The sequence below is a fragment of the Mesoplodon mirus genome (genome assembly GCF_964341445.2).
Source record: "Mesoplodon mirus genome assembly, chromosome: 7".
Taxonomy (NCBI): domain Eukaryota; kingdom Metazoa; phylum Chordata; class Mammalia; order Artiodactyla; family Ziphiidae; genus Mesoplodon; species Mesoplodon mirus.
The window spans coordinates 101,045,311-102,198,743 of NC_138983.1; the positions used below are offsets into that span (position 1 = coordinate 101,045,311).

Here is a 1,153,433-nt window from a genome sequence, read left to right on the forward strand (position 1 = left end):
GAGAATTCCTGTGTAACAGAGTGAAATGTGGAGGTTCTAGCTGTGTTTGCCCTTACCATACCATTATCAGTCAAGATTTTCAGTTTTGTGTTCCAACCTGCAGTTAAAATCAAGTGTAGCGCTCAAGGCGTAATTCCTCAGTTCTCTGCTTACCCTGATTAGAGCCCATGGTCTGTCATTAGAAGCACTCTTTTGCAGAGACACTGTGAAGTCCCTTGGCCCTCACTCTTAGTCATATTGGCAGTGCAAAATGCCAGCCCTAGTGAAATAGAACTTATGCCAATTCAGCATCTGGGCCAAACCACTAAACATGGCTGGAGAAAAAAACGAGCAACCTTTCTAATTTGCCTCATTTAAATTCATAATCATTTTACCCCATGTGAACTCTTAGTACTTACTAGAAAACTGATTGCTGAATCAATTCTCTTTTCTTCTGTCCTAGAGAACAATTTCATAACTCCTCTTTCTTTACGTCTATAACATGTCTTCCTCTAAATTCTCAGCTGCTTCCTAATTCACTGAGAATACAGGAGGGACCAAATAGAATATCCGTGAACTCCAAACACCAAGTCTACCATCCTACCTGGATCTATCTGAAACCACGTGTGTTGCCTTCCTTCTTCCTTTGGCAGAAGAAATGTTTGTCCTCTGTTCTAAGGCCGAACCCTCTACTCTGCACTGGATCCCTCCCTTCTGGCCGAATCAGGGATTTCTCTTCTACTATGTCTCCTCTTCCCTGTATCTTCCATTATTTGCTCTCTACCAGATGCTTTCATTAGCATGCAAAGGTCTAATACCTCTCCTCTTAAAGGGAAAAAATTCTTTCTCTCTTCCCATGTCCAATTCGAACCATTGCCCCATTGCTCTGCTCCTCTTTAGAGCAAAACGACTCAAACAACACAGCTCTACTTAACGTTTCATTTCCTTATCTCCCACTTACCTATTTTTGTCCTCTCCACTACACAGAAACTATTCTTCTTAAGGTTATTCGTGATATCTATTATATGTTGCCAAGTCCTAGATTAAATGATCAGTTCTCATCTTCATCTACCAGCAGGATTAATAATAACTCCCTCTTCCTTCTAACACCTACCACTTGGCTCATGAGACAGTTCGTCTTATCTCCCTGCTCACTTCTTATATCCTTTGCCAAATCCTCTAGAGGATGGAGTGTCTCCTGGCTCAGTCCTTCAACATCATGTATTCTCTGCCTACACCTACTTATAAAGTGATTTCATCTTTAAATCTAGAGACTTTAAATACCACGATGATTTACCGATTTTCATCTACAGCCATGATAATCTCTTGCTGCTGAAATTCAGACTAGTATATCCAGTTGTCTACTTCACATGTCCACACATGCCATCGCAAATTTAGTATGTCCAAAAACAAATTCTTAATCCTCTAAAGTTCTCTCTTGACCATCGCCTAAAAGACCCTAAGTGATTTTTCGCTAACCTAGCTTTCTAACCTTATCTTCTAACAATTTCTCCTTTGATCATTTCACTACAAACCAACTAACCTCCTAGTCTTTGGAACACATAAAGTATAAGCCCACCCACCTGCATACACCAAGCCTCTCTTTCAGTGTATTCATACGGTTTGCTCCCATACTTCTTTCAAATCTCTGCTCAAATGTTCCCTGACCACCCTATATACTTGCCTTAAACCTTGCATCATTACGCTGCTCCTTCATGGTCCTTCCACTAACATGCTATATTTATGTATTTATGGTGGTCTCCTTCCACTGGAACATAAGATCCATAAAGACGAGATTTATTTGTTCACTCCTAGAGCCTACTGCTCTAGTGCCTAGAACAGCGGCACATATTAGACACTCCATCAATATCTGCTGAATGGATGAACATCCACTTGCCTGATGACCAAACACAGTTCATTGAAACTTACTTTTTAATCAATTTCAATTTCCTCTTCTTATAAGCTTAAATTTGACTTGAAAAGTTGAATATTCCTTTTTATTAAAAAATGAATAATTATAGAGACATAATTCTTTATAAATACTATTTAATAATCTATTCATTACAATGCAAAAGTTTTATTCAAAGTATACCTTTCTCCAGAAGGGATTTTTTGGTTTTCTTAGATTCTTTAAAAACTTAAGGTTAAAAAATTTAAAGAGCAATGCCTAAGTACATTGTTTTATTTCATGACTTCTACATGATGATTTATTTTTAAAAGGGTTTATTTGAGAATTACTTACACCACACTATTGAATGTATCATATGCCATTTACCAAGCATCTCACTTAAGTACACATACATTTCTCAATTAAATCTAGGCTTCCAATTATAGAATACTACCTGTATTCTATAGGTCTGGTATTATATGTGAACTCCTTACCAGTAAAAACGAGGTGAATTCTTAGCGATGTCTAAAGAAACAGTTACTGTTCTGTTTGTAGTCATTTCCCTTCTTCCATTTTCCTATTTCTGTTACAGATATTCAATATGAAATATCAATCTTCATATGAATGATCATTTTCTTGTACTCTTGTATCCGTGCTTTCATATTAATGCAGGAAATTTTTAGTCCAGCTATAATTACTTGAACGCAATTCTATTTCTATTACTATAGCTTTGCCATCCCTAGACTACATTTGTGCATATTTTACATGATATAATTTCTGGCCTCATTGAAAGGGTAGATGTTTAGCATAAAATTCTAAGATTTCTGTAGAGTATGATTAATCAACCTAAGCTGAGCAGCTACCACACACACGCGCGCACACACACACACACACACACACACACAAAGGTACTATTATTATAGAAATTCTCCTCCTACCCTTTCTCATAAGTCAAAATTATGTAAAACAATATTGATTGTCATGCAGTGAGTGCCCAATTCTTTCCTAGTAAACTAAATTCCCAGCTTTAGGCAGATCCCTATGTAGTGAAGAGGGCAGGAGACCTGGCAGTCAGTGGATGACAGTTGCCTGGGCCGAATCACCCTGACAACTCCTCTCCATAATAAATCTGAGAAGCTAATCTCTGCTAAATTGTTAATGGCTGCTAATCAGATACTGGATGCATGGTTACCCCTCTTGATAGTATATTTACATTTAAATGAGTCCTTTCTGGAGGGACTCCTTAAACCAAAGGAGTGGTTCTAATGCTGACAGCTTCAGGCACCCAGGGCCTCTGGCTCAGGTTTTCATATTGTCCTTTGCGGAGACGCATGATATCATGAGGCCATTTGATCTGTAATTCCAGAATATCAGAAAGGAATTACTGCAGACCTCAAAGTCATGATCCGAAGATTGTTTTTTAAAAAAGGGTTCTTCAATGAAAAGTCATAGATTAAAAAACTGATCTATTTCACCTCACCCTAGCCACTATTCATTAAATTAAATTATCTGGCATACTGGTGTATGTCAAGTTCCAAGCAGATAGATTCAAACCGTACATGTTGACGTAAGACATTTCTCATTTCATTTCTTTTCTTTCTCTTTCCCCTATGTCTCTCGCCATGGTATAGCATCTGAAGCAGTTAATTCCTGCCATTTAATATCTTTAATTTTTGTTTTATCCCAAGCACCATCAAGATTGATTGTCTTCTATGAGTAAAAAGCACCTGGCAAGAGTACTTTCATGGATGAAGGAGCCTGAATTATCATGAGAAACTATCTATACCTCCAGTGAGTCTGGCTTCACAGAGTGAAAACTATACAAGGAAGGACAATCCAATATGTTATGTAACTGTCCCAAATCGCCACACTTAATCCCCACTGTCTCAAACAAATTGAAAGAAGAGATTAAACATCTACTTTCACTCTTAAGGACAAGCCTATGTAATAGCCATTGTTCTCCTTATTTCAAAAATGAGACAAAGTCAGGCTGTGAATGGAAGGATCCAATCCCCAGTCTGTTCAACTACAAAACCCCTGACCTTCAGGGTCATCCTTGTCTTCTTCTCATCCTCTGTCAACCTTATATGGACCTTTACCTCCAACACTGATACCTAGCAAATCCTTCCACTACATTATAAATTATTAACCATAAGGTTTAGCATGTTCTCTCTTCCAAGGTATTTAGAACTTTAAAGGAGAAAGAAGCCTGCCCAAGTGGACAAAGCTAACACTTAACACGCATGAGCTCCCAACATTTGCACCAGACAATTTCACATCATCTCCTTATAAACTGACAATAATCTTTGTGAGGTTGAGATCCTCACCTTCTTTTTACTGTGGATCCCTTTGACAATATGGAGTAGCCCATTTAAACAGTCTTAAAATAACACTTTTAAATTCATAAAATATAATACATAGAATCTCAAAAGAAACTAGTTACTATGTTTTAAATGCAGTCATTAGAATATTTTAAAAACCAAATTTGTGATATAGAAACGAATGGGTATTTAAACTCATTAAATAGCAAGATATAACAGAGACTCTACTAACTACTATACTTAAAAATAGTGATGTTGGGGTGATGGGTTAACAATTCTGATACATGTGTACTGAAATTGAACAATTAAATAAATAGATGGTGGATGGTGGTAGCCACATTTCTTAATATTGAAGTATGAATTTACAGATAAACAAGAGGAGAAAGCTAAACTAATCTCAGCATTAATGGATTATAGTTGCAGACATCAGTATACACTCAGCTCAATATAGATATAGATAGTTATATATAGAAATGTTTACTGATATGTGTATATACATGGGTTACTATACATATCTATTTCTTTGTTCTCTCAGTTAAGAAAGCCTAATCAAATAATACCCCATTAGCAACAGCACATCTAGAGCCCAGCTCTTGGTTTCTATTACTACTCTCCAATAGAAGGAATCAGGGCTCCTCAGAGAAATGACTGATTCTAGGACTGGGGCAGGAAATACACAAAATGAGCCTGGAGCACCTTGTGGTACCAGAAAGTCAGGAAGTGTTAAACACACACACACACATGCATGCTAAACACATATACACACAGATACACAGACACACACAAACTCACACACCCCAAAGGGAGTATGTCAAAGGAGCACAGGCGCCAAAAGCAAAAGCTCCCAATGGCCAGAGCTGGAACAATTCAAACAACAAAATAAAGTAGTATTGGATTATAACCCAAAGGATAAAATAGATATCCACGAGTCTATACTGATATAAATAAATATCAGTAATTGAATAAATTAATATTTGGGGGGAAATAGACAACGCTGTGTGGAAGAATTCCAAATACTTTATGTACATACTCTGTCCTCAAGGAGGTGGATCATAACTCTCCACTCTTTGGGTTTGTGCTTCACATAGTGACTTCCTTCCAACAAGTGTAGTGTGGAAGGGGTGGAGGAGTGACTTTCCAGTGGAGAAATCTGAGACACGACCTCAGCCAGGTTATCAAGGTCAACATCAACAGTCAAATCACGTGGATAGCATGGACCCTTGATAAGATGTTATAAAAAAGGCACTTTATCTGGTTGTCCTCCCAATAAACCATAATCCCAGTCTTACCATGAGAAAAGCATTGGACAGTTTACATTAGTGAGGTATGCTACAAAACACTTGATCACTGCTCCTCAAAACCGTCAAGGTTGGGGCTTCCCTGGTGGCGCAGTGGTTGAGAGTCCACCTGCCAATGCAGGGGGCACGGGTTCGAGCACTGGCCTGGGAAGATCCCACATACCAGGGAGCAACTAAGCCCGTGAGCCACAACTACTGAGCCCATGTGCTGCAACTACGGAGGCCCAGGCACCTACAGCCCGTGCTCCACAACGAGAGAGGCCACTTCAATCAGAGGCCGGTGCACTGCAACGAAGAGTAACCCCCGCTCTCCGCAACTAGAGAAAGCCCGCGCGCAGCAACGAACACCCAACACAGCCATAAATAAATAAATAAATAAATAAATAAATAAATAAATAAATAAATAAATAAATAAAAAAGTGTCAAGGTTATCAAAAACAAGAAAAGCCTGAGAAACTACCACAGCCCAGAGGAGCCTAAGAGGGCTTGATAACTAAATGTAATGTGGTGTCCTGGATGGAAGCCTGAAATGGAATTAAGGACACTAGGCAAAAGCCAAGGAAATCTGAATAAAGTACAGACTCTGGTTAATATTATTTTATTAATATTGGCTCATTAATTGTAAAAAAGGTACCACACTAGTGTACGGTGTCAATAATAGAGCAAATTGGGAATGAGATATATAAGAACTCTGTATTATCCCCTTAATTTTTCTGTATATCTAAAACCATTCTAAAATAGATATAGTCTGTTAGATAAAACAAAAAAGGTAATGATGATTTGATTGTGACATCAGAGTAGTGATACTTTGAGATATCTATAAAACTGCCTTAGGAAATTGTCTGTGATATCTGCTGGGGATATAGTCACAGGTACTCCTAATATTATTGTGGTTTGTTGTCTGCATTTAGATTTAAAGGACATGCTAAATACTAAATTGCAGTTAGAGGTTAGTGAAATGAAAGATGTAATATTCCCATCCAGATTCCACATACACTTTGATACATATTAAGAATCCCCTGCTCTTTGGTGAGGTCTAATTTTATGAAAGTGAAACACAGAGAGATGAATTAGGTTGTTCCAGTTTTTAAAAAGCCCCCATTCTAGGGTCAAGAATTCTTACTGAGCCTTATTGAAACTGTTTGCTACACTACCTCCTAATTTTGGAACTGCTAAACAGAGAGTTGGGAAGGCTTCCTAGAGTAAAAGTACTGCCTTGGCCTTGTGCAATTATACTGTTTAGGTTGCTGGACAAATCCAAGGATAAAACTGGCCTGGACCTAGTGATGGGCAATTCCAAAAGCAAGCTGAATGTGAGAAGTTCACTCACAGAGAACCCTAGTGTCAAAGAGCCTCTCTACTTGGGAATGGCTCAACACTGGGAAAATAAACCCTGGTTCAGCTGTAAAGAGAGCACATCCTTGGCCTTTTTTCCCCCTTAAATCCGGAAACTGATGATCTGGTCAGCTTAGGAGAGGGAGGGAGGGAAGGAGGGAGGGAGGAAGATGACAGAGAGAGAAACATGTTAATAGCTAGTGCCAATTTAAAGAGAGAAGGAAAGGGCTTATTATATACATATATGCTAATATGATTCTTAAAGCCAATTCTGATCAATCCTTCGGGAAAGAAAGAGATGCAGCCATCTGTTAATGTGGCTCAGCTTCTTTGTTTTCAAATGTTACAGCTGTCACCAGACCAGCCATTCCACTTGGGGCGAGGCCAGGGGGTTAGAGGGGGAACATCTGTCCACTAAGGACACCACTAAACAGCAACAAAATCTTGGGACGACCCCTCTCTCTTTCCTCGAGTGCTTTCGCTAGCCGGTCCTACTTCCCCACTCCTTTGGGAGTTTCCTGTTCCATTACGTAGGCAAGAGGGCGAGAGGTCCCAGCTTTCCTAATTGTGAGTGGTTTGGCTGGGTGTGTACGTGCCAGTAACTGTGTGGGGGGGGGGGAGAAGTGGAGCTCGCTACAAGGGGCTTAGAAAAACTAGTCGCCAATTTAAAATATTTTCGGAGTGTTTGAATGATATCTTAAGAGCTAATCCCACTCTGAAATTCAGCGAAATGAACAATACAGATAAGGAAGATGAAGAGGGTGGAAAACCCACACAGCGGAATGGAGCCGTCCATGCCGCGGGAGTGACAGGGGAGCGCTCAGAGGAAAGGCGCTCTGCAGGGAAAGTCACTCTGGCTCTTCTCTCTCGGTCCACCAGCCGGCGACGCTTCTTCTGTAAAAGCATTCCTAGAAAATAACCCTACAACCGGGAAGGGTAGCGATCTTTGAGCGCAGTTTCCAGGAGCCGGTGCCCGCAGCCGGGAGAGACCCCTCTCCCCCCGCGGCTGGCGCGGAATGTGGCGATCCGGCCAGGGGCGGGGGATGACTTCCGGCGGCCGGAGCTCAGCGCCGGGAGCAGCTGCTGCAGCTGGCAGGTGGGGTGGGGGCCGGCCGAGGTGACCACACACAGACCCGGCGCGGCGGCACTGCGGCCCCGGGGCAGCCGGCGCCGGGGACATGCGCTGATTCGATCCCTCCGGAGAAGGTAAGCAGCCCGGCTATTATTAGCCTCGGCCACACTGCGCGGTGCTTTCTGCTTGGTTAGTAATGGGGTTTGTAATACAGAGGGAAGAAGGGGAATATCCCTGCCGCCTTCTGCAATGGGAAAAGGAGCAACAACTGAAATTGAAATGTTAATCAGCCAAGTGCTTGAGATTATTGGAGGAGCGGTGTTACTGGGCAAACAAAGAAGGCGGTCAGCCTCTGTAATCTTAAGATAATCAACCATTGCTGTGCTACACTCGCTTAGATATTGAAGAGGATTCCGAATGTAAAATAATTTGAGTTGCACTTTTACGTTGCTACCTTCAACCTTCGCTTGGTTAATTTGTGGTTTGCGAGCAGCAGGTTCTTGTCAGCAGCCTGGAGAAGTAATCGGAAATCTTCCTTCTCCTTTTGCGTTCCTCAGTCTCCTCCCTTTCCAGTTATCAGAATGGGTCTGCACATTTCAACGTCAAACATCCACTTCAATACTGAACCTTTAGAAAGAATCTCAAATTAGAGGAGAAATTTACCTCCTGGAGTTCAGCTTGGGTTGAGCAGCACTTGTCCCCACTTCTCCCTTCATTTACCATCTTCTCTTGTCAGTCATTTCATTGATTTCCACCCCCCCCGCCGGGGATGCTGTGCTCATTAACAAACCAGCTCTTGTCAGCTCCTGTCCACCACCTGTGTTCCGTGACTGATTTTTCAAGGACCCAGAAAGGGCATTGCCTTATACCACGTTTGGACTGTTATCTGTGTCCTTCCCCAAAATGCATGGCATGAAAAATCCTTTAAGCCCAGTACCAATATGGTTTCCGATAACTCCCTTCATTGTAGTCACTGCAGCTACCAGATGGGTTTCAAGGACAGCAGAATCTATTGGGGTGTGAGAAAGAGGGCTCTACCTACATATTTTGTGCATAAGAATAGGTGGAATGGGCTTCCCTGGTGGCGCAGTGGTTGAGAGTCCGCCTGCCGATGCAGGGGACACGGGTTCGTGCCCCGGTCTGGGAGGATCCCACATGCCGCGGAGCGGCTGGGCCCGTGAGCCATGGCCGCTGGGCCTGCGCGTCCGGAGCCTGTGCTCCGCAGGGGGAGAGGCCACAGCAGTGAGAGGCCCGCCTACCGCAAAAAAAAAAAAAAAAAAAAAAAAAAAAGAATAGGTGGAAGTAGAAATGCAAATGTCAGTCTATCCCGTTTTTCTTGAAGGTTTTTTAGTCCAGCTAGGTTGTGAGACACCTAGCTGGGTAGGGTATGGGGCAAGTCCTCCTGCAAAAGCAAGCAGTGTGTTTGTCCTAGGATTCCCCCAATAACCTCAAAAGAGTTTCCAGAGAGACTTTTCCCCCAGGCAGTCAGAAAGCCAGGGGAGGTGGCCAAGGTAAACCTCAGGTTATTTGGGCATCCTCAAGTTAGTCTCCCCTTTTAGGGGTTCTGACCTAGGATTTCCCCACAAACGCTTTGCTCCTGAGCTCAAGTGCCCATTCTTGTTGCTCACCTAGGGATGTACAATTGAATGATATTCTGTGAAATGGTGAAGATTGCTATGGTGGGGATTGCAAATGTGCCACTTCACCAACAGAGAACAGTTGTAATAAGCCAGACTGTGTGGTGTCTGTGTGCCAATATTCCATTTAAAAAGAGGCTTGTTATCTTTAAATCTGAAATTAAAGAGACAGTTTGACTCAAAAGGCCATGGATTTTATTTTAACAAATTAAAATAGGAGATCAATAAAAAAGAGGGCCAGGGTTTATAGCTAACCTTCTTAGGTTTTTTGTTTTTGTTTTTTTGTTTTGTTTTGGGGTATGCGGGCCTCTCCCTGTTGTGGCCTCTCCCGTTGTGGAGCACAGGCTCCGGACGCGCAGGCTCAGCGGCCATGGCTCACGGGTCCAGCCGCTCCGCGGCATGTGGGATCTTCCCGGACCGGGGCACGAACCCGCATCCCCTGCATCGGCAGGCGGACTGTCAACCACTGTGCCACCAGGGAAGCCCAAGACTATTGTTTTTTTATGGCCCTGGTATGCAAGGGGGTTGTTCTGAAAGGACACAAACAGGTAATTCTCTCTTTCAAGGATTTTGGTCGTAGTAGTTGAGCAAAAACTACAGTATGATAGAAAGCAGTTCGTTTTCTTTGTCTCATATACAGAGTTAAAATTAAAAAGTGAAAAGACCCTACGTTTTATCATTTTATATTCAACACTTATCTACATAAGCGTTAAAACAAATTGATGTTACTACCCATTATGATTAAGGTACCAAAAAAAATTCACTTTGAAAACGATTCCTGAATATGGATACATTTTGTATTCAGAATCACATGGAAAAAGAAGCCTCTTAATTTACATGGGCCAGTGTCCCATAGTTATTGATCATTATTCATGGGAAATAAATTAATTTTCTAACATTCCATCATTTGCTATTTTTTTTAACAAAAGAGGGATTTTATTGTTCAGCACAGGGAAATATAGCCATCATTTTATAATAATTAAATGTAGTATAATCTATAAAAATATTGAATCACTATGTTGTACACCTGAAACTAATATAATATCGTAAATCATCTATACATCAATAAAAAGAGGTATTTTAGTTTTCTTATCAGCTGTTCTGTTCTTTGTTAAGAAGTGAGGGAAAAAACACTTACTGATTCTAAGGAAGTCAGATCCTTGATTTGCCTGATGATTATGAATATGAAAAAAGTGTTCTCTACAGAACAGTAGCTCTTAATCAAGAAAAGGCCGGCTCTAACATATTCTACAAAGAAGAGTGTGCCAAGATATAGCAATCCTTTTTGATTCTTTTGAAGTTTAAACAAATAGTGTACTCCGCATGAATTTTATCTTTCAACTAAATCATTCTACTGTGGAATTTATGATGCTATACTACTAGTTTACGAAGCAAGTGTAGTAGGCTTCACATATCTCCATATCTTATATTGATGGCATTTAAATTCTAATACCAAACTGTTATTGTTTCATAAACTAGGAGAAAATTACGCTTATAACAAGCAGGAGAAGCTGGCAGAAACAATAGATTTTCCATTCTTTGCTTTCTATTGTTTGTAAGCCTAGTTACCCTAGTTGACCAGTTAATGACAACACATGATGAAATTTTCCTGACTGCTAATTAATTAGCTCTAATTTCACGAGCTTTGTTACTGCTAAGGCTTCCACTAATTCTATGTGTGAATGTCTTCTTACCCTACTCCTCCTACTTTCCTCTTTGAACTTCCTCACATGTAGAGAACCCATTTGATTGACTTAAGCATCAGAAGATACTTATAATCAGAGAAAAAGCAAAAAAGAATGACTATAATGCCAATTAGTATAACTATTAATTAGAAATTATGTTTTGAGGATTTTCAGACAGAAGAGGAGTAGAAATGATAATAGTTTAGTTTTAGGAAAGCTGTGGTACACAAATAGAACCCCAAACCACACCACAGAGAATTTTGCAGGAATTTAATATATCTGATATACACTCAATTTGTGCCCATGAATGGTGAGCAACTAGAAGTAAAGGAGAATCACATAGTTACATTTCTGGACAAATCAGGTTATCAGAATGATGTAATAATGGCAGTTTACCTCAATCACTTCTTAGGCTTTCTTATTTACTATGCTAAATGTTAAGTGAGGTTTCTGAGTAAAAGCATTACAATGACTTCAGCATTGTGGGACATGAAACACAGTGAGAACTCAGAGCAAGGAAGGAAATAAGGCAGGTAAGAAGGAAAAAGAATTGAAAGAGCTGAAAGATGTATTACTTGGCTGTCAGGTGTTAGGAGAGTTTATTTGTGCTTTTTCTTAATCTTCATAACGCTCTTGTCAGAATGGTAGTAACATACCCATTTTTTTTTTTAGATGAGCGACCTTTAACTATAGGTTGCACTTGATTGTCTGCCAGGTTTTCAAGTCTGTGATGGGGACAGTAATGTCAGAAATTTCAATCCCAGTCAAATCAAGACCTGGTAGAAACACCATGGAAGTGCATAGTTTTGACCCAAATTTGACCACATTAAAATGTTGTTCTTTCTTCTCCAGGATGATAGTCTGTATTTCAAGAAGAATTCTAATTCTTGCCCCATAACAATTTCTCTGAGTTCTTTGTGCCAACTAAAGCCTTTGATTGATTTTCATATTAGCAAAGCCCTGGAATTATATGCAAAATGCTATGAATAGTTAGCAAATAGCAAAAGGATGCAGAGCCGTTATCAGATTCTCAAAACTCAATCAGATTATCTAAGAGTTTACATTAAATGAGGTAATGAGTGCCCTTTCTGGATCCAAACATTATAATATTTTTAATCCTTACCGTGGTCCCTGAAAATGTCTATTATCTCTAATTATCAGTAAGGGAACTGAGGCGTCGTAAAGTCTAAGTAAGTGAGAGGTCTGGAATTCAAATCCAGGTCAGTTTCAGTCTTGAACACCACTAATTCTATAGCCTACACTGCATTCTATACTCTCACTGTAGATAATCAATAAATGTTCATTTATTTCCTTTACCCCAGTTGGGGACAAAGAACATGGGTGTGTGAAAGAAAGTACAGGTTAGTTTTAATGTAAATGATATAATAATAATGCTGGTCAGCAGTTACGGAATATTCATATTGTGCTAGGAGTTCAGCATTAGGTACTTTACAGGCATTCTTTTATTTAAAATCTCATGTATATAATACCTACCTTAGGAAGTAGGTAATATAAATGTGCCAAGGTGATTGAAATAACGTGGTCACGTACAGGCAGTGAAACTGGGAAGGAGTTTTCTGGGCTGATGGTTGAATTTTGGCCAAGACATTAAGGGGAGAAGGGATGAGCACTGGTGGGGAGACTGAAAACTTATTCATCATAGGGAGAAAGCACTGGTGGAAGCATTGTGCTGCTTGCTTAAGAACTGTTACCCTCATAACCCAAAAACTGAGGTTTTGCTGAAAGCTGAAGGCAGATTTCTTGCAGTGTGAAAAAGAACTTACTGATATCTCTTCATGTTTGAACATGACTGTTTTGCAGATTTGTTGAAATGACTCAAGTTCTCTTTCAGATCTGGACTAAATGTCTGTATCATAGCATTAGGGCCCATGAAGCAGCATTTGCAAGCCCATACTCACCTCCCCCCTTTTTAGTGTTTTGCACTCTGGAAAAGCAAACAACAGCAACAACAATATCTTATTTCCTTTTATCTATAGTTATTATTAATCTTGTCAAGAAACCCATTTGATATATTTATGCTAAACTATAAATGAGATTTTTCCAGTTTTATTGAGATTGAATTGATATATAATATTGTATCTGTCCAAGGTGTACAATGTGATGATTGATATATATATATATAGTGTGAAATGACTACCACAATAAGTTTAGTTAACCTTAATTCACATAATTACAAATTTTATTTTTGTGATGAGAACTTTCAAGATCTACTCTCTTAGCAACTTTCAAACATAAAATACGGTATTGTTAACTGTAGCGACCAAGCTGTACATGACATCACGATTACTCACTTATCTTATAACTAGAAGTTTTTATCTTTTGATCATCTTCACTCATTTTCCTCACCTCCAACCCCCAGCTCTGGCAACCATCATTCCATTCTTTCTATCATGAGTTCAGTATTTTAGATTTCACATATGAGATCCTAAAGTATTTCTCTTTCTCTGTCTGACATTTCATTTAGCATAATGCCCCCCAAATCCACCCATGTGGTCACAAATAGCCAGATTTCCTTCTTTATCACGGCTGAATAATAGTAGGTTGTATGCACCCCATTTTCTTCATCCATTCATCCACAAAAATCACTGAGGTTGCTTCCATGTCTTGGCTACTGTATTGGGTTGGCCACAAAGTTCATACAGTTAATGAATACACTGTTCAATAAAACTTGGTGAAAATGAAAAATGTGTCTTTCATTTTTACTTAAAATAAATCTTTGACAAAGCCAGCTAGGCATCCCTTTGAGTAATGACTTATATCGCATTGAAATATTTTAAACATATGAACAGTAATAGCTTAAATGACAAATGTTACTAATATTGACACAATTGATCAAGGAGAATATGTTAGAATATGTTAAAATGCAGATGGACAGTGAAAGAACAAATATAACTTTTAACTAAATATTGTCTTGATATTTAGACCATTGGTTAAGAACATGATAACAGGTTTCATCCATTTCAAGAAAGCAGAATATTTGCAGATCACTTAACATTTACTAGGTATGTTCTCAGTCTGGAAGGATATATTTCACTTACATGTGTCATTTAATTTAACCACATCCCTCTGTAATAGATAGTGTTATCCCTATTTGCAGATAGGAAACAGGTTCAGAAAGATTAAGAATGTTACCTAATTCTAGTAAGTAGCCAAACCTAAACTGATCTAATTCCAGGGCAAAGCTCTTTCTGACACATCAGTGTGGGTCTTTATCTCTTTGAGAATTGTTGAACATTAAAAGCCTTCTTCCAGGTAAATGCATAAAGAAACAACATGAGCAATGATATAATAATACAAGTCTCACTAAATAATTGGTGTGTTTGGCCTTGCTTTTGCCGATAGATCTTTTGCAAAATTGCTTTTCTCTGAGATAGTGGACTTTAAATACTTTCTTTGAAGACTTTCCTAAATTATACCTATCAGAAAGCTACTTTGCTTTAAGGCTAAAGAAAAATGAAAGCTTACTTAACTACACTTAGGTGCCAGGGTCATACTACGAACTCTACACCTGCCAGGATTCACGCTAAGATAGGGTGGCTCCACAAACTGTCCATAGTACTGTGATTTCTTTCTGATATTTTGAAGTAGAAATAATTTAATAACTATTCACAAAAGAGAGAAACACTGTTTCTTCGTCCTCAATATCATACTGCTGTAGGCTAATTCTTTTTCTCTTCTGTTGCCCCTTAGTATAGAGAGTGTGTTTTGGGGACCCTCCTTCACGATCTTCTCCATTCCAAGAGCATCTTACATAAATCCAGGACTTCTCAAGCAACCAGTTTTGCCAGATGGTCTTAGGGTTGGTTGTACCCATATATGTATAATCCTGAACTTCTCAAGTAAGGTCCTTATAGAGCATAATGGCTAAGAGAATTGGTGCTGATACCAGACCTGAGTTCAAATCCTGCCTATGCCGCTAACTAGCTGTGTAACCTTGGAGAAGTAACTTAATCCTTAAAGGGATTAGATTTCTCACCCGGAAAATGGTATAATAAATGCATCTACCCCATATGGTTAGTGTGTAAATTAATGTAACTTGAGATGGTGCATGTTAAGCATTAGCACAGTGCCTGTCTCTTGTTAGTAATACCTGCTTTTATTATTAATTATTCTCTTTATATTCTCAGTTTCAGCTATATGCCTAACATATAATAGTTGTTCAGCAAATATTTACTGGATTGAACTAGCTCTGAAATTTAAGCATTGGGTCAACAGCAAAGTAGTCACCCCATCAATGTTTCTCCCACAGAAAGGGAGAATAGATGGAAGCCAGCCATCATACTTTCTTTTCTTATTCTAAACTTCCCATCCAGGCCCAGCAATAAAATAATCTTCCTGAACCCCAACAATTTCGAGAATTTTTCAAATCACACTATTTGAAAATAGTTGGGTTTCCCTAATCTAATATGTCCCAGGGCCCCAAGGTCACCAAGCTTATATTAATGAAGTCTAGTTAAGATAAATGATTACACTTAGTAAACCAACTGCTTATGAGCTCATTGGGCTTTTTAAAATTTACTATCTGCACTTCATAGAGACACAAGTGTTTTGCTTTTGTAGGACACTCAGCAGTCAAAGTAGTCTTTTAAAAAGCACAAATCAGATGCTATTATCGCACTGCTTCTGACCTCTAAAGGCTGTCTATTGTAAAGAGATTAAATTTTCAGCTACTTAGCCAGGCTCACAGGGACCATGGGCTCTGGTCACTTACTACATCTTTCCCTGACCTTCATGGGGTTCGAGGCACAGTTGTCTTTTTCAGTCCCTCAGATGCAACAAGCTCTACTTCTTGCTCTCCCAGCTTTAGATTGGCTAATCCTTCTACCCAGACCAATTTCCCTCTGATCATTAAGGTCTCGGTTCAAACGCCACCACTACTATCTTGACCAAAGAGACCTGCCTCCTCACTGCCTCTCCGTCCCATTGTCCAGTCGTATTTCTGTCGCTGTACAAAATTTATTTACATGTTTACTCCGTCTTCCTCCACCACTGGATATTTGCTTAAGAGCAAGGACTGTAATTTTTTGCTCACCACTGAATCTTCCAAGGCTTGCAGCAGACACTGGCACATAGAAGGTGTGTAGGAAATGTGTGTCTAATAAATGAATAAATATGTGAATGAAAAAAAACTGAAACACTAACACAAGAATATTCTCCTTTCAAAAGAATAATGAAAAATAATTTCATTCAATAAGAGTCCTTCTTAGTTACTGATACATGACTTAGTAGTTCCCAATCAATTAAAAATGTTCCATTATTTTCTGATACTTCACAAGTCATTAATTAAATGTTGCTCACATTTAAGGCCAATCTGTGAGACATTATGAACTTGTCTACTCTAAAGTTCCAGCATTAACTCAGGCGGGGCTTCACCAAGTACTGATCCTGTGACCTTGGCCTCTCATTGCCTCAGTTTTCTCATTTGTAACACGGGTATAATAATAGGCTTATTTCATAGGCCTGTGAGGAAACCCTCATATATATGTGTGTGTGTGTGTGTCTATATATATGGATTTAAACGGTGTCTTAGGATAGTGTCTGGCACGTGAGAAGCATCACAGAGTGTTGACTGCTGCTACTAGAACCGTTATTATGAGAACTACCTGTTGAGAATAATCCTTCATATACTGGTTTATTCCACTGGAGATAAAGGAAACTAATAGAATGTTAGAAAGCAGATTAAACACAGAAAGCCAATAAAATATACCAAGACAGAAGATGATGAGAGTGTAAAAGCATAGAAGAAAAAAATGGTTTTTGTGTTTCTTATTCTTTTTCTTTTTTAAAGAAGGAAAGAGCCTAGAAATAGGACAAAAACTATTCATTGGCTCTACTGACATGGGGATCGCTGGTGACCTTCATAAGTAAAATTTCAGGACAGTGGGCAGTGAGGTTACGGTGAGAGAAGTCAGACGGATGTAAATTATAGAGTAAATGGGACGTGAGGAAATGGAAACAATATATGAAGATAACAATTTTGAAAAGTTCAGACATGAATTGGCTAAAGAAGATATGCAGGGATTAGGGGAGGAGGGAGGCTTTCATGTTACACGTATAGTTTTTAACATTTTAAGGTGGAGTTACTAGTCTAGAATGAGGTTGAACTTTGGCAAGAATCCTTCCTAAGGAGTAGATGGGCTGTAGAAGATGCAGGGCTGTGAAGTACTTGAGAAGATGAGGGAGAATGAAATGCTCTCTGTAGCGCACACGGCCTTGTAACTTTAACTCCTGTAGTAAAAGGGAATACAAAGGTCAACGCAGATGCTAATGAATTAATGGATTTGGCAGTGGACTATTTACTGACCTCTGTGTTCTTAATGAGCTATGAAGCACCTCACCGGCTCAGAGTGAAGGAAGTAGAGAGGATGGAGGTTAAGTAAAGCTTCTAACAAAATAGTCCTTAAGGAGAATTAGAAAGAGCTTACTGTAAGTCAGAGCAATATTTCCAGTCTTGAAAATCCATTTGAAGCTGGTGATTATTAATTTATTGGAATACCAATTTGCCCTGCCACATGATTTTTCTCCAGCTACCTGGATGTAAGTTACACAGAGGCAGAAGAGAGTGAGAGATAACAATGGAGGGAAAATACAATTCGTATTTTTTTTTGACCTTTTTCCACTTCCCCGCTCCAACTCTGGGGAGCCTTCACGGACATGGCTGCCCTCCCAGTCTCCAGCAGCACTCTGTTATCAAAGAATTCAAAGAAATGGAACATAGGTTTCCAACTTATTAATTTAGCAAAATCAAAAATTATATATAATGTCTTCCGTTGGCAAAGATTTTTGCAGTATAATTTGGTTCCATCTTTTGACAAGTAATTTGGCAATGTCTAGCAAGATAAAAATGTTAATAGCTTTTACACATTAATTCTAATTCTGGAAGCTTATGCCAATAAATAATTTATAATCCAGAAAATTATTATATAAAGATGCTCATTGTCATGTCATTTGTAATAACAAAAAATTGGAAACACCTTTAATTGTTAACAATAGGAAAACAGTTTAGGAAATATCCACTTAGTAGAAAGTTACACAGTTACTCTATTATAATTACAAGATGATGGAGCAAAATAGAATAATGCTTAATAAAGAAAGAATGAAGAAAGTTGACCTACAATTGTGTCTTCCTTATGTCAGTAATTATGTAAACATATAAATATTTATTAAAACTTAAAACCAAAATAAAGTTTTAAAAGCTCTGTACCAGTAATGGGGATTTTATGTTTGTTTCAAAATATTTTTTAACATAACTCTTATAATTTTGTTTTTTCTACTCCTTTTCTTAAGAATTTCTGATTATTACCTCATTTTTCATTCCATAGTTTCAAATAAAGTCAGCAATTTTATCATCAGAGAAGATTAGACTTATTTGACACTTCAGAATTCCAAGTTATTTGGTATAAAAAGACCATATACACTTGTAGGTGCTTTCAAAATAATATTTCGAGAATTTTTTTTTTTTGCTTAGTCTTTCCTAGTATGGAGATTCAGCAAACTACCTAAAATTGCTAGCCATTCTTTTTTCATTTTTCTCATTTTATTCATTTATCTTGCCCTTCACAGAAATGATAACAAATGAGTCTGCAGTTGCATCTGCCAATTTCTTAAATCCTCTATTATCCACATTATGAAATCATACTTATATGAATGCTTCCAGTATTTTCAGAGCTCTTTAGTTATTATACTTGAGCATTCTGTATGAAGTATCTTATGTAAGTGTAAAATTTAGACTCAACTTCTGGAAGCTTTTGATTTCTTAGTTCAAAAGTGAGAGATCCTTAGTTCAGCCATATGATTAACAATTACTTGTATAGTAAGAAGCTCCTAAATTATTGTTTTATGGATACCTGGCAGTTTTCTTGCCATTTCTCAGAGGTTCTCTATTAAACACATTCTCTCTCTTTCTCTCTCTCTCTCTCTATCTCTATCTCTCTCTCTCACACACACATTGTGATTAAAAGCACAGACTTTGGCATTATGAAGTCTAAGGTTCAATTTCCAGTTCTGTAGTTTCTGGGCCACTTCACTTTAGGCAAGTAACCTAATGTCTCTGAACCTTGTTATTTTCATCTGTAAAATGGAGATTACAATTATATCATCAGAACATCCGTAATGATTTTAGAGTTTCAGAGTCAGGTACAAGCAGGCACTCAGTAAATGGCTAGTGCTTTTATTACTTTATTATTATTTAGGTCTTGGTTTTCCTTGAGTCTGTGAGTCCCCATAATGAAATGTAATTTCCAGTAGATTGAGTAATACCTATTTTCACCAAAAATTTTAACTGAGTTCATTACTTTCTGTGCAACCCAGATTAGTTTTCTGCCTTTTTTTCTGTGCCGTCTGTAGGTGTTCAATAGATTTATTTAATAAATGTATGAATGCATGAACGCGTAGATGAATTTTTAAATGCTTCTTTTTGAGAAGGTAGAACAAATGTGCCACAGTAGAACAGATAAGAAAATAGTCCATGGAAAAACTGGCAAAGTCACATATGTGCCCAGGGCCAGCCTAAGGAGAATTGCTTTTTTTTTTTAAGGAAAAATGTGTTGAATAGCTTATTTTAATTATTTTTAAAAGTTAAGTACGGGGACTTCCCTGGCGGTCCAGTGGTTAAGACTTCACCTTCCAATGCAGGGGGTGTGGGTTCAATCCCTAGTCGGGGAGCTATGGTCCCACATGCCTCACAGCCAAGAAACCAAAACATAAAACAGAAGCAGTATTGTAACAAATTCAATAAAGACTTTAAAAAGTTGTCCACATCCAAAAAAAAAAAGTTAAGTACAAAAATTTGCTGATGATTTACATATTTAGCACCACTAAAATAATGTGAGATTAGCTGTACTAAAACAGAATGTTGAGCTACATTCACATTAAGTGACATTATATAGTCTAAATTTATGGAAAACTTCTGAAATGTCTGATAAAAAGTAAGATGGTGAGTGACCTTTGAGCAGAAAAAGACAGAAAGAGAAATGGCCTTTTCTACATTCTATTGTGCCTCTAAGTAAAATGCTTGGTAATCTAGCTACAAAGCAATATGTCATTTGGCTTTAGGCACCTACTGTGATTTACCTTGTGAAGATCAGATTTTGCCATGGAGAGGATTTGTAAAAGTATCACACATTCCAGTACCATTGGCAACCACAGCTACCAAAAACTCCAATTTAAATTGATGAACCTAATGTCAGATGATAGTATCATTTCCTTGTGGGTGTCTTGGGAAAAGATGGGTAGGAAATGTATAAAAGTGAATACTTTATTGACTGAAATAACAATTCATCATTTTGAAAACATAAAATACATTAAAGTTGTTATAGCATCATGCATTAATATTTCACTGTACTTTAGACATCGCCTACAATCAATGTTTTCTGCCCTTTGAAACAGAATCTTGCTTGTGGTATGCATTAATCATATAAAAGATTAAACACTGAAAAGAAATTCAGCCTTTAAGGACAATTTGCTTTGATTTATTCAGTGGGTTCTTCCAAAAAGTTAATACAAGAATTATTGCTTGTTGAACTGGAGTTACAAATTCTTTCAGAGTTACTTAGTATTTTCTGTAATATCAGTATCAAGGAAGGTAAAGCAAATTTACATATTCATTAGGAAATACAGGCACATAATCATAAAACAAGACAACACAGCGTTTTTATAGACTTTATTTTTTAGAAGTGTTTTAATTTCACAGAAAACTTGAGAAGATAGTCTAAAGTGTTTCCATATACACTAGACCCATTTCCCTCTATGATGATCCACTTACATTAGTATGTTACGTTGTTACAATCAGTTAACAAATATTGATACATTATCATTTACTATAGTCCATACATTAGTCCAGTTCCTTAGTTTTTACCTCATGTCCTTTTTCTATTCCAGGATTTCATCCAAAACATCACATTACATTTAGTTGCCATGTTTCCTTAGGCTCCTCTTGGGTTTGATAGCTTCTCAGATTTTCCTTGGATGACCTTGACAATTTTGAGTAGTTAGGGTTTTGTAGGATGCCCACTACTAGAATTTGTTTGATGCATTTTTCATGATAATATTGGGATTATGTGTTTTGGGGAGGAAGACCACAGAGTAGAAGGGTTATTTTGTCAGATCACATCAAGTGTACAAAGTATGAATATGCATTATGAATGCTGAGGTCGACTTGGATCACCAGGCTGAGGTAGTGTTTTTCAGGTTTCTCCATCGTAAGATGACTGTTTTCCCTTTTTCATACTGTACTTTTTTGGAAGGAAGTCAATATGCTCAGCCCACAACTAAGGAATAGGGAGTTATGCTTAAGATGGAGTACTACATAAACTATTTGGAATTCCTTTGCACGGGAGATTTATCCATTCTCCTGCATTTATGTATCCAATTATTTATTTATATCAGAAGAACTCATGGATTTTTATTTTATACTTTGGGTTATAATCTAATTCTACTTTAGTTACTTTGTTCCTCAAATTGCTCTAGTCCTGACCCTTGTGAACTCTTTTCAGTTGGCTCTTGTGCCACTCTGAGGTATCCCCATCCTGTATTTTTTTTTGGAACTTCCTTACTTTCTGACACTATAAGATGGTCTTGTATATAAATCTTGTATATTTACTGCCCTAGTCCTAGAATCAGCTATTTCTTCAAAGATAACTAGGTCTTTTTAGTGGAGAACGGTATTAGACAGCAGGATCTGGGTGTGGGGTGTGCTAATTGCTGCTCGGATGTCATTGCTTCTAGATCTTCACAGCTGACAGAGCAAAGAGATAATATGTGTGTACATTACCCATGTATACGCACATATCTATAAGTATCTCTCTACATAGCCATGTGTATTAAGGTAATATGAAGCAATATTAAGCTAAACATGAATGTATATTGATGTTTCCAACTTTAATCTGTTACCACATAGATCACCTTAGCCTCATCTCTTGCTTATCTTTAAATTTCAACTCCAGCAAAACACTTGGCTTTTAGAAGTATGAAAATCAAATTGTAGCAACTTTGGGAAGCCACATCATCTAGTAGAATAATTCTTAAAGGGCAAGGTGTATATCATCAAATTTTAATTTACAGTCAGCAGTACTTTTTAACATCAAAAGGCCTCCAGACCTCTGCTTCCAAGAAGATGAAGTAGCCCATTTCTCCCAGGTTCTCCCACTTAAAACTAAAACCCTGAACATAACAACAAACAAACATAGGAAGACGCTGAAAGGTGGAAATGAGAAGGCAGACTTAACTAGGGACTTTGGGACTTGAGGAATAACATGGTGATGAGTCCCCTGTGTTTCCTGTTGCTTCCCATACATCCTGGAGAGGGTATTACAGGCACCCCCAATCAATAACCACCAACAGAACAACAGACAAAAAAGCTTCAGAAAAAAACACAAAACCCTGTTCCCCCTAGCCAAAGTATGAGGAAAGGGGTTGCTAAAGACAGAAGACCATTTGGGCAATAATATACACACTACTCGAGCCAAGTGCCAGTGGAATATACACACTACTCGAGCCAAGTGCCAGTGGAATATTGCACCCATTCCCTATGTCCTGTCGTTTCAGTTGGGCCAACGTAGGATTTGATCTTCCACCCCACCCCACTCCTGCCCTCCAGAAGAGCCAGCACTCTGATTCCCCACCAGGGTTGTTTCAGTGTGGTCCAGTGGTGAGCTGAGCCTCCACCCCTTTCCATTAGCAAACAGACTTTAAAAGGTGGTGCCTGGGCTTCCCTGGTGGCGCAGTGGTTGAGAATCTGCCTGCCAATGCAGAGGACACAGGTTCGAGCCCTGGTCTGGGAAGATCCCACATGCCGCGGAGCAGCTGGGCCCGTGAGCCACAGCTACTGAGCCTGCGCTCCGCAACAAGAGAGGCCGCAACAGTGAGAGGCCCGCACACCACGATGAACAGTGGCACCCGCTCGCCGCAACTAGAGAAAGCCCTTGCACAGAAAGGAAGACCCAACACAGCCAAATAAATAAATAAATTTACTTATTAAAAAAAAAAAAAGGTGGTGCCTGACAGGCTTGTTAACACTGGGCTGCCCTCACACAGTCGTGGGGTCCAATGGTGGGACTTAGCGTCCATCTCTCCCGGACATCAATAAGAATAGGATGTTACAGGTTGGCGGGAGTAGGCACCCCACTAACCCCCAACACATGGTGTCAGTGAGACCCAATGGGGTGCTGAATCCCCAGAACCACCCTGAGGCAACAAGACAGAACGAGACGGCACGAGCAGGGCGAGTCGTCAGTTCTCTTCCTCTCACCCTGGCGTCAGTGGGGCCAGCAGGGAGCTGACCCTCTACCCACACCCGGCGTCAACAAGAAGGAATGAAGTGGGAGGAAGGACAGCAAACACTTCACTTCTCCCCTCCCCTGTGTCAAGAAATCTACTGGGGAGATGAACTTCCACTCCTACTAAAAGGCAACACAATGATATTAATGCTCCCACTTTTGGGGGGAAGGTGTCAGAAGGGCCAATAGGATAGCTGAACTTCTACTTGACCTGTCTGCAGTGAGACAATGTAAGTGCCCACTTTTGCTGGGGTATTGTCAGTAGGGCCCAATGGAAATCTGTACGTAACCCCCCAGTCCTCATACTACGCCTCAAATAGGATGACTTCCTTCTAAAAAGTAATAATAAAATTAAATGGGTTACAGAGTCATATAATAACTCAGAATGTTTAGAATACAATGGCAAAATACTCATGACACCAAGAACCAGGAAATCACAGAATAAATGAGAAAAGACAATAAACATACACCAACACTGAGATAAAACATCTATTGAAATGATCAGACAAGGATTTTAAATAAGCTGTCACATAAATGCTTCAATTAGCAATTATGTGTTCCTTGACAGAAATGGGAAAAATAGAAAATGTAAACAAAGAACTAGAAGCTATAACAATAAAAACAAATGAGAACAGTAGAACTGAAAAAATACAACAATCAAAAAACATTGCTCAAGAATAGAGTGGAGGGCTTCCCTGGTGGCGCTGTGGTTGAGAGTCTGCCTGCGGATGCAGGGGACACGGGTTCGTGCCCCGGTCCGGGAGGATCCCACATGCCGCGGAGCAGCTGGGCTTGTGAGCCATGGCCGCTGAGCCTGCGTGTCCGGAGCCTGTGCTCCGCAATGGGAGAGGCCACAACAGTGAGAGGCCTGCGTACCGCAAAAAAAAAAAAAAAAAAAAGAATAGAGTGGAGATTACAAAGCATAGAATCATGAACTTAGAAGAGATCAATACAATGTACCAAATGTACAGAGAAAAATAGACTGAGGGGTAAAGATGGGAGAAAGAACAGGATCTCAAGAACCTGTGAACAGTAACAAAAGCACTAACATTCATATCATCAAAGTTCCAGAATGAAAAAAGAGAGCAAGTAGGACTGACAAAGTATTCAAAGAAATCATGGCTAAAAAGTTCCCAATTTTTTAGAAGACATAAACACAAATTCAAGAATCTGAACAAACCCAAAGAGGAAAAACGCAAAGATATCCTTGCCAAGACGTGTCATAACTAAACTTCTGAAAAGTAGAGACTAAAAAAATCTCAAAAGTGGACAGGAAGAAACGATGCATTGCTTACTGAGAAACACCAATTCCAATGACAGCATATTTCTTGTCTAAAACTCTGGAGTCAGAAGCATTGACATAACATTTTTCAAGTGCTAAAAGAAAAGAACTCTCAGCCACAAATTCACACTTTTTATCTCCACTTTCTTGTTTGACTTACGTTAATGGACTACTAACTCATCTTTCTATATCCGGGACTGCCATCACCCTTCTCCAAAAATCTAGTCACAGTATTTCCAGAGTGATCTTTCTGAAAATGAAACAAATGTTTCTTATAAAAATACCTGATTGTGTTATGAAACTTGTCTCTCTTCTAAGTTACCAGTTAAAATCCTTCAATGGATTCCCATCTTTCTTGGAGTAAAATCTCACATCCCAACTCTCTTTGTCCTTTTGGGCTGCTGTAAGATTATACTGCAGGTTGGGTGGCTCATAAACAACAGGATTTTTTTTCTCACAGTTCTGGAGGCTGCAAGTTCAAGAATAGGGTGCCAGTATGGTCAGATGAGAGCCCTCTTCTGAGTCACAGACTTCTCATTGTAACCTCACATGGCAGAAGAGCTTAAGGAGCTCTGTGGGGTCTCTTTTATAAGAGCACTAATACCTTTATCATTTCCCAAAGGCCCCACCTACTACTACGATCACCTCCGGAAATTAAGATTTCAACATATAAATTTGGAGGGGAACACAAAGACTAGACCATAGCACTTAGTATACATACATGGACCATTCATGGTCTGGCTTCTACCACCCTCTCCATTGTCTTCTTTTCTTACACTCCAGTGAGCATTTCTTTCTTTTTTTTTTTTTTTTTTTTTTTTGCGGTACGCGGGCCTCTCCCTGTTGTGGCCTCTCCCGTTGCAGAGCACAGGCTCCGGACGCACAGGCTCAGCGGCCATGGCTCACGGGCCCAGCCGCTTCGCGGCATGTGGGATCTTCCCGGACCGGGGCACGAACCCATGTCCCCAGCATCAGCAGGCAGACTCTCAACCACTGTGCCACCAGGGAAGCCCCAGTGACATTTCTTTTACTGATTATGAATGGAACTCCTTTCTGGACTGATGCTTAACCATTCATTTTCTGGCAAACATGAATTTATCTTCTCTTTTCCTCAAAAATTCACCCTTCCTTCATGTTACATATCCATTTCAATTGCCTTCTACAGGAAGCCCTTCTGATATCCCCCATATACTACTGTCCACAGCATGAATTAAGGTCTTACTGTGTCTTCCTATATCACTCTGTAATAATTTTTACGGTAACTATGGATTTTCTTATTTGAGTGTCACAATACATTGACTTCTAGGTGGCACAATAATGATTTTAGTAACGGTAACACTGGTGCCTAGTTTAACCCATGGCATACTTTAGGTGTTCAATAAATGTTTGTTGAATGAGTGAATGAATGAATGAATGGATGGTCAGTTTGAAATCTTAATCATGTTACTTTTCAAAAATCTGTTAAAAAGATACCCACAGTTTTCCAGAAGATTAGGGACTTAGGATCTTCAACTTGATTTAATAGAGGAAATTTTTACTCATACATCATGCTTAAATACCTCAAAGTAAAACCATTAACCCAGGAATTTAAGGTTACCCATTTGGACTTGCAAGCCAATAATTAATACCTCCTGCCCCGACTGTATTAGATGGTTTCAATGCTCCACTCATATCTCCCCAGCACTCATCATTCCAGTATATGCTGATAGACTCATGCTACCACCTGCAATTATCCACCTTAGGGCAGGCCAGAAATGTACAGGAGTTAATGTATCTGGGTGTAGCTTTCAACCAAGGACAGAGGGGACTGGAAGATAAGTACTTCAAGTTTCTCACCAATTCTTGGGATAACTCTGAGACATGTTCTATAGAGTTTCACAGAACTCCCCTGAAGTACTGGCAGCAGTTCCCTGCAGGAGTAATTTATTCAGTAATGCACCTCTGTTGGCTTCCTTCCGTGCCTCCATTCTCAATTCCCACTCCACTTCTGAGTCTTCTGGAAGCACCTCCCAAATGAACAGTTTGCATTCAAATTATTGCCTCAGGTTCTGCTTCTAGGGGAATTCAATTTATAGCCTCCTAACAATCCAGTGCTCCTTACAGAGCCATCACTGGTACAAGTACCAAGGCATGGCACATTATGTATCACTCCTCCTAAATCCTAATATTTTTAAACAGATAGGAAAGAGCATGACCTTGAGGAGAAAAATCATTTATATGAGAATGGCCAATGGATAAAGGGAAGGAGAGACAGTGCCATTTGTTTTCCATTAATGATAGTGTGAAATTTATGGGCAGATGGTCTAACAGGTGTGACTATAATTTGAGGAGCCTGCTCCCTTGGTTACAGAAGACTGCTATTGTTATTATTATGGAGGCACAACCTCATGACTTTATTGCTTCACTTGATGTAGCCTTTTCCTTTACCCTTAAATCTTTCTACATCACTGAATTGCAGCCAATAGATTTATTTTCTCCCTATGGCTCCATCACAAAAAAAAGACACACATGTGCACACACACACAGAGTTTTGTGTATGCCAGTGCTAGAAAAGACAAGCTCATGGTGCATGTATGCAATGGGTATTGTACATTACAGGTCTCTGTGAAATAGTCTTCTGCAGGTTCCTATGTTTATTTTATGAATAATTAACTTTAGTAAAGTTAATTTCCTGAAGATCTTGATGAAGACTGAAGAAAGGAAGTAAATTTTAAAGAAAAAGACTTAGAAACTTGCCCTTTTTGCCCTTTCTTTGTGTCTTAATGAACAAAGGATAACTGGGACTTTTTTGAAGTCTTTGCTTGAGTTGAAGACACAAAATGCAACCTGTACTCTTATCATAATATGTTCAGTTTATGAGTACACAAACTTATAAACTGTGAATTTCCCTCAAGTTATTATACCATTTAGAAGATGTTTGCTGGGACATTTACTTAAAACCAAACAATTGAGGTCTATATGTCCAAATAATTTCCTTCTCTCTTTCTGTCTCCATTTCAGTTTCCTGAGTTTCTGGGAAGGCCTGGTTTCCCCAAAGGAACGATTTCTGGTAGAAGTCTGAAGGTCTGACCCAAGAAAAATAATCCAGTATAGCCAATGAATTGAGGACAAGAAGTTTTCCAATCAGGTAGGAACATTTAATCTCATACATTGCAATCACCTTAAGTAAGGTGTGCTGATAGCTGGATATGATTTAGCTTCTTGGGAAAAGATGCATATATAACCTACCCCACAAGGAAGCTGTTCTCAATTCCCTTAGTGGTTGTGGTGTTTATCAGAGAGTGCCTTGGGGGAAGATGAATACAATAACAGTATGATGCTTTTTTTTTCATTTTTAGCTCATTGTTGCCAAGTACCCTTGGTGACCTTGGTGCCTGTGGTTTAATCCCAGGAGGTTAGACATGTGGAACAGCACATTAACCCTTTTTAGTATTTTCTCCCAAGACAAATCATTTTTATAGGTTGTCTCCATGGTCTTCTAGTTGCTTATCAAACTTAAGCATCAAGTCTTCTAAGTGAGCAATAGCCCCTGTCAGTGTGAGGAAATCAGCTTGGTTCTTATTGGGGCACATCTTCTTGGTCTTGGCACAAAGTGAGTTCACATAGGGAGTTAGAAGGAGGAGAATGGGGCATGCGAAAGGGGAGTTCTGTGTTCTCATTTACCTATGCATGTTGAAACTCCACTAACAGTTTTATTTTCATTAGCAATTTGTGATAAAAACTTAGGGTAGGGCTTCCCTGGTGGCGCAGTGGTTGAGAGTCTGCCTGCCGATGCAGGGGACACGGGTTCGTGCCCCCGTCTGGGAAGATCCCACATACCGTGGAGCGGTTGGGCCCGTGAGCCATGGCCGCTGAGCCTGCGCGTCCAGAGCCTGTGCTCCGCAACGGGAGAGGCCACAACAGTGAGAGGCCCGTGTACCGCAAAAAAACCAAAACTTACGGTAAAGGGAATAACGAAGCTGTCCCACTATATGGCACGACAAAAGATAGTAGTGACATCAAAATCAGGGCCTATCCATCTCATTTGCAGTTATATACTCAGTGTTTAGCATAGCATTTGATCCCTCATCAGTATTCAATAAGAAGATGTGTGTTGAATGACTTAAGGATGAATTAATGAATGAAAAAAGTTAATATGGTAGAAAATGTGTTTTATCCTTGTATTTTCGTGTGTTGACTTCTGTATTTCAAGACCCAGCACTGTAACTGACACATAGAATATAAGCAGTAAAATTTGCTGAAAGAATGAATGAGTCCCCACAATTCTAAGAAGAATTTTAAGACCAACACAGACCCCATATCTGCCAAGGTCTATGACAGAAATATCCAGAGAAGAAAGCCTGATCTCAGCTAGTGGTAGAGCTGACAGAATTTATCTAGTTTTAATAATTTACAGCTCATCCCATTACATCTAGGCATAGTACCTACATGAGCCATACAATTAAATGTTGACTGAAAAAAAATGCACAACCTAAAAGTTGAGAATTATGTTTTATTTGGAGGACATACTGAGGACTTAAGTCAGGAGACAGCCTCTCAGATAGCTCTGAGGGACTGTTCTGAAGAGGTAAGGGAGGGCACAGGGTATTTAGGGGTTTTTGCAAAAAAAAAAAAAAAACCCGGTAGTTGGAACATCAACATCTAGCTCCCCCAAGGTAGACTGCAGTGTGTTACCCTTCCCTCGGCCTACCCTGGGGCACCCTGAAGGGCCTACGGGTCTGAGTGTGGCCCAGCAAGCCCAGGGGAGCCGGCGGGTCCTCAGAGTTCTTGTCCTGAAACTGGCGCTGACGCGACGGGGCCACGAGTCTCTAGACACTTACTGCCGTTAAACGAATGCAGAACTGCGACTAAGGCCTCAGGGAACCTGCTTCACGCCTACCCTTCTGGATGCCAAATCAAGACCTTACGTCGAGGCTAGGGCCCCCGTTGAGATTCCCCTTAGCTCTAGAGCAGGGCAGGAAGAGCTGCCACCCAGGACCTGGAAGCACCCTCTTTCTTTCGAGAAAACTCTTTTTTTTCTCAGAGCCATGCCTGCAGGGACTAGAAACACGGCAACAACAGTGTTTTTCAGGTTTTTTCCGGCTGCAAGAATGGAGCTTTCAAAATGGGAAAACCAGGCTTTTCGCTATAGACGCCATGTGTAGATTGACACGCAGCCTAAATACGTGTGTCTTCTAACAAGTAAAAGAGACACAAGCTACCCACTGTGCCCTAAACTGAATCAACTTTTTAAAGCAGGGTGTTCTGCGACTAGCGAACGGCCTCAATGAAGGAATGCCTTCGGTCGGCCGAGGGGCCAGTGTATCTTCCAGTATCCGGCAGTGTTACACGAAGAACTGTTCTTTAGTTGAAGTTGCAGTGCAAGCTGAATTTCCCCTTGAGGAATGGTGACCTCAGGTATGAGGTCCGGGGAAGAATTGCCTTCCTCCCCTTTGAAGTCCCAAACCACTACACCCAACATGTTTGTCTTTAGTTGAAAGTGGTATTTAAGGTGAGGATTTCAGCCATTTGGGAGATTTACTGAGTTCTCCTGGGTCTCTTCCATGTATACATATTATTAAATTTTGTTTGATTTTCTCCTGTTAATCTTAATCTGTCCCATGTCAATTTAATTCCTAGACTAACCAGAAAAATCTAGAAGGGTACAGGAAACTTTCTTCCTGCCCAACAGGCATTATAGTGCAGGGCACATTGCCTGCCTTTGAAAGCATCTGAACTTCTACACATTGAGAACCCTCTCCTTTCCATGCCCCTTTACCATAGGCATAAAGATTTCTGTGCACATCGAGGCTGAGAAGAACTCCTGAGTCCATCATTGTTTCTCCAGGCAGTCATGAAGACTGTCAGAGAGGAAGAACTTTTCCTCTGCCCTTCTGTAGGCAAATGCAGTAGGGGGTCCCCAAAGAAAAAGAATCAAATATAACTTTTTGACATAAGAGAAGCCATTTTAAGCCTAAATCATTTGTGATCTCAGCCTGGTCATGATGCTTGCTCTTGAACAGGTCTCAGTAATTAATGATCTTGTGAAATAAAATTGTCCCTTACCATCTGGTTCTATAAGAATGAAGTCACTAGCCACTGTAGTCTCTGACCTTGACAAAAAAGTTATCACTTGATCTAAAAGAGAACTGGAAATTTTTCTTTGAGCCAAATTTGAGGATTATAACCTGGGAAGAGCATCTCAGAAAACTCTGAAAACTGTTCTGCCCATTAGAAACCCAGGGAGGTGTATAAGTTTTTTTGGAGACAGAGGGCTGTACATCAAATGACATTTTTTTTTTTTTTTTTTTTTTTGCGGTACGCGGGCTTCTCACTGTTGTGGCCTCTCCCGTTGCGGCGCACAGGCTCCGGACGCGCAGGCTCAGCGGCCATGGCTCACGGGCGCAGCCGCTCCGCGGCATGTGGGATCCTCCCAGACTGGGGCACGAACCCGTGTCCCCTGCATCGGCAGGCGGACTCTCAACCACTTGCGCCACCAGGGAAGCCCTCAAATGACATTTTATTGAACGTTTACATAATTCAGATCTAAGTGCCATCCTGCTGGTCATGTAACCCCTTACAAGGTCAAGAAGAAATGTTATCTCTTAAGGAGGGAGTTGTCTTGTTGATGTTAGGAGAATGTTGCTCTTTATGGTTGAGCAAGTGTCCCTGCCTATGGGGGAGGTTTGGTCAATGTATAATGCAGATGCACAATGCACAGTGTGGGGAGAGAGGAGACCAAAGGGCAGAGAAGAGTTTATGTTTAAATTTCTCTTGTCTTGCCATAAAATATAAATTTTGTTTCACAACCTTCAACACACCCTGAATGGAACTCAGGACAGAGATCAGGAATGAGGCAGTCTATGCTCTGGGAAAACCCGGCAGAACAGGCCTTCAGATAGTTAGATATTTTCAGAAGATTTTATGAGCCCAGTTTCTTTTATCTTCTCATATCTAGAAAAGCACTAAAGTCATTAATGGAGACATCTGCTCCTTGTGACTAGCAGCCACCATTTCGTGACTAGCAGCAAATTTCTGCCAAAATGTGTCCCTGATTCCATGTGTCCCCCTTCACCAAAATCACATACATGCTGACCTTCCCCCTAACTCTTTCGAGCAGTTCCTCAGAGCTATCTGAGAGGCTGTTTCCTTGGCTATAGTCCTCATTTTGCCCCAAATAAAACTTAACTCACAACTCTCAGTTTGTGCTTTTTTTTTTTTTCAGTTGACAGTTTAAAACTTTCCCAATTTGGCTGTTCAAGGAGCCACCATTTTGGGAAAATCCCTGGTGTTCTCCTTACTTGCTGCAAGTAATAAAGCCTTCCTTCTCCTGCCCTTTGGCTTGGTTGTGTCTTTTGGCTCAACAAAAGAAGTGTTTCAGGTAACACTTTTAGCTGGTCTAAGAATTAAATTGACGTGAGACTGATTAACAGGAGAAAATAAAACAAAAGTTTAATCATATGTACATCTAGGAGTCATTTTTGGCCTAAGCCATTTTGCAATGTAAGCCTGGCCAGGATGCTTGCCGTTGAAAGGGTCTCAGTAATTAATGATCTTAAGGGAACAAAATAATGCAGAATCAAAGGACTGTTTTCAGGTAAAAGAAGTAACAATAACAAAGATAATTGTAAAGACTCCCAGTTCTCTTTCAATGGTAAAGATTAGCCTGATCAGCTGGGAACATAAGGAATGATGATATTGACCTTTTCTGACCCTCATGACTTCAGTCCACTAAAGCTTGGACTCTGTGGACCACCCAAACCCCTTCATGAATATGCATATACCCTTAGCTTAAAAATTCCCCAATTTTGCTGTTCAGGAAGACACTGCTTTGGGAAAGACCCCCGGTGTTCTCTTTACTTGCTGCAAGTAACAAATCCTTTCTTCTCCCAATCTTTGTTTATGTTGTGCCTTTCAGCTTGACACCCACCAAGAGGCAAACCCAGGTTTTTGGGTAACATTAGCTCTTTGGCTGGCAATGAAAATGACATAAGGCAGATTAACAAGAGACAATTAAATTATTATGTGCACATGGGGAATTCACATAAGTATGAAGAATTCCAAAGACAGCAAGACAAGGTGACATATATATATTCTTGACTAAAGAGAAGTGAAACTGAGCAGGACCCTGTGGGGCTCCTGGGCACTAAAGTCTTTCTGTGTCCCCCATTTCTTGTTTGCAGGGACTAGGCTTCAGCCTCCACAACCTTCCCTGAATTCCAAAGGGTAGGGTCAAATAGTTGCTAATCAGGGAAGGGAGGGGCTGCAGAGACAAGGGAGGAACTGTCAAGAAACAATAGTGCAGCTTTGGGACAAGATCCTGGTTCTGCCTCAAGGGAAACATAGAACAATAACTGAGCTCTTCTACAGAACTAAAACCCCCAACAAATGGAAGATGTTAACTACTTGATGAAGCATCCTTCATTCTAGAGAGAAGGTCACAGTTTGATAACCTTGAGAAGCATAGAAGCTCATCAGGAGACCACCTGAGGCCAGATTAAAGGATTGCAGGCCCTGAACACACCATAACCCTTATCAGCAACCCTGACCTTGAACCATTGCTATAAAACTCCTCACCAAATCCCCCCAGGTTGGGACACACAGTTTTGAGGGCATTGGCCTGCTGTGTCCCCCTTTGCCTGGCAACACAATAAACCTATTCTTTTCTACTTCACCCAAACTCTGCCCCCGAATTCGATTCCATACCAGTGCACAGAGGCCAAATTTCGGCATCAGAAGGAGGTATGGGTCTGAAATTTCAAGGGGAAGTAAGGTAATTCACAGGAAGTTAAAAAGAGTTAATGTTTGGTAAACAAATGTTTGCTGATCCATCCAAAGACAATGAGCCACAGAGAGAATTTTTTTTTTGTGGTACGCGTGCCTCTCACTGTTGTGGCCTCTCCCCTTGCGGAGCACAGGCTCCGGACGCACAGGCCCAGCAGCCATGGGTCATGGGCCCAGCTGCTCCGCGACACGTGGGATCTTCCCGGACCGGGGCACGAACCCGTGTACCCGGCATCGGCAGGCGGGCTCTCAACCACTGCGCCACCAGGGAAGCCCCACAGAGAGGATTTTGATCAAATGGGCTTTTCAATGTTCCTCCTGTTCTACCACACCTAATATTATACTACATTTATCTCTAGTGATAGCTTCTTCCTGGGACAGGCCTCCTGTCTTAAATTATTTTAGGCAGTAAGGGGGAAGTTCAAAGGCTCTTCCTGAGTCTTTTGGGCCTGATTGTTTTCAGCTCAAAATAATCCACATGCCATAGTGGCACATCTTGTGGTGGCCTGCACTTAGACCCACTGGCTCCCACGTGCAAATGAGAACCATGCAATGACTCAGGGAGAGCCCTGAGCACATTATTCAGATAGACACCAACATGATGCAATTTTTCTTCGGTGTGTTCAGTGAGAGAAAGCAATCCAAGAGGCACTGCCCTTTTACTTTGGGGGAGGTTGAAAGTCCCTTCTTGGAAAGGAAAAAGAAGTACTTTTAGAGCATTTAGAAAACCTAAAACCTGTGAGTCAGTTTTTTTAAGTGCAGAGTTAATTTTACCCAAATGTGTTTTCTTAAAAATTGCAACCAGTCAAGATCAGTCTCTTCGAGGGGTGTACCAGTTGTGATATTTGCTGACTTTACACTGTTCTGAAGTTGAGGACACCTTCCCTCTACTCAGTTAGTGTTTATTTTTATTAACTTTTAAAGCTGTTTTAAGTAGGAGATCTTTTACTGGAGCCTGAGGATTGATAACGTTAACCCCTGTGACACTGCTCTGTTACCTCACATCAACCAAAGAATTGTGCAGGAGCTGATCACATACCCTGTGATTCCCCTCTCTCACCTGGTATTTAAAAATGCTTTCATGAAACCCATCAGGAAAGGGGGTTCAGGTGTTTTGAGCACTAGCTGACCTGAACTCCCTGCCTGGCACCTGCAATAAACGCTGCACTTTCCTTCGCCATAACCTGGTGTCAGTAGATTTGCTTTACTGCACATGGGAGAGCAGACCCACGTTTTTGTCATCAACATATTTATATATATTATTATATATCGTAGGCAATGGAGATATTTTACTTCTTTCCTATTGTGCTGTTTTATTTTTTAACTGAGTTAACCATGAAAGTCAATTTTTGTTGATAGAGGAGAAAAGGTACAAATTTATGAGCTATAGTTAAAAATTTAAAGCTTTTAAAATGCTTGTTATTTTTTTTTAATTTAATTTTATTTTTTTGCTTTATAACAAATTTAATCAGTTATACATATACATATGTTTCCATATCACCTCCCTTTTGCGTCTCCCTCCCACCCTCCCTATCCCACCCCTCCAGGCAGTCACAAAGCACCGAGCTGATCTCCCTGTGCTATGCGGCTGCTTCCCACTAGCTATCTACCTCACGTTTGGTAGTGTATATATGTCCATGCCTCTCTTTCGCTTTGTCACAGCTTACCCTTCCCCCTCCCCATATCCTCAAGTCCATTCTCAGTAGGTCTGTGTCTTTATTCCTGTTTTACCCCTAGGTTCTTCATGACATTTTTTTCTTAAATTCCATATATATGTGTTAGCATACAGTATTTGTCTTTCTCTTTCTGATTTACTTCACTCTGTATGACAGACTCTAGGTCTATCCACCTCATTACAAATAGCTCAGTTTCGTTTCTTTTTATGGCTGAGTAATATTCCATTGTATATATGTGCCACATCTTCTTTATCCATTCATCCGATGATGGACACTTAGGTTGTTTCCATCTCCGGGCTATTGTGAATAGAGCTGCAATGAACATTTTGGTACATGTCTCTTTTTGATTAATGGTTTTCTCAGGGTATATGCCCAGTAGTGGGATTGCTGGGTCATATGGTAGTTCTATTTGTAGTTTTTTAAGGAACCTCCATACTGCTCTCCATAGTGGCTGTACCAATTCACATTCCCACCAGCAGTGCAACAGGGTTCCCTGTTCTCCACACCCTCTCCAGCATTTATTGTTTCTAGATTTCTTGATGATGTCCATTCTGACTGGTGTGAGATGATATCTCATTGTAGTTCTGATTTGCATTTCTCTAATGATTAATGATGTTGAGCATTCTTTCATGTGTTTGTTGGCAGTCTGTATATCTTCTTTGGAGAAATGTCTATTTAGGTCTTCTGCCCATTTTTGGATTGGGTTGTTTGTTTTTTTGCTGTTGAGCTGCATGAGCTGCTTATAAATTTTGGAGATTAATCCTCTGTCAGTTGCTTCATTTGCAAATATTTTCTCCTATTCTGAGGGTTCTCTTTTGGTCTTGTTTATGGTTTCCTTTGCTGTGCAAAAGCTTTGAAGTTTCATTAGGTCCCATGTGTTTATTTTTGTTTTTATTTCCATTTCTGTAGGAGGTGGGTCCAAAAGGATCTTGCTGTGATTTATGTCATAGAGTGTTCTGCCTCTGTTTTCCTCTAAGAGTTTGATAGTTTCTGGCCTTACATTTAGGTCTTTAATCCATTTTGAGCTTATTTTTGTGTATGGTGTTAGGGAATGATCTAATCTCATACTTTTACATGTCCCTGTCCAGTTTTCCCAGCACCACTTATTGAAGAGGCTGTCCTTTCTCCACTGTACTTTCCTGCCTCCTTTATCAAAGATAAGTTGACCATATGTGCGTGGGTTTATCTCTGGGTTTTCTATCTTGTTCCATTGATCTATCTTTCTGTTTTTGTGCCAGTACCACACTGTCTTGATTACTGTAGCTTTGTAGTATAGTCTGAAGTCAGGTAGCCTGATTCCTCCAGCTCCGTTTTTTGTTCTCAAGATTGCTTTGGCTATTTGGGGTCTTTTGTTTTTCCAAACAAATTTTGAAATTTTTTGTTCTAGTTCTCTGAAAAATGCCAGTGGTAGTTTGATAGGGATTGCATTGAATCTGTAGATTGCTTTGGGTAGTAGAGTCATTTTCACAATATTGATTCTTCCAATCGAGGCGCATGGTATATCTCTCCATCTGTTTGTATCTTCTTTAATTCCTTTCATCAGTGCCTTATAATTTTCTGCATACAGGTCTTTTGTCTCCTTAGGTAGGTTTATTCCTAGATATTTTATTCTTTTTGTTGCAATGGTAAATGGGAGTGTTTTCTTGATTTCACTTTCAGATTTTTCATCATTAGTGTACAGGAATGCCAGAGATTTCTGTGCATTAATTTTGTATCCTGCTACTTTACCAAATTCATTGATTAGCTCTAGTAATTTTCTGGTGGCCTCTTCAGGATTCTCTATGTATAGTATCATGTCATCTGCAAACAATGACAGCTTTACTTCTTCTTTTCCAATTTGGATTCCTTTTATTTCCTTTTCTTCTCTGATTGCTGTGGCTAAAACTTCCAAAACGAAGTTGAATAAGAGTGGTGAGAGTGGGCAGCCTTGTCTTGTTCCTGATCTTAGTGGAAATGGTTTCAGTTTTTCACCATTGAGGACGATGTTGGCTGTGGGTTTGTCATATATGGCCTTTATTATGTTGAGGAAAGTTCCCTCTATGCCTACTTTCTGCAGGGTTTTTATCATAAATGGGTGTTGAATTTTGTCAAAAGCTTTCTCTGCATCTATTGAGATGATCATGTGGTTTTTCTTCTTCAGTTTGTTAATATGGTGTATCACATTGATTGATTTGCATATATTGAAGAATCCTTGCATTCCTGGAATAAATCCCACTTGATCATGGTGTATGATCCTTTTAATGTGCTGTTGGATTCTGTTTGCTAGTATTTTGTGGAGGATTTTTGCATCTATGTTCATCAGTGATATTGGCCTGTAGTTTTCTTTCTTTGTGACATCCTTGTCTGGTTTTGGTATCAGGGTGATGGTGGCCTCATAAAATGAGTTTGGGAGTGTTCCTCCCTCTGCTATATTTTGGAAGAGTTTGAGAAGGATAGGTGTTAGCTCTTCTCTAAATGCTTGATAGAATTCAGCTGTGAAGCCATCTGGTCCTGGGCTTTTGTTTGTTGGAAGATTTTTAATCACAGTTTCAATTTCAGTGCTTGTGATTGTTCTATTCATATTTTCTATTTCTTCCTGATTCAGTTTTGGCAGGTTGTGCATTTCTAAGAATTTGTCCATTTCTTCCAGGTTGTCCATTTTATTTGCATAGAGTTTCTTGTAGTAATCTCTCCTGATCTTTTGTATTTCTGCAGTGTCAGTTGTTACTTCTCCTTTTTCATTTCTAATTCTATTGATTTGAGTCTTCTCCCTTTTTTTCTTGATGAGTCTGGCTAATGGTTTATCAATTTTGTTTATCTTCTCAAAGAACCAGCTTTTAGTTTTATTGATCTTTGCTATCGTTTCCTTCATTTCCTTCATAGACCTAGAGTCTGTCATACAGAGTGAAGTAAGTCAGAAAGAGAAAGACAAATACTGTATGCTAACACATATATATGGAATTTAAGAAAAATGCTTGTTATTTATAATGAGATTTATATAATAGAGAATTAGGAAATAATTCTGTATTTAAATGGTTCGATTGTGATTGTGGAACATGAAATTGGTAGTCCACAGGACATATACTAAATTTTCACCCTTAGTGATACTGTATTTGTACTGTCCATGTCAAGCTAAAATGTTGTTTTTCAACAATCTTTAGCAAACATATCTTAGTTTTATTATTCAGAGGGAATATAGGAGCTCAATTTGATATAGGGAACTTGAGCATTCCATCAACATGAATTTGAAGAATACACTAAGAATATCTTCTACATTACATTGGAGTAGTGAATTCCTGGTAATTATTTAGGGAATTCTTTTGAAAAATATAGTCACCAGGGGCCGATAATTGAATTCTATTGAAATATAGAGATAGATATTAATAAGAATGGAAAATCATATTTTCATTTTATATTGCCCATATCTTCATTTTATTTGTAGGTTTTGAAAGTTTGCAAGAGAAAGATATCAGAATTTATACTTCATTCAGCAGAATCCCTTGGACCAAATGATCACACACTCAGAATACATAAGTGGAGACATTACTGACTATGGCCCAGGAGACAAGGACAAGACCTAGAAAAGACACAGTAAATAATGGAGGGAAAGAAAGATTGGAATAGACAGGCATTTCTCTTAATGAAAAATGTTAACAGTAGAATCCTTGAGGGAGAATCTTTGAAAACATTGGATTTCTATAACAATAAAAAATTGAGTCCCAAAGTACAATGATGATACAATGATAACAATAATGAATAAATAGGATAAAGAAATTATATGTTAACTGGCATACATTCCAGGCGATTATCAAACTCCTGCAGAAACCAGGGCTTTCTGGCCTTTAATTCCCCTTGGGCAGAACCGCAGTGCCCCTGTCCCCAGCCCTCAGCCATCACCTCCAGGACTACAGAGGCAGAGTCCTGGCCCTCAAGTCAGGCTGCCTCACTGACTTGAATGCCCATGGAAAAGGGAACATTGATCCTGACCTGAGACACAGCCCTCAGATGTTTGTAAGCTGGAAAGTCTGCATCAGACTTCCTCCTTGCATCTCTCTAGGGTGAACTAGGGAAAACAAAACGTCCCAAAACCCTTTCCCACAGAAGAAGTCTGGGAAAAAACACATGACGATCTTGGCCTTGGTGCCAGGTGAGGCTGATATAACTAGAGCACACCTTCTCCTGGGTTTGGTACCAGAATCCAGGGCCCTGGTGGGAGGACCTGGGCTCTGCCCTGGGTTCCATGGACACAGACAAGCAAGTGTGATCTCAGCAACCTTCAAGGACCCAGATGTGAGAAAGAGGCAATGAAGACACGATGGCTGCTTCAGGGTGGCTTGGTGTCAGCCTAGAACAGCTGGACTCCATAAGGAATAACACACTGTGGAGGGAAATAATAAAGAATTTATAATAGGAACAGAAAATAGTTTTATTTGAGCCAAGCTGAGGGCTATAATCTGGGAGGCAGCCCCTCAAAAGGCTCTAAGGAGCTTCTCCACTGAAGCATGGTAGTCTTGTACTTTATCAGAACAAAGAACATACATCCAACATGACAGGGGTCTATTCCTTGAAGATTTCAAAAGAGACAGATTGAGGACATGTCTAGTGAGACAGTGGGATCCTGGCACGTGGGAAAGGAGCCTCGTCTTCGAGAGGGTGTGAACACGGGCATCGTAAGAAGGGAGTCACTTATCCTTCTTTTTGAATCAGGCATTTCTTTTCCTTAATGGTTAAAGCAGATGGGCTCTGTGTGCTTGACAGGCTCTTTCAGTTCACACAGAGTTTACACTGAACCATGTATAAGCCTAAATGACTTCCCCATACCCCATTACGTGAAAAATTTCTCCCTCAACACTATAATTTGGGGCTTGACTGATCTTGGCGATAAACCAGACACATAATACCCTCAGCTCTCCAAGCCTCTCCACCTGCAGATCCTGCTGTATCCTCCCCCCAGGGCACAGCACCACAAGAGGGTGTCGGGTGAGGGGTTTGGGACTCAGAGAACTGACTCCCGAAAGTGTTTCTGTTTTCCAAGATAAATAACAATACAGTTTGGATTCTAAAAATCATCCAAATAAGTGAAAAAAAAAATGCTAGACCAACAGTGAATCACAGCGTTTTTCATAAGATAAATGAATGTTATATAATGAAAGAGTAAATAGAGCCCAGAGGCTTTACTATGTAAAATTAAAATGGAGTTCAGTAGTGTTTAAAACACATCCAAAGGTCACATTTATGAGCTGCAAGTCCAGCTGTATTCCACAAGAATTTAGGCAAATGCATGAAAGATGAGTTATGAGTAAAGCACTATCCCCAAACTGTGGGTGTGGGGAAACTCATCCTAGCACTTTGTGCAGAACTAATACATGGCAACCATATCTGGTTTCAAAACTGATATTTTCTGCAACTAAAAAGGCAGAAATAAGCTAAATAAGCTACCTATCCCCCCTTTGTCCTTCAGTTATTAATTAAGACTCCTATTTCTTCCTCTCTTATCTATTTTTTAAATTCCAATTTCAAATGCCAAAATATTCAGCTATTATATATGATATTGTTCTCTTAATTTAGTCTCTACACAGCCTGAAATTTCTTTTTAATTTCCCTATTATATAATTAGTTTTATATTCATCAATTATGTGATATTTCCAGCAGGTACTGAGCTTTTATGCTCCAAATGTATGCCCTTCCATACTTTAATGCACATAAATATACTTTATACTTTTACATCAATTTAAAAGGTAATCTATTGAGTGCAAATTCTGTCTTCAGCATTTTGTTGGGGTCAGCAGTGGGGAGAGAAAATGTAGAAGAAGGAAAAGACATGGCTTATTGTTCTCAGAAGAAGTTACAGAGAAACCTCTGACTTCCTTATCAAAAGGAGGCCCATTTCTTTTTCAATGTCTTTTCTTTTTTTTTTTAATTTATTATTTATTTATTTATTTATTTATGGCTGCATTGGGTTTTCGTTGCTGCGCGTGGGCTTTCTCTAGTTGCGGCAAGCAGGGGATTCTGTTCGTTGCGGTGTGAGGGCTTCTCATTGTGGTGGCTCCTCTTGTTGCGCAGCACGGGCTCTAGGCTCATGGGCTTCAGTAGTTGCAACATGCGGGCTCAGTAGTTGTGGCTCGCGGACTTAGTTGCTCCATGACATGTGGGATCTTCCTGGACCAGGGCTTGAACCCGTGTCCCCTGCACTGGCAGGCGGATTCTTAACCACTGTGCCACCAGGGAAGCCCTCAATGTCTTTTCTATTGACTTCAAATCTATCGGGCTTTAAAATTATTTGTGTGTGTGTGTGCTCATATTCTGACTGTCTCTCACAGCAGATTGTGAGTTCTGTGAAAGTGAGGCAGGAGATAGATGGGCCCCAGGGTAAGCAGCAGGAGTTCATTCCCTCTGGACAGAAACTCCAAAATATCAATAACAGGGCAATCGAGAAAGGAGGCTGTGCCCTGCCCAGATAAGAGATAAAAGACTAGATGTTCCTCATTCTCGTAGTCAAGGAGACCTTCCCAGCTACACATGTGCAGAAGGGTTCCTTGGAGGTCAAAAAGGGAGAGGGCACCACCCCATAGTAAGTGATGTCAACTACCCATAGGCCTCTTCGCTAGAATCCATCTTGGCTAAGAGATGCACATGAACACGGGAGGACCCTGAGGTATACCAAATATGGACTCAGAACCAGGCAAAGCAAGATGATTGGTCAAAGGAAACCTGGAAGAAATTCCCCATAAAAGTGATTCAAACTACCATGTGAGCGCAACTCTCTCTCTGAGCCCGCCCATGTGTCTATCCACATGTATTCTTTGTCCTCCTAATAAACACTTTACTTGTTTCACTACTTTCCATCTCTGTGGAAATTCATTTCTACACAGCAGACAGGCCAGGACCTTGTCACTGGCCACTAGTCCCTGGTGGTCTAGTGGCTAGGATTTAGTGCTTTCACTGCCCCGGCCTGACTTCAATCTCTGGCCAGGAACCAAAATCCTGCTTCAAGCAGCTGCAGGCTGAGGCCACCTGAGATGAAAACAGGGCCAATGTTTATCTTGTTTAAGGTCATGTCTTGTTAAAAAACAAAATTCAACTGAGTAAATTTGAAAATCTGATTGGCCTTATTTGATGCTTTATGAATTGGGCAGCATCTCATCTAGTAAATAGAAGAGCACTTTGAGAAGTTACACAGAGTGGAAGGTTTTTATAGAAAGGAGGGTGGGCAAGAAAGTCTTAGCAAAAGAAAAAAAGGTTATTTGGGACCAGTACTATCTTCTCTTTGTAGGGAAGGGAAGCCTTGAGTTTTATCTTGCAGATTGCCTCTTCTTCTTGGGTTGGGGGAGATGGAGAGGGCCCCTGTGATAGATTACCACATTGGTGCTGACCAGAAGATTCCAGATTTCAGAATTAAGATAACATTTCTGGTGAAGGTCGAAATTGCAAGTAGGTTAGGTATTAAATATATGCATGGTATCGTGGGCTTCAGCACAAATGAAACCATTTTGTGTCAGTGGTTTTCCTCCTTAATAGTCCCTAATGCAGAACTAGCAGAAACACAGCAAAGATTTGTGAAAAAGTAAATGAGTGCCTAACTCAATTGGTCAACTGGTGTAAAGAATGTGGCATAAGAATAAAAAGATCTAGAGAGCAGATGAAAGAAGCTTTTGTTTATATTTTTAAAAGGAATGTCTTCTGTGTTTTCAAATTACTGCAAATCTAATCAGCAATGTTGATGTGACTATTAAAAATGATACTTTTTGAAAGGTTAGAGAAAGGAAAAACAAGAAAAAAATAAAGATGTTTGGCATTCTGGATGTTGGCTAAATGGCAATTTAATCACTAAGAACATGTTTTATTCTATTGTCATGATGTATATGTAATATATGTAAACATATATTTATATGTCATACATAATATATATTTCCTTTTAATCACCCCTACTGGGGTACAATTTACATACAACTGATAGCACTCATGTTAAGTGTATAGCACAGTTAGATAAATTTTGACAAATATATACAGTTGTGTAATCACTACCACAATCATGATACAGAAAATTTCCATTACCCAGAAAGTTTCCTTAGGCTCCTTTGTGGTCAATCCTCACCTTCCTACAAAAGTGATATGATGATTTGCTTTCAGTGACTATGGTTTTCCCATTCTCAAATTTACATAAATAGAATCTAACAGTGTGTATTTGGTTCCTGCTTTCTTTCACTCAGCATGTTTTGAGATTCATCCATGTATGTATATTAATATTTCATTCCCCTTTATTGCTGATGTGAATTACTCATTCACTTGATGATGAACATTTGAGCTGTTTACAGTTTGCAGCCTTAACCTTTATGAAACCATCGGGATTTCCATTAGAATTCTTTAATTTCTTACCCAATTCAATGGTATGATTTGAAAGTTATCAGAAACCTGCACTTGTCAGAAAGTCTTTAGTATGAATCTTCCTGAAGATGAAGCATTTTTGCAAAAGCATCTATGAATGATAAAAAGACTTAAAAAGACACAGTTAAAGAGCTGGTTAAAATGCAATTGACAAAAAAAAATTTGTTTACTTCTGTAACATACAAATTTGACATATTCAAATTTTAGAAATTTTATTTAATTTCATATAACATAAGAATATCTATATTAATGATATTTAGTATAATCTAAATGTATAACCTAAGAAGGTTGGAGATACATTTATCTCTAATCAATTGACAGTGCCTCCCATAATATACCAAATAATCCTAATTAGTTTAATATCTCTCTTTGAGATGACTTAGGGGTCCTCTGAAACATCCCAAAGCTATCCAGAGGTCAAAATATCTTTAATTAGGATTCTATCCTTGAGAAGTTTATCCAAAATGTTAAAAAGTTTCAAGACACTTGGTCAAATAGGATTACAGATCACTGTGAAACAATGCTTATCCATTTAACCAAAGTTACAATGAAAGATTTTAAAAGCAAGTACGGAAAGTTATAACAGATTATTTAAAAGGTAAAGAAAATTTACCATCTGTAATCAAAAGCAAATCAATATTCCAAGAAAACTTTTTTCTCTTAACAGAGAGAGAAAAAATTTTTAAGTTTTTGTACCACTTTACTTTTAATCTTAAAATTCATTTACTCAATTAAATTCATTCTAATCTTAGTGAGTCCTGACAACACATAGAATTTCTTTCTAAAGATTACTTTTTCCCCAGAAATCTACAACTTTCTATATTCATATTAACTTGCCCTTTATTTTATTTCCTATTTAGAAATAACCAGCTTTAAGACAAAATTACTTCCTTTTTCTTTAACAAAATAAATTCCTATTCTTCATACCTTCTTTTAATGAAAACACACATCCTATTACCCTGTATACTAAAATGTTCTCATTATTTCTAGTGGCTTTAATTACATATTTAATTAGAATTCTCAAGTCTTAAAAACCTAAATTCCTAGTGAAAATTAAGAAGTAAGCAATTATGAGCTGTTCTTTACATTAGCATTCTGTAGATTGGCAAATTTATAAATAAATGCTATTTATAATTTCTAAAAATATGTGCTTTCTTATGGAAAATGTCTCAGTGTGACACCAAACATATTTATTAATAGTCTTAAATATCTTTACTTTCTCTGTAAAAGGAAGCCAATGTTTAGTAATTAATATTTCAGTATATTATTTTATTTGGAAAAGACTTCGATATTCAATGAATTCTCATCATTTAGCTTAATTTAGTTAAACTCTAAAATTTCAAGTTACTAAAACGTCCAGAAAAGCTATTTTTAAGTAGACATTCCTAAAACATAATTATTCCCAGAGTTCACCTAACAACTCTTGTCTCATTTACCTCTATTTTATTCACTTGTTCTCAAAAATTATGTTTAGATTACCCAAGAAAACTTTATGAGACATTAGACCAAGTCAGCCATTATCCCAAATTTAATATTGAATATTTTTCAGATCACATGAATCTGAAATTCATTCAAGTTAGTTTCTTTTATATTTCTGAGAATTTCTGTAAGTGCTTAATTTCCTTTAAGTCAATTAAATAGAGCTCATTTACAAACTAACTTTGATAATACCATCCAAAGGAAAAGAGATATATTTATAATGTACACATGGACATACATACATTCCAGACAAACAGAGATCTCACAGTTTTCCTGCCTGAGTTTAAAAAGGACTCTTTTCCCTTTTTTCCCCCCTCAGTCTCAGGAATTGGCGATGGTATAGACAAGAGTGAGTGAGAGTACATTAGAGCCCAGGGTAGAACATTTACATTTCAAAGGCACAGGGGGAAAAATGTAAGTTCCTCCTAGTAAGATTTGTTTCCTTCTGGTCAGAATAGTGAAGAGATACTTTTAACAAGCCAGCTTTTTCATTCGCAAAAACAAGTTTTAGAATGTCAAAAAGTGCCCCATCTGGGTCATTATTCTCCAGAGCCTAAAGAATACTGTGACCACATGATTTTAGAAAAATATCACCTTCTCCTTTTCATGGGTACGAGCCCATGAAACTAAGAGCTAAGAATTTCCCGATTCTGCAAAATACACCGTAGGGAATATAAGATGAAACAGAGCTCTGATTACCCATTCTCAGTTGTTTATGGCTGGTAATCTTAAAATCTCAAACAAACAAACAAATGTAGTCTCTCAGGGTTTCAAACTCCTCAGCCCAAAAGGGAAAATCCCAACAAATGGTTAGCCACTGACAGACCCAAATGGCTAAGAGAATGAATACCCTGGTATTATCACACACAAGTTCCACTACTTACTAGAGAAATCTCAACCAGCAAAGCATGTGTCTTTTTCCCTTTACCACAGAAATCAAAAGTGCCATGGGCCAATGATGCCTGATCAGTGGCAAGTGTTCAGGGCCATCTCTGAGACAAAGGTGCTCAAGCAGCTGCTGAGTAGTATCCATGAGCTGCCACTGGTCAGGGGCCAGTGTGCTATGGTTGAGATGCCCACTAGGGATGGTGGCCCCTTCATGGTTGCCCAAATTATTGCCAAACCAAACACAGATTCACTCACCCAATGCAGAGCAAAGCCAATCTACTGATACCAGTTGTGGTGAAGGAAAGTACAGTGTTTATTTGCAGGATGCGAAGCAAGGCTAACAAGCAGCTAATGCTCAAAAGACCCAAACTCCCTGAAGACTTTTGGGCAAGTGTTTCTAAAGACAACATTAGGAGTGAGGGTCTCAGGGTGAATTATCAGTTCATGGACATTCTTTTGATTAGTTGGTGGAGAGGTGACAGGGTGATATTTTGGGAACCTTAATCATCAGCCTTCTTGTTCCAACCAGTCTGGGACCTACATGCTTGTGATCAGCATGTAGTCAAATCCTCCATCAGGTGGAGAGCCTTAGTGTCTACAAAAAACGCTCAAGTGTCGTGGTCCATACGTGGGTTGGAAAAGAATTTCCAGGCACAAGGCAGAATGTAAAGAAGATAGAATTTATTAGAGGAAAGTGTCTCTGCCAGAACAGCAGGCTGACTTCCTAGTAGTCTGGGGGAGTGGACGCCAAACATGTGCTATTGATCAGTTTTTATAGCCAGAAAACAAAGGAATGCTCCAAGGTGAAAATTTCGTTTACTAATTGGTCGAGGCACATATACTTTCCTTCTATAGGGTGGCAGTGGGACAGGGAAGATGCCTTTTCTTATTTGGGACAGGTCTCATGGCCCAGCTGGGCTCAGGAATTTCATAACCATCACAACATGGTGGGGAGGGCAATTAAGGGTCTGATAAGGGGTGTAACGCTGACACTTTTTCAGAGAGGGTTGTCCTTTGTCCTTGAAGCACCATTGTCCTTGGAGCACCACATCAAGGATATGTGTCAGACTGTTATCTATATCCCTTGAGGAGAAAGGGATATAGACAACACTGTTTTTCAATCTATTGTTACTTTTCTTGCTTGACTGCTTTTCCTTTGTTTCTGAATTTTGTCAGTTCTGTAATCATTAACTGCTCTCTGGAAATCAAGGGAGGCCTAGGAGACTAAAGCTTTGTTCTACAAACAAGAAGCAGGGAACACTGGGAGTCTGTCACTGGGAAGGCCCCACAGGATCCTACTCAGTTTCACAATCATGAATAAAGTTGTTTCTATGAACGTTCATGTACAAATTTTGTGTGGACATATTTTTCTAATTTAAATTCCTAGGGGGTGAAATTAGGGGGTTGTATTAATGCCGAACTGTTTTCCAAAGTAGTACATCATTTCACATCTTCTTCAGGAATGTATGAGACTTCTGGTTGTTCTCCATCCTTACTAACATTTGATGCTATCAATCTTTTTAATTTTAGTCATTCTAGTAGATGTGAAGTTATTTGCATTGTGGTTTTAATTTTTCTTTGATGACTGATAATGCTGAACATTTTTAAATGTTGCTTATTTACCATTCATGTATCTTCTTTGGTTAAGTGTCTTATTAAATTTTTTGCCCAATTTAAATTAAATTGTTTGTCTACTAAGTAGTGTTTTAGTAAAAGCTGGAGAAGAAGCAAGTTTGGCTGGATTACAGAAAACAAGGGGGAGAGTGGTAGGAATGAGGCCAAGAGAGACATGGGAGAAAGGGAGAACAGATCAAAAAGGACTTTGAGGCCTTGGTGAGAACTTTGGATTTATTGTAATTAAATTGAATTCACTGGATGATTTTGAGTATAGAGTAGCACAATCAGGCTTAAATTTTAAGGGACCACTTTGGCAGCTCTGTGAACAGGCCAGAGGAATGGGAGTAAACACAGGATAGACCAGGAGGTTATTGCAGCAGTCAGAAAGAGAGAAACTGGTTATTTGCAGTTCTGAATGACCTTTCCCCTCACTCTTGTTCCTGACATTCCAAACTGCATAATTTCAGATGTGGAAGACTGAGAAATGTCCTGGATTTTCTCAACAGAATAGTGACTTACTCAAGGCCTTTAAGTGGAACACACTCTACTGAGGGTTGAGAGAAAGCTGACAATAGTGGCTTGTTTAGCTTAACTCAGTGGTTATGGTTGTTCGTTGTGGTTGCAATATTATGGTTGTGTGACTCTTTGGTTAGTATTCACTTTCTCCATCTTGGAATATACGTTTGATGAGGATGGAAAAATTATCTCTGTTTTTAACTCACCACTGTAGCCTCAGTTTGAGCACAGTGTCTGCCAATTAGCATTTAGTCAATGGGTTTTTTTGTAGGGGAGTGAATGTGTGTATGTGTGAGGGAGAGAGAGAAGAGGGGCAGAAACAGAGAGGGGAAGAGACAGACATAGGGACAGGGGAACAAGTCCATATTGCAAAAGAACAGGACAATATTTTCTGTGAGTAGAATGCTCAGAGCCTGTGTACTGTGTTCTTTTCTACTTTCTCAGGTTAGATTTATCACTTCATAAATTTTCTTTATCTTATCCAAAATGAATCTACATTTTTTTTTCTTATAAGTATAAAGAAAAAGATTTTTTGGGGGGGGAATTTTTAATGTCTCACTACAATTCAAGTGCCATACATGTCTCTTTCTATTATTTGTATATCTTGAAAATATACCAGCATTATTGTCTAACACAAAGGAGGCACTAAATAAAATTTTTTCTTTGAAACATTGGTACTATAAATTATAAGAGACAGGAGCCATGTTTTCACAGCTCTGTTTCTTGAGCACCCAGCCCAATGGTATTGTGGAGATGGAATAACAATCACCATGAGCACAGGTCAGTGCTGACAAAGGGACTTGCTTTCTCTCTAAACCATTTGACTTTGTTGGTGCCCAGGGCAGGATGCTCCAAAATATGCCTCAGTGGAATATTACTTTGAATTAAAGTTACTGAAGAAATGACTGATGCAAGAGAGACACACTGACCTTCCTATCTGTCTCCATGAAAGCAGGAAATTAGTATCTCATGTGAATGGTGCCCTCCCTGTACCAGGAGGTAGAAAGACATCATTAGCACCAGAGATAGGGAATGCAGGGTCAAGAAGGCTGTATAAACCTTGTTACTTCTTTAACTCAAGAAGGTTGGCAGGGACATTTCTTCCTCCTCAACAGCTGACAAGACAACCAGGAGGCTGGCTAAACCCTGCTTCCCACCACAAGACTGCTGCAGCTGAGAGGTCCTAGGACACATGACAAAGGCCAGCAGAAGGTAAAATTTCTTCTCTCCTCAACTTCCCAGGCCTGTAAGGTCTGGTGGGAGGGAAAGTGCTTAAGAGTCTCCTTTTCTCTATCTCTAAATTTAGATTAGCAGAAGAAAATACTTATGGAGCAAGATCCTTGTGACATAGAAAATCTGGTTTATGGAAATGAGTAATCTCATCTCAGTTTTTCTTAATCCTTTCCTCCCAGAGACAGTCACTGTTTTTCTTTGTCTCTGTCTCCTGAGTCGTGTTTCATAAGAAGAAAGAACCATAGGGCAGAATACAGGCATAGGCCCTATAAGCCTGCTGTTTGAGACAGCCTCACAGACTGGTGAGTTACCAGTTCTCTCCAGTCCAGTGCCTATTAAGACAAACTTTGCTGTCAGTTCTCTATATAAAAACTGGATGAGATTTTTCCTTCTGTATTTTTCTGTGTCCTGAGAATTTGGCTTTTTGTCCAGTGAGAATATTCTCTCTGGTCTCCACCATCTGGATGGTGTATTTACTGGGGTGCATCTGGTAACCAGTTGAATTGACTGGGGTTCTGAGACACAAAGTCATAAAGAGCACACTCTAGTCTTGTTGTGCCAGCTGTCAGAGGAGTTTGTCCTAAGGGGACCCAGTCCATAAGGGGCCTTTGTTGTTTCAACCTTCATTGCCTTGTTAGTGTTGGAAAAGTCCCATTCCAGCAGCATGTGCCTGATGTCACAGATTAGTAGGTTTGGGATCAGAGGTGCCTCAAATTCCCAGGAGAGACCAGGGACACAGTTTGCATTATACCACCCTTACTGCCTGTGCAATGAAGGCCTTTGCTTTCTTAGATTATCCTTGGAAATGAATTTTCACATTATAGGGGCTATATCATCCGTGCCCTCTCCATCTGAAAGTATGCTTATTTCATCCATGGTAAGGATTTATTCTAAGCCTGAAAAGTTACCTCTGGGTCGTTCCATAAAAAGGCTTACTGATTTGAGTCACTATTTGAAATTAATGAAAGGTCTTACTCCTCAATGGCCAGATGATGGATCCTTTAAATTTGCTGTATTTAAAAGATTCCCTTCTTGAGAGCTCTCATCATAAACAGCTGTCATATTGATATTTATGGAAGGATCAAATTGAAAGGAAAAATCATGTATAACAGCTAGCCTTAGGGAATCGTTATTAAGATGAAATAACAGAAATTAAAGATCCAACATGAATTCCCCTTTTTAAGAAAAATTTTAAAAATTGCCCCATCTCCTCAGCAATTCCTTAGGCCCTCCTACAAATAATTAGGAAAAGATCAGTTGGAAGCCAATATTCAAGAGCTAATAGAAACAATTATCTTTGTCTTCCAAATCTCTACAAAACCAGAAATGCAACTTAGGAACAAGTCAAGGCCCATTTATCTTCACCAACCCTGAAACCTATTCCTCTCAAATTCTTGTAGATATTATAAAAGTTGAGGATAATTGGAGCAAAATTGTCCTGTACTTAAGAAGAAAAAGTTTTTAAAATAATAATTACCCTGAGACTTATGATAATAGAAAAATACACTCCAAAACTCACAGAAGAAAATTTACACTTTTTTCTCTGTCCCTTAAAGTTATAAATCTTACCATGTCTTTGAAATGTAAACACAGCCACATTGCCTGAGACTGAGCCCAGATTATCTCAATTGTTAGAACCTGAAACTAAAATTTAAAGAAAAAAAAGGAAAGAGGTTTTTTTTAAAACAAAAACCACCAGAAAAACCCTCTCTTGCTCAAACTCTAAATCACAGTCTCCTTAAAATTGTTTATCAAGGGCAAGTACACTTAAAGGGCAAGAAGACTTAAAAGTCTTCTCCATAAATAATAAAAGACTGTAGCTATCTGAGTGAGTAAACTTAATTTATTCCAACAAGCAATATAAAAATTCTCAAAAATATAACAAAAACGAATACAAATATTTTTCAAATTCACATGATCTAGGATAATTTTTGGTAAGTAAAATCTAGTTCAGGTTTAATGGTTTAATTAATACAGACATATCTTAAGAGTTATCAGCATTAAGTATAATAGCTTTATGCTATGTAGTTTTACTAAAAGTCAAATAAGCTCATGTTATCTCTTTTACAAAATTTCTCAGAAAAAAGTAATAATAATAATAATTTAAGATGATGGCTAACACTACTTTAACATCTTATGAAATTGTCATGAGTAATCTGAGTGATTGTTAAGAACAAATTAATTAAATAGACATAAGATAAGAATTCTTTTAGGTAAACTTTTTTTAGCAATAATTGTTTTTGCTATGTCAACTTAAATAGTTTTCTAAATGTCTTTGAAAAATTGTACCCTTAGAGTTTTGCTAAGTTAAATTAAATGAATTGAATGTCTAGATCATTTCCAACTAAGACAAAATACTGAAATATTAATTGCTGAACGAGTCTAAGTTTACCTACTTTTGACCTCTTATTACACACTAAATATGTTTGGTTCTATTAGTAAACATGTCTTGTGCTTCATTAAAAGCTTGTACTATGAAGTAGAATATGTTTCTAGAAATTATGAAATGTATTTATAAGTTTGCCAAGCCACAAAATACTTACACAGTTCATAATTTTTAACTTTATCTTTACAAAAAAATTAAAGCTTCAAAGGATTAAGAATTGTAAATAATAGATGTGGTTAAAGCTACTAGGAATTATAAGGAAATTAGAATATATTTTGGGGTAAGAAAAAGTGTAAGGTATGGAGATGTTTTTGTTAATGTAAAAACTTTGTTAAGTGATTTTTGTCCTAAAGCTGATAACTTCTAAATGGGAAAGAGAACAAGGGACAAATCCAAATGGACAGAGAAAGTTGTAAGAGGTTTGTGAAAAAGGAATCTTTAGAAAGGAATTTTATGTGTAGTCAGATCTAAAATTGGAATGAATTTAATAAAGTGATTGAGTTTTAATATCCAAAGTAAGCTGGTAGAAAATTAAAATTTGTTTTTTCTCTCTTTTTGCAAAATTTTCTTAATTATTGGTCTGCTCTTAATGAGAAATTGTAAACAAAGACTTTTTTTTACATTCAATGTAATCTGTCTAGCAAAACAAATATTGTACATTTCGTCTTTATGAATCTTTGATAATTTTGAAGAAAAACTGAGTGCTTTCAATATTAAAAGAGCTAAGTCTTTTTACACTATTTAACTATCTGTATTTACATGTGAATCTTTGTCACTTTGATTAAATTGATAACTAAATATAAATTCACAGTGACATATGATCATATTTGACAAAGTGTTTTAAAACATTTTTATTTTTGAAAAAGTAGATTCTCCCCCAAGTCAAATTCTAAATGAAGTTTTATTGACCTGGAAATAACGTTCAGGTTTTCCAGAGGCCCCTTGGAACACCTTAAAAGATTTGTTTTATCTTATTAGAAAAGAGAGCTATGAAACTCATTAGGCTTATTTGGTATGTTACTTACATGGGAAGCATTGCTAAATAAATGATCATAAACTCTAGGTTATATCATAAGGGTGAATGTTATTAATATAAATGTTCTCAAAAGTATATGAAATTCCTAAAATTGGATATGTCCTAGTATAATGTTATCAGTCATAATTCTAGTTATTATCTTAAATGTTTTGTGTCACAGAGATAAATTTTCTTGTCAATTCCATTAGAATGAATCAAATTTTTAGTAATGGATATTTGTCTTTTATTACTTAGACAATGGTTTTACTCAGATGCTTTTACAAAAGCTTCCTGGAAATGTGTTTCATGTTCAGAGAAATTCATGGAAAAGGATCTAACAAGTATTCTAGAACACAAGTTTCTGATGAATTTCAAATCATTACACTGAACTGAGTAAGAATTTACAAAACCCTAATGGAGAAATTGATGGTTTCATAAAACTTCTAACAAAAGATCAAACAAAACAAGAATTAATTACATGGGACTAAGTAAACTGAAGAAGATGGTTATGATATTTTATGATTTTAAAAATAAATTTATTTATTTTATTTATTTTTGGCTGCATTGGGTCTTTGTTGCTGTGTGTGGGCTTTCTCTAGTTGCAGCGAATGGCAGCTACTCTTTGTTGTGGTGCGTGGGCTTCTCATTGCAGTGGCTTCTCTTGTTGTAGAGCATGGGCTCTAGGTGCATGGGCTTCAGTAGTTGTGGCTCGTGGGCTTTAGTAGTTGTGGCTCAATGGCTCTAGAACGCAGGCTCAGTAGTTGTGGCACGTGGGCTTAGTTGCTCTGCGGCATGTGGGATCTTCCTGGACCAGGGCTTGAACCCATGTCCCCTGCACTGGCAGGCAGATTCTTAAACACTGTGCCACCAGGAAAGCCCCATTTTATGATTTTTTTTTCGTGGTATGCGGGCCTCTCACTGTTGTGGCCTCTCCCGTTGCGGAGCACAGGCTCCGGACGCGCAGGCTCAGCGGCCATGGCTCACAGGCTCATATCAATCAGTGTGATACACCACATCGATGAATTCAGTAAAGTCACAGAATACAAAATTAATACACAGAAATCTCTTTCGTTCCTATACACTAAAAACAAAAGATCAGAAAGAGAAATTATGGAAGGAATCCCATTTACCATCACATCAAAAAGAAAAAATACCTATGACTAAATCTACCTAAGGAGACAAAAGACCTGTACTCTGAAAACTCTAAGATGCTGATGAAAGAAATCGAAAGTGACACAAACAGATGGAGAGATAGACCATGTGCTTGGATTGGAAGAATCAATACTGTCAAAATGACTATACTACTTAAGGCAATCTACAGATTCAATGCAATCCCTATTAAATTACCAGTGGAATTTTTTTTTTAAGATTTTTTTCATGTGGACCATTTTTAAAGTCTTTATTGAATTTGTTACAATATTGCTTCTGTTTTATGTTTTTGTTTTTGTTTTTTTTGTTTTTTTTTTTTTTTGGTTGCATTGCATGTGGGATCCCAACTCCCTGACCAGGGATCGAACCTGCATCCTCCTCATTGGAAGGTGAAGTCCCAGCCACCGGACCACCAGGGAAGCCCCCACCAATGGCATTTTTCACAGAACTGGAACAGAAAAATTTAAAATTTGTATAGAAACACAAACCCCCAAATAGCCAAAGCATACTATGAAAGCAAAAATGGAGTTGGAGGAATCAGGCTCACTGTTTTCAGACTATATTACAAAGCTACAGTAATCAGTATGGTACTTGCACAAAAACAGAAATATAGATCAATGGAACAGAATAGAAAGCCCAGAAATAAACCCACACAACTATGGTCAATTAATCTATGACAAAGGAGGCAGGACTGTACAATGGAGAAAAGACAGTCTCTCCAATAAGTGGTACTGGGAAAACTGGACAGCTACATGTAAAAAAATGAAATTAGAACAATTTTCTAACACCACAGACAAAAATAAACTCAAAATACATTAAAGACCTAAATGTAAGACTGGATATTATAAAACTCTTAGAGGAAAATCCAGGCAGAACACTCTTTCACAGCAGCAATATCTTTTTGGATCCACCTCCTAGAGGAAAGAAAACAAAAACTAAAATAAACAAATGGGACCTAATAAAACTTAAAAGCTTTTGCACAGCAAAGAAAACCATAAACAAAACAAAAAGACAACCTACAGAATGGGAGAAAATATTTGCAAATGATGAGACTGACAATGGAATAATCTCCAAAGTATACAAATAGCTCATGCAGCTCAATATCAAAAAAGCAAACAACCCAATCAAAAAATGGACAGAAGATCTAAACAGACATTTCTCCAAAGAAGACATACTGATGGGCAAAAAGCACATGAAAATCTGCTCAACCTCGCTAATTATTAGAGAAATGCAAATCAAAACTACAATGAGGTATCACTTCACACCAGTCAGAGTAACCATCATCAAAACGTCTACAAACTGTAGACTACAAAAATGTTGGAGAGGGTGTGGAGAAAAGGAGTCCTCCTACACTGTTGGTGGGAATGTAAATTGGTTCAACCACTATGGAGAATATTATGGGATTCCTTAAAAAACTAAAAATAGAACTACCATATGATCCAGCAGTCCTACTCTTAGGCATGTATCTGGAGAAAATTATCCTTCCAAAAGATACATGCACCCCAGTGTTCAGTGCAGCACTATTCACAATAACCAGGATATGAAAGCAATTTAAATGTCCATTGACAGATGAATGGATAAAGAAGATGTGGTACATATATACAATGGAATATTACTCAGCCATAAAAATGAATGAAATAATGCCATTTGCAGTAACATGAATTGACATAGAGATTATCATACTAAGTGAAGTCATTCAGAGAAAGACAAATATCATATGATATCACTTATCTGTGGAATCTGAAAAAATGATACAAATGAACTTAATTACAAAAGAGAAACAGACTCACAGACTTAAAAAACAAACTTATGGTTACTAAAGGGAAAAGGTATGGGGAGGGATAAATTAGGAGTTTGGATTCACATATACACACTACTATATATAAAATAGATAATCAACAAGACCCTACTGTATAGCAAAGGGAACTCTACTCAATATTCTGTAATAACCTATATGGCAAAAGAATCTGAAAAAGAATGGATATATGTATATGTATAACTGAATCATTTTGCTGTACACCTGAAACTAATTCAACATTGTAAATCAACTATACTTCAATATAAAATTAAAATTAAATTTAAAAAAAGAGATTAAAAAAAGAAGTGTCTTCCAATGCAAGGATCAGATCAAAGAACATGAATGGAATATTCCTACTGGGACGATTAGGAGGATAACACATCCTTGGTAGGTGCAGAGCCTGTTCACTTACCCTCTGACTTTCCTTGTTCCCTTTCTCTACTACATCCAATTAAGCAGATAAAAACTTTGAGAAAGCTGCCTCTTCCTTCACCAGTGCCAAGCAGGACAAACTCAAAGAGCCATTTGTCTGTCTGTCTTCCTCTGATGTTGCTTCTTCATGTCTGAGCTATTGGGAGGAGAGAGAGGCAATAAATTCTCTTAATAAAAGCAAAAAATAAAAATAAAAAATAAGCCTATATGGTCAGTCACAATCCTTGCTATACTTATATAAATAAGACCAAGTTTTTTGAATCTAGACTTATTTTGCAAACAAATTTGTCTTAATTTGGCTATCTTTGATAGAAATGAGGGTGATTTTAGAGAGAAAAATTATCTTTCGATAGAAACCAAAATACATATTGTGGATATTAGATTCTAGTGCTATTAATTTTCCTTGAAGTTTTGTTAATTACCTGAAAACTGGACTATATCCTGAATTTTTCTAGTTTCCTCCACTACCTGACTACAACTCTCCAAACTAGTGTTTCCAAATTTTCTCCCACCCTTTTGACTTGGAATAATTGAAACTAAAACTGCCTTTTTTTCTGAAGTCCTGCATACTGAAGGTAGATATCTTAATATAAACTTCAGAGAAATCTCCACAGCAGCTCATGTTTAGACAGTCTTCTTCGTTCCTGTTGCTATATGGACCACTCAGAAAGTTTACCTGAACATCTGATGGACATTCAAACTACAAAAGATGCTTTAACCCCGACATTTAGAGATCTTCTCAACTGTCTACCCTTAGAACTCAAAAACTGATATGAAATTTGCCTCAATTATTAACCTTTTTTTTTTTTGTCTCCATAGCAATGCCTCTTATTAAATACCTGATTGCTTGTACCGTAAGCTTAACTTCTACTTGGAAATACTGCTTTGGAAGAGAAAATTAAGGTAAAATGATCATATGGATGGACTCTAATCCAATATGACTTGTATCTTTATAAGGGGGGAATATTAGAACACAGACATGCACAGACTGAGGGGCAACCATGTGAGGACACAGCGAGAAGGTAGCCATCAAAGGAGAGAGACCTCAAAGAAACTAAACTTGATACTTTGATCTTGGACTTCTAGCCTCTAGATCTATGAGAAAATATATTTTTGTTGTTTAAGCCACCTAGTAGCCAGTGTGGTCTTTTGTTATGGCAGCCCTAGCAAACAAATACAATCACTATTAGGGAAAAAAAATCATGTGCTTTGTTATTCCAGTAGAATGATTTTAACACTGATTACTTCTTACCTTGAGATTATAAAAGACAGTGATAAACATTACTGTAGAGTATATATGAGTTGTGTCCTATGAAACAAAGGTAGTTAACAAACACCTCTCAGCTGTAGATGATGCATGTGTTCATCTGATCAGCAAGAGGACATGAGTGGAAGGGAGAACCTTTTCTGCTTCAGACAAGCAACTTCCTGGGTTACCCTGAGTATGACAAAGAGGGCCATTGCTTGGGGACCAGGTCTCCAAGCAGTCACAACAGGCCTCAGGAACCCACAAGAAAATTGTGAAGGAAGAATATTACTAGCCAGGCCCATATGAATCTTTTCCTCCCATCACTGCTCTTTTGTGAAAAATTCTTCCAAATACACATTTTTGTCCCAAAATATCATGTTGGACGCTCGCTACTAGGAGCAAATTTTTCTAGCATCTCTGTTGGATGAATTTTCACACTTGCAAAATCACTCAGAAAAGAGTTCATCCTCCCAACACCTCCCCTGCGCCAGTGTCCCCCTAAACAGCATCTGACCACAATATGAAGGAACTTACCTCCCAGGTAAACAGGTGCTTGAATGTGATTTAATTATCTCTGCATCCTCTCCCTGGTCTCCCTGTGAAATCCAGTCACCTCTTTGCATTAAAGCATTTCTGTGAGAAGCCCTGTAAGGTGCTGGCTATTCTCAATTCTGTCCTGCTGGTTTCTCTGAAGTGCCTAGAAGCTGTCCTCTCCACACACAAACTGTTCTGACAAACTTCATTTGAATGATTTGGATTTTAATTCTCAATTTGCTTCTGTTCCTAAGCCTTAAGGCTTTTTTTTTTTTTTTTTTTTAACCAATTCAGAAAAAAGCATCATTAAAAAAAAGACAAGGTTGGGCTTCCCTGGTGGCGCAGTGGTTGAGAGTCCGCCTGCCGATGCAGGGGACACGGGTTCGTGCCCCGGTCCGGGAAGATCCCACATGCCACGGAGCGGCTGGAGCCGTGAGCCATGACCGCTGAGCCTGCGTGTCCGGAGCCTGTGCTCTGCAACGGGAGAGGCCACAACAGTGAGAGGTCTGCGTACCGAAAAAAAAAAAAAAAAAGACAAGGCTACTCGCAGATCTAACATGCTAAGCTTTAACTTAGTACGTTCTTAGGACTGATGTTTTCCAAGGAACAAACTTTCTTGTTTCCTGTGCAATAATAAAGGTTTGTTATAAAAGTTAAGTACAAAAAGTGAGAAAAAATAAAAATAGTGGTATCTTCACAGTTGAGTTCTTAACATATTTTCTGATATATGTAAAAAGAAAAATTGGCAAAATGAGTACCAACATTTTAAAAAATAATAATTAAGCCTAAATCCCTGGATTTACCAATTTTATAAATAAGAAATAAGAAAGTAACATTTTATAAAATACAATTTTATGAAATATGATTTTATAAAATTTGTTTAGCTAAGTAACAAATGATTTGCCCACAAAACAGATTTAGCAGGTGGAGTCCAGGGGGCATATTCTACAAAATAAATTTATTGACACGGTAAAGGGTTACTAGCATAAAATTGTGGTGGGAATGAAAAGGGCAGTGACCTTCGTCCTGAAGTTTAGGAGTGATCCCTGAATTGAGAGATATCTGAGTTGAAGTGGTCACTGGAAACAAATGGTAGAGACAAATCACAGAGAGCAGACTGTATCAATTCCAGCTTCTGGACTCAGAGAAGGAAGGAAGAGCTTCAGATTTCACTGCAGAGAATGAGGCTGAGAAACTTTCAAATCAGATGCTTTTTCCCAGATCCCGGGGGCCAGCTAATGCACAAAAATGCTTAAAGCCACATAGGTATGTCACCTTTATTTCCTAGAGAAGATGTTAGCATTTTCTGAATCCTCATCTACCGTGCCTGGCATGCATTATTTTATAGCTTTCTGGAAGTTTCATCAGCACCACTGGTATATCTGTGGTACGATGTGTGTGTGGAGAGTACAGAATGCAGGTCCGGGCTGGGGGCAACGGACTCTTCTAGCTACCACAGTGAGTGGTGCCCCTGCAAACCTGAGTAAGGAAGACAACTTGCCTTTGGGTGGGTAGTGTTACAATCTGCATGTCTCGGGGCACAAATGTAAAGACCGACCCTGTTCTGGGAATGATGATGATTCTGACTGACCTCAAAGGGGTAATTATGAAACCCCTGGATCATCAGGATCTGGATGTTCCCTACTTTTTCCATGGTGTGATCATGACCGAAAGTGTGGCTGTAGATATCTGGGAACATTTCCAGAAATGTCCTCCTGTAGGAGTTAATTATAAAGTCAATGTGTATAAAAGAGAAAATAATATTGAAACCTATCAAGGGGAGTAGATCTTAAGGGTTAATATTGTAGATGGACTACTTTGGAAAACATCTTTTTCCCTTGGAGTATTAAGAAGTCATCTCATAATTGCCATCTCTCCACATTTTGTTCTAGAGTGCCTGGTTTATTGATATCAGTGTGAGACCTGTTTTAAATAAAAATCTATTTGTAAAAATCCGGATCTGTAATATGTTCTAAATATCATTATAGTGTCTTTTAACTATAGATTAAAAATCACTTCATTTTCAACAAAATATTTTGATGTAAACATCAAATGTTTTGAAAACAAAGGGGATCTGTTTTTGTTGTTTTCTCTTTTATCTAATTTTTGTATCCATTTTGTCTGGGCATATTAAATGGTAAAAATATTTATAAGATTTGCACTAGGTGAATCTTCTTAAAAAAAAATACTGAAGGCCACAGAGTCTGGGAATATTAATATCTTTTTAATAGATTGATCCCCCTTGATTTCTTATTCTGCAGTAAAGGTACAAGTTTTTCCATGAAAATTAGACACACAAATCATCTGACAGAATGTATGACAGGGCCTCCCTGGTGGCGCAGTGGTTGAGAGTCCGCCTGCCGATGCAGGGGATACGGGTTCGTGCCCCGGTCTGGGAGGATCCCATATGCCGCGGAGCGGCTGGGCCCGTGAGCCATGGCCGCTGGGCCTGTGCGTCCGGAGCCTGTGCTCCGCAACGGGAGAGGCCACAACAGTGAAAGGCCCGCATACAGAAAAAAAAAAAAAAAAAAAGAATGTATGACAGATGGAAAATGATTGATGGGAATTTTGCTTTAATGCACATTGTTCGTTGTAATTTTGCCCAGCTTAATGAACTGTGAATTAATAATGAGGAGCAACACATTCAATGTATTATAGTAATAAAGTGCTTTTATGGACATTTTTCATGTTTCCAGACTTTCTTGGCCACCCTGAACAATTTTAACTCAAAGGATTAAAAAATAATCGCTTATTTAACTGTGTTAAAATAGTCAACTTTGAAAAGGATATTTTCCTGTATGAACTTTTTCCTAATTGATTCCATTTTGTTCTGATCAGTAAACTTACCTGAGTAAGCTGCACTATTTAAAAAAAAGTGATCTGATAGAGTATTAGATGACATACATGACCATAGTCCATTGTTTTCTGATTCAATGACATAAGAAAGTGAAAAATTAATAATTATACATTTTTTAATTAGGAGAATAGAAAAACTAAATTTCTTGTAGAAATAAGCCCAAAGAGTCCTCGTGTCAGCCCTGCTCCTCTTAAAAGACCGTGACGCTGTAATACCAATGGATAATCTGGGAGAGAACCAGCTGTCATTAAAATAGATTTTACCAAGGCAAGGACAATAGGTTGCTTATTAGCAATGAGAAATCAGTAGTCTTTTAGAAGTGTACCCTTTGGAAAGTGTGAGATATATAATAAATGAAAGCCTTTCATTATTCATTGTTATAAGCCAAATGTAGATTAAATGTACACTATCTTCAATTCAGATATTAAGATATCCTTCCCTCAGTAATTTTATGAGGTAACATGTATAATGTCAAGCATAGGCTAAGTCATATATTTTATAATCTTTCAAAAATTTTTAAAGCAATGTGTTAACCCTATAATGAATATAAAATGGATCCTAACTGCATGTCTTAGAAAATGTGCATTTCATAGAATTATTGAAGAATGAATCCTTAATAGCCCATCTTTTTAAGTATGTTAGCTGAACGTTATGATTGTGTAATATCATTTTAGGGCATTACCACATTTTAAGAAATAAAATAATATTCAGAAGCATAATTTTGCCAGAATGTAAAATTTAAAACCAGAAATTTGACTTGTGAAAAATCCTCACATGATTATTGGCCTGTTAAAAACTAAAGCAAACCCCACAAACCTGATACAAGCTATTATGTGCAAAATAACGTGCTAGTTACACAGCCCTCTGGGAAGTGAATGTGAGTCCGGATGCTTCTTTCTTGGTTTATTTCACTCCTAGAGTACCTTTGTTGCAGGTTTTTCTTATGTTTCCAAAGGAAACAAGTAAGCCATCTCAAGTTTAAGTTCTGTCCTCAATAAAGCAAAAAATGTGCCAGATACCATTTGACTGGATGATAACTAAACTGGACAAATATTTTCTCTCACTGGAGACTGACAGTGTTTTAGCTGTGCTTACAATTTGTGATTCTCCTAAAAAAAGAGTACAAATGAAAACTTATGGTTACCAGGAGATGATAAGGGGGGAAGGATAAATTGGGAGATTGGGATTGACATATACACACTACTATATACAAAATAGGTAATAATAACCTACTGTATAGCACGGGGAACTCTACTCAATACTCTGTAATGGCCTCTGTGGGAAAAGAATCTTTAAAAAAAGTGGACATATGTACATGTATAACTGGCTCCCTTTGCTGTACACCTGAAACTAACACAAATTTGTAACTCAACTATACTCCAATAAAAATCTTTTAAAATAAAAAAATAGAGTACTACATGCATTTCTAAGAAATAAACATTATTTTCTTCATTCTTCTAAAATAAATAAAAATAAAATAATGTAATATGTGATCTTCAAGCTAATGAACACCTAAGAATGAAATTTGAAAATCTACATTTGGAATGTATAATTCTTTTGTTCAGAGGCAGTGACATTCCAAAAGAACAAAACTTCTCCAACATTTCCCCATTTAGAGTAATGCTGACAGTGAGTGTCTGGTGGATCTCAGAGGGGCACAACTGATAATATATTTATCATGCTGCCAGTTTGCTAAGTGGTTTCATATTCACTAAGAAAGACTTGTCAATGGATACTGAAGAATAGATGTGAGGTCTCTGTGTGTTGTCTCTGGGTGAGATCTCTGTGTGAAGTCTCTGTATGAGGTCCCTTTGGAAGGTATCTCTGGGAAATCTGTTAAATCTGTGCTAGGTTTCTGTCTGAGGGTCTGTGAAGCAACATGAGGTCCCTGTGTGAGGTCTCAGTATGTGATCTCTGAGAAAGGTGTTTGCGTGAGAAGTCTCTCTTGAGAGGTGTGTCCGTGAAGTCTTTGTGTATTGTCTCTGGGTCTCTCCATTTCTTTTTTTCTTTTGGTCTCTCAATTTCTTGTCTTACTGTACCTTATGGAAGACGGAGCAGCAAGAGAAGGGCAAAGGGACTTGCTTCTTTCTGTTTTCTTGCTGTTCCATCAGCATCACCTGTCTGTGGCACTCTCCCAGCAGGAGCCAGGGGGGTCCAAGTCCAGCTTCCCCATATTCCCAGAACTCACTTCTGGGTGCCCCTGAGAGGACCCAGCAGCAGCCAGGCTCAGGTCCCAGCCCTGTCAACTCTCTCCTCTGGGTACCGACCCCTCCCACAAGTCCTGGCTTCACTCTCACTGCTCTGCCCATTCTGGAGGCTGCCTTGGGAATCGGGGCCCAGAGGTAGGGCCTGGCTCCAGGGAGAAACCAGGGGTGTGAGCAGTCCTGTGCTCACTCTGCCCCCTCCACCCCAGGTCACAGCATTTCCACGTGTTGAGGGGCCTGACAGGTATGGGGGATGGGGTCCATTTCTGTTGTCATCTGGATCAGGGGCATCAGCTGGAACCGAAATCTCCACAATGAGAAAGACACCACCTAGAGCTGTGTCCACCATGCGCCCTGCACATGGCAGAAAATACCAAATCACTCTAGAGAAATTCTTCCTCATCTCCCTGCTTTTCCATATGGACAGGGGTCAGGAGACAAGAAAAGCTGTGCCAGAAGCAGATCAGTGGAACACTCCTGGATTGCACCCTGCCCCATCCACTTTGCACAGGTCACCTCCACACCACCACGAATCCTGTCTGATTGCTTCTTCACCTGCCAGGCTCTGGGGTGATCAAGGACTGGGAGACAGGCAAGGCTTACTACACAATCACAAGCCAGTCCCCACCTCTCCCCTGGAGCAGTCCTTGGGCCATGTGTTTATGTGAAGGTCACCAGACTAGGAGTCACATCCCAAGTTCCCTAGTCCTGGCTTTTACACCTATTGTTAAGTTATCCTTTCTAAAAGTCAAGAGGTGATGATGTGTAAGCTTATTAAATATAGTATTAAGAGATTCACCTTCCCTGATTTGCTTTACTTCTCTAAGTTTGACCTTCTGTTTTGACCTAAAGGTGGTTTCTCTAGGTCTGTGATCTTAGAGTTGGAATAGGGTAGAGACCCTGGCGTGGGGCCATGGTGAGCTACTGGACCCTTAACTTTTCCTCCCCTTTAGGCCTTTAGATGGTGGTTGTATGTCAGGGGGCTGTTCTTTCAGAACTGCAATTTATGGGAGTCTGGTACCACTTTGCCTCCTTCCTTGGATCCAAGGATTTTTCTACACCTACATCCCACCCTAAATTCACAGTGTTTGACCATCAGATAGTTACTACCCACAGTCACACCCCTATTCCATTCATCCAAAACTCCTTCTCTGGGGTTAACATAGAGTGGAAGGTAGGTGACCCATGAACGCAGCCATTCATTTATATGGGACTGGACTCAACACAGCCCTCAGCAGCCTCCCTGATACTCCCCCCACCTACACACACAGAGCTGGAAATGCCATCCTTGCTGCTGCTCTAAAGTGTAGGAAAAACAGAGGTGGGGGAGGGTGATGCTGTACATTTTATTATGGCTAAGCTAAAAGGGGTTCATAGGGCATACCTCAATCCCAACCTTCATCAGAGAGAGAAGGAACTCTTAAGAGCAGATGTTGTATATTCCCTACCAAGAGATCCAGGGGCAAGATTTCTCCTGTTTCTGAACTCAGAGCCCATACTCTATTCCCCCCAAACTTCCATCCACTTGGCTCTGACACTTCCTGGAGCCTGAATTGGAATGTCCGGCCCTATCGTGTAAACCTATCCACTACAGTTGCATAAAGTTCAAAGTAGCATAGAAGGAGGAGAAAGACTGGTTGAACCAGATCCTTGGGTGTGGGTTTCATAGGTTTTTCCCGTCTCATTGTTAGAGTAATTTTGGTCTGTGTAATGACAGTATCATAAGGTGCAATGAAGGGACACGAGACAAGGAGCAAGCTTGTGATGCTACTGTCCACCTCCCTCCATGCCCCCCCCTTCTAGAAGACAAAGTGCACAGCAGAGACAGCAGCCATTACACTATGCTTTTATTAGGAAAAAAAAAAAAATATATATATATATATATATATACATGTATTGGAGAACATTAAATACCTTGGACGTGCTAAGGAGAAAATCATTTTCTCTACATGGACTGAATGTTGACTTGGAGACATGTCTTCCTACTAAAGGGAAGACTAAAGAAGGATTTTACTGTCGACCAGGCAAGACACCTCCCCAAAGATGACAATGCCTTGGACAGTGTTGATGGCGGGCTGGGGCACCTGGAATCCTTGGCCCATACTGGCAGGTACTAACTGGAAACAAACTCTTCTTGGGGGGCAAGGATGGGAGGCACCTTAGGCCCAGCTGCTCATCGTCGAACCTTACACTTTTCAAACTATGTTGGTGTCTGACTTCCCTTTCCCTGATAGAACAACTCTGGCCCTTGGAGGTGGCTTTATGACTGCAGGCTGTATAACCCATCATTCTCCGTTGCTCTGGGTAGGAGGTAAGCCTATGGCAGCAGAAACACCCACATACTGGGACTTGGAATTCCAGTTTGTGTTCATTTAACTTTGTGGCATGAAGTCCATGGTGAATTGCTCTTTTTTCTTCTGGGATCTGTCCAACAGCTGTCATGAGTGCCTGACCCTCAGCAGTCTCACTCTTCAAGATTGATCTGCTTTTGACTGATCCGTGACTCTGGGCAGTGGCTGATATGGGCTTGAATTTTTGCAGAGCATCTCGACCATTGACTTTTTTATTGGGGAAAATCCACTTTAAAAATAGCCTCATCCTTTTTCTGAAGAGGCTTTCTGGAGGGCTATGTTTCTTCTCTGGCATGAGCTGGAGACATCTGCTCCCAATAGAGTCTGTTATTCCCCTGACCTGGGCAGGGTGGCTCATACTTCCAGCTTGAGAGGTCCCTAATTCTTTAAACCTTTCTTCATGCTCGCCTGGTTTATGCCTCCTACAGTCCTCTCTTTTGTAAGTAGGGGCAATCATCTTGCTCTGGCTCTTCCATGAGTCTTGGAGTTTTGAAGTTTTGGGCTCCTGCTGCCCTAGGTTGCTCCTTTGGGCTTCCATAAGGCCACTTGGCTCCTGGGAAGCTAACCTGTCTCTGGTGGGGACTCTCTGGGGATGGCACTGAGGCACCTGAGAAGCCAAGTTGTCTGCAGCAAGGAACATGTGTTTGGGAAAGTCCTGAAGCTGGTTGTCTGACTGTACCTTTACTTTGGAGTTAAACTCACTGGCAACCCCCATGTTAAGGCATGGCTCACCTGGATGTTGGAAAACAGACATTCTAGGTAGTAGGAAACGTTTACTGGCCCCTGGCACCTCTAAACTCCTCATATGTACATTTGTGGTTTGGGATTTTGTCAACACTTTGGTTTCCAAGATAACACTAGACTGTGGTTGAAGAGCAGGAGACTCCTTGGCCTCCACAGCCTCCCTGGCCTCTTCACCTCTCAAAGATTGGGATCCTAAGTTCACCTCCATCACTGTTACCCTATGGCAGGGGTCTCCTGAGGCCTGACCACCACTCTCCTCCGTTGGCTCATTCCTGACCATTGCTGAACTTGGACCTGGCTCTAGGCTGTCCCTCTTGACCCATTCCACAGTCTCACTCTTCCAGGTTCTGCCCACAAGGCTGAGTGTGAGGGACTGAGAAGGTGGCCTGCCCTCCTGTCCAGTCAGAGAAGCCTTTGAGGGCCCATGGTAGTCAGCAGATGGAATCGCTCCCAGGGCACTCTGGATTTCCTTACACACAGTTGAGGGGACAAGGAGAGGCCTCTTCAGGGTAGGAACTGACTCTTCTGTTATCACCTTCTCTCCTGAATGAGCCTGAGGAGGTTTCTCCAGGAACTCAGCACACTTGACTGTTGAGTGGGACCCAGACACACAGGTGGCTGAAGGGGAAGAGGCAAACTGCAGAACGGTGGAGGGTTGGAGCTTTTTCCGCTTCAAGAGATTTATGGGCTTGAGGACCTTGAGGGGGAGGGTCCACCTGTGCTTTACCCAAAACCTTCTAATGTGTGCTTCCAGCACCTCTCGAGTGTCTGGATCAAGGAAGGAAACCCTACAGGAGGTGTTCATGCAGGGTTCCCAACCCTTCAAGCAGTATCTTCCACAGGCTCCAGCAGGCACTGCTTTGCACGTCTCACCAGGAGGGTCTTGACATGAGAGCTGATGAAAGTTGCCCTTGCCAGGAAGCCTCCCCAGGCAGCTGTAGGAGAGCAGATGGGGCCAGGATGGCTGGACAGGACAGGCAGGGGTGGGCACCTGCAGCCCAAGAACCCTCCTCTGCCCCCACACTGACTTCATAATGCTCCTGCTCTCCCTCACCCTAGGGCTTTAGCCACGCCCTCCCATGGCTCCCCCTCCCAGGGCTGGGGTCACATTATAGGCTCTGGGAGGAAGGACGACCCAGGAGAGAAGGGGAAAGATTCTTTACCTTTGCAGAAGTGAAACCAGGTTGTGAGTCCCCTCCAGTTCTTCCAGGCAATCTCTGCAAGCTGGAAATCAGGAGACTGGGTCATGGTGGTGAAGGCAGAGGCCTAAGAGTCTTTCAGGAGGCTGAGTGCAATGGCCCTTTAAGGGAAATCTTTGGAGGATTAGACTCTGGAGCCCAAGTATCAGTGTCCAAGGCCACATGTCCCTGACAGTGATGGTAAGTCTCACTTGAAAAGGGTTTGTCCTTTGCAAAGTGCCTTCACGTTAATTAACCCCTGTAGCCCTTACAACTGCCGTGTAGGGGAGAAAGGTCAGTGGTCATCACACAGAGGAATCTGAGCAAAGTTAAACAACTTGTCCACAGTTGGACTTGGAGGTCCCACTTCCCAACCCAGGCACCAATGGTCCACCACAGTCCACACACCCCATTTCTAGGTCCTCATGGCTTCATTCTAAGCACAAATTTCTGGGAAGTATCTGGGCTCTGATCTCCTTCCAACGCGCCTTCCCAAGGCTCTGTTTCCTGAAGAATAAGCTCTGCCACTGGCATCCTCAGAGACCGTGAAGCTGGGCCCTCAGGATTAGGAGAGATGGAAGCTAACTCTCGGGGGCACGCAGGACTGAATGGCAAAGGCTTACCTTTCAAAGATCCACTTTTCTTCCTACTCCTGCTCCTCCCCTTCAGCTCTACTTGATGCTGAGAGAGAAGAAGAAATGAGGGGCTAACACCCAACTCTCACTGTCATCTATCTAGGCAAGCTGTGTTCATGAACAACATGACTTTCTACATTTAACTAAAACTCTGTGGGGTTTTTTCCCCTTTTACTTATTTTTAAAGTGGATAAAAATATTTTCAGTTTTTCTTCTTTGAAGAGTGCAAAGAAGGATTTTTTTTTTTTTTTTTTTTTTTTGCGGTACGCGGGCCTCTCACTGTTGTGGCCTCTCCCGTTGTGGAGCACAGGCTCCGGACGCACAGGCCCAGCGGCCATGGCTCATGGGCCCAGCCGCGCCGCGGCATGTGGGATCCTCCCGGACCGGGGCACGAACCCACGTCCCCTGCATTGGCAGGCGGACTCTCAACCACTGCACCACCAGGGTAGCCCAAGAAGGATTTTTTAAGTTTTAATCACCATAGATTTCTTCTGTCACTGTTCCTCTGATCAAGAAACACACACATTCTCAGACCTAAATGCCCACGTGAGCTTTGTCAGATAGGATTCTGCTTCCCAAGGCCAGACCTCCACTCCAGCCTCTTCTCTCAGGCTCTCAGGGGCTCAGCATTGCCCTTAGATCAGCCCCAACACAGAGGAAGGTCTCACTTGAGACACCCGCTGTGGGAAGGTGGTTGGTGAACCAGGGCTCAGGGGTCAGCCTTCCTGCAGAGATTGAACTCTTAGTAATCCAGTCCTTAACCATTAGTCACTGCATTGGGGACTTGCCCTGGAGCCCTCTACCATACCTGAACTCCTGGTCTACGATCTTAGGCTAGAAATCCTCATGCCCACTCTAACCCCTCTCTGGCCTGGCTTTTCCCTAGAAGGATGATGTTCTCTACTTTTCTGAGAGTTCCCATCTCAGGAGTCTCTCTAGGTGGTTTAGAAAAGTGGAAATAAGAATAAGAAAAAAAGAGATAATCTCTGCTGGGATTAAGCCAAAGGTTTCTTACCTTCCTGATGTTTCTATGTTTCCTAGGTGGTGCTAAGAATGGATTACTCTGGAAGCAGGGGAGTAACATTAGGAAGAGCCCCAGTCCACACAGGAACCCAAGGATGATATCAATCACCCAGGAAGTTGGGCTGGATCTCAGCCAGATAGCAACCGTGTTTTTCAAAGAAAAGAGATTCTCCATCTTCTGAACTGCATTGCTGCCCTCAGGCAACAGAGCACTGGGAGTTCACTTGATGGCAGAACCCCAGGCCTGCATCACAGAGCTGTGGCCTTGTCACAAAGGGCTCCTGAGTGTGGGGGAGGGGCAATAAGAGAAAGAGGCTGAATCACTGCCCTTCCTTCCCATCCAGACCCACAGACACCTGCACCCTCCTGGGGCTTCCAGATCCCTCCTTCCAACTACTCTCATCCTGTCAGAGAGACCTTAGTCAATTTTCTGTTCATTCCATCTGGAACCTGGTTCCTTCATCCATTAGAGACCTTTACTTGAGGCCCACCAACTTGATAACTCTTGAACATCTTAAGCTGACCCTGGAAGACTGGCTGTTTCACAGACATTTTTACTCAGGATTTCCTTTGTCCTCAGCTCCAACTTTCCCACGTCATGTTTGTGTCTTGTGTACACCCAGGGATAGAACTTGAATTTCTTTTACACTTATTTAGTTTTGTGAATTTTGAATAGTGTATGTTTTGCCTCATTTTCTATCAGAGGGAACTACACACAAAAATTAAAATAATTTATTTTTCAAAATTCATAAGTATGAAAGAATTATAAATAGTTATATAATAGGGAAGAACAAATCTGACTCCACATCAGATCTTTTTTACTTTAATCTTTATGCTTTGTTGCCTGAGCTAACTCTGTCCATCCCTGTGACCCAGGCTGGCTCTGCACTTTTTGTAAAACAATGTTGCCTAGAGCCTGAAATATACAGGATAGCCTATTTCTAAGGCTCTGACTTTTAAGAGCCCATTCCTGGAGATAAAAAGTTGCAGAACAGAAAATAATAATTGTTTTGTTGGAGGTTTACAGGAACACGTGACCTGACCAGGATCTGACCCATCTGGCCAGCTGCTAGAACAAAGGATCCAACACCAAGATATTTGCAACAATTAGCCATGCCCCTCCCTCACCTTGCCTTTAAAAAGGCTTTGCTGAAAGCCTTCAGGGAGTTTGGGGTTTTTCCTGGGCATGAGCCACGTGTCTTCTTGCATGGCACTGTGTAAACCTTTCTCTGCTCCAAACTCTGATGTTTCAGTATTTAGCCTCACTGTGCATCAGGCACACAGACTTGCATCTGGTAACAGTTAAACCTTCAAATGATATTTTTGTAAGTTTGTAGTGTTTATAACTCTGGAGTTAGTAAATCTTTAAACTGCACAAAAACTTTTGGGACACACTGCAAACACGCACACACACACGTACTCATTTTCCTTAACCAATCTAGTACTTTCAAATCCAATAATCCATAATTTTCTACTTAAAAAAATCTTTCATATGTTGTCTCAACCCAACTTCTTAGTTTGCAACGATAAGACAGTCCCCACTCTCCAGATAAATTTTGAATCCATTAGGGCTGCTCTAACAATATACCATAGACTGGGTAGATTAAAGACAACAGACATTTATTATCACAGTTCTGGAGGCTGGGAAGCCCAAGATCAAGTCACCAGTATGGCCACCTCATAGTGAGAGCTCTCTTCTTGGTTCACAGCTGGAGCCTTCTCTCTGTATCCTCATATGATGGGAGGAGGCTAGAGATATCTCTGGAGTCTCTTTTATAAGGCACTAATCCCATTCATGAAAGCTCATAAGCACTTTTGCATGGCCCGGCCTCCTATCTTTAAGAGGTAGGATTTCAACATGTAAATTTTGAGAGAACACTAACATTCAGATATGTGCACTCATTCTATACCCGGAAGCTAGGAATGGGTTAGGGTGAGCCAAGGTCCTGACCCTAAAGGGCTGTAGGGTGAAGAGTAGGACTAGGGGTCAAACCCTTGGGGCTGAGCCAGGTCTTGAGCAGCCTCTTCAGATATCCCTAGTGTGTTATGTATGTATTCTCTTTTCTGAGTGTGCCTTGCCTTTCCTGCCCCATCCTCCCAGGCCCCTGAAGCTTCAAGTCCAGCCTGAACCATATAGAAAGGGAGCTTTGAGTCTTACACAAAACTCCCTTATGACACCACTTCCTACCCCTTAGCAGTAACACAAGATTCACTGAAGGATTCACATGGTAAATATGTCTTAATGCCCCATGAGGGCTTTAAAATAATGTGTATTCTCTGCTTGTTGGTCATAATTTTATACAGTTTTAGTGGGAACGTGGGCATGTGAGTTTATTTGGCTATATTGCCATGAATGTGCACTTTCACAAACATATCTCCTACATCTACTATTGTTCCTACAGTCTTTTCCTCCCATATGATAGTCTCACCTTAATTCCACCTTTTATCAAAATTTAGACTTAGGTCTGTCACCATGTGGACATGCTTTGTAACAAAATAGCTTCAACCGAGGAGGTCAGTGGAAGGCCTGGACCAGCTATCTTGGTTCCATGATAGTAAGCAAAGGATCGCAAACTCCCATGTTAAGCTTAAGCAGAAAGCAAAGTTTAGTTAAGCATAGGTACACTCTCAGAGAGGGAGAGAGAGAAGGAGAGAGAAAGAGCAGGCTGTTTCTGAGAACAGGCTATTTCAGCGAAGTGAAGCAAGCCCAAAGCAAAGTATATCGAAGCAAAGGTACACTCTCGGGGTGGGGGGGGATGGGTGTACTGTTTCTGCAAATTGAAAGCAGCATTCCTATAAAGGCTTACGAGCGCTTTTAAGGAGCATTTTGCAGAGAGGTGGGGGTGAGTGACAAGGATCATTATTTGATTGACAGTCCTGAGCTATGGAACAAGTTTTCTGCTGCGCATGCTCTCATCCTTGAATCCCCAAGAAATGCCTACTGGGTGGGGGGAGGGGCAAAACCACATGTAATTTATTGTAATTATGGTATAATGAGTTTGGATTTACTATAGGTTATACGCCTGTCTGGTCTGGGCATGCACAGCCTGGAGAAGTCCCCTTGTGTTACTGTGCCTCTCTTTAACAGGATAAGCTGCCCACCACCCGACCATAGTTTCTCCCGTTCTGGGTGGAGTCAAGGGAGAGTCCCCAGATGGCTGGGTGTGACTCAATTTCTTCTTCTTGTCTTTCTCACCACTGTCACCTCCTTGCTGCTAATGTCTGACTAACTACCTAACAGGTCTTCCTTGCATTCATATTTGCTCTCTAAATTTTCTCTATTACTTTATTTTCAATATGTTTTGTTTGATGGGGTTTTTTTTTTGAAATTTAAAAATCTTATGATAACATTTACCTTGATTTATTTAATTATTGTTCTACTGTTATTGATTTCTGCCATCTTATTTTATGCTTTATTTTCTACATTTTCTTTATTGTTTCTTTTTTTCCCTTCTTTGGCATCTTCCATTTTACAGGTCAAGGGTACTTATGTTTGTTTGACATTTGGGAATTTTTAGTATTGTAATGGTTTTATATCTTGAATTATGTTAATTTTCTCAATTTCTTACCCGTGGATGAAAAATGTTCCCTGCCATATCAGTAGACAAAGGATGTTGCAGTCATCAAGTCAGACGTCAAAGCGGGAACCCTCAACTGTGCACCTTGAGGGGATTCGGGATGGAGAAAAACAGGGTACTGGTTCTAGAGTTAAGGTGCATATCAAAGGAATGATTTCACGGAGCCCAGATTCTTTCATCTTCTCATACATAGAAAAATGCTAAAGTCCTTAACTTGAGAGGTCTAGTTTTCTTTAATTAATAGTAATCTTTTGATGTTCTGACTACCTGGTTTTTCTTGACTGCTCCCTTAGGTCTTCTGAGCAGTTCCTCAGAGTGATCTGACAGGCTGTGTTCTGGGCTTAAGTCCTCAGAAAATCTGCCAAATAAAACATAATTCTCCTTTTGGGTTGTGCATATTTTTCAGTCAGCAGTCTTGGCAACCAATGAAGGGGCCCAGAGCAGACTTTTCTTCTTTGCCTGAACTCTATGAGGATCCAGAGTCCTGGCACCAGCAGAGGCTTCTTGGGCCTGTCCGCTTTCTCAGAGAGTCCAGACGAATTTGGGTGAGTATCTCCTGGTTCTTGGATCTCCAGTTTTGGTTGATGATCCTAAGTTTTATTCAGTGGTGTTAAACTCTTCTCTTGAGTAGTAGGTTATCCTTGAAACTTGGTTTCAAGAAGAAGTACCTGGGTCATCCTCAGTGAAAGACACTGGGAAGATTTTTACTCAGTTTAAACACTGAGAGCTTAACCTCGGTAGAAAAACACTGGGAAGACTTTTGCTCAAGTGGGTTAGCCTCACTTAAAAGACACTGGGAAGATCTTGCTCAGTTTAGACACTGCGTGGTTTATCCTCAGTTGAAAGACTCTGAGGTGAAAGGTGCTCAGGTGAAAGACACTGAGTAAAAGTTGGACTGGGTAATTAGGTGGAAGACTAACCTGTCTTCCTTGAATTGGCTACTTTAATAGAGTTTGTCAAAATAAAAGTGATCTTCACAAATTGAACTCAGAATGGGGAACTTAGCTTTCAATACAAAAGGAAAAGGAACAACAACAGATTTCCAGCTTCCAACGGATATCCTGGCCAGGTTTATGTCCATACAAAATTTACATTTACAAGTGCTTACTTTCTTGGGACTTAAAGAAAATCTTGCCCTAAAAATGACTAAGATAGGACTCTTTTATTGCATATGCAGTTAAGTTATAAAAAGCTGGCTTGATAAAAACATCTTTTCAGAATTCTGACTTCAAAAAAACAAAAGGCTTTCTAGGGGAAACTTGCATTTCTCTTCCTGTGTCTTTGAAACGTTAAGTGTTCTGATATTCTTCAGTGTGTGTGTGTGTGTGTGTGTGTGTGTGTGTGTGTGTGTGTGTGTCTTGAGAACTTGGTCACTACCATCCAAAAGTACTTATATGGTGTACATTTGCCAATTTCCTCACGTCCATTGTGAAAGGAGTTCCCTATTCCTAAGAAAACGGACCTATGTCCAACTGACACAGAAGATGGAGATTTATCCCAGTGCATTTATATATGTATATCTATTAAATTTATGTATATATATATAATGCCTAATGGAAACATCTCAGATGTTCTATTTGGTATTTTTCTATAATTTTACTTATAAAATTGTGACCATTTTTTAACTCAAAAAAGGAGAACCTTAAAAATTAATTAAGAAGACATCCTCAGTAGTCTAAGGTTCAGAGTGACTTGGCAGAGAAAATTGCTGAATGGTTAGATAATAGTGCTGGTATGCTTGGCTATTGTAACACTTTACATTTGAGTTTCTCTTCCTTGAAATTACAAGAACTATATGACTCTAGAGAAAGATTGATAATTAGGAATATTCTGCTTGCTTTATTTTATTTATTTTTTTGTTGTTGTTGTTGCGGTACGCGGGCCTCTCACTGCTGCGGCCTCTCCCGTTGCGGAGCACAGGCTCCGGACGCGCAGGCCCAGCGGCCATGGCCCACGGACCCAGCCGCTCCGCGGCATGTGGGATCCTCCCGGACCGGGGCACGAACCCGTGTCCCCTGCATCGGCAGGCGGACTCCCAACCACTGTGCCACCAGGGAAGCCCCTCTGCTTGCTTTTCATAGAGCCTGTTGAAGAACATTTTAATTATTCGCAGGTCATAGGAAGGAACCTTCATGATCTAAGTTTTGAACAAGTAGTGTGGCAACACAAAGCTATGACTTAAAAAGGAAATTTGAAATGACCTATTTCTTTTGGCACCTCAATCCAGATATCTGTCAGTAAAATGAGTCACTTTTCAGTCAAATGGGTGGTCAGCAATATAATTTTTTATTGGGAAGCTGAAAGACACCATTGCCAAGCAGAGCACCTGCCGTGTTCACATCTATATTTGAGCATCTTTCGTTTTCCCAAGGGGTGCAAGTGAAGAGAAGGCAGGCAGAGAAATGCACTTGAATAAAGCTTTTCAAGATGGATAGAACAGAGAGCATTCCCAGAGGCGGGTCAAGTTCAACCCAAGAACAACTCTCTTAGTGCTTTCACATCTAGGTAAAATACAAGACCAGTAGTAACTCAGCTCTCAAATCAGTGCTGAAATCCAGCAGAAGGTTGTTAATATTGATACAGTTAACATACATCAAATAGGATTACTGAATTTTCTGAATCCAACTGAACTCCCAGGATTGTTTGGTTTCAAAGGCTGTTGGGCTCAAGACGCATTTGGTTTTAAATAATCCTTCCTAAAATGTTCAGCTTTCAGTCTAATATGATTGAAACCCAGCTTGAGTGTGTCTTATAATACACTGGACTGGAAAGACTATGGGCATTGAATTATTCAAGACATGGCAGGCGAAGGAGTGATATGTGGAGAGGATGTGATCATAGAAATGAGTGAGACTTGATATGTCTTGTCATCTCATTTGATTTACCTGTTAGAACTCTTCCAAATATTAGAGGAAAGAAATCAATATCAATTTTCACCTGTCACGTTCCACACTTCAATGATGAATGAATGTCAAATTTGACCACAGTTTTCTGTACCACCTGCTCTGAAATAATATTTCTGGGCCTTTATTAAAAAGGTAAAATTTTCATTGAATTTCCAAATATGATTCTGCAGTGGCTAATTCAGCTTCTTTTATTAGTAAGCAAGTTCTGATGAGTAATACTAATTTAATAAGCCTGCATGTGAGGTTAAAGTGTAAACTATTCCCGCCGAAGGTGATGAGATATGACTGTGATGTGGTGGTAGGGCACTCACCTTCCTGAACGAACCCTGCGAGCGCACAGTTCTTGGGAGAAACCAGTACAAATCTGATATCATTTTGCATGTCTCCTGTAGCAGTGGAATGCACACACATACAAACATGATCATGGGTGAAAAAACACACATGCGCACCTTAGAGGCTTACATTAATTTCTGAATATAGTTCTCTGGAAAGAAAAAGCTTTACTGATGATTTGTATTTTTATAGTTTATTGTTTTATCCATACTAAAACACTTCATGAAATCACTTCCTGTTTTGTTGTCCATGGAATCTTTTCCATTTTGAGATGCTAAATATAAATCGAAATAGTGATTATAGTCCTTGGCCATGAAAGACTAAGTTACAGAGAACCCGGTGACTGGAGGTCAGAGCTGCCACGGAATTATTCTCTGCTCCAGAGACCATCAGAATATCACTGTGTACCCACTTAAGGATAGAATGCTGCTATTGAGAAACGAGCTCTCTTTTATTTCTACTAAAAGGAGAGAACAGTAGGGGACCTTGGCTGCGCCAGTGTATGAGACTTTCTCTGTTTTGGACAATAAGCCAAAAACAATACATGAAATAGCCTCACGCCTTTTATCGTTTGTACCCAGCTCCTTCCTGTATTGCTCCTGATCCATTACACTTACATCAAGAGTTGCTTGAACATTTTGACAGTTATGTTCCCCATACCCTGAAAGGGTTACTGAGATAAAGCTATTTCAAAAATACTCCCTCCAAATTTTTTCAGGGTGGCATCAATGAAAGTAACTTAGAGGAAAAAAACTTGAGTTCCTGGCCTACCACTCTAAGGCCAGGCAAGCATAAACCTTCATAGCAAAACCTAAGTTTGCTCCCAGTTGAGAATTTGGTTTCCACAGTCTTATATAAAAAGTATATGGAGACTTTAATTCCCTATAAGCCCTTTCCAAAGAGTGAATACAGTTCATCACTCGTAAGAGATGATGAAAGTTACAATTTTGTTGAATAGGTGGAATATATATTACATATAATATACATATTTATTTTATATATATATATATAATATATATATAAAGTTACTATTCAGAGTCCTAAAACATGGATTTTTCTTACTTACCAAGAATGAACAGTAACTTGATCTCTAAACAATAAAGCACCTGGTCATAACAGAATCATAACAAATATTTGATATCAGAATGAATTCACTGTTCAGGTGTAAAGAGGGAATAGCTTCAGTTTTCCTCTTTCGTGCACCCCATTATTGCATCCTGGACAGAGGGGATTTTCTTGATTTTAATCTAAAGGAGAAATGGTCACTTTTGTTGAGCTGGAAATTGACCACCTCAGTAGGCAGAGGCACTGTTTTTATTTGGCTGAATTCATGTTTCTAGTGATAATTCAAGGTGTAATAGGGTTTTCTCAGCCACTCCAAAATCTGAAAATGATAAGCATCTCACCTGAGTTTCAGGATGGCCCATTACCTATTCTGTGGAAAGGATATTCAAAATACCATGCTTCATCAATGTCTTCTTTGACTTATTAATGAATGGACAACTACTGAGTTAAGACAGTGTCTTATCCTTGCTTCAAAAAAATAAAAACAAAAAACCCCCACAAACACAAAAAAACTGTTAACAATGAAAACTTATTATGCCAGGCCTTAGTATGGCCTGACTTGGAAATTTAGTTTCAGAGGCTTTTGTGAATATACCAAGGAAAGAGGACCTAGGTGTATCTTACTCCCACAGGCCGCCAATAAATATTTGCTTAAGGGACAAAAAATTAATATATAGTATAGGAGAGAACCTGACAGATGCTTAACATGATTGAGTGATAGCAATGCCCAAACTCATCTGTGATCAAACACTATGAAAGTATCCTCCTAAGGATAAACTTATTACAAATAAGAAGTGAAAATTCAATTATGCAGATACTTTCAGTGTCAGCTCTGATATGCAAAAAGCATGGAAGTTGTCACTGTATCTTGTCCTTACAAGATAATGCTGTACAAAATGAAAATCAGTGACTTTTCTCAGACGTGATTAATAAAACATGTAACTATGAAAGAATTTTCAAACGGTAATTATGTATGTGTATATATGTGTCTCTGAAAAATCTGTGTCAAAGAAAACTGAGGCTATCAGTATAAACTTCTTTAACTTCTATCTCTTCTTACCTTTATTTCCTCCCAAACTTACCAGTATCCATCCAGCTCGAAGGATACAAGTGATTTTTATATACTGTGCAAGGGTTTTTCTTCTTATTCATATGTCCATGTTTCCCCAATTCTCTAAATTATTATCTACATCTTCAGGATCTCCTTTATTGGTTCCTTCATTTCAACATATAAAATAGAAGTCCTCATTCTAAAAAATTCTTTTTTGCTAATTATTTTCTCTTTTCATCCAAACTCCTTGAGAGTAGCCTATTCCCACTGTCCTCACGAGCCCCGCCTGGCCCCGACAGGCAGCCCTACACCCTCAGTTTATTGCCATCTGGCTTTTTGTCCACCACTTCACTGAACTGCTCTAAGGTCACTGGGGACCTAACTGCCCAAATCCAATGGACATTCACATTCTCTGAAGGATGACACTGTCATCTACTTCCTCCTTCTTGAAACTCTATCACCTCTCTCCTTCCCAGAATTCTTTCTCTGCTTATTACTTAAACGTTGTCAGTACTCACAATTCTCTGAAATCTCATCCATTTTCATGATTTTAATGACTGCTATGTGCTGGTGACATTCAAATTTTTATCTTTCCATGTCTTCACGTGCATGTCCAGTTATCTACCAGTTTGTCTTCGGAATTCTACAGGTGCTTTCAAATTCTACATGTCCAGAACTAAAGTCTTTTCCCCACTTCAGTTCTTTATCCCCTATTTCCAAACTCAATGATACCACCACCCAACCTTAGTCACACAGATGGGGGTTCAGCCTCCGCCTCCTACTTCTTCCTTACTTCCCAAGGTCAAGTCTTGCTGGTAATTTCCTAAATACAATTAGAACTTATTTCCTCCCTTCATCTATACCTTATTTCAGACCCCTTTCTTCTTGCTATTACCTGGTCTAGAAGTTACGAAATTGCTGTTTGGTGGAACCAGTTGTTAGACATTCTATTGAAAAAGGACTCTAGGGTCAAATAGCTTTGAGGATGGCTGTGTACCATACGCCTGCTGTGACGATCCAGAATGAACATTAGCCTACAGCAGCCCCGAGAAGCTGTACAGTAAAGGAACCTGATTAACTTTACTTAAGCCAGGTTCTCCCTTCTGCCGGCCTATAAACCTTTCAGTAGGGACAGGAGAGGAGGTGGCAGCGTGAAAATCCCACTTGAAAATATAAAGCACTGCTCCTCAGAAGAGTGGGGCATAATTATCTCCAGGCTTCTTCAGAGTCCTCATCCATACTGACGTCAGTGGTCTAAAATGCCACCTGAACTTGTCCTTTCCATTCTTAGCTATTTTCTGAGGAAACCAGCTCCCCACACATGGATGGTTAAGACCTGCTCTCCTCCTCCTCGCTGCCTCCTTTAGGGGCACTTGCCGCTGCCTGGGGACACTGCACTGATCCTCCAGAGCCTGTGCCTGTGGCTCTGTGACACACCCCTCGCACACTCACGGCTCTGGACTTCCGCTGTCCACTCTGCCTTGAGTATCCTTGCCTTTCACCGGCTGACTCACCAGTTTCTCACGAGTCCTTTAAGACTTAGCTTAGGGACTGCCTCTTTTGATGACTTTTCTTTGCCTCACGGCTCCCCCTCTTCTTCCACAAACACTGACTAAACGCCCTGAATATGCCCGTCACAGCAGGTCACGTGCAGGATGAGACATCTGCTGTGCGTCTTCCCCTCTCACTCCACTGCTAAAGGGCCAACACTACATCTTGCTCGTTGTTTCACTCCTCTAACACTCAACCCATGACTAAGGAACTAACTAGTACTGTAGTAGCCCTCTTAGTAACAATCAGGCAGGACCTTCTACCAGAAATCTGACACTCCAGCTTTTCTCTGATCTCACCTTTCACTCTGATTGAACTAAAGACTTATCTGTGCATGTTTTACCAGGGAGACATCATTTAATCCAGAGATGTGTCATCACATACTCTTACATACTCTGCCATTTAAAAGTTCTGCTCAGATGGGGGAAGGAGACAGGTGTGCTTTCTGACAGCCCCACTGTTTTTGCACTTCTACTGGTCACTGGCTTCTCTCAGTGCCTTCCTTAAACCCTTCTTCTCTTAACAAGGAAACAGGATAACAAAGTAATTAAGAGCCTGGGTACAGCCTATGTGTGAACAGAAACATAGCCAAGGACATAGAGAATAGACTGGCGGTTGCCAAGGAGGAGGGGGTGGGAGAGGGTTGGATTGGGAGTTTGGGATCAGCAGATGCAAACTGGTGTATACACAGGATGGATAAACAAAAAGGTCCTACATGCGACTTCCCTGGTGGCGCAGTGGTTAAGAATACGCCTGCCAATGCAGGGGACATGGGTTCAAGCCCTGGTCCGGGAAGATCCCACATGCCAGAGAGCAACTAAGCCGGATGTCACAACTACTGAAGTCCAGGCACCTAGAGCCCGTGCTCTGCAACAAGAGAAGCCACCACAATGAGAAGCATGTGCACCTCAACTAGAGGAAGCCCGCGTGCAGCAACAAAGGCCAAACACAGCCAAAAATAAATACATACATGCATTTATTTTTAAAAAGTGCATGTATTTAAAAAAACCCCAAAAAGGTCCTACTGTAGAGCACAGGGAACTATATTCTATATCCTGTGATAAACCATAATGGAAAAGAATATGAAAAAGAATGTACATAAATGTGTAACTGAGTCACTTTCCTGTACAGCAGTAATTAACACAACACTGTAATTCAAGTGTATGTCAATAAAAAATAAAATTTAAAAAAATTGCCAGAAAAATAGTCACGTAAGGGGAACTTCCCTGGTGGTCCAGTGGTTAAGACTTTGCCTTCCAATGGAGGGGGTGAGGGTTCAATCCCTGGTCGGGGAGCTAAGATCCCACATGCCTTGAGGCCAAAAAACCAAAATATAAAACAGAAGCAATACTGTAACAAATGCAATAAACACTTTAAAAATGGTTGACATCAGAAAAAATCTTTAAAGAAAAAATTCACATAAATCAGAAACAAATGAAAGATAATAAAGTCCATACATTAAAAAAAAAAAAAGAGCATGGGTTCGGGTCACATTGCAACTTCCCACTTACTTATAGCTGTGTAATTCTGGGCAACTCACATAATGTCTCCTCAGACTGTTCATCTATAAAATGGGGATGGTAAGAGTTCCCTACCTCAGAGCGTTGCTGTAATCCATAAACACGCTTAAGTGCCTTGGTAAATGTTTGAGGCTCTCTGGTTATTATGAATTAAAATATGTCAATGGCTTCTGGCCGTGTGATTTATATAATAGTTTGATGTTTAACCAAATGGTAAAATTATTCCATTTATTATTCCCATCTCTTTTTAACCCTTAGCCTGCTTTGTTGTTTATGTTTTCTGCCACCACAGAGTGCTAGTTCCAGGAGAGTAAAGGCTTTATTTTGTTCACTGCTGAAAGCAACAGCACCCAGAAAAGTACTGTACATATGAAGCCCTCAGTAAACACTAGCTGAATGAATGGTGCAAAGTGTTACAAGGAAAAGTACACCCAAACTTTCATTATAATAAAAAAGTATAGATAAAAAAATCTTTCTCTAATGGCTTCCAGTCAAGTAACTGAAAACACCATATGCTATAATAATAACATAAGTAATTTATGAAAATTTGAAGGCAAAAACATAATTTTAAAAGATTTAGACCTACGTTAGGCGTGATAGAGTATGGATGCTTTCTTGAAATTCACAATCAGATCCAAGAGTATCACTTTCAGACTGTTCTAGTAGACTGAGTTTACTTTTAGTTGTCTTTGATGAAACAGTCACTATTCTACTCTCTTTCTTAACAGAAATGTGTTTTTTCGAAGACTCACTTTTTTTTTTTTTTTTTTTTCTTTTTGCGGTATGCGGGCCTCTCACTGTTGTGGCCTCCCCCGTTGCGGAGCACAGGCTCCGGACGCGCAGGCCCAGCGGCCATGGCTCACGGGCCCAGCCGCTCCGCGGCATATGGGATCCTCCCAGACCGGGGCACGAACCCGTATCCCCTGCATCGGCAGGCGGACTCTCAACCACTGCGCCACCAGGGAGGCCCTCGAAGACTCACTTTTAATTGGTTTATTAACCAAAGAATTATTTTGCCCAATTCCTTTGCTTTTCTGCTTTACAGGTGAGTCAGAGCAGGAATGCAGGTCCTTCCCAGGTTGTTTCTTAGCAGAGTAGTTTTTGGTCTATTCACCTGCTTTGCTCATTTTCTCTGAAGAAGACCTGCTATTTCTAGATAATTCCTCTTCTTTTCTTTGACTTCCAGTTCCAGAAATGACGTCTGCTGAAGGAGAACATGTCCTAGCAATGAAATCTTCAAAAGACTCCTGCCGCTGCTCTGTGACTGGCACCCCCAGGTTGTCTTTGGAAGTTTCTAAGGCCTCCTGAGTAGACGCTGGGACACGGAAGGAGTCGAGAGGCAAAGGAATCCTAGCATCACCTGTAATTATCGGAAAGTGGAGGGGAAGACAAAAGACAAGACAAAAGTTCAGTGATGAACAAAGCCAACCATTAAAAAGTAGAGTTCAAAACTTCAATGTTACTCTGTAATCTTATTATTAACACAGTCCATTGATTAATCAGAAGATTTCAGAGCCAGTTTTTTTTGTAATTATATCTTGCCAAGTGATTCTCAGCTTAACCTAGCTATATCCAAGGCTATGTCCGCTACGTTTTCACACTTTGGTGATTGGGGTAGTTATTACCCATTTCCTTTCCCTCACTAAAAATAAAACCCTATTCTGTAAGATAATTAATTTCTTTGCTATCCTCCAGGCACATGTAAACCGTATATAGTTTGTGACCAGACTGTGTTCTCAAGCTGTCAGTTCCCAAGGCCACTCTGAGATTGGCTGATGGGGGCTCCAAGTAAGGCTAGAGGAAAAGCTGACAGGTTTTCCCCTCCCATTCCCATAACCAGGTGATTCACTCTAATATGTTACGTATCAGCTATGTCTGGATTACTTATTTTAAAAATTATATCAGTATGTGTACCTTCATTAGTGTTCCTTCATTGTAAGCTGACTGAATACAAATAGAAACCTAGATAAAATATGAACAGAACAGACATTTATACAATTTAAAATCTGGAATATTTTCTCTAATGTCTTCTTTGTTCATTAAGGATAGTTTGCTTTAACTCATAAATTTTCTCAAGAACTTCCAGTCTCCTTATTTACAAAAGTACAGTATCATGAAATGGGCACACATTTACTAATCTCAGATTTGGAAAGGACTCCAGAGTCTTCTAGCTCCCGAGCATGTGAACTATTAGAGACTGATCATTATTGTTTTCTCCCTGACTTGGTCATTTCCTTTTTGCTAATCACTCTTAGAATCATTAAGTGCTGTTCTGTCCATTTACTTGGCTATTTTGCATTTGTTATGGGGCACTCTGTTTTGATTCTGATTTTCCTTCTTCAAGTGCCTTCTTTTCTTCTTTACGTGGACTACTAACAGTAGAATTCATCGAGGGACGACCTAGTAAATGAAAATCTGACTGATCTATACCAGCCATTTTGGCCAACTGCCCAAGCCTAGACGAGAGGAGGAAAGGAGAAAAGACAAAGGTTATTATAATCACAGAAGAGCAGTTTAGATTTCCCCAGACCTACAATCATGAAATACTTCTAAAATCTTTTTTTTTTTTTTTTTTTCCTGCGGTACGCAGGCCTCTCACTCCTGTGGCCTCTCCCGTTGCGGAGCACAGGCTCCGGACGCGCAGGCTCAGCGGCCATGGCTCACGGGCCCAGCCGCTCCGCGCCATGCGGGATCCTCCCAGACCGGGGCACGAACCCGTAGCCCCTGCATCGGCAGGCGGACTCTCAACCACTCCGCCACCAGGGAAGCCCTACTTCTAAAATCTTAAAAGCCAACATCCTACTCCAGACTACAAGCCTCTCTCTCCCCCAAATCCTCAGCCCTTTCCAGATTCATCCTCTAGGAGACATCCCACTGTCTCACTAGCAGCTTCAATATGTACCATGCACCCTGTCCACTGCCTGTCACACCTCCATTCCCACACTTCTTTACCACCTTTCCTCCAGTTTCCAAGAATGTGTTTGTTCCTTCCTTCCCAACACCAACACCAATTCATTCACTGACAAAACACCGCTCCATCAACTATCAATCTCCACTTCCCTCTTTCAGCAAAATTGCTCCTGGTTGAGAACCACTGACCTATATCTCCCCTGCAGATTAATAATCATTTTTATGTCTAAGGCAAAGATAACTTTAATTCAAACTTATCAAACAAGCAAAAGAAGTGAAAGGAAAATTCTTATGCATTCCCGACTATTTTCAATGAAAACTGCCTTTAATTTAGTCTTTACAAAACAACTATACCTACTAATTACTCTGTCTACAGGTTACTCTTTTATAATGGGCTCCCCACTCTACCAAAGCAGGCTTCCCTATTTGCATTTCTTAAAAAATTTAATTCCTCATTTTAAAACGTCAACTATATTACCTATAATTACACTAAATTTGGCTAAATATAGCCACGTAAGTGATGAAAATTGCTCCAGTTCCTCAGCAAACTACCATTAGAGTGGCAAAGAGAAGAATGCCATGAAGAGAAATGAACTAACCCAGCATCTTTAAGGAGAACCAGGAAAGCATGGAACTTCTGAAAAGAATTCTCAGTGCTGCCCAAAACACCTTCATCATCCAGGATCATGCTTGTCAATGAGTGGGCATGAAGGGCTTCAGACAAAGAGAAAGTTGTGTTTCTTAACTGGGCATTTTCATGTTCCAGCTATACAAGAAGACTGAAAACGTCTGACATGATTTTTTCTCATTGTCATCAAAAGTAGTCTTGCCTTGGGCTTCCCTGGTGGCGCAGTGGTTGCGAGTCCGCCTGCCGATGCAGGGGACACGGGTTCGTGCCCCAGTCCGGGAAGATCCCACATGCTGCGTAGTGGCTGGGCCCGTGAGCCATGGCCGCTGAGCCTGTGCGTCTGGAGTCTGTGCTCCGCAACGGGAGAGGCCACAACAGTGAGAGGCTCACATACCGCAAAAAAACCCAAAAAAAACAACAAACAAACAAACAAAAAGTAGTCTTGCCTAGTTTCAAGGAACAAAACTAAAACACTCAAAATGTAATTAATTTATAATTAATGTAACCCTCCGCCAGTAAAGACAGAGACCTTATCACATAATAACCAAAGCTCACAGGCACCCAACAAAGTTTCCTATATAACACTTAGGTGGTATATAAATAAACCCAAGCTACCGTTTTATTAATGATCTTTCACAAAAGATCACATTTCTAACTGGTTCAATTCATAATGGAGCCTCATTCCACATTAGAAAATGACCTGCTTTAAGTTTCCCTTAAATTAGAAAGTGAGTTATAGAATCTGATTTGAACAAAACATATTACAACTCTGCTGAATGTTAAGAATTAACTTTAGTGAGTAAAATATCTAATGCTTACGTTTAAAAGTCCTAAATCATACCCAACCCAATTTATTAAATGTACGATCACCAATATTTTCTTTGGCTTCTTCAACATATTCACCCCCGTGCACTCTTCCCCTTCTGCTCATCATCTACGCACTTAAAACCCCCTGTAAGCTCAACTCTCGTATTTCTCAGAAAGGCCGTTAATGTTCATGATGCCCCTTTTGCCTTACATGAGCAGGTGCTCAACATTTATTGAATGAGTGTCTGCCAATCCAATGGATGCACTTTCAAAAATTCCTCCCTACACTCACCCTGTGATAAATTATATTTAGATAGAACTTTTTAGATTATGCCCTGCTTTCATGCACATTACCTAATGTAATTCTCATAGTATATATTTTTATCTTTCATTGCATTCTTAGAAGTTTTCCAATATCTTAAATTTATTTCAATGATTCACTTTCCTAATTCATTGCCAGGAGAGTCTCATCATGTCTTTTATGTTACTGTATATACAGTACATGCACAGAAGGTGCCTTCTTGAATCAAAGAATCATGAACAGGAAATAAGCTAATGTCATATAAAAGCACACACAAACACACACACATACACAAAACCAGATTTTCACATCTTTAAAAACATGCTTTCTGGAATATAGATCATATGATCACTAAATACCAGTACATGCAAAAGTCCATATGATACCACCAATTTGCAACATATTACAGTTCTAAAGCTTACAAAATATGTGTATATGGCTTAAAATCAAATCAAAATAAAACCAAAACACTCTCAAAAGCAGATGAAACGTGTTTACCTCACTGACTCGTCTATCAGCCTTCAGTCTTATTACTCTTTCCTCCTTTAACTGCTTTAGGCACTGCTCCAGGGTTTCCTAAGCAAACAGAGTCAATATTATAACTAATTCATAGTATAATATCCAAAAGCCTTTCCAGCTATTGGTCTCATCAGGATTTAGGGGCAGAGCCAGAAGTGAACTCAGATTTTAGTCTGCTACTGGTCATATCATACCATGCCAGTGAAATGAATGATCAAAATCTATCAAATTTGCAAAGATTTATTTAAATTCCACTCTTTCCAACATAAATTTGTGGCAGCCCACCATAAAAGGCATATGCATATAACATAGTAAGTCAGAAATAAGAAGTTACGACCAAGAAAGAAAAATTCTATTTTTATTTGTGGGTCTCTTTATAGCAGGAAGTCCTATTAACGAACCTGCTTAGCATACCTGAATTGCATAATTGCAGTTTCAAAAGCATGTTTTAAAAAAGTAATCACTTTTAAAGCAATTTACAGTCAAGCACTGTTCCTGGAGTTCCCTGGGTATTAAATAATCGAATCATCAAAACCCTAAGAGGGGACTTCCCTACTGGCACAGTGGTTAAGAATCCGCCTGCCAGTGCAGGGGACACGGGTTCGAGCCCTAGTCTAGGAAGAACCCACATGCCGCAGAGCAACTAAGCCTGTGCGTCACGACTACTGAGCCTACGCTCTAGAACCCACGTGCCACAACTCCTGAAGCCTGCGCGCCTAGAGCCTGTGCTCCGCAATAAGAGAAGCCACCGCACCGCAACGAAGAGTAGCCCCCCGCTCGACGCAACTGGAGAAAGCTGGCGAGCAGCAACGAAGACCCAATGCAGCCAAAAATAAATTTATAAAACAAAAAACCCTACGAGGAAAGAACGATCACTAACTCCATGTTATTTTACAGATGAGGGAAACAGAGGCAGAGAAGTAGAGTAAGTAGAGCAGCACAGCCGAGGTCACACCACTAAGTAGCAGAGCCACACTGTGGACTCAGGAAGCTGGCTGCCATTCCTGCTCACGGAGGTGGTAGTCTTCCCTTCACCAAGGTCACTGAAATAAAATGAACACTGATAAACTATCTTAGGAGTTTTAGGAACTAAGACACTTCGGTCCTTGAAGTGGGGACACTGCTTGCAATAGGCAGAATTCTGACAGAGCCCCCAAGATGACCACTTACTGAAGTACACAAACCTTCCACTTATCCAATCAAACTCTAAATGTAGGTGCTGTAGTGAAGGGATTTTGCACATGGAATTAAGGTTCAACATCAGTTGATCTTTTAAGATAGGGAGATTATTTTAGGTGGATGTGGCCTACTCAGGCACCCCATGAAAAGGACCTGAACTCTTCCTGAATTGAAGTACAAAAGGGACAAGAGGGAGACTCTCCATTGCTGGCTCTGAAGAGGTCCAATGCTGCGGCAGGGAAGGCAAGCGAGAGGCCTCTAGGAGCTGAAACTCTCCCCCGACTGACAGCCAGCAAGGAAATGGGGACCTCTGTCCTGCAACTGCAGAATCTGAATTATGCCAACAAGCCGGAAGAAGCCTGTAGGCATTCTTTCCCAGAGCCTCTGGACGCTAACACAGCCAGACTGACATCTTCATTTCAGCTCTGTGGCCCACACAAACTATGGTGAACATCCAACGTTTGGGGCTCAATATCTTACACTTAAATTTCACGTGCTTTAACACTCTCAGGAGGGAACCCACATGTTCCCATGTGTATCTGAGCAGGAAGCCCAGTCACGCTGTGCCTGGACTTCTGACCTACAGAACTCTGAGCTAGTCAAATAGGTATTGTTTTCAGTCAGTAAGAGTGTAGTAAAAGAATTAATATTCTACTCAACCTCCAGGTTCATGAGCAAAATAAATGATTGTCATTGTTTTAGGCCACTGTTTTGGGGTGGTTTCTTATGCAGTGATAAACAATCATAATACCTATACTTATGAAAACAGTAAGGTATATTTATACATGTTAACTGCTTTGAACAATCATTTAAAGAATGAGGAACTCTATTATATGCCATCATTGGGAGAGGAGCTGGTATCACTTTCTGGACAGTAGCTTTTGGTACCTAACAACAATCCTACATCAGGAGTTTACCCTAAGGAAATCAAAGATGTGGGCAAAGATTTATCTACCAACATGATTTCATAAGATTGTTTATAACCAAACCCTAGAAGAAAGCTAAGAGCCTCCGAATTGGGACTGGTTTAAATAAAAACAGCTCATCGTCTGAAGGAATGCGCTATGAAGCCACTAAGAATGACAAGAGGTCTCAACCAGAGTTCATGAATGGGCTTCAGGAGTGCTACATTCAAAATATATCTGTGCGTTTTTCCTGGGAGATGATGCATAAGCTTAATCAAATTCTCTGATGTAGAAGAGTAGTTAGTGACATGGCAAAATATTTCGGATACTTTTTTAAGACAAAAGAGCAGATTAGGTGTGTGTACATGCAGAGGTGGCTTTTATTTCCTTCAAGAAGTTCATTGTTTTCAAACATTTGCTCAATGAACATATATTTTTATATTCAGAACATGTTTAAAAAATTGAGAGTCTAAGAACTTCAAATTCTTTAATGGTTCATTACTAAAGCCAGTCAAATTTTCAATGGGGAAAAAGGGAAAAAAATTGCAGAATTCCTCTACTTTTAATATAATGGTTTAATCAATCTTCTAAAACTGATTTCAAAGAAATTCTAAACAAATAAACAAAAAAACAAAAAACCCTCAGCACGGTCAGAGGAAGGTAGATTAAAATTCCTGACTGGTTCTAAATAGCACATCAAAGTGCAATTACATGCAACAGTTTCTCCCTCTAATGGAGGGAATTAGAACACAGTGTTCAATTTTTGTGAAAAAGTGTACCCTCCTCCTACAAAGTATTCAGAATTCATGTCCCTTACATGGAAATATGGAACCAAAAAAGTTAGAAAGTAAAATTGCTTGATATTCTATTACTTAAGTAAGACTAATGATAAGGCTTTGGAATAATTTTCCTTCCTGCCATCTGCTCTCCATTCTACCCTTCTGTACACCAGCTAGGGTGATTTTTCTGGGACAAAGCTCCCATCATATTGGATATCAAATTTTATGTTCAACTTTTCTCCATTTAACATTGAAATCAATCATTTCTCATATAATCAGGGGATTCATAACCTTGATTTTTTTGTGTGGGCTACAAAATATTCCACTGAGTGGGTTTACTGGTTAACCATTTTACACATTTAAATTCTTTCCAACTTTTCAGTATTATCAGACAAAATAACCGTTTTTATGCATGAAGGCCTTTTTCCATATTGAGAATAACATTCTTACAATAAATCCATAAAAATGAGTTTGAGATCAAAGCAAATGAACATTTTTAAGGCTCTGAGGTACCTACCTCCAGACTTCTTTCCAAAAGATTTCTGAGATTTTACACTGCCATCAGCGATGTATCACTTGGTATATAACCTCTACTATAACTGTTGGCTTACTTCCTCACTTAGAGTGCAAGTTATTTGAAGATAGGGGGTGTATTTTATTAAGTGTTTATCCCCAGCACCTGTGCCTAGCACAACGTAGACGGTCAATAAATAATTGCTTAATAAGGAAAATCCCTGCCACACACGTACATATAAGATGTACGAGTGTGAAAGACAGACTGTGTGTTTTTCTCTAACTGGATAGATGAAAACTTGTCATCTCTTTAGTGTGCAACTTTTTTGCTTATAATTAGTCATTAAATTTCTCTTTTAGATTATATTGTAAATATTCAGATTCTCTGAGGCAAATGGGCCTGGCACTACCCATTAGCTACAGAACCTTGGACAAGTTCTATAACTCTAGGCCTCAACTTCCTCATCTATAAAATGGAGATAAGCTCCCATATTACAGAGCTCTTGTGAGAATTACATGAGTTAAAACACATATAAAATTAGAAGAGTGCTTGGTACATAGAATATGTGCAATTAATGCTGAATGAATGAACATGCGAATGCAAACAGTAGTGAAGGGCTTAAAATGAAACGGTCTCATCCCACTCCCACATCCAGCACTCAAGAAGCGACCGATTCTTTACGCAGTTTTTAATTGTAAAATACGATATGTGCACTGAGAAGTGCACAGAACAAAACTGTGAATGTGACAAATAAAAAGAGAATACTTACATAAGCACTACTCGAATCTGAAAGTATTGATACTTGTCAGCATCGCAAAAACCCCCCATATCCTTTTCTCATCACAAGCTCCTTCCTTCCCTCTTCCCGGTTAAACACCAACCTCACTTCTTGACAGTCATTTCCTTTAACCTGCATGCATCCCTAACAAAAGAGTTTAGTTGTGTCAACATCTAACTTTATGTACAGGATCATAGTATATGAAGTCTTTTCTATCTTATTTCTTTCTCTCAACATTGGTTTAAAAAATTCATCCACATTGCTGCCTGTAGCTCTAGTTCATTCAATTTTATTGCTGGATAGTTTTCCCACTGTACAAATACACATCATTTATTTTTGACTCTTAATGGACATTTGGTTTGTTTTCAGTTTGTGCTAATGCAAATCATGGACAGGAATCCTGCTGTGCCCGTTATTCTGGTGCATTTACACAGGGCGGGGGTGAGGGCTGCTGGCTCACAGGCTATTTATATACCTTCAGTTGATGGAGAGGGCTAAATGCTTTCCAAAGTAGTTGTGTCGATTTATACTCCAGTATAAACAGGGTAGAAGATTCCCATAGTACTTCAGGCCTACAATACCTGATACTACCAGACTTTTTATTTATGTATTTGTCAATCTGATTGACATGTAGTTTCCTTGGTTTTGACTCACTTTTCACTTATTACTTAATGAAGTTGTACACTTTTCTCTGTTTACTGGCTGTATGGATTTCCTTTTTTATGAGGTTTACGTCAAATATTGTTATTTTTTATTATTTTATTATTATTATTTACTTTTGGCTGTATTGGGTCTTCGTTGCTGCGTGCAGGTTTTCTCTAGTTGCGGCGAGTGGGGGCTACTCTTCATCGCGGTGGCTTCTCTTGTTATGAAGCACAGGATCTAGGTGCGCAGGCTTCAGTAGTTGTGGCACATGGGCTCAGTAGTTGTGGCTCACGGGCTCTAGAGCACAGGCTCCGTAGTTCTGGTGCACGGGCTTCGCTGCTCCGTGGTATGTGGGATCTTCCCAGACCAGGGCTCGAACCCATGTCCCCTGCCTTGGCAGGCAGTTTCTTAACCACTGCGCCACCTGGGAGATCCAACTATTGTCATTTTGAATTCTTCTGCATTTCCAAGTAATATTCTCACATGACTATTTTCTCACTAAATTGGAGGCATTATCTGTTCACTTTCTGAATTACTAACAAGTAAGGGTTTAGTTCCTCTACACTCTTTCCTATGTCCACACTGCTCAGTAAAGTTATGTCATCATGAGTTATTCCACTGCTCATGATCTCTTTGACATGTAGTGATATACTTAAAAACCTACATTGTTGATCAACTAGAAACTCTCTCAACGTCACGCTTTGTAAAATGAGGACATTCATACCATCTTCCCTTTTTTCTACCTCCTGTCTACCTTCCAAACCTAGCTCTTACATTGTCAAAGTTGAAATTTATATTCTATTCTATGTGCAGTTAATTCTTCTGTTATTTGAGAGTCAGTACGGAGTAAGGTTTAAGAGAACAGGCAGAGAGCCTAAACTCAAAGCCTCGATCCAACCTTAAATTAGGTACAGCCTGGGCAAGTTCCTTCCCTGTCTTAGCTTCCTGTTCTCAAAAGTAGGAATGATATTAGCACCAACCTCATAAGGCTATTCAGAGGATTAAATGAGTTAATATATGCAAAAACACTTAGAGCCTAATATATACTAAGTACATACTACTACACAATACATTTCAGTACATACCAAGTTAATACTAACACATACTAAGTATTGTTTACTTTAGTTATTTGTGATTACATGCACGTTGACAATAAAAGCTGCAAACCAAGACAGTATTGCCATTATTACAATGAAATTAATATTGCCCACTGCAGATGTACTGTGTCTCTGTGTATAGACTACACCTCGTTCCATACTGTGCCAGTGTCACTGCCCTTGTGCAGGGTGACCACATACCCCAAGCCGCCTTGGGCTGTTCCAGTTTATACCTGTTGTCCTGATGTTACAGCATTAGAGTGCCTCCTTACACTGTTGAAGTGTAAGGAGTTTGGACAAGTTCCGGTTTGGACAACAAATTAGATAGGTGGTCATTACCCCTGTGTGTCACTGAAAAGGGGACATCTATAGTGTCAAGCTGAAGTGGATTCTTCCCTTCCTCACCAATAGTAGGTTAAAAATCAACCATAGTCTAGTGTGCTTCAGGTTTATGTCCGTAGAGCCTTTTCTCCTCTGGAGTTCAAGTTCCTTCTCCTCTTCCTCTCCTTCCTCCCTTCCAACAGTGCCTAACACCTAGTAAGTACGATATGCCTCAAGGTGTTTCGAAGCTCTCAATCACACAATCAATAGAAGCCTCTCCATTCTAGACTAGCTGCAATCTGCACTGAATCCCCTATTACCTTCCTTCTTGGTTTATTGACTCATTTTGCTGGATTATTTCTATAAATAGCTTAAGGTATAGCACAGGAGGTCAATTCTTCAAATTTCTTTGGGTACAAAATATCTTCTTCAGCCTCCACGTATGACGGATAGTTTGGCTGGATACAAACCCCTAGGGTGAAAATTATGTGCCTGAAAAACTTTGGAGGTATCTTTCTAATGCCTTCCAGGATCCATGGTGCTCATGACAAGTATGATAAAGTCAGATTTTAACCTTTTTTTTTAGGTGACCAGTATTTTTCTCTCTGGAATGGATGTATCCTCTCAGTATTTTATTCTATTTTAATTTATTTTTTCAGTATTTGAAAGTTTCACAAGGAAGGGTGCCTAGGTATGAGTCTATTCTTGCTCATCTTGCATAACTATTTTCAATCTGAGGCCTGATGTCTACTTTCAGCTGTGGGGAATTTTGTTGCCCTTTGACAGCTTCCCTCCATTTTTTTTCTGGGTCTGGACTTTCTAATAGTAACATGTGGGATCTCCCAGATGCAGCCTCTCTAACATATTTCTATCACATTTTCCATTGTGTCTTTCTTTTTTATATACTGAGAAATTTTTTAAATTCCTACTGAATTTATTTCAGCAACCATATTTGCATTTCCAGGAGAACTCTTTTGCTTTCTGACCATTCTCCTTTTCATTAATACCCTAGTCTTATTTTATAGTTGCTAGCTCTTTTTAAACCTCTCTCAGGATACTAATTAGGGTTTTTTCTTAAATTATTCTGTTCCCTAAATTGTCCCTGGTCCTACTAGGATATGCTTTCACTCTTTTTCCCCCTCTCTCATGTTGTAAGCTTTACTCAACTAACAGGCAAATGACAGTTATTTTCTATTTAAGAATGAGCGCAGAAAGCTCCCTGAAGTCAACGATTGATAGGCTTCTTATGCAGGAAGAAGCGGGCAGTAACTGTAATAGGATCTCCCCCAAACACAATTTTCTAGAGTGTAAAAACTCACACTAGCTGCCCCAGTTCTCGCCAGTTTCACTGTTTTCAAAATGAAATCATCTCATTTCAGGAGGGTGAGGGCGGGGCTGGGAGTCCACTCCTCGAAACACAACCCTTCAATGAGCTCCCCTATTTCAGTCACACTTTTAACTAACTCCACACTCTCTCCTACATGCGCATCAAAGCACGGAGCTACTTCTGCAGGTGGGGTCAGAATCCTCCTCAGCTGCACGTGGTCCCTGTGCATATTCTAGGTGATGCTTTTCCTCTGTTCTACTGCTTCAGTTTCACACTCTTCCACCTGTCTTCTCTCTTTCAAAACTATGTTGAAATCTCTTGATTGTTGTGGGCATATATACTTAAACACTTTGATACCATCATTGTAGTGTCTTGTCAAAACAGAGAAGAGCTAAAAGGGTTCTCAGTGCATTCTGAATCTGCTATTCTGTGGTCCCAGTGTTTAAACTTCTTGGACTTCCCCACTGTCTATTACTGCTTTTACAAATACAATCTCGTGGTCTATTCGTGAAGGAAATGAATACACCACAGCTAAAAGGACAAGGAATGCGGGTTAGATGCTCTAGGGTCTTGTCATACTCTGCCATTTACTAATAAACCACTTACGTTCTACAAATTGTAGGTGCTCATTTATAAAACGAAAGGGAGTAACTCTACATGAACTATAGATTTCTCCTACTCTAACATTTCATAATTTTCTAAGTTCTTTTCTTAAAATTTCTCTATACTATCATTAATTTTAATTAAAAAATAAAAAACTAACTCTTTTCAAAATCAAAGAGTAATTCCCGTAGTCCTACAATAATGGGATAATTAGTTCTGAAACCTGTCAAGTGTCATGTTTCATATGAAGAGAAAATCATATTAAATAATTTAAAAAAATTAAACGTGGACTTTGTAGCACAAAGACAAGGTCCCCCCGAAATGGTGTTCCTTTATTTACTAGAAATGTTCAGCTCTGCATTAAGGTTGAAATAAAATAAATATATTAACTTTGAGGTGCAAAAATTTCTTATAAAAATCAATTTTTCTTTTCTGTCCATACAAACAAAAGTATGGAATGACATTAGAGGTCAGGTTTATTTGGTAATAGAACGTAGCTTCTTGATATTTTTTGATTTTAGGAAAGGAGAATATCAACATCAAAACTTTTTTCAACTTTATTTTTATTTAAAATGAGGCCATATTTTCCTCTTATAAAAAGAGAGTTCAACTAGAACTGTCAATTTTCTCATCTGTAAAACAAGAGCACTGAATCAGCTGACTGTATTCATTCAGAACTCAATTTCCTTATCTTATGATCACTAAGGTTCACCCTAAATCTAATATACTAAGGTTCTAAGGAAAGGAAAATATATTACTAACGACATGTTTTGATTTTAGTTTCTTAGAGTTCAAATGTCCACCATTCACCTTGGTCTAAGCTTAAGGAACCATTCAAGGGGATACAATGCAGGTGGGAGGAGAAAACAGAACCCTCACACAAGCTGTGCTGTGTTGCGATCAGCCTTCCGATTGAAAAATAATCTTCTCTATAGCTTTAAAGTGATAACTTTGTACCTGCAATGCTTCTTGTTTCAAACGGATTTTCTCTGGCTCCTCCTGAACACGTTCTGAGGAATCGTCGACCTCTTCGATTTCTGAGGAGGAAGGACTCTCTACTGTCACAGTCACAGGAAATTCTGATGGACCTGAGTGGCACAAGAAGAAGATAGGAAACCACAGAGTTGTTACACTAAAGTGCAAAGAAAGAAGACAAGATTGTATAAAAGACAACACAAGCCAGATACCAAATATCCAAATATTAGAGGACATTTAACAAAAGTGATCTGAGGTATCATTATTTATAAATGTCTCTCACTGCTCTTTAGTGTAAAACAGGCAATGACTAAGTAAAAGTACAGGAACTTATTTTTGCTATGTTACTGTACAGACCTCTGTTTTACGTGGTTAGGATTAGTAATGGGAATTGCCCATATTATTTTATTAAGTTTCTTTCACAGAAGCCAAGTGAAGATCCAAGGTAAACATTTCTTCTCAGATCAACTTTATACTGCAAATGAAAAATTTATTCTTCACCATCAGACAAAACCAGTCTGGAAGAAAATGTAGTTTTTCAGAGGAAAATACATCAGTAAAGGGACTGATGAATAATCAGGAAGTCAACATATCTAAGCTGTGAATAATAGACATTAGAATTTTAAAAGATAACTCACATACACACACACAACTAAAACTGACCCATCAAAAACTTCATCTTCTCACCACCCTTAAGCCAAAACTAGGGCAACAATTCTCCCAGCAAGCTTCACTGCCACTGCAGTGTTGTTCAACAGGACATTTCCAAACATTTAAAACTGACCTGGCCACAACCCCATAAAAGTCTACACATCATAAAGAGCTGTGCTGGGATTATATAACCACGCAGAAGACAAGTCACTAGGACATCATGTTGACAACAAGCAGCAAACCCTGCAGCCTAGGAAAACCCTAACAGGAGAACGAGGTGCACACCCCTCTCTCCGGGAACGCGAGGCCAGGACTGACACCCAAGATGCTCTTCTCTCAACCTCAGCAGTGGTGCCTTTCACAGAGCAACTAGGCAGTCTCCCAAGACCACTGGGAAGGAGAATCTGATACTGACAGTATTCGCTTGCCACGAGGCCATAAGCGAGGGAATGTGTGTGGCCTTGGTGAGAGAGCAGAGGTTTGGGAGGTGTTGCTTTATATTGGCTTTCAGATCAGGAATTTGTACATATAGCCCGCAAACAACGTTTCTTGAAAACATGCGAATATTCTTGAGTATGACAGCTCCATGTGAGGGGTCAGAAATGGCAGTCAAGTTCGTTTCACTGGGTAACAGCTGATTTGCGGACTGGAAAACAGGCTTCCTTGTTTACAGACATAGCCACAAGGCTGCCCGTTGTGTGCCAAATCCACACAACTACACAGTTGCCTTGGGAGAGCGACCAAACATGTTTTACATGGATTTATTTCAGAGAGGGAAATGCTTCATGTAAGGCTCTGTCAATTTAAAAAGCAAGAAGAATGACCATCCACCTTTCCCAATTCAAGCCCTATATATCATAAATATGATAGCTACACACCACCAACTGATTACATACATCACGAGCTTTGATGAATGGAAAGCCCCTAAAAAGATAGCAACAAAACGAAGTTAGATCTTCATGTAAATACATCACCAGTTAAACCCAGTTAATACAACTATTTAGTAGTATGAACAGTATCCATACAGAATTGTGTATAAAAATAAATAAGCTCAAAACAAGGACCTGGAGGGCTCTGCTACGGAGAAAACACAACAGAATTCAGCCTACTGGCTTGGTAATAACTCTCTGAACTGCTGAGAGGCCCCTTCAGCTCCTATGTTCAGGATGGTTGAGATGTCAGTCTCTCTTCTTTAAATGGTGATATTAATCGTTCTCTAATTTACCCCCCTGTGTGACGAGGATGGACCTGCGATTAAGTGTCTCAGGAAGAAGACAGGAAACCACAGAGCTGTGAAACTCAAGTGCAAACACTGGGGATTCAGCACTATAGTTTATGCAACAGCAATTCACATTACCATTTGCAAAAAAGTAGTCGGTTGTCCAGTGGGGAGTAGAAACATCCATTTAACATGAGCAACTGAACAGATATTTTACACAGGAACTACTTCAAGTACTATTTAAAATCAATTCTCTTTGTTTTCTTAAGCAATTGTTAATCCCCAATTTCGTGATTACTACCAAGTAAGTCACCTGAAGATCATCTAGAGCCATCTATTTCACTTAGCAAGCCTAAAGCTATAATTCAACCATTTTATTTACTGTTCTGTGACAAAAATTACTATGAACAGCTATCCCCTGGATAAGAAATCAGGTAATGCTAGTTTGACTCACTAAATCTGATTTACTGAGTTAATAAGCCAGTTCATTTAGAATAGCTCTAATGCATATTTTTCATCCATTCTGCATTAAACTATTTCCCATGCCTAAAATGTCTTTTTTCCCATTCGTACGTATCCAAATTCCTACTTCTGTGCTGTAGGGCTTCGCTCAACTACACCTGCCTTTAATCAAACTTTTCTCACATGCACAATTGGTGATCATTTTAGTCTCCTCAAGACTCCCACGGAGTTACCTCTGTTGTGACACTTGAGAAACAACTTGAAACTCCCAATTACTTTTAATTTTTCTTCCTTAGAGGGCTCATTAGGCAGAAGCCAAGCCATGTGTGAGTTACCTTTTTTCCTCTACACAAAGCACCAGAGACCACCCACATAATACAAGTTCCAAAATAAAGAACTCTAAATGACTGAAAAAGACAGGGAATGCAAACAGCTTACCTGTTGCTTTTTGCACTTTCTGCAGGACACAATGGCCGGAAACCAGACACTCCAGGTGGTAGCGCTTCAGGAGGGTAGCATTCTTTACCAGCAGAGTGTTTCCTTCCATTACTTACAGGCTTCTTTGCGGCCAAGACTACGTTTGACAAAGCATGAAAACAAGGAATCAAGATGCACCAAAGGTCTACAGAGCAACTGTCACACGTGCACACGTCGAAAGGAATCAAAAAGGCACTTGACAATGATGCCAAGCCCATTTAAAAAGAGGATCGGTTTTGTACAAAGGTTTTACATAAGCCAGCATTTTTTTTTTTTTTTTTTTTTTTGCGGTACGCGGGCTTCTCACTGTTGTGGCCTCTCCCGTTGCGGAGCACAGGCTCCGGACGCGCAGGCTCAGCGGCCATGGCTCACGGGCCCAGCCGCTCCGCGGCATGTGGGATCTTCCCAGACCGGGGCACGAACCCGTGTCCCCTGCATCAGCAGGCGGACTCTCAACCACTGCGCCACCAGGGAAGCCCTAAGCCAGCATTTTTAAAAAATATAAGTTCTCTACAGTAACAAGTTATTTTAACTAAAACAAAAGTATTGACATGTGCAGAAATGCAAAAATAAAGTTTAAAAAAAGATCCCAAAGTATGATACATTTTATGTATCATGCAGAAACACTCAAGTTTCCTGAATCGTAGAACACCTTTGGCATTTCTGAATCTCAAGGACACAGAAACACAGATATACCCATGACTTCTGCCAAACAGAATCTTCAGAAGTAGACCAAAAGTTAAATTTAAGATGAGTTTTTCTATGTAAAAACAATACAAGTTATAAGGCTGCAAGTTGCTGGGGGGTAGGTGAGTCAATTTTACCTTCCTATAAGCCTGTCAACCTTCACTGCTCCTTTGATTTCATATAGAAAACACAAAAAAACCAAATGAAACCCACTGGATGAAAGAGTGAAATGTGGAGACTTACCCTATATTTCAGTAGTAAAGAGGCAAGTATCTTTATATGAAACATTTGGTTGCAAAAACTAGACCTACGTGTTAATATTTTACTTAGAACAAGCCATATATTAAAATTCACATTTAAATATTTAACTTGAATTTACTGAAAACAAACATCATAGGTTAAAATGGTTATATTTATCCTTCAAAGCTACTATATTTTATGTTATTTTATTTATTTATTTTAATAGATCTTGATTGGAGTATAATTGCTTCACAATTCTGTGTTAGTTTCTGTTACACAACAAAGCGAATCAGCCATATGCATACACATGTCCCCATATCCCACCCTCTTGAGCCTCCCTCCCACCCTCCCTATCCCACCCTCCCTATCCCACCCCTCTAGGTCATCGCAAAGCACCAAGCTGATCTCCCTGTGCTATGCTGCTGCTTTCTACTATATTTTAGCAGCATTAGGATGCAGGGTAAAATGGAGTGTATGTGGTAATATAGGACAAATATTTCATAGAGTGTAGCTTATTGATAATCACCACACGATCCTGTGTGATTTACATGCCTCTTAAAAATATATAGGAGCTCAGTTCATTTTGTGCTATTTTATTGTGTTTTTTAACTTCATTGCCATCAAAAAAAATGTTTGTATGCATACGGTTTGTATGTGTATACCCTTCCTTTACTTTCAGAAACTAATGCAAATACATTTGTATTAAAATTTTTTTAAATTACACTTTTCTTGTTAGGAGATTAAAAAATTTCTAATAAAAGTTCCCATCTTTTATTAGGCATACATAAGTACAATACAAATGTGACACAATTCACACCATTATTTCACTCCTATACTCACCTGGATCTAGGTATATACCCAGATACTGATTTGGCTTACCTCTATGTCTCCAAATAACTGAGGCAAATACAAAAAAAAGCCCAAGAAATAAAATTACTCTTAAAAGAGCTCAATGAGCTTGTATACTTCAGTTACATTTCCACTTTGTTTAATCATGTTAACTAAAAAAAAATGTTTAACTGTTCTCATTCCATGATGCCCTATTATTCTGTACTAATTTTACAGAATTCCTAATATGTTTTACATATACATGTTTTATTTATATATCTTTCCATTTCTAATATCATAGCAAAAGTCAATGTAGCTATTTTAAGAATGCTTTACATAGGATATAAATTTTTAATAATAATATCTAATTAGTGTGATATCACAAATCTTAACTTCTTTGAATGTACTATTTGATTATTAAAATATCACTCTCTTGAAATAACAATTGGCAGACGATCATAAGTTTTTTGACTTCATAAACACTCTTAACAACTTATTTAATACACTATTGTCCAAGCAAGTTAATAGAGAATCAAAAACATACAACTTGAAGTATAAAAAAAAAAAGCTGTATTTATGAAGATGTTTACAATAGTTTATTTGAGGTTATTTCCAATTTTTCACCAATTTAAGAAATTGACCTACTCAATGAAACCTTGTGAATGCAATGTTAAAAAGTATAACTATGAATCACAGAATTTAAATTTAGTATGAAAAGAATGGCAAATTATATTGAAGCTATGTGGAATTATGTTTATAGACAGCAGGAAGAGAAAATTAAAATGTAAATATTGCTTGATAGGATAATGGGATTAGAGGTGGTCTTTTAAATTTTTCATTTTTATGCTAATACAATACCTTTATAAAACTCAAAAATCTTCAAACAACACATTTTTTTAAAATTGTGGTAGACTACACAAAACAGAAAATTTATAATTTTAACCATTTTAAAGTGGACCGTTCTGTGATATGAAGTCAACAAATTTTTAAAACTTTCAGAGGGCACCTGAATAAAAGATGTGCTGTCCACTGGTGATTTTAATGTATCTGGTATATAACTAAAGTCACCACGAAACTCTTTCTGGGAAATTGGCAGATCATAAAAATAAAAAATTTATTTTGCTTTTTATTAAACCTTATTGTTTTGCTGTTTCAAAATTCAAATTTACTCACAAGAAACAGTTTCATATTAGATTTGGTTTCACAAATGCTGCTCCTGCTATTCATTCTTATCACCAAAAAAAAAAAGACTATTTGTGACTAACGATAATATGTTACAGAAAATAAAAAGTTAAAAGGTTTTCAATCTGCATATCTGGGAACCTAAATTAAAGCATCACACAACATTTTCAAAAACAGAAAAGCCATTTGATTTGACTCAAATCTTAGTTTTAAGATGGCAGAAAGTACCTTGATAATTTTCTTTTAAGAAAGAAAGAAAACCAAGCCATTAAAGAGAAATTCTTCCGAGAGAACTGAAACATGTTATATACCTCTGACTTGGCACTCCTTCCATCTGGAGAACTTTTTTGGTAACTGTTTTCATCACAGAATGATCTAAAGTAAAATGAATTGAAATTAGAGTAATTATTTTCCAGTGAGTGGCTATTTCCATTTAAAACCAAAAGCCAACTAATTATTGCTTTTCCCATACATTTAAATATGAAATCTACATTATATAATTATACACTTATTTCCCCTTGTGTATTCTAATTTCTTCCTCAGAAACCTAAGATGCCATCTTGCAGACTGCCCACAGTGGCTACTATTTTGGCAGCAGCAAAGGTCAACTTGAAACATTTTGCATCTAAAGTGGCTTTGGCTACCTTTGGATACAAAGTACAGTCTGAGCACCGTCCAGACGCTTAGATACCTAAAGAGCATCTAAGATATCAAACCAGGGCATCCAAGGTAACAAACCAAGTCCTGATATTCCCTCAAAAGCTGCTCCTCCCATCAGCCCCCTTCTTCTAAGGGATACTACCCAGTTGCACACATAATCATCAACGACTTGTCTCCTTGGTACTATTTCTTTCATACCTCACATCTATCTGCAGGTCTTGATAGCTACACCCTCAAAACACAACCTGAATTCAACCACTTTTCACTTGCTGCAAACTTCCAACCTAACCTAGGCCATAAACATCTCTTATTTGGAGCACTGGGATAGTCTCCTAACTGGTCACCCTGTTCCTCTTTTTTTTTTTTTTTTGAGGTACACGGGCCTCTCACTGTTGTGGCCTCTCCCGTTGCGGAGCACAGGCTCAGGACGCGCAGGCTCAGCGGCCATGGCTCACGGGCCTAGCCGTTCCGCGGCACGTGGGATCTTCCCGGACTGGGGCACGAACCCGCGTCCCATGCATTGGCAGGCGGATTCTCAACCACTGCGCCACCAGGAAAGCCCCCTGTTCCTCTTCTTTATCCTCCCAAGTCCCTTCTCTATACCAGGTCACATTATTCAGATACGATTTGCATCATGCCTTTTTCCAGTTCAAACCCCTCTACTCATTTAGAATAATCCACATCTTTACTCTGGCCTTCAAGACTTTACAAGAGCAGACCCCTGGCTAGCTCCTTGACCTCATGTCATACCACACTCTTCTTCACTCGGTACTCTGCCCAGATTGGTCTCCTTGCTTTTCCTTAAATACTCCACCCACCTACATGCCTACATACTCATTGCCTCCTTGTCCTGGAATGTGCTTACTCCACATCTTCCATGGCTTGCTCCTCTCTTCATTCAGGTCTCCGTTCAAATGCCACTTCTCCAGTGAAGCTGTCCCCTAACAAACCTATCCAATGGAGTCCTACCTGCTCTCCCTCACTCTCCTTACATTAAGATAGTTTTGCACTTCCTACTCTCTAAAATTATATGACTTATCTATTTACTCATTTCTATCTGATCTCCTTCACTAGAATGTAAGCTCCATGAGGGCAAGACTTTTGTCTGTCTGGTTCACTGCTTTATCCCTAGTCCCTAAACCCGTCTCTGGCACACAGAAGATGATTACAAAATTACTTGTGAATCTGACAAATGAATAAAGTACTCCTGGCAAGAATTCAGAGGTTGCACAGGAAAGAAAGAATGCTCTTGGTGGAAGCAGGCTTAGTATCTAGGTTCACCTCTATTCAGAGTAGAGATAAGAAAAATTGACAAGTATAATTCACTTTAATTAGTACCTTAGCTGCTAAAAACATAAGGGAAGTGCAACACTAGAAAAGTACAGTTGAAGCTTGAACAACATGGGTTTGAACCTCACGGGTCCACTGACACACGCATAGTTTTCAATACATATGTACTATCGTCCTACATGATCCAAGGTTGGTTGAATCCACACATGTGGAACCACTGACTATAAACTTATACCCAGATCTTCAACTGCGTAGGGGTCGACACCCCTAAGCCCACGTTGTTCAAGGGCCCACTGTATATGATGAGGAAAGTTAAACACATTAAGTTTTAAAAAACTGTCAATACCTGAACAAATTTTTTGTTTTGCTATGTGTTTATCAATTTAAAAAAAGTGACCACATACCAACAAGCAGATTTTTTCTTATATCCAGAACGAGCAGAGTTCTGTTGGTTTCAAGGGCCTTTAGGAAAGCCTTTGCTCCTTCACTGGTGAGGCCGCACTGCTGCAGGTCAAGTGCTTTTCGATGAAAGACAAAAGGTCACTTGCTAACTCTACAGATTTAACATATAGAAAACTCTCATTTTCTCACGTGTGGAAGAGTCCTGCACAAGACAAGTCATGGCAGGTTTGTAATTTTGGGTATGGAAAAAAACAGAAACATATACGCACACACATAATGCATAATCCAATTTAAAAACCTCTTCTTGGATGTGCAATGATAACCCTGGCTTTAGTAACAATAAATCAGACAACATATTTTACAATTACAGAACTGAAGAATAACTGTATATAACCTATGAGCAAAAAGCATCACAAAATGAATCTCAGTTCATAATTAGCAAGGGCGGCAGGGGCGTGTAAACCTCACAAGCAAAACCTGGTGGAGCTCAGAAATGCACTGCATTGTTTTGATCATGATCTTCAGCTCCAAATCACACTTGAAACTAGTTCAAAGGGGAAAACAAAATAGAAGAAATGTAATAACTGTTAGTTTTAGAGGAAAAAAAGACAAGTCTAAGAGGATACAAATAATAAAAACTTTCAACAATGTGTGAATACAGAATACATACTAAAAACCTATCATGAAAGTATGATGGTCAAGAACCCTCGCAGTAAAAGGTCAGACAAAAACCAGAAAAACGGATCATGAATTCTAGTAGTTCTGGGGCTGAACAACCTACTACTCATTTAAACCAAAGGGATCATCACTAAAGCACAGGGATTAAAAAATATTACATGAAAGGAAACTATCATGAGTCTTTTGTTTAAGTGTTGTGTGGACCATCACATTAAAATAACTGGAGTCTTTCAACACCCCCATGACACACAGAAATAGCAAGTCAGACATACGGATCTGACAGGATATGATACAACCCTTACAAGCTCTCACTACAGAAGAATGGACACAGGGTATAATTAACCAAATAGCCAAATTAATACAAACAGCCAGTAAACCTCACCAGTCAATCAAATGAATACAAAATAAAACACAATGTGGTTATTCTCCTATCAGATGAAGCCAAGATTCTGTAAGAAAAGCCTTTAAATAATGTCTATACCCTTTGGATCCAACAACTCTCTTTCTAAGAATTTAACCAAAAGAAATAGTCAGAGATATAGGTAAGGATATATATCAGAGTACTGTTTGTAACTGAAAAACTGGGCAAAGCTTATATACAAGAATGGATAAGCTATGTGCACTGTGGCATATTCATATAATGGAATACTGAACAATCACAAAAAATGATGTAGGAGATGCAAATTTACTGACTTGCTAAAATGCTCATACTAAATTAATTGAAAAAAGTTATAAAATTGGGAGTAATCCCACTTGCATAGAAAATGGAGAGGTACTCATTTTTGTAGTTTTACATTTTTTTACAAGTGCTACAGGCCAGTGTTTGTGAGAGGCAGGCTTCGCATCTACTGTTGGGGTGGACTACAAATTGGCATAGCCTTTCTGGGTGGTAATTTGGCCATGTGTATCAAATGTCTTAAAAATAGGTCACACTTAGTCATTCCACTTGTAGTACCTTATTTTACAGAAGTAATCCCGATGGACACAGAGATGTATATACAACGTATTCACATTGTTTCTGACAGGGAAAAGCAAACTGTCTAAATAGAATTGCAAAGAACTGATTAAACTATGGGACATCAATACGACGCAATACTACATGATACATCATTAAGTGAAAAAAGCAGGAATATGAAATAGCAAGTATACTACAATTCTATTTTTGTAATCCCTAAGTGTACATATATATTTGTAGAAAAAAAAAGACTGAAAGTATATACACCAAAATGAACAGTGATTATATCTGGGTATTAAAATGATAGGTAATTGTTCTCTTGTTACTCTGTATTTTCTATAAAGGATATATGCAACTCTTAGAGAAAGTGTAAAAGCAAAATAAAAGCTATGAGTAAAATGAGGCTTAAAAAAACCTATCACAATAGTATCATGCCAAAAGCTAAGCATATTAAAAATTCAATATTTTCAATTTTAGAATTTCCCTCTAAGCCATAAATCCTCACTAAGAGATTCTGCCAAAGCACTTGCACCCAGGTCACCAATGAGCGGGTTGCAGTTCAGAGTGATGCGCCTCAAACCAGCCATGCAGTCAAGATCACGTCTCCTGGAATGAAGACTCTCAGCCCAGGTTTCTTCATGCCTTCTGGTAGTCTGATACTTCAAAGATTTAATGGGATGAAATTAAGATGCTTGAATAAGGAAACAGGGTGTGCCTGAGTATGGCTTATTATGTCAGAGAGTTACACACACACACAGATCAAGCATATATGCCAGGAGCATCAACCTGAGAAATTCAACAGTCACTTCTGGTTTACGAGTCCAGTGACCCAGATTCTGCTCGGTCAGTGATTAGATTCTAGCCACTGTTTTTCCTGTTTCTGAACACTTACATAAAGTTGGACAACTCAATTACAGTCTATGAATTATTTTCCTTATCTTCTAAGTCAGGGAATTGGTTCTAAATTCTATCTTTGCTGAGGCCCTATATTTCATCATCCTGTCCTCCAATGGCCTCCAAACACCTCACTGGGCAAACCATAAGAAAACTTTTTAATATGCATCTTATTTATTAACAAATTATATACACAAAGTTCCATACATAGTATTTATGTACATGATAAACTACACAGATTTTTTAAAATAATACAAAGGTAAAAATGTTCTAATATTTTCTTTTCCTAACTCCTAAGGCATTATTTTATTTTACTTATTTTTTTATAAAGATTTATTTATTTGTTTGTTTGTTTGTTTGGCTGTGCCGGGTCTTTAGTTGCAGCATGCCGGATCTTTTAGTTGTGGCATGTGGGCTCTTAGTTATGGCAGGCACGTGGGATCTAGTTCCTTGAGCAGGGATCGAACCCAAGCCCCCTACATTGGGAGCACATAGTGTTAACTGCTGGACCGCCAGGGAAGTCTCAAGCATTATTTAAAAAACTATATTTACAAAATGTATCTCACATGCTACCTAGGGTGTGCACACAAGCTTTAGAGGCCTGGACTATGCAGAGCCAGTTTGATGTGCCTTGGGGAAATAATGGTTTGACATTTAAGCAAAAGTACTGTCTTGAAGACATTCAATTCTTTATATTCATAAAGTAAATTTTGGTAACAGGGAACACTGACTGTCAATGAAAAAAGTCTTATTACATTCCTGAAAAAGTAAAAGACTCAAAGTGCCTTTGTTACTCTAAAAGGAAAATCATTAGTGTCGTTTTTCTATTAACAATAACTTATTAAAGCTCCAAGCAGAAACAACAGCAATCACTTACACAGTGCTTAGTATGTGCCAGGCACTATTTATACAAATAAGTGCATTTAAACCTCATAATGAGGCATAGAGGTTAAGTGATTTGCCCATGGTCACTAGCTATGAAATGGGAGAAAGGGACTTTGAACCTAGGCCATTTGGCTTCCGCACCCAAGTTCCTGACTGTTTTCTACCTCAGGGGTCAATGGACTTGCCCTGTATAGGCTCAAAGAATTTTTCAATTTTTAAAATCTAAATTTAAACATTTCCAGATTTGTGGGCTATACAGTTTCTGTTGCAACTACTCTGCCCCACTGGTGTAGGGTGAAAGGAGCCACAACTACCATGTAAACAATGGGTGCGACTCTGTTCCAGAAAAACTTCCTTTACAAAGCCAGGCGACGGGCTGGATCTGGCCCACCAGCCAGAGTTTACCTATCCCTGATCTGCACCATCAAACTATTAAAAAGCCTTCATGTCAAATTATTAACTAACTTTAGGCCTAAATACAGTCATTATAACCACTGTAAAGTTGTTAAGGCATTATTTTAAAAACTGTATTTACAAATTGCTGATGTACTGACTTTTATTAGTTTAAAAACTACAACAGCTAATAAACACTTGATTCATTTAAGTCTTGAAGACTAAAATGGCATAGTTTCTTCACAGTATTACAATAAATGTTTTCAGTAAAAAAACATACATAAAAGTATTATTAGGTATTATATATTAAATCTCTTATTTCTAAAATTAAGTGGACTATCTTTACTAAATGGTAGAATCCCAAACTGAAAACTGGTCATATTCTTTCAGCAAAATGAAAGCTGCGCTCACATGTATTAAAAGACAAAAATTAGGGCTTCCCTGGTGGCGCAGTGGTTGAGAGTCTGCCTGCCAATGCAGGGGACATGGGTTCGTGCCCCGGTCCGGGAAGATCCCACATGCCGCGGAGCGGCTAGGCCCGTGAGCCATAGCCGCTGAGCCTGCGTGTCCAGAGCCTGTGCTCCGCAACGGGAGAGGCCACAACAGTACCACACACACACACAAAAAAGACAAAAATTAACTGCCCTTTGTATCAATATATTAATGTGTTTCAATCACATATGTTTTCATGAAAGTTTAAACATAAAATCACCTTTAAGATCTAGGCCATGTGATCTGCTCCATGCCATGTCAGAACACACCCCGTGAAGTTTACGTAACTTGTCTTAAGTGTGATAGAATTCTTTATACCTTGACAAATAACTAAAAGGAAAAAAAAAAAAACCCACACACACAATAAGATGAAGAGCCTATACATTTGTCAATCTTGACTTATTTGCTTTTCTTGAGTCAGTTGGAGGTTTATAGCCACATTCTCAAAATCATTAACTACAATCTTTCCAAACAGGTAATTGACGAACAGATGCATTCTAAAACTTGTCAGTAACAAAGTGCTATTCCAGTTTACAGCAACAATTTAATTCTATTTAGATACTAAAACTGAATACACTGAATACTGCAAACGTTATTCCCAACCACTCAGCAAAGTACTACATACCTTTTCAGATATAGGAAAAAAAAGAAAAAAAAGAAAAAGCATACGATTCTTCCTATTTTCATTTCCAAAGATACATCCCAATCTTAATGATCAATCAGCGATTTCAACGTCAACTATAAACCCAGTATACTGCTGCTGTGCAGTGTACTAGAGCAATGGAAGAGAGAGGACCTCAAACCCTCTGTTCCCTCAAATTCAAAGGCAGGCTTCCTGACCCCTCCAGACCACTACTGGACACAGGGAAGGCACACTAATGTTTCAAGACCCCAACCAACAGTCACCTGCTTTGTGATTACTTCCATGACACACCCTCACCAACACCACTGAGTTTGCTGCTCCTACAGGACGTTACATGTATTTCCTATTTTAACACATACCACAGTGCATCATAATTATGATTGCAGATAGATATTCTAACAATTGAAAGAGAATGATGACTTTTTTGCTCTTTACATCTTGCTATTTCCCTTCCCATAATATTTCTTGAAGCAAAACCATAAAATATAGACAAACACAAAAAACAGAAAATATACAAAACGTGTGCTTTGCACTTTAACGCAAACTTAAGTAAAATTAGTTCTGACAGTATCCAGCATGACAAACTTCCATGGTACAAATGAGAATGGACCAAGGTTTGAGCAGGTACAGGAGACAATCCAGGCATGAACAACACCAAGGAAAGGTAGACAGGAAGTAACATGGTGTGTAGGAAATCACGAGACCAGTCTGATGGGAAGAGACTTAAACAAGACTGAAACTCACTTTCTAAACCTCCATCTCCAACTGGACAATTTGCAGGACACAGGTGCACCAAAGTGGCCAATTTATTCAATCCCTTTAATATGGAGGAAGAGTTTAAAATTTTACTGGTTTAATTTGCCCCAAAAGCAACTCTCAACAGTTATGGCCTCTGTCGTCGGAGCTTTGTATGAAATTAAGTCAAAGTGTGGAGCTCCTTTGCCTTTTTTTTTTCTCCTTAAAAAAGAAAAGAAACAATTGTTCCGAGTAAAATCAAACATATTCCAAAGCATGTGTACATTGAAAAGTAAAGAAACTTTATTAACAACTTCATAAAAACTGACTTCAAATTTTAAAAAGAAAAAAACATGTTTTGAAGTCCTTCCGACTGGAGTCGTGTCTCATAGTGTCCTTTCTTTACAGAAATAGTCGTATTAGGACACATATGCACAAGGATTAACACCATGACACACTGTACACGGCGGGCCCCGGCGAGCTCACCAGTCGTCGTCTGAGTCCAGGTCTCTGGGGAGGATCCACTCCACGGATGAGCCCAGCAGAGTCTGAAGCTCGTTCATGAACTCCACCAGATCTAAGAGCTCCTTACTTTCTGGATTAAAGGACTCTAGGTCCTTGGGGCAAGAGAATAAGAGACTTGCTGACACTTGCCGGTAGATCTCGGCCTCCGCGATGGTGACAATTTCCACATTTGGGAAATTGCAGCGGAATATGCAGGAGGACATTTGCAGTTTCTTGAGCAGGTCTGAGAGCAACAGCCAGTTATGAGGCCTACACCAGAGAAAGGACAGTGGTTTGAGTTTCCGGCAAAATTAGAGGCGCTCCCAACTATGAACTACCCGTCTCCTGGCGGTGAAAGGGCCTGCTACTTCCACTTTGATTACCCCACCCCCACCCCACTTCTCACTGTCCTTAGAAGATCTACTTCTTCTTTTTTTTTTTTTAATTTTATTTATTTATTTATTTTTGGCTGCGTTGGGCCTGTTGCTGCGCACGGGCTTAGTTGCTCCGTGGCATGTGGGATCTTCCCCGACCAGGGCTCGAACCTGTGTCCCCTGCACTGGCAGGCGGATTCTTAACCACTGTGCCACCAGGGAAGCCCGGAAGATCTACTTCTAGCAGGGGAACTCTGGACTCATGTGCATGTGTTAAGAGACCACCTAGGGCGGATCAGCCAACTTAGACAAAAGCAGGAGCAGCGCCCCTGAATGAGCCTCGTTGCAGGCCACCCCAGTGCTGCCTTGGCTCTGGCCACAACTCAGGTCACCCCTCTCCAAGTAAGTGTACCCCGTTCTAGTCACTGGGGAAAACCAGTCTGTATGCCAACCCAATGGAGATGGCAAACACCTCTTTGACCTCTCCTCTCCTCCGGCCCTCACGGAGAGAGCATGAGAAACACTCGAGGTCACCTGGCTTTCCTTTCCTTTCCCACACCTCCAAGCCGCCCCTCACTGCTGCCGGGATTGAGGCTTTTTCGAGAAGGGAGGTGGTAAAATCCTTCCTGATACCCTGCCATGCTTTATGATCTCTATCCCAAATAGAATGTCACCACAAAGGCAGACACGTTCCCAGCCTCAGAGTCCAAGGGGGATGCTACTCCTTAAGCACCAGGGTCAACACACAGCAGAGAAAGGTCTCCTGATGTGTTCACTCCGAAGGGTTGGTCATGGGGCACAGTGGCCCGACCGTGGGGACAAGACTCGATCTAAGCAAATCTGAAGACACATAAGATCCCAGGTGCCACATACGGCTTTCTCTAATCTTATACGAGAAGAGGGTACACATCAGTATCGTCCCGTGGACCTCACGCGCCTTGGAAGGCCCCTATGGTAGCCGTTTGGGGAGGATCCCTTCCCCAAGAGTTTACTGAAACTGTGCAATTGCAGTCGCTGACTCCCGTGTCCTTTGGGCTCTAGGGGTGTGTTCCAATGAGGGCAGTTGGCTGGGGAACCCTCCCACACCCCAAACTTTTCTGGAAAAGTTCCACTGCATTATGTGAGGTCGGTGGACACTTGGTGAGGAATTCACTCACCCCCCAACCCAGCCACCCTCATCTGCTGAAGGGGATTTCTAACTCCTGCCACCCCACAGAGCAGCTGGGCTGGCTCTCGACCACACGCTGGCCACGCTCACCCCTGAGCGACGGACACCTGGACGTTATAACACGGCAAAAGGGGGTCTTCGGAAAATTCAGATTCCAATAGGTCACCATAGGCCTCGTTGCTGTCATCCTGGTCCTCTGGTCGTGGGGGATTTGCTAAAACATCGTAACCACTTTCATCATCTGGTTCTAACCGGGGGGGCAAACAAGAGAGAGGTCAGTAAGCTGGAGCAAGATTCCAGCTGTTCGCCAAAAAGGACCCTGGAAAAATTCTTTCCCAAGCAAGTCCTGCTCACAGCACCACCCCCACCCCCACCCCCACAAGCCCAACTGAAACGAACAAGCCTGCTCACCACACACAGAGCTGCCAGAGAACTCCGAAGAGCAACCGGGGCTACCGTCGTCAGGAGCCTGCAGGTTATTTAAACAGTCTGCAGAGAGAGGGGGAGAGAGAGAGAGAGAAACAGAAACAAGGACAAGATAACGCCTGCTGGTAAGAGGCAAATGCTGCTGGAGTTCGGGAACATCTCACGCTGGGGCTGATGTCACCTCCTGATAAGTCCCACTGCACACGCCTCCAGGTATCTGACTGAAACCTCCCCACGCGTCCACCCCCCTTCCTGAGGGACTGCCCGCCTCACCGCCCCAGCCTGCCAAACAAAAGCTAGCCTGGCTAGCTAAGAGTTTTCCAGCCCCCCACCTTGCAAAACTCAAAGTATGTATCTCTTCTTTGACAGACTAACATTGGGCCGCTTTTCCCAGTAAAGGGTCACTTACAGTAAACGGGGGGTGGGGGTAGGGGGAACCCAGGTGAAAGGCTGTGAAGTCACCGTCTAGATGCTTGAACAAGACCGTGTCTTGACCTCTGCCATACCTGTTAAGAACTTCTCCAGAAGTTCGCTGTGGCTCACTTTCTTGATGGTTCTACCTGAGTACGTAGCCAGGGTAGGATCAGCACCGTAGGAGAGGAGCAAGCGGACAATTTCGAGATGATCATTCTTGACAGCATCGTGGAGAGGCCTAGGAGAGGTGCGGGGGATTACACCTGTGCACGAGACGCTTGCTTCTAAGGACACGGGGCAAAATCGAGCGTGTGCGGCCAAGGCTCGTAGGCGCGCTATTTCACTGAGGAGGTGAGTTTACGGTCGCTGCGACAAATTACTCTGTTATTTCAACACATAACCCTTTACGGGACAGGTGAAGGGACCATCTCAGGCCTAATTCTTCAATGCAAATCTCTCTTAATGCATGGCCCAAGGAGGAACTCAGACAACGATGAAAACGTTTCCAATGAACTTAAATAGTGACAGACTGTAAGAAGGTAACATACGGCGGGGTGGGGGGAAGAACCCCAGCATCAAGGAAGCAGATACGAGAAGCCATTGTTACACCATTACAAACAAAACCCAAAAAGTGCAGTTTGTAAAAGAAACTAGGGGCAAAGTGGAACCTCTCCTGAAACCAACTTGGAGATGAGTGATCAACCCTCTCGCCCAGAAGCAGTCGACAGGCAGGGCGAGTTCTCAGGAGGATACAGAGTCCTCCTGCCCGTGTCCGCTGGGGTCAGGAACACTGTCCGCAGTCCCATCCAGAAAGGATGCTATTTGGAAACCACGAACCACCAAATACCTTACGGTTTTGCTCATTTTATGACTGTCAGGAAAGCCCCAGTGCCCTGCCTCGTGGTGGCATCCCAGGTACAACCGGGAAGATGCTTGGGCTGACTCAGACCTGGGCCTCTGGCCAATAAACCGAGGTCAAGGACAGAGTGGGGGCCAGGCCCGGGGATGTGGGTGGACACGGCAGGTCCTATCAAGCCAGTTGCCACTGGACCTGTCTGTACTCCTGCAACTTTCAACTCACATATATGTTCAAGATTGAGATTCAACAGACGCTGGTGAAGAGTCCAGGGTCTTAAAAGAGAACACCCCTGATTATTCATGCAGGCTCAACATTTTCAGGGACTTCTGTCCATAAGAGCGTCACAGACTTTTAAAGTTCTATGTAAATTCGCCAGAAAGATCTGTCCGGTTCCATTCTAGAGGACTCCGCCATCAGTGTGCTTACATGGCACTCACTCTCCATCTTTCCTTCTGGGGTTCCCCGCACACCCTGAGAACCACTGCCTATGCCCCAGCAGGGCCAGGCCAAGAGCGCAAGACCGCCACTGACCCGGTTCCATCCTGGGCACTGCAGTTGACATCGGCGCCATATTCAAGGAGGTGTCGTACGATGTTGAGCCAACCTCTTGCACAAGCCTCGTGCAGGGCACGGTAACCCGCGTTGTCGCAGTGGTTCACATCACAAATCTTGTTCTCCAGGCAGTACAAGACCACTTCCTACGGGGAGAGGAGAGGAGAGGAGAGGAGATACCATCAGACCACCATACAGTGAACCTTGTAAGGGTGACCTCCCCATAGCTTGGCGGTGCCCACTTTCAAAGGCATACATCCTTGGGGCCAAAAGCCCACCATGGCGCGGGCAGGCGGCAGGCATCCTGCTGGGGGGCGAGAGTGTGTGAGAAGGGCTTGGAGATGCAGACAGTGTTGTCTAAGGCTCTGCTGCACCAGTGGCCTGGCCATGGACAAGTTACCCTTGAACTTCTCCAAGCTTCCACAGGGCTGCTGAGAGGACGCATTCGGATAACGATGAGAGCCCTCAGCCCAGGGGCCGACGTGACCAGTACAGAGGTGTCACGGCTGCTAACATCTTAGATGACACATTGCCAAGCACAGACCATTCTCACTTGATGGGTCTGTTCGGTCAGTGGCAGTGGACGATAACACAAGTTTAGATCAAAGTATGGATGACCAACACTTAAAGAGAGCTTAAATCAGCCAGAGAACATTCCCCAGCTTAGAGAAGCAGGGACACGCAGGTCAGCTACATCCTCGCGCCCCTTGTTAAGACCCCAAATCAGAACCTGGGCCTCAGACGCTCTTGTCTGTACGTTAAGTAGAGTTAAAGAGAAGCTCTCTCCCTCCATTCTCGAGGAATGACCCAAAATGCCTCCAATAACCCCACCCTCTATTTTGCCTCACTCCACCCTCTCGGGGCAGAATCAGTCTTAATATTCTCATATTTACTCAAGTTAATGACAGGAACCTGATACACCACGCTGCAACCTCCACATTTCAAGAATCAAATAAAACGTTCACCACCCACCCCCCCCAGAGATGTTCTGTGTCAACACTGTGCATTAGAATCACTGTTATTAACCTTCTTTCTTTGGCTTGTTAAAATATTAATATGAACCACTCCCAGTAAGCAGAGCAGGAATTTATTCAATGTTTTATTACCTTAAGAAAGTTTTCAGACACATCGAAAGCATTTGCCACCAGAAAACACGTTATACTGTTTATACTGGGTAAGTTGTGCCCAGCAGAGAGCTGTCAGGTTCTGAGAGCTGGGAGTAGGCAGAACATGCATGTGGCCCAACACATGGTCTGCTGGTAAGGGGGGATGGGATGGGGTCAGAACAGGCCTCCTTGTGACATCTCTCAGGTAACTCATCTGTTAAACCTAAAACGGGGGTCATTCTAGCCGCCCATAAGTGCGAGATGGGTTCTGTAAAACCTTTTATGCCCTTTGGAGGACACGCCAATCAAAGGTGACCACTCACTTGGGAGAGAACTAGAATGTTCCATTTGCTTACCACGTGAACCCAATGGGGCATGCTGGTAAACCTGGCCATCAGTGCCCTGTTACTTCGGGTCACTGCAGCAGCTCCCTTCCAAAACAAGAGGAGGAAGACAAAAGGCACGCCCACGAATGCGTTTCTCCGTTTACATCCCAACCTGCCAGAAAGCCCACAATCCTCTGGGCTCCCAGGCCACCTGCCCCGAGCCCTGGTATCCAGGATACCGCATGAAGCTGCTGCGCTTTTAGCAGGCCCTCACTAGCCAGACTTGAGTGGACGGCTGCAAGCTAATGAGTTGTGTGCCCCAGCCAGGGAGAGGCCCTGTCACGTGGCTCTGGGATCAGTTCTGAAGGCCACCAACTGCTGTGCACACATCAATTTACTCAACCCAGGGTTTATTTGCTGTGACAATCATGGCCTTCACCTGGAAACCTTCATCACTACTAGGGCAGATTCAAGGGTACCTAGAAATGAAAGGCCGTCCAAGCTGGTGGGTAAGTCAACTCTCTTCTCCTGGAAGATGGCAGCAAAGGCAGCAGTAGCCCCACGGCCAGGTCAGACTTTTGGCCACGGGCTGTCCTAACTCAACCATGTTGATCCCACTGTTTACACAGTGGTTCCCATTCCCCCAGATGAGGACGTCTTCTGTCACCCACAGGAACCCAGGAGATAGCAGGAAAGGAAGGTAGTACTATCCTCATTCAACACTTGGAAACTGAGGCCCAGAGATATTAAACCCCAAGTTCAATTAACATGAAGTACTAGACCTATAACTCAGGTCTTTGGTACCTGGTCAGCTGGGAAGGTTCAAAAGGCCCAAGAGGGCCCCAGTTAGAGGGATGCAATCCAGCTGTGACGAGCATCCCACAGGCCTTCTCTGTTGGGGGTCAAGTGGGCTAACTACACTCTCCTAGCTAGGAGGGTGATGGCCTCTAAATGGATGGCAACCATCGCCACCGACACTTTCTCTAACTGAAAGGTGAAGAGGCGGGGCGAGTCTGTCGACGCAACACATTCCTTGGTTTATTTTCTCCGCTAGAAATAAACGGGAGTGTCTGAAGGGCAGCCCAGCCATTCCCGAGCAAAGTCAAACTGCTTTTGTCGGACAGCTCTCTGTTCAGCGGCTATAAGCCGAATGCCATTACCCGCAAAATGTAACCATAAAGGCCATAAGCCCGACGTTGTTAGTTAATTAGATGCCTCATTAACTTTTTAAAAAACATGACTTATTCAATTCATAGAAAATTTAACCATCACCGCTAAAGGCACAAGCATGTGGTTGCACACTGGCGTTTTAGCCTAAGAAATAGAAGCCTTTTTCCCAGGAGGGAAAGGTTTGAGGTCTTTGGCCACACAAGTGATCTATTTAACGCGGATCTGAAGCCAGAGTGTGTTTCTAAACTTCCAGAACCAGATTATCATGACATAAAGCTCAGACAGCCTTTATACTGCACATGGTATCTTTGGCTAAGCAGAAGAAAATAATCAAGAATGCTAAAGACAAAACTTCAGGAAAACCCTCCCAAACCACACCCTTATCTGCTTAAGCAAACTGTCCTTCAATTTTAAAAGGTTTAAGCTGCCACATCTCCCAACTGGGCCATCATCCCAACATTTAAAATTCTGCCCAGAGAAATCCCAGAAAGTTGGATTCAAAGTTGAAAGCGTTCATCTACTTGTCACAATGTTCAGCATCAACACTGGTGATCTGTGGAATCTACATATTGAAATTTACATTTGAAGAAAAAAACAAATCCCACCGTAAACATTCCCAAGGCTTCCTGTGCAATCAAAGGCCAGGTAGCCTAAAAAAGTATGGATCAAGTGCCCCTTGGTCCAGGCCTCAGAGCCACCAAACCAAAATGGAAACTGTCTTAGAGGACCAACGAGGGTCTTTTGACGTCTCTGGTCCCAAAGGGAGGCTGCTGGAAATGATGCCAAGTTCACAGGTGGGGCTCGGAGCCCCGCCCTCCACGGCGGGTGCAGCAGCACCCCGCCACCCCCATCTCCAGCATTTGCTGGAAGCGGGAGTCTACTTTCTCAACCCTAACCCAAAAGTTGGGGTTAGGGGTCTCCCCCCCACCTCCAGCGTTTGCTGGAAGCAAGGAGACTATTTTCTCAACCACGGGGGGTCTAGCTCAACACTATGTGCAACATCTGCTCTGTCCTCCTAGGCGCCCGCTCTCAGCTCTTGGGAAACCAACTGGGTGCTCCTTGGACTTCACCTGCAAGTAACTGCGCTAACTACCACAAAGTGCTCTCTAGCTAATGGAGAGGTCTCCAAGAGACGTGTAGATATAAACAACAGCACATTCAACCCACAACAACAACAAAAAACACCCCCAAACTAAGCATAGCCCTAGTGCTTCCAACTTCCCACCCACAGTCAGGCCTTAGGGCCAAGGCAGGCACACTTCCAAGGGCTCACGGCACTATGGACCGGGGTGGGGGGACACGACGGGAGACGGGGGACAGGGGCACAGAGCTGGCTGAGGGTGTGGGCGCCAGGGCTCCGGGCCAGCCTGGGTCCTGCCACCCCAGTGCTCAGCCACACCTCCACGCTCAGCCTGCTGAACCGCGTTTTACTGTCACCATTCAACTCCCAGAGGGCTGATGCCAGCACAGAAAAATGCCTTTGCCCTGTGGGCTATCACATCACAATTGCTACTGACAAGTATGGTGGGGGAACTGCACAGGGCATGGAGAGTCATCTGTCTCACAGAGGTTTTGAACTGTAAAAAGGGCAATTCCAGTGTGAGCCAGTCTTGCTGAGGAGCGTGGTGGGCTGTGGAGCACTGCTGGATTGCTACCTGTACGGGGATCAGCTAACGCCTCTGAGGCTCAGTTTCCTCATCCGAGAGTGGGCTAGTACTCGTTACTCCCAAGTGAAGATGTTAACAGGGTGAAAGGAGTTACTACAGATCACACGGGCTTAGGCAGGTATCAGCTCTCTTTCTGTGTTGCTCTAGCAATAGAGGCTGTCACTGTCATCAGCCGTGCTGGGTTGGGATACAGCAGTGTGGACAGGGAGTTCTGTGCAAGGCTCAACCCCTGCTCCCCGCCCATCAGCCCTCGGCTCCCGTGCCCTCTCAGAAAGAGACTGCTCAGGTCTGCCCCACTCCCACCCCTACTCTGCACAGACACTTCCCACCCGCTACCCCACAGGGGCATCACTCTGCCCCAAACAGCACAAGTTAGTAGAGCTAATAACTACTCTCCTTCTTGCTATTCAGAATCCAAAAGGGCTCATTAAAATTCCCCTGGTCGCCAAGCCCTGGGTTAGGTCAGATTTTGTATCAGAGATAAGTGAGCCGGACTGGCCGAAGCAGCCTACCTGCCTGAACGGGAACGGAACATCAGAGAGGCCTGCCTTTCTTTTCACACCACGACTGAACAAGCCACCAAAGAGCCCGCAGTGTGAGCGGGGCCAACGCAAACACCCTGCTGGAACACCCAGCCCAGTCCGCCACGTGGAGGGGGCTGGGCTCTGAGACCCGCCCCCCATCCCCAGCCAGTGTGTCCCCCACCCAAGGAGCAGCAGCCGGCGGATCCTGATCCGGGGCACCCACAAGGATGCTCACCTCGTAGCCAAGCCGGGAGGCCTGCTGTAGGAGGGTCTCGCCTGCGTTCTTATTGACAATAAGTCTCCGCGCTTCCGGTGGCATCGGGCGGGACTGGGTGGTCTCTGGAGGGGAGCTTGAGCATGTCAGCTGCGAGGCCTGGGAAGCTGGTAACAATTGCTGCAAACGGTCCAAGGGCTTCTGGTCCTGCTTGGCCGGCGAAAGATCATAGTCGGAACTGGGCTCAGGCCGCTCCTGAGTGGCGGAAAGCACTTTTCCTCCTCTCTGTCTGAGGGAGGCGGGGCGCGAGGAAGGGGCTGCATTTTTACTCGCTGGAAACTTCACCGCCACCCAGGAGACAGGTCCCCTAGGAAGGGGCAGTGACATTTTTGGGGGAGGGGTTCAGGAAAAGGAAAGCTTTGTCCCCAGAAGCAGAGAAGTAGGCAGGCGGGATGTGCCTGCACAGGCCTGGGGGGCGGGGGAGAGCCAGGGGCAAGAGGTACCTTGCCATCCGCATTGTCCACGTAGGAGTCCCCTGGCAGCGGCAAGCCCCGCCTGGGCTCCTGAGGGATCAAATGCTTGGTTTTGCACGGTCGCTTCCCGGATGGTTTCTCGCTGTTGTCAGTGTATTTCTGCGGCAGGGGCGAAGGCTGCCGATCCATTTCTCCGTCCATGCACAGCACATCTGTCAGGGGGAGAAGCAGCGGGCGTTACACAGTTGTAGCCGGTGAGGAAAGAAAAGCCCATTGTTAGCACTGATCGTTGGAGCAGCTTCAGTTTTTAAAGATATACCGATTATGTTTTCAAAGCACTAATATTTTAATCATCCCACATTCAACCGGCAAATAGGCTAACCCGCGAAACGCCAAATGGCAAGTTGCTTCAAAGGGCCGCACGAGAGGGCAGAAGCCAGCCCTTCGTGCGCTCCCGTCCCCACCCGTGGGGGGCCTGGGTGCTCGGGACAGGGCGACTGGGGACAGCCTGAGGCTGGAATGAGGGCACTGACAAGCGCCCGGGGTCACCCAAGACTTCCCTTCCTGCCCAGCTGCGGGCTGGGTGATGAGGAGCAGCCCAGGAAGTCGAGCTCCCGCCTCACTGTCCATTCCATAAGGAAGTGTGCAGGCTGAAAGGACCTCATGAAGAAAACTCCCTGCTCGCCACACGCTACTCTTGTCAACTTGGATGGCGCTCAGGTCCCCTCCAGGGCCGTTTCCCACAGAGGGCGAGTGATCCACCCTCCAGGAGCGCCCCCCGCCCCGTGTGTACCTTGTTCATTGTCACTGCATTTAAGGGACTCCTCCAACCAGCTGCTGTTGCTTTTGGCCTCTGCCCTTTTCCTGCCAGGTTTCTCTTTGGAGATGCTATTGCCCTGGGGGGTGACCGTAGGGTGAACCGCCTGGGTCACTTCCTTCCTGCCCTGCCGGCCAGGTTTGCTCTCTGCTCCCCCCGTTCTCTAAGGTGCAGCAAGCGGCGCTGCTTTCTGGGATGGAGCCCTGTTAATTCAATGCACACCTCAGGTTGGTCAGCTCACTATAATGTGGCTCTTCTAAGCGGTTAGAGGAACTGTTTGTCATTTCCCTCTCAGGCCAGTCAGCTAATGGAGAAATAACTACAAATTAATGAAGAAGCCCCCCGGGGCAGGGGTGGGGGTGGGGAACAAACTGTCTTACACATCACTAACAGGGGTGGGGGAAGGGACGGGTGTGGTCACTGTGTTGGCTGGAACTTGTCACCAAGTCTCGGGAGGGGGCCTATTTGCCTTTGGCCACCTTTGGGCTCCAGCCCCGCCACCTGGCTTTGGGGGGGTGGGGGGTGGGATGGGGGTGGGGGGTGGGGAGGTGTGAGTGGCTCCCCCCAGGGATCCAGGGTGGGACTGGAACTTTCCACTGCTCCGCTCCAGGACTTCCGTAGGGTGCCCTGCGGGCCCGAAGCCAAACCGAGCTCACCTTTGGAGACCCGTCTCCGCTTGGCTTTCAGCAGAGAGTCCTTCGGGAGCACAGTGGTCTCAGTGTGGTTCCTATCGCCAGACACCTTGCGCTTTCTGTTCAGCCGGAGGGTGGGGCTGCGTGACGCGTCCGGGGCCGCCTGGTCGGCGGGGGACTCTCTGGGGGGCTCCGTGTCCATGTCCTCAGGAAGATCACTGTCTTCTGGGGCTTCAAAGTGGTCAGCTTTGCTTCCATCATAACACTTCCCTAGGGGAGGGGAGACAACCCGGAAAGGAGGGAACAAAGGTCACCAGGAGCAGGCAGGACCCCCATGCCCAAGGCAATCTGCTACCAACAGACCACCCCCCTTTGGAGACCAGGGGCCTCACACGCCGGAAGCACAAAACCCTCAGAAAGACGTCCCAAAGGAAGGACAGCTGAACACAACCAGCAAAGAAAGCAGAAAATGAGGTGCGTAGCCCACTCACAATCCATCCTTCAAGGGTCAAGGTGAGGCATCTACACCATCCCTCTATAGGCATGTGAGATCACTCCCTAACTGCTTAACTCTCCAAGGTGGCTTACTTTTAAAGGGGGGTGAGTGACCTCACAGTAAGAGCCAACCAATCAGGGCAGAGCTACAAATGACTATGGAAACAGCTGCTAGTCAACAAAAAAGGCTGATGTCATCAAGAGACCAAATAGCCCCCAACTGCCATCTACACAGACATAGCACCCATGTTCACTTGGGTCAGCAGGGGCGAGGGTGAAGAAAAAGGGTAGGGAAAGAATGGTGGGAGGCTGGGAAGCTGGGGAGACCAAGGCAAGAGGAGCCTGGCAAAGGGAAAGGAAAGGCTTCCTGGTGCACACACAAGGGTCAAGGGCAATTTCAAAGAACTCAACCAGATTGCTACAAGTCCGTCTGTCCTCTTTCCACACCCGTGGGGGGAAAAGCATTTCACTGCCATCGAGGGGCTGCTCCTACTTCCTGTCTAGGAAGAAGGCCCTCAGTGACACCAGTCACCCACCTGGCACGTCTCCACGCCTTCCTTCCCAGGCAACAAGCATCTAAGGACATTTCAAAGACAAGACTCCAACCCCCTTCATGGGGGTTGGAGGGGTGGGGGGGTGGGGGGGCGGCGGGCAGGGCTGAACTGCTCACACCCCAGCTCCGCCTGTGTTCCTCCTGCCCCCCTGCTCAATCTAGCATCCACTTGGGGCTTTTCCTCCAATCACCCCAGCCTAACATCACTCCTCACTTTTGCTCTAGCCAAAGAAACAGTTCAACTGCTTTGCTAGTCACATTGTTTCTAACACACAAATAATTCCATAATGATCACTGTGCTGTTAAAGAGTTCCCCGGGGCCTCCCTGGTGGCGCAGTGGTTGAGAGTCCGCCTGCCGATGCAGGGGATACGGGTTCGTGCCCCGGTCTGGGAGGATCCCATATGCCGCGGAGCGGCTGGGCCCGTGAGCCATGGCCGCTGGGCCTGCGCGTCCGGAGCCTGTGCTCCGCAACGGGAGAGGCCACAACAGTGAGAGGCCCGCATACCGCAAAAAGAAAAAAAAAAAAAAAAAAAAAAAAAAGAGTTCCCCGAAGATGACCCTGTGTCCATCACCGGCCGGGGGTGGGGGTGGGTGTATGAGTTTGGTATTTCGTTAACACCTGAGCTAAGCTCCCACAGCCCGTTTTTCTAGATGAAATCATGGACACACCCCTCACATGCTGCTCGCATATTCCTCCTCCTCTCCCTAGACCACTTCAAGTATCACTCCCACTTCTGCCCAGCCGGCTGGTCCCCTGATCAGCCTCTCTTGGGGGCATTCCCAGCATTTAATGGCAGCCAGTTGTGGGGATGAACCTCACCCTGGCCTGGGCTAGCCTGACCTGTGTTCTCAATGGTGGAACACACTTAGCTTTTCTCCAAGGGTATCCCAAGGTGGGAGAGATCCCCATCTACTCTTGCCGGAATGGTGGAATCACCCCAACCGCGAGGGTCTCCTGTCATGGCAGCAGGAGAAACCCCAAACTCCTGGCCTGTGCTTACGGGTGATGCAGCCCAGGCTACCGCAGGCCCGGTGAAGACGGCGTGCTGCAACTCTCACTCCGGCTGCTCTGTGACCCTCTTAAACACTCGGGCAGGAATGGCGCCGCTTTACAACTCGGCCCCCTTCACTTGTAAAGTGGGAATGTTACTGCTAGCCTCCCTCCAGGGGTGGGCTTCATAATCACGGGCCGGGCTCAGCACAGAGAAAGGCTGGAAAAATCCCTTTAACCAAAAGATGCCAAGACTTTCAGACCAGCCTGAATCTCAGGCCTGAAATGTAGGAAATTTTAAGAGGTGAGCCCTGCTGGTTACACCATTGGACTTCTCGGGTCCAATCTGGTCCAATCAGCCTTCCCTAAAAGCTCCGTGGGAGGGCATCCATGGAGGAATGGAAGGGCTACCTTAAGAACCCCCATGTCCAATTTGAAAGTTTCTTTTTCCAAACTAGGTCCATCCACCCTTCCCCCAACCCCGGAGCCTTTTAGGGCAAAGATCTCAATTCCCCTCAGCTAAGGCCCCCCAAGACCTTACGCTAGTGTGACCTTACCCAGGCCACTAATAACCCTGAAGGACACCCACCCCGACTGCCCAAGATGCCCATGGCCACCAGCTATGGGGTAGAGGCTCCGTGTCACGTGGAGCTTCTCAAAGACTGTTCTAACCACGACCCACAGGAGGATGACCCTTGAGGGCAAAGGAGATGGGGAGATAAATAGATACCCAGGGATCCTAACCATCAGGCTTTGCCATCATTGCTACCTTTGGCCCTTCTAAAAGTGGGAAGCCATGTGCCCTTGGTCACCTAGTCTAAGCAAGATGTGAACGTGGTCCCTGCAGCATGGTCCTATGACTCACAGCACCTATATCCCAAATTCATTATGGTTGTACCATAGCATCACCTCACAGAAGCATCACCACAGCAACATTTACAAGTCACTGTGGCAGCAAAGCACCCTCACCACGGTTGAGCCATGCCCAGTGAGGCCTAAACAAGGTGAGAGGGTTCTGAGTCGCTGGAAGGCTCCCCAGGATTAAAATCCCCTTCTCTGTAGCTTAACTATAGCACCTCCAGTCAGGGCTAACCTTGTTCAAAGTTACACCCGCTACAGAAGGAGTGCAGGGGATCTCTGTTCCAAAGTAGTTTACAAACGTGCAGGTGCTCAGCTGGAAGAGAAGTTCCCTGAGCAAAGAAGTTTCATGAAGCCCCTCGACTGAGGCTTCCTCCAGCTCCTGGCCAGGCACTGCCACTGAGCAGGTCCTAGGCCTGTCCCAGCCAAGTGGTTGGCAAGGGAGATGGTTACTCCAAGTTTGAGAAGGAAGGGACCAATGCCTCCTTGCCCCGCCCCATCTTCAAATGCCACTGAGGGTTCCTAGTGATGAACTTCCAAGTCTGAGGAACCTCCCAACTCATTTGGTGAACTTCCAAAATAAAAATTTCACTCAGCCACCCATGTGATCATAAAGAATAAATGAGTATCTCGGCCACTGTGTTTTCAAGTTAATTCCTTTCTTTAAACAAGCCCATAGCAACAAGATGCACCCGCACCAGGACAACCAGGGCCACGCAAACAGCACCCACCACCTTGGAAGCTCCTGGTCCCTCCATGGGTAGGGGCTGCCTCAGAAGGGGGAAGGCATCTTGAAGGCGTCCTGGACCCTCTCTGGGACCCCTGCCCGCCCCAAATCCCCGCCCCAGCTCCCATGTGCTCACAGCTCGGCTCTCGGCCACACCGACACCCATGAGAAGGACCTGAGCCCATATCAGCTCAAGACATGATGGCCCAAGAACAAGAAGGCCCATTCATATCTAGCTGAATGGAATGAACACCTGCTGGGCCTTGGACGTGGAGGCCGCGGTAAGAACAGTGGCCCCTTCAGGTGACCTTTCCTGACCAGCTATTTACAAACCCCACGTCTCTACAAGACAGAGGGTGGGTGGGGAACCCACCTCCGTTGCCCCAACCTTTCAAACGGAGCCCCTCACCTTCCCCACCCCTTCTCCTGCCCTCCCATGGTGGCGATTCATGGCTCACTGGGCCATGTCCCGGGTGCTCCAGGAAGAGACCCGTCGGTCGGTCTGAGATTGGAGGCAGGCGGTGGGGGGAGGGGGCTTTCGGAATCATCTGGGGCTCAGGCCCTGCTCCCCATCAGCCACACCGAGTTCTCGTCTCCACGCTCAGCAGGAAAGACTGGGAAGGACGCACACAAACGTCTCTGGGAAGAAGGGCGGGTGAGGCCACTGAGACGTGAAGGGCAGCGGCCACCCTGGGTTTGGCCACGTTGCTGGAGAAAAGGGCGAGAAGACTCGAGGCCGGTTAACTGCCCGCTCCCTTCCTCCAGCCTCCCTCACCGTCCACCCACAACAGGCAGATCCCCTCCTCAGAAAAGTGCAGCCCCGTGAACTTGGCCTTGCCCACTTTTATCACATCTCTCTGAGAAACTTCCCCAAGAGCTGAGTTATGAGGCCACTCGGGAGGGTAAGGGCTGCGTGTCAGCTGTGAGCACAGGCAAGGAGGGAGGCCTGGACCCTCCGTTTTTCATTCCAATCCCGAGGGGGAGGAGGTCGGAATCGTCTACTCCAGGCACATCAAGAGCCCCATCCCTCGGGTAAGGCCGCCACTGACTAGCCCCAGAAATCCCCTTCTACGGGAGCCACGTAGGACAAACCGGTCCCGGTGTGGCTTACCCAGAACCCTGGCCACAGGCCTTTGTCTGACCCCAAAGATGAGCTGGGGGAGGGCAGTGCTCCAAGCAGCAGAGAGAAGCACACGCTGTGGCTGACCACAATTTTCCCAAACTGCATCAGGCACCCACGACCTAAGCGTGCGGGCGAACGCTGACCCTACGACTGGGTCCAAGGGCCTGGGCCTCCCAAACGTGCCCACCACCCCCGACTGTCCTGTCTCAGGAGGATTTCACGCCCACCCTGTCCTCGACGTTCACCTAGGTGCCCTCACTCACCATCACCGGTGAGGTTTCTGGGGTCCGGAGCAGGCTGCAGGCCACAGGCCACAAGCACGCACACTGAAGAAAGCGGGAGAAAGACCTCCACTTGCTGCCAACACATCTCATTAGCCCAGGAAGTCTCGAGGGCAAAGCCCGAAGTCAACCCCAGTGGGGGAGCAGCTGATGGGACCGCAGAGTGTGACTCGAGGCAAACACTAGCTTTCTCTCCAATTTGGCCTCCAAAACAGAATACACCCCGTCTGGTAGGAAGAACGCCCTCGTTGATCCCACGCCCTTGGAGCGTGCTGTCAACTCCTAATGACTGCAAACAAGCCTGCCACAGAAAATAATTATGCTCGTCTTTCTGGTGCCTTCATCAGCCCTCATCTCACTTTAACGAAACCTCTGCCTTTGGAGGGAGAATCCGAGTACTCTCCACTCCCTCCCACAGGAGACTGTCACTCTGGAGGGTCTGGCTCTGGCTGCAAGTGTCATTCCACTGCTACCAAAAACCCGTATCCGTACCTGCTCCAAAACAGAACACATACCTGCTATGCTGGAGGTCTTGCACCGCCATTCCTCTGCTCTACTGTATCAGACTATTACCAACTACAGGACTAGCATTGCTCCGGAAAAAGGAGATGCGTGCCAGGAAACAACATTTCATAGGTGCTTCACTCCTGGATGCCGCAACGCTCAAAAGGACAACCAGCCTTGCTATCCACAGCTGGGAAGGGTGGCCAGAGCAGCCCGTTCTCCGAACAGCCAGCACCCAGACGCTGGGCCGTCGGAAGCGTATTGTTTCCTCTCACCTCCCTCGGCACTGGGAGCGGAACCGCCCCGTTCCCACCGACGTGGTACCACACGCGAGCCGCCTGGGTTCACTTACATCTCTCACTGTCGTTCTGGTCGGCAATGGCCTCCTCCAGGGCGACCGACTTTGGCTTTTTGTCCTGACTTCCTTTCAGCCTTTCCCAGTCAGCGGGGCTGAATTTGCGCACCTCGGAGTCTTTGGTCGTGGGGTGGCCACCTTCTCGCACTTTCATCTCCAACTCGGAGAAGCGCATCACTGCACGCTACAAAGAGAACGGAGATGGTAAAAAGATACACCTTACCACCAAAGCTATTTCACTGCCCTTACCTTAAAGGAAAGTATCTTCAGAGAAAAGTTTGCCCCAAACCAACCACAATTTATGATACAACTGAGATATTTTAAAATTGAACGATAAAAACGTAAGTGTGTCTATGTGTAACTAGTCACACACTCTTTCTTCGTAAAGCCATATGTATGTAGAGATATATGTGGTGTGTATGTATAGCCATACATACACTGTGGCATAGAGACAGACATTCTCTTTCGAAGGTAAATAAAACAAAACAAAAACACAACGCAAAGAAAGCGAAACAAAAACACAACAGAAAAGAAAACAAATGCACAGTGAATAAAGACGACCATGGCCCACAAACTTCCCTTTGTATATTTGGAAATGAAATTTAACTCAAAAGGTTTATGGAAGATTCCAGTAATAAAAATTTGAAGAACTGACCTCACAGTAAGCAGCGGGTAGACATAAAATACTGTCCTCTTGTAATCCTTCCATCTATGTAATTAAAATCAGCACTCAATGGATCATTTAGATAACTTCATCCATTTTTATAAGCATAAACCAATTTTTTTCTTAACATTGCAAAACAATTTGGCTTTATTTGTCTTTTAATTAAAAGTAAAATATCTTAAGGAAATTCCTATACAACATCTATCATTCACTAGCAAGTTAAATACATACTCTATCCCTTTAAGCAAGGTTTGTGTTTTTGTTTTGTTTGTTTGTTTGTTTTTTGGGTGGAAAAAAAATTGCACGAATCTCACAGACATGCGGCCGCTACACACCTCCACCAAGTATCACGTAAGGCATTCTAAGCAGCGCTTTTAGGTATATTTGTTAACGTACAGTAACGGCAGAGAAATCAAAGCGATTGATAGGTAAATGTCATGCAGTCTTTTAGACATCCTTCGCAATAATTAAAACTTCCGTTATCAGCATTTGAGTGGAGTTCGCTTAAAATCTACAGAATAACTTAAAGTATCCACTTACGTCCCCTTACTGGACACATTTCAAACATTTAAATTATCCTAAGCTTCATTAACCAAATCAGCCCGGTGTCCTGCCCTATCATACCCCCGGCCCCCTCCTCTTCACACATTAAAAAAACCTGACAACTGGTCAGGCTCCTGAAATTCGGGTGGGGGGGGCTCACCTGCAATGCCCGCTGGTCCCGGCCGAGCTGACTGGAGTCTGCGTACAGTCCGGTAGCGACACGCTTGAACCGGTCACCCACGTAACCAGCGGAGTTTGCGATTCTCTTTGCCAGCTTAGATGGCTTCGGGTTCAGAACTTTGCCATCGGTTGATCCTGCCTCGTCAGCTCCGTCTTTGGTGTAGGTGGGGGTGACATCCACACTCGGTGGGGCACTGCCCACGCAAAATGGTTTGGGATCCTCTTGGGTTTTCCCGAAAGTGACCGCAGAGCCGTCGCTCCTCAGGGTCAGCTCCAGGAATGGAGTCGAGACCGGCGTCGCCAGGTTCTCCTTGTTGGTTACCGCTGGAACATTCTCCTTGCTTAAGCCGGAAACTGGCTGGCCCGGAGCCTGTTTGAAAGTATAGGCTTCGTGGAAGTCACTGATGCGCCCCAACTCCTCTCTCAGGGCAATGAAATCCCGGTGTGGCTGTAGGGCCACATTTTACTTTTTATTTTTAATATATGTTCACATGTTTCCATAAAGGATCCAAGGTGGCCCATAATGTAAGGACACACAATATTAGCTTTAAAAAAACATGAAAAAAAAAAAAAAGGTAAATCATGATCCTGGAAATGGGTTGCATCCTTTTAAGGGGTGAGAATAACAGAATGAGTGAGCCAAAGATTTGGGAAAGGATCTGACATTTCCAAATGTCCAAATCTTAAAATTGCACCAAGTGGGAATGTAGCTGTGGCAGTATTAACCTGAGAGAGCTCTATGATCGTTGTCTTGACTCATCACTTGCTTGCAAGGTTATAAATGACAGGGTAAGTGAAGGAGGGCAAGTAGACAGATAAGAGTCATTTCCTCATTCTCAAAAGAAGGGGCATCACCTAGGGAAGGGGACTCCAAAATCCTACAGGAATCCTCTGGATATACTAAATTTTCTAGGTGGCAAAAAGTATCTCATTTGACCCTAGCAGCCAGATGGAACTTAGAAAAGTAGTGAAAAGCTACTCAATTGAATGCAAGTCATATGACTAGGAGCATGTCAGTGAAAAGTTCAAGGGAAGATGCTGTGGAAGAGTAGTTCACCTTGTGGTTGAGCGTCCTCAGAACGTGCAATGGGAGGTGCAGCACCTGCTCTGTCTCACAGGGACCCTCCAACCTCTAAACGCATCTTTCCTGGGAAGCCGAATTCATAGAGTCAATTTAAAAAGAAGATAGGGCTTCCCTGGTGGCGCAGTGGTTGAGAGTCCACCTGCCGATGCAGGGGACACGGTTTCGTGCCCCGGTCCGGGAAGATCCCACATGCCGCGGAGCGGCTGGGCCCGTGAGCCACGGCCGCCGAGCCTGCGTGTCCGGAGCCTGTGCTCCGCAATGGGAGAGGCCACAACAGTGAGAGGCCCGCGTACCACAAAAAATTAATTAATTAATTAATTAATTTAAAAAAGATAAAAGTCTCTCATAGAGAAATTTTATCAGAGCCTAGTATTAACAGCTGTAGAGCCACAAGTTTCCCACGATACAGCCTTAGCAGAGGCTGTTAAGGCAGTGACAGAAAATTTGTACCGAGGGAAATAGCAGAAGAGTTTGCCTACAATTCACGAAAAGGATCCCTGCACTTGGCCTGAAGGAAATCAGCAAAATTTGTAACAGCTTGTGTATTTGTATGCGGGATTGAGAATGAATTTCATTTTTTAATTTCTCTGAATTATCACATAAGATTCAGAAGATGCTCTCTCTGCCTAGAAGCCACCCCACTGGGATAACTATGCCTACGGAGTTCCTTTGCCTATGACTCCGACTTGCTAACAGACTGGCAGCCTGGCCCCAGGGCCTGGTCGCTGCTCCCAGTGCAATGGTGGATATGGTGTCAACGCTTGCAAAATCAAAGCCCCTTACATCCTCTCCATGCCTCGGTCCCACCCCCCACCCCACTCACCATTGATGTTCAGGAAGGGGAAGGTGTCCTGGATGGGAACGTGGTGCTGTGACTGGTCCAGCTCATCTTCCTCATCTTCTTCATCCACATCATTATCTTTCTCATCCCAAGGAGCAGATCCAGTGGATCCTACCCGAGAAACACACACACACACACACAAAGGTCAAAAGTGAGGCGCTCACGTTGCACTGTCATCCCTGCAGCTGACCCACTGTTCAAGCTAGGCACTGCCAGCACAGAGGTTCCTTGGGTTCAGTGTGCACCCTCAATGCCAAAGAGTGGGAACCAAGGGTGTTCACCCCACTCCCAGCTCCTCCTACGGAGCCCCAGTGCAAGCTCTCATCCCCTCCCCTATCCAGGAGCTGCAGACCCTGCTCCCTTCTCCTAGAAATCTTTTAATTCCTACTCTAAACCCCTTTCTACACATTCGCATCCCTTCTAAGGACCCAAGGAGCACAGCTTCTCTCCTTTATAAGCTTACTGTGAAGACAGACCCTTCCCTCATGGCAGAGCCTCACTAGATTCACTGGAGGTCAAGTCTAAATTATCTGGCTCTTAGTCGGAACTGGCTAAACATTGAGTAAATATAGGGATCAGGTGGTATTCTCCTAGGAAAAATACCATACAAATTAAATGATCACTTACCCATCATTTATAAAGAGAACTTAATAGCCTTCATGATGTCATGGCAATTGATTCTTAGAACAGCCTTTGAAATACGCAGGAAAGATGAGAACCCAGATTTTATAGTGGAAAAAGCTGAGGCTCAAAACGTTGAATGACTTGTTTCAATGTCCCACAAGTAGTGAAATGGAAAGACCGAGGTTTATAACTCAGACCTTCTAAGTTTTAAGCCCTCCTTCTTCTAAACTACCTGGCCTCTCTTCTCAGTGTTGAGTCCCAAGAGAAGTTATTTTTTATAGAACTCAATACCCCCTCTTCTTTCTAATGCTTTACTGTTCCACTGGGTGGGCAGGAAGACTGTGCTGAGTTTATATCTTTTGTTCTCTGGGTTCTTTCTAGGGACAGCATTTCTTGCTTTATTTACCAGTCTTCAACTTTGTAAGCGAGGCGACTTTCAAGTCGACTATCGCTTTAAGGGTCCAGCCCAGAACCTGGCACACTGTCCACCTTCTCCCCAGCAGCTGGGGCCTCACCTGGGTTAATGATAGAGCCCTGGGGCTGGGGGATGTCACACACTTGATATATCTTCACTGGGTTCATGGGCACCTCCTTGGTGCCGTCGTACATCAGGTTGAATTCCCTGCTCTTGTTGACGCACAGCGGAGCTGGGCCTTCCATTTAGCTGGGTCGGGGTCGTCCACCCCTTCCTGGTACTTCCCCTGTCTCCACAGCCCAGGCCTGAGGCATAGGAAACTGCAGTGAGTGCCTGCTTGTTGCCCAGAAACACTGGAAAGTGTGCCCGCCCTCCCTCGTACAGACACAGATACACACAGCCCTGCCTGACCGCCCCATCACCCCAACTCCAATTTACAGAGACTGCAGCAGAAAACACCACGCTGGGGACCAGGCAAGGCAGGGCCCGAGAGAAATTAAACCAAATGCAAATACAGTATTTTAAAAAGAGGAGCCTCATCTCAAGTGCTTGTGCCAGCATCATCTGTCAACACTACAATGGCCTTAATGAAGGGTTGAAAATAAAGAAAAATCTGGAACAAGTATACACCAAAATACTAATGGTAACTTTTGGATAGCAAGATTTCAGGTAATTTTGTTTTGTTTTGTTTGCCTTATTTGTTTTTCACATGAATTGCTTATATAATAAGAAGAGAAAGGGAGGTGGCGTATGATATGAAGAATTTAGGCTTGCAGTTCCCTCTCCCTTCAGTCTTTAATCTGATGCACAAATAACCGTTGAAACCAAGTACCTTTAGGAGTAGCAGCCCACAGGAGGGCAGGAAGCACGCTCTGGGGGTTCAGCTGGCCTCAGTGCGAGGCTGAGGGCCTCAAGTCCTAATAAACTCACACCACCTGCCTTTCCCTGCTTCCTCAAACTCCCACATTGGGAACATTTTGCTGGGAACACCAGGGGCTGGTGGCCTGGGCCAAAACCAGTGGGGCCCCGCCTCTCTGGTTTTCAATTTCCAGGTCTAACAGGCATTTATGTGTCTGTTCACGGGATATCAGCCCTCCCCCACTGTTAACGTATCTCAGATGTCTACACTTTCTTCAGGGCTGTGACGTATGTGCTGGTGCAGAAAAGGGGGAGGTCTTTGGCAGAGGACTCAAGATCAAGAGAACAAGATGGACCGGCCAGACTGCTCCCACTTGATGTTAGGAAGATAAGGTGGCCATGTAGTTAGAATTCTGCAGGGGAACATAGCCTATATAGTCTATGGGTTTGCGGATCCACAACTTTTATTTTTTCAGTAATGCCAACCAACCTCATAAGAGACTGACATATAATCCAGAATGCCAGTCTACTCGTTTTCAATGGGGGATAAAGCTGGTCAGTGACCAGCATGGTTAAGTCCAATAACCTGGACATAACCATGTATGATCTCAACCAGTAACTCCTGTATCTGGTTTCTAATGACAATTCCAAGAACATAAGACCCACTCAACATTTAAATCCAAATTTTCAGATGACTCCAAAGCTAAATGGAAATGATTTGATATTGAACTCTAAATTTGCATTATCTAGACTATCTCTTACCCAGTTGGGTAACCCAGAATCGACAGTAAAAGGCTCCTGCTTTCCCAAAAATCACAGGGCATAAAAATGAAAAGCACTGGAAAGGCAAGACCCCCAGTGAATTTGCAAAGCTGCTTTTGTGTCTTTTTCTTTTTGACCTTGAAGCCAGGAGAAATTCTAAAAATACAAATGTATTAATTTTTAAAACTTGACTTTACTGAATATTGTTCAGATCCCCAAGCCTACAAAAATAATTTTATTTTTTAAAAAATGCTCCCTCTTCAGACTATACTACAAAGCTACAGTAATCAAGACAGTGTGGTACTGGCACAAAAACAGAAAGATAGATCAATGGAACAGGATAGAAAGCCCAGAGATAAACCCACGCACATATGGTCAACTTATCTTTGATAAAGGAGGCAGGAATGTACAGTGGAGAAAGGAAAGCCTCTTCAATAAGTGGTGCTGGGAAAACTGGACCAGGACATGTAGAAGTATGAGATTAGATCATTCCCTAACACCATACACAAAAAGAAGCTCAAAATGGATTAAAGACCTAAATGTAAGGCCAGAAACTATCAAACTCTTAGAGGAAAACATAGGCAGAACACTCTATGACATAAATCACAGCAAGATCCTTTTGGACCCACCTCCTAGAGAAATGGAAATAAAAACAAAGATAAACAAATGGGACCTAATGAAACTTCAAAGCTTTTGCACAGCAAAGGAAACCATAAACAAGACCAAAAGGCAACCCTCAGAATGGGAGAAAATATTTGCAAATGAAGCAACTGACAAAGGATTAATCTCCAAAATTTATAAGCAGCTCATGCAGCTCAATAGCAAAAAAACAAACAACCCAATCCAAAAATGGGCAGAAGACTTAAATAGGCATTTCTCCACAGAAGATATACAGACTGCCAACAAACACATGAAAGAATGCTCAGCATCATTAATCATTAGAGAAATGCAAATCAAAACTACAATGAGATATCATCTCACACCAATCAGAATGGCCATCATCAAGAAATCTAGAAACAATAAATGCTGGAGAGGGTGTGGAGAAAAGGGAACCCTCTTGCACTGCTGGTGGGAATGTGAATTGGTACAGCCACTATGGAGAACAGTATGGAGGTTCCTTAAAAAACTACAAATAGAACTACCATATGACCCAGCAATCCCACTACTAGGCATATACCCTGAGAAAACCATAATTCAAAAAGAGACATGTACCAAAATGTTCATTGCAGCTCTATTCACAATAGCCCGGAGATGGAAAGAACCTAAGTGTCCATCATCGGATGAATGGATAAAGAAGATGTGGCACATATATACAATAGAATATTACTCAGCCATAAAAAGAAATGAAACTGAGCTATTTGTAATGAGGTGGAGAGACCTAGAGTCTGTCATACGGTGTGAAGTAAGTCAGAAAGAGAAAGACAAATACCGTATGCTAACACATATATATGGAATTAAAAAAAAAATGTCATGAAGAACCTAGGGGTAAAACGGGAATAAAGACACAGACCTACTTGAGAATGGACTTGAGGATGTGGGGAGGGGGAAGGGTAAGCTGTGACAAAGCGAAAGAGAGGCATGGACATATATACACTACCAAACGTAAGGTAGATAGATAGTGGGAAGCAGCCGCAGAGCACAGGGAGATCAGCTCTGTGCTTTGTGACCGCCTGGAGGGGCGGGATGGGGAGGGTGGGAGGGAGGGAGATGCATGAGGGAAGGGATGTGGGAACAGACGTATATGTATAACTGATTCACTTTGTTATAAAGCAGAAGCTAATAAAAAATAAATAAATAAATAAATAAATAAATAAAACACAAAAAATACAAAAATAAAAATGCTCCCTGTCTCAAAGGAGTTTACAATCCCTTAAAGGAGACAGATGATTCAATAGATCAGAAATACAGATACTATGTGAACACCAGTAAAACTGCCTAATCCATAAAGAGTCGGGGGGTAGGTATGGTTGGCCAAGTTTATCAGAATTTATGATTCTAGGGCTGAATCTTGAACATGGGTAGAAGTTAACCAGGTGAGAAGCGTGGGTCACGATACTCTAAGCAGAAGAAGCTTTATGGGCAAAGGCAGAGGCTGAAAAGCACAGTGCTTAGGGGACCTACAAGCAGTTCAGCTTGCGTGGAGGCAGCATGAGATCAAAGTCTGGGCTTGTAAGTAGGAACCATGCCAAGGAGTTTGGACCTGATTCTTAGAACACTGAGAACCACTGAGAGATGTAAGCAGGTTGTGATGGGATCAGATGTAAGTTTTAGAAAGAACCCTCTAGCTGCAGGACTGAAAAGGGTTTGAAGGGAGGCAAGGCATGAAGATAACACATAGTCTCTATATAATCCATATAATAGTGTCACTAGGGTCTGAACTAAGGAGGTGGCGGTAGGGATAGAGGATACAGGTAATGAACGAGCCGTTAAAGACGCTGACGTGAGAAAGCTTGATGAGGAACTGATTCCTTGAAGAAGGTGAGAGAGAAATCAAGGATGATTCCCTGGTTTAGGGTTTGGGAGACTGGGTGGGGGGTGATGCTGACCACTGAGCTAGGAGCAGGTTTAGAAAGATGATTTCCCTTTGGAAATGTCGGATTTCAAATGCCTGTGGAAGGCCTAGGGGAGAATGCCCAGCATGCCCAGGGCAGTTTTTTATCCCCACTCACCTCTCACATCACCTGAGGGACTCTCCCTGCCTGCCTCCAGCCTGGAAGAAGGTCCACCAGATTACTGACATCTCTGCCCTGTGGGCAAGGACCAATTTCTTTTCATTTCTGTATCCCTGCTCAGGCTTTAGCACACAGTAGGTCAACGTGTATTTGTTGAATTGCCTCAAATTTACAGAAATACACTTCTTGGGGAATGAATAAGTTGCTTTTACAGATGGAAGACCAGAAAAACAGCTATGAGCAGAAGGCCAAGGAGACACCGCAGAAAGTGCTGGAGGAGAAAATGCGTGCAGGACAGCAACTGCAGAGCAAACAGGTGTGGGGATGCTCCATAATCCTTGGGGCTGGGAACCCTGGGGCAGTCTGGGTGGCAAGGGAGCCAGCTGCACAACCCCCTGGAACCCCCAAGGCACCACCCTCTCCTCTGATCTCCCTCAGCGGTCCCTGGCCCTGGCCGAGCACAAGTGTGAAGAGTGGAAGAGCCAGTACGAGAGCCACCCCCAGCATGCAACTGTCCCCTACCCTGCCAGCCCAGTAATCATGAATGCCGTCTTCCTTCTCTTTTTTACAATGTGGTACATATGGATTTTTTAAAAATGAGATTTAACCAGCTTTTAAACCTTTCTTCTTTCTAACAATATCAGTACTCTCTGACTCTCCAAATGCGCCTTTTCAAGTGGATTTAATTTATGGAAAAATCACCCTTCATACTTTCCCTTTCTTTTTTAAACCTCCCCATGGTAGTGTAATGTAGTAGAAGGAGATTTGGCCTGGGAGTTTGGACACCAGGGTTCTAGCGGCAGTAACCCACAGTTACACACGTTATATTATTAAAGAAAAAAGTAACTTACAGAAGTGTATGAGGCCATTATGCACGTACACACAAATATATATTCACTCATATATCCATAAAAAAGTACTCTGGAAGGTTCTATAAAATGTTAAAGGTGTTCATCCCAGGGTGGAGGAGATATACGTTAACTATATTACCCTCTTAAATTTTTACAGTAAATATATATTACTTTTATAATTTAAAAAGCCAAACTTTTCATTTTTAAAAACCTAAAACATGAAAGAAAACTGGAAAACCAACAAAATTAAAACAATCCCTAAGTCTGAGGCAATGATTTTTGTATCCGAGTACAAGTGATGAATGAAAATACTAAGAATGGTGTGTGACACCTTAAAGTATAGAAAAAAATACAGTAAGGCAAGTAGGCATTAAGATAATAGAATATAAAAAGTTACCCAGATATATGCAGACAATGGACTACTATTCCAGTAATAAAAAGAAATGAATTACTAATATGAGCTACACGGATGAGTCACAACAACATGAGGAGCCAAAGAAGCCACGTGCAACAGGGTACTTATTGTATGCTTCCATTCATATGAATTTCTAGAATAGGAAACACTAATACATAGTGAAAGAAAGCATGTCAGTGGTTGCCTGATGCCAGGCCTGGGAAACTGACTGTAAAAGGACAAGAAGGAACTTTTTGCAGGTATTGGAAGTGTTCTGTATCTTGACTTTGGCGATGACAATATAGATATACACATTTGTCAAAACTTATCAAATTACATGCTTAAAATGGGTACACCTTGTTGAATGTAATTCATACTTCAATAAAGTTGATTTTAAAGTTAAATTAAAAGTCACCTATGGGGACTTCCCTGGTGTCACAGTGGTTACAGAATTCGCCTGCTAATGCAGGGGACGTGGTTTCAAGCCCTAGTCTGGGGAGATCCCACATGCCGCCGAGCAACTAAGCCCGTGCGCCACAACTACAGAGCCTGTGCTCTACAGCCCGTGAGCCACAACTACTGAGCCCGTGTGCCACAACTACCGAAGCCCACGTGCCTAGAGCCCATGCTCCACAACAAGAGAAGCCACCACAGTGAGAAGCCGGCGCACTGCAACAAAGACACAATGCAGCCAAAAATAAATAAATTAATAATAATTTTTAAAAAAATAGTCCCCTAGACGTCTGAGTGAGACAGAGTTCCTTTAAGCTTTCAGTCCCAGCTCTTCTCTGAAGCCTCCCCTCATTCACCCTGGCAGCATGTGACCACTGTGCATCTCTTTAACACCTTATATTTATCGGTTCCATTCAGATTTGATGCTTGAAAAGTTTTGTATATTTTATGTCTATCTTCCATTCAACTTGGTTCCTCTAAGGCAGGAACAATAATCTCTTTCATAAATTGAGACCATTACAAAAACAGAATTATGTTCCCTTTCCTCCCAATCAGGGGAATTTGAAGTAGGATTGATGAAATCCTGGAAATCATAAGCAAAAATGTCATTTCTGCATTTTTATGGCCACAGGGTCCTGTGTTTTCATCAGATTCTTGAAGATATCACAGAGCCCAACAATGTTAAGAACCTCTGCTTTGAATCCATGTGCTTTCACCCAGCTCTGTGGTACAAGGCACCCTGCCCCTGGGGCAATCTGTCTGTGGTCCCTGCAAAGATGATAAACCCACATCAAAGACACTTACTCTTCTGCATGTCAGTGGACTCTACTGCCATCTCTTCCTCCACAATGACGTCACTATCGCCATCTTCAAGATTCATTTCTGTCTCATCTAGAACACTGTCTTCTTCCTCTTCCTCCTCCTCATCTTCCTTGGAGACATCCTTTAATGTGGCAAGTAGTCTGTTGTAACCAGAAACTTGTTCTGGTTCACTCTATGCTTCACTTTCAGAACTTGAAGTATCTATAAACTCTCTGACTAAAAGGAAAATGGGGATTTTAAAAACAAAACTTATACTGTTCTTGTTGCTACCCCACGACTATCATCAGGCCCACAGTGGAACCAAGTTCAGACTTTTCTAAATAAAAACTAGCTTTTCTGCAAATATGCAACCCTATCTATTCAACCAGACCTAGCACCAAATTTGTTTAAAACAGCTAATCTAGCTATGATTCTAGAAGCGCTTCCTCTTCTTTGAACTGCTCATGTTCCACATGGGAAGACAGCAAACTAAACACATGGAGCTTTAGGTTATAAGGCGATCTAACCTATGTGTCAGACATTTGGCACCTTTAAAGGAGCAACAGGAAAACTTACAACAAAAAAGTGTACTTTATTTCTGAGTCTGTGGTAATGAAATAAGACCTTTGATGATTTTGCACTCTATTTTATGTTAAGCAAACATGACATTCCCTCTGAGGATTCACCAAGAGCCCTCTGGTAAGCCTCCTTAACAGGTTCTAACAGGCTAATCTCTCAGGACAGTTTCATACTTTATACGATATTAGTTATCACAATGGCATTTTAACAGACATCTGCACTTAAAACTAAGCAATATTACTAAAATATAGCTTACATCTAAAATCAAAGAGAGTGGAAATGTAGCCAAACTTTAGTACCATATATAATCTTAAAAGTAACAGTCCAGAATCTACTATCATAAAGAAGGTATAAAGCATTACCAGTTGACAAGTCTGTGGTTTTGCTTCCTTTCTGGAAACCCTGAGAAGAAACAGGCAATGTTAAACTTTAACTACTAGTATGTAGCAATTAGGAAAAGTCTAATGATACAACTTTAAATGAACGTGGCAGACTATACCGTTATAAATACATTATATCTATTGTCAAGTAAAAACTCCATATGCATTTGGACAGGTTTTGGAAGGATATGCCAAATAGATAATAAGAGACGAATGAAAAAGTCTAACAAGACCACATGACAAATACTACAGTCACACAGTAACAGGCTCTCATCCAAAAGATGGGAAATTTTGGCAAATAAAAGCCCTCGGGGTTCACCTTTTCTAGCAAGTTTCTTAAGTAGACTATCCCTCTAACTGTTGATAAAGCAGCCCAAAGGGGTGGGATGAGCACTAAGATCATAACTGAGAGTCTGGACACTTAGAGAGGAACCCACAACTACCCAAACATTAGTTTCCTCATGGTCATTGAATAGATAGGTGATGTCGAGGGTCCCAAGCAATTCTTTTTTTTTTTTTTTTTTTTTTTTTTTTTTTTGCGCTACGCGGGCCTCTTGTTGTGGCCTCTCCCGTTGCGGAGCACAGGCTCCGGACGCGCAGGCTCAGCGGCCATGGCCCACGGGCCCAGCCGCTCCGCGGCATGTGGGATCCTCCCAGACCGGGGCACGAACCCGTGTCCCCTGCATTGGCAGGTAGACTCTCAACCACTGCGCCACCAGGGAAGCCCCCAAGCAATTCTTTTTTTATTTTTTTTAACTTCTTTAATTTATTTATTTTGGCCTGCTATGGGTCTTCGTTGCTGCGCCCGGGCTTTCTCTAGTTGCGGCGAGAGGTGGCTTCTCTTGTTGCGGAGCAGGGGCTCTAGGCTCGCGGGCATCAGTAGTTGCACCACCCTGGCTCAGTAGTTGTGGCTCGCGGGCTCTGGAGTGCAGGCTCAATAGTTGTGGCGCACGGGCTTACTTGCACCGCGGCATGTGGGATCTTCCCGGACCAGGGCTCGAACCCCTGTCCCCTCCGTTGGCAGGCGGATTCTTAACCACTGCGCCACCAGGGAAGCCCCCAAGCAATTCTTTAAAAACATAGAAAACGAACACAAGCTTATAAAATCTCTGCCCAGTCGCCACACAGGAGGCGTGCCGTCTAGCATCAAACTACAGGCTCAACAAAGGGTAGGAAGACTGGCGAAGAACCCCATCTCAGGCGGGAAGCCGCCAGGATCCCCGGGCGAGCTAGGCCGGCGCTGGGGCAGCGTGGCACGCGGCGGGAGCTGCCCTGTCACTACCCCCGGGGCACCGGCGGACCAAACGCGGGGACACGCGGGCTCCCACCGGGAAAGGACGCCGGCAGCGCCGGTCCCAGCCTCGCCTCTCCATACCTGTCATAGAAGGGATGCTCCTCGCCGAAATCCCTTAGATGCTTCTGTTGCTTTTTAGTTAGGGAGTCGAGCAGCTGGCTCTGGCTCCGGCGCCGGCGCCGGCTCCCGCGTTTGCCCATGGGGAAGACGTCAAGTCAGCCAACCTCCAAGAATCGCGTTTTTCACCTGGAAGTCGTCTCGTCAACCCACTCACGCGGGCTTGCCAACGGCGCTTTACGGCGGAAGCAGGGTGCCATAAAGCAGACCCGCTTTACGTCGCGCTTGTACAACAGGCGTGGCTGTGAGAATCAGCCTGCATAAACTGAGATGGTTGAATGCAGTGCCTTTCTATTATGCCATAATACAAATACCAACTAACATTTAAGGCTGCCGGTGCATCTCAACTCATCCTCACAACAGTAAACAAATAGGCCTTGTTAATAAGCCTGATATCGGAGATGAGAAAGCTGATGCTTACAAAAAGTTACATACACACTAGCAAGAGAGGAGATGGAAACCTAATTCTCTCTGATGCGACCACAGGCTTTTCCCACTAGGATCTGCCACGTGCGTGTGCTGTGTGAAGAATGAGGACGCAAGGCTGAGATTCCCGCCCTTACCCTACCCCCTCATTTTCTGAAAGTATTGCAAGGGCCCTTGGTAACACATCTGTTCTGGCATTTTTCATGTTATAAAAGCAAAAACACATCCAGAGAGGTAAAGTGACTTTCCTAAATCACCCGGAGAGTCGATGTTAGAGAAAGCAGTCAAACTCAATAAAGTGTCTCAAAACTGAATTGGGGCAAATTGGGATGGAAAACTTTTAAAGGGTAAGTAACTTTTCTATATCTGGGTCGTGGTGGTGGTTACACCTGGTATACAATTACCAAAATTAATCAAACTGTACCTTTGAAATTGGTACATTTTAATGCAAGTAAATAATAATCTCAATAAACAAAGAGGTCAAAACAGCGCAACTGGACTTAATACTCTAGAGACAGGCAGAGTGTGCAGGGATACTTAAAAACCACAGGATAGGGCTTCCCTGGTGGCGCAGTGGTTGAGAGTCCGCCTGCCGATGCAGGGGACGCAGATTCGTGCCCCAGGTCTGGGAAGGTCCCCCGTGCCGCGGAGCGGCTAAGCTCGTGAGCCATGGCCGCTGAGCCTGCGCGTCCGGAGCCTGTGCTCCGCAACGGGAGAGGCCACAACAGTGAGAGGCCTGCGTACCGAAAACAAATAAACAAACAAACAAAACATGAAAAAGTCTCCAAAGTCTTTTGGAGGTGGGCAGCATCAGTAGCGAATCGGCTGCTCCAGGAAGTCGTCGGAAAGGAAGATTTAATGTCCTTGTCACCCATACAGACATCACTGTGATTTCGCTGAAGTCCAAATCGGTTCACATAACCCCCTTGCTTGAAATCCTTTAAGGGTTCCTCACCTTACATGGGATTGGGCCTCAATGCCCCAACAAGGCATGCAAGGCCTTTAGTGGGCTGAATCCTCACCTGTCCGTCTCTCCAACCTCTCTACTCCCACCCACCCACCTCAGCAACAGGGTCCACAGACAGTTCTCCAAACACATCTTTCCACCTTGCTCATGCTATTCCCTCTCCCTGGAACCTTCTTTCCCAGGAAACCCTGACTCAGTGCATCCTCTGTGCAACTCCCCATGACCTTTCCTCTCTCCTCCACAGCAAGAGGAGCTTCTTTATCTTCTGGGTTCCTAAAACCCTTTGTAGACACCCTTCTAATCTAGCCCATGACAACATAATTATTTGTTAATTGCTTTGTCTCCCCCAACTAGACTATGAGGTCTTTCAAGGGGAAAGCCTGAGGTCTGAGCTTTTTAAATCATTAATGCCTAACATTATGACAGGAACATGGTAACTGTTTAGAAAATGTTTGATAAATGAATGAAGGTTTGCCTGCTAAGCCTCTGCCAGAAAAATGTGAAAAACAGAATGTAGTTACACCAACATTCCACTAGAGAGAGGGAGGTAAAACTTTATCCCCTCTAGTGTAGCATTTTAGCCTTGTTCTCAGTCAGGTGAATATAATCTGATAAAATATTTCAGTTTTAGGCTAGGCCTAATATAAAACAACCTCTGATAAGCTTGAGGAAACATAATTATTACAGGTCACTCTATGCCAGGCTCTGGGTTTGACAATGGATAGTTCTTCTGGGTACAGATGAATAGAAAGTGTAGGCACTATATATAATAGTGTTTTGCATTTTCAAGTTATGTAGAGTGCATTGAAATACATTACAAAGCTTTTCTCTTTTCAGACATAATCTCGTTATCTAAAACATGTTCCACCTAGAAAACTCATTGCTCCTTACACAATAAACGCTGTGGAATCCGATGACTACCCAGCTCTCTAATTTCCTGTTGCCCTATATCCCTCATACCCTGTCTTGAACACACACACATGCTGTTCATGAAGTCAGCTGAAACAACTCATACAGCCTAAAATCTAGAATCTAGATTAATCTCAAGTTCAATACCGATGTTCAATGAGCGTGACAGGCTGACAAACGCTCAAAGGCAGCAGATGACCCTCCCCCACCGGCCCCCAACCCCCAGCAGCACCAAAACTCTGACTGAGCTGCTTCCTTAGCACCCAGCATCTATCAGTTTAGCATTTATCACAGTGTATCGTAAGAGTCTGCATACTTATCCATACTTGGATGAGGCTGAGGGCTCCTTGAAGAGGCTGGAATGGATCTTATTCTTTCCCCCAGCCTCAGCTACTAGCACAGCACCTGGCACGTGGTGTTTAGTACATTTTTTTTAATGAATAAACAAGCTCATTTCATTATACAGGTAGCGAGAGACTGATTTCTGCCAGCACGCTCAGGAAGAGGCTGGATGGCTTTGGGGTGTATACAGACATGTATGCTTACATGTGGTGGAGGAGACTGTCTGATTTGAGGCATCTAGGAGGAGACAGATGTGTGGGTGCACACACACCTTCCCCAGAATCTTCCCAAATCAGTAGCTGAGGTGTCGGAGCTTTCATAATTAGAGAGTCATACCTTTGGATTATTTATGGCTCCCTGTCAACATATCTTGAACACATGTGCCCTTGTTACCACTTATATTATCACATAAATTTCAAAACTCAAACTTCCCCAGCATCTGATCTGTATCCTCAAATTGTGCTCCTTCCCCACCTTCCCATTCCTGCTCTGTTGAGAATCTCAGATAGACTCCTGTTTACTTCCTGTGGTTTGTATTAGGACATAGTTTGTCTTTTCAAATACATCACTATATGTCAAATAAGCTCTTTCAAATCATGTACACCATAATACTTGCAAGGGATTAAAACACATCAATTTGTATAATTCCATGAGTTCATAATGATACTAAAAATTAAAAAAAAAACTTGATTGGTCAACCTGAGAAGATCCAGTGAATTGACTCCTTGTGTTGAAAATTAGTAAATGAAGGGAGAGAATCAAGCATTTCTTCTGCTTTTCCTATACAAACAGTACCACTGGGTAAGCAAAATTTAGGGGAAGGAAAAGCTTGCTTTCATAGAAATAGTCCAGCAAGTAAGTGAAGAAGAAATGATAGAATTAGAATATCACCTCATGAGAGAATTAGAATGTGACCTCTAATGAATTCACGAATTTAGACATTGACTACCAATGACTGGTAACATCACAAAATGAAAGACAACCAGACGGTATACGCCTCCTGATGGAAGTCTAAAATATCAGCTATAATGAAATCTGATCAAAGTTCTAAATCCCACAATGTATTCGCGAGAGACACAGAGAACAGCAGAACATGTTCAACTAACAGTGTAAAAAAAAAAAAAAAAGACATTTATGAGACAATCAGAAATCTGAATACTGACTGGTTACATGATGATATTAAATAATTGTTATCATCTTTTTTTTTTTAGGTGAAATAGTGCCATTGTAGCTATGTTAAAGAAAGAACCCTTATCTTTTAGATATTTAGAAATAAATATTTACAGATAAAATAATACAATGTCTGGGATTTGCTTCAAAAATAATACAGGGGGGGGAGTTAGGGGTAGTGGGTGGGCATACCTTGCATTGAAGCCGAGGGATGGGAACATGGGAGTGTATTATACTGTTTTGTCTACTTTTGTATATACTTGAAATTTTCCAAAGAAAAAGTTTTTAATAAAGAAAAACTAACACTTTTCTGAATATTCTGACCATCTTGTCTTAAGGGACAGCCACCCCCCTCCCACCCCTTGAGATCGTTATCCTAGGGAGTCTCCCCGAATTGAAAATACCCAAGTAACATTAATTCATCAGCCTCTCTTTACAAACTAGTATAAAAGATTATTTCCTGGATTGTTTTTACCCCTGAAAATACTGAGTCCCTGAGGGCAAAGGGCAAAGAAAACCCTGCAGGAGGGAAAAGGAAGGGCTGAGCGTGAGAAGAAGAAAGGGAAGAACAAATTTTGCCTTTATTACAATTTTCCCAGGGCCTGCACTAGTTGGCACATGCATCTTCTTTGTGTGGGTTTTACTAAGAGAACTTTCACTGGAGACATGAAAAATATGTTTCAATTCCGAACTCTCAGGTTAAAATTTCACAAAGCATCCCCTTTTATGTTGTCAAAGGCTAATATAAATATTTTCAGAAGCGGGCTCAGTGAGCCAATGATGAGAGCACTTGGGTGGAGCTAGGGCACAGTTGTGTCTGAACCTGGGAACAGTCTAGACCTGTCCATAGGACTACAATGACATGGAAAGCAGGAGAGAGTAAAGAGTCACATCAAGTGCTCAAGAGTATAGCTTTTTATAGCAGATCTCTGGAAGAACACCAAGAAACTGGTTGCCTCTGGGGAGGGAAGCTGGGGCACTTGGAATAGGGTGGGAGGAGAAAAAACATTGTATGACTTTATTGTCATAGCCAGGTTATACTGTGGATGGTGCCTTAGAATGTATGATGACATTTGCAAACAGCCTTTTGTTTACGTAAGTGACTGTACTTTTTATCTTGAAATGAGACAGAAGACACATGTCTGTTTGTTTCTGGGTTCCTTGGCTGGGCCATCTGCTGGCACTACCTGCTGTTTGCATATTTTCTTGATACTCCCTCCCCTTGCCTCCGTACGCCACCCTAAGCTCCCAGAATCTAATTAGGAGTAGATGGTCCCCAGAACGACAAAACTAGGATTTTAAGAGTTGTAGTGCGACTTCTATAGGTGTGACATGGTATTGGACAAAGCTCCAATTCTCTCACAGACACTCCTCTAAGAGCAGAGGCAGTGAACACTATCTTTGATGGCTCCTATTTTACCTTAAATATTCAGGTGAATTCTGTGGTTTATGATTGACATTGTAAGTTACTATTAGAAAAAAAGTGTCTCTGTGTTTATCCTGTGGTTTTTGTTTTGTTTGTTTGTTTTCGGTACGCGGGCCTCTCACTGTTGTGGCCTCTCCCGTTGCGGAGCGGAGCACAGGCTCCGGACGCGCAGGCTCAGCGGCCATGGCTCACGGGCCCAGCCGCTTCGCGGCACGTGGGATCTTCCCGGACCGGGGCACGAACCTGCGTCCCCTGCATCGGCAGGCGGACTCTCAGCCACTGCGCCACCAGGGAAGCCCTATCCTGTGGTTTTTAAGTATCCCTGCACACTCTGCCTGTCTCTAGAGTATTAAGTCCAGTTGCGCTGTTTTGACCTGTTTATTGAGATTATTATTTACTTGCATTAAAATGTACCAATTTCAAAGGTACAGTTTGATTAATTTTGGTAATTGTATACCAGGTGTAACCACCACCACGACCCAGATATAGAAAAGTTACTTACCCTTTAAAAGTTTTCCATCCCAATTTGCCCCAATTCAGTTTTGAGACACTTTATTGAGTTTGACTGCTTTCTCTAACATCGACTCTCCGGGTGATTTAGGAAAGTCACTTTACCTCTCTGGATGTGTTTTTGCTTTTATAACATGAAAAATGCCAGAACAGATGTGTTACCAAGGGCCCTTGCAATACTTTCAGAAAATGAGGGGGTAGGGTAAGGGCGGGAATCTCAGCCTTGCGTCCTCATTCTTCACACAGCACACGCATGTGGCAGATCCTAGTGGGAAAAGCCTGTGGTCGCATCAGAGAGAATTAGGTTTCCATCTCCTCTCTTGCTAGTGTGTGTGTAACCTTTTGTAAGCATCATCTCCGATATCAGGCTTATTCACAAGGCCTATTTGTTTACTGTTGTGAGGATGAGTTGAGATGCACCGGCAGCCTTAAATGTTAGTTGGTATTTGTATTATGGCATAATAGAAAGGCACTGCATTCAACCATCTCAGTTACTACACGTTTATGCAGGCTGATTCTCACAGCCAAAACAGACGCACAAAGTACACCCACCCATTTACCCACCTGGGGAAGCTCGAAGCCTCCCTGCCTGCCTGCCTGCCTTACGGGGCTCAGAGAAAAGCTGCGCATGCGTGCGCGTGCTTCCAAAGAGCCTCGCTCGGGGGCGGAATGGGAAACAGGAAGTTCTAACGCCTGTCGTACAAGCGCGGCGTAAAGCGGGTCTGCTTTACGGCACCCTGCTTCCGCCGTAAAGCGCCGTTGGCAAGCCCGCGTGAGTGGGTTGAGGAGACGACTTCCAGGTGAAAAACGCGATTCTTGGAGGTTGGCTGACTTGACGTCTTCCCCATGGGCAAACGCGGGAGCCGGCGCCGGCGCCGGAGCCAGAGCCAGCTGCTCGACTCCCTAACTAAAAAGCAGAAGAAGCATCTAAGGGATTTCGGCGAGGAGCATCCCTTCTATGACAGGTATGGAGAGGCAAGGCTGGGACCGGCCCTGCCGGCGTCCTTTCCCGGTGGGAGCCCGCGTGTCCCCGCGTTTGGTCCGCCGGTGCCCCGGGGGTAGTGACAGGGCAGCTCCCGCCGCGTGCCACGCTGCCCCAGCGCCGGCCTAGCTCGCCCGGGGATCCTGGCGGCTTCCCGCCTGAGATGGGGTTCTTCGCCGGTCTTCCTACCCTTTGTTGAGCCTGTAGTTTGATGCTAGACGGCACGCCTCCTGTGTGGCGACTGGGCAGAGATTTTATAAGCTTGTGTTCGTTTTATATGTTTTTTTTTAAATTTTTATTTATTTATTCATGGCTATGTTGGGTCTTCGTTTCTGTGCGAGGGCTTTCTCTAGTTGCGGCAAGTGGGGGCCACTCCTCATCGCGGTGCGCGGGCCTCTCACTATCGCGGCCTCTCTTGTTGCGGAGCACAGGCTCCAGACGCACAGGCTCAGTAATTGTGGCTCCCGGGGCCAGTTGCTCCGCGGCATGTGGGATCCTCCCAGACCAGGGCTCGAACCCGTGTGCCCTGCATTGGCAGGCAGACTCTCAACCACTGCGCCACCAGGGGAGCCCCGTTTTATATGTTTTTAAAGAATTGCTTGGGGGCTTCCCTGGTGGTGCAGTGGTTAAGAATCCGCCTGCCAACGGAGGGGACAGGGGTTCGAGCCCTGGTCCGGGAAGATCCCACATGCCGCGGTGCAAGTAAGCCCGTGCGCCACAACTATTGAGGCTGCACTCCAGAGCCCGCGAGCCACAACTACTGAGCCAGGGTGGTGCAACTACTGATGCCCGCGAGCCTAGAGCCCCTGCTCCGCAACAAGAGAAGCCACCTCTCGCCGCAACTAGAGAAAGCCCGGGCGCAGCAACGAAGACCCATAGCAGGCAAAAATAAATAAATTAAATAAGTTAAAAAAAATGAAAAAAAAATTGCTTGGGACCCTCGACATCACCTATCTATTCAATGACCATGAGGAAACTAATGTTTGGGTAGTTGTGGGTTCCTCTCTAAGTGTCCAGACTCTCAGTTATGATCTTAGTGCTCAACCCACCCCTTTGGGCTGCTTTATCAACAGTTAGAGGGATAGTCTACTTAAGAAACTTGCTAGAAAAGGTGAACCCCGAGGGCTTTTATTTGCCAAAATTTCCCATCTTTTGGATGAGAGCCTGTTACTGTGTGACTGTAGTATTTGTCATGTGGTCTTGTTAGACTTTTTCATTCGTCTCTTATTATCTATTTGGCATATCCTTCCAAAACCTGTCCAAATGCATATGGAGTTTTTACTTGACAATAGATATAATGTATTTATAACGGTATAGTCTGCCATGTTCATTTAAAGTTGTATCATTAGACTTTTCCTAATTGCTACATACTAGTAGTTAAAGTTTAACATTGCCTGTTTCTTCTCAGGGTTTCCAGAAAGGAAGCAAAACCACAGACTTGTCAACTGGTAATGCTTTATACCTTCTTTATGATAGTAGATTCTGGACTGTTACTTTTAAGATTATATATGGTACTAAAGTTTGGCTACATTTCCACTCTCTTTGATTTTAGATGTAAGCTATATTTTAGTAATATTGCTTAGTTTTAAGTGCAGATGTCTGTTAAAATGCCATTGTGATAACTAATATCGTATAAAGTATGAAACTGTCCTGAGAGATTAGCCTGTTAGAACCTGTTAAGGAGGCTTACCAGAGGGCTCTTGGTGAATCCTCAGAGGGAATGTCATGTTTGCTTAACATAAAATAGAGTGCAAAATCATCAAAGGTCTTATTTCATTACCACAGACTCAGAAATAAAGTACACTTTTTTGTTGTAAGTTTTCCTGTTGCTCCTTTAAAGGTGCCAAATGTCTGACACATAGGTTAGATCGCCTTATAACCTAAAGCTCCATGTGTTTAGTTTGCTGTCTTCCCATGTGGAACATGAGCAGTTCAAAGAAGAGGAAGCGCTTCTAGAATCATAGCTAGATTAGCTGTTTTAAACAAATTTGGTGCTAGGTCTGGTTGAATAGATAGGGTTGCATATTTGCAGAAAAGCTAGTTTTTATTTAGAAAAGTCTGAACTTGGTTCCACTGTGGGCCTGATGATAGTCGTGGGGTAGCAACAAGAACAGTATAAGTTTTGTTTTTAAAATCCCCATTTTCCTTTTAGTCAGAGAGTTTATAGATACTTCAAGTTCTGAAAGTGAAGCATAGAGTGAACCAGAACAAGTTTCTGGTTACAACAGACTACTTGCCACATTAAAGGATGTCTCCAAGGAAGATGAGGAGGAGGAAGAGGAAGAAGACAGTGTTCTAGATGAGACAGAAATGAATCTTGAAGATGGCGATAGTGACGTCATTGTGGAGGAAGAGATGGCAGTAGAGTCCACTGACATGCAGAAGAGTAAGTGTCTTTGATGTGGGTTTATCATCTTTGCAGGGACCACAGACAGATTGCCCCAGGGGCAGGGTGCCTTGTACCACAGAGCTGGGTGAAAGCACATGGATTCAAAGCAGAGGTTCTTAACATTGTTGGGCTCTGTGATATCTTCAAGAATCTGATGAAAACACAGGACCCTGTGGCCATAAAAATGCAGAAATGACATTTTTGCTTATGATTTCCAGGATTTCATCAATCCTACTTCAAATTCCCCTGATTGGGAGGAAAGGGAACATAATTCTGTTTTTGTAATGGTCTCAATTTATGAAAGAGATTATTGTTCCTGCCTTAGAGGAACCAAGTTGAATGGAAGATAGACATAAAATATACAAAACTTTTCAAGCATCAAATCTGAATGGAACCGATAAATATAAGGTGTTAAAGAGATGCACAGTGGTCACATGCTGCCAGGGTGAATGAGGGGAGGCTTCAGAGAAGAGCTGGGACTGAAAGCTTAAAGGAACTCTGTCTCACTCAGACGTCTAGGGGACTATTTTTTTAAAAATTATTATTAATTTATTTATTTTTGGCTGCATTGTGTCTTTGTTGCAGTGCGCCGGCTTCTCACTGTGGTGGCTTCTCTTGTTGTGGAGCATGGGCTCTAGGCACGTGGGCTTCGGTAGTTGTGGCACACGGGCTCAGTAGTTGTGGCTCACGGGCTGTAGAGCACAGGCTCTGTAGTTGTGGCGCACGGGCTTAGTTGCTCGGCGGCATGTGGGATCTCCCCAGACTAGGGCTTGAAACCACGTCCCCTGCATTAGCAGGCGAATTCTGTAACCACTGTGACACCAGGGAAGTCCCCATAGGTGACTTTTAATTTAACTTTAAAATCAACTTTATTGAAGTATGAATTACATTCAACAAGGTGTACCCATTTTAAGCATGTAATTTGATAAGTTTTGACAAATGTGTATATCTATATTGTCATCGCCAAAGTCAAGATACAGAACACTTCCAATACCTGCAAAAAGTTCCTTCTTGTCCTTTTACAGTCAGTTTCCCAGGCCTGGCATCAGGCAACCACTGACATGCTTTCTTTCACTATGTATTAGTGTTTCCTATTCTAGAAATTCATATGAATGGAAGCATACAATAAGTACCCTGTTGCACGTGGCTTCTTTGGCTCCTCATGTTGTTGTGACTCATCCGTGTAGCTCATATTAGTAATTCATTTCTTTTTATTACTGGAATAGTAGTCCATTGTCTGCATATATCTGGGTAACTTTTTATATTCTATTATCTTAATGCCTACTTGCCTTACTGTATTTTTTTCTATACTTTAAGGTGTCACACACCATTCTTAGTATTTTCATTCATCACTTGTACTCGGATACAAAAATCATTGCCTCAGACTTAGGGATTGTTTTAATTTTGTTGGTTTTCCAGTTTTCTTTCATGTTTTAGGTTTTTAAAAATGAAAAGTTTGGCTTTTTAAATTATAAAAGTAATATATATTTACTGTAAAAATTTAAGAGGGTAATATAGTTAACGTATATCTCCTCCACCCTGGGATGAACACCTTTAACATTTTATAGAACCTTCCAGAGTACTTTTTTATGGATATATGAGTGAATATATATTTGTGTGTACGTGCATAATGGCCTCATACACTTCTGTAAGTTACTTTTTTCTTTAATAATATAACGTGTGTAACTGTGGGTTACTGCCGCTAGAACCCTGGTGTCCAAACTCCCAGGCCAAATCTCCTTCTACTACATTACACTACCATGGGGAGGTTTAAAAAAGAAAGGGAAAGTATGAAGGGTGATTTTTCCATAAATTAAATCCACTTGAAAAGGCGCATTTGGAGAGTCAGAGAGTACTGATATTGTTAGAAAGAAGAAAGGTTTAAAAGCTGGTTAAATCTCATTTTTAAAAAATCCATATGTACCACATTGTAAAAAAGAGAAGGAAGACGGCATTCATGATTACTGGGCTGGCAGGGTAGGGGACAGTTGCATGCTGGGGGTGGCTCTCGTACTGGCTCTTCCACTCTTCACACTTGTGCTCGGCCAGGGCCAGGGACCGCTGAGGGAGATCAGAGGAGAGGGTGGTGCCTTGGGGGTTCCAGGGGGTTGTGCAGCTGGCTCCCTTGCCACCCAGACTGCCCCAGGGTTCCCAGCCCCAAGGATTATGGAGCATCCCCACACCTGTTTGCTCTGCAGTTGCTGTCCTGCACGCATTTTCTCCTCCAGCACTTTCTGCGGTGTCTCCTTGGCCTTCTGCTCATAGCTGTTTTTCTGGTCTTCCATCTGTAAAAGCAACTTATTCATTCCCCAAGAAGTGTATTTCTGTAAATTTGAGGCAATTCAACAAATACACGTTGACCTACTGTGTGCTAAAGCCTGAGCAGGGATACAGAAATGAAAAGAAATTGGTCCTTGCCCACAGGGCAGAGATGTCAGTAATCTGGTGGACCTTCTTCCAGGCTGGAGGCAGGCAGGGAGAGTCCCTCAGGTGATGTGAGAGGTGAGTGGGGATAAAAAACTGCCCTGGGCATGCTGGGCATTCTCCCCTAGGCCTTCCACAGGCATTTGAAATCCGACATTTCCAAAGGGAAATCATCTTTCTAAACCTGCTCCTAGCTCAGTGGCCAGCATCACCCCCCACCCAGTCTCCCAAACCCTAAACCAGGGAATCATCCTTGATTTCTCTCTCACCTTCTTCAAGGAATCAGTTCCTCATCAAGCTTTCTCACGTCAGCGTCTTTAACGGCTCGTTCATTACCTGTATCCTCTATCCCTACCGCCACCTCCTTAGTTCAGACCCTAGTGACACTATTATATGGATTATATAGAGACTATGTGTTATCTTCATGCCTTGCCTCCCTTCAAACCCTTTTCAGTCCTGCAGCTAGAGGGTTCTTTCTAAAACTTACATCTGATCCCATCACAACCTGCTTACATCTCTCAGTGGTTCTCAGTGTTCTAAGAATCAGGTCCAAACTCCTTGGCATGGTTCCTACTTACAAGCCCAGACTTTGATCTCATGCTGCCTCCACGCAAGCTGAACTGCTTGTAGGTCCCCTAAGCACTGTGCTTTTCAGCCTCTGCCTTTGCCCATAAAGCTTCTTCTGCTTAGAGTATCGTGACCCACGCTTCTCACCTGGTTAACTTCTACCCATGTTCAAGATTCAGCCCTAGAATCATAAATTCTGATAAACTTGGCCAACCATACCTACCCCCCGACTCTTTATGGATTAGGCAGTTTTACTGGTGTTCACATAGTATCTGTATTTCTGATCTATTGAATCATCTGTCTCCTTTAAGGGATTGTAAACTCCTTTGAGACAGGGAGCATTTTTATTTTTGTATTTTTTGTGTTTTATTTATTTATTTATTTATTTATTTATTTTTTATTAGCTTCTGCTTTATAACAAAGTGAATCAGTTATACATATACGTCTGTTCCCACATCCCTTCCCTCATGCATCTCCCTCCCTCCCACCCTCCCCATCCCACCCCTCCAGGCGGTCACAAAGCACAGAGCTGATCTCCCTGTGCTCTGCGGCTGCTTCCCACTATCTATCTACCTTACATTTGGTAGTGTATATATGTCCATGCCTCTCTTTCGCTTTGTCACAGCTTACCCTTCCCCCTCCCCACATCCTCAAGTCCATTCTCAAGTAGGTCTGTGTCTTTATTCCCGTTTTACCCCTAGGTTCTTCATGACATTTTTTTTTTAATTCCATATATATGTGTTAGCATACGGTATTTGTCTTTCTCTTTCTGACTTACTTCACACCGTATGACAGACTCTAGGTCTCTCCACCTCATTACAAATAGCTCAGTTTCATTTCTTTTTATGGCTGAGTAATATTCTATTGTATATATGTGCCACATCTTCTTTATCCATTCATCCGATGATGGACACTTAGGTTCTTTCCATCTCCGGGCTATTGTGAATAGAGCTGCAATGAACATTTTGGTACATGTCTCTTTTTGAATTATGGTTTTCTCAGGGTATATGCCTAGTAGTGGGATTGCTGGGTCATATGGTAGTTCTATTTGTAGTTTTTTAAGGAACCTCCATACTGTTCTCCATAGTGGCTGTACCAATTCACATTCCCACCAGCAGTGCAAGAGGGTTCCCTTTTCTCCACACCCTCTCCAGCATTTATTGTTTCTAGATTTCTTGATGATGGCCATTCTGATTGGTGTGAGATGATATCTCATTGTAGTTTTGATTTGCATTTCTCTAATGATTAATGATGCTGAGCATTCTTTCATGTGTTTGTTGGCAGTCTGTATATCTTCTGTGGAGAAATGCCTATTTAAGTCTTCTGCCCATTTTTGGATTGGGTTGTTTGTTTTTTTGCTATTGAGCTGCATGAGCTGCTTATAAATTTTGGAGATTAATCCTTTGTCAGTTGCTTCATTTGCAAATATTTTCTCCCATTCTGAGGGTTGCCTTTTGGTCTTGTTTATGGTTTCCTTTGCTGTGCAAAAGCTTTGAAGTTTCATTAGGTCCCATTTGTTTATCTTTGTTTTTATTTCCATTTCTCTAGGAGGTGGGTCCAAAAGGATCTTGCTGTGATTTATGTCATAGAGTGTTCTGCCTATGTTTTCCTCTAAGAGTTTGATAGTTTCTGGCCTTACATTTAGGTCTTTAATCCATTTTGAGCTTCTTTTTGTGTATGGTGTTAGGGAATGATCTAATCTCATACTTCTACATGTCCTGGTCCAGTTTTCCCAGCACCACTTATTGAAGAGGCTTTCCTTTCTCCACTGTACATTCCTGCCTCCTTTATCAAAGATAAGTTGACCATATGTGCGTGGGTTTATCTCTGGGCTTTCTATCCTGTTCCATTGATCTATCTTTCTGTTTTTGTGCCAGTACCACACTGTCTTGATTACTGTAGCTTTGTAGTATAGTCTGAAGAGGGAGCATTTTTTAAAAAATAAAATTATTTTTGTAGGCTTGGGGATCTGAACAATATTCAGTAAAGTCAAGTTTTAAAAATTAATACATTTGTATTTTTAGAATTTCTCCTGGCTTCAAGGTCAAAAAGAAAAAGACACAAAAGCAGCTTTGCAAATTCACTGGGGGTCTTGCCTTTCCAGTGCTTTTCATTTTTATGCCCTGTGATTTTTGGGAAAGCAGGAGCCTTTTACTGTCGATTCTGGGTTACCCAACTGGGTAAGAGATAGTCTAGATAATGCAAATTTAGAGTTCAATATCAAATCATTTCCATTTAGCTTTGGAGTCATCTGAAAATTTGGATTTAAATGTTGAGTGGGTCTTATGTTCTTGGAATTGTCATTAGAAACCAGATACAGGAGTTACTGGTTGAGATCATACATGGTTATGTCCAGGTTATTGGACTTAACCATGCTGGTCACTGACCAGCTTTATCCCCCATTGAAAACGAGTAGACTGGCATTCTGGATTATATGTCAGTCTCTTATGAGGTTGGTTGGCATTACTGAAAAAATAAAAGTTGTGGATCCGCAAACCCATAGACTATATAGGCTATGTTCCCCTGCAGAATTCTAACTACATGGCCACCTTATCTTCCTAACATCAAGTGGGAGCAGTCTGGCCGGTCCATCTTGTTCTCTTGATCTTGAGTCCTCTGCCAAAGACCTCCCCCTTTTCTGCACCAGCACATACGTCACAGCCCTGAAGAAAGTGTAGACATCTGAGATACGTTAACAGTGGGGGAGGGCTGATATCCCGTGAACAGACACATAAATGCCTGTTAGACCTGGAAATTGAAAACCAGAGAGGCGGGGCCCCACTGGTTTTGGCCCAGGCCACCAGCCCCTGGTGTTCCCAGCAAAATGTTCCCAATGTGGGAGTTTGAGGAAGCAGGGAAAGGCAGGTGGTGTGAGTTTATTAGGACTTGAGGCCCTCAGCCTCGCACTGAGGCCAGCTGAACCCCCAGAGCGTGCTTCCTGCCCTCCTGTGGGCTGCTACTCCTAAAGGTACTTGGTTTCAACGGTTATTTGTGCATCAGATTAAAGACTGAAGGGAGAGGGAACTGCAAGCCTAAATTCTTCATATCATACGCCACCTCCCTTTCTCTTCTTATTATATAAGCAATTCATGTGAAAAACAAATAAGGCAAACAAAACAAAACAAAATTACCTGAAATCTTGCTATCCAAAAGTTACCATTAGTATTTTGGTGTATACTTGTTCCAGATTTTTCTTTATTTTCAACCCTTCATTAAGGCCATTGTAGTGTTGACAGATGATGCTGGCACAAGCACTTGAGATGAGGCTCCTCTTTTTAAAATACTGTATTTGCATTTGGTTTAATTTCTCTCGGGCCCTGCCTTGCCTGGTCCCCAGCGTGGTGTTTTCTGCTGCAGTCTCTGTAAATTGGAGTTGGGGTGATGGGGCGGTCAGGCAGGGCTGTGTGTATCTGTGTCTGTACGAGGGAGGGCGGGCACACTTTCCAGTGTTTCTGGGCAACAAGCAGGCACTCACTGCAGTTTCCTATGCCTCAGGCCTGGGCTGTGGAGACAGGGGAAGTACCAGGAAGGGGTGGACGACCCCGACCCAGCTAAATGGAAGGCCCAGCTCCGCTGTGCGTCAACAAGAGCAGGGAATTCAACCTGATGTACGACGGCACCAAGGAGGTGCCCATGAACCCAGTGAAGATATATCAAGTGTGTGACATCCCCCAGCCCCAGGGCTCTATCATTAACCCAGGTGAGGCCCCAGCTGCTGGGGAGAAGGTGGACAGTGTGCCAGGTTCTGGGCTGGACCCTTAAAGCGATAGTCGACTTGAAAGTCGCCTCGCTTACAAAGTTGAAGACTGGTAAATAAAGCAAGAAATGCTGTCCCTAGAAAGAACCCAGAGAACAAAAGATATAAACTCAGCACAGTCTTCCTGCCCACCCAGTGGAACAGTAAAGCATTAGAAAGAAGAGGGGGTATTGAGTTCTATAAAAAATAACTTCTCTTGGGACTCAACACTGAGAAGAGAGGCCAGGTAGTTTAGAAGAAGGAGGGCTTAAAACTTAGAAGGTCTGAGTTATAAACCTCGGTCTTTCCATTTCACTACTTGTGGGACATTGAAACAAGTCATTCAACGTTTTGAGCCTCAGCTTTTTCCACTATAAAATCTGGGTTCTCATCTTTCCTGCGTATTTCAAAGGCTGTTCTAAGAATCAATTGCCATGACATCATGAAGGCTATTAAGTTCTCTTTATAAATGATGGGTAAGTGATCATTTAATTTGTATGGTATTTTTCCTAGGAGAATACCACCTGATCCCTATATTTACTCAATGTTTAGCCAGTTCCGACTAAGAGCCAGATAATTTAGACTTGACCTCCAGTGAATCTAGTGAGGCTCTGCCATGAGGGAAGGGTCTGTCTTCACAGTAAGCTTATAAAGGAGAGAAGCTGTGCTCCTTGGGTCCTTAGAAGGGATGCGAATGTGTAGAAAGGGGTTTAGAGTAGGAATTAAAAGATTTCTAGGAGAAGGGAGCAGGGTCTGCAGCTCCTGGATAGGGGAGGGGATGAGAGCTTGCACTGGGGCTCCGTAGGAGGAGCTGGGAGTGGGGTGAACACCCTTGGTTCCCACTCTTTGGCATTGAGGGTGCACACTGAACCCAAGGAACCTCTGTGCTGGCAGTGCCTAGCTTGAACAGTGGGTCAGCTGCAGGGATGACAGTGCAACGTGAGCGCCTCACTTTTGACCTTTGTGTGTGTGTGTGTGTGTTTCTCGGGTAGGATCCACTGGATCTGCTCCTTGGGATGAGAAAGATAATGATGTGGATGAAGAAGATGAGGAAGATGAGCTGGACCAGTCACAGCACCACGTTCCCATCCAGGACACCTTCCCCTTCCTGAACATCAATGGTGAGTGGGGTGGGGGGTGGGACCGAGGCATGGAGAGGATGTAAGGGGCTTTGATTTTGCAAGCGTTGACACCATATCCACCATTGCACTGGGAGCAGCGACCAGGCCCTGGGGCCAGGCTGCCAGTCTGTTAGCAAGTCGGAGTCATAGGCAAAGGAACTCCGTAGGCATAGTTATCCCAGTGGGGTGGCTTCTAGGCAGAGAGAGCATCTTCTGAATCTTATGTGATAATTCAGAGAAATTAAAAAATGAAATTCATTCTCAATCCCGCATACAAATACACAAGCTGTTACAAATTTTGCTGATTTCCTTCAGGCCAAGTGCAGGGATCCTTTTCGTGAATTGTAGGCAAACTCTTCTGCTATTTCCCTCGGTACAAATTTTCTGTCACTGCCTTAACAGCCTCTGCTAAGGCTGTATCGTGGGAAACTTGTGGCTCTACAGCTGTTAATACTAGGCTCTGATAAAATTTCTCTATGAGAGACTTTTATCTTTTTTAAATTAATTAATTAATTAATTAATTTTTTGTGGTACGCGGGCCTCTCACTGTTGTGGCCTCTCCCATTGCGGAGCACAGGCTCCGGACACGCAGGCTCGGCGGCCGTGGCTCACGGGCCCAGCCGCTCCGCGGCATGTGGGATCTTCCCGGACCGGGGCACGAAACCGTGTCCCCTGCATCGGCAGGTGGACTCTCAACCACTGCGCCACCAGGGAAGCCCTATCTTCTTTTTAAATTGACTCTATGAATTCGGCTTCCCAGGAAAGATGCGTTTAGAGGTTGGAGGGTCCCTGTGAGACAGAGCAGGTGCTGCACCTCCCATTGCACGTTCTGAGGACGCTCAACCACAAGGTGAACTACTCTTCCACAGCATCTTCCCTTGAACTTTTCACTGACATGCTCCTAGTCATATGACTTGCATTCAATTGAGTAGCTTTTCACTACTTTTCTAAGTTCCATCTGGCTGCTAGGGTCAAATGAGATACTTTTTGCCACCTAGAAAATTTAGTATATCCAGAGGATTCCTGTAGGATTTTGGAGTCCCCTTCCCTAGGTGATGCCCCTTCTTTTGAGAATGAGGAAATGACTCTTATCTGTCTACTTGCCCTCCTTCACTTACCCTGTCATTTATAACCTTGCAAGCAAGTGATGAGTCAAGACAACGATCATAGAGCTCTCTCAGGTTAATACTGCCACAGCTACATTCCCACTTGGTGCAATTTTAAGATTTGGACATTTGGAAATGTCAGATCCTTTCCCAAATCTTTGGCTCACTCATTCTGTTATTCTCACCCCTTAAAAGGATGCAACCCATTTCCAGGATCATGATTTACCTTTTTTTTTTTTTTCATGTTTTTTTAAAGCTAATATTGTGTGTCCTTACATTATGGGCCACCTTGGATCCTTTATGGAAACATGTGAACATATATTAAAAATAAAAAGTAAAATGTGGCCCTACAGCCACACCGGGATTTCATTGCCCTGAGAGAGGAGTTGGGGCGCATCAGTGACTTCCACGAAGCCTATACTTTCAAACAGGCTCCGGGCCAGCCAGTTTCCGGCTTAAGCAAGGAGAATGTTCCAGCGGTAACCAACAAGGAGAACCTGGCGACGCCGGTCTCGACTCCATTCCTGGAGCTGACCCTGAGGAGCGACGGCTCTGCGGTCACTTTCGGGAAAACCCAAGAGGATCCCAAACCATTTTGCGTGGGCAGTGCCCCACCGAGTGTGGATGTCACCCCCACCTACACCAAAGACGGAGCTGACGAGGCAGGATCAACCGATGGCAAAGTTCTGAACCCGAAGCCATCTAAGCTGGCAAAGAGAATCGCAAACTCCGCTGGTTACGTGGGTGACCGGTTCAAGCGTGTCGCTACCGGACTGTACGCAGACTCCAGTCAGCTCGGCCGGGACCAGCGGGCATTGCAGGTGAGCCCCCCCCACCCGAATTTCAGGAGCCTGACCAGTTGTCAGGTTTTTTTAATGTGTGAAGAGGAGGGGGCCGGGGGTATGATAGGGCAGGACACCGGGCTGATTTGGTTAATGAAGCTTAGGATAATTTAAATGTTTGAAATGTGTCCAGTAAGGGGACGTAAGTGGATACTTTAAGTTATTCTGTAGATTTTAAGCGAACTCCACTCAAATGCTGATAACGGAAGTTTTAATTATTGCGAAGGATGTCTAAAAGACTGCATGACATTTACCTATCAATCGCTTTGATTTCTCTGCCGTTACTGTACGTTAACAAATATACCTAAAAGCGCTGCTTAGAATGCCTTACGTGATACTTGGTGGAGGTGTGTAGCGGCCGCATGTCTGTGAGATTCGTGCAATTTTTTTTCCACCCAAAAAACAAACAAACAAACAAAACAAAAACACAAACCTTGCTTAAAGGGATAGAGTATGTATTTAACTTGCTAGTGAATGATAGATGTTGTATAGGAATTTCCTTAAGATATTTTACTTTTAATTAAAAGACAAATAAAGCCAAATTGTTTTGCAATGTTAAGAAAAAAATTGGTTTATGCTTATAAAAATGGATGAAGTTATCTAAATGATCCATTGAGTGCTGATTTTAATTACATAGATGGAAGGATTACAAGAGGACAGTATTTTATGTCTACCCGCTGCTTACTGTGAGGTCAGTTCTTCAAATTTTTATTACTGGAATCTTCCATAAACCTTTTGAGTTAAATTTCATTTCCAAATATACAAAGGGAAGTTTGTGGGCCATGGTCGTCTTTATTCACTGTGCATTTGTTTTCTTTTCTGTTGTGTTTTTGTTTCGCTTTCTTTGCGTTGTGTTTTTGTTTTGTTTTATTTACCTTCGAAAGAGAATGTCTGTCTCTATGCCACAGTGTATGTATGGCTATACATACACACCACATATATCTCTACATACATATGGCTTTACGAAGAAAGAGTGTGTGACTAGTTACACATAGACACACTTACGTTTTTATCGTTCAATTTTAAAATATCTCAGTTGTATCATAAATTGTGGTTGGTTTGGGGCAAACTTTTCTCTGAAGATACTTTCCTTTAAGGTAAGGGCAGTGAAATAGCTTTGGTGGTAAGGTGTATCTTTTTACCATCTCCGTTCTCTTTGTAGCGTGCAGTGATGCGCTTCTCCGAGTTGGAGATGAAAGTGCGAGAAGGTGGCCACCCCACGACCAAAGACTCCGAGGTGCGCAAATTCAGCCCCGCTGACTGGGAAAGGCTGAAAGGAAGTCAGGACAAAAAGCCAAAGTCGGTCGCCCTGGAGGAGGCCATTGCCGACCAGAACGACAGTGAGAGATGTAAGTGAACCCAGGCGGCTCGCGTGTGGTACCACGTCGGTGGGAACGGGGCGGTTCCGCTCCCAGTGCCGAGGGAGGTGAGAGGAAACAATACGCTTCCGACGGCCCAGCGTCTGGGTGCTGGCTGTTCGGAGAACGGGCTGCTCTGGCCACCCTTCCCAGCTGTGGATAGCAAGGCTGGTTGTCCTTTTGAGCGTTGCGGCATCCAGGAGTGAAGCACCTATGAAATGTTGTTTCCTGGCACGCATCTCCTTTTTCCGGAGCAATGCTAGTCCTGTAGTTGGTAATAGTCTGATACAGTAGAGCAGAGGAATGGCGGTGCAAGACCTCCAGCATAGCAGGTATGTGTTCTGTTTTGGAGCAGGTACGGATACGGGTTTTTGGTAGCAGTGGAATGACACTTGCAGCCAGAGCCAGACCCTCCAGAGTGACAGTCTCCTGTGGGAGGGAGTGGAGAGTACTCGGATTCTCCCTCCAAAGGCAGAGGTTTCGTTAAAGTGAGATGAGGGCTGATGAAGGCACCAGAAAGACGAGCATAATTATTTTCTGTGGCAGGCTTGTTTGCAGTCATTAGGAGTTGACAGCACGCTCCAAGGGCGTGGGATCAACGAGGGCGTTCTTCCTACCAGACGGGGTGTATTCTGTTTTGGAGGCCAAATTGGAGAGAAAGCTAGTGTTTGCCTCGAGTCACACTCTGCGGTCCCATCAGCTGCTCCCCCACTGGGGTTGACTTCGGGCTTTGCCCTCGAGACTTCCTGGGCTAATGAGATGTGTTGGCAGCAAGTGGAGGTCTTTCTCCCGCTTTCTTCAGTGTGCGTGCTTGTGGCCTGTGGCCTGCAGCCTGCTCCGGACCCCAGAAACCTCACCGGTGATGGTGAGTGAGGGCACCTAGGTGAACGTCGAGGACAGGGTGGGCGTGAAATCCTCCTGAGACAGGACAGTCGGGGGTGGTGGGCACGTTTGGGAGGCCCAGGCCCTTGGACCCAGTCGTAGGGTCAGCGTTCGCCCGCACGCTTAGGTCGTGGGTGCCTGATGCAGTTTGGGAAAATTGTGGTCAGCCACAGCGTGTGCTTCTCTCTGCTGCTTGGAGCACTGCCCTCCCCCAGCTCATCTTTGGGGTCAGACAAAGGCCTGTGGCCAGGGTTCTGGGTAAGCCACACCGGGACCGGTTTGTCCTACGTGGCTCCCGTAGAAGGGGATTTCTGGGGCTAGTCAGTGGCGGCCTTACCCGAGGGATGGGGCTCTTGATGTGCCTGGAGTAGACGATTCCGACCTCCTCCCCCTCGGGATTGGAATGAAAAACGGAGGGTCCAGGCCTCCCTCCTTGCCTGTGCTCACAGCTGACACGCAGCCCTTACCCTCCCGAGTGGCCTCATAACTCAGCTCTTGGGGAAGTTTCTCAGAGAGATGTGATAAAAGTGGGCAAGGCCAAGTTCACGGGGCTGCACTTTTCTGAGGAGGGGATCTGCCTGTTGTGGGTGGACGGTGAGGGAGGCTGGAGGAAGGGAGCGGGCAGTTAACCGGCCTCGAGTCTTCTCGCCCTTTTCTCCAGCAACGTGGCCAAACCCAGGGTGGCCGCTGCCCTTCACGTCTCAGTGGCCTCACCCGCCCTTCTTCCCAGAGACGTTTGTGTGCGTCCTTCCCAGTCTTTCCTGCTGAGCGTGGAGACGAGAACTCGGTGTGGCTGATGGGGAGCAGGGCCTGAGCCCCAGATGATTCCGAAAGCCCCCTCCCCCCACCGCCTGCCTCCAATCTCAGACCGACCGACGGGTCTCTTCCTGGAGCACCCGGGACATGGCCCAGTGAGCCATGAATCGCCACCATGGGAGGGCAGGAGAAGGGGTGGGGAAGGTGAGGGGCTCCGTTTGAAAGGTTGGGGCAACGGAGGTGGGTTCCCCACCCACCCTCTGTCTTGTAGAGACGTGGGGTTTGTAAATAGCTGGTCAGGAAAGGTCACCTGAAGGGGCCACTGTTCTTACCGCGGCCTCCACGTCCAAGGCCCAGCAGGTGTTCATTCCATTCAGCTGGATATGAATGGGCCTTCTTGTTCTTGGGCCATCATGTCTTGAGCTGATATGGGCTCAGGTCCTTCTCATGGGTGTCGGTGTGGCCGAGAGCCGAGCTGTGAGCACATGGGAGCTGGGGCGGGGATTTGGGGCGGGCAGGGGTCCCAGAGAGGGTCCAGGACGCCTTCAAGATGCCTTCCCCCTTCTGAGGCAGCCCCTACCCATGGAGGGCCCAGGAGCTTCTAAGGTGGTGGGTGCTGTTTGCGCGGCCTTGGTTGTCCTGGTGCGGGTGCATCTTGTTGCTAGGGGCTTGTTTAAAAAAAGGAATTAACTTGAAAACACAGTGGCCGAGATACTCATTTATTCTTTATGATCACATGGGTGGCTGAGTGAAATTTTTATTTTGGAAGTTCACCAAATGAGTTGGGAGGTTCCTCAGACTTGGAAGTTCATCACTAGGAACCCTCAGTGGCATTTGAAGATGGGGCGGGGCAAGGAGGCATTGGTCCCTTCCTTCTCAAACTTGGAGTAACCATCTCCCTTGCCAACCACTTGGCTGGGACAGGCCTAGGACCTGCTCAGTGGCAGTGCCTGGCCAGGAGCTGGAGGAAGCCTCAGTCGAGGGGCTTCATGAAACTTCTTTGCTCAGGGAACTTCTCTTCCAGCTGAGCACCTGCACGTTTGTAAACTACTTTGGAACAGAGGCCCCTGCACTCCTTCTGTAGCGGGTGTAACTTTGAACAAGGTTAGCCCTGACTGGAGGTGCTATAGTTAAGCTACAGAGAAGGGGATTTTAATCCTGGGGAGCCTTCCAGCGACTCAGAACCCTCTCACCTCGTTTAGGCCTCACTGGGCATGGCTCAACAGTGGTGAGGGTGCTTTGCTGCCACAGTGACTTGTAAATGTTGCTGTGGTGATGCTTCTGTGAGGTGATGCTGTGGTACAACCATAATGCATTTGGGATATAGGTGCTGTGAGTCATAGGACCATGCTGCAGGGACCACGTTCACATCTTGCTTAGACTGGGTGACCAAGGGCACATGGCTTCCCACTTTTAGAAGGGCCAAAAGTAGCAATGATGGCAAAGCCTGATGGTTAGGATCCCCGTGTATCTATTGATCTCCCCATCTCCTTTGCCCTCAAGGGTCATCCTCCTGTGGGTCGTGGTTAGAACAGTCTTTGAGAAGCTCCAAGTGACACGGAGCCTCTACCCCATAGCTGGTGGCCATGGGCATCTTGGGCAGTCGGGGTGGGTGTCCTTCAGGGTTATTAGTGGCCTGGGTAAGGTCACACTAGCGTAAGGTCTTGGGGGGCCTTAGCTGAGGGGAATTGAGATCTTTGCCCTAAAAGGCTCCGGGGTTGGGGGAAGGGTGGATGGACCTAGTTTGGAAAAAGAAACTTTCAAATTGGACATGGGGGTTCTTAAGGTAGCCCTTCCATTCCTCCATGGATGCCCTCCCACGGAGCTTTTAGGGAAGGCTGATTGGACCAGATTGGACCCGAGAAGTCCAATGGTGTAACCAGCAGGGCTCACCTCTTAAAATTTCCTACATTTCAGGCCTGAGATTCAGGCTGGTCTGAAAGTCTTGGCATCTTTTGGTTAAAGGGATTTTTCCAGCCTTTCTCTGTGCTGAGCCCGGCCCGTGATTATGAAGCCCACCCCTGGAGGGAGGCTAGCAGTAACATTCCCACTTTACAAGTGAAGGGGGCCGAGTTGTAAAGCGGCGCCATTCCTGCCCGAGTGTTTAAGAGGGTCACAGAGCAGCCGGAGTGAGAGTTGCAGCACGCCGTCTTCACCGGGCCTGCGGTAGCCTGGGCTGCATCACCCGTAAGCACAGGCCAGGAGTTTGGGGTTTCTCCTGCTGCCATGACAGGAGACCCTCGCGGTTGGGGTGATTCCACCATTCCGGCAAGAGTAGATGGGGATCTCTCCCACCTTGGGATACCCTTGGAGAAAAGCTAAGTGTGTTCCACCATTGAGAGCACAGGTCAGGCTAGCCCAGGCCAGGGTGAGGTTCATCCCCACAACTGGCTGCCATTAAATGCTGGGAATGCCCCCAAGAGAGGCTGATCAGGGGACCAGCCGGCTGGGCAGAAGTGGGAGTGATACTTGAAGTGGTCTAGGGAGAGGAGGAGGAATGCGAGCAGCATGTGAGGGGTGTGTCCATTTCATCTAGAAAAACGGGCTGTGGGAGCTTAGCTCAGGTGTTAACGAAATACCAAACTCATACACCCACCCCCACCCCCGGCCGGTGATGGACACAGGGTCATCTTCGGGGAACTCTTTAACAGCACAGTGATCATTATGGAATTCTTTGTGTGTTAGAAACAATGTGACTAGCAAAGCAGTTGAACTGTTTCTTTGGCTAGAGCAAAAGTGAGGAGTGATGTTAGGCTGGGGTGATTGGAGGAAAATCCCCAAGTGGATGCTAGATTGAGCAGAGGGGGCAGGAGCAACACAGGCGGAGCTGGGGTGTGAGCAGTTCAGCCCTGCCCGCCACATCCCCCCACCCCACCCCCATGAAGGGGGTTGGAGTCTTGTCTTTGAAATGTCCTTAGATGCTTGTTGCCTGGGAAGGAAGGCGTGGAGACGTGCCAGGTGGGTGACTGGTGTCACTGAGGGCCTTCTTCCTAGACAGGAAATAGGAGCAGCCCCTCGATGGCAGTGAAATGCTTTTCCCCCCACGGGTGTGGAAAGAGGACAGACGGACTTGTAGCAATCTGGTTGAGTTCTTTGAAATTGCCCTTGACCCTTGTGTGTGCACCAGGAAGCCTTTCCTTTCCCTTTGCCAGGCTCCTCTTGCCTTGGTCTCCCCAGCTTCCCAGCCTCCCACCATTCTTTCCCTACCCTTTTTCTTCACCCTCGTCCCTGCTGACCCAAGTGAACATGGGTGCTATGTCTGTGTAGATGGCAGTTGGGGGCTATTTGGTCTCTTGATGACATCAGCCTTTTTTGTTAACTAGCAGCAGTTTCCATAGTCATTTGTAGCTCTGCCCTGATTGGTTGGCTCTTACTGTGAGGTCACTCACCCCCCCTTTAAAAGTAAGCCACCTTGGAGAGTTAAGCAGTTAGGGAGTTATCTCACATGCCTATAGAGGGATGGTGTAGATGCCTCACCTTGACCCTTGAAGGATGGATTGTGAGTGGGCTACGCACCTCATTTTCTGCTTTCTTTGCTGGTTGTGTTCAGCTGTCCTTCCTTTGGGACGTCTTTCTGAGGGTTTTGTGCTTCCGGCGTGTGAGGCCCCTGGTCTCCAAAGGGGGGTGCGTCTGTTGGTAGCAGATTGCCTTGGGCATGGGGGTCCTGCCTGCTCCTGGTGACCTTTGTTCCCTCCTTTCCGGGTTGTCTCCCCTCCCCTAGGGGAGTGTTATGATGGAAGCAAACCTGACCCCTTCGAAGCCCCAGAAGACAGTGATCTTCCTGAGGACATGGACACGGAGCCCCCCAGAGAGTCCCCCGCCGACCAGGCGGCCCCGGACGCGTCACGCAGCCCCACCCTCAGGCTGAACAGAAAGCGCAAGGTGTCTGGCAATAGGAACCACACTGAGACCACTGTGCTCCCGGAGGACTCTCTGCTGAAAGCCAAGCCGAGACGGGTCTCCAAAGGTGGGCTTGGTTTCGCTTCGGGCCCGCAGGGCACCCTACGGAAGTCCTGGAGCGGAGCAGTGGAAAGTTCCAGTCCCACCCTGGATCCCTGGGGGGAGCCACTCACACCTCCCCACCCCCCACCCGCATCCCACCCCCCACCCCCCCAAAGCCAGGTGCCAGGGCTGGAGCCCAAAGGTGGCCAAAGGCAAATAGGCCCCCTCCCGAGACTTGGTGACAAGTTCCAGCCAACACAGTGACCACACCCCTCCCCTCCCCCACTCCTGTTAGTGATGTGTACGACAGTTTGTTCCCCGCCCCGGGGGGCTTCTTCATTAATTTGTAGTTATTTCTCCATTAGCTGACTGGCCTGAGAGGGAAATGACAAACAGTTCCTCTAACCATTTAGAAGAGCCACATTATAGTGAGCTGACCAACCTGAGGTGTGCATTGAATTAACAGGGCTCCATCCCAGAAAGCAGCGCCGCTTGCTGCACCTTAGAGAACGGCGGGAGCAGCAGGTGTCGGCAGCAGAGAGCAAACCTGGCCGGCAGGGCAGGACGGAAGTGACTCAGGCGGTCCAGCCTGCGGTCACCCCCCAGGGCAATAGTATCTCCGAAGAGAAACCTGGCAGGAAAAGGGCAGAGGGCAAAAGCAACAGAAGCTGGTTGGAGGAGTCCCTTAAATGCAGTGACAATGAACAAGGTACGCACGGGGCGGGGGGCGCTCCTGGAGGGTGGATCACCCGCCCTCTGTGGGAAGCGGCCCTGGAGGGGACCTGAGCGCCATCCAAGTTGACAAGAGTAGCGTGTGGCGAGCGGGGAGTTTTCTTCATGAGGTCCTTTCAGCCTGCACACTTCCTTATGGAATGGACAGTGAGGCGGGAGCTCGACTTCCTGGGCTGCTCCTCATCACCCAGCCCGCGGCTGGGCAGGAAGGGAAGTCTTGGGTGACCCCGGGCGCTTGTCAGTGCCCTCATTCCAGCCTCAGGCTGTCCCCAGTCGCCCTGTCCCGAGCACCCAGGCCCCCCATGGGTGGGGACGGGAGCGCACGAAGGGCTGGCTTCTGCCCTGTCTTGCGGCCCTTTGAAGCGACTTGCCATTTGGCGTTTCGTGGGTTAGCCTATTTGCCGGTTGAATGTGGGATAATTAAAATATTAGTGCTTTGAAAACATAATTGGCGTATTTTTAAAAACTGAATCTGCTCCAACGATCAGTGCTAACAATGGGCTTTTCTTTCCTCACCGGCTACAACTGTGTAACGCCCGCTGCTTCTCCCCCTGACAGATGTGCTGTGCATGGACGGAGAAATGGATCGGCAGCCTTCGCCCCTGCCGCAGAAATACACCGACAACAGCGAGAAACCATACGCGAAGCGACCGTGCAAAACCAAGCATTTGATCCCTCAGGAGCCCAGGCGGGGCTTGTCGCTGCCAGGGGACTCCTACGTGGACAATGCGGATGGCAAGGTACCTCTTGCCCCTGGCTCTCCCCCGCCCCCCGGGCCTGTGCAGGCACATCCCGCCTGCCTACTTCTCTGCTTCTGGGGACAAAGCTTTCCTTTTCCTGAACCCCTCCCCCAAAAATGTCACTGCCCCTTCCTAGGGGACCTGTCTCCTGGGTGGCGGTGAAGTTTCCAGCGAGTAAAAATGCAGCCCCTTCCTCGCGCCCCGCCTCCCTCAGACAGAGAGGAGGAAAAGTGCTTTCCTCCACTCAGGAGCGGCCTGAGCCCAGTTCCGACTATGATCTTTCGCCGGCCAAGCAGGACCAGAAGCCCTTGGACCGTTTGCAGCAATTGTTACCATCTTCCCAGGTCTCGCAGCTGACATGCTCAAGCTCCCCTCCAGAGACCACCCAGTCCCGCCCGATGCCACCGGAAGCGCGGAGACTTATTGTCAATAAGAACGCAGGCGAGACCCTCCTACAGCAGGCCTCCCGGCTTGGCTACGAGGTGAGCATCCTTGTGGGTGCCCCGGATTAGGATCCGCCGGCTGCTGCTCCTTGGGTGGGGGACACACTGGCTGGGGATGGGGGGCGGGTCTCAGAGCCCAGCCCCCTCCACGTGGCGGACTGGGCTGGGTGTTCCAACAGGGTGTTTGCGTTGGCCCCACTCACACTGCGGGCTCTTTGGTGGCTTGTTCAGTCGCGGTGTGAAAAGAAAGGCAGGCCTCTCTGATGTTCCGTTCCCGTTCAGGCAGGTAGGCTGCTTCGGCCAGTCCGGCTCACTTATCTCTGATACAAAATCTGACCTAACCCAGGGCTTGGCGACCAGGGGAATTTTAATGAGCCTTTTGGATTCTGAATAGCAAGAAGGAGAGTAGTTATTAGCTCTACTAACTTGTGCTGTTTGGGGCAGAGTGATGCCCCTGTGGGGTAGCGGGTGGGACGTGTCTGTGTAGAGTAGGGGTGGGAGTAGGGCAGACCTGAGCAGTCTCTTTCTGAGAGGGCACGGGAGCCGAGGGCTGATGGGCGGGGAGCAGGGGTTGAGCCTTGCACAGAACTCCCTGTCCACACTGCTGTATCCCAACCCAGCACGGCTGATGACAGTGACAGCCTCTATTGCTAGAGCAACACAGAAAGAGAGCTGGTATCTGCCTAAGCCCGTGTGATCTGTAGTAACTCCTTTCACCCTGTTAACATCTTCACTTGGGAGTAACGAGTACTAGCCCACTCTCGGATGAGGAAACTGAGCCTCAGAGGCGTTAGCTGATCCCCGTACAGGTAGCAATCCAGCAGTGCTCCACAGCCCACCACGCTCCTCAGCAAGACTGGCTCACACTGGAATTGCCCTTTTTACAGTTCAAAACCTCTGTGAGACAGATGCCTCTCCATGCCCTGTGCAGTTCCCCCACCATACTCGTCAGTAGCAATTGTGATGTGATAGCCCACAGGGCAAAGGCATTTTTCTGTGCTGGCATCAGCCCTCTGGGAGTTGAATGGTGACAGTAAAACGCGGTTCAGCAGGCTGAGCGTGGAGGTGTGGCTGAGCACTGGGGTGGCAGGACCCAGGCTGGCCCGGAGCCCTGGCGCCCACACCCTCAGCCAGCTCTGTGCCCCTGTCCCCCGTCTCCCGTCGTGTCCCCCCACCCCGGTCCATAGTGCCGTGAGCCCTTGGAAGTGTGCCTGCCTTGGCCCTAAGGCCTGACTGTGGGTGGGAAGTTGGAAGCACTAGGGCTATGCTTAGTTTGGGGGTGTTTTGTTGTTGTTGTGCGTTGAATGTGCTCTTGTGTATATCTACACGTCTCTTGGAGACCTCTCCATTAGCTAGAGAGCACTTTGTGGTAGTTAGCGCAGTTACTTGCAGGTGAAGTCCAAGGAGCACCCAGTTGGTTTCCCAAGAGCTGAGAGCGGGCGCCTAGGAGGACAGAGCAGATGTTGCACATAGTGTTGAGCTAGACCCCCTGTGGTTGAGAAAATAGTCTCCTTGCTTCCAGCAAACGCTGGAGGTGGGGGGGAGACCCCTAACCCCAACTTTTGGGTTAGGGTTGAGAAAGTAGACTCCCGCTTCCAGCAAATGCTGGAGATGGGGGTGGCGGGGTGCTGCTGCACCCGCCGTGGAGGGCGGGGCTCCGAGCCCCACCTGTGAACTTGGCATCATTTCCAGCAGCCTCCCTTTGGGACCAGAGACGTCAAAAGACCCTCATTGGTCCTCTAAGACAGTTTGCATTTTGGTTTGGTGGCTCTGAGGCCTGGACCAAGGGGCACTTGATCCATACTTTTTTAGGCTACCTGGCCTTTGATTGCACAGGAAGCCTTGGGAATGTTTACAGTGGGATTTGTTTTTTTCTTCAAATGTAAATTTCAATATGTAGATTCCACAGATCACCAGTGTTGATGCTGAACATTGTGACAAGTAGATGAACGCTTTCAACTTTGAATCCAACTTTCTGGGATTTCTCTGGGCAGAATTTTAAATGTTGGGCTGATGGCCCAGTTGGGAGATGTGGCAGCTTCAACCTTTTAAAATTGAAGGACAGTTTGCTTAAGCAGATAAGGGTGTGGTTTGGGAGGGTTTTCCTGAAGTTTTGTCTTCAGCATTCTTGGTTATTTTCTTCTGCTTAGCCAAAGATACCATGTGCAGTATAAAGGCTGTCTGAGCTTTATGTCATGATAATCTGGTTCTGGAAGTTTAGAAACACACTCTGGCTTCAGATCCGCGTTAAATAGATCACTTGTGTGGCCAAAGACCTCAAACCATTCCCTCCTGGGAAAAAGGCTTCTATTTCTTAGGCTAAAACGCCAGTGTGCAACCACATGCTTGTGCCTTTAGCGGTGATGGTTAAATTTTCTATGAATTGAGTAAGTCATGTTTTTTTAAAAAGTTAATGAGGCATTTAATTAACTAACAACGTCGGGCTTATGGCCTTTATGGTTACATTTTGCAGGTAATGGCATTCGGCTTATAGCCGCTGAACAGAGAGCTGTCCGACAAAAGCAGTTTGACTTTGCTTGGGAATGGCTGGGCTGCCCTTTGGACACTCCCGTTTATTTCTAGCGGAGAAAATAAAACCAAGGAATGTGTTGCGTCGACAGACCCGCCCCGCCTCTTCACCTTTCAGTTAGAGAAAGTGTTGGTGGCGACGGTTGCCATCCATTTAGAGGCCATCACCCTCTTAGCTAGGAGAGTGTAGTTAGCCCACTTGACCCCCAACAGAGAAGGCCTGTGGGATGCTCGTCACAGCTGGATTGCATCCCTCTAACTGGGGCCCTCTTGGGCCTTTTGAACCTTCCCAGCTGACCAGGTACCAAAGACCTGAGTTATAGGTCTAGTACTTCATGTTAATTGAACTTGGGGTTTAATATCTCTGGGCCTCAGTTTCCAAGTGTTGAATGAGGATAGTACTACCTTCCTTTCCTGCTATCTCCTGGGTTCCTGTGGGTGACAGAAGACGTCCTCATCTGGGGGAATGGGAACCACTGTGTAAACAGTGGGATCAACGTGGTTGAGTTAGGACAGCCCGTGGCAAAAAGTCTGACCTGGCCGTGGGGCTACTGCTGCCTTTGCTGCCATCTTCCAGGAGAAGAGAGTTGACTTACCCACCAGCTTGGACGGCCTTTCATTTCTAGGTACCCTTGAATCTGCCCTAGTAGTGATGAAGGTTTCCAGGCGAAGGCCATGATTGTCACAGCAAATAAACCCTGGGTTGAGTAAATTGATGTGTGCACAGCAGTTGGTGGCGTTCAGACCTGATCCCAGAGCCACGTGACAGGGCCTCTCCCTGGCTGGGGCACACAACTCATTAGCTTGCAGCCGTCCACTCAAGTCTGGCTAGTGAGGGCCTGCTAAAAGCGCAGCAGCTTCATGCGGTATCCTGGATACCAGGGCTCGGGGCAGGTGGCCTGGGAGCCCAGAGGATTGTGGACTTTCTGGCAGGTTGGGATGTAAACGGAGAAACGCATTCGTGGGCGTGCCTTTTCTCTTCCTCCTCTTGTTTTGGAAGGGAGCTGCTGCAGTGACCCAAAGTAACAGGGCACCGATGGCCAGGTTTACCAGCATGCCCCATTGGGTTCACGTGGTAAGCAAATGGAACATTCTAGTTCTCTCCCAAGTGAGTGGTCACCTTTGATTGGCGTGTCCTCCAAAGGGCATAAAAGGTTTTACAGAACCCATCTCGCACTTATGGGCGGCTAGGATGACGCCCTTTTTGGGTTTAACAGATGAGTTACCTGAGAGATGTCACAAGGAGGCCTGTTCTGACCCCATCACATCCCCCCTTACCCTGCAGACCATGTGTTGGGCCACATGCACGTTCTGCCTACTCCCAGCTCTCAGAACCTGCCGGCTCTCTGCTGGGCACGACTTACCCAGTATAAACAGTATAACGTGTTTTCTGGTGGCAAATGCTTTCAATGTGTCTGAAAACTTTCTTAAGGTAATAAAACATTGAATAAGTTCCTGCTCTGCTTACTGGGAGTGGTTCATATTAATATTTTAACAAGCCAAAGAAAGAAGGTTAATAACAGTGATTCTAATGCACAGTGTTGACACAGAACATCTCCGGGGTGGGGGGTGGGGCGGTGACCGTTTTATTTGATTCTTGAAATGTGGAGGTTGCAGCCTGTGGTGTATCAGGTTCCTGTCATTAACTTGGGGCAGAATCAGTCTAAAATTTTCATATTTACTCGAGAGGGTGGAGTGAGGCAAAATAGAGGGTGGGGTTATTGGAGGCATTTTGTGTCATTCCTCGAGGATGGAGGGAGAGAGCTTCTCTTTAACTCTACTTAACGTACAGACAAGAGCATCTGAGGCCCAGGTTCTGATTTGGGGTCTTAACAAGGGGCGCGAGGATGTAGCTGACCTGGGTGTCCCTGCTTCTCTAAGCTGGGGAATGTTCTCTGGCTGATTTAAGCTCTCTTTAAGTGTTGGTCATCCATACTTTGATCTAAACTTGTGTTATCGTCCACTGCCACTGACCGAACAGACCCATCAAGTGAGAATGGTCTGTGCTTGGCAATGTGTCATCTAAGATGTTAGCAGCCGTGACACCTCTGTACTGGTCACGTCGGCCCCTGGGCTGAGGGCTTTCATCGCTATCCGAATGCGTCCTCTCAGCAGCCCTGTGGAAGCTTGGAGAAGTTCAAGGGTAACTTGTCCATGGCCAGGCCAGTGGTGCAGCAGAGCCTTAGACAACACTGTCTGCATCTCCAAGCCCTTCTCACGCACTCTCGCCCCCCACCAGGATGCCTGCCGCCTGCCCGTGCCATGGTGGGCTTTTGGCCCCGAGGATGTATGCCTTTGAAAGTGGGCACCGCCAAGCTATGGGGAGGTCACGCTTACAAGGTTCACTGTATCGTGGTCTGATGGTATCTCCTCTCCTCTCCTCTCCTCTCCCCGTAGGAAGTGGTCTTGTACTGCCTGGAGAACAAGATTTGTGATGTGAACCACCGCGACAACGCGGGTTACTGTGCCCTGCACGAGGCTTGTGCAAGAGGTTGGCTCAACATCGTACGACACCTCCTTGAATATGGCGCCGATGTCAACTGCAGTGCCCAGGATGGAACCGGGTCAGTGGCGGTCTTGCTCTTGGCCTGGCCCTGCTGGGGCATAGGCAGTGGTTCTCAGGGTGTGCGGGGAACCCCAGAAGGAAAGATGGAGAGTGAGTGCCATGTAAGCACACTGATGGCGGAGTCCTCTAGAATGGAATCGGACAGATCTTTCTGGCGAATTTACATAGAACTTTAAAAGTCTGTGACGCTCTTATGGACAGAAGTCCCTGAAAATGTTGAGCCTGCATGAATAATCAGGGGTGTTCTCTTTTAAGACCCTGGACCCTTCACCAGCGTCTGTTGAATCTCAATCTTGAACATATATGTGAGTTGAAAGTTGCAGGAGTACAGACAGGTCCAGTGGCAACTGGCTTGATAGGACCTGCCGTGTCCACCCACATCCCCGGGCCTGGCCCCCACTCTGTCCTTGACCTCGGATTATTGGCCAGAGGCCCAGGTCTGAGTCAGCCCAAGCATCTTCCTGGTTGTACCTGGGATGCCACCACGAGGCAGGGCACTGGGGCTTTCCTGACGGTCATAAAATGAGCAAAACCGTAAGGTATTTGGTGGTTCATGGTTTCCAAATAGCATCCTTTCTGGATGAGACTGTGGACAGTGTTCCTGACCCCAGCGGACACGAGCAGGAGGACTCTGTATCCTCCTGAGAACTCGCCCTGCCTGTCGACTGCTTCTGGGCGAGAGGGTTGATCACTCATCTCCAAATTGGTTTCAGGAGAGGTTCCACTTTGCCCCTAGTTTCTTTTACAAACTGCACTTTTTGGGTTTTGTTTGTAATGGTGTAACAATGGCTTGTCGTATCTGCTTCCGTGGTGCTGGGGTTCTTCCCCCCCAGCCCGCCGTATGTTACCTTCTTACAGTCTGTCACTATTTAAGTTCATTGGAAACGTTTTCATCATGGCCTGAGTTCCTCCTTGGGCCATGCATTAAGAGAGATTTGCATTGAAGAATTAGGCCTGAGATGGTCCCTTCACCTGTCCCGTAAAGGGTTATGTGTTGAAATAACAGAGTAATTTGTCGCAGCGACCGTACACTCACCTCCTCGGTGAAATAGCGCGCCTACGAGGCTTGGCCACACACGCTCGATTTTGCCCCGTGTCCTTAGAAGCAAGCATCGCGTGCACAGGTGTAATCCCCCGCACCTCTCCTAGGCCTCTCCACGATGCTGTCAAGAATGATCATCTCGAAATTGTCCGCTTGCTCCTCTCCTACGGTGCTGATCCTACCCTGGCTACGTACTCAGGTAGAACCATCAAGAAAGTGAACCACAGCGAACTTCTGGAGAAGTTCTTAACAGGTACGGCAGAGGTCAAGACACGGTCTTGTTCAAGCATCTAGACGGTGACTTCACAGCCTTTCACCTGGGTTCCCCCTACCCCCACCCCCCGTTTACTCTAAGTGACCCTTTACTGGGAAAAGCGGCCCAACGTTAGTCTGTCAAAGAAGAGATACATACTTTGAGTTTTGCAAGGTGGGGGGCTGGAAAACTCTTAGCTAGCCAGGCTAGCTTTTGTTTGGCAGGCTGGGGCGGTGAGGCGGGCAGTCCCTCAGGAAGGGGGGTGGACGCGTGGGGAGGTTTCAGTCAGATACCTGGAGGCGTGTGCAGTGGGACTTATCAGGAGGTGACACCAGCCCCAGCGTGAGATGTTCCCGAACTCCAGCAGCATTTGCCTCTTACCAGCAGGCGTTATCTTGTTTCTCTTTCTCTCTCTCTCTCCCCTTCTCTCTCCAGACTGTTTAAATAACCTGCAGGCTCCTGACGACGGTAGCCCCGGTTGCTCTTCGGAGTTCTCTGGCAGCTCTGTGTGTGGTGAGCAGCCTTGTTCGTTTCAGTTGGGCTTGTGGGGGTGGGGGTGGTGCTGTGAGCAGGACTTGCTTGGGAAAGAATTTTTCCAGGGTCCTTTTTGGCGAACAGCTGGAATCTTGCTCCAGCTTACTGACCTCTCTCTTGTTTGTCCCCCCGTTTAGAACCAGATGATGAAAGTGGTTATGATGTTTTAGCAAATCCCCCACGACCAGAGGACCAGGATGACAGCAACGAGGCCTATGGTGACCTATTGGAATCTGAATTTTCCCAAGACCCCCTTTTGCCGTGTTATAACGTCCAGGTGTCCGTCGCTCAGGGGTGAGCGTGGCCAGCGTGTGGTCGAGAGCCAGCCCAGCTGCTCTGTGGGGTGGCAGGAGTTAGAAATCCCCTTCAGCAGATGAGGGTGGCTGGGTTGGGGGGTGAGTGAATTCCTCACCAAGTGTCCACCGACCTCACATAATGCAGTGGAACTTTTCCAGAAAAGTTTGGGGGGTGGGAGGGCTCCCCAGCCAACTGCCCTCATTGGAACACACCCCTAGAGCCCAAAGGACACGGGAGTCAGCGACTGCAATTGCAGTTTCAGTCAGTAAACTCTTGGGGAAGGGATCCTCCCCAAACGGCTACCATAGGGGCCTTCCAAGGCGCGTGAGGTCCACGGGACGATACTGATGTGTACCCTCTTCTCGTATAAGATTAGAGAAAGCCGTATGTGGCACCTGGGATCTTATGTGTCTTCAGATTTGCTTAGATCGAGTCTTGTCCCCACGGTCGGGCCACTGTGCCCCATGACCAACCCTTCGGAGTGAACACATCAGGAGACCTTGCTCTGCTGTGTGTTGACCCCGGTGCTTAAGGAGTAGCATCCTCCTTGGACTCTGAGGCTGGGAACGTGTCTGCCTTTGTGGTGACATTCTATTCGGGATAGAGATGATAAAGCGTGGCAGGGTATCAGGAAGGATTGTACCACCTCCCTTCTCAAAATCCTCACTCCCGGCAGCATTGAGGGGCGGGTTGGAGGTGTGGGAAAGGAAAGGAAAGCCAGGTGACCTCGAGTGTTTCTCATGCTCTCTCCGTGAGGGCCGGAGGAGAGGAGAGGTCAAAGAGGTGTTTGCCATCTCCCTTGGGTTGGCATACAGACTGGTTTTCCCTAGTGACTAGAACGGGGTGCACTTACTTGGAGAGGGGTGACCTGAGTTGTGACCAGAGCCAAGGCAGCACTGGGGTGGCCTGCAACGAGGCTCATTCAGGGGCGCTGCTCCTGCTTTTGTCTAAGTTGGCTGATCCGCCCTAGGTGGCCTCTTAACACATGCACATGAGTCCAGAGTTCCCCCGCTAGAAGTAGATCTTCCGGGCTTCCCTGGTGGCACAGTGGTTAAGAATCCGCCTGCCAGTGCAGGGGACACAGGTTCGAGCCCTGGTCTTGGAAGATCCCACATGCCACGGAGCAACTAAGCCCATGCGCCACAGCTACTGAGCCTGCGCTCTAGAGCCCGCGAGCCACAACTAGAGAAAGCCCGTGCGCAGCAACAGGCCCAACGCAGCCAAAAATAAATAAATAAATAAAATTAAAAAAGAAAAAGAAGAAGAAGTAGGCCTTCTAAGGACAGTGAGAAGTGGGGTGGGGGTGGGGTAATCAAAGTGGAAGTAGCAGGCCCTTTCACCGCCAGGAGACGGGTAGTTCGTAGTTGGGAGCGCCTCTAATTTTGCCGGAAACTCAAACCACTGTCCTTTCTCTTGTGTAGGCCTCGTAACTGGCTGTTGCTCTCAGACCTGCTCAAGAAACTGCAAATGTCCTCCTGCATATTCCGCTGCAATTTCCCAAATGTGAAAATCGTCACCATCGCGGAGGCCGAGTTCTGCCGGCAAGTGTCAGCAAGTCTCTTATTCTCTTGCCCCAAAGACCTGGAGTCCTGTAATCCAGAAAGTAAGGAGCTCTTAGATCTGGTGGAGTTCACGAACGAGCTTCAGACTCTGCTGGGCTCATCCGTGGAGTGGATCCTCCCCAGAGACCTGGACTCAGACGACGACTGGTGAGCTCGCCGGGGCCCGCCGTGTACAGTGTGTCATGGTGTTAATCCTTGTGCATATGTGTCCTAATACGACTATTTCTGTAAAGAAAGGACACTATGAGACACGACTCCAGTCGGAAGGACTTCAAAACATGTTTTTTTCTTTTTAAAATTTGAAGTCAGTTTTTATGAAGTTATTAATAAAGTTTCTTTACTTTTCAATGTACACATGCTTCGGAATATGTTTGTTTTTACTCGGAACAATTGTTTCTTTTCTTTTTTAAGGAGAAAAAAAAAAGGCAAAGGAGCTCCACACTTTGACTTAATTTCATACAAAGCTCCGACGACAGAGGCCATAACTGTTGAGAGTTGCTTTTGGGGCAAATTAAACCAGTAAAATTTTAAACTCTTCCTCCATATTAAAGGGATTGAATAAATTGGCCACTTTGGTGCACCTGTGTCCTGCGAATTGTCCAGTTGGAGATGGAGGTTTAGAAAGTGAGTTTCAGTCTTGTTTAAGTCTCTTCCCATCAGACTGGTCTCTTGATTTCCTACACACCATGTTACTTCCTGTCTACCTTGCCTTGGTGTTGTTCATGCCTGGATTGTCTCCTGTACCTGCTCAAACCTTGGTCTATTCTCGTTTGTACCATGGAATTTTGTCATGCTGGATACTGTCAGAACTAATTTTACTTAAGTTTGCGTTAAGGTGCAAAGCACATGTTTTGTATATTTTCTGTTTTTTGTGTTTGTCTATATTTTATGGTTTTGCTTCAAGAAATATTATGGGAAGGGAAATAGCAAGATGTAAAGAGCAAAAAAGTCATCATTCTCTTTCAATTGTTAGAACATCTATCTGCAATCATAATTATGATGCACTGTGGTATGTGTTAAAATAGTAAATACATGTAACGTCCCGTAGGAGAAGCAAACTCAGTGGTGTTGGTGAGGGTGTGTCATGGAAGTAATCACAAAGCAGGTGACTGTTGGTTGGGGTCCTGCAACATTAGTGTGCCTTCCCTGTGTCCAGTAGTGGTCTGGAGGGGTCAGGAAGCCTGCCTTTGAATTTGAGGGAACAGAGGGTTTGAGGTCCTCTCTCTTCTCTTGCTCTAGTACACTGCATAGCAGCAGTATACTGGGTTTATAGTTGACGTTGAAATCGCTGATTGATCATTAAGATTGGGATGTATCTTTGGAAATGAAAATAGGAAGAATCGTATGCTTTTTCTTTTTTTCCCTATATCTGAAAAGGTATGTAGTACTTTGCTGAGTGGTTGGGAATAAAGTTTGCCGTATTCAGTGTATTCAGTTTTAGTATCTAAGTAGAATTAGACTGTTGCTGTAAACTGGAATAGCGCTTTGTTACTGACAAGTTTTAGAATGCATCTGTTCGTCAATTACCTGTTTGGGAAGATTGTAGTTAATGATTTTGAGAATGTGGCTATAAACTTGCAACTGACTCAAGAAAAGCAAATAAGTCAAGATTGACAAATGTATAGGCTCTTCATCTTATTGTGTGTGTGGGTTTTTTTTTTTTTTTCCTTTTAGTTATTTGTCAAGGTATAAAGAATTCTATCACACGTAAGACAAGTTAAGTAAACTTAACAGGGTGTGTTCTGACATGGCATGGAGCAGATCACATGGCCTAGATCTTAAAGGTGATTTTATGTTTAAACTTTCATGAAAACATATGTGATTGAAACACATTAATATATTGATACAAAGGGCAGTTAATTTTTGTCTTTTGTGTGTGTGTGTGTGGTACTGTTGTGGCCTCTCCCGTTGCGGAGCACAGGCTCTGGACGCGCAGGCTCAGTGGCCATGGCTCACGGGCCTAGCCGCTCCGCGGCATGTGGGATCTTCCCGGACCGGGGCACGAACCCATGTCCCCTGCATTGGCAGGCAGACTCTCAACCACTGCGCCACCAGGGAAGCCCTAATTTTTGTCTTTTGATACATGTGAGCGTAGCTTTCATTTTGCTGAAAGAATATGACCAGTTTTCAGTTTGGGATTCTACCATTTAGTAAAGATAGTCCACTTAATTTTAGAAATAAGAGATTTAATATATAATACCTAATAATACTTTTATGTATGTTTTTTTACTGAAAACTTTTATTGTAATACTGTGAAGAAACTATGCCATTCTAGTCTTCAAGACTTAAATGAATCAAGTGTTTATTAGCTGTTGTAGTTTTTAAACTAATAAAAGTCAGTACATCAGCAATTTGTAAATACAGTTTTTAAAATAATGCCTTAACAACTTTACAGTGGTTATAGTGACTGTATTTAGGCCTAAAGTTAGTTAATAATTTGACATGAAGGCTTTTTAATAGTTTGATGGTGCAGATCAGGGATAGGTAAACTCTGGCTGGTGGGCCAGATCCAGCCCGTCGCCTGGCTTTGTAAAGGAAGTTTTTCTGGAACATAGTCGCACCCATTGTTTACATGGTAGTTGTGGCTCCTTTCACCCTACACCAGTGGGGCAGAGTCGTTGCAACAGAAACTGTATAGCCCACAAATCTGGAAATGTTTAAATTTAGATTTTAAAAATTGAAAAATTCTTTGAGCCTATACAGGGCAAGTCCATTGACCCCTGAGGTAGAAAACAGTCAGGAACTTGGGTGCGGAAGCCAAATGGCCTAGGTTCAAAGTCCCTTTCTCCCATTTCATAGCTAGTGACCATGGGCAAATCACTTAACCTCTATGCCTCATTATGAGGTTTAAATGCACTTATTTGTATAAATAGTGCCTGGCACATACTAAGCACTGTGTAAGTGATTGCTGTTGTTTCTGCTTGGAGCTTTAATAAGTTATTGTTAATAGAAAAACGACACTAATGATTTTAGTTTTAGAGTAACAAAGGCACTTTGAGTCTTTTACTTTTTCAAGAATGTAATAAGACTTTTTTCATTTACAGTCAGTGTTCCCTGTTACCAAAATTTACTTTATGAATATAAAGAATTCAATGTCTTCAAGACAGTACTTTTGCTTAAATGTCAAACCATTATTTCCCCAAGGCACATCAAACTGGCTCTGCATAGTCCAGGCCTCTAAAGCTTGTGTGCACACCCTAGGTAGCATGTGAGATACATTTTGTAAATATAGTTTTTTAAATAATGCTTGAGACTTCCCTGGCGGTCCAGCAGTTAACACTATGTGCTCCCAATGTAGGGGGCTTGGGTTCGATCTCTGCTCAAGGAACTAGATCCCACGTGCCTGCCATAACTAAGAGCCCACATGCCACAACTAAAAGATCCGGCATGCTGCAACTAAAGACCCGGCACAGCCAAACAAACAAACAAACAAATAAATAAATCTTTATTAAAAAAATAAGTAAAATAAAATAATGCCTTAGGAGTTAGGAAAAGAAAATATTAGAACATTTTTACCTTTGTATTATTTTAAAAAATCTGTGTAGTTTATCATGTACATAAATACTATGTATGGAACTTTGTGTATATAATTTGTTAATAAATAAGATGCATATTAAAAAGTTTTCTTATGGTTTGCCCAGTGAGGTGTTTGGAGGCCATTGGAGGACAGGATGATGAAATATAGGGCCTCAGCAAAGATAGAATTTAGAACCAATTCCCTGACTTAGAAGATAAGGAAAATAATTCATAGACTGTAATTGAGTTGTCCAACTTTATGTAAGTGTTCAGAAACAGGAAAAACAGTGGCTAGAATCTAATCACTGACCGAGCAGAATCTGGGTCACTGGACTCGTAAACCAGAAGTGACTGTTGAATTTCTCAGGTTGATGCTCCTGGCATATATGCTTGATCTGTGTGTGTGTGTAACTCTCTGACATAATAAGCCATACTCAGGCACACCCTGTTTCCTTATTCAAGCATCTTAATTTCATCCCATTAAATCTTTGAAGTATCAGACTACCAGAAGGCATGAAGAAACCTGGGCTGAGAGTCTTCATTCCAGGAGACGTGATCTTGACTGCATGGCTGGTTTGAGGCGCATCACTCTGAACTGCAACCCGCTCATTGGTGACCTGGGTGCAAGTGCTTTGGCAGAATCTCTTAGGATTTATGGCTTAGAGGGAAATTCTAAAATTGAAAATATTGAATTTTTAATATGCTTAGCTTTTGGCATGATACTATCGTGATAGGTTTTTTTAAGCCTCATTTTACTCATAGCTTTTATTTTGCTTTTACACTTTCTCTAAGAGTTGCATATATCCTTTATAGAAAATACAGAGTAACAAGAGAACAATTACCTATCATTTTAATACCCAGATATAATCACTGTTCATTTTGGTGTATATACTTTCAGTCTTTTTTTTTCTACAAATATATATGTACACTTAGGGATTACAAAAATAGAATTGTAGTATACTTGCTATTTCATATTCCTGCTTTTTTCACTTAATGATGTATCATGTATGTAGTATTGCGTCGTATTGATGTCCCATAGTTTAATCAATTCTTTGCAATTCTATTTAGACAGTTTGCTTTTCCCTGTCAGAAACAATGTGAATACGTTGTATATACATCTCTGTGTCCATCGGGATTACTTCTGTAGAATAAGGTACTACAAGTGGAATGACTAAGTGTGACCTATTTTTAAGACATTTGATACACATGGCCAAATTACCACCCAGAAAGGCTATGCCAATTTGTAGTCCACCCCAACAGTAGATGCGAAGCCTGCCTCTCACAAACACTGGCCTGTAGCACTTGTAAAAAAATGTAAAACTACAAAAATGAGTACCTCTCCATTTTCTATGCAAGTGGGATTACTCCCAATTTTATAACTTTTTTCAATTAATTTAGTATGAGCATTTTAGCAAGTCAGTAAATTTGCATCTCCTACATCATTTTTTGTGATTGTTCAGTATTCCATTATATGAATATGCCACAGTGCACATAGCTTATCCATTCTTGTATATAAGCTTTGCCCAGTTTTTCAGTTACAAATAGTACTCTGATATATATCCTTACCTATATCTCTGACTGTTTCTTTTGGTTAAATTCTTAGAAGAGAGTTGTTGGATCCAAAGGGTATAGACATTATTTAAAGGCTTTTCTTACAGAATCTTGGCTTCATCTGATAGGAGAATAACCACATTGTGTTTTATTTTGTATTCATTTGATTGACTGGTGAGGTTTACTGGCTGTTTGTATTAATTTGGCTATTTGGTTAATTATACCCTGTGTCCATTCTTCTGTAGTGAGAGTTTGTAAGGGTTGTATCATATCCTGTCAGATCCGTATGTCTGACTTGCTATTTCTGTGTGTCATGGGGGTGTTGAAAGACTCCAGTTATTTTAATGTGATGGTCCACACAACACTTAAACAAAAGACTCATGATAGTTTCCTTTCATGTAATATTTTTTAATCCCTGGGCTTTAGTGATGATCCCTTTGGTTTAAATGAGTAGGTTGTTCAGCCCCAGAACTACTAGAATTCATGATCAGTTTTTCTGGCTTTTGTCTGACCTTTTACTGCGAGGGTTCTTGACCATCATACTTTCATGATAGGTTTTTAGTATGTATTCTCTATTCACACATTGTTGAAAGTTTTTATTATTTGTATCCTCTTAGACTTGTCTTTTTTTCCTCTAAAACTAACAGTTATTACATTTCTTCTATTTTGTTTTCCCCTTTGAACTAGTTTCAAGTGTGATTTGGAGCTGAAGATCATGATCAAAAGAATGCAGTGCATTTCTGAGCTCCACCAGGTTTTGCTTGTGAGGTTTACATGCCCCTGCCGCCCTTGCTAATTATGAACTGAGATTCATTTTGTGATGCTTTTTGCTCATAGGTTATATACAGTTATTCTTCAGTTCTGTAATTGTAAAATCTGTTGTCTGATTTATTGGTACTAAAGCCAGGGTTATTGCACATCCAAGAAGAGGTTTTTAAATTGGATTATGCATTATGTGTGTGCGTATATGTCTCTGTTTTTTTCCATAGCCAAAATTACAAACCTGCCATGACTTGTCTTGTGCAGGACTCTTCCACACGTGAGAAAACGAGAGTTGTCTATATGTTAAATCTGTAGAGTTAGCAAGTGACCTTTTGTCTTTCATCGAAAGCACTTGACCTGCAGCAGTGCGGCCTCACCAGTGAAGGAGCAAAGGCTTTCCTAAAGGCCCTTGAAACCAACAGAACTCTGCTCGTTCTGGATATAAGAAAAAATCTGCTTGTTGGTCTGTGGTCACTTTTTTTAAATTGATAAACACATAGCAAAACAAAAAGAATTTGTTCAGGTATTGACAGTTTTTTAAAACTTAATGTGTTTAACTTTCCTCATCATATACAGTTGGCCCTTGAACAACGTGGGGTTAGGGGTGTCGACCCCTATGCAGTTGAAGATCTGGGTATAAGTTTATAGTCAGTGGTTCCACATCTGTGGATTCAACCAACCTTGGATCATGTAGGACGATAGTACATATGTATTGAAAACTATGCGTGTGTCACTGGACCCGCGAGGTTCAAACCCATGTTGTTCAAGCTTCAACTGTACTTTTCTAGTGTTGCACTTCCCTTAAGATTTTAGCAGCTACTGTACTAATTAAAGTGAATTATACTTGTAAATTTTTCTTATCTCTACTCTGAATAGAGGTGAACCTAGATACTAAGCCTGCTTCCACCAAGAGCATTCTTTCTTTCCTGTGCAACCTCTGAATTCTTGCCAGGAGTACTTTATTCATTTGTCAGATTCACAAGTAATTTTGTAATCATCTTCTGTGTGCCAGAGACGGGTTTAGGGACTAGGGATAAAGCAGTGAACCAGACAGACAAAAGTCTTGCCCTCATGGAGCCTTACATTCTAGTGAAGGAGATCAGATAGAAATGAGTAAACAGATAAGTCATATAATTTTAGAGAGTAGGAAGTGCAAAACTATCTTAATGTAAGGAGAGTGAGGGAGAGCAGGTAGGACTCCATTGGATAGGTTTGTTAGGGGACAGCTTCACTGGAGAAGTGGCATTTGAACGGAGACCTGAATGAAGAGAGGAGCAAGCCATGGAAGATGTGGAGTAAGCACATTCCAGGACAAGGAGGCAATGAGTATGTAGGCATGTAGGTGGGTGGAGTATTTAAGGAAAAGCAAGGAGGCCAATCTGGGCAGAGTACCGGGTGAAGAAGAGTGTGGTATGACATGAGGTCAAGGAGCTAGCCAGGGGTCTGCTCTTGTAAAGTCTTGAAGGCCAGAGTAAAGATGTGGATTATTCTAAATGAGTAGAGGGGTTTGAGCTGGAAAAAGGCATGATCCAAATCGTATCTGAATAAGGTGACCTGGTATAGAGAAGGGACTTGGGAGGATAAAGAAGAGGAACAGGGGGCTCCCCTGGTGGCGCAGCGGTTGAGAATCCGCCTGCCGATGCAGGGGACGCGGGTTCGTGCCCCGGTCCGGGAAGATCCCACATGCCGCGGAGCGACTGGGCCCGTGAGCCATGGCCGCTGAGCCTGCGCTTCCGGAGCCTGTGCTCCGCAACGGGAGAGGCCACAACAGTGAGAGGCCCGCGTACCGCAAAAAAAAAAAAAAAAAAAAAAAAAAAGAGGAACAGGGAGACCAGTTAGGAGACTATCACAGTGCTCCAAATAAGAGATGTTTATGGCCTAGGTTAGGTTGGAAGTTTGCGGCAAGTGAAAAGTGGTTGAATTCAGGTTGTATTTTGAGGGTGTAGCTATCAAGACCTGCAGATAGATGTGAGGTATGAAGGAAATAGTACCAAGGAGACAAGTCGTTGATGATTATGTGTGCAACTGGGTAGTATCACTTAGAAGAAGGGGGCTGATGGGAGGAGCAGCTTTTGAGGGAATATCAGGACTTGGTTTGTTATCTTGGATGCCCTGGTTTGATATCTTAGATGCTCTTTAGGTATCTAAGCGTCTGGTCGGTGCTCAGACTGTACTTTGTATCCAAAGGTATCCAAAGCCACTTTAGATGCAAAATGTTTCAAGTTGACCTTTGCTGCTGCCAAAATAGTAGCCACTGTGGGCAGTCTGCAAGATGGCATCTTAGGTTTCTGAGGAAGAAATTAGAATACACAAAGGGGGAAATAAGTGTATAATTATATAATGTAGATTTCATATTTAAATGTATGGGAAAAGCAATAATTAGTTGGCTTTTGGTTTTAAATGGAAATAGCCACTCATTGGAAAATAATTACTCTAATTTCAATTCATTTTACTTTAGATCATTCTGTGATGAAAACAGTTACCAAAAAAGTTCTCCAGATGGAAGGAGTGCCAAGTCAGAGGTATATAACATGTTTCAGTTCTTTCGGAAGAATTTCTCTTTAATGGCTTGGTTTTCTTTCTTTCTTAAAAGAAAATTATCAGGGTACTTTCTGCCATCTTAAAACTAAGATTTGAGTCAAATCAAATGGCTTTTCTGTTTTTGAAAATGTTGTGTGATGCTTTAATTTAGGTTCCCAGATATGCAGATTGAAAACCTTTTAACTTTTTATTTTCTGTAACATATTATCGTTAGTCACAAATAGTCTTTTTTTTTTGGTGATAAGAATGAATAGCAGGAGCAGCATTTGTGAAACCAAATCTAATATGAAACTGACTCTTTCTTGTGAGTAAATTTGAATTTTGAAACAGCAAAACAATAAGGTTTAATAAAAAGCAAAATAAATTTTTTATTTTTATGATCTGCCAATTTCCCAGAAAGAGTTTTGTGGTGACTTTAGTTATATACCAGATACATTAAAATCACCAGTGGACAACACATCTTTTATTCAGGTGCCCTCTGAAAGTTTTAAAACTTTGTTGACTTCATATCACTGAACGGTCCACTTTAAAATGGTTAAAATTATAAATTTTCTGTTTTGTGTCGTTTACCACAATTTTTAAAAAATGTGTTGTTTGAAGATTTTTGGGTTTTATAACGGTATTGTATTAGCATAAAAATGAAAAATTTAAAAGACCACCTCTAATCCCATTATCCTATCAAGCAATATTTACATTTTTATTTTCTCTTCCTGCTGTCTATAAACATAATTCCACATAGCTTCAATATAATTTGCCATTCTTATGTTTTCATACTAAATTTAAATTCTGTGATTCATAGTTATACTTTTTACCATTGCATTCACAAGGTTTCATTGAGTAGGTCAATTTTTTAAATTGGTGAAAAATTGGAAATAACCTCAAATAAACTATTGTAAACACCTTCATAAATACAGCTTTTTTTTTTCTACTTAAAGTTGTATGTTTTTGATTGTCTATTAATCAACTTGCTTGGACAATAGTGTATTAAATAAGTTGTTAAGAGTGTTTATGAAGTCAAAAAAAAGCTTATGATCGTCTGCCCATTGTTATTTCAAGAGAGTGATATTTTAATAATCAAATAGTACATTCAAAGAAGTTAAGATTTGTGATATCACACTAATTAGATATTATTATCAAAAATTTATATCCTATGGAAAGCATTCTTAAAATAGCTACATTGACTTTTGCTATGATATTAGAAATGGAAAGATATATAAATAAAACATGTATATGTAAAACATATTAGGAATTCTGTAAAATTAGTACAGAATAATAGGGCATCATGGAATGAGAACAGTTAAACATTTTTTTTTAGTTAGCATGATTAAACAAAGTGGAAATGTAACTGAAGTATACAAGCTCATTGAGCTCTTTTAAGAGTAATTTTATTTCTTGGGCTTTTTTTTGTATTTGCCTCAGTTATTTGGAGACATAGAGGTAAGCCAAATCAGTATCTGGGTATATACCTAGATCCAGGTGAGTATAGGAGTGAAATAATGGTGTGAATTGTGTCACATTTATATTGTACTTATGTATGCCTAATAAAAGATGGGAACTTTTATTAGAAATTTTTTAATCTCCTAACAAGAAAAGTGTAATTTAAAAAAATTTTAATACAAATGTATTTGCATTAGTTTCTGAAAGTAAAGGAAGGGTATACACATACAAACCATACGCATACAAACATTTTTTTTGGATGGCAATGAAGTTAAAAAACACAATAAAATAGCACAAAATGAACTGAGCTCCTATATATTTTTAAGAGGCATGTAAATCACACAGGATCGTGTGGTGATTATCAATAAGCTACACTCTATGAAATATTTGTCCTATATTACCACGTACACTCCATTTTACCCTGCATCCTAATGCTGCTAAAATATAGTAGAAAGCAGCAGCATAGCACAGGGAGATCAGCTTGGTGCTTTGCGATGACCTAGAGGGGTGGGATAGGGAGGGTGGGAGGGAGGCTCAAGTGGGTGGGATATGGGGACATGTATATGCATATGGCTGATTCGCTTTGTTGTGTAACAGAAACTAACACAGAATTGTGAAGCAATTATACTCCAATCAAGATCTATTAAAATAAATAAATAAAATAACATAAAATACAGTAGCTGTGAAGGATAAATATAACCATTTTAACCTATGATGTTTGTTTTCAGTAAATTCAAATTAAATATTTAAATGTGAATTTTAATATATGGCTTGTTCTAAGTAAAATATTAACACGTAGGTCTAGTTTCTGCAACCAAATGTTTCATATAAAGATACTTGCCTCTTTACTACTGAAATATAGGGTAAGTCTCCACATTTCACTCTTTCATCCAGTGGGTTTCATTTGTTTTTTTTTCTGTTTTCTATATGAAATCAAAGGAGCAGTGAAGGTTGACAGGCTTATAGGAGGGTAAAATTGACTCACCTACCCCCCAGCAACTTGCAGCCTTATAACTTGTATTGTTTTTACATAGAAAAATTCGTCTTAAATTTAACTTTTGGTCTACTTCTGAAGATTCTGTTTGGCAGAAGTCATGGGTATATCTGTGTTTCTGTGTCCTTGAGATTCAGAAATGCCAAAGGTGTTCTACGATTCAGGAAACTTGAGTGTTTCTGCATGATACATAAAATGTATCATACTTTGGGATCTTTTTTTAAACTTTATTTTTGCATTTCTGCACATCTCAATACTTTTGTTTTAGTTAAAATAACTTGTTACTGTAGAGAACTTATATTTTTTAAAAATGCTGGCTTATGTAAAACCTTTGTACAAAACCGATCCTCTTTTTAATGGGCTTGGCATCATTGTCAAGTGCCTTTTTGATTCCTTTCGACGTGTGCACGTGTGACAGTTGCTCTGTAGACCTTTGGTGCATCTTGATTCCTTGTTTTCATGCTTTGTCAAACGTAGTCTTGGCCGCAAAGAAGCCTGTAAGTAATGGAAGGAAACACTCTGCTGGTAAAGAATGCTACCCTCCTGAAGCGCTACCACCTGGAGTGTCTGGTTTCCGGCCATTGTGTCCTGCAGAAAGTGCAAAAAGCAACAGGTAAGCTGTTTGCATTCCCTGTCTTTTTCAGTCATTTAGAGTTCTTTATTTTGGAACTTGTATTATGTGGGTGGTCTCTGGTGCTTTGTGTAGAGGAAAAAAGGTAACTCACACATGGCTTGGCTTCTGCCTAATGAGCCCTCTAAGGAAGAAAAATTAAAAGTAATTGGGAGTTTCAAGTTGTTTCTCAAGTGTCACAACAGAGGTAACTCCGTGGGAGTCTTGAGGAGACTAAAATGATCACCAATTGTGCATGTGAGAAAAGTTTGATTAAAGGCAGGTGTAGTTGAGCGAAGCCCTACAGCACAGAAGTAGGAATTTGGATACGTACGAATGGGAAAAAAGACATTTTAGGCATGGGAAATAGTTTAATGCAGAATGGATGAAAAATATGCATTAGAGCTATTCTAAATGAACTGGCTTGTTAACTCAGTAAATCAGATTTAGTGAGTCAAACTAGCATTACCTGATTTCTTATCCAGGGGATAGCTGTTCATAGTAATTTTTGTCACAGAACAGTAAATAAAATGGTTGAATTATAGCTTTAGGCTTGCTAAGTGAAATAGATGGCTCTAGATGATCTTCAGGTGACTTACTTGGTAGTAATCACGAAATTGGGGATTAACAATTGCTTAAGAAAACAAAGAGAATTGATTTTAAATAGTACTTGAAGTAGTTCCTGTGTAAAATATCTGTTCAGTTGCTCATGTTAAATGGATGTTTCTACTCCCCACTGGACAACCGACTACTTTTTTGCAAATGGTAATGTGAATTGCTGTTGCATAAGCTATAGTGCTGAATCCCCAGTGTTTGCACTTGAGTTTCACAGCTCTGTGGTTTCCTGTCTTCTTCCTGAGACACTTAATCGCAGGTCCATCCTCGTCACACAGGGTGGTAAATTAGAGAACGATTAATATCACCATTTAAAGAAGAGAGACAAATCTCAACCATCCTGAACATAGGAGCTGAAGGGGCCTCTCAGCAGTTCAGAGAGTTATTACCAAGCCAGTAGGCTGAATTCTGTTGTGTTTTCTCCGTAGCAGAGCCCTCCAGGTCCTTGTTTTGAGCTTATTTATTTTTATACACAATTCTGTATGGATACTGTTCATACTACTAAATAGTTGTATTAACTGGGTTTAACTGGTCATGTATTTACATGAAGATCTAACTTCGTCTTGTTGATATCTTTTTAGGGGCTTTCCATTCATCAAAGCTCGTGATGTATGTAATCAGTTGGTGGTGTGTAGCTATCACATTTATGATATATAGGGCTTGAATTGGGAAAGGTGGATGGTCATTCTTCTTGCTTTTTAAATTGACAGAGCCTTACAAGAAGCATTTCCCTCTCTGAAATAAATCCATGTAAAACACGTTTGGTCGCTCTCCCAAGGCAACTGTGTAGTTGTGTGGATTTGGCACACAACGGGCAGCCTTGTGGCTATGTCTGTAAACAAGGAAGCCTGTTTTCCAGTCCGCAAATCAGCTGTTACCCAGTGAGACGAACTTGACTGCCATTTCTGACCCCTCACATGGAGCTGTCATACTCAAGAATATTCGCATGTTTTCAAGAAACGTTGTTTGCGGGCTATATGTACAAATTCCTGATCTGAAAGCCAATATAAAGCAACATCTCCCAAACCTCTGCTCTCTCACCAAGGCCACACACATTCCCTCGCTTATGGCCTCGTGGCAAGCGAATACTGTCAGTATCAGATTCTCCTTCCCAGTGGTCTTGGGAGACTGCCTAGTTGCTCTGTGAAAGGCACCACTGCTGAGGTTGAGAGAAGAGCATCTTGGGTGTCAGTCCTGGCCTTGCGTTCCCGGAGAGAGGGGTGTGCACCTCGTTCTCCTGTTAGGGTTTTCCTAGGCTGCAGGGTTTGCTGCTTGTTGTCAACATGATGTCCTAGTGACTTGTCCTCTGCGTGGTTATATAATCCCAGCACAGTTCTTTATGATGTGTAGACTGTTATGGGGTTGTGGCCAGGTCAGTTTTAAATGTTTGGAAATGTCCTGTTGAACAACACTGCAGTGGCAGTGAAGCTTGCTGGGAGAATTGTTGCCCTAGTTTTGGCTTAAGGGTGGTGAGAAGATGAAGTTTTTGATGGGTCAGTTTTAGTTGTGTGTGTGTATGTGATTTATCTTTTAAAATTCTAATGTCTATTATTCACAGCTTAGATATGTTGACTTCCTGATTATTCATCAGTCCCTTTACTGATGTATTTTCCTCTGAAAAACTACATTTTCTTCCAGACTGTTTTTGTCTGATGGTGAAGAATAAATTTTTCATTTGCAGTATAAAGTTGATCTGAGAAGAAATGTTTACCTTGGATCTTCACTTGGCTTCTGTGAAAGAAACTTAATAAAATAATATGGGCAATTCCCATTACTAATCCTAACCACGTACAACAGAGGTCTGTACAGTAACATAGCAAAAATAAGTTCCTGTACTTTTACTTAGTCATTGCCTGTTTTACACTAAAGAGCAGTGAGAGACATTTATAAATAATGATACCTCAGATCACTTTTGTTAAATGTCCTCTAATATTTGGATATTTGGATCTGGCTTGTGTTATCTATTTTACAATCTTGTCTTCTTTCTTTGCACTTTAGTGTAACAACTCTGTGGTTTCCTATCTTCTTCTTGTGCCACTCAGGTCCATCAGAATTTCCTGTGACTGTGGCAGTAGAGAGTCCTTCCTCCTCAGAAATCGAAGAGGTCGATGATTCCTCAGAACGTGTTCAGGAGGAGCCAGAGAAAATCCGTTTGAAACAAGAAGCATTGCAGGTACAAAGTTATCACTTTAAAGCTATAGAGAAGATTATTTTTCAATCGGAAGGCTGATCGCAACACAGCACAGCTTGTGTGAGGGTTCTGTTTTCTCCTCCCACCTGCATTGTATCCCCTTGAATGGTTCCTTAAGCTTAGACCAAGGTGAATGGTGGACATTTGAACTCTAAGAAACGAAAATCAAAACATGTCGTTAGTAATATATTTTCCTTTCCTTAGAACCTTAGTATATTAGATTTAGGGTGAACCTTAGTGATCATAAGATAAGGAAATTGAGTTCTGAATGAATACAGTCAGCTGATTCAGTGCTCTTGTTTTACAGATGAGAAAATTGACAGTTCTAGTTGAACTCTCTTTTTATAAGAGGAAAATATGGCCTCATTTTAAATAAAAGTAAAGTTGAAAAAAGTTTTGATGTTGATATTCTCCTTTCCTAAAATCAAAAATATCAAGAAGCTACATTCTATTACCAAATAAACCTGACCTCTCATGTCATTCCATACTTTTGTTTGTATGGGCAGAAAAGAAAAATTGATTTTTATAAGAAATTTTTGCACCTCAAAGTTAATATATTTATTTTATTTCAACCTTAATGCAGAGCTGAACATTTCTAGTAAATAAAGGAACACCATTTCGGGGGGACCTTGTCTTTGTGCTACAAAGTCCACGTTTAATTTTTTAAAATTATTTAATATGATTTTCTCTTCATATGAAACATGACACTTGACAGGTTTCAGAACTAATTATCCCATTATTGTAGGACTACGGGAATTACTCTTTGATTTTGAAAAGAGTTAGTTTTTTATTTTTTAATTAAAATTAATGATAGTATAGAGAAATTTTAAGAAAAGAACTTAGAAAATTATGAAATGTTAGAGTAGGAGAAATCTATAGTTCATGTAGAGTTACTCCCTTTCGTTTTATAAATGAGCACCTACAATTTGTAGAACGTAAGTGGTTTATTAGTAAATGGCAGAGTATGACAAGACCCTAGAGCATCTAACCCGCATTCCTTGTCCTTTTAGTTGTGGTGTATTCATTTCCGTCACGAATAGACCACGAGATTGTATTTGTAAAAGCAGTAATAGACAGTGGGGAAGTCCAAGAAGTTTAAACACTGGGACCACAGAATAGCAGATTCAGAATGCACTGAGAACCCTTTTAGCTCTTCTCTGTTTTGACAAGACACTACAATGATGGTATCAAAGTGTTTAAGTATATATGCCCACAACAATCAAGAGATTTCAACATAGTTTTGAAAGAGAGAAGACAGGTGGAAGGGTGTGAAACTGAAGCAGTAGAACAGAGGAAAAGCATCACCTAGGATATGCACAGGGACCACGTGAAACTGAGGAGGATTCTGACCCCACCTGCAGAAGTAGCTCCGTGCTTTGATGCGCATGTAAGAGAGAGGGTGGAGTTAGTTAAAAGTGTGACTGAAATAGGGGAGCTCATTGAAGGGTTGTGTTTCGAGGAGTGGACTCCCAGCCCCGCCCTCACCCTCCTGAAATGAGATGATTTCATTTTGAAAACAGTGAAACTGGTGAGAACTGGGGCAGCTAGTGTGAGTTTTTACACGCTAGAAAATTGTGTTTGGGGGAGATCCTATTACAGTTACTGCCCGCTTCTTCCTGCATAAGAAGCCTATCAATCGTTGACTTCAGGGAGCTTTCTGCGCTCATTCTTAAGTAGAAAATAACTGTCATTTGCCTGTTAGTTGAGTAAAGCTTACAACATGAGAGAGGGGGAAAAAGAGTGAAAGCATATCCTAGTAGGACCAGGGACAATTTAGGGAACAGAATAATTTAAGAAAAAACCCTAATTAGTATCCTGAGAGAGGTTTAAAAAGAGCTAGCAACTATAAAATAAGACTAGGGTATTAATGAAAAGGAGAATGGTCAGAAAGCAAAAGAGTTCTCCTGGAAATGAAAATATGGTTGCTGAAATAAATTCAGTAGGAATTTAAAAAATTTCTCAGTATATAAAAAAGAAAGACACAATGGAAAATGTGATAGAAATATGTTAGAGAGGCTGCATCTGGGAGATCCCACATGTTACTATTAGAAACTCCAGACCCAGAAAAAAAATGGAGGGAAGCTGTCAAAGGGCAACAAAATTCCCCACAGCTGAAAGTAGACATCAGGCCTCAGATTGAAAATAGTTATGCAAGATGAGCAAGAATAGACTCATACCTAGGCACCCTTCCTTGTGAAACTTTCAAATACTGAAAAAATAAATTAAAATAGAATAAAATACTGAGAGGATACATCCATTCCAGAGAGAAAAATACTGGTCTCCTAAAAAAAAAGGTTAAAATCTGACTTTATCATACTTGTCATGAGCACCATGGATCCTGGAAGGCATTAGAAAGATACCTCCAAAGTTTTTCAGGCACATAATTTTCACCCTAGGGGTTTGTATCCAGCCAAACTATCAGTCATAAGTGGAGGCTGAAGAAGATATTTTGTACCCAAAGAAATTTGAAAAATTGACTTCCTGTGCTACACCTTAAGCTATTTATAGAAATAATCCAGCAAAATGAGTCAATAAACCAAGAAGGAAGGTAATAGGGGATTCAGTGCAGATTGCAGCTAGTCTAGAATGGAGAGGCTTCTATTGATTGTGTGATTGAGAGCTTCGAAACACCTTGAGGCATATCGTACTTACTAGGTGTTAGGCACTGTTGGAAGGGAGGAAGGAGAGGAAGAGGAGAAGGAACTTGAACTCCAGAGGAGAAAAGGCTCTACGGACATAAACCTGAAGCACACTAGACTATGGTTGATTTTTAACCTACTATTGGTGAGGAAGGGAAGAATCCACTTCAGCTTGACACTATAGATGTCCCCCTTTTCAGTGACACACAGGGGTAATGACCACGTATCTAATTTGTTGTCCAAACCGGAACTTGTCCAAACTCCTTACACTTCAACAGTGTAAGGAGGCACTCTAATGCTGTAACATCAGGACAACAGGTATAAACGGGAACAGCCCAAGGCGGCTTGGGGTATGTGGTCACCCTGCACAAGGGCAGTGACACTGGCACAGTATGGAACGAGGTGTAGTCTATACACAGAGACACAGTACATCTGCAGTGGGCAATATTAATTTCATTGTAATAATGGCAATACTGTCTTGGTTTGCAGCTTTTATTGTCAACGTGCATGTAATCACAAATAACTAAAGTAAACAATACTTAGTATGTATGAGTATTAACTTGGTATGTACTGAAATGTATTGTGTAGTAGTATGTACTTAGTATATATTAGGCTCTAAGTGTTTTTGCATATATTAACTCATTTAATCCTCTGAATAGCCTTATGAGGTTGGTGCTAATATCATTCCTACTTTTGAGAGCAGGAAGCTAAGACAGGGAAGGAACTTGCCCAGGCTGTACCTTATTTAAGGTTGGATCGAGGCTTTGAGTTTAGGCTCTCTGCCTGTTCTCTTAAACCTTACTCCGTACTGACTCTCAAATAACAGAAGAATTAACTGCACATAGAATAGAATATAAATTTCAACTTTGACAATGTAAGAGCTAGGTTTGGAAGGTAGACAGGAGGTTGAAAAAAGGGAAGATGGTATGAATGTCCTTATTTTACAAAGCGTGACGTTGAGAGAGTTTCTAGTTGATCAACAATGTAGGTTTTTAAGTATATCACTACATGTCAAAGAGATCATGAGCAGTGGAATAACTCATGATGACATAACTTTACTGAGCAGTGTGGACATAGGAAAGAATGTAGAGGAACTAAACCCTTACTTGTTAGTAATTCAGAAAGTGAACAGATAATGCCTCCAATTTAGTGAGAAAATAGTCATGTGAGAGTATTACTTGGAAATGCAGAAAAATTCAAAATGACAATAGTTGGATCTCCCAGGTGGCGCAGTGGTTAAGAAACTGCCTGCCAAGGCAGGGGACATGGGTTCGAGCCCTGGTCTGGGAAGATCCCACATACCACGGAGCAGCGAAGCCCGTGCACCAGAACTACGGAGCCTGTGCTCTAGAGCCCGTGAGCCACAACTACTGAGCCCATGTGCCACAACTACTGAAGCCTGCGCACCTAGATCCTGTGCTTCATAACAAGAGAAGCCACCGCAATGAAGAGTAGCCCCCACTCGCCGCAACTAGAGAAAACCTGCACGCAGCAACGAAGACCCAATACAGCCAAAAGTAAATAATAATAATAAAATAATAAAAAATAACAATATTTGACGTAAACCTCATAAAAAAGGAAATCCATACAGCCAGTAAACACAGAAAAGTGTACAACTTCATTAAGTAATAAGTGAAAAGTGAGTCAAAACCAAGGAAACTACATGTCAATCAGATTGACAAATACATAAATAAAAAGTCTGGTAGTATCAGGTATTGTAGGCCTGAAGTACTATGGGAATCTTCTACCCTGTTTATACTGGAGTGTAAATCAACACAACTACTTTGGAAAGCATTTAGCCCTCTCCATCAACTGAAGGTATATAAATAGCCTGTGAGCCAGCAGCCCTCACCCCCGCCCTGTGTAAATGCACCAGAATAACGGGCACAGCAGGATTCCTGTCCATGATTTGCATTAGCACAAACTGAAAACAAACCAAATGTCCATTAACAGTCAAAAATAAATGATGTGTATTTGTACAGTGGGAAAACTATCCAGCAATAAAATTGAATGAACTAGAGCTACAGGCAGCAATGTGGATGAATTTTTTAAACCAATGTTGAGAGAAAGAAATAAGATAGAAAAGACTTCATATACTATGATCCTGTACATAAAGTTAGATGTTGACACAACTAAACTCTTTTGTTAGGGATGCATGCAGGTTAAAGGAAATGACTGTCAAGAAGTGAGGTTGGTGTTTAACCGGGAAGAGGGAAGGAGCTTGTGATGAGAAAAGGATATGGGGGGTTTTTGCGATGCTGACAAGTATCAATACTTTCAGCTTCGAGTAGTGCTTATGTAAGTATTCTCTTTTTATTTGTCACATTGACAGTTTTGTTCTGTGCACTTCTCAGTACACATATCGTATTTTACAATTAAAAACTGCGTAAAGAATCGGTCGCTTCTTGAGTGCTGGATGTGGGAGTGGGATGAGACCGTTTCATTTTAAGCCCTTCACTACTGTTTGCATTCGCATGTTCATTCATTCAGCATTAATTGCACATATTCTATGTACCAAGCACTCTTCTAATTTTATATGTGTTTTAACTCATGTAATTCTCACAAGAGCTCTGTAATATGGGAGCTTATCTCCATTTTATAGATGAGGAAGTTGAGGCCTAGAGTTATAGAACTTGTCCAAGGTTCTGTAGCTAATGGGTAGTGCCAGGCCCATTTGCCTCAGAGAATCTGAATATTTACAATATAATCTAAAAGAGAAATTTAATGACTAATTATAAGCAAAAAAATTGCACACTAAAGAAGATGACAAGTTTTCATCTATCCAGTTAGAGAAAAACACACAGTCTGTCTTTCACACACGTACATCTTATATGTACGTGTGTGGCAGGGATTCTCCTTATTAAGCAATTATTTATTGACCGTCTACGTTGTGCTAGGCACAGGTGCTGGGGATAGACACTTAATAAAATACACCCCCTATCTTCAAATAACTTGCACTCTAAGTGAGGAAGTAAGCCAACAGTTATAGTAGAGGTTATATACCAAGTGATACATCGCTGATGGCAGTGTAAAATCTCAGAAATCTTTTGGAAAGAAGTCTGGAGGTAGGTACCTCAGAGCCTTAAAAATGTTCATTTGCTTTGATCTCAAACTCATTTTTATGGATTTATTGTAAGAATGTTATTCTCAATATGGAAAAAGGCCTTCATGCATAAAAACGGTTATTTTGTCTGATAATACTGAAAAGTTGGAAAGAATTTAAATGTGTAAAATGGTTAACCAGTAAACCCACTCAGTGGAATATTTTGTAGCCCACACAAAAAAATCAAGGTTATGAATCCCCTGATTATATGAGAAATGCTTGATTTCAATGTTAAATGGAGAAAAGTTGAACATAAAATTTGATATCCAATATGATGGGAGCTTTGTCCCAGAAAAATCACCCTAGCTGGTGTACAGAAGGGTGGAATGGAGAGCAGATGGCAGGAAGGAAAATTATTCCAAAGCCTTATCATTAGTCTTACTTAAGTAATAGAATATCAAGCAATTTTACTTTCTAACTTTTTTGGTTCCATATTTCCATGTAAGGGACATGAATTCTGAATACTTTGTAGGAGGAGGGTACACTTTTTCACAAAAATTGAACACTGTGTTCTAATTCCCTCCATTAGAGGGAGAAACTGTTGCATGTAATTGCACTTTGATGTGCTATTTAGAACCAGTCAGGAATTTTAGTGTAGCTTCCTCTGACCGTGCTGAGGGTTTTTTGTTTTTTTGTTTATTTGTTTAGAATTTCTTTGAAATCAGTTTTAGAAGATTGATTAAACCATTATATTAAAAGTAGAGGAATTCTGCAATTTTTTTCCCTTTTTCCCCATTGAAAATTTGACTGGCTTTAGTAATGAACCATTAAAGAATTTGAAGTTCTTAGACTCTCAATTTTTTAAACATGTTCTGAATATAAAAATATATGTTCATTGAGCAAATGTTTGAAAACAATGAACTTCTTGAAGGAAATAAAAGCCACCTCTGCATGTACACACACCTAATCTGCTCTTTTGTCTTAAAAAAGTATCCGAAATATTTTGCCATGTCACTAACTACTCTTCTACATCAGAGAATTTGATTAAGCTTATGCATCATCTCCCAGGAAAAACGCACAGATATATTTTGAATGTAGCACTCCTGAAGCCCATTCATGAACTCTGGTTGAGACCTCTTGTCATTCTTAGTGGCTTCATAGCGCATTCCTTCAGACGATGAGCTGTTTTTATTTAAACCAGTCCCAATTCGGAGGCTCTTAGCTTTCTTCTAGGGTTTGGTTATCAACAATCTTATGACATCATGTTGGTAGATAAATCTTTGCCCACATCTTTGATTTCCTTAGGGTAAACTCCTGATGTAGGATTGTTGTTAGGTACCAAAAGCTACTGTCCAGAAAGTGATACCAGCTCCTCTCCCAATGATGGCATATAATAGAGTTCCTCATTCTTTAAGTGATTGTTCAAAGCAGTTAACATGTATAAATATACCTTACTGTTTTCATAAGTATAGGTATTATGATTGTTTATCACTGCATAAGAAACCACCCCAAAACAGTGGCCTAAAACAATGACAATCATTTATTTTGCTCACGAACCTGGAGGTTGAGTAGAATATTAATTCTTTTACTACACTCTTACTGACTGAAAACAATACCTATTTGACTAGCTCAGAGTTCTGTAGGTCAGAAGTCCAGGCACAGCGTGACTGGGCTTCCTGCTCAGATACACATGGGAACATGTGGGTTCCCTCCTGAGAGTGTTAAAGCACGTGAAATTTAAGTGTAAGATATTGAGCCCCAAACGTTGGATGTTCACCATAGTTTGTGTGGGCCACAGAGCTGAAATGAAGATGTCAGTCTGGCTGTGTTAGCGTCCAGAGGCTCTGGGAAAGAATGCCTACAGGCTTCTTCCGGCTTGTTGGCATAATTCAGATTCTGCAGTTGCAGGACAGAGGTCCCCATTTCCTTGCTGGCTGTCAGTCGGGGGAGAGTTTCAGCTCCTAGAGGCCTCTCGCTTGCCTTCCCTGCCGCAGCATTGGACCTCTTCAGAGCCAGCAATGGAGAGTCTCCCTCTTGTCCCTTTTGTACTTCAATTCAGGAAGAGTTCAGGTCCTTTTCATGGGGTGCCTGAGTAGGCCACATCCACCTAAAATAATCTCCCTATCTTAAAAGATCAACTGATGTTGAACCTTAATTCCATGTGCAAAATCCCTTCACTACAGCACCTACATTTAGAGTTTGATTGGATAAGTGGAAGGTTTGTGTACTTCAGTAAGTGGTCATCTTGGGGGCTCTGTCAGAATTCTGCCTATTGCAAGCAGTGTCCCCACTTCAAGGACCGAAGTGTCTTAGTTCCTAAAACTCCTAAGATAGTTTATCAGTGTTCATTTTACTTCAGTGACCTTGGTGAAGGGAAGACTACCACCTCCGTGAGCAGGAATGGCAGCCAGCTTCCTGAGTCCACAGTGTGGCTCTGCTACTTAGTGGTGTGACCTTGGCTGTGCTGCTCTACTTACTCTACTTCTCTGCCTCTGTTTCCCTCATCTGTAAAATAACATGGAGTTAGTGATTGTTCTTTCCTCGTAGGGTTTTTTGTTTTATAAATTTATTTTTGGCTGCATTGGGTCTTCGTTGCTGCTCGCCAGCTTTCTCCAGTTGCGTCGAGCGGGGGGCTACTCTTCGTTGCGGTGCGGTGGCTTCTCTTATTGCGGAGCACAGGCTCTAGGTGCGCAGGCTTCAGTAGTTGTGGCACGTGGGTTCTAGAGCGTAGGCTCAGTAGTCATGACGCACAGGCTTAGTTGCTCTGCGGCATGTGGGTTCTTCCTGGACTAGGGCTCGAACCCGTGTCCCCTGCACTGGCAGGCGGATTCTTAACCACTGTGCCAGTAGGGAAGCCCCGTCTTAGGGTTTTGATGATTCGATTACTTAATACCCAGGGAACTCCAGGAACAGTGCTTGACTGTAAATTGCTTTAAAAGTGATTACTTTTTTAAAACATGCTTTTGAAACTGCAATTATGCAATTCAGGTATGCTAAGCAGGTTCGTTAATAGGACTTCCTGCTATAAAGAGACCCACAAATAAAAATAGAATTTTTCTTTCTTGGTCGTAACTTCTTATTTTTGACTTACTATGTTATATGCATATGCCTTTTATGGTGGGCTGCCACAAATTTATGTTGGAAAGAGTGGAATTTAAATAAATCTTTGCAAATTTGATAGATTTTGATCATTCATTTCACTGGCATGGTATGATATGACCCGTAGCAGACTAAAATCTGAGTTCACTTCTGGCTCTGCCCCTAAATCCTGATGAGACCAATAGCTGGAAAGGCTTTTGGATATTATACTATGAATTAGTTATAATATTGACTCTGTTTGCTTAGGAAACCCTGGAGCAGTGCCTAAAGCAGTTAAAGGAGGAAAGAGTAATAAGACTGAAGGCTGATAGACGAGTCAGTGAGGTAAACACGTTTCATCTGCTTTTGAGAGTGTTTTGGTTTTATTTCGATTTGATTTTAAGCCATATACACATATTTTGTAAGCTTTAGAACTGTAATATGTTGCAAATTGGTGGTATCATATGGACTTTTGCATGTACTGGTATTTAGTGATCATATGATCTATATTCCAGAAAGCATGTTTTTAAAGATGTGAAAATCTGGTTTTGTGTATGTGTGTGTGTGTGTGTGTGCTTTTATATGACATTAGCTTATTTCCTGTTCATGATTCTTTGATTCAAGAAGGCACCTTCTGTGCATGTATTGTATATACAGTAACATAAAAGACATGATGAGACTCTCCTGGCAATGAATTAGGAAAGTGAATCATTGAAATAAATTTAAGATATTGGAAAACTTCTAAGAATGCAATGAAAGATAAAAATATATACTATGAGAATTACATTAGGTAATGTGCATGAAAGCAGGGCATAATCTAAAAAGTTCTATCTAAATATCATTTATCACAGGGTGAGTGTAGGGAGGAATTTTTGAAAGTGCATCCATTGGATTGGCAGACACTCATTCAATAAATGTTGAGCACCTGCTCATGTAAGGCAAAAGGGGCATCATGAACATTAACGGCCTTTCTGAGAAATACGAGAGTTGAGCTTACAGGGGGTTTTAAGTGCGTAGATGATGAGCAGAAGGGGAAGAGTGCACGGGGGTGAATATGTTGAAGAAGCCAAAGAAAATATTGGTGATCGTACATTTAATAAATCGGGTTGGGTATGATTTAGGACTTTTAAACGTAAGCATTAGATATTTTACTCACTAAAGTTAATTCTTAACATTCAGCAGAGTTGTAATATGTTTTGTTCAAATCAGATTCTATAACTCACTTTCTAATTTAAGGGAAACTTAAAGCAGGTCATTTTCTAATGTGGAATGAGGCTCCATTATGAATTGAACCAGTTAGAAATGTGATCTTTTGTGAAAGATCATTAATAAAACGGTAGCTTGGGTTTATTTATATACCACCTAAGTGTTATATAGGAAACTTTGTTGGGTGCCTGTGAGTTTTGGTTATTATGTGATAAGGTCTCTGTCTTTACTGGCGGAGGGTTACATTAATTATAAATTAATTACATTTTGAGTGTTTTAGTTTTGTTCCTTGAAACTAGGCAAGACTACTTTTTGTTTGTTTGTTTGTTGTTTTTTGGGGGGTTTTTTTGCGGTATGTGAGCCTCTCACTGTTGTGGCCTCTCCCGTTGCGGAGCACAGACTCCGGACGCACAGGCTCAGCGGCCATGGCTCACGGGCCCAGCCGCTACGCAGCATGTGGGATCTTCCCGGACTGGGGCACGAACCCGTGTCCCCTGCATCGGCAGGCGGACTCGCAACCACTGCGCCACCAGGGAAGCCCAAGGCAAGACTACTTTTGATGACAATGAGAAAAAATCATGTCAGACGTTTTCAGTCTTCTTGTATAGCTGGAACATGAAAATGCCCAGTTAAGAAACACAACTTTCTCTTTGTCTGAAGCCCTTCATGCCCACTCATTGACAAGCATGATCCTGGATGATGAAGGTGTTTTGGGCAGCACTGAGAATTCTCTTCAGAAGTTCCATGCTTTCCTGGTTCTCCTTAAAGATGCTGGGTTAGTTCATTTCTCTTCATGGCATTCTTCTCTTTGCGACTCTAATGGTAGTTTGCTGAGGAACTGGAGCAATTTTCATCACTTACGTGGCTATATTTAGCCAAATTTAGTGTAATTATAGGTAATATAGTTGACGTTTTAAAATGAGGAATTAAATTTTTTAAGAAATGCAAATAGGGAAGCCTGCTTTGGTAGAGTGGGGAGCCCATTATAAAAGAGTAACCTGTAGACAGAGTAATTAGTAGGTATAGTTGTTTTGTAAAGACTAAATTAAAGGCAGTTTTCATTGAAAATAGTCGGGAATGCATAAGAATTTTCCTATCTTTCACTTCTTTTGCTTGTTTGATAAGTTTGAATTAAAGTTATCTTTGCCTTAGACATAAAAATGATTATTAATCTGCAGGGGAGATATAGGTCAGTGGTTCTCAACCAGGAGCAATTTTGCTGAAAGAGGGAAGTGGAGATTGATAGTTGATGGAGCGGTGTTTTGTCAGTGAATGAATTGGTGTTGGTGTTGGGAAGGAAGGAACAAACACATTCTTGGAAACTGGAGGAAAGGTGGTAAAGAAGTGTGGGAATGGAGGTGTGACAGGCAGTGGACAGGGTGCACGGTACATATTGAAGCTGCTAGTGAGACAGTGGGATGTCTCCTAGAGGATGAATCTGGAAAGGGCTGAGGATTTGGGGGAGAGAGAGGCTTGTAGTCTGGAGTAGGATGTTGGCTTTTAAGATTTTAGAAGTAAGACTTCCCTGGTGGCGGGGTGGTTGAGAGTCCGCCTGCCGATGCAGGGGCTAAGGGTTCGTGCCCCGGTCTGGGAGGATCCCGCATGGCGCGGAGCGGCTGGGCCCGTGAGCCATGGCCGCTGAGCCTGCGCGTCCGGAGGCTGTGCTCCGCAACGGGAGAGGCCACAGGAGTGAGAGGCCCGCGTACCGCAAAAAAAAAAAAAAAAAAAAAGATTTTAGAAGTATTTCATGATTGTAGGTCTGGGGAAATCTAAACTGCTCTTCTGTGATTATAATAACCTTTGTCTTTTCTCCTTTCCTCCTCTCGTCTAGGCTTGGGCAGTTGGCCAAAATGGCTGGTATAGATCAGTCAGATTTTCATTTACTAGGTCGTCCCCAGGTGAATTCTGCTGTTAGTAGTCCACCTAAAGAAGAAAAGAAGGCACTTGAAGAAGGAAAATCAGAATCAAAACAGAGAGGGGGCTTCCCTGGTGGTGCAGTGGTTGAGAGTCCGCCTGCCAATGCAGGGGACAAGGGTTCGTGCCCCGGTCCGGGAAGATCCCACATGCCGCGGAGCGGCTGGGCCCGTGAGCCATGGCCGCTGAGCCTGCGCGTCTGGAGCTTGTGCTCCGCAACGGGAGAGGCCACAACAGTGAGAGGCCCGCGTACCACAAAAAAAAAAAAAAAAAAAAAAAGAATCAAAACAGAGTGCCCCATAACAAATGCAAAATAGCCAAGTAAATGGACAGAACAGCACTTAATGATTCTAAGAGTGATTAGCAAAAAGGAAATGACCAAGTCAGAGAGAAAACAATAATGATCAGTCTCGAATAGTTCACATGCTCGGGAGCTAGAAGACTCTGGAGTCCTTTCCAAATCTGAGATTAGTAAATGTGTGCCCATTTCATGATACTGTACTTTTGTAAATAAGGAGACTGGAAGTTCTTGAGAAAATTTATGAGTTAAAGCAAACTATCCTTAATGAAGAAAGAAGACATTAGAGAAAATATTCCAGATTTTAAATTGGATAAATGTCTGTTCTGTTCATATTTTATCTAGGTTTCTATTTGTATTCAGTCAGCTTACAATGAAGGAACACTAATGAAGGTACACATACTGATATAATTTTTAAAATAAGTAATCCAGACATAGCTAATAGGTAACATATTAGAGTGAATCACCTGGTTATGGGAATGGGAGGGGAAAACCTGTCAGCTTTTCCTCTAGCCTTACTTGGAGCCCCCATCAGCCAATCTCAGAGTGGCCTTGGGAACTGACAGCTTGAGAACACAGTCTGGTCACAAACTATATACGGTTTACATGTGCCTGGAGGATAGCAAAGAAATTAATTATCTTACAGAATAGGGTTTTATTTTTAGTGAGGGAAAGGAAATGGGTAGCTAGGTTAAGCTGAGAATCACTTGGCAAGATATAATTACAAAAAAAACTGGCTCTGAAATCTTCTGATTAATCAATTGACTGTGTTAATAATAAGATTACAGAGTAACATTGAAGTTTTGAACTCTACTTTTTAATGGTTGGCTTTGTTCATCACTGAATTTTTGTCTTGTCTTTTGTCTTCCCCTCCACTTTCCGAAAATTACAGGTGATGCTAGGATTCCTTTGCCTCTCGACTCCTTCCGTGTCCCAGCGTCTACTCAGGAGGCCTTAGAAACTTCCAAAGACAACCTGGGGGTGCCAGTCACAGAGCAGCAGCAGGAGTCTTTTGAAGATTTCATTGCTAGAACATGTTCTCCTTCAGCAGATGTCATTTCTGGAACTGGAAGTCAAAGAAAAGAAGAGGAATTATCTAGAAATAGCAGGTCTTCTTCAGAGAAAATGAGCAAAGCAGGTGAATTGACCAAAAACTACTCTGCTAAGAAACAACCTGGGAAGGACCTGCATTCCTGCTCTGACTCACCTGTAAAGCAGAAAAGCAAAGGAATTGGGCAAAATAATTCTTTGGTTAATAAACCAATTAAAAGTGAGTCTTCAAAAAAACACATTTCTGTTAAGAAAGAGAGTAGAATAGTGACTGTTTCATCAAAGACAACTAAAAGTAAACTCAGTCTACTAGAACAGTCTGAAAATGATACTCTTGGATCTGATTGTGAATTTCAAGAAAGCATCCATACTCTATCACGCCTAACATAGGTCTACATCTTTTAAAATTATGTTTTTGCCTTCAAATTTTCATAAATTACTTATGTTTTTATTATAGCATATGGTGTTTTCAGTTACTTGACTGGAAGCCATTAGAGAAAGATTTTTTTATCTATACTTTTTTATTATAATGGAAGTTTTGGTGTACTTTTCCTTGTAACACTTTGCACCACTCATTCAGCTAGTGTTTACTGAGGGCTTCATATGTACAGTACTTTTCTGGGTGCTGTTGCTTTCAGCAGTGAACAAAATAAAGCCTTTACTCTCCTGGAACTAGCACTTTGTGGTGGGAGAAAACATAAACAACAAAGCAGGCTAAGGGTTAAAAAGATATGGGAATAATAAATGGAATAGTTTTACCATTTGGTTAAACATCAAACTATTATAAATCACACGGCCAGAAGCCATTGACATATTTTAATTCATAATAACCAGAGAGCCTCAAACATTTACCAAGGCACTTAACCATGTTTATGGATTACAGCAATGCTCTGAGGTAGGGAACTCTTACCATCCCCATTTTATAGATGAACAGTCTGAGGAGACATTATGTGAGTTGCCCAGAGTTGCACAGCTATAAGTAAGTGGGAAGTTGCAATGTGACCCGAACCCATGCTCTTTTTTGTTTTTTTTAATGTATGGACTTTATTATCTTTCATTTGTCTCTGATTTATGTGAATTTTTTCTTTAAAGATTTTTTCTGATGTCAACCATTTTTAAAGTGTTTATTGCATTTGTTACAGTATTGCTTCTGTTTTATATTTTGGTTTTTTGGCCTCAAGGCATGTGGGATCTTAGCTCCCCGACCAGGGATTGAACCCTCACCCCCTCCATTGGAAGGCGAAGTCTTAACCACTGGACCACCAGGGAAGTTCCCCTTATGTGACCATTTTTCTGGCATTTTTTTTTAATTTTATTTTTTATTGACATACACTTGAATTACAGTGTTGTGTTAATTACTGCTGTACAGGAAAGTGACTCAGTTACACATTTATATACATTCTTTTTCATATTCTTTTCCATTACGGTTTATCACAGGATATAGAATATAGTTCCCTGTGCTCTACAGTAGGACCTTTTTGGGGTTTTTTTAAATACATGCACTTTTTAAAAATAAATGTATGTATGTATGTATGTATGTATTTATTTTTGGCTGTGTTTGGCCTTTGTTGCTTCACGCGGGCTTCCTCTAGTTGAGGTGCACATGCTTCTCATTGTGGTGGCTTCTCTTGTTGCAGAGCACGGGCTCTAGGTGCCTGGACTTCAGTAGTTGTGACATCCGGCTTAGTTGCTCTCTGGCATGTGGGATCTTCCCGGACCAGGGCTTGAACCCATGTCCCCTGCATTGGCAGGCATATGCTTAACCACTGCGCCACCAGGGAAGTCGCATGTAGGACCTTTTTGTTTATCCATCCTGTATATACACCAGTTTGCATCTGCTAATCCCAAACTCCCAATCCAACCCTCTCCCACCCCCTCCTCCTTGGCAACCGCCAGTCTATTCTCTATGTCCTTGGTTATGTTTCTGTTCACACATAGGCTGTAACCAGGCTCTTAATTACTTTGTTATCCTGTTTCCTTGTTAAGAGAAGAAGGGTTTAAGGAAGGCACTGAGAGAAGCCAGTGACCAGTAGAAGTGCAAAAACAGTGGGGCTGTCAGAAAGCACATCTGTCTCCTTCCCCCATCGTGAGCAGAATTTTTAAACGGCAGAGTATGTAAGAGTATGTGATGACACATCTCTGGATTAAATGATGTCTCCCTGGTAAAACGTGTACAGATAAGTCTTTAGTTCAATCAGAGTGAAAGGTGAGATCAGAGAAAAGCTGGAGTGTCAGATTTCTGGTAGAAGGTCCTGCCTGATTGTTACTAAGAGGGCTACTACAGTACTAGTTAGTTCCTTAGTCATGGGTTGAGTGTTAGAGGAGTGAAACAACGAGCAAGATGTAGTGTTGGCCCTTTAGCAGTGGAGTGAGAGGGGAAGACGCACAGCAGATGTCTCATCCTGCACGTGACCTGCTGTGACGGGTATATTCAGGGCGTTTAGTCAGTGTTTGTGGAAGAAGAGGGGGAGCCGTGAGGCAAAGAAAAGTCATCAAAAGAGGCAGTCCCTAAGCTAAGTCTTAAAGGACTCGTGAGAAACTGGTGAGTCAGCCGGTGAAAGGCACGGATACTCAAGGCAGAGTGGACAGCGGAAGTCCAGAGCCGTGAGTGTGCGAGGGGTGTGTCACAGAGCCACAGGCACAGGCTCTGGAGGATCAGTGCAGTGTCCCCAGGCAGCGGCAAGTGCCCCTAAAGGAGGCAGCGAGGAGGAGGAGAGCGGGTCTTAACCACCCATGTGTGTGGAGCTGGTTTCCTCAGAAAATAGCTAAGAATGGAAGGGACAAGTTCAGGTGGCATTTTAGACCACTGACGTCAGTATGGATGAGGAATCTGAAGAAGCCTGGAGATAATTATGCCCCACTCTTCTGAGGAGCAGTGCTTTATATTTTCAAGTGGGATTTTCACGCTGCCACCTCCTCTCCTGTCCCTACTGAAAGGTTTATAGGCCGGCAGAAGGGAGAACCTGGCTTAAGGAAAGTTAATCAGGTTCCTTTACTGTACAGCTTCTCGGGGCTGCTGTAGGCTAATGTTCATTCTGGATCGTCACAGCAGGCGTATGGTACACAGCCATCCTCAAAGCTATTTGACCCTAGAGTCCTTTTCGAATAGAATGTCTAACAACTGGTTCCACCAAACAGCAATTTCGTAACTTCTAGACCAGGTAACGGCAAGAAGAAAGGGGTCTGAAATAAGGTATAGATGAAGGGAGGAAATAAGTTCTAATTGTATTTAGGAAATTACCAGCAAGACTTGACCTTGGGAAGTAAGGAAGAAGTAGGAGGCGGAGGCTGAACCCCCATCTGTGTGACTAAGGTTGGGTGGTGGTATCATTGAGTTTGGAAATAGGGGATAAAGAACTGAAGTGGGGAAAAGACTTTAGTTCTGGACATGTAGAATTTGAAAGCACCTGTAGAATTCCGAAGACAAACTGGTAGATAACTGGACATGCACGTGAAGACATGGAAAGATAAAAATTTGAATGTCATCAGCACATAGCAGCCATTAAAATCATGAAAATGGATGAGATTTCAGAGAATTGTGAGTACTGACAACGTTTAAGTGATAAGCAGAGAAAGAATTCTGGGAAGGAGAGAGGTGATAGAGTTTCAAGAAGGAGGAAGTAGATGACAGTGTCATCCTTGAGAGAATGTAAGTGTCCATTGGATTTGGGCAGTTAGGTCCCCAGTGACCTTAGAGCAGTGCAGTGAAGTGGTGGACAAAAAGCCAGATGGCAATAAACTGAGGGTGTAGGGCTGCCTGTCGGGGCCAGGCGGGGCTAGTGAGGACAGTGGGAATAGGCTACTCTCAAGGAGTTTGGATGAAAAGAGAAAATAATTAGCAAAAAAGAATTTTTTAGAATGAGAAGGACTTCTATTTTATATGTTGAAATGAAGGAACCAATAAAGGAGATCCTGAAGATGTAGACAATAATTTAGAGAATTGGGGAAACATGGACATATGAATAAGAAAAAAAAAACCTTGCACAGCATATAAAAATCACTTGTATCCTTCGAGCTGGATGGATACTGGTAAGTTTGGGAGGAAATAAAGGTAAGAAGAGATAGAAGTTAAAGAAGTTTATACTGATAGCCTCAGTTTTCTTTGACACAGATTTTTCAGAGACACATATATACGCATACATAATTACCGTTTGAAAATTCTTTCATAGTTACATGTTTTATTAATCACGTCTGAGAAAAGTCACTGATTTTCATTTTGTACAGCATTATCTTGTAAGGACAAGATACAGTGACAACTTCCATGCTTTTTGCATATCAGAGCTGACACTGAAAGTATCTGCATAATTGAATTTTCACTTATTTGTAATAAGTTTATCCTTAGGAGGATACTTTCATAGTGTTTGATCACAGATGAGTTTGGGCATTGCTATCACTCAATAATGTTAAGCATCTGTCAGGTTCTCTCCTATACTATATATTAATTTTTTGTCCCTTAAGCAAATATTTATTGGCGGCCTGTGGGAATAAGATACACCTAGGTCCTCTTCCCTTGGTATATTCACAAAAGCCTCTGAAACTAAATTTCCAAGTCAGGCCATACTAAGGCCTGGCATAATAAGTTTTCATTGTTAACAGTTTTTTTGTGTTTGTGGGGGTTTTTTGTTTTTATTTTTTTGAAGCAAGGATAAGACACTGTCTTAACTCAGTAGTTGTCCATTCATTAATAAGTCAAAGAAGACATTGATGAAGCATGGTGTTTTGAATATCCTTTCCACAGAATAGGTAATGGGCCATCCTGAAACTCTGGTGAGATGCTTATCATTTTCAGATTTTGGAGTGGCTGAGAAAACCCTATTACACCTTGAATTATCACTAGAAACATGAATTCAGCCAAATAAAAACAGTGCCTCTGCCTACTGAGGTGGTCAATTTCCATCTCAACAAAAGTGACCAGTTCTCCTTTAGATTAAAATCAAGAAAATCCCCTCTGTCCAGGATGCAATAATGGGGTGCACGAAAGAGGAAAACTGGAGCTATTCCCTCTTTACACCTGAACAGTGAATTCATTCTGATATCAAATATTTGTTATGATTCTGTTATGACCAGGTGCTTTATTGTTTAGAGATCAAGTTACTGTTCATTCTTGGTAAGTAAGAAAAATCCACGTTTTAGGACTCTGAATAGTAACTTTATATATATTATATATATATATATATAAAATAAATATGTATATTATATGTAATATATATTCCACCTATTCAACAAAATTGTAACTTTCATCATCTCTTACGAATGATGAACTGTATTCACTCTTTGGAAAGGGCTTATAGGGAATTAAAGTCTCCATATACTTTTTATATAAGACCGTGGAAACCAAATTCTCAACTGGGAGCAAACTTAGGTTTTGCTCTGAAGGTTTATGCTTGCCTGGCCTTAGAGTGGTAGGCCAGGAACTCAAGTTTTTTTCCTCTAAGTTACTTTCATTGATGCCACCCTGAAAAAATTTGGAGGGAGTATTTTTGAAATAGCTTTATCTCAGTAACCCTTTAAAAATGCTTCAGGGTATGGGGAACATAACTGTCAAAATGTTCAAGCAACTCTTGTTGATTTAAGTGTAACTGATCAGGAGCAATACAGGAAGGAGCTGAGTACAAAAGACAAAAGGCGTGAGGCTATTTCATGTATTGTTTTTGGCTTATTGTCCAAAACAGAGAAAGTCTCATACACTGGCGCAGCCAAGGTCCCCTACTGTTCTCTCCTTTTAGTAGAAATAAAAGAGAGCTCGTTTCTCAATAGCAGCATTCTATCCTTAAGTGGGTACACAGTGATATTCTGATGGTCTCTGGAGCAGAGAATAATTCCGTGGCAGCTCTGACCTCCAGTCACCGGGTCCTCTGTAACTTAGTCTTTCATGGCCAAGGACTATAATCATTATTTCGATTTATATTTAGCATCTCAAAATGGAAAGGATTCCATGGACAACAAAGCAGGAAGTGATTTCATGAAGTGTTTTAGTATGGATAAAACAATAAACTATAAAAATACAAATCATCAGTAAAGCTTTTTCTTTCCAGAGAACTATATTCAGAAATTAATGTAAGCCTCTAAGGTGCGCATGTGTGTTTTTTCACCCATGATCATGTCTGTATGTGTGTGCATTCCACTGCTACAGGAGACATGCACAATGATATCAGATTTGTACTGGTTTCTCCCAAGAACTGTGTGCTCGCAGGGTTCGTTCAGGAAGGTGAGTGCCCTACCACCACATCACAGTCATATCTCATCACCTTCGGCAGGAATAGTTTAAACTTTAACCTCATATGCAGGCTTATTAAATTAGTATTACTCATCAGAACTTGCTTACTAATAAAACAAGCTGAATTAGCCACTGCAGAATCATATTTGGAAATTCAATGAAAATTTTACCTTTTTAATAAAGGCCCAGATATATTATTTCAGAGCAGGTGGTACAGAAAACTGGTCAAATTTGACATTCATTCATCACTGAAGTGTGGAACGTGACAGGTGAAAATTGATATTGATTTCTTTCCTCTAATATTTGGAAGAGTTCTAACAGGTAAATCAAATGAGATAACAAGACATATCAAGTCTCACTCATTTCTATGATCACATCCTCCCCACATATCACTCCTTCGCCTGCCATGTTTTGAATAATTCAATGCCCATAGTCTTTCCAGTCCAGTGTATTATAAGACACACTCAAGCTGGGTTTCAATCATATCAGACTGAAAGCTGAACATTTTAGGAAGGATTATTTAAAACCAAATGCGTCTTGAGCCCAACAGCCTTTGAAACCAAACAATCCTGGGAGTTCAGTTGGATTCAGAAAATTCAGTAATCCTATTTGATGTATGTTAACCGTATCAATATTAACAACCTTCTGCTGGATTTCAGCACTGATTTGAGAGCTGAGTTACTACTGGTCTTGTATTTTACCTAGTTGTGAAAGCACTGAGAGAGTTGTTCTTGGGTTGAACTTGACCCGCCTCTGGGAATGCTCTCTGTTCTATCCATCTTGAAAAGCTTTATTCAAGTGCATTTCTCGGCCTTCCTTCTCTTCCCTTGCACCCCTTGGGAAAACGAAAGATGCTCAACTATAGATGTGAACACGGCAGGTGCTCTGCTTGGCAATGGCGTCTTTCAGCTTCCCAATAAAAAATTATATTGCTGACCACCCATCTGACTGAAAAGTGACGCATTTTACTGACAGATATCTGGATTGAGAGGCCAAAAGAAATAGGTCATTTCAAATTTCCTTTTTAAGTCATAGCTTTGTGTTGCCACACTACTTGTTCAAAACTTAGATCATGAAGGTTCCTTCCTATGACCTGCAAATAATTAAAATGTTCTTCAACAGGCTCTATGAAAAGCAAGCAGAGGGGCTTCCCTGGTGGCACAGTGGTTGGGAGTCCGCCTGCCGATGCAGGGCACACGGGTTCGTGCCCCGGTCCGGGAGGATCCCATATGCCGCGGAGCGGCTGGGCCCGTGAGCCATGGCCGCTGGGCCCGCGCGTCCGGAGCCTGTGCTCCGCAACGGGAGAGGCCGCAGCAGTGAGAGGCCCGCGTACCGCAACAACAACAAAAATAAATAAAATAAATCAAGCAGAATATTCCTAATTATCAATCTTTCTCTTGAGTCATATAGTTTTTGTAATTTCAAGGAAGAGAAACTCAAATGTAAAGTGTTACAATAGCCAAGCATACCAGCACTATTATCTAACCATTCAGCAATTTTCTCTGCCAAGTCACTCTGAACCTTAGACTACTGAGGATGTCTTCTTAATTAATTTTTAAAGTTCTCCTCTTTTGAGTTAAAAAATGGTCACAATTTTATAAGTAAAATTAAAGAAAAATACCAAAGAGAACATCTGAGATGTTTCCATTAGGCATTATATATATATACATAAATTTAATAGATATACATATATAAATGCACTGGGCTAAATCTCCATCTTCTGTGTCAGTCGGACATAGGTCCATTTTCTTAGGAATAGGGAACTCCTTTCACAATGGAAGTGAGGAAATTGGCAAATGTACACCATATAAGTACTTTTGGATGGTAGTGACCAAGTTCTCAAAACACACACACACACACACACACACACACACACACACACACACACACACACTGAAGAATATCAGAACACTTAACATTTCAAAGACACAGGAAGAGAAATGCAAGTTTCCCCTAGAAAGCCTTTTGTTTTTTTGAAGTCAGAATTCTGAAAAGACGTTTTTATCAAGCCAGCTTTTTCTAACTTAACTGCATATGCAATAAAAGAGTCCTATCTTAGTCATTTTTAGGGCAAGATTTTCTTTAAGTACCAAGAAAGTAAGCACTTGTAAATGTAAATTTTGTATGGACATAAACCTGGCCAGGATATCCGTTGGAAGCTGGAAATCTGTTGTTGTTCCTTTTCCTTTTGTATTGAAAGCTAAGTTCCCCATTCTGAGTTCAATTTGTGAAGATCACTTTTATTTTGACAAACTCTATTAAAGTAGCCAATTCAAGGAAGACAGGTTAGTCTTCCACCTAATTACCCAGTCCAACTTTTACTCAGTGTCTTTCACCTGAGCAAAGTCTCCCCAGTCTTCCAACTGAGGATAAACCACGCAGTGTCTAAACTGAGCAAGATCTTCCCAGTGTCTTTTAAGTGAGGCTTAACCCACTTGAGCAAAAGTCTTCCCAGTGTTTTTCTACCGAGGTTAAACTCTCAGTGTTTAAACTGAGTAAAAATCTTCCCAGTGTCTTTCACTGAGGATGACCCAGGTACTTCTTCTTGAAACCAAGTTTCAAGGATAACCTACTACTCAAGAGAAGAGTTTAACACCACTGAATAAAACTTAGGATCATCAACCAAAACTGGAGATCCAAGAACCAGGAGATACTCACCCAAATTCGTCTGGACTCTCGGAGAAAGCGGACAGGCCCAAGAAGCCTCTGCTGGTGCCAGGACTCTGGATCCTCATAGAGTTCAGGCAAAGAAGAAAAGTCTGCTCTGGGCCCCTTCATTGGTTGCCAAGACTGCTGACTGAAAAATATGCACAACCCAAAAGGAGAATTATGTTTTACTTGGCAGATTTTCTGAGGACTTAAGCCCAGAACACAGCCTGTCAGATCACTCTGAGGAACTGCTCAGAAGACCTAAGGGAGCAGTCAAGAAAAACCAGGTAGTCAGAACATCAAAAGATTACTATTAATTAAAGAAAACTAGACCTCTCAAGTTAAGGACTTTAGCATTTTTCTATGTATGAGAAGATGAAAGAATCTGGGCTCCGTGAAATCATTCCTTTGATATGCACCTTAACTCTAGAACCAGTACCCTGTTTTTCTCCATCCCGAATCCCCTCAAGGTGCACAGTTGAGGGTTCCTGCTTTGACGTCTGACTTGATGACTGCAACATCCTTTGTCTACTGATATGGCAGGGAACATTTTTCATCCACGGGTAAGAAATTGAGAAAATTAACATAATTCAAGATATAAAACCATTACAATACTAAAAATTCCCAAATGTCAAACAAACATAAGTACCCTTGACCTGTAAAATGGAAGATGCCAAAGAAGGGAAAAAAAGAAACAACAAAGAAAATGTAGAAAATAAAGCATAAAATAAGATGGCAGAAATCAATAACAGTAGAACAATAATTAAATAAATCAAGGTAAATGTTATCATAAGATTTTTAAATTTCAAAAAAAAAAAAACCCCATCAAACAAAACATATTGAAAATAAAGTAATAGAGAAAATTTAGAGAGCAAATATGAATGCAAGGAAGACCTGTTAGGTAGTCAGTCAGACATTAGCAGCAAGGAGGTGACAGTGGTGAGAAAGACAAGAAGAAGAAATTGAGTCACACCCAGCCATCTGGGGACTCTCCCTTGACTCCACCCAGAACGGGAGAAACTATGGTCGGGTGGTGGGCAGCTTATCCTGTTAAAGAGAGGCACAGTAACACAAGGGGACTTCTCCAGGCTGTGCATGCCCAGACCAGACAGGCGTATAACCTATAGTAAATCCAAACTCATTATACCATAATTACAATAAATTACATGTGGTTTTGCCCCTCCCCCCACCCAGTAGGCATTTCTTGGGGATTCAAGGATGAGAGCATGCGCAGCAGAAAACTTGTTCCATAGCTCAGGACTGTCAATCAAATAATGATCCTTGTCACTCACCCCCACCTCTCTGCAAAATGCTCCTTAAAAGCGCTCGTAAGCCTTTATAGGAATGCTGCTTTCAATTTGCAGAAACAGTACACCCATCCCCCCCCACCCCGAGAGTGTACCTTTGCTTCGATATACTTTGCTTTGGGCTTGCTTCACTTCGCTGAAATAGCCTGTTCTCAGAAACAGCCTGCTCTTTCTCTCTCCTTCTCTCTCTCCCTCTCTGAGAGTGTACCTATGCTTAACTAAACTTTGCTTTCTGCTTAAGCTTAACATGGGAGTTTGCGATCCTTTGCTTACTATCATGGAACCAAGATAGCTGGTCCAGGCCTTCCACTGACCTCCTCGGTTGAAGCTATTTTGTTACAAAGCATGTCCACATGGTGACAGACCTAAGTCTAAATTTTGATAAAAGGTGGAATTAAGGTGAGACTATCATATGGGAGGAAAAGACTGTAGGAACAATAGTAGATGTAGGAGATATGTTTGTGAAAGTGCACATTCATGGCAATATAGCCAAATAAACTCACATGCCCACGTTCCCACTAAAACTGTATAAAATTATGACCAACAAGCAGAGAATACACATTATTTTAAAGCCCTCATGGGGCATTAAGACATATTTACCATGTGAATCCTTCAGTGAATCTTGTGTTACTGCTAAGGGGTAGGAAGTGGTGTCATAAGGGAGTTTTGTGTAAGACTCAAAGCTCCCTTTCTATATGGTTCAGGCTGGACTTGAAGCTTCAGGGGTCTGGGAGGATGGGGCAGGAAAGGCAAGGCACACTCAGAAAAGAGAATACATACATAACACACTAGGGATATCTGAAGAGGCTGCTCAAGACCTGGCTCAGCCCCAAGGGTTTGACCCCTAGTCCTACTCTTCACCCTACAGCCCTTTAGGGTCAGGACCTTGGCTCACCCTAACCCATTCCTAGCTTCCGGGTATAGAATGAGTGCACATATCTGAATGTTAGTGTTCTCTCAAAATTTACATGTTGAAATCCTACCTCTTAAAGATAGGAGGCCGGGCCATGCAAAAGTGCTTATGAGCTTTCATGAATGGGATTAGTGCCTTATAAAAGAGACTCCAGAGATATCTCTAGCCTCCTCCCATCATATGAGGATACAGAGAGAAGGCTCCAGCTGTGAACCAAGAAGAGAGCTCTCACTATGAGGTGGCCATACTGGTGACTTGATCTTGGGCTTCCCAGCCTCCAGAACTGTGATAATAAATGTCTGTTGTCTTTAATCTACCCAGTCTATGGTATATTGTTAGAGCAGCCCTAATGGATTAAGACCACATACTTCAAAATTTATCTGGAGAGTGGGGACTGTCTTATCATTGCAAACTAAGAAGTTGGGTTGAGACAACATATGAAAGATTTTTTTAAGTAGAAAATTATGGATTATTGGATTTGAAAGTACTAGATTGGTTAAGGAAAATGAGTACGTGTGTGTGTGCGTGTTTGCAGTGTGTCCCAAAAGTTTTTGTGCAGTTTAAAGATTTACTAACTCCAGAGTTATAAACACTACAAATTTACAGAAATATCATTTGAAGGTTTAACTGTTACCAGATGCAAGTCTGTGTGCCTGATGCACAGTGAGGCTAAATACTGAAACATCAGAGTTTGGAGCAGAGAAAGGTTTACACAGTGCCATGCAAGAAGACACGTGGCTCATGCCCAGGAAAAACCCCAAACTCCCTGAAGGCTTTCAGCAAAGCCTTTTTAAAGGCAAGGTGAGGGAGGGGCATGGCTAATTGTTGCAAATATCTTGGTGTTGGATCCTTTGTTCTAGCAGCTGGCCAGATGGGTCAGATCCTGGTCAGGTCACGTGTTCCTGTAAACCTCCAACAAAACAATTATTATTTTCTGTTCTGCAACTTTTTATCTCCAGGAATGGGCTCTTAAAAGTCAGAGCCTTAGAAATAGGCTATCCTGTATATTTCAGGCTCTAGGCAACATTGTTTTACAAAAAGTGCAGAGCCAGCCTGGGTCACAGGGATGGACAGAGTTAGCTCAGGCAACAAAGCATAAAGATTAAAGTAAAAAAGATCTGATGTGGAGTCAGATTTGTTCTTCCCTATTACATAACTATTTATAATTCTTTCATACTTATGAATTTTGAAAAATAAATTATTTTAATTTTTGTGTGTAGTTCCCTCTGATAGAAAATGAGGCAAAACATACACTATTCAAAATTCACAAAACTAAATAAGTGTAAAAGAAATTCAAGTTCTATCCCTGGGTGTACACAAGACACAAACATGACGTGGGAAAGTTGGAGCTGAGGACAAAGGAAATCCTGAGTAAAAATGTCTGTGAAACAGCCAGTCTTCCAGGGTCAGCTTAAGATGTTCAAGAGTTATCAAGTTGGTGGGCCTCAAGTAAAGGTCTCTAATGGATGAAGGAACCAGGTTCCAGATGGAATGAACAGAAAATTGACTAAGGTCTCTCTGACAGGATGAGAGTAGTTGGAAGGAGGGATCTGGAAGCCCCAGGAGGGTGCAGGTGTCTGTGGGTCTGGATGGGAAGGAAGGGCAGTGATTCAGCCTCTTTCTCTTATTGCCCCTCCCCCACACTCAGGAGCCCTTTGTGACAAGGCCACAGCTCTGTGATGCAGGCCTGGGGTTCTGCCATCAAGTGAACTCCCAGTGCTCTGTTGCCTGAGGGCAGCAATGCAGTTCAGAAGATGGAGAATCTCTTTTCTTTGAAAAACACGGTTGCTATCTGGCTGAGATCCAGCCCAACTTCCTGGGTGATTGATATCATCCTTGGGTTCCTGTGTGGACTGGGGCTCTTCCTGATGTTACTCCCCTGCTTCCAGAGTAATCCATTCTTAGCACCACCTAGGAAACATAGAAACATCAGGAAGGTAAGAAACCTTTGGCTTAATCCCAGCAGAGATTATCTCTTTTTTTCTTATTCTTATTTCCACTTTTCTAAACCACCTAGAGAGACTCCTGAGATGGGAACTCTCAGAAAAGTAGAGAACATCATCCTTCTAGGGAAAAGCCAGGCCAGAGAGGGGTTAGAGTGGGCATGAGGATTTCTAGCCTAAGATCGTAGACCAGGAGTTCAGGTATGGTAGAGGGCTCCAGGGCAAGTCCCCAATGCAGTGACTAATGGTTAAGGACTGGATTACTAAGAGTTCAATCTCTGCAGGAAGGCTGACCCCTGAGCCCTGGTTCACCAGCCACCTTCCCACAGCGGGTGTCTCAAGTGAGACCTTCCTCTGTGTTGGGGCTGATCTAAGGGCAATGCTGAGCCCCTGAGAGCCTGAGAGAAGAGGCTGGAGTGGAGGTCTGGCTTTGGGAAGCAGAATCCTATCTGACAAAGCTCACGTGGGCATTTAGGTCTGAGAATGTGTGTGTTTCTTGATCAGAGGAACAGTGACAGAAGAAATCTATGGTGATTAAAACTTAAAAAATCCTTCTTGGGCTACCCTGGTGGTGCAGTGGTTGAGAGTCCGCCTGCCAATGCAGGGGACGTGGGTTCGTGCCCCGGTCCGGGAGGATCCCACATGCCGCGGCGCGGCTGGGCCCATGAGCCATGGCCGCTGGGCCTGTGCGTCCGGAGCCTGTGCTCCGCAACGGGAGAGGCCACAACAGTGAGAGGCCCGCGTACCGCAAAAAAAAAAAAAAAAAAAAAATCCTTCTTTGCACTCTTCAAAGAAGAAAAACTGAAAATATTTTTATCCACTTTACAAATAAGTAAAAGGGGAAAAAACCCCACAGAGTTTTAGTTAAATGTAGAAAGTCATGTTGTTCATGAACACAGCTTGCCTAGATAGATGACAGTGAGAGTTGGGTGTTAGCCCCTCATTTCTTCTTCTCTCTCAGCATCAAGTAGAGCTGAAGGGGAGGAGCAGGAGTAGGAAGAAAAGTGGATCTTTGAAAGGTAAGCCTTTGCCATTCAGCCCTGCGTGCCCCCGAGAGTTAGCTTCCATCTCTCCTAATCCTGAGGGCCCAGCTTCACGGTCTCTGAGGATGCCAGTGGCAGAGCTTATTCTTCAGGAAACAGAGCCTTGGGAAGGCTCGTTGGAAGGAGATCAGAGCCCAGATACTTCCCAGAAATTTGTGCTTAGAATGAAGCCATGAGGACCTAGAAATGGGGTGTGTGGACTGTGGTGGACCATTGGTGCCTGGGTTGGGAAGTGGGACCTCCAAGTCCAACTGTGGACAAGTTGTTTAACTTTGCTCAGATTCCTCTGTGTGATGACCACTGACCTTTCTCCCCTACACGGCAGTTGTAAGGGCTACAGGGGTTAATTAACGTGAAGGCACTTTGCAAAGGACAAACCCTTTTCAAGTGAGACTTACCATCACTGTCAGGGACATGTGGCCTTGGACACTGATACTTGGGCTCCAGAGTCTAATCCTCCAAAGATTTCCCTTAAAGGGCCATTGCACTCAGCCTCCTGAAAGACTCTTAGGCCTCTGCCTTCACCACCATGACCCAGTCTCCTGATTTCCAGCTTGCAGAGATTGCCTGGAAGAACTGGAGGGGACTCACAACCTGGTTTCACTTCTGCAAAGGTAAAGAATCTTTCCCCTTCTCTCCTGGGTCGTCCTTCCTCCCAGAGCCTATAATGTGACCCCAGCCCTGGGAGGGGGAGCCATGGGAGGGCGTGGCTAAAGCCCTAGGGTGAGGGAGAGCAGGAGCATTATGAAGTCAGTGTGGGGGCAGAGGAGGGTTCTTGGGCTGCAGGTGCCCACCCCTGCCTGTCCTGTCCAGCCATCCTGGCCCCATCTGCTCTCCTATAGCTGCCTGGGGAGGCTTCCTGGCAAGGGCAACTTTCATCAGCTCTCATGTCAAGACCCTCCTAGTGAGACGTGCAAAGCAGTGCCTGCTGGAGCCTGTGGAAGATACTGCTTGAAGGGTTGGGAACCCTGCATGAACACCTCCTGTAGGGTTTCCTTCCTTGATCCAGACACTCGAGAGGTGCTGGAAGCACACATTAGAAGGTTTTGGGTAAAGCACAGGTGGACCCTCCCCCTCAAGGTCCTCAAGCCCATAAATCTCTTGAAGCGGAAAAAGCTCCAACCCTCCACCGTTCTGCAGTTTGCCTCTTCCCCTTCAGCCACCTGTGTGTCTGGGTCCCACTCAACAGTCAAGTGTGCTGAGTTCCTGGAGAAACCTCCTCAGGCTCATTCAGGAGACAAGGTGATAACAGAAGAGTCAGTTCCTACCCTGAAGAGGCCTCTCCTTGTCCCCTCAACTGTGTGTAAGGAAATCCAGAGTGCCCTGGGAGCAATTCCATCTGCTGACTACCATGGGCCCTCAAAGGCTTCTCTGACTGGACAGGAGGGCAGGCCACCTTCTCAGTCCCTCACACTCAGCCTTGTGGGCAGAACCTGGAAGAGTGAGACTGTGGAATGGGTCAAGAGGGACAGCCTAGAGCCAGGTCCAAGTTCAGCAATGGTCAGGAATGAACCAACAGAGGAGAGTGGTGGTCAGGCCTCAGGAGACCCCTGCCATAGGGTAACAGTGATGGAGGTGAACTTAGGATCCCAATCTTTGAGAGGTGAAGAGGCCAGGGAGGCTGTGGAGGCTAAGGAGTCTCCTGCTCTTCAACCACAGTCTAGTGTTATCTTGGAAACCAAAGTGTTGACAAAATCCCAAACCACAAATGTACATATGAGGAGTTTAGAGGTGCCAGGGACCAGTAAACGTCTCCTACTACCTAGAATGTCTGTTTTCCAACATCCAGGTGAGCCATGCCTTAACATGGGGGTTGCCAGTGAGTTTAACTCCAAAGTAAAGGTACAGTCAGACAACCAGCTTCAGGACTTTCCCAAACACATGTTCCTTGCTGCAGACAACTTGGCTTCTCAGGTGCCTCAGTGCCATCCCCAGAGAGTCCCCACCAGAGACAGGTTAGCTTCCCAGGAGCCAAGTGGCCTTATGGAAGCCCAAAGGAGCAACCTAGGGCAGCAGGAGCCCAAAACTTCAAAACTCCAAGACTCATGGAAGAGCCAGAGCAAGATGATTGCCCCTACTTACAAAAGAGAGGACTGTAGGAGGCATAAACCAGGCGAGCATGAAGAAAGGTTTAAAGAATTAGGGACCTCTCAAGCTGGAAGTATGAGCCGCCCTGCCCAGGTCAGGGGAATAACAGACTCTATTGGGAGCAGATGTCTCCAGCTCATGCCAGAGAAGAAACATAGCCCTCCAGAAAGCCTCTTCAGAAAAAGGATGAGGCTATTTTTAAAGTGGATTTTCCCCAATAAAAAAGTCAATGGTCGAGATGCTCTGCAAAAATTCAAGCCCATATCAGCCACTGCCCAGAGTCACGGATCAGTCAAAAGCAGATCAATCTTGAAGAGTGAGACTGCTGAGGGTCAGGCACTCATGACAGCTGTTGGACAGATCCCAGAAGAAAAAAGAGCAATTCACCATGGACTTCATGCCACAAAGTTAAATGAACACAAACTGGAATTCCAAGTCCCAGTATGTGGGTGTTTCTGCTGCCATAGGCTTACCTCCTACCCAGAGCAACGGAGAATGATGGGTTATACAGCCTGCAGTCATAAAGCCACCTCCAAGGGCCAGAGTTGTTCTTTCAGGGAAAGGGAAGTCAGACACCAACATAGTTTGAAAAGTGTAAGGTTCGACGATGAGCAGCTGGGCCTAAGGTGCCTCCCATCCTTGCCCCCCAAGAAGAGTTTGTTTCCAGTTAGTACCTGCCAGTATGGGCCAAGGATTCCAGGTGCCCCAGCCCGCCATCAACACTGTCCAAGGCATTGTCATCTTTGGGGAGGTGCCTTGCCTGGTCGACAGTAACATCCTTCTTTAGTCTTCCCTTTAGTAGGAAGACATGTCTCCAAGTAAACATTCAGTCCATGTAGAGAGAATGATTTTCTCCTTAGCACGTCCAAGGTATTTAATGTTCCCCAATACATGTATATATATATATATATTTTTTTTTTTTTCTAATAAAAGCAGAGTGTAATGGCTGCTGTCTGTGCCGTGCACTTTGTCTTCTAGAAGGGGGGGGCATGGAGGGAGGTGGACAGTAGCATCACAAGCTTGCTCCTTGTCTCGTGTCCCTTCATTGCACCTTATAATACTGTCATTACACAGACCAAAATTACTCTAACAATGAGACGGGAAAAACCTATGCAACCCACACCCAAGGATCTGGTTCAACCAGTCTTTCTCCTCCTTCTATGCTACTTTGAACTTTATGCAACTGTAGTGGATAGGTTTACACGATAGGGCCGGACATTCCAATTCAGGCTCCAGGAAGTGTCAGAGCCAAGTGGATGGAAGTTTGGGGGGAATAGAGTATGGGCTCTGAGTTCAGAAACAGGAGAAATCTTGCCCCTGGATCTCTTGGTAGGGAATATACAACATCTGCTCTTAAGAGTTCCTTCTCTCTCTGATGAAGGTTGGGATTGAGGTATGCCCTATGAACCCCTTTTAGCTTAGCCATAATAAAATGTACAGCATCACCCTCCCCCACCTCTGTTTTTCCTACACTTTAGAGCAGCAGCAAGGATGGCATTTCCAGCTCTGTGTGTGTAGGTGGGGGGAGTATCAGGGAGGCTGCTGAGGGCTGTGTTGAGTCCAGTCCCATATAAATGAATGGCTGCGTTCATGGGTCACCTACCTTCCACTCTATGTTAACCCCAGAGAAGGAGTTTTGGATGAATGGAATAGGGGTGTGACTGTGGGTAGTAACTATCTGATGGTCAAACACTGTGAATTTAGGGTGGGATGTAGGTGTAGAAAAATCCTTGGATCCAAGGAAGGAGGCAAAGTGGTACCAGATTCCCATAAATTGCAGTTCTGAAAGAACAGCCCCCTGACATACAACCACCATCTAAAGGCCTAAAGGGGAGGAAAAGTTAAGGGTCCAGTAGCTCACCATGGCCCCACGCCAGGGTCTCTACTCTATTCCAACTTTAAGATCACAGACCTAGAGAAACCACCTTTAGGTCAAAACAGAAGGTCAAACTTAGAAAGTAAAGCAAATCAGGGAGGGTGAATCTCTTAATACTATATTTAATAAGCTTACACATCATCACCTCTTGACTTTTAGAAAGGATAACTTAACAATAGGTGTAAAAGCCAGGACTAGGGAACTTGGGATGTGACTCCTAGTCTGGTGACCTTCACATAAACACATGGCCCAAGGACTGCTCCAGGGGAGAGGTGGGGACTGGCTTGTGATTGTGTAGTAAGCCTTGCCTGTCTCCCAGTCCTTGATCACCCCAGAGCCTGGCAGGTGAAGAAGCAATCAGACAGGATTCGTGGTGGTGTGGAGGTGACCTGTGCAAAGTGGATGGGGCAGGGTGCAATCCAGGAGTGTTCCACTGATCTGCTTCTGGCACAGCTTTTCTTGTCTCCTGACCCCCGTCCATATGGAAAAGCAGGGAGATGAGGAAGAATTTCTCTAGAGTGATTTGGTATTTTCTGCCATGTGCAGGGCGCATGGTGGACACAGCTCCAGGTGGTGTCTTTCTCATTGTGGAGATTTCGGTTCCAGCTGATGCCCCTGATCCAGATGACAACAGAAATGGACCCCATCCCCCATACCTGTCAGGCCCCTCAACACGTGGAAATGCTGTGACCTGGGGTGGAGGGGGCAGAGTGAGCACAGGACTGCTCACACCCCTGGTTTCTCCCTGGAGCCAGGCCCTACCTCTGGGCCCCGATTCCCAAGGCAGCCTCCAGAATGGGCAGAGCAGTGAGAGTGGAGCCAGGAGTTGTGGGAGGGGTCGGTACCCAGAGGAAAGAGTTGACAGGGCTGGGACCTGAGCCTGGCTGCTGCTGGGTCCTCTCAGGGGCACCCAGAAGTGAGTTCTGGGAATATGGGGAAGCTGGACTTGGACCCCCCTGGCTCCTGCTGGGAGAGTGCCACAGACAGGTGATGCTGATGGAACAGCAAGAAAACAGACAGAAGCAAGTCCCTTTGCCCTTCTCTTGCCGCTCCGTCTTCCATAAGGTACAGTAAGAAAAGAAATTGAGAGACCAAAAGAAAAAAAGAAATGGAGAGACCCAGAGACAATACACAAAGACTTCACGGACACACCTCTCGAGAGACTTCTCACGCAAACACCTTTCTCAGAGATCACATACTGAGACCTCACACAGGGACCTCATGTTGCTTCACAGACCCTCAGACAGAAACCTAGCACAGATTTAACAGATTTCCCAGAGATACCTTCCAAAGGGACCTCATACAGAGACTTCACACAGAGATCTCACCCAGAGACAACACAGAGACCTCACATCTATTCTTCAGTATCCATTGACAAGTCTTTCTTAGTGAATATGAAACCACTTAGCAAACTGGCAGCATGATAAATATATTATCAGTTGTGCCCCTCTGAGATCCACCAGACACTCACTGTCAGCATTACTCTAAATGGGGAAATATTTGAGAAGTTTTGTTCTTCTGGAATGTCACTGCCTCTGAACAAAAGAATTATACATTCCAAATGTAGATTTTCAAATTTCATTCTTAGGTGTTCATTAGCTTGAAGATCACATATTACATTATTTTATTTTTATTTATTTTAGAAGAATGAAGAAAATAATGTTTATTTCTTAGAAATGCACGTAGTACTCTACTTTTTTATTTTAAAAGATTTTTATTGGAGTATAGTTGAGTTACAAATTTGTGTTAGTTTCAGGTGTACAGCAAAGGGAGCCAGTTATACATATACATATGTCCACATTTTTAAAAGATTCTTTTCCCATAGAGGCCATTACAGAGTATTGAGTAGAGTTCCTCGTGCTATACAGTAGGTTATTATTACCTATTTTGTATATAGTAGTGTGTATATGTCAATCCCAATCTCCCAATTTATCCTTCCCCCCTTATCTCCTGGTAACCATAAGTTTTCATTTGTACTCTTTTTTTAGGAGAATCACAAATTTTAAGCACAGCTAAAACACTGTCAGTCTCCAGTGAGAGAAAATATTTGTCCAGTTTAGTTATCATCCAGTCAAATGGTATCTGGCACATTTTTTCCTTTATTGAGGACAGAACTTAAACTTGAGATGGCTTACTTGTTTCCTTTGGAAACATAAGAAAAACCTGCAACAAAGGTACTCTAGGAATGAAATAAACCAAGAAAGAAGCATCCGGACTCACATTCACTTCCCAGAGGGCTGTGTAACTAGCACGTTATTTTGCACATAATAGCTTGCATCAGGTTTGTGGGGTTTGCTTTAGTTTTTAACAGGCCAATAATCATGTGAGGATTTTTCACAAGTCAAATTTCTGGTTTTAAATTTTACATTCTGGCAAAAGTATGCTTCTGAATATTATTTTATTTCTTAAAATGTGGTAATGCCCTAAAATGATATTACACAATCATAACGTTCAGCTAACATACTTAAAAAGATGGGCTATTAAGGATTCATTCTTCAATAATTCTATGAAATGCACATTTTCTAAGACATGCAGTTAGGATCCATTTTATATTCATTATAGGGTTAACACATTGCTTTAAAAATTTTTGAAAGATTATAAAATATATGACTTAGCCTATGCTTGACATTATACATGTTACCTCATAAAATTACTGAGGGAAGGATATCTTAATATCTGAATTGAAGGTAGTGTACATTTAATCTACATTTGGCTTATAACAATGAATAATGAAAGGCTTTCATTTATTATATAGCTCACACTTTCCAAAGGGTACACTTCTAAAAGACTACTGATTTCTCACTGCTAATAAGCAACCTATTGTCCTTGCCTTGGTAAAATCTATTTTAATGACAGCTGGTTCTCTCCCAGATTATCCATTGGTATTACAGCGTCACGGTCTTTTAAGAGGAGCAGGGCTGACACGAGGACTCTTTGGGCTTATTTCTACAAGAAATTTAGTTTTTCTATTCTCCTAATTAAAAAATGGATAATTATTAGTTTTTCACTTTACTCCCTTATGTCGTTGAATCAGAAAACAATGGACTATGGTCATGTATGTCATCTAATACTCTATCAGATCACTTTTTTTTAAATAGTGCAGCTTACTCAGGTAAGTTTGCTGATCAGAACAAAATGGAATCAATTAGGAAAAAGTTCATACAGGAAAATATCCTTTTCAAAGTTGACTATTTTAACACAGTTAAATAAGCGATTATTTTTTAATCCTTTGAGTTAAAATTGTCCAGGGTGGCCAAGAAAGTCTGGAAACATGACAAATGTCCATAAAAGCACTTTATTACTATAATACGTTGAATGTGTTGCTCCTCATTATTAATTCACAGTTCATTAAGCTGGGCAAAACTACAACGAACAATGTGCATTAAAGCAAAATTCCCATCAATCATTTTCCATCTGTCATACATTCTGTCAGATGATTTGTGTGTCTAATTTTCATGGAAAAACTTGTACCTTTACTCCAGAATAAGAAATCAAGGGGGATCAATCTATTAAAAAGATATTAATATTCCCAGACTCTGTGGCCTTCAGTATTTTCTTTTTAAGAAGATTCACCTAGTGCAAATCTTATAAATATTTTTACCATTTAATATGCCCAGACAAAATGGATACAAAAATTAGATAAAAGAGAAAACAACAAAAACAGATCCCCTTTGTTTTCAAAACATTTGATGTTTACATCAAAATATTTTGTTGAAAATGAAGTGATTTTTAATCTATAGTTAAAAGACACTATAATGATATTTAGAACATATTACAGATCCGGATTTTTACAAATAGATTTTTATTTAAAACAGGTCTCACACTGATATCAATAAACCAGGCACTCTAGAACAAAATGTGGAGAGATGGCAATTATGCGATGACTTCTTAATACTGCAAGGGAAAAAGATTTTTTCCAAAGTAGTCCATCTACAATATTAACCCTTAAGATCTACTCCCCTTGATAGGTTTCAATATTATTTTCTCTTTTATACACATTGACTTTATAATTAACTCCTACAGGAGGACATTTCTGGAAATGTTCCCAGATATCTACAGCCACACTTTCGGTCATGATCACACCATGGAAAAAGTAGGGAACATCCAGATCCTGATGATCCAGGGGTTTCATAATTACCCCTTTGAGGTCAGTCAGAATCATCATCATTCCCAGAACAGGGTCGGTCTTTACATTTGTGCCCCGAGACATGCAGATTGTAACACTACCCACCCAAAGGCAAGTTGTCTTCCTTACTCAGGTTTGCAGGGGCACCACTCACTGTGGTAGCTAGAAGAGTCCGTTGCCCCCAGCCCGGACCTGCATTCTGTACTCTCCACACACACATCGTACTGCAGATATACCAGTGGTGCTGATGAAACTTCCAGAAAGCTATAAAATAATGCATGCCAGGCACGGTAGATGAGGATTCAGAAAATGCTAACATCTTCTCTAGGAAATAAAGGTGACATACCTATGTGGCTTTAAGCATTTTTGTGCATTAGCTGGCCCCCTGGATCTGGGAAAAAGCATCTGATTTTAACGTTTCTCAGCCTCATTCTCTGCAATGAAATCTGAAGCTCTTCCTTCCTTCTCTGAGTCCAGAAGCTGGAATTGATACAGTCTGCTCTCTGTGATTTGTCTCTACCATTTGTTTCCAGTGACCACTTCAACTCAGATATCTCTCAATTCAGGGATCACTCCTAAACTTCAGGACGAAGGTCACTGCCCTTTTCATTCCCACCACAATTTTATGCTAGTAACCCTTTACCGTGTCAATAAACTTATTTTGTAGAATGTGCCCCCTGGACTCCACCTGCTAAATCTGTTTTGTGGGCAAATCATTTGTTACTTAGCTAAACAAATTTTATAAAATCATATTTCATAAAATTGTATTTTATAAAATGTTACTTTCTTATTTTATAAAATTGGTAAATCCAGGGATTTAGGCTTAATTATTATTTTTTAAAATGTTGGTACTCATTTTGCCAATTTTTCTTTTTACATATATCAGAAAATATGTTAAGAACTCAACTGTGAAGATACCACTATTTTTATTTTTTCTCACTTTTTGTACTTAACTTTTATAACAAACCTTTATTATTGCACAGGAAACAAGAAAGTTTGTTCCTTGGAAAACATCAGTCCTAAGAACGTACTAAGTTAAAGCTTAGCATGTTAGATCTGCGAGTAGCCTTGTCTTTTTTTTTTTTTTTCGGTACGCAGACCTCTCACTGTTGTGGCCTCTCCCGTTGCAGAGCACAGGCTCCGGACACGCAGGCTCAGCGGTCATGGCTCACGGCTCCAGCCGCTCCGTGGCATGTGGGATCTTCCCGGACCGGGGCACGAACCCGTGTCCCCTGCATCGGCAGGCGGACTCTCAACCACTGCGCCACCAGGGAAGCCCAACCTTGTCTTTTTTTTAATGATGCTTTTTTCTGAATTGGTTAAAAAAAAAAAAAAAGCCTTAAGGCTTAGGAACAGAAGCAAATTGAGAATTAAAATCCAAATCATTCAAATGAAGTTTGTCAGAACAGTTTGTGTGTGGAGAGGACAGCTTCTAGGCACTTCAGAGAAACCAGCAGGACAGAATTGAGAATAGCCAGCACCTTACAGGGCTTCTCACAGAAATGCTTTAATGCAAAGAGGTGACTGGATTTCACAGGGAGACCAGGGAGAGGATGCAGAGATAATTAAATCACATTCAAGCACCTGTTTACCTGGGAGGTAAGTTCCTTCATATTGTGGTCAGATGCTGTTTAGGGGGACACTGGTGCAGGGGAGGTGTTGGGAGGATGAACTCTTTTCTGAGTGATTTTGCAAGTGTGAAAATTCATCCAACAGAGATGCTAGAAAAATTTGCTCCTAGTAGCGAGCGTCCAACATGATATTTTGGGACAAAATTGTGTATTTGGAAGAATTTTTCACAAAAGAGCAGTGATGGGAGGAAAAGATTCATATGGGCCTGGCTAGTAATATTCTTCCTTCACAGTTTTCTTGTGGGTTCCTGAGGCCTGTTGTGACTGCTTGGAGACCTGGTCCCCAAGCAATGGCCCTCTTTGTCATACTCAGGGTAACCCAGGAAGTTGCTTGTCTGAAGCAGAAAAGGTTCTCCCTTCCACTCATGTCCTCTTGCTGATCAGATGAACACATGGCATCATCTACAGCTGAGAGGTGTTTGTTAACTACCTTTGTTTCATAGGACACAACTCATATATACTCTACAGTAATGTTTATCACTGTCTTTTATAATCTCAAGGTAAGAAGTAATCAGTGTTAAAATCATTCTACTGGAATAACAAAGCACATGATTTTTTTCCCCTAATAGTGATTGTATTTGTTTGCTAGGGCTGCCATAACAAAAGACCACACTGGCTACTAGGTGGCTTAAACAACAAAAATATATTTTCTCATAGATCTAGAGGCTAGAAGTCCAAGATCAAAGTATCAAGTTTAGTTTCTTTGAGGTCTCTCTCCTTTGATGGCTACCTTCTCGCCGTGTCCTCACATGGTTGCCCCTCAGTCTGTGTTCTAATATTCCCCCCTTATAAAGATACAAGTCATATTGGATTAGAGTCCATCCATATGATCATTTTACCTTAATTTTCTCTTCCAAAGCAGTATTTCCAAGTAGAAGTTAAGCTTACTGTACAAGCAATCAGGTATTTAATAAGAGGCATTGCTATGGAGACAAAAAAACAATGGTTAATAATTGAGGCAAATTTCATATCAGTTTTTGAGTTCTGAGGGTAGACAGTTGAGAAGATCTCTAAATGTCAGGGTTAAAGCATCTTTTGTAGTTTGAATGTCCATCAGATGTTCAGGTAAACTTTCTGAGTGGTCCATATAGCAACAGGAACGAAGAAGACTGTCTAAACATGAGCTGCTGTGGAGATTTCTCTGAAGTTTATATTAAGATATCTACCTTCAGTATGCAGGACTTAGAAAAAAAGGCAGTTTTCGTTTCAATTATTCCAAGTCAAAAGGGTGGGAGAAAATTTGGAAACACTAGTTTGGAGAGTTGTAGTCAGGTAGTGGAGGAAACTAGAAAAATTCAGGATATAGTCCAGTTTTCAGGTAATTAACAAAACTTCAAGGAAAATTAATAGCACTAGAATCTAATATCCACAATATGTATTTTGGTTTCTATCGAAAGATAATTTTTCTCTCTAAAATCACCCTCATTTCTATCAAAGATAGCCAAATTAAGACACATTTGTTTGCAAAATAAGTCTAGGTTCAAAAAACTTGGTCTTATTTATATAAGTATAGCAAGGATTGTGACTGACCATATAGGCTTATTTTTTATTTTTATTTTTTGCTTTTATTAAGAGAATTTATTGCCTCTCTCTCCTCCCAATAGCTCAGACATGAAGAAGCAACATCAGAGGAAGACAGACAGACAAATGGCTCTTTGAGTTTGTCCTGCTTGGCACTGGTGAAGGAAGAGGCAGCTTTCTCAAAGTTTTTATCTGCTTAATTGGATGTAGTAGAGAAAGGGAACAAGGAAAGTCAGAGGGTAAGTGAACAGGCTCTGCACCTACCAAGGATGTGTTATCCTCCTAATCGTCCCAGTAGGAATATTCCATTCATGTTCTTTGATCTGATCCTTGCATTGGAAGACACTTCTTTTTTTAATCTTTTTTTAAATTTAATTTTAATTTTATATTGAAGTATAGTTGATTTACAATGTTGAATTAGTTTCAGGTGTACAGCAAAATGATTCAGTTATATATATACACATATCCATTCTTTTTCAGATTCTTTTGCCATATAGGTTATTACAGAATATTGAGTAGAGTTCCCTTTGCTATACAGTAGGGTCTTGTTGATTATCTATTTTATATATAGTAGTGTGTATATGTGAATCCAAACTCCTAATTTATCCCTCCCCATACCTTTTCCCTTTAGTAACCATAAGTTTGTTTTTTAAGTCTGTGAGTCTGTTTCTCTTTTGTAATTAAGTTCATTTGTATCATTTTTTCAGATTCCACAGATAAGTGATATCATATGATATTTGTCTTTCTCTGAATGACTTCACTTAGTATGATAATCTCTATGTCAATTCATGTTACTGCAAATGGCATTATTTCATTCATTTTTATGGCTGAGTAATATTCCATTGTATATATGTACCACATCTTCTTTATCCATTCATCTGTCAATGGACGTTTAAATTGCTTTCATATCCTGGTTATTGTGAATAGTGCTGCACTGAACACTGGGGTGCATGTATCTTTTGGAAGTATAATTTTCTCCAGATACATGCCTAAGAGTAGGATTGCTGGATCATATGGTAGTTCTATTTTTTAGTTTTTTAAGGAATCCCATAATATTCTCCATAGTGGTTGAACCAATTTACATTCCCACCAACAGTGTAGGAGGACTCCTTTTCTCCACACCCTCTCCAACATTTTTGTGGTCTACAGTTTGTAGACGTTTTGATGATGGTTACTCTGACTGGTGTGAGGTGATACCTCATTGTAGTTTTGATTTGCATTTCTCTAATAATTAGCGAGGTTGAGCAGATTTTCATGTGCTTTTTGCCCATCAGTATGTCTTCTTTGGAGAAATGTCTGTTTAGATCTTCTGTCCATTTTTTGATTGGGTTGTTTGCTTTTTTGATATTGAGCTGCATGAGCTATTTGTATACTTTGGAGATTATTCCATTGTCAGTCTCATCATTTGCAAATATTTTCTCCCATTCTGTAGGTTGTCTTTTTGTTTTGTTTATGGTTTCCTTTGCTCTGCAAAAGCTTTTAAGTTTTATTAGGTCCCATTTGTTTATTTTAGTTTTTGTTTTCTTTCCTCTAGGAGGTGGATCCAAAAAGATATTGCTGCTGTGAAAGAGTGTTCTGCCTGGATTTTCCTCTAAGAGTTTTATAATATCCAGTCTTACACTTAGGTCTTTAATGCATTTTGAGTTTATTTTTGTCTGTGGTGTTAGAAAATTGTTCTAATTTCATTTTTTTACATGTAGCTGTCCAGTTTTCCCAGTACCACTTATTGGAGAGACTGTCTTTTCTCCATTGTATAGTCCTGCCTCCTTTGTCATAGATTAATTGACCATAGTTGTGTGGGTTTATTTCTGGGCTTTCTATTCTGTTCCATTGATCTATATTTCTGTTTTTGTGCAAGTACCATACTGATTACTGTAGCTTTGTAATATAGTCTGAAGACAGTGAGCCTGATTCCTCCAGCTCCATTTTTGCTTTCATAGTATGCTTTGGCTATTTGGGGGTTTGTGTTTCTATACAAATTTTAAATTTTTCTGTTCCAGTTCTGTGAAAAATGCCATTGGTGGGGGCTTCCCTGGTGGTCCGGTGGCTGGGACTTCACCTTCCAATGAGGAGGATGCAGGTTCGATCCCTGGTCAGGGAGTTGGGATCCCACATGCAATGCAACCAAAAAAAAAAAACCAAAAAAAACAAAAACAAAAACATAAAACAGAAGCAATATTGTAACAAATTCAATAAAGACTTTAAAAATGGTCCACATGAAAAAAATCTTAAAAAAAGAATTCCACTGGTAATTTAATAGGGATTGCATTGAATCTGTAGATTGCCTTAAGTAGTATAGTCATTTTGACAGTATTGATTCTTCCAATCCAAGCACATGGTCTGTCTCTCCATCTGTTTGTGTCACTTTCGATTTCTTTCATCAGCATCTTAGAGTTTTCAGAGTACAGGTCTTTTGTCTCCTTAGGTAGATTTATTCATAGGTATTTTTTCTTTTTGATGTGATGGTAAATGGGATTCCTTCCATAATTTCTCTTTCTGATCTTTTGTTTTTAGTGTATAGGAACGAAAGAGATTTCTGTGTATTAATTTTGTATTCTGTGACTTTACTGAATTCATTGATGTGGTGTATCACACTGATTGATATGAGCCTGTGAGCCATGGCCGCTGAGCCTGCGCGTCCGGAGCCTGTGCTCCGCAACGGGAGAGGCCACAACAGTGAGAGGCCCGCGTACCACGAAAAAAAAATCATAAAATGGGGCTTTCCTGGTGGCACAGTGTTTAAGAATCTGCCTGCCAGTGCAGGGGACATGGGTTCAAGCCCTGGTCCAGGAAGATCCCACATGCCGCAGAGCAACTAAGCCCACGTGCCACAACTACTGAGCCTGCGTTCTAGAGCCATTGAGCCACAACTACTAAAGCCCACGAGCCACAACTACTGAAGCCCATGCACCTAGAGCCCATGCTCTACAACAAGAGAAGCCACTGCAGTGAGAAGCCCATGCACCACAACAAAGAGTAGCTGCCATTTGCTGCAACTAGAGAAAGCCCACACACAGCAACAAAGACCCAATGCAGCCAAAAATAAATAAAATAAATAAATTTATTTTTAAAATCATAAAATATCATAACCATCTTCTTTAGTTTACTTAGTCCCATGTAATTAATTCTTGTTTTGGTTGATCTTTTGTTAGAAGTTTTATGAAACCATCAATTTCTCCATTAGGGTTTTGTAAATTCTTACTCAGTTCAGTGTAATGATTTGAAATTCATCAGAAACTTGTGTTCTAGAATACTTGTTAGATCCTTTTCCATGAATTTCTCTGAACATGAAACACATTTTCAGGAAGCTTTTGTCAAAGCATCTGAGTAAAACCATTGTCTAAGTAATAAAAGACAAATATCCATTACTAAAAATTTGATTCATTCTAATGGAATTGACAAGAAAATTTATCTCTGTGACACAAAACATTTAAGATAATAACTAGAATTATGACTGATAACATTATACTAGGACATATCCAATTTTAGGAATTTCATATACTTTCGAGAACATTTATATTAATAACATTCACCCTTATGATATAACCTAGAGTTTATGATCATTTATTTAGCAATGCTTCCCATGTAAGTAACATACCAAATAAGCCTAATGAGTTTCATAGCTCTCTTTTCTAATAAGATAAAACAAATCTTTTAAGGTGTTCCAAGGGGCCTCTGGAAAACCTGAACGTTATTTCCAGGTCAATAAAACTTCATTTAGAATTTGACTTGGGGGAAAATCTACTTTTTCAAAAATAAAAATGTTTTAAAACACTTTGTCAAATATGATCATATGTTACTGTGAATTAATATTTAGTTATCAATTTAATCAAAGTGACAAAGATTCACATGTAAATACAGATAGTTAAATAGTGTAAAAAGACAGCTCTTTTAATATTGAAAGCACTCAGTTTTTCTTCAAAATTATCAAAGATTCATAAAGACGAAATGTACAATATTTGTTTTGCTAGACAGATTAAATTGAATGTAAAAAAAAGTCTTTGTTTACAATTTCTCATTAAGAGCAGACCAATAATTAAGAAAATTTTGCAAAAAGAGAGAAAAAACAAATTTTAATTTTCTACCAGCTTACTTTGGATATTAAAACTCAATCACTTTATTAAATTCATTCCAATTTTAGACCTGACTACACATAAAATTCCTTTCTAAAGATTCCTTTTTAACAAACCTCTTACAACTTTCTCTGTCCATTTTGATTTGTCCCTTGTTCTCTTTCCCATTTAGAAGTTACCAGCTTTAGGACAAAAATCACTTAACAAAGTTTTTACATTAACAAAAACATCTCCATACCTTACACTTTTTCTTACCCCAAAATATATTCTAATTTCCTTATAATTCCTAGTAGCTTTAACCACATCTATTATTTACAATTCTTAATCCTTTGAAGCTTTAATTTTTTTGTAAAGATAAAGTTAAAAATTATGAACTGTGTAAGTATTTTGTGGCTTGGCAAACTTATAAATACATTTCATAATTTCTAGAAACATATTCTACTTCATAGTACAAGCTTTTAATGAAGCACAAGACATGTTTACTAATAGAACCAAACATATTTAGTGTGTAATAAGAGGTCAAAAGTAGGTAAACTTAGACTCGTTCAGCAATTAATATTTCAGTATTTTGTCTTAGTTGGAAATGATCTAGACATTCAATTCATTTAATTTAACTTAGCAAAACTCTAAGGGTACAATTTATCAAAGACATTTAGAAAACTATTTAAGTTGACATAGCAAAAACAATTATTGCTAAAAAAAGTTTACCTAAAAGAATTCTTATCTTATGTCTATTTAATTAATTTGTTCTTAACAATCACTCAGATTACTCATGACAATTTCATAAGATGTTAAAGTAGTGTTAGCCATCATCTTAAATTATTATTATTATTACTTTTTTCTGAGAAATTTTGTAAAAGAGATAACATGAGCTTATTTGACTTTTAGTAAAACTACATAGCATAAAGCTATTATACTTAATGCTGATAACTCTTAAGATATGTCTGTATTAATTAAACCATTAAACCTGAACTAGATTTTACTTACCAAAAATTATCCTAGATCATGTGAATTTGAAAAATATTTGTATTCGTTTTTGTTATATTTTTGAGAATTTTTATATTGCTTGTTGGAATAAATTAAGTTTACTCACTCAGATAGCTACAGCCTTTTATTATTTATGGAGAAGACTTTTAAGTCTTCTTGCCCTTTAAGTGTACTTGCCCTTGATAAACAATTCTAAGGAGACTGTGATTTAGAGTTTGAGCAAGAGAGGGTTTTTCTGGTGGTTTTTGTTTAAAAAAAAACCTCTTTCCTTTTTTTCTTTAAATTTTAGTTTCAGGTTCTAACAATTGAGATAATCTGGGCTCAGTCTCAGGCAATGTGGCTGTGTTTACATTTCAAAGACATGGTAAGATTTATAAGTTTAAGGGACAGAGAAAAAAGTGTAAATTTTCTTCTGTGAGTTTTGGAGTGTATTTTTCTATTATCATAAGTTTCAGGGTAATTATTATTTTAAAAACTTTTTCTTCTTAAGTACAGGACAATTTTGCTCCAATTATCCTCAACTTTTATAATATCTACAAGAATTTGAGAGGAATAGGTTTCAGGGTTGGTGAAGATAAATGGGCCTTGACTTGTTCCTAAGTTGCATTTCTGGTTTTGTAGAGATTTGGAAGACAAAGATAATTGTTTCTATTAGCTCTTGAATATTGGCTTCCAACTGATCTTTTCCTAATTATTTGTAGGAGGGCCTAAGGAATTGCTGAGGAGATGGGGCAATTTTTAAAATTTTTCTTAAAAAGGGGAATTCATGTTGGATCTTTAATTTCTGTTATTTCATCTTAATAACGATTCCCTAAGGCTAGCTGTTATACATGATTTTTCCTTTCAATTTGATCCTTCCATAAATATCAATATGACAGCTGTTTATGATGAGAGCTCTCAAAAAGGGAATCTTTTAAATACAGCAAATTTAAAGGATCCATCATCTGGCCATTGAGGAGTAAGACCTTTCATTAATTTCAAATAGTGACTCAAATCAGTAAGCCTTTTTATGGAACGACCCAGAGGTAACTTTTCAGGCTTAGAATAAATCCTTACCATGGATGAAATAAGCATACTTTCAGATGGAGAGGGCACGGATGATATAGCCCCTATAATGTGAAAATTCATTTCCAAGGATAATCTAAGAAAGCAAAGGCCTTCATTGCACAGGCAGTAAGGGTGGTATAATGCAAACTGTGTCCCTGGTCTCTCCTGGGAATTTGAGGCACCTCTGATCCCAAACCTACTAATCTGTGACATCAGGCACATGCTGCTGGAATGGGACTTTTCCAACACTAACAAGGCAATGAAGGTTGAAACAACAAAGGCCCCTTATGGACTGGGTCCCCTTAGGACAAACTCCTCTGACAGCTGGCACAACAAGACTAGAGTGTGCTGTTTATGACTTTGTGTCTCAGAACCCCAGTCGATTCAACTGGTTACCAGATGCACCCCAGTAAATACACCATCCAGATGGTGGAGACCAGAGAGAATATTCTCACTGGACAAAAAGTCAAACTCTCAGGACACAGAAAAATACAGAAGGAAAAATCTCATCCAGTTTTTATATAGAGGACTGACAGCAAAGTTTGTCTTAATAGGCACTGGACTGGAGAGAACTGGTAACTCACCAGTCTGTGAGGCTATCTCAAACAGCAGGCTTATAGGGCCTATGCCTGTATTCTGCCCTATGGTTCTTTCTTCTTATGAAACATGACTCAGGAGACAGAGACAAAGAAAAACAGTGACTGTCTCTGGGAGGAAAGGATTAAGAAAAACTGAGACGAGATTACTCGTTTCCAAAAACCAGATTTTCTATGTCACAAGGATCTTGCTCCATAAGTATTTTCTTCTGCTAATCTAAATTTAGAGATAGAGAAAAGGAGACTCTTAAGCACTTTCCCTCCCACCAGACCTTACAGGCCTGGGAAGTTGAGGAGAGAAGAAATTTTACCTTCTGCTGGCCTTTGTCATGTGTCCTAGGATCTCTCAGCTGCAGCAGTCTTGTGGTGGGAAGCAGGGTTTAGCCAGCCTCCTGGTTGTCTTGTCAGCTGTTGAGGAGGAAGAAATGTCCCTGCCAACCTTCTTGAGTTAAAGAAGTAACAAGGTTTATACAGCCTTCTTGACCCTGCATTCCCTATCTCTGGTGCTAATGATGTCTTTCTACCTCCTGGTACAGGGAGGGCACCATTCACATGAGATATTAATTTCCTGCTTTCATGGAGACAGATAGGAAGGTCAGTGTGTCTCTCTTGCATCAGTCATTTCTTCAGTAACTTTAATTCAAAGTAATATTCCACTGAGGCATATTTTGGAGCATCCTGCCCTGGGCACCAACAAAGTCAAATGGTTTAGAGAGAAAGCAAGTCCCTTTGTCAGCACTGACCTGTGCTCATGGTGATTGTTATTCCATCTCCACAATACCACTGGGCTGGGTGCTCAAGAAACAGAGCTGTGAAAACATGGCTCCTGTCTCTTATAATTTATAGTACCAATGTTTCAAAGAAAAAATTTTATTTAGTGCCTCCTTTGTGTTAGACAATAATGCTGGTATATTTTCAAGATATACAAATAATAGAAAGAGACATGTATGGTACTTGAATTGTAGTGAGACATTAAAAATTCCCCCCCCCAAAAAATCTTTTTCTTTATACTTATAAGGAAAAAAAATGTAGATTCATTTTGGATAAGATAAAGAAAATTTATGAAGTGATAAATCTAACCTGAGAAAGTAGAAAAGAACACAGTACACAGGCTCTGAGCATTCTACTCACAGAAAATATTGTCCTGTTCTTTTGCAATATGGACTTGTTCCCCTGTCCCTATGTCTGTCTCTTCCCCTCTCTGTTTCTGCCCCTCTTCTCTCTCTCCCTCACACATACACACATTCACCCCCCTACAAAAAAACCCATTGACTAAATGCTAATTGGCAGACACTGTGCTCAAACTGAGGCTACAGTGGTGAGTTAAAAACAGAGATAATTTTTCCATCCTCATCAAACGTATATTCCAAGATGGAGAAAGTGAATACTAACCAAAGAGTCACACAACCATAATATTGCAACCACAACGAACAACCATAACCGCTGAGTTAAGCTAAGCAAGCCACTATTGTCAGCTTTCTCTCAACCCTCAGTAGAGTGTGTTCCACTTAAAGGCCTTGAGTAAGTCACTATTCTGTTGAGAAAATCCAGGACATTTCTCAGTCTTCCACATCTGAAATTATGCAGTTTGGAATGTCAGGAACAAGAGTGAGGGGAAAGGTCATTCAGAACTGCAACTAACCAGTTTCTCTCTTTCTGACTGCTGCAATAACCTCCTGGTCTATCCTGTGTTTACTCCCATTCCTCTGGCCTGTTCACAGAGCTGCCAAAGTGGTCCCTTAAAATTTAAGCCCGATTGTGCCACTCTATACTCAAAATCATCCAGTGAATTCAATTTAATTACAATAAATCCAAAGTTCTCACCAAGGCCTCAAAGTCCTTTTTGATCTGTTCTCCCCTTCTCCCATGTCTCTCTTGGCCTCATTCCTACCACTCTCCCCCTTGTTTTCTGTAATCCAGCCAAACTTGCTTCTTCTCCAGCTTTTACTAAAACACTACTTAGTAGACAAACAATTTAATTTAAATTGGGCAAAAAATTTAATAAGACACTTAACCAAAGAAGATACAGGAATGGTAAATAAGCAACATTTAAAAATGTTCAGCATTATCAGTCATCAAAGAAAAATTAAAACCACAATGCAAATAACTTCACATCTACTAGAATGACTAAAATTAAAAAGATTGATAGCATCAAATGTTAGTAAGGATGGAGAACAACCAGAAGTCTCATACATTCCTGAAGAAAATGTGAAATGATGTACTACTTTGGAAAACAGTTCGGCATTAATACAACCCCCTAATTTCACCCCCTAGGAATTTAAATTAGAAAAATATGTCCACACAAAATTTGTACATGAACGTTCATAGAAACAACTTTATTCATGATTGTGAAACTGAGTAGGATCCTGTGGGGCCTTCCCAGTGACAGACTCCCAGTGTTCCCTGCTTCTTGTTTGTAGAACAAAGCTTTAGTCTCCTAGGCCTCCCTTGATTTCCAGAGAGCAGTTAATGATTACAGAACTGACAAAATTCAGAAACAAAGGAAAAGCAGTCAAGCAAGAAAAGTAACAATAGATTGAAAAACAGTGTTGTCTATATCCCTTTCTCCTCAAGGGATATAGATAACAGTCTGACACATATCCTTGATGTGGTGCTCCAAGGACAATGGTGCTTCAAGGACAAAGGACAACCCTTTCTGAAAAAGTGTCAGCGTTACACCCCTTATCAGACCCTTAATTGCCCTCCCCACCATGTTGTGATGGTTATGAAATTCCTGAGCCCAGCTGGGAGATGAGACCTGTCCCAAATAAGAAAAGGCATCTTCCCTGTCCCACTGCCACCCTATAGAAGGAAAGTATATGTGCCTCGACCAATTAGTAAACGAAATTTTCACCTTGGAGCATTCCTTTGTTTTCTGGCTATAAAAACTGATCAATAGCACATGTTTGGCGTCCACTCCCCCAGACTACTAGGAAGTCAGCCTGCTGTTCTGGCAGAGATACTTTCCTCTAATAAAGTCTATCTTCTTTACATTCTGCCTTGTGCCTGGAAATTCTTTTCCAACCCACGTATGGACCACGACACTTGAGCGTTTTTTGTAGACACTAAGGCTCTCCACCTGATGGAGGATTTGACTACATGCTGATCACAAGCATGTAGGTCCCAGACTGGTTGGAACAAGAAGGCTGATGATTAAGGTTCCCAAAATATCACCCTGTCACCTCTCCACCAACTAATCAAAAGAATGTCCATGAACTGATAATTCACCCTGAGACCCTCACTCCTAATGTTGTCTTTAGAAACACTTGCCCAAAAGTCTTCAGGGAGTTTGGGTCTTTTGAGCATTAGCTGCTTGTTATCCTTGCTTCGCATCCTGCAAATAAACACTGTACTTTCCTTCACCACAACTGGTATCAGTAGATTGGCTTTGCTCTGCATTGGGTGAGTGAATCTGTGTTTGGTTTGGCAATAATTTGGGCAACCATGAAGGGGCCACCATCCCTAGTGGGCATCTCAACCATAGCACACTGGCCCCTGACCAGTGGCAGCTCATGGATACTACTCAGCAGCTGCTTGAGCACCTTTGTCTCAGAGATGGCCCTGAACACTTGCCACTGACCAGGCATCATTGGCCCATGGCACTTTTGATTTCTCTGGTAAAGGGAAAAAGACACATGCTTTGCTGGTTGAGATTTCTCTAGTAAGTAGTGGAACTAGTGTGTGATAATACCAGGGTATTCATTCTCTTAGCCATTTGGGTCTGTCAGTGGCTAACCATTTGGTGGGATTTTCCCTTTTGGGCTGAGGAGTTTGAAACCCTGAGACACTACATTTGTTTGTTTGTTTGAGATTTTAAGATTACCAGCCATAAACAACTGAGAATGGGTAATCAGAGCTCTGTTTCATCTTATATTCCCTACGGTGTATTTTGCAGAATCGGGAAATTCTTAGCTCTTAGTTTCATGGGCTCGTACCCATGAAAAGGAGAAGGTGATATTTTTCTAAAATCATGTGGTCACAGTATTCTTTAGGCTCTGGAGAATAATGACCCAGATGGGGCACTTTTTGACATTCTAAAAATTGTTTTTGCGAATGAAAAAGCTGGCTTGTTAAAAGTATCTCTTCACTATTCTGACCAGAAGGAAACAAATCTTACTAGGAGGAACTTACATTTTTCTCCCTGTGCCTTTGAAATGTAAATGTTCTACCCTGGGCTCTAATGTACTCTCACTCACTCTTGTCTATACCATCGCCAATTCCTGAGACTGAGGGGGGAAAAAAGGGAAAAGAGTCCTTTTTAAACTCAGGCAGGAAAACTGTGAGATCTCTGTTTGTCTGGAATGTATGTATGTCCATGTGTACATTATAAATATATCTCTTTTCCTTTGGATGGTATTATCAAAGTTAGTTTGTAAATGAGCTCTATTTAATTGACTTAAAGGAAATTAAGCACTTACAGAAATTCTCAGAAATATAAAAGAAACTAACTTGAATGAATTTCAGATTCATGTGATCTGAAAAATATTCAATATTAAATTTGGGATAATGGCTGACTTGGTCTAATGTCTCATAAAGTTTTCTTGGGTAATCTAAACATAATTTTTGAGAACAAGTGAATAAAATAGAGGTAAATGAGACAAGAGTTTTTAGGTGAACTCTGGGAATAATTATGTTTTAGGAATGTCTACTTAAAAATAGCTTTTCTGGACATTTTAGTAACTTGAAATTTTAGAGTTTAACTAAATTAAGCTAAATGATGAGAATTCATTGAATATCGAGGTCTTTTCCAAATAAAATAATATACTGAAATATTAATTACTAAACATTGGCTTCCTTTTACAGAGAAAGTAAAGATATTTAAGACTATTAATAAATATGTTTGGTGTCACACTGAGACATTTTCCATAAGAAAGCACATATTTTTAGAAATTATAAATAGCATTTATTTATAAATTTGCCAATCTACAGAATGCTAATGTAAAGAACAGCTCATAATTGCTTACTTCTTAATTTTCACTAGGAATTTAGGTTTTTAAGACTTGAGAATTCTAATTAAATATGTAATTAAAGCCACTAGAAATAATGAGAACATTTTAGTATACAGGGTAATAGGATGTGTGTTTTCATTAAAATAAGGTATGAAGAATAGGAATTTATTTTGTTAAAGAAAAAGGAAGTAATTTTGTCTTAAAGCTGGTTATTTCTAAATAGGAAATAAAATAAAGGGCAAGTTAATATGAATATAGAAAGTTGTAGATTTCTGGGGAAAAAGTAATCTTTAGAAAGAAATTCTATGTGTTGTCAGGACTCACTAAGATTAGAATGAATTTAATTGAGTAAATGAATTTTAAGATTAAAAGTAAAGTGGTACAAAAACTTAAAAATTTTTTCTCTCTCTGTTAAGAGAAAAAAGTTTTCTTGGAATATTGATTTGCTTTTGATTACAGATGGTAAATTTTCTTTACCTTTTAAATAATCTGTTATAACTTTCCGTACTTGATTTTAAAATCTTTCATTGTAACTTTGGTTAAATGGATAAGCATTGTTTCACAGTGATCTGTAATCCTATTTGACCAAGTGTCTTGAAACTTTTTAACATTTTGGATAAACTTCTCAAGGATAGAATCCTAATTAAAGATATTTTGACCTCTGGATAGCTTTGGGATGTTTCAGAGGACCCCTAAGTCATCTCAAAGAGAGATATTAAACTAATTAGGATTATTTGGTATGTTATGGGAGGCACTGTCAATTGATTAGAGATAAATGTATCTCCAACCTTCTTAGGTTATACATTTAGATTATACTAAATATCATTAATATAGATATTCTTATGTTATATGAAATTAAATAAAATTTCTAAAATTTGAATATGTCAAATTTGTATGTTACAGAAGTAAACAAATTTTTTTTGTCAATTGCATTTTAACCAGCTCTTTAACTGTGTCTTTTTAAGTCTTTTTTATCATTCATAGATGCTTTTGCAAAAATGCTTCATCTTCAGGAAGATTCATACTAAAGACTTTCTGACAAGTGCAGGTTTCTGATAACTTTCAAATCATACCATTGAATTGGGTAAGAAATTAAAGAATTCTAATGGAAATCCCGATGGTTTCATAAAGGTTAAGGCTGCAAACTGTAAACAGCTCAAATGTTCATCATCAAGTGAATGAGTAATTCACATCAGCAATAAAGGGGAATGAAATATTAATATACATACATGGATGAATCTCAAAACATGCTGAGTGAAAGAAAACAGGAACCAAATACACACTGTTAGATTCTATTTATGTAAATTTGAGAATGGGAAAACTATAGTCACTGAAAGCAAATCATCATATCACTTTTGTAGGAAGGTGAGGATTGACCACAAAGGAGCCTAAGGAAACTTTCTGGGTAATGGACATTTTCTGTATCATGATTGTGGTAGTGATTACACAACTGTATATACTTGTCAAAATGTATCTAACTGTGCTATACACTTAACATGAGTGCTATCAGTTGTATGTAAATTGTACCCCAGTAGGGGTGATTAAAAGGAAATATATATTATGTATGACATATAAATATATGTTTACATATATTACATATACATCATGACAATAGAATAAAACATGTTCTTAGTGATTAAATTGCCATTTAGCCAACATCCAGAATGCCAAACATCCTTATTTTTTTCTTGTTTTTCCTTTCTCTAACCTTTCAAAAAGCATCATTTTTAATAGTCACATCAACATTGCTGATTAGATTTGCAGTAATTTGAAAACACAGAAGACATTCCTTTTAAAAATATAAACAAAAGCTTCTTTCATCTGCTCTCTAGATCTTTTTATTCTTATGCCACATTCTTTACACCAGTTGACCAATTGAGTTAGGCACTCATTTACTTTTTCACAAATCTTTGCTGTGTTTCTGCTAGTTCTGCATTAGGGACTATTAAGGAGGAAAACCACTGACACAAAATGGTTTCATTTGTGCTGAAGCCCACGATACCATGCATATATTTAATACCTAACCTACTTGCAATTTCGACCTTCACCAGAAATGTTATCTTAATTCTGAAATCTGGAATCTTCTGGTCAGCACCAATGTGGTAATCTATCACAGGGGCCCTCTCCATCTCCCCCAACCCAAGAAGAAGAGGCAATCTGCAAGATAAAACTCAAGGCTTCCCTTCCCTACAAAGAGAAGATAGTACTGGTCCCAAATAACCTTTTTTTCTTTTGCTAAGACTTTCTTGCCCACCCTCCTTTCTATAAAAACCTTCCACTCTGTGTAACTTCTCAAAGTGCTCTTCTATTTACTAGATGAGATGCTGCCCAATTCATAAAGCATCAAATAAGGCCAATCAGATTTTCAAATTTACTCAGTTGAATTTTGTTTTTTAACAAGACATGACCTTAAACAAGATAAACATTGGCCCTGTTTTCATCTCAGGTGGCCTCAGCCTGCAGCTGCTTGAAGCAGGATTTTGGTTCCTGGCCAGAGATTGAAGTCAGGCTGGGGCAGTGAAAGCACTAAATCCTAGCCACTAGACCACCAGGGACTAGTAGCCAGTGACAAGGTCCTGGCCTGTCTGCTGTGTAGAAATGAATTTCCACAGAGATGGAAAGTAGTGAAACAAGTAAAGTGTTTATTAGGAGGACAAAGAATACATGTGGATAGACACATGGGCGGGCTCAGAGAGAGTGTTGCGCTCGCATGGTAGTTTGAATCACTTTTATGGGGAATTTCTTCCAGGTTTCCTTTGACCAATCATCTTGCTTTGCCTGGTTCTGAGTCCATATTTGGTATACCTCAGGGTCCTCCCGTGTTCATGTGCATCTCTTAGCCAAGATGGATTCTAGCGAAGAGGCCTATGGGTATTTGACATCACTTACTATGGGGTGGTGCCCTCTCCCTTTTTGACCTCCAAGGAACCCTTCTGCACATGTGTAGCTGGGAAGGTCTCCTTGACTACGAGAATGAGGAATATCTAGTCTTTTATCTCTTATCTGGGCAGGGCACAGCCTCCTTTCTCGATTGCCCTGTTATTGATATTTTGGAGTTTCTGTCCAGAGGGAATGAACTCCTGCTGCTTACCCTGGGGCCCATCTATCTCCTGCCTCACTTTCACAGAACTCACAATCTGCTGTGAGAGACAGTCAGAATATGAGCACACACACACACAAATAATTTTAAAGCCCGATAGATTTGAAGTCAATAGAAAAGACATTGAGGGCTTCCCTGGTGGCACAGTGGTTAAGAATCCGCCTGCCAGTGCAGGGGACACGGGTTCAAGCCCTGGTCCAGGAAGATCCCACATGTCGTGGAGCAACTAAGTCCGCGAGCCACAACTACTGAGCCCGCATGTTGCAACTACTGAAGCCCATGAGCCTAGAGCCCGTGCTGCGCAACAAGAGGAGCCACCACAATGAGAAGCCCTCACACCGCAACGAAGAGAATCCCCTGCTTGCCGCAACTAGAGAAAGCCCACGCGCAGCAATGAAAACCCAATGCAGCCATAAATAAATAAATAAATAAATAATAAATTAAAGAAAAAAAGAAAAGACATTGAAAAAGAAATGGGCCTCCTTTTGATAAGGAAGTCAGAGGTTTCTCTGTAACTTCTTTTGAGAACAATAAGCCATGTCTTTTCCTTCTTCTACATTTTCTCTCCCCACTGCTGACCCCAACAAAATGCTGAAGACAGAATTTGCACTCAATAGATTACCTTTTAAATTGATGTAAAAGTATAAAGTATATTTAAGTGCATTAAAGTATGGAAGGGCATACATTTGGAGCATAAAAGCTCAGTACCTGCTGGAAATATCACATAATTGATGAATATAAAACTAATTATATAATAGGGAAATTAAAAAGAAATTTCAGGCTGTGTAGAGACTAAATTAAGAGAACAATATCATATATAATAGCTGAATATTTTGGCATTTGAAATTGGAATTTAAAAAATAGATAAGAGAGGAAGAAATAGGAGTCTTAATTAATAACTGAAGGACAAAGGGGGGATAGGTAGCTTATTTAGCTTATTTCTGCCTTTTTAGTTGCAGAAAATATCAGTTTTGAAACCAGATATGGTTGCCATGTATTAGTTCTGCACAAAGTGCTAGGATGAGTTTCCCCACACCCACAGTTTGGGGATAGTGCTTTACTCATAACTCATCTTTCATGCATTTGCCTAAATTCTTGTGGAATACAGCTGGACTTGCAGCTCATAAATGTGACCTTTGGATGTGTTTTAAACACTACTGAACTCCATTTTAATTTTACATAGTAAAGCCTCTGGGCTCTATTTACTCTTTCATTATATAACATTCATTTATCTTATGAAAAACGCTGTGATTCACCGTTGGTCTAGCATTTTTTTTTTCACTTATTTGGATGATTTTTAGAATCCAAACTGTATTGTTATTTATCTTGGAAAACAGAAACACTTTCGGGAGTCAGTTCTCTGAGTCCCAAACCCCTCACCTGACACCCTCTTGTGGTGCTGTGCCCTGGGGGGAGGATACAGCAGGATCTGCAGGTGGAGAGGCCTAGACAGCTGAGGGTATTATGTGTCTGGTTTATCGTCAAGATCAGTCAAGCCCCAAATTATAGTGTTGAGGGAGAAATTTTTCACGTAATGAGGTATGGGGAAGTCATTTAGGCTTATACATGGTTCAGTGTAAACTCTGTGTGAACTGAAAGAGCCTGTCAAGCACACAGAGCACATCTGCTTTAACCATTAAGGAACAGAAATGCCTGATTCAAAAAGGAGGATAAGTGACTCCCTTCTTACGATGCCCGTGTTCACACCCTCTCGAAGACGAGGCTCCTTTCCCACGTGCCAGGATCCCACTGTCTCACTAGACATGTCCTCAATCTGTCTCTTTTGAAATCTTCAAGGAATAGACCCCTGTCATGTTGGATGTATGTTCTTTGTTCTGATAAAGTAGAAGACTACCATGCTTCAGTGGAGAAGTTCCTTAGAGCCTTTTGAGGGGCTGCCTCCCAGATTATAGCCCTCAGCTTGGCTCAAATAAAACTATTTTCTGTTCCTATTATAAATTCTTTATTATTTCCCTCCACAGTGTGTTATTCCTTATGGAGTCCAGCTGTTCTAGGCTGACACCAAGCCACCCTGAAGCAGCCATCGTGTCTTCATTGCCTCTTTCTCACATCTGGGTCCTTGAAGGTTGCTGAGATCACACTTGCTTGTCTGTGTCCATGGAACCCAGGGCAGAGCCCAGGTCCTCCCACCAGGGCCCTGGATTCTGGTACCAAACCCAGGAGAAGGTGTGCTCTAGTTATATCAGCCTCACCTGGCACCAAGGCCAAGATCGTCATGTGTTTTTTCCCAGACTTCTTCTGTGGGAAAGGGTTTTGGGACGTTTTGTTTTCCCTAGTTCACCCTAGAGAGATGCAAGGAGGAAGTCTGATGCAGACTTTCCAGCTTACAAACATCTGAGGGCTGTGTCTCAGGTCAGGATCAATGTTCCCTTTTCCATGGGCATTCAAGTCAGTGAGGCAGCCTGACTTGAGGGCCAGGACTCTGCCTCTGTAGTCCTGGAGGTGATGGCTGAGGGCTGGGGACAGGGGCGCTGCGGTTCTGCCCAAGGGGAATTAAAGGCCAGAAAGCCCTGGTTTCTGCAGGAGTCTGATCATCTCCTGGAATGTATGCCAGTTAACATGTAATTTCTTTATCCTATTTATTCATTATTGTTATTTCTCATTGTACTTTGGGACTCAATTTTTTATTGTTATAGAAATCCAGTGTTTTCAAAGATTCTCCCTCAAGGATTCTACTGTTAACATTTTTCATTAAGAGAAATGCCTGTCTATTCCAATCTTTCTTTCCCTCCATTATTTACTGTGTCTTTTCTAGGTCTTGTCCTTGTCTCCTGGGCCACAGTCAGTAATGTCTCCACTTATGTATTCTGAGTGTGTGATCATTTGGTCCAAGGGATTCTGCTGAATGAAGTATAAATTCTGATATCTTTCTCTTGCAAACTTTCAAAACCTACAAATAAAATGAAGATATGGGCAATATAAAATGAAAATATGATTTTCCATTCTTATTAATATCTATCTCTATATTTCAATAGAATTCAATTATTGGCCCCTGGTGACTATATTTTTCAAAAGAATTCCCTAAATAATTACCAGGAATTCACTACTCCAATGTAATGTAGAAGATATTCTTAGTGTATTCTTCAAATTCATGTTGATGGAATGCTCAAGTTCCCTATATCAAATTGAGCTCCTATATTCCCTCTGAATAATAAAACTAAGATATGTTTGCTAAAGATTGTTGAAAAACAACATTTTAGCTTGACATGGACAGTACAAATACAGTATCACTAAGGGTGAAAATTTAGTATATGTCCTGTGGACTACCAATTTCATGTTCCACAAGCACAATCTAACCGTTTAAATACAGAATTATTTCCTAATTCTCTATTATATAAATCTCATTATAAATAACAAGCATTTTAAAAGCTTTAAATTTCTAACTATAGCTAATTAATCTGTACCTTTTTTCCTCTATCAACAAAAATTGACTTTCATGGTTAACTCAGTTAAAAAATAAAACAGCACAATAGGAAAGAAGTAAAATATCTCCATTGCCTACAATATATAATAATATATATAAATATGCTGATGACAAAAACGTGGGTCTGCTCTCCCACGTGCAGTAAAGCAAATCTACTGACACCAGGTTATGGTGAAGGAAAGTGCAGCGTTTATTGCAGGTGCCAGGCAGGGAGTTCAGGTCAGCTAGTGCTCAAAACACCTGAACCCCCTTTCCTGATGGGTTTCATGAAAGCATTTTTAAATACCAGGTGAGAGAGGGGAATCACAGGGTATGTGATCAGCTCCTGCACAATTCTTTGGTTGATGTGAGGTAACAGAGCAGTGTCACAGTGGTTAACATTATCAATCCTCAGGCTCCAGTAAAAGATCTCCTACTTAAAACAGCTTTAAAAGTTAATAAAAATAAACACTAACTGAGTAGAGGGAAGGTGTCCTCAACTTCAGAACAGTGTAAAGTCAGCAAATATCACAGCTGGTACACCCCTCGAAGAGACTGATCTGGACTGGTTGCAAGTTTTAAGAAAACACATTTGGGTAAAATTAACTCTGCACTTAAAAAAATTGACTCACAGGTTTTAGGTTTTCTCAATGCTCTAAAAGTACTTCTCTTTCCTTTCCAAGAAGGGACTTTCAACCTCCCCCAAAGTAAAAGGGCAGTGCCTCTTGGATTGCTTTCTCTCACTGAACACACCGAAGAAAAATTGCATCATGTTGGTGTCTATCTGAATAATGTGCTCAGGGCTCTCCCTGAGTCATTGCATGGTTCTCATTTGCACGTGGGAGCCAATGGGTCTAAGTGCAGGCCACCACAAGATGTGCCACTATGGCATGTGGATTATTTTGAGCTGAAAACAATCAAGGCCCAAGACTCAGGAAGAGCCTTTGAAATTCCCCCTTATTGCCTAAAATAATTTAAGACAGGAGGCCTGTCCCAAGAAGAAGCTATCACTAGAGATAAATGTAGTATAATACTAGGTGTGGTAGAACAGGAGGAACATTGAAAAGCCCATTTGATCAAAATCCTCTCTGTGGGGCTTCCCTGGTGGCGCAGTGGTTGAGAGCCCACCTGCCGATGCCGGGGACACGGGTTCGTGTCCCGGTCCGGGAAGATCCCACGTGCCGCGGAGCGGCTGGGCCCATGAGCCATGGCTGCTGGGCCTGTGCGTCCGGAGCCTGTGCTCTGCAAGGGGAGAGGCCACAACAGTGAGAGGCATGCGTACCGCAAAAAAAAAATTCTCTCTGTGGCTCATTGTCTTTGGATGGATCAGCAAACATTTGTTTACCAAACATTAACTCTTTTTAACTTCCTGTGAATTACCTTACTTCCCCTTGAAATTTCAGACCCATACCTCCTTCTGATGCCGAAATTTGGCCTCTGTGCACTGGTATGGAATCAAATTCGGGGGCAGAGTTTGGGTGAAGTAGAAAAGAATAGGTTTATTGTGTTGCCAGGCAAAGGGGGACACAGCAGGCTAATGCCCTCAAAACTGTGTGTCCCAACCTGGGGGGATTTGGTGAGGAGTTTTATAGCAATGGTTCAAGGTCAGGGTTGCTGATAAGGATTATGGTGTGTTCAGGGCCTGCAATCCTTTAATCTGGCCTCAGGTGGTCTCCTGATGAGCTTCTATGCTTCTCAAGGTTATCAAACCGTGACCTTCTCTCTAGAATGAAGGATGCTTCATCAAGTAGTTAACATCTTCCATTTGTTGGGGGTTTTAGTTCTGTAGAAGAGCTCAGTTATTGGTATATGTTTCCCTTGAGGCAGAACCAGGATCTTGTCCCAAAGCTGCACTATTGTTTCTTGGCAGTTCCTCCCTTGTCTCTGCAGCCCCTCCCTTCCCTGATTAGCAACTATTTGACCCTACCCTTTGGAATTCAGGGAAGGTTGTGAAGGCTGAAGCCTAGTCCCTGCAAACAAGAAATGGGGGACACAGAAAGACTTTAGTGCCCAGGAGCCCCACAGGGTCCTGCTCAGTTTCACTTCTCTTTAGTCAAGAATATATATATGTCACCTTGTCTTGCTGTCTTTGGAATTCTTCATACTTATGTGAATTCCCCATGTGCACATAATAATTTTCTCTTGTTAATCTGCCTTATGTCATTTTCATTGCCAGCCAAAGAGCTAATGCTACCCAAAAACCTGGGTTTGCCTCTTGGTGGGTGTCAAGCTGAAAGGCACAACAAAAACAAAGATTGGGAGAAGAAAGGATTTGTCACTTGCAGCAAGTAAAGAGAACACCGGGGGTCTTTCCCAAAGCAGTGTCTTCCTGAACAGCAAAATTGGGGAATTTTTAAGCTAAGGGTATATGCATATTCATGAAGGGGTTTGGGTGGTCCACAGAGTCCAAGCTTTAGTGGACTGAAGTCATGAGGGTCAGAAAAGGTCAATATCATCATTCCTTATGTTCCCAGCTGATCAGGCTAATCTTTACCATTGAAAGAGAACTGGGAGTCTTTACAATTATCTTTGTTATTGTTACTTCTTTTACCTGAAAACAGTCCTTTGATTCTGCATTATTTTGTTCCCTTAAGATCATTAATTACTGAGACCCTTTCAACGGCAAGCATCCTGGCCAGGCTTACGTTGCAAAATGGCTTAGGCCAAAAATGAATCCTAGATATACATATTATTAAACTTTTGTTTTATTTTCTCCTGTTAATCAGTCTCACGTCAATTTAATTCTTAGACCAGCTAAAAGTGTTACCTGAAACATTTCTTTTGTTGAGCCAAAAGAGACAACCAAGCCAAAGGGCAGGAGAAGGAAGGCTTTATTACTTGCAGCAAGTAAGGAGAACACCAGGGATTTTCCCAAAACGGTGGCTCCTTGAACAGCCAAATTGGGAAAGTTTTAAACTGTCAACTGAAAAAACAAAAAGCACAAACTGAGAGTTGTGAGTTAAGTTTTATTTGGGGCAAAATGAGGACTATAGCCAAGGAAACAGCCTCTCAGATAGCTCTGAGGAACTGCTCGAAAGAGTTAGGGGGAAGGTCAGCATGTATGTGATTTTGGTGAAGGGGGACACATGGAATCAGGGACACATTTTGGCAGAAATTTGCTGCTAGTCACGAAATGGTGGCTGCTAGTCACAAGGAGCAGATGTCTCCATTAATGATTTTAGTGCTTTTCTAGATATGAGAAGATAAAAGAAACTGGGCTCATAAAATCTTCTGAAAATATCTATCTGAAGGCCTGTTCTGCCGGGTTTTCCCAGAGCATAGACTGCCTCATTCCTGATCTCTGTCCTGAATTCCATTCAGGGTGTGTTGAAGGTTGTGAAACAAAATTTATATTTTATGGCAAGACAAGAGAAATTTAAACATAAACTCTTCTCTGCCCTTTGGTCTCCTCTCTCCCCACACTGTGCATTGTGCATCTGCATTATACATTGACCAAACCTCCCCCATAGGCAGGGACACTTGCTCAACCATAAAGAGCAACATTCTCCTAACATCAACAAGACAACTCCCTCCTTAAGAGATAACATTTCTTCTTGACCTTGTAAGGGGTTACATGACCAGCAGGATGGCACTTAGATCTGAATTATGTAAACGTTCAATAACATGTCATTTGATGTACAGCCCTCGGTCTCAAAAAAAACTTATACACCTCCCTGGGTTTCTAATGGGCAGAACAGCTTTCAGAGTTTTCTGAGATGCTCTTCCCAGGTTATAATCCTCAAATTTGGCTCAAAGAAAAATTTCCAGTTCTCTTTTCGATCAAGTGATTACTTTTTTGTCAAGGTCAGAGACTACAGTGGCTAGTGACTTCATTCTTATAGAACCAGATGGTAAGGGACCATTTTATTTCACAAGATCATTAATTACTGAGCCCTGTTCAAGAGCAAGCATCATGACCAGGCTGAGATCACAAATGATTTAGGCTTAAAATGGCTTCTCTTATGTCAAAAAGTTATATTTGATTCTTTTTCTTTGGGGACCCCCTACTCCATTTGCCTACAGAAGGGCAGAGGAAAAGTTCTTCCTCTCTGACAGTCTTCATGACTGCCTGGAGAAACAATGATGGACTCAGGAGTTCTTCTCAGCCTCGATGTGCACAGAAATCTTTATGCCTATGGTAAAGGGGCATGGAAAGGAGAGGGTTCTCAATGTGTAGAAGTTCAGATGCTTTCAAAGGCAGGCAATGTGCCCTGCACTATAATGCCTGTTGGGCAGGAAGAAAGTTTCCTGTACCCTTCTAGATTTTTCTGGTTAGTCTAGGAATTAAATTGACATGGGACAGATTAAGATTAACAGGAGAAAATCAAACAAAATTTAATAATATGTATACATGGAAGAGACCCAGGAGAACTCAGTAAATCTCCCAAATGGCTGAAATCCTCACCTTAAATACCACTTTCAACTAAAGACAAACATGTTGGGTGTAGTGGTTTGGGACTTCAAAGGGGAGGAAGGCAATTCTTCCCCGGCCCTCATACCTGAGGTCACCATTCCTCAAGGGGAAATTCAGCTTGCACTGCAACTTCAACTAAAGAACAGTTCTTCGTGTAACACTGCCGGATACTGGAAGATACACTGGCCCCTCGGCCGACCGAAGGCGTTCCTTCATTGAGGCCGTTCGCTAGTCGCAGAACACCCTGCTTTAAAAAGTTGATTCAGTTTAGGGCACAGTGGGTAGCTTGTGTCTCTTTTACTTGTTAGAAAACACACGTATTTAGGCTGCGTGTCAATCTACACATGGCGTCTATAGCGAAAAGCCTGGTTTTCCCATTTTGAAAGTCCATTCTTGCAGCCGGAAAAAACCTGAAAAACACTGCTGTTGCCGTGTTTCTAGACCCTGCAGGCATGGCTCTGAGAAAAAAAAGAGTTTTCTCGAAAGAAAGAGGGTGCTTCCAGGTCCTGGGTGGCAGCTCTTCCTGCCCTGCTCTAGAGCTAAGGGGAATCTCAACGGGGGCCCTAGCCTCGACGTAAGGTCTTGATTTGGCATCCAGAAGGGTAGGCGTGAAGCAGGTTCCCTGAGGCCTTAGTCGCAGTTCTGCATTCGTTTAACAGCAGTAAGTGTCTAGAGACTCGTGGCCCCGTCGCGTCAGCACCAGTTTCAGGACAAGAACTCTGAGGACCCGCCGGCTCCCCTGGGCTTGCTGGGCCACACTCAGACCCGTAGGCCCTTCAGGGTGCCCCAGGGTAGGCCTAGGGAAGGGTAACACACTGCAGTCTACCTTGGGGGAGCTAGATGTTGATGTTCCAACTACCGGGTTTTTTTTTTTTTTTTGCAAAAACCCCTAAATACCCTGTGCCCTCCCTTACCTCTTCAGAACAGTCCCTCAGAGCTATCTGAGAGGCTGTCTCCTGACTTAAGTCCTCAGTATGTCCTCCAAATAAAACATAATTCTCAACTTTTAGGTTGTGCATTTTTTTTCAGTCAACATTTAATTGTATGGCTCATGTAGGTACTATGCCTAGATGTAATGGGATGAGCTGTAAATTATTAAAACTAGATAAATTCTGTCAGCTCTACCACTAGCTGAGATCAGGCTTTCTTCTCTGGATATTTCTGTCATAGACCTTGGCAGATATGGGGTCTGTGTTGGTCTTAAAATTCTTCTTAGAATTGTGGGGACTCATTCATTCTTTCAGCAAATTTTACTGCTTATATTCTATGTGTCAGTTACAGTGCTGGGTCTTGAAATACAGAAGTCAACACACGAAAATACAAGGATAAAACACATTTTCTACCATATTAACTTTTTTCATTCATTAATTCATCCTTAAGTTATTCAACACACATCTTCTTATTGAATACTGATGAGGGATCAAATGCTATGCTAAACACTGAGTATATAACTGCAAATGAGATGGACAGGCCCTGATTTTGATGTCACTACTATCTTTTGTTGTGCCATATAGTGGGACAGCCTCATTATTCCCTTTACCGTAAGTTTTGGTTTTTTTGCGCTACGCGGGCCTCTCACTGTTGTGGCCTCTCCCGTTGCGGAGCACAGGCTCTGGACGCGCAGGCTCAGCGGCCATGGCTCATGGGCCCAGCCGCTCCGTGGTATGTGGGATCTTACCAGACGGGGGCACGAACCCGTGTCCCCTGCATCGGCAGGCAGACTCTCAACCACTGCGCCACCAGGGAAGCCCTACCCTAAGTTTTTATCACAAATTGCTAATGAAAATAAAACTGTTAGTGGAGTTTCAACATGCATAGGTAAATGAGAACACAGAACTCCCCTTTCGCATGCCCCATTCTCCTCCTTCTAACTCCCTATGTGAACTCACTTTGTGCCAAGACCAAGATGTGCCCCAATAAGAACCAAGCTGATTTCCTCACACTCACAGGGGCTATTGCTCACTTAGAAGACTTGATGCTTAAGTTTGATAAGCAACTAGAAGACCATGGAGACAACCTATAAAAATGATTTGTCTTGGGAGAAAATACTACAAAGGGTTAATGTGCTGTTCCACATGTCTAACCTCCTGGGATTAAACCACAGGCACCAAGGTCACCAAGGGTACTTGGCAACAATGAGCTAAAAATGAAAAGAAAAGCATCATACTGTTATTGTATTCATCTTCCCCCAAGGCACTCTCTGATAAACACCACAACCACTAAGGGAATTGAGAACAGCTTCCTTGTGGGGCATCTTTTTCCAAGAAGTTAAATCATATCCAGCTATCAGCACACCTTACTTAAGGTGATTGTAATGTATGAGATTAAATGTTCCTACCTGATTGGAAAACTTCTTGTCCTCAATTCATTGGCTATACTGGATTATTTTTCTTGGGTCAGACCTTCAGACTTCTACCAGAAATCGTTCCTTTGGGGAAACCAGGCCTTCCCAGAAACTCAGGAAACTGAAATGGAGACAGAAAGAGAGAAGGAAATTATTTGGACATATAGACCTCAATTGTTTGGTTTTAAGTAAACGTCCCAGCAAACATCTTCTAAATGGTATAATAACTTGAGGGAAATTCACAGTTTATAAGTTTGTGTACTCATAAACTGAACATATTATGATAAGAGTACAGGTTGCATTTTGTGTCTTCAACTCAAGCAAAGACTTCAAAAAAGTCCCAGTTATCCTTTGTTCATTAAGACACAAAGAAAGGGCAAAAAGGGCAAGTTTCTAAGTCTTTTTCTTTAAAATTTACTTCCTTTCTTCAGTCTTCATCAAGATCTTCAGGAAATTAGCTTTACTAAAGTTAATTATTCATAAAATAAACATAGGAACCTGCAGAAGACTATTTCACAGAGACCTGTAATGTACAATATCCATTGCATACATGCACCATGAGCTTGTCTTTTCTAGCACTGGCATACACAAAACTCTGTGTGTGTGTGCACATGTGTGTCTTTTTTTTGTGATGGAGCCATAGGGAGAAAATAAATCTATTGGCTGCAATTCAGTGATGTAGAAAGATTTAAGGGTAAAGGAAAAGGCTACATCAAGTGAAGCAATAAAGTCATGAGGTTGTGCTTCCATAATAATTACAATAGCAGTCTTCTGTAACCAAGGGACAGGCTCCTCAAATTATAGTCACACCTGTTAGACCATCTGCCCATAAATTTCACACTATCATTAATGGAAAACAAATGGCACTGTCTCTCCTTCCCTTTATCCATTGGCCATTCTCATATAAATGATTTTTCTCTTCAAGGTCATGCTCTTTCCTATCTGTTTAAAAATATTAGGATTTAGGAGGAGTGATACATAATGTGCCATGCCTTGGTACTTGTACCAGTGATGGCTCTGTAAGGAGCACTGGATTGTTAGGAGGCTATACATTGAATTCCCCTAGAAGCAGAACCTGAGGCAATAATTTGAATGCAAACTGTTCATCTGGGAGGTGCTTCCAGAAAACTCAGAAGTGGAGTGGGAATTGAGAATGGAGGCATGGAAGGAAGCCAACAGAGGTGCATTACTGAATAAATTACTCCTGCAGGAAACTGCTGCCAGTACTTCAGGGGAGTTCTGTGAAACTCTATAGAACATGTCTCAGAGTTATCCCAAGAATTGGTGAGAAACTTGAAGTACTTATCTTCCAGTCCCCTCTGTCCTTGGTTGAAAGCTACACCCAGATACATTAACTCCTGTACATTTCTGGCCTGCCCTAAGGTGGATAATTGCAGGTGGTAGCATGAGTCTATCAGCATATACTGGAATGATGAGTGCTGGGGAGATATGAGTGGAGCATTGAAACCATCTAATACAGTCGGGGCAGGAGGTATTAATTATTGGCTTGCAAGTCCAAATGGGTAACCTTAAATTCCTGGGTTAATGGTTTTACTTTGAGGTATTTAAGCATGATGTATGAGTAAAAATTTCCTCTATTAAATCAAGTTGAAGATCCTAAGTCCCTAATCTTCTGGAAAACTGTGGGTATCTTTTTAACAGATTTTTGAAAAGTAACATGATTAAGATTTCAAACTGACCATCCATTCATTCATTCATTAACTCATTCAACAAGCATTTATTGAACACCTAAAGTATGCCATGGGTTAAACTGGGCACCAGTGTTACTGTTACTAAAATCATTATCGTGCCACCTAGAAGTCAATGTATTGTGACACTCAAATAAGAAAATCCATAGTTACCGTAAAAATTATTACAGAGTGATATAGGAAGACATGGTAAGACCTTAATTCATGCTGTGGACAGTAGTATATGGGGGATATCAGTAGGGCTTCCTGTAGAAGGCAATTGAAATGGATATGTAACATGAAGGAAGGGTGAATTTTTGAGGAAAAGAGAAGATAAATTCATGTTTGCCAGAAAATGAATGGTTAAGGATCAGTCCAGAAAAGAGTTCCATTCATAATCAGTATAAGAAATGTCACTGGGGCTTCCCTGGTGGCGCAGTGGTTGAGAGTCCGCCTGCCGATGCTGGGGACACGGGTTCGTGCCCCGGTCCGGGAAGATCCCACATGCCACGGAGCGGCTGGGCCCGTGAGCCATGGCCGCTGAGCCTGCGCGTCCGGAGCCTGTGCTCCACAACGGGAGAGGCCACAACAGTGAGAGGCCCGCGTACCGCAGAAAAAAAAAAAAAAAAAAAAAGAAATGCTCACTGGAGTGTAAGAAAAGAAGACAATGGAGAGGGTGGTAGAAGCCAGACCATGAATGGTCCATGTATGTATACTAAGTGCTATGGTCTAGTCTTTGTGTTCCCCTCCAAATTTATACGTTGAAATCTTAATTTCCGGAGGTCATAGTAGTAGTAGGTGGGGCCTTTGGGAAATGATAAAGGTATTAGTGCTCTTCTAAAAGAGACCCCACAGAGCTCCCTAAGCTCTTCTGCCATGTGAGGTTACAATGAGAAGTCTGTGACTCAGAAGAGGGCCCTCATCTGACCATACTGGCACCCTATTCTTGAACTTGCAGCCTCCAGAACTGTGAGAAAAAAAATCCTGTTGTTTATGAGCCACCCAGCCTGCAGTATAATCTTACAGCAGCCCAAAAGGACAAAGAGAGTTGGGATGTGAGATTTTACTCCAAGAAAGATGGGAATCCATTGAAGGATTTTAACTGGTAACTTAGAAGAGAGAAAAGTTTCATAACACAATCAGGCATTTTTATAAGAAAAATTGGTTTCATTTTCAGAAAGATCACTCTGGAAATACTGTGGCTAGATTTTTGGAGAAGGGTGATGGCAGTCCCGGATATAGAAAGATGAGTTAGTAGTCCATTAACGTAAGTCAAACAAGAAAGTGGAGATAAAAAGTGTGAATTTGTGGCTGAGAGTTCTTTTCTTTTAGCACTTGAAAAATGTTACGTCAATGCTTCTGACTCCAGAGTTTTAGACAAGAAATATGCTGTCATTGGAATTGGTGTTTCTCAATAAGCAATGCATCGTTTCTTCCTGTCCACTTTCGAGATTTTTTTAGTCTCTACTTTTCAGAAGTTTAGTTATGACACGTCTTGGCAAGGATATCTTTGCGTTTTTCCTCTTTGGGTTTGTTCAGATTCTTGAATTTGTGTTTATGTCTTCTAAAAAATTGGGAACTTTTTAGCCATGATTTCTTTGAATACTTTGTCAGTCCTACCTGCTCTCTTTTTTCATTCTGGAACTTTGATGATATGAATGTTAGTGCTTTTGTTACTGTTCACAGGTTCTTGAGATCCTGTTCTTTCTCCCATCTTTAACCCTCAGTCTATTTTTCTCTGTACATTTGGTACATTGTATTGATCTCTTCTAAGTTCATGATTCTATGCTTTGTAATCTCCACTCTATTCTTTTTTTTTTTTTTTTTTGCGGTACGCGGGCCTCTCACTGTTGTGGCCTCTCCCATTGCGGAGCACAGGCTCCGGACACGCAGGCTCAGCGGCCATGGCTCACAAGCCCAGCCGCTCCGCGGCATGTGGGATCCTCCCGGACCGGGGCACGAACCCGTGTCCCCTGCATCCGCAGGCAGACTCTCAACCACAGCGCCACCAGGGAAGCCCTCCACTCTATTCTTGAGCAATGTTTTTTGATTGTTGTATTTTTCAGTTCTACTGTTCTTATTTGTTTTTATTGTTATAGCTTCTAGTTCTTTGTTTACATTTTCTATTTTTCCCATTTCTGTCAAGGAACACATAATTGCTAATTGAAGCATTTATGTGACAGCTTATTTAAAATCCTTGTCTGATCATTTCAATGGATGTTTTATCTCAGTGTTGGTGTATGTTTATTGTCTTTTCTCATTTATTCTGTGATTTCCTGGTTCTTGGTGTCATGAGTATTTTTCCATTGTATTCTAAACATTGTGAGTTATTATATGACTCTGTAACCCATTTAATTTTATTATTACTTTTTAGAAGGAAGTCATCCTATTTGAGGCGTAGTATGAGGACTGGGGGGTTACGTACAGATTTCCATTGGGCCCTACTGACAATACCCCAGCAAAAGTGGGCACTTACATTGTCTCACTGCAGACAGATCAAGTAGAAGTTCAGCTATCCTACTGGCCCTTCTGACACCTTCCCCCCAAAAGTGGGAGCATTGATATCATTGTGTTGCCTTTTAGTAGGAGTGGAAGTTCATCTCCCCAGTAGATTTCTTGACACAGGGGAGGGGAGAAGTGAAGTGTTTGCTCTCCTTCCTCCCACTTCATTCCCTCTTGTTGATGCCGGGTGTGGGTAGAGGGTCAGCTCCCTGCTGGCCCCACTGACGCCAGGGTGAGAGGAAGAGAACTGACGACTCGCCCTGCTCGTGCCGTCTCATTCTGTCTTGTTGCCTCAGGGTGGTTCTGGGGATTCAGCACCCCAGTGGGTCTCACTGACACCATGTGTTGGGGGTTAGTGGGGTGCCTACTCCCGCCAACCTGTAACATCCTATTCTTATTGATGTCAGGGAGAGATGGACGCTAAGTCCCACCATTGGACGCCACGACTGTGTGAGGGCAGCCCAGTGTTAACAAGCCTGTCAGGCACCACCTTTTTTTATTTTTAAATAAGTAAATTTATTTATTTATTTGGCTGTGTTGGGTCTTCCTTTCTGTGCAAGGGCTTTCTCTAGTTGCGGCGAGCGGGTGCCACTCTTCATCGTGGTGCGCGGGCCTCTCACTGTTGCGGCCTCTCTTGTTGCGGAGCGCAGGCTCAGTAGCTGTGGCTCACGGGCCCAGCTGCTCCGCGGCATGTGGGATCTTCCCAGACCAGGGCTCGAACCTGTGTCCTCTGCATTGGCAGGCAGATTCTCAACCACTGCACCACCAGGGAAGCCCAGGCACCACCTTTTAAAGTCTGTTTGCTAATGGAAAGGGGTGGAGGCTCAGCTCACCACTGGACCACACTGAAACAACCCTGGTGGGGAATCAGAGCGCTGGCTCTTCTGGAGGGCAGGAGTGGGGTGGTGTGGAAGATCAAATCCTACGTTGGCCCAACTGAAACGACAGGACATAGGGAATGGGTGCAATATTCCGCTGGCACTTGGCTCGAGTAGTGTGTATATTCCACTGGCACTTGGCTCGAGTAGTGTGTATATTATTGCCCAAATGGTCTTCTGTCTTTAGCAACCCCTTTCCTCATACTTTGGCTAGGGGGAACAGGGTTTTGTGTTTTTTTCTGAAGCTTTTTTGTCTGTTGTTCTGTTGGTGGTTATTGATTGGGGGTGCCTGTAATACCCTCTCCAGGATGTATGGGAAGCAACAGGAAACACAGGGGACTCATCACCATGTTATTCCTCAAGTCCCAAAGTCCCTAGTTAAGTCTGCCTTCTCATTTCCACCTTTCAGCGTCTTCCTATGTTTGTTTGTTGTTATGTTCAGGGTTTTAGTTTTAAGTGGGAGAACCTGGGAGAAATGGGCTACTTCATCTTCTTGGAAGCAGAGGTCTGGAGGCCTTTTGATGTTAAAAAGTACTGCTGACTGTAAATTAAAATTTGATGATATACACCTTGCCCTTTAAGAATTATTCTACTAGATGATGTGGCTTCCCAAAGTTGCTACAATTTGATTTTCATACTTCTAAAAGCCAAGTGTTTTGCTGGAGTTGAAATTTAAAGATAAGCAAGAGATGAGGCTAAGGTGATCTATGTGGTAACAGATTAAAGTTGGAAACATCAATATACATTCATGTTTAGCTTAATATTGCTTCATATTACCTTAATACACATGGCTATGTAGAGAGATACTTATAGATATGTGCGTATACATGGGTAATGTACACACATATTATCTCTTTGCTCTGTCAGCTGAGAAGATCTAGAAGCAATGACATCCGAGCAGCAATTAGCACACCCCACACCCAGATCCTGCTGTCTAATACCGTTCTCCACTAAAAAGACCTAGTTATCTTTGAAGAAATAGCTGATTCTAGGACTAGGGCAGTAAATATACAAGATTTATATACAAGACCATCTTATAGTGTCAGAAAGTAAGGAAGTTCCAAAAAAAAATACAGGATGGGGATACCTCAGAGTGGCACAAGAGCCAACTGAAAAGAGTTCACAAGGGTCAGGACTAGAGCAATTTGAGGAACAAAGTAACTAAAGTAGAATTAGATTATAACCCAAAGTATAAAATAAAAATCCATGAGTTCTTCTGATATAAATAAATAAGTGGATACATAAATGCAGGAGAATGGATAAATCTCCCGTGCAAAGGAATTCCAAATAGTTTATGTAGTACTCCATCTTAAGCATAACTCCCTATTCCTTAGTTGTGGGCTGAGCATATTGACTTCCTTCCAAAAAAGTACAGTATGAAAAAGGGAAAACAGTCATCTTACGATGGAGAAACCTGAAAAACACTACCTCAGCCTGGTGATCCAAGTCGACCTCAGCATTCATAATGCATATTCATACTTTGTACACTTGATGTGATCTGACAAAATAACCCTTCTACTCTGTGGTCTTCCTCCCCAAAACACATAATCCCAATATTATCATGAAAAATGCATCAAACAAATTCTAGTAGTGGGCATCCTACAAAACCCTAACTACTCAAAATTGTCAAGGTCATCCAAGGAAAATCTGAGAAGCTATCAAACCCAAGAGGAGCCTAAGGAAACATGGCAACTAAATGTAATGTGATGTTTTGGATGAAATCCTGGAATAGAAAAAGGACATGAGGTAAAAACTAAGGAACTGGACTAATGTATGGACTATAGTAAATGATAATGTATCAATATTTGTTAACTGATTGTAACAACGTAACATACTAATGTAAGTGGATCATCATAGAGGGAAATGGGTCTAGTGTATATGGAAACACTTTACACTATCTTCTCAAGTTTTCTGTGAAATTAAAACACTTCTAAAAAATAAAGTCTATAAAAACGCTGTGTTGTCTTGTTTTATGATTATGTGCCTGTATTTCCTAATGAATATGTAAATTTGCTTTACCTTCCTTGATACTGATATTACAGAAAATACTAAGTAACTCTGAAAGAATTTGTAACTCCAGTTCAACAAGCAATAATTCTTGTATTAACTTTTTGGAAGAACCCACTGAATAAATCAAAGCAAATTGTCCTTAAAGGCTGAATTTCTTTTCAGTGTTTAATCTTTTATATGATTAATGCATACCACAAGCAAGATTCTGTTTCAAAGGGCAGAAAACATTGATTGTAGGCGATGTCTAAAGTACAGTGAAATATTAATGCATGATGCTATAACAACTTTAATGTATTTTATGTTTTCAAAATGATGAATTGTTATTTCAGTCAATAAAGTATTCACTTTTATACATTTCCTACCCATCTTTTCCCAAGACACCCACAAGGAAATGATACTATCATCTGACATTAGGTTCATCAATTTAAATTGGAGTTTTTGGTAGCTGTGGTTGCCAATGGTACTGGAATGTGTGATACTTTTACAAATCCTCTCCATGGCAAAATCTGATCTTCACAAGGTAAATCACAGTAGGTGCCTAAAGCCAAATGACATATTGCTTTGTAGCTAGATTACCAAGCATTTTACTTAGAGGCACAATAGAATGTAGAAAAGGCCATTTCTCTTTCTGTCTTTTTCTGCTCAAAGGTCACTCACCATCTTACTTTTTATCAGACATTTCAGAAGTTTTCCATAAATTTAGACTATATAATGTCACTTAATGTGAATGTAGCTCAACATTCTGTTTTAGTACAGCTAATCTCACATTATTTTAGTGGTGCTAAATATGTAAATCATCAGCAAATTTTTGTACTTAACTTTTTTTTTTGGATGTGGACAACTTTTTAAAGTCTTTATTGAATTTGTTACAATACTGCTTCTGTTTTATGTTTTGGTTTCTTGGCTGTGAGGCATGTGGGACCATAGCTCCCCGACTAGGGATTGAACCCACACCCCCTGCATTGGAAGGTGAAGTCTTAACCACTGGACCGCCAGGGAAGTCCCCGTACTTAACTTTTAAAAATAATTAAAATAAGCTATTCAACACATTTTTCCTTAAAAAAAAAAAAAAAGCAATTCTCCTTAGGCTGGCCCTGGGCACATATGTGACTTTGCCATTTTTTCCATGGACTATTTTCTTATCTGTTCTACTGTGGCACATTTGTTCTACCTTCTCAAAAAGAAGCATTTAAAAATTCATCTACGCGTTCATGCATTCATACATTTATTAAATAAATCTATTGAACACCTACAGACGGCACAGAAAAAAAGGCAGAAAACTAATCTGGGTTGCACAGAAAGTAATGAACTCAGTTAAAATTTTTGGTGAAAATAGGTATTACTCAATCTACTGGAAATTACATTTCATTATGGGGACTCACAGACTCAAGGAAAACCAAGACCTAAATAATAATAAAGTAATAAAAGCACGAGCCATTTACTGAGTGCCTGCTTGTACCTGACTCTGAAACTCTAAAATCATTACGGATGTTCTGATGATATAATTGTAATCTCCATTTTACAGATGAAAATAACAAGGTTCAGAGACATTAGGTTACTTGCCTAAAGTGAAGTGGCCCAGAAACTACAGAACTGGAAATTGAACCTTAGACTTCATAATGCCAAAGTCTGTGCTTTTAATCACAATGTGTGTGTGAGAGAGAGAGATAGAGATAGAGAGAGAGAGAGAGAAAGAGAGAGAATGTGTTTAATAGAGAACCTCTGAGAAATGGCAAGAAAACTGCCAGGTATCCATAAAACAATAATTTAGGAGCTTCTTACTATACAAGTAATTGTTAATCATATGGCTGAACTAAGGATCTCTCACTTTTGAACTAAGAAATCAAAAGCTTCCAGAAGTTGAGTCTAAATTTTACACTTACATAAGATACTTCATACAGAATGCTCAAGTATAATAACTAAAGAGCTCTGAAAATACTGGAAGCATTCATATAAGTATGATTTCATAATGTGGATAATAGAGGATTTAAGAAATTGGCAGATGCAACTGCAGACTCATTTGTTATCATTTCTGTGAAGGGCAAGATAAATGAATAAAATGAGAAAAATGAAAAAAGAATGGCTAGCAATTTTAGGTAGTTTGCTGAATCTCCATACTAGGAAAGACTAAGCAAAAAAAAAAAATTCTCGAAATATTATTTTGAAAGCACCTACAAGTGTATATGGTCTTTTTATACCAAATAACTTGGAATTCTGAAGTGTCAAATAAGTCTAATCTTCTCTAATGATAAAATTGCTGACTTTATTTGAAACTATGGAATGAAAAATGAGGTAATAATCAGAAATTCTTAAGAAAAGGAGTAGAAAAAACAAAATTATAAGAGTTATGTTAAAAAATATTTTGAAACAAACATAAAATCCCCATTACTGGTACAGAGCTTTTAAAACTTTATTTTGGTTTTAAGTTTTAATAAATATTTATATGTTTACATAATTACTGACATAAGGAAGACACAATTGTAGGTCAACTTTCTTCATTCTTTCTTTATTAAGCATTATTCTATTTTGCTCCATCATCTTGTAATTATAATAGAGTAACTGTGTAACTTTCTACTAAGTGGATATTTCCTAAACTGTTTTCCTATTGTTAACAATTAAAGGTGTTTCCAATTTTTTGTTATTACAAATGACATGACAATGAGCATCTTTATATAATAATTTTCTGGATTATAAATTATTTATTGGCATAAGCTTCCAGAATTAGAATTAATGTGTAAAAGCTATTAACATTTTTATCTTGCTAGACATTGCCAAATTACTTGTCAAAAGATGGAACCAAATTATACTGCAAAAATCTTTGCCAACGGAAGACATTATATATAATTTTTGATTTTGCTAAATTAATAAGTTGGAAACCTATGTTCCATTTCTTTGAATTCTTTGATAACAGAGTGCTGCTGGAGGCTGGGAGGGCAGCCATGTCCGTGAAGGCTCCCCAGAGTTGGAGCGGGGAAGTGGAATAAGGTCAAAAAAAAATACGAATTGTATTTTCCCTCCATTGTTATCTCTCACTCTCTTCTGCCTCTGTGTAACTTACATCCAGGTAGCTGGAGAAAAATCATGTGGCAGGGCAAATTGGTATTCCAATAAATTAATAATCACCAGCTTCAAATGGATTTTCAAGACTGGAAATATTGCTCTGACTTACAGTAAGCTCTTTCTATTTCTCCTTAAGGACTATTTTCTTAGAAGCTTTACTTAACCTCCATCCTCTCTACTTCCTTCACTCTGAGCCGGTGAGGTGCTTCATAGCTCATTAAGAACACAGAGGTCAGTAAATAGTCCACTGCCAAATCCATTAATTCATTAGCATCTGCGTTGACCTTTGTATTCCCTTTTACTACAGGAGTTAAAGTTACAAGGCCGTGTGCGCTACAGAGAGCATTTCATTCTCCCTCATCTTCTCAAGTACTTCACAGCCCTGCATCTTCTACAGCCCATCTACTCCTTAGGAAGGATTCTTGCCAAAGTTCAACCTCATTCTAGACTAGTAACTCCACCTTAAAATGTTAAAAACTATACGTGTAACATGAAAGCCTCCCTCCTCCCCTAATCCCTGCATATCTTCTTTAGCCAATTCATGTCTGAACTTTTCAAAATTGTTATCTTCATATATTGTTTCCATTTCCTCACGTCCCATTTACTCTATAATTTACATCTGTCTGACTTCTCTCACCGTAACCTCACTGCCCACTGTCCTGAAATTTTACTTATGAAGGTCACCAGCGATCCCCATGTCAGTAGAGCCAATGAATAGTTTTTGTCCTATTTCTAGGCTCTTTCCTTCTTTAAAAAAGAAAAAGAATAAGAAACACAAAAACCATTTTTTTCTTCTATGCTTTTACACTCTCATCATCTTCTGTCTTGGTATATTTTATTGGCTTTCTGTGTTTAATCTGCTTTCTAACATTCTATTAGTTTCCTTTATCTCCAGTGGAATAAACCAGTATATGAAGGATTATTCTCAACAGGTAGTTCTCATAATAACGGTTCTAGTAGCAGCAGTCAACACTCTGTGATGCTTCTCACGTGCCAGACACTATCCTAAGACACCGTTTAAATCCATATATATAGACACACACACACACACATATATATGAGGGTTTCCTCACAGGCCTATGAAATAAGCCTATTATTATACCCGTGTTACAAATGAGAAAACTGAGGCAATGAGAGGCCAAGGTCACAGGATCAGTACTTGGTGAAGCCCCGCCTGAGTTAATGCTGGAACTTTAGAGTAGACAAGTTCATAATGTCTCACAGATTGGCCTTAAATGTGAGCAACATTTAATTAATGACTTGTGAAGTATCAGAAAATAATGGAACATTTTTAATTGATTGGGAACTACTAAGTCATGTATCAGTAACTAAGAAGGACTCTTATTGAATGAAATTATTTTTCATTATTCTTTTGAAAGGAGAATATTCTTGTGTTAGTGTTTCAGTTTTTTTTCATTCACATATTTATTCATTTATTAGACACACATTTCCTACACACCTTCTATGTGCCAGTGTCTGCTGCAAGCCTTGGAAGATTCAGTGGTGAGCAAAAAATTACAGTCCTTGCTCTTAAGCAAATATCCAGTGGTGGAGGAAGACGGAGTAAACATGTAAATAAATTTTGTACAGCGACAGAAATACGACTGGACAATGGGACGGAGAGGCAGTGAGGAGGCAGGTCTCTTTGGTCAAGATAGTAGTGGTGGCGTTTGAACCGAGACCTTAATGATCAGAGGGAAATTGGTCTGGGTAGAAGGATTAGCCAATCTAAAGCTGGGAGAGCAAGAAGTAGAGCTTGTTGCATCTGAGGGACTGAAAAAGACAACTGTGCCTCGAACCCCATGAAGGTCAGGGAAAGATGTAGTAAGTGACCAGAGCCCATGGTCCCTGTGAGCCTGGCTAAGTAGCTGAAAATTTAATCTCTTTACAATAGACAGCCTTTAGAGGTCAGAAGCAGTGCGATAATAGCATCTGATTTGTGCTTTTTAAAAGACTACTTTGACTGCTGAGTGTCCTACAAAAGCAAAATACTTGAGTCTCTATGAAGTGCAGATAGTAAATTTTAAAAAGCCCAATGAGCTCATAAGCAGTTGGTTTACTAAGTGTAATCATTTATCTTAACTAGACTTCATTAATATAAGCTTGGTGACCTTGGGGCCCTGGGACATATTAGATTAGGGAAACCCAACTATTTTCAAATAGTGTGATTTGAAAAAGTCTCGCAATTGTTGGGGTTCAGGAAGATTATTTTATTGCTGGGCCTGGATGGGAAGTTTAGAATAAGAAAAGAAAGTATGATGGCTGGCTTCCATCTATTCTCCCTTTCTGTGGGAGAAATATTGATGGGGTGACTACTTTGCTGTTGACCCAATGCTTAAATTTCAGAGCTAGTTCAATCCAGTAAATATTTGCTGAACAACTATTATATGTTAGGCATATAGCTGAAACTGAGAATATAAAGAGAATAATTAATAATAAAAGCAGGTATTACTAACAAGAGACAGGCACTGTGCTAATGCTTAACATGCACCATCTCAAGTTACATTAATTTACACACTAACCATATGGGGTAGATGCATTTATTATACCATTTTCTGGGTGAGAAATCTAATCCCTTTAAGGATTAAGTTACTTCTCCAAGGTTACACAGCTAGTTAGCGGCATAGGCAGGATTTGAACTCAGGTCTGGTATCAGCACCAATTCTCTTAGCCATTATGCTCTATAAGGACCTTACTTGAGAAGTTCAGGATTATACATATATGGGTACAACCAACCCTAAGACCATCTGGCAAAACTGGCTGCTTGAGAAGTCCTGGATTTATGTAAGATGCTCTTGGAATGGAGAAGATCGTGAAGGAGGGTCCCCAAAACACACTCTCTATACTAAGGGGCAACAGAAGAGAAAAAGAATTAGCCTACAGCAGTATGATATTGAGGACGAAGAAACAGTGTTTCTCTCTTTTGTGAATAGTTATTAAATTATTTCTACTTCAAAATATCAGAAAGAAATCACAGTACTATGGACAGTTTGTGGAGCCACCCTATCTTAGCGTGAATCCTGGCAGGTGTAGAGTTCGTAGTATGACCCTGGCACCTAAGTGTAGTTAAGTAAGCTTTCATTTTTCTTTAGCCTTAAAGCAAAGTAGCTTTCTGATAGGTATAATTTAGGAAAGTCTTCAAAGAAAGTATTTAAAGTCCACTATCTCAGAGAAAAGCAATTTTGCAAAAGATCTATCGGCAAAAGCAAGGCCAAACACACCAATTATTTAGTGAGACTTGTATTATTATATCATTGCTCATGTTGTTTCTTTATGCATTTACCTGGAAGAAGGCTTTTAATGTTCAACAATTCTCAAAGAGATAAAGACCCACACTGATGTGTCAGAAAGAGCTTTGCCCTGGAATTAGATCAGTTTAGGTTTGGCTACTTACTAGAATTAGGTAACATTCTTAATCTTTCTGAACCTGTTTCCTATCTGCAAATAGGGATAACACTATCTATTACAGAGGGATGTGGTTAAATTAAATGACACATGTAAGTGAAATATATCCTTCCAGACTGAGAACATACCTAGTAAATGTTAAGTGATCTGCAAATATTCTGCTTTCTTGAAATGGATGAAACCTGTTATCATGTTCTTAACCAATGGTCTAAATATCAAGACAATATTTAGTTAAAAGTTATATTTGTTCTTTCACTGTCCATCTGCATTTTAACATATTCTAACATATTCTCCTTGATCAATTGTGTCAATATTAGTAACATTTGTCATTTAAGCTATTACTGTTCATATGTTTAAAATATTTCAATGCGATATAAGTCATTACTCAAAGGGATGCCTAGCTGGCTTTGTCAAAGATTTATTTTAAGTAAAAATGAAAGACACATTTTTCATTTTCACCAAGTTTTATTGAACAGCGTATTCATTAACTGTATGAACTTTGTGGCCAACCCAATACAGTAGCCAAGACATGGAAGCAACCTCAGTGATTTTTGTGGATGAATGGATGAAGAAAATGGGGTGCATACAACCTACTATTATTCAGCCGTGATAAAGAAGGAAATCTGGCTATTTGTGACCACATGGGTGGATTTGGGGGGCATTATGCTAAATGAAATGTCAGACAGAGAAAGAGAAATACTTTAGGATCTCATATGTGAAATCTAAAATACTGAACTCATGATAGAAAGAATGGAATGATGGTTGCCAGAGCTGGGGGTTGGAGGTGAGGAAAATGAGTGAAGATGATCAAAAGATAAAAACTTCTCGTTATAAGATAAGTGAGTAATCGTGATGTCATGTACAGCTTGGTCGCTACAGTTAACAATACCGTATTTTATGTTTGAAAGTTGCTAAGAGAGTAGATCTTGAAAGTTCTCATCACAAAAATAAAATTTGTAATTATGTGAATTAAGGTTAACTAAACTTATTGTGGTAGTCATTTCACACTATATATATATATATCAATCATCACATTGTACACCTTGGACAGATACAATATTATATATCAATTCAATCTCAATAAAACTGGAAAAATCTCATTTATAGTTTAGCATAAATATATCAAATGGGTTTCTTGACAAGATTAATAATAACTATAGATAAAAGGAAATAAGATATTGTTGTTGCTGTTGTTTGCTTTTCCAGAGTGCAAAACACTAAAAAGGGGGGAGGTGAGTATGGGCTTGCAAATGCTGCTTCATGGGCCCTAATGCTATGATACAGACATTTAGTCCAGATCTGAAAGAGAACTTGAGTCATTTCAACAAATCTGCCAAACAGTCATGTTCAAACATGAAGAGATATCAGTAAGTTCTTTTTCACACTGCAAGAAATCTGCCTTCAGCTTTCAGCAAAACCTCAGTTTTTGGGTTATGAGGGTAACAGTTCTTAAGCAAGCAGCACAATCCTTCCACCAGTGCTTTCTCCCTATGATGAATACGTTTTCAGTCTCCCCACCAGTGCTCATCCCTTCTCCCCTTAATGTCTTGGCCAAAATTCAACCATCAGCCCAGAAAACTCCTTCCCAGTTTCACTGCCTGTACGTGACCACGTTATTTCAATCACCTTGGCACATTTATATTACCTACTTCCTAAGGTAGGTATTATATACATGAGATTTTAAATAAAAGAATGCCTGTAAAGTACCTAATGCTGAACTCCTAGCACAATATGAATATTCCGTAACTGCTGACCAGCATTATTATTATATCATTTACATTAAAACTAACCTGTACTTTCTTTCACACACCCATGTTCTTTGTCCCCAACTGGGGTAAAGGAAATAAATGAACATTTATTGATTATCTACAGTGAGAGTATAGAATGCAGTGTAGGCTATAGAATTAGTGGTGTTCAAGACTGAAACTGACCTGGATTTGAATTCCAGACCTCTCACTTACTTAGACTTTACGACGCCTCAGTTCCCTTACTGATAATTAGAGATAATAGACATTTCAGGGACCACGGTAAGGATTAAAAATATTATAATGTTTGGATCCAGAAAGGGCACTCATTACCTCATTTAATGTAAACTCTTAGATAATCTGATTGAGTTTTGAGAATCTGATAACGGCTCTGCATCCTTTTGCTATTTGCTAACTATTCATAGCATTTTGCATATAATTCCAGGGCTTTGCTAATATGAAAATCAATCAAAGGCTTTAGTTGGCACAAAGAACTCAGAGAAATTGTTATGGGGCAAGAATTAGAATTCTTCTTGAAATACAGACTATCATCCTGGAGAAGAAAGAACAACATTTTAATGTGGTCAAATTTGGGTCAAAACTATGCACTTCCATGGTGTTTCTACCAGGTCTTGATTTGACTGGGATTGAAATTTCTGACATTACTGTCCCCATCACAGACTTGAAAACCTGGCAGACAATCAAGTGCAACCTATAGTTAAAGGTCGCTCATCTAAAAAAAAAAATGGGTATGTTACTACCATTCTGACAAGAGCGTTATGAAGATTAAGAAAAAGCACAAATAAACTCTCCTAACACCTGACAGCCAAGTAATACATCTTTCAGCTCTTTCAATTCTTTTTCCTTCTTACCTGCCTTATTTCCTTCCTTGCTCTGAGTTCTCACTGTGTTTCATGTCCCACAATGCTGAAGTCATTGTAATGCTTTTACTCAGAAACCTCACTTAACATTTAGCATAGTAAATAAGAAAGCCTAAGAAGTGATTGAGGTAAACTGCCATTATTACATCATTCTGATAACCTGATTTGTCCAGAAATGTAACTATGTGATTCTCCTTTACTTCTAGTTGCTCACCATTCATGGGCACAAATTGAGTGTATATCAGATATATTAAATTCCTGCAAAATTCTCTGTGGTGTGGTTTGGGGTTCTATTTGTGTACCACAGCTTTCCTAAAACTAAACTATTATCATTTCTACTCCTCTTCTGTCTGAAAATCCTCAAAACATAATTTCTAATTAATAGTTATACTAATTGGCATTATAGTCATTCTTTTTTGCTTTTTCTCTGATTATAAGTATCTTCTGATGCTTAAGTCAATCAAATGGGTTCTCTACATGTGAGGAAGTTCAAAGAGGAAAGTAGGAGGAGTAGGGTAAGAAGACATTCACACATAGAATTAGTGGAAGCCTTAGCAGTAACAAAGCTCGTGAAATTAGAGCTAATTAATTAGCAGTCAGGAAAATTTCATCATGTGTTGTCATTAACTGGTCAACTAGGGTAACTAGGCTTACAAACAATAGAAAGCAAAGAATGGAAAATCTATTGTTTCTGCCAGCTTCTCCTGCTTGTTATAAGCGTAATTTTCTCCTAGTTTATGAAACAATAACAGTTTGGTATTAGAATTTAAATGCCATCAATATAAGATATGGAGATATGTGAAGCCTACTACACTTGCTTCGTAAACTAGTAGTATAGCATCATAAATTCCACAGTAGAATGATTTAGTTGAAAGATAAAATTCATGCGGAGTACACTATTTGTTTAAACTTCAAAAGAATCAAAAAGGATTGCTATATCTTGGCACACTCTTCTTTGTAGAATATGTTAGAGCCGGCCTTTTCTTGATTAAGAGCTACTGTTCTGTAGAGAACACTTTTTTCATATTCATAATCATCAGGCAAATCAAGGATCTGACTTCCTTAGAATCAGTAAGTGTTTTTTCCCTCACTTCTTAACAAAGAACAGAACAGCTGATAAGAAAACTAAAATACCTCTTTTTATTGATGTATAGATGATTTACGATATTATATTAGTTTCAGGTGTACAACATAGTGATTCAATATTTTTATAGATTATACTACATTTAATTATTATAAAATGATGGCTATATTTCCCTGTGCTGAACAATAAAATCCCTCTTTTGTTAAAAAAAATAGCAAATGATGGAATGTTAGAAAATTAATTTATTTCCCATGAATAATGATCAATAACTATGGGACACTGGCCCATGTAAATTAAGAGGCTTCTTTTTCCATGTGATTCTGAATACAAAATGTATCCATATTCAGGAATCGTTTTCAAAGTGAATTTTTTTTGGTACCTTAATCATAATGGGTAGTAACATCAATTTGTTTTAACGCTTATGTAGATAAGTGTTGAATATAAAATGATAAAACGTAGGGTCTTTTCACTTTTTAATTTTAACTCTGTATATGAGACAAAGAAAACGAACTGCTTTCTATCATACTGTAGTTTTTGCTCAACTACTACGACCAAAATCCTTGAAAGAGAGAATTACCTGTTTGTGTCCTTTCAGAACAACCCCCTTGCATACCAGGGCCATAAAAAAACAATAGTCTTGGGCTTCCCTGGTGGCACAGTGGTTGACAGTCCGCCTGCCGATGCAGGGGATGCGGGTTCGTGCCCCGGTCCGGGAAGATCCCACATACCGCGGAGCGGCTGGGCCCGTGAGCCATGGCCGCTGAGCCTGCGCGTCCGGAGCCTGTGCTCCACAACGGGAGAGGCCACAACAGGGAGAGGCCCGCATACCCCAAAACAAAACAAAAAAACAAAAACAAAAAACCTAAGAAGGTTAGCTATAAACCCTGGCCCTCTTTTTTATTGATCTCCTATTTTAATTTGTTAAAATAAAATCCATGGCCTTTTGAGTCAAACCGTCTCTTTAATTTCAGATTTAAAGATAACAAGCCTCTTTTTAAATGGAATATTGGCACACAGACACCACACAGTCTGGCTTATTACAACTGTTCTCTGTTGGTGAAGTGGCACATTTGCAATCCCCACCATAGCAATCTTCACCATTTCACAGAATATCATTCAATTGTACATCCCTAGGTGAGCAACAAGAATGGGCACTTGAGCTCAGGAGCAAAGCGTTTGTGGGGAAATCCTAGGTCAGAACCCCTAAAAGGGGAGACTAACTTGAGGATGCCCAAATAACCTGAGGTTTACCTTGGCCACCTCCCCTGGCTTTCTGACTGCCTGGGGGAAAAGTCTCTCTGGAAACTCTTTTGAGGTTATTGGGGGAATCCTAGGACAAACACACTGCTTGCTTTTGCAGGAGGACTTGCCCCATACCCTACCCAGCTAGGTGTCTCACAACCTAGCTGGACTAAAAAACCTTCAAGAAAAACGGGATAGACTGACATTTGCATTTCTACTTCCACCTATTCTTATGCACAAAATATGTAGGTAGAGCCCTCTTTCTCACACCCCAATAGATTCTGCTGTCCTTGAAACCCATCTGGTAGCTGCAGTGACTACAATGAAGGGGGTTATCGGAAACCATATTGGTACTGGGCTTAAAGGATTTTTCATGCCATGCATTTTGGGGAAGGACACAGATAACAGTCCAAACGTGGTATAAGGCAATGCCCTTTCTGGGTCCTTGAAAAATCAGTCACGGAACACAGGTGGTGGACAGGAGCTGACAAGAGCTGGTTTGTTAATGAGCACAGCATCCCCGGCGGGGGGGGGGGAAATCAATGAAATGACTGACAAGAGAAGATGGTAAATGAAGGGAGAAGTGGGGACAAGTGCTGCTCAACCCAAGCTGAACTCCAGGAGGTAAATTTCTCCTCTAATTTGAGATTCTTTCTAAAGGTTCAGTATTGAAGTGGATGTTTGACGTTGAAATGTGCAGACCCATTCTGATAACTGGAAAGGGAGGAGACTGAGGAACGCAAAAGGAGAAGGAAGATTTCCGATTACTTCTCCAGGCTGCTGACAAGAACCTGCTGCTCGCAAACCACAAATTAACCAAGCGAAGGTTGAAGGTAGCAACGTAAAAGTGCAACTCAAATTATTTTACATTCGGAATCCTCTTCAATATCTAAGCGAGTGTAGCACAGCAATGGTTGATTATCTTAAGATTACAGAGGCTGACCGCCTTCTTTGTTTGCCCAGTAACACCGCTCCTCCAATAATCTCAAGCACTTGGCTGATTAACATTTCAATTTCAGTTGTTGCTCCTTTTCCCATTGCAGAAGGCGGCAGGGATATTCCCCTTCTTCCCTCTGTATTACAAACCCCATTACTAACCAAGCAGAAAGCACCGCGCAGTGTGGCCGAGGCTAATAATAGCCGGGCTGCTTACCTTCTCCGGAGGGATCGAATCAGCGCATGTCCCCGGCGCCGGCTGCCCCGGGGCCGCAGTGCCGCCGCGCCGCGTCTGTGTGTGGTCAGCTCGGCCGGCCCCCACCCCACCTGCCAGCTGCAGCACCTGCTCCCGGCGCTGAGCTCCGGCCGCCGGAAGTCATCCCCCGCCCCTGGCCGGATCGCCACATTCCGCGCCAGCCGCGGGGGGAGAGGGGCCTCTCCCGGCTGCGGGCACCGGCTCCTGGAAACTGCGCTCAAAGATCGCTACCCTTCCCGGTTGTAGGGTTATTTTCTAGGAATGCTTTTACAGAAGAAGCGTCGCCGGCTGGTGGACCGAGAGAGAAGAGCCAGAGTGACTTTCCCTGCAGAGCGCCTTTCCTCTGAGCGCTCCCCTGTCACTCCCGCGGCATGGACGGCTCCATTCCGCTGTGTGGGTTTTCCACCCTCTTCATCTGCCTTATCTGTATTGTTCATTTCGCTGAATTTCAGAGTGGGATTAGCTCTTAAGATATCATTCAAACACTCCGAAAATATTTTAAATTGGCGACTAGTTTTTCTAAGCCCCTTGTAGCGAGCTCCACTTCTCCCCCCCCCCCCCCACACACAGTTACTGGCACGTACACACCCAGCCAAACCACTCACAATTAGGAAAGCTGGGACCTCTCGCCCTCTTGCCTACGTAATGGAACAGGAAACTCCCAAAGGAGTGGGGAAGTAGGACCGGCTAGCGAAAGCACTCGAGGAAAGAGAGAGGGGTCGCCCCAAGATTTTGTTGCTGTTTAGTGGTGTCCTTAGTGGACAGATGTTCCCCCTCTAACCCCCTGGCCTCGCCCCAAGTGGAATGGCTGGTCTGGTGACAGCTGTAACATTTGAAAACAAAGAAGCTGAGCCACATTAACAGATGGCTGCATCTCTTTCTTTCCCGAAGGATTGATCAGAATTGGCTTTAAGAATCATATTAGCATATACGTATATAATAAGCCCTTTCCTTCTCTCTTTAAATTGGCACCAGCTATTAACAGGTTTCTCTCTCTCTCTCATCTTCCTCCCTCCCTCCTTCCCTCCCTCCCTCTCCTAAGCTGACCAGATCATCAGTTTCCGGATTTAAGGGGGAAAAAAGGCCAAGGATGTGCTCTCTTTACAGCTGAACCAGGGTTTATTTTCCCAGTGTTGAGCCATTCCCAAGTAGAGAGGCTCTTTGACACTAGGGTTCTCTGTGAGTGAACTTCTCACATTCAGCTTGCTTTTGGAATTGCCCATCACTAGGTCCAGGCCAGTTTTATCCTTGGATTTGTCCAGCAACCTAAACAGTATAATTGCACAAGGCCAAGGCAGTACTTTTACTCTAGGAAGGCTTCCCAACTCTCTGTTTAGCAGTTCCAAAATTAGGAGGTAGTGTAGCAAACAGTTTCAATAAGGCTCAGTAAGAATTCTTGACCCTAGAATGGGGGCTTTTTAAAAACTGGAACAACCTAATTCATCTCTCTGTGTTTCACTTTCATAAAATTAGACCTCACCAAAGAGCAGGGGATTCTTAATATGTATCAAAGTGTATGTGGAATCTGGATGGGAATATTACATCTTTAATTTCACTAACCTCTAACTGCAATTTAGTATTTAGCATGTCCTTTAAATCTAAATGCAGACAACAAACCACAATAATATTAGGAGTACCTGTGCCTATATCCCCAGCAGATATCACAGACAATTTCCTAAGGCAGTTTTATAGATATCTCAAGGTATCACTACTCTGATGTCACAATCAAATCATCATTACCTTTTTTGTTTTATCTAATAGACTATATCTATTTTAGAATGGTTTTAGATATACAGAAAAATTAAGGGGATAATACAGAGTTCTTATATATCTCATTCCCAATTTCCTCTATTATTGACACCGTACACTAGTGTGGTACCTTTTTTACAATTAATGAGCCAATATTAATAAAATAATATTAACCAGAGTCTGTACTTTATTCAGATTTCCTTGGCTTTTGCCTAGTGTCCTTAATTCCATTTCAGGCTTCCATCCAGGACACCACATTACATTTAGTTATCAAGCCCTCTTAGGCTCCTCTGGGCTGTGGTAGTTTCTCAGGCTTTTCTTGTTTTTGATAACCTTGACAGTTATTTATTTATTTATTTATGGCTGTGTTGGCTGTTCGTTGCTGCGCGCGGGCTTTCTCTAGTTGCAGAGAGCGGGGGTTACTCTTTGTTGCAGTGCGCCGGCCTCTGATTGAAGTGGCCTCTCTCGTTGTGGAGCACGGGCTGTAGGCGCCTGGGCCTCCGTAGTTGCAGCACATGGGCTCAGTAGTTGTGGCTCACGGGTTTAGTTGCTCCCTGGCATGTGGGATCTTCCCAGGCCAGTGCTCGAACCCGTGTCCCCTGCATTGGCAGGTGGACTCTCAACCACTGCGCCACCAGGGAAGCCCCAACCTTGACGGTTTTGAGGAGCAGTGATCAAGTGTTTTGTAGCATACCTCACTAATGTAAACTGTCCAATGCTTTTCTCATGGTAAGGCTGGGATTATGGTTTATTGGGAGGACAACCAGATAAAGTGCCTTTTTTATAACATCTTATCAAGGGTCCATGCTATCCACGTGATTTGACTGTTGATGTTGACCTTGATAACCTGGCTGAGGTCGTGTCTCAGATTTCTCCACTGGAAAGTCACTCCTCCACCCCTTCCACACTACACTTGTTGGAAGGAAGTCACTATGTGAAGCACAAACCCAAAGAGTGGAGAGTTATGATCCACCTCCTTGAGGACAGAGTATGTACATAAAATATTTGGAATTCTTCCACACAGAGTTGTCTATTTCCCCCCAAATATTAATTTATTCAATTATTGATATTTATTTATATCAGTATAGACTCGTGGATATCTATTTTATCCTTTGGGTTATAATCCAATACTACTTTATTTTGTTGTTTGAATTGTTCCAGCTTTGGCCATTGGGAGCTTTTGCTTTTGGCGCCTGTGCTCCTTTGACATACTCCCTTTGGGGTGTGTGAGTTTGTGTGTGTCTGTGTATCTGTGTGTATATGTGTTTAGCATGCATGTGTGTGTGTGTGTTTAACACTTCCTGACTTTCTGGTACCACAAGGTGCTCCAGGCTCATTTTGTGTATTTCCTGCCCCAGTCCTAGAATCAGTCATTTCTCTGAGGAGCCCTGATTCCTTCTATTGGAGAGTAGTAATAGAAACCAAGAGCTGGGCTCTAGATGTGCTGTTGCTAATGGGGTATTATTTGATTAGGCTCTCTTAACGGAGAGAACAAAGAAATAGATATGTATAGTAACCCATGTATATACACATATCAGTAAACATTTCTATATATAACTATCTATATCTGTATTGAGCTGAGTGTATACTGATGTCTGCAACTATAATCCATTAATACTGAGATTAGTTTAGCTTTCTCCTCGTTTATCTGTAAATTCATACTTCAATATTGAGAAATGTGGCTACCACCATCCACCATCTATTTATTTAATTGTTCAATTTCAGTACACATGTATCAGAATTGTTAACCCATCACCCCAACATCACTATTTTTAAGTATAGTAGTTAGTAGAGTCTGTTATATTTTGCTATTTAATGAGTTTAAATACCCATTCGTTTCTAGATCACAAATTTGCTTTTTAAAATATTCTAATGACTGCATTTAAAACATAGTAACTAGTTTCTTTTGAGATTCTATGTATTATATTTTATGAATTTAAAAGTGTTATTTTAAGACTATTTAAATGGGCTACTCCATATTGTCAAAGGATCCACAGTAAAAAGAAGGTGAGGATCTCAACCTCACAAAGATTATTGTCAGTTTATAAGGAGATGATGTGAAATTGTCTGGTGCAAATGTTGGGAGCTCATGCGTGATAAGTGTTAGCTTTGTCCACTTGGGCAGGCTTCTTTCTCCTTTAAAGTTCTAAATACCTTGGAAGAGAGAACATGCTAAACCTTATGGTTAATAATTTATAATGTAGTGGAAGGATTTGCTAGGTATCAGTGTTGGAGGTAAAGGTCCATATAAGGTTGACAGAGGATGAGAAGAAGACAAGGATGACCCTGAAGGTCAGGGGTTTTGTAGTTGAACAGACTGGGGATTGGATGCTTCCATTCACAGCCTGACTTTGTCTCATTTTTGAAATAAGGAGAACAATGGCTATTACATAGGCTTGTCCTTAAGAGTGAAAGTAGATGTTTAATCTTTTCTTTCAATTTGTTTGAGACAGTGGGGATTAAGTGTGGCGATTTGGGACAGTTACATAACATATTGGATTGTCCTTCCTTGTATAGTTTTCACTCTGTGAAGCCAGACTCACTGGAGGTATAGATAGTTTCTCATGATAATTCAGGCTCCTTCATCCATGAAAGTACTCTTGCCAGGTGCTTTTTACTCATAGAAGACAATCAATGTTGATGGTGCTTGGGATAAAACAAAAATTAAAGATATTAAATGGCAGGAATTAACTGCTTCAGATGCTATACCATGGCGAGAGACATAGGGGAAAGAGAAAGAAAAGAAATGAAATGAGAAATGTCTTACGTCAACATGTACGGTTTGAATCTATCTGCTTGGAACTTGGCATACACCAGTATGCCAGATATTTTAATTTAATGAATAGTGGCTAGGGTGAGGTGAAATAGATCAGTTTTTTAATCTATGACTTTTCATTGAAGAACGCTTTTTGAAAAAACAATCTTCGGATCATGACTTTGAGGTCTGCAGTAATTCCTTTCTGATATTCTGGAATTACAGATCAAATGGCCTCATGATATCATGCGTCTCCGCAAAGGACAATATGAAAACCTGAGCCAGAGGCCCTGGTTGCCTGAAGCTGTCAGCATTAGAACCACTCCTTTGGTTTAAGGAGTCCTTCCAGAAAGGACTCATTTAAATGCAAATATACTATCAAGAGGGGTAACCATGTATCCAGTATCTGATTAGCAGCCATTAACAATTTAGCAGAGATTAGCTTCTCAGATTTATTATGGAGAGGAGTTGTCAGGGTGATTTGGCCCAGGCATCTGTCATCCACTGACTGCCAGGTCTCCTGCCCTCTTCACTACATAGGGATCTGCCTAAAGCTGGGAATTTAGTTTACTAGGAAAGAATTGGGCACTCACCGCATGACAATCAATATTGTTTTACATAATTTTGACTTATGAGAAAGGGTAGGAGGAGAATTTCTATAATAATAGTACCTTTGTGTGTGTGTGTGTGTGTGTGTGTGTGTGTGTGTGTGGTAGCTGCTCAGCTTAGGTTGATTAATCATACTCTACAGAAATCTTAAAATTTTATGATAATCATCTACCCTTTCAATGAGGCCAGAAATTATATCATGTAAAATATGCACAAATGTAGTCTAGGGATGGCAAAGCTATAGTAATAGAAATAGAATTGCGTTCAAGTAATTATAGCTGGACTAAAAATTTCCTGCATTAATATGAAAGCACGGATACAAGAGTACAAGAAAATGATCATTCATATGAAGATTGATATTTCATATTGAATATCTGTAACAGAAATAGGAAAATGGAAGAAGGGAAATGACTACAAACAGAACAGTAACTGTTTCTTTAGACATCGCTAAGAATTCACCTTGTTTTTACTGGTAAGGAGTTCACATATAATACCAGACCTATAGAATACAGGTAGTATTCTATAATTGGAAGCCTAGATTTAATTGAGAAATGTATGTGTACTTAAGTGAGATGCTTGGTAAATGGCATATGATACATTCAATAGTGTGGTGTAAGTAATTCTCAAATAAACCCTTTTAAAAATAAATCATCATGTAGAAGTCATGAAATAAAACAATGTACTTAGGCATTGCTCTTTAAATTTTTTAACCTTAAGTTTTTAAGGAATCTAAGAAAACCAAAAAATCCCTTCTGGAGAAAGGTATACTTCGAATAAAACTTTTGCATTGTAATGAATAGATTATTAAATAGTATTTATAAAGAATTATGTCTCTATAATTATTCATTTTTTAATAAAAAGGAATATTCAACTTTTCAAATCAAATTTAAGCTTATAAGAAGAGGAAATTGAAATTTGATTAAAAAGTAAGTTTCAATGAACTGTGTTTGGTCATCAGGCAAGTGGATGTTCATCCATTCAGCAGATATTGATGGAGTGTCTAATATGTGCCGCTGTTCTAGGCACTAGAGCAGTAGGCTCTAGGAGTGAACAAATAAATCTCGTCTTTATGGATCTTATGTTCCAGTGGAAGGAGACCACCATAAATACATAAATATAGCATGTTAGTTAGTGGAAGGACCATGAAGGAGCAGCGTAATGATGCAAGGTTTAAGGCAAGTAAATAGGGTGGTCAGGGAACATTTGAGCAGAGATTTGAAAGAAGTATGGGAGCAAACCATATGAATACACTGAAAGAGAGGCTTGGTGTATGCAGGTGGGTGGGCTTATACTTTATGTGTTCCAAAGACTAGGAGGTTAGTTGGTTTGTAGTGAAATGATCAAAGGAGAAATTGTTAGAAGATAAGGTTAGAAAGCTAGGTTAGCGAAAAATCACTTAGGGTCTTTTAGGCGATGGTCAAGAGAGAACTTTAGAGGATTAAGAATTTGTTTTTGGACATACTAAATTTGCGATGGCATGTGTGGACATGTGAAGTAGACAACTGGATATACTAGTCTGAATTTCAGCAGCAAGAGATTATCATGGCTGTAGATGAAAATCGGTAAATCCTCGTGGTATTTAAAGTCTCTAGATTTAAAGATGAAATCACTTTATAAGTAGGTGTAGGCAGAGAATACATGATGTTGAAGGACTGAGCCAGGAGACACTCCATCCTCTAGAGGATTCGGCAAAGGATATAAGAAGTGAGCAGGGAGATAAGACGAACTGTCTCATGAGCCAACTGGTAGGTGTTAGAAGGAAGAGGGAGTTATTGTTAATCCTGCTGGTAGATGAAGATGAGAACTGATCATTTAATCTAGGACTTGGCAACATATAATAGATATCACGAATAACCTTAAGAAGAATAGTTTCTGTGTAGTGGAGAGGACAAAAATAGGTAAGTGGGAGATAAGGAAATGAAACGTTAAGTAGAGCTGTGTTGTTTGAGTCGTTTTGCTCTAAAGAGGAGCAGAGCAATGGGGCAATGGTTCGAATTGGACATGGGAAGAGAGAAAGAATTTTTTCCCTTTAAGATGAGAGGTATTAGACCTTTGCATGCTAATGAAAGCATCTGGTAGAGAGCAAATAATGGAAGATACAGGGAAGAGGAGACACAGTAGAAGAGAAATCCCTGATTCGGCCAGAAGGGAGGGATCCAGTGCAGAGTAGAGGGTTCGGCCTTAGAACAGAGGACAAACATTTCTTCTGCCAAAGGAAGAAGGAAGGCAGCACACGTGGTTTCAGATAGATCCAGGTAGGATGGTAGACTTGGTGTTTGGAGTTCACGGATATTCTATTTTGATCCCTCCTATATTCTCAGTGAATTAGGAAGCAGCTGAGAATTTAGAGGAAGACATGTTATAGACGTAAAGAAAGAGGAGTTATGAAATTGTTCTCTAGGACAGAAGAAAAGAGAATTGATTCAGCAATCAGTTTTCTAGTAAGTACTAAGAGTTCACATGGGGTAAAATGATTATGAATTTAAATGAGGCAAATTAGAAAGGTTGCTCGTTTTTTTTTCCAGCCATGTTTAGTGGTTTGGCCCAGATGCTGAATTGGCATAAGTTCTACTTCACTAGGGCTGGCATTTTGCACTGCCAATATGACTAAGAGTGAGGGCCAAGGGACTTCACAGTGTCTCTGCAAAAGAGTGATTCTAATGACAGACCATGGGCTCTAATCAGGGTAAGCAGAGAACTGAGGAATTACGCCTTGAGCGCTACACTTGATTTTAACTGCAGGTTGGAACACAAAACTGAAAATCTTGACTGATAATGGTATGGTAAGGGCAAACACAGCTAGAACCTCCACATTTCACTCTGTTACACAGGAATTCTCCATGTTTCTTTCAGCTAAATTCCTGTCTCTCATTTCTTGATCCTTAATTCAGTGACATTATCTGAGGGGAAGTATGCATTTTTGATAAAGTCTTTCAGAAATGCATTTTACATGACTACTTTTAATTTTAACGTTGTTAGACTAGAAATAAGTTTAACAGAGCTTGCAATGTTTTCAAGTGCTTTTCTTTTCTCTAAAGAGACATTTATTTGACTATTACACCGAGCACCATCCTTCAGGTGTTCTTCCTCTGGCATTGAAAATAGGAGTAAAATGTAACAATTAAACAAACATATTATCTTCAAACAGATATGGATCACTGTTTTCTTTCTAATATGGGCCAAATCTTGCTATTGACACCATGTCCATTTTTTTCCCAGTGTAACTAGTTGATTACTAGTTTTCCCTTCATTGTGTGTATGAGACATGTTTGCCCCCTCATGGATGAATCTGGAACTGTCACCATGAACTTTTTCTTGTTTTTATAGGGAAAAATAGACTGGAAGTATAGATATTGTGGTCAATGGGAATTACTATTATTATTATTATTATTATTATTTTGCGGTACACGGGCCTCTCACTGTTGTGGCCTCTCCCGTTGCTGGAGCACAGGCTCTGGACACGCAGGCTCAGCGGCTATAGCTCACGGGCCCAGCCGCTCCGCGGCATGCGGGATCTTCCCGGATTGGGGCACGAACACGTGTCCCCTGCATCGGCAGGCGGACTCCCAACCACTGCACCACCAGGGAAGCCCAATGGGAATTATTTTTGAAGGAAATGTTGAGGCTGACCAAAAGAGGTTGAAATCACTAGATGTTTAACCTTCAATTAGTTTCAGAACTTGGGATTATGTTAAGAACCACACTTTAAGTGAATCTGGAAGAAGATGATAGACAAAAAAGTTTAAATTTTGACATCCTTTTAAAATATGAGAACACAGAATTGTGAAGAAAGCTAGTCTCACTCTTATTTAAATATTAAAATGCTTAATGTTTGTAACTTAACTCAAAAGGATGAGATGGCTTTTCTTCAATTAGTTTAAGATTATATAAATATAAATGAAGGAAAACCTGCCATTGATTAATCTTCACTTGCTACATATAGAATTATACAAGTTATGAGAAAGTCCATTCTTAGGACTGTGGGAACAACAATGAATCTGACTTTCCCTTAAGTGTTTTCCCTAACATTCTAGAAAAAATAACTTCAATGTGCTGATTTAGACATTTATGACTTATTTGCTTGTCACTGTTTCCATTTCTAGGAATAAGACCCAGTTTCTTTCCTCAAAAGAGTTGCAAGTTGATATAGAGCCAAAAATTGCAATAAAGTGTAATCAATTCCACTGCAGAAGTTTGTACTTGATATAAATTAATAGAAGTGCAAGCAATGTATTTTAAGTTCATTCTAGAGGAGGAGTTCAGAATAGCTTCATAGAGGAGAAGACCTGAGCTATCTTGGGAGATGTTTAGACAGATGAGGAGTGGAGCCGGAGTTGGGAAGGCAAAGGCAGTGTAGCCTTAGAATGCAAATGTTCACAGACATGATCTTGTGGCTTATTCACCATTCTTACCGACCTAAGAAGGACACCTGCTGGTAGCTTCATCATCATCATCATCACCATCATGTTAATAAAGAATGGATATTTTTGTCAGGTAGTCAAACAAGCTCTTTACATGTAGCACCTAGATGTTTTCTACGATCCACCTTATGAGTTCAATCATTGTAATTATTCTCATTTTTCACATACAAAAATGAAGACTTAGAGCGATTAAGTAATTTGTTCAAATCTTGGTGTGTGCCCTTTCAACTCCATGCTCTGTACCTCTGTGCTTAACAGGCTAGGATGATTTGCCCATATTAAGGGCTCAGATATTGGTTGATAAGTATAATAATCTCATAAAAGGTAAAGTGAAGTAATCTGCTTTGATGTTTATGATGCAGTTTGGTGAATGCACTTAAGTGCCAATAGATGAATAATAAAAGTTAGAAACACACAAAACATAGAGAATCAAAATTCATATATGTATGTCTGTTGGGAACAAAAAATCCTCCTGAATGTCTAACTTTTTAGTAAATATCAGGATATCACATACACATCATTAGGCAGCATCAATGGAGTATCCTCTGTACCCTGCAAGAGGGCACTGTTACAGATGCACAGAAAGAAAATTCATATTTCCTGCACATTATAAATAAGGACATACTATGATCACTCTTTAAGAATGAAGTAATTTGAATTTTTAACTTTTCCTTATCAATTGGTGTATATGAATCGTGTTAGGTGAAGAATTATTGGTTGATTGGACATTTTATGTTTTAATTCTTTTCAGAAAACAGTAAACAAATCCCTTTAGGATCAAAATATCACATTCAGCAAATGAGTTATTATACTGAAGAAAGTGATGAATTCAGTAAAGTGTCTGCAATCTAAAATATTGTTATAGAAGAAGTAATTGAAGGAACTGGGAATAGATGACATGAAGCAAGACCAGGAGAGAAGTAGGTGGTCGCTCTAAACTATTTTAGGAGTTGTCCTATGAAAAAGGGTTTAGACTGTCCCACACTGAAGATTTTAGACCAAGTAGACAGGTTTAGGTTGATAAAAGGATGAATATTTTGACAAGTAGAACCTTTCAACTATAAAATGGACCGACTGCATTTTAAACTCAAGAACTCCCTGTTACTGAAGTGCTTTAACAGAGGATGAAGTTAAGCAGTTGGAAAAGGAAGAGCCTTTACAGTGAGAAAATTCTATGATTCTATGGTTTTCAACTCATAAATTTGTGTAGTTCATCCATTTTATTCATTGTATACACTTAAGTATATTGTTCCTTGAAATGGCCATTCAAAGTTGTTTCCTGTGCCACACACTATGAATGCTAGGGTTGGTCCTGTGTAAATCTTACCCCCATTGAATTAGTATTAACGCTAAACAAGCAGCTTTCTTCCATAAGGAAACAAGAAAAGAGGTTCAGAAATGTCCAAACTAAGTTTCTATAAAACGGTGTTATCAAATCTTATTTATCAAAAAACTTCAAACAGGGGCTTCCCTGGTGGCGCAGTGGTTGAAAGTCCACCTGCCGATGCAGGGGACACGGTTTCGTGCCCTGGTCCGGGAAGATGCCACATGCCGCGTAGCGGCTAGGCCCGTGAGCCATGGCCGCTGAGCCTGCACGTCCGGAGCTTGTGCTCCACAATGGAAGAGGCCACAACAGTGAGAGGCCCGCGTACCGCAAAAAAAAAAAAACAAAAAAGGGAAGATGCAGACCTGTATGCTTCAGGATTTTCTCACCAAAACCCCACACAATTTCTTTACTATTCCAGCCAAGTATGGCCTAGCCCTACCCTCATCCCTGTTTTTCTTGGTTTAGTAATAAAGAAAGAGATGGAAATAAAGAAGAGATATTAGGTAGAAAGATATAAAATAGTGGGGAAAATAATATAAGTGAAGTCATGTACCACCACCATTTACTAGAAGTGAACTTTCAGCACCAACATTAATATTTTTTCCTGTTATATCTGTAAATGATAATAACTAATATGTGCATAACAATTTTCAATTTAATCAAATCTTATTTTTATAACTAACTACTTTGCAACAAGTAACACGCTAAGGCAACATCAATAGATGAAAAAAGGTAGTCCCTGGCCCCAAGGAATGTTGCCCAGGAGAACACAGATATATGTAAAAAATACAATCACAATACAGTGTAGCGAGTGCAACAACCAGGAATGAAGAAGTGCAAGGGTAGCAAAAAGGAGCGTGTGATCACAACACTCAAAAGAAGACTGCACAAAAGACATAATATGTAAACTGAGGTTTGAAAAATGAAGTGGGTTGCCCAGGTACCCCATAGGGAGAAAGGAATTCTTGGAGGAGGGAAAAGCATAAAAGAAGACAGTGAATTGTTCATATAATCCAGAAGTGAAGTAGGCAATGGCAGGAGAAATGATTGGACACAGGCGTCATGAATACTTGCAGGTCTGCATTTTAGCAAGTCCATTCTAAAGGAAACTTTGAGGATCAACTCGGGGGTGGGGACCCGCGGTGGGGACAGAACTAGTCATCCCTGCAAGAAACACTGGAACCAGTTTCTACCAACCCACCAAAATAACGACTTCAAAGGCAACATGGTATCACAGAAAGGGTTTGTTTTTTTGTTTGTTTGTTTTTAGTTCATTAGGCCTCACTTAAAATTCTGATTCCACAGTGCGTTTGCTTTGGGATCTTGAACAACACTCATAACCTCTGCAAGTCTCAGTGTAGTAAGTTTATGTGATTACCTTCATCTGTAATATCTCTGCGATGCAATTTTAATGGAAACTCAAGTTCAGGTCAAAGACAAGTTTCTCTGTGACTTCTCCTCCGAATTGGTTCAAAAGCCGTCTCTCCCGTCCTCATTTGGCTTCTCTTATGGAATCTCATAAAAACTTCTATGACCTCTTTCGGGGTTTTTTTGTTGTTGTTGTTGTTGTCTGTTTATTTGTTTTTTAATTTAAGTATAGTTGATTTACAATGTTGTGTTACTTTCAGGTGTACAGCACAGTGATTCCTTTTTCACATTCTTTTCCCTTATAAGTTATCACAAAATATTGAGTAGAGTTCCCTGTGCCATAGAGGAGATCCTTGTTGTATCTATTCTACGCCTTCTTTGAATGACCGTAGCACTTGTTGTCTGTATCAGTTTTATGTCTCTGGTTGCTTTGTGACTGACAATGAAAAAGTTCTATTTGTTCATGTCCTGGCCCTTCCTTAAAAATCTGTTCATTTATGTATTTCATATTTATTGACTACATCTTAGACACCGTGTTAACTGCTGGTTCTAGATGTTAGTAAAATATAGACCTTCCTGCTCAAAAGGTCACAGTATTTGTGGGAAAACAAAAAAATGAACAACCTATGTCTCAAAGAGCTTTGTACTTCCCAAAGAGAACACACCTAGTAGGTACAATAAATACATGTATCATACATAAATGTATAAATAGTTAATGGGATTAAAAACTAGAGATAACTGCTTTTCGATTCTGAGGAAATGATGATTATATTTCACCAGGAGCTCAACACCACTCTGAGAATGAGGGCTTAACCCCCGTCCTGACTCACTGCATCGCTTTTCTGTATAAAAACACACAAGTCTGTACATATGCTCTAGAAACAGGCTTATCTGGCATGAATTTCAGATAGCAAGAAGAAAACTTCAAGAGGTTCAGAGAAGCATCCGAAAGCTCACGTGATTATCTGGCAGTAATACAACTTGCTTGACAGGAAAATAGAGCTGTAAATCTCACAAAATTAGATCATCTTTGAAGAATTTCAAAACCTCCTGCTATTAATTGGAAATCCTAGAAGAACCGCTTCTTTTAAAGCATACTGATAATATGCTTTACAGCTTAATATTCAGAAGCCTATGTTTTGGCTAAGTGAGCTTCAGGAAAGAAGGAAACTTGAGGTTCAGTTCCATCTACTCTGGAACCTCTGGTCAAGACATCTACTTCTGTGCTCAGCCATCTTATCACCTGTAAAATGGAGGCAACTCTAAGAACACATAGTTACACAGATGTTGCACAGTTTCACGTGTCATTGTCCTCATTTGTTTCAGAAAAACCAGTAACATCTAAGCTACGACTGCAAAGAGAGCAGTGTTCCTTGGGGTCATCTAGTGCAGCTCTGTCAAAGGAAAGAAAAGGAAAGGGGCCTAGAATAACTATAATTTTCCCAAGAGGACACTATTATTTTACGGTAAATCTGAGTCAAGAACCCTGATCTCTTTGATGACATTCCATTGTTCTTTCGCTGGGTTCTGAACAACCCAGAGAAAGAAAGAGAAATAAAACTCATATGTGCTGTGTCACTGGTACAGGACGTGACAAGATTGGAATTGGAGAACTATATATTAACAGGTATTTGGGAAATTCTTCAAACTAATTAAGATATATACCAGGTCCATAAAAAACAGTATGTTTTCTCAAGATGATTCTGTAGAATGAACAGAACTGGTAACTGAAGGTGTCTGTGTGCTGCAGTTCCAAACAGGATGGGTGAATGCTTGTTTTCTGGCACCTTGAAGACTCCACCCCAACATACACATTAAAATAAAATTAACATTTCAACTGGGTCATATTTAATTCTGCATGTTCTTGTAAGTCAGCAAAATATTTCATATATCATTTAAGTTGTCACTCAGTTTTTTTTTTGTGGTACGCAGGCCTCTCAGTGTTGTGGCCTCTCCCGCTGTGGAGCACAGGCTCCGCACGCGCAGGCTTAGCGGCCATGGCTCACTGGCCTAGCCGCTCCGTGGCATGTGGGATCTTCCTGGACCGGGGCACGAACCCGTGTCCCCTGCATCGGCAGGCAGACTCTCAACCACTGCGCCACCAGGGAAGCCCCTATCCATTCATCTCTTGATGACACTTAGGTTGCTTCCATATCTTGGTAATTGTAAATAATGACGCTCTGAACATTGGGGTGCATGTATCTTTTCAAATACATGTTTTTGAAAACACGTGTTTTTGTTTTTTTCGGATTTATACCCAGGAGTTGAGTTTCGAGGTCATATGGTAGTTCTATTTTTAGTTTTCTGAGAACCCTCCATACTGTTTTCCACAGTGGCTGTGCCAGTTTACATTCCTACCAACACTGTACCAGGGTTCCATTTTCTCTAAAAATTGTAAATTTTCTTCCTAGGGGTAATTGAGATGGTAGTTCAATAATAACATAAGATCAGGTGAAGTCTAAAGAAATTTTAGAAAACCTGGATAAAGTAAGAAAACATCTGTTCGCTGGCATCTGAATGTTAGAGAGACACCAAGACATGTGGGCCAAGTTCTGGAGAGAAGGGAAACACAGACGCAAGCTTGACATTGGGTGCAGCTTTTCTCCTTGGGGCATTTGCGGATTCAAATCTTACAGCCTAGGAGCTGAAAAGCCAAGGAGTTCAAAAGACTCTAACCACAGAAGCTGCTGGCATCCCTTGACTTGTAGGTGCAGCACTCTAGTCCTGCCTCTGTGGTCACTGCCTCCGCCTCTTCTTTGTATATAATCTCCTCCTGTCTCTCACTTATAAGTACACTTACAGATGGCACTTAGGGCGAGGATAGTCTCAACTCAAAATCCTTATATCCGCAAAACTTTACCTTGTAAGGTAACATTCTCAGGTCCCAGGGATTAGAGCCTGAGATCTTTGGGGCCACCAGTCAGCCCACTGTAAGCCCTAAACGTCTTCTCTCCTGAGGAAGGTCTAGGCTGGGCAGTAACCCCGACAGACATCTACCACAGGCCAGATTGAGAGCCCTTTTAGAAGGTCATTTCTCAGCTCATTTGGAACCTTGCTATTGCCCTTTTTTTTTTTTCTTTTCTTTTCGGTACGTGGGTCTCTCACTGTTGCGGCCTCTACCGCTGCGGAGCACAGGCTCTGGACGCACAGGCTCAGCAGCCATGGCTCACGGGCCCAGCCGCTCGGTGGCATGTGGGATCCTCCCGGACTGGAGCACGAACCCGTGTCCCCTGCACTGGCAGGCGGACTCTCAACCACTGCGCCACCAAGGAAGCCCTGCCCTTTCTTTTTTCCTCCTGTTTGTCCTCAACAGGGGGAAGCATTAAGAGTAAATGAGGGGCTTCCCTGGTGGTGCAGTGGTTAAGAATCCACCTGCCAATGCAGGGGACACAGGCTCGAGCCCTGGTCCAGGAAGATCCCACATGCCGCGGAGCAACTAAGCCCGTGCGCCACAACTACTGAGCCTGCGTTCTTGAGCCTGCGAGCCACAACTACTGAAGCCTCCATGCCTAGAGCCTGTGCTCCGCAACAAGAGAAGGCCATGGAATGAGAAGCCCGCGCAACGCAACAAACAGTAGCCCCTGCTCGACACAACTAGAGAAAGCCCTGGCGCAGCAACGAAGACCCAATGCAGCCATAAATTAAAAAAATAATAATAATAATAATAAAATAAATGCATTAGCAGATTTTGGGTTTCCTCTCATTGTTAGTGTATTGCTTTCATTCCTAAGACGCTAAAAAATTGGAAACCACTCCACTTACCAGGAACACACTTTGCAACACGGATCCAGGGGAAAGCTGTTTTCTTCCGTAGACACTTCATGACCCCGGTTTCCACAACAGCAGGCACTGCTGGCTCTGCCAAGTTGCTGGAGAAGGGCACCTTATCTGCAAAGTCACGAATCCAAATGGGCCCCCATTGGCAAGGGTGGAAGGAAGTTGTTTGGCTTAGCTTCTTGGGGGATCAGAAGATTGGGAGTTCTGGTGGGGGGACTGCAGGTACCTTGCTGTCCCTTGGTACAACGTCAGGGGAAAGAAAGGTCGCTGGTAGCTTCTCAGAGCTACCAGTTGGGGCTGTGCAGAGTGTCTTAGTAAATGCCATTTTGGTTGCAAATAACAGAAACTCAAACCGGCTGAAGCAAAAAAGGGGACATCTACGGGGAAGAAAAGATGGCTCCTGCCTGTCCAGACTCCTCAGCTTTGCTTGCCCGTTGATTCTCTAACCTTCCGCATTTCCTTTCAGTAAACTCCTTTTCTGTTTAAGTTAGCCACAGGAGATTTCTGTTGGTTGCAACCAGAGAATCTTGAGTGATACAAAAAGTCCTAGAGGAACCCAAGGGCAGGCATTAGAATGGGCCTTTCCAAGGAAAGAAACCAAGAACCAGAAAGTCATCAGGAATCAGGGCAACTTTCTGCATCAGTTGGAATGCCTTCAGCTTTTTTTTTTTTTTTTCCTTCATGGAGCTCATAATCCATTCATTTATTCAATAAGCAATTATTGAGTGTCTATCCTGTGCCAGGCACCCTGCTAGGTCTTAGAGTTCCATACAGGTGTAAAATATGCCAAGACCCCTGCCCTCAAGTAGCTCACATTCTAGTGAAGATAAGACATGTGAGCACATAGAGTATATTCACAACACAGAATAAGAAGAGCTATGCCATGGACACATATACACCAGCAAACATAAAATAGATAGCTAGTGGGAAGCAGCCGCACAGCACAGGGAGATCAGCTCGGCGCCCTGCGACCACCTAGAGGTTTGGGACAGGGAGGGCGGGAGGGAGGGAGACGCAAGAGGGAAGAGACATGGGAACACATGCACATGCATAACTGATTCACCCTGCCACAAAGCAGAAACCGACACACCATTGTAAAGCAACTACACTCCAACAAAGATGCAAAAAAAAAAAAAAAAAACAAGAGCTATGCCAGAGGGATGAAGCATGACTGTCTTCATAGACCTAGAAAGCACAGATGCAATTATCCTGGTAGAGAGGGCCTGGGCAGAGAATCTCAGGTAGGTGAACCTGTGTGCACAGAGAACATGGTGTGTATGAGAAGCTGCAAGTTTGCAACATCCGTGGAGCAAAAGAGTTCTTGCAAAAGTAGTGGGAGACGTGGCTGAAGAAATTGGTTGAGGATGAAGCATAAAAAACCCACTGAAGTGTGATCTTTTTTTCCTGAGGAGGCATGGGGGAGCCATGGAAGACTTTTAAGCTGTTTGAGGACATGGTCAATTCTCTGGGTTTCAGAAAAGTCCCTCTGGAGTCTGGAATGTGGTGAAAGCTGGGCTGGACCTTTCACCAGCGGGCATGCTCAGTCGCTCAGGAAAGGTTTTTGCTCTGCCTTGGGAAATTTTTCACGCCGCTCTGGCAGCGGAGCTCGCCCCGCCCACGGCTTCTCCTCACTGGATTGGTTGAACTCAGGGAGGCTACCAGGAGGCCCAGTTGACCTCCCAACTCCACACCCCCGCCCCCGCCCGTTAACGCTCTGGGCGCGCGCTGCCTTCAGCTTTAAATAACAGAAACCTGGATGTGGGTAGATGGTAAAAATTTGGAGCCCCTCCCAAATGAACTCTAGCCATGTGGCTTGCTTTGTCTGATGAGATGTTGGCAAACACATGGCAGGTGGAGACTTGAAAAGTGTGCTTTGGGGCTTTCTCTCTCCTGTTGCTCTTGGAAACCTGTACCCACCACACGTGGCCTGGTCTGGCCTGCTGAGTGATGAGGGACCACACCAGGCAGAATCAGACGTCCCAGATGAGGCCTTTCTAGACCAGGGTTTCTCATTCTCGGTACTATTGACATATTGGATCAAATAAGTCTTGGTTGTGGGCAGCTGTTCTGTGCACTGCAGGATGTTTAGCAGCATCCCTGGCCTCTACCCCGAGATGATAGTATCACCCCCACCCCAGTTTAACAACCAAAGTGTGTCCAGACATTGCCAAATGCCCCCTGGGTGGCAAAATGCCCCCAGTTGAGAACCACTGTCCTAACCCAGCTTGCCTGGCAATGACCAGGCAGGCATGTACGAAGCCACCCTAAACTAGCCCCAGCCAAACCCACCAGACCAGTACAAGTGGCCAGCTTGACGCCTGGAATCATGAGAACTAATAGTCGCCATTTTAAGTCACTAACTTTTGAGTGATTTGCTCCACAGCACAAACAGGTACATCTGACCACAGTGGCTTAAACTGATAGGATTGATTTATTTATACAACAGGATGTACAGAGGTAGGCAGTTCAGGTACAGTGCAGAGCACAGTGATGCCACTAGGCTCCCACCCAGGCTTTTCATGTCTTTCCACTCCACTGTCCTTTGAGGTGGGCTTTGGTCTCTTGCTTGTTACCTGGTGATCCCCAACATGGCTGCTCCAGCTCCAAGTCCGAGCTCCAGGAGAGGAAAAGGAGACAAGGCAAAGGGACAAAGAGAAAAACTTTCTCCTAGCAAAGCCTTGCCTTTAATTCCAGAAGGGAAGCCCTGCCCAGGGCCTTCACCTGCATGTCACTGGCCAGAACTGAACAACACAGCCAGGTCTAGCTGCAAGGGAGGCTGGGAAATGAGGGCATTTCGCGTGCTGCTTATACAGTAGAGGGAGGCAATGACTAAGGGGCTTGTAGTGTCTGCTGCACTGTCTCACTGGGGGTCGTCTTGGTTTCTTCTTCTTCTTTTTTTTTTTTTTTGCCACACGGTGTGGCTTATGGGATCCTAGCTCCCTGACCAGGGATTGAGTCCGGGCTCTTGGCAGTGAAAGCGCAGGGTGGACTGCCAGGGAATTCCCTGGGGCTTGGTTTCTTGTCTCTACCTGTTGCTTATCTATCCTGGCCATCTCTTTCTAAGACTGGCTTTGTTTCTCCAAACACAGTGGGAGAAATGGCCACCCCAGCTGGGAACTGCATCAAGACTTTCAGCTCCGGGCCATTAATGACCTGTGTGGTAACTCCATGTCCCACTTCCAAATATCAAGGGCACAGGTGCTGATTGGCCCAGCTTGGGTTAGAAGAGAAACCTGATTGGTCTGGCTTGGGTAGACTATCTACTGATCAGCCAGTCAGGTGTGGCCAAGAGAGCAGCAGTAGGTAGGGTAAACCTGGTTGGGGAATGTGCATTCTCAGAGAAAGGGGTGTGTGGCTGAGGAGACACCTAAAGAACCATCTAGTTCAAGGAGTGAAGAAAGGACATTGCCATTGTGGGTTGCAATGTTGATATGATAAAGATTAACACGTCCTTTGAAAGACCTCAAATACAGTGGAGCCACATAGGCATTACATTTAACTTATGCAAATTCAAATATTTGTATTCAACCAAAGTATTTTTTTCCCACACAATTTGGCTTCCAAACATGAGCCAGCTACTTAACTACTGCCTGACCAAGTGATCTTTTCTGGTGCTGGAGATTGCTGTTTTGGATTTTGGGGATATGGTACAGTATAAGTAATATGTTCTTTATGGAAAACTGCTGGGATTTTCAAGATTATTTTTAAGGTCAGGTGATGCTCCCCCTTCTCACTGTGTAAGAAGTACCTTTAGTGGAAGATCATGCCAATCATTTTTCCCATTTCCTTCTAGTTTTAATCAGTATAAAGAATGCATTTGGTTTTAAAATATCAAAATACTTTTATTGTGGCTTTTTAAAAATAAAAAATAAATGATATTCATGGCTTCTGGCTCTTCCTCCTGTTTTGTTTGGTGGTCTCTGGCCGTACAAGAAAGGCAGGGAGAGAACAGATGGCTGGAGAGAAGGCAAAAATGAGGGTCTCTTCAAACACCACAGGAAAGGGGTGTGTCCACCTGGGCAGTGTGTGTTCTTTGATGACTGGGTACTTGGTCTGTCCTGATGGCCTGGGACTTGACCTACTGGGCTGTCTTGGTGCGGCAGAATGGGCAGCGTGAGATGGAGTTAGAAACCTGGGTTCCAGCCCCAATTCTTCAATTTACTAGCTGTGTGACTTTAGGTGGGCCATTTAACCTCTCTGGGCCTCAGCTTCCTCATTTGTAAAATGGGGAACATAATGCTATTTACCTCCCAGGGCTTGAGAGAGGATTAGACAAGAAGTGTTTTGAACACCGCAGAGCGCCATATAAACATGACTCACTGTTATGGAAGCGATAAAACTGGCTGCTGTTCACATTTATTATAATCAATTCAGATATAAATGCACTATACCATGGCCCCAACAGCCCTGAGGTTACCATTCTGTCCTGTGGCCCCAGTACACGCCCTGGGTTTTCTCCACTGCGGGCTTCTCAGAGCTCCTTGGAGGTGTGACATTTGGGTTTGTCACTACCCAAACACATAATTGCATCTACCAGGCCTAGGAGTCTGAATTTCAAACTTAGTCTTCATATGCCTGTGTATGTTTACATTCATAATATCTGTGAAAAGAACCCCTCTCCTCACACACTCCAAAATACAGTATTGTGCAAAATACCAGTCTAGGAAGCAACACACTAGGGTAGCAACCTTTAATGTCCTAAAAAAGCATCTTAGTAGTTGGACGCAGAAGAGTTACACTGACTCACGGAGGATCACGCGAGGCCCAGCGGGACGACGTTTCTAGTTCCTTCCACCAGGTTTAGAAAACAGAAGGCTCTGGCTGGATTTGCTGGACATTTCTCTCTTCAGCATCTCCCTTCCTTGGTCCATCTTTGGGGTGCCTTTTCTGGCTCCAACCTACAACAAGCAAGAGCAACAAATGCCCAAACTCTATAATTGTAGGGAGATCCCCAAATATTTCTGAAATGGCATTTTTTTTTACTCAAAATAAAATCTTTGTTGTAAAAAATATTTATATATACACATAGACGTGAGCAAAACGAAGGTAAAATGATCCACCATTATCACACTACCCACAGGTAACCTTATTCACATTTTGGTGTACACTCTTCCAGATACACAGATAACGTTTTCTTCTGACATTTGCATCTTTTTTTGAACCAGGAGTTTCTGATGATAGGCAATTTCATTGGGATGGACTTTCTCTCGAAAAGCTGTTACTGAACTGAATGCCTTATGTCTCTGATGTCTTAGGAGGGTAAAATGCAGCATACTCTAGGGGGTCTGTCTAACCCTTTTCTGAGCACTACTCCTGGATCCAGGCAGCCATGTGTGTGACTCTGTCCCTGGTCATAGCTGATCGGGCACTTGGCACGGGCTGGGCTTTTAAGATGGTCACTCCCAGGATTTGGGTTATGGGTTCTAAGATGCTACTTGCTTCCTGGGCTGGTCCTTTGAACTGGGGGACCATGAGGTCATTCCTTCCTGTCACATGACTGGAGAGAGCAGAGATCAGGGGAGCCACACAGAGACACAGAGAGGAGATACGGCCTATGTGTGCGTGTGCGCATGCTTGTGTGTGTGTAAAAGAGATGATGCCTGAGATCTGATGGCTTACCAGTTCTATTTCGAGGCCAGGCTCTCTTTCAGCTCCCAGTTTTTATGAGGCACTCACCCCTATATCCTTAAAAAAGCCCCCTCCACCCCCTTTTTTTTTTTTTGCGGTACGCAGGCCTCTCAGTGTTGTGGCCACTCCCGTTGCGGAGCACAGGCTCCGGACGTGCAGGCTCAGCGGCCATGGCTCACCGGCCCAGCCGCTCCGCGGCATGTGGGATCTTCCCAGACCGGGGCATGAACCCGTGTCCCCTGCATCGGCAGGCGGACTCTCAAACACTGCGCCACCAGGGAAGCCCAAGGCCCACTCTTGGGGAAGGAGTCGCCCAAGTTACACTTGGCAAGGAACCTGGAGGAAACCTTTCTGTACTGAGGAGATCTTAGACACCAAACTTCTAAGCTCAGGCTGGAGGGCAGGGAGAATGGGAAGTTGGCTCTTTGCTCTTAGCCGAAGCACCATCTGCCCCGCTTCTGTTAAAGCCAGAGGCAGCGTGAAGTTCCAGGGGGTCTCACATCTCAGAGAAGCACAATGTTCCCACAACATCCGGGGCCCATCCCAATATCTCCTCTGCCATTTCACATCCGCAGGTGGTCCTCAGACAAAACCTAGATGTAGGGCAGTTTCTGCCTCCTCCCAGCTCAGTCATATATGTGAGTGAATAAGTAACAAACTTCCAGTCGTTTCTACTTTGCAGGGTGGCAAACGTCTCAGATCAAGTGGGGCCCTCAGGATGCTCTCTATCCTCTTAACATCCTGCTCTGGGGAGTAACCACCTTCTGGTCTTAGCACAAGGATGCTGGTTGAGAAGCTTCTATTTTTCAAATATATCCCTCACCTAGAATATCTTCGTTTCTTCCCATGATAATTTGGTTGCCTCAGCATGACTGTGGCCTTTTATCAAACTTGAATGTCTCCTATCTCATATTCAACCAAAATGTGTTTGGCTTTCTAGCTTCCTGAGAGCTCGCCTCTACTGTCTGCAAAGTGGGAACGTGGACTGGCTTAATTCCAGTTCCAGGGCTGATTTGTCAATGGCAATGTTTCAACATGTTCAAGATTTCATAGTCTTAATTCTCAACTTTGAAGAGAATTCTAGAGGATGCTTCCTTGAAATTTAAGAGAAATACCACTGGAAATGTATCAGGTTTATTACCTGGAGGTTTCTAACCTAAAGGAGGAAAAGCTAGCACTCACCTGGGTGTCAGATCTGCACTGATTCCCAGCTCTCCTACTGAGCTGTGTGGCTCTGGACAAAGAAAGTCTCTGAGCCTCAGACACCTCATCTGTAAATTGGGTATAATAACAACACCCACCCCATAGGGTTGTTGTGAAGCTTAAAAGAGATACTGCACGTCGAGTGTTTGGCTCTGTGCCCGGCACATGTCAAATGCTCAATACATAATAGATGTGGGATAACTGTCCACTGGGCTTCCTGCTGACGTTCTAGGGTTTTCTCTCTTCTCTCTTCTGGCTCACCTGGAAATGTGAGTTCTGCATCTTTGAGTTCTTCATCAGCTCTCCAAACATTCGTCTCTTTAACACAGAAAGAATATTGACAAAATTTAGCGTATGTTCTTCTTTGCCTTTTGCATCAGAGAAAAATGGATTTTTCTCAACTTTCAGATGCTACCCATTTGGATGGAATGTTGAGCCTTCCTAGGTGAGGAGGTGAGGATAGAGGTCTGCAGAAGGGGGTGTGGCTTTGGGGCAACGCTACACTGTCCTGCTGCACCTTTTAGGGAATCTCTGTTCCAGATTCCAGCAGAGAAGGAGGTGGTCAACCAAGAAGGCTATGAAGGATACTGTATTCTTCTTGGAGGACAGATCTGCTTTAGCTGGAAGCAGAGCCTCCTAGATCAGTGGAAGAGGCTGTAGATGTCCAGTGGCTTTCCACCCAGTGGAAATGTTGAAAGCCCCAGTGGCTAACCTCCCTGGCAGGGACTACAGGGGCCTGTTGGGAAGCCAGCATCACTGAAAACCTGGAGCTTGCCGCTCCCCTGGGGTTTGATTACTATTGCTGACCCTGATCTGCTCAAGACCCTGCACCTCAGGGGCAGCTCATCAAAGAAAGAGCATCCCCTAGGCACTGGAGACACAAAAGTGAGAGGGAACTGGGGTCTCCCTTGCAGACTGACACTCCGCAGGTGAATGTGCAGTGGTGTCAGGAAGGAGACGTTCTCCTAGAGCCCTGAGCATCCACTGGGGTCGCCAACCTGATTCCTACAGCGGCCAGGAAAGGAAAAGAAGTGGGTGAAGTGAGCTGGGGTGGTGGTGGACAGCAGCAAACACACGAGCCCAGGGCCTTTCTAAGGGGCCTGGAAGATGGAGGCTTGTGATGGTGGCTTGTGGGTCTGTGGGCCTAGGGTCGCCAGATCTTCCAAGTTTCCCAGAGAAGCTGGAAATCCAGAGTATTCCAGGAAACTGCCCTATTTTGAAATGTAACTTAAAAAAAAATCCCATGAGCCAAATGGAATATATCTGTGGGCTGCCATCTTGCGACACCTGCTTCAGAACCTCCCTGCTTGGTGTCTAGTTGGTGCTCAGTAAATGTTGGAGGGGTTGCCAGATAAAATACAGGATGCCCAGTTAAATCTGAATTTCAGAATGAAGCCAACAAATTTGTGAGTGTGAATATGCCCCGTGTAATAGTTAGGACATTTATACTGAATAGCTTTTGTTGTTTATCTGAAATTAAAATTTAACTGGGCATCGTGTTTTTGGTTTGTTTGTTTTCCCCTAAATCTGGCAACCCTACCGGGTAGTCACAAAACTCAGGGAGGAAATAAGGCTGTCTTTTGGGACAGGGCATAGGTGCTTACAAGACTCTTCCATTCTCCCAGAAGGATGCTAACTCTACCCTCAGAGGACTGTCTGTGAAGGCTGATGGGCCCGTATTGAACTGACAGTTGCCCTCCAGGCATTTTCCGTGGAGAAGGCCTCGAGCCTGCAGCCACTCAGTATTTATCACAAACTCAGTTGAGACAATCACTATCCAAATTCCCAGACATTATAAAGCAGGGGTTAGTTTTAAACCAACAGCCATCTTCTCTCCCACCCCATCCCCCGCCTTTTTTTTTTGCAGAACCGTTTATCCAAGCAAAATCCCATGAGGAACTTGGGGTATAAGATAATGGAGAGCTTCTCTGGCGGGAGAAAGGTGTGTGTGCTTTGAGAGTCACACCTTTCCATGGCACCCAAAGGCTCCAGGGAACCCCAGTTTGAACATTGCTGCAAAATTCCTTCCTGGATTAAGTTCCGTCAGTGGGCAACTGGGCACTGAAGGGCAGAGCCTGGCCCCTGTGCACCTGCTTTTCCTGAACTTTACTGAACACACTGGGATGTGATGAAGGGGGTGCGGGAGGGTCTTTTTCTTTAGCCTTCTTCTATCCGTATGCTGCATAGGCCTGGCCACATGGTTCTACTTCATCATTGTGGGCGGAAGAGTACCACCCCAAGCCCCTCCCATCCCACGCTCCTCCTACACAACATCTACCAATTGTGGGGCTTCCCTGGTGGAGCAGAGGTTGAGAGTCCGCCTGCCGACGCAGGGTTCGTGTCCCGGTCCAGGAGGATGCCACATGCCGCAGAGCGGCTGGGCCCGTGAGCCATGGCCGCTGAGCCTGCGCGTCCGGAGCCTGTGCTCCACAACGGGAGAGGCCACAACAGTGAGAGGCCTGCGTACCGCAAAAACAAACAAACAAACAAACAAAACACAGAAGTGGCACGGAGGAAGCCAGAATCTTGAGAATACCTGGGCCCAAGGAAATCTTGGAAGATAGTGAGTTAAAGAGAATAGTGAGGATAATGACGATGGTAGGAGAGGGTGAATGCTTTGTGGTCCTATGTGCTAAGGCTTTTGTATACAAGCTCCAATTGGGAAGGCTACGAGCTAGGTGCCATTTTTATTCTCATCTTAAAGAAGAGGGATCTGAGCTAATTAAGCAGAGGGAAGGTTAGGGGCTTTTCCTGGCTGAGACCACAAGGCAAAGTGGTGGTCACGCCCCCTAGCCAGGACTTGATTGGCTGGAGATTTGATTGGCAGGAGAGCTGAGCGGCTTCTCCTGCCAGAAGCAGCCGGTGCCCTTCAGCCTTTCTTACACTTCAAGCCCTAAGAAAGGGCTTGCGTGCTTCCCAAGTGGCAACTTCTGTGCATTTAAAAATTTCCTCTTGAAAATCCCAGCCTTAGCCCTTTCACAAAAGGTATCTGGGTCCTTTCTTGGCCGTGGCCTAGTCGTATTCACCAAAGAGAAGAGCGCGTCCCATAAGAGCTGGCGGCTTTGGGAGGACCGGGGAAGGCGTCAGCTGGCAGGAAGCTCCCTGAAAGAAATAGAGGAATCCCCACCCATCCATGAGCTGCCTATTCTTCCCCCTTAGAAACGGGGCTTGTGATGTGCCAGGCACTGCAGGCATTTTGCCATTTAACCCTCCCGCTGCCCCACGGAGTAGGCCCCTTGCTAACAGTTTTGGTTGCTTTTGTTGAGGAACCTGGGATACAGAGGTCAAGCCACTTACTCAGGGTCATTCGGGGCAGCGGTGGGGCTTGACCCCTATTTGTTTGACTCCAAATCTGGCCTCTGAACTCTGAGAGACACTGCCGGCTTCTTGGGTGATGTGGGAAGTGGATTCGAGTGAGCACGGCCTGGGCCGCGGTTCCCGTCCCTCTGCCACATGGACAGAGCCACAGACCCAGTTCGCTGTGAAGGCCCAGCATCTTATACCAAGTCTCATTTTCACAGCCAGCGATATTAGTGTGGAAATAGGACTTTTGATTCTTGAAAGGTCTGCTTGGTGAATAGATGGTCAAAAATTAAAACTACAAACTCCATTTTTTTTTGGGGGGGGGCAATTCTGAGGCTAAAGATGTGTAATTTCATCTCAGTGCTTCAACACTGCCACCTCTGTGAACGGGTGAAGAGTTTCAAAGTTTCATACAGGAGGCTAAAAACCTAAGGCTCCTTGTGAAAATACTAAGTGTAAAACTTAGAAAAGAGGAATTCTACTTTCTGTTAATTTCTGCTTAAAGACAACGAAGATATACTCCCTGGAAGGAACAGATGCCAAGACAGATATATACAAGTGCCCTTTAGGATCCAGCAAAACTTTAAAATGTATTATTGTTTTCTTCCTGACAAACAGGCTGGCCTGTCCCTTGCACTGTGTATGAATGAGGCAGCCCATGAATAATGCATGTGAAGCCTGATTATGTAAATCCTCAGGTTTTCAGTACATGACAATGGCTTTTTTTGGGCCCTTCTCTGTCCCATTCTGTGGTCTGGTGTCTCTGCTTTGGGGCCTAGTCTGCCAAGCCCTGGGGGTGGGGGCGGCATTTCGGGGAGGGGTGAGCTCTCCAGAGGGCACATCAAAGGGAAAGTCACAACTCTGTCACTGGCCCAGCTCTCCCTGGCATTGCTTGGTGTGAAAGGAAACTGTCCTCTGCCTGAGGCAGCCCCATGTCACACACAGACTAAGGCCTGTGATGTTTAATTCACAGCAGTGAGCACTGGAAACACCGCATCCAGGCTCCCTCAGAGCAGGACAGCCACTTTTCATTTCTGGGGCTCTAAGCCAGAGAGCCTGTTGTCTGGAAACCTATTGCCTGGAAGGTTCGCAGGATGGAGGGCAGGCTTCTGCAAGGAACTATCTGACCATCACCTCCTGGTTGAGGAGAAGGGCACCCTTCTATGACCTTGGCCTCCTTAGAGCTCATGCAGGCAACAAACACACACATGCAAATACACACACATGCAAACACACAGCACATACTCACATGTACACACATACACGCAAGCATGCGTGTACAAATACACAGCCCCAAGTCAGAAAGACTGGAGTACTATTCTGGCTACTCAGAAGAGCAAACCCAAATCTTTATTCTCAGAGAGCTTATTCCTCGGTGTATCCCTGGCACCTGGCAGAACAATGAAAATCAGAAGCGCCGCCTTTAAAAACACTCGGGCTGTTCACTCAACTGATTGTGGTCATCATTGCAGGAGGCAGGGAAGTCAGATCATGATGCTGGACACCCTTAAGCTCAGTACAGTGCTGTGTGTCAACTATGTCTCAATAAAACTGGTAGAAAAAATAGTTATCTGGATAGAAAAAACAAGATAAAATACACGAATTATCAAAAGTTAAAAAAATACAGACGAGCTAGACTATGAGTCTCAGAAAGCACTGTTCACAACAGCCAGGACATGGAAGCAGCCTAAATGTCGATGGAGGAGTGGATAAAGAAGATGTGGTACAAATATACAGTGGAATACTACTCAGCCATAAAAAAGAGCGAAGTAATGCCATTTGCAGCAACATGGATGGACCTAGAGACTATCATACTATGTGAAGTAAGTCAGACAAAGACAAATATCATATTATATCACTTATATGTGGAATCTAAAAAAAATGATACAAATGAGCTTAGTTACAAAACAGAAAGAGACTCACAGACTTTGAAAACAAACTTATGGTTACCAAAGTGGAAATGTGGTGGGGAGGGATAAATTAGGAGTTTGGGTTTAACATATACACAATATTATATATAAAATATATAATCAACAAGGACCTACTGTATAGCACAGGGAACTCTACTCAATATTCTGTAATAACTTATATGGGAAAGAATCTGAAAAAGAATAGATATATGTATATGTATAACTGAATCACTTTGCTGTACACCTGAAACTAACACAACTCTGTAAATCAACTATACTCCAATATAAAATAAAAATTAAATTAAAAAAAAAGAAAGTTAAAAAAAATAGAGGCAAGCTAGACTGAGTCTCAGAGAGGTTAAGCTAACACATATATATGGAATCTAAAAAAAAAAAAAAAAAAGAAGGTTCTGATGAACCTAGGGGCAGCCCGGAATAAAGACACAGATGTAGAGAATGGACTTGAGGAAATGGGGAGGGGGAAGGGTAAGCTGTGATGAAGTGAGAGAGTGGCATGGACATATATACACTACCAAATGTAAAATAGATAGCTAGTGGGAAGCATAGCACAGGGAGATCAGCTCATTGCTTTGCGACCACCTAGAGGGGTGGGATAAGGAGGGTGGGAGGGAGACGCAAGAGGGAGGGATCTGAGGATATACATATGCATATAGCTGATTCACTTTGTTACACAGCAGAAATGAACACAACACTGTAAAGCAATTATACTCCAATAAAGATGTTAAAAAAAAAAAAGCTGCCTGAAGTCACACAGTAAATGGCAGAACAAGAGTCTAAACCTAAGTCTGCCTAATGCTAAAGCTATTCTGCCACCTTCCTTTGCAATGAGCGAATGCATTCTGTGCTGCCTGGATCCCACTGGGACCTCAGTTGGCTGTTTCTAAAGGGAGCTGAGGGGCAGCCTCAGAGGCTCTGCTCCGAGCAGGGACCTCTCACCTTCTGCTGCCTGATCGCCCTGGTGACCCTCTTCTCCTGGTGCAGCCGCTCTTCCATGTGCGCCAGGGCCTCCTTCAGCAGCGCCTTTTCTTCGGCCTCTTTGCAGATGTCGTCCTTCAGCTTTGCCACCTGTGACTGGTACATCTGAACCGACACTTTGCTCTGCCTGAGCACACAGGAGAGACAAAGTCTCTTTTCTCCTCAGCTTTCTCACTCACCACCAATGCTCCCGACCTGGGAGATCCTCAGAACACTTCCATATATGCCTGGCTTCGCGGTTTCCTTACAAGTTGGGGGAAGGCTGAAGATGTGGGGACTAGAGGGAAGAATAAATAGCCCATTGGCTGTGGACGTGCAGCATGAAGGGGGCAACGGTTATGCTACCAGCCCCTCCCAATTTCCCAGAGAGGGTGGGGGAACGGATACCACTGAAAATACGATGGAATTACGAAAAGCACACACATGGTGAAACATCAGACACATTTATAAAAGGTGCACCTTATTCCTTAACAGTAGGGTACTTTAACTGCTGCTTTCTTGCCCAGAGACTTGGGTCCATCAGGCCCTGAGTCACCATCCCGCCTGCCCCCCTCCACACCCAGGCCTCTGTCTTCTTGTTCTGGTCCCTACGGGTCTGCAGCTGCACCGAGGTTTAGCCTGGAGAATGGAGGCCTGGGCCTTTTGCCGGAGACATGGGCCATATTTGAGCTGTTCAATGTCCTTCTCGTATCGTCTCAAAAGCTCTTCTTTTCTCTGCAGCTGGTTCTTGAGTAGGGTGATCTTATCAAACACCAAGTACAGGTCTCTTTGTCGAAGCTGGTAGACTCTCTCCCTCTCTTTTGGGGAGAGGTGTTTCATGGACACGTGACCTGACATACCTTTGATGTTCATCAAAGTCCCGAGGGTTTTGCTCATGTCCATGTACTATGAGAAAGCATTTCGCAGGTAAGAGGCCTGGCCCAAGACCACTGGTGGCCCCTTTGAGGAGGCAAACGTCTAATTCTGTTTCATTCATTTTCTGCAGTTGCAGAGAAGAAACACATGCTTTGCAAATGAGTGCATTTGGGGTTTCTAGTACGACTTTCATTTTCCCCCGCATCCATTTACACTATGCCTTTTTGAGAATTGGGGGGAGGGGTGGAGGGGGAATGACAACAGACATAAACATTCATTCTTACTACCCAGTCTTGCAAGGAATTGGGCTCTGCAATTTCCAGCCCATGCTGGGATAGGAGATGGGTCTCGTGGAGCTACTGTAACAACTAAAATGTATGTGGAGTTGATGTTTAAACTATCTGCAGGGCACGCAGGTTTGGACAGGAGGGGACTGATGCTGGGTATACCTACCAGCTTTTCACTAAGATCTAAAGCGTCAGCCACATCCATTTTCCTTAACTTCTCAGAGACCATGATGGACCCTGGGCTGGAAAGGCCATTTTGAGGCTGAAATTAAAAAAAAGAAGAAAAACTCTCTTGGCATTCCATTATGATTTTCTACATCCAGAAGAATAACCCAAAGAATAATGGAAGAACTGGAAAGATACTAAAGAATAATTTGAGAGAGTTAATTTTTTAACATCTTTATTGGAGTATAATTGCTTTACAATGGTGTGTTAGTTTCTGCTGTATCAAAAAGTGAATCAGCTATACGTATCCATATATTCCCATATCCCCTGCCTCTTGCGTCTCCCTCCCACCCTCCCTATCCCACCCCTCTAGGTAGACACAGAGCACTGACCTGCTCTCCCTGTGCGATGCAGCTGCTTCCCACGAGCTATCTATTTTACCTTTGGTAGCGTGTGTGTGTATATATGTCCATGCCAAGAGAGTTGGTTTTAAATCCAGTCTGACTCTGTGAACTGCTTTCTATATGACTGTGTTCCTACCACTTCAGAGCACGACTGCCTTTGAAATGATGCATCACTTGTGCCATTCTTTGGCCACCGTCTCGTCTGTCTTCCCTTTAGGCCAGTGGTTCTCAACCAGGGGTGACTCTGTCCACCCTACCCCCTCCAGGACATTTAGCAATGCCTGGACACATTTGTGGTTGTCATAATTGCTGCTGGCGTCTAGTGGGTAGAGGACAAGGATGCTGCTAAACACCCCACGATGCATAGGGCAGTCTCCCAAACAAAGAGTTACCTGGCTCAAAAAATCAGTACCGCTGATGTTGAGAAGACAAGCTCCAGAAAAATGGGGACCATGCGGCTTTTGCTCACTATCTCCCTCCTTGTGCCCAGCATGGCACCTGGCACCGAGTGGTGCATAGTGGGCATGTTTGTGGAATGAACGAATGAAGGTTAAGTGGAAAATAGCCTCCCTCCTTTTTATTAAAGGAATCTCATTTCTGTGCAGCAGAAACCATACCCTCACAAAATTTGGCCCAACCTTCTCCTAGTTCTGGAACCTGGTGGGTGAGCATCACTTCAGACCCTTTCCAGAGACAATGCAGATAGTGTTTGCAGCTGCATCTCCCTAAGACCCCAACCAGCCAGCTGGCTGCTGGAAGCCCAAATGACTGCATGGAATGGCCACCAGTCTGAATAGGTTACCCGATCTGAACGACTACAAATAACCCTAATAAGCCTCCTTAAAAAATAAATTGGCTTTTAATGCTTGCCATGAGCATCTCTTAGCCCTAGCATTTGTTGGCACTACCCTGAAAACCTCTGAGATTAAAAACAAAACAACTAAAAAACTATAATGGCCCCCAAAGTGACTGTGATAGATAAGAGTGGACATATTTGTCTATGTATCTATGGAGATGAGAATAAAAGAGGGTATCTGAAGATGACAATAAACCGGGCAGATCTGCTGCAAAAAGAACCTGAGATGCTGCTCAGTATCTTCAGCTACCCTGAGCTGCTTCCTCTGTACCTCTCCAGACGCCCCCTCTTTTCCTGAGGGGAGGGTCACTAAGGAAGAGCCTGGGCTACAGGATCCAAGCACACAGTCCCCACCCGGTCTCTGCAGGCTAGCAGACACACCACCAGGGACACACCCCTGGTGTGTCTTCAATCATTATTCTGTGACCTTGGGTGAGGTACTTGACCTCCTGAATCCTTACTTTTTCTTATCTGTTAAATGGGGACAATAATAGTAACTATGACACAAGGCTGCTACGATCGTTCAATGACATAAGGCATGGAGCCGGCTGAGCTCAACGCCTGGCACACAGTAAGCAGTTCACAGATGTCAGCTATTCTTCCTCCTGCTCTTTCATTTAATTACTGCCAACCTTGGAGGATTGAGAGTTAGGAGGTTTCCTGCTCTGTGGTGTCAGTGGTGGGATGAGGGCTTGTTGCCAAGGAGAAGGTCTTGGAAGCAGGACCATCAGGACGTGAGATCCAGCTGAGCTCCCCACCTGGAGACGGTCCCTCTACTCCCAACCTCAGAGAAGGAAGGTTCGATTTTATCAGGAAGACCAACACGTTTCTGAAGACTCACATCTCTAGACGTGTGAGCAAATGTCTAGAAAAATTGTAGGAGAAAATGCTGGTACAGAGAGGATGGCTTTATTATGTTTTCCAAAAGCTGGTTTAGACCAGCTGCCGCAGCAAGCCACGCTGACCTGAGCTGTCCATTGTCATGTGTCAGTCAAACACCCGATCAAACATCCATTTAGGATACAGGGCACCTTCAACCTAACAATCAAATTACTTCTGAAAATCCTGGAAAACACAAACTATGCTCCCTAAGAAAGGAAGGTTTTCTTGGATAATACTCTTTAAATACTGTTTGACAATAATAACTATCATCTATTAAAGTGCTCGCTATGAGCTAGGCACTGGGATAAGCACTTTACATAATGATCTCCTTTAATTTTTCCATCATCATTTTACAGCTGGGAAATTGAAGTCCCAGAAAGGTTAGGAGGCTGCCCAAGGTCACAGAGCTTGCAGAGCTGGGATTAGGACACAGGTCTCTGATTCTAGAACTTGTGTCTTCTTAATCATCATGGCTCCCTTTGGCTGCCCTTTATGTGTTCATGTTTTTCAGTTTATAGCAAAAAGCAAATGTTAGGCAAGCTCATGACATACTGTTGTACATTAGCTTGTTGGATATTTTCTGCAGAATACAACATGTGATGTGAAAAGGAGGGCCCAGAGATTGACCTGGCCAGCATCAGTGCAATGCTATATCATGCTGTACATGATGGCAAGCCGCCTTTCTATTCAAACATTGGATCGGTGGTACGGCCAGGCACCGATCAGTCCATACAGGTGCCAGCCCATCAGGGAGGACCTGGCCTCGAACCAATGATGTATACAGTGGTGCCAGGGCACACGGCTCGTGTCTGTCCTCATGCCCACCCTCCCCACGTGTCAGTCAATGCAGAGACAAAGTTTCTTTGGTTACCGTTCCGATCTCTACTCTTGAAAAAGGTGGCAAGTCAGGTTTTACATCCAATATTTTCTGAACATTTTTTTCCATCCCGAGGGTCTTTAAGTCTAGAAATGATCCATCCATGTGGTCCTTGTGATCTATAAAAGAAATAATTTACACTCAAAAGAAAGGCTCAGGAAGAAGTTACTGCATGTAAAAGTCACAGCTGCTATTTACTGGACACTTACCACAGGCCAGTACTAATTAGTTCACCATCCTCCCTTGGCAGGTGAGGTATCGAGGCCCAGAGAGGTGAAATGACTTGTCCAAGGCCACACAGCTCATATGAGGCTGCAGCCTCCCAGGGCGGGGGCACTGAGGGGGAACCTTCGGCCACGGGTGTGAGGATGGACTTGAACCCAGGCTTCTGTGTCCTAGCCCAGGGCTCCACCCAGCAGCAAGCTTGGCTTCTTGAAAGCCCTATTCCCTCTAAACACGGTATTTATCCTGGGAAGTTCCCCAAGGTTGGTCCTTGAACAGCATCCGTCTATGAAAAAGTCCCAGGGGAGGCGCCATCATTCACCTGGTGTGATCACTGCTTGGCTGAGGCCCCACTGGGCGTGGGCACGCATGGGTATGCAGAGTTGGAGGGGATGGCATGTCAGAATGGAAGAGGTGGTTGGGTGAATGATGCCTCCCCCCCAAAGATGTCTGGGTCCTAATCCTTAGAGCCTATGAACATTACCTGACAGGGCAGAAGGACCTTTGCAGATGTGATGAAGGTAAGGATCTTGAGATGCGGGCTTATCCTGGATTAGCTGGGGGGACCCAATATAGGTGCATGGGTTCTTACAAGAAGCAGACACAGGGAGTCTGACTACAGACAGACAGAGACGGTGATGTGACAGAAGCAGAGAGTTGAAGGTGCTCCTCTGCCGTGAGCCAAGGAAAGCGGGGAATTTTTATTTCCTCGCCTTTTCCAGTCTAGAGACTAGAAAAGGCAAGGAAACGGATTCTTTCCTAGAGCCTCCAGAAGGAACCAGCCCCTTGCCTTTACCTTAGCGAAACTGATTTTGGACCTTTGGCCTCCAGAACTGTAAAAGAATAAATATGAGTTGTGTTAAGCCCCTAAGTTTGTGGTAATTTGTTAGAACAGCCATAGGAAACTAATATGGGGGGTGAAGGCAGGAGGTAGGATGAGAGGTGGGGAAATGCAGTGCATGTTCTGGAAGAGCTTAATTGGGTTAGAGCAGATGATGGGGGAGGGGAGGAGTAGAGGGAAGAGTTGGGATGGAAAGCTGAGTTCAGTTTGTGGCCAGCCTAGAACAGTAGCCTAAAGAGTATAAACTTGATTTAAACATCACTGAAATGTCACGAGTGTGACCTGTGTGCCCGGCCCTCTGCCAAGCAATCAACGCATCACCCCACTGTATTGTCCCGCCATCGCCTCCTTTTACACATGAGGCGGTCGGGCTCTGAGACCTGTGGCTGCTGGACGCCACACAGCTGGCAAATGGCTGAGCCAGGGCTTGGGATCACAGTGGTGTGACTCCAGGGTCTGAGTCACTGCTATTTCAGCTTCTGATGGAGCAGTGAGTTGGCTTAATGAAGGGTGATTTTTTTTTTCAGAAAAATAACCGGGATGTATCAGAGACGAAGGAGCCAGCAGCATTTCTCAGCTGCAGCATCTCGACGTGTTGGGCGGGACAGTCCTCGTCGTGGGAGCCGTCCTGGGCACCGTAGGACGTTTAGCAGCATCCCTGGCCTCCACCTACTGGCTGCCAGAAGCATCACCCACCCAAGCTGTAATTATGAAAGATGAGAGGGTTTCAAGAAAGCAAACCGAGAGGGTTGGGTAGGCCAGAGAGAACATGGCGGGGGGAGGAAGCTGGGGCTTCAGTGCAGGGGGGCCACGTCAGTTGCCAAAGAGGCAAAGACAATGTGGGAAGTTGGTGGTGAGCACACAGGGTGTAATGCACTTCAAGGTCTTAGTGGGACAGGAGTACAAGCAGTAGAAAAGGAGCTAAAGAAGCAGTGGTCCCAGTGAAGATGCACCAGCTTGAAGTGCATGTTTGATGACGAAGGAGAAAGATGGAGTGGGAGGCTGTAGACGCTGAAGAAGGAGGTCGTGATTCAGGAGCTTGTGCACAAGGTGGTCTGGGAGGGAGAGAGAAGGGGAGACTCAGGGAGGGAAGAGCTGCATTTGGAAAGAGAACGTAGTGAGGGAAGATGGAGGGAAAGGAGGAAAGGTGGGTGCGGAGAGAGACAGGAGGGGAGCTGAATAGGCTCGTGCCTGGGCCCTTGACCTCTGACAATGCCACTTGCTGAGAATTTCCAGCTTGGAAGAGTGAGAATAATAATATTATAATAATAGCTATTCAGTATTAACCACTTGCCGTGTGCCAGGCACCATGCCAGAAGTTTACCACGTGATATTTTCTGATCATTACAAACAGCCTAGCAAGGAAATGTGTTTGCATTTATAGGTGAGACACAGACGCCCAGCAAGGTTAAGCTATGGAGCTGGTAAGCAGTAGGATCAGAATTCAGACCTAGGTCTCTCATTCTCTTTTCAGAGAGACTAGAGGCTGGAGAGTGAAGCGCTGGGCTGGCTTATGTGAAGGGTGCGTGAGGAGAGGGGCACTGGGTGGATCCCGAGATGGCAGAGATGGGTGATGCAGACTTGGGCTGTTGGAAAGAGGGATTTTCTTCTCTGGGAGAAGCAGCAATTCTTGATTATAGTTCTGGTTACAAAATTTACACATGCCTGTTACACAAATCCAAACAGGGCAGAAACCCATAAAGTGGAAAGTGTCCCCCCGCTGTATCCTCAGTGGCCGGCACACAGTAGGGCTGCAATAAATAGTTGTTGAACGACTGAGGGAAAGTCAAGGCTCACGCAGTCTTATCATGCTGGGATAATACTCTCAACACTTTTATGTCTTTTCCTCCAGATTTCTCCTGTGGTTGGATATTGGCATTTGAAAAAAAAAAAAAAAAGAAAAAAAAGGGGAGAACACTGTGCATATTGTATTACAACTTTCTTTTTTTTCACATAAAAATACTGTGTATCTTGGATATCTGAGAAAGAGCGATTTTCTATGTATGCAGGGAATCCTTTTATTTGCAACAAAGTCTTGCAGAAATAGACACAATCAACTGAGCTTGCAAAGATCAATGTAAAAAGTCCTTTCTTTCCCTTATCAAAAGAAGCTGAGAAACCAGGCAGGAGGAGAGGGGAGCTGACTTTTAAGGTCCTCCTTAGATGTTTCCTGTCTTCCAGTGGGACCACACAGTAATCCTTCACCAATTAGATTTTTTTTTTTTTAGGTCGCAGCTTTTTTATTTTTTAATTGAGATATAGTCAATGTAAAATATTGTATGTTTCAGGTGTACAACATAGTGATTCACAATTTTTAAAGGTTATATTCCATTTATAGTTATTATAAAATATTGGCTATGGGCTTCCCTGGTGGCGCAGTGGTTGAGAGTCTGCCTGCTAATGCAGGGGACACGGGTTCCGGCCCTGGTCTGGGAGGATCCCAAATGCCGCGGAGCGACTAGGCCTGTGAGCCACAACTACTGAGCCTGCGCGTCTGGAGCCTGTGTTCCGCAACGAGAGAGGCCGCGATAGTGAGAGGCCAGCGCACCACAATGAGGAGTGGCCCCCGCTTGCCACAACTAGAGAAAGCCCTCGCACAGAAACGAAGACCCAAGATAGCCAAAAAAATAAATAAATGAACAAATGTGGGGTTTAAAAAAAAAAGAAAAAAAAATTAGGAAAAAGTGAAATTAAAAAAAATATATTGGCTATATTCCCTGTGCTGTAAAATATATCATTGTAGCTTATTTATTTTATACATAGTAGTTTGTACCTCTTTTTTTTAAAATTGGAGTATAGCTGCTTTACGATGTTGTGTTAGTTTCAACTGTACAGCAACGTGAATCAGCTCTATGTATTCATATAGCCCCTCTTTTTTGAATTTCCTTCCCATTCTGGTCACAGAAGGATGGAACGCTTCATGAATTTCCGTGTCATCCTTGCACAGGGACCATGTTAATCTTCTCTGTATTGTTCCGATTTTAGTATATGTGCTGCTGAAGTGAGCACGGTAGTTTGTTCCTCTTATTTCCCTACCTCTAACTTGTCCCTCCCCCTTTCCCGCTCCCCACTGGTAACGACTAGTTTGTTTTCTATATCTGTGAGTCTATTTCTTTTTTTCTTATATTCACTAGTTTTATTTTATTTTATTTTTTTTTGCTGTACGCGGGCCTCTCACTGTTGTGGCCTCTCCCGTTGCGGAGCACAGGCTCCGGACGCACAGGCTCAGCGGCCATGGCTCACGGGCCCAGCCGCTCCGCGGCATATGGGATCCTCCCAGACCGGGGCACGAACCCGTATCCCCTGCATCGGCAGGCGGACTCTCAACCACTGCGCCACCAGGGAGGCCCCACTAGTTTTATTTTTTAGATTCCACATAAAAGTCATATCATACAGTATTTGTCTTTCTCTGTCTGACTTATTTCACTAAGCATAGTACCCTCCAAGTCCATCCATGTTGCTGCAAATGGCAAAATTGCATTCTTTTTTATGGCTGTGTAGTATTCCACTGCATATATAGATATAGATATAGATATAGATATATCACATCTATTTTTGGGGGGTGGCCACACCATGCAGCTTGTGGGATCTTAGTTCCCCAACCAGGGACTGAACCTGGGCCGTAGCAGTGAAAGCGTCAACTCCTATCCACTGGACCGCCAGGGAATTCCCTACTGCATCTTCTTTATCCACTCATCTGTGGATGGGCACTTAGGTTGCTTTCATGTCTTGGCTATCGTAAATAATGCTGCTATGAACATTGGGGTGCATGTATCTTTTTGAATTAGTGTTTTCCATTTTAGGGGAATAAATACCGAGGAGTGGAATTGCTGGATCATGTGGTAGTTCTATTTTTAGTGTTTTGAGAAACCTTCAAACTGTTTTCCGTAGTGGCCACACCAATTTACATTTCCACCAACAGTGTACAAGGGTTCCCTTTTCTCCATATCCTCGCCAACAGTTGTTATTTGTGTTCTTTTTGGTGACGGCCATTGTGACAGGTGTTAGGTGATATCTTAACCAATCAGATCTTTAGTAGTGACCCCAATCTCCTGGGCTGCTCATGACATGATCCAACAATAGTTACTCAACCTGGATTTCCCTGAGGGATTTATTCCAGGATTTTACAGACCTAGCTTGTTACGTGCGTTTTATCCCTTAGGACAATATTTTAAAAGGCAGGTAGTATGGTGGTTCAGAGCAGGGGCTTTGAGGTCAGAGGGACCTGGATGGAGTCCCAGCTTTACCACTCGGCAGCTAGGAAATGCAGCCCATTGTCAAGAGCCGAGGAAGAAGGCCTGGGAAGAGAACTGAGTGCTCACGGCTAAGAAAATCTGACTAGCTGTCAAATAGAGATGCGGCAGGGGTCACAGGTAAAGGCACCTCGGCGTGAGTAAATCAAGCTGCCCTGCCTGTGTGCATACCCATCTGCTTGCCATCCACATTTAGTTCACATTAAATCAACAAGTATTCAAGGCTGATGCGGATGGCAGCTACCGTTTCCTAAGGCTTATGTGTGACCCCACGATTTGGGTACCACGTCGTTTAATCCTCACAACTACCTGGTGAGATCTTAACCCCATTTTATAACCAAGTAAACAGAGGCACACAGAAGTCGAGACCTGCTCACACAATGAGTAAGCGCACACTTGAGAGTCACACCTTAGCAGCTGGTCTCCAAAGCCTGAACTCAGAATTATTCGCTCTAATGCAAATGGGGCTTTGCTGGGGCGAGGCCCGCGGCGCGAATCAGACACCCTTCACTCCAGGGAATGAAACTCTCAGGTTTGTCTCTGTTCAAGTTAACGACAGAACCTGTCCTCTAGGAACTGGGCATGCACCTGGTACCCCTCTGGATCTTCGGAGGGCATGTGGGGTCACAGAAAAAGCACAAGTGCCAGGATCACAACGACCTCAGTTTGAGTCCTGACCCTACCATGTACCAGCTGTGTGACTTTGAGCAAGTTCCTTAATGTTATTGATACTCAGTTTCCTTACTTGCAAAATAAAGACGACAGTAGTACCTGGCTCATTGGGCTGTTGGAAGATGAAAGTACACAGTACATGTAAAACAACTAACACAGTGACAAGTACCCAGGAGGAGTTAAACAAACCATGGTTCCTACCCTCCTCTTAGGAACTGTGAACACACAAGGCTCTTAGGACTGCTTGTGTATGGTGATGAGTGACTCGGGGATCCCGTGCTGGCCTCAGTGATGGGAAGTACCTTGAATCACTTATCATGGTGGACTAACACATAAAGAGTTTTTGAGCCAGCTTCTTCTTTTTTTTTAGCGGTACGTGGGCCTCTCACTGTTGTGGCCTCTCCTGTTGCGGAGCACAGGCTCCGGACGCGCAGGCTCAGCGGCCATGGCTCACGGGCCCAGCTGCTCCGCGGCATGTGGGATCTTCCCGGACCGGGGCACGAACCCGTGTCCCCTGCATCGGCAGGTGGACTCTCAACCACTGCGCCACTAGGGAAGCCCCTGATGGCTTAATTTTGCAACCCATGTTTCTTTACGGGAATGTAAGACTAGATTTAGAGGCAGAGGCTTCAGTGACTCCTGAAGCCTGGGGAGGGGACAGTGCACACATTGCTTGGCCCCGCTATTACTAGGATAGAGATCATGGTCTTTCCTTGTTTTAGTTCTGATTTTGAAGAACAGCTAGAACCGTGGGCCACATCTCTCTTGGTTTCACGCACACTCAGACTCTGCCATGATTACAACGACAGTAATACAGGGGTTGGGGAGGGGCTGGGTTGCCGGGAGCAATGCAGCGCCCCTGTTCTCTATGCTCTCGGTGAGGGGCAGGCACTTACAGAAAAGTTCATCTGGATTTTGCCTCTCTTTTTTTGCTTAAACCCCACATTTGTTTATTTATTTATTTTTTTGGCTGTCTTGGGTCTTCGTTTCTGTGAGAGGGCTTCATCTAGTTGCAGCAAGCAGGGGCCACTCTTCATCCCGGTGCGCGGGCCTCTCACTATCGCGGCCTCTCGTTGCGGAGCACAGGCTCCAGACGCGCAGGCTCAGTAGTTGTGGCTCACGGGCCTAGCTGCTCCGCGGCATGTGGGATCCTCCCAGACCAGGGCTCGAACCCGTGTCCCCTGCATTAGCAGGCAGACTCCCAACCACTGTGCCACCAGGGAAGCCTTGCCTTTCTTTTTAAACACGTTTAAAAGAAATTCACACCACCTTCTGGATTACCTTAGACATATCCTGGCTGGGGTTGCTTAATCACCAGAGTTGAAAATCACTCCTCTATTCTCATTCATTATTGTAAGAATGTCAAATTTGCGCAGCCTCTCTGGAGAGCGCTTTGGCAAGTAGTATCAAGGATAAATGTTGGAGTTTCCCAGGTGTGGCCCTGGGCTCTCCCTTCTCATTCAATACTTTCTTCCTAGTGATACCATTCACACGTATGGCTTTAATCACCATCCATCCATCCACCCGTCCATCCATCCCATCTGACTAAGCACCCGCTACGTGGCACATGTTCTTCTGGGTTCCAGGGTCACATCACTGATACGGTTGGATATCCAGGGTGACAGCTGCGTCCTTGGCACCTCACTTTGGATGTCTACAGGCACCTCACACTCATCTTCCCTCTCAAACCTGGTCCTCCTGTGGCATTCTTTACTCTGGATTTTAGTGAAGGAACCACATCTGTACTTTTAACACAAGCCAGAAACCTGGAGATCTGTAGCCCCCTTTCTCTCCATCACTTCCCTTCTAGCCATATCTAACTCCATCACTGAGGCCTGTTGATTCATCTCTTAAATGCCCCTGGAATCTTCTCTCTTGCTCCGTCCCCTCCATTGCCACAGTGAGGGCCACCATCGTGTCTTGTGACAGCCTCCTAACTGCTCTCCCGGGGTTCTGTGCTGGCCACCTTCCTGTACATTTTCCACTCGTGGCCAAGATGACTGTCTCCAAATGCAAGCCTGTTCCATCAGTTCCTTACTTAAAACCTTTCGTGGGCTTCTCTCTGCTCTCAGGTTAAAGCAGAGCTTCTTACCAGCGCTCTGCAAGCCCCCGGCCACAACATGATACAGCCCCTGTGGACCTCCTTCACCAGTCCCTGCCCTCCGCCTCCATTTCTTTTAGTCCCGTGAGTTTTCCATGCTTCCTGCGATCCCACCACGCTGCTCCCTCCACCCAGAATGCCCTCCCCTCCCCTCTTTGGCAAATAACTCCTATGCACCCTGCAGGTGCCCTGCCGTCCCTGACCAGGTCAGAGCCCTGCACTTCTCCTTCAAATCAACTGTCATGATTAAAGTTTTACATGTGAGTGATTTTTCAGTTAAGGCCCCACCCTATTCCTCCCTGAGACCCTAAGATCTACAAGCGCAGGGAGAGTGCCTGTTAGTTCCCCAATATTTTATTATGAAAGATTTCAAATGTACAGTGAAGAGGGAGGAATTTTACAGCCAACATCCATATACCCCATAACCTGAATTCTACCTGTTTCTGACCCCATTATATTTCCAACCTGCACTGTGCCTGGTATCTAGGAGGCCTGCGATAAATCTTTGTTGAATGAAAGTGGTTCATATCCTTCCACATCTAGGATGATAAAGATAAGATGAATAGGTATGTGTGAATAATATTTATGTCAGCCTCATCTATTAAGTGTGAAAACCTGGAAGCAACTTAAATGCCCATTATAGAGGACTGGCTAAATAAATTACGGTACACCCTTCAGAATGAGGTTCCTTGCCATCAGTGACAGCGATGATGTAGATCTGTGTGTATTGACATGGAAGGGTGCTCCAGATGTACTGTTAGGAATGAAACTAAAGGAAATTGGGTATAATATGACATTATTCTTTTGTAAAGTTAAAAAATCAATACACGTGGATAGGTAGTGCCTATTTTATGCCAGGTACTATTTTAAGTACTTTACATGTATCAGTGCATTTTAATCCTCACAAAAATCCTAAGGGGTGAGTATTCCCTATTATCCCCATTTTACAGGTAAAGAAACAGGCACAGAGAGGGGAAGTAACTTGCCTAGAATCACACAGCTCTTTCCATGGGAAAATGCCCTGGAAGTTCCACACAAAATATGATCGTAGTGACGATACCAAATGCTAGCGAGGATGTGAAGCAACAGGAACTCTCATTCATTGTTGGCGGGAACGCAAAACAGCCACTTTGGAAAAGAGTTTTGTGGTTTTCTTAAAAACTAAACGTACTCTACGGACTTCCCTGGTGGCCTAGTGGTTAAGAATCCGCCTGCCAATGCAAGGGACACAGGTTCAAGCCCTGGTCTGGGAAGATCCCACATGCCACGGAGCAACTAAGCCTGTGTGCCACAACTACTGAGCCTGTGCTCTAGAGCCCGTGAGCCACAACTACTGAGACCGTGTGCCACAACTACTGAAGCCTGCGCACCTAGAGCCCATGCAACGCAACAAGAGAAGCCACTGCAATGAGAAGCCCGTGCACCACAAGGAAGAGTAGCCCCCGCTTGCGGTAACTAGAGAAAGCCCGTGCGCAGCAATGAAGACCCAATGCAGCCAAAAATAAATAAAATAAAATAAATTAATTAAAAAAAAAACTAAATGTACTCTAACCACACGATTCAGCAACCGCGCCCTTGGTATTTACTCAAAGAAGTTGAAAACATGTCCACACAAAACCCTGCAGGTGGACGTTTATGGCAGCTTTATTCATAACTGCCAAAACTTGGAAGCCACCAGGATGTCCTTCAGTAGGTGAATGGATAATGGAATATTATTGGGCACTTAAAAAGAAAAAAAGAGCTATCAAGCCATGAAAAGACTTGGAGGAAACGAAAATGCATATTACTAAATAAAAAAAACTAATCTGAAAAGTTGTATGATTCCAACTACATGATATCCTGGAAAAGGCAAAAACTATGGCGACGGTAAAAAGATCTGTGGTTGCCAGGGGCTGCGGGGGGGCTGGGAGGGAGCACAGAGGATTTTCAGGGCAGTGAAACTATTCTTTTTTTGGGGGGGGATAGGTTCTTTTATTTGGAATAAAAATGTCCAGTTTTGAAAAGAAAAGACGTTATCTTAAAAACTTAAGTCCTCAAACCACAGGTTTCCCCATGACGAGTTGAATTCCTGAACACTGCAGAGGGATACTGGAGATGTTGATTACTTAAGGCACTAATAGGAAGGCACTGAAGAACAGCAGGGCCAGGCTTCAATCAGACAAACATGCGCTGCCATGGAGGAATTGCATAGGCTGGCTCTGAAGTTGGCTTCTCCTTTGCTTCTTTTTATTTTGTTAAACTTGTAGCTTTACTTTCCTCAGTTTCTAGAATATCAGTTTCTAGATATTTGGGTTTATGGGTTATCATCATTTTGCTTTATTACCACGTCCCTGATCTGTAACTTCACCCACCCCACTTCCCCTCTATGGACTCCACAGGTGGCTTTTAATGAATTCTGCGTACTTTCTGTTACTGTGTAGTTACAGAGTGACCTGAGAAGTGAAACTCATAAATCGAGTTGACCTAATACCAGGGCTTTGTGCACAGAATCCACCAATCTGCTCAGAGATGGCCTGATCTGAACCACATCCCCCGCCGTGCTCCCTGGCTTCTGCTTAGGGCAGTAGATTTGGGATCAAAGGCACCTTCAGGACTGGACCATCTTCCCGGTGGAGCATTGCGATTTACAGGGCCTCTGGGTCCTCCCCGGGGTGGGCCTCATTATTGGTGGACCTGCTGGTCTCAGGACTTAATGAAGCTCAGGTTGTTGATGTCTCATCGCAGAAAGAATTCAGTGAGAGACAAAGTGATAGGTAAGACGTGGACTTATTTAGAGAGAAACACACTCCACAGACAGAGCGTGGGCCATCTCAGAAGGCGAGAAAGGCCAGGGCAGGGAAACGATTCTGTATGATATTATAATGGTGGATACATGTCATCACACATTTGTCCAAGTCCAAACCCATAGGATGTACAACACCAAGAGTGACCCCTACACAGCATTGTAAATCAACTACACTCCAATAAAATTAAAATGAAAAAGAGTGAACCCTAATATAAACCATGGACTTTGGGTGATTAGGACGTGTCAATGTAGGTTCATCAGTCCTGACAACTGTACCTCTCTGGTGCTGATGCTGATAAATGGGGGAGGCTGTGTATGAGTGGGGACAGGGGGTACCTGGGAAATCTCTGTATCATCCTCTCAATTTTGCCATGAACATAAAACTGCTCTAAAAAACGTCTCTACTCTATATATGTATATATATGGTTACTTCTGAGAGAGAAGATTTAGCATAATTTCGATTTTTCCTTTTGCCACTGTCACGTCTCATTTTTCTCCAGTAGTCACATCTCACTTGTGTACTTTTTTCCAGGAACACTGCTTCTCAAGTGGTGAAGCAAAGTGAAGTCTGGAGAAGGGAACACTTGGCCACATACCTAAGAAGCCTCCCTCAATAGATGTCCCATCGTGATCAGATTCAACGCAATATTTCAGTCATGTAACTATGTGAGAAAAGAGTTTCAATCACCTTTGTCGGAGCTGGAGAACTGGATCCCCACCTCGTGGAGGAGATGCTCCGTTTCCTCCAGCCAGGACAGTGACAGGCGCAAGATGTCCAGTGCCACCTTCTGGAGCCCTGAGACAGGTGGGCTCACCTGCAGGTGCTGCAGGAGGTCGACCTCCTTCTTCAGCTCATTGCTAGAGCAAGACATTGTCATGCACGCCTGGAAAGAGATGAGGTCGTGAGGAGCCCGGGCACCATCGCCAGAAATACCACCTGACGGTTGTGACCCACACAGAGCAGTGTTCTTGACGGGCCCGTGAAGCAGGCAGAGCCGTATGTTGGCCGCCCTGTGACGGCCCAGTTTTACTTCCCTTTTTCGGGGGGCGGAAGGAAGGAGGCAGCTTTTATTTCACGTGCACTCTAACTGGGACTCTGGATGGACAAATAGACCCTTTGTTTAGGTATAGGCAATTCCAAAGCCAAATTGCCAAGGACGATTTGGCTGAAAGGAGAAGCAAATTTGGTTACAGAATTCCTGCTGAGATCAACACACAAGCTGGTCATAAAGTGCGGTTTCCTGATTTGAAAGAGTGCTGACAAGCCAACATTTGCCCAGACTCCCCAAATAGTAGCTGCATATTTCCAGAGAAAGCAGAAGCAGCTGCCTGATGTGATAAGCTGGATCCCTGCGTGGGGGCCATGAAGTGGGGGCTCTGCCAGACCCTCTGGTCCAATAAGGGTAAGAGCAGCCTTCCACTGCTGGGACAGAAAAGAAAACTGCAAAAAAAGAGCAGAAGGTTTCTTTGGTTTCTCTGGAAATAACACGGGGCTGTTTTTTTTCCCCCGGGGTCTGGGGCCTCCCAAAGGCAGTACTTGGAGTGTGTCGGGCAGCTTCTCCTTGGCCACACCAAGTTCACCTGGGAGGCATTTCTGGAGGTCCTTTGTATTCTGATCTCAAACAGATTTCTCCAACAAGAGAAAAGGTGGACTAAAAGCAGAGCTGGACAATTTCCTGAACAAGGAGCACAAAAATGAGACACAGGGGACATTTGAGGAATGGAGAAGGGGGCACCTGGCAACTGTCTAAGGATGTCTTCAGCTTCTTGATGTTCTGGGTGATTTCCTCCTCTTTGCAGCTGCTGAGCTGGGTCTCCTTCTGCAGGGTCCGCTTTTGCTGCCAAACGTTGCTATTGTCCTCTGTGACCCTGCTGCTCTTTTCTGGTAACTGGTGAGAAAAAGAAAAAAAAAAAAGATTTAAAATGCAGGGTGGGGCTTCCCTGGTGGCGCGGTGGTTGGGAGTCTGCCTGCCGATGCAGGGGATGCGGGTTCAAGCCCTGGTCTGGGAAGATCCCACATGCCGCGGAGCAACTGGGCCTGTGAGCCACAACTACTGAGCCTGCGCGTCTGGAGCCTGTGCTCCGCAACAAGAGAGGCCGCGATAGTGAGAGGCCCGCGCACCGCGATGAAGGGTGGCCCCTGCTCGCCGCAACTGGAGAAAGCCCTCGCACAGAAACGAAGACCCAACCCAGCAAAAATTAATTAATTAATTAATTAAAATGCAGGGTGGCTCTGGGGGGAGGGGACCTGGAGGGCTTCAGCTTAAGCTCGGAGGAGGGAGGTCCTGGTGTGTTTTGGGGTTGGCTCTGGAGCGTGGATATTGGCTCTGTCACCGGGGCATGTTTCCCAGGATCAGAGATGGTGTTTTAAGAGCCAAAGGCCTGTCATGTGGCCACGAGTGTGTTCTAGATTCTTCTGCATTCTGGGAGGGATTCATCACGCTGAGCCGGATGCTGTGGGCTCCTAAAAAGGAGGTCGTCCGAGAGAAGCCCGTGGTGTGATCTTGTGACCCGCGCGCTGACACCCAGGATTGGAGAGGATAAACGGAAGGATAATAAGGCATCGTTACAGCCAGAGGCCCACCCTCACTGCCATCTGCCACTTCAGGAGGAACGAGCGAGCGAGGACGCACCGTCCATGCTGAGGCCGCCCCTTTCCTCGCGGGGCTAACGGAGGTTCACCGTGCGGGTCTGCCGACCAGACACAGCCCTGGGTGGTTTAATTTGATTTTCACAGAAACACTACAAGGGAGTTTAACTGGCTTTTACTTGAAAAGCCAGGAAATCCCAGAAAATCAAAACAAATCTTTATGGTGTAGCAACAGTGTGAAAATTATGTGCCACCAACAAAAAACAGGAACATATGCTCCCAGTGTCTGGAGCCCCGGGTCCCTGAAGGAGAAAGTGGGGAAGAGAGACGAGCCTGCTGACTGGAGACGGGTGTGTCCTGGAACGGTTTCACGCGTCCGCAGGTGGCCTTGAGGACCTGACCTCTGAACAGCTCCAGCTGCAGCACAAAGAAAGGGAAGGGGATGAGGTGAGGGGCGCAGCTGCAGCGGCCAGGCTGGGGGAGGCGCCTCCGTCGCTGGGTCTGGGAGAAATCGGTGAGAAGGCTCTGCACGCCTTCAGTGGTCATTATGGGTAATTAACACCTTCACCTCTCACCGGAAGGGGCAGTGCCCACACAAGAGAGGGGGACAGCAGGTTTTAATGACTTTTCAGGTGTGCCCGCCTAACCTAGCCGACGCACACGGTCAGCACACACACGTCTCGGGCTCTCGGAAGAGCCACTTGCTGCCAATTATCCAGTGGGAAGTCCAGGGCCGGGAGCGCTCTTCCGTAATTGCTACGTTGGCACCAGGCTGTGAGATAAACATTGAGGCTGTCAGCCCGGGTAACTCGTGTCATCAGCAAGGGCGCCTGGGGAGAGAAGGAGGAGCTGCCTGCTGCCGTTTTGTGCCTTAGACCTTGTGTCCTGAAGACGACGTCTCCTGTACTCCTCTCCAGGTCCCCGGAGCCTGGTGCAGCGCCTGGCACACAGCAGGCACTCAATAAACGTTCATCGAATGCTTAGAACAGAAACACCTGTCAAGTCAGATGTTCAAAGTCCTCTCCTTCAGTTCAGCCAGTTTTTACTGAGTGCCTCCCTGATGCTGGTGTCTTCATATTACGGATGATGAAACAACGCAGTTAAATTAAGTCAGGGCTTCTAGAATGAGGAGTTCAAGATGCCCCAGGCTCATGAGACTTGAACGGCAAAGAAGCCCAAGTTTCTCTGGAAATTTCCCAACGTGATGGCCCTTGGCCTGGGTTTTTGGCTCACTGGCAAAATGTGGTCATGAAAGGCTCTAAAACAGAGCCCTGAAGGACCACAAGGGCCACAGAATCAATGAGAACGTGAACAGGTCCTAAGACACAGGAGTCTGCTGCACACCAGGGAGCTCTAGGAAGCCAAGTAGAGGAATTGTGACTCTCCTAAGGACACCTCTGCAGTCATCCTGCCAGAAGCCAGCTGGGTGATTGGAGGGACTCTGGGTCGTCTGCTGGTTTCATGGCCAAGGGAGGGTCCTAGGTCGCCCGAGGAAGAGGTTATGCAGAGGGCCCTGTGGGCAATGGCCCGTGTTATCACCAGAGGCGCCCTACAGGACTGCTTGGTGGGGGGTGGGGGTGGGGAGGGACAGGTCCTGCTGGATGGTGGGCTGAGTCCTGTGGTCACTGGCCTGGGGAAGGGCAGGACCTCAGGCCGGGAGCGGGCTGTGGAGACAAGGGGGTGAAGCAGCAAGGCCCAGGCAGCGCAGAGAAGCCTTGTTCGTCCTTTCTCTCTCGAGTCTAGACCTGGAGGAATCTCAGTGTCTCTGAGGGTCTTCCTGGATGACCCCTGGCCAGAGCCATGACCAGGCGCTCGGCAAGTGGCGCAGATCATGCCCTCAAGGCGGGTGTTCGCCGTGGGTGCAGAGTGCCAGCAAGGTGAGGGGTAGCCCAGGTGCACGGAGGGAAGCCCAGGCTGGCGGGCTCTCTGCCTTGCTAAGGGGTCGGCACCCTGCAGGAGAAAGGACACCGGGGGTGATGGTGTGGAAGTTGGTTGAAGAGGCTTTCAAACCTGCCTGAGGGTCAGCATCATCATTTAACTTGTGGGTGCCTCTGAAGTTCAGCGCGTGGGACAAATTCCGGTCACACTGATGGTTCAGGCTTGGATGCTACCAAACTCAAGGGCTTTGGGAGCTGGGCTGGGTGGGATGGAGGGCTCCTTTAAGGATCGTGGTTCTTAACCTTTTTTGGTGGTTTACAAATCCTTCTGAGCATCCAATGAGTGACGAGGTGGACTCACTCTCCCAGAAAAAGAAAAGCACAAACACATACACGCAAAACGTTCTTGGTCCCCCTGGAGCCGTGGCTGCCAGGAGAGGATGCCTTGTGGAGGGGCCCAAGATGGGCTGCCCTCGGTGGGCTGTGTTCTGGAGGGCCAGTGCCCCATCTTGGGTTCTCGTTTGCTCTCCCTTAGCCTTTGGTGAAGGCTCGTTTGCATGTTCTGGCCCTCATGTCTGTGCCACGTGTCAGAGGAAGGGCCACTGGGCCATCTTGGGTCAGAGGCCTGGGAAATGGCCCTCTCCCCACCCTGCCCACCTCCACCTGGCATAAGCTGTGGTATTCTGGGTTTTACTTTATTAAGAAAAGTGGCAGGACTTCCCTGGCGCTCCAGTGGTTAAGACTCCATGCAGCCACTGCAGGGGGCACGGGTTCCATCCCTGGTCGGGGAACTAAAATCCTGCAAGCCACGCGGTTCGGCCAAACAAAACAAACAAACAAACAAACAGAAATGTGGCAATTCCCTGGGGACACTGACTGTAGCATCTCTTTGGGGGCCCAGAGGAAGAAAGATCGCTCTAAATGTCAGGACAAAAAATGTGAAGGAGAAAGTGCTAGAAACACCACCGGGGTCAAGAGCTCAAACCCTTCCCAAGAGGGAACCGCACAGCTGGTTCACTGGGGTGGGCCTTGAGCTGGGACTGGCTGCTTGGTCAGGGTCTCAGGCAACAGCAAACACTGGAGTGGGCAGCTTCCCAGAAGGAAAAGCCTCTTTAGTGAAATCCACGGGGACGCGGAAGCTGCACAAAGCCCTGGCCTGAGATAAGCGGGTGAACTAAGGCAGGCCGTCTTCCTCCTCATTCATCCCTGCCGGCCGCTTGGGTGCGGGATTCCGTGGAGAGCACGGGCCCGTGAAGGGGCTCTGCAGCACACCTACCTGACCTACTGCCCTTTCCAAATTGGCTTTAATGAGGTTTTCTCTGTTCCTCATTTCTTTCAGCTGAAGCAATTTCCTTCTGCAATCCTCCCGAAGCTTCTCTTCCACCTGAAAGGATGATGAAAGTGTGGGCTTGCTGCTAATGTGATCATCATGCCCTCTGGGGAAACTCTTCTGGGTGGGCTAATGGCAGTGGGGGAGTCCCTGAGGGGTAGGGACAGCTGCAGCCCAGCAGCAGGGGTCACAGGCATGCACAGGGTGGAGGCAAACTCACAGGGAGTTGCCCCCTACGGGAAAGGGCCGAGCTCTGCACCCGGGGCTCAACTATGTTCTACCGCACACTCCCATCCCAGGTCGGTCCCTAACAAGCCGTACGACACTCGGAAAGTTACTTCACTGCTCCGTGACTCAGTGTCCTCATCTGTCAAATGGGAATGATGATACTAGTATCACTGCATAGAGTCATTGTGGGGATTCAATGTTTGGAATAGTGCTTAAGGGCTCTGTGAGAGTGTTAAGTACCGTTGTAACCTATGAAAGGTGGACGGGAATGTCCGCCGTACAGTCTCGTTCTAATAACTCGTGATGGGTACTTGGAAATGTTATGATTGGGTTTATTATCATAACTGTTTGTCGTTACCACTTTGAGCACACTCACTGGTGGTAACCTCTCTGGAGGCTTGCCAAAGCAATGTCTATTAAGAATTGCAGCCTGCAAAGGAAGGCGTTTAAAGTGGAGAAGCTTGCCTACTTTTCCCCCCTTGCTTGGGTAACAGTCAACGCACGGTAAGCTTGGGAGTGCTCCACGCTACCCTTGGCTGGCCAGTGTAGGCCTCGCAGCTGCTCAATTCTTGGATGCACCTGCTGAGCCCTGGGCCCTGGCACTAACAGGAAATGAGGCAAACACTCGTAAATAAATGGAAAGTTTTTGTGCTGAAACAAATTCACAGGCTGTGTTTTTAGGGATCTGAAGAGGGGGATCACAGGGATGTTATAAAAGACCCAGAAAAGCCCTTAAGAGCTTTCTTCTGAGTAGTGTGGCCCAGTGGAAGAGCCTCTACCCAGCTCCGTTACCTTGGAAAAGTCATCTAAGCTCTCTGGGCCTTAGTTTTCTCCCAGGTCTAAACATGCTCTGACTTCTATTTCAGCAGCCTGTTTCATATGCTGCAAAAGCCAAGTCCAGCCTTGGACTCTGCCCCTGTTTGTGTTCTGCATGAACAGCCCCCGTTCCTGTCCCCAAGCCTCAGAGTCACCTTCAGCGGCCGCCCTGCTCCCTCTCTCACACTTGGGGGTCTCACGCCTGTCCTCCAACCCCTCTCAAATGCAAGCTGGACTGTGACAACTGGCCTCCTCGCCTCAAGTTTAGTTTCTTCCAGTGCAATCTTAACGGTACTGTGAGAGTTACCCTGCTATAAGGCAGCTCTGTCCACCAGAACTTTCTGCAACGGTACAGGTACTCTGAGCGAGGCTGTGTTGTCTAATACGGCAGCCACCAGCCACATCTGGGGATCGAGCACTCGAAATGGGGCTGGTGTGGCGGAGGAACTGAATTAAAATTTTATTTAATTTTCATTAATTTCAGTGTAAACAGTAGCATGTGGCTGTTTGCTATGCCAGGGTAACTGAAGTCAGACAAACCTGAAGTCAGACAAAACCGACTGTGCCATTGGGCTAGTTACTTTACTAGTAACTAGTAGCCTTGACTTTCTCATCTGTAAAATGGAGAGGATGATTTCTAGATCACAGCGCTGTTGTAAAGATTAAGAGGTGAAAAGTTCAGGGTAACGCCTAGTACGTGAGAAATTGTAACTCTCATTTTCACCCTAATTACTGTCCACGAATGTCATTGCATCAGTCACTTGTTCAGGAGGCTTAGTAGCTCCCCACTGCCTGTGTGGTACAGAGCCCAAGCGCCTGAACTAAGGCAAAACACCAAGCCAGAGATTCAAGAAGCCCCTACGAACTCTGTACGAGGTAAATAAAACTGGATCCACACCTAGATAAACCATAATAAAACTGCTGGAAATCAAGGAAAAAGACAATCTTAAAAGCAACCGGAGAAAAAGACAGATTATGCAAAGGTACAACAGTTAGGCTTACAGATGACTTCTAAATAGAAATAATAGGAGCCACAAGACAATAGTGACATATCTAATGCTGTATCTAATGTGCTGAAAGAAAAGAGTTGCCCTTGTAGAATTCAATACGCAGTCAAATGTGTTTTAAGAATGAAGGTTAAATATACATCTCCAGACAGACACACAGGCACATTTGAGAATTTGTCATCAGCAGAGCCACAATGAGGGAAAACATTAAAGGCTATTCTTCAGACACAAGAAAAATGAACCCAGGTGGGTGATCAGAGATGCAGAAAAGACAAGCAACAGTAAGGGTAATGTGTGGATATGATACTGACTATAGAAAAACACTAATAATGTCTTGGGGGTTTTAACTATCAAGAGGAGTTTAGAAAATGACAGTAATGGCTTATAAATCTGGAGGGGGTAAGTGAAGTTAAGGTGTTTGAAACTCATTGCACTGTCAAGGAGAAGGGCATCATTATCAACTACTATTGCCTCTTGGTAACTTAAGAATGCAGGGCTTCCCTGGTGGCGCAGCGGTTGAGAGTCTGCCTGCCGATGCAGGGGACATGGGTTCGTGTCCTGGTCCAGGAGGATCCCACATGCCGCAGAGCGGCTGGGCCTGTGAGCCATGGCCACTGAGCCTGTGCGTCCAGAGCCTGTGCTCCACAACGGAAGAGGCCATAACAGTGAGAGGCCCGCGTACCGAAAAAAAAAAAAAAAAGAATGCACTTTATAGTCTTCAGGATGACTACTAAGAGAATAGTAGAAGAGTGAAAAACTTAATTAATGTGTGATTTTGGTGAGTCAAGGATGAATGCTATTGTCTTACTATGACTAAAAGAATAGTAAAAAAGTGAAATATTTCCAAGCTAATAGAGGGGGAAAGTGGAATAAGAGAAAACCATCCACTCAGAAGGAGGCAAGAAAGGAGAGAAAAAGGAACATACCACAGATGGTACATCTGGTATTGAGCAAGAAGGTAGATTTAAACCCCAGGACACGAGTAATTACATAATATAAATGGACTAAAAGTCAAAGATGGTCAAACTGTATTTTGTAAAAATGATACGCTATTTGAAGGCATATGTCTAAAACTTAAGACAAAAATTGACAGAGAACATATGAAAAAGATAAGGTATGAAAACTCTAACCAACAGAAAGCCAGTGGTGAAGCTAAATGACAAAGGAGACGTTAAGGGAGAAACACTACTAGAGATGAAAAGGGACATTTCATGATGATCTAAAGTTTTGCTCTACAGGAAGTATTAGGATCCTAAATTTATATGCACCTAGTAACACAGCCTCAAAATATATAAAGCAAACATCGTTCATATTAAAAGAAGAAACACACAAATTACAAACATGTTGAGATTTTTAAAAACATTCTCAATGATGGAACAAAAAGACAAAAAAATCAATATGAGAATTTAAGTTGGAACAACATCATTGGCAAACTTGATTTAATGGATCAATTCTTTCTTAGATAATTTCACAATTAAGATCTGAAGGCAGTCTAGGGTAGTGGTTACACACAGGAGCTTTGGAGTCAGGCAGACCTGGATTCAAGTTCTGCCACAACTACTTTATGCAAGTGAACTTGGATAACTTCCTTCACCTCTGTGAGCCTCAGTTTTCCCAACTGTAAAGTGGGGATAATACCAGTATAGACCGCATGGGGTCATTGTGAGGATGAACAGAGATGATGCAGGTGGAGTGCTGGCCCCAGAGTGGTTCCCAGGCCGACCTGTCCCTGCCATACCTTGCTCTTTTCCCGCAGCGTCATAGAGATCAGGCTCTGCTCGGTACTGCTCCTTTTCAGCTCCACCCTGAGCTTCCTCATTTCTTTTTCCATGTCATGGATTTGCTGAAAGAGTTCCAACAACAGGGAAGTCAACTTCACAACTCATTTCATCCGGTTCATTAAGGCAGAAACCTAGTCTGGGATTCGCTTCATTCCTTCCCTTGGGGGACAATTCCACATCTTTGAGGCAAAGTAGACTTTCTTTCAACGGATGCAATGAAAGGGCTGGGTGAGGGAAAATTTGATTTTCTTTTGAAGATCAGCATGGATCCTGGATTAAACAGTACAAGATACCTATCCACTCATTAGAATCTCTTTCCTTGGGGTATATTTTTGAGTTCAATCTAAATAAGGGCTGTTTGGAAGACACAATGGGCACAGTTTGGAAGAAAAGAACAATGACATTTTTCTTTTTTCTCATTTGAGGCAGAGAAGTGTGCTCCTGCCAGAGAGAAGAACACACGTCTCCTCCCCCTGTCCCAGGCACCGGGCTTCCCAACGGATGGAAAACGTATGCCTGGTGATGTGCACGAGGGTTCGGGCCGGTACAGGGGGTGAACATTTACATTGAGTGGTCATCTTTTCATTGTATTCATTTTTATGTTCACCTTCCATACAAGGCCAGTGATACATTTGCTTTTTATTTTGTTTTTATGAATTGTTGTAAAATTGAATGTATTTAAGTAAAAATACTTCAAGAAGAGTTGTGTTAATAACAGTGCTCAGGGCTGTGATAAAACTTGTGACAGTGGATCATGAAAGTCTGGGCATCACAAGTCCAGGGGTAGGGACCACGGTGAATTTCTAGCAGCATATGGTGGCCACCTCCCGTCCCTTTCCCCAGGGGAAAACTGATGAGGGGCCTTGAGCCAACTGCCCAGAAAATCTGGGGAGAGTGTGTTTTCCATGGTCTTTTCACCCATCTCTTTGAGGCTAGCAAATCAAAGCATTAACACACAAACACCCAGAAAGCCCCAGAGCTTGTGCTAGCTAATGGGCCAAGGAACCCCTCCAAAACCCTCAAGGCCCCAATCTAGGCTTTCAGTGGACACCTAGGGGTCAGGAGGTTCAACGCACGGTTTTGCAGAGTTTTAACTCTTTCTCTTGGGCTTCCCACTTCTCCTTCTGGGCATCTTCCTTCTGTAACTCTTCTTTCAGCACTGAGCACTGTGGAGAAAAAGGACAAGGCCACGGGGGCTTGGCTGGGGGTCCCAAGTAATTGTGTTCACGCCCAGGAGTGTTTCCTGCTGTATAACGCAATCACACCTCTGAATTCTGAGAGGCGAGACCATTTGTGTGATGGGAGCACGGGATCCTGCAGTCGTTCCCAGTTCACCCCTCTCATGAGTTCTGAGGAATAGAGCGTCTAAATTCCTCTTCAAAAGCGAGCAAACTTCACTGCAGGGGAAATCCAGCTTTGTAGAGTCTGGGGACTTAGGGTGCAGGAATTGGGATGTTTTCACGCTGTGAACGGTGAGGGTGGAGGGGGCAGAGCCAGTGAGCTCCGGTCCATCTTAGGGCTTTTGTGCAGGTTGCATCTCAAAGAAACAACAGCCCCGACTGGTGTGGAGGGGTAAACGGAGCTGTCTTGCCTGAGGGCGGCTTGGCAACAGGCATTAAGGGCATAAGGATGGATGTGCCTTCTTTTGACCCAGCAATTCCCACTTTAGGAATGTACCTTAAGGACAATGACTGGAGAAATAAGTAAATCTGTAGTTTCAAGGATGCTCTTCACAGAATTGTCAGTAACAGTGGAAGAAAAAAAAAAAAGAGGAAACAACCCAAGTGTTGTTTAGAACAGCAGACCACTTTATAACACTGGGTACATCCAGGAGAAAGTATGTAGCTTTTAAGACGAATGATAAGAGCGTTGATTTATTAGAATGGAAAAATAATAAGTATTTAAAAATTTAAAAAATGTGCATAGTATAAATTCACTATAAAATGATTGATTGATTGATTTCTAGGCAATATATAGAAACAAGACTGGAAGAACATACATGAAAATATTAACACTGATTTCTCAAGGTAGCATTTCCTCTCCTCTCTTTTTATTTTTTCTTCTCAATGTCATCTACTTATTTTTCTAAAATTAACACACATGATATATGTCATTAAAAAAAAGGCATCTCAAATGTTCACAAGAGCAGTATCCTTGGTGGTGACGAGCCCTTGTGCTATTGGCCAGCACAGTCTAGAGGAGAAGGGACCTCATTCCAAGGTCAACGAGGAAGGGGAAATGGGGACATAAATCATCCAAATGCATTTCAGGAGGTAGAAGAGCCAAGCAGGTGCTGTCTTTGCAGATTCCTTCTACTTAGCAGCAGCTCTGCATCCCCTTCCCGTCCCCAACACACACACACACACACACACACACACACACACACACACACACACCACATTAAACAGCTATAGCACATGCCTGGGAAGACACCCTGCTTGGGAGAAACGAATGCAGAGGGCTTGGCCAGGCAGCCGACCTCAGGCAGAGGCAGAAGAGCACAACTAAAACCAGCCTCCCACTTCTTGGAAAACGATTTTGTCATCCCCATTTCACACATGGGGAAATGGAGGCCAAATAAGTTACAATAAAAGAAAGCTCTGGGATGGGACCCTGGTCTGTCTGATCCCAAAGCTCATGCAGTGCCTTTCACCAGCTCCAAACTGGGTATGGTACTATGTACCAGGTATTACTTATTGTGCCTTTTCCTTGGAACCTCAAGATCTGTTTTCACCCCAGCCCCATGCAGACCTAGCTATCGGGTAGCCTCTGGGAATCTCTGAGTTGCCACCTGAGATGAAAGCTTTGAGGTTTTACCTTGACTCACAGAAACAGGCACATCATGCAAATACTGAGAAATCTTATCCTATAGGGGCAGGATTCTAAAGTTAGCATTGAAGGCAAGATTTGCAAATAGTCAAAGTTACATGTAAAAAGCTCTTTGCTTGCCTACCACGTTCATCTTCCATAGAGACATTCCACACACTAAAGTCTAAGGAAGAAATGAGCGTCTGCGTGTTTGCATCTGGATCTTCAGACGTTCTGCTGTGAAGACAGTTATGAGAACCAGCGGTGCTGGGGCCACGATGCAGCCGTGTGGTCATCCGTGCTCACAGGGAGATCGTATTCTGTTTAATATTAAACTTTGCAATGGCAGTATATGCTCATAGGTGGGTTTGTTGCTGGGATTAAACAAACTCATTTATAATAGGGGTTAGAAAATGTTTGCTGGATGTGAAAATCTATTATGCTTCTTCTGAGCCACATACACACTGTCCTTTGAAAGGCTTCAGAGAAGTTGGCCACCTGCCCAGCAGCTACCCTCCCTGTGTCCTTGGGCACTGGCCTCATCTCACCACCGTGTGTCATGTGACTCCACTGTGTCTGCTTTTCGCAGCTACAATTTGCTGATGACCCGACACTCACTCTGGAGCTGAGGGCTTCAAGCTGGTGATCCTTTTCTTTGTTCTCACTTTTCAGTTGATTCACCTCCTGTTGTAATTGTTGAACTTGACCATCCTTTACTAACGCGTCTCTTTGCAAAGATGACACCATCTCTGTAAAAGAACCAAACCAAACCAAAACAAAAGACTCATGGAGGTCAAAGAGGCAGGAAGGATTATTGGCAACACCATGGCTGTCAGCCAATGTTCGGAAAAGACCTTCCAAGCCCAGGCCACCACCGCTGCCCGCCTACAATTGGGGAGGCTTTTTCCAAGGGTCCCAGAGCAGGAATGGGAATGAGAGCGAAGTCCATGGAACAGGGTTTGAGGCTTCAGTGAGAATGAGGGGCAGTCAGCACCAGCGAGAGGAGAAGCCTTTGGGGGCCTCTTGTGGGCACAGGCCAGGCAAAGCTGGGAGGAGAGGCCACACCATGGGCCTGGGGAACAAAGGCCCAGCACAGGGAAGGTCCAGGAATTCTTCTCCAGAGGCCAGGAGACGGGCGTGTGGCAGAGGGCACTGCTGGACACTATTGATGGGGTGGGTGGTTGGTTTCTCAGTCCTCTGAGTTTGGACCCCTCTCTACCACTTATTAGCTTCGTGGTCTTGGACAAGCTATTTCACCTCCCACTGTCTGTCCCACACAGAGTTATTGTAAGGGTCAAATGAGACAGTATGCCCCAAGAACACAAAGTGGCTAAATTATGTTTGTTACATGGCGCCTATTATTTTTCTCGGCAGCCAGCTTCCAAAATGGCCCCAATGATCCCTACCACCTAGAATTCATGCCCTGTGTAGCCCCTCCCACCGTGAATAGGGCTGCCATGGGTCACCAATATGATACTGTGGAAATGACGGACTGTTTCCTCTCAGGCTGGGTCATAAAAGAGACTGTGGCCTCCTCTTTGCTCTCTCTCCAATCACTCACTCTGGGGGAAGCCAACTGCTGTGTCGTGACGACACTCAAGCAGCCCTAGAGAGAAGCATGTGTGCTGAGGGACTAAGGCCTCCAGCCAATAGCCACATGAGCAGCCATTCTGAAGGGGGATCCTCCGGCTCCCCCCGAGGCTTTAGATGACATGACTGATGCTCCAGCCGACATCTTGCCTGCAACTCATGAGAACTAAGTCACCCCCCGCTCAAATCCTGAACTACAGAAACTGGAGGAGATAATAAATATTGGTTGGGGTTTTATCCATTACATTTTGGGGTAACTTGTTATGCAGCAATAGATAACTCCTCCATTACTGTAGTATCATTTTTTTAACATCTTTATTGGAGTATAATTGCTTTACAATGGTGTTTTAGTTTCTGCTTTATAACCAAGTGAATCAGTTATGCATATACATATCTCCCCATATCTCTTCCCTCTTGCATTGTAGTATCATTTTGAATAAAAGTGGGAAGAAGGGTGCATAAATGCAGTGGTATTGGGTTATCTCCTACGGTTCTTTTCTTGAAAGAACATCAGGCCCAGTTTTAGTGGTAGGTATCAATCAAGAATGTCTATGAAATAAAGCACAAAATGCTCCAGAATTTCATTTTAAAAATGAGCTTTGCCTCCAGGACAGAGTTCAGTTACTTGGAAATCCCTCTGGGGCTTGCCACACTTTGAGTGGGTCCAGCCCATCTCAAGCGTTATCCCAACCCAGGCCTGTCCGACTCCCTGATCGGAGAAGGTGGGATCTGAGACAGGCTTGATGCTTGGATGAGGTTTCACTGGCCGACATACGGGAGGAAGGTGAGGACCAGCGAGTTCATCCTTCCATTCCTGGTGCCCAGAACAGCACCTAGCCTGCGGGAGGTGCTCAGAAAACATCTGAGGACATCCCAAGTGAGGGAGGAGCATAAGCAGAGACCTGGGGGCAGCAGGGGGTGGGTGTGGGTGTGATTAAGTTGCAGAGTGAGGCAGAAGAAAAGCACAGATTCATACAGAGATGGGGATTCACGTGCGACTCAATGCTATGCCTGGCTTCTACAGCTGTGGGCATGTTTCCTGCTACGCACTGGCTGCTTTCAGAGTGATGTGCCCCTCCGAGGCTCACTGCCTCCTCCCTGTCACCTGCTTCTCTCTCTCCCCTCGTCTGTGAGTGGCCCCATCCTCTTCAGGTCTCTAGACATGTCAGTTTCTGCTTAAAAACCTCCACTGGATTCCCAACACCCTTGGAATAAAAACCCAGACCCCCCCGACCCTGCCCAGCCCCACAATCCCCTGTTCACTCCACGCAGGCTCGCTTGCCCTTGGCTTGTCCTTGCCCACCTGAAACAGGTCCTCTCTAAAAGAAGGACATAGCGGTGGAGGATACAACATGAACTGGTTAGAATCGGCTAGGTCCAAGGGGGCGTAAGATTCGAGTTCCAGGGGAACTGGAGCCCCATTACAGGCTCATTGTAACACATGAGCGAAATGACACACCCATCAGCACCAGGACTGTTCCGAGGCTGACCATAAAGGTCAAAAAGTGGGTGGTGGGGCTTCCCTGGTGGCGCGGTGGTTGAGAGTCCGCCTGCCGATGCAGGGGACACGGGTTCGTGCCCCGGTCCGGGAAGATCCCACATGCTGCGTAGCGGCTGGGCCCGTGAGCCATGGCTGCTGAGCCTGCACGTCCGGAGCCTGTGCTCCGCAATGGGAGAGGCCACAACTGTGAGAGGCCCGCGTACAGGAAAAAAAAAAAAAAAAGTGGGTGTTGGCCCAATTCCTGGAAATCCCCGCCCCTTCCCCAAAATATTAGAGTTGTCCCAATCCTCCCACTCTTTAGCCTATAAAATTACCCAGCCCATAAAAACTAACTGCCCCATATTTGGGGGTCTCTAGCCTTCTGAAATGGCCCACACTCTGTCTGTGGAGTGTGTTTCTCTCTAAAGAAATCCACTTCTTACTTTGTCTCTCACTGAATTCTTTCTGCATGAGACATAAAGAACCTGAGCTTTATTAAGTCCCGAGACCAGATGCATGATCTCGATTAAAAGATAGTGGGTTCTGAGTGGGTTCGAGTCCCAGCCCACGGGTTCAAGTCCCACCTGAGTTCCATGGTTGCACACCCACTAAGCTGGTCCCCCTTGGCCTCCCCGCTTGAAGCGCTGGCCACCACGACACACAGTTTATTTTCTCCACAGCAGCACTGCTCTCTGAAGTGGGCTTGTTTATTCATCCCTTTACTTTTATTGTCTGTCACCCCCTCCCAAATCTGTGAGTACAGGAATCTGACTGTCTTTTTTGGCTCTCCCTCCCCGGAGCCTGGAACGGGGCCTGACACCTAGTAGGAGCTCAAGAAACATGTGGAAGCAATGAAGGAATCCAGGGAATCAAAGCTCAGCCACAGCTGTGTGTTGGCTGCCCCTCTCCCAACCCAAGCCCTTTATCAGGGAACCACCTCTGATCAAATTAGAAAATGGTTTCCCTTGGGCCCAAGTGCACTCGGCTGAAATGGGTGAGACCATGGGTGCCTTAAAGGAGTGACCCCATTTTGTCCACGCTCTAGTTTGCACTCAGGCTGCTTTGTGGAACCACCCAAGCCACAAGGCGACCTGTGTTCTCCCTGGTGGGGCCAGTGCTCAGGAGACCTTGTAGCCAAGAGATACCATTCTCTCAAATATTTACCAGGCCCTGCCCTCGGAACTGGGTGGCAAGAAACCTCCACTGAGGGAGAACTCTAATGCACCGACACGGGTGATCCCTGAGGCTGCACCCAGGTCACGGGCACAGGTGTGCTGGTTGACTGGTGATGTCTGCAGGGGGAGGGCAGAAGCTCTGGGGCCTGAATGCAGAAGGGCCTCACCTGACGTGATTGCGGCGTCCCTCCTTAAGTTCTCGGCCTCGTGCTTCAGGGAGGTGATTTCTAAGTTTCTCTCAGACAGGGTCTGGCTCAGCACCTGGTTGTAGCCTTGCTGTAGGGCACTGATCTGTGGAAGGAGGCAACACACAGTCAGAGGGGGCCAGCCAGGCCTGCAGGACACGCCGGTACTTCTCCAACGTTGGGCAAAGAGTCGGGTTGATCTTGGATCGGGGTGTTGGGGAAACCAAGGTTTTCCGTTGTCACTAGTGGAAGGGGCAGGAGGGGGCCTGTTCCTTCAGTGACCACCATGTCATTGGTCCTCAAGACACGAACCTTATCTTTGTGGCCACCCAGGGGCTCCGGTGCTGCTGTCTTCCTATGACCTGTGGATTTTCAGCCATAAATAGACCAGCTGTTGGTTCCAGATCATCCAGCACTGACTGGATGCACAGCAAAGTTCAAGAGCCGGGAGCAGGTTATGAAATGAATTCCCTCTAATGAGAATAGAGGGTAGTTTATACCTCACAGAACACTCCAGAGTTTACAGAGCCCGTTCACACATGCTACACTGATACTCGTCACAGCGTTGCTGAAGGCTGACGTTCCCATTAATGTGCCCATTTTGCAAGGGAGCCAGGTTGAGACTCAGAGAGGCGAGGCCCCCTGCTCGGCATCACGTGGCTGGTCAGACGTGGAGTCTGATTCAAACCCAGTCTTTAGTTGCCTGGTTCCTCCTTCCCAGGTGGCTCTAGGAATGAGCGTGAGAAGTTGGAGGCTGTAAAGCATGGCATGGACTCGGGAGCCGGACTGTGGCCTTCAAGTCCTGCCTCTGCCAGTTAATGGGCTTTGTGAACACAAGGAGGACACCATATTCTGTTTCCTTTTGTTCAGTCTGTATGCGGGGTGATGGTAGTCCCAACCTGATAGGATTGTTAGAAGTATTTTAATAAGTTAACATGTGTACAAGTGCTCAGATCATGCCTGGCACACGGCACAGGGGGATGAGCTGTGACGGTCCTCTCCTCTACCTACCACGGGGTGTTTTTTTTGTTTTCTTTTTTTTTTTTTTTTTTTTTTTTGCGGCACGCGGGCCTCTCACTGTTGTGGCCTCTCCCTTTGTGGAGCACAGGCTCCGGACGCGCAGGCTCAGCGGCCATGGCTCACGGGCCCAGCCGCTCCATGGCATGTGGGATCTTCCCAGACCGGGGCACGAACCCATGTCCCCTGCATCGGCAGGCGGACTCTCAACCACTGCGCCACCAGGTAAGCCCTCACGGGGTGTTTTAGCTTCAGCTTCCCTCGTGCGTCTCTGGGGAAGATAGTTGGTAATCTTTATGTGTGCATTTGTAAGCCTTGCCAGGCTCACTTAAACGCCAGTGTGGTTGTTATTAAGAGGAAATACAAGGGCTTCCTTGGTGGTGCAGTGGTTGAGAGTCTGCCTGCTGATGCAGGGGACACGTGTTCATGTCCCGGTCTGGGAAGATCCCACACGCCGCGGAGCGGCTGGGCCCGTAGCCATGGCCCCTGAGCCTGCGCGTCCGGAGCCTGTGCTCCGCACTAGGAGAGACCACAACAGTGAGAGGCATGCGTACCACAAAAAAAAAAAAAAAAAAAAGAGGAAATACAGGAATCGTGGGTGGGAGCACCACAGGCCGGCTCTATCTATGGCTGCTGTGAGCACCCTCTAAATCCATGGATCAGAGCCCCCTCAAGGGCCGGTCCCTCTCCAGGGGTCTAGGTCTACACGTGGGGTGCGGAAGGCTCTCCATCAAATGCAACGTTGGTAAGGGCCCGAAAGTAGCTGCCAGGCCTCGGCCTCCACAGAGCAGGTACCCGAGAGGCCGGGAAAGAGAGCTGGGCCCAGAACCCCCTCCCTCTCGGTCTGATGTGGCCAGACTGCTTGTTCTGAGTGGCCAGGACTTTCCCACCTCAAGGTGCACTGTGGGCCTTTGCCCTGTGATTTTTCAGATGTCAGGCCTCAGTACTCCCACAGGGACCCGTTTACTGGGGCATAAATGCCACGCAATCCGTAGACAGGACAAGAGCTAGCTTGTTTTGCTTTTCTTTTCTTTTTTTTTTGCAGTACGCGGGCCTCTCACTGTTGTGGCCTCTCCCGTTGTGGGGCGCAGGCTCCGGACGCACAGGCTCAGCGACCATGGCCCACGGGCCCAGCCGCTCTGCGGCATGTGGGATCTTCCCGAACCGGGGCACGAACCTGCGTCCTCTGCATCGGCAAGCGGACTCTCAACCACTGCACCACAAGGGAAGCCCCACTAGCTTATTCTGATAGATCAAAATGGAAGTGACAAGGAGAAGGGTGCAGTTTCTTTTCTTTTTTTAAAAATAAATTTATTTATTTTTGGTTGCGTTGGGTCTTTGTTGCGGTGCACAGGCTTATTGCAGCGCCTTCTCTTGTTGCAGAGCATGGGCTGTAAGTACACGGGCTTCAGTAGTTGTGGCACGAGGGACTCAGTAGTTGTGGCGCACGGGCTTAGATGCTCCGCGGCATGTGGGATCTTCCCCGACCAGGGCTCGAGCCCGTGTCCCCTGCACTGGCAGGTGGATTCCTAACCACTGTGCCACCAGGGAAGTCCTGGGTGCAATTTCTTTGTTCTCCTAAGGTAAGGTTGCCAGATTTAGGGGAGGAAAAAAGGATGTTCACTTAAAATAGGATTTCAGATAATGAATAATATTTTAGTGCAAATGTGTCCCATGCAATATTTGGGACACACACTAAAACGAAATTCTAAAATTCAAATTTAACTGGGTGTCCTTACTTTTTCTAGCAACCCCACCCGAAGAGAGTTCCTAAACTTCAGTCATTCATATACCACTTTCACTATTTTTCCCATGTCTCTTGGCTAGCCCCACTATAATTTCTTAGCATTTTTCGTAGAAGCAGCTCCCTTTTTAAACTTAAAAACGTGCATTAAATTAAAAATAACTGTTATAAGAGTAAATAGAGATTCAGTATCTTAAATAAAAATAATCCCTCCAAAAGAAGAAATACAGGAATTTCCCTGTTTACCATCAGACCAGGTTGCGGGCATCACACTAAAAAAAAAAAAAAAAAAAAAAAAAGATTGGGGGGAGGTGGTGGGCATGCCCAGGTAATGGAGTTCGGGCGTGCTGATATGGCCACCAGATGGCGCTCACAGCCTTTGGTCTTGGTTTGTGTCCTTGGAAATCTTGTCATTATTACTCTGGTAGAATTAACAGAACCGTCAAGGTCTCACAAGTTTTCTGACTCGTTTCATACACCATCATGGTTCAGAGTCTAGGACATTTGGGGCAGTTACACTTACTTTTTCCCTGGGGCACCTGAGACATTATTGGGGGGGGTCTATGCTAGAAGTTGCGGGGACACAGGCCACTCTGACCCCCACTCTCCCCAAGGCTATACTTTTGCATGTTTGTGCTTTGGAAACTTTGAGTGAAAAAATTCTTTCACATCTTACTTTTCTCTGTTGGGGGGAACTACAACTTTTCCATAAAAGGTCCTTGGAACACTGAAAGTGTTTGTAAGCTCTTCTCAGCTTAATGCTTTTATTTGCATGATACCAGAGATAGAACACACAGAGACAAACTTCCAGAAGGGAAAACATACGTTCCCCTCTAAGACTCCAGTGGTTTTGACAGATTGAAAATATTTCAATCTGAGTGTCAGAGTTTTAGGATTTCGGATTGCTGGAAAACTCCAAAGAGTCTTCAAACCTCTTTGATACTTTTACTATCAAAGTAAATATCCATATTGTTTGTAATGGCATAAATTCCAAGATGTTTAATGTCTGTTAAGCTGTGTAATAAAATGGGCACTGAATCATAAGAAAGTTAAGAGTGCTAGGAGGAGTGATTGTTTCAGGATGATAATTTGGCTTCTAATTAGCACAGGCGTATAAGAGCACATGGAGGTAAGAATTTTCTAGTGATATTGTAGCGGATCGAAGATCTCTGAGAGCAAATCATTATGCACACACCTTCGGGGACCAGGGAAAACACATAAAGTAATCAGAACCATAAATCAACCTGCCATGTGGCTTACACTTCTGGTGGAATGCTCTGCAGGCAGTAGAATACTTAAGAAACTAAAATGTCAGTGGATGAAACTCGATTTGAGTTCAAACCAATGGAGCCTCGGGTTCATATATGCCTTGCTATAAAATATTCTTCTTCAGTTATAAGTGAAGCTCCAGGGGTAGGGGTGGCAACAGCATGATGCATCAGTGTAATTATTTCTAGATAATTTCTTTGTAAAAAAACATTTTTTCCCCCAGATATCGGCAGCCACTTTAAATAAAACTCAAATTGGGACCGGCAGATATTCAAAGCTATGTGGAAATTATATAATATTCTATGTCAAATATATTTCAATTATTTAAAAAAAGGTATGTGGGGAATTCCCTGGCAGTCCAGTGGTTAGGACTCTGTGCTTCCACTGCTGGAGGCCTGGGTTTGATCCCTGGTCAGGGAACTAAGATCCTGCAAGCCGCGTGGTACGGCCAAAAAAAAAAAAAGGTATGTGGGAATAATTCAGCCTCGTCCATGTACCTGAAAAAGACATGTCATTTTCTCAGGAAAGCTCTGAAATGGGAGAATAACTGAAAGGAATATTTCAGCAAAATTGGGTTCAGTTCAAGAAAAAGATGCTCATTAATGTGTCAGCTACATGTCAAGGTAGCTGTTTGCACTAATAATTCCTACAGGACCTGTTACTTTCATTGTTTTTTGAAAACCAGGTTTGAAGGAGAGTCATGAGTTCATTTAAATATTAGAGCATGTATTTGTTGACTTGTTTATTCTGTCTCCCTCACTAGAGCATAACAGGGGGAAGGATCATGTCTGTCTTGTTCTCTGCTGAATTCTCAGAGCCTGGAAGAGGGCATGGCACAGGATAGGCCCCCCAAAATATTTCTTTGGATTAATGGACGGATGGATGAATAAAGAACAAACAAACAGCCACAGTCCTAACAGAGTTCTAGAAGGTTACTGGGCCCAACCTTTGCCTTCATGGAGCTTACAGTTTCCTGCTAGAATCTCCTAGGTTCACCATACACAATCTGTGTCCTTTCTAGAGCACCATTTCTAGGACTGAAACTGTGTACCTAGAATCGGTTACAGAAGGGAAAGACAGTAAACAGAGCACAAGAGAACAAAGGCCCCCAAGCACTGACTACGGTTTTTTTTTTTTTCTCTCTCTCTCTTTTTTTAAATGTTTATTTATTTATTTATACTTTTCTTATTAGTCACCCATTTTATACACATCAGTGTATACATGTAAATCCCAATCTCTCAATTCATCATACCACCATCCCCACCCCCTGCCGTTTTCCCCCCTTGGTGTCCATACGTTTGTTCTCTACATGTGTGTCTCCATTTCTGCTCTGCAAACTGGTTCATCTTTACCATTTTTCTAGGTTCCAAATATATGTGTTAATATATGATATTTGTTCTTCTCTTTCTGACTTACTTCACTCTGTATGGCAGTCTCTAGATGCATCCACGTCTCTACAAATAACCCAATTTTGTTCCTTTTCATGGCTGAGTAATATTCCATTGTACATATGTACCATTTCCTCTTTAACCATTCGTCTGTTGATGGGCATTTAGGTTGCTTCCATGATCTGGCTATTGTAAATAGTACTGCAATGAACATTGGGGTGCATGTGGCTTTTTGAATTATGGTTTTCTCTGGGTATATGCCCAGTAGTGGGATTGCTGGGTCCTATGGTAATTCTATTTTTAGTTTTTTAAGGAACCTCCATACTGTTCTCCATAGTGGCTGTATCAATTTACATTCCCACCAACAGTGCAAGACGGTCCCCTTTTCTCCACACCGTCTCCAGCATTTGTTGTTTGTAGATTTTCTGATGATGCCCATTCTAACTGGTGTGAGGTGATACCTCATTGTAGTTTTGATTTGCATTTCTCTAATAATTAATGATGTTGAGCAGCTTTTCATGTGCTTCTTGGCCAGCGGTATATCTTCTTTGGAGAAATGTCTATTTAGGTTTTCTGCCCATTTTTGGATTGGGTTGTTTGTTTTTTTTAATATTGAGCTGCATGAGCTGTTTATATATTTTGGAAATTAATCATTTGTCAGTTGCTTCCTTTGCAAATATTTTCTCCCATTCTGAGGGTTGTCTTTTCATCTTGTTTATGGTTTCCTTTGCTGTGCAAAAGCTTTGAAGTTTCATTAGGTCCCATTTGTTTATTTTGGTATTTATTTCCATTACTCTAGGAAGTGGATCAAAAAATATCTTGCTGTGATTTATGTCGAAGAGTGTTCTTCCTATGTTTTCCTCTAAGAATTTTAGAGTGTCTGGTCTTACATTTAGGTCTCTAATCCGTTTTGAGTTTATTTTTGTGTATGGCGTTAGGGAGTGTTCTAATTTCATTCTTTTACATGTAGCTGTCCAGTTTTCCCAGCACCACTTATTGAAGAGACTGTCTTTTCTCCACTGTATATCCTTGCCTCCTTTGTCATAGATTAGTTGACCATAGGTGTGTGGGTTTATCTCTGGGGTTTCTATCCAGTTCCATTGACCTATATTTCTGTTTTTGTGCCAGTACCATATTGTCTTGATTACTGTGGCTTTGTAGTATAGGCTGAACTTAGGGAGTCTGATTCCTCCATCTCCGTTTTTTCCCCTCAAGACTGATTTGGCTATTCGGGGTCTTTTGTGTCTCCACACAAATTTTAAGCTTTTTTGTTCCAGTTCTGTAAAAAATGCCATTGGTAATTTGATAGGGATTGCATTGAATCTGTAGATTGCTTTGGGTAGTATAGCCATTTTCATAATTTTGATTCTTCCAATCCAAGAACGTGGTATATCTCTCCATCTGTTGCTATCATCTTTAATTTCTTTCATCAGTGTCTTACAGTTTTCTGCATACAGGTCTTTGTCTCCCTAGGTAGGTTTATTCCTAGGTATTGTATTTTTTGGTTGCAGTGGTACATGGGAGTGTTTCCTTAATTTCTCTTTCAGATTTTTCATCATTAGTGTATAGGAATGCAAGAGATTTCTGTGCATTCATTTTGTGTCCTGCAACTTGACCAAGTTCACTGATTAGCTCTAGTAGTTTTCTGGTGCCATCTTTAGGATTCTCTCTGTATAGTATCCTGTCATCTGCAAACAGTGACAGTTTTACTTCTTCTTTTTCAATTTGGATTCCTTTTATTGCTTTTTCTTCACTGATTGCTGTGGCTAGGACTTCCAAAACTATGTTGAAGAATAGTAGTGAGAGTGGACATCCTTGTCTTGTTCCTGATCTTAGAGGAAATGCTTTCAGTTTTTCACCATTGAGAATGATGTTTGCTGTGGCTTTGTCATATATGGCCTTTACTATGGTGAAGTAGGTTCCCTCTATGCCCACTTTCTGGAGAGTTTTTATCATAAATCAGAGTTGAATTTTGTCAAAAGTGTCTTCTGCATCCATTGAGATGATCATATGGTTTTTCTTTTTCAATTTGTTAATATCGTGTATCACATTGATTGATTTGCATATATTGAAGAATCCTTGCCTCTCTGGGATAAATCCCACTTGATCATGGTGTATGATCCTTTTAATGTGTTGTTGGATTCTGTTTGCTAGTATTTTGTTGAAGATTTTTGCATCTATATTCATCAGTCATATTGGTCTGTAATTTTCTTTTTTTGTAGTATCTTTGTCTGGTTTTGGTATCAGGGTGATGGTGGCCTCAGAGAATGAGTTTGGGAGTGTTCCTTCCTCTGCAATTTTTTGGAAGAGTTTGAGAAGGATGGGTGTTAGCTCGTCTCTAAATGTTTGATAGAATTCACCTGTGAAGCCTTCTGGTCCTGGACTTCTGTTTGTTGGAAGATTTTTAATCACAGTTTCAATTCCATTACTTGTGATTGGTCTGTTCATATTTTCTATTTCTTCCTGGTTCAGTCTTGAAAGGTTATAACTTTCTAAGAATTTGTTCATGTCTTCTAGGTTGTCCATTTTATTGGCATAGAGTTGCTTGTAGTTGTCTCTTAGGATGCTTTGTATTTCTGCGGTGTCTGTTGTAACTTCTTTTTCCTTTCTAATTTTATTGATTTGAGTCCTCTCCCTCTTTTTCTTGATGAGTCTGGCTAATGGTTTATCAATTTTGTTTAACTTCTCAAAGAACCAGCTTTTAGTTTTATTGATCTTTGCTATTGGTTTCTTTGTTTCTATTTCATTTATTTCTGCTCTGATCTTTATGATTTCTTTCCTTCTGCTCACTTTGGGTTTTGTTTGTTCTTCTTTCTCTAGTTCCTTTAGGTGTAACGTTAGATTGTTTATTTGAGATTTTGCTTGTTTCTTGAGGTGGGCTTCTATAGCTATAAACTTCCCTCTAAATCTATGGGATGCTTTTGCTGCATCCCATAGGTTTTGGATCGTCGTGTTTTCATTGTCATTTGTCTCAAGGTATTTTTTGATTTCCTCTTTGATTTCTTCAGTGATCTCTTGGTTATTTAGTAACGTACTGTTTAGCCTCCGTGTGTTTGTGTTTTTTACAGGTTTTTCCCTGTAATTCATTTCTAATCTCATAGCGTTGTGGTCAGAAAAGATGCTTGATATGATTTTAATTTTCTTAAATTTCCTGAGGCTTGATTTTTGACCCAAGACGTGATCTATCCTGGAAAATGTTCCATGCGCACTTGAGAAGAAAGTGCAATCTGCTGTTTTTGGACGGAATGTCCTACAAATATCAATTAAATCTATCTGGTCTATTGTGTCATTTAAAGCTTGTGTTTCCTTATTAATTTTCTCTTTGGATGATCTGTCCATTGGTGTAAGTGAGGTGTTCAAGTCCCCCACTATTATTGTGTTACTGTTGATTTCCTCTTTTAGAGCTGTTAGCAGTTGCCTTATGTATTGAGGTGCTGCTATGCTGGGTGCATATATATTTATAATTGTTACATCTTCTTCTTGGATTGATCCCTTGATCATTACGTAGTGTCCTTCCTTGTCTCTTGTAACATTCTTTATTTTAAAGTCTAATTTATCTGATATGAGTATTGCTACTCCAGCTTTCCTTTGATTTCCATTTGCATGGAATATCTTTTTCCATCCCCTCACTTTCAGTCTGTATGTGTCCCTAGGTCTGAAGTGGGTCTCCTGTAGACAGCATATAGATGGTTCTTGTTTTTGTATCCTTTCAGCAACCCTGTGTCTTTTGGTTGGAGCATTTAATCCATTCGCGTTTAAGGTAATTATCGATATGTATGTTCCTATGACCATTTTCTTAATTGTTTTGGGTTTGTTTTTGTAGGTCCTTTTCTTCTCTTGTGTTTCCCACTTACAGAAGTTCCTTTAACATTTGTTGTAGAGCTGGTTTGGTGGTGCTCAATTCTCTTATCTTTTGCTTGTCTGTCAAGCTTTTGATTTCTCCATCGAATCTGAATGAGATCCTTGCTGGGTAGAGTAATCTTGGTTGTAGGTTCTTCCCTTTCATCACTTTAAGTATATCATGCCACTCCCTTCTGGCTTGTAGACTTTCTGCTGAGAAATCAGCTGGTAACCTTCTGGGAGTTCCCTTGTATGTTATTTGTCATTTTTCCCTTGCTGCTGTCAATAATTTTTCTTTAATTTTTGCCAAGTTGATTACTATGTGTCTCGGTGTGTTTCTCCTTGGGTTTCTCCTGTATGGGACTCTCTATGCTTCCTGGACTTGGGTGGCTATTTCCTTTCCGATGTTAGGGAAGTTTTTGACTATAATCTCTTCAATATCTTCTCGGGTCCTGTCTCTCTCTCTTCTCCTTCTGGGACCCGTATAATGTGAACGTTGTGTTTAATGTTGTCCCCGAGGTCTCTTAAGCTGTCTTCATTTCTTTTCATTCTTTTATCTTTATTCTGTTCCGCAGCAGTGAATTCCACCATTCTGTATTCCAGGTCACTTATCCGTTCTTTTGCCTCAGTTATTCTATTGATTCCTTCTAGTGTATTTTTTTTTCAGTTATTGTATTCTTCATCTCTGTTTGTTTGTTCTTGAATTCTTCTAGATCTTTGTTAAACGTTTCTTGCATCTTCTGGATCTTTGCCTCCATTCTTTTTCTGAGGTCCAGGATCATCTTCACTATCATTATTCTGAATTCTTTTTCTGGAAGATTGCCTCTCTCCATTTCATTTAGTTGTTTTTCTGGGGTTTTATCTTGTTCCTTCATCTGTTACATAGCCCCCTGCCTTTTCATCTTCGCTGTCTTTCTGTGGATATGGTTTTTGTTCCACAGGCTGCAGGATTGTAGTTCTTCTTGCTGCTGCTGTCTGCCCTCTGGTAGATGAGGCTATCTAAGAGGCTTGTGGAAGTTTCCTGATGGGAGGGACTGGTGCTGGGTAGAGCTGGCTCTTGCAATGGTGGGCAGAGCTCAGTAAAACTTTAATCTGCTTGTCTGCTGATGGGTGGGTTGGTTTCCCTCCCTGTTAGTTGTTTGGCCTGAGGTGACCCAACACTGGAGCCTACCCGGGCTCTTTGGTGGGGTTAATGGCATACTCTGGGAGGGCTCATGCCAAGGAATACTTCCCAGAACTTCTGCTGCCAGTGTACTTGTCCCTTGGTGAGCCACAGCTGCCCCCCGCCTCTGCAGGAGACCCTCCAACACTAGCAGGTAGGTCTGGTTCAGTCTCCTATGGGGGTCACTGCTCCTTCCCCTGCGTCCCAATGCACACACTACTTTGTGTGTGCCCTCCAAGAGTGGAATCGCTCTTTCCCCCAGTCCTGCCAAAGTCCTGCAATCAAATCCCACTAGCCTTCAAAGTCTGATTCTCTAGGAATTCCTCCTCCCATTGCCAGACCCCCAGGTTGGGAAGCCCGATGTTGAGCTCAGAACCTTCACTCCAGTGGGTGGACTTCTGTGGTATAAGTGTTCTCCAGTTTGTGAGTCACCCACCCAGCAGTTATGGGATTTGATTTTATGGGGATTGCGCCCCTCCTACTGTCTCTTTGCGCCTTCTCCCTTCTCCTTTGTCTTTGCATGTGGGGTATCTTTTTGGTGAGCTCCAGTGTCTTCCTGTCGATGATTGTTCAGCAGTTAGTTGTGATTCCAGTGTTCTCGAAAGAGGGAGTGAGAACATGTCCTTCTACTCCACCATGTTGAACCAAATCTGACTACGGTTTTAAGCAGAATTATGCACTGAGGCCAAAATTCATCAATGACCAATTGCTTTTTTATCAACTTTGTTGAGATATAATTTATGAACAAGATCAGTGGCCAATTTTAAAGTAGTTCTTTAAAACTTAAATTTTTTTTTTTTTTTTTTTTTTTTTTTGGATTTAGTTTCAGGAGGAAGGAAGTTGACTGGTAAATCCAAATATTCTGGGTGGAGAATTTTTGGTGAAATTCCCTGTAAATGAACCAGCAGCTGCCTTCAGGGTTTGATAAAGGCCTCAGTGTTTGGAACACTGTGGGGTTCCTTCTCCCCATCTCCAGCTCTTTCTGGCTGGGTCCGGGTGGGTGTGAGAAGTGGTCACTGAAGCGACAGGAGTTGGGCAGAAATGCAAAGTGGGTGTGAAAGCATGAGGTGTACAAGGTGGCAGAGCTGAGCCCAAATCACATCACTGCCTCTCACTTGCTGTGCAAGCTGTAACAAGCTCCTGGGCATCTCTGAGCGTGCCTCAGTCTCCTCATCTGTAGAATGGCATCTGCCAGAAGACTGAGGTTTAAATAGCTAATGAGGGGACTTCCCTCATGGTGCAGTGGTTAAGAATCTGCCTGCCAATGCAGGGGACACGAGTTCGAGCCCTGGTCCAGGAAGATCCCACATGCTGTGGAGAAACTATGCCCGTGGGCCACAACTACTGAGCCTGCACTCTAGAGTCCGTGAGCCACAGCTACTGAAGCCCTCATGCTGCAACTACTGAAGCCCACGTGCCTAGAGCCCATGCTCTGCAGCAAGAGAAGCCACTGAAATGAGAAGCCCACGCACCGCAGTGAAGAGTAGCCCCTACTCACTGCAACTAGAGAAAGCCCGTGCACAGCAACGGAGACCCAATGCAGCCATAAATAAATACATTAAATAAGTAAATAAATAAATAAATAAGCTAATGCACCCAAAGCACCTGCACCGGGGCCTGAACATGGTAGGCACTTAATCAAATCTAATATTGTTCTTACAAGGCTAGAAACTTGCCAACCCTCCACTCCCTGGATCTGCACTCTTCATCATGCTGTGCTGACTGCCCATTTCTAACTACCCAGGTGGCTCCCCCCAGGCTCTACCTGAGAGCTGTCACCCTGTGTTGTGACCCCAAGGCCCCGACCCACTTGTCTCTGAGCCCTACCTGGTTTTTCAAGCTCTGGATCTCTCTCTGTTGGGCATCGTCCTCTTCATGCAGAACCTGAAACTTGGGCGGGATCACCCTCTCCTTCTGCCTGGAGGTGGCTGTTTCCAACAGCTTCTGCCTCAGGTTGGCCACTTGGTTCTGCAGGCTTGCTATCACGGTGTCTTTGTATTTAGATTCAAGTTCAAAATCGGAGAGACGGCTGACTTCTTTTCCCAGCAGCAGAATTATTTCATCCTGGGTGGAGGACAGATGGGAAATTTACTAGGTGTGGGTCTGGATGTAAGGCTGAGCCCATTTAAAGAAAGACAGGAAAAATATGGTATCATTCTTTGGGAAGGTGAGGGCAGGCAGGGAGGGAAAAAGCAGACTTTCAAGGCTATCTCTGTCACTTCGAAAATCTCATAGAGACAAGAATTGGGTTAAAATGAGGTAATTGTATATAGACTCCTGTAATGGATGTCTGTACCTCACAGGTACGGAAACTTTCCTTTCCCCGAGAATTAGACTTTCATATTAAGAACAACCATCCCACTTGGGAACATTTGTTGCTAGAAAGTTTACTTAGAATGATTTCATTTATAATATACAGCCTAGCACACTGGGGACCTAGGAAAGGTACTTAGGAAAACAACATTCTGTATGACCACTTTCTGCCTATAATGAGGGTTATTTGTTTTAACTTAAAACATTCTGAACTATTTGTTTTCCCTTTCCTCTCTTCTAATATTTCCTGCCTCTTTTGGCTATTCATGTATGAATTTTTTCCAGGTAACTCAATCTGGAAAGTAAATGAGACAGGAATACTGATTTATTTGCATGGGCTCATGTAAACTTTCGGCTGGAAAAACAAAATTGCTGGTAGACTGTACCCACAGGTATAATTAACCCTGTCCTCCATCTCTCCAGTGAAAAAGCTCTGCAGCCAAAGAATTGGTTAGGTTTTCCAAAAAAGGAAAAAAAAATTCCCCCAAACTTCTCACCAGACATTATCAATAAAATGTCAGAAAAACTGAAGAAGAAGAAGAAGAAGAAAAAATTCCCCAGAGGCCTTTTCCAAAGCAGTCACGGGAGGAGGTAAACGGGCAATTTCTGGGCCAGCTCATTCCCAGGAGAGCCGTCCAGTCAGCCTCACGACCTGCTAGCTCCGTGACCTGGGGCAGGACAGGGTCTCGCTCATGAGAAAGCCTGTCTGACATTGCCAGCTGCTGCCAGGGGCCTTCCTTTGGGTCCTTGTGAAAGTTGGTGGCAAAACTTCAAGAGAGAGCATCAGACATATTCCCTACTCCTGGGCAGTTTCCCCTGTTTCACCCTGTTATGATCAGCCAGGTGCTTATTCATTTCTCATGCAACAAACATTCATCGGGCAGCAACTAAGTGCCAGGCCCCGTGCCAGTGCTGGAATATAAGAAGTTTGCAGAGGGCAGTGGACAGCTGTGGGTTCTGCTTTCCTGGTGAGGGTCCCCTTGCCCTTCTGGAGGGAGCGTTCCTCCTTCCATGGGGTCTGGGTAGGATTGTCAGTCATGTGCCCTGCTCCTTCCTGTCCCGCCTCCCCATGTGCATGTGGCCCAAGCTGGTCAATCAGAGATTTCACACATCGATTACAGAGGGAGAGCATCTTGCCTTCTTTTGGATCATAAACTTTAAATATGTAGGCTTGTTTGCCTGAGTTTGTCTTTTCTGACACACAAAGCCAGCCTCATGTAGAAAGCCAGACTCTGAGGGAAACAGAGGGGAGAGGTTGGTAGTGGGGAGGTGTTCTGATGACATTATTCAAGCTCCTGGATCTAGCCATACCTGAAGCTAGTGGCCCTTTAAATTTTCCAATAAGTTGAGCTAATCGATGCTCCCCCTCAAGCTAATTTGTTTATTGTCACTTGAAGGAGTCCTGGCAAGTCAGGGTATAAACGACTTATAAAGAGAAAGAATTATTTCTATTATAAATAGAAAAAATGATAAATGGCTTATAAACATTTTCTATAAATAGAAAAAATTATAGTGGTTGCACTATATTTCCGAGTTAAAATTGAGGCAGGTTGAAAAATGGCAACAAATACTTTGCAGTTTTGCCATCCAGTCTATTTCCCCACCCTCTAGTCTGGGCTGGCCCCGTGACTTGCTTTAACCAATGGAATGGAGTGGAAGTGATGCTGCATGATCTCCAGGCAAGTTCTTACAGGCTGTGCAGCTTCTGCTCTGGCCCCCTGGGAACCCCGAGACCACCGTGCTGTGATGAAAAACCACATGCACAAAGGGGCGCACCAGTCCAGGCGTCCTGGCTGAGGCCCTAGATGTGGGAAGGAGGCCAATGGAGACCGACCACCAAACTGGCCAAGCCAGCGGCTGACTGAGGCCGCATGAGTGAGGCCAGAGGACGCGAGCAAAGGAACCTTCCAGGTCAACCCATAGATTCTGGGGAATAATGAATTGCTGTTGGAAGCCGCTAAGTTTTGGGATGGCTTGTTACACAGCGATAAATACAGAATCTGAGTGTGGCTTCTCGCCTTTCTGCAACATTTTTCAGAGTCTGGTCCCAGGATGCCTGGTTGGAACCCCCTGCCTCCTGAAGGTTTGGATTTCCGTGTCTGACAAGAACCCCAGGTAGGTCTGCTCCTCACAAACTCTGAGAATTGCTGCAGGAGCAGGCCCTGGCCCTGAAGGAAAGCGAGATATTATAGACTGCTTCTTTTAGAGTAACTTTCGAGTCGTGTCTAAGTGGGGAGAAATTGACCTGGGCCCTTCCCAGGATGGCTTGAATCCACCTGTTCTGCTCGCATCCCTGCTTTAAACCTCTCTGGTTCTTTAACGAGTCTCTTGGCCCAGGCCTCCCTGACTTCAGGGCTCAATTCCTCCTGCTAGGAACGTGTTTTTGCGTCACTGTCCCATCACTGAAGGTTGACCAAGTGATTACTGTGTGGGAGTTAGAAGTACCCGCTGAGAAGCTAACCAGACCTCGCTTTGAATCCTAACACTGCTCCTTGCATTGGGCAGCCGTGAACACATCACTGAACCTCTCTGAGCTTCAGTTTCCTCATCTGCAAAGTGAGGGTGATAAAATCTATTTTGAAGATGGTGAAGATTAACGAGGTAATAAATGTCAAGTGCACAGGACATGGCCCAGCACACAGTAGGTGCTCAGTACCTTGTAGTTGTAGATGTTATTTGGGATAAAATGAGCAGTGGCCAAACCTGGCTGAATGTCTTGGGAGGAAGAGGTGGTTTCTTGGAAGTAGGAAAAAGGGACGGTCCTTGAGACACAGAGAACAAGAGGCAGTGGCAATCTCTCCATGGTCCCTCTTGCTGCTGTAGCTCTGTGCTTCCCCGAGACCCCTCACCTTATCATACTGGGCCAGGTCCTGGTCCACAAAAATTTCTCTGTAGGGCTCTGCCCCAGGAATTTCCTCGGCCACTGATTGTTCCGACAGTTCCGCCGCGTTGGTCCACACTAACACACAAGATCAACAGAGAATGCAGAGGAGACTGTGAGTTTCCCCAAAGTCTTAAAAAATATTTTCAGATTAACCTTCACATTCATGAGACTTATGCACTGAAAGCATTACAGGAGGACAGGAAAGGGTAAGAGCTGCCTCATTTCTCTTCCCCAGCATTAACTGCACTGATGCACTGTGGTGTGTCTCTTTCCAGACATTTTTCTATGCCGCATAAGAGGTGATGACCTTGGGCAAGTCATTTGCTCTTTCTAAGCCTTCGTTTCCACATCCATAATTTAGGATCACTGATAGTCTCCGCTATAAAGGGCTATCTGGAGATTAAATAGAATAATGATATAGAGCCGGGGTTGGCAAACTATGGCCCTGCGGCCAAATCTGGCCTTCTGCCTATTTTTGTAAATAAAGTTTTATTGCAACACAGCCACAGTGATTGATTTACATATTATTTATGGCTGCTTCCCAGCTACAAAGGCAGAGCTGACTAGTTGCAGCACAGACCATGTGACCCACAAATCCTAAAGTATTTACTATCTGGCTCTTTACAGGAAAAGTTTGCTGACCCCTCATGTAGATCATTTAGCACTAAACATTAGCTATATATTTTTTATTGCAGTCATATCTTTTCAAAAAACAAAAATGCATTTACATGTCAGAGATTCTTATCCAGCTTACTTTTCAGCTAACAATATGAAAAACATCTTCCCATGTCAGTATTTGAAGCTGTACTGGGTCCTTTTCAAGGGTAGCATTGTGGTCCATTGTCCAAGTGTGCCAAACGTGTTTAACTAGGATCCACTTGATAGACATTTAAGCTTTCCTAATTTTTTTCTTATTTACCCCAATATTACAAGGCCTGTTTATATGACTTTCGGGGAGTATGGCATTGTGTTTGGGGGCCCCACTCTGTATCACATCAGACATCTCGCAATTCACTCACATCAACACTGAATGGTGTAGAAACCATTTTCTTGGTGTAGAAACGTTTGTAAAGATTTCTATAATTCTACTTGTGAAACCACTTGGGCCCAAGCAGCGTATTTTAAATTTCCAAGTGACTATGGTTTCTGGACAGTCACTGCACATTCTTATCTTCCTGTGAAGTGAGAAGCTGAACAAATTGTTTTCAGTGGTGATGAAACTTTAATGAGTATTAACATTAATGATGAATGAAGCATGCACTGTCATGTTTGTGGACATTCATCATTTATTCATTTTGCTTCTGCCTTTTTTATTTATGCATTTTAGAATCAAAGATTCCTGCCCCCCAGCCAGGTCTCAAACCTGTTTGTGGACCCCAGAACCTCTAGTGGACATAGCTGATGGCCTGTGGTGCCCGGAGAATGCACAGCCTTGCGTGTTGAATGAGCAGCCCTGGCCACAGTGTTTCCTGGGGCACGAGGAACACAAGGGCCTGGAACTTCAGCAGCTGCCCATTTTCTCTCCCTCCACCTCCCCAACTAGGTCCATGATTAGAAAACTTTTATTTGAAGCTCACTGCCCCCATCTGACTCTCTTGGATCCTGAGCAGCTAAGTCCTAACTGACTATAGCAGCAGTGCCTGATAGAGAAATAAAGGGAGCTACAGAATGCAATTTTCAATTTTCTAGTAGTCGCATTAAAAAGGTAAAAAGGAGAGATGAATTTTTTAATGATCAATTTGATTTAACCCAATACATTAAAAAAACATCATTTCAACACGTAATCGACAAAAAATATGGAGATATTTTATATTCTTTTTCTTCGAGGCATGAAGCCTTTGAAATCTGGGGTTTATTTTACACTGATTGTGTATCTCAATTTGGAAACTGAATTTTCAGGAGGAAGACTTGATCTGTTTTCAGATTCCTCAAGAAATCGGCTCCCACTGGAGGAAGGTACTGCCTGGCCTGTGTCCCCAGGGAGGGCCACGGGGTCTGACCCTAACTGGGCCCCTGTCCAGTCTCAGCTTAGAGTTCTGGCATCTGATGCCACCTCTAGGGGTGACTCTGGCTGCCTCTGCAACCCTGTTGTGGCTGTCTTGAGGGACCCTTCCCCGCAAGATGATGGCCGGAGGGGGGACTTCATCAAACTTACAGAACAGGCTGATCGATGGGGTCCCTTTATTAGGGAAGGTGTGCTTACCGAAAGTCTTTGTGGGGCTAGAATTTGCTCTGAGACTCGCTTTCCTTACACCCAGGCAGGGAGGTGCTGGAGCAGTTACCCCTCACCTGCCCCAAACTTCTTTACCGGCTACTGTTATTTATCAGAAAGAACCTAAGGGCCATGTATGACCAAACCGGCTTAACTCTAGCTGCCCGATCCTTCGGAGGTCCCAGTGGGGAGAAGCCCCAGGGAGGGTCGGGAGGGCTGGGGCGGTGGGAAGGCGGATATGGGGACGCAGTCACTTTAAGAATTTTCGGGCATGAGCTGTTGGCCAAAGGGCAGGGAAGTTACTTTAAGATTTTAACAACCCCCAGCTGTCCTGGTGCGCTCCAATAATCACCAGTCTGCAGCAGGGGCAGTATGTGTGCACCTTAACTGTGTCTTTCAGACATTGTAAGTTGTAAATAAAAGTTAAATAACAATCATGGTTAGGTAATAACTTAATTTTTAAATTTTAATATTTAAAATTTAAATATTAAAATTATTAAAATATTAAAATTTAAATATTAAAATATTAAATATTTTAATATTTACTGAATGTTCGCTATGCACCTGGCGCTGTGCTCAGCACTTACAGGCAGGATACGATTTCGTCTTCATAACAACCCAGTGAGATAGGCATTATTATTCCCATCTCCATTTTATACGTGAGAGGTATGAGGCACAGAGACGTCAAGTCACCTGCTCAAGGACACACAGCTGGTAAGTGGTAGAGTCAAGGGATGAACCTAAGTTTGTTGGATTCAGAGCCTATGCTTTTAACCAATATGCAGTCAATGTATTGAAGTGGGAAGATGTTTATGACATATTATTGAATTTTAAAAATCGGGTAGGGAATTCCTTGGCAGTCCAGTGATTAGGATTCTGTGCTTCCACTGAAGGGGGCACAGGTTCCATCCCTGGCTGGGGAACAAAGATCCTGCAAGCTGAGCGGCACGGCCAAAAAAAGAAAAAAAAGTTTACCTATGTTAGGTTCATATGATCCCATTATTGTGAAAAAATATATATATATATATATGAATCAAGATGCTATTTTAATAAGTCACTCCACATATTTTCTTTTCTCAGTAATTCTTCCCCACCTCCCATGAGCTCTTGCCATTAAGATTTGGCCTTGGAGCTGACGTTTTATTGCCTTGTGGTACAGGAAGGATGAGTATTAACTAGAACAGGGTGAGTTTTCCCCCAGGCAAAATGACGTTGTGATTTTTGACAACGTCTGGAGACATTTTTGAGAACCACAGTTAGGGGTGGTGGTGGTGGTGTTGCTACTGGTATCTCTGGTGGGTAGGAGTCAGGGATGCTGCTAAACACTCTACAGTGGACAGGACAGATCCTTCAACAAGGAGTTATGCGACCCACCTGTCACTGTGCCAAGATTGAGAAACCCTGACCTGATCTGCAGTAAATAAATCCTTGGCTTTGGGTTTTCAAATAGAATTTTTCAAGTCTAAAGCAAGGTGACAGTCTAACAGTAAACCAATTTAATTGGAAGAGCCCAGCTTTGCTAAGAGAGGAAAGAGCTTTCTCGGAACCCTTAAAAAGAGGTGTTTTCTGTCAAGAGACAGCATGGAGGACTGGAGCACAGAGTTTTCTCTGAAGCGTGGAGTAGAGAGGCCCAGACAGAAAGGAACTCCCCATGACACGGGAAGATGAAAGTCCTTTTCTGAGGATGGCGAGAGTGTCAGGGAAACGAGGGCAAACGTTTGGAAACATGAGACCTGGCTGAGAGGCTGAGGAGATAGAGCCCAGGTAGATGTGAGGGACTCTAAGCCATACGACTCATCCTTCATTTCTCCAGGGGGAATCCAAGTCCTTCAGAGAAGCCCCAAGTTCAGCATGGCACTGGAGAAACCGGTGATTACAGTGGAAAAATTTAAATGGCGGAGTGAAAAAAAGAAAAGAAACAGCCCATGTGCCATGTGTCCAAAGGACACATTAAAAAAAAAAAACCCAAAAACCCTGTATATATGTTCATAAGACAGAACATGATGCATACAACAAAATGAATGAATCTCAGAAATACTATGCTGAGTGAAAAAAGCCTTCCACAAAGGAACATGTACTACATGGTTCTGTGTACTTGAGATTCTAGAACAGGAATATCTAATCCATGGCGGGAAAAGAATTCAGAAGAGTGGGTGCCTCTGGGGCCTGGGGCTGGGAATTGACTGGGGAGGGACATGAGGGAACTTTCTGGGGTGATGGTAATGTTCTATATCTTGATAGGAATTTGGGTTACATAGTTGTGCACATTCAAGATCTACACCTTTCAGGGTGTGGTAGCCAGTCTCCAAGATGGCCCCACTGATTCTTGTCTCCTGGTATTCAGACCCTTGCATCATCCTCTCCAATACTGGATGGACTTTATATTAGTTAGCTGGGGCTGCCATAACAAAACACCACAGGAGGTCTTAACAAAAGAAATTCATTTTCTCACAGTTCTGGAGGCTGGAAGTCCAAGATCAAGGTGTGGGCAGGGTTAGGCCTCTCTCCTTGGCTTGCAGACGGCCACCTTCCTGCTGTGTCCTCACATGCCCTTTTCTCTGTGCACGTGCATCCCTGGCGTCTCTCTCTCTCTTCTTACAAGGACACCAGCCCTTGGATTAGGGCCCACCCAATCATCTCATTTGAACTTACTCATCTATTTCAATACACTATCTCCAAATATGGTCACATTCTGTGATATTGGGATTGAGGCCTCAGCATATGCATTTTGGGGGAATGCAATTCAGTCCGTAACAAAGCTTCTCTATGTAACCAAGGATATTGCAGAAATGACACAGTTTGATTCCTGAGGTTAGATCATAAAAGACATTGCAGCTTCTGCCTCACTCGCTAAGACCACTTGTCTGGAGGAGCTGGCAGCTTGAGGATGCTCAAGCAACGTATGGAGAGGTGCACTTAGTGAAGAACTGAGGCCTCTTACCAAAAGCCATGGGAGTGACCCATCCTGGAGGTGAGTCCTCCAGCCCCAGACAAGCCCCCAGAGGACCACAGCCCAGCCACCACCATTACTGCCACCTCATGGACAAGCCTGAGCAAGAATCCCCCAGCTAAGCCATTCCCAACTTCCTGCCTCAGAGAAGCTATGAGATAATAAATGTTTACTGTTGTTTTAGGCCATTACATCCTGCAGTAATTTGTTATGCAACAATAAGTAGCAAATACAGGTTTGGGCACCAGGAGTGGTGGAAAATTTAACAAAAACCCTACAATGTGGAGTGGTTTGGGATGGAACAGTGGCCAGAAGCTGGAGGACTTTGGCCAAGAGTCTTTGAGAAAGCCTGAATAGTCTTAGTAGAAGCCCGATGGCCTTTGAGGAGGCAGTGAGGGAAGGGTTCCAGGAAAGTGAGGAAAATGTTACTGGGGTTAAGGGATCCTTGTTAGGTGGTGGCAGAAGGTTTCCTAACACGTTGCCTGTGGTCATGAGGAAGGTAGAAAATGTTTGTGATGAGGCTAAGTGGTCAAGCTAAAGAGAGTCCCAGACAGAGTCTTGGAAGGTGCTGCCTGGTTACTTCTTGCTACTTATAGTGAAATGTGAGGGGGAGAGACAGTTAAAGGAAGGGCTGTTAAATCAGGGCAATGTTCTGGGCTTGAAAATTCCCTGCCTCTCCAGGTGGCAAATGAAATGTAAGAAACAGGTTCTGGGCAAAGATCAAGTCAAGGGCACTCTCAAGAAAACACAGTCCAGAGAAGAAGCTGAGGGTGTGGTTGTAAAATCCTTTGTTAAGAATACAGATCCAGGGCAGTGTCCAAGAGAACCCTTCGGTCAAAGAACTGGGCTTCTAAGAAGCTTCTGTCCTTTGTCAGTCTTTGCAGAAGCCCATGGTGGAAGGGCTTGTGACAGAAAAGTCTGTGGGCGTGGTTTTTGCCTGATAGGATGAACCCCAATAAGAAGCACTGCCAACTCAGACTGGCAGAGACCCACAAAAGTCAAAGAAGCGTCTGGACCCCCAAGCTTCTACAGGCAGGAAGCAGGCTATAAAACTATGCAGCCACATCCATGGGACACCTTTCATAGGAAAGGGAGGACGACTCAGAAGGCGGAACTCACGGACCAGGGGCAGAGCCAAGAGCCCTGGAAAGTCATTTCTGGGCAAGAGTTGGACTGAAGCCCAGTCAAGGAACTGCCGATATTTTCCCAGCTGGACTTCAGAACTGCTTTGGGCCAGGGACTCCTGTGTGTTTCCTGTTTTTCTTCTTTTGGAACAAGAGGAGTGTATGTAGCAGTGATGCTATGTCTGTCCCACCAATATGTGCTGGGTGTGTGAGGGACAGACCCTTTGTTCAGAGGTCTTCAGATTTCTGGAAGTAGTACTTGATGAGCTGAACATAAGGTACTACACCCATGAGCCCCATCTGTACCTGGACTTGATTTAGACGAGATTCTGGAATTTGAGCCGATGCTGTTACTGGGGTGAGATTTTGGGGGGCCTCGGGAGAGAGGAGGAGGAGTGTGAATCATTGAGGACCCGAGGGCAGGCTGTGGTAGCCGGCCTCCAAGATGACTGCTGATAATCCCCGCCTCCTGGTCTTCAGGCCCATGTGTAGTCTTCTCCCACACTGGAGGGTGACTCCCTGGGTAACCATCAGGATATTGCAACAATGACAGAGCATGACTTCTGAGGCTTAGTCACAAGAGATGTTGCCATTTCCATCTTGTCCTCCAGGATCACTTGCTCAGGAGGAGCAGCTGCCGTGTCATGAGAACGCTCGAGCCACTCTCTGGGGAGGCCCATGTGGTGAGGAACCGGGGCCTCCTGTTGACACCCATGTGAGCACCCGTGTTCGAAGTGGATCCTCTGGCCCAGGTCAAGCCTTCAGATGACTGCAGCCTTACGAGGGACCCTGAGCCACAGCCGTCCTGCTAAGCTGCTGCCAAATTCCTGACCCACAGAAACCGTATAGATGATAACACATGTTTGATTTTGCTTTAGGCTACTACGTTTGGGGAGAATTCGTTATGCAATCATGATAACTAATACACATTCTGTGTTCATTTTACATGAAGGAGACAAAAAATGTTGAGTTCTAGTTAATGGTATATGTGCTAAAACATTTAGGGGGAGGACTACAGATGTGTGCAATTTATTTTGAAATGCATCCAAAAAATAAGATGGATTAATGCAGGACAAGAAGGATGGGTAGACAGAAATGTAATAAAGAGTACAGCAAAGTGTTAGCGGTAGAATTAGGAGGAGAGCTGTCTCTGTAGAATTCTTTTTGCTTTGCTGTAGGTTTGAACGTTTTCACATTAAAATGCTGGGGGGGGGGCTTCCCTGGTGGCGCAGTGGTTGAGAGTCTGCCTGCCAATGCAGGGGACACAGGTACGAACCCTGGTCTGGGAAGATCCCACATGCCACGGAGCAGCTGGACCCGTGAGCCACAACTACTGAGCCTGCGCGGCTGGAACTTGTGCTCCGCAACAAGAGAGGCCGCGATGGTTAGAGGCCCGCGCACTGCGATGAAGAGTGGCCCCTGCTCGCCGCAGCTGGAGAAAGCCCTCGCACAGAAGTGAAGACCCAACACAGCCATAAATAAATAAATTAATTAATTAAATTAAAAAAAAATGCTGGGGGGAAGTGGCTGAGTAATTTCTTAACTTGGGTGGTTGGTACATGAGCGTTCCTTAGATGATGATGATGATGATGTAAACTGCAGAGATACCTTTCATTTGCTCCTTAGTCTGTTTATTTCAGGATAATAACTATTATTTGAATGGCTGAGGGAAGTGACTAGGTGAGTGGTCCTGAGTGAGACCAGGGAAGGGTGTGGAGGCATCGAGAGACCTGGGGACTCAGAGGGGTCTGGGGCTGGGACACAGAAAACAGAGAATGGGACCTTCACACCAGTGGCCACAGAAGAAACCTGGGAATCATGCCAGGGACTAAGTCGACCCAGCTACTCTGCCAGTAAGGCTGACAAGGCCAAGAGGATGGTGACAGACAGGAAGTCTCCTCCCCAAGTGCCATGAGGCCTTCTGGGGGGGAGGGGGGGAGAAGGAAACCCTGATGGCTGTGTGTCCCCAAAGTGACCAGGCTGTGAGTGACAGTCACTGAGATAACCAGCCTTAAATTTGACTGAAAAGCGTTATTTTGATTAGATTGAATACATAACCTCCGGAGAAGTAATTTTCTCCATAAGCCTCAGTCTCCTCTTACCTGTAAAATGGTAATAAAATATTTAAAAACCTCCTAAGGCAAGAGGGATTTCAGTTACCAATATGTCTGTACATCTGAGTTGAAGTATATAAATTTAGATTCTGATACACATTCATATATATTCATATATATGTACAAACACACACACACACACACACACACACACACACACTCACCACAGAGGTACTGACGTGTGCAGATGGGCAGAGCACAGTCTTGGAGGAGTTTGTACCAAAAAGTCAACAGGGAGAATTCTGGTGATAAGGGTGACAGCTTATCTTTTACTGTTTTCTAACTTTCTGCTTATCCCAATTTTTTCACATTTGATTATGTTCTACTTCAGAACCAGAGAACATAAGCAAAAGCCAGAGAAAGACAAATATCATACCATATTGCTTATATGTGGAATCTAAAAAAAGGTACAAATGAACTTATCTACAAAACAGAGATAGAGCTACAGATGTAGAAAATAAACTTATGGTTACCAGGAATAAGAGGGGGGAGGGATAAATTGGAAGAGAGGGATTGACATACACAATACTATACATAAAAGAGATAACTAAGAAGGACCTACTGGATAGCACAGGGAACTCTCCTCAATACTCTGTAATGGTCTATATGGGAAAAGAATCTAAAAAAGAGTGGATACATGTATATGTTGAACAGATTCAGTGCGCTGCATACCTGAAACTAACACAACACTGTAAATCAACTGCACCTCAATAAAAATTTTTAAAAAAGGGGAAAGCAGAAACTGAGACCCATCCTCCTAGCAAAAGCCCCTCCCCTAAGCCGCCAAGGAAGCACCCATGTGTACCTTGCCTGATGATGGGAACGCTGTGGGCGGCTCTGTCCACCTTGAAGGAGAACATCTCCTTGCTGGCACTCACGGGCCGCCTGTGGGAGGCTGGTGGGACCATGGGGGGCTTGGGAGACCCCTGCGACCAGCTCCTCTGCACTGGCGCTGGCCAGATGCCCGGGTAGAAGGGGGTCTGTGTTGGTGAGGGTGACTGGTTCAGTTGCTGGGTGGCCCAAGGTGGCTGTGGCCTTGGCCAAGGTGCTGGGCCCCTCACCCATGGGAAGGAGACCTGCAGGGGCAGACAAGAGGGTCAGGGGAGGTTACGAGCAGCTGGGGTGGTCTTCACCTTTCTGTCCCGGCGACATAATTGCTGCCCTAGATTTCGGCGTATAAGTCACTTCTCCCAAGAATCCCTCCCAGACTCTCCCCAAATTCGGGATGGTGGTCCCCACCATGGGTCACCTTGCACACTATCACACCACCATTTATTGGGTGCAGCCTTCGTGCCAGGCACCCAGTCAAGAGATTCACATGCATTACCTCATTTAATACCCCTGATGCTCTGTGATGAGCCCGAGGCTGAGCAAGACCTAGTGACTTTCCCAGGACCACAGATTTGGCAGTGAGCGTCTGAGCTGGTACAACGCCACCTCTGAGCTCTGAGAGGCTGACAGCTTTTTGTCTACCTTGCTCAGCACCGTATCCTCAGCTCCTAGAATAAACCCTTGGCACATACACAGTAGGTCCTTAAATACTGGTTGAAAGAATGAATGAACACATCTCCGAGATTCAAGCCCAGCTCTCCAGGACACACACATCCACACTGTGTGTCTCCCTGGCACTCCCATTCCACCTGTTCCCCGAAGCCGAGAGCTCTGGGGTGGCAGGCACCCCAACTGGCTCGAAACCCAGCTGGCTCATTAGCCTGTGATCCTCAACATCTGCCACATCTGATTCTTGGCAGACGCGCCATAAATATCTATCGAGGGAACCTTTTTTCATCTGACCCGGCGGAAGATGTCTGTAGCTACTTTCATTAGAGAGCACATCAAAATCCATCTACACCGGGAGAAGCAAATGCTGAGAGGTGCTGACACCTGGCTTTTTCTTGGTTAATGCTGTTGTGGCCATCCCTCCCCGAGCCTAGTGGTTAAACCGTGACATCGTGAATGCTACCATTTATTGTAATTACTCACCGATTTCTCGCGATAGCCCTGAAGGGGAGGAGCCCTCCTTATTCCTAGCTTACAAATGAGGCTTGGAGAGGTTAAGGACTTCACCAAGCTCAGGTGGTGGTGGAGAGGGTGGTGGGACTGGGGTTCTGGAAAGCTCTTTCCCTCTCTGTCTCTCTCTCCCTTCTCTGCCCCAACCCCACCCCCAGTCGCTTGGCAGAAAAAAACACACTTTTCAAGGAAGAAGCTAAGTTCAAAGGTTTGCCGCCTGTGGCGGTCACGTTTCTCTTTCTGCAGACTGCAGACACAGAATGAGAAACAGGACAGAATGCTTCCGAAATAGGAGCACTGGCAGACAGAACTTCCTATAGCTCCAGCTGGATTGTATTCAAGAGGAAGGTTCTCCACTCACTCAGGTTCCCAAACCAGTCTTTTAGCTACAGTCTTTCCCAGCCAAGTCAAGAATCTGGTGAATTCCCCTGAAGACTTTTTTGGAGTCAGGGAGAACACTGTTCGGGAAAATCAAACTCCAATTGCCTGGCGACACCTGGCCCAGCATTTATGATGACACTGGCCCCGTTGAAACCTGTTTCAGGAACGGACTTGGCAGTGTTCCAGAACTCTGTTACCTTATATGAAGATCCGAATTTCTCTCCACTGTGGGCACCTCGGTCTCCACCTAAGCTTTCTTCCTTTCTCTCCTTTCAGAAGCTGAGGTGTCCTGCTCCTGCCTTGCACTCACTTCTCCATCCATCCGATCCCTTCCCGTCCTCTCCTCTGGGGCTGTCTTGCCTCAATCATTCCTACAACCTTTCCTCATCGATTTAATAAAGATTTATCGAATGAAAGGGCTGAAGGTGGGAAGGGGGAAATTTGAATATGTTTTACCCCCGCCTGATAGAAAACAAATCGAGAGACCACGGGTAGTGTGGAGGAATTCCCTTTTGTGCTGGGATGCTCAGGTAGATGTGCCTCACTGCCCACTAACTGCCAGGGTGCTGAAGGGAGTGCTCATATCTCATGCCTCAAGTGGTTCACTGCCGTAGTGGACAGGCCGCAACCCACCTGGCTCTTCTGGAAATTCCAGGAATCTCCCTCCCAATCTGTCGGCCCATTGCTGTGGGTGGGGCTAAGCAATCAACCAATCACACTCCCTGGACATACTGATTGGTTCAGTGGTGGGGCAAGTGATCCAATCAGAGCCAAGGAGAACCAAGAAGACTTGGCTGGACACCAGGATCTGGAGTGACCTGGTGGGACTTCAGAATGCAGCCAGCATGAGGGAGTGGAGCCCAGACATGGAGAGAGGGAAGCTGTTTATTTATTTTTCAGATTGTGGTAAATAACCTGCAACATAAAATTTATCATCTTAGCCATTTTAAAGTATACAGTTCAGTGGTGTTAAGTATAGTCACATTTCTGTGAGATGGATCTCCAGAACTTTTTCGTCTTGCAAAACGTAAACTCTATTAACCATTAGACAACAACTCCCCATTCCCTCTGCCACCCAGCCCGTGGTGACCAACATTCTGTCTCTATGAACTGGACTACTCTAAGTACCAAGTACCTCAAATAAGTGAAATCACATGGTACCTGTCTTTTTGTGACTGGCGTATTTCACTTAGCATAATGCCCTCAAGGTTCATCCATGTTGTAACATGTCAGAATTTCCTTCTTTTATTTTATTATTTTTTTGTGTGTGTGGTAGGCGGGCCTCTCACTGCTGTGGCCTCTCTCGTTGTGGAGCACAGGCTCCGGACGCGCAGGCTCAGCGGCCATGGCTCACGGGCCCAGCCGCTCCGCGGCATGCGGGATCCTCCCGGAGTGGGGCATGAACCCGTGTCCCCTGCATCGGCAGGCGGACTCTCAACCACTGCGCCACCAGGGAAGCCCTTCCTTCATTTTTAAGGCTAAATAATATTCCACCATACAGTTTAGAGTGTATTTTTTTAATCCATTAAGCGTCATGGGCACTTGGGTGGTTTCTACCTCATGGCTATTATAACTATGCTGCTGTGAACATGGTGGGGAAAATAAGGAAGCTGGTTTTGAGCACTGGCTGGGGTGCTACCCTGAAGTGCTCCATCCCTGAGGCTGGCTAGAGCTGGTTTCTGTTGCTTGCAGCACACAGAGCCCGAACGATAGGGCCCCTAGTGGGAAGGAGCCAAAGATGTATAAAGGCAGCAGAGACTCCAAGCTCTTCGGGTTTAAAAATTTTAAAATAAAGGTTTTTTTTTTTTTTCCTCTGAAGCATGTTGGTTGAGGGTAGCTTTAGTTGGATGGTTAAAGTTGGTTTTCTCTAGTTTCCCGGCTTGCTTCATCAAAGGGAAGGTCAAGGTTTTCTCAGAAATTGCTGCTGGCAACTACAACGATACAGGCAGGGAGAAAAGCAAACATAAGAAGAAGACTCACATTAAAAGCTAGCTCTGGGCTGTACAGGAAGCATGGGGTCAAGGTCAGTTATCAACAAGTCTGTTTTTATTATTTATTTATTTTAGATTTAATTCTATTTATTTTTGTCTGTGTTGGGTTTTCGTTGCTACGTGCAGGCTTTCTTTAGTTGCGGCGAGCGGGGGGCTACTCCTGTTGTGGTGCGCAGGCTTCTCCTTGTGGTGGCTTCTCTTGTTTCGGAGTGTGGGCTCTAGGCGCATGGGCTGCAGTAGCTGGGGCACATGGGCTCAGCAGTTGTGGCACGTGGGCTCTAGAGCGCAGGCTCAGTAGTTGTGGCGCATGGGCTTAGTTCCTCCACGACATATGGGATCTTCCCAGACCAGGGCTCGAACCTGTGTCCCCTGCACTGGCAGGTGGATTCTTATCCACTGTGTCACCAGGGAAGTCTTCAAGTCTGTTTTTAGAAACTTTAGTTTAAAAATACACGCTAATGCCTTTTCTCTTTCTTTGTGTCTGTTCTCTGACCATATGGTATGTTGCCATGGTTGGGTTTTTTGTTTTGTTTTTGAGGTAGCATATGTGATAGTCCTGATTTATTTTCCATACTACCTTTAAAATAGCAGGTTGGGGCTTCCCTGGTGGTGCAGTGGTTGAGAGTCTGCCTGCCGATGTAGAGAACACGGGTTCGTGCCCCGGTCCGGGAAGATCCCACATGCCACAGAGCGGCTAGGCCCGTGAGACATGGCCACTGAACCTGCGCGTCTGGAGCCTGTGCTCCGCGACGGGAGAGGCCACAACAGTGAGTGGCCCGTGTACCAAAAAAAAAAAAAAAAGCAGGTTGTCAACCACCTGGATTAACCATGACCACATCCACGGCTGAATTTATATTAGCTTTAATAAACACAGGTCAATGATTTACTCAAGAAATCACTATCCATTTTTTTTCAAATTATCTATTTGTTCTTTGTGTTATCTCCCCAATATCTGCTTCTAACCCTGAAAAGAGTGTAAGTTGAACGGGAGACCCTAAAAAAAATTCGAAGTAGTTTGCACATCGAGTGCCTACAGTACACATGAATTCTGCCAGGAAGCCCTGGAGCCTGCAGAGAAGGTGGAAACTTAGACCTTGCCCTTGGAGAGCTTGCTATGTGCTCTGCCATTTGTAAGTAATTGTGGACAATACAACGACTATGAGCCACTGTGTAGAGAAGCCACAGATGTGCCACAGACTGTGCTGGGAACTTAATGCATGTGGTCTCATCTGATCTCCAGAATAATCTTGCAGGAGGCATTTTACCCCTCATTGTGTGGATTAAGAAACTGAAGCTCAGAGAGGTTAAATGACTTGCCCAACGTCTCACGGCCAGGAAGTGGTGACACAATTTGACTCCAATACCTGTGCTCTTAGGACTTCTAGGTTACTCGAAGTCATGATTTATTACCTGCTTTCCATACTCACAAACGGATCTTAGACGATTGGTTAGTGAATGATAGGATATTTTCCAAGTTAAAAAAAGGAAATGAACATTAGATGGTGTGAAAAAACACAAGACATCGCATGGGCTACTTAGAAATGGGATTTTCTAGGAACACTGACAACTGTCTTATGGAAGTGTTATTCATCTGGTACATGCCACGCCCTGGAAGCAGCTCAGAGGACCCCAGCCTCCATCCGGGAAGACCTGCGGTATGTTCACTGCTGTACCAGAGGAGTGCTGGGGCCAGCTGGTACCCGCCCACGAGAACCGATTGTTAAATGTCCAGGAATTTTGCCAACTGGTTGATAAACACAGCCATTAATAAGAATTAACTTACATAAATTTACAATTAAATTATATCACAAACAATTGGTATACAAACTTAAAAGTCACCCCTTCCTAATTATTTTACTCTATTTTATTATTACCTATGCTCTTGAGGTTATTTCACTCTACTATATGTTTCTGTTGGAAATGTTACATAGTAATGTGTTACCACACCTCTCTTTCCTTCTCTGTATTCAGGGATGTGTCATTGGGAGCTGGAAATTGACCGTGGAGTGCGTATTACACCATAGAAATCAGGAAATGTTATAAATGAGGGCTTGGTTTTTAAAAAGTTTTATAAATAGGTTTAATAATGGTGGTTCATGTAGAGCTTGATTTTGTTTGTTTGTTTGTTTTGTTGATTGCCTAGACTTAAGACGGTAATGGAGAAAATGTTAACAATGCAGATTATACAAAAGCATGTTGTGTCTTAGCCGTTGTGTTATGAATAGAGCAAAAAATTGGGGAAACGTTCTTCCAGTATTTAAAAATTATTATCTGATGCAGCAACAAAGTCACTCATGTCACTGATGAACATGTGAAGTTCTAACGTCTTTCTTTTTTCACTTGTATTATTCATAAATCCAAAATATCCAAAAATACCCACCAGTGCTCAGGTTGGGAACTCTCTCATTCATCAACTGCAATGAGAAATTGGCTATGGATACAAGAGTTCACCTAAAGTCAATGAAAGCATTCTGTGAGACTCAGCTGGCTATATAGAATTTACAAGAAAGAGTACTGTATATTTTGTTACATGGAAAGACTGTGCTACACATTCTTTATATCAGTAAACCTTATGCTATGCACCCATGTACTTTACTTTTTCCAGAGAGCTGGTCATTAAATATTTACCAGCCATTTGCTGGCTGTGCTGGCACCCAGCACAGTGCCTACTACTCATGGTAGGTGTTCGCTGACTGAGCTGAACAGTTGGCAAATGGAGTGTAAATAAAAAGCACTTTGATTCTGGGGCTGGGATGGGGAAAACACATGCTAAGCCTGGTGCATCTTGTAACAGCAGAGAGTAAGCAAGTGCCCAAAACGAAAAGGTGGGGAGATGCTCAAGGACAGAGCAAGCAATCTGAAAGAGCTCCCAGTGGCCAAGGCTGGAAGAATTTGAGCGAAGAAATATTTAATGAGTATTGGATTATAATTCAAAGTGTAAAATCAGTATACATGGATCCATACTGACATAGATACATTAGTGAGTAAATACATAAAGGAGGGAGAAGAGACCGGCTTCCTTACAGAAGAATTTAACATACATAGATGTGGAGCTTAATTCCCATGGTCTGGAAGGGCCTGGGGGGTAGGGGTGATGGTGGCGAGCAGGGACACTGACCGCAGCATGGAGGAGCCATGGACCTGGAAAGACAGAATGGAGACTAGAAAACATGGCCAGTAGATCTCAGAAGCCAGGAGAGGGTGCTACTTGGTGCCAGGACAAATGGCCTTTATCTCAACAGCTACCGGGGTGTCACCGTAACTCAGAGACGGGTAATAATTCTATGTCCCCAAGAAAAGGGTAAATCACGTACGGGGCTTCAGTGTGAGAAATCAGGGTTATACATTTAGAACACAGAACCGCCAAGTTATACATTATTTTTAGGTTTTCGAACTTAAAAGAATTAAGTCCCTTTGAGCTGTTCAGAAAAGCCATTCGTTTGGGTTTTTCCCAGCTGTGTTAAAGGAGATCTGGCCCATCTAATTTTCCCATTTTCTTGTAAATCTTCAATCTTACGGATTTTCCTTTCCTTTCAAGTTCTAATCAGCTTCCTGGTCAGTCCATAAAATGGGAAATAGAATCTAATGAGAAAACAGCCGGATTTTTGCAAATAGCTTTTGCTACCCGTAGACTTGGCCTGCTTCAATTCGGTCTTGCCAGATAGAGAGACAGAATGAATGAATGAATGAATGATCATCAACTCAGTTCAGAGAAGGAGCAACGTGGTTCTGATTTGGTAACAAAGGGTGTGGTCTGCCAGAGGAAGCAGGACGCGGCCTGGTTCCTGACCGAGTCTGGGTTCTGTCTCAGCAGGATGCTAAGGGTTCAGCCCGCGCTCCCGTCTCCACCTCCCCCGATGTCATCTGCATCGCCTGTAGACATCTGGTGACAACACAGCCTCAGGGGTCCTTTTGTGTGAGTTTCTGCTGCAGAGGCCGAGCCTGAGGCTGTCTGCTGCCCCGTGCCCTCCACTTCACTGGTCTCGGGAAATCGCCTTTGATATAAAACACACAGCCTCAGGAGTTCTCATCACATCAGTAAGTCCCCACGGGACCTGTAAGAGCACAGGGTAGAGGAAATCCTACAAGGTCAGGTAGGAGATGACAAAGCTTGACCAGAAAGAGGCTTTGTTCTGAAGGGCACCATGCTCTCTGGTCATTCACTCCGTTGCCGGCTTCTCAACCCCCGGTACAGTAAAGCCACATCCTCCTCAACAACGGGCCCTATTCAGAGGTCCCAGGAATGTGGAAACACCACCCTTCTTGGGGATGGACAACTAAGGCCCTGACTCTGAGCTTCTCATCACACCAGTTCACCACAGGAGAGAAATGAGCAACTCTGCTTCCTTGGAGACTGGCCTGGGACTTTTCCAATGGAAAAGTGGATTATTCATCATTTTCCTCCCCCCAGATCCTTAGTGGCAAATCCTGTTAGGAAGGCTCCACTTAGGCAATAGGAATGCTTCCTAATGTCATGGACATCTTCTTTGTTTTTGCCTCCCCTGCATCCATTTCTTCCATCTTCTGGATGGGCACCTTAATTTTTTTTCAGGGAAGACACCCTTTCCCTGACAATCCTGAGTCCATAGAACTCTGACCCTTCCACCCCAGGGGTGAGACCATAACCCAGGCCTGGCAAATCAGAGCATTCCTGGCCCCTGGCCTCAGGGATTGGTTCAGGGGAAGCCACGTGATCCAAGCCACTTCCAATGAAGATGCTGGCTCTTTCCCTGGAACTGCTACTTTGTAGGGTGCTGGGGCTGCTGCTGGCCACTTTCCTACAGGTGAGGCAAGAGTCTGTCTGAGATTGGGAAGCTAACAGGGAAGAAAGAGTCAGATTCCTGACCATGATTTGGGCGCCTGGATCCAGCTGGGCCTAAGCTGCAGCTTTTGGCCTTTTCAGTTCCATGAGCTTTTTTTTTTTTTTTTTTTTTTTTTTTTTTTTTTTTGCCTAGGCTAGTTTTAGTTGGTTTTCTGATACTTGCAAACAATCAAATTTCCTGGACAGTATGCTTACTGAGACTTTAGCATAAGCATCACTATGTACTCAGAGTGAAAGTTGTTTTAAAGGTTATGACATGCTCAAATAAAACCCACCAGACTGTCATCATGCACCAAATTTACCTTTCAACTTATAAAAGTAAAGCAGCATCTCTAGAGAAGAATGATTTAAGACCAAGGAACCAATCATAAGACAAGTAGTAAAACGCTGCTTAGAGAAACTTTGATAGATAAATAGTTCTCTAGCTACAGCAGGCTTCAGACTACAAATCCCAAATTTCTGCTTCAAAAGTGACTCAGGGAAGACATTCCATAGTTTCATTTATTTCGTTTTTTGGCCTCGCTGTGCACTTGTGGGATCTTAGTTACCTGACCAGAAATTGAACCCACGCCCTCAGCAGTGAGAGCACTGAGAGCACTGAGTCCTAACCACTGGACCACCAGGGAATTCCCAACAGTCCACAGTTTTAAAAGAAAACTTTCCAGTTGAAGAAACAGGTAAAATTTTTAATATGCATCTGTTGTATATATAATATGTTAATGTCTAGTACATTTATCAGTTCCATGTCAATGTAATTATATTATTACTATATTTGCAAATGCATATATATGTGTATGTATATTTAGAACCACATATTTCCAGCTCTCTTTTAAAGAGGTATTGAAAAGACTGTTCAAAATTTAGTTTTCCAGCTTGTCTGTTTTTTCTTATTCCTCAGTAAACTTAAGCAATTAACCAGCACATTTCCTGGCACACAGTAAGGCTCAATCTGAGTGAGTTCTTTCTCCCCAGCTCCCCCCTCTATTTTAAGTTCTTCTTTTAGAAACCAAGTCAAATGAAAGAGGCAGGACTGCATAGTGTTACAGGCAGAGGCTGGTCAACGTTTTCTGTAGAGCCAGACAGTAAGCATTTCCAGCCCTGTGGGCCATAGGATCTGCCCAGCTTACTCTGCCGTTGTAGCCGACAACACAGGCAATACTGAAATGAATGGGATGGCTGTGTTCCCAGGAAACTTTACAGAAACAGGCGATGGCCCGCATTGGCCCTGGGCCATAACGTGCCGACCTCGGGTTAAGACCTTGGGATCCGGCGTCACACAGACTCTGGTCCGGCTCCCGGCTCTGCTCCGTCTCTGGGACCTTGACGAGTGTGTCATTTCTGTGCCTTGTCTGTAAGACACAGGGATACCAACAGCCATTTCTTAGTCTGTGAGAAGTGGGTGAGATAGTGCACGTGAAATGCTGGGAACACTTCCTGATCAATAATAAATGAGCATAAAACATTAGCCACCAGGTGTGATCACCATCGTCAAAAAAGGAGAAGAAAGGGCGCAACTGAATTTGTCCAGGAACGGCAGCAATATCCCTGGTAAAGAGTTAGTGGGTGGACTTCCCTGGGGGCGCAGTGGTTAAGAATCCGCCTGCCAATGCAGGGGACAGGGATTCGAGCCCTGGTCCAGGAAGATCCCACATGCCGCGGAGCAACTAAGCCCATGGGCCACAACTACTGAGCCTGTGCTCTAGAGCCCGCGAGCCACAACTACTGAGCCCGCGTGCCACAACTACTGAAGCGCATGCACCTAGAGCCCATGCTCCGCAACAAGAGAAGCCACCGCAAAGAGAAACTCGTGCACTGCAAAGAAGGGTAGCCCCCGCTCGCCGCAACTAGAGAAAGACCGCGCGCATCAACGAAGACCCAACGCAGCCAAAAATAAATAAATAAAATAAATAAAATAATTAAAGAAAAAAAGTTAGTGGAGCCAGGGACTTCCCTGGCCGTCCAGTGGTTAAGACTCCACGCTTCCAATGCAGGGGGTGCAGGTTTGATCCCCGGTTGAGGAACTAAGATCCTGCATTGGTGTAGCCAAAAAAAAAGTTAGTGGAGCCAAACAAGCAAGGAAGCCAGATAACTGAAAATGCAGTTTCTCCTATTATCAGTGGCTTTCGTTTTTACCCACATAATGAATCATCCCCTGTCAGCGTGTGAAATTGCAGGTTGGACTGGGAATTGCAAGACCTTCATTAACCGCTGGGCAGTGAAGGACCTGCCTGGGCTCTCACGGCCCCACGATGCTTCGTGCTATTAGGAAAAGCCTCCAAGGGACTCAGGAGAGCTGGCTTTTAATCCTGTCTCTGGATCTATATGACTGATGCCTAACCTTGGGGAAGTCACTGAAACTCTCTGAGCCTCAGTTTATGCCATGATAGGGGTGGTCCCAGGGACCTCTATAAAAACAACTGAAGGGGGAAAGGGGACCTGGGATTAATGAGTAGCTCCTTGGCAGAAATTGGAAATTGAAGCTCAGAAAGGTAAAGCCAGTTGCAGCTGGCATTTCAACTTGGGTCCATCCAACTCCAAAGCCCTTGCTTTCTCGATTGTGTTCTGCAGAGCTTCCCCATTAAAGCAGCAAGGAATATTGGCCGACAGAGGGCGCTCTTCTCGCAAGACAGGACGTCATGACATTGCAGGGACAGAAGACAGTATCCAGGAGCCACGTGGGAGAGTCTGGCTGGACTGGGAACAGGGCAGAGCAGGCTACAGGGAAGGCCAGACACAGGCAGTCATGGTGATGGGGGCTGCCGCCAAGGAGCTGTCAACCCCCTCATGGAACAACTCGGCTCGTCATTTGTGGCGCCTGGCTTCCTTTTTCATTCTGGCCATTTCCATCCGTTTTGCCGTATTTCAGAACAGAGAAAGACATGATGGATACATACGGGTGACGTGGGTTTCCTTACTCAGCTGCCTTGTAAGAACGGCGCCACTGTGACTAGCACAGCTTGTTTCCACACCTCCTTTCCCAGAGCTCAGAAAGCACGAGTAAAGGCAACAACCAACAAAACCCACAACACGGCAGCACACCTGACTCTGGGACTTCAATTTCCCACGCCTGGTGCCAAGACTCTATGGGATTAATCAACGGTTGCTTCAGGGCATTGCAGATGGCCCTGCGGGTTTTGTCCTGCACAGTTTCAGTGGGCGCCATCCACATGGACTACGTTGTGAATGGTGACCCTGGAGTTGTGCAATATGGCAGCCCTAGGTTATACTTTGATGAGAGAGCTATAATTTACAAAGTATGGTCCTGGGGGCTTCCCCGGTGGCGCAGTGGTTGAGAGTCCACCTGCCGATGCAGGGGACACGGGTTTGGGCCCCGGTCCGGGAAGATCCCACATGCCGCAGAGTGGCTGGGCCTGTGAGCCATGGCCGATGAGCCTGTGCTCTGCAACGGGAGAAGCCACAACAGTGAGACGCCCGCGACCACAAAAAAAAAAAAAAAAAGGATGGTCCTGGGCACAACCGGGCTGCCAATGCACTTTGTCAAACAAGAGTTTTTCTTTATATTTTTCCATCTTGTATGTTATTCTATGGGTAATTTATCTGCAAATATATTTATCTGCTAGCGGGGGCAGGTCTTGGGAGGTTTCCCTGTCCAAAAGGACACTTACAAAGGAGGCATCTTGGCTGCTCCATGCTGGTTTGCTTGACTCTAAAGCTGAGGGTTATCATGTGCTTATTAGGTGCCAGATGCTGGACTAAGCAATTTACGCACTTTGCCCACTTAATACCACAGTCACTCAAGGTGGTAGGAACTATTGTTACAGGAGTGGGGACCGAGGCTCTGAGAGGTAGATGATTTGTGCACGTCCAGTATAAAAGCCGGTCAAGAGCAGGGCTGGGACGGCGCTGGAGTCAGCCTGACCTCAGGGCACGTGCTCTAACCACTGTGACATCTGCAAACACATCTGGATTCCTAAGCGCCCCGCACCTCACCCCCCTCCCCCAGTAAAATGCTGTCACACCCTCCTCTGTTGGTTAGGGTCACCACAAAACCTGAACTAAATGCTTTCATTTGGGAACTCTTTGTCGGGAGAAGAACAGTTCTCATCATACTTAATCTGTATGATATCAGGGCAGTCCTCCGTGGAAACTCCATCCAAGGAGGAAACACAGCGCCCTCACCAGGGACCCCAAAATCAATTGGAAACAAGAATATGCCAGAAGCAAGACGGCCACGAATTTTTTAGAAAAACTGGGCTTCAAAATATTTGATGAGAGATGCTCTTCAATACCTCTCCCTTTTCCCCTCTTCCTTTCTCTTCTTTTAAATAGCCAGCAGGTTGGGGTCATCAGGAAGTGGAATTTGTAGGAAGGTGTCAGTCAGTCCACAGGCTGCCCTCACACGGACGCTGCAAAGGACCCCTGCATGAATATGAGCATCATGGATGGAAGCTTCTCAAGCTGGGGACGCCCCGGCAGAGAGCACTTTTGAGAAGATGGGGCTGTGGAGAGTCCTGCAAAGTGCCCTGGGCACAGGCCAGGGGAACACTTGTGCAGCTGCCTGCAGTCAACCAAGGAATGAAGCAAGGTGCAAGTGCGTGTAGGAATAAGAATTGAAAAAATCCGTGCATATTCGAGTGACCGTGAGAGTATGCTTTCCTCAGTGTGAAAACCAGTCAAGGCTACTGCTCCAGCTAGCATCAGACTAAATGGTTTTCTCCCCTCCTTTTTCCGCAAGTGGGGATAGTGTTTAATTTGCACTGACAAGCTGTGTGGCCCTGGGGAAATTACTTAACCTCTCTGAGTTTCGGATTCCTTGTCTGTCAGATGGGGATCATGGGAGAACCCATCTCATAGGTTGCTGTGAGCGTGAAATAAGGGAGAGCAGGTGAATTGCTTAGCACAGTGCTGTTCACGTCAGTGATTCCTCCTGCTGCTTTCCTGGTTTCTCTTCTTACAAAGCATCTTCTTCCGTCTTATCTACTCAAGGTTAGAGGTCGTCATCACTTTTTCCCACAATTATATAAGAAGCACCTGGTAAGATAAAGTCCCCATTCCATAGTTGTACACCCGTGTGCATAACAAACTTACTCAAAATGGCCAAAAGGTGGAAGCAACCCAAGTGGCCGTGGATGGATGAACAGGTAAACAAAATGTGGTGAATCCATACAATGAAATATTCAACTGGAATGAACCATGAGGATATCATACTAAGTGAAATAAGATGGTCACAAAAGGACAAACAATGTAAGATACCATTTATATGAGGAACCTAGAATAGTCCAATTCACAGACACAGAAAGCATGGTGGGAGGGGAGGAAGGAAGCAGGGGGTTTGATGTGATGGGCATAGAGTTTCAGTTTGGGAAGATGAACAAAGTTCTGAAGATGGATGGGGGTGATGGCTGCACAACAGTGTGAATAGATTTAATGCCACTGTGAACTGTATACTTAAACATGGTTAAGATGGTAAATTTTATGTGTATTTTACCATAATTTTGAAAATTAAAAGTTAAAAACAAACCCCAAAATGAAATACCTCCAAGGTTTCTCCGAGGTTTGGTGTGATAGAAATGGAGGAAAGTGTTCTGAGAGCAGGTTGTGGTGATGGCTGCACAACTCCATCAATATATTCAAATTGATTGAATTGGACACTTAAAATGGGTGAAGTTTCTGTTATGTAAATTGTACTTCAGTGAAGCTGTTAAGAGCAAGCAAGCAAACAAACACATGCTGTGATCCGGAGGAAACTTTGGAGGATGAAGGAGCTGTTCACTGTCTTGATTGTGGCTATGGTTTCACAGGTGTACCCATATGTCAAAGCCCATCCACTTACAGACTTTAAACATGTGCTGTTTATTGCATGTCAATTATATCTTTTTTTTTTTTTTTTTTTTTTCCGTACGCGGGCCTCTCACTGTTGTGGCCTCTCCCGTTGCGGAGCACAGGCTCCGGATGCGCAGGCTCAGCGGCCATAGCTCACGGGCCCAGCCGCTCCGCGGCATATGGGATCCTCCCAGACCGGGGCACGAACCCGTATCCCCTGCATTGGCAGGCGGACTCTCAACCACTGCGCCACCAGGGAGGCCCTGTGTCAATTATATCTTAATAAAGCTGTGTTTTAAAAAGGCAGAAGAGTATTCCATATATAACGAACTCCTTATAATATATTAAACTCCTTAGAATATATTAAACAATATAATTTATTAAACAATGCCCCCTTTGGATGGAAATTTAGGTTTCAAATTTTATGCCCCTATCAATAATATTTCAATAAATATCTTTGTAGGAAAAAAGAAGAAAAAAATGCAGATATTGTTTGCTGCTCCCCCTCTTCTTCTCCCCACGTGCAAGCCACAGAGTCAGAATTTCCCAGGGAGGGGGCCTGGGAACCTGTAATTTTACTGAACATTCCTGAAAATTTCTTGGAATCAGACATGTTGGGGCACATTGAATCAAACTTCATGAACTTGGATTTTCAGGCTTGGGAGTGTGAAATCCCCTTTTCTTTGATCCCTAAAAAATTCTGTAAGTGTTCCATACAAATGATTCTAAATTTCGGTTTCCCTCCTATTGGCGGTGCATCAGAATCATCAGGGAGCTTGTGAGAATGCATATTCCCAGGCCCTACTCCCAGGGAGGATGTGTATGGTTGCCAGATTTCGCATAAATAAAGAAATGAATAAATCAATATATAATAAACTATAGGGTGTCCGTTAAATCTGAATTTCAGATAAACACCAAATAATTTTTTTAGCATAAGTGGTTCCTTGCAATAGTTGGGCCACACCTGTACATAACAATTATTTGTTGCTTCTCTGAAATTCAGATTTAACTGCGTGTCCTGTATTTCATCTGGGAATCCTAAGTATGAGTCCTCAGGCCTGGGGTGAAGCCCAGATCTGCACTGTGGGTCTGCTCCCCACGTGCTTCTGACGAGGGGGATCCTTAGAACCCATGTTGAGAACCCCTGATCAGGTCAACACCTTCTGGGTCAGGAGCCCCTCCTCAGGGCGGCCAGTGGATCCCAGTGCATCCCACAAGTGAGCACACTTTAATGTTGGCCCAAGGAGGAAAAGGGGGCTGAGAAGCAGCAGGACAAAACTGTCCCAGGTTTTCAAAGCCAAACGTGGTGGATGCGGTGTCACGAGCCCTGCAGCCTGAGGGACGGTGCTCATCTTCTCTGAGTGAGTATTTAAGGCTGCCTAGTGGACCCACACCCCAGGATTCTGTCTAGATTCTCTAAACTTTATTTATTTATACCCAGCCTCGTCCCAGAAAGGACTTTAAGCCTCGGAGGTCTCAGTCCATGCAGGGTTCTTGGTGCTGGGGAGTGAGGTTAACATGCCGTCTCTCTGGGACACACACGACAGGTATTAATTGTGTGCTCACCACGAATGGGCATTATTCTGGGAGTTTTACAATTAGAACCATCTCATTTAGCCCTCGAGATAAGCCTGCAAGGTCATTGCTGTCGTTGGCCCCATTTTGTAGATGAGGAAACCGAGGTTCAGAGGGGTCCAATGGCTTGTGCAAGAGCGCACCGAGTAGGCCAGTGGCAGAGCTGGGGTTCTGACCCAGGACTGTGTTGCTAACCAGCCCCCATCCTGCCTCCCTACTGAACCAGATACTTCTGGTCACTGAGCTTTGGTGGGCGAATTTTGGCTTACGTTCCGCTTAACCTGGGGCCATACTTTAGGTCCTGATCCCGGGAACATTTCTGATCCGGTGTGATAACAGCTGGCAGGCCTTGAGCGTCTACTCTGGCCAGACACTTTGACTTTTTATACATAGATACTCTCTCAACGCCCTGCACCGCTGAGAAGACCCAGACCCAGGCATACAGAGAAGCCTGGCCGAGGTCACAAAGCTAGGAAGTTGCAGAGCACTGATCTGCCTAAAAAGGAAGCATCCATCTCTGCATCTTCAAAAGCACACACCTGCTTTCCACCTCCCCTCGCCAAGCTTCACTTTTCAGGAAAACGCTCTCGCTCTGGGCTGGTCGCTAGGCAACCCTTGCATGTAATTCCACGAAATGCCCAGAAGAGGGCGCGAGGACTCGCTCTCCCCGGGCACCCACGCGATGGGGCTGAACTTCGCAGAATCGCGAAAGGAAGAGTGACGCGCTCCAGACGAACTCCACCTGTGGCCGTACCCGAGCCCTAGGCTGCACGGAAGGTGACACAACACGGCACCTCTGCACCCCACCCCACCCCACCCCCCGCAGGGGCCTGGACTCACCGAGGCTGGGTTTTCGATGACCAGTTCGTAGGTCAGCCCTCCGGACCCAAACCTCAGGATGTCTCCGGGTAGGAGCTTCACAGCCACGTTCTGAATGTGGCACTCATTGACGAACGTGCCGTTGCAGGAATTGAAGTCGTGGAGAACAAAGCTGCTTTCGGCCTCATTATATTCAATGAGTGCGTGATGGTTGTCGACGTCTGCAGACTGAAATGCAGAAGGGGGACAGTCAGAGCCAGGAATAACAGGAATAACAAGGAATAACTAGTGCCACTGACACTGGGGGCCCCAATGTGCTAATCACTTCATCTGGCTGGACAGTCACTGCAATCCTCATTTTAAGAGGAGGATGCTGAGGGTCAGAGAGGTTAAGTGACTTGCCTAAGGCCACACAGCTAGTGAGTGGAGGGTCACCAGACCCTGACAGCAGACCCAGAATAGATGCCCAGTTTTGGGGTAGGGCGTCAGGCAACACAGAGGCAAGAGGGAACTCGGGGGAAATTGGCCAGGAATTGGCCACTTGATAGTTCTCTGATCCCATGCAAGTATCCTTTTGGTTGTCCCGAGTGGCAAGACAGCAGAAATGGCCCAACACAAACCAGAAAGGTCAGTTGGCAAGTGACAACTGTCCATTTACTGCAAGTGTTAAAGTTCAGGGGAGGTTTTGTAATAATTGTTGTTTGTTCTATTCATTTTTAAAATAACATGTTTTTTGTAATAATGCAGAAAATGAGAACTAGAGAAAAACACAAAGAAGACATTAAAATCACTTAGACTCCCGTCCCCCAGAGGCAGGCACCGAGAACACGGTGGTTCACATCCTTCCAGTCTTTTCTCTATGCTTACAATCTTTTTAAAAAGTTTAAACACAATTGAGCTCATACCACAAAACATAGTTTTATAACTACCTTTTAAAAGCCTTGGTGTACAATGAAGGTTTTTCCCATGTGCTTAATTATTACTGTTGCTTCTTAAAAGCTAATCAGAATTTATCTAACCAAAGATGATCTATTTTTCAATAGGGGCCCTGGTGTGACCACATTTCCCTCAAAAGAGAGAGACCCCAGACAGTGATTTGTCAGTGGCGTCAGAAACCTCCTGTGTAACCACTTTAATAAGAAGAATGAGCAAAACTCGGCACCAAGGAGGAAATATCACATCCCCCCCTGGCCCCGGCGCCCTGGACTATGGGCTGCAGGGCATGCGCGAAGTCTTCTGTCTCCTCAGGACACTGCCTATGAGCCATCCACTCCAGCCTGAGACTTTGCAACTATTTTCTAAGTCACTCTTCTCAGAGTGCCTCATCCAACTTTCATAGAGAGTACTTGGACTTAGAAATCTATACTAATGTCCCACAATATAATTATAACCAATAGCTTTTATTAATAATAGCTTATAGTATATGAATAGATAATAATATAACTGCATATATTAGTAGAATATATTAATGACACATTATGTGTAATTACACAAATGCCAGGAAATTTGCTAAGTGCTTTACTGCATTATCCCGTTTCATCTTCACAATAATTCAAAGGGATACTTCCTCATTTAAAACAAAAATTAATTTTTTATTGAAGTCTAGTTGATTTACAATGTTGTGTTAGTTTCAGGTGTACAGCAAAGTGATTCAGTTATACATATATATAATATCTATTCTTTTTCAGGTTCTTTTCTATCACAGGTTACTGCAAGATATTGAATATAGTTCCCTGTGCTGTACAGTAGGTCCGATAGTTACTCATTTCTTAGATGAGGAAACTGAGGCATAGAACGATTAAGTGTGCCCACAGTCAGCCACTTTGACTCGCTTGGCTTGTTCCCAGGTTTGCCTGATTCAAATGACTGTGCCTTTACCCACTTTTCAAATTCCTACCAAACACTTTGGCACTTAAAATACTGAAACACAAGAAGAAAGCAGGAGTAGCTCTATTAATTTCAGGCAGAGCCAACTTCAGAGGAAGGAAAGTTATCAGGGATAAAGAGAGGCGATACATAGTGATAAAGGGGTCGATTCTCCAAGCAGACATAACAGTCCTTCATTGTATGTACCCAACAATAGAGCATCAAAGTATGGAAGGCAAAAACTGATAGGACTGCAAGGAGAAGCAGATGAATCCATCATGGTAGCTGGAGACCTCAACAGCCCTCTGTCAGTGACGGGCAGACCCACCAGGCAGAAAATTAGTAAGAATGAAGTTGAACTGAACAGCACTACCATCATCTGGATCTAACTGGCAACCACACAGCTTCATCCCACAGCAACAAAACACACATCCTTCTCAAGCTCCCATGGAACATTCACCAAGCAGACCACATTCCAGGCCACGAAATATACCTCAACAAATGTAAAAGAATAGAAATTATGCAAAGTACGTTTTCAGAACACAATGGAATTAGGCTAGAAACCAATACCAGAAAGACAGCTGGAAAATCCCCAAATGTTTGGAGATTAAACAACACACCTCTAAATAACAGATGGGTCAAGGAGGGAGTCTCATGGGAAATAAAAATTTATCTTGAGCTAAATGAAAATGAAAATACAACCTATGAAAATTTGCAAGATGCAGTGAAAGCAGTGCTTGGAGGGAAGTTTATGGCATTGAAGGCATACATTTGAAAAGATCTAAGCTTCCACCTTATGAAACTAGAGAAAGAAGAGCAATATAAGCCTACCACAAGCACAAGACAAGAAGCAATGAATGAAATAAAAAGCAGGAAAACAATAGAGAAAAGTCAGCAAAATAAAGAGCTGTTTGGTTTTTTTTTTTTTTTTTTTTTTGTAAAGATCAATAAAATTGACAAACCTCTAGCAGGATAACCAAGAAAAAAAGAGAGAAGATACAAATTACTCAAATCAGAAATGAAAGTGATGGCATCACTACTGATCTCATGGACACTGAAGGGATAATAAAGGAATATTATGAATAATTCTATGCCCACAGATTTTATAACTTAATGAAGTGGACCATTTCCTTGAAAGACACAATCTACTGAAACTCACACAAGGAGAAATAAATACTCTGAATAGACTCATATCTAGTAAAGAATTTGAATCAATAATGAATAACCTTCCAAAATGGAAAGCACCAGGCCTGGATAGGTTCACTGGTCAATTCTATCAAACATTAAGGAAAGAATGATATCAGTTCTAAATAATCTCTTCCAGAAAATAGAAGAAGAGAGAACACTTCCCAGCTCATTCTGTGAGGCCAAGCTTATTCTAATAGCAAAACCAGATAAAGATATTGCAAAACAGGAAAATTGCAGACCAATACCTCCCATGAACATAGATGCAAAATCCTCAACAAAATATGAGCAAATTGAATCCAGTGATGTATAAAAAGACTTCTACCCCACAGTCAAGTGGGATTTATTCCAGGTATGCAAGGCTGGTTCAACATTTGGAAATCAATTAATGTAATCCATCACATCAACAGCGTAGAGAAGAGAAATCGCATTATCATAACAGTAGATGCAAAAAGAGCATTTGACAAAATTAAACACCATCCATGATAAACTAACAAACCACCAAACCACCACAACAACTCTTGGCAAATTAGGGATGGAGGGGAACTTCCTCAACCTGATAAAGTACATCTATAAAAACCCTAAAGCTAACGTCATATTTAATGGTGAGAAACTAGAAACTTTCCAATTAAGATCAGGAATAAGGTGAAGATGTCCCCTTTCACCACTCATTTTCAACATTGTACTGTATGTCCTAGCTAATGCAACAAGGCAAGAAAAGAGAATAAAAGATAGATTGGGAAGGAAAAAGAAATCTTCTTTGGTGAGGTGTTTGTTCAGATCTTTTGCCCATTTTGCAGATGGCATGATTGTCTATGCAGAAAATCCCAAAGAACCGACAGAAAGCCCTCCTGGAACTAATGAGCAATTGTACCCAGGTTGCAGAATACATGATTAATATACAAAAGTCAATTGCTTTCCTATATACCAACAATGAACAAGTGGAATATGAAATTAAAAACACAACACCATTTACATTAGCACCAAAAAAAAAAAAAATGAAGTACTTAGGAATAAATCTAACAAAATACTTAGCTATATGAAGAGGTATCTGAAGAAAACTACAAAATGTTGATGAAAGAAATCAAAGTAGTCTAAATAAATGAAGAGATATTTCATGTTTATTTCAAATTCCTTAATGATATATGATGTTTAACATCTTTTCATATGCTTATTTGACATCTGTAGATTTTCTTTGGTGAGGTGTCTGTTGAGCTCTTTTGCCCATTTTTAAGTTGGGTTGTTTGGTTTCTTATTGTTGACATTTAAGACTCATTTATATTGTTTATTTATTTATTTTATTGAAATGTAGTCGATTTACAATGTTGTATTAATTTCTGCTGTACAGCAAAGTGATTCAGTTATACATATATATACATTCTTTTTAAAATATTCTTTTCCATTATGCTTTATCACAGGATATTGAATATAGTTCCCTGTGCTCTACAGTAGGACCTTGTTGTTTCTCCATCCTGGATGTAACAGCTCACATCTGCTAACCTCAACCCCCCACTCCATCTCTCCCTCAACCCCCTCCCCCTTGGCAACCATAGTCTGTTCTCTATATCCATGAAGACTCATTTATTTTGGATACATGCTTACAGCATCTTTCTTCATAACTGCCAAAAACTGGAAGCAACCAAGATGTCCTTTAAAAGGTAAATGGATAGACAAATTGTGGTACATCCATACAATGAAATACTAGTGATAAAAATAAATGAGTTATCAAATAACAAAAAAGACATGGAGGAATCTTCAATGCATATTGCTTAGTGAAAGAACCTAGTCTGAAAAGGTTACATACCGTATGATTCCAACTGTATGAAATTCTGGAAAAAGTAAAACTATAAGGAGAGTAAAAGATCAGTGCTTGCCAGGGGCACAGGGGCTCTGGGGCTCAGAATGAAGAGGAGGGGCACAGGGGATTTCAGGGCAGTGAAAATATTTTTTATGATACTGTAATGGTGGATACTTGTCACTATACATTTGTCAAAAGGAAAGAACGTACAACGCAAAGAGTGAACCCTAATGTAAACTATGGACTTAGTTAATAATAGCATATCAATATTGGTTCATCAGTTGTAACAAATGTACCGCACTAATGCATGATGTTAATAATAGGGGAAACTGTGTGTATTGGAGGGGTGGATATATGGGAACTCTCTGTATTCTCTGCTCAATTTCCTGTAAACCTAAAACTGTTCAAAAAATAAAGTATTTAAAAAAATGAAAACACATTAGTTCTTTGGAAAATGTCACCCACATCATCTTCATCATCATTGCCATTGATCTTTGTGTCCTTTGAACCTTTGATAACCCATGAATGAGAGAAATTCTGTGTTACATTTTGTTTGTCTCTTGCCAGGCTTCACTGCTTTCAGTTCCTCAAAAACTGTCAAGCCATTATTAAGAAATCAAAGCAAGCAGGAAGTTTTAAATGACTCCACAAATTCGGGTGAGCCTCTACCACATGTTAGGCCAGGAGACAGCTTCCTAGTTTGGCCCTATAATATCACTCGCTCCCTTTACTTGGAAAATTGCTAAATGCTGCTACTGGACAGACGCCCTGCTGCTAATACAGACTGACTCTCTAAGCCCCAGCCTACTGAGCTGTCCAACTATGAGATGAACTGTTATTTATTTATTATTATTTTTATTATTATCCTTATCATCCTCTAACATATTTTGAGGGCTTCCTGTGAACTGGGCCCTGCTGAAGCATTTTGTGTGCATTTTTATCATTTAATCTGCATGACAGCCCTAAACAGGGACTCTATTATTATCTCCATCTTAGAGATGAAGAAGCTGAGACTCAAAAGGCGAAGTGAGAGGACAGCATTACCTTGATACCAAACCCAGACAAAGACACTACAAGAAAACTACAGACCAATATCTCTTATGAACACTGATACCACAATCCTCAACAAAATAGGAGGAAACCGAATTCAACAGCACATTAAAAGGATCATACACTATGACCAAGTGGGATTTACTCTTGGAATGCAGACTTGATGGTTCAACATATGAAAATTTATCCATGTAATACATCACATTAACAGAAAGAAGGAAAAAAATGATCATCTCGATTGATGTACAAAAAGCATTTGACAAAATGCAACACTCTTTCATGATAAAAGCACTCAACAAATAGGGAATAGTGGGAAATTACCTCAACATAATAAAGGTCAAATATGAAAGGCCCACAGGTAGCATCATACTCAAAGGTGAAAGACTGAAAGCTTTTCCTCTAATTTCAAGAATAAGATAAGGATACCTGCTTTTGCCACTTCTATTCAACAAAGTGCTGGAAGTCCTAGCCAGAGCAATTAGGCAAGAAAAAGAAATAAAGGCATCCAAATTCGAAAGGAAGAAGTAAAATTATCTCTGTTCACAGGCAACATGATCTTACATGTACAAAATCCTAAAGAGTCCATGAAAAACCACAACCCTCTTAGAACTAAAAAATAACATTCACTAGCAAAATCATAGGACACAAAATCAACACACAAACATCAGCTGTGTTTCTATATGCTCACAATGAACAATCTGAAAAGGAAGTTAAGAAAATAATTTCATTTACAATAGCATCAAAATGAATAACATATTTTGGGATAAATTTAACCAAGGTGGTAAAAGATGTGTACACTGAAAACTACAAAGTGCTGCTGAAAGAAATTAAAGACACAAATAAATGGAAAGACACCCTGTATTCGTGGGTTGGAAGACTTAATATTGTTAAGATGTCATTACTACACAGCAGGATCTACAGATTCAAAATCCCAACAGCAGATTTGGCAGAAATAGAAAAATCCATCCTAAAATTCATATGGAATCTCAGTGGACCCGAAATAGCCAAAATACTATTGAGAAAGAAAAGCAAAGTTGAAGGTCTCACACTTCCTGATTTCAAAACTTACTGCATACAAAGGTACAGTAATCAAAACAGTGTGATACTGACATAAGGTCAGGCACATAGGCCAATAGAATAGAATAGAGAGCACAGAAATAAAACTTTGCATATATGGTCCAATGATTTTTGACATGGGTGCCAAGATTATTCAATGGGGAAAGAACAGTATTTTCAACAAATGATGCTGGGAAAGACTGCAAAAGAATTAAGTTGAACTCTTACCTTACACCATGTATAAAAATTAACTCAAAGTGGATCAAAGACTTAAACAGAGTCTAAAACTATAAAACTTTTAGAGGAAAGCACAGGAGGAAAGCTTTATGACATTGGATTTGGCAATGCATTATTGGATATGATACCAAAAGCATAGGCAGCAAAAGTAAAAATAGATAAATTCAACTATATCAAAAATTAAAACTTCAGTGAATCAAAGGACACAATAAACAGGGTGAAAGGCCATCTAGAGAATGGGAGAAAATAGTTGCAAAACACAAATCTGAAAAAGGGTTAATATGAAGAATATATAGAGAACTATAACTCAACAACAACAACAAAAAAGAACCCCCAAATAACCTGATCAAATATGGGCAAAGAACTGGAATAGACATTTCTCCAAAGAAGATATATAAATGTCCAACAAGCATATAAAAAGATGCTCAACATTACTAGTCATTAGGGAAATTCAAATCAAAACCACAGTGAGATACCACCTCATACCCATTAGGATGGCTACTATCAAAAACAAACAAACAGCAACAGAAAATAACAAGTGTTGGCAAGGATGTAGAGTAGGGGAACACTTATGCACCGCTGAGAATGTAAAATGGTGCAGCTGATATGGAAAACAGTAGAGCGGCTTCTCAAACAATTTAGAATAAAATTATCATATGATCCAGCAAGTCCACTTCCGGGTATATACCCCAAAGAATTGAAAGCAGGAACTTAAAGAGTTATGTGTACACTCATGTTTATAGTAGCATTATTCACAATTGCCAAAAGGTGGAAGCCACCCAAGTGCCCACTGACTGATGATTGGATAAGCAAAATGTGGTCCATCCATACAGTGGAATATTATTCAGTGTAGGAGGAAGGAAATTCTGACACATGCTACAACATGGATGAACCGTGAGGACATGATGTGAAATAAGTGTCACAAAAAGGCAAATTTTGTATGATTCCACTGTGTGAGGTACATAAAGTAGTCAAGCTCATAGAAACAAAATACAACGGGGGTTGCCAGGAGCTGGGGAAGGGGAAACGGGGAATTGTTCTTTAATGGGTACAGTTTCAGTTTTGCAAGATGAAAAATTCTGAGGCTGGTTGCACAACAATGTGAATAACTTACAACTACTGATCTGTACACTTAAAAGTGGTTAAGACGGTAAACTTTATAGGTATTTTACCACGATTTAAAAAATGGCTAAGATGAAGGGACTCACTCAACATCAGGATGCTGGCCCAGGGCAATGTCAGGGTTTGAACCCAAGTCTAATTCCAAAACTTGTACCTTTGATTTGTACCCTGTGATTTTCAGAGTAGAGAGTGATTTAATAATGAGAGAGGAGACAGGCAGGACCTAATATACAAAACAAGTGCATTTTTTAAGGCTCCTGCATTGAAAATGTCTTTAAAAACTATATAGTGAGTCCATAAAATATTGAGACGTTTAAACTTCTATTAACAATGACCATCTGCTCTGACGACCCCTGTGCTTTAAGGAAGCCTCCTCGGGAAGCTGACTTAGTTATGACATTGCCCTGAGGTTCACTGACATTGTCGCTGAGGTTCGACGTGTACCTGGAACCGTCCTTTGGAGCTAGGTTTCAACCTTGCATCACCTGGCACTGGGAAGCCCCATCTCAGACCATAACCTCCCACTCCCGGCCTTCCTTATCCTCTGTCTCGTCCTCTCCTTGAGTCACGTAGCCTTTGCTCCCTGTTTGCTCCCTATGGGTAATGCCCTATGCTCACCCACCCTGGGCCCTGCTCAAGCTCACCAGCTCCTTCAAGTCCATCCTGGCCCCCAAACCCTCCTGCCACCCTCACACTTCTGTCCTGAGGCTGGCCCAGTGCCCTTTGGGCCCCCCAGCCAGCAGGTCCCTGCTCTCAGGCTTTTCATTCTACTTTGACAACAGCCTCCTAGGTCTTCACCTCCTGCACCTGCCTGCATCCTCCGTCTGCTTCTCCCGACCCTCCTCCATCCCTTTACACGGCGCCCTCTGCCCAGCAGGCCCACCTGTGCGGCTACATCCATGGGCTGATGGGCTCCTTGTGTCTGGTTTCTTGTTGGGTTTGGCCAATGGGGGGGTTAGAGATCAGAGCAGGGAGGAGAGAGCTTGGGGTACTTACTCCCCTGGCTTCCATTCTCTGGGGCCACACAGCTTCCCTCAGAGGACTCTACCCAGCCCTCGGGGTCTCCGGGTCCCAGGAAATGCCCCTGCCCCTCACCCCTCAGCTCTGGGTGTGGGAACAGTCCTCACTCATACTAGCTCTGGGCCCTGCACTATCCTTTGTGGTTTCTCTGAGCCCTGCCCACTCCCTATGGAGTCCCTTCAGGAAACTCCCCTCCATCACTCCACACCCCTGTGAATGTGCCTTCAGCTCCCTGCCAGGACCTGGACTTCCCAGGCATGGAGAAGCTCCTAGATGGGAACCTCAAGGCTTCTCCTAGCTGCCAAGGGCCTCCGGGTGGTCCTGCCTTCATCCCACCCTGGTCTGGTCCCTCTCCTCAACCATCTCCTCTTCTGCATCCTCACCTTGACAGTGTAACTTCCGTCTAACCTGTGAACGTGCTCACCACCCCCTCGGCCTGGAAACACCGCCCCTTCCCCCTTCCTTTCCTTTATTGTCAAATGGCTTCAAGAGGTTCCTCTCCCGCTGGGTCCTCAACCCACTGCCATTGCCCTCGGGGGCCTCCTCGGGCTGTCGGCCTCCCTGTGACATGTGACACAGTTGTCAGAGAGAGGCACGTGGCCTGGTGGTTCAGGGGTTGGGGGAGCAGGGCAACGTGGTGGTTATTAGACTGGGCTCGAGTCCAGCTCTCCTACTTCCTAGCAGGGTGACCTTGGGCAAGTGATACCTCAGCTTCCTCATCTGTAAGGTAACAAAAGGACAGTCTTATAAGCTACTGGTGACGTATAAATGATATAATACATACTAAAGCACTTAGAAGAGAACATAGGGCAAATGGGAAATGTTCTCTATTATGAGCAAGAGGATGGGCTCTGGAGTTAGAAAGCCTTGAGTTCAAGTCTCACCTCTGCTACCTTCCAGCTGTGCAGCCTGGGGCATGGTTCTTTGCTTCTCTTTGGTTGCTCCCTGAGCAGCAAAAATGAGTTTGATAAGCTGGGCTTCGTAGGATTGACAAAAGGTACTGCTTGGTGACATGTTCAAAGGAGTGGGATAACATTTTTGAAATTAACTTGTGTGTGTGTGTTTGTGTGTGTGTGTGTGTGTTTTATCTATTTCTTTTAACCTTTTGGTTCTAGGCTATCCCATCCTCCAGCCCCATCCCCCCACTGCCTCCAGAAAGGGATGTAGTGCAGAAATAGTAAAAAAAAAAAAAATGGGGTTTTCAAAAGAATAAGGATATGAGGAAACGGCCAGGCGCTGGTGAGACGACGGGTCTGGGATTGGAAGGAAAGAAGAAGCTTCTCTGCTTCCCCGTCAGCTGGATCCTTCCTCCCCGGTCTCCCCGGGAGAGCCCTGTGGACCGGCAAGGCCTCAGGAGAGGCTGGTCCTGAAATCAGACTGCCCGAGCGTGGTGCCCAGTGCCCCAGCCTCCCTCTGTGACCTCAGGCAGGATACTCAGCCTATCTGTGCCTCAACGCCCTCATCTGTAAAGTGGGGCAAACAACACTAACCTCCTAAGGATGAAATGAGTTAATACACTCGAAAGTGCCCAGAACAGTACCTGGCACAAAGCAAGCTGTCTCTGTGATGAATACCCTCAGCCTGGCAGCAGCTCTCTGGCTCCCTCACCTCTCTGACTGCTTCCAGGTCTCCACGCCGGGCTCCTCTCCCCTCAGATGTCCGTTTCCTCCTCACTCTGTCCATGGGCTGGGGCCACTGTGCCACCCCCTCGATTCGCAGGTGTGTATTTCCAACCCCTGGTTCATCTCCAGGCCCCAAACTGCCTGGCCGCTTCAGGGATGTTCAGGTGCTCACTCAACCAGTCCTGCTTCCTGCCCTCTTGGTAACGGGATTATCACCTGCCAGCTCATCCAGCCATCTTTCTCCGTGGCCTGTGGCATTGATCCTACTGATTCTTCCAGAAAGCTCTCAGACCAGTCCCAAAGCAACGGTCCAGTCAAGTGGTAGTATTAATGTGCTGGGCAGAATGGTCTCCCAAAGATGCCCATGCCCTGATCCCCAGAACCTGGGAATATGCTCCATGACGTGGCCAAAGGGACTGTGATGATGTCAAGGTTACTAATCAGTGGTCTTAAAAGAGGGAGACTAAGGACTTCCCTGGTGTTGCAGTGGTTAAGAATCCGCCTGCCAATGCAAGAGACACGGGTTCGAGCCCTGGTCCGGGAAGATCCCACATGCCATGGAGCAACAAAGCCCGTGTGCCACAACTACCGAGCCTGCGCTCCAGAGCCCACGAGCCACAACTACTGAATCCGCGTGCCTAGAGCCCGTGCTCCACAACAAGAGAAGCCACTGCAATGAGAAGCCCGTGCACCGCAACAAAGAGTAACCCTCGCTCGCTGCAACTAGAGAAAGCCTGTGCTCAGCAACGAAGACCAAACCCAGCCAAAAACTTTTTAAAAATTTTTTAAAAAGTGGGAGACTATCCTGGGTTATCCAGGTGGGACTAATTGAACTCCACCAGTCCTTATAAGCAGAGGACTTACTCCGGCTGTATTGGAGAGATAAGTGGTGTTTCTTGCTGGGCCCCCATTTAACAGCCCCAATGCTCCTCTTCCTGGGAAAGCACCAGGTCAACGTTTCCTCTTTACCCAAATCCCCCCCTAGATGGCAACACCTCAGTCTGTTGCATGAATGAGGATCACAAGAACATTCATCTCACATTTCACTGACAACCCCCATTCTCGATTCCACAGAGTGGAATTTCCCTAGCTTAGTCAATTATCTTGTTATCTCAGTTAACTGAGAATTTCCAATTTAGATATTAGATGTTCCCAAAGCTAAATTTACACTCAAAAAGTGAAGCTTCTGTTTTTAGAAGCTTGAGTCAGCTCAGTCTGAAACTCAGCCCCACCTCCCCCGTCTAGCTGTGTGATTTGGGCCAGTTCCTTAACCTTTCTGAGTCCCATGTCCATGTCATCAAATGAGGATAATAATGATAATAGTAGTTCTCACCCGCACAGGATTTGTTTTGTGGATATAATTCTGTAAATATATATACAGAACATACATAGATGATGTATAAAGCCATGTGAGATGCAGTAAGTAGTCCATAAATGTATGCTGTAGCTGTTTGTATTATGTATGCTATTCAAAAGATTATGATCTTTCTTTCATATCACATCCATCAGAATGGCTACTATTAAAAAAAAAAAAGGGAAATAACAAGTGTTGGTGAGGACGCAGGGAAAGTGGAACCCTTGTGCCCTGTTGTGAGAATGTAACTTGGTGCAGCCACTATGGAAAACAGCATGGCAGTTCCTCAAACAATTAAAAATAAAATTATCATATGATCCAGCAAGTCTACTTTTGGGTATATATCCCAAAGAACTGAAAGCAGGGCCTTGAAGAGATATTTATACACCCATGTTCATAGCATTGTTTGCAACAGCCAAAAGGTGGAAACAACCCAAGTGTCCATCAGTAGATGAATGAATAAACAAAATGTGGTGAATCCACACAATGGAATATTATTCAGCCTTAAAAAAGGAAGGAAATTCGGACACATGCTACAGCCTGGATGAACATGGACATTATACTCAGTGAAAGGATATTATACTCAGTGAAAGAAGCCAGTCATGAAAAGACAAATACTGTTATGATTCTACTTATATGAGATACCCAGAGTAGCCAAGGTCATAGAGACAGAAAGCAGAACGGTGGTTGCTGGGGGCTGGGATTGGGGGATAAGGGGAGTTGTTGTTTCATGGGTGCAGTTTCAGTTCTGCAAGATTCAAACAGTTCTGGAGATGGATGGGGGTGATGGCTGCACAACAGTGTGAATATATTTAATGCCACTGAACTGCACACTTAATAAAAGTGGTTAAGATGGTAAATTTTATGTTATGCATCTCTTACCACAATAAAAAAAAAAAAGAAAAATGAGATCACGATCTAGCCCTTTCCTCTGAACATTTCCTCTTGGAAGCCCTCCATCTGCTGGTGAGAAACTAGTCCCATCAATTGCTGTGGTGGGTACTGACCAATGAAATCAGCCGCCAGTTCCCAAACAGGGGACAAAACATTCCCTGAGGACTGGTGAGACCAAACAGGTGAACCCCCAGAGCAAGGAGCACTTGGGGAGAAGCCAGGGGTGAGGTGGGGGGGAGGGGGGAGGAGGGGAGCACGACCCAGGCAGGAGGACAAGCGCGATGCAGATGGGGAGCCAGCAAGTGCACCCTCCCAGGCCTGTTTCATTCCGTGGATTTCCCCACAGAGAGTCCACCTGTCACCTTATGTCCCAAAATGCAGGTGTTCGCTTAGAATAACAGAAATGTGAATTACACAGGTACCATACTTCACCCCGTAGATCAGTGAAGATCCAATGGGGGGTCAGCACCCTAGGCTGGGGAGGGAGTGGGAGACGGGCGTCCACTGCTGGCAGGACACCACATCCGGAAACCTCTGGTGGACAATTTGGCTATGCCCATCAGAGTTACAGCTGTATGTGTCCTTTGACAGAGCAGACATACCTGCACGTCCGTGAAATGATGCAAATAATAGGAGAATCCCAGCAGCCTTGTTTAATAATAATAAACAAGATTATGGTGTAGGCTCTGGTTCTTTTCTGAGAGGGAGCCCAGAACTGGCAGGGGCCAGGAAAAGGGACGAGAGTCATCCGGCTGGATGGGATCTGGGGTGTGTGTATGAGATCAGTCTGGCTTCACGACCCTCAGATCCCACGCTAGAAGGGCTGACACAGGCTGGAGAGATGGCTCCACCCATGAGAAAGGAGATGGCTGGCAGGACACTGATCACCGAGGGTGAGGGGTGGACACCAGCATTTCATCCCCCTGTCATGTCTGTTCTTTCTTTTTCTCTTCCATCTCCACCCTCGTAGCTGCAGCCCTGCGCTGACTTGGGCTGTCCTAGAGCTCAGTCTTCTAGGGATCCTAGGACTTCCCCAGGGTGGGACTGGGGGAGTCCCTGGGGAGGGGTAGGGTCAGTCAGCCCTTCATTGTTTACCCTTCGCTTCTCTTTTCCTCAAAACAAAGTTTATTGAAAGAATACACACACACACACACACACACACACACACACACACACACACACACACAAGCAGGAGTTCTGCTGATCAAGAACGGAGAGGGAGGGAGCACTGATGGTGGGGTTCTCAAAGTGTGGTCCTGGAGCCAACTCCAGGGGACTCCATTCCCCCCACCTGAACCTGGGGAGCATATAAATGTGAAGATTCCTGGGCCTTACCCCAAACCCACTGGGTCAGAATGCCTAGGAGTTCATGTTGAACAACCACTCTTAAACATGCGGAAAATCCAACAACCACTGGCTTTGGTGTTTCTTCATTCTGGAAGAACTGAGTCCCTTTCTCAGCAGAGTTTAAATAACAGCCACATCCAACTCTAAAGATTACAGTTTACAAGGCACATCAAATCATATAAATTATAACTTGCAAGGTTTAGCTGTGAAATGAGCAAGGCTGAGGCTTTTGAGCCATGTAAAATGGGAGAGGGGAGATTGTGAATAGAGCTCCTGATGGCTCGCCTGCACACAGCAGCTGGGATGTTCACTGGCAGGTCTCCCCCTTGTTTACAATCCTTCAAGCCTTCTTCCCACTGCTTTTCAGATAAAGATCAAAACCCTTATGGTGACATGAAGGAGGCCGACTTGTCCCTTAGCCCTCCTCCTTCCCACTCTGACTTCTGGACGCCCTGGTTTTCTCTCAGTCCCTTGGGTTCACAATATGCTCTTCCACCCCAGGGCCCTTGCACATGCCATTCCCTTCTCCTATTGTCTAGTTAAGTCCTCCTTGTCTTCCATATTCCTTTCCTTTACAGCCCCAATGTTGGAATGGAATTAGTCACACCTTTGTGGGATCATTTGACTTATTTCTCTCTCTCCTGGCAGCTTCCTGATGGCAGGGACCATGTCCAGTTCTGCCATCACTGTACCCCTAGACTTGGCTCGGTGCTGAGGCTCTGGGTAAATACTGTGCAATGAATGAGTGATAGCAACAGTTATCACTGTTGACTAGAAACAGTTCTCACTAGCCTGGCTATAAACAGGCTTCCTATTGCCTTAGGGAACCAAACTCCTTACAGGATATAGAAAAAAGTCTGGAGGGTAAAACCCTGCAAATATCAATATTGATATTTCCTTGAGCCAAATGATTACAAGTGACCTTTATTTTCTTCCTTATATTTTCCTTTCTCCCAATTTTTAAAAACAAGAAGCATGTAACTACCTTCCATTATCGGAAAGAGTAAATGATGTCGAAATACTATGATACCAATAGTCAAAACAACATGTCAGCCTTGCTGATGAGTAGAAATCTTTAGAAGCATGACTGCCTATTCTTTAGGATTGATCCAAGCAAATAAACAATCTTTTTTATTTGCTAGATGTAACCTCTGGGTAAATGCAATGATGACTTTTTAGTAATATAAATCCCTGAATTTTTTTTTTTTTTTTTTTTTTTTTTTGCGGTACGCGGGCCTCTCACTGTTGTGGCCTCTCCCGTTGCAGAGCTCAGGCTCCGGACACGCTGGCTCAGCGGCCATGGCTCACGGGCCCAGCCGCTCCGCGGCATGTGGGATATTCCCGGACCGGGCACGAACCCGTGTCCCTTGCATCGGCAGGCGGACTCTCAACCACTTCGCCACCAGGGAAGCCTAGTGACGTATTTCTTAAGCTAAGTCCGAGGAGCAGTAAGCAGTCAATTATTTATATACAATGAATGCAACTCAATTTCTGTCTAGTTAATAACTGTCCTCATTAGTTCCCTTTTCCAAATGGCTTATTAATGTCAGTGGATCCTCATCTCAACCCTGTGCACCTCTGAGGATTCTTCTCAGTCTCTGTTTTAGGAGACCATAATAATGATCATTGTGTCATTCACTGACCACCACATGCCAGGCTCTTTATATGCATTTCTCACTTAATCCTCAGAATAAACCTGTGAGGTAAGAGGTTTACAGACAGGGAAAAGGAGCTCAGAGTGATTAAGTAATTTGGTTGAAGTCACTCAGCCACAAAGTAGCCTAATGAGATTCAAACCCAGCTCTGTCTATCTCCAAAGCCTGTGCTTTTAAAAATTACTACAGTTTTCTAATATCATAGTCCAGTTCAAAACAGAGATCTCTGTCTCTACTTTAGCCAGACAGGAAATAAAACTACCCCAAATCTATGCCTTGTTAGGATAAAGAAGAAACTACAGTTCTTCTTCTTCTTCTTTTTCCTCCCACTTTGCACACTGAACAGATGTTCTGTGTCCTTGAAGGGAGACCATATCATGGAGGAGAATCTCACGGGGACGTTCATGGAGTTATCTTTAAATCTGTTGCGTTTACAATAAACATTCTCAGAAAACTAGGAATAAAGGGGGAAATTTCTCACTTGGTAAGAACATGTATAAATACCCTACAGCTAACCTCGTACTTAACGGTTAAAGACTGACTTTTTCCCCCTAAGGTCAGGAACAAGTGAATATAAGGATTTATACACTGCTCTTGTTCAGCAGAGTCCTGGAAGTCTTAACCAGGGAAATAAAGCAAGGAAAAGAAGATTCAAGGCATTCACATCTCCTTTTCTGAAAGGAGAAATAAAATTGTTCTTATTTGCAGATGACATGATTGTTTATGTATAAAATCCCAAGAAATCTACAAAAGCCCTTATATAAGAAAGTACAGTTAAGGTTCCAAGATACCAAGAAGCATACAAAAATCAACTGTATATCTATATACTGTCAATGAACATGTGGACACCAAAATTAAAAATATAATACCATTTACAATCACTCAAAAAAAAAAAGAGAGAGATATACTTAAGTGTAAATCTAACAAAACATGTTCAGGACTCGTATGCTGAAAACTACAAAACACTCATGAGAGACACTGAATAAATGGAGAAATATACCATGTTCATGAATTGGAAGACAATGTAGGAGTATATCAATTATTCTCACATTGTTATATAGGATTAAACACAATTCCAATCAAAATTACAGCATGATATTTTGTATATACAGACAGGCTTACACTAAAATGTAAATGGAAAGGCAAAGGAACTAGAATAGGTTAAAAATTTTTTTAAAAGAAAAGTGGGAGGAATCACTCTACCTGATTTAAGACTTACATAGCGACAGTAATCAAGGCTATCTCATAATGGTAGATCCATTATGACAAATAGATCCATGAAACATAATAGGGAACTAAGAAGTAGCCCCCATAGAAAGTATGGCCAGATTATTTTTGACAAACTTGCAAAAGCAATTCAATGGAGAAAGGATAGTCTGTTCAACAAATGCTTCTGGAACAACTAAATATCCACATGCAAGAAAAATGAACTTTGACCTAAATCTCACATCATAAACGACAGTGAACCCAAAATGGTTCATAGATTTAAACATAAAACTATAAAACACTTAGAAGAAAACATAAGAGAAAATCCTCAGGGTCAGGGACCTGGTGGCATGTTCTTAGACATGACACTAAAAGCATGATCTATAAAAGAAAAAATAACTACCTGGACTTCATCAAAAGTTAAAGCTTTTGCTCTGTGAAATACTCTGCTAAGAGAATGAAAAGACAAGCTATGGATGGGAGAAAATATTTGCAAACCATCTATCTGACAAGGGACTCATATCTAAAATACATAAAGAATTCTCAAAACTCAATGGTAAAAAAATTAACAATTCGATTAGAGACACTTAAAAGATATGAAGAGATATTTCACTGAAGAGGATATGCAGAAGGCAAACACGTACATGAAAAGACATTTAACATCACTATCGATTTGGGAAATGCAAGTTAAGACTATGATGAGATACCACTACACACTTACTAAAACAGCTAAAATGAAAAACAGTGTTTATGCTAATTGCTGGTGAGGATGTGTCTCATACATTGCTGGTGGAAATGAAAAATGGTACAGCCATGCTGGATAAGTCTGGCAGTTTCTTTACAAACCGAATCTATATAAACACATATGTTAATCCATGCAATCATACTCCTGAGCATTTATCACAGAGAAATAAAAACTTATGTTCACACAAAAACCTGTATACAAATGTTTATAGTACATTTATTTGTAATAGCCCCAAATGGAAACAAAATGTCCTTCAAAAAGTGAATGGTTAAACATAGGTGATACGTCCATACCGTGGACTATTACTCAGCAATAAAAGAACAAGCTAATAACCTAAATGGATGTCAAGGGCATTACAATGACTAAAAAAAAAAAAAAAAAACAATCGCAAAGGTCATAGATAAATGATGAAAATTATAGAGACGGAGAACAGATTAGTGCTTTTCGGAGCGTGGGGACGATGGTGGGAGGAGGAATTGTGACTATAAAAGGAGCATCACAAGGGACATCTCTGATGATGGAATACTCCTATATCCTGAGGGCCACACCCAAATCCACACGTGGTAAAATGGCACAGGACTCCACACATGCTTCGTGCCATTCTCTCTACCATTTGTGCATCTATAATTATTTCAAAATAAAGTTTAAAAAACTCTGTTGAGTGAAGTCTGACAGTGGTCTGCCTTTCACAGTCCTAAAGGGATTCCATTGCATTTCTCTTTCTGCTTCAATATTTTAATCCCTTTCAAAATGTTAAAAAGGCTCAAAGCCACTGTTTTTATAATTCCTTACTTACAATTTCTTCCAACTTCCTTGGCTGTCAATGAGCTGGGACTGTGGACCAAGCCACAGCTAATTCAGAGAATGGAATGAAATGAAGTGAGAGAGCACTGAGGCCATGCCCAGGGCTTACCCTGATTTACTACTTGGAGGTACGTGGGCGGGGGAGGGCTCTGAGGGGCCCATAGTCTCCAGAAGCTCTGGAAAGGGCGAGAGGCCATTGCTCAAGCTGGGCACTTCAGGTGGCCGTGGCTGCCAGACGCGGAGCAGGTGAAGGTCAAGCATCAGCTCTACGCCCACCTTCCAAACCGCGCCATCAGGGTGGGACACTGCACACACAGTCAGCAAAGGACACAGGGCCCATCGCACTTTACACTGTGCTCATTCTTACCACATGTGCCAGGGAGACCCAGCACATGTGGGGAATGGTTATTGGTGGCACACCGAGGAAGGCTGGGACTGTTAGCCAGAGGCTGTGCTTTACAAGAGACTGGAGTCCACAGAACAGTCAGGACTTTTGGTGGTGTGAGGGGTAGGGAGGGTCGGGGACTGGGTAGGAAGAGGTCTTACCTCTAAAACAAGGTCTGAATTTTCATGCCTTCCAATCGTAGTGCTTTTATTCAGGACAAAATAGCCTTCTGCACTCTTTAGATAGGCTTTCATATTCTCTGCTTTCCCTATAAAAGGTTTTCAGAAAACAATTTTGTTAGAAAAATACAGTCCTCTAATTATTCAGTGTCATATCTAGAATGAATGGAATACACCATAATGTCCACAGGAGAAGTCAGCAGAGGTAGGAGTGGATAGCTGGATTTAACAATGATCACAATGATAATTCCACACATTTTTAAGACTGTCCTTTTAACAGTGATATCCGGCATAGATGAGCTTGCTTCTGATCACAAGAGGACATCCTTTATGTAATTCAGAGCACAAACAAGCAATAGCAAAAAAAAAAAAACAAAACAAACAAATCCGAATTCCACTGATAACCGCTCTCCACCTCCCATTAAGCTTAGTTTGGGGTTAGTTATCTGACAGAATCAAGTACTCAGTGTTACTAACCCACCACTTACTAGCTCTGTGACTCTGGGTGATTTACTTATTCTCTCTCTATGCCTCTGTTTCCTCATCGGTAAAATGGGGCTAATAATACTCTGTATCCCAAAGAGTTTTGTGAGGATTAAATGTGAAGCATCTAGAATGGTGATTGCTACACTAAACACCCATTTGTCCTACTGTGATTGTGACTGTTATTAATCTTGGGCTTCTGAACTTTGACTCAAGAAACCCCAACTTCTACAGAGCTTCTTAAAGTGTGGAAGAGTCAGTCATCAAGGAAATGGGCATTAGAAGATACTTTCTTTTTAAGTCACCGCATTCCTTCATATATTTAGGTTGAAAAAAAATGATTTCCAAAGACAAAATATCAAGATTATAGCTTGGCTGTACGGTCAAGACTCTGTACGTATCTTTTGCTGGCATTTTATTATGAAAATGTCAAACACACAGAAAAGTTGAAAGAAGTGGATGGTGAACTTCTATAGAACCACCACCCAGATTCTACAATCAACATTTTGTTCTATTTGCTTTATCACATATCTACCCATCTATACATTTTATATTTTAATGCATTTCAAAGTAAATCCTATACATGGTTTTAAAATTTATTTATTAATTTTTGGCTGTGTTGGGTCTTCGTTTCTGCGCGAGGGCTTTCTCTAGTTGTGGCAAGCGGGGGCCACTCTTCATCGCGGTGCGCGGGCCTCTCACTATCGCGGCCTCTCTTGTTGTGGAGCACAGGCTCCACATGCGCAAGCTCAGTAGTTGTGGCTCGCGGGCCTAGTTGCTCCGCGGCACGTGGGATCTTCCCAGACCAGGGCTCGAACCCATGTGCCCTGTATTAGCAGGCAGATTCTCAACCACTGCGCCACCAGGGAAGCCCTATACATGTTTTTTATTATTTATTTATTTATTTATTTTAATTTTTTTTTTTTTTTTTGCGTTACGCGGGCCTCTCACTGTTGTGGCCTCTCCTGTTGCGGAGCACAGGCTCCGGACGCACAGGCTCAGAGGCCATGGCTCACGGGCCCAGCCGCTCCGCAGCATGTGGGATCCTCCAAGACCGGGGCATGAACCCGTGTCCCCTGCATCGGCAGGCAGACTCTCAACCACTGTGCCACCAGGGAAGCCCATATATACATGTTTTTTAAAACATAAAAATTTCAGTGACTTCAGCTGGTTCCAAGATGTTGATGATAATTCACATGATATTGGAATTCTGATCCATCTCAGTGCCATGTCACAGATAGCCTCCTTTCTTTTTTTTCCTTTTTTTTTTTTTTGGCTGTGTTGGGTCTTCGTTGCTGCATGCGGGCTTTCTCTAGTTGCGGCGAGCGGAGGCTACTCTTCCTCACGGTGCGCAGGCTTCTCACTGCGGTGGCTTCTCCTGTTGTGGAGCATGGGCTCCTGGTGTGCAGGCTTCAGTAGTTGGAGCACGTGGGCTCAGTAGTTGCGGCACTAGGGCCCTAGTTGTGGCTCGCGGGCTCTAGAGTGCAGGCTCAGTAGTTGTGGTGCACTGGCTTAGTTGCTCCGAGGCATGTGGGATCTTCCTGGACCAGGGCTCGAACCCATGTCCCCTGCATTGGCAGGCGGATTCTTAACCGCTGAGCCACCAGGAAAGTCCCCAAAGTCTCTTTTCAACTGAAAGGTCACTGAAGTGTGAAGTTGTTAAACTGTGGGTAAAAACAAAAATCTCTAGGTCTGACCGTAGAGGGTCTCCTGTCTGGCTCTGCTTTCCATCAACATCTCCATCATCATTCCATTACTGAATCCCTACTAAGTGCCAGGCACTGGGCTATCCTTTTACACACATGGCCTCTTTTCACCCTCAGAACCACCCTGCGAGGCAGGTGTCGGTATTGTCCCGCTTTACAAATGAGGAAACTGAGACTCAGAGAAGTTAAGGTCACACAATAGTAAGTGTGTGACAACTCTGAGCCTTTGCATGTAACCAGTGTACAAACCTCCATTGCTGCTGGTGGGGCAGAGTAGGGGTGGGGGAATTGCACTGTCTGCTGACACTTGGCACATGTAATAAAAGAAAGTCCTTGAAACCAGCATTCTATCCTCTGAAAGGAAGACGAGACCCTACCTGGGGGTAAGAGAAATAAAAATAAGCAGCATAGTTTATATTTGTAAACTTTGAGGCCTGTGGATGTCCCACAAATATTGATGCTTTCAGATAATGAGAAATACATTTGATTAAGTTCGCTGTCATGTATACAGGGGAAAAGACATTTCCTCTTCCCAAAGAACCATGCTCTGCTGCCTTCAGTTATTAATCTTCAATTGCAGAGGACCATGTTAGCACGCAACACATTCAAGTCTAATTAAGCTAAAATGGAAACTTCCAAGAAATGTCTCTTCTGCAGGAAAACCACAGGAAAAGCCACTAATCTAAAACTTAAACTTGGATTATGCACATATTTGTTTTTTAGCTCTCACCCCAGACGTCCCCAAGGCTGGGGTCTTCTCTCTGCTCAGACGTCCCCCCTCGGGGCAACCACCTGACCACTCTGGCTAAAGGCACCCTCAGTCATGTTATTCCCCTGCTAGTTTTCCCCTGCTGTGTTTCCTTCCTTGTACTTATCATTCTCTGACATGTTCTTGTTCCTTTCTTTAGTTATGCTTGCTGTTGGTTTCTCTTTCACTAACATATATGTTCCTGGAAAACCAGAACTGTGTTCATTTTGTTCAGAAGCAATTCTTCATGGGTATGTTGTGTTTGTACCCATCTTCAGAGCAAAGGCATTGAAAGATTTTGTCCTGCACTCACTTTCCGAGGATGCTTGTATGGCAAACAGCTTGGGAGGATACAGGTAATGTTTCTAATAAAGATAACGGCTCCTTCTGGGGCAAAAGTTGGGCAGGTTTGCTAGCAGCCCCTTTCAAAGATTGCAGTTTCCTGAGTTTGGAGTTCCTTACCTGGGACACAGACCCACTGTGCGCACAGCATCCACACTGGCTGCTCTGCACCACCCCGAGGGACTTTCAGGGCAACAGGAACCAATGTGCATATGCAGCTCTGCTGCCTGTTATGTCGGCTGTGCTGTGAGTAATCAAGTTCTTTGTTTCTGGCCCAGGAGTCTCTTGTCTTCTGCCAGGAACTATAAGCTGGGCAGGCTAACTTACTAACTTTCAAACAGGGTCAAATCTCAGACCCTTTGCAGTTCCTGCCAGTTCTGTGCATTACCCCTTCTCCAGGGTAGGGGGCGGCGGGGGGGCAGAACCTGACACATAGTAGGTGCTTGGGAAACACTTGCTGAGTGAATGAAAATACAAAGGGCACCTCTAAGCAAGTCAGTACAGCCAGCTGGCTAGGAAGCTTTGATAGTAACTACCTTTCATTTTTCCTGTCAGTATCTAGCTTAGATGACTCCTTGGAAAACCTAAATTCTATCTCTTTAGCTTTTGGATTGGACAATATTTCTCCACCTTCATTTTGCCCTGTGCATCACTTCCTTGCGTGAAAACACTGTCAAAGTAATTTGAATGTGTGGAGCTCTGTGAATTCGTTCTTACTCAGGGCCATGGAGCACCAGCCACAGGAAAGAGCAAAAGGGCTTCAGTCATCTGCGTTCCCCCGACCACTTTGGATGGCTCAGAATTGGGCTATAGGAGCAAACTTTCTTTTGAGGTTTACAGTGGCCTCAAAGTTCCTTAAAGAAGGGGAGTTCAGGTAAGGGGCGGGTGTGTGTGTGTGTGTGTGTCTGACCATTGGGTGGGTGTTGTCCATAAATCAGGGGAAACAGGGGTTCCTCTCTTAATCCCAGCTATACCCACAGGACATCCAAGAGCTGGTGCCCAGGAGAGGCTTAAAGCTCCCGTGCCGCCTCCCTTGGGGGGCGAGGTAGGGGCTGCACTTAGGAAGGAACGGCTGGTGTTGGGGCACCTTTTCTGGGGTGCTCCTGGCGACCCGAGCCTGGATCAGAGAGTTCGGACTCGGCTGGCGCCGGGTCCCCTGCCTATCCCAACACCCTTGACCTCGCAGGGCTGGCCTCCTCCGGCCCAGGTTTCCTCCCGCCGCCTCCTCGCGCGCCGCTCTCACCTGGCCAGAGGAAGAAGCCCACGCCTCGTCCTCTGCCAAGAAGCCCTGACCTCCGCCCTGCCGCCCTCCCGCGGAGTCTCCAGGCGACAGCCCGCAGCCCGCGCGCCCGCCCGGCCTTTGTACGAACGTCGCCACGGCAACGCCATTCTGACGGCCGAGCTGGGGAGGGGCGTGGCGTGCGCGGCGCCCGAGGATGAGGGGGAGGTGCGCTGGCAGCACCCGGCCAATTACAGCCCGCTGCAGCGCTGCGAGCCCTCCCAGACCTGCCCCCTTGAGGTCCCCAGCCCCGTTTCCAGGATGGGGAAACAGGCTCAGTGTTCACAGAAGTAGCTCCAAGTCTTACAGCGGGGAAGGAGCAGACTCGAGAATCCTTCCTACTGACCTTAGCTCTAGGCTCGGTGCGTTGAGGAGGGGGTGGTCAGGCGTGGGAGGGTAATGGAGCTGAACCACGAGAAGCCTGGAGGTTGGTCCCCCCCGTCCCACCCGAATCTCTAGTTCTCTCTGTTGTGGAGGAGAAAACAGAGTAAGCTGGGGGACCATCACTTCTGGGGATGGGGGTGGAGATGGGAGATGGGTGCGGTGGAGGGAACGCTTCTGAAAGAATGGAAGATTCTCCCACGTGCTAGGGAAGGGGTATTTACAAGCCCACAGCCTTACTGTTCCTGTCCTTCCCTGTCAAAACTCGCGTTTATTCATTCATGTGTTCTTTACTTCTACAAACATCACCTGAGTCCCTACAAGGTCAGACGGTGGCCCCAGTGTTGACCTGGATCAGATCCTTAAGAAATCCCCCCGCACCCCCCATGGGCACGGGGCTGGGGGGATGGAGCGTGTGGAGAAGACATGCAAATGCCAACTATCTCCCCTCACCCCATGTCACCTCTTTTTAGATCAGCCCCTTCTGTCTGGGAGCAGAACAGACCTGCTGACTACCTACAGAATGCCTCATTTCCCTGGCAGGAAATGACTGACAAGGTGCCCCAAGACAAACTCAAAATATTCATCTGAGAAAGATGAAAGATGGCAGACTCCACTCTAGTCAATTAGAAGACGATATAAGAGAGAAAAATCATGGAAATCGATATGGGATGGAATATATGGTAAAGATGCTCCCACATGCCTAGAGGCTCTTGGAAATGCACATTCCCTGGCACAGACCTCAGAGATTCTGATTAAGCAGCTCTGGAGCATGGTCCAGGAATGAATTTGTTACATTCTTGCAAATTCCTTGTGCATTTGTTAAAAGCTTGGCAAAACCTCAGGACTTATTCAACCCTGCAGTTGAATGGCAGAGCCCTCCCAGAACTTTTCCCTAGAAATCTCTTCCAGGCCCTCAGTCAGCCTGGAAGGTTCTGCCATTCGACCAGAAAGACCTTAGGAATGTATGAGGAGTGACCACAGAGGCCGGGGCCCTGAGTGGTAACTTCAGAGGAACAGAGAGGGTCAGGCTCAACTCTCCAGGCACATTTCTGCCTCAGGGCCTTTGCAGTTACTGTTTCTTCTCCCTACCAGGCACTTCCCCCAGGGATCTCCTTCAGCTCCTTTAGATTTTTACTCAAGTATCACCCTATTTAAAAGGGTCTTGGAATTCCCTGGCGGTCCAGTGTTTAGGACTCAGTGCTTTCACTGCCCGGTTCGATCCCTGGTCGATCCTGCAAGCCCCATGATGCCACCCAAAAAAACAAAACAAAACAAAAAACACCCCCCAAAAAACATGAAGAACAAAACAAACACCTCACTCTATTGCTCTTCCCTTCATCTTACCACTCCTCTAACATGCTATTTATTTAGTTTTCTTCTCTTATTTGTTGTCAGTCTCCCCACTCCCAACTCCCCCCTGCCCCCAACTTAAGCTCCATGAGGGCAGGGATTTTTTTCTCTTTTGTTCACTGCTGTATCACCAGTACCTAGAACAGTGCCTGAATGAACGAATGAGTGAATGAACAGGGGCAGCCCTTGCCACCCGCCCACAGCCTTGCCTCCTACTCTTGAGCTGCTGAGCTGAACTGTCCTTACCCCAGGACCTAGGCTTCTGTAGCCTTGGCCCTCCCCAGCCCCACCCCCATCTCCATGCTTGTCTTCAGTCTCATCAACATGAGCACAGAACAGCAACCCTGCTCACTGCCAGCCAGACCCTATGGAGCCCATTCAGGCCAGCCTGGAGCCGGAGCCGCTCATGGCCCCCTGATAGGCTTGGGAGAGCATATGTTGCCATTAGTCCATCTCTCGATGAGGAAATACTAAACGCAGAACAAAGCTGACATTCAGGCTCACTGGAGCAGAAATTGCCAAATCTTGATTGGATCCTGCCGCTCCCCACAGGATGCCACAGTCATCTCAAAGGGTGTGTGAAAGTCTAAAAACCCAGTTCCATGTCATCCACTTAAATTTCAAAAACAGAAACTAAAATACCCCAATAACTCATGGCTTTATCATAGCATGTCCTGGGCTGAGTGAGAGTTGTACTTTGCAATGATAGGGTGATCAAAATACTGCACCTGGGGAATTCCCTGGCGGTCCACTGGTTCGGACTTGGTGCTTTCACTGCCATGGCCCGGGTTCAATCCCTGGTGGGGAAATTAAGATCCCGCAAGCCACACGGCATGGCCAAAAAAAAAAAAGAGGTTTCTAGCTTATATGGGCTCCTTGGTGATGCCTGTAATCAATCAATCTTATTGAGCTCTGGGTGGCTACCAAGGCTGTACTGTATCTCAATCAACATCAGGATGCTGGTGTCTGAAAGGCCTGGGTCCATGTCCCAGCTTTGTCATTCCCAGCTGTCCTCCTAATACTGGAGCGAGTGATGTTAACTCGGGGCTTTCCACCCGCAGGGCACTGTCCCAGTCCTTCCTGTGGATCATCTCATTTAATCCTCACCATAACCTGGGGCAGTAGGTGTGTGTGAAACACCTGGAACAGGGAGCTCTGCAGAGAAATGCTCAAAAATGTCGTGATGGGTAGTATTTCTATCACATCACTCCCACTTGAACAGGAAAATAAGGCTCAAGAGACATGGAGGTATGTGACCAAGGTGACACAGCCAGAAAAGGATTTGAATCTAGATGACTGTGATGGGAAGGTATTTTCCCCGGGGACCACAGGTGACAGGTGTCACAGCCACGAGACACCCATGCTCACCACCTGCTTTCCCTCAGCCCTGAACAATCTGGGCTTCTGGCTGTCCTGAAGTTTGGGCAGTGCCTGCAGCAAGAGGGGGAGGGAGCTGAGGCCAAGAGGGCGTAGCTGGGGCTTGCCAGGGACCTCTCCTGCCACCCACTGGGCTTCTTTCCTGCAGGACCTCTGCCCCATAAAATCTCATTGGGCCACAGTTACCTTCCCTGGGCTGTCCTTGACTGGGAGAGCCCATCCACTGTGCCCCCTCCCCAGATCTGCTTGTTGTCCCCTGCATTCCAACAAGAAATGAATGCTGGCCTCCTGCCTGGAAGAGGTAGGGAGCTTGCCCAGCCTTTAAGGGGTAAGAGAGAGCCAGGGAAAGAGCTGGAACAGGAGAAAGGGAGTGTAAAAGAGAGAGAGAGCACTCGAAGATCAGGAAGTAGCTAAGCTGTTGAGTAGGTGTCAGATGGGAGAGCAAAGGGCCATTGGAGGCTCCACAGTCCATTCATAACCTGACGCTATGGGCTAAGGAAATGCAGGTTTTTATACACACACACACACACAGGTTCACAAAAATAAATTCAAACCACAAAATCACAGCTGGTCACTGAGGCCTTCTGCAGCCGTGCTCACCCCCTTCCCCTGTCAGAAAATGAGAAATCACCCAGGTGTTTTCTCAGATAGAGACAAGGCTGGTTGGGACCTTCATTTCTTGCAAATCAGAGCTTTGCCAGGGGGCTTCCCTGGTGGCGCAGTGGTTGAGAATCTGCCTGCCAATGCAGGGGACGTGGGTTCGAGCCCTTGTCTGGGAGGATCCCACATGCCGCGGAGCAACTAGGCCCGTGAGCCACAACTACTGAGCCTGCGCGTCTGGAGCTTGTGCTCTGCAACAAGAGAGGCCACGATAGTGAGAGGCCTGTGCACCGTGATGAAGAGTGACCCCCGCTTGCCACAACTGGAGAAAGCCCTCGCACAGAAACGAAGACCCAACACAGCCAAAAATAAATAAATAAATTAATTTTTAAAAATTAAAACAAAAACAAAATACTACTCTCTCTAAAAAACAACAACACAGAAAAAAAGGTTTGCCAGGGAGGTCAGTCTGTATGTTCTGTTTGAAAACTGCAGATGAAGGGTGCTGATCCCACCTCTGATCGGCCTGGTTTCGTTTGTTTGTTTGTTTTATTCTGTCTGTACCTCACTTCTCTCACCTGTAAAATGGAGGTAATAACAGCATTGACTGTAAAGACCAAATGGGTTAATATGTGTGAAGTAGTAAACTGTGCCCGGTACCACAGACTCCTTCTGTGAATGTCCGCGTTGCTGTCTGTCTCTTTGCTTGTTTTTGTTGCTTTCTTGATGATGTGGGAGGACAGCACCGTCTCAACCCGATCACAGCCATGCTGGGGAGAGCTTTGATTTGCATCGTCTCAGTCCCAACCCAGAGCAAACTTGACCTCAGAACACTCGCATATCATCTTGCTTGTTGCCCAGGGACCTTTCTGGGTGTCAGAGGCAGGCTGAGCTCCCCTGATCGCTGCTAGAGGGATTCAGAGAATCCAGCTGGTCTCTGTGGGGTGGCACCTGCAGGACAACTCCATAAATTCGACTTGCAGGCATCCAGGCAAATCAACCTCCACTACTTCTTTTTTTTTGAGATTAACAATGAACCATTATGAATGAGGTGAACCAAACTAGCTAATATTTATTGAGGCTTGTTAGGTACCAGCTGCTATGCCATGCACTGTTTTATTTAATTCTTAGCCCAACCCATTTTACAGAAGCGGGCTCAGAAAAGTCAAGTAACTTGAGCAGTTACAAATCTTGTAAGTGATAGGTCCAAGATTCGAACCCTGGCTGTTTGACTCCAGCATATTGTCATTTTTGTAAACTTTTGTTTTCAAAACATAATCTACATCTCGAAAAGAGCACAACTGATAAGTGTACGCTTGAAGAATTATCACAAAGTGTATGCACCCACCCTAACCAGAACCCAGAACAAGAAGCAGAACATCACCACCCGCCCCCACCCCTCCGAGAAGACTCCCTGTGTTCACTTCTGGTTAGCCCCTCCCGCTTGTCTGACTTCCAATCATAGATTAGTTCTGCTTGTTTTTGAACTTCATGGAAATGGAATCTTACAGATTCCATTCGCTGCCTGGTTTCTTTCACTCAACTATGTGAGGTTCGACCATGTTGTCTGATGTAGCTGTGGTTCATTCATTCTCACTGCTGCATTGCTTTACACTCTGTTATCTATTCCTGCAGAACAAATTATGGCAAACTTAACGGATCCAAAAAACACACACTTATGTCACAGTTTGTGTGGGTCAGGAATCCGGGCACTGCTTAGCTGGGTTCTCTGCTCAGGGTCTCTCCCAGGCTGCAATGAGGGAGGTGGCCAGGGCTGGGGTCTCATCTGAGGCTCAGCTGGGGAAGGACCCTCTTTCCAGTTCATGTGGTGGTTGGCAGGATACAGTTTCCTGAGGGTTGTTAGTTAGTCTGAGGGCCTCACCTCCTTGCTGGCTGTTAGCCAGAGATCCTGCACTGTTTCTTGCCATGTGGGCCTCTCCATAAGGTGGCTTGCTTCATCAAAGCCAGTGAGAGTCCTTAGAGAGAGTCTCCAGGCAAGATGGAAGTTACAATCTTCTGTAACATAATCACAGAAATGACATGCCCATCACCTTTGCAGCATCTACTGATTAGAAATAAGGTACAGTCCTGCCTACTCGCAAGGGGAGGGGACACAGAGGTGTGAACACCAGGGATAATTGGGGGCCGTTGTGTATGCCTTTTGTTCTGCACATGTGCACATATCTCTTGGGTATATATCTAGGAGTAGAATTTCTGGGTCCCACATACGTCCCGCTTTACGAGATTCTGCCAAACATTTTTCCAAAGTGCAGGTACCCTCTACACTCCCTCAGCAGGCTATGAGCTTCCCAGTTAGAGCACATGCTTTCAATACACTCCTCCCCTCTCTCCTTACAGAAGGGGTGTTTGAGCTGGGGCTCTTCGGGACGACAGGTCCTAATTCTGGGCCCATGTCAGAATCACTGAATTCCCGGGCCGCTTCGCCAGACATTCTGATCATTTGAGGGCTCAGATACAAACTGGAAGGTCCACTCCATAAGGCGAGGATCCCTGTACCCTTGGTGCCCGGAGCAGTACCTGGCAGCAGTACCTGGCAGGTACCAGGGAGCTGGCACTCAATAAATGTTTTTTTGATTAAGTGAATGAGTTTAGGAACTATTGTTCAAGAGATGGGCCCCAGGGCGGGTATAAGCTGCTTAAACGGGAAGGAAACTTTGTTGTGACTGAGGCTGTGTTCATTTTTCTGGGAAGAGGGCTCAGAACCTCAACCAGGTATGTCCCCAACAAAGGTTAAAGGCCGCTGTGATTGGATACTGTCCGGCTTAGGTATTATATCACATGAAGAAAGAATTGGTCCCGGGGTAGGTGGCATGGGAACTGTGGACAAGGTCCCATGGTCCTTAGAAGTAAAAAGCGAGACAGTGCTTGCCTGGGGTGGCTCATAAACTGAGACCTTGCTTGTTTTGACCTTTGACCCATGGTAGCTCTTTTGGTACATCTAGCCACTGCTTGGCCTCTTGGGACCCTCCCTGTGTCTGTCTGTTGAACAGAAAATTCCAGAAGGCCTCGGTGCCCTGAGTTTCCATCAGGGGCAAGCCAACATGAGCCCTAGCTTTTGAAAAAACACTTTCAATCCATAGAAAGCCTCCCAGTTTATCTGGTTTGAGATGACCTCATCCTTTGTCACCTTCTCTCTTGTTTTCTGGAGGTTGCTCAGCGTCTTGCTGCTCTCTGCATTCTTTTCTCACGTGAACAGTGCACCTATTTTGGGCATTTTGTCGTTGTTGTTTTGGGTCATTCCCATCACACATTTTTTGTATTCCTTTCCAGTCAGATCAACCTCATGCCTCTCTAGACATTTCTTCTCAGGTTTCCTCTGAATCATTTCGTTCGGTCTAAATATGTCCAGTGTTTCCTCCTTCCTCACTGCACTCCACATAGACCCTCTCTTTTCCCCGGAATAACTGTTCTTTTCTTTCGAATCCCTGACCCAAATCCTCATCTTTCACCATGTTTTCTGACTTCTCCTAAGAACTGATTGTTTTTTGAAACTTAAGCCTCAAATATCATCCCTTCTAATCTGCGTCTGAATTTGGATCACGGTCAAGAAGCAGGCGAGACAGGAATGTGGCTGGGTAATTAGGATCCTCAGCAGAAGGGCTGAGTGTTCATCGGGGGGTCAGAGGGGCCTGGGGATGGAGGGAGAGGTATCTTCTTCTGCCTCGGGTAGGGCTTAGGGTGGGGTTGTCAGGAAAGCGCTAAGAAAAAAGGACCCATTTGACTTGAGTTCTGAAGGAAGAGTAGGATTTCCGGAGGTAGAGCAGGGAGAGCAGAGGATAGTCCAGGGAAGGAGCAGTGGGAATGGAGGCTAGAAGATGAGTCATCAGAGATGCTAGGGACAGGAGTACAGAAGGAGAGGGGTGGCCAGGTGCTGAGACCGCACACTGAAGGTCCATGGTCAGCCCTCAGATATGTTTGTCTGGCTTTCCCAACGTGTTAAAAGACTTTTAATTAGTTGCTGAAGGAATAGGCCTCCTTCTGTGGAGTGACAGAGAAACCTATTCAAATTGTCTTTAGCATGAATGCAAATTCACTGGTTACCAAAAATGAAAATTCTAGAGGGAACCTCTGGGTTCAGGCTCAGATGATTTCATGAGGCCTTGGCCTCTCTCCAGCTCTCAGGGATTCTTTGTACCATGTGGACCCAACCTTAGACAGAATCTCTGTATAATGGTCACAAAAAGGCGGCCGAAGCTCCAACCCTTACATCTTCTCAGCTTTAAATTCCATAGGGAAGTATAGGAGTCTTTTTCCTAAGCTTCCCCCAATGGCCTCACTGCTTCTCATTTTCTCTGGGTGGGTCACAAGCCCATTGCTGAGCCAATTATTGTGGCCCAGGAGACTGCTCTGATTGGCTGAGCTTGAGCCAACATGCCCATCCCTGCAGCCAGAGGTGGAATCAACAGCGTCTCTGAGAAACTGGACTGAGACTAGGAGAAAGGTGTTGTCCCCAAAGGAGGATCATAACGCCATAATATTTTAGAAGAGGTGAATTGTTATTAGGTGACGAAAACCAGATGTCTACCACAGTAGCCAACATGTACAGATCATTAACATCTGGATTTATGCCTTTTTTTGCGAAAATGGGAATATCTGGCAATACCTGGACTCTCTTCTTGTATATAGATCAACAATCTGCTGGGGATGAGTAGAGGCTCCCTCTTTAGATACAGCCTATGTTCTGCCTGCCCAATGCACTGCTCATATTTCCTCTCTGGCTCCTGGAAGCACTTGAATTTTTATTGCCAGCATAATTTGATTCTGTAAAGAAATCTGTTTTTCCCACCAGAATGGAAGAGCCAAATGTACAGGGGTCAAATAGCTCTCCTGTGCTCCCACAAACTCCTGAGGACAAATGCCTGGCCATTTTTAATAGTCTCATTCCTTGCTCATTTTAAAAGCCTTCTTTAAAAAAAAATATTGAATACATAGTGATTTTAGAATCTGTTATCTGATAATTCCAACATCTGAAGTCTTTGGGTGGGAGTGGCAGAGGGGTGGTGTCTCAATGTCTTGTTTGTTGTGTCTGCTTACTCTGGCTCATACTGACTTATTGCTTGGATGTTTAGTAATTTGACTGTGATCTCATTCTTGATTGAACTTAATCTGTGGGAATCCTGAGGGGTCTGATTCCTGGCTGCTTTTCTCTCGGAAGTCTTTTTTGTTTGTTTCAGCTGGATGCCAGGGATGCTAATAACCTCTGAACACTGACATTTATTTCCTCAACTTGGAGTTTTCCCACTGAATACATGGAGTATAAACTTGAGCCCCAGACCCACGTGGTTACAAACCTTCAGGGTGATCATCATCATCACCAGTATTGTGGCCATTATTAGTTTTCCCCTCCAGAGCCACATTGAAAACTACAGGTTTTCATAGGCTCTCCTTTCTGAAAGTCCAGAAAAAAAATTTTTTTAAGCCCTCCTCTTGCCAGGGTGTGGAGCATCTTTGAGGGTGCCAGCTTAATACAGGCATCTTAGACTTGGTTAGCTCATCTTGCAAAGGCCCAAGGCTTAATCTCCCTTTTCCTGCACTTACTAAAGGCAAATGGCTTCCTCATTTGCTTATGCTTTGGTTGTAGCTCACTCTGTTTGTGTGTGTGTCTGTATGTTCCTTTGAGATTGCCTACATAAAAATTGTTTTTTATTCTGGGATTTTGGAAACACACACAAAACTAGAGAAGCCTGCGATTAACTCCATGTATTCATCATCCAGCTTCAACATTTTCCCAGTGTTCTCTCATTCTTTTTTCTTCCTTTTTGAGTTTTTTTCTAGGTTAATTTAAAGCAAGTTGTGTCATTTCACCCATAAAGACATCCTAACTGAAAGGCCTTTTTTTTCCTTTACATTATCCCCGCCTTGACATGATCACAGCTAAAAATACTTATAATCATTCCTGAATATCATCTAATATTCAGTCCATGCTCACATTTCCTTGATTCTCTCAGAGATATCTTTTTTACTTTTATCTTTGTTAGAATCAGGATCCAGACAAGGTCCACACATTACACTTGGTTGTTATGTCTCTGAAATGTCTTTAATTCTGTAACAGCAACACCCCGCCCCTGACCTTTTTTATCCCCCAGCCACTGATTTGTTGGAGAAACTGGGTCTTTTGTCCTGGAGAACATTCACATCCTGGATTTGGCTGATCACTTCTTCTTGGTTTCAGTTAACTTGTTCCTCTTTTCCCCATGTTTCCTGTAAACAAATAGTTAGATCTAGAGGTCTGAGGAGATCAAAGTCTTTTTGTTGTCCAGACGCCTTCATAGGCGGTACTGTGTGATCCATCCTGCATCACACAGTGAGCACATAATGTCTGGTCATCCTGTTTTTAATGATATTGAGATTGAATGGTAGGTCCAGTGCTAACAGACTGAGCCATGCATTACAAAGTCCCCAACGGCTTTTTTTCCCCCAATAATTAACATTTTTAATTATTCATTATGGTAAAATATACATAATATAACATTTACCATCTTAACCATTTAAAAATATACAGTTCGGGCTTCCCTGGTGGCACAGTGGTTGAGAGTCCGCTTGCCGATGCAGGGGACGCGTGTTCGTGCCCCGGTCCGGGAAGATGCCACATGCCGCAGAGCGGCTGGGCCCGTGAGACATGGCCGCTGAGCCTGCGCGTCCAGAGCCTGTGCTCCACAATGGGAGAGGCCACAAGAGTGAGAGGCCTGCGTACCGCAAAAACAAACAAACAAACAAAACACACAAGTGGCACAGAGGAAGCCAGAATCTTGAGAATACCTGGGCCCAAGGAAATCTTGGAAGATAGTGAGTTAAAGAGAATAGTGAGGATAATGACGATGGTAGGAGAGCATGTATGCTTTGTGGGCCTATGTACTAAGGGTTTTGTATACAAGCTCCCATTGGGAAGGCTATGAGCTAGGTGCCATTTTTATTCTCATCTTAAAGAAGAGGGATCTGAGCTAATTAAGCAGAGGGAAGGTTAGGGGCTTTTCCTGGCTGAGACCACAAGACAAAGTGGTGGTCACGCCCCCTAGCCAGGACTTGATTGGCTGGAGATTTGATTGGCAGGAGAGCTGAGCGACTTCTCCTGCCAGAAGCAGCCGGTGCCCTTCAGCCTTTCTTCCACTTCAAGCCCTAAGAAAGGGCTTGCGTGCTTCCCAAGTGGCAACTTCTGTGCATTTAAAAATTTCCTCTTGAAAATCCCAGCCTTAGCCCATTCACAAAAGGTATCTGGGTCCTTTCTTGGCCGTGGCCTAGTCGTATTCACCAAAGAGAAGAGCGCGTCCCATAAAAGCTGGCGGCTTTGGGAGGACCGGGGAAGGCGTCAGCTGGCAGGAAGCTCCCTGAAAGAAATAGAGGAATCCCCACCCATCCATGAGCTGCCTATTCTTCCCCCTTAGAAACGGGGCTTGTGATATGCCAGGCACTGCAGGCATTTTGCCATTTAACCCTCCCGCTGCCCCACGGAGTAGGCCCCTTGCTAACAGTTTTGGTTGCTTTTGTTGAGGAACCTGGGATACAGAGGTCAAGCCACTTACTCAGGGTCATTCGGGGCAGTGGTGGGGCTTGACCCCTATTTGTTTGACTCCAAATCTGGCCTCTGAACTCTGAGAGACACTGCCGGCTTCTCGAGTGATGTGGGAAGTGGATTCGAGTGAGCACGGCCTGGGCAGCGGTTCCCGTCCCTCTGCCACATGGACAGAGCCACAGACCCAGTTCGCTGTGAAGGCCCAGCATCTTATACCAAGTCTCATTTTCACAGCCAGAGATATTAGTGTGGAAATAGGACTTTTGATTCTTGAAAGGTCTGCTTGGTGAAGAGATGGTCAAACATTTAAACTACAAACTCCATTTTTTTTGGGGGGGGCAATTCTGAAGCTTAAGATGTGTAATTTCATCTCAGTGCTTCAACCTTGCCACCTCTGTGAATGGGTGAAGAGTTTCAAAGTTTCATACAGGAGGCTAAAAAACTAAGGCTCCTTGTGAAAATACTAAGTGTAAAACTTAGGAAAGAGGAATTCTACTTTCTGTTCTTTTCTGCTTAAAGACAACGAAGATATACTCCCTGGAAGGAACGGATGCCAAGACAGATGTATACAAGTGCCCTTTAGGATCCAGCAAAACTTTCAAATGTATTATTGTTTTCTTCCCGACAAACAGGGATTTCTGACGACATATTAACAACAAGCCTGAAATGCAAACCTAAGTCCTGGAGTGAAACCCCCAGGAGCAATGGTGCGATGTATCCAAGGGGGCCACCCTGGTAAGGGAGACACAGAAGGAGGGGGTGTGGAAAAGTGAACATGGGCGGGGGAGGGCAGCAGGTGGGGAGGGAATCCTGTTTCTGCCACTTAGTAGCCAGGGAACGTTACCCTCTGTCAACTCAGCTTTCCCCTCTCTCTAAGGGGCTGACACTTGCCAGCATCCCTTGCGGGTTGATGGGAGAGATGAAGCATGTGCGGTGTGGAGCAGGTGCCTGTCCCTTGGTAAGTCTTTCCCCCAGTTGTGAACTCCACGAATTTGAAAGCTTCTAGTTGTAGCTCTTCTGGGGACCCTGACACAGGTTCAGCTTGGCCATTTCAGACCCTTCTCTGCTGAGGGATGTCCAGCGCCAAACAGGCTGGCATGTCCCTTGCGTTGTGTGTGAATGATGCAGCCCAGGAATAATGCATGTGAAACCTCATTATGTAAATCCTCAGGTTTTCAGTACATGACAATGGCTTTTTGGGGGGCCCTTCTCTGTCCCATTCTGTGGTCTGGTGTCTCTGCTTTGGGACCTAGTCTGCCAAGCCCTGGGGGCGGGGGTGGGCACCTTGGGGAGGGGTGAGCTCTCCAGAGGGCACATCAAAGGGAAAGTCACAACTCTGTCACTGGCCCAGCTCTCCCTGGCATTGCTTGGTGTGAAAGGAAACTGTCCTCTGCCTGAGGCAGCCCCATGTCACACACAGACTAAGGCCTGTGATGTTTAATTCAGAGCAGTGAGCACTGGAAACACTGCATCCAGGCTCCCTCAGAGCAGGACAGCCACTTTTCATTTCTGGGGCTCTAAGCCAGAGAGCCTGCTGTCTGGAAACCTATTGCCTGGAAGGTTCGCAGGATGGAGGGCAGGCTTCTGCAAAGAACTATCTGACCATCACCTCCTGGTTGAGGAGAAGGGCACCCTTCTATGACCTTGGCCTCCTTAGAGCTCATGCAGGCAACAAACACACACATACAAATACACACACATGCCAACCCACAGCACATACTCACATGTACACACATACACGCAAGCATGCGTGTACAAATACACAGCCCCAAGTCAGAAAGACTGGAGTACTATTCTGGCTACTCAGAAGAGGAAACCCAAATCTTTATTCTCAGAGAGCTTATTCCTCGGTGTATCCCTGGCACCTGGCAGAACAATGAAAATCAGAAGCGCCGCCTTTAAAAACACTCGGGCTGTTCACTCAACTAATTGTGGTCATCTTTTCAGGAGGCAGGGAAGTCAGATCATGATGCTGGACACCCTTAAGCTCAGTACAGTGCTGTGTGTCAATTATGTCTCAATAAAACTGGTAGAAAAAACAGTTATCTGGATAGAAAGAACAAGATAAAATACACGAATTATCAAAAGTTAAAAAAATACAGACGAGCTAGACTATGAGTCTCAGAAAGCACTGTTCACAACAGCCAGGACATGGAAGCAGCCTAAATGTCGATGGAGGAGTGGATAAAGAAGATGTGGTACAAATATACAGTGGAATACTACTCAGCCATAAAAAAGAATGAAGTAATGCCATTTGCAGCAACATGGATGGACCTAGAGACTATCATACGATGTGAAGTAAGTCAGACAAAGACAAGTATCATATGATATCACTTATATGTGGAATCTAAAAAAAAATGATACAAATGAGCTTATTTACAAAACAGAAACAGACTCACAGACTTTGAAAACAAACTTATGGTTACCAAAGTGGAAATGTGGTGGGGAGGGATAAATTAGGAGTTTGGGATTAACATATACACACTATTATATATAAAATATGTAATCAACAAGGACCTACTGTATAGCACAGGGAACTCTACTCAATATTCTGTAATAACTTATATGGGAAAAGAATCGGAAAAAGAATAGATATATGTGTATGTATAACTGAATCACTTTGCTGTACACCTGAAACTAACACAACACTGTAAATCAACTATACTCCAATATAAAATAAAAATTAACTTAAAAAAAAAGAAAGTTTAAAAAAATAGAGGCAAGCTAGACTATGAGTCTCAGAGAGGTTAAGCTGACATATATATATAGAATCTAAAAAAAAAAAAATGTTCTGATGAACCTAGGGGCAGGCCAGGAATAAAGACACAGATGTAGAGAATGGACTTGAGGACATGGGGAGGGGGAAGGGTAAGCTGGGACGAAGTGAGAGAGTGGCATGGACATATATACACTACCAAATGTAAAACAGATAGCTAGTGGGAAGCAGCTGCATGGCACAGGGAGATCAGCTCAGTGCTTTGCGACCATCTAGAGGGGTGGGATAAGGAGGGTGTGAGGGAGACACAAGAGGGAGGGATGTGAGGATATACGTATGCATATAGCTGATTCACTTTGTTATACAGCAGAAACGAACACCACACTGTAAAGCAATTATACTCCAATAAAGATGTTAAAAAAAAAAGCTGCCTGAAGCCACACAGTAAATGGCAGAACAAGAGTCTAAACCTAAGTCTGCCTAACGCTAAAGCTATTCTGCCACCTTCCTTTGCAATGAGCGAATGCATTCTGTGCTGCCTGGATCCCACTGGGACCTCAGTTGGCTGTTTCTAAAGGGAGCTGAGGGGCAGCCTCAGAGGCTCTGCTCCGAGCAGGGACCTCTCACCTTCTGCTGCCTGATCGCCCTGGTGACCCTCTTCTCCTGGTGCAGCCGCTCTTCCATGTGCGCCAGGGCCTCCTTCAGCGGCGCCTTTTCTTCGGCCTCTCTGAAGATGTCCTTCAGCTTTGCCACCTGTGACTGGTACATCTGAACCGACACTTTGCTCTGCCTGAGCACACAGGAGAGACAAAGTCTCTTTTCTCCTCAGCTTTCTCACTCACCACCAATGCTCCCGACCTGGGAGATCCTCAGAACACTTCCATATATGCCTGGCTTCGCAGTTTCCTTACAAGTTGGGGGAAGGCTGAAGATGTGGGGACTAGAGGGCAGAATAAATAGCCCATTGGCTGTGGACGTGCAGCATGAAGGGGGCAACGGTTATGCTACCAGCCCCTCCCAATTTCCCAGAGAGGGTGGGGGAACGGATACTACTGAAAATAGGATGGAATTACGAAAAGCACACACATGGTGAAACATCAGACACATTTATAAAAGGTGCACCTTATTCCTTAACAGTAGGGTACTTTAACTGCTGCTTTCTTGCCCAGAGACTTGGGTCCATCAGGCCCTGAGTCACCATCCCGCCTGCCCCCCTCCACACCCAGGCCTCTGTCTTCTTGTTCTGGTCCCTACGGGTCTGCAGCTGCACCGAGGTTTAGCCTGGAGAATGGAGGCCTGGGCCTTTTGCCGGAGACATGGGCCATATTTGAGCTGTTCAATGTCCTTCTCGTATCGTCTCAAAAGCTCTTCTTTTCTCTGCAGCTGGTTCTTGAGTAGGGTGATCTTATCAAACACCAGGTACAGGTCTCTTTGTCGAAGCTGGTGGACTCTCTCCCTCTCTTTTGGGGAGAGGTGTTTCATGGACACGTGACCTGACATATCTTTGATGTTCATCAAAGTCCCGAGGGTTTTGCTCATGTCCATGTACTATGAGAAAGCATTTCGCAGGTAAGAGGCCTGGCCCAAGACCACTGGTGGCCCCTTTGAGGAGGCAAACGTCTAATTCTGTTTCATTCATTTTCTGCAGTTGCAGAGAAGAAACACATGCTTTGCAAATGAGTGCATTTGGGGCTTTTAGTAGGACTTTCATTTTCCCCCGCATCCATTTACACTATGCCTTTTTGAGAATTGGGGGGAAGTGGGGAGGGGGAATGACAACAGACATAAACATTCATTCTTACTACCCAGTCTTGCAAGGAATTGGGCTCTGCAATTTCCAGCCCATGCTGGGATAGGAGATGGGTCTCGTGGAGCTACTGTAACAACTAAAATGTATGTGGAGTTGATGTTTAAACTACCTGCAGGGCACGCAGGTTTGGACAGGAGGGGACTGATGCTGGGTATACCTACCAGCTTTTCACTAAGATCTAAAGCCTCAGCCACATCCATTTTCCTTAACTTCTCAGAGACCATGATGGACCCTGGGCTGGAAAGGCCATTTTGAGGCTGAAATAAAAAAAAAGAAGAAAAACTCTCTTGGCATTCCATTATGATTTTCTACATCCAGAAGAATAACCCAAAGAATAATGGAAGAACTGGAAAGATACTAAAGAATAATTTGAGAGAGTTAATTTTTTAACATCTTTATTGGAGTATAATTGCTTTACAATGGTGTGTTAGTTTCTGCTGTATCAAAAAGTGAATCAGCTATACGTATCCATATATTCCCATATCCCCTGCCTCTTGCGTCTCCCTCCCACCCTCCCTATCCCACCCCTCTAGGTAGACACAGAGCACCGACCTGCTCTCCCTGTGCGATGCAGCTGCTTCCCACGAGCTATCTATTTTACCTTTGGTAGCGTGTGTGTGTATATATGTCCACGCCAAGAGAGTTGGTTTTAAATCCAGTCTGACTCTGTGAACTGCTTTCTTTATGACTGTGTTCCTACCCCTTCAGAGCACGACTGCCTTTGAAATGATGCATCACTTGTGCCGTTCTTTGGCCACCGTCTCGTCTGTCTTCCCTTTAGGCCAGTGGTTCTCAACCGGGGGTGACTCTGGCCACCCTACCCCCTCCAGGACATTTAGCAATGCCTGGACACATTTGTGGTTGTCATAATTGCTGCTGGCGTCTAGTGGGTAGAGGACAAGGATGCTGCTAAACACCCCACGATGCATAGGGCAGTCTCCCAAACAAAGAGTTACCTGGCTCAAAAAATCAGTACCGCTGATGTTGAGAAGACAAGCTCCAGAAAAATGGGGACCATGCGGCTTTTGCTCACTATCTCCCTCCTTGTGCCCAGCATGGCACCTGGCACCGAGTGGTGCATAGTGGGCATGTTTGTGGAATGAACGAATGAAGGTTAAGTGGAAAATAGCCTCCCTCCTTTTTATTAAAGGAATCTCATTTCTGTGCAGCAGAAACCATACCCTCACAAAATTTGGCCCAACCTTCTCCTAGTTCTGGAACCTGGTGGGTGAGCATCACTTCAGACCCTTTCCAGAGACAATGCAGATAGTGTTTGCAGCTGCATCTCCCTAAGACCCCAACCAGCCAGCTGGCTGCTGGAAACCCAAATGACTGCATGGAATGGCCACCAGTCTGAATAGGTTACCCGATCTGAACGACTACAAATAACCCTAATAAGCCTCCTTAAAAAATAAATTGGCTTTTAATGCTTGCCATGAGCATCTCTTAGCCCTAGCATTTGTTGGCACTACCCTGAAAACCTCTGAGCTTAAAAACAAAACAACTAAAAAACTATAATGGCCCCCAAAGTGACTGTGATAGATAAGAGTGGACATATTTGTCTATGTATCTATGGAGATGAGAATAAAAGAGGGTATCTGAAGATGACAATAAACCGGGCAGATCTGCTGCAAAAAGAACCTGAGATGCTGCTCAGTGTCTTCAGCTACCCTGAGCTGCATCCTCTGTACCTCTCCAGACGCCCCCTCTTTTCCTGAGGGGAGGGTCACTAAGGAAGAGCCTGGGCTACAGGATCCAAGCACACAGTCCCCACCCGGTCTCTGCAGGCTAGCAGACACACCACCAGGGACACACCCCTGGTGTGTCTTCAATCATTATTCTGTGACCTTGGGTGAGTTACTTGACCTCCTGAAGCCTTAACTTTTCTTATCTGTTAAATGGGGACAATAATAGTAACTATGACACAAGGCTGCTACGATCGTTCAATGACATAAGGCATGGAGCCGGCTGAGCTCAACGCCTGGCACACACTAAGCAGTTCATAGATGTCAGCTATTTTTCCTCCTGCTCTTTCATTTAATTACTGCCAACCTTGGAGGATTGAGAGTTAGGAGGTTTCCTGCTCTGTGGTGTCAGTGGTGGGATGAGGGCTTGTTGCCAAGGAGAAGGTCTTGGAAGCAGGACCATCAGGACGTGAGATCCAGCTGAGCTCCCCACCTGGAGATGGTCACTCTACTCCCAACCTCAGAGAAGGAAGGTTCGATTTTATCATGAAGACCAACAAGTTTCTGAAGACTCACATCTCTAGACGTGTGAGCAAATGTCTAGAAAAATTGTAGGAGAAAATGCTGGTACAGAGAGGATGGCTTTATTATGTTTTCCAAAAGCTGGTTTAGACCAGCTGCCGCAGCAAGCCACGCTGGCCTGAGCTGTCCATTGTCATGTGTCAGTCAAACACCCGATCAAACATCCATTTAGGATACAGGGCACTTTCAACCTAACAATCAAAGTACTTCTGAAAATCCTGGAAAACACAAACTATGCTCCCTAAGAAAGGAAGGTTTTCTTGGATAATACTCTTTAAATACTGTTTGACAATAATAACTATCATCTATTAAAGTGCTCGCTATGAACTAGGCACTGGGATAAGCACTTTACATAATGATCTCCTTTAATTTTTCCATCATCATTTTACGGCTGGGAAATTGAAGTCCCAGAAAGGTTAGGAGCCTGCCCAAGGTCACAGAGCTTGCAGAGCTGGGATTAGGACACAGGTCTCTGATTCTAGAACTTGTGTCTTCTTAATCATCATGGCTCCCTTCTGCTGCCCTTTATGTGTTCATGTTTTTCAGTTTATAGCAAAAAGCAAATGTTAGGCAAGCTCATGGCATAATGTTGTACATTAGCTTGTTGAATCTTTTCTGCAGAATACAACATGTGATGTGAAAAGGAGGGCCCAGAGATTGTCCGGGCCAGCATCAGTGCAATGTTATATCATGCTGTACACGATGGGAAGCCGCCTTTCTATTCAAACATTGGATCACTGGTACGGCCAGGCACCAACCAGTCCATACAGGTGTTAGCCCATCAGGGAGGACCTGGCCTCGAACCAATGATGTATACAGTGGTGCCAGGGCACACGGCTCGTGTCTGTCCTCATGCCCACCCTCCCCACGTGTCAGTCAATGCAGATACAAAGTTTCTTTGGTTACCGTTCGGATCTCTACTCTTGAAAAAGTTGGCAAGTCAGGTTTTGCATCCAATATTTTCCGAACATTTTTTTCCATCCCGAGGGTCTTTAAGTCTAGAAATGATTCATCCATGTGGTCCTTGTGATCTATAAAAGAAATAATTTACACTCAAAACAAAGGCTCAGGAAGAAGTTACTGCATGTAAAAGTCACAGCTGCTATTTACTGGACACTTACCACAGGCCAGTACTAATGAGCTCACCATCCTCCCTTGGCAGGTGAGGCATCGAGGCCCAGAGAGGTGACATGACTTGTCCAAGGCCACACAGCTCATATGAGGCTGCAGCCTCCCAGGGCGGGGGCACTGAGGGGGAACCTTCGGCCACAGGTGTGAGGATGGACTTGAACCCAGGCTTCTGTGTCCTAGCCCAGGGCTCCACCCAGCAGCAAGCTTGGTTTCTTGAAAGCCCTATTCCCTCTAAACAGGGTATTTATCCTGGGAAGTTCCCCAAGGTTGGTCCTTGCACAGCATGCGTCTATGAAAAAGTTTCCACTGGGCCACAGTGAAATAAGAAAAAGAAGGACAAGGTTCTGAGTTTTTCATGAAATCCTGTTTATTTAATATCAAGGCCTGCTCTTGACTCTGAGCTCATGCCTACACATCTATTTTTTTTCCTGCCCATCTTTTTTTTATAACTATGTTTTTTTAGTTATGAAATGATGGGGATAGAAGATGGTGGTCCTGGCAAATTGGTTAGTCCCTAAAGTGAACCCTCAAGTCTGGGGCCCATGGTTCTCAGCACAGAGGGGTGACTAGGCAGGAGGAAACTTACTTGACAAGCTGGCCTTCTCAAGTTCTTTAATTCGCGCACGAAGCTCAGATAAGGCCTTTTTCTGACACTGAATGACTTCCTCATGTCGGGACCCTTTGCACTTGGCTCCTAGATCACTGAAGGACTGCTCCTGTGGCCAGAATGGTGAGGACAGCAGCTTTATCAGTGATCACAACTCCCTCTCTTGTATTTGAAGAAACATGAACAAATCATGGATTAGCAGAAACCCTGTCACTTACTTAGTACCTTGGAAAATATCATTACAGGGCTTCAGCAGAGAAGGAATTTAAAAATTTCATTTCGAATACAAAGTCACATCTAGGAAGATTTCCAACTTTCCTACCTACTTAGCATCATTATAAATAAGAGATCCCCCCTATGTTCCCTCCCCATGTTTTATTTCTTTTTTTCTTCTAATGTTCTTCTAAGCTTGGGTTTCCACTTGTTGTCATTCTGGTCTCATCTCTGAATAATCACACCAAATTTGGTCCTGGAGGGGCTTTTTTTTTTTTTGCCTGCACCATGCGGCATGCGGGATCTTAGTTCCCTGACCGGGGATCGAAACCGCGCCCCCTGCAGCGGAAGCACAGAGTCTTAACAACTGGAACACCAGGGAAGTCCCTGGAGGGGCTTTTATTTATTTATTTTTTTTCTGCGTTACGTGGGCCTCTCACTCTTGTGGCCTCTCCGGTTGAGGAGCACAGGCTCCGGACACGCAGGCTCAGTGGCCATGGCTCACGGGCCCAGCCGCTCCGTGGCATGTGGGATCTTCCCAGACCAGGGCACGAACCCGTGTCCCCTGTATCGGCAGGCAGACTGTCAACCACTGCGCCACCAGGGAAGCCCCAGGTGGTTCTTATCGGCCAACTTGGGGAAAACCTTCTTCTAAGACTTTGTGGCTGAAAATGTAGTCTGCAGAGCTGTGCTATCGGTACCAGCTGGGAGCTGTTCAGAAATGCAGAATCCCAGGCTCCCCCCACCCGAGACCTGCTGAGTCACAATCTGCATTTCAACAACATCCCCATATGATCCGTGGACACCTTTGAGTTGAGAGGTGCCACTGTAAAGTATCCTCTAATTGGCTGGTTTCTGGAAAAGTAAGTAGCCGTTTTGGCCATGTGTTTCCCCTGATATGCATGAAGAGAAAGCAAAAGACTGAAATACTATTGGTTGGTCTTGCACTCACTGAGACACAAACCAGGACCCGCAGTAACGACTGGGATTTGTATCAGTAAAATCAGCTGCGGTATATAAACAAAGTACCATTTCTAGACATTTCAATAACCTTGCCTCTTCAAGTTGATCTTTAAGTTGATCTCTGAGTTTTAGGATTCAAGCTTCATGTTAATTCCTCCTACATCATTCACCCTCTTTAATTAATTTAGTTCCCAACAAGGAGTTGCTGAGATTCCTCCATCTAAGTACGTGCCCTCTGTTTCTCATAGGAAAGCCCATTTCATCAGTTTCCAGTAGTAAAGAGAAGGACGGGGACCACCTTACCGATTTCTCTGCCATTAGCCGCTTGACTCTGGCTTTCAGCTTCTCCTCTTGCTGTAGCCTTTCCTCGGTCAGCTTCTCCTTCTCTGCCAGATGCTGCCGTAACTCTTCTTGCAGCAAACACTGCTGAGATTCCCGAGAACTGTTGATCTTCATCTGAAATGAGGGGAAGGGGAACTGCAGCTGATGGGGGACAGGACTAACACAGGAGTCATTTCCACTACCTTTGGGGGCGGGACAAAGGTTCACGAAACTTTCTTCAAAACACAGAAAAATGATGCTTAGCTTAGTAACTAATAGCGAAGTAGTAGAGCATCATGGTTAAGAGCTCAGGCTCTAGATCTAGATAGAATCTCAGCTCTAGTTCTTTCTAGACACTTCTTCGTATAGAAAATAAGCGGGTGAACTAAGGCAGGCCGTCTTCCTCCTCATTCATCCCTGCCGGCCGCTTGGGTGTGGGATTCCGTGGAGAGCACGGGCCCGTGAAGGGGCTCTGCAGCACGCCTACCTGACCTACTGCCCTTTCCAAATTGGCTTTAATGAGGTTTGCTCTGTTCCTCATTTCTTGCAGCTGAAGCAATTTCCTTCTGGAATCCTCCCGAAGCTTCTCTTCAACCTGTAAGGATGATGAAACCGAGGGCTTGCTGCTAATGTGATCATCATGCCCTCTGGGGAAACCCTTCTGGGGGGGCTAATGGCAGTGGGGGAGTCCCTGAGGGGTAGGGACAGCTGCAGCCCAGCAGCAGGGGTCACAGGCATGCACAGGGTGGAGGCAAACTCACAGGGAGTTGCCCCCTACGGGAAAGGGCCGAGCTCTGCACCCGGGGCTCAACTATGTTCTACCGCACACTCCCATCCCAGCTCGGTCCCTAACAAGCCGTACGACACTCGGAAAGTTACTTCACTGCTCCGTGACTCAGTGTCCTCATCTGTCCAATGGGGATGATGATACTAGTATCACTGCATAGAGTCATTGTGGGGATTCGATGTTTGGAATAGTGCTTAAGGGCTCTGTGAGAGTGTTAAGTACTGTTGTAACCTATGAAAGGGGGACGGGAATGTCCGCCGTACAGTCTCGTTCTAATAACTCGTGATGGGTACTTGAAAATGTTATGATTGGGTTTATTATCATAAATGTTTGTCGTTACCACTTTGAGCACACTCACTGGTGGTAACCTCTCTGGAGGCTTGCCAAAGCAATGTCTATTAAGAATTGCAGCCTGCCAAGGAAGGCATTTAAAGTGGAGAAGCTTGCCTACTTTTTCCCCCTTGCTTGGGTAACAGTCAACACACGGTAAGCTTGGGCGTGCTCCACGCTACCCTTGGCTGGCCAGTGTAGGCCTCACAGCTGCTCAGTTCTTGGATGCACCTGCTGAGCCCTGGGCCCTGGCACTAACAGGAAATGAGGCAAACTCTCGTAAATAAATGGAAAGTTTTTGTGCTGAAACAAATTCACAGGCTGTGTTTTTAGGGATCTGAAGAGGGGGATCACAGGGATGTAATAAAAGACCCAGAAAAGCCCTTAAGAGCTTTCTTCTGAGTAGTGTGGTCCAGTGGAAGAGCCTCTACCCAGCTCCGTTACCTTGGAAAAGTCATCTAAGCTCTCTGGGCCTTAGTTTTCTCCCAGGTCTAAACATGCTCTGACTTCTATGTCAGCAGCCTTTTTCATGTGCTGCAAAAGCCAAGTCCAGCCTTGGACTCTGCCCTTATCTGTGTTCTGCATGAACAGCCCCCGTTCCCGTCCCCAAGCCTCAGAGTCACCTTCAGCGGCCGCCCTGCTCCCTCTCTCACACTCGGGGGTCTCATGCCTGTCCTCCAACCCCTCTCACATTCTAGCTGGACTGTGACAAGTGGCCTCCTCGCCTCGAGTTTAGTTTCTTCCAGTGCAATCTTAACGGTACTGTGAGAGTTACCCAGCTGTAAGGCAGCTCTGCACAACAGAACTATCTGCAACGATACATGTACTCTGAGCGAGGCTGTGTTGTCTAATACGGCAGCCACCAGGCACATCTGGGGATCGAGCACTCGAAATGGGGATGGTGTGACAGAGGAACTGAACTAAAAATTTTAGTTAATTTTCATTAATTTCAGTGTAAACAGTAGCATGTGGCTGTTTGCTACGCCAGGGTCACTGAAGTCAGCCGAACCTGGAGTCAGACAAAACCGACTGTGCCATTGGGTTAGTTACTTTACTAGTAACTAGTAGCCTTGACTTTCTCATCTGTAAAATGGAGAGGATGATTTCTAGATCACAGCGCTGTTGTGAAGATGAAGAGATGAAATGTTCAAGGTAACTCCTAGTACGTGAGAAATTGTAACTATCATTTTCACCCTGATTACTGTCCACGAATGTCATTGCATCAGTCACTTGTTCAGAAGCCTTAGTAGCTCCCCACTGCCTGTGTGGTACAGAGCCCAAGCACCTGAACTAAGGCAAAACACCAAGCCAGGGATTCAAGAAGCCCCTACGAACTCTGAACGAGGTAAATAAAACTGAATCCACACCTAGATAAACCATAATAAAACTGCTGGAAACCAAGGGAAAAGACAATCTTAAAAGCAACTGGAGAAAAAGAAATAATAGGAGCCACAAGACAATAGTGACATATCTAATGCTGTATCTAATGTGCTGAAAGAAAAGAATTGCCATTGTAGAATTCAATACGCAGTCAAATGTGTTTTAAGAATGAAGGTTAAATATACATCTCCAGACAGACACACAGGCACATTTGAGAATTTGTCATCAGCAGAGCCACAATGAGGGAAAACATTAAAGGCTATTCTTCAGACACAAGAAAAATGAACCCAGGTGGGTGATCAGAGATGCAGAAAAGACAAGCAACAGTAAGGGTAATGTGTGGATATGATACTGACTATATAAAAACACTAATAATGTCTTGTGGGGTTTTAACTATCAAGAGGAGTTTAGAAAATGACAGCAATGGCTTATAAATCTGGAGGGGGTAAGTGAAGTTAAGGTGTTTGAAACTCATTGCACTGTCAAGGAGAAGGGCATAATTATCAACTACTATTGTCTCTTGGTAAGTTAAGAATGCAGGGCTTCCCTGGTGGCGCAGTGGTTGAGAGTCCGCCTGCCGATGCAGGGGACATGGGTTCGTGTTCCGGTCCGGGAGGATCCCACATGCCACGGAGCGGCTGGGCCCGTGAGCCATGGCCGCTGAGCCTGTGCATCCAGAGCCTGTGCTCCACTACGGGAGAGGCCACAACAGTGAGAGGCCCGTGTACCGCAAAAAAAAAAAAAAAAAAAAAAAAAAGAATGCATATTGTAGTCTTCAGGATGACTACTAAGAGAATAGTAGAAGAGTGAAAAACTTAATTAATGTGTGATTTTGGTGAGTCAAGGATGAATGCTATTGTCTTACTATTACTAAAAGAATAGTAAAAAAGTGAAATATTTCCAAGCTAATAGAGGGGGAAAGTGGAATAAGAGAAAACCATCCACTCAGAAGGAGGCAAGAAAGGAGAGAAAAAGGAACATACCACAGATGGTACAAGTGGTATTGAGCAAGAAGGTAGATTTAAACCCCAGGACACGAGTCATTACATGATATAAATGGACTAAAAGTCAAGATTGTCAAACTGGATTTTGTAAAAATGATACGCTATTTGAAGGCATATGTCTAAACCTTAAGACAAAAATTGACAGAGAACATATGAAAAAGATATGGTATGAAAACTCTAACCAACAGAAAGCCAGTGATGAAGCTAAAAGACAAAGGAGACGTTAAGGGAGAAACACTACTAGAGATGAAAAGGGACATTTCATGATGATCTAAAGTTTTGCTCTACAGGAAGTGTTAGGATTCTAAATTTATATGCACCTAGTAACACAGCCTCAAAATATATAAAGCAAAAATCGTTCATATTAAAATAAGAAACACACAAATGACAAACATGTTGAGATTTTTAAAAACATTCTCAATGATGGAACAAAAAGACAAAAAAAATCAATATGAGAATTTAAGTTGGATCAACATCATTGGCAAACTTGATTTAATGGATCAATTCTTTCTTAGATAATTTCACAATTAAGATCTGAAGGCAGTCTAGGGTTGTGGTTACACACAGGAGCTTTGGAGTCAGGCAGACCTGGATTCAAGTTCTGCCACAACTACTTTATGCAAGTGAACTTGGATAACTTCCTTCACCTCTGTGAGCCTCAGTTTTCCCGACTGTAAAGTGGGGTTAATACCAGTACAGACCGCATGGGGTCATTGTGAGGATGAACAGAGATGATGCAGGTGGAGTGCTTGCCCCAGAGTGGTTCCCAGGCCAATCAGTCCCTGCCATACCTTGTTCTTTTCCCGCAGCGTCATAGAGATCAGGCTCTGCTCGGTACTGCTCCTTTTCAGCTCCACCCTGAGCTTCCTCATTTCTTTTTCCATGTCATGGATTTGCTGAAAGAGTTCCAACAACAGGGAAGTCAACTTCACAACTCATTTCATCCGGTTCATTAAGGCAGAAACCTAGTCTGGGATTCGCTTCATTCCTTCCCTTGGGGGACAATTCCACATCTTTGAGGCAAAGTAGACTTTCTTTCAACGGATGCAATGAAAGTGCTGGGCGAGGGAAAATTTGAGTTTCTTTTGAAGATCAGCATGGATCCTGGATTAAACAGTACAAGATACCTATCCACTCATTAGAGTCTCTTTCCTTGGGGCACATTTTTGAGTTCAATCTAAATAAGGGCTGTTTGGAAGACACAATGGGCACAGTTTGGAAGAAAAGAACAATGACATTTTTCTTTTTTCTCATTTGAGGCAGAGAAGTGTGCTCCTGACAGAGAGAAGAACACATGTCTCCTGCCCCCGTCCCAGGCACCGTCCTTCCCAACGGATGGAAAACGTATGCCTGGTGATGTGCACGAGGGTTCGGGCCGGTACAGGGGGTGAACATTTACATTGAGTGGTCATCTTTTCATTGTATTCATTTTTATGTTCACCTTCCATACAAGGCCAGTGATACATTTGCTTTCTATTTTGTTTTTATGAATTGTTGTAAAATTGAATGTATTTAAGCAAAAATACTTCAAGAAGAGTTGTGTTAATAACAGTGTTCATGGCCGTGATAAAACTTGTGACAGTGGATCATGAAAGTCTGGGCATCACAAGTCCAGGGGTAGGGACCACGGTGAATTTCTAGCAGCATACGGTGGCCACCTCCCATCCCTTTCCCCAGGGGAAACCTGATGAGGGGCCTTGAGCCAACTGCCCAGAAAATCTGGGGAGAGTGTGTTTTCCATGGTCTTTTCACCCATCTCTTTGAGGCCAGCAAATCAAAGAATTAGGAGACTACATTAACAGACAAACACCCAGAAAGCCCCAGAGCTTGTGCTAGCTAATGGGCCAAGGAACCCCTCCAAAACGCTCAAGGCCACAATCTACGCTTTCAGTGGACACCTAGGGGTCAGGAGGTTCAACGCACGGTTTTGCAGAGTTTTAACTCTTTCTCTTGGGCTTCCCACTTCTCCTCCTGGGCATCTTCCTTCTGTAACTCTTCTTTCAGCACTGAGCACTGTGGAGAAAAAGGACAAGGCCACGGGGGCTTGGCTGGGGGTCCCAAGTACCTGTGTTCACGCCCAGGAGTGTTTCCTGCTGTATAACCCAATCACACCTCTGAATTCTGAGAGGCGAGACCATTTGTGTGATGGGAGCACGGGATCCTGCAGTCCTTCCCAGTTCACCCCTCTCCTGAGTTCTGAGGAATAGAGCATCTAAGTTCCTCTTCAAAAGCCAGCAAACTTCACTGCAGGGGAAATCCAGCTTTGTAGACTCTGGGTACTTAGGGTGCAGGAATTGGGATGTTTTCACGCTGTGACCGGTGAGGGTGGGGGGGGCCGAGGCAGTGAGCTCGGGTCCATCTTAGGGCTTTTGTGCAGGTTGCATCTCAAAGACACAACTGCCCCGACTGGTGTGGAGGGGTAAACGGAGCTGTCTTGCCCGAGGGCGGCTTGGCAACAGGCATTAAGGGCATAAGGATGGATGTGCCTTCTTTTGACCCAGCAATTCCCACTTTAGGAATGTACCTTAAGGACAATGACTGGAGAAATAAGTAAATCTGTAGTTTCAAGGATGCTCTTCACAGAATTGTCAGTAACAGTGGAAGAAAAAAAAAAAGAGGAAACAACCCAAGTGTTGTTTACAACAGCAGACCACTTTATAACACTGGGTACATCCAGGAGAAAGTATGTAGCTTTTAAGACGAATGATAAGAGCGTTGATTTATTAGCACGGGAAAATAGTAAGCATTTAAAAATTTAAAAAATGTGCATAGTATAAATTAACTATAAAATGATTGATTGATTGATTTCTAGGCAATATATAGAAACAAGACTGGAAAAACAGACATGAACATATTAACACTGATTTCTCAAGGTAGCATTTCCTCTCCTCTCTTTTTATTTTTTCTTCTCAATGTCATCTACTTATTTTTCTAAAATTAACACACATGATGTATGTCATTAAAAAAAAAGGCATATCAAATGTTCACAAGAGCAGTACCCTTGGTGGTGACGAGCCCTTGTGCTATTGGCCAGCACAGTGTAGAGGAGAAGGGACCTCATTCTGAGGTCAACGAGGAAGGGGAAAAGGGGACATAAATCATCCAAATGCACTTCAGGAGGTAGAAGAGCCAAGCAGGTGCTGTCTTTGCAGATTCCTTCTACTTAGCACCAGCTCTGCATCCCCTTCCCGTCCCCAACACACACACACACACAGACACACACACACACACACACACACCACATTAAACAGCTATAGCACATGCCTGGGAAGACACTCTGCTTGGGAGAAACGAATGCAGAGGGCTTGGCCAGGCAGCCAACCCAGGGCAGAGGCAGAAGAGCACAACGAAAACCAGCTTCCCACTTCTCGGAAAACGATTTTGTCATCCCCATTTCACAGATGGGGAAATGGAGGCCAAATAAGTTACAATAAAAGAAAGCTCTGGGATGGGACCCTGGTCTGTCTGATCCCAAAGCTCATGCAGTGCCTTTCACCAGCTCCAAACTGGGTATGGTACTACGTTCCAGGTATTACTTACTGTGCCTTTTCCTTGGAACCTCAAGATCTGTTCTCACCCCACCCCCATGCAGACCTCGCTATCGGGTAGCCTCTGGGAATCTCTGAGTTGCCACCTGAGATGAAAGCTTTGAGGTTTTACCTTGACTCACAGAAACAGGCACATCATGCAAATACTGAGAAATCTTATCCTATAGGGGCAGGATTCTAAAGTTAGCATTGAAGGCAAGATTTGCAAAGAGTCAAAGTTACATGTAAAAAGCTCTTTGCTTGCCTACCACGTTCATCTTCCATAGAGACATTCTACACACTAGAGTCTAAGGAAGAAATGAGCGTCTGCGTGTTTGCATCTGGATCTTCAGACGTTCTGCTGTGAAGACAATTATGAGAACCAGCGGTGCTGGGACCACGATGCAGCCGTGTGGTCATCCGTGCTCACAGAGAGATCGTATTCTGCTTAATGTTAAACTTTGCAATGGCAGTATATGCTCATAGGTGTGTTTGTTGCTGGGATTAAACAAACTCATTTATAATAGGGGTTAGAAAATGTTTGCTGGATTTGAAAATCTATTATGCTTCTTCTGAGCCACATACACGCTGTCCTTTGAAAGGCTTCAGAGAAGTTGGCCACCTGCCCAGCAGCTACCCTCCCTGTGTCCTTGGGCACTGGCCTCATCTCACCACCGTGTGTCATGTGACTCCACTGTGTCTGCTTTTCGCAGCTACAATTTGCTGATGACCCAACACTCACTCTGGAGCTGAGGGCTTCGAGCTGGTGATCCTTTTCTTTGTTCTCACTTTTCAGTTGATTCACCTCCTGTTGTAGTTGTTGAACTTGACCATCCTTTACTAACACGTCTCTTTGCAAAGATGACACCATCTCTGTAAAAGAACCAAACCAAACCAAAACAAAAGACTCATGGAGGTGAAAGAGGCAGGAAGGATTATTGGCAACACCATGGCTGTCAGCCAACGTTTGGACAAGACTTTCCAAGCCCGGGCCACCACCGGTGCCCTCCTAGGACTGGGGAGGCTTTTTCCAAGGGTCCCAGAGCAGGAATGGGAATGAGAGCAAAGTCCACGGAACAGGGTTTGAGGCTTCAGTGAGAATGAGGGGCAGTCAGCACCAGCGAGAGGAGAAGCCTTTGGGGGCCCCTTGTGGGCACAGGCCAGCCAAACCTGGGAGGAGAGGCCACACCATGGACCTGGGGAACAAAGTCCCAGCACAGGGAAGGTCTAGGACTTCTTCTCCAGAGGCCAGGAGACGGGCGTGTGGCAGAGGGCACTGCTGGACACTATTGATGGGGTGGTTGGTTTCACAGTCCTCTGAGTTTGGACCCCTCTCTACCACTTATTAGCTTGGTGGTCTTGGACAAGCTATTTCACCTCCCACTGTCTGTCCCACACAGAGTTATTGTAAGGGTCAAATGATGCAATATGTCCCAAGAACACAAAGTGGCTAAATTATGTTTGTTACAGGGCGCCTATTATTTTTCTCGGCAGCCAGCTTCCAAAATGGCCCCAATGATCCCTACCACCTAGAATTCATGCCTTGTGTAGCCCCTCCCAACCTGAATAGGGCTGCCATGGGTCACCAATATGATACTGTGGAAATGACGGACTGTTTCCTCTCAGGCTGGGTCATAAAAGACACTGTGGCCTCCTCTTTGCTCTCTCTCAAATTACTCACTCTGGGGGAAGCCAATTGCTGTGTCGTGACGACACTCAAGCAGCCCTAGAGAGAAGCATGTGTGCTGAGGGACTAAGGCCTCCAGCCAATAGCCATATGAGCAGCCATTCTGAAGGGGGATCCTCCGGCTCCCCCTGAGGCTTTAGATGACATGACTGATGCCCCAGCCGACATCTTGACTGCAACTCATGAGAACTAAGTCACCCCCCTCTCAAATTCCTGAACTACAGATACTGGGGGAGATCATAAATATTAGTTGGGGATTTATCCATTACATTTTGGGGTAACTTGTTATGCAGCAATAGATAACTACTCCATTACTGTAGTATCATTTTTTTTAAACATCTTTATTGGAGTATAATTGCTTTACAATGGTGTGTTAGTTTCTGCTTTATAACCAAGTGAATCAGTTATGCATATATATATCTCCCCATATCTCTTCCCTCTTGCATTGTAGTATCATTTTGAATAAAAGTGGGAAGAAGGGTGCATAAATGCAGTGGTATTGGGTTATCTCCTACGGTTCTTTTCTTAAAAGAACATCAGGCCCAGTTTTAGTGGTAGGTTTCAATCAAGAATGTCTATGAAATAAAGCACAAAATGCTCCAGAATTTCATTTTAAAAATGAGCTTTGCCTCCAGGACACAGTTCAGTTACTTGGAAATCCCTCTGGGGCTTGCCACACTTTGAGTGGGTCCAGCCCATCTCAAGCATTATCCCAACCCAGGTCTGTCCGACTCCCTGATCGGAGAAGGTGGGATCTGAGACAGGCTTGATGCTTGGATGAGGTTTCACTGGCCGACATACGGGAGGAAGGTGAGGACCAGCGAGTTCATCCTTCCATTCCTGGTGCCCAGAACAGCACCTAGCCTGGGGGAGGTGCTCAGAAAATATCTGAGGACATCCCAAGTGAGGGAGGAGAATAAGCAGAGACCTGGGGGCAGCAGGGGGTGGGGCTGGGTGTGATTAAGTTGCAGAGTGAGGCAGAAGAAAAGCACAGATTCATACAGAGATGGGGATTCACGTGCGACTCAATGCTATGCCTGGCTTCTACAGCTGTGGGCATGTTTCCTGCTACGCGCTGGCTGCCTTCAGAGTGATGTGCCCCTCCGAGGCTCACTGCCTCCTCCCTGTCACCTGCTTCTCTCCCTCCCCTCGTCTATGAGTGGTCCCATCATCTTCAGGTCTCTAGGCATGTCAGTTTCGGCTTAAAAAACTCCACTGGATTCCCAACACCCTTGGAATAAAAACCCAGACCCCCCGACCCTGCCCAGCCCCACAATCCTCTGTTCACTCCACGCAGCCTCGCTTGCCCTTGGCTTGTCCTTGCCCACCTGAAACAGGTCCTCTCTAAAAGAAGGACATAGCCGTGGAGGATACAGCATAAACTGGTTAGAATCGGCTAGGTCCAAGGGGGCGTAAGATTCGAATTCCAGGGGGAACTGGAGCCCCATTACAGGCTCATTGTAACACATGAGCGAAATGACACACGCACCAGCACCAGGACTGTTCCGAGGCTGACCATAAAGGTCAAAAAGTGGGTGGTGGGGCTTCCCTGGTGGCGCGGTGGTTGAGAGTCTGCCTGCCGATGCAGGGGACACGGGTTCGTGCCCCGGTCCGGGAAGATCCCACAGACCGTGGAGCGGATGGGCCCGTGAGCCATGGCCACTGAGCCTGCGTGTCCAGAGCCTGTGCTCCGCAACGGGAGAGGCCACAACAGTGAGAGGCCCGCGTACAGAAAAAAAAAAAAAAAAAAAGTGGGTGGTGGCCCAATGCCTCGAAATCCCCGCCCCTTCCCCAAAATATTAGAGTTGTCCCAATCCTCCCACTCATTAGCCTATAAAATTACCCAGCCCATAAAAACTAACCGCCCCATATTTGGGGGCCTCTAGCCTTCTGAGATGGCCCACACTCTGTCTGTGGAGTGTGTTTCTCTCTAAAGAAATCCACTTCTTTGTCTCTCACTGAATTCTTTCTGCATGAGACATAAAGAACCTGAGCTTTATTAAGTCCCGAGACCAGATGCGTGATCTCGATTAAAAGATAGTGGGTTCTGGGCCTCCCTGGTGGCGCAGTGGTTGAGAGTCCGCCTGCCGATGCAGGGGATACGGGTTCGTGCCCCGGTCTGGGAGGATCCCATATGCCGCGGAGCGGCTGGGCCCGTGAGCCATGGCTGCTGGGCCTGCGCGTCCGGAGCCTGTGCTCCGCAACGGGAGAGGCCACAACAGTGAGAGGCCCGCATACCGCAAAAAGAAAAAAAAAAAAAAAAAAAAAGATAGTGGGTTCTGACTGGGTTCGAGTCCCAGCCCACGGGTTCAAGTCCCACCTGAGTTCCATGGTTGCACACCCACTAAGCTGGTCCCCCTTGGCCTCCCCCCTTGAAGCGCTGGCCACCACGACACACAGTTTATTTTCTCCACAGCACCACTGCTCTCTGAAGTGGGCTTGTTTATTCATCCGTTTACTTTTATTGTCTGTCACCCCCTCCCAAATCTGTGAGTACAGGAATCTGACTGTCTTGCTTGGCTCTCCCTCCCCGGAGCCTGGAACGGGGCCTGACACCTAGAAGGAGCTCAAGAAACATGTTGAAGCAATGAAGGAATCCAGGGAATCAAAGCTCAGCCACAGCTGTGCGTTGGCTGCCCCTCTCCCAACCCAAGCCCTTTATCAGGGAACCACCTCTGATCAAATTAGAAAATGGTTTCCTTTGGGCCCAAGTGCACTCGGCTGAAATGGGTGAGACCATGGGTGCCTTAAAGGAGTGACCCCATTTTGTCCATGCTCTAGTTTGCACTCAGGCTGCTTTGTGGAACCACCCAAGCCACAAGGCGACCTGTGTTCTCCCTGGTGGGGCCAGTGCTCAGGAGACCTTGTAGCCAAGAGATACCATTCTCTCAAATATTTACCAGGCCCTGCCCTCGGAACTGGGTGGCAAGAAACCTCCACTGAGGGAGAACTCTAATGCACCGACACGGGTGATCCCTGAGGCTGCACCCATGTCACGGGCACAGGTGCGCTGGTTGACTGGTGATGTCTGCAGCGGGAGGGCAGAAGCTCTGGGGCCTGAATGCAGAAGGGCCTCACCTGACGTGATGGCGGCGTCCCTCCTTAAGTTCTCGGCCTCGTGCTTCAGGGAGGTGATATCCAGGGTCTGGCTCAGCACCTGGTTGTAGCCTTGTTGTAGGGCACTGATCTGTGGAAGGAGGCAACACACAGTCAGAGGGGGCCAGCCAGGCCTGCAGGACACGCCGGTACTTCTCCAACATTGGGCAAAGAGTCGGGCTGATCTTGGATCGGGGTGTTGGGGAAACCAAGGTTTTCAGTTGTCACCAGTGGAAGGGGCAGGAGGGGCCTGTTCCTTCAGTGACCACCATGTCATTGGTCCTCAAGACACGAACCTTATCTTTGTGGCCACCCAGGGGCTCCGGTGCTGCTGTCTTCCTATGACCTGTGGGTTTTCAGCCATAAATAGACCAGCTGTTGGTTCCAGATCATCCAGCACTGACTGGATGCACAGCAAAGTTCAAGAGCCGGGAGCAGGTTATGAAATGAATTCCCTCTAATGAGAATAGAGGGTAGTTTATACCTCACAGAACACTCCAGAGTTTACAGAGCCCGTTCACACATGCTACACTGATACTCGTCACAGCGTTGCTGAAGGCTGACGTTCCCATTAATGTGCCCATTTTGCAAGGGAGCCAGGTTGAGACTCAGAGAGGCGAGGCCCCCTGCTCGGGATCACGCGTCTGGTCAGACGTGGAGTCTGATTCAAACCCAGTCTTTAGTTGCCTGGTTCCTCCTTCCCAGGTGGCTCTAGGAATGAGCGTGAGAAGTTGGAGGCTGTAAAGCATGGCATGGACTCGGGAGCCGGACTGTGGCCTTCAAGTCCTGTCTCTGCCAGTTAACGGGCTTTGGGAACACAAGGAGGACACCATATTCTGTTTCCTTTTGTTCAGTCTGCACGCGGGGTGATGGTAGTCCCAACCTGATAGGATTGTTAGAAGTATTTTAATAAGTAAGCATGTGTGCAAGTGCTCAGATCAAGCCTGGCACACGGCACAGGGGGATGAGCTATGACGGTCCTCTCCTCTGACTACCCACGGGGTGTTTTCTTTCTTTTGTTTTGGGTTTATTTTGGGTTTTTTTTGCGGTACGCGGGCCTCTCACTGTTGTGGCCTCTCCCATTGTGGAGCACAGGCTCCGGTCGCGCAGGCTCAGCGACCATGGCTCAGGGGCCCAGCCACTCCGCAGCATGTGGTATCTTTCCAGACCGGGGCACGAATCCGTGTCCCCTGCATCGGCAGGTGGACTCTCAACCACCGCGCCACCAGGGAAGCCCTCACGGTGTGTTTTAGCTTCAACTTCCCTCGTCCGTCTCTGGGGAAGGTAGTTGGTAATCTTTATGTGTGCATTTGTAAGCCTTGCCAGGCTCACTTAAACGCCAGTGTGGTTGTTATTAAGAGGAAATACAGGGGCTTCCCTGGTGACGAGGTGGGTGACAGTCCGCCTGCCGATGCAGGGGACGCGGGTTCGTGACCCAGTCCGGGAAGATCCCACATGCCGCGGTGCGGCTGGGTCTGTGGGCCATGGCCGCCGGGCCTGCGCATCCGGAGCCTGTGCTCCGCAATGGGAGAGGCCACAACAGTGAGAGGCATGTGTACCACAAAAAAATAATAATAATAAAAAAATAAAGGAAATACAGGAATCGTGGGTGGGAGCACCACAGGCCAGCTCTATCTATGGCTGCTGTGAGCACCCTCTAAGTCCATGGCTCAGAGCCCCCTCAAGGGCGGGCCCCCCTCCAGGGGTCTAGGTCTACACGTGGGGTGCGGAAGGCTCTCCATCAAATGCAACGTTGGTAAGGGCCCGAAAGTAGCTGCCAGGCCTCGGCCTCCACAGAGCAGGTACCCGAGAGGCTGGGAAAGAGAGCTGGGCCAGGAACCCCCTCCCTCTCGGTCTGATGTGGCCAGACTGCTTGTTCTGAGTGGCCCAGACATTCCCACCTCAAGGTGCACTGTGGGCCTTTGCCCTGTGATTTTTCAGATGTCAGGCCTCAGTACTCCCACAGGGACACGTTTATTGGGGCATAAATGTCAACCAATCCGTAGACAGGACAAGAGCTAGCTTGTTTTTTTTTTTTTTTTTTCGCTGTACGCGGGCTTCTCACTGTTGTGGCCTCTCCCGTTGTGGAGCACAGGCTCCGGATGTGCAGGCTCAGTGGCCATGGCCCACGGGCCCAGCCACTCTGCGGCATGTGGGATCTTCCCGAACCGGGGCACGAACCTGTGTCCCCTGCATCGGCAGGAGGACTGTCAACCACTGCACCACCAGGGAAGCCCCACTAGCTTGTTTTGATAGATCAAAACGGAAGTGACAAGGAGAAGGATGCAATTTCTTTTCTTTTTTTAAAAATAAATTTTATTTATTTATTTTTGGCTGCGTTGGGTCTTTGTTGCGGTGCATAGGCTTATTGTGGCGCCTTCTCTTGTTGCAGAGCCTGGGCTCTAAGCACACTGGCTTCAGTAGTTGTGGCACGAGGGCTCAGTAGCTGTGGCGCACAGGCTTACATGCTCCACGGCATGTGGGATCTTCCCGGACCAGGGCTCGATCCCGTGTCCCCTGCACTGGCAGGCGGATTCCTAACCACTGTCCCACCAGGGAAGTCCTGGGTGCAATTTCTTTGTTCTCCTAAGGTAAGGTTGCCAGATTTAGGGGAGGAAAAAAGGATGTTCACTTAAAATAGGATTTCAGGTAACGAATAATATTTTAGTGCAAATGTGTCCCATGCAATATTTGGGACACACGCTAAAACGAAATTCTAAAATTCAAATTTAACTGGGTGTCCTTACTTTATCTGGCAACCCCACCCGAAGAGAGTTCCTAAACTTCAGTCATTCATATACCACTTTCACCATTTTTCCCATGTCTCTTGGCTAGCCCCACTATAATTTCTTAGCATTTTTCGTAGAAGCAGCTCCCTTTTTAAACTTAAAAACGTGCATTAAATTAAAAATAACTGTTATAAGAGTAAATAGAGACTCAGTGTCTTAAATAAAAATAATCCCTCCAAAAGAAGAAATACAGGAATTTCCCTGTTTACCATCAGACCAGGTTGCGGGCATCACACTAAAAAAAAAAAAAAAAAGATTGGGGGGAGGTGGTGGGCATGCCCAGGTAATGGAGTTCGGGCGTGCTGATATGGCCACCAGATGGCGCTCACAGCCTTTGGTCTTGGTTTGTGTCCTTGGAAATCTTGTCATTATTACTCTGGTAGAATTAACAGATACGTCAAGGTCTCACAAGTTTTCTGACTCGTTTCATGCACCATCATGGTTCAGAGTCTAGGACATTTGGGGCAGTTACACTTACTTTTTCCCTGGGGCACCTGAGACATTATTGGGGGGGGTCTATGCTAGAAGTTGCGGGGACACAGGCCACTCTGACCCCCACTCTCCCCAAGGCTATACTTTTGCATGTTTGTGCTTTGGAAACTTTGAGTGAAAAAATTCTTTCACATCTTACTTTTCTCTGTTGGGGGGAAATACAACTTTTCCATAAAAGGTCCTTGGAACACTGAAAGTGTTTGTAAGCTCTTCTCAGCTTAATGCTTTTATTTGCATGATACCAGAGATAGAACACACAGAGACAAACTTCCAGAAGGGAAAACATACGTTCCCCTCTAAGACTCCAGTGGTTTTGACAGATTGAAAATATTTCAATCTGAGTGTCAGAGTTTTAGGATTTCGGATTGCTGGAAAACTCCAAAGAGTCTTCAAACCTCTTTGATACTTTTACTATCAAAGTAAATATCCATATTGTTTGTAATGGCATAAATTCCAAGATGTTTAATGTCTGTTAAGCTGTGTAATAAAATGGGCACTGAATCATAAGAAAGTTAAGAGTGCTAGGAGGAGTGATTGTTTCAGGATGATAATTTGGCTTCTAATTAGCACAGGCGTATAAGAGCACATGGAGGTAAGAATTTTCTAGTGATACTGTAGCAGGTCAAAGATCTCTGAGAGCAAATCATTATGCACACACCTTCGGGGACCAGGGAAAACACATAAAGTAATCAGAACCATAAATCAACCTGCCATGTGGCTTACACTTCTGGTGGAATGCTCTGCAGGCAGTAGAATAGTTAAGAAACTAAAATGTCAGTGGATGAAACTCGATTTGAGTTCAAACCAATGGAGCCTCTGGTTCATATATGCCTTGCTATAAAATATTCTTCTTCAGTTATAAGTGAAGCTCCAGGGGTAGGGGAGGCAAGAGCATGATGCATCAGTGTAATTATTTCTAGATAATTTCTTTGTACAAAAACATTTTTTCCCCCAGATATCGGCAGCCACTTTAAATAAAACTCAAATTGGGACCGGCTGATATTCAAAGATATGTGGAAATTATATAATATTCTATGTCAAATATATTTCAATTATTTAAAAAAAGGTATGTGGGGAATTCCCTGGCAGTCCAGTGGTTAGGACTCTGTGCTTCCACTGCTGGAGGCCTGGGTTTGATCCCTGGTCAGGGAACTAAGATCCTGCAAGCCGCGTGGTATGGCCAAAAATAAAAAAGGTATGTGGGAATAATTCAGCCTCATCCATGTACCTGAAAAAGACATGTCATTTTCTCAGGAAAGCTCTGAAATGGGAGAATAACTGAAAGGAATATTTCAGCAAAATTGGGTTCAGTTCAAGAAAAAGATGCTCATTAATGTGTCAGCTACCTGTCAAGGTAGCTGTTTGCACTAATAATTCCTACAGGACCTGTTACTTTCATTGTTTTTTCAAAACCAGGTTTGAAGGAGAGTCATTAGTTCATTTAAATATTAGAGCATGTATTTGTTGACTTGTTTTTTCTGTCTCCCTCACTAGAGCATAACAGGGGGAAGGATCATGTCTGTCTTGTTCTCTGCTGAATTCTCAGAGCCTGGAAGAGGGCATGGCACGGGATAGGCCCCCCAAAATATTTCTTTGGATTAATGGACGGATGGATGGATGGATGAATAAAGAACAAACAAACAGCCACGGTCCTAACAGAGTTCTAGAAGGTTACTGGGCCCAACCTTTGCCTTCATGGAGCTTACAGTTTCCTGCTAGAATCTCCTAGGTTCACCATACACAATCTGTGTCCTTTCTAGAGCACCATTTCTAGGATTGAAACTGTGTACCTAGAATCGGTTACAGAGGGAAAGACAGTAAACAGAGAACAAGAGAACAAGGGCCCCCAAGCACTGACTACGTTTTTTTTTGCTCTCTCTTTTTTAAAAATGTTTATTTATTTATTTATATTTTTCTTATTAGTCACCCATTTTATACACATCAGTGTATACATGTAAATCCCAATCTCTCAATTCATCATACCACCATCCCCACCCCCTGCCGCTTTCCCCCCTTGGTGTCCATACGTTTGTTCTCTACATGTGTGTCTCCATTTCTGCTCTGCAAACCAGTTCATCTTTACCATTTTTCTAGGTTCCACATATATGCGTTAATATAGGATATTTGTTCTTCTCTTTCTGACTTACTTCACTCTGTATGGCAGTCTCTAGATGCATCCACGTCTCTACAAATGACCCAATTTTGTTCCTTTTTATGGCTGAGTAATATTCCATTGTATATATGTACCACTTCCTCTTTAACCATTCGTCCGTCGATGGGCATTTAGGTTGCTTCCATGATCTGGCTATTGTAAATAGTACTGCAATGAACGTTGGGGTGCATGTGGCTTTTTGAATTATGGTTTTCTCTGGGTATATGCCCAGTAGTGGGATTGCTGGGTCCTATGGTAATTCTATTTTTAGTTTTGTAAGGAACCTCCATACTGTTCTCCATAGTGGCTGTATCAATTTACATTCCCACCAACAGTGCAAGACGGTCCCCTTTTCTCCACACCGTCTCCAGCATTTGTTGTTTGTAGATTTTCTGATGATGCCCATTCTAACTGGTGTGAGGTGATACCTCATTGCAGTTTTGATTTGCATTTCTCTAATAATTAATGATGTTGAGCAGCTTTTCATGTGCTTCTTGGCCAGCGGTATATCTTCTTTGGAGAAACGTCTATTTAGGTCTTCTGCCCATTTTTGGATTGGGTTGTTTGTTTTTTTAATATTGAGCTGCATGAGCTCTTTATATATTTTGGATATTAATCATTTGTCAGTTGCTTCCTTTGCAAATATTTTCCCCCAGTCTGAGGGTTGTCTTTTCATCCTGTTTATGGTTTCCTTTGCTGTGCAAAAGCTTTGAAGTTTCATTAGGTCCCATTTGTTTATTTTGGTATTTATTTCCATTACTCTAGGAAGTGGATCAAAAAATATCTTGCTGTGATTTATGTCAAAGCGTGTTCTTCCTATGTTTTCCTCTAAGAATTTTAGAGTGTCTGGTCTTACATTTAGGTCTCTAATCCGTTTTGAGTTTATTTTTGTGAATGGCGTTAGGGAGTGTTCTAATTTCATTCTTTTACATGTAGCTGTCCAGTTTTCCCATCACCACTTATTGAAGAGACTGTCTTTTCTCCACTGTATATCCTTGACTCCTTTGTCATAGATTAGTTGACCATAGGTGTGTGGGTTTATCTCTGGGCTTTCTATTCTGTTCCATTGACCTATATTTCTGTTTTTGTGCCAGTACCATATTGTCTTGATTACTGTGGCTTTGTAGTATAGGCTGAAGTTAGGGAGTCTGATTCCTCCAGCTCCGTTTTTTTCCCTCAAGACTGCTTTGGCTATTCGGGGTCTTTTGTGTCTCCACACAAATTTTAAGCTTTTCTGTTCTAGTTCTCTAAAAAATGCCATTGGTAATTTGATAGGGATTGCATTGAATCTGTAGATTGCTTTGGGTAATAGAGTCATTTTCACAATATTGATGCTTCCAATCCAAGAACATGGTATATCTCTCCATCTGTTGCTATCATCTTTAATTGCTTTCATCAGTGTCTTACAGTTTTCTGCATACAGGTCTTTGTCTCCCTAGGTAGGTTTATTCCTAGCTATTGTATTTTTTGGTTGCAGTCGTACCTGAGAGTGTTTCCTTAATTTCTCTTTCAGATTTTTCATCATTAGTGTATAGGAATGCAAGAGATTTCTGTGCATTCATTTTGTGTCCTGCAACTTTACCAAGTTCATTGATTAGCTCTAGTAGATTTCTGGTGGCATCTTTAGGATTCTCTCTGTAGAGTATCCTGTCATCTGCAAACAGTGACAGTTTTACTTCTTCTTTTTCAATTTGGATACCTTTTATTGCTTTTTCTTCACTGATTGCTGTGGCTAGGACTTCCAAAACTATGTTGAAGAATGGTAATGAGAGTGGACATCCTTGTCTTGTTCCTGATCTTAGAGGAAATGCTTTCAGTTTTTCACCATTGAGAATGATGTTTGCTGTGGCTTTGTCATATATGGCCTTTACTATGGTGAAGTAGGTTCCCTCTATGCCCACTTTCTGGAGAGTTTTTATCATAAATCAGAGTTGAATTTTGTCAAAAGCTTTTTCTGCATCCATTGAGATGATCATATGGTTTTTCTTTTTCAATTTGTTAATATGGTGTATCACATTGATTGATTTGCATATATTGAAGAATCCTTGCCTCTTTGGGATAAATCCCCCTTGATCATGTTGTATGATCCTTTTCATGTGTTGTTGGATTCTGTTTGCTAGTATTTTGTTGAGGATTTTTGCATCTATATTCATCAGTGATATTGGTCTGTAATTTTCTTTTTTTGTAGTATCTTTGTCTGGTTTTGGTATCAGGGTGATGGTGGCCTCAGAGAATGAGTTTGGGAGTGTTCCTTCCTCTGCAATTTTTTGGAAGAGTTTGAGAAAGATGGGTGTTAGCTCGTCTCTAAATGTTTGATAGCATTCACCTGTGAAGCCTTCTGGTCCTGGACTTCTGTTTGTTGGAAGATTTTTAATCACAGTTTCAATTTCATTACTTGTGATTGGTCTGTTCATATTTTCTATTTCTTCCTGGTTCAGACTTGAAAGGTTATAACTTTCTAAGAATTTGTTCATGTCTTCCAGGTTGTCCATTTTATTGGCATAGAGTTGCTTGTAGTTGTCTCTTAGGATGCTTTGTATTTCTGCGGTGTCTGTTGTAACTTCTTTTTCCTTTCTAATTTTATTGATTTGAGTCCTCTCCCTCTTTTTCTTGATGAGTCTGGCTAATGGTTTATCAATTTTGTTTAACTTCTCAAAGAACCAGCTTTTAGTTTTATTGATCTTTGCTATTGTTTTCTTTGTTTCTATTTCATTTATTTCTGCTCTGATCTTTATGATTTCTTGCCTTCTGCTCACTTTGGGTTTTGTTTGTTCTTCTTTCTCTAGTTCCTTTAGGTGTAACGTTAGATTGTTTATTTGAGATTTTTCTTGTTTCTTGAGGTAGGCTTGTATAGCTATGAACTTCCCTCTTAGAACTATGGGATGCTTTTGCTGAATCCCATAGGTTTTGGATCGTCGTGTTTTCATTGTCATTTGTCTCAAGGTATTTTTTGATTTCCTCTTTGATTTCTTCAGTGATCTCTTGGTTATTTAGTAACGTACTGTTTAGCCTCTATGTGTTTGTGTTTTTTACAGGTTTTTCCCTGTAATTTATTTCTAATCTCATAGCGTTGTGGTCAGAAAAGATGCTTGATATGATTTTAATTTTCTTAAATTTCCTGAGGCTTGATTTGTGACCCAAAACGTGATCTATCCTGGAAAATGTTCCGTGGGCACCTGAGAAGAAAGTGTAATCTGCTGTTTTAGGATGGAATGTCCTACAAATATCAATTAAATCTATCTGGTCTATTGTGTCATTTAAAGCTTGTGTTTCCTTATTAATTTTCTCTTTGGATGATCTGTCCATTGGTGTAAGTGAGGTGTTCAAGTCCCCCACTATTATTGTGTTACTGTTGATTTCCTCTTTTAGAGCTGTTAGCGATTGCCTTTTGTATTGAGGTGTTCCTATGTTGGGTGCATATATATTTATAATTGTTATATCTTCCTCTTGGATTGATCCCTTGATCATTACGTAGTGTCCTTCCTTGTCTCTTGTAACATTCTTTATTTTAAAGTGTATTTTACCTGATATGAGTATTGCTACTCCAGCTTTCCTTTGATTTCCATTTGCATGGAATATCTTTTTCCATCCCCTCACTTTCAGTCTGTATGTGTCCCTAGGTCTGAAGTGGGTCGCCTGGAGACAGCATATAGATGGGTCTTGTTTTTGTATCCTTTCAGCAACCCTGTGTCTTTTGGTTGGAGCATTTGATCCATTCACGTTTAAGGTAATTATCGATATGTATGTTTCTATGACCATTTTCTTAATTGTTTTGGGTGTGTTTTTGTAGGTCCTTTTCTTCTCTTGTGTTTCCCACTTAGAGAAGTTCCTTTAACATTTGTTGTAGAGCTGGTTTGGTGGTGCTCAATTCTCTTAGCTTTTGCTTGTCTGTCAAGCTTTTGATTTCTCCATCGAATCTCAATGAGATCCTTGCTGGGTAGAGTAATCTTGGTTGTAGGTTCTTCCCTTTCATCACTTTAAGTATATCATGCCACTCCCTTCTGGTTGGTAGAGTTTCTGCTGAGAAATCAGCTGGTAACCTTCTGGGAGTTCCCTTGTATGTTATTTGTCATTTTTCCCTTGCTGCTGTCAATAATTTTTCTTTAATTTTTGCCAAGTTGATTACTATGTGTCTCGGTGTGTTTCTCCTTGGGTTTCTCCTGTATGGGACTCTCTGTGCTTCCTGGACTTGGGTGGCTATTTCCTTTCCGATGTTAGGGAAGTTTTTGACTATAATCTCTTCAATATCTTCTCGGGTCCTTTCTCTCTCTCTTCTCCTTCTGGGACCCGTATAATGTGAACGTTGTTGTGTTTAATGTTGGCCCAGAGGTCTCTTAAGCTGTCTTCATTTCTTTTCATTCTTTTTTCTTTATTCTGTTCCGCAGCAGTGAATTCCACCATTCTGTCTTCCAGGTCACTTATCCGTTCTTTTGCCTCAGTTATTCTATTGATTCCTTCTAGTGTGTGTTTTTTTTTCAGTTATTGTATTGTTCATCTCTGTTTGTTTGTTCTTGAATTCTTCTAGATCTTTGTTAAACATTTCTTGCATCTTCTGGATCTTTGCCTCCATTCTTTTTCTGAGGTCCAGGATCATCTTCACTATCATTATTCTGAATTCTTTTTCTGGAAGGTTGCCTATCTCCATTTCATTTAGTTGTTTTCTGGGGTTTTACGTTGTTCCTTCATCTGTTACATAGCCCTCTGCCTTTTCATCTTTTCCGTCTTTCTGTGAATATGGTTTTTGTTCCACAAGCTGCAGGATTGTAGTTCTTCTTGTTGCTGCTGTCTGCCCTCTGGTGGATGAGGCTATCTAAGAGGCTTGTGGAAGTTTCCTGATAGGAGGGACTGGTGGTGGGTAGAGCTGGCTGTGGCATTGGTAGGCAGAGCTCAGTAAAACTTTAATCTGCTTGTCTGCTGATGGGTGGGTCTGGCTTCCCTCCCTGTTAGTTGTTTGGCCTGAAGTGACCCAACACTGGAGCCTACCCAGGCTCTTTGGTGGAGCTAATGGCAGACTCTGGGAGGGCTCATGCCAAGGAATACTTCCCAGAACCTCTGCTGCCAGTGTCCTTGTCCCTTGGTGAGCCACAGCTGCCTCCCGCCTCTGCAGGAGACCCTCCAACACTAGCAGGTAGGTCTGGTTCAGTCTCCTATGGGGGTCACTGCTCCTTCCCCTGGGTCCCAATGCACACACTACTTTGTGTGTGCCCTCCAAGAGTGGAATCGTTCTTTCCCCCAGTCCTGCCAAAGTCCTGCAATGAAATCCCACTAGCCTTCAAAGTCTGAGTCTCTAGGAATTCCTCCTCCCATTGCTGGACCCCCAGGTTGGGAAGCCCGACGTGGGGCTCAGAACCTTCACTCCAGTTGGTGGACTTCTGTGGTATAAGTGTTCTCCAGTTTGTGAGTCACCCACCCAGCAGGGATGGGATTTGATTTTATTGGGATTGCGCCCCTCCTACTGTCTCAGTGCGCCTTCTCCTTTGTCTTTGCATGTCGGGTATCTTTTTTGGTGAGTTCCAGTGTCTTCCTGTCGATGATTGTTCAGCAGTTAGTTGTGATTCCAGTGTTCTCGAAAGAGGGAGTGACAGCATGTCCTTCTACTCCGTCATGTTGAACCAAATCTGACTACGGTTTTAAGCAGAATTATGCACTGAGGCCAAAATTCATCAATTTCCAATTGCTTTTTTATCAACGTTGTTGAGATATAATTTATGTACAAGATCAGTGGCCAATTTTAAAGCAGTTCTTTAAAACTTAAAAAAAATTTTTTTTTTCTTTTGCATTTAGTTTCAGGAGGAATGAAGTTGACTGGTAAATCCAGACATTCTGGGTGGAGAATTTTTGGTGAAATTCCCTATAAATGAACCAGCAGCTGCCTTCAGGGTTTGATAAAGGCCTCAGTGTTTGGAACACTGTGGGGTTCCTTCTCCCCATCTCCAGCTCTTTCTGGCTGGGTCCGGGTGGGTGTGAGAAGTGGTCACTGAAGCGACAGGAGTTGGGTGGAAATGCAAAGTGGGTGTGAAAGCATGAGGTGTACAAGGTGGCAGAGCTGAGCCCAAATCACATCACTGTCTCTCACTTGCTGTGCAAGCTGTACCAAGCTCCTGGGCATCGCTGAGCGTGCCTCAGTCTCCTCATCTGTAGAATGGCATGTGTCAGGAGACTGAGGTTTAAATAGCTAATGAGGGGACTTCCCTCATGGTGCAGTGGTTAAGAATCCCCCTGCCAATGCAGGGGACAGGAGTTCGAGCCCTGGTCCAGGAAGATCCCACATGCTGTGGAGAAACTATGCCCGTGGGCCACAACTACTGAGCCTGCACTCTAGAGTCCGCGAGCCACAGCTACTGAAGCCCTCATGCTGCAACTACTGAAGCCCACGTGCCTAGAGCCCATGGTCTGCAGCAAGAGAAGCCACTGCAATGAGAAGCCCATGCACCACAGTGAAGAGTAGACCCTGCTCACTGCAACTAGAGAAAGCCCGTGCACAGCAACGAAGACCCAATGCAGCCATAAATAAATAAATTAAATAAATAAATTAAATAAGTAAGTAAATAAATAAATAAGCTAATGCACCCAAAGCACCTGCACCGGGGCCTGAACATGGTAGGCACTTAATCAAATCTAATATTGTTCTTACAAGGCTAGAAACTTGCCAACCCTGCACTCCCTGGAACTGTACTCCTCACCATGCTGTGCTCACTGCCCATTTCTAACTACCCGGGTGGCTCCCCCCAGGCTCTACCTGAGAGCTGTCACCCTGTGTTGTGACCGCAAGGCCCCGAACCACTTGTCTCTGAGCCCTACCTGGTTTTTCAAGCTCTGGATCTCTCTCTGTTGGGCATCGTCCTCTTCATGCAGAACCTGAAACTTGGGCGGGATCACCCTCTCCTTCTGCCTGGAGGTGGCTGTTTCCAACAGCTTCTGGCTCAGGTTGGCCACTTGGTTCTGCAGGCTTGCTATCACGGTGTCTTTGTATTTAGATTCAAGTTCAAAATCGGAGAGACGGCTGACTTCTTTTCCCAGCAGCAGAATTATTTCATCCTGGGTGGAGGACAGATGGGAAATTTACTAGGTGTGGGTCTGGGTGTAAGGCTGAGCCCATTTAAAGAAATACAGGAAAAATATGGTATCATTCTTTGGGAAGGTGAGGGCAGGCAGGGAGGGAAAAAGCAGACTTTCAAGGCTATCTCTGTCACTTCGAAAATCTCATAGAGACAAGAATTGGGTTAAAATGAGGTAATTGTATATAGACTCCTGTAATGGATGTCTATACCTCACAGGTACAGAAACTTTCCTTTCCCCGAGAATTAGACTTTCATATTAAGAACAACTATCCCACTTGGGAACTTTTGTTGCTAGAAAGTTTACTTAGAGTGTTTTCATTTATAATATTCAGCCTAGCACACTGGGGACCTAGGAAAGGTACTTAGGAAAACAACATTCTGTTTGACCACATTCTGCCTATAATGAGGGTTATTTGTTTTAACTTAAAACATTCTGAACTATTTGTTTTCCCTTTCCTCTCTTCTAATATTTCCTGCCTCTTTTGGCTATTCATGTATGAATTTTTTCCAGGTAACTCAATCTGGAAAGTAAATGAGACAGGAATAGTGATTTATTTGCATGGGCTCATGTAAACTTTCGGCTGGAAAAACAAAATTGCTGGTAGACTGTACCCACAGGTATAATTAACCCTGTCCTCCATCTCTCCAGTGATAAAGCTCTGCAGCCAAAGAATTGGTTAGGTTTTCCAAAAAAGGAAAAAAAAATTCCCCCAAACTTCTCACCAGACGTTATCAATAAAATGTCAGAAATACTGAAGAAGAAGAAGAAGAAGAAAAAATTCCCCAGAGGCCTTTTCCAAAGCAGTCACGGGAGGAGGTAAACGGGCAATTTCTGGGCCAGCTCATTCCCAGGAGAGCTGTCCAGTCAGCCTCACGACCTGCTAGCTCCGTGACCTGGGGCAGGACAGGGTCTCGCTCATGAGAAAGCCTGTCTGACATTGCCAGCTGCTGCCAGGGGCCTTCCTTTGGGTCCTTGTGAAAGTTGGTGGCAAAACTTCAAGAGAGAGCATCAGACATATTCCCTACTCCTGGGCAGTTTCCCCTGTTTCACCCTGTTATGATCAGCCAGGTGCTTATTCATTTTTCATGCAACAAACATTCATCGGGCAGCAACTAAGTGCCAGGCCCCGTGCCAGTGCTGGAATATAAGAAGTTTGCAGAGGGCAGTGGACAGCTGTGGGTTCTGCTTTCCTGCTGAGGGTCCCCTTGCCCTTCTTGGAGGGAGTGTTCCTCCTTCCATTTGGTCTGGGTAGGACTGTCAGTCATGTGCCCTGATCCTTCCTGTCCCACCTCCCCATGTGCATGTGGCCCAAGCTGGTCAATCAGAGATTTCACACATCGATTACAGAGGGAGAGGATCTTGCCTTCTTTTGGATCATGTAGGCTTGTTTGCCTGAGTTTGTCTTTTCTAACACACAAAGCCAGCCTTATGAAGAAAGCCAGACACTGAGGGAAACAGAGGGGAGAAGTTGGTAGTGGGGAGGTGTTCTGATGACATTATTCAAGCTCCTGGATCTAGCCATACCTGAAGCTAGTGGCCCTTTAAATTTTCCAATAAGATGAGCTAATCAATGCTCCCCCTCAAGCTAATTTGTTTATTGTCACTTGAAGGAGTCCTGGCAAGTCAGGGTATAAACGACTTATAAAGAGAAAGAATTATTTCTATTATAAATAGAAAAAATGATAAATGGCTTATAAAAATTTTCTATAAATAGAAAAAATTATAGTGGTTGCACTATATTTCCGAGTTAAAATTGAGGCAGGTTGAAAAATGGCTACAAATACTTTGCAGTTTTGCCATCCAGTCTATTTCCCCACCCTCTAGTCTGGGCTGGCCCCGTGACTAGCTTTAACCAATGGAATGGAGTGGAAGTGATGCTGCATGATCTCCAGGCAAGTTCTTACAGGCTGTGCAGCTTCTGCTCTGGCCCCCTGGGAACCCTGAGACCACCGTGCTGTGATGAAAAACCACATGCACAAAGGGGCGCACCAGTCCAGGCGTCCTGGCTGAGGCCCTAGATGTGGGAAGGAGGCCAATGGAGACCGACCACCAAAATGGCCAAGCCAGCGGCTTACTGAGGCCGCATGAGTGAGGCCAGGGGACACGAGCAAAGGAACCTTCCAGGTCAACCCATAGATTCTGGGGAATAATGAATTGCTGTTTGAAGCCGCTAAGTTTTGGGATGGCTTGTTACACAGCGATAAATACAGAATCTGAGTATGGCTTCTCGCCTTTCTGCAACATTTTTCAGAGTCTGGTCCCAGGATGCCTGGGTTGGAACCCCCTGCCTCCTGAAGGTTTGGATTTCCGTGTCTGACAAGAACCCCAGGTAGGTCTGCTCCTCACAAACTCTGAGAATTGCTGCAGGAGCAGGCCCTGGCCCTGAAGGAAAGCGAGATATTATAGACTGCTTCTTTTAGAGTAACTTTCGAGTCATGTCTAAGTGGGGAGAAATTGACCTGGGCCCTTCCCAGGATGGCTTGAATCCACCTGTTCTGCTCGCATCCCTGCTTTAAACCTCTCTGGTTCTTTAACGAGTCTCTCGGCCCACGCCTCCCTGACTTCAGGGCTCACGTCCTCCTGCAAGGAACGTGTTTTTGCGTCACTGTTCCATCACTGAAGGTTGACCAAGTGATTACTGTGTGGGAGTTAGAAGTGCCCGCTGAGAAGCTAACCAGACCTCGCTTTGAATCCTAACACTGCTCCTTGCATTGGACAGCCTTGAACACATCACTGAACCTCTCTGAGCTTCAGTTTCCTAATCTGCGAAGTGAGGCTGATAAAATCTAGTTTGAAGATGGTGAAGATTAACAAGCTAATAAATGTCAAGTGCACAGGACATGGCCCAGCACACAGTAGGTGCTCAGTACCTTGTAGTTGTAGATGTTATTTGGGATAAAATGAGCAGTGGCCAAACCTGGCTGAATGTCTTGGGAGGAAGAGGTGGTTTCTTGGAAGTAGGAAAAAGGGACAGTCCTTGAGACACAGAGAACAAGAGGCAGTGGCAATCTCTCCATGGTCCCTCTTGCTGCTGTAGCTCTGTGCTTCCCCGAGACCCCTCACCTTATCGTGCTGGGACAGGTCCTGGTCCACAAAAATTTCTCTGTAGGGCCCTGTCCCAGGACTTTCCTCGGCCACTGATTGTTCCGACAGTTCCGCGGCGTTGGTCCACACTAACACACAAGGTCAACAGAGAATGCAGAGGAGACAGTGAGTTTCCCCAAAGTCTTAAAGAATATTTTCAGATTAACCTTCACGTTCATGAGACTTATGCACTGAAAGCATTACAGGAGGACAGGAAAGGGTAAGAGCGGCCTCATTTCTCTTCCCCAGCGTTAACTGCACTGATGCACTGTGGTGTGTCTCTTTCCAGACTTTTTTCTATGCTGCATAAGAGCTGAGGACCTTGGGCAAGTCATTTGCTCTCTCTAAGCCTTAGTTTCCACATACATAATTCAGGATCCCTGATAGTCTCTGTTATAAAGGGCTATCTGGAGATTAAATAGAATAATGATATAGAGCAGGGGTTGGCAAACTATGGCCCTGCGGCCAAATCTGGAATTCTGCCTATGTTTGTAAATAAAGTTTTATTGCAACATAGCCACAGTGATCATTTACATATTACTTATGGCTGCTTCCCAGCTACAAAGGCAGAGCTGAGTAGTTGCAGCAGAGACCATGTGACCCACAAATCCTAAAGTATTTACTATCTGGCTCTTTACAGGAAAAGTTTGCTGACCCCTCAAGTAGAGCATTTAGCACTAAACATTAGCTATATATTTTTTTATTGCAGTCAAATCTTTTCAAAAAACAAAAATGCATTTACATGTCAGAGATTCTTATCCAGCTTACTTTTCAGCTAACAATATCAAAAACATCTTCCCATGTCAGTATTTGAGGCTGTACTTGGTTCTTTTCCAGGGTAGCATTGTGGTCCATTGTCCAAGTGTGCCAAACGTGTTTAACTAGGATCCACTTGATAGACATTTAAGCTTTCCTATACTTTTTCTTATTTACCCCAGTATTACGAGGCCTTTTTATATGACTTTCAGGGATTATGGCATTGTGTTTGGGGACCCCACTCTGTATCACATCAGACATCTCGCAATTCACTCACATCAACACTGAATACATTTCTTTTTATTGGTGTAGAAACGTTTGTAAAGATTTCTATAATTCTACGTGTGAGATCACTTGGGCCCAAGCAGCATATTTTAAATTTCCAAGTGACTATGGTTTCTGGACAGTCACTGCACATTCTTATCTTCTTGTGAAGTGAGAAACTGAACAAATTGTTTTCAGTGGTGATGAAACTTTAATGAGTATTAACATTAATGATGAATGAAGCACACACTGTCATGTTTGTGGACATTCATCATTTATTCATTTTGCTTCTGTATTTTTTATTTATGCATTTTAGAGTCAAAGATCCCTGCCCCCCAGCCAGGTCTCAAACCTCTTTGTGGACCCCAGAACCTCTAGTGGACATAGGTGATGGCCTGTGGTGCCCAGAGAATGCACAGCCTTGCGTGTTGAATGAGCAGCCCTGGCCACACTGTTTCCTGGGGCACGAGGCACAGAAGGGCCTGGAACTTCAGCAGCTGCCCATTTTCTCTCCCTCCACCTCCCCAGCTAGGTCCATGATTAGAAAACTTTTACTTGAAGCTCACTGCCCCCATCTGACTCTCTTGGATCCTGAGCAGCTAAGTCCTAACTGACTATAGCAGCAGTGCCTGATAGAGAAATAAGGGAGCTACAGAATGCAATTTTCAATTTTCTAGTAGTCGCATTAAAAAGGTAAAAAGAAGAGAGGAATGTTTAATGATCAATTTGATTTAACCCAATACATTAAAAAGCATCATTTCAACACGTGATCTACAAAAAATATGGAGATATTTTATATTCTTTTTCCTCGAGGCATGAAGCCTTTGAAATCTGGGGTTTATTTTACACTGATTGTGTATCTCAATTTGGAAACTGAGTTTTCAGGAGGAAGATTTCATCTGTTCTCAGATTCCTCAAGAAATCGGCTCCCACTGGAGGAAGGTACTGCCTGGCCTGTGTCCCCAGGGAGGGCCTCGGGGTCTGACCCTAACTGGGCCCCTGTCCAGTCTCAGCTTAGAGTTCTGGCGTCTGATGCCATCTCAAGGGGTGACTCCGGCTGCCTCTACGACCCTGTCGTGGCTGTCTTGAGGGACGCTTCCCTGCAAGATGATGGCCGGAGGGGGGACTTCATCAAACTTACAGAACAGGCTGATCGATGGGGTCACTTTACTGGGGACGGTGTGTTTACTCAAAGTCTTTGTGGGGCTAGAATTTGCTCTGAGACTTGCTTTCCTTACACCCAGGCAGGGAGGTGCGGGAGCAGTTACCCCTCACCTGCCCCAAACTTCTTTACCAGCTACTGTTATTTATCAAAAAGAACCTAAGGGCCATGTATGACCAAACCGGCTTAACTCTAGATGCTGGATCCTTCGGAGGTCCCAGTGGGGAGAAGCCCAAGGGAGAGGCGGGAGGGCTGGGGCGGTGGGACGGCGGATACGGGGACGCAGGCACTTTAAGAATTTTCGGGCATGAGCTGTTGGCCAAAAGGCAGGGGAGTTACTTTAATATTTTAACAACCCCCAGCTGTCCTGGTGCGCTCCAATAATCACCAGTCTGCAGCAGGGGCAGTATGTGTGCACCTTAACTGTGTCTTTCAGACATTGTAAGTTGTAAATAAAAGTTAAATAACAATCATGGTTAGGTAATAACTTAATTTTTAATTTTTAATATTTAAAATTTAAATATTAAAATTATTAAAATATTAAAATTTAAATATTAAATATTAAATATTTTAATATTTACTGAATGTTCGCTATGCACCAGGCGCTGTGCTCAGCACTTACAGGCAGGATACGATTTCGTCTTCATAACAACCCAGTGAGATAGGCATTATTATTCCCATCTCCATTTTATACGTGAGAGGTATGAGGCACAGAGACGTCAAGTCACCTGCTCAAGGACACACAGCTGGTAAGTGGTAGAGTCAAGGGATGAGCCTAAGTTTGTTGGATTCAGAGCCTATGCTTTTAACCACTATGCAGTCAATGTATTGAAGTGGGAAGATGTTTATGACATATTATTGAATTTTAAAAATCAGGTAGGGAATTCCTTGGCAGTCCAGTGATTAGGATTCTGTGCTTCCACTGCAGGGGGCACAGGTTCCATCCCTGGCTGGGGAACAAAGATCCTGCAAGCTGAGCGGCACGGCCAAAAAAAGAAAAAAAAAGAAGGTTACCTATGTTAGGTTCATATGATCCCATTATTGGGAAAAAAATATATATATATATATATGAATCAAGATGCTATTTTAATAAGTCACTCCACATATTTTCTTTTCTCAGTAATTCTTCCCCACCTCCCATGAGCTCTTGCCATTAAGATTTGGCCTTGGAGCTGACGTTTTATTGCCTTGTGGTACAGGAAGGATGAGTATTAACTAGAACAGGGTGAGTTTTCCCCCAGGCAAAATGACGTTCTGATTTTTGACAACGTCTGGAGACATTTTTGAGAACCACAGTTAGGGGGGGTGGTGGTGTTGCTACTGGTACCTCTGGTGGGTAGGAGTCAGGGATGCTGCTAAACACTCTACAGTGGACAGGACAGATCCTTCAACAAGGAGTTATGCGACCCACCTGTCACTGTGCCAAGATTGAGAAACCCTGACCTGATCTGCAGTAAATAAATCCTTGGCTTTGGGTTTTCAAATAGAATTTTTCAAGTCTAAAGCAAGGTGACAGTCTAACAGTAAACCAATTTAATTGGAAGAGCCCAGCTTTGCTAAGAGAGGAAAGAGCTTTCTCGGAACCCTTAAAAAGAGGTGTTTTCTGTCAAGAGACAGCGTGGAGGACTGGGGCACAGAGTTTTCTCTAAAGCGTGGAGTAGAGAGGCCCAGACAGAAAGGAACTCCCCATGACACGGGAAGATAAAAGTCCTTTTCTGAGGATGGGGAGTGTGTCAGGGGAACGAGGGTAAACATTTGGAAACATGAGACCTGGCTGAGAGGCTGAGGAGATAGAGCCCAGGTAGATGTGAGGGAATCTAAGCCATACGACTCATCCTTCATTTCTCCAGGGGGGATGCAAGTCCTTTAGAGAAGCCCCAAGTTCAGCATGGCACTGGAGAAACCGGTGATTACAGTGGAAAAATTTAAATGGCGGAGTGAAAAAAAGAAAAGAAACAGCCCATGTGCCATGTGTCCAAAGGATGCATTAAAAAAACAACCCCAAAAACCCTGTATATATGTTCATAAAACAGAACATGATGCATACAACAAAATGAATGAATCTCAGAAATACTATGCTGAGTGAAAAAAGCCTTCCACAAAGGAACATGTACTACATGGTTCTGTGTACTTGAGATTCTAGAACAGGAATATCTAATCCATGGCGGGAAAAGAATTCAGAAGAGTGGGTGCCTCTGGGGCCTGGGGCTGGGAATTGACTGGGGAGGGACATGAGGGAACTTTCTGGGGTGATGGTAATGTTCTATATCTTGATAGGAGTTTGGGTTACATAGGTGTACACGACCGCCAAAACTCAATGAGCACACTCAAGATCTACACCTTTCATGGTGTGGTAGCCAGTCTCCAAGATGGCCCCACTGATTCTTGTCTCCTGGTATTCAGACCCTTGCATCATCCTCTCCAATACTGGATGGACTTTATATTAGTTAGCTGGGGCTGCCATAACAAAACACCACAGGAGGTCTTAACAAAAGAAATTCATTTTCTCACAGTTCTGGAGGCTGGAAGTCCAAGATCAAGGTGTGGGCAGGGTTAGGCCTCTCTCCTTGGCTTGCAGACGGCCACCTTCCTGCTGTGTCCTCACATGCCCTTTTCTCTGTGCACGTGCATCCCTGGCGTCTCTCTCTCTCTTCTTACAAGGACACCAGCCCTTGGATTAGGGCCCACCCAATCATCTCATTTGAACTTACTCATCTATTTCAATACACTATCTCCAAATATGGTCACATTCTGCGATATTGGGATTGAGGCCTCAGCATATGCATTTTGGGGGAATGCAATTCAGTCCGTAACAAAGCTTCTCTATGTAACCAAGGATATTGCAGAAATGACACAGTTTGATTCCTGAGGTTAGATCATAAAAGACATTGCAGCTTCTGCCTCACTCTCTAGGACCACTTGTCTGGAGGAGCTGGCAGCTTGAGGATGCTCAAGCAACGTATGGAGAGGTGCACTTAGTGAAGAACTGAGGCCTCTTACCAAAAGCCATGGGAGTGACCCATCCTAGAGGTGGGTCCTCCAGCCCCAGACAAGCCTCCAGAGGACCACGGCCCAGCCACCACCATTACTGCAACCTGATGAAGAATCCTGAGCAAGAATCCCCCAGCTAAGCCATTCCCAACTTCCTGCCTCAGAGAAGCTATGAGATAATAAATGTTTACTGTTGTTTTAGGCCATTACATCCTGCAGTAATTTGTTATGCAACAATAAGTAGCAAATACAGGTTTGGGCACCAGGAGTGGTGCAAAATTTAACAAAAACCCTACGATGTGGAGTGGTTTGGGATGGAACAGTGGCCAGAAGCTGGAGGACTTTGGCCAAGAGTCTTTGAGAAAGCCTCAATAGTCTTAGTAGAAGCTCTGATGGCCTTTGAGGAGGCAGTGAGGGAAGGGTTCCAGGAAAGTGAGGAAAATGTTACTGTGGTTAAGGGATCCTTGTTAGGTGGTGGCAGGAGGTTTCCTAACACGTTGCCTGTGGTCATGAGGAAGGTAGAAAATGTTTGTGATGAGGCTGAATGGTCTAGCTAAAGAGAGTTCCAGAAAGAGTCTTGGAAGGTGCTGCCTGGTTACTTCTTGCTACTTATAGTGAAATGTGAAGGGGAGAGACAGTTAAAGGAAGGGCTGTTAAACCAGGGCAATGCTCTGGGCTTGAAAATTCCCCGCCTCTCCACGTGGCAAATGAAATGTAAGAAACAGGTTCTGGGCAAAGATCAAATCAAGGGCGCTCTCAAGAAAACACAGTCTAGAGAAGAAGCTGAGGGTGTGGTTGTAAAATCCTTTGTTAAGAATACAGATCCAGGGCAGTATCCAAGAGAACCCTTCGGTCCAAGAACTGGGCTTCTAAGAAGCTTCGGTTCTTTGTCAGTCTTTGCAGAAGCCCATGGTGGAAGGGCTTGTGTCCAAAAATATCTCTGGGCGTGGGTTTTGCCTAATAGGATGAACCCCAATAAGAAGCACTGCCAACTCAGACTGACAGAGACCCACAAAAGTCAAAGAAGCGTCTGGACCCCCAAGCTTCTACAGGCAGGAAGCAGGCTATAAAACTATGCAGCCACATCCATGGGACACCTTTCTTAGGAAAGGGAGGACGACTCAGAAGGCGGAACTCAGGGACCTGGGGGCAGAGCCCAGAGCCCTGGAAAGTCATTTCTTGGCAAGAGTTGGACTGAAGCCCAGTCAAGGAACTGCCGATATTTTCCCAGCTGGACTTCAGAACTGCTTTGGGCCAGGGACTCCTGTGTGTTTCCTGTTTTTCTTCTTTTGGAACAAGAGGAGTGTATGTAGCAGTGATGCTATGTCTGTCCCACCAATATGTGCTGGGTGTGTGAGGGACAGACCCTTTGTTCAGAGGTCTTCAGATTTCTGGAAGTAGTACTTGATGAGCTGAACATAAGGTACTACACCCATGAGCCCCATCTGTACCTGGACTTGATTTAGACGAGATTCTGGAATTTGAGCCGATGCTGTTACTGGGGTGATATTTTGGGGGGCCTCAGGAGAGAGGAGGAGGAGTGTGAATCATTGAGGACCCGAGGGCAGGCTGTGGTAGCCGGCCTCCAAGATAACTGCTGAAAATCCCCGCCTCCTGGTCTTCAGGCCCGTGTGTAGTCTTCTCCCACACTGGAGGGTGACGCCCTGTGTAACCAGCAGGATATTGCAGCAATGACAGAGCATGACTTCTGAGGCTTAGTCACAAGAGATGTTGCCACTTCCATCTTGTCCTCCAGGATCACTTGCTCAGGAGGAGCAGCTGCCGTGTCATGGGAATGCTCGAGCCACTCTCTGGGGAGGCCCATGTGGTGAGGAGCTGGGGCCTCCTGCTGACAGCCATGTGAGCACGCCATCTTGGAAGTGGATCCTGCGGCCCAGGTCAAGCCTTCAGATGACTGCAGCCTTACGAGGGACCCTGAGCCACAGCCGTCCTGCTAAGCTGCTGCCAAATTCCTGACCCACAGAAACCGTATAGATGATAACACATGTTTGATTTTTGCTTTAGGCTGCTACGTTTGGGGAGAATTCGTTATGCAATCATGATAACTAATACACATTGTGTGTTCATTTTACATGAAGGAGACAAAAAATGTTGAATTCTAGTTAATGGTATATGTGCTAAAACATTTAGGGGGAGGACTACAGATGTGTGCTATTTATTTTGAAATGCATCCAAAAAATAAGATGGATTAATGCAGGACAAGAAGGGTGGGTAGACAGAAATGAAATAAAGAGTACAGCAAAGTGTTAGGGGTAGAATTAGGAGGAGAGCTGCTCTCTAAAATTCTTTTTGCTTTGCTGTATGTTTGAAAGTTTTCACATTAAAATGCTGGGGGGAAATGGCTGAGTAATTTCTTAACTTGGGTGGTAGGTACATGAGCGTTCCTTAGATGATGATGATGATGATGTAAACTGCAGAGATAACTTTCATTTGCTCCTTAGTCTGTATGCTTCAGAATAATAACTATTATTTGAATGGCTGAGGGAAGTGACTAGGTGAGTGGTCTTGAGTGAGACCAGGGAAGGGTGTGGAGGCATCGAGCGACCTGGGGACTCAGAGGAGTCTGGGGCTGGGACGCAGAAAACAGAGAATGGGACCTTCACACCAGTGGCCACAGAAGAAACCTGCGAATCATGCCAGGGACTAACTCGACCCAGCTACTCTGCCCGTAAGGCTGGAAAGGCCAAGAGGATGGTGACAGACAGGAAGTCTCCTCCCCAAATGCCATGAGGCCTTTTGGGGGGGAGGGGGGGAGAAGGAAACCCTGATGGCTGTGTGTCCCCAAAGTGACCAGGCTGTGAGTGACAGTCACTGAGATAACCAGCCTTAAATTTGACTGAAAAGCGTTAGATTAGATTAGATTGAATACATAACCTCCGGAGAAGTAATTTTCTCAATAAGCCTCAGTCTCCTCTTACCTGTAAAATGGTAATAAAATATTTAAAAACCTCCTAAGGCAAGAGGGATTTCAGTTACCAATATGTCTGTACATCTGAGTCGAAGTATATAAATTTAGATTCTGATACACATTCATATATATTCATATATACGTACAAACACACACACACACACACTCACCACAGAGGTACTGACGTGTGCAGATGGGCAGAGCACAGTCTTGGAGGAGTTTGTACCAAAAAGTCAACAGGGAGAATTCTGGTGATAAGGGTGACAGCTTATCTTTTACTGTTTTCTAACTTTCTGCTTTCCCCAATTTTTTCACAATTGATTATGTTCTACTTCAGAACCAGAGAACATAAGCGAAAGCCAGAGAAAGACAAATAACATACTATATTGCTTATATGTGGAATCTAAAAAAAGGTACAAATGAACTTATCTACAAAACAGAGATAGAGTTACAGATGTAGAAAATAAACTTATGGTTACCGGGAATAAGAGGGGGGAGGGATAAATTGGAAGAGAGGGATTGACATACACAATACTATACATAAAAGAGATAACTAAGAAGGACCTACTGGATAGCACAGGGAACTCTCCTCAATACTCTGTAATGGTCTATATGGGAAAAGAATCTAAAAAAGAGTGGATACATGTATATGTTTAACAGATTCAGTGTGCTGCATACCTGAAACTAACACAACACTGTAAATCAACTGCGCCTCAATAAAAATTTTTAAAAAAGGGGAAAGCAGAAACTGAGACCCATCCTCCTAGCAAAAGCCCCTCCCCTAAGCCGCCAAGGAAGCGCCCATGAGTACCTTGCCTGATGATGGGAACGCTGTGGGCGGCTCTGTCCACCACGAAGGAGAACATCTTCTCGCTGGCACTCACGGGCCGCCTGTGGGAGGCTGGTGGGACCATGGGGGGCTCAGGGGACCCCTGCGACCAGCTCCTCTGCACTGGCGCTGGCCAGATGCCCGGGTAGAAGGGGTTCTGTGGTGGTGAGGGTGACTGGTTCAGTTGCTGGGTGGCCCAAGGTGGCTGTGGCCTTGGCCAAGGTGCTGGGCCCCTCACCCATGGGAAGGAGACCTGCAGGGGCAGACAAGAGGGTCAGGGGAGGTTACGAGCAGCTGGGGTGGTCTTCACCTTTCTGTCCCGGCGACATAATTGCTGCCCTAGATTTCGGCGTATAAGTCACTTCTCCCAGGAAGCCCTCCCAGACTCTCCCCAAATTTGGGATGGTGGTCCCCACCATGGGTCACCTTGCACACTATTGCACCACCATTTATTGGGTGCAGCCTTCGTGCCAGGCACCCAGTCAAGAGATTCACATGCATTACCTCATTTAATACCCCTGATGCTCTGTGATGAGCCCGAGGCTGAGCAAGACATAGTGACTTTCCCAGGATCACAGATTTGGCAGTGAGCGTCTGAGCTGGTACAACGCCACCTCTGAGCTCTGAGAGGCTGACAGCTTTTTGTCTACCTTGCTCAGCACCGTATCCTCAGCTCGTAGAATAAACCCTTGGCACGTACACAGTAGGTCCTTAAATACTGGTTGAAAGAATGAATGAACACATCTCCGAGATTCAAGCCCAGCTCTCCAGGACACACACATCCACACTGTGTGTCTCCCTGGCACTCCCATTCCACCTGTTCCCCGAAGCCGAGAGCTCTGGGGTGGCAGGCACCCCAACTGGCTCGCACCCCAACTGGCTCATTAACCTGTGATCCTCAACATCTGCCACATCTGATTCGTGGCAGACGCTCTATAAATATCTATTGAGGGAACCTTTTTTCATCTGATCCAGCGGAAGATGTCTGTAGCTACTTTCATTAGAGAGCACATCAAAATCCATCTACACCGGGAGAAGCAAATGCTGAGAGGTGCTGACACCTGGCTTTGTGTTGGTTAATGCTGTTGTGGCCATCCCTCCCTGAGCCTAGTGGTTAAACCGTGACATCGTGAATGCTACCATTTATTGTAATTACTCACCGATTTCTCACCATAGCCCTGAAGGGGAGGAGCTCTCCTTATTCCTAGCTTACAAATGAGGCTTGGAGAGGTTAAGGACTTCACCAAGCTCAGGTGGTGGTGGAGAGGGTGGTGGGACTGGGGTTCTGGAAAGCTCTTTCCCTCTCTGTCTCTCTCTCCCTCCTCTGCCCCGCCCCCAGTCTCTTGGCAGAAAAAAACACACTTTTCAAGGAAGAAGCTAAGTTCAAAGGTTTGCCGCCTGTGGCGGTCACGTTTCTCTTTCTGCAGACTGCAGACACATAATGAGAAACAGGACAGAATGCTTCTGAAATAGGAGCACTGGCAGACAGAACTTCCTATAGCTCCAGCTGGACTGTATTCAAGAGGAAGGTTCTCCACTCACTCAGGTTCCCAAACCAGTCTTTTAGCTACAGTCTTTCCCAGCCAAGTCAAGAATCCGGTGAATTCCCCTGAAGACTTTTTTGGAGTCAGGGAGAACACTGTTCGGGAAAATCAAACTCCAATTGCCTGGCGACCCCTGCCCAGCATTTATGATGACACTGGCCCCGTTGAAACCTGTTTCAGGAACGGACTTGGCAGTGTTCCAGAACTCTGTTACCTTATATGAAGATCCGAATTTCTCTCCACTGTGGGCACCTCGGTCTCCACCTAAGCTTTCTTCCTTTCTCTCCTTTCAGAAGCTGAGGTGTCCTGCTCCTGCCTTGCACTCACTTCTCCATCCATCCTATCCCTTCCCGTCCTCTCCTCTGGGGCTGTCTTGCCTCAATCATTCCTACAACCTTTCCTCATCGATTTAATAAAGATTTATTGAATGAAAGGGCTGAAGGTGGGAAGGGGGAAATTTGAATATGTTTTACCCCCGCCTGATAGAAAACAAATCGAGAGACCACGGGTAGTGTGGAGGAATTCCCTTTTGTGCTGGGATGCTCAGGTAGATGTGCCTCACTGCCCACTAACTGCCAGGGTGCTAAAGGGAGTGCTCATATCTCATGCCTCAAGTGGTTCACTGCTGTAGTGGACAGGCCGCAACCCACCTGGCTCTTCTGGAAATTCCAGGAATCTCCCTCCCAATCTGTTGGCCCATTGCTGTGGGTGGGGCTAAGCAATCAACCAATCACACTCCCTGGACATACTGATTGGTTCAGTGGTGGGGCAAGTGATCCAATCAGAGCCAAGGAGACCCAAGAAGACTTGGCTGGACACCAGGATCTGGAGTGACCTGGTGGGACTTCAGAATGCAGCCAGCATGAGGGAGTGGAGCCCAGACATGGAGAGAGGGAAGCTGTTTATTTATTTTTCAAATTGTGGTAAATAACCTGCAACATAAAATTTATCATCTTAGCCATTTTAAAGTATACAGTTCAGTGGTGTTAAGTATAGTCACATTTCTGTGAGATGGATCTCCAGAACTTTTTCGTCTTGCAAAACGTAAACTCTATTAACCATTAGACAACAACTCCCCATTCCCTCCGCCACCCAGCCCGTGGTGACCAACATTCTGTCTCTATGAATTGGACTACTCTAAGTACCAAGTACCTCAAATAAGTGAAATCACATGGTACTTGTCTTTTTGTGACTGGCGTATTTCACTTAGCATAATGCCCTCAAGGTTCATCCATGTTGTAACATGTCAAAATTTCCTTCTTTTTATTTTATTTTATTTTATTTGTGATAGGTGGGCCTCTCACTGCTGTGGCCTCTGCCGTTGTGGAGCACAGGCTCCGGACACGCAGGCTCAGCGGCCATGGCTCACGGGCCCAGCCGCTCCGCAGCATGTGGGATCCTCCCGGACTGGGGCACGAACCCGTGTCCCCTGCATCGGCAGGTGGACTCTCAACCACTGCGCCACCAGGGAAGACCTTCCTTCATTTTTAAGGCTAAATAATATTCCATTTATTTATATAGTTTAGAGTGTATTTTGTTTATTCATTAAGCGTCATGGGCACTTGTGTGGTTTCTACCTCTTGGCTATTATAACTATGCTGCTGTGAACATGGTGGGGAAAATAAGGAAGCTGGTTTTGAGCCCTGCCTGGGGTGCTACCCTGAAGTGTCCCATCCCTGAGGCCGGCTAGAGCTGGTTTCTGTCGCTTGCAGCACATAGAGCCCGAACGATAGGGCCCCTAGGGGGAAGGAGCCAAAGATGTATAAACGTAGCAGAGACTCCAAGGTCTTCGGGGTTAAAAATTAAAAAAATAAAGTTTTGGTTTTTTCTTTTTCTCTGAAGCGTGTTGGTTGAGGGTAGCTTTAGTTGGATGGTTAAAGTTGGTTTTCTCTAGTTTGCTGGCTTGCTTTATCAGAGGGAAGGTCAAGGTTTTGGGCTGTACAGGAAGCATGGGGTCAAGGTCAGTTATCAACAAGTCTGTTTGTATTATTTATTTATTTTAGATTTAATTCGGTTTATTTTTGGCTGTGTTGGGTTTTCGTTGCTACGTGCAGGGTTTCTTAGTTACGGCGAGCGGGGGGCTCTTCGTTGTGGTGGGCAGGCTTCTCCTTGTGGTGGCTTCTCTTGTTTCGGAGTGTGGGCTCTAGGCGCATGGGCTGCAGTAGCTAGGGTACATGGGCTCAGCAGTTGTGGCACGTGGGCTCTAGAGCGCAGGCTCAGTAGTTGCGGCGCATGGGCTTAGTTCCTCCGCGACATGTGGGATCTTCCCAGACCAGGGCTCGAACCTGTGTCCCCTGCGCTGGCAGGTGGATTCTTATCCACTGTGTCACCAGGGAAGTCTTCAAGTCTGTTTTTAGAAACTTTAGTTTAAAAATACACGCTAATGCCTTTTCTCTTTCTTTGTGTCTGTTCTCTGACCATATGGTATGTTGCCATGGTTGGGTTTTTTGTTTTGTTTTTGATGTAGCGTATGTTATACTCCTCATTTCTTTTCCATACTACCTTTAAAATAGCAGGTTGGGGCTTCCCTGGTGGTGCAGTGGTTGAGAGTCCACCTGCCGATGTAGGGAACACGGGTTCGTGCCCCGGTCCGGGAAGATCCCACATGCCACAGAGCGGCTAGGCCCGTGAGACATGGCCGCTGAACCTGCGCGTCTGGAGCCTGTGCTCCGCAACGGGAGAGGCCACAACAGTGAGAGGCCCGTGTACCGAAAAAAAAAAAAAAAGCAGGTTGTCAACCACCTGGATTAACCATGACCACATCCACGGCTGAATTTATATTAGCTTTAATAAACACAGGTCAATGATTTACTCAAGAAATCACTATCCATTTTTTTTCAAATTATCTATTTGTTCTTTGTGTTATTTCCCCAATATCTGCTTCTAACCCTGTAAAGAGTATAAGTTGAACGGGAGACCCTAAAAAAAATTCGAAGTAGTTTGCACATCGAGTGCCTACAGTACACATGAATTCTGCCAGGAAGCCCTGGAGCCTGCAGAGAAGGTGGAAACTTAGACCTTGCCCTTGGAGAGCTTGTTATGTGCTCTGCCATTTGTAAGTAATTGTGGACAATACAACGACTATGAGCCACTGTGTAGAGAAGCCACAGATGTGCCACAGACTGTGCTGGGCACTTAATGCATGTGGTCTCATCTGATCTCCAGAATAATCTTGCAGGAGGCATTTTACCCCTCATTGTGTGGATTAAGAAACTGAAGCTCAGAGAGGTTAAATGACTTGCCCAACGTCTCACGGCCAGGAAGTGGTGACACAATTTGACTCCAATACCTGTGCTCTTAGGACTTCTAGGTTACTCGAAGTCATGATTTATTACCTGCTTTCCATACTCACAAACGGATCTTAGACGATTGGTTAGTGAATGATAGGATATTTTCCAAGTTAAAAAAAGGAAATGAACATTAGATGGTGTGAAAAAACACAAGACATCACATGGGCTACTTAGAAATGGGATTTTCTAGGAACACTGACAACTGTCTTATGGAAGTGTTATTCTTTCTGGTACATGCCACGCCCTGGAAGCAGCTCAGAGGACCCCAGCCTCCATCTGGGAAGACCTGTGGTATGTTTACTGCTGTACCAGAGGAGTGCTGGGGCCAGCTGGTACCCGCCCACGAGAACTGATTGTTAAATGTCCAGGAATTTTGCCAACTGGTTGATAAACACAGCCATTAATAAGAATTAACTTACATAAATTTACAATTAAATTATATCACAAACAATTGGTATACAAACTTAAAAGTCACCCCTTCCTAATTATTTTACTCTATTTTATTATTACCTATGCTCTTGAGGTTATTTCACTCTACTATATGTTTCTGTTGGAAATGTTACATAGTAATGTGTTACCACACCTCTCTTTCCTTCTCTGTATTCAGGGATGTGTCATTGGGAGCTGGAAATTGACCGTGGAGTGCGTATTACACCATAGAAATCAGGAAATGTTATAAGTGAGGGCTTGGTTTTTAAAAAGTTTTATAAATAGGTTTAATAATGGTGGTTCATGTAGAGCTTGATTTTGTTTGTTTGTTTGTTTTGTTGATTGCCTAGACTTAAGACGGTAATGGAGAAAATGTTAACAATGCAGATTATACAAAAGCACGTTGTGTCTTAGCCGTTATGTTATGAATAGAGCAAAAAATTGGGGAAACGTTCTTCCAGTATTTAAAAATTATTATCTGATGCAGCAACAAAGTCACTCATGTCACTGATGAACATGTGAAGTTCTAACGTCTTTCTTTTTTCACTTGTATTATTCATAAATCCAAAATATCCAAAAATACCCACGAGTGCTCAGGTTGGGAACTCTCTCATTCGTCAACTGCAATGAGAAATTGGCTATGGATACAAGAGTTCACCTAAAGTCAATGAAAGCATTCTGTGAGACTCAGCTGGCTATACAGAATTTACGAGAAAGAGTACTGTATATTTTGTTACATGGATAGACTGTGCTACACATTCTTTATATCAGTAAACCTTATGCTATGCATCCATGTACTTTACTTTTTCCAGAGAGCTGGTCATTAAATATTTACCAGCCAATTGCTGGCTGTGCTGGCACCCAGCAGAGTGCCTGCTACTCATGGTAGGTGTTCGCTGACTGAGCTGAACAGTTGGCAAATGGAGTGTAAATAAAAAGCACTTTGATTCTGGGGCTGGGATGGGGAAAACACCTGCTAAGCCTGGTGCATCTTGTAACAGCAGAGAGTAAGCAAGTGCCCAAAACGAAAACGTGGGGAGATGCTCAAGGACACAGCAAGCAATCTGAAAGAGCTCCCAGTGGCCAAGGCTGGAAGAATTTGAGCGAAGAAATATTTAATGAGTATTGGATTATAATTCAAGGCGTAAAATCAGTATACATGGATCCATACTGACATAGATACATTAGTGAGTAAATACATAAAGGAGGGAGAAGAGACCGGCTTCCTTACAGAAGAATTTAACATACATAGATGTGGAGCTTAATTCCCATGGTCTGGAAGGGCCTGGGGGGTAGGGGTGATGGTGGCGAGCAAGCACACTGACCCCAGCATGGAGGAGCCATGGACCTGGAAAGACAGAATGGAGACTAGAAAACATGGCCAGTAGATCTCAGAAGCCAGGAGAGGGGGCTACTTGGTGCCAGGACAAATGGCCTTTATCTCAACAGCTACCGGGGTGTCACCGTAACTCAGAGACGGGTAATAATTCTATGTCCCCAAGAAAAGGGTAAATCACGTACGGGGCTTCAGTGTGAGAAATCAGGGTTATACATTTAGAACACAGAACCGCCAAGTTATACATTATTTTTAGGTTTTGGAACTTAAAAGAATTAAGTCCCTTTGAGCTGTTCAGAAAAGCCATTCGTTTGGGTTTTTCCCAGCTGTGTTAAAGGAGATCTGGCCCATCTAATTTTCCCATTTTCTTGTAAATCTTCAATCTTACGGTTTTTCCTTTCCTTTCAAGTTCTAATCAGCTTCCTGGTCAGTCCATAAAATGGGAAATAGAATCTAATGAGAAAACAGCCGGATTTTTGCAAATAGCTTTTGCTACCCCTAGACTTGGCCTGCTTCAATTCGGTCTTGCCAGATAGAGAGACGGAATGAATGAATGAATGAATGATCATCAACTAAGTTCAGAGAAGGAGCAACGTGGTTCTGACTTGGTAACAAAGGGTGTGGTCTGCCAGAGGAAGCAGGACGCGGCCCGGTTCCTGGCCGAGTCTGGGTTCTGTCTCAGCAGGATGCTAAGGGTTCAGCCCGCGCTCCCGTCTCCACCTCCCCCGATGTCATCTGCATCGCCTATAGACATCTGGTGACAACACAGCCTCAGGGGTCCTTTTGTGTGAGTTTCTGCTGCAGAGGTCGAGACTGAGGCTGTCTGCTGCCCCGTGCCCTCCACTTCACTGTTCTCGGGAAATCGCCTTTGATATAAAACACCCAGCCTCAGGAGTTCTCATCACATAAGTAAGTCCCCACAGGACCTGTAAGAGCACAGGGTAGAGGAAATCCTACAAGGTCAGGTAGGAGATGACAAAGCTTGACCAGAAAGAGGCTTTGTTCTGAAGGGCACCATACTCTCTGGTCATTCACTCAGTTGCCGGCTTCTCAACCCCCGGTACAGTAAAGCCACATCCTCCTCAACAACGGGCCCTATTCAGAGGTCCCAGGAACGTGGAAACACCACCCTTCTTGGGGATGGACAACTAAGGCCCCGACTCTGAGCTTCTCATCACACCAGTCACCACAGGAGAGAAATGAGCAACTCTGCTTCTTGGAGACTGGCCTGGGACCTTTCCAATGGAAAAGTGGATTATTCATCATTTTCCTCCCCCCAGATCCCTAGTGGCAAATCCTGTTAGGAAGGCTCCACTTAGGCAATAGGAATGCTTCCTAATGTCATGGACATCTTCTTTGTTTTTGCCTCCGCCACATCCATTTCTTCCATCTTCTGGATGGGCACCTTAATTTTTTTGCAGGGAAGACACCCTTTCCCTGACAATCCTGAGTCCATAGAACTCTGACCCTTCCACCCCAGGGGTGAGACCATAACCCAGGCCTGGCCAATCAGAGCATTCCTGGCCCCTGGCCTCAGTGATTGGTTCAGGGGAAGCCACGTGATCCAAGCCACTGCCAATGAAGATGCTGGCTCTTTCCCTGGAACTGCTACTTTGTAGGATGCTGGGGCTGCTGGTGGCTACTTTCCTACAGGTGAGGCAAGAGTCTGTCTGAGATTGGGAAGCTAACAGGGAAGAAAGAGTCAGATTCCTGACCATGATTTGGGCGCCTGGATCCAGCTGGGCCTAAGCTGCAGCTTTTGGCCTTTTCAGTTCCATGAGCTTTTTTTTTTTTGCCTAGGCTAGTTTTAGTTGGTTTTCTGACACTTGCAAACAATCAAATTTCCTGGACAGTATGCTTACTGAGACTTTAGCATAAGCATCACTATGTACTCAGAGTGAAAGTTGTTTTAAAGGTTATGACATGCTCAAATAAAACCCACCAGACTGTCATCATGCACCAAATTTACCTTTCAACTTATAAAAGTAAAGCAGCATCTCCAGAGAAGAATGATTTAAGACCAAGGAACCAATCATAAGACAAGTAGTAAAACGCTGCTTAGAGAAACTTTGATAGATAAATAGTTCTCTAGCTACAGCAGGCTTCAGACTACAAACCCCAAATTTCTGCTTCAAAAGTGACTCAGGGAAGACATTCCATAGTTTCATTTATTTCGTTTTTTGGCCTCGCCGTGCACTTGTGGGATCTTAGTTACCTGACCGGGAATTGAACCCAGGCCCTCAGCAGTGAGAGCACGGAGAGCACTGAGTCCTAACCACTGGACCACCAGGGAATTCCCAACAGTCCACAGTTTTAAAAGAAAACTTTCCAGTTGAAGAAACAGGCAAAATTTGTAATATGCATCTGTTGTATATATAATATGTTAATGTCTAGTATATTTATCAGATCCATGTCAATGTAATTATATTATTACTATATTTGCAAATGCATATATATGTGTATGTATATTTAGAACCACATATTTCCAGCTCTTTTTTAAAGAGGTATTGAAAAGACTGTTCAAAATTTAGTTTTCCAGCTTGTCTGTTTTTTCTTATTCCTCAGTAAACTTAAGCAATTAACCAGCACATTTCCTGGCACACAGTAAGGCTCAATCTGAGTGAGTTCTTTCTCCCCAGCTCCCCCCTCTATTTTAAGTTCTTCTTTTAGAAACCAAGTCAAATGAAAGAGGCAGGACTGCATAGTGTTACAGGCAGAGGCTGGTCAACGTTTTCTGTAGAGCCAGACAGTAAGCATTTCCAGCCCTGTGGGCCATAGGATCTGCCCAGCTTACTCTGCCATTGTAGCCGACAACACAGGCAATACTGAAATGAATGGGATGGCTGTGTTCCCAGGAAACTTTACAGAAACAGGCGATGGCCCGCACTTGGCCCTGGGCCATAACGTGCCGACCTCGGGGTAAGACCTTGGGATCCGGCGTCACACAGACTCTGGTCCGGTTCCCGGCTCTGCTCCGTCTCTGGGACCCTGACGAGTGTGTCATTTTTGTGCCTTGTCTGTAAGACACAGGGATACCAACAGCCATTTCTTAGTCTGTGAGAAGTGGGTGAGATAGTGCACGTGAAATGCTGGGAACACTTCCTGGTCCATAATAAATGAGCATAAAACATTAGCCACCAGGTGTGATCACCATCGTCAAAAAAGGAGAAGAAAGGGCGCAACTGAATTTGTCCAGGAACGGCAGCAATATCCCTGGTAAAGAGTTAGTGGGTGGACTTCCCTGGGGGCGCAGTGGTTAAGAATCCGCCTGCCAATGCAGGGGACAGGGATTCGAGCCCTGGTCCAGGAAGATCCCACATGCCGCGGAGCAACTAAGCCCATGGGCCACAACTACTGAGCCTGTGCTCTAGAGCCCGCGAGCCACAACTACTGAGCCCGCGTGCCACAACTACTGAAGCCCACGCACCTAGAGCCCATGCTCCGCAACAAGAGAAGCCACCGCAAAGAGAAACTCGCGCTCTGCAAAGAAGGGTAGCCCCCGCTCGCCGCAACTAGAGAAAGCCCGCGCGCATCAACGAAGACCCAACGCAGCCAAAAATAAATAAAGAAAATAAAGAAAAATAATTAAAGAAAAAAAGTTAGTGGAGCCAGGGACTTCCCTGGCCGTCCAGTGGTTAAGACTCCATGCTTCCAATGCAGGGGCTGCAGGTTTGATCCCCGGTTGAGGAACTAAGATCCTGCATTGGTGTAGCCAAAAAAAAAGTTAGTGGAGCCAAACAAGCAAGGAAGCCAGATAACTGAAAATGCAGTTTCTCCTATTATCAGTGGCTTTCGTTTTTACCCACATAATGAATCATCCCCTGTCAGCGTGTGAAATTGCAGGTTGGACTGGGAAATGCAAGACCTTCATTAACCGCTGGGCAGTGAAGGACCTGCCTGGGCTCTCACGGCCCCACGATGCTTCGTGCTATTAGGAAAAGGCTCCAAGGGACTCAGGAGAGCCGGCTTTTAATCCTGCCTCTGGATCTATATGATTGATGCCTAACCTTGGGGAAGTCACTGAAACTCTCTGAGCCTCAGTTTATGCCATGATAGGGGTGGTCCCAGGGACCTCTATAAAAACAACTGAAGGGGGAAAGGGGACCTGGGATTAATGAGTAGCTCCTTGGCAGAAATCGGAAACTGAAGCTCAGAAAGGTAAAGCCAGTTGCAGCTGGCATTTCAACTTGGGTCCATCCAACTCCAAAGCCCTTGCTTTCTCGATTGTGTTCTGCAGAGCTTCCCCATTAAAGCAGCAAGGAATATTGGCCGACAGAGGGCGCTCTTCTCGCAAGACAGGACGTCATGACATTGCAGGGACAGAAGACACTATCCAGGAGCCACGTGGGAGAGTCTGGCTGGACTGGGAACAGGGCAGAGCAGGCTACAGGGAAGGCCAGACACAGGCAGTCATGGGGATGGGGGCTGCCGCCAAGGAGTTGTCAACCCCCTCATGGAACAACTCGGCACGTCATTTGTGGCGCCTGGCTTCCTTTTTCATTCTGGCCATTTCCATCCGTTTTGCCGTATTTCAGAACAGAGAAAGACATGATTGATACATACGGGTGACGTGGGTTTCCTTACTCAGCTGCCTTGTAAGAACGGCGCCACTGTGACTAGCACAGCTTGTTTCCACACCTCCTTTCCCAGAGCTCAGAAAGCACGAGTAAAGGCAACAACCAACAAAACCCACAACACGGCAGCACACCTGACTCTGGGACTTCAATTTCCCACGCCTGGTGCCAAGACTCTATGGGATTAATCAACGGTTGCTTCAGGGCATTGCAGATGGCCCTGCGGGTTATGTCCTGCACAGTTTCAGTGGGCGCCATCCACATGGACTACGTTGTGAATGGTGACCCTGGAGTTGTGCAATATGGCAGCCCTAGGTTATACTTTGATGAGAGAGCTATAATTTACAAAGTGTGGTCCTGGGGGCTTCCGTGGTGGCGCAGTGGTTGAGAGTCCACCTGCCGATGCAGGGGACACGGGTTTGGGCCCCGGTCCGGGAAGATCCCACATGCCGCGGAGCGGCTGGGCCTGTGAGCCATGGTCCATGAGCCTGCACGTCCGGAGCCTGTGCTCTGCAACGGGAGAAGCCACAACAGTGAGACGCCCGTGACCACAAAAAAAAAAAAAAAAAAGGATGGTCCTGGGCACAACCTGGCTGCCAATGCACTTTGTCAAACAAGAGTTTTTCTTTATATTTTTCCATCTTGTATGTTATTCTATGGGTAATTTATCTGCAAATGTATTTATCTGCTAGCGGGGGCAGGTCTTGGGAGGTTTCCCTGTCCAAAAGGACACTTACAAAGGAGGCATCTTGGCTGCTCCATGCTGGTTTGCTTGACTCTAAAGCTGAGGGTTATCATGTGCTTATTAGGTGCCAGACGCTGGACTAAGCAATTTACGCACTTTGCCCACTTAATACCACAGTCACTCAAGGTGGTAGGAACTATTGTTACAGGAGTGGGGACCGAGGCCCTGAGAGGTAGATGATTTGTGCACGTCCAGTATAAAAGCCGGTCAAGAGCAGGGCTGGGACGGCGCTGGAGTCAGCCTGACCTCAGGGCACGTGCTCTAACCACTGTGACATCTGCAAACACATCTGGATTCCTAAGCGCCCCGCACCTCACCCCCTCCCCCAGTAAAATGCTGTCACACCCTCCTCTGTTGGTTAGGGTCACCACAACACCTGAACTAAATGCTTTCATTTGGGAACTCTTTGTCGGGAGAAGAACAGTTCTCATCATACTTAATCTGTATGATATCAGGGCAGTCCTCCATGGAAACTCCATCCAAGGAGGAAACACAGCGCCCTCACCAGGGACCCCAAAATCAATTGGAAACAAGAATAGGCCGGAAGCAAGAGGGCCACGAAATTTTTAGAAAAACTGGGCTTCAAAATATTTGATGACAGATGCTCTTCAATACCTCTCCCTTTTCCCCTCTTCCTTTCTCTTCTTTTAAATAGCCAGCAGGTTGGGGTCATCAGGAAGTGGAATTTGTAGGAAGGTGTCAGGCAGTCCACAGGCTGCCCTCACACGGACGCTGCAAAGGACCCCTCCATGAATATGAGCATCATGGATGGAAGCTTCTCAAGCTGGGGATGCCCCGGCAGAGAGCACTTTTGAGAAGATGGGGCTGTGGAGAGTCCTGCAAAGTGCCCTGGGCACAGGCCAGGGGAACACTTGTGCAGCTGCCTGCAGTCAACTGAGGAATGAAGCAAGGTGCAAGTGCGTGTAGGAATAAGAATTGAAAAAATCCGTGCATATTCGAGTGACCGGGAGAGTATGCTTTCCTCGGTGTGAAAACCAGTCAAGGCTACTGCTCCAGCTAGCATCAGACTAAATGGTTTTCTCCCCTCCTTTTTCCACAAGTGGGGATAGTGTTTAATTTGCACTGACAAGCTGTGTGGCCCTGGGGAAATTACTTAACCTCTCTAAGTTTCGGATTCCTTGTCTGTCAAATGGGGATCATGGGAGAACCCATCTCATAGGTTGCTATGAGCGTGAAATAAGGGAGAGCAGGTGAATTGCTTAGCACAGTGCTGTTCACGCCAGTGATTCCTCCTGCTGCTCTCCTGGTTTCTCTTCTTACAAAGCATCTTCTTCCGTCTTATCTACTCAAGGTTAGAGGTCGTCATCACTTTTTCCCACAATTATATAAGAAGCACCTTGTAAAATAAAGTCCCCATTCCATAGTTGTACACCCGTGTGCATAACAAACTTACTCAAAATGGCCAAAAAGTGGAAGCAACCCAAGTGGCCATGGATGGATGAACAGGTAAACAAAATGTGGTGAATCCATACAATGAAATATTCAACTGGAATGAACCATGAGGATATCATACTAAGTGAAATAAGATGGTCACAAAAGGACAAACAATGTAAGATTCCATTTATATGAGGAACCTAGAATAGTCCAATTCACAGACACAGAAAGCATGGTGGGAGGGGAGGAAGGAAGCAGGGGGTTTGATGTGATGGGCTTAGAGTTTCAGTTTGGGAAGATGAACAAAGTTCTGATGATGGATGGGGGTGATGGCTGCACAACAGTGTGAATAGATTTAATGCCACTGTGAACTGTACACTGAAACATGGTTAAGATGGTAAATTTTATGTGTATTTTACCATAATTTTGAAAATTAAAAGTTAAAAACAAACCCCAAAATGAAATACCTCCAAGGTTTCTCCGAGGTTTGGGGTGATAGAAATGGAGGAAAATGTTCTGAGAGCAGGTTGTGGTGATGGCTGCACAACTCCATCAATATATTCAAATTGATTGAATTGGACACTTCAAATGGGTGAAGTTTCTGTTATGTAAATTGTACTTCAGTGAAGCTGTTAAGAGCAAGCAAGCAAACAAACACATGCTGTGATCCGGAGGAAACTTTGGAGGATGAAGGAGCTGTTCACTGTCTTGATTGTGGCTATGGTTTCACAGGTGTACCCATATGTCAAAGCCCATCCACTTACAGACTTTAAACATGTGCTGTTTATTGCATGTCAATTATATCTTAATAAAGCTGTGTTTTAAAAAGGCAGAAGAGTATTCCATATATAACGAACTCCTTATAATATATTAAACTCCTTAGAATATATTAAACAATATAATTTATTAAACAATGCCTCCTTTGGATGGAAATTTAGGTTTCAAATTTTATGCCCCTATCAATAATATTTCAATAAATATCTTTGTAGGAAAAAAGAAGAAAAAAATGCAGATATTGTTTGCTGCTCCCCCTCTTCTTCTCCCCACGGGCAAGCCACAAAGTCAGAATTTCCCAGGGAGGGGGCCTGGGAACCTGTAATTTTACTGAACATTCCTGAAAATTTCTTGGAATCAGACATGTTGGGGCACATTGAATCAAACTTCATGAACTTGGATTTTCAGGCTTGGGAGTGTGAAATCCCCTTTTCTTTGATCCCTAAAAAATTCTGTAAGTGTTCCATACAGATGATTCTAAATTTCGGTTTCCCTCCTATTGGCGGTGCATCAGAATCATCAGGGAGCTTGTGAGAATGCATATTCCCAGGCCCTGCTCCCAGGGAGGATGTGTATGGTTGCCAGATTTCGCATAAATAAAGAAATGAATAAATCAATATATAATAAACTATAGGGTGTCCGTTAAATCTGAAGCTCAGATAAACACCAAATAATTTTTTTAGCATAAGTGGTTCCTTGCAATAGTTGGGCCACACCTGTACATAACAATGATTTGTTGCTTCTCTGAAATTCAGATTTAACTGCGTGTCCTGTATTTCATCTGGGAATCCTAAGTATGAGTCCTCAGGCCTGGGGTGAAGCCCAGATCTGCACTGTGGGTCTGCTCCCCACGTGCTTCTGACGAGGGGGATCCTTAGAACCCATGTTGAGAACCCCTGATCAGGTCAACACCTTCTGGGTCAGGAGCCCCTCCTCAGGGCGGCCAGTGGATCCCAGTGCATCCCACAAGTGAGCACACTTTAATGTTGGCCCAAGGAGGAAAAGGGGGCTGAGAAGCAGCAGGAGAAAACTGTCCCAGGTTTTCAAAGCCAAACGTGGTGGATGCGGTGTCACGGGCCCTGCAGCCTGAGGGACGGTGCTCATCTTCTCTGAGTGAGTATTTAAGGCTGCCTAGGGGACCCACACCCCAGGATTCTGTCTAGATTCTCTAAACTTTATTTATTTATACCCAGCCTCGTCCCCGAAAGGACTTTAAGCCTCGGAGGTCTCAGTCCATGCAGGGTTCTTGGTGCTGGGGAGTGAGGTTAACACGCCGTCTCTCTGGGACACACACGACAGGTATTAATTTTGTGCTCACCACGAATGGGCATTATTCTGGGAGTTTACAATGATAACCATCTCATTTAGCCCTCGAGATAAGCCTGCAAGGTCATTGCTGTCGTTGGCCCCATTTTGTAGATGAGGAAACCGAGGTTCAGAGGGGTCCAATGGTTTGTGCAAGAGCGCACCGAGTAGGCCAGTGGCAGAGCTGGGGTTCTGACCCAGGACTGTGTTGCTAACCAGTCCCCATCCTGCCTCCCTACTGAACCAGATACTTCCGGTCACTGAGCTTTGCTGGGCGAATTTTGGCTTACGTTCCGCTTAACCTGGGGCCATACTTTAGGTCCTGATCCCGGGAACATTTCTGATCCGGTGTGATAACACCTGGCAGGCCTTGAGCGTCTACTCTGGCCAGAGACTTTGACTTTTTATACATAGATACTCTCTCAACGCCCTGCACCGCTGAGAAGACCCAGACCCAGGCATACAGAGAAGCCTGGCCGAGGTCACAAAGCTAGGAAGTTGCAGAGCACTGATCTGCCTAAAAAGGAAGCATCCATCTCTGCATCTTCAAAAGCACACACTTGCTTTCCACCTCCCCTCGCCAAGCTTCACTTTTCAGGAAAACGCTCTCGCTCTGGGCTGGTCGCTAGGCAACCCTTGCATGTAATTCCACGAAATGCCCAGAAGAGGGCGCGAGGACTCGCTTTCCCCGGGCACCCACGCGATGGGGCTGAACTTCGCAGAATCGCGAAAGGAAGAGTGACGCGCTCCAGACGAACTCCACCTGTGGCCGTACCCGAGCCCTAGGCTGCACGGAAGGTGACACAACACGGCACCTCTGCACCCCACCCCACCCCACCCCCGCAGGGGCCTGGACTCACCGAGGCTGGGTTTTCGATGACCAGTTCGTAGGTCAGCCCTCTGGACCCAAACCTCAGGATGTCTCCGGGTAGGAGCTTCACAGCCACGTTCTGAATGTGGCACTCATTGACGAACGTGCCGTTGCAGGAATTGAAGTCGTGGAGAACAAAGCTGCTTTCGGCCTCATTATATTCAATGAGTGCGTGATGGTTGTCGACGTCTGCAGACTGAAATGCAGAAGGGGGACAGTCAGAGCCAGGAATAACAGGAATAACAAGGAATAACTAGTGCCGCTGACACTGGGGGCCCCAATGTGCTAACCACTTCATCTGGCTGGACAGTCACTGCAATCCTCATTTTAAGAGGAGGATGCTGAGGGTCAGAGAGGTTAAGTGACTTGCCTAAGGCCACACAGCTAGTGAGTGGAGGGTCACCAGAGCCTGACAGCAGACCCAGAATAGATGCCCAGTTTTGGGGTAGGGCGTCAGGCAACACAGAGGCAAGAGGGAACTCGGGGGGAATTGGCCAGGAATTGGCCACTTGATAGTTCTCTTATCCCATGCAAGTATCCTTTTGGTTGTCCCGAGTGGCAAGACAGCAGAAATGGCCCAACACAAACCAGAAAGGTCAGTTGGCAAGTGACAACTGTCCATTTACTGCAACTGTTAAAGTGAAGGGGAGGTTTTGTAATAATTGTTGTTTGTTCTATTCATTTTTAAAATAACATGTTTTTTGTAATAATGCAGAAAATGAGAACTAGAGAAAAACACAAAGAAGACATTAAAATCACTTAGACTCCCGTCCCCCAGAGGCAGGCACCGAGAACACGGTGGTTCACATCCTTCCAGTCTTTTCTCTATGCTTACAATCTTTTTAAAAAGTTTAAACACAATTGAGCTCACACCACAAAACATAGTTTTATAACTACCTTTTAAAAGCCTTGGTGTACAATGAAGGTTTTTCCCCTGTGCTTAATTATTACTGTTGCTTCTTAAAAGCTAATCAGAATTTATCTAACCAAAGATGATCTATTTTTCAATAGGGGCCCTGGTGTGACCACATTTCCCTCAAAAGAGAGAGACCCCAGACAGTGATTTGTCAGTGGCGTCAGAAACCTCCTGTGTAACCACTTTAATAAGAAGAATGAGCAAAACTCGGCACCAAGGAGGAAATATCACATCCCCCCCTGGCCCCGGCGCCCTGGACTATGGGCTGCAGGGCACGTGCGAAGTCTTCTGTCTTCTCAGGACACTGCCTATGAGCCATCCACTCCAGCCTGAGACTTTGCAACTATTTTCTAAGTTACTCTTCTCAGAGTGCCTCATCCAACTTTCATAGAGAGTACTTGGACTTAGAAATCTATACTAATGTCCCACAATATAATTATAACCAATAGCTTATAGTAATAATAGCTTATAGTATATGAATAGATAATAATATAACTGCATATATTAGTAGAATATATTAATGACACATTATGTGTAATTACACAAATGCCAGGAAATTTGCTAAGTGCTTTACTGCATTATCCCGTTTCATCTTCACAATAATTCAAAGGGATACTTCCTCATTTAAAACAAAAATTAATTTTTTATTGAAGTCTAGTTGATTTACAATGTTGTGTTAGTTTCAGGTGTACAGCAAAGTGATTCAGTTATACATATATATAATATCTATTCTTTTTCAGGTTCTTTTCTATCACAGGTTACTGCAAGATATTGAATATAGTTCCCTGTGCTGTACAGTAGGTCCGATAGTTACTCATTTCTTAGATGAGGAAACTGAGGCATAGAACGATTAAGTGTGCCCACAGTCAGCCACTTTGACTCGCTTGGCTTGTTCCCAGGTTTGCCTGATTCAAATGACTGTGCCTTTACCCACTTTTCAAATTCCTACCAAACACTTTGGCACTTAAAATACTGAAACACAAGAAGAAAGCAGGAGCAGCTCTATTAATTTCAGGCAGAGCCAACTTCAGAGGAAGGAAAGTTATCAGGGATAAAGAGAGGCGATACATAGTGATAAAGGGGTCGATTCTCCAAGCAGACATAACAGTCCTTCATTGTATGTACCCAACAATAGAGCATCAAAGTATGGAAGGCAAAAACTGATAGGACTGCAAGGAGAAGCAGATGAATCCATCATGGTAGCTGGAGACCTCAACAGCCCTCTGTCAGTGACGGGCAGACCCACCAGGCAGAAAATTAGGAAGAATGAAGTTGAACTGAACAGCACTACCATCATCTGGATCTAACTGGCAACCACACAGCTTCATCCCACAGCAACAAAACACACATCCTTCTCAAGCTCCCATGGAACATTCACCAAGCAGACCACATTCCAGGCCACGAAATATACCTCAACAAATATAAAAGAATAGAAATTATGCAAAGTACGTTTTCAGAACACAATGGAATTAGGCTAGAAACCAATACCAGAAAGACAGCTGGAAAATACCCAAATATTTTCAGATTAAACAACACACCTCTAAATAACAGATGGGTCAAGGAGGGAGTCTCATGGGAAATAAAAATTTATCTTGAGCTAAATGAAAATGAAAATACAACCTATGAAAATTTGCAAGATCCAGTGAAAGCAGTGCTTGGAGGGAAGTTTATGGCATTGAAGGCATACATTTGAAAAGATCTAAGCTTCCACCTTATGAAACTAGAGAAAGAAGAGCAATATAAGCCTACCACAAGCAGAAGAAAAGAAGCAATGAATGAAATAAAAAGCAGGAAAACAAGAGAGAAAAGTCAGCAAAATAAAGAGCTGTTTGGTTTTTTTTTGTAAAGATCAATAAAATTGACAAACCTCTAGCAGGATAACCAAGAAAAAAAGAGAGAAGATACAAATTACTCAGATCAGAAATGAAAGCGATGGCATCACTACTGATCTCATGGACACTGAAGGGATAATAAAGGAATATTATGAATAATTCTATGCCCACAGATTTTATAACTTAATGAAGTGGACCATTTCCTTGAAAGACACAATCTACTGAAACTCACACAAGGAGAAATAAATACTCTGAAAAGACTCATATCTAGTAAAGAATTTGAATCAATAATGAATAACCTTCCAAAATGGAAAGCACCAGGCCTGGATGGGTTCACTGGTCAACTCTATCAAACATTAAGGAAAGAATGATACCAGTTCTCAATAATCTCTTCCAGAAAATAGAAGAAGAGAGAACACTTCCCAGCTCATTCTGTGAGGCCAAGCTTATTCTAATAGCAAAACCAGATAAAGATATTGCAAAACAGGAAAATTGCAGACCAATACCTCCCATGAACATAGATGCAAAATCCTCAACAAAATATGAGCAAATTGAATCCAGTGATGTATAAAAAGAGTTCTACACCACAGACAAGTGGGATTTATTCCAGGTATGCAAGGCTGGTTCAATATTTGGAAATCAATTAATGTAATCCATCACATCAACAGCGCAGAGAAATCGCATTATCATAACAGTAGATGCAAAAAGAGCATTTGACAAAATTAAACACCATCCATGATAAACTAACAAACCACCAAACCACCACAACAACTCTTGGCAAATTAGGGATGGAGGGGAACTTCCTCAACCTGATAAAGTACATCTATAAAAACCCTAAAGCTAACGTCATATTTAATGGTGAGAAACTAGAAACTTTCCAATTAAGATCAGGAATAAGGTGAAGATGTCCCCTTTCACCACGCATTTTCAACATTGTACTGTATGTCCTAGCTAATGCAACAAGGCAAGAAAAGAGAATAAAAGATAGATTGGGAAGGAAAAAGAAATCTTCTTTGGTGAGGTGTTTGTTCAGATCTTTGCCCATTTTGCAGATGGCATGGTTGTCTATGCAGAAAATCCCAAAGAACCGACAAAAAGCCCTCCTGGAACTAATGAGCAATTATAACCAGGTTGCAGGATACATGATTAATATACAAAAGTCAATTGATTTCCTATATACCAACAATGAACAAGTGGAATATGAAATTAAAAACACAACACCATTTACATTAGCACCAAAAAAAAAAAAAACTGAAGTACTTAGGAATAAATCTAACAAAATACTTAGCTATATGAAGAGGTATATGAAGAAAACTACAAAATGTTGATGAAAGAAATCAAAGTAGTCTAAATAAATGAAGAGATATTTCATGTTTATTTGAAATTCCTTAATGATGTATGATGTTTAACATCTTTTCATATGCTGATTTGACATCTGTAGATTTTCTTTGGTGAGGTGTCTGTTGAGCTCTTTTGCCCATTTTTAAGTTGGGTTGTTTGGTTTCTTATTGTTGACATTTAAGACTCATTTATATTGTTTATTTATTTATTTTATTGAAATGTAGTCGATTTACAATGTTGTATTAATTTCTGCTGTACAGCAAAGTGATTCAGTTATACATATATATACATTCTTTTTAAAATATTCTTTTCCATTATGGTTTATCACAGGATATTGAATATAGTTCCCTGTGCTCTACAGTAGGACCTTGTTGTTTCTCCATCCTGGATGTAACAGCTCACATCTGCTAACCTCAACCCCCCACTCCATCTCTCCCTCAACCCCCTCCCCCTTGGCAACCACAGTCTGTTCTCTATATCCATGAAGACTCATTTAGTTTGGATACATGCTTACAGCATCTTTCTTCATAACTGCCAAAAACTGGAAGCAACCAAGATGTCCTTTAAAAGGTAAATGGATAGACAAATTGTGGTACATCCATACAATGAAATACTAGTGATAAAAATAAATGAGTTATCAAATAACAAAAAAGACATGGAGGAATCTTAAATGCATATTGCTTAGTGAAAGAACCTAGTCTGAAAAGGTTACATACCGTATGATTCCAACTGTATGAAATTCTGGAAAAAGTAAAACTATAAGGAGAGTAAAAGATCAGTGCTTGCCAGGGGCACAGGGGCTCTGGGGCTCAGGATGAAGACGAGGGGCACAGGGGATTTTACGGCAGTGAAAATATTTTTTTATGATACTGTAATGGTGGATACTTGTCACTATACATTTGTCAAAACGAAAGAACGTACAATGCAAAGAGTGAACCCTAATGTAAACTATGGACTTAGTTAATAATAGCATATCAATATTGGTTCATCAGTTGTAACAAATGTACCGCACTAATGCATGATGTTAATAATAGGGGAAACTGTGTGTATTGGAGGGGTGGATATATGGGAACTCTCTGTATTCTCTGCTAAAATTCCTGTAAACCTAAAACTGTTCAAAAAAATAAAGTATTAAAAAAATGAAAACACATTAGTTCTTTGGAAAATGTCACCCACATCATCTTCATCACCATTGCCATTGATCTTTGTGTCCTTTGAACCTTTGATAACCCATGAATGAGAGAAAATCTGTGTGTTACATTTTGTTTGTCTCTTGCCAGGCTTCACTGCTTTCAGTTCCTCAAAAACTGTCAAGCCATTATTAAGAAATCAAAGCAAGCAGGAAGTTTTAAATGACTCCACAAATTTGGGTGAGCATCTGCCACATGTCAGGCCAGGAGACAGCTTCGTAGTTCGGCCCTATAATATCACTCGCTCCCTTTACTTGCAAAAATTGCTAAATGCTGCTCCTGGACAGACGCCCTGCTGCTAATACAGACTGACTGTATAAGCTCCATCCTACTCAGCTGTCCAACTATGAGATGAACTGTTATTTATTTATTATGATTTTTATTATTATCCTTATCATCATCTAACATATTGTGAGGGCATCCTGTGAACTGGGCCCTGCTGAAGCATTTTGTGTGCATTTTTATCATTTAATCTGCATGACAGCCCTAAACAGGGTCTCTATTATTATCTCCATCTTAGAGATGAAGAAGCTGAGACTCAAATGGTGAAGTGAGAGGACAGCATTACATTGATACCAAACCCAGACAAAGACACTACAAGAAAACTACAGACCAGTATCTCTTATGAACACTGATACCACAATCCTCAACAAAATAGGAGGAAACCAAATTCAACAGCACATTAAAAGGATCATACACTATGACCAAGTGGGATTTATTCTTGGAATGCAGACTTGATGGTTCAACATATGAAAATTAATCCACGTAATACATCACATTAACAGAAAGAAGGAAAAAAATGATCATCTCGATTGATGTACAAAAAGCATTTGACAAAATGCAACACTCTTTCATGATAAAAGCACTCAACAAACAGGGAATAGAGGGAAATTACCTCAACATAATAAAGGTCAAATATGAAAGGCCCACAGGTAGCATCATACTCAAAGGTGAAAGACTGAAAGCTTTTCCTCTAATTTCAAGAATAAGATAAGGATACCTGCTTTTGCCACTTCTATTCAACAAAGTGCTGGAAGTCCTAGCCAGAGCAATTAGGCAAGAAAAAGAAATAAAGGCATCCAAATTCGAAAGGAAGAAGTAAAATTATCTCTGTTCACAGGCAACATGATCTTACATGTACAAAATCCTAAAGAGTCCATGAAAAACCACAACCCTCCTAGAACTAAAAAATAACATTCACTAGCAAAATCATAGGACACAAAATCAACACACAAACATCAGTTGTGTTTCTATATGCTCACAATGAACAATCTGAAAAGGAAGTTAAGAAAATAATTTCATTTACAATAGCATCAAAATGAATAACATATTTTGGGATAAATTTAACCAAGGTGGTAAAAGATGTGTACACTGAAAACTACAAAGTGCTGCTGAAAGAAATTAAAGACACAAATAAATGGAAAGACACCCTGTATTCGTGGGTTGGAAGACTTAATATTGTGAAGATGTCATTACTACACAGCAGGATCTACAGATTCAAAATCCCAACAGCAGTTTTGGCAGAAATAGAAAAATCCATCCTAAAATTCATATGGAATCTCAGTGGGCCCCAAATAGCCAAAATAATCTTGAGAAAGAAAAGCAAAGCTGGAGGTCTCACACTTCCTGATTTCAAAACTTACTGCATACAAAGGTACAGCAATCAAAACAGTGTGATACTGACATAAGCTCAGGCACATAGGCCAACAGAATAGAATAGAGAGCACAGAAATAAAACTTTGCATATATGGTCCAATGATTTTTGACAAGGGTGCCAAGATTATTCAATGGGGAAAGAACAGTATTTTCAACAAATGATGCTGGGAAAGACTGCAAAAGAATTAAGTTGAACTCTTACCTTACACCATGTATAAAAATTAACTCAAAGTGGATCAAAGACTTAAACAGAGTCTAAAACTATAAAACTTTTAGAGGAAAACACAGGAGGAAAGCTTTATGACATTGGATTTGGCAATGCATTTTTGGATATGATACCAAAAGCATAGGCAGCAAAAGTAAAAATAGATAAATTCAACTATATCAAAAATTAAAACTTCTGTGAATCAAAGGACACAATAAACAGGGTGAAAGGCCATCTAGAGAATGGGAGAAAATAGTTGCAAATCACAAATCTGAAAAAGGGTTAATATGAAGAATATATAGAGAACTATAACTCAACAACAACAACAAAAAAGAACCCCCAAATAACTTGATCAAATATGGGCATAGAACTGGAATAAACATTTCTCCAAAGAAGATATATAAATGTCCAACAAGCATATAAAAAGATGCTCAACATTACTAGTCATTAGGGAAATTCAAATCAAAACCACAGTGAGATACCACCTCATACCCATTAGGATGGCTACTATCAAAAACAAACAAACAGCAACAGAAAATAACAAGTGTTGGCAAGGATGTAGAGTAGGGGAACACTTATGCACTGCTGAGAATGTAAAATGGTGCAGCTGATAGGAAAAACAGTAGAGCGGCTTCTCAAACAATTTAGAATAAAATTATCATATGATCCAGCAAGTCCACTTCCGGGTATATACCCCAAAGAATTGAAAGCAGGAACTTAAAGAGTTATTTGTACACTCATGTTTATAGTAGCATTATTCACAATTGCCAAAAGGTGGAAGCCACCCAAGTGCCCACTGACCGATGATTGGATAAGCAAAATGTGGTCCATCCATACAGTGGAATATTATTCAGTGTAGGAGGAAGGGAATTCTGACACATGCTACAACATGGATGAACCGTGAGGACATTATGTGAAGTAAGCGTCACAAAAAGGCAAATTTTGTATGATTCCACTATGTGAGGTACATAAAGTAGTCAAGCTCATAGAAACAAAATAGAACGGGGGTTGCCAGGAGCTGGGGAAGGGGAAACGGGGAATTGTTGTTTAATGGGTACAGTTTCAGTTTTGCAAGATGAAAAATTCTGAGGCTGGTTGCACAACAATGTGAATAACTTACAACTACTGATCTGTACACTTAAAAGTGGTTAAGATGGTAAACTTTATATGTATTTTACCACGATTTAAAAAATGGCTAAGATGAAGGGACTCACTCAACATCAGGATGCTGGCATAAGGCAATGTCAGGGTTTGAACCCAAGTCTAATTCCAAAACTTGTACCTTTGATTTGTACCCTGTGATTTTCAGAGTAGAGAGTGATTTAATAATGAGAGAGGAGACAGGCAGGACCTAATATACAAAACAAGTGCATTTTTTAAGGCTCCTGCATTGAAAATGTCTTTAAAAATTATATAGTGAGTCCATAAAATATTGAGACGTTTAAACTTCTATTAACAATGACCATCTGCTCTGATGACCCCTGTGCTTTAAGGAAGCCTCCTCGGGAAGCTGACTTAGTTATGACGTTGCCCTGAGGTTCGCTGACATTGTCGCTGAGGTTCGACGTGTACCTGGAACCGTCCTTTGGAGCTAGGTTTCAACCTTGCATCACCTGGCACTGGGAAGCCCCATCTCAGACCATAACCTTGCGCTCCCGGCCTTCCTTATCCTCTGTCTCGTCCTCTCCTTGAGTCACGTAGCCTTTGCTCCCTGTTTGCTCCCTATGGGTAATGCCCTATGCTCACCCAGCCTGGGCCCTGCTCAAGCTCACCAGCTCCTTCAAGTCCATCCCGGCCCCCAAACCCTCCTGCCACCCTCACACTTCTGTCCTGAGGCTGGCCCAGTGCCCTTTGGGCCCCCCAGCCAGCAGGTCCCTGCTCTCAGGCTTTTCATTCTACTTTGACAACAGCCTCCTAGGTCTTCACCTCCTGCACCTGCCAGCATTCTCCGTCTGCTTCTCCCGACCCTCCTCCATCCCTTTACACGGTGCCCTCTGCCCAGCAGGCCCACCTGTGCAGCTACATCCATGGGCTGATGGGCTCCTTGTCTCTGGTTTCTTGTTGGGTTTGGCCAATGGGGGGTTAGAGATCAGAGCAGGGAGGAGAGAGGTTGGGGTACTTACTCCCCTGGCTTCCTTTCTGTGGGGCCACACAGCTTCCCTCAGAGGGACTCTACCCAGCCCTCGGGGTCTCCGGGACCCAGGAAATGCCCCTGCCCCTCACCCCTCAGCTCTGGGGGTGGGAACAGTCCTCACTCATACTAGCTCTGGGCCCTGCACTATCCTTTGTGGTTTCTCTGAGCCCTGCCCACTCCCTATGGAGTCCCTTCAGGAAACTCCTCTCCATCACTCCACACCCCTGTGAATGTGCCTTCAGCTCCCTGCCAGGACCTGGACTTCCCAGGCATGGAGAAGCTCCTAGATGGGACCTTCAAGACTTCTCCTAGCTGCCAAGGGCCTCCGGGTGGTCCTGCCTTCATCCCACCCTGGTCTGGTCCCTCTCCTCAACCATCTCCTCTTCTGCATCCTCACCTTGACAGTGTAACTTCCGTCTAACCTGTGAACGTGCTCACCACCCCCTCGGCCTGGAAACACCGCCCCTTCCCCCTTCCTTTCCTTTATTGTCAAATGGCTTCAAGAGGTTCCTCTCCCGCTGGGTCCTCAACCCACTGCCATTGCCCTCGGGGGCCTCCTCGGGCTCTCGGCCTCCCTGTGACATGTGACACAGTTGTCAGAGAGAGGCACGTGGCCTGGTGGTTCAGGGGTTGGGGGAGCAGGGCAACGTGGTGGTTACTAGACTGGGCTCGAGTCCAGCTCTCCTACTTCCTAGCAGGGTGACCTTGGGCAAGTGATACCTCAGCTTCCTCATCTGTAAGGTAACAAAAGGACAGTCTTATAAGTTACTGGTGACGTATAAATGATATAATACATACTAAAGCACTTACAAGAGAACATAGGGCAAATGGGAAATGTTCTCTATTATGAGCAAGAGGATGGGCTCTCGAGTTAGAAAGCCTTGAGTTCAAGTCCCACCTCTGCTACCTTCCAGCTGTGCAGCCTGGGGCACGGTTCTTTGCTTCTCTTTGGTTGCTCCCTGAGCAGCAAAAATGAGTTTGATAAGCTGGGCTTCGTAGGATCGACAAAAGGTACTGCTTGGTGACATGTTCAAAGGAGTGGGATAACATTTTTGAAATTAACTTGTGTGTGTGTGTTTGTGTGTGTGTGTGTGTGTGTTTTATCTATTTCTTTTAACCTTTTGGTTCTAGGCTATCCCATCCCCCAGCCCCATCCCCCCACTGCCTCCAGAAAGGGATGTAGTGCAGAAATAGTAAAAAAAAAATGGGGTTTTCAAAAGAATAAGGATATGAGGAAACGGCCAGGCGCTGGTGAGACGACGGGTCTGGGATTGGAAGGAAAGAAGAAGCTTCTCTGCTTCCCTGTCAGCTGGATCCTTCCTCCCCGGTCTCCCCGGGAGAGCCCTGTGGACCGGCAAGGCCTCAGGAGAGGCTGGTCCTGAAATCAGACTGCCCGAGCGTGGTGCCCAGTGCCCCAGCCTCCCTCTGTGACCTCAGGCAGGATACTCAGCCTATCTGTGCCTCAACGCCCTCATCTGTAAAGTGGGGCAAACAACACTAACCTCCTAAGGATGAAATGAGTTAATACACTCGAAAGTGCCCAGAACAGTACCTGGCACAAAGCAAGCTGTCTCTGTGATGAATACCCTCAGCCTGGCAGCAGCTCTCTGGCTCCCTCACCTCTCTGACTGCTTCCAGGTCTCCACGCCGGGCTCCTCTCCCCTCAGATGTCCGTTTCCTCTGCACTCTGTCCATGAGCTGGGGCCACTGTGCCACCCCCTCGATTCGCAGGTGTGTATTTCCAACCCCTGGTTCATCTCAAGGCCCCAAACTGCCTGGCCGCTTCCGGGATGTTGAGGTGCTCACTCAACCAGTCCTGCTTCCTGCCCTCTTGGTAACGGTATTATCACCTGCCAGCTCATCCAGCCATCTTTCTCCGTGGCCTGTGGCATTGATCCTACTGATTCTTCCAGAAAGCTCTCAGACCAGTCCCAAAGCAACGGTCCAGTCAGGTGGTAGTATTAATGTGCTGGGCAGAATGGTCTCCCAAAGATGCCCATGCCCTGATCCCCAGAACCTGGGAATATGCTCCATGACATGGCCAAAGGGACTGTGATGATGTCAAGGTTACTAATCAGTGCTCTTAAAAGAGGGAGACTAAGGACTTCCCTGGTGTTGCAGTGGTTAAGAATCCGCCTCCCAATGCAAGAGACACGGGTTCGAGCCCTGGTCCGGGAAGATCCCACATGCCATGGAGCAACGAAGCCCGTGTGCCACAACTACCGAACCTGCGCTCCAGAGCCCACGAGCCACAACTACTGAGCCCACGTGCCACAACTACTGAATCCACGTGCCTAGAGCCCGTGCTCCACAACAAGAGAAGCCACTGCAGTGAGAAGCCCGTGCACCGCAACAAAGAGTAACCCTCGCTCACTGCAACTAGAGAAAGCCTGTGCTCAGCAACGGAGACCAAACCCAGCCAAAAACTTTTTAAAAATTTTTTAAAAAGTGGGAGACTATCCTGGGTTATCCAGGTGGGACTAATTGAACTCCACCAGTCCTTATAAGCAGAGAACTTACTCTGGCTGTATTGGAGAGATAAGTGGTGTTTCTTGCTGGGCCCCCACTTAACAGCCCCAATGCTCCTCTTCCTGGGAAAGCACCAGGTCAACGTTTCCTCTTTACCCAAATCCCCCCCTAGATGGCACCACCTCAGTCTGTTGCATGAATGAGGATCACGAGAACATTGATCTCACATTTCACTGACAACCCCCATTCTCCATTCCACAGGGTGGAATTTCCCTAGCTTAGTCAATTATCTTGTTATCTCAGTTAACTGAGAATTTCCAATTTAGATATTAGATGTTCCCAAAGCTAAATTTACACTCAAAAAGTGAAGCTTTTGTTTTTAGAAGGTTGAGTCAGCTCAGTCTGAAACTCAGCCCCACCTCCCCCGTCTAGCTGTGTGATTTGGGCCAGTTCCTTAACCTTTCTGAGTCCCATGTCCATGTCATCAAATGAGGATAATAACGATAATAGTAGTTCTCACCCGCACAGGATTTGTTTTGTGGATATAATTCTATAAATATATATACAGAACATACATAGATGATGTATAAAGCCATGTGAGATGCAGTAAGTAGTCCATAAATGTATGCTGTAGCTGTTTGTATTATGTATGCTATTCAAAAGATTATGGGGGCTTCCCTGGTGGCGCAGTGGTTGAGAGTCCGCCTGCCGATGCAGGGGACGCGGGTTCGTGCCCCTGTCCGGGAGGATCCCACATGCCGCGGAGTGGCTGGGCCCGTGAGCCATGGCCGCTGGGCCTGCGCTTCCAGAGCCTGTGCTCCGCAACGGGAGAGGCCACAACAGTGAGAGGCCCGCGTAATGCAAAAAAAAAAAAAAAAAAAAAGATTATGATCTTTCTTTCATCTCACATCCATCAGAATGGCTAGTATAAAAAAAAAAAGGGAAATAACAAGTGTTGGTGAGGACGCAGGGAAAGTGGAACCCTTGTGCCCTGTTGTGAGAATGTAACTTGGTGCCGCCACTATAGAAAACAGCATGGCAGTTCCTCAAACAATTAAAAATAAACTTATCATATGATCCAGCAAGTCTACTTTTGGGTATATATCCCAAAGAACTGAAAGCAGGGCCTTGAAGAGATATTTATACACCCATGTTCATAGCATTGTTTGCAACAGCCAAAAGGTGGAAACAACCCAAGTGTCCATCAGTAGATGAATGAATAAACAAAATGTGGTGAATCCACACAATGGAATATTATTCAGCCTTAAAAAAGGAAGGAAATTCGGACACATGCTACAGCATGGATGAACATAGACATTATACTCAGTGAAAGAAGCCAGTCATGAAAAGACAAATACTGTTATGATTCTACTTATATGAGATACCCAGAGTAGCCAAGGTCATAGAGACAGAAAGCAGAACGGTGGTTGCTGGGGGCTGGGATGGGGGGACAAGGGGAGTTGTTGTTTCATGGGTGCAGTTTCAGTTCTGCAAGATTCAAAGAGTTCTGGAGATGGATGGGGGTGATGGCTGCACAACAGTGTGAATATATTTAATGCCACTGAACTGCACACTTAATAAAAGTGGTTAAGATGGTAAATTTTATGTTATGCATATCTTACCTTTACCACAATAAAAAAAAATGAGAAAAATGAGATCACGATCTAGCCCTTTCCTCTGAACTTTTTCCTCTTGGAAGCCCTCCATCTGCTGGTGAGAAACTAGTCCCATCAATTGCTGTGCTGGGTACTGACCAATGAAATCAGCCGCCAGTTCCCAAACAGGGGACAAAACAGTCCCTGAGGACTGGTGAGACCAGACAGGTGAACCCCCAGAGCAAGGAGCACTTGGGGAGAAGCCAGGGGTGAGGTGGGGGTGAGGGGGGAGGATGGGAGCACGACCCAGGCAGGAGGACAAGTGCGATGCAGATGGGGAGCCAGCAAGTGCACCCTCCCAGGCCTGTTTCAGTCCGTGGATTTCCCCACAGAGAGTCCACCTGTCACCTTATGTCCCAAAATGCAGGTGTTCGCTTAGAATAACAGAAATGTGAATTAAAATGACACAGGTACCATACTTCACCTCGTAGATCAGTGAAGATCCAATGGGGGGTCAGCACCCTAGGCTGGGGAGGGAGTGGGAGACGGGTGTCCACTGCTGGCAGGACACCACATCCGGAAACCTCTGGTGGACAATTTGGCCATGCCCATCAGAGTTACAGCTGTATGTGTCCTTTGACAGAGCAGACATACCTGCACGTCCGTGAAATGATGCAAATAATAGGAGAATCCCAGCAGCCTTGTTTAATAATAATAAACAAGATTACGGTGTAGGCTCTGGTTCTTTCCTGAGAGGCAGCCCAGAACTGGCAGGGGCCAGGAAAAGGGACGAGAGTCATCCGGCTGGATGGGATCTGGTGTGTGTGTATGAGATCAGTCTGGCTTCACGACCCTCAGATCCCACGCTAGAAGGGCTGACACAGGCTGGAGAGATGGCTCCACCCATGAGAAAGGAGATGGCTGGCAGGACACTGATCACCGAGGGTGAGGGGTGGACACCAGCATTTCATCCCCCTGTCATGTCTGTTCTTTCTTTTTCTCTTCCATCTCCACCCTCGTAGCTGCAGCCCTGCACTGACTTGGGCTGTCCTAGAGCTCAGTCTTCTAGGGATCCTGGGACTTCCCCAGGGTGGGACTGGGGGAGTCCCTGGGGAGGGGTAGGGTCAGTCAGCCCTTCATTGTTTACCCTTCGCTTCTCTTTTCCTCAAAACAAAGTTTATTGAAAGAATACACACACACACACATACACACACACACACACACAAGCAGGAGCTCTGCTGATCAAGAAGGGAGAGGGAGGGAGCACTGATGGTGGGGTTCTCAAAGTGTGGTCCTGGAGCCAACTCCAGGGGACTCCATTCCCCCCACCTGAACCTGGGGAGCATATAATGTGAAGATTCCTGGGCCTTACCCCAAACCCACTGGGTCAGAATGCCTAGGAGTTCATGTTGAACAACCACTCTTAAACATGCGGAAAATCCAACAACCACTGGCTTTGGTGTTTCTTCATTCTGGAAGAACTGAGTCCCTTTCTCAGCAGAGTTTAAATAACAGCCACATCCAACTCTAAAGATTACACTTTACAAGGCACATCAAATCATATAAATTATAACTTGCAAGGTTTAGCCGTGAAATGAGCAAGGCTGAGGCTTTTGAGGCATGTAAAATGGGAGAGGGGAGATTGTGAATAGAGCTCCTGATGGCTCGCCTGCACACAGCAGCTGGGATGTTCACTGGCAGGTCTCCCCCTTGTTTACAATCCTTCAAGCCTTCTTCCCACTGCTTTTCAGATAAAGATCAAAACCCTTATGGTGACATGAAGGAGGCCGACTTGTCCCTTAGCCCTCCTCCTTCCCACTCTGACTTCTGGACGCCCTGGTTTTCTCTCAGTCCCTTGGGTTCACAATATGCTCTTCCACCCCAGGGCCCTTGCACATGCCATTCCCTTCTCCTATTGTCTAGTTAAGTCCTCCTTGTCTTCCATATTCCTTTCCTTTACAGCCCCAATGTTGGAATGGAATTAGTCACACCTTTGTGGGATCATTTGACTTATTTCTCTCTCTCCTGGCAGCTTCCTGATGGCAGGGACCATGTCCAGTTCTGCCATCACTGTACCCCTAGACTTGGCTCGGTGCTGAGGCTCTGGGTAAATACTGTGCAATGAATGAGTGATAGCAACAGTTATCACTGTTGACTATAAACAGTTCTCACTAGCCTGGCTATAAACAGGCTTCCTATTGCCTTAGGGAACCAAACTCCTTACAGGATATAGAAAAAAGTCTGGAGGGTAAAACCCTGCAAATATCAATATTGATATTTCCTTGAGCCAAATGATTACAAGTGACCTTTATTTTCTTCCTTATATTTTCCTTTCTCCCAATTTTTAAAAACAAGAAGCATGTAACTACCTTCCATTATCGGAAAGAGTAAATGATGTCGAAATACTATGATACCAATAGTCAAAACAACATGTCAGCCTTGCTGATGAGTAGAAATCTTTAGAAGCATGACTGCCTATTCTTTAGGATTGATCCAAGCAAATAAACAATCTTTTTTATTTGCTAGATGTAACCTCTGGGTAAATGCAATGATGACTTTTTAGTAATATAAATCCCTGAATTTTTTTTTTTTTTTTTTTTTTTGCGGTACGCGGGCCTCTCACTGTTGTGGCCTCTCCCGTTGCAGAGCTCAGGCTCCGGACACGCTGGCTCAGCGGCCATGGCTCACGGGCCCAGCCGCTCCGCGGCATGTGGGATATTCCCGGACCGGGCACGAACCCGTGTCCCTTGCATCGGCAGGCGGACTCTCAACCACTTCGCCACCAGGGAAGCCTAGTGACGTATTTCTTAAGCTAAGTCCGAGGAGCAGTAAGCAGTCAATTATTTATATACAATGAATGCAACTCAATTTCTGTCTAGTTAATAACTGTCCTCATTAGTTCCCTTTTCCAAATGGCTTATTAATGTCAGTGGATCCTCATCTCAACCCTGTGCACCTCTGAGGATTCTTCTCAGTCTCTGTTTTAGGAGACCATAATAATGATCATTGTGTCATTCACTGACCACCACATGCCAGGCTCTTTCTATGCATTTCTCACTTAATCCTCAGAATAAACCTGTGAGGTAAGAGGTTTACAGACAGGGAAAAGGAACTCAGAGTGATTAAGTAATTTGGTTGAAGTCACTCAGCCACAAAGTAGCCTAATGAGATTCAAACCCAGCTCTGTCTATCTCCAAAGCCTGTGCTTTTAAAAATTACTACAGTTTTCTAATATCATAGTCCAGTTCAAAACAGAGATCTCTGTCTCTACTTTAGCCAGACAGGAAATAAAACTACCCCAAATCTATGCCTTGTTAGGATAAAGAAGAAACTACAGTTCTTCTTCTTCTTCTTTTTCCTCCCACTTTGCACACTGAACAGATGTTCTGTGTCCTTGAAGGGAGACCATATCATGGAGGAGAATCTCACAGGGACGTTCATGGAGTTATCTTTAAATCTGTTGCGTTTACAATAAACATTCTCAGAAAACTAGGAATAAAGGGGGAAATTTCTCACTTGGTAAGAACATGTATAAATACCCTACAGCTAACCTCGTACTTAACGGTTAAAGACTGACTTTTTTCCCCTAAGGTCAGGAACAAGTGAATATAAGGATTTATACACTGCTCTTGTTCAGCAGAGTCCTGGAAGTCTTAACCAGGGAAATAAAGCAAGGAAAAGAAGATTCAAGGCATTCAGATCTCCTTTTCTGAAAGGAGAAATAAAATTGTTCTTATTTGCAGATGACATGATTGTTTATGTATAAAATCCCAAGAAATCTACAAAAGCCCTTATATAAGAAAGTACAGTTAAGGTTCCAAGATACCAAGAAGCATACAAAAATCAACTGTATATCTATATACTGTCAATGAACATGTGGACACCAAAATTAAAAATATAATACCATTTACAATCACTCAAAAAAAAAAAGAGAGAGATATACTTAAGTGTAAATCTAACAAAACATGTTCAGGACTCGTATGCTGAAAACTACAAAACACTCATGAGAGACACTGAATAAATGGAGAAATATACCATGTTCATGAATTGGAAGACAATGTAGGAGTATATCAATTATTCTCACATTGTTATATAGGATTAAACACAATTCCAATCAAAATTACAGCATGATATTTTGTATATACAGACAGGCTTACACTAAAATGTAAATGGAAAGGCAAAGGAACTAGAATAGGTTAAAAATTTTTTTTAAAGAAAAGTGGGAGGAATCACTCTACCTGATTTAAGACTTACATAGCGACAGTAATCAAGGCTATCTCATAATGGTAGATCCATTATGACAAATAGATCCATGAAACATAATAGGGAACTAAGAAGTAGCCCCCATAGAAAGTATGACCAGATTATTTTTGACAAACTTGCAAAAGCAATTCAATGGAGAAAGGATAGTCTTTTCAACAAATGGTTCTGGAACAACTAAATATCCACATGGAAGAAAAATGAACTTTGACCTAAATCTCACATCATAAACGACAGTGAACCCAAAATGGTTCATAGATTTAAACATAAAACTATAAAACACTTAGAAGAAAACATAAGAGAAAATCCTCAGGGTCAGGGACCTGGTGGCATGTTCTTAGACATGACACTAAAAGCATGATCTATAAAAGAAAAAATAACTACCTGGACTTCATCAAAAGTTAAAGCTTTTGCTCTGTGAAATACTCTGCTAAGAGAATGAAAAGACAAGCTATGGATGGGAGAAAATATTTGCAAACCATCTATCTGACAAGGGACTCATATCTAAAATACATAAAGAATTCTCAAAACTCAATGGTAAAAAAATTAACAATTCGATTAGAGACACTTAAAAGATATGAAGAGATATTTCACTGAAGAGGATATGCAGAAGGCAAACACGTACATGAAAAGACATTTAACATCACTATCGATTTGGGAAATGCAAGTTAAGACTATGATGAGATACCACTACACACTTACTAAAACAGCTAAAATGAAAAACAGTGTTTATGCTAATTGCTGGTGAGGATGTGTCTCATACATTGCTGGTGGAAATGAAAAATGGTACAGCCATGCTGGATAAGTCTGGCAGTTTCTTTACAAACCGAATCTATATAAACACATATGTTAATCCATGCAATCATACTCCTGAGCATTTATCACAGAGAAATAAAAACTTATGTTCACACAAAAACCTGTATACAAATGTTTATAGTACATTTATTTGTAATAGCCCCAAATGGAAACAAAATGTCCTTCAAAAAGTGAATGGTTAAACATAGGTGATACGTCCATACCGTGGACTATTACTCAGCAATAAAAGAACAAGCTAATAACCTAAATGGATGTCAAGGGCATTACAATGACTAAAAAAAAAAAAAAAAAAAATCAATCGCAAAGGTCATAGATAAATGATGAAAATTATAGAGACGGAGAACAGATTAGTGGTTTTCGGAGCGTGGGGACGACGGTGGGAGGAGGAATTGTGACTATAAAAGGAGCATCACAAAGGACATCTCTGATGATGGAATACTCCTATATCCTGATGGCCACACCCAAATCCACACGTGGTAAAATGGCACAGGACTCCACACATGCTTCGTGCCATTCTCTCTACCATTTGTGCATCTATAATTATTTCAAAATAAAGTTTAAAAAAATCTGTTGAGTGAAGTCTGAGAGTGGTCTGCCTTTCACAGTCCTAAAGGGATTCCATTGCATTTCTCTTTCTGCTTCAATATTTTAATCCCTTTCAAAATGTTAAAAGGCTCAAAGCCACTGTTTTTATAATTCCTTACTTACAATTTCTTCCAACTTCCTTGGCTGTCAATGAGCTGGGACTGTGGACCAAGCCACAGCTAATTCAGAGAATGGAATGAAATGAAGTGAGAGAGCACTGAGGCCATGCCCAGGGCTTACCCTGATTTACTACTTGGAGGTACGGGGGCACGGGAGGGCTCTGAGGGGCCCATAGTCTCCAGAAGCTCTGGAAAGGGCGAGAGGCCATTGCTCAAGCTGGGCACTTCAGGTGGCCGTGGCTGCCAGACGCGGAGCAGGTGAAGGTCAAGCATCAGCTCTAAGCCCACCTTCCAAACCACGCCATCAGGGTGGGACACTGCAGACATAGTCAGCAAAGGACACAGGGCCCATCGCACTTTGCACTGTGCTCATTCTTACCACATGTGCCAGGGAGACCCAGCACATGTGGGGAATGGTTATTGGTGGCACACCGAGGAAGGCTGGGACTGTTAGCCAGAGGCTGTGCTTTACAAGAGACTGGAGTCCACAGAACAGTAAGGACTTTTGGTGGTGTGAGGGGTAGGGAGGGTCGGGGACTGGCTAGGAAGAGGTCTTACCTCTAAAACAAGGTCTGAATTTTCATGCCTTCCAATCGTAGTGCTTTTATTCAGGACAAAATAGCCTTCTGCACTCTTTAGATAGGCTTTCATATTCTCTGCTTTCCCTATAAAAGGTTTTCAGAAAACAATTTTGTTAGAAAAATACAGTCCTCTAATTATTCAATGTCATATTTAGAATGAATGGAATACACCATAATGTCCACAGGAGAAGTCAGCAGAGGTAGGAGTGGATAGCTGGATTTAACAATGATCACAATGATAATTCCACACATTTTTAAGACTGTCCTTTTAACAGTGATAGCCGGCATAGATGAGCTTGCTTCTGATCACAAGAGGACATCCTTTATGTAACTCAGAGCACAAACAAGCAATAGCAAAAAAAAAAAAAACCCAAACAAATCTGAATTCCACTGATAACTGCTCTCCACCTCCCATTAAGCTTAGTTTGGGGTTAGTTATCTGACAGAATCAAATACTCAGTGTTACTAACCCACCACTTACTAGCTCTGTGACTCTGGGTGAGTTCCTTATTCTCTCTCTATGCCTCTGTTTCCTCATCTGTAAAATGGGGCTAATAATACTCTGTATCCCAAAGAGTTTTGTGAGGATTAAATGTGAAGCATCTAGAATGGTGATTGCTACACTAAACACCCATTTGTCCTACTGTGATTGTGACTGTTATTAATCTTGGGCTTCTGAACTTTGACTCAAGAAACCCCAACTTCTACAGAGCTTCTTAAAGTGTGGAAGAGTCAGTCATCGAGGAAATGGGCACTAGAAGATACTTTCTTTTTAAGTCACCGCATTCCTTCATATATTTAGGTTGAAAAAAAAATGATTTCCAAAGACAAAATATCAAGATTATAGCTTGGCTGTACGGTCAAGACTCTGTACGTATCTTTTCCTGGCATTTTATTAGGAAAATGTCAAACACACAGAAAAGTTGAAAGAAGTGGATGGTGAACTTCTATAGAACCACCACCCAGATTCTACAATCAACATTTTGTTCTATTTGCTTTATCACATATCTACCCATCTATACATTTTATATTTTAATGCATTTCAAAGTAAATCCTATACATGTTTTTAAATTTTATTTATTTATTTTTGGCTGTGTTGGGTCTTCGTTTCTGTGCGAGGGCTTTCTCTAGTTGTGGCAAGTGGGGGCCACTCTTCATCGCAGTGCACGGGCCTCTCACTATCACGGCGTCTCATGTTGTGGAGCACAGGCTCCAGATATGCAGGCTCAGTAGTTGTGGCTCACGGGCCTAGTTGCTCCGCGGCACATGGGATCTTCCCAGACCAGGGCTCGAACCCATGTCCCCTGTATTAGAAGGCAGATTCTCAACCACTGCGCCACCAGGGAAGCCCTATACATGTTTTTTATTTTTTTTATATTTATTTATTTATTATTATTATTATTTTTTAGCGTTACGCGGGCCTCTCACTGTTGTGGCCTCTCCCGTTGCAGAGCACAGGCTCCGGATGCACAGGCTCAGAGGCCATGGCTTACGGGCCCAGCCGCTCCGCGGCATGTGGGATCCTCCCAGACCGGGGCACGAACCTGTGTCCCCTGCATTGGCAGGCGGACTCTCAACCACTGTGCCACCAGGGAAGCCCATATATACATGTTTTTTAAAACATAAAAATTTCAGTGACTTCAGCTGGTTCCAAGATGTTGATGATAATTCACATGATATTGGAATTCTGATCCATCTCAGTGCCATGTCAAACATAGTCTCTTTTCTTTTTTTTCCTTTTTTTTTTTTTTGGCTCTGTTGGGTCTTCGTTGCTGCATGCGGGCTTTCTCTAGTTGCGGCGAGCGGAGGCTACTCTTCCTCACGGTGCGCAGGCTTCTCACTGCGGTGGCTTCTCCTGTTGTGGAGCATGGGCTCTAGGTGTGCAGGCTTCAGTAGTTGCAGCACGTGGGCTCAGTAGTTGCGGCACTAGGGCCCTAGCTGTGGCTCGCAGGCTCTAGAGTGCAGGCTCAGTAGTTGTGGTGCACTGGCTTAGTTGCTCCGAGGCACGTGGGATCTTCCTGGACCAGGGCTCGAACCCGTGTCCCCTGCATTGGCAGGCAGATTCTTAACCGCTGAGCCCCCAAGAAAGTCCCCAAAGTCTCTTTTCAACTGAAAGGTCACTGAAGTGTGAAGTTGTTAGACTGTGGATAAAAACAAAAATCATCTAGGTCTGACCGTAGAGGGTCTCCGGTCTGGCTCTGCTTTCCATCAACATCTCCATCATCATTCCATCACTGAATCCCTACTAAGTGCCAGGCACTGGGCTATCCTTTTACACACATGGCCTCTTTTCATCCTCAGAACCACCCTGTGAGGCAGGTGTCAGTATTGTCCCGCTTTACAAATGAGGAAACTGAGACTCAGAGAAGTTAAGGTCACACAATAGTAAGTGTGTGACAACTCTGAGCCTTTGCATGTAATCAGTGTACAAACCTCCATTGCTGCTGGTGGGGCAGAGTAGGGGTGGGGGAATTGCACTGTCTGCTGACACTTGGGACATGTAGTAAAAGAAAGTCCTTGAAACCAGCATTCTATCCTCTGAAAGGAAGACGAGACCCTACCTGGGGGTAAGAGAAATAAAAATAAGCAGGATAGTTTATATTTGTAAACTTTGAGGCCTGTGGATGTCCCACAAATATTGATGCTTTCAGATAATGAGAAATACATTTGATTAAGTTCGCTGTCATGTATACAGGGGAAAAGACATTTCCTCTTCCCAAAGAACCATGCTCTGCTGCCTTCAGTTATTAATCTTCAATTGCAGAGGACCATGTTAGCACGCAACACATTCAAGTCTAATTAAGCTAAAATGGAAACTTCCAAGAAATGTCTCTTCTGCAGGAAAACCACAGGAAACGCCACTAATCGAAAACTTAAACTTGGATCATGTGCATATTTGTTTTTTAGCTCTCACCCCAGACGTCCCCAAGGCTGGGGTCTTCTCTCTGCTCAGACGTCCCCCCTTGGGGCAACCACCTGACTGACCACTCTGGCTAAAGGCACCCTCAGTCATGTTATTCCCCTGCTAGTTTTCCCCTGCTGTGTTTCCTTCCTTGTACTTATCATTCTCTGACATGTTCTTGTTCCTTTCTTTAGTTATGCTTGCTGTTGGTTTCTCTTTCACTAACATATATGTTCCTGGAAAACCAGAACTGTGTTCATTTTGTTCAGAAGCAATTCTTCATGGGTATGTTGTGTTTGTACCCATCTTCAGAGCAAAGGCATTGAAAGATTTTGTCCTGCACTCACTTTCCGAGGATGCTTGTATGGCAAACAGCCTGGGAGGATAGAGGTAATGTTTCTAATAAAGATAACGGCTCCTTCTGGGGCAAAAGTTGGGCAGGTTTGCTAGCAGCCCCTTTCAAAGATTGCAGTTTCCTGAGTTTGGAGTTCCTTACCTGGGACACAGACCCACTGTGCGCACAGCATCCACACTGGCTGCTCTGTACCAGCCCGAGGGACTTTCAGGGCAACAGGAACCAATGTGCATATGCAGCTCTGCTGCCTGTTATGTCGGCTGTGCTGTGAGTCATCAAGTTCTTTGTTTCTGGCCCAGGAGTCTCTTGTCTTCTGCCAGGAACTATAAGCTGGGCAGGCTAACTTACTAACTTTCAAACAGGGTCAAATGTCAGACCCTTTGCAGTTCCTGCCAGTTCTGTGCATTACCCCTTCTCCAGGGCAGGGGGCGGCGGGGGGGCAGAACCTGACACATAGTAGGTGCTTGGGAAACACTTGCTGAGTGAATGAAAATACAAAGGGCACCTCAAAGCAAGTCAGTACAGCCAGCTGGCTAGGAAGCTTTGATAGTAACTACCTTTCATTTTTCCCGTCAGTATCTAGCTTACATGACTCCTTGGAAAACCTAAATTCTATCTCTTTAGCTTTTGGATTGGACAATATTTCTCCACCTTCATTTTGCCCTGTGCATCACTTCCTTGCGTGAAAACACTGTCAAAGTAATTTGAATGTGTGGAGCTCTGTGAATTCGTTCTTACTCAGTGCCATGGAGCACCAGCCACAGGAAAGAGCAAAAGGGCTTCAGTCATCTGCGTTCCCCCGACCACTTTGGATGGCTCAGAATTGGGTTATAGGAGCAAACTTTCTTTTGAGGTTTACAGTGGCCTCAAAGTTCCTTAAAGAAGGGGAGTTCAGGTAAGGGGCGGGTGTGTGTGTGTGTGTGTGTGTCTCTGACCATTGGGTGGGTGTTGTCCATAAATCAGGGGAAACAGGGGTTCCTCTCTTAATCCCAGCTATACCCACAGGACATCCAAGAGCTGGTGCCCAGGAGAGGCTTAAAGCTCCCGTGCCGCCTCCCTTGGGGGGCGAGGTAGGGGCTGCACTTAGGAAGGAACGGCTGGTGTTGGGGCACCTTTTCTGGGGTGCTCCTGGCGACCCGAGCCTGGATCAGAGAGTTCGGACTCGGCTGGCGCCGGGTCCCCTGCCTATCCCAACACCCTTGACCTCGCAGGGCTGGCCTCCTCCGGCCCAGGTTTCCGCCCGCCGCCTCCTCGCGCGCCGCTCTCACCTGGCCTGAGGAAGAAGCCCACGCCTCGTCCTCTGCCAAGAAGCCCTGACCTCCGCCCTGCCGCCCTCCCGCGGAGTCTCCAGGCGACAGCCCGCAGCCCGCGCGCCCGCCCGGCCTTTGTACGAACGTCGCCACGGCAACGCCATTCTGACGGCCGAGCTGGGGAGGGGCGTGGCGTGCGCGGCGCCCGAGGATGAGGGGGAGGTGCGCTGGCAGCACCCGGCCAATTACAGCCCGCTGCAGCGCTGCGAGCCCTCCCCGACCTGCCCCCTAGAGGTCCCCAGCCCCGTTTCCAGGATGGGGAAACAGGCTCAGTGTTCACAGAAGTAGCTCCAAGTCTTACAGCGGGGAAGGAGCAGCCTCAAAAATCCTTCCTAGTGATCTTAGCTCCAGGCTCGGTGCGTTGAGGGGGGGGTGGTCAGGCGTGGGAGGGTAATGGAGCTGAACCAGGAGAAGCCTGGAGGTTAGTCCCCCCCGTCCCACCCGAATCTCTAGTTCTCTCTGTTGTGGAGGAGAAAACAGAGTAAGCTGGGGGACCATCACTTCTGGGGATGGGGGTGGAGATGGGAGATGGGTGCGGTGGAGGGAACACTTCTGAAAGAATGGAAGATTCTCCCACGTGCTAGGGAAGGGGTATTTACAAGCCCACAGCCTTACTGTTCCTGTCCTTCCCTGTCAAAACTCGCGTTTATTCATTCATGTGTTCTTTACTTCTACAAACATCACCTGAGTCCCTACAAGGTCAGACGGTGGCCCCAGTGTTGACCTGGATCAGATCCTTAAGAAATCCCCCCGCACCCCCCATGGGCACGGGGCTGGGGGGATGGAGCGTGTGGAGAAGACATGCAAATGCCAACTATCTCCCCTTACCCCATGTCACCTCTTTTCAGATCAGCCCCTTCTGTCTGGGAGCAGAACAGCCCTGCTGACTACCTACAGAATGCCTCATTTCCCTGCCAGGAAATGACTGACAAGGTGCCCCAAGACAAACTCAAAATATTCATCTGAGAAAGATGAAAGATGGCAGACTCCACTCTAGTCAATTAGAAGAAGATATAAGAGAGAAAAATCATGGAAATCGATATGGGATGGAATATATGGTAAAGATGCTCCCACATGCCTAGAGGCTCTTAGAAATGCACATTCCCTGGCACAGACCTCAGAGATTCTGATTAAGCAGCTCTGGAGCATGGTCCAGGAATGAATTTGTTGCATTCTTGCAAATTCCTTGTGCATTTGTTTAAAGCTTGGCAAAACCTCAGGACTTTTTCAACCCTGCAGTTGAATCGCAGAGCCCTCCCAGCACTTGTGCCTAGAAATATTTTCCAGGCCCTCAGTCAGCCTGGAAGGTTCTGCCTGGGTTAGTTCCCTTCGACCAGAAAGACCTTAGGAATGTATGAGGAGTGACCACAGAGGCCGGGGCCCTGAGTGGTAACTTCAGAGGAACAGAGAGGGTCAGGCTCAACTCTCCAGGCACATTTCTGCCTCAGGGCCTTTGCAGTTACTGTTTCTTCTCCCTACCAGGCACTTCCCCCAGGGATCTCCTTCAGCTCCTTTAGATTTTTACTCAAGTATCACCCTATTTAAAAGGGTCTTGGAATTCCCTGGCAATCCAGTGTTTAGGACTCAGTGCTTTCACTGCCCAGTTCGATCTCTGGTCGATCCTGCAAGCCCCATGATGCCACCCAAAAAAACAAAACAAAACAAACCCCCCCCCCAAAAAACATGAATAACAAAACAAACACCTCACTCTATTGCTCTTCCCTTCATCTTACCACTCCTCTAACATGCTATTTATTTAGTTTCCTTCTCTTATTTGTTGTCAGTCTCCCCACTCCCAACTCCCCCCTGCCCCCCAACTTAAGCTCCATGAGGGCAGGGATTTTTTTCTCTTTTGTTCACTGCTGTATCACCAGTACCTAGAACAGTGCCTGAATGAACGAATGAGTGAATGAACAGGGGCAGCCCTTGCCACCCGCCCACAGCCTTGCCTCCTACTCTTGAGCTGCTGAGCTGAACTGTCCTTACCCCAGGACCTAGGCTTCTGTAGCCTTGGCCCTCCCCAGCCCCACCCCCATCTCCATGCTTGTCTTCAATGTCATCAACATGAGCACAGAACGCAACCCTGCTCACTGCCAGCCAGACCCTATGGAGCCCATCCAGGCCAGCCTGGAGCCGGAGCCGCCCATGGCCCCCTGATAGGCTTGGGAGAGCATATGTTGCCATTAGTCCATCTCTCGATGAGGAAATACTAAACGGAGAACAAAGCTGGCATTCAGGCTCACTGGAGCAGAAATTGCCAAATCTTGATTGGATCCTGCCGCTCCCCACAGGATGCCACAGTCATCTCAAAGGGTGTGTGAAAGTCTAAAAACCCAGTTCCATGTCATCCACTTAAATTTCAAAAACAGAAACTAAAATACCCCAATAACTCATGGCTTTATCATAGCATGTCCTGGGCTGAGTGAGAGTTGTACTTTGCAATGATAGGGTGATCAAAATACTGCACCTGGGGAATTCCCTGGCGGTCCACTGGTTAGGACTTGGTGCTTTCACTGCCATGGCCCGGGTTCAATCCCTGGTGGGGAAATTAAGATCCCGCAAGCCACACGGCATGTCCAAAAAAAAAAAAAAGAGGTTTCTAGCTTATATGGGCTCCTTGGTGATGCCTGTAATCAATCAATCTTATTGAGCTCTGGGTGGCTACCAAGGCTGTACTGTATCTCCATCAACATCAGGATGCTGGTGTCTGAAAGGCCTGGGTCCATGTCCCAGCTTTGTCATTCCCAGCTGTCCTCCTAATACTGGAGCGAGTGATGTTAACTCCGGGCTTTCCACCCGCAGGGCACTGTCCCAGTCCTTCCTGTGGATCATCTCATTTAATCCTCACCATAACCTGGGGCAGTAGGTGTGTGTGAAACACCTGGAACAGGGAGCTCTGCAGAGAAGCGCTCAAAAATGTCGTGACGGGTATTATTTCTATCACATCACTCCCACTTGAACAGGAAAATAGGGCTCAAGAGACATGGAGGTATGTGACCAAGGTGACACAGCCAGAAAAGGATTTGAATCTAGATGACTGTGATGGGAAGGTATTTTCCCCGGGGACCACAGGTGACAAGGGTCACAGCCACGAGACACCCATGCTCACCACCTGCTTTTCCTCCGCCCTGAACAATCTGGGCTTCTGGCTGTCCTGAAGTTTTGGCAGTGCCTGCAGCAAGACGGGGAGGGAGCTGAGGCCAAGAGGGGGTAGCTGGGGCTTGCCAGGGACCTCTCCTGCCACCCACTGGGCTTCTTTCCTGCAGGACCTCTGCCCCATAAAATCTCATTGGGCCACAGTTACCTTCCCTGGGCTGTCCTTGACTGGGAGAGCCCATCCACTGTGCCCCCTCCCGAGATCTGCTTGTTGTCCCCTGCATTCCAACAAGAAATGAATGCTGGCCTCCTGCCTGGAAGAGGTAGGGAGCTTGCCCAGCCTTTAAGGGGTAAGAGAGCCAGGGAAAGAGCTGGAACAGGAGAAAGGGAGTGTAAAAGAGAGAGAGAGCTCTCGAAGATCAGGAAGTAGCTAAGCTGTTGAGTAGGTGTCAGATGGGAGGGCAAAGGCCCATTGGAGGCTCCACAGTCCATTCATAACCTGACGCTATGGGCTAAGGAAATGCAGGTTTTTATACACACACACACACACAGGTTCACAAAAATAAATTCAAACCACAAAATCACAGCTGGTCACTGAGGCCTTCTGCAGCCGTGCTCACCCCCTTCCCCTGTCAGAAAATGAGAAATCACCCAGGTGTTTTCTCAGATAGAGACAAGGCTGGTTGGGACATTCATCTCTTGCAAATCAGAGCTTTGCCAGGGGGCTTCCCTGGTGGCGCAGTGGTTGAGAATTTGCCTGCCAATGCAGGGGACGTGGGTTCGAGCCCTTGTCTGGGAGGATCCCACATGCCGCGGAGCAACTAGGCCCGTGAGCCACAACTACTGAGCCTGCGCGTCTGGAGCTTGTGCTCTGCAACAAGAGAGGCCGCGATAGTGAGAGGCCTGTGCACCGCGATGAAGAGTGACCCCCGCTTGCCACAACTGGAGAAAGCCCTCGCACAGAAACGAAGACCCAACACAGCCAAAAATTAATTAATTAATTAATTTTAAAAAATTAAAACAAAACCAAAAAACTACTCTCTAAAAAAAAACAACAACACAGAAAAAAAAGCTTTGCCAGGGAGGTCAGTCTGTATGTTCTGTTTGAAAACTGCAGATGAAGGGTGCTGATCCCACCTCTGATCGGCCTGGTTTCGTTTGTTTGTTTGTTTTATTCTGTCTGTACCTCACTTCTCTCACCTGTAAAATGGAGGTAATAACAGCATTGACTGGAAAGACCAAATGGGTTAATATGTGTGAAGTAGTAAACTGTGCCCGATACCACAGACTCCTTCTGTGAATGTCCGCGTTGCTGTCTGTCTGTTTGCTTGTTTTTGTTGCTTTCTTGATGATGTGGGAGGACAGCACCATCTCAACCCGATCACAGCCATCCTGGGGAGAGCTTTGATTTGCATCGTCTCAGTCCCAAACCAGAGCAAACTTGACCTCAGAACACTCGCATATCATCTTGCTTGTTGCCCAGGGACCTTTCTGGGTGTCAGAGGCAGGCTGAGCTCCCCTGATCGCTGCTAGAGGGATTCAGAGAATCCAGCTGGTCTCTGTGGGGTGGCACCTGCAGGACAACTCCATAAATTCGACTTGCAGGCATCCAGGCAAATCAACCTCCACTACTTCTTTTTTTTTGAGATTAACAATGAACCATTATGAATGAGGTGAACCAAACTAGCTAATATTTATTGAGGCTTGTTAGGTACCAGCTGCTATGCCATGCACTGTTTTATTTAATTCTTAGCCCAACCCATTTTACAGAAGCGGGCTCAGAAAAGTCAAGTAACTTGCGCAGTTACAAATCTTGTAAGTGATAGGTCCAAGATTCGAACCCTGGCTGTTTGACTCCAGCATATTGTCATGTTTGTAAACTTTTGTTTTCAAAACATAATCTACATCTCGAAAAGAGCACAACTGATAAGTGTACGCTTGAAGAATTTTCACAAAGTGTATGCACCCACCCTAACCAGAACCCAGAACAAGAAGCAGAACATCACCACCCGCCCCCGCCCCTCCGAGAAGACTCCCTGTGCTCACTTCTGGTTACCCCCTCCCGCTTGTCTGACTTCCAATCATAGATTAGTTCTGCTTGTTTTTGAACTTCATGGAAATGGAATCTTACAGATTCCATTTGCTGCCTGGTTTCTTTCACTCAACTATGTGAGGTTCGACCACGTTGTCTGATGTAGCTGTGGTTCATTCACTCTCACTGCTGCATTGCTTTACACTCTGTTATCTATTCCTGCAGAACAAATTATGGCAAACTTAACGGATCCAAAAAACACACACTTATGTCACAGTTTGTGTGGGTCAGGAATCCGGGCACTGCTTAGCTGGGTTCTCTGCTCAGGGTCTCTCCCAGGCTGCAATGAGGGAGGTGGCCAGGGCTGGGGTCTCATCTGAGGCTCAGCTGGGGAAGGATCCTCTTTCCAGTTCATGTGGTGGTTGGCAGGATACAGTTCCCTGAGGGTTGTTAGTTAGTCTGAGGGCCTCACCTCCTTGCTGGCTGTTAGCCAGAGATCCTGCACTGTTTCTTGCCATGTGGGCCTCTCCATAAGGTGGCTTGCTTCATCAAAGCCAGTGAGAGTCCATAGAGAGAGTCTCCAGGCAAGATGGAAGTTACAATCTTCTGTAACATAGTCACAGAAATGACATGCCCATCACCTTTGCAGCATCTACTGATTAGAAATAAGGTACAGTCCTGCCTACTCTCAAGGGGAGGGGACACAGAGGTGTGAACACCAGGGATAATTGGGGGCCGTTGTGTATGCCTTTTGGTATGCACATGTGCACATATCTCTTGGGTATATATCTAGGAGTAGAATTTCTGGGTCCCACATACGTCCGGCTTTACGAGATTCTGCCAAACATTTTTCCAAAGTGCAGGTACCATCTACACTCCCTCAGCAGGCTATGAGCTTCCCAGGTAGAGCACATGCTTTCAATACACTCCTCCCCTCTCTCCTTACAGAAGGGGTGTTTGAGCTGGGGCTCTTTGGGACGACAGGTCCTAATTCTGGCCCCATGTCAGAGTCACTGAATTCCCGGGCCGCTTCGCCAGACATTCTGATCATTTGAGGGCTCAGATACAAACTGGAAGGTCCACTCCATGAGGCGAGGATCCCTGTACCCTTGGTGTCCGGAGCAGTACCTGGCAGCAGTGCCTGGCAGGTACCAGGGAGCTGGCACTCAATAAATGTTTTTTTGATTAAGTGAATGAGTTTTGGAACTATTGTTCAAGAGATGGGCCCCAGGGCGGGTATAAGCTGCTTAAACGGGAAGGAAACTTTGTTGTGACTGAGGCTGTGTTCATTTTTCTGGGAAGAGGGCTCAGAACCTCAACCCGGTATGTCCCCAACAAAGGTTAAAGGCCGCTGTGATTGGATACTGTCCGGCTTAGGTATTTTATCACATGAAGAAAGAATTGGTCCCGGGGTAGGTGGCATGGGAACTGTGGACAAGGTCCCATGGTCCTTAGAAGTAAAAAGCGAGACAGTGCTTGCCTGGGGAGGCTCATAAACTGAGACCTTGCTTGTTTTGACCTTTGACCCATGGTAGCTCTTTTGGTACATCTAGCCACTGCCTGGCCTCCTGGGACCCTCCCTGTGTCTGTCTGTTGAACAGAAAATTCCAGAAGGCCTCGGTGCCCTGAGTTTCCATCAGGGGCAAGCCAACATGAGCCCTAGCTTTTGAAAAACCCCTTTCAATCCATAGAAAGCCTCCCAGTTTATCTGGTTTGAGATGACCTCATCCTTTGTCACCTTCTCTCTTGTTTTCTGGAGGTTGCTCAGCGTCTTGCTGCTGTCTGCATTCTTTTCTCACGTGAACAGTGCACCTACTTTGGGCATTTTGTCGTTGTTGTTTTGGGTCATTCCCGTCACACATTTTTTGTATTCCTTTACAGTCAGATCAACCTCATGCCTCTCTAGACATTTCTTCTCAGGTTTCCTCTGAATCATTTCGTTCGGTCTAAATATGTCCAGTGTTTCCTCCTTCCTCACTGCACTCCACATAGACCCTCTCTTTTCCCCGGAACAACTGTTCTTTTCTTTCGAATCCCTGACCCAAATCCTCATCTTTCACCATGTTTTCTGACTTCTCCTAAGAACTGATTGTTTTTTGAAACTTAAGCCTCAAATATCATCCCTTCTAATCTGCGTCTGAATTTGGATCACGGTCAAGAAGCAGGCGAGACAGGAACGTGGCTGGGTAATTAGGATCCTCAGCAGAAGGGCTGAGTGTTCATCGGGGGGTCAGAGGGGCCTGGGGATGGAGGGAGAGGTATCTTCTTCTGCCTCGGGTAGGGCTTAGGGTGGGGTTGTCAGGAAAGCGCTAAGAAAAAAGGACCCATTTGACTTGAGTTCTGAAGGAAGAGTAGGATTTCCGGAGGTAGAGCAGGGAGAGCAGAGGATGGTCCAGGGCAGGAGCAGTGGGAATGGAGGCTAGAAGATGAGTCATCAGAGACGCTAGGGACAGGAGTACAGAAGGAGAGGGGTGGCCAGGTGCTGAGACCGCACACTGAAGGTCCATGGTCAGCCCTCAGATATGTTTGTCTGGCTTTCCCAACGTGTTAAAAGACTTTTAATTAGTTGCTGAAGGAATAGGCCTCTTTCTGTGGAGTGACAGAGAAACTTATTCAAATTGGCTTCAGCATGAATGCAAATTCACTGGTTACCAAAAATGAAAAGTCTAGAGGGAACCTCTGGGTTCAGGCTCAGATGATTTCATGAGGCCTTGGCCTCTCTCCAGCTCTCAGGGATTCTTTGTACCATGTGGACCCAACCTTAGACAGAATCTCTGTATAATGGTCACAAAAAGGCGGCCGAAGCTCCAACCCTTATATCTTCTCAGCTTTAAATTCCATAGGGAAGTATAGGAGTCTTTTTCCTAAGCTTCCCCCAATGGCCTCACTGCTTCTCATTTTCTCTGGGTGGGTCACAAGCCCATTGCTGAGCCAATTATTGTGGCCCAGGAGACTGCTCTGATTGGCTGAGCTTGAGCCAACATGCCCATCCCTGCAGCCAGAGGTGGAATCAACAGCGTCTCTGAGAAACTGGACTGAGACTAGGAGAAAGGTGTTGTCCCCAAAGGAGGATCATAACGCCATAATATTTTAGAAGAGAGGTGAATTGTTATTAGGTGACAAAAACCAGATGTCTACCACAGTAGCCAACATGTACAGATCATTAACATCTGGATTTATGCCTTTTTTTGCGAAAATGGGAATATCTGGCAATACCTGGACTCTCTTCTTGTATATAGATCAACAATCTGCTGGGGCTGAGAAGAGGCTCCCTCTTTAGATACAGCCTATGTTCTGCCTGCCCAATGCACTGCTCATATTTCCTCTCTGGCTCCTGGAAGCACTTGAATTTTTATTGCCAGCATAATTTGATTCTGTAAAGAAATCTGTTTTTCCCACCAGAATGGAAGAGCCAAATGTACAGGGGTCAAATAGCTCTCCTGTGCTCCCACAAACTCCTGAGGACAAATGCCTGGCCATTTTTGATAGTCTCATTCCTTGCTCATTTTAAAAGCCTTCTTTAAAAAAAATATTGAATACATAGTGATTTTAGAATCTGTTATCTGATAATTCCAACATCTGAAGTCTTTGGGTGGGAGTGGCAGAGGGGTGGTGTCTCAATGTCTTGTTTGTTGTTTCTGCTTACTCTGGCTCATACTGACTTATTGCTTGGATGTTTAGTAATTTGACTGTGATCTCATTCTTGATTGAACTTAATCTGTGGGAATCCTGAGGGGTCTGATTCCTGGCTGCTTTTCTCTCGGAAGTCTTTTTTGTTTGTTTCACCTGGATGCCGGGGATGCTAATAACCTCTGAACACTGACATTTATTTCCTCAACTTGGAGTTTTCCCACTGAATACATGGAGTATAAACTTGAGCCCCAGACCCACGTGGTTACAAACCTTCAGGGTGATCATCATCGTCATCAGTATTGTGGCCATTATTAGCTTTCCCCTCCAGAGCCACATTGAAAACTACAGGTTTTCATAGGCTCTCCTTTCTGAAAGTCCAGAAAAAAAAATTTTTAAGCCCTCCTCTTGCCAGGGTGTGGAGCATCTTTGAGGGTGCCAGCTTAATACAGGCATCTTAGACTTGGTTAGCTCATCTTGCAAAGGCCCAAGGCTTAATCTCCTGTTTCCTGCACTTACTAAAGGCAAATGGCTTCCTCATTTGCTTATGCTTTGGTTGTAGCTCACTCTGTTTGTGTGTGTGTCTGTATGTTCCTTTGAGATTGCCTACATAAAAACTGTTTTTTATTATGGGATTTTGGAAACACACACAAAACTAGAGAAGCCTGCGATTAACTCCATGTATTCATCATCCAGCTTCAACATTTTCCCAGTGTTCTCTCATTCTTTTTTCTTCCTTTTTGAGTTTTTTTCTAGGTTAATTTAAAGCAAGTTGTGTCATTTCACCCATAAAGACATCCTAACTGAAAGGACTTTTTGTTCCTTTACATTATCCCCGCCTTGACATGATCACAGCTAAAAATACTTATAATCATTCCTGAATATCATCTAATATTCAGTCCATGCTCACATTTCCTTGATTCTCTCAGAGATATCTTTTTTACTTTTATCTTTGTTAGAATCAGGATCCAGACAAGGTCCACACATTACACTTGGTTGTTATGTCTCTGAAATGTCTTTAATTCTGTAACAGCAACACCCCGCCCCTGACCTTTGTTATCCCCCAGCCACTGATTTGTTGGAGAAACTGGGTCTTTTGTCCTGGAGAACATTCACATCCTGGATTTGGCTGATCACTTCTTCTTGGTTTCAGTTAACTTGTTCCTCTTTTCCCCATGTTTCCTGTAAACAAATAGTTAGATCTAGAGGTCTGAGGAGATCAAAGTCTTTTTGTTGTCCAGACGCCTTCATAGGCGGTACTGTGTGATCCATCCTGCATCACACAGTGAGCACATAATGTCTGGTCATCCTGTTTTTAACGATATTGAGATTGAATGGTAGGTCCAGTGCTAACAGACTGAGCCATCCATTACAAAGTCCCCAACGGCTTTTTTTCCCCCAATAATTAACATTTTTAATTATTCATTATGGTAAAATATACATAATATAACATTTACCATCTTAACCACTAAAAAATATACAGTTCGGGCTTCCCTGGTGGCGCAGTGGTTGAGAGTCCGCTTGCCGATGCAGGGGACGCGTGTTCGTGCCCCGGTCCGGGAAGATGCCACATGCCGCAGAGCGGCTGGGCCCGTGAGACATGGCCGCTGAGCCTTCGCGTCCGGAGCCTGTGCTCCACAATGGGAGAGGCCACAAGAGTGAGAGGCCTGCATACCGCAAAAACAAACAAACAAACAAAACACACAAGTGGCACAGAGGAGGCCAGAATCTTGAGAATACCTGGGCCCAAGGAAATCTTGGAAGATAGTGAGTTAAAGAGAATAGTGAGGATAATGACGATGGTAGGAGAGCATGTATGCTTTGTGGTCCTATGTACTAAGGGTTTTGTATACAAGCTCCCATTGGGAAGGCTACGAGCTAGGTGCCATTTTTATTCTCGTCTTAAAGAAGAGGGATCTGAGCTAATTAAGCAGAGGGAAGGTTAGGGGCTTTTCCTGGCTGAGACCACAAGACACAGCGGTGGTCACGCGTCCTAGCCAGGACTTGATTGGCTGGAGATTTGATTGGCAGGAGAGCTGAGCGGCTTCTCCTGCCAGAAGCAGCCGCTGCCCTTCAGCCTTTCTTCCACTTCAAGCCCTGAGAAAGGGCTTGCGTGCTTCCCAAGTGGCAACTTCTGTGCATTTAAAATTTTCCTCTTGAAAATCCCAGCCTTAGCCCATTCACAAAAGGTATCTGGGTCCTTTCTTGGCCGTGGCCTAGTCGTATTCACCAAAGAGAAGAGCGCGTCCCATAAGAGCTGGCGGCTTTGGGAGGACCGGGGAAGGCGTCAGCTGGCAGGAAGCTCCCTGAAAGAAATAGAGGAATCCCCACCCATCCATGAGCTGCCTATTCTTCCCCCTTAGAAACGGGGCTTGTGATATGCCAGGCACTGCAGGCATTTTGCCATTTAACCCTCCTGCTGCCCCACGGAGTAGGCCCCTTGCTAACAGTTTTGGTTGCTTTTGTTGAGGAACCTGCGATACAGAGGTCAAGCCACTTACTCAGGGTCATTCGGGGAAGTGGTGGGGCTTGACCCCTATTTGTTTGACTCCAAATCTGGCCTCTGAACTCTGAGAGACACTGCCGGCTTCTCGAGGGATGTGGGATGTGGATTCGAGTGAGCACGGCCTTGGCAGCGGTTCCCGTCCCTCTGCCACATGGACAGAGCCACAGACCCAGTTCGCTGTGAAGGCCCAGCATCTTATACCAAGTCTCATTTTCACAGCCAGAGATATTAGTGTGGAAATAGGACTTTTGATTCTTGAAAGGTCTGCTTGGTGAAGAGATGGTCAAACATTTAAACTACAAACTCCATTTTTTTTTGGGGGGGGCAATTCTGAAGCTTAAGATGTGTAATTTCATCTCAGTGCTTCAACCTTGCCACCTCTGTGAACGGGTGAAGAGTTTCAAAGTTTTATACAGGAGGCTAAAAAACTAAGGCTCCTTGTGAAAATACTAAGTGTAAAACTTAGGAAAGAGGAATTCTACTTTCTGTTCTTTTCTGCTTAAAGACAACGAAGATATACTCCCTGGAAGGAACGGATGCCAAGACAGATGTATACAAGTGCCCTTTAGGATCCAGCAAAACTTTCAAATGTATTATTGTTTTCTTCCCGACAAACAGGGATTTCTGACGACATATTAACAACAAGCCTGAAATGCAAACCTGAGTCCTGGAGTGAAACCCCCAGGAGCAATGGTGCGATGTATCCAAGGGGGCCACCCTGGTAAGGGAGACACAGAAGGAGGGGGTGTGGAAAAGTGAACATGGGCGGGGGAGGGCAGCAGGTGGGGAGGGAATCCTGTTTCTGCCACTTAGTAGCCAGGGAACGGTACCCTCTGTCAACTCAGCTTTCCCCTCTCTCTAAGGGGCTGACACTTGCCAGCATCCCTTGCGGGTTGATGGGAGAGATGAAGCATGTGCGGTGTGGAGCAGGTGCCTGTCCCTTGGTAAGTCTTTCCCCCAGTTGTGAATTCCACGAGTTTGAAAACTTCTAGTTGTAGCTCTTCTGGGGACCCTGACACAGGTTCAGTTTGGCCATTTCAGACCCTTCTCGGCTGAGGGATGTCCAGCGCCAAACAGGCTGGCATGTCCCTTGCGTTGTGTGTGAATGATGCAGCCCAGGAATAATGCATGTGAAAACTCATTATGTAAATCCTCAGGTTTTCAGTACATGACAATGGCTTTTTTGGGGCCCTTCTCTGTCCCATTCTGTGGTCTGGTGTCTCTGCTTTGGGACCTAGTCTGCCAAGCCCTGGGGGCGGGGGTGGGCACCTTGGGGAGGGGTGAGCTCTCCAGAGGGCACATCAAAGGGAAAGTCACAACTCTGTCACTGGCCCAGCTCTCCCTGGCATTGCTTGGTGTGAAAGGAAACTGTCCTCTGCCTGAGGCAGCCCCATGTCACACACAGACTAAGGCCTGTGATGTTTAATTCACAGCAGTGAGCACTGGAAACACCGCATCCAGGCTCCCTCAGAGCAGGACAGCCACTTTTCATTTCTGGGGCTCTAAGCCAGAGAGCCTGCTGTCTGGAAACCTATTGCCTGGAAGGTTCGCAGGATGGAGGGCAGGCTTCTGCAAGGAACTATCTGACCATCACCTCCTGGTTGAGGAGAAGGGCACCCTTCTATGACCTTGGCCTCCTTAGAGCTCATGCAGGCAACAAACAAACACATGCAAATACACACACATGCAAACACACAGCACATACTCACATGTACACACATACACGCAAGCATGTGTGTACAAATACACAGCCCCAAGTCAGAAAGACTGGTGTACTATTCTGGCTACTCAGAAGAGCAAACCCAAATCTTTATTCTCAGAGAGCTTATTCCTCGGTGTATCCCTGGCACCTGGCAGAACAATGAAAATCACAAGCGCCGCCTTTAAAAACACTCGGGCTGTTCACTCAACTGATTGTGGTCATCATTGCAGGAGGCAGGGAAGTCAGATCATGATGCTGGACACCCTTAAGCTCAGTACAGTGCTGTGTGTCAATTATGTCTCAATAAAACTGGTAGAAAAAAGAGTTATCTGGATAGAAAGAACAAGATAAAATACACAAATTATCAAAAGTTAAAAAAATACAGACGAGCTAGACTATGAGTCTCAGAAAGCACTGTTCACAACAGCCAGGACATGGAAGCAGCGTAAATGTCGATGGAGGAGTGGATAAAGAAGATGTGGTACAAATATACAGTGGAATACTACTCAGCCATAAAAAAGAATGAAGTAATGCCATTTGCAGCAACATGGATGGACCTAGAGACTATCATACTATGTGAACTAAGTCAGACAAAGACAAGTATCATATGATATCACTTATATGTGGAATCTAAAAAAAATTATACAAATGAGCTTATTTACAAAACAGAAACAGACTCACAGACTTTGAAAACATACTTATGGTTACCAAAGTGGAAATGTGGTGGGGAGGGATAAATCAGGAGTTTGGGATTAACATATACACACTATTATATATAAAATATGTAATCAACAAGGACCTACTGTATAGCACAGGGAACTCTACTCAATATTCTGTAATAACTTATATGGGAAAAGAATCTGAAAAAGAATAGATATATGTGTATGTATAACTGAATCACTTTGCTGTACACCTGAAACTAACACAACACTGTAAATCAACTATACTCCAATATAAAATAAAAATTAACTTAAAAAAAAAGAAAGTTTAAAAATATAGAGGCAAGCTAGACTATGAGTCTCAGAGAGGTTAAGCTGACATATATATATAGAATCTAAAAAAAAAAATGTTCTGATGAACCTAGGGGCAGGCCAGGAATAAAGACACAGATGTAGAGAATGGACTTGAGGACATGGGGAGGGGGAAGGGTAAGCTGGGACGAAGTGAGAGAGTGGCATGGACATATATACACTACCAAATGTAAAACAGATAGCTAGTGGGAAGCAGCTGCATGGCACAGGGAGATCAGCTCAGTGCTTTGCGACCATCTAGAGGGGTGGGATAAGGAGGGTGGGAGGGAGACACAAGAGGGAGGGATGTGAGGATATACATATGCATATAGCTGATTCACTTTGTTATACAGCAGAAACGAACACCACACTGTAAAGCAATTATACTCCAATAAAGATGTTAAAAAAAAAAGCTGCCTGAAGTCACACAGTAAATGGCAGAACAAAAGTCTAAACCTAAGTCTGCCTAACGCTAAAGCTATTCTGCCACCTTCCTTTGCAATGAGCGAATGCATTCTGTGCTGCCTGGATCCCACTGGGACCTCAGTTGGCTGTTTCTAAAGGGAGCTGAGGGGCAGCCTCAGAGGCTCTGCTCCGAGCAGGGACCTCTCACCTTCTGCTGCCTGATCGCCCTGGTGACCCTCTTCTCCTGGTGCAGCCGCTCTTCCATGTGCGCCAGGGCCTCCTTCAGCAGCGTCTTTTCTTCGGCCTCTCTGGAGATGTCCTTCAGCTTTGCCACCTGTGACTGGTACATCTGAACCGACACTTTGCTCTGCCTGAGCACACAGGAGAGACAAAGTCTCTTTTCTCCTCAGCTTTCTCACTCACCACCAATGCTCCCGACCTGGGAGATCCTCAGAACACTTCCATATACGCTTGGCTTCGCGGTTTCCTTACAAGTTGGGGGAAGGCTGAAGATGTGGGGACTAGAGGGCAGAATAAATAGCCCATTGGCTGTGGACGTGCAGCATGAAGGGGGCATAGGTTATGCTACCAGCCCCTCCCAATTTTCCAGAGAGGGTGGGGGAACGGATACCACTGAAAATAGGATGGAATTACGAAAAGCACACACATGGTGAAACATCAGACACATTTATAAAAGGTGCACCTTGTTCCTTAACAGTAGGGTACTTTAACTGCTGCTTTCTTGCCCAGAGACTTGGGTCCATCAGGCCCTGAGTCACCATCCCGCCTCCCCACTCCACACCCAGGCCTCTGTCCTCTTGTCCTGGTCCCTACGGGTCTGGAGCTGCCCCGAGGTTTAGCCTGGAGAATGGAGGCCTGGGCCTTTTGCCGGGGACACGGGCCATACTTGAGCTGTTCAATGTCCTTCTCGTATCGTCTCAAAAGCTCTTCTTTTCTCTGCAGCTGGTTCTTGAGTAGGGTGATCTTATCAAACACCAGGTACAGGTCTCTTTGTCGAAGCTGGTGGACTCTCTCACTCTCTTTTGGGGAGAGGTGTTTCATGGACACGTGACCTGACATATCTTTGATGTTCATCAGAGTCCCGAGGGTTTTGCTCATATCCAAGTACTACGAGAAAGCGTTTCACAGGTAAGAGGCCTGGCCCAAGACCGCTGGTGGCCACTTTGAGGAGGCAAACGTCTAATTGTGTTTCATTCATTTTCTGCAGTTGCAGAGAAGAAACACATGCTTTGCAAATGAGTGCATTTGGGGCTTTTAGTAGGACTTTCATTTTCCCCCGCATCCATTTACACTATGCCATTTTGAGAATTGGGAGGAGGGGGTGAGGGGGAATGACAACAGACATAAACATTCATTCTTACTACCCAGTCTTGCAAGGAATTGGGCTCTGCAATTTCCAGCCCATGCTGGGATAGGAGATGGGTCTCATGGAGCTACTGTAACAACTAAACATGTATGTGGAGTTGATGTTTAAACTACCTGCAGGGCACGCAGGTTTGGACAGGAGGGGACTGATGCTGGGTATACCTACCAGCTTTTCACTAAGATCTAAAGCGTCAGCCACATCCATTTTCCTTAACTTCTCAGAGACCATGATGGACCCTGGGCTGGAAAGGCCATTTTGAGGCTGAAATAAAACAAAAGAAAAAAACTCACTTGGCATTCCATTATGATTTTCTACATCCAGAAGAATAACCCAAAGAATAATGGAAGAACTGGAAAGAATAATTTGAGAGAGTTGATTTTTTATATCATCTTTATTGGAGTATAATTGCTTTACAATGGTGTGTTAGTTTCTGCTGTATCAAAAAGTGAATCAGCTATACGTATCCATATATCCCCATATCCCCTGCCTCTTGCGTCTCCCTCCCACCCTCCCTATCCCACCCCTCTAGGTAGACACACAGCACCGACCTGCTCTCCCTGTGCGATGCAGCTGCTTCCCACGAGCTATCTATTTTACCTTTGGTAGCGTGTGTGTGTATATATGTCCACGCCAAGAGAGTTGGTTTTAAATCCAGTCTGACTCTGTGAACTGCTTTCTTTATGACTGTGTTCCTACCCCTTCAGAGCACGACTGCCTTTGAAATGATGCATCACTTGTGCCGTTCTTTGGCCACCGTCTCGTCTGTCTTCCCTTTAGGCCAGTGGTTCTCAACCGGGGGTGACTCTGGCCACCATACCCCCTCCAGGACATTTAGCAATGCCTGGGCACATTTGTGGTTGTCATAATTGCTGCTGGCATCTAGTGGGTAGAGGACAAGGATGCTGCTAAACACCCCACGATGCATAGGGCAGTCTCCCAAACAAAGAGTTACCTGGCTCAAAAAATCAGTACCGCCGATGTTGAGAAGACAAGCTCCAGAAAAATGGGGACCATGCGGCTTTTGCTCACTATCTCCCTCCTTGTGCCCAGCATGGCACCTGGCAATGAGTGGTGCATAGTGGGCATGTTTGTTGAATGAACGAATGAAGGTTAAGTGGAAAATAGCCTCCCTGCTTTATTTATTTATTTATTTATTTATGGCTGTGTTGGGTCTTCGTTTCTGTGCGAGGGCTTTCTCTAGTTGTGGCAAGTGGGGGCCACTCTTCATCGCGGTGCGCAGGCCTTTCACTATCGTGGCCTCTCTTGTTGCGGAGCACAGGCTCCAGACGCGCAGGCTCAGTAATTGTGGCTCACGGGGCTAATTGCTCCGCGGCATGTGGGCTCTTCCCAGACCAGGGCTCGAACCCGTGTCCTCTGCATTGGCAGGCAGATTCTCAACCACTGCACCACCAGGGAAGCCCCAGCCTCCCTCCTTTTTATTAAAGGAATCTCATTTCTGTGCAGCAGAAACCATACCCTCACAAAATTTGGCCCAACCTTCTCCTACCTCTGGAACCTGGTGGGTGGGCATCCCTTCAGAACCTTTCCAAGACAATGCAGATAGTGTTTGCAGCTGCATCTCCCTAAGACCCCAACCAGCCAGCTGGCTGTTGGAAGCCCAACTGACTGCATGGAAAGGCCACCAGACTGAATAGGGGACCTGATCTGAACGACCACAAATAACCATAATAAGACTCCTTAAATAATAAAGTGGCTTTTAATGCTTGCCATGAGCCTCTCTTAGCCCTAGCATTTGTTGGCACTACCCTGAAAACCTCTGAGATTTAAAAAAAAACAACTACAAAAATATAAAGGCCCCCAAGTGACTGTGATAGACAAGAGTGGACATATTTGTCTATGTATCTATGGAGATGAGAATAAAAGAGGGTATCTGAAGATGACAATAAACCGGGCAGATCTGCTGCAAAAAGAACCTGAGATGCTGCTCAGTGTCTTCAGCTACCCTGAGCTGCATCCTCTGTACCTCTCCAGACGCCCCCTCTTTTCCTGAGGGGAGGGTCACTAAGGAAGAGCCTGGGCTACAGGATCCAAGCATACAGTCCCCACCCGGTCTCTGCAGGCTAGCAGACACACCACCAGGGACACACCCCTGGTGTGTCTTCAATCATTATTCTGTGACCTTGGGTGAGGTACTTGACCTCCTGAAGCCTTACTTTTTCTTATCTGTTAAATGGGGACAATAATAGTAACTATGACACAAGGCTGCTACGATGGTTCAATGACATAAGGCATGGAGCCGGCTGAGCTCAACGCCTGGCACACAGTAAGCAGTTCACAGATGTCAGCTATTCTTCCTCCTGCTCTTTCGTTTAATTACTGCCAACCTTGGAGGATTGAGAGTTGGGAGGTTTCCTGCTCTGTGGTGTCAGTGGTGGGATGAGGGCTTGTTGCCAAGGGGAAGGTCAATCTTGGAAGCAGGACCATCAGGACGTGAGATCCAGCTGAGCTCCCCACCTGGAGACGGTCCCTCCACTCCCAGCCTCAGAGAAGGAAGGTTCGATTTTATCAGGAAAACCAACACATTTCTGAAGACTCACATCTCTAGACGTGTGAGCAAATGTCTAGAAAAATTGTAGGAGAAAATGCTGGTACAGAGAGGATGGCTTTATTATGTTTTCCAAAAGCTGGTTTAGACCAGCTGCCGCAGCAAGCCACGCTATTCAGAGCTGTCCATTGTCATGTGTCAATCAAACACCCGATCAAACATCCATTTAGGATACAGGGCACCTTCAACCTAACAATCAAATTACTTCTGAAAATCCTGGAAAACACAAACTATGCTCCCTAAGAAAGGAAGGTTTTCTTGGATAATACTCTTTAAATACTGTTTGACAATAATAACTATCATCTATTAAAGTGCTCGCTATGAGCTAGGCACTGGGATAAGCACTTTACATAATGATCTCCTTTAATTTTTCCATCATCATTTTACAGCTGGGAAATTGAAGTCCCAGAAAGGTTAGGAGCCTGCCCAAGGTCACAGAGCTTGCAGAGCTGGGATTAGGACACAGGTCTCTGATTCTAGAACTTGTGTCTTCTTAATCATCATGGCTCCCTTCTGCTGCCCTTTATGTGTTCATGTTTTTCAGTTTATAGCAAAAAGCAAATGTTAGGCAAGCTCATGGCATAATGTTGTACATTAGCTTGTTGAATATTTTCTGCAGAATATAACATGTGGTGTGAAAAGGAGGGCCCAGATATTGTCCGGGCCAGCATCAGTGCAATGTTATATCATGCTGTACACGATGGGAAGCCGCCTTTCTATTCAAACATTGGATCACTGGTACGGCCAGGCACCAACCAGTCCATACAGGTGTTAGCCCATCAGGGAGGACCTGGCCTCGAACCAATGATGTATACAGTGGTGCCAGGGCACACGGCTCGTGTCTGTCCTCATGCCCACCCTCCCCACGTGTCAGTCAATGCAGAGACAAAGTTTCTTTGGTTACCGTTCGGATCTCTACTCTTGAAAAAGTTGGCAAGTCAGGTTTTGCATCCAATATTTTCCGAACATTTTTTTCCATCCCGAGGGTCTTTAAGTCTAGAAATGATCCATCCATGTGGTCCTTGTGATCTATAAAAGAAATAATTTACACTCAAAAGAAAGGCTCAGGAAGAAGTTACTGCATGTAAAAGTCACAGCTGCTATTTACTGGACACTTACCACAGGCCAGTACTAATGAGCTCACCATCCTCCCTTGGCAGGTGAGGCATCGAGGCCCAGAGAGGTGACATGACTTGTCCAAGGCCACACAGCTCATATGAGGCTGCAGCCTCCCAGGGCGGGGGCACTGAGGGGGAACCTTCGGCCACAGGTGTGAGGATGGACTTGAACCCAGGCTTCTGTGTCCTAGCCCAGGGCTCCACCCAGCAGCAAGCTTGGTTTCTTGAAAGCCCTATTCCCTCTAAACAGGGTATTTATCCTGGGAAGTTCCCCAAGGTTGGTCCTTGCACAGCATGCGTCTATGAAAAGTTTCCACTGGGCCACAGTGAAATAAGAAAAAGAAGGACAAGGTTCTGAGTTTTTCATGAAATCCTGTTTATTTAATATCAAGGCCTGCTCTTGACTCTGAGCTCATGCCTACCCATCTATTTTTTTTCCTGCTCATCTTTTTTTTATAACTATGTTTTTTTAGTTATGAAATGATGGGGATAGAAGATGGTGGTCCTGGCAAATTGGTTAGTCCCTAAAGTGAACCCTCAAGTCTGGGGCCCATGGTTCTCAGCACAGAGGGGTGACTAGGCAGGAGGAAACTTACTTGACAAGCTGGCCTTCTCAAGTTCTTTAATTCGCGCACGAAGCTCAGATAAGGCCTTTTTCTGACACTGAATGACTTCCTCATGTTGGGACCCTTTGCACTTGGCTCCTAGATCACTGAAGGACTGCTCCTGTGGCCAGAATGGTGAGGACAGCAGCTTTATCAGTGATCACAACTCCCTCTCTTGTATTTGAAGAAACATGAACAAATCATGGATTAGCAGAAACCCTGTCACTTACTTAGTACCTTGGAAAATATCATTACAGGGCTTCAGCAGAGAAGGAATTTAAAAATTTCATTTTGAATACAAAGTCACGTCTAGGAAGATTTCCAACTTTCCTACCTACTTAGCATCATTATAAATAAGAGATCCCCCCTATGTTCCCTCCCCATGTTTTATTTCTTTTTTTCTTCTAATGTTCTTCTAAGCTTGGGTTTCCACTTGTTGTCATTCTGGTCTCATCTCTGAACAATCACATCAAATTTGCTCCTGGAGGGGCTTTTTTTTTTTTGCCTGCACCATGCGGCATGCGGGATCTTAGTTCCCTGACCGGGGATCGAAACCGCGCCCCCTGCAGCGGAAGCACAGAGTCTTAACAACTGGAACACCAGGGAAGTCCCTGGAGGGGCTTTTAGTTATTTATTTTTTTTCTGCGTTACGTGGGCCTCTCACTCTTGTGGCCTCTCCGGTTGAGGAGCACAGGCTCCGGACACGCAGGCTCAGTGGCCATGGCTCACGGGCCCAGCCGCTCCGTGGCATGTGGGATCTTCCCAGACCAGGGCACGAACCCGTGTCCCCTGTATCGGCAGGCAGACTGTCAACCACTGCGCCACCAGGGAAGCCCCAGGTGGTTCTTATCGGCCAACTTGGGGAAAACCTTCTTCTAAGACTTTGTGGCTGAAAATGTAGTCTGCAGAGCTGTGCTATCGGTACCAGCTGGGAGCTGTTCAGAAATGCAGAATCCCAGGCTCCCCCCACCCGAGACCTGCTGAGTCACAATCTGCATTTCAACAACATCCCCATATGATCCGTGGACACCTTTGAGTTGAGAGGTGCCACTGTAAAGTATCCTCTAATTGGCTGGTTTCTGGAAAAGTAAGTAGCCGTTTTGGCCATGTGTTTCCCCTGATATGCATGAAGAGAAAGCAAAAGACTGAAATACTATTGGTTGGTCTTGCACTCACTGAGACACAAACCAGGACCCGCAGTAACGACTGGGATTTGTATCAATAAAATCAGCTGCGGTATATAAACAAAGTACCATTTCTAGACATTTCAATAACCTTGCCTCTTCAAGTTGATCTTCAAGTTGATCTCTGAGTTTTAGGATTCAAGCTTCATGTTAATTCCTCCTACATCATTCACCCTCTTTAATTAATTTAGTTCCCAACAAGGAGTTGCTGAGATTCCTCCATCTAAGTACGTGCCCTCTGTTTCTCATAGGAAAGCCCATTTCATCAGTTTCCAGTAGTAAAGAGAAGGACGGGGACCACCTTACCGATTTCTCTGCCATTAGCCACTTGACTCTGGCTTTCAGCTTCTCCTCTTGCTGTAGCCTTTCCTCGGTCAGCTTCCCCTTCTCTGCCAGATGCTGCCATAACTCTTCTTGCAGCAAATACTGCTGAGTTTCCCGAGAACTGTTGATCTTCATCTGAAATGAGGGGAAGGGGAACTGCAGCTGATGGGGGACAGGACTAACGCAGGAGTCATTTCCACTACCTTTGGAGGCGGGACAAAAGTTCACGAAACTTTCTTCAAAACACAGAAAAATGATGCTTAGCTTAGTAACTAATAGCGAAGTAGTAGAGCATCGTGGTTAAGAGCTCAGACTCTAGATCTAGATAGAATCTCAGCTCTAGTTCTTTCTAGACACTTCTTCGTATAGAAAATAAGCGGGTGAACTAAGGCAGACCGTCTTCCTCCTCATTCATCCCTGCCGGCCGCTTGGGTGCGGGATTCCCTGGAGAGCACGGGCCCGTGAAGGGGCTCTGCAGCACGCCTACCTGACCTACTGCCCTTTCCAAATTGGCTTTAATGAGGTTTGCTCTGTTCCTCATTTCTTGCAGCTGAAGCAATTTCCTTCTGGAATCCTGCCGAAGCTTCTCTTCAACCTGAAAGGATGATGAAACCGAGGGCTTGCTGCTAATGTGATCATCATGCCCTCTGGGGAAACTCTTCTGGGGGGGCTAATGGCAGTGGGGGAGTCCCTGAGGGGTAGGGACAGCTGCAGCCCAGCAGCAGGGGTCACAGGCATGCACAGGGTGGAGGCAAACTCACAGGGAGTTGCCCCCTACGGGAAAGGGCCGAGCTCTGCACCCGGGGCTCAACTATGTTCTACCGCACACTCCCATCCCAGCTCGGTCCCTAACAAGCCGTACGACACTCGGAAAGTTATTTCACTGCTCCGTGACTCAGTGTCCTCATCTGTCAAATGGGGATGATGATACTAGTATCAATGCATAGAGTCATTGTGGGGATTTGATGTTTGGAATAGTGCTTAAGGGCTCTGTGAGAGTGTTAAGTACTGTTGTAACCTATGAAAGGTGGACAGGAATGTCCGCCGTACAGTCTCGTTCTAATAACTCGTGATGGGTACTTGGAAATGTTATGATTGGGTTTATTATCATAACTGTTTGTCGTTACCACTTTGAGCACACTCACTGGTGGTAACCTCTCTGGAGGCTTGCCAAAGCAATGTCTATTAAGAATTGCAGCCTGAAAAGGAAGGCCTTTAAAGTGGAGAAGCTGGCCTACTTTTCCCCCCTTGCTTGGGTAACAGTCAACACACGGTAAGCTTGGGCGAGCTCCACGCTACCCTTGGCTGGCCAGTGTAGGCCTCGCAGCTGCTCAATTCTTGGATGCACCTGCTGAGCCCTGGGCCCTGGCACTAACAGGAAATGAGGCAAACTCTCGTAAATAAATGGAAAGTTTTTGTGCTGAAACAAATTCACAGGCTGTTTTTTTAGGGATCTGAAGAGGGGGATCACAGGGATGTAATAAAAGACCCAGAAAAGCCCTTAAGAGCTTTCTTCTGAGTAGTGTGGTCCAGTGGAAGAGCCTCTACCCAGCTCCGTTACCTTGGAAAAGTCATCTAAGCTCTCTGGGCCTTAGTTTTCTCCCAGGTCTAAACATGCTCTGACTTCTATGTCAGCAGCCTTTTTCATATGCTGCAAAAGCCAAGTCCAGCCTTGGACTCTGCCCTTATCTGTGCTCTGCATGAACAGCCCCCGTTCCCGTCCCCAAGCCTCAGAGTCACCTTCAACAGCCGCCCTGCTCCCTCTCTCACACTCAGGGGTCTCATGCCTGTCCTCCAACCCCTCTCACATGCAAGCTGGACTGTGACAAGTGGCCTCCTCGCCTCGAGTTTAGTTTCTTCCAGTGCAATCTTAACGGTACTGTGAGAGTTACCCAGCTGTAAGGCAGCTCTGTCCAACAGAACTTTCTGCAACGGTACAGGTACTCTGAGTGAGGCTGTGTTGTCTAATACGGCAGCCACCAGGCACATCTGGGGATCGAGCACTCGAAATGGGGATGGTGTGACGGAGGAACTGAACTAAAAATTTTAGTTAATTTTCATTAATTTCAGTGTAAACAGTAGCATGTGGCTGTTTGCTACGCCAGGGTAACTGAAGTCAGACGAACCTGGAGTCAGACAAAACCGACTGTGCCATTGGGCTAGTTACTTTATTAGTAACTGGTAGCCTTGACTTTCTCATCTGTAAAATGGAGAGGATGAATTCTAGATCACAGCGCTGTTGTGAAGATGAAGAGGTGAAATGTTCAAGGTAACTCCTAGTACGTGAGAAACTGTAACTATCATTTTCACCCTGATTACTGTCCACGAATGTCATTGCATCAGTCACTTGTTCAGAAGCCTTAGTAGCTCCCCACTGCCTGTGTGGTACAGAGCCCAAGCACCTGAACTAAGGCAAAACACCAAGCCAGGGATTCAAGAAGCCCCTACGAACTCAACGAGGTAAATAAAACTGAATCCACACCTAGATAAACCATAATAAAACTGCTGGAAATCAAGGGAAAAGACAATCTTAAAAGCAACCAGAGAAAAAGACAGATTATGCAAAGGTACAACAGTTAGGCTTACAGATGATTTCTAAATAGAAATAATAGGAGCCACAAGACAATAGTGACATATCTAATGCTGTATCTAATGTGCTGAAAGAAAAGAATTGCCCTTGTAGAATTCAATACGCAGTCAAATGTGTTTTAAGAATGAAGGTTAAATATACATCTCCAGACAGACACACAGGCACATTTGAGAATTTGTCATCAGCAGAGCCATAATGAGGGAAAACATTAAAGGGTATTCTTCAGACACAAGAAAAATGAACCCAGGTGGGTGATCAGAGATGCAGAAAAGACAAGCAACAGTAAGGGTAATGTGTGGATATGATACTGACTATAGAAAAACACTAATAATGTCTTGTGGGGTTTTAAGTATCAAGAGGAGTTTAGAAAATGACGGCAATGGCTTATAAATCTGGAGGGGGTAAGTGAAGTTAAGGTGTTTGAAACTCATTGCACTGTCAAGGAGAAGGGCATAATTATCAACTACTATTGTCTCTTGGTAAGTTAAGAATGCAGGGCTTCCCTGGTGGCACAGTGGTTGAGAGTCCACCTGCCGATGCAGGGGACATGGGTTCGTGTTCCGGTCCGGGAGGATCCCACATGCCACGGAGCGGCTGGGCCCGTGAGCCATGGCCGCTGAGCCTGTGCATCCGGAGCCTGTGCTCCACTACGGGAGAGGCCACAACAGTGAGAGGCCCGTGTACCACAAAAAAAAAAAAAAAAAAAAAAAAGAATGCATTTTTTAGTCTTCAGGATGACTACTAAGAGAATAGTAGAAGAGTGAAAAACTTAATTAATGTGTGATTTTGGTGAGTCAAGGATGAAAGCTATTGTCTTACTATAACTAAAAGAATAGTAAAAAAGTGAAATATTTCCAAGCTAATAGAGGGGGAAAGTGGAATAAGAGAAAACCATCCACTCAGAAGGAGGCAAGAAAGGAGAGAAAAAGGAACATACCACAGATGGTACAACTGGTATTGAGCAAGAAGGTAGATTTAAACCCCAGTACATGAGTAATTACATAATATAAATGGACTAAAAGTCAAAATTGTCAAACTGGATTTTGTAAAAATGATACGCTATTTGAAGGCATATGTCTAAACCTTAAGACAAAAATTGACAGAGAACATATGAAAAAGATATGGTATGAAAACTCTAACCAATATAAAGCCAGTGGTGAAGCTAAATGACAAAGGAGACGTTAAGGGAGAAACACTACTAGAGATGAAAAGGGACATTTCATGATGATCTAAAGTTTTGCTCTACAGGAAGTATTAGGATTCTAAATTTATATGCACCTAGTAACACAGCCTCAAAATATATAAAGCAAACATCGTTCATATTAAAAGAAGAAACACACAAATGACAAACATGTTGAGATTTTTAAAAACATTCTCAATGATGGAACAAAAAGACAAAAAAAATCAATATGAGAATTTAAGTTGGAACAACATCATTGGCAAACTTGATTTAATGGATCAATTCTTTCTTAGATAATTTCACAATTAAGACCTGAAGGCAGTCTAGGGTTGTGGTTACACACAGGAGCTTTGGAGTCAGGCAGACCTGGATTCAAGTTCTGCCACAACTACTTTATGCAAGTGAACTTGGATAACTTCCTTCACCTCTGTGAGCCTCAGTTTTCCCGACTGTAAAGTGGGGTTAATACCAGTATAGACCGCATGGGGTCATTGTGAGGATGAACAGAGATGATGCAGGTGGAGTGCTGGCCCCAGAGAGGTTCCCAGGCCAACCTGTCCCTGCCATACCTTGCTCTTTTCCCGCAGCGTCATAGAGATCAGGCTCTGCTCGGTACTGCTCCTTTTCAGCTCCACCCTGAGCTTCCTCATTTCTTTTTCCATGTCATGGATTTGCTGAAAGAGTTCCAACAACAGGGAAGTCAACTTCACAACTCATTTCATCCGGTTCATTAAGGCAGAAACCTAGTCTGGGATTCGCTTAACTCCTTCCCTTGGGGGACAATTCCAGGTATTTGAGGCAAAGTAGACTTTCTTTCAACGGATGCAATGCAAGTGCTGGGTGAGGGAAAATTTCAGTTTCTTTTGAAGATCAGCATGGATCCTGGATTAAACAGTACAAGATACCTATCCACTCACTAGAGTCTCTTTCCTTGGGGCACATTTTTGAGTTCAATCTAAATAAGGGCTGTTTGGAAGACACAATGGGCACAGTTTGGAAGAAAAGAACAATGACATTTTTCTTTTTTCTCATTTGAGGCAGAGAAGTGTGCTCCTGACAGGGAGAAGAACACATGTCTCCTGCCCCCGTCCCAGGCACCGTCCTTCCCAACGGATGGAAAACGTATGCCTGGTGATGTGCACGAGGGTTCAGGCCAGTACAGGGGGTGAACATTTACATTTAGTGGTCATCTTTTCATTGTGTTAATTTTTATGTTCACCTTCCATACAAGGCCAGTGATACATTTGCTTTTTATTTTGTTTTTATGAATTGTTGTAAAATTGAATGTATTTAAGCAAAAATACTTCAAGAAGAGTTGTGTTAATAACAGTGTTCAGGGTTGTGATAAAACTTGTGACAGTGGATCATGAAAGTCTGGGCATCACAAGTCCAGGGGTAGGGACCACGGTGAATTTCTAGCAGCATACGGTGGCCACCTCCCGTCCCTTTCCCCAGGGGAAACCTGATGAGGGGCCTTGAGCCAACTGCCCAGAAAATCTGGGGAGAGTGTGTTTTCCATGGTCTTTTCACCCATCTCTTTGAGGCCAGCAAATCAAAGAATTAGGAGACTACATTAACAGACAAACACCCAGAAAGCCCCAGAGCTTGTGCTAGCTAATGGGCCAAGGAACCCCTCCAAAACCCTCAAGGCCACAATCTAGGCTTTCAGTGGACACCTAGGGGTCAGGAGGTTCAACGCACGGTTTTGCAGAGTTTTAACTCTTTCTCTTGGGCTTCCCAGTTCTCCTTCTGGGCATCTTCCTTCTGTAACTCTTCTTTCAGCACTGAGCACTGTGGAGAAAAAGGACAAGGCCACGGGGGCTTGGCTGGGGGTCCCAAGTACCTGTGTTCATGCCCAGGAGTGTTTCCTGCTGTATAACCCAATCACACCTCTGAATACTGAGAGGCGAGACCATTTGTGTGATGGGAGCACGGGATCCTGCAGTCCTTCCCAGTTCACCCCTCTCCTGAGTTCTGAGGAATAGAGCATCTAAGTTCCTCTTCAAAAGCCAGCAAACTTCACTGCAGGGGAAATCCAGCTTTGTAGAGTCTGGGTACTTAGGGTGCAGGAATTAGGATGTTTTCACGCTGTGACCGGTGAGGGTGGAGGGGGCCGAGCCAGTGAGCTCCGGTCCATCTTAGGGCTTTTGTGCAGGTTGTATCTCAAAGAAACAACTGCCCCGACTGGTGTGGAGGGGTAAACGGAGCTGTCTTGCCCGAGGGCGGCTTGGCAACAGGCATTAAGGGCATAAGGATGGATGTGCCTTCTTTTGACCCAGCAATTCCCACTTTAGGAATGTACCTTAAGGACAATGACTGGAGAAATAAGTAAATCTGTAGTTTCAAGGATGCTCTTCACAGAATTGTCAGTAACAGTGGAAGAAAAAAAAAAAAGAGGAAACAACCCAAGTGTTGTTTCTAACAGCAGACCACTTTATAACACTGGGTACATCCAGGAGAAAGTATGTAGCTTTTAAGACGAATGATAAGAGCGTTGATTTATTAGCACGGGAAAATAGTAAGCATTTAAAAATTTAAAAAATGTGCATAGTATAAATTCACTATAAAATGATTGATTGATTGATTTCTAGGCAATATATAGAAATAAGACTGGAAGAACATACATGAAAATATTAACACTGATTTCTCAAGGTAGCATTTCCTCTCCTCTCTTTTTATTTTTTCTTCTCAATGTCATCTACTTATTTTTCTAAAATTAACACACATGATGTATGTCATTAAAAAAAAGGCATCTCAAATGTTCATAAGAGCAGTACCCTTGGTGGTGACGAGCCCTTGTGCTATTGGCCAGCACAGTCTAGAGGAGAAGGGACCTCATTCCAAGGTCAACGAGGAAGGGGAAACGGGGACATAAATCATCCAAATGCATTTCAGGAGGTAGAAGAGCCAAGCAGGTGCTGTCTTTGCAGATTCCTTCTACTTAGCACCAGCTCTGCATCCCCTTCCCGTCCCCAACACACACACACACACACACACACACCACATTAAACAGCTATAGCACATGCCTGGGAAGACACTCTGCTTGGGTGAAACGAATGCAGAGGGCTTGGCCAGGCAGCTGACCCGGGGCAGAGGCAGAAGAGCACAACGAAAACCAGCCTCCCACTTCTTGGAAAACGATTTTGTCATCCCCATTTCACAGATGGGGAAATGGAGGCCAAATAAGTTACAATAAAAGAAAGCTCTGGGATTGGACCCTGGTCTGTCTGATCCCAAAGCTCGTGCAGTGCCTTTCACCAGCTCCAAACTGGGTATGGTACCACGTACCAGGTATTACTTATTGTGCCTTTTCCTTGGAACCTCAAGATCTGTTCTCACCCCACCCCCATGCAGACCTAGCTATCGGGTAGCCTCTGGGAATATCTGAGTTGCCACCTGAGATGAAAGCTTTGAGGTTTTACCTTGACTCACAGAAACAGGCACATCATGCAAATACTGAGAAATCTTATCCTATAGGGGCAGGATTCTAAAGTTAGCATTGAAGGCAAGATTTGCAAATAGTCAAAGTTACATGTAAAAAGCTCTTTGCTTGCCTACCTCGTTCATCTTCCATAGAGACATTCTACACACTGAAGTCTAAGGAAGAAATGAGAGTCTGCGTGTTTGCATCTGGATCTTCAAACGTTCTGCTTTGAAGACAATTATGAGAACCAGTGGTTCTGGGACCACGATGCAGCTGTGTGGTCATCCGTGCTCACAGAGAGATCGTATTCTGTTTAATGTTAAACTTTGCAATGGCAGTATATGCTCATAGGTGGGTTTGTTGCTGGGATTAAACAAACTCATTTATAATAGGGGTTAGAAAATTTTTGCTGGATTTGAAAATATATTATGCTTCTTCTGAGCCACATACACACTGTCCTTTGAAAGGCTTCAGAGAAGTTGGCCACCTGCCCAGCAGCTACCCTCCCTGTGTCCTTGGGCACTGGCCTCATCTCACCACCGTGTGTCATGTGACTCCACTGTGTCTGCTTTTCGCAGCTACAATTTGCTGATGACCCGACACTCACTCTGGAGCTGAGGGCTTCGAGCTGGTGATCCTTTTCTTTGTTCTCACTTTTCAGTTGATTCACCTCCTGTTGTAGTTGTTGAACTTGACCATCCTTTACTAACACATCTCTTTGCAAAGATGACACCATCTCTGTAAAAGAACCAAACCAAACCAAAACAAAAGACTCATGGAGGTGAAAGAGGCAGGAAGGATTATTGGCAACACCATGGCTCTCAGCCAACGTTTGGACAAGACTTTCCAAGCCCGGGCCACCACCGGTGCCCTCCTAGGACTGGGGAGGCTTTTTCCAAGGGTCACAGAGCAGGAATGGGAATGAGAGCAAAGTCCACGGAACAGGGTTTGAGGCTTCAGTGAGAATGAGGGGCAGTCAGCACCAGCGAGAGGAGAAGCCTTTGGGGGCCCCTTGTGGGCACAGGCCAGGCAAAGCCGGGAGGAGAGGCCACACCATGGGCCTGGGGAACAAAGGCCCAGCACAGGGAAGGTCCAGGAATTCTTCTCCAGAGGCCAGGAGACGGGCGTGTGGCAGAGGGAACTGCTGGACACTATTGATGGGGTGGGTGGTTTCACAGTCCTCTGAGTTTGGAACCCTCTCTACCACTTATTAGCTTGGTGGTCTTGGACAAGCTATTTCACCTCCCACTGTCTGTCCCACACAGAGTTATTGTAAGGGTCAAATGATGCGGTATGTCCCAAGAACACAAAGTGGCTAAATTATGTTTGTTCCATGGCACCTATGATTTTTCTCGGCAGCCAGCTTCCAAAATGGGCCCAATGATCCCTACCACCTAGAATTCATGCCTTGTGTAGCCCCTCCCACCCTGAATAGGGCTGCCATGGGTCACCAATATGATACTGTGGAAATGACGGACTGTTTCCTCTCAGGCTGGGTCATAAAAGACACTGTGGCCTCCTCTTTGCTCTCTCTCCAATCACTCACTCTGGGGGAAGCCAACTTCTGTGTCGTGACGACACTCAAGCAGCCATAGAGAGAAGCATGTGTGCTGAGGGACTAAGGCCTCCAGCCAATAGCCACATGAGCAGCCATTCTGAAGGGGGATCCTCCGGCTCCCCCCGAGGCTTTAGATGACATGACTTATGCCCCAGCCGACATCTTGCCTGCAACTCATGAGAACTAAGTCACCCTCCTCTCAAATTCCTGAACTACAGATACTGGGTGAGATCATAAATATTAGTTGGGGATTTATCCATTACATTTTGGGGTAACTTGTTATGCAGCAATAGATAACTCCTCCATTACTGTAGTATCATTTTTTTTTAAACATCTTTATTGGAGTATAATTGCTTTACAATGGTGTGTTAGTTTCTGCTTTATAACCAAGTGAATCAGTTATGCATATACATATCTCCCCATATCTCTTCCCTCTTGCATTGTAGTATCATTTTGAATAAAAGTGGGAAGAAGGGTGCATAAATGCAGTGGTATTGGGTTATCTCATACGGTTCTTTTCTTAAAAGAACATCAGGCCCAGTTTTAGTGGTAGGTTTCAATCAAGAATGTCTATGAAATAAAGTACAAAATGCTCCAGAATTTCATTTTAAAAATGAGCTTTGCCTCCAGGACACAGTTCAGTTACTTGGAAATCCCTCTGGGGCTTGCCACACTTTGAGTGGGTCCAGCCCATCTCAAGCATTATCCCAACCCAGGTCTGTCCGACTCCCTGATCGGAGAAGGTGGGATCTGAGACAGGCTTGATGCTTGGATGAGGTTTCACTGGCCGACATACGGGAGGAAGGTGAGGACCAGCGAGTTCATCCTTCCATTCCTGGTGCCCAGAACAGCACCTAGCCTGGGGGAGGTGCTCAGAAAATATCTGAGGACATCCCAAGTGAGGGAGGAGAATAAGCAGAGACCTGGGGGCAGCAGGGGGTGGGGCTGGGTGTGATTAAGTTGCAGAGTGAGGCAGAAGAAAAGCACAGATTCATACAGAGATGCGGATTCACGTGCGACTCAATGCTGTGCCTGGCTTCTACAGCAGTGGGCATGTTTCCTGCTACACGCTGGCTGCCTTCAGAGTGATGTGCCCCTCCGAGGCTCACTGCCTCCTCCCTGTCACCTGCTTCTCTCCCTCCCCTCGTCTGTGAGTGGTCCCATCCTCTTCAGGTCTCTAGGCATGTCAGTTTCGGCTTAAAAAACTCCACTGGATTCCCAACACCCTTGGAATAAAAACCCAGACCCCCCGACCCTGCCCAGCCCCACAATCCTCTGTTCACTCCACGCAGCCTCGCTTGCCCTTGGCTTGTCCTTTCCCACCTGAAACAGGTCCACTCTAAAAGAAGGACATAGCCGTGGAGGATACAGCATAAACTGGTTAGAATCGGCTAGGTCCAAGGGGGCGTAAGATTCGAATTCCAGGGGAACTTGAGCCTCATTACAGGCTCATTGTAATACATGAGCAAAATGACACACGCACCAGCACCAGGACAGTTCGGAGGCTGACCATAAAGGTCAAAAAGAGGGTGGTGGGGCTTCCCTGGTGGCACGGTTGCTGAGAGTCCGCCTGCCGATGCAGGGGACACGGGTTCGTGCCCCGGTCCGGGAAGATCCCACATGCCGTGGAGCGGCTGGGCCAGTGAGCCATGGCCGCTGAGCCTGCACGTCCGGAGCCTGTGCTCCGCAATGGGAGAGGCCACAACTGTGAGAGGCCCGCGTACAGGAAAAAAAAAAAAAAAAAGTGGGTGGTGGCCCAATTCCTGGAAATCCCCGCCCCTTCCCCAAAATATTAGAGTTGTCCCAATCCTCCCACTCATTAGCCTATAAAATTACCCAGCCCATAAAAACTAACTGCCCCATATTTGGGGGTCTCTAGCCTTCTGAGATGGCCCACACTCTGTCTGTGGAGTGTGTTTCTCTCTAAAGAAATCCACTTCTTACTTTGTCTCTCACTGAATTCTTTCTGCATGAGACATAAAGAACCTGAGCTTTATTAAGTCCCGAGACCAGATGCGTGATCTCGATTAAAAGATAGTGGGTTCTGAGTGGGTTCGAGTCCCAGCCCACGGGTTCAAGTCCCACCTGAGTTCCATGGTTGCACACCCACTAAGCTGGTCCCCCTTGGCCTCCCCCCTTGAAGCGCTGGCCACCACGACACACAGTTTATTTTCTCCACAGCACCACTGCTCTCTGAAGTGGGCTTGTTTATTCATCCATTTACTTTTATTGTCTGTCAACCCCTCCCAAATCTGTGAGTACAGGAATCTGACTGTCTTGCTTGGCTCTCCCTCCCCGTAGCCTGGAACGGGGCCTGACACCTAGTAGGAGCTCAAGAAACATGTGGAAGCAATGAAGGAATCCAGGGAATCAAAGCTCAGCCACAGCTGTGCGTTGGCTGCCCCTCTCCCAACCGAAGCCCTTTATCAGGGAACCACCTCTGATCAAATTAGAAAATGGTTTCCCTTGGGCCCAAGTGCACTCGGCTGAAATGGGTGAGACCATGGGTGCCTTAAAGGAGTGACCCCATTTTGTCCATGCTCTAGTTTGCACTCAGGCTGCTTTGTGGAACCACCCAAGCCACAAGGCGACCTGTGTTCTCCCTGGTGGGGCCAGTGCTCAGGAAATCTTGTAGCCAAGAGATACCATTCTCTCAAATATTTACCAGGCCCTGCCCTCGGAACTGGGTGGCAAGAAACCTCCACTGAGGGAGAACTCTAATGCACCGACACGGGTGATCCCTGAGGCTGCACCCAGGTCACGGGCACAGGTGCGCTGGTTGACTGGTGATGTCTGCAGGGGGAGGGCAGAAGCTCTGGGGCCTGAATGCACAAGGGTCTCACCTGACGTGATGGCGGCCTCCCTCCTTAAGTTCTCGGCCTCGTGCTTCAGGGAGGTGATTTCTAAGTTTCTCTCAGACAGGGTCTGGCACACCACCTGGTTGTAGCCTTGCTGTAGGGCACTGATCTGTGGAAGGAGGCAACACACAGTCAGAGGGGGCCAGCCAGGCCTGCAGGACACGCCGGTACTTCTCCAACGTTGGGCAAAGAGTCGGGTTGATCTTGGATCGGGGTGTTGGGGAAATCAAGGTTTTCCGTTGTCACTAGTGGAAGGGGCAGGAGGGGGCCTGTTCCTTCAGTGACCACCATGTCATCGGTCCTCGAGACACGGACCTTATCTTTGTGGCCACCCAGGGGCTCGGGTGCTGCTGTCTTCCTATGACCTGTGGGTTTTCAGCCATAAATAGACCAGCTGTTGGTTCCAGATCATCCAGCACTGACTGGATGCATAGCAAAGTTCAAGAGCCGGGAGCAGGTTATGAAATGAATTCCCTCTAATGAGAATAGAGGGTAGTTTATACCTCACAGAACACTCCAGAGTTTACAAAGCCCGTTCACACATGCTACACTGATACTCGTCACAGCGTTGCTGAAGGCTGACGTTCCCATTAATGTGCGCATTTTGCAAGGGAGCCAGGTTGAGACTCAGCGAGGCGAGGGCCCCTGCTCGGGATCACGCGGCTGGTCAGACGTGGAGTCTGATTCAAACCCAGTCTTTAGTTGCCTGGTTCCTCCTTCCCAGGTGGCTCTAGGAATGAGCGTGAGAAGTTGGAGGCTGTAAAGCAAGGCATGGACTCGGGAGCCGGACTGTGGCCTTCAAGTCCTGTCTCTGCCAGTTAACGGGCTTTGGGAACACAAGGAGGACACCATATTCTGTTTCCTTTTGTTCAGTCTGTACGCGGGGTGATGGTAGTCCCAACCTGATAGGATTGTGAGAAGTATTTTAATAAGTAAGCATGTGTACAAGTGCTCAGATCATGCCTGGCACACGGCACAGGGGGATGAGCTGTGACCGTCCTCTCCTCTACCTACCACGGGGTGTTTTTTTTGTTTTCTTTCTTTTTTTTTTTTTTTTTTTTTTCGGCACGCGGGCCTCTCACTGTTGTGGCCTCTCCTTTTGTGGAGCACAGGCTCCGGACGCGCAGGCTCAGCGGCCATGGCTCACGGGCCCAGCCGCTCCGTGGCATGTGGGATCTTCCCGGACCGGTGCACGAACCCGTGTCCCCTGCATCAGCAGGCGGACTCTCAACCACTGCGCCACCAGGTAAGCCCTCACGGGGTGTTTTAGCTTCAGCTTCCCTCGTGCGTCTCTGGGGAAGGTAGTTGGTAATCTTTATGTGTGCATTTGTAAGCCTTGCCAGGCTCACTTAAACGCCAGTGTGGTTGTTATTAAGAGGAAATACAAGGGCTTCCTTGGTGGTGCAGTGGTTGAGAGTCTGCCTGCCGATGCAGGGGACACGTGTTCATGTCCCGGTCTGGGAAGATCCCACATGCCGCGGAGCGGCTGGGCCCGTAGCCATGGCCCCTGAGCCTGCGCATCCGGAGCCTGTGCTCCGCACTGGGAGAGACTACAACAGTGACAGGCATGCGTACCACAAAAAAAAAAAAAAAAAAAAAAAAAAGAGGAAATACAGGAATCGTGGGTGGGAGCACCACAGGCTGGCTCTATCTATGGCTGCTGTGAGCACCCTCTAAATCCATGGATCAGAGCCCCCTCAAGGGCCGGTCCCTCTCCAGGGGTCTAGGTCTACACGTGGGGTGCGGAAGGCTCTCCATCAAATGCAACGTTGGTAAGGGCCCGAAAGTAGCTGCCAGGCCTCGGCCTCCACAGAGCAGGTACCCGAGAGGCCGGGAAAGAGAGCTGGGCCCAGAACCCCCTCCCTCTCGGTCTGATGTGGCCAGACTGCTTGTTCTGAGTGGCCAGGACTTTCCCACCTCAAGGTGCACTGTGGGCCTTTGCCCTGTGATTTTTCAGATGTCAGGCCTCAGTACTAACACAGGGACCCGTTTACTGGGGCATAAATGCCACGCAATCCGTAGACAGGACAAGAGCTAGCTTGTTTTGCTTTTCATTTTTTTTTTTTTGCTGTACGCGGGCCTCTCACTGTTGTGGCCTCTCCCGTTGTGGGGCACAGGCTCCGGACGCACAGGCTCAGCGGCCATGGCCCACGGGCCCAGCCACTCTGCGGCATGTGGGATCTTCCCGAACCGGGGCACGAACCTGCGTCCCCTGCATCGGCAAGCGGACTCTCAACCACTGCACCACAAGGGAAGCCCCACTAGCTTATTCTGATAGATCAAAATGGAAGTGACAAGGAGAAGGGTGCAATTTCTTTTCTTTTTTTAAAAATAAATTTATTTATTTTTGGCTGCGTTGGGTCTTTGTTGCGGTGCACAGGCTTATTGCAGCGCCTTCTCTTGTTGCAGAGCATGGGCTCTAAGCACACGGGCTTCAGTAGTTGTGGCACGAGGGACTCAGTAGTTGTGGCGCACGGGCTTAGATGCTCCGCGGCATGTGGGATCTTCCCAGACCAGGGCTTGAGCCCGTGTCCCCTGCACTGGCAGGCGGATTCCTAACCACTGTCCCACCAGGGAAGTTCTGGGTGCAATTTCTTTGTTCTCCTAAGGTAAGTTTGCCAGATTTAGGGGAGGAAAAAAGGATGTTCACTTAAAATAGGATTTCAGATAACGAATAATATTTTAGTGCAAATGTGTCCCATGCAATATTTGGGACACACACTAAAACGAAATTCTAAAATTCAAATTTAACTGGGTGTCCTTACTTTATCTGGCAACCCCACCCGAAGAGAGTTCCTAAACTTCAGTCATTCATATACCACTTTCACTATTTTTCCCATGTCTCTTGGCTAGCCCCACTATAATTTCTTAGCATTTTTCGTAGAAGCAGCTCCCTTTTTAAACTTAAAAACGTGCATTAAATTAAAAATAACTGTTATAAGAGTAAATAGAGACTCAGTATCTTAAATAAAAATAATCCCTCCAAAAGAAGAAATACAGGAATTTCCCTGTTTACAATCAGACCAGGTTGCCGGCATCACACTAAAAAAAAAAAAAAAAAAAAAAAAAAGATTGGGTGGAGGTGGTGGGCATGCCCAGGTAATGGAGTTCGGGCGTGCTGATATGGCCACCAGATGGCGGTCACAGCCTTTGGTCTTGGTTTGTGTCCTTGGAAATCTTGTCATTATTACTCTGGTAGAATTAACAGATATGTCAAGGTCTCACAAGTTTTCTGACTCGTTTCATGCACCATCATGGTTCAGAGTCTAGGACATTTGGGGCAGTTACACTTACTTTTTCCCTGGGGCACCTGAGACATTATTGGGGGGGGGTCTATGCTAGAAGTTGCGGGGACACAGGTCACTCTGACCCCCACTCTCCCCAAGGCTATACTTTTGCATGTTTGTGCTTTGGAAACTTTGAGTGAAAAAATTCTTTCACATCTTACTTTTCTCTGTTGGGGGGAAATACAACTTTTCCATAAAAGGTCCTTGGAACACTGAAAGTGTTTGTAAGCTCTTCTCAGCTTAATGCTTTTATTTGCATGATACCAGAGATAGAACACACAGAGACAAACTTCCAGAAGGGAAAACATACGTTCCCCTCTAAGACTCCAGTGGTTTTGACAGATTGAAAATATTTCAATCTGAGTGTCAGAGTTTTAGGATTTTGGATTGCTGGAAAACTCCAAAGAGTCTTCAAACCTCTTTGATACTTTTACTATCAAAGTAAATATCCATATTGTTTGTAATGGCATAAATTCCAAGATGTTTAATGTCTGTTAAGCTGTGTAATAAAATGGGCACTGAATCATAAGAAAGTTAAGAGTGCTAGGAGGAGTGATTGTTTCAGGATGATAATTTGGCTTCTAATTAGCACAGGCGTATAAGAGCACATGGAGGTAAGAATTTTCTAGTGATATTGTAGCGGATCGAAGATCTCTGAGAGCAAATCATTATGCACACACCTTCGGGGACCAGGGAAAACACATAAAGTAATCAGAACCATAAATCAACCTGCCATGTGGCTTACACTTCTGGTGGAATGCTCTGCAGGCAGTAGAATACTTAAGAAACTAAAATGTCAGTGGATGAAACTCGATTTGAGTTCAAACGAATGGAGCCTCTGGTTCATATATGCCTTGCTATAAAATATTCTTCTTCAGTTATAAGTGAAGCTCCAGTGGTAGGGGCGGCAACAGCATGATGCATCAGTGTAATTATTTCTAGATAATTTCTTTGTACAAAAACATTTTTTCCCCCAGATATCGGCAGCCACTTTAAATAAAACTCAAATTGGGACCGGCTGATATTCAAAGATATGTGGAAATTATATAATATTCTATGTCAAATATATTTCAATTATTTAAAAAAAGGTATGTGGGGAATTCCCTGGCAGTCCAGTGGTTAGGACTCTGTGCTTCCACTGCTGGAGGCCTGGGTTTGATCCCTGGTCAGGAAACTAAGATCCTGCAAGGTGCGTGGTACGGCCAAAAAAAAAAAAAGGTATGTGGGAATAATTCAGCCTCGTACATGTACCTGAAAAAGACATGTCATTTTCTCAGTAAAGCTCTGAAATGGGAGAATAACTGAAAGGAATATTTCAGCAAAATTGGCTTCAGTTCAAGAAAAAGATGCTCATTAATGTGTCAGCTACATGTCAAGGTAGCTGTTTGCACTAATAATTCCTATAGGACCTGTTACTTTCATTGTTTTTTCAAAACCAGGTTTGAAGGAGAGTCATTAGTTCATTTAAATATTAGAGCATGTATTTGTTGACTTGTTTATTCTGTCTCCCTCACTAGAGCATAACAGGGGGAAGGATCATGTCTGTCTTGTTCTCTGCTGAATTCTCAGAGCCTGGAAGAGGGCATGGCACAGGATAGGCCCCCCAAAATATTTCTTTGGATTAATGGACGGATGGATGGATGGATGAATAAAGAACAAACAAACAGCCACAGTCCTAACAGAGTTCTAGAAGGTTACTGGGCCCAACCTTTGCCTTCATGGAGCTTACAGTTTCCTGCTAGAATCTGCTAGGTTCAGCATACACAATCTGTGTCCTTTCTAGAGCACCATTTCTAGGACTGAAACTGTGTACCTAGAATCGGTTACAGAAGGGAAAGACAGTAAACAGAGCACAAGAGAACAAAGGCCCCCAAGCACTGACTACGGTTTTTTTTTTTTCTCTCTCTCTTTTTTTTAAATGTTTATTTATTTATTTATACTTTTCTTATTAGTCACCCATTTTATACACATCAGTGTATACATGTAAATCCCAATCTCTCAATTCATCATACCACCACCCCCACCCCCTGCCGCTTTCCCCCCTTGGTGTCCATATGTTTGTTCTCTACATGTGTGTCTCCATTTCTGCTCTGCAAACTGGTTCATCTTTACCATTTTTCTAGGTTCCAAATATATGTATTAATATATGATATTTGTTCTTCTCTTTCTGACTTACTTCACTCTGTATGGCAGTCTCTAGATGCATCCACGTCTCTACAAATGACCCAATTTTGTTCCTTTTTATGGCTGAGTAATATTCCATTGTACATATGTACCATTTCCTCTTTAACCATTCGTCTGTTGATGGGCATTTAGGTTGCTTCCATGATCTGGCTATTGTAAATAGTACTGCAATGAACATTGGGGTGCATGTGGCTTTTTGAATTATGGTTTTCTCTGGGTATATGCCCAGTAGTGGGATTGCTGGGTCCTATGGTAATTCTATTTTTAGTTTTTTAAGGAACCTCCACACTGTTCTCCATAGTGGCTGTATCAATTTACATTCCCACCAACAGTGCAAGACGGTCCCCTTTTCTCCACACCGTCTCCAGCATTTGTTGTTTGTAGATTTTCTGATGATGCCCATTCTAACTGGTGTGAGGTGATACCTCATTGCAGTTTTGATTTGCATTTCTCTAATAATTAATGATGTTGAGCAGCTTTTCATGTGCTTCTTGGCCAGCGGTATATCTTCTTTGGAGAAACGTCTATTTAGGTCTTCTGCCCATTTTTGGATTGGGTTGTTTGTTTTTTTAATATTGAGCTGCATGAGCTCTTTATATATTTTGGATATTAATCATTTGTCAGTTGCTTCCTTTGCAAATATTTTCCCCCAGTCTGAGGGTTGTCTTTTCATCCTGTTTATGGTTTCCTTTGCTGTGCAAAAGCTTTGAAGTTTCATTAGGTCCCATTTGTTTATTTTTGTATTTATCTCCATTACTCTAGGAAGTGGATCAAAAAATATCTTGCTGTGATTTATGTCAAAGAGTGTTCTTCCTATGTTTTCCTCTAAGAATTTTAGAGTGTCTGGTCTTACATTTAGGTCTCTAATCCGTTTTGAGTTTATTTTTGTGTATGGCGTTAGGGAGTGTTCTAATTTCATTCTTTTACATGTAGCTGTCCAGTTTTCCCAGCACCACTTATTGAAGAGACTGTCTTTTCTCCACTGTATATCCTTGCCTCCTTTGTCATAGATTAGTTGACCATAGGTGCGTGGGCTTATCTCTGGGCTTTCTATCCAGTTCCATTGACCTATATTTCTGTTTTTGTGCCAGTACCATATTGTCTTGATTACTGTGGCTTTGTAGTATAGGCTGAATTTAGGGAGTCTGATTCCTCCATCTCCGTTTTTTCCCCTCAAGACTGATTTGGCTATTCGGGGTCTTTTGTGTCTCCACACAAATTTTAAGCTTTTTTGTTCCAGTTCTGTAAAAAATGCCATTGGTAATTTGAAAGGGATTGCATTGAATCTGTAGATTGCTTTGGGTAGTATAGCCATTTTCACAATTTTGATTCTTCCAATCCAAGAACGTGGTATATCTCTCCATCTGTTGCTATCATCTTTAATTTCTTTCATCAGTGTCTTACAGTTTTCTGCATACAGGTCTTTGTCTCCCTAGGTAGGTTTATTCCTAGCTATTGTATTTTTTGGTTGCAGTGGTACATGGGAGTGTTTCCTTAATTTCTCTTTCAGATTATCCATCATTAGTGTATAGGAATGCAAGAGATTTCTGTGCATTCATTTTGTGTCCTGCAACTTGACCAAGTTCACTGATTAGCTCTAGTAGTTTTCTGGTGCCATCTTTAGGATTCTCTCTGTAGAGTATCCTGTCATCTGCAAACAGTGACAGTTTTAATTCTTCTTTTTCAATTTGGATTCCTTTTATTGCTTTTTCTTCACTGATTGCTGTGGCTAGGACTTCCAAAACTATGTTGAAGAATAGTAGTGAGAGTGGACATCCTTGTCTTGTTCCTGATCTTAGAGGAAATGCTTTCAGTTTTTCACCATTGAGAATGATGTTTGCTGTGGCTTTGTCATATATGGCCTTTACTATGGTGAAGTAGGTTCCCTCTATGCCCACTTTCTGGAGAGTTTTTATCATAAATCAGTGTTGAATTTTGTCAAAAGTGTTTTCTGCATCCATTGAGATGATCATATGGTTTTTCTTTTTCAATTTGTTAATATCGTGTATCACATTGATTGATTTGCATATATTGAAGAATCCTTGCCTCTCTGGGATAAATCCCACTTGATCATGGTGTATGATCCTTTTAATGTGTTGTTGGATTCTGTTTGCTAGTATTTTGTTGAAGATTTTTGCATCTATATTCATCAGTGATATTGGTCTGTAATTTTCTTTTTTTGTAGTATCTTTGTCTGGTTTTGGTATCAGGGTGATGGTGGCCTCAGAGAATGAGTTTGGGAGTGTTCCTTCCTCTGCAATTTTTTGGAAGAGTTTGAGAAGGATGGGTGTTAGCTCGTCTCTAAATGTTTGATAGAATTCACCTGTGAAGCCTTCTGGTCCTGGACTTCTGTTTGTTGGAAGATTTTTAATCACAGTTTCAATTCCATTACTTGTGATTGGTCTGTTCATATTTTCTATTTCTTCCTGGTTCAGCCTTGAAAGGTTATAACTTTCTAAGAATTTGTTCATGTCTTCCAGGTTGTCCATTTTATTGGCATAGTGTTGCTTGTAGTTGTCTCTTAGGATGCTTTGTATTTCTGCGGTGTCTGTTGTAACTTCTTTTTCCTTTCTAATTTTATTGATTTGAGTCCTCTCCCTCTTTTTCTTGATGAGTCTGGCTAATGGTTTATCAATTTTGTTTAACTTCTCAAAGAACCAGCTTTTAGTTTTATTGATCTTTGCTATTGGTTTCTTTGTTTCTATTTCATTTATTTCTGCTCTGATCTTTATGATTTCTTTCCTTCTGCTCACTTTGGGTTTTGTTTGTTCTTCTTTCTCTAGTTCCTTTAGGTGTAACATTAGATTGTTTATTTGAGATTTTTCTTGTTTCTTGAGGTGGGCTTCTATAGCTATAAACTTCCCTCTAAAACTATGGGATGCTTTTGCTGCATCCCACAGGTTTTGGATCGTCGTGTTTTCATTGTCATTTGTCTCAAGGTATTTTTTGATTTCCTCTTTGATTTCTTCAGTGATCTCTTGGTTATTTAGTAACGTACTGTTTAGCCTCCGTGTGTTTGTGTTTTTTACAGGTTTTTCCCTGTAATTCATTTCTAATCTCATAGCGTTGTGGTCAGAAAAGATGCTTGATATGATTTTAATTTTCTTAAATTTCCTGAGGCTTGATTTTTGACCCAAGACGTGATCTATCCTGGAAAATGTTCCGTGCGCACTTGAGAAGAAAGTGCAATCTGCTGTTTTTGGACGGAATGTCCTACAAATATCAATTAAATCTATCTGGTCTATTGTGTCATTTAAAGCTTGTGTTTCCTTATTAATTTTCTCTTTGGATGATCTGTCCATTGGTGTAAGTGAGGTGTTCAAGTCCCCCACTATTATTGTGTTACTGTTGATTTCCTCTTTTAGAGCTGTTAGCAGTTGCCTTATGTATTGAGGTGCTCCTATGCTGGGTGCATATATATTTATAATTGTTACATCTTCTTCTTGGATTGATCCCTTGATCATTACGTAGTGTCCTTCCTTGTCTCTTGTAACATTCTTTATTTTAAAGTGTATATTATCTGATATGAGTAATGCTACTCCAGCTTTCTTTGATTTCCATTTGCATGGAATATCTTTTTCCATCCCCTCACTTTCAGTCTGTATGTGTCCCTAGGTCTGAAGTGGGTCTTCTGTAGAAAGCATATATATGGGTCTTGTTTTTGTATCCATTCAGCAACCCTGTGTCTTTTGGTTGGAGCATTTAATCCATTCGCGTTTAAGGTAATTATCGATATGTATGTTCCTATGACCATTTTCTTGTTTTGGGTTTGTTTTTGTAGGTCCTTTTCTTCTCTTGTGTTTCCCACTTAGAGAAGTTCCTTTAACATTTGTTGTAGAGCTGGTTTGGTGGTGCTCAATTCTCTTAGCTTTTGCTTGTCTGTCAAGCTTTTGATTTCTCCATCGAATCTCAATGAGATCCTTGCTGGGTAGAGTAATCTTGGTTGTAGGTTCTTCCCTTTCATCACTTTAAGTATATCATGCCACCCCTTCTGGCTTGTAGAGTTTCTGCTGAGAAATCAGCTGTTAACCTTCTGGGAGTTCCCTTGTATGTTATTTGTCATTTTTCCCTTGCTGCTGTCAATAATTTTTCTTTAATTTTTGCCAAGTTGATTACTATGTGTCTCGGTGTGTTTCTCCTTGGGTTTCTCCTGTGTGGGACTCTCTGTGCTTCCTGGACTTGGGTGGCTATTTCCTTTCCGATGTTAGGGAAGTTTTTGACTATAATCTCTTCAATATCTTCTCGGGTCCTGTCTCTCTCTCTTCTCTTTCTGGGACCCGTATAATGTGAACGTTGTTGTGTTTAATGTTGTCCCAGAGGTCTCTTAAGCTGTCTTCATTTCTTTTCATTCTTTTATCTTTATTCTGTTCCGCAGCAGTGAATTCCACCATTCTGTATTCCAGGTCACTTATCCGTTTTTTTGCCCCAGTTATTCTATTGATTCCTTCTAGTGTATTTTTTTTTCAGTTATTGTATTCTTCATCTCTGTTTGTTTGTTCTTTAATTCTTCTAGATCTTTGTTAAACGTTTCTTGCATCTTCTGGATCTTTGCCTCCATTCTTTTTCTGAGGTCCAGGATCATCTTCACTATCATTATTCTGAATTCTTTTTCTGGAAGATTGCCTCTCTCCATTTCATTTAGTTGTTTTTCTGGGGTTTTATCTTGTTCCTTCATCTGTTACATAGCCCTCTGCCTTTTCATCTTCGCTGTCTTTCTGTGGATATGGTTTTTGTTCCACAGGCTGCAGGATTGTAGTTCTTCTTGCTGCTGCTGTCTGCCCTCTGGTGGATGAGGCTATCTAAGAGGCTTGTGGAAGTTTCCTGATGGGAGGGACTGGTGCTGGGTAGAGCTGGCTCTTGCAATGGTGGGCAGAGCTCAGTAAAACTTTAATCTGCTTGTCTGCTGATGGGTGGGTTGGTTTCCCTCCCTGTTAGTTGTTTGGCCTGAGGTGACCCAACACTGGAGCCTACCCGGGCTCTTTGGTGGGGTTAATGGCATACTCTGGGAGGGCTCATGCCAAGGAATACTTCCCAGAACTTCTGCTGCCAGTGTCCTTGTCCCTTGGTGAGCCACAGCTGCCCCCCGCCTCTGCAGGAGACCCTCCAACACTAGCAGGTAGGTCTGGTTCAGTCTCCTATGGGGGTCACTGCTCCTTCCCCTGGGTCCCAATGCACACACTACTTTGTGTGTGCCTTCCAAGAGTGGAATCTCTCTTTCCCCCAGTCCTGCCAAAGTCCTGCAATCAAATCCCACTAGCCTTCAAAGTCTGATTCTCTAGGAATTCCTCCTCCCATTGCCAGACCCCCAGGTTGGGAAGCCCGATGTTGAGCTCAGAACCTTCACTCCAGTGGGTGGACTTCTGTGGTATAAGTGTTCTCCAGTTTGTGAGTCACCCACCCAGCAGTTATGGGATTTGATTTTATGGGGATTGCGCCCCTCCTACTGTCTCTTTGCGCCTTCTCCTTTGTCTTTGCATGTGGGGTATCTTTTTGGTGAGCTCCAGTGTCTTCCTGTCGATGATTGTTCAGCAGTTAGTTGTGATTCCAGTGTTCTTGAAAGAGGGAGTGAGAACATGTCCTTCTACTCCGCCATGTTGAACCAAATCTGACTACGGTTTTAAGCAGAATTATGCACTGAGGCCAAAATTCATCAATGACCAATTGCTTTTTTATCAACTTTGTTGAGATATAATTTATGAACAAGATCAGTGGCCAATTTTAAAGTAGTTCTTTAAAACTTAAAAAAAATTTTTTTTTTTTTTTGGATTTAGTTTCAGGAGGAAGGAAGTTGACTGGTAAATCCAGACATTCTGGGTGGAGAATTTTTGGTGAAATTCCCTATAAATGAACCAGCAGCTGCCTTCAGGGTTTGATAAAGGCCTCAGTGTTTGGAACACTGTGGGGTTCCTTCTCCCCATCTCCAGCTCTTTCTGGCTGGGTCCGGGTGGGTGTGAGAAGTGGTCACTGAAGCGACAGGAGTTGGGTGGAAATGCAAAGTGGGTGTGAAAGCATGAGGTGTACAAGGTGGCAGAGCTGAGCCCAAATCACATCACTGTCTCTCACTTGCTGTGCAAGCTGTAACAAGCTCCTGGGCATCTCTGAGCGTGCCTCAGTCTCCTCATCTGTAGAATGGCATGTGTCAGAAGACTGAGGTTTAACTAGCTAATGAGGGGACTTCCCTCATGGTGCAGTGGTTAAGAATCCCCCTGCCAATGCAGGGGACACGAGTTCGAGCCCTGGTCCAGGAAGATCCCACATGCTGTGGAGAAACTATGCCCGTGGGCCACAACTACTGAGCCTGCACTCTAGAGTCCGCGAGCCACAGCTACTGAAGTCTTCATGCTGCAACTACTGAAGCCCACGTGCCTAGAGCCCATGGTCTGCAGCAAGAGAAGCCACTGAAATGAGAAGCCCACGCACCACAGTGAAGAGTAGCCCCTACTCACTGCAACTAGAGAAAGCCCGTGCACAGCAACGAAGACCCAATGCAGCCATAAATAAATACATTAAATAAGTAAATAAATAAATAAATAAGCTAATGCACCCAAAGCACCTGCACCGGGGCCTGAACATGGTAGGCACTTAATCAAATCTAATATTGTTCTTACAAGGCTAGAAACTTGCCAACCCTCCACTCCCTGGATCTGCACTCTTCACCATGCTGTGCTCACTGCCCATTTCTAACTACCCGGGTGGCTCCCCCCAGGCTCTACCTGAGAGCTGTCACCCTGTGTTGTGACCCCAAGGCCCCGACTCACTTGTCTCTGAGCCCTACCTGGTTTTTCAAGCTCTGGATCTCTCTCTGTTGGGCATCGTCCTCTTCATGCAGAACCTGAAACTTGGGCGGGATCACCCTCTCCTTCTGCCTGGAGGTGGCTGTTTCCAACAGCTTCTGCCTCAGGTTGGCCACTTGGTTCTGCAGGCTTGCTATCACGGTGTCTTTGTATTTAGATTCAAGTTCAAAATCGGAGAGACGGCTGACTTCTTTTCCCAGCAGCAGAATTATTTCATCCTGGGTGGAGGACAGATGGGAAATTTACTAGGTGTGGGTCTGGATGTAAGGCTGAGCCCATTTAAAGAAAGACAGGAAAAATATGGTATCATTCTTTGGGAAGGTGAGGGCAGGCAGGGAGGGAAAAAGCAGACTTTCAAGGCTATCTCTGTCACTTGGAAAATCTCATAGAGACAAGAATTGGGTTAAAATGATGTACTTGAATATAGACTCCTGTAATGGATGTCTGTACCTCACAGGTACGGACACTTTCCTTTCCCCGAGAATTAGACTTTCATATTAAGAACAACCATCCCACTTGGGAACATTTGTTGCTAGAAAGTTTACTTAGAATGATTTCATTTATAATATACAGCCTAGCACACTGGGGACCTAGGAAAGGTACTTAGGAAAACAACATTCTGTTTGACCACATTCTGCCTATAATGAGGGTTATTTGTTTTAACTTAAAACATTCTGAACTATTTGTTTTCCCTTTCCTCTCTTCTAATATTTCCTGCCTCTTTTGGCTATTCATGTATGATTTTTTTCCAGGTAACTCAATCTGGAAAGTAAATGAGACAGGAATAGTGATTTATTTGCATGGGCTCATGTAAACTTTCGGCTGGAAAAACAAAATTGCTGGTAGACTTTACCCACAGGTATAATTAACCCTGTCCTCCATCTCTCCAGTGAAAAAGCTCTGCAGCCAAAGAATTGGTTAGGTTTTCCAAAAAAGGAAAAAAAAATTCCCCCAAACTTCTCACCAGACGTTATCAATAAAATGTCAGAAAAACTGAAGAAGAAGAAGAAGAAGAAAAAATTCCCCAGAGGCCTTTTCCAAAGCAGTCACGGGAGGAGGTAAACGGGCAATTTCTGGGCCAGCTCATTCCCAGGAGAGCCGTCCAGTCAGCCTCACGACCTGCTAGCTCCGTGACCTGGGGCAGGACAGGGTCTCGCTCATGAGAAAGCCTGTCTGACATTGCCAGCTGCTGCCAGGGGCCTTCCTTTGGGTCCTTGTGAAAGTTGGTGGCAAAACTTCAAGAGAGAGCATCAGACATATTCCCTACTCCTGGGCAGTTTCCCCTGTTTCACCCTGTTATGATCAGCCAGGTGCTTATTCATTTTTCATGCAACAAACATTCATCGGGCAGCAACTAAGTGCCAGGCCCCGTGCCAGTGCTGGAATATAAGAAGTTTGCAGAGGGCAGTGGACAGCTGTGGGTTCTGCTTTCCTGCTGAGGGTCCCCTTGCCCTTCTGGAGGGAGTGTTCCTCCTTCCATTTGGTCTGGGTAGGATTGTCAGTCATGTGCCCTGCTCCTTCCTGTTCCACCTCCCCATGTGCATGTGGCCCAAGCTGGTCAATCAGAGATTTCACACATCGATTACAGAGGGAGAGGATCTTGCCTTCTTTTGGATCATAAACTTTAAATATGTAGGCTTGTTTGCCTGAGTTTGTCTTTTCTGACACACAAAGCCAGCCTTATGTAGAAAGCCAGACTCTGAGGGAAACAGAGGGGAGAGGTTGGTAGTGGGGAGGTGTTCTGATGACATTATTCAAGCTCCTGGATCTAGCCATACCTGAAGCTAGTGGCCCTTTAAATTTTCCAATAAGTTGAGCTAATCGATGCTCCCCCTCAAGCTAATTTGTTTATTGTCACTTGAAGGAGTCCTGGCAAGTCAGGGTAGAAATGGCTTATAAAGAGAAAGAATTCTTTCTATTATAAATAGAAAAAATGATAAATGGCTTATAAACATTTTCTATAAATAGAAAAAATTATAGTGGTTGCACTATATTTCCAAGTTAAAATTGAGGCAGGTTGAAAAATGGCTACAAATACTTTGCAGTTTTGCCATCCAGTCTATTTCCCCACCCTCTAGTCTGGGCTGGCCCCGTGACTTGCTTTAACCAATGGAATGGAGTGGAAGTGATGCTGCATGATCTCCAGGCAAGTTCTTACAGGCTGTGCAGCTTCTGCTCTGGCCCCCTGGGAACCCCGAGACCACCGTGCTGTGATGAAAAACCACATGCACAAAGGGGCGCACCAGTCCAGGCGTCCTGGCTGAGGCCCTAGATGTGGGAAGGAGGCCAATGGAGACCGACCACCAAACTGGCCAAGCCAGCGGCTGACTGAGGCCGCATGAGTGAGGCCAGGGGACGCGAGCAAAGGAACCTTCCAGGTCAACCCATAGATTCTGGGGAATAATGAATTGCTGTTTGAAGCCGCTAAGTTTTGGGATGGCTTGTTACACAGCGATAAATACAGAATCTGAGTGTGGCTTCTCGCCTTTCTGCAACATTTTTCAGAGTCTGGTCCCAGGATGCCTGGTTGGAACCCCCTGCCTCCTGAAGGTTTGGATTTCCGTGTCTGACAAGAACCCCAGGTAGGTCTGCTCCTCACAAACTCTGAGAATTGCTGCAGGAGCAGGCCCTGGCCCTGAAGGAAAGCGAGATATTATAGACTGCTTCTTTTAGAGTAACTTTCGAGTCGTGTCTAAGTGGGGAGAAATTGACCTGGGCCCTTCCCAGGATGGCTTGAATCCACCTGTTCTGCTCGCATCCCTGCTTTAAACCTCTCTGTTTCTTTAACGAGTCTCTCGGCCCAGGCCTCCCTGACTTCAGGGCTCACGTCCTCCTGCAAGGAACGTGTTTTTGCATCACTGTTCCATCACTGAAGGTTGACCAAGTGATTACTGTGTGGGAGTTAGAAGTTCCCGCTGAGAAGCTAACCAGACCTCGCTTTGAATCCTAACACTGCTCCTTGCATTGGACAGCCGTGAACACATCACTGAACCTCTCTGAGCTTCAGTTTCCTCATCTGCAAAGTGAGGCTGATAAAATCTATTTTGAAGTTGGTGAAGATTAACGAGCTAATAAATGTCAAGTGCACAGGACATGGCCCAGCACACAGTAGGTGCTCAGTACCTTGTAGTTGTAGATGTTATTTGGGATAAAATGAGCAGTGGCCAAACCTGGCTGAATGTCTTGGGAGGAAGAGGTGGTTTCTTGGAAGTAGGAAAAAGGGACAGTCCTTGAGACACAGAGAACAAGAGGCAGTGGCAATCTCTCCATGGTCCCTCTTGCTGCTGTAGCTCTGTGTTTCCCCGAGACCCCTCACCTTATCGTGCTGGGACAGGTACTGGTCCACAAAAATTTCTCTGTAGGGCTCTGCCCCAGGAATTTCCTCGGCCACTGATTGTTCCGACAGTTCCGCCGTGTTGGTCCACACTAACACACAAGGTCAACAGAGAATGCAGAGGAGACAGTGAGTTTCCCCAAAGTCTTAAAGAATATTTTCAGATTAACCTTCACATTCATGAGACTTATGCACTGAAAGCATTACAGGAGGACTGGAAAGGGTAAGAGCTGCCTCATTTCTCTTCCCCAGCGTTAACTGCACTGATGCACTGTGGTGTGTCTCTTTCCAGACTTTTTTCTATGCTGCATAAGAGCTGAGGACCCTGGGCAAGTCATTTGCTCTCTCTAAGCCTTAGTTTCCACATACATAATTCAGGATCCCTGATAGTCTCTGTTATAAAGGGCTATCTGGAGATTAAATAGAATAATGATATAGAGCAGGGGTTGGCAAACTATGGCCCTGCGGCCAAATCTGGCCTTCTGCCTATTTTTGTAAATAAAGTTTTATTGCAACATAGCCACAGTGATCATTTACATATTATTTATGGCTGCTTTCCAGCTACAAAGGCAGAGCTGAGTAGTTGCAGCACAGACCATGTGACCCACAAATCCTAAAGTATTTACTATCTGGCTCTTTACAGGAAAAGTTTGCTGACCCCTCAAGTAGAGCATTTAGCACTAAACATTAGCTATATTTTTTTATTGCAGTCATATTTTTCAAAAAACAAAAATGTATTTACATGACAGAGATTCTTATCCAGCTTACTTTTCAGCTAACAATATCAAAAACATCTTCCCATGTCAGTATTTGTAGCTGTACTTGGTTCTTTTCCAGGGTAGCATTGTGGTCCATTGTCCAAGTGTGCCAAACGTGTTTAACTAGGATCCACTTGATAGCCATTTAAGCTTTCCTATATTTTTTCTTATTTACCCTAGTATTACAAGGCCTTTTTATATGACTTTCAGGGATTATGGCATTGTGTTTGGGGACCCCACTCTGTATCACATCAGACATCTCGCAATTCACTCACATCAACACTGAATACATTTCTTTTTATTGGTGTAGAAACGTTTGTAAAGATTTCTATAATTCTACGTGTGAGATCACTTGGGCCCAAGCAGCATATTTTAAATTTCCAAGTGACTATGGTTTCTGGACAGTCACTGCACATTCTTATCTTCTTGTGAAGTGAGAAAATGAACAAATTGTTTTCAGTGGTGATGAAACTTTAATGAGTATTAACATTAATGATGAATGAAGCATGCACTGTCATGTTTGTGGACATTCATCATTTATTCATTTTGCTTCTGTATTTTTTATTTATGCATTTTAGAGTCAAAGATCCCTGCCCCCCAGCCAGGTCTCAAACCTCTTTGTGGACCCCAGAACCTCTAGTGGACATAGCTGATGGCCTGTGGTGCCCAGAGAATGCACAGCCTTGCGTGTTGAATGAGCAGCCCTGGCCACAGTGTTTCCTGGGGCACGAGGAACACAAGGGCCTGGAACTTCAGCAGCTGCCCATTTTCTCTCCCTCCACCTCCCCAACTAGGTCCATGATTAGAAAACTTTTATTTGAAGCTCACTGCCCCCATCTGACTCTCTTGGATCCTGAGCAGCAAAGTCCTAACTGACTATAGCAGCAGTGCCTGATAGAGAAATAAGGGAGCTACAGAATGCAATTTTCAATTTTCTCGTAGTCACGTTAAAAAGGTAAAAAGAAGAGAGGAACTTTTAATGATCAATTTTATTTAACCCAATACATTAAAAAGCATCATTTCAACACGTGATCGACCAAAAATATGGAGATATTTTATATTCTTTTTCTGCGAGGCATGAAGCCTTTGAAATCTGGGGTTTATTTTACACTGACTGCGCATCTCAATTTGGAAACTGAGTTTTCAGGAGGAAGATTTCATCTGTTTTCAGATTCCTCAAGAAATCGGCTCCCACTGGAGGAAGGTACTGCCTGGCCTGTGTCCCCAGGGAGGGCCTCGGGGTCTGACCCTAACTGGGCCCCTGTCCAGTCTCAGCTTAGAGTTATGGCGTCTGATGCCATCTCTAGGGGTGACTCCGGCTGCCTCTGCAACCCTGTCGTGGCTGTCTTGAGGGACGCTTCCCTGCAAGATGATGGCCGGAGCGGGGACTTCATCAATCTTACAGAACAGGCTGATCGATGGGGTCCCTTTACTGGGGAAGGTGTGTTTACTCAAAGTCTTTGTGGGGCTAGAATTTGCTCTGAGACTTGCTTTCCTTACACCCAGGCAGGGAGGTGCGGGAGCAGTTACCCCTCACCTGCCCCAAACTTCTTTACCGGCTACTGTTATTTATCAAAAAGAACCTAAGGGCCATGTATGACCAAACCGGCTTAACTCTAGATGCTGGATCCTTCGGAGGTCCCAGTGGGGAGAAGCCCCAGGGAGAGTCGGGAGGGCTGGGGCGGTGGGACGGCGGATACGGGGACGCAGGCACTTTAAGAATTTTCGGGCATGAGCTGTTGGCCAAAAGGCAGGGGAGTTACTTTAATATTTTAACAACCCCCAGCTGTCCTGGTGCGCTCCAATAATCACCAGTCTGCAGCAGGGGCAGTATGTGTGCACCTTAACTGTGTCTTTCAGACATTGTAAGTTGTAAATAAAAGTTAAATAACAATCATGGTTAGGTAATAACTTAATTTTTAAATTTTAATATTTAAAATTTAAATATTAAAATTTTAAGATATTTAAATTATTAAGATTGTAAAATTTAAAATTTAAATATTAAAATATTAAATATTTTAATAATTACTGAATGTTCGCTATGCACCAGGCGCTGTGCTCAGCACTTACAGGCAGGATACGATTTCGTCTTCATAACAACCCAGTGAGATAGGCATTATTATTCCCATCTCCATTTTATACGTGAGAGATATGAGGCACAGAGACGTCAAGTCACCTGCTCAAGGACACACAGCTGGTAAGTGGTAGAGTCAAGGGATGAGCCTAAGTTTGTTGGATTCAGAGCCTATGCTTTTAACCACTATGTAGTCAATGTATTGAAGTGGGAAGATGTTTATGACATATTATTGAATTTTAAAAATCAGGTAGGGAATTCCTTGGCAGTCCAGTGATTAGGATTCTGTGCTTCCACTGCAGGGGGCACAGGTTCCATCCCTGGCTGGGGAACAAAGATCCTGCAAGCTGAGCGGCACGGCCAAAAAAAGAAAAAAAAAGAAGGTTACCTATGTTAGGTTCATATGATCCCATTATTGGGAAAAATATATATATATATATGAATCAAGATGCTATTTTAATAAGTCACTCCACATATTTTCTTTTCTCAGTAATTCTTCCCCACCTCCCATGAGCTCTTGCCATTAAGATTTGGCCTTGGAGCTGACGTTTTATTGCCTTGTGGTACAGGAAGGATGAGTATTAACTAGAACAGGGTGAGTTTTCCCCCAGGCAAAATGACGTTTTCATTTTTGACAATGTCTGGAGACATTTTTGAGAACCACAGTTAGGGGGGGTGGTGGTGGTGTTGCTACTGGTATCTCTGGTGGGTAGGAGTCAGGGATGCTGCTAAACACTCTACAGTGGACAGGACAGATCCTTCAACAAGGAGTTATGCGACCCACCTGTCACTCTGCCAAGATTGAGAAACCCTGACCTGATCTGCAGAAAATAAATCCTTGGCTTTGGGTTTTCAAATAGAATTTTTCAAGTCTAAAGCAAGGTGACAGTCTAACAGTAAACCAATTTAATTGGAAGAGCCCAGCTTTGCTAAGAGAGGAAAGAGCTTTCTTGGAACCCTTAAAAAGAGGTGTTTTCTGTCAAGAGACAGCATGGAGGACTGGAGCACAGAGTTTTCTCTAAAGCGTGCAGTAGAGAGGCCCAGACAGAAAGGAACTCCCCATGACACGGGAAGATGAAAGTCCTTTTCTGAGGATGGCGAGAGTGTCAGGGGAACGAGGGCAAACGTTTGGAAACATGAGACCTGGCTGAGAGGCTGAGGAGATAGAGCCCAGGTAGAAGTGAGTGACTCTAAGCCATACGACTCATCCTTCATTTCTCCAGGGGGAATCCAAGTCCTTCAGAGAAGCCCCAAGTTCAGCATGGCACTGGAGAAACCGGTGATTACAGTGGAAAAATTTAAATGGCGGAGTGAAAAAAAGAAAAGAAACAGCCCATGTGCCATGTGTCCAAAGGATGCATTAAAAAAACAACCCCCAAAACCCTGTATATATGTTCATAAAACAGAACATGATCCATACAACAAAATGAATGAATCTCAGAAATACTATGCTGAGTGAAAAAAGCCTTCCACAAAGGAACATGTACTACATGGTTCTGTGTACTTGAGATTCTAGAACAGGAATATCTAATCCATGGCGGGAAAAGAATTCAGAAGAGTGGGTGCCTCTGGGGCCTGGGGCTGGGAATTGACTGGGGAGGGACATGAGGGAACTTTCTGGGGTGATGGTAATGTTCTATATCTTGATAGGAATTTGGGTTACATAGTTGTGCACGACTGGCAAAACTCAGTGAGCACATTCAAGATCTACACCTTTCAGGGTGTGGTAGCCAGTCTCCAAGATGGCCCCACTGATTCTTGTCTCCTGGTATTCAGACCCTTGCATCATCCTCTGCAATACTGGATGGACTTTATATTAGTTAGCTGGGGCTGCCATAACAAAACACCACAGGAGGTCTTAACAAAATAAATTCATTTTCTCACAGTTCTGGAGGCTGGAAGTCCAAGATCAAGGTGTGGGCAGGGTTAGGCCTCTCTCCTTGGCTTGCAGACGGCCACCTTCCTGCTGTGTCCTCACATGCCCTTTTCTCTGTGCACGTGCATCCCTGGCGTCTCTCTCTCTCTTCTTACAAGGACACCAGCCCTTGGATTAGGGCCCACCCAATCATCTCATTTGAACTTACTCATCTATTTCAATACACTATCTCCAAATATGGTCACATTCTGCGATATTGGGATTGAGGCCTCAGCATATGCATTTTGGGGGAATGCAATTCAGTCCGTAACAAAGCTTCTCTATGTAACCAAGGATATTGCAGAAATGACACAGTTTGATTCCTGAGGTTAGATCATAAAAGACATTGCAGCTTCTGCCTCACTCGCTAGGACCACTTGTCTGGAGGAGCTGGCAGCTTGAGGATGCTCAAGCAACGTATGGAGAGGTGCACTTAGTGAAGAACTGAGGCCTCTTACCAAAAGCCATGGGAGTGACCCATCCTGGAGGTGGGTCCTCCAGCCCCAGACAAGCCCCCAGAGGACCACAGCCCAGCCACCACCATTACTGCCACCTCATGGACAAGCCTGAGCAAGAATCCCCCAGCTAAGCCATTCCCAACTTCCTGCCTCAGAGAAGCTATGAGATAATAAATGTTTACTGTTGTTTTAGGCCATTACATCCTGCAGTAATTTGTTATGCAACAATAAGTAGCAAATACAGGTTTGGGCACCAGGAGTGGTGCAAAATTTAACAAAAACCCTAAAATGTGGAGTGGTTTGGGATGGAACAGTGGCCAGAAGCTGGAGGACTTTGGCCAAGAGTCTTTGAGAAAGCGTGAATAGTCTTAGTAGAAGCCCAATGGCCTTTGAGGAGGCAGTGAGAGAAGGGTTCCAGGAAAGTGAGGAAAATGTTACTGGGGTTAAGGGATCCTTGTTAGGTGGTGGCAGAAGGTTTCCTAACACGTTGCCTGTGGTCATGAGGAAGGTAGAAAATGTTTGTGATGAGGCTAAGTGGTCAAGCTAAAGAGAGTCCCAGACAGAGTCTTGGAAGGTGCTGCCTGGTTACTTCTTGCTACTTATAGTGAAATGTGAGGGGGAGAGACAGTTAAAGGAAGGGCTGTTAAATCAGGGCAATGTTCTGGGCTTGAAAATTCCCTGCCTCTCCAGGTGGCAAATGAAATGTAAGAAACAGGTTCTGGGCAAAGATCAAATCAAGGGCACTCTCAAGAAAACACAGTCCAGAGAAGAAGCTGAGGGTGTGGTTGTAAAATCCTTTGTTAAGAATACAGATCCAGGGCAGTGTCCAAGAGAACCCTTCGGTCAAAGAACTGGGCTTCTAAGAAGCTTCTGTCCTTTGTCAGTCTTTGCAGAAGCCCATGGTGGAAGGGCTTGTGACAAAAAAGTCTGTGGGCGTGGGTTTTGCCTGATAGGATGAACCCCAATAAGAAGCACTGCCAACTCAGACTGACAGAGACCCACAAAAGTCAAAGAAGCGTCTGGACCCCCAAGCTTCTACAGGCAGGAAGCAGGCTATAAAACTATGCAGCCACATCCATGGGACACCTTTCATAGGAAAGGGAGGACGACTCAGAAGGCGGAACTCACGGACCAGGGGCAGAGCCAAGAGCCCTGGAAAGTCATTTCTGGGCAAGAGTTGGACTGAAGCCCAGTCAAGGAACTGCCGATATTTTCCCAGCTGGACTTCAGAACTGCTTTGGGCCAGGGACTCCTGTGTGTTTCCTGTTTTTCTTCTTTTGGAACAAGAGGAGTGTATGTAGCAGTGATGCTATGTCTGTCCCACCAATATGTGCTGGGTGTGTGAGGGACAGACCCTTTGTTCAGAGGTCTTCAGATTTCTGGAAGTAGTACTTGATGAGCTGAACGTAACGTACTACACCCATGAGCCCCATCTGTACCTGGACTTGATTTAGACGAGATTCTGGAATTTGAGCCGATGCTGTTACTGGGGTGAGATTTTGGGGGGCCTCGGGAGAGAGGAGGAGGAGTGTGAATCATTGAGGACCCGAGGGCAGGCTGTGGTAGCCGGCCTCCAAGATGACTGCTGATAATCCCCGCCTCCTGGTCTTCAGGCCCGTGTGTAGTCTTCTCCCACACTGGAGGGTGACGCCCTGGGTAACCAGCAGGATATTGCAACAATGACAGAGCATGACTTCTGAGGCTTAGTCACAAGAGATGTTGCCATTTCCATCTTGTCCTCCAGGATCACTTGCTCAGGAGGAGCAGCTGCCGTGTCATGAGAATGCTCGAGCCACTCTCTGGGGAGGCCCATGTGGTGAGGAACAGGGGCCTCCTGCTGACACCCATGTGAGCAGCCGTGTTCGAAGTGGATCCTCTGGCCCAGGTCAAGCCTTCAGATGACTGCAGCCTTACGAGGGACCCTGAGCCACAGCCGTCCTGCTAAGCTGCTGCCAAATTCCTGACCCCACAGAAACCGTATAGATGATAACACATGTTTGATTTTGCTTTAGGCTGCTACGTTTGGGGAGAATTCGTTATGCAATCATGATAACTAATACACATTCTGTGTTCATTTTACATGAAGGAGACAAAACATGTTGAGTTCTAGTTAATGGTATATGTGCTAAAACATTTAGGGGGAGGACTACAGATGTGTGCTATTTATTTTGAAATGCATCCAAAAAATAAGATGGATTAATGCAGGACAAGAAGGATGGGTAGACAGAAATGTAATAAAGAGTACAGCAAAGTGTTAGCGGTAGAATTAGGAGGAGAGCTGTCTCTGTAAAATTCTTTTTGTTTTGCTGTATGTTTGAACGTTTTCACATTAAAATGCTGGGGTGGGGGCTTCTCTGGTGGCGCAGTGGTTGAGAGTCTGCCTGCCAATGCAGGGGACACGGGTTCGAACCCTGGTCTGGGAAGATCCCACATGCCACGGAGCAGCTGGACCCGTGAGCCACGACTACTGAGCCTGCACGGCTGGAACTTGTGCTCCGCAACAAGAGAGGCCGCGATGGTTAGAGGCCCGCGCACCGCGATGAAGAGTGGCCCCTGCTCGCCGCAGCTGGAGAAAGCCCTCGCACAGAAGTGAAGACCCAACACAGCCATAAATAAAGAAATAAATAAAATTAAATTTAAAAAAATGCTGGGGGGAAATGGCTGAGTAATTTCTTAACTTGGGTGGTTGGTACATGAGCGTTCCTTAGATGATGATGATGATGATGTAAACTGCAGAGATACCTTTCATTTGCTCCTTAGTCTGTTTATTTCAGAATAATAACTATTATTTGAATGGCTGAGGGAAGTGACTAGGTGAGTGGTCCTGAGTGAGACCAGGGAAGGGTGTGGAGGCATCGAGAGACCTGGGGACTCAGAGGGGTCTGGGGCTGGGACACGGAAAACAGAGAATGGGACCTTCACACCAGTGGCCACAGAAGAAACCTGGGAATCATGCCAGGGACTAAGTCGACCCAGCTACTCTGCCAGTAAGCCTGGCAAGGCCAAGAGGATGGTGACAGACAGGAAGTCTCCTCCCCAAGTGCCATGAGGCCTTCTGGGGGGGAGGGGGGGGATAAGGAAACCCTGATGGCTGTGTGTCCCCAAAGTGACCAGGCTGTGAGTGACAGTCACTGAGATAACCAGCCTTAAATTTGACTGAAAAGCGTTATTTTAGATTAGATTGAATACATAACCTCTGGAGAAGTAATTTTCTCCATAAGCCTCAGTCTCCTCTTACCTGTAAAATGGTAATAAAATATTTAAAAACCTCCTAAGGCAAGAGGGATTTCAGTTACCAATATGTCTGTACATCTGAGTTGAAGTATATAAATTTAGATTCTGATACAGATTCATATATATTCATATATATGTACAAACACACACACACACACACACACTCACCACAGAGGTACTGACGTGTGCAGATGGGCAGAGCACAGTCTTGGAGGAGTTTGTACCAAAAAGTCAACAGGGAGAATTCTGGTGATAAGGGTGACAGCTTATCTTTTACTGTTTTCTAACTTTCTGCTTATCCCAATTTTTTCACATTTGATTATGTTCTACTTCAGAACCAGAGAACATAAGCAAAAGCCAGAGAAAGACAAATATCATACCATATTGCTTATATGTGGAATCTAAAAAAAGGTACAAATGAACTTATCTACAAAACAGAGATAGAGTTACAGATGTAGAAAATAAACTTATGGTTACCGGGAATAAGTGGTGGGAGGGATAAATTGGAAGAGAGGGATTGACATACACAATACTATACATAAAAGAGATAACTAAGAAGGACCTACTGGATAGCACAGGGAACTCTCCTCAATACTCTGTAATGGTCTATATGGGAAAAGAATCTAAAAAAGAGTGGATACATGTATATGTTGAACAGATTCAGTGTGCTGCATACCTGAAACTAACACAACACTATAAATCAACAGCACCTCAATAAAAATTTTTAAAAAAAGGGGAAAGCAGAAACTGAGACCCATCCTCCTAGCAAAAGCCCCTCCCCTAAGCCGCCAAGGAAGCGCCCATGAGTACCTTGCCTGATGATGGGAACGCTGTGGGCGGCTCTGTCCACCTCGAAGGAGAACATCTTCTCGCTGGCACTCACGGGCCGCCTGTGGGAGGCTGGTGGGACCATGGGGGGCTCGGGGGACCCCTGCGACCAGCTCCTCTGCACTGGCGCTGTCCAGATGCCCGGGTAGAAGGGGGTCTGTGTTGGTGAGGGTGACTGGTTCAGTTGCTGGGTGGCCCAAGGTGGCTGTGGCCTTGGCCAAGGTGCTGGGCCCCTCACCCATGGGAAGGAGACCTGCAGGGGCAGACAAGAGGGTCAGGGGAGGTTACGAGCAGCTGGGGTGGTCTTCACCTTTCTGTCCCGGCGACATAATTGCTGCCCTAGATTTCGGCGTATAAGTCACTTCTCCCAAGAATCCCTCCCACACTCTCCCCAAATTTGGGATGGCGGTCCCCACCATGGGTCACCTTGCACACTATCACACCACCATTTATTGGGTGCAGCCTTCGTGCCAGGCACCCAGTCAAGAGATTCACATGCATTACCTCATTTAATACCCCTGATGCTCTGTGATGAGCCCGAGGCTGAGCAAGACCTAGTGACTTTCCCAGGACCACAGATTTGGCAGTGAGCGTCTGAGCTGGTACAATGCCACCTCTGAGCTCTGAGAGGCTGACAGCTTTTTGTCTACCTTGCTCAGCACCGTATCCTCAGCTCCTAGAATAAACCCTTGGCACATACACAGTAGGTCCTTAAATACTGGTTGAAAGAATGAATGAACACATCTCCGAGATTCAAGCCCAGCTCTCCAGGACACACACATCCACACTGTGTGTCTCCCTGGCACTCCCATTCCACCTGTTCCCCGAAGCCGAGAGCTCTGGGGTGGCAGGCACCCCAACTGGCTCGAAACCCAGCTGGCTCATTAGCCTGTGATCCTCAACATCTGCCACATCTGATTCTTGCCAGACGCTCCATAAATATCTATCGAGGGAACCTTTTTTCATCTGACCCGGCGGAAGATGTCTGTAGCTACTTTCATTAGAGAGCACATCAAAATCCATCTACACCGGGAGAAGCAAATGCTGAGAGGTGCTGACACCTGGCTTTGTCTTGGTTAATGCTGTTGTGGCCATCCCTCCCCGAGCCTAGTGGTTAAACCGTGACATCGTGAATGCTACCATTTACTGTAATTACTCACCGATTTCTCGCGATAGCCCTGAAGGGGAGGAGCTCTCCTTATTCCTAGCTTACAAATGAGGCTTGGAGAGGTTAAGGACTTCACCAAGCTCAGGTGGTGGTGGAGAGGGTGGTGGGACTGGGGTTCTGGAAAGCTCTTTCCCTCTCTGTCTCTCTCTCCCTTCTCTGCCCCGCCCCCAGTCTCTTGGCAGAAAAAAACACACTTTTCAAGGAAGAAGCTAAGTTCAAAGGTTTGCCGCCTGTGGCGGTCACGTTTCTCTTTCTGCAGACTGCAGACACATAATGAGAAACAGGACAGAATGCTTCCGAAATAGGAGCACTGGCAGACAGAACTTCCTATAGCTCCAGCTGGATTGTATTCAAGAGGAAGGTTCTCCACTCACTCAGGTTCCCAAACCAGTCTTTTAGCTACAGTCTTTCCCAGCCAAGTCAAGAATCTGGTGAATTCCCCTGAAGACTTTTTTGGAGTCAGGGAGAACACTGTTCGGGAAAATCAAACTCCAATTGCCTGGCGACACCTGGCCCAGCATTTATGATGACACTGGCCCCGTTGAAACCTGTCTCAGGAACGGACTTGGCAGTGTTCCAGAACTCTGTTACCTTATGTGAAGATTCGAATTTCTCTCCACTGTGGGCACCTCGGTCTCCACCTAAGCTTTCTTCCTTTCTCTCCTTTCAGAAGCTGAGGTGTCCTGCTCCTGCCTTGCACTCACTTCTCCATCCATCCGATCCCTTCCCGTCCTCTCCTCTGGGGCTGTCTTGCCTCAATCATTCCTACAACCTTTCCTCATCGATTTAATAAAGATTTATCGAATGAAAGGGCTGAAGGTGGGAAGGGGGAAATTTGAATATGTTTTACCCCCGCCTGAGAGAAAACAAATCGAGAGACCACGGGTAGTGTGGAGGAATTCCCTTTTGTGCTGGGATGCTCAGGTAGATGTGCCTCACTGCCCACTAACTGCCAGGGTGCTGAAGGGAGTGCTCATATCTCATGCCTCAAGTGATCCACTGCCGTAGTGGACAGGCCGCAACCCACCTGGCTCTTCTGGAAATTCCAGGAATCTCCCTCCCAATCTGTCGGCCCATTGCTGTGGGTGGGGCTAAGCAATCAACCAATCACACTCCCTGGACATACTGATTGGTTCAGTGGTGGGGCAAGTGATCCAATCAGAGCCAAGGAGAACCAAGAAGACTTGGCTGGACACCAGGATCTGGAGTGACCTGGTGGGACTTCAGAATGCAGCCAGCATGAGGGAGTGGAGCCCAGACATGGAGAGAGGGAAGCTGTTTATTTATTTTTCAGATTGTGGTAAATAACCTGCAACATAAAATTTATCATCTTAGCCATTTTAAAGTATACAGTTCAGTGGTGTTAAGTATAGTCACATTTCTGTGAGATGGATCTCCAGAACTTTTTCGTCTTGCAAAACGTAAACTCTATTAACCATTAGACAACAACTCCCCATTCCCTCCGCCACCCAGCCCGTGGTGACCAACATTCTGTCTCTATGAATTGGACTACTCTAAGTACCAAGTACCTCAAATAAGTGAAATCACATGGTACCTGTCTTTTTGTGACTGGCGTATTTCACTTAGCATAATGCCCTCAAGGTTCATCCATGTTGTAACATGTCAGAATTTCCTTCTTTTATTTTATTATTTTTGTGTGTGTGTGGTAGGCGGGCCTCTCACTGCTGTGGCCTCTCTCGTTGTGGAGCACAGGCTCCGGACGCGCAGGCTCAGCGGCCATGGCTCACGGGCCCGGCCGCTCCGCGGCATGCGGGATCCTCCCGGACTGGGGCATGAACCCGTGTCCCCTGCATCGGCAGGCGGACTCTCAACCACTGCGCCACCAGGGAAGCCCTTCCTTCATTTTTAAGGCTAAATAATATTCCACCATACAGTTTAGAGTGTATTTTGTTTATCCATTAAGCGTCATGGGCACTTGGGTGGTTTCTACCTCATGGCTATTATAACTATGCTGCTGTGAACATGGTGGGGAAAATAAGGAAGCTGGTTTTGAGCACTGGCTGGGGTGCTACCCTGAAGTGCTCCATCCCTGAGGCTGGCTAGAGCTGGTTTCTGTTGCTTGCAGCACACAGAGCCCGAACGATAGGGCCCCTAGTGGGAAGAAGCCAAAGATGTATAAACGCAGCAGAGACTCCTAGCTCGTCGGGTTTAAAAATTTAAAAATAAAGGTTTTTTTTTTTTTTTTTTTCTCTGAAGCATGTTGGTTGAGGGTAGCTTTAGTTGGATGGTTAAAGTTGGTTTTCTCTAGTTTCCCGGCTTGCTTTATCAAAGGGAAGGTCAAGGTTTTCTCAGAAATTGCTGCTGGCAACTACAACGATACAGGCAGGGAGAAAAGCAAACATAAGAAGAAGACTCACATTAAAAGCTAGCTCTGGGCTGTACAGGAAGCATGGGGTCAAGGTCAGTTATCAACAAGTTTGTTTTTATTATTTATTTATTTTAGATTTAATTCTATTTATTTTTGTCTGTGTTGGGTTTTCGTTGCTACGTGCAGGCTTTCTTTAGTTGCGGCGAGCGGGGGGCTACTCTTGTTGTGGTGCGCAGGCTTCTCCTTGTGGTGGCTTCTCTTGTTTCGGAGTGTGGGCTCTAGGCGCATGGGCTGCAGTAGCTGGGGCACATGGGCTCAGCAGTTGTGGCACGTGGGCTCTAGAGCGCAGGCTCAGTAGTTGTGGCGCATGGGCTTAGTTCCTCCACGACATATGGGATCTTCCCAGACCAGGGCTCGAACCTGTGTCCCCTGCACTGGCAGGTGGATTCTTATCCACTGTGTCACCAGGGAAGTCTTCAAGTCTGTTTTTAGAAACTTTAGTTGAAAAGTACACGCTAATGCCTTTTCTCTTTCTTTGTGTCTGTTCTCTGACCATATGGTATGTTGCCATGGTTGGGTTTTTTGTTTTGTTTTTGAGGTAGCATATGTGATACTCCTGATTTCTTTTCCATACTACCTTTAAAATAGCAGGTTGGGGCTTCCCTGGTGGTGCAGTGGTTGAGAGTCCGCCTGCCGATGTAGGGAACACGGGTTCGTGCCCCGGTCCGGGAAGATCCCACATGCCACAGAGCGGCTAGGCCCGTGAGACATGGCCACTGAACCTGCGCGTCTGGAGCCTGTGCTCCGCAACGGGAGAGGCCACAACAGTGAGAGGCCCGTGTACCGAAAAAAAAAAAAAAAGCAGGTTGTCAACCACCTGGATTAACCATGACCACATCCACAGCTGAATTTATATTAGCTTTAATAAACACAGATCAATGATTTACTCAAGAAAACACTATCCATTTTTTTTCAAATTATCTATTTGTTCTTTGTGTTATCTCTCCAATATCTGCTTCTAACCCTGTAAAGAGTATAAGTTGAACGGGAAACACTAAAAAAAATTCGAAGTAGTTTGCACATCGAGTGCCTACAGTACACATGAATTCTGCCAGGAAGCCCTGGAGCCTGCAGAGAAGGTGGAAACTTAGACCTTGCCCTTGGAGAGCTTGTTATGTGCTCTGCCATTTGTAAGTAATTGTGGACAATACAACGGCTATGAGCCACTGTGTAGAGAAGCCACAGATGTGCCACAGACTGTGCTGGGCACTTAATGCATGTGGTCTCATCTGATCTCCAGAATAATCTTGCAGGAGGCATTTTACCCCTCATTGTGTGGATTAAGAAACTGAAGCTCAGAGAGGTTAAATGACTTGCCCAACTTCTCACGGCCAGGAAGTGGTGACACAATTTGACTCCAATACCTGTGCTCTTAGGACTTCTAGGTTACTCGAAGTCATGATTTATTACCTGCTTTCCATACTCACAAACGGATCTTAGACGATTGGTTAGTGAATGATAGGATATTTTCCGAGTTAAAAAAAGGAAATGACCATTAGATTGTGTGAAAAACCACAAGACATCGCATGGGCTACTTAGAAATGGGATTTTCTAGGAACACTGACAACTGTCTTATGGAAGTGTTATTCATCTGGTACATGCCACGCCCTGGAAGCAGCTCAGAGGACCCCAGCCTCCATCCGGGAAGACCTGTGGTATGTTTACTGCTGTACCAGAGGAGTCCTGGGCCCAGCTGGTACCCGCTCACGAGAACCGATTGTTAAATGTCCAGGAATTTTGCGAACTGGTTGATAAACACAGCCATTAATAAGAATTAACTTACATAAATTTACCATTAAATTATATCAGAAAAAAAGGTGATACAAACTTAAAACTCACCTCTTCTTAATTATTTTACTCTATTTTATTATTACCTATGCTCTTGAGTTTATTTCACTCTACTATATGTTTCTGTTGGAAATGCTACATAGTAATGTGTTACCACACCTCTCTTTCCTTCTCTGTATTCAGGGATGTGTCACTGGGAGCTGGAAATTGACCGTGGAGTGCGTATTACAACATAGAAATCAGGAAATGTTATAAATGAGGGCTTGATTTTTAAAAACTTTTATAAATAGGTTTAATAATGGTGGTTCATGTAGAGCTTGATTTTGTTTGTTTGTTTGTTTTGTTGATTGCCTAGACTTAAGACAGTAATGGAGAAAATGTTAACAATGCAGCTTATACAAAAGCATGTTGTGTCTTAGCCATTATGTTATGAATAGAGCAAAAAATTGGGGAAACGTTCTTCCAGTATTTGAAAATTATTATCTGATGCAGCAAGAAACTCACTCATGTCACTGATGAACATGTGGAGTTCTAACGTCTTTCTTTTTTCACTTGTATTATTCATAAATCCAAAATATCCAAAAATACCCACGAGTGCTCAGGTTGGGAACTCTCTCATTCGTCAACTGCAATGAGAAATTGGCTATGGATACAAGAGTTCAGCTAAAGTCAATGAAAGCATTCTGTGAGACTTAGCTGGCTATATAGAATTTATAAGAAAGAGTACTGTATTTCTTGTTACATGGATAGACTGTGCTACACATTCTTTATATCAGTAAACCTTATGCTATGCATCCATGTACTTTACTTTTTCCAGAGAGCTGGTCATTAAATATTTACCAGCCAATTGCTGGCTGTGCTGGCACCCAGCAGAGTGCCTGCTATGGTAGGTGTTCGCTGACTGAGCTGAACGGTTGGCAAACGGAGTGTAAATAAAAAGCACTTTGATTCTGGGGCTGGGATGGGGAAAATACATGCTAAGCCTGGCGCATCTTGTAACAGCAGAGAGTAAGGAAGTGCCCAAAACGAAAAGGTGGGGAGATGCTCAAGGACACAGTAAGCAATCTGAAAGAGCTCCCAGTGGCCAAGGCTGGAAGAATTTGAGCGAAGAAATACTTAATGAGTATTGGATTATAAACTCAAACTGTAAAATCAGTATGCATGAGTCCATACTGACCTAGATACATTAGCGAGTAAGTACATAAAGGAGGGAGAAGAGATCGTCTTCCTTACAGAAGAATTTAACATACATAGATGTGGAGCTTAATTCCCACAGTCTGGAAGGGCCTGGGGGGTAGGGGTGATGGTGGCGAGGAAGCACACTGACCCCAGCATGGAGGAGCCATGGACCTGGAAAGACAGAATGGAGACTAGAAAACATGGCCAGTAGATCTCAGAAGCCAGGAGAGGGGGCTTCTTGGTGCCAGGACAAAAGGCCTTTATCTCAACAGCTCCCGGGGTGTCACCGTAACTCAGAGACGGGTAATAATTCTATGTCCCCAAGAAAAGGGTAAATTATGTACGGGGTTTCAGTGTGAGAAATCAGGATTATACATTTAGAACACAGAACCGCCAAGTTATACATTATTTTTAGGTTTTGGAACTTAAAAGAATTAAGTCCCTTTGAGCTGTTCAGAAAAGCCATTCGTTTGGGTTTTTCCCAGCTGTGTTAAAGGAGATCTGGCCCATCTAATTTTCCCATTTTCTTGTAAATCTTCAACCTTACGGTTTTTCCTTTCCTTTCAAGTTCTAATCAGCTTCCTGGTCAGTCCATAAAATGTGAAATAGAATCTAATGAGAAAACAGCCGGATTTTTGCAAATAGCTTTTGCTACCCCTAGACTTGGCCTGCTTCAATTCGGTCTTGCCAGATTGAGAGATGGAATGAATGAATGAATGAATGAATGATCATCAACTAAGTTCAGAGAAGGAGCAACGTGGTTCTGGTTTGGTAACAAAGGGTGTGGTCTGCCAGAGGAAGCAGGAAGCGGCCCGGTTCCTGGCCGGGTCCGGGTTCTGTCTCAGCAGGATGCTAAGGGTTCAGCCCGCGCTCCCGTCTCCACCTCCCCCGATGTCATCTGCATTGCCTGTAGACATCTGGTGACAACACAGCGTCAGGGGTCCTTGTGTGTGAGTTTTTGCTGCGGAGGCCTAGTCTGAGGCTGTCTGCTGCCCCGTGCCCTCCACTTCACTGATCTTGGGAAATCGCCTTTGATATAAAACACCCAGCCTCAGGATTTCTCATCACATCAGTAGGTCCCCACGGGACCTGTAAAAGCACAAGGTAGAGGAAATCCTACGAGGTCAGGTAGATGACAAAGCTTGACCAGAAAGAGGCTTTGTTCTGAAGGGCCCCATGCTCTCTGGTCATTCACTCAGTTGCCGGCTTCTCAACCCCCGGTACAGTAAAGCCACATCCTCCTCAACAACGGGCCCTATTCAGAGGTCCCAGGAACGTGGAAACGCCACCGTTCTTGGGGATGGACAACTAAGGCCCCGACTCTGAGCTTCTCATCACACCTGTTCACCACAGGAGAGAAATGAGCAACTCTGCTTCCTTGGAGACTGGCCTGGGACTTTTCCAATGGAAAAGTGGATTATTCGTCATTTCCCTCCCCCCACATCCCTAGTGGCAAATCCCGTTCGGAAGGCTCCACTTAGGCAATAGGAATGCTTCCTAATGTCATGGACATCTTCTTTGTTTTTGTCTCCGCCGCATCCATTTCTTCCATCTTCTGGATGGGCACTTTAATTTTTTTGCAGGGAAGACACCCTTTCCCTGACAACCCTGAGTCCATAGAACTCTGACCCTTCCACCCCAAGGGTGAGACCATAACCCAGGCCTGGCCAATCAGAGCATTCCTGGCCCCTGGCCTCAGTGATTGGTTCAGGGGAAGCCACGTGATCCAAGCCACTGCCAATGAAGATGCTGGCTCTTTCCCTGGAACTGCTACTTTGTAGGGTGCTGGGGCTGCTGCTGGCCACTTTCCTACAGGTGAGGCAAGAGTCTGTCTGAGATTGGGAAGCTAACAGGGAAGAAAGAGTCAGATTCCTGACCATGATTTGGGCACCTGGATCCAGCTGGGCCTAAGCTGCAGCTTTTGGCCTTTTCAGTTCCATGAGCTTTTTTTTTTTTTTTTGCCTAGGCTAGTTTTAGTTGGTTTTCTGACACTTGCAAACAATCAAATTTCCTGGACAGTATGCTTATTGAGACTTTAGCATAAGCATCACTATGTACTCAGAGTGAAAGTTGTTTTAAAGGTTATGACATGCTCAAATAAAACCCACCAGACTGTCATCATGCACCAAATTTACCTTTCAACTTATAAAAGTAAAGCAGCATCTCCAGAGAAGAATGATTTAAGACCAAGGAACCAATCATAAGACAAGTAGTAAAACGCTGCTTAGAGAAACTTTGATAGATAAATAGTTCTCTAGCTACAGCAGGCTTCAGACTACAAACCCCAAATTTCTGCTTCAAAAGTGACTCAGGGAAGACATTCCATAGTTTTATTTATTTAGCTTTTTGGCCTCGCCGTGCACTTGTGGGATCTTAGTTACCTGACCGGGAATTGAACCCAGGCCCTCAGCAGTGAGAGCACTGAGAGCACTGAGTCCTAACCACTGGACCAGCAGGGAATTCCCAACAGTCCACAGTTTTAAAAGAAAACTTTCCAGTTGAAGAAACAGGTAAAATTTATAATATGCATCTGTTGTATATATAATATGTTAATGTCTAGTACATTTATCAGATCCATGTCAATGTAATTATGTTATTACTATATTTGCAAATGCATATATATGTGTATGTATATTTAGAACCACATATTTCCAGCTCTTTTTTAAAGAGGTATTGAAAAGACTGTTCAAAATTTAGTTTTCCAGCTTGTCTGTTTTTTCTTATTCCTCAGTAAACTTAAGCAATTAACCAGCACATTTCCTGGCACACAGTAAGGCTCAATCTGAGTGAGTTCTTTCTCCCCAGCTCCCCCCTCTATTTTAAGTTCTTCTTTTAGAAACCAAGTCAAATGAAAGAGGCAGTACTGCATAGTGTTACAGGCAGAGGCTGGTCAACGTTTTCTGTAGAGCCAGACAGTAAGCATTTCCAGCCCTGTGGGCCATAGGATCTGCCCAGCTTACTCTGCCCTTGTAGCCGACAACACAGGCAATACTGAAATGAATGGGATGGCTGTGTTCCCAGGAAACTTTACAAAGACAGGGGATGGCCCGCAATTGGCCCTGGGCCATAACGTGCCGACCTCGGGTTAAGACCTTGGGATCCGGCGTCACACAGACTCTGGTCCGGCTCCCGGCTCTGCTCCTTCTCTGGGACCCTGACGAGTGTGTCATTTCTGTGCCTTGTCTGTAAGACACAGGGATACTAACAGCCATTTCTTAGTCTGTGAGAAGTGCGTGAGATAGTGCACGTGAAATGCTGGGAACACTTCCTGGTCCATAATAAATGAGCATAAAACATTAGCCATCAGGTGTGATCACCATCGTCAAAAAAGAAGAAGAAAGGGGGCAACTGAATTTGTCCAGGAACGGCAGCAATATCCCTGGTAAACAGTTAGTGGGTGGACTTCCCTGGGCGCACAGTGGTTAAGAATCCACCTGCCAATGCAGGGGACAGGGATTCGAGCCCTGGTCCAGGAAGATCCCACATGCCGCGGAGCAACTAAGCCCATGGGCCACAACTACTGAGCCTGTGCTCTAGAGCCCGCGAGCCACAACAACTGAGCCCGCATGCCACAACTACTGAAGCGCATGCACCTAGAGCCCATGCTCCGCAACAAGAGAGGCCTCCGCAATGAGAAACCCGCGCACTGCAACGAAGGTTAGCCCCCGCTCGCCGCAACTAAAGAAAGCCCGCGCGCATCAACGAAGACCCAACGCAGCCAAAAATAAATAAATAAAATAAATAAAATAATTAAAGAAAAAAAGTTAGTGGGGCCAGGGACTTCCCTGGCCCTCCAGTGGTTAAGACTCCACGCTTCCAAAGCACGGGGTGCAGGTTTGATCCCCGGTTAAGGAACTAAGATCCTGCATTGGTGCAGCAAAAAAATAAGTTAGTGGAGCCAAACAAGCAAGGAAGCCAGATAACTGAAAATGCATTTTCTTCTATTATCAGTGGCTTTCGTTTTTACCCACATAATGAATCATCCCCTGTCAGCGTGTGAAACTGCAGGTTGGACTGGGAATTGCAAGACCTTCCTTAACCGCTGGGCAGTGAAGGACCTGCCTGGGCTCTCACGGCCCCACGATGCTTCGTGCTATTAGGGAAAGGCTCCAAGGGACTCAGGAGAGCCGGCTTTTAATCCTGTCTCTGGATCTATATGACTGATGCCTAACCTTGGGGAAGTCACTGAAACTCTCTGAGCCTCAGTTTATGCCATGATAGGGGTGGTCCCAGGGACCTCTATAAAAACAACTGAAGGGGGAAAGGGGACCTGGGATTAATGAGTAGCTCCTTGGCAGAAATTGGAAATTGAAGCTCAGAAAGGTAAAGCCAGTTGCAGCTGGCATTTCAACTTGGGTCCATCCAACTCCAAAGCCCTTGCTTTCTCGATTGTGTTCTGCAGAGCTTCCCCATTAAAGCAGCAAGGAATATTGGCCGACAGAGGGCGCTCTTCTCGCAAGACAGGACGTCATGACATTGCAGGGACAGAAGACAGTATCCAGGAGCCACGGGGGAGAGTCTGGCTGGACTGGGAACAGGGCAGAGCAGGCTACAGGGAAGGCCAGACACAGGCAGTCATGGGGATGGGGGCTGCCGATAAGGAGCTGTCAACCCCCTCATGGAACAACTCGGCACGTCATTTGTGGCGCCTGGCTTCCTTTTTCATTCTGGCCATTTCCATCCGTTTTGCCGTATTTCAGAATAGAGAAAGACATGATGGATACATATGGGTGACGTGGGTTTCCTTACTCAGCTGCCTTGTAAGAACGGCGCCCCTGTGACTAGCACAGCTTGTTTCCACACCTCCTTTCCCAGAGCTCAGAAAGCATGAGTAAAGGCAACAACAAACAAAACCCACAACACGGCAGCACACCTGACTCTGGGACCTCAATTTCCCACGCCTGGTGCCAAGACTCTATGGGATTAATCAACGGTTGCTTCAGGGCATTGAAGATGGCCCTGCGGGTTATGTCCTGCACAGCTTCAGTGGGCGCCATCCACGTGGACTACGTTGTGAATGGTGAACCTGGAGTTGTGCAATATGGCAGCCCTAGGTAATACTTTGATGAGAGAGCTATAATTTACAAAGTATGGTCCTGGGGGCTTCCTTGGTGGCACAGTGGTTGAGAGTCCACCCGCCGATGCAGGGGACACGGGTTTGTGACCCGGTCCGGGAAGATCCCACATGCCGCGGAGCGGCTGGGCGTGTGAGCCTTGGCCGCTGAGCCTGCACGTCCGGAGCCTGTGCTCTGCAACGGGAGAGGCCACAACAGTGAGAGGCACGCGACCGCAAAAAAAAAAAAAAAAAAAAAAAAAAAGGATGGTCCTGGGCACAACCTGGCTGCCAATGCACTTTGTCAAACAAGAGTTTTTCTTTATATTTTTCCATCTTGTATGTTATTCTATGGGTAATTTATCTGCAAATGTATTTATCTGCTAGTGGGGGCAGGTCTTGCGAGGTTTCCCTGTCCAAAAGGACACTTACAAAGGAGGCATCTTGGCTGCTCCATGCTGGTTTGCTTGACTCTAAAGCTGAGGGTTATCATGTGCTTATTAGGTGCCAGACGCTGGACTAAGCAATTTACGCACTTTGCCCACTTAATACCACAGTCACTCAAGGTGGTAGGAACTATTGTTACAGGAGTGGGGACCGAGGCCCTGAGAGGTAGATGATTTGTGCACGTCCAGTATAAAAGCCGGTCAAGAGCAGGGCTGGGACGGCGCTGGAGTCAGCCTGACCTCAGGGCACGTGCTCTAACCACTGTGACATCTGCAAACACATCTGGATTCCTAAGCGCCCCGCACCTCACCCCCTCCCCCAGTAAAATGCTGTCACACCCTCCTCTGTTGGTTAGGGTCACCACAACACCTGAACTAAATGCTTTCATTTGGGAACTCTTTGTCGGGAGAAGAACAGTTCTCATCATACTTAATCTGTATGATATCAGGGCAGTCCTCCATGGAAACTCCATCCAAGGAGGAAACACAGCGCCCTCACCAGGGACCCCAAAATCAATTGGAAACAAGAATATGCCGGAAGCAAGAGGGCCACGAATTTTTTAGAAAAACTGGGCTTCAAAATATTTGATGAGAGATGCTCTTCAATACCTCTCCCTTTTCCCCTCTTCCTTTCTCTTCTTTTAAATAGCCAGCAGGTTGGGGTCATCAGGAAGTGGAAGTTGTAGGAAGGTGTCAGTCAGTCCACAGGCTGCCCTCACACGGACGCTGCAAAGGACCCCTCCATGAATATGAGCATCATGGATGGAAGCTTCTCAAGCTGGGGACGCCCCGGCAGAGAGCACTTTTGAGAAGATGGGGCTGTGGAGAGTCCTGCAAAGTGCCCTGGGCACAGGCCGGGGGAACACTTGTGCAGCTGCCTGTAGTCAACCGAGGAATGAAGCAAGGTGCAAGTGCGTGTAGGAATAAGAATTGAAAAAATCCGTGCATATTCGAGTGACCGTGAGAGTATGCTTTCCTCGGTGTGAAAACCAGTCAAGGCTACTGCTCCAGCTAGCATCAGACTAAATGGTTTTCTCCCCTCCTTTTTCCACAAGTGGGGATAGTGTTTAATTTGCACTGACAAGCTGTGTGGCCCTGGGGAAATTACTTAACCTCTCTGAGTTTCGGATTCCTTGTCTGTAAAATGGGGATCATGGGAGAACCCATCTCATAGGTTGCTGTGAGCGTGAAATAAGGGAGAGCAGGTGCATTGCTTAGCACAGTGCTGTTCACGTCAGTGATTCCTCCTGCTGCTCTCCTGGTTTCTCTTCTTACAAAGCATCTTCTTCCGTCTTATCTACTCAAGGTTAGAGGTCGTCATCACTTTTCCCCACAATTATATAAGAAGCACCTTGTAAAATAAAGTCCCCATTCCATAGTTGTACACCCGTGTTCATAACAAACTTACTCAAAATGGCCAAAAGGTGGAAGCAACCCAAGTGGCCATGGATGGATGAACAGGTAAACAAAATGTGGTGAATCCATACAATGAAATATTCAACTGGAATGAACCATGAGGATATCATACTAAGTGAAATAAGATGGTCACAAAAGGACAAACAATGTAACATACCATTTATATGAGGAACCTAGAATAGTCCAATTCACAGACACAGAAAGCATGGTGGGAGGGGAGGAAGGAAGCAGGGGGTTTGATGTGATGGGCATAGAGTTTCAGTTTGGGAAGATGAACAAAGTTCTGAAGATGGATGGGGGTGATGGCTGCACAACAGTGTGAATAGATTTAATGCCACTGTGAACTGTGCACTTAAACATGGTTAAGATGGTAAATTTTATGTGTATTTTACCATAATTTTGAAAATTAAAAGTTAAAAACAAACCCCAAAATGAAATACCTCCAAGGTTTCTCCGAGGTTTGGGGTGATAGAAATGGAGGAAAATGTTCTGAGAGCAGGTTGTGGTGATGGCTGCACAACTCCATCAATATATTCAAATTGATTGAATTGGACACTTCAAATGGGTGAAGTTTCTGTTATGTAAATTGTACTTCAGTGAAGCTGTTAAAAGCAAGCAAGCAAACAAACACATGCTGTGATCCGGAGGAAACTTTGGAGGATGAAGGAGCTGTTCACTGTCTTGATTGTGGCTATGGTTTCACAGGTGTACCCATATGTCAAAGCCCATCCACTTACAGACTTTAAACATGTGACGTTTATGGCATGTCAATTATATCTCAAGAAAGCTGTATTTTTAAAAGGCAGAAGAGTATTCCATATATAAATGAACTCCTTATAGTATATTAAACTCCTTATAATATATTAAACAATATAATATATTAAACAATGCCCCCTTTGGATGGAAATAGTTTTCAAATTTTATGCCCCTATAAATAATATTTCAATAAATATCTTTGTAGGAAAAAAGAAGAAAAAAATGCAGATATTGTTTGCTGCTCCCCCTCTTCTTCTCCCCACGGGCAAGCCACAAAGTCAGAATTTCCCAGGGAGGGGGCCTGAGAACCTGTAATTTTACTGAACATTCCTGAAAAATTCTTGGAATCAGACATGTTGGGGCACATTGAATCAAACTTCATGAACTTGGATTTTCAGGCTTGGGAGTGTGAAATCCCCTTTTCTTTGATCCCTAAAAAATTCTGTAAGTGTTCCATACAAATGATTCTAAATTCCCAGGCCCTACTCCCAGGGAGGATGTGTATGGTTGCCAGATTTCGCATAAATAAAGAAATGAATAAATCAATATATAATAAACTATAGGGTGTCCGTTAAATCTGAATTTCAGATAAACACCAAATAATTTTTTTAGCATAAGGGGTTCCTTGCAATAGTTGGGCCACACCTGTACATAACAATTATTTGTTGCTTCTCTGAAATTCAGATTTAACTGCGTGTCCTGTATTTCATCTGGGAATCCTAAGTATGAGTCCTCAGGCCTTGGGTGAAGCCCAGATCTGCACTGTGGGTCTGCTCCCCACGTGCTTCTGACGAGGGGGATCCTTAGAACCCATGTTGAGAACCCCTGATCAGGTCAACACCTTCTGGGTCAGGAGCCCCTCCTCAGGGCGGCCAGTGGATCCCAGTGCATCCCACAAGTGAGCACACTTTAATGTTGGTCCAAGGAGGAAAAGGGGGCTGAGAAGCAGCAGGAGAAAACTGCCCCAGATTTTCAAAGCCAAACGTGGTGGATGCGGTGTCATGGGCCCTGCAGCCGGAGGGACGGTGCTGATCTTCTCTGAGTGAGTATTTAGGGCTGCCTAGGGGACCGACACCACAGGATTCTGTCTAGATTCTCTAAACTTTATTTATTTATAACCAGCCTCGTCCCAGAAAGGACTTTAAGCCTCAGAAGTCTCAGTCCATGCAGCGTTCTTGGTGCTGGGGAGTGAGGTTAACACGCCGTCTCTCTGGGACACACACGACAGGTATTAATTGTGTGCTCACCACGAATGGGCATTATTCTGGGAGATTTACAATTAGAACCATCTCATTTAGCCCTCGAGATAAGCCTGCAAGGTCATTGCTGTCGTTGGCCCCATTTTGTAGATGAGGAAACCGAGGTTCAGAGGGGTCCAATGGCTTGTGCAAGAGTGCACCGAGTAGGCCAGTGGCAGAGCTGGGGTTCTGACCCAGGACTGTGTTGCTAACCAGCCCCCATCCTGCCTCCCTACTGAACCAGATACTTCTGGTGACTGAGCTTTGCTGGGCGAATTTTGCGTTACGTTCCGCTTAACCTGGGGCCATACTTTAGGTCCTGATCCCGGGAACATTTCTGATCCGGTGTGATAACAGCTGGCAGGCCTTGAGTGTCTACTCCGGCCAGAGACTTTGACTTTTTATACATAGATACTCTCTCAACGCCCTGCAGCGCTGAGAAGACCCAGACCCAGGCACGCAGAGAACCCTGGCCGAGGTCGCAAAGCTAGGAAGTTGCAGAGCACTGATCTGTCTAAAAAGGAAGCATCCATCTCTGCATCTTCAAAAGCACATACTTGCTTTCCACCTCCCCTCGCCAAGCTTCACTTTTCAGGAAAACGCTCTCGCTCCGGGCTGGTCGCTAGGCAACCCTTGCATGTAATTCCACGAAATGCCCAGAAGAGGGCGCGAGGACTCGCTCTCCCCGGGCACCCACGCGATGGGGCTGAACTTCGCAGAATCTCGAAAGCAAGAGTGACGCGCTCCAGACGAACTCCACCTGTGGCCGTACCCGAGCCCTAGGCTGCACGGAAGGTGACACAACACGGCACCTCTGCACCCCGCCCTCCCCCCCCGCCCCCGCAGGGCCTGGACTCACCGAGGCTGGGTTTTCGATGACCAGTTCGTAGGTCAGCCCTCTGGACCCAAACCTCAGGATGTCTCCGGGTAGGAGCTTCACAGCCACGTTCTGAATGTGGCACTCATTGACGAACGTGCCGTTGCAGGAATTGAAGTCGTGGAGAACAAAGCTGCTTTCGGCCTCATTATATTCAATGAGTGCGTGATGGTTGTCGACGTCTGCAGACTGAAATGCAGAAGGGGGACAGTCAGAGCCAGGAATAACAGGAATAACAAGGAATAACTAGTGCCACTGACACTGGGGGCCCCAATGTGCTAACCACTTCATCTGGCTGGATGGTCACTGCAATCCTCATTTTAAGAGGAGGATGCTGAGGGTCAGAGAGGTTAAGTGACTTGCCTAAGGCCACACAGCTAGTGAGTGGAGGGTCACCAGACCCTGACAGCAGACCCAGAATAGATGCCCAGTTTTGGGGTAGGGCGTCAGGCAACACAGAGGCAAGAGGGAACTCGGGGGAAATTGGCCAGGAATTGGCCACTTGATAGTTCTCTGATCCCATGCCAGTATCCTTTTGGTTGTCCCGAGTGGCAAGACAGCAGAAATGGCCCAACACAAACCAGAAAGGTCAGTTGGCAAGTGACAACTGTCCATTTACTGCAAGTGTTAAAGTTCAGGGGAGGTTTTGTAATAATTGTTGTTTGTTCTATTCATTTTTAAAATAACATGTTTTTTGTAATAATGCAGAAAATGAGAACTAGAGAAAAACACAAAGAAGACATTAAAATCACTTAGACTCCCGTCCCCCAGAGGCAGGCACCGAGAACACGGTGGTTCACATCCTTCCAGTCTTTTCTCTATGCTTACAATCTTTTTAAAAAGTTTAAACACAATTGAGCTCACACCACAAAACATAGTTTTATAACTACCTTTTAAAAGCCTTGGTGTACAATGAAGGTTTTTCCCCTGTGCTTAATTATTACTGTTGCTTCTTAAAGCTAATCAGAATTTATCTAAGCAAAGATGATCTATTTTTCAATAGGGGCCCTCGTAGGACCACATTTCCCACAAAAGAGAGAGACCCCAGACAGTGAATTGTCAGTGGGGTCAGAAACCTCCTGTATAACCACTTTAATAAGAAGAATGAGCAAAACTCGGCACCAAGGAGGAAATATCACATCCCCCCTGGCCCTGGCGCCCTGGACTATGGGCTGCAGGGCACGTGCGAAGTCTTCTGTCTTCTCAGGACACTGCCTATGAGCCATCCACTCCAGCCTGAGACTTTGCAACTATTTTCTAAGTCACTCTTCTCAGAGCGCCTCATCCAACTTTCATAGAGAGTACTTGGACTTAGAAATCTATACTAATGTCCCACAATATAATTATAACCAATAGCTTATATTAATAATAGCTTATAGTATATGAATAGATAATAATATAACTGCATATATTAGTAGAATATATTAATGACACATTATGTGTAATTACACAAATGCCAGGAAATTTGCTAAGTGCTTTACTGCATTATCCCATTTCATCTTCACAATAATTCAAAGGGATACTTCCTCATTTCAAAAAAATTTAATTTTTTATTTAAGTCTAGTTGATTTACAATGTTGTGTTAGTTTCAGGTGTACAGAAAAGTGATTCAGTTATACATATATATAATATCTATTCTTTTTCAGATTCTTTTCCATCACAGGTTACTGCAAGATATTGAATATAGTTCCCTGTGCTGTACAGTAGGTCTGATAATTACTCATTTTTTAGATGAGGAAACTGAGGCATAGAACGATTACATGTGCCCACAGTCAGTCACTTTGACTCGCCTGGCTTGTTCCCAGGTTTGCCTGATTCAAATGACTGTGCCTTTACCCACTTTTCAAATTCCTACCAAACACTTTGGCACTTAAAATACTGGAACACAAGAAGAAAGCAGGAGTAGCTCTATTAATTTCAGGCAGAGCCAACTTCAGAGGAAGGAAAGTTATCAGGGATAAAGAGAGGCGATACATAGTGATAAAGGGGTAGATTCTCCAAGCAGACATAACAGTCCTTCATTGTATGTACCCAACAATAGAGCATCAAAGTATGGAAGGCAAAAACTGATAGGACTGCAAGGAGAAGCAGATGAATCCATCATGGTAGCTGGAGACCTCAACAGCCCTCTGTCAGTGACGGGCAGACCCACCAGGCAGAAAATTAGGAAGAATGAAGTTGAACTGAACAGCACTACCATCATCTGGATCTAACTGGCAACCACACAGCTTCATCCCACAGCAACAAAACACACATCCTTCTCAAGCTCCCATGGAACATTCACCAAGCAGACCACATTCCAGGCCACGAAATATACCTCAACAAATGTAAAAGAATAGAAATTATGCAAAGTACGTTTTCAGAACACAATGGAATTAGGCTAGAAACCAATACCAGAAAGACAGCTGGAAAATCCCCAAATATTTGGAGATTAAACAACACACCTCTAAATAACAGATGGGTCAAGGAGGAAGTCTCATGGGAAATAAAAATTTATCTTGAGCTAAATGAAAATGAAAATACAACCTATGAAAATTTGCAAGATGCAGTGAAAGCAGTGCTTGGAGGGAAGTTTATGGCATTGAAGGCATACATTTGAAAAGATCTAAGCTTCCACCTTATGAAACTAGAGAAAGAAGAGCAATATAAGCCTACCACAAGCACAAGACAAGAAGCAATGAATGAAATAAAAAGCAGGAAAACAATAGAGAAAAGTCAGCAAAATAAAGAGCTGTTTGGTTTTTTTTTTTTTGTAAAGATCAATAAAATTGACAAACCTCTAGCAGGATAACCAAGAAAAAAAGAGAGAAGATACAAATTACTCAAATCAGAAATGAAAGCGATGGCATCACTACTGATCTCATGGACACTGAAGGGATAATAAAGGAATATTATGAATAATTCTATGCCCACAGATTTTATAAGTTAATGAAGTGGACCATTTCCTTGAAAGACACAATCTACTGAAACTCACACAAGGAGAAATAAATACTCTGAATAGACTCATATCTAGTAAAGAATTTGAATCAATAATGAATAACCTTCCAAAATGGAAAGCACCAGGCCTGGATGGGTTCACTGGTCAATTCTATCAAACATTAAGGAAAGAATGATACCAGTTCTCAATAATCTCTTCCAGAAAATAGAAGAAGAGAGAACACTTCCCAGCTCATTCTGTGAGGCCAAACTTATTCTAATAGCAAAACCAGATAAAGATATTACAAAACAGGAAAATTGCAGACCAATACCTGTCATGAATATAGATGCAAAATCCTCAACAAATTATTAGCAAATTGAATCCAGTGATGTATAAAAAGAGTTCTACACCACAGTCAAGTGGGATTTATTCCAGGTATGCAAGGCTGGTTCAACATTTGGAAATCAATTAATGTAATCCATCACATCAACAGCGTAGAGAAGAGAAATCGCATTATCATAACAGCAGATGCAAAAAGAGCATCTGACAAAATTACACACCCATCCATGATAAACTAACAAACCACCAAACCACCACAACAACTCTTGGCAAATTAGGGATGGAGGGGAACTTCCTCAACCTGATAAAGTACATCTATAAAAACCCTAAAGCTAACATCATATTTAATGGTGAGAAACTAGAAACTTTCCAATTAAGATCAGGAATAAGGTGAAGATGTCCCCTTTCACCACGCATTTTCAACATTGTACTGTATCTCCTAGCTAATGCAACAAGGCAAGAAAAGAGAATAAAAGCAGATTGGGAAGGAAAAAAAAATTCTTCTTTGGTGAGGTGTTTGTTCAGATCTTTTGCCCATTTTGCAGATGGCATGATTGTCTATGCAGAAAATCCCAAAGAACCGACAAAAAGCCCTCCTGGAACTAATGAGCAATTATAGCCAGGTTGCAGGATACATGATTAACATACAAAAGTCAATTGCTTTCCTATATACCAACAATGAACAAGTGGAATTTGAAATTAAAAACACAACACCATTTACATTAGCACCAAAAAAAAAAATGAAGTACTTAGGAATAAATCTAACAAAATACTGAGCTATATGAAGAGGTATATGAAGAAAACTACAAAATGTTGATGAAAGAAATCAAAGTAGTCTAAATAAATGAAGAGATATTTCATGTTTATTTGAAATTCCTTAATGATGTATGCTGTTTAACATCTTTTCATATGCTGATTTGACATCTGTAGATTTTCTTTTGTGAGGTGTCTGTTCAGCTCTGTTGTCCATTTTTAAGTTGGGTTGGTTGGTTTCTTATTGTTGACTTTTAAGACTCATTTATATTGTTTATTTATTTATTTTATTGAAGTGTAGTTGATTTACAATGTTGTATTAATTTCTGCTGTACAGCAAAGTGATTCAGTTATACATATATATACATTCTTTTAAAAATATTCTTTTCCATTATGCTTTATCACAGGATATTGAATATAGTTCCCTGTGCTATACAGGGAACAAAAAGCATTTGACAAAATGCAACACTCTTTCTTGATAAAAGCACTCAACAAGCAGGTAATAAAGGGAAATTACCTCAACATAATAAAGGTCAAATATGAAAAGCCCACAGGTAGCATCATACTCAAAGGTGAAAGACTGAAAGCTTTTCCTCTAAGATCAAGAAGAAGATAAGGATACCTGCTTTTGACAATTCTATTCAACAAAGTACTGGAAGTCCTAGCCAGAGCAATTAGGCAAGAAAAAGAAATAAAGGCAATCCAAATTCGAAAGGAAGAAGTAAAATTATCTCTGTTCACAGGCAACATGATCTTACATGTACAAAATCCTAAAGAGTCCATGAAAAACCACAACCCTCTTAGAACTAATAAACAACATTCAGAAGCAAAATCGTAGGATACAAAATCAACAACAAACATCAGTTGTGTTTCTATATGCTCTCAATGAACAATCTGAAAAGGAAGTTAAGAAAATAATTTCATTTATGATAGCATCAAAAACAATAACATACTTTGCGATAAATTTAACCAAGGTGGTAAAAGATGTGTACACTGAAAACTACAAAGTGCTGCTGAAAGAAATTAAAGACACAAATAAATGGAAAGACACCCTGTATTCGTGGGTTGGAAGACTTAATATTGTTAAGATGTCATTACTACACAGCAGGATCTACAGATTCAAAATCCCAACAGCAGTTTTGGCAGAAATAGAAAAATTCATCCTAAAATTCATATGGAATCTCAGTGGACCCCAAATAGCCAAAATAATCTTGAAAAAGAAAAGCAAAGCTGGAGGTCTCACACTTCCTGATTTCAAAACTTACTGCATACAAAGATACAGTAATCAAAACAGTGTGATACTGACATAAGGTCAGGCACATAGGCCAATAGAATAGAAGAGAGAGCACAGAAATAAAACTTTGCATATATGGTCCAATGATTTTTGACAAGGGTGCCAAGATTATTCAATGGGGAAGGAACAGTATTTTCAACAAATGATGCTGGGAAAGACTGCAAAAGAATTAAGTTGAACTCTTACCTTACACCATGTATAAAAATTAACTCAAAGTGGATCAAAGACTTAAACGTAGTCTAAAACTATAAAACTTTTAGAGGAAAACACAGGAGGAAAGCTTTATGACATTGGATTTGGCAATGCTTTTTTGGATATGATACCAAAAGCATAGGCAGCAAAAGTAAAAATAGATAAATTCAACTATGTCAAAATTTAAAACTTCTGTGAATCAAAGGACACAATAAACAGGGTGAAAGGCCATCTAGAGAATGGGAGAAAATAGTTGCAAATCACAAATCTGAAAAAGGGTTAATATGAAGAATATATAGAGAACTATAACTCAACAACAACAACAAGAAAAAAAAACCCAAATAACCTGATCAAATATGGGCAAAGAACTGGAATAAACATTTCTCCAAAGAAGATATACAAATGTCCAACAAGCATATAAAAAGATGCTCAACATTACTAGTCATTAGGGAAATGCAAATCAAAACCACAGTGAGATACCACCTCATACCCATTAGGATGGCTACTATCAAAAACAAACAAACAGCAACAGAAAATAACAAGTGTTGGCAAGGATGTAGAGTAGGGGAACACTAATGCACTGCTGAGAATGTAAAATGGTGCAGCTGATAGGAAAAACAGTAGAGCAGCTTCTCAAACAATTTAGAATAAAATTATCATATGATCCAGCAAGTCCACTTCCGGGTATATACCCCAAAGAATTGAAAGCAGGAACTTAAAGAGATATTTGTACACTCATGTTTATAGTAGCATTATTCACAATTGCCAAAAGGTGGAAGCCACCCAAGTGCCCACTGACCGATGATTGGATAAGCAAAATGTGGTCCATCCATACAGTGGAATATTATTCAGTGTAGGAGGAAGGAAATTCTGACACATGCTACAACATGGATGAACCGTGAGGACATGATGTGAAATAAGTGTCACAAAAAGGCAAATTTTGTATGATTCCACTTATGTGAGGTACATAGAGTAGTCAAGCTCATAGAAACAAAATAGAATAGGGGTTGCCAGGGGCTGGGGAAGGGGGAAACGGGGAGTTGTTGTTTAATGGGTACAGTTTCAGTTTTGCAAGATGAAAAATTCTGAGGCTGGTTGCACAACAATGTGAATAACTTACAACTACTGATCTGTACACTTAAAAGTGGTTAAGACGGTAAACTTTATATGTATTTTACCACGATTCAAAAAATGGCTAAGATGAAGGGACTCACTCAACCTCAGGATGCTGGCACAGGGCAATGTCAGGGTTTGAACCCAAGTCTAATTCCAAAACCTGTACCTTTGATTTGTACCCTGTGATTTTCAGAGTAGAGAGTGATTTAATAATGAGAGAGGAGACAGGCAGGACCTAATAGAGAAAACAAGTGCATTTCTTAAAGGCTCCTGCATTTTAAATGTTTAAAAATTATATAGTGAGTCCATAAAATATTGAGACGTTTAAACATCTCTTAACAATGACCATCTGCTCTGATGACTCCTGTGCTTTGAGGAAGCCTCCTCGGGAAGCCGACTTAGTTATGATGTTGCCCTGAGGTTCGCTGACGTTGTCGCTGAGGTTCGACGTGTACCTGGAACCGTCCTTTGAGCTAGGTTTCAACCTTGCATCACCTGGAACTGGGAAGCCCCATCTCAGACCATAACTTCCCGCTCCCAGCCTTCCTTATCCTCTGTCTCGTCCTCTCCTTGAGTCACGTAGCCTTTGCTCCCCGTCCCCTCCCTATGCGTAATGCCCTACGCTCACCCAGCCTGGGCCCTGCTCGAGCTCACCAGCTCCTTCAAGTCCATCCTGGCCCCCAAACCCTCCTGCCACCCTCAAACTTCTGTCCTGAGGCTGTCCCAGTGCCCTCTGGGCCCCCCAGCCAGCAGGTTCCTGGTCTTAGGCTTTTAATTCTACTTTGACAACAGCCTCCTAGGTCTTCACCTCCTGCACCTGCCTGCATCCTCCGTCTGTTTCTCCAGACCCTCCTCCATCCCCTTCCACAGCGCCCTCTGCCCAGCAGGCCCACCTGTGCAGCTACATCCATGGGCTGATGGGCTCCTTGACTCTGGTTTCTGGTTGGGTTTGGCCAAATGCGGGGGTTAGAGATCAGAGCAGGGAGGAGAGAGGTTGGGGTACTTACTCCCCTGGCTTCCTTTCTCTGGGGCCACACAGCTTCCCTCAGAGGGACTCTACCCAGCCCTCGGGGTCTCCGGGTCCCAGGAAATGCCCCTGCCCCTCACCCCTCAGCTCTGGGGGTGGGAACAGTCCTCACTCATACTAGCTCTGGGCCCTGCACTATCCTTTGTGGTTTCTCTGAGCCCTGCCCACTCCCTGTGGAGTCCCTTCAGGAAACTCCCCTCCATCACTCCACACCCCTGTGAATGTGCCTTCAGCTCCCTGCCAGGACCTGGACTTCCCAGGCAGGGAGAAGCTCACAGATGGAAACTTCAAGGCTTCTTTTAGCTGCCAAGGGCCTCCGGGTGGTCCTGTCTTCATCTCACCCTTGTCTGGTCCCTCTCCTCAACCATCTCCTCTTCTGCATCCTCACCTTGACAGTGTAACTTCCGTCTTAGCTGTGAACGTGCTCACCACCCCCTCGGCCTGGAAACACCGCCCCTTCCCCCTTCCTTTCCTTTATTGTCAAATGGCTTCAAGAGGTTCCTCTCCCGCTGGGTCCTCAACCCACTGCCATTGCCCTCGGGGGCCTCCTCGGGCTCTCGGCCTCCCTGTGACATGTGACACAGTTGTCAGAGAGAGGCACGTGGCCTGGTGATTCAGGGGTTGGGGGAGCAGGGCAACGTGGTGGTTACTAGACTGAGCTCGAGCCCAGCTCTCCTACTTCCTAGCAGGGTGACCTTGGGCAAGTGATACCTCAGCTTCCTCATCTGTAAGGTAACAAAAGGACAGTCTTATAAGTTACTGGTGACGTATAAATGATATAATACATACTAAAGCACTTAGAAGAGAACATAGGGCAAATGGGAAATGTTCTCTATTATGAGCAAGAGGATGGGCTCTGGAGTTAGAAAGCCTTGAGTTCAAGTCCCACCTCTGCTACCTTCCAGCTGTGCAGCCTGGGGCATGGTTCTTTGCTTCTCTTTGGTTGCTCCCTGAGCAGCAAAAATGAGTTTGATAAGCTGGGCTTTGTAGGATTAACAAAAGGTACTGCTTGGTGACTTGTTCAAAGGAGTGGGATAACATTTTTGAAATTAACTTGTGTGTGTGTGTGTGTGTGTGTGTGTGTGTGTGTTTTATCTATTTCTCTTAACCTTTTGGTTCTAAGCTATCCCATCCCCCAGCCCTATCCCCCCACTGCCTCAGGAAAGGGATGTAGTACAGAAATAGTAAAAAAAAAAAAATGGGGTTTTCAAAAGAATAAGGATATGAGGAAACGGCCAGGCGCTGGTGAGACGACGAGTCTGGGAGTGGAAGGAAAGAAGAAGCTTCTCTGCTTCCCCGTCAGCTGGATCCTTCCTCCCCGGTCTCCCTGGGAGAGCCCTGTGGACCGGCAAGTCATCAGGAGAGGCTGCTCCTGAAATCAGACTGCCCGAGCGTGGTGCCCAGTGCCCCAGCCTCCCTCTGTGACCTCAGGCAGGATACTCAGCCTATCTGTGCGTCAACGCCCTCATCTGTAAAGTGGGGCAAACAACACTAACCTCCTAAGGATGAAATGAGTTAATACACTCGAGAGTGAAAAGAACAGTACCTGGCACAAAGCAAGCTGTCTCTGTGATGAATACCCTCAGCCTGGCAGCAGCTCTCTGGCTCCCTCACCTCTCTGACTGCTTCCAGGTCTCCACGCCGGGCTCCTCTCCGCGCAGATGTCCGTTTCCTCTGCACTCTGTCCATGGGCTGGGGCCACTGTGCCACCCCCTCGATTCGCAGGTGTGTATTTCCAACCCCTGGTTCATCTCCAGGCCCCAAACTGCCTGGCTGCTTCCGGGATGTTGAGGTGCTCACTCAACCCGTCCTGCTTCCTGCCCTCTTGGTAACGGGATTATCACCTGCCAGCTCATCCAGCCATCTTTCTCCATGGCCTGTGGCATTGATCCTACTGATACTTCCAGAAAGCTCTCAGACCAGTCCCAAAGCAACAGTCCAGTCAGGTGGTAGTATTAATGTGGTGGGCAGAATGGTCTCCCAAAGATGCCCATGCCCTGATCCCCAGAACCTGGGAATATGCTCCATGAGGTGGCCAAAGGGACTGTGCCGATGTCAAGGTTACTAATCAGTGCTCTTAAAAGAGGGAGACTAAGGACTTCCCTGGTGTTGCAGTGGTTAAGAATCCGCCTGCCAATGCAGGGGACACGGGTTCGAGCCCTGGTCCGGGAAGATCCCACATGCCATGGAGCAACGAAGCCCGCGTGCCACAACTACTGAGCTTGTGCTCCAGAGCCCACGAGCCACAACTACTGAGCCCACGTGCAACAACTACTGAATCTGCATGCCTAGAGCCCGTGCTCCACAACAAGAGAAGCTACTGCAATGAGAAGCCCGTGCACCGCAACAAAGAGTAACCCTCGCTCGCTGCAACTAGAGAAAGCCTGTGCTCAGCAACGAAGACCAAACCCAGCCAAAAACTTTTTAAAAAATTTTTTAAAAGTGGGAGACTATCCTGGGTTATCCAGGTGGGACTAATTGAACTCCACCAGTCCTTATAAGCAGAGAACTTACTCTGGCTGGATTGGAGAGATAAGTGGTGTTTCTTGCTGGGCCCCCACTTAACAGCCCCAATGCTCCTCTTCCTGGGAAAGCACCAGGTCAACGTTTCCTCTTTACCCAAATCCCCCCCTAGATGGCACCACCTCAGTCTGTTGCATGAATGAGGATCACGAGAACATTGATCTCACATTTCACTGACAACCCCCATTCTCCATTCCACAGGGTGGAATTTCCCTAGCTTACTCAATTATCTTGTTATCTCAGTTAACTGAGAATTTCCAATTTAGATATTAGATGTTCCCAAAGCTAAATTTACACTCAAAAAGTGAAGCTTCTGTTTTTAGAAGCTTGAGTCAGCTCAGTCTGAAACTCAGCCCCACCTCCCCCGACTAGCTGTGTGATTTGGGCCAGTTCCTTAACCTTTCTGAGTCCCATGTCCATGTCATCAAATGCGGATAATAATGATAATAGTAGTTCTCACCCGCACAGGATTAGTTTTGTGGATATAATGCTATAAATATATATACAGAACATACATAGATGATGTATAAAGCCATGTGAGATACAGTAAGTAGTCCATAAATGTATGCTGTAGCTGTTTGCATTATGTATGCTATTCAAAAGATTATGATCTTTCTTTCATCTCACATCCATCAGAATGGCTACTTTAAAAAAAAAAAGGGAAATAACAAGTGTTGGTGAGGACGCAGGGAAAGTGGAACCCTTGTGCCCTGTTGTGAGAATGTAACTTGGTGCAGCCACTATGGAAAACAGCATGGCAGTTCCTCAAACAATTAAAAATAAAATTATCATATGATCCAGCAAGTCTACTTTTGGGTATATATCCCAAAGAACTGAAAGCAGGGCCTTGAAGAGATATTTATACACCCATGTTCATAGCATTGTTTGCAACAGCCAAAAGGTGGAAACAATCCAAGTGTCCATCAGTAGATGAATGAATAAACAAAATGTGGTGAATCCACACAATGGAATATTATTCAGCCTTAAAAAAGGAAGGAAATTCGGACACATGCTACAGCCTGGATGAACATGGACATTATACTCAGTGAAAGGATATTATACTCAGTGAAAGAAGCCAGTCATGAAAAGACAAATACTGTTATGATTCTACTTATATGAGATACCCAGAGTAGCCAAGGTCATAGAGACAGAAAGCAGAATGGTGGTTGCTGGGGGCTGGGATGGGGGGACAAGGGGAGTTGTTGTTTCATGGGTGCAGTTTCAGTTCTGCAAGATTCAAAGAGTTCTGGAGATGGATGGGGGTGATGGCTGCACAACAGTGTGAATATATTTAATGCCACTGAACTGCACACTTAATAAAAGTGGTTAAGATGGTAAATTTTATGTTATGCATATCTTACCACAATAAAAAAAAAAAAAGAAAAATGAGATCACGATCTAGCCCTTTCCTCTGAACTTTTTCCTCTTGGAAGCCCTCCATCTGCTGGTGAGAAACTAGTCCCATCAATTGCTGTGCTGGGTACTGACCAATGAAATCAGCCGCCAGTTCCCAAACAGGGGACAAAACATTCCCTGAGGACTGGTGAGACCTAACAGGTGAACCCCCAGAGCAAGGAGCACTTGGGGAGAAGCCAGGGGTGAGGTGGGGGGGAGGGGGGAGGAGGGGAGCACGACCCAGGCAGGAGGACAAGCGCGATGCAGATGGGGAGCCAGCAAGTGCACCCTCCCAGGCCTGTTTCATTCCGTGGATTTCCCCACAGAGAGTCCACCTGTCACCTTATGTCTCAAAATGCAGGTGTTCGCTTAGAATAAGAGAAATGTGAATTAAAATGACACTGGTACCATACTTCACCCCGTAGATCAGTGAAGATCCAATGGGGGGTCAGCACCCTAGGCTGGGGAGGGAGTGGGAGACGGGCGTCCACTGCTGGCAGGACACCACGTCTGGAAACCTCTGGTGGGAAATTTGGCCATGCCCATCAGAGCTACAGCTGTGTGTGTCCTTTGACAGAGCAGACATATCTGCATGTCCGTGAAATTATGCAAATAATAGGAGAATCCCAGCAGCCTTGTTTAATAATAATAAACAAGATTATGGTGTAGGCTCTGGTTCTTTCCTGAGAGGCAGCCCAGAACTGACAGGGGCCAGAAAAAGGGACGAGAGTCATCCGGCTGGATGGGATCTGGGGTATGTGTATGAGATCAGTCTGGCTTCACGACCCTCAGATCCCACGCGAGAAGGGCTGACACAGGCTGGAGAGATGGCTAAACCCATGAGAAAGGAGATGCCTGGCAGGACACTGACCACCGAGGGTGAGGGGTGGACACCAGCATTTCATCCCCCTGTCATGTCTGTTCTTTCTTTTTCTCTTCCATCTCCACCTTCCTAGCTGCAGCCCTGCACTGACTTGGGCTGTCCTAGAGCTCAGTCTTCTAGGGATCCTGGAACCTCACTAGGGTGGGACTGGGGGAGTCCCTGGGGAGGGGGTAGGGTCAGTCAGCCCTTCATTGTTTACCCTTCGCTTCTCTTTTCCTCAAAACAAAGTTTATTGAAAGAATACACACACACACACACACACACACACACACACACACACACAAAGCAGGAGCTCTGCTGATCAAGAACGGAGAGGGAGGGAGCACTGATGTTGGGGTTCTCAAAGTGTGGTCCTGGAACCAACTCCAGGGACTCCATTCCCCCCACCTGAACCTGGGGAGCATATAAATGTGAAGATTCCTGGGCCTTACCCCAAACCCACGGGGTCAGAATGCCTAGGAGTTCATGTTGAACAACCACTCTTAAACATGCGGAAAATCCAACAACCACTGGCTTTGGTGTTTCTTCATTCTGGAAGAACTGAGTCCCTTTCTCAGCAGAGATTAAATAACAGCCATATCCAACTCTAAAAAATACACTTTACAAGGCACATCAAATCATATAAATTATAACTTGCAAGGTTTAGCTGTGAAATGAGCAAGGCTGAGGCTTTTGAGCCATGTAAAATGGGAGAGGGGAGATTGTGAATAGAGCTCCTGATGGCTCGTCTGCACACAGCAGCTGGGATTTTCACTGGTAGGTCTCCCCCTTGTTTACAATCCTTCAAGCCTTCTTCCCACTACTTTCAGATAAAGATCAAAACCCTTATGGTGACATGAAGGAGGCCGACTTGTCCCTTAGCCCTCCTCCTTCCCACTCTGACTTCTGGACGCCCTGGTTTTCTCTCAGTCCCTTGGGTTCACAATATGCTCTTCCACCCCAGGGCCCTTGCACATGCCATTCCCTTCTCCTATTGTCTAGTTAAGTCCTCCTTGTCTTCCATATTCCTTTCCTTTACAGCCCCAATGTTGGAATGGAATTAGTCACACCTTTGTGGGATCATTTGACTTATTTCTCTCTCTCCTGGCAGCTTCCTGATGGCAGGGACCATGTCCAGTTCTGCCATCACTGTACCCCTAGACTTGGCTCGGTGCTGAGGCTCTGGGTAAATACTGTGCAATGAATGAGTGATAGCAACCGTTATCACTGTTGACTAGAAACAGTTCTCACTAGCCTGGCTATAAACAGGCTTCCTACTGCCTTAGGGAACCAAACTCCTTACAGGATATAGAAAAAAGTCTGGAGGGTAAAACCCTGCAAATATCAATATTGATTTTTCCCTGAGCCAAATGATTACAAGTGACTTTTATTTTCTTTCTTATATTTTCCTTTCTCCCAATTTTTAAAAACAAGAAGCATGTAACTACCTTCCATTATCGGAAAGAGTAAATGATGTCGAAATACTACGATACCAATAGTCCAAACAACATGTCAGCCTTGCTGATGAGTAGAAATCTTTAGAAGCATAACTGCGTATTCTTTAGGATTGATCCAGGCAAATAAAACAAACAATCTTTTTTATTTGCTAGATGTAACCTCTGGGTAATTGCAAGGATGATTTTTAGTAATATAAATCCCTGACATTTTTGTTTTGTTTTGTTTTGTTTTGTTTTTTGCGGTACACGGGCCTCTCACGGTTGTGGCCTCTCCTGTTGCGGAGCTCAGGCTCCGGACACACTGGCTCAGCGGCCATGGCTCATGGGCCCAGCCGCTCCGCGGCATGTGGGATATTCCCAGACCGGGGCACGAACCCGTGTCCCTTGTATCGGCAGGCGGACTCTCAACCACTTCGCCACCAGGGAAGCCTAGTGACGTATTTCTTAAGCTAAGTCCGAGGAGCAGTAAGCAGTCAATTATTTATATACAATGAATGCAACTCAATTTCTGTCTAGTTAATAACTGTCCTCATTAGTTCCCTTTTCCAAATGGCTTATTAATGTCAGTGGATCCTCATCTCAACCCTGTGCACCTCTGAGGATTCTTCTCAGTCTCTGTTTTATGAGACCATAATAATGATCATTGTGACATTCACTGAGCACCACATGCCAGGCTCTTTATATGCATTTCTCACTTAATCCTCAGAATAACCCTGTGAGGTAAGAGGTTTACAGACAGGGAAAAGGAGCTCAGAGTGATTAAGTAATTTGGTTGAAGTCACTCAGCCACAAAGTAGCCTAATGAGATTCAAACCCAGCTCTGTCTATCTCCAAAGCCTGTGCTTTTAAAAATTACTACAGTTTTCTAATGTCATAGTCAGGTTCAAAACAGAGATCTCTGTCTCTACTTTAGCCAGACAGGAAATAAAACTACCCCAAATCTATGCCTTGTTAGGATAAAGAAGAAACTACAGTTCTTCTTCTTCTTCTTTTTCCTCCCACTTTGCACACTGAACAGATGTTCTGTGTCCTTGAAGGGAGACCATATCATGGAGGAGAATCTCACGGGGACGTTCATGGAGTTATCTTTAAATCTGTTGCGTTTACAATAAACACTCTCAGAAAACTAGGAATAAATGGGGAAATTTCTCACTTGGTAAGAACATGTATAAAAACCCTACAGCTAACCTCCTACTTAATGGTGAAAGAGTAACTGCTTTCCCCTAAGGTCAGGAACAAGCAAATATAAGGATTTATACACTGCTCTTGTTCAGCAGAGTCCTGGAAGTCTTAACCAGGGAAATAAAGCAAGGAAAAGAAGATTAAAAGCATTCAGATCTCCTTTTCTGAAAGAAGAAATAAAATTGTTCTTATTTGCAGATGACATGATTGTTTATGTATAAAATCCCAAGAAATCTACAAAAGCCCTTATATAAGAAAGTGCAGTTAAGGTTGCAAGATACCAAGAAGCATACAAAAATCAACTGTATTTCTATATACTGTCAATGAACATGTGGACACCAAAATTAAAAATATAATACCATTTACAATCACTCAAAAAAAACAAAAAGAGAGACATAGTTAAGTGTAAATCTAACAAAACATGTACAGGACTCGTATGCTGAAAACTACAAAACACTCAAGAGAGACACCGAATAAATGGAGAAATATACAATGTTCATGAATTGGAAGACAATGTAGGAGTATATCAATTATTCTCACATTGATATATAGGATAAAACACAATTCCAATCAAAATTACAGCATGATATTTTGTGTATACAGACAGGCTTACACTAAAATGTAAATGGAAAGGCAAAGGAACTAGAATAGGTTAAAAAATTTCTTTAAAGAAAAGTGGGAGGAATCACACTACCTGATTTAAGACTTACATAGCGACAGTAATCAAGGCTATCTCATAATGGTAGATCCATTATGACAAATAGATCCATGAAACATAATAGGGAACTAAGAAGTAGCCCCCATAGAAAGTATGGCCAGATTATTTTTGACAAACTTGCAAAAGCAATTCAATGGAGAAAGGATAGTCTTTTCAACAAATGGTTCTGGAACAACTAAATATCCACATGCAAGAAAAATGAACTTTGACCTAAATATCACATCATTAACGACAGTGAACCCAAAATGGTTCATAGATTTAAAAATTTCTTTCTTAGAAGAAAACATAAGAGAAAATCCTCAGGGTCAGGGACCTTGTGGCATGTTCTTAGACATGACACTAAAAGCATGATCTATAAAAGAAAAACTAACTACCTGGACTTCATCAAGAGTTAAAGCTTTTGCTCTGTGAAATACTCTGCTAAGAGAATGAGAAGACAAGCTACGGATGGGAGAAAATATTTGCAAACCATCTATCTGACAAGGGACTCATATCTAAAATACATAAAGAATTCTCAAAACTCAATGGTAAAAAACTAAACAATTCGATTACAGACACTTAAAAGATATGAAGATATATTTCACTGAAGAGGATATGCAGAAGGCAAGCATGTACATGAAAAGACATTTAACATCACTATCGATTTGGAAAATGCAAGTTAAGACTATGATGAGATACCACTACACACTTACTAAAACAGCTAAAATGAAAAACCGTGTTTATGCTAATTGCTGGTGAGGATGTGTCTCATACATTGCTGGTGGAAATGAAAAATGGTATAGCAACGCTGAATAAGACTGGCAGTTTCTTTACAAACCGAATCTATATAAACACATATGTTAATCCATGCAATCATACTCCTGAGCATTTATCACAGAGAAATAAAAACTTATGTTCACACAAAAACCTGTACACAAATGTTTATAGTACATTTATTTGTAATAGCCCCAAATGGAAACAAAATGTCCTTCAAAAAGTGAATGGTTAAACATAGGTGATACGTCCATACCGTGGACTATTACTCAGCAATAAAAGAACAAGCTAATAACCTAAATGGATGTCAAGGGCACTACACTGACAAAAAAAAAAAAATCAATCACAAAGGTCATACATACATGATGAAAATTATAGAGACGGAGAACAGATTAGTGGTTTTCGGAGCGTGGGGACGATGGTGGGAGGAGGAATTGTGACTATAAAAGGAGCATCACAAGGGACATCTCTGATGATGGAATACTCCTATATCCTGAGGGCCACACCCAAATCCACACGTGGTAAAATGGCACAGGACTCCACACATGCTTCGTGCCATTCTCTCTACTATTTGTGCATCTATAATTATTTCAAAATAAAGTTTAAAAAAATCTGTTGAGGGAAGTCTGAGAGTGGTCTGCCTTTCACAGTCCTAAAGGGATTCCATTGCATTTCTCTTTCTGCTTCAATATTTTAATCCCTTTCAAAATGTTAAAAGGCTCAAAGCCACTGTTTTTATAATTCCTTACTTACAATTTCTTCCAACTTCCTTGGCTGTCAATGAGCTGGGACTGTGGACCAAGCCACAGCTAATTCAGAGAATGGAATGAAATGAAGTGAGAGAGCACTGAGGCCATGCCCAGGGCTTACCCTGATTTACTACTTGGAGGTACGGGGGCGGGGGAGGGCTCTGAGGGGCCCGTAGTCTCCAGAAGCTCTGGAAAGGGCGAGAGGCCATTGCTCAAGCTGGGCACTTCAGGTGGCCGTGGCTGCCAGACGCGGAGCAGGTGAAGGTCAAGCATCAGCTCTACGCCCACCTTCCAAACCGCGCCATCAGGGTGGGACACTGCACACACAGTCAGCAAAGGACACAGGGCCCATCGCACTTTGCACTGTGCTCATTCTCACCACATGTGCCAGGGAGACCCAGCACATGCCGGGATTGGTTATTGGTGGCACACCGAGGAAGGCTGGGACTGTTAGCCAGAGGCTGTGCTTTACAAGAGACTGGAGTCCACAGAACAGTAAGGACTTTTGGTGGTGTGAGGGGTAGGGAGGGTCGGGGACTGGCTAGGAAGAGGTCTTACCTCTAAAACAAGGTCTGAATTTTCATGCCTTCCAATCGTAGTGCTTTTATTCAGGACAAAATAGCCTTCTGCACTCTTTAGATAGGCTTTCATATTCTCTGCTTTCCCTATAAAAGGTTTTCAGAAAACAATTTTGTTAGAAAAATACAGTCCTCTAATTATTCAATGTCATATTTAGAATGAATGGAATACACCATAATGTCCACAGGAGAAGTCAGCAGAGGTAGGAGTGGATAGCTGGATTTAACAATGATCACAATGATAATTCTGCACATTTTTAAGACTGTCCTTTTAACAGTGATAGCCGGCATAGATGAGCTTGCTTCTGATCACAAGAGGACATCCTTTATGTAACTCAGAGCACAAACAAGCAATAGTAAAAAAAAAAAAACCCAAACAAATCTGAATTCCACTGATAACCGCTCTCCACCTCCCATTAAGCTTAGTTTGGGGTTAGTTATCTGACAGAATCAAATACTCATTGTTACTAACCCACCACTTACTAGCTCTGTGACTCTGAGTGAGTTACTTATTCTCTCTCTATGCCTCTGTTTCCTCATCTGTAAAATGGGGCTAATAATACTCTGTATCCCAAAGAGTTTTGTGAGGATTAAATGTGAAGCATCTAGAATGGTGACTGCTACACTAAACACCCATTTGTCCTACTGTGATTGTGACTGTTATTAATCTTGGGCTTCTGAACTTTGACTCAAGAAACCCCAACTTCTACAGAGCTTCTTAAAGTGTGGAAGAGTCAGTCATCGAGGAAATGGGCATTAGAAGATACTTTCTTTTTAAGTCACTGCATTCCTTCATATATTTAGGTTGAAAAAAAAATGATTTCCAAAGACAAAATATCAAGATTATAGCTTGGCTGTACGGTCAAGACTCTGTACGTATCTTTTGCTGGCATTTTATTACGAAAGTGTCAAACACACAGAAAAGTTGAAAGAAGTGGATGGTGAACTTCTATAGAACCACCACCCAGATTCTACAATCAACATTTTGTTCTATTTGCTTTATCACATATCTACCCATCTATACATTTTATATTTTAATGCATTTCAAAGTAAATCCTATACATGTTTTTAAATTTTATTTATTTATTTTTGGCTGTGTTGGGTCTTCGTTTCTGTGCGAGGGCTTTCTCTAGTTGTGGCAAGTGGGGGCCACTCTTCATCGCGGTGCACGGGCCTCTCACTATCACGGCGTCTCATGTTGTGGAGCACAGGCTCCAGATGCGCAGGCTCAGTAGTTGTGGCTCACGGGCCTAGTTGCTCCGCAGCACATGGGATCTTCCCAGACCAGGGCTCGAACCCATGTCCCCTGTATTAGAAGGCAGATTCTCAACCACTGTGCCACCAGGGAAGCCCTATACATGTTTTTTATTTTTTTTATTTTTATTTATTTATTATTATTATTATTTTTTTAGCGGTACTCGGGCCTCTCACTGTTGTGGCCTCTCCCGTTGCGGAGCACAGGCTCCGGACGCACAGGCTCAGAGGCCATGGCTCACGGGCCCAGCCGCTCTGCAGCATGTGGGATCCTCCAAGACCGGGGCACGAACCCGTGTCCCCTGCATCGGCAGGCGGACTCTCAACCACTGTGCCACCAGGGAAGCCCATATATACATGTTTTTTAAAACATAAAAATTTCAGTGACTTCAGCTGGTTCCAAGATATTGATGATAATTCACATGATATTTGAATTCTGATCCATCTCAGTGCCATGTCAAAGATAGCCTCTTTTCTTTTTTTTCCTTTTTTTTTTTTTTTGGCTCTGTTGGGTCTTCGTTCCTGCATGCGGGCTTTCTCTAGTTGCGGTGAGCGGAGGCTACTCTTCCTCACAGTGCGCAGGCTTCTCATTGTGGTGGCTTCTCCTGTTGTGGAGCATGGGCTCCTGGTGTGCAGGCTTCAGTAGTTGAAGCACGTGGGCTCAGTAGTTGCGGCACTAGGGCCCTAGTTGTGGCTCGCTGGCTCTAGAGTGCAGGCTCAGTAGTTGTGGTGCACTGGCTTAGTTGCTCCGAGGCATGTGGGATCTTCCTGGACCAGGGCTCGAACCCGTGTCCCCTGCATTGGCAGGTGGATTCTTAACCGCTGAGCCACCAGGAAAGTCCCCAAAGTCTCTTTTCAACTGAAAGGTCACTGAAGTGTGAAGTTGTTAAACTGTGGATAAAAACAAAAATCTCTAGGTCTGACCGTAGAGGGTCTCCTGTCTGGCTCTGCTTTCCATCAACATCTCCATCATCATTCCATCACTGAATCCCTACTAAGTGCCAGGCACTGGGCTATCCTTTTACACACATGGCCTCTTTTCATCCTCAGAACCACCCTGCGAGGCAGGTGTCAGTATTGTCCCGCTTTACAAATGAGGAAACTGAGACTCAGAGAAGTTAAGGTCACACAGTAGTAAGTGTGTGACAACTCTGGGCCTTTGCATGTAACCAGTGTACAAACCTCCATTGCTGCTGGTGGGGCAGAGTAGGGGTGGGGGAATTGCACTGTCTGCTGACACTTGGCACATGTAATAAAAGAAAGTCCTTGAAACCAGCATTCTATCCTCTGAAAGGAAGACGAGACCCTACCTGGGGGTAAGAGAAATAAAAATAAGCAGCATAGTTTATATTTGTAAACTTTGAGGCCTGTGGATGTCCCACAAATATTGATGCTTTCAGATAATGAGAAATACATTTGATTAAGTTCGCTGTCATGTATACAGGGGAAAAGACATTTCCTCTTCCCAAAGAACCATGCTCTGCTGCCTTCAGTTATTAATCTTCAAATGCAGAGGACCATGTTAGCACGCAACACATTCAAGTCTAATTAAGCTAAAATGGAAACTTCCAAGAAATGTCTCTTCTGCAGGAAAACCACAGGAAAAGCCACTAATCTAAAACTTAAACTTGGATTATGCACATATTTGTTTTTTAGCTCTCACCCCAGACGTCCCCAAGGCTGGGGTCTTCTCTCTGCTCAGACGTCCCCACTCGGGGCAACCACCTGACCACTCTGGCTAAAGGCACCCTCAGTCATGTTATTCCCCTGCTAGTTTTCCCCTGCTATGTTTCCTTCCTTGTACTTATCATTCTCTGACATGTTCTTGTTCCTTTCTTTAGTTATGCTTGCTGTTGGTTTCTCTTTCACTAACATATATGTTCCTGGAAAACCAGAACTGTGTTCATTTTGTTCAGAAGCAATTCTTCATGGGTATGTTGTGTTTGTACCCATCTTCAGAGCAAAGGCATTGAAAGATTTTGTCCTGCACTCACTTTCCGAGGATGCTTGTATGGCAAACAGCTTGGGAGGATACAGGTAATGTTTCTAATAAAGATAACGGCTCCTTCTGGGGCAAAAGTTGGGCAGGTTTGCTAGCAGCCCCTTTCAAAGATTGCAGTTTCCTGAGTTTGGAGTTCCTTACCTGGGACACAGACCCACTGTGCGCACAGCATCCACACTGGCTGCTCTGCACCACCCCGAGGGACTTTCAGGGCAACAGGAACCAATGCGCATATGCAGCTCTGCTGCCTGTTATGTCGGCTGTGCTGTGAGTAATCAAGTTCTTTGTTTCTGGCCCAGGAGTCTCTTGTCTTCTGCCAGGAACTATAAGCTGGGCAGGCTAACTTACTAACTTTCAAACAGGGTCAAATGTCAGACCCTTTGCAGTTCCTGCCAGTTCTGTGCATTACCCCTTCTCCAGGGTAGGGGGCGGCGGGGGGCAGAACCTGACACATAGTAGGTGCTTGGGAAACACTTGCTGAGTGAATGAAAATACAAAGGGCACCTCAAAGCAAGTCAGTACAGCGAGCTGGCTAGGAAGCTTTGATAGTAACTACCTTTCATTTTTCCTGTCAGTATCTAGCTTAGATGACTCCTTGGAAAACCTAAATTCTATCTCTTTAGCTTTTGGATTGGACAATATTTCTCCACCTTCATTTTGCCCTGTGCATCACTTCCTTGCATGAAAACACTGTCAAAGTAATTTGAATGTGTGGAGCTCTGTGAATTCGTTCTTACTCAGTGCCATGGAGCACCAGCCACAGGAAAGAGCAAAAGGGCTTCAGTCATCTGCGTTCCCCCGACCACTTTGGATGGCTCAGAATTGGGCTATAGGAGCAAACTTTCTTTTGAGGTTTACAGTGGCCTCAAAGTTCCTTAAAGAAGGGGAGTTCAGGTAAGGGGCGGGTGTGTGTGTGTGTGTGTGTCTCTGACCATTGGGTGGGTGTTGTCCATAAATCAGGGGAAACAGGGGTTCCTCTCTTAATCCCAGCTATACCCACAGGACATCCAAGAGCTGGTGCCCAGGAGAGGCTTAAAGCTCCCGTGCCGCCTCCCTTGGGGGGCGAGGTAGGGGCTGCACTTAGGAAGGAACGGCTGGTGTTGGGGCACCTTTTCTGGGGTGCTCCTGGCGACCCGAGCCTGGATCAGAGAGTTCGGACTCGGCTGGCGCCGGGTCCCCTGCCTATCCCAACACCCTTGACCTCGCAGGGCTGGCCTCCTCCGGCCCAGGTTTCCTCCCGCCGCCTCCTCGCGCGCCGCTCTCACCTGGCCTGAGGAAGAAGCCCACGCCTCGTCCTCTGCCAAGAAGCCCTGACCTCCGCCCTGCCGCCCTCCCGCGGAGTCTCCAGGCGACAGCCCGCAGCCCGCGCGCCCGCCCGGCCTGTGTATGAACGTCGCCACGGCAACGCCATTCTGACGGCTGAGCTGGGGAGGGGCGTGGCGTGCGCGGCGCCCGAGGATGAGGGGGAGGTGCGCTGGCAGCACCCGGCCAATTACAGCCCGCTGCAGCGCTGCGAGCCCTCCCCGACCTGCCCCCTAGAGGTCCCGAGCCCCGTTTCCAGGATGGGGAAACAGGCTCAGTGTTCACAGAAGTAGCTCCAAGTCTTACAGCGGGGAAGGAGCAGCCTCAAAAATCCTTCCTAGTGACCTTAGCTCTAGGCTCGGTGCGTTGAGGAGGGGGTGGTCAGGCGTGGGAGGGTAATGGAGCTGAACCACGAGAAGCCTGGAGGTTAGTCCCCCCGTCCCACCCGAATCTCTAGTTCTCTCTGTTGTGGAGGAGAAAACAGAGTAAGCTGGGGGACCATCACTTCTGGGGATGGGGGTGGAGATGGGAGATAGGTGCGGTGGAAGGAACACTTCTGAAAGAATGGAAGATTCTCCCACGTGCTAGGGAAGGGGTATTTACAAGCCCACAACCTTACTGTTCCTGTCCTTCCCTGTCAAAACTCGCGTTTATTCATTCATGTGTTCTTTACTTCTACAAACATCACCTGAGTCCCTACAAGGTCAGACGGTGGCCCCAGTGTTGACCTGGATCAGATCCTTAAGAAACCCCCCCGCACTCCCCATGGGCACGGGGCTGGGGGGATGGAGCGTGTGGAGAAGACATGCAAATGCTAACTATCTCCCCTCACCCCATGTCACCTCTTTTCAGATCAGCCCCTTCTGTCTGGGAGCAGAACAGCCCCGCTGACTACCTACAGAATGCCTCATTTCCCTGCCAGGAAATGACTGACAAGGTGCCCCAAGACAAACTCAAAATATTCATCTGAGAAAGATGAAAGATGGCAGACTCCACTCTAGTCAATTAGAAGAAGATATACGAGAGAAAAATCATGGAAATCGATATGGGATGGAATATATGGTAAAGATGCTCCCACATGCCTAGAGGCTCTTGGAAATGCACATTCCCTGGCACAGACCTCAGAGATTCTGATTAAGCAGCTCTGGAGCATGGTCCAGGAATGAATTTGTTGCATTCTTGCAAATTCCTTGTGCATTTGTTAAAAGCTTGGCAAAACCTCAGGACTTATTCAAACCTGCAGTTGAATCGCAGAGCCCTCCCAGCACTTGTGCCTAGAAATATTTTCCAGGCCCTCAGTCAGCCTGGAAGGTTCTGCCTGGGTTAGTTCCCTTCGACCAGAAAGACCTTAGGAATGTATGAGGAGTGACCACAGAGGCCGGGGCCCTGAGTGGTAACTTCAGAGGAACAGAGAGGGTCAGGCTCAACTCTCCAGGCACATTTCTGCCTCAGGGCCTTTGCAGTTAATGTTTCTTCTCCCTACAGGGCAATTCCCCCAGGGATCTCCTTCAGCTCCTTTAGATTTTTACTCAAATATCACCCTATTTAAAATGGTCTTGGAATTCCCTGGCGGTCCAGTGTTTAGGACTCGGTGCTTTCACTGCCTGGTTCGATCCCTGGTCGATCCTGCAAGCCCCATGATGCCACCCAAAAAAACAAAACAAAACAAAAAACACCCCCCAAAAAACATGAATAACAAAACAAACACCTCACTCTATTGCTCTTCCCTTCATCTTACCACTCCTCTAACATGCTATTTATTTAGTTTCCTTCTCTTATTTTTTGTCAGTCTCCTCACTCCCAACTCCCCCCTGCCCCCCAACTTAAGCTCCATGAGGGCAGGGATTTCTTTTCTCTTTTGTTCACTGCTGTATCACCAGTACCTAGAACAGTGCCTGAATGAACGAATGAGTGAATGAACAGGGCCAACCCTTGCCACCCGCCCACAGCCTTGCCTCCTACTCTTGAGCTGCTGAGCTGAACTGTCCTTACCCCAGGACCTAGGCTTCTGTAGCCTTGGCCCTCCCCAGCCCCACCCCCATCTCCATGCTTGTCTTCAGTCTCATCAACATGAGCACAGAATGCAACCCTGCTCACTGTCAGTCAGACCCTATGGAGCCCATCCAGGCCAGCCTGGAGCCGGAGCTGCCCATGGCCCCCTGATAGGCTTGGGAGAGCATCTGTTACCATTAGTCCATCTCTCGATGAGGAAATACTAAACAGAGAACAAAGCTGACATTCAGGCTCACTGGAGCAGAAATTGCCAAATCTTGATTGGATCCTGCCGCTCCCCACAGGATGCCACAGTCATCTGAAAGGGTGTGTGAAAGTCTAAAAACCCAGTTCAATGTCATCCACTTAAATTTCAAAAACAGAAACTAAAATACCCCAATAACTCATGGCTTTATCATAGCATGTCCTGGGCTGAGTGAGAGTTGTACTTTGCGATGATAGGGTGATCAAAATACTGCACCTGGGGAATTCCCTGGCGGTCCACTGGTTCGGACTTGGTGCTTTCACTGCCATGGCCCGGGTTCAATCCCTGGTGGGGAAATTAAGATCCCGCAAGCCACACGGCATGGCCAAAAAAAAAAAACAGGTTTCTAGCTTATATGGGCTCCTTGGTGATGCCTGTAATCAATCAATCTTATTGAGCTCTGGGTGGCTACCAAGGCTGTACTGTATCTCCATCAACATCAGGATGTTGGTGTCTGAAAGGCCTGGGTCCATGTCCCAGCTTTGTCATTCCCAGCTGTCCTCCTAATACTGGAGCGAGTGATGTTAACTCCGGGCTTTCCACCCACAGGGCACTGTCCCAGTCCTTCCTGTAGATCATCTCATTTAATCCTCACCATAACCTGGGGCAGTAGGTGTGTCTGAAACACCTGGAACAGGGAGCTCTGCAGAGAAACGCTCAAAAATGTCGTGATGGGTATTATTTCTATCACATCACTCCCACTTGAACAGGAAAATAAGGCTCAAGAGACATGGAGGTATGTGACCAAGGTGACACAGCCAGAAAAGGATTTGAATCTAGATGACTGTGCTGGGAAGGTATTTTCCCCGGGGACCACAGGTGACAGTTGTCACAGCCACGAGACACCCATGCTCACCACCTGCTTTCCCTCAGCCCTGAACAATCTGGGCTTCTGGCTGTCCTGAAGTTTGGGCAGTGCCTGCAGCAAGAGGGGGAGGGAGCTGAGGCCAAGAGGACGTAGCTGGGGCTTGCCAGGGACCTCTCCTGCCACCCACTGGGCTTCTTTCCTGCAGGACCTCTGCCCCATAAAATCTCATTGGGCCGCAGTTACCTTCCCTGGGCTGTCCTTGACTGGGAGAGCCCATTCACTGTGCCCCCTCCCCAGATCTGCTTGTTGTCCCCTGCATTCCAACAAGAAATGAATGCTGGCCTCCTGCCTGGAAGAGGTAGGGAGCTTGCCCAGCCTTTAAGGGGTAAGAGAGAGCCAGGGAAAGAGCTAGAACAGGAGAAAGGGAGTGTAAAAGAGAGAGAGAGCGCTCGAAGATCAGGAAGTAGCTAAGCTGTTGAGTAGGTGTCAGATGGGAGAGCAAAGGGCCATTGGAGGCTCCACAGTCCATTCATAACCTGACGCTATGGGCTAAGGAAATGCAGGTTTTTATACACACACACACACACAGGTTCACAAAAATAAATTCAAACCACAAAATCACAGCTGGTCACTGAGGCCTTCTGCAGCCGTGCTCACCCCCTTCCCCTGTCAGAAAATGAGAAATCACCCAGGTGTTTTCTCAGATAGAGACAAGGCTGGTTGGGACCTTCATTTCTTGCAAATCAGAGCTTTGCCAGGGGGCTTCCCTGGTGGCGCAGTGGTTGAGAATCTGCCTGCCAATGCAGGGGACGTGGGTTCGAGCCCTTGTCTGGGAGGATCCCACATGCCGCGGAGCAACTAGGCCCGTGAGCCACAACTACTGAGCCTGCGCGTCTGGAGCTTGTGCTCTGCAACAAGAGAGGCCACGATAGTGAGAGGCCTGTGCACCGTGATGAAGAGTGACCCCCGCTTGCCACAACTGGAGAAAGCCCTCGCACAGAAACGAAGACCCAACACAGCCAAAAATAAATAAATTAATTAATTTTTAAAAATTAAAACAAAAACAAAATACTACTCTCTCTAAAAAACAACAACACAGAAAAAAAGGTTTGCCAGGGAGGTCAGTCTGTATGTTCTGTTTGAAAACTGCAGATGAAGGGTGCTGATCCCACCTCTGATCGGCCTGGTTTCGTTTGTTTGTTTGTTTTATTCTGTCTGTACCTCACTTCTCTCACCTGTAAAATGGAGGTAATAACAGCATTGACTGTAAAGACCACATGGGTTAATATGTGTGAAGTAGTAAACTGTGCCCGGTACCACAGACTCCTTCTGTGAATGTCCGCGTTGCTGTCTGTCTCTTTGCTTGTTTTTGTTGCTTTCTTGATGATGTGGGAGGACAGCACCATCTCAACCCGATCACAGCCATCCTGGGGAGAGCTTTGATTTGCATCGTCTCAGTCCCAACCCAGAGCAAAGTTGACCTCAGAACACTCGCATATCATCTTGCTTGTTGCCCAGGGACCTTTCTGGGTGTGGGTGTCAGAGGCAGGCTGAGCTCCCCTGATCGCTGCTAGAGGGATTCTGAGAATCCAGCTGGTCTCTGTGGCGTGGCATGTGCAAGACAACTCCATAAATTCGACTTGCAGGCATCCAGGCAAATCAACCTCCACTACTTCTTTTTTTGAGATTAACAATGAACCATTATGAATGAGGTGAACCAAACTAGCTAATATTTATTGAGGCTTGTTAGGTACCAGCCACTATGCCATGCACAGTTTTATTTAATTCTTAGCCCAACCCATTTTACAGAGGCGGGCTCAAAAAAGTCAAGTAACTTGCCCAGTTACAAATCTTGTAAGTGATAGGTCCAAGATTCGAACCCTAGCTGTTGGACTCCAGCATATTGTCATTTTTGTAAACTTTTGTTTTCAAAACATAATCTACATCTCGAAAAGAGCACAACTGATAAGTGTACGCTTGAAGAATTTTCACAAAGTGTATGCACCCACCCTAACCAGAACCCAGAACAAGAAGCAGAACATCACCACCCGCCCCCACCCCTCCGAGAAGACTCCCTGTGCTCACTTCTGGTTACCCCCTCCCGCTTGTCTGACTTCCAATCATAGATTAGTTCTGCTTGGTTTTGAACTTCATGGAAATGGAATCTTACAGATTCCATTCGCTGCCTGGTTTCTTTCACTCAACTATGTGAGGTTCGACCATGTTGTCTGATGTAGCTGTGGTTCATTCATTCTCACTGCTGCATTGCTTTACACTCTGTTATCTATTCCTGCAGAACAAATTATGGCAAACTTAACGGATCCAAAAAACACACACTTATGTCACAGTTTGTGTGGGTCAGGAATCCGGGCACTGCTTAGCTGGGTTCTCTGCTCAGGGTCTCTCCCAGGCTGCAATGAGGGAGGTGGCCAGGGCTGGGGTCTCATCTGAGGCTCAGCTGGGGAAGGACCCTCTTTCCAGTTCATGTGGTGGTTGGCAGGATACAGTTTCCTGAGGGTTGTTAGTTAGTCTGAGGGCCTCACCTCCTTGCTGGCTGTTAGCCAGAGATCCTGCACTGTTTCTTGCCATGTGGGCCTCTCCATAAGGTGGCTTGCTTCATCAAAGCCAGTGAGAGTCCTTAGAGAGAGTCTCCAGGCAAGATGGAAGTTACAATCTTCTGTAACATAATCACAGAAATGACATGCCCATCACCTTTGCAGCATCTACTGATTAGAAATAAGGTACAGTCCTGCCTACTCGCAAGGGGAGGGGACACAGAGGTGTGAACACCAGGGATAATTGGGGGCCGTTGTGTATGCCTTTTGGTCTGCACATGTGCACATATCTCTTGGGTATATATCTAGGAGTAGAATTTCTGGGTCCCACATACGTCCCGCTTTACGAGATTCTGCCAAACATTTTTCCAAAGTGCAGGTACCCTCTACACTCCCTCAGCAGGCTATGAGCTTCCCAGTTAGAGCACATGCTTTCAATACACTCCTCCCCTCTCTCCTTACAGAAGGGGTGTTTGAGCTGGGGCTCTTCGGGACGACAGGTCCTAATTCTGGGCCCATGTCAGAATCACTGAATTCCCGGGCCGCTTCGCCAGACATTCTGATCATTTGAGGGCTCAGATACAAACTGGAAGGTCCACTCCATAAGGCGAGGATCCCTGTACCCTTGGTGCCCGGAGCAGTACCTGGCAGCAGTACCTGGCAGGTACCAGGGAGCTGGCACTCAATAAATGTTTTTTTGATTAAGTGAATGAGTTTAGGAACTATTGTTCAAGAGATGGGCCCCAGGGCGGGTATAAGCTGCTTAAACGGGAAGGAAACTTTGTTGTGACTGAGGCTGTGTTCATTTTTCTGGGAAGAGGGCTCAGAACCTCAACCAGGTATGTCCCCAACAAAGGTTAAAGGCCGCTGTGATTGGCTACTGTCCGGCTTAGGTATTTTATCACATGAAGAAAGAATTGGTCCCGGGGTAGGTGGCATGGGAACTGTGGACAAGGTCCCATGGTCCTTAGAAGTAAAAAGCGAGACAGTGCTTGCCTGGGGTGGCTCATAAACTGAGACCTTGCTTGTTTTGACCTTTGACCCATGGTAACTCTTTTGGTACATCTAGCCACTGCCTGGCCTCTTGGGACCCTCCCTGTGTCTGTCTGTTGAACAGAAAATTCCAGAAGGCCTCGGTGCCCTGAGTTTCCATCAGGGGCAAGCCAACATGAGCCCTAGCTTTTGAAAAACCGCTTTCAATCCATAGAAAGCCTCCCAGTTTATCTGGTTTGAGATGACCTCATCCTTTGTCACCTTCTCTCTTGTTTTCTGGAGGTTGCTCAGCGTCTTGCTGCTGTCTGCATTCTTTTCTCACGTGAACAGTGCACCTACTTTGGGCATTTTGTCGTTGTTGTTTTGGGTCATTCCCGTCACACATTTTTTGTATTCCTTTCCAGTCAGATCAACCTCATGCCTCTCTAGACATTTCTTCTCAGGTTTCCTCTGAATCATTTCGTTCGGTCTAAATATGTCCAGTGTTTCCTCCTTCCTCACTGCACTCCACATAGACCCTCTCCTTTCCCCGGAATAACTGTTCTTTTCTTTCGAATCCCTGACCCAAATCCTCATCTTTCACCATGTTATTTGACTTCTCCTAAGAACTGATTGTTTTTTGAAACTTAAGCCTCAAATATCATCCCTTCTAATCTGCGTCTGAATTTGGATCACGGTCAAGAAGCAGGCGAGACAGGAATGTGGCTGGGTAATTAGGATCCTCAGCAGAAGGGCTGAGTGTTCATCGGGGGGTCAGAGGGGCCTGGGGATGGAGGGAGAGGTATCTTCTTCTGCCTCGGGTAGGGCTTAGGGTGGGGTTGTCAGGAAAGCGCTAAGAAAAAAGGACCCATTTGACTTGAGTTCTGAAGGAAGAGTAGGATTTCCGGAGGTAGAGCAGGGAGAGCAGAGGATAGTCCAGGGAAGGAGCAGTGGGAATGGAGGCTAGAAGATGAGTTATCAGAGACGCTAGGGACAGGAGTACAGAAGGAGAGGGCTGGCCAGGTGCTGAGACCGCACACTGAAGGTCCATGGTCAGCCTTCAGATATGTTTGTCTGGCTTTCCCAACGTGTTAAAAGACTTTTAATTAGTTGCTGAAGGAATAGGCCTCTTTCTGTGGAGTGACAGAGAAACCTATTCAAATTGGCTTCAGCATGAATGCAAATTCACTGGTTACCAAAAATGAAAATTCTAGAGGGAACCTCTGGGTTCAGGCTCAGATGATTTCATGAGGCCTTGGCCTCTCTCCAGCTCTCAGGGATTCTTTGTACCATGTGGACCCAACCTTAGACAGAATCTCTGTATAATGGTCACAAAAAGGCGGCCGAAGCTCCAACCCTTACATCTTCTCAGCTTTAAATTCCATAGGGAAGTATAGGAGTCTTTTTCCTAAGCTTCCCCCAATGGCCTCACTGCTTCTCATTTTCTCTGGGTGGGTCACAAGCCCATTGCTGAGCCAATTATTGTGGCCCAGGAGACTGCTCTGATTGGCTGAGCTTGAGCCAACATGCCCATCCCTGCAGCCAGAGGTGGAATCAACAGCGTCTCTGAGAAACTGGACTGAGACTAGGAGAAAGGTGTTGTCCCCAAAGGAGGATCATAACGCCATAATATTTTAGAAGAGGTGAATTGTTATTAGGTGATGAAAACCAGATGTCTACCACAGTAGCCAACATGTACAGATCATTAACATCTGGATTTATGCCTTTTTTTGCGAAAATGGGAATATCTGGCAATACCTGGACTCTCTTCTTGTATATAGATCAACAATCTGCTGGGGATGAGTAGAGGCTCCCTCTTTAGATACAGCCTATGTTCTGCCTGCCCAATGCACTGCTCATATTTCCTCTCTGGCTCCTGGAAGCACTTGAATTTTTATTGCCAGCATAATTTGATTCTGTAAAGAAATCTGTTTTTCCCACCAGAATGGAAGAGCCAAATGTACAGGGGTCAAATAGCTCTCCTGTGCTCCCACAAACTCCTGAGGACAAATGCCTGGCCATTTTTAATAGTCTCATTCCTTGCTCATTTTAAAAGCCTTCTTAAAAAAAAATATTGAATACATAGTGATTTTAGAATCTGTTATCTGATAATTCCAACATCTGAAGTCTTTGGGTGGGAGTGGCAGAGGGGTGGTGTCTCAATGTCTTGTTTGTTGTGTCTGCTTACTCTGGCTCATACTGACTTATTGCTTGGATGTTTAGTAATTTGACTGTGATCTCATTCTTGATTGAACTTAATCTGTGGGAATCCTGAGGGGTCTGATTCCTGGCTGCTTTGCTCTCGGAAGTCTTTTTTGTTTGTTTCAGCTGGATGCCGGGGATGCTAATAACCTCTGAACACTGACATTTATTTCCTCAACTTGGAGTTTTCCCACTGAATACATGGAGTATAAACTTGAGCCCCAGACCCACGTGGTTACAAACCTTCAGGGTGATCATCATCATCATCAGTATTGTGGCCATTATTAGTTTTCCCCTCCAGAGCCACATTGAAAACTACAGGTTTTCATAGGCTCTCCTTTCTGAAAGTCCAGAAAAAAAATTTTTTTAAGCCCTCCTCTTGCCAGGGTGTGGAGCATCTTTGAGGGTGCCAGCTTAATACAGGCATCTTAGACTTGGTTAGCTCACTTTGCAAGGCCCAAGGCTTAATCTCCCGTTTCCTGCACTTACTAAAGGCAAATGGCTTCCTCATTTGCTTATGCTTTGGTTGTAGCTCACTCTGTTTGTGTGTGTGTCTGTATGTTCCTTTGAGATTGCCTACATAAAAATTGTTTTTTATTCTGGGATTTTGGAAACACACACAAAACTAGAGAAGCCTGCGATTAACTCCATGTATTCATCATCCAGCTTCAACATTTTCCCAGTGTTCTCTCATTCTTTTTTCTCCCTTTTTGAGTTTTTTTCTAGGTTAATTTAAAGCAAGTTGTGTCATTTCACCCATAAAGACATCCTAACTGAAAGAACTTTTTTTTCCTTTATATTATCCCCGCCTTGACATGATCACAGCTAAAAATACTTATAATCATTCCTGAATATCATCTAATATTCAGTCCATGCTCACATTTCCTTGATTCTCTCAGATATCTTTTTTACTTTTATCTTTGTTAGAATCAGGATCCAGACAAGGTCCACACATTACACTTGGTTGTTATGTCTCTGACATGTCTTTAATTCTGTAACAGCAACTCCCCGCCCCTGACCTTTTTTATCCCCCAGCCACTGATTTGTTGGAGAAACAGGGTCTTTTGTCCTGGAGAACATTCACATCCTGGATTTGGCTGATCACTTCTTCTTGGTTTCAGTTAACTTGTTCCTCTTTTCCCCATGTTTCCTGTAAACAAATAGTTAGATCTAGAGGTCTGAGGAGATCAAAGTCTTTTTGTTGTCCAGACGCCTTCATAGGCGGTACTGTGTGATCCATCCTGCATCACACAGTGAGCACATAATGTCTGGTCATCCTGTTTTTAACGATATTGAGATTGAATGGTAGGTCCAGTGCTAACAGACTGAGCCATCCATTACAAAGTCCCCAACGGCTTTTTTTCCCCCAATAATTAACATTTTTAATTATTCATTATGGTAAAATATACATAATATAACATTTACCATCTTAACCATTTAAAAATATACAGTTCGGGCTTCCCTGGTGGCACAGTGGTTGAGAGTCCGCTTGCCGATGCAGGGGACGTGTGTTCGTGCCCCGGTCCGGGAAGATGCCACATGCCACAGAGCGGCTGGGCCCGTGAGACATGGCCGCTGAGCCTGCGCGTCCAGAGCCTGTGCTCCACAATGGGAGAGGCCACAACAGTGAGAGGCCTGCGTACCGCAAAAACAAACAAACAAACAAAACACACAAGTGGCACAGAGGAAGCCAGAATCTTGAGAATACCTGGGCCCAAGGAAATCTTGGAAGATAGTGAGTTAAAGAGAATAGTGAGGATAATGACGATGGTAGGAGAGCATGTATGCTTTGTGGGCCTATGTACTAAGGGTTTTGTATACAAGCTCCCATTGGGAAGGCTACGAGCTAGGTGCCATTTTTATTCTCATCTTAAAGAAGAGGGATCTGAGCTAATTAAGCAGAGGGAAGGTTAGGGGCTTTTCCTGGCTGAGACCACAAGACAAAGCGGTGGTCACGCGTCCTAGCCAGGACTTGATTGGCTGGAGATTTGATTGGCAGGAGAGCTGAGCGGCTTCTCCTGCCAGAAGCAGCCGCTGCCCTTCAGCCTTTCTTCCACTTCAAGCCCTGAGAAAGGGCTTGCGTGCTTCCCAAGTGGCAACTTCTGTGCATTTAAAAATTTCCTCTTGAAAATCCCAGCCTTAGCCCATTCACAAAAGGTATCTGGGTCCTTTCTTGGCCGTGGCCTAGTCGTATTCACCAAAGAGAAGAGCGCGTCCCATAAGAGCTGGCGGCTTTGGGAGGACCGGGGAAGGCGTCAGCTGGCAGGAAGCTCCCTGAAAGAAATAGAGGAATCCCCACCCATCCATGAGCTGCCTATTCTTCACCCTTAGAAACGGGGCTTGTGATATGCCAGGCACTGCAGGCATTTTGCCATTTAACCCTCCTGCTGCCCCACGGAGTAGGCCCCTTGCTAACAGTTTTGGTTGCTTTTGTTGAGGAACCTGGGATACAGAGGTCAAGCCACTTACTCAGGGTCATTCGGGGCAGTGGTGGGGCTTGACCCCTATTTGTTTGACTCCAAATCTGGCCTCTGAACTCTGAGAGACACTGCCGGCTTCTCGAGTGATGTGGGAAGTGGATTCGAGTGAGCACGGCCTGGGCAGCGGTTCCCGTCCCTCTGCCACATGGACAGAGCCACAGACCCAGTTCGCTGTGAAGGCCCAGCATCTTATACCAAGTCTCATTTTCACAGCCAGAGATATTAGTGTGGAAATAGGACTTTTGATTCTTGAAAGGTCTGCTTGGTGAAGAGATGGTCAAACATTTAAACTACAAACTCCATTTTTTTGGCGGGGGGGCAATTCTGAAGCTTAAGATGTGTAATTTCATCTCAGTGCTTCAACCTTGCCACCTCTGTGAACGGGTGAAGAGTTTCAAAGTTTCATACAGGAGGCTAAAAAACTAAGGCTCCTTGTGAAAATACTAAGTGTAAAACTTAGGAAAGAGGAATTCTACTTTCTGTTCTTTTCTGCTTAAAGACAACGAAGATATACTCCCTGGAAGGAACGGATGCCAAGACAGATGTATACAAGTGCCCTTTAGGATCCAGCAAAACTTTCAAATGTATTATTGTTTTCTTCCCGACAAACAGGGATTTCTGACGACATATTAACAACAAGCCTGAAATGCAAACCTGAGTCCTGGAGTGAAACCCCCAGGAGCAATGGTGCGATGTATCCAAGGGGGCCACCCTGGTAAGGGAGACACAGAAGGAGGGGGTGTGGAAAAGTGAACATGGGCGGGGGAGGGCAGCAGGTGGGGAGGGAATCCTGTTTCTGCCACTTAGTAGCCAGGGAACGTTACCCTCTGTCAACTCAGCTTTCCCCTCTCTCTAAGGGGCTGACACTTGCCAGCATCCCTTGCGGGTTGATGGGAGAGATGAAGCATGTGCGGTGTGGAGCAGGTGCCTGTCCCTTGGTAAGTCTTTCCCCCAGTTGTGAACTCCACGAATTTGAAAGCTTCTAGTTGTAGCTCTTCTGGGGACCCTGACACAGGTTCAGCTTGGCCATTTCAGACCCTTCTCTGCTGAGGGATGTCCAGCGCCAAACAGGCTGGCATGTCCCTTGCGTTGTGTGTGAATGATGCAGCCCAGGAATAATGCATGTGAAACCTCATTATGTAAATCCTCAGGTTTTCAGTACATGACAATGGCTTTTTGGGGGGCCCTTCTCTGTCCCATTCTGTGGTCTGGTGTCTCTGCTTTGGGACCTAGTCTGCCAAGCCCTGGGGGCGGGGGTGGGCACCTTGGGGAGGGGTGAGCTCTCCAGAGGGCACATCAAAGGGAAAGTCACAACTCTGTCACTGGCCCAGCTCTCCCTGGCATTGCTTGGTGTGAAAGGAAACTGTCCTCTGCCTGAGGCAGCCCCATGTCACACACAGACTAAGGCCTGTGATGTTTAATTCAGAGCAGTGAGCACTGGAAACACTGCATCCAGGCTCCCTCAGAGCAGGACAGCCACTTTTCATTTCTGGGGCTCTAAGCCAGAGAGCCTGCTGTCTGGAAACCTATTGCCTGGAAGGTTCGCAGGATGGAGGGCAGGCTTCTGCAAAGAACTATCTGACCATCACCTCCTGGTTGAGGAGAAGGGCACCCTTCTATGACCTTGGCCTCCTTAGAGCTCATGCAGGCAACAAACACACACATACAAATACACACACATGCCAACCCACAGCACATACTCACATGTACACACATACACGCAAGCATGCGTGTACAAATACACAGCCCCAAGTCAGAAAGACTGGCGTACTATTCTGGCTACTCAGAAGAGGAAACCCAAATCTTTATTCTCAGAGAGCTTATTCCTCGGTGTATCCCTGGCACCTGGCAGAACAATGAAAATCAGAAGCGCCGCCTTTAAAAACACTCGGGCTGTTCACTCAACTAATTGTGGTCATCTTTTCAGGAGGCAGGGAAGTCAGATCATGATGCTGGACACCCTTAAGCTCAGTACAGTGCTGTGTGTCAATTATGTCTCAATAAAACTGGTAGAAAAAACAGTTATCTGGATAGAAAGAACAAGATAAAATACACGAATTATCAAAAGTTAAAAAAATACAGACGAGCTAGACTATGAGTCTCACAAAGCACTGTTCACAACAGCCAGGACATGGAAGCAGCCTAAATGTCGATGGAGGAGTGGATAAAGAAGATGTGGTACAAATATACAGTGGAATACTACTCAGCCATAAAAAAGAATGAAGTAATGCCATTTGCAGCAACATGGATGGACCTAGAGACTATCATACGATGTGAAGTAAGTCAGACAAAGACAAGTATCATATGATATCACTTATATGTGGAATCTAAAAAAAAATGATACAAATGAGCTTATTTACAAAACAGAAACAGACTCACAGACTTTGAAAACAAACTTATGGTTACCAAAGTGGAAATGTGGTGGGGAGGGATAAATTAGGAGTTTGGGATTAACATATACACACTATTATATATAAAATATGTAATCAACAAGGACCTACTGTATAGCACAGGGAACTCTACTCAATATTCTGTAATAACTTATATGGGAAAAGAATCGGAAAAAGAATAGATATATGTGTATGTATAACTGAATCACTTTGCTGTACACCTGAAACTAACACAACACTGTAAATCAACTATACTCCAATATAAAATAAAAATTAACTTAAAAAAAAGAAAGTTTAAAAAAATAGAGGCAAGCTAGACTATGAGTCTCAGAGAGGTTAAGCTGACATATATATATAGAATCTAAAAAAAAAATGTTCTGATGAACCTAGGGGCAGGCCAGGAATAAAGACACAGATGTAGAGAATGGACTTGAGGACATGGGGAGGGGGAAGGGTAAGCTGGGACGAAGTGAGAGAGTGGCATGGACATATATACACTACCAAATGTAAAACAGATAGCTAGTGGGAAGCAGCCGCATGGCACAGGGAGAACAGCTCAGTGCTTTGCGACCATCTAGAGGGGTGGGATAAGGAGGGTGTGAGGGAGACACAAGAGGGAGGGATGTGAGGATATACGTATGCATATAGCTGATTCACTTTGTTATACAGCAGAAACGAACACCACACTGTAAAGCAATTATACTCCAATAAAGATGTTAAAAAAAAAAGCTGCCTGAAGCCACACAGTAAATGGCAGAACAAGAGTCTAAACCTAAGTCTGCCTAACGCTAAAGCTATTCTGCCACCTTCCTTTGCAATGAGCGAATGCATTCTGTGCTGCCTGGATCCCACTGGGACCTCAGTTGGCTGTTTCTAAAGGGAGCTGAGGGGCAGCCTCAGAGGCTCTGCTCCGAGCAGGGACCTCTCACCTTCTGCTGCCTGATCGCCCTGGTGACCCTCTTCTCCTGGTGCAGCCGCTCTTCCATGTGCGCCAGGGCCTCCTTCAGCGGCGCCTTTTCTTCGGCCTCTCTGAAGATGTCCTTCAGCTTTGCCACCTGTGACTGGTACATCTGAACCGACACTTTGCTCTGCCTGAGCACACAGGAGAGACAAAGTCTCTTTTCTCCTCAGCTTTCTCACTCACCACCAATGCTCCCGACCTGGGAGATCCTCAGAACACTTCCATATATGCTTGGCTTCGCGGTTTCCTTACAAGTTGGGGGAAGGCTGAAGATGTGGGGACTAGAGGGCAGAATAAATAGCCCATTGGCTGTGGATGTGCAGCATGAAGGGGGCACAGGTTATGCTACCAGCCCCTCCCAATTTCCCAGAGAGGGTGGGGGAACGGATACCACTGAAAATACGATGGAATTACGAAAAGCACACACATGGTGAAACATCAGACACATTTATAAAAGGTGCACCTTATTCCTTAACAGTAGGGTACTTTAACTGCTGCTTTCTTGCCCAGAGACTTGGGTCCATCAGGCCCTGAGTCACCATCCCGCCTCCCCACTCCACACCCAGGCCTCTGTCCTCTTGTCCTGGTCCCTACGGGTCTGCAGCTGCCCCGAGGTTTAGCCTGGAGAATGGAGGCCTGGGCCTTTTGCCGGGGACACGGGCCATACTTGAGCTGTTCAATGTCCTTCTCGTATCGTCTCAAAAGCTCCTCTTTCCTCTGCAGCTGGTTCTTGAGTAGGGTGATCTTATCAAACACCAGGTACAGGTCTCTTTGTCGAAGCTGGTGGACTCTCTCCCTCTCTTTTGGGGAGAGGTGTTTCATGGACACGTGACCTGACATATCTTTGATGTTCAGCATAGTCCCGAGGGTTTTGCTCATGTCCAAGTACTACGAGAAAGCGTTTCACAGGTAAGAGGCCTGGCCCAAGACCGCTGGTGGCCCCTTTGAGGAGGCAAACGTCTAATTCTGTTTCATTCATTTTCTGCAGTTGCAGAGAAGAAACACATGCTTTGCAAATGAGTGCATTTGGGGCTTTTAGTAGGACTTTCATTTTCCCCCGCATCCATTTACACTATGCCTTTTTGAGAATTGGGGGGAAGTGGGGAGGGGGAATGACAACAGACATAAACATTCATTCTTACTACCCAGTCTTGCAAGGAATTGGGCTCTGCAATTTCCAGCCCATGCTGGGATAGGAGATGGGTCTCGTGGAGCTACTGTAACAACTAAAATGTATGTGGAGTTGATGTTTAAACTATCTGCAGGGCACGCAGGTTTGGACAGGAGGGGACTGATGCTGGGTATACCTACCAGCTTTTCACTAAGATCTAAAGCGTCAGCCACATCCATTTTCCTTAACTTCTCAGAGACCATGATGGACCCTGGGCTGGAAAGGCCATTTTGAGGCTGAAATAAAACAAAAGAAAAAAACTCACTTGGCATTCCATTATGATTTTCTACATCCAGAAGAATAACCCAAAGAATAATGCAAGAACTGGAAAAAATAATTTGAGAGAGTTGATTTTTTATATCATCTTTATTGGAGTATAATTGCTATACAATGGTGTATGTTCGTTTCTGCTGTATCAAAAAGTGAATCACCTATACGTATCCATATATCCCCATATCCCCTGCCTCTTGCGTCTCCCTCCCACCCTCCCTATCCCACCCCTCTAGGTAGACACACAGCACCGACCTGCTCTCCCTGTGCGATGCAGCTGCTTCCCACGAGCTATCTATTTTACCTTTGGTAGCGTGTGTGTGTATATATGTCCACGCCAAGAGAGTTGGTTTTAAATCCAGTCTGACTCTGTGAACTGCTTTCTTTATGACTGTGTTCCTACCCCTTCAGAGCACGACTGCCTTTGAAATGATGCATCACTTGTGCCATTCTTTGGCCACCGTCTCGTCTGTCTTCCCTTTAGGCCAGTGGTTCTCAACCGGGGGTGACTCTGTCCACCATACCCCCTCCAGGACATTTAGCAATGCCTGGGCACATTTGTGGTTGTCATAATTGCTGCTGGCGTCTAGTGGGTAGAGGACAAGGATGCTGCTAGACACCCCACGATGCATAGGGCAGTCTCCCAAACAAAGAGTTACCTGGCTCAAAAAATCAGTACCGCTGATGTTGTGAAGACAAGCTCCAGAAAAATGGGGACCATGCGGCTTTTGCTCACTATCTCCCTCCTTGTGCCCAGCATGGCACCTGGCAACGAGTGGTGCATAGTGGGCATGTTTGTTGAATGAACGAATGAAGGTTAAGTGGAAAATAGCCTCCCTCCTTTTTATTAAAGGAATCTCATTTCTGTGCAGCAGAAACCATACCCTCACAAAATTTGGCCCAACCTTCTCCTAGCTCTGGAACCTGGTGGGTGGGCATCCCTTCAGAACCTTTCCAGAGACAATGCAGATAGTGTTTGCAGCTGCATCTCCCTAAGACCCCAACCAGCCAGCTGGCTGTTGGAAGCCCAACTGACTGCATGGAAAGGCCACCAGACTGAATAGGGGACCTGATCTGAACGACCACAAATAACCATAATAAGACTCCTTAAAAAATAAATTGGCTTTTAATGCTTGCCATGAGCCTCTCTTAGCCCTAGCATTTGTTGGCACTACCCTGAAAACCTCTGAGATTTTAAAAAAAACAACTACAAAAATATAAAGGCCCCCAAGTGACTGTGATAGACAAGAGTGGACATATTTGTCTATGTATCTATGGAGATGAGAATAAAAGAGGGTATCTGAAGATGACAATAAACCGGGCAGATCTGCTGCAAAAAGAACCTGAGATGCTGCTCAGTGTCTTCAGCTACGCTGAGCTGCATCCTCTGTACCTCTCCAAACGCCCCCTCTTTTCCTGAGGGGAGGGTCACTAAGGAAGAGCCTGGGCTACAGGATCCAAGCACGCAGTCCCCACCCGGTCTCTGCAGGCTAGCAGACACACCACCAGGGACACACCCCTGGTGTGTCTTCAATCATTATTCTGTGACCTTGGGTGAGGTACTTGACCTCCTGAAGCCTTACTTTTTCTTATCTGTTAAATGGGGACAATAATAGTAACTATGACACAAGGCTGCTACGATGGTTAAATGACATAAGGCATGGAGCCGGCTGAGCTCAACGCCTGGCACACAGTAAGCAGTTCACAGATGTCAGCTATTCTTCCTCCTGCTCTTTCGTTTAATTACTGCCAACCTTGGAGGATTGAGAGTTGGGAGGTTTCCTGCTCTGTGGTGTCAGTGGTGGGATGAGGGCTTGTTGCCAAGGGGAAGGTCAATCTTGGAAGCAGGACCATCAGGACGTGAGATCCAGCTGAGCTCCCCACCTGGAGATGCTCCCTCCACTCCCAGCCTCAGAGAAGGAAGGTTCGATTTTATCAGGAAAACCAACACATTTCTGAAGACTCACATCTCTAGACGTGTGAGCAAATGTCTAGAAAAATTGTAGGAGAAAATGCTGGTACAGAGAGGATGGCTTTATTATGTTTTCCAAAAGCTGGTTTAGACCAGCTGCCGCAGCAAGCCACGCTATTCAGAGCTGTCCATTGTCATGTGTCAATCAAACACCCGATCAAACATCCATTTAGGATACAGGGCACCTTCAACCTAACAATCAAATTACTTCTGAAAATCCTGGAAAACACAAACTATGCTCCCTAAGAAAGGAAGGTTTTCTTGGATAATACTCTTTAAATACTGTTTGACAATAATAACTATCATCTATTAAAGTGCTCGCTATGAGCTAGGCACTGGGATAAGCACTTTACATAATGATCTCCTTTAATTTTTCCATCATCATTTTACAGCTGGGAAATTGAAGTCCCAGAAAGGTTAGGAGGCTGCCCAAGGTCACAGAGCTTGCAGAGCTGGGATTAGGACACAGGTCTCTGATTCTAGAACTTGTGTCTTCTTAATCATCATGGCTCCCTTCTGCTGCCCTTTATGTGTTCATGTTTTTCAGTTTATAGCAAAAAGCAAATGTTAGGCAAGCTCATGGCATAATGTTGTACATTAGCTTGTTGAATCTTTTCTGCAGAATACAACATGTGATGTGAAAAGGAGGGCCCAGAGATTGACCTGGCCAGCATCAGTGCAATGTTATATCATGCTGTACACGATGGGAAGCCGCCTTTCTATTCAAACATTGGATCGGTGGTACGGCCAGGCACCAACCAGTCCATACAGGTGTTAGCCCATCAGGGAGGACCTGGCCTCGAACCAATGATGTATACAGTGGTGCCAGGGCACACGGCTAGTGTCTGTCCTCATGCCCACCCTCCCCACGTGTCAGTCAATGCAGATACAAAGTTTCTTTGGTTACCGTTCCGATCTCTACTCTTGAAAAAGTTGGCAAGTCAGGTTTTGCATCCAATATTTTCCGAACATTTTTTTCCATCCCGAGGGTCTTTAAGTCTAGAAATGATTCATCCATGTGGTCCTTGTGATCTATAAAAGAAATAATTTACACTCAAAACAAAGGCTCAGGAAGAAGTTACTGCATGTAAAAGTCACAGCTGCTATTTACTGGACACTTACCACAGGCCAGTACTAATGAGCTCACCATCCTCCCTTGGCAGGTGAGGCATCGAGGCCCAGAGAGGTGACATGACTTGTCCAAGGCCACACAGCTCATATGAGGCTGCAGCCTCCCAGGGCGGGGGCACTGAGGGGGAACCTTCGGCCACAGGTGTGAGGATGGACTTGAACCCAGGCTTCTGTGTCCTAGCCCAGGGCTCCACCCAGCAGCAAGCTTGGTTTCTTGAAAGCCCTATTCCCTCTAAACAGGGTATTTATCCTGGGAAGTTCCCCAAGGTTGGTCCTTGCACAGCATGCGTCTATGAAAAAGTTTCCACTGGGCCACAGTGAAATAAGAAAAAGAAGGACAAGGTTCTGAGTTTTTCATGAAATCCTGTTTATTTAATATCAAGGCCTGCTCTTGACTCTGAGCTCATGCCTACACATCTATTTTTTTTCCTGCCCATCTTTTTTTTATAACTATGTTTTTTTAGTTATGAAATGATGGGGATAGAAGATGGTGGTCCTGGCAAATTGGTTAGTCCCTAAAGTGAACCCTCAAGTCTGGGGCCCATGGTTCTCAGCACAGAGGGGTGACTAAGCAGGAGGAAACTTACTTGACAAGCTGGCCTTCTCAAGTTCTTTAATTCGTGCACGAAGCTCAGATAAGGCCTTTTTCTGACACTGAATGACTTCCTCATGTCGGGACCCTTTGCACTTGGCTCCTAGATCACTGAAGGACTGCTCCTGTGGCCAGAATGGTGAGGACAGCAGTTTTATCAGTGATCACAACTCCCTCTCTTTTATTTGAAGAAACATGAACAAATCATGGATTAGCAGAAACCCTGTCACTTACTTAGTACCTTGGAAAATATCATTACAGGGCTTCAGCAGAGAAGGAATTTAAAAATTTCATTTTGAATACAAAGTCACGTCTAGGAAGATTTCCAACTTTCCTACCTACTTAGCATCATTATAAATAAGAGATCCCCCCTATGTTCCCTCCCCATGTTTTATTTCTTTTTTTCTTCTAATGTTCTTCTAAGCTTGGGTTTCCACTTGTTGTCATTCTGGTCTCATCTCTGAACAATCACATCAAATTTGCTCCTGGAGGGGCTTTTTTTTTTTTGCCTGCACCATGCGGCATGCGGGATCTTAGTTCCCTGACCGGGGATCGAAACCGCGCCCCCTGCAGCGGAAGCACAGAGTCTTAATAACTGGAACACCAGGGAAGTCCCTGGAGGGGCTTTTATTTATTTATTTTTTTTCTGCGTTACGCGGGCCTCTCACTCTTCTGGCCTCTCCGGTTGAGGAGCACAGGCTCCGGACACGCAGGCTCAGTGGCCATGGCTCACGGGCCCAGCCGCTCCGTGGCATGTGGGATCCTCCCGGACCGAGGCATGAACCGGTGTCCCCTGCATCGGCAGGCAGACTCTCAACCACTGTGCCACCAGGGAAGCCCCAGGTGGTTCTTATCGGCCAACTTGGGGAAAACCTTCTTCTCAGACTTTGTGGCTGAAAATGTAGTCTGCAGAGCTGTGCTATCGGTACCAGCTGGGAGCTGTTCAGAAATGCAGAATCCCAGGCTCCCCCCACCCGAGACCTGCTGAGTCACAATCTGCATTTCAACAACATCCCCATATGATCCGTGGACACCTTTGAGTTGAGAGGTGCCACTGTAAAGTATCCTCTAATTGGCTGGTTTCTGGAAAAGTAAGTAGCCGTTTTGGCCATGTGTTTCCCCTGATATGCATGAAGAGAAAGCAAAAGACTGAAATACTATTGGTTGGTCTTGCACTCACTGAGACACAAACCAGGACCCGCAGTAACGACTGGGATTTGTATCAATAAAATCAGCTGCGGTATATAAACAAAGTACCATTTCTAGACATTTCAATAACCTTGCCTCTTCAAGTTGATCTTTAAGTTGATCTCTGAGTTTTAGGGTTCAAGCTTCATGTTAATTCCTCCTACATCATTCACCCTCTTTAATTAATTTAGTTCCCAACAAGGAGTTGCTGAGATTCCTCCATCTAAGTACGTGCCCTCTGTTTCTCATAGGAAAGCCCATTTCATCAGTTTCCAGTAGTAAAGAGAAGGACGGGGACCACCTTACCGATTTCTCTGCCATTAGCCGCTTGACTCTGGCTCTCAGCTTCTCCTCTTGCTGTAGCCTTTCCTCGGTCAGCTTCTCCTTCTCTGCCAGATGCTGGGGTAACTCTTCTTGCAGCAAATACTGCTGAGTTTCCCGAGAACTGTTGATCTTCATCTGAAATGAGGGGAAGGGGAACTGCAGCTGATGGGGGACAGGACTAACGCAGGAGTCATTTCCACTACCTTTGGGGGCGGGACAAAGGTTCACGAAACTTTCTTCAAAACACAGAAAAATGATGCTTAGCTTAGTAACTAATAGCGAAGTAGTAGAGCATCGTGGTTAAGAGCTCAGACTCTAGATCTAGATAGAATCTCAGCTCTAGTTCTTTCTAGACACTTCTTCGTATAGAAAATAAGCGGGTGAACTAAGGCAGGCCGTCTTCCTCCTCATTCATCCCTGCCGGCCGCTTGGGTGCGGGATTCCGTGGAGAGCACGGGCCCGTGAAGGGGCTCTGCAGCACGCCTACCTGACCGACTGCTCTTTCCAAATTGGCTTTAATGAGGTTTGCTCTGTTCCTCATTTCTTGCAGCTGAAGCAATTTCCTTCTGGAATCCTGCCGAAGCTTCTCTTCAACCTGAAAGGATGATGAAACCGAGGGCTTGCTGCTAATGTGATCATCATGCCCTCTGGGGAAACTCTTCTGGGTGGGCTAATGGGTGTGGGGGAGTCCCTGAGGGGTAGGGACAGCTGCAGCCCAGCAGCAGGGGTCACAGGCATGCACAGGGTGGAGGCAAACTCACAGGGAGTTGCCCCCTACGGGAAAGGGCCGAGCTCTGCACCCGGGGCTCAACTATGTTCTACTGCACACTCCCATCCCAGCTCGGTCCCTAACAAGCCGTACGACACTCGGAAAGTTATTTCACTGCTCCGTGACTCAGTGTCCTCATCTGTCAAATGGGGATGATGATACTAGTATCACTGCATAGAGTCATTGTGGGGATTCGATGTTTGGAATAGTGCTTAAGGGCTCTGTGAGAGTGTTAAGTACTGTTGTAACCTATGAAAGGTGGACGGGAATGTCCGCCGTACAGTCTCGTTCTAATAACTCGTGATGGGTACTTGAAAATGTTATGATTGGGTTTATTATCATAACTGTTTGTCGTCACCACTTTGAGCACACTCACTGGTGGTAACCTCTCCAGAGGCTTGCCAAAGCAATGTCTATTAAGAATTGCAGCCTGCAAACGAAGGCATTTAAAGTGGAGAAGCTTGCCTACTTTTCCCCCCTTGCTTGGGTAACAGTCAACGCACGGTAAGCTTGGGAGTGCTCCACGCTACCCTTGGCTGGCCAGTGTAGGCCTCGCAGCTGCTCAATTCTTGGATGCACCTGCTGAGCCCTGGGCCCTGGCACTAACAGGAAATGAAGCAAACTCTCATAAATAAATGGAACGTTTTTGTGCTGAAACAAATTCACAGGCTGTTTTTTTAGGGATCTGAAGAGGGGGATCACAGGGATGTAATAAAAGACCCAGAAAAGCCCTTAAGAGCTTTCTTCTGAGTAGTGTGGTCCAGTGGAAGAGCCTCTACCCAGCTCCGTTACCTTGGAAAAGTCATCTAAGCTCTCTGGGCTTTAGTTTTCTCCCAGGTCTAAACATGCTCTGACTTCTATGTCAGCAGCCTTTTTCATATGCTGCAAAAGCCAAGTCCAGCCTTGGACTCTGCCCTTATCTGTGCTCTGCATGAACAGCCCCCGTTCCCGTCCCCAAGCCTCAGAGTCACCTTCAACAGCCGCCCTGCTCCCTCTCTCACACTCGGGGGTCTCATGCCTGTCCTCCAACCCCTCTCACATGCAAGCTGGACTGTGACAAGTGGCCTCCTCGCCTCGAGTTTAGTTTCTTCCAGTGCAATCTTAACGGTACTGTGAGAGTTACCCAGCTGTAAGGCAGCTCTGTCCAACAGAACTTTCTGCAACGGTACAGGTACTCTGAGTGAGGCTGTGTTGTCTAATACGGCAGCCACCAGGCACATCTGGGGATCGAGCACTCGAAATGGGGATGGTGTGACGGAGGAACTGAACTAAAAATTTTAGTTAATTTTCATTAATTTCAGTGTAAACAGTAGCATGTGGCTATTTGCTACACCAGGGTAACTGAAGTCAGACGAACCTGGAGTCAGACAAAACCGACTGTGCCATTGGGCTAGTTACTTTACTAGTAACTGGTAGCCTTGACTTTCTCATCTGTAAAATGGAGAGGATGATTTCTAGATCACAGCGCTGTTGTGAAGATGAAGAGATGAAATGTTCAAGGTAACTCCTAGTACGTGAGAAATTGTAACTACCATTTTCACCCTGATTACTGTCCACGAATGTCATTGCATCAGTCACTTGTTCAGAAGCCTTAGTAGCTCCCCACTGCCTGTGTGGTACAGAGCTCAAGCACCTGAACTAAGGCAAAACACCAAGCCAGGGATTCAAGAAGCCCCTACGAACTCAACGAGGTAAATAAAACTGAATCCACACCTAGATAAACCATAATAAAACTGCTGGAAATCAAGGGAAAAGACAATCTTAAAAGCAACCGGAGAAAAAGACAGATTATGCAAAGGTACAACAGTTAGGCTTACAGATGACTTCTAAATAGAAATAATAGGAGCCACAAGACAATAGTGACATATCTAATGCTGTATCTAATGTGCTGAAAGAAAAGAGTTGCCCTTGTAGAATTCAATACGCAGTCAAATGTGTTTTAAGAATGAAGGTTAAATATACATCTCCAGACAGACACACAGGCACATTTGAGAATTTGTCATCAGCAGAGCCACAATGAGGGAAAACATTAAAGGGTATTCTTCAGACACAAGAAAAATGAACCCAGGTGGGTGATCAGAGATGCAGAAAAGATAAGCAACAGTAAGGGTAATGTGTGGATATGATACTGACTATAGAAAAACACTAATAATGTCTTGTGGGGTATTAACTATCAAGAGGAGTTTAGAAAATGACAGCAATGGCTTATAAATCTGGAGGGGGTAAGTGAAGTTAAGGTGTTTGAAACTCCTTGCACTGTCAAGGAGAAGGGCATAATTATCAACTACTATTGCCTCTTGGTAAGTTAAGAATGCAGGGCTTCCCTGGTGGCGCAGTGGTTGAGAGTCCGCCTGCCGATGCAGGGGACATGGGTTCGTGTTCTGGTCCGGGAGGATCCCACATGCCGCGGAGCGGCTGGGCCCGTGAGCCATGGCCGCTGAGCCTGTGCATCCGGAGCCTGTGCTCCACTACGGGAGAGGCCACAACAGTGAGAGGCCCGCGTACCGCAAAAAAAAAAAAAAAAAAAAAAAAAAAAAAAAAAGAATGCATATTGTAGTCTTCAGGATGACTACTAAGAGAATAGTAGAAGAGTGAAAAACTTAATTAATGTGTGATTTTGGTGAGTCAAGGATGAATGCTATTGTCTTACTATTACTAAAAGAATAGTAAAAAAGTGAAATATTTCCAAGCTAATAGAGGGGGAAAGTGGAATAAGAGAAAACCATCCACTCAGAAGGAGGCAAGGAAGGAGAGAAAAAGGAACATACCACAGATGGTACAAGTGGTATTGAGCAAGAAGGTAGATTTAAACCCCAGGATACGAGTAATTACATGATATAAATGGACTAAAAGTCAAAGATTGTCAAACTGGATTTTGTAAAAATGATACGTTATTTGAAGGCATATGTCCAAACCTTAAGACAAAAATTGACAGAGAACGTATGAAAAAGATATGGTATGAAAACTCTAACCAACAGAAAGCCAGTGGTGAAGCTGAATGACAAAGGAGACGTTAAGGGAGAAACACTACTTGAGATGAAAAGGGACATTTCATGATGATCTAAAGTTTTGCTCTACAGGAAGTATTAGGATTGTAAATTTATATGCACCTAGTAACACAGCCTCAAAACATATAAAGCAAACATTGTTCATATTAAAAGAAGAAACACACAAATGACAAACATGTTGAGATTTTTAAAAACATTCTCAATGATGGAACAAAAAGACAAAAAAAAATCAATATGAGAATTTAAGTTGGAACAACATCATTGGCAAACTTGATTTAATGGATCAATTCTTTCTTAGATAATTTCACAATTAAGATTTGAAGGCAGTCTAGGGTAGTGGTTACACACAGGAGCTTAGGAGTCAGGCAGACCTGGATTCAAGTTCTGCCACAACTACTTTATGCAAGTGAACTTGGATAACTTCCTTCACCTCTGTGAGCCTCAGTTTTCCCGACTGTAAAGTGGGGTTAATACCAGTATAGACCGCATGGGGTCATTGTGAGGATGAACAGAGATGATGCAGGTGGAGTGCTGGCCCCAGAGTGGTTCCCAGGCCGACCTGTCCCTGCCATACCTTGCTCTTTTCCCGCAGCGTCATAGAGATCAGGTTCTGCTCGGTACTGCTCCTTTTCAGCTCCACCCTGAGCTTCCTCATTTCTTTTTCCATGTCATGGATTTGCTGAAAGAGTTCCAACAACAGGGAAGTCAACTTCACAACTCATTTCATCCGGTTCATTAAGGCAGAAACCTAGTCTGGGATTCGCTTAACTCCTTCCCTTGGGGGACAATTCCACGTATTTGAGGCAAAGTAGACTTTCTTTCAACGGATGCAATGCAAGTGCTGGGTGAGGGAAAATTTCAGTTTCTTTTGAAGATCAGCATGGATCCTGGATTAAACAGTACAAGATACCTATCCACTCATTAGAGTCTCTTTCCTTGGGGCACATTTTTGAGTTCAATCTAAATAAGGGCTGTTTGGAAGACACAATGGGCACAGTTTGGAAGAAAAGAACAATGACATTTTTCTTTTTTCTCATTTGAGGCAGAGAAGTGTGCTCCTGACAGAGAGAAGAACACATGTCTCCTGCCCCCGTCCCAGGCACCGTCCTTCCCAACGGATGGAAAACGTATGCCTGGTGATGTGCACGACGGTTCGGGCCAGTACAGGGGGTGAACATTAACACTGAGTGGTCATCTTTTCATTGTGTTAATTTTTATGTTCACCTTCCATACAAGGCCAGTGATACATTTGCTTTTTATTTTGTTTTTTTGAATTGTTGTAAAATTGAATGTATTTAAGCAAAAATACTTCAAGAAGAGTTGTGTTAATAACAGTGTTCAGGGCTGTGATAAAACTTGTGACAGTGGATCATGAAAGTCTGGGCATCACAAGTCCAGGGGTAGGGACCACGGTGAATTTCTAGCAGCATACGGTGGCCACCTCCCGTCCCTTTCCCCAGGGGAAACCTGATGAGGGGCCTTGAGCCAACTGCCCAGAAAATCTGGGGAGAGTGTGTTTTCCATGGTCTTTTCACCCATCTCTTTGAGGCCAGCAAATCAAAGAATTAGGAGACTATATTAACAGACAAACACCCAGAAAGCCCCAGAGCTTGTGCTAGCTAATGGGCCAAGGAACCCCTCCAAAACCCTGAAGGCCACAATCTAGGCTTTCAGTGGACACCGAGGGGTCAGGAGGTTCAACGCACGGTTTTGCAGAGTTTTAACTCTTTCTCTTGGGCTTCCCACTTCTCCTTCTGGGCATCTTCCTTCTGTAACTCTTCTTTCAGCACTGAGCACTGTGGAGAAAAAGGACAAGGCCACGGGGGCTTGGCTGGGGGTCCCAAGTACCTGTGTTCATGCCCAGGAGTGTTTCCTGCTGTATAACCCAATCACACCTCTGAATTCTGAGAGGCGAGACCATTTGTGTGATGGGAGCACGGGATCCTGCAGTCGTTCCCAGTTCACCCCTCTCCTGAGTTCTGAGGAATAGAGCATCTAAGTTCCTCTTCAAAAGCCAGCAAACTTCACTGCAGGGGAAATCCAGCTTTGTAGAGTCTGGGTACTTAGGGTGCAGGAATTAGGATGTTTTCACGCTGTGACCGGTGAGGGTGGAGGGGGCCGAGCCAGTGAGCTCCGGTCCATCTTAGGGCTTTTGTGCAGGTTGCATCTCAAAGAAACAACTGCCCCGACTGGTGTGGAGGGGTAAACGGAGCTGTCTTGCCCGAGGGCGGCTTGGCAACAGGCATTAAGGGCATAAGCATGGATGTGCCTTCTTTTGACCCAGCAATTCCCACTTTAGGAATGTACCTTAACGACAATGACTGGAGAAATAAGTAAATCTGTAGTTTCAAGGATGCTCTTCACAGAATTGTCAGTAACAGTGGAAGAAAAAAAAAAAAGAGGAAACAACCCAAGTGTTGTTTACAACAGCAGACCACTTTATAACACTGGGTACATCCAGGAGAAAGTATGTAGCTTTTAAGACGAATGATAAGAGCGTTGATTTATTAGCACGGGAAAATAGTAAGCATTTAAAAATTTAAAAAATGTGCATAGTATAAATTCACTATAAAATGATTGATTGATTGATTTCTAGGCAATATATAGAAATAAGACTGGAAGAACATACATGAAAATATTAACACTGATTTCTCAAGGTAGCATTTCCTCTCCTCTCTTTTTATTTTTTCTTCTCAATGTCATCTACTTATTTTTCTAAAATTAACACACATGATGTATGTCATTAAAAAAAAGGCATCTCAAATGTTCACAAGAGCAGTACCCTTGGTGGTGACGAGCCCTTGTGCTATTGGCCAGCACAGTCTAGAGGAGAAGGGACCTCATTCCAAGGTCAACGAGGAAGGGGAAACGGGGACATAAATCATCCAAATGCATTTCAGGAGGTAGAAGAGCCAAGCAGGTGCTGTCTTTGCAGATTCCTTGTACTTAGCACCAGCTCTGCATCCCCTTCCCGTCCCCAACACACACACACACACACACACACACCACATTAAACAGCTATAGCACATGCCTGGGAAGACACTCTGCTTGGGAGAAACGAATGCAGAGGGCTTGGCCAGGCAGCCGACCTCAGGCAGAGGCAGAAGAGCACAACGAAAACCAGCCTCCCACTTCTTGGAAAACGATTTTGTCATCCCCATTTCACACATGGGGAAATGGAGGCCAAATAAGTTACAATAAAAGAAAGCTCTGGGATGGGACCCTGGTCTGTCTGATCCCAAAGCTCGTGCAGTGCCTTTCACCAGCTCCAAACTGGGTATGGTACTACGTACCAGGTGTTACTTACTGTGCCTTTTCCTTGGAACCTCAAGATCTGTTCTGACCCCACCCCCATGCAGACCTAGCTATCGGGTAGCCTCTGGGAATCTCTGAGTTGCCACCTGAGATGAAAGCTTTGAGGTTTTACCTTGACTCACAGAAACAGGCACATCATGCAAATACTGAGAAATCTTATCCTATAGGGGCAGGATTCTAAAGTTAGCATTGAAGGCAAGATTTGCAAATAGTCAAAGTTACATGTAAAAAGCTCTTTGCTTGCCTACCTCGTTCATCTTCCATAGAGACATTCCACACACTAAAGTCTAAGGAAGAAATGAGTGTCTGCGTGTTTGCATCTGGATCTTCAGACGTTCTGCTTTGAAGACGATTATGAGAACCAGTGGTTCTGGGACCACGATGCAGCCGTGTGGTCATCCGTGCTCACAGAGAGATCGTATTCTGCTTAATGTTAAACTTTGCAATGGCAGTATATGCTCATAGGTGGGTTTGTTGCTGGGATTAAACAAACTCATTTATAATAGGGGTTAGAAAATGTTTGCTGGATTAGAAAATCTATTACGCTTATTCTGAGCCACATACACACTGTCCTTTGAAAGGCTTCAGAGAAGTTGGCCACCTGCCCAGCAGCTACCCTCCCTGTGTCCTTGGGCACTGGCCTCATCTCACCACCGTGTGTCATGTGACTCCACTGTGTCTGCTTTTCGCAGCTACAATTTGCTGATGACCCGACACTCACTCTGGAGCTGAGGGCTTCGAGCTGGTGATCCTTTTCTTTGTTCTCACTTTTCAGTTGATTCACCTCCTGTTGTAGTTGTTGAACTTGACCATCCTTTACTAACACGTCTCTTTGCAAAGATGACACCATCTCTGTAAAAGAACCAAACCAAACCAAAACAAAAGACTCATGGAGGTGAAAGAGGCAGGAAGGATTATTGGCAACACCATGGCTGTCAGCCAACGTTTGGACAAGACTTTCCAAGCCCGGGCCACCACCGGTGCCCTCCTAGGACTGGGGAGGCTTTTTCCAAGGGTCCCAGAGCAGGAATGGGAATGAGAGCAAAGTCCACGGAACAGGGTTTGAGGCTTCAGTGAGAATAAGGGGCAGTCAGCACCAGCGAGAGGAGAAGCCTTTGGGGGCCCCTTGTGGGCACAGGCCAGGCAAAGCTGGGAGGAGAGGCCACACCATGGACCTGGGGAACAAAGTCCCAGCACAGGGAAGTTCTAGGAATTCTTCTCCAGAGGCCAGGAGACGGGCGTGTGCCAGAGGGCACTGCTGGACACTATTGATGAGGTGGTTGGTTTCACAGTCCTCTGAGTTTGGAACCCTCTCTACCACTTATTAGCTTGGTGGTCTTGGACAAGCTATTTCACCTCCCACTGTCTGTCCCACACAGAGTTATTGTAAGGGTCAAATGATGCGGTATGTCCCAAGAACACAAAGTAGCTAAATTATGTTTGTTACAGGGCGCCTATTATTTTTCTCGGCAGCCAGCTTCCAAAATGGGCCCAATGATCCCTACCACCTAGAATTCATGCCTTGTGTAGCCCCTCCCAACCTGAATAGGGCTGCCATGGGTAACCAATATGATACTGTGGAAATGACGGACTGTTTCCTCTCAGGCTGGGTCATAAAAGACACTGTGGCCTCCTCTTTGCTCTCTCTCGAATTACTCACTCTGGGGGAAGCCAACTGCTGTGTTGAGGAAACTCAAGCAGCCCTAGAGAGAAGCATGTGTGCTCAGGGACTAAGGCCTCCGGCCAATAGCCACATGAGCAGCCATTCTGAAGGGGGATCCTCCGGCTCCCCCCGAGGCTTTAGATGACATGACTGATGCCCCAACCGACATCTTGACTGCAACTCATGAGAACTAAGTCACCCCCCGCTCAAATTCCTGAACTACAGATACTGGGTGAGATCATAAATATTAGTTGGGGATTTATCCATTACATTTTGGGGTAACTTGTTATGCAGCAATAGATAACTACTCCATTACTGTAGTATCATTTTTTAAAAACATCTTTATTGGAGTATAATTGCTTTACAATGGTGTTTTAGTTTCTGCTTTATAACCAAGTGAATCAGTTATGCATATACATATCTCCCCATATCTCTTCCCTCTTGCATTGTAGTATCATTTTGAATAAAAGTGGGAAGAAGGGTGCATAAATGCAGTGGTATTGGGTTATCTCCTACGGTTCTTTTCTTGAAAGAACATCAGGCCCAGTTTTAGTGATAGGTTTCAATCAAGAATGTCTATGAAATAAAGCACAAAATGCTCCAGAATTTCATTTTAAAAATGAGCTTTGCCTCCAGGACACAGTTCAGTTACTTGGAAATCCCTCTGGGGCTTGCCACACTTTGAGTGGGTCCAGCCCATCTCAAGCATTATCCCAACCCAGGCCTGTCCGACTCCCTGATCGGAGAAGGTGGGATCTGAGACAGGCTTGATGCTTGGATGAGGTTTCACTGGCCGACATACGGGAGGAAGGTGAGGACCAGCGAGTTCATCCTTCCATTCCTGGTGCCCAGAACAGCACCTAGCCTGGGGGAAGTGCTCAGAAAATATCTGAGGATATCCCAAGTGAGGGAGGAGAATAAGCAGAGACCTGGGGGCAGCAGGGGGTGGGGCTGGGTGTGATTAAGTTGCAGAGTGAGGCAGAAGAAAAGCACAGATTCATACAGAGATGGGGATTCACGTGCGACTCAATGCTGTGCCTGGCTTCTACAGCTGTGGGCATGTTTCCTGCTATGCGCTGGCTGCCTTCAGAGTGATGTGCCCCTCCGAGGCTCACTGCCTCCTCCCTGTCACCTGCTTCTCTCCCTCCCCTCGTCTGTGAGTGGTCCCATCCTCTTCAGGTCTCTAGGCATGTCAGTTTCGGCTTAAAAAACTCCACTGGATTCCCAACACCCTTGGAATAAAAACCCAGACCCCCCGACCCTGCCCAGCCCCACAATCCTCTGTTCACTCCACGCAGCCTCGCTTGCCCTTGGCTTGTCCTTGCCCACCTGAAACAGGTCCTCTCTAAAAGAAGGACATAGCCGTGGAGGATACAGCATAAACTGGTTAGAATCGGCTAGGTCCAAGGGGGCGTAAGAGTCGACTTCCAGGGGAACTGGAGCCTCATTACAGGCTCATTGTAATACATGAGCGAAATGACACACGCACCAGCACCAGGACTGTTCCGAGGCTGACCATAAAGGTCAAAAAGAGGGTGGTGGGGCTTCCCTGGTGGCGCGGTGGTTGACAGTCCGCCTGCCGATGCAGGGGACACGGGTTCGTGCCCCGGTCCGGGAAGATCCCACATGCCGTGGAGCGGATGGGCCCGTGAGCCATGGCCACTGAGCCTGCGTGTCCAGAGCCTGTGCTCCGCAACGGGAGAGACCACAACAGCGAGAGGCCCGCGTACAGAAAAAAAAAAAAAAAAAAGTGTGTGTTGGCCCAATTCCTGGAAATCCCCGCCCCTTCCCCAAAATATTAGAGTTCTCCCAATCCTCCCACTCATTAGCCTATAAAATTACCCAGCCCATAAAAACTAACTGCCCCATATTTGGGGGTCTCTAGCCTTCTGAGATGGCCCACACTCTGTCTGTGGAGTGTGTTTCTCTCTAAAGAAATCCACTTCTTACTTTGTCTCTCACTGAATTCTTTCTGCGATGAGACATAAAGAACCTGAGCTTTATTAAGTCCCGAGACCAGATGCGTGATCTCGATTAAAAGATAGTGGGTTCTGACTGGGTTCGAGTCCCAGCCCACGGGTTCAAGTCCCACCTGAGTTCCATGGTTGCACACCCACTAAGCTGGTCCCCCTTGGCCTCCCCACTTGAAGTGCTGGCCACCACAATACACAGTTTATTTTCTCCACAGCACCACTGCTCTCTGAAGTGGGCTTGTTTATTCATCCCTTTACTTTTATTGTCTGTCACCCCCTCCCAAATCTGTGAGTACAGTAATCTGACTGTCTTGCTTGGCTCTCCCTCCCCCAGAGCCTGGAACGGGGCCTGACACCTAGAAGGAGGTCAAGAAACATGTTTAAGCAATGAAGGAATCCAGGGAATCAAAGCTCAGTCACAGCTGTGCGTTGGCTGCCCCTCTCCCAACCCAAGCCCTTTATCAGGGAACCACCTCTGATCAAATTAGAAAATGGTTTCCTTTGGGCCCAAGTGCACTCGGCTGAAATGGGTGAGACTATGGGTGCCTTAAAGGAGTGACCCCATTTTGTCCACGCTCTAGTTTGCACTCAGGCTGCTTTGTGGAACCACCCAAGCCACAAGGCGACCTGTGTTCTCCCTGGTGGGGCCAGTGCTCAGGAGACCTTGTAGCCAAGAGATACCATTCTCTCAAATATTTACCAGGCCCTGCCCTCGGAACTGGGTGGCAAGAAACCTCCACTGAGGGAGAACTCTAATGCACCGACACGGGTGATCCCTGAGGCTGCACCCATGTCACGGGCACAGGTGCGCTGGTTGACTGGTGATGTCTGCAGGGGGAGGGCAGAAGCTCTGGGGCCTGAATGCAGAAGGGCCTCACCTGACGTGATGGCGGCGTCCCTCCTTAAGTTCTCGGCCTCGTGCTTCAGGGAGGTGATATCCAGGGTCTGGCTCAGCACCTGGTTGTAGCCTTGCTGTAGGGCACTGATCTGTGGAAGGAGGCAACACACCGTCAGAGGGGGCCAGCCAGGCCTGCAGGACACGCCGGTACTTCTCCAACGTTGGGCAAAGAGTCGGGCTGATCTTGGATCGGGGTGTTGGGGAAACCAAGGTTTTCAGTTGTCACTAGTGGAAGGGGCAGGAGGGGCCTGTTCCTTCAGTGACCACCATGTCATCGGTCCTCAAGACACGAACCTTATCTTTGTGGCCACCCAGGGGCTCGGGTGCTGCTGTCTTCCTATGACCTGTGGGTTTTCAGCCATAAATAGACCAGCTGTTGGTTACAGATGATCCAGCACTGACTGGATGCACAGCAAAGTTCAAGAGCCGGGAGCAGGTTATGAAATGAATTCCCTCTAATGAGAATAGAGGGTAGTTTATACCTCACAGAACACTCCAGAGTTTACAGAGCCCGTTCACACATGCTACACTGATACTCGTCACAGCGTTGCTGAAGGCTGACGTTCCCATTAATGTGCCCATTTTGCAAGGGAGCCAGGTTGAGACTCAGAGAGGCGAGGCCCCCTGCTCGGGATCACGCGGCTGGTCAGACGTGGAGTCTGATTCAAACTCAGTCTTTAGTTGCCTGGTTCCTCCTTCCCAGGTGGCTCTAGGAATGAGCGTGAGAAGTTGGAGGCTGTAAAGCATGGCATGGACTAGGGAGCCGGACTGTGGCCTTCAAGTCCTGTCTCTGCCACTTAACGGGCTTTGTGAACACAAGGAGGACACCATATTCTGTTTCCTTTTGTTCAGTCTGTATGCGGGGTGATGGTAGTCCCAACCTGATAGGATTGTTAGAAGTATTTTAATAAGTTAACATGTGTACGAGTGCTCAGATCATGCCTGGCACACGACACAGGGGGATGAGCTGTGACGGTCCTCTCCTCTGACTACCCACAGGGTGTTTTTTTTCTTTTGTTTTGGGTTTATTTTGGGTTTTTTTTGCGGTACGCGGGCCTCTCACTGTTGTGGCCTCTCCCATTGCGGAGCACAGGCTCCGGTCGCGCAGGCTCAGCGACCATGGCTCAGGGGCCCAGCCACTCCGCAGCATGTGGTATCTTTCCGGACCGGGGCACGAACCCGTGTCCCCTGCATCGGCAGGTGGACTCTCAACCACTGCGCCACCAGGGAAGCCCTCACGGTGTGTTTTAGCTTCAACTTCCCTCGTCCGTCTCTGGGGAAGGTAGTTGGTAATCTTTATGTGTGCATTTGTAAGCCTTGCCAGGCTCACTTAAACGCCAGTGTGGTTGTTATTAAGAGGAAATACAGGGGCTTCCCTGGTGACGAGGTGGGTGACAGTCCGCCTGCCGATGCAGGGGACGCGGGTTCGTGACCCAGTCCGGGAAGATCCCACATGCCGCGGTGCGGCTGGGTCTGTGGGCCATGGCCGCCGAGCCTGCGCATCTGGAGCCTGTGCTCCGCAATTGGAGAGGCCACAACAGTGAGAGGCATGTGTACCACAAAAAAAAATAATAATAAAAAAATAAAGGAAATACAGGAATCGTGGGTGGGAGCACCACAGGCCGGCTCTATCTATGGCTGCTGTGAGCACCCTCTAAGTCCATGGCTCAGAGCCCCCTCAAGGGCGGGCCCCCCTCCAGGGTTGTAGGTCTACACGTGGGGTGCGGAAGGCTCTCCATCAAATGCAACGTTGGTAAGGGCCCGAAAGTAGCTGCCAGGCCTCGGCCTCCACAGAGCAGGTACCCGAGAGGCCGGGAAAGAGAGCTGGGCCCAGAACCCCCTCCCTCTCGGTCTGATGTGGCCAGACTGCTTGTTCTGAGTGGCCCGGACATTCCCACCTCAAGGTGCACTGTGGGCCTTTGCCCTGTGATTTTTCAGATGTCAGGCCTCAGTACTCCCACAGGGACACGTTTATTGGGGCATAAATGTCAAGCAATCCGTAGACAGGACAAGAGTTAGCTTGTTTTTTTGTTTTTTGTTTTTTCGCTGTACGCGGGCTTCTCACTGTTGTGGCCTCTCCCGTTGTGCAGCACAGGCTCCGGAAGTGCAGGCTCAGTGGCCATGGCCCACGGGCCCAGCCGCTCCGCAGCATGTGGGATCTTCCCAGACCGGGGCACGAACCTGCGTCCCCTGCATCGGCAGGCGGACTGTCAACCACTGCACCACCAGGGAAGCCCCACTAGCTTGTTTTGATAGATCAAAACGGAAGTGACAAGGAGAAGGATGCAATTTCTTTTCTTTTTTTAAAAATAAATTTTATTTATTTATTTATTTTTGGTGTGTTGGGTCTTTGTTGCGGTGCATAGGCTTATTGTGGCGCCTTCTCTTGTTGCAGAGCCTGGGCTCTAAGCACACGGGCTTCAGTAGTTGTGGCACGAGCGCTCAGTAGTTGTGGCGCACAGGCTTACATGCTCCACGGCATGTGGGATCTTCCCGGACCAGGGCTCGATCCCGTGTCCCCTGCACTGGCAGGCGGATCCCTAACCACTGTGCCACCAGGGAAGTTCTGGGTGCAATTTCTTTGTTCTCCTAAGGTAAGGTTGTCAGATTTAGGGGAGGAAAAAAGGATGTTCACTTAAAATAGGATTTCAGATAATGAATAATATTTTAGTGCAAATGTGTCCCATGCAATATTTGGGACACACACTAAAATGAAATTCTAAAATTCAAATTTAACTGGGTGTCCTTACTTTATCTGGCAACCCCACCCGAAGAGAGTTCCTAAACTTCAGTCATTCATATACCACTTTCACTATTTTTCCCATGTCTCTTGGCTAGTCCCACTATAATTTCTTAGCGTTTTTCGTAGAAGCAGCTCCCTTTTTAAACTTAAAAACGTGCATTAAATTAAAAATAACTGTTATAAGAGTAAATAGAGACTCAGTGTCTTAAATAAAAATAATCCCTCCAAAAGAAGGAATACAGGAATTTCCCTGTTTACCATCAGACCAGGTTGCGGGCATCACGCTAAAAAAAAAAAAAAAAAAAAAAGATTGGGTGGTGGGCATGCCCAGGTAATGGAGTTCGGGTGTGCTGATATGGCCACCAGATGGCGCTCACAGCCTTTGGTCTTGGTTTGTGTCCTTGGAAATCTTGTCATTATTACTCTGGTAGAATTAACAGAACCGTCAAGGTGTCACAAGTTTTCTGACTCGTTTCATACACCATCATGGTTCAGAGTCTAGGACATTTGGGGCAGTTACACTTACTTTTTCCCTGGGGCACCTGAGACATTATTGCGGGGGGTCTATGCTAGAAGTTGCGGGGACACAGGCCACTCTGACCCCCACTCTCCCCAAGGCTATACTTTTGCATGTTTGTGCTTTGGAAACTTTGAGTGAAAAAATTCTTTCACATCTTACTTTTCTCTGTTGGGGGGAACTACAACTTTTCCATAAAAGGTCCTTGGAACACTGAAAGTGTTTGTAAGCTCTTCTCAGCTTAATGCTTTTATTTGCATGATACCAGAGATAGAACACACAGAGACAAACTTCCAGAAGGGAAAACATACGTTCCCCTCTAAGACTCCAGTGGTTTTGACAGATTGAAAATATTTCAATCTAAGTGTCAGAGTTTTAGGATTTTGGATTGCTGGAAAACTCCAAAGAGTCTTCAAACCTCTTTGATACTTTTACTATCAAAGTAAATATCCATATTGTTTGTAATGGCATAAATTCCAAGATGTTTCATGTCTGTTAAGCTGTGTAATAAAATGGGCACTGAATCATAAGAAAGTTAAGAGTGCTAGGAGGAGTGATTGTTTCAGGATGATAATTTGGCTTCTAATTAGCACAGGCGTATAAGAGCACATGGAGGTAAGAATTTTCTAGTGATACTGTAGCAGATCGAAGATCTCTGAGAGCAAATCATTATGCACACACCTTCGGGGACCAGGGAAAACACATAAAGTAATCAGAACCATAAATCAACCTGCCATGTGGCTTATACTTCTGGAGGAATGCTCTGCAGGCAGTAGAATAGTTAAGAAACGAAAATGTCAGTGGATGAAACTCGATTTGAGTTCAAACCGATGGAGCCTCTGGTTCATATATGCCTTGCTATAAAATATTCTTCTTCAGTTATAAGTGAAGCTCCAGGGGTAGGGGAGGCAAGAGCATGATGCATCAGTGTAATTATTTCTAGATAATTTCTTTGTACAAAAACATATTTTCCCCCAGATATCGGCAGCCACTTTAAATAAAACTCAAATTGGGACCGGCTGATATTCAAAGATATGTGGAAATTATATAATATTCTATGTCAAATATATTTCAATTATTTAAAAAATGGTATGTGGGGAATTCCCTGGCAGTCCAGTGGTTAGGACTCTGTGCTTCCACTGCTGGAGGCCTGGGTTTGATCCCTGGTCAGGGAACTAAGATCCTGCAAACTGCGTGGTATGGCCAAAAATAAAAAAGGTATGTGGGAATAATTCAGCCTCATCCATGTACCTGAAAAAGACATGTCATTTTCTCAGGAAAGCTCTGAAATGGGAGAATAACTGAAAGGAATATTTCAGCAAAATTGGGTTCAGTTCAAGAAAAAGATGCTCATTAATGTGTCAGCTACATGTCAAGGTGGCTGTTTGCACTAATAATTCCTACAGGACCTGTTACTTTCATTGTTTTTTCAAAACCAGGTTTGAAGGAGAGTCATTAGTTCATTTAAATATTAGAGCATGTATTTGTTGACTTGTTTATTCTGTCTCCCTCACTAGAGCATAACAGGGGGAAGGATCATGTCTGTCTTGTTCTCTGCTGAATTCTCAGAGCCTGGAAGAGGGCATGGCACGGGATAGGCCCCCCAAAATATTTATTTGGATTAATGGATGGATGGATGGATGGATGAATAAAGAACAAACAAACAGACACGGTCCTAACAGAGTTCTAGAAGGTTACTGGGCCCAACCTTTGCCTTCATGGAGCTTACAGTTTCCTGCTAGAATCTCCTAGGTTCACCATACACAATCTGTGTCCTTTCTAGAGCACCATTTCTAGGATTGAAACTGTGTACCTAGAATCAGTTACAGAGGGAAAGACAGTAAACAGAGAACAAGAGAACAAAGGCCCCCAAGCATTGACTACGGTTTTTTTTTTCCTCTCTCCTTTTTTAAAATGTTTATTTATTTATTTATATTTTTCTTATTAGTCACCCATTTTATACACATCAGTGTATACATGTAAATACCAATGTCTCAGTTCATCATACCACCACCCCCATCCCCTGCCGCTTTCCCCCCTTGGTGTCCATACGTTTGTTCTCTACATGTGTGTCTCCATTTCTGCTCTGCAAACTGGTTCATCTTTACCATTTTTCTAGGTTACACATATATGCGTTAATATATGATATTTGTTCTTCTCTTTCTGACTTACTTCACTCTGTATGGCAGTCTCTAGATGCATCCACGTCTCTACAAATGACCCAATTTTGTTCCTTTTCATGGCTGAGTAATATTCCATTGTACATATGTACCATTTCCTCTTTAACCATTCGTCTGTTGATGGGCATTTAGGTTGCTTCCATGATCTGGCTATTATAAATAGTACTGCAATGAACATTGGGGTGCATGTGGCTTTTTGAATTATGGTTTTCTCTGGGTATATGCCCAGTAGTGGGATTGCTGGGTCCTATGGTAGTTCTATTTTTAGTTTTTTAAGGAGCCTCCATACTGTTCTCCACAGTGGCTGTATCAATTTACATTCCCACCAACAGTGCAAGATGGTCCCCTTTTCTCCACACCGTCTCCAGCATTTGTTGTTTGTAGATTTTCTGATGATGCCCATTCTAACTGGTGTGAGGTGATACCTCATTGCAGTTTTGATTTGCATTTCTCTAATAATTAATGATGTTGAGCAGCTTTTCATGTGCTTCTTGGCCAGCGGTATATCTTCTTTGGAGAAACGTCTATTTAGGTATTCTGCACATTTTTGGATTGGGTTGTTTGTTTTTTTAATATTGAGCTGCATGAGCTCTTTATATATTTTGGATATTAATCATTTGTCAGTTGCTTCCTTTGCAAATATTTTCCCCCATTCTGAGGGTTGTCTTTTCATCCTGTTTATGGCTTCCTTTGCTGTGCAAAAGCTTTGAAGTTTCATTAGGTCCCATTTGTTTATTTTTGTATTTATTTCCATTAATCTAGGAAGTGGATCAAAAAATATCTTGCTGTGATTTATGTCAAAGAGTGTTCTTCCTATGTTTTCCTCTAAGAATTTTAGAGTGTCTGGTCTTACATTTAGGTCTCTAATCCGTTTTGAGTTTATTTTTGTGTATGGCGTTAGGGAGTGTTCTAATTTCATTCTTTTACATGTAGCTGTCCAGTTTTCCCAGCACCACTTATTGAAGAGACTGTCTTTTCTCCACTGTATATCCTTGACTCCTTTGTCATAGATTAGTTGACCATAGGTGTGTGGGTTTATCTCTGGGCTTTCTATTCTGTTCCATTGACCTATATTTCTGTTTTTGTGCCAGTACCATATTGTCTTGATTACTGTGGCTTTGTAGTATAGGCTGAAGTTAGGGAGTCTGATTCCTCCAGCTCCGTTTTTTTCCCTCAAGACTGCTTTGGCTATTCGGGGTCTTTTGTGTCTCCACACAAATTTTAAGCTTTTTTGTTCTAGTTCTCTAAAAAATGCCATTGGTAATTTGATAGGGATTGCATTGAATCTGTAGATTGCTTTGGGTAGTATAGCCATTTTCACAATATTGATTCTTCCAATCCAAGAACGTGGTATATCTCTCCATCTGTTGCTATCATCTTTAATTTCTTTCATCAGTGTCTTACAGTTTTCTGCATACAGGTCTTTGTCTCCCTAGGTAGGTTTATTCCTAGGTATTGTATTTTTTGGTTGCAGTGGTACATGAGAGTGTTTCCTTAATTTCTCTTTCAGATTTTTCATCATTAGTGTATAGGAATGCAAGAGATTTCTGTGCATTCATTTTGTGTCCTGCAACTTTACCAAGTTCATTGATTAGCTCTAGTAGTTTTCTGGTGCCATCTTTAGGATTCTCTCTGTAGAGTATCCTGTCATTTGCAAACAGTGACAGTTTTACTTCTTCTTTTTCAATTTGGATTCCTTTTATTGCTTTTTCTTCACTGATTGCTGTGGCTAGGACTTCCAAAACTATGTTGAAGAATAGTAGTGAGAGTGGACATCCTTGTCTTGTTCCTGATCTTAGAGGAAATGCTTTCAGTTTTTCACCATTGAGAATGATGTTTGCTGTGGCTTTGTCATATATGGCCTTTACTATGTTGAAGTAGGTTCCCTCTATGCCCACTTTCTGGAGAGCTTTTATCATAAATCAGAGTTGAATTTTGTCAAAAGCTTTTTCTGCATCCATTGAGATGATCATATGGTTTTTCTTTTTCAATTTGTTAATATGGTGTATCACATTGATTGATTTGCATATATTGAAGAATCCTTGCCTCTCTGGGATAAATCCCACTTGATCATGGTGTATGATCCTTTTAATGTGTTGTTGGATTCTGTTTGCTAGTATTTTGTTGAGGATTTTTGCATCTATATTCATCAGTGATACTGGTCTGTAATTTTCTTTTTTTGTAGTATCTTTGTCTGGTTTCGGTATCAGGGTGATGGTGGCCTCAGAGAATGAGTTTGGGAGTGTTCCTTCCTCTGCAATTTTTTGGAAGAGTTTGAGAAGGATGGGTGTCAGCTCGTCTCTAAATGTTTGATAGCATTCACCTGTGAAGCCTTCTGGTCCTGGACTTCTGTTTGTTGGAAGATTTTTAATCACAGTTTCAATTTCATTACTTGTGATTGGTCTGTTCATATTTTCTATTTCTTCCTGGTTCAGACTTGAAAGGTTATAACTTTCTAAGAATTTGTTCATGTCTTCCAGGTTGTCCATTTTATTGGCATAGAGTTGCTTGTAGTTGTCTCTTAGGATGCTTTGTATTTCTGCGGTGTCTGTTGTAACTTCTTTTTCCTTTCTAATTTTATTGATTTGAGTCCTCTCCCTCTTTTTCTTGATGAGTCTGGCTAATGGTTTATCAATTTTGTTTAACTTCTCAAAGAACCAGCTTTTAGTTTTATTGATCTTTGCTATTGGTTTCTTTGTTTCTATTTCATTTATTTCTGCTCTGATCTTTATGATTTCTTTCCTTCTGCTAACTTTGGGTTTTGTTTGTTCTTCTTTCTCTAGTTCCTTTAGGTGTAACGTTAGATTGTTTATTTGAGATTTTTCTTGTTTCTTGAGGTAGGCTTGTATAGCTATGAACTTCCCTCTTAGAACTATGGGATGCTTTTGCTGCATCCCATAGGTTTTGGATCATCATGTTTTAATTGTCATTTGTCTCAAGGTATTTTTTGATTTCCTCTTTGATTTCTTCAGTGATCTCTTGGTTATTTAGTAACATACTGTTTAGCCTCTATGTGTTTGTGTTTTTTACAGGTTTTTCCCTGTAATTCATTTCTAATCTCATAGCGTTCTGGTCAGAAAAGATGCTTGATATGATTTTAATTTTCTTAAATTTCCTGAGGCTTGATTTGTGACCCAAAACGTGATCTATCCTGGAAAATGTTCCGTGCGCACTTGAGAAGAAAGTGTAATCTGCTGTTTTAGGATGGAATGTCCTACAAATATCAATTAAATCTATCTGGTCTATTGTGTCATTTAAAGCTTGTGTTTCCTTATTAATTTTCTCTTTGGATGATCTGTCCATTGGTGTAAGTGAGGTGTTCAAGTCCCCCACTATTATTGTGTTACTGTTGATTTCCTCTTTTAGAGCTGTTAGCGATTGCCTTTTGTATTGAGGTGTTCCTATGTTGGGTGCATATATATTTATAATTGTTATATCTTCCTCTTGGATTGATCCCTTGATCGTTACGTAGTGTCCTTCCTTGTCTCTTGTAACATTCTTTATTTTAAAGTGTATTTTACCTGATATGAGTATTGCTACTCCAGCTTTCCTTTGATTTCCATTTGCATGGAATATCTTTTTCCATCCCCTCACTTTCAGTCTGTATGTGTCCCTAGGTCTGAAGTGGGTCTCCTGGAGACAGCATATAGATGGGTCTTATTTTTGTATCCTTTCAGCAACCCTGTGTCTTTTGGTTGGAGCATTTGATCCATTCACGTTTAAGGTAATTATCGATATGTATGTTTCTATGACCATTTTCTTAATTGTTTTGGGTTTGTTTTTGTAGGTCCTTTTCTTCTCTTGTGTTTCCCACTTAGAGAAGTTCCTTTAACATTTGTTGTAGAGCTGCTTTGGTGGTGCTCAATTTTCTTAGCTTTTGCTTGTCTGTCAAGCTTTTGATTTCTCCATCGAATCTCAATGAGATCCTTGCTGGGTAGAGTAATCTTGGTTGTAGGTTCTTCCCTTTCATCACTTTAAGTATATCATGCCACTCCCTTCTGGTTGGTAGAGTTTCTGCTGAGAAATCAGCTGGTAACCTTCTGGGAGTTCCCTTGTATGTTATTTGTCATTTTTGCCTTGCTGCTGTCAATAATTTTTCTTTAATTTTTGCCAAGTTGATTACTATGTGTCTCAGTGTGTTTCTCCTTGGGTTTCTCCTGTATGGGACTCTCTGTGCTTCCTGGACTTGGGTGGCTATTTCCTTTCCGATGTTAGGGAAGTTTTTGACTATAATCTCTTCAATATCTTCTCGGGTCCTTTCTCTCTCTCTTCTCCTTCTGGGACCCGTATAATGTGAACGTTGTTGTGTTTAATGTTGTCCCAGAGGTCTCTTAAGCTGTCTTCATTTCTTTTCATTCTTTTTTCTTTATTCTGTTCCGCAGCAGTGAATTCCACCATTCTGTCTTCCAGGTCACTTATCCGTTCTTTTGCCTCAGTTATTCTATTGATTCCTTCTAGTGTGTTTTTTTTTTCAGTTATTGTATTGTTCATCTCTGTTTGTTTGTTCTTGAATTCTTCTAGATCTTTGTTAAACATTTCTTGCATCTTCTCGATCTTTGCCTCCATTCTTTTTCTGAGGTCCAGGATCATCTTCACTAACATTATTCTGAATTCTTTTTCTGGAAGGTTGCCTATCTACATTTCATTTAGTTGTTTTCTGGGGTTTTACCTTGTTCCTTCATCTGTTACATAGCCCTCTGCCTTTTCATCTTTTCTGTCTTTCTGTGAATATTGTTTTTGTTCCACAAGCTGCAGGATTGTAGTTCTTCTTGTTGCTGCTGTCTGCCCTCTGGTGGATGAGGCTATCTAAGAGGCTTGTGGAAGTTTCCTGATAGGAGGGACTGGTGGTGGGTAGAGCTGGCTGTGGCATTGGTAGGCAGAGCTCAGTAAAACTTTAATCTGCTTGTCTGCTGATGGGTGGGTCTGGGTTCCCTCCCTGTTAGTTGTTTGGCCTGAAGTGACCCAACACTGGAGCCTACCCAGGCTCTTTGGTGGAGCTAATGGCAGACTCTGGGAGGGCTCATGCCAAGGAATACTTCCCAGAACTTCTGCTGCCAGTGTCCTTGTCCCTTGGTGAGCCATAGCTGCCTCCCGCCTCTGCAGGAGACCCTCCAACACCAGTAGGTAGGTCTGGTTCAGTCTCCTATGGGGGTCACTGCTCCTTCCCCTGGGTCCCAATGCACATACTACTTTGTGTGTGCCCTCCAGGAGTGGAATCGCTCTTTCCCCCAGTCCTGCCAAAGTCCTGCAATCAAATCCCACTAGCCTTCAAAGTCTGAGTCTCTAGGAATTCCTCCTCCCATTGCCGGACCCCCAGGTTGGGAAGCCCGACGTGGGGCTCAGAACCTTCACTCCAGTGGGTGGACTTCTGTGGTATAAGTGTTCTCCAGTTTGTGAGTCACCCACCCAGCAGAGATGGGATTTGATTTTATTGGGATTGCGCCCCTCCTACTGTCTCATTGCACCTTCTCCTTTGTCTTTGCATGTGGGGTATCTTTTTTGGTGAGTTCCAGTGTCTTCCTGTCGATGATTGTTCAGCAGTTAGTTGTGATTCCAGTGTTCTCGAAAGAGGGAGTGACAGCATGTCCTTCTACTCCGTCATGTTGAACCAAATCTGACTACGGTTTTAAGCAGAATTATGCACTGAGGCCAAAATTCATCAATTTCCAATTGCTTTTTTATCAACGTTGTTGAGATATAATTTATGTACAAGATCAGTGGCCAATTTTAAAGTAGTTCTTTAAAACTTAAAAAAAAATTTTTTTTTCTTTTGGATTTAGTTTCAGGAGGAAGGAAGTTGACTGGTAAATCCAGACATTCTGGGTGGAGATTTTTTGGTGAAATTTCCTATAAATGAACCAGCAGCTGCCTTCAGGGTTTGATAAAGGCCTCAGTGTTTGGAACACTGTGGGGTTCCTTCTCCCCATCTCCAGCTCTTTCTGGCTGGGTCCGGGTGGGTGTGAGAAGTGGTCAGTGAAGTGACACGAGTTGGGTGGAAATGCAAAGTGGGTGTGAAAGCATGAGGTGTACAAGGTGGCAGAGCTGAGCCCAAATCACATCACTGTCTCTCACTTGCTGTGCAAGCTCCTCGGCATCGCTGAGCATGCCTCAGTCTCCTCATCTGTAGAATGGCATGTGTCAGAAGACTGAGGTTTAAATAGCTAATGAGGGGACTTCCCTCATGGTGCAGTGGTTAAGAATCCCCCTGCCAATGCAGGGGACAGGAGTTCGAGCCCTGGTCCAGGAAGATCCCACATGCTGTGGAGAAACTATGCCCGTGGGCCACAACTACTGAGCCTACACTCTAGAGTCCGCGAGCCACAGCTACTGAAGCCCTCATGCTGCAACTACTGAAGCCCACGTGCCTAGAGCCCATGGTCTGCAGCAAGAGAAGCCACTGCAATGAGAAGCCCATGCACCACAGTGAAGAGTAGACCCTGCTCACTGCAACTAGAGAAAGCCCGTGCACAGCAACGAAGACCCAATGCAGCCATAAATAAATAAATTAAATAAATAAATAAATAAATAAATAAGCTAATGCACCCAAAGCACCTGCACCGGGGCCTGAACATGGTAGGCACTTAATGAAATCTAATATTGTTCTTACAAGGCTAGAAACTTGCCAACCCTGCACTCCCTGGAACTGTACTCCTCACCATGCTGTGCTGACTGCCCATTTCTAACTACCCGGGTGGCTCCCCCCAGGCTCTACCTGAGAGCTGTCACCCTGTGTTGTGACCCCAAGGCCCCGACCCACTTGTCTCTGAGCCCTACCTGGTTTTTCAAGCTCTGGATCTCTCTCTGTTGGGCATCGTCCTCTTCATGCAGAACCTGAAACTTGGGCGGGATCACCCTCTCCTTCTGCCTGGAGGCAGCTGTTTCCAACAGCTTCTGGCTCAGGTTGGCCACTTGGTTCTGCAGGCTTGCTATCACGGTGTCTTTGTATTTAGATTCAAGTTCAAAATCGGAGAGACGGCTGACTTCTTTTCCCAGCAGCAGAATTATTTCATCCTGGGTGGAGGACAGATGGGAAATTTACTAGGTGTGAGTCTGGGTGTAAGGCTGAGCCCATTTAAAGAAATACAGGAAAAATATGGTATCATTCTTTGGGAAGGTGAGGGCAGGCAGGGAGGGAAAAAGCAGACTTTCAAGGCTATCTCTGTCACTTCGAAAATCTCATAGAGACAAGAATTGGGTTAAAATGAGGTAATTGTATATAGACTCCTGTAATGGATGTCTATACCTCACAGGTACGGACACTTTCCTTTCCCCGAGAATTAGACTTTCATATTAAGAACAACCATCCCACTTGGGAACTTTTGTTGCTAGAAAGTTTACTTAGAGTGTTTTCATTTATAATATTCAGCCTAGCACACTGGGGACCTAGGAAAGGTAGTTAGGAAAACAACATTCTGCTTGACCACATTCTGCCTATAATGAGGGTTATTTGTTTTAACTTAAAACATTCTGAACTATTTGTTTTCCCTTTCCTCTCTTCTAATATTTCCTGCCTCTTTTGGCTATTCATGTATGAATTTTTTCCAGGTAACTCAATCTGGAAAGTAAATGAGACAGGAATAGTGACTTATTTGCATGGGCTCATGTAAACTTTCGGCTGGAAAAACAAAATTGCTGGTAGACTGTACCCACAGGTATAATTAACCCTGTCCTCCATCTCTCCAGTGATAAAGCTCTGCAGCCAAAGAATTGGTTAGGTTTTCCAAAAAAGGAAAAAAAAAATCCCCCAAACTTCTCACCAGACATTATCAATAAAATGTCAGAAAAACTGAAGAAGAAGAAGAAGAAAAATTTCCCCAGAGGCCTTTTCCAAAGCAGTCACCCGAGGAGGTAAACGGGCAATTTCTGAGCCAGCTCATTCCCAGGAGAGCCGTCCAGTCAGCCTCACGATCTGCTAGCTCCGTGACCTGGGGAAGGACAGGGTCTCGCTCATGAGAAAGCCTGTCTGACATTGCCAGCTGCTGCCAGGGGCCTTCCTTTGGGTCCTTGTGAAAGTTGGTGGCAAAACTTCAAGAGAGAGCATCAGACATATTCCCTACTCCTGGGCAGTTTCCCCTGTTTCACCCTGTTATGATCAGCCAGGTGCTTATTCATTTTTCATGCAACAAACATTCATCGGGCAGCAACTAAGTGCCAGGCCCCGTGCCAGTGCTGGAATATAAGAAGTTTGCAGAGGGCAGTGGACAGCTGTGGGTTCTGCTTTCCTGCTGAGAGTCCCCTTGCCCTTCTTGGAGGGAGTGTTCCTCCTTCCATTTGGTCTGGGTAGGACTGTCAGTCATGTGCCTTGCTCCTTCCTGTCCCACCTCCCCATGTGCATGTGGCCCAAGCTGGTCAATCAGAGATTTCACACATCGATTACAGAGGGAGAGGATCTTGCCTTCTTTTGGATCATGTAGGCTTGTTTGCCTGAGTTTGTCTTTTCTAACACACAAAGCCAGCCTTATGAAGAAAGCCAGACACTGAGGGAAACAGAGGGGAGAAGTTGGTAGTGGGGAGGTGTTCTGATGACATTATTCAAGCTCCTGGATCTAGCCATACCTGAAGCTAGTGGCCCTTTAAATTTTCCAATAAGATGAGCTAATCAATGCTCCCCCTCAAGCTAATTTGTTTATTGTCACTTGAAGGAGTCCTGGCAAGTCAGGGTATAAACGACTTATAAAGAGAAAGAATTCTTTCTATTATAAATAGAAAAAATGATAAATGGCTTATAAACATTTTCTATAAATAGAAAAAAATTATAGTGGTTGCACTATATTTCCAAGTTAAAATTGAGGCAGGTTGAAAAATGGCTACAAATACTTTGCAGTTTTGCCATCCAGTCTATTTCCCCACCCTCTAGTCTGGGCTGGCCCCGTGACTAGCTTTAACCAACGGAATGGAGTGGAAGTGATGCTGCATGATCTCCAGGCAAGTTCTTACAGGCTGTGCAGCTTCTGCTCTGGCCCCCTGGGAACCCTGAGACCACCGTGCTGTGATGAAAAACCACATGCACAAAGGGGCGCACCAGTCCAGGCGTCCTGGCTGAGGCCCTAGATGTGGGAAGGAGGCCAATGGAGACCGACCACCAGCCTGGCCAAGCCAGCGGCTTACTGAAGCCGCATGAGTGAGGCCAGGGGACACGAGCAAAGGAACCTTCCAGGTCAACCCATAGATTCTGGGGAATAATGAATTGCTGTTGGAAGCCGCTAAGTTTTGGGATGGCTTGTTACACAGCGATAAATACAGAATCTGAGTGTGGCTTCTCGCCTTTCTGCAACATTTTTCAGAGTCTGGTCCCAGGATGCCTGGGTTGGAACCCCCTGCCTCCTGAAGGTTTGGATTTCCGTGTCTGACAAGAACCTCAGGTAGGCCTGCTCCTCACAAACTCTGAGAATTGCTGCAGGAGCAGGCCCTGGCCCTGAAGGAAAGCGAGATATTATAGACTGCTTCTTTTAGAGTAACTTTCGAGTCGTGTCTAAGTGGGGAGAAATTGACCTGGGCCCTTCCCAGGATGGCTTGAATCCACCTGTTCTGCTCGCATCCCTGCTTTAAACCTCTCTGGTTCTTTAACGAGTCTCTCGGCCCACGCCTCCCTGACTTCAGGGCTCACGTCCTCCTGCAAGGAACGTGTTTTTGCGTCACTGTTCCATCCCTGAAGGTTGACCAAGTGATTACTGTGTGGGAGTTAGAAGTACCCGCTGAGAAGCTAACCAGACCTCGCTTTGAATCTTAACACTTCTCCTTGCATTGGACAGCCTTGAACACATCACTGAACCTCTCTGAGCTTCAGTTTCCTAATCTGCGAAGTGAGGCTGATAAAATCTAGTTTGAAGATGGTGAAGATTAACGAGCTAATAAATGTCAAGTGCACAGGACATGGCCCAGCACACAGTAGGTGCTCAGTACCTTGTAGTTGTAGATGTTATTTGGGATAAAATGAGCAGTGGCCAAACCTGGCTGAATGTCTTGGGAGGAAGAGGTGGTTTCTTGGAAGTAGGAAAAAGGGACAGTCCTTGAGACACAGAGAACAAGAGGCAGTGGCAATCTCTCCATGGTCCCTCTTGCTGCTGTAGCTCTGTGCTTCCCCGAGACCCCTCACCTTATCGTGCTGGGCCAGGTCCTGGTCCACAAAAATTTCTCGGTAGGGCCCTGTCCCAGGAACTTCCTCGGCCACTGATTGTTCCGACAGTTCCGCGGCGTTGGTCCACACTAACACACAAGGTCAACAGAGAATGCAGAGGAGACAGTGAGTTTCCCCAAAGTCTTAAAGAATATTTTCAGATTAACCTTCACATTCATGAGACTTATGCACTGAAAGCATTACAGGAGGACTGGAAAGGGTAAGAGCTGCCTCATTTCTCTTCCCCAGCGTTAACTGCACTGATGCACTGTGGTGTGTCTCTTTCCAGACTTTTTTCTATGCTGCCTAAGAGCTGAGGACCTTGGGCAAGTCATTTGCTCTCTCTAAGCCTTAGTTTCCACATACATAATTCAGGATCCCTGATAGTCTCTGTTATAAAGGGCTATCTGGAGATTAAATAGAATAATGATATAGAGCAGGGGTTGGCAAACTATGGCCCTGTGGCCAAATCTGGAATTCTGGCTATGTTTGTAAATAAAGTTTTATTGCAACATAGCCACAGTGATCATTTACATATTATTTATGGCTGCTTCCCAGCTACAAAGGCAGAGCTGAGTAGTTGCAGCACAGACCATGTGACCCACAAATCCTAAAGTATTTACTATCTGGCTCTTTACAGGAAAAGTTTGCTGACCCCTTAAGTAGAGCATTTAGCACTAAACATTAGCTATATATTTTTTTATTGCAGTGAAATCTTTTCAAAAAACAAAAATGCATTTACATGTCAGAGATTCTTATCCAGCTTACTTTTCAGCTAACAATATCAGAAACATCTTCCCATGTCAGTATTTGAGGCTGTACTTGGTTCTTTTCCAGGGTAGCATTGTGGTCCATTGTCCAAGTGTGCCAAACGTGTTTAACTAGGATCCACTTGATAGCCATTTAAGCTTTCCTATATTTTTTCTTATTTACCCCAGTATTACAAGGCCTTTTTATATGACTTTCAGGGATTATGGCATTGTGTTTGGGGACCCCACTCTGTATCACATCAGACATCTCGCAATTCACTCACATCAACACTGAATACATTTCTTTTTATTGGTGTAGAAACGTTTGTAAAGATTTCTATAATTCTACGTGTGAGATCACTTGGGCCCAAGCAGCATATTTTAAATTTCCAAGTGACTATGGTTTCTGGACAGTCACTGCACATTCTTATCTTCTTGTGAAGTGAGAAACTGAACAAATTGTTTTCAGTGGTGATGAAACTTTAATGAGTATTAACATTAATGATGAATGAAGCACGCACTGTCATGTTTGTGGACATTCATCATTTATTCATTTTGCTTCTGTATTTTTTATTTATGCATTTTAGAGTCAAAGATTCCTGCCCCCCAGCCAGGTCTCAAACCTCTTTGTGGACCCCAGAACCTCTAGTGGACATAGCTGATGGCCTGTGGTGCCCAGAGAATGCACAGCCTTGCGTGTTGAATGAGCAGCCCTGGCCACACTGGTTCCTGGGGCACGAGGAACACAAGGGCCTGGAACTTCAGCAGCTGCCCATTTTCTCTCCCTCCACCTCCCAACTAGGTCCATGATTAGAAAACTTTTATTTGAAGCTCACTGCCCCCATCTGACTCTCTTGGATCCTGAGCAGCAAAGTCCTAACTGACTATAGCAGCAGTGCCTGATAGAGAAATAAGGGAGCTACAGAATGCAATTTTCAATTTTCTCGTAGTCACGTTAAAAAGGTAAAAAGCAGAGAGGAATTTTTAATGATCAATTTTATTTAACCCAATACATTAAAAAGCATCATTTCAACACGTGATCGACCAAAAATATGGAGATATTTTATATTCTTTTTCTGCGAGGCATGAAGCCTTTGAAATCTGGGGTTTATTTTACACTGACTGCGCATCTCAATTTGGAAACTGAGTTTTCAGGAGGAAGATTTCATCTGTTTTCAGATTCCTCAAGAAATCGGCTCCCACTGGAGGAAGGTACTGACTGGCCTGTGTCCCCAGGGAGGGCCTCGGGGTCTGACCCTAACTGGGCCCCTGTCAGGTCTCAGCTTAGAGTTCTGGCATCTGATGCCATCTCTAGGGGTGACTCCGGCTGCCTCTACGACCCTGTCGTGGCTGTCTTGAGGGACGCTTCCCTGCAAGATGATGGCCGGAGGGGGGACTTCATCAAACTTACAGAACAGGCTGATCGATGGGGTCCCTTTACTGGGGACGGTGTGTTTACTCAAAGTCTTTGTGGGGCTAGAATTTGCTCTGAGACTTGCTTTCCTTACACCCAGGCAGGGAGGTGCGGGAGCAGTTACCCCTCACCTGCCCCAAACTTCTTTACCGGCTACTGTTATTTATCAAAAAGAACCTAAGGGCCATGTATGACCAAACCGGCTTAACTCTAGATGCTGGATCCTTCGGAGGTCCCAGTGGGGAGAAGCCCAAGGGAGGGTCGGGAGGGCTGGGGCGGTGGGACGGCGGATACGGGGACGCAGGCACTTTAAGAATTTTCGGGCATGAGCTGTTGGCCAAAAGGCAGGGGAGTTACTTTAATATTTTAACAACCCCCAGCTGTCCTGGTGCGCTCCAATAATCACCAGTCTGCAGCAGGGGCAGTATGTGTGCACCTTAACTGTGTCTTTCAGACATTGTAAGTTGTAAATAAAAGTTAAATAACAATCATGGTTAGGTAATAACTTAATTTTTAAATTTTAATATTTAAAATTTAAATATTAAAATTTTAAGATATTTAAATTATTAAGATTGTAAAATTTAAAATTTAAATATTAAAATATTAAATATTTTAATATTTACTGAATGTTCGCTATGCACCAGGCGCTGTGCTCAGCACTTACAGGCAGGATACGATTTCGTCTTCATAACAACCCAGTGAGATAGGCATTATTATTCCCATCTCCATTTTATACGTGAGAGATATGAGGCACAGAGACGTCAAGTCACCTGCTCAAGGACACACAGCTGGTAAGTGGTAGAGTCAAGGGATGAGCCTAAGTTTGTTGGATTCAGAGCCTATGCTTTTAACCACTATGTAGTCAATGTATTGAAGTGGGAAGATGTTTATGACATATTATTGAATTTTAAAAATCAGGTAGGGAATTCCTTGGCAGTCCAGTGATTAGGATTCTGTGCTTCCACTGCAGGGGGCACAGGTTCCATCCCTGGCTGGGGAACAAAGATCCTGCAAGCTGAGCGGCACGGCCAAAAAAAGAAAAAAAAAGAAGGTTACCTATGTTAGGTTCATATGATCCCATTATTGGGAAAAAAAAAATATATATATATATGAATCAAGATGCTATTTTAATAAGTCACTCCACATATTTTCTTTTCTCAGTAATTCTTCCCCACCTCCCATGAGCTCTTGCCATTAAGATTTGGCCTTGGAGCTGACGTTTTATTGCCTTGTGGTACAGGAAGGATGAGTATTAACTAGAACAGGGTGAGTTTTCCCCCAGGCAAAATGACGTTCTGATTTTTGACAACGTCTGGAGACATTTTTGAGAACCACAGTTAGGGGGGTGGTGGTGGTGTTGCTACTGGTATCTCTGGTGGGTAGGAGTCAGGGATGCTGCTAAACACTCTACAGTGGACAGGACAGATCCTTCAACAAGGAGTTATGCGACCCACCTGTCACTGTGCCAAGATTGAGAAACCCTGACCTGATCTGCAGTAAATAAATCCTTGGCTTTGGGTTTTCAAATAGAATTTTTCAAGTCTAAAGCAAGGTGACAGTCTAACAGTAAACCAATTTAATTGGAAGAGCCCAGCTTTGCTAAGAGAGAAAAGAGCTTTCTCGGAACCCTTAAAAAGAGGTGTTTTCTGTCAAGAGACAGCGTGGAGGACTGGGGCACAGAGTTTTCTCTAAAGCGTGGAGTAGAGAGGCCCAGACACAAAGGAACTCCCCATGACACGGGAAGATGAAAGTCCTTTTCTGAGGATGGGGAGTGTGTCAGGGGAACGAGGGTAAACATTTGGAAACATGAGACCTGGCTGAGAGGCTGAGGAGATAGAGCCCAGGTAGATGTGAGGGAATCTAAGCCATACGACTCATCCTTCATTTCTCCAGGGGGGATGCAAGTCCTTTAGAGAAGCCCCAAGTTCAAAATGGCACTGGAGAAACCGGTGATTACAGTGGAAAAATTTAAATGGCGGAGTGAAAAAAAGAAAAGAAACAGCCCATGTGCCATGTGTCCAAAGGATGCATTAAAAAAACAACCCCAAAAACCCTGTATATATGTTCATAAAACAGAACATGATCCATACAACAAAATGAATGAATCTCAGAAATACTATGCTGAGTGAAAAAAGCCTTCCACAAAGGAACATGTACTACATGGTTCTGTGTACTTGAGATTCTAGAACAGGAATATCTAATCCATGGCGGGAAGAGAATTCAGAAGAGTGGGTGCCTCTGGGGCCTGGGGCTGGGAATTGACTGGGGAGGGACATGAGGGAACTTTCTGGGGTGATGGTAATGTTCTATATCTTGATAGGAGTTTGGGTTACATAGGTGTACACGACCGCCAAAACTCAATGAGCACACTCAAGATCTACACCTTTCATGGTGTGGTAGCCAGTCTCCAAGATGGCCCCACTGATTCTTGTCTCCTGGTATTCAGACCCTTGCATCATCCTCTCCAATACTGGATGGACTTTATATTAGTTAGCTGGGGCTGCCATAACAAAACACCACAGGAGGTCTTAACAAAAGAAATTCATTTTCTCACAGTTCTGGAGGCTGGAAGTCCAAGATCAAGGTGTGGGCAGGGTTAGGCCTCTCTCCTTGGCTTGCAGACGGCCACCTTCCTGCTGTGTCCTCACATGCCCTTTTCTCTGTGCACGTGCATCCCTGGCGTCTCTCTCTCTCTTCTTACAAGGACACCAGCCCTTGGATTAGGGCCCACCCAATCATCTCATTTGAACTTACTCATCTATTTCAATACACTATCTCCAAATATGGTCACATTCTGCGATATTGGGATTGAGGCCTCAGCATATGCATTTTGGGGGAATGCAATTCAGTCCGTAACAAAGCTTCTCTATGTAACCAAGGATATTGCAGAAATGACACAGTTTGATTCCTGAGGTTAGATCATAAAAGACATTGCAGCTTCTGCCTCACTCGCTAGGACCACTTGTCTGGAGGAGCTGGCAGCTTGAGGATGCTCAAGCAACGTATGGAGAGGTGCACTTAGTGAAGAACTGAGGCCTCTTACCAAAAGCCATGGGAGTGACCCATCCTGGAGGTGGGTCCTGCAGCCCCAGACAAGCCTCCAGAGGACCACGGCCCAGCCACCACCATTACTGCAACCTGATGAAGAATCCTGAGCAAGAATCCCCCAGCTAAGCCATTCCCAACTTCCTGCCTCAGAGAAGCTATGAGATAATAAATGTTTACTGTTGTTTTAGGCCATTACATCCTGCAGTAATTTGTTATGCAACAATAAGTAGCAAATACAGGTTTGGGCACCAGGAGTGGTGCAAAATTTAACAAAAACCCTACGATGTGGAGTGGTTTGGGATGGAACAGTGGCCAGAAGCTGGAGGACTTTGGCCAAGAGTCTTTGAGAAAGCCTCAATAGTCTTAGTAGAAGCTCTGATGGCCTTTGAGGAGGCAGTGAGGGAAGGGTTCCAGGAAAGTGAGGAAAATGTTACTGTGGTTAAGGGATCCTTGTTAGGTGGTGGCAGGAGGTTTCCTAACACGTTGCCTGTGGTCATGAGGAAGGTAGAAAATGTTTGTGATGAGGCTGAATGGTCTAGCTAAAGAGAGTTCCAGAAAGAGTCTTGGAAGGTGCTGCCTGGTTACTTCTTGCTACTTATAGTGAAATGTGAAGGGGAGAGACAGTTAAAGGAAGGGCTGTTAAACCAGGGCAATGCTCTGGGCTTGAAAATTCCCCGCCTCTCCACGTGGCAAATGAAATGTAAGAAACAGGTTCTGGGCAAAGATCAAATCAAGGGCGCTCTCAAGAAAACACAGTCTAGAGAAGAAGCTGAGGGTGTGGTTGTAAAATCCTTTGTTAAGAATACAGATCCAGGGCAGTATCCAAGAGAACCCTTCGGTCCAAGAACTGGGCTTCTAAGAAGCTTCGGTTCTTTGTCAGTCTTTGCAGAAGCCCATGGTGGAAGGGCTTGTGTCCAAAAATATCTCTGGGCGTGGGTTTTGCCTAATAGGATGAACCCCAATAAGAAGCACTGCCAACTCAGACTGACAGAGACCCACAAAAGTCAAAGAAGCGTCTGGACCCCCAAGCTTCTACAGGCAGGAAGCAGGCTATAAAACTATGCAGCCACATCCATGGGACACCTTTCATAGGAAAGGGAGGACGACTCAGAAGGCGGAACTCAGGGACCTGGGGGCAGAGCCCAGAGCCCTGGAAAGTCATTTCTGGGCAAGAGTTGGACTGAAGCCCAATCAAGGAACTGCCGATATTTTCCCAGCTGGACTTCAGAACTGCTTTGGGCCAGGGACTCCTGTGTGTTTCCTGTTTTTCTTCTTTTGGAACAAGAGGAGTGTATGTAGCAGTGATGCTATGTCTGTCCCACCAATATGTGCTGGGTGTGTGAGGGACAGACCCTTTGTTCAGAGGTCTTCAGATTTCTGGAAGTAGTACTTGATGAGCTGAACATAAGGTACTACACCCATGAGCCCCATCTGTACCTGGACTTGATTTAGACGAGATTCTGGAATTTGAGCCGATGCTGTTACTGGGGTGAGATTTTGGGGGGCCTCAGGAGAGAGGAGGAGGAGTGTGAATCATTGAGGACCCGAGGGCAGGCTGTGGTAGCCGGCCTCCAAGATAACTGCTGAAAATCCCCGCCTCCTGGTCTTCAGGCCCGTGTGTAGTCTTCTCCCACACTGGAGGGTGACGCCCTGTGTAACCAGCAGGATATTGCAGCAATGACAGAGCATGACTTCTGAGGCTTAGTCACAAGAGATGTTGCCACTTCCATCTTGTCCTCCAGGATCACTTGCTCAGGAGGAGCAGCTGCCGTGTCATGGGAATGCTCGAGCCACTCTCTGGGGAGGCCCATGTGGTGAGGAGCTGGGGCCTCCTGCTGACAGCCATGTGAGCACGCCATCTTGGAAGTGGATCCTGCGGCCCAGGTCAAGCCTTCAGATGACTGCAGCCTTACGAGGGACCCTGAGCCACAGCCGTCCTGCTAAGCTGCTGCCAAATTCCTGACCCACAGAAACCGTATAGATGATAACACATGTTTGATTTTTGCTTTAGGCTGCTACGTTTGGGGAGAATTCGTTATGCAATCATGATAACTAATACACATTGTGTGTTCATTTTACATGAAGGAGACAAAAAATGTTGAATTCTAGTTAATGGTATATGTGCTAAAACATTTAGGGGGAGGACTACAGATGTGTGCTATTTATTTTGAAATGCATCCAAAAGATAAGATGGATTAATGCAGGACAAGAAGGGTGGATAGACAGAAATGAAATAAAGAGTACAGCAAAGTGTTAGGGGTAGAATTAGGAGGAGAGCTGCTCTCTAAAATTCTTTTTGCTTTGCTGTATGTTTGAAAGTTTTCACATTAAAATGCTGGGGGGAAATGGCTGAGTAATTTCTTAACTTGGGTGGTAGGTACATGAGCGTTCCTTAGATGATGATGATGATGATGTAAACTGCAGAGATAACTTTCATTTGCTCCTTAGTCTGTATGCTTCAGAATAATAACTATTATTTGAATGGCTGAGGGAAGTGACTAGGTGAGTGGTCTTGAGTGAGACCAGGGAAGGGTGTGGAGGCATCGAGAGACCTGGGGACTCAGAGGGGTCTGGGGCTGGGACGCAGAAAACAGAGAATGGGACCTTCACACCAGTGGCCACAGAAGAAACCTGGGAATCATGCCAGGGACTAACTCGACCCAGCTACTCTGCCCGTAAGGCTGGAAAGGCCAAGAGGATGGTGACAGACAGGAAGTCTCCTCCCCAAATGCCATGAGGCCTTTTGGGGGGGAGGGGGGGAGAAGGAAACCCTGATGGCTGTGTGTCCCCAAAGTGACCAGGCTGTGAGTGACAGTCACTGAGATAACCAGCCTTAAATTTGACTGAAAAGCGTTAGATTAGATTAGATTGAATACATAACCTCCGGAGAAGTAATTTTCTCAATAAGCCTCAGTCTCCTCTTACCTGTAAAATGGTAATAAAATATTTAAAAACCTCCTAAGGCAAGAGGGATTTCAGTTACCAATATGTCTGTACATCTGAGTCGAAGTATATAAATTTAGATTCTGATACACATTCATATATATTCATATATACGTACAAACACACACACACACACACTCACCACAGAGGTACTGACGTGTGCAGATGGGCAGAGCACAGTCTTGGAGGAGTTTGTACCAAAAAGTCAACAGGGAGAATTCTGGTGATAAGGGTGACAGCTTATCTTTTACTGTTTTCTAACTTTCTGCTTTCCCCAATTTTTTCACAATTGATTATGTTCTACTTCAGAACCAGAGAACATAAGCGAAAGCCAGAGAAAGACAAATAACATACTATATTGCTTATATGTGGAATCTAAAAAAAGGTACAAATGAACTTATCTACAAAACAGAGATAGAGTTACAGATGTAGAAAATAAACTTATGGTTACCGGGAATAAGAGGGGGGAGGGATAAATTGGAAGAGAGGGATTGACATACACAATACTATACATAAAAGAGATAACTAAGAAGGACCTACTGGATAGCACAGGGAACTCTCCTCAATACTCTGTAATGGTCTATATGGGAAAAGAATCTAAAAAAGAATGGATACATGTATATGTTTAACAGATTCAGTGTGCTGCATACCTGAAACTAACACAACACTGTAAATCAACTGCGCCTCAATAAAAATTTTTTAAAAAAGGGGAAAGCAGAAACTGAGACCCATCCTCCTAGCAAAAGCCCCTCCCCTAAGCCGCCAAGGAAGCGCCCATGAGTACCTTGCCTGATGATGGGAACGCTGTGGGCGGCTCTGTCCACCACGAAGGAGAACAGCTTCTCGCTGGCACTCACGGGCCGCCTGTGGGAGGCTGGTGGGACCATGGGGGCCTCGGGGGACCCCTGCGACCAGCTCCTCTGCACTGGCGCTGTCCAGATGCCCGGGTAGAAGGGGGTCTGTGTTGGTGAGGGTGACTGGTTCAGTTGCTGGGTGGCCCAAGGTGGCTGTGGCCTTGGCCAAGGTGCTGGGCCCCTCACCCATGGGAAGGAGACCTGCAGGGGCAGACAAGAGGGTCAGGGGAGGTTACGAGCAGCTGGGGTGGTCTTCACCTTTCTGTCCCGGCGACATAACTGCTGCCCTAGATTTCGGCGTATAAGTCACTTCTCCCAGGAAGCCCTCCCAGACTCTCCCCAAATTTGGGATGGTGGTCCCCACCATGGGTCACCTTGCACACTATCGCACCACCATTTATTGGGTGCAGCCTTCGTGCCAGGCACCCAGTCAAGAGATTCACATGCATTACCTCATTTAATACCCCTGATGCTCTGTGATGAGCCCGAGGCTGAGCAAGACATAGTGACTTTCCCAGGATCACAGATTTGGCAGTGAGCGTCTGAGCTGGTACAACGCCACCTCTGAGCTCTGAGAGGCTGACAGCTTTTTGTCTACCTTGCTCAGCACCGTATCCTCAGCTCGTAGAATAAACCCTTGGCACATACACAGTAGGTCCTTAAATACTGGTTGAAAGAATGAATGAACACATCTCCGAGATTCAAGCCCAGCTCTCCAGGACACACACATCCACACTGTGTGTCTCCCTGGCACTCCCATTCCACCTGTTCCCCGAAGCCGAGAGCTCTGGGGTGGCAGGCACCCCAACTGGCTCGCACCCCAACTGGCTCATTAACCTGTGATCCTCAACATATGCCACATCTGATTCGTGGCAGACGCTCTATAAATATCTATTGAGGGAACCTTTTTTCATCTGATCCAGCGGAAGATGTCTGTAGCTACTTTCATTAGAGAGCACATCAAAATCCATCTACACCGGGAGAAGCAAATGCTGAGAGGTGCTGACACCTGGCTTTGTGTTGGTTAATGCTGTTGTGGCCATCCCTCCCTGAGCCTAGTGGTTAAACCGTGACATCGTGAATGCTACCATTTATTGTAATTACTCACCGATTTCTCACCATAGCCCTGAAGGGGAGGAGCTCTCCTTATTCCTAGCTTACAAATGAGGCTTGGAGAGGTTAAGGACTTCACCAAGCTCAGGTGGTGGTGGAGAGGGTGGTGGGACTGGGGTTCTGGAAAGCTCTTTCCCTCTCTGTCTCTCTCTCCCTCCTCTGCCCCGCCCCCAGTCTCTTGGCAGAAAAAAACACACTTTTCAAGGAAGAAGCTAAGTTCAAAGGTTTGCCGCCTGTGGCGGTCACGTTTCTCTTTCTGCAGACTGCAGACACATAATGAGAAACAGGACAGAATGCTTCTGAAATAGGAGCACTGGCAGACAGAACTTCCTATAGCTCCAGCTGGATTGTATTCAAGAGGAAGGTTCTCCACTCACTCAGGTTCCCAAACCAGTCTTTTAGCTACAGTCTTTCCCAGCCAAGTCAAGAATCCGGTGAATTCCCCTGAAGACTTTTTTGGAGTCAGGGAGAACACTGTTCGGGAAAATCAAACTCCAATTGCCTGGCGACCCCTGCCCAGCATTTATGATGACACTGGCCCCGTTGAAACCTGTTTCAGGAACGGACTTGGCAGTGTTCCAGAACTCTGTTACCTTATATGAAGATCCGAATTTCTCTCCACTGTGGGCACCTCGGTCTCCACCTAAGCTTTCTTCCTTTCTCTCCTTTCAGAAGCTGAGGTGTCCTGCTCCTGCCTTGCACTCACTTCTCCATCCATCCGATCCCTTCCCGTCCTCTCCTCTGGGGCTGTCTTGCCTCAATCATTCCTACAACCTTTCCTCATCGATTTAATAAAGATTTATCGAATGAAAGGGCTGAAGGTGGGAAGGGGGAAATTTGAATATGTTTTACCCCCGCCTGATAGAAAACAAATCGAGAGACCACGGGTAGTGTGGAGGAATCCCCTTTTGTGCTGGGATGCTCAGGTAGATGTGCCTCACTGCCCACTAACTGCCAGGGTGCTGAAGGGAGTGGTCATATCTCATGCCTCAAGTGGTTCACTGCCGTAGTGGACAGGCCGCAACCCACCTGGCTCTTCTGGAAATTCCAGGAATCTCCCTCCCAATCTGTCGGCCCATTGCTGTGGGTGGGGCTAAGCAATCAACCAATCACACTCCCTGGACATACTGATTGGTTCAGTGGTGGGGCAAGTGATCCAATCAGAGCCAAGGAGACCCAAGAAGACTTGGCTGGACACCAGGATCTGGAGTGACCTGGTGGGACTTCAGAATGCAGCCAGCATGAGGGAGTGGAGCCCAGACATGGAGAGAGGGAAGCTGTTTATTTATTTTTCAAATTGTGGTAAATAACCTGCAACATAAAATTTATCATCTTAGCCATTTTAAAGTATACAGTTCAGTGGTGTTATGTATAGTCACATTTCTGTGAGATGGATCTCCAGAACTTTTTCGTCTTGCAAAACGTAAACTCTATTAACCATTAGACAACAACTCCCCATTCCCTCCGCCACCCAGCCCGTGGTGACCAACATTCTGTCTCTATGAATTGGACTACTCTAAGTACCAAGTACCTCAAATAAGTGAAATCACATGGTACTTGTCTTTTTGTGACTGGCGTATTTCACTTAGCATAATGCCCTCAAGGTTCATCCATGTTGTAACATGTCAAAATTTCCTTCTTTTTATTTTATTTTATTTTTTTTATGATAGGTGGGCCTCTCACTGCTGTGGCCTCTGCCGTTGTGGAGCACAGGCTCCGGACACGCAGGCTCAGCGGCCATGGCTCACGGGCCCAGCTGCTCCGCAGCATGTGGGATCCTCCCGGACTGGGGCACGAACCCGTGTCCCCTGCATCGGCAGGTGGACTCTCAACCACTGCGCCACCAGGGAAGACCTTCCTTCATTTTTAAGGCTAAATAATATTCCATTTATTTATATAGTTTAGAGTGTATTTTGTTTATTCATTAAGCGTCATGGGCACTTGTGTGGTTTCTACCTCTTGGCTATTATAACTATGCTGCTGTGAACATGGTGGGGAAAATAAGGAAGCTGGTTTTGAGCCCTGCCTGGGGTGCTACCCTGAAGTGTTCCATCCCTGAGGCCGGCTAGAGCTGGTTTCTGTCGCTTGCAGCACATAGAGCCCGAACGATAGGGCCCCTAGGGGGAAGGAGCCAAAGATGTATAAACGCAGCAGAGACTCCAAGGTCTTCGGGGTTAAAAATTAAAAAAATAAAGTTTTGGTTTTTTCTTCTTCTCTGAAGCGTGTTGGTTGAGGGTAGCTTTAGTTGGATGGTTAAAGTTGGTTTTCTCTAGTTTGCTGGCTTGCTTTATCAGAGGGAAGGTCAAGGTTTTGGGCTGTACAGGAAGCATGGGGTCAAGGTCAGTTATCAACAAGTCTGTTTGTATTATTTATTTATTTTAGATTTAATTCGGTTTATTTTTGGCTGTGTTGGGTTTTCGTTGCTACGTGCAGGGTTTCTTAGTTACGGCGAGCGGGGGGCTCTTCGTTGTGGTGGGCAGGCTTCTCCTTGTGGTGGCTTCTCTTGTTTCGGAGTGTGGGCTCTAGGCGCATGGGCTGCAGTAGCTAGGGTACATGGGCTCAGCAGTTGTGGCACGTGGGCTCTAGAGCGCAGGCTCAGTAGTTGCGGCGCATGGGCTTAGTTCCTCCGCGACATGTGGGATCTTCCCAGACCAGGGCTCGAACCTGTGTCCCCTGCGCTGGCAGGTGGATTCTTATCCACTGTGTCACCAGGGAAGTCTTCAAGTCTGTTTTTAGAAACTTTAGTTTAAAAATACACGCTAATGCCTTTTCTCTTTCTTTGTGTCTGTTCTCTGACCATATGGTATGTTGCCATGGTTGGGTTTTTTGTTTTGTTTTTGATGTAGCGTATGTTATACTCCTCATTTCTTTTCCATACTACCTTTAAAATAGCAGGTTGGGGCTTCCCTGGTGGTGCAGTGGTTGAGAGTCCACCTGCCGATGTAGGGAACACGGGTTCGTGCCCCGGTCCGGGAAGATCCCACATGCCACAGAGCGGCTAGGCCCGTGAGACATGGCCGCTGAACCTGCGCGTCTGGAGCCTGTGCTCCGCAACGGGAGAGGCCACAACAGTGAGAGGCCCGTGTACCGAAAAAAAAAAAAAAAGCAGGTTGTCAACCACCTGGATTAACCATGACCACATCCACGGCTGAATTTATATTAGCTTTAATAAACACATGTCAATGATTTACTCAAGAAGTCACTATCCATTTTCTTTCAAATTATCTATTTGTTCTTTGTGTTATTTCCCCAATATCTGCTTCTAACCCTGAAAAGAGTATAAGTTGAACGGGACACCCTAAAAAAAATTCGAAGTAGTTTGCACATCGAGTGCCTACAGTACACATGAATTCTGCCAGGAAGCCCTGGAGCCTGCAGAGAAGGTGGAAACTTAGACCTTGCCCTTGGAGAGCTTGCTATGTGCTCTGCCATTTGTAAGTAATTGTGGACAATACAACGGCTATGAGCCACTGTGTAGAGAAGCCACAGATGTGCCACAGACTGTGCTGGGCACTTAATGCATGTGGTCTCATCTGATCTCCAGAATAATCTTGCAGGAGGCATTTTACCCCTCATTGTGTGGATTAAGAAACTGAAGCTCAGAGAGGTTAAATGACTTGCCCAAAGTCTCACGGCCAGGAGGTGGTGACACAATTTGACTCCAATACCTGTGCTCTTAGGACTTCTAGGTTACTCGAAGTCATGATTTATTACCTGCTTTCCATACTCACAAACGGATCTTAGACGATTGGTTAGTGAATGATAGGATATTTTCCAAGTTAAAAAAAGGAAATGAACATTAGATGGTGTGAAAAAACACAAGACATCGCATGGGCTACTTAGAAATGGGATTTTCTAGGAACACTGACAACTGTCTTATGGAAGTGTTATTCTTTCTGGTACATGCCACGCCCTGGAAGCAGCTCAGAGGACCCCAGCTTCCATCTGGGAAGACCTGTGGTATGTTTACTGCTGTACCAGAGGAGTGCTGGGGCCAGCTGGTACCCGCCCACGAGAACCGATTGTTAAATGTCCAGGAATTTTGCCAACTGGTTGATAAACACAGCCATTAATAAGAATTAACTTACATAAATTTACAATTAAATTATATCACAAACAATTGGTATACAAACTTAAAAGTCACCCCTTCCTAATTATTTTACTCTATTTTATTATTACCTATGCTCTTGAGGTTATTTCACTCTACTATATGTTTCTGTTGGAAATGTTACATAGTAATGTGTTACCACACCTCTCTTTCCTTCTCTGTATTCAGGGATGTGTCATTGGGAGCTGGAAATTGACCGTGGAGTGCGTATTACACCATAGAAATCAGGAAATGTTATAAATGAGGGCTTGGTTTTTAAAAAGTTTTATAAATAGGTTTAATAATGGTGGTTCATGTAGAGCTTGATTTTGTTTGTTTGTTTGTTTTGTTGATTGCCTAGACTTAAGACGGTAATGGAGAAAATGTTAACAATGCAGATTATACAAAAGCACGTTGTGTCTTAGCCGTTATGTTATGAATAGAGCAAAAAATTGGGGAAACGTTCTTCCAGTATTTAAAAATTATTATTTGATGCAGCAACAAAGTCACTCATGTCACTGATGAACATGTGAAGTTCTAACGTCTTTCTTTTTTCACTTGTATTATTCATAAATCCAAAATATCCAAAAATACCCACGAGTGCTCAGGTTGGGAACTCTCTCATTCGTCAACTGCAATGAGAAATTGGCTATGGATACAAGAGTTCACCTAAAGTCAATGAAAGCATTCTGTGAGACTCAGCTGGCTATACAGAATTTACGAGAAAGAGTACTGTATATTTTGTTACATGGATAGACTGTGCTACACATTCTTTATATCAGTAAACCTTATGCTATGCATCCATGTACTTTACTTTTTCCAGAGAGCTGGTCATTAAATATTTACCAGCCAATTGCTGGCTGTGCTGGCACCCAGCAGAGTGCCTGCTACTCATGGTAGGTGTTCGCTGACTGAGCTGAACAGTTGGCAAATGGAGTGTAAATAAAAAGCACTTTGATTCTGGGGCTGGGATGGGGAAAACACCTGCTAAGCCTGGTGCATCTTGTAACAGCAGAGAGTAAGCAAGTGCCCAAAACGAAAAGGTGGGGAGATGCTCAAGGACACAGCAAGCAATCTGAAAGAGCTCCCAGTGGCCAAGGCTGGAAGAATTTGAGCGAAGAAATATTTAATGAGTATTGGATTATAATTCAAGGCGTAAAATCAGTATACATGGATCCATACTGACATAGATACATTAGTGAGTAAATACATAAAGGAGGGAGAAGAGACCGGCTTCCTTACAGAAGAATTTAACATACATAGATGTGGAGCTTAATTCCCATGGTCTGGAAGGGCCTGGGGGGTAGGGGTGATGGTGGCGAGCAAGCACACTGACCCCAGCATGGAGGAGCCATGGACCTGGAAAGACAGAATGGAGACTAGAAAACATGGCCAGTAGATCTCAGAAGCCAGGAGAGGGTGCTACTTGGTGCCAGGACAAATGGCCTTTATCTCAACAGCTACCGGGGTGTCACCGTAATTCAAGACGGGTAATAATTCTATGTCCCCAAGAAAAGGGTAAATCACGTACGGGGCTTCAGTGTGAGAAATCAGGGTTATACATTTAGAACACAGAACCGCCAAGTTATACATTATTTTTAGGTTTTGGAACTTAAAAGAATTAAGTCCCTTTGAGCTGTTCAGAAAAGCCATTCGTTTGGGGTTTTCCCAGCTGTGTTAAAGGAGATCTGGCCCATCTAATTTTCCCATTTTCTTGTAAATCTTCAATCTTACGGTTTTTCCTTTCCTTTCAAGTTCTAATCAGCTTCCTGGTCAGTCCATAAAATGGGAAATAGAATCTAATGAGAAAACAGCCGGATTTTTGCAAATAGCTTTTGCTACCCCTAAACTTGGCCTGCTTCAATTCAGTCTTGCCAGATAGAGAGACGGAATGAATGAATGAATGAATGATCATCAACTAAGTTCAGAGAAGGAGCAACGTAGTTCTGATTTGGTAACAAAGGGTGTGGTCTGCCAGAGGAAGCAGGACGCGGCCCGGTTCCTGGCCGAGTCTGGGTTCTGTCTCAGCAGGATGCTAAGGGTTCAGCCCGCGCTCCCGTCTCCACCTCCCCCGATGTCATCTGCATCGCCTGTAGACATCTGGTGACAACACAGCCTCAGGGGTCCTTTTGTGTGAGTTTCTGCTGCAGAGGTCGAGACTGAGGCTGTCTGCTGCCCCGTGCCCTCCACTTCACTGTTCTCGGGAAATCGCCTTTGATATAAAACACCCAGCCTCAGGAGTTCTCATCACATAAGTAAGTCCCCACAGGACCTGTAAGAGCACAGGGTAGAGGAAATCCTACAAGGTCAGGTAGGAGATGACAAAGCTTGACCAGAAAGAGGCTTTGTTCTGAAGGGCACCATACTCTCTGGTCATTCACTCAGTTGCCGGCTTCTCAACCCCCGGTACAGTAAAGCCACATCCTCCTCAACAACGGGCCCTATTCAGAGGTCCCAGGAACGTGGAAACACCACCCTTCTTGGGGATGGACAACTAAGGCCCCGACTCTGAGCTTCTCATCACACCAGTCACCACAGGAGAGAAATGAGCAACTCTGCTTCTTGGAGACTGGCCTGGGACCTTTCCAATGGAAAAGTGGATTATTCATCATTTTCCTCCCCCCAGATCCCTAGTGGCAAATCCTGTTAGGAAGGCTCCACTTAGGCAATAGGAATGCTTCCTAATGTCATGGACATCTTCTTTGTTTTTGCCTCCGCCACATCCATTTCTTCCATCTTCTGGATGGGCACCTTAATTTTTTTGCAGGGAAGACACCCTTTCCCTGACAATCCTGAGTCCATAGAACTCTGACCCTTCCACCCCAGGGGTGAGACCATAACCCAGGCCTGGCCAATCAGAGCATTCCTGGCCCCTGGCCTCAGTGATTGCTTCAGGGGAAGCCACGTGATCCAAGCCACTGTCAATGAAGATGCTGGCTCTATCCCTGGAACTGCTACTTTGTAGGATGCTGGGGCTGCCGGTGGCCACTTTCCTACAGGTGAGGCAAGAGTCTGTCTGAGATTGGGAAGCTAACAGGGAAGAAAGAGTCAGATTCCTGACCATGATTTGGGCGCCTGGATCCAGCTGGGCCTAAGCTGCAGCTTTTGGCCTTTTCAGTTCCATGAGCTTTTTTTTTTTTTTTTTTTTGCCTAGGCTAGTTTTAGTTGGTTTTCTGATACTTGCAAACAATCAAATTTCCTGGACAGTATGCTTATTGAGACTTTAGCATAAGCATCACTATGTACTCAGAGTGAAAGTTGTTTTAAAGGTTATGACATGCTCAAATAAAACCCACCAGACTGTTATCATGCACCAAATTTACCTTTCAACTTATAAAAGTAAAGCAGCATCTCCAGAGAAGAATGATTTAAGACCAAGGAACCAATCATAAGACAAGTAGTAAAACGCTGCTTAGAGAAACTTTGATAGATAAATAGTTCTCTAGCTACAGCAGGCTTCAGACTACAAACCCCAAATTTCTGCTTCAAAAGTGACTCAGGGAAGACATTCCATAGTTTCATTTATTTCGTTTTTTGGCCTCGCCGTGCACTTGTGGGATCTTAGTTACCTGACCGGGAATTGAACCCAGGCCCTCAGCAGTGAGAGCACTGAGAGCACTGAGTCCTAACCACTGGACCAGCAGGGAATTCCCAACAGTCCACAGTTTTAAAAGAAAACTTTCCAGTTGAAGAAACAGGTAAAATTTATAATATGCATCTGTTGTATATATAATATGTTAATGTCTAGTACATTTATCAGATCCATGTCAATGTAATTATATTATTACTATATTTGCAAATGCATATATATGTGTATGTATATTTAGAACCACATATTTCCAGCTCTTTTTTAAAGAGGTATTGAAAAGACTGTTCAAAATTTAGTTTTCCAGCTTGTCTGTTTTTTCTTATTCCTCAGTAAACTTAAGCAATTAACCAGCACATTTCCTGGCACACAGTAAGGCTCAATCTGAGTGAGTTCTTTCTCCCCAGCTCCCCCCTCTATTTTAAGTTCTTCTTTTAGAAACCAAGTCAAATGAAAGAGGCAGGACTGCATAGTGTTACAGGCAGAGGCTGGTCAACGTTTTCTGTAGAGCCAGACAGTAAGCATTTCCAGCCCTGTGGGCCATAGGATCTGACCAGCTTACTCTGCCATTGTAGCCGACAACACAGGCAATACTGAAATGAATGGGATGGCTGTGTTCCCAGGAAACTTTACAGAAACAGGCGATGGCCCGCACTTGGCCCTGGGCCATAACGTGCCGACCTCGGGTTAAGACCTTGGGATCCGGCGTCACACAGACTCTGGTCCGGTTCCCGGCTCTGCTCCGTCTCTGGGACCCTGACGAGTGTGTCATTTTTGTGCCTTGTCTGTAAGACACAGGGATACCAACAGCCATTTCTTAGTCTGTGAGAAGTGGGTGAGATAGTGCACGTGAAATGCTGGGAACACTTCCTGGTCCATAATAAATGAGCATAAAACATTAGCCACCAGGTGTGATCACCATCGTCAAAAAAGGAGAAGAAAGGGCGCAACTGAATTTGTCCAGGAACGGCAGCAATATCCCTGGTAAAGAGTTAGTGGGTGGACTTCCCTGGGGGCGCAGTGGTTAAGAATCCGCCTGCCAATGCAGGGGACAGGGATTCGAGCCCTGGTCCAGGAAGATCCCACATGCCGCGGAGCAACTAAGCCCATGGGCCACAACTACTGAGCCTGTGCTCTAGAGCCCGCGAGCCACAACTACTGAGCCCGCGTGCCACAACTACTGAAGCCCACGCACCTAGAGCCCATGCTCCGCAACAAGAGAAGCCACCGCAAAGAGAAACTCGCGCACTGCAAAGAAGGGTAGCCCCCGCTCGCCGCAACTAGAGAAAGCCCGCGCGCATCAACGAAGACCCAACGCAGCCAAAAATAAATAAAGAAAATAAAGAAAAATAATTAAAGAAAAAAAGTTAGTGGAGCCAGGGACTTCCCTGGCCGTCCAGTGGTTAAGACTCCATGCTTCCAATGCAGGGGCTGCAGGTTTGATCCCCGGTTGAGGAACTAAGATCCTGCATTGGTGTAGCCAAAAAAAAAGTTAGTGGAGCCAAACAAGCAAGGAAGCCAGATAACTGAAAATGCAGTTTCTCCTATTATCAGTGGCTTTCGTTTTTACCCACATAATGAATCATCCCCTGTCAGCGTGTGAAATTGCAGGTTGGACTGGGAAATGCAAGACCTTCATTAACCGCTGGGCAGTGAAGGACCTGCCTGGGCTTTCACGGCCCCACGATGCTTCGTGCTATTAGGAAAAGGCTCCAAGGGACTCAGGAGAGCCGGCTTTTAATCCTGCCTCTGGATCTATATGATTGATGCCTAACCTTGGGGAAGTCACTGAAACTCTCTGAGCCTCAGTTTATGCCATGATAGGGGTGGTCCCAGGGACCTCTATAAAAACAACTGAAGGGGGAAAGGGGACCTGGGATTAATGAGTAGCTCCTTGGCAGAAATCGGAAATTGAAGCTCAGAAAGGTAAAGCCAGTTGCAGCTGGCATTTCAACTTGGGTCCATCCAACTCCAAAGCCCTTGCTTTCTGGATTGTGTTCTGCAGAGCTTCCCCATTAAAGCAGCAAGGAATATTGGCCGACAGAGGGCGCTCTTCTCGCAAGACAGGACGTCATGACATTGCAGGGACAGAAGACAGTATCCAGGAGCCACGGGGGAGAGTCTGGCTGGACTGGGAACAGGGCAGAGCAGGCTACAGGGAAGGCCAGACACAGGCAGTCATGGGGATGGGGGCTGCCGACAAGGAGTTGTCAACCCCCTCATGGAACAACTCGGCACGTCATTTGTGGCGCCTGGCTTCCTTTTTCATTCTGGCCATTTCCATCCGTTTTGCCGTATTTCAGAACAGAGAAAGACATGATTGATACATACGGGTGACGTGGGTTTCCTTACTCAGCTGCCTTGTAAGAACGGCGCCCCTGTGACTAGCACAGCTTGTTTCCACACCTCCTTTCCCAGAGCTCAGAAAGCACGAGTAAAGGCAACAACCAACAAAACCCACAACACGGCAGCACACCTGACTCTGGGACTTCAATTTCCCACGCCTGGTGCCAAGACTCTATGGGATTAATCAATGGTTGCTTCAGGGCATTGCAGATGGCCCTGCGGGTTATGTCCTGCACAGTTTCAGTGGGCGCCATCCACATGGACTACGTTGTGAATGGTGACCCTGGAGTTGTGCAATATGGCAGCCCTAGGTTATACTTTGATGAGAGAGCTATAATTTACAAAGTGTGGTCCTGGGGGCTTCCGTGGTGGCGCAGTGGTTGAGAGTCCACCTGCCGATGCAGGGGACACGGGTTTGGGCCCCGGTCCGGGAAGATCCCACATGCCGCGAGGCGGCTGGGCCTGTGAGCCATGGTCAATGAGCCTGCACGTCCGGAGCCTGTGCTCTGCAACGGGAGAAGCCACAACAGTGAGACGCCCGCGACCACAAAAAAAAAAAAAAAAAGGATGGTCCTGGGCACAACCTGGCTGCCAATGCACTTTGTCAAACAAGAGTTTTTCTTTATATTTTTCCATCTTGTATGTTATTCTATGGGTAATTTATCTGCAAATGTATTTATCTGCTAGCGGGGGCAGGTCTTGGGAGGTTTCCCTGTCCAAAAGGACACTTACAAAGGAGGCATCTTGGCTGCTCCATGCTGGTTTGCTTGACTCTAAAGCTGAGGGTTATCATGTGCTTATTAGGTGCCAGACGCTGGACTAAGCAATTTACGCACTTTGCCCACTTAATACCACAGTCACTCAAGGTGGTAGGAACTATTGTTACAGGAGTGGGGACCGAGGCCCTGAGAGGTAGATGATTTGTGCACGTCCAGTATAAAAGCCGGTCAAGAGCAGGGCTGGGACGGCGCTGGAGTCAGCCTGACCTCAGGGCACGTGCTCTAACCACTGTGACATCTGCAAACACATCTGGATTCCTAAGCGCCCCGCACCTCACCCCCTCCCCCAGTAAAATGCTGTCACACCCTCCTCTGTTGGTTAGGGTCACCACAACACCTGAACTAAATGCTTTCATTTGGGAACTCTTTGTCGGGAGAAGAACAGTTCTCATCATACTTAATCTGTATGATATCAGGGCAGTCCTCCATGGAAACTCCATCCAAGGAGGAAACACAGCGCCCTCACCAGGGACCCCAAAATCAATTGGAAACAAGAATATGCCGGAAGCAAGAGGGCCACGAATTTTTTAGAAAAACTGGGCTTCAAAATATTTGATGAGAGATGCTCTTCAATACCTCTCCCTTTTCCCCTCTTCCTTTCTCTTCTTTTAAATAGCCAGCAGGTTGGGGTCATCAGGAAGTGGAATTTGTAGGAAGGTGTCAGGCAGTCCACAGGCTGCCCTCACACGGACGCTGCAAAGGACCCCTCCATGAATATGAGCATCATGGATGGAAGCTTCTCAAGCTGGGGACGCCCCGGCAGAGAGCACTTTTGAGAAGATGGGGCTGTGGAGAGTCCTGCAAAGTGCCCTGGGCACAGGCCAGGGGAACACTTGTGCAGCTGCCTGCAGTCAACCGAGGAATGAAGCAAGGTGCAAGTGCGTGTAGGAATAAGAATTGAAAAAATCCGTGCATATTCGAGTGACCATGAGAGTATGCTTTCCTCGGTGTGAAAACCAGTCAAGGCTACTGCTCCAGCTAGCATCAGACTAAATGGTTTTCTCCCCTCCTTTTTCCACAAGTGGGGGTAGTGTTTAATTTGCACTGACAAGCTGTGTGGCCCTGGGGAAATTACTTAACCTCTCTAAGTTTCGGATTCCTTGTCTGTCAAATGGGGATCATGGGAGAACCCATCTCATAGGTTGCTATGAGCGTGAAATAAGGGAGAGCAGGTGAATTGCTTAGCACAGTGCTGTTCACGTCAGTGATTCCTCCTGCTGCTCTCCTGGTTTCTCTTCTTACAAAGCATCTTCTTCCGTCTTATCTACTCAAGGTTAGAGGTCGTCATCACTTTTTCCCACAATTATATAAGAAGCACCTTGTAAAATAAAGTCCCCATTCCATAGTTGTACACCCGTGTGCATAACAAACTTACTCAAAATGGCCAAAAAGTGGAAGCAACCCAAGTGGCCATGGATGGATGAACAGGTAAACAAAATGTGGTGAATCCATACAATGAAATATTCAACTGGAATGAACCATGAGGATATCATACTAAGTGAAATAAGATGGTCACAAAAGGACAAACAATGTAAGATTCCATTTATATGAGGAACCTAGAATAGTCCAATTCACAGACACAGAAAGCATGGTGGGAGGGGAGGAAGGAAGCAGGGGGTTTGATGTGATGGGCTTAGAGTTTCAGTTTGGGAAGATGAACAAAGTTCTGAAGATGGATGGGGGTGATGGCTGCACAACAGTGTGAATAGATTTAATGCCACTGTGAACTGTACACTGAAACATGGTTAAGATGGTAAATTTTATGTGTATTTTACCATAATTTTGAAAATTAAAAGTTAAAAACAAACCCCAAAATGAAATACCTCCAAGGTTTCTCCGAGGTTTGGGGTGATAGAAATGGAGGAAAATGTTCTGAGAGCAGGTTGTGGTGATGGCTGCACAACTCCATCAATATATTCAAATTGATTGAATTGGACACTTCAAATGGGTGAAGTTTCTGTTATGTAAATTGTACTTCAGTGAAGCTGTTAAGAGCAAGCAAGCAAACAAACACATGCTGTGATCCGGAGGAAACTTTGGAGGATGAAGGAGCTGTTCACTGTCTTGATTGTGGCTATGGTTTCACAGGTGTACCCATATGTCAAAGCCCATCCACTTACAGACTTTAAACATGTGCTGTTTATTGCATGTCAATTATATCTTAATAAAGCTGTGTTTTAAAAAGGCAGAAGAGTATTCCATATATAACGAACTCCTTATAATATATTAAACTCCTTAGAATATATTAAACAATATAATTTATTAAACAATGCCCCCTTTGGATGGAAATTTAGGTTTCAAATTTTATGCCCCTATCAATAATATTTCAATAAATATCTTTGTAGGAAAAAAGAAGAAAAAAATGCAGATATTGTTTGCTGCTCCCCGTCTTCTTCTCCCCACGGGCAAGCCACAAAGTCAGAATTTCCCAGGGAGGGGGCCTGGGAACCTGTAATTTTACTGAACATTCCTGAAAATTTCTTGGAATCAGACATGTTGGGGCACATTGAATCAAACTTCATGAACTTGGATTTTCAGGCTTGGGAGTGTGAAATCCCCTTTTCTTTGATCCCTAAAAAATTCTGTAAGTGTTCCATACAAATGATTCTAAATTCCCAGGCCCTACTCCCAGGGAGGATGTGTATGGTTGCCAGATTTCGCATAAATAAAGAAATGAATAAGTCAATATATAATAAACTATAGGGTGTCCGTTAAATCTGAAGCTCAGATAAACACCAAATAATTTTTTTAGCATAAGTGGTTCCTTGCAATAGTTGGGCCACACCTGTACATAACAATGATTTGTTGCTTCTCTGAAATTCAGATTTCACTGCGTGTCCTGTATTTCATCTGGGAATCCTAAGTATGAGTCCTCAGGCCTGGGGTGAAGCCCACATCTGCACTGTGGGTCTGCTCCCCACGTGCTTCTGACGAGGGGGATCCTTAGAACCCATGTTGAGAACCCCTGATCAGGTCAACACCTTCTGGGTCAGGAGCCCCTCCTCAGGGCGGCCAGTGGATCCCAGTGCATCCCACAAGTGAGCACACTTTAATGTTGGCCCAAGGAGGAAAAGGGGGCTGAGAAGCAGCAGGAGAAAACTGTCCCAGGTTTTCAAAGCCAAACGTGGTGGATGCGGTGTCACGGGCCCTGCAGCCTGAGGGACGGTGCTCATCTTCTCTGAGTGGGTATTTAGGGCTGCCTAGTGGACCCACACCCCAGGATTCTGTCTAGATTCTCTAAACTTTATTTATTTATACCCAGCCTCGTCCCCGAAAGGACTTTAAGCCTCGGAGGTCTCAGTCCATGCAGGGTTCTTGGTGCTGGGAAGTGAGGTTAACACGCCGTCTCTCTGGGACACACACGACAGGTATTAATTTTGTGCTCACCACGAATGGGCATTATTCTGGGAGTTTACAATGATAACCATCTCATTTAGCCCTCGAGATAAGCCTGCAAGGTCATTGCTGTCGTTGGCCCCATTTTGTAGATGAGGAAACCGAGGTTCAGAGGGGTCCAATGGTTTGTGCAAGAGCGCACCGAGTAGGCCAGTGGCAGAGCTGGGGTTCTGACCCAGGACTGTGTTGCTAACCAGTCCCCATCCTGCCTCCCTACTGAACCAGATACTTCCGGTCACTGAGCTTTGCTGGGCGAATTTTGGCTTACGTTCCGCTTAACCTGGGGCCATACTTTAGGTCCTGATCCCGGGAACATTTCTGATCCGGTGTGATAACACCTGGCAGGCCTTGAGCGTCTACTCTGGCCAGAGACTTTGACTTTTTATACATAGATACTCTCTCAACGCCCTGCACCGCTGAGAAGACCCAGACCCAGGCATACAGAGAAGCCTGGCCGAGGTCACAAAGCTAGGAAGTTGCAGAGCACTGATCTGCCTAAAAAGGAAGCATCCATCTCTGCATCTTCAAAAGCACACACCTGCTTTCCACCTCCCCTCGCCAAGCTTCACTTTTCAGGAAAATGCTCTCGCTCCGGGCTGGTCGCTAGGCAACCCTTGCATGTAATTCCACGAAATGCCCAGAAGACGGCGCGAGGACTCGCTCTCCCCGGGCACCCACACGATGGGGCTGAACTTCGCAGAATCTCGAAAGGAAGAGTGACGCGCTCCAGACGAACTCCACCTGTGGCCGTACCCGAGCCCTAGGCTGCACGGAAGGTGACACAACACGGCACCTCTGCACCCCACCCCACCCCACCCCCGCAGGGGCCTGGACTCACCGAGGCTGGGTTTTCGATGACCAGTTCGTAGGTCAGCCCTCTGGACCCAAACCTCAGGATGTCTCCGGGTAGGAGCTTCACAGCCACGTTCTGAACGTGGCACTCATTGACGAACGTGCCGTTGCAGGAATTGAAGTCGTGGAGAACAAAGCTGCTTTCGGCCTCATTATATTCAATGAGTGCGTGATGGTTGTCGACGTCTGCAGACTGAAATGCAGAAGGGGGACAGTCAGAGCCAGGAATATCAGGAATAACAAGGAATAACTAGTGCCACTGACACTGGGGGCCCCAATGTGCTAACCACTTCATCTGGCTGGACAGTCACTGCAATCCTCATTTTAAGAGGAGGATGCTGAGGGTCAGAGAGGTTAAGTGACTTGCCTAAGGCCACACAGCTAGTGAGTGGAGGGTCACCAGAGCCTGACAGCAGACCGAGACTAGATGCCCAGTTTTGGGGTAGGGCGTCAGGCAACACAGAGGCAAGAGGGAACTCGGGGGGAATTGGCCAGGAATTGGCCACTTGATAGTTCTCTGATCCCATGCAAGTATCCTTTTGGTTGTCCCGAGTGGCAAGACAGCAGAAATGGCCCAACACAAACCAGAAAGGTCAGTTGGCAAGTGACAACTGTCCATTTACTGCAAGTGTTAAAGTGAAGGGGAGGTTTTGTAATAATTGTTGTTTGTTCTATTCATTTTTAAAATAACATGTTTTTTGTAATAATGCAGAAAATGAGAACTAGAGAAAAACACAAAGAAGACATTAAAATCACTTAGACTCCCGTCCCCCAGAGGCAGGCACCGAGAACACGGTGGTTCACATCCTTCCAGTCTTTTCTCTATGCTTACAATCTTTTTAAAAAGTTTAAACACAATTGAGCTCACACCACAAAACATAGTTTTATAACTACCTTTTAAAAGCCTTGGTGTACAATGAAGGTTTTTCCCCTGTGCTTAATTATTACTGTTGCTTCTTAAAAGCTAATCAGAATTTATCTAACCAAAGATGATCTATTTTTCAATAGGGGCCCTGGTGTGACCACATTTCCCTCAAAAGAGAGAGACCCCAGACAGTGATTTGTCAGTGGCGTCAGAAACCTCCTGTGTAACCACTTTAATAAGAAGAATGAGCAAAACTCGGCACCAAGGAGGAAATATCACATCCCCCCCTGGCCCCGGCGCCCTGGACTATGGGCTGCAGGGCACGTGCGAAGTCTTCTGTCTTCTCAGGACACTGCCTATGAGCCATCCACTCCAGCCTGAGACTTTGCAACTATTTTCTAAGTTACTCTTCTCAGAGTGCCTCATCCAACTTTCATAGAGAGTACTTGGACTTAGAAATCTATACTAATGTCCCACAATATAATTATAACCAATAGCTTATAGTAATAATAGCTTATAGTATATGAATAGATAATAATATAACTGCATATATTAGTAGAATATATTAATGACACATTATGTGTAATTACACAAATGCCAGGAAATTTGCTAAGTGCTTTACTGCATTATCCCATTGCATCTTCACAATAATTCAAAGGGATACTTCCTCATTTAAAAAAAAATTTAATTTTTTATTGAAGTCTAGTTGATTTACAATGTTGTGTTAGTTTCAGGTGTACAGCAAAGTGATTCAGTTATACATATATATAATATCTATTCTTTTTCAGATTCTTTTCTATCACAGGTTACTGCAAGATATTGAATATAGTTCCCTGTGCTGTACAGTAGGTCCGATAGTTACTCATTTCTTAGATGAGGAAACTGAGGCATAGAACGATTAAGTGTGCCCACAGTCAGCCACTTTGACTCGCTTGGCTTGTTCCCAGGTTTGCCTGATTCAAATGACTGTGCCTTTACCCACTTTTCAAATTCCTACCAAACACTTTGGCACTTAAAATACTGAAACACAAGAAGAAAGCAGGAGCAGCTCTATTAATTTCAGGCAGAGCCAACTTCAGAGGAAGGAAAGTTATCAGGGATAAAGAGAGGCGATACATAGTGATAAAGGGGTCGATTCTCCAAGCAGACATAACAGTCCTTCATTGTATGTACCCAACAATAGAGCATCAAAGTATGGAAGGCAAAAACTGATAGGACTGCAAGGAGAAGCAGATGAATCCATCATGGTAGCTGGAGACCTCAACAGCCCTCTGTCAGTGACGGGCAGACCCACCAGGCAGAAAATTAGGAAGAATGAAGTTGAACTGAACAGCACTACCATCATCTGGATCTAACTGGCAACCACACAGCTTCATCCCACAGCAACAAAACACACATCCTTCTCAAGCTCCCATGGAACATTCACCAAGCAGACCACATTCCAGGCCACGAAATATACCTCAACAAATGTAAAAGAATAGAAATTATGCAAAGTACGTTTTCAGAACACAATGGAATTAGGCTAGAAACCAATACCAGAAAGACAGCTGGAAAATCCCCAAATATTTGGAGATTAAACAACACACCTCTAAATAACAGATGGGTCAAGGAGGGAGTCTCATGGGAAATAAAAATTTATCTTGAGCTAAATGAAAATGAAAATACAACCTATGAAAATTTGCAAGATGCAGTGAAAGCAGTGCTTGGAGGGAAGTTTATGGCATTGAAGGCATACATTTGAAAAGATCTAAGCTTCCACCTTATGAAACTAGAGAAAGAAGAGCAATATAAGCCTACCACAAGCAGAAGAAAAGAAGCAATGAATGAAATAAAAAGCAGGAAAACAAGAGAGAAAAGTCAGCAAAATAAAGAGCTGTTTGGTTTTTTTTTGTAAAGATCAATAAAATTGACAAACCTCTAGCAGGATAACCAAGAAAAAAAGAGAGAAGATACAAATTACTCAGATCAGAAATGAAAGCGATGGCATCACTACTGATCTCATGGACACTGAAGGGATAATAAAGGAATATTATGAATAATTCTATGCCCACAGATTTTAGAAGTTAATGAAGTGGACCATTTCCTTGAAAGACACAATCTACTGAAACTCACACAAGGAGAAATAAATACTCTGAATAGACTCATATCTAGTAAAGAATTTGAATCAATAATGAATAACCTTCCAAAATGGAAAGCACCAGGCCTGGATGGGTTCACTGGTCAACTCTATCAAACATTAAGGAAAGAATGATACCAGTTCTCAATAATCTCTTCCAGAAAATAGAAGAAGAGAGAACACTTCCCAGCTCATTCTGTGAGGCCAAGCTTATTCTAATAGCAAAACCAGATAAAGATATTGCAAAACAGGAAAATTGCAGACCAATACCTCCCATGAACATAGATGCAAAATCCTCAACAAAATATGAGCAAATTGAATCCAGTGATGTATAAAAAGAGTTCTACACCACAGACAAGTGGGATTTATTCCAGGTATGCAAGGCTGGTTCAATATTTGGAAATCAATTAATGTAATCCATCACATCAACAGCGCAGAGAAATCGCATTATCATAACAGTAGATGCAAAAAGAGCATTTGACAAAATTAAACACCATCCATGATAAACTAACAAACCACCAAACCACCACAACAGCTCTTGGCAAATTAGGGATGGAGGGGAACTTCCTCAACCTGATAAAGTACATCTATAAAAACCCTAAAGCTAACGTCATATTTAATGGTGAGAAACTAGAAACTTTCCAATTAAGATCAGGAATAAGGTGAAGATGTCCCCTTTCACCACGCATTTTCAACATTGTACTGTATCTCCTAGCTAATGCAACAAGGCAAGAAAAGAGAATAAAAGATAGATTGGGAAGGAAAAAGAAATCTTCTTTGGTGAGGTGTTTGTTCAGATCTTTGCCCATTTTGCAGATGGCATGGTTGTCTATGCAGAAAATCCCAAAGAACCGACAAAAAGCCCTCCTGGAACTAATGAGCAATTATAACCAGGTTGCAGGATACATGATTAATATACAAAAGTCAATTGATTTCCTATATACCAACAATGAACAAGTGGAATATGAAATTAAAAACACAACACCATTTACATTAGCACCAAAAAAAAAAAAAACTGAAGTACTTAGGAATAAACCTAACAAAATACTTAGCTATATGAAGAGGTATATGAAGAAAACTACAAAATGTTGATGAAAGAAATCAAAGTAGTCTAAATAAATGAAGAGATATTTCATGTTTATTTGAAATTCCTTAATGATGTATGATGTTTAACATCTTTTCATATGCTGATTTGACATCTGTAGATTTTCTTTGGTGAGGTGTCTGTTGAGCTCTTTTGCCCATTTTTAAGTTGGGTTGTTTGGTTTCTTATTGTTGACATTTAAGACTCATTTATATTGTTTATGTATTTATTTTATTGAAATGTAGTCGATTTACAATGTTGTATTAATTTCTGCTGTACAGCAAAGTGATTCAGTTATACATATATATACATTCTTTTTAAAATATTCTTTTCCATTATGCTTTATCACAGGATATTGAATATAGTTCCCTGTGCTCTACAGTAGGACCTTGTTGTTTCTCCATCCTGGATGTAACAGCTCACATCTGCTAACCTCAACCCCCCACTCCATCTCTCCCTCAACCCCCTCCCCCTTGGCAACCACAGTCTGTTCTCTATATCCATGAAGACTCATTGATTTTGGATACATGCTTACAGCATCTTTATTCATAACTGCCAAAAACTGGAAGCAACCAAGATGTCCTTTAAAAGGTAAATGGATAGACAAATTGTGGTACATCCATACAATGAAATACTAGTGATAAAAATAAATGAGTTATCAAATAACAAAAAAGACATGGAGGAATCTTCAATGCATATTGCTTAGTGAAAGAACCTAGTCTGAAAAGGTTACATACCGTATGATTCCAACTGTATGAAATTCTGGAAAAAGTAAAACTATAAGGAGAGTAAAAGATCAGTGCTTGCCAGGGGCACAGGGGCTCTGGGGCTCAGGATGAAGACGAGGGGCACAGGGGATTTTACGGCAGTGAAAATATTTTTTTATGATACCGTAATGGTGGATACTTGTCACTATACATTTGTCAAAACGAAAGAACGTACAATGCAAAGAGTGAACCCTAATGTAAACTATGGACTTAGTTAATAATAGCATATCAATATTGGTTCATCAGTTGTAACAAATGTACCGCACTAATGCATGATGTTAATAATAGGGGAAACTGTGTGTATTGGAGGGGTGGATATATGGGAACTCTCTGTATTCTCTGCTAAAATTCCTGTAAACCTAAAACTGTTCAAAAAAATAAAGTATTAAAAAAATGAAAACACATTAGTTCTTTGGAAAATGTCACCCACATCATCTTCATCACCATTGCCATTGATCTTTGTGTCCTTTGAACCTTTGATAACCCATGAATGAGAGAAAATCTGTGTGTTACATTTTGTTTGTCTCTTGCCAGGCTTCACTGCTTTCAGTTCCTCAAAAACTGTCAAGCCATTATTAAGAAATCAAAGCAAGCAGGAAGTTTTAAATGACTCCACAAATTTGGGTGAGCATCTGCCACATGTCAGGCCAGGAGACAGCTTCGTAGTTCGGCCCTATAATATCACTCGCTCCCTTTACTTGCAAAAATTGCTAAATGCTGCTCCTGGACAGACGCCCTGCTGCTAATACAGACTGACTGTATAAGCTCCATCCTACTCAGCTGTCCAACTATGAGATGAACTGTTATTTATTTATTATTATTTTTATTATTATCCTTATCATCATCTAACATATTGTGAGGGCATCCTGTGAACTGGGCCCTGCTGAAGCATTTTGTGTGCATTTTTATCATTTAATCTGCATGACAGCCCTAAACAGGGTCTCTATTATTATCTCCATCTTAGAGATGAAGAAGCTGAGACTCAAATGGTGAAGTGAGAGGACAGCATTACATTGATACCAAACCCAGACAAAGACACTACAAGAAAACTACAGACCAGTATCTCTTATGAACACTGATACCACAATCCTCAACAAAATAGGAGGAAACCAAATTCAACAGCACATTAAAAGGATCATACACTATGACCAAGTGGGATTTATTCTTGGAATGCAGACTTGATGGTTCAACATATGAAAATTAATCCACGTAATACATCACATTAACAGAAAGAAGGAAAAAAATGATCATCTCGATTGATGTACAAAAAGCATTTGACAAAATGCAACACTCTTTCATGATAAAAGCACTCAACAAACAGGGAATAGAGGGAAATTACCTCAACATAATAAAGGTCAAATATGAAAGGCCCACAGGTAGCATCATACTCAAAGGTGAAAGACTGAAAGCTTTTCCTCTAATTTCAAGAATAAGATAAGGATACCTGCTTTTGCCACTTCTATTCAACAAAGTACTGGAAGTCCTAGCCAGAGCAATTAGGCAAGACAAAGAAATAAAGGCATCCAAATTCGAAAGGAAGAAGTAAAATTATCTCTGTTCACAGGCAACATGATCTTACATGTACAAAATCCTAAAGAGTCCATGAAAAACCACAACCCTCCTAGAACTAATAAATAACATTCACTAGCAAAATCGTAGGACACAAAATCAACACACAAACATCAGTTGTGTTTCTATATGCTCACAATGAACAATCTGAAAAGGAAGTTAAGAAAATAATTTCATTTACAATAGCATCAAAATGAATAACATATTTTGGGATAAATTTAACCAAGGTGGTAAAAGATGTGTACACTGAAAACTACCAAGTGCTGCTGAAAGAAATTAAAGACACAAATAAATGGAAAGACACCCTGTATTCGTGGGTTGGAAGACTTAATATTGTTAAGATGTCATTACTACACAGCAGGATCTACAGATTCAAAATCCCAACAGCAGTTTTGGCAGAAATAGAAAAATCCATCCTAAAATTCATATGGAATCTCAGTGGGCCCCAAATAGCCAAAATAATCTTGAGAAAGAAAAGCAAAGCTGGAGGTCTCACACTTCCTGATTTCAAAACTTACTGCATACAAAGGTACAGCAATCAAAACAGTGTGATACTGACATAAGCTCAGGCACATAGGCCAACAGAATAGAATAGAGAGCACAGAAATAAAACTTTGCATATATGGTCCAATGATTTTTGACAAGGGTGCCAAGATTATTCAATGGGGAAAGAACAGTATTTTCAACAAATGATGCTGGGAAAGACTGCAAAAGAATTAAGTTGAACTCTTACCTTACACCATGTATAAAAATTAACTCAAAGTGGATCAAAGACTTAAACAGAGTCTAAAACTATAAAACTTTTAGAGGAAAACACAGGAGGAAAGCTTTATGACATTGGATTTGGCAATGCATTTTTGGATATGATACCAAAAGCATAGGCAGCAAAAGTAAAAATAGATAAATTCAACTATATCAAAAATTAAAACTTCTGTGAATCAAAGGACACAATAAACAGGGTGAAAGGCCATCTAGAGAATGGGAGAAAATAGTTGCAAATCACAAATCTGAAAAAGGGTTAATATGAAGAATATATAGAGAACTATAACTCAACAACAACAACAAAAAAGAACCCCCAAATAACTTGATCAAATATGGGCATAGAACTGGAATAGACATTTCTCCAAAGAAGATATATAAATGTCCAACAAGCATATAAAAAGATGCTCAACATTACTAGTCATTAGGGAAATTCAAATCAAAACCACAGTGAGATACCACCTCATACCCATTAGGATGGCTACTATCAAAAACAAACAAACAGCAACAGAAAATAACAAGTGTTGGCAAGGATGTAGAGTAGGGGAACACTTATGCACTGCTGAGAATGTAAAATGGTGCAGCTGATAGGAAAAACAGTAGAGCGGCTTCTCAAACAATTTAGAATAAAATTATCATATGATCCAGCAAGTCCACTTCCGGGTATATACCCCAAAGAATTGAAAGCAGGAACTTAAAGAGTTATTTGTACACTCATGTTTATAGTAGCATTATTCACAATTGCCAAAAGGTGGAAGCCACCCAAGTGCCCACTGACCGATGATTGGATAAGCAAAATGTGGTCCATCCATACAGTGGAATATTATTCAGTGTAGGAGGAAGGGAATTCTGACACATGCTACAACATGGATGAACCGTGAGGACATTATGTGAAGTAAGTGTCACAAAAAGGCAAATTTTGTATGATTCCACTATGTGAGGTACATAAAGTAGTCAAGCTCATAGAAACAAAATAGAACGGGGGTTGCCAGGAGCTGGGGAAGGGGAAACGGGGAATTGTTGTTTAATGGGTACAGTTTCAGTTTTGCAAGATGAAAAATTCTGAGGCTGGTTGCACAACAATGTGAATAACTTACAACTACTGATCTGTACACTTAAAAGTGGTTAAGATGGTAAACTTTATATGTATTTTACCACGATTTAAAAAATGGCTAAGATGAAGGGACTCACTCAACATCAGGATGCTGGCATAAGGCAATGTCAGGGTTTGAACCCAAGTCTAATTCCAAAACTTGTACCTTTGATTTGTACCCTGTGATTTTCAGAGTAGAGAGTGATTTAATAATGAGAGAGGAGACAGGCAGGACCTAATATAGAAAACAAGTGCATTTTTTAAGGCTCCTGCATTGAAAATGTCTTTAAAAAGTATATAGTGAGTCCATAAAATATTGAGACGTTTAAACTTCTATTAACAATGACCATCTGCTCTGATGACCCCTGTGCTTTAAGGAAGCCTCCTCGGGAAGCTGACTTAGTTATGACGTTGCCCTGAGGTTCGCTGACATTGTCGCTGAGGTTCGACGTGTACCTGGAACCGTCCTTTGGAGCTAGGTTTCAACCTTGCATCACCTGGCACTGGGAAGCCCCATCTCAGACCATAACCTCCCGCTCCCGGCCTTCCTTATCCTCTGTCTCGTCCTCTCCTTGAGTCACGTAGCCTTTGCTCCCTGTTTGCTCCCTATGGGTAATGCCCTACGCTCACCCAGCCTGGGCCCTGCTCAAGCTCACCAGCTCCTTCAAGTCCATCCCGGCCCCCAAACCCTCCTGCCACCCTCACACTTCTGTCCTGAGGCTGGCCCAGTGCCCTTTGGGCCCCCCAGCCAGCAGGTCCCTGCTCTCAGGCTTTTCATTCTACTTTGACAACAGCCTCCTAGGTCTTCACCTCCTGCACCTGCCAGCATTCTCCGTCTGCTTCTCCCGACCCTCCTCCATCCCTTTACACGGTGCCCTCTGCCCAGCAGGCCCACCTGTGCAGCTACATCCATGGGCTGATGGGCTCCTTGTCTCTGGTTTCTTGTTGGGTTTGGCCAATGGGGGGTTAGAGATCAGAGCAGGGAGGAGAGAGGTTGGGGTACTTACTCCCCTGGCTTCCTTTCTGTGGGGCCACACAGCTTCCCTCAGAGGGACTCTACCCAGCCCTCGGGGTCTCCGGGACCCAGGAAATGCCCCTGCCCCTCACCCCTCAGCTCTGGGGGTGGGAACAGTCCTCACTCATACTAGCTCTGGGCCCTGCACTATCCTTTGTGGTTTCTCTGAGCCCTGCCCACTCCCTATGGAGTCCCTTCAGGAAACTCCTCTCCATCACTCCACACCCCTGTGAATGTGCCTTCAGCTCCCTGCCAGGACCTGGACTTCCCAGGCATGGAGAAGCTCCTAGATGGGACCTTCAAGACTTCTCCTAGCTGCCAAGGGCCTCCGGGTGGTCCTGCCTTCATCCCACCCTGGTCTGGTCCCTCTCCTCAACCATCTCCTCTTCTGCATCCTCACCTTGACAGTGTAACTTCCGTCTAACCTGTGAACGTGCTCACCACCCCCTTGGCCTGGAAACACCGCCCCTTCCCCCTTCCTTTCCTTTATTGTCAAATGGCTTCAAGAGGTTCCTCTCCCGCTGGGTCCTCAACCCACTGCCATTGCCCTCGGGGGCCTCTTCGGGCTCTCGGCCTCCCTGTGACATGTGACACAGTTGTCAGAGAGAGGCACGTGGCCTGGTGGTTCAGGGGTTGGGGGAGCAGGGCAACGTGGTGGTTACTAGACTGGGCTCGAGCCCAGCTCTCCTACTTCCTAGCAGGGTGACCTTGGGCAAGTGATACCTCAGCTTCCTCATCTGTAAGGTAACAAAAGGACAGTCTTATAAGTTACTGGTGACGTATAAATGATATAATACATACTAAAGCACTTAGAAGAGAACATAGGGCAAATGGGAAATGTTCTCTATTATGAGCAAGAGGATGGGCTCTCGAGTTAGAAAGCCTTGAGTTCAAGTCCCACCTCTGCTACCTTCCAGCTGTGCAGCCTGGGGCACGGTTCTTTGCTTCTCTTTGGTTGCTCCCTGAGCAGCAAAAATGAGTTTGATAAGCTGGGCTTCGTAGGATCGACAAAAGGTACTGCTTGGTGACATGTTCAAAGGAGTGGGATAACATTTTTGAAATTAACTTGTGTGTGTGTGTTTGTGTGTGTGTGTGTGTGTGTTTTATCTATTTCTTTTAACCTTTTGGTTCTAGGCTATCCCATCCCCCAGCCCCATCCCCCCACTGCCTCCAGAAAGGGATGTAGTGCAGAAATAGTAAAAAAAAAATGGGGTTTTCAAAAGAATAAGGATATGAGGAAACGGCCAGGCGCTGGTGAGACGACGGGTCTGGGATTGGAAGGAAAGAAGAAGCTTCTCTGCTTCCCTGTCAGCTGGATCCTTCCTCCCCGGTCTCCCCGGGAGAGCCCTGTGGACCGGCAAGGCCTCAGGAGAGGCTGGTCCTGAAATCAGACTGCCCGAGCGTGGTGCCCAGTGCCCCAGCCTCCCTCTGTGACCTCAGGCAGGATACTCAGCCTATCTGTGCCTCAACGCCCTCATCTGTAAAGTGGGGCAAACAACACTAACCTCCTAAGGATGAAATGAGTTAATACACTCGAAAGTGCCCAGAACAGTACCTGGCACAAAGCAAGCTGTCTCTGTGATGAATACCCTCAGCCTGGCAGCAGCTCTCTGGCTCCCTCACCTCTCTGACTGCTTCCAGGTCTCCACGCCGGTCTCCTCTCCCCTCAGATGTCCGTTTCCTCTGCACTCTGTCCATGAGCTGGGGCCACTGTGCCACCCCCTCGATTCGCAGGTGTGTATTTCCAACCCCTGGTTCATCTCAAGGCCCCAAACTGCCTGGCCGCTTCCGGGATGTTGAGGTGCTCACTCAACCAGTCCTGCTTCCTGCCCTCTTGGTAACGGTATTATCACCTGCCAGCTCATCCAGCCATCTTTCTCCGTGGCCTGTGGCATTGATCCTACTGATTCTTCCAGAAAGCTCTCAGACCAGTCCCAAAGCAACGGTCCAGTCAGGTGGTAGTATTAATGTGGTGGGCAGAATGGTCTCCCAAAGATGCCCATGCCCTGATCCCCAGAACCTGGGAATATGCTCCATGACATGGCCAAAGGGACTGTGATGATGTCAAGGTTACTAATCAGTGCTCTTAAAAGAGGGAGACTAAGGACTTCCCTGGTGTTGCAGTGGTTAAGAATCCGCCTCCCAATGCAAGAGACACGGGTTCGAGCCCTGGTCCGGGAAGATCCCACATGCCATGGAGCAACGAAGCCCGTGTGCCACAACTACCGAACCTGCGCTCCAGAGCCCACGAGCCACAACTACTGAGCCCACGTGCCACAACTACTGAATCCGCGTGCCTAGAGCCCGTGCTCCACAACAAGAGAAGCCACTGCAGTGAGAAGCCCGTGCACCGCAACAAAGAGTAACCCTCGCTCACTGCAACTAGAGAAAGCCTGTGCTCAGCAACGGAGACCAAACCCAGCCAAAAACTTTTTTAAAATTTTTTAAAAAGTGGGAGACTATCCTGGGTTATCCAGGTGGGACTAATTGAACTCCACCAGTCCTTATAAGCAGAGAACTTACTCTGGCTGGATTGGAGAGATAAGTGGTGTTTCTTGCTGGGCCCCCACTTAACAGCCCCAATGCTCCTCTTCCTGGGAAAGCACCAGGTCAACGTTTCCTCTTTACCCAAATCCCCCCCTAGATGGCACCACCTCAGTCTGTTGCATGAATGAGGATCACGAGAACATTGATCTCACATTTCACTGACAACCCCCATTCTCCATTCCACAGGGTGGAATTTCCCTAGCTTAGTCAATTATCTTGTTATCTCAGTTAACTGAGAATTTCCAATTTAGATATTAGATGTTCCCAAAGCTAAATTTACACTCAAAAAGTGAAGCTTTTGTTTTTAGAAGGTTGAGTCAGCTCAGTCTGAAACTCAGCCCCACCTCCCCCGTCTAGCTGTGTGATTTGGGCCAGTTCCTTAACCTTTCTGAGTCCCATGTCCATGTCATCAAATGAGGATAATAACGATAATAGTAGTTCTCACCCGCACAGGATTTGTTTTGTGGATATAATTCTATAAATATATATACAGAACATACATAGATGATGTATAAAGCCATGTGAGATGCAGTAAGTAGTCCATAAATGTATGCTGTAGCTGTTTGTATTATGTATGCTATTCAAAAGATTATGGGGGCTTCCCTGGTGGCGCAGTGGTTGAGAGTCCGCCTGCCGATGCAGGGGACGCGGGTTTGTGCCCCTGTCCGGGAGGATCCCACATGCCGCGGAGTGGCTGGGCCCGTGAGCCATGGCCGCTGGGCCTGCGCTTCCAGAGCCTGTGCTCCGCAACGGGAGAGGCCACAACAGTGAGAGGCCCGCGTAATGCAAAAAAAAAAAAAAAAAAAAAAAAGATTATGATCTTTCTTTCATCTCACATCCATCAGAATGGCTAGTATAAAAAAAAAAAAGGGAAATAACAAGTGTTGGTGAGGACGCAGGGAAAGTGGAACCCTTGTGCCCTGTTGTGAGAATGTAACTTGGTGCAGCCACTATAGAAAACAGCATGGCAGTTCCTCAAACAATTAAAAATAAACTTATCATATGATCCAGCAAGTCTACTTTTGGGTATATATCCCAAAGAACTGAAAGCAGGGCCTTGAAGAGATATTTATACACCCATGTTCATAGCATTGTTTGCAACAGCCAAAAGGTGGAAACAACCCAAGTGTCCATCAGTAGATGAATGAATAAACAAAATGTGGTGAATCCACACAATGGAATATTATTCAGCCTTAAAAAAGGAAGGAAATTCGGACACATGCTACAGCATGGATGAACATAGACATTATACTCAGTGAAAGAAGCCAGTCATGAAAAGACAAATACTGTTATGATTCTACTTATATGAGATACCCAGAGTAGCCAAGGTCATAGAGACAGAAAGCAGAACGGTGGTTGCTGGGGGCTGGGATGGGGGGACAAGGGGAGTTGTTGTTTCATGGGTGCAGTTTCAGTTCTGCAAGATTCAAAGAGTTCTGGAGATGGATGGGGGTGATGGCTGCACAACAGTGTGAATATATTTAATGCCACTGAACTGCACACTTAATAAAAGTGGTTAAGATGGTAAATTTTATGTTATGCATATCTTACCACAATAAAAAAAAATGAGAAAAATGAGATCACGATCTAGCCCTTTCCTCTGAACTTTTTCCTCTTGGAAGCCCTCCACCTGCTGGTGAGAAACTAGTCCCATCAATTGCTGTGCTGGGTACTGACCAATGAAATCAGCCGCCAGTTCCCAAACAGGGGACAAAACATTCCCTGAGGACTGGTGAGACCAAACAGGTGAACCCCCAGAGCAAGGAGCACTTGTGGAGAAGCCAGGGGTGAGGTGGGGGTGAGGGGGGAGGATGGGAGCATGACCCAGGCAGGAGGACAAGTGCGATGCAGATGGGGAGCCAGCAAGTGCACCCTCCCAGGCCTGTTTCAGTCCGTGGATTTCCCCACAGAGAGTCCACCTGTCACCTTATGTCTCAAAATGCAGGTGTTCGCTTAGAATAACAGAAATGTGAATTAAAATGACACAGGTACCATACTTCACCCCGTAGATCAGTGAAGATCCAATGGGGGGTCAGCACCCTAGGCTGGGGAGGGAGTGGGAGACGGGTGTCCACTGCTGGCAGGACACCACATCCGGAAACCTCTGGTGGACAATTTGCCCATGCCCATCAGAGTTACAGCTGTATGTGTCCTTTGACAGAGCAGACATACCTGCACGTCCGTGAAATGATGCAAATAATAGGAGAATCCCAGCAGCCTTGTTTAATAATAATAAACAAGATTATGGTGTAGGCTCTGGTTCTTTCCTGAGAGGCAGCCCAGAACTGGTAGGGGCCAGGAAAAGGGACGAGAGTCATCCGGCTGGATGGGATCTGGGGTGTGTGTATGAGATCAGTCTGGCTTCACGACCCTCAGATCCCACGCTAGAAGGGCTGACACAGGCTGGAGAGATGGCTCCACCCATGAGAAAGGAGATGGCTGGCAGGACACTGATCACCGAGGGTGAGGGGTGGACACCAGCATTTCATCCCCCTGTCATGTCTGTTCTTTCTTTTTCTCTTCCATCTCCACCCTCGTAGCTGCAGCCCTGCACTGACTTGGGCTGTCCTAGAGCTCAGTCTTCTAGGGATCCTGGGACTTCCCCAGGGTGGGACTGGGGGAGTCCCTGGGGAGGGGTAGGGTCAGTCAGCCCTTCATTGTTTACCCTTCGCTTCTCTTTTCCTCAAAACAAAGTTTATTGAAAGAATACACACACACACACATACACACACACACACACACAAGCAGGAGCTCTGCTGATCAAGAAGGGAGAGGGAGGGAGCACTGATGGTGGGGTTCTCAAAGTGTGGTCCTGGAGCCAACTCCAGGGGACTCCATTCCCCCCACCTGAACCTGGGGAGCATATAATGTGAAGATTCCTGGGCCTTACCCCAAACCCACTGGGTCAGAATGCCTAGGAGTTCATGTTGAACAACCACTCTTAAACATACGGAAAATCCAACAACCACTGGCTTTGGTGTTTCTTCATTCTGGAAGAACTGAGTCCCTTTCTCAGCAGAGTTTAAATAACAGCCACATCCAACTCTAAAGATTACAGTTTACAAGGCACATCAAATTATATAAATTATAACTTGCAAGGTTTAGCTGTGAAATGAGCAAGGCTGAGGCTTTTGAGCCATGTAAAATGGGAGAGGGGAGATTGTGAATAGAGCTCCTGATGGCTCGCCTGCACACAGCAGCTGGGATGTTCACTGGCAGGTCTCCCCCTTGTTTACAATCCTTCAAGCCTTCTTCCCACTGCTTTTCAGATAAAGATCCAAACCCTTATGGTGACATGAAGGAGGCCGACTTGTCCCTTAGACCTCCTCCTTCCCACTCTGACTTCTGGACGCCCTGGTTTTCTCTCAGTCCCTTGGATTCACAATATGCTCTTCCACCCCAGGGCCCTTGCACATGCCATTCCCTTCTCCTTTTGTCTAGTTAAGTCCTCCTTGTCTTCCATATTCCTTTCCTTTACAGCCCCAATGTTGGAATGGAATTAGTCACACCTTTGTGGGATCATTTGACTTATTTCTCTCTCTCCTGGCAGCTTCCTGATGGCAGGGACCATGTCCAGTTCTGCCATCACTGTACCCCTAGACTAGGCTCGGTGCTGAGGCTCTGGGTAAATACTGTGCAATGAATGAGTGATAGCAACAGTTATCACTGTTGACTATAAACAGTTCTCACTAGCCTGGCTATAAACAGGCTTCCTATTGCCTTAGGGAACCAAACTCCTTACAGGATATAGAAAAAAGTCTGGAGGGTAAAACCCTGCAAATATCAATATTGATTTTTCCCTGAGCCAAATGATTACAAGTGACTTTTATTTTCTTCCTTATATTTTCCTTTCTCCCAATTTTTAAAAACAAGAAGCATGTAACTACCTTCCATTATCGGAAAGAGTAAATGATGTCGAAATACTAGGATACCAATAGTCAAAACAACGTCAGCCTTGCTGATGAGTAGAAATCTTTAGAAGCATGACTGCCTATTCTTTAGGATTGATCCAGGCAAATAAAACAATCTTTTTTATTTGTTAGATGTAACCTCTGGGTAAATGCAATGATGACTTTTTACTAATATAAATCCCTGAATTTTTTTTTTTTTTTTTTTTTTTGCGGTACGCGGGCCTCTCACTGTTGTGGCCTCTCCCGTTGCAGAGCTCAGGCTCCGGACACGCTGGCTCAGCGGCCATGGCTCATGGGCCCAGCCGCTCCGCGGCATGTGGGATATTCCCGGACCGGGCACGAACCCGTGTCCCTTGCATCGGCAGGTGGACTCTCAACCACTTCGCCACCAGGGAAGCCTAGTGACGTATTTCTTAAGCTAAGTCCGAGGAGCAGTAAGCAGTCAATTATTTATATACAATGAATGCAACTCAATTTCTGTCTAGTTAATAACTGTCCTCATTAGTTCCCTTTTCCAAATGGCTTATTAATGTCAGTGGATCCTCATCTCAACCCTGTGCACCTCTGAGGATTCTTCTCAATCTCTGTTTTATGAGACCATAATAATGATCATTGTGACATTCACTGACCACCACATGCCAGGCTCTTTATATGCATTTCTCACTTAATCCTCAGAATAACCCTGTGAGGTAAGAGGTTTACAGACAGGGAAAAGGAGCTCAGAGTGATTAAGTAATTTGGTTGAAGTCACTCAGCCACAAAGTAGCCTAATGAGATTCAAACCCAGGTCTGTCTATCTCCAAAGCCTGTGCTTTTAAAAATTACTACAGTTTTCTAATATCATAGGCCGGTTCAAAACAGAGATCTCTGTCTCTACTTTAGCCAGACAGGAAATAAAGTACCCCAAATCTATGCCTTGTTAGGATAAAGAAGAAACTACAGTTCTTCTTCTTCTTCTTTTTCCTCCCACTTTGCACACTGCACAGATGTTCTGTGTCCTTGAAGGGAGACCATATCATGGAGGAGAATCTCACGGGGAGGTTCATGGAGTTATCTTTAAATCTGTTGCGTTTACAATAAACATTCTCAGAAAACTAGGAATAAAGGGGGAAATTTCTCACTTGGTAAGAACATGTATAAAACCCTACAGCTAACCTCCTACTTAACGGTGAAAGAGTAACTGCTTTCCCCTAAGGTCAGGAACAAGCGAATATAAGGATTTATAAACTGCTTTTGTTCAGCAGAGTCCTGGAAGTCTTAACCAGGGAAATAAAGGAAGGAAAAGAAGATTCAAGGCATTCACATCTCCTTTTCTGAAAGGAGAAATAAAATTGTTCTTATTTGCAGATGACATGATTGTTTATGTATAAAATCCCAAGAAATCTACAAAAGCCCTTATATAAGAAAGTGCAGTTAAGGTTGCAAGATACCAAGAAGCATACAAAAATCAACTGTATTTCTATATACTGTCAATGAACATGTGGACACCAAAATTAAAAATATAATACCATTTACAATCACTCAAAAAAAAAAAAAAGAGAGATATACTTAAGTGTAAATCTAACAAAACATGTTCAGGACTCATATGCTGAAAACTACAAAACACTCATGAGAGACACTGAATAAATGGAGAAATATACCATGATCATGAATTGGAAGACAATGTACGAGTATATCAATTATTCTCACATTGTTATATAGGATTAAACACAATTCCAATCAAAATTACAGCATGATATTTTGTATATACAGACAGGCTTACACTAAAATGTAAATGGAAAGGCAAAGGAACTAGAATAGGTTAAAAATTTTTTTTAAAGAAAAGTGAGAGGAATCACTCTACCTGATTTAAGACTTACATAGCGACAGTAATCAAGGCTATCTCATAATGGTAGATCCATTATGACAAATAGATCCATGAAACATAATAGGGAACTAAGAAGTAGCCCCCATAGAAAGTATGGCCAGATTATTTTTGACAAACTTGCAAAAGCAATTCAATGGAGAAAGGATAGTCTTTTCAACAAATGGTTCTGGAACAACTAAATATCCACATGCAAGAAAAATGAACTTTGACCTAAATCTCACATCATAAACGACAGTGAACCCAAAATGGTTCATAGATTTAAACATAAAACTATAAAACACTTAGAAGAAAACATAAGAGAAAATCCTCAGGGTCAGGGACCTTGTGGCATGTTCTTAGACATGACACTAAAAGCATGATCTATAAAAGAAAAAATAACTACCTGGACTTCATCAAAAGTTAAAGCTTTTGCTCTGTGAAATACTCTGCTAAGAGAATGAGAAGACAAGCTACGGATGGGAGAAAATATTTGCAAACCATCTATCTGACAAGGGACTCATATCTAAAATACATAAAGAATTCTCAAAACTCAATGGTAAAAAAATTAACAATTCGATTAGAGACACTTAAAAGATATGAAGAGATATTTCACTGAAGAGGATATGCAGAAGGCAAACACGTACATGAAAAGACATTTAACATCACTATCGATTTGGGAAATGCAAGTTAAGACTATGATGAGATACCACTACACACTTACTAAAACAGCTAAAATGAAAAACAGTGTTTATGCTAATTGCTGGTGAGGATGTGTCTCATACATTGCTGGTGGAAATGAAAAATGGTACAGCCATGCTGGATAAGCCTGGCAGTTTCTTTACGAACCGAATATACATAAACACATATGTTAATCCATGCAATCATACTCCTGAGCATTTATCACAGAGAAATAAAAACTTATGCTCACACAAAAACCTGTATACAAATGTTTATGGTACATTTATTTGTAATAGCCCCAAATGGAAACAAAATGTCCTTCAAAAAGTGAATGGTTAAACATAGGTGATACGTCCATACCGTGGACTATTACTCAGCAATAAAAGAACAAGCTAATAACCTAAATGGATGTCAAGGGCATTACAATGACTAAAAAAAAAAAAAAAAAATCAATCGCAAAGGTCATAGATAAATGATGAAAATTATAGAGACGGAGAACAGATTAGTGGTTTTCGGAGCGTGGGGACGACGGTGGGAGGAGGAATTGTGACTATAAAAGGAGCATCACAAAGGACATCTCTGATGATGGAATACTCCTATATCCTGATGGCCACACCCAAATCCACACGTGGTAAAATGGCACAGGACTCCACACATGCTTCGTGCCATTCTCTCTACCATTTGTGCATCTATAATTATTTCAAAATAAAGTTTAAAAAAATCTGTTGAGTGAAGTCTGAGAGTGGTCTGCCTTTCACAGTCCTAAAGGGATTCCATTGCATTTCTCTTTCTGCTTCAATATTTTAATCCCTTTCAAAATGTTAAAAGGCTCAAAGCCACTGTTTTTTTTTTTTTTTTTTTTTTGCTGTACGCGGGCCTCTCACTGCTGTGGCCTCTCCCGTTGCGGAGCACAGGCTCCGGACACACAGGCTCCGCGGCCATGGCTCGCGGGCCCAGCCGCTCCGCGGCATGTGGGATCTTCCGGGATCGGGGCACGAACCCGTGTCCCCTGCATCGGCAGGCGGACTCTCAATCACTGCGCCACCAGGGAAGCCCTCAAAGCCACTGTTTTTATAATTCCTTACTTACAATTTCTTCCAACTTCCTTGGCTGTCAATGAGCTGGGACTGTGGACCAAGCCACAGCTAATTCAGAGAATGGAATGAAATGAAGTGAGAGAGCACTGAGGCCATGCCCAGGGCTTACCCTGATTTACTACTTGGAGGTACGGGGGCACGGGAGGGCTCTGAGGGGCCCATAGTCTCCAGAAGCTCTGGAAAGGGCGAGAGGCCATTGCTCAAGCTGGGCACTTCAGGTGGCCGTGGCTGCCAGACGCGGAGCAGGTGAAGGTCAAGCATCAGCTCTAAGCCCACCTTCCAAACCACGCCATCAGGGTGGGACACTGCAGACATAGTCAGCAAAGGACACAGGGCCCATCACACTTTGCACTGTGCTCATTCTTACCACATGTGCCAGGGAGACCCAGCACATGCCGGGATTGGTTATTGGTGGCACACCGAGGAAGGCTGGGACTGTTAGCCAGAGGCTGTGCTTTACAAGAGACTGGAGTCCACAGAACAGTAAGGACTTTTGGTGGTGTGAGGGGTAGGGAGGGTCGGGGACTGGCTAGGAAGAGGTCTTACCTCTAAAACAAGGTCTGAATTTTCATGCCTTCCAATCGTAGTGCTTTTATTCAGGACAAAATAGCCTTCTGCACTCTTTAGATAGGCTTTCATATTCTCTGCTTTCCCTATAAAAGGTTTTCAGAAAACAATTTTGTTAGAAAAATACAGTCCTCTAATTATTCAATGTCATATTTAGAATGAATGGAATACACCATAATGTCCACAGGAGAAGTCAGCAGAGGTAGGAGTGGATAGCTGGATTTAACAATGATCACAATGATAATTCTGCACATTTTTAAGACTGTCCTTTTAACAGTGATAGCCGGCATAGATGAGCTTGCTTCTGATCACAAGAGGACATCCTTTATGTAACTCAGAGCACAAACAAGCAATAGCAAAAAAAAAAAAAACCCAAACAAATCTGAATTCCACTGATAACTGCTCTCCACCTCCCATTAAGCTTAGTTTGGGGTTAGTTATCTGACAGAATCAAATACTCAGTGTTACTAACCCACCACTTACTAGCTCTGTGACTCTGGGTGAGTTCCTTATTCTCTCTCTATGCCTCTGTTTCCTCATCTGTAAAATGGGGCTAATAATACTCTGTATCCCAAAGAGTTTTGTGAGGATTAAATGTGAAGCATCTAGAATGGTGATTGCTACACTAAACACCCATTTGTCCTACTGTGATTGTGACTGTTATTAATCTTGGGCTTCTGAACTTTGACTCAAGAAACCCCAACTTCTACAGAGCTTCTTAAAGTGTGGAAGAGTCAGTCATCGAGGAAATGGGCACTAGAAGATACTTTCTTTTTAAGTCACCGCATTCCTTCATATATTTAGGTTGAAAAAAAAATGATTTCCAAAGACAAAATATCAAGATTATAGCTTGGCTGTACGGTCAAGACTCTGTACGTATCTTTTGCTGGCATTTTATTATGAAAATGTCAAACACACAGAAAAGTTGAAAGAAGTGGATGGTGAACTTCTATAGAACCACCACCCAGATTCTACAATCAACATTTTGTTCTATTTGCTTTATCACATATCTACCCATCTATACATTTTATATTTTAATGCATTTCAAAGTAAATCCTATACATGTTTTTAAATTTTATTTATTTATTTTTGGCTGTGTTGGGTCTTCGTTTCTGTGCGAGGGCTTTCTCTAGTTGTGGCAAGTGGGGGCCACTCTTCATCGCAGTGCACGGGCCTCTCACTATCACGGCGTCTCATGTTGTGGAGCACAGGCTCCAGATACGCAGGCTCAGTAGTTGTGGCTCACGGGCCTAGTTGCTCCGCGGCACATGGGATCTTCCCAGACCAGGGCTCAAACCCATGTCCCCTGTATTAGAAGGCAGATTCTCAACCACTGCGCCACCAGGGAAGCCCTATACATGTTTTTTATTTTTTTTATATTTATTTATTATTATTATTATTATTTTTTAGCGGTACGCGGGCCTCTCACTGTTGTGGCCTCTCCCGTTGCAGAGCACAGGCTCCGGACGCACAGGCTCAGAGGCCATGGCTCACGGGCCCAGCCGCTCCGCGGCATGTGGGATCCTCCCAGACCGGGGCACGAACCTGTGTCCCCTGCATCGGCAGGCGGACTCTCAACCACTGTGCCACCAGGGAAGCCCATATATACATGTGTTTTAAAACATAAAAATTTCAGTGACTTCAGCTGGTTCCAAGATGTTGATGATAATTCACATGATATTTGAATTCTGATCCATCTCAGTGCCATGTCACAGATAGTCTCTTTTCTTTTTTTTCCTTTTTTTTTTTTTTGGCTCTGTTGGGTCTTCGTTGCTGCATGCGGGCTTTCTCTAGTTGCGGCGAGCGGAGGCTACTCTTCCTCACGGTGCGCAGGCTTCTCACTGTGGTGGCTTCTCCTGTTGTGGATCGCGGGCTCTAGAGTGCAGGCTCAGTTGTGGTGCACTGGCTTAGTTGCTCCGAGGCATGTGGGATCTTCCTGGACCAGGGCTCGAACCCATGTCCCCTGCATTGGCAGGCGGATTCTTAACCGCTGAGCCACCAAGAAAGTCCCCAAAGTCTCTTTTCAACTGAAAGGTCACTGAAGTGTGAAGTTGTTAGACTGTGGATAAAAACAAAAATCATCTAGGTCTGACCGTAGAGGGTCTCCGGTCTGGCTCTGCTTTCCATCAACATCTCCATCATCATTCCATCACTGAATCCCTACTAAGTGCCAGGCACTGGGCTATCCTTTTACACACATGGCCTCTTTTCATCCTCAGAACCACCCTGCGAGGCAGGTGTCAGTATTGTCCCGCTTTACAAATGAGGAAACTGAGACTCAGAGAAGTTAAGGTCACACAATAGTAAGTGTGTGACAACTCTGAGCCTTTGCATGTAATCAGTGTACAAACCTCCATTGCTGCTGGTGGGGCAGAGTAGGGGTGGGGGAATTGCACTGTCTGCTGACACTTGGCACATGTAGTAAAAGAAAGTCCTTGAAACCAGCATTCTATCCTCTGAAAGGAAGACGAGACCCTACCTGGGGGTAAGAGAAATAAAAATAAGCAGGATAGTTTATATTTGTAAACTTTGAGGCCTGTGGATGTCCCACAAATATTGATGCTTTCAGATAATGAGAAATACATTTGATTAAGTTCGCTGTCATGTATACAGGGGAAAAGACATTTCCTCTTCCCAAAGAACCATGCTCTGCTGCCTTCAGTTATTAATCTTCAATTGCAGAGGACCATGTTAGCACGCAACACATTCAAGTCTAATTAAGCTAAAATGGAAACTTCCAAGAAATGTCTCTTCTGCAGGAAAACCACAGGAAACGCCACTAATCGAAAACTTAAACTTGGATCATGTGCATATTTGTTTTTTAGCTCTCACCCCAGACGTCCCCAAGGCTGGGGTCTTCTCTCTGCTCAGACGTCCCCCCTTGGGGCAACCACCTGACTGACCACTCTGGCTAAAGGCACCCTCAGTCATGTTATTCCCCTGCTAGTTTTCCCCTGCTGTGTTTCCTTCCTTGTACTTATCATTCTCTGACATGTTCTTGTTCCTTTCTTTAGTTATGCTTGCTGTTGGTTTCTCTTTCACTAACATATATGTTCCTGGAAAACCAGGACTGTGTTCATTTTGTTCAGAAGTGATTCTTCATGGGTATTTTGTGTTTGTACCCATCTTCAGAGCAAAGGCATTGAAAGATTTTGTCCTGCACTCACTTTCTGAGGATGCTTGTATGGCAAACAGCCTGGGAGGATAGAGGTAATGTTTCTAATAAAGATAACGGCTCCTTCTGGGGCAAAAGTTGGGCAGGTTTGCTAGCAGCCCCTTTCAAAGATTGCAGTTTCCTGAGTTTGGAGTTCCTTACCTGGGACACAGACCCACTGTGCGCACAGCATCCACACTGGCTGCTCTGTACCAGCCCGAGGGACTTTCAGGGCAACAGGAACCAATGTGCATATGCAGCTCTGCTGCCTTTTATGTCAGCTGTGCTGTGAGTAATCAAGTTCTTTGTTTCTGGCCCAGGAGTCTCTTGTCTTCTGCCAGGAACTATAAGCTGGGCAGGCTAACTTACTAACTTTCAAACAGGGTCAAATGTCAGACCTTTTACAGTTCCTGCCAGTTCTGTGCATTACCCCTTCTCCAGGGCAGGGGGCGGCGGGGGGGCAGAACCTGACACATAGTAGGTGCTTGGGAAACACTTGCTGAGTGAATGAAAATACAAAGGGCACCTCAAAGCAAGTCAGTACAGCCAGCTGGCTAGGAAGCTTTGATAGTAACTACCTTTCATTTTTCCTGTCAGTATCTAGCTTAGATGACTCCTTGGAAAACCTAAATTCTATCTCTTTAGCTTTTGGATTGGACAATATTTCTCCACCTTCATTTTGCCCTGTGCATCACTTCCTTGCGTGAAAACACTGTCAAAGTAATTTGAATGTGTGGAGCTCTGTGAATTCGTTCTTACTCAGTGCCATGGAGCACCAGCCACAGGAAAGAGCAAAAGGGCTTCAGTCATCTGCATTCCCCCGACCACTTTGGATGGCTCAGAATTGGGCTATAGGAACAAACTTTCTTTTGAGGTTTACAGTGGCCTCAAAGTTCCTTAAAGAAGGGGAGTTCAGGTAAGGGGCGGGTGTGTGTGTGTGTGTGTGTCTGACCATTGGGTGGGTGTTGTCCATAAATCATGGGAAACAGGGGTTCCTCTCTTAATCCCAGCTATACCCACAGGACATCCAAGAGCTGGTGCCCAGGAGAGGCTTAAAGCTCCGTGCCGCCTCCCTTGGGGGGCGAGGTAGGGGCTGCACTTAGGAAGGAATGGCTGGTGTTGGGGCACCTTTTCTGGGGTGCTCCTGGCGACCCGAGCCTGGATCAGAGAGTTCGGACTCGGCTGGCGCCGGGTCCCCTGCCTACCCCAACGCCCTTGACCTCGCAGGGCTGGCCTCCTCCGGCCCAGATTTCCGCCCGCCGCCTCCTCGCGCGCCGCTCTCACCTGGCCAGAGGAAGAAGCCCACGCCTCGTCCTCCGCCGAGAGCCCTGACCTCCGCTCTGCCGCCCTCCCGCGGAGTCTCTGGGCGAAGGCCCGCAGCCCGCGCGCCCGCCCGGCCTTTTTACAAACGTCGCCACGGCAACGCCATTATGACGGCCGAGCTGGGGAGGGGCGTGGCGTGCGCGGCGCCCGAGGATGAGGGGGAGGTGCGCTGGGAGCACCCGGCCAATTACAGCCCGCTGCAGTGCTGCGAGCCCTCCCCGACCTGCCCGCTAGAGGATGGAGAAACAGGCTCAGTGTTCACAGAAGTAGCTCCAAGTCTTACAGCGGGGAAGGAGCAGACTCAAGAATCCTTCCTACTGACCTTAGCTCTAGGCTCGGTGCGTTGAGGAGGGGGTGGTCAGGCGTGGGAGGGTAATGGAGCTGAGCCACGAGAAGCTTGGAGGTTAGTACCCCCCGTCCCACCCGAAACTCTAGTTCTCTCTGTTGTGGAGGAGAAAACAGAGTAAGCTGGGGGGGACCATCACTTCTAGGGGTGGGGGTGGAGATGGGAGATGGGTGGGGTGGAAGGAACACTTCTGAAAGAATGGAAGATTCTCCCACGTGCTAGGAAAAGGGTATTTACAAGCCCACAGCCTTACTGTTCCTGTCCTTCCCTGTCAAAACTCGCGTTTATTCATTCATGTGTTCTTTACTTCTACAAACATCACCTGAGTCCCTACAAGGTCAGACGGTGGCCCCAGTGTTGACCTGGATCAGATCCTTAAGAAACCCCCCCGCACTCCCCATGGGCACGGGGCTGGGGGGATGGAGCGTGTGGAGAAGACATGCAAATGCCAACTATCTCCCCTCACCCCATGTCACCTTTTTCAAATCAGCCCCTTCTGTCTGGGAGCAGAACAGCCCTGCTGACTAGCTACAGAATGCCTCATTTCCCTGGCAGGAAATGACGGACAAGGTGCCCCAAGACAAACTCAAAATATTCATCTGAGAAAGATGAAAGATGGCAGACTCCACTCTAGTCAATTAGAAGACGATATAAGAGAGAAAAATCATGGAAATAGATATGGGATGGAATATATGGTAAAGATGCTCCCACATGCTTAGAGGCTCTTAGAAATGCACATTCCCTGGCACAGACCTCAGAGATTCTGATTAGGCAGCTCTGGAGCATGGTCCAGGAATGAATTTGTTGCATTCTTGCAAATTCCTTGTGCATTTGTTAAAAGCTTGGCAAAACCTCAGGACTTTTTCAACCCTGCAGTTGAATCGCAGAGCCCCCCCAGCACTTGTCCCTAGAAATCTCTTCCAGGCCCTCAGTCAGCCTGGAAGGTTCTGCCTGGGTTAGTTCCATTCGACCAGAAAGACCTTAGGAATGTATGAGGAGTGACCACAGAGGCCGGGGCCCTGAGTGGTAACTTCAGAGGAACAGAGAGGGTCAGGCTCAACTCTCCAGGCACATTTCTGCCTCAGGGCCTTTGCAGTTACTGTTTCTTCTCCCTACCAGGCACTTCCCCCAGGGATCTCCTTCAGCTCCTTCAGATTTTTACTCAAATATCACCCTATTTAAAAGGGTCTTGGAATTCCCTGGCGGTCCAGTGTTTAGGACTCGGTGCTTTCACTGCCCGGTTCGATCCCTGGTCGATCCTGCAAGCCCCATGATGCCACCCAAAAAAACAAAACAAAACAAAAGACACCCCCCAAAAAACATGAATAACAAAACAAACACCTCACTCTATTGCTCTTCCCTTCATCTTACCACTCCTCTAACATGCTATTTATTTAGTTTCCTTCTCTTATTTGTTGTCAGTCTCCCCACTCCCAACTCCCCCCTGCCCCCCAACTTAACCTCCATGAGGGCAGGGATTTTTTTTTCTCTTTTGTTCACTGCTGTATCACCAGTACCTAGAACAGTGCCTGAATGAACGAATGAGTGAATGAACAGGGCCAACCCTTGCCACCCGCCCACAGCCTTGCCTCCTACTCTTGAGCTGCTGAGCTGAACTGTCCTTACCCCAGGACCTAGGCTTCTGTAGCCTTGGCCCTCGCCAGCCCCACCCCCATCTCCATGCTTGTCTTCAATGTCATCAACATGAGCACAGAACGCAACCCTGCTCATTGCCAGCCAGACCCTACGGAGCCCATCCAGGCCAGCCTGGAGCCGGAGCCGCCCTTGGCCCCCTGATAGGCTTGGGAGAGCATATGTTGCCATTAGTCCATCTCTCGATGAGGAAATACTAAACGGAGAACAAAGCTGACATTCAGGCTCACTGGAGCAGAAATTGCCAAATCTTGATTGGATCCTGCCGCTCCCCACAGGATGCCACAGTCATCTCAAAGGGTGTGTGAAAGTCTTAAAACCCAGTTCCATGTCATCCACTTAAATTTCAAAAACAGAAACTAAAATACCCCAATAACTCATGGCTTTATCATAGCATGTCCTGGGCTGAGTGAGAGTTGTACTTTGCGATGATGGGGTGTTCAAAATACTGCACCTGGGGAATTCCCTGGCGGTCCACTGGTTAGGACTTGGTGCTTTCACTGCCATGGCCCGGGTTCAATCCCTGGTGGGGAAATTAAGATCCCGCAAGCCACAAGGCATGGCCAAAAAAAAAAAGAGATTTCTAGTTTATATGGGCTCCTTGGTGATGCCTGTAATCAATCAATCTTATTGAGCTCTGGGTGGCTACCAAGGCTGTACTGTATCTCCATCAACATCAGGATGCTGGTGTCTGAAAGGCCTGGGTCCAGGTCCCAGCTTTGTCATTCCCAGCTGTCCTCATAATACTGGAGCGAGTAATGTTAACTCTGGGCTTTCCACCCTCAGGGCACTATCACAGTCTTTCCTGTGGATCATCTCATTTAATCCTCAGCATAACCTGGGGCAGTAGGTGTGTGTGAAACACCTGGAACAGGGAGCTCTGCACAGAAGCACTCAAAAATGTCGTGATGGGTATTATTTCTATCACATCACTCCCACTTGAACAGGAAAATAAGGCTCAAGAGACATGGAGGTATGTTACCAAGGTGACACAGCCAGAAAAGGATTTCAATCTAGATGACTGTGATGGGACGGTATTTTCCCCGGGGACCACAGGTGACAGGTGTCACAGCCACGAGACACCCATGCTCACCACCTGCTTTCCCTCAGCCCTGAACAATCTGGGCTTCTGGCTGTCCTGAAGTTTTGGCAGTGCCTGCAGCAAGAGAGGGAGGGAGCTGAGGCCAGGAGGGGGTAGCTGGGGCTTGCCAGGGACCTCTCCTGCCACCCACTGGGCTTCTTTCCTGCAGGACCTCTGCCCCATAAAATCTCATTGGGCCACAGTTACCTTCCCTGGGCTGTCCTTGACTGGGAGAGCCCATCCACTGTGACCCCTCCCCAGATCTGCTTGTTGTCCCCTGCATTCCAACAAGAAATGAATGCTGGCCTCCTGCCTGGAAGAGGTAGGGAGCTTGCCCAGCCTTTAAGGGGTAAGAGAGAGCCAGAGAAAGAGCTGGAAAAGGAGAAAGGGAGAGTAAAAGAGAGAAAGAGCGCTCAAAGATAAGGAAGTAGCTAAGCTGTTGAGGAGGTGACAGATGGGAGAGCAAAGGGCCAGTGGAGGCTCCACAGTCCATTCATAACCTGACGCTATGGGCTAAGGAAATGCAGGTTTTTATACACACACACACACACACACACACACACACAGGTTCACAAAAATAAATTCAAACCACAAAATCACAGCTGGTCACTGAGGCCTTCTGCGGCCATGCTCACCCCCTTCCCCTGTCAGAAAATGAGAAGTCACCCAGGTGTTTTCTCAGATGGAGACAAGGCTGGTTGGGATGTTCATCTCTTGCAAATCAGAGCTCTGCCAGGGGGCTTCCCTGGTGGCACAGTGGTTGAGAATCTGCCTGCCAATGCAGGGGACGTGGGTTCGAGCCCTTGTCTGGGAGGATCCCACATGCCGCGGAGCAACTAGGCCCGTGAGCCACAGCTACTGAGCCTGCACGTCTGGAGCTTGTGCTCTGCAACAAGAGAGGCCACGATAGTGAGAGGCCTGTGCACCGCGATGAAGAGTGACCCCCGCTTGCCACAACTGGAGAAAGCCCTCGCACAGAAACGAAGACCCAACACAGCCAAAAATAAATAAATAAATAAAATTTAAAAATTAAAACAAAACCAAAAAACCACTCTCTCTAAAACAAACAAACAAACAAACAAAAAAACAGAAAAAAAGCTTTGCCAGGGAGGTCAGTCTGTATGTTCTGTTTGGAAGCTGCAGATGAAGGGTGCTGATCCCTCCTCTGATCGGCCTGGTTTCGTTTGTTTGTTTGTTTTATTCTGTCTGTACCTCACTTCTCTCACCTGTAAAATGGAGGTAATAACAGCATTGACTGTAAAGACCAAATGGGTTAATATGTGTGAAGTAGTAAACTGTGCCCGATACCACAGACTCCTTCTGTGAATGTCCGCGTTGCTGTCTGTCTGTTTGCTTGTTTTTGTTGTTTTCTTGATGATGTGGGAGGACAGCACCATCTCAACCCGATCACGGCCATCCTGGGGAGAACTTTGATTTGCATCATCTCAGTCCCAACCCAGAGCAAAGTTGACCTCTGAACACTCACATATCATCTTGCTTGTTGCCCAGGGACATTTCTGGGTGTGGATGTCAGAGGCAGGCTGAGCTCCCCTGATCGCTGCTAGAGGGATTCTGAGAATCCAGCTGGTCTCTGTGGCGTGGCATGTGCAAGACAACTCCATATATTCGACTTCCAGGCATCCAGGCAAATCAACCTCCACTACTTTTTTTGGGGGGGGATTAACAATGAACCACTATGAATGAGGTTAACCAAACTAGCTAATATTTACTGAGGCTTGTTAGGTACCAGCCGCTATGCCATGCACTGTTTTATTTAATTCTTGGCCCAACCCATTTCACAGAAGCGGGCTCAGAAAAGTCAAGTAATTTGCCCAGTTACAAATCTTCTAAGTGATAGGTCCAAGATTCGAACCCTAGCTGTTGGACTCCAGCATATTTTCTTTTTTGTAAAGTTTTGTTTTCAAAACATAATATACATCTCGAAAAGAGCACAACTGATAAGTGTACACTTGAAGAATTATCACAAAGTGTATGAACCCACCCTAACCAGAACCCAGAACAAGAAGCAGAACATCACCACCCACCCCCGCCCCTCCAAGAAGACTCCCTGTGCTCATTCTGGTTACCCCCTCCAGCTTGTCTGACTTCCAATCATAGATTAATTCTGCTTGGTTTTGAACTTCATGGAAATGGAATCTTACAGATTCCATTTGCTGCCTGGTTTCTTTCACTCAACTATGTGAGGTTCGACCACGTTGTCTGATGTAGCTGTGGTTCATTCATTCTCACTGCTGCATTGCATTACATTCTGTTATCTATTCCTGCAGAACAAATTATGGCAAACTTAACGGATCCAAAAAACACACACTTATGTCACAGCTTCTGTGGGTCACGAATCCGCGCACTGCTTAGCTGGGTTCTCTGCTCAGGGTCTCTCCCAGGCTGCAATGAGGGAGGTGGCCAGGGCTGGGGTCTCATCTGAGGCTCAGCTGGGGAAGGATCCTCTTTCCAGTTCATGTGGTGGTTGGCAGGATACAGTTTCCTGAGGGTTGTTAGTTAGTCTGAGGGCCTCACCTCCTTGCTGGCTGTTAGCCAGAGATCCTGCACTGTTTCTTGCCATGTGGGCCTCTCCATAAGGTGGCTTGCTTCATCAAAGCCAGTGAGAGTCCTTAGAGAGAGTCTCCAGGCAAGATGGAAGTTACAATCTTCTGTAACATAATCACAGAAATGACATGCCCATCACCTTTGCAGCATCTACTGATTAGAAATAAGGTACAGTCCTGCCTACTCGCAAGGGGAGGGGACACAGAGGTGTGAACACCAGGGATAATTGGGGGCCGTTGTGTATGCCTTTTGTTCTGCACATGTGCACATATCTCTTGGGTATATATCTAGGAGTAGAATTTCTGGGTCCCACATACGTCCCGCTTTACGAGATTCTGCCAAACATTTTTCCAAAGTGCAGGTACCCTCTACACTCCCTCAGCAGGCTATGAGCTTCCCAGTTAGAGCACATGCTTTCAATACACTCCTCCCCTCTCTCCTTACAGAAGGGGTGTTTGAGCTGGGGCTCTTCGGGACGACAGGTCCTAATTCTGGGCCCATGTCAGAATCACTGAATTCCCGGGCCGCTTCGCCAGACATTCTGATCATTTGAGGGCTCAGATACAAACTGGAAGGTCCACTCCATAAGGCGAGGATCCCTGTACCCTTGGTGCCCGGAGCAGTACCTGGCAGCAGTACCTGGCAGGTACCAGGGAGCTGGCACTCAATAAATGTTTTTTTGATTAAGTGAATGAGTTTAGGAACTATTGTTCAAGAGATGGGCCCCAGGGCGGGTATAAGCTGCTTAAACGGGAAGGAAACTTTGTTGTGACTGAGGCTGTGTTCATTTTTCTGGGAAGAGGGCTCAGAACCTCAACCAGGTATGTCCCCAACAAAGGTTAAAGGCCGCTGTGATTGGCTACTGTCCGGCTTAGGTATTTTATCACATGAAGAAAGAATTGGTCCCGGGGTAGGTGGCATGGGAACTGTGGACAAGGTCCCATGGTCCTTAGAAGTAAAAAGCGAGACAGTGCTTGCCTGGGGTGGCTCATAAACTGAGACCTTGCTTGTTTTGACCTTTGACCCATGGTAGCTCTTTTGGTACATCTAGCCACTGCTTGGCCTCTTGGGACCCTCCCTGTGTCTGTCTGTTGAACAGAAAATTCCAGAAGGCCTCGGTGCCCTGAGTTTCCATCAGGGGCAAGCCAACATGAGCCCTAGCTTTTGAAAAACCGCTTTCAATCCATAGAAAGCCTCCCAGTTTATCTGGTTTGAGATGACCTCATCCTTTGTCACCTTCTCTCTTGTTTTCTGGAGGTTGCTCAGCGTCTTGCTGCTGTCTGCATTCTTTTCTCACGTGAACAGTGCACCTACTTTGGGCATTTTGTCGTTGTTGTTTTGGGTCATTCCCGTCACACATTTTTTGTATTCCTTTCCAGTCAGATCAACCTCATGCCTCTCTAGACATTTCTTCTCAGGTTTCCTCTGAATCATTTCGTTTGGTCTAAATATGTCCAGTGTTTCCTCCTTCCTCACTGCACTCCACATAGACCCTCTCTTTTCCCCGGAACAACTGTTCTTTTCTTTCGAATCCCTGACCCAAATCCTCATCTTTCACCATGTTTTCTGACTTCTCTTAAGAGCTGATTGTTTTTTGAAACTTAAGCCTCAAATATCATCCCTTCTAATCTGCGTCTGAATTTGGATCACGGTCAAGAAGCAGGCGAGACAGGAACGTGGCTGGGTAATTAGGATCCTCAGCAGAAGGGCTGAGTGTTCATCAGGGCTGTCAGAGGGGCCTGGGGATGGAGGGAGAGGTATCTTCTTCTGCCTCGGGTAGGGCTTAGGGTGGGGTTCTCAGGAAAAGCGCTAAGAAAAAAGGACCCATTTGACTTGAGTTCTGAAGGAAGAGTAGGATTTCCGGAGGCAGAGCAGGGAGAGAAGAGGATGGTCCAAGGAAGGAGCAGTGGGAATGGAGGCTAGAAGACGAGTCATCAGAGAAGCTAGGGACAGGAGTACAGAAGGAGAGGGGTGGTCAGGTGCTGAGACCGCAGACTGAAGGTCCATGGTCAGCCCTCAGATATGTTTGTCTGGCTTTCCCAGCGTGCTAAAAGACTTTTAATTAGTTGCTGAAGGGAGAGGCCTCTTTCTGTGGAGTGACAGAGAAACCTATTCAAATTGGCTTCAGCATGAATGCAAATTCACTGGTTACCAAAAATGAAAAGTCTAGAGGGAACCTCTGGGTTCAGGCTCAGATGATTTCATGAGGCCTTGGCCTCTCTCCAGCTCTCAGGGATTCTTTGAACCATGTGGATCCAACCTTAGACAGAATCTCTGTATAATGGTCACAGAAAGGCGGCCGAAGCTCCAGCCCTTACATCTTCTCAGCTTTGAATTCCATAGGGAAGGATAGGAGTCTTTTTCCTAAGCTTCCCCCAATGGCCTCACTGCTTCTCATTTTCTCTGGGTGGGTCACAAGCCCATTGCTGAGCCAATTATTGTGGCCCAGGAGACTGCTCTGATTGGCTGAGCTTGACCCACATGCCTATCCCTGCAGCCAGAGGTGGAATCAACAGCGTCTCTGAGAAACTGGACTGAGACTAGGAGAAAGGTGTTGTCCCCAAAGGGGGATCATAACACCATAATATTTTAGAAGAGAGGTGAATTGTTATTAGGTGACAAAAACCAGATGTCTACCACAGTAGCCAACATGTACAGATCATTGACATCTGGATTTATGCCTTTTTTTGGGAAAATGGGAATATCTGGCAATACCTGGACTCTCTTCTTGTATATAGATCAACAATCTGCTGGGGCTGAGAAGAGGCTCCCTCTTTAGATACAGCCTATGTTCTGCCTGCCCAATGCACTGCTCATATTTCCTCTCTGGCTCCTGGAAGCACTTGAATTTTTATTGCCAGCATAATTTGATTCTGTAAAGAAATCTGTTTTTCCCACCAGAATGGAAGAGGCAAATGTACAGGGGTCAAATAGCTCTCCTGTGCTCCCACAAACTCCTGAGGACAAATGCCTGGCCATTTTGATAGTCTCATTCCTTGCTCATTTTAAAAGCCTTCTTTAAAAAAATATTGAATACATAGTGATTTTAGAATCTGTTATCTAATAATTCCAACATCTGAAGTCTTTGGGTGGGAGTGGCTGGGGGGGTGTCTCAATATCTTGTTTGTTGTGTCTGCTTACTCTGGCTCATACTGACTTATTGCTTGGATGTTTAGTAATTTGACTGTGATCTCATTCTTGATTGAACTTAATCTGTGGGAATCCTGAGGGGTCTGATTCCTGGCTGCTTTGCTCTCGGAAGTCTTTTTTGTTTGTTTCAGCTGGATGCCGGGGATGCTAATAACCTCTGAACACTGACATTTATTTCCTCAACTTGGAGTTTTCCCACTGAATACATGGAGTGTAAACTTGAGCCCCAGACCCACGTGGTTACAAACCTTCAGGGTGATCATCATCATCATCAGTATTGTGGCCATTATTAGTTTTCCCCTCCAGAGCCACATTGAAAACTACAGGTTTTCATAGGTTCCGCTTTCTGAAAGACCAGAAAAAAAAAATTTTAAGCCCTCCTCTTGCCAGGGTGTGGAGCATCTTTGAGGGTGCCAGCTTAATACAGGCATCTTAGACTTGGTTAGCTCACTTTGCAAGGCCCAAGGCTTAATCTCCCATTTCCTGCACTTATTAAACGCAAATGGCTTCCTCATTTGCTTATGCTTTGGTTGTAGCTCACTCTGTTTGTGTTGTGTGTCTGTATGTTCCTTTGAGATTGCCTACATAAAAATTGTTTTTTATTATGGGATTTTGGAAACACACACAAAACTAGAGAAGCCTGCGATTAACTCCATGTATTCATCATCCAGCTTCAACATTTTCCCAGTGTTCTCTCATTCTTTTTTCTTCCTTTCTGAGTTTTTTTCTAGGTTAATTTAAAGCAAGTTGTGTCATTTCACCCATAAAGACATCCTAACTGAAAGGCCTTTTTTTTCCTTTACATTATCCCCGCCTTGACATGATCACAGCTAAAAATACTTATAATCATTCCTGAATATCATCTAATATTCAGTCCATGCTCACATTTCCTTGATTCTCTCAGATATCTTTTTTACTTTTATCTTTGTTAGAATCAGGATCCAGACAATGTCCACACATTACACTTGGTTGTCATGTCTCTGACATGTCTTTAATTCTGTAACAGCAACTCCCCGCCCCTGACCTTTTTTATCCCCCAGCCACTGATTTGTTGGAGAAACTGGGTCTTGTGTCCTGTAGAATATTCACATCCTGGATTTGGCTGATCACTTCCTCTTGGTTTCAGTTAACTTGTTCCTCTTTTCCCCATGTTTCCTGTAAACTAATAGTTAGATCTAGAGGACTGAGGAGATCAAAGTCTTTTTGTTGTCCAGAAGCCTTCATAGGCGGTACTGTGTGATCCATCCTGCATCACACAGTGAGCACATAATGTCTGGTCATCCTGTTTTTAACGATATTGAGATTGAATGGTAGGTCCAATGCTAACAGACTGAGCCATCCATTACAAAGTCCCCAACGGCTTTTTTTCCCCCAATAATTAACATTTTTAATTTTTCATTATGGTAAAATATACATAACATTTACCATCTTAACCATTTAAAAATATACAGTTCACTAACGTTAAGGATATTCACATTGTTGCTTAACCAACCTCCAAAAACTTTTCATCATGTAAAACCGAAACTGTGTACCCCTTAAACAACTACTCTGCATTTTCCCCTTACCCCAGCCCCTGGCAACCACCCATCTCTTTTCTACTTCTATGAATCTGGCTACGCTAGGGACCTCATATAAGTGGAATCATATGGTATTTGTCTTTTTAGTGACTGGCTTCTTTCACTTAGCATAATATCCTCAAGGTTCATCCATGTTGTAGCATGTGTCAGAATTTCCTTCCTTTTTAAGGCTGAATAATATTTCCTTGTGTGTATATACCTTGTTTTATCCATTCATTTGTAAATGGGCACTGGAGCTCATCCATCAACTTTTTACCTAATAGTTTTAGCATCCTTTGAGGATCATTCCCTGGATCCGTATTTCTTGTGGGGTCACAGAGTTGTGATTTTTTTCTGATTGTTATTCCTTTGGTAATTATTAGCTAGAATCCTTCATCAACCATTTGTTTATTTGTTTATCATAAAATACAGTTGGTTCAGGGAAGGCAGAATAAGAGATTGGTTCTTTCCTCCTATGTGTCATTATTCAAAGAAGCAACTGCCAAAGTGACCAGTGAGTTTTAAAAAATATCATTAGGAGTCTTTGATTTAAACAGTGTAGATGTGTTTTAATCCACTGAACTCATTATGTGGTTTGAGGCTCGTACTATGCCACCTCAGGGGTTCATGCAGGTTGGCTCCCGTGTTTTTGTTTTTCCAGGTGGAAACTACGCAGTATTTACTTGAAACCACCTATGTTTGTATTGCATTGGTGTGGTCTTTAGACAAACAACTCTGCCTCTCAGTTTTCCTTCGCTGTACAAGGAAGTTGGACAAAATGAGCTCGAGCACCATTCCTGTTCAAAACTCTCCCTTTTGTAGCATTTTCATTACATAGAACAGTATGATTGAGTCATTGGATTCTTCCAGTCCTGTGACTGAATGCAGTTACCAACACCTTCCTTTCAGAAACATGAAAATTGCCACCCTGCTGATACTGTTTTTAGTCTACTTCTCCATACTGCATTTTCCCCCAGTAGACTTAAAGCTGTACCTCTCAGTTAGGGATATTTTGCCTCCCAGGGGACTTTTGACAATGTCTAGAGACATGCTTGATTGTCACACCAGGGAGGAGTTACTGGTATCCAGCAGGTAGAGGCCAGGGATGCTGCTAAACATCCTACAGTGCACAGGACGGCCCCCCTCACATAAATGCTCTCCGGCACCAAATATCATTAGTGCCAAAGCTGAGAAACCCTGACTTGAAGAAATCCATAGAGATAAAATCATATTCCTCTTACTTATATGTTTCAGTGAAAGGAAGTACATATAAAAATGTACACATCTGAGAATTCGGCTTTCCATGACGTAGGACAATGAGATCGTCTGTTTTTAACCTACCCTTAGAATTTAGTCATTTGATGTGCATCTCCTTACTGTTTCCCCTTCAATCTTATTTCTGGCTCCTATTCTACCCCTTGAGACCTTTCTATTATTGGCTTGAGGGAAGGTTAATGGACAATTTTTACTGCTTTCAGGTCAATGGAAAAATCTTAGGTCTTAAATTTTTTTTTTTAGACTCGGGAAATAAACATCAAAATCAACTTTTATCGTAAATAGCAGTTAGATATTTTTGGTCCCAATTCCTCTTTGCCATTTTAATTCATTGAGTGGATATTTTCAATAAACTAGGCATTACCTTTCAAATTATTGCTCTCTTCTGCTCACAGCATCTCCTGTGAGATGTGTATTCCTGAATCTTTCTCTCTCATGCTTTTGTGCTGATTTGAAAGAACCCACTTGGTGCTAAAATGAATTTATCATTGGCAACTGCTAGAATGGTGTGTCCTTTCCTAATCAAAAAGTCAATTTGTGGGCTCATACTTTGAATCTGATTTTTAAAACAGACAACTAATTTGTCAGAAACAAAAAAAAATGCAGCTTTTATCTTTTTTGTGGTTGTTGTTCAGCTTTGAAAGAGGCAGCATTTAGATAAGGCAGGTACATTTATTTTTATTTTTGGCTGCGTTGGGTCTTTTTTGCTGCGCACTGGCTTTCTCTAGTTGCCGCGAGCGGGGGCTACTCTTCGTTGTGGTGCGTGGGGTTCTCATTGCAGTGGCTTCTCTTGTTGTGAAGCACGGGCTCTAGGCACATGGGCTTCAGTAGTTGTGGCACGCGGGCTCAGTAGTTGTGGCTCACGCACTCTAGAGCACAGGCTCGGTAGTTGTCGCACATGGGCTTAGTTGCTCCGCGGCATGTGAGATCTTCCCAGACCAGGGCTCGAACCCATGCCCCCTGCATTGGCAGGCGGATTCTTAACCACTGTGCCACCAGGGAAGCCCAGGCAGGTACATTTATTCACTTGTTTATATCAAGTATTCACACAATTTCTCTTACCAACACATATATTCACAGTTTGTCAAGTTTTACCCAAAAAGTGAAGGAAAAAGCTTGCTATCCCATTATTATATGATTTTTCTCTCTTTTGTGCTTTGTTAAAGTAGATGCTGATGATTTTTCTTGACTGGACATATCATCAAGGATGCTTTCTGAAATAAGTCATCTTGATGATAAACACTAAGGACATTTTCTTGCATTTAAAGTTCCCATGCACCTCTCCAATTTTATACAGTATTGAGCCTAGGTGATCTCTGAGATGCATGCTGTATTGTTTGACATTGGTTCTTTTTTCTGATAAGGAAGACCTATAGCCCAGAAGGCTTTTTGCCATAACTTTTGCTTCCCAAATTGTATTCTAGTTGGTTTTGTTGTGGTTATTCACCCTCCATTAGTTCCAAGTATGCTTTTAAATAATCGAAAATTTCTCCAAATCAATGTGAGTTTGTAACTACTACTGACTCTTTTCTTTCCCACATTTTTTATATTACAATTAAATTCCAGGTTTTAATGCACAGAGTTGGGACTGGAGATAGAGAAAAGGAGAAAGGGAAGAGAAGTCTGTTTATATCATGCCATGGAGAATTTGATTTATAGTTCTGGACTGGGGAGGGATAGGAAAACAGTCTTTGTAAAAGACTGTTTCTTTAAAGGAAAATGGTAAGTACCACACTCAGACTGGTCTCCAAGGATGATTGTTTCCTGCTTCTTTCTTAAGGAACTGACACTGGGTGGCCACGCTATCTGCTGGGAATCCTCACTGCCCAAGAGAATGGATTTTCCTTTGTTCAGGGCAGCGTTTTTCAAACTCGGCCCCATTGACTGTGGGGTAGAACAGTTCTTTGTTGTGGGGACTGTCCTATGCATTGGTGGGTGTTTAGCAGAATCCCTGCTCTCCTAGATGCCAGCAGCAGCTCCCCCTCCGGCCACTGTGACTTTGCCAAATGTCCACTGGGGGGCAAACCCAATCCTGGTTGAGAACCACTGATCTGAGGTGAGAACATTCAGTTCTGGCGTTGGCTTGAATCCTTAACAGTGTCACTGCAAGCTGAGAACGTTTTGTCACATGTTGCATCTGGGAGCTGGTCGGCTTGTATCAGCATGTCATCCACCTAACTGCCTTCCTGGAAAGTGCAGAGTTCCAGGGGTCTGATGAGACACATGGCAGTCAGGCGGGTTGGTCCCAAGGAAACTCCTGTTGCCAGGGCTACGTTTTAAAGGTGTCTGGTGCACGTGTATACATGTTCTCTCTAGTGGCTTTTCTGGAGAAATTTGCATCTGTGTATTGTGTGCTCGTATTTCCCTATCTTTCCCTCCCTCTCTGGGTCAGCTTGCTTCGCAATGTCCAAGGAGAGCAGGTTTCCTGACCACTACTCTCCTTCAGTTATTGGAGGATCTGAGCCTGATGTGCTGTGGCTCACTGTCACGTACCATCCCATCTTCAGGCACTCTGGGACATCGCTTCCTAGGCCAGCTGCATTGCTACAAAGAAACCGGGGAATGGCTTTCTCCTGTCGGCTCAGCATGAAAGGTGCTTCTGAATGGTCTGACGGTGACTTGCGAACCACCACCCACACAGGTGGCAAGAACTTTGGAAAGCATCCACCCCTCTGCCATGAGGCTGTCATGAGGGGGTGCAGGCTTCCCATCAGAGGCATACGCTTCCCTGTCGGGGAGTGGACACAGGGGGGTCTGAGCTGGAGGTTCCAGGCGCCTGTGCCTGGCTCATCCTGCACCCATGAACTTGGTTCTACCCCGCTGCCCACCACCACCACTGCCAGGCGCTGCTGGGCCATCTTAGTGGCTTGCCCTTACTGGTGATCTGAGATCTGAATGCCACCTAGCGAGAAAGCTGATGGACGACTTCATCAATGAGCTGTAGGACTATGGGCAACCCTTGTCTGCTCTGGGCCCGTTTCTCCCCCTGCAGAATATCACATTTGGCTCCATCACCATTCCCTGCAGGGTGTTCTGTGAAAGCTGACCCTGGAAGATGCTCTGTGGGGAAAAAGAGTTTTGTGGCCAAATGGGTTTGGGAAATGTGACGTCATACAGCATCTGTTTGGAGATTCATAATGTGCACAAACATTTGAGACATTTTCTGGAATTCTCTGCACCCAGGTATCCATGTGGCTCACTCGTCACTTTTCTGCAATGTGATTTCCCTCGAGACTTTTCCTGATCACCCAGATCTGTGGTCCCTTCTCATCTGTCCTTTACCCTGCCCCATTTGTCTTCACAGCAGTTCTCATTTTCTGACATTGCATCATATTTTTATTTATTGGTTTATTTTATGTCCCCCCTCCACCCAAGATGTGCCCTCTGTGTCAGCAGGGACTTGATCCATTTGTTTGCAGATTATCCCTAGCATGTGACCCATAGTAGGTGCTCAATAAAAATGTGTTGAATGAATAGACTGTTTAACTTGGAGATTCCCAAATGGAGCTCATCAGGGACGTTGTCCCATTAAAATCCTGGGAAATGTGCATGGGGACTCACCAGGAAGAGGGTGGCTAAACTCCTGATGGCCGTGGTTCCTAGTACCAGCCACTTAGTTCTGAGTACACAGACAACTCGGCGTTAGACTGAAAACAAACAAAACGGACGTCATGAGAGTTGCCATCACGTGCCTTGAGGAACCAAGCCTTGTGCAAGGCTGACCCCAGGGCTGCCTCAACTGGTCTTACCTACGTGGCCCTGCTGCCGTTTTCCTGAGATGGCTTTATATGAAGATTCCTTGCAAACTATTGGTGGCGCCTGGTGAATTTTCCCAAAACACGGTTTCAGAAATGAGTGTGAGGCTCACACTTGGAGAAGTGCTTGAATCTTCAAGTTCTCCATCAGGAGACTGTGGTCTAGTCACAGCCACCACGTGGCAACTCCCCCCCGCACCCCCGCCTCCACTCTGTGTCAGGTGTAGCTTTGGCACTTTGCCTGTGGTTTCCTCAGGTGCTCAAAAGTAGGAAACTCCAAGGCTTCCCTGGTGGCGCAGTGGTTGGGAGTCCGCCTGCCGATGCAGGGGACGTGGGTTCGTGCCCCGGTCCAGGAGGTTCCCACGTGCCACGGAGCGGCTGGGCCCATGAGCCATGGCTGCTGGACCTGTGCATCTGGAGCCTGTGCTCCACAACGGGAGAGACCACAACAGTGAGAGGCCTGCGTACCACAAAAAAAAAAAAAAAAAAAAAAAAAAAATTAGTAAACTCCATTTTGCTGGTGTAGAGAGGAAGGCTCAGAGGGATCCAATTATTTGCTCACGATCATCCTTCTGGGAAGCAGCAGTGCTTGGATTAAAACAAAGTCCTCCCCAGTTGAAAGCCCATCTCTCGCCCTCTGCACTTGCATACAGAACAGGGGCTGTCCTTTTGTACCTCCACACTTAAATACTCAGCACAATTTGTCCTAGGAGCTAAATGGGCCTGGCCAGGGCCCTTAAGGCAACAAATGAGACCAGTAATCCTCAGAAGGGCTCTTCGTGTACTGCCCATTTATGGCCTGTGGTTTGATTGATCCATCCATTTCCAGGGATAAAGCTGTGTCCCATTTTCAGTTTTGCTCCACAGTTGTGGGTTTAGTTTAGATTTCCCATCTCACACGTGTTCATCCAGAGCCAAGGCGTCTCAGAACATTGGGCATCAAGCAACAGAAACCCACTGCAACTCGTTTAAGCATAAGATAGGACTTTATTGAAAGTAGCCTGGGGCATCCTATAGGACAGTGAGTGAGGCCAGGCTAAGGAGAGCCCAGAACTGTCTCTTTCTCTGAAGGACTGTTTTCTCCGTGAACCTCTGCTTCATGAGTCTCCTCTTGCAGACCAGCTTTCTCTGTGCACGTGGCTCCCTGGTGGCTTTCAAGTTGATTAGATCCAGTGCAAGTAGCCAGTCCAAAATGACCATGGTCATGGTCACCCAAGGCCACGGGACCCACTTTGGGAAACACTGTTCAAGCAAGGACCCTTCCCATGGAGAGCGGGGCTTCATGCTTTGTCCCCAGAACCCAGAACAGTACCCTGGCACATATCTGTGGAGCTCCATACTTACCTGTGGGTGGAAGCAGCTGACTTAGCTGCACACACACACCAGGCAGCGCTCTGCACTGCAGTCACAGTTGTGCTCCAACACGATCTTGATCTCAATCATCTGCTTGTGGCTCCCCTTTTCAGAACTGTAACTGGTCTGAGAAAAGTGAAAATCAAAATCGAGACCAGGTGGAGTATCCACTGTGGGCCCAGCACTGCCTGATATGATGCAAAGGCAGGGCGCGCCTTCAAGGACATGGACTACATTTAGGATCCGACCTTAAAAGGGGAATTTATTGGGAGGACACAGCATTTCTTGTGGAACCCAGGGGCAGAAGTACAGCTGGGCTTTCCAAGGCATCAGGACCAAAGACCAGAAAGTCATCAGGACACAGCTATGTCTGAGGTCTCATCCTCATGTCGGCCTCTTTCAGCAATCAGCTTCTCTCTGTGCTGAGGTACGTCCCCTGCTTCACTCACCTGTGGCCCCTTAATCCCTGATACCACATTGCCCAACCCAGGACCTGGGAGAGATGAGCCTAGCACAGCCCAGCTTCTGATTGGTTCTCCTGGTCAGGTGAACACATACCTATCAGCTGTGACTTGAGAGGGTGGAGGTCACATGGCACCAATATGGCTGCTGAGATTCCTCCTTTTGGGTGGCGGGGGGAGTGCTGGGGGGAATTTTCTTTGCTCTTTCATAGCCCTGGGGCCAGTTAGGGCCCAAGAACAGGTGAGGTGGGTGGCTTTTGATTTTTCTCCCGTCTCTGCCTTTCTTATATTTAGTCTAAGAACAAAAACACGGCGGAGAGGAAAGGAAGGGCCAGGGTCTTTCTTCTGGTTTTTACCTTTTTAGCTTTTTCTGTAGTGAAAAGATAGAGAGCTCTGAGAAGTCTGAACCAGTGAACAAGCAGGACGAGTGTGCCTTCGGGAATTTTGAGGTGAAAGTGACCTCCTGCTTTGGTTTTAATTTACTCTTGCAGATAACTTCCTTGTCTTCCTAGGCACTATTCAGGGCTCCAGCCTATTGCTACCATTCCCAGCTAACATTCTCCCTGCCTTCCTTTTAGACGGAGGTGCATCCATGCTCCATATTTTACGTACTAAACATCCATGAGCTATTCTCTGAACAACGTGAATAATTTTCTACTTGATTGTTTCCACACATACAAAACAACTAAGGTCCTTTGTGCAATTCCCACAGCACTCCTGCCGTATAGGAAGAGTCCAGAAGTGTTCAGATCAAAGTGGGGGGCTGGTCTCTAATGAGTTGAAGATTGAGCCCCGTGTTGGTTTGCTAAACACAGTGATGAATTCCCACAAGCTTAGTGGCCTAAAACAACAAACGTATTCTCTCATGGGTCTGGGGGCTGGAAGCCCCAAATCAGCATCAGCTGGGCTGCAATCAAGGTTTTTCAGAAGGACCAAACTCCCTTGGATGTTCTAGGGAGGAGTCCATCCCTTGCCTCTTCCAGCTCTGGTGGCTGCTGGCATCCCTTTTTTCTTTTTCTTTTTTTTCTCGCTATGTAGGATTCCCATCTAGGGAAATACAATAATTTATATGTGCATTTTCCTGTTGATGGATATTTAAATTGTTTCCAATTTTCAATATGATTTCTTTTAAAAAAATTTTTATATACTTTTTCAAGGTTACTTTACATTTACAGTTATTACAAAATATTGGCTATATTCCCTGTGTTGTACAATACATCCTTGAGCCTATCGTACACCCAGAAGTTTACATCTCTCACCTCTCCACCCTGTATTGTACCCTCCTCCCGCTCCACGCTGGCAACCATTAGTTTGTTCTCTATATCTGTGACTCTCCTTCTTTTTTGGTATATTCGGTAGTTTGTTGTATTTTTTACATTCCATATATAGGTGATATCCTACAGTATTTGTTTTTGTTTGACTTATTTCACTTACCACAATGCCCTCCAAGTCCACCCATGTTGCTGCAAATGGCAAAATTTCGTTCTTTTTTAAGGCTGAGTAGTATTCCATTGGTTATATGTACCACATCTTCTTTATCCATTCATCTCTTTTAAATTTTTTTTTTTTTTTTTTTTTTTGCGGTTACGCGGGCCTCTCACTGTTGTGGCCTCTCCCATTGCGGAGCACAGGCTCCAGATGCACAGGCTCAACGGCCATGGCTCACAGGTCCAGCTTCACCACGGCATGTGGGATCTTCCCGGACCGGGGCACAAACCCGTGTCCCCTGCATCGGCAGGCGGATTGTCAACCACTGCGCCACCAGGGAAGCCCCTATCCATTCATCTCTTGATGACACTTAGGTTGCTTCCATATCTTGGTAATTGTAAATAATGATGCTCTGAACATTGGGGTGCATGTATCTTTTCAAATACATGTTTTTGAAAACACGTGTTTTTGTTTTTTTCGGATTTATACCCAGGAGTTGAGTTTTGAGGTCATATGGTAGTTCTATTTTTAGTTTTCTGAGAACCCTCCATACTGTTTTCCACAGTGGCTGTGCCAGTTTACATTCCTACCAACACTGTACCAGGGTTCCATTTTCTCTAAAAATTGTAAACTTTCTTCCTAGGGGTAATTGAGATGGTAGTTCAATAATAACATAAGATCAGGTGAAGTCTAAAGAAATTTTAGAAAACCTGGATAAAGTAAGAAAACATCTGTTCTCTGGCATCTGAATGTTAGAGAGACACCAAGACATGTGGGCCAAGTTCTGGAGAGAAGGGAAACACAGACGCAAGCTTGACATTTGGTGCAGCTTTTCTCCTTGGGGCATTTGCGGATTCAAATCTTACAGCCTAGGAGCTGAAAAGCCAAGGAGTTCAAAAGACTCTAACCACAGAAGCTGCTGGCATCCCTTGACTTGTAGGTGCAGCACTCTAGTCCTGCCTCTGTGGTCACTGCCTCCGCCTCTTCTTTGTATATAATCTCCTCCTGTCTCTCACTTATAAGTACACTTACAGATGGCACTTAGGGCGAGGATAGTCTCAACTCAAAATCCTTATATCCGCAAAACTTTACCTTGTAAGGTAACATTCTCAGGTCCCAGGGATTAGAGCCTGAGATCTTTGGGGCCACCAGTCAGCCCACTGTAAGCCCTAAACGTCTTCTCTCCTGAGGAGGGTCTAGGCTGGGCAGAAACCCCGACAGACATCTACCAGAGGCCAGATTGAGAGCCCTTTTAGAAGGTCAATTCTCAGCTCATTTGGAACCTTGCTATTGCCCTTTTTTTTTTCTTTTCTTTTCGGTACGTGGGTCTCTCACTGTTGCGGCCTCTACTGCTGCGGAGCACAGGCTCTGGACGCACAGGCTCAACAGCCATGGCTCACGGGCCCAGCCGCTCGGTGGCATGTGGGATCCTCCCGGACCGGAGCACGAACCCGTGTCCCCTGCACTGGCAGGCAGACTCTCAACCACTACGCCACCAAGGAAGCCCTGCCCTTTCTTTTTTCCTCCTGTTTGTCCTCAACAGGGGGAAGCATTAAGAGTAAATGAGGGGCTTCCCTGGTGGAGCAGTGGTTAAGAATCCGCCTGCCAATGCAGGGGACACAGGCTCGAGCCCTGGTCCAGGAAGATCCCACATGCCGCGGAGCAACTAAGCCCGTGCCCCACAACTAATGAGCCTGCGTTCTTGAGCCTGCGAGCCACAACTACTGAAGCCTCCATGCCTAGAGCCTGTGCTCCGCAACAAGAGAAGGCCATGGAATGAGAAGCCCGCACAACACAACAAAGAGTAACCCCTGCTCGCCACAACTAGAGAAAGCCCGGGCGCAGCAACGAAGACCCAATGCAGCCATAACTTAAAAAAAAATAATAATAAAAAAATAAATGCATTAACAGATTTTGTGTTTCCTCTCATCGTTAGTGTATTGCTTTCATTCCTAAGACCCTAAAAAATTGGAAACCACTCCACTTACCAGGAACACACTTTGCAACACGGATCCAGGGGAAGCTGTTTTCTTCCGTAGACACTTCATGACCCCGGTTTCCACAACAGCAGGCACTGCTGGCTCTGCCAAGTTGCTGGAGAAGGGCACCTTATCTGCAAAGTCACGAATCCAAATGGGCCCCCATTGGCAAGGGTGGAAGGAAGTTGTTTGGCTTAGCTTCTTGGGGGATCAGAAGATTGGGAGTTCTGGGGGGGAACTGCAGGTACCTTGCTGTCCCTTGGTACAACGTCAGGGGAAAGAAAGGTCGCTGGTAGCTTCTCAGAGCTACCAGTTGGGGCTGTGCAGAGCGTCTTAGTAAATGCCATTTTGGTTGCAAATAACAGAAACTCAAACCGGCTGAAGCAAAAAAGGGGACATCTACGGGGAAGAAAAGATGGCTCCTGCCTGTCCAGACTCCTCCGCTTTGCTTGCCCTTTGATTCTCTAACCTTCCGCATTTCCTTTCAGTAAACTCCTTTTCTGTTTAAGTTAGCCACAGGAGATTTCTGTTGGTTGCAACCAGAGAATCTTGAGTGATACAAAAAGTCCTAGTGGAACCCAAGGCATTGGAATGGGCCTTTCCAAGGAAAGAAACCAGGAACCAGAAAGTCATCAGGAATCAGGGCAACTTTCTGCATCAGTTGGAATGCCTTCAGCTTTTTTTTTTTCCTTCATGGAGCTCATAATCCATTCATTTATTCAATAAGCAATTATTGAGTATCTATCCTGTGCCAGGCACCCTGGTCAGTCTTAGTGTTCCATACAGGTATAAAATATGCCAAGACCCCTGCCCTCAAGTAGCTCACATTCTAGTGAAGATAAGACATGTGAGCACATAGAGTATATTCACAACACAGAATAAGAAGAGCTATGCCATGGACACATATACACCAGCAAACATAAAATAGATAGCTAGTGGGAAGCAGCCGCACAGCACAGGGAGATCAGCTCGGCGCCCCGCGACCACCTAGAGGGGTGGGACAGGGAGGGCGGGAGGGAGGGAGATGCAAGAGGGAAGAGACATGGGAACACATGCACATGCATAACTGATTCACCCTGCGACAATGCAGAAACCGACACATCTTTGTAAAGCAACTACACTCCAACAAAGATGCAAAAAAAAAAAAAAAAAAAAAAACAAGAGCTATGCCAGAGGGATGAAGCATGACTGTCTTCAGAGACCTAGAAAGCACAGATGCAATATCCTGGTAGAGAGGGCCTGGGCAGAGAATCGCAGCTAGGTGAACCTGTGTGCACAGAGAACATGGTATGTATGAGAAGCTGCAAGTTTTCAACATCCGTGGAGCAAAAGAGTTCTTGCAAAAGTAGTGGGAGACGTGGCTGAAGAAATTGGTTGAGGATGAAGCATAAAAAACCCACTGAAGTGTTATCTTTTTTTCCTGAGGAGCATGGGGAGCCATGGAAGATTTTTAAGCTGTTTGAGGACATGGTCAATTCTCTGGGTTTCAGAAAAGTCCCTCTGGAGTCTGGGATGTGGTGAAAGCTGGGCTGGACCTTTCACCAGTGGGCATGCTCAGTCGCTCAGGAAAGGTTTTCGCTCTGCCTTGGGAAATTTTTCACGCCGCTCTGGCAGCGGAGCTCGCCCCGCCCACGGCTTCTCCTCACTGGATTGGTTGAACTCAGGGAGGCTACCAGGAGGCCCAGTTGACCTCCCAACTCCACACCCCCGCCCCCGCCCGTTAACGCTCTGGGCGCGCGCTGCCTTCAGCTTTAAATAACAGAAACCTGGATGTGGGTAGATGGTAAAAATTTGGAGCCCCTCCCAAATGAACTCTAGCCATGTGGCTTGCTTTGTCTGATGAGAGGTTGGCAAACACATGGCAGGTGGAGACTTGAAAAGTGTGCTTTGGGGCTTTCTCTCTCCTCTTGCTCTTGGAAACCTGTACCCACCACACGTGGCCTGGTCTGGCCTGTTGGGTGATGAGGGACCACACCAGGCAGAATCAGACGTCCCAGATGAGGCCTTTCTAGACCAGGGTTTCTCATTCTCGGTACTATTGACATATTGGATCAAATAAGTCTTGGTTGTGGGCAGCTGTTCTGTGCACTGCAGGATGTTTAGCAGCATCCCTGGCCTCTACCCCGAGATGATAGTATCACCCCCACCCCAGTTTAACAACCAAAGTGTGTCCAGACATTGCCCAATACCCCCTGGGTGGCAAAATGCCCCCAGTTGAGAACCACTGTCCTAACCCAGCTTGCCTGGCAATGACCAGGCAGGCATGTACACGAAGCCACCCTAAACTAGCCCCAGCCAAACCAACCAGACCAGTACAAGTGGCCAGCTTGACGCCTGGAATCATGAGAACTAATAGTTGCCATTTTAAGTCACTAACTTTTGAGTGATTTGCTCCACAGCACAAACAGGTACATCTGACCACAGTGGCTTAAACTGATAGGATTGATTTAGTTATACAACAGGATGTACAGAGGTAAGCAGTTCAGGTACACTGCAGAGCACAGTGATGCCACTAGGCTCCCACCCAGGCTTTTCATGTCTTTCCACTGCATTGTCCTTTGAGGTGGGCTTTGGTCTCTTGCTTGTTACCTGGTGATCCCCAACATGGCTTCTCCAGCTCCTAGTCCGAGCTCCAGGAGAGGAAAAGGAGACAAGGCAAAGGGACAAAGAGAAAAACTTTCTCCTAGCAAAGCCTTGCCTTTAATTCCAGAAGGGAAGCCCTGCCCAGGGCCTTCACCTGCATGTCACTGGCCAGAACTGAACAACACAGCCAGGTCTAGCTGCAAGGGAGGCTGGGAAATGAGGGCATTTCGCGTGCTGCTTATACAGTAGAGGGAGGCAATGACTAAGGGGCTTGTAGTGTCTGCTGCACTGTCTCTCTGGGGGTCGTCTTGGTTTCTTCTTTTTTTTTTTTTTTTTGCCACACAGTGTGGCTTATGGGATCCTAGCTCCCTGATCAGGGATTGAGTCCGGGCCCTTGGCAGTGAAAGCGCAGGGTGGACGGCCAGGGAATTCCCTGGGTCTTGGTTTCTTGTCTCTACCTGTTGCTTATCTATCCTGGCCATCTCTTTCTAACACTGGCTTTGTTTCTCCAAACACAGTGGGAGAAATGGCCACCCCAGCTGGGAACTGCATCAAGACTTTCAGCTCCGGGCCATTAATGACCTGTGTGGTAACTCCGTGTCCCACTTCCAAATATCAAGGGCACAGGTGCTGATTGGCCCAGCTTGGGTTAGAAGAGAAACCTGATTGGTCTGGCTTGGGTAGACTATCTACTGATCAGCCAGTCAGGTGTGGCCAAGAGAGCAGCAGTAGGTAGGGTAAACCTGGTTGGGGAATGTGCATTCTCAGAGAAAGGGGTGTGTGGCTGAGGAGACACCTAAAGAACCATCTAGTTCAAGGAGTGAAGAAAGGACATTGCCATTGTGGGTTGCAATGTTGATACGATAAAGATTAACACGTCCTTTGAAAGATCTCAAATACAGTGGAGTCACATAGGCATTACATTTAACTTATGCAAATTCAAATATTTGTATTCAACCAAAGTATTTTTTTTTTCCCACACAATTTGGCTTCCAAACATGAGCCAGCTACTTAACTACTGCCTGACCAAGTGATCTTTTCTGGTGCTGGAGATTGCTGTTTTGGATTTTGGGGATATGGTACAGTGTAAGTAATATGTTCTTTATGGAAAACTGCTGGGATTTTCAAGATTATTTTTAAGGTCAGGTGATGCTCACCCTTCTCACTGTGTAAGAAGTACCTTTAGTGGAAGATCATGCAAATCATTTTTCCCATTTCCTTCTAGTTTTAATCAGTATAAAGAATGTATTTGGTTTTAAAATATCAAAATACTTTTATTGTGGCTTTTTAAAAATAAAAAATAAATGATATTCATGGCTTCTGGCTCTTCCTCCTGTTTTGTTTGGTGGTCTCTGGCCGTACAAGAAAGGCAGGGAGAGAACAGATGGCTGGAGAGAAGGCAAAAGTGAGGGTCTCTTCAAACACCACGGGAAAGGGGTGTGTCCACCTGGGCAGTGTGTGTTCTTTGATGACTGGGTACTTGGTCTGTCCTGATGGCCTGGGACTTGACCTACTGGGCTGTCTTGGTGCGGCAGAATGGGCAGCGTGAGATGGAGTTAGAAACCTGGGTTCCAGACCCAATTCTTGAATTTACTAGCTGTGTGACTTTAGACGGGCCATTTAACCTCTCTGGGCCTCAGCTTCCTCATTTGTAAAATGGGGAACATAATGCTATTTACCTCCCAGGGCTTGAGAGAGGATTAGACGAGAAGTGTTTTGAACACCGCAGAGCGCCATATAAACATGACTCACTGTTATGGAAGCGATAAAACTGGTTGCTGTTCACATTTATTATAATAAATTCAGATATAAATGCACTATACCATGGCCCCAACAGCCCTGAGGTTACCATTTCAAACTTATTCTTCATATGCCTGTGTATGTTTACATTCATAATATCTGTGAAAAGAACCCCTCTCCTCACACACTCCAAAATACAGTATTGTGCAAAATACCAGTCTAGGAAGCAACATACTAGGGTAGCAACCTTTAATGTCCTAAAAAAGCATCTTAGTAGTTTGACGCAGAAGAGTTACACTGACTCACGGAGGATCATGCGAGGCCCAGCGGGGCGACGTTTCTAGTTCCTTCCACCAGGTTTAGAAAACAGAAGGCTCTGGCTGGATTTGCTGGACATTTCTCTCTTCAGCATCTCCCTTCCTTGGTCCATCTTTGGGGTGCCTTTTCTGGCTCCAACCTACAACAAGCAAGAGCAACAAATGCCCAAACTCTATAATTGTAGGGAGATCCCCAATTATTTCTCAAATGGCATTTTTTTTTACTCAAAATAAAATCTTTGTTGTAAAAAATATTTATATACACACATAGACGTGAGCAAAACGAAGGAAAAATGATCCACCATTATCACACTACCCACAGGTAACCTTATTCACATTTTGGTGTACACTCTTCCAGATACACAGATAACGTTTTCTTCTGACATTTGCATCTTTTTTTGAACCAGGAGTTTCTGATGATAGGCAATTTCATTGGGATGGACTTTCTCTGGAAAAGCTGTTACTGAACTGAATGCCTTATGTCTCTGATGTCTTAGGAGGGTAAAATGCAGCATACTCTAGGGGGTCTGTCTAACCCTTTTCTGAGCACTACTCCTGGATCCAGGCAGCCATGTGTGTGACTCTGTCCCTGGTCATAGCTGATCGGGCACTTGGCACGGGCTGGGCTTTTAAGATGGTCACTCCCAGGATTTGGGGTTATGGGCTCTAAGATGCTACTTGCTTCCTGGGCTGGTCCTTTGAACTGGGGGACCATGAGGTCATTCCTTCCTGTCACATGACTGGAGAGAGCAGAGATCAGGGGAGCCACACAGAGACACAGAGAGGAGATACGGCCTGTGTGTGCGTGTGCGCATGCTTGTGTGTGTGTAAAAGAGATGATGCCTGAGATCTGATGGCTTACCAGTTCTATTTCGAGGCCAGGCTCTCTTTCAGCTCCCAGTTTTTATGAGGCACTCACCCCTATATCCTTAAAAAAGCCCCCTCCCCCTCCCTTTTTTTTTTGCGGTACGCGGGCCTCTCAGTGTTGTGGCCTCTCCCGTTGCAGAGCACAGGCTCCGGACGCGCAGGCTCAGCGGCCATGGCTCACGGGCCCAGCCGCTCCGTGGCATGTGGGATCTTCCCAGACCAGGGCACGAACCCGTGTCCCCTGCATCGGCAGGCAGACTGTCAACCACTGCGCCACCAGGGAAGCCCCAGGTGGTTCTTATCGGCCAACTTGGGGAAAACCTTCTTCTCAGACTTTGTGGCTGAAAATGTAGTCTGCAGAGCTGTGCTATCGGTACCAACTGAGAGCTGCTCAGAAATGCAGAATCCCAGGCTCCCCCAACCCGAGACCTGCTGAGTCACAATCTGCATTTCAACAACATCCCCATATGATCTGTGGACAGCTTTGAGTTGAGATGCGCCACTGTAAACTATCCTCTAATTGGCTGGTTTCTGGAAAAGTAAGTAGCCGTTTTGGCCATGTGTTTCCCCTGATATGCATGAAGAGAAAGCAAAAGACTGAAATACTATTGGTTGGTCTTGCACTCACTGAGACACAAACCAGGACCCGCAGTAACGACTGGGATTTGTATCAATAAAATCAGCTGCGGTATATAAACAAAGTACCATTTCTAGACATTTCAATAACCTTGCCTCTTCAAGTTGATCTTCAAGTTGATCTCTGAGTTTTAGGATTCAAGCTTCATGTTAATTCCTCCTACATCATTCACCCTCTTTAATTAATTTAGCTCCCAACAAGGAGTTGCTGAGATTCCTCCATCTAAGTACGTGCCCTCTGTTTCTCATAGGAAAGCCCATTTCATCAGTTTCCAGTAGTAAAGAGAAGGACGGGGACCACCTTACCGATTTCTCTGCCATTAGCCGCTTGACTCTGGCTTTCAGCTTCTCCTCTTGCTGCGGTCTTTCCTCGGTCAGCTTCTCCTTCTCTGCCAGATGCTGCCGTAACTCTTCTTGCAGCAAATACTGCTGAGTTTCCCGAGAACTGTTGATCTTCATCTGAAATGAGGGGAAGGGGAACTGCAGCTGATGGGGGACAGGACTAACGCAGGAGTCATTTCCACTACCTTTGGGGGCGGGACAAAGGTTCACGAAACTTTCTTCAAAACACAGAAAAATGATGCTTAGCTTAGTAACTAATAGCGAAGTAGTAGAGCATCGTGGTTAAGAGCTCAGACTCTAGATCTAGATAGAATCTCAGCTCTAGTTCTTTCTAGACACTTCTTCGTATAGAAAATAAGCGGGTGAACTAAGGCAGGCCGTCTTCCTCCTCTTTCATCCCTGCCGGCCGCTTGGGTGCGGGATTGCGTGGAGAGCAAGGGCCCGTGAAGGGGCTCTGCAGCACGCCTACCTGACCTACTGCCCTTTCCAAATTGGCTTTAATGAGGTTTGCTCTGTTCCTCATTTCTTTCAGCTGAAGCAATTTCCTTCTGGAATCCTCCCGAAGCTTCTCTTCCACCTGAAAGGATGATGAAACCGAGGGCTTGCTGCTAATGTGATCATCATGCCCTCTGGGGAAACTCTTCTGGGTGGGCTAATGGCAGTGGCGGAGTCCCTGAGGGGTAGGGACAGCTGCAGCCCAGCAGCAGGGGTCACAGGCATGCACAGGGTGGAGGCAAACTCACAGGGAGTTGCCCCCTATGGGAAAGGGCCGAGCTCTGCACCCGGGGCTCAACTATGTTCTACCACACACTCCCATCCCAGCTCGGTCCCTAACAAGCCGTACGACACTCGGAAAGTTACTTCACTGCTCCGTGACTCAGTGTCCTCATCTGTCAAATGGGGATGATGATACTAGTATCACTGCATAGAGTCATTGTGGGGATTCGATGTTTGGAATAGTGCTTAAGGGCTCTGTGAGAGTGTTAAGTACTGTTGTAACCTATGAAAGGTGGACGGGAATGTCCGCCGTACAGTCTCGTTCTAATAACTCGTGATGGGTACTTGGACATGTTATGATTGGGTTTATTATCATAACTGTTTGTCGTCACCACTTTGAGCACACTCACTGGTGGTAACCTCTCTGGAGGCTTGCCAAAGCAATGTCTATTAAGAACTGCAGCCTGCAAAGGAAGGCATTTAAAGTGGAGAAGCTTGCCTACTTCTCCCCCCTTGCTTAGGTAACAGTCAACGCACAGTAAGCTTGGGAGTGCTCCACGCTACCCTTGGCTCGCCAGTGTAGGCCTCGCAGCTGCTCAATTCTTGGATGCACCTGCTGAACCCTGGGCCCTGGCACTAACAGGAAATGAGGCAAACTCTCGTAAATAAATGGAAAGTTTTTGTGCTGAAAGAAATTCACAGGCTGCTTTTTTTAGGGATCTGAAGAGGGGGATCACAGGGATGTAATAAAAGACCCAGAAAAGCCCTTAAGAGCTTTCTTCTGAGTAGTGTGGTCCAGTGGAAGAGCCTCTACCCAGCTCCGTTACCTTGGAAAAGTCATCTAAGCTCTCTGGGCCTTAGTTTTCTCCCAGGTCTAAACATGCTCTGACTTCTATGTCAGCAGCCTTTTTCATGTGCTGCAAAAGCCAAGTCCAGCCTTGGACTCTGCCCCTGTCTGTGTTCTGCATGAACAGCCCCCGTTCCCGTCCCGAAGCCTCAGAGTCACCCTCAGCGTCCGCCCTGCTCCCTCTCTCACACTCGGGGGTCTCACGCCTGTCCACCAACCCCTCTCACATGCAAGCTGGACTGTGACAAGTGGCCTCCTCGCCTCGAGTTTAGTTTCTTCCAGTGCAATCTTAACGGTACTGTGAGAGTTACCCAGCTGTAAGGCAGCTCTGTCCAACAGAACTTTCTGCAATGATACAGGTGCTCTGAGCGAGGCTGTGTTGTCTAATACGGCAGCCACCAGGCACATCTGGGGATCGAGCACTCGAAATGGGGATGGTGTGACGGAGGAACTGAACTAAAAATTTTAGTTAATTTTCATTAATTTCAGTGTAAACAGTAGCATGTGGCTGTTTGCTACGCCAGCGTCACTGAAGTCAGACGAACCTGGAGTCAGACAAAACCGACTGTGCCATTGGGCTAGTTACTTTACTAGTAACTAGTAGCCTTGACTTTCTCATCTGTAAAATGGAGAGGATGATTTCTAGATCACAGCGCTGTTGTGAAGATGAAGAGATGAAATGTTCAAGGTAACTCCTAGTACGTGAGAAATTGTAACTACCATTTTCACCCTGATTACTGTCCACGAATGTCACTGCATCAGTCACTTGTTCAGAAGCCTTAGTAGCTTCCCACTGCCTGTGTGGTACAGAGCCCAAGCACCTGAACTAAGGCAAAACACCAAGCCAGGGATTCAAGAAGCCCCTACGAACTCTGAACGAGGTAAATAAAACTGAATCCACACCTAGATAAACCATAATAAAACTGCTGGAAATCAAGGGAAAAGACAATCTTAAAAGCAACCGGAGAAAAAGACAGATTATGCAAAGGTACAATAGTTAGGCTTACAGATGACTTCTAAATAGAAATAATAGGAGCCACAAGACAATAGTGACATATCTAATGCTGTATCTAATGTGCTGAAAGAAAAGAATTGCCATTGTAGAATTCAATACGCAGTCAAATGTGTTTTAAGAATGAAGGTTAAATATACATCTCCAGACAGACACAAAGGCACATGTGAGAATTTGTCATCAGCAGAGCCACAATGAGGGAAAACATTAAAGGGTATTCTTCAGACACAAGAAAAATGAACCCAGGTGGGTGATCAGAGATGCAGAAAAGACAAGCAACAGTAAGGGTAATGTGTGGATATGATACTGACTATATAAAAACACTAATAATGTCTTGTGGGGTTTTAAGCATCAAGAGGAGTTTAGAAAATGACAGCAATGGCTTATAAATCTGGAGGGGGTAAGTGAAATTAAGGTGTTTGAAACTCACTGCACTGTCAAGGAGAAGGGCATAATTATCAACTACTATTGCCTCTTGGTAAGTTAAGAATGCAGGGCTTCCCTGGTGGTGCAGTGGTGGAGAGTCCGCCTGCCGATGCAGGGGACATGGGTTCGTGTCCCGGTCCAGGAGGATCCCACATGCTGCAGAGCGGCTGGGCCTGTGAGCCATGACCGCTGAGCCTGTGCGTCCGGAGCCTGTGCTCCGCAACCGAAGAGGCCATAACAGTGAAAGGCCCGTGTACCGCAAAAAAAAAAAAAAAAGAATGCACATTATAGTCTTCAGGATGACTACTAAGAGAATAGTAGAAGAGTGAAAAACTTAATTAATGTGTGATTTTGGTGAGTCAAGGATGAAAGCTATTGTCTTACTATTACTAAAAGAATAGTAAAAAAGTGAAATATTTCCAAGCTAATAGAGGGGGAAAGTGGAATAAGAGAAAACCATCCACTCAGAAGGAGGCAAGAAAGGAGAGAAAAAGGAACATACCACAGATGGTACATCTGGTATTGAGCAAGAAGGTAGATTTAAACCCCAGGACACGAGTAATTACATAATATAAATGGACTAAAAGTCAAAGATTGTCAAACTGGATTTTGTAAAAATGATACGCTATCTGAAGGCATATGTCTAAACCTTAAGACAAAAATTGACAGAGAACATATGAAAAAGATATGGCATGAAAACTCTAACAAACAGAAAGCCAGTGGTGAAGCTAAATGACAAAGGAGACGTTAAGGGAGAAACACTAGTAGAGATGAAGAGGGACATTTCATGATGATCTAAAGTTTTGCTCTACAGGAAGTATTAGGATTCTAAATTTATATGCACCTAGTAACACAGCCTCAAAATATATAAAGCAAAAATCGTTCATATTAAAAGAAGAAACACACAAATGACAAACATGTTGAGATTTTTAAAAACATTCTCAATGATGGAACAAAAAGAAAAAAAAATCAATATGAGAATTTAAGTTGGAACAACATCATTGGCAAACTTGGTTTAATGGATCAATTCTTTCTTAGATAATTTCACAATTAAGATATGAAGGCAGTCTAGGGTTGTGGTTACACACAGGAGCTTTGGAGTCAGGCAGACCTGGATTCAAGTTCTGCCACAACTACTTTATGCAAGTGAACTTGGATAACTTCCTCCACCTCTGTGAGCCTCAGTTTTCCCAACTGTAAAGTGGGGTTAATACCAGTATAGACCGCATGGGGTCATTGTGAGGATGAACAGAGATGATGCAGGTGGAGTGCTTGCCCCAGAGTGGTTCCCAGGCCGACCTGTCCCTGCCATACCTTGCTCTTTTCCCTCAGCGTCATAGAGATCAGGCTCTGCTCGGTACTGCTCCTTTTCAGCTCCACCCTGAGCTTCCTCATTTCTTTTTCAATGTCATGGATTTGCTGAAAGAGTTCCAACAACAGGGAAGTCAACTTCACAACTCATTTCATCCGGTTCATTAAGGAAGAAACCTAGTCTGGGATTCGCTTCATTCCTTCCCTTGGGGGACAATTCCACATCTTTGAGGCAAAGTAGACTTTCTTTCAATGGATGCAATGAAAGGGCTGGGTGAGGGAAAATTTGAGTTTCTTTTGAAGATCAGCATGGATCCTGGATTAAACAGTACAAGATACCTATCCACTCATTAGAATCTCTTTCCTTCGGGTATATTTTTGAGTTCAATCTAAATAAGGGCTGTTTGGAAGACACAATGGGCACAGTTTGGAAGAAAAGAACAATGACATTTTTCTTTTTTCTCATTTGAGGCAGAGAAGTGTGCTCCTGACAGAGAGAAGAACACACGTATCCTGCCCCCGGCCCAGGCACCGGGCTTCCCAACGGATGGAAAACGTATGCCTGGTGATGTGCACGAGGGTTCGGGCCGGTACAGGGGGTGAACATTTACATTGAGTGGTCATCTTTTCATTGTATTCATTTTTATGTTCACCTTCCATAGAAGGCCAGTGATACATTTGCTTTTTATTTTGTTTTTATGAATTGTTGTAAAATTGAATGTATTTAAGTAAAAATACTTCAAGAAGAGTTGTGTTAATAACAGTGCTCAGGGCCGTGATAAAACTTGTGACAGTGGATCATGAAAGTCTGGGCATCACAAGTCCAGGGGTAGGGACCACGGTGAATTTCCAGCAGCATATGGTGGCCACCTCCCGTCCCTTTCCCCAGGGGAAACCTGATGAGGGGCCTTGAGCCAACTGCCCAGAAAATCTGGGGAGAGTGTGTTTTCCATGGTCTTTTCACCCATCTCTTTGAGGCCAGCAAATCAAAGAATTAGGAGACTACATTAACAGACAAACACCCAGAAAGCCCCAGAGCTTCTGCTAGCTAATGGGCCAAGGAACCACTCCAAAATCCTCAAGGCCACAATCTAGGCTTTCAGTGGACACCGAGGGGTCAGGAGGTTCAACGCACGGTTTTGCAGAGTTTTAACTCTTTCTCTTGGGCTTCCCACTTCTCCTTCTGGGCATCTTCCTTCTGTAACTCTTCTTTCAGCACTGAGCACTGTGGAGAAAAAGGACAAGGCCACGGGGGCTTGGCTGGGGGTCCCAAGTACCTGTGTTCACGCCCAGGAGTGTTTCCTGCTGTATAACCCAATCACACCTCTGAATTCTGAGAGGCGAGACCATTTGTGTGATGGGAGCACGGGATCCTGCAGTTGTTCCCAGTTCATGCCTCTCATGAGTTCTGAGGAATAGAGCGTCTAAATTCCTCTTCAAAAGCCAGCAAACTTCACTGCAGGGGAAAACCAGCTTTGTAGACTCTGGGTACTTAGGGTGCAGGAATTGGGATGTTTTCACGCTGTGACTGGTGAGGGTGGAGGGGGCCGAGCCAGTGAGCTGGGGTCCATCTTAGGGCTCTTGTGCAGGTTGCATCTCAAAGACACAACTGCCCCGACTGGTGTGGAGGGGTAAAAGGAGCTGTCTTGCCCGAGGGCGGCTTGGCAACAGGCATTAACGGCATAAGGATGGATGTGCCTTATTTTGACCCAGCAATTCCCACTTTAGGAATGTACCTTAAGGACAATGACTGGAGAAATAAGTAAATCTGTAGTTTCAAGGATGCTCTTCACAGAATTGTCAGTAACAGTGGAAGAAAACAAAAAAAGAGGAAACAACCCAAGTGTTGTTTAGAACAGCAGACCACTTATAACACTGGGTACATCCAGGAGAAAGTATGTAGCTTTTAAGACGAATGATAAGAGCGTTGATTTATTAGAATGGAAAAATAATAAGTATTTAAAAATTTAAAAAATGTGCATAGTATAAATTAACTATAAAATGATTGATTGATTGATTTCTAGGCAATATATAGAAACAAGACTGGAAAAACAGACATGAACATATTAACACTGATTTCTCAAGGTAGCATTTCCTCTCCTCTCTTTTTAATTTTTCTTCTCAATGTCATCTACTTATTTTTCTAAAATTAACACACATGATGTATGTCATTAAAAAAAAGGCATCTCAAATGTTCACAAGAGCAGTACCCTTGGTGGTGACGAACCCTTGTGCTATTGGCCAGCACATTCTAGAGGAGAAGGGACCTCATTCCAAGGTCAACGAGGAAGGGGAAACGGGGACATAAATCATCCAAATGCATTTCAGGAGGTAGAAGAGCCAAGCAGGTGCTGTCTTTGCAGACTCCTTCTACTTAGCACCAGCTCTGCATCCCCTTCCCATCACCAACACACACACACACACACACACACACACACACACACACACACACACACACCACATTAAACAGCTATAGCACATGCCTGGGAAGACACTCTGCTTGGGGGAAACGAATGCAGAGGGCTTGGCCAGGCAGCCGACCTCGGGCAGAGGCAGAAGAGCACAACGAAAACCAGCCTCCCACTTCTCGCAAAATGATTTTGTCATCCCCATTTCACAGATGGGGAAATGGAGGCCAAATAAGTTACAATAAAAGAAAGCTCTGGGATTGGACCCTGGTCTGTCTGATCCCAAAGCTCGTGCAGTGCCTTTCACCAGCTCCAAACTGGGTATGGTACTACGTACCAGGTATTACTTACTGTGCCTTTTCCTTGGAACCTCAAGATCTGTTCTCACCCCACCCCCATGCAGACCTAGCTATCGGGTAGCCTCTGGGAATCTCTGAGTTGCCACCTGAGATGAAAGCTTTGAGGTTTTACCTTGACTCACAGAAACAGGCACATCATGCAAATACTGAGAAATCTTATCCTATAGAGTCAGGATTCTAAAGTTAGCATTGAAGGCAAGATTTGCAAAGGGTCAAAGTTACATGTAAAAAGCTCTTTGCTTGAATGAATGGATAGGGGCTTCCCTGGTGGCGCGGTTGCTGAGAGTCCGCCTGCCGATGCAGGGGACACGGGTTTGTGCCCCGGTCCGGGAAGATCCCACATGCCGTGGAGCGGCTGGGCCAGTGAGCCATGGCCGCTGAGCCTGCATGTCCGGAGCCTGTGCTCTGCAATGGGAGAGGCCACAACTGTGAGAGGCTCGCGTACAGGAAAAAAAAAAAAAAAAGTGGGTGGTGGCCCAATTCCTGGAAATCCCCGCCCCTTCCCCAAAATATTAGAGTTGTCCCAATCCTCCCACTCATTAGCCTATAAAATTACCCAGCCCATAAAAACTAACCGCCCCATATTTGGGGGTCTCTAGCCTTCTGAGATGGCCCACACTCTGTCTGTGGAGTGTGTTTCTCTCTAAAGAAATCCACTTCTTACTTTGTCTCTCACTGAATTCTTTCTGCATGAGACATAAAGAACCTGAGCTTTATTAAGTCCCGAGACCAGATGCGTGATCTCGATTAAAAGATAGTGGGTTCTGAGTGGGTTCGAGTCCCAGCCCACGGGTTCAAGTCCCACCTGAGTTCCATGGTTGCACACCCACTAAGCTGGTCTCCCTTGGCCTCCCCCCTTGAAGCGCTGGCCACCAGGACACACAGTTTATTTTCTCCACAGCAGCACTGCTCTCTGAAGTGGGCTTGTTTATTCATCCCTTTACTTTTATTGTCTGTCAACCCCTCCCAAATCTGTGAGTACAGGAATCTGACTGTCTTGCTTGGCTCTCCCTCCCCGGAGCCTGGAACGGGGCCTGACACCTAGTAGGAGCTCAAGAAACATGTGGAAGCAATGAAGGAATCCAGGGAATCAAAGCTCAGCCACAGCTGTGCGTTGGCTGCCCCTCTCCCAACCCAAGCCCTTTATCAGGGAACCACCTCGGATCAAATTAGAAAATGGTTTCCCTTGGGCCCAAGTGCACTCGGCTGAAATGGGTGAGACCATGGGTGCCTTAAAGGAGTGACCCCATTTTGTCCACGCTCTAGTTTGCACTCAGGCTGCTTTGTGGAACCACCCAAGCCACAAGGCGACCTGTGTTCTCCCTGGTGGGGCCAGTGCTCAGGAGACCTTGTAGCCAAGAGATACCATTCTCTCAAATATTTACCAGGCCCTGCCCTCGGAACTGGGTGGCAAGAAACCTCCACTGAGGGAGAACTCTAATGCACCGACACGGGTGATCCCTGAGGCTGCACCCATGTCACGGGCACAGGTGTGCTGGTTGACTGGTGATGTCTGCAGGGGGAGGGCAGAAGCTCTGGGGCCTGAATGCAGAAGGGCCTCACCTGACGTGATGGCGGCCTCCCTCCTTAAGTTCTCGGCCTCGTGCTTCAGGGAGGTGATTTCTAAGTTTCTCTCAGACAGGGTCTGGCACAGCACCTGGTTGTAGCCTTGCTGTAGGGCACTGATCTGTGGAAGGAGGCAACACACAGTCAGAGGGGGCCAGTCAGGCCTGCAGGACACGCCGGTACTTCTCCAACATTGGGCAGAGTCGGGTTGATCTTGGATCGGGGTGTTGGGGAAACCAAGGTTTTCAGTTGTCACTAGTGGAAGGGGCAGGAGGGGGCCTGTTCCTTCAGTGACCACCATGTCATCGGTCCTCAAGACACGGACCTTATCTTTGTGGCCACCCAGGGGCTCCAGTGCTGCTGTCTTCCTATGACCTGTGGGTTTTCAGCCATAAATAGACCAGCTGTTGGTTCCAGATCATCCAGCACTGACTGGATGCACAGCAAAGTTCAAGAGCCGGGAGCAGGTTATGAAATGAATTCCCTCTAATGAGAATAGAGGGTAGTTTATACCTCACAGAACACTCCAGAGTTTACAAAGCCCGTTCACACATGCTACACTGATACTCGTCACAGCGTTGCTGAAGGCTGACGTTCCCATTAATGTGCCCATTTTGCAAGGGAGCCAGGTTGAGACTCAGAGAGGCGAGGCCCCCTGCTCGGGATCACGCGGCTGGTCAGACGTGGAGTCTGATTCAAACCCAGTCTTTAGTTGCCTGGTTCCTCCTTCCCAGGTGGCTCTAGGAATGAGCGTGAGAAGTTGGAGGCTGTAAAGCATGGCATGGACTCGGGAGCCGGACTGTGGCCTTCAAGTCCTGCCTCTGCCAGTTAACGGGCTTTGTGAACACAAGGAGGACACCATATTCTGTTTCCTTTTGTTCAGTCTGCACGCGGGGTGATGGTAGTCCCAACCTGATAGGATTGTTAGCAGTATTTTAATAAGTTAACATGTGTACAGGTGCTCAGATCATGCCTGGCACACGGCACAGGGGGATGAGCTATGACGGTCCTCTCCTCTGACTACCCACGGGGTGTTTTTTAGTTTTGTTTTGGGGTTTTTGTGTGGTTTTTTTGCGGTACGCGGGCCTCTCACAGTTGTGGCCTCTCCCATTGCGGAGCACAGGCTTCGGACGGGCATGCTCAGTGGCCATGGCTCACGGGCAGAGCCGCTCCACGGCATGTGGGATCTTCCCGGACCGGGGCCCGAACCCGTGTCCCCTGCATCGGCAGGCGGACTCTCAACCACTGCGCCACCAGGGAAGCCCCTATCCATTCATCTCTTGATGACACTTAGGTTGCTTCCATATCTTGGTAATTGCAAATAATGATGCTCTGAACATTGGGGTGCATGTATCTTTTCAAATACATGTTTTTGAAAACACGTGTTTTTGTTTTTTTCGGATTTATACCCAGGAGTTGAGTTTCGAGGTCATATGGTAGTTCTATTTTTAGTTTTCTGAGAACCCTCCATACTGTTTTCCACAGTGGCTGTGCCAGTTTACATTCCTACCAACACTGTACCAGGGTTCCATTTTCTCTAAAAATTGTAAACTTTCTTCCTAGGGGTAATTGAGATGGTAGTTCAATAATAACATAAGATCAGGTGAAGTCTAAAGAAATTTTAGAAAACCTGGATAAAGTAAGAAAACATCTGTTCTCTGGCATCTGAATGTTAGAGAGACACCAAGACATGTGGGCCAAGTTCTGGAGAGAAGGGAAACACAGACGCAAGCTTGACATTTGGTGCAGCTTTTCTCCTTGGGGCATTTGCGGATTCAAATCTTACAGCCTAGGAGCTGAAAAGCCAAGGAGTTCAAAAGACTCTAACCACAGAAGCTGCTGGCATCCCTTGACTTGTAGGTGCAGCACTCTAGTCCTGCCTCTGTGGTCACTGCCTCCGCCTCTTCTTTGTATATAATCTCCTCCTGTCTCTCACTTATAAGTACACTTACAGATGGCACTTAGGGCGAGGATAGTCTCAACTCAAAATCCTTATATCCGCAAAACTTTACCTTGTAAGGTAACATTCTCAGGTCCCAGGGATTAGAGCCTGAGATCTTTGGGGCCACCAGTCAGCCCACTGTAAGCCCTAAACGTCTTCTCTCCTGAGGAAGGTCTAGGCTGGGCAGAAACCCCGACAGACATCTACCAGAGGCCAGATTGAGAGCCCTTTTAGAAGGTCAATTCTCAGCTCATTTGGAACCTTGCTATTGCCTTTTTTTCTTCTTTTCTTTTCGGTACGTGGGTCTCTCACTGTTGCGGCCTCTACTGCTGCGGAGCACAGGCTCTGGACGCACAGGCTCAGCAGCCATGGCTCACGGGCCCAGCCGCTCGGTGGCATGTGGGATCCTCCCGGACCGGAGCACGAACCTGTGTCCCCTGCACTGGCAGGCAGACTCTCAACCACCGCCACCAAGGAAGCCCTGCCCTTTCTTTTTTCCTCCTGTTTGTCCTCAACAGGGGGAAGCATTAAGAGTAAATGAGGGGCTTCCCTGGTGGTGCAGTGGTTAAGAATCCGCCTGCCAATGCAGGGGACACAGGCTCGAGCCCTGGTCCAGGAAGATCCCACATGCCGCGGAGCAACTAAGCCCGTGCCCCACAACTACTGAGCCTGCGTTCTTGAGCCTGCGAGCCACAACTACATTAGATATCCTTGACTTATTACACTCTATGCCCATTACTATTTTCACCACCTCCCTCGTAATGCTTGAACCTTGGCTATGACCCATTGTCACCTCTGGACAAATAGTTTCTGCTCTATTTTCTGTCTTCCGTCCTTCTGGGCCACTTCTATCTACCATCATTACCCAAAGAACTGACTTTACAGATTCTATATGCCAGTGTGTAAGACTTGCAGTGTTTTAAGAAGTATCCCAACTTCATGATGGTGATTTGGGGTCATTACTAAAGCACTCGGGATCATACATATTCTTTTAAGGTAGTTTTACAGGACAACGCACATTGGTATTTTTCTCCTATTAACAGAGTAGGAAATTGTGGGTTGATGTGCAGTTATTTCGATTAAGAAAGCAAGATATGAACACTGCTTCTTTGCTGGGGTACTTGGCACTGCTCTTTCTCGTGCTGGGACATAGTTTGCGCCTTTACAGCCTTGCATCTAGGCGTACTGATCAGACTAATGTTTGGCTTTATTGGATACGTTGACCAGTCTGATTGATATTCTGGTACGTACAGGGTACTTGGTCATGGTTGCTCACCTCTGAACCTCAGCTTCATCACCTGCAAAGTGCAACTAATAGCATATCCGCTTTGTGGGGTTTTTAGGGATTTGGCAAGCGTCATAGTGCCTGGGACATGCTAGAGACTCAGGTGATGCAGTAATTACTCAAATGTGCATTTTCAGTGGATCCTTCCCACCTGGACAGGGTGACTTAACATAACAGCCTTGGGAGAGTAAGAGCAGGACAAACAGCAAGGGCAGCGTGGGCCAAGGGAAGGAGGTGAGAACTGACATGCAGGGAGCCCTCTTGCTGGTATCACCAGAGGGCCCATAGTGAGCCAGGATGTGGGGAGAGACTGGCCGCTCAGTAAGACCAGGCCAAGAAAGGCCGTGTGAGGGGGCTTAGCTTTTACCTTGTGGTAGAGGCCATCCAAAGGAGAAAGTGGAAGATGGGTAGGTATAGACTTCTCCCTTAGGAATTGTCCTCAGGGTCTGTTTATCTCCTGGCAGGGTGCGTTCAACGAGTTGGCCGCTCCAGCACATTCTAGAGAGGACTGGCCAGGTCTGACCTTCTGGAGATACAGCCCTGACCTCCTGGCCACCTCACTGAGGAGAGGGCTCATGGGGGAATCAGCTTCACTCTGCATCTGTCCACCAGTCCTGCACCCTGGACTCCAGGACCACTCACTTGCAAGAGGCACATCCAGCTGCCAGAGGAAGTGACATTTCCTGACTCATCTGGCTAAGAATGAGCAGAGTATCGCTGACCACTCCAGGGGAGTAGATGCCACAGAAGATCAGGATGCGGACAAGCCATAGAAGATCAGAAGGAACAAAGGTCAGTCCACGTGGGAGTTCACATGGGTGCCTCACAGTCCCCAACAGGCCCTCGAGTTTCCCTTCCAGCCCAACACACACTCCACCTGCCCACAGTCACCTGTGCCACCATCACAGAGCCCCACAGAGCTCCAAACATCCTCAAACACACAAACTCCCTACTTATAAGCAAATGCCTGACTGTGTGCCCAGAACCCTCCTGCTCCAATATACATGCACTACAAACTCCAATAAAACCACAGCCAGTCTTGAATACAAAAACACACCCCCAACGGCCCCTGGTAATCAAACACCTAAATCCTCATACCCCACAAAAATCCACCCAACCCCATATAACCCCTCAATGCAAACACACAAACCCTTCAACAAGAGCCAAATATATTCAAACCAAACTCACATACTTCTTAATAGAAGACACAACCCCCCAAATCCAAATAGAACACATACAGTCCGCACACAGCTGTCAACATCCACGTATGTACAATGCCTCAGAAGCTGAGACAAACACAAAATACCATTAGAGAGACACAATGTTTCCAACCTTCTCCTATATACTCCCCCCAGAACACATCATGACCTCACACCCCCAATACAAACATACACCCATCTCCCTCTTGAGATACTATAAACAGCCTCTGTCACATCCCCTGATTATACACACACAGCTAGCAGCCCCAATTTACACTGACAACCCCAATCTCTGCAAATTCCTCCACATCAAAAGTACACTCCCTGGACTCTTACCCTACAGGATGAGCATGTGTATAACCCCTGCACTCTGCATACACACAGATCCAACACACAAAGCATTAAAATGCACACCCCTACCTCTTCTCAAATGCCTGCACACATAGCCTCAAAACACCCAGAAGCAGCCCACCACCCAGCCACACCATGCTACACCAACCGTACACTCACAAAGGCACTCACGCCCCTCATCTCTCCCCAGATCACACATACACAGTCTCTACACAGCTTTACTATTACCCCAAACCATCCTATGCCCTAAACATACATCCAAGAGTTCCCCACACAGCCCTAACCGATGACAGAGGCAGCTGTACCAGGGGCATCACGGTACCCTGAACGGGCAAATGCCGCTGAGGTAAGTGCCTCCTATGTTGCTGCATTTCTTGCTGCTGTTGCAAATCATCCCTTGACCCCACCCAGGCTGACTGGGACACCCTAAACAGGAAGTGGCAGCATAGGAGTCAGGAAGAGGAAACTCCATTCCAGGTGCTCCCTGTCACCATCCATTGCACCAAAACATCAGATGACCAGCATGAACAAGAAACAGAGACATGTAACTATACCATGGTTGAAAGGCAAATTTTTCTAGAAAACATTTGTCCAAGGGAAGGGCGAGAAGGGTGCTCTCCCTAATTCTAAAGCCACGCGGTTACGATTCAAAGAAACGGCAGATACAGTCCAACAGGCGTGGGGCTGCATCCATGTTGTATCTGGATATGAAAAAGATAATTTTTCGGAAGCCCCAAATCTCGCTTGCCAGTAAAGGCACATGGGCCCCGCTGCCCCATTGGCCAGGAACCCAGCAGAGGACCCTTAAGGGATATAGGGACTTCTGGGACCCTTACTGATCTCCACCAAGGGGTGGTGCCATCACACAGCTCCATCCTTCATGAGATGACTAACAGACCTCCCTGTATTGGCAGCTCTGGAGATCGGGGGTCCCTAATGATGTCAACTTGAGACCGCCCAAGCACAAGTTAGAAATTTTTGCTCAGGCGCTGCAGACTCTTCAGGAGACTGGAGTGATGGGTAGCTGTCACCTCTCCGAATCCTCTACCCTGACCTCTGCCAACGCCTCTGCCTTAGGGACCTGGCAGATCCCTGGAGCGTGGCCCTCCTCTGGGACACTTGCCCATATACTTCTCTAATTTTCCTTGGGACACACATAAACAAATTTTCTTATGGCTCTCATTGACCACGGGAGCTCAAATTACAGTGCCTCCTGGGAACCCCTCCAATTATAAGCAAGGGCCACACTTTAGATTACAAGGCATAGTAGTCAGGGGAGTAGAAAGCATTCAACTTCCATTGAATGTCACTATTGAAACAATCTTTATTAAAAATCTTTTAGTGGTGGTAGCCCCTTTGGCCCTACCCTTTCCCGTTACAGCTATGGATGCCTTGATGTACTGCAACGCCATTTGGAACAAACCCAAATTCCTGGCCTTCCTGGTGGAAGCTGAAACTGGGAGCCCATAAGACTGCCACCTAAGACAGTAAATATCTCCCAATAACATGTATGACAGGGGGCTGTGGGATTGCAGCCCATAATTCAGATTTTAGGAAAAGAAGAAGTCATTAAACACACCATTTCTCCTTTTCAATTTCCCCATTTGGCTGCTATTAAAGCCTGCTATTAATGAGTGGTGACTTATAATCAACTACTGAAATATAAGTGCTGATCCCCACTATTAAGGCTCCCATTTCCAACACTGTCCAGTTCATTAAGGATATCCAAAGGGCTCCAGGGAATTACTTTGCTGTGACAATCTAGCTATTATGTTCTATTCAGTACCAGTTATTAAGGAGTCCCAGCTGCAGTCTACTTTTACTTCAGAAGGCACCCAGTATGTTTTAACCTGTCTGCCTACTGGCTAGCTTAACAGCCCAGCTATTGCCCACAGTCTTTGCTGAGAAGACCTGGGGTCCCCTTGCACCGTCTGGCACTATACTGAGGTTCTAATCCAGAGCCCCTCAGGAGACTGGTGCACAAGGCCCTAATATGGTTGGTGACCCATCTATAACATACAGGTATGCTATTTATTGCCCCACATAAAATTCAAGGGCTGTCTACAACTATTAAATTTCTGAGGGCCTCCCTGGTGGCGCAGTGGTTGAGAGTCCGCCTGCCGATGCAGGGGATACGGGTTCGTGCCCTGGTCTGGGAGGATCCCATATGCCGCGGAGCGGCTGGGCCCGTGAGCCATGGCCGCTGAGCCTGTGCGTCCGGAGCCTGTGCTCCGCAGGGGGAGAGGCCACAACAGTGAGAGGCCCGCGTACAGCAAAAAAAAAAAAAAAAAAAAAAAAAAAAAAAAAAATTTCTGGGCATTAACTGATCCTCTAAAAGCCAGGAAATTCCTTTTGCAGCTAAACCTCAGCTGTTAACTATTCAGCCCCCCAACACACTATAGCAAGCCCAACACATCTTACTTAGGTCTCTCCACACTTTGGAGGCAACGAATACCACACTTGTCCATCATTCTTAGACCCATTTATGCAGCCACGTACAAACCCTCCATAGTTTACTGGCCAAGAGCTAAACAATAAGCTTTATAGCAGGCACAAAGCTCAATTAGTCAAGCCCTCTCACTGGTTCCCCCTGGCTGCTCCTTCTGGGCTGAGAATGGACTATGTGTCCCGGACCCTTTGGACTAACACAGCTCCTCCTAGCTGCCTGTGGGCTTCTGCACCAGACGGCTGCTCTCTACACCACTACACCCCCTCAGAACCGATTTGGGAACTGGTTCCTTGGTTTTGGTCTTGGTTTTGTGTGCACTGATGCCAGAATTTGTTTGCGTCTTTTGCGTTTGGGTGTACAAAATGGGAAATACTCCATCAACCCTGAAGGAGAGCCCTTTGGGTGGGGCCTATAGTAGATAAATGGGTGTAACATAGCCCTGAGCCTATGACTAAGAAAGACATGTATACTATTGTAATAGGGTGTGGACCCAAAATATAGGATCACAAGGGCGGTAGCCCCTAAATGGCTCACTCAATTTTTATAGGATCTCGCAGTTAGAAGTGTTTTGCAAAACAGCAAGCTGCACCCGCAGTTGTTCCACCTGCCCACCCTCCCCCCATGCCGCCATCATATTCACCACCTCCTGTTTCCCCTACCCACGGGGATCAAATAGAAGTTTCTGTGTTAACCCCCAGGGGACAGGAGCCTGATTTAGTATCACCATCTAAGACTCCACAAGCCACCCAATTTGGACTGGGAGCCACATCCACAGCAGGGCAAGTTCCCTTGTGCGGACATCCTATAAGAGGCCAGGGGACTCCCTTGGCCTTGAGGCGTCCGATTCTAATTTCCCCACAGGAGCCCCGGGGAACTTTGACAGTGGGGAACGAGTTGATTGACTCTCCAATAGATACCACTCCCCAAACCCTCCCTGTTTATCTTAAGAGGCTTGTAAATATTAAACAAAGGGGAAACAAAGTCATCCTAGGAAAAACTTGCCTGTATCTTTGAGATGCAAATGTCCTTTCTGGTCTTCTCAGGAACTCTCATCTCTGCCATCTTTCTAAAATGCACCCTTTTGAAAGAGGGTAAAGTAATTTAGAAACTGACTTATCAAGGATAAATAAAAAACCTAAGTGTCTTTTCTGTAAAAATTCAGCCATGTAGACAAGTGAGTTGGATTTGTTCCATCTGCCAGAAACCTAATTTGAATCCAACCTCTTTTTGTAAACTGATGGGCTTCACATGGCTGTACCTGACTCAGTGCTGAAATTCTGAAATGACAACCATGACGTCTCTGTATGTTTGTGTCCTTGTATGTGTCTTTGTCTTTGGATAACATTGCTGAGGTTGATTTGTGGATGAGCTCTATTTAATTGGCTTAAAGAAAAGTAAGCACTTACACACCAAACTATTCTAAATACAAGAGAAACTGAGCTAAATGAGCTTCAGGTTCATGTGAACTGGGAAATATTCAGTATTAATTAAGACCTGGTATTAACGTTCGTTTGTTGATCTAATTAATATAGACATGCTGTTAGAGTCATCAACATTAAGTATAATACTTTTATTGTGCTTAGGTTTAATATAAGCTAAATAAAATCTTGTTATATCTGTTGCAAATTTGTCAGCAAGGAAATAACTTGATGTGAAGAAACTTTTAAGGAAAGAAAATGCAAATGAGGTAAGAGCTTTAGGTGAACTTTTTAAAATACTTATCTTTTAGGAAGGTCTATCTAAAATTAATCTCTCCACATATTTGACCACTTGAAAGTCAGAATTGTGCTAAAGTAAGTGACAGAAGGTTTATGGAAAGTGGACCCTGAAAAAAAGAGTTCTGTACGTGGTCAGGACTAAGTTTAAAATAAGTTTAATTGGGTAAATAAATACATTTTAAAAGTAAGCTGGTGCACAACTTGAATTTCGCTTTTCTCTCTGTTAAGAAGACAAGGTTTCTTAAGATTTTGGACTGCCTTTGATACCAGATTTTAAGTTTTTCTACCTTTTAAGAGATCTGTTCTGTACTTGCTTTTGAAATCTTTTATTGTTACTTTGGCTAAGTGAATAACTATTGTTTCACAGTGACATGGCATCCTATCTGTTTTAAACCCTTTTCTTATTTTTTTGACAAAACTTCCCAACTCAAATTATAATGAAGTTCCTTTGACCTCTAGCTAACTTTGGGGTGCTTCAAAGGGCCCCTGAAACACCCCAAAGAGAGATATTAACTAATTATGTTGAATGACACGGAAAGTGTTGTCAAATAAGCAATAAATCTTCTTAGGTTCTATTGTATGCCAAATGACACAGGTATTCTACAGATTATATGGAGTTCCTAAAATTTGGTATGTCCTGGTAAAACGTTACCAGTCAGAATTCTCTTTATTAGCTGAAAGTGTTGCATGTCACCGCAGTAACCACGTTACTTTCTCAATTGCACTGTAATCAGATTTACACGTGCCTTCTTAAGTCTTTCACCATTGTACACAGTCATGGTTTCACTCTGATGCCTTTGCAAAAATGCTTCCTCTTCAAGAAGGTTTATAGAAAGGACCTTTGGATAAATACAAGTTTCTGATTTTCAAACCATAAAGGTGAACTGGGTAAGAACTTGAAGAATTCTAATGGGAAACCTGATGGCTTCATAAAGCTGTTAACAAAAACGATTAGTTGCACATGCCTGGGTAAAAGGGTTATAATTTTGGTTATAATTTTGGTTATAATTATGGTTATAATTTTTATGGTTTCTATCTGAAAAATGACTGTTTTCAATCTGTGTTTTCCAGGTGTAAGCAAAACGCTCCCCTTAAACTCATTATGATTTACAGTCATTTGTTAAATTATACCCTTGTAAGCAGAATTGAAACATTTATCTTTTTCTCTCTACCTGGGTGATCCTGCCAGTAGCATATGCTTGTCTCCAAGATTAAGCCATGCACGTCTAAGTCCGCACCGCTGGTACACTGAAACAGCGGATGGCTCACTAAATCAGTTAGGGTACCTCTGGTCGCTCGCTATTGCAATTGGATTACAAGTAGTTATACTGATCATTGTTCTTTGTTTCCAGATTGTTTGCTCTTTGTGTCTCCCTGCTGTACTGTGTCTTTGTTAACATTACTAGCTGCATTACTTATATCCTGTCTACTCTATAAGATTGGTGTCTCTTACAGTACCCAGTATGGAACCAGGCCTCCAACAATACTTCAATGGCTAAACATCTTGAGGAAATAGACCACATTTATAACATGAAATCATTGTAATAGTGTGATTCTAGGTACAGGAGGAAGCAACAAGGGAAAATGTCTCCTGGATCATAATTAGATAGAGGATCCAGAAGATCTTTAATTAGCAATAGGGCCTAATCCAAAGACTAGCACCTGGAGTGGCATATCAAGAATTCTCCCCTGACCTGGGATGAGCCTCCCAGCGCCGTGGGACAAAATTTGATCCTGAAATGTCTCCCAAATATTGGTCAAAATCCTGACCAAGAGGAGAGGATCTGAGAAATGGAATATTTCCTGACACATCAGTCATTAGCGACTGCAGCCCCCCAACGTGAGCCGGTGAGCCCTGACGAAACTCAGGATGTGAGGATATAGGATACAGGCCCCGGACAGCTGAGGTACATATCAAATGAATGAGTTCAGTGAGCCCAGACTCTTGCATCTTCCTGTACATGGAAAAGCGCTGAATTCCTTAACTTGAGATGCTGCCTCCCAGGCTTGAAGCCCTCAAAATTCCCATCAAAGAGATCGTAACTCTCAACTTTTAGGCTGAGAATATTTTTTTAAGGCTACAGGTGTAAAGGACACACTTTCCAGAGAGGAACAAAAAAAACAAAAACCCAACGTTTGGAACACTGGCACCAATGGTGGACACTCCCGGAAAGATCCATCTGATGAAGCAATTAGAAGGGCCGTCACCCCATTTTATCCACAAGACTGTGGAATGGACATTGACAGTAGGGAATTGTAACAGGGAAGAGCCATATCGGACTCCACATGGGATCTGTTCCTTTTACTGTAACCTTTGCCTTCTGCTGCTTTTGTTCACTAAAAGGATACTGTCTGTACCTGTACATAATGGCCTGCCTCGGGGAACCCTGTCCCTCTGTCTGAATGTTAAACCAAAGTGCCTTTGTTCAGGGAAACATATGGACTCCTTCCACCTGTGGATGGCTACAATTAAGAAGAAATTAACACATCTCCTCCCCGAGGCTGGCCATTCCAGGGGCTATTCGCAAAACTTATGGCCTTCTTACTTTACCTCCTCATCTCCTCCCCATCTCTGTATTATAAAAGAAACTGGCACCCAAACCCCGATAAGATGGTTATTTTGAGACTTTACTCTGCCATCTTCTCGGTCTGCTGGCTTTCTGAATAAAGTCATATTCCTTGCCTCAACACCTCATCTCCGATTTATGGCCTGTCGTGCGGCAAGCAGAGCAACCTTGGACTTGGTAACATCTTTACTCAGGACACGGTGTCACAAAATGGGACACTGTTTTCTGTTTGTTTGTTTTGTTTTTGTTTTGGGCCGCGCCATGTGGCTCGTGGGATCTTAGTTCCTCGACCAGAGATCCAACCCGCGCTCCCTGCAGTGGTAGCTCGGAGTCCTAACCAATGGACTACCAGGGAATTCCCATGGGACACTGTTACCTGGCAGTCACGGCCCTCACCTTTGTGAGACAGAGGTAGTAGTGTAGCAGGATTGAGAATGTTGTAACGTTTAAAGATGAGGTGGTGAAAGCAGGATTTCACAGGAAGTTAATCTAGTGATACTTGCAGAGAAATGTTGTCAATTCAGCGTTAAGAAGACTGTGGACAAGGTGTGGAGTTTGCAAATAAACTTCATTTTCTAGAGTCAAATCTGCCAAGGCTTCCACTAAATTTGCAGTTGCGGCTATAACCTTAAGACACCTGAGACGGGCAAAAGCAACTGAATCAAGCTGTATGCTATAACAGGCAATGGGCCTATGTTTACCACCATGCTCACACAGTTCTGCGCGGCCTGATTATGCCTTTCATGCACAAATAAAGTAAAAGGTTTTGAATAACCTAAGGTTAATCTATTAAGTAGAGATCTCTTTTCGAACTTAAAAGGGCTAATATACTTTGCCTCCAGTGGAGATCTCACCTTAAAGTATCCGGATCGGGCTTCCCAGGTGGCGCAGTGGTTGACAGTTCACCTGCCGATGCAGGGGACACGGGTTCGTGCCCCGGTCCGGGAAGATCCCACATGCCGCAGAGCGGCTGGGCCCGTGAGCCATGGCCGCTGAGCCTGTGCATCCGGAGCCTGTGCTCCGCAACGGGAGAGGCCACAACAGTGAGAGGCCCGCGTATCGCAAAAAAAAAAAAAAAAAAAAAAGTTTCCGGATCAACCTGAACCTGATCATTTGGGCAACCCTAAGGCAGGCAGCTCCTGCACTGCTTGTTTTAGCCTTATAAAAACCTGCTTGTGTTTATCTTCCCAAGCAAAGGCTTCAGGAACCAAATCTTTAATAAGTTCACAGAGTGGAAGAGGTAACAGAAAAATTTGGAACCTAGAGCTTGCAATAACCAGCTAAACCTAGAAATCCACAATGCTAGCACTTAGTTGTGAGTCTAGGAAGTTCCTGTATCAGCCTAATTCTCTCTGGAGATAGCTGAATTCCTTCAGTGCTCAGATTACGTCCTAGGTAATGAACAGCGTCTACGGATAATTGTAATTTTTCCTTTGTGTTCTTTCTCAGCTAACTGTTGCAGCAAATAAATGGAATCTTTTATGAATGCCTTATGGAACCTTTACAGTAGCTGAGTACAGCAGGAGGTTATCTCCATATGGTAAAAAGGCTGATTTCTCAGGGAACTAGAGGGTACTTAAATCTTGGTGAAGTACTTGGGAGGAAAAAAGAAGGAGTCCCAGTGAACCCTCGAGGCATAAAAGTGCAGGTATATTGTTGATTGTTCCAAGTAAAGGCATGTAGATATTGGCTGTTGGGTCTCCGGGATGCTGAAGAAAGGTGAACAAAGGTCTCCAACTGTAAACCATTTCAAGTCAGTTCAAGCTTGTGACACAAGGGTGGCTAGGTTTGGAACAACAGGAAAACAGGGAAAAACTATTTTTATTAACAGCTCCCAAGTCCTGGACAAATGGCCATCCTGCCAGGTTTCCAACCAGGCAAGATTGGCATGCTGCAGGGACGAGTACAGGAATGATTACCTCCTGGGCAATTAGGTCTTCTACAATAGCTATGGGACCTTGTATGACCGCAGGCTTTAATAGCTGTTGAGGAAACCTAGGGAGAGGCTTAGCTACATCTATCTGAATCTTTATAGGTTTGCATTTTTTTATTCTTCTCATGTTAACACTGTCAGAAGTAGCCCCCAAATTTGCAGGCATCTCCATCCAATTAGGGAACTTTTGTTGAACTTCCGCTTTTAGGTCCAGGACAGATTGTAAGGAACATAACTGATCAGGTTCACGTTGATCAGGAAATTTTAAGGTGAGATCTCCACTGGAGGCAAAATGTACTGGCCCTTTGAAGTTAGAAAAGAGATCTCTACTGAGTAGATTAACTGGGGCTATACTGCATAGCAGAAAGGAATCTTGGTTGAGATAAAAAATTCTCTCTGAACTGTATTAGGTACTCCCACTATGGAAACATCCTCTTTACTCAGAGGGACCTGTTGTTCTTTGAGGGTGGGATTTAGAGTAGAAAGCACAGCTCTGGTTAGGGCTAGGGGTAGGGTGTTGAACGGTTAGGTAATTATGTTTACAGTTAGGGTTAGAGTTTAATGTAGATTTCAAAGTAAAATATGAGAGTGGGGTTTAAAGTAGAAAGCATAGCTCCAGTATCAACTAAAATTTGGCCGTTTTTCATTATATTTTCCTCTGGGCTGTTTAAGGTCATTGCTGGTAATAGTTTACCAGAGAACCTCTGGAGTTCTGCCAACTAGGCGAGAGGGTCACGGGGGGCCCTCCCTTTGAGACAGATATGAGAGCAATTGTGAAGAGTTTGCATAGGACTTTTGAGGACACCTCTTTTTCCAGTGTCCTCACTGATTACAAATGAAACATCAACTTTGGGTCATCAAATTGATCATGGACCCCTAGGAGGTTGTAATGGGGGAGGCCCAGGTGTCATTTTGTGTCCCTTGCCTTAGAGCTGTTGTAACTGTAAGGCTATGAGCTTGGTGGATTTCTGTTTGTGATCTTGCTCCAAGGTCCTTTCAAAATGCTCAGCTATAGTCACGAGTTCAGTCAGGCCTATAGCCTCCCACCCTCTTTTCTGCCCTTTTATCAATCCACTAATCTCAGAAGATAATCCACTTACAAAGAGGGCAGTTAAAGCAGGCTGAGTGGCCTTTTTATTCCTTGGAACACCAACTGCTGTAAAAAGAGAGCTTCTAAACTGGCTCTAAAGTCTTCCACAGATTCACCCCTCTTTTGTTTGTACAAGTGAATAATACATCAATCATTATTAGGCCAATTAATAATAGACCAAGTGTGAGCAGGGAAGATTTTAGGAATAGCTTATAAAAGGTTAGTTGTTATTCTGCAAGCCTTTTTAGGTTGAGGATCTTGAATATCATCCTAGGGATTATGTCGTTTTGCTTCCCACATCCATTCTGGGGCTTCCCCCAGTCCTACCAACATGTGTACAAGTGGATAAAGATCTAGCAGTTTGGGGACATACGCCCTGACAGTGACTCTGAAGTCTTTAAAAAATGTTGGGGGTTCCTCCAAGGTTTAGAGAATTCTTTGACTACAGCTCTCAGTTCAGTCTTTGACCAAGGGGTAAAGGACACCTGAGGGGGCTCACCTGCAATCTCAGGTAGTTTTACTTTAAATGGCAATTGTTAAATATTCTTTTTGGAATAGAAAAGTATTTCAGACAGAAAATGAGTAAAACAAGAGTACTCAGGTGAAAAAGGAAAGGGGGGGACAGTAGGAGTTAAATCTGCAGTCACATCCGTCCTATGGTCTTTTGTTTCAGGTACCTTTTGTCTCTTTAATTTTTCATTAGCTTTTTGTTCTAAGTCTCTCAACGAAGCTATTTTGGAATCTTGAAACCGTCTGTAAACTTTTACATACCAAGTAAAGCAGGCATCTCATTCTCCCTGTGCAATCTGTGAACCCTTGCTCTCTAGTGTTTTCCTTAAATGTACAATCTTGTCTAACTGGAACATGCCCCACAATGACCACTGTAATTCTAGATCAATATTAGTATAATTTTTCCATCTTTCTAAATATCTACAACCTCCAGGACCATAGTTCTTAAATATAAAATAAGCAGGTGTGCCAGAAGCTGGCATTCTCAACTCTTTGGCGATAAAGGATCTCATTTCCTTAGCTAGCCTTTGTCAACCCAAAAGAACACACAAAAAACCTGCGCCTTAATATATCTGCAGTAACAAAGAGATGTTACTATGTCCTGGACAAAAGAAGGCCTGGTATGCACCACCACCGATTCCCAGGGATCCTTGGACTGAGGAAAAAGATCCAAACGGCAAATCCCAAGGAAGGGGGACTGCAAACTGATTCCAAACAAAATGGAGAACTATAGCCACCACCAACAGCTCCAAGCATGGAAACTGGGGGCTGATTCCAAACAGATGGGCAAGTGCAGACTACACTGTCAGCAGTGCCCAGTGTGGAATCCAGGGAACAAAATTAGGGGCTATGGTTTACCACTCCAAAATATACTGGCAATAACCAAGAGATGTTACTGTGTCCTGGGAATTTCCATCTGAAAGGCTAGGGGTTTGGCCTCAAGGAGAATCCTCTACCAGCCAAACTGACCTGCCCTGTAAAGGAAAGCCAGTTAGATTGGGAGCACAAACGCAAAGAGAATGGAGCTCAAACCAAGAGGAGCTTACCAACAACCTTCAGGAATGGCAAGAAAGACAGTGAACTCAAAGGAGTTGTGGGCACCACACCTGTTTCTCCTTGTCCCAAATGTTATCAGAAATTTGCTTCAGATCCCATCACTGCCACCAATATATTTACCTTTTTCTTTTTAAAAAGATAAGCATTTAATCATAAAATCATCTTGTTAGCAGTAGCAATCATAAGAGTGGATTTTAGAAAAGTGCACATACATATTTTTATACAGAACATTTCTGGAGGGATACATATTAAACTGTTAGTGGCCACCTCTGCATGCCCCCAATGTATTAAAAAACAAAATTTAACTGAGTAAATTGGAAGATTTACTTTGAATTTTGAATAAATTGGCCTTATTAAACGATTCATGAATCAGGCAGCATCTCATCTGATAGAAAGGGAGATACTCCAACGGGTTACACAACATGGAAGGCTTTCTTTTTTTTTGGCCAGGCCACATGGCATGTGGAAATCTTAGTTCCCCGACCAGGGATCGAACCCATGCCCCGTGCATTGGAAGCGCGGAGTCTTGGCTGCTGGACCACCAGGGAAGTCCCAGAAGACTTGTATAGTAAGGAGGGTGGGACAAGGAAAGAAAGTCATCATCAAGGGAAAAAATGGAAGTTCACTGGAGGAAAGTAAAACTTCAGGTGACAACGGCGTCTCATTGGCTAAACTGCGGAATTTTCTATTAGCTATTTCTATTTTCTACTTTTTGTTGCTGGCCAGGAAGGAAGTCTTCCCTCCTCCAGCTGGGGTAGTAAAGTGGTTGCACTTCCTCTTTGGGGTCAGTAAATGACCTCTTCCTGTTGGAGTAATTGATGATGAGTGGCACGGCATGAGAGCTCCCTCTACGGGCCTTCCAGACTCCAATTCTAGTGCAGGTTTCCTTTTGTTAACATTCACAGCATGTTTTATTGGCAGGAGGAGTCACAATGAGGGAGAAAAGGCCACAAGACTCACCATAAAGAAGGCTCAGAAATGCTTGGGTGGGTCCAAGGGAGGCACAAGGTGGCTGTGGGGTCAGCTGGTGCCTACAACGATCACATGGTTCCCTCTGATGGGTTTGCAGCTCGATGTGGAAGAGTGAATAAAAGGGTCAGTTCATCCTATCAGAGAAACATGAAACTGAGATAAGCTTCCCACTGCTAGAAGCATCTTGAGCCTTCAGAAAAGAACAGAGAACATGTCTAAAGGGTTTGGGAACATCAGAGCCGTATCTCCTCAGAGTGGGACTCCCCAGGCTCTCCAGGTCTCAGTCTCCAACTCTCCCTCAGTGACAAAGCCTCCCTACCTCTGTCCTTGTCAGCTCAGTGATCCCTAGAGGTCCTGCCTATCCGTGAGGACTTAGGTTTCCATGAGACAGGTTGGTTGAGACCTAGTGATACAGTTGACCAGCCTGATATGCAACAGTTCCCACCACCCTGGGGCAGTTGGGCTCAGGGACACATGGCTCTGGACCCCATGTGGAGGGTGTCCTTGCACGTCCGCTGTGCCACAGAAGAGCCAGTAATGCCTGTAGCTGTCCAACTGATTCTCAGGGGGTTTTCCTGGGAGAGCCCTTGGTCATCTGACCTCCTATCCAGGAAGCCCCATGACTTTCTGATTGCTGCCTGTCATGCCAACAACACACCTGTGAAGGTTCTGCTCTGCATGGCCATCTGTCCGCCAGGCGCCCCCTTCTAGGGACCCAGACTCTAGGACCACACAAATGCTGAAGGAGTGTCCACCTGCCTAAGGTACAGACACCCCTGTATCCATCTGCATGATTTCTACTGGGAATCAACAACATTTATGGGGATTCTCTGGCCCTAAAGAACAGACCAACCTGATAGGAGCAATGCAATGATTCACAATTACCAGGGTCAATGCACATATACAAGGGCCCATAGCCCCAGAAGCCCCACTCACAATTCACATGAGTGTCTCATACATACCCACCGATGCCCAAATATTCTTGCTTCATACATACACAATCCAAACACGCACATCAGTGGTACGCTGCTAAGTGCTTGATAAAAAGCTCTCCGAGAAAGGCGGGAAAGACTTCACTTATGGTTATCTACATGGTATAAATATTCCCAGCATGACCAATTTCAAGCTACCCACCTGACATCACTAAACACACAGCTGGGAAGAGAGATGCACCATTGACTCTCCCAAGACACATCCCATAACTTTTCCTGTGAATATGTGCACAGAATCCACTTACACCCCAAGGAGAACTCTCAACTCCCACCACAGATATATAACCAAAAGGATACCACAGATACATTTGTGTTTGTACATATATATATATATATATATATATATATATATATATATATATCCTGAACACACACCCTCACCCTGAATAAATACACAAACAGGCCACCTCTTACTACCTAAATTTTTACAGATGAAACCTTACTCACCCTGAATATTCACATTCCACTCTCACAACTATATATACACACACAACATGGGCCTGAAAACAAACATGTGCAACCAATATGCCATCCAGATGTACACACTGAGTACCTAAGCACACAGGGTCACCAAGTACACAACTGTCTCATGTGCAACCCAAAAAAAGACCCATATGCAATCCCACAGCCCTAAAATACATATACTGCAGGATTCCTGCACACACACATAACCTACACAGCCCACTGGTTTCCAAACACACAAACTAAACTCTCACATCCCACAGAATACATACCCCAGAAGCCCCAGGAACTCAAAAACACACACAGGCACAAATAATCTATACTTATCAAATACAGCTGACCCTTGAACAACTTGGGGGTTAGGGCGCCAACCCTCCATGCAGTGGCTCTGCATCCATGGATCCTGTAGTAGTCCTGTAGTAGTTACTGAAAAAGAAATCCACTATACGTGGACCCGTGTGGTTGAAACCCATGTTTGGGTCAACTGTACATGTAAGTCCACCTCACTAATACTGAGAACACACATACAAGCAACACCACTAAATTCTTCAGGCATTACATTTTGAAATAGACACATAGAGGACTCGAAGCCTCCTGCTACACTCACAAATCACAAAGACACACATCCACAAACTACTCATGAGTATACACCCCAAATGCTCAGACACATTCAAAACAGAAAAACACCGACAACCTCTGCAGTCTTACTAAGATACATACACAATTCTCACACACCTATGGACACACACATGCAAATATTCCTAACCCCTGAACATATGGATCCCCTCCCAAACACTATACATTATGCTACCTCTCCAGAATACAAGCTCCCCACCACTACTCCAACATACAAACTGTATAGGTGTGTGTGTGTGTATATATACATTTCTACCCTCACCCTGAATATATAGACAGACCACCTCTTACTCCTACCAAACACATGTATAGACACCCTAGCGTTCTCCAAAGAAATACACTTTGAATACTCCTAACAACTCCATACCTTATGAACAAACTCTGATAATGCATGCACCTGATGATGGACACGCACACGGATTAGAATACACAAGTAAGATACATGAAAATATCTCCAGCAAACCATTTATGAAACAACTTCCATATATCAAATTATCCCTAGCTATCAGGAGCCAGCTCACACATATGCAAGTACTAACAAATACCCGTATCACATATTTCTAATACATACAAATGCAATTGTCCATCTTCCCTGTAGAAACATAGAACCCTACCTCTCTATCAGATACACTCACTTCCCAAAATACATAAGCCTAAGAAGCTCCTACTGAAAATTACAAATGCACAGCCTCAGCAAATATTCCTCCAAGTGGCCATGCCCCTTGAATACACACACAAACTCATTGAACACACAACTCTCCACAAGTCCCAAATAGAACCACAATTACCCAGTACACTACAAACAGGCAATAATGTCACCCTATACGCCCTTTGTTCCAAATACACATACAGTACCACACTACTGGCGTATACATAGCCCCATAGTCCCAACCTCTCACGCAGAATGAACTCTGCCATCTTGCAGAATACAGGATCATACAAACACAACATACCTACACATTCAACATCCACCAGCCCCATAAAATAGTCACAGACTTGCCCTCTACACATCCAAATATACATACACAGCTCCTGAACATGCACACCCACAAACACCCCATAACCATACAACATGCCCTGAATACACAAATGATCAGCCTACATTCCCCAAATATACAAAATTAACAGACTGGACACCCAAAGTAATATACACCACTACTTTTCCTGACATTGCCCTTACGCATATGCAGATAATCCTTCCAAATCCACCATTACACACACACAAATCCCCAAATTCATGGGTGAAAAAAACACATGTAAACATATTCCCCAAACACCAAATTACAAACACCTAACCACCAACTCCTTGAGTAGGCCTGCGTCACATCTCAACACCCTCCAAATACAACACTCACTCTTACACACTCTCACAAAAACACAGGCATGACCTCCTTCAAACACAAATATCCACGGACAAAACCAACCCACACATTTGACTACCTATCAGATTCCCACCAACCAATTAAGTATGTACAGACCCCATCTATGCTTGCAAATCAATCATGATTTGACACCAGACTACAAATACATGTTTATTACCACATTCAGCAAAGTTGCTCGCATCACCGACAAAAGAATGCAGTTTGAACATAAGTGTTGACTGATGTTTTTATGATAAGAAGGAAGACACTAGTGAAACGATGAGTGTGTTCCTTCCATCTTCACTCATTTTCCAATCACCTGAGCTACACCTTCGGAACCAGATGAGGGTTTTCAACTCGCAAGAACTTCCCTCTAGCTTTTGTACTCTTCACAACGCGCAGACTAGAACGGCACCTGTTTAATAGCCCGCACACACTATTTAGCCCCCACTGTAGGCCCCGCAATCACTGAACCCTTCATGCAGCCGGCTCCCCAGTGGTGCCGATAATCCTGGGGTAAACATCTCAAGGGAATCGAGCTCTATGGGGGCGTGAGTCCACATTGTGGGGAGTCTCCTTACATGGACAAGGGCACAAATAACCCACAGGGTGAACAACAGTGCAGAGCGGTGACACCTGAGGGGTGAAAAGTCCCCGTACCCCTTACCTCAGGATTCCTAGAATTGACTCTACAGGCCGCCATGACAGGCCCCTCCCCCGCCGGACAGCCATTGGGGCCCCACCCTCCGCGCTCGCGCATGCGCTCCTGTCTTCCGGAGCAAACTGCCCCAGCAGACGCCGGGAGCTGTCGGAGGACGGCGGTCCGCGTGCCCGAGAGCCCCGCCCCAGTGGGCGTGCACAGGCGTGCGCGGGCGTGCAGGCGCGGGGTGCGCGGGCCTAGGAGGTCTCTGCAGGAGAGGACAGAAATGGAGGGTCGGGCAAGCTGTGGAACTTCTCTGGCGACGCTCCTCGCTGGGAACCTTCGTGACGGTCTCTTCTTAAAACCAGCTCTTGGGAAATGTGCACTCGTGAGTTTTATATTGCACTCGTGAAACCCATGCACTTAGCTACAAAGAGTTCTGGAGAGCTCCGCTGTAAGCACAGTGGCCTCAAATTGGGCCAAGTACTTTCATGCCCTTTGGACTGCCGTTCCTTGGTTCTTGTTAATGCCTTTCAAAAAACAGTAGGTCCTTTTTCCTAGCACACCTGCAGTTTCCGTTAAAGAACAATGCTAGCAAAGAATTTCAGACCTGGGAAACACTCTTAAGATACTGTCTCCTGACTCCGTTCCTAGAGTTTTTCCAACGCATTTACTCTACTAGAATATTTTTTCTCAGTGTTCACAGGTGTTTCCTTTGTACGGTTTTGGGGTTTTTTAAAAAATAATTTTGAGAAAGGGTTGACCATCTGGGCCAATTTCAACAGGTAGTATGGGAACAATTTTATTTTCCCTCCCTCCTTTTTTATAATATCTTGCAGGATTTCAGTTGACAATAAAACAACAACAAAAACAGTAGCGGGATCGACTCACTGCCCTGACTTTGTAATACTTCCCGAAGAGACGTCAGTCATCAGATCCGCTTTCTGGTCAAATGCAAGATTAGAGCATTTCTCACTCAACAGGATGCCTCTGAAGACCCCTCCCATGTAACAGCACTAAGCGCCTCCAAGTGCAGACTTGAAAACTCCACAAGACACAAACATGGTATCTCTTTGTTTCTTTAATGTTTCGTGATTGAGTGGAAGATGAACTGTCTTCTGAGGCTTGTGATGCATGTCCAGAGATGTTTTTTCTCAGTAGTCAATGCCCGCCCCCACCTTCTGTGCAGGAAGTCAGAGATCATGATCCAAAGGACTTTTAGATACTCCCTTCTGTGACTGGTCTTCCCAAGTTACATTTGGGCTAATTTGATTATCTCAGTCTGTGGGGTGTAGGATTTTGAAGTATTACAAAGGTGATTGCAGAATTGGGACTGGCTAATTTTTGCACAGTGCAATTTTTGTATCAGTGGCCTTGAGAAGAGTCCTTCAAATACTGTATCAGAATTATGAGTGAGAATCTTGTAAATAATTGGTTGAATGAATGAACAAAGGGAGGAAGCAACAAGGAAGCCTGCCTTTCTCGAGTGCCTGGGTACAATATTTTGCCTCACCATTCCTCTAGTATGAAGTTATTGGTTGCAAATCATTTAAGTTTTCCTTCATTATAAAAGCTCCAGGGCTTCCCTGGTGGCGCAGTGGTTGAGAGTCCGCCTGCCGATGCAGGGGACACGGGTTCGTGTCCCGGTCTGGGAAGATCCCCCATGCCGCGGAGCAGCTGGGACCGTGAGCCATGGCCGCTGAGCCTGCACGCCCGGAGCCTGTGCTCCGCAACGGGAGAGGCCACAACAGTGAGAGGCCCGCGTACCGCAAAAAAAAAAAAAAAAAAACCTAGGTTGATGGATAAAGACGTGAAAGGAAGGAACTGTCATGCTCAACCTCGGTGCCGTGAATCAAAACAACAGTTTATAAACTGCCTAAAGAGGCACACGCCAATTGTGTTGCCACTGTGGGAGGTGGAAGGAACTTCCGGTTCTTGCCTACCTGCCAGAGCCCTCGTGGAATGTCCCCCCAGCGCACGCCACCCCACCCCGACCCACGTGCCCTCTGCCCCTCCCCCACCGCAGAACGGTTCAGCCCGCATTTTCCGGTTTACTTTCAAACGTGTCCCTCGTTGACTTGGATCCCGAGCGTTTGCTGAAGCAGGTCGCTCTCTGGCTCCTGGTCTTGACTTTTCTCATTGAGGCTACCAGGCAGCAGTAGTCCGTGCCCAAGCCTGCAGGATGGCTTCAATAGGAGGTAAGCCTATAGGCTGGGGGTGTGTTCTCAGAGACCCTGCCATCCTCACATCCTTCAGGTTCACACGTTACACTTAACTGTGGGCACCTAGTTGGACTGAAGTAGAGGGAGAAGAGAGCACTGGACGCACAAGGACATTTCACCTGGGGAGACTGGGGAGCCTGAAGAAACCTGAGACTGCCCTGGGGAGGAGGGGTCGTTGCAGGTGGATCAAGAGGAATTGCCCTGGCTATGGAGAAAGGATGGCAGCAGACAGTCTGATTCTTTCTAGAAGGGAGACAAGCCACTTTGAAACGTGTGTGTAAGGATGTGTGTGATGTCCTGGTGGTGACACAGGGAGGGTCATGAGGAAAGCCTAGAGCTGTATTGTGTTCCTGAGGCACCTGAAGCTTGCCTCACCATATCTTTCAAAGGGATTTGAACAGGAGCATAGTGTATCTCAGGGGGCCGTGGGGAGAGATGGTCTTGGTGAGAAAACTATTCAATGGGGCTGTGTGTGGCCACACCTGCAGTGAAGTGTCCTCTCCGAGAGCTAGGCAGGGGGTTACTCTAACTGCCGCAGCCCACACCTCGTCCACTCCTCCCAGCCCAGAGCTCACTTGTCAGTTCAGGTAACTGTTGCCTTGGATTCAACAGGGGATGGGCAACCATTACGAGTAACTTCAGCCAAGAGAGGGCTCAGGTTCCTGAGTTGCTCTGAATTGTTCTTCCTTTTATGGAATGGCAGTACTTCAGACCTACTTCATCTTGGCCAGTATCTCATGGTGGACCCTCAGGCTGCCTTGAGAGGAAGAGTTTGTTCCTATTTCAGGTCACTCCTTCATGGACAGGGAACAGATGTGGAGTGGGGTTGTTTCGGGTGGAATGTCTATGAAGGCTGCTTCCTCTTTTAAAGGGGGAAGGAGTGTAGCCCAGGATCAGGAAGATGATCTTCTGTGTTACTATTAAACGTCCTATGACATCTGTTCTGGTGAGTTAGGTGCACCGTGGTGTGTACCTTGTTCTCCTGAACAGGGATGTGTTTCAGACAACTTGATCGCCATGGCATCTGGCTTATGCCTGCATCTCAGATTGTCTCTCCGTTATTGGGAGCTGGAAGGGGAAGGACCACAGGCAGTCTATACTCCCACGACCAATGTAACATGACAATTCCCTGGCCCTTGTTTAATCCTCTGCAGCCATCACTGGCTGTGAAATGACAGAATCTAAGGGACACGCGCCTACTTCTCAGACCACCCCAAGCCCCTAGGAACAGAACTCCTGACTGATGACAGTGACTCTGGGCACTGGGGAAGGGGTGGCAGGACCTGGCCCATGTTACGTATCTGCTGTGGGTTGTTCGGAGATGCAGGTGCTTTCTGGGCCAGTGTCATGGGTTTGTATCAGGATTCCATTAGAGATATTTTCCAGCATTTTGTTTTGTTTTGTGAGGCTAGGAAAGAAAGAGGGGATTTATACTGAGCATCAGGAAAAGGAGGACTGAGGAGGAGGTGGGGCCCTAATATTTTACACAGTGCCTGTCCACAAAGGGCCTTTGGGGGCCCAGAACGTACCTTGCAGAAGGCCCCTGCTAGTACGCCGGCTGAGGGGCATTTCTCACAGAGCGGATGTCCACACAGCTCCAGGTCTTGGGAGACAGCCTGTGAGGCTTAGGTGCCAGGGTGTGCCTTAGGGAGGCTCTCCAAGTGAGTGCTTGCTGAGGCAATTTCTTCTCGGCAGGCAGGGGTCAGGGAGCTTGGTGGATGGGCGTGGCCAGTGGAATAATTCTCAACTGGAGGTCAGGGCATGAAAATCACTTGAAGACATTTGCACGCTGCAGTTTCCCTTGTCCAAGAGTCTCTCATCTGTGGAGATTTACACTCTGAGGCCGCAGAAAGCCTCAGTCCCACTTGCCCATTCTCCTCCTCCATTCACTCCTTTCCTTTGCCTCAACAGCATCTGCACTGCTGGGAACGGATGTCACCATGAACCCCGGTGCCTCCTTGTCTACTTTCACGGCAGTGTCCTTTCCTCCACCCATTCCTGGCGCCCAGCACTGGCCACCCTGGGAACAGCACCTGCCACCTCTCATCGCCCCCGCATTCCCTCCTGGCAGCAGCCTGCTGCTGCCAGCTTTCCCCAGGATGCCTTTGGTGGCTAATGGTGGCTGTGGCCCCAGTGCCCCTGGGGCTTGCAACTTCACTGTACAAGTCAGGTCACAAGGGAGGCCAGTGCAGGCCCCCCAGACTCAGACCTTTATCGTTCCTCAGGGCCCCCTCAACTGGAGTGCTCCAGGGGTCCTCAGCGGGAGTGCTGCATGTCCTGCACCCATATTCTTAGCAACCCCTGCGATGGAGACCATTGTGACTGCTCCAGCTGTTGGAGTTACTCAGGCTGGCAAGGGAGGCTGGACCCCAGGCTTTCCTCCTCAAGCTCCACCACCAGCTGCCCAGATGGCCCCTAACATTCGCCCAGTGAACTCTGGGCCATGGCCACATGGCACTTCCAGGGAGGGCAGCCTGGACACCAACCAGCCCTATGCCTCGCAGGAGGACTGCTCTAACCACCAGAGCGTGTACAGTAACTTCCGACGGTGGCAGCGCCTCAAGCCACTGGCCTGGAGACACCTTCCCCAGAGGCCTGATGCGGAAGCTCTTTCCTGCTTTCTCATGTGAGTGAACGCTCAGGGGGTCATGAGCTTATCGGAGCTCTTAGATAAAGAGGAACTGGGGATGGACTCGCAGGCTAGGTTTCTAGGGATACTGGAAGCGAGGTGTGAGGGCGATGTCCACGCCACGAGAAGGCACACTGTCGGTCATACGGGCGAGCCTGCCAGTCCATGACATCATGACTGAAATGTGCCTTATCTCAACTGACCCCACCCCCCTGTGAGTCTAGCCAGCTTGCTCTTCCATGATTCTCCTGGTAATACGGCCTGAAGACTTGCAGTCAGAGAGGGTCGTGGTGTACGTTGAGGAGCCAAGGAGTGGATGCCACACTCTCCTGTGCTGCCGTCTCCTTTCATACAGCACTTGAGTGTACATGGCCGGGGGGGGGGTCACTTCGGAGAAGGGGGAGGAGCGCGGGGCCCAGGAGAGCGCTTCATGCACGCCTCGACTTTGTTGATGTGGAGAATTCCACTAGGAACAGGGTGATGGGAGAGCTCTCCTAAGGGCATGGGCTCTCTCCCACTAGAGTTGTGAGCCTGGCAGGCATTTCCATCCTAAACCTCCGGTCCCTCGTAAAAAGGGGACAATCACACTTCATTCAGAGGACCGTGCAGAAGACTCCTTGGGCTAATCTATGAAGTGTGAGCGGATTGCCTGGCACATGCCATGCCTCATTGATGATGGTGATTTTTATTATGAAGAGGCAGCCTTGAAGAGGAAAAGAGCTCCCCAAGGCACAGTGTCCCAGCTCTAGCCTGGGAGTGGATGGTCATCCTCGAGGGAGTGTGAGGTGGTGACAGCCGTAGCCGGGAAGGCTTGTCTCTGCTCTCCCGGACATCTGCCTCTCACTCTCCTGTTGCTCAGTCATGCTGTGTTGAGTGATGTGTGGTCCACATTGGTGGGTGGGGTCAGGCAGGTGGGGGCTGGGCTGGGCACAGAGACTGACCCCGAGTGCTTACAGCCCAGCGCTTCGATCCCTGGCCCGCCTGAAGCCCACCATGACACTGGAGGAGGGACTGTGCAGGGCCGTGCAGGAATGGCAGCACATTAGCAACTCTGACCGGATGATCTACTACGAGATGGCGCAAAAGTGAGTCAGCGTCCTGGGCCCAGGGGCTGCGTGGAGGGTGAGGCGAGTGGGTGAGGGCAGGGTCTGGCCGTGGGGGTGCTCATCAGAGAGGACAAAGGAGAAGGGCTGTCGCTCGGAACGGGGGGCCCGCAGCCCAGAGGCCCTACAGTCCTCCAGAAACCCCTCCCTCACCTTGACAGTTTGGGTCTTCTGTCCTTCCTCCACCACGAGCTCTGCCCTCCCCTGAGTTTGACCTACCCTTGCCCTCACATGAAGGTCTCAGGACGGGGCAGGGTGAAGCTGTGAGTCCAGTAGGGGTCCAACTCCGGCCATATGGGCTGGGCCGGGGGAAGAGCTCCACCCGCCAGCCTGCTGCTTCCTTAGTGGTGGCTGGCTGGCGGCCACTGACATAGATTTGGAACCCCCTCTCCTCACGAAAAGTGGCCTGAGTGGGTACCCTGGCATCCCTCAAGAGGCTGGCGAAGCCAGCTGTCATCAGCCCAGGGGTCTCTGGCCCTTCCAGTGTTTGCTCCACGGTAATCCCCTTGGTTTAAGAAACAAAACCAAACAAACAAGCACCTCTCAGAGGAAAGGAAGGCCTGTCCTCTAAGCTCAGCATCCACATCGTCCAGCCTCTCCTGAGCCCTGTCTCCAGGTCTACGTTCCAGAACTCTCAGTCCCAACCCAGGGTCCTGGATTTGGGCAAGGACCCCTGTGGGGAACACATGCCTGTTCTAGCCTCCGGCTGTCAGCCCTTCATGTGGCTCTGGATGGGCGGCATGAGGAGGGTGCCCCCTGGGTCAGCCACGTGTCCCGTTGACCTGGTTCAGTGCAGCGACCTGGCTCTATGCTGTTGAATGCTCTCCAGTGCTGGTGAGGCCGGAAGGGTCCCAGATCTTGTATCAGTTCCAAGAGCAGCTCTCTGCTGTGGACAGCACCTCACAGGGCCTTGACAGCCCCAAGGCACATCCTCTCCCAATCCCTCATTCTTGGCTGCCTTTGTTGGGCTCTAGAACCCAGGCCATTTTCTCAGGGTGGCCTGTGCCTCCGTCACCCCCCAGGTTCATGCAATTTGAGGCCGAGGAGGAGATGCAGGTTCAGCAGTTGCAGTGGATGCAGTGCGCGCAGGGCCTGCCTCCTCCAGCCCCACCGAAGCTGGATCCTCGGGGGCCCCCAGCCCCGAAAGTGGGCCTTCAGCCAGCCACCCAGGTTCCCACTGGAGTTGAACACACAGGTAACAGGGGCCCAGGGTTGGCCACTGTTCCCATGTGGATCATTTTCCTTCAAGACAGGGGCATTGGTCCTTCAAGCAAAACAGCCACCGAGGCGGGGGGTGGGGGGTGGGGTCTCAGATGCCCTTTGTCACTACGGGGTATTGACTTGGTCAATTTTGTAACTTCTCTCACGCCTCCCTGTCAAAGGACTGCACACAAAGTCTGCCTAAGAAGTGGGCTTGATGGGAACACCCATTGGAAAATTGGAGGTTCCCCACTTCCTTACATGTGACTCTCTTAGATGCCCCCTTACCTCCCCCCTCCAACTGTGCATGAAGCTTCAGGTGGTCCTGACCCCCCCACACCCACATCAATGTCCCCCAACAGTGCCCTCACCAGCGTGCGCTCGGTGGTCAGGAGGTGGACCGGGAGCCCCTCACCTTCCTTCCCTTCCTCCTGCTCTGCCGCAGCCTGTGCTCCCAGGATGTCCGGCCCCAGGGCCCAGCCCTCCCGCCCGAAGCCACACGGGTCCCAGCGACCCCCGGAGCCCAAGGCACCCGAGGAGATTCCACCTGAGGCTGTGAGGGAATATATGGACATCATGGAGGCACTGGTGGGGCCCGTCCACTCAGCCACAGGCGACTCAGATGCAGAATGGGGAGAGGACGGAAATGAGCTGCAGCAGGAAGAGGACGGCACCTACTCGGACCCGGATCTCTTAAGCTACATCGACAAGCTCTGTTCCCAGGAGGACTTTGTCACCAAAGTAGGCTAGGCCTGGAGACTGGGGTCTGCAAGATGCCAGGGCATGGAACTCTCAGCACCCAAGATCTGGGTTCTGCTCAGGCCGTTGGGACTTAAGCTCAGCTCCTTGTTCCTGAGCCTGGTGTTAGGGGAGGTTTACGCAGATGTTTGTGTGTATATGTTTGTGTCTATCTGTGTGTATGCCTTTGTGTCTGTGTTTGTGCCTCTGTATATGTGCTCTTTTGCGTGTGACTGTGTATGTGCATGTTTGCGTGTGTGTGTGTGTGTGTGTGTGTGCGCGCGCTGACCATCCCCGCCTTGTGGAGGAGAGTGGGGTGGGTCTCTGCTTTTCACTTTCCCTCCTGGCCTTCTTGTCTCACAGGCCACTCCTGGCCAAGGATGCTCACAGCCTCTTCTTTCTGTTCTAGGTGGAGGCAGTCATTCACCCTGGATTCCTGGCAGATTTGCTTTCCCCAGACCCACAGCTGGATCTCTTGGCCCTAGAGAAGGAGCTGGAGCAGGAGGAAGGGCTCACCCCCGAAGAAGTGAGACAGGGGAGGGAGAGGGACACTCAGGGAGCCAGGGGACCCCACGGGAGGGGGACCCCAGGTGATCCAGGGGACGGGGAACCCAGATGACCCAGGGGAGCCAGAGGAGGGAGGGATCCCCAGTAGAACAGGGGACACAAGGGACACCCAGGAAGACCAGGGCACGGAGGGACCCCAGTGAATAGGGGAGAGATAGGGCCCCAGAACAGGAGGGCCACATAGCGCTGTCCATCCCTCCCCTGCCTGGGACGCCTGGCATGGGGAAGGGCCCGTTCTGGGGTGGGTGCAGTGCAGGGTGAAAGGAAGGAGAGGATAGGGAGCCGGGAGGGGAGGGAAGGTCACAAAGCTGGGAATCAGTTGCAGGAGGATGGCAGGACTGCCACAGTGTCTGTATTTGGATTCGAGTCCTGGGGTCGCCCGTCCCCTCCTCCCCCCCAGGGCCATTGTCCCACTGCCCAGTGCTCCTCCTCTCACACGTGTGTGTGGAGCCGTCACTGTCCTCCTCCCTCCTACCAGCTGGTGCAGAAACGACTCCTGGCCTTGAAAGAGGACGACGGTGTGCGGGCAGCCCCGAGTCACAGTGCACCCGGAATGGCCTCAAGTCCTTCTGAGTCCGACGCCGGCCAAGGTGCCCAGAGGCACGACCAAGACCCCCATCTAGGGGTCAGTGATGAAGCCTGCCCACCAGAGATTGATTCTGAAGCTCTTCATAGGCTCATCCAAACAGACACTGCCCTGTGCAGGCCCAAAGTCTTTGTTCCCTCTGGAGGACGTCAGGAGTTCTCTATATTCCGGCCCGTACGGCTCTCCCCTCCCCAGGCTCAAAGGCGCACCGGCCCTCTACTGAGATCCAGGGATGCGTCTGTTCTCAGAAAGGCCTCTCCTCTTCGGGAGGTCCGAGTGCCCAGGGACGGGTCCAGTGAGAACGAGGAGGTGCTCCAAAGCGTCTTCATCGTAGACTCTCAGCATATACTGGTGCCTTTCGGGATGTCCCTCAGTCCTGAGCATGTCTCAGTCCTGGCTTCCTCTGGAGGTTGTGGGGCCCAGAGTGCTCCCCAGTCCCCCTCCTCTCAGAGAAGAGGCCTCAGCCCAGCTCCACCAGCCGCTCCCAAGTCGAGGAAGCGGGCTCTGTGTGGACGCCCAGCCGCTGCTGAGAAGCTGCCCATCCCCGGGGCTGGCCTCGGCGTCTCTGGGAGGCCAGCCTTGGCTCTGGGGCTGGCTCGCCCCTCACAGCTGAGAAAGAGAAAGCGTGACCCGTTTGACACAAAGAAGCGTGGGAAGAGGAGGAAGAAGCACTGCAGCCAGTAGGGAACAGCTGGGCCGGCCCTCCAGGGCGAGGCCCCAGGGCAGCCCCCTGGGGAGCCTAGGGGCTCCTCCTCCTCCCAGTGCTGATCCTGGATGATGTGGGGGGAAGGGAGGGGGGCAGGACCACCAGGGTGGGGAGGGGGAGCGGGATTGTGGGGGGTTAGGGAGGTGGGGGAGGTGGGTGTGGCCAGGTGTGGGTGGGAGCAGGACCTTTGGAATGATGTATGTAAATTGTGAACAAAGATCATTTTCGTGGGAAATGCTCTCAGGCCACTGTCATCTTGTTGGTGTTGAGCTGCTCCACAGAGAGCGATCCTGAGAGGAAGGAAGGATGAGGGAGGTCACAGGAGCTCTGGGTCTACAGGTGGCCACACCTTTCCTCCACATAGACAAGGACTCCTCAGGCTGCCCCTGGGAACGCACAGCTCTCACTTTCCCCAGGGACCCCCTCATCAGCCCCTTCTCTAACGCCTGCTTGGCTAGGGCCCTTCTGGGGCATCTGTACCGTCTTCTGCATCCCTGGACCTTCTGGGGAGGCAGAGCTGCTCTTGTGCCTTTCAGCCCTCTGGACACTCACCAGTTTCTAGGATGGAGCCTGGAGATGGCCCTTGTCATTATGGAGCTTCTCTCTGCTTTCCTGATGTGGCCAGACGACGGCGCTGGGATGACCCTCCGCTCATCCAGGGTTTCCCGTGTGGGTGGCCTGACCAGAGACGAAAAGTCTTGGCCATGGGGACAGGACTGTCTGCCTCATCGTAGCGGGAGCATCCTCTAGTTCCACTGGGATTATTGCAATGTGGAGAGTGGTGGAGGCAGCTACCTCTTCATCCCAATGAGGATGCAACAAGGGGAATGGGTGTGGGGAAATTCATGGGGCACCCGTTAAAGGTGTGTATAAGGGAAAGGACAGTTGGGCCCCTTTGTGGAACTTGTGGGATTTCTGTGCAGCAGCATCTCGTTCAACTGAGGGAGGAGGACCCATCTGGCTGTGGCTGTGGGGACTGGCGTTAGGGGCCTACGGGTCCGCAAAGACACCCCAGAACTACTGTCCCTTCCCTTTGCACCCATGGCTGGACATGTGTGTGTACTGGTATCAACACTGGTTTGTATCCCCATAGAAAACAGATCCTCCTAACAAACTATGACCACGTTTCACAAGAACAGCTTGCTCACAGGGGCAGCAGGGGGTGGGAGAGGTGTCTGTGGCCCCAGATCTGAGTGGGAGCTGGGATCCATGCTGAGGAGTGTGGAGGCCTCAGTCACCGTCCTGTGGGTGCCGGCAGAGGCTTCGAATCATCAGAGCAGGGGAAATGACCCCCTCATTAGAGTGAGACGAGCAAACAATGAGGGGCAGGGAGTAGACCCCTGCTGTCTCCCGGAAGTGCCTCCCCTCCCAGTCTGCTTAGCCTCTGTCACAGCCTGTGCTGGCCCACCTCTGAAGCCCCTTCCTCCTAAAGCACTGAGGTGCTCTGATCTTTTATGGACCTGCCCTGGGCCTCACCCCCCCTTCCCTGCTGGCCAAAGGCTCTTCTCCTGCTTCTGAGTTCTGATTCCTTCCCCAGGACCCAGGCAGGTGTTAGGACAACAGAGACTCCCTGAACACGACCCCTACACCACCAGCATGCAGAACTGGGGCCGCAGGCTTCCACAGGTGGCCTGACTCTCTGCTGGACCCTGCAAAGAGCTTGGAGAAGAAAGGGGCTCATGTCTCTCCACCTCCACAGAATCTGTAGGTCAGCCTCACAGGTCCCCCTCTGTCCAGGTGGGCAGCACATATGTGCTCCCAGCCCTCCTTGACCCTTTGTGAAAGAAAGTTTTTGCAGCTTAGTAGTCTGATATTAGTCAAGGTGTCTCAGGGCTTGTTCCTTTTGAAGCCCTACAGGAGAATCTGTTTCCTTTCCCTTTCTGTCTTCTAGAGGCTGCCTGCATTCCTTGGAATTAGTCCCTTCTTCCATCTTCAAAGTGCATCACTTTAATCTCTGCTTCCCTCATCACATGGTCTCTCCAGCTCTGACTCTCCCTGTGTCCCTCCTATACAGCTCTTTGTGTTTATATATAGCCCACCCAGAAAATTTAGGATAATCTCTTCATCTCAAGATTTTTTACTTAGTCACAGCGGCAAAGTCCATTTTTCCATACAAGGTAACGTTCACATATTGTCATACGAGGGGTTAAACACGGACGTTTTTGGGGAACCATAATTTACCCTACTAGAAGAAATCCACAAAAATACCTACCATCAGAATCCACATGAATAATAGACTATGACCAAGTGGAATTTATTCCAGGGATGCAAGCCTTGTTCAATGGTAAAAAATCATCAATGTAATCTACCATATTGAGTCTAAAGAAGAAACACATACTGTCACACCAATTAATACAGAACAGGCATTTAACGAGATTCAACACCCATTTATATTAAAAATGCTCAGAAAACTAGGAATAGAAGGTCACTACCTCAACCTAATAAAGAACATCTACAAAAAACCTACTTCTAACATCACATCAAATGGTGAAAGAATGAATGCTTTTCCCTGAGTTCAAAAACAAGGTTAGAATGTCCACTCTAATCTTAGTTTTCAACTTAGTACTTTAGATTCTAGTTAGTGTAGTACAGCAAGAAAAGGAAAAAAGAGGCATACATATTAGAAAAGAAGAAATATAACTGTCATTCTTTACAGATGACATAATTGTCTACATAGAAAATTCCAAGGAATGTATAAGTAGACTCATAATAAATTATAATAACTTGCTTTAGCAGGATCTCAGAATATAAAATCAATACATAAACATTAATACACAACATTGATCATATTTCCATATACTAGTAACAAACTGAACGATTGAAAACCAAAATTTAAAACATAGTAAATAGGTTCCAGTTCAAGATGGCAACATAGGAAGATCCTGAACCCACCTCCTCCCACAAACACACCAAAGCTACAGCTACATATGGAAAAATTTCCTCTGAAGAAAACTAAAAGATGGTGGAGCAACCCCTTCACATCAGGAAAACCAGAGGGAAACCACATCAAAACAAGTAGGAAAGGCTGAGACACAATTTTGCCATAAACCCCATCCTTGGTGTGGAGACACACAATTAGGAAGGAACTCAAAACCTGGAGCTTCTTCCTGAGAGGTGAAGGGTATGGACCCCACATTGGGCACTCCAAATTTTAAGGCTGGCACCTGAGAGATAGACCCTCAAAACATCTGACTTTGAAGACCAACAAGGCACATCCCATGAGACCCACAGGGCTGTGGTGAACTGAGGAACAGCTCTTAAAGGGCCTGTGCACAGACTCACCTGTCCCAGGGCCAAGTGTAGAAGCAGCCCTTTGAAAAGCACTCTGACTTTTGGTGAAAGAGACTCACTTCCCAATTTTAAAGCATTAATCTGAGGAACAGGGGCCTGCTGGAATACTCCCCAGGGACAGAGGCTGGCGGGTGCCATCTTCCTGCTCTCTCTCTGCCTTGATAAAACTGAAAGGTGCCATCTTTTTTCCCCTTTTTCCTTTCCTGCAGGTGACAGCTTTGTGCTCCAGCCAGCTGGCTCCTTCTTCCCTGCTCTTCCTCTGTCTTGCTATATATATATATATTTTTTCTTCTTTTCTTCTTTTCCCTCTTTCCCTTTATTCAAATGGTGTCATCTTTGCACTCTTCCCACCGCCTCACTCAGCCAGTAAGCATCATCTTCACACTTTCCTTCTGATGTGCTCCAGAGAGCCAGAATCTCCAAGACAGGAGATCCCATTTTTGTGGCCTCCACTCAGGGGATGCTCCTTGATCACCTGGCTCTGGAGGCCAGGAGGGATTTCTTTTCTGGGTCCCATGGGACTGTAACAATTGGAGAGACAGTTCTTGGCAGGATACCACCCCCAGGATGTACCACTACCCATCAGACTGAGACACAGCCCCAGCCTTTACATGAAAAAGGCCTATTTGCTAGTAGGGACAAGACTTAAGAGCAGGCTTCAGGTTCAGCACACATCTAGAGGCTACGGATGTGCTCTCGGGGAAGGTAGGCTGGGGTGCCATCTCTCCACCCTCACTCTGCCTTACTACAGTTCACTGGTATCTCCCAGAATGGAGCTTGTACACTTATCTGAAGCACTGTTTTCTTGTGACTGCTCCCCAGGGAACACCTTCAGATTGCTTGCTTCTGGGGCGCAGCAGGGCTTCCACTTGCAATCTCACAAGACTAAATATATTTGCATTCTTTAAAAGCTGTTACCAAGTTTTCTGGCTTCCTATCAACCTAAATCTAGGTGCTGCCCGAGATCCTCCACTTTGGGTTGCTCATTTGTCTTGGCACACCCTCAACTGCTGGGATGGTGTGCCAGGTCTATTAAAAATAAACTGCTTAGACAATCACAAAGGTTTGAGAGGCAACCAAGAGTAGACAGGGTTAAATGACAAGGTTCATCTGTCACACAGCTCTTCAAGACTGGGAGATGTGGCTATTTCACTTAATGCATAGAAACCAACACAGAGAGTCAAGCAAAATGAAGAAAGGGAGGACTATACTCCAAAAAAAGAACAAAATAAAACCTCAGGAAAAAATCTTAATGAAATGAACATAAGTAATTTACTTGATAAAGAGTTCAAAGTTATGGTCATAAAAATGCTCACTGAACTCAGAAGGAAAATGGATGAAAACAGTGAGAACTTCAACGAAGAAATAGAAGATATAAGAAAGTTCCAAATAGAAGTCACAGAACTGGAGAATGCAATAACTGAACTTAGAAATACAGTAGATGAAGCACAAGAAAGAATAGGTGAACTCAAAGACAGGTCAGAGGAACTCATCCAATCAGAGAATAAGGAAGAAAAAAGAATGAAAATAATGAATAAAGCTTAAGGGATTTATGGCACATCAAATGGAATAACATTCACCTTATAGGAACTGCAGAAGGAGAAGAGAAAAGGGGGCAGGAAACATTTGTAGAAATAATATCTGAAAACTTTTCCTAACCTGGGGAAAGAAACAGACATCCAGATACAGGAAGCCCAGAGAGCTCCAAAGCAGATCAACCTAAAGAGATCCATACCAAGAAATATTAAAATTAAAATGTCAACGTTAAAGATAACAAGGGAATCTTAAAATCACCAAGAGAAATACAACTTGTTATATAACTTGTTATATACAACTGGTTATACAACTTGTTATATAACTACATCAACCTAAAAAGCTTCTACACAGAAAAATAAACAATCAACAAAATGAAAGGGCAAGCTACAGAATGGGAGAAAATATTTTCAAATCATGTACGTGATAAGGTGTTAATATCCAAAATATATAAGGAACTCATACAGTGGCTATATCTATATCTATATCTATATCTATATGTAGATATATAGATATAGATAGATATAGATTTTCAAACAATTCAATTAAAACTTGGGCAGAAGAACTGAATAAAAAATTTTCCAATGAAGACATCCAGATCACCAACAGGTTCATGAAAAGATGCTCTACATCACTAATCACCAGGGAAATGCAAATCAAAACTACAACGAGATATCACCTCAAAGAGACTAAGACGTAACAAATGTTGACAAGCATGCAGAAAAGGAAACGCTTGTGCACTGTTGGTGGGAATGTAAATTGGTACAGCCGCTATGGTAAACAATATGGAGTCTCCTCAAAAAATTAAAAAGAAAACTACCATACATTAGCAATCCTGCTTTGGGTATATATATATCTAAAGGAAATGAAATCACTATTTCAAAGAGATATCTGCACTCGCACGTTCATTGCAGCATTATTCACAATTGCCGAGAAATGGAAATAACCAAAGTGTCCATACATGGATAAATGGATATAGAAGATATGGTAGGTACATAGATGGAATATTATTCAGCCATGAAAAAGAAGAAAATCCTGCCACTTCCAACAACATTTATGGATCCTTGGGGCATTATGATGAGTGAAATAAGTCAGAGAGAGAAAAATAAATACTGTATGATGTAACTAAATTGTAGACTCTAAAACAGCCAAACCCAGAGAAACAGAGAATAGAATGGTTGTTGCTAGGGGTTGGGGTTGGGGGAAATGGGGAGATGTTGACCAAAGGGTAAAATATCCAGTTAGCACATGAATTTCTGGGAATCTAATCTACAGCATGGTGATTGCAGTTAACAGAACTGTATTATATACTTTAAAGTTGCTAAGAGAGATCTTAAATGTTCTCACCAAAAAAAATGGTATTTATGCGAGGTAACGGAGGTGTGTTAACTAGCTCTGCTGTGGTAATCATTTCACAACATGTAACATACCAACAGGTTGTACACCTTAAACTTACACAATGCTATATGTCAATTACATCTCAATAAAGTTAGAAAAAATACAGAAAACAAACTGTTGCACAACATTCAAGCAAAAATACTAGTTTGGAACTGCTTTTTCTTGAATTTAGTCATTGTTCCTTCTTGAATCTGTTTTGTATCACATGATAGCAGACTCATACAGGCAGCTTACTTCTGATCAGGCGCAGCCAAAAAGAAGCAACTGATGGTATATGGAAGTTTAGGGATAAGCTATGAGATTTCTCCCTTTCTTCCTCTACTTTGTGAAGATTCTCCAGCAGCAACTGTGTAACTTCCACGGCTCCAACTCCAATGAGACAGAACTGGTATGGTCTGACATTGATGATCATTTAACCTGGCCCTGGACACCTTTACAACCCTCTCCTTAACTTTGCCTTTCCAGCATAGGGGTACAAGTAAATTCCTATTCCTACTAATCACTCCATTATCTAGGTGGCCCTTCTTTACTTCTCAGAAGTTTCATCACTGGTGTTCTTAATACCCTGTATTAAATTTATTTGCAAAGACTTGAAACAATTTCTATTTTATTTGTTATGGGCAAATACAGTATAATAAAATTTCCAAATATTAAAAAAATTAGAAGACACATGAAATCTCAAAATGGGGAAATGTTAGAGCCACGTTTAGGAAGAAAATGTACTAATATTATTGGAGGAGAGAATTCAGGAATTGGAAGATAACACTAATGAGTTTGGAAGGTATAAGACTGTGGAAAAGTTTGAATGGTGGGCTTCATGCCACAGGAAATAGGGAGTGATTCAAAGTTCTATAAAGATTGTGCTCACTTCAGCAGCACATATACAAAGTTTTATAAGATTAATCTGAAAGTGGTAGGCAGTTTGGAGTATGTGATGGAGTGATGTCAAAGAAAAATTGCACCAGATGGTTAAACAGGCAAGGAGTACTTTACTCAAGATGATTCTGTAATAGGGGAGAGAGACTGAACTCCGTTCTGCTGAAACAAAAGGCATGGAAGTTTTTAGATGCCAGGATGAGCTGTAGGAAAAATAGTAGAGGATGCTGGGGAAGAGGTTGGTCAATATAATTAGACCATCTCTGTTTGCTTTGGCTCTTATCAAAGTTAGGCTCCTATACTCCCCACAGAGACTGGGAAGTAAGGGCAATACCTTTCTTGAAGGTTATATTTCAAAGAGCTGACTCCCAGGTCCTTGAGAAAGACATTTCTGGGTTGGAAAATTATCAAGTGACTAGGAGAAAATTTACATCTCAAAGGGGCAGAGAAAGAATTTATAATTTCAAGTTTCTTAAAGTAAATGTTTTCAGAAAAGGGAGGTTAGGGGCCTATGGTAAAGAAAAATCCTGTCTGAAGTTTAGCCAAACTGAGGGACACATTAAGGCCATCTTGATCAGTAGTTAAAAATAGCATTACCTTCAGGAAGGTTATTTTATAAAGAAAAGCAATGCTTTAGGAACTTTCTCAGAAGAATGAAAAGTAACTGTCTGCTAGTTAGATACAGGTCAGGAATAATGAGAAAGGGCAGTTACAAAGTAAACTCAACTAATGTTCTCTGTGTTGTAGCTTTAATAAAGATGAAATAAGTAGAAAAAAAATAATCCATTGGTACACGGTGAGAGCCAATTGGATGGACTGCCCAATTAGAAATACTTCTTTATTTTCTAGTCATTATCAGTCAAGGATTAACAAACCTACTTGTATTAGATATACTTGTGTCTAGGGATTGAGAAATATCAATTATTTAAACTTAATCACTACTTTATTTCTGTGAGATTTTTAAAAATATACTTTGGGGAAAAGTAATGGAAGAGTGATATAGCACTAAAACATTGAAGTGAATGACATAATAAGATCCTATCTTTCTCAATTTAAGGAGAAAAAAAGGGAGGGCAAAAGAAATGGGCAGAAAGTAAGTTTACCTACCAGTCATTGTGTCAAGTGTTTTCATATATTTATCTAATTTAATACTCACAAAACAATGAGACATAAGGAAGATATTTATCCCATTCCATAGATGAAACTCTATTTACAAAGTAATATATCAACCATTTGTAGAGCTGACCCTTGAATTTAAGGCCTTAAGTCTGTGGAAATGCAAGAGCCAAACCCTGCTAATACAAGGTGCTTAGAAGAGGTAGACTTCAGTGAGCAGGAAAATCAGAGCATGCGTGAACTGATGACAAGTTCTGCTGATCTAGTAGCTTTGTGAGATTTGTCTAGATTCAAAGGCCCTTGCTCTACTAAACCATCAAATTAGAGGTGGTCTCCTTCTGAAACAACCAATATTTGCAGAGCTATTCAGACTTTGGGTCATGGTATTTTTTCAAGGATTAACTATTATCACTGGCTTTTCAAATTTTAACTTTAGAAAGTCCTTGCTTTTGTTGGAAGCAATGTTAAATTTTGATGCAATTGTTTGCAGGGATGAAACTTGGTCGCCCTCTGGAGGCTATTCTCAGGTCCGACTAGCATACCTTAATTTTGAGAAAGAAGTCAGGTCTTAACAATTTAACAACTCATTTTAAATGTGTGGAACTTATGTACATACATTATACTTTTTTAGAAGTTACAAAACATTGAGTTCAAAATGCTCAAAATATTTTAAAATGCTGAATTAAACGATTTATGGCATAGCATGTTTTGAATTCCTGTTCTCCCTTTGGAAATGGAGATGGTCATCATTCTCCTTTTATCATGCAATATCTATACTGGGACTAAAACCGTTATTTTTTCCTCCCCTATTATAGGAACACATGGGCAATTAGTTCTATAAAATGAATAATAAAACATATGACACAATACTATACACTCAATTACTACCAAGATCTTTCATTTTAAGTTTTAAAAAAAAAATCTCTAAATTTCCAATTAAAAAAATTTTTTTTCTTTCTCTCAGAGATAAAACATCAGAGCTTACAAGAACCCTTAAAAACAGAATGGCTCAAAGGATAAAAATGTTTTGCTCCCTAGTTCATTCTTGTTCAGTTTTCTTGTAGAAGGTGTATTATACCAGTTAGTGTAAATTATACAAGCAAAGTTCTTGCCATATATTGGTGACAGCCTTTCTACATAAAGTAAGCAGTTAAGGGGCTTCCCTGGTGGCGCAGTGGTTAAGAATCCACCTGCCAATGCAGGGGACACGGGTTCCAGCCCTGGTTCCCGAAGATCCCACATGCCGCGGAGCAACTAAGCCCATGTGCTGCAACTACTGAGCCTGAGCTCTAGAGCCCATGCGCCACAACTACTGAAGCCCGCGCACCTAGAGCCCATGCTCCGCAACGAGAAGCCACCGTGATGAGAAGCCCGCACACTGCAACAAAGAGTAGCCCCCACTCTCCGCAACTAGAGAAAGCTCGCGTGCAGCAACGAAGACCCAACACAGAGCCAAAAATAATAAATAAATACATTTTTTTAAAAAAGTAAGCAGTTATGAGCTGCTATAAACCTACTGTTTCTTTACTTGATTTAAATGAATTTAATTCTTTAAATAACTGAGCAAGTAGAGAATTTAGACTCAGCCATTATTAGAGGTACCTTATACAACCAAAGTGGTATAAAAACCCTGTAACATGAAAGTGTTGTGGAGGTCCTTCTGGTCTTCTGAGACCGGGACACCTGTACCTTTATGTCCCATTTATAAATGTTCCTCTATAATGTTTGGGATGCTGAAATATTTGATGAGATAGATACCTCATGCTTATTACATGCCTTCCCTATATCTCTCTCAACTACATCCCTCTAATGAGTTGGTGCAGCTCCAAGGCTCTATCCAGTAACAAGGTAGTGTCAGGCAGTGCTTGTTGTACTCACTGGCTTTTAATCCTCCAACTGCCTTGTAATCTCCTCCTTCACACCTTGAGGCTTAGAAATGGCATATTTCCTGAGGAAGAGGTTTCTAGGGAGTCCTGTATACTTGCTTGAAATGGGGACAGGAGGATGGAGGAACAGAAGGGAAGATATACGGAAGATGAACAGATTTTTTTTAATATAAATTTTTCTGCCATAAAAACTATAGGTACCAAGCAAAGCAATCAGGGAAATATATATTCATGCATTAATTTACCACTTACAACGATGAGTAGATAGAGGATATTAGATAGATTAAGGAAGTATCTAGGAGGTAAAATGGATAAGATTGATAATGGATAGGATATAGTGGCTGATGCGAGAGGTTGAACTCAAGGATTATTGTTAGGTGCCTGGTTTATACAACTGGGTGAATGGTGTCACTATACACTAAGACAAATGAAAATGAAGGAGAAGAGATTAGGCAGTTTAGGGAGACCGTGAGTATTTAGCTTTATGTATATTTTAAATGAACAGATTTAGATGTTAAATAGGCAACTGGATTTACAGAATTCAGATTAGAGGTCTCAGGTACACAAATGTCCAAAGTTTATGGAGTTGGTAACTGAAGCTGTGTGTTTCTGTGAAATCATATTATGAGTTCCAGAGTGAGAGGACATAATGGCCTAAAACTGAATTTTGAAGAATTTCAACATTTAATGTCTGAGGAGAAGCATACGTACCTGCAAAGAAGATAGAGAATGAACTGCCGCAGAGATTAGAAGAAAACCAGAGGAGTTTTTGGGTCAAGGAAAATCAAGTCTCAAAGACAGAAGCAAATCCTACTTACAGGTCAAGTAACTAGGAAATAAAATTTTCACGTCGCATCCATGGATTTGGAAATAGCTTATGAAGTACCTTTTTATTGGAGTAATAAAAGATGGATTCTATTGGGAGTGGGTTGAAGCATGAGAAGGAAGTCATAAAGTGAAGATATCAAATATAGAGAAACATTTTTAAACAGCTTTATGGAGGTATAACTGATGCACAAAAAATGGCACATGCTTAATGTATATTATTTGATGAGTTTGGACATATGCATAAATCCATGAGACAATTAACACAATCAAGGTAATAGACATATCTGTCCCCTCCAAAAGCTTCCTTGTGTCCCATTTTTTCTGTGTGTGGTAAGAACACTTAACATGAAATTGACCCTCTTAACTAATTTTAAGTGCTTAACATTATTGTTAACTACAGACACTATTTGTACAGCAGATTTCTCGAATTTATTCATCTTGTATAACTGAAAATTCATACCTGTTGAACAACAGCTCCCCATTTCTCCCTTTCCCCAGCCCCTGGCAACCAACATTCTATTCTCTGCTTCCATGAGTCTGATTATTTTAGATACCTCATATAAATGGAATTATGCAGTATTTGTCCTTCTGTGACTGGCTTATTTACTTAGCGTATTGTCCTCCAGGTTCATCCCTGTTGCCACAATGGTAGAACCCCCTTCTTCTTTTAAAGTTGAAAATATTCCATTGTAAATATATACTACATGCTTTGAACCATTCATCTGTTGATGAACATTCTGGGAAAAGCTTCTTGACACTGATCTTGGCAATGATTTATTGGCTATGACACCAAAAGCACAGACCACAGAAGCAAAAATAGACAAGTAGAACTACATCAAAATAAAAAGCTCCTGCACAGCAAAGGAAACAACCAACAGAATGGAAAGGTAACCAATGGAATGGGAGAAAATATTTGCAAATCATATATCTGGTAAGGGGTAAATATCCAAAATTTATAAGGAATTCCCACAACTAAGTAGCAAATAAACCAAATAACTCCATCAAGAAATGGGCAAAGAACTTGAATATACATTTTCCAAAGAACACATATGAACGGCCAAAATGTATATGAAAAGGTACTCAGCATCGCTCATCATCAGGGCAATGCAAATCAAAATCACAAAGAGATATCACCTCACACCTGTTAGGATGCTTAGTTTCAAAAATATAAAGGTAACAAGTACTGGGGAGAATATGGAGAAATTGGATCTCTTGTACACTGTTGGTGGGAATACAAAATGGTATAGAGTCACTATGGAAAACAGTATGGAGGCTTCTCGAAAAATTAAAAATAGAACTATCATATGATTTAGCAATCCCACTTCTGAATGGATATATGTATATATATATGTATATATATGTGTGTGTGTGTGTATATATATATGTATAAGAGAACTGAAATCAGGATCTCAAAAAGATTGCACTCTCATGTTCATTGAAGCATTATTCACAATTGCCAAGATATAGAAAAACATTTTCAAGAATTATTTTAAAAACTGTGCCTTTGAAGAAGAGATAGTGTGGTAATTAGTAACAGAAGTCAGGTGGAGAAAGGTGAGTTTGGTTTTGCTTTTCTTTTTTGCTTTACTCTTCTTTATTATTTTTCCCAATTTGGAAGATTTTAGAATGTTTAAAAAAGATAGTGGAAAAGATCCAGATTAGAGAAGGTATTGAACAAAATAAGGATCCTTAGAGAGTGCAAGGTGATGCAATCCAAATCAGGAGTAAGGGAATTGGGTTTAGTAGGAATAGAGCTTCTGTTCTGTTAAATTACCAGAGGAGATAAAGATGGCAGCAGATGTAGTAACTCTATTATGTTAATTAACAGGAAAGTTCTCCTCATGTTTTTTCTTTTCTTTTCTGTGAATTAAAAGAGATTATCTCCTGATATTATAGCAAATGGTGGGGACATGCCATTTAAGAATAGTGCAATAGCTGAATCACTTCGTTATACAGCAGAAACTAACACAACATTGTAACGCAATTATACTCCAATAAAGATTAAAAAAAAAAAAAGAATAGTGCAGAAAGAGAGAACAAAGTGTAAAGAGTGGGAAATGATGGGTCCAGATTAATGTAGCAGAATTAAAGGGCAATATTAAAGGACCTTTTAGGTTAGTGATCATGAATTTATAAAGCAAACAATCTAAACTATTATACACTTTACTTGGGAAGACTTTGAAAGCTGGAGATCAAGAAAAGAGAAAGCAATGGTTTGGGTTGATCCAGCATAATTAAAAGACACTGGAACAGGGCTAGGGACAAACACACTATTAGATAATGGACATTGGAATGTAAGAGAGTAAGGGGAGATACAAAGGCAGTATCAGGAGAAAGCAAGGGAGTAAACAGACTTGCGTCAAAGTACTATCATAGTGGTGGGGTATTTGAACAAGTGAACTGGAATGTGAGAAGTTATTGTAAAGGGATGGCATATTTGTGTGAATAATTTTGAAAGACTATTTCTCTTTTTCCAGCTCTGATTTTTATTTTAGAGGACTGACTCCTGAAAACTCGGTTTCCCAGGATTCACTGACAACTAGCTTCCAATTAATTTTGAGTAAAGGAAGGACTGGTGAGAGTTTGGAGGAAGGGGATAGGGGAGAACCCAGAATGCCCTCTTTCTTTGAGTTGTACATACAACTGAGGCTTCGTCTCCCTCATGCGTCCAATTCCTGCTCAAGGGCTTCTCCCTCCATGTTCCCAGCACCCACCAGCAGTCTCTACATTCATTCCAGTTCTGCTTAGGGGATTCAGTCTTTCCAAACTCTAGGTTGCCTTCCTATTTCATTTGACTCCAGCTTTTATAACTTTTGAAACAAGCTCCTTTTATTAAAATCTACTTTCTAAACTTCCTGAAGCAGATTTCCTGTCCTGCATGAGTAATCCCAGGAAAAAGATGCTCAAGATGGGACTCTGGAATAAAGTTTTGAGCTTGAATGTAGTAGTGACTCCATTGCCAATGCAAAGACAAGTGCTTCTTCCGAGTAGTGGAAACAATAAATAAATTACCGACAATATTTGCTTTGAACATATTGCCAGTTGAAGACAATACTTTTACATCTCAAGCGGCAGCTGATTTTGTCTATTACAGCAGTAATACCTACAAGCACCACGGGGACCATTAGCTGCTTCTTATAGCACCAGAGAGCTTACAAATGTTTACACTTAATGTTAAAAGGTGTTAGGTGTTTAAACTCTCAGATCGAGGCATGGGAAGACACAGAGAGCCACACTGAGGGCCTTAAAATTTTCTCATGTCTTAGAGCCACACAGCAGACATGGCTGAGGATCAAGTTTCAAATCTAAAAGTGTGGGTTGCAGAATTAAAATGCAAGTTCAACGTACATTTGTGCTAAGCCTCACAGATTAATATCAGGACGTTGATCAGGAAGAGTTGGGTATTAAGATAAGGATATATTGAGTATTTAGGATAAGTGCAGGTAGGCAGACTCAGATTCATATGAAAATTTTTAACCCAAATCTTCCTGTGGTTTCCTCGCCAAAGGAAGCCACCCTTCTTCCTCCCCATTTGAGGAAACTAACCTTCCCTTACTTAACATCTCTCTAAAGACCTTATCTAAATAGGTTAGTTTTCAAGGAAATTTCTACTTTTTTCAAGACCCACCCACATCAGCACTTATTGCATCCTAATAACTACAGCCAGATTCTACCAGGCCCCAGTAGGCAAGTATAATGTCCACCCTGGTAGGAGTTAGCATATACATCAAAAGAAATGCTATATCCTGCTAACGTGTATCAGCAGAAACCTGTAGAATGTGTGTGTGGCATATGTTTTTTTTGGGTTTTTTTGTTTGTTTTTTTGCGGTACGTGGGCCTCTCACTGTTGTGGCCTCTCCCGTTGCGGAGCACAGGCTCCGGACACGCAGGCTCAGCGGCCATGACTCACGGGCCCAGCCACTCCGCGGCATGTGGGATCTTACCGGACCGGGGCACGAACCCGTGTCCCCTGCATCGGCAGGCGGACTCTCAACCACTGCGCCACCAGGGAAGCCCCCCCCGTGCCTTTTAACAGGAACATTGGGTTACAAAGTAGCAGAGGTTAAGTGGTAGCATTTAATATGAGAAACAAGGTGAGTGCAATTATCATAAAGGTCAGCAGGGCAGAGTGGCAGTATTTTGACCCAAAGTGACTTCCAGCAGTAACAGATTGATCACATTTACACTGGGAATTACATTGATGAGCAGGCTTGACCTGTATAAATGAAAATAAAATTCAAGCACAATGAGCAGAAACCTGCATTGATTTTCCAGGAATGAAAATTACAGCCTCGCCCAGACCTAACCCAGAGACCAGGTGGTACAACAGCTCCAGGAACTTTGCTGCAACATTGTCAGAAGGACAGAGTGTGATCATGTTTTTCCTCCAGGTCCACCTCGAAGGGGTTTACAATGTCCAGGGGGAATGTTTAGAAGGAAAAGTGGAAAACTCAGAATTTTTCAGAGATTATTAAGATAAACTTACACACCTGAGGTTCCAAAACATCACTGTGGTCTTCAGGTCATAATAGGGCTTATGGAAGCCATGTGATAATTGGAATTTTGACACAAGCTCACCTCACTAGAAGTCTTGTGCAGTGACCTACACTATATTTCCCCATATCTGAATGTATTTTTGGAGTACACATACTTGGAAAATGACAGAACTCTCAACCAAGGTCAGTGCTATTAAGAACGGCTACTGCCTGACATCCATTAGGATAGCTATTATTAAAACAATAATAAGTAACAAGTATTCGCATGGATGTGTAGAAATCTGAACCCTTCTACATTGCAGTTCCTCAAAAAATTAAACAGAACTACCATACGATCTAGCTATTCTACTTCAGAGTATATATCCAAAGGAATTAAAAGCAGGGACTTGAACAGATGTTTGTAATTTCATGTTCTTAGCAGCATTATTCACAATAGCCAAAAGATGGAAACAACCTAAATGTCCATCAACAGAGGAATGGATAAACAAAATGTAGTATATACATACAATGGAATATTAATGACCCTTCAAAGGTAAAAAATTCTGACACACACTACGATACGGATGAACTTTGAAGACATTATGCTAAATGAAATAAGCCAGAACCGAAAACACAAATACTGTGATTCCAGTCATATGAGGTACTAGAGTAGTCAAATTTATATAGACAGATAATAGAATGGTGATTGCCAGGGTCTGGGTGCAGTGATGAATGGAGAGGTGTTGTTTCATGGGTACAGAGTTTCAGTTTGGGAAGATGAAAAAAGCCCTGGAGATGAATGGTAATGATGGTTGCACAACAACGTGAATGGACTTAATGCCACTAAATGGTACACCTAAACATGGTTAAGATGGTCACTTTTATGTCATGCATATTTTGCCACAACTGGAAAAAAATACATAGGAAGGGCCAAGTGGAAGCTCCTGGAACTGTCCCTACATGAAAACGATACCAAAAAATAGCAATAGCACATTATCTGGGGAATTGGCAGAGACTAAAATAACCATGCGGATGGGAATCTCCATCACCTGCCCCATTTAAATAATCTGTTTGGCCTGTAAAAAAGGCAAGTAAGTCATGGACAATGATTGTTGATTATCATAAGGTAATGAGGTACTAATTCTAATCAAAGCTGCTGGATTTTATGGGCCTTTTTTCCCGGAACAAATCAAAACATCTCTAACTCCTGATACACAGCTATTGATCTGGCGAATAGTTGTCTCCACATCAAACAGCAAAGGTAATGGAGCAGTTCACTTCTATCTGACAGAGACAGAAGTACACTCAAACTTTGTCTTACTTGAGTGCTATGCCAAGTCTCCCGATGTCTATAATATTATAGTCCATAGGGAGATTAGTCATCTGGATATCACCAAAGCATTATGATAGTCCATTGTATTGATGAGTTTATGGTGATTGGACATGAGAAAAAGTAGGAGGTACTCAAGTTGTGTCAGTAAGATACACAGATGTCAGAGTGGGAAATAAACTCCATGAAAATTTAGGATGTCAAATATATCACAGCCTAAGTATGATAATGCACACAAACAGAAACCAACCTCCAGAAAGCACTGAAAATCATGTTGATTTGTTTTAAAGATGCAGGCAGCACACAGCTAGGATTCCGAAAGATTTGTTACACACTCCCTTTCCTAAATCCCATTCCTGATAGTGACTGCTCTTTCCTTTTACCTCTTCTCTCCTGTCCTCACCCTTCCTTTATTGTTCCCTATCCTTCTTACCCCTCTGCCCTCTTTCATTCTTCCTCATAGAGAACAACCTGGGCTATTATTTGTATTCTTTACATTCTTTATATCTCTCTCCCGTCCACCCCCCACCTCAACAAAGGCCTTGTACCAATTAAGAAAGTAAACATTTCAAGTCTTCAGAGTATTGAGAGGAGAAAGGTTATGGGGAAATAGCAAATCCTGACAATTTAAATATTCTCTATATATCACATAAGTATATTTATCGTAAATAAATTCATACATGCAATAATAGTACAAATAGAAAATATTCACAAGCTACCAGACTGCCAAATTCTGCATGAGATACAAAATCACATACCTATACTATCTGCTTTTCAATTTATAATTAAAACCATGTTACCTCAGAATTTTAAAAATAGCATTTGGATAATTATAAAAAAAATTATAACTACATTAAAATTTTAAATTTCTGCACTTCTAAAGACACCATTAGAAAATGAAAGGGCAAGCCACAGATTCGAGAAAATATTCATGAGATATAGATATAGATATAGATATAGATATATACATAACATAGACTGGCATCCAGGATATGTAAGATGATCTTACAACTCAATAGTGAAGTAGTATTTGGGGGAAATACTACTTCAGAATTATAAGAAACAAATATTTGTGTTTAAGCCACCCAGCCTATAGTATTTTTTATTGAGATATAGTTGAAATATAACATTATGTAAGTGCAAGGTGTACACTTGTTGGTTTGATACATTTGTATATTGCAGTATGATTACCACCAGTAGCATTAGCTAACACCTCTATCATGTCACGCAATTATCATTTCTTTTTTGTGGTGAGAATAATTATGATCTAGTCTCTTAGCAACTTTGAAGTTTATAGTACAGTATTGTTGACTGTAATCACTATGTTGTGCATTAAATCTCCAGGGCTTATTTATCTATCAATACCAGTTGCAAGTTTATATCATTTGACCAACATTTTTCCAATTTCCCCACTCCCAGCCCCTGGACCACCATTCTACTCTTTGCTTTTATGACTTTGGCTTTTTTAGATTCCATATATAAGTGATATAAGACAGAAAAAGACAGTCTATGGTATTTTTGTCATAGCAGACCAAACAAAGGAGTATTTGGGAGATGCCATATCATGTAAGCTTTTTAGTCAATGGTGAGAAATATTGATTTTATTCAATTACAATAGGATAGTGCAATGCAGAGTTGGGTTTGGAGGCTTAAACATGGGAGAAAAATGATCTAATTTATTTTTTTAAGATTATCTATTGGGGGGGGTCTTTCCTGGTGGCGCAGTGGTTGAGAGTCCGCCTGCCGATGCAGGGGACACGGGTTCATCCACCGGTCTGGGAAGATCCCACATGCCGCGGAGCGGCTGGGCCCACGAGCCATGGCCACTGAGCCTGCGCATCCGGAGCCTGTGCTCCGCAACAGGAGAGGCCACAGCAGTGAGAGGCCCGCGTACGGCAAAAAAAAAAAAAAAAAAAAAAAAAAAGATTATCTATGGGGAGTTTCCTATAGACAAGTAAACAAGGATTCAAGAAGAAACTTTAGAAGGCCCTTTTTAAGAGTCCAGGTAACGGACAGCAGATTAAGGTGGTAAAAATAGAAAAACATTAACTAGCAATTAACTGAGAAACAGATTTTCAGGAACTAACCCCCACACATTTAGATAATTTATCTGAACTATGCTATTTGAAAATATAGCTTCTTAGGATGCATCATATCTCTGAAGGAAACGCTAAAATACCAATGGATTGATAGTCCAAGCAATGAAGATTTACTGAGTGTGTGTGTGTGTGTGTGTGTGTGTGTGTGTGTGTGTGTGTTCCTCAACTGTCCTAGGTTCAAGGAAAGGCAAATAGAAATAAAACCTTCATGTTGGAATACTGTCCCACAGTGAGTAAAGGTATCATGTACTTTTAAAATTGTATCTATTTAAACAAAGCCTAATATAATGGGAAAAATAAACTAGACCTGGAATCAAAAGACCTGAGTTTGAATCGCAGCTTGATTAATTAACAGAATATTAAGTTCGGGCAAGTTGTCCACATTTGATCAATTTCAGGTTCCTTATTTACAAAATGGTAGGCTGGATGGAGTGATCACTAGGCTCCCTTCTTGCATGAGATTTTGTTATTCTACAACACCATATTGGTATTCTCATTAAAGTGAATTTCAAGTGTTTGGTCAAGAAGAGGCTCGGGCTTCCCTGGTGGTGCAGTGGTTGAGAATCTGCCTACTAATGCAGGGGACACGGGTTAGAGCCCTGGTCTGGGAGGATCCCACATGCCGCGGAGCAACTAGGCCCGTGAGCCACAACTACTGAGCCTGCGCATCTGGAGCCTGTGCTCCGCAATGAGAGGGCGCGATAGTGAGAGGCCCGCGCATCACGATGAAGAGTGGCCCCCGCTTGCCACAACTAGAGAAAGCCCTTGCACAGAAACGAAGACCTGACACAGCAAAAATAAATAAATAAATTACTAAACTCCTACCCCCAACATCTTAAAAAAAAAAAAAAAAAGAAGAGGCTCATTTACTTCTTTTATTTCAAATTTAATAATAATGTAAGCCCTCATCCCATCAGGCAAAGAAGAAACTCTACCATTTGTCATCATTCAAGAATCCATTTCTTTCGTTAGGTCACATGAACATTCTAGAGGCTTAAAATAACCCTAGAAAGTGTGGTAAAGGCTCTGTATTTGGGCCTTAAACAAAAGATACATCTTGTTGAACTTTCATGGTGGCTTTAAATCTGCTGACCCTACTGCTTCACTGATAAACTGGAATAACAGGAAAGTTGGTGCCTGAACCCACATTACTTGCATGAAGTGCATAACCACTGTTTCTGAAATCTTTCTGTATCTCTGGAGACATGCCCTATTTTCACACTGCCATAGTGAATGTTTAAGTTTTCTGCTACATGAAGATATGTCCCTCTCTCCAGCCTCGGGGACATCTATCCCTCTTCCTTTGGAGTCTCAATGGCTCTCCTCTGTTTCCTCTCTCTCTCTCTCACCTAACATTATTCTTTCAAAGTATTTGTGCTTTTCAAAGAACAAAGGAAAATCGGTCAATTCCAGGAAACACCAGCTTTTCACCCTAACACAAATCTCCCCTGAAGTAATTAACAGCAAATGTTAACTACCATCTTGAAGTGGTGGTAATAGAGTTATTGGGGAAAACAAACACAAATTAAAGCTTCAATAAATTATACTGTCATAACTACAAAGAATTAGCTCTTCAAGAAAACAGATTTATATATGGACAAAATCCTTGTTTTGGAGCCTCCTCACCAAATAGCCTTAGTCTTTAGGGGAACAATCAATGATCTGAAATCTATCCCTCACCAAGCATACTTTGAAAAGTTCATTCTACTATACAGCTCATTAGATCGAACTTGCAATAAATCTTAACAGACTCAGAGAAGAAAATGTTTACTTAAAGTGGTAAATTTTTCAAAACTTCACGTGGAGCCTGACGGGTATTTCCAAAGATCTGATTCCTGCATTTCACTTCAGATCATCCCCAATCATTAGAGAGATCTCTATCCAAAAGGTATGTGAATATTCTATGTTCATGTTGCCATATCTGACTACATATATATTCTTATTTAACACACACAAAAACTCATGTAAACACTGTCGCTCGCTCTCTCACATACACACACAAACCCATCCCTTCAGTTCATATATTTGTAAACCTACATACTCTTTTTGTAACTGCAATTTATTTTTTAAATTCACATTATGTTATTATGATCCACCCATGTTAATACACACAAAAACATTTCATTCAATTTACCTATTGTATAATATTACTTTTGAGAACAAACCATAATTTATTTATTACCTTTAAGAAAGGAATTTAGGTAACATCCACCTTATTATAAACAGCACTACATTAAGATTCCAATGCACATAGCTTCTAATGTAGATAAATAAGAATTTCCTTAATGATAGAGAGGCTGACCTTTCTTTTATAAGTTTCGTGGCCACCCAGATTTATTCTTTTGTGTTTTTATTTGTCCATTTGTCTATACTGCTGTGGAAATGTTTCAATATGAATGTCATATAATCTGTTCAGCTTTTCTTCATCCTTTGTGATTCTTTAAATGTTGTGTTTAAGAAACCTTTCCCTAACCTGATTTCATAAAGCTATATCCATATTTTGCTCTTAAAGTATTCATGTTTTTTCTTTCATATTTAATTTTTGATTTCAACTGGAATTTATTTTCTCATTTCTTTAAGATAGGGGTCTAATCCTTTGTCCATATGAATTTCCAATAATCTCAACACCACTTATTAAAAGGTTCATCCTTTCTCCACAAATCTGTAGTGTTACCACATTAGTCTTTTTTTTAATCTATCTATGTTCCTGGGCCCTATATTCTGTTCAATTTTGTTTGTCTATACCTTTGCTGTGCCAGTACCACACTGTTTTAATTAATATGACTTTAAATGTTTATATCAGGTAGCACAGGTTGCCCTTTCTTCATGTTTCTTAATGTTTTCATATCTTCTTCAAAATTTTTTGGCTACTTTCAACTCCCTACTTATACGTAATGGTCACCTTGGCTAAGACATGGTAACCAGACATTTGGTCAAACATTATTCATGATATTTGTGTGAAGAATTTTTTTAGATGAGATTAACATTTCACCCAATCAGTTGAAAGTCTTAATAGAGAAAAGACTGACGTCCCCTCAAAAAGAGGGAATTCTGCCAGCAGACTGCCTTTGGACTCACACTGCAATATCAGCTCTTCCCTGGGTCTCCAGCCTGTTGCCCTGCCCTGCAGATTTTTTGCACATACACATCTCCTATTGGCTCTGCTTCTGTTTCTCTGGAGAACTCTGCCTAATACACTTCTCTCCCATATAAACTTTAGATTTAGCTTGTCATGGCTTATGAAAATATCTATTGCAATTTTCATTGCGATAGCAATGCATACACAAGTTAGTGGCATGGTCAAGTATAAGATATTGATTCATTTTTACAAAGAATATTATAAAGTGTTCCATTTAATTTTTTACATCCTTTAAGAAAGCATCATTTTCTCCATGAATATTTGACTCACGTTATTATAGTTATTCTCAAATACCTGATATTTATTATTTTATTGTGAATGATATTTTTACTTAATAGTAAAAGTATTAATGGAATAGTATTTACTAATAGTAGTACATTTTCTTACTGGTTGTTGCTAATATTTTAAATTCTTATTGGTTTTTGTACGTCAGTCTTGTATCCAGCAAGTTCAGAGATTACAGATTTTCTTGTATTTTGTATGCAGACATTTTCCACCTCTTTTTTGTTTTCAAATATATTTTCCACTGGCTTTTGCTTCTGTACATATAAATTAATCTTGTGTTAATATTTTATTTGGAATAGTTTTATTGATTTCTATAAATGGATGTGTTATATATTTTATTTATTTATTTGTTTTGGTTTGGCTATTGTATATTGAAAAAGTGAGTATACCCTCTTGTTTCACGCTCTGAAAAATTTTATATAAGATAAAGGTTAATTTGATCCCTGAAGGATCTGCAAAGTCACTTTAAAAATGTCTGGTCCTGGTGTTTTTGTTTGCTGATTTGTAGACATTTGACCAGACTAAAATGTAAAAGTTGTTAGTATACTATGTTTCTCTATTTCCTCTTAAGACAATTTTGCTAATTTTATTTTTTAATTCAATTTTTTATAAATTTTCATATTAATGGCATAATACTCTTTACTTTATTCCTATAATTAGTAAAACTCCAAATATATGTAAATAAAACCCCTTTTCTTTCATAGTTTTGTTTGTGCCTTCCTCTTCTATGAACATATAAAAATACCATTCTTTATATTTTCAAAGAAACAAAATTGAAGTTTACTGATCCTCTCTATTGTCTATTTAGGTCCCATTTTTTACTGACATATAATTCACATACCATAGAATTCACCTATTTATATATTTCAGTGATTTTGAGTATATTCTCATATAAGTGCAACCATCATTACAGTCAATTTTGAACATTTTTATCACTTCAAAAAACAAATCTAATATTCTTTAGGCATCACCTCCCTATATTCCCACCCTACTTACCACAAGCTCTAAGCAACCACTAATCTATCTTCTGTCTCTGTAGATTTCACTATTCTGGACATTTCATAGAAAGAGAATCATACAATATAACGTCTTTTGTGACTGACTTTTTTACTTAGCATAATATTTTGAAGGTTCATCTAGGTGATAGCATGCATCAGTATTTCATTCCTTTTTATAGCGAAGTAATATTTCATTGTATGGACATACAAATTCTGTTCATCCATTTATCAGTTGATGGACATTTTGGCTGTTTCCACTTGTTTGCTACTATGAAAAATGTTGCTATAAACATTCTTGTTCAATTGGTGTGAACATATGTTTTCATTTCTCTTGGGTATACATCTAGGAGTAGAATTGCTGGGTCATATGGTAATTTCATGTTTAATTGTTGGAGGAACTGCTTAGATGGTTTTCAATTGAGTGACGCCATTTTACTGTCCTACCACTATTGTTTTAAATAGTGTGAAGTGTGAGTCCTCCTACAAATTGGAGATTATTGATACCCTCTATAGTTTGTTTTCTGTTTGTCCTACTTGTTTTATTAATTATCTCTTCTTCTATGGCACAATCTATTTAATTCTTATGTTGCAAACTTAATTAATTTCTAGTAAGTTTCCTTTCAAATATGTGTGTGTGTGTGTGTGTGTGTGTGTGTGTGTGTGTGTGTGTGACACAGATTACAAGTATTGATTTACAGGTTCCCAGCAAGGTTTGTTATAAAAATATTTATAAAAATAAAAATATTTTTATAAATATTTAGTAAATTCTGACAGAAATTGTCATTAAATAATAAAATAGAGCTTACAGTTTCAAACTTAATAGAGTCAAAGTAGACTGCTATAAATATTTCACGATTCCAGAAGAAAAAGAAAAATATGAAAGAATTTAGACAAGTAGGAAAAAAAGGAAGATTTAAACCAAATTAGTAACTACATTTAATGCAAATGGATTGGCTGCTCCAAATGAAAAGAAAATAAGTGTCAGATTGTATAAAATTACATGTAACTATGTGCTATCTTCAAGAGACATACCCAAAGGAAGTGGAAGAAGTAAATAATAAATGCAAGAGCAGAAATTAATGACATAGAAAATAAACAATACAAATTCAAAACCTAACATTTGGCTCTTTGAAAATACTAATAAAAATGGCTATCTACTTGAGAGTCTTCTCAAGACCAAAAAAGAAAAAAAAAAGATAGAAAGGATAAGAAGCCAGTATCAGAAAGGTAAAAGGGTCATATATCACATACATGTTACAGACTTTACAAAGGAAAAAATGAACAAAGTGTTTTCAAATAAATTTTCAATTTTATAAAAATTACAGTCCCCTAGAAAAATATAATATCAAAATAGATTCAAACAGAAATAGAAATTTATACATACATTTATACATTACAGACACTGAATCAGCACTCACTACTCTCACCATGAAGAAAGCTGAAATCCAAGATTTTTCACTAGTGTGTTCTAAAGAAAGGAAGAATTCCAGTAGTACACAAACTCTTTGAGAATAGAAAGAGGGAACACTATTCAACTACTTTTTAATATTTTCTTCATTTCAAGACAGGAAAGGGCAGTATAAGAAAGCATAATTAGAGGTGACCTTACCCAGGAAAACAGATGATAAATATAATATAAGCAAACTGAGTCCAACATAAGCTAATTTCATGACAGACAACCAAAATTATTTTACACAACAAAATTAATAAAATTAAACATACAAAAAAATTAAATCAAAAGTTTCTTATAATTTCAGCAGTCATGTATGATTTTACAAAAACCTGCAGCTAATCTTATCAGAGTAGAAACAAACTTTCTTAAATGAAAATTAGCTATCTACCATAGAGTAACATTATAGATACAGGTGAGATGATTAAAGATTTAAAGATCAGGAAGAAGACAAGGATGCCCTCTGTCACCACTCTATTCAGTACTGTACTTGAGAGTTTAGCCAGTGGAGAAAGTCAAGAAAAAGAACTAAAATGTCTAAGGATTAGAAAAGAAAACACACAACTTGTTCTATTTATATATGATATTGTTGTGTACAGAGAAAATACAAAATAATGTACAGGAAATTGCTAGGATTTGTAAGAGAGCTTAAGATTTCTAGATAAAAATCAATAAAAATAAATTGTGTTTTTATATAATAGCATCAAACAGAAAGTGATAGTAAAAAGAAAGAAATCCTTTTAGATAGCACCAAAAAGCTGAAGTAGCAATAAATCCAATAAGATATACAAAGCCTTTACAGACAACATTATAATAGTTTTTCAAAGACCTTGAAGAAATCAGAAATGAATAGAGATATATTTTGTGTTTATAAGTTGGATATCTTAATAGTGAAAAGATGTTAAGTCTCTAAAAATTAAGTTATAGGGTAAGCAAAATCTAAGTGAAAATGCCAAAGATTTTGTTTTGGACCTGAAAAACTTCTTTAAAAATTTATACAGATTACAAAAGCCCACCACACACTTGAAGAATAATATAAATGTGGGAAAACTTGTTCTACTGAATATTTAGTGTTCTTATAAAGCTATAGTAACAAAGAGGGTGCAGTTTTGATATAGAGACAAACAAATGAACCAAAAGAAGACTTAATAGAGACACAGAAAAACAAACCAAAACATATATTATTAAAACAAAATCATATGTATATATATGTACACACACACACACATACATATGGCACCTCTGTATAACAGAGGTATCACAGCACCTCAACAAAGACATAACAAACTTTTCAATTAAAAAATGCTGAGCACTAGGGTATCCATAAAGAAAAAATAATTAAAATTGTATCATATTGTAAACAAAATTATTTCCAGATGGATTAATGATCTATATGTGAAATGGTACCAAACATATTTTAAAAGACAATATAGGAGGCTATCTTTAAGCCACAAAGTAGAAAGATGGAAAAAAGTATAAGCTTTAAAGGAAAAGATTGATGTATTTACCCACATTAAATTAAGAAATATTTTCCAACAAAAGAAAACACAAAGGTAGTTAAAAGAGAGGTCATGCCACAGAGCTTGAAAAGATCATTGCAACATATAAAACCAATAGAGAGACTACTATTCAAAATATGAAAAGAACTTAAAAAGAATAAAGCTGGAGGTATCTCACGCCCTGACTTCAGACTCTAGTACAGACCTACAGTAAACAAAACAGTATGGTACTGACACCAAAACAGACATATGGAACAGAATAGAGAGACCAGAAATAAACCTATATACACTTATGGTCAATTAATCTAAGACAAAGGAGGCAAGAATGTTCAATAGGAAAAAGGTCTCTTCAATAAGTGGTGCTGGGAAAACTGGACAGCTACTTGTGAAACAATTAAATTAGAACACTTTCTCACATCATATACAAAAATAAATTCAAAATGGATTAAAGACCTAAATACAAGATCAGAAACCATAAAACTCCTTGAAGAAAACATAGGCAAAACACTCTGACATAAATAATAGCAATATTATTTTGGATCTGTCTCCTAAGACAAAGGAAACCAAAGCAAAAATAAACAAATGGGACCTAAATAAACTTAAAAGCTTTTGCACTGAAAAGGAAACCACTGACAACATGAAAAGACAACCTACTAAATGGCAGAAAATATTTGCAAATGATTTGACCTATAAGGGATTAATATCTAAAATATATGAACATCTCATAAAACTCAATATTAAAAAAACAATTAAAAATGGGCAGAAGACCTGAATAGACATGTTTCCAAAGAATACATACAGGTGGCCAATAGGCACATGAAAAGATGCACATCACTAATCAACAAAGAAATACAAATCAAAACCACAATGAGATATCACTTCATACCTGTCAGAATGGCTATCATCAAAAAGACTACAAATAACAAATGTTGGCAAGGATGTGGAGAAAAGGGAACCCTAGTACACTGTTGGTAGGAATATGAATTGGTGCAGCCACTATGGAAAACAGTATGAAGGTTTCTCAAAAACTAAAATTAGAACTACCATAAGATCCAGCAATTCCACTCCTGGGTATATATCCAAAGAAAACGAAAATACTAATCCAAAAAGATGAACGCACCCAATGTTCACAGCAGCATTATGTACATTATTTACAATAGCCAAGATATGGAAGAAACCTAAGTGCCTGCTAACAGCCAAATGAATAAATAACATGTGGTATGATACACACACACGCACACACACACACACACACACAGAGAAATATTACTCAGCCATGAAAAAGAAAGAAATCCTGTCATTTGCAACAACATGGATGGACATGGAGGGTATTATGATTAGTGAAATAAGTCAGACAGAGAAAGACAAATACTGTATGTTATCATTTATATGTGGAATCTAAAAAATAAAATGAATGAATATAACAAAACTGAAATAGACTCACAGTTATAGAGAACAGACTAGTGGTTACCAGTGGGGAAAGAGAAGGAGGAAGGGGCAAGATAGGGGTAGGGGATAAAGAGGTATAAAATGTGTAAAATAAATCAGCTACAAAGATATATTTACAGTTCAGGAAATATGGCCAATATTTTATAATAACTTTAAATGGAGTATAATCTGTAAAAATATTGAATCACTATGTTCTACATCTGAAAGTAATATAATATTGTAAATCAACTATACTTCAATTTAAAAATGAAATAAACTCTTAAAAGCAAGAATAAAAAGGCAAATAACCCAATAGAAAAGTAGGCCAAAAATTCAATAGACCCTTCAAAAAACAGCAAATCCCAAAAGCCAATAACTATATTTAAAATTGTAAAATATTTATATTTTCACTAGTAATCATGAAAACTAAAATTCACACCATAATGAGGTAGCACTACACACAGATGAGATAGGAAATATTAAAATAAATGATAACAACTAATGTCAAGGAATTTAAATGAGTCACCACCACTGTTGGAAGTGTAAGTTGATTTGACCACTTGTCATTATCTTGTGGTTTAAGGACATATTTTCTCTGTGACTCAGCATCTCATTCCTGAAACTTCCCTGTAACCCAGTAGTTCACTCCCTAGAGAAACGTGTTCTCCTGTGTACTAGGATACATATATAAACATGTATCTTGTTCAGCATTGTTCATGACAGCCATAAATAGAAAACAACACAAATATCTATCAACAGTATTACAGGAATGTGCACATAAGTAATAAATCTACAAAGAAAAACAATGAATGGGTTAACATAAAAGTTAGGTAAGTGGTTATTGTTTGTGCTATGGGAGGGTTTTGTGATGATGCAAGGCATGGAGGGGATTCTTGGTTGTTGCCAATGTTCCATTTCTTGACCCGTGTGATTGTAACAATTGTTACTGCTTCATAATTTTCATTAAATGTACATAGAGTCTATAGATTTTCCATCCAAACTCACAAAGAGAAACAGCTATTGTGCTTACTACCTAGGGAGTTAAGTACACAGGAATGATGCTACAGATGAATACTTATGTCTCCACAGCGATGCTTGCTGGCCACAAAAGCTAAAGCAGCAGGATAACTGCCTTTCCTTATTTTCAAATTCCAAGTCTCACATAAATGCACTGAGTTTGTGGAATTTCTTTTATATAAAGATCCCAAGCTGAAAGAGGGTTTGGGATTTTTTTTTCTTAACTTCTAACCTCTGCCTTAGGAAGGTATACTAGAAAATGCAGTAGCCCCCTTATCCTCAGGGTATACATTCCAAGACCCCAGTGGTTGCATGAAACAGCAGATAGCACCGAATCCTATATATACTGTGTTTTTTTCCTATACTTACATACCTATGATAAAATTTATAAGATAGGCACAGTAAGAGGTTAACAATAACGAATAATAAAATGTAAAAATTATAGCAATATACTATAATAAAAGTTATGTGAATGTGGTCCCTTCCTCTCTCAAAATATCTTATTGTACAAATTTCATGCCTTTTCCATCTTAACTAAGCACTTATCATGCACTGTGGCCATAACTTTTGCAATTTGAGGTGTGACCGCAAAACTAGCATGAATTTATTTTTCCTTCTTCACAATTTCACATACAGAAGGTTCATTCTTACCATAGATCTTAGCAACCTCAGCAAATGATTTTTTCTTTCCTTATTAAACCAAGAACTTTCACCTTTTCACCTAAAGAAACTACTTTACAGCTTCTCTTTGGCATATCCAAATTGCCAGCATCACTCCTCTTTTGCTTTGGGGCCATTATTAAGTAAAATAAGGGTGACTTGGACACAAGCACTGTGATACTGAGAGTCAGTTCTATAACCAAGATGGCTACTAAGTGACTAAGGGGTGAGATACGCCAGACAAAGGGATGGTCCATACCCCGGTGGGTGGATGGATGATACAAGATTTCATCACACTACTCAGAAATTTATGAATTGTTTATTTCTGGAAGTTTCTATTTAATATTTTTGGACTTCGGTTGACCGTGGGTAACTGAAACAGTAGAAAATGAAACCTCGAATAAAGGGAAATGACTATAGATCAAATAGATGCTGAGTGCCAATCCACTTATTTCACTCTAGGAGTAATCTTGGATGAATCAATTATAATACCATCTGAACTCTCCAAATATCTTTAGTTCTTTCAGATTGGTAAGAAGTGGTCTTGTTAATGACATAGTAATACTTTTTCCCCTTGTCAATAAACAACATGGTGCACATATTCACTGAAGTGTGTCAAAACTCACACCTGTTAAATGACATTTTCAAATTAACTTCCTTAAGGTGATCTTGCCCTTAGAGAAGTAACTTTTCTTGCCTTTTCAGAGTCCTTAACTCCAAGAATCAAGTTTATTATTTAACTATACCTACACTTCCAAATACTCTCACCAATAGCCACTGTCCCCAAAGAGTTTAGACTCAAGTGTTACCCTGAAGCATTTTTTCAAAGGAAAAAAAATCTCCCTAGAAAAAAGTATTTATATTCTCTTTAGGTTTAGTCTTCCTATGGGTATCAAATAATATTCACTCCTTCCTTAAATCTAACACAGACAAAAAAATTCCTGAATCTATACCATGCCAACTTCTGAATTCTGAATTTGGGATACAGTAAATTAATGATTAATAGTTTCTTCTTCAACTTCCTTTAGTACAAACACACACACATCCTAATTTTCTTAGTCTTTTAAAATACCATCACAATTGAATAAGATTACTAACTTCGATACTGTGATATCATAATATAGGATTTCCTACTATGGTACCATAAAACATTGATCTCTGATGGCTCAATCACACTGAAAAGCTCTACAAACTCTAGGGTTCTACAGCTGTAGTTCTCCTTTTGCACTGCTTATTGAGAGGAAAAATTTGTATTCATACCTTATAACTTCTCTTTAAACTTGCCTTCCATTCTTAGGTTACTTAAGATTTTGTATATTCAAATCTGTCCATAAATTGGAGTCAAATATTACTCTGATATTTGATTAGGTGCTAAAATCAGTGGAAAATAGTGTTTAAGGGAGTAAAGTCAAAATTACCCTTGAAAATCTCTTAAATCAATCATAACATACACTGTCCACTAAATAATTTATATCAGTTTCTCTAAAGCTTAATCAATTTCCCTTACCCATCCTCTCAATTAATTATTCAATGAATTATTTGAGAATGGTAGAGAATCATGAATTCCTAAATAATGCATTCTTCTTCTCACGTACCTACTGGCTGTCATTTCACTAGTTTCAAGCCCTGTTTCAAATGTAGCTGGAGCCAAATACTGTATCAACTGCATTGCCCCCATCAATATTGCCATATCATTCAGGGACTTTTCCTCCGTCTTCATAAACAATCTAATTTCCCTTCTATCATCCATTTTGGATGATGCAGGCACACATATGACCTTCCCCAGGCTTCTTCCCTCTCTTCATAGCCTGATAACAGCTTGTGAAATTTTCCTATGGGAAACTAATAAACTCACAAGAAAGCATTAACCTAGGCATTCATGTTAAACCATGCATTCTCTCGGCCAGTGCTTCCAGGCCAAGATTACTACTTTTCTCAAGTTACTCCCCTGCTGAAAGAGTATTCATTACATCAATTTACAAAAGCTGTGAGCACTCCCCTTCCTCAGCAACAATCTGGTAGTTTAGATAAACGGTGGAGTATTTCTTGGCTAATTTCTATGGGAGTCTTAGATGGAGGCACAGCCATATGTTATGTCACAGTACAGTAATCTCAGACAAGACCACAAGTATATAAATCCTTATTTATGTAGACTTGAATATCTGGAAGAGCATGAAAGTGGGTGTGTTACTAGAAGAAAAGCCGACGTTACAATACAAAACACATAGAGAACAGTGGAGAGCACGGATAGTGTTTTCCTCTTTTCCATTTAAAGTCTATACAGGTTTCAGCTTAAAGCTGCATCTCTGTAGGTTCTCCCTAACTTTTCTCCTCTTCACCATGACCTTGGTTTTTTCAGCTTTCTTCTTACTCTGCAAGGCTTGATTAGCAGTCAATAGGCTCCTTTCATCTTCTCAGCAAGATACGCTGTGGGAGAGGTCAGGTACCTTGAAGGTCCTACGGAAATACGTTTTAATCTTTCAGTTAAACATCTACAATCAAAATTTCCCTTGCAAATGTTGATAGCCTTTATTTGGTGTTATGATAATAGAAACTTTATTTTCTCATCTAAGCTAAGGCTCTCTTCTAGGAGGGGGAAATGACCAAAAAAAGGGAGGGGGGACTTGGAGAAAACAAATCTTGTCTTACTGCATAACACTGAAGACAGAGAACAGAATTATATGGCACTTTTTCTTGAGGAGATGATGACATTGCACTCTGGTATTCTTTTTTTCTTCTTTAATTAATTAATTTTTATTTATTTTTGGCTGCGTTGGGTCTTCATTGCTGCGCGTGGGGTTTCTCTAGTGACGGCGAGTGGGGGTTACTCTTCATTGCGGTGTCTTCGCTTGTTGTGGAGCACGGGCTCTAGACACGTGGGATTCAGTAGTTGTGCCATGCAGGCTCAGTAGTTATGGCACACGGGCTTAGTTGCTCTGGGCATGTGGGATCTTCCTGGACCAGGGCTCGCACCCATGTCCCCTGCCTTGGCAGGCGGATTCTTAACCACTGCGCCACCACGGAAGTTCTGCACTGTGGTATTCTAATGAGAGAAGTGGAATTTTTTTTAATTGTTTTGCATAGAGGGAATTTACCACCATAGTGGTGATATCTGACTTCTCTTGTGTCTTAACTTCTGAGACCTAAAGCCATTCAGCAGTGTTTTCTTGGTAGCTCTTGAAATACCAGACTGTAGTAGAAGAAATGACAGACCTTTGTCCAATGTCTAAAGCCAGTTTATTAACCAGAAGCACAATTTAAGGACTCTGTACTTCAAATAAATCAAATCCTTATAGTCTCTAATTTATACATAATCTTTCAGTTCCATTATTTTTCATTTCCAAAGATAATTTTTTTTTAAATCCACTAGGCTATATTTTCTACCTAAACTATATGTTCCATTAAAATAAAAGTATGGGGGTTGCTAAATGGGCCAAGATCCTCTCATGTTCTATCATGTATGTCATTAAAAATAATTCAGAAAACAATGCCATGTTTATTATCAGATTATGTGTCTGTTATAAAAGATACATTGGAAAACCAGGTTAATCATATGTGGTTTGATTGAGAAATTCAATCTTGATGAAGTAAAGAAATTTAAATGTTTAATTTTTTTTCAGTAACTGCTACAAGGGAAATTTAATGCTTTTGCAGTCTAGACCAAAAATTACATCTAATTTAAAAGAATTCATTTAAGTAAATATATGGACATTTCATGTACTACTATTATTATGTTATTATTTTTATTGGGGGGATATTTGTTCAAAGCAACAACTCCAAATAGCCAAAAAGCTTCCCACATGCTCTTCTCTAAATTCCTGTTTTGTTTAATTATAACCCTGAGTTTAGAATTAAAAAGAAAAAGGGGAAAAGAGGGAGACCCTCCTCTGACTACAAGCACAATTAGCTGCCCATTAGCAGTTATGATCCTGGTCTTCGGCCTCTGATATCAGTGGCCTCTAATAACATGGGATGGGTTCACTCTGTGGCTTCAGCATGGGAAGAGTTTAAGGTTCATCCTCATTCTTGCCTCTTTTACAACAGAAGACACCCCAAAGTGGAAGCCATGTCTTAACTTTTGTCACTTCCAGCAATAACCCCCTCCAACTTATTCTCTGGGCTACTGTTCGACCACACTGAGTTCTCTTTTAAGCTCTCTGAGAGTGACAGTGAACTAACTGGAGGACTGGTATTTCATCATCTCTTACCCAGAAACACTGTTTCTTCTACCAGGTCTGATTGGTAGAACAAATGAAACAAATTTTCAAACAACAAACTTTCAAACACACAACACCTATCAAATGATTTGTTTGCTTTGTTTTGATCTCAATAACTGTAGCTTTCATCTCTAGAAGTTAAATTTGGTTCTTTTTTATATCTTCTATATTTCGACATAACTTTTTTTTAACATGTGTGGTACAATTATAAAAGCTATTTTGACTTCCTTATCTTCTCATTCTAACATCTGTGCCAGTTTTGGGTCACTCTCAAGTGATTATTCTTATTATAGTTCATCTTTCCCTGACCCTTTGTATGCCTGGTAATCTTTGGTTGGATGCCATAACTTATTAATTTTGCCTTGTAGTAGTGATGAATATTTTTGTATTTCTATAAATATTATTGAGTTTTGCTCTGGAACATAGTCAAGTTACTTGGAAAGGTTTTCACCTTTTTGTGTCTTGCCTTGAAGATTTGTTCTGCTCTCAAAAACTTCATTAGTTAAATGTTTTATATCTATTGTTTAGATGATGAAAATGAAATTCCTAGAGAAAATGTAAAAGCCATGTACCTGGCTGTGGTAGGATCTCAAAAATTATCATTGAATAATTTGAATTCATACCCCTCTGATTCTAAAAACACCATGGTGTCACTCTTCACAACGTTCCTCTGTTTTTAATTAACTCACTTACTAGCTAGATGAAAAGTCCCTCAAAAGTTTCTTAAATATAAAATTTAAATACTGTGCTAAAAATATATATAATAATTTTCTTACCACTGGCTCTAACAATTTACTCATCTAATTCAGGCTTTTCACTTAACAGTAATTACATATGGTTATAATATGTGAGAATGTGCAACGAGAACTTACGTTGGAAAAATATCTGTTCTTACATTTCATATTATACAAATGTTTTCACTGTACAGGAAAAGCCAGACATATTCTAAAATATTTATTTGCAGTAATGTCTTGGATATATATTTTCCTTTAATAATTAATAAAACTAAGGACTGACAATAACATTGATTGAGAAGGAGTATAATTTTGAGGTTCCTGCCTCAGAGACGATGTTAATCTTCATGTTCACATTTCATGTAGTTTAGTTCAGAAAAAAGTTTTCATTTTCCTCTTTGTAACTAAAAGAATCCCCATTCTGCATTCAGAACAGTCACAGTAAAAAACAAAGGCCTACTTTATATAAAGTCAGAATTTATAAACACACACACCCATATATACATATATGCGTGTGTGTGTGTGTATATATATATGTGTGTGTGTGTGTATATATATATATATATAAAACTTCCTTATTCTTGTTTCCAAAATATTGTAAAGAAAATTATGACTTATGTGGTATTTATTCATGAATAAACTCTAATGGAGAATTCTACTCTTCGTTTTTGTCCAGTGTATGAACCCATATATAAGTTATGGAAATCCCCATCTTATGAGGAAGAATCTGTCTCTCGTTATTGAGATTGAAAATGCCAGCTACTTAATCTCTGAGTAACCTTTAAAGCCATAGGCTAGCATATGACCTTAGCTCTGACAATCAGTTATATCCATTCTGGAGACTGGACTAGAAGCTACTGACAAGAAGAAAAGACTGCTTAGAATATATTCTGGAAGTGGAAAGCACACACTGTTTTCAGTATCCAGAACAAATGTATCAGTGATTCATATTACTGTATTTAGCATCCCCTATCATTGATATTTGTAGTTCTAGCTGAAGTGTCTCTGCCCAGTGACTCTTGCACTAGGTTGTTCCCTGGACCAATTCTACAGCATGATTCCTAGGCATAAGTTTAAACTTCCAAACACCAATCCTGGTTCTTGAATCTTTTATTTAGAGATTCCATAAACTGTCCAATATATTTTTAATCGTTTATTTTCTACTTAATTAACCCAGAGTAAGTCATCTATTGCTCTAACATAAAAATTGATACCAGGAGAGATCAGAGACAACAGATCATTGAGGATATAGGGGAAATTGCCATCACTTATCTAGCCTGGTTGGCACTGGAGACAGTAAATCTCTAGTTGGCAATAAGAAACAAATTGAGAAAAATTAACCTTAGAGTCTCCTGGAACTTAAAGCCTACTAGTGACCTGACTAGGGAAAATCAAGTAGTAACTCACATGTAAAAGGATGAAGGTCCTGGGACTTCTCTGGTGGTGCAGTGGTTAGGAATCCACCTGACAGTGCAAGGGACACGGGTTCGAGCCCTGGTCCGGGAAGCAACTAAGCCCACGAGCCACAACTACTGAGCCTGTGTGCCACAACTACTAAAGCCTATAAGCCTAGAGCCTGTGCTCTGCAACAAGAGAAGCCACGGCAATGAGAAGCCCGCACACTGCAATCAAGAGTAGCCCTCACTCGCCACAACTAGAGAAAGCCCGTGCACAGCAACGAAGACCCCATGGAGCCAAAAATAAATAAATAAATTTATCTTTTAAAAAAGTATGGAGGCCCTGAATATTCCAAATCTGTAGGGTGTCATGGTTACTTCTAAGGGCACTGGGAGAGCATCCTTTCCCAATTGTATTCTTAGCTCCTTTGTCAAAGATCAGTTGGCTGTATATGCATATGTTTATTTCTAGTCTCTCTATTCTGTTCCATTCGTCTTTTTGCCAGTACCATGCTGTTTTGAGTACTGTAGGTTTGTAATATATTTTTTGAAATCAGAAACTCTTATGCCTCCAACTTTGTTCTTTCTCAAAACTGACAAATGGTGTTGGTGAAATTGGATATCCACATGCAAAAGAATGAAACTGGACTCTTGTATCATACACAAAAATCAACTCTAAATGGATTAAAGACTTAAACATAAGATCTGAAACTGTAAAACTCCTAGAAGAAAACATAGGGGAAAAGATCCTTGACACTAATTTTGGCAATGATGTCCTATCTATATGACACCAAAAGCACAGGCAACAAAGCAAAAATGGGCAAGTAGAACTACATCAAACTAAAAACCCTCTGAACAGCAAAGGAAACAATCAACAAAATGAAAAGGCAGCCTATGGAAGAGAAGAAAATACTTGCAAACCCTGTATCAGATAAGGGCTTAATATTCAAAATTTATAAACTCCTATGACTTAATAGCAAAAAAAAAAAAACCCCAAATAACCCAATTTAAAAATGGGCAATGGGCTTGAACAGACATTTTTCCAAAGAAGATATATAAATGGTCAACAGATATATGAAAAGGTGCTCGACATCACTAACCATCAGGAAAATGTAAATCAAAACCACAATGAGGGAATTCCCTGGTGGTCCAGTGGTTAAGACTCTGTGCTTTCACTGCTGAGGGTGCAGGTTCAATCCCTGGTCAGGGAACTAAGATCCCACATGCCACACAGCACAGACCAAAACAACCCCCAAAAAACAACAAAAGAAAACGCACAATGAGATATCATCCTGAACCTGTTAGGATGGCTATTATAAAAATAAATAAAGTATTGGTAAGGATGTGGAGAAATTGGAACTACAGTGTACTGTTGGTAAGAATGTAAAATGGTACAGTTGCTATGAAATAGTATGGAGGGTCTTGAAAACCTTAAAAATAGAATTATCACGTGACCCAGCAATGCCACTTCTGTGTAGATAGTCTAAAGATTTGAAATCAAGATCTAAAAGATATTTCTCCACTACCATGCTCACTGTAGCATTATTCATGATAGCCAAGATATGGACAAAACGTATGAATACATTTTTAAAATGTGATATATACATACAATAGAATATTGTCCAGCCTTAAAAAAGAAGGAAAATCTGCCATGTGCAGTAACATAGATATATCTGAAGATGTTATGCTAAGTGAAATATGCCAGTCACAGAAGAACAAATACTGCATGATTCCACTTATATGAGATATCTAAAATAGTCAAACTTGTAGAAACAAAGAATAGAATGATAGTTGCCAGGGGCTGTATTATACACTTAAAAATGTGAGAGTAGATCACATATTGTTTTCTTACCACAATAAAATTTCTTTTCATAAATTAATAAAATAAATTAAAAATAAAGACAACAGGATAAACCAATGTAATAAGAATGTAATATTCCAGTCTTAAATTCCCAGCTCAAGATAATGCCAAAATATCATTAACTTTCTGTGAATGTGATAAAAGTCTTACTTCTTGCATCCACAGGTTGAGATAGAATAACACTAAACATTTAATTCTGATGACTGCTTTATTATGAGAGTTTAATTGGCATCTTGGAATGGGGCATTGACTGAAAAAGAACTGGACTTCTTTGTAGTGGGATGAGGATATCATGGTAGATTCCAATAAAGAAAGGACTCTCCAACCCTCACTTGCCATCTTTCTAAAGAGAAGTCAATTTTACGATATATAGTAACATTTCTTTCGCCATGATTGGAGACATGTAATGACTTAGCCAAGACGAGTTACCTAGAAAATGGAAGTCAATTTTTCCCATCCCAACCTCTTTACCCTTCCCTGTATTGATTCTTGGTACCTTCGATACCACTATTCTCCACTAGTCAGGGTGGTGACATGAAGATGAAATGATAAATGGCAGTTTGACTTAAGTCTGCCTCCCAGTAGGACTAGTAGGATGCCCCAAAATTCCATAAATATTTCATTAGTTTCTTAGTATATCATTAAAGTAGTACACTCAGCCACAAGCAGAATCACCATCTTGGCTGCATGTCTCAGGGAATAATATTTTTATTAGGAAGAGCCCACTAAAAGCCCCAAGAGCTTCCTCTATTTATTATAATAATATATCAAAAGCATGATTAAATCCCTAAGAGAATCACAGTGATTAGTTTCACTACTGAAGATTTTACAAATTCAGGGTTGGTGATTTCTATCATATTCCCTTTTAAAATTTCAATTTGTCTAGTGTAGAAGTCAGAGTATTCAGGAGTAAAACAGAAGATTGTTATAAATTTGATCAGCTAGAGACAGCAAATTGAGGCCGTTATTCTATATGTGGTCTCTTCACTAGAACAAATCAGTAAGGTTCTAAGGAACCTGCTTTGTTTTCTAAGTAATCAATAGTTATTGATTAGGCACATGCTTTTATTCCTTTACTCTAAAAGGCTGAGAACATCAGAACAATTTGCTTGCAAATCACAAGGCAGCAGTATTAATTTCACTGTATTGTCTCAACTTATTCATTCTACATCACAGCTTAGTTCATAGAGACCTTGACCTTCTGACATCACACTTATCCTCTATTTTAATGACATCATGCTCAGAGAACCTACAGATCAGTAAATAGACTACCCAAAGTGTCTTGGCAAGACCCATGTCTGCCTGAAAGTCATAGATACATTGCATGAACCTTGTCCATTCCCTATGTTTTAGGAATCTCCCACTTTATGAGGCAAATCCACCTTTCACCATAGAAGCTAAACATCTCAAGTACTTGTTTTCTCAGCCTCCTTTGAAACTAGGGCATTAGCACAAAAACGGAATTCTATCAGTTGGATGCATATGCCCCAGATTTGCAATTAAAAGCTGCCAGTGAGTGAGTGGAAAACAGTAATTGTAGAGTCTATACTGGTCACACAAAAGAACCCTAGTGGAAGCAATACCCTCTTTCCAGCAGCATCTAAATTCTGTGTTTGTGAGCTCAGCATTACGATCTGCAGAGTAATCAAGTAATCCAGCAGTAGTGGCAATCTCGTCTTCACCACATCAGACCATGAAATAAGTTTAGACATTTCTCCTGGCTGATAGTTTAGACCCACGGTTCTCTGACTCTCCAAACCATTCTGTGAGCTACTCTGTATCATTGTAATAAATTCATTTTCTTAAAGTTATCTAAGTCATATCATGTTGCTTAAAACCAAGAGTTCTGCCGATACACCCAATTAGCATTTAGGAAGCATCTTCAACTGGCCTTATCAGACCCTAAAGGAAACTAGATAGATAGGATACAAACTCTGTTAGTGCATATGCTTGTGGGGGAAACTGTGATGGTGTTAGAGTACACACATATGTAATAAACCATGGGAGTATAGCTAAAATTTTGCTTTTCTTATGCTAATTGTGATTTCTTTGTGGATTATTAAAGTAAAATGCTTAATTCCTGAACATTTGGATCTATTTTAAAATAATTTTTGTTACTGATTTCTAACTCAACATCTCAATGGTCAGAAAGCATCTTTTATTGTATTTCAGTCTTTGAAATATGTTGAGACTTGCTTTATGTACAACCATATAATCAATTTTGTAATATAGTCTATATATACTTGTTAAAAGTGTGATTTCCATCATCATTGTTGCATAGAGCGTTTTATATATTTCAAATTGATCAAGTTTCATATTTGTGTTAAAAATCTTCCATGGACTTTTGGCTGGTTGTTCTACCTACTACTGAGGGAGTTGTGTTAAAATCTCCCACGATGATTGTGGATTTACATATTTATTCTTCTTTTCCTGTCAAGTTTTGCTGTATGAATTTTTAAAAACATTACTTTTTGTATGAAATCTTAGATTTATTACATTGTTTTAGAGAATTGATCTTTTAATCCTTATGGTATTTGAAACAAATTCTACAGGTAAGCCATTTGAATAAGATAATTTAACAAGGTTGCTGAATCCAAGGTCAATATTTTTAAAAATCAATTGTATTTGTACAGACCAACAGCAAATAGGATATTCAGAAAACGATGCTCTTGATGGTAATATCTAAAAAGTGAAACACATAAAAATAAATCTAATGAGAGGTACGAAGACTTCTATATGCAAAATTATGAAGCAGTACTGAGAAAAATTAAAGAATACCTAGATAAAGGGATATACCATATTCATGGACTGAGGGACTCAACTTATTAGAGAAATCAATACTCCACATATTAATCTCAGTTTCAACATAGTCAAGTCCCATTAATTTGGGGTTTTTTATTTTTGTTTTTGTGTTTGGCTGTTATATTTGTTGCATATTTGTTTGTTTGGTTTTTATTTCTTTGGGGAGATTAACAATGGTTTTACAATCACTGGGAAGTGTGTCCTCCTACAATTTAAAACTGCTACTCTCTTCCTCATTGATGCTTAAAATTTCATATTTAGATATACATTCTATAACTTTACCTTTCTTTGCCCCTCTTAAATCTCACTCCTCACACTTCCCTGGGAGAGGCAGCACCTTAAGGCTTGTAAGCCATTTACATTTCAGTACAAGTTTGATACAAGTTTCCTAGAAGAAGTTTTGGTAGGAGAAGGAGAGAACAGAGATAAGAGGCACCAAAAAGGGCAAGGAAAAAAGAAAATGAGTTCAATAAAGACAACCACAGATTGGAGAAAGACCAGCCTTTTGCTATTTCTCAATCCTTCTTAGAACAGCTCTGTTGATTGACATTCAGAAAAACAGATGACTGCAGTATTTCTGCTTATTGATTTACTTTATATTCCAGTATAAGCCACTACCAATCAAGCAGTCATCATCTGCTTAATCCAAAGTTTTACTTTACAATTGTTTTTTATGTTGCTTTTTAAGTTGATATGACATCTGGATTCTAAAACATGACATTCTGTTCTCTTTTGGATACAGGAAAAAATATTTTGATGTTTGAGACTGTATGATTCATTTTCCAAATGGTGGAAAGAGTACTGGATTGAGAACAGAGATTTTAATACTTCTTAATATTTAATATGCAATCATCTATCTTTGGTAAATTCCTTAGCTAAGCAGGCTCATATTTTTCTCATTTGTAAAATGAAGGGACTCAAATATCTCATGAACCTGTTCTCAACCCCTTTAAGAGTACATGACTCTTAGTCAGATGTTCACTGGATCACTCAGCAAATTCTTTCTAAGAATAAGACAGTATAATTTTAGATGACACCTTTCTTTTAATAACATCAATTAATTTTTTCTCAAAAATTTCCAGTTAAGCAGTAGAGATAAATATCTTTTAGATATGGGGATATCAATAAAGACTGAAGTTTTACTAAGCTTACAGAGTTGAAAGTAAAAGGATAAGTATTGTTAATATCAATATTATCATTTAGAAAATGCTTTTTACATCTTTTAGGTTTAGTTCAGAAACAAATAATGTTTTAAGTCATCTCCAAATGCTCAAAGGGCAAATAATTTATTCTATATATGACAATTATAATAACACAACACTTTGATTCCTTAAGTATGATTTGTAATTCAAACTTACCCCTCATTTATTATAAAAAAAGTTTATTCCTTTGATCTAAATTTACTAAAATAGATATAAATTGTCTGTGTTACATAATATTTTCAAATGTAACTTCCTTGTCTTACAATACCCTCACTTGAGACAGGCAATATAATAGATGTATTATTAAAACGCCTGCTCTTTCTACAATCTAATGGTTTTCAACATGACTTAGTCAATCAGTAAATACTTACATCAAAAGTTACTGAGACCAGGGACTTCTCTGGTGGTCCAGTGGGTAAGACCCTGTGCTCCCAATGCAGGGGGCCCGGGTTTGATCCCTGGTCAGGGAACTAGATCCCGCATGCATGCTTCAACTAGGAGTCCACATTCTGCAACTAAGATTCCGCATGCCACAACTAAGACCCAGTGCAGCCAAAAAAATAAATATTAAAAAAAAAGAAAAAAAGTTACTGAGACCAGGGGTTTTTAAATTGTAGTTCTTGGAGTTTGGGGATTTTGTCAAGGACATTTATGAGTTTATGAAAGAGCGGAGGGTACAAATAATCAAAGCCACACTTATTTTGTATTTCATAAAGTTATTGGGATTACATGTAAAATTTTGTTTGAAAGATGGGATATGTTCTATTAAACATCTGGATGTCACTGACTGTACAGACGCTTTTCAAATGTAGAGGTTAATAATAATAATAATAATAATGCATATTGAGCATTCATTAAATACCAGGCACTGTTTGAGTGCTTAAGACGCACTAACTTATTTCATCCTAACATCAATCCAGTGATCATTATCTCAATTTTAAAGACGTAGAAATCAAGGCACAGAAAAATTAAATACCTGTCCCAGTTAGTAAATGAAAGAACAATAATCAAACTCAGGCTGTTTAACTCCAGTACGTTCACTCTTACCCACAACATTAATTCACTTTCTTAGGACCTCCTTAGAATAGAAAAATGGACAATCTTAAAAGTCAGAAAAAAAGAGACAAAATAGACTCAATGAAGTTTCTGATCAGAAAAGCAGCAATACAAAAGTGGTATTAAAAATATTCATCTGGTAATTAATGTAAAATAAATAATAGGAGAACCTAACTTTGGGTACTTGGGCTCATTCATTTATTAATGAATATTAATTGAGCTAGTTATCATCCTTTGTGATTAGGCTACATTAATGAACAAAGCATAAAGAAAATTCTGCCCCCTTGGACTTTCTAATGGATCCAGAGACTAGTTACCTTGGCCCAAAGACCTGGCCTAGGAGGCTAGCAAGGAGCCTACAGAGTGTTAGTTGAAAAAACAGTCAAATTTTTTTCCATCTAAAGGCTATGGCAGAGATAGAAGAATGAGAAAATCAAAAAGCGGGACTAGGTTTGGAGAGAAAAATGATTTTGAATAGCTATCTTTCAAGGAATAGCAAGACATCCATTTATGAATATTTAGAAGGCAATTAGCAATACAAAGTTGGGGCTTTAGTGAGAGTACATTACATGGATACCATAGCCATTTCCCACTGAGGTAATAGCCAATCCAATGGCAGGTTTTAGCTGGAAACATAAAATTCAATCAATAGTCTGATAGAGGAGAACCAGCACACAAAATACAGAAGTATGGTGAATTCCCAAAATAGTGGAATGGGAAAAATCAAAAAGAAGCACTCAAAGTAACAAACTGATTTGCTAAATATGTGAAAAGAGTAACAGGTAGTACATAGTCAACACAATTACAGCAAAAAGATAAGAGTCATCTGTGAGGAGCAAAACATCAAAGGCAATTGAGATTTTAAGGTAAATGAGACAGAAGAAAAACCTTTGAATTTGGAAATTATAAAGCCATTACTGATGTGGAAAATGAAATCTTGGTGCAATGTGGAATGAAAGCAGGGTGAAAAGAGAACATAAAGAGTTCGTATATGTCATTTGTTTTGCACATATAGAAACAAGGAAGGGGAGGAGTAGACCATTAGGAAGAAGGGCATGCTTCATTTTGGTGGTAACTGCATCAAGAACACTACAGGATTTTGAAACCACAAATTAGCTGATGATTAGAGAAAACTTTACTTAGCTTTGGAAAAGCTGTGCTTCAAATAGCTTACGGATAGCCCAACTAATTCCTTAGTCTTTCCACTACTATATGCTACTTCCAATAGAGTAATACAAACCTGTCACTTGTTTTTAATAATGCTTGCTCATTGCCCCAGCAGTTTTCTCTTAATCTACTATCTTTGACTTCCTTGCCTTAGCTTACAGTAACATTTTAATACAGGGACTATAACAATAATGCTGGACTCATTTATAATTCTATCTCTTCAAACACACTTTCTCACATGAAATGTTGTTAGGATTAATTAAAAAGAAAGTAAAGTGACAAATAAGAAAACCCTCTTTCAAAAAGATTTTTTAAAAGACCGTTGCTCTGAAAGGCAGATATGAATCACTGACAGCACACATTTGGATATTAGCTAGGTGTAATAAAGTTCTCACACTCTTTCACTCAAACTTTGTTTCAGTCCAACTGTGCCCTCTACAGTCTTATCAAGTGAATGAAAGTGACTTTAGCTTGAAAGGAATCTGATAAGTCTCTGATACTCAGTCCACACTTTTCAGACAGGAAAGCAATATTTGATTCTTTATAAAAATTTCCGACCTATTTAATTTGGGGGAACTCTCTAAGATAAAAGGTAATTAAATTTAACAAGTGGATACATTTGCTTGGCTGTGTGATGACCACTGCAAAAGAAAATAAAGTTTTATATAGTCTAATTGTGTCCTTCGATACTGAAAACTATTATTAGTGACAATGTGGAATTTTACCTGAGCCCTCGAATCCTGGAAAACAGCAAAAGTTAAGATATCCCTCTGCCCTTTGTGTTGTGGAAAACAGCTTATTCCTAAGAACCACCACAGATGCCTCCTCTTGTTTACCTATGGCAATGCCAGACAAAGATATTCCAAATTGCCATTTTTTTTGTCTCATAAATTATCATCTGAAGTGTTTATTCCTACTAATCAATTGGAACAAACTGCTTATTAATCAAACTGTAAAGTTTCACTCCTTCCTCCAGGCTCCAGAACTCGGACTCACTGTCAGACTGAGTCAACAGATAATCTCTCCTAAGAAGAGGCTGACCTCAGGGTAAAATATTCTATGATCTACCATCCACTCAAGCTACTCTTTTATCCCATTTGCCCACACCCTACCCTTAATACCCTTGTTACTTCCTCTCAAGAGAAGAAAAACCCCTTTTGATTAACCACTGAGAGGCTTGCAGATCTTAGGGTCACAGCATTCTCCCTAATGCAATAGTTCTCCTCCCCCAATTGCAATAGGCCCCTCCTTGCACTTACCCTTTTGAGTGAAGTTTCTCCTTACTATGCTGCTATTGTTTGGGTTTTTTTAGTTGACATTGGCAACTGATAGGAGAAGTAAATATTGCTGCAGCTGGATATATGTGATAATGGGGGATTGAAAACTCTAAAATTTTTATTTGATTTTTATTGGAGTATAGTTCTTTTACAATGTTGTGTTAGTTTCTTGCTGTACAGCAAAGTGAATCAGTCATACATATACATATATCCGCTCTTTTTTAGATTTCCTTCCCATTTAGGTCACCACAGAGCACTGAGTAGAGTTCCCTGTGATATACAGTAGGTTCTCATTAGTTACCTATTTTATACATAGTAGTTATATATGTCAGTCCCAATCTCCCAATTCATCCCACCCACCCCTTCCCCCCTTGGTAACAGTAAGGTTGTTCTCTACATCTCTGACTCTATTTCTGCTTTGCAAATAAGTTCATCTCTACCATTTTTCTAGATTCCACACATAAATGGTACTATACAATATTTGCTTTTCTCTGCCTGACTTACTTCACTCTGTATGACAATCTCTAGCTCCAACCACATCTCTGCAAATGGCACTATTTCATTCCTTTTTATGGCTGAGTAATATTCCATTGTATATATGTACCACACCTTCTTTATCCATTCTTCTGTTGATGGACATTTAGGTTCCTTCCACGTGCTGGCTATTATAAATAGTGCTGCAGTGAACATTGGGGTGCATTCATCCTTTCGAATTATGGTTTTCTTTGGATATATGCCTAGGAGTGGGATTGCTAGGTCATATGGTAGCTCTATCTTTAGTTTTTTAAGGAATCTCCATACTGTTCTCCATAGTGGCTGTACCAATTTACAGTTCCACCAACAGTGTTGGAGGGTACCCTTTTCTCCACACCCTCTCCAGCATTTATTGTCTGTAGATTTTTTGATGATGGCCATTCTGACTGGTATGAGGTGATACCTCACTGTCATTTTGATTTGCATTTCTCTAATGATTAGTGATGTTGAGCATCTTTTCATGTGTTTGTTGGCCACCTGTATGTGTTCTTTGGAGAAATGTCTATTTAGGTCTTCCACCCATTTTTTGATTGGGTTGTTTGTCTTTCTGATATTGAGCTGAATGAGCTGTTTGTATATTTTGGAGATTAATCCCTTGTCAGTTGCTTTGTTTGCAAATATTTTCTCCCATTCTGAGGGTTGTCTTTTCATTTTGTTTATGGTTTCCTTTGCTGTGCAAAAGCTTCTAAGTTTCATTAGGTCCCATTTATTTATTTTTGTTTTTATTTTCATTACTCTAGGCGGTGGGTCGAAAAAGATCTTGCTGTGGAAAACTGTAAATATTAAATGATTTGGTTCATTCAGTGAATTATGAGTGTTAATGAATACATTAAACAGTCCACAAAGAGAGAGTCCTTTAAGCATCTGCTGTGTGCTAGGGTTTCCTCTACTAGGCCACAATTAGAAAAATCTGTTTGCTCAAAAAGCACATAGGTCAGTACAGAAGACTAACATAAAACCATCATGAGATGCATTGATAGAAATGTACACAAAGTACTATGTTTACATTTGATAAAGTCATTTACTATGAGTGCCTAGGGTCTATGGCAGGAAAATGATGTGACCAGAAAAGTTTTAGAGTAAAGGTGATATCTGAGAAGACCATCAAAGAATAAACACGACTTTGTCAGATGAACAAACTGTGAAGAATCTGTATTTGGCATTGGGAACAAAGTGATCACAAAAAGCCCAAGTAATACCGTGGTTCCTCTGGAGAGCAAAAGTAGTTGGAACTGACTCAACTGTAGCTCACATATGTAAGATAACTGAAGGGGAGCTGGAAAGATGAGCAGATACAAAGCAGCACAGCCTTTTACAACTATGAAAGTTGGGGACTGCACAACTCCAGTGGGTACCATTCATAATAATATCAATGTGAATGACACAAGCTGGAGTTGTGTACAGCCCTGAGCAAGACTTCTGAGCAGGTACCAAATTAGTAAAGTATTTTTATGCCAAGTGTATAAGTTAGGATGCTTTTGGTAGCAAAAAAATGGAAACCCAATCTGTCTGTCTTCAACTTTAAGAGGATTTTGGAAAGAACATCAGGGCTCATGTAACAGAGGAGGACCCTCTGGGGCCTTCCTAGGATAGACCCCTCCCCCATATCCTCTACTTTAGCTCCTCTCTGAAGTACATAGATAACAGTATTTGATGCACATTTCCTGCTTTACAGATGCTAAAACTCCCACCAAATGGAAGGTTAACTACTTAATGACCATGAGCACATAGCCCCCAGGCCTACTGGAGCCAAAGAATTGATGACGTAAACCCCTGTGACACTGTCCTGAAACCTCACCATCAACCAAACAGAGAACTGTGCACAAGCTGATCACATATCCTGGGACTCCCCTCCCTCACCTTGCCTTTAAAAACACTTTGCTGAAACCTAGCTGTCCCGGACTCTTTGTATGGTGCCTTACAATAAAACACGGCACTTTCACCACAACGCAGTGTCAGTAGATTGGGTTTATTGCACGTGGATAAGTGGACCCAAGTCTGCTTCAGTGACACTCACAATACTGCTATGGGGCTTTTGCACAGCAATGGAAACCATAAACAAGACGAAAAAACAACCCTCAGAATGGGAGAAAATATGTGCAAATGAAGCAACTGACAAAGGATTAATCTCTAAAATTTGCAAGCAGCTCACACAGCTCAGTATCAGAAAAACAAACAACCCAATCCAAAAATGGGCGTAAGGCCTAAATAGACATTTCTCCAAAGAAGACATACAGATTGCCAGCAAACACATGAAACGATGCTCAGCATCACTAATCATTAGAGAAATGCAAATCAAAGCTACAATGAGGTATCACCTCACACCGGTCAGAATGGCCATCATCAAAAAATCTACAGACAATAAATGCTGGAGAGGGTGTGGAGAAAAGGGAACCCTCCTACACTGTTGGTGGGACTGTAAATTGGTATAGCCACTATGGAGAACAGTATGGAGGTTCCTTAAAAAACTAAAAAAGAGAACACCATACGACCCAGCAATCTCACTACTGGGCATATACACTGAGAAAACCATGATTCAAAAAGAGTCATGGACCACAATGTTCATTGCAGCTGCATTTACAATAGCCAGGACATGGAAGCAACCTAAATGTCCACCAACAGATGAATGGATAAAGAAGATGTGGCACATATATACAATGGAATATTACTCAGCCATAGAAAGAAACGAAATTGAGTTATTTGTAGTGAGGTGGATGGACCTAAAGTCTGTCATACAGAGTGAAGTAAGTCAGAAAGAGAAAGACAAATACTGTATGCTAACACATATACATGGAATCTAAAAAAAAAAAAAGGTTCTGATGAACCTAGGAGCAGGACAGGAATAAACACACGGACATAGAGAATGGACTTGAGGACACAAGGAAGGGGGAAGGTTAGGCTGGGACGATGTGAGAGAGTAGCATGGACATATATACACGACCAAATACAGAATACTAGAGAGCTAGTGGGAAGCGGCCGCATAGCACAGGGAGATCAGCTCGGTGTTTTGGGACCACCTGGAGGGCTGGGATAGGGAGGGTGGGAGAGAGACGCAAGAGGGAGGGGATATGGGGATATATGTATACATATAGCTGATTCACTCTGTTATACAGCAGAAACTAACACACCATTGTAAAGCAATTATACTCCAAAAAAGATATTTAAAAAAAAGAAAAAGAAAATAATGGAGGGTTTGTAAAGAAAAGGGAAAAGCCAAAAAGTGCTGGATATAATTGAGGATTTCTGCATTAGGAATTCTGCAGCACTGTGAACTACAAGAAAATTGAGTAGGGGGATGAAGATTTAAGAATGTTCAACTTTTTATGAATTTAATTCCTTTTTTCACCTTTTTTTATGAGTAATGGTTAAAATTTGAATTCCTTTATAAATTACTTTTGGGTGATTAACTGTGTTTTTTAAAATGCATCTCTGTACAAAGACTCTCTCAAATTTATTATGGTGGCCTAAATAAATTAATACATCTTGAAGGTCTTAGTGGTAAATCACCATGTTTAATTCCAAGAGAATTTAAAAGGTAAAGAAAAATTAGTTTCAAAATATTTTCAACAAGTTGACATTTATGAAAAATTTTGAAAGATGAGCAGCTGTGTGCATACCACCTTATTTTAGCTGATGAACTAATGAATATAGACTTCACACATTTTCAAAGTATTGAACTGCCTTTTCTTCTATAGCAATCCTCAACATATACCAGGTTAAAAAAAAACAATAATCTTAAATCATGATTTCTTCCCTAAAATCCCCTTTCTACTCATTTATAAATCCTCCTTAATATTAATTTTTTCCTATCATATTTCTCAGCCTTGATTATTTCATGTATTTGATGTACAAATGTATTGAACACTTACAATATGTACAAGATACTTTTTTTTTAAAGCTACATGTTAGTTGACGCTTTTGTGCTTGGCACTGGAAGATACACTGTTGGAAGATTCAGCCCCTGCACTCAATTTTCTCACAGGTTAAAGAAGATTCAGACAAGTAAATCCACAATTCAACACTCTACTATAAAAGGTATGAGAAAGGGTTGCCCAGGGGGTTTTGATTGTAAAGAGCAGGAGAAACTATCTTTTCCTGGGTATGGGAGGATTCCTAGAGATGTTACCTGAGAAAAGGAAGATGAGAAGAAATTGCTAGGTGAATAAGGGATACTTTTTAGCTTTTATTTCTATTCAATTCTCACAAAAAAAGAAAAAGTCAAAAAAATAAATGAAGGTATGTGACTCTCAGAGCTCCTTAGGCTCTTTGGTATCTATATTTGTAGCTGGAGATACATGTGCCACAATTATGTTCTAAGTTAAGGGAGTCTGCGTGTGTCATGAATCAAGCATGTAGCACAAGCTCATGTTAATAAAAACAGCCATTTAGGCATAATCAAGGTAGAAGAGCAACAACTCACTACATATTTACCGATACCTTTCCTCTAGTCTCCTCTCCTGTGTTCCTTTCACCCACCCAAATGTTTTGGTGTGTAAACTTTCCTCTCAAGACAATGGAGTCCACAGCATGGCCATCACAAGTTTGAGTGTTGAACAATAGGTGAGATCCCTAGTGAATAATTACACCCAGTTGGAGAAGACTAAACAGGGCTTGGAGCCAGGTGAGAGAAATAGCGTTTGGCTTATCTGCTCTGAAATAATATCTGAAAGACTCAATCCATAAAGTTTCCATATGGCTGAAAGCAAGTTGAAGAGTGAACACTGGGTCTTAACATTGTGTGTGTGTGTGTGTGTGTGTGTGTGTATGTTTTGATTCATCAAATGTTAGGGAGAAACATTTTATGACAGAAAGAGCACTGGCCCCAGAGGCATGGGTTTAAAGTTCTGTATCTGTCACTCTCTTGACAGGAGGCTTTTTTAAAAGCTCATTTAATGACTCAGTTAATGCTTTTTTACATATGAAAAAGAATGAGCCTTTTTCAAACTTAAAAGTTGGATGATTTCATGGTCACTTTTAGTCGCAGCTTTTTAAGATTCCCCATCTAAATAAACTCTTAGGCTCCATGACGTGTGCCCAACCTAGACATGCCGAAGGGGCTTTGAAATCCTGGCCTGCTTTCAGCCAACTTTATGCATTTATATCAGCTGATTTGTTACTTGATAAAAATGTTCAGGATAATGCAGTCACTTTTTTCAATGTTGTAGAAAAGACCACTTCAGAAACAGATTACAACAGCCATGATAATGGACCGGAGTCCTGAGGCATTGAGCTGAGAATTCCATCTCCCCCTGCATGAGAGAGGCAGGTTGTTACCCTCTACAGAATCTAAGTTGGGGATTTGCTCCCTAACCCCCTAACTCTGGCTAACAGCTTCCCATCAGCCTACCATCTGTGAATGAATCTGGACCTGCAGATTTATAGTCTCAGTTGGTACCGTGTCTTAGGATGTGGAGGACAGCTCGCTTATTATTCCCTAATGCTGCTTCTTCTCAATCTTAAGAGCTAACTCAAGATTTAGTGAATAAAATATACACACGTTACGTGAGCTACTCAGATTCCCTCCCACATCGTGTCTTCCAGACTGAGGAGTTCTTCCAACTGCCTATTCTCAAACCCCCAACCTCACCCACACCTTCAGCTGAGGAGCTGCTTCCTCAGCTGCAATGGAAGGGGGAGGCTTCTGGAAGCCTTCCATTGCCAAACGATGCAGGGGACACGGGTTCGTGCCCCGGACCGGGAGGATCCCACATGCTGCGGATCGGCTGGGCCCTTGAGCCATGGCTGCTGAGCCTGCACGTCCGGAGCCTGAGCTCTGAAGCAGGAGAGGAGACAACAGTGAGAGGCGCGCGCACAGGAAAAAAAAAAAAAAAAAAAACACAGGAAAGCATTGGGGCAGTAAGACGGGCAGTGGACATGAACAGACCCTTCATACAAAAACAGAAAGACACCAGTCTGAAAAGACCACAGAATGAAGGACTCCAACTACGTGACATTCTCGAAAGGGCAAAAATACACAGACAGTAACAAGACCAGCAGCTGTCGGGGGCTTGGGGGCACTGGGCGGGTGAACAGGTGGCCCCCAGGGATGTTTCGGGCAGTGAAATGGTTCTGGGTGGCACTGCAGTGGTGGCTGCAGGTCATCACACCTGTCCAAACCTGAAAAGTAGGACACAGAGAGTGAGCCTTGATATAAACTACAGACTCCAGGGGAGAATTAGGTGTCAATGCCGAGCCATCACTGAGATGACGCGCCACACAGGCCAGAGATGTTACCAAGGGAGGGAACCCAGAGGGACGGGTATAGGAAAGCGCTGTCTGCTCGATTCTGATTCTCCTATAGCCCTAAAACTGCTCTAAAGACTGTCTACCAATTAAAAAGAAGAAACGGCTTCTAAGCACGTGAAAATACTCTCAACCTCATTCACGATTCAGAAAAACCCCAAGGGAACGTCCATACTGCTTACCGGGGCCTAGGATGAGCGGGAACACGCCGCGGCCTCGCCCCTTCCTGTCGGGCATCGCGCTGGAGCCCAGAGTCCCCCTGACTTCACCCACCGCACCCCACCCCGCGTTTCATGCCGTCCACAGTCCCTACACATGACATCTTTTGATCAGATGACTCACTGTCCCAATTACAAGGTTTCAGTTTCTCCACAGGAAGAAACCAAAACCAGCACAGAGGGGAGGCTCTTCAGTCAAACTCAGGGTCTGCCTGCCTTCACGTCCCGCTCTTCCTGACGGGAGGCCCACATCCTAAGGAAGGAGGTCCTTACCAGCACCTCAGGAGCCTCATCCAGTCCACCTCACGCTGCTCTGAGAGCCTCGCCAACCTCTGCAGCTACCCAAGTCCTGGTCACTTCAGGGCCGTCCCCCTTCCCCGAGTCACTGAGCCACGTGCTCTGACAATGCATTTCAAACCAGGCTCTCGGACTTCCCTGGTCGCACACTGGTTAAGAATCTGCCTGCCAATGGTGGGCACACGGGTTCTAACACTGGTCCGGGAAGATGCCACATGCTGCAGAGCAACTAAGCCCGTGCACCACAACTACTGAGCCTGCGCTCTAGAGCCTGTGTGCCACAACTACTGAGCCCACGACCCGCAACTACTGAGGCCCGCATGCCTAGAAGCCATGCTCCACAATAAGAGAAGCCACCGCAATGAGAAGCCCACGCACTGCCACGAAGAGTAGCCCCCGCTCGCCGCAACTAGAGAACAAAGCCCGCGCGCAGCAACAGAGACCCAACGCAGCTGAAACTGAATAAGTTAAATAGTAAACAAATAAAAAATTAACATGAACGAATGAATAAATAAATAAAAGCAGGCTCTGCTTTGTCAGCACTCTGGAGTTCCCTACGTATCGACGGGCAGGATTCCCGTCCTCTCCCCTAATTAGGTCTGTGAAGTGCCTTTCCCGAGGAGCACAGAAGCTCCTGGAAGCAGAGAATTGCTTCTTAAGATCACATGCAGAAACTGAAGACATTTGATGCTTATGTCAAAGATAAAAGACACAACACTAGATGGTGTGAAGGGTCCTCGAGGCCAAGAGCCAGGCAAGCAGGACACTTCCTCTGGGGACCCTTCCATCAGCAGAGAAGAAAATGTCCGTGGCCAGAACTGGCACTCAATTCGCTTGGAGCCGAGAAGCACCCGTGTAATTACACAGGCTCCCCAAGGAGTAATTACTCCCACATTTAAGAAAGGAGATGGCTTTTCAGGCAGGGAGGCAAGTGCAGTCTTCCCAGCTGGACGCACTGTGTGCTGATGGTCACGACGGAGCTGGGCCCCCGAGCTCTGCTCTCCCCTCAAACCCCCAACCTCACCCTCACCCTCAGCTGAGGAGCTGCTTCCCTGAGAACAGAGAAGCCTTCGGAGGGCTTCCCCACCTGCAACCCTGCTCAGCCATCCCCTCCCCACTCCAGGACCACGGGCAGCAGCTCTCCCCTCCCCCACACGCATCTACTGGATCATTCCCACTGTTATTTCTCCCATCACAACACAACACAACACAACACAACATCCTCCCCGGACCTCAGCTCCTACCCCAGCTACTGTCCAGTTTCTATTTTCCCCGTCACAGCAAAATGTCTTGAAAAAGTTGGGACCAGAACAAACCCAGTTCTCCCACTCCTCTCTCCTAAGCCTCTCCGATCAGGATTTTACCCCACAGATCCATCCAAACGCATCATCGGCGAGGTACGACCTCCCCCCAGTGATGGGCTCGATGGTTCATGGCTCCGCGGAACGGCAACCTCGTTTGTCCAGTCACCCAGGGAACCTCTAAAGTGCTTCCCACATGCAGACAAAACGCTGTGATTAATATTTTAGGAGAAATACTCAGCGTGGAGAATACACTTGAGCTGCTGGACGAAAGAGGTAGCGGCACAGAAGAAAAGTTTCTGTAACTACAGGAATGAACAGATAAGCTGTTTTAATGGTAGCAAGTATGGGATGAAGGAGAACGAATAAAAACCACTCAGAAGACGACATTAACAAGCCTCACACCACAACGTGGTAACAGAGGATGGAGAAGGACTTTACAATGAACTCATTTTTCTGGGCAGGGGACAGGCTGGATGATGCAACGATGAGCCGCCAGGGACAACAGGACAAGGCAAGGGGCAGGGGAGCTGTAAATAATCGTTTCTGGATCTACTGGATCTAGTAATCCGAGGTGCCCTTTGGACAAACTCCATAGAGATGCTGGCAAGTGGCTGGACAGAGGCATCTATCTGGTCCAGGTGGGAGAACTGACAGAGTTGGAGGTGAAAAGCACCAGAGGGTGAGATCAGACGGGTTGAAGAGTCATGAACCAAGGGGGAAAAGACAACACACAAAGAGGGCGGAAGAAAGAATCAGTCAGGAAGACAGCAAGGAGAGATCTGTCACAGAAACCAATAGAGCAGACTCTGCAGATGGCAAGGCGACAGTGGTCTGAGGTGACGACTGGCAAATCTCCACTGCTTTGTATGCTGGATGCCAGGTCACCTCAACCGGATCAGGTTCCATGGAGGGGCAGAACCAAGACCGCAGGCTGCACGATACAATTCAGCTGGGAAACAAGAATCTTTGCCAGAGACCTCACTGCATGGTGTGTAACGCGACCCTCTGAGATTGTAAGAGACAAAGAGGGAAATTTACTGGAAGGGTGACAAGGCTTTCTTCCAGATGATCCTCATTGCATCCCTCGACTGAGCACTGGAAACAATGTACCTATGTGACAACGGTGTTCTACCGAACAGACAACTTATATGCACTGAGTGCTCCCTGGACAGCACGCTCTCAGCTTACAGGAAGTACAAGGCAGGCACCAACGTCAACACGTTAGGGGCTGTCACTCAGGAAGGCTCCCGGCCTACAGCGGGATCCTCAAGGAAACCTTTTAACGCTCGAGAACAAAAGTGCTTCGGCAGGACAATGTAAGTCAAGCAAGGGATGGTGTTTTGCCACAAATGTCAAGAACACGAGGCTTGTACTGTGGCTCTAAGAGGATCCTGGGATCTACACGTAGAACTTGCCAGAAACACTTGGTACTGACCTGCTCCTCTACACTTTGTCTAATCACATCTTTTACCTACTCCTACTTTCCCATTTTAACTTTTGAACTATTCGCCTCCCAAGGTGTTATCACAAAAGAACAGCAGCAGGTAAACACATAAACAGCAAAACTCACCAGAGGCTGATTCATTTTCCGCTGCTCTTGGAACAACGTGCAGGACTGTGACAGTGGAGGCGGACCTGGAGAAGGAAAACGCAGGCAGTGAAGCTACGACTGAAGCGGCTCGGGGTGCACGAGCACCTGCCCCACGCTCCACAAGAGACACCTGTGGGAGACCTGTCCTTTCACCTTCAGAAGGGCCTGTGAGAATAAGGAGGGAGCAACCACCCTCAGGTCTGTAGCTCCCACGTGGCTCTGGTACCTGAGGGGATACTTTATTTTTCCGTAGCGAGTGTACATTGAATCCTATTAAAATAAACCTCCGTCATTAAATGTGAAATTTAAAAACGCTTATAGTTTATCTCTTCTCAGTCTGTTAACAACTTAGATCAGAAAATCCACAGGACACCCAGAATAAAGGGACACACTCAGGTGCGTTTCAGTCTTGCAATGATTTGTACAAACTTTACAAACTTAAGTGCGACGCTCAAAAACATCTTTTATTAAAACTGACTTTAAGTGGACAGAACACCTGCCCTAGGAGTTTGGAGTCCTGTGAGCGACCCCACGTGCACACCCGGTGAGGGTCTAGGACAAGTCATCTCCCTCCTCAGGCCCCATCGCTTCCTTCCTCACCCGAGGCAGCAGGACAGAAGCCCTGCAGACTCATCCTGCACCGATTACACTGGGCGACTCCACAGGGCACAACCCAGGGGGGCGGCGGACGCTTATATTAGACAACCAAGGTGTTGACGCGCCTCGAGACACACGTGCGAGATGCCGAGACGGCGACAGGAGGGGGAGGACGAGGAGGAGGTGGAGGATCGGGGTTGGACGGAGGGGAAGACGCGGCACGTCCCGGCCGAGCCTGTGGACCCTGCTCCCCCAGGACACCCAGAGCTCACAAGTCCCAGGGGAGCCCCATCCGGAGCAGCCAGCCCTGTCCTCCAGCCCGGCCCCTCCACCTCCTGGAAGCGGTCAAACCCTCCAGGTGTCTCTACCGCGGGGCCCGGGGCGGGCTACCCCAAGCCCTGCTCTCCAAGGGCCGCAGGCTCCACAACCAACTACAGGCCTGCAGACGCAACACCTACCCCGTCGGGACTCGCTCACCGGCCCCGGGCTCCCGAGGCTCCGGTCCGGGGGCTGCTCCTCGGGCGCGCTCCTCTCTCGGGGTCCCTCCGCTCCGCCTCCCGAGACCACTGGGCCAGAGGAGCCGGCTCTGGGCCCACGTCCCTCCCGGGACCTCGCTTGGCCCCGCGCTGCACATGGTCGGGCACTGCACTGCCGCCGGCCGCCCGGCCACTCCGGCCCAAACGCGGGCTCCGCGGCTCGAGCTCGGAGGTCACAGTTCCAGCCTCCGCCCGGCCCACGAGAACCCTCGCCCGCACAGCCCGCTCCCGCGGGCTGCCGGCCGGCCCGGACAGCGTACCGCCCCGCAGGCCCCGAAATGCTCGCCCGCAAGAGGCCAAGACGGGGGAACGACGGCCAGCGACGACCTGGGCACGCACAGCAAGCGAGGGCGGGGCGGCGACGGTGCGCGTGCGCCAACACGCACACATCATGGGGCGCACCTGCGCAGGCGGACACCCGAAGTCCGCCTGCCAAAGCCCGCCAGGAGCGCGGGACAAGTACCCGGACTCCAGAAGCCTCCCAGAAGTCTCCGTGCCGTCAAGATAGTGAGCGTATGAAATGTCTCCATCTCATCTGGCGCTCAAGTGCTGCTGTGCTGCGAGGGTGTGCCGCCTGGACCAGGGACTCCATTGCCCATTTGCCTTCACTCCTGTTAGGGATCAAGGAAAGGTGTGGCCTCAAGTGGGGGCTGTGTGATGGTTTCCAGGGTCCCTGGTCCTTTCCCGGCCCTGGGACATTTCGGGTTACATCTGAGATTCCCCCACCACCAGGAGAGGGGAAGGAGGGTATCATGTTCGCTTAACTGAAACGCTACAACTTTCATTCAAATCCTAGAATACAATAAATGCCCAGCCATGACACAAACTAATATTGCCCACGGAAGGAAAAGAAAATAGAAACTGTAGCTGCTTAGATTACACAACCAACGCATTAAAAACTGTACGAAAATCAGAACGTACACACAAACCGGAAACAGAAAACAGATACCTGGGATCTTACCTCTTAAAGACGATACTGTTTATGTTAGGTAAAAATATCATTTTTCAAAAATGGAATCAGAAGGGTAATGATTTATCACTATTTATCACTGGGGGTGAAATAATATAACTGTGTTCTTGGCCAACTGTTCCTTAAAAGCTGCTAGGGGAAAAGTTAAAAATAAAATCTCCAGGGACTTCCCTGGTGGTCCAGTGGTGAAGACTCCTAGTTTCCACTGCAGGGGGCACGTGTTTGATTCCTGGTTGGGGAACTAAGATCCCGCATGCTGCGCAGCACAGTCTCATTAATTAATTAATTAACGAACACACAAAATAAAAATAAAAATAAAATCTCTCGCCAACCGAGAAAATCCTCTCCACAAATGTAGAGATAAAGAAAACGGTTTTACTGTTGAATAACCATTAAACCAGACTGTGCTGTGCACCCACAGGTGAACCACTAATGTTTGTGCAAATGAAATCAACCTCACCTTTTTTTTTTTATAGCTCAGCAGATAAAATCTGTTGCATACAGGTTCTCAAGATAAATGGGAACTTGCCTCATGGGAATAGACTTGACACCACCATAAAAATGGCATACATTCTTTCAGAGTACATCCTAAATTCACCTGGTCATCTCGGTGGTTGTCCATGCTAGTTAATACCCTTTATCCAAAGGAGAAAGACAACTTCTCCTATCTCTAGGACAAGCACGTACTTATAGCTCAGAGGAAAGTGCCTAACACCTAGCCTAAACTCCCCTGGTGACAGAGAGATAAAGAAGATAGCTCTCAGGTCCTTAACATAAACATTCCTGGGTTGTAATGCTGGCAAGAGACTGATTTAGCTTTTAAAAAGATTTAGATACTTACGAAAGGGACAGAGGAAGTATTTCTATTACAAGCGTCTTGAGGAAATCCTCTAAAAACGGAAATAAGAAGTGATGATTCATGCAAATGAATAAGCACCTAACCCATTCCTGATTTCCCCAGCTGAACTGCCACATTAAATGAATCCTGCACAAAATGTGTGCTTCCCCAAAACTGCTCTTGGAAGTGGCTGCTTAGAGCCACGAATGGTCTTTTCCAGTTCTTGCTGCTGCTGACTGTGGCCTCTGCCTGAATTCTCACCGATGAAATGCTGCTTGTGTGGGAATGACAGCGACCACACCTCCTCTGAGCCTGAGCCTGGCAAACCTCCAGGGCGCATTTCTCGCATTTTCCAAGTTCACCACGTAAGGACATCAGCTACATGGAGTACCTTGCTGGGAAGCGCCTTGGAAGGGCAGTGCGCCCATGAGCACGCCACCAGGCCTCCAGTTCTCACCTCACCCACGTGCACTGACCGTGTCTCAGCAGAAGACTGGGGTGGCCTGTGAACCCCAGCTGCTGTGCCCACCTCAACACCTCACTCTATCCCTCCAGCCCAGAGACATGCTGGGCTCCCCAGCCCCCTGCCCTGGACACTCTCTGCAAGTCTTTCTATTACAAGTTGTCTTGAGGAAATGCTCTAAAAAAGGGAATAATAAGTACAGAGTCATCCCAATGAACAGGATGTCCAGCAGTGAGCTGATGTCTCTCACGACTCACCCCTCTCTCCAAAAGGTGAAAAACTGTCATTTCATACATTTCCCCCTTTTTAAAGTTGTTGAAGCTAGGAGGGTAAACCTGGACCCTGCGATTTCACCTTGACCAGAAGCAGCAATGGCCACCTTTTAGTTTGCTTTCATTAAGATCTCTTCAGGCCGCGTGGGCCATGGGGCGGCGGTCGCGGGGCCGGCGGCTCCAGCAGCAGCAGCAACGACCCGGGAGCGCGGAGGACGGCGCCGAGGACGGCGAGAAGCGCAGTGGGGCGGGCTGGGAAGGCGGGTACCCCGAGATCGTCAAGGAGAACAAGCTGTTCGAGCACTACTATCAGGAACTCAAGATCGTGCCCGAAGGTGAGTGGGACCAGTTCATGGAAGCGCTCAGGGAGCCTCTCCCGGCCACTTTAAGAATTATGGGTTACAAAAGCCACGCAAAAGAGATTCTCCATTGCTTAAAGAACAAGTATTTCAAGGAACTGGAGGACCTGGAGGTGGACGGGCAGAAAGTTGAAGTTCCACAGCCCCTGAGTTGGTATCCTGAAGAGCTTGCCTGGCACACAAACTTAAGTCGAAAAATCTTGAGGAAGTCTCCACAATTGGAAAAGTTTCACCAGTTTCTGGTTAGCGAAACTGAATCTGGAAACATCAGTCGTCAAGAAGCCGTTAGCATGATTCCACCACTGTTGCTTAATGCTCACCCTCACCATAAGATTTTAGATATGTGCGCAGCACCTGGATCAAAGACCACACAGCTAATCGAAATGCTGCATGCTGACATGAGCGTGCCTTTCCCAGAGGGGTTTGTCATCGCGAATGACGTGGACAACAAGCGCTGCTACCTGCTTGTGCATCAGGCCAAGCGGCTGAGCAGTCCCTGCATCATGGTGGTCAACCATGATGCGTCCTGCATCCCTCGGCTCCAGATGGATGTGAACGGGAAGAAGGAGATTCTCTTCTATGACCGCATCTTATGTGACGTCCCTTGCAGTGGAGATGGCACTATGAGAAAAAACATTGACGTCTGGAAAAAGTGGAGCACCTTAAACAGCTTGCAGCTGCATGGTTTACAGCTGCGGATTGCAACTCGGGGCGCTGAACAGCTAGTGGAAGGCGGCAGGATGGTGTATTCTACGTGTTCACTAAACCCCATTGAAGATGAAGCAGTCATAGCATCTTTACTGGAAAAGAGTGAAGGTGCCTTGGAACTTGCTGATGTGTCCTCTGAGTTGCCAGGACTAAAGTGGATGCCTGGACTCACACAGTGGAAGGTGATGACGAAGGATGGGCAGTGGTTTGCAGCGTGGGATGATGTTCCGCACAGCAGACACACCCAAATCCGGCCTACCATGTTCCCCCCGAAGGACCCCGAGAAGTCACAGGCGATGCACCTAGAGCGGTGTCTTAGGATATTACCACATCATCAAAACACTGGAGGGTTCTTCGTGGCAGTATTAGTGAAAAAGTCTTCAATGCCATGGAATAAACGTCCCCCAAAGCTGCAGGGTGAGTCTGCAGAACCGCGGGGGCCTGTGCAGCCGGGCCCCGCAGATCCCATGGGAAGGAGCATTTCCCACCCCTTGGAGCTGGAGAGTAAACTGGCCGCTGGTATTAGCGACACAGGAGCAACTGAAAGAGCTGAGAATTTAGAGAATAATGGAAATAAGAAAGATGGTGTGTGTGGTCCTCCTCCATCTAAGAAAATGAAGTTATTTGGATTTAAAGAAGATCCGTTTGTATTTATTCCTGAAGACGACCCATTATTTCCACCTATCCAGAAATTTTATGCTTTGGGCCCTTCCTTCCCAAAGATGAACTTGTTAACTCGAACCGTGGAGGGGAAGAGGAGGCAGCTCTACATGGTGTCCAAGGAGCTGAGAAACGTGCTGCTGAACAACAGCGAGAGGGTGAAGGTTATTAACACTGGGGTTAAAGTCTGGTGTCGAAATAACAGCGGTGAAGAGTTCGACTGTGCTTTCCGGTTGGCGCAGGAGGGAATATATACGTTGTATCCATTTATTAATTCAAGAATTATCACCGTCTCGATGGAAGATGTTAAAATTCTGTTAACCCAGGAAAATCCATTTTTTAGAAAACTCAGCAGTGAGGCATACGGCCAAGTCAAGGACATGGCCAAGGGCAGCGTCGTCCTGAAGTACGAACCGGACCCCACGAAGCTGGACACGCTCCAGTGCCCCATCGTGTTGTGTGGATGGCGGGGAAAGGCCTCAATTCGAACTTTTGTGCCAAAGAACGAACGGCTTCACTATCTCAGGATGATGGGGCTGGAAGTGTTGGCAGAAAAGAAGAAAGAGGGGGCTGTTCCAACGAGCGAGAGTGCAGCCAGCCCTGGGGCTCCGGAGGACAAGGTGGGTGCTGAGCAAGGGGCAGAGTAGCCGGCCAGCCGGATGCCGCCACAGGCAGTGACCTGGCGGCTGGCCCGCCCCAGTGCGCTGGCTGCAGGGGCCTCCACCTCGGCGTCGCCGCTGAGACAAAACCCAGGACTACTGACTGGTGAGGCATACGTCTGTAAAGACTGGGAAGTGACGGAAGGTTAGGTCTGTGAATGACCCCCGGACTCTTTCACGTGGAGCGTATGGAAGGTATTTTTTTAGCTTGTTAGAATTTCCCCATTTCTTTGGCAAAGTTGGGTCCAGTATGTCTGTTGCCGGTAATAGACTTTCATTGTTAAAGTCTACCAAGAAATATAACTGCCCTGGCAGAAAATTTCAGGTCCCTTTTGTTATGCCTATATTGGTCTTAAGGCCTAGTGCTTCTTTTAGGCATTCTTTTTTAGAGAGAATCTGTAACTACGTGTGGATTGTTGGAAAACTGTACTATCAACTTTAATAATTGTATTAAGTTGCCCATTAGTGCGACATTAATACGCAGTGGGGTTAATATCTGAGGTCTCAGATGACTTCTGTGCCTTTGTAATAAAAGGTAAAATAAACTTTCTCACAGTAAGAGCTGTACTGTGAATTGTGATATTAGTCATGAGGGTTTTATGTGCTTTTATTGGAGTACCCTGCAATTTTAATTTTTAAATGGGGTTTGGGATCCTTGGAAAGTTTAAATAAAGAGTCATTAATGAAAAAAAAAAAAAGATCTCTTCATATATATGGAGATTTACAATACAAAGCTTTCTCTTTTTGTATCTGCATTTCTATTAAATACAGATATTTTCCCTACTTGGTCACTTATCTATTTTTATTGAAGTATACTTCGTTTACAATATTTCAGGTGTACAGCAAAGTGACTCAGTTACATGTATTTATGTAAGAATATATGTATTCTTTTTCAGGTTCTTTTTTCCATTATGGGTTATTACAAGATATTGAACATAGTTCCCTGGGCTATACAGTAGGTCCTTACTGTTTATCTATTTTACATATAAAAGTGTGTATCTGTCAATCCCTGTTCTTTATCTTTTTAACTTAATTTTTTACTCTCACATTCTGTTATACAGACACTTAAAAAGATATTTTGTGTTCAAATCTTTCACTTTCACTTCATACTTTTCATCAGCTTGGACACTGTACTTGAAGAAGCCTTTCCCATCCTGCATTTCCTAAGTAGTTGCCTGTGTTTTCTCCTGTTTATTTTGGGTCTCTTAACATACCAATTTTATCAAGATAACTGGCACCCATCTTCAGGATTTGTAAAATCATTTTCCTCTTAAAGTCTCTCAACCATTTTTTTCAACACTAACACATCTACCACAACCAGGAAACGCAATGTTTAAGAAGAAAACTCAAGTTTGTAATCTAACAGAAAAGGACAGGCTCTTCTTTGAAGCTCAGCGACACGTCTTAATTTAAAGGCAGGGGAGGGACTTCCCTGGTGTTCCAGTGGTGGTAAAGAATCCGCCTTCTAATACAGGGTACGTGGGTTCAAAGGCTGGGAACACTGGTCCGGGAGCTAAGATCCCACACGCCACGGGGCAATTAAGCCCGCGTGCTGCAATTAGACACGATGCAGCCTAAGAGAGATAAATAATTTTTTACAAATAAAAATTAAAAAAATAAAGGCAGGGGAAGCAGGAAAGTGACCGTCTCATGTGAATTCCTTCTTATTCAAAATACAGGTCGTAGCAGTTTACTTGGGCTGCGTCACAAAATACGACACACTGGCGGGCTTAAGCAACACAAATGCACTGTCCGACATTTACGCAGGCTGCAAGTCTGAGATCAAGGTGTCAGCAGGGTTGGTCCCCTCTGAGGGCTGTACGGGAGGATGTGCTCCAGGCTTCCTGGTGGAGAGGGCGGTTTCCTCACAAGCACATGCACTGTGTATGTACCACGTAGGTGCCTGGGCTGAACTCCGATCCCAGGGCTGCTCATCCGCAGCAGCACCAGGCCGCTGGAGGGCTTGTCACGGACCCGTTGGCAGGAGGACTGCAGGCTGACACAGACGTCCGCTCAGCTGTGGACCCATGGCCCGGCCACAGCCCTACCAGAGGCTGCCTGGTTGAAATCCAGGTCACGGTTCACCTCCCTCCTGCTTATTGCATTCAATGACGCCTTGAAGACCCCCTACTGCACCAGCCTGGGTGGCACATCCCACCCAGTCATTTCCAAATCAGAAGCATGTCAATTGAGAAGGTTAAAATTAGGCCCTGGCTCAGTGCTGTGGAATTAGAATCTGTGAGGCTGGGTCCAGGCATCTGTGTTGGAATATTTTCTCCACGTGACTCTCATGCCCAAAGGATTGTATTGACGAAGCACTTCTGCTTCACCCTACTGATATTTCTGCACGAGAGCTACAGCCGTTGTTATATTAAACTGCATCCACAGGAGGAAAAGAGAGGAGGAGAGGTGATAGTTTTGCTTATCTCCAAACACGCTGTTACTGAACCAAACTTGGGTCCACTCGCCCGCACGCACTAAAGCCAATCTACTGACACAGGTCACGGTGAAGGAAAGTGCCACGTTTATGGCAGGGCAACAAGCAAGGGGTCCAGGTATCTAGGGCTCAAAAGGCCCCCACTCCCCAGTGGCTTTCAGGGAAAGGTGTTTACAGATGGGGTGAGGCTGTTGGTGGGAACGTACACTGGTGCTGCCGCTGTGCAGAACAGTGTGGAGGTTCCTCAAAACACTAAAGCTAGAGCTACCGTAGGACCCAGCAATCCCACTCCTGGGCATATACCCAGAGAAAACCATAATTCAAGAAGACACATGCACCCCAATATGTACAGCAGTACGATTTACAATAGCCAAGACATGGAAGCAACTTAAATGTCCATCGACAGAGGGATGGATAGGGAAGATGTGGTACATATGTGTGATGGAATACTACTCAGCCATAAAAAAGAATGAGATTATGCCATGTGCAGCAACATGGATGGACCTAGAGATTATCATACTAAGTGAAGGATGTCAGACAAAGACAAATACCATATGCTATCACTCCTATGTGGAATCTAAAACAGTGATATGAATGAACTTCTTAACAAAACAGAAACAGACTCACAGACATAGAAAAAAAACTTAGGTTTACCAAAGGGAAAAGGTGGGGGAGAGGGATAGATCAGGAGGTTGGGGCTAACATATGCACACAACTATATATAAAACAGGAAATCAACAAGGACCTCCTGTAGAGCACAGGGATCTCTACTCAATATTCTGTATTAACCTAGGGAGTTCCCTGGTGGCCCAGAGGTTAGGATTCTGGTCTTTCACGGCCGTGGCCCGGGTTCAATCCCTGGTCGGGGAACTGAGATCCTACAAGCCACACAGCACCATGAAAAAAAAGCAAAATTCGGTAATAACCTAAATGGGAAAACAATCTGAAAAAGAATAGATATCTGTGTCCATATAACTGAATCACTTTGCTGTACACCGGAAACTAACACAACACTGTAAATCAACTATACTCCCAATATAAAATTTAAAAAATGTTTAAAGTGAATTACAAACGAGTGGGGTGAGGGAGAGGAGGTTGAGGCGTGTGTGGTCAGCTTGTGGACATTCTTCCGATTGGTTGGTGGTGAGGTAATCTGAGGTCAACATCATCAACCGGCTGGTTCCAGCTGGTCTGGGGTCTACGTGCTTGTGGGCAGCATGCAGTTACCTTCCTCCCCCCTGCTGGGGGCTTCAGTCTCTGCAAAACAGCTCCAAGGACGTGGCTCAGAACAGTATCTACAGCCCTTGAGGAGGAACTAAAGGTCCTTGACTTTGTTTAACGGCTACACTAGTATTATTTGGTCTTTTGGGACTCTTTTCCTTGCTTTTGGCACTTTCTCCCTTCTCTGATTAAATTGTTTGTTTCCAACTCACGGAAGGCTAGGAGGCTAAAATTTTCTAAAGACAAGAAGCAGGCAGAAGACATGGGGAGAATCCGTCCCAGGAAGGCCCCACAAGGTCCTGCTCACTTACAACATCACATTCAATCTGGGCTGTTTACGCCATTTTTGGACAACATACCAACACATCTTAAGATGGGTCCCACCCGACTGTAGCGCATTTGGACAAGGTGCGGTGGGGTGGGATTATGCAAATCCAGATCTGAAGACTAGATAAAGCAATCAGGGTATTTCACAGTACACAAGAGAAATTTTCATGGGGACAGAATACCAACCTTCTAATATTTGAAAGCCTGTTAGCCAAGAGGGAGAGTGAACTTCTGTTTTGTTATACAAGGACCCAATCAGCTGTGATGGTTGAAAGCATGAGGAACGCAAATCTGAATTCATTTGCCTCCTAACAATGCAACGTCTACAGCAGAGGGACACAGGTCCTCAAGCAGCAGTGCTTTTCCCAGCAGTGCAGACCCTGAGGAGAGCCAGGCTGTGGCAGCTCTGGAGGACCTCAGACACTCTTTGCACGGCCTCTGAGACCTAGAACATCTCAGAAAGTCCACGAGTGCAAACCAAAGAGACACTCAGTCCCTGCACCTTGGATGAACTGATTTGACTCTATGTATGCATTGCTAGGGCTAATTAGAAATATGGAAGTGATCAGAAGACAGAATAAACCTCTGGGCACATCCTGAACAACACAGATACTTCTCATCAAAGTCCAAACAATAATTCAAAAGCAAGATTCAGAGCCAAAATGTGGAAACAAACCAAGTGTTCACTGACAGATGAATGGATCAAGAAAATGTAGTGTGTATATTCACACAACAGATATTATTCACCCACAAACAGGAAGGAAAGTTTCTAATTGATACAAAGACCATTTATGTATTTTTCAAAGATTGACATTTCTTTGTATGAACAGTGAAAATTTAACAATTCCACTTTTAAGAGGAAAGGTTAGTGTTTCTTTGTAGAAACAATTAAGTCTCAGCAGTAGAGGCATAAGCACACACGTGCACACAGAGTAAACAGAACAGCGCCCCACTACCTCCCCGCAATCTGATCCCCCGATGAGCCCTGCTGATTCTCCCTTCAAATACAGAGAACCTGTTTACTTCTCTCCATCTTCTCAGACATCGTCTTCCTGGACTACCACGCCAAATTCCTAACCTTATCTGGGTCTCCCAACTTCCACTCTTACTGAATCCCCACCCCATCCATTTATGCAGCAGCCAAAATCAATTGTTCCCCTTTCAGTGCAAACTGGATCAGGACACCTCTCATTCACTGCTTTCCCACTGCACTTGGCAAACATCTGAACTTCTTCAGACCCACGGTTTTATTTCCTTCTCACTCACTGTGTACTGTGTACTGTCCACACTGGCTTTGGGGTCTAGGAAGGAAATTTTGACACAGGCTACCACACAGATGACATGCGAAGACATTAAGCTAAGTGGATAAGTCAGATACAAATGGACAAATGTTACATGATTCCACTTCTGTGAGGTCCCCAGACGGGTCAAATTCAGAGAGACAGAAAGTGGAGTGGTGGGTGTCAGGGGCTGGGAGGGGGATGGGGAGTCAGTGTTTAATGGGGACAGAGTTTCACTTGGACAGGATGAAAACATTCTGGAGATGGATGGTCGGGATGGTTGCACAACAATGAGAATTCTTTTATTTTTCCTTAAGATTTTTGTTTTACTTATTTTCGGCTGCGTTGGGTCTTCGTTGCTGTGCGCAGGCTTTCTCTAGTCGCGGCGAGCGGGGGCTACTCTTCGGTGCAGTGTGCAGGCTTCTCATTGAGGTGGCTTCTCTTTGCGGCAGAGCATGGGCCCTAGGCGCATGGGCTCAGTAGTTGTGGCTCGCGGGCTGAGGAGTTATGGCTTGCAAGCTCAGTAGTTGTGGCGCATGGGCGTTAGGTGCTCCGCGGTATGTGGGATCTTCCCGGACCAGGGCTCGAACCTGTGTCCCCTGCATCGGCAGGCGGATTCTTGACCACTGTGCCACCAGGGAAACCCAAGAAAAAAAGCAAGACTCAGACCCAAAGGGGAGGAGTGGAAGTACGAGTTGGGAGGTTCAGAAGAAGCTTCCAGTGACACTGCATGACCCTGAGTTGGCTATTTTCTTCTCTGCATCTCGGCTACCATATACTTCCTACCCTCATAGAAAAATAACCTGTCTGGAATTGGAAATTTTTCCATTTAGTCTTTTTGTGCATGTGACATTTTTATTCAGAAAAATAATCTGTGTTGAACTGGAGTTTTTTCCATTTAGTATTTTGTACATGTGACATTTTTATTCAGGTAGTGAAATCTCTGGGTCAACAGTGATACCACATTCTCAAGATTTTGATAAGTAGACTAGAACTTCTTAACTGGAATCAAGGGGCAGGCTTTGGACAATCCATGGACTTTGTGACATCCAAAGGTGCCCTTTGTGTGTGTGTGTGTGTGTGTGTGTGTGTTTGTAGACACCCTTTGAAGGGTGCGTGAGCACCTGTAGTTTTCTATGATTTTAGCTTCTCCAAATGGCTCTTGGACTCAAAGGTGCCTGAGGGGAGCGGACGTGTACTCCCCCAGTACAGAATTCTGAACGCAGTGTCAGTAAACATTCAGCCAAAGAGCTTTGCCAAATGGCGTGTTTTAACGTAACTTTTTAATCCAGTGAGTCGATGTACCTGGGATCTTTTTTTACATACTTATCTCATTCTTTCTTTATTTTTTTTGGGGGGGGGTACGCGGGCCTCTCACGGTTGTGGCCTCTCCCGTTGCGGAGCACAGGCTCCGGACGCGCAGACTCAGCGGCCATGGCTCATGGGCCCAGCCACTCCGCGGCATGTGGGATCTTCCTGAACCGGGGTACCAACCCGTGTCCCCTGCATCGGCAGGTGGACTCTCAACCACTGCACCACCACGGAAGCCATTATCTCACTCTTATAAGGCTGAAACGTTGCTGCTTCCCCTAAGTTTCCTTGTCCCTCTCCCCACTCTCCCACCAGGCCGTGGAAGAGGAATGGGAGGGAGGGGGAGAGTCCAGCAGGGAGAGGACAGTGCACCTGCTGGGAAGCGGTAAAGAGGGGTGCAGGGTGGGAGGGAGGGAGACACAAGAGGGAGGGGATATGGGAACAGGTGTATATGTATAACTGATTCGCTTTGTTATAAAGCAGAAACTAATACACCATTGTGAATCAATTGTACTCCAATAAACTTGTAAAAAAAATTAGAACTACCATATGACACAGCATTTTCACTCCTGGATATATATCGAAAAAAATAAAACCAAAAAACATTAATTTGAAAAGATATATGCACCCTAATGTTCATGGCAGCATTATTTACAATTGACAACATATGGAAGCAAGCTAAGTGTTTATTAAGAGATGAATGGGTAAGGAAGATGTGATATATATACATACAATGGAATACTACTTAGCTAAAAAAATTTTTTTTTGAATTGAAATTGTATCAAGTATCTTTTCCGACCACAATGCTATGAGACTAGACATCAATTACAGGAAAAGAGCTGTAAAAAAATACAAACACATGGAGGCTAAACAATACACTACTTAATAACGAAGTGATCACTGAAGAAATCAAAGAGGAAATTAAAAAATACCTAGAAACAAATGACAATGGAGACATGACGACCCAAAACCTAGGAGAGGCAGCAAAAGCAGTTCTAAGAGGGAAGTTTATAGCCATACAATCCCACCTTAAGAAACAGGAAACATCTCGAATAAACAACCTAATCTTGCACCTAAAGCAATTAGAGAAAGAAGAACAAAAACATCCCAAAGTTAGCAGAAGGAAAGAAATCATAAAGATCAGATCAGAAATAAATGAAAAAGAAATGAAGGAAACGATAGCAAAGATCAACCAAACTAAAAGCTGGTTCTTTGAGAAGATAAACAAAATTGATAAACCATTAGCCAGACTCATCAAGAAAAAAAGGGAGAAGACTCAAATCAATAGAATTAGAAATGAAAAAGGAGAAGTAACAACTGACACTGCAGAAATACAAAAGATCATGAGAGATTACTACAAGCAACTCTATGCCAATAAAATGGACAACCTGGAAGAAATGGACAAATTCTTAGAAATGCACAACCTGCCAAGACTGAATCAGGAAGAAATAGAAAATATGAACAGACCAATCACAAGCACTGAAATTGAAACTGTGATAAAAAATCTTCCAACAAACAAAAGCCCAGGACCAGATGGCTTCACAGGCGAATTCTATCAAGCATTTAGAGAAGAGCTAACACCTATCCTTCTCAAACTCTTCCAAAATATAGCAGAGGGAGGAACACTCCCAAACTCATTCTACGAGGCCACCATCACCTTGATACCAAAACCAGACAAGGATGTCACAAAGAAAGAAAACTACAGGCCAATATCACTGATGAACATAGATGCAAAAATCCTCAACAAAATACTAGCAAACAGAATCTAACAGCACATTAAAAGGATCTTACACCATGATCAAGTGGGGTTTATTCCAGGAATGCAAGGATTCTTCAATATACGCAAATCAATCAACGTGATACACCATATTAACAAATGGAAGGAGAAAAACCATATGATCATCTCAATAGATGCAGAGAAAGCTTTTGACAAAATTCAACACCCATTTATGATAAAAACCCTGCAGAAAGTAGGCATAGAGGGAACTTTCCTCAACATAATAAAGGCCATATATGACAAACCCACAGCCAGCATCGTCCTCAATGGTGAAAAGCTGAAACCATTTCCACTAACATCAGGAAAAAGACAAGGTTGCCCACTCTCACCACTCTTATTAAACATAGTTTTGGAAGTTTTAGCCACAGCAATCAGAGAACAAAAGGAAATAAAAGGAATCCAAATCGGAAACGAAGTAAAGCTGTCACTGTTTGCAGATGACATGATGCTATACGTAGAGAATCCTAAAGATGCTACCAGAAAACTACTAGAGCTAATCAATGAATTTGGTAGAGGTGCAGGATACAAAATTAATGCACATAAATCTCTGGCATTCCTATATACTAATGATGAAAAATCTGAAAGTGAAATCAAGGAAACACTCCCATTTACCATTGCAACAAAAAGAATAAAATATCTAGGAATAAACCTACCTAAGGAGACAAAAGACCTGTATGCAGAAAATTATAAGACACTGATGAAAGAAATTAAAGATGATACAAATAGATGGAGAGATGTACCATGTTCTTGGATTGGAAGAATCAACATTGTGAAAATGACTCTACTACCCAAAGCAACCTACAGATTCAATGCAATCCCTATCAAACTACCACTGGCATTTTTCACAGAACTAGAACAAAAAATTTCACAATTTGTATGGAAACACAAAAGACCCCGAATAGCCAAAGCAATCTTGAGAACGAAAAATGGAGCTGGAGGAATCAGGCTCCCTGACTTCAGACTATACTACAAAGCTACAGTAATCAAGACAGTATGGTACTGGCACAAAAACAGAAAGATCAATGGAACAGGATAGAAAGCCCAGAGATAAGCCCACGCACATATGCTCACCTTATCTTTGATAAAGGAAGCAGGAATGTACAGTGGAGAAAGGACAGTCTCTTCAATAAGTGGTACTGGGAAAACTGGATAGGGACATGTAAAAGTATGAGATTCGATCACTCCCTAACACCATACACAAAAATAAGCTCAAAATGGATTAAAGACTTAAATGTAAGTCCAGAAACTATCAAACTCTTAGAGGAAAACATAGGCAGAACACTCTATGACATAAATCACAGCAAGATCCTTTTGGACCCACCTCCTAGAGAAAAGGAAATCAAAATGAAAATAAACAAATGCGACCTAATGAAACTTCAAAGCTTTTGCACAGCAAAGGAAACCATAAACAAGACCAAAAGACAACCCTCAGAATGGGAGAAAATATTTGCAAATGAAGCAACTGACAAAGGATTAATCTCCAAAATTTATAAGCAGCTCATGCAGCTCAATAACAAAAAAACAAACAACCCAATCCAAAAATGGGCAGAAGACCTAAATAGACATTTCTCCACAGAAGATATACAGACTGCCAACAAACACATGAAAGGATGCTCAACATCTTTACTCATTAGAGAAATACAAATCAAAACTACAATGAGATATCATCTCACACCAGTCAGAATGGCCATCATCAAAAAATCTAGAAACAATAAATGCTGGAGAGGGTGTGGAAAAAAGGGAACACTCTTGCACTGCTGGTGGGAATGTGAATTGGTACAGCCACTATGGAGAACGGTATGGAGGTTCCTTAAAAAACTACAAATAGAACTACCATATGACCCAGCAATCCCACTACTGGGCATATACCCTGAGAAAACCATAATTCAGAAAGAGACATGTACCAAAATGTTCATAGCAGCCCTATTTACAATAGCCCGGAGATGGAAACAACCTAAGTGTCCATCATCGGATGAATGGGTAAAGAAGATGTGGCACATATATACAATGGAATATTACTCAGCCATAAAAAGAAACGAAATTGAGCTATTTGTAATGAGGTGGATGGACCTAGAGCCTGTCATACAGAGTGAAGTAAGTCAGAAAGAGAAAGACAAATACTGTATGCTGACACATATATATGGAATTTAAGAAAAAAAAATGTCATGAAGAACATAGGGGTAAGACAGGAATAAAGACACAGACCTACTAGAGAATGGACTTGAGGATATGGGGAGGGGGAAGGGTAAGCTGTGACAAAGTGAAAGAGCGGCATGGACATATATACACTACCAAACGTAAGGTAGATAGCTAGTGGGAAGCAGCCGCATAGCACAGGGAGATCAGCTCGGTGCTTTGTGACTGCCTGGAGGGGTGGGATAGGGAGGGTGGGAGGGAGACGCAAAAGGGAGGGGATATGCAAACATATGTATATGTATAACTGATTAAATTTGTTATAAAGCAAAAAAAAAATTAAAAATAAAGATGAAGAAAAAAAAAAAGAATAAAATTTTGCCATTTATGACAAAAAAAAAGAGGGGTCCGGATACCCTGAGGGGGGTTTTGGAGGATGGGCAGAGGTTGGGTCAGTGGCAGGAGATACCATTTACCCCTGATCTCTGGGACAAGTGCACGCATAGGTCTGACAGTTACTTGTGCTTTCCTTCAAACTGGTTTCCTTCAAACTCCGATGATGACATCAGAGGCTTCCGACCTTCCCGATTGGATGGACCAGACTCCTTGGTGCTTGGCAGCAGTAGTAGACAACAGAATCTCGCCAGAGCTTCTCTCCACTGACAGTTGCCCCGCAGCTTGGAGAAGGGACGACCACTTGTGTTTAGCCCAAGTCCAGAAGAAGAGTTGGGACAAAGCAGAGTCTAGGCTTCGAGGAAGGGAAGAGTCTGGGAGACATCATGGACAATCGTCAACCGACTTCCCAGGCTGAGGAGCTGAATTCCCAGTCCAGCTCTTCAGGGTACCCCCTGGAGTTGACTGTCTATGAAGAAAGCCCAGGACCGTCAGGTGAGGGAGCTGGCATGAGAAGGAATTTCAGAGATTTGACCAGTAAGGAGGAAAGGGTACAGAGGTCGGGAAGGAGCACCTGCATAAGGTGCCTATGAAAGAAAGGAGACATTCAGAAAGCCAGGGATTGAGGGAGGAGAGCACAGGAGCTGGGGACACGGAACACCTGGGGAGCAAGAAACAGGGTTAGGAGATGAGATCCAAGGATGAGAGAAGGGGAGAGAGGAAACAAGGGGAGGGTTCTTTTTTTTTATTCCTGGTGGGAGAAATTATCTACCATGAGAAAGAGTTTCGAGGACGGGAAGCTGGACAAATGACAAAAAGAGTCAGGGGAGGGATAGGTAGATGTGGACAGAGAAAGATGGAAAGATGACTTGGGGCAAGGTCAGCGGTCTGTGAGACTGGAAAGCACGGGGGTGCTTCGGGGGGGAGGCGGAGTCGGGGTGGGGTTGGGTGGTCACCAGTGGCTGAATTCCCAAGACGAGAGCGTCATACTGTAGTCTCTTCTCCTTCGTCAGCTCCCTGGGCTGGTTGCAGCCCCCCGCCTCAGCGCCCCGGCTGTAAGAGGAAGAGGTCAGTGGCGTTCAGAGCGGAGGTGGAGGGCAACACGGCCGCTGAGGCCCAGGACACCTGGGTCGTGGAGTTGCTGAGTGGGCTCAAGATGAAGCTGAAGCGACAGCGGGTGTCTTCAGTGCTGCCTGAGCACCACGAGGCCGACACCTGGGTCGTGGAGTCGCTGAGTGGGTTCAAGATGAAGCTGAAGCGACAGCGGGTGTCTTCAGTGCTGCCTGAGCACCACGAGGCCGACACCTGGGTCGTGGAGTCGCTGAGTGGGTTCAAGATGAAGCTGAAGCGACAGCGGGTGTCTTCAGTGCTGCCTGAGCACCACGAGGCCGACACCTGGGTCGTGGAGTCGTTCAGTGGGCTCAAGATGAAGCTGAAGCGACAGCGGGTGTCTTCAGTGCTGCCTGAGCACCACAAGGTCTTCAAGTGGATGCTTGGTAAGGACCCACCGCCCTGCCCAGCAACCTCCAATCCTATACTTGAAAAACAAACAAACCAGAACTTCCCATGACTACACTTTCCCAGTGGAAAAGAATTCCCTGCTACTTGGTGCGCTCTCCGTCCCTGGCGGACTGTCTACGGATAAAGGATACGGGGGACACATAAAAGATACAGGATGAGGTTAGACTTAGAAATGATACAAGACTAGGTTAGATTTAGAAATGATACAGGATTAGGTTCGCTTGGTTTCAACTGTACCCGAGACTCTAGCTCTTACTGGCCTTTTGAATCTTACTGGCATGTTCGGGGTGGGGGGAGGAGGGGCTGACAAGCCATCTTCACCCCCTGACATGACTGTCAATTGAGACATTGGCTGAGAGTATCTTGATGCCCTCTGCAGGTACGTGAATGCATGATGAAGGGGCATCACTCCCTGTCACTCGGCCCCCCCAGAAGGGGAGTCACCCCCTTTCCTCCCACAGTGAATGGTCTTCCCTCCCCTCTTTCCATCAGCTTCACCCTGGGCCACATCTTGGCATTTCCCCAGGGGGGCGCGGTTCACCCTCTTGGCTCTGGAATGCTCCCACGACAGCCCTGTTCCCACTGGCAACATCTGCCCTTTTTTCACAGAGGATCCCGTCGTTAAGAAATTCCTCGCCTGGGACAAAAACCTGGAAGTATCTGACAAGGTAAGTCACCCACTGAGATGGATTCCTGCTCCAGCGCCTGTTCTAGGTGGGCGCGCTGGGTGCTTTCTACACCCACGTTTCCACTCCCCTCCTAACCTCATGCCTTGTCAACACTTCCCTCCAGGGGCCTCGAGGTCCCTTCTGGGATCTGAGCCCCAGGAGTGCCCCTTTGGTGGTTGCTGCCTAAGTCCCCTCTCCTCTCAGCTCCTGGGGACTCGCCTTGGCTCCGGTTCATCGAACACCGTCCTGTGCCCGCGGCCCTAAGTCCACGCCCTCAATCCCAAAGCCTCCCATCCTTGGAGCGCCGCCAACTCTGACCTTCTGTCCTCTCCCCTTCCCCAAACAATCAGGCTCACCCCACACGGGGGTCTCTCCTCCAAGTGGCACCACCCATTCCTCGTCCCCTGCTCCCTTCTCCCTCCCACTCTTTCTCCTCTTCCAGGATGTGACCTCTCTCCTACGTTTTTTCCCCTCTTTCCATCAGTATCTCCTGTCGATGGTGATAGCGTATGTCAGCCGGGCCGGGCTCCTCTCCTGGCAATTCCAGAGAATCCATTTCTTCATAGCTCTGTGAGTACCTTGCTCCATCCCCGCCATCAATATTCAACACCCTGGGAGGGCAGAGGGAGAGACGTGGGGCTCTGACCTTTCATCTATTTTTTTAAACCCCTTTGTACTGACTCTAGGTGTGAAAATGACAGGATTACGGTACCGTGGTTTCTTTTTCAAACCATGTTCTGTTTTTTATAGCATTCATTGTCAAAACAAACTACCCTAATGTCAATTAAAACACTGAAAGAAACAAAGCAAAACGCAAAACTTTCCTAAGAGGAGAGGAAGAAAGAACTGACACCATCCTGCCCCCGAGTAACAGACTTGAGACGTTTCCGGTTCGAATTCTCCGGTCTCGGGTCTTCCGACATCAGCACCAAGTGTGATTATCTTCCGTTTCTGCATTCCCACGACAAATGCCACAATCGGGGCCCGTATCACATAGCACGGATTTGGTGTCAAATGCTCCCCACTGATGTTTCTTCCAAGTCTCCCAAGCCAGTTGGCTCTATTTGCCTGAACATCCTTCCAAAACACAGGTCTGACCGCTTCACACAATTTCATTGGCTAATGACATGCCAAATCAAGGCCAGAGTTCTGCGTTGGGATTTAACTCTCTCTGCAATCTCCAGCACACCGTCCTGATACTTTATTCCTGTGTTTCACTGCTCCTTCCAAATACCCTGCCCTCTAAGTTTCTATTGAGCTTTCTATCCAGGTATCTTTGCCATACATTTATCTGAAGAAAACGACCTTATCCTTAAAGTGGGTTCAAACACCAAAACCTTCACGATGCCCGATCTCCCTAACTTCTGCATCCCAGAGGCACTTTAGTTCAAATTGTATTATAATGTGATGCTTTGCATTATAGTCATTTCTTATCTCCCCCCTTCCCCTTCCCCGGTCCCACTAGACTAGACACCATGTGGAAGGCAGGTCTCGTCAAAATGTCAATGCATTCCCAAAACACTCAGCACAATTCTTTTCATTGGGCAAATGTTTGTTACTGTGAGACTTCTAGGTAATCAGTATTGCATTTGGCCATGAGATAAAATGTTCATTCATTCATTCATTCATTCATCTAACAAACCTTATAAAGTACACCCTACATGCTGGGGAATATGAGGTGGTGGGAACAGAGATTCACAAAAGGCTGTTGAATTCATGCATCAATATGAACCAAGCCCTAAATGTGTCATTTGCTAGGAGAGGGATGAATGCAGAAACAGATCAGATCAGCTCCTGCCCTCAGGAACTGTACATGTACCTACAACATAGGAAGAGAGGTGTGTGCACATAAAACAAGTTGAAGGGAACGGGGGTTTGGATCGTGTCCTCATCATCAAGGTGTGAGAGGCACCCTTCCGAAGGTCCTGCCTGGCAGTGGCTCCTTGATGACTGGGCGGCTCCCGGTGACGCTGGGCAGGGCTGGGTGGGTCGTGTGAGGATGCTCAGCCTGCCTCTTTTCTGGGAAGCTGATCTCAAGTGGAGGCCCTTCCTGTCCTGATGACAGCGACCTGATGTCTTTCCCCAGCTATGTGGCCAGCGACATGGAAGAGAACAACCAGGCCCCCAAGCAGGCCATCGTTTCGTTCCTCTATGGAAAGAACAGCTCGCAGCATGCCTTGTTCCACAAACTGCGTTCCCAGTTCATCCGTTCCATGGGCTGGAAGACATGGGTCACTCGGGAAGAGTGCGAGCAGGTGGGTGGGCTGTGGCGGTCTCGGGGAGGGGGAGGGACGGAGAGGAGGTGGGGATCATGGGGGACTCGGTTTGGGACTTGGGGACAGACGAGAAAGAACCGGAGGCGGGGCAACGGGAGGCAGCGGCATCCTCATTGCCAGGGGCTGTTTGTCTTTCCAGATCCAGGCTTTTGATCCAGAGCTCTGGGTGTGGGGAAGAGATCGCGCCCTCTTGCCCCAGAGGCCCCAGGACCACGCAGGCCTGAGGTCATCGGCCTGCGCAAAGGTAGGTCTGCGTGCGCAAAGGTGCGGGTGGAATGACGTGTTGTCTACTGAGGAAATCGGAGGAATCCCACTGCTGGACCCACATCACCTCTCACACTGTGAAGGGGGCCAGCCAGGCACACAGCCACGTGCCGACTCTGCGCCAGCCACGGACTGACAGCCACACACAGACACCAGCACCGCGAGGCCCGTGGGCACCAGACCTCGGGGAAACCAGTTTGTCCCAGACGCATGGGTCTCACTGAAGTTATTTCACCCAAAGCAATTGGGTCCAAATAACAGCTTTGACGAGGTGGTGATTCTTTTCCATATACTGCGTTTCCAGTTTCTCTTTTTCATTCATTTTTGGCCTTACATCCCTCAGGGTTATGGGTTCTAGCATTTATCTACAACAAAGTAAATGTCTACAAACAGGATATTAGATAGAACAGCCCACACGTTCAATAAGAAAAGATGAATTATGACTAGCTTTATATTCCTCCAAATTTACTTTCAAATTGCCTATGGCCAGATCACCTGTGACTCTTTATTCCCCCTGACTCACCACTTCTGGACCAATGATTCCTCTAGTACAATTCACCTTTTCCCCCTCACGTTTATGGTCAAGGGGGTTTATCACAACGACTGAAGGTTAAGGAATGCCATCTTCAGCATGGCTTATTACAATTGACACATTAGAGTTCTAGATGTGGGCAGAGGATTGAGCAAACATTTGGTTTAAATCTTGCAAACTAGCTGCCTTCGTCCATTCAACCTGCCCTACTACAGACCGCGTTGCTTAGAAACAACACAGCACGGTCTCTTTTACAAGGGCAATAATCTCATTCATGAGGGCTCTACCCCATGACCTAATAACCTCCCAAAGACCCCACCTCCTAATACCAGCACCTTAGGGGTTAAGATTTTAAGATTTCAACATAAGAATTTTGGGGGACACAAACATTCAGCACATAACACTAACCAAGTTTAGGGCTGAGTATTATTTAAACATTAGGACCCAGGGACTTCCCTGTTGGCACAGTGGTTAAGAAACCGCCTGCCAATGCAGGGCACACAGGTTTGAGCGCTGGTCCGGGAAGACCCCACATGCCGCGGAGCAACTAAGCCCGTGCGCCACAACTACTGCGCCTGCGCTCTAGAGCCCGCGAGCCACAACTACTGAGCCTGCGTTCTAGAGCCCGCAAGCCGCAACTACTCAGCCTGTGCGCCTAGAGCCCGTGCTCCGCAACAAGAGAAGCCGTCAGGAGAAGCAACGGAGAGTAGTCCTCGCTCACCACACACAGCAACAGAGAGAAAGCCCACACACAGCAACAGAGACCCAATGCAGCCAAAAATAAAAGAAAGAAAATAAGTAAATAAATGAAAACTTAATAATAACATAGACATTAGGATGCAGGGTTAGGGTTAGGGATCCGGCCTCAGGTCTCCTGGTCCACGATGTTGACTTGTCAGTGATGTCTGTAGTGTGCTTCCAAGTTCAGAATTTAAGTGGTGCCAAAGGACCAAGGTGAGTTAAGACTAAAGCAGCCTTCTCCAAATGCCAGCTCCCTGAGCAGAATCACCTGGAGTCTGGGCTATAAAGCAGATTACTGGGCCTGACCTTGGGTGCATTCAGTAGTTTTTGGAGTCAGGGTCACCAAAGTCCAAGAATCGCACTTGAAAACAATGAATGGTTCAGGACTGGGGTTCAGAATGGAGAATTTGAGATAAAACTCCAATCATAAATGAGTCTCAATTCTGGTTAGAATTGACTAAGAATGTGAAAACCTTTATATCTGGACAGTTGCCACTTTGAAATCTGACATCCTTGCTCCTTCTCTTACTTCCAGATCACAGAGCCCAGGAGAGATGAGGATGTTCAACAAGAGGTCAATCCAGACACTGACGACAGCCGTGAAGAAGGAAGGGAGAAGCCTCTTGTGCAGATCATCGAGAAGAAGCCAGCATCTTCTAGAATGAGCGGAGGCCAGTTTTCGTGTTATACTCCTAGGAGCGGGGTGTGCTTCTAGGAGTCTGTGGCAGGACAATAAGAAAACAGGGTTTATTCAGATTCCACCCTTTTGGAAGGCACCACCTCAATTTTCAGATCATTTCATTTCCATCTCCCCTGAGACGAACATTGGAGGTCCCATTTTTTATACACTTGTTTGCCCCAGTCTAGAAGCATTTGAAGGTGGAGTGTAGCGGCTCAGAATAGGAGGGAATAACATTAAAATATATAATTAGGAAAAAAAATATATATATATATATATAATTACAGCCACAGGGTCATGACTCATGACTTAAGTTTCACTGGCTTATTTTGAAAATGTCACCTATAAAATTATTGTATTTTTATATTTTATATTTATATATTTATTTTAAATAGTTTTGAAATAGTCTTCATTTTGAAACATCTTATTACTACAAACTTTTGTGATGAGAACTGTAGCTGTTGTATATTTACACATATATACAGTTTTACTCACATTTTCAAGAGAGATTGTTGATTTTATCTATTACATCATATTTCCATTCTACTTATAGCATAGTGGGTATTTCCTCCCAATTCTTGTAAGCATAAATTTTGTATTTTTTTAGTTCTCATTATTGAATTGTGGGAATTCAGTCCTAATTTTTTAACTTGCCTCAGCATGTTTGTATGTTATTTTAGATTGTTCAAGAGTACCGTGCGATGCAGCTTTTGGGGAACTACAATAAAGACGAAAGTCTTCTCACAGTCAGGATGTGTGTGGTCATTACCAGTCGGCTTCGCCTCTTTGCTGTCCAACGAGGTGTTGCTTAATGGCGTTGTGATTATCCAACCACATTTCTTAACTCTGAAAAATAGTCCTCAATTATTTTTCATGTAGAGAAAACTACAGAAGATGAGGCAGGTCTTGCATCATTCAGGACTCCAATACTGAGAGACAACTCTTGGGTAAAAGGAAAGATAGCTTTACTGAGGAAGCCGGCAGTCCAGAAGAGAGGTGGACTCGTGTCCCGAAGAACCAACTCTCCCCTCCTGAAGTTTTGCTTGAGGACTATACAGGGAAAAGAGAAAGGGGCTACATGTTGAAGAGAGGGTTACAGGGTGCGTGATCAGCTCACGGTCATTCTTCTGATTGGTCAGTGGTGAGGTAACGGGGACTCAACATCATCAGCCTTCTGGTTCCAACTGGTCTGGGGTCTACGTGCTTGTGGGCAACATGCAGTTAACTTCTTCCACCTGCTGGGGGTTTCAGTCTCTGCCAAACAGCTCCAAGGATGTGGCTCAGAATATTACCCAATAGCCCTTGAGGAGGAACTAAAGGTCCTTGACTTTGTTTAACAGCCAAGAGACGATTATTTTGTCTTGGCTGTTTTTTCGGCCTCGCCACGCAACTTGCAGGATCTTAGTTCCCTGATCAGGGATCGAAAACAGGCCTCTAGCAGTGGAAGCGCAGAATCCTAACCGCTGAAGTGCCAGGGAGTTCCTGACGGTAGACTTTAAAAAAAAAAAAAAAAAAACAGACCAAAAGGAACACAGTTTTAAGGAAGCTTAACTTTCTCAGAAATGCAGAAATTTTGTTGTGCATTTATTTTCTTTCTTTTTTTCCCCCAATACATTTATTTATATATTTATTTATTTTTGTCTGCGTTGGGTCTTCCTTGTTGCACGTGGGCTTTCTCTAGTTGCAGTGGAGAGGGGGCGACTCTTCATTGCGGTGCGTCGGCGTCTCCATGCGGTGGCTTCTCTTGTTCCGGAGCATGGGATCTAGGCACGTCGATTCCAGTAGTTGTGGCTCACGGGCTCTAGAGGTTTTTTATGTTTTGCAAGTATTCATCAGATGTTTATTGCTTGAATGAATGACAAATAATTTCTTCCAACAATCTTCAAACTGCTTAACACTATGACAATATTTAGCGTTTCAAATTTCACGTGACCTTAGTCTTTCCGTGCTCTAGTTTCTAAAAGCACGTGGGATCTTCCCGGACCAGGGCTTGAACCAGTGTGCCCTGCACTGGCGGGCGGATTCTTCACCAAGGAGCCACCAGGGAAGTCCCTGTGCATTTATTTTCAAAAAAATAATAAGGCCGGATGAATTCAGAACTAGGTGCAGAAACCTCTTCCAGTGAGATACAGAATCTCTGCTGTTTAGGCAGATTTAGAGAACAACTTTTCCAACCACTTATTAAAGAGACCAATACTCCATGAAAAAAATTTATCATTTGTACAGAGAGAAAACCAAACTCCAGCTTTGCATCAATATAATATTTGCTACTAAGAGAACCATAAGCTCTTTTTTGAAAATCTCTGGAATAAACATCAAAACTGAGCTGCCTTCGGCTCAGACAAATAAAATTCCCTTTCTACCCGTCTCCTACAACTTTCTATACCCATTCAGGTTGTGTCCTTCACTATCCTCTTTCTGGTGCTGGAACAATCAGTCATTTTACTTTAGGACCAAACGATTTTTGTTCCTGTTAATAAACAAAACTACATCGCATTATCTTGCATACAAAGTTGTACCTCTCGGTTGCTGGAACCAAGCAGGACCATGCAGGGCCCTTCCATGTCCCCTGCCTCTTGTCTGTAAAATAGCTGCAGTCTCCCAGGCCTCCCCTGAGTCACCAAAGAACAGGTTCAAGCAGTTACTGATTAGGACAACAGCAGTCACAGAATCTTTAGTTCCTCCCGAAGGACATAAGTAACAGTGTCAGACACACACTCCTAACTTGTTTTGCAGATACTAAAACCACTACAAGAGGAGAAAGCTAACTGTATGATGACCAGACTGGAGCTATGACACAAGCTGCTCCATCTTGAGCAGACCTGAACCAATGGCTTACACAATTCCAGGAACTGGCCTCAAGGAAATGGGAACAAACCAACACTGGAATTGAAGATTAACTGTGCCTGAAACAATCAACATGACACTGACCACACCGCTGCATGACCAATTTCAAGAGGATGGTCAGAGCTGACTGTGCTACTCTGCACGGAGCCCCCACCGGCACAGCCCAGAGACTTCCCGTCTTTTCCCTATCAACCCCTTTTCCCTCTCATTGGCAACTGGGAGATGGTATTGGGGACACTAGCCCACCATCTTCCCAGGTTGCCAGCTTCCTGAATAAAGCATCTTTCTTCTTCCACCAACCCTTGTCTCTGGAACACTGACTTCTGAGCGATGAGCAGCTGAACCTGAGTTCTGTTCCAGCCGATAACATCACTATGGGTCAAGCCTCATTCATAGTATATTAATACTAACTTTGAACCAAAGTTACTTCCATTTCACAAAGAAAACTAGGAGTGAATGATTGACAACTGCCCATCACACATCAGCATTTCAGGCTAGCACAGCTCATGAACACACATAACACAACTTTACACAGCCACAAACATCCCTTACACAACTTATTCAAGTGGCAGAGACAAACACATTCATTAACACACCCACAGACAGAGCCTCTAGGTAACAAGTAAACATATGCAGCAAGAGCATATAACTTGAGATTATGCTTAGTAATCAATGCCTCAGGTTTCTGTCTTGCTTACAAATGACCTCGGTATCCAATGATTATCCAGTAAGTAACACAATTTAGTATCAGTTCAAGGGTTTACGTAAACTGAAGATCTGGGAATTTATCGACAAGCTAACACAGTAGAAAACATAGTTACTGTTGAAAGAAAGTCTGTCAGAATAAAAACTAAATGTGGTTAAACACAAACTTACAGTTTTCATAACCTTAAACATTAAGTAGAAGTAATATGAGCTTAGTTGATGGGCACACCTATATAAATTTAGGAAGAACACACCCAAGTAGAATTGTTTTAAATGTATGCCTAATACTGATAAATAAGATACGAATAACTTTTTATTAAACCAAAAATATTAAACTAGCTTCATGTGTCAAAGATTTACCTAAATTATGTAAACTTGAAGTCTTTAAATTTCTGAGTTGATTTTTTTTTTTTTTTTGGCTGCACCGAGGGGCTTGCTGGATCTTAGGTTCCTGACCAGGGACTGAACCTGGACCCTGGCAGTGAAAGCACCGAGTCCTAACCACTGGACCGCTGGGGAATTCCCTGACTTGATTTCAATAAGAATATTTTTCTAGCACATTTAAAGTATTAGAAGTTCTAATTCCTTTCTCTCTGAGAATTTTAGGGATATATAATTTTTATAAGCACATTTGTATCTTTGTAAGCCAATCAGGACAGAAACCCTTTAATTTAACAGACTCTACAATCTACTTTAATAGATCCAGAAGTAGGAAAACATTACATACTCGCACTGTCAGAGGTAAAGACCTTTTTGAATTACAGACACACAGACATACAGAGAAATGGAACTTTTACCTGCAGTTTTAAGTCTTAGACTTGGGTCAGGAATAAACACTCACCAGTCTAGATATTAAAGAGCCGTTCTCATCCCATTGGGCAAGAGATTCTTCATTGATTTGAGCTTGTCAAAGTAGACAAATAGACAAACAGAAAAGACTAAGAAAAGACTAACAAACTAGATCCTCTGTTACCTCTCACCTAACTGAGATTAGTTCTGTAGAAACTTCATCCCTTTAGAGACCATCAAGTCTTCAAACGACAGAGCCAAACTCAGAATCACTGCTGCCACAAATGGGGAACCACTTCGCTGGAATCTGAAAACAAAGGAGAAACACAAAAGTAATAGAAGGGGAAACTAAAGAAACAGAAAGTGAGCCAAGTTCAAAGGCTGCTTGGGTTCACCCCTGGGAGAGGAGACAAGATGTACCTGGGCTTCACTGGCTCATGAAATACACCACTTGTTGCTGGGCTTTTACAGCTTTATTTACGTAGAACTGATATACAAAATCTAGCCCATGTTTAATGTATATAACTTGATGAGTTTGGACATATGCACACACCTGTGATACCATCACCACCATCACGGTAATATACTCATCACTTCCAAAAGGTTCCTTCTATCCCTCTGTGTGTGTGTATGTGCGTTAGAAAGACGTAACACAGCACCAGGTACATGAAAAGGTGCTCAACGTCACTAATCATCTGGGAAATGCAAATCAAAATCATCATGAGATACTACCTCACATCTGTTAGAATGCCTACAATTTTTTATTTTTTTTTAAAGATGAGAGTTGTCAAGGTGGTAGAGAAATCGTAACCCTTGCATATTGTACGCAGGAATGTAACATTGTGCAGGCACTGTGGAAAACAGTATGGAGTTTTCTCAAAATCTTTTAAATAAAAATTCCATATGATCCAGCAATCCCACTTCTGGGTACACAGGCCCAGCTCAGAGACACTGCAGCTTCAGTTCCAGAACACTGCAATGAAGCCAATACCGCCATAAAGCGAGTCACATGAAATTTCTGGTGTACCCGTGCATGAAAAGCTTCTGTTTACACTATACTGTAGTCTGTTAAGTGTGCGACAGCCTTGTGTCTAAACAAACAATGTACATACCTTTATTGAAATATACTCTGGGGAAGAGAAATATAGATCAATGGAACAGGATAGAAAGCCCAGAGATAAGCCCACGCACATATGCTCACCTTAGCTTTGATGAAGGAGGCAAGAATATACAATGGAGAAAAGACAGCCTCTTCAATAAGTGGCGCTGGGAAAACTGGACAGCTACCTGTAAAAGAATGAAATGAGAACACTACCTAACACCATAACACAAAAATAAACTCAAAATGGATTGAAGACCTAAAGGTAAGGCCAGACACTGTCTAACTCACAGAGGAAAACACAGGCAGAACACTCTATGACATAAATCACAGCAAGATCCTTTTGGACCCACCTCCTAGAGAAATGGAAATAAAGACAAAAATAAACACGTGGGACCTAATGAAACTTCAAAGCTTTTGCACAGCAAAGGAAACCATAAACAAGACCAAAAGACAACCCTCAGAATGGGAGAAAATATTTGCAAATGAAGCAACTGACAAAGGATTAATCTCCAAAATTTATAAGCAGCTCATGCAGCTCAATAACAAAAAAACAAACAACCCAATCCAAAAATGGGCAGAAGACCTAAATAGACATTTCTCCACAGAAGATATACAGACTGCCAACAAACACATGAAAGGATGCTCAACATCTTTACTCATTAGAGAAATACAAATCAAAACTACAATGAGATATCATCTCACACCAGTCAGAATGGCCATCATCAAAAAATCTAGAAACAATAAATGCTGGAGAGGGTGTGGAAAAAAGGGAACACTCTTGCACTGCTGGTGGGAATGTGAATTGGTACAGCCACTATGGAGAACGGTATGGAGGTTCCTTAAAAAACTACAAATAGAACTACCATATGACCCAGCAATCCCACTACTGGGCATATACCCTGAGAAAACCATAATTCAGAAAGAGACATGTACCAAAATGTTCATAGCAGCCCTATTTACAATAGCCCGGAGATGGAAACAACCTAAGTGTCCATCATCGGATGAATGGGTAAAGAAGATGTGGCACATATATACAATGGAATATTACTCAGCCATAAAAAGAAACGAAATTGAGCTATTTGTAATGAGGTGGATGGACCTAGAGCCTGTCATACAGAGTGAAGTAAGTCAGAAAGAGAAAGACAAATACTGTATGCTGACACATATATATGGAATTTAAGAAAAAAAAATGTCATGAAGAACATAGGGGTAAGACAGGAATAAAGACACAGACCTACTAGAGAATGGACTTGAGGATATGGGGAGGGGGAAGGGTAAGCTGTGACAAAGTGAAAGAGCGGCATGGACATATATACACTACCAAACGTAAGGTAGATAGCTAGTGGGAAGCAGCCGCATAGCACAGGGAGATCAGCTCGGTGCTTTGTGACTGCCTGGAGGGGTGGGATAGGGAGGGTGGGAGGGAGACGCAAAAGGGAGGGGATATGCAAACATATGTATATGTATAACTGATTAAATTTGTTATAAAGCAAAAAAAAATTAAAAATAAAGATGAAGAAAAAAAAAAAGAATAAAATTTTGCCATTTATGACAAAAAAAAAGAGGGGTCCGGATACCTTGAGGGGGGTTTTGGAGGATGGGCAGAGGTTGGGTCAGTGGCAGGAGATACCATTTACCCCTGATCTCTGGGACAAGTGCACGCATAGGTCTGACAGTTACTTGTGCTTTCCTTCAAACTGGTTTCCTTCAAACTCCGATGATGACATCAGAGGCTTCCGACCTTCCCGATTGGATGGACCAGACTCCTTGGTGCTTGGCAGCAGTAGTAGACAACAGAATCTCGCCAGAGCTTCTCTCCACTGACAGTTGCCCCGCAGCTTGGAGAAGGGACGACCACTTGTGTTTAGCCCAAGTCCAGAAGAAGAGTTGGGACAAAGCAGAGTCTAGGCTTCGAGGAAGGGAAGAGTCTGGGAGACATCATGGACAATCGTCAACCGACTTCCCAGGCTGAGGAGCTGAATTCCCAGTCCAGCTCTTCAGGGTACCCCCTGGAGTTGACTGTCTATGAAGAAAGCCCAGGACCGTCAGGTGAGGGAGCTGGCATGAGAAGGAATTTCAGAGATTTGACCAGTAAGGAGGAAAGGGTACAGAGGTCGGGAAGGAGCACCTGCATAAGGTGCCTATGAAAGAAAGGAGACATTCAGAAAGCCAGGGATTGAGGGAGGAGAGCACAGGAGCTGGGGACACGGAACACCTGGGGAGCAAGAAACAGGGTTAGGAGATGAGATCCAAGGATGAGAGAAGGGGAGAGAGGAAACAAGGGGAGGGTTCTTTTTTTTTATTCCTGGTGGGAGAAATTATCTACCATGAGAAAGAGTTTCGAGGACGGGAAGCTGGACAAATGACAAAAAGAGTCAGGGGAGGGATAGGTAGATGTGGACAGAGAAAGATGGAAAGATGACTTGGGGCAAGGTCAGCGGTCTGTGAGACTGGAAAGCACGGGGGTGCTTCGGGGGGGAGGCGGAGTCGGGGTGGGGTTGGGTGGTCACCAGTGGCTGAATTCCCAAGACGAGAGCGTCATACTGTAGTCTCTTCTCCTTCGTCAGCTCCCTGGGCTGGTTGCAGCCCCCCGCCTCAGCGCCCCGGCTGTAAGAGGAAGAGGTCAGTGGCGTTCAGAGCGGAGGTGGAGGGCAACACGGCCGCTGAGGCCCAGGACACCTGGGTCGTGGAGTTGCTGAGTGGGCTCAAGATGAAGCTGAAGCGACAGCGGGTGTCTTCAGTGCTGCCTGAGCACCACGAGGCCGACACCTGGGTCGTGGAGTCGCTGAGTGGGTTCAAGATGAAGCTGAAGCGACAGCGGGTGTCTTCAGTGCTGCCTGAGCACCACGAGGCCGACACCTGGGTCGTGGAGTCGCTGAGTGGGTTCAAGATGAAGCTGAAGCGACAGCGGGTGTCTTCAGTGCTGCCTGAGCACCACGAGGCCGACACCTGGGTCGTGGAGTCGTTCAGTGGGCTCAAGATGAAGCTGAAGCGACAGCGGGTGTCTTCAGTGCTGCCTGAGCACCACAAGGTCTTCAAGTGGATGCTTGGTAAGGACCCACCGCCCTGCCCAGCAACCTCCAATCCTATACTTGAAAAACAAACCAGAACTTCCCATGACTACACTTTCCCAGTGGAAAAGAATTCCCTGCTACTTGGTGCGCTCTCCGTCCCCGGCGGACTGTCTACGGATAAAGGATACGGGGGACACATAAAAGATACAGGATGAGGTTAGACTTAGAAATGATACAAGACTAGGTTAGATTTAGAAATGATACAGGATTAGGTTCGCTTGGTTTCAACTGTACCCGAGACTCTAGCTCTTACTGGCCTTTTGAATCTTACTGGCATGTTCGGGGTGGGGGGAGGAGGGGCTGACAAGCCATCTTCACCCCCTGACATGACTGTCAATTGAGACATTGGCTGAGAGTATCTTGATGCCCTCTGCAGGTACGTGAATGCATGATGAAGGGGCATCACTCCCTGTCACTCGGCCCCCCCAGAAGGGGAGTCACCCCCTTTCCTCCCACAGTGAATGGTCTTCCCTCCCCTCTTTCCATCAGCTTCACCCTGGGCCACATCTTGGCATTTCCCCAGGGGGGCGCGGTTCACCCTCTTGGCTCTGGAATGCTCCCACGACAGCCCTGTTCCCACTGGCAACATCTGCCCTTTTTTCACAGAGGATCCCGTCGTTAAGAAATTCCTCGCCTGGGACAAAAACCTGGAAGTATCTGACAAGGTAAGTCACCCACTGAGATGGATTCCTGCTCCAGCGCCTGTTCTAGGTGGGCGCGCTGGGTGCTTTCTACACCCACGTTTCCACTCCCCTCCTAACCTCATGCCTTGTCAACACTTCCCTCCAGGGGCCTCGAGGTCCCTTCTGGGATCTGAGCCCCAGGAGTGCCCCTTTGGTGGTTGCTGCCTAAGTCCCCTCTCCTCTCAGCTCCTGGGGACTCGCCTTGGCTCCGGTTCATCGAACACCGTCCTGTGCCCGCGGCCCTAAGTCCACGCCCTCAATCCCAAAGCCTCCCATCCTTGGAGCGCCGCCAACTCTGACCTTCTGTCCTCTCCCCTTCCCCAAACAATCAGGCTCACCCCACACGGGGGTCTCTCCTCCAAGTGGCACCACCCATTCCTCGTCCCCTGCTCCCTTCTCCCTCCCACTCTTTCTCCTCTTCCAGGATGTGACCTCTCTCCTACGTTTTTTCCCCTCTTTCCATCAGTATCTCCTGTCGATGGTGATAGCGTATGTCAGCCGGGCCGGGCTCCTCTCCTGGCAATTCCAGAGAATCCATTTCTTCATAGCTCTGTGAGTACCTTGCTCCATCCCCGCCATCAATATTCAACACCCTGGGAGGGCAGAGGGAGAGACGTGGGGCTCTGACCTTTCATCTATTTTTTTAAACCCCTTTGTACTGACTCTAGGTGTGAAAATGACAGGATTACGGTACCGTGGTTTCTTTTTCAAACCATGTTCTGTTTTTTATAGCATTCATTGTCAAAACAAACTACCCTAATGTCAATTAAAACACTGAAAGAAACAAAGCAAAACGCAAAACTTTCCTAAGAGGAGAGGAAGAAAGAACTGACACCATCCTGCCCCCGAGTAACAGACTTGAGACGTTTCCGGTTCGAATTCTCCGGTCTCGGGTCTTCCGACATCAGCACCAAGTGTGATTATCTTCCGTTTCTGCATTCCCACGACAAATGCCACAATCGGGGCCCGTATCACATAGCACGGATTTGGTGTCAAATGCTCCCCACTGATGTTTCTTCCAAGTCTCCCAAGCCAGTTGGCTCTATTTGCCTGAACATCCTTCCAAAACACAGGTCTGACCGCTTCACACAATTTCATTGGCTAATGACATGCCAAATCAAGGCCAGAGTTCTGCGTTGGGATTTAACTCTCTCTGCAATCTCCAGCACACCGTCCTGATACTTTATTCCTGTGTTTCACTGCTCCTTCCAAATACCCTGCCCTCTAAGTTTCTATTGAGCTTTCTATCCAGGTATCTTTGCCATACATTTATCTGAAGAAAACGACCTTATCCTTAAAGTGGGTTCAAACACCAAAACCTTCACGATGCCCGATCTCCCTAACTTCTGCATCCCAGAGGCACTTTAGTTCAAATTGTATTATAATGTGATGCTTTGCATTATAGTCATTTCTTATCTCCCCCCTTCCCCTTCCCCGGTCCCACTAGACTAGACACCATGTGGAAGGCAGGTCTCGTCAAAATGTCAATGCATTCCCAAAACACTCAGCACAATTCTTTTCATTGGGCAAATGTTTGTTACTGTGAGACTTCTAGGTAATCAGTATTGCATTTGGCCATGAGATAAAATGTTCATTCATTCATTCATTCATTCATCTAACAAACCTTATAAAGTACACCCTACATGCTGGGGAATATGAGGTGGTGGGAACAGAGATTCACAAAAGGCTGTTGAATTCATGCATCAATATGAACCAAGCCCTAAATGTGTCATTTGCTAGGAGAGGGATGAATGCAGAAACAGATCAGATCAGCTCCTGCCCTCAGGAACTGTACATGTACCTACAACATAGGAAGAGAGGTGTGTGCACATAAAACAAGTTGAAGGGAACGGGGGTTTGGATCGTGTCCTCATCATCAAGGTGTGAGAGGCACCCTTCCGAAGGTCCTGCCTGGCAGTGGCTCCTTGATGACTGGGCGGCTCCCGGTGACGCTGGGCAGGGCTGGGTGGGTCGTGTGAGGATGCTCAGCCTGCCTCTTTTCTGGGAAGCTGATCTCAAGTGGAGGCCCTTCCTGTCCTGATGACAGCGACCTGATGTCTTTCCCCAGCTATGTGGCCAGCGACATGGAAGAGAACAACCAGGCCCCCAAGCAGGCCATCGTTTCGTTCCTCTATGGAAAGAACAGCTCGCAGCATGCCTTGTTCCACAAACTGCGTTCCCAGTTCATCCGTTCCATGGGCTGGAAGACATGGGTCACTCGGGAAGAGTGCGAGCAGGTGGGTGGGCTGTGGCGGTCTCGGGGAGGGGGAGGGACGGAGAGGAGGTGGGGATCATGGGGGACTCGGTTTGGGACTTGGGGACAGACGAGAAAGAACCGGAGGCGGGGCAACGGGAGGCAGCGGCATCCTCATTGCCAGGGGCTGTTTGTCTTTCCAGATCCAGGCTTTTGATCCAGAGCTCTGGGTGTGGGGAAGAGATCGCGCCCTCTTGCCCCAGAGGCCCCAGGACCACGCAGGCCTGAGGTCATCGGCCTGCGCAAAGGTAGGTCTGCGTGCGCAAAGGTGCGGGTGGAATGACGTGTTGTCTACTGAGGAAATCGGAGGAATCCCACTGCTGGACCCACATCACCTCTCACACTGTGAAGGGGGCCAGCCAGGCACACAGCCACGTGCCGACTCTGCGCCAGCCACGGACTGACAGCCACACACAGACACCAGCACCGCGAGGCCCGTGGGCACCAGACCTCGGGGAAACCAGTTTGTCCCAGACGCATGGGTCTCACTGAAGTTATTTCACCCAAAGCAATTGGGTCCAAATAACAGCTTTGACGAGGTGGTGATTCTTTTCCATATACTGCGTTTCCAGTTTCTCTTTTTCATTCATTTTTGGCCTTACATCCCTCAGGGTTATGGGTTCTAGCATTTATCTACAACAAAGTAAATGTCTACAAACAGGATATTAGATAGAACAGCCCACACGTTCAATAAGAAAAGATGAATTATGACTAGCTTTATATTCCTCCAAATTTACTTTCAAATTGCCTATGGCCAGATCACCTGTGACTCTTTATTCCCCCTGACTCACCACTTCTGGACCAATGATTCCTCTAGTACAATTCACCTTTTCCCCCTCACGTTTATGGTCAAGGGGGTTTATCACAACGACTGAAGGTTAAGGAATGCCATCTTCAGCATGGCTTATTACAATTGACACATTAGAGTTCTAGATGTGGGCAGAGGATTGAGCAAACATTTGGTTTAAATCTTGCAAACTAGCTGCCTTCGTCCATTCAACCTGCCCTACTACAGACCGCGTTGCTTAGAAACAACACAGCACGGTCTCTTTTACAAGGGCAATAATCTCATTCATGAGGGCTCTACCCCATGACCTAATAACCTCCCAAAGACCCCACCTCCTAATACCAGCACCTTAGGGGTTAAGATTTTAAGATTTCAACATAAGAATTTTGGGGGACACAAACATTCAGCACATAACACTAACCAAGTTTAGGGCTGAGTATTATTTAAACATTAGGACCCAGGGACTTCCCTGTTGGCACAGTGGTTAAGAAACCGCCTGCCAATGCAGGGCACACAGGTTTGAGCGCTGGTCCGGGAAGACCCCACATGCCGCGGAGCAACTAAGCCCGTGCGCCACAACTACTGCGCCTGCGCTCTAGAGCCCGCGAGCCACAACTACTGAGCCTGCGTTCTAGAGCCCGCAAGCCGCAACTACTCAGCCTGTGCGCCTAGAGCCCGTGCTCCGCAACAAGAGAAGCCGTCAGGAGAAGCAACGGAGAGTAGTCCTCGCTCACCACACACAGCAACAGAGAGAAAGCCCACACACAGCAACAGAGACCCAATGCAGCCAAAAATAAAAGAAAGAAAATAAGTAAATAAATGAAAACTTAATAATAACATAGACATTAGGATGCAGGGTTAGGGTTAGGGATCCGGCCTCAGGTCTCCTGGTCCACGATGTTGACTTGTCAGTGATGTCTGTAGTGTGCTTCCAAGTTCAGAATTTAAGTGGTGCCAAAGGACCAAGGTGAGTTAAGACTAAAGCAGCCTTCTCCAAATGCCAGCTCCCTGAGCAGAATCACCTGGAGTCTGGGCTATAAAGCAGATTACTGGGCCTGACCTTGGGTGCATTCAGTAGTTTTTGGAGTCAGGGTCACCAAAGTCCAAGAATCGCACTTGAAAACAATGAATGGTTCAGGACTGGGGTTCAGAATGGAGAATTTGAGATAAAACTCCAATCATAAATGAGTCTCAATTCTGGTTAGAATTGACTAAGAATGTGAAAACCTTTATATCTGGACAGTTGCCACTTTGAAATCTGACATCCTTGCTCCTTCTCTTACTTCCAGATCACAGAGCCCAGGAGAGATGAGGATGTTCAACAAGAGGTCAATCCAGACACTGACGACAGCCGTGAAGAAGGAAGGGAGAAGCCTCTTGTGCAGATCATCGAGAAGAAGCCAGCATCTTCTAGAATGAGCGGAGGCCAGTTTTCGTGTTATACTCCTAGGAGCGGGGTGTGCTTCTAGGAGTCTGTGGCAGGACAATAAGAAAACAGGGTTTATTCAGATTCCACCCTTTTGGAAGGCACCACCTCAATTTTCAGATCATTTCATTTCCATCTCCCCTGAGACGAACATTGGAGGTCCCATTTTTTATACACTTGTTTGCCCCAGTCTAGAAGCATTTGAAGGTGGAGTGTAGCGGCTCAGAATAGGAGGGAATAACATTAAAATATATAATTAGGAAAAAAAAAATATATATATATATATAATTACAGCCACAGGGTCATGACTCATGACTTAAGTTTCACTGGCTTATTTTGAAAATGTCACCTATAAAATTATTGTATTTTTATATTTTATATTTATATATTTATTTTAAATAGTTTTGAAATAGTCTTCATTTTGAAACATCTTATTACTACAAACTTTTGTGATGAGAACTGTAGCTGTTGTATATTTACACATATATACAGTTTTACTCACATTTTCAAGAGAGATTGTTGATTTTATCTATTACATCATATTTCCATTCTACTTATAGCATAGTGGGTATTTCCTCCCAATTCTTGTAAGCATAAATTTTGTATTTTTTTAGTTCTCATTATTGAATTGTGGGAATTCAGTCCTAATTTTTTAACTTGCCTCAGCATGTTTGTATGTTATTTTAGATTGTTCAAGAGTACCGTGCGATGCAGCTTTTGGGGAACTACAATAAAGACGAAAGTCTTCTCACAGTCAGGATGTGTGTGGTCATTACCAGTCGGCTTCGCCTCTTTGCTGTCCAACGAGGTGTTGCTTAATGGCGTTGTGATTATCCAACCACATTTCTTAACTCTGAAAAATAGTCCTCAATTATTTTTCATGTAGAGAAAACTACAGAAGATGAGGCAGGTCTTGCATCATTCAGGACTCCAATACTGAGAGACAACTCTTGGGTAAAAGGAAAGATAGCTTTACTGAGGAAGCCGGCAGTCCAGAAGAGAGGTGGACTCGTGTCCCGAAGAACCAACTCTCCCCTCCTGAAGTTTTGCTTGAGGACTATACAGGGAAAAGAGAAAGGGGCTACATGTTGAAGAGAGGGTTACAGGGTGCGTGATCAGCTCACGGTCATTCTTCTGATTGGTCAGTGGTGAGGTAACGGGGACTCAACATCATCAGCCTTCTGGTTCCAACTGGTCTGGGGTCTACGTGCTTGTGGGCAACATGCAGTTAACTTCTTCCACCTGCTGGGGGTTTCAGTCTCTGCCAAACAGCTCCAAGGATGTGGCTCAGAATATTACCCAATAGCCCTTGAGGAGGAACTAAAGGTCCTTGACTTTGTTTAACAGCCAAGAGACGATTATTTTGTCTTGGCTGTTTTTTCGGCCTCGCCACGCAACTTGCAGGATCTTAGTTCCCTGATCAGGGATCGAAAACAGGCCTCTAGCAGTGGAAGCGCAGAATCCTAACCGCTGAAGTGCCAGGGAGTTCCTGACGGTAGACTTTAAAAAAAAAAAAAAAAAAACAGACCAAAAGGAACACAGTTTTAAGGAAGCTTAACTTTCTCAGAAATGCAGAAATTTTGTTGTGCATTTATTTTCTTTCTTTTTTTCCCCCAATACATTTATTTATATATTTATTTATTTTTGTCTGCGTTGGGTCTTCCTTGTTGCACGTGGGCTTTCTCTAGTTGCAGTGGAGAGGGGGCGACTCTTCATTGCGGTGCGTCGGCGTCTCCATGCGGTGGCTTCTCTTGTTCCGGAGCATGGGATCTAGGCACGTCGATTCCAGTAGTTGTGGCTCACGGGCTCTAGAGGTTTTTTATGTTTTGCAAGTATTCATCAGATGTTTATTGCTTGAATGAATGACAAATAATTTCTTCCAACAATCTTCAAACTGCTTAACACTATGACAATATTTAGCGTTTCAAATTTCACGTGACCTTAGTCTTTCCGTGCTCTAGTTTCTAAAAGCACGTGGGATCTTCCCGGACCAGGGCTTGAACCAGTGTGCCCTGCACTGGCGGGCGGATTCTTCACCAAGGAGCCACCAGGGAAGTCCCTGTGCATTTATTTTCAAAAAAATAATAAGGCCGGATGAATTCAGAACTAGGTGCAGAAACCTCTTCCAGTGAGATACAGAATCTCTGCTGTTTAGGCAGATTTAGAGAACAACTTTTCCAACCACTTATTAAAGAGACCAATACTCCATGAAAAAAATTTATCATTTGTACAGAGAGAAAACCAAACTCCAGCTTTGCATCAATATAATATTTGCTACTAAGAGAACCATAAGCTCTTTTTTGAAAATCTCTGGAATAAACATCAAAACTGAGCTGCCTTCGGCTCAGACAAATAAAATTCCCTTTCTACCCGTCTCCTACAACTTTCTATACCCATTCAGGTTGTGTCCTTCACTATCCTCTTTCTGGTGCTGGAACAATCAGTCATTTTACTTTAGGACCAAACGATTTTTGTTCCTGTTAATAAACAAAACTACATCGCATTATCTTGCATACAAAGTTGTACCTCTCGGTTGCTGGAACCAAGCAGGACCATGCAGGGCCCTTCCATGTCCCCTGCCTCTTGTCTGTAAAATAGCTGCAGTCTCCCAGGCCTCCCCTGAGTCACCAAAGAACAGGTTCAAGCAGTTACTGATTAGGACAACAGCAGTCACAGAATCTTTAGTTCCTCCCGAAGGACATAAGTAACAGTGTCAGACACACACTCCTAACTTGTTTTGCAGATACTAAAACCACTACAAGAGGAGAAAGCTAACTGTATGATGACCAGACTGGAGCTATGACACAAGCTGCTCCATCTTGAGCAGACCTGAACCAATGGCTTACACAATTCCAGGAACTGGCCTCAAGGAAATGGGAACAAACCAACACTGGAATTGAAGATTAACTGTGCCTGAAACAATCAACATGACACTGACCACACCGCTGCATGACCAATTTCAAGAGGATGGTCAGAGCTGACTGTGCTACTCTGCACGGAGCCCCCACCGGCACAGCCCAGAGACTTCCCGTCTTTTCCCTATCAACCCCTTTTCCCTCTCATTGGCAACTGGGAGATGGTATTGGGGACACTAGCCCACCATCTTCCCAGGTTGCCAGCTTCCTGAATAAAGCATCTTTCTTCTTCCACCAACCCTTGTCTCTGGAACACTGACTTCTGAGCGATGAGCAGCTGAACCTGAGTTCTGTTCCAGCCGATAACATCACTATGGGTCAAGCCTCATTCATAGTATATTAATACTAACTTTGAACCAAAGTTACTTCCATTTCACAAAGAAAACTAGGAGTGAATGATTGACAACTGCCCATCACACATCAGCATTTCAGGCTAGCACAGCTCATGAACACACATAACACAACTTTACACAGCCACAAACATCCCTTACACAACTTATTCAAGTGGCAGAGACAAACACATTCATTAACACACCCACAGACAGAGCCTCTAGGTAACAAGTAAACATATGCAGCAAGAGCATATAACTTGAGATTATGCTTAGTAATCAATGCCTCAGGTTTCTGTCTTGCTTACAAATGACCTCGGTATCCAATGATTATCCAGTAAGTAACACAATTTAGTATCAGTTCAAGGGTTTACGTAAACTGAAGATCTGGGAATTTATCGACAAGCTAACACAGTAGAAAACATAGTTACTGTTGAAAGAAAGTCTGTCAGAATAAAAACTAAATGTGGTTAAACACAAACTTACAGTTTTCATAACCTTAAACATTAAGTAGAAGTAATATGAGCTTAGTTGATGGGCACACCTATATAAATTTAGGAAGAACACACCCAAGTAGAATTGTTTTAAATGTATGCCTAATACTGATAAATAAGATACGAATAACTTTTTATTAAACCAAAAATATTAAACTAGCTTCATGTGTCAAAGATTTACCTAAATTATGTAAACTTGAAGTCTTTAAATTTCTGAGTTGATTTTTTTTTTTTTTTTGGCTGCACCGAGGGGCTTGCTGGATCTTAGGTTCCTGACCAGGGACTGAACCTGGACCCTGGCAGTGAAAGCACCGAGTCCTAACCACTGGACCGCTGGGGAATTCCCTGACTTGATTTCAATAAGAATATTTTTCTAGCACATTTAAAGTATTAGAAGTTCTAATTCCTTTCTCTCTGAGAATTTTAGGGATATATAATTTTTATAAGCACATTTGTATCTTTGTAAGCCAATCAGGACAGAAACCCTTTAATTTAACAGACTCTACAATCTACTTTAATAGATCCAGAAGTAGGAAAACATTACATACTCGCACTGTCAGAGGTAAAGACCTTTTTGAATTACAGACACACAGACATACAGAGAAATGGAACTTTTACCTGCAGTTTTAAGTCTTAGACTTGGGTCAGGAATAAACACTCACCAGTCTAGATATTAAAGAGCCGTTCTCATCCCATTGGGCAAGAGATTCTTCATTGATTTGAGCTTGTCAAAGTAGACAAATAGACAAACAGAAAAGACTAAGAAAAGACTAACAAACTAGATCCTCTGTTACCTCTCACCTAACTGAGATTAGTTCTGTAGAAACTTCATCCCTTTAGAGACCATCAAGTCTTCAAACGACAGAGCCAAACTCAGAATCACTGCTGCCACAAATGGGGAACCACTTCGCTGGAATCTGAAAACAAAGGAGAAACACAAAAGTAATAGAAGGGGAAACTAAAGAAACAGAAAGTGAGCCAAGTTCAAAGGCTGCTTGGGTTCACCCCTGGGAGAGGAGACAAGATGTACCTGGGCTTCACTGGCTCATGAAATACACCACTTGTTGCTGGGCTTTTACAGCTTTATTTACGTAGAACTGATATACAAAATCTAGCCCATGTTTAATGTATATAACTTGATGAGTTTGGACATATGCACACACCTGTGATACCATCACCACCATCACGGTAATATACTCATCACTTCCAAAAGGTTCCTTCTATCCCTCTGTGTGTGTGTATGTGCGTTAGAAAGACGTAACACAGCACCAGGTACATGAAAAGGTGCTCAACGTCACTAATCATCTGGGAAATGCAAATCAAAATCATCATGAGATACTACCTCACATCTGTTAGAATGCCTACAATTTTTTATTTTTTTTTAAAGATGAGAGTTGTCAAGGTGGTAGAGAAATCGTAACCCTTGCATATTGTACGCAGGAATGTAACATTGTGCAGGCACTGTGGAAAACAGTATGGAGTTTTCTCAAAATCTTTTAAATAAAAATTCCATATGATCCAGCAATCCCACTTCTGGGTACACAGGCCCAGCTCAGAGACACTGCAGCTTCAGTTCCAGAACACTGCAATGAAGCCAATACCGCCATAAAGCGAGTCACATGAAATTTCTGGTGTACCCGTGCATGAAAAGCTTCTGTTTACACTATACTGTAGTCTGTTAAGTGTGCGACAGCCTTGTGTCTAAACAAACAATGTACATACCTTTATTGAAATATACTCTGGGGAAGAGAAATATAGATCAATGGAACAGGATAGAAAGCCCAGAGATAAGCCCACGCACATATGCTCACCTTAGCTTTGATGAAGGAGGCAAGAATATACAATGGAGAAAAGACAGCCTCTTCAATAAGTGGCGCTGGGAAAACTGGACAGCTACCTGTAAAAGAATGAAATGAGAACACTACCTAACACCATAACACAAAAATAAACTCAAAATGGATTGAAGACCTAAAGGTAAGGCCAGACACTGTCTAACTCACAGAGGAAAACACAGGCAGAACACTCTATGACATAAATCACAGCAAGATCCTTTTGGACCCACCTCCTAGAGAAATGGAAATAAAGACAAAAATAAACACGTGGGACCTAATGAAACTTCAAAGCTTTTGCACAGCAAAGGAAACCATAAACAAGACCAAAAGACAACCCTCAGAATGGGAGAAAATATTTGCAAATGAAGCAACTGACAAAGGATTAATCTCCAAAATTTATAAGCAGCTCATGCAGCTCAATAACAAAAAAACAAACAACCCAATCCAAAAATGGACAGAAGACCTAAATAGACATTTCTCCACAGAAGATATACAGACTGCCAACAAACACATGAAAGGATGCTCAACATCTTTACTCATTAGAGAAATACAAATCAAAACTACAATGAGATATCATCTCACACCAGTCAGAATGGCCATCATCAAAAAATCTAGAAACAATAAATGCTGGAGAGGGTGTGGAAAAAAGGGAACACTCTTGCACTGCTGGTGGGAATGTGAATTGGTACAGCCGCTATGGAGAACGGTATGGAGGTTCCTTAAAAAACTACAAATAGAACTACCATATGACCCAGCAATCCCACTACTGGGCATATACCCTGAGGAAACCATAATTCAAAAAGAGACATGTACCAAAATGTTCATAGCAGCCCTATTTACAATAGCCCGGAGATGGAAACAACCTAAGTGTCCATCATCGGATGAATGGGTAAAGAAGATGTGGCACATATATACAATGGAATATTACTCAGCCATAAAAAGAAACGAAATTGAGCTATTTGTAATGAGGTGGATAGACCTAGAGTCTGTCATACAGAGTGAAGTAAGTCAGAAAGAGAAAGACAAATACTGTATGCTAACACATATATATGGAATTTAAGAAAAAAAAATGTCATGAAGAACATAGGGGTAAGACAGGAATAAAGACACAGACCTACTAGAGAATGGACTTGAGGATATGGGGAGGGGGAAGGGTAAGCTGTGACAAAGTGAAAGAGCGGCATGGACATATATACACTACCAAACGTGAGGTAGATAGCTAGTGGGAAGCAGCCGCATAGCACAGGGAGATCAGCTCGGTACTTTGTGACCGCCTGGAGGGGTGGGATAGGGAGGGTGGGAGGGAGACGCAAAAGGGAGGGGATATGCAAACATATGTATATGTATAACTGATTAAATTTGTTATAAAGCAAAAAAATAAAATAAGTTAAAAAAAAAAAAAAAAAAAGAATCCACCTGCCAATAGTGGGCACACGGGTTGGAACCCTGGTCCGGGAAGATCCCACGTGCTGCGGAGCAACTAAGCTCATGCGCCACAACTACTGAGCCTGCACTCTAGAGCCTGCGCACCACAACTACTGAGCCCGGGACACGCAACTACTGAAGCCCACATGCCTAGAAGCCATGCTCCACAATAAGAGAAGCCACCGCAATGAGAAGCCCGCGCACCGCCACGAAGAGTAGCGCCCGCTCGCCGCAACTAGAGAACAAAGCCCGCGCGCAGCAACAGAGACCCAACGCAGCTGAAACTGAATAAGTTAAATAGTAAACAAATAAAAAATTTAAATGAATAAATAAATAAATAAAAGCAGGCTCTGCTTTGTCAGCACTCTGGAGTTCCCTACGTATCGACGGGCAGGATTCCCGTCCTCTCCTGTAATTACGTCTGTGAAGTGCCTTTCCCGAGGAGAACAGAAGCTCCTGGAAGCAGGGAATTGCGTCTTAAGATCACATGCAGAAACTGAAGACATTTGATGCTTATGTCAAAGATAAAAGACACAACACTAGATGGTGTGAAGGGTCCTCGAGGCCAAGAGCCAGGCAAGCAGGACACTTCCTCTGGGGACCCTTCCATCAGCAGAGAAGAAAATGTCCGTGGCCAGAACTGGCACTCAATTCGCTTGGAGCTGAGAAGCACCCATGTAATCACACAGGCTCCCCAAAGAGTAATTACTCCCACATTTAAGAAAGGAGACGGCTTTTCAGGCAGGGGAGGCAAGTGCAGTCTTCCCAGCTGGATGCACTGTGTGCTGATGGTCACGACGGAGCTGGGCCCCCGAGCTCTGCTCTCCCCTCAAACCCCCAACCTCACCCTCACCCTCAGCTGAGGAGCTGCTTCCCTGAGAACACAGAAGCCATCGGAGGGCTTCCCCACCTGCAACCCTGCTCAGCCATCCCCTCCCCACTCCAGGACCACGGGCAGCAGCTCTCCCCTCCCCCACACGCATCTACTGGATCATTCCCACTGTTATTTCTCTCATCACAACACAACACAACACAACACAACATCCTCCCCGGACCTCAGCTCCTACCCCAGCTACTGTCCAGTTTCTATTTTCCCCGTCACAGCAAAATGTCTTGAAAAAGTTGGGACCAGAACAAACCCAGTTCTCCCACTCCTCTCTCCTAAGCCTCTCCGATCAGGATTTTACCCCACAGATCCATCCAAACGCATCATCTGCGAGGTACGACCTCCCCCCAGTGCTGGGCTCGATGGTTCATGGCTCCGCGGAACGGCAACCTCGTTTGTCCAGTCACCCAGGGAACCTCTAAAGTGCTTCCCACATGCAGACAAAATGCTGTGATTAATAGTTTAGGAGAAATACTCAGCGTGGAGAATACACTTGAGCTGCTGGACGAAAGAGGGAGCGGCACAGAAGAAAAGTTTCTGTAACTACAGGAATGAAAAGATAAGCTGTTTTAATGGTAGCAAGTATGGGATGAAGGAGAACAAATAAAAAACATTTAGAATATGACATTAACAAGCCTCACACTACAACGTGGTAACAGAGGATGGAGAAGGACTTTACAATGAACTCATTTTTCTGGGCAGGTGACAGGCTGGATGATGCAACGATGAGCCACCAGAGACAACAGGACAAGGCAAGGGGCAGGGGAGCTGTAAATAATCATTTCTGGATGTACTGGATCTAGTAATTCGAGGTGCCCTTTGGACAAACTCCATAGAGATGCTGGCAAGTGGCTGGACAGAGGCATCTATCTGGTCCAGGTGGGAGAACTGACAGAGTTGGAGGTGAAAAGCACCAGAGGGTGAGATCAGACGGGTTGAAGAGTCATGAACCAAGGGGGAAAAGACAACACACAAAGAGGGCGGAAGAAAGAATCAGTCAGGAAGACAGCAAGGAGAGATCTGTCACAGAAACCAACAGAGCAGACTCTGCAGATGGCAAGGCAACAGTGGTCTGAGGTGACGACTGGCAAATCTCCACTGCTTTGTATGCTGGATGCCAGGTCACCTCAACCGGATCAGGTTCCATGGAGGGGCAGAACCAAGACCGCAGGCTGCACGATACAATTCAGCTGGGAAACAAGAATCTTTGCCAGAGACCTCACTGCATGGTGTGTAACGCGACCCTCTGAGATTGTAAGAGACAAAGAGGGAAATTTACTGGAAGGGTGACAAGGCTGTTCTTCCAGATGATCCTCATTGCATCCCTCGACTGAGCACTGGAAACAATGTACCTATGTGACAACGGTGTTCTACCGAACAGACAACTTATATGCACTGAGTGCTCCCTGGACAGCACGCTCTCAGCTTACAGGAAGTACAAGGAAGGCACCAACGTCAACACGTTAGGGGCTGTTGCTCAGGAAGGCTCGCGGCCTACAGCGGGATCCTCAAGGAAACCTTTTAACGCTCGAGAACAAAAGTGCTTCGGCAGGACAATGTAAGTCAAGCAAGGGATGGTGTTTTGCCACAAATGTCAAGAACACGAGGCTTGTACTGTGGCTCTGAGAGGATCCTGGGATCTACACGTAGAACTTGCCAGAAACACTTGGTACTGACCTGCTCCTCTACACTTTGTCTAACCACATCTTTTACCTACTCCTACTTTCCCATTTTAACTTTTGAACTATTCGCCTCCCAAGGTGTTATCACAAAAGAACGGCAGCAGGTAAACACATAAACAGCAAAACTCACCAGAGGCTGATTCATTTTCCGCTGCTCTTGGAACAACGTGCAGGACTGTGACAGTGGAGGCGGACCTGGAGAAGGAAAACGCAGGCAGTGAAGCTACGACTGAAGCGGCTCGGGGTGCACGAGCACCCGCCCCGCGCTCCACAAGAGACACCTGTGGGAGACCCGTCCTTTCACCTTCAGAAGGGCCTGTGAGAATAAGGAGGGAGCAACCACCCTCAGGTCTGTAGCTCCCATGTGACTCTGGTACCTGAGGGGATACTTTATTTTTCCATAGTGAGTGTACACTGAATCCTATTAAAATAAACCTCCGTCATTAAATATGAAATTTAAAAACGCTTATAGTTTACCTCTTCTCAGTCTGTTAACAACTTAGATCAGAACATCCACAGGATACCCAGAATAAAGGGACACACTCAGGTGCGCTTGTCTTGCAATGATTTGTACAAACTTTACAAACTTAAGTGCGACGCTCAAAAACATCTTTTATTAAAACTGACTTTAAGTGGACAGAACACCTGCCCTAGGAGTTTGGAGTCCTGTGAGCGACCCCACGTGCACACCCGGTGAGGGTCTAGGACAAGTCATCTCCCTCCTCAGGCCCCATCGCTTCCTTCCTCACCCGAGGCAGCAGGACAGAAGCCCTGCAGACTCATCCTGCACTGATTACACTGGGCGACTCCACAGGGCACAACCCAGGGGGGCGGCGGACGCTTATATTAGACAACCAAGGTGCTGACGCGCCTTGAGACACACGTGCGAGATGCCCAGACGGCGACAGGAGCGGGAGGAGGAGGAGGATCGGGGTTGGACGGAGGGGAGGACGCGGCACGTCCCGGCCGAGCCTGTGGACCCTGCTCCACCAGGACACCCGGAGCTCACAAGTCCCAGGGGAGCCCCATCCGGAGCAGCCAGCCCTGTCCTCCAGCCCAGCCCCTCCACCTCCAGGAAGCAGTCAAACCCTCCCGGTGGCTCTACTGCGGGCCCTGGGGCGGGCAAAGCCAAGCCCCGCTCTCCAAGCCGCGGTCTCGCAAGCCCTGCTCTCCAAGGGCCGCAGGCTCCACAACCGCCTGCAGGCCTGCAGACGCAACACCTACCCCGTCGGGACTCACTCACCAGCCCCGGGCTCCCGAGGCTCCGGTCCGGGGGCTGCTCCTCGGGCGTGCTCCTCTCTCCGGGGTCTCTATTTTTAAAATATTTATAAGTAACCCATTTTGTAGAAAACACCTATCTTTCATCATAAGAATTATGACACTTTATACTTTCATTCCAGCCTAACTTTTATACTCTATTTTCTACCATTTGGCAACTTATACCCTATGCTCTAGTCAAAAAGAATCTCATTTACAGTCACTTACATATATTGTGTTGGTTCTCAAGTCCAGGATGTTCCTTCTGCCTGGTATGCCCCGACCTTCTCTCCACGTGGAACATTCCTACTGACGTTCAAAACCTAATTCCAAGACCCCTCATTGTTGGCATTCTCTTTAATATCCCCTAGAAGGGTTACTGACTCCAAGTTCTGTTTTACAAATTTATATTTTTATGATCTATTTATTTAATAGCCTATCCCTACTCGATTGTAATGCATTGTTCATGCATCTCTCACACTCTCTTTTGAGTTCCTCTGGCCTTTTTCTTTTATCTCTTACCCATAAGCACAGTGTTTGCCCCATAGTACGTGCTCAACGTGTTGGCTGAGAGAAAAAAGACACCTTTTAGCTCTAATCATTTGTGAAATTTCATTTAAAATGACATCAGATTACCCTTTGTTTCCTAACTTAATTTCTAGTACTATAGAATGTACACTCAGAACATCGTCAGTGGCCTACAGAAACAGTGTTCTCACTGGACTTCATGCATATAGTCAACCCCCTTATAACTTTCTCTGGCATACAACTGCCAGACATGTTATTAAGGAAAAAAAAAAAAAAAAAGATGTACCAACCCCTCACCTATTAGAAAACTTCCAGAAGCTCTCCATTCCTTATGGTATCTTTTCTACTTGATTTTTCAAATACCTCTGTCTTACTTCAACTATTCAGAACTGCCTTTTCCACCTTTGGCTTTCATTTTCAATTTCATTCATATCATTACCTGCACTTACCCATAGAACCTAAGCATATTTCAGTTTCTTATGCAAGTTTCCTCACTAGAGGTCAAAGGGGCAAGGACTATTGTGATAAAATATTAAATAAATAGACGATAGAACTTTGTTCTATTGGTCTGGGAAAATTACTACCTGAAACAAAATAATTCTGGAAACTGAAGGGATCAGACCAGTCAGCTTTGTTTACTTCAGACTCAAATCAATGTCTTGTCTTTACCTGAGCTCTGGTTACATTTAGAAAAAAGTACTGTAAATACAGTGAATGAGCAAGGCCACTACCTGAGACGTGTCTGGGTCCTTAGTATAGTAACTGGGGGAATGGTAAGCGTTGGTCAATGTTTGCTGATTGATGACTCAATACATCTGGTTAAGCCTCACCATCAGAATTCCAGATTTTTTAACAAGCTTCTCAGTCTTTTCAACCCAAAGAAAAAACTAAAGAAAACCAGATGACAAGAATTTCAAATTGTAAAATATCCTGGTTGTCAAATTTAAATAGGGATATCCTGTGCAATGGAGAGGCTGGCTGGTGCCAATTTCACATTTTGTTCTCTAGTGTCCGGACGAAGCCTGCTCTGCCAGTGAGCTGACAGGTCGAGAGCACTCCAGCTTCCACAGACACCCGAGAACTTTCTATTTTTCATGGTGTTCCTGCCTTACCTAAGGGAAGGACTATATTCACAATGAAAAGAGTTATGATTAATCACCAATAGAGAGATTCTTCCACTTTCTGGGTGCTCACGTTGAAAGTCTGGTATAGTCAACACTCCCTCTAACATAGATCGTGTATTGAAATGAGAAAACTATCACCTAATATGGCCAGAGAGATGAAGGGACTTGGCCCAGCTGAGCCCAGGAGACACCTCTAATTCAAAACCTCAACCATTAACATAGTGATTGTGATCAAGGGGACTTACAGGACATAAGAGATTCAAAAAGCATATCAATCCACCTCCGGCAACACTGCCAGTTTAAAAGAATGATTAACCTTCTCTCCCACTTGATTCAACCTGGCTATGTATTATACCACTCTAAATGCTAGCAGACTCTATGCTTATGGCTTCCATTAGGTAGCACTTAGTATACACGAAAACTTTCTTCAAGAAGTAATTACTTTTGAAACCATAAACGTTTCAGTTGGGAAAAGAGAAAAAGAAAGGAGGTGCAAGTAAAGGGAACTAGGAAAAAATAAGAAAATACCCTCAAATATAAACATGTTCATTCAAAAAATAATTTAAAGGGGATTTAAACGATACTAGGTGAGCATTTATTCTGTTTCTGCTTTAAATAAAGCATTCTGTTCTATTTGTTAGGTGTTGTACTTGTTTAGTATCTAATGTCTGTTAAAAACCTCTCGAAAGAGATGTATTCATTCTGGTATCCTAAGCACCTATCTGGATGAACAGCACAAGCAATGGGAAGTCATGGGGCATAATGGACCTTGCAAAGGCTCTGGAATCCATCTCTTACTTATGGTCTTTGAGACTCAGGCTCCTCCTCTATGTAGTGTTCATAAAACTTAGTGGAGATAGAACACTAGGAACACAGAAGGTCAAAGCAGGTATTTACTACGACTTTTCAAATATCTTCCTTTAGGAAAACAAATATATTTTATTTGCAATGAGGCTTTCTTGTGAATTTTATTCTTCTAAAGAAAAACATTTTTAGTGAACAATTGATTCGTTTGCCTCCCTGTGCTACTTTATTGACAATACTCAGGTAGGGGTGGTTTTCTCTCAAGCAGTTACCTCCATGTGATTTGTATTTCAGACCTTCCTAAAAGCATGTTTTCCTGCTCTTTCTTTCCACCCCATCCCAGCTCTGCTTAAAATATTGTGATCCTCTATTAAAATGCACAGAACCCTATAAGGAGAAGCAAAATGTTTGTCACTGCCAGCTCTGGTATGCATATATCAGAGAATAAATTATAACTGATGAAGACAGAAATGGGACCCATATCTGACTGACTTCAGAAACCAGAAGTGTAGGGCTTCCCTGGTGGCGCAGTGGTTGAGAGTCCGCCTGCCGATGCAGGGGACACGGGTTCGTGCCCCGGTCCGGGAAGATCCCACATGCCGTGGAGCGGCAAGGCATGTGAGCCATGGCCGCTGAGCCTGCGCATCCGGAGCCTGCGCTCCGCAACGGGAGAGGCCACAACAGTGAGAGGCCCGCATACAGCAAAAAAAAAAAAAAAAAAAAAAAAAAAAAAAAGAAACCAGAAGCGTAGCTACTACAAGCTGATGAATTGGAACTCAGATCAAGGCCTAGAGTGGAGAGGAGTCTTCTGATCAGAAGGGGAAAGTAAACAAAGGGCAGCGTTTAATTATTTAATAATAAGTAAGAGAATGACTATGGTGTTTTTACAGAACAGGATATAATATTGAAATAAAACCCCCCAAAGTGACACAGAAACATAATGCAATCCTCTTAAGCTACAACCCTTCCTAAACCAAACCATACCATTCTCTTCACACAGCCTGGAAAGTCAAAAGAAAGGGGATACTGATCTGCATCACACTGGCATTAGAAGCAGATCTAGTTGTAATGAAGTTTTACTTCATGGACTGAAGTTTCCCCCCAAAAAGGGTAAGCTTTTTTCTCAAGAAACATCACTGTGTAATAATCAAGGAGCCAGGGATGGTGGTATTCATTGTTCTAAGTACAGGGATTTGTTTTGCAGAAAGAAGTACCAATCAGAAAGAGAACTGACCAATAATTACTTAACAAAACTGCTTCAGAAGTAGATTTCTAAATCTACTTTTAGATTGATAGTTAGAAACATCTTACTAAGTTTATTCATTTAGAGGAAATCTGTGCAAGCCTCTGAAACCAAGAGGTATTGTATCAAAAGAGATAAGGTCACTAGACACTTATGTAAGAGCTACTTCTTCCTCAAATGGCCACCATATAGTCATTTCTGACTATTACATTACCAAGAAGTAACAATGCACCTTTAGGAAACTAGTATGAAAGAAAAACATAATAAAATTTTTTGCAGGTGACTCTTTGATCTCATAGGTGTGTGTTAATTTTCCAAAGTTGGGACTGGATCCCGCCTTTACAAAATGCTCCTTGAAATATCGCATTGAAAATCTTCTCTTTTACTCCTTATTGTAAACACTGTATATGTTTTTAAGAAGACCAATAAAAAATATGGACTATGGGGCTGCCCTGGTGGCGCAGTGGTTGAGAGTCTGCCTGCCGATGCAGGGGACACGGGTTCGTGCCCCAGTCCAGGAATATCCCACATGCCACGGAGCGGCTGGGCCTGTGAGCCAGGGCCGCTGAGCCTGCGCGTGCGGAGCCTGTGCTCTGCAACAGGAAGTGCCACAGCAGTGACAGGCACGCGTACCGCAAAAAAAAAAAAAAAAATATATATATATATGTGTGTGTGTATATATATATATATATATATATATATATATATATATATATATATACACGTATATATATACGGACTATGAAATTATTTTTCCAGTAGTGAAATTATGGAGAATATGACTTGCATTTCTACTGTATTCCCGCAAAAAGAGGAAGTCCTTTTCCACAAAGACTGTCATCAATGTTAACTCTGGGAGAAAAGTATTTGTAGTTGTCTCATGCTTTGTGGTGAGAGACTCTCACTTTTCCCCGTCTCTATTGTGGGAAACAGGGCACACTTTGGGCTGAGAATTCATGCTGTGGTCGGAAAAGAAAGAAACGAAAACTACCCTCATTAACACTGCTCTTTAACAAGTTCAGCAAATGGGCCTCAGGCATTCTAAACAGCAGCAATTAAAAAATAACTTTAGATTTCATACATTTCTTCCAGTAGGATGAAAAGCTGAGGTATGTTAACTTTAATTTTATGGTTTGGGTGAATACAGAGTTCGATTACTCCCTGTCAAAGCAGAAATCAGCCTTTTACAGGGAGTAAGTGCTAATTAAGCAAAGCAGAGTAAGCATGTTATATGAAGTATATTTGATTCTTTCCTGTGCACTGTGGCTGCACAAGCTCTAACCAGTTTCCGTAGGGACCATCAATGCTCCCTAAGAATGCCAATGCAGTGTTCCGTCCAGTTAGTGGGGTGCAGAGACCACTCAGAATGCTGATGCTTTCCACAAAGGAGATGGGGCTAGGGAGGCAAATGCAATCAGGGAGTATTACCTCTGTCTTGTGTGCCTGCTACAAAACAGTGTCCTCTCAAGACTACTCTACCCCTTCTTTGCTTTATACGTGTATGTGTAAGTTTGTGTAGGTAAGCTTTACAAGTCTATCATAAGAGAAAACTAAAAATACCCAGGAAAAAGACAAAACTGCTTCAACAGAGAAAGGTCTCTCTGTTCCAGTTGAAGAGGATATAGAGTTAATAACAGGAAATATCCATCCCCTGAAACTGTAGGAAACATGGATGCTTCCACAATTTATTCAAGGTCTCACTGACCAGGCTGTAATTTTAATTATTATTTCTTATGATTATGGTAGATAAAAAGTCTCAGTAGTATGCTAAAACTCTTGAACACTTGTTGACCTTTTTTCTTGATAGCTTTCCTCCTGCCAGGCTCCAGCCAACAGTAGCAGTAACAGATATCCAGATCTTAAGAGGATAGAAGTATAATGGTGCACTGAATATGGAAAGGAAGAACCAGTAATGGTTCCTATACATTCATAACGCGAATCAGCATCAAACTAAGGAAAAAAGCTTCCCCAAGAAGAAGTTGACAGCAAATAGTTTCGCCTCTTAATGCACTGAGGAAACAACTTTGAAGTTATCCGTAGCCACCGCTTCTGAAGCGACCAGTAGCTTTGCGACTATTACTTTACTTGTATTAGATTAATTTATATTAGAGTTTATTTAATGTAATTGCTCACAAATTTTAAACCATTTTGTAGAGTAGTGTTCTGTATCTGTTTAAATGAAATGCTTTCCTAAGCTCAAGATCAGTGTTTTTATGTTGTGTAAATTATGAAATTACTGTGGAATATCTGGTAAACTTGATAGGAAACCCCAGATGTCAGCACTTTGCTGGGCAAGATTTAAAGTGGCCCACACCACTAACCCTCATCAGGAGCAGTAGCAGTGGGCTAAGTCATAAGGGCACACCCATCCATTACATTCACCCAGGATACCGTGAGTGAGAATCAAAGGGCAGTGAGACAGAGACCTCTATGCTCAGATTCCACTGCCAAGAAATGGCCTAAGTCAGCTCTTGTTGTTGAAGAAAATAACCCTTTAGGAATCAGACTGAATCCTATTTTAAGTTTTAGAGGAGGAAGGATACTATTTAAACATTAATGAAATGTGCCTCTCTTTTTTTATCAGCATAGAAATTTATTTCAATTCAAAAGAATATGGTTATATTTAGCATAGTGTAATAATTATCTAAAGCACGTATCATCGCTGGCTCTGAAACAGTTCTAAAGATGTCATTCTTTTGAAGTAAAAAATATGCAGTAAAAATGTACAAGGAAGCAAAAATATGAAAAAAACAGTTTGCTGAGTATGGGAAGTTGTTACAAGAGGGGCACACCAAGATAATTGTAAGAGTCCAAATTACATAACGTGCAGCAAGGAGTTCTCTTGCTTTAACAACTCCTAGAAAATAAACCAGTAATCTCAATGCAAGAATATCACCACTGGGATAACAGGACAAATTTTCTGAGGCACACAGGTAGTAATTCACTATACTTCCCCTTTCTCTAATACCTTTTCTCACACCAATTTCTTTTCTTTCCTCGAGGATAGATTTTATCCTGTTGAAAACAATTTTAGTTTTATTTGTAAAGTGGAGTAAATAATATCCTGAGTGAAGTCGGCAGCGTTTTAGCTGAAGATGCTCAGGAATCAAACTTTTGAAAAAGGCCAATCAGCTAGCTAGCTAGCAGTTACCATCAGTGGCTTGCAGAAAAAAAAATTACAGATGATATGTTTGTTAAATAGATAAAAAGAATAAGCAGTTTAAAATGGGTGACAAATCCCAGGATCTATTGTGACCTAGACCAGAGGTCCCTAACCTTTTTGGAACCAGGGACCGGTTTCCTGGAAGCAAATTTTTCCAGGGAGGGGAGGCGGGGTGTGTGGGGTTCAGGCGGTAATGTGAGCCATAGGGAGCGGCAGATGAAGCTTATAGCTGGCTTGCTTGCGACTCACCTCCTGCTGTGCAGACCAGTTCCTAAGAGGCTGTGGACTGGTACCCGTCCGAGGCCAAGGGGTTGGGGACCCCTGACCTAGACACTCAAAAGCAGACAGTTGACCTTTGATTAAGCCCATTTTCCTGTGGAGTGAGCCATAAGGGGCTCCAAGACACAGTTTGGTTTCAATGTTTCAGTGTTCACAGCCAGAGGGCAAACTCAGAATGTCTCCTCCTCTTGCAAAAACTGGACCACGAATGAGAAGTCTTTTTTAGAGTAGCCCTTCACGCACAACATCCCTGCAGATCTGATGGGCTTGACTGCCCAGAAGGATTGGGCTCTTCGTGCTGGTAGCAGAGCCTCATGCTAATCCCAGATCCTTAGCCATGAGTGTTGCTCCAAATCCACCCTGATAGTAATTAGCCAGGTGAACTCCATCCATCACCCCAGGTACAGGATTTTAAGTGTCACTTGAGCAACATCGTCCTAAGCTCGTATTTAGGATTTTAGCCATGAGTGTTGCTCCAAATCCACCCTGATAGTAATTAGCCAGGTGAACTCCATCCATCACCCCAGGTACAGGATTTTAAGTGTCACTTGAGCAACATCGTCCTAAGCTCGTATTTAGGATTTTAGCCAAGAGTTTTGGGTCAAGCCCTAACCTGAGTCCCAGATTCATAGCTTCAGCAGTTCCAATCCTACTAATACCTAACAGCAAGTGTTTGCAGATCTACGAAGCCTGGCCAGTCCCAACAGCTCTACGATGCACCACATGGGAGCCCATGCACCACAGCAGCTCAACCCCTCCCATCCTAAATGTGAGGTTGCCAGACCGAGCTGTTCCCACACCACCAGAAACAGGGGCATCCGAGAAAACTGCTCCCATTTTCTCAACTTCTTTGGCCAATTCTCTCAAAACCATAGGGTCAACAGTACTGGAATCTATTAATAGTCTTTCTTCACTTTTTTTTGAATTCCATTTGCTTCAGTATAAGCTTCTAGCGCATTGATGCACTGTAATAATTCTGTCACCTTTTTCGGCTACATCCGCTGCAGAAGACACTACCGGGTCCACTTGCATCTAGCAGCTCTTTGCATGCATCAGGGAACACATCAGCAATAGTGAGTGGCTAGCCATGTTTCAAGAGCTCTTTTGCCATTGGATTCCCCACGTTGCCTACTCCAATGAATCCAACTGGAGTCTTGGAAGCTACTGACCTAGAACACAGCGCTGCAAGGCTGGCCACCGACGGCTGCTGTGGACGACTCCCTGTACCAGAGGCAGGAGGTGGCTCCACGGAGACGGAAGGAGGCTGACACGTTGCCCGCGCCCCTCCTTCCCACGGTGACCTCCTCGACTCCCGGCTCACCCACTGGCTGCTATAGGGTGCGTGGTGCGGAGGGCCGGCTCGGCTGTGGCGATTCTTAATACCTCTTTGGTACTAGGTTACACATACAATTTCACCTAGTGAGCGATTTAACAGAAGGAATTTTTTTCGACGGCATTTTTGTGGCACAGCAGATAGAAGCGAGGTCACTATTTCTTTGAAAAACTGAACTAAAAATGTATAGAAAGTCATGATTCATTCTACAAATATGCTGAGTCAAAGAAATGTGGAAATTGATGCGATGGAGGAAGAGCGCTAGACTTCCCTGATGCTCAACTGGGACCTTTCTTCTGGTGTCAGAACATGGTTGTGTAACTCCTTTAATCCCAGTGGATTTTCCAAAAATTCCAGAATCTTCAGATTTTGGTAGTCCCTGTTTACTGCCTTTGCCCCCGCATGCCAAACCCCCACCCCACCCCGCACACATTTATTTTTTGCCAGTTGTCCTCCGGGGGGCTTTTCTTTATATAGTCATTGCAGCAGTTTGTTAGACTACTGACCCCCAGTGAAAATGCCCCTCCCCCCCGTTTTCTCACCCTGTGTAGTTTTGTTCCACCTTGACCTGGGTTTGGTCACATGACTTGCTTTGGCCCAACGGCATATCAAGAGCTGAAGCTTGGAGAGTACTCGTGCTTTAGGGCTTGTCCTCATGGAAACCTGACATGTTAGGAAGCCTGGCTAACCTAGTGGAGAATAGGCCCAGGCCACAGCCAGCATCAATGGCCAGACATGTGAAAGCAACCAGCCCCAGTTCAGCAACCAGATGATGGCAGCCTCAGTAGTCACCTCAGGTGAAAGCAAGATAGATCCACCCAGGGGATCCCAGCCCATTCTGCTGATTCACAAATTGTGACGAGATAAAGTGCCTGCTGTTTTAAACCACCAAGCTTAGGAGTAGTTCATCACACAGGAAGAGATATAACTATCTTCACTGTTAGATTATCTTCCCATTTTATACCATGTTTCCCCTCAAACGACTGTTCCTTTATCCAAGATTCTAGAAAAGAAATAACAACTGATGACGCTGACAGAGCCTTAACATTTTTTAAAAGCTTTATAAACTTTTAAAATAACTATGTTAATAAAATCAATATTTATTTGATCACAAAATTATTTTCTTCAGTTGCCTTAAGAAGTAATGCAGACTTGTACTAAGTTTATAAATCTGGAGGCTCTAAAAATGTGTTATTCCTTGGATTCAAGTCCTAGTGTACTTTATGTGGGCATTCACGTTTGCAAAATGATTCCAGGAAATTTGCGATTTCATTTTACAACTTGGGCCTACGGAGTCTTATGATATTTTACCTGAGAAAAATAATACATTAATTCCACTTTCAGCTATTAAACCCATGGCTTCCTGTATTTTCTAAATTCCCTATCAGTAAAGAAGACTACATATAGCGTACAAGGCTGTCATGATTAGGAGGAAGGTAGTACAGAAAGAACCTGTCAAATTAGGCATTGCCCAGTCATGTCAGTATACTAACGTGGGAAGCCACAGGCAGCTTGAAGCCTGGAAAAAAGACAGATACAATGTAATGATTATCCTAAGGATCCGGATAATGATTCCTATGATTTTCTTTTAAATATTAATGGCAGAGGATTCTGGGGAAATGATGGTGGCTACAGAGAAGATTTTTATCCCTGAATATGCCACCCTCCCCTAAATACACAAGCCCCCACCCCCACAAAGAAGAAAGAAAAGCATCTAGAATAGCAAGATCAAAAACCCACAGACAACATCTACAACAAGGTGTCCACATTAACTGCAACATATAGCCAGGTAGGAACAAATCAACAACAGGAAAAAGACCTACATATGTGTATCCCAAGGTGTGTGGGAGGAAGACAAGGGAAGGACTCTCTCTCTCTTTCAGGAGAGCCAAAGGTTACTATGGTTCAAGAACTCACTGAGATTGAAAAACTCACTGAGAACAGCGACAGAAACCGGGTTGCAGGCTCCACTTTGCAGCTGAGTGCAAGAACCTTGAAATGTTCTGAGGATGCCAAGTGTTCTGGGGTCTGTGAAACCTTGACACCTATCAAACCAAAGCACCATTCCAGAACAAACCCCCATACTCAACAAGGAAAAGAAAGAGGAGCCCTGGGTAAATGGGCAGAGGAGGGCCGAGGAGGAGGATTTGAGAAATTTTAAGGTCATTTTTAAAAATTATGTTGTGAAAATAATAGAAGATAGTGAGCCCTGGAGTTCTGAAGCTAGAAATTATATTCTGATCTATGATTCCCTCCTAAAGTGGAAACTTATTTCATTTAAAAATGAGTGACAGAAGAGTATTCCACTCACATCCTGTAGAAAATCAGTGAGAAAAAAAAAGAAAAAAGAGGGTGAAAAGAAAGTTCCAGCAAATCCTGAAAACGTGACAGAAAGACACGTCCACAGAACAAATGAAATTTATTGCCTGATATTGCGGAAAAAGTAAAAGAAATTTTAAAAGGAATAGAAACTGGTTTTAAGAAAAACATAAAAGAAATTAGAAAAAATCAGAAATGAAGTGATTGGAGAATAGCAAGATTTGAAAAGGTGAAAAAATTCAGTAAGTAATTTGTTTAAAAAAAAAACATGTCTCGAGAGAAGGTTAAACTAGAAGGAACACAAGTTTGAATAAACACAGTGGATAATGCCTCCTTGGAGAAATAGCTGATTTCAAATCCAGCATAAGAAACGAATTAGATGTTCCTGTTACACCTTGTCGTACAAGAGAGCTGGGAAGACTTCAAAGACTACTGTGGTTGTGTGCAAAGGACTCAGGAGCCAACTTGAACAGGATCCGTGAGCCTAAGAGGGGACAATCTCTGCATCGATATTTATAACAACCTCACTGAAAACAACAACAAAGAAAGAAAATACCTCATTAGTCATCTTTGGAAGCTACTTTGCAGTCAACCCTTCTCTCTCCTGTTTTTTCTTTTTTTTGTAAAACTGGTAAATAAAATAAAAGAAACATTTATTCTTCCTTTCCTAATTAAACTGTAACTCAGGGCAACCAAGTAGTTGATGAAATAATCTTCTAGCTAGTAAATGAATAATAATCTAATTAGTAGAATATCACCATTTGGTACCCTTAAGAAATTAATGGATCTAGACATTGATCATTAATGGCTGCAACATCACAGTAAGACAGACACTTTATAGTTCCTTTTGGAATTCATCAATATTATCTATGAAGTAAACTTGACAAAAAATCACACCTGAATTATGTCAGTGCTCTAGATCTATCTACCAACTGACAGTAAATACATGGGCCAAAGGAGCATGATAAATATATAAGCATAAAGGGGATGCAATCAGCATAATCCAGACAGTTGGGAACCCTACTGGATGAATGCTTTGAATTCAATGACAAATACTTGCAAGAAAAATGAACAAATTGAGTTCTTTTAAACCTATACTTTAAAAGAAATTGTGTTTGGATCAGCAATCAAATAAATAATGGTTATTAAAATAAAAATACATTTATAGGACAATCAAGGAAACATGAACTGACTGGCTATTTGTTGATATTAAGGAATTATTATTATTTGCGGATGTGTGATAATGACATAGTTGAGCTTAAAAAGGGCAGTTCCTGCATTTTAGAAATATGTATACTGACGTTTTCACTGAGAAAAAGAAATCTGGGATTTGCTTTAAAATTGCTGGGGATTATGGCGGTAGTATTCAGAGAGGGTGTAGAGAAAATGTATTGGCCTGAAATTGACATTTGATGAGAACAATTGATGAAAGTTTCTACTTCTTTCTTTTTACTTCTGTAGATGTTTGAAATTTTCCATACTAAAACATGTTTTATAAATGTAGATGGCTTGCAATTTGCTCTTCTGAGCTCTCAGAAGGCAAAAAGCCATTCTTAAATTAGGAGCTTTCTTCTCTAGCCAAGAATTCTAATGATAATTGTGTCCCAACTGGCCAGTGCACTCAGATTGCTCTGAGATCTGTTGGTGGAAGAAAATAAAGAAACTCTTTAGTCTTAGAAGAAAACAACAAAGAGTAAAGGCTGCTGCTAGGTCTAGGGCAATAGTGTAGTATCAGTATAAGGCAAAATATTAGTTCCTTCCAAAATCCACTTGTTACTACTGTGTATACTTTTGCAGCAAAATATCTTTTCTACATTGTCAGCATTAAAGTAAGTTTACTATTTAGGTGGCATTTAAATTATCATATGCTCAAAGCCTAGAAAGAATCCCCTAGGCTGAAGTGACATTAAATCTTATTTTGGCCATTGTAGTGTATTCTCCAGTCCTACTTGCTTTGTCTATAACTGTCCTAAAAAGGTGTGAGGAGATCTGCCAATATTAATGCCAGGATTCAAAATGAGTTCTTTGCAGCTTGCTTCCTTCAGGATCTTCTGCCCTCAGACCCATGTATTTACTTACTGCCTCAGATTATTGTATATGTCACATCTTTCCAACTAGAAGACAAGCTCCTTTAAGGGCAGTGACTAGTCTCATCAACATCGAATTTACTCCAACACCAGTGCTTTCAAAATGTGTGTTGCTTAGTGTACGTCTGACCGTGAGAAGTTACAGAAACAATTCTACTCTAACTAAATAATAATGATACTGCTGCTACCATTTCTACTACTGCTGCTAATAAAATGTATGAAATAGAGTATACGTGGGAAGATAAAGATAACACTGGAAATCCCAGGCTATAAAATGAATGACCCCAAAGCCACTTGCCAATCCATCGACTGTAAACAGTTACTTGTGAATTGGTCAACGTTTGAATGCATAATTCAGAGAAGGGTTAAAACAAATTTTATTACCAAAAAACACAATTTTTATACCTACAATTTTTGAGCTCAACTGACCTGTAGTTTTAACAGAAATAGATGAAATTCAAAGTATTCATTCAGGTTCCTAAATGATCCATTCCCTATCTTTCCTTATGAAACAATCAGTTATACCTCTAATAATTTGTCAAGGATTCACCAATCTCTACTTCCTTTATTTTCCAAGGTTTGGTATCATTACAAAATCAAGTCCTTTGGCGGAATTTAATAGTTTCAAAATCCCTCATCAGTATTATTCACTGGGATAAAATAATATGAAAATTTAACAAACACTGACTATGTGCTGAGAAATGATCCTTCAGTGATTCACTCCAGGTGGAGACTAGCATTCAGGCTGCACCTGAGGTAGAATTTGAATTCCAAAGTGGACCTTTAAACCACAGCTCAGCTTCTCTTTTTAAAACCATCAGAAATAAGCCTGTTGCCTGACCTTTGAGATTCTGCAAAGAGACCATATTTACACCTTTTGTCTCTTTTAACTTCCCTAGTCCCCTTCTCTACTTTCAGAATAGTGATTCCCAGATAAGTACAATGAGTTCAAACAGTGTGGTTAAAGGGGTAATTAGTCTGCTCTGCAGCCAAGTTACTCACAGAAGAAATAAGTTGGCTTTCACAGTTGTTAGTTTCTTCCTGGGCTTTGTTTAGAGGGGTCTCAGCTCAAGCAAGCAGCCTGTCAGCAGCCTGAAATAACTCTGTGGAAATCTAATGGCATATATGTAAAATATGTCTATGAAACCTTTTATTCAATCTTAGATCCATAATTTTACTACTTCTTTAGGCCTGGAAAAGGATATTCAGCTACAAAAGGACAGAAAAGAAAATGTGTATAATACCTCATGCCTGCCTCACACCCTAGAACCTTATTTTACCCGTTTCATCAGAAAATGATGGGGCTTCCCTGGTGGCGCAGTGGTTGAGAGTCCGCCTGCCGATGCAGAGGACGCGGGTTCGTGCCCCGGTCCGGGAAGATCCCACATGCCGCGGAGCGGCTGGGCCCGTGAGCCATGGCCGCTGAGCCTGCGCGTCCGGAGCCTGTGCTCCGCAACGGGAGAGGCCACAACAGTGAGAGGCCCGCGTACCGCCAAAAAAAAAAAAAAAAAAAAAAAAAAGAAAATGATGTATGCTGTAAGAAACATTTTTTTAATTATTTGATCAAATATTTAAGTGCACTAAGTCTCTGTATTTATTAAAGCAAATATAGTTACCTTTCTGTCCCTTTCTAAAAGAAAGCAAAAGATACAGTTCTTTTTTCTTAAGACTCAGGGTTTATGGATATTAATTATTACACTATATTGACACCCAGACATGTTTATAGGAGGCTTTTGAGACATACAGAGCTAGTTATTCCCATACCAAATGGCACTTCTTTTTCCTCTGCCTTCTGCTTCTATTTTTTCTGTTGTGATTATATCCTACTGAGGCTGCTACATGTCTTTGTTTGATTTGAGGTTCTAAAGCTAAGACTGTATAGTCTCCTTTTTACAGAATAATAATGGGTTTTATGACTGTTTGCCTTCAGAAGCCTCTTTTTCCACTCATTCTCATTTCATATCTATGGTGAGGTGTCTAAAACAGATGAGTTAGTTCTGAACTGGTGATATATAAATCAATTATTATTTGATTCATATTCAAAGCAGCTCCTCCTAAAATAGTGGCCTTCCTGCCTGTGGGATGTAGTCTAACCTACTGCCTGGATTTACACCCACCAACATCCATATTTTGTCTATTGTTACCTTGGACACTTGTAGGAACTGAGTGAGTTTCTGTTTCTATAGTGTCCATTGACAGACAAATGAATAAAGAAAATATGGCACATATGTAGAATGGAATGTTATTCAGCCTTAAAAAATAAGGGAATCTTGCCACTTGCAACAACTTGGATGAACCTTGAGGGAATCATGCTAAGTGAAATACGTCAGAGAGAGAAAGACAAACACTGCATAATCTCACTTTTACGTGTAATCTAAAAACGCTGCTCTCACAGAAACCGAGTAGAATGGTGGCCGTCAAGGGCTGGGGAGTGGAGGAAATGGGGAGTTGTTGGTCAAAGGGTATAACCTTCCAGTTGTAAGATGAATAAATCCGGGGAGTCTGATGTACAGCATGGTGACTATAGTTAACCTCACTCTATTGCATACTCAAAAGTTTCTGAGATAGTAGATCTTACATGTTCTCATCACACACACACACACACACACACACAAAAGGTAATTAATTGTGTAAGGTCATGGATGTGTTAACTAACCTTATTGTGGTAATCATTTTGCAATATATACATGTATCAAATTATGATGTTGTACACCTTAAACTTATACAGTGTTACATGTCAATTACATCTCAATAAAACTGGAAAGAAGAAAAAGATTCAAATGGAGAAGGGCGAGGCTGGTAGAAAAAAGCCACTGCCTTGAGCAGTACCGAGGTGGGCGGAAAGCCATGGGGCTCTATGAGCACTGCTGGGGAGGCTCTGTTCCCACGTGTGGGGAGGGGGTAGGACAGCACAGCTGTGATCCTTATTGCAGACCCTAGGCAGCCTCAGGCAACTTTTCAAAGTTAGATGCTGAAAACCAATAAATGAAATTATAAGGAAGAATTACATAAATGCCTTTATTCTACTTCTGGTCCTCTTGGCAACCTTTTCCATCTAAAAGCTGCGCCCTGCAGTTCTCAAAGCAGGAACATTAACATGGACCAGAAGTTTCCAAACTTTTCATCCTCAACCCCTACACCAAAAGAAAAGTTGAAATTTTATGACCCCTAGTATAGGAAGTATCTTGTGTGTTTTTAATATTTATCAAGAGAACATTTAACAGTTACCTACTATGTGCCAAGAGAAAATAAAAATAAGACGCAGACTTTAACTGCAGACTTTGTTCCGGTATTATTCTTCCTTTTGACTTCAGTATAAGAACTATTGAGCTGGGCTTCCCTGGTGGCGCAGTGGTTGAGAGTCCGCCTGCCTATGCAGGGAACGCGGGTTCATGCCCCGGTCCGGGAGGATCCCGCATGCCACGGAGTGGCTGGGCCAGTGAGCCGTTGCTGCTGGGCCTGCATGTCTGGAGCCTGTGCTCCGCAACGGGAGGGGCCCGCATACTGCAAAAAAAAAAAAAAAAAAAAAAAGAACTATTGAGCTATTTGCTGTCCCAGTAAGGGGGTAAGCAAACAATTACAGAATCCTGTGATCTCTTCCCAAGTTTGCAACTATAGGGTTGGTCCTAGAATTGCTCAATAACTTTGTATTTTGATTTAAGGGGAAACTAAAAGAACTTCCTGTCCCAAAGTAACTCTGCTTTGCGGAGACTGGAGGTGCCGTGCAATTGACTCAAGATACTGTTTATTTGTTTAAACAGTTAAATGAGTAGTTTCTATTTAACAAGTGAGCACAAATTTTCACAACAGTACCTACCCCATGACATAGCTCAGACGAAAACTCTGAGGGAAAGGAAAACTATATGGGCAAAAAGTCCAGGTTCCATCCACTGTACATGGGATATTGATAGGCTTGTAAAACTTACAGAGGTACCTGGGGGTACCCAGGAACCCTGGGTATTTAGTATACAGATCAGCAAAGGATTGTGGAAAATAAGAAGACACCAGGTCAGGGGACAAATTAAGCAGGTGAAGCTGGTCCTTTATACTCTTTTCCCTTCTGATATACCACTGCTCTGTCATGTGCAGAATACATTCTGTATCCTCAGTAGACCTACACACACACACACATGTGTAACACACAAACATGCACGCATGCATGCGTGTACACATACATGGAGTCCCCAGTCTTCTCAGTTAAAATTCAGCTTGTAGTAACTAAAGAAAATGTATAATGCCCTATATTTTATAGATTTTAAAAATACTTGCACTTTAAGAGAAAACTTTTAATGTCTGAAAATCCCTTCTAACGAAGGAAGTTATTTCTGATATTGGAGGTTGACAGTTTCACAGAGAAAACTTCAGGAGCACAGAGACATGCCTGACCCTCTCCCCACGCACCATCTGGGGAGAATTCACCAACACAGAGGCTCAATCCCTCTGCTAAGTCAAAATCAAGTATACCAACATCATTATTTCACAGAGAATACCCTACCTCATGTTAGGCATTCATATGTATTTTATTTGTTGAAGAGAGGAAGAAGATATAAAGGAGGGAATCATCCGAAATTACAGAGGACAGCATTTAAGTCAATATAGATATTTCAATTTAAGGTAAAATTCAATGATAATTTGAAATTATATGTGGAGTTTTATTTACTAAAGAATATTTTGCAAAGTTCAACTCCTATTTTAACTTATATTTTCAGAGAAGGTATTTGGTCCAAATGAAGAATACCTTCAATTATTGTTCTTTCATTGCAAGCAAAAAAGGATTTATACTTCTTTTCATGAAATATGGTTGTTTGACAACAGAAGGATAAATATTTTATATTTTTAGAAACAACAGTCAGGCTACTGATATTCTTAATTAGTTTTAATAAATATGAATGCTTCTTATCATCTACTCTTTAGCTTGTACCTGAGGAGTTGAATACCTCCGGGAAGATATGTGCTCCAGACCCGTAAATATGCAGTTCACAGAGCCCACTACCAGAGGGCAATAAAGAAGTCAAATCTTGAAACCATGGAGTGAAAATAGTGGGAGTTTAAATAAAAGCAACATTTCGCAGTATGCTTTTCTGACCAACGTTATATCTAATAACTTAATGGATTGTATGTACATGGATTCTGAAAAGTCAGCAGCACACTTCACTGGTCAATATTCTATGATAAGGGGAACGTAATTGGAGTGTAGAAAAACAGTATACTTACATCTTAAAATTCCACCCCTACAGAATCTACTACTCACTATTGAAAAATGATAAGAAGAATAGCTTTCTGTGTCTCAGTCACCAGTTAACATTTTCAAGAGTAGAATTTATCTTCCTATGATGCTCAAATACACAGGAAAAATGCATATCTAGGACAATGGATAAACTCTATATGACATGTGAAAATAATTCTTCAAATGGAAAAAGTAAAAGATCTACAAGGAACTGTTTTATATGCGTTAGTGTGGATATATACATAAAGAGGCTCTAAGAAACATAAAAATCACTTCCAGGAAGTAATTTTAGGTAGAAGAGAATTAACATGGATGAGGAAGAAAAGAGAGTTGGTTTTAAGATAGTTTCATTTACTTGTTTTTTTGTGTTTATTTATTTGTTTTATTTATTTGGTCTTTGGAATATAAGGAAACAGTGGCTTTCACATCCGTATCCCAGTGGAACAAAGGGACCGAGGTCTATACTGGAGCCCAGCCATTGTCTGACTAGCTTGTAATAATACTGGTGAAATACAGCCAAATCATTTGAACTACAAGCATCCTCTCTGACAATAATCTTAAGACATCAACATTATAAATTAAAGAAAGGAAAGAGAGAATACTGTTTTCTTTAGAGAGAAAATACAGATTCTGGATCAAATCAATAATGTCAGCAAACCTCATGGCTATAAAATATTCTGCTGCCTATCATTTAGATCATGCCTCTAGAAGAGGGAAACTGGGTGATAATTTCCCCAGATTTTATATTTAATTCAAATATTTTAGATAAGAGGCATCTCTAGTAAAACACTGTATCATTGATTTTTTCCAAAATGATAGCTCACAGGAGTTCCTCTTTCCTTCTCAAATACATATGGGGAAATGGAGGTGGGTGGGTTAGAGGAACTATCTAAATAGAGCATAGTAATCAACAGTTTGTTTTTTTTAAAATAGAAATTTCTATTTCAATTGTTTCCAGAGACAGAAACACACAGAGACAATTCCATGTGACAACAGTGGAAGAGACCAGAGTGATGCAGCTGCAAATCAAAAAATGCCAACAACGGGCCTCCCTGGTGGCGCAGTGGTTGGGAGTCCGCCTGCCGGTGCAGGGGATACGGGTTCGTGCCCCGGTCTGGGGGGATCCCATATGCCGCGGAGCGGCTGGGCCCGTGGGCCATGGCCGCTGGGCCTGCGCGTCCGGAGCCTGTGCTCCGCAGCGGGAGAGGCCGCAGCGGTGGGAGGCCCGCGTGCCGCAGAAGGAAAGAAAAAAAAAAAACAAAAAAACAAAAAACAAACAAAAAAAAATGCCAACACCAGTGATTGATGGCCACCACCAGAATCTGGTTAAGACAAAGAAGCATCCTCCCCTTGAGGTGTCAGAAAGAACATGGCCCTCTCAACACTCTGAGTTTGATCTTCTGGCCTCTAGAGCTGTGATAAAATACATTTCTGTTCTTTTAAGCTAACAAGTTTGTGGTATCTTGTTATGGTAGCCCTAGAGATAACAGTATTTGATTCCTGAGATGGCAACTGTATTCTGACTATGTAATGACTATTCCAAGATGATCAACAGACACAAAGATAAAGAAAGGCAAAACTGAGACTAACTAAGCCCAGTTCTTTGTATTCCCAGAATAATAAATGATTTTTTAATTAATTTAGATCTCTTTGTCTAACCCCTCTGCTTTTCAAAAGACCATGTGCGACCAATCAAGTATTAATATGTTATACTTTCATTTTAATTCATCTCAAATTATTTCTAATTCCCCTTATGAGTTCTTACTTGACCCATGAATTATTTAGGAATATACTGTATAATTTCCATTTGTGATTTTCAACAAATTTCTTTCTGTTAACGATTTCTTATTGCATTCTGTTGTCATCTGAGAGCACTCTTTGTATTGTTTATATCCTTTAAAATGTACTGAAATTTGTTTTATGGCCTAGCATATAGTATATCCACGTGCATTTGAAAAGAATGTATATTCTGATGCTGTTGGGTGCAACGTTTTATAGATGGCTGTTAGGTCTAGTTGATTGATAATGTTGTGCAAGTTTTTTTATTTTCTTGTTGATCTTCTGTCTGTTCTGCTATTGAAAGAAAGGTATTAAAGTATTCAACTATTATTGTAGAACTGTCTGTTTCTCTTTTCCGTTGTGTCGATTTTGCTTCATTGTATTTGGAAGTTCTGTTGTTAGGTGCATATAAGTTTATAATTATTATACATTCTAGATGGTATAATCCTTTTATCATTTTAAAATATCTTTGTCTCTAGTAAAAATTTTCATCTTAAAATATTTTTTTCTGATATTTTCTTAGCCACTCCAGTTTTTTTGTTGTTGTCTTGTTTTGTTTTGTTGTTACTGTTATGGTATATCTATTCCAACCCTTTTACACTTCACCTATATATTTTCTTGACTCTAAAGTGGGTCACTTTCTTGTTGATGTTATATACATATATAACTGTATATTACATTCAAAAATTACATATATAATAACAAATTATGGCAGACTTTGAACTGGACCTTTTTTTTTTTCGATACGCGGGCCTCTCACTGTTGTGGCCTCTCCCGTTGCAGAGCACAGGCTCCGGACACGCAGGCTCAGCGGCCATGGCTCACGGGTCTAGCCGCTCCGCGGCATGTGGGATCTTCCCAAACCGGGGCACGAACCCGTGTCCTCTGCATCGGCAGGCGGACTCTCAACCACTGCGCCACCAGGGAAGCCCTGAACTTCACCTTTAAATGAGTATGATTTAGACAGTAGAGCTTCCCTACCAAATGCAAATAACTCACTTGAACTCTCTTTTTTGTAAAGGACAGACCAATTCTTCCAAGGGGAATTCTTGAACTCATTAGATATGTGATATTCATTATAATTCGTCGCATTTAACACCACAGAAAGGACTTGATCAAAGGCTATTTTACTCTTTTCTTCCTCACTGGATGATTAGCTAGGTTCATTTTTAAATGGAAGATATACTCTAGATATTTAAATGTAGGGCATCTCTTCCTTTCAAATCTCAGAAAGAAAGGTGTGCTTCAGATTCCCTGCAGAAACCTCTAGTATCTTGCCCCCCTTTTGAAAGAGGAACTAATCTTTCTTTCTCTATTCTTCTTTGTCTTCTTCCCTTCATCAGCAATGAGCCTCTTTATCATTTTTTGTCAGCCCAAAGAATAATTTTTCTCTTTCCGGGCCATTCAAAAATTGTACACTACAAAGTAAACGGAAAGAGCTTTATTTATAAAAATAAAACAGCTATGGCATTAGTTCTTAAAGAGTATAAAATGTTGATCCCTCATTCCAACAAAAAGTCTTGTTAGCATTTAGGGTTCAATGAGAGGCAATAAACAAAAATGTTTTGGTGACTCCTCTGACATCTTTACTAAAAGGTTTGAACTCATAATGGTGACTATCAGACATATTTGTGTTAGGCAATTAAAATTAAATTATATCTAGACGTATTTTAAATTACCATATTAACATTAACAAGTAATCTTAGAACTCATCTTGAAAATAAAAGGTACTTTTATACTTTATAATGAAAAAATCAATAAAATGTGCCTTTATGAAGAGAAAATGTAATTATAATACCAATTAATGTTAACTGGTCACTTTTTATTGAAGTAGAGTTGACATACAATATTATGTTAGTTTCAAGTGTTCAACATAGTGATCCAACATCTAAATACATTTGAATTGGTCACTATGATAAGTCTAGTAACCATATATCACCATACAAAATTATTACAGTATTATTGACTATATTCCTTATGCAGTAGATTGCATCCCCAAGACATTTATTTTATAACTGGAAATTTGTACCACTTAATCCCCTTCACCTATTTCTCTCAGTCCCCATCCCCCTTCCCCTCTAGTAATCACCAGTTTGTTCTCTGTATCTACAAGTTTGTTTCTCTTTTGTTTTCTTTTTTAGATTTCACATGTAAGTGAAATCATACAGTATTTGTTCTTCTCTGTCTGACTTATTTCACTTAGCATACCTAGTACTCTAGGTCAATCCATGTTGCTGCAAGTGAAGAGATTTCATTCTGTTTTAGGACTAAGTACTATTTCATTATATATGTGTGTATATATACACCACATCTTCTTTATCCACTCATCTATTTATGGACACTAGTTTCTTCCATATCTTGGCTAGTATAAGTAATGCTCCAATGAACAGAGGGGTGCATACATCCTTTCTTATTAGTGTCTTTGTTTTCTTTGGATAGATACTCAGAAGTTGAATTGTTGGATCATATGGTAATTCTATTTTTAACATTTGGGGGAACCTCTGTACTGTTTTCCATAGGGGCTGCACCAATTTACATTCCCACTAACAGTGCACAAGGGTTCCCTTTTGGATGATGGCCATTCTGACAGGTGTAAGGTGATATCTCACTGTGGTTTTGATTTGCATTTCCCAGATGATGAGTGATACTGAGCATCTTTTCATGTGTCTTTTGGTCATTTGTATGTATTCCCAAAGCAATGTAACCCCTATCAAAATACCAATGGTATTTTTCACGGAATTAGAACAAATAATCCTAAAATTTGTATAGAATCATCCAAACAAACAACCAACCTCCAATAACCAAAGCTATATTGAGAAAGAAAAACAAAGCTGGTGGTATGACATGCACTGATCTCAGACTATACTACAAAGCTATAGTAATCAAAACAGTATGGTATTAGCATAACAACAGACACATAGGTCAGTGGAATAGAATAGAGAGCCCAGAAGTGAACCCACAGTTATGTGATCAATTAATCTACAACAAAGGAGGCAAGAACATACAATGAAATAAAGACAATAAATGGTGTTAGGAAAATTGGACAACTACTTGCAAAAGAGTGAAACTGAATTATTTCCTTATACCATATATAAAAAGAAACTTAAAATGGATTAAAGACTCACATTGAAGACCTGAAACCATAAAACCCCTAGGAAAAATACATTGACATCGATCTTAGCAATATTTTTTGCGGGTCTATCTCCTCAGGCATGGCCAACAGAAGTAAAATTAAACAAGTGTCATTATATCAAACTGAAAAGCTTTTGCAGAGAGGAGAAAACCATCACAAAATGAAAAGGTAACTTACTGAATGAAAGATTTTTTCAAATGATATATCTGATAAGGAGTTAATATCCAAATTATCTAAAGAAATCATACAATTTAATATCAAAAAACCCCAGATATTCCAATTTAAAAATGGGCAGAGAACCTGAACTGGTCACTTTTTAAAGTGTTTGATACAGTACTTAGATGCATTCTTTTTTCATTAGCCTTGAATATCAATACTCTTAACATCTCCGTTTATAAATGAAGAAATTAAGGAATGGAGAGATAAATGACTTGTCTAAGGTACAAAGCTTATTACAAAAAAGATTATACTAAACCAGACCTCTGATTCAGATTCCTATACTTTAATCATTATGGCTTACTGCAGAAGATTAGAGACAGAACTTGACATTGAAAGCTTAGATTCCAGTTTTTAATGAGACTTCTTCACCATGCCTTTATGTCTAAGGGAAAAAATTCTGGTCTGTACTGCCATTAATGATAATACTGCTTTAGAGAAATGTTCTGGAGGGAAAGGATATTATTCAAATTTATTTTTAAAGTTTTTCTTTGGTTTGACTTTGTTTCTTAATTTTCTCATGCTAGGATGGGAGGGCAAACAAAACCTAAACTAACAATACCAACTATACGTGTGTGTGTGTGTGAGTGTGCCTGTACTTGTAAGTATGAAAATACAACTTACAAGAAAAGGCAAGGCCAGAATCTATAAGGCTAAGGATTTTGACTTTATCTTAGATGCAAGAGAAAGCAATTAAATGAAAAGATAGTTGTGTAGATACTAGGCTGTTCAAGTAGAGCAAAGGAGAAATGGTAGTGGCTAAGATGGTGGCAATGAAGATGAAGAGAAACATTATATAAATGATGAGAGAGAAAGAGATGAGATTCCAGAGGACCTAATGATGCAGTCTATGCAGAAAGTGAAGAAAAGGAAGGAACTGAGGATCATTCCCAGGTTTCTGCATGGAGTTACTTTTTGTGTGAATCATGGCACCATTCACTGAGGAAGAAAAGATTTGCAGGATGGAAAAGTTTGGAAGAAGGAATAATTGAAGTTTCATTTTAGATATCTTAGTTGTAGAGACGTCAAGCAGTGTTCCTCATATTTCTCCAATGAAAAGAATCACCTGGGGATCTTACTGCACATATGGATTATCACCTTTTCTGCTAGAACTTCTGGTTTGGTAGTCTGAGTTGAACACAAAGTACTAGATTTTCTCACACTGCAGAAGAAAAAAAAACACACTGAAGGAGGTGGGAAAGAGCTAACCTAAGTAACTTTGGAAAACAGTATTTTAATATACTGTAATTAACCATACACAATATATACTGAAAAGCTAAAGACAAAAAGAAATGTACACAAATACTGAACTTGTTAGTAAATTTATTTTTCACATGTGTACAGGTTAATGATTTTTAAATATTTTATGTGTATTCCAGAATTGAGCAAATGAATAGACTGCAAATAATGAGAATCAGGTTTCTAATTGTTAAAGAGTGACAAATAAGGAAAGGGTAAGGGAGGCTAGAACAAACCCTGTGCTGTTGGATTGGAATCAAGGTATCAATGTGAATTCATATATCAATTTGAAGTTATATATATATGTAGATAGACAGATGATAATGTGTGTGCGTGCACACGTGTGTGTATATACATACACACCCAGATAGATAATATGAAAATAGAGATACTTGTATATTTTTACGTATTCGTATATATATTTTTAGCTCTCTCTGATGAAAACACAATGAGGTAGCTTGGATAGTGATAAATCCACCTCATACCAAGATTCTGGTTTCTGAATACCATTATTAATGCAAGGAACAAGAACTCCATGGAGAAATGACTGATTCAAGGCTGAGACAGAGGAAAGTAAAAGATGGGTCTGGAGCATTTTGTGGTGTCAGAAAGTAAGATATTACTCCAAAAATTGTATGGCCATGTAGGAAAAAATATAGGAGACAGCTGGAAGGAGTACCAGTGACCAAATATGGAACACTTTGAGAAACAAAACTATTAATGATAGTAATAAATTTTAACCCGTAGAATAAAATAATTATCCACAAGTTCATACTGATGTATGTATATATATGAACAAATAACCAGATAAATACATAAATGAAGGAGAAGAACAGCTCTTTCTTATACTCAAATTATAGTTAATAAATGTAGAGGGAATGATGGGAATAGAAAATGAACAATCATCAAACACCACAGTAATGGGTGGAGTCAAAAATTATTGATGGATGCTAAAATTAGTATGGGAAAATTAAACAAGAAGCAGAATATTTGAACAATCTCAAAAAATTACAAAGGGAAAAATAGTGATTTTGCAGCTATCATTAGAACTAAGTCATCAAAGTTAGCATCCCCAGTAGTGAGACATACAGATTTGTTTGTACCTCTAATATGTACTGAAAATGGCATAATATCTCTCCTGAAGTGTTCTTGTCAAGAAATACATATCCTCAGTCTAACCATGAGAAAATATCAAACAAACCCTATTTGAGAAAAATTCTACAAAATGACTGGCTAAGATTTTCCTTTAGTTCAAGGTCATAACAGACAAAAAAAGACTGAGGAACTATCCTAGATTAGAGAAGAACGGGGAGATATGACAAGCAAATGCAATAAGGGATCCTAGATTTGAATCTGGACCACAAGACAATAGGCAATATTTGAATGCGAGTCTATAAATCATTAGTAGCATTGTGACAATGTAAACTTTCTGCTTTCAATAATTATACTCTAGTAATAGAAAATGTTAACATTTGGGGAAGCTGAGTAAAGGGTATATGGGAACGCATACTGCTATGTTTGAAGTTTTTTGATAAATAAGATTTGATAACACAGTTTTATAAAAACTTAGTTTGGACATTTCTGAACCTCTTGTTTGTTTCCTTATGGAAGAAAGTTGCTTGTTTAGGGATAATACTAAATCAATGGGGGTAAGATTTACACAGGACCAACCCTAACATTCATAGTGTGTGGCGCAGGAAACAACTTTGAATGGCCATTTCAAGGAACAATATACTTAAGTGTATACAATGAGTAAAATGGATGAACTACACAAATTAATGAGTTGAAAAACCATAGAATCATAGAATTTTCTCACTGTAAAGGCTCTTACTTTCATAACTTTTCAGAACTTTTCCGTTCCTATGGGTAAATACCAAAGAGCAGGATTACTAGATCACTGTATGGTAAAAGTACGTTTATTTTGTAAGGAACTGCCAAGTATCCCGCTAGCCACAAATGAGAATTCCAATTGTTCTGCATCATCACCAACTTCGGTATTTCAGTTTGGGGATTTTAGCCATTTAAATAGGTGTGTAGTGGTATCTCATTATCGTTCTAATTCAAAATTCACTGATGACATGGAATGTGTAGCATCTTTTCATATGCTTATTTGCCATGTGTCTATTTTCTTTGTTTAACCATAGTAGTTTTGTTGTTGTTGTTTTTTTAACCAAGGCCTGCTAACTCTTGTCCTCCTGTGTCTATTTATGTTGTCTTTTTTCTTTCTTTCTTTTTTTGAACTTTTGATCATTTAGTCTTTTTCCTGGTTATGTCCAATTATTTTTTATACTAAAACTGGGCTTAACTTATTTTAGGAAACTATAAAGATACCTCCACATTCTGGATGTTGTTATCTTTCTCTTGAAAAGATTTACTTTGGCCCATGACAGACAGTTACTATAGGGACTGGTAACCTTAGTCCATTCTCAGTTTGAGCTCATTCAAAGCCGTTTTTCAGTCTGTGTGAAGGTTGGTCTATTCCTGTCTTGTCCTTCCTCTACGGGTGTTGCCCTTTGGGATTACCATGTGAAAGTTTGGATTCTCCCTATTCCCAACTACCCTTGTATTTGTTAGGCTTTAAATGTAATGGTTCCCGCAGCCCTGTGAGACTAAAGATACACTTAGCTTGTCATTCCACTAGTTGTTGCCTTTAGCCTGAGCTGTTGCCCATTGGCTTCTGTGGTTAGAGTCTTTTGAACTCCTTGGCTTTTCAGTTCGTAGGCTGTAAGATTTGAATCAGCAAATGCCCCAAGGAGAAAAGCTGCACCAAATGTCAAGCTTGTGTATGTGTTTCCCTTCTCTCCACAACTTGGCCCACGTCTTGGTGTCTCTCTAACATTCAGATGGCAGCAAACAGATGTTTTCTTACTTTATCCAGCTTTTCTAAAATTTCTTTAGACTTCACCTGATCTTACGTTATTATTGAACTATCATCTCAATTACCCCTAGGAAGAAAATTTACAATTTTATGTTTTATTTTTTTATTTTCTATATTACCTCAGTTTCTGTAGAGACCTTTTACCTCACTGTTCGGTCTAGTTCCTGTGTTAGCAGTAAGATGGAGATAAGGTGGAGACTAAGAATACTGGGGGGAAATCACTGATGAATGATATGTCTCGTTCTTTTTGTTTTTCCTCTCCTTATTTATTACTCTGGCAGCCTACACCTGCCTTTCTTCATTTGACCCAGTTGCCCAGATAAGAAACCCACTCTGGTAAAGACCTGACTTTACTCTCATGAATGTCTGCATGTTAGGATTAGCTAGATGATGAACACCATGCCAGAGTTCTTTGTGTGAGACTTTTGCAGACTTTTGTTAGCCCTTTAGTTTGCCTCTTGCCAACGCTGCTCAGATTGTTGAGGTTTTCTAAGATTCTGTAGGTCAAACCTCTCTCTCTACCTGCATACCAGATGAGCCCTTCTCTCTTTCCTGACTTCACTTGTGGGAGGTTAGCCCTCGGTTCTTCTTTTTCCCCATCCAATCATAATTGTTCATGAATTCCAGAAGGCCCTCAAAGTATCTGTCGTCCCTTTCTCTCTTCTCTTTTTTATCAACACTGTTAAATATTAACCATATATTTGCATAACTCTTTCTTACTTACAGTGGAATATTGGAAGGCTCGATCATTAAGTGTGAGCCCCACCAAACTAGGACTCATACAACACTCTCCTCCAGGCCAAAACTTTTGATATCCACTGGGTTTTTTTAATACTATCTTATATGTATCTAAATTTGTAAGGATTTAGTTAATGCCTGAGTTATGTGACAATAAGAAATCAGTCAAATCAGCACTACAGAAGTGCAGCTTAGACCTAGGGACCGGAACCAAGGACCACAAAAACCTGTTAACCAATAAGTTTCACTTGTACTTCATGTTTAACAACTGCTGAGGGTGAATGGGAAGTGAGGGAAAAAGAGTTTAACTTCATATCACAGAAACTTGCACTAAAATGAAGAGGAAAATGACCCAGTTCCTGGTTCAAGTCACTGTAATCTGCTTCAAGAAATAATAACAGCACACAAGGAAAACAAACACTATATGATAGGAACAATGGATAATTAATTACCAGATCAGGGAGGACAGATTACACTTGCTATGGGATTTCATTAAAGAAGGATTCCAAAAAGTACTGGCTTCTTCTGAGAAGACTTCTCAGAACAGGTAGCATTTAAACTGAGTCTTGAACAAGTATATAGAGGGTAGGGAACAGGCCTTCCGGGCAGGGAACAGGCACAGTGTCAGGAATGGCACAAAGGGCTTCTGGAATAGGGGACAAAACTGGCTGAACACAGGACTGCTACGTGTTGGGGAATATGGGGGAAGGCTGGCTGAGGTTGGTTAAATGAAACATAATTAGATGGAAGAGAAAGTAGGTGCAAAGACACACGGAAGACTGTAGAAAGCCCCTGAAGATGGAGGTCAGCATAATAATATGAAGAACTCAGTGGTACTTTGACACTGTATGAATGTCTAGGTTTAAAAAAATCAGGAAAACACAATAAAAGAATAAACTACTGATATAATGATATGTAACCAGAGGCCAGATACCAAAGAATACACACTGTGTGTTTCCACGTATGTCATATATGGTGATAGAGGTCAGCTTAGGTGTTGCCCTGGGAGAGTATGGAACAGAAAGAAGTAACAGAGAACCGTGTAGGGTGTTAGAAATATTTTATAATATCTTGATCTGGTGTTGGATACATGGGTGCATAGAGATGTAAAAACTCAGTTATTAGCAATGCAGTTAACCTACTAGAGTTTTTTAATATATGTGTACATTAAAAAAAACTCTAGTAGGTTAATTAGGCTGTCAGTTGTGTGAAGTAAATTTTGGTCAAGGAATAGCCAAGGTAGTAATGCAGTAATAAGTTATAAATGTACTCACTGTGCTCTAGAATGTCACAATTGGAATACAAGAAATATGTGTAAGAAAAAAGACAAATATTCAATATTGATGGTTGGATGAGCTGAATAAGTTAGATCACTCTACTTTCAATTTAAGAACTTGGCCAGTGTTTGGATACCTTCGAACAAAGAAAAAAAAGAAATACAATTTTTTTTTTTCTTTTTTTTCTTTTTGCGGTATGCGGGCCTCTCACTGTTGTGGCCTCTCCCGCTGCGGAGCACAGGCTCCGGACGCGCAGGCCCAGCGGCCATGGCTCACGGGCCCAGCCGCTCCGCGGCATATGGGATCCTCCCAGACCGGGGCACGAACCCGTATCCCCTGCATCGGCAGGCGGACTCTCAACCACTGCGCCACCAGGGAGGCCCCAGAAATACAATTTTTATTACGCATATGCTATGTATCAATCCCTGACTTCTATTTTGACACATATAAACATGGGAAATATTGCACCTTGTAACTGAGACAATGAAGATGAGTGAGGTAGCTGGTTTTGACACTAGAGGCTGAGAAAACCATCAGCTCATAATCGTAAGAAGTCTGAAGTCGGAGGAAAAGAATCAAGAGGAAATAGTGGTAAGTGCCAGGAGCTTCTGGAAACTACATCAGAGATGAAGACTCCAGGATTGTTGAGCTTTCTAAGAGTCCCAATAACTCAGATAAAAACAGAGGGCTTAAAACTGAATCCTGGGGATATATGTATGCATATAGCTGATTCACTTTGTTACACAGCAGAAACTAACACAACACTGTAAAGCAATTATACTCCAATAGAGATGTAAAAAAAAAAAACTGACTCCTGCAAAGTAACAATTGTTACGACAAACAGTAAAGAATTATAAGAAGAATAATCACATGCCTGTCCCAACAAAGAAATATCCTAAGCTCCATCTCACCATTTCTCCGATTGGCCTTTCACAAAATACAGTCCCATCAGCTGAATATAGGTTTGTCAAGTAACTGTGAGTAAGACTGAATTAAACAAAAATAAATCAATTCCTTCCTCCAAAACTTTTCAGAGTATGTAATGAAACAAAGTGAAACTTGAATTTCATGTCGGGATGTAGAGTACAGTTCTTCCCAAATGCTTCTGTCTTGTAACTACATTAACATCATCTAAAACCAGTGTTCTGCAGGACAGAGATTGTGAAACGCTGCTCTCATCGTGTAAGATATCAAGTCTTTCTGAAAATCCATTCTTCCTTCTGCCCTTTCTCCTGTTGTCCCTGTCACCTGGAATGTCTGTCCTAAGCTCCACCTGCCAAAACCCTACCCATTTTTAGGATCCAAGAGATAATAAAAGGCTTACATTACTGAAAGGCAGAGAAAGAAATCCCTTCCTAGGGATCTACATTTCCTTCCTAGGGAAAAGAAAAATTGTAAAGTATACCACAGTGACCTTAAGTCTATGAATGTAACTACGTTGTGTTACTTGGAGTTCTGTAAAAGTCAATGTGCTACAATATACATGGATATGAATGTTTGATCTCTTACAAGTAGAACTTGCTGATAACTTTCATCATGAGCGAGGTTAATGATTAAGGGAGCCATTGTATTTGGCTCAGCCCTTATAACTAGGGAATATTAAAATTGGAAACGTCCCTAGATATTAGCAAATCTATCCACCTCCTATTCTAAGTAAGGAAACTGAGACCTTCATAGATTGGATACTTATATTAACAAAGGAAAAGGATATAAGATTGGCAGACCTACCTTTTAGATTAAGAATTTTGAGATTTTTATAGACTACTAGGACATTATGTCCACTGATATTGAGACAATGTGTTTCTTTTATTAATTAATTTATTTATTTTTGGCTGTGTTGGGTCTTCATTTCTGTGCGAGGGCTTTCTCTAGCTACGGCAAGCGGGGGCCACTCTTCATCGCAGCGCGCGGGCCTCTCACTGCCGCGGCCTCTCTCGTTGTGGAGCACAGGCTCCGGATGCACAGGCTCAGCGGCCATGGCTCACTAGGCCCAGTTGCTCCACGGCATGTGGGATCCCCCCAGACCAGGGCTCGAACCCGTGTCCCCTGAATTAGCAGGCAGACTCCCAACCACTGCGCCACCAGGGAAGCCCCGACAATGTGTTTCTTAGTCATCATTTCCTATTGCACTGACCAAGCGAGGTGCCAGTCAGTAGTTGTACAAAGGGAAAAAGAAAACTTTAGAAACTCCCAATTTATATACACAGGGAAATTCATCATTCATGTTATTTAAGCTAACTGGATGCAGTTTATCAGCTACATTGAGGAATGGTGAAGTGAAGTGTCTTTACAATTAACATGTTAGTTTGTGTCATGACCTCCCTGGTGTTCAAGTGAGTTAACGGTTAGCACTCAACTAGGCACTTAAGAGTCCATTATAAATCTGGACTAAACATTTATTTGTGGCATCTTTATTCTTCTTTGGTGCCCTTAGGCAGAATTAGCCCTCTTATGTTTTGATAAATTCAAGTATTAAACAGGGCTAAGGTTTCACAAGTTCTTTGGCCTAAACATGCGGATAAGGGAGACCAATGAGCTGGAGTACTTCTAGATTTAAGAATGGTCAGATTGAGGAAGAAGAGTCTTATGCCAGAGGTGAAAGAAGACTGATTATAATTACCTATTTTTAAAAATTCCAACCCTTTTCAATGTTCTAAAGTGATCAGGAAGTACATGGGTATGCTAGGAAGTAAGGGAGTCAAGCAAGAATATTCTCTAAGAGTTTGTGGATGGCAATGAAGAGGAAAGGAAGATAGAGACAATCCTGGAAAAGGTTTTGGTTGGCCATAATAATGAAGTCAGAAGGAGAAGAAGAAGAAGAAGAATGACACATGCAATGGGAAAGAGAAAGCAAGAATAGAGAAGCAAAAGGGAGAGTAGAAAAATGAGACAAATTTGGAGAAGGAAATGAGGAAGAAAACTGGGTGAAAGAAGGAAGCACTGATGGTAGACCACTTGACACTCAAACATTAACACGATGCACATTTAAGATGTGCCATCAACGGCCATGGTCATTACCCTCAAATAGTTTACAGTATGTGTTTCAGAGACATTTATAAATTGAAAATGCCATTAAAATAAGTGCCAGGGTATAAGTATTCATGGAATTGTATGGGAGAATAAAAAGTCCCCCATCAAAGAGCCTTCTGAGACATCGGAAAAAAAGGAAAAACCTAAAAAGCGTAAGACTCTTCCTATTTTCATTTCCAATGATACATCCCAATCTTGATGATCAATCAGCGATTTAAATATCAACTATAAACACAGTATTTTATGAGCTGCTATGCAGTATACTATACTAGAGCAATAGAACAGAGAGGACCTCAAACCCTCTGTTCCCTCAAATTGAAAGGCACGCTTCCTGACCTCTCCAGACCACTACTGGACACAGGGAACACACACTAATGTTTCAGGACCCCAACCAGCAGTCACCTGCTTAGTGATTACTTCCATGACACACCCTCACTAACACCACTGACTTTCCTGCTCCTACGGGACATGACACATATTTCCTATTTTAACACATACCACAGTGCATTATGATTGCAGGTAGATGTTCTAACAACTTAAAAGAGAATGATGACTTTTTTGCTCTTTACATCTTGTTATTTCCCTACTCATAATATTTCTTGAAGAGAAACCATAAAAATATAAACAAACACAAAAAACAGATAATATACAAAACGTGTGCTTTGCACCTTAACACAAACTTAAGTAAAATTAGTTCTGACAGTATCCGGCATGACAAACTTCCATGGTACAAATGAGAATGGACCAAGGTTTGAGCAGGTACAGGAGACAATCCAGGCATGAACACCACCAAGGAAAGGTAGACAGGAAGTAACATGGTGTGTAGGAAATCACGAGACCAGTCTGATGGGAAGAGACTTAAACAAGACTGAAACTCACTTTCTAAACCTCCATCTCCAATTGGACAATTCGCAAGACACAGGTGCACCAAAGTGGCCAAATATTCAATCCCTTTAATGGGGAGGAACAGTTTAAAATTTTATAAATTTAGTTTGCCCAAAAGCAACTGTCAAATGTTGGCAGGACACAATGAAGGCTTACCTTTGTTAACATAGTTAAGTCTCTCTCTCTCACAACTAGCCCACTTGGCTCCACGTTCCTTAGAGCACCTGACGCACTTACACAGCATTGATGGGCTTTACACAACTGGAAGGTCACATCTTTATTTCTTATTGCAGGAACACAACATCCGGAAACTTTATTTCTATCAGAAGCTAAAGCAAAATTATTGTAAAAAGAGTCATTTAAACCATACATTTTATCACCGTTAAAAAGCATCTGCTCTGTGCTAAGGATTAGAAATGACTCCTGTCCTTAAATCCTCATTAAGGAGGAAGATCTATAAACTCAAAATTTCAATCACATGAGATAAAGCACAGAAGTGCCTATGGAGGCCAAAAGTTGTATCTAAGTGACGGCTTCATGATAACCCTGAAGTACAGTCTGGAAAGATGAGGCTATGCAGAGGTGGAGTAGGAGGTGCATTAACTGCACAGGGAGCACCTGTGCAAAGACACTCAAGCCTGACACCTGCTGGGCACTGTAAATACTGCAGGTGGGGATGACTAAAGAACAGGGGTCCAAGTGTGAGAAGAGACAGAAATAAAAATAGAGATGTTGGCCCAAGCAAGCCTGGGAGAGAGCATGGCTTGTATCCCACAGGTGATGAGGCCTGGGGCTACCACTGGCTGAGTAAGGGTGCCTCCGCTGATTAGAAAAAGGCGCCCCGCAGCTGAAGGACTGACTAGATAAAGGGAGTGATCACAAAAAGCTCCCCTTCCTCAGGGCCAAAGAGCCCCAGGAGGCTTGGCAAAGCACAGTTCAGATTACAGGCCTCTGTGCAGAGCACACGCTGGGCGGCTAGTATGCACTAACTCTGTGTGGGAAAGCCATTAGCAGCATTATTTTAGGCATATCTTGTCATGTTAGAAGATCACTCAACCCGAGTAGGCAGATGAACTTAGAGGAACTGAGACCAGGGGCCGCGAAACCACCCAGGAGTTTCTGCCATAGTCGGGGCAAAATGTAATGTGGATGAAGAAGCAAATTTAGGAGGAGGCCAAAATTTACAAGCTAGACCCACTGGATGAAAGTCATAAAGAAAGTTCAGGGAAGGAATTCTGAAGAGAATGGGCTCTACAATAAATTTTTCTTACATTCAATGTAAAATATTAGGCAAAATTAAGTACAGTGGCTTTTAAGGTCCCTTCCAGCTCTAATTTCTTATGATTTCTAACTTATTACTCTGGTTAAGTAAAGTCCCTTCAGAGGTACAGAACAGTTCCTACACCTGAATGGGATGCAAAGAATAATCTGACTTCTCTTCACCAGGGGATGAGTTGAACTGTCCTTGCAGAAGAGGTAACACATGGTGAGAACCCCAGATCCTAGAAAAGGGCCAGGCACACGATAAGTATTCAGCTTTTTGAAAACAAATGAACAATCATTTCCTCTCCTAGATCCTCACACCCCTTCTCTGCTGGCTGCTTTCTTTCAGCTTATAAACTTCCTCAGTATACCCACTTAAAAAGCCCTCAGACCTATGATTCTTTGGATCTTCTTGTGGGTAACCTAAGTCTCTCCCATGCCTTCAAACACCTCTCCTCCGCAAAAGCACAGATCTGAACCTTGGGCCCAGACCTGTCTACCAGGCCCCTCTAAAGCACTGAAGATGAAGTAAGATCCTCTTCCCACCCCCAATACCTTCCTACTGTGCTCTGTATCTCTCAAAAAGATGCAGCTGTAAACTGTCACCCACGCTTGCTGCCCTCCCTTTTCTAACTGGTCACCAGGCCCCACCCATTCTCTCTCAGATCTGCAAAATCCAGTCCAACCTTTTATAACTTAAGTGGGAACCTTAGATTACAATTCACCCTGCACCCAATCAAGTGCCTTGCACATGGAGGTCCGAGTAAGTCTCTAAACCAGAAGTCCATCTCACTGTTCTTCAGGGTTTCCCACAGCCTTCAGGATAAACATCTAAACTTCTGACAGGACAAACAAGGCCCCCTTCTCTTGGGCCCCACTAAGTTTCCAGTATCAACTCTCATTTCTTTCCCAAACCCTGAGTTCCAGTCCTATACCTTAGTTTTGCCATATTTTCTTATATTTCTCAAACTTTGACACACACTGCTCCCTCCTGCCACCCCAGGAGCTTCTACATATCCTTAGAAAGGATGGCACCTCCTCCAAGAAGCCTACCCTGAACTTCCCCTTCCAAGATTCTGTGCTCTGCAAAGGGGAAAGGTGGGGGGGAGGGATACATTAGGACTTTGGCGTTAACATAGACACACGACTCTATATCAAATAGATCATCAACAAGGACCTACTGCACAGCACAGGGAACTCTACTCCATAGCCTGGAACAAACTGTGCGGGAAAAGAATCTGAAAAGGAATGGATACATGTATAACGGAATCACTTTACTGTACACCTGAAACTAACACAATATTGTACATCAACTATCCTCCAACAGAAAATAAAAATTAAAGAAAAAAGAGATTCTGTGCTCTATAGCACCAGAACTCACTTCTTCCAGAGCACTGACTACTGTGCTTGTGTTTACCTGCCGCCCAGTAGAAGGGGAGATTACCTAGGGCAGAAGCATCGTCTCCAGCAGCCCTTGGTTCTGACAACTCATTCAAGTGCCAGGATACTTTACACACATAACCTGCTTAATTAATTCTAAGAACCCACAGAAAGAGTGGTTATTAATGTCATTTTACAAGTGTGGGGATTGCAGTTCAAAAGTAACCTGCCCAGGCCACAGACAGCATAAGCCCTGGAATTCAAACCCTAAGCTGCCTTCACACCAGTGCTCTTTCCACTATATGATACGACTACTGAAAAACAGATTTTTTTTTCCTGAGCCCTGTTTTAATGGAAAGGAAATAAAGCTGGGATATACCAATTTCCTAATCGCTTTGGCGTGTACCAGGCAAAGTCGTTCAACAGACCAGGTAATATCTGTGGAACAATTAACGATGCTCCAAACTGTCCTAAGTGTTCTACATTGTAGGGTCTACAAGCATTAACACAGTTCGACCTTGTAACCTCCAGAGAGAGTGAGTCCTGTTCAGCCCATGCTACAGATGAGAACACTGAGACCTAGAACCCTTAGAGCACTCGGCCGGGGTCACCGAGCCGGCAGGAGTCCTAGGCCGCACGCCCCATCTAGCGCACGCACACCCGGACACTGGGCACCGGTTCTAGTGCCCACCCTCCACCTTGCACCATCTAAAACCCCGCTTCGCAGCGCCTACACAAGAGCCCCTGGAAGCGGGAAGTACAAAGCTGTCTCAAACAGATGAACCAGTTTGCAGGGCAGAAGTTGAGACACGGATGTAGAGAACAAACATATGGACACCAAGGGAGGAAAGCCGTGGGGGGTGGGGATGGTGGTGTGCTGAACTGGGCGACTCGGATTGACGTGTATACACTGATGTGTATAAAATTGATGACTAATAAGAACATGCTGTATAAAAAAATAAAATAAAATTCAAAAATCAAAAAAAAAAAAAGAATACTGTCTACTGTCCTCTGCGCCCCCTGGAACACTCACTGTAAATATCCAGGAGGTGCTTGCAGAATGAATGAATCCATGAACAAACAAGCTCACTCATTTCAAACGTGCAGTCACATGCGAAATCTGACCTTCTGAAAAGTTAAGCTTCTGGAAGGAGCCCATTTTTCTTAATGTATTCAGCATCGAGTCATCACAAAATATGAACTCTTTTTTTTTTTTTTTTCTTTTTTCCTTTTGCGGTATGCGGGCCTCTCACTGTTGTGGCCTCTCCCGTTGCGGAGCACAGGCTCCGGACGCGCAGGCCCAGCGGCCGTGGCTCACGGGCCCAGCCGCTCCGCAGCATATGGGATCCTCCCAGACCGGGGCATGAACCCATATCCCCTGCATCGGCAGGCGGACTCTCAACCACTGCGCCACCAGGGAGGCCCATAAAATATGAACTCTTATAAAGTACTGGCCCCTCACTTCCCATGAGAAAGCAAAATTCCTCAGCAGGGAAATGGGAGGGTAGCAGACATTACCCGCAAAGCTTTAGGAAGGCTGCGGCTCGCTGAGCACGTCACTAGGGCCCCTGACCGCCTGCCTGCTAGTAGGACAGACACACCAGGAACGGCTGCTGACCGGCAGAAAGAGCGCCCGGCCAGGCAGGCAGCACACCCCGCACCCTGCCAAGCGAGGTCTGGCCAGCAAGGGAAAGACGCTCTCCACTGCAGAACCGCCCACCACTAGAAAGCCAGGTCCTGCCACGGCCTGGACACACGAGGCCTTCCTTACAAGGGTTACACATCTGTGGCCTTGCTCTGCCTCGAAGAAAAGACAGTGACGGCGACAACGTGACCATCTCCAGATGAACTTTCAACTTCGTTTCAAGTGCCTGGGTGCTGGGTCACAGTGGATTTCTAAACTCTTCCAATATTCAAAAATACCAATTTCTAAGATGCAGAAGGGGTGTTAAACATACACTTAGCACAGACCCCAGTCCCACTCCTGAGTATTTTCTCAAGTGAGGTAAAAACCCAAGTTCACATGGAAACCTGCCCTGGGATGTTTACAGCAGCTTTATTCCTGATCCCCTCAAAACTGGAAACATCCCACAAGTCCTGCCACCCGCAGGCGAATGGACAAACGGAAAATGGAATACAACACAGCCAGAAAAAGGAGTGGCTTCTCATACCCGCAACAACAGGGATGACGGACTTCCCTGGTGGTCCAGTGGCTAAGACTCCACACTCCCAATGCAAGGGGCCCGGGGTCCATCCCTGCTCAGGGAACTAGATCCCCCACGCCGCAACTAAAACATACTGCACGCGGCAATGAAGATCCCATGTGCCGCAACAAGACCCAGCACAACCAAGTAAATAACTACCTAAATAAATATTTTAAACAACAGCAAAAAAAACAAACCCGGGAGGAATCTCGCATAGGTTTTGCTGAGCCAAAGCAGCCAGAATCAAAAAGCTACATGCTGTTGTTCCGTTTATCTGACTTTCTGGAAAAGCCAAAACCTTCGGGACGGAGAGGAGATTAGTGGCCAAGAGGCTAGAGGCACCCTGGCGCCAAAGGGCAGCAAATGGGATGACAGGATTGCTCTGCCGCCTGATGGCGATCAAAACTCCCACAACTGTGCACTACAAGTGAACTACGCTTCACGGCTACTAAGGACACACAAATTCGTACATTTTGAAAAATGTGCCGGCCAGCCAGCCCCGGCATGACAAGTGCAGTAAGAGGGGCGGGGAGGCGAGGCAAGTGGATCAGCTGGAGTTCTGAAGGTTCTCCCCACTTTCAGTTTCCCTCCCCTGGCATGTCTCCCCGCCCGGCCCACTGCTGCTCAGGCCGCCCACCCGGGCCGCCTGGAGTTACCCAACCGGAAAAGCCAGAGCCCAGGCTCAGCCGCGCCTCCAGGCACAGGAAGGGCAAAAATAGAAAGCGCCAGTGCGCAGTGGAGGGCTGGAAACCCTCGGACCTCAGATAACTGCGGAGAACCGGGGCTCGGAGTCAACATCGGCTCCAGGCGGTCCCAGCGTCCCGACCCCGGCCGCGACACACTTTCCACAAAACTGACACACACGCGCGGGTCGCGCGGGCTTCCCCGCCGGGTCGCCTGGAGGCCGGTCCCCCGCAAGCTGAGCGCACGAAAGGGCGCCCCAAAGGCGCCGGCCCAAGCCGCCCGCTGCGCTTTCCCTCCGGAAGGTGGGCTGCGGGGCCCAAGCGTAAACCCGGAGACAAGGTACACGCGCACCACGCCGCCACAGGGGACGAGGGGCCGGGCGCCCACCTGGCCGGACACCCTGCATTTCTGGAATCACCGGACTTGTGTGTAAATTTCCCTTTGGCGTGTCATTTTCCAAAGGCCACGCAAGATCAGGGGACAGCACGCCTCCTCTCCAAGTGTCCTGCCAGCCCACCCACTTAAGATCAGAGGGACAAAATGCCTAACTAAAACAAAACAAAACAGAAACACAAAAAACTGGAGAGAGGGAGGAAAGGGTGCCCTCAAAAAAAAAAAAAAAAAAACCTAAGCACGTTGAAAGCGCTAAGAATAAACTACCAGGCAAAAGAAACCCTACATGTCAAATCCTAAAGTACAGAAGGGCAAGCCCGCCGGCAGTCCAGGCCCGGGGAGACCGGGGTCCCCAGCCCTGCAGAGCCAACCGCAGACCGGCTCGGGCGCCCCTCAGAAGCCCGGGGTCCCCGCGGCCGAGTCTGCGCCCCCGGCCGGCGCCGGCTCCCCTCTGCCCACCCTGCGCGCGGGGGCTGGAAAAGGCCGCGGAGAACCACGGCGGGGCGGGAAGGGGGGCTCCAAAGAAGGTCTGGCGACTCGAGTCGCTCCGTTTCTCGGTGGGCTCAGCGCGCGCCGTGGGGGAAGAGGGGCGGGGGTCCGGAAGGAGGGGACCGGTGGCACTTACGTAGACCGGCAGCGGCCACGGGCAGACGGCGGGCTCGGCCCCCACGAGCGATTCCAGCCTCAGCTCCAGCTTCTCCCCCATGTCTTCGCGCGCCGCCCCCGCACCGTGCTAGTCTGCCGGTTGGGGGAGGGGCGCGGCGCCGCCGGCGGGGGCGGGGCAAACAGGCAGGCGGGCAGTGAGGGGAAGGGGCCTGGCCTGGGCCTCAGCCACCGCCGCCGCGCTCCCGTCCGGCCCCCGCCTCCCTCTTTGTGGTCACAGGCCCCGGGCCTCCAGCGCTGCTGCGAACTCAGGCCTGCGTGAGGCGAGCACAATGAGCCGGGGACCGGGCCGAACCACTCGCGGCGCCCGCGGCCCACCCTGTGGACACGCCCGCTCTCACGCACGCACGCACGCACGCACGTCTTCGGCTGCCCCCAGCCACACCCACCGGCCCGAAGTGGGGACCCGAGGAGACCCCTCGGGGCCTGGGGTGGCGGGTTCGACTCCCGCCCTTGACGTACCGTGACACCCCCCCCTCCCCCCCAATAAGAAGACTATAATTCCTCATTAAATATGACAGCTGGAATCCCGGCTTCTGTTCACAAAAATGCCGTGTATTTAGCCTATGCTAGGCACCAGACCGCGGACGCTCAGTACTGGCAAAAAAGGAAATGCCCTGCCCTCATGGCACTGCCATTTTAATTGGAATAGTAGGGACAATGTTCAAGGGAGAAAATAAAGTGTCATCATCGCCACGGGGATGGTTAATCTCATGTGCACACTGCGTGGGGCCCCGGCAACCACAAACATTATTCCAGATGTGGCCAGGAAGGTATTTTTCAGAAGAGATTAACACTGAAATTGGTCCACTTTGCGTAAAGGAGACTGTCAATGCCGCGGCGTGGGTGGGCCTCGTCCATCAGTTGAAGGACTGGAGAGAAAAATGAGGTTCCCTAGAAAGAGGGAACTGTTCCTCCAGTGGCCTTGGGACATCAGCTCTTCCCTGTGTCTCCAGCCCAGAGTCCTGCCCGGACTTGCCTGCCTCACAGTCACATGAGTCAACTCCTTAAAACAAAACTATATATGTAAAAATACTGAATATATACAAGCCTATTAATTTGTATATGTGTATACATATTATATATATGTATACACATGTTTATATGTGCGTGCGTTTGTATTATATGTGTAAGTACTATATACAGTATACATACAAGCCTATATATTTGTGTGTATATATTGTATACATGTATGTATGTGTATATATATAGTATACATATTATAAATGTGAACATGCTGTATATATACACACACCCATATATTGATATATGGGTGTGTGTATATATACAGTAGATGTACGCTGTACGTATGTATGTATACAGTGTATATTTATATATAGGTGTGTATATATGTTGTATACCTGTATGTGTATATGTTGCATAGGTATTATATGTATATATGTATATACTATATATAGACACACTTGCATATATATTTATATGTGTATGTACATGCGCATATTTACATATAGGTGTGTATGTGTGTGTATACATTGTGTATATGTATGTGTATATATCTTATATATATGATATATATGTATATATATGATGAATTTATATGTACAGTACATATATATTTTTATGCTACATGCTTTTATATGTAGGTGTATATATGTGTCTATATGTATGTATGTGTATTGCATATATTATATATGTATGTATACTGTTTATATACACATCTAAATATCTTTGTATGTGTGTATATATGTATGATATATATGTACCTAGGTGTGTCTATTGCATATGTTATATGCATGTGTACATACTGTATATATACAAACTATGCATTTTATATGTGTGTATGTATAGTGTATATGTGTATTGTATGTGTGTATACATACTGTATATATACAAACGATGCATTTTATATATGTGTGTATATATGTATGTGTGTATTGCATATACTATATGTGTATATGTCTGTATGCATACTGCATATATACACAGCTGTATATTTTTGTATGCGTGTACATATGTATGTGTGTGTATATACACACACACACCCTATGGATTCTGTTTGTCTGGAGAAGCCTCACTGATACAGACACTTATGACAATTGAGCACCTGCTCTTTGCCAGCCAGGGAGCCAAACGCTTGTCTTTTTGGTGTCTCCCTTAAGTGTCACAAGTCCTGGGAGGGAAGTTGAGGTGCCTCAGGGTCAGAGAGGTGCACAGGGCGGGGGGCTGGAGCCTGGTGGAGCCCAGGTGGAGTTCTAGCAGCAGTACAGCCGAGCAGTGCCACTTCCCCAGGTGCTTCTCACAAAGACGCCGAGGGAGAGACAGGGTCTGAAAGAGGGGATGAGGAAGCTTCCATGGGTCCGCAAGCCCAGACCAAGGCTGACTCGTCAAGGGTGTTAGAGGTCAGGACTGTGGTTTCCCTGGGGGTGGGGTTACACAGAGCCATTCCCATTCTGAAAAAGTATCCATTCTGCTCTTGTTTGTATGCTTACCCCCCTCCCCCAAATCTTTTAAAAACAGATTCTCTTGGCTGCTGGGAGCACACATGGGGAAGTTGTGTGTGAGGGGGTGTGATCCAGGGGACAGGGAGGATAAGCCCCCCACTCGTAGGGCCAGGGGTGGCTCAGCTTTGTGAGCTAAGGATGGCCCGCGAGGTCCCAGAGAGAAGGGTCCCTACTCCGTCCCTGCTCCGTGCATCCCATTCCCAGCCTGAGAAGCCCAGAGCTACCCACACACACACACACACCAGGGAGGAGAGCCAGTCACCCTGGCTCACAGGCTGTGGCTCCAAGGCTCCTGGCACTAGGAGCTATTTTCAGCTTTCATGCCCTAGGACATGGCCAGAGCTATTGTCTCCGGAAACTCTCTGTCTCTCGCCCACCCTCCCTCCCTCCCTCCTCCGCCTCTTCCCCTCCCGCTCCAGCTGTCCTGCCCTCCACCCTGCATTTCTACACAGGATGGCTCACAGACAGCTGCTCCCCGTGTCCACCCGCCACCATTCGATGGATGTCAAAGCAAGCCCTGGGGACTTCCCTGGAGGTCCAGTGATTAAGACTCCGAGTTTCCACTGCAGGGGGCGCGGGTTCGATCCCTGGTCAGGGAAATAAAATCCCACATGCTGCACGGCACAACCAAAAAAATAAATGAATAAAAAATAAAGTTAGAGGTTGCGAGTTCACTTAACCTGCGTAGCGCCCTGGGTTCTCATTCTCTGGTTCTCGGCCTGTGAGGTGCTGAATTCCGGGTCTACGGAGAGAGACCAGATGGTGTCTGCACCCTGGAGAAAGGAAGCTCAAGAGGAGGAGAAGTGGGCCCAGCACATGGAAGAGGACCATCCCTGACGACCACCACTGGCCTTGCTTATGGTGTCTTTCAGCTTCAAAAGTGGAAGCACCTGAAGCTACTTTGTTCAAGTTTCCTGAATTTCTGGGAAGGCCTGGTTTCCCCAAAGGAACGATTTCTGGTAGAAGTCTGAAGGTCTGACCCAAGAAAAAAAATCCAGTATAGCCAATGAATTGAGGACAAGAAGTTTTCCAATCAGGTTATTACAAGATATTGAGATCGCTCAGCCCGAACCCAGTGAGGCCAGTGCCCCCTGGACTCCCAGTCCAAGTGAGAGCTCTCTCCCATGGTCACTGTAGAGCTCCGACTCTGGGGCAGTGACGGCAGGCCAGAGCAAGGGCAGCCAACGTTTGGTGACGCCGCTTCCGTCGCCCACCTCCATGCAGCCACCAGCCACGACTCAGGCCCACCGTGCCCTTCACCATCAAGTGTATCCAATTTAGCTCATCAGGTTTAACTGGCTTCTGGTGTGCCCAAAGGCTAAGTGGGGTGTTTTGAAACCTATCCTCATCACGAGGGGAGTAAATGGACCGAAGAGCTGAATCTTGGCCTTTCTTCTTAATTTGAGCTGCACTTACTTCACTGTGCATGGTCCTCTGAAGCTCGTGCCGGGCGGCCTTTGAGATGATCTTCTGAAGTCCTAGACTTTAAGAAGAATGACAAAGGCTCTTGGTGCTGCAGCCAGGAGTCAGGGCTGTGCCTCTGAAGTGGGAGAGCCAACTTCAGGACACGGGTCCACAAGAGACCTCCCAGCTCCACATAATATCAAGCAGCGAAAATCTCCCAGAGATCTCCATCTCAACACCAGCACCCAGCTTCAGGCAACGACCAGCAAGCTACAGTGCTGGTCACCCTATGCCAAGCAACTAGCAAGGCAGGAACACAACCCCACCCATTAGCAGAGAGGCTACCTAAAAACATAATAAGGCCATAGGCACCCCAAAACACACCACCAGACGTGGACCTGTCCACCAGAAAGACAAGATCGAGCCTCAACCACCAGAACACAGGCATTAGTCCCCCCCACCAGGAAGCCTACACAACCTACTGAAACAACCTTAGCCACTGGGGACACACACCAAAAACAACGGGAACTACGAATCTGCAGCCTGCAAAAAGGAGACCCCAAACACAGTAACATAAGCAAAATGAGAAGACAGAAAAACACACAGCAGGTGAAGGAGCAAGATAAAAACCTACCAGACCTAACAAATGAAGAGGTAATAGGCAGTCTACCTGAAAAAGAATTCAGAATAATGATAGTAAAGCTGATCCAAGATTCTATTTCCAAGATCCATAATCTTGGAAATAGAATAGACAAAATGCAAGAAACAGTTAACAAGGACCTAGAAGAACTAAAGATGAATCAAGCATCAATTAAAAACACAATAAATGAAATGAAAAATACTCTAGATGGGATCAACAGCAGAATAACTGAGGCAGAAGAACGGATAAGTGAGGTGGAGGATAAAATAGTGGAAATAACTGATGCAGAGCAAAATAAAGAAAAAAGAATGAAGAGAACACAGGACAGTCTCAGAGACCTCTGGGACAACATTAAACGCACCAACATTCGAATTATAGGGGTTCCAGAAGAAGAAGACAAAAAGAAAGGGACTGAGAAAATATTTGAAGAGATTATAGTTGAAAACTTCCCTAATATGGGAAAGGAAATAGTTAATCAAGTCCAGGAGGCACAGAGAGTCCCATACAGAATAAATCCAAGGAGAAATACGCCAAGACACATATTAATCAAACTGTCAAAAATTAAACACAAAGAAATCATATTAAAAGCAGCAAGGGAAAAACAACAAATAACACACAAGGGAATCCCCATCAGGTTAACAGCTGATCTCTCAGCAGAAACTCTACAAGCCAGAAGGGAGTGGCAGGACATAATTAAAGTGATGAAGGAGAGAAACCTGCAACCAAGATTACTCTACCCAGCAAGGATCACATTCAGATTTGATGGAGAAATTAAAACGTTTACAGACAAGCAAAAGCTGAGAGAGTTCAGCACCACCAAACCAGCTTTACAACAAATGCTAAAGGAACTTCTCTAGGCAAGAAACACAACAGAAGGAATATACCTACAATAACGAACCCAAAGCAATTAAGGAAATGGGAATAGGAACATACATATCAATAATTACCTTAAATGTAAATGGACTAAATGCTCCCACCAAAAGACACAGAGTGTCTGAATAGATACAAAAACAAGACCCATATATATGCTGTCTACAAGAGACCCACTTCAGACCTAGAGACACATACAGATTGAAAGTAAGGGGATGGAAAAAGATATTCCATGCAAATGGAAATCAAAAGAAAGCTGGAGTAGCAATTCTTATATCAGACAAAATAGACTTTAAAATAAAGACTATTAGAAGAGACAAAGAAGGACACTACATAACGATCAAGGGATCGATCCAAGAAGAAGATATAACAATTGTAAATATTTACGCACCCAACATAGGAGCACCTCAATACATAAGGCAAATACTAACAGCCATAAAAGGGGAAATCGACAGTAACACAATCATAGTAGGGGACTTTAGCACGCCACTTTCACCAATGGACAGATCATCCAAAATGAAAATAAATAAGGAAACACAAGTTTTAAATGATACATTAAACAAGATGGACTTAGTTGATATTTATAGGACATTCCATCCAAAAACAACAGAATACACATTTTTCTCAAGTGCTCATGGAACATTCTCCAGGATAGATCATATCTTGGGTCACAAATCAAGCCTTGGTAAATTTAAGAAAATTGAAATTGTATCAAGTATCTTTTCCGACCACAATGCTATGAGACTAGACATCAATTACAGGAAAAGATCTGTAAAAAATACAAACACATGGAGACTAAACAATACACTACTCAATAACGAAGTGATCACTGAAGAAATCAAAGAGGAAATTAAAAAGTACCTAAAAACAAATGACAATGGAGACACGACGACCCAAAACCTATGGGATGCAGCAAAAGCAGTTCTAAGGGGGAAGTTTATAGCAATACAATCCCACTTTAAGAAACAGGAAACATTTCGAGTAAACAACCTGACCCTGCACCTAAAGCAATTAGAGAAAGAAGAACAAACAACCCCCAAAGTTAGCAGAAGGAAAGAAATCATAAAGATCAGATCAGAAATAAATGAAAAAGAAATGAAGGAAATGATAGCAAAGATCAACCAAACTAAAAGCTGGTTCTTTGAGAAGATAAACAAAATTGACAAACCATTAGCCAGACTCATCAAGAAAAGAAGGGAGAAGACTCAAATCAATAGAATTAGAAATGAAAAAGGAGAAGTAACAACTGACACTGCAGAAATACAAAAGATCATGAGAGATTACTACAAGCAACTCTATGCCAATAAAATGGACAACCTGGAAGAAATGGACAAATTCTTAGAAATGCACAACCTGCCAAGACTGAATCAGGAAGAAATAGAAAATATGAACAGACCAATCACAAGCACTGAAATTGAAACTGTGATAAAAAATCTTCCAACAAACAAAAGCCCAGGACCAGATGGCTTCACAGGCGAATTCTATCAAACATTTAGAGAAGAGCTAACACCTATCCTTCTCAAACTCTTCCAAACAATATCAGAGGGAGGAACACTCCCAAACTCATTCTACGAGGCCACCATCACCTTGATACCAAAACCAGACAAGGATGTCACAAAGAAAGAAAACTACAGGCCAATATCACTGATGAACATAGATGCAAAAATCCTCAACAAAATACTAGCAAACAGAATCCAACAGCACATTAAAAGGATCATACACCATGATCAAGTGGGGTTTATTCCAGCAATGCAAGGATTCTTCAATATACGCAAATCAATCAATGTGATACACCATATTAACAAATTGAAGGAGAAAAACCATATGATCATCTCAACAGATGCACAGAAAGCTTTCGACAAAATTCAACACCCATTTATGATAAAAACCCTGCAGAAAGTAGGCATAGAGGGAACTTTCCTCAACATAATAAAGGCCATATATGACAAACCCACAGCCAACATTGTCCTCAATGGTGAAAAACTGAAACCATTTCCACTAAGATCAGGAACATGGCAAGGCTGCCCACTCTCACCACTCTTATTCAACATAGTTTTGGAAGTTTTAGCCACAGCAATCAGAGAAGAAAAGGAAATAAAAGGAATCCAAATTGGAAAAGAAGAAGTAAAGCTGTCACTGTTTGCAGATGACATGATACTATACATAGAGAATCCTAAAGATGCTATCGAAAAACTACTAGAGCTAATCAATGAATTTGGTAAAGTAGCAGGATACAAAATTAATATACAGAAATCTCTGGCATTCCTGTACACTAATGATGAAAAATCTGAAAATGAAATCAAGAAAACACTCCCATTTACCATTGCAACAAAAAGAATAAAATATCTAGGAATAAACCTACCTAAGGAGACAAAAGACCTGTATGCAGAAAATTATAAGGCACTGATGAAAGAAATTAAAGATGATACAAATAGATGGAGAGATATACCATGCTCCTGGATTGGAAGAATCAATATTGTGAAAATGACTCTACTACCCAAAGCAATCTACAGATTCAATGCAATCCCTATCAAACTACCACTGGCATTTTTCACAGAACTAGAACAAAAAATTTCAAAATTTGTTTGGAAAAACAAAAGACCCCGAATAGCCAAAGCAATCTTGAGAACGAAAAATGGAGCTGGAGGAATCAGGCTCCCTGACTTCAGACTATACTACAAAGCTACAGTAATCAAGACAGTGTGGTACTGGCATAAAAACAGAAAGATAGATCAGTGGATCAGGATAGAAAGCCCAGAGATAAACCCATGCACATATGGCCAACTTATCTTTGATAAAGGAGGCAGGAATGTACAGTGGAGAAAGGACAGCCTCTTCAATAAGTGGTGCTGGGAAAACTGGACAAGGACATGTAAAAGTCTGAGATTAGATCATTCCCTAACACCATACACAAAAATAAGCTCAAAATGGATTAAAGACTTAAATGTAAGGCCAGAAACTATCAAACTCTTAGAGGAAAACATAGGTAGAACACTCTATGACATAAATCACAGCAAGATCCTTTTGGACCCACCTCCTAGAGAAATGGAAATAAAAACAAAGATAAACAAATGGGACCTAATGAAACTTCAAAGCTTTTGCACAGCAAAGGAAACCATAAACAAGACCAAAAGACAACCCTCAGAATGGGTGAAAATATTTGCAAATGAAGCAACTGACAAAGGATTAATCTCCAAAATTTATAAGCAGCTCATGCAGCTCAATAACAAAAAAACAAACAACCCAATCCAAAAATGGGCAGAAGACCTAAATAGACATTTCTCCACAGAAGATATACAGACTGCCAACAAACACATGAAAGGATGCTCAACATCTTTACTCATTAGAGAAATGCAAATCAAAACTACAATGAGATATCATCTCACACCAGTCAGAATGGCCATCATCAAAAAATCTAGAAACAATAAATGCTGGAGAGGGTGTGGAGAAAAGGGAACACTCTTGCACTGCTGGTGGGAATGTGAATTGGTACAGCCACTATGGAGAACGGTATGGAGGTTCCTTAAAAAACTACAAATAGAACTACCATATGACCCAGCAATCCCACTACTAGGCATATACTCTGAGAAAACCATAATTCAAAAAGAGACATGTACCAAAATGTTCATTGCAGGTCTATTCACAATAGCCCGGAGCTGGAAACAACCTAAGTGTCCATCATCGGATGAATGGATAAAGAAGATGTGGCACATATATACAATGGAATATTACTCAGCCATAAAAAGAAACGAAACTGAGCTATTTGTAATGAGGTGGATAGACCTAGAGTCTGTCATACAGAGTGAAGTAAGTCAGAAAGAGAAAGACAAGTACCGTATGCTAACACATATATATGGAATTTAAGAAAAAAAATGTCATGAAGAACCTAGGGGTAAAACGGGAATAAAGACACAGACCTACTTGAGAATGGACTTGAGGATATGGGGAGGGCGAAGGGTAAGCTGTGACAAAGCGAAAGAGAGGCATGGACATATATACACTGCCAAATGTAAGGTAGATAGATAGTGGGAAGCAGCCGCAGAGCACAGGGAGATCAGCTCGGTGCTTTGTGACCGCCTGGAGGGCTGGGATGGGGAGGGTGGGAGGGAGGGAGACGCAAGAGGGAAGGGGTGTGGGAACAGAGGTATATGTATAACTGATTCACTTTGTTATAAAGCAGAAACTAATAAAAAATAAATAAAAAAATAAAAAAAATAAATAACGTTAGAGTGATGAAACATCCCTAGTGGTGCAAGGATGGGACGTACAGCTCTATGGTATAGAATGAAGGTCCAGAAGGAGATATGTGAGAACCGGATATGACAGAAAGTGGGGAAATTAAGGAGTTTCCAATAAATGGCATTCGGACAATTGCATACCCACGTGGGAAAAAGTAAACTAGAAAAAAGAAAAAGCAAGCCCTGGTCAGGTGTGACCTTGGGCCCAGGGCCATTGGCACACATTGTCGTGTGGGATGTTCTTCCTTAGACTCCTCCCTCCCTCCTGTGTCACTTTCCCCGCCAGGTAAAGAACTCTGCCTGGTCAGTAAGACCCTAGAAGTCCTTGGTCATTGCTATTGCAGTTGGAATTCTTACTGTTTACATAGGGGGACCAACACCCACCCCCAGTTTGCCCAGGACCGCTCAGGTTTGAGCGCTGGAACTGTGGGGAAACCCTCATTCCCAGGGAACCCCAGAAGGCTGGTCAGCCTATTTAGCACGGATCTCTCACTTGATCTCCCAACCCCCGAGAGCCAGAAAGGGAATCTCCCCCCTCCTTCCATGGTAACCTTCATTCATTCATCCACTCATCCCTTTATTCAACTCCTTTATTCAGCAAGTATTTATGAAGCATCTACTACACATCAGACACTCCTCTAGGTGCTGGGGACAGTAAACTGAGAAGGTGTGATGGATTACATGGGGATGATGTCTCGGAGACCACTGCAGGGCAGGGGAGGTGGGAGAGGGAAGGGGCAGTTCTAAATGCAGGCTCTGACGGGATTGGGGCAGACCTTGCCCTGGGCCAGGCTGGTTGCTTCAACACAGCTGTCCTCACCCAGGGCCATCCTGCCCCCGCCTCCCCCAGTTTTTTGGTGATGTCTGGGAAAATTTGTGGTGGTCACTACTGGGGTGGAGAGGCCCCTGGAATCAAATGGGTGGGGCCAGGGATGCTGCTAAACCCCACACAGTGCCCAGGAGGGGCCCCCAGCAGAGGATGACCCACCCCAAATAACCCCAGTGCCGTGGGGGAGACCCTGCACTAATATTATTCAGACCCGCTGGTGCCCCTAGATTCCTGCACAGGGAGGGACTCTAACCGGGTCACCTGGGTATCCCGAGGTGACCTAGAGTGGGGCAGCCAGGAGGGCTGAGTATCGGGGGTGAAATGATAAATCTCTGTGCCCACTCTCCCCACCACACCCCAGGGTCGATGGCCTCTATCTCCTCCCTGTGCAGGTAGCTTTTCCCTGAGCCATTTCTTCTTGTCAAGGTCCCTGTCGCAGCTTGGGTTCCCCGAAGATGACGTTGAGAGCGAGGATTGGAGTGCAGGTGGTTGATGTGAGACGTGCAGAGAACAGATACAGCTGCCATAGGGTCCCGCAATTCCACTCCTGGGCGTAGACCCGGAGAAAACTCTAATTCAAAAATATACATACAACCCTGGGATTTCCCTGGTGGTCCAGTGGTTAAGACTCCGTGCTTCCAGTGCAGGGAGCATGGGTTCCATCTCTGGCCAGGGAACTAATATCCCACATGCCTTGTGACAAGAAAAAAAGAAAGAGAGAAAGAAAGAAAAAGAAAGAAAGAAAGAAAGAAAAGATACATGCACCCCAATGTTCACTGCAGCACTATTTACAATAGCCAAGACATGGAAGCTACCTAAATGTCCACTGATGGATGAATGGATAAAGAAGATGTGGTACATATATACCATGGAATATTATTCAGCCATAAAAAGAATGAAATAACGCTATTTGCAGCAACATCGTGGATGGACTAGAGATTATCATACTAAGTGAAGTAAGTCAGAAGAGAAAGACAAATATATGATCTCACTTATATGTGAAATCTAAAATACGGCACAAATGAACTTGTCTACGAAACAAAAACAGACTCACAGACACAGAGAACAGACTGATACGGGTTTGGGTCTCTCAGGGCCTTGGCTGTTTTATCAGTTTATCAAGCCTCTCATGAACCATGCTGAGTCTGAAGAGTTACTACGATACAATTTGATTTTACAGCACTATGCCCAAAATTTAAAAACAATCTCAAAAGCAAGCCAATCCCCCACTCCTAGAAGAGTGAAACTAGGCACATTTTTGTTCCCAGAATCCAGTACAGAATTTGACCAAAGAACATAGCAGAAACTCAATGGCATTTGAGAGAAAGAGAAAGTCTCTTTGGTTTTAGCCTCACTAGGATGTCCATTAGTCTATGCCATTTCTTTGAAATTTCTGACCTGCAAACCTCGAACCAGGAGGAATCTTTTAGCCTGACGTTGATTTGTCACCATGAATTTGCCATGTGCAGTGCACAGCCCTGAGCATCTATCACACGTGGACTCTTGAGCTATCCTTCCTGTTTGATGACCTTGTGGTTCATACTGCAGTACTGAACTAATTATGGGTTCTGTCTAGTGACATGACACCTCCAGTTCTGAGGCGTAGATTTGACAGTCCTATGCCGCCATGGCCATTTTCACTGCCTTCTGCTATGGAACTGCCTAGACCAAAGGCAGCTGCCTTGAAGAGAACATTTCTTTCTCCAACATAATTGACAAATCCAGTGTCAGCTTGGGTCCACATGTAAGGGGAGTCACTTGAGCCTACGGTAGACCATATGTGTCAATGCCGACAAGTTCTATAAAACATGTTTTCCTTACAATTGAGTCTTTGTCTCAGTCAAGCCTGCTTGGGAAAAACTGGACCTGAAGGGTACAGTTGGCTGTGGCTGCTATTGCAGCAGCTGGCTGATGGACAGCTGCCTGAGACGTTTCTGCCCTGTAAACTCCTGCACATTCTCAAGTCAAGTGCCAGGTATACTAAAGACCCTCCAGGTGCCTTATTCATTCCACTCCAGGTATTGCTCAGTCACCTGCAACTCCCTAATGCCCCTTTTCTTTATGTCAGACCTTTACTTAAGTGGCTCGAAAGAAACAGCCACTTTCCCACACCATAAGCTGCAGCCAGCAGCCAAAATCAAAGTATCTTACGGCTGGTAGAGTGGGTTGGATGGTGGCCCCCAAAAGGATATATCCATGTCCTCATCCTTGACGGTTACTTCATTTGAAAAAAAATGTTTTTGCAAATGTCATTAAGGATCTTGACATGGGATTTCCATCTTATATTATCTGGATGGGTCCTAAATAGGATGCCAATTGTCCTTATTATACAAGAAGGGCAGAGGGACATTTGAGACACACAAAAGAGAAGATACAGACACAGAAAGGGGGTGATGTGAAGACAGAGACAAAAACTGAGTGATGTGGCCTCAAGCCAAGGAAGCTGGCAATCACCAGAAGCTGAAAGAGGCAAGGGGTAGAATCTCCCCTAAAGCATCTGTAGGGAGAGCAGCCTTGCTGACACCTTGATATCAGACTTCTGGCCTCTACAACTGTGAGATAGGAAATTTCTATTGTGTTAAGTGTCCAAGTTTGTGGTAGTATGTTACAATAAGCACGGGAGAATAATACAGCATGTCTTAAACCTTTTCTAGGCTTCAGCAGTTTACTGCACAAACTTAAATATTTTCAAACAGTCAAAGGTCCCAACATCCCACCATACATTAAAGACCAAGGCACTGGAATACCTTCCTTGGCAGTACCAAAAGATTTTCCACATGGACATTTTCCTCTCCAAAATGTCTGCTCCTTTCTTTTTATTTCTCAGTGTTCCCAAGTAATGCACCAAATGTTAGGGTCTTTTAATTACCTTTCAGCAGCTACAATGCCTTAATTCCATTTGGTTTGGCATAAATTAGAAAATAAGAGAAAAGATGGAGGGCCGAATATTCCTGTTACTGTTGATAACCCTGGCTTGAGAATCCAGTTTGAATGAAATGATCACATAACTGAACCCCAGAATGGGGCAGATTTACTAACTAGTAATACACAGAATGAGAGAAACAGAAGACACTCACTCACACTCTCAAGGGAGAGAACAGAATTAGTCAAGGCAAGCATGCTCACTTAATTCTTTTCAAGCTTTCTATATAAGTCACTTGATCACCCTGGGGCAGAGTCAGTAAAGAAGCAGCGCTGATAGGACCCTACGAGCTCTCTTGACAGGACTAAAACATCACGAGCAGGAAAGGAACATTCCCTCACTCCCCACCACCACCACCCCCAGCAGTAAAAAATGATCATCCACATTGACAATGTAAAAGAAATCAGAAGCTACGTTAACTCTGATTTACTCTTAGTATACCAAAAGCTTATCAGGAGCCTTGTGCAAAAGCGTCTTGATTGGGCTTCTCTGGTGGTGCAGTGGTCCGGGAAGATCCCACATGCCTCGGAGCGGCTGGGCCCGTGAGCCATGGTTGCTAAGCCTGCACGTCCGGAGCCTGTGCTCTGCAACGGGAGAGGCCACAACAGTGAGAGGCCCACGTACCACAAAAAAAAAAAACCCAAAACACCCATCTTGATTAGTTGCTAATAAAAGTCTTTAGAAGCAGAACCCTCCACATGCAGCAAAGGGAAGATGCAGACCTGTATGCTTCAGGATTTTCTCACCAAAACCCCACACAATTTGTTTACTATTCCAGCCAAGTATGGCCTAGCCCTACCCTTATCCCTGTTTTTCTTGGTGTAGTAATAAAGAAACATAGATGGAAATAAAGAAGACATGTCAGGTAGAAAGATATAAAATAGTGGGGAAAATAATATGTGAAGTCAAGTACCACCACCATTTACTAGCAGTGAACTTTCAGCACCAACATTAATATTTTTTCCTGTTATATCTGTAAATGATAATAACTAATATGTACATAACAATTTTCAATTTAATCAAATCTCATTTTTATAACTAACTACTTCACAACAAGTAACATGCTAAGGCAACATCAATAGATGAAAAAAGGTAGTCCCTGGCCCCAAGGAATGTTGCCCAGGAGAAGACAGAGATATGTAAAAAATACAATTATAATACAGTGTAGCGAGTGCAGCAATCAGGCACGCAGAAGTGCAAGGGTAGCAAAAAGGAGCGTGTGATCACAACACTCAAAAGAAGACTGCACAAAAGACATAATATGTAAACTGAGGTTTGAAAACTGAAGTGGGTTTCCCAGGTGCCCCATAGGGAGAAAGGAATTCTTGGAGGAGGGAAAAGCATAAAAGAAGACAGTGAATTGTTCATATAATCCAGAAGTGAAGTAGGCAATGGCAGGAGAAATGATTGGACACAGGCGTCATGAATACTTGCAGGTCTGCATTTTAGCAAGTCCATTCTAAAGGAAACTTTGAGGATCAACTCGGGGGCGGGGGACAGTGGGGGGACAGAGCTAGTCATTCCTGCCAGAAACACTGGAACCAGTTTCTACCAACCCACCAATAGAACGACTTCAAAGGCAACATGGTATCACAGAAAGGGCTTGTTCTTTTGTTTGTTTGTTTTTAGTTCATTAGGCCTCACTTAAAATTCTGATTCCACAATGCACTTGCTTTGGGATCTTGAACAACGCTCATAACCTCTGCAAGTTTCAGTATAGTAAGTTTATGTGATTACCTTCATCTGTAATATCCCTGCGTTGCAATCTTAATGGAAAGTCAAGTTCAGGTCAAAGACAAGTTTCTCTGTGACTTCTCCTCTGAATTGATTCAAAAGCCGTCTCTCCCATCCTCATATGGCTTCTCTTATGGAATCTCATAAAAACTTCTAAGACCTCTTTGGGTTTTTGTTGTTGTTGTCTGTTTGTTTGTTTTTTAATTTAAGTATAGTTGATTTACAATGTTGTGTTACTTTCAGGTGTACAGCACAGTGATTCCTTTTTCACATTCTTTTCCCTTATAAGTTATTACAAAATATTGAGTAGAGTTCCCTGTGCCATAGAGGAGATCCTTGTTGTATCTATTCTATGCCTTCTTTGAATGACCGTAGCACTTGTTGTCTGTATCATTTTTATGTCTCTGGTTGCTTTGTGACTGAAAATGAAAAATTTCTATTTGTTCATGTCCTGGCCCTTCCTTAAAAATGTGTTCATTTATGTATTTCATATTTATTGACTACATCTTAGACACCTTGTTAACTGCTGGTTCTAGATGTTAGTAAAATATAGACCTTCCTGCTCAAAAGGTCGCAGTATTTGTGGGAAAACAAAAAAATGAACAACCTATGTCTCAAAGAGCTTTGTACTTCCCAAAGAGAACACACCTAGTAGGTACAATAAATACATGTATCATACATAAATGTATAAATAGTTAATGGGATTGAAAACTAGAGATAACTGCTTTTCGATTCTGAGGAAATGATGATTATATTTCACCAGGAGCTCAATACCACTCTGAGAATGAGGGCTTAACCCCCGTCCTCACTCACTGCATCGCTTTTCTGTATAAAAATACACAAGTCTGTATATACGCTCTAGAAAAAGGCTTATCTGGCATGAATTTCAGATAGCAAGAAGAAAACTTCAAGAGGTTCAGAGAAGCATCTGGAAGCTCAGATGATTGGCACTAATACAACTTGCTTGACAGGAAAATAGAGCTGTAAATCTCACAAAATTAGATGATCTTTGAAGAATTTCAAAACCTCCTGCTATTAATTGGAAATCCTAGAAGAACCTCTTCTTTTAAAGCATACTGATAATATGCTTTACAGCTTAATATTCAGAAGCCTATGTTTTGGCTAAGTGAGCTTCAGGAAAGAAGGAAACTTGAGGTTCAGTTCCGTCTACTCTGGAACCTCTGGTCAAGACATCTACTTCTGTGCTCAGCCATCTTATCACCTGTAAAATGGAGGCAACTCTAAGAACACATAGTTACACAGATGCTGCACAGTTTCACGTGTCATTGTCCTCATTTGTTTCAGAAAAACCAGTAACATCTAAGCTACGACTGCAAAGAGTGCAGTGTTCCTTGGGGTCATCTAGTGCAGCTCTGTCAAAGGAAAGAAAAGGAAAGGGCCTAGAATAACTATAATTTTCCCAAGAGGACACTATTATTTAATGGTAAATCTGAGTCAAGAACCCTGATCTCTTTGATGCCATTCCATCGTTCTTTCATTGGGTTCTGAACATCCCAGAGAAAGAAAGAGAAATAAAACTCATATGTGCTGTGTCACTGGTACAGGATGTGGCAAGATTGGAATTGGAGAACTACATATTAACAGGTATTTGGGAAATTCTTCAAACTAATTAAGATATATACCAGGTCCATAAAAAACAGTATGTTTTCTCAAGATGATTCTGTGGAATGAACAGAACTGGTAACTGAAGGTGTCTGTGTGCTGCAGTTCCAAACAGGATGGGTGAATGCTTGTCTTCTGGCACCTTGAAGACTCCACCCCAACATACACATTAAAATAAAATTAACATTTCAACTGGGTCATAGTTAATTCTGCATGTTCTTGTAAGTCAGCAAAATATTCCATATATCATTTAAGTTGTCACTCAGTTTTTTTTTTTTTTTTGCGGTACGCGGGCCTCTCACTGTTGTGGCCTCTCCCGTTGCGGATCACAGGCTCCGGACGCGCAGGCTCAGTGGCCATGGCTCACGGGCCTAGCCACTCCATGGCATGTGGGATCTTCCCGGACCGGGGCACAAACCCGTGTCCCCTACATCGGAAGGCGGACTCTCAACCACTGCACCACCAGGGAAGCCCCATATCTGATTTTTGTATTAGGACTCTTCTAATTTTTTATATACATTGGAAAATAACTCATGTCTTTCTAAGGTGTATATCTTTGATTATATTTTCTATTTTCATAAAGCTTCTTGTATTCTCTACTCAAAACAGGTATAAATAATGGCTGCATGTAACTAATCAATAATCAGCCATTTTGTCCAGATTTTCAAATGTGTTCGTATAAAGCTACCATAGTATTCTTTTGTAATTAAAAAAAATTCACTCTGTTTTATAGCTAGTCCCATCTCTATCATATTTGGCAAATATTGCTTATTTTATTGGTCTTTCTAAAGAACAAGCTTTTGGTTTTATTTGTCAAGTTTACTGCTTTTCTTCTCTATTTTTGACTTTTCTCTTGATTAATTTTGTCCTTCCACTCTTTGGGATTTACCTTGTTCTTTTTCTATGTCTACTGTCCATTTCCTGTAGCTTCAAGAGCCATTTTCAACAACTCAACGAGTTCTGCCGGCTGTGTCAAGGCCACTTCATCATATGCCATTAAAACTTAATCTCATACACTGGGTGAAGACTCAGCAGTCTTATTTTGCTTTCAAAATTGTTCTATAGCCTTGGATCCTTCTTCTTCTCCTAAATTAGCACTATCATCAGGGAAAATTCTAGTGGGCCTAGAATTCTAGGCTTGCCTCTCCTGTAGTTTCATAATCAAAGAAAAAACATTTCCACCCTTTTTTTGATGTTGATCGAAAATTTAGCAACACTTCTTTGCACTGTATTCAAATCCCAAAATATAAGCAAGCCTTCATGCACACACGCTCACTGAAATGTCATAATTTTAAACTATGTATGACCTGGAACAATGACCTTTCCAAATACTCCACACTCTTCCTAGGTGTTCAGACTTTTTCATTCCTACAACATCTTTTACACATGGTCGATTTGTGTCATAAGTTCCTCCTCACTCCCACTTCTGAGTATATATCCAAAGGAAACATCATCATGATTTGAAGAGATATCTGTACTCCCATGTTCATTGTAGCATTATGCACAAGAGCCAAGGTATGGAAACAACCTAAGTGTCCATAGTAGATTAATGGATAAAGGAAATATGGTGTATATATACAATAGAATATTATTCAACCTTAGAAAAGAAGAAAATCCTATCATTTAAGTCAACATGGATAAAACTGGAGGACACTATGCTAAGTGAAATAAGACAAAGACAAATAGTGCATGATGTCACTTATATGTGGACTCTAAAAAAATAATGAAATAAATCAACTCTTCCCTCCCTGGACGTTTTCCTCAGCAGAATCTAGCAGCCTCTACTATGAGTCTTATCTTTTTTTTTTTATTGTTGTACCAGATCACAACCCCAGGGAACCTATGTATTTACCGATGTATATCTACATTATAGTTTACCATTGTTCTTTTTCTTTGTAATTCATTCCTTCCACTTCTGGCATCAGAACCTCATTTTTACTTTGGAGAAGTCCTTGTGATTCAGGTAGGCTGTGTGTCTCCTCCCTAGGCTGTGTGACTTGGGGCTGGCTAGACACAGTGTTTTACATATACTCTATATGTCTTAAGTACTTACTTCTCTGTTTTCCATCATTTTCCCTCCAAATTTTTGTGTAGTTATTTTTTAATTGACATTTGGATTCCTTTCTTTTGTTTGACTAAGGTACTCTTCAACCGATCTTCTGAGTGCTTAATTTCAGCTTTTTTAATTCTAGAAGTTTCTTTTGGTTGCATTTCACAGATAATTTTTGCTTAAATTGTACATGTTGTCCTTTTCTTAATACATAAATCATAATTTTAAATAATAGTTTCATTGAGATATAATTTACTTTCCATATTATTTAAAGTGTACAATTTAATGTGTTATGCATCTACCACCACAATCAATTTTAGAACTTTCATCCACCCCCCAAAAGAAAAAGAATCTATTATAGGTCACTCACTCCCCCATTTCTCCAAACCCTAGGCAGCCACTAATATACTTTGTCTCTACAGATTTGTCTAGACTGGACATTGCATACAAATGGAATCATACAATTACTTAGCATGTTTTCAAGGTTCATCCATGTTGTAGCATGCATCAGTACTTGATGTCTTTTTATGGCTGAATAATATTCCATGGTGTGGATATTATTATGTTTCATTTATCCATTCACAGTAAATGGCCATTTGGGTTATTTCCACTTTGGGGCTCTTATGAATAATGCTGCTGTGGTTGGATTTATGTGGAAGTTTTGTATGCAGGTCTAGATTTGATTTTTCAATTAACAGACTATTTCAGAGCAGTTTCTGGTTTACAGAAAAATTAAGCAGAAAGGACAGAGTTCTCATACCTCCTTACCTCTCTACCCAGTTTCCCCTATTATTAACATCTTACATTAGCGTAATACATTTGTTATAGTTACTGAACCCATATTGATACATTATTACTAACTAACGTCCATGGTTTACTTTAAACTTCATTCTTTGTTTTGTACATTATATGATTTTTTGACAAATGTGCGATAACCTGTATCCACCATTACAGAACCATACACAGGAGTTTCTTTGCCTTTAAAATTCCGTGCTTCACCCATCCTTTTCTCCCTCCCCACAACCTCTGGCAACCACTGATCTTTTGACTGTCTCCACACTTTGGCCTTTTCCTAAAGTTCATATAGCTGCAATCATATAATATGCATGTAGCCTTTGCAGATTGGCTTTTTTTTCACTTAGCAATATGCATTTAAGCTTCTTCCATGTCTTTTCATGGCTTCATAGCCTTTTCTCTTTATTGCTCAATGCTATTCCTTTGTACCGATATACCATAGTTTGTTTATCCATTCCCCTACTGAAAAACATTTGGTTGATTTCAAGTTTTGGCAATTATGGAAGAAACTGTTATAAATATCCATGTGCAGGTTTTATGCGGACATAACTTTTCAGTTCCTATGGGTAAATACCAAAGAGCATGATTACTAGATCACTGTATGGTAAAAGTATGTTTCGTTTTGTAAGAAACTGCCAAGTATCCTGCTAGCAGCAAATGAGAATTTCAGTTGTTCTGCATTGTCAACAACTTTGGTATTTCAGTATTTGGATTTTAGCCATTTGAATAGGTGTGCAGTGGTATCTCATTATTGTTCTAATTTAAAATTCCCTGATGACATGGAATGTGTAGCATCTTTTCATATGCATATTTGCGGTGTGTCTATTTTCTTTGTTTAATCATAGTTGTTTTGTTTTTTAACCAAAGCCTACTAGTCCTCCTTGTCCATTTATATTGTCTTTTTTTCTTTCTTTCTTTTATTTTTTTTTGAGCTTTTGGTCATTTAGTCTTTTTCCTGGTATGTCCAATTATTTTGTATATTAAAATTGGGCTTAACTTATTTTAGGAAACTATAAAGATACCTCCACATTCTGGATGTTGTTATTGTTCTCTTGAAAAGATTTCCTTTTGCCCATGGCACACAGTTACTATAGGGACTGGTAACCTTAGTCCATTCTCAGTTTGAGCTCATTCAAAGCTGTTTTTCAGTCTGTGTGAAGGGTGCTCTATTTCTGTCTTGTCCTTCCTCTATGGGTGTTGTCCTTTGGGATTACCATGTGAAAGTTTGTATTCTCCCTATTCCCAACTACCCTTGTATTTGTTAGGCTTTAAATGTAATGGTTCCCCCAGCCCTGTGAAACTAAGGATATGTGTAGCTTGTCATTCCATTAGTTGTTGCTTTTAGCTTGAGCTCTTGCCGTTTGGCTTCTGTGGTTACAGTCTTTTGAACTCCTTGGCTTTCCAGCTCCTAGGCTGTATGAGTTGAATCAGCAAATGCCCCAAGGAGAAAAGCTGCACCAAATGTCAAGCTTGCATCTGTGTTTCCCTTCTCTCCAGAACTTGGCCCACATGTCTTGGTGTCTCTCAAACATTCGGATGCTGGTGAACAGAGGTTTTCTTACTTTATCCAAGTTTTCTAAAATTTCTTTAGACTTCCCCTGATCTTATGTTATTATTGAAGTATCATCTCAATTATCCTTAGGAAGAAAATTTACAATTTTATATTTTATTATTTTATTTTCTATATTACCTCAGCTTCTGTAGAGACCTTTTACCTGATAGTTCAGTCTAGTTCCTGTGTTACCAGTAAGATGGAGATAGGTGGAGGCTAAGAATATTGGGGGGAAAATCACTGATGAATGATATGTCTCATTCTTTTTGTTTTTCCTCTCCTTATTTACTCTGGCAGCCTACATTTGTCCTTCTTGATTGGACCCAGTTGCCCAAATAAGCAACCCACTCTGGCAAAGACCTGACTTTACTCTCATAAATGTCTGCATGTTAGGAAAAGCTAGATGATGAACACCATGCCAAAGTTCTTTGTGTGACCAGTCAGAATGGCCATCATCAAAAAATCTACAAACAAGAAATGCTGGAGAGGCTGTGGAGAAAAGGGAACCCTCTTGCACTGTTGGTGGGAATGTACATTGATACAGCCACTATGGAGTACAGTATGGAGGTTCCCTAAAAAACTAAAAATAGAACTACTGTCCGACCCAGCAATCCCACTACTGGGCATATACCCTTAAAAAAACGTAATTAGAAGAGACATGTACCACCATGTTCATTGCGGCAGTATTTACAATCGCCAGGACATGGAAACAACCTAAGTGTCCATCGACAGATGAATGATAAAGATGTGGCACATATATACAATGGAATATTACTCAGCCATAAAAAGAAACGAAATTGAGTTATTTGCAGTGAGGTGGATGGACCTAGAGACTGTCATACAGAGTGAAGTAAGTCAGAAGGAGAAAAACAAACATCATATGCTAACACAGACACATGGAATCTAAAAAAAAAATTGTTCTGAAGAACCTAGGGGCAGGACCGGAATAAAGATGCAGACATAGACAATGGACTTGAGGACACGGGGAGGGGAAAGGGTAAGCTGGGATGAAGTAACAGAGTCGCTTGGACATATATACACTCCCAAATGTAAAATAGATACCAGTGGGAAGCAGCCGCATAGCACAGGGAGATCAGCTTGGTGCTTTGTGACCACCTAGAGGGGTGGGGCAGGGAGGGTGGGAGGGAGATACAAGAGGGAGGAGATATGGGGATATATGTATATGTATAGCTGATTCACTTTGTTATAAAGCAGAAACTAACACAGCATTGTAAAGCAATTATACTCCAATGAAGATGTTAAAAAAAACAAAAAGTTAGAGAGTAAAAAAATTCAAAAGAATTGGCCACACTCCTCCAACAGATTCTCTAACCTTTAGCAGAACAGAATTCACACTGAATCTGGTTTATGAGTAAAAGACAAGTCAACTTTAAAGTGGATCAGAGATGACAACATTTCTTTTCCATGTGCCTGCTTTGGAGCCATATTTATGCTGACCACTCAAAACCTTCCTCGTGAGTATTCTGTGATATATTAGAACCAGGAATAAGGGGTGTTAGTGCTGCAAGGGTCAGCCAGTGCTCTGCGATTTAATTCACATATCCTTTCTGCACCAGACTCTTTAAGATCATTGAGTTAGCCTAAGAATTTTGAAGCTGTAGAATTCAAGACAGTACATTACAATAGGCCAATATTACTATTCTCCTGCTCTGACATTCTCCACTGATGGACAGATGAAGGAGAAGGAAGGGCAGTCACCAGTAACTGAGAGTAAATGAAACTGGAATATTGTAATTCAGTATCATTTGAGTGACTGAATTGGCTGGCAGAGTGTTCTCCAGTTAAGAGTGAGGGAAGATTAATTCTGCACATGACACCACTACTGTATTTATACAAGTCTACTGGGACAGTTGTTTGCCTTGAATTGTTTGCTTCATTCATTTCAGTCAGACAGTTGTGTTGACTGATTTTCCTTTTTGATGTATGAAATGACTGTTTGACTGAATTTACCATTTAATTTACACTAATGCACTGTAAAAATGATACATTAGTCAAATTGGATTGGCAGGTATGAAAATGTTTACCCCAGAACTAGACAGAAATATAATATTGCCTTCTACAGAAATGTAAGTCATATGCCCTGGATTCTGGGGAAATGTTCCAATTTTAACAATTTTACCATGTTTCAAAAATGTAGGGTCACTGATCCCATAGTAAAAATAAGAAGATCTGTGAAGTCCAGAAAAACACAGTTTTGTGTGACTCTGACAATCACATAACACAAAAGAAAAAACTATGATGAGATAAATTTTACTGAGTTTCATACTTATCAAGAGGTGTTTCTATGTTAAACTTCTGAGTCTTATTCTAGAAGTTCTTTAGGAACAAACACTTCAAATATATTCATAGAAAACCCTCTTTATTTGTAATTTCATTCTTCCAATATTTATAGTTACTAAGACAGGCCATTTCTCCATGTCCCATCCCATGATTCTCTGCTCCTATTGAACATTTGGAAATTCGTGGCATGAGCAGGAAAGTGAAGAAGTTTTTGAGATTATTGAATAATGCTGATTTTATAAAGACTGCTTTGTTCCATAGTTGACAAACTTATAATGGTACCGATGGTTGGATACTACTCTTAGAGATGAGAAAGCTCTTAAGGAACCTTCCATATTCCATTCACCAATCTGTGTTCTTGTTCAAAGCAAAATTAATTCCTTTCAAAATTATATTACCTTAATTTTTAATCTTAAAATAAGATTAAAAATTAAAATAATTAAAAATTAAAAATAAAATTAAAAATCTTAATTTTTAATCTTAAAATAATCTATCTGTGAGAATGGGAATTTTGGGTAGGAAAAAGTGACAGAAGATGGGACAAAAAGAGAATTCATAGAAAGACAAAACAGAATTGTTTAAATGGTGGGTACAAACTTCTGTTTCCAACTATATCAGTTTACCTTAGGGAAACGTACTAGAAAGGCCAAATAAATCATAAGCAACATTGGACTGTGAGCGTTAGAAAGCTACTGAGGTAGCCATGACCTAGAAAAGTAAAATAGAGAAAGAAACTCACTGAAGTGAGAACAATATTCTGCACATGCTTTTCTAGCCCAGTCATTTAGAAACTACTGATGAAGAGCAAAAGTCTGAGAAACCAAATGTGGCTCCTAAGAGATAGAAAAGCCAGTAGATCTTAGGACAATGTCATAGGACTAAGGAAACCAGAGTTGGAATTGAGAAATAACAAGGCAGCTAGAATTTTAAGGACCAAACTCACAGAGAGAGTAAAGATTCAGAGAACAGAGCTGGATTCAGCAACAGTGTTCCCTTGCAGTATTTTCCATGTATAATAGGTAGATAAGGCAAGATGCTAAGAAGTCAAACAAAAGCTAACTGAAGTCAAAGCAAAGACTTAGTTGGCTCATAATGCTGAAGAGACAAAATTGGGGTTCAGAACCTATGAAAGATTTGTGGCCCAATGGAAAACGAATGATATGAATTAGGACATTTAAAGTCTCTACATATGTGTGTGTGTGTGTGTCTGTGTGTGTGTCTGTGTGTGTGTGTGTGTGTGTGTGTGTCTGTGTGTTAGGAAGGTTGATGCAACATCTACACTGAACCTTATAAAGAAGGAAAATGAGTATGAAGTTGGTCCAGTGACTGAGGTGATCTTCCCCTCTGCTCCCTACCTAAAAATAGGAAATTCTCTCCTCAAGAAAATACAGTTGACCCTTGAACAAGGTAGGGGTTAGAGATGCTGACTCCCTGTACAGTCAAAAATCCACATATAACTTTATGGTCGGCCCTTCTTATCTGTGGTTCTGAATCTGAGGATTCAACCAACCACAGATCATGTAGTACTGTATTACTTATTGAAAAACAATCCATGTATAAGTGGATCTGTGCAGTTCAAACCCAGGTTGTTCAAAGGGCAACTGTAACGTCATTCAGGTTCCCTACAACTTGTCATATCCCAAGTCTGGTATTCACTGAAGAACCACCAAGACTACCAAGAAAAGGAGAATTAGAATAAAAAACAAAACAGAATCAGAATCATAGATGACCTAAACATTAAAGTTCATACATATTTTGGTAAATATTATCAAGATCAAGAAAATAGATGACAAGGTGGAGAACTTAACTTGACAACTAGAAACTATAAACTGATTGAAGTTGAACTGATAGAATTAAAAATTATACGAAATTTAAAATTCGGTAGTGGATTGGACACAGGTAAAGAGAGGTAAGTGAACTGGAAGATAGCATAGTAACAATATTAACACTAAAACATGGGAAACGAAAAGAATAAAAAGTACACAAAAGCGCATTTGAGACATATGGGCCACAGTAAACATTTTTATCATATGTGTAAGCTGGAGTCCAAAGAAAAAAGGAGAGAGAGATTGGGATGAAAACAATATTTCAGAAATATTAACAGCTGAGAGTTCTCTAAAACTAAAAAGAATATGTGGAGTCATAAATTCAATAAGCACTAAAGAATGCAACAAGAACAAATACAAAGAAAAGCACACCTAAGATCACCACAGTACAATTCATGAATGGTAAAGAAAATCATGACATCTTAAAAGCAGCCCAAGGAAAGAGAGATTACTTTCAAAGGCACAATAGGATTAAGATTACAGCTTTCTTCTCAATGAAACTGGATACTAGAAAATAATGGAATAACATTTTTAAGTGCTAAAGAAAAGAACTGCCCACTGGGAATTCTAGAGGCAGAGAAAATGTTGTTTGGAAGGAAAGATGAAATAAGGAAATTTGCAGACAAAATTTAGAAAATATGTTCTCATCAGAACTGACTGAATTAAATTATAAAAGGAGACCCACAGGTAGAAGGAAGTTATCACAGACGAAAATAAGGAATTTATAAAGAATTATGTATAACAGAAAGGATAAATAAGTGGATAAACCTAAATAAAATCTAACAGCACAAAAGAGTAATAATAAAATATATCAAAAATTAGAATGCATTAAAACAAATGGAAGAGGAAAAGTAGTAAAAGAAATTTAAGATCTCAGCATTGCTTGAGAAGCAGTAAAAGAGCTAATAAGTCATGGTACATGTGTAACTGCTACTTATGTAAAAATAACAAGCTAATACAAGGGAAAATGGAATTTGAAGAAATCTAAAAGGAAGAAAGAAGAGCAAAAAGAACATAACAAGGTGGGACAAATAGTAAACGAGGAGTAAACGGTCTATAAGAAAATACATTAACTGTAAATACTCAAATTAAAGGACAAGGATTATTGAAACAAACAAAAAACCGAATTCTATGCCACCTACAAGAGACAAGAGTCAGATTGAAAATTAAAGGATTCAAAACTTATGTCCTAACAACAATAAGTAAAATTGAAGAAGATTTTTTAATGTTAACATAGATTTGAAAGCAAAAAGTATCACTGGTGATAAGGCAGGATAATAAAACCCACTGTTACTTTACAAGGGATATATTATAAATCTAAACTTCAATGCAATAGATGAAGGGAAATTCCAAAAATCTAAGTAGAAATAGAAAAATCTAAATTACCTAGATCAGTAACGTAGAACCACAAGAACAAATGAGCAGATTAGAGAAGATCTGAATACCATCATTAAAAACTTTGGCCTACATTTACATAAAACACTGCACCAACAATGATGGAATATGTATATTACTCAGAAATTTTTAGGTGCATATGGCACATTTATAAAATTGACTATATTCCAGTTATAAAACAAGACTCCGAATAAGCAAGAAATTTAAAAATATATAACCAATATTTTACCAAATAGTTGGATATTAAAAACATACTTCTGATCATTATGTAGGTCAAAGATAAAGTCGCAATAGGAATTAGAATTTTATTAATTGAATGATAATGAAAATATGCCATAAAAAAACCTGTGGGTTGCAAATAAAGCTGTGGTCACAGAGAAGTTTATGTATTCAAATTAGATTCTCTAAATGTAAAAGGGACAGGAATAAAGCAACTAGAAGATAACCTATCACCCTGAGGTAGGCAGCTCCTGAACTGTACCTGGTGGGGAAGGCAGGGCAGAACTTCAGGAGGCCAGCTGAGAGCACGGTGAACGCCACGTCAGGAGCAGTCTCCAAGAGAGAGCACTTAATGTACAAAGGGATGACTAAAATATATTTAAGAGCTAGCACCTGACTCCTCTTAAGGATGACTTAACGTTGCTGGGGAAAAAATAAGAAGTGCTCGGTGCAGAAGGTGAATAGCTTTATAATTCCCAGGAGAATCTTGGTACCAGGACCACACAATGAAGAACTTGGAGTCCCCGTGGCTAATCCAGCAGAGAGGAAAGGAGAAACAGAGATGCGAGAGAAAATAAAGGGAACTCTTGGTGCAATTTGGTGCTGCTGCAGGCCCAAGTCCAGGTATGTGCTCTCTAGCTCCCCATCTTAAATAAAAGCCACCATGTTCCTCAGTCTTTCAGGTACTTAGAATTTCTCTTTAGAACCTGAAAATGGGGCCAGGTTTCCTGTCTGCATTGCTACAGTCCAAAATAGAGGCAAGATGGTTGAAATAGTTCTCTATCTGGCAGAGGAGGCCTTGAAGCTGTGAGCCACTCACTGCAAACCAGCAGGACATGAAGGATTCTTGAGCAGACCTGAAGCTACTGGGAGGCCTTTCAGGAGTTAAATCCCATAGTAAATACTGTACCTTCATTGGCCCCTTCTCCCTCTCTGTCCAGTCTTCCTCCACTCCCATGGGGGCCCAAAGGGGTTAAATGAGCACTATTTGACTTGTACTTGGTGGTCCCAGAACTTGACTTGGGCCTGGAGACTTCCATGAAAAGTCTACCTTCCACCTACTGGCTTGGGTTTCTTGGTCTCTGTGCTCCAGGCTAATCCCTTCAATCTGCTTTTTCCATCTCTGCCAATAATCCCCCTCTCCAGACCTTCCTAATGCTCTTCTGGGGTGGGAGGAGACTTACTGAGGGCAATGTTTATTTCTAGAGGGAGAGGTGACCACATGACTTCACAGTGGTCGTCCCCTTGATTATTCAGTTTCTGTCTAGATTAGTCGTGGGTGTCTGTGCACCCCAGCCTCACCCCAGGAGGCTGTAGAACACTGTCCTTATCTCAGCCCTGAGCCGCTCTCTATCCTCCTTCCCTCTCTCTCCTTACCCTTCTTTACCCACAGACTCGCAGGCTTTCTGGACCTCTGAGGAAGATAAGCACGTCACAGAACCTCTGCTACAGAACAAAACATACTGAAACAAAGCTATTGAAACAACAGAAAAAGAATACATGAGGATTGTTTCTCCTGAGCGTTCAATTACCTAGGGGGCCTTTAGCAAACTTTGATTGATAAATCTAACCTTTCTGTCCTTGGCAATAGTTGATCACACTGTGAGGAAAACAAGTTAGGGAATGGAAAAATACTATTTGGATTTCAAGGAAATAATAAAGATGCAGGGACTATCTTTGACTTTTGCAAGGTGAGAAGAGAGTTTACATTTTGATTATTGATGGCAGGAATCCCTTTTAAAGCAGGGCCAGTCTGCATGATGCATTTAAAAATCAGCCTTTTCAAATATAGCCATAGCTCCCACAAGATCTCTTGATTTCTCTGGGATCAGATAAACCATCACATTTCACAGTGGTGCCCTGTATATGAAAGTGATAAACATAATCTGGAAGCATGGCAGTGGCTAAAAATATGGAGCTGGCAGCCACACGTTACAATGATTTTTTGCTTTTAATTCATTGCATAAAATGCTAATGTCCAAATTCAGGCAGGTAGATCTTACCAACCATCAAGAGCTTCAACCCTGCTAACAGCTAAGTATGCACTTTTACTTATTTTTTTATTTTTTATTTTTTTTGGTGGTATGCAGTCCTCTCACTGTTGTGGTGTCTCCCATTGCGGAGCACAGGTCCCGGATGCGCAGGCTCAGCGGCCATGGCTCACGGGCCCAGCCGCTCCGCGGCATGTGGGATCGTCCTGGACTGGGGCACGAACCCACATCCCCTGCATCGGCAGGCGGACTCTCAACCACTGCGCCACCAGGGAAGCCACTAAGTATGCACTTTTAAACCCTACTTTGACTGCTCCAGAAACTTACTGGGTTTCTTTAATGCCTCTGTTACTATTTCCTTTGTGTCATTTTGTTTTCCTTTAAAAACATAGCTGTGTGACCTTGGGGAAGTTAGATTATTTCCTTGAGACTTGGTTGCCTTCTCTGTGAATATCTGGGTATAATTTTAGTATTGCTCAATAGAATTTTGGGTGATAATGAAAATATTCTATATCTGTACTATGCAAAGCAGTATTCAATAGCTACATGGAGCTAATAAACATCTTTGAAATACGGCAAATGCAACTGAGGAACTGAATTTTTAATCTTAGTTTTAAATGTGTTTACATATAAATAATGTCACAAGCTAGCATCTGTTGACAGTACAGATCTACATAATATTTTAAGGATACTCTCCACTCAAAAACTCTACCATTCATTAACTCAATCTAAATATTTTTGCCCTCTGACAAACAGAAAATAATTTATGCTTCCCTTGAAATTATCTGTCAAGACCTTTATCAGTTTGGGGACATTATATTCTTAAAATTGACTTTGCTTTATGAAACTTTAATAATGTTGGAGTTCCCTGCCCTTGCTATCACCTTTGTGATGATGGGAAATATTGTGGATGATCAAGGACCATTTCAAGAGATCATGGAGAGAAACCTCCTTCTGGATTTAATTTCATTATGACGATGTCAAAATGCTTAATTACTTAAAATAAAACCCATACCGTTTTTATGCTGTTATATTCTACATGTAGCTGGAAAAATGTTAAAAATATTTTTAAAGAACTGCACATCTATTTTTGAAGCTGATTTGGCTGTTCAAGGCTTGCTAGCACTTTATCCATCTCAGTACTATTTCGCTTAGCAAACAAATGCAGTTGCCATAATTGCTGCACATGTGTCTGTGTTCCCTTCTAGGTTATATGTTTTTGAAGTTAGAAACTATATTTATATCACAGCCCCTATGTATAGCACACTATCCATTGCTAATTCAGATTGTGTTTTAAGATATGAGACAAAATTTAAGACTTCTATTATAGTCATAAACATCTAGCAAACCAACCAGAAAATAAAAGCTAATTTTCAATTGGTTGGCCAAGAACAAAAAAGAGAGGAATACCTAGTGCAAAACCATATCTCTAATAACTACTGTTGGATTTAGAGCATGCAGATGCTAAACTTCTTTTAAAATATCTTCTTATCAAAGATTTGAGGTTGGACCTGAAAAAATTATATCAAAAGTGAAAATAATCATGTGGTCTGACCAGCCTAGATCACACAAAGTAAGTGTATACTATATATAAAGTAGATAAACTACAAGGTCCTACTGTATAGCACAGGCAACTATATTCAATGCCTTGTAATAACCTATAATGGAAAAGGATCTGAAAAAGAAATATATATATCTGAATCACTTGGCTGTACACCTGAAACACAACATTGTCAATCAACTATACTTCAAGTAAACAAAACAAAACAAAACAAAACAAAGTAAGTGGAAAGGGAAGTATAGTTTTATAAATTCACCTCTGATATCCAATGGACCAACTTAAAGACAACAGAAACTACAACTTTCTAGGAGACAGGACATGGCCAGCAAACCAGGCCGTTACCCTCGGCCATACCTGCCCAAAAATATACAGACTAGCCTGCATTCATGAATACATAGGAATTCTTCATTTATCTGGCATTATTAGGCAATGAGGTATTGTATGTTAGGAGAAGTTTTTTTTTTAAATGACAAATTTAAGAGGAGTTATTTTAACCTTCACTCGGTAATATTTTTCTAAAATTAAGAAATGTATCCACTGGTGTATCTAATGTTTCCGTGATAACTCGGGGTCATCAGTTCAATCAACGTTTGCATGAATAATGCAAATGGAAACAAGACAGGCATGCTTACTGAAACTGAAAATGACATATCACTGGCTGGAATAACTGAGGAGAGAGCAAGAAAACAAAAATGAAAACAAACCGTGATCAAGAAACAATCAGTCAAGTTCTGACTTTCTGTACTTTGTTTCAAAAAGAGATACCACAAATCCCAGCGAGAGACTCCAGCAGCCTTAGCTGTCTTTCTCCTTTGTTTCCACCTTCCTTTCCTTTTCCTTCTACCCTAGATTGTTCCAGGAAATGGTTATAGCTGCTTCCAAGACAAATTCTAATACTTTCTCTCACACAAACTTCACAATATTTCCATGGGATAAGTAGTGTGGAGGTAAAAGACAATTCATCACAGGGACATCTCCTATGAAAATAAAATTAGAAACTAGCTTCTAAACATGCAGAGAGAAGGGCGTGGTGTCAGGCACTAATTTCCTTGAGAATTCCTCTCCATTTCTAACAGACCTTCTTATTTACCAAGATCCCTTTTTATTGGTGTCCTATTCCAGACTGTTCCACTCTGCCCATCCTCATCCTGTCAAATACATTCACACTCTTTTGTGACCCTACTTATTTGCCCATTAAATAATCAATCATAGAACTGTCGGAATTAAATATAGAGTGAAATTAAAATACTGGAGTCACTTGGAGGGTTTAAGCAGCTCCACCAGAAAATACTGGGCATGGATTTAAAGAGGCTGTGCGGGACTTGCTCTTGTCCAAGTTCTTTCTCAAGAAGTATCTGAAATAAGCCTAAATTCAGAGTTAATCTGATTGGCCTCCTTTCTCAGGTGGACTGGAATTCACTGCTCTTTCCCCTCAACTCCCTGATGTCAGTGGCACTTTCCGGAGATGAGGTGGACTTCTCTGCCTACTGCAGAAGCTCAGTTCCCCCCGGGCCCACTCCCTGTCTGAATCCCACACTTGAGGCCAGATGCCAGCCTTCCCAGAACATTCGTGGTCTCATTTCCGTTTTTGACCTGCTCAGATTGAGTCCCTGTAGACTCTTTCTCAGCTTGAAACCTGATCTTCAACCCCTTTCCCTGACCTCGATGGTTACCTTCCTACATTAGGCCTCAGGTGCTTTAGCTATAAAATGATATAGTTGCCCTTAATTCTAAAGTCTTCTTCCTAAAGCTCTACAATGTGCTGGCTCCTTGAAAATGTTTCTCTTTGCTGGTTTTCATTTTGTAGAGAATTAAAACCACAGCTACTCTAAAAGACAGTAAGTTACACTGGATAAGGAAAGTGTCCTTTTGTAGTTAGATTAACAGGGATGGAAGACGACTTAGTATGTTTTAAGATACTCATGATCCATTCTCGTGAGAGTCAGGGGAAGAAGGGCAAGAGAGTTAATAAAATACCAAACGATTGTGACAAATTAAGTTCACAAAGATGTAGCTGATTAGTTACTACTTGAATAAGCCACACATATCCAATTCAAGTTTTCCTTTATTTTTCTAAGAAGGGATCCCAGTGAACTGAGTCCCATGTTCAGGAACTCCACGTTCAATGGCTTAGTCTCTAAAAACTGTTCTGTTGCTGGAAGGTGAAATATTGCCCATCAGTCCTAATTGATGTTTAGCTATCACGCACATTTGAAATAAATTTATTACTTTGCCTGATCTCAGCGTAATACATTCCAAAGGGGCAAAGAGCACACGAAAATTTATGGAGTCTCCATCTTCTACAATAAAGTGTGCCATAAATTACATATTATTTGGCCATGAAATTCACAAGCCATAGAAACCACGCCATTAGCAATGTATACAGTGGTAAACAGCAGGTAATGATAATGATATAAAACAAAATAGACTGTGTATGTTGGCACAGCTGCCAATAAAGCAATCATTAAATACATTCATATGCATCTACGCTAGGTAAGCTCTTTGAGGGCAATTGCTATGAATTCTACATACCTGTCAGGATATTATATATAGCCCAGTTTCTATGGCCTTTATTCAGAGACGCTGAGAAAGGGTTACTGTGGGTAAATTCAGACCTTTTCTCAATATAGAATTTGGTCAACATGCATTCTGAACAGCAAAATTTCACACTGCTTTCAATTTTCCTACAGTAATTGCCACCTCAACAAATGCAGGATTAAGTAGAATGGATTATAAGAAGTTAGAAAGGAAAGATGGAAGAAAAGAAGGAAGGTAGAAAAAAGGTGGGTATGGAGTACTTCAACATTTACATAAAGAGTGGACCTAAAACTAACCTGAGGTTACCCTAAACTATTAGCATATGCTATAGAAACTTAAATGAAAAAATTTAAAAAACCCAGCAAGGGAAACTCAAAGATTCTTTGTTTTTTTCACTCTATTGCATATACACATCCAACTTAAACAATCTATATGCTCATGTGCAATAAGAGAGCATTGTTTTGCAAGGCTATTTGGGTTCTATCAGCATGTAAAGGTCGGACAACTCAACTTTAGCAGAGCTAGCCTTCAGGTGAATAACTGCTTCTTTCAGGCTGTGAGCATCTGAATTTTCTGGAAATATTTCCCAAAAAATGAAAACTAAAAGAGTCCTAGGACAGCGTCCTTTAGCAGTTTTATAGTATCAAAGTTTTTGGAGGAAGAGTATCTTTGTTGATTATCAACACGATGATTCCAAGCAGGTCAATTTATGCTGAGAAGATTATATAACAGAACCCACTTCACCTCCATTATACTGACAATGGTCTTCCTTACTTCAACCTTGTGCTTCTTAGTAAAGTTCAAAATACTAAGCCAAGAACAGACAGTGCCAATGCCGGAGACTCAGATGTACCTATAGGAGCCTTCAGACAACATCGCCACCCAGGCTAAAGTCCTGGTTTAAAACATCCCAACATGAATGACTCTCAAAAACCGTATGCTGAGCAAGTGAAGCCAGATCAAAAGGGCACCTACTGGGGCTTCCCTGGTGGTGCAGTGGTTGAGAGTCCGCCTGCCGATGCAGGGGACACGGGTTCGTGCCCCGGTCCGGAAGGATCCCACATGCCACGGAGCGGCTGGGCCCATGAGCCACAGCCGCTGAGCCTGTGCGTCCAGAGCCTGTGCTCCACAATGGGAGAGGCCACAACAGTGAGAGGCCCGCGTACCACAAAAAAAAAAAAAAGAAAAAAAAAAAAGGGCACCTACTGTATTATTCAACTTACATGAAATTCTAAACTGGGCAAAATTCATCTCTAATGATAAAAAACAGATCTGTGGTTGCCTTGGGTTGGGAGATGGGGATACTTTTGCAAAAGCCTAGGAGGAATCTTTCTAGGGTTTTAGAATTGTTATCGATCTTTATGGGGGTGGTAGTTATACAAATGTATACATTAATTAAAAGTCACTGAACCGTTGACTAAAAATGTCTGCATTTAATTGTATGTAAATGATACCTTAATAAGGTTGATTACAAAATGAGCCAAAACCAAAAAAAAGCAGAAGAAAAACCTCTCAAGACCTCAAAGGAAATACACTGTTTTCTTCCAGGGTACCAGATTGGAAATGAGGCATTGGTCTGTTCGACCTCAGATTTATCTAGTCTATTTTAAAGCACTAGAGTCCCGTATCAGAAAAACTCACCCCATGTTTTATTACTTTGATTTCTTCTCTGCCTCTTCTCCCAACATTGTGAAGTCATTTACAGAAGAAAAACCAGCTTTTTCCAACTTTGCATCATCACATATTCTTTCCAAAGCTATTATTTATGGAATAAAATTTGGCTACACTTTGTAAAAATCTAGCTTTTTGAGCCTTACAACTCTTAACAGTTAACCTATTGCCTCCATTGGAATTTGGAAAAAATATTTTGAAAATGAATAGCTGAGATTTGACATTTTTGTTTTTTGTGATTTTCTCTTCCCCTAAGTGACAAGTGAGTAGGAATGAGAAACACATACATAAAGAAAAAAATTATCTTGCTGCCTTTGCATGGTTATAATTTATAGGAGGCCCTTTTCAACAATAATCTATTATCAGAATCAATAAAATATAATCTCCATGAAGCCCAGGCCAGGATATTTGTCTCTTTTTCAGCAGATTGCAATACAAACCACATTCATGGATTTGCTTCTTGATGATCTTTGTAATACTGTAACAGCTGACCATTTCCTCATGCCTCTTCACCTTAACTTAAACCTGGTTTTTCACTAATGACCTCACATTTCCTTCTCTATCACTTGGTTGTCGGCCTCTTTTCCAACTCCAACTCCAACTCACATTTCACTCTGGAACCAAAGGAAGACTTCCACCTTCCTGCTTTTTAGTGATACCTCAAGGTCATTACCATATTGTGATCACTCTGAAGAATAGCCAGACAATTGCTATTGCAGAGCCATCTGACAGTTTGTGGCTCTAAAAATTAACTAAGGACCACATTTGTCCAAAATATCCTAGTTTAAGATTTTGGTAATACAGCAACAGTAATTCCGAAGTCATTTATGACAATCAGTGTGGGAAGCACCCTCCTTCAGGAAGATCCTGTGCCATACAATACTCTTTCCCTGTCAGGTAATAAGGAAGCACGGCCGTGGAAAGTAACCTCCTGTGGACAGAAATACTTGGCTTCGAGACGGCTTGAAGTTCATACATTTTTCTTGAATTAGATTCCCCATTAATTACTTTATCCACAAAGAGGTAATTATCAGAATTCTGTAAGCAATTAAGGAGATGCTACTGCACATTCTTTCAGCTTGGTGACCTTTCTCACTTTATTTCATGTGGCTATCTGAAACATCAGTGATTTACATGTCTTTCTTTTTTTTTTTTTAGCAGATTTCTGTGTGTGTGTGTGTCCCCATGATGAAAACATCATTAAAATAAGATATCATGAATAGACTCTTAAGAAGCAGAGTCTACTTAAAGTCCCGGAAAATGTGAAAGCACTAACATTCATGGACAACTCTACATTCTGAAAGTTACTCCAAATTTTATTGATCTCTATTTTGTCTAGGAGTTTTTCAAATTTTCTACCATGATCATTTGTTAGTTTTATAATTACATAATAAAGGCAATACATCATACAATCTTTTGTAATCCATTGCCGTTTTAAAACTATTTGTTTCCTTGTCCTCAGCAGATATGTCATAGATTATTAGTACACAAGCAAAGACTTTCAACATAAGAGTACTTTATAGTGAGAAGAACTATACTGAGCTATCTCTATCCTAAGACAATGCACTAGGAAAGCACTAGGAATTCTTTTTTTTTTTTTTTTTTTTTTTTTTTTTTGCGGTATGTGGGCCTCTCACTGTTGTGGCCTCTCCCGTTGAGGAGCACAGGCTCCCGATGCGCAGGCTCAGCAGCCATGGCTCATGGGCCCAGCTGCTCCACGGCACGTGGGATCCTCCCGGACCGGGCCACGAACCTGCGTCCCCTGCATCGGCAGGCGGACTCTCAACCACTGCGCCACCAGGGAAGCCCACTAGGAATTCTTAAGCACTAGGAATACAGACACGATCAAGGGGCAAGTTCCTTGCCTTCGAGTACACATAATCATTATAGCAAATGCTTAAATAGCACTTAGTATATAACTCACCACAGCAGTCTTATTATACTCCTTTTTAATAGGTGAGCAGAGGAAGCCACAGGGAAGTCATAGGGTAAAGCCAGAATTTGAACCTAGGTAGACTATAGTACACTCTCCACTGCTTTAACTACTACGTTAAAATATGTATATATAAAAGTTATATATATTTATATAACTCCAAGTATTTGAAAGTTACAAAACACTTATCTACCAAAACTCAAAAAGGAGCACACAAACTTGCATAGAAAATAAACATGTAAAAGTTCATGAATAAACCACATTATAACCTGCTCCACATAATATACTGACTGCAGTGTCCTGGGCCTCTCCCATCCTTAGGTAACTGGAAATTACAACAAAATAATACTTTTCACCTTTGGAAGCCACACCATCTCTCATACCAACCAACCAATTACTTCCTTAGAGAGAATAGGAAATTAACCTGAATATCATATATATATATATATATATATAGCATTACTGATGTAGAATCTTTGTTTAAAGACAATAACTTCAATAGCAGAGGGAACTTTACCATTGCAGGCTTCAGATAACCTCTATATTTCTCAGATTTTATGCTAAATCATAAAATGCCATATTGTGTCTGAAGCTATTTTTTCAATAGTCCATTTTCTTTTTTTTTTTTTTTCTTTTGGCGGTATGCGGGCCTCTCACTGTTGTGGCCTCCCCCGTTGCGGAGCACAGGCTCCGGATGCGCAGGCCCAGCGGCCATGGCTCACGGGCCCAGCCGCTCCGCGGCATATGGGATCCTCCCAGACCGGGGCACGAACCCGTATCCCCTGCATCGGCAGGCGGACTCTCAACCACTGCGCCACCAGGGAGGCCCAATAGTCCATTTTCTTAAATGGACTAGCAAAGCAGTAAATACTGAGGAACATTTTGGCTCCCAAATCCTAACAAACAATAGAGCAGGGGTCAGTAAATTATGGATAGTGGGCCAAATCTAGTCCTCTACCAGCTTTTATAAATGAAGCTTTATTGGAACACAGCCATGTTCCTCAGTATATGTATTGTTTGTGTCTGTTTTCACATCACAGCAGCAGAACTAAGTAGTTGCAAAAGAGATTGTATGGCTTGTAAAGCCTAAAATATTGACTGTCTGACACTTTATGGAAAAAGGTCTCCAACGCCTGCAATAGGATATAATGAAAGTGATGCTATGTAACATCTAAGACTAGGTCATAAAAGGTCATGCAGCTTTTGCATGATTCTCATGGAATGCTTGAACCCTGGACACTCATTCTTGGGATACTCTACCTTGAATCCTAACTACCACATTATGAGAAGTCCAAGCCACATGGGCAGCCACCTATAGGCACTCCAGTCAACAGTCCTTGTTGGGCCCAGTCTTCACGACATCCCATCTCAAGGGCCAGAAATGGGAATTAAAATTATCTAGATGATTCCAGCCCGAGCCATTTCAATCCTCATGAGCTGAGGTTTCAGACATCAGTCATGGAGTAGAGACAAGCCATCTCCTCTGTGTACTGTTTGAATTGCTGACCCACAGAATCTGGGCACATATTAACATTTTTTTTTGTTTCAACACTAAGTTTGGACTTCTTAATTATGTAGCAGTACATAACTGTGTTATCTATTAGATAACACAGTTAGATATCTATTACCTAATAGATAATATAGCACTGTGTCTGTACACAGGAGATCTACATTTCACAGAGCACATACTTTTAGATGTGAATGTTGACTGCTCAATTTCTAAGAAGAACCTATACACACATCTAGGTACAAAATGTTTATGTTTATGTAAATATTAGACCTATATAAACTAATCTATATTATCCATAAAATGAGGGGCCCTTGATAATGGCTAACATTTCTTTCTGGTATTTATTGTGTTCCAAGAACCGATAAATTCTTTCATTGTATGAATTTTCTCTTTTAACCCTCATAGTAACTCACTGAGAGAAGTAATGTTATCTCTATTTTATAGATGAGAAAACTGAGGCAAAAACAGATAACATGCTCAAGAGTACTCAACAAGTAAATTTGAGAGTCAAGATTTGAACCCAGTTCTCAAGTTTTAGATCCCTTACTCATAGTCACTAAGCTATATACTGAGGGAGGGGATGAAAGCTGAAGCCATTACCTCATGCTCAAGAAGTTAGACAGAAACTTAGCAGGTATGGTTGAAAGAAGACAGGACTTGGAGTCGTAAGTCCAGAGCCTGAGTGATGAAATGACTTCTCCTCTCCTCTAGATGTAGGTTTGTGTTTAGAAAATGAAGAAGAGCACTGCACATGTTGATTGTTGATTTCTGGACTTCATGATGACCAGAGAGTGGAAGTTTACCAGGGAGCTATTCTGCAATGACATAAATTATTGATTCAAAATCAAACCTTTAGTATAAATTACTGATTCAAAATCAAATCTTTATCATGTCTCCCTTGCATCAGAAGTCTTTCCCACTCTTCATTTCTTTTTAAACCCTTTCCTGTCTACTCTTGGCCAAAGCTTGAAGCCTGATTTAACATTTGGAAAGAAAATAATGAAATAGTCGTAACACAGCAATTCCAATGCCTACTGAAACAGAAGCTCTAAATAATTTTTCAGATAATTTAGGAAATTAAAAATATTTACATCCTAGATGCAAAGACAGAAGTTACTTGTGTAATAAAATAAATGGTGAGACAAAAGGTTTCTGGTCAAGTAGATTTGTTTAAATAGGAACACTAATCTGAGTTCTACCCCTGTGCCAAAACCCAGTGACAGGTTGCATACAGCTTCTAAAGGGATAGTTCAGTGCATTGGGTCAAATTCATGCCCTAAAATGTGGTACTATTAGTAGTACTAGAAGACAGAGTGTCACTGTCTTCTTTGGGACATAGATGAAGACCCCAAGATAGACAATATCAAGGACAAGTTATGTAGAATAAGATATTATCTCAGTCCTTGGGACATGTCATCCAGGATAGAACAAGAAGTAGATTTATTATCAAGTACATGAAGCCAGAGACAGTAAGCAATGAGTGGTAGTTGGTTAAAATAGACAGGAGTTAGAAGTAGAGGCACGGATGTAGAAAACAAACTTAGGGTTACCAGGGGATTGTGGAGGGGAGGTTAAAATGGGAGATTGGGACTGAAATATACACACTACCCTACATAAAATAGATAACTAATAAGAATCTGCTCTTCTTATTAGCACAGGGAACTCCACTCAATACTCTGTAATGGGCTATTTGGAAACGACTCTAAAAAAAAATACAAGTGGGGCTTCTGTGGTGGCGCAGTGGTTGAGAGTCCGCCTGCCGATGCAGGGGACACGGGTTTGTGCCCCAGTCCGGGAAGATCTCACATGCCGTGGAGCGGCTGGGCCCGTGAGCCATGGCCACCGAGCCTGCGTTTCCGGAGCCTGTGCTCCACAACAGGAGAGGCCACAACAGTGAGAGGCCCGCGTGCCGCAAAAAAAAAAAAAGAAAGAAAAAAAGTGGGTATATGTATATGTATAACTGTTTCACTTTTCTGTACACCTGAAACTAACACAACACTGTAAATCAACTACACTCCAATAAAATTGTTTTCAAAAATAGGTTTTAAGAACCATAGTCAGGGAGCAGTGTGGATTGGAAAGATCTGACAAGAAATACTTCTGCATCCTCAGACAGTGCTCCCCAAGCTGGCTATTGCAAGGGTGAGCATTTAAGAGATCTTTGACATAAGGAGGACATGAGATTAACAATCTATCCCAATGTGCATGAATTATTCTCCTCGGGGCTATCAGAAATCAGATGGCATCCTAGAGCAAGGGTCAGCAGATCTTTTCTGTAAAGGGTCAGAGAGTAAATATTTTGGATTTTGGGTACCATACGTATCCGTTGCAATTGCCTATCTGCTGCTGTAGCACAGAAACAGCCATGCACAATACCTTAAGGAATGGGTGTGGCTGTGTTCAAGCAAAACCAGGAGTCAAGCGAGATCTGATCAGTGGGCCAGAGTTTGCGGACCCCGGTTCTGGGTCAGTGTTCATAGCTGAATGAGTCATGAGGCCTTAAGTTCCAGTTCTCATTGTACTACTTTCTACCTGGGTGAACTTGGGTTCATCCTTGTATTTATATGGGCCACTATGTTAGTCAAGTTTCTCCAGAAAAACAGAACCAACAGCAGGTGTATACAATGTGCCCATATATATTGATAGATATAGATCTAGATATCAATATTGATACCTAGATCTATATCCATATCTATATAAAGATAGAGAAAGAGAGAGAGAGATTTTAAACAATTGGTTCACACAATAATAGAGGCTTGGTAAATTCGTGATCTGCAGGTTAGGCTGTCTAGAGACTCTAGGAAGAGTTGCAGTTCAATTTCTGTAAGTCTTCTGGCAGAATTCCTTTTTGCCACAGGGAAGTCAGTCTTTGTTTTATTAGAACTTTAACTGATTGGATGAGGCCCACCCATATTATGGAGGATAATCTGCTTTACTCAAAGTCCACCACCAATTTAAATATGAATTTCATCCAAAAACACCATCACAGGGACTACCCTGGTGGCACAGTGGTTAAGGATCTGCCTGCAAGTGCAGGGGACATGGGTTTGAGCCCTGGTCTGGGAAGATCCCACATGCCGTGGACCAACTAAGCCCATGCACCACAGCTACTGAGCACGTGCACCTAGAGCCCATGCTCTGCAACAAGAGAAAGCACCGCAATGAGAAGACCGTGCACCACAACGAAGAGTAGCCCTCGCTTGCTGCAAATAGAGAAAGCCCACAGGCAGCAACGAAGACCCAACGCAGCCAAAAATAAAAAGAAAGAAAGAAGGAAAGAAAGAATTTAAAAAACACAAAAACGCCATCACAGAAATATCCAGAATAATATTTGACCAAATAACTGGGCATGGTGGCCCAGACAAATTGACATGGAAAATTTACCACCTAAGCCATAGTTTGGTCATCTTTTACTGAGAAATTTGACTTATCTGAACTATTTTCATACCTAGAAGATACCTTCTACAGGTAACATGATTTGGCGCCCAAAGCCATAAGCTAGAGTATTTCATTCCAGGTCCCTCCTCAAATATCCATGATAGGTAGAAATTGGACATCAGTAGTTCTTGAAATCTCCCCAGTGAATATAATATGCAACCAGGGCTGAGAATCTGGAGATGTAGAGAGAATTTAAATTGAACTTTAGTTAAACAGGAAAACAAGTTCTGACTCTACTGGCTGGAGCTAGACAAGGGATATGCATTTAGTGGGATGAGAAGATAAAGAACACTAGGGAGTAAATCAAATGCTTTACACCTGTGCTTAGCTAATTGTTACTCAGATAATTCAGACAATCTTACAGCATCTGAACCCTGAAATTCCTTAGTTCTGTTTACAAAAAAGTAACTCTTCAAGTAACTGAACTCTGAGAATCATGTAAATCAAAAAGAAAAAGAAATCTTATTTTCTGAAGTAGTTGATTTTATATATACTGTTTCACTTTCATGATATTAACTAGTTATCTTTCTTTCCATTTTATGTTTGAGGAAAGTAAGGCTTTAAAAATCTCAGTCATTTTCTCAAGGTCACTTGTTAAGGGTGTGGTAGGCAGCATAATGGCTCCTAAAAATGCCCTCACCCTAATCCCTGGAACCTATTAATATGTTACCTTACATGGTGAAGAGGACTTTGAAGATATGACTGAAGTTACAGACCTTGAGATAGAAAGATTATCCTGGATTACCTCATGGAACAAATCTAATTGCATGAGTCCTTAAAAGCAGAAAACCATTCCCAACTGTAGAAAGAGAAAGATAGAGATGACTTAATAGAAGCAGAATCACAGCGATGCAACATTTTGGGTTTTGTAGGTGGAGAAAGGGGACTCTGAGTCAAAGACTATAAGTGACTGCTGGCAGCAGATAAAGTCCAGGGAACAGAAACACCCCTAAGAGCCTCCAGAAAACAATGTAGCTCTGCCAACACTTTTTTTTCTTTTTTAACCATCTATATTGGAGTATAATTGCTTTACAATGGTGTGTTAGTTTCTGCTTCATAACAAAGTCAATCAGCTATACATATACATATATCTCCACATCCTCTCCCTCTTGCATCTCCCTACCACCCTCCCTTCCCTATCCCACCCCTCTAGGTGGACACAAAGCATAGAGCTGATCTCCCTGTGCTTTGTGGCTGCTTCCCACTAGCTATCTATTTTACATTTGGTAGTGTATATATGTCCATGCCACTCTCTCACTTCATCCCAGATAACCCTTCCCCCTCTCTGTGTCCTCAAGTCCACTCTCTATGGCTGCATCTTTATTCCTGCCCTGCCCCTAGGTTCTTCATAACCATTTTTTCTTTTTTTTTATATTCCATATATATGTGTTAGCATATGGTATTTGTTTTTCCCTTTCTGACTTACTTCACTCTGTATGACAGACTCTAGGTCAATCCACCTCACTACAAAAAACTCAATTTCATTTCTTTTTATGGCTGAGTAATATTCCATTGTATATATGGGCCACATTTTTTTTGTGTGTGTGTGTGGTATGTGGGCTTCTCACTGTTGCGGCCTCTCCCGTTGCGGAGCACAGGCTCTGGACGCGCCGGCTCAGCAGCCGTGGATTATGGGCTCAGCCACTCCGCAGCATGTGGTATCTTCCTGCAGCGGGGCATGACCCGTGTCCCCTGCATCAGCAGGCGGACTCCCAACCACTGAGCCACCAGGGAATCCCTGTGCCACATCTTTATCCATTCGTCTGTCGATCCTGCCAACAATTTTACTTTACTCAATTGAGACCAATGTCAGACTTGTAAGGTAATAAATTTACCTTGTTTTGAGTCACGAAGTTTTTGGTAATTTGTATGAAAGCAATAAAAAACAAATACAGAGGTTCTACAAGAGCCAGGCTATATATTTATACTTCAGTATTTCTGAAATGAATTTAACATTGTGACTGACAGCAACAGCAGCAGCTTCCATGGGATCCCATCACACACCTGAGGAAAAGCAGCCTAATACAAAGCAGTGACCGCAGCAGGTCACTGCCCCACACTTGGAGTAGAGGGGCACTTGCTCTACTGTAGCAGCAGCATAGCCTGAATGGGAACCCATCCTCCTGTGGCACTAGTCCCATCAACATTAGCGTAATCTGCTAGCATCTGCTGAGCCAACAGGCCCCACATATACAAACCCTCCAACTCAGCAGCATTAAGTGAGCCAGGCTCAGGGTTTCCTGAAACTCATATCCAATGGCACTGGAAAGACAAGATATCACCTACACTTATGAAAACATAAAAAAACAAAAACAGAACACTGGGAACTTCAGAAAGAAAAGGGGAACAATGGAATGGGTGAAAACAAATGGGGTAAATAGAAGAGACTATCATTAGTCTCATGAGTTTCTTAAATACTATATGATGGTCCAAGCAAAAATTAGGACACCATCTGATGTGGTTCTCAATGTAGAGAAAGGAAATACTACAGAAAATCATACTTTAAAACTGGGGAATATTAAGAGACCTAAATGGAAGTAAAATTTTGAAACTTCACTTGAAGTCATAAAACACTGATTCCAGTAGACTATGATAAGTTACATATGTATACTGTAATGCCAAAAGCAACCACTAAGAAAACTATACACACAGTATACACACATGATTATAAATAAATAAATTAAAGTGGGCTTACTAAAAAATGTTTAACCCACAAGAAGGCAAAATAAGAGAAACATAAGATTGAGAAACTAAGGTAAAAGACAAAACAAAAAATAAAATGGTAGACCTAATCTTTAACATAGCAATAATTACATTCACTGTAAATGATCTAAGTAACCAAGTCAAAGACAGAGATTGGAAGAGTAGATTAAAAACTCACAAGCATGATCCAAGTATACACTGTCTATAAGAAGCTTACTTTAAACATCATGATATAGGTAGTTCAGAGTAAAAGGATGAAAATGATATATCATGTGAACACTAATCAGAAAAAGCAGGAATGGATAAATTAATATCAGATAAAGTAGATTTCAGAGCAAAGGAAATTATTAGGGGCAAACAGGGTCATTACATAAAGATAACAGGAATAATCCACCTAGATGACCTAGTGATACGAAATGTGTGTGCACCAAACAACAGAACTTCAAAATACATGAAGCAAACACTGAAAAAGGTAGTAAAAGGAGAAAATTTTAAATCCACAATTATTATTGGAGACGTCAACACAGCAATTTATAGAACTACCAGACAGAAAAATCAGCAAGGATATGGAAGAGCTGAAAACATCATCAATCAACAGGACATAACTGACATTTAAAGAACACACTCAATAAGAGCAGAATACATATTCAAGTGTCCGTGGAACATTCACTCATACACCATATACTGGGTGATAAAAAAACATTAGCAGATTTAACAGAATTAAAATCATAGAGAGTATGTTCTCTAGCCATAATGGAATCAGACTAGAAATCAATAACAGAAAGACAACAGGAGAATCTTCAATCACATGAAAACTAAACATCACAATTCCAAAGAACTCATGGGTAAAAAAGACAGCGTCAAGGAAAAAATTTGTAATGCATAGAATAAAAGAAAATGGAGATATAACAGATCAAAGTGTGTGGAATGAAGTGAAAGTAATGCTAAAAGGGAAGTTTATAGAACTAAATTGGGAAATAAAATATTTCAAAGCAATAATCTCATTTTCTATATTACAATAGTAAAAAAGGAAGAGGAAAAAACACTAAACAAGCAGAAAGAAGGAAATAATAAAGATGAAACAGAAATCCATGAAACTGAAAACAGGAAAATGGGGGGGGAAATCAATGAAACAAAAGGCTGGTTCTTGGAAATAAACAATTTAATCAATAAAGATCTAGCAAGACTGATAAAGGTAAAAACTGAGATGGCACAAATCACAGATATCAGATATGCAACCAGGGATACCATGACATATCCTGCAGGTTAATAAGGGACAAGTTATTATGAACAAGTCTACACTCTAAATTCAAAAATGTAGATGAAATGGGCCAATTCTTCTACACCCAAAACTACCCAAACTCAGCCAAGATGAAATAGATAATCTCAATTTTCCTGTAACCATTAGAAACACTGATTTTTCATATAAAAACTCCCAAAAGAAATATTCAGGCTTAGATGTTTCACTTTTACCCAAGACTTAAAGGATTAAAACCAATTTTACATGATTTGATAAGAAATAGAAGTAGAGGGAACTGTTCCTAATTAATTTTATGAAGCCAGTATTACCTTGATACCAAAACCAGACAGGAATAGTATAAAAAGAAGAAGACTATAGACCAATATGTTTTATGAAATTGCCTGTAAAAATCTTCAGCCAGATATTAGCAAATTAAATCCAGAAATATATAAAAAGAATAATATATCATGACCAAGTGGTATTTATTCCAGTTATGCAAAGTTGGTTAAATATTTGAAAATCAAACAATGTAATCCACCATATCCAATAGATTAAGGGGGAAAAGTCATGTGATCCTATCCATTAATGCAGAGAAAGCATTTGACAAAATCCAATCCCATTCATGATTTGGCACATATATACAATGACATATTACTCAGCCATAAAAAGAAACAAAATTGAGCTATTTGTAATGAGGTGGATAGACCTAGAGTCTGTCATACAGAGTGAAGTAAGTCAGAAAGAGAAAGACAAATACCGTATGCTAACACATATATATGGAATCTAAGAAAAAATAGGTCATGAAGAACCTAGGGGTAAAACAGGAATAAAGACACAGACCTACTTGAGAATGGACTTGAGAATATGGGGAGGGGAAAGGGTAAGCTGTGACAAAGCGAGAGAGAGGCATGGACATATATACACTACCAAACGTAAGGTAGATAGCTAGTGGGAAGCAGCCTCATAGCACAGGGAGATCAGCTCGGTGCTTTGTGACTGCCTGGAGGGGTGGGATAGGGAGGGTGGGAGGGAGGGAGACGCAAGAGGGAAGACATATGGGAACATATGTATATGTATAACTGATTCACTTTGTTATAAAACAGAAACTAACACCATTGTGAAGCAATTATACTCCAATAAGGTTGTAAAAAAATAATAATAAAATTAAAAAATTATAAAAAAGAAGAAAAAACCCCCCAAGCAAACTAGGAATTGAAAAGGAACATACTGAAACTCATCAAGAGGATCTACAACCTATACCGACATTATATTTAACTGTGAAAGACTGAATGCTTTCTCTGTAAGATCAGAAACAAGGCACCGATATCTGCCCTCACCACTTTTATTAAATATATTAATGGAGGTTCTAGTAAGAAAATAAAGCAAAAATAAATAAATACATAAATTTAAAAGTTAAATTTTTAAAACATTTATTTAAAAGATAAAAGGACTATTCCTACTACGTTGAATAGGAAGGAATATATCCTACTGAATGTTGAATAGTAATATATACTATTGTATTAAATAAGGAAAAGTAAAACGGTATCTGAAGAGGAGATGATAATCTAAATGGAGAAAATACCAAGGAATCCACAAAAAGCTTGAGAAATAATATTAGTTTGTAAATGTTTTTTTTTTTTTTTTGCGGTACGTGGGCCTCTCACTTTTGTGGCCTCTCCCGTTGCTGAGCACAGGCTCCGGACACGCAGGCTCAGCGGCCATGGCTCACGGGCCCAGCCGCCCCGCGGCATGTGGGATCCTCCCGGATCGGGGCACGAACCCACGTCCCCTGCATCGGCAGACAGACCCTCAACCACTGCGCCACCAGGGAAGCACTTGTAAATGTTTTAGAGTACAAATCAACACAGTTTTATCAAATTATATATTAATAACAAATGTGTAGAAGCTTAAATAAAAATATGTGATGCCATTTACAACTGACCTAAATAAATACTTAAATATAAGCCCAATAAGACATTTATAGGTCCTCTATACTGAAAATTACAAAATGCTGATGAAGAAAAATGTAAAAGTCCCAAACAAATAGTGAGACATACCTTGTTCATGGATTAGAAAACACAACATAATAAAGATGTCAATTCTCCCCAACTTAAGAGGCTTAACAGAGTTACTCTTAAAAGGCCCTCAAGCTTTTTGTGGATATAGACAAGCTTATTCTAAGATTTATATGGTAAGAAGAGGCTGAAGAATAGCTAAAACAATTTGTAAAGGAAGATTAAAATGGGAGGAATTAATCTACCCAATTTCAAGATTTTGCAGTAATGATGGAGGGTAGATACACAGATCAATGGAATGGAATAGAGAACCCAGAAATAGACTGACATAAATACATTTAACTTGTTTTTGACAGCAGTGTGAAAGCTATCAAGGAAGAATAGACTTTTCAAAAAATGGTACTGAAACAGTTGGACATCCCTTGACAAAAACAAACAAACAAAAAATGAACCTTAACCTAAACCTCCACACCTTACACAAAAATTAAATCAAAGTGGATCATAATCTTCAATGTAAAAGCAGGACATTTTTAGAAAAAAAATAGGAGAAAATCTTTGGCATCAAGAACTACGTGAATAATTCTTAGACTTGACACCGAAAGTATGATCAATAAAAGCAAAAATTGATAAATTGGATCTCATCAAAATGAGTTAAAAATGCTTCATAGAAGATCATTTTAAGTGGATGAAAACTCAAATTACACAGTGGGATAACATATTTGAAAATCCCACATGAGACAAATGACTTGTATCTATAATATACAAAGAACTCTCCAAACAACTTAAAAAAACCCAACTAGAAAATAGGCAGAAGACAGGAACAGACATTTCATGGAAGAGAATATACACATGGCAAAGAAGCACATGAAAAGATGCTCAACATCATTAGCCATTAGGGAAATGCAAATTAAGACCATAATGAGATATCAGAGAATAACGAAAATTAAAGTATAGTGACAACATCAAATGCTGGTGAGTACATAGAAAAATGATATCACATCACTGGTGGGAAAATAAAATGGTTTAGCCACTCTGAGAAACAGCTTGACAGTCTCTTTTAATCCTAAAAGTAGATTCACCCTACAACACAGTAATTGTACTCTTGAGCATTTATCCAAAAGAAACAAAAACTTAATTAAGTTCCCACAGAAACTTACACATAAATGTTCATAGCAGTTTTATTTATAACAGCCCAAAACTGGCCACTACCCAAATGTCTTTCAATGGATGAATGTTGAAACAAATTGTGATAAAATCTTATGATAGAATACTACCGAGCAACAAAAAGGAACAAATTATTAATATATGCAAAAATTGAAATGAACTTCAAGGGAATGACGCCGAGGGAAAAATTTTAAAAAGCCAATCTCCGAAGATGAAGTAATTCATGAGGATATTTACATATTATTCTTAAAATAACAAAACTGTGGAGATGGAGAACAGATTAGAAGTTGCCAAGGGTTAGACATGGGGGTAGAAAGTACAGCGGGGGATCTTTGTGAGGTTTTTGTGGTCCCAGTACAAATAATACAGCAATCTTGGTTTTAACCCCGAAAGATGTTTAAAAGCAATTCCTAATAAGAGGTGTCCAGATATTTAGCAATGGCAGCAGATTAGAGGTATAGCTACCCAACATGACAGCTTCAAATCAGATGGTAATAATTCAATGCATATGTTAATTTTTAAAAGGCCAATCACAATACTTAAATGGTATATATCTTAACGATATTATTCTAAGGATCCAGCTATACCAGATGGACTAGCAGGATTTTCTGTACATTCAATCTTATTTAAGACAGTAAATCTTATAATAAGATAGTTAAAAAAAGAAAAAGAAAAAAAAAACAAACCAACTACAGTTGGATATTCTCATAGGAGAATGAGGTGAAAATATGTAGCAGCGGTTCAAAAGCTTAAGCAGTGGCACCTAAATTTGGCTGCACATTAGAATCATCTGAAGCACTTTTTAAAAACCCTCACACCAACAGTTGGTCATCCTAAACCAATAAAATCATTTAAAATTTCCTCAGACGATGCCATTGTCTAGCCAGAAGTGAGAACCAGCGGACTAAGCAGAAGGGGATGTTTCTACAAAGATTTCTTAACAATAAGTTCTTTCACCCAATCAGATTTACCTTCCTGCAAAGGGGTAAAGAAGGCTAGATGTTGTCCATACTTGCTTAGCTTTAATGAGCACTTGTGACTTGCCCAAAACCTAGATCATGTTTCCCCTAAATTTCATGTGATTTCCTAAGTTTTTCAAATCCAGGGCTAAGGGGTTTGCCAGGATGAGATTTTAAGTGCTCACACAGGGGAAGTCCCTGGCAAACCAGGACAGAGGTCACTCTACATTGAAATGTAAAGCACCTAAATAACCCTGCCACTGCCCCCAGATACTCGTCTGTGCCAACCAGTGGAGAAAAGGCATTCTCCATTACCACCACGGCAAATGCTGCTGTACTTGCCTTGGCTACTCCCTATCTTTTCCAGGCGTCTCTCCCCTTCACCTGCTGGTGGACGCTTTGGCAGCTGACAATGCAGATATTTTCAAACTTCAAGGTGAATAAAAATCATCTGGAGGGCCAGTTATAACAGAGATCACTGAGCCCCACTAGAGTTGCTGATTCCATAGGGCTGGGACAGGGCCCTAAAACTTGAATATCTGACACATTATCAGGGGATGCTGGTAAAACTGGTCAGGTTGTTACCGAATGCACGTTCGTGTGTCTGAAGCACAGTGAGGCCAACCAAACCGAAAGGTTGCAGTCTGGAGCAGAGAAAGGTTTATTGCAGGATCGAGCAAGGAGAGGGGTGGCCCGTGTTCCCAAAACCCTGAAATCTCCAAAGGATTTCAGCAAAGCATTTTTAAAGGCCATGTGAGGGAGGGACGTCCCAGGGAATGTGATCAGCTCGTGCACAATCATCTGACTGGCTGATGTTGAGGCCACAGGGCAGGTAACAGTATCCATCCTTAGGTGCCAGAAGGTCTGGGGGCTGTGTGCTCATGATCATCAAAGGGTTAATTTCTTCCATTGGGTGGTGGTTTTTAGCATCTGAAAACGCAAGAAATATGCCTGAGATACTATTATCTGAGGACTTCAGAGAGGAACTACAGCAGAGGCTATGGGGGATGGGTCTGTCCTAGGAAGGCCCCATAGGGTACTGCTTGCTTACAAGGTGACCATACTTTGAGAACCACTGCTCTAGTGGCTTGGAATGTTAAAGTAATGGAAGAATCCCTTCCCAGATCTAGATTCTAGTATCACCAGCTATTTTGGTGGGGGGAAGGGTAAGTTTTGTCCTTGCTTGGACTTCTTGTTCATTTATATCAAAGCCTATTTGAGGCAGTGCACTCGGCAGTCCTGCAGATCTGTCTTTTGCTTCAGCAGTGTTTGGAATGAACAGACCCAGGGACGCTCCTTGCTCCAGCCCCCGACCACCCTCCAACATTTCTTCCTGTCGCAACCTTTGGAATCAGCCACTCAGCTATCCTCAGCCTCCAGGACAGGCCAACACCGTTTTTGGAGCTTAGCTCCTTATCACTGATCAACCACGAGTTCCCAGGTTCGTCAGAATTATTCCATCGAGGTGGAGGCCGCCATTCACCGCCTGTTCAACATGCATCTGTGGACACTTACCTCTCTCTAAGCTTCTATTTCCACAGCAACAGTGGGACTCTGGACAATGGGGGCCACATTTTTCCCCAACTGGCTGAAGAGAAGTGTGAGGGCGCCCAGCGACTCTTGAAAATGCAAAACAAGTGCTGCGGCCGCGCCCTCTTCCAGGATGCGCGGAAGCCTTCTCAAGATGAGTGGGGTAAAACCCAGGACACTGTGCAAGCCGCCATTCTTAGGGAGAAGAACCTGAACCAGGCACTATCGGATCTGCGCGCCCTGGGTCCTGCCCAAGCAGACTCCCACCTCTGTGACTTCCTGGAGAGCCGCTTCCTGGACGAGCAGCTGAAACTCATCAAGAAGATGGGCAACCACCTGACCAACCTCCGCAGGCTGGCTGGTCCGCAGGCTGTGCTGGGCGAGTATCTTTTCGAAAGGCTCATGCTCGAGCACAAACAGGAGTCTCTGAAGTCCAGCGGCCTCTGAGGAGCCCCTCTGGCGTCAGAGCTTCTGCCTGAAGCCCAGCTCTGCAGCCACTAGGCAGCTTTGTAACCGCCCTGGAGCCCTCTCCCAAGCCTTGGACCAAATGGAAACAATAACGCTTTTTGCAGAAGGAAAAAAAAAGCCTATTTGAAACACAAACAGAATAAAGAGAAAAAAAGAAATATATATATATATATATTCATGTTCTTTTAACATATGAATTGCCCCACTTTATCTGTGTGAAATACGTTTGTTCCCGTTATTGGGCTGGTTCTCAAGCTTTGCTGCTCGTATGAATTACCTAAAGAGCTCTTTTTTTTTTTTTAGTATTAAATATTTTTTTAAATTAGTTTCTGCTTTATAACAAACTGAATCAGTTATACATATACATCTGTTCCCATATCCCTTTCCCTAAAGAGCTTTTAAGAGAAACTTTGGTGTCTGGGTCCCAGCCCCAGAGATTTTGATTCAGTAGGTCTAGGGAGGAGCCTGGGCACGGGGAGGTCTCAGAGTTCCCCAGGTGATTCTAATATGCAGCAACTTTGTGAACCACCTCTTGGCTTCCATCCAGCTAGTGATCAGATATTAAATCTAAGACACATGGGCTAGTGCGTGAGCTCTGCTGCTAGGCGTGTTCCATTTTCTTCCTCCTGGAAGATTCGTGCCAGGGAAAATGATTGATAGTTGTGTTACTTCTCTGAAATGGATAGAAATTTCTAATTAGCGTGAACAGGGGAGGGTGAATGGGTGAATGCAATAAGGTGTATCATTTATGTATTTCCCTATGTGTATGGCTAGAAGCTTTTGCAACTGACGTCTGCCCTACTTTTCATGCGAATGGTAGTGCTTGTCCTCCTAATGCAGCTGTAAACTTTATCAGCCCATAGGTAGACAGCATCACAAAATATTTACCCCTCCCCACTGGCCCACTCTCAACCTTCACTCCCCTTCCCCAATACACAAATGTACATCAATGTGCTTGAGACCAACATCAACATACTGACCTTCAATTCTTCTACTTTGCAGCTTCCCTCTTATCAGGAGGTGTCAGCATTTAGTGCCCAGAGGAGGCATTTCCAGTCATCTCAGCTTAGAGGTCAAATATCCAAATATCCAAAGTAAAAAAGGTTAAAGGAAAGAAGAAGAAGAAAGCAAGGAAGAAAAGAAGGAAACAATTTTCTTATCTCATAGTAATAAGGCAGTTTTCCTTAAAAAAAAATAAAGACTTAAGCCTTAAATTCTCTTTCCTAATCAAAATGTGCTTTTCCGTCTTTAGACTATTCCTCTTATATCCTGTATTATTCATGATGTTTAATTCTTGAAATAGCACATGGCTGAAAACAGAAGCTAACCTCTTGTCCACTATGAATTAAATCTTCTTTTCCTAGGACCCGTCTACAATGTACAGTTTGGGGTTTGCCAACATAATTATCTTCTCTGAAATAAGGTACAGCATTTTGCCTTTTCAATATATAGTTATACAATACATTGTGAACACAACATAGTCAATATAGTCAATACAACTATAACACACATGATATGATGCCACTTTGGTGGTTTTCTTCACCCATGTCATTCTGAAATTTGACAGTATAGTTTTCATATTCTAATGAGCTGAGTATTACCTTTGCAAGGATAGAAAAATAAAATAAATTCATAATATTCTTGTGTGGTTTGCCCCTGGGGTGGATTACCATAATGGGGGCATATTTGAGCCTTTCTCCAAGTCATTAAAAAACCTCCAGCGAGTAGCCCCTTGTCCTCTCCAGGAAATTGCGGGAAAGTATCTTTAATCACAATAATCCAGGGGGGAGAAATCTCGGAAATAAGACATCTGCTTCTGTGCCTTGTTGTTTTGCACAATAGCAATGATTGCTTTAGCAGCTTCTATTGCCATATGTGTATAGTAAGTAAATGAACATAAAATTGAATGAATGCATAAAAGAAGGATAAACCCACCCAGTTTAACAAATCCACTCTCTCACCTGCTGTGCCCTGAAACGTGAAAGAAAGAATCACGGGATCATAAGGATTCATAAAAAAACAGTCTCTGTTAACAATATTGACAGGAGGTATAAGGATGATTTGTCTGATGTGGGACCAACAGCTTAACTGCTTAATTCTTTTTTTTAAGGGCAAATCATTCATTTATTGTTTAAAGATTGCAAGACAGCATCTGAATTTTTGTAGCACAATTTAAATGTTTTACTTTTTTGATAAAGCAGAGTATAATAGAAAAACAATTAGTTTCCAGTAATATCTATATCTCTATTCAGAATTAAGTCTTCCACAGACATGTAACCTGGAAACAAAAGCCTGTTCCAATAAGCAAAGCTTCAACAGAGCGGCTACTTTTCGGGCCAGGGAAAGATTCATCCCTATAGGATGATGACGTGCTGTGTAAAATGGCTGCAAGGTCACAGCCTTGAGGGCGTTGGAAGTCTGTTATCCTATTCCACATTAAGTAGTTTGGTGAACTTCAAACGACCGTTCGTCCGCAACCAAGCTGCCAACCTTTAACTGATATTTCAAACAGGTAAAAAATAAATGAAAAGAAATCCCTACACTGATGTTCCTCGATTTACACTGTTAAATGGTTCATTAACATGTAATTCTGGCTAAGAATTACATTTGAGACTCCTTGCTCAGATTCTGGTTAACAGTACTAATCTTTAGAAATTCAAGTTCTCATTCATCAATAATTTGTCAGCTAGGATACCTTCAGGCATCAGCTGCAACTACAGAACAGGTGCCCTGCCTCAGCGCTTCGGAAAGACAGAATGTACACCACCACCAGCAGACACAATACCTGTCACTAGACGGCACGTGTGCAGGACAGCAAGACACAAACGTCTATTCATGTGTGCCGCGGAGCAGCCGGAGAAAGAGGACTTCACCGCCCAGGGTCAGAAGGGACGGGGTAAGGAACCGAAGTAGCACCGACGAATGCGGTCAGAAGGACCAAGACAACTGATGGTTGCAAGGCAAGTTTTATTATGCTCCGGTTGCAGATTATATAGACTAGAAATGGAAGGTTGCCAGATGGTGGTTTACATTATCTATAGACTGTCTCGGCTCAAGGTTAACTTCCCTGGGAGAAAACCCATAAGCCCAGAATCATCCAAAATAACCTGCATGTGCAGGGGGGAGACAGCTTTGCTTGTCTCATTTTACTTTCTTTCTGATTTCTGGGCCCTGGTGATTTATCTCCCATGGAATGGAACAAGGAGGGGAACAAGTAGGGACAGTCCCTTCGAGCAGCGGCGGCATGCCTGGCATGTCCGTAGCCTGATCTCAAGGCTGACTGTTTCCCTCAGTTCCCCCTTTTCTATTTTTTAATTTTTGCTGCAAAATAATTCCATGAAGCGTAGTGCCGAGAGTAGTATATTGTTGCATGAGGATACGAAACAGACATGAGAAGATTATTATCAATAATAGGCAAATTATGGCCAGGGTAATAAATCCTGACAACCCTCCAGTGATCCACGACTGAGGGTTTAACCACTTTAAATGGTCCAGTAAAGTTTTAATTACATCTTCTTGCCAAATATCATCAAGATGTGCATTTTGTATATCCTGAATTTCAGCATTTAATTTCTTAAGATCAAGACTAATATTATTATCTGACCAAACGCTCAGCAGATGCATTTTTACTTTTTCCCATTCCCAAATACAGTCATTGTACTTGTAAGGAGTAACGCAAATCCACGTATACTTTTCATGACAAGCTAAACGCATCCTCAATTTTAATGCTGCCATCTGATCTCCAATCCCCCAAATTGCGTTTTTAAATTCATCTAACTTGTTATTCATCTGTAAATCTATGTGACTTTGTAAAGATAAAGCAAGACTGGTATTTTGAGATAATTGATTAGCAAAGTGAGCATGATTAATACTCTGTGAAAGAGCAAGACGGGCAGTAGCCGCGGTAGCAGACAGAGCAGCCAAGGCAAGTCAACTTACTATTAGCCACCCAATAAAGCGTCTCCTTCTCTGCAAGGCTTTAGAGAGTTCCACCCATGCCTGTACTCCAGTATCTTCACACCAAGGTTCTCTCAGATGTACAGGCGCCATAACATATATGGGTTACTTTAGTATAAGAACAGATTGTGTCCCTGCAGAAGGGAACATACAACTGTAAAAATACAATGAACACAGCTAATAGTATATCCTCCTTCGGAAGAATTACCAATGTTAATAGAACCAATCAAAAGTGTATATGGAGGAGCAACACAAGTTATAACAGGTGTATTGGAATAAGTTAGAGCTAGTTTCCATATACCCCAGTTCTTTTGAAATGCGATAAACCTATCTATGACGGGAATAGAAGAGATAAGAATTTACCCCTTGGTATAATCTATAGTACACCATATTTGGTTATTATTCCAAGATGCATTGCAACATTCAAAATTGGATCCAGGAAAGTTAATGGTCATAAAAGGAGGAAATTGATTTTTTGATTTTCTCTTAAGAATAGTAACCATATGTCCAGCCATAAGTATCCCTTGTCCTCCAAGTAAACGCTTCATACACAAATAATTTCCTGAATCTTCACCTGTAACCTTGGCTACAGTAATAGCGGAATCCCTAAGTGGTGAGGCGTATGAGATTCGACCTCTAGTATTAATAGGTTGCCCATTTTTATAGCAAATGGTGGTATCCTTAAGATCCTCTCGTCGGCTGGTAGCCGGGCATGTAAGAGTAATGTTGGTTCCTGTAAAACGAAGGATGCCTGGAGAGCCTGACAAACTAATTGATTGATCCGTTCCCTCATAAACATCTGTATGCTCATAACTAATAGCCTTTACACATCCAGTTTCCAGATTCAATGGGCTAAGACGGACAGGATAGGTACTAAACCAGTTAGTATAATTTACAGACATATTGATTTGTTTTATATTCCCAATAAGAGGCCCATAAAGAGTATCATTGTAAAATACAGGAAACTCTGCTTCAGACCAAGATATGGGTTTTAATAGTGGAGGATCAGGTACATAGGCCCAGTAAGTTGCTGCATTAACAGAGGGAACACATGAAATGGTTGCCAACATAGCCAAAAATAAAGTCACAGGTGTAACAGGATTATTCTGTTGTTTCACTAACTCTTGAGCTCGTGAAACCAATTGTTTAATTTGTCCCCAAGTTGGAACATCACTCCTTTGAGTCATCCTGGCAAGTGGTCTCCTCTTCTTCTTCTTTTGCTGAATCAACACTGTCAAATTTTCGGGAGAGATGCAGAGCTTCTTCATCTTCTGAACTAGTTGTGAGCTGTGGCGAGCCATCTATTTGCTTGACTAAGCAAGCGCTCAGGAAGCCAGAGAGGTCCAGGAGCTGATCTGGGAAATATACACATGTGACCACGTCCCCAAATCAACACAGGATCAGGACCACGCCAAGTGCTGGTTAGCGGATCTTTCCCGAGGACCTCCAGAGATTGAAAGGCCAATCTTGGCTCAGCCACCAACCTTTCCCCTGTCAACAGTGAGAAAATTTAAAATAAACAGAGCATGATTTATAAGGTTATGTAGTGTTGTTCTATATAATTCCCCCATTTTTATTTTTTCAATAGTGAGCTTTAAAGGTCTATTTGCACGTTGTATAATACCTTGTCCTTGAGGGTTACGTGGAATGCCTGTAATATTGGTAATTTGTAATGAATTACAAAATGTTGCAAAAGCAACACTAGTGTGAGTGGGCCCATTATCTGTTTTAATAATTTTGGGAAGGTTCATGAAAGCAAAACAGTGTGATAAATGAGTGATAACATGTTTAGTAGCTTCTCGAGTCTGTGCTGTAGCACAGAGGAAACCAGAATAAGTATCAGTAGTGACATGAACAAACTGTAATTTCCCAAAAGACGGGATATGAGTAACATCCATTTGCCATAAATGACTAGGTAATAATCCACGAGGATTAACACCATAATGTGGAACAGGAAGGTGAGGTAAGCACTGTGGGCATTGCTTAACAATTTGTCGGGCGGCTCCACGAGGAAGGGAAAATTGTTTGTGTAATGTAGCCGCCGATTGATGGTGTAAAGCATGCGATTGCTGTGCTGCTTGTGAAGCAGTTTGATCATAACTTACCATAATATGAGGGTGTCCAGGACATGGACCATGAGTACCAACAGTATGAAGATAATGAATGCAATACCTTAGCCATTCTTGACAGCATGACGAACGGAAAGGAGGAGGACGGTAAATTGGGATATGTCCTGCTTTAGGGAAAAGAGATTGAGGAGGAAGAGTAACTTTAACTTTATTTTTGGGAGGAAAATGCACAGGATAAAGATCACGTTTAGATCGAGTTAAAACATCTGCAGTCGCATTCATTTTAGACAATGGACCAGACAAGTTAGAATGAGCACGATATGCAGAGCTGCAACAGGACCATCGTGGGAACGAATAAGCTGTTGAAGTAAACGAAAAGAGGATGATAATTCAGGGTCATTAGTATATCCTCTGGTTGCAGTCTCCAGAAGAAATAATAAGCTAATAAGATATTTACTATCAGAAAACAAATTAAAAGATATAGAAGGCAAATGTTTAAAAGCCATAATGACAGCATACAGTTCAACACGTGGAGCTGAAGTCAAGGAAGTTTGTTTAATGAGTTTTGTTCCGTCGTCAACGATTACAGTAGCCACTCCTGAAGAAGAACCGTCTGTAAAAACCAAAGGTACATGAGGAATAGGCTGTTGCCTAATTATAGAAGGAAAGATATAAGAGTTAAGTTTGCTGAATTGGATCAATTTATCAGCAGGCTAATGGCATTCCAAGGTACCTGAAAATCCTGCAAGAACAAGACCCCATTCATTACTATGTTGAAAAAGCCAATTTTGTTGACTAACTGAATAAGGGATAATAATTTGAGAAGGTTCTATACCTATAAGTTGTAAGCATCTAGTTCTACCTTGCATTATTAACTTAATAATAAGTTCATAATAAGGGTTAATAACTTTAGAGGATGTAGTTTTCATAGGAATCCATTCAATAATTCCAACAGTTTGCCATAAGATGGCAGTAGGCACATGAGGTGTTGGACAAACAACTAAAGACATGGGCAGGTGAGTATGTATTTGAGTTAATTGTCCAGAGCTGATAGCTCTATTAACTATTTGGAAAGCTTGAAATCCTCTGGAGTCATAGATCGTGAAGTAGAAGGATCTGAGTCACCTTTAAGAATATCAAATAAAGGCTCTAACTGAGCAGTAGTAAGTTCTAAGGAAGGCCTTAGCCAATTAATATCTCCAAGTAATTTTTGAAAATCATTTAATGTTTTTAAATTATCAACTCGAATTTGCAGTTTTTGAGGCCTAATGGTAGAGTTATCAATATATTTTCCCAAATAGAAAAATGGAGATTGTCTTTGAATTTTTTCTGAGGCAATGACCAGGCCAAATGATTGTAAGGATTGTTGTAAAAATTGGGAAGCAGTCTCTAATCAAGAAATACTATCAGTGGCTAAAAGTATATCATCCATATAATGTATGAGATATAACGTTGGAAACCTTTTTCTCACAGGAGTTAAGGCCTGAGCCACCTATATTTGGCATAATGTAGGACTGTTTGCCATGCCCTGAGGCAATACTTTCCATTGAAATCTCCTCATGGGTTCCTTAAAATTTAAGGAAGGCAAGCTAAAAGCAAAATGTTTTCTATCTTCAGGAAACAAAGGAATAGTGAAAAAACACTCTTTAAATCTATAACTAAAAGATGATAATTGTGTGGTATGGCTGTTGGAGAGGGTAGGCCTAGTTGAAGAGCTCCCATTATTAGCATAGTTTTATTAACAGCTCTTAGACCCTGTAATAACCTCTATTTTCCAGACTTTTTCTTGATAATAAAAATAGGAGTATTCCAAGGACTATTGCAAATTTCTAAATGCCCTAATTGTTCCAGTACTAATTGTTCTGCAGCTTCTAATTTCTCCTTTGTGAGGGGCCATTGGTCCACCCATACAGGGTCATCACTCAGCCAAGTAATTGGACCAGCAGTGAGTGGAGGAGAATCCAAGGCCCCTAAGAAAAACCCAAACCTTGTCTATCACTTTTTATTTTCACATCAATAGGATAGACAGTTCCTTTTTGATTTGTTCCCAGCCCTTTTGTGGGAAGAAATCCTTGATCCAACACCATATTAGAGACATGAGAATTTGGACTATAAAGTAATACTCCCATTTCCTTTAATATATCTTGGCCCAAGAGGTTTAAAGGCAGCCCAGGCAAAACATAAGGCTGGAAGTATCCTGAATGGCCTTCACTATCTTGCCATAATAATAACTGACTACTTTGCATAGGAGAACTCTGTCCTATTCCTTGAAGTTCTGTAATAATAGGACTAACGGGCCAATGTTTAGGCCAGTGCATCTGCGTCATAACAGAGACATCAGCTCCAGTGTCTAACAACCTGAAAAAACCTTTCCATTCATGGCTCATTTCATTTCTGGACATTCTTTCCCTATCTTCTGAATCCAGTAGGCAGCACTAGATGATCCAAAAGCCTTTGTTTCTCTCTTTTGATGTTGTAAAATTTGTCCATGAGGTACAAAGGGCAAAAGTAGCAATTGTGCAATTTTATCACCAGGGGAAATCGTTATTATATTTTTAATAGTTTGTGCCATGATTTTTATTTCTCCTTCGTACTCAGAGTCTATGAGTCCTGGCATAATAGTTAAACCCTTCATGGCGACACTACTTCTTCCCAATAATAGTCCAATCAAACCCTTGGGTAAAGGTCCATAGATGCCCATAGAGAGGGCCTGAGGACCCATTGCAGGAGTTAATACATATCGGGCGGAGGTACTGAGGTCCAGTCCTGTGCTTCCTGCTGTTGCTCTGGAGAGCGAAGATATTGTATGTTTTTGTTTTTGGTTAATGTCTGATTGATAGTTTGAGGAGGATACACAGACGTTGCCCCTACTATTTGTTGGGGCCGGGGAAGGCCCCGGGAGGAGTTTCCCGACAGTGGTGTCCCATCCCTGTGGGCCACTGAGCGACAATCTCGTGCCCAACGTTTTCCCCTATTGCATTTAGGGCATAAACCAGGGATTTTCGGACCATCTGGAGGTTTTTGAGTAGGGAAGGAAGGAGCAGGGTTACAATGAAAAGATCCACATTCTCCAGCAAAATGACCTGCCTTTCCGCATTGAAAACTAGTCTTTGTTCTCTTTTGATTGTTTTTAAACCCCACTTTAGTTAATGCTGCAGCCCTAGCAGCACCCTGTATATAAGCAGGCCCAAGGTCTGCACAAAGGCGAATATAACCCTCCAGTGTTCCCCGTTTTTTCCAAGGTCGAATCGCAGCCTGACCTGCATTATTAGCATTTTCAAAAGCAAGTTGCTTAACTACAATTGTACCAGAGAGTCCATCCACAATGAGTCTCCCGACCACCTGTAACAATCTATCTACAAAATCAGCATATGGTTCATCAGGTCCCTGTCTCATTTTTGAAAGATCCTCAGTTTTGTGTGTAGAAGGTAATTTCCTCCAGGCTTGTAATGCCAAATGATTTATTTGAGGATAAGCAACAAAGGTATAAGTTAATTGATCTTGTAAAGAAATATATGGTCCTTCCCCAATCAGCATATGATAATCCACTGGAATATCATGGGTAGCATTCTTTTCTGCTTGTTCAGCAGCCCGTTCATAAAAATCAAACTTCCATATTAAATAATCTCCACCATTTAAACAAGCTCGTGCAATAGACTTCCAATCAGCGGGGGAAAGAGCTTCTCCTGCAATAGTGTCAACCATAGCAGTAGTAAAAGGAGCAGTGGGCCCATACTGAGCACAAGCAGATTTTAAATCTTTCAAAACTTTAAAAGGAAGAGCCTGATGCTCCCTAATAGCCTGTTGAGGATGATTAGGATCAGGTCTTTCTATGACAGGACAACAGAAAATAGGATCTTCTCCTCGTTTTATTGCTGCTTATACAGCACGTTGCAAGAGACTGACCATTTTTACAGATGTAGATTTTTGAGGAAGACAGTCCTTACTAATTTGCAGCTTTTTCACTGACTTATCTATCATAGCCATTAGAAAATCATCCTCAGGGTGATTCTCTCTTTTATGTTTTTTTTCTCTCTCTCTTTTATGTTTAAAAGCCTCATCGGTTAAGTCAAAATGTTCCTCTTCATCTGAAATATTTAAATTAATTAGCTCTTTTGGTTTAGGAAGTGGCGACACAGTAGCTGATAATACAGTCTTGTCTTCTGTCAGAGGCTTATGTTTTTCTGACTTTACATTCAAATCAACACTATCATGAGAAGAACCTAAACATATTTTTATCAGATTCCACAAACTAAATGTAACAACAGCAGTATGAGTAGGCCCTCGAGACTCATCATAATTTTTTAAATCTTCTCCAACTTTCTGCCAGATTTCTGTGTCACAGAGCTGCCATCAGGAAACCAGGGAGATACATCATGGATATGCTGCCAAAATTCAGTCAACTGTGAGGTAGAAACTTTATTACCCCGAGCTATAAGCATGGAAAGTAAAACCTGAGCAAATAATTCACGCTCCTTTGAGCCCTTTTGCCCCATCTTCTTTTACTTCTGACTGTTGCCTTATGCCTCTATTAGTTTCACTTTTACTCGTGGCCACACATATTTTGCATAAGGGTTCTCTTACCTGCACTTTCTTTTCCTTTTAATTGCCTTCACGCTTCAGGTCCCTGTTCGGGCGCCACTTGCCATGGACCAGCCTCAGAAAGAGGATTTCACCGCCCAGGGTCAGAAGGGACGGGGTAAGGAACTGAAGTAGCACCGACGAATGGGGTCAGAAGGACCAAGACAACTGATGGTTGCAAGGTAAGTTTTATTATGCTACAGGTACAGATTATATAGACTAGAAAAGGGAAGGTTGCCAGACGGTGGTTTACATTATCTAATGACTGTCTCGGCTCAAGGTTAACTTCCCTGGGAGAAAACCCATAAACCCAGAATCATCCAAAATAACCTGCATGTGCAGGGGGAGACAGCTTTGCTTGTCTCATTTTACTTTCTTTCTGATTTCTGGGCCCTGGTGATTTATCTCCCATGGAATGGAACAAGGAGGGGAACAAGTAGGGACAGTCCCTTCGAGCAGCAGCGGCATGCCTGGCATGTCCGAAGGTGCTCTCAAGGCTGACTGCTTCCCACACATATGTTGGCTTGTTTAAGCCTCAAGCCCTCGATCCTTTGTTGAAATACAATAATTTCATTCCTATGGTTTTCAATACCAAAAACTCTACCTCCAGGAGGGTTAAAGTCTAATTTGTACTCCAAACCAAGTAGCAGTGCAGTTCGCTACTACTGAGGCTGAATCCATAAAGACTTCAAGACCACGACCAGAAGACAAGTTATTATATATAATACCCTAGAAGGCCTGAAACATAATTATCATATACATAGCTGGTCCTTCAGAGCTTTTTACCTATAACATGTTTTTTGATGAAAGTTATTTAATGTACTGGAGATAACTGTGAACTACTGATCAAATATTTGAATACTTATACTTACCTGGAATTTCATTTCTGCTGAAAGAAAAAGGAAGAACAGGACTCACCTAAAACAAAACAAACTTTAGAAATGAAAGTAAACATCTTATCACACACTATCACTTTTGGAAGCAGCATAGAGGGGCAGTCAACAGTAAAACACTGGTGAAATAGGACAAAACTCTAGGCCAAAAATCCATTATTATTATCATCAGTCACAGTACCACAACTGTGCCCTTCATAATTAATAAGCACTCCTAAGAATCTTCATTTGGCACCAGATGATGTGTTTAAGAGAAACACTCTGGGAGGTTTTGAATCAGACTTGGTTTTTGTTAGCCAAGTTACAGGAGAATTTTTAAAGTGGGGGGAAGGGAAGAAGGAAACGGACCAGAAAAAGAATTGAAGCCATCATCTACAAACCAACAAAGCACTGAGAGTTCCAAACGTTATGTCAGACACTAAAATGACTGACACAGGCTCAAGCGGTTTATAAAACCTAGAAAAAGACTACACCAGCAAAGTCCCCATTTATCTGTAGAGTTCAGAAACTAAAACAAGGAATATTTCAGCTTAACACCTGATCTCAAGAGAATCATATACACTTCACATGAATAAAAATACCTGAAACCAAACATTTTTAAAAGCTCCAATACCCAAAATAGAAAGAAAAAAATTAATTCAGAAGACTCAATCCATCCATGATAATCACAAAACGGCTGGGCAATCTCTATCTCCCTTCCACACTAACCATCCATCCCCTGGAAGACCAAGGCAGATCAGACCTTCCAGACTTACCTTCCAGACCTTCCAGACACCTGGCTGCGGCAAAATTCGATGGAATCTCCTTGTGGAACAGCAGTTTCCCATCTCTTGTGTCTCTCCCTGTCATGATCATGCAGGAAGCAAGTCTGGCTGTGCTATTTCTTATCATTGTGTGTCACCCATCTGCAACATGATATTGAAAAAGTAGTTCCCTTTCCCCCAGAAGGCTGAGGCTCAGCTACAGGGGTAATCCTCCTGGGCACACAGTCATTATTTAGGCCGACTCAGTGACTTCAACAGGCTTAATCATGTGATCAGGCTTGTTGCCAGCTGCATAATGCTCCCACATCTGTAGATAGAGCCACTCTAGTTCCATCGTGTATTGTTTGGTGTTGAACAGAGGGCTAGATGTTCTCTGCTTCCAGACTTTGCCACGAATTTTCTTCAGGTATTCTACATCAGTTCCCAGTTTCACAGCTATCTCTTCATATTCTTGTCTGTTTTTAGCAATCAGCTCAAGACAGCCTAAACAAGTGAGCTGGGAAGCTGCAACTCGGGAAGCAAGAGTCTCTCCTGGCATAGTCACCATGGGGGTCCCTGCCCAAAGGACGTCCATCCCTGTGGTGTGTCCATTACAGAGTGGAGTGTCCAAGCAGACATCAGCCAGCTGGCCTCTCCGAACATGTTCCTCTTTAGGAGCAACAGGGGAAAAAATGAGACGGTTCGGGCGAAGGCCCATATTTTGTGCGTACTGTTGAATATTAGCTTCTCCTGCTGCTGGAAAACGCAACAGCCACAGTACACTATTGGGAACACGCTTCAGAATATTTGCCCACACCTGCAAGGTAGATGGGTCAATTTTGTATAACTGATTAAAGTTACAGTACACAATGGCATCTTCCGGTAACCCGTACTGAGAACGTGTGGTTACAATAATGGTACGGGGAACCTCCTCTCCAGTGGCAGCCTTAGTGTTGATCAGGGTAGTTGCCAGTCCATTGCTAATATTGAATCCATTCATTGTAATCTGAATTTGTCCTCTGTTAATCATTTCAATAACTGCTTCTGCAACAGTATTCATAGGAATGACAGGCATATTAAGAGTTGTATTACTGCTGTCTGCATTGTCTTCTCCATCAGGACATTTCATCTTGACTATTTGCACATCTGATAGACTATCAAGAAATGCTTGGAGGTCGATGCCATTCAGCACAATCCGATTGTCATAAATGTGCCCATTGGACTTAAAATCGATGACGGCTTTTTTCTTCAGGTGAGGGAACATATTAGCATGGTCACCAATAAAGAAAGTATGGGGCATATAAGCCAGTTTCTCAGAATACTGCTCAGCAACTTCAGCAGGTGAAGTTTCCTGATCAGTGATGATATAATCCATGAAAAGCGCGCCACTAGTCCCAGGGTACCCCAGCCACATTGCCTGAATAGGAGCTGGCCTGAGAGCAAAGAGTTCATTTCGAGCACCCCTGGTATAACCATTCAGATTTACAAGGATGTGTATACCATCTTGATGGATGCAATCAGCTGCTTTCCCATTGCATGGAATCTGAGAAAGATCAATGAAATGATTGGCTTCTGCCATCACCTTCGCTCGGAAGTTTGTGCCATCATGTGGGCTCAGGGCATAACAGAATATCTCAAATGTATCAGGATTGTGCATGCCTGGAATAGACTGCATAAGATGAGAAGTAGGATGATTCCCAAAGTCAGAACTCACGTATCCTACACGCAGTCGACCATCACTGAGCTTCAAGTCTTTTGGATGTTCATACGGTGGTTTATGAAGGACACTTATATTAGCCAAGCAGAGGTTCCCATGCCTCTCAGCAATAGCCTTCCTGAAGCCATGAGAAAGAGGATAGAGCATACTATGATGAGGCTGCACAGAAGGCAACCTATTCTTCTCCAACTGGTCAGCCACAATGCTGACCAACTTCTTCATTCGCTCATCATAGTCTGTCCAATCACAGACAACCTGCAGGCAATGAGCCAAATTACAATAAGCGTCAGGAAAGTCAGGTTGAAGCTTCAGAACAGTGCGATAAGAAGCAATTGCTTCTGGAATATTCCCTGAATCGTGGTGAATGGAAGCCAGATTGCTGTGGGCATCCGCAAATGTAGGGCTGATCTGAATGGCATGAGTATAACACTGCAAGGCTCCCTGAACATCCTGCATCTCCCGTAGGGTGTTTCCCATATTGCAGTAGGCATCAGCAAAGGTAGGACTGATTCGAATAGCTTCCTTATAATGCATCAGAGCTTCATGCAGTTTTCCCTGCTGCTTCAATACACTTGCTAAATTTGAATGGGCATCAGCAAAGTCTGGGCAGAGCTCTAATGCTTTACGATACAAGCGAACTGCCTCTTCACTGTTTCCCTGTTCTCCTTTGATATTGGCTAGGTTATTCAGAGAGTCTGCATGGGTGGGACACAGCCGGAGAGCTGTATGATAACAATCTTCTGCTTCAGCAACACTGCCCTTCTCTTTGAGAGCGTTTCCTAGGTTGCAGTAAGCATCAGGGAAATGTGGTTGCAAGTCAATAGCTCGCCTGTAGGTGTCTATTGCCAGATCCATCAGGCCTTGCTCATGGTATACACAAGCCAGGTTGCCATGTACCACTGCATGATTTGGACTCAAGCTTAGGGCACGAAGGTAAGCTGCCACAGCTCTGTCAAAAATCCGTGCCTCATTGAAGACATTTCCTAAATTGATATAAGCATCCAGAAAATTGGGGTCAAGGGTGACAGCCTTTTCAAAGTGATGAATTGCAAGCCAAATCTCCCCTTGCGCATTGAAAACACAGCCAAGATTACTCCAAGCTACTGCAAAGTTCGGTTGCGTCTCAATTGCTTTCAAATAACATGCCTTGGCTTCTTCTAAGCCACCCAGGGCTTTGAGCAGGTTCCCCAGGTCACTGCGAACACAGTACAAATAAGGATTGTACTGAAGAGCAGAGACGTAAGCTTGTACTGCCCCTTCCATGTCGCCTGCTGCTACCAATGCGGCTGCCAGGTTAATATAACCATCGATGAAATCTGGTTTGAGATGCAATGCATGCCGGTAATGCTCAGTTGCTTCCTGCAACTGCCCTCTTTCCTTGTACACATTCCCCAAATTCGAATAGGCTTCTGCCAGAAGAGGGTTCTGTTTAATTGCCAGAGTACTAAAGTGGGCAGATCTGTCCAGCCTTCGACACTGGAAGTGTATAGATGAAAGTAATAAAAGTACACCAGTATTGCCTGGCTCTTGTCTCCAGAGCTGCATGCAGTGTCTCTCAGCTGTCTCAAAATCTCCTGCCTGATATTCTCGATGTGCCAACTCAGCTAATCCTTGGAAGGAAAGCATACGTTTCGTTGGTTCTGTGCTGTCGGCCACGTTGCCCACGGAAGACGCCATCTGGAGCTTCTGGAGAGAGTGAAAAAAGGGGGTAATTGAGTCCCGCTGCCGCCACTACTGGCAAGAACGTTTCTAGAGGGAGCAAGCACGAGCGCAGCAGCCGTACCACTGCTTTGGCAGGCTTAAGCGGCGGCAACAGTTACAGGCACCGAACCTTAGGAACTCTGGTTGGCCATCTACCTCTCATGCTCTTGAAATCTTAATTCTTAACCCTGCCCTCTTCCACCATTTTTCTCCTAATCAGGGAATAAAAATTACCTATCCATTTGCCTTAGAAGAAATCAAAAGTCAGTAGTCCAAACACTTTTTAAAATATTGTTTTCTGTCCAGTTGGAAATGAAATACATGATTGACTTTTCTTCATCATTCATATAGTCAACGTGGAAAACATTAGGGCCATGAATTTCAATACAGTAAGATGAGAAAATTTTAAATTGGCCTTCCCAAACCACTAATAAGTAACCGATGTTGTATATAATGCTAAGATCTTAGAGACTGAGTTTGATATTTTAAAAGTTCTGAAAACATTAGCTAATTTCTCCTCATCAAATTTCTCATGACTCAAACCTGAGTATTACTTTTTAAAAGATAAATCTATTTATTTTTATTTATTTATTTTTATTTTGGCTGCATTGGGTCTTCAGTGCTGCGTGCAGCCTTTCTCTAGTTGCGGCGAGTGGGGGCTACTCTTTGTTGTGGTGCCGGGGCTTCTCATCACAGTAGCTTCTATTGTTGTTCCACAACTCTATGGGTTCCTTTTTAGGTCCTACGAAGAACCCTAGAAATTAGTTCATGTAATTATAGGTTTTTGCAAAATTGTCAAAAGTGAGATATTTTAACTTCCATCAGGTAAGACCAGCGTCTATTTCTTTGCCAATTTTCCTTCTATCATAGTCCGCTATGTTGGATCGTATTGGATTGGTCACAGGCTTTTTTGAAATCTGGCTAAGGACATGTTTTAAGTGAGGCTATTATGTGATTTTCAGACACCACCATATGTAACTGACTGTATAATATCCCATTACAGGAATAACTTCCAGTACTCTTACTGACTACTCTACTGACTTAACTAGCACAAGACACAGAAGCGTAAGGACAAAAACCACCTTACAGTAGAGCCATGCCTTGCACTTCACAGCTCTCAAAGCATGTGCATTTGAAGAAGAAAAAAAGAACTGAAAAATATAAAACCAGAAGTTATTCTGTGGAAAATTATTTCAATCACCAGGCATGTGAAAGATAAGTCAAAGATTCAGTTTTCTTCAATGCTTAGTCAAAACGGAAATTTCCTGCTGTCAAGAATATACTCCAGGGCTTCCCTGGTGGTGCAGTGGTTGAGAGTCCACCTGCCGATGCAGGGGACACGGGTTTGTGCCTCGGTCCGGGAAGATCCCAAATGCCGCGTAGCGGCTAGGCCCGTGAGCCATGGCCACTGATCCTGCATGTCCGGAGCCTGTGCCCCGCAACGGGGAGAGGCCACAACAGTGAGAGGCCAGCATACCGCAAAAACAAACAAACAAAAAAAAATATACTCCAGGGGCTTCCCTGATGGCACAGTGGTTAGGAAGCCACCTGCCAATGCAGGGGACACGGGTTCGAGCCCTGGTCCGGGAAGATCCCACATGCTGCGGAGCAACTAAGACCGTGTGCCACAACTCTGGAGCCTGCGCTCTAGAGCCCGTGAGCCACAACTACTGAGCCTGCGAGCCACAACTACTGAAGCTCGCGTGCCTAGAGCCCGTGCTCTGCAACAAGAGAAGCCACCGCAATAAGAAGCCTGCACACCACAACAAAGAGTATCCCCCAGTCGCTGCAACTAGAGAAAGCCTGCGCACAGCGACGAAGACACAACACAGTCAAAAATAAATAAATAAATAAATAAATAAATAAATAAATAAATAAATAAAAGGATATACCCCATCAATAATGTGTGTAATGGAATGGTGTGAATGAGTATTTTATCAGAATTCCTGTAATGCACAATCCTATAGCAGTACTGAAATCAGTAATGCATTTATAATAGTAAATATTTATGAGGAAGTAATCCATAGAGGTTTTCTCAAAGTTAACAATGAAAATTAATGTGACATTATCAATAATAAATTGTGACGCTGAAATAAACTTTTCTAAACTATTAATAACTAAAAGCAAACTCTAATCAACCATGTTAAAAGAAATCTATGTCTATAAACTACAAAGTTTATTTCTGAAAATTTTATTTCTAAAACACACAAACTGTCATATGAGGAGGCAGTTAAAGAATATATAGCTACAGGAGTGGGGAAAAAGTTTTATAGAGACACATCTGGCAGTAGTTAATTTTCAAATGTCATTTTTCTAGATTTTGTGACACCTATAGTATTGATATTTGAAAGCATTTAAAAAAATTGTAATTTGAAGATTTGCTACTTCCAGGTAGAGTAACATATTTTGAAGCAAAACAACATTTCCACTGAGAAAAATTAAAAAAGCCAAATAAAATAGTCAGCATTCAATCAAAAAGTTCTAGACATACCAAGAGATAGAATCATATGACTAAAATTCTAAGAAAGGAACAGATAATACAAAAATAGTTATATAAGATATTGTGTATCTTTATCAGGAAAAGTCTTTATCAAGAAAAGACTTTAAAATCATCAGAATTAATATTATATTTTATTTATTTGTATATTTTATTTATATATTTATATAAAGGACTTAAAGATAAAGCCCTAGTTAAGGCAGTGACAAAAGCAGTAGCAGTGGGAGTGAAAAGAAATGGTTATATTCAAGGAGATTTTGTCAGTAAAAGTCCAAGATCAAATGTCTGACTGCATACATGGGATGGATAGACGGAGTGGGAAAAATCAAAGTTAACTATAGAGGTTCTAGTGAAGATGGGGTTGCAAACACCCAACCCAAGGGGTTGCGATCATCCCCAAGGTCTAGGAGACTCAAAGGGAAGGTCATGGTCGAGGAAAAGTTAATTGCTGGGAAAATAAGACTCCCAGTCTCTCCATCTCCTTATACTAGTTTTTTTTTTAACATCTTTATTGGAGTATAATTGCTTTACAATGGTGTGTTAGTTTCTGCTTTATAACAAAGTAAATCAGTGATACATATACATATGTCCCCATATCTCTTCCCTCTTGCATCTCCCTCCCTCCCACCCTCCCTATCTCACCCCTCTAGGTGGTCACAAAGCACAGAGCTGATCTCCCTGTGCTATGCGGCCGCTTCCCACTAGCTATCTATTCCTTATACCAGTTTTGGTTTTCTGCTCATATACGTAGCAGCATTTCATTCAAGGGGAAAGTCATTGATCTGACTGGTCAAATGAAACACCATAGTTCAAGGCACATTTACAGTGGTTAGTTCCTCCACAATTTAGAAAGGAACGTTCACAATTTCCCTCTTCCTACACCGCAGAACACATTGGCCATTCCTCCAAAGTTTCCACTCCATAGAGTGGACCAGAGATGACGTTAGCCCAGAACTGAGAGCTTGGCATGAGATGGTGTCAACCCCACCTAGAGCTCTGGCATAAGTTATGACCCAACCCAGTTCTACAGAGAGCTCTGCGTGGAATCTTGTCTCAGCCATAATAATGTGATTCTGCTTTTCATTTGGTTGTCTTCTTTGCTTAACTTTCCCTGGCCACTCTGACAAACAAAATTTCAGGCAATCCTGGGCCACTCACTAACTTTATTCCATCTAATGTTATCCAGATTCCCAAGAAAATTACTAACAATAAAGGGGGAAATTTGGAACATGGTGAGTTTTAGGTGCCTGAAATATACAGGTAACTGAATCCACTTAAGTAGCAAATTATTTGGATCTCAAATATGCCAGTAGAAGAGCAGACTAAGCTCAATTTAATGTACTCTTACTGGAGACACATGTAAATTCTGGGTCAATTTTGAAAAAGTTAAAAGCACATAGCTGAGATTAAAAGAAAGAAAGGAACACCTGCATGTTTCAGAAAGTAACAGAGAAATTCAATCCAGAGAAATAAGAGCAGACTGATGTCTATGGGTTCCGTTCCTTAGTATAGGCCTTATGTAAATAGGGGCTGGAGCTAGAAATCTAACATTACCTTGAGGCCAGGAATTTAGACTCAGGATGGAACAATATTGAGAAGTTAGTACAGATATCCTACAGAAATTTCATGAGGAACTGCTTAGTCCATTAAGAGGGCCAAGGGAGGTGGTGAGGAAGACTGATATCTCTTGAAAACCTTCAGGTACAGAAAACATCAACACCTCTGAAAAGTAGGCCTGTCCTTCCCAGAGTTGTGATGGCCAGCTTGTCACTAACCTGGAAGGCCCTGTAGGAATCAGAAACTGCAAGGAGAGTAATTCAAAGAAAAACAGATGCAGGATGGGTGTGGCAATAAATCCTAGGACCCTACCAGAAACAAAATTAAAACCACTCTAGAGGGAAATTTTAACAAACCAGGGCAGAGAGTATCCTAACCAGAATAGAATAATAATTCTGAGGAAGTTACTTTACTTATTTAAGTAATATTCAATGCATTTCCATGGCCAGGCCCTTTTGAAGAATTCTAAAACATATACAAACAATTCATTTACATCTTATATATCCCACCATCCAGAGCAAAATTCACTTAAGAACTGTACTGGTGGAAATTGGGCAGCACTATGGAGAAAATAAAATGTGTTTACCATCAAAAAACATGAAGGTAAGAAAGATAATGTCTAATTTTTTAATTATCCTGTGGTTTCTTGAAATCTTTTGAAACCCAAATTAGAGAAACCTAGGAGGAAATGAAGATTTAAATATTTAGAGATTTATCAACTCATCTCTAAAAGCTTTATTAATCTCTTCTTTTAATAACATTCCTGAGAGGTATAAATGTGTCCAGTGATAGGGTTGAATAAGCCTGAGAGAATTTCAATTGTTTACCATTCTTGGTCAGCTCTTAAGACCTTTCAGGAGCATCTTGATTTTCATGGCCTCATCCAACAAAAGCAGGATATTTTACAGAAAGTCCTGGGCCACTTTTTGGCTTGCTTTTGTGTCTATGTTTTTGGTTTTTTCACATCGGGTGGTACATTAGGCTACCTATTGCATACTCCCTCATTCATGCATGCATTCATTCAAACAATATTTACTGAGTTGAGACATTTAATTAACACTCAATAAATGATGTTTAGATGAATGAATGCACTTTCTATCAAAGTAAGTGTAAGTACTGAGAAAAATTACAGAATGTATGATCCCAGCCCCACAAAAGCTTATAACTGTGTTGAGGATATAACAGATGCTGATGAAATAACTAATATATCATATTGGACAGTTTCTAAGTTCAAAAATGAGTTTTTATAAATAATCAGAGCCTAAGGAGGACAAAGAAGGGACAGTTCATTATGGGTTGAATCTATCAATAAATGTACATTTCAGATGAGATTTGAGATTGACCTCAAAGAAGAGGACTTAGATATATGAACAGAGAACAAAAAAGGCATGGTGATAGCATGTGCATAGATAGTGTGGCCGATATTTATGTTCTTCATTAAAGATAGTCAGAGCTAACCCAAATGTAACTGTTTCCATGGGTCCATTCTCAGTATCCAAACAAAACGGCAAATCCTATCTTAGTCAAACTAATGAAAAACACAGTCTTTAACAAAGAGATTGTGAAGGAAAGGGGGAGAGAAAGGCTTGCATCCCACACCACACAACAAAACTTATTGAATTCTTTGTTTAATTTTCTCCCTCTGAAAATTTCCTCTCCCCCCTCTGTACGTGTCTCTTCTCCCACATCTGGCCACACTCTACCAGCCATCTTTCCAGATCTTTCCAGAACTCTCCATCCTAGTTTCATTAGGCCACAATTTAAACATCTCACAGGTCTCCAGGATGCATCCCCATCACTTATTCCACAAAGACAAACAAAGGACACTTCTCAGGATCACGTTTCTTTGAAGGAAGAGGTCATGAGGGTGATTATAAATAATATAAGGTGGAGAGCAGTGACTTAAAATACCATTTTTCAGCTTAGAATGTGAATACAGGGAACTTTGGGAAACTAGAAAATCTAGAAAGGATTCACTGATAATTATTTATGTTCAATGAATAAAATAAAATGTAATAATACAGCTAAACTCTGACAGATAAACTTTTTCAAAAGTTGCTTTCACACACCGTCACTATTGGGATGTTTGATAAACACACCTTTCCTTCTTTACTTTCTTCTTTCTTTGCAGATACTGGCACCAAACTTTCAAACGATAAGAACCTTCCCATAAGTCCCTTGCCAGGCAAGATTAAGGTATAACAATCCAAACAAATTTTTGAAGAAGATAACTGGTTGAAAGCATAAGAAAAGAGCTGGGTTTCTCTTATTCAACAGTCACATAATGAGTAATGTGGGAATTGGTTTAAAAAGTCTCTCTGCATGAAGGGCTAAGGTTAAGATTAGAACTTCTGAGGCCAGAAGAGCAAAATGACTACAACAATCCACATATTTTCAAGAGCCGCCCTTTGGATGTGAGGGATTGATTTTTCCCACTACTTTTTCAGCAACCCAACTGGTGTCTTTATTAAACGACATAAGAGAATACAGTGTGGCCAGGAAGGCTTAGATTTCCTTAGCCCCAAGTCAGATATTCTCCAATGACTGTCCACTCTAATTAAAAAGAGAGATTTACAGAAGGAAACTGGATACAACTGAGTGTACCTTAATTTCAACCCTTTACCTGAGTTATTTGTTTTGCTTTCAATTCTCCGCTGAAGTGCCTACATTAATATATTTTTAAGAACATTTCCTTAAGTTGAAGTATTCATTCAGTATATTCATTTACTATAATTTAGAAAAGCCAAATGATTTAGGCAAATTCATTTCTATATTGCCACAGCAGTGTACTGTGAACTAAATGACACCTGGCAGTTCTTTACTCAGATACTAACTCAATTAGAAGGCAGAACAAGGATACCTACCCATTCAGGGAGGGAAAGGTCACTTAGCCTCTGTAGCTGTCTTAGGTCTCTTAGCATCACAGTAACAAATTGAAGCCTAAAAACCATATGATCATCTCAATAGATGAAGAAAAAGCTTTTGAAAAAAATTCAATATCCATTCATGGTAAAAACTCTCCAGAAAGTGGGCATAGAGGGAACATACCTCAACATAATAAAGGCCATATATGACAAGCTCATAGCTAACATACTCAATGGTGAAAAGCTGAAAGCATTTCCCCTAAGATCAGGAACAAGAAAAGGATGCCCACTCTCACCACTTTTATTGAAGGTAGTTTTGGAAGTCCTAGCCACAGCAATCAGACAAGAAAAGTAAATAAATAAAAGGACTCCAAGATGGAAAGGAAAAAGTAAAACTGTCACTGTTTGCAGATGGCATGATACATAGAAAATCTGAAAGACACCATCAAAAAATTATTAGAGCTCAAAAATGAACTTGGTAAATTTGCAGGATACAAAATTTATATATAGAAATCTATTGTATTTCTATACACTAACAGTGAACTATCAGAAGGAGAAATTAAGGAAACAATCCCATTTACAATCACGTAAAAAAGAATAAAATACATAAGAATAAATCTGCCTAAGGAGGTAAAAGACCTGTACCCAGGGAACTATACGACACTGATACAAGAAATTAAAGATGACACAAACAGCTGGAAAGATATACCATAGTCACGGATTGGAAGAATTAATATTGTTAAAATGACCATCATACCCAAGGAAATCTACGGATTCAATGCAGTCTGTATCAACATATCAAGGGCATTTTCCACAGACCTAGAACAAATAATTTTAAACTTTGTATGGAAACACAAAAGATCCTGAATAGTTAAAACAGTCTTGAGAAAGAAGAACACAACTGGAGGAATCATGCTCCCTGGCTTCAGACTGTGCTACAAACCTACAGTAATCAAAACAGTATGGTACTGGCACAAAAACATCGATCACTGGAACAGAATAGAGAGCCCAGAAAGAAACCCATGCACTTATGGTCAATGAATCTATGACAAAGGAGCCAAGAATATGCAATGGAGAAATGTCTGGGCTTCCTTAGGGATGGTTTCATCAATTAATTTGTTTTCTTAAATGGACCATACTTTTCCATGTCTTTGTATACCTTGTGATTTTTTTGGTTGAAAATTTGTCTTTCAAATATTATAATGTGGTATCTATGGAAATCAGATTCTCCCACTTTCCCAGGGTTTCCTGGGCTTTTGATTGTTGAAGGCTGTAGTAGTCTGTTTAGGGACCTTTCCAAACTATTTTTGCAATGACTGTTTTCCTTATCGTATGTACGCACTGAAGTCTCTGTTCCTTTAGTTCATGTTTAGCTAATGTTTTGACAGAGATTTCCTTGAATTCCTGCACCTAAAACAAACAAAAACAAATATACACAAGCACATCCACATGCACACTCAAAACCACACACCTCTGCCCATTGTGCAGATTGCTGGATCACTCCTTCAACATTTAGCTGACCCGCATTGAGTTCAGGGCTCAGCCCATGGTCAAAGCTTAGAGACTCCTCTGGTGTTTTCAGAACATGCATCTTATCTTGAGTATGCATGTGGCTTTCTTAATTTCTCTGGACACGTGTGTACTTTTTGTAGGTTCTAATTTCCCAAAGAATCTCCCCCAACTTTGGCTCCTGCATCTTCTGTGGTCTATTGTATTTCAATGCACAGTCTTCTGCCCCAGCCATCTGTGCTTTGTTAGTTCACCTTGCACTTTCTTTGAGCAATGACCGCTGCTTTTCCAGACTGTGTTCCAAGTTAGCTAAGACAGAGATAAGCATCTTGTGTCAGTCCTTCAGGTAGCTCCCAGACAGGTTAGAACAGATACACATGATAATCTGACAGTACGGTCTCTTCTGCTCCCTCCTGAAGCAGGATTGAGGGTCCCATACTAGGAATGGTCTGCTGCTACTTTAAGACTATCACTGCATTAAGACTCCACCACTTTAAGACCATCACTACACTAACAGTGGATGGGGCAAGGGCAAGTAAAAATGCCACAAAGCTTTCCTGCCATTTTCAAATTGCCTCTTCCCTGGTTCAGTATGTGTTTGCTTGCTATAAATCTTTGGCTGATTTCAGGACTAAGAGAAACTCAAAGAACTCCACAGCAAAAAACAGTATAATCAAACTCTCAGAAGCCAAAGGACACAGAAAGAATCTTTTCTTCCAAAGGAGAAAGAAAAAAGAAATTTGTTACAAAGCAGGGATCCTCAAAAAGATTAGAGCTGGGCTTCCCTGGTGGCACAGTGGTTGAGAGTCCGCCTGCTGATGCAGGGGACACGGGTTCGTGCCCCGGTCCGGGAAGATCCCACATGCTGCGGAGCGGCTAGGCCTGTGAGCCATGGTCGCTGAGCCTGTGTGTCCAGAGCCTGTGCTCTGCAATGGGAGAGGCCACAACAGTGAGAGCCCCGCGTACCACACACACAAAAAAAGATTAGAGCTAATTTCCTATATGAAACCACGGAAGCAAGAGGCCAGACATATTTAAAGTGCTGAAAGAAAAAAAATTGTCCACCAAGAATTCTATATTTGGCCAAACTGGTTTCAAAACATAGGGAGAAATTAACGCATTCCCAGATGAACAAAGGCTGAGGGCATTTATTTTACAACTTCCTACCACTGCCCTAGGAGAAATGCTAAATTGAACCTTCAGGTTGAAATGAAAGGACACTAGACAGCAACTCGAAGCTGTAGAAAGAAATAGAAATCTCCAGTAAAGATAAATACATGGGCAAATACTAAAGCTAGTATTGTGTTATTGGCTTGTAACTCTACTTTTTATTTCTTACATGATTGAAAAAACAAATGCATAAAATAATCATAAAGCCATGTTATTGGGCTCACAAAGTATCAAGGTGTAATTTGTGACAACAATAATGTAAAGAGGAGGAATGGAACTGTAGAGGAACAGAGTTTCTGTGTGCTACTGAAGTTGGTTTCAATTGAAATTATATTGTTTTAACTTTAGAATGGTAAATGTAATCTTCTTGAGAACCACAAAGAAAATATCAATAGACTATATGCAAAAAGAAATGAAAAGGGAATCAAGAGTTCACCACAAGAAAATCGGCTAAGCACAGAAGTCAGTAATGGAGTAAATCAGGGGCAAAAAATGCATAAGACATACAGAAAACAAGCAAGAAACAGACAGAATTAAGTTCTTCCTCATCAGTAAGTTTTGAAAAAGTAAGTGGATTAAGCTCTCCAATAAAAAGATAAACATTGGCAGAATGGACTTTAAAAACAACCATAATCCAAGTATATGCTGTCCGCAAAAAACTCACTTGATTTCAAAAGACACAAGTTGCTTGAAAGTTAAAGCATAGAATAAAATATCCCATGCAAATAGTAACAAAAAAGAAGGAAAGAGAGACAGAAAAAGAAAGGAAGGAAGGAAGGAAGGAAGATAGATCTGGGATGGCTATGTTACTATCACACAAAATAAACTTTAAATCAAAAACTATCACAAGAGGAAAAGGAGGCCACTATATGTTGATAACAAGTTCAATCTATCAAGAAGATATAACAACTATAAACATATATGTACCAAACAACCCCCAAATATGTGAAGCAAACATTGACAGAATTGAAGGAAGAAATAGATAGTTCTAAAATAATAGTTGGAGATCAATACCTTGCTTTCAATAATGGAAAACACATCTAGACAGAAGATCAGTAGAGAAGTAGGGGGACTGAATGACACATTTAACCAACTAAACCTAACAGCCGTATATAGATCACTCCACTCAACAACAGCAGAATACACATTTTTCTCAAGTACACATGGAACACTCTCCGGGAAAGACCATATTTTAGGCCACAATACAAGTACCAATACATTTTTAAGAAATTGAAATCATACAAAGTATCTTCTTTAGCCACAGTGAAATGAAGGTAGAAATCAATAACAGAACCATTGATAGCCATTTCCCATCATGCCTGCCACACATGATATAAAGCAATGAAGGGAAAAACATAATTTACCACTTAGAAAAGTGGGAAAGAGGACATACCATTGACCCAGAGTGTGTGCTGTTTCCCGTTGTCAGGGATAGAAATAAATTAGCATCATTTATTCATTAGTGTGTAAATTTCTTGGTCAATCATTGGGCAGCCAGTGTTTCTGCCTGATGGGAAGATTTCCTATACTCAGTGTTGAGTGGAGCCAACCTTGAAAGGGACATTTTAAAGGATTATACTGTGATGGGCTTCGCAGTACCCTTCCTCCTATGCCAGTATTTAGGCTGGGGTATTTCCATGGAGTGTGTACAATCGTAGGCCCCAGTTCACCAGAATTTAGTTTGACTCGTTTTGTTAATACATTCCCTCAGTACTTTGTCTTTTGTAACCTTTTGCATTTACTTCATTCTTTATTATCACTGCAAAACAACTTTGTTTCCTGTTCAGATGCCAAAAAGTGGATATCAATACCTCCTGAGTTTTACACATCACAGATCAGTTTTGGATATCAGGGACAGAGACAACAGCTATTTCCAATAACTTTGAGACATACTTTGAACATGTGATTAACATCTTGAGTGTTGAAATGTGTGTCGAGCTCATTATACGTGCTCTAAAAGGTTTCAAACTGCAAATATTTAAAACTCTCTATCTTTGAATAGTTTTCCTGTGCTGTCCCTTTGTGTCAGACTGTTAATGTGCAGTCTGGCACCTTCAAATAATGTGGCTTTGTAACCAATTACTTACATGTTGTTTTATCCACAGAGAATCTTTTTTAAAAAAATAAATTTATTTATTATTTATTTTTGGCCATTTTGGGTCTTTGTTGCTGCACAAAGGCTGTCTCTAGTTGGGGCGAGCGGGGGCTACTCTTCGTTGTGGTGTGTGGGCTCCTCATTGCTGTGGCTTCTCTTGTTGCGGAGCACGGGCTCTAGGCGCTGGGGCTTCAGTAGTTGTGGCACGCGGGCTTCAGTAGTTGTGGCTCATGGGCCCTAGAGCACAGGCTCAGTAGTTGTGGCACATGGGCTTAGTTGCTCCGCGGCATGTGGGATCTTCCCGGACTAGGGCTCGAACCCATGTCCCCTGCAGTGGCAGGCGGATTCCCAACCACTGTGCCACCAGGGAAGTCCCCACACAGAGAATCTTAAGGTCAAAACATACAACTCGATTAACTACACTTCCTCCTGTTCACATTTCCCTCATCTTTTCTTCATCTTCTGTCTATGTTTCCTTGGCCCTGTTTATATTAAGTGCTTTTGCCATTATATTTGATTGTCTGTATTCCGGTGAGTTACCACAATGCTTTATGAGACACGCTAGGATATAAATGCATTTAAGTAATATGTATATATATATATATATATATATGTATATATATATATATACACATATATATGTAGTTTGCTTGAGTGCAGTGTTTTTTGTTTTCTGTACTGAATTCATTAGCATGGGTCAGTATAATATTTAGCATAGGTCGATATGTAATTTGTAAACTAATGAAGTCTTAAAAGTGAGGAAATAAGTCTTTCAAATTTAATTATTTATTTTAAAGAGCAGAATAGCATACATAAACAGGTGCCTAATGAAAACTTGTATTCTAATTTGGAACTCTCATGAACACCTATTTTTTTGTTCTCCTAATGGTATGATAGTAGGCCATTTGATTATTTTTATTTTTATGGCTTTAACTTTAGAACAATGAAATATTCGTAAATTTTAGAAAGTATTTTTCTTTATTTGATGGGGTTGGGATACTGGAGAAATGAAAGGTCAAACACCTATTGAGGAATCCATACTTGTCTATATAGTGTGTACTTTTATTTCAATAACTGATTTAAAATTCCTAAAAGGATGCTATAATAAGTTATTATGCCATTTTACAGACTGCATTAAGTGAATTTCAGGGAGGTATGAAACTTGCCTAAGGCTATCCAGCTGCCAAGTGGTAGAAGTGAGAATTAAATCCAGGTATACCTATCGCCAAAGTTTCTGCTCATCTCTTTACGTCATCCACTTTTAATAGCCAATGCTTTTCTGCTTACAAATATGACTGAGGTTTCCAGACAGTCAACATTGCTTTTTAATCAGATAGAAAAATTACTGTTGCTTCTCTAAAGACATATTCCTTTTCCATTAAGTGACTTTAGTTGTTCAGATAATACTTCCAGACAGTAGTCATCATACAGTTGGAGACTAAGAACAGAACTCAGGGATGTGTCTAGCAGTCAGTAAAGACCAACTGGGCTCACTGATGGTACCTACGGTCATTTCCTCTAGACTAACATAATCTTATTAATAAGACCCTAATAATTCACAGTACTGCCCTTGCCTGATTGTTTGTTCTTCTCCCTCTATCACTCTCTCCTTCCCCATATTATTATTATTTTTGACAATTTTTGGTGAATTAAATTCAGGGATTAGTATTCAGGAGCGCTAGTCACAAAAGCAGAGAATCTTAGCTCACACCAAAGGAAGAAAATAGAGAAAAAGTATAAATTATATGAATACACACATATCACACATGTACCAAATATATGTTGCACTTCTCCAAAACCTATTCGGTATCTGCACATTTATTGTATATTAGCAGTAAGACAAGAAATGAGCGTAACGCTCTGTTTACAAGATACAGAAAACAGACCCAAATATGGAAATTACTAGCAATGAGAATGGGGAAGAAAGACTACAACAAGGAATGTAGATGATATTTTTGTTTCTTAGCTATGATGCCAAATATTGAACTTTCAACTTGAGACAAGGAGGCCATAAAAAGTTGTATTAGTTTCCTAGAGCTGCCATGACAAAGTACCAGAGACTGAGGAGGTTAAACAACAGAAATTTACTCACTCACGGGTGTAGAGGTTAGAAATCTGAGATAAGGTGTCAACAGGATTGATTTCTTCTGAGGTACCTCTTCTTGGTTTGTAGATGCCATGTTTTCCTTTTGTCTTCACATGGTCTTCTCTCTGTGCATGTCTGTGTCCTAATATTTTCTTTTTATAAGGACACCAGTCATATTGAATTAGAGCCCACCCATTTGACCTCATTTGACCTCAGTTACCTATTTAAGGGCCTTATCTCCAAATACAGTCAGATTACGAGGTATTGGGGGTTAAGACTTCCACATATTAACTTGAGCAGGACACAGTTCAGGTGATAATAGAAGATAAGAGTAATTTAAGCAAGTAAGTAACTATTGTTTACAGTGAGTTGCTTAAGGATATGAATTTACTCAAGAAAAACAAGAAGAAATTACATAACACTGCATGTTATACAAAGATATTAAATTAATCATCATAACATCCTGTGAGATGGGCATTAAATTAGACTAAGCAAGAGTAAGCAACTTATCCAGAATTGTATAGTTGGTACTTTCCAGAATTTAACCCAGGTATTTTCCCAGTTCCATTCTACGTTATATAGTCATTTCATTATTTGAAATGAATTTTGAGTCTTCATTTTGCTTAGTTCCTGAAGTTATATGGGGATAGAATGGAGTTGGATATTTTCAGTGACATTCACACATGGGGAAGGAAATTGAGTCCAGAAGCTTCAGCAATGTTTCCATGGAGAACACTAACAACAGAACCAGAAACACCATTATCCTTTTGGTTCAGTGATCTTTCCTAAAGCACTACAAGAATCAATTTTAAGAAGCCCAATGTTTTCCAAACTTTCACCAATGGGCTCTGTAGGGTCCTCTAACAATATCTAAGAGACTAACTAGTTTCACATTCCAAGCCACTTAAGACAAGGAGTTCTGATTGTTCTCTGAGGAAATCAAGTGACAATCATAGCTGGTAATTTAGGAGAGTTTCTTCAGGGCCCAGGCAAAACCTAATACACAAGTAATAATCATTGTTAAGTGCATCTTTGACAAGGATTCATCAAGTATCAAAGAGGTCTATAAATTGGGAGAAATTATGATCAAAGACAAACATAGACCACAGATATTTAATTAATGCTCAATTATTTATGAGTTTAACTTTGGTTAACCTCATTTTCCTTCTTCTACACAATTTCCAATTCGTCTCTACAAAGAGACCATAATACTTACCTTCCAAAACAAGATTTATTGTGTTCCTTTAATTCAAAGCATACAGTGACTTCTACTTTCACTCCACCAAGTTTTGCTAGGAGAGAAAAGGAGACATTATATTTTGTCTTGAACTACATATGCCACCATACTTGACTTAGCCCATCCTACTGGAAGCACTTTGACGCAGATTCTACAGTGTTGTCTTACATCCTCTACGGAATCAAGCCAAGGGAATCACACATAGTTACAGCTGGAAAAACGTTTGTTCTGGGTTGATACTTTTAGCCTTTACCACCAAGACTTTATCACCAGGATCTATCTTTACAGTCTCTGAACAGGAGACCTTCTTGCCTTCCATTTTCATATTGACAAGGAAGGTAAAGGGAAGAACTGAGAAGTACCCAAAGTCAGCTAGCAGCCAGCACAGATAAATCATCTGTGGAGATATTGTTTCTTTCCAAAGATATAAACATGAGAGGAAGTCCTAGTGTTTGAAACAATTGTGCATCATAAAATTCCATGAAAACCTAGAAATCCAGATGCAGATCAGTAACATATTGGCTAAATAAGCTGTTATGTTCATGCAATGGACAAGTGTACAGACATTAAGAAGAACGAGATACTCATTTCTATGAGATTCTCTTTTCACTGAACTCATCAGTGCTGCAAAAACAATGTTACATAATACTTTTTCTTTAACATTATATCAGGCATCCTCATCTTGTCCTGCGTTTATTGCCAGTGTTACTAAAGTTTATCATTTACCTCTTTCTCTTTTAGACATATAATTTCTTCTTATTTTGGAAGCATTCATCAATCCCTATTTTACTCTTTCTTTTAAATTACAAATGAATATTGAATTTTATAAACTATCTTTTGGGGGATATTTCAAGTGATTGTATAGTATTGCTCTCCTTGGACCTTGTTATATGGTAAATTATATTTTGTTATTTTATATATGCTATTTATTATATTTCATATTATGTTTACTAATTACATTTATTATATTATAATTACATTATAATTAAGGTAGCATTTTGTTTTAGATAGACAAAACAACCAGTGGAATAGGAAGCATCTTAAAATTAGATGCAAGAGCATAAGGGAATTGAGATTAAACTAAAATTCACATTTTGGATCAGTAGCAAAAATTATTCAACAAATGTGGGAAAATATGGCTATCATTACTAAATTCTAGATACAGCAAGTAGTTAAAAGTTAAAAAATAATGAAACTGTGAAAGTATCAGAAACCTGGGAGACATGAAATAAAGTATTCATGAGGAATACCTTTCTAAGATACAAAGAAAAAAGGATACATTTAATTATATAAGAAATAAAATTTGCCTCATGGCAAAATGCACTACAAAGGTCAGAAAACAAGCAAAAGAAATTGGGAAATATATTAAGAAATGGGTATGCTTTCTTTACAACTTTTGAGAGAAGCACATGTTTCTTTTTCCTTTAACCTGTTATGGGGGTATTAATCTATAATGTAAGTGCATGATTCCTTTCCTTTAACCTGTAATGTGAGATTTAATCCATATGGTAAGTGCATGGTTCCTTTCCTTTCATCTGTAACGTGAGTGTCAACATGGGGCAGTGTTTCCAAGCACAGACTTTGGATGTTCCTGTACTGGTCCCATCACTGACCATCCACAAAACTTACAAATGTTGCTTCACTTTCCTGGGGGTTAGAGTCTTAGCTAAGAAATGGAAGCAAAATAGAATTTTCCCACAGGGATGATAGAAGGTTTAAAGGAGTAAATATGTAAGTGACTTAGCACAGTGCCTAGTACAAGAGAGATCAATATAAGTACTTATCAATTTTTTAAAGAGACAGATGAAAGAAAGAAAATGTGGTGTTTTCAATCTATTGATATATATTCTTGACATTAAACTACCTTTTCATTCATTGGATGACCTAACTTGCTCATGCTTTTTCTTACTCTAGTGAACTTGGGTAGCTAATATCATAGTTTAAAATTTTTGCTTTTATATTTACAAGTAAATTTGACCTGTAAATTTCTTTTTCCTTACAGTCCTAATCTATTTTCAGTATTAGGATTATATAGACTTCATAAGATGAATAAAGAAGCATTCTTCCTTCGCTATCTCTAGAAGTTTTTCTTTGTTAATATTGATGTTATCTGCTTAATAGAAGTTCGATAGAATTCACCTCCCAAATGATCTGGCTGGGTCTGGTATTTTCTTGGTGAAAGATTGTAAACTATTGACTTCATTCCTTTGCTGGTGAAAGAACTCCAGCTATAGATTTCCTCTTGTGTCAGTTTTGGTAAACTTTAGGAGCTAGGAAATTGTCCACTTTACAGAAATGTTCAAATTTACTGGCATTTTATATATTCTCTGTTTGTACTCTCTGCTATAACATTGTCCTGATTCTTTCTGTATATTATTTACTTATGTTTTTGTTTTGCTTAATCAAAGTGTGTTTTTTAAATCTTTTCAAAGAATATTCTTTTGACCTACTAAATCACTTCAATTTATACTTTTTTCTGTTTTATTAAGTTCTGCTCATATCTTTATTTTCTATTTTATCTATGTTCTCAGGGTTTATTGTTTTACTCTTCGGATGTCAATTAAAACACTTGGTTATTAATTTTAAGAAATCTTTTTAGTTATAAATAGTTGAACTTTTTGAAGATTCCAGCTTAGTTGTAAGTATCTAAGGGTCAGCTCGTCCACATTGTTGCTAGCCTAAGGCTAAGTTCACCCTACCGCAATGTATATATTGACATTTTTTCCCCTCGACTTTCTGTGTTTTGCTACTTCTCACTTTTCTTTGGAGAGAAGCCCTTTGAAATACCCTTAACTTATTTTACAGCCAATAAGTCTTTAAAATAATGTGTATTTTTAAAAGATAAATCTACTTATATAATTAGGCAGGGCTTCCCTGGTGGCGCAGTGGTTGAGAGTCCGCCTGCCGATGCAGGGGACACGGGTTCGTGCCCCGGTCCGGGAAGATCCCACATGCCGCGGAGCGGCTGGGCCCGTGAGCCATGGCTGCTGAGCCTGCGTGTCCGGAGCCTGTGCTCCGCAACGGGGAGAGGCCACAACAGTGAGAGGCCCACACACCACAAAAAAAAAAAAAAAAAAAAAAAAAAAGGCAGAAAATCTGACCTGCCATATTTTAAAAAACAGCATAAATTCACTCTTCTCCATGATTAATCTGCTGTATTACACAACCTTCGAGTTTTTAGCTTTATCAATGACATGTACTTGAAAAATGTTTTAGAGATCCTACCCAGTCTTTTAAAACATCCTTGTTCCTTGTTTCAGTTCTAGTTTTATGTATATTTTCTGCCTTGCACCTGATTATTCCAACATCTGATGGATGGCCTTGGGAAATCTAATTCTGCTATTGATTGGTTTTTGCTGATTCTCTCCACTTCTAGCTGATTTCTTCATTATTGTGTAAATTTAGATCATGAGCTCATGTTTACCTAAACTTTATCTGTGGGAATGCTATAGGCCTGTGTTGAAGGTCTACCACTCCAGAAAGGGTTTAGTTTTGTGTTTGGAATACCACCGATTTGGGAGCATTTTAAGTTAATTTCTTAGCTTCTGTTTGCAAGACCGCACATAAATTTGCAACCCAAACACTGGGAACACGGATTTGGGGTTCAGAATTCTGAACATTTCCTACCTGTTTCCTACCCAGAGCAGAGGCCAAGAGAATTTGGTCTTAGTCTCCCTTTGCCAGCAGATATTTTTTCTCCTGGCACACCCTTTCATTGAAGGTGAAGCTAGGGATAGATAGGTTTAGTTCTAACTTCCCATCTAGTAGGGATGGAGTTTCACCTCCTGCCTCTCACGTGGTTATGGCCATTTAAAAACAAGTCTCTATGTCAGGTGTGTCATTAAACCATGGCCTGTATTACAAATCCAGACAGATGCCTATTTTTATGGCCTATGAGCTATGAATAATTTTCACATTTTAACTGGTAACGTTTTAAATGGTTACATAAGTACCTAAATAATATCCTCAATTTTGCTCTTTGGTCTACAAAGCCTAAAATATTTGCCACTTGGCTCCATAAAAACAGGATTTCCAGCTTCTGTTCTAAGCTATCAAGATCTTCAATCCACTCCTAATATAGCTATAACTCTCACACATGTACCACCCTTCTTTCATGGGTCCTGGAAATTTCTACTGCATACTTCAAAAATCAACCACACACTTAAAAATAAGTTGTGTACATTTAACCTAGCATACCTAACCCTTTTCCTTTAGGAGAGTTTTTCAAGTAATCTTGCCCACCGTATTCTTTAGAGCTTCATTAATAATGGCAAAAAAATTAAAACAACTTAACATTCAACAAATGGGAATTGTTCATAACAATTATAGAAGCACATACAGTAGAAAACTATACACTGTTATTGAAACAGTGAGACATAACTAGTTTTATTCTTAGAGAACTATGTTTATTTGGGTCCCTTTTGTTTAAATAAGTATATTTCTGTGTATGTATGTATATAGTCATGTATTTATATACACATACATTATTTGTATGATATAGTTATATAAACGTATGAAATACCTACCTATACACATATCTTTGATTTATATTTGTATACATACACAGGAATATAATTACATATATTATATAGTTATATACATTGAACTGAAAAATGGTAGTATACATATATATCATGTATAAATGTGTGTCATCTATGTGCATGTGTAGAAAAGCAGGTTGAGAGATATGGAAGCATGAGTTAGACAGGGTTCACGATTATAAAAGTACTTATGTGTAGATAGTGAGGTTAAGGCCCATTTGATTGAAAATATTGCATATTTTTAATCAATTGTTATGATGAACAGATTCCTATGCAAATAAAATTATAAATAGCTATACATACTTGTATGTGTAATGTTTAATTAAAATATATATAGTATTATAGATGTATTATATTTATATTACATAATATAATTGTCTTATACTCATACATTATGTATTGTGTTATATAGAATATATTAACTATAGTGTATTATATCAGATAATAATAATTATATATTTATAATATATATAAATATATATTTATAATTTATATATTATGATATAGTTGTTTTATAATCAATATTACAGGATATATCATATTAATATTATGAACATACTAACCATATAAATATACTTCATTACCCATATATTTTGTATATAATATATGCTAGGCAAAAATATATATTAATATAATACATAATTGTTATACATTAATATAAATATTAGTATATTAAATTTATATATCCATATAATATTTAATATTGGTATATTTATATTATATTTAATATATACATAGCTAATGCTCTTTAAAGCCATCTGCTACAAGTAGAATAAGACCAGGAGTATGGCCAAAGCTAATTCTAAAAATATTAGATTACTTATATTCATTTATATGTCATTTTCCTGGAATCTGCATCTGGCTATTAGAGAGGACACACAGCAAAATCAACAAAAAGTGCCCAGGAGGACATAGGATCCTTTATTTATCAGAACCTCAAAGGAAACACAGTGCTATCCAGTCCCCCATCAAAGAGCCAAGAGCAAAGCTTGAAGCACCCAGTAAAAGCCCATTCAAACAAAAAAGCTTTCCCACTTAAACAGGAAAAAGTTAAGTTCCCAAGAGACCCCCTACATCAACCACCGAAGCTCATTTGGTAGTAAAAACAATAACGTTCACCGAACAACAAGAAACCCCAAACATTAGTTGTTTTAGCACAAACACAAAAAAGCAGCTAATTAGTGTCTCCTGTTTGAAAGAAGGGGGTGGGAAGTGGGCAGAAGACCTGATAGGAAAGATAAAAAGAAAAGGAAAAGGAAAATAAGTTTCCAGTTTGACACTCAAGCTGTCTTCTGCATCCATTTCGTCAAGACCACCAAGTCAATGTGGAGGCTTTTTCCTCCTTCCCTTTCTTTTCATGAGACTGATCACAACCAGCACTGCAGATTCCATCGAATTAAGGAATGCTGTTGCCTACATGTGTGAATGAGCTGTGAGTAAAGTACTGAAGTAGAGGACACCTAAAGTGAAACGTCTTCATGAATGTCCACGTGGCTGAGCAGGAAGTTAACCTTTCATAGATGTGCTAAAGAAGAAGAGTTGGCTTTTATTTTATTTACTTTTCCCTGGACTGTGTTGAATGAGTATCATCTACAAGTTTAGGCTACTTTTTGCTGAGGATTAATGCACTGGGAGAGCTGAGAGAAAACTGAACAGTAGAGCTGTCTTTTTCTTGACCAGTTCACCTTACTTTCCCAAACTCTAAGTCTTTCCCTAATTCTTTCTCCTTTTTAGTGTAGTAAAATGAACAGAACACAAAATTCACCATTTTGATCATTTTACAATTCACTGTACCATTCAGTGGAATTTAGTACTGTCACAATGTTGTGCAACTATCACCACTGTCCAGCTGCAAAACATTTTCATCACCCCAAGAGGAAACCTACACCCATTTTAAGGACTCATTCCCTATTTCCCCCTGTTCCAAACCCCTGGCAACCACTAATGTATAATATTTGCCATGTGTATGGATCTGCAACTGCTGGACATTTCGCATAAATGGAACCATACCATATGTAGCCTTTCGTGCCTGATGATAAGTTGTGCAGTGGTGGGAAAAACTAAAATGCGATGTACTGTATGATGTATGTTTTACTGAAGTGGCTTGGTCAGATTATAATGATTTATGATAAAATCACGTAAAGCAAGCATCACAATTCTCCAGGAATGTTCTGAAGAATGCTAATGTTAATTATGAATATGTGAATCCCAAATCTTTCATTTGTATTGACCTTATCTCATTAATTCTTCTCCCAACACTGCTATAACTAGAGTTGAGTTTTAAAATATACCTTCCTCTTTTCCCATAGAAATTGTCCCACAATTTCAAAAAGTTCTCAAAGGTGAAAAAGTGCACACACTTATCACGTTTGCAAATGCCAATGGAAATGCTAAGCTAACGCTGTCCAAAATGCAATATTCTTCTGTGAGAGCACCCAACTTTAAACAAATACACATATTCTAAATACAGCTTAGATCTGTGACATGTTTTGGTCACTGAAGTATGAGCAGACATGATGGCCTTAAATGAGCAGAAGAGGCCTTAAATGGGCTTGTGCGGTTGGGCTCACCTCTTATGTTTCAGTGAACTTTTTGAGAAGACAGGGCCTGGGAGCTGAGGCCTCACAGTTGGGCTCCAGAGGAAGATGTGTGTGACAGACCTCAAACTGACCCAGGACACGGAGCAAAACTAGCCATCTAGAGGTCTAAAAGAGAGCCACTGCAGCTAGCCCATAGGTCCAAGAAAAATAAATTCTTGTTTATGTAACTGAGTTTGGGGTGATTTGTTCCAAAGCATTATCACAGCAAGAGCTGACTAACACAACATCCTCCAAATCATTGCTATGTAAATGGATGCCACCATGCCTACATTTAAGGCAACTGTGTCCTCAAATTGTGAGAAATCTTGAACTCTTGGTGCCTCTCCAACACAATGTACATGGCTAAATTTCCACAAATAAGTTCACTAATATGCCACAAAGATCTCCCTAAACTTGTATTAAATGTAATGCAAAGTTCTTTCTTTTCATTTTCTGCTTCTACATAGTTAAAATGCTGTTTATCAATGGAAAACGGTTCTTGCCGTTTGGCTTCTGTCGTTAAGAGTCTTTTGAAGTCTTTGGCTTTTCAGCTCCTAGGCTGTAACATTTGAATCAGCAAATGCCCCAAGGAGAAAAGCTGCACCAAATGTGAAGCTTGCGTCGGTGTTTCCCTTCTCTCCAGAACTTGGCCCACATGTCTTGGTGTCTCTCTAACATTCAGACGCCAGCGAACAGAAGTTCTCCTACTCTATCCAGCTTTTCTAAAATTTCTTTAGACTTCGCCTGATCTTATGTTATTATTCAACTATCATCTCAATTACCCCTAGGAAGAAAATTTACAATTTTTAGAGAAAACGGAATCCTGGTACACTGTTGGTAGGAATGTAAACTGGTGCAGCCTCTGTGGACAAAAGTATGGAGAGTTCTCAAAAACTAAAAATAGAACTACCATATGACCTAACAACTCCACTCCTGGGTATAAATCCAAAAAGAACAAAAACACGTGTTTTCAAAAACATGTATTTGAAAAGATACATGCACCCCAATGTTCGGAGCATCAGTGTTTACAATTACCAAGATATGGAAGCAACCTAAGTGTCATCAAGTGATGAATGGATAAAGAAGATGCGGTACATATAACCAATGGCATACTACTCAGCCTTAAAAAAGAAAGAAATGTTGCCATTTGCAGCAACATAGATGGACTTGGAGGACATTGTGGTAAGTGAAATAAGTCAAACAAAAACAAACACCGTAGGATATCACCTATATATGGAATCTAAAAAATACAGCAATCTACCGAATATAACAAAAAGAAGGGGAGTCACAGATATAGAGAACAAACTAATGGTTGCCAGTGCGGAGGGGGAGGAGGGGGCAATACGGGGTGGAGAAGTGAGAGATGTAAACTACTGGGTGTACGATAGGCTCAAACATGTATTGTACAACACAGGGAATAGAGCCAATATTTTGTAATAACTGTAAATGTAAAGTAACCTTTAAAAAGTATATAAAAAATTTTTAAAACAGAAATCATACTGAAAATTGGAAACAATTTAAATGTGCATCAACAGGAAAATGCACATATAAATTATTGTATTTCCCTACATGGGAATCCTACATAGTGAGGAAAGTACATGAACTAGACAGATCTTTACGTGTCAGCATGGATGAACCTAGCAAAGATAACACTAAAAAAAGCAAGTAAGAAGAGAAAACATAGCAGAATACTCTATGAGGTTTAAGAACACTTAAAAATGTAGCCTAAGTAGAAAGACATCCATGCAGTGATGGAGACCAAGTTCAGAAGAGTGGTTACCCAGGGTCAGCTGGGGAGTGGCTGTGTTTGGGAAAGTGGTCACAGCAGGCTCTTCAACAGGAATGGTCATGTTTCAGTTCACACGCTGGCTGGAGGACGGAGGAGTGTCTGCAATGCTATAATGTGAGCACGCTGCATGTGAAAGCCATTGCTGACCACATCTAGGGGATCTGATACGCGGGAGCTGGTAGTGGGTGGAGGCATCCAGCAGGTGGTGGTAGAAGAGGAACGTTGTATGCATAACGCCTAAGGCCTCACCAGAGGACGACCACTGTTCTAGAAACTGGACACAAATCCAACTTCTACGGCCAATGTTAAAAGACAAACTGAGGCATGTTTAAAAGAAGACTTTACGTGAGCAAAACTAGATTCAATTCAGGCACCGCCAAAGCGGAAGTGGTGAGGAGCACTCCAGCCACAGGAGCTGCAGAGATTTTTAGTTTCAAAGGGCAGAAGCAAAGCAAGGAAGTGACTGACTTGCTATCGCTTTAAAGCCTAGTTGGTGGTTTGTGACTGGTTGTCCTCAGCGGTGTGCGTCACCCTGAGGCGTTGACAGGCTTAGATTTTGGTTGCTTTACGTAGGCGGCCGCATCACTAGAGCCACCGCAGGCTAACGGCCTCCTTGCAGGGTTCATTTACTAACACCAATTGTCTGAGTCCTTACTCTTACTCGGTCACTTCACTTCCTACGCCTCACTTTCTCTTCTGTAAAGTGGATATTCAGTAGTAAATTCTCTGTGGAGTTGTCAGTACAAAACAAAGTGATTATTAGTAACCACGATCATGTCCTGAATGCATGGAACACGTCACCATTTCCCAACTACCGTGTCAAGTTAGCAGAAACGACAGAAATTAAGAGCTCTCCGCATAAATTCACACACCCGTGCACCAGGTAAGGGACCACAGGCAGACGTTCACTCAGCCTTTCGTGTGTCCCTCACGGAATACACGCTCTCTCCTGGGCGGGGGGAGCACAGACACTTACGGGAGTTTACTTTTCAAACGCGTTGATACAACCAGGTCTCACTTTTGTTTGGATGAGTCAGCAAACGCTTTTTGGAAGCCCCAAAGTCTCCACACCTCCAACGTTTCGCGCTGCCTTAGTCTCAGAGCTCAAGCCCCTACTCTTCAGGCCGCGTCACCATGGGAGACAGGCTGCATGCGGACGCGACGCACGGCGAGCGTGCTGACGTCCTCGAGCCCCGCCCCCACGGTCCCGCCCGCTGACTTAAACGGCAGCCCCGCGGCGTGCAGGGCGTAGATGCGTGCGCCAGCACCAGGCCCTGCGGGGTGTCCGGAGCGCGGCATGGGGGGGGGGGTTGGCGTAGCTGGGGCCCGTGGCCCTATGTCTTCTGGCTGCGACGCCGGTCCTGCGCACGCTGCGGGGCCGCAGCCGCCGGGCGGTGGGCGCCCGAGGGGCCGGGAGGCGAGCCGGGGCCCCCAGGCGGGTGTGGGCATCGTGTCCGCAGCCAGCGTCCCCGAGGCCGCGCTCGGGCCATGATCCCTTGGTGAAGCTGCGCCGGGACAGCGTGGCCGATATCTTTCCGCGCTCTGAGGACCTGTGCGCGCTGCAGGACTCGGTGCCTCTGCCCTCCGTGCGCGCTTCCCTACAGGAGGGCCTGCTGGACTTAAGGCCGACCGCCTCCGCGGGGTGCACTGGGCGCCGCTCCTGAGCACCCGCTGCCCCTGATCTGTATCCAGAGCTTCTTCCAGCCACGGCTTGTCGAGACAGGTTTGTACTTCCCGCTTCCAGGGCCCCTCGTGTGGGCGCTGAGAAGCGGGGTTTTAAATGGTGCAAGGTGGAGGGTGGGCACTAGAACCAGTGCCCAGTGACCGGGTGTGCGTGCACTAGACGGGGCGTGCGGCCTAGGACTCCTGCCAGCTCGGTGACCCCGGCCGAGTGCCTTAAGGCTTCAAGGTCTCAGTGTTCTCATCTGTAGCGTGGGCTTAAAAGGACTCCTGCCAGCTCGGTGACCCCGGCCGAGTGCCTTAAGGCTTCAAGGTCTCAGTGTTCTCATCTGTAGCGTGGGCTTAACAGGACCCCATCTCTGTGGCGGTTACAAGGATGCACTGTGTTAATGCTTCTAGACTCTACAAAGTAGAACACTTAGCACAGTTTGGAGCATCGTTAATTGTTGCACAGATGTTACCTGGTCTGTTGAATGACTTTGCCTGGTACACACCAAAGCGATTAGGAAATGGATATATCCCAGCTTCATTTCCTTTCCATTAAAACAGGGCTCAGGGAAAAAAAAATCTGTTTTTCAGTACTCGTATCATATAGTGGAAAGGGCACTGGTGTGAAGGCAGCCTAGGGTTTGAATTCCAGGGCTTATGCTGTCTGTGGCCTGGGCAGGTTACTTTTGCACTACAATCCCCACACTTGTAAAATGACATTAAAAACCACTCTTTCTGTGGGTTCTTAGAATTAATTAAGCAGGTTATGTGTGTAAAGTAGCCTGGCACTTGAATGAGTTGTCAGAACCAAGGGCTGCTGGAGACGATGCTTCTGCCCTAGGTAATCTTCCCTTCTACTGGGCGGTAGGTAAACACAAGCACAGTAGTCAGTGCTCTGGAAGAAGTGAGTTCTGGTGCTACAGAGCACAGAATCTCTTTTTTCTTTAATTTTTATTTTATATTGGAGGATAGTTGATTTACAATATTGTGTTAGTTTCGGGTGTACAGTAAAGTGATTCCATTATACATATATCCATTCCTTTTCAGATTCTTTTCCCGCACAGTTTGTTCCAGGCTATGGAGTAGAGTTCCCTGTGCTCTGCAGTAGGTCCTTGTTGATGATCTATTTGATATAGAGTCGTGTGTCTATGTTAACGCCAAAGTCCTAATGTATCCCTCCCCCCCCCACCTTTCCCCTTTGCAGAGCACAGAATCTTGGAAGGGGAAGTTCAGGGTAGGATTCTTGGAGGAGGTGCCATCCTTTCTAAGGATATGTAGAAGCTCCTGGGGTGGCAGGAGAGAGCAGTGTGTGTTGAAGTTTGAGAAATATAAGAAAATATGGCAAAACTACTGTACAGGACTGGAACTCAGGGTTTGGGAAAGAAATGAGAGTTGATACTGGAAACTTAGTGGGGCCCAAGAGAAGGGGGCCTTGTTTGTCCTGTCAGAAGTTTGGATGTTTATCCTGAAGGCTGTGGGAAACACCAAAGAACAGTGAGATGAACTTGTGGTTTAGAGGCTCACTCGGACCTCCATGTTGGGAGGCAGTTGATCTGGTGCAGGGTGAATTGTAATCTGAGGGTCCCACTGAAGTTATGAAAGGTGGGACTGGGTTTTGCAGATCTGAGAGAGAATGGGTAGGGCCTGGTGACCAGTTAGAAAAGGGAGGGCAGCAAGCGTGGGTGACAGTTTACAGCTGCATCTTTTTGAGAGATACAGAGCCCAGTAGGAAGGGATTGGGGGTGGCGAGAGGATCTTACTTCATCTTCAGTGCTTTAGAGGGGCCTGGTAGATGGGTCTGGACCCAAGGTACAGATCTGGGCTTTTTGGGAGGACAGGTGTTTGAAGGCATGGTAGAGACTTAGGTTATCCACAAGAAGATCCAAAGAATCATAGGTCTGAGAGATTTTTAAGTGGGTGTATTTGAGGATGTTTATAAGCTGTGAGAAAGTAGCCAGCAGAGGAAGGGTGTAAAGATCTAGGACAGGAAATGATTGTTCATTTGATTTTGAAAAGCTGAATACTTATCGTGTGCCTGGCCCTTTTCTAGGATCTGGGGTTCACACCATCTGTTATCTCTTCTGCAAGGATAGTTCAACTCCTCCCCTGGTGAAGAGAAGTCAGATTATTCTTTGCGTCCCATTCAGGTATAAGAACTGTTCTGTACCTCTGAAGGGACTTTACTTAACCAGAGTAATAAGTTAGAAATCAAAAGAAATTAGAGCTGGAAGGGAGCTTAAAGGCCACTGTACTGAATTTTGCCTGATATTTGACATTGAATGTAAGAAAAATTTATTGTAGAGCCCATTCTCTTCAGAGTTCCTTCACTGAACTTTCTTTATGTCTTGCATCCAGTGGGTCTAGCTTGTAAATTTTGGCCTCCTCCTAAATTTGCTTCTTCATCCATATTGCATTTTGCCCAGGCTATGGCAGAAACTCCTGGGTGGTTTCACGGCCCCTGGGTTCAGTTCCTCTAAGTTCATCTGCTTCCTTGGGTTAAGTGATCTTCTAACAGAAAAAGATGTGCTTAAAATAATGCTGCTAATGGCTTTCCCACACAGAGTTAGTGCATACTAGCCGCCCAGCATGTGCTCTGCACGGAGGCGTGTAGTATGAACTGTGCTCGGCCAAGCCTTATAGGGCTCTTTGCCCTGAGGAAGGGGAGCTTTTTGTGATCACTCCCTTTATCTAGTCGGTCCTTCAGCAGCGGGGAGCCTTTTTCTAATCAGCAGAGAGCCTTTTTCTTACTCAGCTAGTGGTAGCCCCAGGTCTCACCACCTGTGGGATACAAGCCATGCTCTCTCCCAGGCTTGCTTGGACCAACATCTCTATTTTCATTTCTGTCTCTTCTCACACTTGGACCCCTGGCCTTTAGTCATCCCCACCTGCAGCATTTACAGTGCCCAGCAGGAGTCAGGCTTGAGTGTCTTTTCACACATGTTCCCTCTGCAGCTAATGCACCTCCTACTCCACCTCTGCATAGCCTCATCTTTCCAGACTGTACTTCAGGGTTATCATGAAGCCGTCACTTAGATATAACTTTTTGCCTCCATAGGAAGCTCTGTGCATAAAGGTTACGTTTATTTATCTCATGTGATTGAAATTTTGAGTTTATACATCTTCCTCCTTAATGAAGGCTTTAAGGGCAGGAGTCGTTTCTAATCCTTAGCCCAGAGCAGATGCTTTTGTTTTTATTTAGATACTTTTTAATGATGATAAAATGTATGGTTTAAATCACTCATTTTACAATAATTTTGCTTTAGGTTGTGACAGAAAAAGAGTTTACAGAAGTCGTGTTCCTGCGATAAGAAATAAAGATGTGACCTTTCAGTTGTGTAAAGCTCATCAATGCTGTGTAAGTGCGTCGGGTGCGCTAAGGAACATGGAGCTAAGTGGGCTAGTTGTGTGAGAGAGAGACTTCACTATGTTAACAAACGTGAGCCTTCATTGTGTCCTGCCAACATTTGATAGTTGCTTTTGGGGCTAACTAAACCAGTAAAAGTTTAAACTGTTCCTCCCCATTAAAGGGATTGAATAATTGGCTTCTTTGGTGCACCTGTGTCTTGTGAATTGTCCAGTTGGGGATGGAGGTTTAGAAAGTGGGTTTCAGTCTTGTTTAAGTGTCTTCCCATCAGACTGGTCTCGTGATTTCCTACACACCATGTCTGTCTACCTTTTCCTGTCTACCTTTTGTTGGTAGTGTTCAGGCCTGGATTGTCTCCTGTACCTGCTCAAACCTTGGTCCATTCTCATTTGTACCATGGAAGTTTGTCATGCTGGATACTGTCAGAATTAATCTTACTTAAGTTTGTGTTAAGCCACAAACTACATGTTTTGTATATTTTCTGTTTTCTCTGTTTGTTTATATTTTTATGGTTTCTCTTCAAGAAGTATTATGGGAAGGGAAATAGCAAGATGAAGAGCAAAAAAGTCATCATTCTCTTTCAATTGTTAGAACATCTATCTGCAATCATAATTATGAGGCACTGTGGTATGTGTTAAAATAAGAGATAGATGTAACGTCCCACAGGAGCAGCAAACTCAGTGGTGTTGGTGAGGGTGTGTCATGGAAGTAATCACAAAGCAGGTGACTCTTGATTAGGGTCCTGAAAGGTTAGTGTGCCTTCCCTGTGTCCAGTAGTGGTCTGGAGGGGTCAGGAAGCCTGCCTTTCAATCTGAGGGAACAGAGAGTTTGAGGTCCTCTCTCTTCTATTGCTCTAGTATACTGCATAGCAGCTCATAAAATACTAGGTTTATAGTTGACATTTAAATCGCTGATTGATCATCAAGATTGGCATGTATCATTGGAAATGAAAATTGGAGGAGTCTTATGCTTTTTAGGTTTTTCTTTCTTTTTCCTTTGTCTCAAAAGTATGTAGTACTTTACTGAGTGGTTGGGAATAAAGTTTGCAGTATTCAGTGTATTCAGTTTTCGTACCTAAATAGAATTAAACTGTTGCTGTAAACTGGAATAACACTTTGTTACTGATGAGTTTTAGGATGCATCAGTTCATCAATTACCTGTTTGGGAAGATTGTAGTTAATGATTTTAAGAATGTGGCTATAAACCTCCAATTGACTCAAGAAAAGCAAATAAGTCAAGATTGACAAAGGTATAGGCTCTTCATCTTATTGTGTGTGTGTGTGTGTTTTTTTTTTTTTCCTTTTAGTTACTTGTCAAGGTATAAAGAACTCTATCACTGTTAAGACAGTAAACTTCACAGGGTATAATCTGACATGGCAGGGAACAGATCACATGGTCAAGATCTTAAAGGTGATTTGATGTTTAAACTTTCATGAAAACATATGTGATTGAAGCACATTAACATATTGATACAGATGGCAGTTAATTTTTGTCTTTTCATACATGTGAGTGCAGCTTTTGTTTTGTAGAAAGAATATGACCAAATGGTGATGTGAATTGCTGTTGCCTAAACTATAGTGTTGAATCCCCAATGTTTGCACTTGAGTTTAACAACTCTGTGGTTTCCTATCTTCTTCCTGAGACACTTAATCTCAGGTCCATCCTCGTTACACAGAGTGGTAAATTAGAGAACAATTAATATCACCATTTAAAGAAGTGAGACTGAAATCTCAACCATCCTGAACATAGGAACTGAAGGGGGCTCTCAGCCGTTCAGAGAGTTATTACCAAGCCAGTCGGCTTAATGCTGTTCAGTTTTCTCCATAGCAGAGCTTTCCAGGTCCTTCTTTTGAGCTTATTTATTTTTATACACAATTCTACAGTATGGATACTGTACATAATACTAAATAGTTGTATTAACTGGGTTTAACTGGTGATGTATTTACATGAAGATCTAACTTCGTCTTGTTGATATCTTTTTAGGGGCTTTCCATTCATCAAAGCTCATGATGTATGTAATCAGTTGGTGGTGTGTAGCTATCATATTTATGATATATAGGGCTTGAATTGGGAAAGGTGGATGGTCATTCTTCTTGCTTTTTAAACTGACAGAGCCTTACATGAAGCATTTCCCTCTCTGAAATAAATCCATGTAAAACATGTTTGGTCGCTCTCCCAATGCAACTGTGTAGTTGTGTGGATTTGGCACACAACGGGCAGCCTTGTGGTTATGTCTGTAAACAAGGAATCCTGTTTTCCAGTCCGCAAATCAGCTGTTACCCAATGAAACGAACTTGACTGCCATTTCTGACCCCTCACATGGAGCTGTCATACTCAAGAATATTCGCATGTTTTCAAGAAACGTTGTTTGCAGGCTATATATACAAATTCCTGATCTGAAAGCCAGTATAAAGCAACACCTCCCAAACCTCTGCTCTCTCACCAAGGCCACACACATTCCCTCGCTTATGGCCTCGTGGCAAGCGAATACTGTCAGTATCAGATTCTCCTTCCCAGTGGTCTTGGGAGACTGCCTAGTTGCTCTGTGAAAGGCACCACTGCTGAGGTTGAGAGAAGAGCATCTTGGGTGTCAGTCCTGGCCTTGCGTTCCCAGAGAGAGGGGTGTGCACCTCGTTCTCCTGTTAGGGTTTTCCTAGGCTGCAGGGTTTGCTGCTTGTTGTCAACATGATGTCCTAGTGACTTGTCTTCTGCGTGGTTATATAATCCCAGCACAGTTCTTTATGATGTGTAGACTTTTATGGGGTTGTGGCCAGGTCAGTTTTAAATGTTTGGAAATGTCCTCTTGAACAACACTGCAGTGGCAGTGAAGCTTGCTGGGAGAATCGTTGCCCTGGTTTTGGCTTAAGGGTGGTGAGAAGATGAAGTTTTTGATGGGTCAGTTTTAGTTGTGTGTGTGTATGTGATTTATTTTTTAAAATTCTAATGTCTATTATTCACAGCTTAGATATGTTGACTTTCTGATTATTCATCAGTCCCTTTACTGATGTATTTTCCTCTGAAAAACTACATTTTCTTCCAGACTGGTTTTTTTTTTGCCTTATTTTATTTTATTTATTTTTAAAATTAGTTTCTGCTTTATAACAAAGTGAATCAGTCATACATATACATCAGTTCCCCCATCCCTTCCCTCTTGCGTCTCCCTCCCTCCCACCCTCCCTATCCCACCCCTCCAGGCGGTCCCAAAGCACCGAGCTGATCTCCCTGTGCTATGCGGCTGCTTCCCACTATCTATCTACCTCACGTTTGGTAGTGTATATATGTCCATGCCTCTCTTTCGCTTTGTCACAGCTTACCCTTCCCCCTCCCCATATCCTCAAGTCCATTCTCAGTAGGTCTGTGTCTTTATTCCTGTTTTACCCCTAGGTTCTTCATGACATTTTTTTTCTTAAATTCCATATATATGTGTTACCATACGGTATTTGTCTTTCTCTTTCTGACTTACTTCACTCTGTATGACAGACTCTAGGTCTATCCACCTCATTACAAATAGCTCAGTTTCGTTTCTTTTTATGGCTGAGTAATATTCCATTGTATATATGTGCCACATCTTCTTTATCCATTCATCCGATGATGGACACTTAGGTTCTTTCCATCTCCGGGCTATTTTGAATAGAGCTGCAATGAACATTTTGGTACATGTCTCTTTTTGAATAATGGTTTTCTCAGGGTATATGCCTAGTAGTGGGATTGCTGGGTCATATGGTAGTTCTATTTGTAGTTTTTTAAGGAACCTCCATACCGTTCTCCATAGCGGCTGTACCAATTCACATTCCCACCAGCAGTGCAACTTAATAAAATAATATGGGCAATTCCCATTACTAATCCTAACCACGTACAACAGAGGTCTGTACAGTAACATAGCAAAAATAAGTTCCTGTAATTTTACTTAGTCATTGCCTGTTTTAGACTAAGGAGCAGTGAGAGACTGCTGATGATACCGCAGATCACTTTTGTTAAATGCCCTCTAATATTTGCATATTTGGATCTGGCTTGTGTTATCTATTTTACAATCTTGTCTTCTTTCTTTGCACTTTAGTGTAACAACTCTGTGATTTCTTATCTTCTTCCTCAGACACTCAGGTCCATCAGAATTTCCTGTGACTGTGACAGTAGAAAGTCCTTCCTCCTCAGAAATCGAAGAGGTCGATGATTCCTCAGAACGTGTTCAGGAGGAGCCAGAGAAAATCCGTTTGAAACAAGAAGCATTGCAGGTACAAAATTATCACTTTAAAGCTATAGAGAAGATTATTTTTCAAATGGAAGCCTGAGTGCAACACTGCACAGCTTGTGTGAGGGTTCTGTTTTCTCCTCTCATCTGCATTGTATCCCCTTGAATGGTTCCTTAAACTTAGACCAAGGTGAATGGTGGACATTTGAACTCTAAGAAATAAAAATCAAAACTTGTCGTTAGTAATATATTTTCCTTTCCTTAGAGCCTTAGTATATTAGATTTAGGGAGAAGCTTAGTGATCATAAGATAAGGAAATTGAGTTCTGAATGAATACAGTCAGCTGATTCAGTGATCTTGTTGAAAGATGAGAAAATTGACAGTTCTAGTTGAACTCTCTTTTTATAAGAGGAAAATATGGCCTCATTTTATTTTTTATTTTTTTATTTATTTATTTTTTCTCTCTTGGCCTCATTTTAAATAAAAGTAAAGTTGAAAAACGTTTCGATGTTGATATTCTCCTTTCCTAAAATCAAAAATATCAAGAAGCTACATTCTATTACCAAATAAACCTGACCTCTAATGTCATTCCATACTTTGGTTTGTATGGACAGAAAAGAAAAATTGATTTTCATAAGAAATTTTTGCACCTCAAAAATCATATATTTATTTTATTTCAACTTCAATGCAGAGCTGAACACTTCTAGTAAATAAAGCAACACCATTTGGGGGGACCTTGTCTTTGTGCTATGAAGTCCATGTGTAATTTTTAAAAATTATTTAAATTTAATTATTTAAATTTAAAAATTATTTAATGTGATTTTCTTTTCATATGAAACATGAAACTTGACAGGTTTCAGAACTAATTATCCCATTATTGTAGGACTATGGGAATTACTCTTTGATTTTCAAAAGAGAAAGTTAGATTTTTATTTTTTTATTTTATTTTATTTTTTTTTGCAGTACGCGGGCCTCTTATTGTCGTGGCCTCTCCCGTCGCGGAGCACAGGCTCCGGACGCGCAGGCTCAGCAGCCATGGCTCATGGGCCCAGCCGCTCGACCACATGTGGGATCCTCCTGGACCGGGGCACGAACCCATGTCCCCTGCATCGGCAGGCAGACTCTCAACCACTGTGCCACCAGGGAAGCCCAATTTTTATTTTTTTAATGAAAATTAATGATAATATAGAGAAATTTTAAGAAAAGAACTTAGAAAATTATGATTTAGAGCAGGAGAAATCTTTAGTTCATGTAGAGTTACCCCCTTTCGTTTTATAAATGAGCACCTACAATTTGTAGCACGTAAGTGGTTTATTAGTAAATGGCAGAGTATGACAGGACCCTAGAGCATGTAACCCGCATTCCTTGTCATTTTAGATGTGGTGTATTCATTTCCTTCACGAGTAGACCAGGAGATTGTATTTCTAAAAGCAATGATAGACACTGGGGAAGACCAAGAAGTTTAAACACTGGGACCACAGAATAGCAGATTCAGAATGCATGAGAACCCTTTTATCTCTTCTCCATTTTGACAAGACACAAAAATGATGGTATCAAAGTGTTTAAGTATATAAGCCCACGACAATCAAGAGATTTCAACATAGTTTGGAAAGACGGAAGACAGGTGGAAGAGTGTGAAACCGAAGCAGTAGAACAGAGGAAAAGCATCACCTAGAATATGCACAGGGACCACGTGCAACTGAGGAGGATTCTGACCCCACCTGCAGAAGTAGCTCCGTGCTTTGATGCGCATGTATGAGAGAGGGTGGAGTTAGTTAAAAGTGTGACTGAAATAGGGGAGCTCATTGAAGGGTTGTGTTTGGATGAGTGGACACCCAGCCCCGCCCTCACCCTCCTGAAATGAGATGATTTCATTTTGAAAACAGTGAAACTGGCGAGATCTAGGGCAGCTAGTGTGAGTTTTTACACCCGAGAAAATTGTGTTTGGGGGGGATCCTGTTACAGTTACTCCCCGCTTCTTCCTGCATAAGAAGCCAATCAATCGTTGACTTCAGGGAGCTTTCTGCATTCATTCTTTTTTTTTTTTATTTCGGTACGCGGGCTTCTCATGGCTGTGGCCTCTCCCATCGCGGAGCACAGGCTCCGGATGCACAGGCTCAGCAGCATGGCGCACGGACCCAGCCGCTCCGCGGCATGTGGGATCCTCCCAGACCAGGGAATGAACCCGTGTCCCTGCATCGACAGGCGGACTCTCAACCGCTGCGCCACCAGGGAAGCCCTCTGCACTCATTCTTAAATAGAAAATAACTGTCATTTGCCTGATAGCTGAGTAAAGCTTACAACATCAGAGAGGGGGAGAAAGAGTGAAAACATCCTAGTAGGACCAGGGACAATTTAGGGAACAAAATAATTTAAGGAAAAACCTTAATTAATATCCTGAGAGAGGTTTAAAAACAGCTAGAAACTATAAAATAAGACTAGGGAGTTAATTAAAAAGAGAATGTTCAGAAATCAAGAGAGGTCTCCTGGAAATGAAAATATGGTTGCTGAAATAAATTCAGTAGGAATTGAAAAAATTTCTCAGTGTATAAAAAAGAAAGACACAATGGAAAATGTGATAGAAATATGTTAGAGAGGCTGCATCTGGGAGATCCCACATGTTACTATTAGAAACTCCAGACCCAGAAAAAAACTGGAGGGAAGCTATCAAAGGGCAACAAAATTCCCCACAGCTGAAAGTAGACATCAGGCCTCAGACTGAAAATAGTTATACAAGACGAGCAAGAATAGCCTCATACCTAGGCACCCTTCCTTGTGAAACTTTAAAATACTGAAAAAATAAATTAAAATAGAATAAAATACTGAGAGGATACATCCATTCCAGAGAGAAAAATACTGGCTACCTAAAAAGAAAATTTAAAATCTGACTTTATCATACTTGTCATGAGCACCATGGATCCTGGAAGGCATTAGAAAGATACCTCCAAAGTTTTTCAGGCACATACTTTTCACCCTAGGGGTTTGTATCCAGCCAAACTATGAGTCATAAGTGGAGGCTGAAGAAGATATTTTGTACAGAAAGAAATTTGAAAAATTGACCTCCTGTGCTACACCTTAAGCTTAAGCTATTTATAGAAATAATCCAGCAAAATGAGGCAATAAACCAAGAAGGAAGGTAATAGGGGATTCAGTGCAGATTGCAGCTAGTCTAGAGTGGAGAGGCTTCTATTGATTGTGTGATTGAGAGCATAGAAACACCTTGAGGCATATTGTACTTACTAGGTATTAGGCACTGTTGGAAGGGAGGAGGGAGAGGAAGAGGAGAAGGAACGTGAACTCCAGAGGAGAAAAGGCTATACGGACATAAACATAAAGCCAACTAAACTATGGTTGATTTTTAACCTAGTATTGGTGAGGAAAGGAAGAATCCACTTCAACTTGACACTAGAGATGTCCCCCTTTTCAGTGACACACAGGGGTAATGACCACGTATCTAATTTGTTGTCCAAACCAGAACTTGTCCAAACTCTTTACACTTCAATAGTGTAAGGAGGCACTCTAATGCTGTAACATCAGGACAACAGGTATAAACTGGAACAGCCCAAGGCGGCTTGGGGTATATGGTCACCCTGCACAAGGGCAGTGACACTGGCACAGTATGGAACGAGGTGTAGTCTATACACAGAGACACAGTACATCTGCAGTGGGCAATATTAATTTCATTGTAATAATGGCAATACTGTCTTGGTTTGCAGCTTTTATTGTCAACTTGCATGTAATCACAAATAACTAAAGTAAACTATACTTAGTATGTATGAGTATTAACTTGGTATGTACTGAAATGTATTGTATACTGGTATGTACTTAGTATATATTAGGCTCTAAGTGTTTTTGCATATATTAACTCATTTAATTCTCTGAATAGCCTTATGAGGTTGGTGCTAATATCATTCCCACTTTTGAGAACAGGAAGCTAAGTCAGGGAAGGAATTTGCCCAGGCTGTACCTAATTTAAGGTTGGATCGAGCCTTTGAGTTCAGGCTCTCCACCTGTTCTCTTAAACCTTACTCTGTAGTGACTCTCAAATAACAGAAGACTTAACTGCACATAGAACAGAATATAAATTTCAACTTTGACAACGTAAAAGCTAGGTTTGGAAGGTAGACAGGAGGTCGAAAAAAGGGAAGATGGTATGAATGTCCTCATTTTACAAAGCGTGATGTTGAGAGAGTTTCTAGTTGATCAACAATGTAGGTTTTTAAGTATATGACTACAAGTCAAAGAGATCATGAGCAGTGGAATAACTCATGATGACATAACTTTACTGAGCAGTGTGGACATAGGAAAGAGTGTAGAGGAACTAAACCCTTACTTATTAGTAAGTTAGAAAGTGAACAGATAATGCCTCCAATTTAGTGAGAAAATAGTCATGTAAGAGTATTACTTGGAAATGGAGAAGAATTCAAAATAACAATAGTTGGACTTCCCTGGTGGCACAGTGGTTAAGAAACTGCCTGCCAAGGCAGAGGACATGGGTTCGAGCCCTGGTCCGGAAACATCCCACATGCCGCGGAGCAGCGAAGCCCGTCATCCAGAACTACTGACCCGGCGCTCTAGAGCCTGCGAACCACAACTACTGAGCACACGTGCCAGAAGTACTGAAGCCCGTGCGCCTAGATCTTGTGCACCCTAACAAGAGAAGCAACCTCAATGAAGAGTAGCCCCTCCTCGCCGCAACTAGAGAAAGCCTGCACGCAACAACGAAGACTCAACACAACCACAAATAAATAAATAATAAAATAATAAAAATAATAATAAAAAATAACAATAGTTGATGTAAACCTCATAAAAAAGGAAATCCAAACAGCCAGTAAACAGAGAAAAGCATACGACTTCATTAAGTAATAAGCGACAAGTGAGTCAAAACCAAGGAAACTACATGCCAATGAGATGGACAAATATATACAATCTGGTAGTATCAGGTATTGTAGACCTCGAGTACTATGGGAATCTTCTACCCTACTTATACCGGAGTATAAATCGACACAACTAATTTGGAAAGCATTTAGCCCTCTCCATCAACTGAAGGTATATAAATAGCCTGTGAGCCAGCAGCCCTCACCCACGCCCTGTGTAAATGCACCAGAATAAGTGGTACAGCAGGATTCCTGTCCATGATTTGCATTAGCACAAACTGAAAACAAACGAAATGTCCATTAAGAGTCAAAAATTAAAGATGATACAAATAGATGGAGAGATATACCATGTTCTTGGATTGGAAGTATCAACACTGTGAAAATGACTCTACTACCCAAAGCTATCTACAGATTCAGTGCAATCCCTATCAAACTACCACTGGCATTTTTCACAGAACTAGAACAAAAAATTTCACAATTTGTATGGAAACACAAAAGACCCCGAATAGCCGAATCAATCTTGAGAACGAAAAATGGAGCTGGAGGAATCAGGCTCCCTGACTTCAGACTATACTACAAAGCTACAGTAATCAAGACAGTATTGTACTGGCACAAAAACAGAAAGATAGGTCAATGGAACAGAATATGAAGCCCAGAGATAAACCAAGACACATATGGTCACCTTATCTTTGATAAAGGGGGCAGGAATGTACAGTGGAGAAAGGACAGTCTCTTCAATAAGTGGTGCTGGGAAAACTGGACAGGTACATGCATATAAAAGTATGAGATTAGATCACTCCCTAACACCATACACAAAAATAAGCTCAAAATGGATTGAAGACCTAAATGTAAGGCCAGAAACTATCAAACTCTTAGAGGAAAACATAGGCAGAACACTATGACATAAATCACAGCAAGATCCTTTTGGACCCGCCTCCTACAGAAATGGAAATCAAAACGAAAATAAACAAATGGGACCTAATGAAACTTCAGAGCTTTTGCACAGCAAAGGAAACCATAAATAAGACCAAAAGACAACCCTCAGAATGGGAGAAAATATTTGCAAATGAAGCAACTGACAGAGGATTAATCTACAAAATTTACAAGCAGCTGAATACCAAAAAAACAAACAACCCAATCCAAAAATGGGCAGAAGACCTAAATAGACATTTCTCCACAGAAGATATACAGACTGCCAACAAACACATGAAAGAATGCTCAACACCTTTAATGATTAGAGAAATGCAAATCAAAACTACAATGAGATATCATCTGACACCAGTCAGAATGGCCATCATGAAAAAATCTAGAAACAATAAATGCTGGAGAGGGTGTGGAGAAAAGGGAACACTCTTGCACTGCTGGTGGGAATGTGAATTGGTACAGCCACTATGGAGAACAGTATGGAGGTTCCTTAAAAAACTACAAATAGAACTACCATATGACCCAGCAATCCCACCTTTGGGCATATACCATAAACCATAATTCAAAAACCATAAATTCAAAAAGAGTCATGTACCTAAATGTTCATTGCAGCTCTATTTACAATAGCCAGGAGATGGAAACAACCTAAGTTTCCATCATCGGATGAATGGATAAAGAAGATGTGACACATATATACAATGGAATATTACTCAGCCATAAAAAGAAACGAAATTGAATTATTTGTAGTGAGGCAGATGGACCTAGAGTCTGTCATGCAGAGTGAAGTAAGTCAGAAAGAGAAAGACAAATACTGTATGCTAACACATATATATGGAATCTAAGGGAAAAAATGTCATGAAGAACCTAGGGGTAAGACAGGAATAAAGACACAGACCTACTAGAGAATGGACTTGAGGATATGGGGAGGGGGAAGGGTAAGCTGTGACAAGGTGAGAGAGTGGCATGGACATATATACATTACCAAACGTAAAATAGATAGCTAGTGGGAAGCAGCCGCATAGCACAGGGAGATCAGCTCGGTGCTTTGGGACCACCTAGAGGGGTGGGATAGGGAGGGTGGGAGGGAGGGAGACACAAGAGGGAAGAGATGTGGGAACATATGTATATGCATAACTGATTCACTTTGTTATAAAGCAGAAACTAACACCAAATTGTAAAGCAATTATACTCCAATAAAGATGTAAAAATAAAAAGTGTAGGCTGTTTTTATTATTGGATGCAAGCTAGTGATGCTGTAAAAGCTTTCAGCAAGTATGTGTTTCTTTCTTATATAAAGAACTGCCATTAAGGCTGCCCTAATATTTTTTAGATTACATTTACCTATAGATTACTTACAGGTTCAAATCTACAGTGGAAATAACTTTTTTTTTTTTTTTACTAGTTTTGGAATGATGTTTTTAAACCAGTTCCTTAGAAGACTCCTATGTGACCCACACTAGTAAAATATACCTTCAGGTGCCTCCTCTGTCTGTAGGGAACAGCAGTGTAAAATATGTAAACAAATGAGTGTCCTTGTTTTCTAAAATTTAATCTGTTGATCATGTTGTATTATTGCTCTTCCCCAAATTCTCTCTCTCCATCAGGTAACATTCCTTATTATTAGGAAGAGGAAGTTCCTTAACATGTTATTTCGACAGCATAATTTACCCAGATGATGGTCATTATGATGATGCTTCATTTGTTTTTGATTTATTTTACTTTTTTTGATGATGCTTTAGATTCATTTAGAGTCCACCATTCAGAGAGGAAGAATAGCTGGCCTACATTATTTATCATACTTATTAAAAATTGCTGCATTCCCATTTGTGAGTTTGTTGAACGACTGGGTAGCATACCTCTTTATAAAGCTAAAATGGAGAGTAATAAATGAAAACACTCCCTAGCTATACTATTGATTTAATTGTTTATTAAAATAACCTCATATTGGACTTGTATTTTCCTCTTAGAAAATTGGCAAAGTGCTAATCTATTTAGTTTAACTGGACCAAGTACATGTCTTATTTAACTTTGATTCCCCAGCACAAACTCATTTATTAAGAATAACTGCTTGGGACTTCCCTGGTGGTGCTGTGGTTAAGAATCCACCTGCCAGTGCAGGGACACGGGTTTGAGCCCTGGTCTGGAAAGATCCCACATGCCGCGAAGCTGCTAAGCCTGGGCGCCACACTACTGAGCCTGCGCTCTAGAGCCCGTGAGTCACAATTGCTGAAGCTCACACACCTTAGAGCCCGTGCACCGCAACTACTGAGCCCACATGCTGCAACTAATGAAGCCCGTTCCCTCTAGGGCCCATGTGCTGCAACTACTGAAGCCCACATGCATAGAGCCCCTGCTCTGCAACGAGAAGCCACCACAATGAGAAGCCTGCACAGTGCAACGAAGAGTAGCCCCCGCTCGCCACCACTAGAGAAAGCCCATGCGCAGCAATGAAGACCCAACGCAGCCAATAAATAAATAAAATAAAATAAAATAGAATAAACAGTCGAGAATATTGGACTTTATTTTAAAAAAAAGAGTGAATGCCTGTTGAATCGAATTAATCAGCCAAACAGTAGACAAATGAAAGTTGTGGTTAATAAGATGGGCCAGACTGAAATAGTATTCTTGTTGAGAAGCTTGCTTTAATCACCTTCTTATTTTCCAGCCTTATATAATCATGTATTAATGTGATAGAATATTTCTCATATTGAGAAAATAATAGTTTTGTATTACGCTGAATCTGCCTGGGAATAAAATAGACACCTTATCAAATTCAGTGGAGGTGTCATGAGAATTGATACCTAAGGGTTGTTGTGGGAACACATTTAAATTTTAAAAATATACAAGATTTTTGATATTGTCTCATGCCCACTATATTGTTTGGGAATCATGCAGTTTCAATTTATAGAATTGCATCATGTATTTTAGGGCTGGAGAGAAACTTGATAAGTCCTGCATTGAACCTAAAGAGGAATGCATTGCCATAAGGTGCTCATTCAAAAATCAAATAATGATGTGAATAATGTTGATCATCTCTGCTGGAGGAAAAACATGCTACACATTAAACACATTACTTATTATATATTTATTTAACAATCTTGGACTTTATTACTACAGTGTTTTGTAGTATGTATGCCTTATTTCTTTTCTTATAGTTAAATGTCTGAATTCTGAGAAATTTCAGCATGCTTTGGTGAGAGGAACAGGCATCTTATTTTCAAAAAGATGCAGGCACAGACTGTTTTTGACCAAAAGGTGTATTACTGACCAAAATTCAGCCATCTAGTCTGGAAAATAAATGAAGAATTCTGCTGCTGGTGAGATGAATACATAGGTAGAGGGAGGTGAAGAATATAAACTACTTAGCAGCCTTAAAGTTTCTCTTGACTTTGATATAAGTGCTGGAGAAACATCAATGTTATCATTCCCAGAGACCATTCATTTAGAAATGGAAATTAGAACAGATGGAAAAATACAGTGTTGGGAGTTACCTATCAGGAAACAAAATGGATGTGTGTGATATCTACCCACTGTCATGGTGAGGGCCCTGCATTACACTTACTGTCTAAAGCTTACTGTGCTGAAACCTTCACAGCAAAGGTTCCCGTTCCTCATAATGACCTCTAAGTGAAAGTGAATGAGGTTTAGCTACCAGGTGTGTGCTTCTGGAACAACACACGAAGGGCCCTATTTTTTTATTTTATTTTATTTTTATATTATTTTATTTTCTGGCTGCGTTGGGACTTTGTTGCTGCATGCGGGCTTTCTCCAGTTGCGGCAAGTGGGGGCTATTCTTCATTGTGGTGCATGGGCTTTTCATTTCGCTGGCTTCTCTTGTTGCGGATCATGGGCTCTAGGTGCACAGGCTTCAGTAGTTGTGGCTTGCGGGCTCTAGAGCACAGGCTCAGTAGTGTGGCACATGGGCTTAGTTGCTCCGCGGCATGTGGGATCTTCCCAGATCAAGGATCAAACCCATGTCCCCTGCATTGGCAGATGGATTCTTAACCGCTGCGCCACCAGAGAAGCCCACAGTGGGACCTTTTAACGTTGTTTCCAAAGCTATTTTCTTTGGAATACTGTTCTGTGAGATTTGGTAGAAAAAGAATCCCATGATCAGAATGTTTGGGAAACACTGAATATTTTATCCCCACGTTATACATTCAAAATGTATATTTTTTACATCAGACCTAAAATTCCTAGAATAAACAAAAACTGAAAAAACAAACCAAAAAATCCTGCTAATTCGATTAATACAAGTTTTCCACTGAACACTTGTGAGTGTTTTTGAGGCACTGGCTGATACTGAACACAGTCTTGGGAAGGTTGATCTAAGGAATTAAAATTCTGTAAATTATGAGGAAAACACTTTTAGGTGAGAAGAGATGCATATGGTAGCAGGCTTCAGTATTCTGTATTTCCATTCGGGAAATTGTTCTTATTTGATCCCTTCCACCCTTGATCCTTTTTCCTTTCAGTGGACTCTGTAGTAGGGATAAAGGAGAGAATGTCATTTACTACCCTAGAAGAGCTATTTACTCTAGTGTAAATACAGTGGAGGCTGGTAAAAGTGTGTTGATAATAAGACATATTAGCTTAGGTTCTCTTGGTAGCAAATAACAAAAACTAAATCAAAGTTGGATATGTGAAACCCAAGGGCAGAAATACAGCCAGGCTCAGGAAAGGTCTAGGAAGCAGCTATATCATTTCCAGTAATGTGATCGCCGAACTGCTTTTCAACAAAGGGCGTCTTCCTAATGAACTTCAAAATGAGCTCTGCTGCTTGTTGGAGTTAAAATATATATCTATATATCTATATATATATGTTTATACATATATATACGTATACACACACACACACAAGCATGCATATATACATATGATACAAAGAAAGAAAACATATATAAGTGGATGTTTTGTTATTACAACATGCATGCCAGGCATTGGTGACCATGGGAGGTCACCTCCGTGTTTCTGAGCAAGACAGCCTAACACTCATTTTTCCATTATCACTGTTGCCCAGAGTGAACTTGTCAAAGAGATACTCCACCATTCAGACTTCCAAACCCCTCCACCCCCCATCTTGCTACTCATACTTAACCATTAGTATTTGCATAATTAATGCACATAAACATTTCAGGTGAAACTGCAGACACCCTTTATTTTAATCCCTGCCCAATCCCATTCCCTTCACTTGTTCCCCAGAGGCAACTGCAATCATGATTTTCAGGCTATGGTTCTATACTTTCACTATGCACATGCACCCACGTTCACCAGGTACCCCTACCTCACCCCACCCCACCCCAGTCTACCCCCATATACCTACATTATTTATAAGGGGAAGACTGATTTTGTGTTTTCCAGGGCCCCATGGAACACCTTCTCCCTCCCACTGTGGAGATCCTGAGCTGCATCTGGTTGGGGTATGGCTGTGTTCAGAAACTCCTGGATACCTGTTTTAAAACTTAAAAAATGAGAGATTTGCCCACATGAATCAACCAGAGACTTTTATTTATTTATGAACCAATAACTTTAGTGGAAGAAACGGAAAAACTGGAAGAAAAAAACTTAAGTGATAAAATAAAGTCCAGGAAAAGAGAGTCCTGCCCTTGTTGCCAAAAAAAAAACAAAACCAAAACTTAAGTGAACTTCTTCTGCAAGGGCACTCTTGCCGTCTGCATGGCAGGCATGGTGACCAGGGCTCTGGTCACCCCGTGGCTCTGGGGAAGTCCAGTCCAGGCTCAGTTCTTCTTGTCGCTGTCGCCCAGGGTGAGCTTGTCAAAGAGTTACCCTGCCAGCTCGATGTCTGGGGCCCCCATCATGCTCAGGGTGGTGACATGACCCTCCAGCTGTCTGATGAGCGCCACCTACTGGCTGAGGAAGTGAGTTGCCAGGAAGTGGAGCAGGTGGGGGTCGCACTTGTCGGTGGCCAGCTGGTGCAGTGGAGCAGTCTCCGGGTCGCTAGCTTCTCCAGGAACAAGGCGCACTTCATGGCCTTGAGGCCGCTCTTGCACTCGTCACTGACTGGCTTCCTGATGTCTTGGAAGTTGAGGCGGCCCCCCGCGCTGGTTCTGCAGGCGCTTCAGGCCCTGGGCCCACAGTGGCGCAGGAAGAACCGGCTGAAGTGCTTCAAGGCCACGTCGTCGCGGTGGAGGTAAAAGGCCACGGCCAGGCACACGAAAGAGGCGTGGAGCTGCAGGGTGAAATGGCTGTTGACGGCGGCCTCGCAGTCGGCGTGGTAGCTCTGGCGCACCTGCGAGGGCGGCGCGGGCAGCGTGGTGGGTGTGAAGGCCAAGGTGAAGGCGAAGCCGCGGGGCCTGCGGTACCTGTCTCGGAGTCCCTTTCACGTGATTTAGCAATTTCCTTCGTCTTGGGTAAGTGCAGACTTCTCTTTTGTTTGTCAGAAAACAAAAGGCTTAGGTGTATTCTTAGAGAAAGAGCTTAACTGTGTGGATGTATTTATCCCCTCCAGCCTCATTTGTCCTTTCACTGCCACTCAGCAAGCATTTTTTTTAACCCCTCAATGATGTTGTATGGAATGAGCCACAGTGGTAGGAAATACCATTGATCTCAAATTATCTTTCATTCATTCATTCAGTAAATATTTATTGATTACTTAGTATGGCCCAGGCACTGGTATGGGATTTGGGCATATATTAGTAACAAAGAAAGACAAAGTCTGTTCCCATGAGGTTTGTATTCTAGTGGAGAAGCAGACCAAAACAAAACAAAACAAAAAACTACTGTTTTTCTCCCTTTCTTGTCTCCAGTAAATACGTATAAGATATTACACATGTATAAGTCAATATTTTCTTAGAAGTTAAGGATGTTATAGTGGAAGACATAAGACCAATCTAGGTATTTATAATTAATTAATTCAACAGCCATTTATAGACAGTATTCCAAATATGTGTCAGTGTTTGACTCTGGAGATACACAGAAGAATCAGACATGGTCTCTGTTCTCAAGGTACAAGAAAGAGTGATGGACTGTTTTAAGTGCTCTCAATGGTTTTAAAGTTTTTGGATAAAATAGCTGTTTTCACTTACAGTTTTATTACCATGACTTTGACTAATGAACTTTTTTGGGGGGGTCCCTTTATTTCTCTTTGAAAGCTCATGCTGTGCTATAATCATTGTTTATGAAGGAAGCAAAGGATCAAATATCAACTGTCACTTTGTACACTTATCTGAGCAATTTTAGAGGCATTTAATTGTTGAGTCTGTAAAGAAATAGAATAATAACAATGTCTATTTGATAAGTTGATGTTAATGATAGGATCATACATTAGAGATGGAAAAGAACTACATGATCAGTTTCTCAGTGAGATAAAATTGTATTCTATGTTTGCTTAACACCAGTGTTTAGTCTTAATATAATTGCAATCTTTCAAAAATTTCCTTGGAAGAGTCCATTGTAGACTTCACTGGAAGAATCTATTTAAATAGAAGAAATCTTGATTTTGTAGAACATTTTCTCCTTATGTCCCAAGATCATTTAATAATTAATTTATCTGGACAACTTTACTCTTCAAATATTAAAATAATACTATTGAATGGTTCTATGTCTACTAAGGGGTGATAATGGTGTTTCTCAGATTTTTAATCCCTCATCATTACTCCCTAGGTTAGAAGATAATGTTAAAATACATGTTATAACTAAGAGAAACCTAAGGTTTAAAATCTAACTTTTTAAAGGGAAATCAATAAACTAGCATGAACTGGAACCTCAAATTTCCATGAAGGAAATATACATATATCTAAACAAAAACATTGCATCCAGTTTTTCTTTAATGAGGAATGTAAAGCTAAATACAAACACAGAATGAAAAAACTTCAGAGCAGATGATGTTTTTAGAAAAATTTTAAATTTTATTTTTTAAATGTATTTATTTTATTTTTAAATTTTTGGCTGCATTGGGTCTTTGTTGGATGTGGGCTTTCTCTAGTTGCAACGAGTGGGGGCTACTCTTTGTTGCAGTGCATGGGCGTCTCATTGCGATGGCCTCTCTTGTTACGGAGCACGGGCTCTAGGTGCTTGGGCTTCAGTAGTTGTGGCATGCCGGCTCAGTAGTTGTGGCACATGGGCTTAGTTGCTCCGTGTCATGTGGGATCTTCCCGGACCAGGGCTCAAACGGATGTTCCCTGCATTGGCAGGTGGTTTCTTAAGCACTGTGCCACCAGGGAAGCCCCCGAAATTAAAAAAAATTTGATAATCAAATTTTATAGTTTATAACTTGGTCTGTGCTAAGATAATGTCTTTTAAAATATCAATATAGGACTATAAGATGAAGGTTTCTTTGAAATGTTTGTGGTCAGTGTTGGTATTATGTTAGGATTCTCCAGAAAAACAGAACCAATAGAAGATATATTTGTATATTATATAAAATAAGGAATTAGCTCACGTGATTATGGAGGCTGACAAGTCTCAAAATCTGCAGTTGCCGTACTTGAGACCAGGAGAGTCCATGGTGTAGGTCCAGTCCAAAGGCCAGGAGGCTCAAGACCCAGGAAATTCAAGTTGAAGGCAGGAAAAAACAATGTCCCTGCTCCAAGGCAGTCAGGCAAGAGGAGTTCCTGCTTACTCAGAGGAAGGTCAGCATTTTTATTTTATTCAGGCCTTCAAATGATTGTATGAGGCTCATCGACTTTAAGGAAAGCAATCTGCTTTACTTAGTCTACTATTTCAAATGTTAACCTCATGGAAAAACACCCTTTCAGGCACAAACGATAACATTTGACTAAATATCTGGGTACCCCCTTTGAAGTTGACATATAAAAATTAGCTATCACAGTATTACTCATGATAAATGCAGAGTCAACAAATAAAAATTCTCATGCTATAATCTGCAAAAACTGTTTTGACTTTCAGTTCCCTTCATTAATTTACAAATGTTACAGAACTAATAGTTACACAACTGATATTAGACAATAAGTTCTGACTCCGTGTCAATGATTAGCTCTCATTCATTCATTCAGCATATTTCTATTGAGCACCTATTATATGACAGGTATTTTATAGGTACTAACATAAAAACTTGTTCTGTAAGCTCCTCATATTTGTATTTCTTTTGTAGCTAAGTGCTAGTAAATGTTACATATAATTCCTTCTTTGAAAATTAATAGATGAAGTAGGATCAATGGTATAATCTTAAGGAAGTAGACCATAAGTAGCAGCAGTCGGTGGCTTATCTCACTCTCTGTGTTTTGTGTGTGTGTGTGTGTGTGTGTGTGTGTATACATATGTATAAATCAATCATTTAATGAGAGGTAGTGAAAAGTGATACATCGATATTCTATATCTCTGGGCTGTTCACTCTGCATTACCTCATTATTACAGATACTGGATTAGATTTGATTATTATTACCCATATTTCACAGATAAAGAAATTGTGAATTAAAGTATGTAAGATGATCAAACACAGAGCTTATAAATAGCAGAGAGTGACACTCTGAATTGGATTCCTCTCTAGGTAGTTTGGGAAGTTTGGCTGGACCATGAGCTCCATTAGAACAAAGACTGTTCAACTTGTGATGCTAAATTTCACATAGTAGGGGCTCAAAAATATAAATTAAAATATTGAGTGGCCTATGAAAAGCTTTAGTCTCATTATTTGTCCAAATTAAAAAAATGAGTGGGAGTAGATGTTGAATATATATTTAAACTCTATTTCCTTTAGAAGGAAAAAAAATCAAAGACACCCAATGGTGATAAATTACTATTATAATTTTAGTTTAATATGCATAAACATAAAACCAGGCATAGAAATTGGTATGCTTTTATAACTGTAAACCAGACAATTTGTAAATATATGCAAATACAACTATAAAACTATTAAAATTAAGAAGTTCCAATTATGCACCCGATTATGGTTTTTGTCTTAAACACAGTCCCTTGTCACTGAGAACACACTAGTTGACGAGATGCAGGTTCCCTTTCGAGTGCGCCGTGTCTGTGTCCCGACATCCGTGAAAGATCTCAGTGCTCTACCGCCCTTCTGTACTGAAGACATGACGTACTTTAGCTCATATGATGATTCATAACGTACTTTTGCTTTCAGGTAGTGGAAGTCATCATTCAAATAGTGTCTGTCCATGTTCTTTTTTATTAGTTTGTGAAAAGTAATTCTGATGCAGTTTGTTGATTTCATGAAATACCATTAAAAGCCTCAGTAACTTCAATAACTGAAGAGGCTGTTCAAACTGGGAATTGAGGGGGAAGAGAACTACTGACAGAATTTTAAGGGATAACACTCTTCCCTTTGAGTTTCATTCTATTAAACTATTTTTCACCTCCCAGTCATCACTTTAAAAGGAAATTTTAGTGTTTGCAGCTGGTAAAATGTGACTATAAGGGTGGACATGCGACAGTTGTCCTTTTTACACTAGAACATGCCAGCCTAGCAGCAGTCACACTCAGTGTGATTCAAAACACACACGCAGGCATGGACAGTGAGTTTGTGCTGCTGCATTGAGCTATAGACAGATCCAGATAATTCTGAAAATGCTTCCAGTCATTTTTCATTTGGATGTAAACACAAGAACAGATCCATGGAATTCACCAATACAGGTAGAGAACACTGAGTTAGAATGGCATGGACACACCATATATCTAGTCAATAACTATCTAGGACCTAATATATTCCAGCTTTGTGCTAAATGCTGAATGATTGCAACAGGCGTTGACTTTAATCTCATGGGCCCTAGAGTCGGTTTCAGTTCACTATGTTCACTGACAGAATGTATATGTGATGAATGTAAAATTAGATGCTAATGAGTTGATAATAGAATATGTATATATATATTGAAATATTCATATATATTCAATAATATTTTGTTTGAAATCTTTACTACTATTGTCACAGATACAGAAATTGCTATAGACGTTCTCATACCTTTTCCTACATAGCAATTAGGTTTAGGGAAAATAATTTTGGTGGAATGGTGTTAGTCAACCTACAAATCCAGAATGTCTTGGTTGAAGGTGTAGATACTTTGTTTCACTAAAATCAAGTGTAAGTTTTTCCAAACAAGTTAGGAAAAAAATGCAAAATCCTTATAAAATGTTCCTTATGATTCCATACCTTACTATACTATTAACCCAATGTGTTAATAAGCTTGTATTTAATGTAATCATTATTCTTCATAATTTGACATAAGTAATGTGCTCTCACATTTTAATTTTCTAAATTTTTTTTTTTTTGCAGGACGCGGGCCTCTCACTGTTGTGGCCTCTCCCGCTGCGGAGCAGAGGCTCCGGATGCACAGGCCCAGCAGCCATGGCTCACGGGCCCAACCGCTCTGCGGCATGCGGGATCCTCCCGGACCGGGGCACGAACCCGTGTCCCCCGCAACGGCAGGCGGACTCTCAACCACTGCGCCACAAGGGAAGCCCTAATTTTCTAAACTTTTAAACCATATTCTCAATGACTTATTTGCTGATTTCCTTTTTTATAAAAATATGATACCTCAACCAACCACTGTTAAACTCAGCAAAAAGCAGTTTCCAAAGTAAATGTTTTGTAAAGTGTTTCCTGTGTATTACTCACATTTATTACTTTTCCTCTGACCTTTTTATATTTCAGTTCATACATGAAAAATAAACAATGTCCTTTTGACTTATTTTCTTGAAGTCTTTTGCCATTTTCCAAATATATCTGAGTAGTTAAGGTCAGTTAAACCTATTTAAAGTTTCAAATTTCTAGGAAATATCTGATATTTAGTAACTTTCTGCCCAAATGATTTTAAATCTCATTTATTATAAAGTGAATTAAAAGATTGGCATACGTTCTTTAAATAGAAAGATTATCAACCTGCTTTTGCTAATGTAGATGGTGCTCTTCAGTTCTGATTTCATACATGACAAACAACCCAGGATTAAAGGCTCATTAATAATCTGCCAAATACTGTCAGCTGTATGACTCAATGCTCCATTAGTAATGTAATCCCTTGATTTTCTTCTGCCAGAAAAGTGATTCTTTGAAACCATTGGCAGTAATATGAATTTATACATTATATGTGTGTGTGTGTGTGTGTGTGTGTGTGTATCTCTTGGAAGAGAGACTGAACGCCAAGACAAAACCTTGCATTCCTTTACAGGACGTGCAATGCAGATCTATTGTGGAGTAACTGCTGGATCTGGGAAGGAAGGTGAGGCTAAAGGCAGCCCATTAGAAAGGGAAGAGGCTGTTGGAACTGGGAGTTGAGGGGAAGAGAACTACTGACAATTTTAAGGGATAACACTCTTCTTGCCTTTGAGTGTCTGTGTGGTAGAGTCCATGGCCTAGAGTAGAAGGGGGAAGCTGTACTAGAGCAGCTTCTGGTGGCGGGAATATTATTTTCTTATACATGCAGCTATTGAAACATTGCTTAACATTCCTCTGATCTTAACTGTCAAGGACAAAAAACAGTAATGATAACTGGAAATGTCAGTTCCACATCCACAATAATCTATTTACAATTGCTTCCCTCTTTCACGAGTTCTCTATCAATTATCCACGCTTTTATCCCCCCCCCCAAATCATCACTTTTTCCTTAATCACATGTATTCCTCAGTTATGCTGTAGAGAACTGCAATTTTCCCTTCGTGGCCCTTCCCCCTTAATCCTTTTTTTTTATTTTCCACATTAACAATCCCTAATTTTTAGAAAAAAAGACAATAGTATATAAATGAATCAAGGTGCAGAATTCCTCAGATTATAAAAATCAATTCCTGGAGCGTTATTGATTGGTAACTATATTGATCACATCAATGTAAGTATTTTAATCAGTCTGTCTACAGAGATTGCAGCTACAAGATAAAAAAACATAATCAGTTTATTCAGTTGTTACAAATGTAGGAGGGGGAAATGGAAATAGGATTAACAAGATTTTATGCAGAACCAAGAGTCCACTTCCTTTTCTTTCCAGAGACACTATTCTATAAACCATGGTATTGCTTCTCCTAGCCAGACTATGAAGCATGTTTGGTTAGATTACATTTTGAATTATACCAGTTCCTTGGAGTAAATGTCTCTATGGGACACTTGGGTTTATAAAACTCTGTTTCATAGCTGGATGATGTAGAGCATCCCTCAGACTATCTTGTTGCAAAAGAATGCTGTTGGGTCAAATGAACAAGAGAAAACAGGTAATAATATAATATTAGAACTCTCTACAAAATAACATCTCAATTCACATTTTGCGCTACGTCCAGTGACATCTTAGAAAACCATTCTGTGTGTATGTATGTATGGAGTGCACAGATTCGTACGTACATATTGGGCTTTGATCACGAATGTTAATGTTCGCTAAAATTTGTACCTTAATGTGGATTGTAGTATGAATATATATGTAGTAAATTATTATAAAGAGATATGATTATTAATATAAAATAGGATTCTGTATTTTATAATTAGGGTTAGAGTGGTATAATTTAAAAAAAATAATAATATTGAATATTTTTGCCTACCCTTCCAATATTGGACGTTAGTTAGGTAAAGCAGACACTAGTGGAAACATGCATCTTAGCTGATTGTGTATGTATATACTCTGTCCATTTTTAATTCTTTAAAAAATACAAATGTTGTATTAGAAGCCATGGAGTGTTAGAAGTCAGCGGTAGTGAAAAACTGAGGTTATTGATTATTTTGTGTTTTCATATCCACAATATGAAGTGATTTTGGAAGTTTTTTGCTAGCTACTAGAAAATAAGCTAAGATTTATGTTAGCTCTTTGAATGCATCTACCGAAGTTCCATCACTAGGAAAGTGAGGTCACCCTTCTTTGATTAAATCATCAAACATAACATAGTACCATTTACATGTCCTCAAAGTTTTATTACAACACAATTAATAGCCAAGATTTTAGCTATTTACAAGGTCTTCTAACTATATACCAGATAGTTTGATGTGTACATGGCATGAACTACCTTATAAAATAGAGCTGCCTCTTTTTATTTTCTAAATATTATAATCTATCTATATTAGTGAACTGGAGCTGTGGATCAGATGATAAGATATGCATAACTGTGTGCACTGAGTGATTGGAATGCCACTTGTTATCTTTTTTCTGGAAATGTCTATATAAGAAAATAAAAGGTACTTTATAGAAATATGAAAAACATAGCAGCCTGATACTGTTCATTCTTACCCTTTTTGGGAATTTGAATAAGTAATTTATTCTCCCTTAACCTCAAGTTCTCTATTTAAAAAAGTGACCTTGGACTAGATCCTGTTGCAGATACTGTGGTCAAATGATTTTATGCCCAGGGATTCCAGCCGTTGGCTGTGAATCAAAATCAGTTGAGGAAATTCTGATTCAGCAAGTTCGGGGTTGAACTCTGGCATATGTACAGTTGACCCTTGAACAACTTTGGGGTTAAGGGTGTGGACCCTCACACAGTCGAAAATTCAAGTATGACTTTACAATCGGCCTTCCGTATCTATGGTTGAACATCTTCATATTCAGTCAACCCCAGACTGAGTAGTACTGTAGATTAAGTGAACCCACCCGGTTCAAGTCCGTGTGGTTCAAGGATCAACTGTACTTTTAAGAAGTGCCACAAGTGATTCTGATACTCAGCCAGGATATGGAATATTGATTCTATGCTATTTGATGCAAAGAACAAAATGGGAATCTCTCAGTCTATATATTGATTATAACTTATCTAAATATCATACCTTACTAAGAAAAAATATCATTGGGTGTAGCAATGGTAAAATAGCTGCAGTGTATTTCATTATAAGAGAAGATGGTTACAGTGTTACTGGTAGAAAAATGATCAGAATAGTGTATTAGTTAGGGTTCTCCAGAGAAACAGACCTAATAGGATATTTATATTATATTGTATTGGATTGGATATATAATAGGTTATTGTATTTTATATAATAGGGTAAGCTATCGTATTGCGGTTGACCCTTGGACCATATGGGTTTGAACTGTGTGGGTCCACTTATCCACGGATGTTTTTCAGTAAATACTGCAGTGCTACACGATTCGTGGTTGGTTGAATCTGCGGACGCAGAACCGGATTATGCAGTTTTTAACTGCACTCTAACCCCCATGTTGTCCAAGGATCAAATGTATATATGTGGGGAGGGGAGATTTCTTTTAAGGAATTGTCTATTGGCTTTGGTTTATGTGATTGTGGGGCTTGGCAAGTCAGAAATCTGCAGGGTAGGTCAGCAGGTTGGAAATTAAGGTAAACGTTCATGTTGCAGTCTTGAGTCCAAAAGCTAGAAACTCAGACAGAGTTTCTCTATTGCAGTCTGGAGGCATAGTTCTTTATTCATGGGAGGACTTCAGTCTTCATTCTGAAGGCCTTCAACTGATTGGATGACGTCCAGCACACTATGGAGGAATCATCTGCTTTTCTCAAAGTCTACTGATTTACAAGTTAATCACATCTAAAATACACCTTGACAGCAGCTTCTAGACCAAAGAACCAGGCACCATAGACTAAGTTTACATGTAAAATTAACCATCATAAATGGTAAACATGAGTGAGGGCTAGCTGATGCAGGCAGAAGAATGCCGAAGTGGGTTCATTCAGAGGGAATGTGGGTGTCAGAGGAGGGCTGGCATATGCTGTGTGGGTGGAGGAGGCAGCAAGGTTGTGGACTACTTGAATCTGTTGGGGCTCAAAACTGGTGCCCTGAGCCAGCATGAATTCTACCACAGTAAATGTGGTAGGCAACTGAGGGTGGGCAGAGACACACAGGATGTCATACTTGAGACCAATTAGGCTTCATTTAACCAGTGAGTTTCATCACGTTGATTTTCAGTTTATTCTCATTCCCTTGTTCATCTGTTCATTATAGAACACTCCAGTCAGAGCCTTTCAACTTGCTTGAGCATTTGTTTATTAGCTTAGTGGTGTTGGTTTTGGTTGTCAGTACAGCACTATTCATTTTTGGAGTAGTATCACTTCATACTAAGGCAGTTGTTGCCTATTGATTGAACAGGCCCGTTGTAATTTCTCTGCACTCCATAGCAATATCACTTTTCTTCAACCCAGGAAGGGTTGATTGAATAAGCAAGTTGCTTCCACTTTTAGTCTTTGAGCTGCCACTTGGATACTTAGCATACTTTGAATCCACTTGCCAAACTATCATGACCCTGTTATCCTGTGTGCCCACCAGTTATATACATATTATCTTTCCTTACTATCTTGCATATGCTGAATTTTGACTTTCTTCAAATTTGGTTACCTTGGATAATACCATTACTACTTTGGTTTTTAAAGCCTTTAAAAGTCTTTTGGGACTATAAAAGGCACAGGGCTCTAGAAATGGAATCCTCAGATTTTGGTGTGCATAAGATTCACCTATAGCTATATGAAATGCAGGTTCTTGGCTCCATTTCTAGAAAATTCTGATACAATTTATATGGAGAGAGGGGGTTTTGCAAATCTGCACTTTACAGGAGCTACAGTTTCTACTATGCTTAATAGCTATTCTGTGTTGATTCATCATAATGCAATGCAACTATGCACTTAAACAAAAACTAAACCTTCTTTTGAGAATATTAGATTCATCAAACAGTTGCAGAAATAGTACAGAGAGTCCTCATATACTCTTCACGCATCTTACTCTAATGTTACTATTTTACGTAGTACATATGTTAAAACTAAAAAGACAGCGGTGCATTACTTTTAGCTAAACTCCAGACTTTATTCAGATTTATCGATTTTTTTTTTACAATTATGTCTGTTTTCTGTTCTCGGACCTAATCAAGTATATCACATTGAATTTAGTTATCATCTCTCTTCTATGGTCTCTGACAGGTTCCCAGCCTTTCCTTGTTTCCCATGACCTTTATAATTTTGAGAAGTACTGGCCAGCCTTTTGTAGAATGGCCCTGAATTTGGCTTTGTTTGCTGTTTTTCTCATGATTAGACAGACCAGGGTTTTGGGGGTTTTGGGGAAGATTACCATAGAGGTGAAATGTCTTCCTCATCACCTTGTGTCAGTAATGACTTACTGGTGATGTTAACCTTGATCACTTGGTTAAGGTGAGGTCTGCCAGATTTCTTCACTGTGAAGTTACTATTGTTCCCTTTCCATAATCTATTTTTTGGAATCCAGCCAATACTCCGAAGAGGGAGCTTAAGCCCCATCTCCTGGAGGGAAGAGTATTTACATATGTTATTTGAAATTCTTTGTAAGAAAGATTTGTACCTTTTTCCCCATTTATCTATGTATTCAGTTATTTCTATCAGTATGGACTCATGAATATTTATTTTATATTTCTCTATAACTTTAAAGTTTAATTAATTTTATGACTCAAATTGTTCCAGCTTAGGCCATCAGGTGCTCCTTCAGTTGGGTTCTTGTGTCCCTTTGATCTGCCTGTATCCTTTTGATTTTTGAGTGCTGCCTTATTTCCTGTCCCTACATAATGCTCCAGGCTCATCTTGTGTTTTCATTGCCCCAGGCCTAGAATTAGTCATTTCTCCAAGGATGTCTGGTTTTTGTCATTTTGGAGAACCATGTTTAGAAACTAAGGCCTGGATGCTAGATGTGTTTGTTGCTACTTGGTGTCATTGTTTCTAGTCTCTCCGCAGAGTTATGGAATATATGCATGTATATTAACCAATGTATACACATATCTATAATCCTTTCTATAGGTGTCTATCTCTATACCTATTAAACTAAACGTGAGTTCATACTAATGTCTGACTCTAATCCAGTATCACGTGGTTCATTCTAGCTTTTGCCTCTTGCTTATTTGTAACTTCTGTTACTAACAGTGAGAAACCTGACTCAAATTATTTACCATTTATTTACTTATTTGTTCTACACTAGTGTAAATGTGTTTTCATATTTCTTAACTGTATTCCTGTGAGAAACAAACTTACCAACTAAAATGGTGTTTATGTACAGTTATTTTTGCACCTAGTCTTAGATTTACCAATCAGAACATCATTTTCCAAAGTCACTTATGTCAGTTCCTTTTTCTCCACCCCCTTCAGTGCCGTTTTATCATATATTGGGAATACAGTTAAATTTATTTGTCCCAGTATGCATTACATCCAGGATACTCTGATTAAAAATTGCATACATTAAAGTTCACCCTTTGATGTACTATTCTACGTGTTTTGACAGATGCGTAGTCATGTATCTTATGCCTAGTACCATACAGTACAGTTTCATCAACCTAAAATATTCTCTGTGAGTGGCCTTTGTAGTCATTCACTCCCAACCTCTGACAAATGCTGATTTGTCTTCCATCCCTATAATTTGTCTTTTCCAGAATGTTGAATAAACGGCATCATACAATATGTAGACTTTTGAATTTGGCCTCTTTGACTTAGCAACATGCATTTAGGATTCATCCATGTTGTTCTGTGAATCTATAGTTTCTTCCCTTTTATCCCCTGAAGTATCCATCATCTCGAATACCAAGTTTGTTTATCCATTCACCTGTTGAAGGATAATATGATATGATTATTTCCCGTTTGGGACAATTATAAAAAAAGCTGCTATAACCATTTGGGTATAGGCCTTTGTGTGAATATAGGTTTTCAATTAGCTGGGGAATATGATTGCCTGATCCTATTGTAAAACTATGCTTAGCTCTGTAGGAAACTGTCAAACTGTCTTCCCAAATAACTGTATCATTTTATATTCTCACTAGCAATGAATGTATGTTCTTGTTGCACTTCAACAGCATTTGGTATTGTCAGTTATCGGATTTTAGCTCTTCTAATAGGTGTGTAGTTATATCTCATTGTGGTTTTATTTGTATCTCTCTAATGACATATGATGTTGAGCATCTTTTCATATGCTTATTTGCCATCTGTATATCTTCTTTGGTAAAAATATGTGTATATATATTTTTCTTTCTTTTGTTCTTATAGATTGTGTGTGTGTGTGTGTGTGTGTATACACACATATATAAAGTTAGGTTGCTTGTTTTCTCATTGTTGAGTTTTAAGAGTGCTTTATATATCCTAGATATGAGTCCTTTATACAATATATTCTTTTGGAAAGTAAAAAAAATGAAATGGATACAAGGTACAAATAAAAGTTTTAATCAACAGTCATATGAAAAATTTTGAAGCTGCCCAGTTGAACTTTAGGATATTTTAGAGAAGTGAATACTCATTAGCTTGCTAGTTACAGTATTATTAAAGGGAATGGTTGAAACATTGGCTCTTATATAAGTTCCTCAGAATTTTTCTAAGTAAGGAAGCTAAAATTATACCCTTATGAAAATTCTCTTACTATATAAATAAACATGAAATCTACTAAATGTCTTGAGACTTTAAAGCATATTCCTATAAATAAATGAAAATATTTGTGAGATATAAGAAGATCTCTATGACTTTTGCTTCCCCTTTATGCGTTGAATATAGTTTACTTCTGTTTTCTAATTCTAATTATACTGTATGAAATAGCAATATTATACTGGATGCTTATTCTGAGACAGATAACATGCAAAACCATGTTACATAAATTATATTGATTTACAAATAACCCATTTGTTTGATTTCATACGAAATTTAGAAAGAATCTATATTGTGTCCAGTTTACAGAGGAAGAGCCAGAGGCAAAAGAGGCATTTATCATTCCTCATTCACAAGGAGAAACTAAGGCATACTTGTTAGTTAGGTAGAAAACATCATTCAGCTACATCTAACAAAGGAAATGATAAATATTCCCTTGACAAGTTAATAAACATGTTTAGAACAATTAATTCTGTCATGAAAAATACTGTGATAAAAGAATAATCCAAGATGAATCAAATCTTTAGAAAACAGCTTTTTCATGGGCATTGTTGTAAGCACCATGAAAGAGATAAAAATCTGTTATTATTCATGGAAAAATCAAGGATTGCAATTGGATCTATAGAGTAACAAATATAAATCTGTGATGTTAATCACCTACTGCTTAAGAGGTAAATGTCTCAGTTTCCAAAGTCTTGTGTGTTTATTTATTTATTTTCTTTATTTTTAAAAATGTATTTATTTATTAATTTATTTTTGGCTATGTCGGGTCTTTGTTGCTGCATGCGGGTTTTCTCTAGTTGCAGCCATAATGTATTTATTTTTATTTCTTTGGAGATTTATTTTCTTCTTACAGATCATATGGTATCACCACTGTTTAAAATTCTCATATTATTCTTTCATTTAAAAATTATTTTGCTAAAGTACTTAAAATTTTTATACAATATTAAAGGTTACTTTCCATTTACGGTTATTACAAAATATTGGCTATATTCCCCGTATTGTACAATATATCCTTGAGCCTGTCTTACACCCAAGAGTTTGTACCTCCCACTCCCCCACCCCTATATTCCCCTTTCCCCTCATGTCTGGTAACCACTAGTTTGTTTTCTATATATGTGGGTCTGCTTGTTTCGTGTTATGTTAATTAGTTTGCTGTATTTTTAGATGATACATATAAGCAATATCATACAGTATTTATCTTTCTGTCTGATTTATTTCACTTAGCATAATGCCCTCCAAGTCCATCCGTGTTGCTGGAAATGGCAAAATGTCATTCTTTTTTATGGCTGAGTAGTATTCCATTATATATATATTTGTATATATATATATTGTGTATATATATATATTGTGTATATATATATATATATATGTATATATATATATATATATATATATATATATATATCACATCTTCTTCATCCATTTATCTGTTGATGGACACTTAGGTTGCTTCCATACCTTGGCATTGTAAATAACACTGCTTTGAATATTGGGATGCATGTATCTTTTTGAATTAGTGTTTGTTTGTTTGTTTGGTATATACCCAGGAGTGGAATTGCTGGGTCACATGGTATCTCTGCCATTCGTTTTTTGAGAAAACTCCACTGTGTTTTCCACACCGATTTACTTTCTCAACAACAGTGTACAAGGGTTCTCTTTTCTGCACATCCTCACCAACATTTGTTATTTGTTGACTTTTTGATGATAGCCATTCTGACAGGTGTGGAGTGATATCTCACTGTGGTTTTTATTGGATGGGCCAAAAGGTTCGTTCAGTTTTTTCTGTAAGATGGCTCTAGTAGCACTTAGTTGTCTTTAACTTTCTTCAAAACAGTTTTGTTAGATTGTATGTGACAGCTGTCATATCAGCATGCATATAAAGAAAGACTTATCAAAATTGGTAAATTTTTGTGTAGCCATTTTAATATTGAAGATGGAAGAAAAAAGCAACAATTTTGGCATATTATGCTTTATTATTTCAAGAAAGGTAAAAACGCAACTGAAATGCACAAAAAGATTTGTGCAATGTATGGAGAAGGTGCAGTGACTGATTGAACATGTCAGAAGTGGTTTGCGAAGTTTCGTGCTGGAGATTTCTCGCTGGATGATGCTCCATGGTCAGGTAGATCAGTTGAAGTTGATAGCAATCAAATCGAAACAGTACTTGAGAACAATCAACATTATACCACGTGGGAGATAGCCAACATACTCAAAATATCCAAATCAAGCACTGAAAATCATTTGTACCAACTTGGTTATGTGACTCACTTTGATGTTTGGGTTCCATATAAGTTAAGTGCAAAAAATCTTCTTGACCATATTTCCACCTGCGATTCTCTACTGAAACGTAATGAAAACGTTGCATTTTCAAAACACATTGTGATGGGTGATGAAAAGTGGATACTGTACAACAATGTGGAATGGAAGAGATCATGGGACAAGCGAAATGAACCACCACCAGCCACACCAAAGGCTGGTCTTCATCCAAAGAAGGTGATGTTGTGTATATGGTGGGATTGGAAGGGAGTCCTCTATTATGAGCTCCTTCCAGAAAACCAAAGGATTAATCCCAACAAGTAGCACTCCCAATTAGACCAACTGAAAGTGGCAGTCAACAAAAGCATCCAGAATTAGTCAACAGAAAATGCATTAATCTTCCACCAGGATAACACAAGACCACATGTTTCTTTGATGACCAGGCAAAAACTGTTACAGCTGGGCTGGGAAGTTGTGATTCATCTGCCCTATTCACCAGACATTGCACCTTTGGATTTCCGTTTATTTTGGTCTTTACAAAGTTCTCTTAATGGAAAAACTTTCAATTCCCCGGAAGACTGTAAAAGGCACCTGGAACAGTTCTTTGCTCAAAAAGATAAAATGTTATGGGAAGATGGAATCATGAATTTGCCTGAAAAATGGCAGAAGGTAGTGGAACAAATGGGTGAATATGTTGTTCAATAAAGTTCTTGGTGAAAATGAAAGATGTGTCTTTTATTTTTCCTTAATAACTGAAGGCACTTTTTGGCCCACCCAATATTTGCATTTCCCTGATGATTACTGATGTTAGGCATCTTTTTATATGCCTATTGGCTATCTGCATTTCTTCTTTGGAAAAATGTCTATTCAGTTCTGCCCATTTTTTAATTGGGTTGTTTGTTTTTGATGTTGAGTTTTATAAGCTGTTTATACATGTTGGATATGAATCCTATATTGGTCATATCATTTGCAGATATTTTCTCCCATTCAATAGGTTGTCTTTTCATTTTGTTGATGGTTTCCTCTGCTGTGCAAAAGCTTTTAAGTTTAATTAGGTCCCATTTGTTTATTTTTGCTTATATTTTCTTTACTTTAGGAGAGGAATCCGAAAAATAGAGCAGAAATAAATGAAATACGGTCAAAAAAATCAATGAAACTAAAAGCTGGTTCTTTGAAAAGATAAACAAAATTGATAAATCTTTAGCCAGACTCATCAAGAAAAAAAGAGAGAGGGCCCAAATCAATAAAATCAAAAATGAAAAAGAACTTACAACTGACACCACAGAAATACAAAGGATCCTAAGAGACTACTATGAGCAACTCTATGCCAATAAAATGGACAACCTAGAAAAAAATGTACAAATTCTTAGAAAGGTACAATCTCTGAAGACTGAACCTGGAAGAAATAGAAAATATGAACAGACTGATTACCAGTACTGAAATTGAATCAGTTATTTAAAAACTTCCAACAAACAAAAGTCTAGGACCAGATGGCTTCACAGGTGAATTCTACCAAACATTTAGAGAAGAGTTAACACTGATCCTTCTGAAACTAATCCAAAAAATTGCAGAGGAAGTACCACTTCCGAACTCATTCTTTGAGGCCACCGTCACCCTGATACCCAAACCAGACAAAGATACTACAAAAAATGAAAATTACCAGCCAATATCACTGATGAACATAGATGCAAAAAGTCTCAACAAAATACTAGCAAACTGAATCCAACAATACATTAAAAGGATGATACACCATGATCAAGTGGGATTTATCTCAGGGATGCCAGGATTTTTCAGTATCCCAAATCAGTCTGACACACCACATTAACAAATTGAACAATAAAAGCCATATGATCATCTCAATTGATGCAGAAAAAGCTTTTGATAAAATTCAACATCATTTATGATAAAAACTCTCCAGAAAGTGGGTATAGAGGGAACCTACTTCAACATAATAAGGGCCATATATGATAAGCCCACAGATAACATCATACTCAATGGTGAAAAGCTGAAAGCATTCCCTCTAAGATGGGAAACAAGACAAGGATGCCCATGCTTGCCACTTTCATTCAACATAGTTTTGGAAGTCCTAGCCACGGTAATCAGAGAAGAAAAAAAAAAAAAGGAATCCAAATTGGAAAGGAAGAAGTAAAAACTGTCACTGTTTGCAGATGACATGATACTATACATAGGAAATCCTAAAGGTGTCACCAGAAAACCACTAGAGCTCATCAGTGAACTTGGTAAAGTTGCAGGGTACAAAATTAATATGCAGAAATCTGTTGCATTTCTATATGCTAACAATGAAATGTCAGAAAGGGAAATTATGGAAACAATTCCATTTACCATTGCATCAAGGAGAATAAAATACCTAGGAATAAACCTACCTGAAGAGGCAAAGACCTGTACTCCAAAAACTATAAGACATTGATGAAAGGAATTGAAGATGACAGGAACAGATGGAAAGATATATCGTGTTCTTGGACTGGAAGAATCAATATTGTTAAAATGACCATACTACCCAAGGCAATCTGCAGATTCAGTGCAATCCCTATGAAATTACAAATGGCATTTTTTCACAGAACTAGAGCAAATAATTTTAAAATTTGTATGGAAACACAAAAGATCCTGAATAGCCAGAACAATTTTGAGAAAGAAGAACAGAGCTGGAAGAGTCATGCTTCCTGTTTTCACACTATACTACAAAGCTACAGTAATCAAAACAGTATGGTACTGGCACAGAAACACACATAGATCAATGGAACAGGATAGAGAACCCAGAAATAAACCCACATACTCACAGTCAATTAATCTGTGACAAAGGAGGCAAGAATATATAGTGGAGAAAAGACAGTCTCTTCAATAAGAGGTGCTGAAAAACTGGATAGCTACATGTACAAGAAAGAAATTAGAATGTTCTCTAACACCATGTACAAAACTAAGCTCAAAATGGATTAAAGACCTTAGTTTAAGAGTGGACACTATACCACTTCCTAGAGGAAACCATAGGCAGAACACTCTGACATAACTTGAAGCAATAGTTTTTTGTAAAAATACTTTTAATAGAATTTTAAAAATATGAACATGTGGTGGGAAAATTTTCTTCGCATTTGCATTTTTTTTCTTTTTTCACAGAATTGGTCATCTGACTGGGTATAAACTATTGGTATAAAATAGTTTTTATCAGGCATTATTCTGTTGACGTCTAGTATCCAGCAGTTCTGGTAAAGGGTTAGATGTACATCTGATTCCTTAGTAGGTCCCTTGTTTTTCTGCTCTGACATCTTTTTAGAAAGCCTTATACTTAAGTTTCTGAAATTTCATCAGCGTATGTTTCGCTATGAATCTTTTTTTAACACTTTGAACTCTGTACATTACTCTGTGGACCTATTTCAGTCTGAAAACTCAGATATTTGTTCAGCTAAGGGATATTATTTTATTAATGTCTCTGATGATTTCTTCTCTGTTTCTTATGTTAACTGATTTTAGAACTTCTGCTAGTTTTGTGTTGGACTTAATCACCATATTTCTTAATTATCCCTCATATATTTAATCACTGTAACTTTTATTTAACATTCTGTAGTATTTCCTCAATTTTATTTCCCTTTTGCCTGATTCATTGCATTATTCAGTTCATATACTGAAGATTTAAATTCCAGAAATAGTATTTTAGTTATTTATTTATAATATATAAATGTAATATTGTGTTAATTTTTATAACTTGCTTAATCTGAATTGTAAACACAGATAATATTCTCTTATCTGGTGTATTTCCAAAGGATGTTCCACTTGATATTTGAGAGTTTAATAGGTATTACTTGAAAAAAAAATCTTTTCTAAAGTCAAATGAGTTTAGGAAACACTGCGCTTAACAAATATTAAATTTATTTCTTGAATCCGTTATTGTAAATGGCATTTAATGAACTCATGGGCATTGGGAAACTCTAAGAAGTGATTTTATAGGGCGAATTTTTCAGATTTATTTTACTAAAATATTTATAAATTAAAGAACATATTAAGGCACAGGGCAGTTTAAGAAATGGAACCATGTCACTTTAGAATATACAGCATTGGAAATACATTTTTTACAATCAAATTTTGTTAAATTTAATCTGGTATATTATTGGAAATTTCTAATATCTTTGTATTAAATAAATAAATTAAGAAGTACTTTATGAAGATAGGAGCAAGGGAATATCATTTTTTCCTCCATGCCCATTTCATTTCCTCCTCCAGGATTTTGAAACTAACTTATCACATCTTTATTTTGGTGACAGGTTAAAGTTTGGTTGTCTTTTTCTAGATGATAGTAATTATATTAAATGAAGGGAATTAAAGTACTACAGGAAGGCTTGACTAAGTTTACTTTAGCTTTCCTCCTTATCACTATTAGGAAAACAGTATTCAATCAAGATCTGTCGGTTTGGAGACTAACTGTTGACAGGGTCTAAAAAAACACTGTGTTAAGATTATTTCTGGTATAAAATTTATTATAATCAGATCAACAGTGGGCCACAGAAATAGCTTTTTAAAAGTAAAACCAATCAGTCAACATATGTATTGACTGCCTATATATTTGTAATAAGAAGAGCTGTATTGTATATTGACTGTTTTGTTGCCAAATTACAGGAAAAACCACAGTTGTTTACAGCAGTGACTTTTTTACCCAGCAGGATGGACAAAACATTCTCAGAAATGTTATACATATTTTCAATGTAGTCAATTTTGTGGTTGCAACTGTATTTATTTTGATTGATTTAACTCATGGTTAAGTGTTTGCAAGGCCCTTTGTATGTAAGTCTGTGGTGCATTATTGTGCATTATTGAACTAGAGTTCATTAGGTAATGGAGTTTTATGAACTTTATTAACTTTTTCATTTTCTTACCCAGGAGTAAATAAATAAGGTTCTTGCTCTAAATAATAATTTCATGAACTATTGGTAAGATGACTTTAATTTTAAAAAGGCTAGCAAAAATAAATGAATGAAAAGCTTGTTGCTGTGTTCTGTCATCATCATCTTGCAGAACACAACTTTCGTATTCACATTAAAAAGACATATTGCTCAAGTTGATCATTAACTGGGAAAATGAGCCATAGGGTATACACTATGCTAAAGAACAGTGAAGTGAGAAAAATTCCCAAGACATTTGCCTCTTGAAAACAGCCTATAAGTAAAACCTTTTAAGCACCATGCTGTCATTTGATAAACTGTTACACTGAAAAGGTAAAAGTCAATACCCAAATTTGAGATGTCACCACACACATATACTGTGTGACTTCACTTGTCTGTAAATTGAAGTCCTCTTTTTAATTTTAGTTATAATAGTCAATATTCTGGTAGTTAGCAGAAAGTTAACAATAATAGCTTAATGATACAATAGCAGCCCTGGGAATTGAGATAATTCATGATCTATATATATTCTCAGTGTACTGCTCCTTCATTTAAGATATATAGGTACAAAATGAATGCAATAAGCAGTCTTTATTTCTTTCGCAGGTATGAAAGACTTGGGCTTCTGTGTCAAAAAGTCCTCAGTTGAAAGCTTGTTCCAAGCTATGTGAACTTGCATATAGTGATTTAGTCATCAGAAGAATGGGGCTAATAATACCATATATTATAAGTATTAAGTTAGATGATTCATTTAAAATGATGCTAATGTTACACTTAGCTCATTGGCTTCAATGAATATGTGGTAGCAATTATTTTTAAAAGACTGACCTTGATAAAGTAGTCTATTCATTATGAAAAAACTCAAGTTCATTTTTAAACTTTAGGTTCTTCTGTTGTGAGTTTGGAAGGCTAACATAATACCTTTCCCCCCTTTTTTCTTTTTTTTTCTTTTCCAGCTGGTCCCTGAAATCTCATTTATATTTTTTCTTGTAGAAGTGTTAGTAGGTAGCACATTTCCAGCATGTGAATAGCTTTTGGAATCAATAAATCCTGAAGATTAGTTTGAGACAGAGGAACTAAACTTCAAAAAGTAGCTTATCAAGGGCTACATTTATATGGCCTTTAGACATTTCTTATATTATTGTCCTGAATTTTTATTTAATTTCAAGAGTAACTGTCTTGTCTCTCTAAAAACAGCAGAAAAGGAACCTTAGATATTGTCTGTGTTTCCATTACAGATGTTTCTCTCCCAGAGGCTCAATAATAATGGTGTAATAAGTAGTGGATCTTATGGAGTTTTTTAGTCCACTGAATACAGATCCACTAAATATTGGTACTGATGCACTGTACTGTACTGTGAAAATTTTGAAGGTTCATCATGCTAAATTTGCTTTTTAAAAAAATTAGAGGAAAGATTGCAAACATACAATATATAGTAGATTTCAGTGGTTTTTATTTTTTATTTATTTTTAAAAATAAATTTATTTATTTATTTTATTTGTGGCCACATTGGGTCTTTGTTGCTGCGCGTGGGCTTTCTCTAATTGTGGCAAGCAGGGGCTACTCTTTGTTGTGTTGTGTGGGCTTCTTATTGTGGTGGTTTCTCTTGTTGCAGAGCATGGACTCTAGGCTTGCAGGTTTCAGTAGCTGTGGTGCATGGGCTCAGTAGTTGTGGCTCACGGGCTCTAGAGCGCAGGCTCAGTAGTTGTGGTGCACAGGCTTAGTTTCTCTGCGTTATGTGGGATGTCCCTGGACCAGGGCTCGAAACCGTGTCCCCTGTATTGGCAGGCAGTTTCTTTTTTTTTCAATTTTTGAATTTTATTTTTTTATGCAGCAGGTTCTTATTAGTCATCCATTTTATACACATCAGTGTATATATGTCAATCCCAATCGCCCAATTTATCACACCCCCATCCCCACCCCCCTGCAGCTTTCCCCCCTTGGTGTCCATACGTTGTTCTCTACATCTGGTCTCAACTTCTGCCCTGCAACCCGGTTCATCTGTACCATTTTTCTAGGTTCCACATACGCGTGTATGACAGTCTCTAGGTCCATCCACGTCTCAACAAATGACCCAATTTCGTTCCTTTTTATGGCTGAGTAATATTCCATTGTATGTATTACCATGTCTTCTTTATTCATTTGTAAGTCGATGGCCATTTAGGTTGCTTCCATGACCTGGCTGTTGTAAATAGTGTTGCAGTGAACATTGGGGTGCATGTGTCTTTTTGAATTATGGTTTTCTCTGGGTATATGCCCAGTAGTGGGATTGCTGGATCATATGGTAATTTTATTTTTAGTTTTTTAAGGAACCTCCATACTGTTCTCCATACTGGCTGTATCCATTTACATTCCCACCAACAGTGCAAGAGGGTTTCCTTTTCTCCACACCCTCTCCAGCATTTGTTGTTTGTAGATTTTCTGATGATGTCCATTCTAACTGGTGTGAGGTGATACCTCACTGTAGTTTTGATTTACATTTCTCTAATAATTAGTGATGTTGAGCAGCTTTTCATGTGCTTCTTGGCCATCTGTATGTCTTCTTTGGAGAAATGTCTATTTAGGTCTTCTGCCCATTTTTGGATTGGGTTGTTTGTTTCCTTAATATTGAGCTGCATGAGCTGTTTGTATATTTTGGAGATTAATCCTTTGTCCGTTGATCTGTTTGCAAATATTTTCTCCCATTCTGAGGGTTGTCTTTCATCTCGTTTATGGTTTCCTTTGCTGTGCAAAAGCTTTGAGGTTTCATTTGGTCCCATTTGTTTCTTTTTGGTTTTATTTCCATTACTCTAGGAGGTGGATCAAAAAAGATCTTGCTGTGGTATCTATCAAAGAGTGTTCTTCCTAGGTTTTCCTCTAAGAGTTTAATAGTGTCCAGTCTTACATTTAGGTCACTAATCCATTATGAGATTATTTTTGTGTACGGTGTTAGGGAGTGTTCGAATTTCATTCTTTTACATGTAGCTGTCCAATTTTCCCAGCACCACTTATTGAAGAGACTGTCTTTTCTCCATTGTATAACGTTGCCTCCTTTGTCATAGATTATTTGACTATAGGTTAGTGGGTTTATCTCTGGGCTTTCTATCTTGTTCCATTGATCTATGTTTCTGTTTTTGTGCCAGTACCATATTGTCTTGATTACTGTAGCTTTGTCGTATAGTCTGAAGTCAGGGAGTCTGATTCCTCCATCTCCGTTTTTTTTCCCTCAAGACTGCTTTGGCTATTCGGGGTCTTTTGTGTCTCCATACAAATATTAAGATATTTTGTTCTAGTTCCATAAAAAATGCCATTGGTAATTTGATAGGGATTGCATTGAATCTGTAGATTGCTTTGGGTAGTAGAGTCATTTTCACAATATTGATTCTTCCAACCCTGGAACATGGTATATGTCTCCATCTGTTGGTATCATCTTTAATTTCTTTCATTAGTGTCTTACAGTTTTCTGCATACAGGTCCTTTGTCTCCCTAGGTAGGTTTATTTCTAGGTGTTTTATTCTTTTTGTTGTAGTGATAAATGGGAGTGTTTCCTTAATTTCTCTTTCAGATTTTTCATCATTAGTGTATAGGAATGCAAGAGATTTCTGTGCATTAATTTTGTATCCTGCTACTTTCCAAATTCATTGATTAGCTCTAGTACTTTTCTGTTGGCATCTTTAGGATTCTCTATGTATATATCATGTCATCTGCAAACAGTAACAGTTTTACTTCTTCTTTTCCAATTTGTATTCCTTTTATTTCTTTTTCTTCTCTGATTGCCATGGTTAGGACTTCCAAAACTATGTTGAATAATAGTGGTGAGAGTGGACATCCTTTTCTTGTTCCTGATCTTAGAGGAAATGCTTTCAGATTTTCACCATTGAGAATGATGTTTGCTGTGTGTTTGTCATATATGGCCTTTATTATGTTGAGGTAGGTTCCCTCTATGCCCCCTTTCTGGAGAGTTTTTATCATAAATGGGTGTTGAATTTTGTCAAAAGCTTTTTCTGCATCTATTGAGATGATCATATGGTTTTTCTTCTTCAATTTGTTAATATGGTGTATCACATTGATTGATTTGCATATATTGAGGAAACCTTTCATCCCTGGAATAAATCCCACTTGATCGTGGTGTATGATCCTTTTAATGTGTTGTTGGATTATGTTTACTAGTATTTTTCTGAGTATTTTTGCACCTATGTTCATCAGTGATATTGGTCTGTAATTTTCCTGTTTTTGTAGTATGTTTGTCTGGTTTTGGTACCAGGGTGATGGTGGCCTCATAGAATGAGTTTGGGAATGTTCCTTCCTCTGCAATTTTTTGGAGGACTTTGAGAAGGATGGGTGTTAGCTCTTCTGTAGATGTTTGATAGAATTCACATGTGAAGCCATCTGGTCCTGGACTTTTGCTTGTTGGAAGATTTTTAATCACAGTTTCAATTTCATTACTTGTGATTGGTCTGTTCATATTTTCTATTTCTTTCTGGTTCAGTCTTGGAAGGTTATACCTTTCTAAGAATTTGTCCATTTCTTCTAGGTTGTCCATTTTATTGGCATAGAGTTGCTTGTAGTAGTCTCAGGCTGCTTTGTATTTCTGCAGTGTCTGTTGTTACTTCTCCTTTTTCATTTCTAATTGTATTGATTTGAGTCCTCTCCTCCAGACTCTTGATGAGTCTGGCTACTGGTTTATCAATTTTGTTTATCTTCTCAAAGAACTAGCTTTTAGTTTTATTGATCTTTGCTATTGTTTTCTTTGTTTCTATTTCATTTATTTCTCCTCTGATCTTTATGATTTCTTTCCTTCTGCTAACTTTGGGTTTTGTTTGTTCTTCTTTCTCTAGTTCCTTTAGGCATAAGGTTAGATTGTTTATTTGAGATTTTTCTTGTTTCTTGAGGTAGGCTTGTATAGCTATAAAGTTCCCTCTTAGAACTGCTTTTGCTGCATCCCATTGGTTTTGGATCGTCTCGTTTTCATTGTCATTTGTCTCTAGGTATTTTTTGATTTCCTCTTTGACTTCTTCAGTGGTCTCTTGGTTATTTAGGAATGTATTGTTTAGCCTCCATGTGTTTATGTTTTTTACGTTTTTTTCCCCTGTAATTCATTTCTAATCTCATAGCACTGTGGTCAGAAAAGATGCTTGATATGGTTTCAAGTTTCTTAAATTTACTGAGGCTTGATTTGTGACCCAGGATGTGATCTATCTTGAAGAATGTTCCATGTGCACTTGAGAAGAAAGTGTAATCTGCTGTTGGAGGGAATGTCCTATAAATATCAATTAAATCTATCTGGTCTATTGTGTCATTTAAAGCTTCTGTTTCCTTATTTATTTTCATTTTGGATGATCTGTCCATTGGTGTAAGTGAGGTGTTAAAGTCTCCCACTATTATTGTGTTACTGTCGATTTCCTCTTTTGTAGCTGTTAGCAGTTGCCTTATGTATTGAGGTGCTTCTGTGTTGGGTGAATATACATTTATAATTGTTATATCTCCTTCTTGGATTGATCCCTTGATCTTTATGTAGTGTCCTTCCTTGTCTCTTGTAACATTCTTTATTTTAAAGTCTATTTTATCTGATACGAGTATTGCTACTCCAGCTTTCTTTTGATTTCCTTTTGCATGGAATATCTTTTTCCATCCCCTCACTTTCAGTTTGTATGTGTCCCTAGGTCTGAAGTGGGTCTCTTGTAGACAGCATATATATGGGTCTTGTTTTTGTATCCATTCAGCAAGCCTGTGTCTTTTGGTTGGAGCATTTAATGCATTCACGTTTAAGGTAGTTATCGATATGTATGTTCCTATGACCATTTTCTTAATTGTTTTGGGTTTGTTTTTGTAGGTCCTTTTCTTCTCTTGTGTTTCCCACTTAGAGAAGTTCCTTTAGCATTTGTTGTAGAGCTGGTTTGGTGGTGCTGAATTCTCCCAGCTTTTGCTTGTCTGTAAAGCTTTTGATTTCTCCATCGAAACTGATTGAGATCCTTGCCGGTTAGAGTAATCTTGGGTGTAGGTTCTTCCCCTTTCATCACTTTAAGTGTATCATGCCACACCCTTCTGGCTTGTAGAGTTTCTGCTGAGAAATCGGCTGTTAACCTTATGGGAGTTCCCTTGTATGTTATTTGTCGTTTTTCCCTTGCTGCTTTCAGTAATTTTTCTTTGTCTTTAATTTTTGCCAATTTGATTACTATGTGTCTTGGCGTTTTTCTCCTTGGGTTTATCCTGCGTGGGACTCACTGCCCTTCCTGGACTTGGGTGGTTATTTCCTTTCCCATGTTAGGGAAGTTTTCGACTATAATCTCTTCAAATATTTTCTCGGGTCCTGTCTCTCTCTCTTCTCCTTCTGGGACCCCTATAATGCGAGTGTTGTTGCATTTAATGTCGTCTGAGAGGTCTCTTAGGCTGCCTTCATTTCTTTCCATTCTTTTTTCTTTATTCTGTTCCGCAGCAGTGAACTCCACCATTCTGTCTTTCAGGTCACTTATCTGTTCTTCTGCCTCAGTTATTCTGCTATTGATTCCTTTAGTGTAGTTTTCATTTCAGTTATTGTATTGTTCATCTCTGTTTGTTTGTTCTTTAATTCTCCTAGGTCTCTGTTAAACATTTCTTGCATCTTCTCAGTCTTTGCCTCCATTCTTTTTCTGAGGTCCTGCATCATAATCTTCACTATCATTATTCTGAATTCTTTTTCTGGAAGGTTGCCTATCTCCACTTCATTTAGTTGTTTTTCTGGGGTTTCCTCTTGTTCCTTCATCTGGTACATAGCCCTCTGCCTTTTCATCTTGCCTATCTTTCTGTGAATGTGGTTTTTGTTGCACAGGCTGCGGGATTGTAGTTCTTGTCGCTTCTGCTGTCTGCCCTTTGGTGGATGAGGCTATCTAAGAGGCTTGTGCCAGTTTGGCATGCAGATTCTTAACCACTGTGCCACTAGGAAAGCCCAATTTTTATTTTCTTAATTAAAAAAATTTTCAACTTTATTGAGATATAATTGAGAAATAACATTGTATAATTTTCAGGTATATAATGTGATGATTTGTTACCTGTATGTATTATGAAATGATTACTACAGTAAGGTTAGTTTATCCATTGCCTCACATAATTAAATGTTTGTGTGTATGTGGTGAGAACATTTAAGGTTTGTCTTAGCAACTTTCAAGTATATAATATGGCACTGTTAACCATAGTCACCATGTTGTATTTTAGGTCCCCAGAACTTACTCACCTTATAACTGGAAGTTTGTACACTTTGACCAACATCTACCCATTTCCCTCACCCACCAGTACCTAACAACCACCATTCTGCTGTTTCTGTGAGTTTTTTGTTTTAGATTCGACATATAAGTGAGATCATAGAGTGTTTGTCTTTCTCTGTCGGGCTTATTTCACTTGGCATAATGTCCTCAAGGTCCAGCCCTGTCACAGATGGTAGGAGATCCTTCTTTTTTATGGTTGAATAATATTCTTTTATATTTAGGTATATATGTATGTGTGTGTGTGTGTGTGTGTGTGTATATATATATATATATATATATGTATGTATATATGTATGTATATATGTATGTATACGAGATAACATATTCTGCAAAGCCACTTGCCTATAGCCGCAGGATAACAACATGGCAATGCTGGACTATGAACTCATTTCTGCCTGGCTCAAAAGGCTGGGCTTTTAATGCTGTTTCATGCAGAGTCAGAAATGAAAAGCAATTTCCTTTTTCTTTATTAAACTACATATTCCTAGAACAAAATTCTCCAAAGGTTTTGTTACCCCTTATGTGACACTGTAATACAACTGATTATTATAATATTTGTATAATATACCAGCAACTTTAGGCACGTGGCTGGCTTAAAGTGGAGGCTCACATGGACACACGTACCACCAAAGGCAATTTTAACAGAGAGAAAGTTTGCTCCAGCCTACTGCAACCTATTTTCCTAACCTCAGCAAATCTTTATTTTAAAGAATTTTAATATGAGCATAATTAACCTGGTTAGCAATGTTTAATAATTACACAGTGTTTGTTTTCACTAGGGTTGTAGCAAATAGAAAATATATGTTTCAAAAAATAGGATGAGGTATAATATTTTCCCTTTTTTAGTAGGATACAATTTGATGTAAAAAGTTAAGTGCTGTGCACTTGGCGCAAAAAGAAGCAGTGAAAGGGCGATAATTAAGAAATCACAGGTTTCCATTTTGTAAGACATTAAATAACAGGAGTGGCTATTCATTACCTTTCAATTCTTCCATGTACTATCAGTTTCTTCCTCATGATGGAAATATTTGTTGAATAAATTATGCCATAAATATTTGCTTACTTAAAGGCATTGTCTTTATTATGCACAATAAAAGTTCCTTATTTACTCTAATGATAGATTGAAAGAGAACAATATCCTTAACTTTTTTTTAAATGGTGAAAGATCAGGAGAGCATGATACGAGTATGAGTGGCCATGCAGTCCACTTCCACCTTGTCTGTGGCTTTTACATCCAGAAAGGAATTTGTCCCCCCTCCTGCCACATAACTGACCAACAACAGGCAAGATGAAAAGCAGGGTACAACTCATTCCAGAAAATGAAAGTATATCTTTGTGTTTTCTTTATTAGAGGCTCTGGTACATATGTTATTGCCCTAGTTTCAATAGTTGGGGTCCAAGGTTTCAAGATGTATATTTCATTTTTCATAATATTGCTGAATGTCAGTGTGGAAATAATGCACACAATTAGAAGACACTGACTCAGATCTCACACTTTAGGTAACTCAAGTTATCTGGAGTTTTCTCTGTTATTAAAATGAAGACAATAATACCCTCTGGTTTCTCTATATCGTTAACCTCAAAAAAACCAAAGATGGGCTTCTCTGGTGGCGCAATGGTTGGGGGTCCGCCTGCCGATGCAGGGGACGTGGGTTCGTGCCCCGGTCCGGAAGGATCCCACATGCCGCGGAGCGGCTGGGCCCGTGAGCCATGGCCGCTGAGCCTGCGCGTCCGGAGCCTGTGCTCTGCAACGGGAGAGGCCGCAGCGGTGAGAGGCCCGCGTACCGCAAAAAAAACCAACCAACCAACCAACCAAACAAACAAAACAAAACAAAAAAAACCCCCAAAGATTGTGAATGGGCTTTGAAAACTTTAGGAGGCTACACTAACACAGATATATAAGGCTCTCCTGGTTTCTCTCTCCTAAAAACTACAGGTTTGAGGGCAGGTTATTTCTTAAAGTCTCATTGATGCTAAAAAAAAAAATCCAAAGAGATCAAACATTGCTCCTGTTTATTTCTATATGACAACTTATACCAATACAGGTAATTACAGCAATGGAAAAAACCACATAATTTCTCCAAGGAAAGTTTATTTCACTGGAAGTAGCCATCACCAATAAGCAATAGGAAGCTTTTCTAGTGACTCTCATTTTGCAAATACATTTTTTTCATCTTAATAGATAAGATTGACTGAGCTTTAATTGAAGGCTATCACACAAGATAAACCCCATTAAAGCTTTTTTTTTCTTGGGTTCTCTGTACCTTTTTGGAACTCTCCTTCCTTCCTCTCTCCCTCCTACTCTTTTACAAATATTTGCTGAGTATCATTCTGTGATGCTTGTAATATTAGGGACTTATGTAAAGTGATCATTTAATTCTCACCAAAGTTTGAGTTTGATGATATGGTTTCCACTTTATAGTTGAGTAAATGTGTTCTGTGAAATGCAAGGTCACGTAACCAAAATGTGGAAAAGCAGATTTTATGGGATGGAATAGTGTAAGGGTGAAAGCTGCTTCACAAAGTCAGAGGCTTGAATGAAGAGCCACAGAAACCAGATAATGCTGAGCCAGAGGGCATAATATTGGCCTCTTTGATGTGTGAGTAAATAAGTTTTTCAATTTCCTAGATTTTTTTTGGGGGGGGTACGCGGTCCTCTCACTGTTGTGGCCTCTCCCATTGCGGAGCGCAGGCTCCCGACGCGCAGTCTCAGCGGCCATGGCTCACGGGCCCAGCTGCTCCGCGGCATGTGGGATCTTCCCGGACCGGGGCATGAACCCGTGTCCCCTGCATCGGCAGGCGGACTCTCAACCACTGCGCCACCCGGGAAGCCTCAATTTCCTAGATTTTGAAGGCGTTAGTTACTCATTTGTCTGGAGTATTAGAATGAATTCTTCAGTAGAAGGCAACTGGCAAATGAGGGTCCTTGTCTAAAAACATAAGATCTTAATAAAACCAATCATAAAATTGGCCTCGAAGGAGAGAGCATTGAAACAAGATCACAGTGGCCTGAGTGAAACCCTAACAATAGGGAAGCTCATGTACAAAGACATAGAGGTATGAAAAGGACATGTTGACTGGAATCTGGAATGTAAGAGTGTGTTTGTGTGGCTGTGTGTGTGTGAGAGAGATGTGTTTATGTGTATAGGTAAGTTTAGATGAGCCTGGAGAATTAACAAGCATATGAATTTGACCAGATTTGCATTTTATAAAAATATACTTAAGAAGAGAGACTAATTTGGAAATCATTGCATAAATAAGATACAGCAGTGATATGGACTTAAGGTTGTGGTGAGAAATTTTAGATTAGAGAGTAATTCTAGGCTTTGGCTTCCAAAACTACATAGAAAGGACCTGGTTCTTCAGGCACACGATGCTCACAGGCAAACTTCATTTGAAATAGAATATTTGCACATAAACAGATATCCTCTCCTATAAGGATGAAATATATACATATACTTCCATTTATAGATGAATTCCTTCATTAATGGAAACAGAAGTACACTTTAGGTCTGCACTATGAATTTTTCTAGCTACAAATTTTCCTGTCCCAGACAGTTTTAGCTGTTATTTTGGAAATGTAAAGGAGTTGCTTGATTTCTTAATGAGTGAATTTTAAATTGCTATTCATGAAATGCAAAGCATATGAATAGATTTCTGAGGATATTTGATGTTGCTGTGTAGTTTTGATCACAGATGTCTATTTTGCAAACTACATTTGCCAGGGAGTTGAAGCACCCTGCTGTTCTGTATCTGTGACATAGGATATGGAAATATTCCTTTGTGGTGAATTTTTATGAATATTGTAAAATTTAAAAATTATATTTAGTTGGGAGATAAGGTAAAATGGCATAACTCAAGTTTTACCTACAATTTAAGTAAGTAGTATTCAATCTGGTTTTGGGGGCTTGATGGAATTGTAAAAGGGGAGTTAATAATTTCATTATTAAGGAGAGTTAACATTGTTTTGACCATAGGTTTAAATTTTTGGTGAACAAAATAATTGTCATAATTATTTCATTACACTCTTAATATAAGTGGAGCTATACAATTCTCTTTTTACTCAACACTATTATTTTGAGATTCCTCCCATGCTGTAGTGACTTAGCAAGATCTTTTTTTTTTTTTTTTTTTTCTTTGCGGTACATGGACCTCTCACTGTTGTGGCCTCTCCCATTGCAGAGCGCAGGCTCCGGACACGCAGGCTCAGCGGCCATGGCTCACGGGCCCAGCTGCTCCGCGGCATGTGGGATTTTCCCAGACTGTGGCACGAACCCGCGTCCCCTGCATCGGCAGGCGGTCTCTCAACCACTGTGCCACCAGGGAAGCCCAACTACATCATTTTTTTTAAGAGTAATTCTGCTTTTACTTACGGCTTCATTTTCACCAGTAATTGATACAACAGTGTAATGTTCATAACACTACAAAAATATGAGAGGAGTATATATGAATGTTGGTCTCATAGTTGATAAAATATTGATGAATCTGAAGCAAAATTCAACTTCTTTAATAGATATAGGTATATTCACATTGTCTTTATTCTTGAATGAACTTTATTAGTTTGTGTATTTCAAGGAATATATCTATTTCATCTATCTTGTCAAAATTATAGTCAAAGTATACATGTTACTTCTTGTTATCCTTTAGATAGCTGTGGAATCTGTAGAGTGATGTCACCTCTTTCGTTGCTGATTTTAGCAGTCTTTTTTTTTTTTACTAATTAGACTGGCTTGAGGTTAATATACTTTATTGGTCTTCTTAAAGAATCAGCTTTTACCTTCATTGATTTATCTCTATTTTTTCTGTCTTCTATTTGATTGAGTTCTCCTCCCAATTTTGTTCTACTGTTGACATCCATTTTGCTCTTATGTATCTTACAAATTCCATACTACCTAAAAAAATACCTTTCTTTAAATACTGAATTACGAATGATTTTAATATATAGGAAATCTTATTTACCCATGTAGTTATCAATTTCACTACTCTTTATTCCTTTAGATACTTATTTCCATCTGGTATAATTTTCCTTCTGCCTAAATGAAATTATTCAACTCTTTTGGGGGTACTTTATGTCTGCTGGTAATGAATTTGTTCATCTTTCGTATGACTGAAAAAAATCCCTATTTTGCCTTGGTTTAAAGAGATGTTTTCACTGTACATAGAATTCTAAGTTTACCAATTTTTTTTCTTTCTTTAAGGAGGCTGTCTACTTTTTCTCAGTTGCATTATTCAGATAAGAGGTCTGATTTCATCCTGATTTTTGTTTCTTTGTATGTAATGTGTCTTTTTTCCCTCTGGCTGCTTTAAAATTTTTCTGTTTATCACGGTTTTTGAACAATTTGTTTGCGATATGACTTGTCCTTTTTTTTTTTATGTTTCTTGTGCTTGAAGTTTGTTGAAGTTCTTGGATTTGGGGACATAGTTTCCATTAAAATCGGGGAAAAGTTGCCGTTATTTCGTCAAACATGTTTTCTGTCTTGCCTTCTCTCTCCTCTCCTTTGAGACTCCAATTTTTTATATATATACATTAGATTGTTTGAAGTTTTCTTCAAACAGTTTACTGATGCTCTGCTCATTTTGAAAAATCTTTTCTTTTTGTTTGTGTTTTATTTTGGTTAATATTTCTTGCTTAGTCTTCAAGTTCACTAATCTGCAGTGTCTAATAATGTCATGGATGCCATTCAATGTGTGTTTTTTTAATTATCTTACACTTTGCATTTTTCATTTCTAGCAGTTTGATTTAGGACTTTAAAAAATATATTCCATGTCTCTAACTTAACTTTTTGAACCTTTTGAGTATAGTAATAAGAATTGTTCTATGGTCATTTCTGCTAATTCTAACATGTGTGTCGATTATGAGTTGGCTTTGATTGCTTCATTTCTTCATTACAAGGGCGATTACTGCCTCTTTGCTTCCTTGATAATTGATTATTGGATGCCAGCCATTGTAAATTTTACCTTTTTGAGTGCTGGATAACTTTTTATTTTTACAAATATTTTTTACCTTTTTTTCTGGGATACTGTTAAGGTGCTTGGAAATGGTTTGATCCTTTTAGGTCCTTTTAAAGATTTGGTAGAAAGAAATATAGAAGTCTCCTGTTATATTATATGGCTAAATAATGTTCCTGTATTGTTCTTTTATAATATATGGTTAAATATTCCCAACCACCGAGGCAAGACCTTTCCATGTATATTGTCCATTGCCCTGTTAATCTTGAGGTTTTACAGTCTGGCTGATAGGAAAAGTCAGTATCTCAGGCCCTATATGAATACTAGGCACTCTTTTCTATAGTCCATTTAAGTGGTTCCTTTCCTGCCCTCTAGTAATGTACTCACACACATAAGCTGATCAGTAATCAGCTGAACAGTAATCAGCTGAACAGTTAAGATTGCCAATCAGTGAACAGTAAACAGCTGAACAGTTAGGTGCAAGATTCTGGAGTTCCCTCTCTGTGAATCGTTCTCCTCTCTGGTACTCTGTCTTGAAAAGTCTACCCACCGTGTTCTGTAGAGTCTCTCAGCCCTTTCTCCTTTATTTAGTGAGACTGCTGGTCTCTGCCTGGGATCCCCCTCCCTGAGCTGTGGCCTGGAAACTCAGGTAACATGAAGCAACCATAAGGCTCACATCATTTATTTCCTGTCTCTCAGGAATGAGTCTCTGCTCCTTGATGTCCAGTGTCTTGCAAACTGTTGTCTTATTTCCCTACCCTTTTTTTTTTAGGTGTTCCAGAGGGTAACTCTGATCCCTGTTACTCTATTTTGGCCAGAACAGAAAATGTAATTGACTTTTTCTTGCTTTGTCTCCACCTATTTGTCAATCTACCTTCTCAAAAGTCACCAATGACTTCCAAATCATCAAATATCGTCAGTCCCTGACTTACCGTGGTTCGACTTTGTGATGGTGTGGAAGTAATACACATTCAGTAGAAACCATACTTCAGATTTTGAATTTTATCTTTTCCCAGGCTAGCGATATGTGGTATGATGCTCTTTCGTGATGCTGGGCAGCAGGAGTGAGCTGCAGCTCCGAGTCAGCCACGCTATTATGAATGGGAACAACTGGTACACATAAAGCCATTCTGTACCCATTAACCATTCTGTTTTTCACTTTCAGTGCGGTATTCAATAAATTACATGAGATATTTAACTCTTTATTAAAAATAGGCTTTTTGTTAGATTATTTTGCCCAAATGTAGGCTAGTGTAAGTGTTCCAAGCCTGTTTAAGGTAGGCTAACAAACTATGTGGTTTGGTAGGTTAGGTCTATGAAATGCATTTTCAATATATGATATTTTCAAGTTACAATGGATTTCTCAGGATATTACCCAATCATAAGTTGAGGAAGATCTGTACCTTATTACATTCTTACTGATCTCCATCCTTAGAAATTGTAGCTCACACTCACATCATTGAAACCGAGTTCTCGCTTAACATCCATCCCATTCTATTTTCCTTTTCCCCCAATACTCATGAAATTTATCTACTTTAAAATCCATGAAATAAATACCAAACTCCTTAGCATACAACATTAGGTGTTTTACAAGTTTGATGCAGCATAGCTCTTCTTTTGCCACAGCCAGTAATACTCCAATACACAAATTACATATTAGATATAATTCTTCAACCATGGCTGCAACTCGTATCTTTTCTTAAAATCCATTTTTTCTTCATTTGTTTGCTCAACACATGTTTGTTAAGTTCCCATTTTGTGTCACAGTGTGCTGTATCCTCAAACTATTGCAATTAAAGATACAAACATTATGTTTTCCTATAATAAAATTTCTACCAATTCTTTGCCAGATGAAATAAATTTTGTCATATGAATTATTTCAAAGATTTTGTTCAAACTTCATCCTTGAAGTACATTCTTTCGGAGTAAGTTTTGAGTGGGGCAGGTTAAGATTGCAAATCAGTGAAATAGAATTAAATGTGTCAGTACAACCAGGATGACCTAAGATTGGTGTGTCAGAAGCTAAAGTATGAAGCAAAGGAATAAAAATTTAGGTGACCGTGATTCAATGGGAACTTGGTTTAGTCTAGTGACCATTGTGTGTAACTGTTATTATTATTATTATTCCCTGCAGTATGAATCACAGGCAGAACATCTCCACTTAAGGTCAAGGACAACGTGACATTTTCATTTAAAGAAGAAAAGATGATTAGCAAATTGCCTACAGTTAATGGCCAGTTAGGAAAACATCTGATAATCAGATACCTTTGAAAGTTCACTATCTCCCCACTTTGTGATATGGCATATACTTTTTCCATATGATGAGAGATGTACAATTAAAATTACACACACCCATTATTACAATTATCAAGTGAAATGTAATGAATCAGCATCATGTGTTCCAAGTAATGCTTTCAGAGCTCACTTCACTCAAATGAAAGAGATTACATTACTGTATGAAAATCAGAGTCTTCCAATTATCCATCCTACTCTGGCCATGGAAGTCAATATCAGGAGATAAGGCTATTGAAAAGGAGCCTGCTGAGGTTGTTTAACATCTCTCAAAGCCATATTTCTGAAAAGTGATTATCGATGTAGGATCCCATCTGTTTGCTCAATTGCCCCATGTTTTGCTTCTTGAAGTATTAGGGAGCATGTTAATGTTGTATCTTAAAGGTAATTGTTACCATAATTTTGGTTTTTTATACCAACGCACAATAAAAACATTTTTGACACCTTGTTGTCTAGGAAACCTTTTCAATATCAGATTATTATACTAGCTTCCTCTTTTAGTTTTCATTTTGATTTTCCATTTTTTTATCAACATGACATTGTTAATTCTCTATATGCTTGGCTTCTATGTGTCACTTCTCTCTCTTTTGATATGATCAAATATTTGTATATAATGATGTTTCTACTTAGTCATCTGCTTTTCCAAGTTTTCCAAATTTCGTCTCCCTTGTTTAATATTTCTTTATAAATCATTCCAGGCATGCATCATTGTGTTCATCTTCTCTGAACTTCAATTTCATCTAATTTTGCCCTTAATTTTCACTGTGGAAGCATGCAAAGTTTGTTCTTCCTGAAATATCAAGAAACTTCATATTTTATTACTTGAATAATCACATGAAAAGAACATGACTGTGAAATTGTAGATTCATTTCTGACCTAGCAAACGGAAACACAACCAAGAAGCTGTGTTGTGTAAAGTTTAACTATATAGGAGAAAAGTATCAGCCATTATAACATTGAAAGCATAATGTGACTAATCACAGACCAAAACTTTGTGAATTTTAGAAATTAAAGTGTTAAAAGATGAAGTTCAGCATTCAACTATCATGAGAGGCACTGATTCTTTCCTGTAATAATGTACTTTATATAGGGAAAAATAAAAAAGTACAGACTCATTTCTGATTCCTTAAAGAGGAAACACCTTTTATCTTTTCAGAAATATAAGTCTGATACATGTTAGTTTTCCTTCATTTTCCTGGATCAGATTTTCAGTGTGTCTCACCACAAAAAAAATACCATCCTCATGCTCTCTCTTACGTCAGGTTTGTACCCTCCACTTTCTACACTGATGGTAGAATATTACTCTTCTGTTTTTTAAATAACAGCTTTACTTTGATTATGATTCACGTACCATACAATTAACCCATTTAAAGTGAACAATTCAATGGCTTTTAGTACGTTCACTCAGTTGTGCAGCTATCACAACAGTCAATTTTAGAATATTGTCATCATCCCCAGAAGAAACACTATATCTATTAGTAGCCACTACCTTTTACCCCCATCTCCCTCAGCCCTTGGCAACCACAAATCTACTTTTTGTCCATAGATTTGCCATTCTGGACATCTCATATAAATGATTACATAGAATATGTGGTCTTTTGTGGCTGGTTTATTTCACTTAGCATGATGTTTTCAAGGCTCATCCATGTTGTAGCATATATCAATACTTCATTTCGTTTTATTGCTAAATAGTATTCCATTGCATAGATATACAATATTTTATTTTTTCTACTGTGAATAAGGCTGCTATAAACATTTGCATATACTTTTTTTATGTGACATACATTTTCAGTTCTCTTAGGTATATACCCAGGAATGGAATTTCTGGGTCATATGGTGGTAACTGTATGTTTAACTTTTAGAGGAAGTGTGAGATTATTTCAAAGCAGCTGTACCATTTTACATTCCCAATAGCAGTATATGAAGGTTCTAATTTCTTCACATCCTCACCAACACTTGTTGTTATGTCTTTTTGATGATAGCCATGTCAGGGTGTGTGAAGTGGTATCTCGTTGTTGTTTCAATTTGCATTTCTCTGATGGTTAATGACATTAAGCATTTTTTCATGAATTTACAGACCATTGTATATCTTCTTCAGAGAAATGTTTATTCAGATATTTTGCCCATTTATAATTGGATTATTTGTCGATTATTGATCTGTAAGAGTTCTTTATATATTCTAGATTACAGGCCCTTTATTATATATATGCTTTGCCAATATCTTCTCCCATTCTGTGGATTGTCTTTTCATTTTCCTGATGGTGTCCTTTGAAGCACAAAAGTCTTTTTAAAAAAATTTTTATCAAGTTTGATTTATCTATTTTTTTTCTTTTGTTGCTTGTGCTATGATTTTGGTATCATATTTAAAAAGTTACTGCCTAATCCAAGGTCACAGAGATTTACCCCTAAGAGTTTAATAGCTTTAGCTCTTACATTTCCATTTTGAGTTAATTTTTTTCTATGATATGATATGAGAGATGGGTCCAACTTCATTCTTTTGAATATGAATATTCAGTCATCTCAGCTGCATTTGTTGTAAAGACTATTCTTTCCCCCATTGAATTATCTTAGCAGTGCTGTTGAAAATCAATTAAATGTGAATGTGAAGATTTATTTCTGGGCTCTCCATTATATTCCACTGATCTATATGTCTAGCCTTATGCCAGTACCAAACTCTCTCGATGATTGTAGCCTTGTTGTAAGTTTTGACGTATGGAAGTGTGAGTCCTCCATTCTTTTCAAGATTGTTTTTGCTAGTCTGGGTCCCTTAAATGTCCATATGAATTTAGGGTCAATGTGTCAAATTGTGCAAAAAAGCTAACTGGAATCTTGATAAGGATTGTGTTTAAGGTGTAGATAAATTTGAGGAATATTTCTCCCTCAACAATATGAAGTCTTCTGATCCAAGATGTCTTTCCATTTCTTTAGGTGTTTAATTTCTTTCAGCAAGGTAATGCTACTTTCAGAGTATATTCTTTTGTTATAAGCCTCTGCCCTATGAGTAGAGGCTTTAAGTGGTTTTAAAAAAAATCATTTTCACCAGCTATGATTGTTTTGCTGGGGAATGGGTCTGCTTTTCATATCATCATTCCATAAGTGCTAACGTGAGAATAATCTTGAGGTTGATTCTGACTGCATCCATTTCTTCCTTGAATTATATTGCTTTCTAATTACCCTCTAAACAATGAATGATCATTTTCTAAATATGGTGATGTGCCATCTGCCTTACAAGCATTGTTTTTCATTTTTTCTCCATGATAATCTGGACATAGAGAATGACTCACTATGTCCTGAAAACCCCTGTACCTTTTAGTAATTTTACCTTTACAATGAACCTTTTTACATGGCTCTTTCCTCTACCTCTGTCAAAGAGTTTTCAGTCTTTGAAGGATCCTTCAAGTACCACCTTCTCCTTCATGAATCGTTTTGCATTCTCAGGAGGCAAAAGAAGCATTTCCATCATCTGCCTATATTAGCAATTTGAAATTCTTCCATAGTCCTTATCCCATTAAACTTTGCTCTAGAGTCATTTTATGTATACTTTTCTAATATACTATTCCATGAGCTCTTTGTAGGCAAGATTTCTTACCTTTTTATTAGTTCACTTCCACAGTACTTAGCCCAATTCCTTTCATATAATACGATCTCAAATTTTTGCTGAATCCAAGTGAATGTGTTCTGTGTCAAAGTACTATGCAGCTTTTATTCCCTTAAAGAATTCTATATATAAAACATTCAAGGGGCTTCCCTGGTGGCGCAGTGGTTAAGAATCTGCCTACGAATGCAAGGGATGCAGGTTCGAGCCCTGGTCCGGGAAGATCCCACATGCCGCGGAGCGGCTGTGCCCATGAGCCATGGCCTCTGAGCCTGCGCGTCCGGAGCCTGTGCTCTGCAACCGGAGAGGCCACAACAGTGAGAGGCCCGCGTACCAAAAAAAAAATAAATAAATAACAGCAAAAAAAACATTCAAAATTGATCATGGAGCAATTTAAATTTGATCTCTTAATTCTTTTACTGGACCATTAAAGCGCTATATTTCATCTTCTAATTAAGGGATCTAGCAAAAGGAACAAAGCTGGCCTTTCAGTCTTTACTGTGACTGCAGCAACACCATGGATTACAGTGTAGATTACACTGATTTACTGCTAAGTAAATGGAGACTTGTGGACTAGTCAACAGTGTGTATACTCTGCTCATTGGTCATATTAGGTCCCCAGTATTGCTTCTATTTGCAATGGCTTCACTGACTTATGGGGAAAATAAAATATTTTTCTCCTAGGAGCTTTAACAGATTATATTTACATTATTTTGGTTAAAATAAATACTTATGAAAAAGTAAAATTTCCAAGGAGTGGGTAGCATTAATAGCACTGATTTGCATTGATTTGATAATTTAGGAGCATGAAAAGTGGTTTGAGAAGTGTTATGAGCATTCATAGTCATTTAGATATTTTTTTCTAGAGCTTTTTGGAACTGTGAAATTGAAAACAGATGAGATTTGGGCTTGATGGTAAACAGCCCTTAGATTTGCCATGAGATGACATAGAATCCATTTTCTTCTTTAATACAAAAGATAATGGACAATTTGAATATCATATTTGCACAATCTTATAGACTTGTTTTCCGATCTGTACATTTTGTTTCTGTGATAAGGCATGATTCATTTCAAATTTATGTTATATTTTGTGATGGCTTTTTAAAAATTCTTGTTTCATATTGGTTGTTTTGGTTTTTTCCATCTACTAGGATATATATAGGACAGAGAATTTTATATATATATATATATATATATATATATATGACAGAGAATTACAACAGGGCATATGAGTACATATATATTGAGTATATACACACATACAGAGAAAAATACAAATAAGAGAAAATAAGGAAATTCTTAGGATCTTCCTAATATTATTCTAATGTCATTTTTCTTATTTTAACCTAAATCTGTGCTTGAACAAATTCATCAAATAAGATAGAATACTTCTTTAAGATGGGATCATATATTTTTTTCTACTTTAATGTCTTATGACAAGAATTTTGCACTTACATTCCCAGATTGCCTTTCTGAAATTGGTAATTTTTATTAGTGGCATTTAATTGAGTTTTAAAAACGATTAAAACTATGACTTTATAAATAAATTATTTGAAATTTCTCACAACACATGCTATGTATGTAATCCATAGATACAAGGCAACAACAAGATGTGTGGGCTCGGGTAAAGCTCAGATTTCAATTTAAACAATTAATAGTTTATTTTCTAAAAGAATTTCTAAATATCTTTAGGATAAATGACACAATACTAATAAATTCTGTTGTTTGTATTTGTATGTATGTATGTATTTACTTATTTTTTACAAAGAACTGGAAGTGATACAGCATTGGTGGAGTTGTTCCTCTTTGAGCCCCTAGCATCTAATATGAGGGAAATTCTGCTCCGTGCCTCTGTTACCCCTAATTTCTTAGATTTATTTGACCGAACTTCCTATTCTTTTTCCTTTTCACTGCTCCATTTGTGTTCTTCTTGAAGGTGAGATCTTTTTTTTTTTTTTTTTTTTTTTTTTTTTTTTGCCTTATAACAAATTTAATCAGTTATACATATACATATGTTTCCATATCCCCTCCCTTTTGCGTCTCCCTCCCACCCTCCCTATCCCACCCCTCCAGGCGGTCACAAAGCACCGAGCTGATCTCCCTGTGCTATGCGGCTGCTTCCCACTAGCTATCTACCTTACGTTTGGTAGTGTATATATGTCCATGCCGCTCTTTCACTTTGTCACAGCTTACCCTTCCCCCTCCCCATATCCTCAAGTCCATTCTCTAGTAGGTCTGTGTCTTTATTCCTGTCTTACCCCTATGTTCTTCATGACATTTTTTTTTCTTAAATTCCATATATATGTGTTAGCATACAGTATTTGTCTTTCTCTTTCTGACTTACTTCACTCTGTATGACAGACTCTAGGTCTATCCACCTCATTACAAATAGCTCAATTTCATTTCTTTTTATGGCTGAGTAATATTCCATTGTATATATGTGCCACATCTTCTTTATCCATTCATCCGATGATGGACACTTAGGTTGTTTCCATCTCCGGGCTATTGTAAATAGGGCTGCTATGAACATTTTGGTACATGTCTCTTTTTGAATTATGGTTTTCTCAGGGTATATGCCCAGTAGTGGGATTGCTGGGTCATATGGTAGTTCTATTTGTAGATTTTTAAGGAACCTCCATACCGTTCTCCATAGCGGCTGTACTAATTCACATTCCCACCAGCAGTGCAAGAGTGTTCCCTTTTCTCCACACCCTCTCCAGCATTTATTGTTTCTAGATTTTTTGATGATGGCCATTCTGACTGGTGTGAGATGATATCTCATTGTAGTTTTGATTTGCATTTCTCTAATGAGTAAAGATGTTGAGCATCCTTTCATGTGTTTGTTGGCAGTCTGTATATCTTCTATGGAGAAATGTCTGTTTAGGTCTTCTGCCCATTTTTGGATTGGGTTGTTTGTTTTTTTGTTATTGAGCTGCATGAGCTGCTTATAAATTTTGGAGATTAATCCTTTGTCAGTTGCTTCATTTGCAAATATTTTCTCCCATTCTGAGGGTTGTCTTTTGGTCTTGTTTATGGTTTCCTTTGCTGTGCAAAAGCTTTTAAGTTTCATTAGGTCCCATGTGTTTATTTTTGTCTTTATTTCCATTTCTCTAGGAGGTGGGTCAAAAAGGATCTTGCTGTGATTTATGTCATAGAGTGTTCTGCCTGTGTTTTCCTCTAAGAGCTTGATAGTGTCTGGCCTTACATTTAGGTCTTTAATCCATTTTGAGCTTATTTTTGTGTATGGTGTTAGGGAGTGATCTAATCTCATACTTTTACATGTCCCTATCCAGTTTTCCCAGCACCACTTATTGAAGAGACTGTCCTTTCTCCACTGTACATTCCTGCCTCCTTTATCAAAGATAAGGTGACCATATGTCCGTGGGTTTAACTCTGGGCTTTCTATCCTGTTCCATTGATCTATCTTTCTGTTTTTGTGCCAGTACCATACTGTCTTGATTACTGTAGCTTTGTAGTATAGTCTGAAGTCAGGGAGCCTGATTCCTCCAGCTCCATTTTTCGTTCTCAAGATTGCTTTGGCTATTCGGGGTCTTTTGTGTTTCCATACAAATTGTGAAATTTTTTGTTCTAGTTCTGTGAAAAATGCCAGTGGTAGTTTGATAGGGATTGCATTGAATCTGTAGATTGCTTTGGGTAGTAGAGTCATTTTCACAATGTTGATTCTTCCAATCCAAGAACATGGTACATCTCTCCATCTATTTGTATCATCTGTAATTTCTTTCATCAGTGTCTTATAATTTTCTGCATACAGGTCTTTTGTCTCCTTAGGTAGGTTTATTCCTAGATATTTTATTCTTTTTGTTGCAATGGTAAATGGGAGTGTTTTCTTGATTTCACTTTCAGATTTTTCATCATTAGTATATAGGAATGCCAGAGATTTCTGTGCATTAATTTTGTATCCTGCAACTTTACCAAATTCATTGATTAGCTCTATTAGTTTTCTGGTACCATCTTTAGGATTCTCTATGTATAGTATCATGTCATCTGCAAACAGTGACAGCTTTACTTCTTCTTTTCCGATTTGGATTCCTTTTATTTCCTTTTCTTCTCTGATTGCTGTGGCTAAAACTTCCAAAACTATGTTGAATAAGAGTGGTGAGAGTGGGCAACCTTGTCTTGTTCCTGATCTTAGTGGAAATGGTTTCAGTTTTTCACCATTGAGGACGATGCTGGCTGTGGGTTTGTCATATATGGCCTTTATTATGTTGAGGAAAGTTCCCTCTATGCCTACTTTCTGCAGGGTTTTTTATCATAAATGGGTGTTGAATTTTGTTGAAAGCTTTCTCTGCATCTATTGAGATGATCATATGGTTTTTCTCCTTCAATTTGTTAATATGGTGTATCACGTTGATTGATTTGCGTATATTGAAGAATCCTTGCATTCCTGGAATAAACCCCACTTGATCATGGTGTATGATCCTTTTAATGTGCTGTTGGATTCTGTTTGCTAGTATTTTGTTGAGGATTTTTGCATCTATGTTCATCAGTGATATTGGCCTGTAGTTTTCTTTCTTTGTGACATCCTTGTCTGGTTTTGGTATCAAGGTGAAAAATATGCTACCTCAAAGATGTTTTCAAAAACTTCACCACCACTCCCCATTTATGTTTTGTAGTTATGTGCAAATACTGTGGCTGCCAGCAATTCACATAGAAAAGAAAGGTCAGTCATGTTTCTGACTTTAACCTTTTAGAGAAGGTGTATACTTAACACTGCCTACATTTGTATAGGTTGCACATTGCACCAAATTTCTGATTATTGCTTTAGGTTATAATACAATGTACTCTCACCTATACCAGGATTGAAAATTTTAAGCAAAATGTTCTGGACTGGCCAATACAACCCCCCAAAAATAGTTTTCAGGCTGAATTAGGAGAAAAATCCTTCACTATGTTTAGGTTGGAAGGAAGCATGACCTAAATTTTGATTTCAAATACTCGGGGTTTTGGGTGATGGTTTTACTGAGGACAATTAGAATTGAACTATGTAGACATGTTTCTTGAAGCCAAGTTTTACCTTTAAGGCTTTCATATTGCAGCTTGTGAGGCTCCAAGCAGCAATTGGGTACTTTGGGTCATTCACACAAGGATTAAGAGTCATATATAAACCATAAAACCCTTTATAAGAAATCAGAATCTGTTTTAAAAATTAATTATATGAACTAAACATATATAGAAAGAAATTGAAGCTTGAATATATTTAAGAAGCAAAAATTATAGACATACCTCTAACTGCCCTTTTTCCTTAGTTGTTTACAATCACAGCAAATCAAAGTGTGACATGTTTAAGAGAAAGGTAATTAAGTTCTAAGGCTTTGTCATCTTATCACTTTTAAAAATACAAGATCTGAGTAAATGAAAGGAAAATAGAGAGGGTTGTTAAAGAGCTGAGTCATAGAGTGGAATAGAGAACAAGCGGAAGCGGAAGAGGCAAGAAAGCATACACGGACACTGGGTTTGAAGAGAGTTGGGAATACTGGTTGTGGTAGATGGTCTCTGATTTGCTTACCGGATCTACTCGCCATCCTTCTTAACCCTGCTCCGTGATTCCAGGAGGCTGACTTTATCAGCTTCATGGACCAGTCTCTCTGTGTCTTCAGGTTGGGTTTGGTTAATATGAACTACTGATAAGTGATTAGAAGTCAGGAGGAAAGAAGGCAAGGGTGTTTACTTCCATGATCGGCCCCCTTCCAAACTTCAGGTTGACAGTGGATGCCATTTTCTAAGGTTACATCTCTTGCTGGGGGGGCTTCTACTACAACTCGAATAAGACGTGCTGGGTTGCAGGAACTGCTGTCTCTCTATGCCCCTTCAGACCTAGTGGTTATAATACTGGCTTCTCACAGCTGCTAGCCTCAGGGTACTTCATCATCTCTTGGTTTCCCTTCATTCTTTACACACTTCAGTCTCTTCATTAAATGCTATTCCATCACTCTTTTAAAGTGTGCCATCAGTTTTTAGCTAGAACTGACTGATACATTGGTAGTGGGGAATAGGAGAAACGTTAAGGTAGTGTTAGGGAGGTGGGATAAACTGCTGTGGAGAGAGATAGGAAGAGAAGGGTTTCAAGCTTTTTATGGCATTCTATGAATGTAACATGACTTCTTTATGTGAATGACTCTAATGTAGTCTTAAATTGCTTCTTAATTATTGATATTTGGTTGGGTTTCTGTTTCTTTGCATGCACAGCCAGGATTGAACAGGGCTAAGAGATGTCTGGGATTTACATGACTAGATAATACTACTAGGATCTATCTAGATTCATTATATCATATTAAGACATTTCTCCCATGGAATCAGGAACATCCCAACCCAGTGCACATGCTAAGTTTTTATTGAAATTCAGTGAACTGCTATGGTGTGAAATTAATTTTTATTGTCAGATTGAACAATATTGTTTGACTTTTTATATTTCCTTTTATTATGGGACAGAAATTGGGGAAAGCCCAATAATTCCTTCAGGAACTAGTGATTCAGTTCAATTGTTACATATGGCACACGGGCCCAGCCGCTCCGCGGCATGTGGGATCTTCCGGGACCCGTGAGCTAATTTCTGAATTTTCATCACTTGAGCTGGACCTGGAAATAGGACTAGAACTGGATCTAGACATACAGCTGGGGCTTGAATGACAAATCAGTGTGGAACTTGAATGGGTATCATAGGTAGGATTTGAATCAGAACCAAATCTACCACTACTACTACCATTAGGTGACTCTAGCCATTCCATGTTTTGACTTGGAGGTGAGACACTTTGCTCTAAATTACTGTCACTGTCCATAAGGTTACTTGAGTTACTAAATTCTGTCATTGTCTGCCTTAACGTGCTCTGAATTGGAACAGATGTTGTATCAGTTAAGCTAGTATTTAAAATTCTGCAAACGGGATTTCTAATGGTATTGACATAAGCTCTCACACCTGCCTGCTCAGAATGTGAATACATATGCCTCAGTCCTCGTTCACTTTCAGAAGTGACAGTGTTGTTTGGTGTCTCAGACGTTAACTGAGTTCTACTAGCTCTGCTGTCTCTCTGAGAATATGCTCCGGAATGAACTTGTCCTACTTCAAGATTGAAGGGTATGGTTGGATATATTTCCCTCCTTCCCCAAGATTCACCACTGCTGGGTGTATCTGGAGAATTTTCTCCATGAACGGCATTCCTTCTTCTAGAAGTTTCAATAAGACCTCTATTTTGCAACTCAAATCCAGTCATTTGCTGTCTCAATATTTCCTGGTGCTCAGTTCTAGAAAATCTCGCAGTCTCACTTAGCAGAGGCTGCTCAAAATTCTGAGATGGTATACTATGATTAAGTCTTTGTACAATTTCCCTAAGTGAACGTGGAGGCGACCAACTTTCAATTCTTGCTCTGGTTCTCCGATACTCTGGGCTCCTACTTCTTGCTCTTCTCTGACTTGTGGTAGGTGTGAATTCCATTAATGTTTCAGTTGTATCTTGTTCAGACATAGATGGTCTTGTAAATATTGATTCAGATTGTGGACTTTCCACTTGCCTTTGGCTGTCTTCCATATTTTCTCTTCTGGGAAGTCTTGCAGATGCTACATCTTCATTCTCTGGATTTGGACTCCCATTATCAAGGTTAACATTTATTTCTAAACTGAATATGAACTGATCACTTTTAGGATTAATTTGGCTCTCTTCTCTCCAAGATTGGTTTTCTCTTTGTCCACTTGTCATATTTTCAGTTTGTCCAGAACAGTTAAGTCAGTCTATTATAGAGTCACCACTAGACACGTCATCTGAAGAGTCTCCTCTGTCTGTTAACAAAAAAAATGGGGAGGGTGCATAAAAGAACTACCAAAATTAGAACCATCATAAAATAGCACTCTGAAACTTTGTTTCAAAAACAAACAAAAAATGAGAACTTAAATACTCAGATGTTTTAAACTGATTTCACATTTATAGAGTTAATATTTTATAAACTGCACTGTGTAGATTTATAAGTAAAGGTAGAAAAGTTTCGATTCCATCCAAAAAGAGTGAGAATTTTTTAAAAAGGGAATCCGGAGGAAGTCTATTTTTCAGTATTTCATCATATACACAGCCCTGTGTACCACTGTAGGAGGAATGTCAAGAGACTTTTTTTTTTCAGTCCACTGTCAAAACACTAATGCAATTAAACAAGGTAAACAGCAGTTAAGGTACAATGCTAATATTTTAGTTCAATTTACATTATTGTCTAATTTTCATTAGTCTCCAACATGACTACTTCTAGGCTCTTCACTTATGTGCTTTTGATAATAGATAAGCTGTTTTAAAATATAAGGTTATTGCCCAAACATAAACAAGTTTTAGAGGTTTAAAAGTGTTTGCATTTTGAATACTTCTTAATGTTACCAAGATTTTTAATTGACATTAAATTGAAGGTCCGATCCAATGAATAGACTGAACCTAGCATGGTACATATAAGACCATATTCAAGAACGAAAGTATTATCGTGTCCTCTTCATTAGACAGCAAAATCCTCTACTTCACACTGGGAGGGAAGGCACCAGACCTGAGGCTCGAGCAGGGTTTCTCAGCCTTAGCACTATTGACCTTTTGGTGCTGGACAATTCTTTGTTTTGGGGAGCTATCCTGTGCATTGTGGGATATTTGGCAGCATTCCTGGCCTCTGCCCACTAGATGCTAGTAACACCCATGCCTCCCCTGTGACAACCAAAAGTATCTCGAGCCATTGTCAAATGTCCCCAGGTGCTGGAGAGAGCACAATTGTCCCCAGTTGAGAATATTTCTGTTTGCTTTTTTTACATGTCTATGTAGAAAAAATAATTCAGGAAGTAGGAGGGACTTTCAGTTGAGGTAGAAAACCAAGAAAAATACAAATAGGCTACTTTGCACTGTTTCCCAATTAAAACAACCCAAATGTGAATCAGGAAAACAAACATACCTTGACATGCTCACCAAAAATCAAGTAAATGCCAGTTCTTTTTATGAGAAGTTACTTACCAAATTAATTTGTCACTTCAGTATAATTTACTATTTACTATTACGAAGTTACTATTTACTATTATGAAGTTCCTTATTCATCCCATCCTATTCCCTCCAAAAGCAAAATATACCTGATTTTTCATCTGAGTCTTGTGGTGCGTTTTCTTTAATTAGCTGAAGTCTTGTCAGCAACTCTCCTTCCGTACTTTCACCTGGAATGCCTAGAAGATTGTTGTCTCTCATAAGTTCGTAATCTTCTTCACTCAGATTATTTACGAACCTGGAGAAATCTTCTTCCCGAATCAATCGGTCCGTTTGACTTATGCCTTGGGCTGAAACTCCATCTCCTTCATCGTTGGAATCCGAGTTTTCCATCTGAATAAACAAGTGGAAAATTACCTGAAATTCACGACGTGGTGTTGAAATTCACCAATGGTCGTTTAGTTTTCTTCGCTTTCTACTTCCTGCCAGTGTCCGGTCCTCTGCATAAATTCCTCCCTTCTCCCTTCCCGACTCAGTTCTGTGGCCCCTGGTGACGCAACAGTTGGGAGCCGCCTCTATCCCAGAACTTGCTAGACGTTGCCTAGGCACCCATTATCTTCCCCGCTGTTACCGAGTAGGGACTGGATTCAGGTTAGGTTTCATTTCATTCAAAACCAGCCAATGTTACTGAGGGTTATAGTGTACCAAGCACCGTGCTTCACCTCGTTTCACCCACATGAGCCTACTCTCAGGTTTTCAGGAGGCGTTTTCAGGCTCTGATATGCTCTATTTATTCGTTACATTCCATATGACTGCCTTCTTCAAAATGCCATGCCAAAGTCAGCCTAGTTCAATGCAGCAATTCTCATTTTCAGGTGCCCAGGGACCTCTGCCTTTTCTCCTCATGAATTTCTCAAATCATAGACTCTCACTAAGAAAGCCCACAATTTTTGATAATTTACCAGGGCCCTAGCTGAGTCTCTTTAGTGTGTCCTCTCCCTTTTAACTGTTAATGGGTTCATCTTGCATTATACGGTCCTTCAGTCTTGTTTCAAACAAACAAACAAGAAACACCAAAACTTTGGCAGGCTTTTCTGCTCAGCCAGGGAATTCCTTCTCCACAAAAGCATCAGGTTCATTTTTGTCCTCCTTTCTCATAAATATTATAAATATTACTTAAGCAAAACTAGCCAGAACATCACAGGAACTTTTAGGACAGATACATAATAGTTACTTTGTCTGCCACAGTGAGTACTGACTTTGCTGATTTTGTTGCATGGATCACCTGAAAGCCTTGGTGAAAATAAAATAATGCTCATTTGCAATGCTATCTGAAGGAGACCTCTAATTCACTCTCAGTACACAGAAGTTTAAGGAGCTGTGTAAATTCACAGTTGTTGTTTTGTTCACGGTCCACAGCAGGCTTTCTTGTTTGTTCTAAAGGAGATAGAAGGATGGTAACTTTACTGGTGTGACAGTGAAGAATCTAAGTCTATGTCCTGCTTTTGACATTTGTTCGATGCCTCGTTTAACTTAAGCTAGAAAAATCAATCTTTCCCCTCTGAATCAAATCTCAGCAAGTCTTTGGATGAGAACAGAATCCCCTAGACTACCCTGCCTCCTTTATGGACTTCTGAGTGTATTTGTTATCTTTTCCTGAAGTTATTATTTTCACAGGGGAAATCTGTTGTAAACTTGTTTGCTGTGCCTCAATCAAAAACTAGCAGTATTATGAAAATTCAGCGTGATTTGTACTCTTGATGCAGGAAACCCTAACAGTCGTTAGTGTTCTTGAGAGTGATTGATTCAGTTTAATTCAATTCAATCAATTCAAGTGCCAAGTATATTTAGCGTTTGTTAAATGTCAGTCATATTATCGGATATTAAGATACAAAGATGAGTATATTTAAGAATCTGTTGTCATTAGAGTATAACAAACAATTGAGCTACACAGAGGTAAAATTACAGTTTTGAGGAGAAAGTGATTTGAGTGAGAGAGAAAATCGGTTTCACTGCATTTGGGTTTCAAAGGATGAATAGGAGTTTTCTAAGTGAATGAAAGGGGGAAATATTTTCAAAAGTGAGAACAGCAACTGCTAACACTCGTAAAACAACAAGGATAATAGCTTTTAATTACTAAAAAAAGACATTAGTTAAATTGGCAGAGCAAGGCCAAAAAATGGAGACCTTTATGACATGTTTAGAAGTTGGACTTTATCATTAGTGCAATGGAAAGATGTTGAAGTCTTTAGACAGTTGATGGTCAAATTTGCAATTTAGAAATAATATTGGTAGTAGGGTTGAGGATGAATATGAAGGGCAACGGTTCAGATGGGAGGGGCAGAAATAGATAGAGGGCAGCCTAGGCTAGTGATGACAAGGATCTGAATCAGGGCAGAGGAATATGATTAAAATGAAGGACTTTAAGAGATCTCTAGGCAGCAGAACTGATTAAACCTAGTAATATATGGGAAAGAGGGAAAAGTGGGGAAGGGGAGTATATGAGGGAAAGGCAGGGGTCAGGATTACTTCTGTATTTCTGTCTTTGCTTAGTGGACAGTGGTACCAATAAGAAGTAACACCTGATTCTGAAGTTGTATGGTTTAGCTTAAGAGGGAGCATGATTGCTTATGATTAGAATAGTATTCAAGTTACCTGAAGATTCAGAAAGTCTTACAGTCTTTCCAAATTTAGGTATGGAAGCACATGAACTAATAGCCCCAGATGTTTGGTGTTCCCTGTAGTTGGCTCTCAGTGTCAATGACTCTAGCTTCCTGAACTATTTGTTCCTGGTTATGTCCCAATTCTGGTGCAAGTAACAGGGTATAGGGATCATCATCCCAGAGACCTACTTATTGACCTTGATTATTTAAATAGAAGCCACCAATATAGCTGTGCTTTACACTTAGTTCTCTCATGTCTTGACTTTCCTTCTAAATATTGCAGTGTAGGTTCAGTAGTTTTTCCTCTGGATGGCAATATTGCTGCTTTGGCCTTTGTTCTATCCCTTGTCTTGATATCAGAAGTCTTCTGAAGATGTTTTTTCTTCACTTCTCATTTCAGAGATGGGAGGTGCATCAGGAAGTCCGGAGGTTGACTAGAGCATCACTCTAAGTTGAGTTGGAGGGGAAGAGGTTGAAGATGGAAAGTTGCTTACTTTCAATCAGAGTCAAGCACTTAAAACTTTGGCCAATCCATTGTTTATGATGTGGTGAAAAAATGGGGTGTGTGTGAGCAGATTTGGCTGTTCTTTTATCCTGGTTGTAATAATGGAGTTTTGTAATCAAGAGTTTTCTTTTACTGACTCTGTCCAAGGAAGCCTCTGAACAGATTCTATGACTCAAAGGGAGACTGAAAATAAGCAAGAGATTGCATTCTCCCTGAATATGGGTAAAAGGAGTTCCGTGGCTTTAGAACTGTAAGAAATGATCAAGACATATATTCCAGATACCTACTGCAGTATAACAAACCATTCCAAAATGCAGTGGTAGATACAATAGAAACCATGTTGTTATAGTCAGGACTTTGTGAGCTAAGAATAAAGGTAAAGAATACTGGGGATGGCTCATCTCTGCTCCATCATGACTGGGCCTCAGCTGTGGTGGCTTGAATGATTGGAGATAGATTAGACAACCTGACTGGTGTCATATGTCTGGGGCCTTGGTTCTGGCTAAGTTTTCTTTGAGTCACATCTTTTGGTGCTGAAATGTCCAACCAAGATGGCATCTTCATTCACAAATCTGGGGCTTGAGTTGGGCTGCACAGGCTGAAAAATCTGGGGCTGGTTTTCTCTCTGTCTCTGTCTTTCTCCATGAAATTTCTCGGTGTAGTTTTGGAGTCTTAGCAACCTGGATATCTCAAAGTAGTTGAATTCTTACATAGTGAGTGGCTTCACCCAAAGTAAACATTTCAAGAGACTTGGCTGGAATCTGTAAGTCTTCCTATGACTTAACCTCACAAGTGCAAGAACACCTTTTCTCTTGCATTCTGTTGATTGAATAAGCCACTGGATCAGCCCATATTCAAGAAGAGGGACACCACATGCTACCTTTCAGTAGAGAGGTAACAAAGATTTTATGGTTCTATTTAATGTACTATAGCACATGATGAAAAAAATCTTATAATGATGACTTTTCAGTTTAAGTGGAAATTAATCTCTCCCTCTGTTTTCTGAATTGCATTATTCTCTGGGTAAAAATAAAAAAAGGGAGGACATAAAATCTGAAGTTCTTTGCATTCAGCCTGATTTTAAAGATACCCGATTAAGGATCTTTTTATTATGTAATAGTTTTCCCACATCAGAGACCATTGGTAATATTAAGAGCTATTTACTGAGCAACTGTAATTGCTAGACACTCTGCTTGTGTTTTAACTTATTTGATCTCAAGCCCCATGCTTGAGATAGGTATTACTATTCTCAGAGATAAAGGCATTGAGACTGATGCAAATTAAGTGATTTTCTCAAAGTTACAGTAATAGATAAGATGTTTAGATTCAAACAAGGTCTATGGGATGACTCTCCCTGTTTCGCTCTACTCTGCTATGTTTAATGAAAACACAATTTTAGACATCATTACACAAACGTAGTAAAATCTCAGTTAAATGAGATGCTTGAATCATGTTTGATCATTTTCGTGTGCCATTTCAATTCTGCTTTGGAGTTAGTCTAGAATATCTTCGTTTTAACTTAATAAAGAGTAATTTTAAATCAAGAAGTAAACATAATTAAAGCTTGATAAGATATTTCATATTTTTATGTTTTTTTCTTTCCCACCAGAAGGATGGGTTAAAAGCTTGAAAGCATTGATGCAGAAAAATGAATATAAATATGCATGTCTCATGGAATCTACTGGAATTGGTTCTTTGACACAAATACTTGTTTTGAATCTAAACACGAAATTCTTGTTAATTGAAATCACAGCCTTTCCACTTACATAGGCTTGACACTAGGAATTAGTTTCATCTCTTCCTTATGCTTACCTCTAATTATGGAAATAAAAATGTATTTATTTAGCAAGGTCTCATCCCTCTTATGATTTCCTTTCTTCCCGGTTCTGCTCAGATTTAGACTTTTGATAGCTTTTCTATTAGTGCCGTGTCAGTGGATAGTTTGCTTCTATGCTTTCTCTAGTTTTGAGCCATTTTACACACTTTCTCTGAGGCATGCTCCAGGTCTGTTATTCACAAGCAAGTTAGTTCATATTTCTGCACATTTGTTTATTTGTAAAGTCTAACCTCCTAGATTATTGTAATAAATAAATAAACTTACATATACATAAACAATATTCTGTTTGTTACCTATATAGATATATTTAAAGATGAATTTTACGGTTCCAAGGATGAAACGGGTATCAGGTTTGTTTCTCAAAACAAACGAACACAGAGAACACAAAATGAATAAGCAACACAAAAGCTCACAATATATGAGCAAAACCAAATTAAGCAGGCCTGCCATATACAGATTCACAGGTTGTGCCCTCTAAAATTCCCAGGGGGCACCATTCACGTAAAGAAGAAAGTGAATGACACTCGTGTACATATGCAGTGCACCACGTGTACAACTGAACATGCAGGCCCTGAACATGAGCTCTAACGCTACCTTCTGCCTTCCTTCGACCCAGCAGGGAGAAGAGAAGAGGATAGTGAACGCAGGGAGAGTAAATAGTTACTTTATTACTTGTTCTTCTCCAGGCCTAGAATTTTATATGCTCCTATTGAAGGCAGGTTGGTGACTTTGTTCAGTAGCCTGCAGTCACAGGGAGGTGCACTTCCTCTTTCACCAAGTATTTACACCAGGAGGTGTAACCACCATGGCAGCGTGTGGTGTGGGTAAAAATGGTCACCTCACCTCTCTGTCATGCCGACTCTCCCTTTTATGGTGCTAATTGGGTGTTGTAGTCGCTCTTATGGAGAGTCACTGAATGGTCAGTCTGGGTTGCCTATTCAAAGAAACTCACCACATTTTCAAATTACATTACAAAAAGGCCCCTACATTCCAGGCATACCATTTTGCTTAAATTCAAACTACTGTACTATAATCAAGTTGCATCTCTTGCTTAAGTCTTAATATCCACAAACCTCAACAAATTCAATGGACAGTAGGTTGACCAAAGGGTGAAAGTTTTTTAAAAAGTAGCATTTGTATTGGGAGCAGAGTTTGGGTTTCCTTATGGTCAGGTTTCCTGGGGCCTCTTTAATATTCAGGCTAAATGCAAGCTCTTAGCCACACTATTAGAATGCATCCTCTATCTTCAAACACATTTGACAACTTATTGCATATAGAATAAAGTAAAATGTGTAGTAAGTCCTTACAAAAATCACTCTAGATTTGCCAACATTACTACATTTTCATCTTTCAAACTTCAGTTTAAATGTCACTTCCATGGAAAGGTCTTCCTGACCAGTTTATCTAAAATAAAATTGTGCATGTCATGCTCTGTCACAGACGCTTCTCTCTTCCTCCAATAAACTGTATACTATAAGAATAGTGATCTTTATAGCTCAACCTGTGTTTTCCATCTATTCAGTTCCTTAAAGTAGATACTAAATGAATATGCGTTGGAGAGTGAAATAAGTAAAGTAAGGAAGAAAGGCCAGAGGGAGGAAGGGAGGAAGGAAGGACCTCTGGCAAAGATTCTCTCTCTGTCTTTTTTCATTCTGGCTGCTGTAACAAAATACCACAGACTGGGTAGCTTCTAAACAACAGAACTTTGTTTTGTAATGGAGGCCTGAAGTCCAAGATCAAGATAGCAGCATGGTCTCATTCTGGTGAAAGCCCTCTTCCTGATTCATAGCCAGAACCTTCTTGCTGTGTCCTCACATGGTGGAAGGGGGCTAGTGAGCTCTCTGGAGCCTCTTTTAAAAGACATTGATCCCATTCATGAAGGAATTTGTGGAATCTAAAAAATACAACCAACAAGTGAATATAACGAGAAAGAAGCAGACTTACAGATGTGGTGAACAAACTGGTGGTTACCTGTGGGGAGAGGGAAGGGGAGAGGGTAGGGGATTAAGAGGTACAAACTATTATGTATAAAATAAGCTACAAGGATATACTGTACAGCACAGGGACTATAGCTAATATTTCATGATAACTATAAATGGAGTATAACCTTTAAAAATCGCAAATGACTATATTGTACAGCTGTAGCTTATATTGTATACCAACTATATTTCAATTAAAATAATAATAATAGTCACAAAAAATCTGAAATAAAAGGCATGAATCCCATTCATGAGGGTGCCACCCTCATGACCTAATCACCTTCCAGGGGCTCCACCTCCTAATACCACCAATTTGGGGGGTTAGGATTTCAACATATACATTTTGAGGGAACATAAATATTCAGACCATAGCACTCTTCTTTGACCAAACTTGAGTCAGGCTTCTCTGAGTCCTCTTTCTAACTAGTCCCTGACCTTAGGCTCTGTCCTTGGCCCATTTAGACTAGTATTAGCATGAATTCTGGTGGGTCAGTTTAGCAAAAATCCTCTACCCTTGATATATGATCTAACTCTTTATCCCTCACCCTTCATGTCTTATCACCCTAGCCTGACTACAGAAAGAAGTTCTGTCAAATTGGTTTAGCCAGAATTCTCCTTACCCCTGATGTTTCCTCTTAGTAATTTTCTATCCACTGACCCCCACCCTGCTCCTTGCCTTTATCTCTCTACTTGTTCTTATTATATTAGGAGTTGAGCCCCATCTCCCTCTCCTACTACACAGCCCCTCTGTAGTAGTCTCCCTGACTTATCCTTGCTACCTTTAACAAGTATCATGTAGACTTGTTTTCTTCAGTACCTTCCAAGGCTTTCCTTACCTACATCTCTCTGCATGTGCTGTCACTTGTTCCATGCCTTTGTCCACATTGTAATCTGTGCTTGCGATGCCCTACCCTTTATGCCCTAGTTCATATCACACCTCTCTGCAATATCTGTACCCTTCTAGTCCTGTATTAAATACACTGCCCTTCAAGATGGCCTGTAAAACTCCTGTTGGCATAAATATTTGCCATTTTTCACCTTCCTGTTTCCTCTTAGACTCTTAAATAGAACAGTATGTGCACTTGCCTTCTACTAGACTGTAAACTGTAGCGACGCAAGAAGTAGGCATCATTATGTGCCCCTCTAATGCCTAACACCAAATGTTATGCACAGTTAGAAACTCAATAAATACCTGATTAGTTGAACTATGGTCCTACTATATAGTGAAAAATTCAAAGGCTATTGAATTGGATTCTGATCTCCCCCGCTCATGAGCTGTGTGACATTGGGTAAGTTATTTAATCTCTCAGTTTTAGTTTCATGGTTTGTAAAAGGCAATGATACCTAAATGGGTTGTGGTAAACTTTAGTGACATTCTATGTAAAATAAAGTAAATGTGATACTATATGTAAAGGTGTCTCCTGCTTAAGGTCAGGAATCCATTTGTAAAAATCAAGCAGTTTTTGTTAAAATGTAACCAGGAAACGACTTCCTGTTATTTTAATGGAAACCTTTAATACGTTTTATATGTTAGCCCAACAACTCCAACGGATTTCCTGAAATGCAATGAAACAAAAGAAACAAAAAATTGTTATAATATAGATATTTAAAATCATCATATCCTAATCACCTAATAATTAATATGGTTTTAACAAACATTGCTTTGCAGTAACATGGCCTCTCTTAACCCCAGTAACATCAGAGTTGCACATCCTCTTCTGTGACACTTTGCAGGCTTTTCAAAATGTCTACACAGGAGTCTGAAGTTTTACCCAATGTATTTGGAATGTAACTCAAGATTTTCTCCAACCACTGTGTTCTTATAAAAGTTACCTTGAGTTTGCAGATGCAAATATGTTTTAATGCTGCATAATCACTGGCTGAAGAATATTTGATTGAGAACTAATTAAATTCTCTGTAGTGTAAGTATTAAAGCAAAGAGCTCTTCCTTTTTTTTTTTTTTTTTCTTTTTGCGGTATGCGGGCCTCTCACTGTTGTGGCCTCTCCCGTTGCGGAGCACAGGCTCCGGACGCGCAGGCCCAGCGGCCGTGGCTCACGGGCCCAGCCGCTCCGCGGCACATGGGATCCTCCCAGACCTGGGCACGAACCCGTATCCCCTGCATCGGCAGGCGGACTCTCAACCACTGCGCCACCAGGGAGGCCCCCAAAGAGCTCTTCTAACAGGGAAGTAATAGGAGATATTTTGTGTGTTATATCTTCATATAGGATTGCTAAACAGTGTTGTTCTTAATAAATGTTATTTTCTAACTTCCTTCCATTATGAATCAAATTAATTCTAAACCCAAGATTTAGTTTAGTCTTCATTTCTCAAATTCAGTTAAAACATTCATTTTTGGGGTTTTAAGAATTTAATTCAGTTATGCAAAAATATATCTAGGGGGTTATTTTATTTTTTAGTTTTAATTTAATTGAATTTTTTTCTTGAAGTATAGTTGATTTACAATATTGTATAAGTTTCTGGTGTACAGCAAAGTGATTCCATTATATATATACATATATGTTCTTTTTCAGATTCTTTTCCCTTATAGGTTATTACAAAATATTGAATATAGTTCCCTATGCTATACAGGAAGTCCTTGTTGGTTATCGATTTTATATGTAGTCGTGTTTATATGTTAATCCCAAACTCCTAATTTATCCCTCACCCCCTTCCCCTTTGCTAACCATAAGTTTGTTTTCTATGTCTGTGGGTCTGTTTCTGTTTCATATATAAGTTCATTTGTATAATTTTTTTTAGATTCCACATATAAGTGATATCATATTATATTTGTCTTTCTGTGTCTGGCTTACTTCACTTAGTATGATAGGTCCATACATGTTGCTGCAAATGGCATTATTTCATTCTTTTTTATGGCTGAGTAATATTCCATTGTGTGTATATGTGTGTGTTTGTGTGTGTATATATATATATATATATATTTATATGACACATCTTCTTTATCCATTCATCTGTTGGTGGGCATTTAGGTTGCTTCCATGTCTTGGCTATTGTAAATAGTGCTACAGTGAACATTGGGGTGCATGTATCTTTTCAAATTATGATTTTCTCCTAGGGCTTTATTGATAATGACATACACTGTAGCCCACCTACCTCACTTATATTTCCATATATCCTGAGTGAGTCAGTCTCTTTTTTTTGGCTTTTTAAGAAATCTGCATGCTTTCTAGATAATAGTTATCTCCATATGCACATCTGAACCATTTGCATGGTTTCTTTGTAAGTTTATTATTAGGGAAGCTTAGAATAATTTCATAACAACATAGAAAGTGATTGTATACAAACTTTATTTTAACTGTGGACTACCCCCACTCCTACCCCAAATACTCATAGACTGAAAGGTCATCAGAGATGAGCCTGTCTTTGGGAATTGGAGCGTGGAAATCAGAGAAAGGAAGGAAATCACGGAACTACTTCAGTTGGAGATGAAGGAGTGGGTAAAAGCCCTTTTCTTGGAAAAAAGATGAATTTCCTACTAGAGGAGAAATCTCTTAAAATATCCAGCTGTGCCAGTGATTAACTCTGTTGCAAATTTAGTTGTATTCGGCAGGTACTGCAGGGAACAACTAGTGTGTATGCCTTGGCGTAGTAAAAAAAATTATGTAGACAGAAAGTATATTTCATTTATCTAGTTATTGAATAGCCTGAAATATAGAGCAGTCGAATACTATTTGTAATTTGCGTGAGTGTGTGTGTGTGTGAGAGTGAGCAAAGCTGTGTTTGACACTAACATCCATTTTTCCTGACTTAAGAACAATATTTTAATAGATAATTGTGGTTTAAAGAACTGATTGATGCCAGACAGGAAGTTCTCCTCATATTGATTATGTGTAAAAATGCCTAGGAGGGCTTGGGACTGACAGAAACCATCAGTAAACTTCAAAACTCAAACGAGAATTTAGTTGACAGCAGGGTGTTCAGTACAGAAAATAGTTTCAGCACTGACACTGTCTTCTAAGGATCAGTATCTATCCATCTGTATAACAGATATCTGTGCGAAAGACAGTGTGGTATGGTGGAATGAAAACTGAACTTGTAATTGGAATATGGGGATTAGGTTCCAGCTGAGTTCTTTCTACTGGTGCTATCTTGGAGAGTTACACCTCTAAGAATAACATTCTTTGTTTTTAAACTATCTCTAAGGATCTTTTGGGCTCTATATTTCTATGAAACTCTGATCCTGTTTTATCATTGTAGGGGTACTGTGTGTTGGAAGATAGCTAGATAGATCAATGGATGCATGTATGGGTGGGTGGAAAGATAAGTGAGTACATACACACACAAACACATACATATGTATGCACAATATATACATATAAAAATATATACTTATATATATAGGACTATATATGTGTGTGTGTGTAACAGCTACAGGTTATTTCCATGCATATGTGTCTACATAGAGTGACATCACAAATTCTGGCCATGGTTTTCCTTTTCATTTGCAAATATGACAATAAATCATCTATCATCTATTATTAAAGAGGTAAGACCTCTTAACAGCAAATGGGTCTTGAAAGAGATTTTAACATTGTGAAAGATACATTAAAATAATCCACAAATATTCATATGCATGTATTGTGAAAATGCTTCTTAGTGGATACAAATGTAAAAGGTGAATAATAAAAGTATCATGAATTCTTTATTCTTCATCGATAAAGAATTCTAATTTTGAAAATTTACTGGGCAGTACTAAATAAGTGAGTATCAGGAGTCTGATCTTGCCAAAATAATAACTTTAACTTTTGATGTATAAATACTATTAGCAGAAACATATTTTTCTAGCAATGACCTTAATAAAAATAAAGCTCCTGTAAATAACACACAGTGAAATCTACATTTTACTCCCTTAATCAACATGTTTAGGTTCATGGGACACTAAAGACCACAGTCATCAATATTACAGAGCATTTTATTAAGTGTATATTATTACACCGTGAGTGGGTAGACATTTAGATCTGTATTCTACACAGACTGAGTGCATTTCTGTGGCATAGTTGTCTTTAGTTGAGTGGAATAGGCCCATCGGTGAGTGGTCACAAGTAATCAGCTATCTATATATACTTGGAAATTTAGAAATAGTTGAGAGTTTGTTTATTTATTTTACTTTAAATGTGTACAGTTTATTATATATCAATTACGCCTCACTAAAGCTAAATAATTGAGTTTTCTTGGGATTAGAGACGGAGAGAGAATTATCTTAGAGAGTAAATGAAGAGTTGGGATAAATGATCATTTTCTCTGGAAGGAAAAGGGTTTATAATAGGAACCCCTAAGAAGGCATATTGAACTGGCCTTATTTAACATTTTTTTCAAGGGATCAAGATAAGAAGTACCATGGGAGAATTTCCAAATTTGTGCACAGAACTAAGTTCTTCCAGGTAATAAAAAGATCATCAAAGTAGGATGAACAGGAGTTGAAATGAGCAGAGGAGCTCTAACGAGAGCAGGGAGAAACAGTTCAGGTCAAATCATTGAAACTCTTCTATGAGATGGAAGACCCTGAGAACTGATGATCACTGCGGAAGAAAGCCTAAGGACTCCGTTGCCTGAAGGTTCAAAGATCACGACCAGGAAACCAACAGTGACAAAATTTGTTGGACATTATCACAAAGGATATTGGAAACAAAGTGAAAGGTATTGTCTTACCCTTGGACAAAATAGAAATTTGTCTGAACCTAGAAGTTCTTAGGAAGTTTTGATAAGTACACCTTAAGATACAGAGGGAAGCAAAAACCATCGAGGGGGAGAAGGAACTTCCGTTTGAGAATAGGCAGTTGGAAGAACTCCTCAGTCTGGAAGACACGATGTGGGAGGGAATCTGAGTAGCTCCTGTAACATGTGTATAGATTATTCACTAAATCTCGAGTTAGCTCTTAAGATTGAGAAGAAGCAGCATTAGGGAAAAATAAAGCAAGCTGTCCTCCACATCCTAAGACACGGTACCAACTGAGACTATAAATCTGCAGGTCCAGATTCATTCACAGATGGTAGGCTGATGGGAAGCTGTTAGCCAGAGTTAGTGGGGTAGGGAGCAAATCCCCAACTTCAGATGCTGTAGAGGGTAACGACCTGCCTCTCTCATGCAGGGGGAGATGGAATTCTCAGCTCAATGCCTCAGGACTCCGGTCCATTATCATAGCTGTTCTAATCTGTTTCTGAAGTGGTCTTTTCTACAGCATTTAAAAAAGGGACTGCATTATCCTGAACATTTTTATCAAGTAACAAATTAGCTGATATAAATGCATAAAGTTGGCTGAAAGCAGGCCTGGATTTCAAAGCCCCTTCGGCATGTCTAGGTTGGGCACACGTCATGGAGCCTAAGAGTTTATTTAGATGGGGAGTCTTAAAAAGCTGAAACTAAAAGTGACCATAAAATCATCAAACTTTAAAGTCGGAAAAAGTCTCATTCTTTTTCAAATGTAAAAAGCATTAACTGAGTCATTAAATGAGCTTTTTAAAAAGCCTCCTGGCAAGAGTGACAGATATAGAACTTTAAACCCATGCCTCTGGGGCCAATGCTCTTTCTATCATAAAATGTTTCTCCCTAACATTTGATGAATCAAAACATACACACACAAACACACATACACATAACGTTAAGACCCAGGGTTCACTCTTCAACTTGCTTTCAACCACATGGAAACTTTATGGATTGAGTCTTTCAGATATTATTTCAGAGCAGATAAGCCAAATGCTATTTCTCTCACCTGGCTCCAAGCACTGTTTAGTCTTCTCCAACTGGGTATAATTATTCACTAGGGCTCTCACCTGTTGTTCAACACTCAAACTTGTGATGGCCATGCTGTGGACTCCATTGTCTTGAGAGGAAAGCTTACACACCAAAACATTTGGGTGGGTGAAAGGAACACAGGAGAGGAGACTAGAGGAAAGGTATCGGTAAATATGTAGTGAGTTGTTGCTTTTCTACCTTGATTATGCCTGAATGGCTATTTTTATTAACATGAGCTTGCGCTACATGCTTGATGCATGACACACGCAGACTCCCTTAACTTAGAACATAATTGTGGCACAGGTATCTCCAGCTACAAATATAGATGCCAAAGAGCCTAAGGAGCTCTGAGGGTCATATAAATTCATTTATTTTTTGAGTTTTTCTTTTTTTGTGTGAGACTTGACTAGAAATAAAAGCTAAAATATATCCCTTACTCACCTGGCAATTTCTTTTCATCTTCCTTTTCTCAGGTAACATCTCCTCTAGGAATCCTCCCATACCCAGGAAAGATAGTTTCTCCTACTCTATACAATCAAAACCCCCTGAGCAACCCTTTCTCATACCTTTTATAGAAAAGTGTTGAAATGTGGATTTACTTGTCTGAATCTTCTTTAACCTGTGAGAAAATTGAGTGCAGGGGCTGCATCTTCCAACAGTGTATCTTCCAGTGCCAAGCACAAAAGAGTCAACTAACATGTAGCTTTAAAAAAAAGTATCTTGTAACATATTGTAAGTGTTCAATACATTTGTACATCAAATACATGAAATAATCAAGGCTAAGAAATAGGCTAGGAAAAAATTAATGTTAAGGAGGATTTATAAATGAGTAGAAAGGGGGTTTTAGGGAAGAAATCATGATTTAAGGTTATTAGTTTTTTTTAACCTGGTATATGTTGAGGATTGCTATAGAAGAAAAGGCAATTCAATACTTTGAAAATGTGTGAAGTCTATATTCATTAGTTCATCAGCTAAAATAAGGTGGTATGCACACAGCTGCTCATCTTTCAAAATTTTTCATAAATGTCAACTTGTTGAAAATATTTTGAAACTAATTTTTCTTTACCTTTTAAATTCTCTTGGAATTAAACATGGTGATTCACCACTAAGACCTTCAAGATGTATTAACTTATTTAGGCCACCGTAATAAATTTGAGAGAGAGTCTTTGTACGGAGATGCATTTTAAAAAGCACAGTTAATCACCCAAAAGTAATTTATAAAGGAATTCAAATTTTAAGCATTACTCATAAAAAATGTTGAAAGGAATTAAATTCATAAAAAGTTGAATATTCTTAAATCTTCATCCCCCTACTCAATTTTCTTGTAGTTCACAGTGCTGCAGAATTTCTAATGCAGAAATCCTGAAATATATCCAGCATTTTTTGGCTTTTCCCTTTTCTTTACAAACCCTCCATTATTTTCTTTTTCTTTTTTTTAAACATCTTTATTGGAGTATAATTGCTTTACAATGGTGTGTTAGTTTCTGCTGTATAACAAAGTGAATCAGCTATATGTATACATATATCCCCATATCCCCTCCCTCTTGCGTCTCTCTCCCACCCTCCCTATTCCACCCCTCTAGGTAGTCTCACAAAGCACCCAGCTGATCTCCCTGTGCTATGCGGCTGCTTCCCACTAGCTAGTTATTATTTTATATTTGGTAGTGTATATATGTCCATGCTACTCTCTCACATCGTCCCAGCCTAACCTTCCCCCTTCCTTGTGTCCTCAAGTCCATTCTCTACATCTGTGTGTTTATTCCTTTCCTGCTCCTATGTTGATCAGAACCTTTTTTTTTTTTTTAGATTCCATATATATGTGTTAGCATACAGTATTTGTTTTTCTCTTTCTGACTTACTTCACTCTGTATGACAGACTCTATCTAGGTCCATCCACCTCACTACAAATAACTCAGTTTCGTTTCTTTTTATGGCTGAGTAATATTCCATTGTATATATGTGCCACATCTTCTTTATCCATTCATCTGTTGATGGACACTTAGGTTGCTTCCATGCCCGGGCTATTGTAAATACAGCTGCAGTGAACGTTGTGGTCCATGACTCTTTTTGAATCATGGTTTTCTCAGTGTATATGCCCAGTAGTGGGATTGCTGGGTCGAATGGTAGTTCTATTTTTTAGTTTTTTAACGAACCTCCATACTGTTCTCCATAGTGGCTGTACCAATTTACAGTCCCACCAACAGTGTAGGAGGGTTCCCTTTTCTCCACACCCTCTCCAGCATTTATTGTCTGTAGATTTTTTGATGATGGCCATTCTGACCGGTGTGAGGTGATACCTCATTGTAGTTTTGATTTGCATTTCTCTAATGATTAGTGATGCTGAGCATCCTTTGATGTGTTTGTTGGCCACCTGTATGTCTTCTTTGGAGAAATGTCTATTTAGGTCTTCTGCCCATTTTTGGATTGGGTTGTTTGTTTTTTTTGATATAGAGCTGCGTGAGCTGCTTGTAAATTTTGGAGATTAATCCTTTGTCAGTTGCTTCACTTGCAAATATTTTCTCCCATCCTGAGGGTTGTCTTTTCATCCTGTTTATGGTTTCCATTGCTGTGCAAAAGCCCCATAGCAGTATTGTGAGTGTCACTGAAGCAAACTTGGGTCCACTTATCCACGTGCAATAAACCCAATCTCCTGACACTGGGTTGTGGTGAAAGAAAGTGCCGTGTTTTATTGTAAGGCGCCATACAAAGAGTCCAGGACAGCTAGTACTCAGAAAGCCTCATTTTCCTGATGGGTTTCAGCAGAGTGTTTTTAAAGGCAAGGTGAGGGAGGGGAGTCCCAAGGTATGCGATCAGCTTGTGCACAGTTCTCTGTTTGGTTGATGGTGAGGTTACAGGACAGTGTCACAGGGGTTAACGTCATCAATTCTTTGGCTCCAGTAGGCCTGGGGGCTATGTGCTCACGGTCATTAAGTAGTTAACCTTCCATTTGGTGGGGGTTTTAGCATCTGTAAAGCAGGAAATGTGCATCAAATACTGTTATCTATGTACTTCAGAGAGGAGCTAAAGTAGAGGATATGGGGGAGGGTTCTATCCTAGGAAGGCCCCATAGGGTCCTCCTCTGTTACATGAGCCCTCCTCTGTTACAAAATCCTCTTAAAGTTGAGGACAGACAGAGTTGGTTTCCATTTTTTGCTACCAAAAGCATCCTAACTTATACACTTAGCATAAAAATACTCTACTAATTTGGTACCTGCTCAGAAGTCTTGCTCAGGGCTGTACACAACTCCAGCATGTGTCATTCACATTGACATTATTATGAATGGTACCCCCTGGAGTTGTGCAGTCCCCAACTTTCATAGTTGTAAAAGGCTGTGCTGCTTTGTGTCTGCTCATCTTTCCAGCTCCCCTTCAGTTGTCTTACATATGTGAGCTACAGTTGAGTCAGTTCCAACTACTTTTGCTCTCCAGAGGAACCACGGTATTACTTGGGCTTTTTGTGATCACTTTGTTCCCAGTGCCAAATACAGATTCTTCACAGTTTGTTCATCTGACAAAGTCGTGTTTATTCTTTGATGCTCTTCTCAGATATCACCTTTACTATAAACCTTTTCTTGTCACATCATTTTCCTGCCATAGGCCATAGGCACTCATAGTAAATGACTTTATCAAATGTAAACATAGCACTTTGTGCACATTTCTATCAATGCATCTCATGATGGTTTTATGTTAGTCTTCTGTACTGACCTATGTGCTTTTTGAGCAAACAGATTTTTCTAATTGTGGCCTAGTAGAGGAAACCCTAGCACACAGCAGATGCTTAAAGGACTCTCTCTTTGTGGACTGTTTAATGTATTCATTAACACTCATAATTCACTGAATGAACCAAATCATTTAATATTTACAGTTTTCCACGGCAAGATCTTTTTCGACCCACCGCCTAGAGTAATGAAAATGAAAACAAAAATAAATAAATGGGACCTAATGAAACTTAAAAGCTTTTGCACAGCAAAGAAACCATAAACAAAATGAAAAGACAACCCTCAGAATGGGAGAAAATATTTGCAAACAAAGCAACTGACAAGGGATTAATCTCCAAAAGATACAAATAGCTCATTCAGCTCAATATCAAAAAGACAAACAACCCAATTAAAAAATGGGTGGGAGACCTAAATAGACATTTCTCCAAAGAAGACATACAGGTGGCCAACAAACATATGAAAAGATGCTCAACATCACTAATCATTAGAGAAATGCAAATCAAAATGACAGTGAGGTATCACCTCATACCAGTCAGAATGGCCATCATCAAAAAATCTACAGACAATAAATGTTGGAGAGGGTGTGGAGAAAAGGGAACCCTCCTACACTGTTGGTGGGACTGTAAATTGGTACAGCCACTATGGAGAACAGTATGGAGGTTCCTTAAAAAACTAAAGATAGAGCTACCATATGACCTAGCAATCCCACTCCTAGGCATATATCCAGAGAAAACCATAATTCGAAAGGATGAATGCACCCCAATGTTCACTGCAGCACTATTTATAATAGCCAGCACGTGGAAGGAACCTAAATGTCCATCAACAGAAGAATGGATAAAGAAGATGTGGTACATATATACAATGGAATATTACTCAGCCATAAAAAGGAATGAAATAGTGCCATTTGCAGAGATGTGGTTGGAGCTAGAGATTGTCATACAGAGTGAAGTAAGTCAGACAGAGAAAAACAAATATTGTATAGTATCGTTTATGTGTGGAATCTAGAAAAATGGTAGAGATGAACTTATTTGCAAAGCAGAAATAGAGTCACCGATGTAGAGAACAACCTTATGGTTACCAAGGGGGGAAGGGGTGGGTGGGATGAATTGGGAGATTGGGACTGACAAGTATAACTACTATGTATAAAATAGGTGACTAATGAGAACGTACTGTATACCACAGGGAACTCTACTCAGTGCTCTGTGGTGACCTAAATGGGAAGGAAATCTAAAAAAGAGCGGATATATGTATATGTATGACTGATTCACTTTGCTATACAGCAAGAAACTAACACAACATTGTAAAAGAACTATACTCCAATAAAAATTCATTAAAAATTTTAGAGTTTTCAATCCCCCATTATCACATATATCCAGGTGCAGCAATATTTACTTCTTCTATCAGCTGCCAATGTCAACTAAAAAAAACACCAAACAATAGCAGCATAGTAAGGAGAAACTTTACTCAAAAGGGTATGTGCAAGGAGGGGTCTATTGCAATTGGGGGAGGAGAACTATTGCATTAGGGAGAATGCTGTGACCCTAAGATCTGTAAGCCTCTCAGTGGTTAATCAAAAGGGGTTTTTCTTCTCTTGAGAGGAAGTAACAAGGGTATTAAGGGTAGGGTGTGGGAAAATGGGATAAAAGAGTAGCTTGAGTGGATGGTAGATCAGAGAATATTTTACCCTGAGGTCAGATGTTCTTAGGAGAGATTATATGTTGACTCAGTCTGACAGTGAGTCCGAGTTCTGGAGCCTGGAGGAAGGAGTGAAACTTTACAGTGTGATTAATTAGCAGTTTGTTCCAATTGATTAGTAGCAATAAACACTTCAGATGATAATTTATGAGACAAAAAATGACAATTTGGAATATCTTTGTCTGGCATTGCCATAGGTAAACAAGAGGAGGCATCTGTGGAAGGGTGGTTCTTAGGAATAAGCTGTTTTCCACAACACAAAGGGCAGAGAGATATCTTAACTTTTGCTGTTTTCCAGGATTCAAGGGGTCAAGTGAAATTCAACATTGTCACTAATAATAGTTTTCAGGGTTGAAGGACACAATTAGATTATATAAAACTTTATTTTCTTTTCCAGTGGTCATCACACAGCCAAGCAAATGTATCCACTTGTTAAATTTAATTACCTTTTATCTTTGAGAGTTCCCCCAAATTAAATAGGTCGGAAATTTTTATAAAGAATCAAATATTGCTTTCCTGTCTGAAAAGTATGGACTGAGTATCAGAGACTTATCAGATTCCTTTCAAGCTAAAGTCACCTTCATTCACTTGATAAGACTGTAGAGGGCACAGTTGGACTGAAACAAAGCTTGAGTGAAAGAGTGTGAGAAGTTTATTACACCTAGCTAATACCCAAATGTGTGCTGTCAGTGATTCATATCTGCCTTTCAGAGCAAAGGTTTTTTAAAAAATCTTTTTAAAAGAGGGTTTTCTTATTTGTCACTTTACTTTCTTTTTATTTAATCCTAACAACATTTCATGTGAGAAAGTGTGTTTGAAGAGATGGAATTATAAATGAGTCCAGCATTATTGTTACAGTCCCTGTATTAAAGTGTTACTGTAAGCTAAGGCAAGGAAGTCAAAGATAGTAGATTAAGAGAAAACTGCTGGGGCAATGAGCAAGCATTATTAAAAACAAGTGACAGGTTTGTATTACTCTATTGGAAGTAGCATATAGTAGTGGAAAGACTAAGGAATTAGTTGGGCTATCCGTAAGCTATTTGAAGCACAGCTTTTCCAAAGCTAAGTAAAGTTTTCTCTAATCATCAGCTAATTTGTGGTTTCAAAATCCTGTAGTGTTCTTGATGCAGTTACCACCAAAATGAAGCATGCCCTTCTTCCTAATGGTCTACTCCTCCCCTTCCTTGTTCCTATATGTGCAAAACAAATGACATATACGAACTCTTTATGTTCTCTTTTCACCCTGCTTTCATTCCACATTGCACCAAGATTTCATTTTCCACATCAGTAATGGCTTTATAATTTCCAAATTCAAAGGTTTTTCTTCTGTCTCATTTACCTTAAAATCTCAATTGCTTTTGATGTTTTGCTCCTCACAGATGACTCTTATCTTTTTGTTGTAATTGTGTTGACTATGTACTACCTGTTACTCTTTTCACATATTTAGCAAATCAGTTTGTTACTTTGAGTGCTTCTTTTTGATTTTTCCCATTCCATTATTTTGGGAATTCACCATACTTCTGTATTTTGTGTGCTGGTTCTCCTCTATCAGACTATTGATTCAATTTTATGCTTCCAGCTAAAACCTGCCATTGGATTGGCTATTACCTCAGTGGGAAATGGCTATGGTACCCATGTAATGTACTCTCACTAAAGCTCCAACTTTGTATTGCTAATTGCCTTCTAAATATTCATAAATGGATGTTTTGCTATTCCTTGAAAGATAGCTATTCAAAATCATTTTCCTCTCCAAACCTAGTCCCTCTTTCTGATCTTCTCATTCTTGTATCTCTGCCATAGCCTTTAGATAGAAAAAAATTTTGACTGTTTTTTCAACTAACACTCTGTAGGCTCCTTGCTATCCTCCTAGGCCAGGTCTTTGGGCCAAGGTAACTAGTCTCTGGATCCATTAGAAAGTCCAAGGGGGCAGAATTTTCTTTATGCTTTGTTCATTAATGTAGCCTAATCACAAAGGATGATAACTAGCTCAATTAATATTCATTAATAAATGAATGAGCCCAAATACCCAAAGTTAGGTTCTCCTATTATTTATTTTACATTAATTACCAGATGAATATTTTTAATACCACTTTTGTATTGCTGCTTTTCTGATCAGAAACTTCATTGAGTCTATTTTGTCTCTTTTTTTCTGACTTTTAAGATTGTCCATTTTTCTATTCTAAGGAGGTCCTAAGAAAGTGAATTAATGTTGTGGGTAAGAGTGAATGTACTGGAGTTAAACAGCCTGAGTTTGATTATTGTTCTTTCATTTACTCACTGGGACAGATATTTAATTTTTCTGTGCCTTGATTTCTACGTCTTTAAAATTGAGATAATGATCACTGGATTGATGTTAGGATGAAATAAGTTAGTGCGTCTTAAGCACTCAAACAGTGCCTGGTATTTAATGAATGCTCAATATGCATTATTATTATTATTATTATTAACCTCTACATTTGAAAAGCGTCTGTACAGTCAGTGACATCCAGATGTTTAATAGAACATATCCCATCTTTCAAACAAAATTTTACATGTAATCCCAATAACTTTATGAAATACAAAATAAGTGTGGCTTTGATTATTTGTACCCTCCGCTCTTTCATAAACTCATAAATGTCCTTGACAAAATCCCCAAACTCCAAGAACTACAATTTAAAAACCCCTGGTCTCAGTAACTTTTTTTCTTTTTTTTTAATATTTATTTTTTTGGCTGCACTGGGTCTTAGTTGTGGCATGCAGACTTCTTAGTTGTGGTATGCGGAATCTTAGTTGCAGAATGTGGACTCTTAGTTGCAGCATGCATGCGGGATCTAGTTCCCTGACCAGGGATCAAACCCGGGCCCCCTGCATTGGGAGCGCAGGGTCTTACCCACTGGACCACCAGAGAAGTCCCTGGTCTCAGTAACTTTTGATGTAAGTATTTACTGATTGACTAAGTCATGTTGAAAACCATTAGATAGTAGAAAGAGCAGGCATTTTAATAATACATCTATTATATTGCCTGTCTCAAGTGAGGGTATTATAAGACAAGGAAGTTACATTTGAAAATATTATGTAACACAGACAATTTATATCTATTTTAGTAAATTTAGATCAAAGGAATAAACTTTTTTTATAATAAATGAGGGGTAAGTTTGAATTACAAATCATACTTAAGGAATCAAAGTGTTGTGTTATTATAATTGTCATATATAGAATAAATTATTTGCCCTTTGAGCATTTGGAGATGACTTACAACATTATTTGTTTCTGAACTAAGCCTATAAGATGTAAAAAGCATTTTCTAAATGATAATATTGATATTAACAATACTTATCCTTTTACTTTCAACTCTAAGCTTAGTAAAACTTCAGCCTTTATTGATATCCCCATATCTAAAAGATATTTATCTCTACTGCTATACTCCCATGGTTTGTTACATATGTGTGTACTCTAACACCATCACAGTTTCCCCCACAAGCATGTGCACTAACAGAGTTTGTATCCTATCTATCTAGTTTCCTTTAGGGTCTGATAAGGCCAGTTGAAGATGCTTACTAAATGCTAATTGGGTGTATCGGCAGAACTCTTGGTTTTAAGCAACATGATATGACTTAGATAACTTTAAGAAAATGAATTTATTACAGTGATATAGAGTAGCTCACAGAATGGTTTGGAGAGTCAGAGAACCGTGGGTCTAAACTATCAGCCAGGAGAAATGTCTAAACTTATTTCATGGTCTGATGTGGTGAAGATGAGATTGCCACTACTGCTGGATTACTTGATTACTCTGCAGATTGTAATGCTGAGCTCACAAACACAGAATTTAGATGCTGCTGGAAAGAGGATATTGCTTCCACTAGGGTTCTTTTGTGTGACCAGAATAGATTCTACAATTGCTGTTTTCCACTCACTCACTGGCAGCTTTTAATTGCAAATCTGGGGCATATGCATCCAACTGATAGAATTCCGTTTTTGTGCTAATGCCCTAGTTTCAAAGGAGGCTGAGAAAACAAGTACTTGAGATGTTTAGCTTCTATGGTGAAAGGTGGATTTGCCTCATAAAGTGGGAGATTCCTAAAACATAGGGAATGGACAAGATTCATGCAATGTATCTATGACTTTCAGGCAGACATGGGTCTTGCCAAGACACTTTGGATAGTCTATTTACTGATCTGTAGGTTCTCTGAGCATGATGTCATTAAAATAGAGGATAAGTGTGATGTCAGAAGGTCAAGGTCCCTATGAACTAAGCTGTGATGTAGAATGAAAAAGTTGAGACAATACAGTGAAATTAATACTGCTGCCTAGTGATTTGCAAGCAAATTGTTCTGGTGTTCTCAGCTTTTTAGAGTAAAGGAATAAAAGCATGTGCCTAATCAATAACTATCGATTACTTAGAAAACAAAGCAGGTTCCTTAGAACCTTATTGATTTGTTCTAGTGAAGAGACCACATATAGAACGGCCTCAATTTGCTGTCTCTAGCTGATCAAATTTATAAGTCTTCTGTTTTACTCCTGAATACTCTGACTTCTACAGTAGACAAATTGAAATTTTAAAAGGGAATATGATAGAAATCACCAACCCTGAATTTGTAAAATCTTCAGTAGTGAAACTAATCACTGTGATTCTCTTAGGGATTTAATCATGCTTTTGACATATTATTATAATAAATAGAGGAAGCTCTTGGGGCTTTTAATGGGCTCTTCCTAATAAAAATATTATTCCCTGAGACATGCAGCCAAGATGGTGATTCTGCTTGTGGCTGAGTGTACTACTTTAATGATATACTAAGAAACTAATGAAATATTTATGGAATTTGGGGGCATCCTACTAGACCTACTGGGAGGCAGACTTAAGTCAAACTGCCATTTATCATTTCATCTTCATGTCTCCACCCTGACTAGTGGAGAATAGTGGTATCGAAGGTACCAAGAATCAATACAGGGAAGGGTAAAGAGGTTGGGATGGGAAAAATTGACTTCCATTTTCTAGGTAACTCTTCTTGGCTAAGTCATTACATGTCTGCAATCATGGCGAAAAAAATGTTACTATATATCGTAAAATTGACTTCTCTTTAGAAAGATGGCAAGTGAGGGTTGGAGAGTCCTTTCTTTATTGGAATCTACCATGATATCCTCATCCCACTACAAAGAAGTCCAGTTCTTTTTCAGTCAATGCCCCATTCCAAGATGCCAATTAAACTCTCATAATAAAGCAGTCATCAGAATTAAATGTTTAGTGTTATTCTATCTCAACCTGTGGATGCAAGAAGTAAGACTTTTATCACATTCACAGAAAGTTAATGATATTTTGGCATTATCTTGAGCTGGGAATTTAAGACTGGAATATTACATTCTTATTACATTGGTTTATCCTGTTGTCTTTATTTTAAATTTATTTTATTAATTTATGAAAAGAAATTTTATTGTGGTAAGAAAACAATATGTGATCTACTCTCACATTTTTAAGTGTATAATACAGCCCCTGGCAACTATCATTCTATTCTTTGTTTCTACGAGTTTGACTATTTTAGATATCTCATATAAGTGGAATCATGCAGTATTTGTTCTTCTGTGACTGGCATATTTCACTTAGCATAACATCTTCAGATATATCTATGTTACTGCGCATGGCAGATTTTCCTTCTTTTTTAAGGCTGGACAATATTCTATTGTATGTATATATCACATTTTAAAAATGTATTCATCCATCAATGGATATTTACGTTTTGTCCATATCTTGGCTATCATGAATAATGCTACAGTGAGCATGGTAGTGCAGAAATATCTTCTAGATCTTGGTTTCAAATCTTTAGACTATCTACACAGAAGTGGCATTGCTGGGTCACGTGATAATTCTATTTTTAAGGTTTTCAAGACCCTCCATACTATTTCATAGCAACTGTACCATTTTACATTCTTACCAACAGTACCCAGTAGTTCCAATTTCTCCACATCCTTACCAATACTTTACTTTATTTATTTTTATAATAGCCATCCTAACAGGTTCAGGATGATATCTCATTGTGTGTTTTCTTTTGTTGTTCTTTGGGGGTTGTTTTGGTCTGTGCTGTGCGGCATGTGGGATCTTAGTTCCCTGACCAGGGATTGAACCTGCACCCTCAGCAGTGAAAGCACAGAGTCTTAACCACTGGACCACCAGGGAATTCCCTCATTGTGGTGTTGATTTACATTTTCCTGATGGTTAGTGATGTCGAGCACCTTTTCATATATCTGTTGACCATTTATATTTCTTCTTTGGAAAAATGTCTGTTCAAGCCCATTGACCATTTTTAAATTGGGTTATTTGGGGGGTTTTTTTGCTATTAAGTCATAGGAGTTTCTTCTAAATTTTGAGTATTAACCCCTTATCTGATACAGGGTTTGCAAGTATTGTCTTCTCTTCCATAGGCTGCCTTTTCATTTTGTTGATTGTTTCCTTTGCTGTTCAGAGGGTTTTTAGTTTGATGTAGTTCTACTTGCCCATTTTTGCTTTGTTGCCTGTGCTTTTGGTGTCATATAGATAGGACATCATTGCCAAAATTAGTGTCAAGGATCTTTTCCCCTATGTTTTCTTCTAGGAGTTTTACAGTTTCAGATCTTATGTTTAAGTCTTTAATCCATTTAGAGTTGATTTTTGTGTATGATACAAGAGTCCAGTTTCATTCTTTTGCATGTGGATATCCAATTTCACCAACACCATTTGTCAGTTCTGAGAAAGAACAAAGTTGGAGACATAAAAGTTTCTGATTTCAAAAAATATATTACAAACCTACAGTACTCAAAACAGCATGGTACTGGCAAAAAGACAGACGAATGGAACAGAATAGAGAGACTAGAAATAAACATATGCACATACAGCCAACTGATCTTTGACAAAGGAGCTAAGAATACAATTGGGAAAGGATGCTCTCCCAGTGCCCTTAGAAGTAACCATGACACCCTACAGATTTGGAATATTCAGGGCCTCCATACTTTTTTAAAAGATAAATTTATTTATTTATTTTTGGCTCCATGGGGTCTTCGTTGCTGTGCATGGGCTTTCTCTAGTTGTGGCGAGTGAGGGCTACTCTTCATTGCAGTGTGCGGGCTTCTCATTGCGGTGGCTTCTCTTGTTGCAGAGCACAGGCTCTAGGCTCATAGGCTTCAGTAGTTGTGGCACACAGGCTCAGTAGTTGTGGCTCGTGGGCTTAGTTGCTTCCCGGACCAGGGCTCGAACCCGTGTCCCTTGCACTGTCAGGTGGATTCCTAAGCACTGCACCACCAGGGAAGTCCCAGGACCTTCATCCTTTTACATGTGAGTTACTACTTGATTTTCCCTAGTCAGGTCACTAGTAGGCTTTAAGTTCCAGGAGACTCTAAGGTTAATTTTTCTCAATTTGTTTCTTATTGCCAACTAGGGATTTACTGTCTTCAGTGCCAACCAGGCTAGATAAGTGATGGCAATTTCCCCTATATCCTCAATGATCTGTTGTCTCTGATCTCTCCTGGTATCAATTTTTATGTTAGAGCAATAGATGACTTACTCTGGGTTAATTAAGTAGAAAATAAACTACTAAAAAGATATTGGACAGTTTATGGAATCTCTAAATAAAAGATTCAAGAACCAGGATTGGTGTTTGGAAGTTTAAACTTATGCCTAGGAATCGTGCTGTAGAATTGGTCCAGGGAACAACCTAGTGCAAGAGTCACTGAGCAGAGACACTTCAGCTAGAACTACAAATTTCAATGGTAGGGGATGCTAAATACAGTAATATGAATCACTGATACATTTGTTCTGGATACTGAAAACAGTGTGTGCTTTCCACTTCCAGAATATATTCTAAGCAGTCTTTTCTTCTTGTCAGTAGCTTCTAGTCCAGTCTCCAGAATGGATATAACTGATTGTCAGAGCTAAGGTCATATGCTAGCCTATGGCTTTAAAGGTTACTCAGAGATTAAGTAGCTGGCATTTTCAATCTCAATAACGAGAGACAGATTCTTCCTCATAAGATGGGGATTTCCATAACTTATATATGGGTTCATACACTGGACAAAAACGAAGAGTAGAACTCTCCATTAGAGTTTATTCATGAATAAATACCACATAAGTCATAATTTTCTTTACAATAATATTTTGGAAACAAGAATAAGGAAGTTATATATATATATATATATATATATATATACACACACATATATATATATACACACACATATATATATATACACACACACATGCATATATGTATATATGGGTGTGTGTGTTTATAAATTCTGACTTTATATAAAGTAGGCCTTTGTTTTTTACTGTTACTGTTCTGAATGCAGAATGGGGATTCTTTTAGTTACAAAGAGGAAAATGAAAACTTTTTTCTGAACTAAACTACATGAAGTGTGAACATGAAGATTAACATCGTCTCTGAGGCAGGAACCTCAAAATTCTACTCCTTCTCAATCAATGTTATTGTCAGTTCTTAGTTTTATTAATTATTAAAGGAAAATACATATCCAAGACATTACTGCAAATAAATATTTTAGAATATGTCTGGCTTTTCCTGTACAGTGAAAACATTTGTATAATATGAAATGTAAGAACAGATATTTTTCCAACGTAAGTTCTCGTTGCACATTCTCACATATTATAACCATATGTAATTACTGTTAAGTGAAAAGCCTGAATTAGATGAGTAAATTGTTAGAGCCAGTGGTAAGAAAATTATTATATATATTTTTTAGCACAGTATTTAAATTTTATATTTAAGAAACTTTTGAGGGACTTTTCATCTAGCTAGTAAGTGAGTTAATTAAAAACAGAGGAACGTTGTGAAGAGTGACATCATGGTGTTTTTAGAATCAGAGGGGTATGAATTCAAATTATTCAATGATAATTTTTGAGATCCTACCACAGCCAGGTACATGGCTTTTACATTTTCTCTAGGAATTTCATTTTCATCATCTAAACAATAGATATAAAACATTTAACTAATGAAGTTTTTGAGAGCAGAGCAAATCTTCAAGGCAAGACACAAAAAGTTGAAAACCTTTCCAAGTAACTTGACTATGTTCCAGAGCAAAACTCAATAATATTTATAGAAATACAAAAATACTCATCACTACTACAAGGCAAAATTAATAAGTTATGGCATCCAACCAAAGATTACCAGGCATACAAAGGGTCAGGGAAAGATGAACTATAATAAGAATAATCACTTGAGAGTGACCCAAAACTGGCACAGATGTTAGAATGAGAAGATAAGGAAGTCAAAATAGCTTTTATAATTGTACCACACATGTTAAAAAAAGTTATGTCGAAATATAGAAGATATAAAAAAGAACCAAATTTAACTTCTAGAGATGAAAGCTACAGTTATTGAGATCAAAACAAAGCAAACAAATCATTTGATAGGTTTTGTGTGTTTGAAACTTTGTTGTTTGAAAATTTGTTTCATTTGTTCTACCAGTCAGACCTGGTAGAAGAAACAGTGTTTCTGGGTAAGAGATGATAAAAATACCAGTCCTCCAGTTAGTTCACTGTCACTCTCAGAGACCTTAAAAGAGAACTCAGTGTGGTCGAACAGTAGCCCAGAGGATAAGTTGGAGGGGGTTATTGCTGCAAGTGACAAAAGTAAGACATGGCTTCCACTTTGGGGTGTCTTCTGTTGTAAAAGAGGCAAGAATGAGGATGAACCTTAAACTCTTCCCATGCTCAAGCCACAGAGTGAACCCATCCCATGTTATTAGAGGCCACTGATATCAGAGGCAGAAGACCAGGATCATAACTGCTAATGGGCAGCTAATTGTGCTTGTAGTCAGAGGAGGGTCTCCCTCTTTTCCCCTTTTTCTTTTTAATTCTAAACTCAGGGTTATAATTAAACAAAACAGGAATTTAGAGAAGATCATGTGGGAAGCTTTTTGGCTATTTGGAGTTGTTGCTTTGAACAAATATCCCCCCAATAAAAATAATAACATAATAATAGTAGTACATGAAATGTCCATATATTGACTTAAATGAATTCTTTAAAATTAGATGTAGTTTTTGGTCTAGACTGCAAAAGCATTAAATTTTCCCTTGTAGCAGTTACTGAAAAAAAATTAAACATTTAAATTTTTTTACTTCATCAAGATTGAATTTCTCAATCAAACCACATATGATTAACCTGGTTTTCCAATGTATCTTTTATAACAGACACATAATCTGATGATAAACATGGCATTGCTTTCTAAATTATTTTTAATGACATACATGATAGAACATGAGAGGATCTTGGCCCATTTAGCAACCCCCATACTTTTATTTTAATGGAACATATAGTTTAGGTAGAAAATATAGCCTAGTGGATTTAAAAAAAATTATCTTTGGAAATGAAAAATAATAGAACTGAAAGATTATGTATAAATTAGAGACTATAAGGATTTGATTTATTTGAAGTACAGAGTCCTTAAATTGTGCTTCTGGTTAATAAACTGGCTTTAGACATTGGAGAAAGGTCTGTCATTTCTTCTACTACAGTCTGGTATTTCAAGAGCTACCAAGAAAACACTGCTGAATGGCTTTAGGTCTCAGAAGTTAAGACACAAGAGAAGTCAGATATCACCACTATGTTGGTAAATTCCCTCTATGCAAAACAATTAAAAAAAAAATCCACTTCTCTCATTAGAATACCACAGTGCAGAACTTCCCTGGTGGTGCAGTGGTTAAGAATCCGCCTGCCAAGGCAGGGGACATGGGTGCGAGCCCTGGTCCAGGAAGATCCCACATGCCCAGAGCAACTAAGCCCGTGTGCCATAACTACTGAGCCTGCATGGCACAACTACTGAAGCCCACGTGCCTAGAGCCCGTGCTCCACAACAAGCGAAGACACCGCAATGAAGAGTAACCCCCACTCGCCGCCACTAGAGAAAGCCCATGCGCAGCAATGAAGACCCAACGCAGCCAAAAATAAATAAAAATAAATTAATTAAAGAAGAAAAAAGAATACCACAGTGCAATGTCATCATCTCCTCAAGAAAAAGTGCCATATAATTCTGTTCTCTGTCTTCAGTGTTATGCAGTAAGACAAGATCTGTTTTCTCCAAGTCCCCCCTCCCTTTTTTGGGTCATTTCCCCCTCCTAGAAGAGAGTCTTAGCTTAGATGAGAAAATAAAGTTTCTATTATCATAACACCAAATAAAGGCTATCAACATTTGCAAGGGAAATTTTGATTGTAGATGTTTAACTGAAAGATTAAAACATATTTCCGTAGGACCTTCAAGGTACCTGACCTCTCCCACAGCCTATCTTGCTGAGAAGATGAAAGGAGCCTATTGACTGCTAATCAAGCCTTGCAGAGTAAGAAGAAAGCTGAAAAAACCAAGGTCATGGTGAAGAGGAGAAAAGTTAGGGAGAACCTACAGAGATGCAGCTTTAAGCTGAAACCTGTATAGACTTTAAATGGAAAAGAGGAATACATTATCCGTGCTCTCCACTGTTCTCTATGTGTTTTGTATTGTAAAGTAGGCTTTTCTTCTAGTAACAGACCCACTTTCATGCTCTTCCAGATATTCAAGTCTACATAAATAAGGATTTATATACTTGTGGTCTTGTCTGAGATTACTGTACTGTGACATAACATATGGCTGTGCCTCCATCTAAGACTCCCATAGAAATTAGCCAAGAAATACTCCACCGTTTATCTAAACTACCAGATTGTTGCTGAGGAAGGGGAGTGCTCACAGCTTTTGTAAATTGATGTAATGAATACTCTTTCAGCAGGGGAGTAACTTGAGAAAAGTAGTAATCTTGGCCTGGAAGCACTGGCCGAGAGAATGCCTAGTTTAACATGAATGCCTAGGTTAATGCTTTCTTGTGAGTTTATTAGTTTCCCATAGGAAAATTTCACAAGCTGTTATCAGGCTATGAAGAGAGGGAAGAAGTCTGGGGAAGGTCATATGTGTGTCTGCATCATCCAAAATGGATGATAGAAGGGAAATTAGATTGTTTATGAAGACGGAGGAAAAGTCCCTGAATGATATGGCAATATTGATGGGGGCAATGCAGTTGATACAGTATTTGGCTCCAGCTACATTTGAAAGAGGGCTTGAAACTAGTGAAAAGACAGCCAGTAGGTACGTGAGAAGAATGCATTATTTAGGAATTCATGATTCTCTGCCATTCTCAAATAATTCATTGAATAATTAATTGAGAGGATGGGTAAGGGAAATTGATTAAGCTTTAGAGAAACTGATATAAATTATTTAGTGGACAGTGTATGTTATGATTGATTTAAGAGATTTTCAAGGGTAATTTTGACTTTACTCCCTTAAACACTATTTTCCACTGATTTTAGCACCTAATCAAATATCAGAGTAATATTTGACTCCAATTTATGGACAGATTTGAATATACAAAATTTTAAGTAACCTAAGAATGGAAGGCAAGTTTAAAGAGAAGTTATAAGGTATGAATACAAATTTTCCCTCTCAATAAGCAGTGCAAAAGGAGAACTACAGCTGTAGAACCCTAGAGTTTGTAGAGCTTTTCAGTGTGATTGAGCCATCAGAGATCAATGTTTTATGGTACCATAGTAGGAAATCCTATATTATGATATCGTAGTATCGAAGTTAGTAATCTTATTCAATTGTGATGGTATTTTAAAAGACTAAGAAAATTAGGATGTGTGTGTGTTTGTACTAAAGGAAGTTGAACAAGAAACTATTAATCATTAATTTACTGTATCCCAAATTCAGAATTCAGAAGTTGGCATGGTATCGATTCAGGAATTTTTTTGTCTGTGTTAGATTTAAGGAAGGAGTGAATATTATTTGATACCCATAGGAAGACTAAACCTAAAGAGAATATAAATACTTTTTTCTAGGGAGATTTTTTTTCCTTTGAAAAAATGCTTCAGGGTAACACTAGAGTCTAAACTCTTTGGGGACAGTGGCTATTGGTGAGAGTATTTGGAAGTGTAGGTATAGTTAAATAATAAACTTGATTCTTGGAGTTAAGGACTCTGAAAAAGCAAGAAAAGTTACTTCTCTAAGGGCAAGATCACCTTAAGGAAGTTAATTTGAAAATGTCATTTAACAGGTGTGAGTTTTGACACACTTCAGTGAATATGTGCACCATGTTGTTTATTGACAAGGTGAAAAAGAATTACTATGTCATTAACAAGACCACTTCTTACCAATCTGAAAGAACTAAAGATATTTGGAGAGTTCAGATGGTATTATAATTGATTCATCCAAGATTACTCCTAGAGTGAAATAAGTGGATTGGCATTCAGCATCTATTTGATCTATAGTCATTTCCCTTTATTCGAGGTTTCATTTTCTACTGTTTCAGTTACCCACGGTCAACCGAAGTCCAAAAATATTAAGTAGAAACTTCCAGAAATAAACAATTCATAAATTTCTGAGTAGCGTGATGAAATCTTGTATCATCCATCCACCCACCGGGGTATGGACCATCCCTTTGTCTGGCGTATCTCACCCCTTAGTCACTTAGTAGCCATCTTGGTTATAGAACTGACTCTCAGTATCACAGTGCTTGTGCCCAAGTCACCCTTATTTTACTTAATAATAGCCCCAAAGCAAAAGAGGAGTGATGCTGGCAATTTGGATATGCCAAAGAGAAGCTGTAAAGTACTTTCTTTAGGTGAAAAGGTGAAAGTTCTTGGTTTAATAAGGAAAGAAAAAATCATTTGCTGAGGTTGCTAAGATCTATGGTAAGAATGAATCTTCTGTATGTGAAATTGTGAAGAAGGAAAAATAAATTCATGCTAGTTTTGCGGTCACACCTCAAATTGCAAAAGTTATGGCCACAGTGCATGATAAGTGCTTAGTTAAGATGGAAAAGGCATTAAATTTGTACAATAAGATATTTTGAGAGAGGAAGGGACCACATTCACATAACTTTTATTATAGTATATTGCTATAATTTTTACATTTTATTATTAGTTATTGTTAACCTCTTACTGTGCCTATCTTATAAATTTTATCATAGGTATGTAAGTATAGGAAAAAACACAGTATATATAGGATTCGGTGCTATCTGCTGTTTCATGCAACCACTGGGGTCTTGGAATGTATACCCTGAGGATAAGGGGGCTACTGCATTTTCTAGTATACCTTCCTAAGGCAGAGGTTAGAAGTTAAGAAAAAAAAATCCCAAACCCTCTTTCAGCTTGGGATCTTTATGTAAAAGAAATACCACAAACTCAGTGCATTTATGTGAGACTTGGAATTTGAAAATAAGGAAAGGCAGTTATCCTGCTGCTTTAGCTTTTGTGGCCAGCAAGCATGGCTGTGGAGACATAAGTATTCATCTGTAGCATCATTCCTGTGTACTTAACTCCCTAGGTAGTAAGCACAATAGCTGTTTCTCTTTGTGAGTTTAGATGGAAAATCTATAGACTCTATGTACATTTAATGAAAATTATGAAGCAGTAACAATTGTTACAATCACACGGGTCAAGAAATGGAACATTGGCAACAACCAAGAATCCCCTCCATGCCTTGCATCATCACAAAACCCTCCCATAGCACAAACAATAACCACTTACCTAACTTTTATGTTAACCCATTCATTGTTTTTCTTTGTAGATTTATTACTTATGTGCACATTCCTGTAATACTGTTGATAGATATTTGTGTTGTTTTCTATTTATGGCTGTCATGAACAATGCTGAACAAGATACATGTTTATATATGTATCCTAGTACACAGGAGAACACGTTTCTCTAGGGAGTGAACTACTGGGTTACAGGGAAGTTTCAGGAATGAGATGCTGAGTCACAGAGAAAATATGTCCTTAAACCACAAGATAATGACAAGTGGTCAAATCAACTTACACTTCCAACAGTGGTGGTGACTCATATTTAAATTCCTTGACATTAGTTGTTATCATTTATTTTAATATTTCCTATCTCATCTGTGTGTAGTGGTACCTCATTATGGTGTGAATTTTAGTTTTCATGATTACTATTGAAAATATAAATATTTTACAGTTTTAAATATAGTTATTGGCTTTTGGGATTTGCTGTTTTTTGAAGGGTCTATTGAATTCTTGGCCTACTTTTCTATTGGGTTATTTGCCTTTTTATTCTTGCTTTTAAGAGTTTATTTCATTTTTTAGTTGAAGTATAGTTGATTTACAATATTATATTACTTTCAGATGTAGAACATAGTGATTCAATATTTTTATAGATTATACTCCATTTAAAGTTATTATAAAATATTGGCCATATTTCCTGAACTGTAAATATATCTTTGTAGCTGATTTATTTTACACATTTTATACCTCTTTATCCCCTACCCCTATGTTGCCCCTTCCTCCTTCTCTTTCCCCACTGGTAACCACTAGTCTGTTCTCTATAACTGTGAGTCTATTTCAGTTTTGTTATATTCATTCATTTTATTTTTTAGATTCCACATATAAATGATAACATACAGTATTTGTCTTTCTCTGTCTGACTTATTTCACTAATCATAATACCCTCCATGTCCATCCATGTTGTTGCAAATGGCAGGATTTCTTTCTTTTTCATGGCTGAGTAATATTTCTCTCTCTGTGTGTGTGTGTGTGTGTGTGTGTGCGTGCGTGTGTGTGTATCATATCACATGTTATTCATTTGGCTGTTAGCAGGCACTTAGGTTTCTTCCATATCTTGGCTATTGTAAATAATGTACATAATGCTGCTGTGAACATTGGGTGCATTCATCTTTTTGGATTAGTATTTTCGTTTTCTTTGGATATATACCCAGGAGTGGAATTGCTGGATCTTGTGGTAGTTCTGATTTTAGTTTTTGAGAAACCTTCATACTGTTTTCCATAGTGGCTGCACCAATTCATATTCCTACCAACAGTGTACTAGGGTTCCCTTTTCTCCACATCCTTGCCAACATTTGTTATATGTAGTCTTTTTGATGATAGCCATTCTGACAGGTATGGAGTGATACCTCATTGTGGTTTTGATTTGTATTTCTTTGTTGATTAGTGATGTGCATCTTTTCATGTGCCTATTGGCCACCTGTATGTATTCTTTGGAAACATGTCTATTCAGGTCTTCTGCCCATTTTTAATTGTTTTTTTAATATTGAGTTTTATGAGATGTTCATATATTTTAGATATTAACCCCTTATAGGTCATATCATTTGCAAATATTTTCTGCCATTTAGTAGGTTGTCTTTTCATGTTGTCAGTGGTTTCCTTTTCAGTGCAAAAGCTTTTAAGTTTATTTAGGTCCCATTTGTTTATTTTTGCTTTGGTTTCCTTTGTCTTAGGAGACAGATCCAAAATAATATTGCTATTATTTATGTCAGAGTGTTTTGCCTATGTTTTCTTCAAGGAGTTTTATGGTTTCTGATCTTGTATTTAGGTCTTTAATCCATTTTGAATTTATTTTTGTATATGATGTGAGAAAGTGTTCTAATTTAATTGTTTCACAAGTAGCTGTCCAGTTTTCCCAGCACCACTTATTGAAGAGACCTTTTTCCTATTGAACATTCTTGCCTCCTTTGTCTTAGATTAATTGACCATAAGTGTATATAGGTTTATTTCTGGTCTCTCTATTCTGTTCCATATGTCTGTTTTGGTGTCAGTACCATACTGTTTTGTTTACTGTAGGTCTGTACTAGAGTCTGAAGTCAGGGCGTGAGATACCTCCAGCTTTATTCTTTTTAAGTTCTTTTCATATTTTGAATAGTAGTCTCTCTATTGGTTTTATATGTTGCAATGATCTTTTCAGGTCTGTGGCATGACCTCTCTTTTAACTATCTTTGTGTTTTCTTTTGTTGGAAAATATTTCTTAATTTAATGTGGGTAAATACATCAATCTTTTCCTTTAAAGCTTATACTTTTTTCCATCTTTCTACTTTGTGGCTTAAAGATAGCCTCCTATATTGTCTTTTAAAATATATTTGGTACCATTTCACATATAGGTCATTAATCCATCTGGAAATAATTTTGTTTACAATATGATACAATTTTAATTATTTTTTCTTTATGGATACCCTAGTGCTCAGCATTTTTTAATCGAAAAGTTTGTTGTGTCTTTGTTGAGGTGCTGTGATACCTCTGTTATACAGAGGTGCCATATGTATGTGTGTGTGTGTGTGTACATATATATACATATGATTTTGTTTTAATAATATATGTTTTGGTTTGTTTTTCTGTGTCTCTATTAAGTCTTCTTTTGGTTCATTTGTTTGTCTCTATATCAAAACTGCACCCTCTTTGTTACTATAGCTTTATAAGAACACTAAATATTCAGTAGAACAAGTTTTCCCACATTTATATTATTCTTCAAGTGTGTGGTGTGCTTTTGTAATCCGTATAAATTTTATTTTTTTGCTTTATAACAAATTTAATCAGTTATACATATACATATGTTTCCATATCCCCTCCCTTTTGCGTCTCCCTCCCACCCTCCCTATCCCACCCCTCCAGGCGGTCACAAGGCACCAAGCTGATCTCCCTGTGCTATGCGGCTGCTTCCCACTAGCTATCTACCTTACGTTTGGTAGTGTATATATGTCCATGCCGCTCTTTCACTTTGTCACAGCTTACCCTTCCCCCTCCCCATATCCTCAAGTCCATTGTCTAGTAGGTCTGTGTCTTTATTCCTGTCTTACCCCTATGTTCTTCATGACATTTTTTTTTCTTAAATTCCATATATATGTGTTAGCATACAGTATTTGTCTTTCTCTTTCTGACTTACTTCAGTCTGTATGACAGACTCTAGGTCTATCCACCTCATTACAAATAGCTCAATTTCATTTCTTTTTATGGCTGAGTAATATTCCATTGTATATATGTGCCACATCTTCTTTATCCATTCATCCGATGATGGACACTTAGGTTGTTTCCATCTCCGGGCTATTGTAAATAGGGCTGCTATGAACATTTTGGTACATGTCTCTTTTTGAATTATGGTTTTCTCAGGGTATATGCCCAGTAGTGGGATTGCTGGGTCATATGGTAGTTCTATTTGTAGTTTTTTAAGGAACCTGCATACCGTTCTCCATAGCGGCTGTAGCAATTCACATTCCCACCAGCAGTGCAAGAGTGTTCCCTTTTTTCCACACCCTCTCCAGCATTTATTGTTTCTAGATTTTTTGATGATGGCCATTCTGACTGGTGTGAGATGATATCTCATTGTAGTTTTGATTTGCATTTCTCTAATGAGTAAAGATGTTGAGCATCCTTTCATGTGTTTGTTGGCAGTCTGTATATCTTCTGTGGAGAAATGTCTATTTAGGTCTTCTGCCCATTTTTGGATTGGGTTGTTTGTTTTTTTGTTATTGAGCTGCATGAACTGCTTATAAATTTTGGAGATTAATCCTTTGTCAGTTGCTTCATTTGCAAATATTTTCTCCCATTCTGAGGGTTGTCTTTTGGTCTTGTTTATGGTTTCCTTTGCTGTGCAAAAGCTTTTAAGTTTCATTAGGTCCCATGTGTTTATTTTTGTCTTTATTTCCATTTCTCTAGGAGGTGGGTCAAAAAGGATCTTGCTGTGATTTATGTCATAGAGTGTTCTGCCTATGTGTTCCTCTAAGAGTTTGATAGTGTCTGGCCTTACATTTAGGTCTTTAATCCATTTTGAGCTTATTTTTGTGTATGGTGTTAGGGAGTGATCTAATCTCATACTTTTACATGTCCCTATCCAGTTTTCCCAGCACCACTTATTGAAGAGACTGTCCTTTCTCCACTGTACATTCCTGCCTCCTTTATCAAAGATAAGGTGACCATATGTCCGTGGGTTTAACTCTGGGCTTTCTATCCTGTTCCATTGATCTATCTTTCTGTTTTTGTGCCAGTACCATACTGTCTTGATTACTGTAGCTTTGTAGTATAGTCTGAAGTCAGGGAGCCTGATTCCTCCAGCTCCATTTTTCGTTCTCAAGATTGCTTTGGCTATTCGGGGTCTTTTGTGTTTCCATACAAATTGTGAAATTTTTTGTTCTAGTTCTGTGAAAAATGCCAGTGGTAGTTTGATAGGGATTGCATTGAATCTGTAGATTGCTTTGGGTAGTAGAGTCATTTTCACAATGTTGATTCTTCCAATCCAAGAACATGGTACATCTCTCCATCTATTTGTATCATCTTTAATTTCTTTCATCAGTGTCTTATAATTTTCTGCATACAGGTCTTTTGTCTCCTTAGGTAGGTTTATTCCTAGATATTTTATTCTTTTTGTTGCAATGGTAAATGGGAGTGTTTCCTTGATTTCACTTTCAGATTTTTCATCATTAGTATATAGGAATGCCAGAGATTTCTGTGCATTAATTTTGTATCCTGCAACTTGACCAAATTCATTGATTAACTCTAGTAGTTTTCTGGTAGCATCTTTAGGATTCTCTATGTATAGTATCATGTCATCTGCAAACAGTGACAGCTTTACTTCTTCTTTTCCGATTTGGATTCCTTTTATTTCCTTTTCTTCTCTGATTGCTGTGGCTAAAACTTCCAAAACTAGGTTGAATAAGAGTGGTGAGAGTGGGCAGCCTTGTCTTGTTCCTGATCTTAGTGGAAATGGTTTCAGTTTTTCACCATTGAGGACAATGTTGGCTGTGGGTTTGTCATATATGGCCTTTATTATGTTGAGGAAAGTTCCCTCTATGCCTACTTTCTGCAGGGTTTTTATTATAAATGGGTGTTGAATTTTGTCGAAAGCTTTCTCTGCATCTATTGAGATGATTATATGGTTTTTCTTCTTCAATTTGTTAATATGGTGTATCACGTTGATTGATTTGCGTATATTGAAGAATCCTTGCATTCCTGGAATAAACCCCACTTGATCATGGTGTATGATCCTTTTAATGTGCTGTTGGATTCTGTTTGCTAGTATTTTGTGGAGGATTTTTGCATCTATGTTCATCAGTGATATTGGCCTGTAGTTTTCTTTCTTTGTGACATCCTTGTCTGGTTTTGGTATCAAGGTGATGGTGGCCTCGTAGAATGAGTTTGGGAGTGTTCCTCCCTCTGCTATATTTTGGAAGAGTTTCAGAAGGATAGGTGTTAGTAGCTCTTCTCTAAATGCTTGATAGAATTCGCCTGTGAAGCCATCTGGTCCTGGGCTTTTGTTTGTTGGAAGATTTTTTATCACAGTCTCAATTTCAGTGCTTGTGATTGGTCTGTTCATATTTTCTATTTCTTCTTGATTCAGTCTTGGCAGGTTGTGCATTTCTAAGAATTTGTCCATTTCTTCCAGGTTGTCCATTTTATTGGCATAGAGTTGCTTATCGTAATCTCTCATGATCTTTTGTATTTCTGCAGTGTCAGTTGTTACTTCTCCTTTTTCATTTCTAATTCTATTGATTTGAGTCTTCTCCCTTTTTTTCTTGATGAGTCTGGCTAATGGTTTATCAATTTTGTTTATCTTCTCAAAGAACCAGCTTTTAGTTTTATTGATCTTTGCTATCGTTTCCTTCATTTCTTTTTCATTTATTTCTGATCTGATTTTTATGATTTCTTTCCTTCTGCTAACTTTGGGATGTTTTTGTTCTTTCTCTAATTGCTTTAGGTGCAAGGTTAGGTTGTTTATTCGAGATGTTTCCTGTTTCTTAAGGTGGGATTGTATTGCTATAAACTTCCCTCTTAGAACTGCTTTTGCTGCATCCCATAGGTTTTGGGTCGTCGTGTCTCCATTGTCATTTGTTTCTAGGTATTTTTTAATTTCCTCTTTGATTTCTTCAGTGATCACTTCGTTATTAAGTAGTGTATTGTTTAGCCTCCATGTGTTTGTATTTTTTACAGCTCTTTTCCTGTAATTGATATCTAGTCTCATAGCATTGTGGTCGGAAAAGATACTTGATACAATTTCAATTTTCTTAAATTTACCAAGGCTTGATTTGTGACCCAAGATATGATCTATCCTGGAGAATGTTCCATGAGCACTTGAGAAAAATGTGTATTCTGTTGTTTTTGGATGGAATGTCCTATAAATATCAATTAAGTCCATCTTGTTTAATGTATCATTTAAAGCTTGTGTTTCCTTATTTATTTTCATTTTGGATGATCTGTCCATTGGTGAAAGTGGGGTGTTAAAGTCCCCTACTATGAGTGTGTTACTGTCGATTTCTCCTTTTATGGCTGTTAGTATTTGCCTTATGTATTGAGGTGCTCCTATGTTTGGTGCATAAATATTTACAATTGTTATATCTTCTTCTTGGATCGATCCCTTGATCGTTATGTAGTGTCCTTCTTTGTCTCTTCTAGTAGTCTTTACTTTAAACTCTATTTTGTCTGATATGAGAATTGCTACTCCAGCTTTCTTTTGGTTTCCATTTGCATGGAATATCTTTTTCCATCCCCTTACTTTCAGTCTGTATGTGTCTCTAGGTCTGAAGTGGGTCTCTTGTAGACAGCATATAGATGGGTTTTGTTTTTGTATCCATTCAGCCAATCTGTGTCTTTTGGTGGGAGCATTTAGTCCATTTACATTTAAGGTAATTATTGATATGTATGTTCCTGTTCCCATTTTCTTAATTGTTTTGGGTTCGTTATTGTAGGTCTTTTACTTCTGTTGTGTTTCTTGCCTAGAGAAGTTCCTTTAGCATTTGTTGTAAAGCTGGTTTGGTGGTGCTGAACTCTCTCAGCTTTTGCTTGTCTGTAAACATTTTAATTTCTCCATCAAATCTGAATGAGATCCTTGCTGGGTAGAGTAATCTTGGTTGCAGGTTTTTCTCCTTCATCACTTTAATTATGTCCTGCCACTCCCTTCTGGCTTGTAGAGTTTCTGCTGAGAGATCAGCTGTTATCCTAATGGGGATTCCCTTGTGTGTTATTTGTTGTTTTTGCCTTGCTGCTTTTAATATGATTTCTTTGTGTTTAATTTTTGACAGTTTGATTAATATGTGTCTTGGCGTATTTCTCCTTGGATTTATTCTGTATGGGACTCTCTGTGCCTCCTGGACTTGATTAACTATTTCCTTTCCCATATTAGGGAAGTTTTCAACTATAATCTCTTCAAATATTTTCTCAGTCCCTTTCTTTTTCTCTTCTTCTTCTGGAACCCCTATAATTCGAATGTTGGTGCGTTTAATGTTGTCCCACAGGTCTCTGAGACTGTCCTCTGTTCTTTTCATTCTTTTTTCTTTATTTTGCTCTGCATCAGTTATTTCCACTATTTTATCTTCCACGTCACTTATCCGTTCTTCTGCCTCAGTTATTCTGCTATTGATCCCATCTAGAGTATTTTTTATTTCATGTATTGTGTTTTTAATCGATGCTTGATTCATCTTTAGTTCTTCTAGGTCCTTGTTAACTGTTTCTTGCATTTTGTCTATTCTATTTCCAAGATTTTGGATCTGGGAAATAGAATCTTGGATCATCTTTACCATCATTATTCTGAATTCTTTTTCAGGTAGACTGCCTATTACCTCTTCATTTGTTAGATCTGGTGGGTTTTTATCTTGCTCCTTCACCTGCTGTGTGTTTTTCTGTCTTCTCATTTTGCTTATGTTACTGTGTTTGGGGTCTCCTTTTTGCAGGCTGCAGGTTCGTAGTTCCCGTTGTTTTTGGTGTCTGTCCCCAGTGGCTAAGGTTGGTTTAGTGGGTTGTGTAGGCTTCCTGGTGGAGGGGACTAGTGCCTGTGTTCTAGTGGATGAGGCTGGATCTTGTCTTTCTGGTGGGCAGGTCCACGTCTGGTGGTGTGTTTTGGGGTGTCTGCAGACTTTTTATGAGTTTAGGCCACCTCTCTGCTAATGGGTGGCGTTGTGTTCCTGTCTTGCTAGTTGTTTGGCTTAGGGTGTCCAGCACTGTAGCTTGCTGGTCGTTGAGTGAAGCTGGGTGCTGATGTTGAGATGGAGATCTCTGGAAGATTTTCGCCGTTTGATATTATGTGGAGCTGGGAGGTCTCTTGTGGACCAGTGTCCTGAAGTTGGCTCTCCCACCTCAGAGGCACAGCACTGACTCCGGGCTCCTCAATTTGGGATGATGTGTTGTCTATTCATGTATTCCACAGATGCAGGGTACATCAAGTTGATTGTGGAGCTTTAATCCGCTGCTTCTGAGGCTGCTGGGAGAGGTTTCCCTTTCTCTTCTTTGTTCTCACAGCTCCTGGGTCTCAGCTTTGGATTTGGCCCCGCCTCTGCGTGTAGGTCGCCGGAGGGCGTCTGTTCTTCGCTCAGGCAGGACAGGGTTAAAGGAGCAGCCTCTTCGGGGACTCTTGCTCACTCAGGCCGGGCGGGAGGGAGGGGCACGGAGTGCGGGGCGAGCCTGCAGCGGCAAAGGTCGGCGTGACGTTGCACCAGCCCGAGGCGCGCCGTGCGTTCTCCCAGGGAAGCCGCCCCTGGATCCCGGGACCCCGGCAGTGGCGGGCTGCACAGGCTCCCGGAAGGGCGGTGTGGGCAGTGACCTGTGCTCGCACACAGGCTTCTTGGCGGCAGCAGCAGCAGCCCCAGCGTCCCACGCCCGTCTCTGGGCTCCGCGCTTTCAGTCGCGACTCGCGCCCATCCGTGGAGCCCCTTTAAGCAGCGCTCTTAATCCCCTCTCCTCGCGCACCAGGAAACCAAGAGGGAAGAAAAAGTCTCTTGCCTCTTCGGCAGCTCCAGAGTTTTCCCGGACTCCCTCCCGGCTAGCTGTGGCACATTAGCCCCCTTCAGGCTGAGTTCTCGCCGCCAGCGCCAGTCCTCTCCCTGCGCTCTGACCGAAGCCCGAGCCTCAGCTTCCAGCGCTGCGCGCCCCAGCGGGCGAGCAGACAAGCCTCTCGGGCTGGTGAGTGCCGCTCGGCACTGATCCTGTGTGGGGATCTCTCCGCTTTGCCCTACCCAGGTATGTGGGGGGTTTCTTGCCTTTTGGGAGGTCTGGGGTCTTCTGCCAGCGTTCAGTAGGTGTTCTGTAGGAGTTGTTCCACGTGTAGCTGTATTTCTGGTGTATCCGTGGGGAGGAAGGTGATCTCCGCGTCTTACTCTTCCGCCATCTTACCCGGAAGTCTCCGTATAAATTTTTTTTTTTTTTTTCTTTTTTTGCGGTATGCGGGCCTCTCACTGTTGTGGCCTCTCCCGCTGCGGAGCACAGGCTCCGGATGCGCAGGCCCAGCGGCCATGGCTCACGGGCCCAGCCGCTCCGCGGCATATGGGATCCTCCCAGACCGGGGCACGAACCCGTATCCCCTGCATCGGCAGGCGGACTCTCAACCACTGCGCCACCAGGGAGGCCCTCCGTATAAATTTTTAAAGAAGTTTTTCAGGTCCAAAACAAAATCTTTGGCATTTTCACTTAGATTTTTCTTACCCTATAACTTAATTTTTAGAGACTTAACATCTTTTCACTATTAAGATATCCAACTTATAAACACAAAATATATCTCTATTCATTTCTGATTTCTTCAAGGTCTTTGAAAAACTATTATAATGTTGTCTGTAAAGGCTTTGTATATCTTATTGGATTTATTGCTACTTCAGCTTTTTGGTGCTATCTAAAAGGATTTCTTTCTTTTTACTACCACTTCCTGTTTGATGCTATTATATAAAAACACAATTTATTTTTATTGATTTTTATCTAGAAATCTTAAGAAGCTCTCTTACAAATCCTAGCAATTTCCTGTACATTATTTTGTATTTTCTCTGTACACAACAGTATCATATATAAATAGAACAAGTTGTGTGTTTTCTTTTCTAATCCTTAGACATTTTAGTTCTTTTTCTTGACTTTCTCCACTGGCTAAACTCTCAAGTACAATACTGAATAGAGTGGTGACAGGGGGCATCCTTGTCTTCTTCCTGATCTTTAAATCTTTAATCATCTCACCTGTATCTATAATGTTACTCTATGGTAGATAGCTAATTTTCATTTAAGAAAGTTTCTGTTTCTAGTTTGATAAGATTAGCTGCAGGTTTTTTTGTAAAATCATACATGACTGCTGAAATTATAAGAAACTTTGGATTTAATTTTTTGTATCTTTAATTTTATTAATTTTGTTATGTAAAATAATTTTGGTTGTCTGTCATGAAATTAGCTTTTTATGTTGGACTCAGTTTGCTTATATTTATCATCTGTTTTCCTGGGTAAGGTCACCTCTAATTATCCTTTCTTATACTGTCCTTTCCTGTCTTGAAATGAAGAAAATATTAAAAAGTAGTTGAATAGTGTTCCCTCTTTCTATTCTCAAAGAGTTTGTGTACTACTGGAATTCTTCCTTTCTTTAGAACACACTAGTGAAAAATCTTGGATTTCAGCTTTCTTCATGGTGAGAGTAGTGAGTGCTGATTCAGTGTCTGTAATGTATAAATGTATGTATAAATTTCTATTTCTGTTTGAATCTATTTTGATATTATATTTTTCTAGGGGACTGTGATTTTTATAAAATTTAAAATTTATTTGAAAACACTTTGTTCATTTTTTCCTTTGTAAAGTCTGTAACATGTATGTGATATATGACCCTTTTACCCTTCTGATATTGGCTTCTTGTCCTTTCTATCTTTTTTTTTTCTTTTTTGGTCTTGAGAAGACTCTCAAGTAGATAGCCATTTTTATTAGTATTTTCAAAGAGCCAAATGTTAGCTTTTGAATTTGTATTGTTTATTTTCTATGTCATTAATTTCTGCTCTTGCATTTATTATTTACTTCTTCCACTTTCTTTGAGTATGTCTCTTGAAGATAGCACATAGTTACATGTAATTTTGTACAATCTGACACTTATTTTCTTTTCATTTGGAGCAGCCAATCCATTTGCATTAAATGTAGTTACTAATTTGGTTTAAATCTTCCTTTTTTTCCTACTTGTCTAAATTCTTTCATATTTTTCTTTTTCTTCTGGAATCGTGAAATATTTATAGCAGTCTACTTTTACTCTATTAAGTTTGAAACTGTAAGCTCTATTTTATTATTTAATGACAATTTCTGTCAGAATTTACTAAATATTTAGAGCTGAAAAAAAAAACCCTTGCTGGGAACCTGTAAATCAATACTTGTAATCTGTGTCACACACACACACACACACACACACACACATTTGAAAGGAAACTTATTAGAAATTAATTAGCTAAGTTTGCAACATAAGAATTAAATAGATTGTGCCATAGAAGAAGAGATAATTAATAAAACAAGTAGGACAAACAGAAAACAAACTATAGAGGGTATCAATAATCTCCAACTTGTAGGAGGACTCACACTTCACACTATTTAAAACAATAGTGGTAGGACAGTAAAATGGCGTCACTCAATTGAAAACCATCTAAGCAGTTCCTCCAACAATTAAACATGAAATTACCATATGACCCAGCAATTCTACTCCTAGATGTATACCCAAGAGAAATGAAAACATATGTTCACACCAATTGAACAAGATTGTTTATAGCAACATTTTTCATAGTAGCAAACAAGTGGAAACAGCCAAACTGTCCATCAACTGATAAATGGATGAACAGAATTGGTATGTCCATACAATGAAATATTACTTGGTTATAAAAAGGAATGAAATACTGATGCATGCTATCACCTAGATGAACCTTCAAAATATTATGCTAAGTAAAGAAGTCAGTCACAAAAGACCTTATATTGTATGATTCTCTTTCTATGAAATGTCCAGAATAGTTAAATCTACAGGGACAGAAGATAGATTAGTGGTTGCTTAGAGCTTGTGGGAAGTAGGGTGGGAATATAGGGAGGTGATGCCTAAAGAATATTAGATTTGTTTTTTTAAGTGATAAAAATGTTCAAAATTGACTGTAATGATGGTTGCATTTATATGTGAATATACTCAAAATCACTGAAATATATAAATAGGTGAATTCTATGGTATGTGAATTATATGTCAGTAAAAAATGGGATCTAAATTGACAATAGAGAGGATCAGTAAACTTCAATTTTGTTTCTTTGAAAATATAAAGAATGGTATTTTTTTATGTTCATAGAAGAGGAAGGCACAAACAAAACTATGAAAGAATAGGGGTTTTATTTACATATATTTGGAGTTTTACTAATTATAGGAATAAAGTAAAGAGTATCATGCCATTAATATGAAAATTTATAAAAACTTGAATTAAAAAATAAAATTAGCAAAATTGTCTTAAGAGGAAATAGAGAAACATAGTATACTAACAACTTTTACATGAATAGGATAGTCTGGTCAAATGTCTAGAAATCAGCAAACAAAAACACCAGGACCAGACATTTTAAAAGTGCTTTGCAAATCCTTCAGGGATCAAATTAACTTTTATCTTATATAAAATTTTTCAGAGAGTGAAACAAGAGGGTATACTCACTTTTTCAATATACAATAGCCAAACCAAAATAAATAAATAAATAAAATATACAACACATCCATTTATAGAGATCAATAAAACTATTCCAAATAAAATATTAACACAAGATTAATTTATATGTACAGAAGCAAAAGCCAGTGGAAAATATATTTGAAAACAAAAAAAGAGGTGGAAAATGTCTGCATACAAAATACAAGAAAATCTGTAATCTCTGAACTTGCTGGATACAAGACTGACGTACAAAAACCAATAAGAATTTAAAATATTAGCAACAACCAGTAAGAAAATGTACTACTATTAGTAAATACTATTCCATTAATACTTTTACTATTAAGTAAAAATATCATTCACAATAAAATAATAAATATCAGGTATTTGAGAATAAATATAATAACGTGAGTTATTATAACATGGTTTTAATTATAAATTGAAAAGCAGATAGTATAGGTATGTGATTTTGTATCTCATGCAGAATTTGGCAGTCTGGTAGCTTGTGAATATTTTCTATTTGTACTATTATTGCATGTATGAATTTATTTACAATAAATATACTTATGTGATACATAGAGAATATTTAAATTGTCAGGATTTGCTATTTCCCCATAACCTTTCTCCTGTCAATACTCTGAAGACTTGAAATGTTTACTTTCTTAATTGGTACAAGGCCTTTGTTGAGGTGGGGGGTGGACGGGAGAGAGATATAAAGACTGTAAAGAATACAAATAATAGCCCAGGCTATTCTCTATGAGGAAGAATGAAAGAGGGCAGAGGGGTAAGAAGGATAGGGAACAATAAAGGAAGGGTGAGGACAGGAGAGGAGGTAAAAGGAAAGAGCAGTCACTATCAGGAATGGGATTTAGGAAAGGGAGTGTGTAACAAATCTTTCGGAATCCTAGCTGTGTGCTGCCTGCATCTTTAAAACAAATCAACATGATCTTCAGTGCTTTCTGGAGGTTGGTTTCTGTTTGTGTGCATTATCATACTTAGGCTGTGATATATTTGACATCCTAAATTTTCATGGAGTTTATTTCCCACTCTGACATCTATGTATCTTACTGACACAACTTGAGTACTCCCTACTTTTTCTCATGTCCAATCACCATAAACTCATCAATACAATGGACTATCATAATGCTTTGGTGATATCCAGATGACTAATCTCCCTATGGACTATAATATTATAGACATCAGGAGACTTGGCATAGCACTCAAGTAAGACAAAGTTTGAGTGTACTTCTGTCTCTGTCAGATAGAAGTGAACTGCTCCATTACCTTTGCTGTTTGATGTGGAGACAACTATTCGCCAGATCAATAGCTGTATATCAGGAGTTAGAGATGTTTTGATTTGTTCCAGGAAAAAAAGGCCCATAAAATCCAGCAGCTTTGATTAGAATTAGTACCTCATTACCTTATGATAATCAACAATCATTGTCCATGACTTATTTGCCTTTTTTACAGGCCAAACAGATTATTTAAATGGGGCAGGTGATGGAGATTCCCATCTGCATGGTTATTTTAGTCTCTGCCAATTCCCCAGATATGTGCTATTGCTATTTTTTGGTATCGTTTTCATGTAGGGACAGTTCCAGGAGCTTCCACTTGGCCCTTCCTATGTATTTTTTTCCAGTTGTGGCAAAATATGCATGACATAAAAGTGACCATCTTAACCATGTTTAGGTGTACCATTTAGTGGCATTAAGTACATTCACGTTGTTGTGCAACCATCATTACCATTCATCTCCAGGACTTTTTTCATCTTCCCAAACTGAAACTCTGTACCCATTAAACAACACCTCTCCATTCATCACTGCACCCAGACCCTGGCAATCAGCATTCTATTATCTGTCTATATAAATTTGACTACTCTAGTACCTCATATGACTGGAATCACAGTATTTGTGTTTTCGGTTCTGGCTTATTTCATTTAGCATAATGTCTTCAAAGTTCATCCGTATCGTAGTGTGTGTCAGAATTTTTTACCTTTGAAGGGTCATTAATATTCCATTGTATGTATATACTACATTTTGTTTATCCATTCCTCTGTTGATGGACATTTAGGTTGTTTCCATCTTTTGGCTATTGTGAATAATGCTGCTAAGAACGTGAAATTACAAACATCTGTTCAAGTCCCTGCTTTTAATTCCTTTGGATATATACTCTGAAGTAGAATAGCTAGATCGTATGGTAGTTCTGTTTAATTTTTTGAGGAACTGCAATGTAGAAGGGTTCAGATTTCTACACATCCATGCGAATACTTGTTATTTATTATTGTTTTAATAATAGCTATCCTAATGGATGTCAGGCAGTAGCCGTTCTTAATAGCACTGACCTTGGTTGAGAGTTCTGTCATTTTCCAAGTATGTGTACTCCAAAAATACATTCAGATATGGGGAAATATAGTGTAGGTCACTGCACAAGATTTCTAGTGAGGTGAACTTGTGTCAAAATTCCAATTATCACATGGCTTCCATAAGCCCTATTATGACCTGAAGACCACAGTGATGTTTTGGAACCTCAGGTGTGTAAATTTATCTTAATAATCTCTGAAAAATTCTGAGTTTTCCACTTTTCTTTCTAAACATTCCCCCTGGAAAATTGTAAACCCCTTTGAGGTAGACCTGGAGGAAAAAAATAATCACACTCTATCCTTTTGACAGTGTTGCAGCAAAGTTCCTGAAGCTATTGTAGCCACCTGATCTCTGGTTTAGGTCTGGGCGAGGCTGTAATTTTCATTCCTGGAAAATCAATGCAGGTTTCTGCTCATTGTGCTTGAATTTTATTTTCATTTATACAGTTCAAGCCTGCTCAAATGTAATTCCCAGTGTAAATGTGATTAATCTGTTACTGCTGGAAGTCACTTTGGGTCAAAATACTGCCATTCTGCCCTGCTGACCTTTATGATAATTGCACTCACCTTGTTTCTCATATTAAATGCTACCACTTAACCTCTGCTACTTTGTAACCCAATGTTCCTGTTAAAAAGCACCGGGGCCATTTCATTGGTGCTATCCCGCATTGTCATCTTTAGCCCACAGAAGACAGATGCCACAGAGGTTTAAAAGGATGCTTGTATTTCTCTCATCAAAGAATGTCTTAATGTCTTGAAGAAGAATGTTATCGGTGACCTCTGTGGGGGCATAACTATGGGATAGTTGAGTGGGTTTTACATAATTAATCCACTCCAACATTCTCATTTTAAGTACATGGATTCCTTTGTCTACATTCTGTCAGATAAATTATGGCATCTTGCCCTTTTTGAATGTTGCTGACTATTGAATCTATGTTTCAGTCAGCCAAACAAGCCAACGATTAGAGCCAATTCCATCAGCTAGAGCTAATACTTTGAATCTCAGGTAACGTCTTTATAATGAATTCAATCCCTTGCAACTTTATATTCGATCTTTCTCAGTCTAACACTTATAAAATATATGCCAGGGCTTCCCTGGTGGCACAGTGGTTGAGAGTCCACCTGCCAATGCAGGGGACACGGATTCGTGCCCCAGTCCAGGAGGATCCCACATGCCGCGGAGCGGCTGGGCCCGTGAGCCATGGCCACTGAGCCTGTGCGTCCGGAGCCTGTGCTCCACAACGGGAGAGGCCACAACAGTGAGAGGCCCACGTACCGCGAAAAAACAAACAAAAAAACCCCAAAAAAACATATGCCACACACACATTCTACAGGTTTCTGCTGATACATGTTAGCAGGTTATAGCATTTCTTTTGATGTAGATGCTGACTCCTACCAGGGTGGACATTATACTTGCCTACTGGGGCCTGGTGGAATCTGACTGTAGTTATTAGGATGCAGTAAGTGCTGATGTGGGTGGGTCTTGAGAAAAGTAGAAATTTCCTTGAAAACTAACCTATTTAGATGAGGTCTTTAGAGATATGTTAAGTAAGGGAAGGTTAGTTTCCTCAAATGGGGAGGAAGAAGGGTGGCTTCCTTTGGCGAGGAAACCACAGGAAGATTTGGGTTAAAAATTTTCATATTAATCTGAGTCTGCCTACCTGCACTTATCCTAAATACTCAATATATCCTTATCTTAATACCCAACTCTTCCTGATCAATGTCCTGATATTAATCTGTGAGGCTTAGCACAAATGTACGTTGAACTTGCATTTTAATTCTGCAACCCACACTTTGAGATTTGAAACTTGATCCTCAGCCATGTCTGCTGTGTGGCTCTAAGACATGAGAAAATTTTAAGGCCCTCAGTGTGGCTCTCTGTGTCTTCCCATGCCTCGATCTGAGAGTTTAAACACCTAACACCTTTTAACATTAAGTGTAAACATTTTCATTTTGTAAGCTCTGGTGCTATAAGAAGCAGCTAATGGTCCCCGTGGTGCTTGTAGGTATTACTGCTGTAATAGACAAAATCAGCTGCCGCTTGAGATGTAAAAGTATTGTCTTCAACTGGCAATATGTTCAAAGCAAATATTGTCGGTAATTTATTTATTGCTTCCACTACTCGGAAGAAGCACTTGTCTTTGCATTGGCAATGGAGTCACTACTACATTCAAGCTCAAAACCTTATTCCAGAGTCCCATCTTGAGCATCTTTTTCCTGGGATTACTCATGCAGGACAGGAAATCTGCTTCAGGAAGTTTAGAAAGTAGATTTTAATAAAAGGAGCTTGTTTCAAAAGTTATAAAAGCTGGAGTCCAATGAAATAGGAAGGCAACCTAGAGTTTGGAAAGACTGAATCCCCTAAGCAGAACTGGAATGAATGTAGAGACTGCTGGTGGGTGCTGGGAACATGGAGGGAGAAGCCCTTGAGCAGGAATTGGACGCATGAGGGAGACGAAGCCTCAGTTGTATGTACAACTCAAAGAAAGAGGGCATTCTGGGTTCTCCCCTATCCCCTTCCTCCAAACTCACCAGTCCTTCCTTTACTCAAAATTACTTGGAAGCTAGTTGTCAGTGAATCCTGGGAAACCGAGTTTTCAGGAGTCAGTCCTCTAAAATAAAAATCAGAGCTGGAAAAAGAGAAATAGTCTTTCAAAATTATTCACACAAATATGCCATCCCTTTACAATAACTTCTCACATTCCAGTTCACTTGTTCAAATACCCCACCACTATGATAGTACTTTGACGCAAGTCTGTTTACTCCCTTGCTTTCTCCTCATACTGCTTTTGTATCTCCCCTTACTCTCTTACATTCCAATGTCCATTATCTAATAGTGTGTTTGTCCCTACCCCTGTTCCAGTGTCTTTTAATTATGCTGGATCAACCCAAACCATTACTTTCTCTTTTCTTGATCTCCAGCTTTCAAAGTCTTCCCAAGTAAAGTGTATAATAGTTTAGATTGTTTGCTTTATAAATTCATGATCACTAACCTAAAAGGTCCTTTAATATTGCCCTTTAATTCTGCTACATTAATCTGGACCCATCATTTCCCACTCTTTACACTTTGTTCTCTCTTTCTGCACTATTCTTTTTTTTTTAATCTTTATTGGAGTATAATTGCATTACAATGTTGTGTTAGTTTCTGCTGTATAACAAAGTGATTCAGCTATTGCACTATTCTTAAATGGCATGTCCCCACCATTTGCTATAATATCAGGAGATAATCTCTTTTAATTCACAGAAAAGAAAAGAAAAAACATGAGGAGAACTTTCCTGTTAATTAACATAATAGAGTTACTACATCTGCTGCCATCTTTATCTCCTTTGGTAATTTAACAGAATAGAAGCTCTATTCCTACTAAACCCAATTCCCTTACTCCTGATTTGGATTGCATCACCTTGCACTCTCTAAGGATCCTTATTTTGTTCAATACCTTCTCTAATCTGGATCTTTTCCACTATCTTTTTTAAACATTCTAAAATCTTCCAAATTGGGAAAAATAATAAAGAAGAGTAAAGCAAAAAAGAAAAGCAAAACCAAACTCACCTTTCTCCACCTGACTTCTGTTACTAATTACCACACTATCTCTTCTTCAAAGGCACAGTTTTTAAAATAATTCTTGAAAATGTTTTTCTATATCTTGGCAATTGTGAATAATGCTTCAGTGAACATGAGAGTGCAATCTTTTTGAGATCCTGATTTCAGTTCTCTTATACATATGTATATACACACACACGCACACATATATATACATATATATATATATATATATATACATATATCCATTCAGAAGTGGGATTGCTAAATCATATGATAGTTCTGTTTTTAATTTTTCGAGAAGCCTCCATACTGTTTTCCATAGTGACTCTATACCATTTTGTATTCCCACCAACAGTGTACAAGAGATCCAATTTCTCCATATTCTCCCCAGTACTTGTTACCTTTATATTTTTGAAACTAAGCATCCTAACAGGTGTGAGGTGATATCTCTTCGTGCTTTTGATTTGCATTGCCCTGATGATGAGTGATGCTGAGTACCTTTTCATATACATTTTGGCCATTCATATGTGTTCTTTGGAAAATGTATATTCAAGTTCTTTGCCCATTTCTTGATGGAGTTATTTGGTTTATTTGCTACTTAGTTGTGGGAATTCCTTATAAATTTTGGATATTTACCCCTTACCAGATATATGATTTGCAAATATTTTCTCCCATTCCATTGGTTACCTTTCCATTCTGTTGGTTGTTTCCTTTGCTGTGCAGGAGCTTTTTATTTTGATGTAGTTCTACTTGTCTATTTTTGCTTCTGTGGTCTGTGCTTTTGGTGTCATAGCCAATAAATCATTGCCAAGATCAGTGTCAAGAAGCTTTTCCCAAAATGTTCATCAACAGATGAATGGTTCAAAGCATGTAGTATATATTTACAATGGAATATTTTCAACTTTAAAAGAAGAAGGGGGTTCTACCATTGTGGCAACGGGGATGAACCTGGAGGACAATACGCTAAGTAAATAAGCCAGTCACAGAAGGACAAATACTGCATAATTCCATTTATATGAGGTATCTAAAATAATCAGACTCATGGAAGCAGAGAATAGAATGTTGGTTGCCAGGGGCTGGGGAAAGGGAGAAATGGGGAGCTGTTGTTCAACAGGTATGAATTTTCAGTTATACAAGATGAATAAATTCGAGAAATCTGCTGTACAAATAGTGTCTATAGTTAACAATAGTGTTAACCACTTAAAATTAGTTAAGAGGGTCAATTTCATGTTAAGTGTTCTTACCACACACAGAAAAAATGGGACACAAGGAAGCTTTTGGAGGGGACAGATATGTCTATTACCTTGATTGTGTTAATTGTCTCATGGGTTTATGCATATGTCCAAACTCATCAAATAGTATACATTAAGCATGTGCCATTTTTTGTGCATCAGTTGTACCTCCATAAAGCTGTTTAAAAATGTTTCTCTATATTTGATATCTTCACTTTATGACTTCCTTCTCATGCTTCAACCCACTCCCAATAGAATCCATCTTTTATTACTCCAATAAAAAGGTACTTCATAAGCTATTTCCAAATCCATGGATGCGACGTGAAAATTTTATCTCCTAGTTACTTGACCTGTAAGTAGGATTTGCTTCTGTCTTTGAGACTTGATTTTCCTTGACCCAAAAACTCCTCTGGTTTTCTTCTCATCTCTGCGGCAGTTCATTCTCTATCTTCTTTGCAGGTACGTATCCTTCTCCTCAGACATTAAATGTTGAAATTCTTCAAAATTCAGTTTTAGGCCATTATGTCCTCTCACTCTGGAACTCATAATATGATTTCACAGAAACACACAGCTTCAGTTACCAACTCCATAAAGTTTGGACATTTGTGTACCTGAGACCTCTAATCTGAATTCTGTAAATCCAGTTGCCTATTTAACATCTAAATCTGTTCATTTAAAATATACATAAAGCTAAATACTCACGGTCTCCCTAAACTGCCTAATCTCTCCTCCTTCATTTTCATTTGTCTTAGTGTATAGTGACACCATTCACCCAGTTGTATAAACCAGGCACCTAACAATAATCCTTGAGTTCAACCTCTCGCATCAGCCACTATATCCTATCCATTATCAATCTTATCCATTTTACCTCCTAGATACTTCCTTAATCTATCTAATGTCCTCTATCTACTCATCGTTGTAAGTGGTAAATTAATGCATGAATATAAATTTCCCTGATTGCTTTGCTTGGTACCTATAGTTTTTATGGCAGAAAAATTTATATTAAAAAAAATCCGTTCATCTTCCGTATATCTTCCCTTCTGTTCCTCCATCCTCCTGTCCCCATTTCAAGCAAGTATACAGGACTCCCTAGAAACCTCTTCCTCAGGAAATATGCCATTTCTAAGCATCAAGGTGTGAAGGAGGAGATTACAAGGCAGTTGGAGGATTAAAAGCCAGTGAGTACAACAAGCACTGCCTGACACTACCTTGTTACTGGATAGAGCCTTGGAGCTGCACCAACTCATTAGAGGGATGTAGTTGAGAGAGATATAGGGAAGGCATGTAATAAGCATGAGGTATCTATCTCATCAAATATTTCAGCATCCCAAACATTATAGAGGAACATTTATAAATGGGACATAAAGGTACAGGTGTCCCGGTCTCAGAAGACCAGAAGGACCTTCACAACACTTTCATGTTACAGGGTTTTTATACCACTTTGGTTGTATAAGGTACCTCTAATAATGGCTGAGTCTAAATTCTCTACTTGCTCAGTTATTTAAAGAATTAAATTCATTTAAATCAAGTAAAGAAACAGTAGGTTTATAGCAGCTCATAACTGCTTACTTTTTTAAAAAAATGTATTTATTTATTATTTTTGGCTCTGTGTTGGGTCTTCGTTGCTGCACGTGAGCTTTCTCTAGTTGCGGAGAGTGGGGGCTACTCTTTGTTGCAGTGTGCGGGCTTCTCATCACGGTGGCTTCTCGTTGCGGAGCATGGGCTCTAGGTGCGCGGGCTTCAGTAGTTGTGGCGCATGGGCTCTAGAGCGCAGGCTCAATAGTTGTGGCACACGGACTCTAGAGCGCAGGCTCAGTAGTTGCAGCACATGGGCTTAGTTGCTCCGCGGCATGTGGGATCTTCGGGAACCAGGGCTGGAACCCGTGTCCCCTGCATTGGCAGGTGGATTCTTAACCACTGCGCCACCAGGGAAGCCCCTTAACTGCTTACTTTATGTAGAAAAGCTGTCACCAATATATGGCAAGAACTTTGCTTGTATAATTTACACTAACTGGTATAATACACCTTCTACAAGAAAACTGAACAAGAATGAACTAGGGAGCAAAACATTTTTATCCTTTGAGGCATTCTGTTTTTAAGGGTTCTTGTAAGCTCTGATGTTTTATCTCTGAGAGAAAGAAAAAAAATTTTTTTAATTGGAAATTTAGAGATTTTTTTTTAAACTTAAAATGAAAGATCTTGGTAGTAATTGAGTGTATAGTATTGTGTCATATGTTTTATTATTCATTTTATAGAACTAATTGCCCATGTGTTCCTATAATAGGGGAGGAAAAAATAACGGTTTTAGTCCCAGTATAGATATTGCATGATAAAAGGAGAATGATGACCATCTCCATTTCCAAAGGGAGAACAGGAATTCAAAACATGCTATGCCATAAATCGTTTAATTCAGCATTTTAAAATATTTTGAGCATTTTGAACTCAATGTTTTGTAACTTCTAAAAAAGTATAATGTATATACATAAGTTCCACACATTTAAAATGAGTTGTTAAATTGTTAAGACCTGACTTCTTTCTCAAAATTAAGGTATGCTAGTCGGACCTGAGAATAGCCTCCAGAGGGCGACCAAGTTTCATCCCTGCAAACAACTGCATCAAAATTTAACATTGCTTCCAACAAAAGCAAGGACTTTCTAAAGTTAAAATTTGAAAAGCCAGTGATAATAGTTAATCCTTGAAAAAATACCATGACCCAAAGTCTGAATAGCTCTGCAAATATTGGTTGTTTCAGAAGGAGACCACCTCTAATTTGATGGTTTAGTAGAGCAAGGGCCTTTGAATCTAGACAAATCTCACAAAGCTACTAGATCAGAAAAACTTGTCATCAGTTCACGCATGCTCTGATTTTCCTGCTCACTAAAGTCTACCTCATCTAAGCACCTTGTATTAGCAGGGTTTGGCTCTTGCATTTCCACAGACGTAAGGCCTTAAATTCAAGGGTCAGCTCTACAAATGGTTGATATATTACTTTGTAAATAGAGTTTCATCTATGGAATGGGATAAATATCTTCCTTATGTGTCATTGTTTTGTGAGTATTAAATTAGATAAATATATGAAAACACTTGACACAATGACTGGTAGGTAAACTTACTTTCTGCCCATTTCTTTTGCCCTCCCTTTTTTTCTCCTTAAATTGAGAAAGATAGGATCTTATTATGTCATTCACTTCAATGTTTTAGTGCTATATCACTCTTCCATTACTTTTCCCCAAAGTATATTTTTAAAAATCTCACAGAAATAAAGTAGTGATTAAGTTTAAATAATTGATATTTCTCAATCCCTAGACAGAAGTATATCTAATAAAAGTAGGTTTGTTAATCCTTGACTGATAATGACTAGAAAATAAAGAAGTATTTCTAATTGGGCAATCTATCCAATTGGCTCTCACCGTGTACCAATGGATTATTTTTTTTCTACTTATTTCATCTTTATTAAAGCTACAACACAGAGAACATTAGTTGAGTTTACTTTGTAACTGCCCTTTCTCATTATTCCTGACCTGTATCTAACTAGCAGACACTTACTTTTGATTCTTCTGAGAAAGTTCCTAAAGCATTGCTTTTCTTTATAAAATAACCTTCCTGAAGGTAATGCTAATTTTAACTACTGATCAAGATGGCCTTAATGTGTCCCTCCGTTTGGCTAAACTTCAGACAGGATTTTTCTTTACCATAGGCCCCTAACCTCCCTTTTCTGAAAACATTTACTTTAAGAAACTTGAAATTATAAATTCTTTCTCTGCCCCTTTGAGATGTAAATTTTCTCCTAGTCACTTGATAATTTTCCAACCCAGAAATGTCTTTCTCAAGGACCTAAGAGTCAGCTCTTTGAAATATAACCTTCAAGAAAGGTATTGCCCCTACTTCCCAGTCTCTGTGGGGAGTATAGGAGCCTAACTTTGATAAGAGCCAAAGCAAACAGAGATGGTCTAATTATATTGACCAACCTCTTCCCCATCATCCTCTACTATTTTTCCTACAGCTCATCCTGGCATCTAAAAACTTCCATGCCTTTTGTTTCAGCAGAACGGAGTTCAGTCTCTCTCCCCTATTACAGAATCATCTTGAGTAAAGTACTCCTTGCCTGTTTAACCATCTGGTGCAATTTTTCTTTGACATCACTCCATCGCATACTCCAAACTGCCTACCACTTTCAGATTAATCTTATAAAACTTTGTATATGTGCTGCTGAAGTGAGCACAATCTTTATAGAACTTTGAATCACTCCCTATTTCCTGTGGCATGAAGCCCACCATTCAAACTTCTCCACAGTCTTATACCTTCCAAACTCATTAGTGTTATCTTCCAATTCCTGAATTCTCTCCTCCAATAATATTAGTACATTTTCTTCCTAAACGTGGCTAACATTTCCCCATTTTGAGATTTCATGTGTCTTCTAATTTTTTTAATATTTGGAAATTTTATTATACTGTATTTGCCCATAACAAATAAAATAGAAATTGTTTCAAGTCTTTGCAAATAAATTTAATACAGGGTATTAAGAACACCAGTGATGAAACTTCTGAGAAGTAAAGAAGGGCCACCTAGATAATGGAGTGATTAGTAGGAATAGGAATTTACTTGTACCCCTATGCTGGAAAGGCAAAGTTAAGGAGAGGGTTGTAAAGGTGTCCAGGGCCAGGTTAAATGATCATCAATGTCAGACCATACCAGTTCTGTCTCATTGGAGTTGGAACCGTGTAAGTTACACAGTTGCTGCTGGAGAATCTTCACAAAGTAGAGGAAGAAAGGGAGAAATCTCATAGCTTATCCCTAAACTTCCATATACCATCAGTTGCTTCTTTTTGGCTGCACCTGATCAGAAGTAAGCTGCCTGTATGAGTCTGCTATCATGTGATACAAAACAGATTCAAGAAGGAACAATGACTAAATTCAAGAAAAAGCAGTCCCAAACTAATACTTTTGCTTGAACGTTATGCAACAGTCTGTTTTCTGTATTTTTTCTAAATTTATTGAGATGTAATTGACATATAGCATTGTGTAAGTTTAAAGTATACAACCTGTTGGTATGTTACATGTTGTGAAATGATTACCACAGCGGAGCTAGTTAACACACCTCCGTTACCTCGCATAAATACCGTTTTTTTTTTTTGGTGAGAACATTTAAGGTCTCTCTTAGCAACTTTCAAGTATATAATACAGTTCTGTTAACTGCAATCACCATGCTGTAGATTAGATTCCCAGAAATTCATGTGCTAACTGGATATTTTACCCTTTGGTCAACATCTCCCCATTTCCCCCAACCCCAACCCCTAGCAACAACCATTCTATTCTCTGTTTCTCTGGGTTTGGCTGTTTTAGAGTCTACAATTTAGTTACATCATACAGTATTTATTTTTCTCTCTTTGACTTATTTCACTCATCATAATGCCCCAAGGATCCATAAATGTTGTTGCAAGTGGCAGGATTTTCTTCTTTTTCATGGCTGAATAATATTCCATCTATGTACCTACCATATCTTCTATATCCATTTATCCATGTATGGACACTTTGGTTGTTTCCATCTCTCGGCAATTGTGAATAATGCTGCAATGAACGTGCGAGTGCAGATATCTCTTTGAAATAGTGATTTCATTTCCTTTGGATATATATATACCCAAAGCAGGATTGCTAATGTATGGTAGTTTTCTTTTTAATTTTTTGAGGAGACTCCATATTGTTTACCATAGCGGCTGTACCAATTTACATTCCCACCAACAGTGCACAAGGGTTTCCTTTTCTGCATGCTTGTCAACATTTGTTACCTCTTAGTCTCTTTGAGGTGATATCTCGTTGTAGTTTTGATTTGCATTTCCCCGGTGATTAGTGATGTAGAGCATCTTTTCATGAACCTGTTGGTGATCTGGATGTCTTCATTGGAAAATTTTTTATTCAGTTCTTCTGCCCAAGTTTTAATTGAATTGTTTGAAAATCTATATCTATCTATATCTATATATCTATATATAGATATAGATATAGATATAGCCACTGTATGAGTTCCTTATATATTTTGGATATTAACACCTTATCACGTACATGATTTGCAAATATTTTCTCCCATTCTGTAGCTTGCCCTTTCATTTTGTTGATTGTTTATTTTTCTGTGTAGAAGCTTTTTCGGTTGATGTAGTTATATAACAAGTTGTATAACCAGTTGCATATAACAAGTTATATAAAAAGTTGTATTTCTCTTGGTGATTTTAAGATTCCCTTGTTATCTTTAACGTTGACATTTTAATTTTAGTATTTCTTGGTATGGATCTCTTTAGGTTGATCTGCTTTGGAGCTCTCTGGGCTTCCTGTATCTGGATGTCTGTTTCTTTCCCAAGGTTAGGAAAAGTTTTCAGATATTATTTCTACAAATGTTTTCTGCCCCCTTTTCTCTTCTCCTTCTGGAGTTCCTATAAGGTGAATGTTATTCCATTTGATGTGCCATAAATCCCTTAAGCTATATTCATTATTTTCATTCTTTTTTCTTCCTTATTCTCTGATTGGATGAGTTCCTCTGACCTGTCTTTGAGTTCACCTATTCTTTCTTGTGCTTCATCTACTGTATTTCTAAGTTCAGTTATTGCATTCTCCAGTTCTGTGACTTCTATTTGGAACTTTCTTATATCTTCTATTTCTTCATTGAAGTTCTCACTGTTTTCATCCATTTCCCTTCTGAGTTCAGTGAGCATTTTTATGACCATAACTTTGAACTCTTTATCAAGTAAATTACTTATGTTCATTTCATTAAGATTTTTTCCTGAGGTTTTATTTTGTTCTTTTTTTGGAGTATAGTCCTCTCTTTCTTCATTTTGCTCTCTGTGTTGGTTTCTATGCATTAAGTGAAATAGCCACATCTCCCAGTCTTGAAGAGCTGTGTGACAGATGAACCTTGTCATTTAACCCTGTCTACTCTTGGTTGCCTCTCAAACCTTTGTGATTGTCTAAGCAGTTTATTTTTAATAGACCTGGCACACCATCCCAGCAGTTGAGGGTGTGCCAAGACAAATGAGCAACCCAAAGTGGAGGATCTCAGGCAGCACCTAGATTCAGGTTGATAGGAAGCCAGAAAACTTGGTAACAGCTTTTAAAGAATGCAAATATATTTAGTCTTGTGAGATTGCAAGCGGAAGCCCTGCTGCGCCCCAGAAGCAAGCAATCTGAAGGTGTTCCCTGGGGAGCAGTCACAAGAAAACAGTGCTTCAGATAAGTGTACAAGCTCCATTCTGGGAGATACCAGTGAACTGTAGTAAGGCAGAGTGAGGGTGGAGAGATGGCACCCCCAGCCTACCTTCCCCGAGAGCACATCCGTAGCCTCTAGATGTGTGCTGAACCTGAAGCCTGCTCTTAAGTCTTGTCCCTACTAGCAAATAGGCCTTTTTCATGTAAAGGCTGGGGCTGTGTCTCAGTCAGATGGGTAGTGGTACATCCTGGGGGTGGTATCCTGCCAAGAACTGTCTCTCCAATTGTTACAGTCCCATGGGACCCAGAAAAGAAATCCCTCCTGGCCTCCAGAGCCAGGTGATCAAGGAGCATCCCCTGAGTGGAGGCCACAAAACTGGGATCTCCTGTCTTGGAGATTCTGGCTCTCTGGAGCACATCAGAAGGAAAGTGTGAAGATGATGCTTACTGGCTGAGTGAGGCGGTGGGAAGAGTGCAAAGATGACACCATTTGAATAAAGGGAAAGAGGGAAAAGAAAAAGAAGAAGAAAAAAAATATATATATATAGCAAGACAGAGGAAGAGCAGGGAAGAAGGAGCCAGCTGGCTGGAGCACAAAGTTGTCACCTGCAGGAAAGGAAAAAGGGGAAAAAAGATGGCACCTTTCAGTTTTATCAAGGCAGAGAGAGAGCAGGAAGATGGCACCCGCCAGCCTCTGTCCCTGGGGAGTATTCCAGCAGGCCCCTGTTCCTCAGATTAATGCTTTAAAATTGGGAAGTGAGTCTCTTTCACCAAAGTCAGAGTGCTTTTCAAAGGGCTGCTTCTACACTTGGCCCTGGGACAGGTGAGTCTATGCACAGGCCCTTTAAGAGCTGTTCCTCAGTTCACCACAGCCCTGTGGGTCTCATGGGATGTGCCTTGTTGGTCTTCAAAGTCAGATGTTTTGAGGGTCTATCTCTCAGGTGCCAGCCTTAAAATTTGGAGTGCCCAATGTGGGGTCCATACCCTTCACCTCTCAGGAAGAAGCTCCAGGTTTTGAGTTTCTTCCTAATTGTGTGTCTCCACACCAAGGATGGGGTTTATGGCAAAATTGTGTCTCAGCCTTTCCGACCTGTTTTGATGTGGTTTCCCTCTGGTTTTCCTGATGTGAAGGGGTTGCTCCACCATCTTTTAGTTTTCTTCAGAGGAAATTTTTCCATATGTAGCTGTAGCTTTGGTGTGTTTGTGGGAGGAGGTGGGTTCAGGATCTTCCTATGTTGCCATCTTGAACTGGAACCTATTTACAATGTTTTAAATTTTGGTTTTCAATCGTTCAGTTTGTTACTAGTATATGGAAATATGATCAATGTTGTGTATTAATGTTTATGTATTGATTTTATATTCTGAGATCCTGCTAAAGCAAGTTATTATAATTTATTATGAGTCTACTTATACATTCCTTGGAATTTTCTATGTAGACAATTATGTCATCTGTAAAGAATGACAGTTATATTTCTTCTTTTCTAATATGTATGCCTCTTTTTTCCTTTTCTTGCTGTACTACACTAACTAGAATCTAAAGTACTAAGTTGAAAACTAAGATAAGAGTGGACATTCTAACCTTGTTTTTGAACTCAGGGAAAAGCATTCATTCTTTCACCATTTCATGTGATGTTAGAAGTAGGTTTTTTGTAGATGTTCTTTATTAGGTTGAGGTAGTGACCTTCTATTCCTAGTTTTCTGAGCATTTTTAATATGAATGGGTATTGAATCTCGTTAAATGCCTGTTCTGTATTAATTGGTGTGACAGTATGTGTTTCTTCTTTAGACTCAATATGGTAGATTACATTGATGATTTTTTACCATTGAACAAGGCTTGCATCCCTGGAATAAATTCCACTTGGTCATAGTCTATTACTCATGTGGATTCTGATGGTAGGTATTCTTGTGGATTTCTTCTAGTAGGGTAAATTATGGTTCCCCAAAAACGTCCGTGTTTAACCCCTCCTATGACAATATGTGAACGTCACCTTGTATGGAAAAATGGACTTTGCAGCTGTGACTAAGTAAAAAATCTTGAGATGAAGAGATTATCCTAAATTTTCTGGGTGGGCTATATATAAACACAAAGAGCTGTATAGGAGGGACACAGGGAGAGTCAGAGTTGGAGAGACCATGTGATGAGGGAAGCAGAGATTAAAGTGATGCACTTTGAAGATGGAAGAAGGGACTAATTCCAAGGAATGCAGGCAGCCTCTAGAAGACAGAAAGGGAAAGGAAACAGATTCTCCTGTAGGGCTTCAAAAGGAACAAGCCCTGAGACACCTTGCCTAATATCAGACTACTAAGCTGCAAAAACTTTCTTTCACAAAGGGTCAAGGAGGGCTGGGAGCACATACGTGCTGCCCACCTGGACAGAGGGGGACCTGTGAGGCTGACCTGCGGATTCTGTGGAGGTGGAGAGACATGAGCCCCTTTCTTCTCCACGCTCTTTGCAGGGTCCAGCAGAGAGTCAGGCCACCTGTGGAAGCCTGCGGCCCCAGTTTTGCATACTGGTGGTGTAGGGGTCGTGTTCAGGGAGTCTCTGTTGTCCTAACACCTGCCTGGGTCCTGGGGAAGGAATCAGAACTCAGAAGCAGGAGAAGAGCCTTTGGCCAGCAGGGAAGGGGGGTGAGGCCTAGGGCAGGTCCATAAAAGATCAGAGCATCTCAGTGCTTTAGGAGGAAGGGGCTTCAGAGGTGGGCCAGCACAGGCTGTGACAGAGGCTAAGCAGACTGGGAGGGGAGGCACTTCCGGGAGACAGCAGGGGTCTACTCCCTGCCCCTCATTGTTTGCTCGTCTCACTCTAATGAGGGGGTCATTTCCCCTGCTCTGATGATTCGAAGCCTCTGCCGGCACCCACAGGACGGTGACTGAGGCCTCCACACTCCTCGGCATGGATCCCAGCTCCCACTCAGATCTGGGGCCACAGACACCTCTCCCACCCCCTGCTGCCCCTGTGAGCAAGCTGTTCTTGTGAAACATGGTCATAGTTTGTTAGGAGGATCTGTTTTCTATGGGGATACAAACCAGTGTTGATACCAGTACACACACGTGTCCAGCCATGGGTGGAAAGGGAAGGGACAGTAGTTCTGGGGTGTCTTTGCGGACCCGTAGGCCCCTAACGCCAGTCCCCACAGCCACAGCCAGATGGGTCCTCCTCCCTCAGTTGAACGAGATGCTGCTGCACAGAAATCCCACAAGTTCCACAAAGGGGCCCAACTGTCCTTTCCCTTATACACACCTTTAACGGGTGCCCCATGAATTTCCCCACACCCATTCCCCTTGTTGCATCCTCATTGGGATTAAGAGGTAGCTGCCTCCACCACTCTCCACATTGCAATAATCCCAGTGGAACTAGAGGATGCTCCCGCTACGATGAGGCAGACAGTCCTGTCCCCATGGCCAAGACTTTTCGTCTCTGGTCAGGCCACCCACACAGGAAACCCTAGATGAGCGGAGGGTCATCCCAGCGCCGTCGTCTGGCCGCTTCAGGAAAGCAGAGAGAAGCTCCATAATGACAAGGGCCATCTCCAGGCTCCATCCTAGAAACTGCTGAGTGTCCAGAGGGCTGAAAGGCACAAGAGCAGCTCTGCCTCCCCCGAAGGTCCAGGGATGCAGAAGACGGTACAGATGCCCCAGAAGGGCCCTAGCCAAGCAGGCGTTAGAGAAGGGGCTGATGAGGGGGTCCCTGGGGAAAGTGAGAGCTGTGCGTTCCCAGGGGCAGCCTGAGGAGTCCTTGTCTATGTGGAGGAAAGGTGTGGCCACCTGTAGACCCAGAGCTCCTGTGACCTCCCTCATCCTTCCTTCCTCTCAGGATCGCTCTCTGTGGAGCAGCTCAACACCAACAAGATGACAGTGGCCTGAGAGCATTTCCCACGAAAACGATCTTTGTTCACAGTTTACATACATCACTCCAAAGGTCCTCCTCCGACCCACACCTGACCACACCCACCTCCCCCACCTCCCTAACCCCCCACAATCCCGCTCCCCCTCCCCACCCTGGTGGTCCTGCCCCCCTCCCTTCCCCCCACATCATCCAGGATCAGCACTGGGAGGAGGAGGAGCCCCTAGGCTCCCCAGGGGGCTGCCCTGGGGCCTCGCCCTGGAGGGCCGGCCCAGCTGTTCCCTACTGGCTGCAGTGCTTCTTCCTCCTCTTCCCACGCTTCTTTGTGTCAAACGGGTCACGCTTTCTCTTTCTCAGCTGTGAGGGGCGAGCCAGCCCCAGAGCCAAGGCTGGCCTCCCAGAGACGCCGAGGCCAGCCCCGGGGATGGGCAGCTTCTCAGCAGCGGCTGGGCGTCCACACAGAGCCCGCTTCCTCGACTTGGGAGCAGCTGGTGGAGCTGGGCTGAGGCCTCTTCTCTGAGAGGAGGGGGACTGGGGAGCACTCTGGGCCCCCCAACCTCCAGAGGAAGCCAGGGCTGAGACATGCGCAGGACTGAGGGACATCCCGAAAGGCACCAGTATATGCTGAGAGTCTACGATGAAGACGCTTTGGAGCACCTCCTCGTTCTCACTGGACCCGTCCCCGGGCACTCGGGCCTCCTGAAGAGGAGAGGCCTTTCTGAGAACAGACGCATCCCTGGATCTCAGTAGAGGGCCAGTGCGCCTTTGACCCTGGGGAGGGGAGAGCCGTACGGGCCGGAATATAGAGAACTCCTGATGTCCTCCAGAGGGAACAAAGACTTTGGGCCTGCACAGGGCAGTGTCTGTTTGGATGAGCCTATGAAGAGCCTCAGAATCAATCTCTGGTGGGCAGGCTTCATCACTGACCCCTAGATGGGGGTCTTGGTCGTGCCTCTGGGCACCTTGGCCGGCGTCGGACTCAGAAGGACTTGAGGCCATTTCGGATGCACTGTGACTCGGGGCTGCCCGCACACCGTCGTCCTCTTTCAAGGCCAGGAGTCGTTTCTGCACCAGCTGGTAGGAGGGAGGAGGACAGTGACGGCTCCACACACACGTGTGAGAGAGGAGCACTGGGCAGTGGGACAATGGCCCTGGGGGGGAGGAGGGGACGGGCGACCCCAGGACTCGAATCCAAATACAGACACTGGCAGCCTGCCATCCTCCTGCAACTGATTCCCAGCTTTGTGACCTTCCCTCCCCTCCCGGCTCCCTATCCTTTCCTTCCTTTCACCCTGCACTGCACCCACCCCAGAACGGGCCCTTCCCCATGCCAGGCGTCCCAGGCAGGGGAGGGATGGACAGCGCTATGTGGCCCTCCTGTTCTGGGGCCCTACCTCTCCCCTGTTCACTGGGGTCCCTCCGTGCCCTGGTCTTCCTGGGTGTCCCGTGTGTCCCCTGTTCTACCGGGGATCCCTCCCTCCTCTGGCTCCCCTGGGTCATCTGGGTTCCCCTGTCCCCTGGATCACCTGGGGTCCCCCTCCCGTGGGGTCCCCTGGCTCCCTGAGTGTCCCTCTCCCTCCCCTGACTCACTTCTTCGGGGGTGAGCCCTTCCTCCTGCTCCAGCTCCTTCTCTAGGGCCAAGAGATCCAGCTGTGGGTCTGGGGAAAGCAAATCTGCCAGGAATCCAGGGTGAATGACTGCCTCCACCTAGAACAGAAAGAAGAGGCTGTGAGCATCCTTGGCCAGGAGTGGCCTGTGAGACAAGAAGGCCAGGAGGGAAAGTGAAAAGCAGAGACCCACCCCACTCTCCTGCACAAGGCGGGGATGGTCAGCGTGCACGCACACACACACACACACACACACACACATGCAAACATGCACATACACAGTCACACACAAAAGAGCACATATACAGAGGCACAAACACAGACACAAAGGCATACACACAGATAGACACAAACATATACACACAAATATCTGCGTAAACCTCCCCTAACACCAGGCTCAGGAACAAGGAGCTGAGCTTAAGTCCCAACGGCCTGAGCAGAACCCAGATCTTGGGTGCTGAGAGTTCCATGCCCTGGCATCTTGCAGACCCCAGTCTCCAGGCCTAGCCTACTTTGGTGACAAAGTCCTCCTGGGAACACAGCTTGTCAATGTAGCTTAAGAGATCAGGGTCCGAGTAGGTGCCGTCCTCTTCCTGCTGCAGCTCATTTCCGTCCTCTCCCCATTCTGCATCTGAGTCGCCTGTGGCTGAGTGGACGGGCCCCACCAGCGCCTCCATGATGTCCACATACTCCCTCACAGCCTCAGGTGGAATCTCCTCGGGTGCCTTGGGCTCCGGGGGTCGCTGGGACCTGTGTGGCTTCGGGCGGGAGGGCTGGGCGCTGGGGCCGGACATCCTGGGAGCACAGGCTGAGGCAGAGCAGGAGGAAGGGGAGGAAGGTGAGGGGCTCCCGGTCCACCTCCTGACCACCGAGCGCACGCTGATGAGGGCATTGTTGGGGGACATTGATGTGGGTGTGGGGGGGTCAGGACCACCTGAAGCTTCATGCACAGTTGGAGGGGGGAGGTAAGGGGGCATCTAAGAGTCACATGTAAGGAAGTGGGGAACCTCCAATTTTCCAGGGGTGTCCCCATCAAGCCCACTTCTTAGGCAGACTTTGTGTGCAGTCCTTTGACAGGGAGGCGTGAGAGAAGTTACAAAATTGACCAAGTCAATACCCCGTAGTGACAAAGGGCATCTGAGACCCCACCCCCCCACCCCCCGCCTCGGTGGCTGTTTTGCTTGAAAGACCAATGCCCCTGTCTTGAAGGAAGATGATCCACATGGGAACAGTGGCCAACCCTGGGCCCTTACCTGTGCGTTCAACTCCAGTGGGAACCTGGGTGGCTGGCTGAAGGCCCACTTTCAGGGCTGGGGGCCCCCGAGGATCCAGCTTCGGTGGGGCTGGAGGAGGCAGGCCCTGCGCGCACTGCATCCACTGCAACTGCTGAACCTGCATCTCCTCCTCTGCCTCAAATTCCGTGAACCTGGGGGGTGACGGAGGCACAGGCCACCCTGAGAAAATGGCCTGGGTTCTGGAGCCCAACAAAGGCAGCCAAGAATGAGGGATTGGGAGAGGATGTGCCTTGGGGCTGTCAAGGCCCTGTGAGGTGCTGTCCACAGCAGAGAGCTGCTCCTGGAACTGATACAAGATCTGGGACCCTTCCTGCCTCACCAGCACTGGAGAGCATTCAACAGCATAGAGCCAGGTCGCTGCACTGAACCAGGTCAACGGGACACGTGGCTGACCCAGGGGGCACCCTCCTCATGCCCCCCATCCAGAGCCACATGAAGGGCTGACAGCCGGAGGCTGGAACAGGCATGTGTTCCCCACAGGGGTCCTTGCCCAAATCCAGGACCCTGGGTTGGGCCTGAGAGTTCTGGAACGTAGACCTGGAGACAGGGCTCAGGAGAGGCTGGACGATGTGGATGCTGAGCTTAGAGGACAGGCCTTCCTTTCCTCTGAGAGGTGCTTGTTTGGTTGGTTTTGTTTCTTAAACCAAGGGGATTACCGTGGAGCAAACACTGGAAGGGCCAGAGACCCTTGGGCTGATGACAGCTGGCTTCCCCAGCCTCTTGAGGGATGCCAGGGTACCCACTCAGGCCACTTTTTGTGAGGAGAGGGGGTCCCAAATCGATGTCAGTGGCCGCCAGCCAGCCACCACTAAGGAAGCAGCAGGCTGGCTGGTGGAGCTCTTTCCCCGGCCCAGCCCATATGGCCGGAGTTGGACCCCTACCGGACTCACAGCTTCACCCTGCCCCGTCCTGAGACCTTCATGTGAGGGCAAGGGTAGGTCAAACTCAGGGGAGGGCAGAGCTCGTGGTGGAGGAAGGACAGAAGACCCAAACTGTCAAGGTGAGGGAGGGGTTTCTGGAGGACTGTAGGGCCTCTGGGCTGCGGGCCCCCCGTTCCGAGCGACAGCCCTTCTCCTTTGTCCTCTCTGATGAGCACCCCCACGGCCAGACCCTGCCCTCACCCACTCGCCTCACCCTCCACGCAGCCCCTGGGCCCAGGACGCTGACTCACTTTTGCGCCATCTCGTAGTAGATCATCCGGTCAGAGTTGCTAATGTGCTGCCATTCCTGCACGGCCCTGCACAGTCCCTCCTCCAGTGTCATGGTGGGCTTCAGGCGGGCCAGGGATCGAAGCGCTGGGCTGTAAGCACTCGGGGTCAGTCTCTGTGCCCAGCCCAGCCCCCACCTGCCTGACCCCACCCACCAATGTGGACCACACATCACTCAACGCAGCATGACTGAGCAACAGGAGAGTGAGAGGCAGGTGTCTGGGAGAGCAGAGACAAGCCTTCCCGGCTACGGCTGTCACCACCTCACACTCACTCGAGGATGACCATCCACTCCCAGGCTAGAGCTGGGACACTGTGCCTTGGGGAGCTCTTTTCCTCTTCAAGGCTGCCTCTTCATAATAAAAATCACCATCATCAATGAGGCGTGGCATGTGCCAGGCAATCTGCTGACACTTCATAGATTAGCCCAAGGAGTCTTCTGCACGGTGCTCTGAATGAAGTGTGATTGTCCCCTTTTTACGAGGGACCGCAGGTTTAGGATGGAAATGCCTGCCAGGCTCACAACTCTAGTGGGAGAGAGCCCATGCCCTTAGGAGAGCTCTACCATCACCCTGTTCCTAGTGGAATTCTCCACATCAACAAAGTCGAGGCGTGCATGAAGCGCTCTCCTGGGCCCCGCGCTCCTCCCCCTTCTACGAAGTGACCTCCCCCGGCCACGTACACTCAAGTGCTGTATGAAAGGAGACGGCAGCACAGGAGAGTGTGGCATCCACTCCTTGGCTCCTCAACTTACACCACGACCCTCTCTGACTGCAAGTCTTCAGGCCGTATTACCAGGAGAATCATGGAAGAGCAAGCTGGCTAGACTCACAGGGGGGTGGGGTCAGTTGAGATAAGGCACATTTCAGTCATGATGTCATGGACCGGCAGGCTCGCCCGTATGACCGACAGTGTGCCTTCTCATGGCGTGGACATCGCCCTCACACCTTGCTTCCAGTATCCCTAGAAAGCTAACCTGCGAGTCCATCCCCAGTTCCTCTTTATCTAAGAGCTCCGATAAGCTCATGACCCCCTGAGCGTTCACTCACATGAGAAAGCAGGAAAGAGCTTCTGCATCAGGCCTCTGGGGAAGGTGTCTCCGGGCCAGTGGCTTGAGGCGCTGCCACCGTCGGAAGTTACTGTACACGCTCTGGTGGTTAGAGCAGTCCTCCTGCGAGGCATAGGGCTGGTTGGTGTCCAGGCTGCCCTCCCTGGAAGTGCCATGTGGCCATGGCCCAGAGTTCACTGGGCGAATGTTAGGGGCCATCTGGGCAGCTGGTGGTGGAGCTTGAGGAGGAAAGCCTGGGGTCCAGCCTCCCTTGCCAGCCTGAGTAACTCCAACAGCTGGAGCAGTCACAATGGTCTCCATCGCAGGGGTCGCTAAGAATATGGGTGCAGGACATGCAGCACTCCCGCTGAGGGCCCCTGGAGCGCTCCAGTTGAGGGGGCCCTGAGGAACGATAAAGGTCTGAGTCTGGGGGGCCTGCACTGGCCTCCCTTGTGACCTGACTTGTACAGTGAAGTTGCAAGCCCCAGGGGCACCGGGGCCACAGCCACCATTAGCCACCAAAGGCATCCTGGGGAAAGCTGGCAGCCGCAGGCTGCTGCCGGGAGGGAATGCGGGGGCGATGAGAGGTGGCAGGTGCTGCTCCCAGGGTGGCCAGTGCTGGGCGCCAGGAACGGGTGGAGGAAAGGACACTGCCGTGAAAGTAGACAAGGAGGCACCGGGGTTCATGGTGACATCCGTTCCCAGCAGTGCAGATGCTGTTGAGGCAAAGGAGAGGAGTGAATGGAGGAGGAGAATGGGCAAGTGGGACTGAGGCTTTCTGCGGCCTCAGAGTGTAAATCTCCACAGATGAGAGACTCTTGGACAAGGGAAACTGCAGCGTGCAACTGTCTTCAAGTGATTTTCATGCCCTGACCTCCAGTTGAGAATTATTCCACTCGTGACCCCACGCCCATCCACCAAGCTCCCTGACCCCTGCCTGCCGAGAAGAAACTGCCTCAGCAAGCACTCACTTGGAGAGCCTCCCTAAGGCACACCCTGGCACCTAAGCCTCACAGGCTGTCTCCCAAGACCTGGAGCTGTGTGGACATCCGCTCTGTGAGAAATGGCCCTCAGCCGGCGTACTAGCAGGTAGGGGCCTTCTGCAAGGTAAGTTCTAGGCCCCCAAAGGCCCTTTGTGGACAGGCACTGTGTAAAATATTAGGGCCCCACCTCCTCCTCAGTCCTCCTTTTCGTGATGCTCAGTATAAATCCCCTCTTTCTTTCCTAGCCTCACAAAACAAAACAAAACGCTGGAAAATATCTCTAATGGAATCCTGATACAAACCCATGACACTGGCCCAGAAAGGACCTGCATCTCCAAACAACCCACAGCAGATACGTAACATGGGCCAGGTCCTGCCACCCCTTCCCCAGTGCCCAGAGTCACTGTCATCAGTCAGGAGTTCTGTTCCTAGGGGCTTGGCGTGGTCTGAGAAGTAGGCGCGTGTCCCTTAGATTCTGTCATTTCACAGCCAGTGATGGCTGCAGAGGATTAAACAAGGGCCAGGGAATTGTCATGTTACATTGGTCGTGGGAGTATAGACTGCCTGTGGTCCTTCCCCTTCCAGCTCCCAATAACGGAGAGACAATCTGAGATGCAGGCATAAGCCAGATGCCATGGTGATCAAGTTGTCTGAAACACATCCCTGTTCAGGAGAACAAGGTACACACCACGGTGCACCTAACTAACCGGAACAGATGTCATAGGACGTTTAATAGTAACACAGAAGATCATCTTCCTAATCCTGGGCTACACTCCTTCCCCCTTTAAAAGAGGAAGCAGCCTTCATAGACATTCCACCCGAAACAACCCCACTCCACATCTGTTCCCTGTCCATGAAGGAGTGACATGAAATAGGAACAAATTCTTCCTCTCAAGGCAGCCTGAGGGTCCACCATGAGATACGGGACAAGATGAAGTAGGTCTGAAGTACTGCCATTCCACAAAAGGAAGAACAATTCAGAGCAACTCAGGAACCTGAGCCCTCTCTTGGCTGCAGTTACACGTAACGGTTGCCCATCCCCTGTTGAATCCAAGGCAACAGTTACCTGAACTGACAAGTGAGCTCTGGGCTGGGAGGAGTGGACGAGGTGTGGGCTGCGGCAGTTAGAGTAACCCCCTGCCTAGCTCTCGGAGAGGACACTTCACTGCAGGTGTGGCCACACACAGCCCCACTGAATAGTTTTCTCACCAAGACCATCTCTCCCCACGGCCCCCTGAGATACACTATGCTCCTGTTCAAATCCCTTTGAAAGATATGGTGAGGCAAGCTTCAGGTGCCTCAGGAACACAATACAGCTCTAGGCTTTCCTCATGACCCTCCCTGTGTCACCACCAGGACATCACACACATCCTTACACACACGTTTCAAAGTGGCTTGTCTCCCTTCTAGAAAGAATCAGACTGTCTGCTGCCATCCTTTCTCCATAGCCAGGGCAATTCCTCTTGATCCACCTGCAACGACCCCTCCTCCCCAGGGCAGTCTCAGGTTTCTTCAGGCTCCCCAGTCTCCCCAGGTGAAATGTCCTTGTGCGTCCAGTGCTCTCTTCTCCCTCTACTTCAGTCCAACTGTGTGCCCACAGTTAAGTGTAACGTGTGAACCTGAAGGATGTGAGGATGGCAGGGTCTCTGAGAACACACCCCCAGCCTATAGGCTTACCTCCTATTGAAGCCATCCTGCAGGCTTGGGCACGGACTACTGCTGCCTGGTAGCCTCAATGAGAAAAGTCGAGACCAGGAGCCAGAGAGCGACCTGCTTCAGCAAACGCTCGGGATCCAAGTCAACGAGGGACACGTTTGAAAGTAAACCGGAAAATGCGGGCTGAACCGTTCTGCGGTGGGGGAGGGGCAGAGGGCACGTGGGTCGGGGTGGCGTGCGCTGGGGGGACATTCCACGAGGGCTCTGGCAGGTAGGCAAGAACCGGAAGTTCCTTCCACCTCCCACAGTGGCAACACAATTGGCGTGTGCCTCTTTAGGTAGTTTATAAACTGTTGTTTTGATTCACGGCACCGAGGTTGAGCATGACAGTCCCTTCCTTTCACGTCTTTATCCATCAACCTAGGGTTTTTTTGTTGTTGTTGTTGCGGTACGCGGGCCTCTCCCTGTTGTGGCCTCTCCCGTTGCGGAGCACAGGCTCCGGGCGCGCAGGCTCAGCGGCCATGGCTCACGGTCCCAGCTGCTCCGCGGCATGTGGGATCTTCCCAGACCGGGGCACGAACCCGTGTCCCCTGCATCGGCAGGCGGACTCTCAACCACTGCGCCACCAGGGAAGCCCTGGAGCTTTTATAATGAAGGAAAACTTAAATGATTTGCAACCAATAACTTCATACTAGAGGAATGGTGAGGCAAAATATTGTACCCAGGCACTCGAGAAAGGCAGGCTGCCTTGTTGCTTCCTCCCTTTGTTCAGTCATTCAACCAATTATTTACAAGATTCTCACTCATAATTCTGATACAGTATTTGAAGGACTCTTCTCAAGGCCACTGATACAAAAATTGCACTGTGCAAAAATTAGCCAGTCCCAATTCTGCAATCACCTTTGTAATACTTCAAAATCCTACACCCCACAGACAGAGAGAATCAAATTAGCCCAAATGTAACTTGGGAAGACCAGTCACAGAAGGGAGTATCTAAAAGTCCTTTGGATCATGATCTCTGACTATTCCTGCACAGAAGGTGGGGGCGGGCATTGACTACTGAGAAAAAACATCTCTGGACATGCATCACAAGCCTCAGAAGACAGTTCATCTTCCACTCAATCACGAAACATTAAAGAAACGAAGAGAGACCATGTTTGTGTCTTGTGGAGTTTTCAACTCTGCCCTTGGAGGCGCTTAGTGCTGTTACATGGGAGGGGTCTTCAGAGGCATCCTGTTGAGTGAGAAATGCTCTAATCTTGATTTGACCAGAAAGCGGATCTGATGACTGACGTCTCTTCGGGAAGTATTACAAAGTCAGGGCAGTAAGTTGATCCCGCTACTATTTTTGTTGTTGCTTTATTGTCAACTGAAATTCTGCAAGATATTATAAAAAAGGAGGGAGGGAAAATAAAATTGTTCCCATACTACCTGTTGAAATTGGCCCAGATGGTCAACTCTTTCTCAAAATTATTTTTTTAAAAAACCCCAAAACCGTACAAAGGAAACACCTGTGAACACTGAGAAAAAATATTCTAGTAGAGTAAATGCGTTGGAAAAACTCTAGGAACGGAGTCAGGAGACAGTATCTTAAGAGTGTTTCCCAGGTCTGAAATTCTTTGCTAGCATTGTTCTTTAACGGAAACTTCAGGTGTGCTAGGAAAAAGGACCTACTGTTTTTTGAAAGGCATTAACAAGAACCAAGGAACGGCAGTCCAAAGGGCATGAAAGTACTTGCCCCAACTTGAGGCCACTGTGCTTACAGCGGAGCTCTCCAGAACTCTTTGTAGCTAAGTGCATGGGTTTCACGAGTGCAATATAAAACTCACGAGTGCACATTTCCCAAGAGCTGGTTTTAAGAAGAGACCGTCACGAAGGTTCCCAGCGAGGAGCGTCGCCAGAGAAGTTCCGCAGCTTGCCCGACCCTCCATTTCTGTCCTCTCCTGCAGAGACCTCCTAGGCCCGCGCACCCCGCGCCTGCACGCCCGCGCACGCCTGTGCACGCCCACTGGGGCGGGGCTCTCGGGCACGCGGACCGCCGTCGTCCAACAGCTCCCGGCGTCTGCTGGGGCACTTTGCTCCGGAAGACAGGAGCGCATGCGCGAGCGCGGAGGGTGGGGCCCCAATGGCTGTCCGGCGGGGAGGGGCCTGTCATGGCGGCCTGTAGAGTCAATTCTAGGAATCCTGAGGTAAGGGGTACGGGGACTTTTCACCCCTCAGGTGTCACCGCTCTGCCCTGTTGTTCACCCTGTGGGTTATTTGTGCCCTTGTCCATGTAAGGAGACTCCCCACAATGTGGATTCACGCCCCCATAGAGCTCGATTCCCTTGAGATGTTTACCCCAGGATTATCGGCACCACTGGGGAGCCGGCTGCATGAAGGGTTCAGTGATTGCGGGGCCTACAGTGGGGGCTAAATAGTGTGTGCGAGCTATTAAACAGGTGCCGTTCTAGTCTGCGCGTTGTGAAGAGTACAAAAGCTAGAGGGAAGTTCTTGCGAGTTGAAAACCCTCATCTGGTTCCGAAGGTGTAGCTCAGGTGATTGGAAAATGAGTGAAGATGGAAGGAACACACTCATCGTTTCACTAGTGTCTTCCTTCTTATCATAAAAACATCAGTCAACACTTATGTTCAAACTGCATTCTTTTGTCGGTGATGCGAGCAACTTTGCTGAATGTGGTAATAAACATGTATTTGTAGTCTGGTGTCAAATCATGATTGATTTGCAAGCATAGATGGGGTCTGTACATACTTAATTGGTTGGTGGGAATCTGATAGGTAGTCAAATGTGTGGGTTGGTTTTGTCCGTGGATATTTGTGTTTGAAGGGAGGTCATGCCTGTGTTTTTGTGAGAGTGTGTAAGAGTGAGTGTTGTATTTGGAGGGTGTTGAGATGTGACGCAGGCATACTCAAGGAGTTGGTGGTTAGGTGTTTATAATTTGGTGTTTGGGGAATATGTTTACATGTGTTTTTTTCACCCATGAATTTGGGGATTTGTGTGTGTGTAATGGTGGATTTGGAAGGATTATCTGCATATGCGTAAGGGCACTGTCAGGAAAAGTAGTGGTGTATATTACTTTGGGTGTCCAGTCTGTTAACTTTGTATATTTGGGGAATGTAGGCTGATCATTTGTGTATTCAGGGCATGTTGTATGGTTATGGGGTGTTTGTGGGTGTGCATGTTCAGGAGCTGTGTATGTATATTTGGATGTGTAGAGGGCAGGTCTGTGACTATTTTATGGGGCTGGTGGATGTTGAATGTGTAGGTATGTTGTGTTTGTATGATCCTGTATTCTGCAAGATGGCAGAGTTCATTCTGCGTGAGAGGTTGGGAATATGGGGTTATGTATACGCCAGTAGTGTGGTACTGTATGTGTATTTGGAACAAAGGGCGTATAGGGTGACATTATTGCCTATTTGTAGTGTACTGGGTAATTGTGGTTCTATTTGGGACTTGTGGAGAGTTGTGTGTTCAATGAGTTTGTGTGTGTATTCAAGGGGCATGGCCACTTGGAGGAATATTTGCTGAGGCTGTGCATTTGTAATTTTCAGTAGGAGCCTCTTAGGCTTATGTATTTTGGGAAGTGAGTGTATCTGATAGAGAGGTAGGGTTCTATGTTTCTACAGGGAAGATGGACAGTTGCATTTGTATGTATTAGAAATATGTGATACGGGTATTTGTTAGTACTTGCATATGTGTGAGCTGGCTCCTGATAGCTAGGGATAATTTGATATATGGAAGTTGTTTCATAAATGGTTTGCTGGACATATTTCCATGTATCTTACTTGTTTATTCTAATCCGTGTGCGTGTCCATCATCAGGTGCATGCATTATCAGAGTTTGTTCATAAGGTATGGAGTTGTTAGGAGTATTCAAAGTGTATTTCTTTGGAGAACGCTAGGGTGTTTATACATGTGTTTGGAAGGAGTAAGAGGTGGTCTGTCTATATATTCAGGGTGAGGGTAGAAATGTATATATACACACACACACACCTATACAGTTTGTATGTTGGAGTAGTGGTGGGGGAGCTTGTATTCTGGAGAGGTAGCATAATGTGTAGTGTTTGGGAGGGGATCCATATGTTCAGGGGTTAGGAATATTTGCATGTGTGTGTCCATAGGTGTGTGAGAATTGTGTATGTATCTTAGTAAGACTGCAGAGGTTGTCGGTGTTTTTCTGTTTTGAGTGTGTCTGAGCATTTGGGGTGTATACTCATGAGTAGTTTGTGGATGTGTGTATTTGTGATTTGTGAGTGTAGCAGGAGGCTTCGAGTCCTCTATGTGTCTATTTCAAAATGTAATGCCTGAAGAATTTAGTGGTGTTGCTTGTATGTGTGTTCTCATATTAGTGAGGTGGACTTATATGTACAGTTGACCCTTGAACAACACGGGTTTGAACCACACGGGTCCACGTATAGTGGATTTCTTTTTCAGTAACTACTACAGGACTACTACAGGATCCATGGATGCAGAGCCACTGCATGGAGGGTTGGCGCCCTAACCCCCAAGTTGTTCAAGGGTCAGCTGTATTTGATAAGTATAGATTATTTGTGTCTGTGTGTGTTTTTGAGTTCCTGGGGCTTCTGGGGTATGTATTCTGTGGGATGTGAGAGTTGAGTTTGTGTGTTTGGAAACCAGTGGACTGTGTAGGTTATGTGTGTGTGCAGGAATCCTGCAGTATATGTATTTTAGGGCTGTGGGATTGCATATGGGTCTTTTTTTGGGTTGCACATGAGACAGTTGTGTACTTGGTGACCCTGTGTGCTTAGGTACTCAGTGTGTACATCTGGATGGCATATTGGTTGCACATGTTTGTTTTCAGGCCCATGTTGTGTGTGTATATATAGTTGTGAGAGTGGAATGTGAATATTCAGGGTGAGTAAGGTTTCATCTGTAAAAATTTAGGTAGTAAGAGGTGGTCTGTTTGTGTATTTATTCAGGGTGAGGGTGTGTGTTCAGGATATATATATATATATATATATATATGTGTACAAACACAAATGTATATGTGGTATCCTTTTGGTTATATATCTGTGGTGGGAGTTGAGAGTTCTCCTTGGGGTGTAAGTGGATTCTGTGCACATATTCACAGGAAAAGTTATGGGATGTGCTGGAACTGGTTCATACTGTCTTGGGAGAGTCAATGGTGCATATCTCTTCCCAGCTGTGTGTTTAGTGATGTCAGGTGGGTAGCTTGAAATTGGTCATGCTGGGAATATTTATACCATGTAGATACCATAAGTGAAGTCTTTCCCGCCTTTCTCGGAGAGCTTTTTATCAAGCACTTAGCAGCGTACCACTGATGTGCGTGTTTGGATTGTGTATGTATGAAGCAAGAATATTTGGGCATCGGTGGGTACGTATGGGACACTCATGTGAATTGTGAGTGGGGCATCTGGGGCTATGGGCCCTTGTATATGTGCATTGACCCTGGTAATTGTGAATCATTGCATTGCTCCTATCAGGTTGGTCTGTTCTTTAGGGCCAGAGAATCCCCATAAATGTTGTTGATTCCCAGTAGAAATCATGCAGATGGATACAGGGGTGTCTGTACCTTAGGCAGGTGGACACTCCTTCAGCATTTGTGTGGTCCTAGCGTCTGGGTCCCTAGAAGGGGGCGCCTGGCGGACAGATGGCCATGCAGAGCAGAACCTTCACAGGTGTGTTGTTGGCATGACAGGCAGCAATCAGAAAGTCATGGGGCTTCCTGGATAGGAGGTCAGATGACCAAGGGCTCTCCCAGGAAAACCCCCTGAGAATCAGTTGGACAGCTACAGGCATTCCTGGCTCTTCTGTGGCACAGCGGACGTGCAAGGACACCCTCCACATGGGGTCCAGAGCCATGTGTCCCTGAGCCCAACTGCCCCAGGGTGGTGGGAACTGTTGCATATCAGGCTGGTCAACTGTATCACTAGGTCTCAACCAACCTGTCTCATGGAAACCTAAGTCCTCACGGATAGGCAGGACCTCTAGGGATCACTGAGCTGACAAGGACAGAGGTAGGGAGGCTTTGTCACTGAGGGAGAGTTGGGGACTGAGACCTGGAGAGCCTGGGGAGTCCCACTCTGAGGAGATACGGCTCTGATGTTCCCAAACCCTTTAGACATGTTCTCTGTTCTTTTCTGAAGGCTCAAGGTGCTTCTAGCAGTGGGAAGCTTATCTCAGTTTCATGTTTCTCTGATAGGATGAACTGACCCTTTTATTCACTCTTCCACATCGAGCTGCAAACCCATCAGAGGGAACCATGTGATCGTTGTAGCCACCAGCTGACCCCACAGCCACCTTGTGCCTCCCTTGGACCCACCCAAGCATTTCTGAGCCTTCTTTATGGTGAGTCTTGTGTCCTTTTCTCCCTCATTGTGACTCCTCCTGCCAATAAAACATGCTGTGAATGTTAACAAAAGGAAACCTGCACTAGAATTGGAGTCTGGAAGGCCCGTAGAGGGAGCTCTCATGCCGTGCCACTCATCATCAATTACCCCAACAGGAAGAAGTCATTTACTGACCCCAAAGAGGAAGTGCAACCACTTTACTACCCCAACTGGAGGAGGGAAGACTTCCTTCCTGGCCAGCAACAAGAAATAGAAAATAGAAATAGCTAATAGAAAATTCCGCAGTTTAGCCAATGAGACGCCGTTGTCACCTGAAGTTTTACTTTCCTCCAGTGAACTTCCATTTTTTCCCTTGATGATGACTTTCTTTCTTTGTCCCACCCTCCTTACTATACAAGTCTTCTGGGACTTCTCTGGTGGTCCAGCAGCCAAGGCTCCGCGCTTCCAATGCACGGGGCATGGGTTCGATCCCTGGTCGGGGAACTAAGATTTCCACATGCCATGTGGCATGGCCAAAAAAAAAGAAAGCCTTCCATGTTGTGTAACCCGTTGGAGTATCTCCCTTTCTATCAGATGAGATGCTGCCTGATTCATGTATCGTTTAATAAGGCCAATTTATTCAAACTTCAAAGTAAATCTTCCAATTTACTCCGTTAAATTTTGTTTTTTAATACATTGGGGGCATGCAGAGGTGGCCACTAACAGTTTAATATGTATCCCTCCAGAAATGTTCTGTATAAAAATATGTATGTGCACTTTTCTAAAATCCCCTCTTATGATTGCTACTGCTAATAAGATGATTTTATGATTAAATGCTTATCTTTTTAAAAAGAAAAAGGTAAATATATTGGTGGCAGTGATGGGATCTGAAGCAAATTTCTGATAACATTTGGGACAAGGAGAAACAGGTGTGGTGCCCACAACTCCTTTGAGTTCACTGTCTTTCTTGCCATTCCTGAAGGTTGTTGGTAAGCTCCTCTTGGTTTGAGCTCCATTCTCTTTGCGTTTGTGCTCCCAATCTAACTGGCTTTCCTTTACAGGGCAGGTCAGTTTGGCTGGTAGAGGATTCTCCTTGAGGCCAAACCCCTAGCCTTTCAGATGGAAATTCCCAGGACACAGTAACATCTCTTGGTTATTGCCAGTATATTTTGGAGTGGTAAACCATAGCCCCTAATTTTGTTCCCTGGATTCCACACTGGGCACTGCTGACAGTGTAGTCTGCACTTGCCCATCTGTTTGGAATCAGCCCCCAGTTTCCATGCTTGGAGCTGTTGGTGGTGGCTATAGTTCTCCATTTTGTTTGGAATCAGTTTGCAGTCCCCCTTCCTTGGGATTTGCCGTTTGGATCTTTTTCCTCAGTCCAAGGATCCCTGGGAATCGGTGGTGGTGCATACCAGGCCTTTTGTCCAGGACATAGTAACATCTCTTTGTTACTGCTGATATATTAAGGCGCAGGTTTTTTGTGTGTTCTTTTGGGTTGACAAAGGCTAGCTAAGGAAATGAGATCCTTTATCGCCAAAGAGTGGAGAATGCCAGCTTCTGGCACACCTGCTTATTTTATATTTAAGAACTATGGTCCTGGAGGTTGTAGATATTTAGAAAGATGGAAAAATTATACTAATATTGATCTAGAATTACAGTGGTCATTGTGGGGCATGTTCCAGTTAGACAAGATTGTACATTTAAGGAAAACACTAGAGAGCAAGTGTTCACAGATTGCACAGGGAGAATGAGATGCCTGCTTTACTTGGTATGTAAAAGTTTACAGAAGGTTTCAAGATTCCAAAATAGCTTCGTTGAGAGACTTAGAACAAAAAGCTAATGAAAAATTAAAGAGACAAAAGGTACCTGAAACAAAAGACCATAGGACGGATGTGACTGCAGATTTAACTCCTACTGTCCCCCCCCTTTCCTTTTTCACCTGAGTACCCTTGTTTTACTCATTTTCTGTCTGAAATCCTTTTCTATTCCAAAAAGAATATTTAACAATTGCCATTTAAAGTAAAACTACCTGAGGTTGCAGGTGAGCCCCCTCAGGTGTCCTTTACCCCTTGGTCAAAGGCTGAACTGAGAGCTGTAGTCAAAGAATTCTCTAAACCTTGGAGGAACCCCCAACATTTTTTAAATAATTTAGAGTCACTGTCAGGGCGTATGTCCCCAAACTGCTAGATCTTTATCCACTTGTACACATGTTGGTAGGACTGGGGGAAGCCCCAGAATGGATGTGGGAAGCAAAATGACATAATCCCTAGGATGATATTCAAGATCCTCAACCTAAAAAGGCTTGCAGAATAACAACTAACCTTTTATAAGCTATTCCTAAAATCTTCCCTGCTCACACTTGGTCTATTATTAATTGGCCTAATAATGATTGATGTATTATTCACTCGTACAAACAAAAGAGGGGTGAATCTGTGGAAGACTTTAGAGCCAGTTTGGAAGCTCTCTTTTTACAGCAGTTGGTGTTCCAAGGAATAAAAAGGCCACTCAGCCTGCTTTAACTGCCCTCTTTGTAAGTGGATTATCTTCTGAGATTAGTGGATTGATAAAAGGGCAGAAAAGAGGGTGGGAGGCTATAGGCCTGACTATAGCTGAGCATTTTGAAAGGACCTTGGAGCAAGATCACAAACAGAAATCCACCAAGCTCATAGCCTTACAGTTACAACAGCTCTAAGGCAAGGGACACAAAATGACACCTGGGCCTCCCCCATTACAACCTCCTAGGGGTCCATGATCAATTTGATGACCCAAAGTTGATGTTTCATTTGTAATCAGTGAGGACACTGGAAAAAGAGGTGTCCTCAAAAGTCCTATGCAAACTCTTCACAATTGCTCTCATATCTGTCTCAAAGGGAGGGCCCCCGTGACCCTCTCCCCTAGTTGGCAGAACTCCAGAGGTTCTCTGGTAAACTATTAGCAGCAATGACCTTAAACAGCCCAGAGGAAAATATAATGAAAAACTGCCAAATTTTAGTTGATACTGGAGCTATGCTTTCTACTTTAAACCCCACTCTCATATTTTACTTTGAAATCTACATTAAACTCTAACCCTAACTGTAAACATAATTACCTAACCCTTTAACACTCTACCCCTAGCCCTAACCAGAGCTGTGCTTTCTACTCTAAATCCCACCCTCAAAGAACAACAGGTCCCTCTGAGTAAAGAGGATGTTTCCATAGTGGGAGTACCTAATACAGTTCAGAGAGAATTTTTTATCTCAACCAAGATTCCTTTCTGCTATGCAGTATAGCCCCAGTTAATCTATTCAGTAGAGATCTCTTTTCTAACTTCAAAGGGCCAGTACATTTTGCCTCCAGTGGAGATCTCACCTTAAAATTTCCTGATCAACGTGAACCTGATCAGTTATGTTCCTTACAATCTGTCCTGGACCTAAAAGCGGAAGTTCAACAAAAGTTCCCTAATTGGATGGAGATGCCTGCAAATTTGGGGGCTACTTGTGACAGTGTTAACATGAGAAGAATAAAAAAATACAAACCTATAAAGATTCAGATAGATGTAGCTAAACCTCTCCCTAGGTTTCCTCAACAGCTATTAAAGCCTGCGGTCATACAAGGTCCCATAGCTATTGTAGAAGACCTAATTGCCCAGGAGGTAATCATTCCTGTACTCGTCCCTGCAGCATGCCAATCTTGCCTGGTTGGAAACCTGGCAGGATGGCGATTTGTCCAGGACTTGGGAGCTGTTAATAAAAATAGTTTTTCCCTGTTTTCCTGTTGTTCCAAACCTAGCCACCCTTGTGTCACAAGCTTCAACTGACTTGAAATGGTTTACAGTTGGAGACCTTTGTTCACCTTTCTTCAGCATCCCGGAGACCCAACAGCCAATATCTACATGGCTTTACTTGGAACAATCAACAATATACCTGCACTTTTATGCCTCAAGGGTTCACTGGGACTCCTTCTTTTTTCCTCCCAAGTACTTCACCAAGATTTAAGTACCCTCTAGTTCCCTGAGAAATCAGCCTTTTTACCATATGGAGATAACCTCCTGCTGTACTCAGCTACTGTAAAGGTTCCATAAGGCATTCATAAAAGATTCCATTTATTTGCTGCAACAGTTAGCTGAGAAAGAACACAAAGGAAAAATTACAATTATCCGTAGACGCTGTTCATTACCTAGGACGTAATCTAAGCACTGAAGGAATTCTGCTATCTCCATAGAGAATTAGGCTGATACAGGAACTTCCTAGACTCACAACTAAGTGCTAGCATTGTGGATTTCTAGGTTTAGCTGGTTATTGCAAGCTCTAGGTTCCAAATTTTTCTGTTACCTCTTCCACTCTGTGAACTTATTAAAGATTTGGTTCCTGAAGCCTTTGCTTGGGAAGATAAACACAAGCAGGTTTTTTTAAGGCTAAAGCAAGCAGTGCAGGAGCTGCCTGCCTTAGGGTTGCCCAAATGATCAGGTTCAGGTTGATCCGGAAACTTTTTTTTTTTTTTTTTTTTTTTTGCGGTACGCGGGCCTCTCACTGTTGTGTCCTCTCCCGTTGCGGAGCACAGGCTCCGGACACGCAGGCTCAGCGGCCATGGCTCACGGGCCCAGCCGCTCTGCGGCATGTGGGATCTTCCCGGACCGGGGCACGAACCCGTGTCCCCTGCATCGGCAGGTGAACTGTCAACCACTGCGCCACCTGGGAAGCCCGATCCGGATACTTTAAGGTGAGATCTCCACTGGAGGCAAAGTATATTAGCCCTTTTAAGTTCGAAAAGAGATCTCTACTTAATAGATTAACTTTAGGTTATTCAAAACCTTTTACTTTATTTGTGCATGAAAGGCATAATCAGGCCGCGCAGAACTCTGTGAGCATGGTAGTAAACACAGGCCTATTGCCTGTTATAGCATACAACTTGATTCAGTTGCTTTTGCCCGTCTCAGGTGTCTTAAGGTTATAGCCACAACTGCAAATTTAGTGGAAGCCTTGGCAGATTTGACTCTGGAAAATGAAGTTTATTTGCAAACTCCACACCTTGTCCACAGTCTTCTTAACGCTGAATTGACAACATTTCTCTGCAAGTATCCCTAGATTAACTTCCTGTGAAATCCTGCTTTCACCACCTAATCTTTAAACGTTACACCGTTCTCAATCCTGCTACACTACTACCTCTGTCTCACAAAGGTGAGGGCCGTGACTGCCAGGTAACAGTGTCCCATGGGAATTCCCTGGTAGTCCATTGGTTAGGACTCCGAGCTTCCACTGCAGGGAGCGCGGGTTGGATCTCTGGTCGAGGAACTAAGATCCCACGAGCCACATGGCGCGGCCCAAAACAAAAACAAAACAAACAAACAGAAAACAGTGTCCCGTTTTGTGACACCGTGTCCTGAGTAAAGATGTTACCAAGTCCAAGCTTGCTCTGCTTGCCACACGACAGGCCATAAATCGGAGATGAGGTATTGAGGCAAGGAATATGAGTTTATTCAGAAAGCCAGCAGACCAAGAAGATGGCAGAGTAAAGTCTCAAAATAACCATCTTATCGGGGTTTGGGTGCCAGTTTCTTTTATAATACAGAGATGGGGAGGAGATGAGGAGGTAAAGTAAGAAGGCCGTAAGTTTTGCGAATAGCCCCTGGAATGGCCAGCCTCGGGGAGGAGATGTGTTAATTTCTTCTTAATTGTAGCCATCCACAGGTGGAAGGAGTTCATATGTTCCCCTGAACAAAGGCACTTTGGTTTAACATTCAGACAGAGGGACAGGGTTCCCCGAGGCAGGCCATTATGTACAGGAACAGACAGTATCCCTTTAGTGAACAAAAGCAGCAGAAGGCAAAGGTTAAAGTAAAAGGAACAGATCCCATGTGGAGTCCGATTTGGCTCTTCCCTGTTACAATTCCCTACTGTCAATGTCCATTCCACAGTCTTGTGGATAAAAGCGGGTGACGGCCCTTCTAATTGCTTCACCAGATGGATCTTTCCGGGAGTGTCCACCATTGGTGCCAGTGTTCCAAACGTTGGGTTTTTGTTTTTTTTGTTCCTCTCTGGAAAGTGTCTCCTTTACACCTGTAGCCTTAAAAAAATATTCTCAGCCTAAAAGTTGAGAGTTACGATCTCTTTGATGGGAATTTTGAGGGCTTCAAGCCTGGGAGGCAGCATCTCAAGTTAAGGAATTCAGCACTTTTCTATGGACGGGAAGATGCAAGAGTCTGGGCTCACCGAAATCATTCATTTGATATGTACCTCAGCTGTCCGGGGCCTGTATCCTATATTCTCATATCCTGAGTTTCGTCAGGGCTCACCGGCTCACGTTGGGGGGCTGCAGTCGCTAGTGACTGATGTGTCAGGAAATATTCCATTTCTCAGATCCTCTCCTCTTGGTCAGGATTTTGACCCATATTTGGGAGACATTTCAGGATCAAATTTTGTCCCACGGCGCTGGGAGGCTCATCCCAGGTCAGGGGAGAATTCTTGATATGCCACTCCAGGTGCTAGTCTTTGGATTAGGCCCTATTGCTAATTAAAGATCTTCTGGATCCTCTATCTAATTATGATCCAGGAGACATTTTCCCTTGTTGCTTCCTCCTGTACCTAGAATCACACTATTACAATGATTTCATGTTATAAATGTGGTCTATTTCCTCAAGATGTTTAGCCATTGAAGTATTGTTGGAGGCCTGGTTCCATACTGGGTACTGTAAGAGACACCAATCTTATAAAGTAGACAGGATATAAGTAATGCAGCTAGTAACGTTAACAAAGACACAGTACAGCAGGGAGGCACAAAGAGCAAACAATCTGGAAACAAAGAACAATGATCAGTGTAACTACTTGTAATCCAATTGCAATAGCGAGCGACCAGAGGTACCCTAACTGATTTAGTGAGCCATCCGCTGTTTCAGTGTACCAGCGGTGCGGACTTAGACGTGCATGGCTTAATCTTTGAGACAAGCATATGCTACTGGCAGGATCACCCAGGTAGAGAGAAAAAGATAAATGTTTCAGTTCTGCTTACAAGGGTATAATTTAACACATGACTGTAAATCATAATGAGTTTAAGGGGAGCGTTTTGCTTACACCTGGAAAACACAGAGTTAAAACAGTCATTTTTCAGATAGAAACCATAAAAATTATAACCATAATTATAACCCTTTTACCCAGGCATGTGCAACTAATCGTTTTTGTTAACAGCTTTATGAAGCCATCAGGTTTCCCATTAGAATTCTTCAAGTTCTTACCCAGTTCACCTTTATGGTTTGAAAATCAGAAACTTGTATTTATCCAAAGGTCCTTTCTATAAACCTTCTTGAAGAGGAAGCATTTTTGCAAAGGCATCAGAGTGAAACCATGACTGTGTACAATGGTGAAAGACTTAAGAAGGCACGTTTCAATCTGATTACAGTGCAATTGAGAAAGTAACGTGGTTACTGCGGTGACATGCAACACTTTCAGCTAATAAAGAGAATTCTGACTGGTAACATTTTACCAGGACATACCAAATTTTAGGAACTCCATATAATCTGTAGAATACCTGTGTCATTTGGCATACAATAGAACCTAAGAAGATTTATTGCTTATTTGACAACACTTCCCGTGTCATTCAACCTAATTAGTTAATATCTCTCTTGGGGTGTTTCAGGGGCCCTTTGAAGCACCCCAAAGTTAGCTAGAGGTCAAAGGAACTTCATTATAATTTGAGTTGGGAAGTTTTGTCAAAAAAATAAGAAAAGGGTTTAAAACAGATAGGATGCCATGTCACTGTGAAACAATAGTTATTCACTTAGCCAAAGTAACAATAAAAGATTTCAAAGGCAAGTACAGAACAGATCTCTTAAAAGGTAGAAAAACTTAAAATCTGGTATCAAAGGCAGTCCAAAATCTTAAGAAACCTTGTCTTCTTAACAGAGAGAAAAGCGAAATTCAAGTTGTGCACCAGCTTACTTTTAAAATGTATTTACCCAATTAAACTTATTTTAAACTTAGTCCTGACCATGTACAGAACTCTTTTTTTTCAGGGTCCACTTTCCATAAACCTTCTGTCACTTACTTTAGCACAATTCTGACTTTCAAGTGGTCAAATATCTGGAGAGATTAATTTTAGATAGACCTTCCTAAAAGATAAGTATTTTAAAAAGTTCACCTAAAGCTCTTACCTCATTTGCATTTTCTTTCCTTAAAAGTTTCTTCACATCAAGTTATTTCCTTGCTGACAAATTTGCAACAGATATAACAAGATTTTATTTAGCTTATATTAAACCTAGGCACAATAAAAGTATTATACTTAATGTTGATGACTCTAACAGCATGTCTATATTAATTAGGTCAACAAACGAACGTTAATACCAGGTCTTAATTAATACTGAATATTTCCCAGTTCACATGAACCTGAAGCTCATGTAGCTCAGTTTCTCTTGTATTTAGAATAGTTTGGTGTGTAAGTGCTTACTTTTCTTTAAGCCAATTAAATAGAGCTCATCCACAAATCAACCTCAGCAATGTTATCCAAAGACAAAGACACATACAAGGACACAAACATACAGAGACGTCATGGTTGTCATTTCAGAATTTCAGCACTGAGTCAGGTACAGCCATGTGAAGCCCATCAGTTTACAAAAAGAGGTTGGATTCAAATTAGGTTTCTGGCAGATGGAACAAATCCAACTCACTTGTCTAGATGGCTGAATTTTTACAGAAAAGACACTTAGGTTTTTTATTTATCCTTGATAAGTCAGTTTCTAAATTACTTTACCCTCTTTCAAAAAGGTGCATTTTAGAAAGATGGCAGAGATGAGAGTTCCTGAGAAGACCAGAAAGGACATTTTGCATCTCAAAGATACAGGCAAGTTTTTCCTAGGATGACTTTGTTTCCCCTTTGTTTAATATTTACAAGCCTCTTAAGATAAACAGGGAGGGTTTGGGGAGTGCTATCTATTGGAGAGTCAATCAACTCGTTCCCCACTGTCAAAGTTCCCCGGGGCTCCTGTGGGGAAATTAGAATCAGACGCCTCAAGGCCAAGGGAGTCCCCTGGCCTCTTATAGGATGTCCGCACAAGGGAACTTGCCCTGCTGTGGATGTGGCTCCCAGTCCAAATTGGGTGGCTTGTGGAGTCTTAGATGGTGATACTAAATCAGGCTCCTGTCCTCTGGGGGTTAACACAGAAACTTCTATTTGATCCCCGTGGGTAGGGGAAACAGGAGGTGGTGAATATGATGGCGGCATGGGGGGAGGGTGGGCAGGTGGAACAACTGCCGGTGCAGCTTGCTGTTTTGCAAAACACTTCTAACTGCGAGATCCTATAAAAATTGAGTGAGCCATTTAGGGGCTACCGCCCTTGTGATCCTATATTTTGGGTCCACACCCTATTACAATAGTATACATGTCTTTCTTAGTCATAGGCTCAGGGCTATGTTACACCCATTTATCTACTATAGGCCCCACCCAAAGGGCTCTCCTTCAGGGTTGATGGAGTATTTCCCATTTTGTACACCCAAACGCAAAAGACACAAACAAATTCTGGCATCAGTGCACACAAAACCAAGACCAAAACCAAGGAACCAGTTCCCAAATCGGTTCTGAGGGGGTGTAGTGGTGTAGAGAGCAGCCGTCTGGTGCAGAAGCCCACAGGCAGCTAGGAGGAGCTGTGTTAGTCCAAAGGGTCCGGGACACATAGTCCATTCTCAGCCCAGAAGGAGCAGCCAGGGGGAACCAGTGGGAGGGCTTGACTAATTGAGCTTTGTGCCTGCTATAAAGCTTATTGTTTAGCTCTTGGCCAGTAAACTATGGAGGGTTTGTACGTGGCTGCATAAATGGGTCTAAGAATGATGGACAAGTGTGGTATTCGTTGCCTCCAAAGTGTGGAGAGACCTAAGTAAGATGTGTTGGGCTTGCTATAGTGTGTTGGGTGGCTGAATAGTTAACAGCTGAGGTTTAGCTGCAAAAGGAATTTCCTGGCTTTTAGAGGATCAGTTAATGCCCAGAAATTTAATAGTTGTGGACAGCCCTTGAATTTTATGTGGGGCAATAAATAGCCCACCTGTATGTTATAGATGGGTCACCAACCATGTTAGGGCCTTGTGCACCAGTCTCCTGAGGGGCTGTGGATTAGAACCTCAGTATAGTGCCAGACGGTGCAAGGGGACACCAGGTCTTGCCAGCAAAGACTGTGGGCAATAGCTGGGCTGTTAAGATAGCCAGTAGGCAGACAGGTTAAAACATACTGGGTGCTTTCTGAAGTAAAAGTAGACTGCAGCTGGGACTCCTTAATAACTGGTACTGAATAGAACATAATAGCTAGATTGTCACAGCAAAGTAATTCCCTGGAGCCCTTTGGATATCCTTAATGAACTGGACAGTGTTGGAAATGGGAGCCTTAATAGTGGGGATCAGCACTTATATTTCAGTAGTTGATTATAAGTCACCACTCATTAATAGCAGGCTTTAATAGCAGCCAAATGGGGAAATTGAAAAGGAGAAATGGTGTGTTTAATGACTTCTTCTTTTCCTAAAATCTGAATTATGGGCTGCAATCCCACAGCCCCCTGTCATACATGTTATTGGGAGATATTTACTGTCTTAGGTGGCAGTCTTATGGGCTCCCAGTTTCAGCTTCCACCAGGAAGGCCAGGAATTTGGGTTTGTTCCAAATGGCGTTGCAGTACATCAAGGCATCCATAGCTGTAACGGGAAAGGGTAGGGCCAAAGGGGCTACCACCACTAAAAGATTTTTAATAAAGATTGTTTCAATAGTGACATTCAATGGAAGTTGAATGCTTTCTACTCCCCTGACTACTATGCCTTGTAATCTAAAGTGTGGCCCTTGCTTATAATTGGAGGGGTTCCCAGGAGGCACTGTAATTTGAGCTCCCGTGGTCAATGAGAGCCATAAAAAAATTTGTTTATGTGTGTCCCAAGGAAAATTAGAGAAGTATATGGGCAAGTGTCCCAGAGGAGGGCCACGCTCCAGGGATCTGCCAGGTCCCTAAGGCAGAGGCGTTGGCAGAGGTCAGGGTAGAGGATTCGGAGAGGTGACAGCTACCCATCACTCCAGTCTCCTGAAGAGTCTGCAGCGCCTGAGCAAAAATTTCTAACTTGTGCTTGGGCGGTCTCAAGTTGACATCATTAGGGACCCCCGATCTCCAGAGCTGCCAATACAGGGAGGTCTGTTAGTCATCTCATGAAGGATGGAGCTGTGTGATGGCACCACCCCTTGGTGGAGATCAGTAAGGGTCCCAGAAGTCCCTATATCCCTTAAGGGTCCTCTGCTGGGTTCCTGGCCAATGGGGCAGCGGGGCCCATGTGCCTTTACTGGCAAGCGAGATTTGGGGCTTCCGAAAAATTATCTTTTTCGTATCCAGATACAACATGGATGCAGCCCCACGCCTGTTGGACTGTATCTGCCGTTTCTTTGAATCGTAACCGCGTGGCTTTAGAATTAGGGGGAGCACCCTTCTCCCCCTTCCCTTGGACACATGTTTTCTAGAAAAATTTGCCTTTCAACCATGGTATAGTTAC

The 1,153,433-nt window shown here is 42.9% G+C and overlaps 16 protein-coding genes, 2 long non-coding RNA genes and 3 pseudogenes across 25 annotated transcripts; 8 read left to right on the forward strand and 13 right to left on the reverse strand.

The window, feature by feature from the left end:
• Positions 1–7,634: 7,634 nt before the first annotated feature.
• LOC309807247 lies at positions 7,635–62,306 on the forward strand. 4 transcript variants are annotated; one of them, XR_014294539.1, is made up of 4 exons: positions 7,635–8,027; positions 27,794–27,920; positions 56,929–57,012; positions 58,187–62,306. It is a non-coding gene; the product is annotated as an uncharacterized lncRNA (long non-coding RNA). The 4 variants fall into 4 exon arrangements; XR_014294540.1 differs by lacking the exon at positions 58,187–62,306 and having other exon boundaries at positions 56,929–57,025; XR_014294541.1 differs by lacking the exons at positions 56,929–57,012; positions 58,187–62,306 and adding an exon at positions 38,654–42,945.
• Positions 62,307–64,068: 1,762 nt separating this feature from the next.
• LOC309807229 (spermatogenesis-associated protein 31A6-like) lies at positions 64,069–67,139 on the reverse strand. Its single transcript, XM_082626574.1, has one exon. It carries the CDS (start codon positions 67,079–67,081, stop codon positions 64,964–64,966), a length of 2,118 nt encoding a protein of 705 aa, XP_082482700.1. The 5' UTR covers positions 67,082–67,139; the 3' UTR covers positions 64,069–64,963.
• Positions 67,140–80,105: 12,966 nt separating this feature from the next.
• LOC309808912 (centrosomal protein of 78 kDa-like) lies at positions 80,106–903,695 on the reverse strand (annotated as a pseudogene). Its single transcript has 15 exons — positions 903,662–903,695; positions 902,797–902,997; positions 896,404–896,576; positions 108,959–109,031; positions 107,792–107,901; positions 105,392–105,566; positions 103,277–103,390; positions 101,147–101,297; positions 97,947–98,028; positions 95,159–95,289; positions 86,033–86,110; positions 84,398–84,564; positions 83,173–83,344; positions 82,803–82,850; positions 80,106–82,264 (listed from the first exon to the last, which is right to left on the reverse strand). The product of its transcript is annotated as a centrosomal protein of 78 kDa-like (transcript).
• Positions 109,252–139,658, reverse strand: LOC309808089 (BCL-6 corepressor-like; the record flags this gene model as incomplete). The annotated part of the gene is given in 16 exon segments (XM_082628091.1): positions 109,252–109,723; positions 111,086–111,242; positions 111,407–111,484; positions 111,928–112,073; positions 113,226–113,392; positions 118,275–118,529; positions 118,757–118,944; positions 118,947–119,008; positions 119,471–119,699; positions 119,702–119,767; positions 119,770–119,847; positions 120,200–120,445; positions 126,061–126,247; positions 126,719–126,772; positions 127,431–127,914; positions 139,540–139,658. Coding segments are annotated over 16 exon segments (2,808 nt in total). The 3' UTR covers positions 109,252–109,431.
• LOC309808090 (BCL-6 corepressor-like) lies at positions 146,172–176,454 on the forward strand (the record flags this gene model as incomplete). The annotated part of the gene is given in 15 exon segments (XM_082628092.1): positions 146,172–146,290; positions 157,988–158,471; positions 159,130–159,183; positions 159,655–159,841; positions 165,210–165,455; positions 165,796–165,873; positions 165,876–166,188; positions 166,651–166,712; positions 166,715–166,902; positions 167,130–167,384; positions 172,272–172,438; positions 173,590–173,735; positions 174,171–174,248; positions 174,407–174,563; positions 175,988–176,454. Coding segments are annotated over 15 exon segments (2,826 nt in total). The 3' UTR covers positions 176,280–176,454.
• Positions 187,152–203,963, forward strand: LOC309807232 (centrosomal protein of 78 kDa-like; the record flags this gene model as incomplete). The annotated part of the gene is made up of 8 exons (XM_082626577.1): positions 187,152–187,542; positions 188,736–188,785; positions 190,197–190,327; positions 199,373–199,450; positions 200,920–201,086; positions 202,143–202,308; positions 202,869–202,916; positions 203,400–203,963. The coding sequence occupies exons 1-8, from the start codon at positions 187,286–187,288 to the stop codon at positions 203,961–203,963; spliced, it is 1,461 nt and encodes a 486-aa protein (XP_082482703.1). The 5' UTR covers positions 187,152–187,285.
• Positions 203,507–273,860, reverse strand: LOC309807249. 2 transcript variants are annotated; one of them, XR_014294545.1, is made up of 6 exons: positions 273,470–273,860; positions 253,816–253,942; positions 235,902–235,998; positions 228,206–228,289; positions 212,449–212,587; positions 203,507–203,589 (listed from the first exon to the last, which is right to left on the reverse strand). It is a non-coding gene; the product is annotated as an uncharacterized lncRNA (long non-coding RNA). The 2 variants fall into 2 exon arrangements; XR_014294546.1 differs by lacking the exons at positions 203,507–203,589; positions 212,449–212,587 and adding an exon at positions 223,335–227,045.
• On the forward strand, positions 217,553–221,125 carry LOC309808091 (putative spermatogenesis-associated protein 31C1; the record flags this gene model as incomplete). The annotated part of the gene is made up of 4 exons (XM_082628093.1): positions 217,553–217,621; positions 218,199–219,301; positions 219,470–220,433; positions 221,115–221,125. Exons 2-4 carry the CDS (start codon positions 218,390–218,392, stop codon positions 221,123–221,125), a joined length of 1,887 nt encoding a protein of 628 aa, XP_082484219.1. The 5' UTR covers positions 217,553–217,621; positions 218,199–218,389.
• Positions 294,228–395,620, reverse strand: LOC309808092 (forkhead-associated domain-containing protein 1-like; the record flags this gene model as incomplete). Its single annotated transcript, XM_082628094.1, has 19 exons — positions 294,228–294,412; positions 302,516–302,681; positions 303,219–303,439; positions 303,863–303,958; positions 306,875–306,991; positions 308,901–308,998; positions 318,443–318,638; positions 319,491–319,643; positions 320,678–320,761; positions 323,498–323,605; positions 327,341–327,445; positions 328,460–328,549; positions 330,810–330,940; positions 334,604–334,727; positions 346,869–347,105; positions 350,204–350,313; positions 359,444–359,714; positions 376,042–376,248; positions 395,528–395,620. 19 exons carry the CDS (start codon positions 395,618–395,620, stop codon positions 294,296–294,298), a joined length of 2,724 nt encoding a protein of 907 aa, XP_082484220.1. The 3' UTR covers positions 294,228–294,295.
• LOC309808093 (forkhead-associated domain-containing protein 1-like) lies at positions 395,696–493,726 on the reverse strand (the record flags this gene model as incomplete). The annotated part of the gene is made up of 11 exons (XM_082628095.1): positions 395,696–395,701; positions 421,861–421,968; positions 425,666–425,770; positions 426,798–426,887; positions 429,144–429,274; positions 433,167–433,275; positions 445,419–445,655; positions 448,743–448,852; positions 457,677–457,947; positions 473,947–474,153; positions 493,634–493,726. 11 exons carry the CDS (start codon positions 493,724–493,726, stop codon positions 395,696–395,698), a joined length of 1,467 nt encoding a protein of 488 aa, XP_082484221.1.
• Positions 520,013–590,502, reverse strand: LOC309808094 (forkhead-associated domain-containing protein 1-like; the record flags this gene model as incomplete). The annotated part of the gene is made up of 11 exons (XM_082628096.1): positions 520,013–520,024; positions 520,276–520,383; positions 524,128–524,232; positions 525,260–525,349; positions 527,590–527,720; positions 531,384–531,507; positions 543,645–543,881; positions 546,980–547,089; positions 556,247–556,517; positions 572,557–572,763; positions 590,410–590,502. The coding sequence occupies 11 exons, from the start codon at positions 590,500–590,502 to the stop codon at positions 520,013–520,015; spliced, it is 1,488 nt and encodes a 495-aa protein (XP_082484222.1).
• Positions 609,548–688,596, reverse strand: LOC309808096 (forkhead-associated domain-containing protein 1-like; the record flags this gene model as incomplete). Its single annotated transcript, XM_082628097.1, has 15 exons — positions 609,548–609,743; positions 610,280–610,500; positions 610,924–611,019; positions 613,933–614,057; positions 614,744–614,867; positions 616,748–616,855; positions 620,612–620,716; positions 621,744–621,833; positions 624,074–624,204; positions 627,867–627,975; positions 640,101–640,337; positions 643,423–643,532; positions 652,382–652,652; positions 668,597–668,803; positions 688,504–688,596. 15 exons carry the CDS (start codon positions 688,594–688,596, stop codon positions 609,548–609,550), a joined length of 2,223 nt encoding a protein of 740 aa, XP_082484223.1.
• LOC309808097 (forkhead-associated domain-containing protein 1-like) lies at positions 708,227–816,586 on the reverse strand (the record flags this gene model as incomplete). Its single annotated transcript, XM_082628098.1, has 5 exons — positions 816,453–816,586; positions 814,836–814,900; positions 728,732–728,855; positions 725,577–725,626; positions 708,227–708,274 (listed from the first exon to the last, which is right to left on the reverse strand). The coding sequence occupies exons 1-5, from the start codon at positions 816,517–816,519 to the stop codon at positions 708,227–708,229; spliced, it is 354 nt and encodes a 117-aa protein (XP_082484224.1). The 5' UTR covers positions 816,520–816,586.
• On the reverse strand, positions 717,748–731,942 carry LOC309808098 (forkhead-associated domain-containing protein 1-like; the record flags this gene model as incomplete). The annotated part of the gene is made up of 5 exons (XM_082628099.1): positions 717,748–718,383; positions 720,053–720,205; positions 724,405–724,509; positions 725,537–725,626; positions 731,928–731,942. The coding sequence occupies 5 exons, from the start codon at positions 731,940–731,942 to the stop codon at positions 718,267–718,269; spliced, it is 480 nt and encodes a 159-aa protein (XP_082484225.1). The 3' UTR covers positions 717,748–718,266.
• On the forward strand, positions 753,861–760,191 carry LOC309808099 (NUT family member 2F-like). Its single transcript, XM_082628100.1, has 7 exons — positions 753,861–754,745; positions 755,705–755,833; positions 756,468–756,611; positions 756,874–757,046; positions 757,365–757,792; positions 758,199–758,315; positions 758,835–760,191. The coding sequence occupies exons 1-7, from the start codon at positions 754,060–754,062 to the stop codon at positions 759,624–759,626; spliced, it is 2,469 nt and encodes an 822-aa protein (XP_082484226.1). The 5' UTR covers positions 753,861–754,059; the 3' UTR covers positions 759,627–760,191.
• Positions 818,669–821,607, forward strand: LOC309808259 (RNA cytosine C(5)-methyltransferase NSUN2-like; annotated as a pseudogene). Its single transcript has one exon. The product of its transcript is annotated as an RNA cytosine C(5)-methyltransferase NSUN2-like (transcript).
• Positions 832,184–838,733, forward strand: LOC309808100 (speedy protein E4-like; the record flags this gene model as incomplete). The annotated part of the gene is made up of 6 exons (XM_082628101.1): positions 832,184–832,292; positions 832,811–833,032; positions 833,928–833,986; positions 834,471–834,556; positions 836,073–836,241; positions 836,402–838,733. The coding sequence occupies 6 exons, from the start codon at positions 832,184–832,186 to the stop codon at positions 836,660–836,662; spliced, it is 906 nt and encodes a 301-aa protein (XP_082484227.1). The 3' UTR covers positions 836,663–838,733.
• Positions 845,862–852,192, forward strand: LOC309808101 (speedy protein E4-like; the record flags this gene model as incomplete). The annotated part of the gene is made up of 6 exons (XM_082628102.1): positions 845,862–845,970; positions 846,489–846,710; positions 847,602–847,660; positions 848,145–848,230; positions 849,747–849,915; positions 850,076–852,192. 6 exons carry the CDS (start codon positions 845,862–845,864, stop codon positions 850,334–850,336), a joined length of 906 nt encoding a protein of 301 aa, XP_082484228.1. The 3' UTR covers positions 850,337–852,192.
• A 63,217-nt stretch (positions 903,696–966,912) lies between the features above and the next one.
• Positions 966,913–970,053, reverse strand: LOC309807847 (UDP-N-acetylglucosamine--peptide N-acetylglucosaminyltransferase 110 kDa subunit-like; the record flags this gene model as incomplete). The annotated part of the gene is made up of 1 exon (XM_082627793.1): positions 966,913–970,053. One exon carries the CDS (start codon positions 970,051–970,053, stop codon positions 966,913–966,915), a length of 3,141 nt encoding a protein of 1,046 aa, XP_082483919.1.
• A 44,708-nt stretch (positions 970,054–1,014,761) lies between these two features.
• Positions 1,014,762–1,126,893, reverse strand: LOC309808102 (ferritin heavy chain-like; annotated as a pseudogene). The gene is made up of 2 exons: positions 1,126,801–1,126,893; positions 1,014,762–1,015,360 (listed from the first exon to the last, which is right to left on the reverse strand). The product of its transcript is annotated as a ferritin heavy chain-like (transcript).
• A 733-nt stretch (positions 1,126,894–1,127,626) lies between these two features.
• On the reverse strand, positions 1,127,627–1,133,720 carry LOC309808103 (NUT family member 2F-like). The gene is made up of 6 exons (XM_082628103.1): positions 1,133,002–1,133,720; positions 1,131,916–1,132,044; positions 1,130,563–1,130,875; positions 1,129,962–1,130,426; positions 1,129,433–1,129,549; positions 1,127,627–1,128,916 (listed from the first exon to the last, which is right to left on the reverse strand). Exons 1-6 carry the CDS (start codon positions 1,133,685–1,133,687, stop codon positions 1,128,125–1,128,127), a joined length of 2,502 nt encoding a protein of 833 aa, XP_082484229.1. The 5' UTR covers positions 1,133,688–1,133,720; the 3' UTR covers positions 1,127,627–1,128,124.
• Between the last annotated feature and the right edge of the window lie 19,713 nt (positions 1,133,721–1,153,433).

Coding starts and splice junctions, on each gene's coding strand:
- LOC309807229 (XM_082626574.1), bottom strand. CDS start 67,081: ATGAAGTCAGTGTGGGGGCAGAGGAGGGTTCTTGGGCTGCAGGTGCCC.
- LOC309808099 (XM_082628100.1), top strand. CDS start 754,060: ATGAACCCCGGTGCCTCCTTGTCTACTTTCACGGCAGTGTCCTTTCCT. Junction 754,746..755,704: donor GCTCTTTCCTGCTTTCTCAT/GTGAGTGAACGC, acceptor GAGTGCTTACAG/CCCAGCGCTTCGATCCCTGG. Junction 758,316..758,834: donor AAGGGCTCACCCCCGAAGAA/GTGAGACAGGGG, acceptor CCCTCCTACCAG/CTGGTGCAGAAACGACTCCT.
- LOC309808103 (XM_082628103.1), bottom strand. CDS start 1,133,687: ATGAACCCCGGTGCCTCCTTGTCTACTTTCACGGCAGTGTCCTTTCCT. Junction 1,130,876..1,131,915: donor TACTACGAGATGGCGCAAAA/GTGAGTCAGCGT, acceptor GTCACCCCCCAG/GTTCACGGAATTTGAGGCAG. Junction 1,130,427..1,130,562: donor CCTTTGTCACTACGGGGTAT/TGACTTGGTCAA, acceptor TGTGACTCTTAG/ATGCCCCCTTACCTCCCCCC.